The following is a 1,153,433-nucleotide window of genomic DNA, read 5'->3' on the forward strand; positions in this document are numbered from 1 at the left end:
ACTTGCAGACTCCGCACAGACAGTGACCCAGGCTAGGAATTGAACCTGGGACCCTGGAGCTGTGAAGCATCTGCTAACCAGTGTGCTAATGTGCTGCCTGTTAAGGAAGGTGACAATGCTTGTAAAATCTATTCATCCTCAAAATTTTCTGGCAAGGTTTGCAATTATTGCCCCTCCCAATTGCCCTCGTGTAGCAATTTGATACAACTGAAAGCCTTGCTAGGCCACAGCAGAGGACTTTTAAGATTTGGGTGGAATTCGAGTTACGTATAGTTAGAGTAGGTGAGGCCACTGGGTTTGTTTCATTCAAGGACATGAGTGATCCAGTTGGGTTTTTGCAGCAACCTGACATCTTTGCTACGAGCAAGGTTGATATTTGCAGATAGCACCTTGCTTCTCAGCCTTTTGGCTAAGATCAAGCTTCAGATCAACACCGAGATCCAGTGTAATGCCTGTCCTCATCAGCTTGGATCTTGTATGTCTGACTTGTGGGGACCATGAATTGGATTCAATATGAATTGGTTTTTGGGGCAAGCAAGAAGATGGATTAAAGGCTTGACATGTCCACGCTGGGCATTGGGCTTGTAACTGAGAAAGGAATAACATTTTAAAGAATATTAAGTGAATATAGATTTTTTTTCTCCAGCTAAATTGAAGTTCTCAAACTGCTGTCATGAAATTTGTACTTGTCTTCTCGGCATAGCCTATCCAGAAGCAAAACTGCTGTATCTGAAGAATTAATGTTTTATTTTGGGTTCAATTTTGCGTGGCCAATCCACCTACCCTGCACATCTTTGGGTTGTGGGGGTGAGACCCACGCAGACATGGGGAAATTGTGCAAACTCCACACGGACAGTGACCCAGGGCCGGGATCAAACCCAGGTCCTCAGCACCGTGAGGGAGCAGTGATAACCACTGCGCCCACCGTGCTGCCCTTGAAGAATTAATTTTTGAAGAGGCTTTTAAAGTTGCAAGGTAGCAAAATGGAGATGTTTAGGAGAGCTCCTGTCAATTATGGTGGAACAGATTGATAGAGAAATTTTAGCAATACAGTGTCAAAGGAGGAGAACAAAAGAAGATTGCAGACATCGGGCATGGCTGTGGAGGGATTAGAGTGGGGAAATGCTGTGGAGGGATTAGAGTGGAGCATGGCTTTGGAGGGATTAGAGTGGGACATGGCCGGGGCGGCACGTGACACAGTGGTTAACACTACAGCCTGTGGACCCGGGTTTGTATCCTAATCCTGGGTCACTGGCCGTGTGGAGTTTGCATATTCTCCTCTGGGTTTCATTCCCACACCCCAATGATGTGCAGGTTAAGTGGATTGGTCAAGCTAAATTGCCCCTTAATTGGGAAAAAAAATAATTGGATACTTTAAATTTATTTTACTGAAGAAGTAGATAATTTGAAGTAATCTTAGAGTGAAAGTTAAGAAGAAGGAATTTTAAAAATACGTCAATCAGAACTTCACCAATTTGTTCTCCAACTAAGAAGGAGACATTGTTGGATCTGTTGGGAAATTAGATGGGCCAGGTGAACCAAGTGTTTGAGGAAACACTTGGATAAGAGCATTCATCGTGTCATACGTTAAAGATAACTATGGATCAGAGGAATGAACAATCTAAAGTAGAACTTCTAAATTGAAGAGGGCTAACTTATGAGAGGAGAGCTAGCAAGGGTAAAATGGAGACAAATTGACATGATAAACAGTAACGTAACAATGGGTGATCTTTAAGGAGATGTATCCAACTCCAGGTATCAACTACATTCCAATCGGACAAAAGATTGGGAAATCAAAGCCAGGGCTCCTTGGATAATGAGAGAGATAGCAAGTATGATGAAACAAAAACGAGAGTATATGATGCACGTCACGTGAATTCTTCAAGCGAGAACCAGACCAAATACAAGATGTTCAGATGAAGCAAAAAGGAAAATATGAGAACACATTGGCAGTATACATAAAAGGGGACCATAAATCTTGTACCAGCATGCGCATAAGAGGAAGGTTTAATGGGGACAAATCAAGAGGTTCAGGGGTTATAAAATATTGATAGAGGTGAAAACTGGAGCGAATGGATGGGGTGAAAATTGATAGGCAGGATTCACGAGAAAGACAAGCTATGCTTAGAGTGGATAGGTTGCTCTGTATGGCTATTATCACAGGTTACTAAAGGAAGTAGGAATGCAGACACCAGAAGGGCTTGCCATAATCATCTAATCTTCCCAAGATTCATCCATTCATCACCCAATGTGGTGTCTCCGCTCCTTTGTTGCTAAAGCCCTTGTTCATGAATTTGCTACTTCTAGACTTCAGTATTCTAATGCACTCCAGGCCAATGCCCAGGTTATACCCTTCGTAAATTTAAGGCCATCCAGAGATGATCTGCTTGTCTCCTAAATCGCACCAAGTTCCAGCCACCTATCACTTAACAATGTCTCAATTTTAAAATTCTCATCCTTGTTTTCAAATCCTTCCTTGACCCTCTCACTCTGTATAATGTCCTTCCATCCTATGACTCGCCCAAGATATATTTGCTCTTCCAATTCTTGCCTTTTCAGTATCACTGAATGTAATAAGTCCTTTGCTGTGGCCAAGCCTTTAACTGCCAAGGCACCAGGTTCTGGAATTCCCTCCTATAATCCCTCCAACCCCTTTCCTCTTTTTACAGGTTCCGTTAAAAACCTACGTCTTTGATCAAACCTTCAGTCATCCTCCCCAATATCTTGCTTGGTTTCAAATTTGGATTTGATAAAGTTCTGAAGACATTTTATTATGTTTAAGGCATATATATACACTTGCGCACGTTTTTGTACATTCAAGTTGGGGTGCTATTTGATGCCTTTTTGCAAATTGAAAGAGAAACTCAAACAGATTGTAAGGACTTTTACAAGTATATCAGGAAGAGAGCAGCTAAAGTAAGCAGTTGGTTCTTAGAAGTGGAATCAAGATAAATTACCATGGGGAATGAAGGAATATCAGACATTGAAGAGGAATTTTGTGTTTTCACAGTAGAAGACAAAGTTACATAGCAAAATTAGAGTAAAAAGAATGAGGAAATTAAGGTAATTAATATTAGCAGACAAAAAGTACTGGAGAAACTTCAGGACTAAAATCTGACAAATCACTAGGACCTGATGGCTTACAACCTAGGGTCTAAAAGAGAGCTGCAAAGATAGTGGTTTTTAAAAATTGATTTTGACGGGATATCAGTTTCAATGGTTAGTTTCGCATTTGTTGCTCATCCCTAATTGTCCTTGAGAAGGTTGCGGAGAGCTGCCTTCTTGAACTGCTGCAATCCAAATGGTGGAGGTACATCCTACAGTTAGGTGGATTGGCCATGCTAAATTGCCCTTAGAAAGGTTAGGTGCGTTATGGGGATAGGGTGGAGGTCTGGGCTTAGTGCTCTTTTCAAGGGCCGAATGGCACTGTAAATTCTATGATTCTATCCACTGCGCTTTTAGGGAGCGAGTTTCAGGACTTTGATCCAACGATAGTGAAGGAATGGTGACATACTTCCAAGTCACAATCTTGAGTGACTTTGAGGGGAACTTCCAGTTGGTGGTGTTCTCATGTATCTGCTGCCCTTGTCCTACTAGATGGTAATGGTCATGGGTTTTGAAGATGCTGCCTAAAAAGCCTTGGTGAGTCCGGCAGTGCATCCTAAAGATTGTACACACTGCTGCCACTGAGGTCAGTTGTGGAGGGTGTGAAAGTGGAAGGGGTGCTAATCAAGTGGGCTGCTTTGTCCTGGATGGTGTTGAGCTTCTTGAGTGTTGTTCGAGCTGCACTCATCCAGGCAAGAGAGGAGTATTGCATCACACCCCTGACTTGTGCCTTGTAGGTGGTGGACAGGCATTGGGGAATCGAGGTGAGTGACTTGCTGCAGGCTTCCTAACCTCTGACCTGCCCTTGTAGCCACAGTATTTCTATGGCAAGTCCAGTTCAGTTTCTGGTCAATGGTAACCCCCAGGATGTTGATATTGGGGGATTTAGTGATGGTAATGCCATTGAATGGGCGATGGTTTGATTCTCTCTTATTGGCAATGGTCATGGCCTGCCACTTGTGTGGCGCGATTTTCACTTGTGCTGGCTATGAGCCTCAGCTATTACTATTTATAACAGTGATTTAGACAAAGAGACAGAGTAATATATCTAAATTTTTCTCACTATAAAGGTAGGTAGGAATGTTAGCCTCAGCTATTCCAATCAATAATAGTGACTCAGAAGGAATGTAAACTGAGAAGAATACAAAGAGCTATCCAAGTGATATCTGGTATAAAATATTGAGGTAAACAGTTAACGGTCTTATCAAAACTTGAGGAAAGTTGCAAGTTTTAGAACATGTGACTGCCAATTTGTCATAAAACTAGTAAAGAATTTTGGGGAAAAGCCCAAATTCTGTGTTGTGAATGTAATCCTGATATTGTAGTGCAATTTTAATCAATCACATATTTCTACCTGAGTGTACAATAGTGTTGAAATCTATACGTGATTGCTGTAATTGATTTAGCTGTCTTCGTGACGTTGAACATCCTGTATATAGTGAATTATTATCTGAGCTCTTTCTTGAGACAACATCTATTTATTAAAGATTTTTAGAGATACAACAACGCCTTTTAATTGTTTAAAGAATATGATTTCAGCAGAACTTAGGTAAAAAACAGAAAATACTGGATAAACACAACAGGTCTGTCAGCATCTGTGGAGAGACAAAAAAGACTTGCACTGGCACATAATATCTGGGTTCCCCAGCAATTAGGGGGAATCACTCTCGGAAGTTCCTATTTAAGGAATTACCCGGCAATTGGCCAGAAGTGCTAACTTCCTCTGAACAATGCGCTTGGCTGGGAATCATCCAACAGATCCAATTTAAATCACTAACTTCGGATGGTTGAGCCAGTTTTACCCTGATAGTTACTTTGACAGGAAAAATAACTTCTAACTCCAGAGTAACTATTTAAACACCCAGACTCAGCCTCACACGACATCCTGCACAAACACGACCCTCCAGGGGATTCACCACACCGGACCCCCACCTCCTACCTGGACTGAACCCCTCTCCTGGTTCAGAACCCCCCCCCCCCCCCCCCCCCATTCCTTAAACTTTAAAACTTAACTGCTCTTGTAACTTGTCCCTTTAAGCTGCGGTAAAAAAGGGGAGTGACTTACCTGTCTGTACCCCAGTAACTCCATGACAATCCTGCCTCGCTGCTCCTGCCTCACCCCAGCCCGAGTGAGGAAGGTTGGGCAAGATTGGGCTTCAGAATCCCAGAGCAATTAAGTCTGGTGCAAGTGGCAATCAAATGAAGATTGCCACTCTGAGGAAGCTTTGGGGCAATGTTTTGAGTCCGTATGACTCTTCAGAGCAAAGGTAAATACATAGGGATTATAGATTTGGATTAAATTTTCTGCAGATAAATGTGAGGTGACAGATTTTGAAAAGTAGAATCGAGAAATGGTAACGTTTTTAAAGTACTGGGGGAACAAAAGTTCTCAAAACCAGGAGAACAAGTTGATAAGGCTATAAAATGAATGATAGATTTTATAACTGGGAGTGCAGAGTGCAAGCTAGGAAGTAACGTTAAACCGACAGAAGTTATTGATTAAGTCCTGTTCTGAGTGAACTACTTCAGGAAGGGTGTCATGTCCCTGCGATTCAGAAGAGAACTACTGGGATTATATCAAGGATAAAAGACCGTGAAATTCTGGAAGATCAAGAGAAAAATTGGGTTGCTTTTTACTGAAATGAAATTAAGAAATCTGATCGTGATACTCAGAATTCTGAGAGGTTCTCACAAATTTAGCTGATGGGAATTAATTTATGATTATCACCAAAGAGCAGAGGCAGTAGTCAGATTTTTTAATACATCTACATCTGATGAGTTAATATCAACACCAGTTTCTAATGTGTACCAAGAGCACAAATCTGTGACTTTCGGGTAAATATTAACCCTGCTAGAAACAATCCTTGAGAGAGCTAATTCCATGGTGAGGTAGGTACTCCCAATGCATCATGACACTCACAAAGTGCTGGCTCAGAATTGCGCAACCCCATGTGCCTGTTTTTCAGTCCATTAACTTAAATATACAAAACATAGACATTTTCTGGTTAACACCAGCTGCAAACACCATTCGTCTTTGAGAGCACCTAACCATAAAACGAGCCCAAACATCTTGTAATGGGAAACAGATAAATATTTTGTAACATTGAATTAAATAGATTGGAGAAAGGGCAAGGAACTGGAACTAAGTTGATAACACAGAGCAAGCATGGACCTGGGAGACCAAGTGGCGTCTACAAAGCTATAAAATTCAATGATTAAACACCAAACAGGCTGACCTTATCTCACAGATTTCTGAAATAATTTACGGGACAAGTTAGTATTTTACACCCATTAATATCAGCAAGAGAAGAGATACTGCCGAAATAAATTTCTTTACTTCAAGGAAGTAACAACTTGAGTAAACTGTTGAAAGATGTGCCTTAACGTAAAGAAAGCATTTGATAAAATTCCATTAGAAAGGTTCTTCATTAATTTAGGGGAAACCTCAGGAAACAAAGGAAATTTGGCATGTCCACATTGACTCTTACTAATTTTTACAGATACACTATAGAAAGCATCCTATCTGGTATGGCAACTGCTCGGCCCAAGACCGTAAGAAACTACAGAGAGTTTAGAACCCAGCCCAGTCCATCACGCAAACCCACCTCCCATCCATTGACTCTGTCTACCCACTGCCTCTGGAAAGCAGGCAGCATAATCAAAGACTTCTCCCACCTGGGTTATTCTCTCTTCCAACCTCTTCCATCAGGCAGGAGATACAAGAGTCTGAGAGCACGCACTAACAGGTTCAAAAACAGCTTCCCCGCTGAATGACTCTAAAGAGGAAATGCTGGAAAATCTCAGCAGGGCTGACAGCATATATATGGAGAGAAAAGAGCTAACGTTTCGAGTCCAGATGACCCTTTGTCAAAGCGGGAGTCCTGAATGACTCTTATGGAATGAACTGATCTCTTCACACATCTTCTCTACTGTGTCGTACTACATTCCTTATGCCCACCCAATGCCTGTGCCTATCTATTTTCATAATGTATTCATGTATGCCTTATGTTTTTTTACGTATGGAACAATCTGCCTGGACTGTACACAGAACAGTACTTTTCACTGTACCTCGGTACTCGTGACAATAAATCAAATCAAAAAAATCAGACGGGTGAATGGCAAGAAACAATTAAATTTTTAAAAAATAATCTTTGTCACAAATCGATTTCCATTAACACTGTAATGAAGTTACTGTGAAAAGCCCCTAGTCGCCACATTTTGGCGTCTGTTCGGGTACACAGGGAGAATTCAGAATGTCCAAATTACCTAACAGCACGTATTTCAGGACTTGTGGGAAGAAACTGAAGCATCCGGAGGAAACAACCCATCCAGACAGAGTGAATGTGCGGACTCCGCACAGACAGAGGTCCAAGCGGGAATCGAACCTGGGACCCTGGAGCTGTGAAGCAACAGAGCTACCCACTGTGTTACCGTGCTGCTTATTAGACATTCATTCCATCAGAGGGAAGGGGGTATTCAGTGAGATGCCTTAGATATTAGAACATAAGAACATAAACTAGGAGCAGGAGTAGGCCATCTGGCCCCTCGAGCCTGCTCCGCCATTCAATGAGATCATGGCTGATCTTTTGTGAACTCAGCTCCACTTTCCGGCCCGAACACCATAACCCTTAATCCCTTTATTCTTCAAAAAACTATCTATCTTTATCTTAGATCTTAAATGTTGGCATCAATTGGGAATGTATCGCAAAGGAAAAAAACTGGCTGCGCACAAGCAACATTCCCTTCAAGATGTTTGGATGAGCAGCTGCCATAAGTTTTAAAGGGACCATGCAATGCAACAAGCCAACCATGTTCATCAAATAGAAATTAGTTGGGGCTGCTATTGTTTTCATAAATTACCTGCACTCAGAAACTCAATGCAAAATGATCATAATTACAAATTATGCTAAACTTTGAGGGAAAGTGGAATCAGAAGGGACAGCTCAGATATTACAGACTTGAAGTTCACTAAATACCTAAATGGATAGAACTGTAACATAAAAATTTAATGCAGACAAGTGTTCAATGCAGCTAAAGGAAATAATGTGAGCTACATTGTTCATGAATGGCATTGAAATAAATTGAGGATAATGTTGAAAGAGGCCAGGGAATACATCCAGCAGAAGGAAAGCATAGGCCCAGATTCTTTCCCCTACCCTACTGCAAGACCACTGCCAGAGCCCCTTGACAGTAACTCAATTGATCCCATCAGGATTTCAAAATCACTGCAATTTTCCTGAGGCTGGCAGCTAATTATCTGTTCTGGCATGTTAAAGAGAGTGGTGAAAGTTGCCATGACCTTGTATCAGCAGGTAGGAAGCCAAAACCAGTGACTCATAATTTACATTATTCTCATATAAAGAGTCCCAATTTTCCAACTTCCTCAAACAATAACTTTCATTTATATGAAATGAAATGAAAATTGCTTATTGTCACAAGTCGGCTTCAAATGAAGTTACTGTGAAAAGCCCCTAGTCGCCACATTCCGGCGCCTATTCGGGGAGGCTGGTACCGGAAGCGCTAGTAATGTAATAAAATGATCCAATGCACTTCACAGGAGCATTATCTGTCCAAATTAGCACAGAGCTCCATAAATGGATATTGGCCGTGATGTAGCGCAGCAATAACCGCGGGCACAAATCCCACAATGGCAGCTAAGCCTTGCGAGGAACCAGGTGGCATGGCGGCACAGTGGTTAGCACATCTGCCTCATGGCACTGAGGACCCAGGTTCAATCCTGGCCCCGGGTCATTGTCCTTGTGGAGTTTGCACATTCTCCCCATGGGTCTCACCCCCACAACAAAGATGGTTTGATTTGATTTATTATTGTCACATGTATTAGTATACAGTGAAAAGTATTGTTTCTTGCATGCTGTACAAACAATGCATACCGTACATAGGGAAGGAAGGTGACACTGCAGAATATAATGTTACTGTTATAGCAAGGTGTAGAGAAAAGATCAACTTAATACGAGGTAGGTCCATTCAAAAGTCTGATGGCAGTCGGGAAGAAGCTGTTCTTGAGTTGGTTGGTAGGTGACCTCAAATTTTGGTATCTTTTTCCTGATGGAAGAAGGTGGAAGAGAGTACGTCCGGGGTGCGTGGGGTCCTTAATTACGCTGGCTGCCTTTTCGAGGCAGCAGGAATTGTAGACAGAATCGATGGATGGGAGGCTGGTTTGCGTGATGGATTGGGCTACATTCACAACCTTTTGTAATTTCCTGCAGTCTTGGGCAGAGCAGGATCCATACCAAGCTGTGATACAACCAGAAAGAATGCTTTCTATGGTGCATCTGTCGAAGTTGGTGAGAGTCGTAGGTGACATGCCAAATTTCCTTAGTCTTCTGAGAAACTAGAGTTGTTGTTGGGCTTTCTTAACTATCGTGTCAGCATGGGGGGACCAGGACAGGCTGTTGGTGATCTGGACACCTAAAAATTTGAAGCTTTCGACCCTTTCTATTTCGTTCCCATTGATGTAGACATAGGCATGTTCTCCACTACGCTTCCTGAAGTCGATGACAATTTCCTTCGTTTTGTTGACATTGAGGGAGAGATTATTGTCGTTGCACCAGTTCACCAGATTCTCTGTCTCATGTTAGACATTTTAGTTGCTGTGAAATGAAGAGTCTAAAGTTCTTGCTCCTTTTCACCAAACACCATTTATTTCACTTCCACAGCCTCTGCACAAAACTCTTAACAACATACCACCTCACAGAGGCCACCTGAAGCACCAGTGTCAATTAATGGATACTTAACATAAATAAGACAACTAATTGCAATGTCTCTTAACCCATTACTTAACATCTCATTCCTATACTCTATCGCGTCATTGTTTCAAATCCGACCCACTACGGTGGTGTCATCAGCAAATTTGAAAATCGAGTTGGAGGGCAATTTGGCCACAGTCATAGGTGTATAAGGAGTATAGTAGGGGGCTGAGGACACAGCCTTGTGGGGCACCGGTGTTGAGGATGATCGTGGAGGAGGTGTTGTTGCCTATCTTTATTGATTGTGGCCTGTGGGTTAGAAAGTTCAGGATCCAGTCGCAGAGGGAGGAGCCGAGGCCAAGGCCACGGAGTTTGGAGATGAGTTTCATAGGAATGATGGTGTTGAAGGCTAAGCTGTAGTCGATAAATAGGAGTCTGACATAGGTGTTGTGGTGATATGCATCACTGTAAGTACACAAGGGGTTATATGCATCACTGTAAGTACACAAGGGGTTACACAAGGGGTACACTAAGACTAAGTAAACATTAGAGGGAGCACCAGAGACATCATGACACACAGACATTCAATCAATAGGTCAGTAAGATAGTACACGGCCAATGGGTAGTCAAGACACACCCAGAGGTGACACTACCACAATGGGGCTACCCATATTAAAGGACAGGGCACACATGCTCTTTCTCTTTCCATAGGAGAGACTCAGAGACACAGGGGCAGATCAGGAAGCATCACACCCACCGCATGGATTAGAGCAGACTGGTCATTTAGATTGAGTTACTATAGTAAGATTAGCAGGAGAGTCGAACTCAATTGTTAACTGTTCAATAAATGTGTTAAACCTATCTCCAAGTCAGTACCTTCCTTGGTCAGAGTATACATCAAGGAAGCAGCTTATGCTACATGAAGAAGCATAACACAACAGGTGCCTTTGTTATCTAGGTGTTCCAGGGTAGAGTGCAGGGCCATGGAGATGGCGTCTGCTGTGGACCTGTTGCAGCAGTAGGCGAACTGTAGTGGATCAAGGCAATCCGGGAGGCTGGAGTTGATTTGTGCCATGACTAACCTTTCAAAGCACTTCATGATGATGGATGTCAGAGCCACTGGACGATAGTCATTAAGGCACGCTGCTTGACTTTGTTTTGGGACAGGGATGATGGTCATCTTCTTGAAGCAGATAGGGACCTCAGATTGTTGTAAAGAGAGGTTGAAGATGTCTGCGAATACCCCCGCCAGCTGATCCGCGCAAGACCTGAGTGCCCGTCCGGGTACCCCATCCGGGCCAGTTGCTTTCCGTGCGTTGACCTTCGAAAAGGCTGCTCTGACATCTGCAGTGGTGATCTCAGATACAAGTTCATCTGCGGCTTCTGGGGTGGAGGGCTCGCTCTCGCTGACCTCTTGCTCAAAGCGGGCATAGAATGCGATGAGCTCATCAGGAAGGGGTTTGTTGGAGCCGCCAATTTTACATGCCTTCATCTTGTAGCCCGTTATTTCTTGCAGACCTTGCCATAGACAGCGGGGGCCCATGTCGCTAGCCTGGGACTCGAGCTTGGTCCGGTACTGTCTTTTGGCATTTTTGATGGATTTCTTTCGATCATATCTGACTTTCTTGTATAGGTCAGGGTCGCCTGACTTGAACGCCTCAGACCTAGACTTCAGCAAGCAGTGGATATCCCTGTTCATCCAGGGTTTCCGGTTGGGAAACACGCGGATTTGCTTCTTTGGCACACAGTCTTGTGCACACTTACTAATGAAGTCAGTTACCATAGTGGCGTACTCGTTCAGGCTGGTTGCACAGCTTTTAAATACTGACCATTCCACTGACTCTAAGCAGTCCCTCAGGAGATCATCCGATTCCTCAGACCAACAATGCACGACTTTCTTTGACGGATTCTCCCGCTTCAGTTTTTGCTTATAAGCCGGGAGCAGGAGCACAGCCTTGTGGTCAAATTTGCCAAAGTGTGGGCGGGCGATAGAGCGGTAGGCATGTTTGATATCTGTGTAGCAAATTGATGTGCAGGATAGGTGGATTGGCCACATTAAATTGCCCCTTAATTGGGGAAAGAAAAGAATTGGGCAAACAAAAAATATTTTAAAAATCTCAACGGGAGCCAAAAACAGGATTTGCACCAGCAAGATCTCAGAATGCGATATTCTCAGCCCGCCTCCAATGACATGATCAGGTTCATGCCCAAGAAGGATGTGAGCATGATTAGCATATTTTAACAAATTTAAATCTAATTAAATGAAAATTGAAATGAAAATCGCTTCTTGTCACAAGTAGGCTTCAAATGAAGTTACTGTGAAAAGCCCCTAGTCGCCACATTCTGACGCCTGTTCTGGGAGGCTGGTATGCGAAAGGGCTTAGCGATGCTACTTTCACCCTTTCTGTCCCACCCAATCGGCGTGACATCACGCCAGCACGAATCACTACACTTCAAAAACGAAAACCAGTTGTGATGACTACGCCGGGGTGCACAGGTATGCATAGCCCCTAGGTAGTAAGGGAGGTGGCAGGGGTGGGTCCTTTGGGGAGTCCCATTGTGGAGATTTCCCTTCTCCCTTATGTGTGGGGGAGGAGTGCTTGTGATGGGAATGCCCTGATACTTGCTTGGGGAAGGGGGGAGAATGCCCCATTGCCTGCATGGTGGGTTGGAGGAGTAGGAGCTACCTAATGCTTGTGTGTTGGGTAGGGAAAGCCTTGATGCCTTTGTGGAGGGGGTGGGGGGAGGTCTGACATGGCTTTGTGGAGTGGGGGGTGAGAGGGAGTATATTTTTTATCGCAGATAAGGGCATCCTTTAAAGATGGCGCCCCTATCTTTGTGGAGCCGGCCTTGCTGAATCTAACAAGCCCCGTCCAGCCAGAGTGACAGCTCAAACCACACACCAGAAGATCTGTGCACTGAGTGTCAGAAAATCATAAATTCATAGAATTTGCATTGCAGAAGGAGGCCATTTGGCCCACCGTGTCTACACCGGCCCTTGGAAAGAGCACTCCATTTAAGCCCACACTTCCAACCTATCCCCATAACCCAGTAACCCCATCTAACCTTTTTGGACACTAAGGGCAATTTAGCATGGCCAATCCACCTAACCTGCACATCTTTGGACTGTGGGAGGAAACCGGAGCACCCAGAGGAAACCCACGCAGACACGGGGAGAACGTGCAGACTCCGCACAGACAGTGAAGCAAGCCAGGAATCAAACCTGGGACCCTGGAGCTGTGAAGCTATCGTGCTGCCCACCTGGAGTGAAAAGTCAGCTGTATATCTTAAAAGATACATGTCAGTGTTCAGTCCGAACCAGACAATCTGCCAAATATTGGGAATGTTCTTCCCAGTAGGAGATGCTGACCAGTTTAAAATGGCTTAAAAATATATTTCACCTTAAAGGAGGTGACAGGGTTAAAGATGTGGAGAGGATAAGAAAGGGAATTTTGGAGTTGAAGATAGAGACACCTGAAGGCATTACCACAAACTGTGGAGCCCAAAAGAAACCAGGGGTGCACAAAAGGCTATAATTGGAGGAATGCAGAGTTCTGAGGATTCAAGGGCCAAAGGAGATTAGAGGGATGGGCAGGGGTGCGCCGTACCAGCCTCCCCGAACAGGCGCCGGAATGTGGCGACGAGGGGCTTTTCACAGTAACTTCATTGAAGCCTACTTGTGACAATGAGCGATTTTCATTTTCATTTTTTCATCCAGAATTTAAATTCAAGGCATTGCCGAATTGGGAGACACTGGGTCAATGAGCATAAGGGTTGTTAGTGAAGTAGATTTGGTGTGAGTGAGGATATCGGCAACAGAGCTGTGAATGAGCTGCAGGGTTAAAAAATGGGAGGTCATATGGGTAAGTCATGGAATAGTCAAGACCAGAGGAAACAAGCATGGAAGAGGACTACAGCTGCAGGTGGGTTGAGGTGGGGTCAGGTGATGTTATGGAGGTGAATGTCAACTCTTGGAGAACATATGGGGTTAGTTGCTCAGCTCAGGATCAAATAGGACGCAGGTTACAAATGGTTTGGTTTGACACATTGCGGTTTTGGTTTTCCAAATGTTTAGTTGGAGGAAATTTCTGCTAATCCAATACTGTATCTAGGCACTTGCTCACTGTGTGGATGGCGAACAGGGCTGCAGGAAGGATGAGTCAGCTGACCAAGGCACCATGGTTCAGCAGGCCATTCAAGGTGAGGGAGTAAATAGGCAAGTTGTAGTTGTAGGGGATTCTATTATCAGGGGGATAGATAGTATCCTTTGTGAGCAGGATAAAGAGTCCCGCATGGTATGTTGCCTGCCCGGTGCTAGGGTGCGGGACATCTCTGACCGGCTTGAAAGGATACTGGAGAGGGAGGGGGAGGATCCAGTTGTTGTGGTGCATGTCGGTACCAACAACATAGGCAAGTCTAGGAAAGAGGACCTGTTTAGAGATTATAAAGAGCTAGGATTCAAATTAAAAAACAGGTCCTCAAGGGTCATAATCTCCGGATTACTGCCCGAGCCACGTGCAAATTGGCATAGGGAGGCAAGAATAAGGGAAGTTAACAGGTGGCTGAAAGAGTGGTGTGGAATGAGGGGTTCCTTTTCATGGGACACTGGCATCAGTTTTGGGACAGGGGGGACCTATACCGTTGGGATGGTCTCCACCTGAACCGAGCTGGGACCAGTGTTCTGGCGAAAAGAGTAAATAGGGTGGTCAATAGGACTTTAAACTAAAGATTGAGGGGGAAGGGAAAGTCAGGGAACCAAGAGGTGAAGTAATCAGCGGGGAGCGTAGCTGCTTAGGAATACAAAAAAACACGAACAGACAAAACTCAAGAGTGGTTACGATTGTCCCCATCCCACAAAATATGACACAGTGTATGGAAAGGCTCAGTAAACCAAGATCCACCACACTAAGAAAACAAAAAGGGACGGTCAATAGAGAATTAAAGGTGCTATGTTTAAATGCGCGCAGTGTACGGAACAAGGTAGATGAGCTTGTGGCCCAGATTGTGACTGGCAGGTATGATGTGGTAGGCATCACAGAGACATGGTTGCAGGGGGTTCAGGACTGGCATTTAAACATCCAGGGATTCACAACCTATCGAAAAGACAGGGAGGTGGGCAGAGGGGGCGGGGTTGCCTTGTTAATTAGGAATGAAATTAAATCAATAGCACTAAACGACATAGGGTCAGATGATGTGGAGTCTGTGTGGGTAGAGTTGAGGAACCACAAAGGCAAAAAAACCATAATGGGAGTTATGTACAGGCCTCCTAACAGTGGTCAGGACCGGGGGCACAAAATGCACCACGAAATAGAAAGTGCATGTCAGAAAGGCAAGGTCACAGTGATCATGGGGGACTTCAATATGCAGGTGGACTGGGTAAATAATGCTGCCAGTGGACCCAAGGAAAGGGAATTAATTGAATGTTTACAGGAGGGCTTTTTGGAACAGCTTCTGATGGAGCCCACGAGGGAACAGGCCATTCTGGACTTAGTGTTATGTAATGAGCCAGACTTGATTAAAGATCTTAAAGTAAGGGAGCACTTAGGAGGCAGTGATCATAATATGGTAGAATTCAATCTCCAATTTGAAAGAAAGAAGGTAGAATCAGATGTAAAGGTGTTACACTTAAATAAAGGTAACTACAGGGGCATGAGGGAGGAACTGACGAAAATCGACTGGGAGCAGAGCCTAGTGGGAAAGACAGTAGAACAGCAATGGCAGGAGTTTCTGGGAGTAATTGAGGACACAGTACAGAGGTTCATCCCAAAGAAAAGAAAGGTTATCAGAGGGGGGATTAGGCAGCCATGGCTGACAAAGGACGTTAGGGAATGCATCAAAGCAAAAGAGAAAGCCTATAATGTGGCAAAGAGTAGTGGGAAGTCAGAAGATTGGGAAGACTACAAAAACAAACAGAGGATAACAAAGAGAGAAATAAGGAAAGAGAGGATCAAATTTGAAGGTAGGCTAGCCAGTAACATTAGGAATGATAGCAAAAGTTTCTTTAAATACATTAAAAACAAACGGGAGGCAAAAGATGACATTGGGCCGCTCCAAAATGACGCTGGTAATTTTGTGATGGGAGACAAGGAAATAGCTAAGGAACTGAATAAGTACTTTGCATCAGTCTTCAAAGTAGAAGACATGAGTAATATCCCAACAATTCCGGAGAGTCAGGGGGCAGAGTTGAATATGGTAGCCAGCACAAAGGAGAAAGTGCTAGAGAAACTAAGAGGTCTAAAAATTGATAAATCTCCGGGCCCAGATGGGCTACATCCTAGAGTTCTAAAGGAGATAGCTGAAGAAATAGTGGAGGCGTTAGTTATGATCTTTCAAAAGTCACTGGAGTCAGGGAAAGTCCCAGAGGATTGGAAAATCGCTGTTGTAACCCCCCTGTTCAAGTAGGGAACAAGGAAAAAGATGGAAAATTATAGGCCAATTAGCCTAACCTCGGTTGTTGGCAAGATTCTAGAATCCATTGTTAAGGATAAGATTTCTAAATTCTTGGAAGTGCAGGGTCGGATTAGGACAAGTCAGCATGGATTTAGTAAGGGGAGGTCGTGGCTGACAAACCTGTTAGAGTTCTTTGAAGAGATAACAAATAGGTTAGACCAAGGAGATCCAATGGATGTTATCTATCTTGACTTCCAAAAGGCCTTTGATAAGGTGCCTCACGGGAGACTGCTGAGTAAAATAAGGGCCCATGGTATTCGAGGCAAGGTACTAACATGGATTGACGATTGGCTGTCAGGCAGAAGGCAGAGAGTTGGGATAAAAGGTTCTTTTTCGGAATGGCAACCGGTGACGAGTGGTGTCCCGCAGGGTTCAGTGTTGGGGCCACAGCTGTTCTCTTTATATATTAACAATCTAGATGACGGGACTGGGGGCATTCTGGCTAAGTTTGCCGATGATACAAAGATAGGTGGAGGGGCAGGTAGTATGGAGGAGGTGGGGAGGCTGCAGAAAGATTTAGTCAGTTTAGGAGAGTGGTCCAAGAAATGGCTGATGAAATACAACGTGGGCAAGTGCGAGGTCTTGCATTTTGGAAAAAAGAATAGAGGCATGGACTATTTTCTAAACGGTGACAAAATTCATAATGCTGAAGTGCAAAGGGACTTGGGAGTCCTAGTCCAGGATTCTCTAAAGGTAAACTTGCAGGTTGAGTCCGTAATTAAGAAAGCAAATGCAATGTTGTCATTCATCTCAAGAGGCTTGGAATATAAAAGCAGGGATGTACTTCTGAAGCTTTATAAAGCATTAGTTAGGCCCCATTTAGAATACTGTGAGGAATTTTGGGCCCCACACCTCAGGAAGGACATACTGGCACTGGAGCGGGTCCAGCGGAGATTCACACGGATGATCCCAGGAATGGTGGGCCTAACATACGATGAACGTCTGAGGATCCTGGGATTATATTCATTGGAGTTTAGGAGGTTGAGGGGAGATCTAATAGAAACTTACAAGATAATGAATGGCTTAGATAGGGTGGATGTAGGGAAGTTGTTTCCATTAGCAGGGGAGACTAGGACCCGGGGGCACAGCCTTAGAATAAAAGGGAGTCACTTTAGAACAGAGATGAGGAGAAATTTCTTCAGCCAGAGAGTGGTGGGTCTGTGGAATTCATTGCCACAGAGGGCGGTGGTGGCCGGGACGTTGAGTGTCTTTAAGACAGAAGTTGATAAATTCTTGATTTCTCGAGGAATTAAGGGCTATGGAGAGAGAGCGGGTAAATGGAGTTGAAATCAGCCATGATTGAATGGTGGAGTGGACTCGATGGGCCGAATGGCCTTACTTCCACTTCTATGTCTTATGGTCTTATGGTTTTATGTGTCAGATAAGCCTCACGGCAAATCAGAAACAATAGCCAAGCAAGGTGGTGGTGAGGTAGAGCTGGGTGTCAAAGCATATATGTGGAGCCGGACATGAAATGAAAATCGCTTATTGTCACAAGTAGGCTTCAAATGAAGTTACTGTGAAAAGCCCCTAGTTGCCACATTCCGGTGCCTGTTCGGGGAGGCTGTTACGGGAATTGAACCGTGCTGCTGGCCTGCCTTGGTCTGCTTTCAAAGCCAGCGATTTAGCACAGGACATGTTTTATGATGATGTCATTGAGGTAATAATAATCTTTTATTGTCACAAGTATGAAGTTACTGTGAAAAGCCCCTCGTCGCCACATTCCGGCACCTGTTCGGGTAAGCAGGTACAGGAATTGAACCCGCTGCTGGCCTTGTTCTACATTACAAATTAGCTGTCCAGCCCACCTCCCTGGATGCGATTCAATGGAAACAAGTGTCATATTAGGTGCGCTTGACAGGGTGTTCCTTGACAGCCGCATTGACGAGATCACGGCCCGTATTCAACGGCATTTAATGCAAAAATGAGCCCCTGAGTGAGTCTCGCCATTACTGGCTGTCTGACTGTTTGATTCACCAGACTCGAATCTCAGTGTAAAACAAGTGGAGCTGATTTTAAACACTCCCTTACCACTCATTCCCAGTCAACGAATAAGCATAGAAGGGCACAGACATGCACCTCGCTTTGGCAATGGCGACCTGGCCATTGGTGTGGATGCGAGAAGGGACATCCTGTTCTCCCAAGCGGGTCGGAGAGCGAGCTGCAGGGTCAGCAATGGCGCCTGGGAGGCAATGACAGCGGCTGTCAGTTCCGCAGCATGACCAGGAGGACCGCTATCGGAAGAAGACAAACGGCCTCTACCGAGCTGCATTATTACCAACTTACCAAACCACGCCCCCCCCCCCCCCCCCCACCCCCCCCCCCCCCCCCCCCCCCCAGGATGCATATCAGAGGTGGAGACAGTCTGCTGCTTTCCATGCCCTGTGGCATTTGATGCCCTTGGCAGATGTCCTCTGGAGGGAGTGGAGCCGGGGACCCCCGAGTTGACCAACTCCCTGACAGTGCCTGTAGGGCCCTGGAGGTCTCCGTGGGATGGATGGGCAGCTTGAGTGAGCTCCAGAGGTCTCTGAGTCATCGAACGTTCTGAGCCCTGATGGCTACCCATTGTCTGCACTACGGTGTTGACACCCTCAGAGATGCTCCTCTGTGATTGGGCCACACTCTGGCGTGCCTCAACAATGTCCATCTGGGTCTGGGACCCATCCTTCAATGACTGGGACATGATGTCGAGGCCTCAGCCATGGTCGTCACAGACTGAGCCAAGCCTTGGACACCACCACTGAAGACGTGGACGTCATGCTCCAGGCTTTCGACTGCGGCCGACACCCTAGCAGTGTTGTCCTCGGTGCCACGAATGGTCGCCAACGTCTGCAACTGAAGCCTGAGGGGCTCCTCCAATTGGCTATGCAGTCATTGGAATGTACCTGACATCCCCTCCTGAATGTCAGAGCTGTGTTCCTATCATGTACATCAGCCCTGGGAGAACCTTATCCAGAGGCTCGACATCTGACTGGGCCCAGCTAAGTCTTCCAGCAGACCTCCGACTGCTGTCTCCCTTGGATGTTCCTGCCTCCACCTGATGTGCATCAGCAACTGTGTGATGCTCACCAGATAGGGCCCCAGAAGCCTGTCCACTAATATCACCCACCGAGGTATGTGTCTCTGCGCTGGTGGAAGGTAGGGGTGCTAGCTTTGATGCCTCGCCGGTGTTCTCCTCAGACCTTTCCTCCAAGGTGGTCTCTTGGGTAAGAGCGGGGGAATGAATCTGGGTGGCCCAGCCTCATCAGATGGAGATTGTGCGAGACAATTGACATGTGGTCAGTAATGGGGAAAGAGCATTTTGTCTACATGAACTTCTCACTTGAGACGGGTCATCTGGGTGTAAGGGCTGTGCGTCTTCACCACTGTGGCGCAAGCCAACCTCGCTGTCGGTGTCTGCTCTCTCCTTGGTCAACCCTGTGATCTCCATGGCTCATTCCCGATAGCGGGAGGGGGGATCTCTGGGACTCCGCCTCCCCATCTTGGCCCTTTCCCGTTTATTATTATGGGCTATCTTCTCCTCCAGGGACAAAGAGAGGGCATTGTGAGCCATAGGCTTGATGGGTCAGGGAGGTTTATAGCAGGCGGCATGTGCGGGCACTTCACCTGGATTTGAAGGGGATATTCTGGTGGGTGTCAGGGAGTTCTGAGGAACAAGCACATCACTGCATTCAACTTCAATCTCACTAATGAGATTAAAATGGGTGCAAATGAAGGTTAATAATATGCTTGCCATTTTTGGGCTTGATCCAGAACTCGCCATCGGGAGGAGGCTGAGTGAATTGCAAACTGGTTTACGCCTGGCGTGAATCTCAGTTTTGTACTTTTCCACTATTTACCCAGCACAACATGGTGTTGTAGCCACCTAAAATGGCTGATTCCCGATTAGAATGGTCAAACCCCGATCTAAAATGGCGAACGAAAGAGGCTGATGGGAAAATCAGCCAACAGGACTCAAACGGACAGCTGCAGGTAAAACAGTGTATTCGCCTCTGGGGACGTCGGCCCAGACCGATACCTGCAGCCATCAACATCACAACAACCCAGCTATCTGCATATTAAGCAGCCATCCCCGGGAACAATTGCTACAAATTAGCAATTGTAAGCCGATACAGACTTTTCGGCACCAGCAGGGGCTGTGACAAAGGAAGGTAGACGACCACCCCCCGATCAAGGAATCGCCCCATTATTGGAGCATATCGAACCAAGTGATTGGGACCAAGTCCAATCACTTGGAACCAGATACGAGGTCCGCCCCGAGAGGCGGGAAGCCCCTGGGGACTATAAAAATAGGGGCCAAGTTCAGATCGACCCTTCTCTTCCTGCTCGCAACCTTCGAGACACTTCGACAAAGAAAACCGTAAGTCTTACTCCAGCGATCGCTTCCAGATAGGTGCTCCTGACTATCAACTTGTACCAGCCTTTGAATCCCACAGGCTCAGACCCAATTCGAAAGACCATTCGTTTCCCTGACCTGGTGGGCCATTTCCAAAGTTAAGTATTAGCCTTTAGTGGTAGGTAGTAGTCTAGAAGTAGGATTATTGTATAAGTATTTATTGCTGTATATAATAAATGATCGTTGATTTAACTTTTACTAAGCGGTGTGCTGCATTATTAATCATTACTTGAGCTTGAACCACGTGGCGGTATCAGAAAGATACCTGGCGACTCATGAGCAAAGGTGACAAAATTAGAGCTAATAAAACTAAGGCTAATAAGAGCAACAGTGTTTAAATCACACCCCCTGTTTCCCTTCTCACCAGTTGTAACCCAGTTTACTAACCTCCACCAATTCCAATTTTCTCCAGTAATCTTCCATATGGTATCTTGTCTAGGCTTTTCTAAATTCCATGGCTGCATGTCCACAGCATTATTTTCAAAAGAAAAGTTATGAAGTCGGAGCACATCAGAAATGTAATTATTAAACAATAAATATTGATCTCTTAATTTCTCCATTGTCTCGGCAGTATTTTTTGGATTTACCGGTGGAATGCCGTAACTGCTATGAAGTGTCACGAAGGGTGCAGTTCAGCTTGAGTAGTTGGAGGTGTCCATTACTGGAAGTAGTTATCTGTCCAATATGCTTCATATGCATTTGCTTCATCTATAATTCTCTTCTCATTCAATTCGTGTTGACTCAAAGGCTACTTGCTATCACTTTTTGCAGCATTATTAGACTATTAATCCAGAGACCCTGGGTAGTGCTCTGGGGCCTGTGTCCGAATCCCGCCCCGGTAGATGGTGAGATTTGAATAACAATCTGGAATTGAAAGTCTAATGATGACCATGAAACCATTATCGATTGTCGTAAAAATCCATTTGATTCACTAATGTCCTTCAGGCAAGGAAATCAGCCATCCTTACCTGGTCTGGCCTACATGTGACTCCAGACCCATACCAACCAATGTGGTTGACTCTGAAATGCCCTCTGAAATGGCCCAGCAAGCCACTCAGTACAAGGGCAATTAAGGATGGTCAACGCTGGCCTCGCCAGTAATGCCCACATCCCATGAATGAATTAAAAAACTGTTACAAATGGTGATGATCATGCAGACTTCACCTAGACTGTGGAGCAGAACCCCACCTGAGTAAATAAAGCCTGCTGAAGTAACTTCCTGATATGTCCACTGGATTTCAGAGTGGAGGCATGGGTCACATTTTATCTGAGCTGTTTTGCTATGTGTGGGTTTTGATCTGAATCATGAACACTGGGCTACCTGTTGATTGTCTCATGCCTACCACATAAACACCTGGATTGCATCAGAATGAAAACATCATTACAGATCCCTGAAGGGCAGGCATTAATGTACAGTCATAGAGAGTCATAGAGTTTTTACAGCAGGTAAAGAGGCCATCCTGCCACACCACCCACCAAGCACCTATCTATTCTAACCCTATCTTCCAGCACTTGGTCCACAGCCTTGTATGCTATGGCATTTCAAGTGCTCATCTGAATAATTCTTTAATGTTGTGAGGGTTCCTATATCTACCACCCTTTCGGGCAGTGAGTTCCAGATTCCAGATTCCCAACACCGTCTGGGTGAAAATCATTTCCTCACATCTCCTCTCAACCTCCTGCCCATTACCTTAAATCTATGCCCCCTAGTTATCGCCCCCTCTACTCAGGGGAAAAGTTCCTTCCTATCCACCCTATCTATGTCCCTCATAATTTTATACACCTCAATCAGGTCCTCCCTTAGGCCTCTGTGCTCCAAGGAAAACAACCCCAACCTCTGCAGTCTCCCTTGATAGCTGAAACGCATCAGCCAGGCAGCATCCTGGTGAATCTCCTCTGCACCCTCTCGAGTGCAATTACTTCCTTCCTTTAGTTTGGCAATTAAAACACGGGGCAGCACGGTAGCACAGTGGTTAGCACAGTGTCTTCACAGCTCCAGGGTCCCAGGTTCGATTCCCCGCTGGGTCACTGTCTGTGCGGAGTCTGCACGTTCTCCCCCTGTCTGCGTGGGTTTCCTCCGGGTGCTCCAGTTTCCTCCCACAGTCCAAAGCAGGTTGGGTGGATTGGCCATGATAAGTTGCCCTTAGTGTCCAAAAAGGTTAGGTGGGGTTACGGGGATAGGGTGGAGGTGTGGGCTTAAGTGGGGTGCTCTTTCCAAGAGCCGATGCAGACTCGATGGGCTGAATGGCCTCCTTCTGCACTGTAAATTCTATGATTCTATGAAAACTGCACACAGTACTCCAGCTGTTGTCTAACGAGCGTTTTGTGCAGCTCCATCATAATCGCCCTGCTCATATACTCCATGCCTCGGTTAATAAAGGCAAATATCCCATATGCCTTCTTAGCCATCTTATTTACCTGTCCTACTATCTTCAGGGATCTATGGACATGCACCCCAAGGTCCCTTTGATCCTCTGTACTTCCTGGGATCCTACCGTTCATTGTGTATTCCTTCGCCTTGTTAGTCCTCCCAAAGTGCATCACCTCACACTTTTCAGGGTTAAATTCCATTTGCCACTGTTCTGCCCACCTGACCATAGATTATCATAGAATTTACAGACCAGACCATCTATATTGTCCTGTAATCAACGGCTTTCCTCCTCACTATTCACCACATCACCAATTTTTGTGTCTTCTGCAAACTTAGTGATCATATCTCCTACATTCACATTCAGATCATTAATGTGCACTGCAAACGGCAAGGGACCCAGTACTGATACCTGCGAGTCCACCACTGGACGCAGGTTTCCAGTTACAAAAACAACCTTGGACCATCACCCTCTGCCTCCTGTCACTGAAACAATTTTGGATCCAATTTGACTGATCCTTCTGCATTTTGAAATGGCCAGCACATTTGTAGAATAGAGCGCCTTTGCATCAACATTGAAGTGGGGAGTCCTGATGCATTTTGGACTCTGGTACACAAGACTTCCATGTGAAGTGGAAGAACTGCTACCCCAGATGGGACTAATCACTGAACTTGGGTCCTTTGGTAGCAACAGCTATGAACAAACCCCTGAGAGGTCCTTTGCACTTGAAGTTAATGAGCTGTCACAAAAGTGCAATCAGACCAAACCAAAGGAATTTATATTCTGCTTGCTAGCTGTCTGTATTTTATGCTGTTGTAGTATTGGCACAACTTCAGCAAAGTGTGTCAGGAATGTGAAAACTAACAAGATTAACAGTGAATTTGAGATGAAAATAAAATAACAGAAGAGTAACAACACGAGCAGCCACCTGGAGTAATAATGAGATGTGATTTGCCCAGTAACAGATTAGTAGGAGTCTAGGATGTTGGGGTGCAAATGGCTACATCAAAAACATTGTTTACGAGAGATCTGTGGAGCTACAAAAATGATAACTTCTCAAGGCAAAGAATTTGAGTGAAGTAGACAGCAGAGCCCACAGAGGGGAATATCAAAGAGATTGAACAGTATGACTGTGAGCAACTTCATTGGGAAAGAGGCTAGTTCTCCATCCAACTATCAAACTGGACAGTTCCATCTGTGAGCCAAGCCACAGAGACCTGTATCAGCTAACATTTAGAGCCATGGCAGATTGCAGATATTCTCCTCTGAAAGACACAGGACTGGGTTCTCCAATTTTGAGACTAAGAGCTGACACCTGCGTGGGAACCGTGGTGTTTTACGACAGGAAAAACGGCGCCACAGCTGCACTGATTCAGCTACTTTAAATGGGCTAGCACCATCGACACATGGAACGCAATCAATTCCACGCAAAACTGCACCGGATTTACCAGGTCCGTGATTGGCGCACGAGGCTCACACGCCGCACTTAAACGATCCATTTGCCCACACACACTGTCCCAGCCAACAAGATGGCTGCAAGGAGAGCAGCGCCACGGTTCAGGGACACTGAGCTGGACACCCTCATGGACGCCGTGGAGGAGAGGCGGATGACCCTGTACCCCGGCCCGGGAGGAAGGTCACCATGCGCCACCGTTCGCCGTGCCTGGGCACAGGTGGAAGAGGCTGTCAGCGCTGTGGGCAATGTCGCTTGGACTGGCCAACAGTGCTGGAAAAAACTGCACAATCTCCTCAGGGCAGCCAGGGTAAGTTGGCACACACCCGTAACCCTTCCCCCCCTCCTGGGGGGACAGCCAAACCTCCATCCTGCCCCACATGCCAGCACCAATGCCAGCCGCCATGGCCAAGTTTCCTGGCCACTAACGCCATCATCCACCCAACTCCTGGTCTGCATGCATCGGAACGTCTAAAGGTGTTGTTGTTTGTGTTTGCCCCCCACCCCCTCCAGAGGCTTCTGGGACACTCACTGGTGTGCACCGCACAGCCGTTCCAGTACAGCAGGTGGAGGTAGGAGCATCCGAGGGGTCAGATGGTCGGAGGGCAGCCCGGCCCCAGCAACCAGCTGCCGCCCAGATGGGTCCTGGGCTCCCGGAATATCCATTCCCACCCGTAGATGCACCATAGAAAGCATTCTATCTGGCAGCATCACAGCCTCGTATGGCAACTGCTCGGCCCAAGACTGCAAGAAACTTCAGAGAGTCATGAACACAGCCCAGTCCATCACACAAACCTGCCTCCCATCCATGGACTCCATCTACACCTCCCGCTGCCTGGGGAAAGCGGGCAGCATAATCAAAGACCCCTCCCACCCGGCTTACCCCCTCTTCCAACTTCTTCCACCGGGCAGAAGATACAAAAGTCTGAGAACACGCACGAACAGTTTCAAAAACAGCTTCTTCCCCGCTGTTACCAGACTCCTAATCAACCCTCTTATGGACTGACTTCATTAACACTACACCCCTGTATGCTTCACCCGATGCCCGTGTTATGTAGTTACATTGTGTTGCCCTATTATGTATTTTCTTTTATTTCCTTTTCTTTTCATGTACTTAATGATCTGAAGAGCTGCTCGCCGAAAAATACTTTTCACTGTACCTCGGTACACGTGACAATAAACAAAATCCAATCCAATGTACCGATCCGCAAGGGCATACAGGGTGTCGGTGACAGCAAGGATGCACCTGTGCACCGATGTCTGGGAGATGCCGGACAGGTCCCCACTCAGCGACTGGAAAGACCCCATCGCGTAAAGGTTGAGGGCCACCGTCACCTTTATGGGCACCGGGAGCGGGTGTCCTTGCCCATTCCCATGCGGTGCCAGATGTGCCATCATGTGGCAGATGTGTCACACAGTCACCCGGCTCATCCGCAGTCTCCTCCTGCACGCCCGGTCAGGGAGTTCCTCAAAGGACATGTGATCGCAGTAGACATGTGGCCTCATCCGGCGACTCCTTGGCACCACCTCCTCCTCCTCAACCCCCTCATCCTGTTGGGCGGCCGGCCCTCCAACTTGAGCAGCTGGCACGTGCCCCTCTGCAGCCCGCTCCTCTGCTGCAGCCTCCTCCTCCTCTCTGAGCCGCCCCCGCTCACGCAGCCACAGGGCTGCATGTAGAGCAGCAGCCACCACCACAGCGGCCAATATCGCTGGTTGGTGACCAAACATGATTATCTTCAGGGGGTGAGAGGAAAACATGTCATCATGGTGCATACATCCGTGCACAACCAGGTACCATGGGCTACATGGTGGCCCCGATTGTCATCGCGTGCCCCAGCCACGCATGCCCCCCACCCCCACATCCTGGCCCCGTCGGTGCCCCATCCCTGCTGCCAGGGCCACCGTCTTATGGCACTGCCCTCACTGGGGGCTGCTGTCGGTGAGGCCCTGGGTGGTCCCCCGGTGGGTGTCGCCGGTTGAGTGGGGTGGCCGGGGAGGGGGGGGGGGGGGCGTGGCGAGGGGTGCGCCCACCCATATGGCCGGTTTCTCGGCGTACACCCAGGGGCAGAGGTGGGTGGCCAACATGATGGCGCTCGGTGTGTTGGCACCTCCCTGAGATGTCGGGGGCTCACCAGCTGCTCGACCTGCCCCCCCCCCCCCCCCCCCCATCCTCTCCTCTCCCCCGGCCCTGCATACTGTATTTCCAGGCCGCGCGGCGGGCGCCGCACATTTGTTGAGTTGGGGATCCGGAGAATTCCGATTCGGTGCGAAACTGGCGTCAAGCTCGATTTCGGTGTCTGAGTCTGTTCTCTGGCCGATCGCGTTTCGCGATTTTGGTGGGATATCATGGAGAATCTAGCCCGTGTCTTTACTAGCTTTTCGGCTGGGTGGCTGGTTCTTTCCCATACTGCTCAGCAATGCGGTCGATGAGGGGTTAGTTCGTAAGCTTATGAGAACCTTTGGTGCCTGATTGTTAGGGTTAAAAGGCTTTAGTCAAAATTCTTAGACGAGAGCCACTTTGCATGCAACCACTGAGCTCATGGCCGCCACCAGAAGTCCTTTAATAATTATTCTTTATTAATTGTTTACACAACGACTGGACTGGTTCCTCACTGGGCTGTACATTGTTCCTCACATTATTCCAAACACAAATACACCACTAAGAACCAAGTTACCCTTCGGCATTTTGAGACACTAGCAGGTAACATCAGCGGGGTTCTTAACAAATGTATTTCATCAAAGTGAGAGTTGGAAATAAAGGCCTAACATGGTTGTCCAACAACAAACAAGATGTTCAAGACAGAAACAGAGAAAGGTGCCAAGTAAAATAAAACTCACTTTAATAGTCAGTTGAGCAACAGCGAACTAGCTTCAAGAAGCAGATCAAAGCAGGTCAAACCTGTTTCTCTGTCATGTGCCAACATTATACAGGTCGAGGAGTGGAATGGGTTGAACAGGGACTTATGCAAATTGAGCATGACGTTTGTTTTACACAATTTATGTCGGTTAATGAGGATTTACTTGCCTTTTTTGTCCGTATAACACCTCAAATCTGACCATTTTTTCTGAACTGTGCCCACCAAGCTTCTCAGCCTCTGGGCTTGGAAAATCAATCCATCGGGGACAATTAAACTCTTCAGCCCTGAAATTGCTGTGGGTACAATAAGGGTCAGTTGCTGTTTAGTTTTTTCAGGGATCAGAAAAAACTCCTTAATACCTAATTTTACTGATATTGTTTGGTGTGTTAAAATATGCACTGATGAAGCTGCACAGCATGTCATACAATACTCATAGAATTCATAGAATTTACAGTGCAGAAGGAGTCCATTCGGCCCATTGAGTCTGCACCAGCCCTCAGAAAGTGCACCCTCCACCCTATCCCCGTAACCCCATCTAACCTTTTTTGACACGAAGGGCAATTTAGCATGGCCAATTCACCTAACCTGCACATCTTTGGGCTGTGGGCAGAAACCGGAGCACCCGGGGGAAACCCAAGCAGACATGGGGAGAACGTGCAGATTCCGCACAGACAGTGACCCAAGCCGGGAATCGAAGTTGAGACCCTGGGGCTGTGAAGCACCAGTGCTAACCACTGTGCTACCATGCCGCCCTTTTTGAACCACAGTACACATAACACGCCCTGTCATCCACTAATTAATGAGATTTTTCTGCTTTTAAAGTAGCAGACGAGTGCCATTTTATTCAACAGTCCAGCTTTTGTTACAGAAGAAAGCTAAGTTTACATTTGAAGTGATTGAAGGAATGATGGAATGATTTAAACATATAGAAGAGGACAGGTAAAGACTAATTGATTCATCAAGCTTATCCCATTCTGGCATGGTCCAACATTTGCACACCTTCACTCCATGCCCAAAGACAATTAAGCAAGCTACAGATTTACGATGGTGTATATGCTTCGACTTGCCTCTACCCCAGTGCATCATACCACAGTTATCTATAGTAAAAGACATTTGCCAGATCTAGTCCCATTTGTAATAATCTTTAGATCCACCTGAAATCATGTTTTAAAATTAATCTAAGATCTTTGCACCCACACATATTTTTGTGATGTGCAAGTTTGTGAACCGTTCTTACGAGCCCTTCTATTGTGAAGAGCAATGGCACCAATATTTTTTGAACTCCAGGACTGACCAGTACCCTTTCCAAAACCATATCCTGGAAAGAAATGTTTGTCTTCAGTAAGTAGCTCAAGGAGCATATTTTCTGCAGGCTTTAAGGATCCAGCTTAGGAGATGGGAGCAGACAGAAGACTTGCTATCCCCAAGCTGAAATTTCAGATGCAGCTTTGCTGGTGTGGAAACTGATTCAGTTCTACTCTGGTTCCATACCAAATTCTCTTCCCCCACCCCCCACTCTATGGGCGATCTATCTAAATTATGCGCTCCCACCCCTAGAATTTCAGGCCCTTGAGCTTTATCGTCTGGCAAAACAAAAATCAGAATTATGATCATCTTAAGGTTTTCAGTCTCCTTGCATTTGGTTAATGTGCACTTATCTTCCTTTTTGTCTTTAAAATGTTTTTCCCTTTACAGTGATAGGATGCATTCTAAATTCTACAAGTAAACATTCAACTTAGGAAAGTAGTAGATGTAACTGAACACCCTTCTGACTTGAAGAAAATCAGGTTATTAAATCCTGCTCCTTCCTTGTACTTAGGGTTAGTGCAATTGACTTTGCTTGTTACTATTCCTCCTTTTTTTGGTCAGCCCAAGAAAGATAATTGCGTACCTTCCCTTTTTCAAGTTGTAAGAAGAGTCTCGCCCCAAAACGTCCTGCATTTATTTTTACAATGCTAATGGAAATGCTGTTTTCAGCATTTCCTGATTCAATTCTAATTTTAGTATTGATGTGGTCTGGTTGATTCTAAAAGTTTAATGTTAAATTGTACATATAAACATGCTATCCATTTTATTTAGTTGCTATGTACCAAGCATTGGACTGTGATGAGAGTAATGTTTAAATTTTAATGAATATTTAACTTTGGAAGGAAAGAAGGAATTCATGAATATGTTTTGCTCTACCCTGCGCCAAAAAAATAAGCCATGATGTGGAGATGCCGGCGTTGGACTGGGGTGAGCACAGTAAGAAGTCTTACAACACCAGGTTAAAGTCCAACAGGTTTGTTTCGATGTCGACAACGAATGAACGGACATCGCGCAACAATCACCAGGCAGGAATGTTCCCTTCCAGTCGGAGAACACTTCAGCAGTCAAGGGCATTCAGCCTCTGATCTCCGGGTAAGCGTTCTCCAAGGCGGCCTTCAGGACGCGCAACAACGCAGAATCGCCGAGCAGAAACTTATAGCCAAGTTCCGCACACATGAGTGCGGCCTCAACCGGGACCTGGGATTCATGTCACATTACATTCATCCCCCACCATCTGGCCTGCGAAATCCTACCAACTGTCCTGGCTTGATGTAATTCACACCTCTTTAACCTGGGGTTACCCCATCTCTGGATCTGTAAAGATTTAATCACCTGCTAATGGTCGCATTCCAAGCATTGTTTGGCATCTTTGAATTTGTCTATATATGTGTTTCTGGAACATACCTCTTCATTCACCTGAGGAAGGAGCAGCGCTCCGAAAGCTAGTGACATCGAAACAAACCTGTTGGACTTTAACCTGGTGTTGTAAGACTTCGTACTGTGCTCACCCCAGTCCAACGCCGGCATCTCCACATCATTTATTTTAGAACAGCTATTGCCTCGGTTTAAGCTGCCTGCTGAAAACTAGTCCTGTGACTTCCTTCCAAACACTGTAATATTGATAGTAAAGTTGGGTGTTGGGACAGAGGCAAAGATTTTTCAGAATATAGATATGATTTACCTTGTTTTTCATATGAAATTCGGACAGAGCAGCGAATTGTGGTGAAACATCATGAGTAAGTCAGAATCAGTTGAAACTTTTGATCGCAATGACTCATTAGGATGGAAGTGATGGTGATGGGAGGAGCCTTGAGTGCAGTGTAAGCACCAGCGTGAACTGGTTAGACCAAATGGCCTGTTTCTGTACCATGTATCCTATCTAACAGGTTATTAGTCAGAGATGAGGCCCCTATCATTGTTTGTTGATCATTCTGTCTGATAAGTGGTGCATAATAAACCCAGTAGCAAGCGACAGACAACAAAATGATACGAATCTATGTTCAGTAAGAACTTTCACTAAGTTCAAGGCAAGGTACCATGAGTAGGCACGGATAAAATTTGTTGCCCATTTGGTGAATATTCTTTGCCCAAGACCGCCCAGAGTGGAGGAAAGTATCTGAAGTTGAGCACCTCGAGTCTCATCAGCGAGAGCATGAAGCCAAGTGTCAACAGTGAAAGGAGCGGGATACAACCCAGGCACCCCACTCCCCCGCTCCTCCAACCACCGACTGCCCCACTGTGACAGAGACTGTATGCCATGCATTGGACTTCTCAGTCACCTGAGAACTCATTATCAATATGAAATCAAGTCACCCTCGACTCCGAGGGACTACTTAAGATGAAGGAGATACTTTGCATTAAAGACTGCGTGTACTGATTGGCACGGAGACATTGAAATTAATGCAGTGAAACAATAGACAATGGAAATTGTTCAACATATTTGTGTCTCTAGCTTTTTGAATCTGTTGCTAAAAAGGATAATTCATTTTTTTAAATGGGGGCCAGAGAGCTCGTGCTAGACAGATTAAGTTTTAACTTTGCTGAATCTGCAAATATAAATCAAGATGTGGAGGTGCCGGCGTTGGACTGGGGTGCGCATAGTAAGAAGTCTTACAACACCAGGTTAAAATCCAACATGTTTGTTTGGAATCATTAGCTTTCGGAGCGCAGCTCCTTCATCAGGTGAGTGAAGAGGTGGGTTCCACAAACACATAGAAAGACAAATACAATGATGCAAAATGATACTTTGAATGCGAGTCTTTGCAGGTAATTAAGTCTTCACAGGTCCAAAAGATGCGACTGGAGAGAGGGTTGATCACAGGTTAAAGCGGTGTGAATTGGCTCAAGCCAACAATCATCAGGCAGGAATGTTCCCTTCCAGTCAGGGAACACTTCAGCAGTCAAGGGCAATTAGCCTCTGATCTTTGAGTAAGTATTCTTCAAGGCAACCTTCAGGAAGCGCGACAACGCAGAATCGCCAAGCAGAATCTGATAGCCAAGTTCCGCACACATAAGTACGGCCTCAAACGGGCCTTGGATTCATGGCTCACTACATTCATCCCCCACCATCTGGCCTGGGCTTGCAAAATCTTCATTTCATACCATAGAATTTACAGTGCAGAAGGAGGCCATTCGGCCCATCGAGTCTGCACCGGCTCTTGGAAAGAGCACCCTACCCAAGGTCAACACCTCCACCCTATCCCCATAACCCAGTAACGCCACCCAACACTAAGGGCAATTTTGGACACGAAGGGCAATTTATCATGGCCAATCCACCTAACCTGCACATCTTTGGACTGTGGGAGGAAACCGGAGCACCCGGAGGAAACCCACGCACACACGGGGAGGATGTGCAGACTCCACACAGACAGTGACCCAAGCCAGAATCGAACCTGGGACCCTGGAGCTGTGAAGCAATTGTGCTATCCACAATGCTACCGTGCTACCCAAATGTGTTTGTAGAACCCACCTCTTCATTCACGTGATGAAGCTCTGTAAGAATGTTATTTAATGAAATTGCCTCTCCTTCTTCCAAATTCTAGTAAATACAGCCCAGTCTCCTCAATCTGTCCTCATCGGACAATCCCAACATCCCAGGAATCAGTCTGGTTTTTTGTTTGGCATGAAAGGTGGAAACGTGGGCAGTGCAGTGCTCCCCTCAATATGCATTGCAATGTTAGTCTGGCTCATATACTGACATGTGTGGAGTGGGGCTGAACCCACAATATTTTACCTCAGATAGGAACATGTTCCTGTTGAGCCAAAGTTGTTAACAAACTGCATGCTTCAACTTTTTTTCCTTCTTTATAACATTTGCTTGATTATGGTTCCACAGCAACTCTCCAATGCCTTGTCCAAATGCCCATTCTGGATACAGAATGCAGGTAGTGAGCAACTCTTCTTCGGGACATCACAAGTGAGCCCAGTGTTGTACTTATTCAGCATTCACACATGTAAGGGGAGAATTTGCGACATCCACTCCACTGAGAATGATGTAGTGGGGCCTTGAAAAGTTACTAAGAAGAACGTACCACCCATTTCTCAATGACATTGCCACACAATTAATTGAAGTAGTTGTATTGGGTAGCTATGACATCAATATGACTCTCATGCATTGAGACTCAAGTGGATAAAACATGCAGCAAGCACACTCTGCCTCTTGTCAGCTGGCGGCACAACTAAAGAGGTGCTGAAAGAAAATCATTTACGTTTGTGGGGCCAGCAGTTATTTTGGTGGTTAGGAGCTCGTGGGCAGCTCTGGAGCACTCAGTATGTACACAGTGCGGCAGAATGAACCCTCCTGTCAGCACAAAGAATGATGTAGTGGGGCCTTGACTGCGTCACTGCGTTCATCTGCACCCTCCACCAATTTACCTCAGTGGGTGCCTACTCTAGTTTAGGCTGACGGTTATCATATCTGCCTGCACCAACCCTCTGGAAGAGCATCCGAGCAAGGCCCATACTCCCTAGGCCCACTCCCCACCCTACCCCCATAACCCCACCTAGCCTGCATATCTTTGGGCACTAATGGGCAATTTAGTATGGCCAATCCACCTAACCTACACATCTTTGGTATGTGGGTGGAAACTGGGGCACCCGGAGGAAACCCACCAAGACACTGGGAGAACATAAAAACTCCACACAGTCACCCAAGGCTAGAATTGAATCCGGGTCCCTGGTGCTATGAGGCGGCAGTGCTAACCTCTGTAACACTGTGCCACCCGTGGTCTGCCCTCATTTTGTCTGCTGTTGTAGCTCTGGCTTGTGAGCGCTTACCTTCCTCCATGGAAAGGATGGCAGCCGCCTTGGATATCCAGGTCCAATAGAATACAAAGTGGCTGCAGTGCAGCAATGGTTAGGCGAGAGAGGGAGGGGGTATCTTTACTTCCCTCCAGGTGCCCCTTCTCTTCAAGGAGTCAGGAAGGTGTAATTGAGCGCTCATAAGGAGGAGAGACGCCAGCAAGGCACCCCCAGGGCTTCATCCCAGGACAATTCCAGGGTCAGTGGTACCATCACCTCCAGCAGGTCAGACTGAGGAATGTACACCTGCACCTTAACAGACCAGGGCGCTCTAGGCCTTGGGACCCCAGAAGAAGCCTGCCAGTGTCACCACATTCAACAAGGCATATCAGTCAGCAGGGAAGCTACACCTCAGCTGCGGGTGCCAGGGCTCTCAATGCACCTTAAAATCAGAATGGCACAGAGTAAGACTTGCTTCACAGAACAGATTTAGCTCCTGCTGGAACCCCTTCAGACTCTGGCTGAATGACTTCAAAACACTGGTTCACTTGGCATGTTTCAACGTTGTTCTAACCTGCCTGATTACTACTGGCTGGGGACTAATGGCAATCCCACAATCCTTAGGGAGTATGAGCTTCCTCAATGAGGGGGCTGAGAAATCATTAGCAGAGTCACCTGCATAAATAGAGCTGGCCAGTGTGGAACCAGCTAGAGAGGAGTGAGCAGTGATGGAGTACCGCTGCTGTTGTATATGTGTAATTGTAAATAAAGTTATTTCTTTTGATTCTACAAACTCGTGCTGGATTCTTAGTGGCCATCACAAAACTGGCAACGAGAATGAGATCTGGGTGTGAGCAAAATGAAAATGTTGGCCCGGAGTTATGTCTGGTGGCCAGGCCTCAACGCCGACATTGAGAAGGTGGCCCAAAACTGCTCCATTTGCCAGGAGCATCAGAAGCTTCCGCCGGCCGCGCACCTACATCACTGGGAATGGCTAGGGCGACCTTGGGCCCGCTTGCATGCGGATTTCGTCAGCCCTTTTCAAGTATCCATGTTCCTTTCATTAATCGATGCCCAATCTAATTGACTAGAGGTGCATAAGATGGTAGGCACCACGTCCTGCGCAACGATCGAGAAGATGCGTTTGTCTTTCAGTACGCATGGCCTCCCTGAGGTGCTCGTCATGGACAACTGCACTCCTTTCACAAGTGAGGAGTTTGCGAGGTTCATGAAGATGAACGGCATACGCCATATCTGCACCGCTCCATACCACCCGGCTTCCAATGGGTTGATGGAGCGCACAGTGCAGACGTTCAAATGAGGCCTAAAGAAACAGTCTTCCGGGTTTATGGACACTAGACTGGCTCGTTTTTGTTTTCGTATGGGACCACTCCACATGCGGTGACTGGGGTAGCTCTCGCGGAACTCCTAATGGTCCAGACACTTCGCACTCGCCTTTGCATGGTTTTCCCGGACATTGGCGCAAAAGTATGCCACACTCAAGGACAGCAGGGGCACGGCCTTTCTCGGCATCGGCCGATTCGGCGGTTTGCGCCTGGTGACCCGGTGTTTGTTCGAAATTTTGCTGGTGGTGCCCAGTGAGTCCCTGGCATTAGCTTTCACGAACGGGCCCTATCTCTTACCAGGTGCAAGCCCAGGGTCATCTCCAACGCAAGCATGTAGACCACATTTGGTTCAGAAGGCCGCTTCTTCCAAAGGTTTCCCGCAGCTGGAGCTCACTTCTACAGCCACAGAGACCAGACACAGTGGAGGATCATCCTCACGACCTTCCTTTGGTGCCGCACTCAAAGCCTGCGCAGGTCATCGCAGAACAACGTGGAGATAGGGACTCCCAGATGGAGACACAGGACGCCTCTGAGAGGGAATCCTCGGTCCCACGGCCCATGGATGTACAACCATTATGCCGTTCATCACGGAAGCGCTGTTCGTCTCATTACACGCCGCCCGATCCAGCGCCTCGTGCAAATGGTGTCCGGCCTGCGGCAAAACGAGTCCTACACCCTCCTTTGCCAGGGTCTTCGGTGGATTCCTTGGACTTTCGGGGGGAGGGATGTTATAACCTGCCTGATTACTACTGGCTGGGACTAATGGCAATCTCACAATCCTTAGTGAGTGTGATCTTCGCCAAAGAGGGGGGTGGAGAAATCATTAGCAGACTCAGCTACATAAATCGAGCTGGCCAGTTTGGAACCAGCTCGGGAGGAGTGAGCAGTGGTGGAGTGCTGCTGCTGTACATATGGAATTGTAAATGAAGTTATTTCTTTCGATTATACAAACTCGTGCTGGATTCTTCATGGCCCTCACAAAAAGGGTCTTCCTTGTACTCAGCCAAGACTGCTTTGTTTTGAAATGATTACTCATTTTTTAACTATCTTACTATAAAAGAAAACTGCCTTTACTTGTGGTCAAAACAAGGGTTGCCAGATCAGACTTCAAATCCTCTCCAAACATTCTCAAAGTCTCTGTGTGAATCCCTTAGCTCTGGATTTCCAGTGGCGGCATTAGGAGGAGGTTGCACGTTGGGTTGCTCCCGCCAATGTCCTGAGTTTAAGGCCCTTTTCACCCTTTTTTTGTGGGGAAAATTGCATGAAACGTTGTCCCTGTCGAGAGTAGCTGGTGGAGGATGGCCAAGAACCTGTGGAAAAATCAGGGGAGTAAGGATTCAAGCGCCAGTCCGCCAGGAGGTTCGAACACAATGAAGGGTATGTTGGCAGGAAAGATGGCGGAGGCAAGTGGGCCGGGAGGGGCAGCCTATGTAACGGTGGATTAATTGACGGAAGTTATGGCAGAGGAGTTTGAATGGCAATTCTATAAATACTTTGAGAAGCAATGGAGGGAGAAATTAAATGAAATGAAAATCGCTTATTGTCACAAGTAGGCTTCAAATGAAGTTACTGTGAAAAGCCCCTAGTCGCCACATTCCGACGCCTGTTCCGGGATACTGGAGTCTCTCAGGCATTCGGTGGAGGACTTGCTGGCCCCAATAAGGGAGATGCTCGGAAGAACATTGGCGAGAGAACGAGGTATTGAAAAGGCTGGAGGAGGCACTGTGGAGGCACAGTGACCAACTCGTCTCGCTTGAAGCTGAAATGGCCAAGGTGGAGGATCGGAATCGGGGCCTGAGAGAAAAGGTGTAGGACCTTGAGAACCAGTCTCAGAGGCAGAACTTGCGGATTGTGGGGCTGCTGGAGGGAGTGGAGTGCCTGAGGCCAACATAATTTATAGCGGAGATGCTAAGGAAGCTGATGGGGGATGAGGAAAATGTCCCCCTCTAAGAAGTTGGATAGGGCCCACCGATTGCTCCGGCCGAAGCCGTGGGAGAATGGGCCCCCGAGGGTGGTGATCATGTGCTTTCAGAGCTACGAGGCAAAGGAAAAGAAGTTGAGGATGGCCAAGCAGACAAAGTGTGAAGGCACTGTGAATCGAATTAACCAGGATCTCACGGTAGCATTTGGTGAAAAGGCGAGCAGCCTTCAATAAAGCTAAGGCGGCACTATACAAGAGTGGTGTGTGCTTCGGAGTGCTGTACCCGGCGAAATTGAGAGTCACGTGCAATGGGAGAGACCATTATTTTGAGACGGTGAGGGAGTCGTGGCAGTTGTTCAAGCATGGCGGACGAGAGACATTGGTGTTGGTGGTGGGTTGGGGCTGGTGGGCACCTAATGTTTTGATAAATTTGTATGCTTTTGTGTGCCGAGCTGTTCAAATGCCTTTATTTTCTTGGAGGGTAGCTGCGGAGGGTGGTAAGACTTCAGGGGCCGGTCCTTTGGTGGGGGTTTTGGTTTTTTTGGGTGGCAAGGTTGATGGGTGGGCTGGAGAGATTTTAATTCCTTTGTTTGAGTAGGGGGAAGGGGGCTCTGGTTGAAGAGCGGCCATGCTAGCAAGCTTTGGTTAACTAGCGGACGGGAGCGGAGTGGGGCGAGGAACTGTTCAGGCAGGTTTTGGTGAGTCTAGGAGGTGTAAATAGGAGTGGGATGGGTAGAGTGGTGAATGAGGTGGGTTCAAGAAGAAGTGGTTTCTGGGAAGGCGGGATGGGTTCGTTTGCTGATAGTGACTGGTGGGGAGTGGCTGAACCACCCATTGGATGGGATAAGGTGCCATCTTGTACGGGGCTACGGGGATGTTGCGGGGGGGGATGCTAACATCCGCCAGATGGATAATGGTTGAGAGCGGGGCGGGAACAGGACGGTGGTGAAACCCGGGGGGGTGAGGGCCCTCGATCTGGTTGGTGACATGGAATGTCCGGTGGTTAGGAGGCCCGGTGAAGTGGGCGAGGGTGTTCACACGCATTTGAAGAATTTGAAAGCCGATGTGGTGCTGTTGCAGGAGACCCACTTATGAGTGAAGGATCAGGTAAGGCTCCGTAGAGGGTGGATAAGTCAGGTGCTCCATTCGGGCTTTGATAGTAGGGCGTGGATAGTAGGGTTGGCAGTTCTGATAAACAAAAGAATCCGGTTCCAGACGGAGAAGGTGGTGGAGGACAAGAGGAGGCGAGGATGGGGGGATGGTATGTGATGTTGATGGGAGTGCTGGAGGGTAAATCAGTAGTTTTGGTGAGAGATTACACACTGAATTGGGATGATGTAGGCTTTATGAATTGGATGGCAGCACCGATCTTGGGCATGAACACACACCAGTTCATTTGGGGGGTGGGGAGACCTGAATACGGTCTTGAACCCGAACGTGGACTACTCCAGGGCAAAGTTGCTTACCCCTTCGGGGCATGGTAAGGTATTGGCGGAGTTTATGACAGAGATGGGAGGGTTGGTTGCGGACCAATGGCGATTCTTAAATCCGGGGTGGAAGGGAATTTTCCTTCTTCTCACCGGTGCATAAGATCTACTCGTGGATTGACTTTTCTATGATGGCGAGGGCTCTGCTGCCGGGGGTAAGGGAAGTGGAGTATTCGCAATTGTAATTTCCGATCATGCTCCGTACCTGGTGGACGTAGTAGTGAAGAAGGGGCCGGATTAATGGCCGGCTTGGAGTTTGGATGTGCAGCTGTTAGTGGCCCGCGAGTTTGGGTAAAGGTGGCCAAGGCATTGGGTGATTATGTAGTGTTGAACAGGAATGGGGACGTTTTGCCCTCGGTGTTGTGGGAAGCCCTGAAGGGGGTGGTGAGAGGGGAGACAATTGCATATAAGGCGCAGGTGGATAGGCAAGTGAGGGTGGAAAGCCAGCGGCTGATGGATGAGATATTGGAGGTCGATGGGAAGTATTTGGAGAACCTGACCCCAGAGCTTTTGACAAACAGGAAGATGTTGCAGGCACAGTTTGAGCTGATGTCCACAGATAAGGTAGTTTGACAGGTGAGACGGGCAAGGGGGCAGTCTATGAATATGGGGAGAAGGCCAGCAGGTTGCTGGCGTGCCAGTTGAGGCAGCAAGTGGCGTCCAGGGAAATCATTCAGGCACCGGAGAGGTGGGGTGAGTTGTTTTTGGCCTCTGAGAAGGTGAATAGAGTGTTTGAGGCGTTTTGTACAGCCTGGGACCTCCAGAGGACAATTCGAACATGGTTGATGTTTTGGAGGGGTTGGAGTGTCCAAGGTTGGAGGAGGAGGAGGACCGGAAACGATTGGAGCAGCCACTGGGGGCAGAGGAAGTTAGGAAGGCAGTTGGGAATATGCAGACGAGGAAGGCACCTAGGCCGGATGGCTTCCCCATGGACTTTTAGAATAAGTTCGTGGACAGGTTGATCCCGCTACTGGTGGAAGTATTTGATGGTGGCTCGGAGAGTGCTCCCAGAAATGATGAAACAGGCCAAATTTCACTCCTTTTGAAGAAGGATAGGGACCGGGTGGAATGTGCGTCATACCGACCAATATCGATGTTGAACGTGGATGCAAAGACTTTAGGGAAGGTGTTGGTGCTCAGATTGGAAGGGTGTCTCCCGCAGAGCATTGGGGAGGATCATACGGAATTTATGAAGGGTAGCCGATTGTCTTCTAATGTGCAGCGCCTATTGAACGTGGTGCTGTCTCAGGCAGGAAGTGATTGTGGTGCTGGATGCAGAGAAGACCTTTGATAGAGTGGAGTGGAGGTATTTGTTCGCGCTGTTGGAGCGATTCGGGATAGGGCCGAAGTTTGTGCCGAGGGTTAAATTGTTGTAACAGGAGCCAGAGGCTAGTGTCCGGACAAATAATGTAAGCTCAAGCTGCTTCCAACTACATAGGAAACAAGGCAGGGGTGCCCTATGCCCCCTGTTTGCCCCTCTCCTATTCGCATTGGCGCTTGTGCTTTTGGCTATCGCCTTGAGGAACTCGGATAAGTTGGAGGGGGATAATGAGGAGGGCAGGAGCATAGGCAGTCTCTGTATGCCGATGAGCTGTTGCTGTGTGTCATGGATCAGTCCCTACGATGGGGGACATGGGGATACTAAAGCAGTTTGGAGCTTCTTCCGGGTATAAATTGAATTGGGACAAAAGTGAATGTTTCCCGGTCACCCTGCCGGGGGGGGAGGGGGGAAACTAATTTGGGGGAGTTGCCGTTCAGGCTGACAAACCCGCATTTTAGGTACTAAGGGGTTCAGGTGGCAAAGGGTTGGGCGTAGCTTCGGAAACTAAATTTTACAAGCTTAGGACCGGCACTCAGGGTGTTGGGGCTGCCAAACCTGCTTCACTTACTATTGGGCAGCGAATGTGGAGAAGGTGTTGGCTTTGTGGGGGATCAGGAGTAAATTTGAATAAAGGTGGACACCAGGTCCGGTGAGGGTGCGGGTGATGACCCTGCTCCCGCTCTCCCCAAGGACATTTTCAGGGAACCCGGTGGTTGTGGCGGTGGTGGTGGCTATGCTAAAGATATGGAGGCCATTACGGCAACACCCTAAAGTGGGGAGAGGGTCGAGGATGATACCGATCAGGGACAACCATATGTTTGAACCAGTTAGGGTGGATGCCAGGTTTAGGGGATGGGAAGATAAGGGGGTGGCAGTATTGGGGGATTTGTTCCTGGAGGGGCGGTTTGTGTGTTACTGGAGAAGTACGGGTTTGCACAGTCAGAGGCATTCAGGTACTTGCAAGTCTGGAAATTTGCAAAGAAGGTTTATTCAAGTTTTCCGGTTGCGTTGCCCGCATCGTTGGTAGAGAGGGCACTGTCGCTGGCAGGTTTGGAGGAGAGTAAAACTTCAAATATCAATGGGAGGCTGCTGGCGGAGGTTGGAGCCTCACTGGAGGGGATTAAGGTGAAATGAGACGAGGAGCTAGGGGTGAAGTGGAGGAGGGGGCGTAGTGTGAGGCCTTACTTAGGGTGAACGACACGTTGTCGTGTGCAAGGTTCGGGCTCATAAAACTGATGGTGGTGCATTGGGCGCACTTAACGAGGGAAAGGATGAGTCAGGTGTTTGAGGGGGTAGAGGATAACTGCGAGCGGTATGGGAGTGTAGCCATCTAAGGTGGCCACCTGCAAAGGACCATGGGAAATATGGCCAATCCAGGACTCAGACAGATACACAGCCTATGTGTATCTAAAACACAGGTAACCAGACCTGACCGAAACTCCCGCTCGTTTACATTTCAATGGCCCATTTTCCCAGGACAATAGGACTCCAATCAAGCAACCGGTACAGCCACAGACTGATCGACGCCACTCCCCTTACTCAGAAAGTACAACTGCCAAGGTCAATGACCGCTAAGGATCCGCCTAGCTACCAAGGCACCCACCCCTTTATTGGCCGAAATCGAAGAGAGTGATCAGAGCCCTGTCAAACCCAGAGGGATAAAAGAGAGCACAGCCATGTGTTCTGTCTCTCTTGGATCGGGGCTGTGCCACCCAATTGCAGCAGGAACAGCCAGTTAAGTTCAAGACCAACGATCGCTAACTGACGGCTGAGCCCTGCAGAGACAGAGCCACTTTCTTCGAACCAGCCAAGTGAAATCCAGATAAAGGCCTTATCCATTTGCACAGTGCCGGTCACCCTGAAGTTAAGTATAGGTTATTGTAGCTGATAGGTATAGTTTAACTGGTAGTAGATATTTGTGTTTGCATGTTGAGATAACTCTTGAGAATGTAAATAAACCATCTTTCGAACGAACTAACTGGTTATGTGGTCATTTGATCGATATAAGGGAAAGGCTTGTGGTTCACCGAGATAAATAAATAGAGCAACAGGAGGGGTCCAGCGAATCATGGACATATGTTCTGGGCATGCCCTAAGCTAGCAAATCTTTGGGGCTCTTTTCTCAGCACCATGTCAGCGATCCTAGGCAGGGAGCTGGAGCCGGGTTCCCTCGAGCCATAAAGTTGCAGATGGGAGCGGAAGCAGATGTTTTAACCTTTGTCTCACTCATTGCTTGCAGGCGAGTTCTGTTGGAGTGAAGGTGAGCTTCTCCAGTGCCTCGTTATGGCTGGGGGATCTCCTGGAATTTTTCTATTTGGTGGAAGTTAAATACACGATGAGAGGGTCAATTGTGAGGTTCCATATAAGATGGTAACCGTTTGTTATGTATTTTAAAGAGCTGGTCACTATCAGCTGTTGGGGGGAGGGGAGTGGGGATTTGGAGGGTTGTTCGTGTTTGTGTTATGTTTCTGTATTTGTATATAAATTTAAATATGTTCAGTAAAAATATTATTGAAAAAATATTTACTATAAAAAAAAAATCCCTTAGCTCCACCTAGCAGTGACATCATCTCCCCAAGCTGAAAAACAAATTAACTATCCATGCTGAAAGTACATTAACTACCCAGGGACATTCCCCAGTCAAACCACAGTGCACTAGGCCAGAGAGAAAAATACATTCCTCTGATCAATTCCACCATCTGGCTCCTAATAACTCCCAGGCCCTGCAAAACAAAATCCTTTTTTAAAAACATGACCGCTGCAGCCAAACGTATTGTAACTTCAGGCTTTTAACCCTTAAATTGTCGCAATATTTAGAATCTAATATTCCTAAAATCCTCCATTCATCACACCTTCCCCCTGCTAAATAAAATGAATCAGCAATATAAACAGAAGGTTTCATCTTTGTAAAGCCTTTTAACTTTAAACATTTCTTAAAATTACATACAACATATACTCTGTAAGATAAATATTTCAATTTTTAAACAGGCAAACATAAACATGAGTATAGTCCATTTTAGTCTTGCACACATTACAGTTGTGATAAAGCATCAGCAATCACATTTTCTCTTCCTGCCACATGTAGAATTCATTAATTAAACGGTTGTAACAATAAACTCCACTTGAACAGTCTTGCGTTTTATTTTTGTCCAAGAATTTTAATGGATTATGGGCTGTATATATAATTGTCTCAGATAAATTGTTACTCTCATAAATGTTAAAATGTTGTAACGTCAATACCGAACTCAATGTCTCCTTCTCGATGATCAAATATTTATTTTGGTGAATATTGAGTTTCCTAGAAAAATGCTCAATTGATCTTTTCATTCTTTTGACATCTTCCTGCAGCAGTACCGCACCAACACCAACATCACTCACATCAATTGGAACCTTAAATGGCTTGGAATACTTACAGATGTCATCAGCACTGCTGTACTGGTTAACACAGGCTTCAAATTATCAAATTCCTCCTGACATTCAGATGTCCATGGAAACGTTTTGGGTTTTTTTTCAGAAACTTGGCACGAATTTCAGGGAGAAACCACTCGTGCTGTGAAGTCTCAGAACATCCCTCCTAGTTGATGGTATTAGAAATTCTCCAATCGTTTTCCTTTTCACATTCCATAGGGCCATTTCCCCTCCAAAACACACAAAACCTAACTTTATTAAAAAAAAACACCTCAACAACGTCAAAAACACATAACTCACAAAGGCCCAAAGGCAGAAGTACAGAACACAAGCATCCACCCTTCAAACACAGAATCTCAAACTGTCCATCCCACAATGGCCCCAACTTCTTCTCCCTGATGAAGGCCTCTGCCTGCTCCAAAGCATCAAAAATATTATCCTTCCAACCCATGGTGACCCGCAACCTCACCAGGTATACCACCCTGAATCACAGGCCCTTACTGTAAAAAACAGGCATCATCATGTTCATAGAACTCCTAAAGTGCAGCAGTAGGCCATTCAGCCCATCGAGTCTGCATCGAACTCCTGCAAGAGCACCCTACCTAGGCCCACTCCCCCAACACATCCCCGGAACACAACCTAACCTGTACACTAAGGAGCAATTTAGCATGGCCAATCCACTGAACCTGTACTTCTTTGGACTGTGGGAGGAAGCCGGAGCACCAGGAGGAATTGCACGGGGAGAAAGTGCAAACTCCACACAGATAGTGACCCAAGGCCAGAATTGAACCTGGGTCCCTGGCACATTGAGGCAGCAGTGCTAACCACTGTGTCGCCCCAAGGCCGCTTGCCTCTTCGTCAGCTCAGTCCTAATGTCTTGATATATCTGCACCGTGTGCCTGTCCGAGTCAATATCCCGGATCCTCTTTGCCCATTCCAAGACCCGCTCCTTCTGCTGGTAGTTATGAAAATGGATAAGCACCACCGGCGGCAGCTCAGTCAGCCTTGGTTTTTGCCTGAGCACCCAGTGAGCTCTATCCAATTCCGGAGGGTGAACACCTCATCCCTGTCCACCAACCAAGGAAAACATCAACAAAAAGTACTGGATCAGCAGCCCTACCAACCTGAGGTTTAACTGCCTTGATCTGTTCTCCAGATCCTCCACCTTCAACCTCAGGCCTTTATTGCTAGCTGCCACCATCAGAAACACAACCTCTAACGAGGCAAGATGATTCTTGTGCTGCGACAGGACCTCCTCCACACCCTTCAAAGTCTCACCCTGTGCCTTAACCACATTTGAAATATTCACCAATTGCTTCCAAATTGGACCCAGATCCTCCTCGACTTCCTTGTCCTAATGCTCAAACTGCTGATCCATTTATATGCCGAATTTCTCCAGCACCTGTGGCATCACTACAGCCAATGTGTCTGAAATGGGTGCGGAGGCCATCTTTCCTCCTTCACCTTTCATCGACGGATTGCCGTCCTGAGTTTTCTTCACGTTGGGCTTCTTTAACAGCTTTTTCGACATGACCCCATTGAGGAACAGTTCTTTAACCCACCAACTGGCATGAGGTCATCAAAATCCCCCCAAAATTCAGGCAAAAGGGGTCAAAAGCAAAGACCCAGCTGGGAGCCAGTTTTCGTGCATCTTGCTCTTACATGACGTCACCGGAAGTCCCTATCGAGTAGTTTTAACTCTTTGCTCTTCCAAATAGGTTCTCAGTACTGCAGGAAGTGAATCTCTAAATTCTTGAACTATTTTAAATGCTCTTATCCACGTATCAAAATTATTTTGTTTAATTCTTTCGCATTCCAAATGTCTGTCCCGGTTCTTTCTTTACATTTCTAAACAATTGACTGTAGGCTTCTGATACTAATATGGTTTTTCTCACCTCATCATAATGTCCAGATACATCCTCTGATAGTGATGCAAACACTTCACTAGCTAAACCTATCAACTTTGTTTGAACCAATAATACCCACATGGTCTTTGCCCAATTTAATTGTTTACCTACTTTCTCAAATGAGATGAAAAAGGCTTCCACATCTTTCTCATCAAATATTGGCAATGCTTGAATACACTTAAACAAATTCCTACTAAGCTTTAGACTGGGAAGTATTTCTTCTTTCTCTAGATCTTCCTCAGCTTCTGCCTTTAACTCGAACCTTTTAAGTTGATGTTCTCCTTGCAGTGTCAGTTTCCAAAGTTCAAATTCTGTCTCCCTTTCCTAATCCCCCTCTTAATTTGCTAATCTTTCAATTTCTCCCTCAACCTTCCTCCTTTCCATTTCCTTTTGAAAAGCCCTCTCTTTTTCCTTCTCTTCTGCCATTGCCAAAACCTTTGCAAGTGAAAGATCCAACTCCAGTCACTTCCTATTTAAATTACAAAATATGAAAGAACACAATCATTCCATACGCACTCACTGTCTTCAAGTTCAATATGCTTAACATTCCAGAGCTCCCAATTTTATTTCGATCCCAGACTCGACCTCAACAGTGGCTAAGATACTGGACCAAAACAGCAATATTTTAGTTTATTTTGTAAGACTGTGAGGAAAGAATGATTCTCTCCAAGACTGATTGCATGAAAAAGTAGGGATTTGGTATTTTTAAAACAAAATTTTATTGTGAATACAATAGTAAACTCTTTAACTTCACACTTGAAAAGAACATCTTACAATTACCCCTCAAACTCAATTCTCCATTACACAACAAGAAAACAAACGTACTGCTCTCAGTCCATCTTAAAATCAACATGGCACACAGTAATACTTGCTTCATGGAGCAGATTTGGCTTCTGTTAGAACCCCTTCAGACTCTGGCGTGTTTCAGCTTCTACCTTGTCTCCAGACTGCTTTAAATATGATTACTCATTTGAGAACTGTCCTACTGTGAAAGAATACTGTCTTTACTTGTGGTCAAACAAGGGTTGCCAGATCAGGGGCGTCATTCTCCGCCGGCGGGAGTCTCCGTTTTGCCGGCGCCCGGGGGTTTCCCGACGGCGTGGGGCTGCCCCACAATGGGAAACCCCATTGACCGGCCGGTGTTACGGAGACTCCCGCCGGCCGGTCGGGGCAGAAATGTGGCGGGGCGGGTAGGAGAATTTCGCCCTAGATTTCCTCTCCAAAGCTTTCTCAAAATCTCTGAATTCCTTAGCTTCACTCAGCAATGCCATCATCTCCCCAAACTGAAAAACAAATGAGCTTTCCAGTGCATTAGCCCAGACTGAAAAACACATCCCTCTGGTCAATGTAACCTTCTGGCTTCTAAAAGCTCCAGGCCCTGCAAAACAAAACCCATGTTTAAAACAATGACCACTGCAATCAAATACACCATAATCCCAAGTTTTTAACCCTTAAATTGCCCCAATATTTAGCGACCAATACTCCATTTATCACAATTTGGCTTTACTAGAGGCGGTGGCGGTTGATGCAGAAACACAATCTTCCCTGATTAATCTGCATGGAAGAGTGATTTCATGGGCTCAAATGATCTTCTCATGTTGCTCCTTCCTGTGTGGCCAAATATCTGGATGTGCCTTAAAGCGCTCTCTGCAAGGTTTACCCCCTATTAATCAGATCCATGGCAGTTAGTGAAGTCAAGACTAAGACTTTATTTGCTGGAGACAATTTATTGACTTTGTTCACAGTCAACACTATTCCAATCCTGCCCCCCCCCCCCCAATGCCCCACTTGTAGGTATAATAATCTTTATTTGTGTCACAATGCAATGAAGTTATTGTGAAAATCCCCTAGTCGCTGATGAATGTAAGAAATTGGTATATATATACTGTATTGTAATAATAATATAAGAACAATTGCTTATTGTCACGAGTAGGCTTCAATGAAGTTACTGCGAAAAGCCCCTAGACGCCACATTCCGGCGCCTGTTCGGGGAGGCCGGTACAGGTATTTTATATCTGTTGCAGTCAGGTTTTTTAAAGCCTGAGTTAAAGTATATACTTGTTGCAGTAATACTATTAAGGAATGTTAGTTAAGGTATCCAGATGGTATAGCTTCTAAAGCTGCAATTAAGAGGTCATAGAAGTTGTGTTAATTATTAATTTTAACTATTTATTTGTTTAAAGAGAGATGCCTAGTGGAACAGGTTATGATTGCTGGAGATTAGTTAATTTCTGAGAGATTGTATGTTGTCCTAGCTAAACAGGTGATGGAATATCACAATGGGATACAGATAATGTAATTAGGGGAGGAGCCAGGTATGTCTGCAGTCTTGGCAGTCTGCTGTAAGTTTTTAAGTTGAACAGCAGTTTTGCCAAATGCTGTCAGGTTAAGCAGAAGAGTCTGAGAAGATAGAAAGACTTTCAGGTTGTTCCTGAAAGGGTCTCTCTCGCCAAAGGTCTGCACAGATAAGCACGTAAACCTGTTCTGTTAACTTTATTTATAAGTGGCATCTGAACAGTATTAGAATTGCTTACTTGCAGTTAGTAGCAGTTATAGATAGTAAGTAAGCTTTTCAGAACTGTCCAACTGATAATTGTAAAGCTAGTTTCATTGATGTTAATCTGACTAATTCTGTCTTCAGCTGAAAGTTTTTTTTAACGTAAAAGGTACCTATTGGTCAGAGCCATCCCTCCTGGGGTGAGGTATCTTTTCCTCACAGTTTTACAAATTAAAGAAAAGATGTTTGGGGTTCTTGTCCCGGAGTTCCAAACAAGTGAATTAACCAATAATTTGTCTAAAATTCCCAATATTTTTGACCTTTGGCTGCCCAATAATTTACCAGGTTTGTAAGTTGAAATACAATTAATGTTTATTTGAAACAGAAATAAAGATGAAATCTGCACTGATCATAATGGAATAACTACAAGCTAACCTATTACTATCCCACTTTAACTGTCCCACCCTCTACCCACACAGACACAAGACAGAGGGGTGGAAAGGAATGAAAATAATAAGGGTTAAAGGCAGAAGATAAAAGTCCTTACTTCAGCTGATGATTTATTCCGTGCACCTTCATCCCAGTATGAGTGAGGTTTAAAGTCTCTAATTTTTCAGCCTACACTGGTATTCCAGCAGTTTTTAAAATATTGAACTCACGTCTTTCCTAGAGAGAAGAAACTTTGCTTTTCCTCAGACTTTTCTCTCAGATTGTGGGTTCTCCTCCAGGCCCTGTTTTCAGAAATCAAACACACACAGGCTTTTTGGAGAGAAAGAGTTGGCTGGATCTTTTCATGCAGAGGCTTTATAGTCATTCTTTCTGGAGAGAATTCAGCTTTGTCTTATACCTCCGTTGCCAGAATTCAAACAGAAAGAGAAATGGAACCTCATGGCTCGAAAGAACATTCCAGAGAGACAATATCCAATCACCACCCGTGACCGGGCAGAATATAGCCTCTTCAGCTCATTCATTGGCCACCAGCCAAGTCAGTCAACCTGAGTCATCATTGATGTCAATAAAATTGTCTTGGAATCTGCTTGTTTGAATTAAAGGCAGCAAAACCCTCTGTAATCTGCTGGTTGAAATTACAGACAGCTTCATTCAGGCAGTTTGCCTTAGGGTCTCAAGCCAATCTTCTGTTTAAATCAGCCCAGGCTACTCCTTGAATTAAAGGCAAAGTCCACATTAATGGTACAGACCCATTAATCGCCCATGGACAAAAATTGTAATAGCAAAAATAAAATAAATAAAAGAAAAGAGAAAACAGGGAAAAAACAGGGTTTAAACAGGAGGATCCTTACATTAATAATGCAAATGCCATTAGCCATTAACAACGTAATTAATAACATATTAACAGATTCCCCTCTTTTCATTTAAATTTAATGTTATTGTAAATTCAAGAACAATTTCTCAAACCATTCAAAAAGAAACAAAATAAGATGTATTTTTCCATCTTCCATGTCTCTATTTAGTAGAAGGATCTGGTACGTTAAGGTTAACCTGGGACTCAGTGCAGTACCACTCACCAGTGATATACCTGACCTAGCGATTAGGTCGGTAGTGTGGAGAGAGGTAGCAACATGTACGGACATGCCATAGAGTCTTCTTCATACATGCACCCTCTACTTTAAATATGTACATAGTTCACTAATATTAATAAAAACTTCTTTGTAACTTCTACAAGACTGCTTAATGGTGTCTCAGCAAGTAGTGACAATCCAACAAAACAATAACCAACTGTTAATAGATCCCACATTCCCCTTTAGAATACCTACGATACAGAAGGAGGCCACAATGCCCATCATGTCTGCACCGGCTCTCCAAGAGCACCCTAAAAAGGCCCCTCCACTGCCTCTTCCCTGGAACTCCACACATTGATAATTGTGATAAATGTAAGAAATTTGTACATACATTTTATTATATGTATTTTTGCAGGAATGTTTCAAACACCTTGGTTAGGGTGTGCATATTTCTGTTGCAGTAATACTTTTTTTAAATCCTGAACCGAGGATAAAGATGGCCGGATATGACTATCCACCATTATTTTCTGAAAGGGAATCGTACGACCAATGGAGAAGTGCAGTTGTTATGTGGACTAAGGCAACTGCCTTGGGAAATAGGAAACAAGGTATGGCATTCTCTACCTCATGAGAGTAAAATCTGAAGCAAAGTGTTTTCTGAACTGGAATTGGAAGAGTTAGACGCAGAAGAAGGTCTGGAGACTCTATTACAGTTTATGGATAAGATTTATCAAAATGATGACTTGTTAAGTGCGTATGAAGCCTGGTCAGAATTCGATAGATTCCGGAAAACAGAGGATATCTCCATTCAGGACTACATAATGGAATTTAACAGACGATACAAAAGGCTGCACAAATACCGCCTGGAATTTCTACAATCTGTGTTGGCATTTAAGTTACTAGATTGTGCTCGAGTGTCCAATATGGTTAGGCTCCTGGTTTTGATAGGAGTTAAGTTTGCGGATAGTGATACCTTATTCGATCAGACGATAGAGGCCTGAAAGAAGTTCCTGGGGAAACATTCAATTCCTATGGCTCTCATGTCACAAATGGGTCAGTCAGCGATTAAGTAAACAATGGAAGATACATTACTGACAGGATGGCGAGATCGTACGGCTACGAACAGGTTACGAGAATATGGAAGGCAATTGGGACCCGGAAATTATGAGGACAGAAACTTATTTAAAACTTATAATAGAAGGAGGGACATGGAGAATGGTATCCGGTATCCTAGCAAATGTAGGGGCCTGGTCCTGGACCATAATATCATGGCCTATCTACTGAACCTGCACATCTTTGGACACTAAGGAACAATTTATCATGGCTAATCCATCTAACCTGCACATCTTTGTACTATGGGAGGAAACCAGAGCATCCGGGGGAAACCGATGCAGAGAGGGGGGAATTTGCAAACTCTACACAGCCAGTCACCCAAGGCCGGAATCGAACACGGGTCCCTGGCACTGTAAGGCAGCAGTGCTAACCACTGTGCTGCTCTTCTTTAAATATTTTTTTCTTCTTTATCATATATCAATAATTATAAAACAATCAAAGAAAATATTGATTTTCCATATCCTCATTATAATACAAGGTGTCCCTCTTCCAGTACATCTAATAATTTCTTGGAGCAAGCAGCTCTCAACATAAAACTGTCTCAAAATTAGTGGCTTGCATCCACCCATTTTGTTTTGCAATCTCTTCTTTGCAACACTTCCTTTATGTAAACAAGGTCAACGCTCAACCTTTTCTCAGTGACACCCTTTGTTGATTGAACATTGTACCAAAGCAAACTGTTATCCACATAGTATTCTGTGAGCAAATGTTTCTCATGAATGGCCTTCTTCTGCACTGTAGGTATTCTATGATTCTATGTTGTCCTTTGATATTTCCTTCAGTATATTAAATAAGTATTCCCCTTGGCTGTTGCCTCCATTAGCGGAAATGTTTCAGTAGCTACGGTGCTTTTAACTACGCTTTGTATTTTTTTACTCCCCAAGCCAATCAATCATATTTATTATTCTCTCCCACCAAGAATATGATAAACCCTGCTGTGCTAGAACATCCAGCTGGAAGGTTGGTATGTGAAGCTTCACTAAAAATGACTAAATTCATATCTTCTGGATCACCCAAGACTGGAGACCTGAGTGTGCATTTCTCTGAATTTCATTCTTTTAATGTTTTATTTGCTCTCAGAACTTCCTGAACTCAGCACGTTTCATCAGGGTATTCAGTTCCAACACGCCATAACTAACATCACGTCTAGGCTGAGTGCACAACCAGTTCAACTGTCCAATCAAACTTCTTAACTGTTCTATTTCATCCTTGGATACATTGCCATCTTTTTGTCAGGTCTTGGCCCAATTTATTGGGATGCGATTGATGTTTTCTAAATAAGACTGTTGATTCAAGATCACTCTTCGCCTATTCTACTTTTAAAAAAAATGTATTTTATTACAAACATGTATCAAAACAGGTTACAGTAAATAAACACCCCGGGAAACATACTTCCAACAATCAACTATACAGTCTGTCCAGATTTTCCCCCTTTTTAACCCCCCCTCTCCCGACCCCCCCTGCGACAAACAGCTCCTCAAACATCCCCCACCTTTTCTCAAACCCCCCTGCTGAGCCCCTTAACTCATACTTTATCTTCACTAACCGCAGGAAGTCGTACAGGTCACCCAACCAAGCTGCTGCCCCCGGTGGCGATGCCAACCGCCACTCCAGCAAAATTCGCCGTCATGCAATCAGAGAGGCGAAGGACACTACATCGGCCTTCCTCTTCTCCATGAGTTCCGGCTTCTCTGAAACCCAAAATATCGCAACCAAAGAGTCATGGTCCCCCTCCACTATCCTGGCTAAGACCACGAACACTCCTGCCCAGGATCCTCCCAATTTTTCACAACCCCAAAACATGTGCTTGTGATTTGCTGGCCCCCGCCCACATGTCTCACATTCATCTGCTACGCCCTGAAAGAAGCCACTTATTCTTGTCCGAGTTATATGCACCCTCCGCACCACCTTAAACTGTATCAGGCCCATCCTAGCACATGAGGAGGTCCCGTTTACCCTATGCAGTGCCTCATTCCATACTCCCCAACTGATCTCCCCTCCCAACTCCTCTTCCCATTTCTCCTTGATCTTCACCACCCGCTGATCTCCCTGCTCCCCCAGCCACTTGTATATATCCCCAATTCTTCCCTCCCCTTCTACATCCGGAAGCAGCAGTCGCACCAGCAGATGAGGGTACCCCCTACAGACCTTTCGCGCAAAGTCCCTAACCTGCAGATACCTGAACTCACTCCCCCTCGGCAACTCTATCCTCCTCCCGACTGGCGAACTCTTCCTCCAAATGCAAATTCCTCAGCTTGAATGGCCTCACTTCCCTCCACCTCCTGTATACACGATCCATCCCCAGCAGCTCAAACCCATGATTCTCGCACAGCGGCGATAGCACCGACATACCTTCCACCCTAAAATGCCTCCTCAACTGGTTCCATATCTTCACCGTGGACTGCAGCACTGGGCTCCCTGAATACCTACTCGGAGCCATTGGCAACGCTGCCATCACCATAGCCCTCAAACTACACCCCGTACAAGATTCCTCCTCCATCCTAACCCACTCTACCCCTTCTCGCTTATTCTACTTCATGTCTAAACTTATGTATTTAAAGACCCCCAAAGTCTGACTTCCAAACTTATATTCCTTCTTTATTTTATTTTGTTTATCAGCTATTGTTCAAATACTGAAGAACCTTCCCGCAGAAAGCATACATTCTAAAAATTCACACTTACATAGAATAGAACTAAGAGGTAGATCATAGAATTCCTACAGTGCAGAAGGAGGCCAATCAGCCCATCAAGTCAGCACTGGCCCTTTGAACGTGCACTCTGCCAATGTCCACCCCGCCCTATCCGTAACCTAACCTGCACACCCCTGGACACTAACGGGCAATTTAGCAAGGCCAATCCACCTAACCTGCACATCTTTGGACTGTGGGAGGAAACTGGAGCACCCGGAGGAAACCCATGCAGATACAGGGAGAATGCACAAACTTCACACAGACAGTGACCCAAGGCCGGAATTGAACCCGGGGCCCTGGCGCTGTGAGGCAGCAGTGCTAACCACTGAGCCATCGTGCCCCCAATAGCAAGATAGGAAAATGTTCAGAAATTGGATCCAAAATGAGATCGAAGATGTGATGGGCAATTTGTGAGTGAACAGACTGAGGGGAAAACTGCTAGCACTGATTCAGATGTATACGGCCACACCTGGCTCAGTTACATTGTCCCATTCAGACTTAAAAATGTTACTGGATATAATCAGGATACCCATGTTCAGGGTGATTCATTCAAGATCCAATGTCCTTTGGGACACTCTAATATTAGCCAATTACAGAGTCCGATGGCCTCTTTTGTCTGTAAATTGGAAAATACTTGCATATTTATAGCATGATCCTGTTCTTCTATGTAACACCAGGACAGAGCCATTATTTGAGAAGCTGGGCAGAGCTCAGAGAGAGAAAATAATCCTGATTGAACCGGTGGAGGTCGAAGGATTTGGAAAGCGATTTGGTCATGAAAAGCTGCCATGGAGATAGGCTTTCGGAAAGGGGTCTGAAAGAGCTTCACTACCAGCAGGAATATGTTCTGTGAAGGCAAGTACCATTTTTGCCTTCCTGTGTAAGTGGATCTTAGAGTTAGTTATATATTAATTTTACATGCTGTTTAATGGGAAATCTTGTATTAGAATTAAAATGTACATGTAAGCTGTTCTTGTTAGGTTTGAAGTTTAAAAGTTTAAATATTGCTTTTCTTTTGTTTTAATAATGTTTTGCTTGTAAAAATAACCAAGCCTTATTTCTTATGCAATCATTCCTGGAGCGAATCGATCTTTCCGCACAGTCTTAAAATTGAAAAGAAAAAAGTTGTGGTTCTGGTCCAGTTTCTTAGCAACTGTTGGGATCTGAGCAGGCATCCGTAAAAACACAGCGAAAACAGCGCCAGAGGAGAGAGCCGGGAGATTTAAAAAGCGCGGGAGGAGAGAGCCGGGACAACGAAAACAGCGCCGGAGGAGAGAGCCGGGAGATTTAAAAAGCGCGGGAGGAGAGAGCCGGGACAGCGAAAACAGCGCCAGAGGAGAGAGCCGGGAGATTTAAAAAGCGCGGGAGGAAAGAGCTGGGACAGCGAAAACAGCGCGGGAGCAGAGAGAGCCGGGACAGCGAAAACAGCGCCGGAGGAGAGAGCCGGGAGATTTAAAAGCGCGGCAGGAGAGAGCCGGGACAGCGAAAACAGCGCGGGAGCAGAGAGAGCCAGGACAGCGTAAACAGCGCCGGAGGAGAGAGCCGGGAGATTTTAAAAGCGCGGGAGGAGAGAGCCGGGACAGCGAAAACAGCACCGGAGGAAAGAGCCGGGAGATTTAAAAAGCGCGGGAGGCGAGAGCCGGGACAGCGAAAACAGCGCGGGAGCAGAGAGAGCCGGGACAGCGAAACAGCGCCGGAGGAGAGAGCCGGGAGATTTAAAAAGCACGGGAGGAGAGAGCTGGGACAACGAAAACAGCGCGGGGGCAGAGAGAGCCGGGACAACGAAAACAGCACCGGAGGAAAGAGCCGGGAGATTTAAAAAGCGCGGGAGTAGAGAGCCGGGACAGTGCTGGGAGAGGTGAGTGCACAAAGGTGTGGCAGGAGTGCCTTCAGTCACGGAGTGCTGATTGAAACAGAGTGCATCTGAGTTTAGGTGAGTGACTGAGTTCGGGTGAGTGGCTGTGTTCTTGTTAGTGTTCGGGTTTATGCTTGAGGTTCTATAAAGAAATTTTTTTTAAAAATATTTAAATTAATTGTTGAATATGGCTGGACAGGTGATGTGCTGTTGCTGTATGATGGTGGAACTGGTGGATCCCATTGAGACCGTCAGTGACCACATCTGCAGCAAGTGTTGGCTGCTCGAGGAAGTTCGGCTCAGAATTGATGAGCTGGAGACCGAGCTGCACACACTGCGGCACATCAGGGAGGGGGAAAATTACCTGGACACTTTGTTTCAGGAGGCAGTCACACCCGGTAGAATAAGTTCTGTTAATTCGGACAGTGGTCAGGGACAGAGTGGTGTGACTGCAAGGGAGGCAGGTAGGGGGATCCTGAGTTTAGGAGTTGAGGAGCCTCAGCCCTTGACCTTGTCCAACAGGTATGAGGTACTTGCTCCCTGTGTGGATGAGGAAGAGGGCTGTAGGGAGGATGCGTTGACTGACCACTGCACCGTGGTACAGGAAGCCATTCAAGAGGGGGGAGCAAAAAGACAAGTGGTAGTTGTAGGGGATTCTATAATTAGGGGGATTGATGGCATCCTTTGTAAGCCAGATCGAGAGTCCCGCATGGTATGTTGCCTGTCCGGTGCCAGGGTGAGCGACATCTCTGATCGGCTTGAAAGGATTTTGGAGAGAGAGGGGGAGGATCCAGTTGTTGTGGTCCACGTTGGGTCTAACAACATAGGTAAGACTAGGAAAGAGGACCTGTTTGGGGATTATCAAACACTAGGGACTAAATTAAAGAGCAGGTCCTCCAGGGTTATAATCTCTGGATTACTACCTGAGCCACGTGCCAATTGGCATAGGGTTGAGAAAATTAGAGAAGTTAACACGTGGCTAAAGCAGTGGTGCAGGAAAGAGGGATTTCATTTCATGAGGCATTGGCATCAGTACTGGAGCAGGAGGGACCTGTACCGTTGGGACGGTCTTCACCTGAACCATTCTGGGACCAGTGTTCTAGCGAATAGGATAAATAGGTTGGTCACAAGGACTTTAAACTAGCAAGTTGGGGGGAAGGGAAGTGTAAAGCTATGGACAGTATAATGGTTAATGGAGATCAAGGCAGCAGGTTACGTGACAGGTTATTATGTAGAGATATGGGTTCAAAGACAAGGAAAATTAGGAGAAAGGGTAAGTAAGAGGAAAGATAAATTGCGAAAAGTTACTGATCAAGGTGTTAGGATTCATAACAAAGACATAAAAAACAGCATAAGTGTACTTTACCTGAATGCTCATAGTATACGAAATAAGGTAAATGAGTTGATGGCGCAAATCATCGTGAATGACTATGATTTAGTGGCCATTACTGAAACATGGTTAAAAGATGGTCACGACTGGGAGTTAAATATCCAAGGGTATCAGACTATACGAAAGGATAGAATGGACGGTAAGGGCGGTGGTGTAGCTTTGTTGTTGAAGGATGGCATCCGGGCAATAGTAAGAGATGATATTGGTGCTATGGAGGACAAGGTTGAATCAATCTGGGTGGAAATCAGGAATAGTAAGGCGAAAAGGTCACTGATAGGAGTAGTCTATAGGCCACCAAATAGTAACAGGATGGTAGGGCAGGCAATAAGCAAAGAAATAACGGATGCGTGTAGAAATGGTACAGCGGTTATCATGGGAGATTTTAATCTGCATATCGATTGGTTTAACCAGGTTGGTAAAGGCAGCCTTGAGGAGGAGTTTATAGAATGTGCCCGGGATAATTTCCTGGAACAGTATGTAATGGAACCTACAAGGGAACAAGCGGTCCTAGATCTGGTCCTATGTAATGAGGCAGGATTGATTAATGATCTCATAGTTCGGGATCCTCTTGGAAGGAGCAACCACAATATGGTGGAATTTAAAATACAGTTGGAGGATGACAAGGTAAAATCAAACACTAGTGTTTTGTGCTTAAACAAAGGTGATTACAATGGGATGAGAGAAGAACTAGCTAAGGTAGACTGGGAGCAAAGACTTCATGGTGAAGCAGTTGAGGAACAGTGGAGAACCTTTCGAGCGATCTTTGACAGTGTTCAGGAAAGGTTCATAACGACAAAAAAGAAAGACGGTAGAAAGGGGAAAAATCGACCGTGGATATCTAAGGAGGTGAGGGAGAGTATCAAATTGAAGGAAAAAACATACAAAGTGGCAAAAATTAGTGGGAGACTAGAGGACTGGGAAGTCTTTAGGGGACAACAGAAAGCTACTAAAAAAGCCATAAAGAAGAGTAAGGTAGACTATGAAAGTAAACCGGCTCAGAACATAAAAGCAGATAGTAAAAGCTTCTACAAATATATAAGACAAAAAAGAGTGGCTAAGGTAAATATTGGTCCTTTAGAAGATGAGAAGGGAGATTTAATAATAGGAGACGGGGAAATGGCTGAGGAGCTGAACAGGTTTTTTGGGTCAGTCTTCACAGTGGAGGACACAAATAACATGCCTGTGACTGATGGAAATAAGGATATGATAGGTGAGGACCTTGAGATGATTGAAATCACTAAGGAGGCAGTATTGGGCAAGCTAATGGGGCTAAAGGTAGACAAGTCTCCTGGCCCTGATGGGATGCATCCCAGAGTGTTAAAAGAGATGGCATGGGAAATTGTAAACGCACGAGTGATAATTTATCAAAATTCACTAGACTCTGGGGTGGTCCCAGAGGATTGGAAAGTAGCAAACGTGACACCACTGTTTAAAAAAGGAGGTCGGCAGAAAGCGGGTAATTATAGGCCGGTAAGCTTAACTTCGGTTGTAGGGAAAGTGCTGGAATCTATCATTAAAGAGGAAATAGCGGGGCACCTGGAGGGAAATTGCCCCATTGGGCAGACGCAGCATGGGTTCACAAAGAGTAGGTCGTGTCTGACTAATTTGGTAGAATTTTTTGAGGACGTTACCAGTGCAGTAGATAACAGGGAGCCAATGGATGTGGTATATCTGGATTTCCAGAAAGCTTTTGACAAGGTGCCACACAAAAGGTTGCTGCATAAACTTAAGATGCATAGCATTGAGGGTAAAGTGGTAGCATGGATAGAGGATTGGTTAACTAACAGAAAGCAGAGAGTGGGGATTAATGGGTGTTTCTCTGATTGGCAACCTGTAACTGGTGGGGTCCCTCAAGGATCAGTGTTGGGCCCGCAGTTGTTCACAATTTACATAGACGATTTGGAGTTGGGGACCAAGTGCAATGTGTCAAAGTTTGCAGATGACACTAAGATGAGTGGTAAAGCAAAAAGTGCAGAGGATACCGGAAGTCTGCAGAAGGATTTGGATAGGTTAGGTGAATGGGCTAGGGTCTGGCAGATGGAATTCAATGTTGTGAGGCTATCCATTTTGGGAGGAATAACAGCAGAATGGATTATTATTTAAACAGTAAGATGTTAAAACATGCTGCTGTGCAGGGGGACCTGGGTGTGCTGGTGCACGAGTCGCAAAAAGTTGGTGTGCAGGTGCAACAGGTGATTAAGAAGGCTAATTGAGTTTTGTCTTTCATTGCTAGAGGGATGGAGTTCAAGACTAGTGAGGTTGTGCTGCAATTGTATAGGGTGTTGGTGAGGCCGCATCTGGAGTATTGTGTTCAGTTTTGGTCTCCTTACCTGAGAAAGGACATATTGGCACTGGAGGGAGTGCAGAGGAGATTCACTAGGTTGATCCCAGAGTTGAGGGGATTAGATTATGATGAGAGGTTGAATAGACTGGGACTGTACTCATTGGAGTTTAGAAGGATGCGGGGGGATCTTATTGAGACATATAAAATTATGAAGAGAATAGATAGGATAGATGCGGGCAGGTTGTTTCCACTGGTCGGGGAAAGCAAAACTAGGGGGCATAGCCTCAAAATAAGGGGAGGTCGATTTAAGACGGAGTGTAGGAGGAACTTCTTCACCCAAAGGGTTGTGAATCTCTGGAATTCCTTGCCCAGTGAAGCAGTTGAGGCTCCTTCTTTAAACGTTTTTAAGAAAAAGATAGATGCCTTTCTAAAGAATAAAGGGATTCGGGGATATGGTGTACGGACCGGAGAGTGGAGCTGAGTCCACAAAGATCAGCCATGATCTCATTAAATGGCGGAGCAGGCTCGAGGGGCCAGATGGCCTACTCCTGTTCCTAGTTCTTATGTTCTTATGTTCTTATGTTACATCTTGCCAACCAGAGAAAAAAATATTTTTGCCAACTTTCCATTTCCTGTTAGCTAGACAATCATTTATCCATACCAATATGTTACCCCTACACCGTGAGCTTTTATTTTTTGCAATAATCTTTGATGCAGCAACTTATCAAATGCTTTCTGGAAATCTAAATTTAGTTCATCCACTAGTTCTCCTTCATACATAGCATAGCTTTCTTCTTCAGAGAATTCCAATAAATTGGCTAAATATGATTATTTTTTTGCTTTATTAGTTCATGGGATGTGGGCCTCGCTGGCTGGACCAACTTTGATTACCCATCCCTGAAGGAAATGAAGAGTCTTGCTGTGGGTCTGGAGTCACGTGTCGGCCAGACCTAGCACGGATGACCAATTTCCTTCCCTAAAGGACATTAGTGAACAAGATGTATTTTTTCAATGCCAATCAACACTGGCTTCCTTGACTTTTAATTTTTAATTCCAGATTTCTCATTGAGCAGTTAGCAGCAAGAGACAGAGAGGTGGATGATGCCAAGAGGGCACATCAGTCTTGTCTCACGCATTTGAACAGTTTTCAGACACAATATGGTAAGGCCTACCAGGACACACAATGTGCGGTCTTGGTAAGACAAGAAACAGAACAGCAAGTTGAGAAATTGCAGAAACAGTGCAATGATTTAAAAGCAGCCCTACGAGCACTCCATACTTCCACAACGGAACAAAGGCAGAGCTCAGTAGACCACGCAAAATGCCGGAAGCAAATTGCAGAATTGCAATCTCTGCTGTCCATGCAAAATGGATTTCAGAGTACATTCGGACTCCAATTAGATCAAGAAAATGACCCCGATTGGCAGGAATTGAACGAGACTGTCCATAGATACGTACGCAGGAAAACCCCCAGAAAAGGAAAGCGCCCCAACCCCCAACCGAACAGGCAGATCATACCCCCATGAACCCTGTAACCACACACTGCAGGGCCGCAGGAGAAGGAGAAGCAGATTTCCTTTACTCAACCCCGTTAACCGTGACCCAATTACGGGACGCGTGTGGAAAAATTACACTGTTCCTTCCCACTTCAGACCCCCACCAATTTTTCGCGAAAGTCAAGCAACAGGCTACCATGTACAGCCTGGATGAAAAGGAGCAAGTGAAGCTCACTGTTTTAAGCCTCGACCCTTCAGTCGTAGCAGCCCTTCCCGACCCACAGAATGTTGGAGGAGGCACACTCCAAGAGATGCATACAGCGATCCTTGATACGATCGGCTTTAACAGAGGAGACCCCGTAGAAGGCCTAAATAAGTGTAGGGAAAAGAAGACAGAGCACCCCACAGCGTTTGCTGGATGTTTGTGGATTCACTTTCCCGCAGTTTTTGGAGAGTTAGCCCGCGCCCATTTGATCCCTGATAATATGGCCAAATGGACCTCAGTTCTAGTCTCCTACACCACAGAAGCAGAACGAAAAGCTTGCGAAAATTATGACCCCTCAGTTGAGGCCCACAATGAAACATGGGTTTTGCAGAGATTGTCCCGCGCTTGGGAACAATCAATTGCAGGAAAAACCGCATTTATAACACCCGATGAAGAGCAGGCAGAAATGAACCCAGTTAAAGCACACCAGAACCCCGCATGGGTAAATGAGGGCAGGAACAGCCCACCCCAGCCCAAAGCTCAAGAATGTTACAATTGTGGACAATTAAGACACTATGCAAGAGAATGTCAAGCCCCCCTGAAACAGCAGCGGAATCAGCCCACAAATGCCCCCCGAACCAGCCACGACACCAACAGACCCAACTCCCTACCCAGGGAACCATACTCAAGGGAGCAATACCCCAGAGAGCCTGCTCCACCTTACGTGCCCCAGGGGTCATGTTATAACTGTCCGCAGCCAGGACACTTCGCCCGAGATTGCAGGAGACCCCCACCACCAGCTAGACTAGCCCCCAGATATGAAAGAGAACACCACCCACAGCAGCTACAAGGTCCCAGCTGCCCCATGCAAACTGTGAGCGCTTACCCACTACTTCTCATGGCAGCAATATCTCAGCAATGCCACTTCATTTTTGTTTCGCTCCTCCTTCCTCTCTTCTTCGGTCACACTACACTACCTTCATATGCTAGTTACACTCCAGTCCAAATGTGATTTACGATGTCCTTTCTGATGGGGCCTGCACTATGTTTGTTGAATGTTTGTTCATTCGTGTTAACGTTAAGTGTTGTTCGTAAACTCGAAAGTTTTTCACGGCCCCACGTCACCACTCCTTTAACGCCCCCTGGCTGTTAATGGAACAAGTTTGTCCCAGACAATAGTTCAGAGGAACTAGTATGTCACCGGAACACGACTCATAGTTGCTCTCCTAATTCGAGAGGCAGCCCCTCACGACGACCACATTCTTACCCATTCTTGCCGGTTGCTCAGGCAGTGGGGAAACGGCATTGGTCCCCGCCCTGCCTGAGGACCCCCCCTCTGGTCAGCTACACTCGGGTAGAGCACAAACGACATTGATCACCGTCCTACCCGGGGATTCCACCCATGTCTTACCCGCCGCGGCCCATATGCACCCCATTTTGGCTTGTTACATTCAAAATTCTTTTGTTTGGTTTTGGCAACCCTTAGGTTGCTTCCCTGTGCTATTTACATCCTCAAACACTGGGATGGTAAATGACACAGACTGCGAGATGGCTCGCAGTACGGCAGTATTTTTCTTAGATGTCTAGTCCAAATATTTGGTTTAAAAAAAAAATGAGGGAGTCACAGATGGTGACCAATTATAAAGGGAAATTGGCAGTAAAGGACAGGCAGACAGACATACGAGATCTTAAGCAAGATAATAACAGAAATTATGCTTGTGTTCACAGAACTCCAGAAAGCCAGGAACCCCAGAGGAAGACAAAGAAGAAGTCCGACAAAGATGAAGACAGCCTTTGTGTTCACATGGATCTTAGCGGGATCCCTTCAGTTGCGCGCGGACGCTACCCCCCTGACCCCTACCACACAAACCGTAAATGATTCTCACCCCTGTAATACACGGAACCCCGAGATAACTAGCCCAGCGACAGCTAGCAATACCCCGACCTGGTGTGATAAGTTTATCACCTGGTACTCACTCTCATATGTAGTCGAAGCACTCTTCGTGCTGGCGATACTTTGCAGTGTCGTGCAAATGTTTAGAGTCAGGAAATGGCGAAGGAGAGCATATCGTTCTCGCACCCTTGTATACAGATTTAGGTCCCCCATTTTCGGATTTCACCAGACCCCCGAAACCATTGGGACGGATTAAAGAGCATTCATTTTGTTTAATGTATTCTATGGAATAAAGAGATGTAAACCTCTGTGTCTGACTGCCAGGCCAGAGAAATTTGTGTGCTGCTATTTTGTACAGTTTAAGATGTATTGATTATTTTTGGATTGTTTGTATTTTTGGATTGTTTAAATGAGGATAGTTTATTGAGAATAGTTAGAGGTTCCAGTTTTTTTATTTTTCTGTAATGCATGTATTAATGTCATCGCGCCCCGTGGAGTTTTATGATAATGAATGTATTTAAAATGGTTTAGGTAAAATTGTGTTGCATAGGATAGGACAGTGTAGAGCATAAGTATGGGTGCCCCGGTTGGTCAGAGGATGAAGACGACATAGTAATGTGATCCTTCACGCTTCGCGTTGAGGATCACAAGGATGGAGTGTAGCCATCTGGGATGGCCACGTCCCGATTACAAAATGGACACCCGCAAAGAATGCAGGGAAAATTGGACAATGCTAAGAAACAAGCAGGTGCAAGCTCTGTCTGTTGATTAGAACCTTAAACTCTCAGACAGGACAGAAACCACCAAACAATCTACATACTAATGAGCCATCTCCGGGGACAAAAGGGAAACATTTAGATACACAATATTAAGGCAGACTCCCCGGCGCCAGAAGAAGCTAAGACAAAGCAGACTGACAGTCACCAGGACACACCCAGCGATCAGGGAACCACCCCTCTATTGGAGGAAAATCGATACAGATGATTGGGAAAGACCCAATTAGCTGAGGCCAAGTTCAAGGCCCGCCCAAAAGCGCGCAAAGCCCTTTTCCGTATAAAAGGTATCCCCCAAGAGAACAGCCCTCCTTTGGCTTTGGCTCTCACCGAAGAGAGAGACCTCCCCAGCAGCTGCACCAGACCAAGTAAGGCCCAAGTCAATGCACGCTACGAGATAGACGCTCCCAGTTGCTACCCTGTAGACAGCTCAACCCAGCAGCCTCAGAACTGAGCAACGGCCATTGTTCCTCTGACTAAGTGGGCACCCGAAGCTCAGTATAGGCTTTAGTAATAGTGATAGTTTAGTTTGTAGAGTTTATGCATGAGTAGATTTGACTGTGTGTAAATAAATGCGCCTCATTGCCACTTTGCTCATATTCAGTCACCCCTTATATCTGCCGCAATCATATGCGTTTGAGAAATGCATGGTGCCTCTTCACATTCTATGCCTTGTTCAGATTGTGTAAATATGCAATCATTGCCAATTAGTCTTGAGGAATGTACCCTAATAGTATTATTCCTATTTTGTAAAATTACTGTTTTTCCAACATTGCCTATAACCTTACGAGGTCCATTCTAATCTTTCAGTCCTTAACTTTTGTAATATACCAAATCTCCTGGATTAAACTGTGTTTCTGATGCCTTATGCGCCAAAGTTTTTCCAAAACTTCAGCCTTTATTCCTGCATGCAGGATATTCAAATGCTCAGAAAACGTTGAACTAATCATAGTTCCTTCCAAGGCTGGGGGATAATCCCATATCACTAAAGGTATTTTTAGGTTTCTCCCATAAATTAATTTATACTGTAAATTCTATGTAAATTCCACATGCTGTGGACATACACCCACTGTCCAATTCAGCACAATTAATGAGTACACCAGTCGAGCACCCATCACTGGACTAAAACTTACTTTACAGTCAACACTACTCGCACCCCACTCTCAGTGCCCCAGCTATCCCCATTTATAGGTGTACAAATACCCATCACATTTAAAAATCTCAGGGAATTAATAAGACATTGACAGTCACCATTGGGAGTGTGGGTGACATGAATTCATCCCTGCTGAGGTAAGATTTAATGTTGCTTCCAATTTGCCATGCATACAGATTCTGTGAGAGAAAAAAATCATTTCTATTTACAGATGCTTTCACCAAGTGTTTTTCTGATTCTATTTTATTACGAATACAACATTAAACTTTTTAACATCACACCTGAAAAGAATTACCCCTCAAACACTACTACTCAATTTCCCAGTAAACACCAAGAAACATACAGTTCTCAATCTTTATGAAAAAAGATTTGGCTCCTGTTTGAACCCCTTCAGAACGTGGCTGAATATCTTCAAAAAGCTGGTTCACCTGGCGTGTTTCAGCTTCTCCCTTGTCCCCAGACAAGATTGCTCTGTTTTAAATATTCTTCTTCTTTAACTATCCTACTGTGAGAGAATTGTGGACTCAGTGTCAGACAGATCAGAATTCATCTCTTCTCTCTCCAAAGCCTTCTCCTAAAACTGACTCTCTAAACCTTTTCAAAATGTCTCTCTGCATCCCTTGGCTCCACCCAGCAATGATATCATCTCCTCAAGATGAAAAACCAATTAACTCTGCAGACTGAAAGTACATTAACTCCCCAGGCACTTTTCCCAGTCAAACCAAAGTGCATTGGCCCAGACTGAAAAATATAATTCCTTTGGTCAATTTAACCTGCTGGCTCCTAGAAACTCCCAGCAAAGCAAAATCCTTTTAAAAGCATGACCGCTGCAGGCAATCACACTGTAATCTCAGGATTTTAACCCTTAAATTATCCCAATATTTTGAAACCAATATTCCTACAATCTTCTATTCGTCACACAATCAAACGACCACTCACTTTTCTCTGCAGGAATATTGTCCTCATCGCCTGTTTTTTTATTCTTCATCTGTTGGATAACCTTTTGTACCTCAAGCAAATGGCAGCATCACAATTTGACCTTGCTAGCTGCTGAGGTAGTGGTTTGATAGTTTTGTCTGATACTGTTGACTTTCGATTCAGAAGGGTTCGATAGTGCTCCTTCCACCTGGCTTGGATAGCTGAATCGCCTTTGAGAAGAGTATTGGAATCCTCAGCTTGGAGTGGGGGATGAGTGGGGAGAAGAATTGTTTGTTTTTGGTCCATAGCTTGGCTTGGTAGCCTGGAAGCAGCTGCGTATGCCATGCTGGTCTGCATAGTGTTGGATTTCATTAGCCTTCCCCACCCCACTTATTCATGATGACAGGTAACATTCTCTTAATTTCGGATTTGAGTAGAATGTATTCTTCTTGTTTTTAAAAATGATTCCAATTAAGGGATAATTTAGCGTGGCCAATCCACCTACCCTGCACATTTTTGGGTTGTGGGGACGAGACCAACGTAGACACAGGGAGAATGTGCAAACTCCACATGGACAGTGACCCGGGGCCAGGATCGGACCCACGTCCTGGGTGCCATGAGGCAGCAGTGTTAACCACTGAACCACCGTACCGCCCATATTCTTATTGCTTTTGCTGAGATGCAGGATAATTTTGATATGTAATGGAGGCTTGGCTTTTCTGATCAAGAATTTTGAATATTTAGGCCACTTTCTGTTTGAAAGTGTTTCTGTTCAGCTGATTTGTTTGTTTAAAATGGTTACATTACTGGTAAGGAGTGCGGCATTTTAATTTTGAGATTAATATTTAATTTCAAGATTTCAAGACAGTGAATTCAAATATTTTTGTCTGATTTCATAATTATGTCACTTAATGCCTCATTCTAAATTTATCAATTTTAACTGTAACACATCATCACCGATCAAAAATGTTCTTGTTTGACACATTGTGCTGCACTGTGATTATTTATGCTTGCTGAAGAGACCCAGCAGCATTATGTAACAACACATGTATCCACAAGATGGAGCCTATCATGAAACTAATTCCATTATCCATTTGATTAGATCCCAGTTCAGTTAATAGGTTATCAGCAACTAAGTATTGGATATGATGTTGAGCAAAATAAAGGTAAAAGCCTTCTGAAAGAAATTATTTTGCTTCAGCTTTACTGCTCTTCAAATTAAGTGATGTTAATGTAAAAGAATAAAAAATATACATTGCGCTTTCATGTCCTTGGGATATCAAAAAGGACTTCACAGCCGGTTAGGTACTTTGGAGATATTAGTCACTGTTGTAAAGTAGGGAAACCTGGCAGCCATCATGTTTGCAGCAATCTCCCACAAACAAAAATGTATTTAAAAAAAATTTGTTCATGGGATGTCAGTGTTGCCGGCTGGGCCAGCATTTATTGCCAATCCCTAATTATCCTTGAGGGGGCAGTTAAGAGACAACCACATTTCTGTGGGTCTGGAGGCACATGTAGGCCAGGCCAGGTAAGGACGGCAGATTTACTTCCCTAAAGGACATTAGTGAACCAGATGGGCTTTTGCAACAATTGACAAAGGTTTCATGGTCATGGTCATCATTAGACTTTTAATTCCAGATTTTTATTGAATTCAAATCTGCAGTGGTGGGATTTGAACCTGGATGCCCACAGCATTACTCTGCATTTCTGGTTTACTAGTCAAGTGACAATATCACTTATCCACCACCTCCCCCTAAAATGATGCAAATCTCTTGACCATGGCCCCATGACATTTGGTGGCATTACCATGACTGAATCCCCCACTATCAACATCCTAGAGGTTACTATTGACCATAAACAGAACTAGATTAGCCATATAAATACTGTAGTTACAAGAGCAGGCCAGAGGCTTGGAATCTGGCAATGAGTAACTCACCTCCTGACTCCCCAAAGCCTGTCCACCACCTCCAAGGCATGAGTCAGGAGTGTGATGCAATACTCTCCACTGGCCTGGATGAGTGCAGCAAATCATCCCGTTTTATTGGTATCCTTTCCACAATATTCACTCCCTCCATCACCGATGAAAAGTGGCAACAGTGCCATCTACAACAGGCTTTTCCTAACTTTTCGTTCGGGGGGGAGGGAGGAAATTTGCATATTAGTCTCACTCAAAGGGCTGATAAAACAAATTTCAATAAGGTCAGATTTGGTATGCCAATAAACTGGTGTGGCATGTGGCACAGTGGTTAGCATTGCTGCCTTTGGCCCTGAGGATCCGGGTTCGATATCGGCCCCGGGTCACTGTCTGTGTGGAGTTTGCACATTCTCCCCGTGCCTGCATGGGTTTCACCCCCACAACCCAAAAATGTGCAGGTTAGGTGGATTGGCCATACTAAATTGCCCCTTAATTGGAAAAAAATTAATTGGGTACTCTAAATTAATTTTTAAAAATGGTATGACAATAAACTGAATTTCAAAACAAACTTGAGATTTAAGGAAACAAACTATTGCTGAACAAATGTTCAGCAATGTCATAGCAATCAAGTTGTTGAGTTAAAAAATAGGAAGCAATAAGAATGACCAGAATGTTGGCGGGTCAATGGTGAGTTTTCTCCCTGATTCCCACTGACTCCAGTTTAGCTAGGGCTCCTTGATTCCATAGTCGGTCAAATGCTGCCTTGACGTCAAGGGCAGTCACTCTCACCTCACCTCTGGAGTTCAGCTATTTTGTCCATATTTGAACTCATGGTGTAATGAGGTGATGGATCTCTGTGTCTATTCGGAACCCTGGATATGTGTTATCGTTTCTTAGTTCCCAAATAACAGACGTTCACGCTGTATTTTTTGGTAAAGTTTTGTTGAACTTTATTGTCAGCTTTAGTGTCCACTGGTAAACTTTTGGTTACAATACAAACTTAGGTCAAATTGATTGTCTTCTGCGAACACAGTGGTTGAGTTCAAAATACAAATCGTGGTAATTCTTCAAATCATGATACACAGTACAAATTACGGATTGATTTAAACAAAAGAAAAATGGCGATTTAGCAAAGGCAAGCAGCAAAGACATAGGTTTCAGAAAGAAGTTAGATTGATTCCGGAATGGATTTTTCCATCCCGATAACTGATTTTTAAGGAGATCATTATCTTAAAGTTTCACCTTCTTTACAGCTGTGATTGGCTTTGATTAATTTATACTTCACTCAATTCGACCAAACTGTCAGTCTGTCAATTTAAGAGATAAATGTTTTGGTGTCAATTATGCCTCTGACATTAATTAGATTAACACAGTTTTTGAAAAGTCATTATGACCCTGACTGACTGTTACCATGGAAACGGACTTGTCCTGGCTTAGGAAGGCAGTTGCATACAATGGAGTCTTGTGCCACTGGCCTTGGATTCTATGGCAAGTCTTGAGCAACTTGCAAAATGTGAAAATTTAGAGACTTATCTGATTAGTTGCCAGCTTGTCGGCTTTCCTCACTCTCATGGTTAATATGATTTAGTCAATTACTATTAATGATTTCTCAATTAAACCTTTTATCTATCTCATCTATAGCTAACCAGAAAAGCTGATTTCTATCATGAGATCAGGAACTGAGTGGCCCTGGTTGAAAGCCTCCAGGTACCAAAATGAAAACCTGTTCTCACATGAAACAACTTCTTTAACCCGACTCAAGTGCTTCAGACACAAAGCACTGAGAACTAATATGGATCATATCTCTTTTTATTCAAACAATCGCAGGTCTTTATCAACTGAAAGAGGAAATAAGTGCACCCTTCTGAAAGTGGCACCACAAACAAACATAGAACATAGAACGATACAGCGCAGTACAGGCCCTTCGGCCCACGATGTTGCACCGAAACAAAAGCCATCTAACCTACACTATGCCATTATCATCCATATGCTTATCCAATAAACTTTTAAATGCCCTCAATGTTGGTGAGTTCACTACTATTGCCGGTAGGGCATTCCACGGCCTCACCACTCTTTGCGTAAAGAACCTACCTCTGACCTCTGTCCTATATCTATTACCCCTCAGTTTAAAGCTATGTCCCCTCGTGCCAGCCCTTTCCATCCGCGGGAGAAGGCTCTCACTGTCCACCCTATCTAACCCCCTGATCATTTTGTATGCCTCTATCAAGTCTCCTCTTAACCTTCTTCTCTCCAATGAAAACAACCTCAAGTCCACCAGCCTTTCCTCATAAGATTTTCCCTCCATACCAGGCAACATCCTGGTAAATCTCCTCTGCACCCGCTCCAAAGCCTCCACGTCCTTCCTATAATGCGGTGACCAGAACTGTACGCAATACTCCAAATGCGGCCGTACCAGAGTTTTGTACAGCTGCAACATGACCTCCTGACTCCGGAACTCAATCCCTCCACCAATAAAGGCCAACACTCCATAGGCCTTCTTCACAACCCTATCAACCTGGGTGGCAACTTTCAGGGATCGATGTACATGGACACCTAGATCCCTCTGCTCATCCACACTTCCAAGAACTTTACCATTAGCCAAATATTCCGCATTCCTGTTATTCCTTCCAAAGTGAATCACTTCACACTTCTCTACATTAAACTCCATTTGCCACCTCTCAGCCCAGCTCTGCAGCTTATCTATGTCCCTCTGCACCCTGCTACATCCTTCCTCACTGTCGTCAACACCACCGACTTTAGTGTCGTCTGCAAATTTACTCACCCACACTTCTGCGCCTTCCTCTAGGACATTGATAAAAATGACAAACAGCAACGGCCCCAGAACAGATCCTTGTGGTACGCCACTTGTAACTGAACTCCATTCTGAACATTTCCCATCAACCACCACCCTCTGTCTTCTTTCAGCTAGCCAATTTCTGATCCACATCTCTAAATCACCCTCAATCCCCAGCCTCCGTATTTTCTGCAATAGCCTACCGTGGGGAACAACGCTTTACTGAAATCCATATACACCACATCAACTGCTCTACCCTCGTCTACCTGTCCAGTCACCTTCTCAAAGAACTCGATAAGGTTTGTGAGGCATGACCTACCCTTTACAAAGCCATGCTGACTATCCCTGATCATATTATTCCTATCTAGATGATTATAAATCTTGTCTCTTATAATCCCCTCCAAGACTTTACCCACTACAGACGTGAGGCTCACCGGTCTATAGTTGCCGGGGTTGTCTCTGCTCCCCTTTTTGAACAAAGGGACCACATTTGCTATCCTCCAGTCCTCTGGCACTATTCCTGTAGCCAATGTTGACATAAAAATCAAAACTGTAACAAAATTCTAAAAGCTGAAAAGGAAACTTACCAAATTTAATTGAAATGATATTTGTGAGGATGATGATGCATTCCAGTCCCTCCAGTGTCAATCAGTTCTAGCTATACCTGCTTTTTTGTGTAATATTGGAACATTCGTTGTTCCATTTTTGTTTCCTGAGCTTTGGTCTAGTATACAATTGCATTAGAAGTGGTTCAGGGAAAGTTCACTCAACTCATTGAGGTGAAAGACTTATCTGAGGAAGTAAAGTTGAACAGGTTGGGCTGACATCCATTGAAGTTTAGAAGGATGAGAAGTGATCCTGAAACATACAAGATCCTGAGAGGGCTTGATTGTGTGGATGCCAGGGGATGTTTCCTCTTGACGGGGAGGCTTGAACTAGTGACACACTTTAAGAATCCTTTTGAGACAGGGGTAAGGAGAAATGTATTTATCTCATGGTGTCATTAGTCTGGAATTGTCTTCGCCAGAAAGCAGTGGAGGCTGAGTCATTGAATTTATTCAAGTCTGAGTTGGATAGATTTTTGATAGGTAAGGGAGTCAAGGGTTATGGGGACAGACAAGTAAGTGGAGTTCATACCACAACTAGATCAGCCATGCTCTTATGAAATATTGGAGCAGGCACAAAGGGCCAAATGCCTACTCCTGTTCCTAAGTCCTGTGTTCCTCAGTTCTTTTTCTGGTACATTGATAATTGTATTGGTGCCATTTCCACTCTTGCCCTTAACTGAAAAATATGATTAACTTTGCTTGAATTCCCACTCTTCTCTCATCTTCATATTGTTCATCTCCAACTCTTCACTTCTCTTCCTCATCTCTCCATTTTTGGAGATAGGCTATCAACCAGTATTCAACATAAGCCCAGAGACTCCTACAGCGACTGAATATCCTCACACCCGAGTACCTTCAAGGACTCTATTCCATTTTCCTAATTTTTCTGACTCTGTCACATTTGTTTTTACAATGCAACCTTCGATACTAGTGCTTGCAATATCTTAGTTTTTCTTCAATCAAGGAGTCACCGCTTTACAGTGACTGACAGGATCCTTAACCATGTGTTCCACTTTCCGCACTCTTATCCTTCGTACCCTCCCAGAACCATTATAGGGTTCCCTTGTCCTTACCTTCCACCTTACCAACCTCTGTATTCAATGGATCATCTTCCACATTTCCACTATCTCCAGCATGATGCCACATCCAAACACACCTTGCAACTACCACAACCATCTTCATTTGTGTTAGTTATGACTTTTGCCAGTGAAGACTTTTTCTCCTGATTCCCATTGACTGCAATTTTACTGAGGTTGCTTGATGTCACCACACCCTGTAAAATGCTGCCTTGATGTCAAAGGCAGTCACTCTCACTCTCACTTTGCTGGTCATGATGCAGCATCCTCGACTTTGGAAAAACCAAAAGCAGATGGAGTAACAGTTTTGTGGAACACTTTTTAGTCAGCCAGCGTGACACTGAACTTCTTGCCGTCTATTTGTGTGTTTTGTTGCTTTTGGACAGCAGCTGTTGGTGCTGATTCTGTTTTCCTATTCACACCACCTGTCAACACATTCTTTATTTCTTCACTTTTCCCATTACTATTCTTCTTTCCATGTAAGCTCAACTCTTTTGTCCTGCCTTCTACATTATCACAGGCCTACTCTTGGTACTTTCTCTCCTCCCCCAGTTCCCCTGCTTTGCTAAAAAACTGCTACACCTCAAAGCACTCCCAGTTCTGACGAAGGATCAGAGACCTGAAATATTAATTGAGTTTTCTCTACCTGTTCAGTTCTTCCAGCTCTGTTTTTATATTAGAGGGTTTCAATTCAGTTTTAAAAAGAGATGGAAATAAAAAGCTGTTACAATTAAAAGGGACAATGCAGTGGTCAGATTGCTGTAAAAACTTGACAGATTCACTCATGCCCTTTAAGGAAATAAACGCACCATCCTTATCCGGTCTGAATTATAAATTATTCGTGTCCCACACAATGTGGTTGACTCTTAGCTGCCCACTGAAGAGGTTGAGCAAACCACAAACTTACAAGGCTGTTACCCACAAGCGGGTTAACTAGCACCTGCTTAAGAAAAATTAAGGATGGACAATAAATGTTGACACCCATATGCCAAGAGTGATTTAAAATATGTTGAAAAGCTGATAGAAAGTGAGGGTGAGCAGTCAAAAGTCATGGTCCATGTTAGAACATTGATGCAGATAGACGTATGTTTGAGATCTTGCAGAAGGAGTTTAAGGAATTAGGCATGAAATTGAAAAATAATGCAGCAAGGATTAATTCCTTTGCCATATGGTGGTCAGATTAATGAAAATAAGATTAGAAGGGCCAATATGTGGCTGCAAGGAGAAGAGACAGGTTCACAATCTTGGAGCACTGGAGTGATTTCCGAAACAAAGTAAGACAATACAAAAGGAAATGGCTTCTATCTGATGTGGAACAGCACCAGTATTCTTAGGGAGAGAGTTTTATGACAGTAGCGGGGAAGAAATTAAATTCGAGGGCAGGACTTGACATAAATCCAGGTTTGAAACTCAAGAGGGAAGGCAGGGTTAATAAAGCTTTAGAAACTGAGCCTGCACTGAAAGAATTAGTGAGAAAATATGTTCAACGAAGAAAAGGATAGAAACATGCGGAGTGATATAGTGAGTAATAGCAACACCGAGACAAAAGACAAGGGCTATCAAACATTCAATGAAAAAATTAGGAAGAGGAATAAGTTTTTGTTCCAAAAAGCTCCATTGAAGAATAGAGCTTACAGGAATAAAACAGAAAAGGAAAGCTTACATCAGACACTGAGAACTCAATACTACAGACAGCTGAGAGGAGTATAGAGCATGGGGTGAAATCAAAAATGAAATTAGGAAAGAAAAGAGAGGGCATGAAAGGAGAACCCAAAGACGTTTTGGCAATACATTAAGAGTAAGAGGATAACTGAGGAACGAGTAGGACCCATTAAAGACCAAAATGGTATGCTACGTGTGGAGATGGAGGATCTGGGTATTCTTCTTAATGAATTATCTGTGTCTGTCTTCATAAAAGAGGGGGGCAATGCAGATATTGTAGTTATGGAAGAGCAGTGTGAAGTATTGGATGTGATAAACATAGGGAGAGAAGAAAGGACTGAGGGGATTAGCACTCCAGAAAGTGGATAAATCACCAGTCTGGATGAAATGTACCCCAGGCTGTTAAACAAAGCTAGGAAAGACATTGTGGAAGGTCTGATCAGCATTTTCCAATCCTCACTGGATACATGTGTGGTGCCGGCGGACTGGAGGTCTGCTGACAATTATACCTTTGTTTTAAAAGTAGAGCCCGCGACTGACCAAATAACTACAGGCCAGTCAATCTGACCTCGGCAGTGGGCAAATTACTGGAATTAATTATGAGGGACAGGATAAACTGTCACTTAGGAAAGCATGGATTAATCAAGGACAGTCAGCATGGATCTGTTAAGGGAAGGTCGTGTCTGATTAATTTGATTGAATTTTTTGAGGAAATAACAAGTAACAAGGAGGATTGATGAGGGCAGTCAGTAGACTGGAAGACTGTTTCCAGTGGGGTGCTGCAGGGCTCAGTACTAAGTTCCCTGCTTTTTGTGGTACATATTAATAATTTGGACATAAGTATAGGGAAATAATCAACAATGTGACGCAAAAGTTGGCCAAATGGTAGATTGCGAGGAGGATTGCTGTTGACTGCAACCCATATCGATGGACTGATCAGCTGGGCAGATAAGTAGCAATGGAATTCAACCCAGAGAAGTCTGAGATGATGCACTTGAGGAGGTCAAACAAGGCAGAGGATTGCATAACAAATTGGAGGATGCTGAGAGGTGGAGAGGAAGTGAGATACCTTGGAGTGAATGTCCATAGGTCTCTGAAGGTAGCAGGTCAGGTTGATAAGGTGGTTAAGAAGGCAGATGGAATTCTTTGATTTATCAGCTGAGGGATAGAATAAGAGCAGGGAGGCTGCGCAGGAATTATGTATGAAATTTGGCCACAACTTGAGTACAGTGTGCAGTTCTAGTCACTTCAGTACAGAAAGGATGTAATTGGATGAGAGAGGATGCAGAGAAGATTTACAAGTTATGAGGAAAGATTGGATAAGCTGGAGTTCTTCTCTTTGGAACAAAAGGAGGCTGAGGTGAGTGTTATAACCTGCCTGCTTACCACTGGCTGGGGATTAATGGCAATCCCACAATCCTTAGGGAGTATGAGCTTCCCCAGTGAGGGGGGGCGGAGAAATCATTAGCAGAGTCCCTGCATAAATAAAGCTGGCTAGTGTGGAACCAGCTAGAGAGGAGTGAGCAGCAAGGGAGTTACTGCAGCTGTTGTATATGTATATATGTTATTGTAAATAAAGTTTTCTTTCTGTTCTACAAACTCGTGCTGGATTCTCAAAAGTGAGATTTGATTAAGGTGTACAAAATTGTGAGAGGCCGTGATAGACTGGACCGGTAGGGCCTATTTACTTTATCAGAGAGGTCAGTGACAGGGGGCATCGGTTTAAAATGATTAGTAGAAAGATTAGAAGGGAGATGAAGAATTTTTCACCAAGAGAGTTGTGGGGGTCTGGAACCCGCTGCCTGAAAGGGTAGTAGAGGCAGAAACCCTCAACTTACTTAAAAGGTGTCTGTATATGTATCTCAAATGCTGTAAGCTGCAGGGCTGTGGACCAAAGACTGTAAAGTTGGACTTGGCTAGGTGGCTCGGTTTTCGGCCGGCTCAGACACGATGGACAAAGTGGCCTCTTTATATGCCATAAACGTATGATTCTGTAATTTTGGTATATATATGACTGCACAAACAAAATTGGAGAGTTAAAAGTACCAGTAACTGAGGGACACGATACTTTTGCTGTAAAGGGGTCATGGTTTAATTCTGGGCAGGACGGGAAACATAATGAGCCAGATTCTCCGTTTCAGAGACTAAGTGCTGCCGCCGGCTCTGAACCGATGGTGGTCCATGACTCTGAAAGCGGCGCCAGTCCCAGAGCAATTCAAGATCTGTTAACGTGCTAATACCGTCGCCACGTGGAACTAGTGCAATTCCAATGCAAAACGGCATCCGATTTGTTGGGGTCGGGATTGGCACTCAAGAGGCTGGTAAGCTGCAGCCGCATATAAGCACTCCACTCCCCTCACACACTCGTTCCAGCCAAGAAGATGGCACCGTGAAGAACAGCATCAGTTTCACCAATGCAGAACTCAAGGCACTGCCGTGGAGGAGAGGCAGGGCACCCTGTTTTTTAGGGTGGGAAGGAGGCTGTCAACCCGGCTTGGTGGCAGGTGGCAGAGGCCCTGAGCACCATGAGCCCCACTATCAGCAATACTGTAAGAAGCTGTACGACCTCCTCAGGGTGGCCAGGGTGTGTAATCAGCATTGTGCCCTTGGCACCAACCCCTGTCCCACATGACGAATGTGATATAAAATAGTTACTTTAGAGATATTAGTTACTGTAATGTAGAGATAGGCCAGTCTCGTTCTGGTGAGTTCACAGACAAAGGATTTCAGACCGCATGGCAAAGCAAGGAGGAGGTGTGTCCACCAAAGGAGGAGAAAAGGATGCTGGGTAATAGGGGCCAGAGGAAGGGATTGGAAGTGAGCCAATCAGAATATATCAACAGGTCAGGAGGGATGTAGGATGACCTATGGGAATCGTGTATGTGAAACTTGATGCCATTTGAATGTATCAGTACAGACCCCTTTGTTCTACAGCCTCACTTGATTCCAGAAGTCTACGAAGCAGGATGTGCTTCGTGCTCCTGAGAATTGAGGAAAGCTTGCAAGCTAAATAAAATAACTAATGCTGTACCTGCAAATCCATCTCGACTTTTATTGAGGCCAGACTGACGGGTAAAGAAACTTGGGATTTGTCATTTGGTGCCGAAAACCCGGGATTTCTCAAGACGGTTCTGACCAACTGCGAAATCAGAATTAGACTGATTATGAACAGGAGGATGGGGAAAAAGGGCCCACAATGTAAAGCTGGAAAATGACCACACATTGATTTTTCCCCTCTTCTTATCGTCTGATTAGTCTGGTCACTCGCGGTTGGTACGGAAAGATCGTCTCGACGAAATCAAAGGTCAGTCTGGGGATTTGAAATTTAATTGATGGGATTTCATATTTTTGATTCGGCTTGGGTTAGGTTTTGGGTTGATGGGACATCTAAAATGATGATTCAATTCCAAGTATAAGTGTTTTTATGGCTGATGAGACTTCAGTAGTGAAGGTTCAGTCCAGTATAAGTGTTTTTATGGCTGATGTGACCTCAGGATGAGGGTTCAGTTCAATGAGTGTTTTTAAATCTGAAGATGATTTAATTCCATGTGTGAGTGTTTTAAATCTATAGTTGATGAAGCTAAAAAAAAAATTGTACCCTTGGTACAATTGTAGTGGCGAAAAACGCAGTTCTGAGGACTAGTTGAGATTGTGGGGAATTGCTTGGATAAATTTCAAGACAAGAACATCCTGTCTTGAAAGCTGGATGCTGCATATTGGCTGAAGCAGAAGTCTCTCAAAGGGTTAACAGCAGCAGCCAAAGTTAAAGACGACAGACAGTGCTTCTCACTCAGGCTTTGAGATAACAGCAGCAGCCTGTAGTGTAATCGGATACCTTTCCTTTGAGTCAGTGAACTCCAGCAAAGTTACGTTTTGAATTAATTAAAGGAAACCAGTGGGTTTCTCCACCTCTTTGATAAAAGTTATTATTTTCGAAAGCAATTGATTGAAATTGCCAGAATCTTAAGTTTTACTTACTTGAAATAATGTTTATCTCATTTTATTTGCGAATTAATAGAAACTTAAAGAAGATCACTGACACCATTTTAAAAAGTGTAAATCTGGAGATGACAGTTGACTTTGTCAACATTTTTGTGAATGTAAGAAAAACTTGTTAAAAGAAAAATTGTTAAGATAAAGAATTAATTAAGTTGTAAATGTGATACAAGTTTGTGTTAAGCAAATCGTAAAGTTAGTTCTGAGTTGAGATCAGAGCTAAGCTTGCAAGTTGCAGTAATTCAATTTGAATTTTCAAACATTTTTAAGTTTTAAAAGAACACTGTTAGAACCTTTTCAATCGTTTTGCCAAGAAAAAAAAACGCACAAGTAGAGACAGGAAAGGCACGGGTCAATCAAAAGATGAGCTACGTAGTTCAATGGCTGGCCTTGAATTGACAGAAAATGATTAATTCAATAATTTAAAAATGTCAGTAAAAGTTTTGACTGCACCTGTAGCATTGTCTGCACTAATTCCAGAACCACCAGAGTATAATAATTTATATCCAGTCACTGCTCCCCAGATTCCAATCATGCCAGTAACTCCAGCCCTTTTTCGTTGATAGTGTGGGTCCTGATTTACCATCTTCACGATCAGTAGAGAAAGAGGAGCTCTGTTCCGCAAGCCCAGTTAGCTCTAGGACCAGATCTCGGACAGCGAGAGAAGGGCTTGATCCTAACCAGAAACAATTAAGCATACCAACTAAATCCCTCCAAACCAAGGGGAAACCGCAAATTTCAGAACAAAGGGAGCTGCAACAGATGATTTTGAAGAGAAAGAACTCCCTCTAGTGACAGGGAGGGACATTGAAGTCTTGGAAGAACCAGAGGAAATAGCTAGAGTGCCCCCTGGTGAGACTCGGAGACAGTTGCCGATTAGGAAGATACCAATCACCTGAATTATGCTAGCCACGCCGCACTTCAGCAAGTCCATGCGTTAGACGACGATAGGCGGACACAGATCCTGAATGCGTTGAATAGCACATTTCAAAAGCCCATAAATATTTCTGCTATCTTAGACCTAAAACCTAAGAAGACTGAAGAGCCAGAGGAATTTCTGGAGCGTTTTAATGAAATCTACTGTGGGCAGTCAGGCGACTTGCCATATCAAAATGGTCAGAATTCCCCTCAATATTGTGCTATGGTAATGCATTGCCTACCACCTTCTGTGGCTACTGTTGTGAAATGTAATAACATGAATTGGACTGAGAACGACCCTTCCCAGATGGCAAGGGCAGTCAGATTTTATTGGAAGGAGGGTGTAGGCCAGGAAGGAGGCTCAGTTACAAAGGTTAAGACTGAGTATGTAATGAAAAAGGATGATCTGCGACCCCAATAAGCGGCAGAAATGGTAGTTTACCAGCAGGAGCCCCAATATTGTGACTTTGGGTGGGTGGATCAGCGAGGGGGAGGATACCAGACCCACCCAAAGGGACCCTCAGCTCCTTTTTATGGCCCACCGTATGCATCAACAGCTTTACAACTGCCGCCCCCTCTGAGGGGCCATTAGTCTACTGGGAGAAGAGGACGGGGCAGATATAGAGGGAGCAATGCATGTTTTAATTGTGGCCGTGCAGATCACTGGCAACAGGAATGCCCCTTTAAAAGACAGGCAGCAGAAGGAGATTATCCGACCCAAAGGAGGGGGTACCCACCAAGGAGAGGACAGACGAGATACACTGACTTCTCCCAGGCAAACCCTTTCCCAACACAGGATTGACTAGCTAATTTAGTCATAAGGACTCTCCAATCGGACAGGGAACCTATTTTCTCTCTGCAGATAGGAGATTAACATCACTCATTTGTAAACGACACTGGAGCAGCCATGTCTTCTGTGCAATCAGAACTTCGACTACCATTATCTGACCACACCCAGCAATTGTCAGGGTTCCAAAGACAGGTGTGTGAGTATCCTATTTCTGAACCTGTGACAGTCACTTACGAGAATAAGTCTGCAGATCATCAGTTTGTAGTGACTACTGGATTGGACTGTAACTTGTTGGCTCGAGATTTACTGTGTATCTTCCAGCTACAGCTAGAGTACGGAGACGAGGGGTAACGGTTAAATCATGGAGGATGAGACAACAGTGCTATATTTCTATCACCCCCCAGTGGTGGACGTTAGACATTGAACATTCACTGCATCACGTTACCCTGGCCTATGACAGAACTGGACAAAACAGGGAGTTGGAGGACAAATACCGGCCATTAATTGGGACCGAATGGCCAGTCAAGGTTACAGCCACAGTCACGGGAAAAGAAGGTACAGCCGATTTTGTTACAATATCACCACATTTATGGCCACAGTCAGCTTCGGTAAGCCCTCATATTACACGTCAGGTCCACGACCAGTACCATGCCAGGGATCTGGGGCAAATGGTAAGGAGGGCAGTGGATCATTCGGATCCAACAGAGTACGCACTTCAAGTCATGCCTGACGGCACTGCCATAAAATATTTTGAGGTCCCTGAATCAATTAACACTCGACTGCAGCATCACTGGGGACATGATGTTTTGGAATATGTCAATCCACAGGTCTGGGCGAAATACCCATCACAAGTGGGAAAGACAAATGTTACACCTATAAAGGTAACGTTTAAGGATCATGTAAAGCTACCTTCCATTCGGCAATACCCCCTGAAATCCCAAGCTGCTCCGTCTATAGACAAATTAATTCAAGAGCTGTTGCAACAGGGTATTTTGGTCCCTTGCCAATCAGAATGTAACACCCCCATACTTGCTGTGCCTAAACCAGCCAAGCCAGACCAGTACCGATTAGTACAGGATTTACGTTCAATCAATGCCATCGCATAGCCGTTACATGCTCTCACCCTCCAACAGGATATTACGGTGTATAGCTCCCACTCGGTCATCGCACTGCTGAGGCAACTGCAGACTCAGCATCTTACCGCAGCTCGTCAGAATAGGTATGAGATATACCTTTTGAACAATCCACGTCTGACATTTAAACACTGTACCACTATCAATCCAGCCTGTTTTCTTAGTGGTCCCCCTGTCCATGAAGACGCACCTGGCCACGACTGTTTAGCCGTGATTCAGGAAACTACCACAATAAGGGACGATTTGAGTGACATTTCGTCAGAACAATCTGACATGATTATGTGTGGTCAAATATCACACCGGGGTTTAGTTAATGACCTACTGCAGGCCCTCCTTATGCCCGCGCAGATTTCCGTCATTAAATGCGCTGCCCACACAAATGGTAAGACCCCAGTTGACGTTGGTAATGAACAAGCAGATTGTGCAGCGCGGACAGCCGCGCAAATTCAGCAAGTGATGGTGCCTAAGATGTTAAGTCAGACTAAACGATCTACTATAAATATGTCTGCTTCTGACAAGTCAATGCCAACCATCCAAGACGTCATCAGGTTACAGGAGGACGCTCCTGAGAGTGATAAACAAATGTGGAAACGGTTAGGTTGTACATATGATTCTGTTTCCTCTTTATGGACCACGCCAGCACATCAGACTTGTATGCCTGATGTACTGGCTTTATGGGTCATCGAATGTGTACACTTTGCAACTCATTGTGGGGCTCGAGGGACTAGTGATTTGTTGCTGGACACTTGGTGGCACCCTAAAATGCAGGGGTTGGCCCAGAGTATCAGTAATCGGTGTTTGATTTGTCAGCAATATAACACCGGCAAAGGTATCCCTTGTGGGATGGGGCAAACCCCGTTGCCCAGTGGTCCCTTTGAGACGCTCCAAATGGATTACATTGAGTTGGAAAGGTGTCAATGTTATAAATATGTTTTGGTCATTGTGGATGTGTTCAGCAGATGGGTCGAGGCGTATCCGACTACCGATAATAAAGCTGCTACTGTGGTTAAAGTTCTGATGCGGGAAATCATTCCCCGGTACAGTAGACCAGCTCAGTTGAGTTCTGATAACGGGACTCATTTTCTTGGACAGATTAACCTGCCTCCCTTCTCCAGTGCTATTTTACAGGTGTGGAGCATGATGGGGTGGCTACGCACCGTCTGTGTGATATTTGGCCTCACCTCGCTTGGAGTGTTATTGGCGACGGACATGGAAAAGGGGAATATTAACTACATTTGTAACCCCAACCAATCTACAAGGATACATCACCTATGCACAGGTGATGTTCTTCGCTGCCCCCATAGACGAGGACATGGTATCGACTCATGGAAGATCGGCAAAGTTAAGGAGAATGCAGGAGTCATGAAGCAATTGCACCGGTCCCGGCGATGGGAAGGGAACATTATATGGACATTGCCTTGTTTTTGGAATACATGTAAATTTGATTTTGGATGTGTTAAGACTGGTGCAATAAAGGTAACATCAGGCCGTCAGGAGAGTGTAGGAAGAGGCTATGAGAAAGAGAGAGGGACTAGAGAGAGGACGGGGCATGTGAGAAGGGAAGTACAGCTAGAACGTAGGTTACTGGGAGATACACTTAAGTTAGTTAAAGGCCAAACTGAGGAAAACCTGGGTAGTATGAATCTCTTCTACCAGATTTACCACCGCTTGTATGGCCACGGACGGGTTGTCTGCTACCCGAACCCCGCAGCAGTGTCTAGGTTATTTTCTGTTTCACTGCTTTGGGGCACTCCCCAAACGGTAGTTCATTGTCAGCATTCCGAGCCACTGCCCGAGCAAGTCACTCTTCCTTACGATCCGGGTTCAGCACCACCGGCTATTTGCCTTCCGCTTCCTCGGGATAATTCCCATTCACAGTATGATAGGCTGCAACGGTGGAGGGCGTATATACCTAGCCACTTCACTCCCAATAGGGATTCCCGGTCGTACGAGAATTGTTTCAGTGAAGGATACGGCTGTTTGCTGGTCGAGGTGGAAACGAATATAACATGTCTGTTCCCCACCTGTACGGACAGGAGGTGCCATATCACCCAGCGTCTGGCCAATGCGTTTGTTACAACACCACTTGCGTTCCATTGAACGCCGGCCTCCAGCTCCTTTGTGGCTGGGGGAATGTCTCTCATATCACTGTTGGGACTAGGGCTTTCCGCATTGCTAGGCGGCCCGAATGGGCGTTTCGAAGCTAGATAAACTGGGCTACTGGGGGGTTCCTTGGCTGTCAGCAATAGGAATTATTTTATTTGTGGCCTGACTGTCTTGGGAAATGAAACCTTGGGAGCCCTCGGGGCAATAACCAAGGAATTGTCTCAGCTACGGTTGTTTGCAATGCAGAACCGGTATGCTCTTGACTATCTTCTGGCCCGTGAGGGTGGGGTATGCGCCATAGTGCAGGGCAAGTGTATCATGGGAGTTCAGGACTTGACCGCTAACATCACTAAATTTATGGATCACATACGGGATCACCTGGACGGAATGCAGGATCCTGGCGCTTGGGGTAACTGGGGATTTGGAGGTTGGAAGGACTGGTTGATAAATATGGTCATGTATTTAGTGGTGGCTATCGGCTGCATCTTTGTGGGCCCGGCCATCCTTAAATGTGTGATGGGTAGAATGCGGGGTACACTGGAACAGATCAACGCCCCTAAAATCTTAGCTGTCAAAATCCATGAGGGTGCAGCAGATGAAGGGGGGCTACGCCAGGAATTGGAAATGCAGTGACAGATCTTTTTAGATGAGGGACCGTAGCTATGGATTGGATAGTTCGGTTATCATGGAATGATAAAAGGAGGGAATGACGAATGTGATATAAAATAGTTACTTTAGAGATATTAGTTACTGTAATGTAGAGATAGGCCAGTCTCATTCTGGTGAGTTCACAGACAAAGGATTTCAGACCGCATGGCAAAGCAAGGAGGAGGTGTGTCCACCAAAGGAGGAGAAAAGGATGCTGGGTAATAGGGGCCAGAGGAAGGGATTGGAAGTGAGCCAATCAGAATATATCAACAGGTCAGGAGGGATATAGGATGACCTATGGGAATCGTGTATGTGAAACTTGATGCCATTTGAATGTATCAGTACAGACCCCTTTGTTCTACAGCCTCACTTGATTCCAGAAGTCTACGAAGCAGGATGTGCTTCGTGCTCCTGAGAATTGAGGAAAGCTTGCAAGCTAAATAAAATAACTAATGCTGTACCTGCAAATCCATCTCGACTTTTATTGAGGCCAGACTGACGGGTAAAGAAACTTGGGATTCGTCACACACACCTTACCACCCCCCCTTGACCCAGAGGGTGACCGAACGCCACCCACCAGCAGTCTGCGCGCATCCCACACTGCACAACATACCAACACCTATACTGCTGGCCATGGTCAGGTGCTCTGCACACAAGAGCTGCCCACTCGCTGTGCTGCCGCATCTGGGTGCCGAACGCTGTGCATTTTATATCCCCCCCCCAACCCCCAGAAAGCAGCGCACAACCTCAGAGAGACAAGAGACTGGGGGGACCCGCCGGACCTGCGGTCCCTCACCGCTGTGGAGCGGCAGGCATTGGATCTGGTTGGTGGGCCAGCAGAGTAGGCAGTCATCGAGGCAGATATCAGCATCGGGGAATCAAGTGAGCCCCCACTGAGTTGTGGTGTTCCAATGGCACGCGTGGCACCACCCCCACACCACCCCTCCACCACCCTACCCCAGCACCGCACCACCCCCACTGCATCACTCCACCCCAGCCCCGCACCACCGCTGCACCACCTCTCCACCCAGCAGCCCACCACCTTCACGCCACCCCCACCCACAATCCAACCATGTGTAATGTCTTGATCTTGCAGGGTCACCTGGTAATGAGGAGGGCACTTCTGGTGCCCCCTGACGCCCCCCCCCCCCCCCCCGCCACCACCCCCCCCCCCCCCCCCGCCCCGCCACAATCCCAGAACACATGAAGCGACGAGGCGGGACCGGACAGAGATGGAAGCCTCCAAACGGAAGCTCGTGACACTCCGGAGCACCAGTCCAGGAATGACACCAACCTTCCAACACAGCGGCTGTCTCCAACACCTTCACTATCCCAGAGACACTAGCTCGGTTGGCATTATAGTGAAGAGACTCGTGGGGTAATATCTGGTGCGCACCACACATGTGCAGCGGTACACCAGGTGGAGGTAGGAACCCCCGAGAGTGCGGACGGTCGGAGGGCAGCTGGACCCTAGGGACTAGCTGCTGTCCAGATGAGTCTCGGGCTTCTGGAAAGGGCAGTTCCATTGATGCTGGAGATGCAGAATCAGAGCCAGAGACTACATGAGGGTGTGTCCAACCACGTGCAGGGGCAGGAGGTGGTGCCCTCCATGAGTGCTACCCAGGCCAACTTTGAACAGGTTACGTCCACGGTGGAGGTCTTGGGAGCGAGGTACTGGCCATGGGTAAATATGTCCAACGTCTGGGCCACTCTGTGCAGACGGTGGCCGAGGCACATGACAGGGCAGCCCTGTTACAGGCAGCCATGTACCAGGGCATAGAAGCACTGCTCCAGAGCTTGAGCCAGTCACAGAACGATGAGGCACAGACTGAGGTGGTCCAGTCCCTGTGCTCCTTGGGCCGCGAGCATGGAGACCCTGGTCGAGATGAGAGCTGACCTGTAGGACTGGCAGAGTCAGGTGGCGGGAGAGTGCCTGGAGCCCTCTCCGGCCACACCTCTATCCAAAGGAGTAGCCCGGGGCCATCGGGCACCCTGAGGGAGAAGGAGGTGATGGGGCCAGTGCCGGTGACCCCCGCAGGGGAGGTGCCAGAACATCCCAGTGCTTCAGAGATTTAAAAAGAGCGGGAGCTGCGAGTCGGAGCGGAGATTTAAAAAGCGCGGGAGCTGCGAGTCGAAGCAGTGATTTAAAAAGCGCGGGAGCTGCGAGTCGGAGAGGAGATTTAAAAAGAGCAGGAGCTGCGAGTCGGAGCGGAGATTTAAAAAGAGCAGGAGCTGCGAGTCGGAGCGGAGATTTAAAAAGAGCGGGAGCTGCGAGTCGAAGCAGTGATTTAAAAAGCGCGGGAGCTGCGAGTCGGAGAGGAGATTTAAAAAGAGCAGGAGCTGCGAGTCGGAGCGGAGATTTAAAAAGAGCAGGAGCTGCGAGTCGGAGCGGAGATTTAAAAAGCGCGGGAGCTGCGAGGCGGAGCAGAGATTTAAAAAGAGCGGGAGCTGCGAGTCGGAGCGGAGATTTAAAAAGAGCAGGAGCTGCGAGTCGGAGCGGAGATTTAAAAAGAGCGGGAGCTGCGAGTCGGAGCAGAGATTTAAAAAGAGCAGGAGCTGAGAGTCGGAGCAGTGATTTAAAAAGAGCAGGAGCTGCGAGTCGGAGCGGAGATTTAAAAAGCGGGGGAGCTGCGAGTCGGAACGCAGATTTAAAAAGAGCAGGAGCTGCGAGTTGGAGCAGAGATTTAAAAAGAGCAGGAGCTGCGAGTCGGAGCAGAGATTTAAAAAGAGCGGGAGCTGCGAGTCGGAGCAGAGATTTAAAAAGCGTGGGAGCTGCGAGTCGGAGCGGAGATTTAAAACTAGCAGGAGCTGCGAGTCGGAGCAGAGATTTAAAAAGCACGAGAGCTGCGAGTCGGAGCAGAGATTCAAAAAGAGCGGGAGCTGCGAGTCGGAGCGGAGATTTAAAAAGTGCGGGAGCTGCGAGTCGGAGCAGAGATTCAAAAAGAGCGGGAGCTGCGAGTCGGAGCAGAGATTTAAAAAGCGCGGGAGCTGCGAGTCGGAGCGGGGATTTAAAAAGAGCGGGGGCTGCGAGTCGGAGCGGAGATTTAGAAAGATCGCGGCCTAGTTTCGGGAGCCGTTTGCAGGAGGAGGAGCAGTCTCTGTCAGGGAGAGAATCTGAGAACATCTGAGACCCTCAGAAGGTAAGAAGGTAAGTAAGTGATTTTTACTCATTTTTACTTTTATTACCTTTTCAAATTGTGTGTGTGGGGGGGGAAACTGAAGTGACATCACAGAAAAGCTGTGACCTGAGTGGCTGGTTGGGAATCTACACTAAATTAAAAAAATTAACCATTGGTAACTAATTAATCATAATTACTTAATTATAATTTAGAGGGGTATCTAAGCCAGAGATATATTTAGCTTTCATATTTATAGTAGAAATCTAGTGCTAGGAAACAGATAGTTAACGTAACTTTAAAAATTTTTAAAAAAACTTTTAACTTTAATTTACTAATTAATTGACGCAATGTCAGTTAGAGGGGTGCAGTGCTCTGACTGTGAGGTGTGGCAGGTCCGGGAGGCTTCCAGTGTCCCGGATGGCTTCATCTGCAGAAAGTGCACCCAACTGGAGCTCCTCACAGACCGCATGGTTAGGTTGGAGCAGCAATTGGATGCACTTAGGAGCATGCAAGTGGCGGAAAGCGTCATAGATAGCAGTTATATAAATGCGGTCACACCCAAGGTGCAGGCAGAGAAATGGGTGACCACCAGTAAGGGCAGGCAGTCAGTGCAGGAATCCCCTGTGGTTGTCCCCCTCTCGAACAGGTATACCCCTTTGGATACTGTTGGGGGGGATAGCCTATCAGGGGAAAACAGCAGCAGCCAGAGCAGTAGCACCACGGCTGGCTCTGATGTTCAGAAGGGAGGGTCAAAGCGCAGAAGAGCAATAGTAATAGGGGACTCTATAGTCAGGGGCACAGATAGGCGCTTCTGTGGACGCGAAAGAGACTCCAGGATGGTATGTTGCCTCCCCGGTGGCAGGGTCCAGGATGTCTCCGAACGGGTAGAGGGCATCCTGAAGGGGGAGGGCAAACAGGCAGAGGTCGTTGTACATATTGGTACTAACGACATAGGCAGGAAGGGGCATGAGGCCCTGCAGCAGGAGTTCAGGGAGCTAGGCAGAAAGTTAAAAGACAGGACCTCTAGGGTTATAATCTCGGGATTACTCCCTGTGCCACGTGCCAGTGAGGCTAGAAATAGGAAGATAGAGCAGCTAAACATGTGGCTAAACAGCTGGTGTAGGAGGGAGGGTTTCCATTATCTGGACCACTGGGAGCTCTTCCGGGGCAGGTGTGACCTATATAAGAAGGACGGGTTGCATCTAAACTGGAGAGGCATAAATATCCTGGCTGCGAGGTTTGCTATTGTCACACGGGAGGGTTTAACCTAGTATGGCAGGGGGTGGGCACGGGAGCAATAGGTCAGAAGGTGAGAGCATTGAGGGAGAACTAGGGAATAGGGACAGTGTGGCTCTGAGGCAGAGCAGACAGGGAGAAGTTGCTGAACACAGCGGGTCTGGTGGCCTGAAGTGCATATGTTTTAATGCAAGAAGTATTACGGGTAAGGCAGATGAACTTAGAGCTTGGATTAGTACTTGGAACTATGAGTTATTGCCATTACAGAGACCTGGTTGAGGGAAGGGCAGGATTGGCAGCTAAACATTCCAGGATTTAAATGTTTCAGGCGGGATAGAGGGGGATGTAAAAGGGGTGGCGGAGTTGCGCTACTGGTTAGGGAGGATATCACAGCTGTACTATGGGAGGACACCTCAGAGGGCACTGAGGCTATATGGGTAGAGATCAGGAATAAGAAGGGTGCAGTCACAATGTTGGGGGTTTACTATAGGCCTCCCAACAGCCAGCGGGAGATAGAGGAGCAGATAGGTAGACAGATTTTGGAAAAGTGTAAAAACACCAGGGTTGTGGTGATGGGAGACTTCAACTTCCCCAATATTGACTGAGACTCACTTAGTGCCAGGGGCTTAGACGGGGCAGAGTTTGTAAGGAGCATCCAGGAGGGCTTCTTAAAACAATATGTAGACAGTCCAACTAGGGAAGGGGCGGTACTGGACCTGGTATTGGGGAATGAGCCCGGCCGGGTGGTAGAAGTTTCAGGAGGGGAGCATTTCGGGAACAGTGACCACAATTCAGTAAGTTTTAAAGTGCTGGTGGACAAGGATAAGAGTGGTCCTAGGGTGAATGTGCTAAATTGGGGGAAGGCTAATTATAACAATATTAGGCGGGAACTGAAGAACCTAGATTGGGGGCAGATGTTTGAGGGCAAATCAACATCTGGCATGTGGGAGGCTTTCAAGTGTCAGTTGAAAGGAATTCAGGACCGGCATGTTCCTGCGAGGAAGAAGGATAAATACAGCAATTTTCGGGAACCTTGGATAACGAGAGATATTGTAGGCCTCGTCAAAAAGAAAAAGGAGGCATTTGTCAGGGCTAAAAGGCTGGGAACAGACGAAGCCTGTGTGGAATATAAGGAAAGTAGGAAGGAACTTAAGCAAGGAGTCAGGAGGGCTAGAAGGGGTCACGAAAAGTCATTGGCAAATAGGGTTAAGGAAAATCCCAAGGCTTTTTACACGTATATTGACATTTAAGGGGCATCTTGACAAATACATGAATAGGATGGGAATCGAGGGATACGGACCCAGGAAGTGTAGAAGATTGTAGTTTAGTCGGGCAGCATGGTCGGCACGGGCTTTGAGGGCAGAAAGGGCCTGTTCCTGTGCTGCACATTTCTTTGTTCTCTTTGTTCCCCCCTCCTGTCCCTGGCACATCCGATGGGTAGCAGGCAGAACACGGTGGCACCACGCCACCTGGGATACCCGAGAGACTGCTGGGTCTGTCCAGGCTTGGTTCCTCCATACGACGGCCGCCAAAGGTGACCCAGGTCACAGGGCGGGAATGGCAGCAGGCCACCTCCATCCCAGATGATCTGCCTGGGGAATCACGTAGACCTGGCGTTCGGGCCCGTAAGGCCAGAAAGGTCGACACCAGTTAAGTTAGCACGCGTGGCATATAGAATCGTGATAGGGGCTTCGGGCACAAACCTGTACAAACATGTTCACCTGTTCACAATAATCACCTGTTCGCAAACGTTCCAACCTGCCCCGGTGCTCTTTCAGAAGGGTGTGAGGGATAGACTAGGCTGGCAGCAGGGGGGCACTGGAGCGGGGTGGGGGAATGGGCATCCATTGGATGTAGGCTTTGGATTGGATTTGTTTATTGTCTCGTGTACCGAGGTACAGTGAAAAGTATTTTTCTGCGAGCAGCTCAACAGATCATTAAGTACATGGGAAGAAAAGGGAATAAAAGAAAATACATAATAGGGCAACACAAGGTAAACAATGTAACTACATAAGCACGGGCATCGGGTGAAACATACATAGTGTAGTTTTAATGAGGTCAGTCCATAAGAGGGTCATTTAGGAGTCTGGTAACAGCGGGGAAGAAGCTGTTTTTGAGTCTGTTTGTGCTTGTTCTCAGACTTCTGTATCTCCTGCCCGATGGAAGAAGTTGGAAGAGTGAGTGAGCCGGGTGGGAGGTGTCTTTGATTATGCTGCCCGCTTTCCCCAGGCAGCGGGAGGTGTAGATGGAGTCAATGGATGGGAGGCAGGTTTGTTTGATGGACTGGGCGGTGTTCACGACTCTCTGAAGTTTCTTGCGGTCCTGGGCCGAGCAGTTGCCATACCAGGCTGTGATGCAGCCTGATAGGATGCTTTCTATGGTGCATCTGTAAAAGTTGGTAAGGGTTAATGTGGACATGTCAAATTTCCTTAGTTTCATGAGGAAGTATAGGCGCTGTTGTGCTTTCTTGGTGCTAGCGTCGACGTGGGTGGACCAGGACAGATTTTTGGAGATGTGCACCCCTAGGAATTTGAAACTGCTAACCATCTCCACCTCGCCCCCGTTGATGCTGACAGGGGTGTGTACAGTACTTTGCTTCCTGAAGTCAATGACCAGCTCTTTAGTTTTGCTGGCATTGAGGGAGAGATTGTTGTCGCTGCACCACTCCACTAGGTTCTCTATCTCCCTCGTGTATTCTGACTGATCGTTATTCGAGATCCGGCCCACTATGGTCGTATCGTCAGCAAACTTGTAGATGGAGTTGGAACCAAATTTTGCCACGCAGTCGTGTGTGTACAGGGAGGAGAGTGGGGGGTAAGTACACAGCCTAGCGGGCCCGCTATTGAGGACTATTGTGGAGGTGTTGTTGTTTATTCTTACTGATTGTGGACTGTTGGTCAGAAAATCAAGGATCCAGTTGCAGAGTGGGGAGCCAAGTGCTAGGTTTTGGAGCTTTGATATGAGCTTGGCTGGGATTATGGTATTGAAGGCGGTGCTGTCGTCAATAAATAGGAGTCTGATGTAGGAGTCCTTGTTGTCGAGATAAGAACATAAGAACATAAGAACTAGGAGCAGGAGTAGGCCACCTGGCCCCTCGAGCCAGCTCCACCATTCAATGAGATCATGGCTGATCTTTTGTGGACTCAGCTCCACTTTCCGGCCCGAACACCATAACCCTTAATCCCTTTATTCTTCAAAAAACTATCTATCTTTATCTTAAAAACATTTAATGAAGGAGCCTCTACTGCTTCATTGGGCAAGGAATTCCATAGATTCACAACCCTTTGGGTGAAGAAGTTCCTCCTAAACTCAGTCCTAAATCTACTTCCCCTTATTTTGAGGCTATGCCCCCTAGTTCTGCTTTCACCCGCCAGTGGGAACAACCTGCACGCATCTATCCTATCTATTCCCTTCATAATCTTATATGTTTCGATAAGACCCCCCTTATCCTTCTAAATTCCAACGAGTACAGTCCCAGTCTACTCAACAATGCTCTAGGGATGAGTGTAGGGCCAGAGTAATGGCGTCTGCTGTGGACCAGCTGCGACGGTATGCGAATAGCAGTGGATCAAGGCGTTCTGGGAGTAGGGAGGTGATGCGCTTCATGATCAACCACTCAAAGCACTTCGTTACGACTGGAGTCAGGGCCACCGGACGGTAGTCATTGAGGCATGTTGCCTGTTTCTTCTTTGGCACCGGTATGATGGTGGTCTTCTTGAAGCAGGTGGGGACCTCGGGGTGGAGTAGGGTCAGGTTAAAGATGTCCGCGAACACCTCTGCCAGTTGGTCCGCGCAGGCTCTGAGTGCATGACCAGGAATCCCGTCCGGGCCCGTCGCCTTCCTAGGGTTCACTGTTAGGAAGGCCAATCTGACTTCGGAAGCTGTGATGGTGGGTATGGGTGAGTTATGGGCTGCTGGGGCACTCAACAGCAGATTGTTGGTTACCTGTTCAAACCGAGCATAGAATGCATTGAGTTCATCGGGGAGGGGTGCGCTGCTGCCGGAGATACTGCTCGGCTTCGCTTTGTAGCCCATTATGTTGTTTTGTCCTTGCCACAATCGGCAAGAGTCTGTCTGTGACTCTAGCTTGGTTTGATATTCTCTCTTGGCATCTCGGATGGCTTAGCAGAGGTCGTACCTGGATTTCTTGTATAGGTCAGGGTCGTCTGCCTTGAACGCCTCAGATCTGTCCTTCAGCAGGGAGTCAATCTCGCGATTGAGCCATGGTTTCCGGTTGGGGAACGCACGTACTGCTTTCTTTGGCACGCAGTCGTCCACACATTTGCTGATGAAGTCTGTGACGGTGGTGACATACTCATTTAAATTGGTCGCTGAGTTCTTAAATATGGACGAGTCCACTGTCTCTAAGCAGTCACGTAAGAGCTCTTCTGTTTCCTCAGACCACTGCATGACCTTCTTAGCAGGATTCTCCCACTTGAGTTTCTGCTTGTATGCCGGGAGAAGGGGCACCGTCTTATGGTCAGATTTCCCAAAGTGCAGTCAGGGGATGGAACGGTAGGCGCCCTTGATTTTTGAGTAGCAGTGGTCAAGAGTGTTGTCGCCCCTAGTGGGACAGGGGATGTGCTGGTGGAATTTTGGCAGTACACTCTTGAGGTTGGCCTTGTTGAAGTCTCCGGCCACGATGAACAAGGCCTCCGGGTGTTCTGTTTTGTAGTTGTTTATTACTGTGTATAGTTCGTCCAGCGCCTTCCTCACTTCTGCCTGGGGTGGGATGTAGACTGCTGTGATAATGGTTGAAGTGAACTCACATGGAAGATAGTATGGGCAGCACTTCATGGTCAGGTATTCCAGGTCCGGGGAGCTGTTGGTCACCAGCGTCGCCACATCCAAGCACCAGGAGGAGTTGATGAGGAGGCAAACCCCTCCACCCTTCGCTTTGCGTGATGATGCGGTGCAGCCCGCCCGTTAAATTGAGAAGCCTTCAGGTTGTATGGCGCAGCCCGGTGAGGCGGGGGTGAGCCATGTCTCTGTGAAACAGAGCACACAGCAGTCTCTTACTTCCCTCTGAGAGGTAAGTCTGGCGTTAAGTTCATCCAGCTTGTTGCAATATTTTCTGAGTTATCTTTGAAGTAAGGGGTGTTAAGAGAGCCAATGTTTATTTAAGATGTTAAGTTGAGTTCATGGAATAAACAGTGTTTTGTGTTTAAAAACCCATGTGTCCATAATTGTAATCCCACACCTGGAGAAAAAGCCGCGAGCTTCAAAAGCAACAAATCCATTAAAGGGAGAGGTTGATTGAACTCCATGATACATTTTGGGGTTCTGAAAATGCCTCGCCCATAACACCCCACAATATAAATATCTCCCACTTTCTATGTCTTTTAGCTTTGACAAAGGGCCATCTGGACTCGAAACGTTAGCTCTTTTCTCTCCCTACAGATGCTGCCAAACCTGCTGAGATTTTCCAGCATTTTCTCTTTTGGTTTCAGATTCCAGAATCTGCAGTAATTTGCTTTTATCTTATATTTTTTGCCAACCAATCCTGGTTGGACACTTAAATCCATTGTCAGCAGGGGATGAAAGGGAGACATGTTACCATGGTGTGTACCCTCATGTCCAACCAGGTCCAAAAGGCTACACGGCGGCCTCGGCCTGCACTGCAGCCCTGCCCCCGCATGTGCTCCCCGTCCCCCCCTGCCTTCCTCTCCCATACCCACAGATGGCTGCCTCGCAGGCCGTGGCAATGGCGGTCCATACCTGGACATCCCGGTCTGTTCGGCCCATCCCCTGGTCATCTTCTGCTACTCCCTGGCCCTGGCAGATGCCTCCCCAGTTAGCCCTGCCAGCGGCAGGACTAGCAGTGCCTTTGGGAACATGTCCTATCTCCTCTCTCCCTCAGCAGCCACAGCGCCCGTTTCCCGATTTTAAATACCACAAGTAAACCTCGCCGTCGGTAATTCCTCCTGGCGGAGGCGGAGCATCGCGGGCGGCCCGCAGAATACCGGGCGGGCCCGTTAATGATATGCCAACCATGTTTACGATACGTGCGTGTCAAATGCATTATCACTACTCTCGAGGCACTGGAGAATGGAATTCCATTGAGCGCTGGGGTGAGCCTCGATTTTCGGCTGACATGCGATTCGCTGCCCGCTGCTTTGCCATTCTGGCATCGCTGGATGGAGAATCTCGCCCAATATTCCTGGTTATAATAATTTCGGAGGAGAGACGGAAAAGGAAAAGAGGTTGTGTCGTAGGCAACAAGATCAAGAAATACATTTAGAAAATGGATTCTGAACCCAATTATACTTGTCTGTGCTTATATTTTCAAATGAACACTGAAGCACTCTGCCTATGTCACAAAATGAAACTTTTGTTTCCACACTTAACTGTCATTGTGCTTGCATCCACAAACTCAGTCAGTGAGAAGAACATGTCTGAACAACTCAGTCCAGTTTAATTTTCTTCCTAAATGCTGTAATCTTGCCACTCACTTTGAGTATGGTTGCATTGCCCCCTTGTATTGTGGGATTTTAGATATTTAAGGCGAAAAATGTCAGCAAGGTATGCCAGTTTGTTACCAATAATTGGACAGAGGTTTTCAGCTAATGAGTTCAGATAATGATTGCACTCTCTTTAGACAGTCCTTTGGGATCAAGGATGCCTTTCTTCCATTCCAGTTCAGTGTGTCCTGAGATGGCTGATAAGTCCAATATGCAATCTACAGACTCTGCCACATGTAGGGCAAGTAATGCTTGAATGGTTTAAGGTGGCGTTTTTGGAGGTTTGAGCGCTCCCTTCTATGCCTTAACTTTGCCTCTGTACATTCCCGACAAAGTCTCTCAATCTGTTTGGTGCTTTTCCAAATGAGTCTTCTCCAGATTGGTTGGTCACAAGCCAGAGATTCCCATGAGTCAGTGGGTATGTTTGATCTCTTCAGGGAGGCTTTGAGGACATCCCCAAGGTTTTTCTAGTCCTCCTGGAAGTCTCCTGCCACGACCGGGATCAGAGTAGAGTAAGACTAGAAACTTTTTATGAAGCCCAAAGACTCATTCTAGGACTCTGCTATGAGATAACCAACGTGTAAAACATTATTCTTTCATTTCCTGCATGCAAATCCTTGTAAGCAGATGTGAAGTCACAGGTCTGGATTTCACAAAACTCATAGCTGTGCCGGTTACATTAACACAACATGTAAATCTTTATGCAGGAAGGGCGTGGCTCTATAATGATTCCCTGTGGGTTTATGGCTTTTATTTTTTGAAACACCTCAGGTTCTGTTGCCTTCATAATGGCAGCATTGTCTATCCAAACAGCAACACAGGTTTCCCTCTTCCCTCATTCTGATCCCATAAAATTACCTCGTAACTTAAATTTCAAAGAACAAACAAAGAAAATTACAGCACAGGAACAGGCCTTTCGGCCCTCCCAGTCTGCGCCAATCCAGATCCTTTATCTAAACCTGTCTTCTATTTTCCAAGGATCTACTTCCCTCTGTTCCCCGCCAGTTCATATATCTGTCTAGATGCATCTTAAATGATGCTATCGTGCCCGCCTCTACCACCTCCGCTGGCAAAGCGTTCCAGGCACCCACCACCCTCTGCATAAAAAACTTTCCACGCACATCTCCCTTAAACTTTCCCCCTCTCACCTTGAAATCGTGACCCCTTGTAATTGACACCCCACTCTTGGAAAAAGCTTGTTGCTATCCACCTCTCATAATTTTGTGGACCTCAATCAAGTCCCCCCTCAACCTCCGTCTTTCCAACGAAAACAATCCGAATCTACTCAACCTTTCTTCATAGCCAGCACCCTCCATACCAGGCAACATCCTGGTGAACCTCCTCTGCACCCTCTCTAAAGCATCCACATCCTTCTGGTAATGTGGCGACCAGAACTGCACGCAGTATTACAAATGTGGCCTAACCAAAGTCCTATACAACTGTAACATGACCTGCCGACTCTTGTACTCAATACCGGCAAGCATGCTGTATGCCTTCTTGACCACTTCTCGACCTGCGTTGCCACCTTCAGGGTACAATGGACCTGAACTCCCAGATCTTTCTGTACATCAATTTTCCCCAGAACTCTTCCATTGACCGTATAGTCCGTTCTTGAATTAGATCTTCCAAAATGCATCACCTCGCATTTGCCTGGATTGAACTCCATCTGCCATTTCTCTGCCCAACTCTCCAATCTATCTATATTTTGCTGTATTCTCTGACAGTCCTCCTCGCTATCTGCAACTCCACCAATCTTAGTATCATCTGCAAACTTGCTAATCAGGCCACCTATACCTTCGTCCAGATCATTTATGTATATCACAAACAACAGTGGTCCCAGCACGGAAAGCTGTGGAACACCACTAGTCACCTTTCTCCATTTTGAGACACTCCCTTCCACCACTACTCTCTGTCTCCTGTTGCCCAGCCAGTTCTTTATCCATCTAGCTAGTACACCCTGAACCCTATACGACTTCACTTTTTCCATCAACCTGCCATGGGAAACTTTATCAAACGCCTTCCTGAAGTCCATGTATATGACATCTACAGCCCTTCCCTCATCAATTAACTTTGTCACTTCCTCAAAGAATTCTATTAGGTTTGTAAGACATAAACTTCCCTGCACAAAACCATGCTGCCTATCACTGATAAGTCTATTTTCTTCCAAATGTGAATAGATCCTATCCCTCAGTATCTTCTCCAACAGTTCGCCTACCACTGACATCAAGCTCACAGGTCTATAATTCCCTGGATTATCCCTGCTACCCTTCTTAAACAAAGGCACAACATTAGCAATTCTCCAGTCCTCCGGGACCTCACTCGTGCTCAAGGATGCTGCAAAGATATCTGTTAAGGCCCCAGCTATTTTGTCCCTCACTTCCCTCAGTAACCTGAGATAGATCCCATCCGGACCTGGGGACTTGTCCACCTTAATGCCTTTTAGAATACCCAGAACGTCCCCCTTCCTTATGCCGACTTGACCTAGAGTATTTAAACATCCATCCCCAGCCTCAACATCCGTCATGTCCCTCTCCTTGGTGAATACCGATGCAAAGTACTCATTAAGAATCTCACCCATTTCCTCTGACTCCACGCATAAATTCCCTCTTTTGTCTTTGAGTGGGCCAATCCTTTCTCTAGTTACCCTCTTGCTCCTTATATACAAATAAAAGGCTTTGGGATTTTCCTTAACCCTGTTAGCCAAAGATATTTCATGATCCCTTTTAGCCCTCTTTATTGCGCGTTTGAGATTTGTCCTACTTACCCAATATTCCTCCAAAGCTTCATCAGTTTTATGTCGCCTAGATCTTATGTATGCTTCCTTTTCATCTTAGCTAGTCTCACAATTCCACCCGTCATCCATGGTTCCATTTCTATCCCTCATTTTCACAGGGACATGTCTGTCCTGCACTCTAATCAATCTTTCCTTAAAAGACTCCCACATTTCAAATGTGGATTTACCCTTAAACAGCTGCTCCCAATCCACATTCCCTAGCTCCTGCCGAATTTTGTTATACTTGGCCTTTCCCCAATTTAGCACTCTTCCTTTAGGACCACTCTCATCTTTGTCCTTGAGTATTCTAAAACTTCCGGAATTGTGATCGCTATTCCCAAAGTAATCACCGACTGAAACTTCAACCACCTGGCCGGGATCATTCCCCAATACCAGGTCCAGTATGGCCCCTTCCCGAGTTGGACTATTTACATACTGCTCTAAAAAACTCTCCTGGATGCTCCTTACAAATTCTGCTCCATCTACGCCTCCAACACTACATGAGTCCCACTTAATGTTGGGGAAGTTAAAATCTCCCATCACGACCACCCTATTGCTCCTACATTTTTCTATAATCTGTCTACATATTTGTACCTCTACTTCCACTCGCTTTTGGGAGGCCTGTAGTAAAGTCTCAACAATGTTACTGCACCCTTCCTATTTCTTAGCTCTACCCATATTGCCTCAGTGCTTGAATCCTCCATTGTGCCCTCCTTAATCACAGCTGTGATATCATCTCTGACCAGTAATCCAACTCCTCCACCCCTTTTACCTCCCTCTCTATCCCTCCTGAAGCATCTATACCCTGGGATATTTAGTTGCCAGTCTTGCCCTTCCCTCAACCAAGTCTCAGTAATATCAATAACATCATATTCCCAGGTACTAATCCAAGCCCTAAGTTCATCTGCCTTACCTACTACACTTCTCGTATTGAAACAAATGCACCTCAAACCACCTGTCCCTTTGCGTTCATCATCTCTTCCCTGTCTACTCTTCCCCTGAGTCGCATTAAGTTTATTATCTAGTACCTTACTGGCTTTAGTTGCTGCCTCTTTACTGACCTCTAACTTCCTAATCTGGGGCGTCATTCTCCGACCCACCAACGGGTCGGAGAATGGCCATTGGCCGCCGTGAATCCTGCCCCCGCTGGTTGCCGAAGTCTCCGAAGGGAGAAAAGTCGGCGGGGCGTTAATGGCACCGCAGATGTCGGAGAATGGCACGGGTGTGCGCAAGGCAGCCGATTTTGGGCCTGCCGATATTCTCCCTTCCGGATGGGCCGAAGTCCCATCGACGTGATGACCGGTCACGGCGACGTAAATCAAACCTCCTTTTCATCGGCGTGAACCTGTGCTCCAGGTTCACGCCGACCAGCGTGGAGGTGAGTGACGGCCTGGGGGGTTGGCCGCTGGGCAGGCGATGGCGTGGCCGCAGTCTGAATGTGTGGGGAGGGCTGTGTCTAGGGTTGTGTGTGTGTGTGTGCGGCGGGGTGGGGGGGGGGGGTGGTTAGAGTGGGCTGGGCTCCGGGGGAGTGCCAGGAGGGGGGTCCGTGCCGGGGAGGAGGATGGGGGGTCCGTGCCGGGGAGGAGGATGGGAGGTCCGTGCCGGGGAGGAGGATGGGAGGTCCGTGCCGGGGAGGAGGATGGGGTGTCCGTGCCGGGGAGGAGGATGGGAGGTCCGTGCCGGGGAGGAGGATGGGGGGTCTGTGCCGGGGTGGAGGATGGGGGGGTCCGTGCCGGGGAGGGGGATGGGGGGGTCCGTGCCGGGGAGGGGGATGGGGGGTCCGTGCCGGGGAGGGGGATGGGGGGGTCCGTGCCAGGGAGAAGGATGGGGGGTCCGTGCCGGGGAGGAGGATGGGGGGGTCCGTGCCGGGGAGGAGGATGGGGGGTCCGTGCCGGGGAGGAGGATGGGGGGGGAGCCCGTGTCGGGGAGGGGGACGGGGGGGGGGGGCGTGCCGGGGAGGGGGATGGGGGGGTCCGTTCCGGGGAGGAGGATGGGGGGTCCGTGCCGGGGAGGGGGATGGGGGGTCCGTGCCGGAGAGGGGGATGGGGGAGTCCGTGCCGGGGAGGGGGATGGGGGGGGTCCGTGCCATGGAGGAGAATGTGGGGGGGGGCCCGTGCTGGGGAGGGGGATGGGGGGGTGTCCGTGCCGGGGAGGGGGATGGGGGGGTCCGTGCCGGGGAGGGGGATTGGGGGTCCGTGCCGGGGAGGAGGGTGGGGGGGTCCGTGCCGGGGAGGAGGATGGGGGGTCAGTGCCGGGGAGGTGGATGGGGGGGGGGTCGTGCCGGGGAGGGGGTTGGGGGTGGGGGGGGGGGTCCGTGCCGGGGAGGGGGATGCGAGGGCAAGTGAGTTGGTCCACCTGGCCAGGTGCCAGCCTCCAACAGTTGGACCCATGCGGTCCATGCCACCTGGCTGGGGGGAAGGAGGGGGTATGGGCAATGATGACATGTCGTCGTTCCCACCCCTCCCCCCCCCCCCGCCCCAACCAGGCCGTCATGTTTTCCGATCATCCAGCGATGTTGGCCGCCATGGCGGCAGCCGCTAATGTCTATGTTGCCCTGGATGAGGAGGAGGAGGAGCGTGCCAGAGAGGCAGCGCAGGCTGCCACAGGCGGGCAGGCGGCAGCCGCCCAGGCTGGAGGGACACCTGACCGACAGGACGAGGAGGGGGAGGAGGACGTCGCGGCCCCACGGCAACGGAGGCACCCGAGGGCGCCCCGTGTGTACCGGCCCCGGCAGTCATACCAGGACCTCACGGACCGGGAATGCAGGAGGAGACTCCTGATGAGGCGGGAAACCGTGGCACACATCTGCCACCTGCTGGCACACCTGTCACCGCGTGGCACTGGCGGGGGACACCCTCTCCCCGTGTTCGTCAAGGTTACGGTGGCCCTGAACTTTTATGCAACGGGGTCATTCCAGGCACCGAGTGGGGACCTGTCCGGCATATCGCAGACATCGGTGCATCCGGGCAGTGACAGATGCCCTATATGCCATGGCGCACCGCTACATCCACTTCCCTGTGGACCGGGCCAGCCAAGATCCCGGGCCGTGGGCTTCTCTGCCGTGGCCGGGTTCCCCATGGTCCAGGGAGCGATTGATGGGATGCACGTCGCTGTGCGGCCACCTGCAGATAACAGGGCCGTGTTCACCAATAGGAAGGGGACCTATTCGATGAACATACAGGTGGTCTGCGACCACCGCATGATGATCCTGCACGTCTGCGCCCGTTACCCAGGCAGTGTACACGACTCATACGTGTTGTCGCGGTCATCCATCCCCGGCATGTACGAGGGACGCCATCCCCGGCTGAGGGGCTGGTTGCTGGGCGACAGGGGCTACCCATTGCGATCGTGGCTGATGACGCCTATACGGAGGCCATGCAATGAGGCGGAGAACCGCTACAATGATGCCCATGTAGCGACAAGGGGAGTGATAGAGATGTGCTTTGGCATGCTGAAGATGCGTTTCAGGTGCCTGGACCTCTCTGGGGGCGCCCTCCAGTATCGGTCAGATAGGGTCGGCCGCATCATTGTGGTGTGCTGCGTCCTGTACAACATAGCCCAACAGAGGGGCGATGTGCCGCAGGCAGAGGAGGGCGGAGTGGAGGAGCAGCAGGAAGAGGCGCAGTCCTCCCCAGATGAGGGGGATGGGGGCAATGGTCAGGGCAGACGGGGTAGACACAGGCGGGTGGCTGTCCACCGTTACCGGCTGGCCCAGCGGGCACGGGACAGACTGATAGCCACCCGCTTCACTGACTAGATGGGCGTGGGAATCAGGTAGTACGGCCACAGACCGCACACCATGGCAACAGCCGACCACCCACACCCCCCACCCATCCACCCACCCATCCACCCACCCAGCACCCTCACCCCCCTCCCCAACCCCACCCACCCCACCTGCATGCACACCACCCCCCCCCCATTGCCGATCCACCTGCGGCACAATGGCCGGGCTCACACAGTTGCGGGTGGACGCATGTCTATTGCAGGCCATGGAGGATGATGGCAACCCACCCTGCGATGAGCTCCTGGCTCCACATCGTTGGACTATGTCTGACCCATGGCCACAGTACCACCATCCACCCCGGCCATCCCTGCATGCGGCTGTGACACTGCAGCGCACGGTCCCGTCCTCTGCCCGGGGGGATGTTGATGGCGGCCCAGGGGGAAGGGGGCAGACTCACCTGGGGCTGAGGTAAGACCACCCCTCACACACACACTTGCGCTCAACGTACATGACACCCCCGCACGCTTTGGACAGAGCACAAAGGCAGCTTCTGTAGGTGTAACATTGACTTTAATAACCAAAGGAGTTCATGCACGTGCCCTAGCCCCTAAAACTCATCCTTGCCCTGCACCCGTGCCAACTTACTCAGTGTCTAATTGTTTGGCCTTACGGGCCCTTTGACTACGTCTACGTGGTTCCCCAGACGGTACAGCAGAACTGGAGGTGGACTCTTGTGATTCCTGCCCTCTGACACAGGATCCCTTTGGCAGCCGTTTCCTGGGGCATCCTGGCCTAGATGGGCCAGGCTGCGGCCCGGGCGACTGGGATGGCGAGCTGCCAGCCTGGCCTGCCCGTTGCTCACCCGATGCACCTGGGACGGAAGAGGGGGAGTCCGAGGCGTCGCGGTGTTCCGGGACCTCCCCTACAGGGGGAGCCGGGACGGACCACACCACCTCCTCCTCCCTCGGGGTGCCCGATGGCCCCCAGGCCTCTCCATGGGTGGGGGATGCGAACGGACTGGCCATCCGACGCCCCCCCGACACCTGGCGCTGCCAGTCCTGGAGGCCCGTGCTGGTATCGACAGGGGTCTGCAGGTTTGCAGCCATGGAGCCCAGGGGGTTGGCAAACCCTGTCTGTGACTGTGCGACGCCGGCTCGCACATGGCCACTGGCACCGATGCCCTCAGCGATGGCCTGCTGAGACTGGGCCATGGCCTGCAGAGACTGGGCTATGGCCTGCAGAGACTGGGCTATGGCCTGCTGAGACTGGGCCATGGCGTTGAGCGCCTCTGCCATCTGGCGCTGGCACTGGCTCATGGCCTCCTGTGAGAGGGCAGCCATGTCCTGGGCCACAGACGCCGCCTGCACAGAAAGCCCCAGGCCTCGCAAACCGTTCCCCATGTCTGACACCGTCACACCCATTGCCTCCACCGCGGACGCCACCCGTGCGGTGTCGGCCTGGGTGGCACGCATGACCGGCACCACTCCCAGCTCCTGGACGTGGGTGGACTCCTCCAACTGCGACTGCAGCCGCCGCAAGCCGGCCGTCACCCTCTTCGCTCGTCTCCGGGTCGGTGGTTGCATCGGATCTATGTGTGGGTGTGGTAACTCCAGGAACCCGGGATCCATCTGGGCGGCAGATGTTCGCTTGGGCTGGGCTGCCCTCCGACCGCCCGGCCCCTCTGCTGCTCCTACCTCCACCTGCTGTACCGGGACGGCTGCATTGTGCGCACCAGTGAGTGTACCAGACGCCTCATCACGAAAGTGCCCAACCGAGGTGAGTGTTTCTGCGATGGTGGAGGGTGTTGGTGACAGCAGTGGCGTTGTGTCGTGCTCTTCGTCCCACTCTGAGTCCATGGCACTTTGGGGTGGGGGTTCGTCTCCACCCATCCACTCTGAGTCACTGTCCGGTATTTCGTCTTCCTGGGTAGTGCTGTCCCGGGTAGGGGTGTCCTGGGTAGTGGTGTCCTGGGTAGTGGTGTCCTGGGTAGTGGTGACCTGGGTAGTGGTGTCCTGGGTAGTGGTGTCCTGGCTCGGCTGTGACGGGGGCCTGTGGCTGCCCCTCTCGTCGCTGGGTGGCACATGCCTGCGTCGTCGCACCCGCACGTGACGGGGGCGTCATCTCCCTGTTGCTCCAGGTCTCTCCGTCTCCCGTGATCTACAAGGGACATCCTGCGGGCGTCGCATGCCGGAGGGTCCGGGTCTCTCGGTCTCCCGTGGTGTGCGAGGGGCATCCTGCGGGCGTCGCATGCCGGAGGGTCTGGGTCTCTCCGTCTCCCGTGGTGTGCGAGGGGCATCCTGCGGGCGTCGCATGCCGGAGGGTCCGGGACTCTCCGTCTCCCGTGGCCTCCGAGGGGCATCATGCGGGCGGTCTGCCTCTGCGGGGATGGGTGCCTCGACGTTTGCTCCTGCGATACACAATGAAGCATGCATGGTTAGACACGCAGGCAGTGATCAGGTGATATGGGGGAGGGGGATATAGGGGAGGGGGGATATGGGGACGGGCTGTTGGTGGCTCACTCGCTAGTACGCCCCCGACCTCTGGATCAGCAACCTCCTGGTCCTCAGGTCCGCCAGCCATTTCCAAGGCCCTTTCCTCGTGTTCGGTCAGTGGCCTCTCATCAGCGGGGCCTCCTCCAGTCCTCACATGCTCTCTGGTGTTGTGTGCGCGTTTCTCCTGTAGCGGGGGGGGGGGAGGCAGCAGGGGTAAAGGGCAACAGTGTTAGACAGGTATATGAATGCACGCCATTGGTTGCGCGTGTATTGCAGAGGTTAAGGTTAGGGCTGGATTTACTTGGGGATATGGGGGAGGGGGGATATGGGGGAGGGGGGATATGGGGGAGGGGGGATATGGGGGATATGGGGGAGGGGGGATATGGGGGATATGGGGGAGGGGATATGGGGGAGGGGGGATATGGGGGATATGGGGGAGGGGGGATATGGGGGATATGGGGGAGGGGGGATATGGGGGAGGGGGGATATGGGGGATATGGGGGAGAGGGGAATATGGGGGATATGGGGAGGGGGAATATGGGGGATAGGGGAGGGGGGGTTATGGGGGAGGGGGGATATGGCGGAGGGGGGATATGGGGGAGGGGGATATGGGGCATATGGGGAGGGGGGATGTGGGGGATATGGGGAGGGGGGATATGGGGGAGGGGGGATATGGGGGAGGGGGATATGGGGGAGGGGGGATATGGGGGATATGGGGGAAGGGGATATGGGGGAGGGGGATATGGGGAGGGGGGATATGGGGGAGGGGGGATATGGGGGATATGGGGAGGGGGATATGGGGGATATGGGGGAGGGGGGATATGGGGGAGGGGGATATGGGGAGGGGGATATGGGGGAGGGGGATATGGGGAAGGGGGATATGGGGGATATGGGGGAGGGAGGATATGGGGGAGGGGGGATATGGGGGATATGGGGGAGGGGGGATAAGGGGGATATGGGGAGGGGGGATATGGGGGATATGAGGAAGGGGGGATATGGGGAGGGTGGATATGGGGAGGGGGATATGGGGGATATGGGGGAGCGGGGATATGGGGAGGGGGATATGGGGGATATGGGGGATATGGGGAGGGGGATATGAGGGAGGTGGGATATGGGGGAGGGGGGATATGGGGGACGGGGGATATGGGGGAGGGGGGATATGGGGGATATGGGGGAGGGGGGATATGGGGATATGGGGGAGTGGGGATATGGGGGATATGGGGGAGGGGGGATATGGGGGATATGGGGAGGGAGGATATGGGGGAGGGGGGAATATGAGGGATATGGGGAGGGGGGATATGGGGGATATGAGGGAGGGGGGATATGGGGGAGGGGGGATATGGGGAGGGGGAATATGGGGGATGGGGGATAATGATATCGGGCGGGGGGGGGGGGAAGGCTCACCCTGCCTGCTCTGACGAGGTCGTTCACCTTCTTGTGGCACTGGGTGCCTGTCCGTGGTGTCAGGGCCGCAGCGGTGACGGCCTCTGCCACCTCCCTCCACAGACGCCGGCTGTGGCGTGGGGCAACTCTGCGGCCGTGCCCGGGATACAGGGCCTCCCTCCTCTGCTCCACTGCGTCCAGGAGTGCCTCCACATCCCGTGACTGGAACCTCGGGGCTGAGCGGCGGCCAGCCGTCCAGTCGGGTGTTCCGGTCGGGTGTTCCGGTCGGGTGGGGGGGGGAGCAGCACGTCCTTATGAGCCGTCACGCCGTGCAGCGTGTATGACACTGCACGGCGTGAACCACGTGAGCAAGCGCGGATCCCGTCACGTCGCTGCTAGCCCATTTCGGGCCGGAGACTTCGCGACGATTATTCCGGCGTGACGCAAGTCAGATTTGCGCCGTTTTTTGCGCCGATCGGCGGACTTTCTGCCGATAACGGAGAATTTCGCCCCTGGTTCCCATCCCCCTGCCACATTAGTTTAAAATCTCCCCAACAGTGTTAGCAAAAGCACCCCCTAGGATATTGGTTCCAGTCCTGCCCAGGTGTTGACCATCCGATTTGTAATGGTCCCACCGCCCCCAGAACCGGTTCCAATGTCCCAAAAATCTGAACCCCTCCCTCCTGCACCATTTCTCAAGCTACGTATTCATTCTGACTATTCTTGAATTTCTACTCTGACTGTCTCGTGGCGCTGGTAGCAATCCTGAGATTACTACCTTTGAGGTCCTACTTTTTAACTTATCTCCTAACTCCCTAAATTCTGATTGTAGGACCTCATCCCGTTTTCTACCTATATCGTTGGTGCCTATATGCACCACGACAACTGGCTGTTCACCCTCCCCCTTCAGTGTGTCCTCAGCCGATCTGAGACATCCCTGACCCGTGCACCCGGGAGGCAACATACCATTCGGGAGTCTCGTTTTCGACCACAGAAATGCATGTCCAATCCCCTTATGATTGAATCCCCTATGACTATAGCCCTGCCAGTCTTTTTCCCGCCCTTCTGTGCAGCAGAGCCAGCCATGGTGCCATGGGCCTGGCTACTACTGCCTTCCCCTGGTGAGTCATCTCCCCCAACAGTATCCAAAACGGAACACCTGTTTTGGAGGGAGATGACCGCAGGGGACACCCGCACTGCCTTCCTGCTCTTTCTCTGCCTTTTGGTCACCCATTTCCTGTCTTCCTCACCAATCCTAATCTGCGGTGTGACCAACTCACTGAACGTGCTATCCATGACCTCCTCAGCATCGCGGATGCTCCAAAGTGAGTCCATCCGCAGCTCCAGAGCCATCATGCGGTCTAACAGGATCTGCAGCTGGACACACTTCCCGCATATGAAGGAGTCAGGGGCATCGGCCGCGTCCCTGAACTCCCACATTGAGCACGAAGAGCATAACACGGAACTGGGATCTCCTGCCATTTTTACACTTCACCTTAACTGATTACAAATATATCAAATAATGAATAAGTGAAAGGAATAATGATTTTACTTACCAATCACAATACTTACCAACACACGAAGAGTTAAATTTCTCCCAGTTACTGCTAATTGGAGCACTTTCCCTACCAGCCAATCAGGTCACTGCTTTGCTGTGATGTCACTCTTCAAGGTAAGTTTTTAAAGAGGAAAACTTACCTTCCTGACAGACCCCTGGCCACTGCTTCCACCGAAAATCTGAAGGCCGCTTCTCCGGCAGCTGTGTCCCCCCCGCTCTCCTCACGCTTTTTTATCCTGTGTCCCCGCCGCTCTTTTATCCTGTGTCCCCGCTGCTCTCCTCGCGCTCTTTTATCCTGTATCCCCACAGCTCTCCTCGCGCTTTTATCCTCTGTCCGCGCCTCTCTCCTCGCGCTCTTTCGCTGTGTCCCCGCCGCTCTCCTCGCGCTCTTTTATCCTGTGTCCCCGCTGCTCTCCTCGCGCTCTTTTATCCTGTATCCCCGCAGCTCTCCTCGCGCTCTTTTTTCCTGTGTCCCCACCTCTCTCCTCGCGCTCTTTCACTGAGTCTCCGCCGCTCTCCTCGTGCTCTTTCACTGAGTCCCCACTGCCCTTATTTCATCTCCTCTTTGCTTGCTCTGGTAACATCTGGCAAAAAAGAAAATCTTCCACCAACCAAACATGAATTAATTGCGCTACAATACACCATCAGTCCCATCGAGCTGAATTGCAATCACACAATCACTACAGTGCAGAAGGAGGCCATTCGGAGAGAAAGAGCACCCTACCTAGACCCACGCCCCCACCGTATTTCCTAACCCACCTCATATTTTTTGACACTAAAGGGCAATTTAGCATGGCCAATCGACCAAACCTGCACATTTTTGCACTGTGGGAGGAAACCGGAGCACCCGGAGGAAACCCACGCAGACACCAGGAGAATGTACAAACTCCACTCAGACACTCGCCCAAGGCTGAAATTGAACCTAGCAGTGGTAACCACTGTGCTCCCATGCCGTTTCCTGAAGCCTCTTTGTCAATTATTGTTTTATACCTCCCAAAATTTTATATCACCTCAATTTTTCTACTAACTGTGTTGTGAGAAAATGGCATGTTCTTCAGCTTTTATGCTTCACTCACCATCATTTTGCAGTTGAAACAATTAGCTCTTCTCAGTTGGATGAGTTTCCTTGCTTATAGTGATCTGAAACGTTGTTGAGATGGATGCTTTCAGGGCCTTTTCCAAAACTGATCCATTTGTTTTTTGAGTCTCTGATAATTGCATTGCTTTCTTTTTCAAAATGCAAATAAGTCTTTTGATTTATCGTTGTATGACGGATGCCTTGCGTTGAGGTGTCGTTTTCATTTGACAGATTTCACTGCTCAATTGCAGAAGATTTGTAAGCACACAACACATTGCAGCTGGCCATCACTGAGCTCCATAAATTCAAATTCAAAACACTCTCTCGATACTTCTGTTCTTCATTTGTTTCATGTTGCTGGATTCAGGACTGCCCATGGTTTCAGCTGAAGAACTAGCATTGAAACAAAATTCTTCACGAGCAAATGGATTAGCAAATGGTAACATAGTGGTAAATCTACTGGATGAGTAACCCAGAGGACAGGACTAATATCTCAGAGATAGAGGGTGGGATTTACCGGCTGTTCACGCCGGTGGGAAAATCCAGTCCCATGCCGGTGCATGCATTTCCGGCGACGAGGGGTGCTGCCACAGCGGAACCAGTAGATCCCGCTGGCGGGCCGCCTCTCCCACCAAAGAACATGCGACAGTGTGGTCGGTAAATCCCGCCCATGAGTTCAAAGTCTCACTGCAGCAGCTGGGGGAATTTAAATTCAATTTATTAATTAATTTGGAAGGAAAAAGCTAGGCCAGGGTTTCTCAGATGGCAGTATTTCCCTTCACACCATCCGAGTAGTCAGTGGCAAATGCATCTCTTCCAATACTGCCTGTCCCGCAGCCATTTAATGCTCCCATAAATCATAGAATCCCTACAGTGCAGAAGGAGGCCATTCAGCCCATCCAGTCTGCTCTGACTCTCTGAAAGAGCAATCTCCACACAGACAGTTGCCGAGGCCGGAATTGAACCCGGGTCCCTGGCGCTGTGAGGCAGCACGACTAACCACTGTGCCACTGTGCCGCCCTGTTAACTAACTGGAGATGCGACCTCTGCTTCTCACTCAAGAGGATGTTCTGCCACACAGAGTTACCGGCCAATCTGGCTGGCCAGCAGCGCCAGGAGTTGCTGTGGCCGGGACTGGGACTGCAAGCAGCCCGAGAGTGTAAGTCCCAGTTTTCGAGGACCAGATATGTTTTGAAGGGCAGATGAGGCCCAGGAGTGGTGGCAGAGTGGGTGCGTTGTTGGTGGGAAAATCAGAGAGGGAGGAAGCAGTGGCCAGATATATTTGGGAGGGGAGAGTACCTGATGCTGAAAAGAGGTTGTTGATGGAGATGTCCCCCTCCAATCCTGCCTGAGGCCTGAGCAGGGTCACTTTCCGGGAATGCGTCCTGCCCATGTGTTTCTTCCACCAGCCTGAAAATTGAGGCCGAGTGGGAAATGGTCCTTAAGTGGTCATTAATTGGCCACTTAATGGCCTCCAGTGGGGTCAGGGCCGAGGGAGGGATGGGGCTGTCCTAGACCCACCGGTCTGTAAAATGATGGACAGGTTGGGCAGGCAAGAGCCCAGTGGAAAGCCATCTGAAGAATTTTACAGCCACTCTCCTGCAAAGTCTCTGGCTGTGGAACATAGAATTCTTCCCCAAGCATCATAATAAAGATCATGAAACTACCAAATTGTTATAATCACCCCATATGGTTCACTGATGTCTGAGGGGGAGAAGGTCTGCTGTGCTTACCCGGTCTGGTCTACATGTGACACCAGACCCACAGCAGGTTGACCCTGAACTGCTGTTGTCTGTAAATTATCAGACACTTTGATCAGTTTATTAGTGAAACGTTTTGCCCAGGTGCCCTTATTTACGAGATGAACAAAGGACGAACACATGTTCATGATTCAACTCAATACAAACATAAAAAAATAGTTAATCTCTCAAATATTATCCATGGTTGTTTTCAAATGTGCGGGTATCATAGTCACAGAGGTCTACAGCACAGAAAAGGCCCTTTGGCCCATTGCATCTGCGCTGATCAAAAACAACCACCTAACTATTGTAATCCCATTTTTCAGCACTTGGTCCATCGTCTTTCATGCCTTGGCATCACAAGTGCGCATCTGAATACTTCTCAAATGTTATGAGTGTCTCTGTCTTCCCCACACTTTCAGGCAGTGAGGTCCAGACTCCCACAAACCTCTGGGTGAAAAAACATTTTATTGCATCCCCTCTGAGCCCGCTGCCCCTTACATTAAATCTATGCCCCATGGTCATTGATCCCTGCACCAAGAGGAAAGGCTTCTTGCTGTATACTCCATCTATGCACCTGATAATTTTGTACATCATAATCATGTCCCCCTTCAGTCTAATCAGCTCCAAGTAAAACAACCCCAGTCTGTCCAATCTGTCTCCATAACTAAAACTCTCCAGCCCAGGCAACATTCTGGTAAATCTCCTCTGGACCCTTTCCAGTGCTATCTTATCCCTCCGACAATGTGGGTTCCAGAACTGCACACAATACTCTCACTGTGGCCTCACCAATGTTCTACAGTTCCAGCATAACCTCCCTGTTCTTAAACTCTATGCTGAGGCAAATAAAGACAAGTATACCATATGCCTTTGTTTTTTTATAAAGGTATTTTATTCCAAACATGTTCAACATAGTAACACAACCTTAACATCCAACAGAATACATAGTTTGTCCATATTTTCCCCAATTCTTCCGCCCTGTCCATGACAAACAGCTCCCTACACTTCAAATAAAGTCATGGAAATCCTCCAACGTACCTCAAACCTTCCTTCGATCCCCTGAGGGCAAATTTGATGTTCTCCAACCTGAGAAACTTGTACAAGTCCCCCAACCATGCTGCAACCCCCGGTGGTGTAACTGACCTCCAATTCAAAAGTATCCATTGCCGGGAAATTAGAGAGGCGAAGGCCACATCATCAGTCCCTTCCCCTCCAGCAAACTCCGGCACCACTGAAACCTCAAAGATCGCCACCATAAGGTCTGGCTTCATCCCAAACCCTACAAACACCGCCTCCCAAAAGTCCTCACATGGACACATTTCACCGGCCCACTCCCACACCTCTCGCACCCGTCCAGTGCCTCTGGGAAAAACCCACTCATCCGGGCCGGAGACCACGTGCCTTCTTAACCACTGTATCCACTTGGTCTTCTACCTTAAAGGACTGGTATACATGCACACCAAGGTCTCTCTGCTTCTCGGTGCTTCCCAAGGTTCCACTATTCATCATGTATTCCCTTGCCTTGTTTGTCATGTTCAGGTGCATCACCTCACACTTGTCCGGATTGAATTCCATTTGCCACTGATCAATCCATCTGACCAGCTCGTATATCCTTCTGTAATCTATGGTTATCCTTCTCACTATTTACCACGCCACCAATTTTCATCTCATCCACAAATGTACTGATCTACAACTGGTGGGAAGGGGTTTGCCAAAACTGGAGATCCTTACCAGCCATGAGTTGGGAAGCATGGCCCTGGAGGGCAAGGAAGGTCATCAGACCATGCAGAGCTGGCATTTCTGAGAAAGAGCCTGTTGGTCTGAAGCATGTGACATTCAAGGTGAGGGAGGTGACAGAGGCTTTGCACCATCAGAGAAATCCCATGGTCAAGGGCCATGCTGAATCTGAGATATATGATGAGCCGCTGGAGTTGTCAATATGGTGGCAAATGTTGAATGTCCAGCGGAATGCGTGGGGAGCTGTAGCAGAGATCCCTGAAGGTCTGCGTGCCATGGTCTCTGTAATGAAGGAATCCTTGATGGGCATGAGCGCTGTGTTGACCTTGAGCTCCATATGCACAGCCTCATCCATTGAGAGATTAACAACTCTCACTGAGAGGCAGCTCCATGAGAGCAATGACCATAAGAGATAGGAGCAGAATTAGGCCATTCAGCCCGTGTCTACTCTGCCATTCAACCATGGCTGATATGTTTCTCATCCCCATTGTCCTGCCTCTCCCCATAACCCCTGATCTCCTTATTAATCAAGAACATATCTATCGGTGAAGAGTGAGACAGTGAGGAGAAATCCCCCTCCGGTGTATGGAGAATTGGACCAGAAGTGGCCATGTGAGAAGACAACGTCCTATAAGGAAGAGGCGAGCAGAGCCGGTAACGCAGGAAAGCATGGCGGAGACAAGGACCGCAGGAAGACGGCACAGTGGTCGACGGAGCAGCTGGTGAAGTTTTTCAAAGATTGCTTTGCCAAGCTGAAGGAGGACACGCTGGACCCAATTAAGGCTTCGATTGATCAAGTTGAGCAGAATCAAGAGACCCACGGAACAGCGATCCAGGAGGTGGAGAAAAAGGTGTCCGAGCACAAGGAATATATAACCGTGCTGGAGACCAAGGTGGAGATGATGAACGACCGCCAGAAAAGAATGCAGGAGAAGCTGGAGGACCTGGAGAACAGGTCCAGGAGGCAGAATCTGAGAATCGTCGGCCTCCCCGAAGGCAGTGAGGGATCGGATGCGAGGGCCTATGTGACGAACATGCTGGAGATGTTGATGGGGGCCGAGGCATTTCGTCGGCCCCTGGAAGTGGATAGAGCGCACAGATCCCTCGTGAAGAAGCCCCGAGCGAAAGGGCCGCCGAGGGCGATGGTGGTACGCTTTCACCGATTCCTGGACAAGCAACATGTTCTGCGGTGGGCCAAGAAGGAACGGAGCAGCAAGTGGGAGAATTGTGAGCTGCGCATTTATCAGGACCTGGGCGCGGATTTGGCCAACAGCCGAGTTGGGTTTAATCGGGCAAAAACGGCCCTCTTTAAGGGGGTGAAGTTCGGGATGTTGTACCCAGCCCGTCTGTGGGTCACACATGAGGAACAGGACTTCTACTTCGAAACACCAGACGAAGTATGGACTTTTATTAAAGAAAAGAGGCTGGAGGTGAACTAAAAGTCACTGAAGCCTTGGAGTGTGCTGTGGTGGCTGGTATGTTGTGCTGGGCTGTATAAGTATAAGTAGTGTTATGTGTAATAAGGGGCTATTTGGATGGCTAAAGGTAACTTTGTCTTTTAGGGGGGGTGGTCTTTGGGGCTGGTTCTGTTTTTGGGTGTTTTTCTTTTTCTCAAGTGGCTGTTTCTTCACTGTTTTTTCTGATGTTTGTTTACTGGGGAATGTGATGCTTTTAATATGTTTGTCCAAGTGGGGGGAGAGGGGAGAGAACAATGGAGAGACAGACTGATGGGTGCCATGGGCGGGCGCTATCACGTCAGCATGGATCAGCTGACTCACGGAAGCACAGTGCGGGGGGGGAGCAGGTGTTAATCTGGAGCTTGACTTGTGAGGTTGGGTTTCTAGTATTGTTGCTAGGGGGGAGGGAGAGGGGGTGAGTTGCTTTGCTGACAGGGGAGGAACTGTTACCAGGGGACAAATGGGAGATTGGGAACGGCGAATGCCCGAGGGGGGCTTGAGGAGGCAGAGGGCGCGAGCTAGAGGCTGGCCTAAAAAGGGTGATAGCTAGTCGGCAGAGGGGGAGGGTGGGCGGGAAGCCCCCCGACCAGGCTGATTACATGGAACGTCAGAGGGCTGAATGGGCCGGTCAAGAGGGCTTGCATGTTTGCGCATTTGAGGGGGCTGAACGCGGACGTGGCAATGCTACAAGAAACACACCTAAAGGTTACAGACCAGATGAGATTGAGAAAGGGGTGGGTTAGCCAAGTATTCCACTCAGGGCTGGACTCAAAGACCAGAGGGGTAGCGATCTTGATCAACAAACGAGTGGCATTCGAGGCAGGGAGAATCGTGGCAGACAAGGGGGGTAGGTACATAATGGTGAGTGGGAAGCTGGAGGGGGTGCGGGTGGTACTCGTGTACATATATGCTCCGAATTGGGACGATGTGGAATTTATGAGGCTGTTAGGTACGATCCCAGACTTAAGAGTCACATAACCTGATCATGGGAGGAGATTTTAACACAGTCATTGATCTGGAATTGGACCAGTCAAAACCCAGGACAGGGAGCAGACCGGCCGAGGCAAAGGAATTGAAGGGGTTTATGGAACAGATCGGGGGGGGAGTAGATCCATGGAGGTTTGCACGGCCAAGGGCGAAGGAGTTTTCTTTTTTCTCACATGTCCACAAGGTATACTCTCGCATTGACTTTATTGTTCTGAGCAGGGCGCTAATACCGGGGGTGGTGGATACTGAGCACTTGGCAATCGCAGTGTCGGATCATGCCCCACATTGGGTGGATCTACGGGTTAGTGTGGAGAGAGGGCAACGCCCGCTGTGGAGACTGGATGCGAGGTTGGTAGCGGACAAAGCGATCTGTGGGCGGGTTAACAAGTCCATCCAGAACTACCTGGAAACAAATGATACGAGGGAGGTGTCTGCAGCGACGGTCTGGGAAGCTTTGAAGGCAGTGGTTAGAGGGGAATTAATCTCGATACGGGTCCGCAGAGAAAATGCGGAACGGGCTGAGAGGGTAGGTTAGTGGAGGAGATACTCCAGGTGGACAGGAGATACTCGGAGACCCCGGACACGGGGCTACTGAGGGAGCGGCGGAGATTACAGACGGAATTTGGGCTGTTGACCACAGGGAAAGTGGTGGAACAGTTGAGGAAGGCAAGGGGGTGATTTATGAGTACGGGGAAAAGGCAAGCAGAATGTTAGCGCACCAGCTCAGGGAAAGGGAGGCGACCAGAGAGATGGGTAAAGTAAAGAGTAGAGGCGGGAATACTGTCCTGGACCCACTGGGGGTGAATGAGGTGCTTAAGGACTTTTATACTAAATAATATGAGTCGGCACCCCCGACTGGGGTGGAGGGAGTTTTTGGATCAGTTGAGGTTTCCGAGGGTAGATGAGGATCTGGTGGAAGGGCTGGGAGCCCCAATTGAGATTGAGGAAATAATCAAGGGGGAGGAGGGCATACAGTCGGGCAAGGCCCCGGGGCCTGACGGCTACCCGGTGGAATTCTTTCAGAAGTTCTCATAGATATTGAGCACACTGCTGCTGGGGACATTTAATGAAGCAAGAGAGAAGGGAGCCCTCCCCACAACAATGTCGCAGGCCTCGATTTCATTGATCCTGAAATGGGAGAAGGATCCGGAGCAATGCGGATCATACAGGCCAATTTCTCTACTGAATGTGGACACCAAACTGCTGGCTAAGATACTGGCCACAAGGATAGAGGACTGTGTCCCGGGGGTGATAGGGGAAGACCAGACGGGATTTGTAAAGGGCAGGCAACTTAAGGCCAATGTTCGAAGGCTTTTGAATGTTAGTATGATGCCCTCAGAAGGAGAGGAGTTGGAGGTGGTGGTAGCGATGGATGCGGAGAAGGCTTTTGATCGGGTGGAGTGGAATTACCCGTGGGAGGCGCTGGGAAGGTTTGGATTTGGTGAGGGCTTTATTAACTGGGTGCAGTTACTCTATCAGGCACCAGTAATGAGTGTGCGTACGAGCCGGCTGAGGTCGGGGTATTTTAAACTACACCGAGGGACAAGGCAACGGTGGCCCTTCTCCCCGTTACTGTTTGCTCTGGCCATAGAGCCATTGGCCATGGCGTTAAGAGCCCCGAGGAACTGGAAAGGGCTGGTTCAGCGGGGGGCGGAGCACCGGTCTCGCTTTACGCAGATGACCTGCTCTTGTATATTTCAGACCCGTTGGAGGGGATGGGGGAAGTAATGCAAATCCTGGGGAAATTTGGCAATTTTTCATAAATTGAACATGGGGAAAAGCGAGATGTTCGCAATCCAGGCAAGAGGACAGGAGACGAGACTGGGAGAGTTGCCTCTTAGAATGGGAGGAAAGAGCTCTCGGTATCTGGGAATCCAGGTGGCCTGGGAATGGGAGGCACTGCACAAGTTAAACCTATCCCGGTTGGTAGAACAAATGAAAGGGGACTTTGAGAGATGGGACATGCTCCCGCTATCACTGGCGGAGAGGGTACAGACCGTGAAAATGACGGTGCTCCCCAGATTTCTGTTTGTCTTTCAGTGCCTCCCATCTTCATCCCAAAGGCCTTTATCAAGTGGGTGAATAAGGTTAATTCGGGCTTTGTGTGGGCGAGTAAAACCCCGCGAGTGAAGAAAGTGTTGTTGGAGCACAGTCGGGGTGAGGGTGGGTTGGCGCTGCCGATCTTCTGCAACTACAACTGGGTGGTTAATATAGCCATGATTAGGAACTGGGTAGTGGGGGAGGGGTCGGTGTGGGAGCAGATGGAGGCAGTGTCATGCAAAGACACAAGTTTGGGAGCACTGATAACGGCACCTCTTCCGTTCTCGCCGGACCGATACTCCACAAGTCCGGTGGTGGTGGCGGCTCTGAGAATCTGGGGCAATGGAGAAGATATAAGAGAGTGGAGGGAGCATCGGTTTGGACCCCGATTTATAATAATCATCGGTTTGTACCGGGTAAGCTGGATGGAGGGTTCTGGAGATGGCAAAGGGCAGGAATTAGAAGGATGGGGGAACTATTTATAGATGGGAGATACACCAGCTTGAAAGCCTTGGAGGATAAATTTGAATTGCCAGCAGGGAATGGTTTTGGGTATTTGCAGGTGCGAGACTTCCTGAGAAAGCAGGTTTGGCCTTTCCGCTGCTGCCGCCACGGGGGATACAGGACAGAGTAGTACCTGGGTGGAAGAGGGGAAGGTTTCAGATATTTACCAGGAGCTTTCGAAGGCGGAGGAAACTCCGGTGGAGGAGCTTAATGGCAAGTGGGAGGACGAGCTAGGAGGAGGGACAGTGGCGGGTCTTTGGGTGGATGCCCTAAGCAGGGTTAATACCTCCTCATCATGTGCCAGGCTTAGCTTGATACAATTTAAGATAATCCACCGGGCACACATGACAGTGGCTAGGATGAGCAAGTTTTTCAGGGTAGAGGATAGGTGTGCGAGGTGCGCGGGAAGCCCAGCAAATCATGTCCACTTGTTTTGGGCATGCCTGAAGCTTGGAGGGTTTTGGCAGGGTTTTGCTAAGGCAATGTCCACGGCACTAAAAACACGGGTGGTGCCGAGTCCGGAGGTAGCGATCTTTGGAGTGTCGGAAGAGCCGGGAGTTTAGAGGGTGAAAGGGCTGATGTCTTGGCCTTTGCCTCCCTGGTAGCCCGGAGACGGATCTTGTTAATGTGGAGGGACTCAAAGCCCCCGAGTGTAGAGACCTGGGTTAGTGACACGGCTGAGTTTCTCAGTCTCGAGAAGATAAAGTTCGCCTTAAGGGGGTCAATGGTTGGGTTCACCCCAGAGGTGGCAGCCGTTCGTCAACTTTCTCAGGGAAAATAAAAGGGGCCGTATCCCATATCCAAGCCGAACGAGGAGCCACACCGTGCTATTTCCGTGCGCGCCCGGTGACTTACGCCTTGCTCGAGAAGGAAGAAGGGGAGCTCACTCGTTTGGAGTCCTTGGGTATTATCAGGCCCAACCGTTTCGCTGACTGGGTTACACCAATCGTACCTGTAATGAAGCCAGATGCCACAGTTCGCTTGTACGGCGACTATAAACTTCCAGTGAATATGGCTTCCCGGCTCGACTGATATCCAATGCCCCGCATAGAAGATCTCTACGTGAAACTTGCAAGTGGACTCTCGTTCACGAAATTAGATATGAGTGACGCCTACTTACAGTTGGAGCTGGACCCTGCCTCCTGGCCATATGTAACTATTAATACACACCGGGGCCTGTATGAATATACACGGTTGCCCTTTGGGGTATCCTCTGCCTGCGCTATCTTTCAACACGTCTTGGAGGGCATCTTGAGAGGTTTACCGCGTGTCACTGTCTACTTAGACGACGTTTTGAATACAGGGATGTCGGAGCAGGAACATTTGGAAAATTTGGAGGCTGTCCGTGGACGTTTTCAGAGGCTGGAGTCCGTTTACGTCGTACAAAAGCGCGTCTTTCAGGCGAAGGAAGTAATCTACCTGGGATATCGGGTGGACCACGAAGGTTTGCACCCCGTCGCATAGAAGGTTCATGCAACTCAACAGGCCCCCGCCCCGACTTACACGTCACATCATCGTTTTTTTCTCAGCCTCGTAAACTATTACGGGAAGTTCCTCCCCAATCTGGCAACTACGCTGGCCTCGTTGCATCTTCTGCTAAAGAAGAATCACACCTGGGTCTGGGGTCAGCCGCAAGAAACCGCCTTCCGGCAGATAAAACAACAATTGTCGTCGTCTGGGTTACTAACCCACTATGATCCTGGAAAGCCTTTGCTCATCACGTGCGATGCATCCCCATATGGTATTGGGGCCATCCTGTCCCACAAGATGGAGAACAGGGCCGAGCGGCCGATAGCTTTCGCCTCCCGCACATTGACTGCAGCGGAAAAAAAGTACGCGCAGATTGAGAAGGAGGGCCTGGCGGTGGTCTTTGCGGTGAAATGCTTCCACCAGTATGTGTGTGGCCGTCACTTCACTATCGTGACTGATCATAAGCCTCTGCTGGGACTTTTCCGAGAGGATAAACCAATAACGCCCATTGCTTCCGCACAGATCCAGCGCTGGGCATTGTTGCTCGCTGCCTACGAGTATTCTCTGGAGCACAAACCAGGGACCCAGATAGTGAATGCCGACGCACTGAGCCGATTGCCTTTGTCAACCGGCCCCATGTCGACCCCCATGACCGGTGAGGTGGTTGCAACCCTAGATTTTATGGTCACCTTGCCTGTCACAGTCCTGGCAAAGGTTCGGCACATAGTCCTGCATGGTGGGCAACACAGACAGCTCCCAAGCGAGTTGCAGGCATTTTCCTCCAAGCTATCAGAATTTAGCGTGGAAGACGGTATCCTCTAGTGGGGGATGTGTGTGATTGTCCTGGAAAAAGGACAGGAGCTGATACTAAGGGACTTGCACAATGGGCATCTGGGTGTGAGCAAAATGAAAATGTTGGCCCGGAGTTATGTCTGGTGGCCAGGCCTCGACACCAACATTGAGAAGGTGGCCCAAAACTGCTCCATTTGCCAGGAGCATCAGAAGCTTCCGCCGGCTGTGCCCCTACATCACTGGGAATGGCCAGGGCGGCCTTGGGCGCGCTTGCATGCAGATTTCGCTGGCCCTTTTCAAGGATCCATGTTCCTTCTATTGATCGATGCCCAGCCTAAATGCTTAGAAGTGCATAAGATGGTCGGCACAACGTCCTGCGCAACAATCGAGAAGATGCGTTTGTCTTTCAGTACGCATGGCCTCCCTGAGGTGCTGGTCATGGACGACGGCACTCCGTTCACAAGTGAGGACTTTGCAAGGTTCATGAAGATTAACGGCATATGCCATATCCACACTGCTCCATACCACCCGGCTTCCAATGGGTTGACGGAGCGCGCAGTGCAGACATTCAAACGGGGCCCAAGGAAACAATCTTCCGGGTCTATGGACACGAGACTGGCTCGTTTTTTGTTTTCATACAGGACCACTCCACATGCGGTGACTGGGGTAGTTCCCGCGGAACTCCTAATGGGCCGGAGAATTCGCACCCGCCATAGCATGGTTTTCCCGGACATTGGCGCAAAAGTACGCCGCACTCAAGAATGGCAGGGGCATGGCATTTCTCCGCATCGGCCGATTCGGCAGTTTGTGCCTGTTGACCCAGTGTTCGTTTGAAATTTTGCTGGTGTTGCCCAGTGGGTCCTTGGCGTTATCTTTCGCTGAACTGGCCCTATCTCTTACCAGGTGCAACCCAGGGTCATCTCCAGCGCAAACATGTAGACCACGTTCGATTCAGAAGACCATTTCTTCCAAAGGTTCCCCGCCCCCGGAGCTCACTGCTACAGCCACAGAGACCAGACACAGTGGACAGTATTGCTCACAATCTTCCTCTGGTGCCGCACTCAAAGCCTGCGCAGGTCGTTGCAGAACCGCGTGGAGATAGGGATGCCGAGATGACGGAGGCAGTGGACTCCGACTCCGAGATGGAGGCACAGGACGCCTCAGAGGGGAAGTCCTCGGGCCCATGGGCCGTGGGTGTACAACTGTTACGCCGTTCATCATGGAAGCGCCGTTCTCCGTCTCGTTACACGCTGCCCGATCCAGTGCCTCGTGCAAATGTTGTCCGGCCTGCGGCAAAACGAGTCCGACACCCTCCTTCGCCAGGGTCTTCGGTGGATTCCTTGGACTTTGGGGGGTAGGAATGTTATTACCTGCCTGCTTACCACTGGCTGGGGTCTAATGGCAATCCCACAATCCTTAGGGACCATGAGGTTCCCCAATGAGGTGTGGGGGTGGGGGGGAAGAAATCATTAACAGAGTCCCTGTATAAATAGAGCTGGCCAGTACGGAACCAGCTAGAGAGGACTGAGCAGCAAGAGAGTACTGCTGCTGCTGTTGTATAAAAATGTAATTGTAAATAAATGTTATTTCTTTCTATTCCACAACTCGTGCTGGATTCTTTGTGGCCCTCATAAAAGTTACATTGGTCAAGGAACATTTTATTTCAGATCCGAGATCATCCTGCAGTGGTACAAAGTTAACTCTGTTGTTAGGGACCCAGAGGAGTCCATCTCTGCTTTTGTAGCCAGGCTCCGCCAAATGGCTGAGCATTGTGAGTTTGGTGCAGCACTTAGCGATATGCTGCGCGATTGCTTAGATTGTGGGATCAACCTCAGCCTCAGTGGCTGAAACTATAATCATATTGGAGAAAGCAATCAAGATAGCTCAGGCGACAGAATGTGTCAAAAATGGGACAACTGAGCTCCAAAGCATGCCAAAAGGAGAAGTGAATATTTGTGGTGTGGCATGGCCGTGTGGCACGTGGAGAGATCAACAGGCACAGTAGAGAAGCAGACACGGTCCTCAGGATTGGACCGAAGTCAGAGAACTAAGGAACGAATGAGTTGTCAGCCCAAGGCAGTGATGGATTGTTTTCGATGTGGGGAGATCACCTCAGGAAGCTTGCCATTGTCGCTAGTTTGTGTGTTTTCACTGTAACCAAAGAGGCCATAACCACGCCTTTTGCCGTGCAATGCAAAGCACGCCAACGCAGAAAACGAAAAGCAGCAACACCAATCCACAGCACCACTGAACTAAGTGGAGAAGAGCACTGAGGGGAAGCGCGTGATGTATGGTCTAAATGGCATCACTGTAAATAAGACAGACCCAGTTGAAATAATTCTACAAGTCAATAGAAGGCCCTTGAAAATAGAAGTCAATACCCGGGCTTCGGTTACGGTTGTGGGGAGCAGACATTTGATTACATTTGAAAATGGGTTCAGACTCTAAATTTGGGCCAACTTGTCAACTTATACAGGGAAACCCTAAAAAGTCTTGGGACTACCAGTATACCAGTAGCTGACAAAGAACAAGAAGCCCAATTGTGTTTTAGTGTTGTAGGGGGGGGGAAAAGACCAAGCCCAATGGGTAGGGACTGACTGCAGCAAATTAAACTAAATTCACATCGAAACTATTTCATATGTCTTCACCCAAGAGAATGAGGAGGTAAATATGGAACTCAGAGAGACTGCGAGATTCTTGAGCAAATTGACGTAGGGAGTGACAAGGTACTGGAGGTGTTGGCAGGCTGAAAAGTGGACAAGTCTCCAGGTCCAGATGAATTGTGTCCCAGGATGCTGTGCGAGGCGAAAGAGGAGATTGCAGGGGCTCTGACCCAAATTTTTAACTCCTCTCTGGCCACGGGGGAGGTGCCAAAAGACTAGAGAATCATAGAATTTACAGTGCAGAAGGAGGCCATTCGGCCCATCGAGTCTGCACCAGCCCTTGGAAAAAGCTCCGTACTTAAGCCCACACTTCCACCCTATCCCCGTAACCCGGTAACCCCACCTAAACTTTTTGGACGCTAAGGGCAATTTAGCATGGCCAATCCACCTAACCTGCACATCTTTGGACTGTGGGAGGAAACCGGAGCACATGGAGGAAACCCATGCAGACATGGGGAGAACGTGCAGACTCTGCACAGACAGTGACCCAAGCAGGGAATCGAACCTGGGGCCCTGGAACTGTGAGGCAATAGTGCTAACCACTGGGCTACCATGCCACCCAGAACAGTTAATGTGGTCCCACTATTTAAGGAGGACAAGAGCAGCAGATACCTGGGTACCCCCACCTGGAGGTTCCCCTCCAAGTCACTCACTACCCTGACTTGGAAATATATTGCCATTCCTTCACTGTTGCTGGGGCAACATCCTGGAACTCCCTCCCTAACAGCACAGTGGGTACCTACACCTCAAGGACTGCAGGGGTTCAAGAAGGCAACTCACCACCATCTTTTGAAGGGCAACTTGGGATGGGCAATATAATGTTGGCCTAACTAGTGACGCCCACATCCCGTAAATGAATTTAAAAAAAGAAGGGTTTGAGAGATACGCTAAGGAACTACAGATCATGTCAGTGGTAGGGAAACTATTGGTGAAAATTCTGAAGGAGAGCATCTATCTCCACTTGAGGCAAGGTTTGATCAGGAATAGTCGGCAATGCTTTGTCAGAGGGCGGTCATGCCTAACAAGTTTGTTTGAATTTTCGGAGGAGATGATCAGGTGAGGGTAGTGCAGTTGATGTAGTTTACATGGATTTCAGCAAAGCCTTTGACAAGGTTCCACATGGGAGACTTATATAGAAGGCAAATGCACATGGGATACAGGGAAATTTGATCAGGTGGATTTAAAATTGTCTTAGTTGTAAAAGACAGAGGGTGATGACAGGTGGCTGCTTTAGTGACTGGAAGCCAGGGTCCAGTGATATACCATAGTGATCCGTACTGGGCCCCCTATTAATCGTCTCTTATGTAAACAACATAGATGACAATGTGGGGGTAGGATCAGTTAGTTTGCCGATTAAACAAAGATTGGCCGGGTGGCTAACAGGGAGGTTGAGTGTCTTCGGTTACAGAAAGATATAGATGCGATGGTCAAATGGGCAGATAAGTGGCAGTTAGAATTTAACCCTGAAAAGTGTGAGGTGATACACTTTGGAAGGAGTAATTTGACAAGGAAGTAATCAATGAACGGCTTGGCACGAGGATGTTCTGAGGAACAAAGGGTCCTTGGCGCGTTTGTCCATAGATCTCTGAAGGCGGCAGGGTAGGTTAATAGGTTGGTGAAAATGACATATGGGACACTTGCCTTTTTCAATTGAAACATAGATTACAAAAGCAGGGAGGTCATGCTAGTGTTACATAGAACTTTGGTGTGGCCACAGCTGGCGTACTGTGTGCAATTCTGGTCGTCACATTATAGGAAGGGTGTGATGGCACTGGATGGGGTGCAGAAGAGATTCACCAGGATGCTGCCTGGGATGGAACACTTAAGTTATGAAGAGAGGTTGGATAGGCTTGGGTTGTTTCCGCTGGACAGAGAAGATTGAGGGGGTGACCTGATCGAGGTGTACAAGATTATGAGGCGCATGGACAAGGTGGATAGCGAGCAGCTGATTGCCTTCGATGAAAAGTCAGTCATGAGGGGACACAAGTTCAAGATGAGGGGCAGGAGGTTTTGGGGGGATGTGATGAGCCTCTTCTGCACTTTATTTTTCTGTGAACTTGCAATTGGCTGGAAATCTTGAACATCTCAGTCAGCAGTTTTCAAGATGTCCTGTCAAGATATGAGGATGAGTTCCACAATGTGTTCGGTCGGATCAAGGGCATGAAGCTTAAAATTGATAACGATTCAAACTCAACACCTCAGATTTTTTAGGGCCAGACCAGTCCCGTACGTCCTGCACCAAAAGATTGATGCTGAGCTAAGGCGATGAGAAGAACTGGGAATCATGAAACCAGTGCAATTTTTGGAGTGGGCAGCCCCCATTGTCCTTGTGCTGAAGCCAGACCGATCAAGAAGAATATATGGGGACTATAAACTCACTATCATCCAGGTCGCACAGGTGGATACGTACCCGGTCCCTTTAATTGAGGCTAATCTGGCGGGAGGCCTCACCTACTCCAAGCTGGATCTCAGCCACTCTTACCTGCAGTTGGAACTAGACAAGGAGCCCCCAAGGTATGCCACAATCAAGAGACATAAGGGCCTATTTCAGGACATGAGGCCACCTTTTGGCATTTCATCAAACTGCACTATTTTCCAGCGTACCATGGAAAACCTCCTTCAGGTTATCCCAAAAATGATGGTCTAACTCGACGATATTTTAGTCACAGCAGTCACACACAAAGATCACATGTCAAGTTTGGAGGACACAGTAAGAAGTCTCACATCACCAGGTTAAAGTCCAACAGATTTATTTGAAATCACAAGCTTTTGGAACACTGGTCATTCATCAGGTGAACGGCCGGCATTTTTGAAAGCTGGTCACTGCCATTGGGCAATTCTTCCCACGAATGAGAACGCCGTGATTGACTGCCCCACGACATTCCCGACACCTGACTGCGACCCACCCGTGGGTTGCAACCCTGAGTTTGAAAATGACTGCCTTAGAACTCGTTTAGACTCAAATGGGCAGCATGGTAGCACAGTGGTTAGTGCTATTGCTTCACAGCGTCAGGGTCCCAGGTTCGATTTCCGGCTTGGGCCACTGTCTGTGCGGAGTCTGTACGTTCTCCGTGTCTGCGTGGGTTTCATCCGGGTGCTCTGGTTTCCTCCCACAAGTCCCGAAAGATGTGCTGTTAGGTAATTTGGACATTCTGAATTCTCCCTCCGTGTACCTGAACAGGCACCGCGGTGGATGTGGCGACGAAGGGCTTTTCACAGTAACGTCATTGCATTGTAAGCCTACTTGTGACAATAAAGATTATTATTATTCCCAAATTTGGCGGGGAGGGTGGATGCACATCAGGCCTCCAAGAAAAATGATCCTACTTCACAGAAGGATGGCAGATCATTCCAGGCGGGGAAACTGCTTCTAGTTCGGAATTTTGCCTCATACTGGTTAGCCGGTTGGATTGTGTCCCAATTGAGACCCGTTTCATATGTGGTCAATGGCAGAACTGCGTGGAAGCATGCGATCATGTGAGGAGTCAGGGGACGGCATAGTGGGATTGTCACTGGACTCGTAATCCAGAGACCTAGAGTAATGTGCTGGAGATCCGTTCAAATCCCACCACGGATGGTGAAACTTGAATTCAATAAATATTTGGAGTTAAAAGTCTAATGATGACCATGAAATCAAAATAGATTACCGATAAAAAAAACATCTGCTTCACTCATGCCCTTTACTTGTCTCACCTACATGTGACTCCAAACCCACAGCAATGTGATTGACTCTTAAATGCTGTCTGAAATGGCCTAACAACGCACTCAGTTGTACGAAACCACTAAAAAGTCTAAAACCAGATGCACCACCTGGAATCGACCAAGGCACTGGAAATGACCATTGGCTTTGATCAATTAGCTTTGTGCATGAACAGTGGGAGGGAGCACATCCTGAGTGAGACAAGTCAGAGTGAGCATGCGTATTGGGAATTTGCAGCACAGTGGGAATTTGGTGCAGAGGGAAAAGTGGTGCTTTTCTTCTTTACTTTCGAACTTTTTGAATTTTCAGAGTGGTCTTGCCCTGCTGCAGCAATAAAGGCTAAAAAGGAGAGCGATGATTGGTAAATAGTGGGAAAGGCCAGGTAAGTATTTGCTACTTTTATCGCTTTTCGTGTGTATGGTATCTTTTTGGTTTATCGTTTGTAAGGGCTATATTCGGTCGTGATGAGGACCAGGAAAAAAGTGCTCGAGAGTAATTGATATTGGGCAGCACAGCGGCACAGTGGTTAGAACTGCTGCCTCATGGCGCTGAGGACCTGGGTTCGATCCCAGCCCCGGGTCATTGTCCGGGTGAAGTTTGCACTTTTCTCCCCGTGTTTGCATGGGTCTTACCTCCACAATCCAAAGATGTGCAGACAAGGTGGATTGGCCGCGCTACATTGTCCCTTTATTGGAAAAATAATAATTGGGCACACTAAAGGGGTAAGTCATGCAGTAGAGCTCAAAATCGTGGTGTGCTTCTCATGCTTCATGTGGGAAGCTGGAAACATTTGCAGTGACTGGTGCCAGTATTGTGCAGGACGTATCTCCAGCTGCAGCTCCTGGAAGCTTGGGTTTTGAAGCTACAGGGGCTGGTTTAGCACAGTGGGATAATTGGTGGCTTGTAATGCAGAACAATGCCAGCAGCACGGGTTCAATTCCCGTCCCCGAACAGGCGGCGGAATGTGGCGACTAGGGGCTTTTCACAGTAACTTCATAGAAGCCTACTTTTGACAATTAGCGATCATTATTAGAGCGGCAGCTGAGTGCACTGTAGAGCAGCTGTGAGGCAGACTCCACAGACAGGAAGGGAATGGGTGACCACCAGGCAGAGCAAGAGGACTAGGCAGGCAGTGCAGGAATCTCCTGTGGCCATTCCACTGCAAATCAGATAAACCACTTTGGATACTGTTGAGGGGAATGGCCTCCCTGTGAAAAGCAGCAAGCCAAATTCATTGCACCATAGCTGGCTCTGCTGCACGGGGCCAGGGGTGGGGTGGGGTGGGGTGGGTAGTGAAAAGTGTTGGAATGCAAGTTACAGGGGATTCAACTGCAAGGTTGACCAATAGATAAATAGACTCCAGGATGGTATGTTGCCTCACTGGGGAGAGTGACATGGATGTCGCGGAGCAGTTACAAGACATTCTGGAGGGAGAGGATGAAGGCAAGTGGTCGTGGTGCACATTGGCACAAATGACGCATGAAAAAAGGGATGAGGTCTGTTTTTGAAAACTCACCACTATTCTTAGAATTCCCCCTATACCAAAAAGGGCCAACATTCTAAATGGTGATCAGGGATTCTCACTCCCCGACTCCGATACAGGCTTCAGTGGGTGCTATTCAGGTCAAACTATATTTTCAAGTTATCCCCCGGTATAACCCATACCTTCACCGAAGATTTCATCTACTTATCACTTAGTAGCATCGATCCTGGGTCCCGCATTGCTAAGTAAGTAAAGTAGACTAATAACCACTGTTTCAGGTTAAAACTTTTAAGTTATTTTATTATTATATATTTTTTCCTCTTTTTAAAAGATGCAATCACTGTCTTTACAGAAAAGTAAAAAGATCTTGCTTCTGGATCCTTCTGGTTGGTTGAAGGGACCTTCAGGCCCAACCTGACAATCAATCTTCTTTAAAGTCTGGTCTTCTTTAGATGTATTCGCTGATGAGCTCGGTTGCTGTGTCCTATCTTTCCCATGTACCGAGCTGTGAGAGCTGGCTCTGCTGGCTGTCTCTGAGCTGAATCTGCCTACTCTTTAAATTCTAGTCTTCCTTAGATGTATTAGCTATTTTAGCTCGGCTACTTTGCCCTGTCTCTTTCCCATGACCGAGCTGACTGTAATCTGACTCTGCTTCTCCCCTCTCTCTCTCTCTCTGAGTTCTGCTTCTGGTTCTCTTTCTTCAGGTTTATATTCTCTTTCTAACAGTTACGTTTTTATGACGTTATTGTAAAGTAACATTTTTCACTTTGATTGTAAAAAGTATCTTTGATCTAAACTTTCTAATCCAACTAAGTATTCATTTTGACATGACTTCATGTCATAGATCTGATTACATTGTTTCCTTTGTGATGTTCAAAATGCTTTGACTTCAAGAAGTGTTACTTTTAATTCCTGTCATTTCTATAGTTTTATTTTCCAATTGTGTCCTCAGCTCAATTTTGACTTTGATTTTGGCTTTGAATTATGTTTCTCGTAGACTGATAGTCTCCAGTTTTCTTCAGTTTTCTTTAATTTACCTGGTTTAGCAAATTTTCACACCTAGAATTCTCACCAAATTCAACTGAACCTCATCCATTCTTTTCCAGATCCTTACTAAGATAGTTACTTTCAATGAAGGTGTGAGCCATTGTTTTTGGCTTCATTCAAAATCCTGTTTGTCTTGTTTGCTAAGCCTGCTTGACCAAGGATATCTGCATTTTACAATCCTTCCCTGGCAGCTGCTGTTAACCCTTTGTGGGATCTTTCCCTGTATTCTCTCAAGTTTCTCTCAGACCAGATATTGCCAGACTTCCATGTTTCAAATGACACATCTTTCCATATTATCAATTACAGGTCCTAAAGGCTGAATCTAGGGAGTTAGGAAGTAAGTCGAAAAGTAGGACCTCAAAGATAGTAATCTCATGATTATGACCAGTGCCACATGCTAGTCAGAGTAAAAGTAGCAGGATATATCAGACGAATGTGTAGCTGAAGAACATAAGAACTAGGAGCAGGAGTAGGCCATCTGGCCTTTCGGGCCTGCTCCACCATTCAATGAGATCATGGCTGATCTTTTGTGGACTCAGCTCCACTTTCTGGCCCGAACACCATAACCCTTAATCCCTTTATTCTTCAAAAAAACTATCTATCTTTATCTTAAAAACATTTAATGAAGGAGCCTCTACTGCTTCACTGGGCAAGGAATTCCATAGATTCTCAACCCTTTGAGTGAAGAAGTTCCTCCTAAACTCAGTCCTAAATCTACTTCCCCTTATTTTGAGGCTATGCCCCCTAGTTCTGCTTTCACCCGCCAGTGGAAACAACCTGCCTGCATCTATCCTATCTATTCCCTTCATAATCTATATGTTTCTGTAAGATCCCCCCTCATCCTTCTAAATTCCAATGAGTACAGTCCCAGTCTACTCAACCTCTCCTCGTAATCCAACCCCTTCAGCTCTGGGATTAACCTAGTGAATCTCCTCTGCACACCCTCCAGTGCCAGTACGTCCTTTCTCAAGTAAGGAGACTAAAACTGAACACAATACTCCAGGTGTGGCCTCACTAACACCTTATACAATTGCAGCATAACCTCCCTAGTCTTAAACTCAATCCCTCTAGCAATGAAGGACAAAATTCCATTAGCCTTCTTAATCACCTGTTGCACCTGTAAACCAACTTTTTGCGACTCATGCACTAGCACACCCAGGTCTCTCTGCACAGCAGCATGTTTTAATATTTTATCTTTTAAATAATAATCCCTTTTGCTGTTATTCCTACCAAAATGGATAACCTCACATTTGTCAACATTGTATTCCATCTGCCAGACCCTAGCCCATTCACTTAGCCTATTCAAATCCCTCTGCAGACTTCCAGTATCCTCTGCACTTTTTGATTTACCACTTATCTTTGTTGCCTGCAAACTTGGACACATTGCCCTTGGTCCCCAACTCCAAATCATCTATGTAAATTGTGAACAGTTGTGGGCCCAACACTGATCCCTGAGGGACACCACTAGCTACTGATAGCCAACGAGAGAAACACCATTAATCCCCACTCTTTGCTTTCTATTAATTAACCAATCCTCTATCCATGCTACTACTTTCCCCTTAATGCCATGCATCTTTATCTTATGCAGCATCCTTTTGTGTGGCACATTGTCAAAGGCTTTCTGGAAATCCAGACATACCACATCCATTGGCTCCCCGTTATCTACCGCACTGTTAATGTCCTCAAAAAATTCCACTAAATTAGTTAGGCACGACCTGCCCTTTATGAACCCATGCTGCGTCTGCCCAATGGGACAATTTCCATCCAGATGCCTCGCTATTTCTTCCTTGATGATAGATTCCAGCATCTTCCCTGCTACCGAAGTTAAACTCACTGACCTATAATTACCCGCTTTCTGCCTACCTCCTTTTTTAAACAGTGGTGTCACGTTAGATAATTTCCAATCCGCCGGGACCACCCCAGAGTCTAGTGAATTTTGTAAATTATCACTAGTGCATTTGCAATTTCCCTAGCCACCTCTTTTCGCACTCTGAGATGCATTCCATCAGGTCCAGGAGACTTGTCTACCTTTAGCCCCATTAGCTTGCCCATCACTACTTCCTTGGTGATAACAATCCTCTCAAGGTCCTCACCTGTCATAGCCTCATTTCCATCAGTCACTGGCATGTTATTTGTGTCTTCCACTGTGAAGACCGACCCAAAAAACCTGTTCAGTTCCTCAGCCATTTCCTCATCTCCCATTATTAAATCTCCCTTCTCATCCTCGAAAGGACCAATATTTAGCTTAGCCACTCTTTTTTGTTATATGTATTTGTAGAAACTTTTACTATCTGTTTTTATATTCTGAGCAAGTTTACTCTCTTAATCTATCTTACTCTTCTTTATAGCTTTTTTAGTAGCTTTCTGTTGCCCCCTAAAGATTTCCCAGTCCTCTAGTCTCCCACTGATCTTTGCTACTTTGTATGATTTTTCCTTCAATTTGATAATCTCCCTTATTTCCTTAGATATCCACAGTCGATTTTCCCTCTTTTTACCGTCCTTCCTTTTTATTGGTATAAACCTTTGCTGAGCACTGTGAAAAATCACTTGGAAGGTTCTCCACTGTTCCTCAACTATTTCACCATAAAGTCTTTGCTCCCAATCTACCTTAGCTAGTTCTTCTCTCATCCCATTGTAATCTCCTTTGTTTAAGCACAAAACACTAGTGCTTGATTTTACCTTCTCACCCTCCATCTGTATTTTAAATTCCACCATATTGTGATCGCTCCTTCGAGAGGATCCCTAATTATGAGATCCTGAATCAATCCTGTCTCATTACACAGGACCAGATCTAGGACCGCTTGTTCCCTCGTAGGTTCCATTACATGCTGTTCTAGGAAACTATCGCGGATACATTCTATAAATCCTCCTCAAGGCTGCCTTGACTGACCTGGTTAAACCAATCGACATGTAGATTAAAATCCCCCATGATAACTGCTGTACCATTTCTACATGCATCAGTTATTTCTTTGTTTATTGCCTGCCCCACCATAATGTTACTATTTGGTGGCCTATAGATTACTCCTATCAGTGACTTTTTCGCCTTACTATTCCTGATTTCCACCCAAATGGATTCAACCTTCTCCTCCATAGCACCGATGTCATCCCTTACTGTTGCCCGGATGTCATCCTTAAATAAGAGAGCTACACCACCTCCCTTACCATCCACTCTGTCCTTCCGAATAGTTTGATACCCTCGGATTTTTAACTCCCAGTCGTGACCATCCTTTAACCATGTTTCAGTAATGGCCACTAAATCATAAGAGATGGTGTGATGTGGAGGGTTGCAGATTCCTTGGACATTGGGACCGGTTCTGGAGTGGTACAAACTGGATGGGTTATGCCTGGGCAGGACCAGGACTGCTGTCCTCGGGGTAGTATTTGCGAGAATGGTTGGGGAGTGTTTAAATTAAAATGACAGGTGGTCAGAGGAGGGGGGATCAAGTACAAGAACAAAAGACAGAAAGGGGAACAAGAAAAGTGACAGGCAAAGAAATCAAGGGCCCGAATCAAACAGGGTCACAGTGAAAAATAGTGGGAACAGGACAAGTAATGTTAAAAAGTCAAGCCTTAAGGCTTTGTGTCTTAGTGCGCGGAGCATTCGCAATAAAGTGGATGAATGAATCGCACAAATAGATGTAAATGGCTATGATAAATCATCAGGATTATGGAGACATGTCTGCACAGTGACCAGGGATGGGAATTGAACATCTCGGGGTATTTAATATTCAGGAAGGACAGACAAAAAGGAAAAGACAGTGGAGTTGACATTGCTGGTCGAAGAAGAAATTAACACATATTAGCTCCGACAATGTGGAATCTGTATGAGTCGAGCTGAGAAAACTTAGGGGCAATAAACATTGTAATAATAATCGTTCTTGTCACAAGTCGGCTTACATTAACATTGCAGGTGTTTGACAGAAATCTTTGGATCCTCACTGTCTTCAGGTGATGTCCCGGAGGACTGGTAAATAACCAATGTTGTTCCTTTGTTCAAGAAGGGTAGCAAGGAACATCCAGGGAAATGCAGGCAGGTGAGCCTTACGTCAGTGGTAGGGAAACTACTGGAGAGAATTCTTCGAGACAGGATCTACTCCCATTTGGAAGCAAGTGGACGTATTAGCGAGAGGCAGTACGGTTTTGTGAAGGGGAGGTCGTGTCTCACTAACTTGACAGAGTTTTTCGAGACATTCACAAAAATGATTGATGCAGGCTGGGCAGTGGATGTTATCTATATGGACTTCAGTAAGGCCTTTGACAAGGTCCCTCATGGCAGACTGGTACAAAAGGTGAAGACACACGGGATCAGAGGTGAGCTGGCAAGATGGATACAGAACTGGCTAGGTCATAGAACGCAGAGAGTAGCAATGGAAGGGTGCTTTTCTGATTGGAGGGCTGTGACGAGTGGTGTTCCGTAGGGATCAGTCATGGGACCTTTGCTGTTCGTAGTATATATAAATGATTTGGAGGAAAATGTAACTGGTCTGATTAGTAAGTTTGCGGACGACACAAAGGTTGGTGGAATTGCAAATAGCGATGAGGACTGTCAGAGGATAGAGCAGGATTTAGATCGTTTGGAGACTTGGGCGGAGAGATGGCAGATGGAGTTTAATCCGGACAAATGTGAGGTAATGCATTTTGGAAGGTCTAATACAGGTAGGGAATATACAGTGAATGGTAGAACCCTCAAGAGTATTAACTATCAGAGAGATCTAGGTGTACAGGTCCACAGGTCACTGAAAGTGGCAACACTGGTGGAGAAGGTAGTCAAGAAGGCATACGGCATGCTTGCCTTCATTGGCTGGGGCATTGAGTATAAAAATTGGCAAGTCATGTTGCAGCTGTATAGAACCTTAGTTAGGCCACACTTGGAGAATAGTGTTCAATTCTGGTCGCCACACTACCAGAAGGCTGTGGAGGCTTTGGAGAGGGTGCAGAAGAGATTTACCAGGATGTTGCCTGGTATGGAGGGCATAAGCTATGAGGAGAGGTTGAATAAACTCGGTTTGTTCTCACTGGAACGTCAGAGGTTGAGGGGCGACTTGATAGAGGTTTACAAAATTATGAGGGGCATAGACAGAGTGGATAGTCAGAGGCTTTTTCACAGGGTAGAGGGGTCAATTACTAGGGGGCATAGCTTTAAGGTGCGAGGGGCAAGGTTTAGAGGAGATGTACGAGGTAAGTTGTTTACAGAGGGTAGTGGGTGCCTGGAACTCGCTGCCGGAGGGGGTGGTGGAAGCAGGGATGATAGTGACATTTAAGGGGCGTCTTGACAAATACATGAATAGGATGGGAATAGAGGGATACGGACACCGGAAGTGTGTCCATATCCCTCTAGATTTTAGTTTAGACGGGCAGCATGGTCGGCGCAGGCTCGGAGGGCCGAAGGGCCTGTTCCGATGCTGTATTTTTTTTTGTTCTTTGTAATGAAGTTACTGTGAAATCCCCTAGTCGTCACATTCCGGCACCTGTTCGGGTACACAGGGGAGAATTCAGAATGTACAATTCACCTAACATGCATGTCTTTCGGGACTTGTGGGAGGAAACTGGAGCACCCGGAGGAAACCCACGTAGACACGGGAGAACGTGCAGACTCCGTAGAAGTGACCCAAGCGGGAATCGAACCTGGGACCCTGGAGCTGTGAAGCGACAGTACTAACCATAGTGCTACCATGCCACCTATTAGTGAGGGTTGCATAGATATTCCCAAACCGTAGTGGGGATGTTGGGAATGGCATTAAACAGGAAATTAGAGGCTTATGCGATAAAGGAACACCTGTAATCTTGAGTGATTTAAATCTGCATATAGATTGGGCAAATAAGATTAGTCACAATACCGGAGAGGAAGAATTCCAGGAGTGCACACGGGATGGTTTTCTGGACCAGGACATTGAGGATCTGATTAGAGAACAGGCCATCATAGACTGGGTTCTATGTAATGAGAAAGGAATAACTGGCAATCCAGTTGGCGTTGAGCAACCATAATATGATAGAATTTTTCATCAAGGTGGAGAGTAACGTAGTTGATTCTATGATAGGGTCCTGAATCTTAATAAAGCAAACTACGTTGACATAAGGCATGAGTTGGATATTATGGATTGGGAAATGTTACTTAAAGGGATGACAGTGGATAGACAAAGAGCGCAGGGGTGAAATGCAACAATTGTCTATTCCTGTCAGGTGCAAAAGTAAAACTGAAAAAGTGGCCAAACCATAACTGACAAAGGAAATTAAAAATAGTATTAGATCTAAGGAAGGGGCATTCAAATTGGCCAGGCAAAACAACAGACCTGAGGACTGGGAGCAATTTGAATTCAGCAAAGGAGGACAAGGGTATTCATTTCGAAGGGGAAAATAGAGTACGAGAGTAAGCTTGGGGGGAACATAAAAACTGACTAAATGTTTTTAAAGGTGTGTGAAGAGAAAAGATTTATAAGACAAATAAAGGTCCTTTACAGTCAGAAATAATGGGGAACAAAGAAATGGCTAACCAACTAAATACATACTTTGGTCTGTCTTCACAAAGGAGGACTTAATAACATACCAGAAATGTTGGGGTACACATGGTTTAGTGAGAGGGAGGAACTGAAGGAAATCAGTATCAGTAGAGAAGTGGTGTTGGGGAAGCTGATGGGATTGAAGGGCAATGAATCCCCAGGGCCTGATAATCTACATCCCAGAGTACTTAAAGAAGTGGCCTGAGAAATAGTGGAGGCATTGGTGGTCCTCTTCCAAGATTCTATAGACTCTGGGATAGTTTCTACGAATCGGACAGTAGCTAATCTAACACCACTATTTAAAAGTAAAGGTAAAAAAATCAGGGTGCTGGATTCTCCACTGCCGGGATTCTCTGTTGCGCCGGCAGAGCACCCATGCCCGGGGATTTCCCAACGGTGTGGGGCCTGCCCACAATGGGCAGGATTGTGGTTACAAGACTTGAATCAATGTTGTAATGTTCAGAAAACAAAGGTAGTTTTAAGGGAATTAGATTTGTATTGGTAAACGTGAGAAATAAGGTATAGTTTTAAATGGGTTTTATTTAATGCTTCTGTGCCTGGAAGGGGAGATTCATGCTGGACAAAGGTGTTTGTATGTGTTGAGGTTGGTTGAATTCCAACTGTGTTTCTATTGTGCGTAGGGAGGGTTCAGTTGTGAAGAATAAATAAAAGCCATAAGCATGTTGGTGTTGCTTAGCAGCTGGGGCCTTGTAAGGTAGAGAAGCTTTAACGTTTTAGGTTTAGCTGAATTTGTAGGCAGCTGGGGATATGTAGCGAGAGAGAAGGTAGCTCTCACAGCTCTGCTGGAAGCAGTTGGTTTGGAAGGCTAGAGGGGGAACATCTCTCTCAGCTTTGCGAGAAGAAAAGCCACACCATGGAGCAATGGTTAAGAAAACAGTTGCAGAGATCTGTAGAGCCAAGGAAACTAGAGAATTAAGAGACATTTCCAAGAAGTATGAGGCTCAAGGTATTAGAACAGAGACCTGGTCAGTAAAAAGACAACAAAGCTGAGAAGGCTGAGATGTCAGAAAGATATTACAAGTCATTTTCAGGTTTGTGAGATTGAACTACAGCCTTGGTATGCGAGTTTAAATAACTATGGAAACCGGTGGTGGGATCTTGGAGTTTGTGTAAAAGCAGTCTGGACAAAGAAAATGCTGAAGGGGATTGGTGTTTGATTTGCTATTAAAAGTGGAGCAGAAGCTTTTTTTAAATGTGTAATTTGGAAAATCTGGCCTGGATTTTGGGAGGCAAACTGCTCAGGGAAAACATAATTATTACAGAAGATTTTAAACCTTGTTTTTGGGAGTGGAATTTTCAAACTCTCACAACAATCATCTGGGGGGATTCTGAGGAGACATCCATTAACATTCATTTGGAGCCTGAGTGCAGAGTGTATTAGCCCAGTCATCATGTGTGCTTAAAAGAGACTTTGTGCTAATGAGCCCATTGTAAATTAAGATGTACTTTGTAATTTGTTAATCCTAAAGCCTGTTGTGTAATTGTTAAGCTAAAGAGGGAGTAAAGGTGTGTTGTATCATAATCCAATTGTTTTCATGTTCAGTAAATGTTTTTTCTTGTTGTTAAAACTAATTAGAGATCCTCTTACTCTCCCTCCACTTTTATAAAAAAAAGTTATGGTCTTTTGAGCCAAGGTTCCATTCTGGGATCTTCCTGTACAGTTATAACATCAACTGGAAAATAACAGTAGCATCCCATACCCATGTTCTATCACTTCGGATCACATCAATGAAAGGGGATGGGTTGACTGGCTCTTCAAGAAAGCAGAAGAGTTTTATTTTGTTTTGATGAGGGATCCAACATGATCAGCCAAAAGCTTTTGGCATGAGTCCATAATACATAGGTGCAGAATTAGGCCATTTGGCCCATCGAGTCTGCTCCGCCATTCAATCATGGTTGATACGTTTCTCATCCCCATTCTCCTGCCTTCTCCCCATAACCCTGATCCCCTTATTAATCAAGAGCCTATCTAACTCTGTCTTGAAGATACTCAGTGATTTAGCCTCCACAGCCTTCTGCGGCAATGAATTCCACAGACTCACCACCCTCTGGCTGCAGAGATTCCTCGCCTCAGTTTTAAATGATCGTCCCTTCAGTCTGAGGCTATGCCCTCGGGTTCCAGTTTCTCTTACGAGTGGAAATATCCTCTCCACGTCCACTCTATCTAGGCCTCTCAGTATCCTGTAAGTTTCAAGAAGATCCCTCCTCATCTTTCTAAACTTGAATAAGTCGAGTACCAGAGTCCTCAACCACTCCTCATATGACAAGCTCTTCATTCCAGGGATCATTCTTGTGAACCTCCTCTGGACCCTTTCCAAAGCCAGCATATCCTTCCTTAGATATGGGGCTCATAACTGCTCACAATGCTCCAAATGGGATCTGAGCAGAGCTTTTACAGCACATCCCTGCTCTTGTATTTTAGCCGTCTCGACATGAATGCGTACATTGCTTTTGCCTTCTTATCTGCCGACTGAACCTGCATGTTAACCTTATGAGAATCTTGAATTGGGACTCCTAAGTCCCTTTGTGCTTCTGATTTTCTAAGCCTTTTCCCGTAACAGCCTCCCCGAATGGCGCCGGAATGTAGTGTCTAGGGGCTTTTCACAGTAACTTCATTGAAGCCTACTTGTGACAATAAGCGATTTTCATTTCATTTATTTAGAAAATAGTCTATTCCTCCAACCAAAGTGCATAACCTCACACTTCCCACATTGTATTCCATCTACCACTTCTTTGCCCACTTTCCTAGCCTGTGCAAGTCCGTCTGTAACCCCCTGCTTCCTCAATACTATCTTATCCTCTGCATATCTTTGCACCATCTGTAAACGTAGCAACAGTGCCCTCAGTTCCTTCCTCCAGATCGTTAATGTGAAAAGTTGTGGTCCCAACACAGACCTCTGAGGCACACTACTAGTTACCGGCTGACATCCTGAGTCTTCTCCCCTTCGAATCTAGGTTGATGATGTCAGCATAAATAAATTTGACTGCTGATATCATCGACTAGGAACCTGTGAGTTATCATCTGGAAGTTCACTTGTTCTCCATTTGTCCATGGAAGGAAATTCAACAGCTTAATAGGTATCAAATCCTTTGCCGTATCAAGAGTTAGGTCCTTGGGAGCTGGTGGACATCTAAGTGGAGGAAAGACATTAGACATTTTTTTGAATTAAGTGCCTCAGTGTCAATGCAGAATGATATAATGGTTGATAATCTGACACTTGGAAGGGAGCTGTGGTTCCACGATCCATATCGGTATCTCTGTCTGTCTTGGTCTCACTTGTGCTTGCTTCTGAAGGCAAATCTCTGACTGCCTCCTGAACAACTTCATCTGTCACAAAGTGCTCAACAAAGCCAAGATCACTCTCATGACTGTGAGATGATCTGATAATTTGCAGGAAGGGATGAGATTTTCCCATTCTTCGTTTGAGATTATAGGTCAACTGTGAGGAAGCTTTTTCCAAGATGCATTTCTTAAACAAACTGTTTGGATTTGTCATTCTATGAACCTCGCAATTTTTAAATAATTCTTCCCTCTGTAACCGCATCACAGAAATGCTGATATCCTGCCCAGATCAATTTGTTTTCTAAAGGGTCTCCTTGCTAGATTTTTAGAAAAAACCTAATGTAGCTCTGATAACAGCTGAGTTAATTGATATCTTGCTTCAAGAGCAACAAAATGTTGTCCATGGACATGTATCAAGATTAATCATTTGGCAATACAGAACTTGAGCATTTTTGAAAAAGGAGACATTTTATCTGAGCTTTAGGTCTTGCACTCCTCAGGACAATTTGCAAGAATACCAAAGTAAGGGAAAACAACAATTTTTCCTGTTTGAGAAGAGTGCGGATTGGTTGGCAAGTGGACTCTAATTGGTGGAGGTGTTGCCAGGGAGAATGCTCCAGTTGCTGGTGACTGACAGGTAACTGCCAAGCATTGTTTGAAATTTAAACCAGGAAGCTGGATTCTGATTGGTGAAGGCATTGTCCTGAGGAATGAACCAGCAAATGGCTGTCACTTATTTTGTTTAGCTGACTGAGGCGCAATGTGTGTACATGCTCTTTCCATCTGCAAAGAACAGAACCCTATACATGTAGTTTTCGGTACACAAAAATGTGCGACACTGCAAACCCAACTGGCCGATGTAGACTCGATGGGCCGAATGGCCTCCTTCTGCACTGTAGATTCTATGGACATATTAAATTGCCTCTCAGCGTAATTCTGAGCACACCGAGGATTATTTGTCAAATGTTGTCCAATCGTGGAATCACATCTAACGTCTAACGAGGGCAGCACGGTAGCATAGTGGCTAGCACAGTTGCGTCACAACTCCAGGGTCCCAAGTTCGATTCCCGGCTTGGGTCACTGTCTGTGCGGAGTCTGCACATCCTCCCCGTGTGTGCGTGGTTTTTCTCCGGGTGCTCCGGTTTCCTCCCACAGTCCAAAGATGTGCAGGTTAGGTGGATTCGCTGTGATAAATTGCCCTTAGTGTATAAAATTGCCCTTAGTGTTGGGTGGGGTTACTGGGTTATGGGGATAGGGTGGAGGTGTTGACCTTGGGTAGGGTGCTCTTTCCAAGAGCCGGTACAGACTCGATGGGCCGAATGGCCTCCTTCTGCTCTGTAAATTCTATGAAACGTCGGCCACTGTGTTTTGAGTTTTGCAAGCTTTTGGGTACAGTTTGCACTTTGCCCGTTTCGAACAGCTGAAGAGACATGCTGTTTGACAGGAACCGCCAGTCTTTGTGACGTACGGCCAACATGCATGGCATCACAAGGGTACTGAAATTCATACACCACATTACTCATTTGTGCAATCGGCAGAATGGCTTTTCTGCTTGACCGCAGCATCCCGATCCGGGGGAATGTCACTCGAATTGCGACTGCACAGGAGCAGCGTGAAACAGCTCGCCTCACCTGAATCTCGGTGCCAGTTTAGGGATGTTGCGGACTGTGTGAATGTTCAGCCATTGAGTGCATTCAAGTCTGAGGCCACTAGGTTGTTAGATAGTCGTTGGAATAAAGGGATATGGGGAAGAGTGTGAGAAGGCGTGGGCTGAGGTTGACAAACCAATCGCGATCGTCCTGAGGGAGCCGGCTGGAAGGACCGAACTCCCAGAACTCCCAAAGGTGGGACCTGACGGAGCACGTGACGTCACAGGTTGCCCGGCGACGCTTGGGATGTCTGGCAGTTGGGAGTGGCGTGACGTCACCATTCACGAGCGAGGAACCTGGGGCGGGGCAAAAGGCGGAGTGAGTGCGCAGGCGCGGCTGAGCGGCCGGCAGCGAATCGGAAGGGGCCCGGGCGATTGGGGGATTCGCTTCGTTTGCATTGGCTTCAGTGACAGTGAGAGAGAGAGAGAGGCACCGAGTCAGTAGTGAGTTTGTGTTCAGAGATGGTGTGAGGCAGCCAGAACAACAGTGCCAACACATAGCCCAGGTCCCCTCCGTGCACGAGAAGGAGTGGCAGTTAGGCTCCAGCCGTTGTTGTTTCTTCATGCTCTCGTTTCTATGTTGCCCCAAAAGAAACGTGTGCAGCGCCTGGATTTTCTCATCAGAGGTAACCTTGTGTGAGGTGCGTCGCACTTCGTTTCTAGAGGTACTTTAGTCTTTTTAAACATCTGCTTGAACAATAGATTATTATGCGGCGCGAATGTATTTTGGAGGGTTGGTGGGGAGATGAAGAAAACGCAGTGATGCGCGACCACTTGAACCCGGGCAATCCGCTGTGGAGGTTCTGCCATTGGGACAATTTTGCTGTTTCGGACAAGGGCTGGTCATCCTGAACTCAAATATAGGCGTTTCTCCTGGGTACTGACTGCTGGGGGTAGTATTGATTTTTATTTTTGTGAGACGAGAGGGAAAGGCTTTCAAATGCACTGATTTCACACCATCTGACAGGGCGGCGGGGGGTTGGGAGGATTCTCAAATGCTTGGGACATCACTTCGCGTGGAGGAGACTGAAAGCAGAGCTCAGATTTGATTTGAATCCTATCAGTTGCTTTGCATTCTGATTCAGTTTTTGGCATTTTTGTTATGTGGAGGTTCAACGTCACATTGGCGAATTACCAAATTAATGGATAATTGGGTCTCGGTTATTGGGCCCGGCATTTTTGTTATTTACTTCTTGACCCAGAACTCGGATTCTGACCCCATATAGTCTCAATCCCCACCCTCGTAACCAAGCCTGAATCTGCCTATCTCAGCCCACCTGTTGCGCAAGTGCTAATTCTTTCTCAGCTCTGGGCTTGGCTATTCTACCCTGCAAATGCAGGAAATACTCAACAGGACAAAAAGCAACTGTGAAAGAGAGAGTTAACATTTCAAAGTTGTGACCTTATTTTTGGAACTGGAAAAATTTTGAGATGTAACTGGTCCTGAGCAAATCCAGAGGCAGGGGAGGGGTAAACATAGGGGAGGTCAATAATCGAGTGGAGGAAAGATTAAATGGAAGAAGGATGATAGCATCAAACAAAAGGAGATGCTAATGGGACAAGTAGAAAAACAAAAGATGGGCCTAGGTAAGGTGTAAATGGTGAATAGCAGAATCCCCAGCAACTGTCTGAAAAGATGAGAGCAGAAGTTATGATCTGAAATAGTTGAACTCCAGGTTGAGTGCAAAAGGCTGTGTAATGCCGAACTGAAATATGACATGATGTTTCTCAAGCTTATTTATGTTCAGCTTCATTAGAACAGTGTAGGATGCTGTGGGAAGAGGTTGGAAAGGGAATGTGGTGGCAAATTAAATTGACCGACAACTGGAAGACTGGGGTGACACTTGCAGATTCAATGGAGGTGTTCTGCAAAGTGGCCACTCGATCTGCATTTGGTCTCCCCGTTGGAGAGGAGACTGCAGTGTGAACAGTGAACACAGTACAAGGAATACAAGTCGACTGTTGTTTCACCTGGCAGAGTTTTTGAGGCCCTGGATGGTGGGAAGGCAGTAGGTGAAAGAGCAAGTGTTGCATTTCCTACACTTAAATGGAAAGATGCTGTGGCAAGGGAAGAGTGTTTTGACGGTGACTGAAGAATAGATGTTAAGGAGTGCACAATCCCTTGGGAATGCTGAAATGAGAGAGGAAGATGTGTTTGGTGGTGAGATAGCACTGGAAGTGGCAGACATGGAGGATCATCTGTGAAACTTGAGGCTGATGAGTGGATGTTGGGATAAAAGGAACTCTTTTGTGGTTCTGGGAAATGTGGGGTACAAGAATGGATATAATTGAGGGCCCTGTGAACTTCTCTGGTGGGGAATAATGTTGTTTACTGGGAGTGTTAGATTGTTTGACCCTGTCAGTTGTAAAAACCTTTTATTGCATTGTAGGTTAGGTTGGTTAGAGAAGTGGAATACAGGTTGACATTATATAATCTGCTTAGATAATTTTCATTGAGGATATCTTTAATTTTCATGAATAAGATTAAAAATGTTTGCGATGCATCATGGTTTGAATGACAGTTTGACTGCCATTTTCTATTTGCTTTAAGGAGTTACTGAAATGTTTGTTAAAGCTGGTATGATTTGGTTCAAGTTTGCTCCATTGGTCCATTCCTGCATCTCTGTTTTAAAAAAAATTATTATTGAGGAATGGCATCACTGGCAAGCACAGCATACATTGCCAATCCTGAGAATGATGGACCTGAGTGTCGAAGTTAGTGTCATGAAGGTGTTCCACGGCGCTGTTCTTTGTATTGAAAAGCAGAATAATGTGGATGCTTGAAATCTGAAGTAGAAACAGAAAATGCTGGAAATACTTGTCAGGTTATGGCAGCAGCTATGTGCAGAGGAACAGTGAACGTTTTCGGTTCATGATTTTGAGAAACTCTGTTTCTCTCTCCACAGATACTGCCATAACCTTAGAATTTCCAGCATTTCTTGTTTTTAATTCTGTTCTTTGTAATGGCTTTGTAACTATAAAAGGTATGCTAGATCATTTCAGAAAACACCTAAGGATAATGTTGATACATGAGTGGAGTCACATTGAAGCCAGACCAGATCAGGATGACAAGTTGCCTTCCCTCAAGGACATTAATGAACTAGAGGTGCCTTATCCAAAATCTGCCTGTCCAAAAGCCAGAATGTTTTGATATCTGGATGTTTTACTCTTTGGAGATTTGGACACCACTTCCAGAACAGACCATTCTCTCGCTGAGCCAGAGAATGGAATTTGTGCGAGATATGCAAGCACACTAATAATAATCTTTATTAGTCTCACAAGTAGGCTGACATTAACATTGCAATGAAGTCACTATGAAAATCCCCCAGTCGCCATATCCCGGTGCCTGTTTGGGTACACAGAGGGAGAATTCAGAATGTCCAAATTACTTAACAGCATGTCTTTCATGACTCGTGGCAGGAAACCAGGGCACCCGAAGGAAACCCACGCAGATATGGGGAGAACATGCAACCTCCGCACAGACAGTGACCCAAGCCGGGAATCAAACATGAGACACTGCCACTGTGAACCAACAGTGCTAACCACTGTGCTACCGTGCTGTCCATTATCTGCTCCAGTTCCCTGTTCTCCAGACACAAAGTTGTCTATTGCACAGCGGATAATGCACAAGCTGGGAAAATCAGAAATCAACACAGTTGTGATCCCGAGGTTTCTGGATTTTGGACTTTGGACCTGTTTTGGATTTTTATGAAAATTCAACGGCTCAATAATCACTTTTCCTGTCAGCAGCTTTCTGTTTCCAGATATTTTCAACTCGATATGCAAATGCCATGGCATATTTGAACTTGTAATTGGGATGATTAGTTCAGATTTTTAGGTTAATTGGCCGGTAACTTAAGGATCCATCTGCAATTTGTGACCCTATTTGTACTGCATGTTATTGACATTTTCTAATGTTCTTGTCAAGCATGAAAAACACTTGGGCAGTAAGTGTTGGAATTCATAAATGTGCTTACACTCAAATCAGTGGTAATTCAGTGGATGCTGGTGTCATGGGAATGTCACTTTAAGAAATGCTTGTCTTCTCAAGTGGCTGCAGTGATGTTGTGTGGGTGGAGCTAGGCTTTGGCTCTGCTTTTTATTTTCGTTTTGAGCTGGAAGCTGTTTTTGGTTCTGAGTTTTAGTTTCGTTTTCAGTTGGAGAACTGCATTCTAACCAAGGAGGTGTATTTTTGTCTCTCTGCATGATAAAGAATGTCTCCAGATCACTTGATATTTTCAAAGTAATACCTGTTTCTGTAATGAATGCAAACCTACTGTCTTTGTCAAAAAGGGTTTTTGATTTATGGATGTTGTTAGGAAAGTTACTAAGGGTTACCTATGGAATACTGTATCTTTGAGGACAAGGTATCCGTGTTGGTAGTTGATGTTTACTGTGTGTTTATAAAATGTTAACTGGATTCATAGAATAAACATTGTTTTGTTTAAAAATACTTTAGATCTCTGTTGCATCACATCCGTAAAGTGGGCCCTTGTGCTCCCTATAATCAAAATCTATTAAAAGTTGTGGGTCAAGTGAGCACCATGATATACTTTGGTGTTCTCTAAACCGTGGCCCATAATACTGGATAGGAACAATTGACAGAACCATGAGAAAAATGAAGTTGATCAAATTTAAGCCAACATAAGCTCAAGATAACAATTGAAAATGAGCAGTTTGAAGGTTCAGAGAGGATCAGTGCAGGGCAAACAAAAGTGTGGTTAAATGGGGCAAAATAGCAGAAACAAGAAGTAAGTGTTGAAAGTGAAATTCTATGCGAGTACTGAATCCCGCCCTCTCCGAGTTGATTCAGGCTGACTTCTTGAGACAGCTCTTCATTGTTGGCAGACTTATAGTGGTAGCAGGAATAGCTCACAAAGTAGAGTTGGACAAAATAAACCACCACAATAAACATTTTGATAAACCTACATGAAAAAAATGAACTAATTATCAGCTTGAACACAATCTCAAATTGGACAAATCTTGGTAATTATTTTCTCTTTGGATTTCTATTGCCTTGAAATAAACTGAAGTAAATAACCAATAAATGACTCCTGAAGACGACAAGGGACACTTCGAATAGGCCACATATCAGATATTAATAATATCATTTTATAGTATCCCTATTTGTCTATTATTTTGTTGCCGCTATTTCATTGATATAATAGTGATCTAGGTAGTTCACAGTCTCATTTTGTGCTTCCTGAGATCCATGACATGTTGAACTAAGGCTTATCTGCCATCTGCGGTGGATGTAAAAGATTTTGTGGCCATGTTGAAGAAGAGTGAGGGAGTTATCTCTGGCGACCTGACCGGTATTGACATCTCATTACTTTTATCCAGTTATCCCGGCCTGTGATTTTGAGCGGGTGGCTCTAGAGAGAGGTCCAATTGTGGCTGCCACTGCCGCCCCCCCCATCCCCCCCCCCCCCCCCCCCCCCCCCCAAATGTGACCCATTTGCATCCTCCTGATGGTGCAGGGTGCGATTCCCGATGCTGCTGTCAGCGAGGGACTCCCCAGAGCATCAGAAATATTTTGGCTGACACTGGATTCATCGGGAGCTCCGCTACTGGTGGTGGTGGCGGAGAATCCACCCCAATATAATGTAAATTCTAGGATTTGTGTCCATTTTTCAATGTCCAACTATAAAATCTGCAGCCATTGAGACTTTCTCCGATGTTTCGGTGTTATGCTGATGTATGTTTTTCAATAAAATCATAAGCATACATTGATTGGTACGAATGGAGTAACCTTCCTCTTGACATTTATTCTGAGTTTATGGTGCTCAATACTTTACTGCAAGAACTTGGAATAAACTTGTATCATTTTGGCACTCGAGTCATTCGCAATCCCTTACCTTGGCAGTTTGTAACTATAGTAACTTAATTTGTGATATGCTAATGACTCCCTCTTAAGATTTAACAGTTTGTTTTATAACTTCTTTTCTTCAGCCTCTTGTAACTTTTGTTTCATGTATTGTATATTGAAATTTGCTGATGTCTCGTTTTTCAAAGAAGCTTCCTCCCTTTTTCTGCCACCTGAATTCCTGTTTGTCCCATATATATTTACCCGCTTTCTGTTTTCTGTGTTTCGTTTTCTTGGATGTGTTTACGTGCCTGTCAGGTTGGAGCAGCTTGGGAAGAGCATAGAGTTGGGCTGTGATCTTTGTTTTAAGACAAAAAGATCCTCTCGCATCAGGGCCTGAATTCCCCGGATGGTGAGTGCTTCGCTCCCGCTATCCCGCATTGCCGTGTAACTCAACCCCGCCTACCTTGAAAGTGCAGATGCCATTTTTGTGCGGCAGCAGCCAGAAGAGGTTCTGCAACGCTGTGCCTGAGTCTAAATCCTGGGATAGCACTTTAGTTAAGTGCCAGGGGAAGGGAGGTGGGAAGCGATCTCCGCATCGGGTGGGGTAGACGGGGGAAGGAGGGCCAGAACTCCGAGGTCCTGGAGGGGAGGACACCCCAATTTGAGGCCCCCCGTCCCCTCAATCCTTTCTGCCTGAGACTTAAGTGGCTACTGCCCATCTTGAAATTGCTGGCTTGGGGGAGGCGGCACCCTGGAGAGAATCCCCATCATGCAAGTTTACACTCCCCCAGCCACCTCTCTGCTGGTGGGATGGGGTGGGGAAGAGGTAAAACTCTGGCCCAGGTCTCTATGGCTGAAGCATGGACAACCATATAGTCACATAAAGTGAAGGCTTGAAGCTAAAGAGTGGGGAGGAAGTGTGAGATGAAAATTTATTAACTTGATGAGAAAGGACAAGGCAACAAAGGACTGAAGTGGGTAATGATAACCAGAGTATAACAGCAAGAGACGGTGTACAAATGCAGTGCACCAGCAAAAAGCGTCAGAGGAGGGAGAAATAATCCAAGATACATGAATTGATAGCAAAAATAAATAACTGAGCATGATAACCATTACCAAGACGTGGTTGCAGAAGTGATTTAAAGGCATTTCTCATTTAGGAAGAAAAGGAGGTAGAGTGCTCTATTAATAAATGGTCAGATCAGTACAGTAGTGAGAAAATATCTTGACTGGGAAATCAAGATGTAGAATCGGTTTGGGTGCACGTAAGAAAGAACAAAGGAAAGAAGTTGATGGTGGTGGGAGTTTGTAGGTTCTGAACGATAGCTACACTGTAGGACAGAGTATAAATTGAGAATTAATAGGGGTTTGCAATAATCATGGGTGATTTAAATCTTCATATAGATTGAACAGATCAAACTGGGTAAGGTGACCTTGAGGATAAGTTCATGGAGTGCAATTAGGACAGTTTCTTGGAACAATATATCCTGGGACCAACCAGGTAACAGACTATTTTAGACTTGGTCATGAAGACCTCATAGTGAAAGATCATCCAAGCAAGATTGATCATTACATTGTAGAATTGCACCTGATAGAGTTAATTTGAGAATGAGAAACGAGTGTCTTTAACACCAATTACGAAGCATAAACAGTTGGCTGCAGTGATTTGAGAAAATGGGTTAAGAGGTAAGCTGAGAGAGAAACAGTGGCAGATTAAGGAGATATTTAAAATAACGATCAGCAAAGATATATATTCCATTAATGAAGATGCTAATTGATGACCATCAGTTCAATCGAGACAGTTTGTACCAAAGAATAGTGGCTTTAATCAACTAGATGTGTGCCAACCTGTAGCTTCTCCTGCACTGAGAGCCTGTCTCAGATCGGCCAGTTATATACCTCCTCAGAGGGGCGGAGCCACAGGCGGAGCCAACAGCAGCATCAACACAACAATTCAACAGCAACAGTAACAGCAACAACAGTAAGTATATCCAATAGTGGATGTTGATGACAAAAGTAATAATAGAACAACAGTGAGTATATACAATAGCCATACGTGGCTCACCACACTAATGAGAAGGATGCATCATCTGCAGCTAACTAAGAGTTAAGGATTGTATCAAATTGAAAGGAGAGCTCTAAACTGTTGAAAAGATTAATGGTAGGCCAGAATAATGGGAACATTTAGAAACCAGAAAAGGATGACTTTGAAAAATTCAAGTGATAGAAATTGGAGAATGAGAGACAACTAGCAAGAAATGTAAAGTCAGAGGGTAAAAGCTTTTACAAACACGTAAAACCGACGAGAGTAACTAAAGTGAGCATTGGCCCCTTAGAAGATGAAACTGGGGAATTAATAATGCAAACAAAGAAATGGTAGAGACTTTGAACAAGTATTTTGTATCTTCCTCCACAACAGAAGACACCAAAAAGCATTCCAAGGAAAGTAAAAGTGGGGGCAAAAGGGAGGGCAAAATTTAAAACAACTACTATCATTAGGAAGAAAGCACAAGCGAAACTAATGGGACTGAATGCTGACAAATCCCCTGGACTTTGGAGGAGGCTAGGGGGGATCTTAAGAGGTGGGATACACTGCACATAACGCTGGCAGAGAGGGTCCAAGTGGTGAAAATGAATAAATATTCTGCCGAGGTTCTTGTTTATCTTTCAAGCTCTCCTGATCTTTATACCAAAGGCCTTTTTTCGGAAAGAGGACACGATCATTTCTGACTCTGTATGGGCGGGGAAGGTGCCGAGGGTCGGGGGAACCCTGCTACAGAGGCAGCGGGGGGTTGGCGTTGCCGAACTTGCTTCATTATTATTGGGCGGCGAATGTGGACAAGGTGCGACAGTGGTGGGAAGGGGAAGGTTTAGAGTGAGTTAGGATGGACGAGGAATCTTGAGGGGTCTAGTTTGAGGGCTATGGTGATGGCAGCATTGCCAATGGCTCCGAGTAGGTATTCAAGGAGCCCGGTGGTGCAGTCCACAGTGAAGATATGGAATCAGTTGAGGAGGCATTTTGGGGTGGAAGGGATGTCGGTGCTAATGTCGCTTTTGAGAATCATGCGTTTGAGCCGGTGGGGGGGGGGGGATGTATAGTGTATACAGGAGGTGGAGGGAAGTGGAACTGGTCAAGGTGAGGGATCTGTATTTGGAGAAAGGGTTTGCCAGTCTGGAGGAGCTAAGGGAGAGGGTAGAGCTGCTGAGGGGGAGAGAGTTCTGGTATCTGCAGGTTAGGGACTTTGCACGAAAGGTCTGGAGGGGTTTCCCTAGGTTGCCGGCACACACCCTGCGGGAGTGACTGCTGCTTCTGGATGTGGAAGGGGAGGGAAGAATTGGGGATATATACAAGTGGCTGGGGGAGCAGGGAGGCGATAGGGTGGTGAAGATCAAGGAGAAATGGGAAGCGGAGTTGGGAGGGCAGATAAATTGGAGAGCGTGGAGTGAGGCACTGCATAGGGTAAACGGCACCTCCTCATGTGCAAGGGTGAGCCTGATACAGTTTAAGGTGGTGCACAGGGTGCTTATGACTCGGGCGAGAATGAGTGGGTTCTTTCAGGGGGTAGCAGATGAGTGTGAGAGGTGTGGGCGGGGGCCAATGAATCATGCGCACATGTTTTGGGGTTGTGAAAAATTGGGAAGAGTCAGGGTGGGAGTGTTCGCATTCTTAGCCAGGACAGTGGAGGAGAAGGTGGATCCGGACCCTTTGGTGGCGATATTTGGTGTCTCAGCGAAGCCGGAGCTCATGGAGAAGAGGAAGGCCCATGTCCTTGCCTTCGCCTCTTTAATTGCATGGTGGTGAATTTTGCTGGAGTGGCGGTCGGCATCGCCAGCTTGGTTGGATGACCTGTACGACTTACTGCGATTAGAGAAGATAAAGTATGAGTTAAGGGGCTCTTCAGGGGAGTTTGAGGAAAGGTGGGGGATGTTTGCGACCATGTTTGAGGGGCTGTTCGTCGCAGGGGAGGGGGGGTGAAAAAGAGGAAAAATCTGTCCAGACTGTATAGTTGATTGCAGGGAAGCATGTTTCCTGGGGTGTTTGTTCACTGTAACCTGTCTTGATAAATGTTTGTAATAAAATACATTAAATAAAACAAAAATCCCCCCTGGACCTGATAGCCTGCATCCTTCGATCCAAAGGAAGTGACGGTAGAGGTAATGGATGCACTGGTTTGAATTGTCTTAATTCCATAGGTTCTAGAAAGGTCCCAGAAAGCAGTGTGACAGTCAACAGAAAGCTATAGACCCGATAGCCAACATTGTCATTGGGGAAAATGCTGAAATCCATTCATTAAGGAAGTAGTAGCTGGACATTTGCAAAATCATAGGGCCATTTTCAGGTTGGCAAACTGTAATGAGTAGGGTGCCACAGGGATCAGTGCTGGCCTCAACTATGTGTCTTCTATATTATTGACATGCATGAAGGTAGACCGAGTTTATTTATAAGCAAATTTGCTGACAATACAACGATTGGGACAAATGCGAGTATGTAAGGAGGATGTAGAAGGATACTGATAAGCTAAGTGAATGGGGGGAAAACGTGGTGGATTAAGTAGAATGTGGGAAAATGACATTGTTACATTGACAGGAAGAATAGAAAAATAGTACATAATTTATTTGGGGACAAACATCAGAATACAGGAACCTGGATGCCCTCGTACATGATTTGCAACGGTTAGCATGTGGGCACACAAGGTAGTCCGGAAAGCAAATGGAATGTTAGTTTTTTTCAAGGGGGATGGAGTGCACAAATAAAGAAGTATTGCTGCAAGTGAAGAGGGCAATTCACAGTTTGGTTTGGTATCACATGTGATGGCATCAACCGAGGTGGTGAACAACTGGCTTCCTGCCTCCTGCTGACTACTCATCTGTCAAGACAATACGTTTTCAGCTACACAGCTTTTTTGAAGAGGGCTGATATATTTCTGAAAAACTCAAACCGCTTTCAGACTTCTGCCAACCTTAAACTTTCACATAGTGTCAATGTTTTGCAAGTGATTGAAATCTTGGATTTCACACTGACTTTCCTTTGCTTTATTGTGCTCTGTCCCAGTCCCCTTGTTCAACCCCTTGTTTGGCTTCTCTGCTGCCATATGGAATGTTTACGCTGGTTGCGTATACTATCCTTTTTTTGACTATGCTGGTCTTGATAGCGATCTTTATTGGGTTCTTGTCTGTACCAGCAGGCACTTGCTGTGTGTGGACTATTTGCACGCCCACCTGCTGTAAATATGAGTTTGCCTCCTTGACTTTCCTTTACACGCTGAGCTTTGCTGAGTCACCTTCTATTTGCAACAGTCGTTCTGAGTTCTTTCTCCTTGCTTTCTTTCTCCACGTGCATGCTTTTAATTACTGGAGGCCACAGAGCAGGGTGGATAGGGGTTTCTTTGGATGCCTGGGAATGTTCTGGGTTTTTCTTTGCAATAATTTCCTGCATGGAAAGTTCCAGGTTTCAGGCAATGAGTTATAGCCAATTATTTTATCACTAGGAGGAGGAAATAATTTGGACAGCGAGGCACTGTGGCCTGCTCTTGCACTTGGCAGTGTCCAGATCAGTTGACAAGAGTGTAAGTTTAAAAACTTTAGGGGTGCATGTCTTACAGTGCTGTTGACAAGGGAAATGTGGATCAACAAAATAAAAATGAGCCGCCAACTTGCAAAACTGACCTTTTACATCAGAGAAGGTTATTTTAAAACAACTTGTGCAGTTCCAGCAGCTGAACAGAAACTCTGCCTGCTGTGTTTTGAAAGCTCATTATTTGTTTCAATGTTAACTCGGTCCAAATTAAACTGACTTGCTTATGAGTAAAGCGTTTGGATTGATTGGATTAACAGATGTCAGTAGTATTAGTGCAGAGTAATAAACAGCATTTTGGTTATGATTATAAATCAACAATTTTCAGATGGAATATGCAGAGAATGCAACTGCCATTAAATTGTTTTACTGTGCATAATATGGTGGGCAACTTGCTTGTTATACAAGTATTGATTTGCACTTTGGCTATTGGTCAAGTGCTGGGGGCATCATTGTCCTTGGATTGATCCTCCACATTTTAACCAAAAAGTTACTCCTTTCTAGGAATAATTCGGACCAGGCTATGTACAATTCTGTGCAATTGCAGTTTTCCTTCCTTTTGGAAATTGCTTCCATACATGAACCTGTTTTGTTCTTCATTTTCCACACCAGAGACAGAATAACAGCTAACATTTGATCTTGTGAAACTCCAGTGATATGTGACTTGCTCTTGGTTATTTTCATCAAAAATTAGTTCCTGTGAGTGTCTACCTTTGTCAGTATATTTGAATACTGTATTGAACATAGATTTGTTTAACGTAAGATGAAAATAGAAGGTAGTGAGTTGACTTGATTATAAACAAGATTACTGATTTTTCTAATGTACCTCTATGTGAGCCCATTAATTTGTTGAATTTTAACATTGATATTAACTTCAGTCCTTCGATGAACAACAGAATGGTGAGTTTGGGAATCAAAATTCCTGGACATTACTCTAATATCTTGAATGCATTTTTGATCAGACCCCATCGGGAGAACTGCATTCGGATTTGGACACTGCAAAAGAAAGGCCTTAGAGGGGGTGCTGTGCAGAATCGCTGTAACGAGATTGGGGCGTAAAGGGTTATTTTAAGAGAGTGATTGCTTAAACCCCAGGCTATAATGTGTGATCTAAATGCAGTGTTCAAAATGATGAAAGGATTCAGTAAGCGGCACAGAAGCTGTTAAGTGGTGAACAAAGCAGCATAATCTGCAAATTGAAATGAGACCGTTGTGATGAAATCAGGAAATGTGTTCTCATGAAGCGTGGTGGAGTTCTGGAGCTTCCAATGCTCAAGAAATCTGTGAATGTTGAATCTGTTTACATTTTCAAGATTAGGATCGCAAGAGTGTTTATTAGGTAAGGCTCGATCAAAGGGGGGCAACTAGGGTTAAGGTACAGGTCAGACGTGATCTAATTACATAGTGGAACTAGCTCGAGTTTTAATGGCTTTCTCATGTTCTAATATTCCTGACTCCCATGGCTCATGTGCCAAGAACATGGTGCCCTGACCAACACTTATTGCTCAACGGCATCTTAATATGCTATTTGATCATTATTGCGTTGCTGTTGATAGGGCTTGGCTGCATACAAATTGACTACTGCATTACAGCAGTGACGTACTTCAGAAGATACTTTGGGAGCTGAGATTCCAACCCCTTATCGCCCTTGTGACGAGCACCATCGACATCTGCCTGTACCATCACCAGTTTCCAACACTGCCTGAGCCCATCTGCAGCAGGAACCCTCATTGTGCCCCCCGCAGGCACAGCTATTCCAACACTTCTGGCCAGATTCCTCCGTTTATACCCTTGATCAACTTGAGGTGATTCAAAACTCTGCTGCCTGCATCGTAACTCGCAGCTAGTCCCTTTTAGCTATCAGTCCTGTGCTAGCTGGCATACCCTGGCTCCTGGTAAAGCCGCATCTCCATTTGAAGAAAAAAGTCTTGTTTTGGCCCTTTTCCAATTCTGTAACCTCCTCAGGCCTTGCAACCTTCCAAGGTCGCTGCACTTCTCCAATTGTGACCTTTTGCATTTCCCAGATTTTCAGCTGTGTAAGCCACAGAGTCTAGATTTCAGTTTGCATCTGTACCTCTCTTTTGATCCTCCTCCTTCTACCCATACCCAAAACGTGTCCCAAAGGTGCTGCTTGTAACTGACATCTTTGATAAATCTTTTGGCCACTGGTCCTAACATTTCTTTCTGTGGATCAATATCGGATTTTGTTAATGCTCCTATTAAGTGCGCTGGAACATTTTACTGTTGCTCCATAAATGCAAACAATCTTTATGAAAGGCAACCTGGCTTAATACATGTCCTCCTTTCATAAGTTGGAAAAAAATATCCACTGTTAGTAATTTGTTTTAAAAATGATCAATAAGTGCTAATTTCTAGTTACGCCTGTGATATGCCGGTTATATGCTGTCACTCAGTGTTTAATTTATGATTAAATCTTTGGCCGACATTATCTACCTCGAGGAAGTAATGCTCTGGAAGTGGCCGTGAAAGGCAGTAAGCATCAGTGTCCAGAGTATCATTGCACAGATGGTCAGCAATGTTTGTTCAAGGTGTCTGAACATCAAGGCACAGAATGCTCTGATGTGAATCACTTCTACCTCCTAAACCAGCTGTTGGCATAACGTGGGTCATTGCACTGGAGATTTGGGCTCCGGATGAACTTGCTGGAAAATTAAATGAAATGAAAATCGCTTATTGTCACAAGTAGACTTCAAATGAAGTTACTGTGAAAAGCCCCTAGTCGCCACATTCCGGCGCCTGTTCGGGGAGGCTGGTACAGGAATTGAACCGTGCTGCTGGCCTGCCTTGGTCTGCTTTCAAAGGCAGTAATTTAGCCCTGTGCTAAACAGCCTGTTATTTGAACAAAGTTTAGTGTTTGTACTGGACCAATAATGGTTCAATTTTAAACATTATTCAAGAATATTTATTGTGAACAGCATACACAAGTTAATCTTGTTGGTTTGATTGTAGAGCAGGACTGTTCTACAATGTCTGTTGTAAATTGGGGCAAATCTTTTTTAAGAAGGGACATTCTCTTGAGATATTTGTATACCCCTCTCCCTTTACAGCTGAAATGACAAAATACAATAGATTCTATTCGTGGCAGCAGTTATCTGTGACTGTATTGAAGCAATCAAGCATATTCATGTTTTGGGCTGAATGGCTTCTTCCTATCCTGTAAGCTACAGTGGCTCTTCAAATGTGAGCCATGGTCCTCACAATTAAGTTAATCCGAACCTTGGTCTAAGCTGTTTTCCGTATTTAGGTTCAAGGTCACTGGGATTACAGGGTATATTTCTGTTACCACGTAATGTGGTCCTTCATCTCTGATTAAGAGGCTGGAACAGAAAACAAAACATTTTGTTTTGAAGGAATTATTGCCCATCACTTCAGTGATTGGGAAATGCCATCATCGAATAGACAGAATAATTGTGTGTGAATTGTGGCTACACTTTAGATTGAAGTAGAACTATAGTTATTGTTATCTGGATGGCTTATTTTGTTAATCTAATAAATTCCGTCTCTTGGGCAGTTGACTCAATTATGTTACTGATAAGTAGAAAAGAGAAGAAATTCTGGTTGCTGCTCATGATTATTAGGAAGTGCAAAATTCAAGCGCAATTCATGTTGCATAATCCTCCAAAATGGGTTGAGCTTAATCAATAAAAGGGGCTCTATTCAGAATGTTATGGGCCAGGGTTTAGAGAACACCAAAGGGTATCATGGAGTTCCCCTGACCCACATCTTTTAATAGATTGTGGTATGGGGAGCACACGGTCCACTCTACAGGTGTGGTACAGAAGAAATGGAAAAGTATTTTTGAAAGCAAAACAATGTTTATTCTATGAACTCAAGTTAACCTTTTAAAAACATACAATGAACATCTTAGCAACCATTAATTCAAATACAACCCCCAAAGAATACACCACTAAGTAATCCCGAATAAATTCCCAAACAACATCCAGAAGACACAAGAAACACCCTTTAACAGAAGCACATCAGGTTTAAATTCACTACTGAGAACATTTATAATTCTCAATTCACCAAATGATCAAGAGATAGTCTTTTCATGGCAAAGAGAACAACAGTATACCTGCTTTGTCTGGCTTCAGCATCAACACGGAAACAAAACCAAAAAAAAAAAACACAGACACACCCAAGCTTTTCTCAAAGTGAAACTAAAAAGCAGAGCCAGAGCTCAGCTCCACCCACACTCTGACATCACTGCAGTAACATGAGCAGCCAAACATGTCTTAAAGTGACATTCTCATGACAAGAAGTGGAGGGGAAACTGCTAGGATTTAACAACTAATTGTACAGAATTAAAGAACAAATGAACAGGGAAGAAGGAGCTAATAAGTGAAAGCTTGAAATACAAAGCAACAATTGGGGAAGGAAAGGAAACGGCCAGATGATGGGAATTACTAGTTTGCATTTTCTGGATATACGATTGCTCTTCACCCTTTCAAGGTGAAATATTGGTGTAAAGAAAGCTGGGTACAACTGGTTGAAAGAACTTCAGGAACAAAATATTAAATGGATCTAAAACTTTCAATGACACACTAATTTCCTTTGCATAATCAGGGAAATTGCATATTTTTTCTGTTGGTTGTGAATAAAGTCATCCTATTTTCCCCCCCAATAATGTGGAACAAACTGATTCTAAATTGAGAAAACTAATTTAAGATCATGTTTATATCAATTTGGATGTCTGCTAAACGTCAGAATCGTAAATAAATCTTAATACCAGTAATCTAAATTGAGCTCTAAGGATGCTAATACTATGTATTTGACCTACGTCAAATACTTTAATTCTCTTGGTATTTATCAAAATCGCTCTTTCTAGATTGATCCTTTTTTATTACAGCCTTGACTCACCAGCTTACCAGTATTCATTTCAAAAAAGTACATGATGTGTAAAGCTGAAGCTTGCACCATCTGGTTATTTGGCCTGAATATTTTGGATTTAAATATCGTAAGCTTGTCTTTATATTCCAGAGCATGCAAACTCCTCCAGTCTTCATGACCTTGTCTCCATTCAGGTTCCGATACACATGAATTCATTAGGGAATGGCCGTAAGAATTCATTAGGGAATGGCCGTATTTGATGTTTGTATATCTAACTTGGTGTACTAATATATGCAGGATTTATTTTGAATAAAGATGTTTGTGCACTTGTTTCTGAAGATCCTGTTTTGCATTTGATCAAATTTGAATTTTCCTTAAAACACACTAATGTATTTAATCAAAGCAGTCCTTAAATGAAGCTTCTAGCATAAAAGTAAGTGCATTTTAAGTTTTAATATGGTTAATGTAATATTTGTTAAATAGGATTGCTTCATCATTAAATATGTAAATTACTGTTCATCGGCACAAAGGTGGTCAACAGTTTCAGTTTTGGTGACCTTGATTGTACTCCGCGAGAACCATGTGGAAGATAATCATTCCCACCCCATAAGTCCCGTTCGGGATATTACAGTCACTTTTCATAATACATTGCTGGCAAGCAATTTAAACTCGAGAATGGTTAAGACAGCTGAGAGCACTTAATTGTTTGCCTTGTGTCCACACATGGAGATCATTGAATCATAGAATTTACAGTGCAGAAGGAGGCCGTTTTCCCATCGAGTCTGCACCGGCCCTTGGAAAGAGCACCCTACTTAAGCCCCACGCTTCCACCCGATCCCCGTTATCCCCGTAACCCAGCAACCGCACATAACCGTTTTGGACACTAAGGTCAATCCACCTAACCTGCACATCTTTGGACTGTGGGAGGAAACCGGAGCGCCCGGAGGAAATCCACGCAAACACTGAGAGAATCGAGCCTGGGACCCTGGAGCTGTGAAGCAACTGTGCTAGCCAATGTGCTACCGGGCTGCCGAGATGTTTCGGAGTTAGCTGGGGATAGTGATTGAGAACAGAAAATAGACTCATTTAAAGAAAAAGTATCCAACCATTTAAAGCTCAAATATGTTGGATCAGTTGGAAACTGGAAATTTTAAAATTTCTATAGAATAACTGCAGAGTATGCTGCACAGCTCTTTCTGAAAACCACTGTGCTGCCCAGAGGTGATCACTGCAGCCTCAGAGCACCAGGGATATGGATTTGACCTTTTATACACAGTTGAATGGAGTCCCTGTGCCCCTTAGCGGCGGAGCTCGTACTACATAGAACATAGAACGATACAGCGCAGTACAGGCCCTTCGGCCCACGATGTTGCACCGACATGGGAAGTCAAAAAACAAAAGCCATCTAACCTACGCTATGCCATTATCATCCATATGCTTATCCAATAAACGTTTAAACGCCCTCAATGTTGACAAGTTCACTACTGTTGCAGGTAGGGCATTCCACGGCCTCACCACTCTTTGCGTAAAGAACCTACCTCTGACCTCTGTCCTATATCTATTACCCCTCAGTTTAAGGCTATGTCCCCTCGTGCTAGCCATTTCCATCCGCGGGAGAAGGCTCTCACTGTCCACCCTATCTAACCCCCTGATCATTTTGTATGCCTCTATCAAGTCTCCTCTTAACCTTCTCTCTAAGGAAAACAACCTCAAGTCCATCAGCCTTCCCTCCATACCAGGCAACATCCTAGTAAATCTCCTCTGCATCCGCTCCAAAGCTTCCACGTCCTTCCTATAATGCGGTGACCAGAACTGTATGCAATACTCCAAATGCGGCCGTACCAGAGTTTTGTACAGCTGCAACATGACCTCATGACTCCGGAACTCAATCCCTCTACCAATAAAGGCTAACACTCCATAGGCCTTCTTCACAACCCTATCAACCTGGGTGGCAACTTTCAGGGATCTATGTACATGGACACCTAGACCCCTCTGCTCATCCACACTTCCAAGAACTTTACCATTAGCCAAATATTCCGCATTCCTGTTATTACTTCCAAAGTGAATCACTTCACACTTCTCTACATTAAACTCCATTTGCCACCTCTCAGCCCAGCTCTGCAGCTTATCTATGTCCCTCTGTAACCTGCTACATCCTTCCGCACTGTCGACAACACCACCGACTTTAGTGTCGTCTGCAAATTTACTCACCCACCCTTCTGCGCCCTCCTCTAGGTCATTGATAAAAATGACAAACCGCAACGGCCCCAGAACAGATCCTTGTGGTACGCCACTTGTAACTGAACTCCATTCTGAACGTTTCCCATCAACCACCACCCTCTGTCTTCTTTCAGCTAGCCAATTTCTGATCCACATCTCTAAATCACCCTCAATCCCCAGCCTCCATATTTTCTGCAATAGCCTACCGTGGGGAACCTTATCAAACGCTTTACTGAAATCCATATACACCACATCAACTGCTCTACCCTCGTCTACCTGTTCAGTCACCTTCCCAAAGAACTCGATAAGGTTTGTGAGGCATGACCTACCCTTCACAAAGCCATGCTGACTATCCCTAATCATATTATTCCTATCTAGATGCTTATAAATCTTGTCTCTTATAATCCCCTCTAAGACTTTACCCACAACAGACGTGAGGCTCACCGGTCTGTAGTTGCCGGGGTTGTCTCTACCCCCCTTCTTGAACAAAGGGACCACATTTGCTATCCTTCAGCAGTCCTCTGGCACTATTCCTGTAGCCAATGATGACATAAAAATCAAAGCCAAAGGCCCAGCAATCTCTTCCCTGGCTTCCCAGAGAATCCTAGGATAAATCCCATCAGGCCCCGGGGACTTATCTATTTTCAGCCTGTCCAGAATTGCCAACACCTCTTCCCTACGTACCTCAATGCCATCTTTTCTAATAGCCTGGGTCGCAGCATTCTCCTCTACAACATTCTCTTTTTCCTGAGTGAATACTGACGAAAAATATTCATTTAGTATCTCGCCTATCTCTTCAGACTCCACACACAACTTCCCATCCCTGTCCTTGACTGGCCCTACTCTTACCCTAGTCATTCTTTTATTCCTGACATACCTATAGAAAGCTTTTGGGTTTTCCTTGATCCTCCCTGCCAAATACTTCTCATGTCCCCTCCTTGCTCGTCTTAGCTCTCTCTTTAGATCCTTCCTCGCTACCTTGTAACTATCAAGCACCCCAACTGAAACTTCACACCTCATCTTCACATAGGCCTCCTTCTTCCTCTTAACAAGAGATTCCACTTCTTTGGTAAACCACGGTTCCCTCGCTCGACGCCTTCCTCCCTGCCTGATCGGTACGTACTTATCAAGAACACGCAGTAGCTGTTCCTTGAACAAGCTCCACATATCCAGTGTGCCCAACACTTGCAGCCTACTTCTCAAACCTATCCACCCAAGTCATGTCTAATGGAATCATAATTGCCCTTCCCCCAGCTATAACTCTTGCCCTGCGGGGTATACTTATCCCTTTCCATCACTAACGTAAACGTCACCGAATTGTGGTCACTGTCCCCAAAGTGCTCACCTACCTCCAAATCTAACACCTGGCCTGGTTCATTACCCAAAACCAAATCCAATGTGGCCTCTCCTCTTGTTGGCCTGTCAACATATTGTGTCAGGAAACCCCCCTGCACACATTGTACAAAAAACGACCCATCTAATGTACTCGAACTATATCTTTTCCAGTCAATATTTGGAAAGTTAAAGTCTCCCATAATGACTACCCTGTTACTTTCGCTCTTATCCAGAATCATCTTCGCCATCCTTTCCTCTACATCCCTAGAATTATTTGGAGGCCTATAGAAAACTCCCAACAGGGTGATCTCTCCTTTCCTGTTTCTAACCTCAGCCCATACTACCTCGGAAGAAGAGTCCCCATCTAGCATCCTCTCCGCCACCGTAATACTGCTCTTGACTAGCAGCGCCACACCTCCCCCCTCTTTTGCCTCCTTCTCTGAGCTTACTAAAACACCTAAACCCCGGAACCTGCAACAACCATTCCTGTCCCTGCTCTATCCATGTCTCCGAAATGGCCACAACATCCAAGTCCCAGGTACCAACCCATGCTGCCAGTTCCCCTACCTATTTTCGTATACTCCTGGCATTGAATAGGACACACTTCAAACCACCTACCTGAACACTGGCCCCCTCCTGCGAAGTCAAATCTGTGCTTCTGACCTCTCTACTCTCAATCTCTCGTACCCTAAAACTACAATCCAGGTTCCCATGCCCCTGCTGCATTAGTTTAAACCCCCCCAAAGAGCACTAACAAATCTCCCCCCCAGGATATTTGTGCCCCTCCGGTTCAGATGTAGACCATCCTGTCTGTAGAGGTCCCACCTTCCCCAGAAAGAGCCCCAGTTATCCAGAAATCTGAATCCCTCCCGCCTGCACCATCCCTGTAGCCCACGTGTTTAATTGCTCTCTCTCCCTACTCCTCATCTCATTATCACGTGGCACGGGCAACAACCCAGAGATAACAACTCTGTTCTCGTTCTGAGCTTCCATCCTAGCTCCCTGAAAGCCTGCCTGACATCCTTGTCCCCTTTCCTACCCATGTCGTTAGTGCCAATGTGGACCACGACTTGGGGCTGCTCCCCCTCCCCCTTAAGGACCCGGAAAACACGATCTGGTACTCTGTGAGAACCGTGGGAAAGATGATCATTCCCACCCCATATGCCTCTCCGGGATATTACAGTCACTTGAGAATGATTAAGACAGCTGAGAGCACTTAATTGTTTGCCTTGTATCCACACATCGGGTGAATGTGTGGAGTGTCTGTCTCTGGGTGCGCTGGTTTCCTTCCACATCCAAAGATCTGCAGGTTAGGTGGATTGGTCATGCTAAATTGCCCCTTCGTGTCCAAACATGTACAGGTTCGGTTACGGGGTTAGTTTGGGAGAGTGGGTCACTGCAGACTTGTTGGGCCGAATGAACTCCTTCCGCACTTTAATATCGGTTTTGCTCAAAATAATGTGTACTAGTCTCTTTTGATTTGAAGTGTAGTTGAAGTGGTTTGCTCAAGAACATGTGTTTTCTCTGGTTTTAAGGCTCGTGCATGATTCTTGAAGTAATGAAGTAGATAGTAAATAGTATAATGAGTGTGTCTCTTGCCATCTGCGCAGTGCTTCACATTTTGTGTTGTTTAAACTTCATGAATGGCTTGTCAATATAGCAGCACTTAACGTGTTCAAACAATAAGTTCCTCTGATCAATATATTGTATGCTGAAGAATTGGTAAGCATTTGGTTGTCTGATTGAAATGATGCCAATTGCAGACAGCTGTGAATTTCACTTGTGGTTTGTTAAGAATTTGATAATTGAACCATTTGTATATTTTTGAGTATCCTTTTTGTGTCCAAGACCTTTTTACCTCCTTAACCTCTAAAGTTAACCCCTGAGGTTATTCATGATGGCCCGCCTTCTCAACCGTGCCCCCTGCCTGTGGTGACCCTCAGGTTAAACCACTGCCAGTCAGCTCTCCCCCTCGAAGGGGAAAGCAACCAATGGTCATCTGCGACTATGGTAACTTTACTTCCGTTACCCCTGAGTATGAAGTCATTAAACCTGTGTTTAATATTAGGTCTTACTTGAAAACAATCTTCATTTTACTTCTTTATAATTTTTGAAAAATTCTGGAGATCTATTATTATTGCGTTAACTGCAGTGTACTTCAGAGTGAAAAAGCACTGTGTTTATCAAGCTGGTGATTGCTTGTGCACTATGTTTTTTCCACAATTACTATTTGATCTGCTGTTAATTTGGTTGAGACAGTGAATTACAGCATTTGCATTTTTAATTAATGTGCATATATTGTTCAAATATTTAAATTGTACATGATGACAATGCTATTTTGATCGCAGATTCTACTGTCATGATTTTCTCCAGCTGTGAAATGTGCACCGTTATCTATATAGTGTACCCCTCCCACACTTTAAGCTAATGGTTTGTGATGAGGAATGGTCTGGGCATTGGCATTTCTATTCTGCTAATTTGAGCGCATTCAATGCACCGGAGCGCTTTTGACCAGGTCGCGGTAGGTGTGCTGTGGGGGGAGGGGTGACTCGTGCCACAGAGACACAGCAATTCATTGGGGACTCACTTGGATCTCTGATGCCGACCTCCGCCTCGGTGACTGCCCGTTCTCCAAGCCCACAGACCAGGTCCACCGCCCTCTGCTCAGCGAAGGTGCGGTGCCGCAGGTCCGGGGGGCCCCTCCGGTCTTCTCCCACTCCCTGCGACTGTGGGCCGTATTCTCTTGGGGGTGGGGGTGGGGGGGGGGGGGGGGGGGGGGACAGATAATATACAATGTGAGCTATTTTTCAGTGCGTCCCCATTTTTTCCATTTAAATTATGGTCATCCCAGAGGCTAATAAAAACAAACTCGCAATAAAGCAGCATAGCAGAATTCAATATCATTCGTAATTTTGGAAATTTTATATCACATATTAATATGAAAACAAAAATTGTTCCCAAGTACTTATTGTTACTTACCAGTCCGTGACTCATTTAAGCCACACCAGACGTGGGCCTTGACTCGGAAGCAGCGGATACTTGCATTTTCATCAAGCATTATAATTTGCAACAACATTATACCAATGTTCCGTGAAGACCATCTTGACACCCTTGATTTTAATGTGAGACAAGTCAAATTTTAAATTTTTTTGAGGATTTCAATGCCAAAACTTAGTGGCCGGGATTCTCCGGGCGACGCCGGAATCTCGATTGGATGGAGAACGAGGTCGGCGTCAGGCACCCAACGGAATACCTTACCCCGACGCCGCGATAGCGGTGTGAATGCGGTGCCGACATGGGAATGCAAAATGTACAGTAGCATGCATTGACATCTCATTAACGGACCCAACCCTGTAGTCTCCAGTCTTCTGCGATGCTCCACCCCTGCCAGGCGGATGTGACGATGGCGAGTTCACTTGAGATATTTAAAATCGAGAAACACATGCAGTGGCTGCTGAGGGAGAGAGGCGGTAGGTAATGTTCCGAAAATCTCAACGGTGGGCTGACAGTTGTGCCGCTAGCTGGGGGACATCTGCCAAGGCCGGTGCGAGTAGTGGGGGACAAGGGGATGGGTCGTGGAATCGGGCTGTCCCTCATCGGGACCGGGGTGTCCAGGCATGGACTGCTAGTGATATGGTCTGCAAGGTAGCCGTCTGGCTGTGCACTCCGCTGAGTGTCCACTGTGACCCGTAGATGCGCAGAACGTCATCAGCTGTATGGGTGCCCTCCCCAGGCCACCCTCATAGGAGTCTATAGACCCCAGCAAACTCATCCACGGGATGTGCGTGGTCCAGCCCATGACCACCAGGTGTTGGCACACCCCATTGCACCCATCCGAGGTGTTGTCCCGCTGCAGGGGAGTCGTGGAGCGTGTCTCGATTAGCACCGTGGCCGTCAACACCCACTCTGGCACACTGCCCCTCGCAGGACTGACGGCCCACCAGTGACACCATCAGCTAGCCACCCCGAAGGATCTCCGGCTGTCACCTAGGCCCCTTGCCCCTATTCGGCCTGCCCCCAGACAAGTAGGCGCAACCGGTGGACTGCACAAAGGGCCCACAGCACTCTGCAGCTACGCCCCCCCCTCCCCCCGTCCAAGCCCCACCCATGGCCCTACCACATGCATGCCAACAAGCATGGTGCCAATTGGTGGTGCACTGCACCCACCCCCTCACCCACAACCTGGTGCCACCCAGCTGGCAGGGTTTCATATGGCCCACCCACAGAGGACCTCCACTGTAGACCTCACTAGAGGGTGCAGGACAAGGGTCGCAGAGTGTACTGCTGGCATGGGTAGTGCCAGCCACTGGTACCCTGGGTGGCAGGGTTAAATGCCCCCTGGCAGAGGTGTGGTGCGGAGGGCAAAGTGTCAAGGGGAAAGAGTGCGGGGAAGGAGGGGTGGGGACATGCAGGGGCAATAATGCAAGCCAGTGCCACCTTGCAGCCCGTTGGATCTGGTTGGACATGGGATTACTCACCATGCTAATGTGTCTGCCTGTTACCCCCTGCAGATGATGGAGTTCGGTGTCCAACCGGAATGGTTGGCATCTGCCTGGCCGTCAACATACTGCGGCTGCTTGAACAGGAACTGTTCAGGGAGGGCCCAGCAGAACTGGAGCCTGCCCCAGAGGAGCAGGGACCAGCCAGTGGGGATAGAGTGCTTGCCACCCAACAGGTGGAGGACGAGGTGGGAAGGAGGCGCTGTATCAGGCCTCGCGTATACTGGCAGTGCCTGTCATTCGAGGACCTGCCAAACCGAGCGTGTTACCGAAGACTCCAGCTAACCAGCAAGACCGTACGGCATAGGTGCTGGATTATGGCGCACCTGGAACCACGGGGAATGGAGGAGGACATTTCCCCTTGGTAGCCATCAAGATGGTGGCAGCGCTGAAACTTCATACCATGGGGTCCTTCCAGGTGCCGATTGGGGACCTATCTGGGATCTCCCAGACCTCCATGCACAGGTGCATTTGCGCCATAATGGAGGCCCTAGGTGCATGGGTGGCACAATACACCAATCTGCATTTGGACTGAGACCACCAGGTTGCCCCGGCAGTGGGATTCGCTGCCATCGCTGGTATGCCCTGGCCTAGGGGGTCATTGATGGGACACATGTCTCCCTATGAGCGCCACTGCATAAGGGGGGGGGGGTGCCCTTAAAAAAACTGGAAGGGGGTTACGGCTGGGGGATCGTGTGTCATCAGGTTCCGCCTAGCGCCAGGTTTTCGTATTTGCGACTGGGGACAAGGGCCCCCAGATGGACCCGGCTCATCGCCAGGTGATACTGCAAGACACAAGACATGACGCATGATTAGGTTGCGGTAGGTGTGCCGTGGGGGAGGGGTGACTCGTGCCACAGAGACACAACGATTCATTGGGGACTCAATTGCATCTCTGATGCCGACCTCCGCCTTGGTAACTGCGCATTCTCCAACCCCACTGACCAGGTCCACCGCCCTCTGCTCAGCGAAGGCTCTGCGATTGTGGGCCGTATTCTCCTGGGGTGGGGGTGGGCGGGGGGTGGGAGACGGATAATGTACAATGTGAGACACTTGGACGCAGACAGCTCAGAGGGTCCATGGTCTGTGTGCGCAAGGCACCCGGCTATGGCGGGAGGTATGGATGTTGGCATGTGCAAGTTCGGATGCGAGCGGGTGGGGTTCAATCATCCTCTGCGTGGGTAAGGGGGGTGGAGGGAGGGGCGGGGGGTGGAGGAGTACACGCTGCGTGGGACGAGGGTTGGTGCTAGGGGCACAGTGGTAGTGGTGACTCCCCCAGGCTGTGTTGGGAAATTGCCCATCCACACAGAGCACTTCTGATCAGTCCGCTAGTGGGGGCTGCATGGGGGGGCCATTGGTGGGTTGTGCCGTGTGAACAAAGAAAAGTACAGCACAGGAACAAGCCCTCCAAGCCTGTGCCGACCATGCTGCCCGTCTAAACTAAAATCTTCTGCACTTCCTGGGTCTGTATCCCTCTATTCCCATCCTATTCATGTATTTGTCAAGATGCCCGTTAAATGTCACTATCGTCCCTGCTTCCACCACCTCCTCGGCAGTGAGTTCCAGGCTCCCACTACCCTCTGTGTAAAAAAAAAAAAACTTGCCTCGTATATCTCCTCTAATCCTTAAACCTATGCCCCCTAGTAATTGAGCCCTCTGCCCTGGAAAAAAGTCTCTGACTATCCACTCTGTCTATGCCCCTCATAATTTTGTAGACCTCTATCAGATCTCCCCTCAACCTCCTTCGTTCCAGTGAGAACAAACCGAGTTTATTCAATCGCTCCTCATAGCTAATGACCTCCATACCAGGCAACATCCTGGTAAATCTCTTCTGCACCCTCTCTAAAGCCTCCACATCCTTCTGGTAGTGTGGCGACCAGAATTGAACACTATTCTCCAAGTGTGGCCTAACTAAGGTTCTATACAGCTGCAACATGACTTGCCAATTCTTATACTCAATGCCCAGGCCAATGAAGGCAAGCATGCCGTATGCCTTCTTGACTACCTTCTCCACCTGTGTTGCCCCTTTCAGTGACCTGTGCACCTGTACACCTAGATCTCTCTGACTTTCAATACTCTTGAGGGTTCTACCATTCACTGTATATTCCCTACCTGCATTAGACCTTCCAAAATGCATTACCTCACATTTGTCCGGATTAAACTCCATCTGCCATCTCTCCGGCCAAGTCTCCAAACGATTTAAATCCTGCTGTATCCTCTGACAGTCCTCATCGCTATCCGCAAATCCACCAACCTTTGTGCCGTCTGCAAACTTCCTAATGAGACCAGTTACATTTTCACCAAATCATTTATATATTCTATGAACAGCAAAGGTCCCAGCACTGATCCTTGCGGAACACCACCCGTCACAGCCCTCCAATTAGAAAAGCACCCTTCCATTGCTACTCTCTGCCTGCTATGATGTAGCCAGTTCTGTATCCATCTTGCCAGCTCACCCCTGATCCCGTGTGACTTCACCTTTTGTATCAGTCTACCATGAGGGACCTTGTCAAAGGCCTTACTGAAGTCCATATAGACAACACCACCTGCCCTACCTGCATCAATCATCTTTGTGACCTCCTCGAAAAACTCTATCTCGTTAGTGAGACATGACCTCCCCTTCAAAACCATGCTGTCTCTCACTAATACGTCCACTTGCTTCCAAATGGGAGTAGATCCTGTCTCGCAGAATTCTCTCCAGTAATTTCCCTACCACTGACGTAAGACTCACCGGCCTGTAGTTCCCTGGATTATCCTTGCCACCCTTCTTAAACAAAGGAACAATATTGGCTATTCTCCAGTCCTCCGGGACATCACCTGAAGACAGTGAGGATCCAAAGATTTCTGTCAAGGCCTCAGCAATTTCCTCTCTAGCCTCCTTCAGTATTCTGGGGTAGATCCCATCAGGCCCTGGGGATTTATCTACCATTTTTCAAGATATTTTTCAAGACGCCCGAGACCTCGTCTTTTTGGATCTCAATATGACCCAGGCTATCTACACACCCTTTGCCAGACTCAACATCCACCAATTCTTTCTCTTTGGTGAATACTGATGCAAAGTATTCATTTAGTACCTCATCCATTTCCTCTGACTCCACACATAGATTCCCTTGCCTGTCCTTCATTGGGCCAACCCTTTCCCTGGCTACCCTCTTGCTTTTTATGTACATGTAGAAAGCCTTGGGATTTTCCTTAACCCTATTTGCCAATGACCTTTCGTGACCCCTTCTTGCCCTCCTGACTCCTTGCTTAAGTTCCTTCCTACTTTCCTTCTATTCCACACAGGCATCGTCTGTTCCCAGCCTTCTAGCCCTGACAAATGCCTCCTTTTTCTTTTTGACGAGGCCTACAATATCTCTCGTTATCCAAGGTTCCCGAAATTTCCCGTATTTATCCTTCTTTTGCACAGGAACATGCCGGTCCTGAATTCCTTTCAACTGACATTTGAAAGCCTCCCACATGTCAGATGTTGATTTACCCTCAAACATCCGCCCCTAATCTAGGTTCCTCAGTTCCCGCCTAATATTGTTATAATTAGCCTTCCCCTATCATATTCATCCTAGGACCACTCTTATCCTTGTCCACCAGCACTTTAAAACTTACTGAATTGTGTTCACTGTTCCCGAAATGCTCCCCTACTGAAACTTCTACCACCTGACCGGGCTCATTCCCCAATACCAGGTCCAGTGCAGCCCCTTCCCTAGTTGGACTATCTACATATTGTTTTAAGAAGCCCTCCTGGATGCTCCCTACAAACTCTGTCCCATCTAAGCCCCTCGCCCTCAGTGAGTCCCAGTCAATATTGGGGAAGTTGAAGTCTCCCATCACAACAACCCTGTGTGTGGGGCATGGGTTGTGCCAGGGACACGAAGCTGGTGACTCACCCTGGCCGTTCTGAGGAGGTCTTGCAGCTTCGTCCTGCACTGTTGCCCAGCCCTGACGGTGGGGCCCACAGCGCTCATTGCTTCTTCCACCTGTGCCAAAGCCTGGTTAATATTGGCGGGTGGCAGCCTGCTTCCCACCCCTTGGAACAGGGTGTCCCGCCTCTTGTCCATGGCATCCAGCAGTGTTTCTCAGGTCTGTGTTGGCGAACCAAGTGCAGCTCTTTGAGGTGGCATCTTCCTGGCTGAAATGAGCGTGTGCGGGGAGTGGAGTACTTCTTGCGGCTGCAACTTGTCCGCTCTTGAGTGCCAACCCTGACAATTTACACACCAGCAAGTGTTGGAATTGCACTAGTTCCACGTGGTGCCACTGCTGGCCCATTAGCATGTCCTAAATGACACCGGTGCCCCCTTCATGACCATAGACCATCCGCAATTCAGTCCCGTGTCAGCACTCCGCCTCTCAAACAGAGAATTCCATCCAGTATTTATAGTCTTAGAGGCTGCAGTTTCTCTGTGGATTCTACACCCAATGTGGCTTTAAAATAAAATGTATTTAATTCACAAGGTTAAGGCCAGATGCCATCTGGGTCTTGGTGCCAGCTGTCCCAGAAGAGGGGAGCTTGCGACTCCTGTTATTTCTATTTTGATGGGTAGTAATCAGTAGCAGGAAAACTTCTGTTCTAGATTGTAGGATGGAGTTCCACTGTGCTATTCTCAATTGATTCTCATGTGTTCTAACAGTGATCATTGAATAGTGATCAAGAATGGAAGTTGTGGATGATGAATTTTAATATCCAAGGCCAGTTGTAACATTCTGACTGCCCCATTTTAAAAATTCATTCATGTGATATAGACATCACTGGAATGGCCAGAATGTTTCACCCACCTTTAATTGCCTTTGGGAGCATCTAAGAGTCAACCACATTGCTGTCGGTCTGAAGTCACATGTATGTCAGACCAGGTAAAGATGGCAGATTTACTTCTTTAAAGACCAGCTTGGCTTGTTTTTACGATAATTGATAGTTTCATGGCCTCCATTTTTGAGTCGAGCTTTCTGTTCCATATTTTTTTTAAATTGGATTGTATTTATTAGTTAAATTAAATTTCCCCCATTTACCATGGTGGGATTTGAATCCATGTCCCTAGATCATTAACCTGGGCCTCTGGCTCACTCATCCAGTGACGCCACCACTGCACCCCTGTCTTTTTTTTACGACCTGCTCATTGATAACAGATCTTCAGTGGGACCCGCAGGCATGCTGAACTGTTGGCACAAGTGCCAGATCTGTTCTTGTGTGTGTATGTACTACATGACAGAATCAGGGCTCTTATGTTGGATAGTGAGGGGAAACAAAGTGAGTTCAGTCCATTGACATCCCTCTGGGTATTTACTAACTGACTGTAAACCCACCAAGATTATCCTGGTAACAGGCTGTTACTTGTCTGCCGTCTTCTGGTATGGCATTTTGTGTGAGGTAACGTCCAGGTTAATTCATAGATGTTTGCTTTGCAATTAAGTGTCCTGGTAGTAAAGTCTTACAACGGTGGATGCCCAAAAAGTTCTATTTCTAACTTATAAGCTTTCCATCAGTGCAGTGGAGCAACTTGAGACCTAGTGATTTCCTTACAGGAGAGAGAGATTTGTATTCATTTACCAACTTTAATATTTTGAGTTCAGGTTAATTAAACCACAAAAAAGACCAGTTTGTGATTCATAGATGGGTATGAAGTTGAAGAACTGAGAGGTAATATCTTGTGCATGGCCATCGTTCAGCTTAAGTGACAAAACTGTGGAGATGGCATTATAGAGCTAACCAAACTGGAAAGTTTGCAGTGCATGTTGACTACATGGTACCAAAGATCAGAGATCATAGTTCTGAGGAACCCAGAGATATCAAATTTCACATGGAAGACAGAAGACGAAGAGGAGTGCAAATAGACATTTAAGAATTATGAACCATTACAAAATGTTGAATGAGGAAATATATTCTGGTTGCTTGGGAAGTTGGTAAGGAGTTATTATCGATGTCTACTGTCACTAAGTGTGAGGAGAGAGTTTGGGCTAAATACTTCATCACAGAAAATAATTGAGGCAGAGACCACGTAACTTGAAGGGAGAAGTCGATAAAACGTTTGAAACAAAGCAAGATACAGGCACATGGAGGGGGGGAGCACAAGGCAGTTGGAAATGTTTTGCATGACTGGAGGATAGAGCAGATATGCTCATTGGATTAAATGATCTTTTTCTGTGCTGCCATTTTTATGAACTGTACCTTATTGAGAAATACCATAATGTTCCACATGAACTATTCATCAAGTGGGCCCACTATTGTCGGAAAACTCATGAGCTAGTTTCACACAAACAACCATGAGGTCAGAGAATCTCTCAACACAGAAAGAGAGCATTCAGCCCATTATGCTGGGCAGAAAAGTTTGGTCTCTGATGCCAGCCTTTTCCCCATAATCCTGCAAAATAGCCTCTTCCAAGAACTTGTCTAATTACCTTTTAGAAGGTTCTCTTGGATTCTGCTTCCACCATCAGTTAAGGTAATGTCTTCTAGATCTTAACAAATGACTTTAGAAAACTGATCTCATTTTGCTCTAGTTTGTTGCAAATTATTTTGACATTCTGACCTCTTGGATACTGACCCACTGGCCAAAGGGAATGGGTTCTCCTTGTTGTGTCGTAACTGCTCATTATAATGAATTGGGATTTTGGGCCTCTTAACTTTTCTCGACTCTGAGAAAACCATGCCACATTCTGTAATCTCTTTACATAACTGAAATCCTTCATCCCTCGCAGCATCTTGATAATGACTGCACCCCAGCTCCACACCCTCTTGTATGCCTTTCAAAACCTTAACATCCTTCCTAAAGTGTGGCACTTGTGATTGCATACAATACTCCTGCTGAGGTCTAACTCATGATTTGTAAACGTTTAGCATGACTTGATTATTTTAGTATTTCGTCCCCCTGTTTACAAAGCCTTGGATTCCATATGATTTCATCATTTTATCAACTTCTCCCTGCCACCTTCAAAGATGTGTGAATATGTATCCCCAGTTCCCCTCTGCTCTTGCAAAACAGTACCATTTATACATTTGTTTTCCCTGTTCCCCTCCCAAAGTGCATCGCTTAATATTTACCTGCATTAAATTGCATCTGCTAAGTGTCTCCCAATTTTACTAGTCTGACTTTTTTGTCCTAAAGTTTGCTACTACCTTCACTAATTACGACTTTGATAATTTTGTAACATTTGCGAACTGGGAATTGTACACCCTCTACCCAAGTCCAGGTCATTAATATTAGATCAATTATATATTTTGTTCACGTTGGGATGTGGGCCTGTTTATCAGTAGAATTCTCTGCTTCAACAGCATTAGTGAGCTATTTTTTTACATACATTTTGAACAGATTGTCAGCTCCTTGGTTTTGCCATCTCATCCAAAGGATATCAGCCCTAATGATGCAACGCTGTTATTAATACCACAATGGAGTGTCAGGTTACATTATTGCTGAAGTCCTGGAATGGGAGTTGAGCCCAATTGGCTGTTTGACCCAGATGACAATACAATGAACAGCCAAGCAGACACCAAAGGAAAGTGAAAACCAGCAAGGCCCAGGCCTTGGTGAAAGTTCCCTGCTTGCGTCGTGGCATAGCAGGGATGCAGGCTAATTTCTTTTTTTTGGAATAAGTTTCTTTTGTCTGAAATTCATCCTTTTCTTTAACCCAACATTATGATATTTTCTGACCTAATTTGGGTTCCTTTTTACTTTGAGTGGAACTCTGGGAGAAAAATTCAGACTGCTTTATGTGCTATTTCTCTGAATTTATATTGTGGTTCCTCTTGTCAGCTTACTTGGTTGGCTGGCTAGGGATTGGTTTGTCAGGTGGAAACTAAGTGTCATGACATAAATATGTGTTTTGTTGTGACCTGCAGGATAGTATGTATGGAATTTCTGTGGAGTTGATGTGTATCCAAATGGTTGCATCATTGTTTTGCAACATGCACAAGCAGATATATTCATTGAACTTTGTGGCTCTTAGCCGAGGACAAAAGATGTCAAATTTGGAGATTTTCAGGGCATGTGTAAAGTTGAGTTTTAGATCATGCCTGAACTGTGTAGGTGTTTGTCGTGGCATTTGTGTGTGAAAACAACTCTACATTTCCCCCACATAATTTATAGTCCTCTATTTGTCACTTTCAGTTTATATAAATGGTGACCCACATTCAACCTGCGCAAGGAGCACCTCAAAATGATTCATGTGGTACTGAACTTCAAGCTTGTTCCATGCATTGTCAAAACAGGTGGAGAGGTGAATTCATCCATTCAATCTCCTGATATTGGCTTAAATTATAACCTTTATTGATTTTAGCATCCTGTTCACAATCCTTTTGAACTTGTAACCCACAAAAACTGCCTTGTAACATCTTCAGAGGTGATATCTTGGAATCACAATAGACCGTACGTTTATCCGAGGCTCTGCATCACATACCAGAACACGTATTTTCCATTTACCCACAAAATCACATTTGACAAGGATTTGGGAGATGAGGCATTGTAATTTCAGTGAGTAAGAAAGAAAAGCCCAAGAGTCGGGGACACCATCTGTGGTCAACTCGAAAGGTTAAACATAGTATCAACAGCATATAATTGTGCAAAGATAGGTGGCAGGTCAGACGATTGGACAGAATGTAAGGAACAGCAAAGGATGACTGAAAGACTAATAATGAGCGAGAAGTTAGAGTATGAGAAAAACAAGTCAGAAATATAAAAACAGATAATCAGAGTTTCTGAAAATATTTAATACAGAAATGAGTTAACATGATGTTCTGGTCCTGTCCCAAACTTGTGACCCTTTGGGTCTCTTTCTTTAGCACCATGTCAGTGATTCTAAAGGTTGAATGGAGCCCTGACCTCTGGTTGCCATATTTGGGACTCGCCGGGGCTGTAGACAGGCGGAGGCGGATGTTCTCGCCTTCGCCTCATTGATTGCCTGGAGACGAGTTCTGCTGGAGTGGAGGTCTCAAACCTCACCCAGCGCCTCCTCTTGGTTAGGGGAGCAAATGGAGCTTCTGTACCTGGAGAAGGTCAAATACATCGTGAAGGATCCGTCAGGGGATTTTACCAGAGATGATGGTCTTTAATTACTTATTTCCGTCTGTTGCTGGAGGGGTTGTGGGGGTATCGGTTATGTGGGTTTGTATTCTTTTTAGTATTTTTTTCTGGTATGTATTTGTGGATTTCTCAATTTAAATACTTTGTAATATTGAGTAAAATTGAAACATTTAATGAAAAAAAAACTGAGTGTTACGGGGGCGGCTGCGTGGTGAGAGATCGCACATGAGATTTCTCCCGCCAGGGTACTTGGTTTTTCGCCCTTTCTGCCAGGTTTATGGGTGCTTTTTTTGTAGGAAATTGGTGCAGTTTGATGAAATAAGACCTCCTTGTTCCAGTAATGTCCAATAAAAATAGCACAAAGTATAAGTCCGAGCCTCAGCAAGGGGAACATGGCAGTGGCTTCTGCTGAACTGGTGGCCCCTCAGTGGACAACTGAGAAGTTTGTTAGCTTCTTGACCGATTAATTTAAGAAACAGAGGCACGCATTTGCTGAGGATCTAGAGAAGGAAATGGAGAAGTTGGCTCCAATTCGGGCGGCCATGCACAAGATGGACTCGCGGATTGTGGCACAGGGGGTGACAATACAGAAGGTGGTGGTGGTGGGGGAGGGGGGGGGAGTGAATATTGATGATTTGGGGGAGGGGGGTGGAGAAGACTCTCAATCCGGTTCATAATTTGGAATGTGGGGAGCGGCGGGGGTGAAGGCTCATGATCCAGTTGATATTTGCAATATGAGGGGGTTAAATGGCCCAGTAAAAAGTTCCTAGTTGTTTGTGCACTTGATAAGTTTGAAGGCGGATATAGTTTTTTTTTTTTACAGGAGACCCATTTGAAAACTAAAGATCAAACAAGGTTGCGGAAGGGATGGGTGGGAAAGATCTGTCACTTGGGTCTTGATTGTCGGGTGTGGTGGGCCGCTGCGTTGATTAATAAGATTCTGTGGTCACAAATGACAGATCCAGATGGGAGGAACGTAATCATCAGTGGGTGGTTAGTTGGCACGCCGGTGGTGTTGGTCAATATGTATACACTGAACAGGGATGTCACGGCATTCATTAATAAGGTGCTGGTGGCTATCCCAGATCTTAATTCACATCACTTAATTATGTGGGGGGAGCATGGAACAAATGCGGGGGGAAGACCCGAGGAGGTTTGCATTTCCAAGGGATACGGAATTTTCTTTTTTTTTTTTATCTCCTGTCCTTCGGGTCTACTCCTGGATTGCCTTCTTCGTGATGGGTAGGTCTCTCGTCCCTGGGGTGAGGTGGGGGTGGGGGGCTGCGGATGGTGCTCGGTAATCGTTATATTGGATCATGATTTGTGGACCTGATGTTGCAGCCGGACCGCTATACGCGTCCCTTTGGAGACTGGACCTGCCAAATCCAACATGTATAGATAAAGGTATAGCGCATAATTCCGAGGATACCATGGTGAGTCTGTACAAAACATTGATTACCTAGGAATGTGGCAGAGACAGGCCTTTCAGCCAGACCAGTCCTTAGTTGCGTGTATGCTCCATTTGGACATTCAAGCCTCCTACCATCTTTTTTCATCTAAATCTACCACTGTAACTTTGTAATATTGAGTAAAATTGAAACATTTAATGAAAAAAAAACTGAGTGTTACGGGGGCGGCTGCGTGGTGAGAGATCGCACATGAGATTTCTCCCGCCAGGGTACTTGGTTTTTCGCCCTTTCTGCCAGGTTTATGGGTGCTTTTTTTGTAGGAAATGAGCAGGGATGTTTTACTGTAATTATACAGCACCTTTCTGAGGCCCACATGGAATATTGTGTGCAGTTTTGGTCTCCTTATCTGAGGAAGGATTTTCTTGCTATAGAGAGAGTGCAGCAAAGGTTTGCCAGATGGATCCCTGGGATGGCAGGACTGACTTATGAGGAGAGATTGAGTTCGGATTGTATCCACTGGTGTTCCAAATAATAAGGGGGGGATCTCATTGAAACTTCTAAAATTCTAGCAGTATTCTAATAACTCTAGGGTTGTAATCTCAGGGTTACCCCCGTGCCACGTGCCAGTGAGGCTAGAAATAGGATTGTGAAGCTAAACATGTGGCTTAACCTGTGGTGTGGGGGGGTTCAGATTTCTTGACCATTGGGATCTCTTCTGTGGCAGGTGGGACCTGTACAAGAACGACGGGTTGCATCTAAACTCAAGGGGCACCAATATCCTGGCTGGAAGGTTTGCTAGAGTCACTGGGGAGGATTTAAACTAGTATGGCAGGGGGGTGCGAACCAGAGCGTTAGCTTCGAAGATCTATTAACTGAAGGGGAAATAGTGAACAAAAATGAGAGAGCAACACCACCCTCAGGCAGAGCAAAGAAGGTGACAAGTATGAGAAGGGGAGTGGTCAATGCAGAACTGAGGGTGTTGTACCTAAATGTGCGCAGTATACGGAACAAGGTAAATGTTGCGCACATTGAAATTGGCCGGTACGATTTTGTGGGAATCACAGAGACGTGGCTGCAAGGGGATCAGGGCTGGGATCTAAATATACAAGGATATGTGTCCTATCAAAAGGACAGGCAGATGGGCAAAGGGGGCGGGGTTGCATTGTTAGTAAGGAAGGAAGTGAAATCGATAGCAAGGAGCGATATTGGATCAAAAGGCAGAGAAACTCTGTGGGTAGAGTTGAAGAATCGCAAACGTAAAAAGACCCTGATGGGAGTTCTGTCCCGAGCAATAGTCAGGATGTGGTGCAGCAAATCAATCAGGAGATAGAAAAGGCACATAAAAAAGGCAATATTACAATAATCATGGGATAGAAAAGGTCTCTAAAAAAGGCAATATTACAATAATCATGGGGGACTTCAATATGCAGATGGACTGGGAAAATCAGGTTGGTAGTGGATTCCAAGAAAAGGAATTTGAGGAATGTCTAAGAGATGTTTTTTTGGAGCAGCCTGCGACAGAGCCTACGAGGGAACAGGCAATTCTGGATTTGGTGATGTGTAATTAGGCAGACTTGATTAGGGAACTTAAGGTGATGGAACCCTTAGGGAGCAGTGACCACAATATGTTAGAGTTTACCTTGCAGATTGAGAGGGAGCAGCTGGAATCGTATATAACGGTATTACGGGGCGGCATGTGGCACAGTGGTTAACACTGAGGCTGTGGCGCTGAGGAACCGGGTTCGAATCCAGGCCCTGTGTTTTCCATTATCCCCATGTCTGCGTGGGTTTCACCCCCACAACCCAAAAATGTGCAAGCTAGGTGGATTGGCCACGCTAAATTGCCCCCTAATTGGGAAAAAAATAAATAATTGGTGACTCTAAATTTATAAAAAAACAAATAATGGCATTACAATTTAATAAGGGTAACTGCAAAGACATGAGGGAGGTGCTGGCCAGAGTTGATTGGAAAAGGAGCCTAGCAGGGAAGACATTGGAACAGCATTGGCAGGAGTTTTTGGGGATTATTCGGGAGGCACAACAGAAATTCATCCCAAGGAGGAAGAAACATACTAAAGGGAGGACAAGGCATCCATGGCTGATGAAGGAAGTCTCGGACAGTATAAAAGAAAAAGCATATAAAGTGGCGAGGATCAGTGGGAAGCCAGAGGATTGGGAAGCCTTTAAAAATGAGCAGAGGACAACTAAACAAGCAATAAGGGGGGAGAAGATGAAATATGATGCAAGCTAGCTAGTAATATAAAGGAAAATAGGAAGAGTTAAAAAAAATGTATATAAAAGGTAAGAGAGAGTCAAACATCGACATTGGGCCACTGGAAATTGTGGCTGGAGAAGTAATAACAGGAAACAAACAAATGGCAGAGGTACTGAATAGTTACTTTGCATCAGTCTTCACGGTGGAAGATACCAGTGGGATGCCAGAGCTCCAGGAGAATCAGAGGTAAGTGCAGTGACCATCACTAAGGAGAAGGTTCTGGGGAAACTGAAAGGTCTGAAGGTGGATAAATCATCTGGACTGGATGGAATACGTCTTGGGATTCTAAATGAGATAGCTCAGGAGATTGTGGAAGCATTGGTGGTGACCTTTCAGTAATCACTGGAGGCAGGGAGGGTCCCAGAGGACTGGTAAGTGACTAATGTAACACCGTTGTTTAAGAAGGGAGGGAGGCAGAAGACTAGAAATTATAGGCTGGTTCAGTCATTGGTAAGATTTTAGAATCCATTATTAAAGATGAGGTCGTGGAGCACTTGGAAGTGCATGATAAAAGTCAGCATGACTTTGTCAAGGGGAGATTATGCCTGATAAATCTGTTAGAATTCTTTAACGAGGTAAGAAGGAAGTTAGACAAAGGAGAACCAGTGGATTTTCAGAAGGCCTTTGACGAGGTACCGCATAGGAGACTGTTAAATAAGAGCCCATCGTGTTAAGGGTAAGATCCTGGCATGGATAGAGGATTGGTTGATTGGCAAAAGGCAGAGAGTGGGGATAAATGGGTCTTTTTCAGGATGACAGCCAGTGTCTAATGGTGTGCCTCGGGTCTGTGCTGGGACCACAACTTTTCACAATATACATTAATGATCTGGAGGAAGGAACTGAAGGCACTGTTGTTAAGTTTGCATATGTTACAAAGATCTGTCGAAGGACAGGTAGTATTGAGGAAGGACTTGGCAGGCTAGGAGAGTGGGAAAAGTAGTGGCAGACGGAACACAATGCTAAAAAGTGTTAGGTTATGCACTTTGGAAGGAGGAATGGAGGCATAGACTATTTTCTAAATGGGGAAATGCTCAGGAAATCAGCAGCACAAAGGGACTTGGGAGTCTCTTAAGGTTGACATGCAGGTTCAGTCGGCAGTTTAAGAAGGCAAATGCAATGTTGGCATTCATGTCGAGAGGGCTGGAATATAAGACCGGGGATGTACTTCTGAGGCTGTACATGGCTCTAGTCAGACCCCATTTGGAGTATCGTGAGCAGTTTCGGGCTCGGTATCTAAGGAAGGATGTGCTGGCCTTTGGAAAGGGTCCAGAGCAGGTTCACAAGAATGATCCCTGGAATGAAGAGCTTGTCGTATGAGGAATGGTTGACGACTCTGGGTCTGGACAGAAGGATGGGGGGGGGGGGATCTTATTTAACATTACAGGATACTGTGAGGCCTGGATAGTGGATGTGGAGAGGATGTTTCTACTTGAAGGAAAAACTAGAACCAGAGGACACAATCTCAGTCTAAAGGGACGATCCTTTAACACCGATGAGGGGGAATTTCTTCAGCCAGAGGGTGGTGAATCTGTGGAACACTTTGCCGCAGAAGGCTGTGGAGGCCAAATCATGGAGTGTCCTTAAGTCAGAGATGGATAGGATTTTGATCAGTCAGGGGTTATGGGGAGAAGGCAGGAGAATGGGGATGAGAAAAATACAAGCCATGATTGAATGGCGGAGCAGACTCAATGGGCTGAGTGGCCTAATTCTGCTCCTATGACTTATGGTCTTCTGGAATAGACAGGGTAGATGCAAGAAGGATTTTCCCGATGGTGGGAGTGTGCAGAACCAGGGCTTACAGTCTGAGGATACATTTAGGACAAATGAGGAGAAATTTATTCAACCAGGCCTATGGAATTTGTTGCCACAGGAAGTAGTTAAGGCCAAACCATTTCAAGAACCGATTCGATATAGCACTTGGGGTGAAGGGATCAAACAATATGGGGGGAAAGCAGGATTAGGCTATTGAGTTGGATGATGAGCCATGATCACAATGAATGGTGGAGCAGGCTGATGGGGGCAAATGGCCTCCTCCTGCTCCAATTTTCGATGTTTCTGTCTTAAATGCTTGTCCAGCTTCCCCTTGAATGCATCTATACTATTTAGTTCAACCATTCCCTCTGATAACATTTTTACTAGCCTGGGTGAACAAATTTATTCTAAATTCCCTATTGGAATTCTTGATGTTTATCTTCTACTGATGGCCACTCGTTGCATCCTTCCCCTGGAAAGGAAACATTCTCTCTCTATCCTTCCACACTATGCAAATCTATTATTTTAGAGACCTTTGTTTGGTCCTCCCATAGTCTTTTTTCAAGGGAAAAGAGACTCAGCCTGTCAAACCTTTCCTGATGTGTATACTCACGCGTTTCTGGTATCATCTTTATAAATCCCCTCTGCACCCTTTCCAATGTCTCTAGCCTTTTTACAGTATGGTGAGTAGGACTGCATGCTGGTGTTACATTTTGTGCTAGAAATGTGGTCTAACTAAGGTTCAATACAGGTTTAGCATAATTTCTCTACTTTTCCATTCTAACTAACGGAAAATAAAACTGTGTTTGGTTTACTTTTTTCTGGCCGTGCCAACCTGTGGTGTATTTGTACTGAGATTCCTTTGTTCCTCTACCCCACCTAGACTTGTACTCTCAAACTGTTCGGTTTCCTTGCTCATTTTCCTATTGAAATATGCTACCTCACATTATATTTGTCATTATGTTACGGCAGGAACTTTGAGGTAATGGCACTGATAACTAGGGAACAAGATTAAGGCATCTGAGCTCAAAGTAAACACAAAATAGACAGGTGGCTATTCAGCCCTATTGTGTCTATATGAGACACAAAAGAACTATCCAGCCTAGGCCCACCTTCTAGCTCTGGGTCCCCCTGTAGTTCACGGCACTTCCTTGCATATCCATGTTTCTGTTATACGTTTTAGTTGCTGTGAAATGAACAGTCTAAAGTTCTTGTCCCTTTTCACCAAACACCATTTATTTCACTTCCACAGCCTCTGCACAAAACTCTTAACACACCACCTGACAGAGGCCACCTGAAGCCCCTTTACATATCAGTGTCAATGAATGGATACTTAACATAAATGAGACAACTAATTGCAATGTCTCTTAACCCATTACTTAACAGTCTCCCCTTGGAGAAAAAAAATAATTAGGTGAAAACAAAATTTCAAGAAACTCAAAAAAAACCACACATGATTTCCCCCCCTTTTTTGGGGGGACAAAAAGAAGAAAAAAACAGTCACAGAAACAAGCGCCCTTGATTAACAATATCCAAAAGTTTCTGTGAACTCACCCCTCTTTTCGTAAAACAGTCTGACAGTTGATAGCTCCTGTCGACCCATTTATATGGGCAGCACGGTAGCACAAGTGGATAGCACTGTGGCTTCACAGCGCCAGGGTCCCAGGTTCGATTCCCCGCTGGGTCACTGTCTGTGCGGAGTCTGCACGTTCTCCCCGTGTCTGCGTGGGTTTCCTCCGGGTGCTCCGGTTTCCTCCCACAGTCCAAAGACGTGCGGGTTAGGTGGATTGGCCATGCTAAAAATTGCCCGTAGTGTCCATAAGGGTTGGGAGGGGTTATTGGGTTGCGGGGATAGGGTGGAAGTGAGGGATTAATGTGGGTCGGTGCAGACTCGATGGGCCGAATGGCCTCCTTCTGCACTGTATGTTCTATGTAATCTATGTAATCTATATTTTGTTATTTCCCCTCTGTCCAACATCTGCTTCAAACTTGCGATGTCTATCCGGAACCTCTTCATTGACACTTTTTGTAGAGTGCACATTTTCCCACAGGGATTTATTGTCAATGTGACAGTCAATAGGCATATTACCCAAATCCCCTAATCCCAAAATTTCTGTCAATATCATACTTGTATAAAAAGCCATATCCACCGCCTCTACAAGGCTTAACGTCTCAGCAGCCAAAGTGCTTTTTACCACTCTCCTTATTTTCTTTGTTTCCCACACAAGTGGGCAACATTTACCATTGTTCCCCAAAAGGAAAATTATAAAACCTCCTGCGCTTGAAACCCCATCGCATAAATTTGCGTAGGACTATAAACTATGAGTTTCAAGTGCTTAAGGTCACCTAAAACCGGGAACTTCAAAACACACTCCTGCATTTTTAATTTGGCCAACGCTTTATTTGCTCTTATTCTGTCGTCCAGTTTGGGATCATTCATTTTTGTACTCAACTCTAAGACATCAAAACTCACGTCCGGCCTAGTCTGTCTACCTAACCAGTTCAGTTGCACAATTAAACTTCGCAGTTGCTCTTTTTCTATCTTTGAAACCATTGCGTCTTTTTGTGAAACACGGCCACGACTACTTGCTATTGGGGTGATGCTTTCCAAATAAGATTGCTGATGTAAAGTTGCCCCTAACTTAGTCTGTCCAATTTCCAGTCCAATATATTTAAATGCACCGGAAGCCTGACTTCCAACCCTGAATTCTTTCCTCAAACCAGAGATTACGATAGCTTCAAAATCACTCGTCCCACCCCACAAAAAATCATCGACATGCATCATAAAAATGCCAGAAAGATTTCCTTTATAGTGCCAGTAAAACATTGGAGGATCTGCTTTCAACTGGCAACAGCCTAACTTTAACAAAACTGACCTTACCGAAAAATACCAGAGTCTAGATGCATCATTTAATCCATATGCACATTTGTTCAACTTCCAGAGTACCCCTTCTGTGTTAGCTGCTTCTTTAGGAGGACGGAGAAAAATGTCTCTCTGGAGCTGATGCCCCTGCAAAAAGGCAGCTTTTATATCTATAGATTTGCATTCCCATGCCTTTGTGGCTAATAGAGCCAAGAAGATCTTTAAAATAATCTTTCCTGCTGTAGGTGAATCTACCCTTAAATCCTGATCTTCTAAGTTTTCTTCAAATCCCCTTGCCACGAGCCTGGCCTTTGCCTTATAAGTTCCATCCGGAAGAACCTTTTCCGTGCAAATCCATCTGTGGGATAGAGCTCTTTGTCCCCTATCCGGTACTTCCGTGCATACCCCAAATTCACTCCAACTGTGCAATTCTTGCTGTTTAGCTTCTTTAATAACTTTTTCTTCTAATTTATTTGAAGCCACCAAAATCTCACGTGCTTGTGGGCTTCTACTCCTATTAGTATTCATAGTCTTACTCATGTTCCGAGATCTTGACAAACTACGTCCCCTCTCCCGCCTGGTATCTCGTTCTGTACTGCTACTGCTTGATCTTTCCCTTCTGCTGTGGGATGTCCTTTCAATAGTTCTCGACCTTTTCCTGCGGATCTGTTCACTATCCGATGTACTATCTGAATTGGCACTGTGTTTCTGTGCCCTCCATTTTTGAACTTCGTTTTCCCAATCCATTGTCTTGACTCCGTCCCCTGAATGCTGTACATTCAACCAATGTTTATACTTTCCAGTGGCCTTCCCTGCTCTACTAATAACAGTTGCAACCTTCCATTGACGAGACCCTTCAGGCAAGTATGTCACTTTTGTACCAACTTTTTGCAGTTGCCCTTTCGGGAAAAATGGCCTGTTTTAATTCACTAGAAGTGTTGTGTTCCTCCACAGAAACCCTGTCTATATCAGTTAATTGGTACTCATAGTTCTGTAACACATGCGTATTAGATGACTCTGGTTCCTCGTCATGTCTGTTTGCTCTGTCTAAATTTGAAAATTTGTAATCTGTACCCATTATCCTTGATGAATGGACCCTAACAGTTTGATTACCATGTTGCAAAATAATTGTTTTGCCATCTATGCCTATGATCTTCCGTGGGCCTTTCCATTCATTAGAATTGTCTCTCTTATAGTATACCATGCCTCCTTCCTGAAAAACGGCATCTGATGGCCGTACGTTATGTCTTAAAGCTCTGCGAATTCTTTCAGAGACTTCTGCTTCCAAAAAAGCTTTTCTACTGCTATGTAATGCATTTAAATGTTCAGCAAAACCAGAGCTAATTGTAGTCCCCTCCCAAGCTGGAGGCTGGTCATCCAAAATGGACGGAATTTTAGGATTTTTACCAAACACTAATTGATAAGGACTATAGCCCCCAACCATCTGCAATGAATTCTTTGCATGCACTGCCCATGCGAAAGCTGGATTTAGCCTGCAATTTGGTCGATCTACCAAAATTTTCCGAAGCATGTCATCGATGACAGCATGATTTCTTTCACAGACACCATTACTAAATGGACTTTCTGCAGCCGTATTCATAACTCTGATATTCATGTTTTCACACATATCCCTAAACTCATCATTAGCAAATTCTCCCCCAGTGTCCGTAAGGAATTTTGCTGGTGGACCCATTCCTGTCCCTATCCATTTTTCCACGATTTGATCCAGAATTACTCTCTTTTCTTTACTTCGTACAATCGTTGATTGACTAATTCTGGTTGCTAAATCTACAAAATGCAAAATAAATATATTATTTGCTTTATCCCAGATCTTAAGGTCCATGGCCTCAATGCCGTTAAAATCCCTGGCCAAAGGTAGGGTTACTATCGGTCGTGCTGGTGTCCTTCTGTACTTCCTACAAACTTCACAGCGGTCACTAACCTGTTCTATCAGTTTAGTATAGTCGTCATCCCTTACCCCTGCATCCTTTAATAAATTTTTCAGCCTCCGAGGAGACGGATGTGCAAATCGCCTATGCAATTTTAATACCACAAGCTTTTTATCAGCTAAAGTCCCATTTTCAACTGCCATTAACACATCCTTAACCACTCTACTTGAAAAATTATTTGTCAGTAATGGAATACAATAGTGTCCCGACTGTGTAAATTGTAAGTCCACAGTTTTTCCAAAAACTATTGCCTTATCCTGTTCCATATCCAGTTTCATGTGTGCTTTCTTCATCGATGGTCTGCTCGGAAGCAAAGGTATCTCACTTGATACAACATCCGTGCTAATGAAATGATTCACTCCGGCAATATTGCAAGGGATCACCACTCTTTTCAGCGACGTCAGAGTATTATCATCCCCAAACCTGAAACTTGTGAAACTTTCAAATTCCTTAACCTTGTTATGACTTCCAGCATTCAAGGAGTCCAGGTAACATTTTAACTAGTCACTTCCACACACAGTAGATGTGCAGCCACTGTCCAATACAGCATAATTGAAGGATTCTGCAACCAACACCCTCATTACCGGCGTAAAACTGCTTGTCAATAGGACAATGCCTTCTTTCTGGTCACTATCTTTTTCCTCTTCTGACTCTTCCGTGTCATGTGTCGCTTCAAACACTCATAACGAGTTGGACAATTGAAAACATAATGGTATTGAGAGTCACATCGAAAAGATCGATTTATCATGCCCCGTGCATTTCTGGTGTTCATCTTCCGATTGTAGGTTCTAACTGGGTTTCTGTCTTCATAATTTCCTTGTCTCGGTCTCCGTCTATAGTCTTGAGCCCTGTTCGTAGCCATACGATTTTGCCATCCTGTTAGTAGTGTACCTTCCATATTCTGCCTTATTGCAGACTGACCTATTTGGGTCATCAGAGCCATCGGAATCGAATGTTTCCCCAGAAACCTTTGTAAAGCTTTTGTCATCTGTTCGAATAAGGTATCCTAATCAGTAAACTGAACTCCTGTCAAAACCAGGAGCCTATCCATGTTGCTCACTCTAGCACAGTCAAGTAATTTAAAGGCCAACACAGACTGGAAACTCCAGATTGTGTTTCTGCAGACTTTTATATAGTCTGCCAAATTCCATTATATAGTCTTCCATGGAGATATCCTCCATTTTCTGGAACTTATCAAAATCCGACCATGCTTCATACGCACTTAACAAGTCATCTTTCTTATAAATCTTATCCATATAATGTAATAAAGTCTCCAGACCTTCTTCTGAGTCTAACTCTTCCAATTCCAGCTCAGAAAGCACTTTGTTTCAGATTTTACTGCCATATGGTAGAGAAAGAGCCAATGCCATATCTTGTTTTCTCTTTCCCAAAGCAGTTACTTTAGTCCGCATAACTACTGCACTTCTCCATTGGTCGTACAATTCCCTTTCAGAAAATAAGGGAGGATAGTCATCTCCAGCCTGGGTTCAGCCATGTATCTTTTTTTTTTCCTTCTCACTCACTCCTTGGTTTGATCAGGAAAAGTTGTATCTTTCAAACCTTCACATTTGCACAGCAACCATCCTCTGCTACCATTGTTATACGTTTTAGTTGCTGTGAAATGAACAGTCTAAAGTTCTTGTTCCTTTTCACCAAACACCATTTATTTCACTTCCACAGCCTCTGCACAAAACTCTTAACACACCACCTGACAGAGGCCACCTGAAGCCCCTTTACATATCAGTGTCAATTAATGGATACTTAACATAAATGAGACAACTAATTGCAATGCCTCATAACCCATTACTTAACAGTTTCTTCAATGCAATAAGGCTTTTACCTTCTACCACCCTTTTCCAGGCAGTGTGATGCATACTCCCACCAACCCCTGCATGAAAACATTGCTCCCAACTCCCTGCTGATCCTTTTATCAATTACTTTAAATCTGTGCCACTGGGATATTGAATAATCTGCTGCGGAAATAGGTCTTTCCTATCTACTCTATCTTGGCCCCTCATAATTTTAAACACTTCAATGAAATATCCTCTCAGTCTGCTCTGTTCCAAAGAAAACAATCCCAGCCGATATGACTCTTTCTCAGCTAAAATTCTCCATTCTGGCAACATTCCTGCTGTTCCCACAGTACATGGACTATAATAGTTCAATAAGACAGTTCACCACCACCTTCTCCAAGGCAGGTAAGGATGGGCAACAAAATTGTTAGCACTGCTGCCTCACAGCAGCCTCACGGCACCGAGGAGCCGTGCTTGATCCCAGTCCCGGGTCACTGTCCGTGTGGAGTTTGCACATTCTTCCTGTGTCTGCGTGGGTCGCACCTCCACAAACGTAAAGATGTGCAGCTTCGGCAGCTTGGACATGCTAAATTACCCCTTAATTGGGAAAAAATGAATTGGATACACTAACTTTATATTAAAAAAGAAGGATGGGCAACAAATGCTGGCCTTGCCAGCGACACTTAAAATGAATACATTTAAAAATGGAATGCTCGTAAATCTCCTCTCTATCCTCTCTAGTATATTCATATCCTTCCTTTGATGCATTGTATTAAACTGTACATCGTATTCTAACTGCGAGCTAAGTAGTGTTTCGTACACATTTAGCATGATTTGCCTGTTCTTGTATTCCAGGCTTCGACCATAAATGGAATATATCCTGCAATACTCCCCTTTATCAACTTGCCCTGCTATGCTCATGGATCTTTGGCGTACTCCAAGGGCCTCTTATCCTCTATAACCTTCAGAATCCTTCAGTTGTTATTGATTTTCTTGCCTTGTTTCTGTTCCCCATATGCATTATTTTGCACTCTTCCAGATTTTAATTCCATTATCATTTTCTGTCCACCTGATCAGTTTACTGCTTTCTTCCTTACTATGAAGCACAATTTTCAATTATTGTTTCATTTGCAAACTTTTCAATCATGTCCCCTTGTGAGGAATTAAGACCTAGAACATAGAACAGTACGGCACAGAACAGGCCCTTCGGCCCTCGATGTTGTGCCGAGTTTTGTCCAAAACCAAGATCAAGCTATCCCACACCCTGTCACTCTGGTGTGCTCCATGTGCCTATCCAATAACCGCTTGAAAGTTCCTAAAGTGTCCGACTCCACTATCACAGCAGGCAGTCCATTCCACACTCTAACCACTCTCTGAGTAAACAACCTACCTCGGACATCTCCTATATCTCCCACCCCGAACCTTATAGTTATGCCCCCTTGTAACAGCTACATCCACCTGAGGAAATGGTCTCTGAACGTCCACTCTAGCTATCCCCCTCATCATCTTATAAACCTCTATTAAGTCGCCTCTCATCCTCCTTCGCTCCAATGAGAAAAGCCCTAGCTCCCTCAACCTTTCCTCATAAGACCTACCCTCCAATCCAGGCAGCATCCTGGTAAATCTCCTTTGCACCCTTTCCAATGCTTCCACATCCTTCCTATAATGAGGTGACCAGAACTGCAGACAATACTCCAAATGTGGTCTCACCAAGGTGCTGTACAGTTGGAGCATAACCCCACGGCTCTTAAACTCAAGCCCCCTGTGAATAAGCGCGAACACACGATAGGCCTTCTCCACCTCATCCACTACTCTGCCAATCTTGGTGTCATCAGCAAATTTACTGACCCACCTTTCAGCCCCCTCCAAGTCATTTATAAAAATCACAAATAGCAGAGGATCCAGCACTGATCCCTGTGGTACACCGCTGGTAACTGCTCTTCAGACTGAAAATTTTCCATCCACCACCACCCTCTGTCGTCTATGTGATAGCCAGTTACTTATCCAATTGGCCAAATTTCCCTCTCTCCCACACCACCTTACTTTCTTCATGAGCCGGCCATGGCGAACCTTATCAAACGCCTTACTGAAATCCAAGTATACAACATCAACTGCTCTACCTTCATCGACACACTTAGTTACCTCCTCAAAGAATTCAATCAAATTTGTGAGGCAAGATTTACCCTTCATGAATCCGTTTTGACTATCCCGGATTAAGCTGCATCTTTCCAAATGGTCATTAATTCTATCCCTCAGGACCCTTTCTATTAACTTACTGACCACCGAAGTAATATTTAACCGGCCTATAATTACTAGGGTCATTCCTATTCCCTTTCTTGAACAGAGGAACAACATTCGCCTTTCTCCAGTCCTCTGGCACTATTCCCGTGGACAGTGAGGACCCAAAGATCAAAGCCAAAGGCTCTGCAATCCCTTGTGTCCCAAAGAATCCTAGGATCTCTCCCATCTGCCCCAGGGGACTTGTCGACCCTCAGGTTTTTCTTCCTCCGACCCGCCAAGGACTTATCATGCCCCCTCCTAGCTCTCCTAAGCCCTTTGTTTAGCTCATTCCTTGCTATCTTGTAACCCTCAAGTGACCCAACTGAACCTTGTTTTCTCATCCTTACATACGCTTTCTTTTTCCTCTTGACAAGACATTCAACCTCTTTTGTGAACCATGCTATTTTTTATGGTATTTTTTTATAAATTATATATATTTATAGATATTCTAATGGCTATTTCTAAAATGTAAAAAATGCTAACGATCGTTAAGATGGCTGAAACCTTGCCTGTCTGTGACCCCAGAACAAAATAAGCCAGTGTGTAGTTTTGGAGATCTCACAACTCGTTATCTCTGCAAACGACCACCTGGGGTCTGCACAGGCCAACTTTAAAGAGAGCTGTACAAAGGTCACCTGCACTTACTGATGCAAGCTGGCCAACTGAAGTTTGTGGAAATAGTTTCTATCTCAATCAGTTCCCTTAAAATTTTGAAAACCTCAATCAAATTACTCCATTACCATCTAAATTCAAGGGGACACAACTCCACTTCATGTAATCTCTCTTAGTAGTTTAACTACAAGACATCATTGCAGGAGTTCCTCAGGATGGTGTCCTCGGCTCAACTGCTTCATTACTGTCCTTCCCACCATCATAATGTTAAAAGTTGAGGATGTTCGCTGATGATGATTGCACTATGTTCAGCACTGTTCATGACTCCGATACTTAAGCAATCCGTGCCCATATGCAGCAAGACCTGGACAACTTGGACTTAGGCTAAGAAATAGCAAGTAACATTCGTGCCACCGAGGTCCCAAGCAATGACCATTTCCAAAAAGTGAAAATCCAACCATCACCCCTCTCAGTACATTACTGAAATCCTTCTGTCCGTATCCTGGGGATGACCATTCATCACAAACTGAACTAGACCAGCTATATCAATAACTGTGGCTACAAGAGCAGGTCAGAAGTTGGGAATTCTGGCTAGCTGGCAGAAAACAGACTATCCATAAATGATTGGCAGGAAGTGATGAGTGTAGTCCCTCATCGATCTGTGCTGTAGCTTTAACTTTTTGCAGTCTGTATCATTGATTTGGATGAGGGGAACAAAAGCATGGTAGTTGAATTTGCAGATGACGCAAAGATAGGTAGGGAAGTATGCTGTGAAGAGGACATGAGATTGCATACGGATATAAATTGGTTGAGTGAGAGGGTAAAAACTCTGGCAATGGAGAATAATGTGGGAAAATATGAACTTGTTCCAATTGGCAGGAAAAAATAAAAAAGCGCAGTATTACTTAAAGACTGAATGCAGAATTTGAAGGTGCGGAGTGATCCACGTGTTCTGTTACATGTGTCATAAAAGGTTAGTATACAGGTGCAGCAAATAATTAAGAAGGCCGATTGAATGCTTTACTTGATTATGAGAGGAAGTGAACATGAAAGTAAGGATGTTATGCTTCAGTTACAGAGGGCATTGACAAGACCACATCTCAAATACAGTTATGGGCTCCTTATTAAAGTAAGGATGTAGGTTCAGACAGGATTTGTTAGATTGATAGTTGGAATGAGTGGGCTCATTATGAGGAAAGGTTGGACAGACTGGGATTGTTTTCACGAGTTCAGGAGAATGAGGGGTGATTTGATTGAAGTATAGAAGATCCTGAACATCTCAAAGGTGGAGATGGAAAGGATGATTCCTTTTAAGAAATTAAAAAAAAAAAAAATTCTTGTCACAAGTAGACTGACATTAACACTGCAATGAAGTGATTGTGAAATTCACCACACTCCGGCACCTGTTCAGATACACTGAGGGAGAATTCAGAATGTCTAAATTACCTAACAGCACGTTTTTCAGGACTTGTGTCAGGAAACCGGAGGACCGGAGGAAACCCACGCAGACACGGCGAAAACGTGCAGACTCCGCACAGATAGTGATCCAAGCCGGGAATCGAACATGGGACCCTGGCGCTGTGAAGCAGCAGTGCTAACCACTGTGCTACCGTGCTGCCCATTTGTCGGTGAGTCGAGAATTAGGGGCACTGTTATTAAATTAGCATCGCTGTTTTAGCACGGAGATTAAGGAGAAACTTTTTTGGAAGATTGTTCGACTCTAAAGCAGTGGAAGCAGGGTCATTGAATCTTTTTAAGGTGGTGATATATAGGTTCTTGTTAGGCAAGGGAATCAAAGGTTTGGGGGGATGGATGGGAATGTGGAATTCATAAACACAAACAGATCAGCCATTATTGAATGGCGGTGCAGGCTCAAAGGGCTGAATAGCCTACATCTGGTCCTATTTCATATGTTAGTTCGTGACCTCCTGACTTTCAAAGCCTTCCCACCGTCTACCAAGGCACAAGTCAGGGGTGTGATGGAATACTCTCCACCTGCCTGAATGAGTGCAGCTCCAACAGCGCTCAAGAAGCTTCACACCATCCAGGACAAAGCAGCCTGCATGATTGGCATCCCATCCACCACCTTCAACACCCACTCCCTCCACCACCAGCGAATGAGGTGTGTACGATATATGCAAGATATGCTGTAGCAACTCAGGCAAGGCTTCGACAACAGCACCTTCCAAACCTGTGATCTCTACCACCTAGAGGACACGAGCAGCAAATACCTGGGAGCACCACCATCTGGAAGTTCTCCTCCAAGTCACTCTCCATCCTGACTTGGAAACATGTCACAGTTCCTTCACTGTTGCTGGAACTTACTCCCGAACAACATTGGGGATGTACCACTTGGACTCCTGGTTCAAGAAGGAAATGTACCAACACCTTCTCAAAGACACTTCGGAATGGGCTCTAAAAATGCTGGCCTAACCATATATTGTGCAAGAATAAAAAATAAATTCTTCACTGAGAGTTAACATCATTTGATTATGTTTTAAAGCTGAAATAGACAGATTTGAGTTCTCTGAATCGAGGGCTATAGAAAGTGGACAGAAAAGTTGAGTTAGAGCAGAAGATCAGTCATGATTGCATTGAACACTGGAGCAGTCTGTTTCTGCTATTTGTTAGGTTCTTAACCAGGACTTGGTGTACTGAAGCATGAATTCTACTGACTTGTACTCAGATATAAAAGCCAGCATTCCATTAGCGTTTTGATTTTTCAATAATAATCTTTATTAGTGTTGCATTAACACAACAATGAAGTTACTGTGAAAATCCCATAGAACATACAGTGCAGAAGGTGGCCATTCGGCCCATCGAGTCTGCACTGACCCACTTAAGCCCTCACTTCCACCCTATCCCCGTAACCCAATAACCGCTCCTAACCTTTTTGGACATTAAGGGCAATTTAGCATGGCCAATCCACCTAACCTGCACGTCTTTGGACTGTGGGAGGAAACCAGAGCACCCGGAGGAAACCCACGCACACACTGGGAGAACGTGCAGACTCCGCACAGACAGTGATCCACCGGGGAATCGAACCTGGGCCCTGGCGCTGTGAAGCCACAGTGCTAGCCACTTGTGCTACCGTGCTTCCCGAGTCGCCACATGCCGGCGCCTGTTCGGGGACACTGCGGGAGAAGTCAGAATGTCCAATTCACCGAACAAGCACGTCTTTTTGGCACTTGTGGGAGGGAACCAGAGCACCCGGGGGAAACCTACGCAGACACGCGGAGAACGTGTTTTGTACCTGTTTGTGACAGTTTAATGATTTGTGTCCTTGGCCCTTTGCTATTTTTAATTTTTCACCTGTTCAGAAGAACCCCTATCATTTTACATGCAAAGCGAATTACCTCCCATTTGCTCATATTTGACATCCATTTTCAACTCTTTTCCCCACTCACTTAATCTATCAAATCACTTTTTAATGTCCATCCACAGTGCTTACAATGCTGCTGGTCTTTGCGTCATTCGAAAATTTGGGTATGTCGCAATCCATCCCATTTTGAAAGCCGTTAATAAATACAATGAAGAGCTGAGACCCCAGCACTAATCCTATGTGCCGCTGTGTGGTTTGTTACACCTGATCACTCGCTATTTGTTGTTTGGAGAACATGATCACTCGCTGTTTGTTGTTTGGAGAACATAATTTAAATTTGTTATCAGAACTGTATGTTTTTAATGACAGTTAGTTCTGAACCAATTGCTAAATTCATGAAGCTGATCTGGTACGTTATTCATAAACGTGGGTTTATATAACTTTTTAAAAAATATATATTTTATTAAAGATTTTTGATAAAAAAGAAATTTCCATTTTTACAGCTTTGTAACAAAATGTACATTGACCGTTATTTAAACAATATATTAAACTAACAACAAGTGCAGAAAAAGAACAAGAAAAAAAAAATACTGAAAAAATAAATATAAACAACTAACATGGAGAGAAAGAAAAAAAAAGAAAACCCCCAAACACCGAATACACCCCCCCCTCCCCCCCCCTTCCCCCTGGGTTGCTGCTGCTGTCTTTCCTGTTTTCCCTTATCGCTCTGCGAGATAGTCAAGGAACGGTTGCCACCGCCTAGTGAACCCTTGAGCCGAACCTCTTAGTGCGTTTTTTATTCGCTCCAATTTTATAAACCCTGACATGTCGTTTATCCAGGCCTCCACGCCCGGGGGTTTGGCTTCTTTCCACATAAGTAGAATCCTTCGCCGGGCTACTAGGGACGCAAAGGCCAAAACATCGGCCTCTCTCGCCTCCTGCACTCCCGGCTCTTCTGCAACCTCAAATATAGCTAACCCCCAGCTCGGTTCGACCCGGACCCCCACCACCTTTGAGATCATTCTTGCCACACCTACCCAGAATCCATGCAATACCGGACATGACAAAAACATATGGGTGTGGTTCGCTGGGCTTCCTGCACACCACCTGCACCTGTCCTGCACTCCAAAAAATCTGCTCAGCCTTGCTCCCGTCATATGCGCCCTGTGTAGAACCTTGAATTGGATCAAGCTAAGCCTGGCACATGAGGACGAGGAATTTACCCTACTTGGGGCATCTGCCCACAGCCCCTCCTCAATCTCTTCCCCCAGCTCCTCCTCCCATTTACCCTTCAGCTCCTCTACCATCATCTCCCCCTCGTCTCTCATTTCCCTGTATATATCGGACACTTTACCTTCACCAACCCATGCCCCCGAAATCACTCTGTCCTGGATCCCTTGCGCCGGGAGCTGCGGAAATTCCCTCACCTGTTGCCTCGCAAATGCCCTCACTTGCATATATCGGAAGGCATTCCTAGGTGGCAACCCGTATTTTTCTACCAATGCTCCCAAGCTCGCGAACGTCCCGTCCAAGAACAAGTCCTTCAACTTCCCAATTCCTGCTCGCTGCCAAGATTGGAATCCCCCATCTATCCTCCCTGGGACGAACCTGTGATTGTTCCTTATCGGGGACCACACCGAGGCACCCGTCACTCCCCTATGTCGTCTCCACTGCCCCCAAATCTTCGAAGTCGCCACCACTACTGGGTTTGTGGTGTATTTTTTCGGGGGGAACGGTAAAGGCGCCGTCGCCAGTGCTTTTAAACTTGTTCACTTACAGAACGCCATCTCCAGCCTTTTCCACGCCGTCCCTTCTTCTTCCCTCATCCACTTACATATCATAGACACGATGGCGACCCAATAATAGTCACTCAGACTCGGCAGTGCCAATCCCCCTCTGTCCCTACTGCGCTGCAGGAACCCCCTCTTTACCCTCGGGGTCTTTCCAGCCCACACAAAGCTCATAATACTCCTGTCCACTTTCTTGAAAAAGGCCTTTGTAATCAGGATGGGGAGGCACTGAAACACGAAAAGAAACCTCGGGAGGACCACCATTTTAACCGCCTGTACTCTGCCCGCCAATGGCAGGGGCACCATGTCCCACCTCTTAAAGTCCTCCTCCATCTGCTCTACCAGTCGCGTCAAGTTAAATTTATGCAAGGTTCCCCAGTTCCTGGCCACCTGGATCCCTAGATATCGAAAATCCCTTGCTACTCTCCTCAGCGGCAGATCGTCTGTCCCCCTGCCCTGTTCCCCGGGGTGCATCACAAAAAGTTCACTCTTTCCCATATTCAATTTATATCCCGCGAACACTCCAAACTCCCTGAGTGTCTGCATTATCTCTGGCATCCCCTCCACTGGGTCCGCCACATATAGCAGCAAATCATCCGCATATAATGACACCCGATGTTCCTCTCCTCCTCTGAGCACCCCCCTCCACTTCTTAGAGCCCCTCAGCGCTATGGCCAATGGCTCGATTGCCAACGGGGACAGGGGGCACCCCTGTCTTGTGCCCCTATGTAATCGGAAATAGTCGGATCGTTGCCTGTTTGTAACCACGCTTGCCACCGGGGCACCGTACAGGAGCTGAACCCATCTGATGAACCCCTCTCCAAATCCAAATCTCTTCAGTACCTCCCACAGGTAGTCCCACTCCACGCTATCAAATGCCTTCTCTGCATCCATCGCCACCACTATCTCCGCCTCCCCCTCCGGTGGGGGCATCATCATCACCCCCAGCAACCTTCGTATATTGGCATTCAATTGCCTCCCTTTAACAAACCCTGTCTGGTCGTCATGTACCACCCCTGGGACACAGTCCTCTATCCTTGTCGCCATCACTTTGGCCAGTAACTTGGCATCTACATTTAGGAGGGAGATGGGCCTGTATGACCCGCACTGCAGCGGGTCTTTGTCTCGTTTCAGGATCAACGATATCGTTGCCTCCGACATTGTTGGGGGTAGTGTCCCCCTTTCCTTAGCCTCATTGAAGGTTCTCGTCAGGAGTGGGGCCAGTAGGTCCACATATTTCCTGTAAAATTCCACCGGGAACCCATCTGGTCCCGGGGCCTTTCCTGCCTGCATGTTCCCAATTCCTGTAATCACCTCCACCTCAATCTGCGCTCCCAAACCTGCCACCTCCTGCCCCTCAACCCACGGGAACTCCAGCTGGTCCAGGAAGTGTATCATTCCCTCTTTCCCCTCCGGGGGTTGGGACTTATACAGCCTCTCATAAAATGACTTAAACATCCCGCTCTCTGCTCCATTCTTCCCTCCCCGTCCCTAACTCCTCCGATCTCTCTCGCCGCCCCCCCTCTTCCTAAGTTGTTGGGCCAGCAATCAGCTCGCCTTTTCCTCATACTCTTATTGTATTCCCTGTGCCTTCCTCCACTGCGTCTCCGCCTTACCTGTGGTCAGCAGGTCAAACTCCGTCTGTAGTCTCCGTCTTTCCCTGTATAGCCCTTCATCCGGGGCCTCCGCATATTGCCTATCCACCCTCAGAATCTCCCCAGTCAGTCTCTCCCTTTCTTTACCCTCTTGTTTCCCCCTGTGGGCTCTTATGGAAATCAGCTCCCCCCTAACCACCGCCTTCAGCGCCTCCCATACTACTCCCACCTGGACCGCTCCATCATCATTGACCTCTAGGTATCTTTCAATACATCCCCTCACCCTTCCACATACCCCCTCGTCCGCCAACAGTCCCATGTCTAATCTCCAAAGTGGGCGCTGCTCCTTCTCCTCTCCTAGATCCAGATCCACCCAATGTGGGGCGTGATCTGAAACGGCTATAGCCGAATATTCCGTTCCTACCACTTTCGGGATCAGCGCTCTTCCTAGGACAAAAAAGTCTATCCGGGAGTATACTTTATGGATGTGAGAGAAGAAGGAAAACTCTTTACTCCTCGGTCTAGCAAATCTCCAGGGATCTACTCCTCCCATCTGCTCCATAAACCCCTTAAGCACCTTGGCCGCTGCCGGTCTCCTCCCGGTCCTAGATCTGGACCGATCCAGCCCTGGGTCCAGCACCGTGCTGAAGTCCCCCCCGCCCCCCCCCCCCCATTACCAAATTTCCCATCTCTAGGTCCGGGATGCGCCCCAACATACGCTTCATAAAACCCGCGTCATCCCAGTTCGGGGCATATACGTTCACCAGCACCACCGCCTCACCTTGCAACCTGCCACTCACCATCACGTACCTGCCCCCACTGTCCACCACTATGGTCTTAGCCTCAAACGATACCCGTTTCCCCACCAGTATTGCCATCCCTCTATTTTTCGTATCTAAGCCTGAGTGGAATACCTGTCCCACCCATCCTTTCCTTAATCTGACCTGATCCGCCAATTTGAGGTGCGTCTCCTGAAGCATAACCACATCCGCCTTCAGTCTCTTGCACTCTTAATCGGTCCATTCAGCCCTCTCACGTTCCACGTGATCAACCGGGTTGGGGGGCCCTTTACCCCCCCCCCCCATTGTCGACTAGCCATCCCCTTTTTTAAACCAGCTCCTCACCCGGGCCCCACGCACCCGATTGTCCCCCAGACAGCGCCCTCACGTCCTGGCCATCCCATCCCATATCAGCTCCCCCTTACCCTCAGCAGCAGCAACCCAGTTAATCCCCCCCCCCCCCCCCCCCACCCCGCTAGATTCCCTTCTAGCTTGATTGCTCCCCCCATATTGCTTCCGGGAGTCAGCAAACTCTGGCTGACCTCGGATTCCCCCGTTTACCCTTGGCCTCCCTGCGTGCGAGGCCCCCTTCCTTCCTGCGCCCAATTTATTTGCCGCAATTTCCATAGCGCGGGAAAAAAACCCGCGCTTCCCTCTCGGCCCCGCCCCTAGTGTCGCAACTCCCTTTCCCCTTCCCTGTCCCCTTCCCCACCGGCGCCCACATTTCTTTGTGTGTCCCCCCGGGAGAAAAATTCTCCCGTCTAACATTTTTACAGATAAACCCTCCCCCTCTCCCCCCCCTTTGCATTTCTTTGCCACCACCTCGCTACTTCTTTCCAAACATCAATTCCTCAAATCTAGTCCAACTTCTCTTCTTGAATAAATGTCCACACCTCCTCTGCCGTCTCGAAGTAGTGGTGTTTGCCCTGGTGTGTAACCCACAGTCTTGCCGGCTGCAGCATTCCAAATTTTACTTTCTTCCTGTGGAGCACCGCCTTGGCCCGATTGAAACTCGCCCTCCTCGCCACCTCCGCGCTCCAATCTTGATACACGCGAATCACCGCGTTCTCCCACTTGCTACTCCGTGTCTTCTTAGCCCATCTCAGGACCATCTCCATGTCCTTGTAGCGGTGGAACCTCACCACTATTGCTCGCGGTGTTCCCCCGCCTTTGGTCTTCTCACGAGGACCCGGTATGCTCCCTCCACTTCCAGGGGGCCCGTCGGGGCCTCGGCTCCCATTAAGGTATGGAGCATCGTGCTCACATACGCCCCAACGTCCGCTCCCTCTGCCCCTTCGGGAAGACCCAAGATTCTTAAGTTCTTCCTCCTCGAGCTATTTTCCAGGGCTTCCAGTCTCTCCATACACCTCTTATGCAGTGCCTCGTACGTCTCCGTCTTCACCACCAGCCCTGTATCTCGTCCTCATTTTCGGCAGCTTTTGCCTTCACTCCACGGAGCTCCATCTCTTGGGTCTTTTGCGTCTCCTTCAATCCCTCAATCGCCAGCAACATCGGCGCCAGCACCTCCTCCTTGAGCTCCTCCACACATCGTCGGAGGAACTCCTGCTGTTCCGGGCCCCATACCATCTGGGCTCCCTCAGCCGCCATCTTGCTTCTCCCTTCTCTTCTCTGCCGCTGCTTCAGAGGATCCTCCGCAATCTGGCCACTACTATCGCTTCTTTCCATCCACACCCGGGGGGACTCCTTCCTTTGTCGCCTCACACTGGGTTTGGCCGTCAAAAATTTCCGTTGGGGCTCCCGCTAAGAGCCCGAATGTCCGTTGAAACGGGAGGTGCCGAAACGTGCGGCTTAGCTGGTCATCGGCGCAACCGGAAGTCGGGGTTTATATAACTTAAATGCTGAGGAAAATGTTGTGTTAATTGTACTCTCCAGGGGGGAAAAAAAGATGAATGTTTATTCTGGATTCATCAGAGCTTTTAATTTTATGTTTTTGTGTCCTGAGTGGTTCTCTCTGAATCCATGACATCATGTTTCATATTTCCTTTTGATGGCCACAATTTAACTATGCATTTATCCAGGAATTTGTGTTTATTATAAACCTTGAAAACATTTGCTGAGAAGATATGGTTGTCTTCAGTAATGGAATATATTTGTGATCAAATCACGCTATTTGGCTTGCTAAAGAAGTCAGTTAAGTTCTGATAAGAGATGAGAAAGATTATTATTATTATGTTGAGTTTGAAGGTGGTTCTGACGAGACTTGGTAAAGATAAACAATGTTCCACTTGTCTGAGCTTTTTGATAGATTTACAATGCCAATGATTCGGATCTTTCCTTGCATTATTTGTGATAAAACTCTCTTGGTGACAGTTTTGAATGAACATGGTTCATCTTTAAATTGCCATGAATGCTGTACATAAAATAAATAATTATGTGGCAAGCTGCTTTTTACCCTTGGTCCCCAGTGATTAATTTGTCATTGTCTTTAATAAAAGTCTTGGCCTGTTGTGCAAATTGAAAGGAAAGAAAGGCTTATATTGTATCGACCTATCACGACCCCAATGACTCAAAGCACCTCCTATCCATTGAAATAGTTCTGAAATGTAGTCGCTGTTGTAAGAAATATGGTGTTGTCTTCAACATTTGTATTTATGCCTAAAAGTTTTAACGGGTAGAGACAGGGGTGAAAATGGTGAAATTAGGGAATTCAAATGCATGTCTTTCTCTCAGAACATTCAGGTAGTGAGCCCAAAGAGAAAATGCTGGAAAATCTCAGCAGGTCTGACAGCATCTGTAGGGAGAGAAAAGAGCTAACATTTCAAGTCCAGATGATCCTTTGTCAAAGGGTCATCTCAACTCAAAACGTTACCTCTTTTATCTCTCTACAGATGCTGCCAGACCTGCTGAGATTTTCCAGCATTTTCTCTTTGGTTTCAGATTCCAGCTTCTGCAGTAATTTGCTTTTATTCAGGTAGTGAGAGTGATGTTTGATGATACTTAATAGCCACGTGAAAAATTCAAAACTTTGGAACAGGTTTGGTAGACGTGGCACATTTGAGAAGAAATTTAACCATGGTTCAATGTATGAGCAAGAGAGAAATTTCGACTCTACACCTTTCGTTGTATTATGCAGTGTTTTAACCCTTAAATCAAATAACCCACTGATCAGGCTCCTAGTTCTGGTGAATGCACATGCAACAAGAACTGTTACTTGGGAATAATTTGAACTTAAAATAAACTTTAGGTGTCTTAAATTTGAAACAATTGCTAAGTACGCTTAACCTCCACAACACGACGTGTTAAAAATCTAATAGCCTGAATGAAGAAAAACAAATAGCATAATTGTGGTAATTTAGTGTTCAATATACAGATTTTAATTTTTAAATTTCAAATTTGGAGTAAATCAGCTCAAAAGTGGTCACAATATAGATATGCAAAATATCAACAGATGTGGCTTCATATTTTCCCGGAGCAACCATTTATCATGGGATGAATTGCATTGCTATGGGAAGATCTGCTAAATAATATGCTTGTGTTAAGAAATTTATTTCTTTGTGAATATCAATTTTCAACGATAACAGCTTTCTCTAGATATATCTATATTGGATTTAATATAAAAGTTGTTCAGATCAGCAGTGGTTAGCATTGCTGCCTCACGGCACCGAGGTCCCGGGTTCAATCCTGGCCCCGGTCACTGTCCGTGTGGGGAGGAGGTGCTTTTTATCCCGGTCAGTGACTGGTAAGTAGTTTTTCTTTTCATTTGTATAATTATTTATTTTTTCTTTCATTTTTTGGAATTGTAGTTGTATAAGTTAACCTGAGGTTTAAGACATGGCAGGAGATCCCAGACCTGTGTCATTGCTCCTCGTGTGTGATGTGGGAGCTCAGGGACACGCCCACTGTCCCTGGCTCCTTCACGTGCAGGAAGTGTGTCAAGTTGCAGCTCCAGTCAAGACCGCTTGACTGCTCTGGAGCTGCGGATGGACTCCCTTTGGAGCATCCGCGATGCTTCGGACGTCGTGGATAGCACGTTTAGCGAGTTGGTCACACCGCACGTGAAAGTGACTGAGGGAGATAGAAAATGGGCGACCAAAAGACAGAGCAAGAGTAGGAAGGCAGTGCAGGTGTCCTCTGCGGTTATCTCCCTGCAAAACAGATATACCACTTTGGATACTGTTGAGGGAGATGGCTCACCAGGGGAAAGCAGCAGCAGCCAGAATTCATGGCACCGTGGCTGGCTCTGCTGCGCAGGAGGGCAGTACGAAGAATGGCAGGGCTATAGTGATAGGGGACTCAATCGTAAGGGGAATAGACAGGCTGTTCTGCGGACTCAATTGAGACTCCAGGATGGTATGTTGCCTCACTGGTGCAAGGGTCAAGGATGTCTCAGAGCGGCTGCAGGACATTCTTGGGGGGGGGGGGGGGGAGGGGGGTGAACAGCCAGCTGTCGTGGTGCACATAGGCACCAACGATATAGGTAAAAACCAGGATGAGGTCCTTCAAGCTGAATTCAGGCAGTTAGGAGTTAAACAAAAAAGTAGTACCTCAAAGGTAGTAATCTCAGAATTGCTACCAGTGCCACGAGCTAGTCAGAGTAGGAATGTCAGGATAGATAGGATGAATGCGTGGCTCAAGAGATGGTGCAAGATGGAGGGATTCAAATTCCTGGGACATTGGAACTGGTTCTGGGGGAGGTGGGACTAGTACAAACCGGACGGTCTGCATTTGGGCAGGACTGGAACCGATGTCCTATGGGAGGTGTTTGCTAGAGCTGTTGGGGAGTGTTTAAACTAATGTGGCAGGGGGATAGGATCCGATGTAGGAACTCGGAGGGAAGTAAAACGGGGCCAGAAACAAAAAGCAGTAAGGGGGAAAGAGTAAGGTAGAGAAGCCATAGTCAAAAATCAAAAAGTGCCACAGTACAGGGTACAATAACTGAGGAGAGTATGAACAGGGAGGTGGCCAATGCCGGATTGAGGGTGTTGTACCTAAATGCACGCAGTATACGGAACAAGGTAAATGTTGCGCACATTGAAATTGGCCGGTACGATGTTGTGGGCATCACAGAGACGTGGCTGCAAGGGGATCAGGGCTGGGATCTAAATATCCAAGGATATATGTCCTCTCGAAAGGACAGGCAGATGGGCAAAGGGGACAGGGTTGCATTGTTAGTAAGGAATGAAGTTAAATCGATAGCAAGGAGCGATATAGGATCGGAAGGCATAGAATCTCTGTGGGTAGAATTGAGGAATCGCAAAGGTGAAAAGACCCCGATGGGAGTTCCGTACAGGCCCCCGAGCAATAGTCCGGATGTGGTGCAGAAAATAAATCAGGCGATTTTAAAAAAGGCAATATTAAAATAATCATTGGGGACTTCAATATGCAGGTGGACTGGGAAAATCAGGTTGGTAATGCATCCCAAGATATGGAATTTGTGGAATGTCTAAGAGATGTTTTTTTGGAGCAGCCTGCGACAGAGCCTACGAGGGAACAGGCAATTCTGGATTTGGTGATGTGTAATTAGGCAGACTTGATTAGGGAACTTAAGGTGAAGGAACCCTTAGGGAGCAGTGACCACAATATGATAGAATTTACCCTGCAGTTTGAGAAGGAGAAGCTGCAATCAGATGTAACGGTATTACAATTAAATAAGGGTAACTACAAAGACATGAGGGAGGAGCTGGCCAGAGTTGATTGGAGAAGGAGCCTCGCAGGGAAGACAGTGGAACAGCAATGGCAGGTGCTTTTGGGGGTTATTAGGGAGGCACAACAGAAATTCATCCGAAGGAGGAGGAAACATGCTAAGGGGAGGACAAGGCTGACGAGGGATGTCAAGGACAGCAGGAAGACTAAAGAAAAAGCACACAAAGTGGCGAGGATTAGTGGGAAACCAGAGGATTGGGAAGCCTTTAAAAGCGAGCAGAGGACAACTAAAAAAGCAATAAGGGGGGAGAAGATGAAGTACGAGTGCAAGCTCGCTAGTAATATAAAGGAAGATGGAAGAGATTTTTTCAATATATAAAAGATAAGAGAGAGGCAAAAATAGACATTTGACCACTAGAAAATGTGGATGGAGAAGTAATAATAGGAAACAAAGAAATGGCAGATGAACTGAATGGTTACTTTGCATCAGTCTTCGCAGTGGAAGACACCAGTGGGATGCCTGAGCTCCAAGAGAACCAGGGGGCAGAGGTGAGTGCAGTGCCCATTACTAAGGAGAAGGTTCTGGAGAAAATGGAAGGTCTGAAGGTGGATAAGTTACCTGGATGGGATGGACTGCACCCCAGGGTCCTAAAAGAGACAGCTGAGGAAATTGTGGTGGCATTAGTGATGATCTTTCAGGAATCACTGGAGGCAGGAAGGGCCCCAGAGGACTGGAAAGTGGCTAATATAACACTGTTTAAGAAGGGAGGGAGGCAGAAGACGGAAAATTATAGGTCGGTTAGCCTGACTTCGGTCATTGGTAAGATTTTAGAGTCTGTTATTAAAGATGAGATCGCAAAGCACTTGGAAATGCATGGTAAAATAGGACTGAGTCAGCACAGCCTTGTCAAAGGGAGGTCGTGTCTGACAAATCTGTTCGAGTTCTTTGAGGAGGTAACAAGCAAGTTTGACAAAGGAGAACCAGTGGACGTGATTTATTTAGATTTCCGGAAGGCTTTTGACAAGGTTCCACATAGGAGACTGTTAAATAAGTTAAGAGCTCATGGTGTTCAGGGTAAGATCCTGGCATGGATAGAGGATTGGCTGACTGGCAGAAGGCAAAGAGTGGGGATAAAGGGTGGTAGCCGGTGACTAGTGGTGTGCCTCAGGAGTCTGTGCTGGGACCACAACTTTTTACAATATACATTAATGATCTGGAAGAAGGTACTGAAGGCACTGTTGCTAAGTTTGCAGATGATACAAAGATTTGTGGAGGGACTGGTAGTATTGAGGAAGCAAGGGGGCTGCAGAAGGACTTGGATAAGCAAGCAGAGTGGGCAATGAAGTGGCAAATGAAATACAAGGTCGAAAAGTGTGAGGTTATGCACTTTGGAAGGAGGAATCTAGGCATAGACTATTTTCTAAATGGGGAAATGCTTCGGAAAGCATTACCACAAAGGGACTTGGGAGTCCTTGTTCACGATTCTCTTAAGGTTAATGTGCAGGTTCAGTCGGCAGTTAAGAAGGCAAATGCAATGTTAGCATTCATGTCAAGAGGGCTAGAATACAAGACCAGGGATGTACTTCTGAGGCTGTATAAGGCTCTGGTCAGATCCCATTTGGAATATTGTGAGCAGTTTTGGGCCCCATATCTAAGGAAGGATGTGCTGGCCTTGGAAAGGGTCCAGAGGAGGTTCACAAGAATGATCCCTGGAATGAAGAACTTGTCGTATGAGGAACGTTTGAGGACTCTGGGTCTGTACTCGTTGGAGTTTAGAAGGATGAGAGGGGATCTTATTGAAACTTACAAGATACTGCGAGGCCTGGATAGAGTGGACGTGGCGAGGATGTTTCCACTTGTAGGAAAAACTAGAACCAGAGGACACAATCTCAGACTAAAGGGACAATCCTTTAAAACAGAGATGAGGAGGAATTTCTTCAGCCAGAGGGTGGCGAATCTGTGGAACTCTTTGCCGCAGAAGGCTGTGGAGGCCAATTCACTGAGTGTCTTTAAGACGGAGATAGATAGGTTCTTGATTAATCAAGGGATCAGGGGTTATGGTGAGAAGGGCAGGAGAATGGGGATGAGAAAATATCAGCCATGATTGAATGGCGGATCAGTCTCGATGGGCCAAGTGGCCTAATTCTGCTCCTATGTCTTATGGTAATTGTCAATAAAGTTATTTCTTTCTATTCTACAAACTTGTGCTGGATTCTTTGTGGCCCTCTCTAAACTGGCGACGAGAGTTAAAGTGGATAACTGTCTACGCTGCTGAAGCCTCCTCCCTGGATTTTTGTTGGATACAGGTTGGAAGTTTTTTTTCTGTTACACCATGCCTCTTTATGGACGTTTGGATGTCTTTGATGCTACGCTGGAAAGTTGGAACCAGTATGCACAACGGATGTGTTACTATTTATGGGAAAACAACATTACCGAAAACGAACGGCAGGTTGTCATTTTGCTCACCACCTGTGGCCTGCATACGTTTGGGGTGATTAGGAGCCTTGCGTATCCATGCTGTGCCGGACACCAAGACGTTTGATGAACTTGTGAGCTTAGTGGGGCAACATATTAACCCAATCCCGTCCACGATAGTCCAGCATTACCGGTTTAATACCGCTGAAAGGACCCCAGGAGAATCCCTTGCAAAGTTTAACATAAGAACTAGGAGCAGGAGTGAGCCATCTGGCCCCTCGAGCCTGCTCCGCCATTCAATGAGATCATGGCTGATCTTTTGTGGACTCAGCTCCACTTTCCGGCCCGAACACCATCACACTTAATCCCTTTATTCTTCAAAAAACTATCTATCTTTCTCTTAAAAACATTTAATGAAGGAGCCTCAACTGCTTCACTGGGCAAGGAATTCCATAGATTCACAACCCTTTGGGTGAAGAAGTTCCTCCTAAACTCAGTCCTAAATCTACTTCCCCTTATTTTGAGGCTATGCCCCCTAGTTCTGCTTTCATCCGCCAGTGGAAACAACCTGCCTACATCTATCCTATCTATTCCCTTCATAATTTTATATGCTTCTATAAGATACCCCCTCATCCTTCTAAATTCCAATGAGTATAGTCCCAGTTTACTCAACCTCTCCTCATAATCCAACCCCTTCAGCTCTGGGATTGACGTAGTGAATCTCCTCTGCACACCCTCCAGCGCCAATACGTCCTTTCTCAGGTATGGAGACCAAAACTGAACACAATACTCCAGGTGTGGCCTCACTAACACCTTATACAATTGCAACATAACCTCCCTAGTCTTAAATTCCATCCCTCTAGCAATGAAGGACAACATTCCATTCACCTTCTTAATCACCTGTTGCACCTGTAAACCAACTTTTTGCAACTCATGCACTAGCACACCCAGGTTTCTCTGCACAGCAGCATGTTTTAATATTTTATCTTTTAAATAATAATCCGTTTTGCTGTTATTCCTACCAAAATGGATAACCTCACATTTGTCAACATTGTATTCCACCTGCCAGACCCTAGCCCATTCACTTAACCTATCCAAATTCCTCTGCAGACTTCCGGTATCCTCTGCATTTCTTGCTTAACCACTCATCTTAGTGTCGTCTGCAAACTTGGACACATTGCCCTTGGTCCCCAACTCTAAATCATCTATGTAAATTGTGGGCCCAACACTGATCCCTGAGGGACACCACTAGCTACTGATTGCCAACCAGAGAAACACCCATTAATCCCCACTCTTTGCTATCTATTAATTAACCAATCCTCTATCCATGCTACTACTTTACCCGTAATGCCATGCATCTTTACCTTATGCAGCAACCTTTTGTGTGGCACCTTGTCAAAGGCTTTCTGGAAATCCAGATATACCACATCCATTGGCTCCCCGTTAGCTACCGCATTGGTACTGTCCTCAAAAAATTCCACTAAATTAGTTAGGCACGACCTGCCCTTTATGAACCCATGCTGCATCTGCCCAATGGGACAATTTCCATCCAGATGCCTCGCTATTTCTTCCTTGATGATAGATTACAGCATCTTCCCTACTAGCGAAGTCAAGCTCACTGGCCGAAAATTATCCGCTTTCTGCCTACCTCCTTTTTTAAATAGTGGTGTCACGTTTGCTAATTTCCAATCCGCCAGGACCACCCCAGAGTCTAGTGAATTTTGGTAAATTATCACGAGTGCATTTGCAATTTCCCAAGCCATCTTTTAGCACTCTGGGAGGCATTCCATTAGGGTCAGGAGACTTGTCTACTTTTAGCCCCATTAGCTTGCCCATCACTACCTCCTTAGTGATAACAATCATCTCAAGGTCCTCAACTGTCATAGCCTCATTTCTATCAGTCACTGGCATGTTATTGTGTCTTCCACTGTGAAGACTGACCCCAAAAAACCTGTTCAGTTCCTCAGCCATTTCCTCATCTCCCATTATTAAATCTCCCTTCTCATCCTCTAAAGGACTAATATTTACCTTAGCCACTCTTTTTTGTTTTATATATTTGGAGAAACTTTTACTATCTTTTTATATTCTTAGCAAGTTTACTCTCATAATCTATCTTACTCTTTATAGCTTTTTTAGTAGCTTTTTGTTGCCCCCTGAAGATTTCCCAGTCCTCTAGTCTCCCACTAATCTTTCAGGCTACGCAGGATTGCGGACTACTGCGGATTGCGGAGTACTGTGACTATGGTGAGACTTTGTCAGAAATATTGCGCGACTGTTTGGTGTGCGGTATTAACAACGCGGCACCCAGAGAAAGTTGTTAGCCGTGCCAATGTTGACTTTTCAATAGGCCATTCAGGTAGTATTGTCCCGAGAGAGCGCAGAATGGGGAGTGCAGGAGCTACAGGGAATGAAGGTGCACACCTTGGGGCGCAACCCCTTCTGTCCAAAAGTGTCTCCCCGCACCCCTGCCGTACTTTCGGTGGGGCGGCGTCCGGATCGACGGCAGTGGCCGCCGGATGTTCCTCCCTGAAGGGAGCCTTCTCGAGAACCAATGGATAAGGAGCCATGTCAGTGTTGGTCTTGTGGGTGCCGACCCCGTCGCGGGCACCAGTTGCGCCGTCGTTCCGACAGAAACTGGGGCCAGCCCAGGGGCTGTACCTTCCATTTGGATGAACCTGCGGGACCTACTCCTGAGGACGTGGAGATGGAGTACGACTGCCTGCAGCTGCATTGTGTGGCAGCTCACCGTGTGGCCCCCATTAAGGTGACAGTACGGGTAATGGTCACCCGCTTGGGATGGAGTTGGACACTGGTGCAGCAGTCTCCGTGATCACCTGGAGGACATTCGACCAAATCATGCATTGTATACAGACCCTTACATTAACCGATACACGGGCTAGGTTGGCCACCTACACGGGGGAACCATTGGACATTGCTGGTACTAAGATGACCCCTGTTTTTTATGGATGCCAGGAGGGGTATTTCCGCTTATCGTGGTGCGCGGCCACGGGCCCAGCCTGTTGGGCCGGGACTGGTTGCGCCATTTGCGGCTGCTGTGCAGTACATCCTTTAAACAGGTTCTGGAGGGTTGACGGAGGTACTAGGACGGTACCCTGATGTATTCAGCCCGGTTTGGGGAAGATAGAAGGGGCCGGAGCCCATATCCAGGTCGAACCAGGAGCCAAGCCGCGCTATTTCCAAGCGCGCCTGCTGCCTTGCGCCTTGCTCGAGAAGATAGAAGGGGAGCCCACTCGTTTGGGTATTATCAGGTCTGTCCGTTTCGCTGACTGGGCAGCGGCAATTGCACCTGTGATGAAACCATATGCCACAGTTCGCTTGTGCAGCGACCATAAAATTCCAGTGAATACGGCTTCCCGGCTCGACCGATATCCAATATCCTGCATAGAAGATCTCTACGTGAAGCTTGCAGGCGGACTCTCGTTTACGAAATTAGATATGAGTCATGCCTACCAACAGTTGGAGCTGGACCCTGCCTCCCGGCCATATGTAACTATTAATACACACGGGCCTGTATGAATCACGGGCTGGTTTAGCACAGTGGGCTAAATAGCTGGCTTGCAAAGCAGAACAATGCCAGCAGCGCGGGTTCAATTCCCGTACCAGCCTCCCCGATCAGGCGCCGGAATGTGGCGACTATGGGCTTTTCACAGCAACTTCATTGAAGCCTAATTGTGACAATAAGCTATTATTATTATTATTTTAATTATTTAATTATTTTCTTATTATTATTAAACGCGTTCTACTGTGTCGCTGTCTACTTAGACGATGTTTTGATTACAGGGACGTCGGAGCAGGAACATTTGGAGGCTGTCAGTAAGCGCTTTTCAGACGCTGGAGTCCGTTTACATCGTACAAAGTGCGTCTTACATGGCGAAGGAAGTGGTCTACCTGGATTATCGGGTGGACCGCGAAGGTTTGCACCCCATCGCAGTGAAGGTGTATGCAATTCAACAGGCCCCCGCCCCGACTGACAGTTCGCATCTTTGTTCTTTTCTCGGCCTCGTAAACTTTTGCGGGAAGTTCCTCCCCAATCTGGCAACTACGCTGGCCCCCTTGCACCTTCTGCTAAAAGAAGAACCACACCTGGGTTTGGGGTCAGTTGCAAGAAACCGCTTTCCGGCGGGTAAAACAGTAATTGCCGTCATCTGGGTTACTAACCCACTATGATCCTGGTGAGCCTTTGCTCATCATGTGTGATGCATCCCCATACGGTATTGGGGCTGTCCTGTCCCACAAGATGGAGAACAGTGCTAAGCGTCCAATAGCTTTTGCCTCCCACAAATTGGCTGCAGCGGAAAAGAAGTACGCGCAGATCGAGAAGGAGGGCCTGGCGGTGGTCTTTGCGGTGAAACGCTTCCACCAGTATGTGTATGGCCGCCACTTCACTATCGTGACTGATCATAAGTCTGTGCTGGGACTTTTCCGAGAGGATAAGCCAATACCGCCCATTGCTTCTGTACGGATCCAGCGCTGGGCTTTGTTGCTTGCTGCCTACAAGTATTCTCTGGAGCATAAACCAGGGACCCAGATAGCGAATGCCGATGCACTGAGCCAATTGCCTTTGTCGATCGGCCCCATGTCGACCCCCACAACCGGTGAGGTGGTTGCAATTCTAAATTTTATGGACTCCTTGCCTGTCACAGCGTCACAGATCCGTGAGTAGATCCAGACGGAGTCAGTCCTGTCAAAGGTTCAGCACAGAGTTCTGTATGGTGGGCAACATGGCTCCCAGGCGAGTTGCGGGCATTTTCCTCCAAGCTGTCAGAATTTAGCGTGGAAGACGGTATCCTCTTGTGGGGGGTGCGTGTGGTCATCCTGGAAGAAGGTCAGGAGCTGATATGACAGGACTTGCACAATGGGCATCCGGGTGTGACCAAAATGAAATTGTTGGCACAATGGGATCTGGGTGTGAGCAAAATGAAAATGTTGGCCCGGAGTTATGTCTGGTGGCCAGGCCTCGACACCGACATTGAGAAGGTGGCCCAAAACTGCTCCATTTGCCAGGAGCATCAGAAGCTTCCGCCAGCCGTGCCCCTACATCACTGGGAATGGCCAGGGCGGCTTGCATGCGGATTTCACCGGCCCATTTCCAGGATCCATGTTCCTTCTATTAATCGATGGCCAGTCTAAATGGCATAGGTGCATAAGATGGTAGGCACAACACCCTGCGCAATGACCGAGAAGATTTGTCTTTCAGTACGCATGGCCTGCCCGAGATGCTCGTCACGGACAAAAGCACTCCTTTCACAAGTGAGGAGTTTGCGAGGTTCATGAACATTAATAGCATACGCCATATCCACACTACTCCATACCACCCGGCTTCCAAAGGGTTGACGGAGCGTGCAGTGCGGACATTCAATCGGGGCCTAAAGAAACAGTCTTCCGGGTCCATGGACACTAGACTGGCTCGTTTGTTGTTTTCATATCGGACCACTCCACATGTGGTGACTGTGGTAATTACCGCGGAACTCCTAATGGGCACACACCTTCGCATGGTCTTCCCGGACATTGGTGCAAAAGTACGCCGCACTCAAGAACGGCAGGGACATGGCCTTTCTCGACATCGGCCGATTTGGCAGTTTTCGCCCGGTGAATCAGTGTTCGTTTGAAATTTTGCTGCTGGTGCCCAGTGGGTCCCTGAAGTTATCTTTCGCCGAACAGGCCCTATCTTGTACCAGATGCAAGCCCAGGGTCATCTCCAGCGCAAGCATGTAGACCACGTTCGGTTCAGAAGGCCGCCTTTTCCAAAGGTTCCCCGCCCCCGGAGCTCACTTCTACAGCTGCAGAGGCCAGACACAGTGGAGGGTATTCCTCATGATCTTCCTCTAGCGCCACACTCCAAGCCTGCGCCGATTGTTGCAGAACCACGTGGAGATAGGGACACCGAGATGACGGAGGCAGTGGACTCCGACTCTGAGATAGAGACACAGGACGCCTCAGAGGACAGTCCTCGGTCCCACGGGCCGTGGATGTACAACCATTACGCCATTCATCATGGAAACGCTGTTCTCCGTTTCGTTAAATGCTGCCCGATCCAGCACAGTCCTGACATACCTCAGGCAAATTTCTTAGTAAGAACACCACTGCCTGTTACAAGCCAGCTAATATGACCATTATGGCACCAGAATGGAACTCTTACTTTCTATTTCCTGTCTGTTTCGATGTCACTAGCTTTCGGAGCGCTGCTCCTTCCTCAGGTGAACGAAGAGGTCTGATCCAGAAACACATATATAGACAAATTCAAAGATGCCAAACAATGCTAGGAATGCGATTCTGGGATTCATGTCACATTACATTCTTCCCCCACCATCTGACCTGCGAAATCCTACCAACTGTCCTGGCTTGATACAATTCACACCTCTTTAACCTGGGGTTACCCCATCTCTGGATCTGTAAAGATTTAATCACCTGCAAATGCTCGCATTCCTAGCATTGTTTGGCATCTCTGAATTTGTCTATATATGTGTTTCTGGATCAGACCTCTGCATTCACCTGAGGAAGGAGCAGCGCTCCGAAAGCTAGTGACATCGAAACAAACCTGTTGGACTTTAACCTGGTGTTGTAAGACTTCGTACTGTGCTCACCCCAGTCCAACGCCGGCATCTCCACATCATTTCTATTTCCTGAGTGTTTTCCTGAGGTAACCTTAACCATAGTCCCATAGGCGCTTGATTTAAAAGCAGCTGAAACAATACTGATGAGGGACTTTGAAGCATGATGGACTGTCAAAGACCCTGGCCTATGTGTCACAGTTTGGCCAGCCAAAGTGTTGCCGCTTCAACTTTGTGCTGAGTTTTCCTTGCTGTTGCTATTTCAGTATGTAAAGACACATGACTCTTGAATTCCAGCTTCCACTGAGCTGAAAGCAGTTGCTACTGATTCCTAAGGTTGAGTAGTAGACAATACCAAAATCCCAGATTCTGGGTTGTTAATGAAACCAAGGTGGGTTAGAGTAAATCAATCTTACTGTAGGAGGGAACGGTAGGGAAGGAGGAGGGAATTGGAAAGCAATTGGAATGGAAACATTTCAGAAGGAGGATATACATTTTATAGTCTTGCACATATGCATGTTGAAAGATTAGTGAAACCGCAGCTTGGGTGCAATTTGTCCATGTTTTAAAGAATTGTCTCTGTGGTGGACGTTGAGAGCACCCAACAATTTACTGCACTGTTTCTCCAGTAATTTGAGATTTGAAAGGTTCCAGTGGATCTTGGGTGTATTCAGTGTTGATTGCACAATTATGAATACCATAAGGTTGTTCTTTTCTCAATGAAATCAAATAAGGACCTGGTCCTTTCTGAGGTGATATACTAACAAAATACGCTGAACTTTGTTTGCAGAAAGCAGATTTGCTGCTGCAAAAAGAACTGGATTAGATTTTAGATCAATAGCTAACTATTTTGTCTTTCATGTAATTCAATGTAAATTAAAGTTTGAAGTTACTGCTCGATTTTAGGTGGATTTTCGCTAACTTCTGTTGAATAATATGGCATGACAAGTTGAGTTTTTTTGTGCATTTCGTAATTTTTCCTCGTACTTCAATATATTCACCTCCTACTTCCATTTAAACTGCGTTCCTAGTTCATTTGGGTTGGGGTTTATTTCATGGAACACTAAAATTTGTATATCGCTGTATTGCTGTTGATTCAACCTTAACTTAAATGACATAAGAAACGTATGGTCTCGGAGCAGGATTAGGCCACTCAGCCCTTTGAGCCTGCTCCACCATTCAATAAGATCATGATTGATCGGATTGTAACCTCAACTCCACGTTCCTCCCTACCCACGATAACCTTTCACTCTATTGCTGATCCGGAATCGCTCTGTTTCTGCCTTTAAAATATTTAAGTTTCCACTTCCACTGTCTTTTGAGCATGAGCATACCAAAGGTACTCAACCCCAGAGAAAGAATTTCTCCTCAACCCTGACTTAAGTGGCTGACCCTTATTTTGAAATAGTGACCCCCTGACAAAATGCCATCTCATTGTCTTCCAGAATCCTTTGTACAACTTTTCACCTATGTGTGAATGAGATAAGTTCATAAGATATAGGAGCAGAATTAGGCCATTCCGCCATTCTATCATGACTGATATGTTCCTCATGTGCTCCCTTTTATGTTACAGACCAAGACCAAGAGATACTCCGTTCCACAACTCTTGGCCTAAAATTTACATTGGATTTTGAACAAAGATTCTTAGTCACATTTTGATTGGTTTTTTTTGAAGGAACTTAATTGTGCATAAAGTATCTGCTCACATTTTTGTCAGTGGTAATGATCATGCATGTTTGTCAATGGTAAGTAATACTTTTTATTCTATTATACAGAAGATCATTTTAGCTATTTTATATTGGTTTCAAAGATCTTGGTGCTGCTGGTTCTTCAGATTCTCATCTTGCAGAGCCAGCAATAACCTGACTGTAATAATACTGTCCAGGAAGAAACCGTAAATAAAAACACCTTCCTGGATACTGGCCAGGTGAATGTGGTTTGAGTTACTTTGGATTGCTGCCAGTGCGTGAGATTCATTTTTCAGGAACTGGCGAAGATTTCTGTTTAGTAAGGTGCAGATAAACACCCAGAAGATGAAGTAACAAATAAGTTCATGCCCACCCAATGTAAGTTTTATTTTGACTGTGAAATTTTCTTGTGGAACAGATTATGCTTCTACATGAAACATTTCTTGAAATGACTCTGTGAAGAAGCATTGAATAGAAAATCTTCCAATAATAATGTATTGAGACGGTTCAAACTCAAAATTATTCTACCATTGTGTGTTTTCAATGCCCCCCCCCCCCCCCTGGTGGCACGGATCTATGGTCAGAATTTTGCCTCTGGATTGAATACTGCAGTGAGGCGTTTCACAATCTGATTCAACCGTGTACCTTTGCTGGGGAGTGCTTGTGTGTAGATATTAGTTGATTTTTAAACACCACTCACAATAGTCAAGATGGCAGGTATCTTGAGGTAGTGTCTTGCGCACTATTTTTATAGCAAAGACATACAAACATTATAAGAAGCAAGAACTGGCAGAGCAGAAAGGCTGGTGTAGGCAGATAGTTCCTTTTGGTTTTTTTTCCTTTCTTGGTGCCTTGTATCTTCAGACTGCCCAAATGTGTTAGCATGAATCTACCCTGAGGAGTTTCCCTCCATTGCCTTCTGCACTGCCTCACAAGCTTCTTACTTTTTACCCTTTTAATATCTGGACGCAATTTATTGTTGACAGGCCTTATTGCCCAAAAAGACATAGTTTATTTTAAAATACACAACTTCTTTGTCTAAGCCATGAGGTGAAATTCTCCCTATTATAACCCGACCGGAGGCCATGGGGTCTGCAACTCGAGTCCCTGTGGCCTCACCCGAGTACGATCTCCCTAGATGAGGGGGCGCAGCTACCCCCTTAAACCAGGGGTCTAATAGGGCATAAATACCCCGAACTGGTTGTGGGAGACCCTTCGGGGGTAGGAGTTGTAATAGAGTTTTTATTACAGTCATGGCTTCCATGTGGTCGCTTGCCTGTAACTTTACACCCTCTTTTAATGTTATTGAGCTTTTTGCAACAAATCAACCAGGCCCTTGCATCATCCTTCGTTATTTCAACTCGAGCTGTTCACCCTGATCAGTTGCATTCTCCTCAAATAGTCCACCTCTCGTCATAAAACTAACTCACAGATTTTGTTGTTGTTTTTATCTGTCTTATCAGCATATATTTATGCCCAAAGTTGTTAATAAGGCTGTTCATAACTGCTAACCAATCTAAGTGGTGTACTTTCCTATTGGACAATTAATTTAGTGAACAACCCAATTGTTTAAGTTCCATTCTACTTCCACACCATTCTACTTCCACACACTAGTTTAGTAATTTCAGCAGGCACCTGGATTAAACCAGATTAAATGAAGAACCAAGCACCGTTTTGTAGTCTGCTTATTTGTTTTAAGCAGCTACCCATTTGTTCTTCCACTATTGGAGGGGCCTCATCTGACCATGGGCCCTTTTTGAGGCTAGCTACAACTGTCATGGAAAAAGAGTAGCTGAAGTGTGCATTGGCCCTCAAGAGGGTGAGACTGGGGAATCAATATTGGGAAATGAGAAAATAACACGATTTGAACAAGTATTTTGTGTCCCTCTTCACAATAGAGGACATGAAAAACATCCCAAGAATAGAGGGGGGGAGGGAGAGAGGAATTTAGAACAACCACAATCACGGGGGAAAAAGGTAATGAAACTTGAGGCTGACAATGATGGCCTGCATCCTCGAGGCTTGAAAGTAATTGCAGAGATGGTGGGTGCACTGTTTGTAATCATCCAAAATTCCCCAGATTTGGGGAAGGCTCCCAGTAGATTGGAAAAACGCAAATGTAATGCTCCATTCAATGATGAAGGGAGACAGAGAGCTGGAGACAGACAGCTGGAAACTATGAGCCAGTTGACCTATTGTCTATCATTGAGAAAATGCTAGAATCGTTATTAAGGAAGTGGTAGCAGGACATTTAGAAAATCATAATTCAGTTGGTCAGAATCAACGTGCTTTTGAGAAAGAAGTTGTGTTTGACAACTTTATTTGAGTCCTTTGGGGATGTAACAAATAGAGAGAATAAAGGGGAAACAGTGGATTTGGATTTCCAAAAGGCATTTCATAAGGTGCTACATAAAAGATTAGGTTAGGTTAGATGAGAAGAGCTTATCCATGTGTCAAGGACTGGCTAACTAATGACAAATAATTTGGAATAAATGGGGCATTTTCAGGTTGGCAAACAAACGAGAGGAGTGCCACAAGCATCAGTGCTTGGGCCTAAATTATTTACAATCTATATAAATGAATTTTACATTGAATAGGGTGATAATGATTGAGTTAAAGGCAAGAGATGCAGTACTTGAAGAAACAGAAATGTGATGTTTCGGCTTCCGGCGAGGGAAGAGAGCTGTCGGGTCTAAAAGAGCTCCTGAGGGGGGAAACACAGTTGCGTCCCGTTCCCCGAGGAAAACTTGCGCCTAAGTGCACAAACCTGTCCAACTGGGCCCCCCACAGCAAGAGAGTGCGGAAGAAGAGGTGTGGCGACCCGGACGCCAAAACGGAGCAAAGTCTCTGAGCGCTCGGGAGCGGAGGGAGTGACAGAGAGAGGGCCCCTCCCCCACTTTCCGGTGGCGACCACGAGGTGAGCACCGACTAAAAGGGGGACTTCCTGCCCGACTAGAAGCCTCTCTCTCGACCCTCCTGACCCGGTGAGAGATAAGGGGAAGGAGAAAGGAAAGGAAGGGAACCAACCACAAGCAAAAAGAAAACCGGACAAATGAAGAAACCCAAACCTGAAGCCTGAGGCAGAACAGACCCAGCAACAATAGAGGAGCGGGGGAAGGGAGAGCAACCTCAGGGTAAGGAACAGCAGCGTGGAGAGGGAGAGCGAGAGAGACAGATGGCTGGAGGAAAGAAAAATACCCAAATGAAGGGACGGCGAGACGCAAGGAGCAGCAGCGAGGGAAAAGCGCAGGAGTGTCGGACGTGCAGGCAGGCGGCCCAACGAGTCGGAGGTTCGGGTGAGCCTGGAACGGAAAACGATGGCTAACCAAACAGCGGAGTGGGACGCAGCGACCAGCATCCCTCCAGCACAGGGAAAAATGGAGAAACAAGCTAAAAAAGGAGCTAAGCGCCATAAAGGGGGCGCTCAGGACGGCGCTCCACACAATGATGAAGGAGGTGCTGGTGGAGACGAAGCACAAAATGCAGCAGACCATCGAAGACCTGGGAAGGAAAGTGGAGGCGCAGGAGAAAACTATTCTGGAGTTGGCGTACACATGGCTGGCGGCGCCAGGGTACCCCCTGGGCAAAGGGAAACCCCAGAGCATTGGGATCCGACCTCATGGGGAGAGTGGCGACCGTAGCCATTTTGGACAGCCCCCTAACAATGGGAAGCGTCCACCAGGGTAAATATGGGTGATCCCGCAGGACCGAGGGGGGTCAGAAACCTCCCCCAACTAGGATTGTTACCTGGAATGTAAGGGGACTCAACGGCCCAGTGAAAAGATCCAGAGTCTTCGCCCACCTAAGAAGCCTAAAAGCAGACATACTCTACCTTAAAGAGACACCTGAGGGAGAAGTAAGGACTGTGTGGGACTGACGTACCACTCATGCTATGGGACGAGGGCTAGGGGTGTAGCAGTATGAATTAGCAAGAGGACGAGGTTTACAGAAACCAAGACTGTTATGGACATAGAGGGATGGTACGTCATGGCCAGCGGTGTCCTGAAGGGGCACTGGTCATACTGGTAAAGGTATATGCCCAACTGGGCACAGAATTCATAAAGAAGGTCATGGCGGAAATCCCCGACCTTGACACACACGGACTGATTCTGGGGGGGGCGACTTTAACTGCGTGCAGGACCCACTGACCGACCGATCAAACTCCAGAAAGGGGAAAAAGACTGGCATGGCTAGGGAACTAAGAGCTTTCATGGAACAGATGGGGGCAGAGGTTCCTGCACCCGGGAGAAAAGGAATTCTCATACTTTTCACAAGTACACAGCGTATACACCCGTATTGACTTATTTGCAGTGGGGAAATCGGTGCTTCCAGGGATCACGGGAACGGAATACTCCGCAATCATTAGCTCTCCCCACGCTCCACACCATATGGATGTGACGTTGGAGACAGGCTGGGCCCAGCGCCCCACGTGGAGGCTGGACATAGACCTCCTAACCAACAAGGCCTTCTGCCAAAAAACACACGGGCCATAGGCGACTATGTTAGTAACAACCAAAACATGGAGGTCTCACCCTCCACGTTCTGGGAGGTAGAAGGCTGTGATTAGAGGAGAGATCATAGCCTACAAGGCAAACCGATACAGGGAAGAGAGGGTGGCCAGGCAACAACTGGTGGACTCCATTCTGGAAGTCGACAGAAAATACTTCGAGGCCCTGACCGTAGAGCTGCTGGCGGAGAGGAAAAAGCTGCAAATGGAGTTTAACCTGCTATCCACTAGGAAAACAGTGTACTACCTCCGCCAGACACGGGGACCTTCTACGAACACGGAGACAAGACTGGCTGCCTATTCGCTCACCAGCTGAGAAAGCAGGCAGCCACGAGGGAAGTAGCGCAGGTAAAGGATAGCAGAGGCAGACTGGTAACAGAACCAAAGGAGGTCAATCGGGCATTTGAGACCTTCTACCGGGGACTGTACACTTCTGAGTCCCCCAACGGGGATGCGGGGACGAAACTGTTCCTAGACGGACTGGAACTACCAGTTGTGGGGGAAGACAGAAGGGGGGAGCTGGAAGCACCAATAGACCTGGGATTAATCATGGAGAGCATCAACTCCTTGCAGGCAGGGAAGGTACTGGGACCTGCCGGATTCCCGACGGACTGCTACAAATATTTTGCACCAGTCCGGCCCCACACCTAAGGGACATGTTCGCGGACTCACTGGCAAGGGGCACCCTACCCCCCATGCCAGCACAGGCCACAATTCCACTGATATCAATCCCCCCCCCGGGAGAGCACAGCAGAGTTGATTGTTTCCCTGGACGCAGAGAAGGCCTTCAACAGAGTCGAAAGGAACTACCTCCTCGAGGTACTGGAACAGTTTGGGCCAGGAGCGGGGTTCACTACCTGGGTGAGGCTCCTTGCAACGCTCCCAAAGCAAGTGTCCGAACTAACACCACCAGCTCTGAATACTTCCAGCATCAGAGAGGAACAAGACCAGGCTGCCCCTGTCCCCACTCTTGTTCGTACTAGTGATTGAACTCCTGGCGATAGCCCTGCGGGCGCAAAAAGCTGGAAGGGAATCCGGAGAGGAGACAGAGAGCACATACAGATGACCTGCTCCTCTATGCCTCGAAGCCACAGGAGGTACTGAAGGCAAAACTGCAAATACTGAACGAGTTTGGAACCTTCTCGGGCTACAAACTTAACCTGGGCAAAAACGAGGCATTCCCAGTGAACTCTAATGGGGGAGGGACAGAGCTGGAGGGGCTCCCGTTTAAAAAGGCCCAGAACAGATTCCGTTACCTGGGGATCCAGATAGCCAGAGACTGGCCACTGATCCACAAGTGGAACCTGACCAGCCTGGTGGAGGAAGTAAGAAAAGACCTTCAATGGTGGGGCTCACTCCCATTCTCCCTCGCGGGAAGAGTGCAGACGATGAAGATGAACCTACTGCCAAGGTTCCTCTTCCTGTTTAGATCCTTACCGGTCTTCATCCCCAAGGCCTTTTTCCAAAAGGTAGACAGTCTGATCATGGCGTTTGTGTGTGGGGGGGGGGGCGGGGGGAAGAACCCGGCAATTCTCAAACCGACAATTCCCAAACCGACACCGCAAAGAAGGAAAGTCAAAGTGGGCTTGGCCTTACCAAACCTACAATACTACCACTGGGCAGCAACGGCAGCAAGAGTGAGGGGATGGGTACAAGTACCCGACACAGATTGGGTATAAATGGAAGAAGCATCCTGTAAAGGAACAACCCTCAGGGCCCTGGCGACAGCAGCACTCCCACCCACAACAAGCCTAGTGGTAGCGGCCACGCTGTGAACATGGACCCAGTTGAGACAACATTCGGGATAACTAAAATGTCCCCCATGGCCCCCATCTGTGGCAATCACTGATTTCCCCCCCCCAACCATGCTAGATATCACCGTCAAAAGATGGAGGTGGGACGGCGGCACACTTATGGTCGGGGATTTCTACGTAGGGCGCAGACTGGCGACACTGGACGAACTGTCGAGGAAGTGGAAACTCTCAAAAGGACCGGAATTGAGACTCCTCCAAATAAAACACTTCCTCCGCAAAGACACAATAGAGTACCCCGGGGCCATAGAAACCACACTACTAGAGAACCTGATAGGCACAAGCAGTGAGAAGGGGAGGCTATGTGGGAAAATATACGAACAACTACTAGACAGGGCATGGACACCACTGGACGAGACCAGACAAAAATGGGAGGATGAACTGGGGATAGAGGTAGGGTGGGGACACTAAAGCAAAGCACTGAGCAGGACTAACTCCACCTCCTCATGTGCAAGGCTAAGCTTAATGAAGCTCAAAGTGGCGCATAGAGCACACCTGACCAGAACCCGAATGAGCAGGTTCTTCCCGGAGGTGAAGGATAAATGTGAACGGTGCCTGAGGGGCCCGGCCAACCACACCCACATGTTTTGGGCTTGCCCCAACTTTGCTGGGTTCTGGACAGCCTTCTCCGAGGCAATGTCCAAGGTTGTCAGGGGAAGGGTGAAGCCATGCCCGATAGTGGCAATCTTCGGGGTATTGGAGCAGCCAGAGCTACACCTTGGGAAGGGGGCTAACTATAGACCGATCCATAGGGCACCAAAACGTACATCGGGTGAGTTAAACAAAGGAGAAAATAAACCTCTCTGTACAATCAAGTAAGTTAGCGCGGGCAAGAAAAATGTAAGGTGTATGTACATATAACTGTTTATAAATATGAGAAATGCCAATAAAAAGATTTAAAAAGTAAACAGAAATGTTAGCAGTATTAACAAACATTGGATCCATGAATAGTAGATAAGTGATCTAGCGGGAATCTGGTTGAGGGGGTAAAAGAGTTGTCTCTTGGACAGTATGAGCTTGGTGAGGGATGACAGCAGAAAAAGTAGACAAAGATGTGATTTTAGGGCTACAGAAGGGAGAACTTCAAGTTTGCCCAGTGGGCTTGGAAAGGGAGGGAAGTAGCAGACACAGCTAATGATTGTGATCTCCATAACAAAGAGCTTTATGAGATCTTGACAATGTTGGAGGAAATGGAGAGAGGTGTAGGAAGATTGTTTACAGTAGAAAATAAGGCAGAAAGTCTTTTCATTCCAGCATATACCGGAAATAATAAGCAGTTTTAGTAGACAAGAGTAAGACCTGATCATATTTTGTGATCCAGCCAGATTTGGTAGTGAATGGCACAGCCAATTGTCCATCATATCTGTTCAAGTTTCCTTCAGTTGGACTCAAGGGAATGGGGTGAGAGCTGTAGAAGGGGGAGCGGCCAGGGGGAGCAAGAGTGCTTTGGTTTTAGTTGGGACCAGGGCATCCATGTGGGAGGTGAGTGTGCGGTAGAGCAAATAGTAGTTGTGGAAAGTTTGTGATGAACCGAGAGCCCAAGGCAAATCAGTGGAAGTGCAGTTGTAGGTGATTTGGGCATTTTATTTTGATCCAGAGATGGACACAGGGGTTGGGAGCTTGGGAAGTGGGTTGTGGGTGGAGAGTGATTTTAGGAAATGATCAGAGATGGTCTTGCATATGATTCATGCAATGGGACTCGTGAGGATCTGTGATTGCAAGTTGAAGGAGGTGGCTGTGAATATAGGTGGAAGACTTTGCAAGAGTGGAAAAATTAAGATTCAGGATGTCTAATTTAAATTCACTAACGAAATAAATCAAATAAAAGGTTTCCGCCAGTATTAGTGACGAGAACGCTACTGAATTCCTTCGGTTCATTGATGCCTTTTTGGGAAGGGTATTAGTCATTTTTACCCAGTCCGGTTGTATATGATTCCAGACCTAAATCAATATCATCATTCTCCAAAATGGCCCAAGAAGCTACTTTGTTGTATTGAAAAAGATGACTCACACCATCAGCTTCTCCAGAGCTATTCAGGATGAACAATAGAGGCTGACCTCACGAGTGATACCTGTGAATGGAGATGATTTAAAATGTTCAGATCCCAACAGTTGTGAGTTGCGAAATTGAATTGAACAGCTCTTGCAATTTATGGTCGAGCACCAGAAAAGGTACCATGCGATAAGTCAGGTAATCTTGACCCAACATGGTGACTTCCTCCTCTGGGGTGAGAATTGCCACCCCTATCTAGTCTGGGTATGAAAGATTTGAGTCCTACACTCTATGATTAAGTATTGATATCTTCTGAACAAAAGCACTTGAAAACCGATTGCTCCCATACGTGATGAGTTCTTGGCTGTAAATATGCCCTTGGCAGCTTATAGAACATAGAACAGTACAGCACAGTATAAGCCCTTCGGCCCACGATGTTGTGCCGACCATTTATCCTAATCTGAGATCAACCTAACCTACATCCCTTCAATTTACCACTGTCCATGTGCCTGTCCAAGAGTCACTTAAATGTCCCTAATGACTCTGACTCCACCACCTCTGCTGGCAGTGCATTCCAAGCACCCACCACTCTGTGTAAAGAACCGACCTCTGACATCTCCCCTATACCTTCCTCCAATCACCTTAAAATTCTGTCGCCCTGGGGAAAAGTCTCTGGCTATCCACTCTATCCATGCCCCTCATCACCTTGTACACCTCTGTCAAGTCACCTCCTCTTCGTTTCAGTGAGAAAAGCCCTAGCTCTCACAACCTTTCTTCATAAGACATGCCCTCCAGTCCAGGCAGCATCCTGGTAAATCTCCTCTGCACCCTCTCCAAAGCATCCACATCCTTTCTATAATGAGGCGACCAGAATTGGACACAATATTCCAAGTGGGGTCTAACCAGGGTTTTATAAAGCTGCAGCAAAACCTCGCAGCTCTTAAACTCAATCCCCCTGTTAATGAAAGCCAACACACCATACAACACACCATACGCCTTCTTAACAACTCTTATCAATCTGGGTGGCACCTTTGAGGGATCTATGTACGTGGACCCCAAGATCCCTCTGTTCATCCACATTTCCAAGAATCCTGTCTTTAACCCTGTATTCAGCATTCAAATTTGACCTTCCAAAATAAATCACTCCACATTTATCCAGGCTGAACTCCATCCGCCACCTCTCGGCCCAGGTCTGCATCCTGTCAATGTCCTGTTGTAACCTGCAACAGCCCACAACACTATCTGCAACTCCACCAACCTTCGTGTCATCGGCAAACTTACTAACACACCCTTCCACCTCCTCATCCAAGTCATTTATAAAAACCACAAAGAGCAGAGGTCCCAGAACAGATCCCTGCAGGACACCACTGGTCACTGCCCTCCAGGCGGAATACTTTCCATCCAATCCACTCGCTGTCTTCTTTCGGCCAGCCAATTCTGTATCCAGACAGCCAAATTTCCCTGTATCCCATGCCCCCATACTTTCTGAATGAGCCTACCATGGGGATTCCGACTTGGGTCACTGAGTCTGCACGTTCTCCCCGTGTCTGCGGAGTTTCGTCCGGGTGCTCCGATTTCCTCCCACAGTCCAGAGATGTGCAGGTTAGGTGGATTGACTATGCTGAATTGCCCCTAGTGTCCAAAAATGGGTAGGTGGGGTTACGGGGATAGAATGAAGGTGTAGGTATAGGGTGGAGGTGTGGACTGGGTAGGGTGCTCTGTCCAAGGGCTGGTGCAGAGACGATGGGCCGAATGGTCTCCTGCACTGTAAATTCTATGAAATGCCTTACTGAAATCCATATACGCCACATCCACTGCCCGACCTTCACCAATGTGTCTCGTCACATCCTCAAAGAATTCAATGAGGCTTGTGAGGCATGACCTGCCCCTCACAAAGCCATGCTGACTCTTTAATCAAACTATGTTTTTCTAAATAATCCTAAGTCCTATCTCTCAGAATCCTTTCCAATATTTTGCTCACCACAGACGTAAGACTGACTGGTCTGTAATTCCCAGGGATTTCCCTATTCCCTTTCTTGAACAGGGGAACAACATTCGCCTCCCTCCAATCATCCGGTACTACTCCAGTGGAGAGTGAGGACGCAAAGATCATCGCCAACGGCGCAGCAATCTCCTCTCTCGTTTCCCGTAGTAACATTGGGTAAATCCCGTCAGGCCCAGGGGACTTATCTATCTTGATGCTTTGGCAGCTTTATCTGAGAAAAGCATTAAAATGACAGCTAAACTGTTGACTATGAAATGTTGTCATGAAATGTTTCGAGTGGCTAGTCATGAGACGGATCACTGCCAACCTCCCCAGGCAGTCTCGATCCACTGCAGTTTGTCTATCACCGCAACCGGTCCACAGCAGATGCTATCTCCCTGGCTCGAAAATCAACACTCGAACACCTCGACATCTATGTAAGACAACAGCTCCGCCTTCAACATCATTATCCCGACAAGTCTAATAACCAATCTCCGCAATCTTGGACTCGACCCCTCCCTGTGCAGCTGGATCCTCGACTTCCTCACAAACAGACTGCAATCTGTCAGGATAGGCAACGGCACCTACTCCACAATAGTCCTCAACACTGGGGCCCCGCAAGGATGTGTGCTCAGTCCTCTACTGTATTCCCTATACACACATGACTGTGTGGCAAGGTTTAACTCCAACTCAATCTATACGTTTGCGGATGATACGACTCTGGTGGGCCGTATCTCAAACAACGGCGAATCAGACTACAGGAGGGAGATAAATCGCTTGGTTGCGTGGTGTACCGAAAACAACCTCTCTCTAAATGTTGGAAAGACCAAGGAACTGATCATCGACTTCAGGAAGCGTAGCACGACACCTACTCCCGTCTGCATCAATGGCTTCGAAGTGGATATTCATAGAATTTACAGTGCAGAAGGAGGCCATTCGGCCCATCGAGACTGCACCAGCTCTTGAAAAGAGCACCCTCCCCAAGGTCAACACCTCCACCCTATTCCCATAACCCAGTAACCCCACCCAACACCAAGGGCAATTTTGGACACGAAGGGCAATTTATCATGGCCAATCCACCTAACCTGCACATCTTTGGACTGTGGGAGGAAACCGGAGCACCCGGAGGAAACCCACGCACACACTGGGAGGATGTGCAGACTCCGCACAGACAGTGACCCAAGCCAGAATCAAACCTGGGACCCTGGAGCTGTGAAGCAATTGTGCTATCCACAATGCTACCATGCTGCCCTTTGGCAGATGCTCGATAGCTTTAAGTTTCTGGGGGTCACCATCACCAACAGTCTGTCCTGGTCCACTCGCGTTGATGCAACAGTCAAGAAAGCCCAACAACGTCTCTACTTCCTACGGAAGATAAAGAAATTTGGCTTGTCTGCATTGACTCTCATAAACTTCTACAGATGTGTGATAGAGAGCATCCTATCCGGCTGCATCACATCCTGGTATGGCAACTGCTCGGTCCAAGATCGCAAGAAACTGGAGAGTGTGGTGAACTCGGCCCAATGCATCACACAAGCTTGCCATCCCCACATTGATTCTGTATTCACCTCCTGCTGCCTCAGGAAGGCAGATAGCATTATCAGAGATCCCTCCCACCCAGGTATTGCCTTCTTCCAGACCCTTCCATCAGGCAGAAGATACAGAAGTCTGAAGAAGACCCGCACATCCAGACATAGGAACAGCTTCTTCCCCACAGCTACAAGACTCCTCAACGACTCTCCCTCGGATTGATCTGTTCCCTCTAAGAACACTATTCACGACGCCCTATGCTGCTCTTGCTCATGCATTTGCTTTGTTTGGCCCCTTGTTCCGCACTGTAACCAATCAATGTTGTCGATGTACCTTTTGTCAATGTTCTCTGTACGTACTGTGTACGTTCCCTCGGCCGCAGAAAAATACTTTTTATTGTGCTTCGGTACATGTGACAATAAATCAAATCAGTCAAAACTTCAACATTAGAAAATATTAATTCTGCAACTTGTGTGATAGAAACTCTGTTTGCAGACCAGATAATGAAGGTATTCTGAGCTAATTGAAAATCATAACTTAACTTTAATAGATACCATTTTGCTTTCTGTATGGCCAACAAATGCTCAAAATAAGACATATTGAAAATCTGACTAAGAAAACAGAAGGTTTCCCCAGCACCAGATAATGCAGCATATGATCTCAGCTGTGTAATTTGAGGTCTTGAAATACTGTAGAACTAGTAGAATATTAAATTATTAATATAATATCTTTTCGATTTATGGTGCCAGATGTCTCACTTGTTTAACAGGTGAAATGTATACTGGAGGCTGTCTAGGTAGCTACTATTGTGTTCTGAAATGGTGAACGTAATACATCCCAAGAGGTCACTGTCGTGCAATTCTCACCCATTTTCAATTGTTTTGTGAGGGCCACGAAGAATCCAGCATGAGTTTATCATAGAGTTTACAGTGCAGAAGGAGGCCATTCGGCCCATCGAGTCTGCACCGGCTCTTGGAAAGAGCACCCTACCCAAGGTCAACACCTCCACCCTATCCCCATAACCCAGTAACCCCACCCTACACTAAGGGCAATTTTGGACACTAAGGGCAATTTATCGTGGCCAATCCACCTAACCTGCACATCTTTGGACTGTGGGAGGAAACCGGAGCACCCGGCGGAAACCCACGCACACACGGGGAGGATGTGCAGACTCCGCACAGACAGTGACCCAAGCTGGAATCCAACCTAGGACCCTGGAGCTGTGAAGCAATTGTGCTATCCACAATGCTACCGTGCTGCCCAATTGTGGAATAGAAATAAATAACTTTATTTATAATTACATATATACAACAGCAGCTGTACTCCCTTGCTGCTCACTCCTCTCTAGCTGGTTCCATACTGGCCAGCTCTATTTATGCAAGGACTCTGCCAATGATTTCTCCACCCCCCTCCTTATTGGGGAAGCTCATACTCCCTAAGGTTTGTGGGATTGCCATTAGTCCCCAGCCAGTGGTAAGCAGGCAGGTCATAACAAATTGTTTATCAAATCAGCGGCTAACCCAAAGACAAAGAAGCGGAAGAGACCTGTACAAGTTGAGTTTTGGGTTGCACGAGAAAAGTGCTGACATGGGCATCAAAATCTGGTTCTCTGTTGTAAGATTCTGTAGGAAGAAGTCAACTTTAATTCCTGGTTTGTGCTTAATTAGCTGATCTCTGCAGGGCAAATGGTAAGTCTCACCGCCGTATCCTACGATTTGGAAAAGGAAAATTAACCGGTGTTCCTGTTGGAGATGTGCTTCTTTGAATATCTGGTGAAAGCGCTTTGGTGCATTACTGCACAAGGACTAACACCTGCATCGACCTCTTTGTAGTGGGGAAATCGGTGCTTCCAGAAATAGCCAGAGCGAAATCTACGCGATCGTAATCTCCGACCACGCTCCACATTACACAGATGTGAGATTGGAGATGGGATGTGTCCAACGCCCCACATGGAGGTTGGACGCAATCCTCTTGGTCGTCAGGGAGATATTTGCAGACGTGCTGGCGAGGTGCACCCTGCCTCCAACTGTGCCACAGACCATCATATCGCTGATGCCCAAAAAGACCCAGTGGAATGCAGATCATACAGACCCAGTTCACTGCTCAATGTGGACGTGAAAATACTCGCAAAAGCCCTGGCCAAGAGACTGGAGAACTGCTTTGTCAAGGGTAGACAGCTAACTGCGAACATCAGATGGCTGCTGAATGTGATACTGACCCTATCTGGGGAGAGGACACCAGAGGTGATCGTCTCCCTGGACGCAGAAAAGTCCTTCGACAGAGTTGAGTGGAACTATCTCAACTGGAGCAGTTTGGGTTAGGGACAGGGTTCACCTCATGGGCAAAACTCCTGTACAACACCCTCAAGGCGCGCATTCGGACCAATATCACCAGCTCTGAATACTCCCAGTTGCACAAAGGTACAAGGCAGGGATGTCTGTTGTCCCTGCTCGTGTTCACCCTGGCAATTGAGACGCTGGCGATCGCCTTGTGAGACCCGAGAGGCTGGATGGGAATCCGAAGAGGAGCCAGAGTCTCACTCCATGCAGATGACCTGCTCATCTACATCTCGGACCCGCAGAATGACATGGAATAAATCACGAAGCTTCTGGGAGAGTTTGGAGCCTTCTCGGCCCCACCAGCAAAACACTTAATTAGCCCAGTGGTGGTGGCAACAAACTGGAACCAGATGAGGCAACACTTCAGTCTGACTGAAGTGTCCACCATGGCCCCCATCTGCAGCAGCCACAGCTTTCCACCAGCCATGCTAGACGCTATGAGGTGGAGACAGGTCAGGGAGGGGGAGGCACTGATGGTTAGGGACTTTTACACAGGGGACCCGAGAAGAGCTGACCGAGAGACTGGAACTAGCGAACGGACAGGAACTCTGATATCCTGAAATCAAAATTTTCTTTGCAAGGAGTTAACAAAGTACCCAAGGGCCCCGATAGACCGTGTTGGAGGAGTTACTGGACATGGACAGTCTGGGAAAGGGGATCTGTGGGGACAGGTACGGACGACTTTAAGATAGGACGCGCTCCCCACTGTCCGAAAAAGCGGGAAAAATGGGAGGAAGAGCTCGGGACAGAAATAGGGTGGGTACTCTGGAGCGAAGCACTGAATAGGGCTAACTCCACCACATGCTGTGCAAGGCTAAGCCTCATGCAGCTAAATGTGGTGCACAGAGCACACCTGACAAGACCCCAAATGAGTAGGTTCTTCCCAAAAGTGGAAGACAAATGTGAACGTTGCCAGGGTGGCCTGGCCAACCATGCCCAAATGTTCTGGGCATGCCCTAGATCTGTGGCTTCTGGACAGCCTTCGAGGCACTATCTAAGGTTGTGGGGGTGAAGGTGGAGCCGTGCCCAAGAGTTGCTGTCTTCGGGGTATCGGAGCAGCCAGAACGTCTTATGGGGAAGAGGGAAACTCTTGCCTTTGCTTCCCAAATTGCCCGCTGGAGAATCCTGCTTGGCTGACGATCAGCTGCAGACCTATCGGAGGTTTTCCACCGGAGAAGATCAAGTGCAGCATCTGAGTGTCTGAAAATGACTTCCACAAAGCTTAGGGGCCATTCGCCAATCGACTGTTCGAAGCCAACAACTGATAGAGCAGGGGGTCGGAGGAACACACAGGAGCCACCGGGACCACAGAAACCAGACAGGAGTGGGGGTGGGGGGTGGAATCACAAGAGGGAGGCCGGTGAGAGACTGACACAGGGACCAGATTGCCCAACACAAGTCCACACGAAAAAGAACCCCCAAAAGACGAGCAGACAGCAGGAGGGGAAGAACAGAAGAGAAGGGAGGAGGTGAAGAGTGGAAAAGAAGGGGAGGGGCTAGAGGCCAAGAGACAGGGGTGAGGGAAGGGAGAAAGAGGGCACTGCCCTCTGACAAACACTGAACAACCACCCATGGTGAAATAATGGGCTTAGGATATGACCCGGAAACAACCACCCTCGGTGAAATAAAGGGATTCGGATATGACCCGGAAACAGAAGAGATAATGAAATTTTTTTTTTAAGAACCCATAATTAATCGATTTAAAATTATTAACTGATGATTTGGAGGGGAGATGTGTTGCTTGGATCTGTAATTTTATACCTGGAAAGCTGGTGGATGGAAGCTGATTCCATAAATCATTTTAAAAGGGAATTGGACAACTACTTGAAGATGAAGGACTTTGAAGTATTATGGGCAAGTAGTAGACATGGTGCTCAGCAGGAATGCTCTTTCAGAGTTTCAACACGGGTGACAGCATGAATGGCCTCCTTCAGTGCTGTAACCTTTTATTATTCTCCAAAATTATGTTAAAGAAGTGAGAGCACACACTTCCAATGCTCCAAATGTTTTTTTTAAGCAGTTCTGTTTATAAAAAAAAAAAAAAATTTAGAGTACCCAATTCATTTTTTCCAATTAAGGGGCAATTTAGCGTGGCCAATCCACCTATCCTAAACATCTTTGGGTTGTGGGGGGCAAAACCCACGCAAACACGGAGTGGATGTGCACACTCCACACGGACAGTGACCCAAAGCCGGGATCGAACCTGGGACCTCGGCGCCGTGAGGCTGCAGGGCTAACCCACTGCGCCACTGTGCTGCCCTTAAGCAGTTCTATTGAGTATTCCCAAGCCAGTTTGTGACATTTTTTTAAGACATTAAACAAACTGATCCATCTTGGTGTTAAGATATTAATATCTAGTGTCTGGAACCTTATTATCTCCTGTGTGGTTTGAATGGTGGGATGAGGATAGACACTAAGGGCTGTTGCTGTTGAGTTCGGAAACTCAAGTTGGGAAGTTTTCTGACTTGGCAGACCTGTCTCCTTTAAAGGGGCACCCACCCACCATATTTTAGTTATGGGGAGGCGGGTCAACCACTTTAGGAGTAAGTTTGGAGGTGGCCATGGAAGTTGGTGAGTGCTGAAATGGGATGATTCGAAGAATCACATTATTTTTTTACCACTGAGCTCTCATTCATACACACTGTAATGAAAAAGACTCCAATTCATAAAACCTGTTCGAAAATTAAAAACCTTCAAGCAGTCAATTTGGGTAAAAGCAAACAAATGTCTATTCACTGGCCACATCAAAGCAGCACACTTGCTGGCACCTCGGGATGGCAGTATTAATTGTTCAATGAGCCATAGTTTTAGGTCATGTGACCACCACGCCCAAGGTCTTCAACAAAGGATGTTTATCCATTGTCTGGAATTTGGCTTGTTCTTCAGGACTGCTGATGCTCCTGTCATTATGGGTTAAAATCCTCCAGAGCCCTACCCTTTTTGAAACCCTAGGTCCTTCTCCCATTTTCCCCTTGTCTCATCCAGAGGTGAGTGTGCCCTTCCCAGTAGTAGCCCATGCAGGTCCCCGCAGTTTCCCCTATAGTGATAGGGGATTCAATTGTAAGGTGAAAAGATGGGTGTTGCTGCGGCCGCAAATTAGACTTCAGGATGGTGTGTGCAAGGGGCAAGGATGTCTTGGAGAGACTGCAGGGCATTCTAGAGGGGGAGGGTGAAAGGCCAGCTGTCGTGGTGCATATAGGAACCAACGATGTAGCTAAAAATGGGATGAGGTCCTACAAGCTGAATTTAGGGAGTTAGGCGTTAAACTAAAAAGCAGGACCTCAAAGGTGGTGATGTCAGGATTGCTACCAGTGCCATGTGCTCGTCAGAGTAGGAATGGCAGGATAGCTAAGATGAATACGTGGCTTGATGGATGGTGCAAAAGGGAAGGATTCAAATTCCTGGGACATTGGAACTGGTTCCGGGGGAGGTGGGACCTATACAAACTGGACGGCCTGCACATGGGCTCGACTGGAACCAATGCCCCAGGGGGAGTGTTTGCTTGTGCTGTTGGGAACGGTTTAAACTAATATGAGAGAGGGATGGGAACCGATGCCGGAAGTCGGAGAGAAGTAAGGTGTAGGCAGAAACAAAAGGCAGTAAAGGGATAAGTGGAAGGCAGAGAAACCAAAGACAAAAATCAAAAACTGCCACATTGCATCATTATTATAAAAGGGACATAAATGTTGAAAAGAAACTAGCCTGAAGGCTGTGCCACAATGCGGGGAGCATTTGTAATAAGGTTGATGAATTAACTGCGCTGACCATCATTGACGGATATTATGTAATTGGGTTACCTGGCTCCAGGGTGACCAAGGATGGGACCACAACATCCAGGAGTATTCAATATTCAGGAAAGCTAGTAGGAAATGAAAGGGAGGTTGGGGTAGCATTGCTGGTTAAAGAGGAGATTAACAAAATAGTAAGGAAGGACATTAGCCTGGACAATGTGGAATCTGTATGGCTGGAGCCGCGGAACACCAAAGGGCAAAAAGCATGAGTGGGAGTTGTGTTCAGACCATCAAACAGTAGTTGAGATTGGGGATGGCATCAAATAGGAAATTAGAGATGGGTGCAGCAGTTATTATGGGTGACTTCAATCTGCATATTGATTGGGCTAATCAAACTGGTAGCAATGCGATGGAGGAGGATCTCCTGGAATGGAAAAGGGATAGTTTTCTCGACCAATATGTCGAGGAACCAACCAGAGAGCAGGCCATCCTAGACTGGGTATTGTGCAATGAGAGAGGATTAATTAGTAATGTTATTGTGCGAGATCTTTTAGGGAAGAGTGACCATAATATGGTAGAATTCTTCTTTAAGATGGAGAGTTACTCAGTTAAGTCTGAGTCTAAGGTCCTGAACTTCAAGAAAGCTAACTTTGATGGTATGAGACTTGCATTGGCTAGGATAAGCTGGCAAAGGATACTGAAGGGGTTGATGGTGGATAGACAATAGCGGTCATTTAAAGAACACTTGGATGAACATTAACAATCATACATCCCTGTCAGGCACAAGAGTAAGACGGGAAAGGTGGCTTAACCATGACTAACAAGGGAAATCAGTGATAGTGTGAAAGCCAAAGAGGAGGCATATAAATTGGCCAGAAAAATTAGCATGCCTAGGACTGGAAGAAATTTAAAATTCAGCAGAGGAGGACAAAGGGTGTAATTCGGAAGGGGAAAATAGAATACGAGAGTAAGCTTCCAGAAAACACAAACCATGACTGCAAAGGCTTCTATAGATATGTGAAGAGAAAAAGACTGGTGAAGACTAATGTAGGTCCCTTACAGTTAGATTAAGGTGAATTCATAATGGACAACAGAGAGATGGTGGACCAGTTGAGCAAATACTTGGATCTGCCTTCACTAAGGAGGACACAAATAACCTTCCGGAAATACTAGGGGACAGAGGGTCTAGCATGAAGGAGGAACTGAAGGAAATCCTTATTAGTCAGGAAATTGTTTTGGGGAAATTGATGGGATTAAAACCCACTAAATCCACAGAGCCTGATGCTCTGCATCCCAGAGTACTTCAGGAACAGTCCCTAGAAATAATGGACACATTGGTGATCATTTTCCAGCTTTCTGTAGACTTGGGGAAAGTTCCAATAGATTAGAGGGAGCTAATGTAACCCTACTTTAAAAAAAAAAAAGGAGGGAGAGAGAAAATGGGGAATTATAGGCCAGTTAGCCTGACATCGGTGGTGGGGAAAATGCTGAAGTCAATTATTAAGGATGAAATAATTAAGCATTTGGAAAGCAGGGACTGGATTGGTCCAAGTCAGCATGGGTTCACTAAAGGGAAATCATGCTCGACAAATCTTATGGAATTTTTTGAGCATGTGACCAGTAGAGTGAACAAGGGTGAACCAGTGGATGGTTTGTATCTGGATTTTCAAAAGGCTTTTGACAAGGTCCCACACAAGAGATTAGTGAGCAAAATTAAAGCTAATGGTATTGGAGGATAATGTATTGATGTGGATGGAGAACTGGTGAGTAGACAGGAAGCAGAGAGTGAGAATATATGGGTCCTTTTCATAGTGGCAGGCAGTGACTAGTGGGGTACCGCCGGGTTCAGTGCTGGGATTCCAGCTGTTCACAATGTAGGAATTGTATGCAATATCTTCAAATTTGCAGACAACACTAAGCTGGGTGAAAGAGGCTGCAGCGTGACTTGGACAGGACGGCTGAGTGGGAAAATACTTGACAAATCCAATATAACGTGGGTAAATGTAAGGTTATCCACTTTGATGGCAAAAACAGGAAGGCAGGTTATCATTTGAATAGTGGCAGTTTTAGGAAAAGGGGAAGTGCAACGAGACCTGGGTGCCATGGTGGAACAGTTGCTGAAGGTTGACATGCAGATACAGCAGGTGGTGAGGAAAGCTAATGGCATGCTGGCTTTCATAGCAAGAGGATCTGAGTATAGGAGGAGGGATGTCTTGCTGCAGTTATACAGTGCCTTTGTCAGGCCACACCCTGAGTATTGTGTGCAGTTTTGGTCTCCTACTTTGAGGAAGGACATTCTTGCTGTTTCGGACCCAGCGAAGGGTCACCAGATTAACTTCTGGGATGGCAGGACTGACATATGAAGAAAGACTGGATCAACTGGACCGGTACTCACTGGAGTTTAGAAGACTGTAGGGGATCTCGTAGAAATATATAAAATCCTAATGGGACTGGACAGGCTAGATATGGGAAGAATGTTCCCGATGTTGGGGACGTCCAGAACGAGGGTTCACAGCCTAAGAATAAGGGGTAAGCCATTGAGGACTGAGATGTCTTCTCTGAGAGTTGTGAACTTGTGAAATTCTCTACAACAGAAAGCTGTTGGAGCCAGTTTGTTGGATGTGTTAAAGAGGGAGTTGGACGTTGCCTTTGCAGCTAAAGGGATCAAGGGGTATGGAGAGAAAGCGGGAGTGGGATACTGAATTTGCATAATCAGCCATGATATTGAATGGTGGTGCAGGCTTGAAGGGCGAATGGCCTTCTCCTGCACCTAGTTTCTATGTTTCTATATCTGCATCCAGTAGGTCCTCTAATCGCAGTTGTTGCGGTCGTTGTGGCTCTCTCTTTGTTTCCCTGCATAAGAAGTTTTTGATTTGCGGATACCTTGATTTGTTTCCCCCGATCAGTTGGAACCTCTCTTTCAGCTCCTCTAGTGTTATCAGTCTGTTGTCTGTGTAGAAGTGCCGAACTGAGAATGACCCCCCCCCCCCCCCCCCACCTCATCCTGTTTCCACCTTGTGAAAGTGCCATCCATTTTGGCTGGCGCGAACCTCTCGTTGTTGCAGATGGAGGGCCTTCATGGACCTCTCGGTTAGACCAAATGTTGCCCTAGCTGATTCCACGACCAGAGTGTGGCTATCACCACTTGGCTTGTTGAGTGCCTCTTCCCCTGCGGGGGAGGGCTTAGATGGAGCAGAGTTTGTAAAATGCATACAAGAGAGCTTTTTAGCTCAACATGTGTCGGGTCCAGCACAAGATGGTGCAGTGCTGGACCTAATACTGAGAAATGAAGCCGGGCAGGTGGGTGATGTGATGGTGGGGAACGTTTTAGTGATAGCGACCACAACATGGTGCAATTTAAGTTTGTTATGGACAAGGAAAGAGACAAATTGCAGAAAAAGGTTTTGGATTGGGGAAAGAGTAGTCTTTAGTAAATAAGCCAGGACCTGGATAATGTAGATTGGAAATGTTACTGGTGGGGAGATTTGTAGAAGAGCAGTGGGGGGTGTTCAAAGAGGAAATGGAGAGGGTAAAGGCCCAACATGTTCACTCTCGGGTAATAGAAAGGGGTAACAAGCCCAGAGAACCATGGATGACCAGATATATTCAGGATACAATGAGAAGGAAGAGGGAGGCTTTTATTAAGTACAAGGGGAGCAAATGAACCAAAACATGAGTGGAGTACAGAAAGTGCAGGATGGAGCTTAAGAAAGCAATTAAGAGAGCAAAAAGGGATATGAGAAATCTCTAGCTGGTAAAAGTAGGGAAAATCCCCAGATATTCTACCAGTATATCAATGGAAAGAGGATAACTAGGGAAAACGTAGGACCAATTAGGAACTAAGGGGGGAATCTGTGGGTGGAGCAATAGGACATTGGTAGGGTGTTAAATGAATATTTCACATCTGTCTTCACCCAAGAGAATGAGGAGACAGATATGGAACTCTGGGAGAGAGACTGTGAGGTTATTGAGCAAGTTGACATCGGGAGGGACAAGGTATTGGAGGTGTTGGCAGACTTAAAAGTGGAGAAATCTCCAGATACAAATGAATTTTGTCCCAGGTTGCTGTGGGAGGCGAGGGAGGAGATTGCAGGGGCCTTAATACAAATGTTTAATTATTCTCTGGCCATGGGAGAGGTGCCAGAGGACTAGAGAACCGTGAATGTGATGCCACTATTTAAGAAAGGCTGTAGGGATAAGTCAAGGAACTACAGGTCAGTGAGTCCACGCCAGTGGTGGGAAAACTAATGGAGAAAATTCTGAAGGAAAGAATCTATCTCCACTTGGAGAGGCAAGGTTTGATCAGGAATAGTCAGCATGGCTTTGTCAGTGGGAGGTCAAGCCTAACAAATTTGATTGAATTTTCTGAGCACGTGACTAAGTGTGTCGATCAGGGTAATGCAGTTGATGTAGTTTACGTGGATTTCAGCAAAGCATTTGACAAGGTCCCACCTGGGAGACTTCTAAAGAAGGCAAATACACATGGGATACACGGGAACTTGATAAGGTGGATTCAAAGCTGGTTGAGCTGAAGGAGATGGAGGGTGATGACATACAGCTGCTTTAGTGACTGGAAGTCAGTGTCCAGTGGCGCACCACAGGGACCTGTGCTGGGTCCCCTATTATTTGTCATTTATATAAGTGACTTGGATGACTATGTGGGGGGTAGGATCAGTAAGTTTGTGGAGGAAACAAAGATAGGCAGGTTGATTAACAGTGAGGCTGAAAGCCTTGGGTTTCAGGAACATATAGACGGGATGGGTGGCAGATGGAATGTAACCCTGAAAAGTGTGAGGTGTTACACTTTGGAAAGAACAATTTGACAAGGAAATATTAAGACCATAAGACATAGGAGCGGAAGTAAGGCCATTCGGCCCATCAAGTCCACTCCACCATTCAATCATGGCTGATTTCAACTCCATTTACCCGCTCTCTCTCCATAGCCCTTAATTCCTCGAGAAATCAAGAATTTATCAACTCCTGTCTTAAAGACACTCAGCGTCCCGGCCTCCACCACCCTCTGTGGCAATGAATTCCACAGACCCACCACTCTCTGGCAGAAGAAATTTCTCCTCATCTCTGTTTAAAAGTGACTCCCTTTTATTCTAAGGCTGTGCCCCAGGGTCCTAGTCCCCCCTGCTAATGGAAACAACTTCCCTACGTCCACCCTATCTAAGCCATTCATTATCTTGTAAGTTTCTATTAGATCTCCCCTCAACCTCCTAAACTCCAATGAATATAATCCCAGGATCCTCAGACGTTCATCGTATGTTAGGCCCACCATTCCTGGGATCATCCGTGTGAATCTCCGCTGGACCCGCTCCAGTGCCAGTATGTCCTTCCTGAAGTGTGGGGCCCAAAATTGCTCACAGTATTCTAAATGGGGCCTAACTAATGCTTTATAAAGCTTCAGAAGTACATCCCTGCTTTTATATTCCAAGCCTCTTGAGATAAATGACAACATTGCATTTGCTTTCTTAATTACGGACTCAACCTGCAAGTTTACCTTTAGAGAATCCTGGACTAGGACTCCCAAGTCCCTTTGCACTTCGGCATTATGAATTTTGTCACCGTTTAGAAAATAGTCCATGCCTCTATTCTTTTTTCCAAAGTGCAAGACCTCGCACTTGCCCACGTTGAATTTCATCAGCCATTTCTTGGATCACTCTCCTAAACTGTCTAAATCTTTCTGCAGCCTCCCCACCTCCTCCATACTACCTGCCCCTCCACCTATCTTTGTATCATCGGCAACCTTAGCCAGAATGCCCCCAGTCCCGTCATCTAGATCGTTAATATATAAAGAGAATAGCTGTGGCCCCAACACTGAACCCTGCGGGACACCACTCGTCACCGGTTGCCATTCCGAAAAAGAACCTTTTATCCCAACTCTCTGCTTTCTGCCTGACAGCCAATCGTTAATCCATGTTAGTACCTTGCCTTGAATACCATGGGCCCTTATTTTACTCAGCAGTCTCCCGTGAGGCACCTTATCAAAGGCCTTTTGGAAGTCAAGATAGATAACATCCATTGGCTCTCCTTGGTCTAACCTATTTGTTATCTCTTCAAAGAACTCTAACAGGTTTGTCAGGCACGGCCTCCCCTTACTAAATCCATGCTGACTTGTCCTAATCCGATCCTGCACTTCCAAGAATTTAGAAATCTCATCCTTAACAATGGATTCTAGAATCTTGTCAACAACTGAGGTTAGGCTAATTGGCCTATAATTTTCCATCTTTTTCCTTGTTCTCTTCTTGAACAGGGGGGTTACAACAGCGATTTTCCAATCCTCTGGGACTTTCCCTGACTCCAGTGACTTTTGAAAGATCATAACTGATGCCTCCACTATTTCTTCAGCTATCTCCTTTAGAACTCTAGGATGTAGCCCACCTGGGTCCGGAGATTTATCAATTTTTAGACCTCTTAGTTTCTCTAGCACTTTCTCCTTTGTGATGGCTACCATATTCAACTCTGCCCCCTGACTCTCCTGAATTGTTGGGATATTACTCATGTCTTCTACTGTGAAGACTGACACAAAGTACTTATTTAGTTCCTCAGCTATTTCCTTGTCTCCCATCACTAGATTACCAGCGTCATTTTGGAGTGACCCAATGTCTACTTTTGCCTCCCGTTTGTTTTTAATGTATTTAAAGAAACTTTTACTATCATTCCTAATGTTACTGGCTAGCCTACCTTCATATTTGATCCTCTCTTTTCTTATTTCTCTCTTTGTTATCCTCTGTTTGTTTTTGTAGCCTTCCCAATCTTCTGACTTCCCACTACTCTTTGCCACATTATAGGCTTTCTCTTTTGCTTTGATGCATTCCCTAACCTCCTTTGTCAGCCATGGCTGCCTAATCCCCCCTCTGATAACCTTTCTTTTCTTTGGGATGAACCTCCGTACTGTGTCCTCAATTACTCCCAGAAACTCCTGCCATTGCTGTTCTACTGTCTTTCCCACTAGGCTCTGCTCCCAGTCGATTTTCGTCAGTTCCTCCCTCGTGCCCCTGTAGTTACCTTTATTTAACTGTAACACCTTTACATCTGATTCTACCTTCTTTCTTTCAAATTGGAGATTGAATTCTACCATATTATGATCACTGCCTCCTAAATGTTCCCTTACTTTAAGATCTTTAATCAAGTCTGGCTCCTTACATAACACTAAGTCCAGAATGGCCTGTCCCCTTGTGGGCTCCATCACAAGCTGTTCCAAAAAGCCCTCCTGTAAACATTCAATGAATTCCCTTTCCTTGGGTCCACTGGCAGCATTATTTACCCAGTCCACCTGCATATTGAAGTCCCCCATGATCACTGTGACCTTGCCTTTCTATTTCGTGGTGCATTTTGTGCCCCTGGTCCTGACCACTGTTAGGACGCCTGTACATAACTCCCATTATGGTTTTTTTGCCTTTGTGGTTCCTCAACTCTACCCACACAGACTCCACATCATCTGACCCTATGTCGTTTAGTGCTATTGATTTAATTTCATTCCTAATTAACAAGGCAACCCCGCCCCCTCTGCCCACCTCCCTGTCTTTTCGATAGGTTGTAAATCCCTGGATGTTTAAATGCCAGTCCTGAACCCCCTGCAACCACGTCTCTGTGATGCCTACCACATCATACCTGCCAGTCACAATCTGGGCCACAAGCTCATCTACCTTGTTCCGTACACTGCGCGCATTTAAATATAGCACCTATAATTCTCTATTGACCGTCCCTTTTTGTTTTCTTAGTGTGGTGGACCTTGGTTTACTGAGCCTTTCCATACACTGTGTCATATTTTGTGGGATGGGGACTATCGTAACCTCTCCTGAGTTCTGTCTTTTCGTGCTTTTTTGTATTCCTAAGCAGCTACGCTTCCCACTGAATACTTCACCTCTTGGTTCCCTGGCTTCCCCTGAATACCCTGCATATTCACTGAATGGCACCACACTGGGAAGTCCTGAGGAACAAAGATACCTTGGTGTGTTTGTAAATAGATCCCTGAAGGCAGAAGGGTAGGTTAATAGGGTGGTGAAAAAGGCATATGGTATCTTTTCCTTTTACAGTGGCATAGATTACAAAAGCAAGGAAGTCACGTTGGAGTTATATTGAATATTGGTGAGGCCACAGCTGGAGTACTCTGCGGTTCTGGTCGCCACATTATAGGACCCCAACAGATGTGGTGCCAGGTTCGTCACAAATTCCTTATAAAATTCTGCCGGGTACCCATCTGACCCAGGGACCTTCCCCGACTTCATACCCCAGCACCTCCCTCAGCCCCAGGGGCTCCTCCAACGCCTGCCTCTTTGCTTCCTCCACCTGGGGAAATTCCAGCTCGTCCAGAAACCGCCCCATGTGCCCCATAGAACATAGAACATAGAACAATACAGCGCAGTACAGGCCCTTTGGCCCACGATGTTGCACCGAAACAAAAGCCATCTAACCTACACTATGCCATTATCATCCATATGTTTATCCAATAAACTTTTAAATGCCCTCAATGTTGGCGAGTTCACGACTGCAGCAGGTAGGGCATTCCACGGCCTCACTACTCTTTGCGTAAAGAACCTACCTCTGGCCTCTGTCCTATATCTATTACCCCTCAGTTTAAAGTTATGTCCCCTCGTGCCAGCCATTTCCATCCGCGGGAGAACGCTCTCACTGTCCACCCTATCCAACCCCCTGATCATTTTGTATGCCTCTATTAAGTCTCCTCTTAACCTTCTTCTCTCCAACGAAAACAACCTCAAGTCCATCAGCCTTTCCTCATAAGATTTTCCCTCCATACCAGGCAACATCCTGGTAAATCTCCTCTGCACCCGCTCCAAAGCCTCCACGTCCTTCCTATAATGCGGTGACCAGAACTGTACGCAATACTCCAAATGCGGCCGTACCAGAGTTCTGTACAGCTGCAACATGACCTCCCGACTCCGGAACTCAATCCCTCTACCAATAAAGGCCAACACTCCATAGGCCTTCTTCACAACCCTATCAACCTGGGTGGCAACTTTCAGGGATCTATGTACATGGACACCTAGATCCCTCTGCTCATCCACACTTTCAAGAACTTTACCATTAGCCAAATATTCCGCATTCCTGTTATTCCTTCCAAAGTGAATCACCTCACACTTCTCTACATTAAACTCCATTTGCCACCTCTCAGCCCAGCTCTGCAGCTTATCTATATCCCTCTGTAACCTGCTACATCCTTCCACACTATCGACAACACCACCGACTTTAGTATCGTCTGCAAATTTACTCACCCACCCTTCTGCGCCTTCCTCTAGGTCATTGATAAAAATGACAAACAGCAACGGCCCCAGAACAGATCCTTGTGGTACTCCACTTGTGACTGTACTCAATTCTGAACATTTCCCATCAACCACCACCCTCTGTCTTCTTTCAGCTAGCCAATTTCTGATCCACATCTCTAAATCACCCTCAATCCCCAGCCTCCGTATTTTCTGCAATAGCCTACCGTGGGGAACCTTATCAAACGCTTTGCTGAAATCCATATACACCACATCAACTGCTCTACCCTCATCTACCTGTTCAGTCACCTTCTCAAAGAACTCGATAAGGTTTGTGAGGCATGACCTACCCTTCACAAAGCCATGCTGACTATCCCTGATCATATTATTCCTATCTAGATGATTATAAATCTTGTCTCTTATAATCCCCTCCAAGACTTTACCCACTACAGACGTGAGGCTCACCGGTCTATAGTTGCCGGGGTTGTCGCTGCTCCCCTTTTTGAACAAAGGGACCACATTTGCTATCCTCCAGTCCTCTGGCACTATTCCTGTAGCCAATGATGACATAAAAATCAAAGCCAAAGGTCCAGCAATCTCTTCCCTGGCCTCCCAGAGAATCCTAGGATAAATCCCATCAGGTCCTGGGGACTTATCTATTTTAAGCCTGTCCAGAATTGCCAACACCTCTTCCCTATGTACCTCAATGACATCTATTCTATTAGCCTGGGGCTCAGCATTCTCCTCCACAACATTATCTTTTTCCTGAGTGAATACTGACGAAAAATATTCATTTAGTATCTCGCCGATCTCTTCAGACTCCACACACAATTTCCCATCCCTGTCCTTGACTGGTCCTACTCTTTCTCTAGTCATTCGCTTATTCCTGACATACCTATAGAAAGCTTTTGGGTTTTCCTTGATCCTTCCTGCCAAATACTTCTCATGTCCCCTCCTTGCTCGTCTTAGCTCTCTCTTTAGATCCTTCCTCGCTACCTTGTAACTATCCATCGCCCCAACTGAAACTTCACACCTCATCTTCACATAGGCCTCCTCCTTCCTCTTAACAAGAGATTCCACTTCCTTGGTAAACCACGGTTCCCTCGCTCGACGCCTTCCTCCCTGCCTGACTGGTACATACTTATCAAGAACACACAGTAACTGATCCTTGAACAAGCCCCACTTATCCAGTGTGCCCAACACTTGCAGCCTACTTCTCCACCTTATCCCCCACAAGTCACGTCTAATGGCATCATAATTGCCCTTCCCCCAGCTATAACTCTTGCCCTGCGGTGTATACTTATCCCTTTCCATCATTAACGTAAACGTCACCGAATTGTGGTCACTGTCCCCAAAGTGCTCTCCTACCTCCAAATCCAACACCTGGCCTGGTTCATTACCCAAAACCAAATCCAACGTGTCCTCGCCTCTTGTTGGCCTGTCAACATATTGTTTCAGGAAACCCTCCTGCACACACTGTACAAAAAACGACCCATCTATTGTACTCGAACTATATCTTTTCCAGTCAATATTTGGAAAGTTAAAGTCTCCCATAATAACTACCCTGTTACTTTCACTCATATCCCGAATCATCTTCGCCATCCTTTCCTCTACATCCCTAGAACTATTAGGAGGCCTATAAAAAAACTCCCAACAGGGTGACCTCTCCTTTCCTGTTTCTAACTTCAGCCCATACTACCTCGGAAGAAGAGTCCCCATCTAGCATCCTCTCCGCCACCGTAATACTGCTCTTGACTAGCAGCGCCACACCTCCCCCTCTTTTGCCTCCTTCTCTGAGCTTACTAAAACACCTAAACCCCGGAACCTGCAACATCCATTCCTGTCCCTGCTCTATCCATGTCTCCGAAATGGCCACAACATCGAAGTCCCAGGTACCAACCCATGCTGCCAGTTCCCCTACCTTGTTTCGTATACTCCTGGCATTGAAGTCGACACACTTCAAACCACCTACCTGAACACTGGCCCCCTCCTGCGACGTCAAATCTGTGCTCCTGGCCTCTAAACTCTCATTCTCCCTTACCCTAAAACTACAATCCAGGTTCCCATGCCCCTGCTGCATTAGTTTAAACCCCCCCCAAAGAGCACTAACAAATCTCCCCCCCAGGATATTTGTGCCCCTCAGGTTCAGGTGTAGACCATCCTGTCTGGAGAGGTCCCACCTTCCCCAGAAAGAGCCCCAGTTATCCAGAAATCTGAATCCCTCCCGCCTGCACCATCCCTGTAGCCACGTGTTTAAATGCTCTCTCTCCCTATTCCTCATCTCACTATCACGTGGCACGGGCAACAACCCAGAGATAACAACTCTGTTTGTTCTAGTTCTGAGCTTCCATCCTAGCCCCCTGAAAGCCTGCCTGACATCCTTGTCCCCTTTCCTACCTATGTCGTTCGTGCCAATGTGGACCACGACTTGGGGCTGCTCCCCCTCCCCCTTAAGGACCTGGAAAACACGATCCGAGACATCACGTACCCTTGCACCTGGGAGGCAACATACCAAACGTGAGTCTCTCACGCTCCCACAAAATCTCCTATCTGTGCCCCTGACTATCGAGTCCCCAATTACTAATGCTCTGCTCCTCTCCCCCCTTCCCTTCTGAGCAACAGGGACAGACTCCGTGCCAGAGGCCCGTACCCCATGGCTTACCCCTGGTAAGTCCCCCCCCCCCCCACAAGTATCCAAAGCGGTATACTTGTTTCTCAGGGGAACGACCGCAGGGGATCCCTGCACTGACTGCTTCTTCCCAGTCCCTCTTGCAGTTACCCATCTATCTCCAATCTTTGGTGTAAATAATTCCCTGAAGCTGCTATCTATGACCCCTTCTGCCTCCCGAATGATCCGAAGTTCTTCCAACTCCAGCTCCAGTTCCCTAACTCGGTCTTGGAGGAGCTGGAGATGGCAGCATTTCCTGCAGATCTCCATCTCTCCTAACGGGTCTGCCTTGTAAAGTCCCTGGTAGTACTCCATAAATGCCTCATTTATCTTCCCTGGCTCCGACACCACATCCCCAGCCCAAGTCCATATCTTCAATATTTCCCTGGACGCAGCTGTTGCGCCAGAATGCGGCTCGCCTTCTCCTCATATTCATATTGCATCCCTCTTGCCCTGTGTAGTTGCCCTACCGTCCTCCCCATTGTCAGCCTGTTAAACTGCCCCAGCAACTTTTCATCCTCGCCAATTCCTCCACGGTGGGAATCAATGATTAAGGAAGTAACCGCACATTTCGAAAATCATAATCTAATCCAACATAGTCAGCCTGGCTTCATGAAAGGGAAATAGTGTTGAGTTTTTAGAGAAAGTGGATAGACCAGATTGGATAGAGCAACCAGTAGATGTGTTGTATTTGGACTTCCAGAAGGCATTCGACAAGGTGCCTCACAAAAGCTTAAGTGATGAGATAAGAACCCATGGTGCTGGAGGTAGTATATTGGCATGGATAAAAATTTGGCTAATGGGCAGGAAAGGGAACCGAGTGGAATAGGGGGTCCTTTTTCAGGTTGGCGACCTGTAACCAGTGGAGTCCACAAGGATCAGTGCTGGCACTGCAATACATATTGATGTCTTGGAAGAAGGAAGCGAATGTACTGTAGCCAAATTTGCAGACTATACAAAAATAAGTGGAATGGCAAGTTGCGAGAGTGCTCCAAATAGTTTATGGCGAGCTATTGATCGGTTACGTAAGTGGCCAAAAAGTTGTCAAATTGAATATAATATGTGAAAATGTGAACTTCATTTTGGAAGGGAGCTCAGGGGTTAGCACTGTTGCTTCACGGTCCCAGGTTTGCTTCCCAGCTTGGGTCCCTGTCTGTGTGGAGTCTGCACGTTCTCCCTGTGTCTGCGTGGGTTTCCTTCGGGTGCTCCGGTTTCCTCTCTCAAGTCCAGAAAGACGTGCTGTTAGGTGAATTGGACATTCTGAATTCTTCCTCAGTGTACCCGAACAGGCGCCAGAGTGTGATGACTCGGGTCTTTTCACAGTAACTTAATTGCAGTGTTAATGTAAGCCTACTTGTGACAATAAAGATTATTATTATTATTATAAGAACCAAGTATTATTTAATTTGAGAAAAACTGCAGAAAGCTACAACACAAAGGGACTTTGGGGTAGTTGTGCAAGAAGCACGGAAAACTAGTGCACAGGTGCAGCAGGTAATCAGGATGACTAATGGAATGTTGGCCCTTATTTCAAGGGGCTTGAAGTCTAAGAGTAGGGAAGTCTTCCGGCAACTTTAAAAGTGCTAGTGAGACCACATCTGGAGTACTGTGAAAAGTATTGATTCCTTTGTGAAAGGAAACTAATAATTTCCTTGGAGGCAATTTAGAGAAGCTTCACGAGGATGATTCCCAATATGAAGGCAGCACAGTGGTAGCAGTTACTTCACAGCTCCAGGGTTCCAGGTTCGATTCCCGTCGTGGGTCACTGTTTGTGTGGAGTCTGCTCGTTCTCCCTGTGTCTGCGTGGGTTTCTCCCACAAGTCCCAAAAGACGTGCTGTTAGGTAATTTGGACATTCTGAATTCTCCCTCCGTGTACCCGACCAAACGCCGGGATGTGACGATTAGGGGCTTTTCACAGTAATTTCATTGTGGTGTTAATGTAAGCCTACTTGTGACAATAAAGATTATTGCTGTAAACAGGTTGGGACTCTATTCATTGACAGGGCAAATGCTGCGAGGATGTTTCCCTCATGTGAGAGCCTCTGACCAGAGGCATAGTCTCAGGATAAAGGGGTGCCAGTTTAAGACTCGAGATGAGGAAGAATTTATTCTCTCAACGGGTTGTGAGCCTTTGGAACTCCTTGCCACATGGAGCTGTGGGGCCAGAGTCCTTGTGTATATTTAACATTGAGATAGATAGATTCTTGATCAGTAAGGGAATCGAGGGTTACGGGGAAGGGCATGAAAATGGACATGAGGGATGTTGGATCAGCCAAAATCCTGTTGAATGGCAAAGCAGGCTCAAGGAGCTGAAGGGCCCACTCCTGTTCCTACTTCTTAATATAATAATAATCGCTTATTGTCACAAGTAGGCTTCAATGAAGTTAATGTGAAAAGCCCCTAGTCGCCACATTCTGGCGCTTGTTTGGGGAGGCCGGTACAGGAATTGAACTTGTGCTGCTGGCATTGTTCTGCATTACAAGCCAGCTGTTTAGCCCAGTCTTGCCTTGGAATTCAATCCAAACATTGCTCTTGCTCGGACAGCTTCAACAAGGATCCACCTTGTTGCTCTTATTAGCCTTAGTTTTATTACCTCTGATTATGTCACCTTTGCTCACGAGTCGCCAGGTATCTTTCGGGTACCGCCACGTGGTTCAAGCTCGAGTTATGATTAATAAGTCAGCACACCGCTTAGTAAGATTGAAATCAACGGTCATTTATTATGTACAGCAATAAATACTTACACAATAATCCTACTTTCTATATCACTACCTACCACTACTGGCCAATACTTAACTTTTGGGGATGGCCCACCAGGTCAGGGAAACAAATGGTTTATCGAATTGGATCTGGCCTGCGGGATTCAAAAGGCTGAAACGGGTCGATGGCTAGGAGTCTCTATCGGGTAGCGATCGCTGGAGTCAAACTTACAGTTTCTGGTCGATGTTCTTGCGAAGGTTGCGAGGAGGAGAAGAAGGGAGAGAGAGAGCGATCTGAACTTGGCCCCTCACTTTATAGGGCCCAGGGGCTTCCCGCCTCTCGGGGCGGCCCTTGACCCTGAGTCCCAAGTGATTGGACTTGTTCCCAATCACTGGGTTCGATATGCTCCAATAATGGGGCGATTCCTTGATCGGGGGGTGGTCGTTCACCTGTCTTTGTTTCGGCCACTGCAGGCGCCGAGAGGTCTGGCCTGGCATTCAATTGCTAATATGTTGCAATTGTTCCCGGGGATAGCCGATTAAATTGCAGATGCCTGTGTTGATGTGCTGCTCATAGTCTTAGGTATCGATCTGGGCCGACTTCCCCAGGGCCGAATACGCTATTCTGTCTGCAGCAGTCCGTTTGTGTCCTGTTGGCTGCTTTTCCCATCAGCCTTTTCGGTTAGCCATTTTATATCGGGTTTTGGCCAAATTAATCGGGAATCAGCCATTTTAGGTGGCTACAACCTTCAGTATATTAATCTTGATTTCTGAGATTCCTTTCCCCTGGATCTCAGAGTACACTAAAGCTTCACCTTCCAAGTACAATTGCAGATTTCCGGCTGTGCCAAGCAGAGCATCACTGTTCCAAAAGGCCCATAGTACGGAATCCTCAAGCTTGAGGTTCCTCCTCTGTTTTTGAGAGCTTCTTTCAAGCCTATAACACTTTAAATCTGTTCCTCCCAGTTCTTTTTAGCTCGAGTCTTTCGCTCTGCTTCTTTCTTGCAGCTTGACTTCTGGGGCCACTTTCTGATCCCTGTTTTTGGCCCTCCCTGTGAATTTTTTCTGGTATTTCTTGATGTCCCTCTTATTTTTTTATTTTATAATCTTTATTGTCACAAGTAGGCTTACATTAACACTGCAATGAAGTTACTGTGCAAAGCCCCTAATCGCCACATTCTGGCGCCTGTTCGGGTACACACAGGGAGAATTCAGAATGTCCAAATTACCTAACAGCACATATTTTAGGACTTGTGGGAGGAAACCGGAGCACCCGGAGGAAACCAACGCAGACACGGGGAGAACGTGCAGACTCCACACAGACAGTGACCCAAGCCGGAATCGAACCTGGGACCCTGGCGCTGTGAAGCCATAGTGCTAACCACTATGCTACCATGCTGCCCTCTCACCGATGTCCTTGCTCCAGTAATGGTGCTGTGGTTTAGATCACCTGACCAGTATTTGCACTTTTTTTTACTCTCCAGTAAAGGTGTGTAGTCTGGTCTGTAGATATGAAAACTCCAAACTGTGCATGTGTGGCCATTTCCAGGCGCAAAGAATTGCGCATTGGAACTGGAGTTCCCGACCTCTGACTTCAGAAGGTAAATTTTTCGGTTTCATCATAAATGTGCAGACCAAAACCAGGGAACCGGTTGCTCTGTCTCATACCAATAACCTCCTCAAAGATTAGCAGTGAAAAATGACTTGCCCATCACCGATTCATGCTGGCTTTGCTCAATTAACTGGTACCTGCCTGAGTACTTGGGTCTCTGTCCTCGAGTGTTAAACTGACAGATATGTAGTTGCCTGTGATTTCTGAATCCAAGAGGCACAGCACAATTCCTGAATCTGGAAAGCTTTGGTAAATTCTGACTTGCAGTTGATTCATGGATTTATTTTTAGTATCTTTATGTTGAAACCCTCGGGTCTTGAGCTTTTTGAATGTGCTATGCAAGCCTTGGTCATGAAAAGCAAGATCCACAGAATGGATAAAAACAGTTCGGCCGTAGTCCAATTTGTTTCACAAAGCGCGTATTGTTGGTCTTTCGTCCTGAATTAAGTGAAACTGTCCTGTTTCCACCACTTAGCTCCCCCACCCCACCCAACTGACCCTACACTTGCGCAGTGGTATTGGAGCTAATCTTGTTGCTTCATTATTCATTGTTATCTGATTCTTTCTTATAGATGATATTCTCATGTTCCCAACAACACAGGAGTCATTGTGTTGTATTCAATCTCGACTGGCTGATCTTTGCCTAAATCCACCTCCGTTTTTAAAAAACAAAGGATTATGCACAATCCCAGCTTTCTAGCTCTCTATTCAGAAAAATAGATTTTTTTTTAAACATAACGTGACTTCAAATATTAACTTTAAATTAATATTTGCTATTTTTATTGCTATTTTTATGCTTGCAATCAAAATTACTCCGATGATTGCTACATGTTCCGTGTTTACCCATGATTTCAATTTTGTCGTCACCTCCTGGAGCTCGCAGGCCTGGTATTAGTCTTGTTGATCTTTAAAAGATTCAGCAAGGCATCAATGTCCTAGTCTGAAAAACAGGATGCCCAAAACAATCCAAGTTGCCCAAATTAGTTGCATTGAATTGAACCATTCTTTTCAGCATGATGGATACTGTTTAGGTCCTAAAGGCAGAAAACAGGGAGCTAGGAAGGAAGTAAAGAAATCGGACCTCAAAGGTAGTGATCTCAGAATTACTACCGGTGCAATGTGCTGGTCAGAGTAGAAATGACAGGATATATAGGATGAATACGTGGCTGAAGAGATAGTGTCAGGGGCAGGGTTTCAGATTCCTGGGGTATTGGGACCGGTTCTGGGGGAGGTGGGACCTGTACAAACTGGATGGGTTACACCTGGGCAGGACTGGAACTGATGTCCTAGAGGGGCTATTTGCGAGAGCGGTTGGGGAGGGTTTAAACTAAAATGCCAGGGGGATGGGAACCTACGCAAGGGAGGGAGCAAGGACAAAAGCAAAAGGTAGAAAAGTGAATAAGAAAAGTGATAGGTGGAGAAACCAAGGACAAAATTCAAACCGGGTAGGAGAGAAAAATATTGGGAGCAAGGCAAGCATTGTGAAAAACATAAAGGCTCTGTGCTTTAATGCATGGAACATTTGCAATAAAGTCGATGAACTCATCACGCAGATAGATATAAATGGGCATGATATAATTGGGATTACGGAGACATGGCTGCAGGGTGAACAGGGATGGGAACTGAATGTCCCAGGGTTCTCAGTATTTAGGAAGGACAGGCATAAAAGAAAAGGTGGTGGCGTGGCACTGCTGGTTAAAGAGGAAATTAACACAATAGTGAGAAAGGATATTAGCTCTGACAATGTGGAATCTGTATGGGTAGAGTTGAGAAATACCAAGGGACAAAAAACATTAGTGGGTGTCATATATAGACCCCCAAACTGCGCTGGTGAGGTTTGGAATGGCATTAAACAAGAAATTAGTGATGCATGTAATAAGGGAATATCGGTGATCATGGGTGATTTTAATCTTCACATAGATTGGGCAAATCAAATTAGCCACAATGCCGTAGAGGAGGAATTCCTGGAGTGTATACAGGATGGTTTTCTTGACCAATATGTGGAGGAACCAACTAGAGAGTAGGCCATCTTAGACTGGGTACTGTGTAATGAGATGGGAATTATTGCCAATCTGGCTGTCCGAGACCCCTTGGGGATCAGCGACCATAACATGATAGAATTTTTTATCAAGATGGACAATGAAGTAGTTGATTCGGAGACTAGGGTGCTGAATCTTAATAAAGGGAAGTGTGAGGATATGAGGCGTGAGTTGGCCTTGATAGATTGGGGAGAGTTACTTAAAGGGATGACAGTGGATAGACAATGGCAAACATTCAAGGAACGCATGGGGGAACTAAAGCGACTGTTCATTCCTGTCGGGCACAAAAGCAAAGGGGCTAAGAGGGCCAATCCATGGCTTACAAAGGAAATAAGAAATAGTATCCGATACAAGGAAGAAGCACACAGATTGGCCAAGAAAAATAATAGGTCTGAGGATTGGGGGCAGTTTAGAAAACAGCAAAGAAGGACGAAGGGATTGATTAAGGAGGGGAAAGTACAGTACGAAAGGAAGGTTGCAGGGAACATAAAGATTGACACTAGGAGTTTCTACAGATATGTGAAGAGAAAGAGATTGGTAAAGAGAAATGTAGGCCCAGTGCAGACAGAAACAGGGGAATGCATAATAAGGGACAAAGAAATGGCTGAGCAATTAAATACATACTTTGGTTCTGTCTTCACAAATGAGGACACAAATCAGATCCCAGAAATGTTGGAGAATGAAAGGTTTAGTGAGAGGGAAGAACTGAGGGAGATTAACATTAGTAGAGAAATGGTGCTGGGAATACTGATGGGATTGAAGGCGGATAAATCAGCAGGGCCTGAGAATCTGCATCCCAGACTGCTTAAGGAGGTGGCTCTGGAAATAGTGGATGCATTGGTGGTCATCTTCCTGGATTCTATAGACTCTGGAACTGTCCCTGCAGATTGGAGGGTAGCTCATGTCACTCCGATATTCAAAAATGGAGGTAGAGAGAAAGCATGGAATTATAGGCCAGTAAGCCTAACATCGGTAGCGGGGAAAATGTTTGAATCCATTATCAAGGACTTTATGGTGGAACATTTAGAAAGCAGTGGCAGGATCAGTCAGAGACAGCATGGATTTATGAAGGGAAAGTCATGCTTGTCAAATCTGTTGGAATTCTTTGAAGAGGTAACCAGTACAGTCGACAAGGGAGAGCCAATCAATGTGGTATATTTGGATTTTCAAAAGACGTTTGACAAAGTCCCGCAAAAGAGATTAGAGTGCAAAATTAAAGCGCATGGGATTGGGGGAAATGTATTGAGGTGAATAGAAAACTGGTTGGCAGAGAGGAAACAAAGAGTAGGGATTAATGCGTCCTTTTCAAATTGGCAAGCAGTAACCAGTGGGGTACCACAGGGACGGTGCTGGGACCCCATATATTCACAATATATATTGGTGATTTGGATGAGAGAACAAAATGTAACATCTCAAAGTTTGCAGATGATACGAAATTAGGTGGGAGGGTGAATTGTGGCTAGGATGCAGGGATCCTACAGCAAGATCTGTACAGGTTGCAGTATAATTTGGATAAGTGTGAGGTTATTCATTTTGGAAGCAAAAACAGGAAGGCAGATTACTACCTGAATGGTTGTAAATTGGGAGAGGGGAGTGTGCAGCGGGACCTGGGTGTTCTTGTGCACCATTCGCTGAAGGTAAGCATGCAAGTGCAGCAGGCGGTAAAGAAGGCGAATGGTATGTTGGCCTTCATTGCGCGCGGTTTTGAGTATAGAAGCAGGGATGTGTTGCTGCAATTGTACAGTGCCTTGGTGAGGCCACACTTGGAGTATTGTGTGCAGTTTTGGTCTCCTTTTCTGAGGAAGGATCTTCTTGCTCTCGAGAGAGTGCAGCGAAGGTTTACCAGACTGATTCCAGAAATGGCGGAACTGTCATACGAGGGGAGATTGACTAGGTTGCGATTGTTCTCGCTGGAGTTCAGAAGAATGAGGGGGGATCTCATCGAGACGTATAAAATTCTAACAGGACAAGACAGGGGAGATGCAGGGAAGATGTTACCAATGTTGGGGGTGTCCAGAACCAGGGGTCACAGCCTGAGGATTGAAGGTAAACCATTTCGGACTGAGATAAGGAGACACTTCTTCACACACAGAGTGGTGAGCCTGTGGAATTCATTACCACAGGAAAAACGTTGAATATATTCAAGAGGCGGCTGGATATAGCACTTGGGGAGTATGGGATCAAAGACTATGGGAAGAAAGGAGGATTAGGCTATTGAGTTGGATGCTCAGCCATGATCGTGATAAATGGTGGAGCAGGCTCGATGGGCCGAAAGGCCTCCTCCTGCTCCTATCTTTTATGTACCTATGAGAGCACAGCAACTTGACTGGTTTTGATAGTTTAACATTGAGCTGTAAATTTCTCTCTGGAAAAACAGTTAACATTGGAAAATAACAAAATGAAATTGGAGAGAAGAAATTGCCCCCCTTAGTACTGTAATGTTAGGTATTTTAGGGGCAGCACGGTAGCATAGTGGTTAGCACAATTGCTTCACAGTTCGAGGGTCCCAGGTTCGATTCCCGGCTTGGGTCACTGTCTGTGCGGAGTCTGCACGTTGTCCCTGTGTGTGCATGGGTTTCCGGCTGCTCCGGTTTCCTCCCACAGTCCAAAGATGTGCTGGTTAGGTGGATTGATCATGCTAAATTTCCCTTTGTGTCCAAAATTGCCCTTAGTGTTGGGTGGAGTTACTGGGTTATGGGGATAGGGTGGAGATGTGGGCTTGGGTAGGGTGCTCTTTCCAAGAGCCGGTGCAGACTCGATGGGCCGAATGGCCTCCTTCTGCACTGTAAATTCTATGATTTTCAGGGTCCACAAATAATCTCATTTGTTCCAAACCTCAATTAATTGTTCTCTTCTAATAATCTTTATTAGTGTCACAAGTAGGCTTACATTAACACAGCAGTTAAGTTACTGTGAAAATCCTAGTCACTACACTCCGATGCCTGTTCGGTTACACAGAGGGAGAACCCAGAATGTCCAATTTACCTAACAGCACATCTTTCGTGACTTGTGGGAGGAAACCGCAGCACAGACAGTGACCCAAGCTGGGAATCGAACCCAGGTCCCTGGCGCTGTGAACACAAATATAAAGGTTTGATAAAAGTTGCTTCAAATTCGAAAATGTGTTCAATAAGACAAGGTTCTTTCCTCAATTCTTTCCTTTTATGATCAGCTGTTACTTGTGCAGTGGCGACACAGTGGCACAGTGGTTAGCACTGCTGCCTCACAGCATCAGGAACCCGGGTTCAGTTTCTGTCTTGGGTGACTGTGTGGAGTTTGCACGTTCCCCCCCATGTTTGTATGGGTTTTTTCCAGGTGCTCAGGTTTCCTCCCACAGTCTAAAGATATGCAGTTAGCCATGCTAAATTTCCTCTTAGTATCCAAAGGTGTGCAACCTAGATTACGGGATTTCAGGGACGGGGAGTGGGCCTCGATGAAGTGTTCTTTCGGAAAGTCGGTGCAGACTCCTTCTACACCGTAGGGATTCTATGATTCGTACTTACTGTGAGAAATGGCTTTTATATTTCATCTGGAAAAGTATTAACTGTAGTTTTTCCTGTGAAGATAAAATCGCAAGGCGACTAAGGCTATTGATTTTGAGTGGAATTGGAATTTGGTGAGAGTGTTGAGAATTGTCACTTGTTCTACAAAGTGAGGCTTGTTGAACTAAAATGTCACACGCCACAACAGGTTAAATGCTAGTGCAGGCTTTATAGCACTGCTAACTTGTGGGATATAATCAGATTGAGAATTGTTTTAATTCAGTGTTTCAGAGGAGGAAACCGGTTTGCTTCAATGGGCATTTAGGGAATTTAATTGACCCGTTTATTTGAAACGTCTAATTTCTTACTTCAAATATCAGTGCTGTTCCCGGTATGTGCAGATGCAAGCAACCTGTGATGCTTTTTAAAAAATTGTATTAAAAAAAAAGCAAGAGATACAGAAGCATACTCCACAAATTAACAGTCCACAGTTTGTACAATTTTTCCTCACCCCCACGACAAACAGCTCCTCAAACATTGTCATGAACAACCCCCACCGTGTCGCAAAGCCCTCTGCTGACCCCCTCAACTCAAAATTAATCTTTTACAACCGGAGAAAGTCATAGACCCCAGTCAGGCCACCACCCCCGGCAGCATACCCGATCTCCAATCAAGCAAATCCTTCGCCGGGAAATTAGAGAGGCGAAGGTCACATTAGTCCCCTTCCCCTCCAGCAGCTCCAGTACTTCCGATGCCCCAATGATCACCACCATTGGGTCCGGCCTGACCTCCACAATTTTAAATAACATTCCAAACACAGCTTCCAAGTATCTCTTCAGTTTCTTGCAACCCCAACACATGTGTGCATGATTCGCCGGTGCCCACCCACCCTTCGGCCATCCCTTGGAAGAACCCACTCATCTTCGCCCGGGTCATGGTCATATGTACCCTGTGCACCACCTTGAACTGAATCAAGCTCATAATCTTGCAAGAGGAAGTTGAATTCACCCTCCACATTTCATCACACCATCGTCCCCAGCCTATTTCCCCTCCCCCAGCTCCTCCTCCCATTTGTTCTTGATCTCTCACCCCCTGCTCCCCTAACCACCTTTTATATATCCCCAATCCTACCCTCTCCCAACTTATCAGTGGACAGCATTGCTCCAGTAAGGTGTACTCCGGCATGCTGGGTAACGTTCAGCACTGCTTCCTCGCAAAGTCCCTTACCTGCATATATCTAAATTCACTCCCCCCTCGGCAGCTCAAAACCTCTCCTGCAACTCTTCCAGACCTGTAAACTTCCCTTCCAAGTACAAGTTCCTTGCCCATACCAGCCCCGCCTCCTTCCACTTCCTATACACCCCATCCATCTCCCCCCACCACCCTCATTGCCTCACCTTCTCCACATTTGCCATCAACAGATGTTTGATTTCCGTCCAGTAGTAGCGCAACATTTTTGGGAGCGCCAACCCCCTTTTTGCCTCTGTAGTAGGGCCTTCTTTACCCTCAGCACCTTCCCTGCCCATATAAACTCCAAAATCACTATCTGCAATTCCCGGAAGAAGGCCGTAGTAGAAAGATCGGAGGGTCTGGAAAACAAACAGGAACGTTGGCACCACATTCGTCTTTACCACCTGCACCCTTCATGACCACCTGCACCCTTCATGACAGTGTCAGGTGTAACGTATTTAAAAATCCCGTAATTTCCATCAACGTTGTCAAATTCCACCTGTGCATTGTAGCCTATTCCCTCGTCACCTGTATGCCCAAATACCTGAACCTTTTCCGAGCCACCTTGAATGGCAACACCCCCAAGTTGGTCCCCTGCCCTGCCACATTCACCGGAAGCACCTCGCTCTGCCTGACATGCAACTTGGACCCGGAGCAGGATCTGGGGTAGATCCCATCAGGCTCTGGGGACTTATCTATCTTAATGTTTTTCAAGGCTCCCACCACCTTTTTGATCTCAATGTGACCCAGACTATCTACTCACCCTTCTCCCGACTCATAATCCACCAAGTCTTTCTCTTTGGTGAATACTGATGCAAAGTACTCATTTAGTACCTCAGTCATTTCATCTGGCTCCACGCATAGATTCCCTCCCCTGTCCTGGAGAGGGCCAGCCCTTTCCCTGGCTACCCTCTTGCTCTTTATATACGTATAAAAATCCTTGGAATTTTCTTAATCCTGTTTGTCAGTGACTATCCGTGACACCGTTTAGCTCTCCTGATTCCTTGCTTAAGTTCCTTCCTACTTTCCTGATGTTCCTCACGGTCTTCACCGGTTTCCAGCCTTCTTGCCCTTACAAATGCTTCATTTTCTTTTGGACTGGCTTATAATATCTATCCCTCATTATCCAAGGCTCCCGAAACTTGCCATACTTGTCTTTCTTTCTCACGGGAACATGCCAGTCCTGAATTCCTATTAACTGACATTTGAAAGCCTCCCACATGCCAGATGTTGATTTACCCTCAAACAGCTGCCCCAATTCTTCAGTTCCTGCCTAATATTGTTGTAATTAGCCTTCCCCAATTTAGCACCTTCACCCGAGGACTACTGGTATCTTCATCCAACAGTACCTTAAACCATACTGAATTCTGGTCACTGTTCCTGAAATGCTCCCTTACTGAAACTTCGACCATCTGGCCAGGCTCATTCCCCAATACCAGGTCCAGTATCGCCCCTTCCCTCGTTGGACTATTTACGTACTGTATCAAGAAGCCATTCTGGATGCTCCTTCCAAACTCTGCCCCATCCAAGCCCCTCGCACTAAGTGAGTCCCAGTTAATATAGGGGAAGTTAAAATCACCCACGCAACAACCCTGTTGTGTTTGCACCTTTCCAAAATCTGCCTACATATCTGCTCCACTATCTCCTGCTGGCTATTGGGAGGCCTGTAGTAAACCCCCAACATTGTGATTGCCCCCTTCCTATTTCTGACCTCTGCCAAAACTGCCTCGCTGCAGAAACAGTCTGAGATGTCCTCCCGCAGTACAACTGTGATTTTCTCCTTGAGCAGTAATGCAACTCCCCCACCCTTTTAGATTCCCCTCCATCCTTCCTGAGACATCTAAATCCTGGAACGTTTAGCGGCCCATCCTGTCTCTCCCTCAACCAAGTCGCTGTAATGCAACAGCATTATAGTTCCAAGTACTAATCCAAGCTCTTAAGTTCATCTGCCTTACCTGCTATACTTCTCGCATTGAAACAAATGCACTTCAGATCCCGAGTCTGCTATGTTCAGCGATATCTTCCTTTCTGCTCTCCCTCTGAGTCGTACTGGCCCTATTCTCTCGTTCCACCTCAGCTATTTCACAGATTCAAAATCAGCTTCTTCCCTGCTGTTATTAGACTCCTGAATGACCCTCTTATGGACTGATATGATCTCTTCACACACACCTTTTCTACTGAGTAGTACTGTACTCCTGTGTGCTTCACCCAATGCCTCTATTTATGTATTTACATTGTGTATTCATGTATGACCTATGGGTTTTTTCATGTATGGAATGATCTGTCTGGACTGGAAGCAGAACAATACTTTTCACTGTGCCTCGGAACATGTGACAATAAAACAAATCCATTCCAATCCAATCCAAATGCTCTTGTTCCCATCCCCCTACCACACTAGTTTTAACCCTCCCTTGCGACACTAAGCAAACCTCGTGGCCAGGATTTTTATGCCCCTCCATTTTAGATGCAACCCATCCTCCTTGTACAAGATGCCAATGGTCTAAATATCTGAAACCCTTTCTCCTATACCAGATGTTTAGCCATGTGTTTAGCTACACTATCTTCCTATTTCTAGCCTCGCTGGCACGTGGCACAGGGAGTAATCCTGAGATTACAACCCTCGAGGTTCTGTTTTTGAACATTCTACCTAACTCTCTGAACTCCTGTTTCAGGACCTCGCCACACTTCCTGCCTATGTCGTTAGTATCAATATTTATCACAACCTCTGACTGTTTACCATCCCCCTTCAAAATACTCGTTGCCCGTTGGGAGACATCCTGGACCCTGGCACCAGGGAAGCAACAGGCCATCCCGTGGTCTCTTTTGTGTTCACAGAAGCAGCTATCTGTGCCCCTGATTCTATCATGTCCCCTGTAACTATTGCTCTTCTGCGCTTTGTCCTTCTCTGCTTGACAACTGAACCAGTTGTGGTGTCACTGCTCTGGCTGCTACTGCTGTTGTCCCCTGATAAGCACCCCCCCCCCCCCCCCCCACCCCCCACCCCCCACTCAACAGTATGCAAAACGGTATACTTGTTAGAGAGGGGGACTGTCATGGGGATTCCTGCACTGACTGCCTGCACCTTCTCGCAGTCACCCATCTATCTTTCAGCACCTTTGGTGTAACCTCATCTCTAAAGCTCCTGTATATGATGCTTTCCTCCACCTGCATGCTCCTAAGTTCACCCAACTGCTGCTCCAATTGATCCATGTGGTTTGTGAGGAGCTGCAATTGTGTGCACTTGCTGCAGATGTAGCAGTCCGGAATGCTGGAAGCTTCTCAGACGTCCCACATCTCACGTGAAGCATTTTACCCCTCGAATTGCCATTTCAAGAACTAATTAATAAATTAATTTAAAAATAAATATTTATTATATTAAAGTAAGTTACAGTTAACTATATGCTTCCTAGCAGTAGATTTCTACTGTCAATGACTCACTTTATTCTCTCAGCTTGGTATCCTGTTATCTTTTTCAGCTCGGTCAGTTGTAGCTATTTGTACACAGTCCCTAATTTACTGACCAACCATCAGCTTACCGCTTTCCTGTGATGCCACTGATTTTTTTTCTTGAATCCCAGTGCCTTATCTGAACAGCTGAGCGTTGAGAAGGCTGTCCCTTGCAGGTCCGGTGTTCTCTCCTCCCAAAGGTAAGTCAGCAGGCCCGGTTCTTCTCCTCCCAAAGTCCTTTCGATCCATCTACCCGTAACCCCATGCACATAAATTTTACATCTTAATTTGCTCTGTGATACCTTGTTGAAAGCCTTCTGAAAGTCTAAATAAACCACATCCACTGGTTCTCCCTGGTCAACTCTACTAGTTACATCTTCATAGTGAGGATGATAGTGTTGAAGGAGGTCATACATAGGCTGGAGGAATGGGTGTGATTTGCTGTGCTCCCTGAGCACCTAACACACCTGTCCTCACCCCCATAAAACCAGCTCATCCTTGCCCCGGTCATGTGTGCCCTGTGCAGCACCTTAAACTGTATGAGGCTGAGCCTCACGCACGATAAGGAAAAGTTCACCCTCCCTAGGGCATCTGCCCACGTCCCTTCCTCAATCTCCTCTCCCAACTCCTCCTCCCACTTGCCTTTCACCTCCACCACCGAGGCCTCCTCCTCCTCCTGCATCACCTGGTAAGTTTCCGAGATTTTCCCCACTCTCACCCACCCCCTCGAGAGCACCCTGTCCTGTACTGTGTGTGGCAGTAGCTGCGGGAATTCCACCACCTGCTGTCTGGCAAACGCCCTTACCTATAAGTACCTGAAGGTGTTCCCCGGGGGGGAGCCCGTACTCCAGCTCACCCAGGCTCGCAAACTTCCCGTCCACAAACAGGTCGCCCAACTTTGGGATCCCTGCCCTGTGCCACCCCGAAAACCCTCCACCTGTTCTCCCTGGGGCGAACAGGTGGTTCCCCCGTATTGAGGTCCACGCCGAGGTCCCAACTCCCCCCCCCCCCCCCCCCCCCCCCCCCATGCCGCCTCCACTGCCCCCAAATTTTGAGGGCAGCCGCCACCACCGGGCTCGTGGTATACCTCCTTGGAGGGAGCGGCAGCGGCGCCGTTGCCAGCGCCCCCAGACTCGTACCCACACAAGACGCCGTCTTCAGCCTCTTCCATGCAGCCCCCTCCCCCTCCATCACCCACTTGTGCACCATCGTCGCATTGGCGGCCCAGTAGTACCCACAGAGGTTGGGCAGCGCCAGCCCCCCCCTATCTCTACTCCACTCCAGGAACACCCTTCTCACCCTCGGAGTCCCTCGCGCCCACACAAACCCCATTATACTCCTGTTAACCCGCCTAAAAAAAGCCTTCGGGATAGACACTGGGAGGCACTGGAACAGGAACAAAAACCTCGGGAGCACCGTCATTTTGATTGACTGCACCCTACCTGCCAAGGACAGCGGCAACGCGTCCCACCTCTTGAACTCCTCCTCCATTTGCTCCACCAGTCTTGTAAAAGTAAGCCTATACAGGGCCCCCCCAGCTCCTGGCCACCTGCACCCCCAAATACCTGAAGCTCCTCTCCGCCCTTTTTAATGGGAGCTTGCCAATCCCCTCTCCTGGTCCCCGAGCTGAACCACGAACAGCTCGCTCTTCCCCATGTTGAGCTTGTACCCCGAAAAGTCCCGAATTCCCTAAGAATCCTCATTACCTCCGGCATTCCCCCCACCGGGTCCGCCACATACAGCAGCAGGTCGTCCGCATAGAGCTGCACCCTATGCTCCTCCCCACCCCGCACCACCTCCAGTTCCTTGACTCCCTCAGTGCCATAGCCAGGGGTTCAATCGCCAGTGTGAAGAGCAGGGGGGACAGGGGACACCCCTGCCTCGTCCCTCGGTGCAACCAAAAGTATTCGGACCTCCTCCTGTTTGTGGCCACACTCGCCATCGGGACCTCATACAACATACTAACCCACCTGACAAACCCCTCCCAAACCAGAACCTCTTCAGCACCTCCCATAGGTACCCCCACTCTACCCTATCAAAGGCTTTCTCAGTGTCCACCGCCTCCCCCTCCCTCGCCGGCATCATGATAACATTCAAAAGCCTCCGAACATGCGTGTTCAACTGCCTCCCCTTCACAAACCCCGTCTGGTCTTCATGGATGATCTGCGGCACACAATCCTCAATCCTCGTGGCTAAGACCTTCGCCAGCACCTTGGCATCTACATTTAGCAAGGAAATCGGTCTGTAAGACCCACACTGCAGAGGATCCTTGTCCCACTTCAGGATCAAGGAGTTCAGTGCCTGGGACATCATTGGGGCAAAGCCCCCCCCCTCCCTTGCCTCATTGAAGGTCCTGACAAGCAACGGGCCCAACAGGTCCATATATTTTTTATTGAATTCGATCGGGAAACCGTCTGGCCCCGGTGCCTTCCCCGCCTGCATGCTTCCGATCCCTTTGGTCAGCTCCTCCAGCCCAATCGGGGCCCCCAATCCCGCCACCAGTCCCTCTTCCACCTTTGGAAACCTCAATTGGTCTCGGAAGCGGCCCATCCCATCCCCTCCCTTGGCGGCTCGGATTAGTACAATTCCTCGTAGAAGCCCCTGAAGACCCCATTGATGCCAACTCCACTCAGCACCACACTCTCTCCCCTGTCCTTAAATCCCCCGATCTCCCTAGCTGCATCCCGCTTCCGAAGCTGATGCGCCAGCATCCGGCTTGCCTTTTCCCCATACTCGTAATTAGCCCCCTGGGCCTTCCTCCACTGCACCTCCGCCTTCCTGGTGGTCACCAGGTCGAATTCGGCCTGGTGATTACGCCTCTTCCTCAACAATCCTTCCTCGGGCTCCTCCGCATACCTCCTGTCTACCCTGACCATCTCCCCCACCAGCCTCTCCCTCTCCCCCCGCTCCCTCCTCTCCTTGTGGGCTCTAATGGAGATCAGCTCTCCCCTAACCACCGCCTTCAGCGCCTCCCAGACAATCCCCACTCTGACCTTCCCGTTGTCGATGGTCTCCAAGTGCCTCTCTATACTTCCTCGGACCCGCTCGCTCACCACCTCGTCGGCCAACAGCCTCACCTCCAAGCGCCACAGCGGGCGCTGGTCCCTCTCCTCCCCCATCTCCAAGTCCACCCAATGCGGGGCGTGGTCCGAAATGGCTATTGCCGAATGCTCCGTATCCTCTGCTCTCGCTATCAGCGCCCGACTCAAAATGAAAAAGTCGATTTGGGAATAAGCCTTATGGAGATGTGAGAAGAATGAAAAAAATTCCCTAGCCCCCGGCCTTGCAAATCTCCAAGGGTCCATCCCTCCCATCTGGTCCATAAACCCCCTCAGCATTCTAGCCGCCGCCGGCTTCCTACCCGTCCTAGACCTGGAGCGATCCAGTGCCGGATCCAGCACCGTGTTAAAGTCTCTCCCCATTATCAGGCCCCCCACTTCCAAGTCTGGGATCCAACCCAACATACGCTGCATAAAACCCGCATCGTCCCAATTCGGGGCATACACATTGACCAGTACCACCCTCTCTCCCTGCAACTTACCACTTACCATCACGTACCTACTGCCATTATTTGCCGCAATGCTCGACGCCTCGAATGACACCTTCTTTCCCACCAAGATCGCCACCCCTCGATTTTTGGCATCCAGCCCCGAGTGAAGCACCTGACCTACCCACCCTTTTCTCAATCTTACCTGATCTGCCACCTTCAGGTGTGTCTCCTGGAGCATAACCACATCCGCCTTGAGCCCCTTCAGGTGCGCGAACACGCGGGCCGCTTAACCGGCCCATTCAGTCCCCTTACATTCCAGGTTATCATCTGGATCAGGGGACTACCCGCCCGCCGACTAGCCATGACCCCTCCTAGGCCAGCCACGCGCCCGCACCCCACACCCGACCCGTTCCCCACAGCGGCATACCCCTGTCTCGAACCCCCCCCCCCACCCGCTCCAGCTATCCCTTGACCATTGCAGCAGCAACTCGACCCCCCCCACCCCCGGTGGGACCCATCCTAGCTGATTTACTCCCCCCATTGCACTTCCGCAAGTCAGCTGACTCCTGCTGACCCCGGCCACTCCCGCCTCTCTTTCGACTCCTCCCATTGTGTGACACTCCCTCCTCTCCCGTTCCCCATCCATAGGCTCTCCCCCTCCCCCTTCCATTCTAAGCACGGGAAACAACCCTCGCTTCCCTCCCCCGCCCCCTCCAGTCTTCAGTGCGGGGAAAAAGCCCGCTCTTTCCACCTACCTGGCCCCGCCACCTCTGACGCAGCTTCTTTTACAGGCCCAGTCCCTTCACCCCCAACTCGGGCCTCCCCCTCCCCCTCGGGGCCCCATCTCACCGCCGCTACCACCCCTGTTCCGTTTACCTACCCCCTCCAAGAGCCCCCCGACCAACCCAACCAAAACAGTGCCCAACCCACACAACCACCCTCACCGACCCGAAAGAGAAAAACACAGAGAAAAAGAAACCAGGAGCAAAGCAAAGGCCCCCCCCCAAAAAAATAAAATAAAAATAACATATCAACCGCAGTCCCCAATCGCCCATCCCGACCCTCAATCTGTGTCCAACATCTCGGCCTGAACAAAGGCCCATGCCTTCTCCGGAGGCTCAAAATAATGGTGCCGGTCCTGGAACGTGACCCACAGTCGCGCCGGCTGCAACATGCCAAACTTCACCCCTTTCCTGTGCAGCACCGCCTTCGCTCGATTGTACCCGGCCCTCCTCTTCGCTACCTCCGCACTCCAGTCCTGGTATATTCGAACCTCCGCGTTCCCGCACCTGCTGCTCCTCTCCTTCTTGGCCCACCTGAGCACACACACCCGATCGATGAACCGATGGAACCTAACCAGCACCGCCCGCGGAGGCTCGTTAGCCTTGGGCCTCCTCGCCAACACTCTATGGGCCCCTTCCAGCTCCAGGGGCCCCTGGAAGGACCCCGCTCCCATCAGCGAGTTCAAAATGGTGACCACATAGGCCCCCACGTCCAGCCCCTCCGGGAGGCCCAGAATCCGCATATTCTTCTGCCTCGACCGATTCTCCATCTCCTCGAACCGCTCCTGCCATTTCTTGTGGAGCGCCTCGTGCGCCTCCACCTTTACGCCCAGGCCTAAGATCTCGTCCTCGTTGTCGGAGATCTTTTGTCGAGCTTCGCGGATTGCCACCCCCTGGGCCGTCTGTGTCTCCAGCAGCTTATCACTAGAAGCCTTCATTGGCTCCAGCAGGTCCGCTTTAATCTCTCTGAAGCAGCGCTGGATACCCTCCTGCTGCTCCTCCGCCCACTGCATCCACTCTGCCTGGTCTCCGCCCGCCGCCATTTTGTTCTTCTTCCCTCGCACCTTCTTTGGGTCCACCACCACCTTTTTAGTCGCCCCGCTCCTAGTAGAAGCCATACACTATCGGGGAGCTGTTATAATCTACCTTCGCACACTGGGAAACGTCGGAAAAGTGCCGTTGGGGGCCCTGAAAAGAGCCCGAAAGTCCGTTTTTGCGGCAGCCGCCGAATGTGCGACTTGGATCCGCATAGCCGCAACCGGAAGTTCTCAACCCTTCACATTTACGCAGCAACCATCCTCTGCTACCAATTGTTCGAGGTTTTAGTTGCTGTGATATGAAATGAAGTGAAATGAAAATTGCTTATTGTCACAAGTAGGCTTCAAATGAAGTTACTGTGAAAAGCCCCTAGTCGCCACATTCCGGCGCCTGTTACGGGAATCGAACCGTGCTGCTGGCCTGCCTTGGTCTGCTTCCAAAGCCAGCGATTTAGCCCTGTGCTAAACAGCCCCTTTGAAGAGTCTAAAGTTCTGTTCCTTTTTCACAAACACACATTTATTTCCTTCCAACAGCCTTTGCACGAATCTCTCGCTATAGATCGCCTTCCAGAGGCCACCTGAAGCCCCTTTACATATCAGTGTCAATTAATAGATGCTTAACATAAATGAGACAACTAATTGCAATGTCTCTTAACCCATTACTTAACACCAGGTACCAACCCATGCCGCAAGTTCACCCACCTTATTCCGGATGCTCCTGGCATTGAAGAAGACACAGTTTAAACCACCTTCCTGCCTGCCGGTACACTCCTGCAACTTTGAAACCTTACTCATGATCTCACTACTCTCAACCTCCTGTATACTGGAACTACAGTTCAGGTTCCCAATCCCCTGCTGAACTAGTTGAAACCCTCCCGAAGAGCATTAGCAAATTTCCCCCCCAGGATATTGGTACCCCTCTGGTCCAGGTGTAGACCATCCCGTTTGTAGAGGTCCCACCGACCCCAGAATGAGCCCCAATTATCCAGAAATCTGAAACGCTCCCTCCTGCACCATCCCTGTAGTCACGTGTTCAACTCCTCTCTCTCCCTATTCCTCGTCTCGCTAGCACGTGGCACGGGTAACAACACAGAGATAATAACTCTGTCCTAGATCCAAGTTTCCACTCTCGCTCCCTGAACTCCTGCCTTACATCCCTATCCCTTTTCCTACCTATGCTGTTGGTTCCTATGTGGACCACGACTTGGGGCTGCCCCCCTTCCCCCTTAATGATCCTGAAAACACGATCCGAGACATCACAGACCCTGGCACCTGGGAGGCAACACACCAAACGTGAGTCTCTCTCGTTCCCACAGAATCTCCTATCTATCCCCCTAACTATGGAGTTTCCAATGACTAATGCTCTACTCCTCTCCCCATTCCCTTCTGAGCAACAGGGACAGACTCTGTGCCAGAGACCTGTACCCCATGGCTTACCCCTGGTAAGTCCTCTTGGTTGGGACCCTTACAGCGGTTGTTTATTATTGATTAGAGGAGGGGGTAGGGAGGAAAACACTGAAGAAGTGTTTTGGGTTTAAGTGTCACTTGACAACAGCTCCTCCACAAACCACCTTCAAGTTACGGTGACCACAATGCATGTATGAAAATTTCTCCTGCAACAGTCAATCAGCAGCTCCACTCTACTGCCCTCTGCTGGATTTTCGCCTTCACTTGAACAACTAGGTTCTCTTGCACAGGTACACCTTCAAGTTACGGTGACCACAATGCACGTATGCTATTGAGTTGGATGATAATGAATGTCAGAGCAGGCTCCAAGAGCCCAATGTCCAGCTCCTAATTTCCAAGTTTATAAATGAAATTGCCATGCACTGGCCCTGGGGGTCGTAACAGCCAGACAGAAATAAACAATTGTTATAGTTCACCATGCGCTCTTTCCATGTTTGCCCTTGCCTATCCACCGTCATCCCTTTAAGTACCACCTCCTAATTCATCATAGCCAACTCATACTATTGTGCTTTCCTTTATTTAGATTCAGGACCTTAGTTTCAGAATCAACCACGTCCCTCTCGATCTTGATGAAAAATTCTCTCATATTATGGCCGCTCATTCCCAGGGGCCATGGACAAATGGATTGACAATTCCTTTCTCATTACACAATGCCCAGTCTTGGATGGCCTGTTCTCTCGTTTGTTTCTCAGTGTATTGGCCCAGAAAACCATCTCGCGTCCACTCCAGGAATTCCTCCTCTACGGTATTGTTACAAATACAATTTGTCCAATCTATATGTAAATTAAAGTCACCCATAATTACAAATGTTCCTTTATTGCATGCATCTCTAATTTCCTTGCCGCCTCCTTTTTAATGCCATTCCCAACATCACCACTACAGTTGGGGATGTCCAATTCTCGCGTTTTTTGACCCTTGGTGTTTTTTGGGTCTACCCATACAGATCTCTGATACCACATCTTGGGAACTAAACTCCTTCCTCAGTATTGCGTTAATTTACTCTTTCACAAGCAATGCAACTCCACCGCCTTTTCATTTTTGTCTGTCCTTACTGAATGCCCTGTTCAGTTCATACCCCTGGTCACTTGGAGTCATGTTTCCGTAATCCTGACTATATCATACCCTTTTCCATCTATTTACGCAATTAATTCATCCACTTTATTCCGAATCTTCTTGCATTAAGAAACATAGCCTCAAAGCTTGTCGTCTTAACATTCCTCGTCCCGTTCTCATTATTTTTCACTGTGACGCTGTTTGATTCTGGCCCTTGATTTCTTTGCCTGTCACTTTTCTTATTCCCTTTTCTGTCTCTTGTTTTTGTCCTTGACTCCCCCTCCTCTGACTCCTTGCATAGGTTCCTATCCTCCTGCCATTTTTGTTTAAACTCTTCCCATCCATTCTAGCAAATAGTATGCCAAGGATATTAGTCCCTGTTCTACCCTGGTGCAACTCGTTCAGTTTGTACTGGTCCCGCCTCCTCCAGACCCGGTCCCAGGAATCTGAAGCCCCCACCTACTTCAAACCGTCTCTTCAGCCATATAAATGATTTAGATGCGGGGATCAAATATAATATTTCTAAATTTGCTGTTGACACAAAATGTAAGTTGTGAGGAGGATGCAAGGAGGCTTCATGGACATTTGGCCAGATAAAGTGAATGGACAAAACCCTGGCAGATAATGTAAGTATGGAGTTATCCACTTTGATAGCAAAAACAGAAGGGCAGGCTATTTCCAAATGGTGAGAGTATGGGAAGTGATGATGCCCAAAGGGACCTGGGTGTCCTTGTTCATGAGTCACTCTAGCGTGCAGGTGCAGCAAGCAATTAGCAAGGCAAATGATATGTTGGCCTTCATCGTAAGGGGATTTGAATGCAGGAGTAAGGATATTTTGCTGTAACCGGAATGTCTTGGTGAGACCGCAACTGTAATATTGCGTGGTGTTTTGGTCTCCTTATCCAAGGAGAGATGTACTTGCCATACAGAGAGAGTGCAACGGAGATTGATCAGACTAATCCCGGGGATGATGGGATTGTCCTATAAAGAAAAATTGAGGCAACTGGACATGTATTCGTAGAGTTTCGAGGGTTGAGAGATGATCTCATTGTAACTTACAAAATTCTTGCAGGGCATGACAGGGTAGATGTAAATAGGATCTTACCCCTGGCTGGGGAGTTGACAATCAGGGGACACTGTCTCAATAAGGGGTAGGTCATTTAAAATGGAGATGAGGGGGAATTTCTTCACTTAGAAGGTGGTGAATCTTTGGAATTCTCTATCCCCGAGGGCTGAAGAAGCTCAAGATGTATCAATTTCTGGATAATTAACGACATTAAGAGATATGGGGAAAATTGGCACTAAGGTAGATGATCAGTCATGATCTGTTTGAATGGCGGAGCTGGATTGACCAGTCAAATGGCTTATGTCTGTTGCTATTTCCTGTGTTCTTCAATGAAACTACAGTCAGCAGTCATCAGCCAAAAGCCCAGCTTCTGACTTGGGAATGGAGTGAAGGGTATTGTCAAATATAGTTGGGCTTGGGTTACAGCCTTGAGGAACTCGTGTAGTATGTCTTTGCACTGAGATGATTGGCCTTCATCAACCAGAACCATGTTTGTTTTGTGCCGCTTTCTCTTTCTCCCCTTGTTTACTTTATTTCCACTCAGCTCTGAAAACCATGGTATTCGCTGTATCCAAACACACTGGGTCAATGGATAACAGTAAGGATCAGGAACAGTGGACTTCACACATCCCTTCTCTGCTTTGGCCCAGGCGATTTGAAACAAGTTCATTTGCAACTTCAGCTGGGATAAGCTAATTCAGTAAACATCAAAACTTTAATCCTGGGGTCTTGTCTGTTTGACAGTACCATGCCACAACATTGAGGTTGTGCAAAGAATGTTAAAACCTAATTATTTATTATTGTAGTAGATATTCCAGCAGTACTCATGGGATTTTGGTTGACTGCCCACATAACGCGCCAAAGAAGCAAGAGTTGAGACGATGAGAACAAATTGCTCACGTACAAAGCTAATGGCTCATGCACAGGATAAATCCAGCTACCCCACTGAACCTGCCAACAGCCATGTAGCAACTCAGCATATTTAAATCTTGGGAGACAGTGGCTAGTGGTCATATCACTCAACCAGTAATCTCAAGACTCTGAGCACCTGGGTTCGAATCCCACCATGGAAGATGGTGAAGTTTGAATTCAATAAAAAAATCTGGAATTATTAATCTAACCGTGAAACTGTTGTTGGTTGTTGTAAATGAGGAAATGATCACAAATGAGGAAGTCTGTCATCCTGGCTGCATGTGACTGCAGATCCACAACAATGTGGTTGACTCTTTAATTTCCTCTGAACAAGGGCAATTAGTGATGGGCAATAAATGCAGGTTTAGCCAGTGACGTTCACACCCCATGAATGAATAAAAAAAAGGATGTGATGAGATTTCATTATGTATTGCTATTTCTCTGGTTTCCCAAGTGTTAAATCTAATGTTAATCTTTCAAAGTCAACAGTTGAATTTTTCCTCCACATTCTGTTTATCTTGTTCTGTATGTGTTAGCCAGTTCTAAGTACAGCTCAAATTCCATGTTTTGTATTTGTGGGATGGTCACTAAAAAAAGCAGGTAGTAGGTTTTGTTTTGATCTGAGCATTGCTGGAAAGGTCAGCATTTGTTGCCCATCCCTAATTGCCTTTGAGATTGGCGAAACTATTTACATTTTGTTTTGTTGCATGAGTAGTGTGATAGTTTTAAATATATATATTTCACAGTTTGATTGGTATATAATCACGGTTAACGATTATCTAGAAAAATAGAAAGTATTTCAATTGTGGTGCAGAGTAACAAGTACAAAAGTTTAGTATCAAATCTATGGTCATGAAAATGTCACAATTTTAACTTTAGGGAGAAATTACCATGTTTCTATATCAAGAAAATAATTAGAAATAACAGGTGCAGATTTCAAAAGGATCGTTGTGCTTTCAATCATTGTGCTTTGAAGACCTCAAATATTTTTTTGAGGAGGCAACAACACGATAGTTGGGAAAATGGCATTGAATGACTGGTGTCACAAAATTGCAGATGCTACAAAATTTGGGGTAGTTAATTCTTCATAACAAGAAAAGGAAACTTCCAAGGTATTGTGATGGGATTGGCTTTAGAAGTGGCATGTGGAATTCACCATCAGTAAGTATGATGTGGTGATGCATTTGCTCTGAATGAAAGTTGGTTTTGTGTGGCGGGTGAACAGATGAACTTTGGGATATAATACAAGCTTACAGAACTTTAAAGACCTTACCTCAGCTTGATAAAGGCTTTCAATAAGACAAGCGAATGGATGTTGACACATGCTGGCTTTTAAGACTCCATTGGTATGTCAGCCCTCAGAACTGGCAAAAGTTGAGAATATAATATGCTTCATAAATCCTTAATAATATTTTGGCCCAAGTACTCTGTTCAGTGTTGGGCTCCATAATATTGAAAACTTATTTAAAACTTTAGACAGGGCAATGTACAGGTTGAATACGATTCTGTCTTGTGTGAGAAAATACTAATATGACTGACTTGAAAAGAAGGGTCTTGCTTCGGGTAATTTTTGAGAGGGCCACGAAGAATCCAGCATGAGTTTGTCGAGTCAAGCAAAAAGTAACTTTATTCACAAGGATATGTACACGGGGCCAGTAGTTCACTGCTGGTTCCCTCTCTCGCAGGTACCACATTGACCAGCTCTATTGGTACAGCTGTGCTGCTAATGATTACCCTACCCCCTTCATTGGGGGAACTCATATTCCTCAAATGGCATGGGGTAACCGATTGTTCCCAGCCAATAGGGTCCGGGCAGGTTATTACAGTAATACAGATCATGGAGTGATTGTGTACATCTTTTTAATTCACAAAAGGGTAGGCAAGGTTCATCGAAGCTCACTGATTCCACTGGTTGGGGTATCAAGAATGAATGCCCATAGGTACTTGCCTAAGTGAAAGAGATTCCAAATGGAAAGTCAGAAAAAACAATTTTTACAAGTCAGTTGTGAGGCTGTAGAAGTAATTTCTTTCAGGCAAAGTGGTTGATGGGGAAGTTATGCCAATATTGAAGATTAGATTTGATATGTAGATGAAGGATTATGTTAACATGGTGAGTAAATATGATTAGAACTGTTGACTGGAAGTAGTGAGTAAATACTATCACTGCTTGGGTACAAATGGCTCATTTTGTTGGTCACTTAAATGTATTTCTATGCATGTGTCTTGCTTTTCCCTCCCCATGGCATTTTTGCGCAAGGATATTGGCCCAGATCCTCTTCCTGTGAACTCATTAAATCGTGCACAGTTCACTCCTGACTGAACCAGTTCTAGTCCCACAAATCTGTTGACTTGTACTTCAGCTTATACATGCAGGTATCTTGCTTACAAGCTTTGGCTATCATTTCCCTCATTCCCATAGGAAACTAACCTGTTGCTGTATGAGCTTATAAAATCAACTTGCGACTAACTTCTGAATGAAAATTTTCGCATGAAATTACTGCAGAAAACTGATGTCCACACATGCTGGTTTTTGAGACTCGATTGGTGTTGCAGTTCTTAAGACTAATCCCTCAAGTTTATTTAGCATTAATTTATACTTCAATCTGTCAGAAAGAAATAGAATCATACAACAGTTGAGAGCTATGAATAGTTGAGAACTGTCACGCTTAAAAACTATGAATTAACTTGTTACCAACTGCAACCACACCATAGATGAGGCATCAAGTAAGTTTCAAGAGTTCCTTTCATCAAAGAACTGAAGTAACAGTGAATATATAATAAAATAACTGAAAAGAATCTCTCCACTCTAATAATTCCTGTTGAAAGGTAAGCATCACATTCTACTAGCTCCATTATCTTATAAAATTACTATACTTCCCGTTTGAAAGGAAACTATTAGTTTTGATGGAAACCTAAAGCACAAAAGCTTTTTGGAAAGAAAATTCATGTTATTGATTTTTCTGTTGGTTCCTTCAGGATACAAATGCTGCCCAAATTTTGCAATTGCCTTTTGAAAATTTTTAGTGGTATGATGAGCAAATCTCTGCTCTGTCATTGTTTTTTTTTTTAAATTAATTTTTTTTCCAATTAAGGGGCAATTTAGCGTGGCCAATCTACCTACCCTGCACAAGGGGCATTTCACAGTAACTTCATTGAAGCCTACTTGTGACAATAAGCAGTTATTATTATCTTTGGGTTGTGGGGGCGAAACCCACGCAAATACGGGGGGAATGTGCAAACTCCACACGGACAGTGACAGAGCCGGGATCGAACCTGGCACCTCGGTGCCGTGAGGCAGCAGTGCTACCCACTGTGCCACCGTGCTGCCCACTTTCTTTGTTCTAATCAGAAATATAAAAATACATTTTCAAGTAGTTTTATGTCATAGGCAACAATGTTTGATGTTTTTAAAGCACAAGATTAGTCAGAATTCAAGATAAATTAACATCCACAACACACATTTTGAGATAGATATGCTTCAAATCTGATAGCACAGTGGTTAGCACTATTGCTTCACAGTGCCAGGGTCCCAGGTTCGATTCCTGGCTTGGGTCACTGTGTGTGTGTGTGTGTGTGTGTGTGTGTGGATGTCTGCACGTTTTCCCTGTGTCGGCATGGGTTTCCTGACGCAACTCCCGAAAGATGTGCCAGTAAGTGATTTGGACATTCTGAATTCTCCCTCTGTGGCGACTAGGGGCTTTTCACAGTCACTTCATTGCAGTGTTAATATAAGCTTACTTGTGAGAATAAAGATTATTATTATTGCATTTGTGTCTCACTCTTTGCACTTGAGGATGTAACATGCATGGTGGATAAAGGGCAACAGGCAGATGTAGTGCATTTGGATTTTCAAAAGGCATTCCATAAGGTGCCACACTACTGCACAAGGTAAGAGCTTCTGGTGTTGGGGCTGGTTTATTCGCGAGGATTGAAGATGGCCAACCAACAGAAAACAGATTTGAGCTAAATTGATCATTTTCAGGTTGTCAAACTGACAAGTGGAGTGCCACAGAGATCACTGGGGCACTATATTAATGGTTTGGATGAAGGACCAGACTATATTGTCGCCAAATATGCTGACAATATGAAGAGGTGCATGAAAGCAAGTTGTGTAGAGGACACAAAGTGTCGCAAAGGGATACAGACAGTTTTTAAAAAAAAATCACCAATCACCTAACTGCAAGCGATTAGCAAAATCTGCAATCTTGGATCCGCAGTGACAAGCAATCTGTACCTTGATTCAGAACTATCTGCACATGTAAGGAAAGCAGCTACTCCCTTTGACTGACACAGTATTAGGCTGATTTTTTGGATCAAGGTGCTGGTTTGTGAGGGCTTTGTTCTCAGCACCTTATATTTCTATGAAACATGGACAATTTCGAGATCTCAAGAAAGAAAGCTCAACATCTTTCACCACCACTGTTTGCTGTGCATCTTATGGAATGCGAAAAACATTAAGGAGGCAGTCCTCTTGAAGCCAAATCTCCCAAGCACATTGACACTCATCAAGCAGAGGTGACCCGATTGATTTGGGTATGTTGCTAGCATTGATAATGGTTGCATACCCAAGGATTTTTTGCCAGAACACCAGTGGGACACCCAAAGTACAGCCTGAAGGATGCTGGCGAGCCTGACTTGAAAGCGTGTGATACAATAGCTGACAACCGAGAAAAATGGCACCATTACCTGTGAGATGGCATGCGCCACCATGACATTCAATGACTACAATAGCCTTGGCAACAGGTGGCAACACCAATAAACAGCCCACATTGACACCTGATACCTACTTTATACATTGCACTTATAGCAGAACCTGCCTCTCTCGGATTGGTCTCTTCAGCCACTCGCATAAGTGCATCACCTGAAGCTGCTACATCTCCAATATATCTGATTTTCTGCTTGTCCATCATTGTACATAGATGGAAGGATGCCAACGATGGTAACTAACTTTGTCAGAAGGACACGGTATGTGGGGTGAAGAGAATCAAATTCCTGAAAGACTATGATGAAAATAAAGCTAGTACTTGAGGAAATTAATTTGGACTGCAATGTGAGTTTGTTTAAATTAAAAACACTGATTACCCTGCAATTATAAAGGAAATTGTCTATTTATTTCATTTTACACTGCTTTAATTTAATTTATGACTAAACTGCCAATGTTTTCAGGCTTTTTTTTCTCAGTGTTACGTGATGTATTACACATATTGAAACATATCTACAAGAATTCCATTACAATGCCAGCAGACTATTTTCAATTCTTGCTTGGCTGATTGTAGGGAGCTGCAAAAATTGTTTTTTGCTGCCGCTCACCAGTGATGTGGTTGAGATTGGAAACCCATTCTGTGGAAATCTGATTTGCTAAGCTACATGCCACTGCAAATATCAAATGATGAACAAACTAGCAAAAAATGCAAGCACAATAACATGGTAACATTCATGTAGCCAAGCTGTCAAAATAGACCCTTCCTGTCGTAAAGAATTATACCAAATAAAAATGCATAGTTTCTCATCATAGTAGCTGGAATTTCTATGTAAACTAAACTAATACAGTACACGGTATGACTATCAATTTTTTTTCTTTAAAATATACATAATTCATTTTCTTCCACCTTTTTTCAGAAATAATAATGCTGACACATGTATCCCTGTTTTCCAGTACTGGGCAACCAGTTCCTGCAGAAAAATGAATACCCCAAATTGTGCAGTTATGACTGTGATCACCTTGATTCTTAGGTAGTCAACGGGTTAACCCTCTCTCTTATTCATCTGAAATCTCTTAATAAGAACCCCCACTTGGAGTCCAGGATCCTGTATCCATTGCAACATTGAAAGCTTTCTGCAGATGGCCTACTGATTTTATTCCGTTTACCCGCAAAGTCATGCTGTGGGTTTGTTTCGCAAAGGATCTTTTGCTAATCCACAGCCACAGTTGTAGATGAGACATGATTTGGAGTTGGCTGGACATTTCCCCTGATGTTCTTACCAAATCAATGTTACATTGATAACTTAAGTTATCTAATAACTGATAACTAAATGTAGAGTAATGGGTTAATGATGATCTCAATGAGACCATGTTATTGATGATGTAAGTATGACACGAGTCTGGGGACTGAGATGCTTCACCAAGAGAGCAGATGCAGAACAGTCTGTGTCCTGTAAACCTTGTGCTTACACTGAGGTCTTTGTAAATAGTTGTTGATAAGTACTTTCAGGAAAATCTACATACCGTTTATCTCAAGTCAGTCATTGAATAAGCAGAGCCAACGTTAAGAGGCTAAAACGTGAAAGCATTCCAAAACATGGAAACGGATCGAGCATTACCTTGTCTTCAATTCCATACAATTCTGAGGAAGTGTTCAATATTCAAACATTTTCATCTTTGAGTATTGCTGCTGAATATTTCCAGCATTTTGTTTCTATTTTAATTTCCATTAGATGAAGTATTCCATCTTTTTTTCCTCCCTATCATAAAAAGCAGGTCATTAATCCCTTTTTTGTGCAATGTGGAATTTCATGCTTGAGTAACCAGTTTAGTATCGCAAGTGCTTGTTGATGGCTTACTGCCATCTTACATGGCTTTTGACATTGATGTTAATCTGTCTAATTTCTTGCTTCATTGGAAATTGTAGAGGCCTTAATTTCACACACTCTCAAGCTTGGCATCAAAGTGATGGGAAATGTTTTTGACTCTGCTTGTAAATGACCCTTACTTAGCAAAATAATCTGCTCACCAGTGCTCCATTTGGGTTCTGGCAGAACCACTTGGCTCATGACCTCAGTACAGTCTTAATCAAAACATGGACAAAAGAGCTGAACTGCCCCTGACATCAAGGCGGCATTTGACCGAGCGAGGCATCGAGGAGTCCGAGCAAAACTGGAGAGTCAATGGGAATCCGGGAGTGGGGGGAAATCCCCTGCTGATTGGAGTCCTACCTAGCACAAAGGAAGATAGTTGTGATTGTTGGAGGTCAATCATCTCCGTCACAGGACAACACTGCAGGAGTTCCTGAGAATAGTGTCGCAGGTCGAGTCACCTTCAGCTATTTCATCAATGACTTTCACTCCCATCAATAGGCCAGAAGGCAGGATGTTTGTTGATGACTGCACAATGCTCAACACCATTCATGACGACTCTGAGGCTGAAGCAGTCATTGCCGAAATGCAGGAAGACCTGGACAACATTCAGATTTGGGCTGGAAAGTGGCAAATGACAGTGCCACACAATGACCATCTCCAACAAGCGAGAATGTAACCATCTTCCCATGACACCCAGTGGCATTATCATCACTAAATCTCGCACTTGAAATATCCTGAAGTTACTATTGACCAGAAACCTAAACTAGACAAGCCATATAATCTTTATTTTTGTCACGAGGGAAGCTTACGTAAACACTGCAATGAAGTTACTGTGAAAATCCCCTAGTCGTCACACTCCGTCGCCTGTTCGGGTACACAGAGAATTCGGAATGTCCAATTCACATAACAGCACGTCTTGTGGGAAGAAACCAAAGCATCCGGAGGAAACCCACGTAGACACGGAGAGCGTGCAGATTCCGCACAGCCAGTGACCTAAACGGGGATGAAACCCGGGACCCTAGCACTGTGAATTAAAACTATGGCTATCAGAGCGGCTCAGAGGCTGGAAGGTCTGTAGTCCGTAACTCTCACCCTGACTCCCCAAAGCCTGCCCATCATTCACAAGGCACAAGTCAGCAGTGTGATGGAATAATCTGAACTTGCATGAATGAGTGTGGCTCCCAACAACACTCAAAGCTGTACACCATCCAGGGCCCACTTGATTGGCACCTGACCCAATACCTCAAACATTGACTCCATCCAATGTCAATGCATAGTGGCAACAAGGTGTACCATACACGAAATGCACATATTAACGATTCTTTCAAAAGCACCTTCCAAACCCATAGCCTGTTATCACCTGTAAGGGCAAGGGCAATAGCTGCATGGATACACCACCCCGTGCATGTTCCTCTCCGAGCCACTCACCATCCTGACTTGGAAATATATCGCCATTCCTTCACTTGAGGTCAGCTGCTTGTGTCTTGACCTGCATCGAGTCCTGGTCATTAATTACCCCTTCACTTCTCTAAATTTGATCCTAGTTAAGCCATGCCTCAACTTTAAAATTTGTCTCCTTGTTTTCAAATCCCTCTATGGCCTTGCCCCTCCCTATCTCCGTAAGTACCTCCAGCCTGGAAATCCTCTGAGATATCTGTGCTCCTCCAGTTCTGGTTTCTTGAGCATCCCCAGTTTTAATTGTTCCGTCATTGGTAGCCCTGCCTTCAACTGCCAAGGTCCCAAGCTCTGGAATTCCCTCCTTAAACTGCTCTGCCTCTCTATCTCGCTTTTCTAGTTTTTAAGACCCTCCTTAAAATTTACAATTTTGACAAAGCTTTTGGTTGTCTTTTGTGGCTCGATGTAAAATTTTGGTTTATATTTATCCTATTCACTTGTAACAGTGACAGGCAGCTGGTGAGAGGGCCACATGAGTGGCCCTCCTTTGTTTCAATGGGATGCAAAATTGAGATTGGGCACGTTCAATAATCATGACCCCATGAGTAAGACTGAATACATTTAACACACACTGAATATTTCATAACAAGTTATACAAAATGTTTAATCATTCAAGGATTGGATTTGTTTATTGTCACGTGTACCGAGGTACAGTGAGAAGTATTTTTCTGCGAGTAGTTCAAACAGATCATTAAGTACATGAAAATAAAATAAAAAGAAAATACATAATCGGGCAACACAAGGTAAACAATGTAAATACATAAGACACCGCATCGGGTGCAGCATTCAGGGGTGTAGTATTAATCAGGTCAGTCGTTTAGGAGTCTGGTAACAGCGGGGAAGAAGCTGTTTTTGAATCTGTTTGTGCGTGTTCTCAGACATTTGTATCTCCTGCCCGATGGAGGAAGTTGGAAGAGTGAGTAAGCCGTGTGGGAGGGGTCTTTGATTATGCTGCCCGCTTTCCCCAGCCAGCGGGAGGTGTAGATGGAGTCAATGGATGGGAGGCAAGTTCGTGTGATGGGCTGTGCTGTGTTCACAACTCTCTGACGTTTCTTGCGATCTTGGGCCGAGCAGTTGCCATATCAGGCTGTGATGCAGCCGGACAGGATGCTTTCAATACGCTTTTATTGGACAGAGAGGGAGCATACGGCTCTCACAATCCATGTTGTGTGTAACGAGCACACAATCATCCCGTGCCCTTGACATGTATATCACTTCAGTCATACCGGAAAAGGAAAAGAAGTACGATGTTGGAAACCAGTGGAATGTGGCAATTCTGTGCATGGTTAGCAGTAAAGAAAATGTCTTGTGGGCCGCACCTAATGGATTGCATGTGGCCCCTGGGCCACAGGTTGCCCACCACTGCATTATAACTATGATTTAGGGTGTTTTATTATATTAAAGGAGCTGTATGAATCAAATTGTTGTTATCGTGTACACTGACACACAACTGTTACTCTGCAACACTTTCCAAGTTCTGTACATTTTCTGTTGCCTCTGTGGTTTCAGACTACTTGTCCCACATCGTCTTGCTTGAGTTCTAATTTCCTTAAACTGTATTTAAAGGCACAATATAAATGCAAGTTTTTGACAGTTGGCCTGTTCAAACAGATCATTAAGTACAGTTTACAGTTTCACATTGCTGAAAACAGTAAAACAAATATTTCTTTCAGTTTCTTGAGCATTTTCTGCACCTTAATTCGAATATCAAAGTTGAAAGGGTCAATGGACTCGAGGTTAAACTGAATTTCCTTCTACACAGATGCTGCCAGATGTGCTGAGTTTATCTAGCGTTTTCTGACTTCGTATTGTATTGAAAGGACTCTGAACTGAATTCATTGTTTCTGTCTGTTAGTTGACTTAAATGGAGACGTGGACTTAAACTTGCTGACCGAAGCAGTACAGTTGGACATTGATTAACATTAGGCCCACAATTTGCTGGACAGTGCACATGTTTTTCACCTAATGATTCAGTGGCGGATGCATCTCACCGCTTTGTTACTTGTGTTCTAGTGGACGTGGTCCATACGGGAACAGGGAGTATGTCCTGCCAAAAAGCATTATTGCAGAAGTCACATGCTGAACACATTAGAACAGACAGGTCAGCAGAATTAACATGTGGCTAAAGAGCTAATGTGGGAAACAGGGGCTCCTTTTCATGGCACACTGGCACCAGTTCTGGTCAGTTCAGGAGAGCCAACTATAATGTTCTTCAAATTATTTCAACACAAGTAACGAAGCGGTTAGTTGACTTAAATGGAGACGTGGACTTAAACTTGCTGACCGAGGAAGTACAGTTGGACATTGATTAACATTAGGCCCACAATTTGCTGGACAGTGCACATGTTTTTCACCTAATGATTCAGTGGCGGATGCATCTCACCGCTTTGTTACTTGTGTTGAAATAATTTGAAGAACATTATAGTCGGCTCTCTTGAATTGACCAGAACTGGTGCCAGTGTGCCATGAAAAGGGGCACATGTTTCCCACATCAGCTCTTTAGCCACATGTTAATTCTGCTGACCTGTCTGTTCTAATGTGTTCAGCATGTGACTTCTGCAATAATGCTTTTTGGCAGGACATCCTTCCTGTTCCCTTATGGACCACGTCCACTAGATTTGACCCCTTCATTTCCAAGTTTCTCACCAGCCTCCAGCCTCAGATATCCCTTATGCTGCCACTTTGTAGGCATCCTTATTCTTAATTGCAGAAGCCGCTATCTAGACACATAATTATAGAGTCCCTTATTACTAACACATTTCTATTCTGCATTTTTAATTATTCATTCAAGGGATGTGGGTGTCAAAATTCACTTTATTCCTCATCTCTAATTACCCTTGAAATGATTGGCTTGCTAGGCCATTTCAGGGGGGATTTTAACAGCCAACCACTTTGTTGTCAAGTCACATGCAAGCCAGACCAGGTAAGGACGGCAGATTTCCTTCCCCAAAGGACATAAGTGAACCAGATGGATTTTTATGACTATCGACAGTGGTTTCATGGTCATCATTCGACTTTTAAATTCCAGATTCTTATTGAATTCAAACCTCAACATGTGCCATGGTTAGAATTACCCTGTCTCTTTATTATTACTCATAGAATTCCTACAGTGCCGAAGGAGGTCATTCGGCCCATCGAGTCTATGTAGAACCTCCGAAGGAGCACCCTACCCGAGGCTCACCTTCCCCCATCCTCTCCCCGTAACCGCACCAAACCGTTGGACACTAAGGGGCTATTTAGATTGGCCAATCCTTGCTGCAGAGGGTGAATGCCTCAACCTTGTGTGCGAGGCTGGGGCTGATGCAGCTGAAGGTGGTGTGCAGGGCGCACGTGACCAAGTCAAAGATGAGCCGGTTGTTTGAGGGGTACAGGGCATCTGTGAGGGTGAGGGAGAGGTCCTGCTAATCATGTGCATTGGTTCTGGTCTTGCCTGAAGTTGCAAAGGTTCTGAAGGTCAGTTTTCAGTACCATCTTGGCAGTCTTGTACGTAGATGTGGAGCCCGGTCACCTGGAGGCCATATTTGGGGTGTCTGACCGGGTGGAGTTGCAGACTGGTGCGGGGGCAGATGTTTTAGCCTTCACCTCGCTGATTGCTGCAGGCTGGTCCTGTTGGAGTGGAGGTCAGCTTCTGCATTCTGTGCCTTGGCGTGCAGGAGGACCTATTGGAGTTGAAATTTGCACTGCGGTGGGGGGCGGTGAGCGAGGGGTTTGTTCATTCTGCATTTTGGAGGGTCGGTTACCGTCGACTGTTGAGAGAGGGGGTTCTTATTGGGTGGGAGATTTTGTATGTTGGGTGTGGGTTTTTTTTGTAAAATGTAAAATGTTGACAAGTTTTGGCAGATTTGGCCAATCCACCTAATCTGCACATCTTTGTGGGAGGAAGCTGTAGCACCTGGAGGAAACACATGCAGACATGGGGAGAATGTGCAAACTACACGGACAGTCACCCAAGGCCAGAATTGAAACTGGTGCTGTGAGGCAGCAGTGCTGGCCATAATGCCACTGTGCTGCCCTAATGTCTCGTGACAATAAAAGTACGCTGCCAGCAATTCTTCCCCTTCCCTTGTGTCAGAGTCTCTCCAACTTGCACTCCAGTTCAGTGATTCTGAGCCAGAGAGATTTGAGATGGCAACCTCTTCTGTGGACGTGTTTGCTTGGGATAGTCTCATTGTTGGCATTCTGAAATCCAGATACACAACTAACCCTGTCAGATCTTAGAATACGTTTATTTTTATTCTTTTTATTCAATGATTATTTGTAGTTATATCAGGTATTTCAACAAGTTACTGTATAAATTTAATACTGCACTCGTGTCATTGTTTAAACTATTTGGTTCTATTGACATAACTTGACTAGTTGTCTAAGCATTTAATTTGGAACGTGTGGTTTGGATTACTTTCTTGTAGAGAAATGTAGTTAAAATCTAATCAGTGCATTTAAACTGCACGGTGGTGTAGTGGCTAGCACTGCTCTCTCACAGTGCCAGGGATCCGGGTTTGATATCGGCCTTGGTTGACTGTCTGTGTGGACTTTGCATGTTCTCCTCATGTCTGTGTGAGTTTCCTTCGGGTGCTCCAGTTTCCTCCCACACTATGCACTGGTTACTGTTGCTGAAGGTGCTAACTGTGCCCAACAGTCAGACTGTCCGATGCCTGTTTCTTAGTGGAAAACTGTTTCTCTCTGCCTGCACTTTAACTGGAAGAGACTCCAATGAAATGATAGTAGGGAAAGGTACTTCGTGCTTTGAAGTCAACTCGTTTCTGGTAGAGAATATTTTGGTGTCTTAAGTGTGAGGAAGGCCTGTACTTAATAGTATTTTATTAATTTCTTCAGAGAGGACATCATTATTTTACCTCTTAATAGTAATTGACTGGGAGGACAAATTTAATGTCAAGTAGTTTTCAAGAGAGCCAGTGTATTTAATGTCTTGAATGCTTATTGATGGCTTTTATGCAATGGATTGAAATTTGTGAAAGCTTGAATGTGTATATATACCTGCAGCTCTCAGAACGATGATTTCTGAGGTCACTTCCAGCCCTTAGCCCTTCTGTTGAATCTGCATTATTTTTTTCTCAGGGTTACAAAGTCCATGCGCAGAGTGGATGGGGCAAGCCCATAATGCAGGGTGTTTTAAATTGAAGGTCGCGACCTGATGGTCGCGGCGGGTGTCGCGGGTATCGTGCAGCGATTGGTTGCACCATTCCTGGGGTGTTCCTGATCGCGGGAGGAAGCGCCCAATGGCTGCTACTGGCTTTTAACTTGAGAATGGCAGCTGCTGCCACCTTTTAACTGAAAAGAAATGAGGCTGTGTGCAGTTTTCTGGCCAGCAGTGGCAGCAGTGAACAGATTAGCGCTTTTGGCACCAAATCACGGAGGGGGAGCTACTTCCATTTTCTAGCTGTTGCAAGCAAGGCAAGAGGACTCGCTGATTGTAGTCAGTGGGGAGTCCAAGAAGGTGAGTCCTCCTCAGCTAGCAAATAGAGCAGTTAAGCAACAATCCAAATCCCAGCTGCCACCATCCTGAAATGCAGGCTCCTTCCTACGTTGGCTTCTATCTCTGGGCATTAACGAGCCTGCTGTTGGGCCTCCGTCCAACAGCGGGGGAGCTAGTATTCCACGTGCCCTAAGGGGTAATCAATCGGGTGGTCCCCGAGGGTCCCATGGGGATGAGAGCAACTGTGAAGATGGATCATTTGCTTACAAGTAAAGAATGACCAGAGACACCCATAGGCAGTGTGCCTACTGAACAGTATCTCTTCACAGACCTGGTGGAGTGAGCTGCTTGGGAGAGTTTAGGGCAGGACAGAGTACAGAGCTCTAGGACTTCTGGTTAACGCCTATAAAGAAGAAACTTAACATGGGAACAAAGCATTATAAGGATGATTTCTTGAGGTATGGCTTTGTCAATTGTGGCAATATAAATAAGGATGCAGTGTCCATGTGTGTTCCATGCAGGGAAGTACAAATGAGAAGTTTCAGATTCTGAAAGAGAAGTGGTGAGTAAAAAAATTTCTTTTGAGGTTGAGACCCCAGAGTCGGTTATTAACTTACAGCTGACTCCAAATTAAAAGATGACGCTGCTGGGTGCCTGATCTGTGGCAGCACATGAAAAACACTCAAATTCCATGAGACTGTCAGCATTCTGGACTAGTATCTTCCAGGAATATCCAGTGCTAAGAAAAACTAGCATTTTGTTACTATTGCCTTTCATGCTGACATGCCTGTACTAGGTTAGCTTTTCCGTTTTCACAAAGATTAAGACCGAACCAAGGAACTGGCTGAAGTCTGCACCTGATTTGAACCTGAATCAAATCAGATCGTGAGGACCAAGCAGGCTCCACTTCTGCATGAAAAGTAAGTGATCGTGGCTTGTGTCGTGACGGTCAGCAGGTGTGTGTCGCGAAGGTTGGCTGGTTGGCAAAAATGAATCCCAGGAAAAAAAGTTTGGAAAACCTTGTCCTGATCAATCTCCTTTCTCCCAAACCAAATCAAATTGAATCCAATTTGTGGTCCCCATAAAAGGGCCATACTAGATCCAAGGTGACGAGAACACCCATTTTCCCTGATCTCACGCTTGATCTCGGGCAAATGTGCACATGTACAAGAGCAGTGTGTTGCATTGTGGTGTGAATTCTGATGAGGAACCAGGCCATGCATGATAAACATCATTTTGAACGTGCACAAACTTCAGTCTGTGCTTGTGCAGTGCAGAATTGCAGGGCTTTCCAGAGAGTATCAATATTGTACTGAAACTCCTGCTTTTTAAAAAAAAAAAAAATTTAAAGTACCCAATTCATTTTTTCCAATTAATGGGCAATTTTGCATGGCCAATCCACCTAGCCTGCACATTTTTGGGTTGTGGGGGCGAACTCCACACGGACAGTGACCCAGAGCCGGGATCGAACCTGGGATCTCAGCGCCGTAAGACAGCAGGGCTAACCCACTGCGCCACCGTGCTGCCCCTGAAACTCCTGCTTTTTGATAACTAACGCTAACTTGAGAAGACAACTCTGCAAATGCTCTCTGCATGAAAAGCTGATGTGAACATAAGTAAAGTCACACTGGAAGACCATTGCTCTAAGTCAGTCGGACGTGGTGCAGTCTTAAACACCATTGATTTCTATCCACCCGAATCAGTCTTTCAAGAGCAGTGGCGAACCTGAGGCTAAGTTTGAGATACTGGGAAAAACTTTGCTTGCTCGCTTACATCAATTGAGCAAACACCCAGGAGATTGGAGCAACTCATGAGTCATGCACATTCTGGGACTGCTCTGTAACATCAAATGTCTTTTTTAAGAACATGCTCATTGCCCTTTTGAGGAATTGCAGATGATCTGTATTCACCACAGGCTTCGATAATCTGTTCCAGAGAGAGTCATGAGAAAAGAAAGAAGAGCTTTAGTTCTGAGTGTATGGTGAAGATAAATATTTTGCTTTGATTGTGAGGACTTGTGATAAAGTTAATGTAGATATAATGTGAGAGGATAAAAATAACATTTGGCAAGCATTTTGAAATAAGTGAGTTAATCAAGAAGAATTGGAAATGATTTGACTAAGGCAAGTTACTGGTTTGTTTTACAAATGTAATAGCTTTGTCGTGATTGAGTTGACAGATTACAGGGTTAATATGCGTGTTATCTGCAGGCTGCAAGATGTTAAGGCTTCTTTGGCATCGGCTCTCAAACTCTGTATCTCCATCAACTAGGACAAGGGCAGCAGCTTCATAGAATCTATGGCACGGAGACAGGCCCTTTGGCCCAAACTGGTCCATGCCAACCAAAAAGCCCACCTCAGCTAACCCCATTTGCCTGCATATGGCCCATATCCCTCTAAATCTTTCCTATCCATGTATCTGTACAAATATCTTTTAAATGTTGTCAATGTCCCGGCCTCAACCACTAACATGGTAACGTCACCATTTCCAAGTCTGATGAATTTCTTCCTTTAGTTTATTTGTTTTCCCAGGGTGTCATTAACCATTTGCTGAAGACAAATTGTTAAGTTATGGGATATTGATCGACAATGATCAACTGTGTTCTGTTGAGCATGAAACTCCTGCTTAAACATATCCACTATTGTGACTTGGACGTGTTTTGCTGTGAATTCATTGTGACCATGTCCATCCGTTAACAGAATTGTGGGAATACCTTAATCAGACTGACTTCAGCAGTTCAAGAAGGTGGCCCACCACTGCCTTCTCTAGGGATGCTAGGGATGGACGATAAATGTCAGTCTTCCCTGTAAAGCCCATATCTCAAAGAAGAATGAAGTCTGTAGCGATGTGAAATAATAGTTTTCAGTTTAGATTTCCTTTTCTCTTGAACTGTTGACATGCTGAATGAAAACAAGCCATGTAAATTTAATTCACCGCTCAGCACATTAGACCAATTATGCAGAGCTGCACCAAGCAGCTTGGAGGCATGCCTTGGAATTTTATCCCTGGGTGTCAAATAACAAAAGCAGTTTGATTTGGTTCACAACGACTGTACTTTTTTTGTAGCCTGTGTTGCTATGGGGCACTTTAGCAAACAATATTTGTGCAAAACATTCTGTTTTGACCTTGGAGAGTACTTTGTGCAATTTGAGTAAGCTTTTGCTCTTTTATATATTACGCCGATTAACGTTTGATCTTTTGCTTGACCAGGAAGTAGTATCTGCAGTTACAGGCCTCTAATGTTTCTTGTCCTTGCAATAATCTGAATGAAGTGTATTCATGAAGAAGAGGAATATTGGTGCAAAGAAAGAAACATTTTCCTCTACTTTATTTTGGCTGTTTGCAACACGAGGAAGCGCTGAGGGTTTTATTGTCGTCTTCAGATTTCAGCTGTTGTAATTATAGTTAAATGCACAGATGAGAACATTGATCCTGCAGTGATTCATGGATCGCTTGGGTGATAAATTGGGCACACAGCGAAACTCATGACATTATTGTTTCTTGTACATGTAGTGATGTGACCCATCTCAGCCTCTGAATTCCTGGCCGTTAACTCATATGCACAAGAACAGCAACTTGCATTTGTCAATTAGTGAAACCTCCCAAGGAGATTCAGCGGCATGAAATGCTTGTCCATAGATCCCCGAAGGCGGCAAGACAGCCAAATAGTGTAGTTAAGAAAGCATACGGTAGGTACACCTGCCTTTATCAGTCGTGGCATAGATTATAAGAGCAGAGAGATTATGTTTGAGTTGTACAGTTAGGCAACAGCTGGAGCACTATGCAGTTCTAGTCACCTCACTGGAGAGATGTGGGTGCAGAGGAAATTCACCAATATGTTGCCTGGATGGTGGGGCATTTGAGCTATGAAGTGAGGGTGGATAGGCTCGTGGTTTTTTTTAAGAGCAGAGAAGGCTGAAGGGCACGGGGGAAGAGACTCGAAAGAGGTGTATAAGATTGAAGGTTATGGACAGGGTGGATAGTTGAAGGGTCAATAATGAGGAGGCATAATTTTAAGGCGAGGAACAGGAGGTTTGCAGGGGTTTTGAGCAAAATTATTTTTCAGCCGTAGGATGGTGAGAGTCTTAACTGCACTGCCTGGGAGTGGGAAACCTCACAACCTTCTAAAAAGAATGTGGGCGAGCACTTGAAATGTCTTAACATTCAAGGCCCACAGTGCTGGAACGTGGGATTAGTGTAGACTTTATATACTTTTGTCAGTGCAGACTCAATGGACTGAAGGGCTTCTTCTGCACTGTATGACTTCATATAAGAGTGGGCACTAAGCCAAAGTAAGAGATATTAGGAGCAATGGTCAAGAGATGGTCTTGAGGAGACTTTTGAAGTAGGCAGGTGGAGAGGCAGATTGCGTTAGGCAAGGCATCCCATGGCTAAAGACTATTACAGTGTTAAACTGGAGGATATTGTCACTCATCCAGGGTGGAATATGAAGTAATTAATCTAACGGCACAGCGGAAGTGGGCAGCACGGTAGCATTGTGGATTGCACAATTGCTTCACAGCTCCAGGGTCCCAGGTTCGATTCCGGCTTGGGTCACTGTCTGTGCGGAGTCTGCACATCCTCCCCGTGTGTGCGTGGGTTTCTTCTGGGTGCTCCGGTTTCCTCCCACAGTCCAAAGATGTGCAGGTTAGGTGGATTGGCCACGATAAATTGCCCTTAGTGTCGTAAATTGCCCTTCGTGTAGGGTGGGGTTACTGGGTTATGGGGAATCGGGTGGAGGTGTTGACCTTGGGTAGGGTGCTCTTTCCAAGAGCCGGTGCAGACTTGATGGGCCGAATGGCCTCCTTCTGCACTGTAAATTCTATGACTATGATAAGACAAGTGAAATTGGGTGTTGGTAATGTGCACTTGGAAGTTGACACATAACATAAGTCAAATGATAACCTGGTTCACTTTTATCCAGACATCTACTACGAAGCACTGACTCCTCAAAAGACATCGATATGCTTCCTCTTATTATCTGTATTTTCCCACTCTCACTTAATTTGAATGTGGCCAATCTTTGGTGCATAACTTGGACAGAGTTTCTGCTCAGTTCAAGGAGTTGCAGAAGATTGCTTAATCCATTGACGTGTGAAGGTTGAATAATTGAACATTTTAAATTGTTTTGTTAAAAATTCTCAGGTCTGCGATCAATGGAAAGATGTAATGCAGTGGTTCCATTTGATCGCACAATAATTTTCAGTCTTCACCAATAGTAGAACCATGTGAGATTGGATTGTTTGTTTTCCTTGGAGCAGAGGAGACTAAGGGGTGGGGGTGGGGGACATGATTGAGATGTATAAGATTTTGTGGGGCATAGATAGAATAGACAGGAAGAAACATTTCCCCTTGGCGGAGTGATCAATGACCAGGTATGGGGGCAGTGGTTTAGACGGGATGTGAAGGAAAAACTTTTTCACCCAGAGGTTGGTGGGAGTCTGGAACACTGCCTGAAAGGGTGGTCGAGGCAGAGACCCTCATAACATTTAGGAAGTCTTTAGATATGCACTTGTGATGCCAAGGTACGCAAGGCTATGGGCCAAGTGCTGGAAAATGGGATTAGAATAGTTAGGTTGTTATTTTTTTTACCGATGCAGACTGTAGACCCCTATGACTATCTCTGCTTATTTAGATTGACGTTGAAATATTTTCCTAAGATGAATGCAATGTACCCGAGTTACCTCAAATAATTTGTGATTTTATTTGAAATTTGGTATTCTCTCCGTGACATATTGGACCTTATACCCCTTAGTTACAGATTCAATTGTTCATCCTGCCCAGATTTTGAACCTACTCACAACTTTGGTTCGGTTTTCAGTCGGGAGTATGAATCTGGGGTATCTGCTGATGTCCGGTGCCAATTAAGACATGGAAATTATTATTTTTATGAGTGTTAGTTAACTAGTACATTAAGGGTGAAATTAGAATGAACTGGGGAAATGTTTTTCTCAAAGAAGCTTTTCGGAAAGACTACTTTTCAGGGTAGTGAACTGAGTAGCCACACAAGAGAAAAATTTAAAATTCAGATTCAGCCTCCCTCTGCCCTGCAGCATCATCTCCTCTCGGCATGATTCACATGTTCATTCATCTCTCGTAAGACCTCAATACCCGAGTGAACATCCTGAAGCTTTCTCATTAGATTGAAACGCAGGATTCACCTTGCATCTCAGCTCACAGGTATGTTTGATTAACTGGCCCGTCCCATTTCCAGAGTATGCCGTGGAACAAGAGATTTTCCTGTACTTAATATGAGCACCAGAGGGCTGTTGGTTTTTGCAGTGAATAGCAACAGCCTGGTAAATTATAAACCATATGGGGACCATCACACAGCCTTGCTTGATATCGGTCTGGATTTTGAAGTTAACTGTTTCAGATTCCGCCATTCAAGACAAGTGTAGTCGTATCATCATGAAGTAATTGCGTTATTATGATGAAGTTTCTTTGACATCCAAACCTCCGGAGAGCACAATCCACAGAGTTTTGTGATTTACAGAGTAATGAGGTTGAAAAATGCGATGAATTTGGTGTTCTCGACATTTCTATTGGATTTGTCTGGCAACAAAACCATTTTGGAAGTTCCTCTGGAAGGTCTAAAGCCACACAGTCTCTGGGAGGATTTCCGCAGCCACAAGAGACAGGAAAATTAAGAGAATACATGTCAAGGATTTTCCCTGCTTTGCACAAGAGGGAAATACCTCGACAGCATCATTTCTCTCCCTTCTTGAAGATCGTTACAATTGTCACATTTCTGCAGGGGGTACTTTTTGCTTCAATATCTGGAGGATGAATGCAAGGTGTGTTGATGTCAGCAGAAGTCCACCAACTTTAAAGACCTCTGCTGGAATAGCTGCAGGGCTGCAGGCTTTGCTATTTTTCATTCATTGGTTTACTGTTGCAGCTCTCTTATTGATGGCAGTTCACCTACAGATTCTATCAGCTGTCACTGTGGCTTGTAGTTGAAATTATCTTTTCCAGTGATGATGGATGGCTTTGTCATCCTTCATAATTCACTATGAAATAGGAAATGCAGCATCCTGTTGTGCACAGCAAGCTCCCGCAAACATCACCAGATCATTTTTTTTGTGTGTGTTGAGAGGTAAATCGTGACCTGGACACTGGGGAAAACTGAATTGCTCTTTTCCGCATTGTCCCATGCAGACTTTTATGTGCACCTGAGACAGGGCCATGTTTTAACTTCTCATCCGAAAGATGGTACCTCCAACAGTGCAGAGTTGGAGTGTCAGCTTTGATTTTTGTTGTGCTCCAGTTCGGGAGTGGAACTTTAACCCAGGACCAGGTGACTCCAAGGCAACGGTAGTACCAAGTGAGTCATGGCAACACCTATCTTTTGCTTCCCTTGCTATCTTATCCATGTAGTTTTGTATCTGTGGCCTGTTGCTCTTGCCCCTTCAAGCAAAGCAGTCGATATATGCACTGTGAAATAAATCTCTCATCCCAGGAATTACAGTACATATCCTGCACTCTCCCTGTAGTATTATTTTGCTGTAGCTTGAAATTTTTGTTTGTGTTCCTACAGCTACTTTCAATTCAATGTTCCAATAGCTCTAAAAAATAGTGGGGTGGTGGGGGGGGGGGGGGGGGGGGGGAAGGAATCTAACTTTATACTTGGGTTTTTCATCAACAATCTTCAGTCTGGGTTCCCCTTAATTATGGACTTTTTCAGCATTACAAACAGTTTTTTTCGTAATCAGCATTTAAAAACCTTTTGCATTTATGTTCCAATTTTGATCATTTCCAAAAAATCTCAGGGGCTGGTTTCTCCTCCGGCGGGATGCTCCATTTTGCCGGCAGCCCCGGGACTTTCCCAATGGTGTGGGGCTGCCCCACAATGGGAAACCCCATTGACCGGCCGGCGTAACGGAGCATCCCGCCGGCGGGGTGAAATAGAAATGTGGCGCGGTGGGGGTGGAGAATCCAGCCCCATGTCTTTCATTCCTGATATCTTAGTGATGTTTTTTTAAAAAAAACTTCCTGTACCATGGCTCCAATCATCCTTTAACGCAATGCCCAGAACTGTGAACAAGACTCTAACCTTATCTCTCATTGTAACTCTTCCATGTCGAGACGCAAATGTAATTGTTATTAGCATTAATTAAATGATGGTGTCAGCTAGTTGAGGGCTGCTGCAAGAAAATAGCTTATTGGGATAACGTTAACAATAGTCAAGATTGTTGTGTATTCTCCAACAGGGCAATGGAGCTCTGATTCGATGTCTGCACAGTTTTTTCAAGGTTTTCCACTTATTTGTTTCCTCCTCTAGATAGCTATACGTCCTCCATTCCCAATGTGCGTGAGTCTGCTCTGCTGCGAAAGTGGGGACAGCTTTGTTACCTGCTTTGCCCTTTTTTTCAAGTGACACTGATAGAGGGGTTAGGACCATATGCTGCTGTGAAACATCTGTTGAACTTGTTTGCATGTAGGGTATCATGTGATGTTGTTCATTGATATTCACAAATTGTCACAGTCAGATTCCAGCCAAAGAAAGTACTTTACAGTAAGGGCCAACTTGGTAGATTTGGCTCGGCATGAATTGAAAACACTGTAACTGGCAGAGAATTCAATGCTGGCGGCAGACAAGAAACAGTGCAACTTCCCCAGTATTGCCAATGAGTCAGTAAGAGCGAAACAAAGCTGCTGAATGGGATCCTCTCTCTTGGGTAGATGATTGAATACTTGAGAAATGTCCTTGGTAACATATGTCATATGGTCTTCAGATTTGTGCTGTAATGGAGATGCTTTTAGATTGATTAGATTACATTGTTTAATGTGATGCCCAGGAAATAAGTAATGTGTTAAATAGCTCATGTTCTGATGATTTGAAGTTAGAAGTTCAAGAAACAGAATGCAACAGGGCATGAACATGGCTGTGTTTAAAATGGGAAACAATTACATTTTGGAAGCAAATATAACTGACTCATAAGTCTACTCCAGTTTATGAAGATTGATCTTTTGGAATATTCAGGGGGGCGGGGGGGAGGAACTCCTTGCTTAGTTAAAGATGATTCTCGCAAAGCTTTAAAACTTTTCTTTGTGATTCAAAATAATAATATTTATTATTGACACACGTAGGCTTACATTAACACTGCAACGAGTACTGTGAAAATCCCCTAGCCACCACATTACAGCGCCTGTTCGGGCACGCTGAGGGAGAATTCAGAATGTCCAATTCACCCAACAGCACGTCTTTCAGGACTTGTGGGAGGAAAGCGGAGCACCCGGAGGAACCCCACGCAGACACTGGGAGAATGTGCAGATTCTGCACAGACAGTAATCCAAGCTGGGGAATCGAACCATGGACCCTGATGCTGTGAAGCAACAGTGCTAACCATTGTGCTACCGTTCTGCCCAACTCCACAGTTTTAGAAATGCTTTACATTGTTGTACCAGAAATTTGCCACTGGAACTGTGAAGGAATGATAATATGTAGCTGAACTGTGGTGGTCTGTAATTTAGAGAGGAATTTTAAGTTGGTTGAGGCCCAGGGTATAGCCAGGTTCGAATCTCGCCATGACAAATGGTGAAATTTGAATCAAATAAAAATTTTGAATTAAAAGTCTAATGCTGACCATGAAAACATTGTCGATTTGTTGTAAAAATCCATCTGGTTCACCAATATCCTTTCTTTAAGGAAAGAACTCTCCATGTGACTCCAGACCCACAGCACTGTGGTTGACTCTGAAATGGGCAAGCCACTCAGTTCCCAGCCAGAGATGCCGACATCTCATGAATGAATATAAAGAGAAGTGCCTCTAATTGACCAGCATTTTAGAGCTCCATTGCTTGTCAAACTTTAGTAGGCCACAGATAAATCCAAATCGAGTAGTTGAAAGAAAGCTATGTTTATTGCGAAACAATTATATTTGCAACATACATCAGATCCCAGCCGGGTCTGCTCGGTCAGTTTCATAACTGGCCGACTTTATACAGAACTCAATCGTGAATGTCCTCTGGCTTCCTGCCTCCTTAACGGAGGAGCTCGTACTCAGCAAGAATCACGGGGAGACTGATTGCTCCACCCATGTACGTCTCATGCGGGTTATAACAAATCCCTTTCCTCTGTGACTAAGGCAACGTCCAGACACACTGTCACCCCTGGCAATCCTCTCAGTATCGTTTCAATTACTCTCTGGAAAATTGCACTGGCTGATGACTCTCCAAAGGGAAGTCTGGTGTATTCGTATAGGCTTCTATGGATGTTTACGGTGACATATCTCCGTGAAGCAGAGCCCAATTCTAACGGCAAGCATGGATGGCTCATATTGAGCTTCGTAAATGACTCCACCGGCCAGTTTTGCTTAAAGATCTTCTAGGCGGGGCATCGGGTAACGATCCAGCGGGTGACCCCGTTGACCGTCAACTTGTAAACCCCACACAGTGTGACTGTCAAATCTGGTGTGAGCACCGGTGGCACCCAGTTGGCAAAACACTGGTTTAATAATTTCAAGGACTTCAAGCCGGCTTAGTTGGGCCGCAACATTTGCTAGCAAGGCATAAGGGACTGGGCGAGCCCTACGGTAGTTCGGTTCTGCATCCGAGTCTACCTGGCCTTTCGCCACTACCCCCCTTTAGTTTTCTCAGTCAGGGCTGGAAAACCTCCCTAGCACTTCGTATAGGCTCCCTGATCCCATTTGGAATGTTTTCTGCCAGTCTAGGTGTCCGCGCTTTCACCCTTTTATCACGGCCTAGCAGGCTGGGGCCGTGTCCCGTTACTATGATCCAACTGACTGTTACCCATAAACTACCGGGGTAATTGTGGTTCCCACAATAACTAACAGTTCACCGGTGTACGTTGCTAACCTTGCCTTGGTGTCAAGCAGATCCATCTGTTGCACCTCTGTCTTTATCCTGTCGAGGGTTTGTTTTTCAATAGCTGAATCCCGTGAGTGGAAGAACAGTGGTTAGCACTGCTGCCTCACAGCTCCAGAGAGCCGGGTTCAATTCTGGTTCGAGTGACTGTATGGAGTTTCCATTTTCTCCCTGTGTCTCCGTGGGTTTCCTCTGGATGCTCCGGTTTCCTCCTACAGTCCAAAGATGTGCAGGTTACGTAGATTGGCCATGCTAAATTGCCCCTCAGGTAGGGTTCCTGGATTACAGGGATAGGGTGATGGAGTGGGCTTAAGTAGGGTGCTCTTTCCAAGGGCTGGGGTAGACTTGATGGGCTGAATGGCCTCCTTCTACATTGTCGGGATTCTATGTTATGTCTAATGGAACTCATTCACTTGCACGGTTATTTTGATGGGAGCCACTCTGGGTGCTGCAATGCAATTCAGCTGCATGCGCTCCTCCTCTGTCTGGTCCAGATGCAAAGTGCGAACACTTGATTGATGCTTGCCTGTACCGGGGTGCTGGAGTTGCTGGCTGATTTGTGCCTTGCGCTTCCTGCGGCTCCTGCGCCAACATGCCCCACAACACCTGGGCTCTCCCTCTACAGTCTCTGGGGAGGTGTCCCTTGGGATATTTTAGTCCTTGACAAATGAATCTGGCCTCTATGGTCCTCAGTCCAGGGCGGGGTTTCAATCGGGGAAGGGACAGGCTCACCAGGAAGAGGCATCTCATAGGGTATTTACCTCCAACTCCTGGCTTTCCTGAACTCCGCTCGCAGCGCTTTCGCAAAAAAGTATTTGTACAGTCTGCTGAACGTCTAGGGATGATTCGGCTAGCAGCTTCCTCTGGGTAGCCATGTTATTGACGCTGCGGACCAAGCGGCCTCGCAGCATTTCGGAAAGAGAATTTCACTATTCACACAATTCGGCTAGTTTTCATAGCCTCGTCAGAAACTCTGTTTTGGACTCTGCTGGGTTCCTCTCTGCATATAGAAATTTGTATCTCTGCACTGTAACGAGCGGTTTAGAATTCATAGAATAGAATTTACAGTGCAGAAGGAGGCCATTCAGCCCATCGAGCCTACACTGGCCCCTGAAAGAGCATTCTATCTAAGCCTACGCCTCTACCCTATCCCAGAAACCCACCTAACTTTTGGACACTACGGGACAATTTAGCGTGACCAGTCCACCTAACCCGCACATCTTTGGACTGTGGAGGAAACCGGAGCACCCGGAAGAAACCCAGGCAGATGCTGGGGGAACGTGCAGACTCTGCACAGATGGTGACCCAAGCCGAGAATCAAACCTGGGTCCCTGGCACTGTGAAGCGACAGCACTAACCACAGTGCATACATCACCTAAATTCTGTCCAGTATTCAACTTGTATGTTTCACCTAATTGCACTGCTGTGCCTGCTATATGGAATGTACCAGGCACGACGTATGTGAATTTAGAAGTGAGCCTAGGGGACTGAAATTTCACATAGTTGATTTTACAATCAAAAACACGTGACTCAAAAGTATTCCTTAATTTCATCTGTGAAAATAATTGATCAAATAACTGGAAGTAAAAACCCAGTACCAAGTATTGATTTAAGTTTTTTACTGGAGAGCAAGATCAGCATTGGAATCCATGTGGACTTGAACATTGTGAATATATTTTTAAAAAAAAATTATTTGAGAAGGAACTCTGTGGTAGTAGTGGATTGGCTTCACTACTTCAGTCAGGCGATTCATTGTCAAATGAAGGAAAATTGCGCACTGGCTGTTCTGTCTTAATGCAGAAGTTATGAAGGAAACATGAGTGAATGTTTCAAGTTTAAAATTTTCATTACAACTGGAAGATACTGGGTGGAAAATTATTAGTCAAAACCTCATGAAACCAGTTTGTTTTACTGTCGAAAATTTTGCCTCTTAATGCAGCTTTAACCTTTGTCCCCTTAGCTGTTCTGATCAAATGGTGCAATTTGACTGGTCGTGTTGCAAATTGTAGGGGTTCTAATTGTTATACAACCTGAGTATGAAGTGGTCCTGTTGTACATAAATGTAAACTGTAGATTTCTAATAAAGAAATTGCACGTAAGCATACGTGCAGTTTATCACCTTAATATTTAAACATTTTGAGAACTGTTTATAAGCCAAAATTCCAGCAAGTTACTTGTTAGGATCAAATCGATGTGTTAATTTAGTGCAACAGAAAAGATCTTACTGATCTGTTGTGATAGTGATCGATGACTGTGGACCCCAGTAAACTAAGCATTATACATAAACAAGATATCTGTACGTTGTAAGATTTATTCTCCTTGAAAATGCCTTATCAAACCGAGAACTGTAGTTGCCACATAGTTAAAAAATTTTTTTTTTTAGAGTACCCAATTATTTTTTCCAATTAAGGGGCAATTTAGCATGGCCAATCCACCTATCCTGCACATCTTTTTTTTTTTTGGTTTGTGGGGGTGAAACCCACGCAGACACGGGGAGAACATGCAAACTCCACACGGACAGTGACCCAGGGCTGGGATTTGAACCCGGGTCCTCAGCGCCGTAGGCAGCAATGCTAACCACTGTGCTGCCCTCATTGTCAAATAATTAAGTGTATTTTTAAGGGAAAAAGAAGAATTCCCATTGTGATTTCATGGTCTTTATGTCAGTCTCACGTTGGGACTTGTGTCACACGAGATGATCAGTCAGCCATAGAATAGACCTCTAGACATACAGATTTGGTCGTTTGAGGAGGGGTGGTACAGGTGGATTTATAGAGTTGTTCCTTTTGTTTTGGTGACATGTGGGCTGTCACTTTGATATAAACTGATTTTGTGAAACTTATTACTTGTATTTTATATTGATTTTTCAGAATAAAATCTATCCTTTCAAATGCTATGCTATTTTTATAAATATAATTGCATTAGACCGGAATCAAACAGAACCTCTTCAGAATGTCACAACTTACACACACTGCTAAGATTGCTGTGTGTACCTACGTTCCACACTGGTTCTGTTCTCTATGTAGAAAGTTCAACTTTTAACTGAACTGTTAGTCAAGTCCACTCTTAACCTTGTTAACTGTTAATTCAAATTGACGGTGTAAAAAACGCTTCCTGTGCTGTTTTATTAAAAATTCTGATTCATGTTGCAGAATGGCGAACGTTTTAAAGCAAAATAATCATTGCATTAGCAGAAGGAGACTAACATTGGTTTTAGAATTAAGTATTTCTGCGCACTTCAATTTTAATAAGTAATTGAGCATAATTTTTTCTCTTCTCTTTGCAACAGATTTTCAGAAGTCCGAGTTTCAATTACAAGAGCTCAGACACCAATAGAGATCTATTTGCTCTTCACCTCGACATTTTCTTTGGCATTTAGCATCCACATTGTCAGGTACAGTATCTCCTTTTGTAATCTACACTGGGTAGTATTGTCAGGTACAGTATCTCCTTTTGTAATCTACACTGGGCGGTACTGTCAGGTACAGTATCTCCTTTTGTAATCTACACTGGGCGGTATTGTCTGGTACAGTATCTCCTTTTGTAATCTAAACTGGGCAGTGTTGTCAGGTACAATATCTCCTTTTGTAATCTAAACTGGGCAGTGTTGTCAGGTACAGTCTCTCCTTTTGTAATCTACACTGGGTAATATTGTCAGGTACGGTATCTTGTTTTGTAATCTACACTGGGCAATATTGTCAGGTACAGTATCTCCTTTTGTAATCTACACTGGGCAGTATTGTCAGGTACAGTATCTCCTTTTGTAATCTACACTGGGCGGTATTGTCAGGTACAGTATCTCCTTTTATAATCTACACTGGGCAGTGTTGTCAGGTACAGAATCTCCTTTTGTAATCTAAACTGGGCAGTGTTGTCAGGTACAGAATCTCCTTTTAAAAAAAAAAAAAAAAAAAAAAATTTTTTTTTTATTCTCCTTTTTCACGTTTTCTCCCACATTTACACCCATCAACAATAAACAATAATCAAGATATGTCAATCCCCATAATAACAACGATCCCATCCGCCCACCAACCCCCAAACCTCAACCCGCCTGTTTACATAAACAAATGACAAAAAGGAATCAAGGATTACCCGTAGTCACCCTTAATCTACACTGCTCTTCCCCCCCCCCCCCAACCAACGCCATCCAGCCTCTGAGAGTACCGTACGTGATACCCCAAAGTTGTACACCCCGCCCCCCATCTCCAGCTCCTCCCGTCCAATGCCTCTTGTAAAACTCTTCCTCCCAACCTCGGTTCCCTCCCCCGACCTCGGTTCCCTCCCCCCAACTTTCCACCCCGGCTAGACCACTCGGACCCCGTTCTGTCAGGCTCCGATGGCCGCAGCCCCTCCCCCACCTCACTCCCGTTCACTGGCCGGCTTAAACCGGCCATCGTGGAGGCCCCCGCCCGGGTCCCTTTCCCCTTGCCCGGCCCTAGGAAAGCCCAACGATCCCCTTTTAAGCACACAAACCCCGCATATCCACTGCCACCCCAAAGAGCCCTCCTTTCGAGTGAAGGTCCCGTCCCTTCCCTTGTCCAAATATATGCAACATTGGCTCCTTTAGCCTCTACACCCGCGCGCAGTGATACAAAAAAAAAGAACAAAATACAGTCATGAGGTTACATCAGCACATGACCATTCCTCAATTTGTCAGTTCTGCCACAGTCCTTCTGCCTTCGCAAACTCCTCCGCTGCTTCCGCCGTTCCAAAATAAAAGTCCCTGAGCTTGTAAGTCACCCTCAGCTTCGCTGGATATACAATGCCGCACTGCACCTTGCCAATGTACAGTGCCCTCTTCACCCGGTTGAAGGCAGCCCGCCTCTTCGCCAGCTCCACTGTAAAGTTCTGGTATACACGTATACCAGCTCCAGCCCACCTCACCACCCGCTTCTCTTTGGCCCATCTCAGGACCTTCTCCTTCACACTGTACCTACGGAAGCACAGAGTCACTGCCCTTGGCGGCTCACTCGCCTTTGGTACAGGCCTCCACGGCCGATCCAGTTCATATCGGGAGGGGTCCTCCCCCTCCCCCAGTGGTTTTGCCAGCATCGCAGCAAAATACTCAGTCGGCTTCGGTCCTTCAACTCCTTCGGGCAGCCCCACGACCCTCAAATTCTGTCGCCTGGATCTGTTTTCCAGATCTTCCATTTTTCCTCTCAGATTCTTGTTTGTGTCCATCACCTTCCGCATCTTCCCCATCGAGGCAAGTTGATCACCGTGCTGCAATACTGTCTCCTCCACTTCCTTCAGCGCCTCCCCTTGCTCTCGCACCTCCGCCACTGCGCTCGCCACCGCCGTCTTCACCGGGGAAACCGCCTCCTCCACCAGCACATTCAAAACCTCATCTCCTTCCTCCCCATCTCCATACATTTCTCAATCTGCGCCAACTGCTTTTGGAATTCCGCAGCCATCACCTTAGTTAGTTCTTCAGCCGTAAGCACTGCGGCCTCCCCTGGTGCTCCAGCCTCCATTTTCTTTGTTGACCCTGCGGTGACCTTTTCCCTCTCCAACATACTTTCAGCCGCTTTTTTCCCGGCCGTTATTTTGGTGATTTTCGACATCCTTCTTCTCCTTGCGCTATCTCCCGACTTTTACTGCCGTCGCTGGCCCTAGGACCGGGCGTTACTCCGCGAAAATGCCGTTCCCGAACGGGAGCCTTCCAATGTGCGGCTGCCTCCTGCCCGCCGTCACCGCAAGTCCGTACAGTATCTCCTTTTGTAATCTACACTGGGCAATATTGTCAGGTACAGTATCTTGTTTTGTAATCTACACTGGGCAGCAAAAGGGTTCTTCCTGATGATTCCCTTATTCCCTTTTTCTTCATTTTTTGGTATAATCATTTTGATCCATGGAAAAATATCTTTAAGCCGAACTTGGGAAATGGAAAATTCAATCGTGACTCTGCTAGCTTTGGACAGCAAAATTCAGACTTTGTGGTACCCGAGAGATGGGTTGGGACTCCGTTCGATTGGTTCGCTGGTGGGGCCAATGAATTGGCCAAAAGGCCATATTCTGCCTGGCCACAGGTGGTGATTGGATCCTGCCTGAGTGGGATGATTTCCTGAGATCGAAGGAAAGTAGAGTTGGGTTTCTTGGGGGGGGGGGAACGGAAACCGGACCTGCTCTCTGTCATGTTTTATCCAGAAAAGCTGCTGTATTTATGAAACTTGCAGGAAGCTGAATGAATCGATGGTGAAAACCATTACAGACTGGAAAACCTGTGGGCGGGATCCTCTACTTTGTCGGCAGTGCACTCAGGGCCACAGATTTCCTGACGGCATGGGGGTGCCCACAATGGGAAACTGCATTGGCCGGCTGCCTGGGCGGAGGATCCTGCTGCTGGCGGGGGTATGCCCCACCAGAAAACCGGTCTGGTAGGACAGGGAATCCCGCCATGTATGTCTGCTTGTGTGCGCGCATGCAGGGTGCGGGCAAGTTCCAAGTGGGAAAATTAGGAATTAGGTAACAGCTGGGCAGTTTTATTTGCTGCATATTTATTTATAGTTATTAATAAAGTTAATTGTGTTTAAATTTACAAACATCGTGACTACAGCTAAGGGCCAAAGACTTTGGTATATCTGTACGTAGAGAAGAGAAGTTGAAATCTGGAAAGCAGAAATTGTATAAGTCCGTATTACTAAATGGAGATGAAAGCTGTGATTACGAAGACACCGATGAATAGATAAAAGCCGTAAAACAAAGAATGGTGCATGTAAGACCAACCAACTCTGACAATTGATCCTTCAGCTTTACTTGTCACTGAAAGTAACCATGTGAAGGAAAAGAGAGAATGAAAGCTGGTGGGGTTGAAAGGTGTGAGACTAAAAATGAACCAAATATTTCTATTAGCATTGACAATACTGCTTGTAGTTTGGCTGCAGAAGATCCTATAAATTTGGATGAACATTCATTGGACAATCAGAAAAGACTGGCTGTTTTACACGAGAGACAGAAAGAGACAGTAATGCACAAGAAACTCATTCTAACCCTCTTATTTTGGACAGTCAGAAACTTGACAAAGGGAACCATATTGTTTTTGATTTTGAAGCAGAGAGTGAAAACAAGGTACTGTTTGTGGATATCAGAGAGAGTGCTAAAACCAAAGATGCAAACTTATCAGAAGAACAACAAATGAAAGATCGAATAACGATACTAAATAAATAGATTGTTGTGTCTAAACCACAGTGCATATTACACTGTATACGGTGGACAAATGACTACAAGTTTGTTTAATACGATAATGCAATATTTATTTACTCGCACACAATGTTGAAGTTGTTCAATCTCTCGCACACATGCATGCGCACGGATGCATGCACGCACACACACACACACACACACACACACACAAGTCAAACTACAAAGCTCGTACACACAAGACCTTAACTTGCAAGTGACTGACAAGTACCGGCAGATATGGCCATTATCTATGCCTCGCAGTCTTGTAGTCCTCGATGGTCGGTTGTTGGTCTTCCTCCTGCTTGGCTCTGGTCTTCCTTCTATCGGTGGCATGGATGGCTGTCTTCTTCTTTGGCTGGCGAAAGGTCACCGTTGTTGGTTGCAGCTGTCGAGAGAGTGATTTGAGGGGTTGCGCAGCATTTTCTATCCCTGGGGATTTCGCGCCCTTTTTGGCTGTCCCAGGTCAGCTATCAATCAATCGATCAGGGCTTGATCACCCTGATGGATTAAGTCCAATCAAGGCCCACCACTTTGATGGCAGGGCGTGTCCTTACCAGTCATGTCCATTGGTGTCCGATGCACATAGGCTGCTCCAAATAAGGAAAACAGACACCACTGAGTCTGATACTTTGTCGGTGATTTGCATTTAAGCCTATTATCCTGGGATGGCCCTTTGATGGCCTTTTTCCAATGTTATTTTGCAAAGTCTGGGCTGCAGCCTTTGTTTATTTGGAGCTGCAGCCTGTTTGCTCTTGAACTTGGCCACTTTTCCCAGCGTCCTTTGCCGGATGCCATTTTAGGTGGCCACATGACAGATTCGTAGGAACTCTGCAGAGTGCACTCTGTTAACTAGTCATGATGTAGACAAAGGAAACGCTGCATGAATAAAGCCACATCCATCTTGACTAAAACCACAGAGACTGACTCAGTTAGAGACTTAAATACAGTGCCTGTTGGATATGTTATGGAAACAAATGAAAATGCTGTGGTCCGCAGAAACAAAGTTGTCTTTGAGAGATTAAAGGCCATGTTTGTGGATGAACCGGTGCTGACCGCTCTGGGCTTTTCATTTACAATGGCCACAGATGCACAGATGCAAGTGACTTGGGTAGGTGCAGGGCTGCTAGCCCTTCAGCATTTGAATGTATGTCCAGCCGAACAATAATCAAAACAGACCATAATCCGCTTGCCTTTATTGAAAAGTTTAAAAGTCAGAACGCAAGATTATTCCGATGGAGTTTATTATTACGACAGTCCAATGTTAAAATTGTACACATTCCTGGAAAGGATAATGTGATTGTGGATGCTTTGACACAAGTTTAAGGACTGACTCATTACCTAGGTAGAGACTCGGAAGGAAACTTATATACTGGGGGTGGGTGAATGGATATATGTTTGTGATTTATGTATTGCGTACCTCATAATGAAAAATCCATGCCCTGACATTTCATTCCTTTGAGGGACAGAGGTATGTAAGGGTCCTTCCTGTTGATTCCCTTATTTTCCCTTTCTTTAGTTTAGCCGTTATCATTATTGACCCATGGATGCTAAAAGGACATGTATATTTAAGTCAAGCAGGAGAGAGAATGAGGAATTCAAAATTTACAAAAGAGAACACTCTACTAGCTTTACTTTGGACAGCAAATTCAGATTTTGTGACACCTGAGAGATGGGGTGGGAGTCAGTTCGATTGGTTGGCCGGCAACCGAGAGATGGGGTAGGAGTCAGTTCGATTGGTTGGCTGGCAACCAATGAATTGGCCAAAAGGCCGGTAACATGTGGTGATTAGGTCCTACCCAAGTGGGATGATCTCCAGAGACCTAAGGAAAGGAGCTGGAGACACGGTAACTCAGGAAAAAGAACCTGCTGTCTTTCTGTCTCTCCCCCTTGTTTTTCTGCAGAAAAGTTGCCGTACTTCTGAAACTACAGAGACCTGATAAATTGCGATCTGGAAAGCAGAAATCCTGAATGCTTGGTTTGAAGGAAAGTGTGGCAGGAACAACCATCTGAAATTCAGACTCTTCTCTTTGACTTATTATTTTACCCTTCTCTTCCCATCTGTTTGTTTGGTTTGTGTGTGTGTACATTTTTTATATAATATATAATATATTATGTATATGATATCTGTATGATATCTCTCATATAGAGAGAGATGGTAGGCGGCAAGTTGAAGTGGGGAAATTGGGAACTATAGATATTAGTTATCCAGTTGTATTTGCTGCATATTTCAATACAGTTATTGTTATTAATATACGTAGTTGTGTTTTAATGTACAAACCTAGTGACTGTAATTATTGGGCAATATGGGCCAAAGACTTTGGGTATTTTTCTAAGAATTATTGGTTCATTTAATTATCTTGAAACTCCAGGAGAAATGGGGCTGGAATTGAACATACCCTAGCCCACAGTCATGTAATAGCAGCAATGGGATCTTTGAGGTGAAGTTGTCATAATTTCACTCAACAAAAAAACCCACAATTTTACGACTGAAAGGAGATGCTTAGAAAACGAACATTCAAATAAAATAATTCTTATTCCATTTTAAAAACTTAATGATTTACAGACCTAAAATACATCAATTTCCCAAAGATATTGTTCTAATCACAATGAATTAAATTGTTGTCTGTTAATGTTTCAATGTTAGTAGCTGTTATTATTCCTATGATTCATAAACATCTTATCTTGAGTTGAATTATTAACCAATTCTGTGCGTTTAATGCAGTTCCACAGAATGTTGTAACATGTTAAAAGGATCCAGGGAACAAGTAGGGAGGTGGATTTGAGACCATGAGTGGTGGAATGGCTGAGCAGGCTTGAAGGGCTGAATTGTTTACTTCTGCTCCTTGTTCCTGTGTATTTTGGAGTTTCCTCATAACCTCCCAAGGATGCATATTGCCATTGACTAGAAATTGACTAGATGTGCCTTACGAATACTGTGGCTACTAGAGCAGGTCAGAGACTGGAGCTTCTGAAGTGAATAATTCACTGGCTGACTCCCTAAAGCCTGTGCACCATCTGCAAGGCACAGGTCAGGAGTGTAATGGAATACTCAACACTCTCTTGGATAAGTGCTGGATGAGTACTGGAGAAGCTCAACACCATTCAGTACAAGGCAGCTTGGTTGACATGCCATTAATCAACATAAACTCAGAACTTATCTTTCATTCAAACTTGAAATTCTGTACCAGATTTGCAGCTCTACCAGGACAGCTAATTCTGGCCAAGACGTATGACAAAGCCTCCCTTTAGTGTGTCAAAGGCCGTTGTCAGGTAAACAAAGACACAATCCCATTTATTGTTTGCAGAATTTCTTTTCTACTTGCCAACGGGTGAAGATAATGTTGCAAAGTCCCCCTGACGTTCTAGCAGCATGGAGTGTATATAACCGTCTATGTGAGGCGCTGCAGAGACATCCTTAAAATTTGTGTACAAAGGAATATAGCGCCCTCTGCTGTTTTATTGCAGTAGACTTCACTTTGCAGTCCTGAACTTTACTGGGTTTTTCCAATGTACACATGCCTCTAATTGTGAGTGATTGTTTCAAATGTTAGATTCTGTGCTTCATTTGATATGTTATGAAAAATATGGCTTGTTTTAAAGCCATCATGCTATTTTGGTGTGTTATTTGTGCAATAAGTGGTAGATGTAGGCTTGCTTTTGGTCAAGTTCTGCTTTTCATAGACATTGTTCAAAATCAAGTTGAATTTGGTAAAACTATTTATTTGGGATTAATTTTATAAAAGTCAAGTCCATCTACTCTTGCCTTAATTTTTTTAAAGTAATGAAATAGGACTGCAACACCTGCCCTCATTTGTGTTATTTCAAGGTTGATTGAGGACAAGATATTAATGCTGCAAAGCTCTGACAATTGAGTGCTCCAGTTGTGAGGAAGAGCAGCTGATACTAATTGGGGAAAGGTTTAGGTGTATATTTAAGAACTAGCTTTCACCTTCGTGGGGGAAATTTTTGGAAGGGAAATGTAGACTGCACTTAAATTTATTCACAAACTCAACATAACCAATGTTGAAGACAGACCGACACCAACCTCTTCCTTTGACAGATGTATGTTCACCGATATAAATGGAGGATTAATAGATTTGCAGAAAGTTCAGGAGCATGGTACTTAACCGAAACTCAGAAACTCTTAACTGAAAAATAAATTTCCACACGGTTAAAAAATGCACCTCTTAATCAGCAATAAAACCTCGAGTGGGATTTATGGAGCAGTGCAATGAAGTGACATATATCCCGTCACTGTTTGGAAGTTAGAAAACCTGCACATTAGTTACCTACCATTTTATTCATTTCCTTTTGCCTGCTGTCTGCCAATTGGCTTGTTATAAAGCAATGACATGCTCCATTATGCTCTTTTTATATATGCCTGCTATGCTCTTATGCCATTTTAGGTGTTCCATTGACACGGAGTCCTTGATCCCTCCGAGTGTAAAAAAATGATACTGGGCAACAACTATTTAGGGTCTACTTGAATATTATTTGAGTTTATTAGTAACTTGCTGAACATCCTAAATAAACGGTTTCCAGACATTTCCAATATGATTTATAAAAAAAAATAAAAAAATTAGAGTACCCATTAAATTTTTTCTAATTAAGGGGCAATTTAGTGTGGCCAATCCACCTACCCTACACATCTTTTGGGTTGTGGGGGCGAAACCCATGCAAACACGGGGACAATATGCAAACTCCACACGGACAGTGACCCAGAGCCAGGATCGAACCTGAGCTCTCGGCATCGTGAGACAGCTGTGCTAACCACTGTGCCGCCATGCTGCCCATCCAATATGACTTTTTGTCGTTTAATAGGCTTTGTTAATTTGGGTTCATGAAAGAATAGGTAGTAGATATTAACATAAAAGCAAATTTACTGTGGATGCTGGAACCTGAAACAAAAGCAGAAAATGCTGGACAATCACAGCAAGTCTGACAGCATCTGTGGAGAGAGAAGGGAGTTAACGTTTCGAATCTGGATGACTCTTTGTCAAAGGTAGTAAATATTGTTGTTTGACACTCACTTTGAGAAGTTTGAATAATTTCCCACAGGAGCAATTTCTTACATGCTCTGTTCTGTTTATGTAGACTAAATCATTTTGGCATGGCACTTTTAGATGCTTATTGGCAAACCTTTCTGCAACAAAGATTTCTCCTCCAGGCTGAGTGAGTGGGCATATACATGGCAGATGTAATATAGTGTGGATAAATGTGAGGTTATCCACTTTGGTAGCAAAAATAGGAAGCCAGATTATTATTTGAATAGGTGTCAAATAGGTGTAAATTGAGAGAGCTGGACATTCAGCGAGACCTTGTTATCCTTGTGCATCAGTCGTTGACGGTAAGCATGCAGGCACAGCAGGCAGTAAAGACGGCAAATGGTATGTTGGCCTTAATAGCGTGAGGATGAGAGTATAGGAACAGGGATGTTATCCTGCAATTGTGTTGGGTGTTGGTGAGGCTAGACATGGCCTATTGTACGCAGTTTTGATGTCCTTATCTGAGGAAAGATGTTCTTGCTTTGGAGGGAGTGCCGAGAAAGTTTGCCAGCCTGATATCTGGGATGGCGAGACTTAAGTTGGTTTAGATAATATTCATTGGCATCTAGAAGAGTGATAGAGGATCTCATCGCATCTTATAAAATTCTAACAGAATTAGACAGGGTAGATTCTGGAAGAACTTTTCTGAAGCTGGGGTATTCCAGAACTAGGGGTCATAGTTTGAGGATAAGGGGTAAACCTTTTAGGACTGAGTTAAGGAGCAATTTCTTCACCCAGAGAGTGATGAATCTGTGGAATTCATTACCACAGAAAGTAGTTGAGGCCAAAATCATAGAATCCCTACAGTGCAGAAGGAGGCCATTCGGCCCATCGCGTCTGTGCCGACCCTTCGAAAGAACACCCTACCGAAGCCCAATCACCTCCCTGGCCCTGTATTCCCACCCAACCTTTGGACACAAAGGGGAAAATTAGCATGGCCAAACCACCTAATTGGGCACTTTAAATAGAAAAAAAGAAAAGGCTGATGCCAAGAGAAGATCAACTAACACTTCTGAGGATCTCTCAAGAATTCCAAAGAATGAAACACTTGCACTTCCACCATACCACTGCTCCAGAGTCCAAGCAACCCACAACCTAGGCTCCAGCTGGGGGAGGGATGACTGTACTCCCTTGGCCACCTCCAACCCTACGCAATGAGCATTGAGGATAGGATAATATCGGGTCAGGGGTCAAGAGGCCCAACCGACCGCTGTACTCTGTCGAACCTGTCGGGGAACACTTCAGCAGTCAAGGGCATTCAGCCTCTGATCTTCGGGTAAGCGTTCTCCAAGGCGACCTTCAGGACGTGCGACAACGCAGAATCGCCGAGCAGAAACTTATAGCCAAGTTCCGCACACATGAGTACGGCCACAACCGGGACCTTGGATTCATGTCGCATTACATTCACCCCCCACCATCTGGCCTGGGCTGGCGAAATCCTACCAACTGTCCTGGCTTGAGACAATTCACACCTCTTTAACGTGTTATTATCCCTCTCTCCAGTTGCTCCGTCTGGATTTGTAGACTTAATTGCCTGCAGAGACTCACATTCAAAGTGTCATATTGCATCTTTGACTTTGTCTATATATGTTTCTGGAACCCACCTCTTCATTCACCTGAGGAAGGAGCAGTGCTCCGAAAGCTAGTGATTCAAAACATACCTGTTGGACTTTAACCTGGTGTTGTAAGACTTCTTACTATGATAATATCTCTGGTTATGGGAGGGGGTGCCTTTTTTGATGCCCCTTGTCTGGTTTATAACGAAGATGAGTGGAACAAGGGCAGGGTGATGAGTGCATTGTGGTGGTGGAGTTGGATTATGGGATAAATTAAGTCCTCATTGAGACTGAAAATAGCCCCCCCAGTTAGAGCTAACCGTATCCGTTTTTATTTTGGTTTTCTGTTATTTTAAATTTAAGATTCCGAGCCTTTCTCCTTTGGCCTGGACAGATTATGGATCCTCGGGAGGACTGTTCCTTTTGACTCTTCCTTGAAATAGGTTTTTCCCTGGGTCCGTTTACTTTTTATAGCTATTAGAATGGGCGTATTTGAGCGGTGACGCATGCTTTTTAAAAATTCATTTACAGGATGTGGGCGTCGCTGGTTGGGCCAGCATTTATTGCCCAGCCCTAATTGCCCTTCAAAAGATGGTGGTGAGTTGCCTTCTTGAACCGCTGCAGTTCTTGAGGTGTAGGTACACCCACTGTGCTGTTAGGGAGTGAGTTCCAGGATTTTGTCCCAGCGACAGCGAAGGAGTGGCGATATATTTCCAAGTCAGGATGGTGAGTGACTTGGTGGGGCTCCCAGGTATCTGCTGCTTTTGTCCTTCGAGATGTGAGTGGTCGTGGGTTTGGACGGTGCTGTTGAAGGAAACTTGGTGAGTTGCTACAAAGCATCTTGCAGATGGTACACATGGCTGCCATTGTTCATCGGTGATGGAGGGTTTGAATATTTGTGGAAGGAGGAGCAATCAAGTGGGCTTCTTTGTCCTGTATGGTGTTCAGCTTCTTGAGTGTTGTTGGAGCTGCACTCATCCAGGAAAGTGGAGAGTATTCCATTACACTCCTGACTTGTGCTTTGAAAATGGTTGACAGGTTTTTGTGGGGTCAGGAGGTGAGTTACTCGCCGTAGGATTCTGAGCCTTTGACCTGCCCTGGTAGCCACAGTATTAATGTGGTTAGTCCAGTTCTGTTTCTGATCAATGGTAACCCAGGATGTTGATTGTAGGGGATGCAGTGATGTTAATGCCATTGAATGTCAAGGGGCGATGGTTAGACCCTCACTCTTGTAGGAGATGGTCTTTGTCTGGCACTTGTGTGGCGTGAATGTAACTTGTTAGCCCAAGTCTGGATATTGTCTAGGTCTTGCTGCATTTGGGCACGGACCGCTTTATTATCTGAGGAGTCGCGAATAGTGCTGAACATCATGCAGTCATCCCCACTGCTGACCTTATGATGGAAGGCAGGCCAATGATGAAGCAGCTGAAGATGGTTGGGCCTAGGAACACCTACAGTGATGTTCTGGAGCTAAGATGATTGACCTCCAACCACTACAAGCATCTTCCTTTGTGCCAGGTATGACTCCAACCAGCAGAGAGTTTCCCCCCTGATTCCATTGACTCCAGTTTAGCGAGGGCTCCTTGATGCCATACTCAGCCAAATGCTGCCTTGATGTCAGCAGCAGTCACTCTCGCCTCACCTCTGGCATTCAGCTCTTTTGTCCATGTTTGAACCAAGGCTGTATTGCGTGACCCTGGTGGAACCCAAACTGAGTGTCTGTGAGAAGGTTATTGCCAAGTAAGTGCCGCTTGGTAGCACTGTATATGACTTATTCCATCACTTTGCTGATGTTGGAGAGTGGACTGATAAGGCGGTAATTAGCTGGGTTGGATTTGTCCTGTTTCTTGTATACAGGACACACCTGGGGAACTTTCCACATTGGATTGGATTGGATTGGATTTGTTTATTGTCACGTGTACAGAGGTACAGTGAAAAGTATTTTTCTGCGAGCAGCTCAACAGATCATTAAGTACATGAGATGAAAAAGGAATAAAAGAAATTACATAATAGGGCAACACAACATATCAATGTAACTACATAAGCACTGGCATCGGATGAAGCATACATGGTGTAGTGTTAATGAAGTCAGTCCATAAGAGGGTCATTTAGGAGTCTGGTGACAGTGGGGAAGAAGCTATTTATGAGTCTGTTTGTGCGTGTTCTCAGACTTCCCGATGGAAGAAGTTGGAAGAGTGAGTAAGCCGGGTGGGAGGAATCTTTGATTATACTGCCTGCTTTCCCCAGGCAGCGGGAGGTGTAGATAGAGTCAATGGATGGGAGGCAGGTTCGTTGCCGGGTAGATGCCAGTGTTATAGCTGTACTGGAACAGTTTGGCTAAGGGTGCGGCAAGTTATGGAGCACAAGTCTTCAATACTATTGCCGGAAATTGTCAGGATCCATACGCTTTGCAGTATCCAGTTCCTGCAGCCGTTTCTTGATATCACGTGGAGTGAATCATATTGGCCGAAGACTGGCATCTGTGATGCTGGGGACTTCATGAAGAAGACAGAGATGGATCATGCACTCTGCACTTCTGGCTGATGATTGTTGCGAATACCTCAGCCTTGTCTTTTGCACTTATGTGCTGGGCTCCCCCATCATTGAGGATGGAGATATTTGTGGAGCTTCCTCCTCCAGGGAGTAGTTTAATAGTCCACCATCATTCACGGCTGGATGTGGCAGGATGGAACAGCTTTGATCTGATGCATTGGTTGTGGAATTGCTTGGCTCTGTCTATTACTTGCTGCTTATGCTGTTTAGCATACACATAGTCCTGTATTGTAGCTTCACCAGGTATGGTTAGTGTTGCTCCTGGCATGCTCTCCTTCACTCTTCATTGAACTAGGGTTGATCCCCTGGTTTGGTGGTAAAATAGAACATAGAATTTACAGTGCAGAAGGAGGCAATGCGGCCATCGAGTCTGCACTGGCTCCTGGAAAGAGCACCCGACTCGGGCCCATGTCGCCACCCTATCCCAGTGGCCCCACCTAACCTTTTTTGGACACTAAGGACAATTTATCATGTCTAATCCACCTAACCTGCACATCTTTGGACTGTGGGAGGAAACCGGAGCACCCAGAGGAAACCCATGCAGACACGAGGCGAACGTACAGACTCTGCACAGACCGTGACCCAAGCTGGGTATCGAACCTGGGACCCTGGAGCTGTGAAACAATTGTGCTAACCACTGTGCTACTGTGCTGCCCATGGTAGAGTGGAGCATATGCCAGGCCATGAGGTTGCAGATTGTGGTTGAATACAATTCTGCTGCTGCTGATGGCCCACAGCGCCTCAATGATGTCCAGTTTTGAGTTGCTAGATCTGTTCGAAGTCTATCCCATTTAGCACGGTGGTAGTGCCACACAACATGATGGAGTGAAGACGAGACTTTCCACAAGGACTGTGCGGTGGTCCCTTCTGCCGATACTGTCATGGACAGATGCATCTGCAGCAGGCAGATTGGTGAGGATAAGGTCAAGTATGTTTTTCCCACTTGTTGGTTCCCTCACCACCTGCTGCAGTCCTAGTCTAACAGCTATGTCCTTTAGGACCTGGCCAGCTCGGTCTGTGGTGGTACGACCGAGCTACTCTTGATGATCATTCACCTGAGGAAGGATTGCGCTCCGAAAGCTAGTGATTTGAAACAAACCTGTTGGACTTTGAACTGGTGTTGTAAGACTTCTTACTGTGCCCACCCCGGTCTAACGCCGGCATCTCCATATCACTCTTGGTGATGGACATTGAAGTCCCCCACCCAGAGCCTATACTGCACCCGTGGCAGCCTCCGTGCTTCTCCCAAGTGTTCAACATGGAGGAGTATGATTCATCAGCTGATGGTGGCAAGTACGTGGCAATCAGCAGGAGATTTTATTGCCCATGTTTAACCTGATGTTATCAGACTTCATGGGGTCCAGAGTCGATGTTGAGGACTTCCAAGGGCAACTCCCTCCTGACTGTCTCCCACTGTGCCACCGTCTCTGCTTGGTCGGTCCTGCCAGTGAGACAGGACATACCCAGGAATGGTGTCTGGGACATTGTCTATAAGGTATGATTCTGTGAGTATGACTATGTCAGGCTGTTGCTTAACTACTGTCTTAGATAGCTCTCCCAACTTTGGCACAAGCCCCCAGATGTTAGTAAGGAGAACTTTGCAAGGTCGACATGGCTGGGTCTTCCGTTGTTGTTGCCGGAACCTGTTTCGACGCCAGGTAATCTGTCCGGTTTCATTTCCTTTTTGTGTTTTTGTAGTGGTTGAATACAACTTGAGTGGCTTGCTAGACCATTTCAGAGGGCATTTCAGAGTCAAACACATTGCTGAGGGTCTGGTGACACATGTAGGCCAGACCAGGTAAGGATTGCAGATTTCCCCTAAAGGACATCAGTGAACCAGATGGGGTTTTATGACAGTCGACAGGTGGTGGAGTTTAAATTCCACCATCTGCCGTGGTGGGAGAGATTGTTCTTGGTATCCTTTGTGTGATAATGGGCAGTGCTGGTGATGGTTGATATATTTAGGTCAGACCTTGGTTTTTCCTTTCATCTTTCCTTCCTTTTTTCATCTGGGTGAGAAGGGTGCTGTTGGTAATCCTGGCCTGGTTTGATGCGTCTGGTCTGGTTGTACCAAGGAGGAGGAAATTGGCCCCCAACTCCCAGGGTACCCAATTGTGGAAGGTCTTGACATTTGTCTTCGGTGATGGGGTCTCTCTGGCTGGGGTTGACTAAATCATCCTTTTTCTTCTTTTCAGTATAAATGCAGTGCCCTGGATGTGGTTGGAGAGGTGCAGATCCTGTTGGGGTGTGCTGGAGGTCCTTTGGGCATTGATTCCTATGTGTAGGGGGGGACTGAGCTAGGCCTGGTCTAGTGCTGTGGCTAGAGTTTGGGATGTCCCTTCTTAAGGTTGACCATCAGGGGTGTCTTAAGAGGCTGGGTATTGCTTCATTGAACTGGGGCCTGAGTTTGGGCAGAGTCCTGTATTTTTGGTTGCCATGCTGCTTAACCCCCACCCCCCCTTGAGGGGCTGGGTCGCTTTATTGGTTAAGTTTTTTTAAATTTTATTTATTTTTTAAAAATACATTTAGAGTACCCAATTATTTTTTTCCAATTAAGGGGCAATTTAGCGTGGCCAATCCACCTACCAATGCATCTTTGGGTTGTGGTGGTGAAACTCACGCAGACATGGGGAGAATGTGCAAACTCCATACGGACAGTGACCCAGAGCCCGGATCGAACCTGGGAGTTCGGCGCCGTGAGGCAGCAGTGCTAACCACTGAGCCACCGTGCCGCTCTTTATTGGTCAAATGAGCAGTTTGTTCTCTTCCTCATTGATTGGTGGTCCGAGTGCGGGAGGGAAATATTGGACCAGGGCTGAGCCCCGATCTTTTAGTATCCTGTAGTTTGCTTAGAGTCATTGAGGTCTACAGCACAAAGAAGGCCCTTTGGCCCATCACATCCATGATGGGCAAAACAGCAAGTATTCTAATCCCATTTTCCAGCACTTTATCCATAGCTTTTTATGCCTTGGCATCACAAGTGCATATCTAAATACTTCTTAAATGACTCCACCACCCTTTCAGGCAGTGGGTTCCAGACTCCCACCACCCTCTGGGCAAAAACGTTTTTCCTCGTACCCCCTCTAAACCTCCTGCCCCTTTCGCTTAAATGCATGCTTCCTAGTCATTGATCCCTCTGCCAGGGGGACATGTTTCTTCCTGTCTATCTCAGCCCCTCATAATTTTATACATCTCAATCATGTGGCATGGTGGCCGTGGTTAGCATTGCTGTCTCAGTGTCAGGGACCCGGTTTCAGTTCCGACTTTGGGTATCTGTCTGGGTGGAGTTTGCATGTTCTCCCCATATCTCTTCCGGCAGCTCAGGTTTTCTCCCACAGTCCATAGATGTGCAGGTTAGGTGGATTGGTCATGCTGAATTGCCGCCTGGTGTTCAAAAGGCTAGTTGGGGTTATCGGCTTACAGGGATCGGTGTAGATTCTATGGGCATAATGGCCTCCTTCTGTGGTGATTCTATGTTCTCCTCTAAGCCTAAGGAAAACAACCCCAGTCTATCTAATATCCCTTCCTAGCTACTTCTGGGAACTCTAGCTCTTTTTCCTCTGTGTTTCTTTGGAGACCTTGAAGGCTTGGTCATAATCTGAACATGTTGTTACCGGTCCTCTCTGTTAAATGAGGTTGGTGCTGCACCAGGCCTTAGACTAGGGCTAAGTTGCATTGTGTGCTATATATGTAACTCCCCTCTAGAACTGGGTTTTCACATATTTTCTTTGTTTCCTTTTTTGTAAGGATGCATATGAAGAATCTGGGATTGGTTGTTGCAAGGGTGAAAATGGGGTTGGTATCTGAGAAGATGAGGCTGTGAACTCTTGTGGGAATTGTGAGCAGACGCGTCGTGGGAGGGTGTGTATCATTTTTCCAGGAAAGGGAAAAAAAAACGTACAAGACTATAGAAAGAGCAAACGAGTGTGCTTATTGGACAGCTCTGCCGAAAAGCTAATGGACCATATGGTCTCTTTAAGTGCAGTATCATCTTATGATATCCTACTGTATAGCCTTGTGTAATTCCACTCCACATATGTTTGGGAATTCAAGTCTCTGGAGTTATTTTTAGTCAAACTGTGCCCCTGCACTGAAACAAATGAAGGAGTTAAAAGAACTACCTCAAATTGTCATCTTCTCGGGCAGTCCTTCGGAGTAGAGGATGATTTACCTCAAATTGTAACATGAATGTAACTCTTGTGATAATATTGCATTTTTATCTAGTTTTGTGTTCAGTGGCAGGTGTTTAAAGGCAAGAGGTATACAGTAGAATTTGTATTTCTACCATGACTTTTAAAAAATTCATGTTCTTTGCATGTTCCATGTTAGAAATAAATAAGTTATAGTTGAAGATATAGTGGAAGGATCAGGCACATATCGGCTTAATATGGGACAGAGTGCAGTACCACGCACATGACCCACACCCAGAGTCAGTTGAGTGTTGAACAGAGATGTGTGTACCGGCAAGCATGGGGACAACTCTTAGTTTGTACCCTTAGTGTATATTTGTGAAGAGTTCAAAGAGTCAATAAAGACTTGCAGTTAACCTACCTGTGTCCAGGAAGAATGAATCAAACCTACTGAACTGGAACCTAAAATGTAATATTTGATATAAAATAAAAAAAGGGAGAGTTGCATGTATATAAATGCTTTGCATAATCACCAGACATCCCAATTAACTACTTCTTGAAATTTAGCCTCTGTGATAATGTAGGAAAGGATGGGGGGGTGGGGGGAAAGAGGAGGGTTCGAGGGGGCAGAGGGTTGGCCTGGGAGATGGGAGGTGTCGTACTTGGGTGTGCGTGGGGATGGTGTGGTGTGAGTGTTCCCCTGGGGGTCCTAGGTTCTGTGGGAGGCTCTCTTGGGGGGGCGAGGGGTTGTGGGTGTGCAGGGCTTGATCTGGGTTTTAAAAATAGTTGCTCTGAAGTTTGAAGTGTTCTTTTTGTCCTTTTATCAGAATAACTATCAGGGTAAAACTAGCAGAACCATCCAAAGTTTGTGAAGCTATCGGATGGTTCCTCGCGCAGCGCAATTGTCCAGGGGAAGTTAGCCCTTCTGGACAATTGCCAGGTAAACCCTTTTGTGGGAATCACCTGGAGCGATTTCCCCAGCGCATCATTGGGGTACCCCTCTCAAATGCAACGCTGGAAGTTACAAACAAATAACTCCTTGTGGGAGCTCTTATTTTTAAGTTCCTCGCCTAACTTCAGCATTGCTATTAGTCCAGTAGGTGGTGCTGCGATAGGTATTTTCAATGTTGAATATGTCATGCTGAAACAGAACAGCTGCAATGTTTTTGATGAGAATGAGTTAGCATGAGGTTGCATGATCTGGTCTCTTGAGTTCCAGTAAACAGCTCAAGATCCTTTGTAACAATTTTCACAACCATTTTTTTCTCTTCACGACAAGAGTAAGGATTTAAAAATACGAATTGCACAATAAGATGATTACAGCATGTCCATTAAGTTATTAATATAATGCCAATTGCTCATGAACCCTGTCCTTTGACTTGATGGACGGAATTCTCCGGCCGTTGGCTGGCGATAAGATTCTCTGATCGTGCCAGCAGCGCATCCCCACTGGTGGTATGTGGTGACTTCAGTGGGAGTTCCCATTGACAGCGGAGGGAAAAGAGAATCTTACCGTCTGTAAATGGCGTGCCACCTCCTGCTACTTAGAAACACATGGCGGGGAGGCTGGAGGATCCCATCTCCTATGTTTGAAAAAAGTTTGGATTTGTCATTGAATTTGGTTTGAGCAGTATGGCTATTTCAGTGTCGCTAACTGTCCTTGATGGTCAGGGCTGTTCAGTCAGTTGTGATAGGATATTCTTGTTTATGTTTTTGAACATGCTGCCCATAGTGGGTGTGTTGGCACGTGCGTGTGTGATCCTGGCAGATACAACATTACTTGGGTAGCAGTTGCATTTGTAGATCTCTAATATACGTTTTGGGCTTTTGTGCACAGGTGTTTCTCATGCTGTGTTGCAATATTGTATCATTCAAAATTCCTGGTCTACATTGTAAACCGTTTGGCCCTATGATGTATGACTTCGTAATTTTTCTGCAAAACTATCACTTTTTGAGTTAGAGGAGAGTAAGAACAAAACCATCTTAATTCACCAGTTTTTGGAAGAGTATCCTTTATTGAAATCATTCTGGTTCCTTCTCACAAGTTCACAAGTTACTTAGGTGAATGCTGTCTGTTGAGCAGTTTTAAAATTTATTGCAGCTTAACATAAATAATATTTCCTTCCTTATAACTGGTTCTGTGGCTTAAATTTCCTTTCTTCAAACATGATAAAAGTTTTCCCCTGGACAAGATGGCTTTCTGATTGAATTCTAACAAGATGTTCTTGGAGCAGCTTATGCATTTAATTTTGGACATGTTCAATGATTCCCTATCCTCGGGTTGATGTCCCTGACTCTCACTCAAGCCTCTATTTCTCTGCTTCTTAAGAGGAACGAAGACCTGACAGAGCGTGGTTCATATCGTCCTATTTCGCTTCTGAACGTGGACGTCCAGCTTACTCACTAAAGTGCTGGTGCTTCTGCTGGGCCTTGCCTCCCAAATATAATCTTGGAGAATCATTAATGGGCTTCATGAGGGCTGACAATTGGCAAATATACATCACCTGTTAAATGTTGCCCTTTTCCCCTACTCAGTGCCTGAACCTGAGGTGATAGTATTTCTTGAACTGAAAAGGCATTTGATAGAGTGGAATGGGAGTATTTATTTGAGATTCTTGGGAGGTTTGGATTTGGCCACAAATTTATTTCTTAGATTCGTCTGTGGTGTAAGACCCCCATTGCCAGTGTTCATATGAATGCCTTGAATTCTGATTATTTTCCTTTGAATAAGGGCACGAGGCAGGGCTGTCCACTGCCCCACTCCTGTTTGCTCTGGTAATAAAGCTGCTCGCTGTAGGGCTGAGGTCCTCTAGTAAGTGTGGGACAATTTGCTGGGGAGTAATGGAGCATTGATTTCTATTTGTTTTATTGTCACGTGTACCGAGGTACAGTGAGAAGTATTGTTCTGCGTGCAACTCAAACAGATCATTTAGTACATGAAAAGAAAATACATAATAGGGCAAAGATAAAATACACAATGTAAATACATAGTCACAGGCATGGGTGAAGATGTGCGAGGAGATAAAATCAGTCCATAAGAGGGTCATTGAGGAGTCTGATATCAGCGAGGAAGAAACTGTTTTTGAATCTGTTAGTGCGTGTTCTCAGACTTTTGTATCTCCTGCCCGATGGAAGAAGTTGGAAGAGTGAGTAAGCTGGATGGGACGGATCTTTGATTATGCTGCCCACTTTCCCAAGGCAGCGCGAGGTGTAGATATAGTCAATGGATGGGAGGAGGGTTCGTGTGATGGACTGGACGGTGTTCACAACTCTCTGTAGTTTCTTATGGTCTTGGGCCGAGCAGTTGCCATACCAGGCTGTGATGCAGCCAGACAGGTGCACCTGTAAAAATTTGTAAGAATCAATGTGGGAATGCTGAATTTCCAGAGTTTCCTGAGAAAATATAGGCGCTGTTGTGCTTTCATGGTCATAATTTTGACGTTGGTGGACCAGGACGGATTGTTGTGATGTGCACACCCAGGAATTTGAAGCTATCAACTATCTCCACCTCGGCAGCATTGATGCAGACAGAAGTGTGTATGATACTTTGCTTCCTGAAGTCAATGACCAGCTCTTTAGTTTAGCTGACATTGAGAGAGAGATTGTTATCGTTACACCACTTCACTGGGTTCTCTATATTCCTCCTGTACTCTGACTCATCGTTGTTAGAGATCAGACCCATTACGGTTGTGTCATCAAACCTGTAGGTGGAGTTGGAGCCAACTTTTGCCACATGGTCATGTTTGTCCAGGGAGTATAGTAGGGGGCTAAGTACACAGCCTTGCAGGGCCTTGGTATTGAGAACTATCGTGGAGGAGGTGGTGTTCATCCTGACTAATTGTGGTCTATAGGTCAGGAAGTTGAGGGTCCAGTTGCAGAGGGAGGAGCGAAGTCCTATGTTTTGGAGCTTTGATATGAGCTTGGTTGGGATTAGATGTTCCTTTACTTCAACTACCTCCTTATGTGTATTATGGATCCAACCCCATCACTAGATGACATAATGAATTTGCTTAACATCTTTGGCTCCTTCTCTGGGTACAAATTGAACTTCGCCAATGTTTCCCCATTAACCCCCTGGGAGATGTTACCGTTTCACCTTGCTGAGACAAGTTCCAGCTGTCTGGAGGACTGGGTGGCCCATAGCTTAAATTACACCAGTCTGGTTTAACAGTATGAAAGCAGATTTGCAGAGGTGGAAAGGCCTCCCCCTGTGCTTGGCCGGTAGAGTTCAAACTATTAAAATGAATATGCTCCTGAGGTTTTTATTTTATGTTCAGTGTCTCACCATTTTTCTCCCCAAATCCTTTTTTATCAAGGTCAACAAACTGATGTCCTCTATTTAGGCAGGTAAGACTCAGAATCCGTAGTGTCCTGGTACAAGGGTGAATATTGCTTGATTGATTGGAGGTCTCCCACTCTGCCTAGTGCCTCTGCTGGGCTGGGTGACTTTGCATTTGGAGAAAGTCAAGTTCACCATTCTGGGGTCAGTGGAGAAGTTCTATCTACGATGGCTATCGAAGAGGGGCTGTTTAGCACAGGGCTAAATCGCTGGCTTTGAAAGCAGACCAAGGCAGGTCAGCAGCACGGTTCAATTCCCGTAACAGCCTCCCCGAACAGGTGCCGGAATAGGGGCTTTTCACAGTAACTTGATTGAAGCCTACTTATGACAATAAGCAATTTTCATTTCATTTTTCAACCATTTATTTCCTATATTCAAGAGTTAGTTACCAACAGTTGTTCAGGGATTTAGGTTCGATTTTGTATTTCAATTAATTAGGTGTTTCCCTTTTTTGTTGCTTGTGATGCTTTGCCTTTTTCCCCTCTCTATTCTGGTTTGTTTTGACTATTATGAAATTAAAAAAAAAGGTTTGAATAAATGATGCGATTTGCTATGATTGTTGAATATATAAACAGACAGCTGGCGACGGTTATCTACATGCAAGGCTGGAAACCAAAGAGGGACAAAAAGACATCTTCAGAATAGCAGCTGCTGGACATGGGTCAATAAAAGATGTGGGAGTTCTGCACTCTATGAAGGATGGAGGTGGAGTAACCTTGGTGAAAGGAATAACAACTCTCATTGATCTGGAAGAAATCGGAACAACACTGAAACAAATGGAAACAGCAAAGCAGTAGGACTGGATGAGATCAGTAGAAGTATGGACCCACCTAAGGGACTACCAGGTCCTGAATAAGCTGCTCACTTGAATTATGTTGAGAGAGAAAATCCCAAAGCATTTTGGTATCCATATTCAGGAAAGGGAGACATTCAAGATTGCAAAAGAAACACCAAAGAATTAAACTCCTTCCACTTCTCCAAGATACAGATTAAGGGAGCATAGCGGAAAGCCATGATGATCAGTTCAGAGATGCCTGGAAGAAGCACCACTGATGCCATGTTTATTGTGATACAATACCATGAAGGCCAATGAAGTTAATATGGATTGGGGTGCTGAGGGGGGGGGATGTCTGGAGATGTGCTGAAATTCATGGAGTCACTGACTACTGCAAAACCTGTGCAAGGGTAAGAAGCAATGTGGAGCAAGTGAGAAGTTTGAAGCCAAAGTTGAATTACTCCAAGGATCAACACTGAGCCTCTTTCCCTTGCTGATGCAATGGGTGTTCAAAATGAGCAAGTCAGCCAGGAAGTGCCATGGTCAATGATATTTGCAGATGACTGTTGAAGTATTTGGGATAGGGTTCGTGAAGTCATGACCAAATATCTGGAGAACTGAAAAAAAGCACTGCAAGACAGGGGTATGAATATCACGAGATCAAAGACACAATTTGTGGACTTGCTGTTCGAGCCCAGAGAAGAGCTTCATGATGAGGGGAAAAAGATTATGTGTGAAAACTTGGGAAACGTTTTAAGTACATCAAGCCAGTGGTGGCAGAAGGCGAAAGTGTTGAAATGGAAATTAAGCACTGGATTAGCCCTGGTTGATGTCATTGGAAGAAGTGCATGTGTGTTGTAGTAGAAAGGTATAATTGAAACTGAAGAGAAAAATCTGTAAGACAGTTGTGAGACCGTTCTTGTTCTATAGTGCAGAAACTTTGACAATATCAAGAAGAGAGAAAGAGAGAAACAAAGACAGGATACTAATGAGACATGGATGTTGAGATGCATGTGTGGAGTCACATAAAAAGACAAATTCAGGGACCGACACATCAGAGGACCATAGAAGGTTGTGGGAGCGTCGAAGAAATGTAGCCGAGGACTTCCGGTGGTGGTCACGGAGTAGGAGGTCGCACATTTGGTAGCTCCCGCTTGTGATGAAACTTTTGGACCCTTTCTCCCTTTTTTTTTTTTTTTGGAATTTCACTGGATAAATCGGTGGAGAGTGAGACAGTGAGGAGAAATCCCCCACCAGTGTATGGAGCAGTGGACTAGAAGTGGGCGTGTAAGGAGACATAGTCAAGTCAGGAAGATGCGTGCTGAGCCGGCAGCGCAGGAAAGCATGGCGGAGTCACAGGATCCTGGTGTAGTGGCACAGTGGTTGACGGCACAGCTGGTGAAGTTCTTTGAGGAGAGCTTCGCCAAGCTAAAGAAAGATAGTCTGGACCCGATTAAAGCATCGATCGATCGGATGGAAAGGGTCTAGAAACCCACGGATGGGCGATTTCAGAAGGTGGAGGAAAAGTTATCCGAGCAAGAGGACCATTTAACCGCTTTGAAGGTCGAGGTGGGGCTGATGAAGGACCACAAGAAAAGGTTGCAGGAGAAGTTGGAGGACTTGGAGAACAGGTCCAGGAGACAGAACCTGAGGATCGTCGGCCTCCCTGAGGGTTCGGACATGAGGGCATATGTGGCAAGTATGCTGGAAACGTTGATGGGAGAAGGGGCGTTTACTCGGCCCTTGGAAGTGGGTAATGCGCTTGGAGCTCTTGCAAAGAAGCCCCGAGCGAATGAACCGCCGAGGTTAGTGCGAATGCACTGGTTCCTGGACAAGGAACAGATTTTGCGGTTGGCCAAGCAGGTACAGAGCTGCGTGTGGGAGAACAGAGTTGTGCATCTACCAGGACCTGGGCGCGGAACTGGCTAGAAGGCGAGCCGGATTTAACAGGGCAAAATCGGCTCTCTTCAAGAAGGGGTTGAAGTTCGGGATGTTGTATTCAGCGCGTCTTTGGGTCACGTTTGAGGGCCAGAAACTTTATTTTGAATCACCTTAGAAGTTATGGATTTTATCAAGGACAAAGGTGGGGGAGGGAGGGGGTGGAAGCCTCCCCACTAGGCTAATTACTTGGAATGTCAAAGGGCTAAATGGGCCGGTTAAGACGGCTTACGTGTTCTGAGGGGATTGAAGGCGGATGTGGCAATGTGACAAGAGACACACCTAAAGGTTACAGATCAAATCAGATTGAGGAAGGGGCGGGTCGACCAGGTATTCCATTCAGGGCTGGACTCCAGGGGCGGGGGGGGGGGGGGGGGGTCGCGATCCTGATTAACAAACGGGTGGCATTGAGGCAGGGAGAATCGTGTCAAATGCGGGTGCAGGTACATTATGAGTGGGAAGCTTGAGGGGATGCAGGTGATACTCGTGAATTTATGAGGCAGGTGTTTGTAAGATCCCGTACCGAGAGTCACGTAATCTGATCATGGGGGGGATATTTCAATATAATCATTGATCCAGGATTGGACCGGTCAAATCTAGGACAGGGAGGGTGCCAGCCGTAGCCAAGGAATTAAAGGGATTTATGGAGCAGATGGAGGGAGTAGACCCATGGAGGTTCGGACGGTCGAGAGTGAAGGAGTTTTCTTTTTTCTTCCGTGTCCACAAAGCATATTCTCAGATCGACTTTTTTATCCTGAGCAGGGCTCTGCTGCCGGGGGTGGTGGATACTGATTACTCGGCAATCGCGGTGTCGGATCATCCCCACATTGGGTGGATCTACGGGGCAGTATGGAGAGAGGGCAGCTCCCATCATGGAGGCTGGATCTGGGACTATTAGCAGATGAGGGTGTGTGTGGGCGGGTGAGCAAGTCCATCCATAAGACCTCTAGAACTATTTGGAAATAAATGATACGGGGGAAGTCTCGGCAGCAACGGTGTGGGAAGCTCTGAAGGTAGTGGTTAAAGGAGAGTTAATTTCAATATGGGCCCACAGAGAAAAGGTGGAATGAGCAGAGAGGGATAGGTTGGTTGAGGAGATGCTCCAGGTGGATAGGAGATATTCGGAAGCCCTGGATGCGGGGCTACTGAAGGAGTGGTGGAGGTTACAAGTGGAGTTTGGGCTGTTATCTACAGAGAAGGCGGTGGAACAACTGAGGAAGGCAAGGGGAGCGGTGTATGAGTATGGGGAAAAGGCCAGTAGAATGCGAGCACACCAGCTGAGGAAAAGGGAGGTGGCCAGGGAGATGGGAAGAGTAAAGGACAGGTGGGAATGTGGTCCTGGACCCAGTGGGGGTGAATGAGGTGTTTAAGGACTTTTATAGCAAGTTATATGAATCGGAACCCCCGGCTGGGGTGGAGGGGTTGAGGCAGTTCCTGGCTCAGCTGAGGTTCCCGAGGGTGCAGGCAGAACTGATGGAAGAGCTGTGAGCCCCAATTGTAATTGAGGAAATCATGGAGGGGCTGGAGGTCACGCAGTCGGGCAAGACCCCGGGGCTGGATGGCTATCCGGTGGAATTCTACAAGAAGTTCTCTGAGATATTGGGCCCACTGCTGGTGAGGGCATTTAATGAGGCAAGGGAGAGGGGAGTCCTTCCCCCAACAATGTCGCAGGCCTCAATCTCATTGATCCTTATTCGGGAGAAGGACCCTGAGATATTGGCCACAAGGATAGAGGACTGTGTCCTGGGGGTGATAGGGGAAGACCAGACGGGGTTTGTGAAGGGCAGGCAACTCACGGTCAATGTTAGAAGGCTCTTAAACATTATCATGACAGCAGGACGGTAACACAAGTGGCTAGCACTGTGGCTTCACAGCTCCAGGGTCCCAGGTTCGATTCCCCGATGGGTCACTCTCTGTGCAGAGTCTGCACGTTCTCCCCGTGTTTGCGTGGGTTTCCTCCGGGTGCGCCGGTTTCCTCCCACAGTCGAAAGAGGTGCAGGTTAGGTGGATTGGCCATCCTAAATTGCCCTTAGTGTCCAAAAAGGTGAGGGGGGGTTATTCGGTTACGGGGATAGGGTGGAAATGAGGGCTTAGGTGGGTCGGTGCAGACTCGATGGGCTGAATGGCCTCCCTCTGCACTGTATGTTCTATATGATGCCCTCCGAGGGGGGGGAGGGGTTGGGGGGGGGAAGAGAGAGAGCTGGAGGTGGTGGTTGCGATGGACGCGGAGAAGGCCTTTGATCGGGTGGAGTGAAATTATTTGTGGGAGGTGTTAGGAAGGTTCGTGTTTGATCAGGGCTTCATTGATTGGGTGCAGGTGCTATATCAGGCACCAGTTGCAAGTGTGAGTACGAATCGGCGGATGTCGGGCTATTTTCAACTGCACCGAGGGACAAGGCAAGGGTGTCCCTTCACCCCGCTATTGTTAGCTCTGGCCATAGAGCCATTGGCTATGGCATTAAGAGCTTCCAGGAACTGGAAAGGGCTGGCCTGGAGGGGGGGTGGAGCATCGGGTTTCGCTTTATGCGGACGACCTGCTTCTGTACATTTTGGACCTGTTTGAGGGGATGGGGGAGATTATGCGGATCTTAGGGGAATTTGGCAGATTCTCGGGGTATAAATTGAATATGGGGAAAAGCGAGATGTTCGCGATCCAGGCGAGGGGGCAGGAGAGGAGACTGGGAGAGCTGCCGTTTAGAATGGTAGGAAGGAGCTTTGGCTATCTGGGAATCCAGGTGCTACGAGAATGGGAGTCATTGCACGAGTTAAACTTGTCCCGACTTGTGGAACAAATGAAGATGGACTTTAGGAGATGGGACATGCTCCCGCTGTCACTGGCTGGGAGGGTACAGACCGTGAAAATGACGGTCCTCCCCAGATTTCTATTTGTCTTTAAGTGTCTCCCATCTTTATCCCGAGGAGCCTTATTTAAAGGGGTGAATAAGGTGACTTTGGGCTTTGTGTGGATGGGTAAAACCCCACGAGTGAAGGAAGTGTTGTTGGAGCGTAGTCTGAGGGAGGGTGGGTTGGCGCTGCTGAACCTTTGTAACTACTACAGTGCGGCTAATTTAGCCATGATTAGAAAGTGGGTAGCGTGGGGGGGGGGTTCAGTGCGGGAGCGACTAGAGGTGGCATCGTGAAAGAACACGTTTTGGGGGCACTGATAAACGGCACTTGTGCCGTTCTGGCTGGCCCGGTACTCCACAAGCCCGGTGGTAGTGGAGGCTCTGAGAGTCTGGGGGCAGTGGAGAAAATATAGGAGAGCAGAGGGAGTGTCGGTCTGGGCCCCGATTTACAACAACCATTGGTTTGTGCCGGGAAGGCTGGATGGGGGGGTTTCAGAGATGGCAGAGAGTAGGAATTGCGAGGATGGGAGATTTATTTATAGATGGGAGATTCCCCTAGCTTGAAGGATTTGGAGGAGAAACTTGAACTGCCAGCAGGGAATGGGTTTAGATATCTGCAGGTACGGGATTTTCTGAGAAGGCAGGTTCAGACCTTCCCGTTCCTGACACCACGGGGGATACAGGACAGGGTAGTTTCCAGAACATGGGTGGGAGAGGGGAAGATATCAGATATCTACCAAGAACTTATGGAGTCGGAGGAAACTCAGATAGAGGAACTAAAGGGCAAGTGGGAAGGAGAAATAGAGGCGGGTCTGTGGGCGGATGCCTTAAGCAGGGTTAACACATCCTCATCATGTGCCAGGCTTAGCCTGATACAATTTAAGGTAGTCCACCGGGCACACATGACCGTGGCCCGGATGAGCAAGTTCTTTGGTGTAGAGGACAGGTGTGTGAGGTGCGCGGGAGGCTCAGCAAATCATGTCCATATGTTTTGGGCATGACCGAAGCTTAAGAGAGTTTTGACAAGGTTTTGCTAAGGCTATGTCCACGATACTTAAAACACGGGTTGTGCCGAGTCCAGAGGTGGCGATCTTTGGAGTGTCAGAAGAGCCGGGAGTCCAGAGGGTGAGAGAGGCCGACGTTTTGGCCTTTGCCTTCCTGGTAGCCCGGAGACGGATACTGTTAATGTGGAGGGACTCGAAGCCCCCCGAAATTAGAGACCTGGGGTAGTGACGTGGCTGGGTTTCTCAGTCTTGTGAAAATAAAGTTTGTCCTGAGAGGGTCAATGTTAGGGTTCGTCCGGAGGTTCGTCGACTTTCTCGGAAAAAATTAAAATGTCAGAAGAGGCAGAAATCTAGTTTGTGGGGGGGGTGGGGGGGTGGGGGTGGGGGGGCGGGGGAGTTGGGCTATTGTTTCATTGATTGGGGGTGCGAGGAACGTGCTAGGGATAGAAATGTTTTATGTACCATGTTTATGTTGCTGTTATCATTATTATAAAAACTACAAATACCCTAATAAAATGTTTTTTAAAGAAAAGTAGCCGATAGAAGGTTGTAATGATATGATCATTTGTGGAGAAAGAAGGGGCACAGAGTAATGGAGATGAGACTGCCAAGACTGAGAAGAGGCAGCCCAAGACAACATGGAAAGACTTGATGGTGAAAGACTCAAACACAGCAGGAAACCTCTTTACCCAGAGGGTGGTGAACCTGTGGAATTCTCTACCACAGAAAGCTTAGGAGGCTAAACCTGAATATATTAAAAAGGAAATAGATTTCGTAGAGTCTAAAGGAGTCAGGTGAGAGTAAGACTCTAAAGGAGTCAGGTGAGAGTGCAGGAGTATGACTTTGAGATGGAGAATCAGTCATGATCATATTGAATGGCAAAGCAGGCTCAAGCGGCCGAATGGCCTACTCCTCTTTTATAGATTTCTGTTTTTAGAATTGGTAGAGGAATGAGTAACTGGCCAGAGGCGATATAGAACGGTGATCAAAAAACATTATGGCGACTCCAAGTAAAATGGAAGAAGCTGAAAGAAGAAAACACAGAGATGGTTCAAGGTCTTGGAATATTCAGAATTTTGCAGTATCGTATTCTTTGTGATCTGATTTGCACATTAGTATTTTCTAGTTCTTAGTGTGCTGAATATGTGGAATTTACAGTCCAAATGCAGGTCATTTGACTCTACTGATCTGTGCCTGTACGTTTATTCTTCATGTGCACTGCAGGAACTCTGCAGCACTTTCCAAACCCCTGACCTCCATCATCTAGAAGGACAAGGGCAGCAGACACATGGGAACAGCACCATCTGGCAGTTCCCCTCCAAGCCACACACCATCCTCAATTGGAAATATATCACCGTTCCTTCATTGCCATTGGGTCACAATTCTGGAACTCATTCCCTCACACCGCTGTGCGTGTGCATACACTACATAGGCTACAGCAGCTCACCACCACCGTCTCAAGGGAAATGCAACAAATGCTCCACTGCGCCAACAATGCCCACATCTCATGAATGGAATGAAAAAATACAGAAGCCTCCTATCTGCATAATCCTTTGATATCTTTTTGTTTCATCAGCTGCTACTTTTATTTTGAAATATTTTGAAACTTCATTCTCGAGACAGATGTGTGTGTAAGTTTGAAATGTAGTTTTTCTGCAAAAGTTCACTGATCAATAATAGTAATGGTTTCTGAAAAAATCTTAATGTTAATTGGAATTGAAGAAAATTTGAGTAGCACATGACTGTATCATCTTTTGGATTTGATGGTGCGGGACAATGCAAATTGCCACAACAATATAGTAGATTGGATGAATGCTTGTAATTCTGTTAGCCAAAACTGCATTAAAAAAACTCTCATTCCTAAACTGAATGCAGCTGTTGTGCTGGCATAGTTGCAATGCAAATTTGTAATTATCTTTTTTAAATATACTGAGTGAAAAGTCAGAAATATGTCTCCTTTTTGACCTTCCATCTGCTCTACAAAGTTAATAATAATGAGAAGTTACTGAAGCAACATGCAGCCATTGGAGTCAATTGATGAGTAATAAACTCAGAATAAAATCAGTTTCCTGCTGATGTTTCGGCCCCCGCAAAGTATTCATCTCCTCAACTCTATTTTTCAATCTTCCACTCAGATTTCCACGCTGGCACTAGTATCAAAATGGCAGCAAGCAAAACCACAAATGGCATCCTATGTGACTGTAACAAAGGGAAATTATCCTTCCTTGTTCTCCTCAACCTGTCTGTAGCTTCTGACACAATTGGTAACACCATTCTCCTCCACTGTTGTCCAGCTGAGTGGGATTATAATCGCCTGGTTCTAGCCTTAGCTGACTACTCGCTGGCAGAGAATCACATAAGAACATAAGAACTAGGAGCAGGTATAGGTCACCTTGCCCTTCGAGCCTGCTCCGCCATTCAATTAGATCATGGCTGATCTTTTGTGGACTCGGCTCCACTTCCCACCTGAACACCACAACCTTTTATTCCTTTGTTCTTCAAAAAACTATCTCTCTTTATCTTGAAAACATTTAATGAAGGAGCCTCAACTGCTTCACTGGGCAGGGAATTCCATAGGTTCACAACCCTTTGGGTGAAGAAGTTCCTCCTAAACTCAGTCCTAAATCTACTCCCCTTATTTTGAGGCTATGCCCCCTAGCTCTGCTTTCACCCACCAGTGGAAACAACCTCCCCACATCTATCCTATCTATTTCCTTCATAACTTTATATTTTTCTATAAGATTCCCCCCTCATCCTACTAAATTCCAACGAGTACAGTCCCAGTCTACTCGACCTCTCCTCGTAATCCAGCCCCCTCAACTCTGGGATTAAACCAACTTTTTGAGACTCATGCACTAGGACACCCAGGTCCCTCTGCACAGCAGCATGTTTTAATATTTTATCATTTAAATAATAATCCCTTTTGCTGTTATTCCTACCAAAATGCATAACCTCACATTTTTCACCATCAATGGTTTCTCTTTCTATTCTGGAAAATTTACCTCCGGTGTCCCCCAAGGACCTAACCTTGGCCCCTCCTAATTCTCATCAGCACCATCTTCTGAAAATACACTATCCGATTTCACGTGCTAACTAATGACACCCAGTTTCATCTCACCACCATCTTTCACTCGACCCCTCCACTCTGAATTGTCAGACTGCTGCTCTGGCATCCATTACTGGATGAGCAGGAATTCCTTCAAATAAATGCTGAAAATACTGAAGTCTCTGGTGGGTTTGGTGGAGGGGGCGAATGTGACGGGAGGCTCAGAAATTAGTTTGATGCCATGGTGGGTCCTGCTGGAAGCAGGTGTGAATGTCATTTGCATACCATTAACTTGATGAAGATCCGACTGCCCGCAACAGATTCTCCATGATGCCTTTGTGAAACACGCTTGGAACAATGTGGCGTGCAGATGTAAGATTCAACTGAGTAATGCTTGGAATAGCCCCCGAAGTTCAGAATGGGGGCAGCCCTGGACCTTGGAACACCACAGCAGTGGGTCGGTGGTGCATCTGCTGTTGGACCTTCCAGATTCTGTGTCCTGAAGTGGGTCCCATCTTCCAAACTCATAATGTTCCTGGCGATCTCTCTCCATTTTCAGGAGGTCCACCTTCTTTCTTCAATTGTGGGTCGGTGATGTTGGGCACCTATTCAATTTGGCACCTGGACTCCATAACGGACTACGTGGCTTTATCGCCACTGAATATGGTGTAAAACATGGATGCATAATTAAATTAATGAGGTCGGGAACAGAAGATTTGGCGTGTTTTCTCACCAGCTTCTACAGTGGGCAGCCTCGCAGTGGAGAAACACTCCACATTCTCGCCCCCATCATGGCATTTTTTCTCAAAGTGGTAGAATTCCACCCATTGTGTTTAGTTCCTGTCACAAACATTGCTCCTTTGCCACTTATTCCATTCCTCGCCCTGCCAACTGTCTGAAGCTGAACCAGACTGTTAACAGCTCGTTACCATATTTGACCACAATGAACTTTCAGCCACATAGCCACACCCTAACCAACCTATTTCCACCTTGTAATGCTGCCTGACCTAGTCCTGTCTCCACTCTTCTGCTGCTGAATTCATGTCTTTGTCACCTCCAGATTTGTTATTTACTTCTTACTGCATTCAACCCTTCCTTCTGTCAGTTTAAAATCAAAGGGATTGAAACGGTGAGAAGTGTTGAATATCAAAGGGATCGAAGTGTTCTTGTTCATGAGTCACCGAAAGCCAACATGCAGATACAGCAAGCAATTAAGAAGGCAAATTATATGTATGCCTTTATTACAAGAGTATTTGAATATAGGAGTAAAGATATCTTATTGTAATTGTATAGAGCCTTGATGAGACCCCACCTGGAGTATTGTGTGCAGTTTTGGTCTATTTACCTGAGGAAAGGTATGCTTGACAGAGAGGAAGGGCGAAGAAGGTTCACTAAAATAATTCACAGGAGTGATTGTCTTCTGTGGAATGAATAAATAGACTAGGCCTTTATTCTCTTGAGTTTAGACGTATGAGAGGTGATCTCATTGAAACAGTAAATTCTTTCAGGGCTTGAGTAGATGCAGGAAGGATGGTTCCCTTGGCTGGGATGTCTAGAACCAGGAGATACAGTCTCAGAATAAGGGACAGGCCATTTAGGACTGAGGAGGAATTTCATTACTCAGAGGGTGGTGAAAAGTTGGCATTTTCTGGTCCAGAGGGCTGTAGAGGCTGTCAATTTTATTAACGTTGTGTGCAGTTATCACCAAACCAAGAAATAGCTTCCAAAGCAGCTAAATGGAGCTCTGAGAGGCCTGTATTGAGTTTTGTCAGGGGGCAGTCTTCAGTGATGTAAGTCATTGATTGGGGTGCACCACAGCAGCAAGGCCCTACTTCTGCTGATTTTCTGTACAAAGGCCTTGACCAGTGCGGAAAGAGTTGAGGAGTGCCCAATGTTGTTGTAGCAGGTTAATGCTGGTAGGGCAGCTGTGGGATCTGTGACGAGGAAATGGTTTTTAATGGTGGAGTGTTGGTTCCATTGCTGCTGCAGAGAAATTTGCTGCTGTTCCTTGGCGTGCTGGTCTTAGCTGGTGTGATGGGAGGCGACCAGCAGGTGGATTGGTAAGGTTCTTGTGTAGCGGCAGGTTTGGGTTGATGTAACCTTTTCCAGAAGCTTTCTTGTGCAATCTCCTTTCTCGTGTAAGGGGGCGGGATGTTCAAGACTGAAATCAACATCAAGGGATATGAGCATAGTGCAGGAAAATGAAGTAAAAGATCAGCCACTGAATGGCAGAATGCATTTGAAGGACTGAGTGGCCTACTTTTCATGTTTCTTAAGTTATGTCATATTTGTCTTTATAATATTCATGTGAAAGGCCCTGGAATGTTTTATTTGTTCAAGGCAGTACATAAATGTAAATTGTTGTTGCTCCATTTAGTTTAAATGTCCTGTGTTACATCATAAAGTAGCATTAAAGTTTAATTTCAATTGCAGTTGCATTGAAAAATTGGTCATAGTTCAGGCCTCATGAAGTTGCTGTTAAGCTGAGTACATAGAACATAGTGTAAACACGTGGCTACAGGGATGGCGCAGGTGGGAGGGATTCAGATTTCTGGATAACTGGGGCTCTTTCTGGGGAAGGTGGGACCTCTACAGACAGGATGGTCTACATCTGAACCTGCGGGGCACAAATATCCTGGGGGGGAGATTTGTTAGTGCTCTTTGGGGAGGTTTAAACTAATGCAGCATGGGCATGGGAATCTGGATTGTAGTTTTAGGGTAACGGAGAATGAGAGTATAGAAGTCAGGAGCTCAGATTTGACGTTGCAGGAGGGGGCCAGTGTTCAGGTAGGTGGTTTGAAGTGTGTCTACTTCAATGCCAGGAGTATACGAAATAAGGTAGGGGAACTGGCAGCATGGGTTGGTACCTGGGACTTCGATGTTGTGGCCATTTCGGAGACATGGATAGAGCAGGGACAGGAATGGATGTTGCAGGTTCCGGGGTTTAGGTGTTTTAGTAAGCTCAGAGAAGGAGGCAAAAGAGGGGGAGGTGTGGTGTTGCTAGTCAAGAGCAGTATTATGGTGGCGGAGAGGATGCTAGATGGGGACTCTTCTTCCGAGGTAGTATGGGCTGAGGTTAGAAACATGAAAGGAGAGGTCACACTGTTGGGAGTCTTCTATAGGCCTCCAAATAGTTCTAGGGATGTAGAGGAAAGGATGGCGAGGATGATCCTGGATAAGAGCGAAAGTAACAGGGTAGTTATTATGGGAGACTTTAACTTTCCAAATATTGACTGGAAAAGATATAGTTCGAGTACATTAGATGGGTCGTTTTTTGTACAGTGTGTGCAGGAGGGTTTCCTGACACAATATGTTGACAGGCCAACAAGAGGCGAGGCCACGTTGGATTTGGTTTTGGGTAATGAACCAGGCCAGGTGTTGGATTTGGAGGTAGGTGAGCACTTTGGGGACAGTGACCACAATTCGGTGACGTTTACGTTAAGGATGGAAAGGGATAAGTATACACCGCAGGGTAAGAGTTATAGCTGGGGGAAGGGAAATTATGATGCCATTAGACGTGACTTGGGGGGGATAAGGTGGAGAAGTAGGCTGCAAGCGTTGGACACACTGGATAAGTGGAGCTTGTTCAAGGATCAGCTACTGCGTGTTCTTGATAAGTATGTACCGGTCAGGCAGGGAGGAAGGTGCCGAGCGAGGGAACCGTGGTTTACCAAAGAAGTGGAATCTCTTGTTAAGAGGAAGAAGGAGGCCTATGTGAAGATGAGGTGTGAAGTTTCAGTTGGGGCGATGGATAGTTACAAGGTAGCGAGGAAGGATCTAAAGAGAGAGCTAAGACGAGCAAGGAGGGGACATGAGAAGTATTTGGCAGGAAGGATCAAGGAAAACCCAAAAGCTTTCTATAGGTATGTCAGGAATAAGCAAATGACTAGGGAAAGAGTAGGACCAGTCAAGGACAGGGATGGGAAGTTGTGTGTAGAGTCTGAAGAGATAGGCGAGATACTAAATGAATATTTTTCGTCAGTATTCACTCAGGAAAAAGATAATGTTGTGGAGGAGAATGCTGAGCTCCAGGTAAATAGATTAGATGGCATTGAGGTACGTAGGGAAGAGGTGTTGCCAATTCTGGACAGGCTGAAAATAGATAAGTCCCCGGGACCTGATGGGATTTATCCTAGGATTCTCTGGGAGGCCAGGGAAGAGATTGCTGGACCATTGGCTTTGATTTTTATGTCATCATTGGCTACAGGAATAGTGCCAGAGGACTGGAGGATAGCAAATGTGGTCCCTTTGTTCAAAAAGGGGAGCAGAGACAACCCCGGCAACTATAGACCGGTGAGCCTCACGTCTGTAGTGGGTAAAGTCTTGGAGGGGATTATAAGAGACAAGATTTATAATCATCTAGATAGGAATAATATGATCAGGGATAGTCAGCATGGCTTTGTGAAGGGTAGGTCATGCCTCACAAACCTTATCAAGTTCTTTGAGAAGGTGACTGAACAGGTAGACGAGGGTAGAGCAGTTGATGTGGTGTATATGGATTTCAGCAAAGCGTTTGATAAGGTTCCCCACGGTCGGCTATTGCAGAAAATACGGAGGCTGGGGATTGAGGGTGATTTAGAGATGTGGATCAGAAATTGGCTCGCTGAAAGAAGACAGAGGGTGGTGGTTGATGGGAAATGTTCAGAATGGAGTTCTGTCACAAGTGTAGTACCACAAGGATCTGTTCTGGGGCCGTTGCTGTTTGTCATTTTTATCAATGACCTAGAGGAAGGCGCAGAAGGGTGGGTAAGTAAATTTGCAGACGGTACTAAAGTCGGTGGTGTTGTCGATAGTGTGGAAGGAAGTAGCAGGTTACAGAGGGATATAGATAAGCTGCAGTGCTGGGCTGAGAGGTGGCAAATGGAGTTTAATGTAGAGAAGTGTGAGGTGATTCACTTTGGAAGGAATAACAGGAATGTGGAATATTTGGCTAATGGTAAAGTTCTTGAAAGTGTGGATGAGCAGAGGGATCTAGGTGTCCATGTACATAGATCCCTGAAAGTTGCCACCCAGGTTGATAGGGTTGTGAAGAAGGCCTATGGAGTGTTGGCCTTTATTGGTAGAGGGATTGAGTTCCGGAGTCAGGAGGTCATGTTGCAGCTGTACAGAACTCTGGTACGGCTGCATTTGGAGTATTGCGTACAGTTCTGGTCACCGCATTATAGGAAGGACGTGGAGGCTTTGGAGCGGGTGCAGAGGAGATTTACCAGGATGTTGCCTGGTATGGAGGGAAAATCTTATGAGGAAAGGCTGATGGACTTGAGGTTGTTTTCGTTAGAGAGAAGAAGGTTAAGAGGAGACTTAATAGAGGCATACAAAATGATCAGAGGGTTAGATAGGGTGGACAGTGAGAGCCTTCTCCCGCGGATGGAAATGGCTAGCACGAGGGGACATAGCCTTAAACTGAGGGGTAAAAGATATAGGACAGAGGTCAGAGGTAGGTTCTTTACGCAAAGAGTAGTGAGGCCGTGGAATGCTCTACCTGCAACAGTAGTGAACTCGCCAACATTGAGGGCATTTAAAAGTTTATTGGATAAACATATGGATGATAATGGTATAGTGTAGGTTAGATGGCTTTTGTTTCGGTGCAACATCGTGGGCCGAAGGGCCTGTACTGCGCTGTATTGTTCTATGTTCTATGTTCTATTACAGCGCAGTACAGGCTCTTCGGCCCTCGATGTTACGCCGACCTGTGAAACCAATCTAAAGCCCAACTAGACTATTCCCTTATTATCTATATGTTTATCCAATGACCATTTAAATGCCCTTAATGTTGGCGTGTCCACTACTGTTGCAGGCAGGGCATTCCACGCCCTTACTACTCTCTGAGTAAAGAACCTACCTCTGACATCTGTCCTTTATCTATCTCCCCTCAATTTAAAGCTATGTTCCCTCATGCTAGCCATCACCATCCGAGGAAAAAGGCTCTCACTGTCCACCTTATCTAATCCTCTGATCCTCTTGTATACCTCAATTAAGTCACCTCTTAACCTTCTCTCTAACGAAAACAGCCTCAAGTCCCTCAGCCTTCCCTCATAAGATCTTCCCTCCATACCAGGCAACATCCTGGTAAATCTCCTCTGCACCCTTTCCAATGCTTCCACGTCCTTCCTATAATGTGGCGACCAGAACTGCACGCAATACTCCAAATGCGGCCGCACCAGAGTTTTGTACAGCTGCAACATGACCTCATGGCTCCGAAACTCAATCCCTCTACCAATAAAAGCTAACACACCGTACGCCTTCTTAACAACCCTCTCACCCTGGGTGGCAACTTTCAGGGATCTATGTACATGGACACCGAGATCTCTCTGCTCATCCACACTGCCAAGAGTCTTACCATTAGCCCAGTACTCTGTATTCCTGTTACTACTACCAAAATGAATCACCTCACACTTTTCTGCATTAAACTCAATTTACCACCTCTCAGCCCAGCTCTGCAGCTTATCTATGTCCCTCTGTAACCTGCAACATCCTTCCGCACTGTCCACAACTCCACTGACTTTAGTGTCATCTGCAAATTTACTCGCCCATCTTTCTACGCCCTCCTCCAGGTAATTTATAAAAAGGACAGACAGCAGTGGCCCCAAAACAGATCCTTGTGGTATACCACTAGTAACTGAACTCCAGGCTGAACATTTCCCATCAACCACCACCCTCTGTCTTCTTACAGCTAGCCAATTTCTGATCCAAACCGCCAAATCACCCCGAATCCCAGGACTCCGTATTTTCTGCAATAGCCTACCGTGGGGAACCTTATCAAACGCTTTACTGAAATCCATATACACCACATCAACTGCTTTACCCTCGTCCACCTGTTTGGTCACCTTCTCAAAGAACTCAATAAGGTTTGTGAGGCACAACTTACCCTTCACAAAACCGTGTTGACTATCCCTAATCAAATTATTCCTTTCTAGATGATTATACATGCTATCTCTTATAAACCTTTCCAAGATTTTGCCCACAACAGAAGTAAGGCTCACTGGTCTATAGTTACCGGGGTTGTCTCTACTCCCCTTCTTGAACAAGGGGACATTTGCTATCCTCCAGTCTTCTGGCACTATTCCTAGAGACAAAGATGACTTAAAGATCAAAGCCAAAGGCTCAGCAATCTCCTCCCTAGCTTCCCAGAGAATCCTAGGCTAAATCTCATCCGGCCCAGGGGACTTATCTATTTTCACACTTTCCAGAATTGCTAACACCTCCTCCTTATGAACCTCAAGCCCTTCTAGTCTAGTAGCCTGTAACTTCCACAACATTGTCTTTTTCCTGTGTGAATACTAATGAAGCTCTGCCCAGTGTTTCCTTTATGCGGGCCAGTGCGGCCTCTATTGCTGACATGAGGTCCTCTTCTATCGTGTCTCTGTCCTTTTGGAGCTCTGCAATACCTCTGGGGTTGGTGTCTTCCTTTGTTTGCATTTGCTGGCCTTGCGGCCTGGCTGCTGGTTTGCCAGCATCTCTGTCAGTTGAGTGAGAGCTACATTGGGGGCATGTTTTGGTACTTTTGGTGCTGTTTGACGGGTTAAAAAGGTCTAATGAGACGTTTCTAGGAGAGAGCCACTTTTCATGGGACCCCTCAGATCACGGCAGCCATCGGAAGTCAGGGCAAGAGTTATGTGTGACCGGAATTTAGAATTCCTACAGTGGAGAAGGAGGTCATTCGGCCCATAGAGTCTGCACCAACCCTCTCTCTGAAAGAGCACCATATCACGGTCCACTCCCCTGCCACTCCCACTCCACCTAACCTGCACATCTTTGGACTGTGGGAGGAAACCGGAGCACCCTGGGGAAACCCACGCAGACGGGGAGAAAGTGCAAACTCCATTCAGATAGTCACCCAAGGCTGGAATTGAACCTGGGTCCCTGACACTGGTGGGGCAGCAGTGCTACCAATGTGCCATTGTGCCGCCCAAATTGCAGTGTGTTAGGATATGGGCAACAGAATTTGGTGACATCATGTTTATGTATTTCACAAGCCAGAATCCTCTCTTTCCCTTTTCCCGCTGCTGTGCATCTAACAGCTTTTCGTTGTCGGAGTGGCCCTCTCTGAATGTCTTGGACTGCAATTTCGTCTTCATACTTGAGGGCTGAACTTGATGATTACTAATCATTGAGATCACTTCTAGAGTCCTCCATTCCAAGGTGGCAATTGGTTTTCCTACTCTGGCAGATTCTAGTGCCTTGACAATATATCTGAATATGATTGTTATGACAGGAAACTACCTTGTTCCCTGTCTGCTAGATTAGCAACAGTTTCTATCAACTTTATTTGAACCTCTCTTCAGTGGATGGTACCTTTCTCTTAGATCTGAACCTGGTACTGCCTTACTTCAATTCTGCTCCATTGTGTACATCTAATGGCTGCTGATCCAAAACCGTACATCGCTGCGCCCTCATTTATCCACTTCCATTGACACCTTTTGTTAGGTACCAGGCTCGCACAAAGAAGATAAGAGCAGGCTTCAATAGGGTCAGCAATTAAAGATAGTCGCCAAGAAATTTCATCATTTAATTCAAGTAAAGGTCAATGATGTGTTGGGTGTTCTGGACCACATACAGGTCACCAACACTTGAGGTAGTGCAACACTATTTTATTAATAGGTTAACTATTTAAACATACTTGAACTGTGGGTAAATACGATACCAGCTTTAACTAAAGACCTTTGCCTTGTCCTAACCAGTTGATACACTCAGCACATGGTGAATGTCTGTGTTGCAGGTTATGACCTCTGTTCTCCTAGCTAGCTGCTACTCGAATGAGCGGGAACATTGATGCCCCCTGTCTTTATAGTGCGTGTGCTCTCACTGGTGATTGGCTGCAGTGTTGTGTATGTTGATTGGTCCCACTGTATGTCCATCAGTGTGTGTCTGCACCATGATATACTGGAGTATATTATGACATCCCCCCTTTATATAAAAACATGTGCCTGCGTGATAAATAGTGTGTGGTGAACGTTCCTGACTACGTGTATGCGAAATATTTATAGGGCTGTGTACATAAAATTAAGCTATTTCCTTGGGAAGGTGCCTGGTGCGGAAAAAAACAGTGTGTCACACAAATAACGAGGTGAACACTATATACAAACCATTTGAACGATTAATTGGAAGAACAGAACAGACCAGAGAGTCCATTAGTGCAAAGTTCACAAATTAAGTCTCGGGTGGGTGACGAATTCTGGTTGACCGCCTCGAGGGTGGGTCAGGAGCCACCGGCTGAGGAGCGGGCTGGACTGTGTCAGAGTGAGGAGGATGCAGAGTAACCGGAATCTCCACCTAATCCAGGTCAGGGACAACAGGAGGGCGTGGCACTGGCGGAGGATCACGTAGCGAGCGCGGAACGAGACGAAGGGCACGTCGATTACGGCGCAGCATGGAACCATCCGGTAGACGAACCAGGAACAAGCGGGGAGCCACCTGCCGAAGAACCACAGCAGTTACCGACCAGCCACCATCCGGAAGACGGATGCGGACGTTGTCATCTGGAGCCAGAGCAGGGAGATCAGCTGCGCGGGAGTCATGGGCTGCCTTGTGCGGTGCACGAGACAGTTACATTCGTTGAAGGACCGGAACGTGGTTGAGGTCTGGGACGTGAATGGATGGCACCGTCGTCCTCCGGGTGCGACCCATGAGCAGCTGGGCTGGCGACAGGCCAGTGGACAGTGGGGCCGAGCGATAGGCCAGCAGGGTGAGGTTGAAGTTGGATCCCGCATCGGCAGTCTTGCAGAGGAGCCGTTTGACTGTGTGGACGCCCTTCTCCGCTTTGCCTTTGGATTGGGGGTACAGGGGACTGGATGTCACATGCACAAAGTTGTACCTCCTGGCAAAGTTGGACCATTCTTGGCTTGCGAAGCAGGGGCCATTGTCCGACATCACAGTGAGTGGGATGCCGTGATGAGCAAAGGTGTCCTTACAGGCACGGATGACTGCAGACGATGTGATGTCGTGCAAACGTACCACCTCGGGTAGTTTGAAAAATAGTCTACAATCAGAACAAAGTCCCTGTCCCAGTGGAGCAGGTCGATGCCGACCTTGGACCAAGGGGACGTGACCAACTCATGGGGCTGTAGGGTCTCGCGTGGTTAGGCCGGCTGGAACCGCTGACAGGTGGGGCAGTTGAGCACTACGTTGGCGATGTCGTCATTGATGCCGGGCCAGTACACTGCCTCTCGGGCCCGTCGGCGGCACTTCTCCACGCCAAGATGGCCCTCGTGTAGCTGTTCCAAGATGAGCTGGCGCATGTTGTGTGGGACAACAATGCGGTCCAGCTTCAGGAGTACACCATCGACTACCGCCAGATCGTCTCTGATGTTGTAGAACTGCGGGCATTGGCCCTTGATCCACCCATCTGTTAGGTGACGCATGACACGCTGTAGCAGGGGGTCAGCCGCAGTCTCACGTCGAATTTGGACGAGGCGTTCATCCGTGGCCGGTAGATTGGAGGCCACGAAGGCCACATGGGCGTCAACCTGGCAGACGAAGATCCAGTGGAGGGGATGGCGGAGGTCATGCGAATTCTTCGGGAGTTTGGGGACTTTTTGGTGTATAAACTCAACGTAGGGAAGAGTGAGCTCTTTGTAGTGCATTCAGGGGACCAGGGAAGGGGGACAGACGAGCTACTGCTGAAGAGGGCGGAAAGGAGCTTTCGGTACCTAGGTATCCAAGTAGCTAGGCGCTGGGGGGCCCTGCACAAGCTCAATTTGACACGGTTGTTGGAGCAGATGTAGGAGGATTTTAAAAGATGGGATATGCTGCCATTCTCACTAGTGGGTAGGGTGCAGTCGGTCAAAATGACGGTCCTGCTGAGGCTTCTCTTTGTGTTCCAGTGCCTTCCCATTATGATCCCCAAGGTCTTTTTCAAACGGGTAAGCAGGAGCATCATGGGATTTGTGTGGGCGAATAAGACCCCGAGGGTGAAGAGTGTCTTTCTGGAGCGTAGCAGGGACAGGGGGGGCTGGCGCTGCCGAATTTGTGTGGCTATTATTGGGCAGCCAATGATCCGTAAGTGGGTAATGGAGGGAGAGGGGGCGGCGTGGAAGAGGCTAGAGATAGCATCCTGTGTGGGCAAGAGCCTGAGGGCGCTGGTGACTGCACCGCTGCCGCTTTCGCCGATGAGGTACACCACGTGTCCGGTGGTGGCGGCGACGCCGAAGATCTGGGGGCAGTGGAGGCGACACAGGGGCGAGGTGGGAGCCTCGGTTTGGTCCCCGATTCGGGAGAATCATCGGTTCATCCCGGGAAGGATGGATGGGGGGTTTCGGAGCTGGCATCGGGCAGGGATTAGAAGAATGGGGGACCTGTTCATCGATGGGGCGTTTGCGAGCCTAGGGACGCTGGAGGAGATGTTTGGGCTACCCCCCCCCCCCCCCCCCCCCCACACCCCGGGAAACACTTTCAGGTACATGCAAGTGAGGGCATTTGTGAGGCGGCAGGTGAGGGAATTCCCGCTGCTTCCAGCACGTGGGATTCAGGACAGGGTGATTTCGGGTGTATAGGTTGGAGAAGGCAAGGTTTCAGCGATTTACCAGGAGCTGAAGGAAGAGGAGGAGGCCTCGGTGGAGGAGTTAAAGGGCAAGTGGGAGGAGGAGCTTGGGAAGGAGATAGATGAGGGTCTGTGGGCTGATGCCCTGAGTAGGGTTAATTCTTCCTCCCCTTGCGCCAGGCTCAGCCTAATACAGTTCAAAGTTACTCACAGAGCGCATGTGACAGGGGCGAGGTTGAGTAGGTTCTTTGGGGTGGAGGACAGATGTGGGAGGTGCTCGTGGAGCCTGGCGAATCACATCCATATGTTTTGGTCGTGCCTGCCGCTGGATGGGTTCTGGAGGGGTTTTGCGAGGACTATGTCCAAGGTGGTGAACGCCTGGGTCAAGCCGAGCTGGGGATTGGCATTATTTGGGGTATCGGACGAGCAGGGAGTGTAGGAGGCAAAAGAGGCCGGTATTCTGGCCTTTGCGTCCCTGGTAGCCCGGCGGAGGATTTTGCTGCTATGGAAAGATGCAAAGCCCACTAGTGTGGAAGCTTGGATCAATGACATGGCAGGGTTCATCAAGCTGGAGAGGATAAAGTTTGCCTTGCGAGGGTCTGTGCAAGGGTCCCTCGGGCGGTGGCAACCGTTCCTAGACTATCTCGCGTAGCGTTAGGAGGAGGTCAGCAGCAGCAGCCCAGGGGAGGGTGGGGTTCTTTTGGGTGGCGTTTGGGTGAAGGTTTTTTTTTCCCCTATTTGTGTTTTTAAATGTTATATGGGGGGTTATTGTATATGGGGGAAATCCAATGTATAATTTCTGATTGTTGTGTTCTTGTTTCTTTCTTTTTGTTGGTGAGGGGGGGGTTTGTTGAAAATTTGTTGAAAAATTTGAATAAATATATTTAAAAAACAAAACCTGGCAGATGAATCCCGCTGGGTCACATGGGGTGTTGACTGCCCTGGACAGAGCGTCGGCTATGATCAGGTCTTTGCCTGGGGTGTATAAGAGCTGGACGTTGTATCGCTGGAGTTTGAGCAGAATGCGCTGGAGGCGAGGCGTCATGTCGTTCAAATCTTTTTGTATTATATTGACCAGCGGGCGATGGTCGGCCTCGACGGTGAATTGGGGAAGGCCGTACACATAATCATGAAACTTGACGACACCGGTCAAAAGGCCCAGGCACTCCTTTGCTATCTGCGCGTAGCTCTGTTCTGTGGGGGTCATGGCACGTGACGCATATGCAACGGGGGCCCATGATGAGGCCTCATCGCGTTGCAGGAGCACTGCCCCAATGCCAGATTGGCTGGCATCGGTCGAAATTTTTGTCTCTTTCACTGGATCAAAAAAGGTCAATACCGGGGCCGTGGTATGTTTAGTTTTAAGTTCTGTCCATTCGCTCTCATGGGCAGGAAGCGATCGGAAGTCTGTTGTCTTCCTTACCAGGTTCCTGAGAGTTGTGATATGAGAGGTTAGGTTAGGGAAGAACTTCCCTAGGAAGTTGACCATGCCCAGAAATCGGAGGACCGCCTTCTTGTCCTCTGGCTTTTTCATGGCTGTGATGGCAGCCACCTTGTCCGCATCCGGCCGCACACCCAACTGGGACATGTGGTCCCCTAGGAACTTGAGTTCGGTCTGGCCGAAGGTGCATTTGGCTCTGTTGAGGCGTAGGCCCTGCTCCTGTATGCGTTTGAACACGCGCTGGAGGCGACTGATATGCTCCTGGCGTGGTGGACCAAATGATGATGTTGTCAACAATGCCTTCCATCATTTGTTCCATGATCCTGTGGAACACTTCTGACGCCGATACAATCCCAAACGGCATCCTGGTAACAATATCTGCCAAAAGGGGTGTTAAAGGTACACAGTTTCCTGCTGGATCTGTCTAGTTGAATTTGCCAGAATCCTTTCGAGGCGTCAAGTTTGGTGAAGTGCTTGGCGCAAGCCATCTCGCATATGATCTCTTCGCGCTTGGGGATTGGGTAATGCTCCCTTATTATGTTGCGATGCAGATCCTTTGGATCAATGCAGATTCTGAGCTCGCCACAAGGCTTTTTTACACACACTATGGAACTGACCCAGTCGGTTGGTTCCGTAACTCTGGAGATCACTCCTTGGTCTTGGAGATCCTGCAGCTGCTGCTTGAGGCGGTCCTTGAGGGGTGCTGGGACTCTGCGAGGTGCATGCACCACAGGCGTGGCGTCCTGTTTGAGTAGGATCTTGTAAGTATATGGGAGCCCATGCCTTCGAAGACGTCGCGGTGCTGGTCGATGATGGCGTTGAGTTGCGCCCTGAAGTCAGCATCCTGGAAGGCAGACATGTCATCAGGAGAGAGAGAGTGAACTCTTTGAACGCGGTTTCGCAGCTTACACGCCTGTGCGCCAAGCAGAGAGTCCTTCGAGGCGCACACGATCTCGAAAGGAAGGATGGCTTTTCGTGACTTGAGCGTCACTTCAAGTTGGCACGAGCCGGTTGCAGGAATGATGTTGCCATTGTAGTTAAATAGCTGGCAGGCCGATGGAAGAATGGTTGGTTTGACACGAAGGCTTTGGAAAGCAGACCATGCCATGAGATTGGCGGAGGCACCGGTGTCCAGGCGGAATCTTATTTGGGACCGGTTGACCGTCAGGGTGGCACACCATTCATCGTCTGGATCGATGCTGTATGCCGACAGCGGCTGGTGTCTTTGCTTCGGGGGCAGCCTGTTTTTCGTTACGACACCGACTCGAAAAGGCGCCTTCGGGTCCTCGGTGTCACTGCTGTGTGGGAGGTCGGAATCGGACTCGGTGACCGTGGGTTGAATTGCCCGAACATTCCTGCGAGGCTGGCTGAAGCGATATGAATTGCAAGGCTGAGCTGCTCGACAGCAGGCAGCATAGTGGCCAAGTCTTCCACATCGTAGGCATTGTCGAGATTTTGCGGGGCATTGCCGCTTTAAATGGGCGGAGCCACAGTTGCCGCACGTCGTGACGTCAGCACGTTTGCTGCGCCACCGCTAATGCGCGGTGCGGTCATGCGTGGTGTGCGCCTGTGCATTACGTTCCTCCACGTCGCCGTCCCCTTGTTTGGTGCGTACAAGCGCGGGAGTCCGTGAAAAGCGCGCGAAATGGCCGCCCTCATCCATGCTGAGGCCCTGGAGGTGCTCAATCACTTGGACCCGTTCCGCCTCGTGGGGACCTTGCCGTGCCATTTAAGCCGCTTGTATATGAGAGTACCGACTGGTGCAATTTTCATGTAGGACACAGGTCTCGATGGCGGTCGCTAGGTTGAGTTGCTTTACTTTGAGGAGCTGCTGACGTAGGGGGTCCAACTGAACACTGAAAACGATGTGGTCGCGTATCATGGAGTCTGAGGTGGGCCCGTAGCTGCAAGATTGCGCAAGGATGCGGAGGTGCGCTAGAAAGGATTGGAAAGGTTCGTCCTTACCCTGAAAACGCTGCTGGAACACGGAGCGTTCGAAACTTCCATTCACGTCTACGCTGCAGTGAGTGTCAAATTTGAGGAGAACCGTCTTGAACTTCGTCTTGTCTTCGTCATCTGCAAAGGTGAGAGAGTTGAAAATGTGGATGGCATGGTCCCCGGCCGTGGAGAGGAGAAGAGCAATCTTTCTGGTTTACGAGGCGCCCTCCCTGTCCGTGGCTTTGAGGAAGACCTGGAAGCAGTGTTTGAAAATCTTCCAGTTGGCTCCGAGGTTGCCGGCGATGCGGAGCGGCGGCAGCGGGCTGATGTTGTCCATGTTGCAGGATGACGGAATGCTGGCGGAAGGCAGATCACTTGCAGGTCGGTCTAAGAAGTGCTAGTATCCAACCACGCCTGGTATCATGATGTGTCGGGTGTTCTGGATCACATGCAGGTCACCAACACTTGAAGTAGTGCAACACTATTTTATTGAAAGGTTAACTATTTAAACATACTTGAACTGTGGGTAAAAACGATACAAGCTTTAACTGAAGACCTTTGCCTTGTCCTAACCAGTTGATGCATTCAGCACCAGGTGAATGTCTGTGTTGCAGGCTGTGAGCTCTGCGCTCCTAGCTAGCTGCTGCTCGAATGAGCGGGAACTCTGATGCCCCCTGTCTTTATAGTGCGTGTGCTCTCACTGGTGATTGGCTGCGGTGTTGTGTATGTTGATTGGTCCCACTGTGTGTCCATCAGTGTGTGCCTGCACCATGATATACTGGTGTATATTATGACAGTCAACTGTGTTCAGAACAAAATGCAGCAAATGGAGACAGAATAAAGGAAGCAAGTTAGAAAATGAAAAAAGTTTGAATTGTTCAGTGAAGATTTACTGAATGTTTCCATTCAGTGTGAAGTAGTTAACAGAATGAATCACAAAATAGAACTTTTAAAGGGGTGCTGTAGCACAGTGGTTATGTTTCTGGCTGTAATTTTGGAGCCCCTAGATTAATAAACTGTCGATTTGAACTCGGGTTTCCACTGGATGCTCCGGTTTCATCCCACACTCCAAAGATGTGCAGGTTAGGTGGATTAACCATGCTAAATTGCCCTTAAGTGTCCAAAAAAGGTTAGATGGGGTTACGGGGATAGAGTGGAGGAATGGGCTTAGGTAGGGTGCCCTTTCCAAGGACTGTTGCAGACTCGATGGGCTGAATGGCATCCCCCTGCATTGTAAATTCTCTGATTCATCATGGCAGTTTGAGAATGTGATTTTTTTTTAAACAAAGATATCTGTGAATCACAAAATCAAACAAACGCAGAATTTTTGCAGCACAGGAGACCTTTTGGTCTGGCCTGTCTGCGCTAGGTCTCCAAATGTGCAATTCAACGAGTGTCATTCTCCTGCCTTCTTTCTCCCTGTAATCCTGCAAATTCTTCCTTTACAGATACTAAACCAATTCTCTCTTGTATGCCTTGATTGAATCTGCTTCCATCACACTCTGGGGGGGGGGGGGGGGGGGGGGGGGGGGCAGCGCATTCCTGATCTTAACCACTTGCTGCGTAACTAAATTTCTCCTTATGTCTCCAGTGCTTCTTTTGCCAATGGCCTTAAATCTGTGCCCTATTGTTTATTCCACCAGTGGAATCAGTTTACCCTATCCATTCTGGCCAGATTCTTCAAGATTTTTAATACCTCTCTCAAATCTCTTCTCCAAAGAAACAGTCCCAACCCCTTCAATGTATCCAAGTAACTGAAGTTTCTCATGCCTGGAACTGTTCTATTGAATCTTTTCGCACTCCGTCTAATGCCTTCACAAGTTAACAAAAAGCTGATGGCAGTAAATATGTCTATGAAATTGTCAAGTTGTCACAAAAACCTGTCTGGTTCAGGCGTGCTCTTTTGTGAAGGATACCTGATATCCTTGCCCAGTCTAGTTATATGTGACTTCAGTCGTATACCAATGTGTTAATTTCTTCAAGACACTCGTTTATGTCAGGCCATTCTCTGTCCCGTAGCAATATGGAGTAACTTCACCATCAGGACTGCAGTTGTTCGACATGTCTCACTGTTACCTTGGGATTGGACATTTTTTCTCTCGAAAATAGAAGGCTTAAGGCCTTAAGATCATGGAAGGGTTTGATGAAGCTTCTAGAAGAGATGTTTTTGATGCTAGGGATGATCAGGAGAAATAGGAACCACATACATAAGGTGGTCGCTTATAAATCGAATACGGATGTCAGTGGAAAATTCTCACGCCATAGAGAGAGCATACTGTGGGAGGTGAACAGCATCAATTCAGTTCAGGTAGCTGGATCAACACATTAGGGAGAAAAGAATAGGTGATGATGCTGGTAGGTTTAGATGAATGAAGGTGATCGGATGCTCTTGTGGAACATAAACATCAGCATGGACCAGTCTGGCTGAATGGCCTGTTTCTGGTATGTGATATTTGGAGTATGATTATTTAAAATGTTATCTCTTTTTCTCTAACTCTGTGATTAGAGTAAGAAGTCTTACAACACCAGGTTAAAGTCCAACAGGTTTGTTTCGATGTCACTAGCTTTCGGAGCGCTGCTCCTTCCTCAGGTGAATGAAGAGGTATGTCCCAGAATCATATATATAGACAGACATACCTCAACCGGGACCTGGGATTCATGTCGCACTACATTCATCCCCCACCATCTGGCCTGCGAAATCCTACCAACTGTCCTGGCTTGACACAATTCACACCTCTTTAACCTGGGGTTACCCCATCTCTGGATCTGTAAAGATTTAATCACCTGCTAATGCCCGCATTCCAAGCATTGTCTGGCATCTTTGAATCTGTCCATATATATATATATATATATGTTTCTGGAACATACCTCTTCATTCACCTGAGGAAGGAGCAGCGCTCCGAAAGCTAGTGACATCGAAACAAACCTGTTGGACTTTAACCTGGTGTTGTAAGACTTCTTACTGTGCTCACCCCAGTCCAACGCCGGTATCTCCATATCTGTGATTAGAGATTGGGTTTCTTCAACTGATTTGTTTACTTGGGGGTGATTTTTGTTACTGCTTTGGCTACTGTTTTTACCAGGAATTCATATTCTTATGGGTTTTCTTTTTGTCACTGCAGAGATTTGTACATTTGATACAGACCTGTTCAGTAAATTGGCTGCTCATGCTGCTATCTTTATTTGATCTACTCCAGCCTAACTTTCTCCCTGGCGTTCTTCTATTTGTTCTTGCAACCTTTAAGCTAAGACTAATGTTTGCTGTCATAATTCTATAGTCTGACCCAATGGTATTCAGTGAGTTGTAAGCTTTAACATTCCTGACGCTGTTTTTCCACTTTTTCCATACTAAGATGTAATCCAGCTGGACTTTCTTAGCATTTGGGGATTTATATGTTCAACATTTTCCTCTTTTCTTTGTCAAGTTATTATTTGTAGACCAGAGGTTAAATTCCATGATGTAATCAAGAAGTAATTTTCCGTTTCCATTTGTATCATCATGAAATGAGTAGCAAAGTATCTTTTACTCAGCCTTGTATTCCTATCCCCTCCAATAAGCAAGAATTTGAGGTGGATCAATTCTGTTGTCCTTTATATTTCTTCATAAAATTGTAGTTGATTAACGTAGCAAGTTATTATGATGACCGGTTGCTTGCTGGAGAATTCTACAACAGATATTATGGTGTTAATTACATTTACAGATTGAAGACATTTTGGCATGTCAATGTTGAGAAGGAATCCTACTCCTTCTGAGGCTCTTGTATCATTTTTGTTGCAAAGTCTGTAACATCTATCATGGTGTGTGGCTAGAAGGGGGTCTTGGAGGTGGTGGTGTTCTCAAGCACCTGCCCCTAGCTTTCATAAATGGGAGCTCTTTGAGTTGTATTTTGTGGAGAAGGCATTGACCTGAAAAGAATATTGAATTTGGATTAAAAATTCCAGTTATTTATTTTATCTACACATTATAGTGCAGAGAGGGACCATTCTTCTCAGAGTTTGGGTGAGATAAACAGAATGAAATAGGTTCATTAAGGCTACAGCTTCAAACCCCACACCGCAGCCCCAAAAACTATACCTGGATTCTCTTGCCAAAGAAAGAAACATCTGCTCGAGAGATTCCAGACATGCTTGCCACCCAATGTCACTGGGGTCATAGGAGACACAGACAATTCCACCAATCTATTCTATTGCAATCTATTTCCACCTCAAATCATCTGAATGTGGTGGCTAAATTGCTGGCTTTGAAAGCAGACCAAGGCAGGCCAGCAGCACGGTTCAATTCCCGTATCAGCCTCCCCGAACAGGCACCGGAATGTGGCGACTAGGGGCTTTTCACAGTAACTTCATTTGAAGACTACTTGTGACAATAAGCGATTTTCATTTCATTTCATTTCGTTTTCAAAAGGTAATCAAGGCATGGATGGGCATTGGAGGAGGCCATTTTTCTGTTCATATTGAAAAATAATATTTACCTGCATTGCGTTGTGGAATTAATTTGGGGTTCTGAGGTAAGACTTTACTGCTACCTTTAGGTAACTTGTTTAAAGTCATACTTCGAATTCCGAGTAATGAATGGGATTGTAATTCCGTTTAGAGCCATGAAGAGAAAAGGCAAAGAGGCCAGTTTAGAGACTCATGGACTCCGAGATGATGGAAGATGCATTTTCACTATGTATGGACGCTCAGTGTTGTGTGGCACTGTGGCACTATCACGCACTAAATGGAATAGAGCTTGAATAAGTGCGGCAACTCGACTGGGCAACCACGAGGTGCTGTGAACCAGCAGCAGCAGTAGAACTGTACTCCTCTGCAATCTGTAACCGGCATATCTCCCACTCTACCAGTACCAACAAGCTAGGGGATCAACACTGTTTCAATGAAGAGTACAGAAGGGTATGCCAGGACCAGCGCCAGACACACGTAAATATGAGGTGACAACCTGGTGAAGCCACAACACAGGACGACCTGCATGCGATAGACAGAACTAAGTGATTTTGCAACCAAAGGATCAGATTTAAGCTCTGCAATTCTGTCACATCGACATGGTGGACAATTAAACAAATCATTGGAGGAGGGGGCTCCATACATACCTCAATGATAATCCATCTCTGTCTCCCCTGGAAGTCCCCAGTATCACAGATGCCAGTCTTCAGCCAACTGAGTCGTTCCAAGGGTTATCAAGAAGCACTGTTACTTCATAGCACCAAGGACTGGTTTAATTCCAGCTTTGGGTGACTGCGTGGAGTTTGCACATTCTTCCCATGTCTGCATGGGTTTTCTCCATGTGCTCCAGTTTACTCGCACAGTCCAAAGATGTACACGTTAGTTGGATTGGCCATGCTAAATTGGCCCTTAGTGTCCAAGGGTGTACAGATTATGGGGATCGAGTGGGGGAGTAGGCCTCAGTAGGGTGCTCTTTTGAAGGGTCTGTGCAGACTCGATGGGCCGTATCGCTCCTTCTGCACTAAGAATTTGATGATTTTTATGAAGCGGCTGAAATCTCTGGTACAGTTATGGACCTTGATAATATTCTGGCAATAGTAATGAAAAGACTTGTGGAGCTGAACTTACTGGACCTTGAGCCAAGCTGCTCCAGTACGGCGACAGCGATTACACTAAAAGCAAGACAAATCCAACCTGCCCAATTACCAACCCTTCATTGTACATTTGATCATCAGAAAATTGATGGAAGGGGTCGTCAACAGTGCTATCAAGTAGCACATGCTTAGCAATAATATGCTTGCTGATGCTCAATTTGGGTTCCATCAGGGCCACTCAGCTCATGACCTCCTTACAGACTTGGTTCAAACATGGACAAAACGCTGAACCGCAGAGGGATGATGAAAGTGACTTTGACTGCGTGTGTCATCAAGGGGCAGCATGGTTGCACAGTGGGTTGCACTGCTGCCTCACAGCTCCAAGGTCCCAGGTTCAATTCCTCAGGCGACTGTCTGTGTGGAGTTTCCACTTTCTCCCCATGTCTGCGTGGGTTTCCTCCGGGTGTTCCAGTTTCCTCCCACTACCCAAAGATGTGCACGCTAGGTGGATTAGCCATGCTAAATTGCACCTTAATGTCCAAAAGGTTAGGTGGTGTTACTGGATTACGGGGTCAGGGTGGAGGTGTGGGCTTAAGTACAGTGTTCTTTCCAAGCACTGGTGCAGACTCGATGGGCTGAATAGCCTCCTTCCGCACTGTAAATTCTATGATTCTGTGAAAGAGCCCAAGCAAAACTGTAGTCAATGTTCCATGATGATTGCACAATGTTCAGCACCATTAATTACTCCTCAGATACTGAAGCAGTCCATGTTGAAATGCAGCAAAACCTGCACAATATCCAGGCTTAGGCTGACAAGTGTCAAGTGACATTGGCACCATAGGAGTGCCAGGCAGTGACCATCTACAAGGTAGAATCTAACCATTACCCCACGACACTCGATGGCTTTACCATCACTGAAGCCCCTGCTATCAACGGGGGTGGGTCATCACCATTGACCAGAAACTGGACTAGTCATATAAATACTGTGTCTGCAGGAGCAGGTCAGAGGCTAGGAATCCTGCAGCGAGTAACTCACCTCCTGACTCACTATCTACAACGCACAAGTCAGGAGAGTGTTGAAATACTCTTGACTTGCTTGGATGAGTGCAGCTCCAACGACACTCAAGAAGCTTGACACCATCCAGAACAAAGCAGTCTGCTTGATTGGTACCCCATCCTCAAACATTCCCTCACTCCACTCAAATACAGTAGCAGCAGTGTGTACCATCTCCAGGATACACTGCAGGAACTTACCAAGGATCCTCAGACAACATCTTCCAAACCGATGACCAAACCATTTGATCAATGTTGTATTTTATCAGCCATGTGTAACTAAATCTTGGGGATAATGGCTAGGTATTTCGGGATGAGTGGTTCGACCTATTGTGAAAATTCGAAGCACTGTTGCATAATATTTGAGGAATCCCTTTGCTGTGAGCAATGGTTGCTGTTTGAATAATAAGAACAGTAACAGTATTATGTTAGGGTATGAGCTGGCTTTCGGTTGATTTAGCAACATGCTAAGATGTTGAATGCAAGATCTTTCCAAATCGGTGGGGATTCACATTTACACCAGAATATTTCTGCAAGGATTTGGAGATATTCAGCTTAATTTTTGTCATGCGCTATTGTATTGTTTCACATTACCCATATACCCAGTATAACTATTTGAGATTTCAGTATCTAATCTGATTCTTGTAGTTCATCCATGGCTGCAGTTTCACAGTTGACACAGTATAATTTCTTATTGGTAATACTCTTGGGAGTCTCTGATGCATTCTTGAATCAAATCTTGTTGCTATAAATATTTGAAAAAATTGATTGAAGCAAAAATACCCGAAAGGGTTTCCCCTAACATAAATTTGTGTGATTATGGAACGATAGCAAGATTACAGCAGAGAAGGCCATTCAGTTCGTCAAACTCATGCTGGCACTCTGAAAGAGTATTTTAGCTAATCCCACTTTCCTGACCTTTCTTTGGCTCTGCAATTTGTTTTTCCGAAGGTGTTCATGCAATTCCTTTTGGAAAGCTATAAAAAGTGCTGCGACTATTTCAAATCGGTAAAGTTATTAGAGCTGGCGTGTTTTGTGCAAATAAACTGACAGTAGATCAGCCATTTTTTTTCAGACCTGTGAATTACCAGTCCCATTTCGGCATGTTTATTTTACTACCTCAATATAAAGCTATAACTTTGATTTTATTCTATGTTTTTCCATTTTTTTGTTCTGCATTGTGGAACAATTGAGTATGTGCTTTGGCCGTGTTTAACGACCATCTGGAGGCAATTAATACAATTAATATGTGGTGAGGGTCAGTTTCTTATTTCTGTGCATGGGGCAAACAGATATGCAAGCTAAAAGGTAGTGTAAGTTGGAGCCTGTAAGTACCTGGAGTTTGAAAGAGGCTCAGAAAGAACTGGTTAGAAACTTGGTTTGGGAGAAGAAGCAAATCTTTGAAAGATTGGACCAGCTGGCTTGAAACCTATTTTCAACCTGCTGAATATTATCTGTTCATTAGGGTGGCTCAAACCAATATTAACACCTGATTTGTGACTGCTGCCACAATATCATGTTTCAGTGTACCAGCTTCCTTGAGCTGTTAACAATTTATTTATCATCTGGAGATGACTTTGTAAAACATGTCCTATCTTGATTCTACCAGGCTAAATGACAAATAGCTGAATTAGTTTATTTACCATCGATTATGGGGGAGATAAGTCATATTAAAAATATGAATGGATATATATTGTAAAATGGAACTTGAAATAAGGAACAAGAAAGGATAAGAATAAATGAATGGCACTTGTTAAGGCTTCTCTTTTTTGATAGGAATGTTTTGCAGCTATGTCTTCTTGTATTTCAGAAAAGCCAGTTTGTGAAAGATAGTCCTGGAGGCAACCTTTACTCAGTCTTGCACTTAGCTGGAGTGAAACATCACAACGATCCACATTTTCAATAAATATATTTTCTATATTCTCAAGTGAACATTTGGGGGGTGGGGTGGCGGTTGGAGAAGGAAATGATGGAATGGGTTTTGGGGTACACAGTTGGAGATTGGGGTTGGTGCGGGCCTTGATGGATAAAGGTTTCCCTGTCATCAGTTTTCCTCCTTTGCCTGCGCTTGGGTGGCCTCCTGGTTCTTGGAGCTTCACCTACTACTGTTACTGCCACAAAATCACAAGTCATGATTTTCATCTTGGAACTAACTTTGATATGGTAATTGTAATACAATTTGTAGATGTTAACTGGACCGATGTCTTCTGATTAAGCTTTGTTGAATGCCTTCAATGAGTGTTCGAAACCCCACATTATTGCTGAGCTACAAAGGCAATTGCAGCTCTCTTTAGTGACCTCAATATGTTGTCCTCACCAAACCTAAATTGTTTTTTTTCTTCAATATTTGATGGGATGCAGGCGTCGCAGGCAAGGCCAGCGTTTGTCACCAGTCCCTAATTGCCCTCTAATTGAGTGGCATTTTAAGAGTCAACCACATTGCTATGGATGCGGAGTCGCATGTAGGCCAGCTTTCCTTCCCTAAAAGACATTAGTGAACCAGATGGGTTTTCACAGCAATGGTTTCATGGTCATCATTACACTTTTAATTCCAAATTTTAATTGAATTCAAACTTCGCCATCTGCCGTGGCAGGATTCAAACCCCTGCCCCTAGAGCATTACCCTGGGTGTCTAGATTATTCACCTGAGGAAGGAGCAGCGCTCCAAAAGCTAGTGACATCGAAACAAACCTGTTGGACTTTAACCTGGTGTTGTAAGACTTCTTACTGTGCTCACCCCAGTCCAACGCCGGCATCTCCACATCATGTCTAGATTATTAGTCCAGTGACACTACCACAATGCCACTGCTTCCCCTAAGTACTTGTTTTATTTCGGTTTTCCACCATCCACAGTATATTGCTTTGATTTTAGTACCTATTTAGATTTCTTAATCTGCTGCTGATACCCAATGTGAGTGAATCGAGGTAATATTTGAAGATACTATCTAAGTGCAAGCGTTATATAGAATTACACATTAAAGGAATCTGTGACCTTCACATTTATCACAGGACCAAACTCCTCATGACTTATCTTCAGATTCCTCAAGGTGTGCATGTTATTTCAAAGATCCTGCTTCTACACTTTGGGCAGTTTATTGCATAATAGTTTGAGTCACACCAAAAGCACTTGTTAACTGTTCTTTCACCTTTTATTACTGTTTTCCTTGAGTATCTGCTGCTCCACAGGTTTCCACATTCAAGGGATCATTCTCTGCAATTTCTGCCAAAAACATCTTTTCCTCCCCTCCCCTGTTAGCATTCCAAAGCAAGATTGTTCCCTCTGCAACACCCTGGTCCACTCTTAGCACCTTACCCTCACCCCAATGATATCTTCCAATGCAAATTCAGGAGATTTTATACCGGCCCATTTACTTCCTCCATCCTCGCTGTCCAAGGCCCTAAACACTTCTTCCAGGTGAAAGAGCAATGTACGTGTACTCCTGTCAATTTAGTACATTATATTCACTTCTTACAATGCTGTCTCCTCTCATTTAGGGACTCCAAACACCGACTTGGTGACCACTTTGAGAACACCTCCAACCAGTCTGCAAAGATGACCCAGAGCTTCTGGTTGCTTGTCATTTTAATTCTCCACCTAGCTCTCACACCAACCCCTCTGTCCTTAGCTTGCTGCAGTGTTCCAGTGAAGCTGAATGCAAGCTCGAGGAACAGCACCTTTTCTTTCGATTAGGCCCATAACAGTCTTCTGGACACGCACCGTTCAATAATTTCAAATAATATACTCTGCCAACAACTCCTTTTCCCAAATCCCCACCCCATTTTGTTTTTGTTTTTCATGTTTTCGCTTTGTGTGTACTAACTTTAAACTTATTTTTCATGTTTTTGCTTTCAGACAAAGCTATTCTGCCATTCTCACCTTTGCTGGACAAATTATATGTTAATTTCCACAGCCATTGCCCCATCTATTGCCTTTTGTACACTTACATAAGAACATAAGAACTAGGAGCAGGAGTAGGCCATCTGGCCCCTCGAGCCTGCTCCACCATTCAATGAGATCATGGCTGATCTTTTGTGGACTCAGCTCCACTTTCCGGCCCGACACCATAACCCTTAATCCCTTTATTCTTCAAAAAACTATCTATCTTTATCTTCAAAACATTTAATGAATGAGCCTCTACTGCTTCACTGGGCAAGGAATTCCATAGATTCACAACCCTTTGGGTGAAGAAGTTCCTCCTAAACTCAGTCCTAAATCTACTTCCCCTTATTTTGAGGCCATGCCCCCTAGTTCTGCTTTCACCCACCAGTGGAAACAACCTGCCCGCATCTATCCTATCTATTCCCTTCATAATCTTATATGTTTCTATAAGATCCCCCCTCATCCTTCTAAATTCCAATGAGTACAGTCCCAGTCTACTCAACCTCTCCTCGTAATCCAACCCCTTCAGCTCTGGGATTAACCTAGTGAATCTCCTCTGCTCACCCTCCAGTGCCAGTACGTCCTTTCTCAAGTAAGGAGACCAAAACTGAACACAATACTCCAGGTGTGGCCTCACTAACACCTTATACAATTGCAGCAGAACCTCCCTAGTCTTAAACTCCATCCCTCTAGCAATGAAGGACAAAATTCCAGTCGCCTTCTTAATCACCTGTTGCACCTGAAAACCAACTTTTTGCGACTCATGCACTAGCACACCCAGGTCTCTCTGCACAGCAGCATGTTTTAATATTTTATCATTTAAATAATAATCCCTTTTGCTGTTATTCCTACCAAAATGGATGACCTCACATTTGTCAACATTGTATTCCATCTGCCAGACCCTAGCCCATTCACTTAGCCTATCCAAATCCCTCTGCAGACTTCCAGTATCCTCTGCACTTTTTGCTTTACCACTTATCTTAGTGTCGTCTGCAAACTTGGACACATTGCCCTTGGTCCCCAACTCCAAATCATCTATGTAAATTGTGAACAGTTGTGGGCCCAACACTGATCCCTGAGGGACACCACTAGCTACTGATTGCCAACCAGAGAAACACCCATTAATCCCCACTCTTTGCTTTCTATTAATTAACCAATCCTCTATCCATGCTACTACTTTCCCCTTAATGCCATGCATCTTTGTCTTATGCAGCAACCTTTTGTGTGGCACCTTGTCAAAGGCTTTCTGGAAATCCAGATATACCACATCCATTGGCTCCCCGTTATCTACCGCACTGTTAATGTCCTCAAAAAATTCCACTAAATTAGTTAGGCACTACCTGCCCTTTATGAACCCATGCTGCGTCTGTCCAATGGGACAATTTCCATCCAGATGCCTCGCTATTTCTTCCTTGATGATAGATTCCAGCATCTTCCCTACTACCGAAGTTAAGCTCACTGGCCTATAATTACCCACTTTCTGCCTACCTCCTTTTTTAAACAGTGGTGTCACGTTTGCTAATTTCCAATCTGCCGGGACCACCCCAGAGTCTAGTGAAATTTGGTAAATTATCACTAGTGCATTTGCAATTTCCCTAGCCATCTCTTTTAGCACTCTGGGATGCATTCCATCAGGCCCAGGAGACTTGTCTACCTTTAGCCCCATTACCTTGCCCATCACTACCTCCTTGGTGATAACAATCCTCTCAAGGTCCTCACCTGTCATAGCCTCATTTCCATCAGTCACTGGCATGTTATTTGTGTCTTCCACTGTGAAGACCTTGAATTCTGAAGACTTGAACAAAGAACAAAGAAAAGTACAGCACAGGAACAGGCCTTCGGCCTGTTGCTAACTTGCTGTTGTCTCTTAATTTGGCTCTGTTTAATTACATTTGCTCAAGAGTCGCCAGGATCTTTCGATACCGCCACAAGGTTCAAAACCGAATACTGATCAAAGACTCGCTACATCAGTTAGTAAGTTCAAAAGCAATGCTCATTTATTTACACACAGTCAAATCTATTCATGCATAAAAGTCTACAACCTAAACTATCACTATTACTAAAGGCCTACACTTAGCTTTGGGTGCCCACTCAGTCAGAGGAACAATGGCCATTGCTCGGTTCTGAGTCTGCTGGGTTGAGCTGTTTACTGGATAGCAACTGGGAGCGTCTATCTTGTAGCGTGCGTTGACTTGGAACTTACTTGGTAGCTTTGGCAGGTCTCCTCGCTGAGAGCCAAAGCCAAGAGAGCGATTCTCTCTTGGGGAGTCCTTTTTATACCCCAAAAGGCTTTGTGCGCTTTTCAGCGGGCCTTGAACTTGGCCCCAATTAATTGGGCCGTTTCCCAATCGTTCTTATCGATTTTCCTCCAATAGAGGGGTGGGTTCCCTGATTGCTGGGTGTGTCCTAGGTGACCGTTGGTTTGCTTTGTCTTCGTCCCCTCTGGCGCCGGGGTGTTTACCTAAATTTTGCCTTTTGTTCCGGGGATGGCTTATTAGTATGTAGGTGGTTCTGCAGTATTGGTCTTGTCTGAGAGTACAGCTCTAATCAACAGACAGACCTTGCACATGCTTGCTTTTTCCGTATTGTCCAATTTTCCCTGCATTCTTTGCAAAGTGTCCATTTTATAATCTGGACGTGGCCATCCCAGATGGCTGCAGGACATCCAAGCCTGTGCCGACCATGCTGCCCGTCTAAACTAAAATCTTCTACACTTCCTGGGTCCGTATCCCTCTATCCCCATCCTATTCATGTATTTGTCAAAATGCCCGTTAAATGTCACTATCGTCCCTGCTTCCACCAGTGTGTTTCAGGCACCCATTACCCTCTGTGTAAAAAAAAACTTGCTTCATACATCTCCTCTAAACCTTGTTCTCACACCTCCTCTAAACCTATGCCCCCGTGTAATTGACCCCTCTATCCTGGGAAAAAGCCTCTGACTATCCATCCTGTCTATGCCCCTCATAATTTTGTAGACCTCTATCAGGTCGCCCCTCAACCTCCGTCGTTCCAGTGAGAACAAACCGAGTTTATTCAACCGCTCCTCATAGCTAATGCCCTCCATACCAGGCAACATTCTGGTAAATCTCTTCTTCACCCTCTCTAAAGCCTCCACATCCTTCTGGTAGTGACTTAAAAGACTTAAATCTTTTGTTATTTAATCTCTCCTGACGTCTACCCTATCACAGACCTTTCCTTTTGTTCTTCCTACCCCTACCCTCGTTTGCTTGCACAAAATCTATTACATTTCCATCTTCCTGCCATTCTGAAGAAAGGTTCTTGACCTGAAATGTTAACTCTTTCTCTCTTCACAGATGCTGCTAGACTTGAGAATCTCCAGCATTTTTTGTTTTTATTTCAAAATTCCGTATTTATTTTGCTTTTGAACTTATATTTGCTGTTTCTTTTGGGAAACAGTCCTTGAGTAAGATTGATGGGATGGTTATTGCTTTGGGATCTTTCACTCGGTCCTTTTATGGGGATCTTTCAATGGGATTTTTCAATGGTATCTTTCAATGGGATCCTTCAATGGGATCCTCCAATGGGATCCTCCAATGGGATCCTCCAATGGGATCCTCCAATGGGATCCTCCAATGGGATCCATCAATGGGATCCATCAATGGGATCCTTCAATGGGATCTTTTTCATGAGATCTTTCAAAGTATAGCACCAAGAAGCAGACCTGCAGCTTGCCTTTTTAAAATCCGTACAAACTGTACGTTAAGGCACATTCATGCTGGCAAATTGTCTGAAAACTAGAACTTGGCACTAATACAAATCTTGAGGTACCAATCGAGTGACTTTGAAGCAGAGTAAAGTTCTTTCTTTCAAGTGGTTTCAGGCCTCGAGACTGATTCAGATTACCTTTGCATTATGATTGCACTATCTGTGCAAAGCTCACATTGTAATAATAATAATAATCGCTTATTGTCACAAATAGGCTTCAATGAAGTTACTGTGAAAAGCCCGTAGTTGCCACATTCTGGCGCCTGTTCGGGGAGGCCGGTACGGGAATTGAACCTGCGCTGCTGGCATTGTTTTGCATTGCAAGCCAGCTATTTAGCCCACTGTGCTAAACCAGCCCCTTATGGTGGTATACATGTATCTTTGTAGAGTGGGGATTTTCTATTAGATGGATCAATCAGTTGTGTGTCCTTTTGTTTGTAATGTAGCTGACTGTTTTAAAGAGCGATGCAGGACACATTCTACAGCATTATTGTGAATTATTTCCTCAGTAAGGTTGATGCAGTGCATCTGAGAAACTTGTAATGGGGAAGAAACAGATTTTGTATGATTTATATGTAATGGGAAGTCAAGATGGCAAATTAAATACAACCAGAATTTCAATTCTCTGAACTACATACCAGGGGTTTTATGGCTGGAATCTGAGATTTTGAAAGTTTAAAGCTGGCTACATCTTAATTCAGGGCGCTAGATCGGACAGCCTGCCACCTGACATGTTATACTCAGCATGTCCACTAGATGGTGTTAGTAGCATTGGAGACTGAGCTGACTCCAGGCCTGTTGGAAATCCAACCTCATGCACTGATTTTACCAATTTTCTACACTTGAAAATGAAATAAACATGATACTGTGTGCCACATAGGACCAAGAATAAGATGTAGCCTGTGATTTTTTTTTCAAAATGATTCTTATTTTACTGGCAGTCAGAAGGGGAATATTGGGAGTTATAAATGTCACAGGTAGATTTGATACAGTAGCTGTTTGTTACATCGTTTCTTTTTGGCATGAAAATACATCTTTCATAAAATGATTCTTGCCATACCAAGTAATACAGGAAATGTTTTGCAATTGAAGTACGCTTGTAATGAAAGATTATTGACTTGCATTACATGCCTTTTGTTTCTGTTAACATATTGAAGAGTCTCGCACAACATAAACATCAAATAATAAGTATACTTTGTTTTGCTAAAGGAGTTCCAAAAAAAGTCTCTGGCTGAATTTTTGTTGAAGCGATTTTAAAATATATCTTGGCTTGAGTTAAATATGTGTGTTTGTGCAAAGTATATTGCTCAATGCAATAAAATTGTTTCCGTCTGTTCCTCGCTGAAAAGTGTGACAAGTCTTGTTGTTGAATTTACCCATACAAAACTAGTGAACTAATCTATGCCAAGTGTATCTGAATTAATGGAACAAGAATTTTATTGACCAGTATTGGAGATTTCATGAGAATCCATTCTGTGTTTCAATCGATTTGCTTTTAATTTTTGATAGGACAGACGTAACTTTGTTTATAACTCAAGCCATACAGGATACAAAGTTTATTGATTGCTTTGTATCCTTGTATTTTTATTTATAAACAAGTAAATCTGGAATGATGCAACAAAAACACTAGATACTGCATTGACCATCTTGAATCCAATAATCCAAAACTTGGGAAAGCTTTCTTAACTTTAGGGAAACAATTAACTTAACATTGTGTACACCTTAATTTTTCTACGATTTCTGTTATTGGGTTAAATGTCATAATCTAGAGTTATCCAATGGAAATCATTAATTAGCCATAAACCTGACGATGACAAACAACAATGTGATAGACTTGTGCCCTCATTTTAATCAAATATATCTTGTACACAGAGCTTGTAAATTTATGTAACCCACATTTATTTGAGAATAATAATCAGCATTGTGTACAAAACTTTGTAGTCTTTTTCACCAAATTTAGACTTGTTTCTGCTCTGAATTGATCAGACACAGCACATTTTAGTGTTGCTTCTGCCTTCTGGGTTTTTATCCAACAAATTGCTTTAATTTCATAGTGATTGCTGAGAATGTTGACTCGCAACTAGATTTGTCAGATCCACCCCTACTCCCCATCTAGGATGGTTGGATGCTTCTTTCCCTTCGCCATGCTGTGCTCTGTTATTGGTTTAGCTTGCTTTCTTTTGCTGTCTTGGAATCTTTACTCCGATTAGTCATGCTGAACACAGTGGCAACTCCCTAATCCGTATGTTAGTGATGTTTCCTTGGTGCTCAAGTGTTGCCCCATATTGGTAGGTAACTTTTAAATAATCAAGGAAATAAAGTGCTTGTATGATCAAAAAACATTTGCATGTCTTGATTTTCGTCATACCTTTTCTCCAACTAAAACACACAGGTTTAAGCACCTGAGGTGCAAATGGCATTGAGATTGCATGCCAAAAATGGTGTCTGCTACTCATTTCTTCATTTATCATTCAAAAATACAATTAATCACATTTAGATTCCCAGTTTGCAAAATTGTTGCTTATGTATTAGCTGATATTGCTTTCAACCTAATTAGTCATTTGTAATGTTATTGGAATCCCTCTTCGATGCATCCTTGTAAATCATTCTCCGATGTCCATCATGTTCAAATGCAGAGCAGTAGGATACATTGTTCAAAGAAGAAACTAGTTTCACTTTCAATAGCATTTTCAGTATAGAAACACTGTGGTAAAATGCTTTATTTTTGAGTTCTGCAAACTCAATTGCAACTTTTCACTAGATATATAACGTAAGCCATGCCTCATCTTAACTCATACTTCCAGAACAAGCCAGCTGTTTCTCCTCTCACCCCTCAAATCCAACCGTTAAACAATTCCAGGTTTTTGCCTATCACCCAATGTAGGAGTTCATTCCACATGTTCATCATTTTGTAAAGAAGAACTTCCTGACATCGGTTCTAAATTTGCCTTTTACCAGCTTGATCCCATGCTCTGTACCTTGTTCTTCCACTTCTGTTTAATTTTAAGCGGTGTTTTTGATTTACTTTTGCCACAGGTCAATATTTTCCTTGACGTCCTCTCATGGCCACCGCCTAATATTCCAATGTCCTTGCACCATTACCTCATCTCACTTATTATCCCAATATCTCTTCATCTCCCAAAGACAGGCACTGTTCACCATTCAAAAGTTAAAGCCTCAGAAACATTATTGTACAGTATGATGTTAACATTTGTACAAAGTGACCATTTTGCTTATGATGTGGAGATGTCGGTGTTGGACTGGGGTGAGCACAGTAAGAAGTCTTACAACACCAGGATAAAGTCCAACAGTTTTGTTTCACATCACTAGCTTTTGGAGCTCTGCTCCTTCCTCAGGTGAATGAAGAAGTATGTTCCAGAAACATATATATAGACAAAGTCAAAGATGCAAGACTATGTTTTGAATGCGAGCATTTGCAGGTAATTAAGCCTTTACAGATCCAGAGATAGGGGTAACCCCCAGGTTAAAGAGGTGTGAATTGTCTTGCACACATGAGTACGGCCTCAACCGGAACCTTGGATTCATGTCGCATTACATTCATCCCCCACCACCTGACCTGGGCTTGCGAAATCCTGCCAACTGTCCTGGCTTGAGACAATTCACACCTCTTTAACCTGGGGGTTACCCCTATCTCTGGATCTGTAAAGACTTAATTACCTGCAAATGCTCGCATTCAAAACATAGTCTTGCATCTTTGACTTTGTCTATATATATATGTTTCTGGAACATACCTCTTCATTCACCTGAGGAAGGAGCAGTGCTCCAAAAGCTAGTGATTTGAAACAAACCTGTTGGACTTTAACCTGGTGTTGTAAGACTTCTTATTTTGCTGATGGTAAGCAAGGACCGCCACAACAGCCACCTAGGGGTCTCAAAGATGAAGATGTTGGTCTGCAGTTATGTCTGGTGGCCCGGGATCGACATGGATGTCGAGGCTCTTGCAAAACAATGGATGCGGTGCGAAGAGCACCAGAAGCATCCGCCAGCAGCACGTCTCCATCTCTGAGAGTGGCCGGGCTGGCGATGGTCATGGTTCCGCATCAACATTGCCGGGCCTTTTCAAGGCTCGATGTTTCTGCTCATAGTGGATGACCACTCAAACTGATTAGGTGTCCACCACATGTCAACCATGACGTTGCAGGCCATGTTCAAGGCTCCATCAGACCTTCAGCATCCACATCATCCTGGAAATTCTGGTGTTGGACAATGGGACAGCTTTCACCAGCTCTGAGTTCAGAGATGTCCCACAGACGAGCGGCATCCGCTACGTGAGGATCGCACCCTACCATCCGACATACAATGGGTTGGCCGAGCAGGCGGCACAAACTTTCAAGTTGGGCATGTGGAAGTAGACCTCTGGTTCTCCAGAGACCCGTTTGGTCCTGTTTTTTAAATTATTATCGGACCACGTCGCACCCCACCATCGGGATAGTGTCTTCCGAGCTGCTGATGGGGTGATGGTTGCGCATTCGATTGAGCCTCATGCTGCCTGATATTGGTGGAAAAGTCTGCAGTGGGCAGGAATGCCCCGGTTTGAAATGAACAAGGCCTGTCTAGGAATTCGCCACTGAAGATGCGGTTACGTGTGAAATTTCACTGAATGTAACTTACGGATCCTGGAATTGTGGTGAAACAGTCTGGACGGGTCTCCTACTTGGTGCGAGCACAAGGGAAAGAATAAAATAGGCACGTGGACTGAGAGAATCAAACAGGCATGTTGGAGGCCATGCCCGGAGAATCCAAGGCTAGTTGTGCCCCTTCCTGACACTGAAATGGTTACCATCCCCTGAGGTGTGTATACCCCACGACTTGGAGATGCGGGAAGCCAATTCCTCAAACACTGAGTCTGACATGGAGACACAGTTGACCAAAGTCACCGTGGATCCTATGGCAGTCCCCGGTCCCAGCGAGGCGGTGCCACTTAGCTTCAAAACACTGCTCTCCAGTGCATTGCACGCGTCCAGATTTCCCACAGTGGACGCCAAAAGGCAGCCCAGGGCAAAATGGACGAAGTACCAGGCCCTTCCAGCCGCCGAAATGTGTCGGACTTGCGGGCGGGCGGGGGGGGAGGGGCAGGGGGGGGGGGTGGGCGGGGGGGGGGGGTGGGCGGGCGGGGGTTATAACCCGACCAGAAGCCACAAGGTTAGGCCATTAGGTTCTTTGTGGCCTCGCCTAAATCCAATCTTTCTCAATGAAGGGGGCGGAGCGAAGCTCCTAGCCAGAGGAGTCCTGGGATATAAAAATCAGGGTTTAACTGTGGGTAGGGCACAAGAGACCCTTCGGGAAATAGTGTGTATAGTTAAGCAAGTCTTATTGAACGTTTTTGTTCCAATCCGACATTGCTTCCTTGTGGTAATTTACCTGGATCTTACAGGTCTGAAGTTGTTGAGCTCAATTATGAGTTTGGAAGGCTGTAAAATGCCTAATTGGAAGATGAGGTTCCGTTCCTCCAGCTTGTCTGTGCTTCACTGGAACTTTGCAGCAAACTGAAGACAGAAATGTGAGCCTGAGAGCAAGATGGTCAGTCAAAATTACAAGCAACCGAAGGTTGGGGTCATGCTCACAGACTGAGTGAAGGTGTTCTGCATAGCAGTCACTGAGTCTGCATTTAGTCTCCCAAGTAGACTCTCCACAGGTTCTGGCAGACCTGTTGAGTTTTTTTTAACCACGTTGACTCCCAAAGAACCATAGAAAAGTTACAGCACAGAAGGAGGCCATTGTGCCCATTTTGTCCATGCCAGCCCGAGGACACCCAGGTGTCCTTTCTGATTCCACTTTCATACAACCGGCCTCGAGCCCTCTAGCTTATAGGACTTAAGGTATAGATCCAGGTACTTTTAAAAAGAGTTTAGGGTTTCTGCCTCCACCACCAACTTGGGCAGAGAATTCTAGACTCCCACTACCACCTGTGTCAAAAATATTCTTTCTCATGTTCCCTCTGCACCTTCTGCCAATTATCTTGAATCCTTACCCCCTGATTCTAGAATACTGCACCAAGAGAAACAATTTTATTCTGTCTACTCTATCTGTTGCCCTCACAATTTTGTACACCTCAATTAAATCCACTCTTAGTCTTTTTTGTTTCAAGTAAAATAACCCTAACCTAACCACTATCCCTTCCTGTCCGAGACAATTTAAATTGCCCTGATTTTCTTATTTTCTACCTGTCGGAAGAAAAGGTGCTTTCTTTCCCCCCAATTTCTTCCTTTAAAAATGGTGCCATATTTTCCCCAGCCCTTAAATTTCATGACTTGTCCAGCAAGCTCACGGTAAGATGTAAATTAAAGGGATGGTTTACAGACATACCCATGAGAGAGAGGTATTATTACAATGCAACTTCATGGAAGGACGGTCATGTGACATACCTCCTCTATGTTGGACACAGAATGCATATTCCTTAGGCTGGAGTTTAGGTGTTTAATTGGAGCCAGGATTCCCTTTGTTTTTTGAGACACTGATGTCAGGTTAACTTAACTGTTGCTCTCTTTGTCACAACAGCTAATGCTTCGGCTATTACGATTTGCAGCGGCTTTCCTTTTTTCGGAGTTAGCTGCAACAGACTCTCTGTTCCTGTGGTGATTGTTACCTTGAAACTGCTGCAAGGCATCAGGTGGCTGGCTTGAACCATTGGTTAGCTCAACGATTCTCCATTTTTAACAACACAGAAAAAATAAAATAGTCCAGCTGATAAACATATGGTTTTATCTTTCACGTCTCAACCACGACAACTTGCAATTTTTATTCGGGTCTCCCAGCGTATGCAATACTTTGTTTTTATTATCTGATTTACTTGGATAACTACTGTGCCATGCTTTTTTTAATTGGTTAGCTGCCTAACACATCGAACTGGCACCTGTTTCTTTTTAAAAAAATATTTTTATTCAAGGCAATTTCAATACAGAAAAAGAGAAAAATAACACCAGTAAACATGCTTCACAAACCACACTCCAAATACCAAACCCCCTCCGTCCCAGAATCCTCTTCCCCATTTTCTAAATATAACGGCAAAAGACACCCCCCCCCCACCCCCCGCCCCCCCCGGCTGACCTTTCGCCACTCTTTAAAGAAATCAGTCAACAACCCCCACCTTGAGAAGAAATCTGAGCTTCTGATAGCCAACTTCATCTTTTCCGGTGCAGAAACTCAGCCAAGTTGTTCACCCACACTGTTGCTTTAGGTGGCTCCGAGCCCGCCATCTGAACAGTATCCGCCTCTGTGCTATCTGGGAGGCAAAGGCTTGTTGTCAGCCTTTCACCCACCTGCACTCGGGTTCTTCCAAAATTCCTAATATTGCCACCCACTGGCTCGGAGCCACCTTCACCCTCCGAACCTTTGACATAGTTCACACACAGACCTCTCAAAACACCTTCATCTTCAGGCATGCCCAAAACTTGTGGATATGATTCGCCGGTCCACATCTGTCATCTACGCCTGGAAAGAATTGACTCATTCTTGACACCGTTATGTGTGTCCTATGCACCACTTTGAACTGGATGAGACTCAGTCTCAGTTTCACACGTGAGGAGGATGAATTAACCCTCCGCATGGTCTCACTCCATAGCCCGGCTCCTGCAGCCGGAACTGACACCGTTTCAGGTGGCAATGCCATGTCTCTTCCCCCCCCCCCCCCCCCAATCTTTCCTGAATACGTAGTAACTTAGAATGTTAAGTTTCTAATTCTCCCCTTTTATGAGTCAGATAAAAGTAATTGTCCCTACTCCGACCATGCATCTCATAAATCTTTCCTAGCGCTCTCCATGTACTGCAAACCCACCTCAGTCTGCTATGCATTTCTCCTGTGCCTGATCGATCGCTTATATTTCTGAAATAGTCTTTATTCTCATGTTGCTTGGCATTCCCAGTTCTTTCTATACCTTGTCTCTCCTCTAATGTTTCATCCTTGTGTGGCTCCCCTTGCCAAGTCAGTTGAGGAAAAATTTGTAAAGCTAAGGGGAAAGAGCAGAGGAAGAGAGGTCAATTGGATCGCTCTTTCGAAAAGCAGGCATCGGTAGAAAGGACTAGCTGGCCTCCCGTGCTGAAGGATTCTATAGAGGTGCATCCATCACTACCCATGCCTGCAGTCAAATAAATACATTAATATGTTTAAACACAAACACACGGTCTGCGTGGAGGTACAAGCATCCTAGACATACAATCTAAGATTCTGCCATTGAATTAAAAGTGTCTGCATTAGTACAATGCAGATAACAATTAAGGTTACTTTGGAAACCAGCCCTTAGGAGATTGACACCTGCTAAATGTGTATCAATGTTGATGTTTCTCTCAGACTGGAACAAAAAAAAATTCCAAGTTAAAGGAAAACTAACATCAGTACCACAGTGGGGAGATTGTAAATAATGGTGTTCTCAAGAAAGTACTTTTCCACATATTTTACTATGCATGTACAGTTTTTGGCCACTGTAAATCGAGGTGCCCATTCACACATTTTATGATTATTTTGGACCTGATTTGTCCCTGACACATCCACCGTAAGGACTTTCCTGTTGTCCCGCCAAATGTGGCAAGTCCATCACACGAACCTGCCTCCCATCCATTGACTCTATCTATACCTCCCGCTGTCTGGGGAAAGCGGGCAGTATAATCAAAGACCACCCTCACCTGGCTTACTCACTCTTCCAACTTCTTCCTTGGAGTGGGAGAGACAAAAGCCTGAGAACACGCACAAACAGACTCAAAAACATCTTCCCCACTGTTACCACACTCCTAAACAACCCCCCTTATGGACTGACCTCATCAATACTACACCACTGTATGCTTCACACGATGCCGGTGTTATCTAATTACATTGTGTACCTTATGTTGCCCTATTATGTATTTTCTTTTATTTCCTTTTCTTTTCATGTACCTAATGTGATCTGATGAGCCGCTCACAGAAAAATACTTTTCACTGTACCTTGGTACACATAACAATAAACAAATCCAATCCAATTCAATCCAAGTGTGACACTTGTAGTGCAAAATCCGTTTGACTGCTGCACCAGAAACTTCTGCATTTTCTGTACTTGGCAATTTAGTTCTTCAAATAACTTAAAACTATTTTCAGAAACATAAAGATGGATGAGGTTTGTGTTCTCTTTGCACTTAGCCACTCACTTCTATCCCCCAACCTGTCATCAGATGACCTTTCTGAAAACATTTCAGACAACAGAGACATGGTTGAATTTCAACGGTTGTTTTGAACACATGAAAGCTTTTCACTGTCATTAACTGTTTTCACCTATGTATGATTGGTACAGCATGTTGTCTGCATCCTTCAAAAATATTGTTCCTGAAATGGTTTAGAAGTACTTAGAAACACTATGTTGAAAGATTTTTATTCCATGATTTACAAAACCTCAAAGGACAGTATTTCCAGCCAGGCTGAGAACCATGTGATTATTGTTTTTGAATGTTATGAGCAACAATTTCAACTGAAATAATTATACATTCAGTCTGGGTTAAACGATTACTCTCCAGTTATGGTTGTTGTGCATCGCCTCTTAACTGTAGGGCCAGTAATTCCCATCCCTAAACATTGATCGACCTGTCATAGCTAAATTGGTTTGCAGTTTCTAATGTAGATTTCAGCACTCCCAATCCTCCTCTTGGAACATGAAGTTCTACTCTGGTTTCTTGTCCAGCTGAGTTTGCGCCACTTCTGGCATGGATTCCCAGTCTTCTGGACGGCAGTTTACTGACTGGAATTTGGATCCGAGCTTCACGGTTGATGTATTTGGAATCTCTTACTTCTCTGCTGTAATTGTGCCCTAGTGAGCAAGTATACTAGGGTCGCTGGAATTCCAGTTGCTTCCATGTAATGGAACGTGCATATTTGCAAAGTGTTTTTTTGCAACTCAAGCCTACTGTTAAAGTTTCTTACTTTGAAACGTTGCACAAAAATTCATAACTTTTAAACTATTCAAATTATTTTGATCCACTCAGAACTTTGAAGTTATTTGTACACAGTTTTTGTGAACCCAACAGAAGTCAATAATTCAGATAATTTTCTGTCTACATCCTCTATTTATTCCTCCTCACAGGAATTTGCAGCTAAAATTAATCTGTTTGAGTGAAGTGTTGTTAAAATAATATTTATTGCAAGTTGGGCGTACATCAAAATTAGAGCCAGTATTGGACAGTAAGCTTTTTGTGTAATATGTGTGTGACATCTGTTGCGGTGGTTTAGTGATTTGTAGAAATGCTTGGAAATAAAATAGCTGCGGCAGCAATGTAGTGTTGGAACATTGTGGAGTACTGCAGAACAGTGAGGCGCAGTTGTACTTCTCCACACTGCTTTACTCTGTCTCGGTTGTGTCACTTTAAGCTGTTTCTGTTTGGAACCTAGGGATTTCCCGATGGAAAGAAAGGAAAGAAGGAGGGTTCATAGGCTTATCACACATGCCTACTTTGATGCGGCTTATCACACATGCCTACTTTGATGCAACTCTTAACTGGGTGGAAGAAATTCTGGCAAAAACCTGGGATGTATAATGTGTTGGAGTTAGCATGTGACTTTGGATGGAAATGAAAAAATTGCATTTATATCATAAATATCTCAGCGCACCTTACTATCTTCACAAACAACTTATTGCTATTAATTATATATGGGTTGGCACAGTGGTTAGCTGCCTCACAGTGCCAGAGACCTGGGTTCAATTCCAGCCTCGGGTGACTATAGGGTAGCACGGTAGCACTGTTACTTCACAGCTCCAGGGTTCCAGGTTCGATTCCCGGCTTGGGTCACTGCCTGTGGAGTCTGCACGTTCTCCTCGTGTCTGCGTGAGTTTCTCCGGGTGCTCCGGTTTCCTCCCACAAGTCTCCAAAGACGCGCTTATTAGGTGAATTGGATATTCTGAATTCTCCCTCTGTATACCCGAACAGGCGCTGGAATGTGGTGACTAGGTGCTTTTCACAGCAACATAATTTAGGTGATAATGTAAGCCTACTTGTGACAATAAAGATTATTAAAAATTAATTATTATCTGTGTGGAGTTTGCACTTTCTCCCCATGTTTTCATGGATTTCCTCTGGAGGCTCCAGTTTTCTTCCACAGTCCAAACATCTGCAGGTTAGGTGGATTGGCCATGCTAAATTGCCCAAGTGGCCACTGGTTCGGTGGGGTTACGTGGATAGGAAGGGGGAGTGGGCCGAGGTAGGGTGCACCCTTTTTGGTTTCCGTGCAGACTCGATGGGCTAAATGGCCTCCTGCACTGTTGGGATTCTGTGATTCTATATAAGTGGTGCTGTATTGCCATTTTGTACGCAGTTCGATCCTTCCAGTAGTCGTGAGATGAATGACAAGTTGGTCTTTTATTTTTGACATTGTTGGTGTAAAGTCATCCAGTGTCAAAAAGAACTCAATTTTTCAGAAAGCACTTTAGGATCTTTTAATAAGCACCTGAAACATTCAAAGAAGTGGCTACAGTGTTGATCTTGCTCAATTTGACCATCCATCAAAACAATCAAATTCCAGGGACAGCACGGTGGTGCACTGGTTAGCACAGCTGCATAATGACGCCGTGGTCCCAGCTTCGATCCCGGCTCTGGGTCACTATCCATGTGGAATTTGCACATTCTCCCCGTGTTTGAGTGGGTTTTGCCCCCAAAATCCAAAGATGTGCAGAGTAGATGGATTGGCCATGCTAAATTGCCCCTTAATTGGAAAAATGATTTGGGTACTCTAAAATTAAAAAAAAACGATCAACTTCCAACCAGTAATCTCATCTTTGGATTTCGTGACAGCAAGATTGAGATTTTCTTTGTTTGCTTTTCCCCCAACCCCTTGTTTCAAATTACTGGCTTTTAATCTCTTTCACTCACCTGGAACTACCAAATGGCTGAAGCAGTTCAAGTCAGCGGCTCACCACCATCACCTTTTCAAGGGCAATTAAGAATGAGGAACAAATACGTGTCTTGTCAGTCATGCTCACATGATCCTATGAAAGAACTTTAAAAATTGCATATCGCATTGTGCTATATGTAATCAATTATTTTAAAACTGATAATTCAATAATTTATAAAATTCAGTAAGAAAGTAGCAAGGTTTATTTTACTAACTCCCAATCTGGTGAAGTTTTGATTTTGGTTCAAAAATCAAAGTATGTAAATATAAGCCGTAAGTGGCAAACTCTACCAGATGGATTCTAAGCTTCTTACTTCCTGCTCTTTTCGATATCGTTTAACTCTGCCTCCTTTTTAAGTAGAATCAATTTAACTCTGCCTCCTTTTTATGTGCCGTTAATCATTCTTCTTGGGTTTTGGGGCTCTTTTCCTTGTTTACATAACTGCTCACTGCTAAGTAATTGCAGAAGGAAGCATTCTACATATACAGTAGAACAAGCTGGTAGCTTGTACAATTTTAAGATTTGTACAGAAGGTTTGACCAATACCATATGTGTGCAGTTCATGTGTTTTGTTAGTTTTTAGCCATATTTAATCCTTAACACTGTTGAACAATACACATTTGTTAACCTAGAATGCAGCCTGCTGATTGCTGAGTAGTATTTGGACATTGTTCTCTCGATCTACAAAGAAAAAACTATTCATCTTCTCATGGCATGAAAGAATTGAATGCAGGTGTGCTATAAATGTTTGACTGAATTACAGTATCATTCTAACATGGAAAATCCACAGTCCTGACATCTGAACTCGTGAATCTTCATGAAACTTGGTCTGCATTTCTATAATTCACCTATGATTCTATTAAATCCGATTTGGAATTGTTCTCATTTGATTAATTTTCTTAAGATTTGAATGATCCTGTTTTTGTTCAACATGTATTCTGTACCTGATAATTACATTATAATGTTAACTCTTCAGATGTTTATTTCTCTATTTGCACTTCAAATGTTAGGATGGAATTTGCTTCCACTCTTATTTCTGGTGTCACCCCATATCATAATTATTTTCAGATGAAAGAAACATTCTCTTTAATTGTTTAGGGAAGTTCATTTATCAGTCTACACCATTATTTCCTCAAATTGCTTGATTAATTGTATCAGGCACGACTTTACCTTTACAGTTACCATTTGCTGTCCTTGATGAATCACTGTCTTTCCAGTTGAGAATTTTATAGCCACTAAACTTGCCCACTGTTGCTTGGCTACTGGTTGAAATGAAAATCGCTTATTGTCACAAGTAGGCTTCAAATGAAGTTACTGTGAAAAGTAACTTCATTTGAAGCCTACTTGTGACAATAAGCGATTTTCATTTCAACCAGTAGCCAAGCAACAGTGGGCAAGTTTAGTGGCTATAAAATTCTCAACTGGAAAGACATTGATTCATCAAGGACAGCAAATGCTAACTGTAAAGGTAAAGTCGTGCCTGATAGCTAACCTGATTTATTTCTTTGTTCCCTTCAAACAGAGCATTGCCAACCCTCTTCAATTTCTTTGTTCATCAAGGACCTTCAAAAGATTATGTTCAGAAGCTCTGTAATACCCCTTGGACTTCCCTCGCCATTCTAGAAAGGTTGTCCATAAGCTCAGTGCCTTTTTCACTTGGCTCCCAACCAATGTTTTCAATATTATTTGCATATTTATAATTACTTATATAATTCTATATAATTCTACACAATCTAATTTCTACTGCCTCACTTTTCTATGAAAACAAGGCAAAATGCACAATTTGCATCGCCACTGTTCCTGCATGCTTTGTAAAAGTATTTTTTGACATCTGATCAATCCAACTATGGGCAGAATTTTTCATTCTAGAGACTGTGTGGTGTCGGGCAAGATAAATGGGGCTTTTCCCGCTGGATGGAGAGACTGTTCTGGCACCTGATTGTATGCTTGGAACCTCATTAATTATGCATTAGTGAGCCACTCCAAACCATATGGTGGGGCGGGCACGGATTCATCAGCCTCAACATCAACTTGTGGATTGAAGGTTCTGGCACCATATTTAAATACCACCTGAACACACTTTCACTCTCTGCACCTGAGCTGTGTGGTCTGCACCTTCTGAGATGGCTCCCAGGAGAAAGAAGCCATGTGCCCTAAAGTTCAACTGTAGCTCCCTGGAGGCCCTCTTCAACTCTGTGCACAAATGCTGTGATGCCCTCTCTCCAAGGGATGCAACCAGCAGATCTACCAAAATCATCTCTGCTCCGCCAGGGGAAATCAATCTTCTGTTCACTCCAAATTTTTTCTCTCATAATGCAATTAGGCACTCAGGGTTGTATTACTCTGGGATCTCTCCATGTCTCATGCACACTTTAACATCACCACCATCTCATCAATCATCCTGCACAAAATGGGTCTTCAGTCCTTACTCAAACTATCTCTTCAGTGGGTACCCCTTATCACCCAGCAGTCAACCCCGCAAATGCCATGGCCCTTCATATATTGGTCGCACCTTGGGGTGACTCAACATGATGGAATCAGGAGAACTCCCAGGGTACTTGGCACCAACATGTATGATCTGCTTCTGATGATGACAGATCTGCTGAAAGTTGATGGAATGGACCCCTTTCCTGTTAATGAAGACCAGGGGCTGCTGCCAGATAATAAAGTGACATATGAGCAATCGATTGCACCCTGCACCCTTGGGAAGCTGCAGATTGTTGCAAATCCCACAAATTTAGCAGTCTGGCTAGCTTCATCCATTGTTAAATTAACATTATTGGAGAGGGCATCCATCACATCATGTCTGTATACAAGTGTGTTGAGGACTGAGAGATGCTGCATAGGTCATCTGTGGAGCCCTGGAACGAACAGCTTCAAAATAAAAAAACTGCAGTGGTGACTTTCAGAGCACTGGCAGGGGATGTCCTTCCAGTCCATAAGGCATCAGATCCTCCCACAGAATGTGGCAAATATGAGCCACCACATAACCTTGACAAACGCAGACATGCGCGGCACTGTCTCTTGCTCATTTCCAAATAGGGGAGGCGTTTTTGGTATACTTTTGGTCATGCCAGTCACTTAGGTGGGATGAGTCTGACCTCGGCTTCTGCGTTTTACTGGGGTTCCCCTTGGCTATGCACCTCATGCCGGGCTCTTCTCTAAGTTGTAATAGGCAGTGCTGGACCCCTCTTCCCCTGAATCTGAGCACTGCCATCAAGACTGCAGCCTTCATTCTGTAATCATCCTCCTTCCTGTGGACAGATGAATCTCTTGGGCTTCTATTTCTCACCTCATTCAAGCCAGAAAGCCACAGCTATGCCCCTGGGCTGGGCTTGTGCTACCTGCCTTTCCCTGTTCCACTCTTGTAAATGAGGCACTCCCTCGGTTATCATGGGTGTCAAAGAAGCCACCCCAACAAATTGACATCTCAATCCCATTTCAGATGTGAGAATGTTGAGCACAGCCATGTAATTTTAAGCCTTACTAAAGGCACTCTTATGCTGCCTAATTTGGATTTGGGACACGCCCTGCCTTGCACATTAAGAAAGATTGGATGCCTTGTGCTCTGTGATCTATGTCAACTAGACAATGCAATTTGCTCAGTTTGATACAGCTTCTTGCATATATCCAGCAACTTTGCTCCCGTAATGGCTGACTGCCTCTTTCTTTCTCATATCCCTCTGACTGTTAAATGCTTAACGAGACTATCTCTAATGTGACCCTAGTACCTTGTGTAGTCTCAGGTAAAAGTGCACCATGAGTTCTCTCAGCTCAGTCGATATCATCATGTTGAAATTTTAATAAATATGAGGGTGCTCTTGAACGGACCCCAGCGTCCAGCCGTGGACTCCTTCTACACTGCCTCAGACCCCTCCTATGAAGATTATTTTCCTGGATTATTTGTAAAACTGTCACTAATCTAGGGTCCCAAGACAGTGGTGCTGCACTTCTGCTTCCACCCCTATTACACTTTCCCTATTTTCAGGCTTCAAATTTCTCCCTTTTCCATGCCTATTCCACCTGCACCACCCTACTGCCCTCCTCTGCTGAGAGAACAGCTTTGGCAGTGGCGGTAATTTGAAGCAGCACTCTTGCAGGTAGGCTTTCGATGTTGTGCGCACCTTAAATCAAAAGAGCATTGAAAGTAGGCAAGTGTATGTCAGTTATAAATCAGACCGGTCTCATTTCCTACTGGCATGGCACGTAATTAGGAGGGGAAATGGCGTTTCTGGCGAGTTGCCTTTTTAATGAGAATTCATCATATGTTAATGCATGCCAATTGAGTTCTCAGCATGGATCAACTGGAAAGTCAACCCACCATGAGGTCATAAGGAAACTGCTGATGGGTAAATTCTGACCTGTTTTCCTGCAGGCGGGAAAGTAACTTTTGGCCTCACTCTGAACTTTCCACTCCCTCACGCCATGGCTCCTGTTGCTGACGGGCCTGGCACGTTCCAACCTATTTTACTGTTAATGGTTGTTTGCAATAGTGTATGACTTTCTTTTTATTCTTTATTTGTTCTGGTTTCAAGTTTTTAAGCTTTCTTCTCTCTTTTGCCTGTTTTTCCTCTGTGCTATTCACCCTAAATCTGTCAAAAGTTGTGTTTTGTTCCACATTAATCTGAGTTTCTTCATTTTGTTAAATTCCATTTAGCTCAAATGGCAAGATTGTGGTGGAGGCCTGCTTCTTTGTCTTACCCATGGTTCTGGCATGGTGCCTCTCATGCTATGTGTTCCTTTGTGAACTGTGGCGAATTACCACAGAGCTCATTCAAAGAAGCAATGAAAACGTACCAATCTTTGCACTTATTATCCCTTGTTTCAGTGGTTCCATGGTTGGTGAATAGCCATTTTTCCCATTCTTCTTAACAGTTTACTTGGGGCTAACAAACTTTTTTATTAAACTTCCTGAAGCCGGCCAATACTTCAAATTAAATTAAATAACTTTATTTCCTCCTCCTGCTTGTTTTGATCTCCAGCTATGTTAACTGACAACTACAAAGTGAAGTAAAAACTCTAGATTTGAGATATTATGTGCTGTCAAGAAGACAACTAGAAGTTGATGTTTTCAGTGCTGCTGTGCCAAGTTCGTATTACTTGCTATGTTCACTATTACAGGCAGCATACTGTTGCAGGCCCTCTGCTGACCCTCAGGCAGTGAATGATGCGTGATACGGGGATGCGCTCTTGGCATTTACTGGCAGGAAATAAATTGAATTTTTAGCTTCCAAGTACCATTTAAATAATTGAATTGAAAGTTCTGTCAGTGACTTGTTTGGAATATTGAGAGGAGATGTAATCTTGGTCTTAAAAATGTTGGGAGGCATAATGTTGGTATAAGTAAGCTATTTAACTTGGACCGTGTGCAGACAACTGGAGAAATAAAATACAAAATAAACAAGCCTCAAGGAAGATTAGTGATCGCAGGAAACTTTAACCCTTCCAGAAAAGTAACTATGTGTAAAAGACTTGAAACAACAACAGTTAATGCTGTGTTGATGAGTTCATTCAGAAAATAAGGTAATGGGTCAGGGTTGGAAGTTTGAGTGCTAAACGTAGCTGCAGATGTCAAATGTTTCCCAGAACACTATGGTTCTTATGCTGCTGGAATCAGAAAAATATTATCCACTCTGTGTTGATATATTTTTAAAAATCAATTTGCCATGGCATTTAACACGCTAAATCGGAGAATATGCTCTCATGATGGCTTCACGCTCCTCTTTCTTTCCCTGATTGCTTTTCTTGTCCTGTTTCATTCTATTCTCTTTGGCTTTCCTCTCACTGATTTGTTTTTGTTTCTCTGTATCTTCTTCTGTTTCTTTCCTTTCTTCTCCCATTTTGAATAGGAGTTGGTTGTGGCATGGTGGAGAAGGGATTCACCAAATCTGTAGACTGTATTTAGGACAGATGTTACAGGTAAAGTATGGCCTGTTGCAAATCTCCTTTCCTTATCCCCTAGATACTTCCTCGCAATCTGTCATTTACCTCATTATCTTTCTAATTGCATGTTTTCTTCTCTCCCACACACTCCCATCCTGATCCTTACCTCAGTACATCCATAAAATTTAGGAGCAGGAGGAGGTCATTCACCCCTAGAGATTGCTCCGCCATTCGTTATGATCATGGCTGATAACCCAACTCAGTAGCCTAATCCTGCCTTCTCCCTATATTCTTTGATCCCCTTCGCCCTAAGTGTTCTTGAAAACATACAAAGTTTTGGCCTCAACTACTTTCTGTGGTAAAGTATTTCACAGGCTCACCACTGTCTGGGTTGAGAAATTTCTCCTTATCTCTGTCTTAAATGGTAAACTCCGCATCCTCAGACTGTCCCTGGTTCTGGATCCTTCCACCATCGGGAACATCCTTCTTGCTGCGACCCTCTCTAATCCTGTTAGACGTTTATAGGTTTCTATGAGATCCTCGCTCATTCTTCTGAACTCCAGCGATTACAATCCTAACCGACTTAATCTCTCCTCATACATCCGTCCTGCCATCCCAGGAATCAGTCTAATAAACCTTGGCTGCACTCCCACTCGAGCAAGAACATCCTTCCTCCGATAAGGAGACTGAAACTGCACACAATATTCCAGGTGTGGCCTCACCAAGGACTGTATAATTGCAGATATATTAACATCTTACACAGATGTTAATAATTACAGTACATACATTTTCCAGCTGTCAAGAAAACAGATGAGATAAATTAATTCCTTTCTGTTACGTCAAAATTAAACCCACTTTACGAAATTTAATTAACATCAGTAAGAGGATAGTTTCTCATCTCTGGTAACTATCCTCTGTACCCTTTTTCAGGCCTTTACATCTTTCTTTGTCCACTGTGGTGATCTAGCCGTGCACAGTTATGTATATAGTTAGCATTGCGACCTCCAACCAACTGTTGGTATCAGACATCCATCACGTGGTGGAGATACCCGCCAGTTGGTAGTAAGACGTACAAGAGGATATTCACACTTCGACTAGGTCCAGGAGAATTCACGGAATTAATTTAGTAACCATTGTCTGTATAGTAATCTGTCAGTTATCTTTCCACGTGTTTGTTAATGAAGCATCTTTCTAGTTAAACAACTGTCATCGGTATTTACTGTTGAGAAAGGCATGGATTTTTGGGAACTTGGGGAAATAAATAGTGATGTCTTGAGGAATGTAAGTGTCAAAGAGAGAAGGAGGTGCTGGAAGTCTTAACGTGTATCAAGGTACATAAATCCCAAGAACTGATGAAATGTATCTCAGGATGTTGTGGGAGGCTCAGAAGGAAATTGCGGGTCCCCGAACAGATGTATTTGAATCGTTCACAGCCACAGGTGAGGTGCCTGAAGATCGGAGGGTAGCAAATGTTGTGCCTTTGTTTAAGAAGGGCCGCAGGGAAAAGCCTGGGAACTACAGACCGGTGAGCCTGTGGTGGGGAGGTTATTAGAAGTATTCTGAGAGACAGATCTACAGGCATTGAATGAGGCAAGGACTGATGAGGGACAGTCAGCATGGCTTTGTGAGTGCAAAATCATGTCTCACGGATTTGATTGAGTTATTTTGAAGGGGCAACCAAGAAAGTAGATAAGGACAGTGCAGTGGACGTTGTCTATATGGACTTTAGCAAGAACTTTGACAAGGTACTTCGTGGTAGGTTGTTGCACAAGGTTAAATCTCACGGGATCCATGGTGAGGTAGCCAATTGGATACAAAAGTAGCTTGACGACAGAAGACAAAGGGTGGTTGTAGAGGGTTGTTTTTCAAACTGGAGGCCTGTGTGCCTCAGGGAGCAGTGCTGGATCCACTGTTCTTTGTTATTTTTATTAATGATTTGGATGAGAATTTAGAAGGCATGGTTAGTAAGTTTGCAGATGACACCAAGATTGGTGGCATCGTGGACACTGAAGAAGGTTATCTAGGTTTGCAACGGGATCTTGATCAATTGGGCCAGTGGGCCGATGAATGGCAGATAGAGTTTAAATTAGGTAAATGTGAGGTGATTCATTTTGGGAGATCGAATTGGGGCACGACCTACTCATCGAATTTACAGTGCGGAAGGGAGCCACTCGGCCCATCGAGTCCGCACCGGCTCCTGGAAAGAGCACCCCACCCAAGGTCCACACCTCCAGCCCATTCCCATAACCCAGCAACCCCACCCAACACCAAGGGCAATTTTGGACACGAAGGGCAATTTAGCATGGCCAATCCACCTAACCTGCACATCTTTGGACTGTGGGAGGAAACCGGAGCACCCGGAGGAAACCCACGCACACACTGGGAGGATGTGCAGACTCCGCACAGACAGTGACCCAAGCCGGAATCGAACCTGGGACCCAGGAGCTGTGAAGCATTTGTGCTAACCACTATGCTACCGTGCTGCCCCTGAACTATGCAACCGTGCTGCCTACTCAGTTAATGGCAGGGTGTTGGGGAGAGTTATAGAACGAAGCGATCTAGGAATACAGGTTCATAGCTTCTTGATGTCCGCGGAGAGCTGAATAGACTCTAACTGTTTTCATTAGAACGACGGAGGTTGAAGGATGACCTGATAGAGGTCTCCAAGATTAGTAGAGGCATTGGTAGAGTGGATGGGCAAGCACTCTTTCCCAGGGTGGAGGGATCAGTCACGAGGGCATAGGTTTAAGGTCCATGGGGCAAAGTTTAGAAGAGATGTGTGAGGCAGGTCTTTTACACAGAGGGTGGTGAGTGTCTGGAACACGCTGCCAGGGGAGGTTGTGGAAGCAGATATATTAACGGCGTTCAAAAGGCATCTCGACAAATACATGGATAGGATGGGTATCCAGGGATACGACATGAGGAAGTGCTGAGGGTTTTGGCCAAGAGCGGTATCGTGACCGGTACAGGCTTGGAGGGCCAAAGGGCCTGTTCCTGTGTTGTATTGTTCTTTGTATTAGTAAGGCCACACTTGGAATACTGTGTACGATTCTGGTGTCCTTATTATAGAAAGGATATTATTAAACTAGAAAGAGTGCAGAAAGGATTTATTAGGATGTTATTGGGATTTGATGACTTGAGTTATAAGGAGAGGCTGGATAGACTGGGACATTTTTCCCTGGAGCCTAGGAGGCTCAGGGGTGAGCTTATAGAGGTCTATAAAATAATATGGGGCATAGATACGGTAGATAGTCAACATCTTTTCCCAAAGATAGGGCAGTCTAAAACTTGAGGGGATAGGTTTAAGGTGACTGGGGAGAGATACAAAAGGGTCCAGCGGGGCAATTTCATCACAGATGGTGGTGAGTGTCTGGAACGAACTGCCAGAGGCTCGAAATGTTAGCTCTTTTCTCTCCTTACAGATGCTGCCAGACCTGCTGAGATTTTCCAGCATTTTCTCTTTGGTTTCAGATTCCAGCATCTGCAGTAATTTGCTTTTATGTAGTACTACGAATTGCCACAGAACTCCAACTGAAAGGTTCTTTTGGCAAATCATCATGACCTGAAATGTTTACTTTCTTTCTATCCACAATTGCTGCTTGACCTGCTGATTATTTCCAGCACTTTATTTTTTCTCCAGTTGAAACCTAAGCAATGAGTTCTAAAGTTCTAGCTGGCTCTTACTATTCCTCTACTTATAAACCCAAGCAATGTTTCTGCTTTTTAAGCCACTGTTGAAACTCTACATGGACACACTTTCGTTCAGACACACTTTAAAACGTTGTGCTATTGATAGTGTACTTTCCTTGCATTTCTGTACTTGCAAAGTGCCTTACTTCAGACTTCTCCACATTGGACTGCAGCTGTCATGCTTCTGCCCATTTTGCCATCCTGTCTTTATCATCCAGAAGCCTATAATTATCCTCATCATTGTGACTTTGCCAAGTTGTGTATCACCTATAAAGTTTTTTGTGCTGCTCCCTACACCCAAGTCTAGATTTCTTAAATGCTTTAAAGAGTAATTTTAGGAAGGCTGAGTATTGTGGAAAGATTGAACATTGAAGAGGTAAGCAGTTGCACACATTTGAAAGAATGGGTTAAGTGGGAGACTATCTAATGTCATGATTTTTGTGCAGTCAAGATGGAGGATGGCATTTTGGGAGCTAAGGGGGCAAACCTGTTATGAAAACTGAGGAAAGCACTGATTGTAGTCATGTCAGTAATTTATGAGACGTGTCTTTCAAAACAATGGACTGAGTACTGGTCTTGTGCCAGGGAATTGAGCTGTCATTTTATTCTGCCAGAATTGCTTGATATATAATATTTTTTAAGGAAGCAAAACAGTAAGAATTCTTTTCAGTCGTTATGCTTTCAGATGGACTATTTTCTTTGCCCCATCCATTTTTATTGCTCGTCTGGGTCATTGCACCCTTTCTATCAAGGACTCCCACAGGTCCGACTAAATTGGTGTTGATTCGTACTGTATACTCACAGAACAGCTTCATGGTATAAAATAACTATTTTAATAGAGGATAACTTATTCTGAGCAACAGCATTTAAATCCGCATACAGATTCCAAATATACTACTTCTCTAGATTCTTGAGCTTGAATTATTGGATGATGTTGTATGTGTGGGAAATCTGTTTTTGCTTGTACACTTTTAAGTAACCATTGAATAGTCCTGTAACCCCTGAACTTACAGGCAGAAACACTCAGACTGCTTGATTCCAGCAGTTGGATCCTGACTCGAATATGAAGATTTAATACAACGGAAATAATGCATACAAGCTACATTAGATAGCCACAATATGCAATGTGCAGATGACCATTTGATAAAGGAAAGAACTACAAAAAGCAAAATACATGGATGACCACATGCAAGGGGAGTTCTGAAGTACAGTTTGCATTGTAGTCATTTGACCATGCCTGGCTATACGGCTGAGCCTTGTTTTTAATGCCTATTGTGTCGAGTTAGTTCTGATAATTTGCCATCTGCAGTGTTTGGGTAAGATCACGTGTCAGATCAAGCCCAGGACCAGGTGCAATGTTGTTCCTTGTCAGTTTTGAGCTAGTATGTCTCTCATATGTCTCTTGTGGGGACCCTGAATTGGATTCAATTTGAAATTGAATTGGTTTTTGGAGAAAGCAAAGAGATGGATTAAGGGCTTGCACTATCCAACCTGCGCATTGGCTTTGTAACAGAAATAAACAAGAACAGCGGCCAGAACAGTGGCACCCCGGCTGGCTCTGTTGTTCAGCAGGGTGGGTCAAAGCACAGAAGAGCAATAGTCATGGGGGAACTGCATAGTCAGGGGCACAGATAGGTGCTTATGTGGATGTGAAAAAGACTCCAGGATGATGTGTTGCCTCCTTGGTGTCAGGGTCCGGGATTTCACTGATTAGCTGCAAGGCATCCTAAAGGGGGAGGGTGATAACACAGAGGTCATGGTACATGTTATGACGTAGGTAGAAAGAGGGATGGCGTATTGCATCAAGAATTCAGGGAGTTAGGCAATAGACTAAAGAGCAGGACTTCTCTGGTTGTAATCTCTAGATTAATCCCAGTGCCATGTGCGAGTGAGTACAGGAATAGGAGAATAGCTCAGATGAATGCAGGAGGGAGGGTTTTAGATTCCTGAACCATTGGGACCATTTTTGTGGAAGGTGGGACCTTACAAGCGGGATGGTCCACATCTAAACCAGAGCGGGTTTAACATCCTTGCTGGCGGGTTTCCTAGTGTTATTGAGAAGAGTTTTAAGTAGTTTGGCAGGGGGAGGGGGCACAGACTGATAGCAGAATAGTATAACACAGTATAACATAGAAAAGCAATCAGGTCAGAGGGAATACAGCGGTAGTGAGTTTCAAGGTAGTAAGACAAGGCTGGATGGCCTCTATTTTAATGCCAGGAGTATTAAAGGTAGAACAAATGAGTTCAGGGCAATGATTGACACGTGTAATTATGATTATAATAGCTATTACCGAGACATCACAGGATGAGTGAGGGGCAGGATTGGCAGCTCAACATGCCGGGAAATAGAATCTTCAGGCAAGACAGAGGAGGGAGAGGAAGAGGAGGAGGCACTGTATTATTTAGTTAAGGAGGCAGTTACTGCGGAAAGGAGAGATGATATCTTGGCGAGGGCATCAAATGAAGCTTTGTGGATAGAGCTTGGGAGTACAAAATGGACAGTTACATTGCTAGGTGTTTATTATAGACCCCCAGACAGTGGGAAATTGAGCAGCAAATATGTGAGCAATTCACGGAGGGGTGTAAAAATAATAAGAGGGTAATGATATAAGGTGATTGCAACTTTCCCAAAATTAATTGGGATAGCCTGATTGGAGTAGAGTTCTTAAAATGTATGGAGGAGAACATTTTAGCTCAATATGTAGAGGATCGAAAAATGATGGTGCAGTGCTGGACCTAATTCTGGGGAATGAAGCCTGATAGGTGGTTGATGTCTTGGTGGGGCAGCATTTTGCTAATAATGACAACAACATGGTTTAATTTAAATTTGTTATGGACGGAGAATTAGACAAGTTACAAAAAATGTTTTGGATTGGGGAGAGTAGATTTTACCAAAATAAGGTAGGATCTGGCCAGACTGGCAGGACTGGAAAGAGTTCCTTGTGGGGAAACCTACAGAAGAGCAGTGTGGGGTGTTCAAAAATGAAATGGGGAGGGTACAAGCCCAGTATGTTCCCTCAAGAGTAATTGGAAGGTGGAACAAACCCAGAGAAACATGGATGACCAGAGACATTCAGGATACGATGAGAAGGAAAAGCGAGGCTTTTGACAAGTTTTTGTGAGGGCCACGAAGAATCCAGCATGAGTTTTAGGGATATAAAGTAATAACATTTATTTACAATAACATATAACAGCAGCAGCAACTTCCCTTGCTGCACACTCCTTCCTGCTGGTTCCAAACTGGCCAGCTTTATTTATACTAGGAGTTTACTAATGGTTTCTCCGCCCCCCTCATTGGGGAAGCTCATACTCTCACAGGATTGTGGGATTGTCATTAGTCCCCAGCCAATGGTAAGTAGGCAGGTTATAACACAAGTATAAGGGGAGCAAGTCTGCAGAGGCAATAGTGGAGTACAGAAAGTGCAGGATGGAGCTTAAGAAATCAATTGGGAGAGCAAAGAGGGGATATGAGAAAGCTCTGGCTGGTAAAAGTAGGGAAAATTCCAAGATATTCTGTAAGCATATCAATGCGAAGAGGATAACCAGGAAAAGGGTAGGCCCATTACGGACCAAGGGGAAAATCTGCGGGTGGAGCCAGAGGACATTGGTGTAGGGTATTGAATGAATATTTCACATCTGTCTTCATCCAAGAGAATAAGGAAGGCGTTGTGGAATTCGAGGAGAGAGATTGAGAGGTTTTTGAGCAAATTGTCATAGGGAGTGACAAGGTATTGGAGGTATTGGCAGGCTTAAAATTGTGCTAATCTCCAGGTCTGGATGAATTGTGTCCCAGGTTGCTGCAGAGGTGAGGGAGGAGATTGCCGGGGTCTGACCCAAATTTTTAATTCCTCCCTGGCCACAGGTGCCAGAAAAAGATGCCAGAGGACTGGAGAATAGCTAATGTGGTACCACTATTTAAGAAAGGTTGTAGAGACAAGCCAGGGAACTACAGGCCAGTGAGTCACGTCAGTGGTTAGGAAACTACTGGATTAGATGCTGAAGGAGAGAATCTATCTCCACATGGAGAGTAAAGTTTTGATCAGGGATAGTCAGCATGACTTTGTCAGAGGGAGGTCATGCCTAACAAATCCGATTGAATTTTTTGAGCATGTAACCAAGTGTATAGATGAGGGTAGTGCAGTTGATATAGTTTACATGGATTTCAGCAAAGCCACATGAGAGACTTATTAAGAAGGCAAATGCACATGGGATACAGGGTGATTTGATAAGGTGGATTCATAATTGGTTTAGCGGTAGCAGATAGAGGGTGATGATAGACGGCTGCTTTAGCATCTGGAACATAAGAACATAAGAACTAGGAACAGGAGTGGGCCATCTGGCCCCTCGAGCCTGCTCTGCCATTTAATGAGATCATGGCTGATCTTTGTGGACTCAGCTCCACTCTCCGGCCCGTGCACCATATCCCCGAATCCCTTTATTCTTTAGAAAGGTATCTATCTTTTTCTTAAAAACGTTTAAAGAAGGAGCCTCAATTGCTTAACTGGGCAAGGAATTCCAGAGATTCACAATCCTTTGGGTGAAGAAGTTCCTCCTACACTCCGTCCTAAATCTACTTCCGCTTATTTTGAGGCTATGCCCCCTAATTCTGCTTTCCCTGACTAGTGGAAACAACCTGCCCGTATCTATCCTATCTATTCCCTTCATCATTTTATATGTTTCTATAAGATCCCCCCGCATTCTTCTAAACTCCAATGAGTACAGCCCCAGTCTACTCAACCTCTCGTCATAATCTAATCCCCTCAACTCTGGGATCAACCTAGTGAATCTCCTCTGCACTCCCTCCAGTGCCAATATGTCCTTTCTCAGTAAAGGAGACCAAAACTGAACACAATACTCCAGATGCGGCCTCACCAACACCCTATACAATTGCAGCATAGCCTCCCTTGTCTTGAACTCCATCCCTCTAGCAATGAAAGACAAAACTCGATTAGCCTTCTTAATCACCTGTTGCACCTGCACACCAACTTTTTGCGACTCGTGCACCAGCACACCCAGGTCCCTCTGCACAGCAGCATGTTTTAACATCTTACCGTTTAAATAATAATCCATTCTGCTGTTATTCCTCCCAAAATGGATAGCCTCACACTTGGCAACATTGAATTCCATCTGCCAGACCCCAGCCCATTCACCTAACCTATCCAAATCCTTCTGCAGACTTCCGGTATCCTCTGCCCTTTTTGCTTTACCACTCATCTTAGTGTCGTCTGCAAACTTTGACACATTGCACTTGGTCCCCAACTCCAAATCGTCTATGTAAATTGTGAACAACTGCGGGCCCAACACTGATCCTTGAGGGACCCCACTAGTTACAGGTTGCCAACCAGAGAAACACCCATTTATCTCTGCTTTCTGTTAGTTAACCAATCCTCTACCCATGCTACCACTTTACCCTCAATGCCATGCATCTTTAGTTTATGCAGCAACCTTTTGTGTGGCACCTTGTCAAAAGCTTTCTGGAAATCCAGATATACCACATCCATTGGCTCCCCGTTATCTACTGCACTGGTAACGTCCTCAAAAAATTCTACCAAATTAGTCAGACACGACCTACCCTTTGTGAACCCATGCTGCGCCTGCCCAATGGGACAATTTCCCTCCGGGTGCCCCGCTATTTCCTCCTTAATGATAGATTCCAGCATTCTCCCTACAACCGAAGTTAAGCTTACCGGCCTAAAATTACCCGCTTTCTGCCGACCTCCTTTTTTAAACAGTGGTGTCACGTTTGCTACTTTCCAATTCTCTGGGACCACCCCAGAGTCTAGGGAATTTTGATAAATTATCACTAGTGCGTTTACAATTTCCCTAGCCATCTCTTTTAACACACTGGGATGCATCCCATCAGGGCCAGGAGAATTGTCTACCTTTAGCCCCATTAGATTGCCCAATACTGCCTGCTTAGTGATTACAATCATCTCAAGGTCCTCACTGATCATATCTTTATCTCCATCAGTCACTGGCATGTTATTTGTGTCCTCCACTGAGAAGACTGACCCAAAGAACCTGTTCAGGTTTTTTGGAAGCCAGTGACCAGTGGCGTACCATAGGGATCCATGCTGGGTCCCCTATTGTTTGTCATTTATGTAATGGGCGGATAAGTGGCAGATGGAATTTAACCCTGTAAGGTGTGAGGTGATACACTTTGGAAGGTGTAATTTAACAAGGAAGTATACTATGAAAGGTCTGACACTATGAAGTTACGAAGAACAAAGGGACCTTGGCATGTTTATAATTAGATCTCTGAACGCAGAAGGGTAGGTTAATAGGGAGGTGAAAAAGGCATTTGGGACACTCGCTTTTATCGATCGGGCCATAGATTAGAAAAGCAGGGAGGTCATGATGGAGGAGTATAGAACTTTGGTGAGGCCACAGCTGGAGTATTGTGTGCAATTCTGGTCGCCACATTATAGGAAGGATGTAATTGCACTGGAGGGGGTGCAGAGAAAATTTAAGTTATAAAGAGAGTTTGGATAGGCTTGGGTTGTTTTCTCTGGAGCAGTGAAGTCTGAGGGGTGATCAGATTGAGATGTACAAGATTATGAAGTGTTAGAGCAGTTATCATGGGGGATTTTAATCTACATGTCGATTAGTTTAAGCAGGTCGGTCAATGCAGCCTTGAGGAGGAGTTTATAGAATGTATCCACAACAGTTTCCGAGAACAGTATGTAATGGAATCTACGAGGGAACAAGCGATCCGAGATCTGGTCCTGTGAATTGAGACAGGATTAATTAATGATTTCATAGTTAGGGATCCTCTTGGAAGGAGCGATCACAATACGGTGGAATTTAAAATACAGATGGAGGGTGAGAAGGTAAAATCAAGCACTAGTGTTTTGTGCTTAAACAAAGGAGATTACAATGGGATGAGAGAAAAACTAGCTAAGGTAGATTGGGAGCAACGACTTTATGGTGAAACAGTTGAGGAACAGTGGAGAACCTTCCAAGTGATTTTTCACAGTGCTCAGCAAAGGTTTATACCAACAAAAAGGAAGGACGGTAAAAAGAGTGAAAATCGACCGTGGATATCTATGGAAATAAGGGAGAGTATCAAATTGAAGGACAAAACATACAAAGTGGCAAAGATTAATTAGAGACTGGAGGATTGGGAAATCTTTCGGGCAACAGAAAGCTACTAAAAAAGCTATAAAGAAGAGTAAGATAGATGGAGAGTAAAGTTGCTCAGAATATAAAAACAGATAGTAAAAGTTTCTACAAATACATAAAAAGAGTGGTTAAGGTAAATATTGGTCCTTTAGAGGATGAGAAGGAAGATTTAATAATGGGAGATGAGGAAATGGCTGAGGAACTGAACAGGTTTTTTGGGTCAGTCTTGACAGTGGAAGACACAAATAACATGCTAGTGACTGATGGAAATGAGGCTATGACAGGTGTGGACCTTGAGACGAGTGTTGTCACTAAGGAGGGAGTGATGGGCAAGCTAAAGGTAGATAAGTCTCCTGGCCCTGATGGAATGCATCCCAGAGTACTAAGAGAGATGGCTAGGGAAATTGCAAATGCACTCGTGATAATTTACCAAAATTCACTCGACTCTGGGGTGGTCCCGGCGGATTGGAAATTAACAAAGGTGACACCACTGTTTTAAAAAGGAGGTAGGCAGAGAGCAGGTAATTATAGGCCAGTTCGCTTAACTTCGGTAGTCGGGAAGATGCTGGAATCTATCATCAAGGAAGAAATAGCGAGGCATCTGGATGGAAATTGTCCCATTGGACAGACGCTGTATGGGTTCATAAAGGGCAGGTAATGCCCAACTAATTTAGTGGAATTTGTTGAGGACTTTACCAGTGCAGTAGACAACGGGAAGCCAATCATAGAATTTACAGTGCAGAAGGAGGCCATTTGGCCCATCGAGTCTGCACCGGTCCTTGGAAAGGGCACCCTATCCAAGCCCACATATCCACCCTATCCTCATAACCCAATAACCCCACCCAACCTTTTTTTGGACACTAAGGGTAATTTGGCAAGTCCAGTCCACCTAACCTGCACATCTTTGGACTGTGGGAGGAAACCGGAGCACCCGGAGGAAACCCAGGCACACACAGGGAGAATGTGCAGACTCCGCAAATACAATGACCCAAGCCGGGAATCGAACATGGGTCCCTGGAGCTCTGACGCAACTGTGCTACCGTGCTGCCCTAATTTTATGCACTGTAGACTTCAGAATAGCCTTAATGTTATCTGTGGCAAGCTGTTTGTTTGTCTACCATATGCAATATAGTCCATTTCCTGAGTTTGAACTTCAAGCATTGTTTTACATTTAAGATAAGAGAAAAAGACATTACACTGAGTCATGTTATACTGAGTCATGTTTTGATTGTCATATTATTATTCCATCCAGGGAACAACTACAAATGAGATAAACCTTCACTGACAAGTTGGCATAGGTGGGCTTGAGTGAAGACGAGAACCTGGCCTACAAATAATCTTTCCTTGCTGTGTGACATTTTGCTGAAGGAATCATGCCAGCGTTATCAACGGAATCTGGAAATGATTCAGGTAAGTTAACTCAGCTTGAGATTGGGAACCTCCTGGTTTTAACTTGTGTTTTACTATGATCATCGTTGTTTGCACTGGATTGTATAATTTTACTTCACGAGGGAAGAGAGAGAATAGATCAGAAGGATACCACAAATTCTGAAGGATTGCTGACTTGCAGTAATATGGTGGGATTTATTTCTTGAGGAAGGAACCTGACATCTGTTTCACAGACTTGTTGGTGGCCTGCACCTGGATGCGCAAGCCATGGACAATAAATGCAGAGGAAGTGTAAGCTGTTGAGATGCAGAGGAAGTGATCCGGTGCTTTCAGTAGCTTCCTTCGGTTTTTTTTCACCTTTTACGGTTCAATGTTGGTCATTATTTTGGTGTGTTAAAATGCTTTTGTAATCGAGATTCTTTTCAAACAGCTGTGAAAGTGACTTGCTGACCAATACAAGAATACCAAGGCGCTTTGGTACTTGCAACTCAGTTGAAGTCGTATTTTCTCTTTTTATCCACATCCCTCTGGTTGCAGCAAAGTGTCTGAAAATATGTGTGGGAGTGTCTGTTGAACTGAGGTCACATTGTGTTAATATTTTTAAATGCAAGATTGTCTGCAATAGAGGGAGGCTGCACAGACTGACCTTGTGCATTTTTGATGAGAAGCGCTGTTAATTTTTATCTGTTGTAGATCTTTGATAACTGTTTGCAAAGGTTAATATTCGAAGAGGGAGCCTCCGCATCGGTTATGTCATGCATAATAAAATTATCAACAGCCCTTCTCATCAAAAGCTCATCAAAAGCACGCAAGGTCAGTTTGTGCAACATCGCCACATCAGACAATCTTGGTTTTAAAAATATTAATACCTGATGAAGAAAGAGTTTAGCTAAAAGTAATAATTGTCCTCAGTTTAAGAGACAGAATAATGTAGGAGCAATGGAATTTCAGGGAAATTGCATTTAGACCAACATGAAGGTACTAACCATGGTCACAGCCAGGTTCTGTGAAATCATGGATTGTCAGAAAAGATTTCAGACCAGCAAAGTAATAATTAATCTGAATTGATCATAGAGAGCCAAACTTTAAGAATGTATTGATAATACAGATTTGTTGGGCAGATTACAGGAATGCAAGTTGCTTCGGAGTTTTATGATTAAAAATAGATTAGTTTGATTTTTATCACAGGTATAATTTATTTTTTTCGGCAGCATATGGCGTTATTTCACTCGCATTTTCCTGAGACAGTATTATTTTCACTCCATCATATATCTCCAATGTTTGGGCTTTCTACCAAGTTTAACAAATATGAGGTAATGCATTTTGGAAGGTCTAATGCAGGTAGGGAATATACAGTGAATGGTCGAACCCTCAAGAGTATTGACAGTCAGAGAGATCTAGGTGTACAGGTCCACAAGTCACTGAAAGGGGCAACACAGGTGGAGAAGGTAGTCAAGAAGGCAGACGGCATGCTTGCCTTCATTGACCGGGGCGTTGGAGTATAAAAATTGGCAAGTCATGTTGCAGCTGTATAGAACCTTAGTTAGGCCACACTTGGAGTATAGTGTTCAATTCTGGTCGCCACACTACTAGAAGGATGTGGAGGCCTTAGAGAGGGTGCAGAAGAGATTTACCAGAATGTTGCCTGGTATGGAGGGCATTAGCTATGAGGAGCGGTTGAATAAACTCGGTTTGTTCTCACTGGAACGACTGAGGTTGAGGGGTGACCTGATAGAGGTCTACAAAATTATGAGGAGCATAGACAGAGTGGATAGTCAAGAGGCTTTTTCCCAGGGTAGAGGGGTCAATTACTAGGGGGCATAGGTTTAAGGTGCGAGGGGCAAGGTTTAGAGGAGATGTACGAGGCAAGTCTTTTACACCGAGGGTAGTGGGTGCCTGGAACTCGCTGCCGGAGGCGGTGGTGGAAGCAGGGACGATAGTGACATTTAAGGGGCATCTTGACAAATACATGAATAGGATGGGAATAGAGGGATACAGACCCCGGAAGTGCAGAAGATTTTAGTTTAGACAGGGAGCATGGTCGGGAATTGGTGGCCTCTGGGCAGGGTGGCACCCTGACACTGTGAGGGTGCCCGAGGACCTTTTCTGTAGGTGAACTGGGCATTGGTAGGGTACTTGTCGGGAGATCGCGGCGCTCTGATCTCTTCCTGCATGAGCGGAGCTCTTCAGTACGGAGATCCTCAGTGCAGGAAATGCAACTGAGTGCGGCCTCGGCAGAGCGCTTCCTACCAGGGCTTGAAAAAAATCAAGTGGCATTAACGCTGGGAACAGCCCCGCCTAGGGCGGACCTTTTTTTTGCCAAGTCGGTCCCTCTGTGTCTCAAGTATTAAAGGTATGGGGCCTGATAATGGGGGGAGACTTTAACACTGTGTTGGATCCGGCACTGGATCGCTCCAGGTCTAGGACGGGTAGGAAGCTGGCGGAGGCTAAAGTGCTGAGAAGGTTTATGGACCAGATGGGAGGGGTGGACCCGTGGAGATTTGCAAGGCCGGGGGCTAGGGAATTTTCATTCTTCTCACATGTCCATAAGGCTTATTTCCGGATTGACTTTTTTATTTTGAGCAGGGCGCTGATGGGGAGAGTTGAGGATACCGAGTACTCGGCGATAGCCATTTGGGATCACGCCACACATTGGGTGGACTTGGAGATGGGGGAGGAGAGGGACCAGCGCCCGCTGTGGCGCTTGGAGGTGGGGCTGTTGGCGGACGAGGAGGTGAGTGAGCGGGTCCGAGGAAGTATAGAGAGGTACCTGGAGGCCAACGATAACAGGGAGTTCCGAGTGGGGATGGTATGGGAGCCGCTGAAGGCGGTGGTTAGGGGAGAGCTGATCTCCATTAGGGCCCACAAGGAGAGGAGGGAGCGGGGGAGAGGGAGAGGCTGGTGGGGGAGATGGTGAGGGTAGACAGGGGGTATGCGGAGGAGCCCGAGTAAGGACTGTTGAGGAAGAGGCGCAGCCTCCAGGCTGAATTTGACCTGGTGACCACCAGGAAGGCGGAGGTGCAGTGGAGGAAGGCCCAGGGGGCGATTTACGAGTATCAGGAAAAGGCAAGCTGGATGCTGGCGCATCAGCTTCGGAAACGGGACGCAGCTCGGGAGATCGGGGGAGTTAAGGACAGGGGAGGGAGTGTGGTGCGGAGTGGGGTTGGCATCAATGGGGTCTTCAGGGACTTTTATGAGGAATTGTATCGGTCTGAGCCCCCACTGGAGGAGGGAGGGATGGGCCACTTTCTGGACCAATTGAGGTTTCCGAAGGTGGAGGAGGGACTGGTGGCGGGATTGGGGGCCCCGATAGGGCTGGAGGAGCTGCCCAAAGGAATAGGGAGAATGCAGGTGGGGAAGGCACCGGGGCCGGACTGTTTCCCGGTCAAATTCAATCAAAATATATCGACCTGTTGGGCCCGTTGCTAGTTAGGACCTTCAATGAGGCAAGGGAGGGGGGGGCCTTGCCCCCGACGATGTCCCGGGCACTGATCTCCTTGATCCTGAAGCGGAACAAGGATCCCTTGCAGTGTGGGTCTTACAGGCCGATTTCGTTGCTAAACGTAGATGCAAAGGTGCTGGTGAAGGTCTTAGCCACGAGGATTGAGGATTGTGTGCCGCAGATCATCCACGAAGAGCAGACGGGGTTTGTGAAGGGGAGGCAGTTGAACGCGAATGTGCGGAGGCTTCTGAACGTTATCATGATACCGGCGGGGGAGGCGGAGATAGTGGTGGTGATGCACGCTGAGAAAGCCTTCGATAGGGTGGGGTGGGGGTACCTGTGGGAGGTGCTGAAGAGGTTTGGGTTTGGGGAGGGGTTTGTCAGGTGGGTTAGGCTGTTGTATGAGGTCCTAATGGCAAGTGTGGCCACGAACAGGAGGAGGTCTGAGTACTTTTGGTTGCACAGAGGGACGAGGTAGGGGTGTCCCCTGTCCCCCCTGCTCTTCGCACTGGCGATTGAACCCCTGGCTATGGCACTGAGGGAATCGAGGAACTGGAGGGGGTTGGTGCGGGGTGGGGAGGAGCATTGGGTGGCGCTCTATGCGGACGACCTGCTGCTATATGTGGCGGACCCGGTGGGGGGAATTCCGGAGGTAATGTGGATCCTCTGGGAATTTGTGGATTTCTCGGGGTATAAGCTCAACATGGGGAAGAGCGAGCTGTTCGTGGTTCACCCAGGGGACCAGGAGAGGGGGATTGGCGAGCTCCCACTAAAAAAGGCAGAGAGGAGCTTCAGGTATTTGGGAGTCCAGGTGGCCGAGGAGCTGGGGGCCCTGCATAGGCTTAATTTCACAAGGCTGGCGGAGCAAATGGAGGAGGAGTTCAAGAGGTGGGACGCGTTGCCGCTGTCCTTGGTGGGTAGGGTGTAGTCAGTCAAAATGACGGTGCTCCCAAGGTTTGTGTTCCTGTTCCAGTGCCTCCCCGTGTTTATCCCGAAGGCCTTTTTTAGGCGGGTCAACAGGAGTATAATGGGGTTTGTGTGGGCGCAAGGGACACCGAGGGTGAGAAGGGTGTTCCTGGAGCGGAGTAGAGATAGGGGGGGCTGGCGCTGGCCAACCTCTGTGGATATTACTGGGCCGCCAATGCGACGACGGTGCGCAAGTGGTTGATGGAGGGGGAGGGGGCTGCATGGAAGAGGCTGGAGACGGCGTCTTGTATGGGTCCGAGTCTTGGGGCGCTGGCAACGGCGCCGCTGCCGTTCCCTCCAAGGAGGTATACCACGAGCCCGGTGGTGGCGGCTGCCCTCAAAATCTTGGGGCAGTGGAGGCGGCACAGGGGGGAAGTTAGGGCCTCGGTGTGGACCCCAATCCGGGGAGCCAACGGTTCGTCCCAGGGAGAACAGATGGAGGGTTTTCGGGGTGGCACAGGGCAGGGATACGAAGGTTGTGGGACCTGCTTGTGGACGGGAAGTTCTCGTGCCTGGGTGAGCTGGAGGAGAAGTACGGGCTCCCCCCGGGAAACACCTTCAGCTACTTACAGGTAAGGGCGTTTGCCAGGCGGCAGGGGTGGAATTCCCGCGGCTGCTGCCACGCACAGTACAGGACAGTGTGCTCTCGGGGGGGTGGGGGTGGGGGGTGGATGGGAGCGGGGAAGATCTCCGAAACTTACCAGGTGATGCAGGAGAAGGAGGAGGCCTCGGTGGTGGCTGTGAAAGGTAACTGGGAGGAGGAGTTGGGAGAGGAGATCGAAGACGGGACGTGGGCAGATGCCCGAGGGAGGGTGAACTCTTCCTTTTCGTGTGCGAGGCTCAGCCTCAGACAGTTTAAAGTGCTGCACAGGGCACACATAAGAACATAAGAACTAGGAGCAGAAGTAGGCCATCTGGCCCCTCGAGCCTGCTCCACCATTCAATGAGATCATGGCTGATCTTTTGTGGACTCAGCTCCACTTTCCGGCCCGAACACCATAACCCTTAATCCCTTTATTCTTCAAAAAACTATCTATCTTTATCTTAAAAACATTTAATGAAGGAGCCTCTACTGCTTCACTGGGCAAGGAATTCCATAGATTCACAACCCTTTGGGTGAAGAAGTTCCTCCTAAACTCAGTCCTAAATCTACTTCCCCTTATTTTGAGGCTATGCCCCCTAGTTCTGCTTTCACCTGCCAGTGGAAACAACCTGCCCGCATCTATCCTATCTATTCCCTTCATAATCTTATATGTTTCTATAAGATCCCCCCTCATCCTTCTAAATTCCAACGAGTACAGTCCCAGTCTACTCAACCTCTCCTCGTAATCCAACCCCTTCAGCTCTGGGATTAACCTAGTGAATCTCCTTTGCACACCCTCCAGTGCCAGTACGTCCTTTCTCAAGTAAGAGCTGGGCTGAGAAGTGGCAGATGGAGTTTAACCCTGAAAAGTGTGAGGTTGTCCATTTTGGAAGGACAAATATGAATGCGGAATACAGGGTTAACGGTAGAGTTCTTGGCAATGTGGAGGAGCAGAGAGATTTTGGGGTCTATGTTCATACATCTTTGAAAGTTGCCACTCAAGTGGATAGAGCTGTGAAGAAGGCCTATGGCCTGCTCGCGTTCATTAACAGAGAGATTGAATTTAAGAGCCGTGAGGTGATGATGCAGCTGTACAAAACTTTGGTAAGGCCACATTTGGAGTACTGTGTACAGTTCTGGTCGCCTCATTTTAGGAAGGATGTGGAAGCTTTGGAAAAGGTGCAAAGGAGATTTACCAGGATGTTGCGTGGAATGGAGAGTAGGTCTTACGAGGAAAGGTTGAGGGTGCTAGGCCTTTTCTCATTAGAACGGAGAAGGATGAGGGGCGACTTGATAGAGGTTTATAAGATGATCAGGGGAATAGATAGAGTAGACAGTCAGAGACTTTTTCCCCGGGTGGAACAAACCATTACAAGGGGACATAAATTTAAGGTGAATTGTGGAAGATATAGGGGGGATGTCAGAGGTATGTCCTTTACACAGAGAGTAGTGGGGGCATGGAATGGGATTCGGAAACATTAGGGACCTTCAAGCAGCTATTGGATAGGTACATGGATTACGGTAAAATTATATAGTGTAGATTTATTTGTTCTTAAGGGCAGCATGGTAGCATTGTGGATAGCACAATTGCTTCACAGCTCCAGGGTCCCAGGTTCGATTCCGGCTTGGGTCACTGTCTGTGCGGAGTCTGCACATCCTCCCCGTGTGTGCATGGGTTTCCTCCGGGTGCTCCGGTTTCCTCCCACAGTCCAAAGATGTGCAGGTTAGTTGGATTGGCCATGATAAATTGCCCTTAGTGTCCAAAATTGCCCTTCGTGTTGGGTGGAGGTGTTGACTTTGGGTAGGGTGCTCTTTCCAAGAGCCGGTGCAGACACATTGGGCCGAATGGCCTCCTTCTGCACTGTAAATTCAATGATAATCTATGATTAATCTAGGACAAAGGTTCGGCACAACATCGTGGGCCGAAGGGCTTGTTCTGTGCTGTACTTTTCTATGTTCTATGCACACAAATAAGATATGATTAGCCAATGAACAAGGTAAACCTGAAGTAAAAACTGTAAATGCAGGAAACTTAACATGTTAGGTTGCATCTGTGGAAAGAAAAATAGTAAACATTTCAGGCTGATTACTTTTTTTAAGAATTGACCGTCCAGGACAAAGTGGACCACTTGATTGGCACCCTTTTACAAACATTCACTCCCTCCACCACCGACACACAGTGGCAGCATTGTTTACCATCTACACAAGATACTTGCAGGAACTCGCCTAGTCTCCTTCCATAGCACTTTCCAAACTCACAAGGACTACAATTTAGAAGTCAAGGACAGCAGACACATGGGAGAATCACCACCTGGAGATTCCCATCCAAGTCACTTACCATCCTGACTAGAAAATACATTGCCGTTCCTCCCTCGCTGAGTCAAAATCCTGGAACTCCCTCCCTCACATCTTTATGGCTGCACCACATGGACTGCAGCGATTCAAGAAGGCAGTTCACCACCATCTCTTCAAGGGCAATTGGCGATGGGCAATAAATACTGGCCTAGCCAGCAATGTCCAGATCCCATAAATGAAAAAATAAACCCTCCTTCTATTAACTTCAACAAATATGACATTTGTTGTAAAATAATTTCGGGAAATTACAAAAAATGAGCTGTCACTTTGAAGAAATTACCTGAATTTATATGGTACTTTTCACATCCTCAGGCCATTCCAAATCATGGGAGCACAGTGGGGGCGGCACAGTAGCACAGTGGTTATCACTGTTGCTTCACAGCACCAGGGTCCCAGGTTCGATTCCCGCTTGGGTCGCTGTCTGCGCAGAGTCTGCACATTCTCCCCGTGTCAGCATGGGTTTCCTCCGGGTGCTCCGGTTTCCTCCCACAAGTCCCGAAAGATGTACTTGTTAGGTGAATTGGATATTCTGAATTCTCCCTCTGTGCACCCGACCAGGCTCCGGAGTGTGGCGACAGGGGATTTTCCAGTAACTTCATTGCAGTGTTAATGTAAGACTGCTTGTGACAATAAAGATTATAATATTGTCACTTCATAGCTAATGATGTATTCTTGTTGTGTTTTGATGATGACAAATGTAGCAGGCACATAGAGCAAGGAGATGAACGACCAGTTAACCTGTTTTGTTTGAGGGAGAAATGTTGACCAGGACATTAGAAGATTTCTTCTATTTTCCTTCGAAACATCCTGAGGTATATTTCATGTCCTGAGAAAACAGATGGGGCTTCAGTGTGTGTCTTGTCTGTAAGACAGTACTTTAACTTTGCAAAGCCACTCAATAAATACTACACTGAAAAACCAGCCGAGGTCACGTGCTCAATTCTGTGGAGTTGGACATGAATCCATGATTTTGGGACCTAGTGGCAAGAGTACTGTCATTGGTCAATTCTGGCAGTATACATGTGATGTTTGCCAAGCAACAGTTCCCTGACCAACAAATAGCCTGGTTATATCACCAAAATGCTTGGAAAGTACTGTTTAACTGTCCATGTAAATTTTTAAATTAAAAAAAATAATAATATTTATTAAAGGTTTTCATAAAATATCAATAACAGAATGAAAAAGGAACCCAACAGGGTTAAATACAAAACACAGTGCAGAAAAGCAACCCTTCATACCCCCTCTCCCCCTGTACATAAATAATAAATTAACATTAACACCCCGACTTAACACAACCAGTATATACACCCACTCATACCCTCCAGCGTAAATGACAAAAACAAAAAATAAAGTAACCCCCCCCTCGACTTGCTGCTGCCATTGACCAATGTCTACTGTTCTGCCACGAAGTCTAAGAACGGTTGAACCCTTGTACCGACCCCCTCAAGGCGAATTTCACCCTCTCCAACTTAATAAACCCCGCCATATCGTTGATCCAGGATTCCACGCTTGGGGGCCTCGCATCCTTCCACTGAAGAAGAATCCTTCGCCGGGCTACCAGGGACGCAAAGGCCAGAATTCCAGCCTCTTTCGCCTCCTGCACTCCCGGCTCCTCTGCCACCCCAAATATTGTGAGCCCCCCAGCCCGGTTTGACCCTGGATCCTACCACCCTCGACACCATCCTCGCTACGCCCTTCCAAAATTCCTCCAGCGCTGGGCATGCCCAGAACATATGGGTGTGATTTGCTGGGCTCCCTCAGCACCTAACATACCTGTCCTCACCCCCAAAAAACCGGCTCATTCTTGTCCCGGTCATCTGTGCCCTGTGCAGCACCTTAAACTGTATGAGGCTGAGCCTCGCGCACGGTGAGGAAGAGTTCACCCTCCCCAGGGCATCTGCCCACGTCCCTTCCTCAATTTCCTCTCCTAACTCCTCCTCCCACTTACCTTTCACAGCCACCACAGAGACCTCCTCCTCCTCCAGCATCACCTGGTAAGTTTCCGAGACCTCCCCACCCCCCCGAGAGCACCCTGTCCTGTACTGTGTGTGGCCATAGCCGCGGGAAATCCACCACCTGCCGTCTGGCAAACGCCCTTACCTGTAAGTACCTGAAGGTGTTCCCCGGGGGGAGCCTGTACCTCTCCTCCAGCTCACCCAGGCTTGCGAACTTCCCGTCCACAAACCGGACCCCCAACTTTCGTATCCATGCCCTGTGCCACCCCGCAAAGCCTCCACCTGTTCTTCCTGGGGCGAACCTGTGGTTTCCACGTAATGAGGTCCACACCGAGGCTCCAACTTCCCCCCTGTGCCGCCTCCACTGCCCCCAAATTTTGAGGGCAGCCACCACCACCGGGCTCGTAGTATACCTCCTTGGAGGGAGCGGCAGCGGCGCCATTGCCAGCGCCCCAAGACTCGTACCCACACAAGACGCCGTCTCCAGCCTCTTCCATGCAGCCCCCTCCATCACCCACTTGCGCACCATCATCGCATTGGCGGCCCAGTAGTATCCACAGAGGTTCGGCAGTGCCAGTCCCCCCCTATCTCTACTCCGCTCCAGGAACACCCTTCTCACCCTCGGAGTCCCTCGCGCCGACACAAATGCCATTATACTCCTGTTAACCCGCCTGAAAAAGCCTTCGGGATAAACACGGGGAGGCACTGGAACAGGAACAAAAACCTTGGGAGCACTGTCATTTTGATTGACTGCACCCTACCCGCCAAGGACAGTGGCAACACGTCCCACCTCTTGAACTCCTCCTCCATTTGCTCCACCAGCCTTGTGAAAGTAAGCCTATGCAGGGCCCCCCAGCTCCTGGACTCCCAAATACCTGAAGCTCCTCTCCGCCTTTTTTAGTGGTAGCTCGCCAATCCCCCTCTCCTGGTCCCCTGGATGGACTACGAACAGCTCGCTCCTCCCCATGTTGAGCTTGTACCCCGAAAAGTCCCCGAATTCCCTAAGAATCCTCATTACCTCCGGCATTCCTCCCACCGGGTCCGCCACATACAGCAGCAGGTCGTCCGCATAAAGTGACACCCTATGCTCCTCCCCACCCCGCACCAACCCCCTCCAGTTCCTTGACTCCCTCAGTGCCATAGTCAGGGGTTCAATCACCAGTGCGAAGAGCAGGGGGGATAAAAGACACCCCTGTCTCGTCCCTCGGTGCAACCGAAAGTACTCTGACCTCCTCTTGGTTGTGGCCACACTCGCCATCGGGACCTCATACAGCAGCCTAACCCACCTGACAAACTACTCCCCAAACCCGAACCTCTTCAGCTCCTCCCACAGGTACCCCCACTCTACGCTATCGAAGGCTTTCTCAGCGTCCATCACCACCACTATCTCCGCCTCCCCCTCCCTCGCCGGCATCATGATAATGTTCAAAAGCCTCCGCACATTCACGTTCAACTGCCTCCCCTTCACAAACCCCGTGGAGATCAGCTCTCCCCTCACCACCGCCTTCAGTGCCTCCCATACCGTCCCCACTCAGACCTCCCCGTTGTAGTTGGTCTCCAAGTACCTCTCTATACTTCCTCGGACCCGCTCGCTCACCTCCTCGTCTGCCAACAGCCCCACCTCCAAGCGCCACAGCGGGCGCTGGTCCCTCTCCTCCCCATCTCCAAGTCCACCCAATGCGGGGCGTGGTCCGAAATGGCTATTGCTGAATACTCAGTATCCTCTACTCTCGCTATCAGCACCCTACTCAAGATGAAAAAGTCGATTCGGGAATAAGTCTTATGGACATGTGAGAAGAATGAACATTCCCTAGCCCCCGGCCTTGCAAATCTCCAAGGGTCAACCCCTCCCATCTGGTCCATAAACCCCCTCAGCACTCTAGCCGCCGCCGGCTTCCTACCCGTCCTCGACCTGGAGCGATCCAGTGCCGGATCCAGCACCGTGTTAAAGTCTCCCCCCATTATCAGGCCCCCCCACTTCCAAGTCTGGGATCCGACCCAACATACTCCACATAAAACCCACATTGTCCCTGTTCGGGGCATACACATTGACCAGTACCACCCTCTCTCCCTGCAACTTACCATTTACCATTATGCACCTACCGCCATTATCTGCCACAATGCTCGACGCCTCGAATAACACCTTCTTTCCCACCAAGATCGCCATCCATCTAGCCCCGAGTGAAACACCTGACCTACCCACCCTTTCCTCAATCTTACCTGGTCTGCCACCTTCAGGTGTGTCTCCTGAAGCATAACCACATTCGCCTTGAGCCCCTTCAGGTGCGCGAACACGTGGGCCCGCTTAACCGGCCCATTCAGTCCCCTTACATTCCAGGGTATCAGCCGGATCAGGGGGCTACCCGCCCCCCTCCCCCGCCGATTAGCCATGACCCCTCCTCGGCCAGCCACGCGCTCCAGCTACCCCTTGACCACTGCCGCAGCAACTCGATCCGCCCTCCCCGGCTAGGACCCATCCTAGCTGATTTATTCCCCCCATTGCACTTCCGCATGTCAGCTGACTCCTGCTGACCCCGGCCACTTCAGCCTCTCCCTCGACTCCTCCCATTGTGTGGCACACCCTCCTCTCCCGTCCCCATCCATAGGCTCTCCCCCCTCCCCCTTCCGTTCTGACCGCGGGAAACAACCCTCGCTCCCTGCCCCGCCCCCGCCCCCTCCAGTCTTCAGCGCGGGAAAAAGCCCGCTCTTTCCACCTACCAGGCCCCGCCACCTCTGACGCAGCTCCTTTTATAGGCCCGGTCCCCTCACCCCTGACTCGGGCCTCTCCCCCCCCGGCGGGGCCCCATTTCACCTCCAAGAGCCCCCCCGACCAACCCAACCAAAACAGTGCCCAACCCGCTCCTGCCACCCTCACCGACCCAAAAGAGAAAAACACAGAGAAAAGGAAACCCGGAGCAATACAAAGGCCCCCCCTCGAAACAAAAATAAACATAGCATATCAACCGCAGTCCCCAATCGTCCATCCTGACTCTCAGTCTGTGTCCAACTTCTCAGCCTGAACAAAGGCCCACGCCTCCTCCGGAGACTCAAAATAATGGTGCCGGTCCTTGTAGGTAACTCACAGTCGCGTCGGCTGCAACATGCCAAACTTAACCCCTTTCCTATGCAGCACCGCCTTCGCTCGATTGTACCCGGCCCTCCTCTTCGCCACCTCCGCACTCCAGTCCTGGTATATCCGAACCTCCGCGTTCTCCCACCTGCTGCTCCTCTCCTTCTTGGCCCACCTGAGCACACACTCCCGATCAACGAAACGATGGAACGTCACCAGCACCGCCCATGGAGGCTCGTTAGCCTTGGGCCTCCTCGCCAGCACTCTATGGGCCCCTTCCAGCTCCAGGGGCGCCTGGAAGGATCCCGCTCCCATCAGCGAGTTCAACATGGTGACCACATAGGCCCCCACGTCCGGGCACCCCAGCCCCTCCGGGAGGCCCAGAATCCGCAGATTCTTCCGCCTTGACCGATTCTCCATCTCCTCGAACCGCTCCTTCCATTTCTTGTGGAGCGCCTTGTGCGCTTCCACCTTTACCGCGAGGCCTCAGATCTCGTCCTCATTGTCAGAGATCTTTTGTCGAGCCTCGCGGATCGCCACCCCCTGGGCCATCTGTGTCTCCAGCAGCTTATCAATAGACACCTTCATCGGCTCTAGCAGGTCCGTTTTAATCTCTCTGAAGCAGTGCTGGATACCCTCCTGCTGCTCTTCCGCCCACTGCATCCATGCTGCCTGGTCTCCGTCCCCTGCCATTTTGTCCTTCTTCCCTCTCACCTTCTTCGGGTCCACCACCACCTTTTTTGTCGCCCCGCTCCTAGTTAAAGCCCTATACTGACGGGAAGCTGTTGTAGACTCTTTCCCACACCGGGAAACGTCGAAAAAGTGCCGCTGGGGGCCCTGAATAGAGCCCAAAAGTCCATTTTTGCGGGAGCCGCCGAATGTGCGACGTAGCTCCACATAGCCGCAACCGGAAGCCCTGTCCATGTAAAAAATAGGCCACAAATAATTATTTGAAGTCTTGATGCTTTCAAAATTGTTGGCAAAATGTGATGCTGACAGGACTATGTAACTACTACATTTTGAATTTTCTTTTGAAATCATAACAAGTGGTAACATATATCCTTGATCCGAATACCATCCAAAAGATGGATACAATGGTGATAAATTCAATTTGTGCCTGAAAATGCACAAGCTTGAGACCAAAGTTGTGTTTGGCTCCATGTCTCTTTTAAATACTGTCGACACTAAAGCTGGCTTCCCTGCAGCTCTTCAGCTGAGACAGTTTGGACATTGACCAAGCGGGATGGTCCAGGAGATGGGATGTTCCCGGGGTGCTAATTATGCTGCCATTGTCCTAGTGCACATGCCTGTTTTAGGCCATTCAAGACCTGCTGAATAAGGCTAAGAATGTGCACCTTAAACTATGACCACATGTTTCTGAATTTCACTGTTAGCGTCCTATAACTGGCATTATATATTTTAAGGAATATGGTTCAGACAGGCAATCTGGGTGGCTACATCACCTGAGTCAGTACAGCATTGAATGCATCTCTGGTTCAAATGGGTTGAAATAATTTGCAATGCTAGATTTGGAGGTCATGGGGATGTAAAATGAGCAGCTGTAAATTGATTTTCTCTCCATGGTATCAACATAAAGGAAACAGATTAATTTGTTCCTAAATGCAACTTAAAGTAATTGCTTTCTAGAATATTGTCAAATGAACTACAATTCTTGTCTCATTTGTGAGCAGTATTTGATCATGGAAAACAGAGTCCAAAGTGCAGGTAAAAAGATCTTTTTTGGCATTTTCTCAACTGCTATTACTTTCAATTAAATATGTTCCAAATGACTGTTAGTGCTTTAGCTTCTGTAAACTTAGGCCAAGCTCCTAAACAGCTACCTCTGAGAAAACAGATGTTAAAGATCTTTAAATAGCTCTGAAGAATTGGAAAAGAAATGAGTTGTATGTAGTTTATGGTGGATACTGCACTTTGTCTAATGAGGATTAACTGTTCCTTTCTCGTTTTTAAAAAATTCACAACACTTGCAACTTTCAACATCTAAATGAACGCAAAGTTTAATCCAGTGTGTTGAGAATTGGTGTTCAAATGTCACTTGATGCCAGTCCCTGTTTTCCTTCAAAACCGGAATTTTGAAACAAAATCAATATAGTAGCTACTATTAGAATAACATAATAAACTAAAGACTACTACTGTGCATTGTTAACCCAACTGGATGGTGTTTTAGAGCATGCTGAGTGCCTGTTTTTTATAACACTATAAAATGTTATATTATTAGTCTGGCAGAAAGATATGCATTGCTCTTTGTTTTTCTACTAATTTTGCGGATATTTACCGGGTGGACTGGGTCCGGTATAGCATAGTGACTATCTTATCAAACGAGTAATCCAGAGGTATAAAATAACGATCCAGAGACATGAGTTCAAATTCAATCATTGTTATTGGGTAATTTAAATTCAGTTAATTCAATAAATCTGGGATAGAGAAAGCGAATCTCAATAAGTATGAGCAAATTGATGGAAAAACCCATCTGGTTCACCAGTGTCCCCTTTGGAAGAAAATTTGCTTTCCTAGTCTGGACTATATGTGACTCCAGACCTCCACTATTGTGATTGTCTCTCAACTACCCTGTGAAATAGCCTGTCAAGCATTCATTTTAATCATACGCAGTCCAAGAATTAAAAAAGCATAGATCGACCACTTGACAATTATCAAATCAATGGATGTAAAAACTCAGATAACCAGGCAATGAAAATTTGAACACTGAGTACCTGGGCTAGTGCGCGGTCAATTCCAGCCCCACTTGACCTGGTGTTGCAATGCATTTAAAATTTCCAAATCATTCTGAGAAAAACACCCAAAGTCTTTGGCCCTTGGTTGCCCAGTAACTACAGTCAGCAGGTTTGTAAAGATTAATTTAATTAATAACAATAACTATAATTAAATATGCAGCAAATACAACTGGCTAACTATTATCTAATTTCTAATCCCCTCTTTAACTCGCCCCACCCTCTATTATATGACAGACAAACAAACACAGAGGGGAAAAGAAGTGTGTAAAATAATTATGAAAATACAAGGATCTGGGGCGAGATTCTCCGACCCCCCGCCGGGTCGGAGAATCGCCGGGTCCTGGCGTGAATCCCGCCCCCGCCGGTTGCCGAATTCTCCACCACCGGATATATGGCGGGGGCGGGAATCGCGCCGCGCCGGTTGGCGGGCCACCCCCCGCGATTCTCCGGCCCGGATGGGCCGAAGTCCCGCCACTAAAATGCCTGTCCCGCCGGCGTAAATTAAACCACCTACCTTACCGACGGGACAAGGCGGCACGGGCTGGCTCCGGGGTCCTGGGGGGGGATGCGGGGCGATCTGGCCCTGGGGGTGTGCCCCCACGGTGGCCTGGCCCGCGATCGGGGCCCACCGATCCGCGGGCGGGCCTGTGCCATGGGGGCACTCTTTCCCTTCCGCCTTCGCCACGGTCTCCACCATGGCGGAGGTGGGAGAGACTCTCTCCACTGCGCATGCGCGGGAATGCCGTCAGCGGCCGCTAACACTCCCGCGCATGCGCCGCTCGGTGATGTCATTTCCGCGCCAGCTGGCGGGGCGAAAATTCGTCCGGCGCCGACCTAGCCCCTTAAGGTTGGGGCTCGGCCCTCAAAGATGCGGAGTTCCGCACCTTTGGGGCGGCGCGATGCCCGACTGATTTGCGCCGCTTTGGGCGCCAGTCGGCGGACATCACGCCGTTTCCGGAGAATTTCGCCCAAGATGTTTCAGAAGGTTGTCTTCTCGCACATCTTCCATCAATTTAGGCTTTCAGTCCGAGGTATTTACTTTCAATGTGTAATAGTTGTTACTTTAGATTGATCCAGGTTCTCTGTAGGTTCAGGAATACGGCAGCTAGGCAGCCTTTCTAGAGAAAAAGAGAGACTCTCAACTTCTTCTCTGAACATCCAGGACCTGACTGTCCTTTCTTTTGTTCTCTGAAAACCATCCCACTTGGATAGGACCCAATCACTGCCTGTTGCTGGGCAGAATACGGCTTTTTGGCCAATTGATTGGCCACCAGCCAACCAATTGAACTGAGTCTCCGATCTTTTAAGGGCCAAAAAGTCTCAGTTCTGCTGTCCAAAAGCTTACACAGTGTATTATGTTGTAATTTCTGATTCCTCACTTCCTCTGCTTGTAATAATAATAATCTTTATTAGTGTCACAAGTAGGCTTACATTAACACTGCAATGATAATGGCAAAATAAAAGAAATGGGAAACAAGGGAATCAAAAGGGAGGGCTCTCACACTTGCAACCTTTTATTTATAGAGATATACAGTACATATTATATACTTCAGCCAACAACCACTATCCCTCTATATATGAGTGCAGCTGAGTCTCCAGTTAATGCCCACCACCTGAACACAATTAACACCTGAGATGAAAAATGCACACCTGAAGACTTCCGCAATAGAGTGAGGACACACAAGCAGGGGGGCTCTCAGAACAACTAACAGCCTGAAACTTTTTTTAAAAAAAACCCGACAATTCAGTAGAATAGAACACTTACCTTAAGAGGATTCCCAGGAAAGATGAAAAACAAAAAAGATTTGAGCCGTAATTTTTCGGCACACTCCGAGACCTCGTAGGATTTCTCGAGCGGTAAGGTGACGGGGGCGGGATGTCACACCACTCATGGCTGACAATCTCTGCTGCATTATGGCAAATGAGTTGGAGAAACATTGCCAAATTTGGCGATGGATCCGAAACATTAAATTGAGGAGACTCTGGCCCACAGTCACTTAAAATTCGAAAAAACTAATAAGATCATCAAAGAAAATGAAATGAAATGAAAATGAAAATCGCTTATTGTCACAACTAGGCTTCAAATGAAGTTACTGTGAAAAGCCCCTAGTCGCCACATTCCGGCACCTGTTCGGGGAGGCTGGCATGGGAATTGAACCTGCGCTGATGGCCTTGTTCTGCTTTACAAGCCAGCTGTTTAGCCCACTGTGCTAAACCAGCCCCTACGATGTCACACTTAAAGCATCGAGACAGCCCTGTCAGACCCCACTGATTGGATCACTTCGCGAGAAGCCAATCCTACCTCAGTGGTCAGGAATAACAAAATATTTAAAGCCAAAATAAGTGACCTAGAGGAAAACATGTCCGCATCGTAGAAATGCTGGAGAGGAAGGAGGGCTGCACCCCTTCTGATTATTTCTCAGGCATGCTTTGTAAGATGGTAAGTGAGGGTATGTTCACATCTCCCCCAGAGTTAGATCAGGCCCATTGCTCTCTATGACCGAAGCCTCGATCTGGTGATCTACCTCTTGCGGTCATCATACGTTTTCATAGCTTTAAGGAAAAGGAGGTCCTTCACTGGGCTAGAGAGCATTGCGATGTAAAGTAGGAGGCATATTCCATCAGGCTTTAACAGGATCTGAGTGCAGATCTGGCAAAAAGAAGAGCTGCCTTCACTGGAGTAAAAGCCATCTGATATTTTTTTTTAAAGTCCAATTTGGAATGGTTTACCTGGCTTGCCTCCAAGTGACTGTTGAGGAGAAAGACCGCCTTCATGATTCACCAACAAAATTAACTTGGTCACTGTTTAATTCATGTTCATATTGATTCTATTTTATGACCCTGCGATCGGGTGTTTCATATTTCATGTTTTTTCATGTTTGGAGTTTATTGGTTGGTACTTTATAGTTCTGACACGCTTTTTCATCTTTGCTGTTGGGTTTGATAATTGAATACTGTTGTGGCATTATAAATGAGATAAAGTTTTATTATGTTTTCTAGTGGGGAGTCTCCCTGCTAATGACGGGGTTAGCTAATGGAAGCAGTGATCGAGCGTTTGCTGCAGCTCTTCACAAACAATTTGTGAAAATAGGCTTAGAATGTGTAAAGACTGAAAAGTGGCTCATGTAACACCGCTGTTTAAGAAGGGAGGGAGGCAGAAGACGGGAAATTATAGGCCGGCTAGCCTGACTTTGGTCATTGGTAAGATTTTAGAGTCCATTATCAAAGATCAGATTGCGGAGTACTTGGAAGTGCTTGATAAAATAGGACTGAGTCAGCACCGCTTTGTCAAAGGGAGGTCGTGTCTGACAAATCTGTTTGAGTTCTTTGAGGAGGTAACAAGGATGTTAGACAAAGGAGAACTAGTGAAAATGATTTATTTTTCAGAAGGCCTGTGATAAGGTGCCGCATAGGAGACTGCCAAATAGGTTAAAAGCCCATGGTGTTAAGGGTAAGATCCTGGCATGGATAGAGGATTGGCTGACTGGCAGGAGGCAGAGAGTGAGGATAAAGGGGTATTTTTCACGTTGGCAGCCGGTGACTAGTGGTGTACTTCAGGGGTCGTTGCTGGGACCACAACTTTTCACAATATACATTAATCATCTGGAGGAAGGAACTGAAGGCACTGTTGCTAAGTTTGCAGATGATACAAGGATCTGTGGAGTTGCAGTTTGTATTGAGGAATCTGTAGGGGGGCTGCAGAAGGACTTGGACAGGCTGGGAGAGTGGGCGAAGAAGTGGCAGATGGAATACAATGTGGAAAAGTGTGAGGTTATGCACTTTGAAAGGAGAAATGGAGGCATAGACTATTTTCTAAATGGGAAGATGCTTTGGAAATCAGAAGCACAAAGGGACTTGGGAATTCTTGTTCACGATTCTCTTAAGGTTAACATGCAGGTTCAGTCGGCAGTTAGGAAGGCAATTGCAATGTTAACATTGATGTCAAGAGGGCTAGAATACAAGACCAGCTATGTACTTCAGAGGCTATATAAGGCTCTCGTCAGACCCCATTTCATAGATCTTAGAATTTACAGTGCAGAAGGAGGCTATTTAGTCCATCGAGTCTACACTGGCCTTGGAAAGAGCACCCTACCGAAGCCCCACACCTCCACCCCATCCCCCTTTATCCCAGTAACCCCACCTAACCTTTTTGGACACTAAAGGCAATTTAGCATGGCCAATCCACCTAACCTGCACGTCTTTGGACTGGGGGGGGGGAAACTGGAGCATCCAGAGATAACCCATGCAGATGCGGGGAGAATGTGCAGACTCCGCACAGACAGTGACCCATCGGGGAATCGAACCTGGGACCCTGGAGCTGTGAAGCCACAGTGCTAATCACTCTGCTACCATGCTGCCCTTTGGAGTATTGTGGAGTATTGGAGCATTGTGGAGTATTGCGAAATATTTGGAGTATTGTCAGCAGTTTTGGGCCCCGTACCTAAGGAAGGATGTCCTGGCCTTGGAAAGGGTCCAGAGGAGGTTCACAAGAATGATCCCTGGAATGAAGAGTTTGTCGTATGAGGAACGGTTGAGTACTCTGGATCTCTACTCGTTGTAGTTTAGAAGGATGAGGGGGATCTTATTGAAAATTACAGGATACTGCATGGCCTGGATAGAGTGGACGTGGAGAGAATGTATCCACTTGTTGGAAAAACTCGAAGCAAAGGACGCAGAGGATACAATCTCAGACTAAAGGGACGATCCTTTAAAACAGTGATGAGGAGGAATATCTTCAGCCAGAGGGTGGTGAATCTGTGGAGCTCTTTGACGCAGAAGACTGTGGGGCCAAAACACTGAGTGTCTTTAAAACATAGGTAGATAGGTTTTTGATCAATAAGGGGATCAGGTGTTATGGGGAGAAGGCAGGAGAATGGGGATGAGAAAAATATCAGCCATGATTGAATGACGGAGCAGACTCGATGGGCCGAGTGGCCTAATTCTGCTTCTATTTCTTATGGTCTTACTGGGTTACGGGGATAGGGTGGAGGTGTGGGCTTAAGTGGGATGCTCTTTCCAAGATCATGTGCAGACCTGATGGGCCGAATGGCCTCCTTCTGCACTGTAAATTCCATAAAATCCATGAAATAACATCCATGCAAGCCAGGATAAAAAGACAACCAAAGAAAAAAGCCAACAGCCATGTCGTGCAAGGCAGTAGGTGGATCGCCAGATGAGAAGCCACATGCAGGCAGTTGCTGAGCATCTAACCTACTGAAACAATAAAAACAATTTTCTTTTTGAATGTTTTGAACAATAGTCCAAAAATATTAAATTGTCTGTGACCAGGTGCATGCAAACGGTCAACGTAATCTTCCTAATGGTGCTACAATCTTCAAAATTCTATGTAGCTCTATGATACTGCCAGAAATTAAATGCAGCTAAAGCTGCATGCTGTGCTATAATCAAATTCCAGTAATGCTTACAATGATTTAGAGACTCTCAATTAATACAAGATTCAATATATACATTGCAATTCTCAATGCTTAATCTTGTGATGGTATTGTGTCAGTATAGATAGTGAATTAATCTAGTATTAATTCTACATATGTTGGGTTCAACTCTACCTGAGACAGCTGGTTATGTGGATGTACTGTTCTGCATTCAAAATTACATTTCTATTGGTCTGTGACTGCTAACCTTTCTCAGCAGTTGGTTCAAGTCTTCCCAATCTTGCTTCTTAAAATACAGGAATTCAAACCATAGTAAAGCACTAAACCTAATTTGAATTAAAAGCTGGACAAGGCATATAATAAGCCCCTTAAAAGTAACGAAAATTCTGTGCAGTTGTAATCTACATAACGGCACAATAAGCAGGGTGCCACTGTGATCAATGTATCACAGTGTATCAACTACTCTACGATCTATATTAATAACTTGGATATTTAGAGGGCTATGGAAATAGGGCTGAGGAAGGGGATTCGCTAGATACCTCTTTTGGGAGTCGGTGCAGACACGATGGGCCTCATGGCCTCATTCTGTGCTGTCAAATTCTATGATTCTACGAAGGGGCAGACTGTATTGTAGCCATATTTGCTGAGGCAAAGATCGTAGGAAAGCAAACATCCAACACCCGATCAAAAAAAATATCAGCACTGGGGAAACAGAGCAATGAACACCCTGAATGAAACTCTGAACCAAGCTGTAAATAAAGTGCCAGCTCTTCCCTTCAAGTCTACTGCACTATCTAATACAGTGCAAGATTATTCCATCAAGCAAATTTTCCTCGTCATTCCGATTACTTTTGCCCAAGCAGGGTCAATTCCATCTTTCACCTGCACTACCTGCCTCTAGACAAACCAGCTGCATCCTGCATGAGAACATCACAACTAAAATTACGCAGCTCAGATTGTTAGTAAATATCACTGAGACATATGTATCAGGATGCAAATGAGACAATAGGAGCATGGAAGCATTTATAGTACGGACAGTTACATTTATTATTTATCCAAATTTGAAATTAATGTCAAAATAAACAGTTACGGGTTTTATAGACAAGGGGTGCAATTGAACGGAAATTAAACAGAGTCCCACGTCGAGTGTATTTAGCCGGGCCTTTAGCACTGGCAGCACAGAGAATGACCCCTCTATTAAATGGGACTCTGCTTAATTTCGGGGCCTCAGCAAGGAGTGCCCCACTGTGGCCACACTTCGACCCATCTGCTGTACCAACGAGTTCTGCTCGCCAGCGCAGAAAGAGATCAAGGTGCCACATTGCGAACTCCAGGCCCCCCCCCCCCCCCCCCCAACCCCCCACTCACCTTTAAGGGAATCATCGAGCCTCCCACCTTATAAGGCCAGGGCCCAATCCTGAGCATGTGCATGATGCCACTCTAGAACCTTGGCAATGCCAGCCTCGCAACCTGGCAATGCCACCGGAGCACCCTGGTAGTGCAAAGGTGGCACTGCCAGGGTGCCCAGGTGGCTGTGCCACATTGCCCAGATAGCATAGGAGTGCCATGGCACCACCCTGCCCAGAGCCTGACCACTCAGAGGTCCTTGATCATCTGCATAAAAATCAGCAGGGCATAGAGAAATACTTGCTTTTTTAAATGGATTTGGAACTCCTCAGACTCTGGCTAAATATCTTCAAATAGGTTCTTCAACTAGCTTGTTTCAGCCACAGACAAGACTACTCTACTCTAAAATAGCGTACTCTTTTTAAACTATCTTACTAAGAAAGAAAACTGCCTTTACTTGTGGACTCTGTGGTAGCCAGATCAGATCCCATCTCTCTCTAATCTTCTCCAAGCTCAATGCCTTTCTGCTTTTTCTGGGCTCCACCCAGCAATGACCTCATCTCCCCAGGCTGCAAAAGCATATGAACTCCCCAGGGACTTGCCCAGTCAAACCATATTCCTCTCATCAATTTAACCCGCTTTCTCCTCGAAGCAAAACAAAATCTTTTTTAAAACCGTGACCACTGCAGCCAAACATACTAAACCCCCAGGCTTTTAACACTTAACTTGTCCCAATATTTCGATGCCAGTATTCCTAAAATCCTCCAATCATCTCAAGAGAAATTCATCAACACCCTCAGATTCCTCCACGACATGATGTCGGCGACAGCCCTCACCAACAGAAATAAGACAGAAACCTTTTGAGGTCAAAACTGGAGTCAAGCAAGGATGTGTGATCGCCCTCACCCTTTTCTCCATCTTCATGACCACCATTCTTCACCTTGTCATGAGCAAGCTTTCCAGTGACGCGGACATCGTCTACAGGATGGACAGAACTTTTCAACCTCAAACAGTTGAAATCCAAGAAAACGACACTGACATCGTCCATGGAACATCAGTACGAAGGGTGACATCGCCATCTCTACCCTTGCACAAGAAAATCGCCAAGCCATGCTTGACACGTTCGTATAAGAATACCAAAGAATTGGTCTTCGCCTCAACCATAATATTCAAGTCCTTTACCAACCTGCCCTGGGGCAATTACAGTATCAAGGTAAGGAAGTGCTGTTGCAACTGTACAGAGCATTGGTGAGACCGCATCTGGATTGTTGTGCACAGTTTTGTTCCCCTTATTGAAGGAAAGATGTAGTCGCATTGGAGGCAGTTCAGAGGAGATTCACTGGTATGATTCCAGAGTTGAGGGATCTGTCTAATGAAGAGAGATTGAGCAGTTTAGGAATTTACAATCTAGAATTTAGAAGATTGAGGGGAGATCAAATTGAGGTACACAAGATTAAAAACAGTATGGATAAAGTAGATGTGGAGGAGATGCTTTCTCTTGTGGGTTGAAGGGTTACAGAGAATGGGCAGGACAGTGGAGTTGAGGCTATGATGAGATCAGCCATGATCGCATTGAATGGTGGATCAGGCTCGAGAGGCTAAATTGCCTACTCCTGCTCACAGTTTGTGTGTTCTTATATTCTCTGTAATTCCACCTTCCGGCTCTTGGTCTGTAGCCTTGTAGGTAACAGCACCTCAAGCACAAATCTTGATTAATAAAGGGATATCTTGATTAATAAGGGGATCAGGGATTATGGGGAGAAGACGGGAGAATGGGGATGAGAAAAATATCAGCCATGATCGAATGATGGAGCAGACCCGATGGGCCGAATAGCCTAACTTTGCTCCTACATCTTATGGTTTTATGGTCTATGATCAACAGAAAAACCCGACCAGACGTGGAGCATTTCCTAAACCTGGGGTACCACCTCTGCTCTGAGGCTGACATCGATGCGGAGATCCAATGTTGTATCCAATCCATGAGCGCCTCCTTCGGATGCCTAAAGATGACGGTCTTTGATGACTGTGCCATACATGTTAACACCAAGATCCTCGTGCACAAGGCGTTCGTCCTCCGAACTCTTTCTATACGATTCAGAAACTTGGATTACACACAGATGTCACCTCAAGGTCCTGGAGAGGTTCCATCAACGCTGCTTGAGACAGATTCTCTGCATCAGCTGGGAGGACAGGCTAAATAACATCAGTGCCCTCAAAGGAGCCAAGATTTGAATTTGGATTTTGTTTATTGTCACATGTACCGAGGTATCGTGAAAAGGTTGGATTACATACAGATGTCACCTCAAGGTCCTGGGGAGCTTCCATCAACGCTGCTTGAGGCAGATTCCAGCATTAAGGCCATGATCATCCAAAACCAATTCTGTTGGGGCCGGCCTTGAGCTAAAGATGTCAGATCCCCGACTGCCAAAGCAAACCCTCTTTGCCCAACTCAAGGAAGACTCCGGAACAAGAGGAGGACAAAGGAAGAGCTTCACTCTGAAGGTTTCCCTTAAGAAATGCAACTTAGACGTCAATGCCTAGGAAACCCTTGTTCAGAGGCCTACTTCGAGGAACCTCCTGTTTGAAGGGACACATCTTACAGGGCACCCACCGGCATGAGGACGCTCGGAAAAGGAGTCTGAGAAAGGAATACCAGCAATCTAGAGTCTGAGATCCAATCCCACCTCCTGGTGACATCTGCCAAGTGTGCAGTTGAAGATACGGCTCTCGAATCAGGCTCATCAGACGAGCAAGATCCTGCAGAACCCACAACCAGTAACAGAGTTTATTAGGTGGACAATCATACTTGTTAGCAAGTGTCCGCCAAAGACGATGTCGATCGGAAGATAGTTGAGACCCCAACACTGATCCCTGTGGCACTCCATGCATTACAGTTCACCAACATGAAAACAACCCATTTGTCCTGACTTTTTCCAGGTTGTTAGCCAATCCTCTCTTTACCCATGCTAATATATCACTCTCATGAGCTCTTCGGAACCGATGACATGCCAAATTTCTTCTGGAAATTCAAATTCGCTATATCTACTGATTCGCATTTATCTACCTTGCTTGTTACATTCTCAAAGATCCCAATAGATTTTCAAACAAAACTTCCCTTGCACAAAATCATGGTGACTCTGCCTGATTGATTTACTGAATGTCGTGCTATTATCTCCAGTGTCTCAATGACAGACAGTACGCCAAATGCTTAGATTCCTGCTTTTACTCCCTCCTTTCTTGAATAATAGTGTTACTTTTGCAGTTTTCCAGTCTACAAGGATTTAGCCAGAACCAAGCACATTTTGGAAGATTACAACCAATGTATCCAATAGTTCTCCTGCTATTTCTTCGAAGTGCCTAGCATGCAGGCCATCAGATCCAGGGAACTTGTTAGCCTTTACTCATATTAGTCTTCCTTGAACATTTTCTCTAGTGATCGTGATTGTATTATGTTCCTCCCTCTCTTTCGCCCCTTGCTTATTTTTACGATTCTTGGAATGCTCTGTCTTCGACTGTGAAGACAGATACAAAATACTTACATCAAGACATTACCATCTCCTTGTTCCCACTATTGCTTACCCATTATCCTTTTTTTTACGCATTCACAGGATGTGCATGTCGCTGGTTAAGCCAGCATTTATTGTCCATCCCTAGTTGTCCTTCAGAAGTGGTGCTGAGTTGCGTTCTTGAACCGCTGCAGCCCGGAGGTGTTTGGGAGTGAGTTCCAGGATTTTGATCCTGCGACAGTGAAGGGACAGCGATACATTTCCAGGTCAGAACGGTGAGCGACTTGGAGGGAAACTTCCAGGTGGTGATGTTCCCAGGTATCTGTTGCTCTTGTCCTTCCTGATAGTTACAGTCATGGGTTTGGAAGGGTCTATCTAAGGAGCCTTGGTGAGTTCCTGCAGTGCGTCCTATGGCTGGTACACACTGCTGCTGTTGTTAGCCAGTGGTGGACGGAGTGAACATTTGTGGAAAGGGTGCTAATCAAGCGGACTGCTTTTCCTAGATGATATCGGGCTGCTAGTGTTGTTGGAGCTGCACACGGCCAGGCAAGTGGGGAGTATTCCATCACACTTCTGACTAGTGCCTTGTAGGTGGTGGCAGGCTTTGGGGAGTCGGGAGGCAAATTTCTCGCCGCAGGATTCCTAGCCTCTGATCTGCTCTTGTAGCCACAGTGTGTGTGTGTATATATATATATATATATATATATATATATGGCTAATTCAGTTCCGTTTCTGGTCAATCCCCTAGGATGATGATAGTGGGGGATTCAGTGAGGGTAATGCCATTGAATATCAAGGAGCGATGATTATATTCTCTCTTGTTGGAGCTGGTCATTGCCTTGAACTTGTGTGCCACGAATGTTACTTGCCACATGTCAGCCCAAGCCTAGATGTTGTCCAGGTCTTGGTGCATTTGGGCATGGACAGCTTCATTATCTGCGGAGTTGCAAATGGTGCTGAACACTGCAGTCATCCGTGAACTTCTGACCTTATGATGGAAGGAAGGTCATTAATGAAGCCGCTGAAGATGGTTGAGCCGAGGACACTACCCTGAGGAATGCTTGCAGTAATGTCCTGGAATTGAGATGATTGATCTCCAACCACCACAACCATCATTCTTTGTTCCAGATATTACTCCAATTATTGGAGTGTTTCCCCAATCTCCATTGGTTCATGTTTTGCAAGGGCTCCTTGATGCCATACTCAGTCAAATGCTGCCTTGACGTCAAGGGCAGTCGCCTCGCCTCACACAATCTAAGGCACCAACGCTTTGATGTCTGCCCCTGCTTCTCTACCATCTTACCTTTTAACCTATTTTCCAATTGTACTTTTGCGAGCTCTGTTTTCATGTTTTCATTCTGCTGCAATTGCATTTATTCACGCTAACAACACTAGTTTCAGAAACAAATTTCTCACTTTTACACTGAAAGTGAAATTCTATCCATGTTGTGATCACACTGAAAAGATCCTTTACTCTGAGGTTATAATTTCCCAATACTCTCCATCAACCAAGTGATGGAAGGAGTCTTCAACAGTGCTAACTCAGCAATGATCTGCTCGTGGGTGTACAGTTTGGGTTCCGCCAGGGTCACTCAATTCCTGACCTCATTACAGCCTTGGTTCAAACATGGACAAAAGAGCTGAATGCCAGAGGTGAGGTGAGAGTGACTGCTCTTGACATCAAGGCAGCATTTGACCGAGTATGACATCAAGGAGCCGTAGCTAAACTGGAGTCAATGGGAATCGGGGGAAACATCTCCACTGGTTGGAGTCATACCTGGCACAAAGGAAGATGGTTGTGGTGGTTGGAGGTCAATCATCTCAGCACCAGGACATCACTTCAAGAGTCCCTCAGACTAATGTCCTCGGCCCAATCATCTTCAGCTGCTTCACCAATAACGTCCTTTCCATCATAAGGTTAGAAGTGGGGATGTTTGCGGATGACTGCACAATGTTCAGCATGATTCGCGACTCAGATAATGAAGCAGTCCATGACAAGTTACATTTGTGCCACAAGTGGCAGGCAATGACCATCTCCTACCCTTTTACAAAGACGAGGGCTAATTTAGGTGAGCCAGGATAGATTTGTAAAAGTCTGTGATGAGATCTTCGAGGAAATATGGTGCACAGCAGAATTAATTTTTGATGTGCAGTTCACACAGTGCTGCTTTGAATGCTTTTTTATATAATTAAGGTGCACAATATTGACAGCTCATACAACGTGATAAGAAACTGGATAACCAACAAAAAATGTAATCACGCATTTATGGGAAATTGCAAGCAGTTACACAGATAATCAAGCAGTTTCTTTTTATTTTAAACCATGATCCATTTCTTGGGTATATTAAGATTTAACCTGTCAGTATAATCATCATTTAACAGTCACTGGAATACCTGTAAATGTCTTGCACATCTCTTCATTCATTGTACATAGTGGTAGTTCTTGACCATAATTTGCGTGTCACAAGTTAAAACTCGGCCAATTTCTCTTTTGTTTCTAGTTTTTAGTTTCCAGAATACTAGTGCTGTGACCAGCTCATTTGCTGTCAAATATATGCCAGCAAGTTTCAGCATTCTCTGTTTTATTGCAGTTAGATTCTGAATAAGCCTCATTCCGATACTCCAATGAAGCTTTGAACTTTGCAGTTGACATGCAAGACTTTTCTCAATAGTCTTGCATACCTTGCATCCAGTTTTATTTCCATTTTTTTGAGCTAATGTCTATGTGTCAGCTTTGTACATTAAAAATTATTCCACATGCTTCTGAATATCTTGATCTTGACTTTACTGCCCACTTCTAGGCACTTCCAGACTCTCCCTATTAATTTCACGATGACCAAGTTCTTGAATTGGTATCTTTTATCTGTTGTCCTAATGACCTCCACTCATAATTCAATTTGCACCATTCTCAATTTTTTCTTTGCTAGTGTTCAGCATCATACATTTGTTTTACACTATTTATTTGATGACCATGTGTGCCTCGTTTTCCTTCCTTGTTTGGTTATCTGTCCATCTTTCATTGTGTTGCTGCAGAGAGCTTGGTCATCTGCAAGGTCAAGCCATGATGTTATTTAATGGGTACCTTTAAATACTTCTATCTATGATAAAATCATATTTGCTTTTCCCTGCATTTGTTTTCTCTCCCCTTACATGGTCCAACACAATGATAAATAAGAATGACAATGTTGCTCCTCAGAGACCCCCTTGTTCAATGTGAAATGCCTCTGCATTATTCTCCAGGGCCAAAATAGTGCAGCGGCATTGCCATATATCATTGAGATGGCTACAGTTGTTTCAGCTGGATTTCTATGCATTCAGAATTTTGAGCAATTGACTCCTGGATGCAGTCCACATTTGTACTGACACCTATGGACAATCCAAAACAGTACCCCATGATTTAAGTCTCTCATTAAAATTTGTAACTCAGGGCGGCATGGTGGCGCAGTGATTAGCACTGCTGCCTCACGGAGCTGAGGACCCTGGTTCAATCCTGGCCCCCTGGTCACCTGACTCCAAATTCTTTGAACCATCTACAAGCCACAAGTCAGCAGTGTGATATAATACACCCAATTTGCCTGGGTGACTGGAGCTCCAACAGAATTGAAGAAATGGTGCACCGTCCAGGAAAAGGAAGAATTGGCACCCCATCCACCAATGTATTCACTTTCTCCTTCACTGGTGTGCCGTGGATGCATTCTTCCCAGCTACTGGGATGACTGCAGCAACTTGTGAAGGGTCCTTTGACAACACTTGCCAAACCTGCAATTTCTATGGTCTAAAAGGGCAAAGGTATTAAATGTGCAGGAACACCATCTCCTGTAAATTCCTTTCCAAGTTGCATTCCATTCTGACTTGAAAAGGTATCACTGTTCTTTCATCGTTGCTGAGCCAAAATCCTGGAATTGACTACCCAAGGGCTCTGTGAGTCTACTTCTGCTGCAAAGGTTCATGAAATCAGCTCATCAACGTCTTGAGGGCAATTGGGGTGGGCAATAATTGCCAGTGATGGCCATATCTCATGAATGAATTATAGAAAAAAACTTTTATCAAACTTTAAAGGTGGTTATTGTGGTCTTGATTGCATTTTACATTTCAAAAAACTAATCCGAGATTAGGTGCAAACTTTTTTTTTTTTTGCTTTGCAGTTTGAATTAGTTTGTTCAGAACCATATGGAAACACAATGAGAAAACATAAATACTATGCCTTTTTTTTGAATATCATGAACCCTGCTTTATAACTTAACAGACATTTCCTAATAGCTATGAGGGAAATGACAAGAATGGTGATATTAAATTTCTCTAGACTAACAGTAAATTTTTCCATACTGATGTCAAAAATGTTGAACATCTGGGACCTGCCGCATGAGTGCATGGCTCACTGCAGGAACATTTTTATCAATTTTTAGTTATTCTCCTGTTAGCTACTAAAAATTTTCCATACGGTGCTTCAGATCAAATAAAGACTTGAGCAGTTTTATCACCTTGGTTTTTTTTTTAAAAAGGGATGCTGGACACTGGGAAGGCACCAGTAAAACTTATTTCTTAATGTTAGTAGCACATGGGGATTTGTTGCATGGGTTTTCTGTCTTTAAGTGCACCATGGAATGCGTAGTAAAAATTGTTTGCAGTACCTGAAATAAAAACCACTTGACAGTTTTATTTTCAAATCATATTTATGCCTTTATTGCATACAATAACTTAGATGCTGATTGAAGGCAGTTTCCAAATTATGAGAGCAAATTTTATAATTTCTATTCAAACTGAAGAATTGTTCCAGCGTTTAACTTTTTAAATCTGAAAATCAAAGTTGTGTATTTAATTCCATTTAATAATTCAAGCCTATAATTGGATTGAACAATTATCAATGCTGCTGTTCAACCAATCATTTGGAGGCTTGTGAGAACTGGTCACCTAATTCCTCCCCACAACAATTTCCCTCAATGGCTGCACCTGAAATATGGAACTTGGTGTCTGAAGCCTTTTGGGAGAACTCTCAAGCCTACCACACGGGCAGCATACCTGATGCTGTAATCTCCCCATTAATTAAAATTTTCATAATCTAAGTAAAATGTGAAAAAGTCAGCTGAAATAAGTGTTTAGTTTCACCAGTGATTTTGTTGGGTAACTGTTTGTAGTTAGAGTATATAAATGGGCTAAATGGGGCAGCACGGTGGCGCAGTGGGTTAGCCCTGCTGCCTCACGGCACCGAGGTCACAAGTTCGATCCCGGCCCTAGGTCACTGTCCATGTGGAGTTTGCACATTCTCCCCGTGTTTGCGTGGGTTTCGCCCCCACAACCCAAAGATGTGCAAGGTAGGTGGATTGAACATGCTAAATTGCCCCTTAATTGGAAGAAAATGAATTGGGTACACTAAATTGATAAAAAATAAATAAATAAATGGGCTACATTTCCACACTGCTGAGTTTTCTGATGTTTATTTGTATTCCAGTTGCGTTCATGACAATTTTCATCTGTGCAGTAATGAGGGCAAAATAAAAAGCTGCATGGCTTCCTACTTCCTGTTATTAACTCATACTGGCAAAGGTGAGGAAGAGTGGGCTTAGTTGCAACGTTTCTCCACTTCTCCCTGCTTAATGTACCAGCCCTTGCTGGGCACAGGCATGATGAATGGCCACTTGTGATGTACTGGAGGGCAGCTGTTTCAGTGGAATCATCTTCAGTAGGAATGAATGCCTCCAGTTAGAGATCAGGAGGAAATTGGCAAAAAAAGGTGTGATGGTTTACCGTCTCACAACTGAATCTGATCGGGATAAAAACTGAGGTTTGTGAATATTGTTGTAAGCACATTCAGTTGACAGAAGTGTGACCACGCTGTGTCAAGACGGTGAGTTCAGCATTATTCCAAACCCCATAATAGGCACAAAGTGAAATACAATTTACTTACAAATTGTGCAGTTCTCATTCATTGCCTATATTTAGCATTTTTAAATGCCTCTACATGAATTTAAAAATTAACAATTAAATTACATTTCTTTGCAGTGTTGGTGAATCTTTTGAAAATGTAATTTTATAAGTCATTTTCCCAATGAAGACTATCATTTCCAGGTTGGGGCAACGTCTGCTACTTCACAGTTCTGCGAGTTGTTGCATGGTCCTAAAAAGAAAAGCTACATATTGCAGCTTGAAGCAAATCAGTACTTTGTTTTGAATTAATGAGGAGCTGTAATGGAAATGTAACTAAACTGTTCATTGTGGAATATGGCATGCCAATAACATGAAGATATTTGGCCATTCGTTAATCAAGTTGCACATACTCAATTTAAAAGAAAAAACAGACAGACTATTTTGATAATCTGCATGAAAAATGTATTTTCCCAAATGTGTCATATCTAAGAGTTATGAAATCAGTTGTTATGCGGCCCCTGCCTTTCAAATTAAGTAGCAGACTAATTGTGAGTACCATTCACTGCAATGTGCAAGAAGTAACCTGTCTCCGAAATCAAGGGCTAGATTCTCCGTTCTGGAGATTAAGTGCTGATGCCGGGACTGAATCGGTGATGTTCAATAATCCTGATAGTGGTGCCGGTCCCGGAACGATCCAGGAAATCGTAATGCATTGGCACTGCCGCCACATGGTACGAGTGCAATTCTAATGAACGCTGGTGTGTGATTCGCCAGGGTCAGGATGCGCACTCGAGAGTCTGACAAGCTGTAGCTGCATATAAGCACTCCACTCCCCACACACACTCATTCCAGCCAAGGCGATGCCACCCCAACGAGTAGCACCAAGGTTCATTGACGCCAAGTTAGAGACCCTGTTGAATACCGTGTAGGGGAGGTGGAACACCTGTCCCGCTGGGTGGGAAGAAGGCTGCCACCCCCAGATGTCAATCTGGGTGAGCTCCCTGGGCCCCACTGCCAGGATCGACCAGCATTTCAGGAAGAGGTTGCACAACCTCAGGGTGACCAGGGTGAGGCACCACCACCATGCCCCTGGCACCAACCCTTGTCCCACACTCCCCATGCGGCCCCCATCACAGGTGGACCGGTAGGCAGCGCTGGGTGGAGATAGGCATTGGCCTGGCACTGGCTGACCTGAACCAGACACAGAGGGAGGATGCATGGTCCCTGAGGGTTCCTGTGCTCCATGGCTGTGAGCATGGAGACCAGAGTCTTCAACGGCAAGCCCAGTCCGCAGGTCCTCGAGTGTCAAACGCTGCCGATACACAAGGGCTCTGATGAGGCACCGCTACATCCTCGGACTGTTGAGCGGCTTGTTCTCCATTCTCCCTGGCTGACTCCCATTCCTCTAGGGCAGGCTCTGCTGCTGCAGAGCTCTCCCCGAGCAGCACCTGCTCCTACAGCCTCATGGCGTCTGACAGGCGGCCAGGCAGACCACTCGTGGTTGGATACCGAATTCCATTGTATGCAGGCAGTGAAAGGCAGACGTATTAGCATGGCGGTTACCTCCATGCTCAATCAGCCAGGTGGCCTGGGCCTGCATTGCAGCCCTTTCCCCGACATGCTCTCTCCTGCCCCCACCCCTACACCCTGACATGTTGCCCTCCGCACCCCTGTCGCTGTCAATACCTGGCAGGGGTACTGCTGGCTGGCACTACCCATGCCACCAGTACGCTCTATGGCCCCTGTTCTGCGCCCTCCTTAAAGGCATTCTGTGCTCTTTGGGGAGGGGGGGAGAGAAAGTCAGCCGATGATGGTCCATGGGGCCCTGGTAGATGATCGGCAGGGTGTGCTGCTGAACGGCTGCCTTGCAGGCCTTGGCAATGGTGGTCCGTGCTTGGACACCTGCCCCATTCCCATCCCCTGGTCACCCACCACTACTCTTCCCGCCCCCCTCCCAAGCCAATGGCAGGACTGCAGCCCATGACTGGGAACATGTCTTAACTACCTCTCACCCTCATTAGCCATGGGGCGCCTGTTTCCTCACGTAATATACCACAAGTATATTAGGGGTGATCTTATAGAGGTCTATAAAATAATGAGGGGCATAGATAAGGTAGCTAGTCAACATCTTTTCCCAAAGGTAGGGGAGTCTAAAACTAGAGGGCATAGGTTTAAGGTGAGAGGGGAGAGATTCAGAAGGGCCCAGAGGGGCAATTTCTTCACTCAGAGGGTAGTGAGTGTCTGGAATGGGCTGCCAGAGGTAGTAGTAGAGGCGGGTACAATTGTGTCTTTTAAAAAGCATTTAGATAGTTACATGGGTAAGATGGGTATAGAGGGTTATGGGCCAAGTGCGGGCAACTGGGACTAGCTTAATGGTTAAAAACTGGGCGGCATGGACTGGTTGGGCCGAAGGGCCTGTTTCCATGCTGTAAACTTCTATGATTCTATAAGTGAAGCATGCCATCGGGAATTCCGCCTAGCGGAGCTGGAGCACCGCGGGAGGCCCAGTGACTGCCGGGTTGGTTCCATTAATGATATGCCAATGGCCTTCACGAGAATTTGCATGCTATGCGGTGTAGAGCGTATCCACGCCGCTGCATGGCATTCCGTCGGGCGCCCGGCATCAGCCTCTATTTCTGCTCACGCGATCCGTCGTCCAATCGCAGTTTGCGATTCTGGCATTGACCGACGGAGTACCCAGTCCCAAGTTTTTCACCCAATCTAATGTTGCTTCTGTAGCAGTGGCTACATTCAGTTATTAAATGAGAATGTGGGTTCGGGAAGTCTTAATACTCAGTCTGTTTCATAAATTTTTTATAACATTGGCACGGCAGAGTACCCTTTTTCTTACGCAATCTTGTCTCGGCAACTTGTCTGCGTTCTGTATTGCAAGATGGACTCTTGATTCTGCGCATTGAAAAAGGACAGAGCTGCTGATATGTTTTATCTTGGGATTAAGCATCAACACTAGTAAAGCCCTTCATTGCTGTAATATTTGACAGTTCAGAAACATTTGCAGGAACAGTGATTTTCTGCTCAATTTAGTTAGAGCCAATTTTCCACAATGCTGCAATGATGCGAATCACTGAACTGGCTGGGAGGAGGCTGCCATTCAAGGGAACTGGACCAGCATTTGTAAAGACAGAATATTAAATTGCATATTTCTACTGACCATTAAAATACTGCAGTGGAAACAGCAAGTTATATGTTTGCCACATTACACATGAGGAAAAATCCTTTTAGCTACAGATCTGTAAAATTGAGTAAGTTGGGTTCTGCCCTACTGCTGCAGCCGAAGCACTACGTTGGCTGCAGGCATTGTGTTGAATTGATGTTCTGCAAGAATTCAGAAAAGGAGTAGGCCATATCACGCCTCGGGCCTGCTCTGATCTTGGATAAGATTATGGCTGATTTGATTACGGCCTCAACTCCACCCACTTGTCTTTTCCCCATAGCCTTTGACTCTCTTGTCGATCATAAATTTACCTCTGCCTTGGTTGTATTAAATAAGCCAACCTCTACTGCTCTCTGATGAAGAGATTCCACAGACTCACGACCCTTGGAGAAAAATGTTCTCCTCGTCTCAGTCTTAAATTGGAGACCCCTAATGTTTAAACTGTCCCCCAATTCTAGACTTCCCCGCAAAGAGAAACATCCTCTCAGCATCTGCCTCATATAGTTCCCTCAGAATCTGCTTTGTTTCAATGAGGTCATCTCTCAATCTTGGGAAGTGCTCAACCTTTCCTCACATGCTAACTCCTGCATCCCAGGAATTAGTTGAGTGAACATTTTCGCAACTGCTGGTAATTCCAAATGTTGCTGTCTGATATCTGAAAAAACATCTTCAATTAATCCCATTTTCTGAAACTTCGTTGTAACTTTCAGGGTCGAGATATTCTGCTTGTTACAGTGTGGAACTGCTGCACAGCAGCTGTTATAGACACTGTGCATGGTGCCGCATCGAGATTTGATTTTTTCCCCCACGGATTCTGAAACTAGTGTGTTAATACTTCAAAATAGGCATCCTTCTGATTTGTTGATACATTAAGTTGCAGTACTTTCAGATATCTTGCAGTTCTGCATTTGATGTGGTTGATTACAAGGTCGTTCAAGTGTTGCAGTTGTTTCTTGACATGGACAATGTGAACAGGTCAGAGGACTATTATCGAACTATGTTTCAAAAAAGTCCTCAAACTCAGGAGTGGTTCATTGGCATAAATCATAAATTTCGTAGGTTGATTCTTTGACTTGTGCATCATCTCTTCTAGGACTGATCCTGCAAGTGCATGTTACAGCCCTCAAAATGCCTTTGGCCATGAAGCATCATCTGCACTGTATTTCTTGGAGTGGTTTAGCATTCCTATATTTTGTATTGCTACTGATGCCTGTAAGTGCCAAGAGTCATCCTCCATCTAATTCTAGACTGTCAGTGTTCCCACGTAAGGAAGTGGTGTCTTGCACCTGCTACCGATTCGGTTCTTTGCAGAGATTGTACCGACACCATTACCCAGTGTATTGCCCCACAGTAACAGAGCTAGAAACACTGATTGGACTCTCTGAAGTTTGTGAAATAGTTATTTAATGGTCTTGACAGCATTCTCAACCTTGGCATTGGGACTGTGAGTCATATGATAATGAAGTCTCATCTCTTGATCCCCATCGCTTAGCAGATGCAAATTGTTGACCACTGTGTACTTAGGACGTATGTTATCTGTTACGACCCCCTGGGCTGGTGCTCGGTCAAATCCAGACTCCCTTGACCCGAAGTCGCAACACAATTGAATTAGCCAATAATTCGTTGAAAAATACCCAAGCATGCCATATGCCTTTGGCTGCCCAATAATAACAGTCATCAGGTTTGTAAATTTAAACACAATTATGTTTTATTTATAAGAAGAACTATAATGAAATATGCAGCAAATACAACTGGTTAACTATCAAATATTCCTAACCCCCCCACTTTGACTTGCCTCCACTCTCTTACGCATATACACCATGCAGATAAACACAGATGAGAGGAGAAGAGTAAAAATAATAAGCATGCAAGTCAAAAGAAATGAGTCTTTGTTTCAGATGGTTGTTTCTAGCACCTCACTCTTCTTCAAACTTTGCTTTCAGTTCGAGGTTTTCACTGTAGATTCATTCAGGCCTCTGTAGGTTCAGGAATAGATCAACTCACAGCCTTTCTGGAGAGAAGAGAGCAGGCCCTTGCTTCTTTGTGTTCAGGTTTCAACCCTGTTTTCCTTAGGCCTCTGAACATCATCCCATTCAGGCAGGATCCAATCATCACCTGTTACCAGGCAGAATATGGCCTTTTGCCCAATTCATTGGCCACCAACCAACCAATCGAACATAGTCTCACCCCACCTCTCGTGTGCCGAAAAGTCTGACTTTTGGTGTCAGAGGTTCACCCTGCAACGGCAACTAGTATCTCATCCCCAGCCTGAAAGGTTGGGGACGTAGCTTGTTTATTGGACCACAGTTCCATTCGAGCTCCAGAAACCTTTAAAATGCTATTGGGCTACCTGACAGGCTCCTGTGAGTCTTTCCAGAAATGTGGACATGTAATCCAGCATGGAGGATTGTCCTGTGGTTTTACAAACTTCTCTTTTTATCAGCTTTAATGGACTCTGTATTTCACAGTCATAAACTAATTCAAAGGGGCTAGACCCATTAGATTCGTTCGAAAATTCTCTGGTGGCAAATAGTAAAAAAAAATCCAATCCCATGTCCCAGTCTCGAGTTTTTAATGCCAATAGGCCCTAATCACGGTTTTGAGAGTTTGATGACTCTCCAAAGCTCCCTGAGTTTGTGTTTGATAAGCAGTTAATTTTAAATATTTGATTCTCAAACTGCAAACAATGTCCTGCAAAATCTTAGACATTAAGAAACTTGATCAGATTGTACTTCTAAGGTTAGGCCATAGCATGTGAAAAATTGCATCAGTTTTTCCACTGCTACCTTAGCTTCCGGGATAGCTTCCTGAAATTGAGTAGTCATATCCATGGTCGTAAGCATGTGCTGATGCCCTGTCTTTGTTTTAGGCAACGGTCCAACGCAATCTTCTAACCCAACTAAATGGTTCTCAAACACTGGTATGGGTACTAAAGGTGCGGGTTTAATCACATGCTGTGGTTTACTTATTACCTGATAGGTATGGCAGGGTCTACAGAACTGCACTGCATCCTTTTGCAGTCCTGGCCAGGAAAAAGGCCTATTGACTGATGCCTGAGTTTTCTGAATTCCCACGTACTGCTGTTTGTCGTGTGCGCTATCCGCAGTACTTCCCTACGATATTTGGGCGGTACGACAATCAGATGAACAACCGTCCATTCCTCGTCCACGGGTCTATGAGGATGGCTCCACTTTCACATCAGAATTCCTTTCTTAATGAAATAGCACTCTGGAACTCCCTCAGTCTCAACTTTTGTGAGAGCTGACTGTGCTGGTCTATGTATCTCTGCATCTACCTCCTCGCCCTCAAGTCCGACCAACCACTTCATCGGAATTGTCTTCATTCATACTTTTGACTACCCTACCATCTGTTTGTGGCTTGATTTTAATCTCTGGTGGTGAACTTTGTTTTGCTATTTCCCTGGTCACCACATCACATACGATAGAAAAATATCGGGAAATTGTTCCTGTAACTGTTTTATCTCTTTATCTCCCCTTGGACTCTCTGTAACCATGGGTGAAGCTACAATCTTCACTCAAAGAACAAAGAAAAGTACAGTAGAGGAACATCCTCCAAGCCTCTGCAGATAATGATGCCCTAACTAAAAAAAAAAACCTTCTGCCCTTACTCTGTCCATATCCCTCTATTTCCATCCAGATGCCTCTGAAATGTTGCTAATGTGCCTGCTTCCCCACATCCTCTGGCAGCGTGTTCCAGGCAGCCACCACTCTCTGCGTGAAAAACGAACCCCGCACATCTGCCTTAAACTTTCCCCCTCTCACCTTGAACCTGTGCCCCCTTGTAATTGACACTTCCAACCTTTGAAAAAGCCTCTGGCTATCTACCCTGTCTCTGCCTCTCATAATTTTGTAGACCTCTATCAAGTCTCCCTCAGCCTCCATCTTTCCAGTGAAAACAATCCTAGTTTATTCAACCTCTCCTCATAGCCAACACCCTCGAGACCAGACAACATCCTGGTGAACCTTCTTTGCACTCTCTTCAAAGCTGCCACGTTCTTTTGATAATATGGTGACTAGAACTGCACGCAATACTCTAAATGAGGCCTAACCAAGGTTTTATATAGCTGCAACATGATTTCCCAACTCCCGTAATCAATGCCCTGGCTGATGAAGGCAAGCATGCCATATGCCTTCTTAATCACCTTTGCCACCTTTGTTGCCACTTTTAGGGAATTGTGGACCTGCATGTCCAGGTCCTTCAAATCATTTCCCAAAAGTAAGTATACTGTGTCCACTCGTAACCTCTTAGCCACTCCGACAACTACTGGACCTGACACTAAATTACTCTCCAATTGTACTTCATACAATGGAACCGGTTTATAATCTCCATTTATCGTATTCACTAATACCCTAGCTTTCATTGAACTCTCTGGAGGGAAGACAAATCTTTCTACAGTAAATGACTTTGCATAGCATTTGTGTCCCTTAAAATAGTTATGGGTTTGTCTACATCAGTTGATGCAAATGGGGTGATCTTTCCCTGAGACAAAAACCCTGTACATCTCTCATCTACCTCATTCATCACACCTGCTCCCACAACACTGTTTCCTGACGTCTCCCAGTTCTATCCAGATCTACAGTCTGCCCTGTAGTATTCCCCACTTTGGTTCCCTTTTCAAAATCCTCCTAATGAATTCCAAGTCCCTTAGGCTTTCCTCCCAACTTCCACATGCTGAATGAACATGTCCCACCTTATTACAATAGTAATATCTAGGCTTTCCAGTCTTCCCGCCACTGTCAGTACCTTCTTGGTCTAAGGAGATCTCTGGGCATTCCAAGCTATCAATTCCTTACCTTGGCTACTTGCCTTCTTTTTACTCTCCCACTTCACATCCTTTTTAAAATTATGGGGGTGATGGAACAAAGGTTTAAATTTATGGATTAGTTCACAAATGTTGGCCACAATTGCTGCTTCCCTCGCAGCTGTCACCCTTTGATCTTTAACGTGGGTTCTTATCATAGAAGGTAGGTTTTTCTTAAATTCCTCTAAGAACCATAGAATTACTACAGTTCAGATGGAAGCCATTTGGCTCATCGAGTCTGCACCGACCCTCTGAAAAAGCACCCTACCTAGGCCCACTCTCCACCCTATCCCCGTAACCCCACCAACCTACACTTCTTTGGACTGTGGGAGGAAAGCGGAACATCCGGAGGAAACCCACGCAGACACTGGGAGAAAGTGCAAACTCCATACAGACAGTCACACAAGGCATGAATTGAACCCGGGTCCTGGCACTGTGAGGCAGCAGTGCTAACTACTGTACCACCATGCTGCAGCCATTGCCCTGGCCACCACACATGATGGAGAAATGTGAGGAAATTGTTCCTGTAACCTGTTATGTCGCTTTATCCTTCCCTTGGACTCTGTCATCATGGGTGAGGCTAAAGCCTTCACTCCTGCAAAATATTTCCCCAAAAGTAAGTCTACTCTGTCCACTGGTAGCTTCTTAACCACTCCGTTAACTACTAGACCTGACACTAAATCACAGATATTACCAGTTGAACTTAATAATAATCTTTGAGTGTAACAAGTAGGCTTACATTAACACTGCAATGAAGTTACTGTAAAAATCCCCTAGTCGCCATACTCCGGTTCCTGTTCGGGAACAAAATTCAGAATGTCAAATTCACCTAACAGCACGTCTTTCGGGACATGTGGGAGGAAACCGAAGCACCCGGAGGAAAGCCACGCAGACATGGGGAGAACAAGCAGACACCACACAGACAGTTAACCAAGCCGGGAATCGAACCCGGGACCCTGGCACTGTGAAGCAACAGTGCTAATCACTGTGCTACCGAGCCGACCATATACAATGAAATCAGGATATAACCTCCACTCACTCAGGTTGCTGCAACTTTCAATGCTTGTCCCCATTGATCAAAATTGTTTTGCTTAACCCTTTCAAACTCTGCATCCGTCTGTCCTGGCTGGCTCAAATTCCGAAACTTTTGTCTATTAAGCTTAATGGTGAAATACAAAACAGATACAGTTGGTTAAATATTACTAAGCACCTAACTCCTACTGTAACATGCCTCTATACTCCCACACAAGACGGACAAACAGAGGGCGCGATCTTCAGTCCTCGTTATGCTCTTGATCAAGCAAAACGAGGCCGGTGAACAGCGGGAGAGGCCAAAAATGAGAACCGTGCCAGGTGCCAAACAGTTTGCAATGCAACCGGCCTGCTCCTGTAGGCAAAATCAAGATCTCGCTCTGCCGAGGTGAGAAACCAATTATCACCATTTAAGCCCTATTTCCATACAATTAGCAGGAGCCACCCTATATCCTACGGCCCCCTGTCATTCTGCGGCCTTCCAAGCAAGTGCTCACGCTGGCTCCGGTTAGTACTCCTTTTGAAAAACAAGAACCTGGCGGAAGGGCTTCTATGGGGTGCCGAGGAGGTGAATAGCCATTTTTTCTCACAGGCGAAGAGTCCGGGGACACTGAGCTTGCCGCTTCAGTGCTCGGCGGAGGGTGAGGGACTCTCAGCTGGGGGTGGGGACCTTCTGCAGGGGTGGGCCACCATATGAGGGTTGGGGGGGGAAAGCAATGTGGGGCAACCAGGGGGCAACCGCTCATGGCACCACCATGCCAACCCCTGGATTGTTTACCCATTCCGCAGGCAAATCTTGTCACTGCCCGTCTGCCCCACCAACTACCCATAACCCCCACCGACTGCTATGGCCTCTAGTTGTGTGGCTGAAGGCTATTGCTGAGAGGGAATTGGCAATCGTGGTTAAGTGAGCATTTCACATAACCCAAGTGGAATACCGTGGGTGGTTGGGCCATGTAGCATGTGGGAGTCATTGCCTCGAATCCCAATCACACCTTGATGCCTGGACACTGTGATTGAACACTGCGGGAGGCAACACCACACACACCAACAGCCAACATCTAAATACCCAGCGGATGGGACACAGCTCCGGGGACACGTCCATGGCTGGAGGGTCGGTGGGTGCCATGGGGAGGGAGAGATGGGCGGGCCAGGTGTTCAGAGGACAGCCTGCATTGCGGAGGAAAGTGACGGAGGCGTCATAATGGTTGTACGCAAAGGCGTTTCATTTATTTTACGATCGCCCACTCTCCCAATGGTGCCGTTTCCCCTCCCTCCCCCACCCCTGGCGTCCTCAACGTGCTTGGCCCTCGTAGATCTGCCGCTATGTCTAGGTGTCTTACCAGGATGCACATTTGAGGTGGAGGTAGCCAGCTGCTTACTTCTCCCCGTGGCCTTCGATGCCCTTTGGCGGGTTGGCTTTGAAGCCGGAGGGTCCGGCGCACTTGTCGGCGGCACATGCACAGCTGTGCCCCCCTGTTCCATGTGCTGACTTCGAGATGCAGCCTCATAGGCATGGAACCCGGGGGAGCTGGTGGCCACTGTCGCCACTCCATGGGTCGGTGCCCATACGGCCCTGGGGTTCACCTTGGGATGGAGGGGCAGCTGGATCGAGCACCAGCTGCCCCTGCATCATCTGGCTCTGCCAGCCCTGGCGGTTCTCCAATGTCTGCATGATCGTGTTGACGCATTCGGCGATGCTCCTCAGTGATTGGGACATGATCTGCAGTCCCTCGGCAATGCCCACCTGCAACTGGGATAAACTCCACAGCGCCTCGTCCGTGCCCATCTGAGAGTGAAACGTGTCCCGCAGAACCTCACCAAAGTCAGTCTAGTACAAGGTCACATCCCCCAACGAGTCGCACATTCTGCCGAGACCCTCAGCCATGGCCGTCACCGAATGCGCGACCTTCACTAATAGTGCCGACGTTGTGCACCAGGCTCTCCACTGCGGTCGGCAACTTAGCAGTGTTGGCCTCGATGCCACGCATTGTTGGCGCCATCTCATGCGCCCGTAGCCTCTGGGATTTCTCCAAGTGGTTATGTACCTGCTGGAGTGATGCTGACTTTTCTGTCTGAATGTCCCGGCTGCAACCAATCAGCTCTGGGTACCTCTGTACCACAGGTTCAGCATCAGACTGGGTCCTGGGATCCAGCAGCCCTTCGACTACTGTGTCGCCTGGGGGTTCCTGCCTCCGCCTGATGTGCATTATCAGCAGTGTCGTGCTCACCACCTTGTGCCCCAGAAGATTGTCCACTAACATGTCCCACTGAGGTGTGTGCAACTGCGCTGGTGGAGGTTGAGTATGACAGGTGCCCCGTGACTATAACGCTTGCATCCTCGGAGCTCTCCCCCGAGGTGTTCTCCTGGGAGTTAGGAGAGGGTGCCGTCCCGAACAGGCCGGTGCCTTCGGCTGGAGGACCGGGGGGAGAATGGACATGTGGTCAGTGGGAGGGAGGGTTAGTCCGTAATAATCGTCAATAATCTTTATTGTCACAAGTAGGCTGACATTAACATTGCAATGAAGTTACTGTGAAAAGTCCCTAGTCGCCATATTCCGGCACCTGTTCGGGTACACAAAGGGAGAATTCAGAATGTCCAAATTACCTAACAGCATGACTTTCGGAACTTGTGGAAGGAAACTGGAGCACCCAGAGGAAACCCACGCAGACACAGGGAGAACATGCAGGCTCCACACAGAGCGACACTCCACTAAGTGACCCAAGCTGGGAATCGAGCCTGGGACCCTGGCGCTGTGAAGCAACAGTGCTACCCACGGTTCTACCGTGCTACCCACAACTCTCGTTTGGCAGGTCCTCCGGGTGGAGCCCGGTAGTTCCTCATCTCTGCAGCATCCGCCAGCCTCCGCATTGGTGACCGCCCTGGCCTCTGCCACTCCATTCACCTCCAGGGCACACTCCTCGAAAGACATGTCGATTCTTAAGTCTGGTACCCCTCCGTCAGTCTGGGTCCTCCCCAAACAATTATGGGAGAACCTTTCCTGAGGTGACACAAAGAGGGCAACATTACCCACGCGCATGGTTCACAGCGGTGGGAGGGAGGGTTGAAGGTTGAGGGTTGGGGATCGCATGGGGAGTTGGATGCTCCCTTGGGGATGGGGTGGGGGTGGGTGTGGGGGGTTGTTAGTATCCACTCATGCTACCCGGTATAGGTCGTTGACCTTCTTGCGGCACTGGAGGCCAGTCGTCCTGGTCACACTCCCCGAGCTCACAGCTGCCGCCACCTCATCCCAGGCAGCACTGGCTGCGCTGTGGCTGACTATCCGGGCACTTCAGGGGAACAGGATGTTCCTCGTGGCCTCCACGACATTTGGTAGCTTTCCCAGATCAGCATCTCTGAATCTTGGTGCTGGTTTCCTTGATGCCATTATTCCGAGCTGGCTGGGGTTGGCTGAGTGAGTGCTCCACGACTTTATTAGCAGGGGCCTGGCGAGCGCGGTCCCGGCGAATTAGCTGGCGAGCCTTCATTTGCGGTGAAGAGTCAGTGAGGCCTCGTTAAGTGGACCAATTAACATTGAATTGCGTTGTTGACCGAGCGCCGGGAAGCTCTCGGCAGTTCCCACTCGCTAACACACTTCGAGGTTTTCCAGAGAAACACGCCCAGAGGAGGAAAGGTAAAAAAAATGTAAACGAAAGAGATAAGAGTCTTTGCATCAGATGATGGATCCTTGCAGGCTTTCTCCATAGTAAGCTTGAGAATCACAGTCTTTGTTTTGCAGCCTGTACTCTCAATATTCCTGGTGAGCCCTTGTTTTATTAGACTTTGCTCTATCTTCGTGGCCTGTCTTCAGGCCCTGATTTTAGGAATCTAACACCCACAGGCTTATTGGAGCGTGATCTTATTTGGAGAGGATTAGCAGCAGTTTTCTGGAGAGGATTTTGCTGAATCTTTTACCTCCACTGCCAAAATCAAAAGTAAACTAAAATAGAACCTTGTGGCTCTAAAAGAGACCCTTGTGGGGTCTATCCATTTTGTAAATGTAGTCCCTTGACATCCTTATGAATCCATAGAACTAGCTGGCTGTGTTCTATGTCTGCAGTTGTGATGGAGTCCACAGATTACTTTATCAAAATAAACCCTTGTCAACAGTTATTATAAAGTTATGTTATTTACAGTCTGCTTTTGCCCTGGTACACTTGGGTATAGTCCCTAACAATGAACTTCCAAAATCGTTATCTTCAAGATAATTTGTGCTCTGGACAATAGTAATTTAATTTATTCTATTGTCTGTTCCTCCACTACTAAATCAAAAGTCGAAACTTTTTACTCAAGACTTAATGTTAAAGACCTTTCATAGAAACCTTGTGGAATCTAACACCCACAGGCTTATTCCAGTGGGATAATATGCAATCATCGCCTGTTACTGGGCAGAGCACAGCCTTCTGAACTCATTCATTGGCCACCAGCCAAATCAATCATACGAGCCCCGCCAATTTTTGTCATTGGTGCCGGTCCACAATTTAAATCAGCAAAGCCTTCTCGATCCTGCCATTTGAATTAAAGGCACAGGCCGCCGCTTTCTTCTGCTTGAATTAAAATGGCAGGCTGCCTTAAAAACGCATGTCCTTAAATCATCCATGGATGAAAAATGTAACTGCAAAATAAAAGAAAGGGGGAAACAAGGGAACAGACAAAAAATAAACATGTTCTTGAAGCAGGCACAACTGGTTGTCCATTATGCATTGTGTTTCAAGGCCAGATTGAGATGTAGTGCGTTGTGGAGTGACAACTTATTTGAGATTATATTCGCTAAGGATTATTGTTTTGAACTAATTGTAGAGTCCATTGTTGTAATTCCACCCCCATCCAGAACCACTCTGCTTTCTTTTGCAAAGGGGGGGGGAACAAAGGAGCGCATTGGAACGGTGACTGTGGTGGGCTTTTGGGGAGGTTAGTTGGACATTCTCTGTTAAAGGGATGAAGGGTGACGGGGATGGATTTCAAGGTGACCATGGGGATGTTCACAGTCACACCAGTTAGAAATAATAGTTGGGGAGCACGGTAGCCTTGTGGATAGCACAATTGCTTCACAGCTCCAGGGTCCCAGGTTCGATTCCGGCTTGGATCACTGTCTGTGCGGAGTCTGCACATCCTCCCCGTGTGTGCGTGGGTTTCCTCCGGGTGCTCCGGTTTCCTCCCACAGTCCAAAGATGTGCAAGTTAGGTGGATTGGCCGTGATAAATTGCCCTTAGTGTCCAAAATTGCCCTTAATGTTGAGTGGGGTTACTGGGTTATGGGGATAGGGTGGAGGTGTTGACCTTGGATAGGGTGCTCTTTCCAAGAGCTGGTGCAGACTCGATGGGCCGAATGGCCTCCTTCTGCACTGTAAATTCTATGATTAATCTATGATTCTATGATTAATAGTGATGGAGGTGGTGGGAGAGTGTAGATAACCGGCTGAGGTTAAAAGGTATTTGAGCAACCCTCAAAGGTATCATGCACCATGGCTTCTCCAGACCTACCCAGAGTTTCAAAGTCCAGATATGGAAATGCTGGATGGGAGTAGGGTCATTAGGTGGACGGAGCTGTGGTTCAGCTCAACTGGACAACTAAAGGGGAACCCCAACTAGTAGTTCTGACTAGGCAACTGTAATTGGATTGAAAGGATTTGAAGGCAAAGGAGCAGCATGCGTGGGAGGCTTCTCACATTGTTTGTAAGGGCAGTGTAAGTATCTATGCCTCGCTGCACACCCATGATTTGAGAGGAATATAGATCCAGGCAGGGTTGTCGTGCCTATTCGCCATAACCTTTGACTCCCTTGTCAATCAAAAATCGAACTCAACTGTGAATGTAATCAAAGTCCCAGCCTCCCAACACTTGCCGGGGAAGAGAATTCCAAACACTAACAATCATCTGCAAGAAGAAATTCCTCCTCACCTCAGCCTTAGATGGGAGACCCTTTATTTTTAAACTCTGCCCCTAATTCTAGATTCCCCCAGAAGGGGAAACATCTTCTCAGCATCTACCCTGTCAGAATCGCAAATGGTGATTGGTTATGAAGCACCAACGGTTCAATGGTTTATGTTAGCTTTTGGCTGAGGCAACCATTTTATCGTGCAAAAATAAATCATCAATTAATTTTTTTCTTCTCCATTTTAATTTATTTCCTTCGCTCACTGTGGGTGTACATGTCATCTTTCTTGGTCCATCTTGCTAAGACTGGAAATTTGCTATTTTGAAAATTGAGGTTGATACTGAGCAAGTCCTACCACTTCATGATTGCAAGATCACCAAGCTACAATCTGGTGATAGTTGTATAAGTTTGAAATATAGCTTGGAAAGGGGTCTATCCATTTTGTAAATGTAGCCCCTTGACATCCTTATGAATCCATAGAACTAGCTGGCTGTGTTCTATGTCTGCAGTTGTGATGGAGTCCACAGATTACTTTATCAAAATAAACCCTTGTCAACAGTTATTATAAAGTTATGTTATTTACAGTCTGCTTTTGCCCTGGTACACTTGTGTATAGTCCCTAACAATGAACTTCCAAAATCGTTATCTTCAAGATAATTTGTGCCCTGGACAATAGTAATTTAATTTATTCTATTGTCTGTTCCTCCACTACTAAATCAAAAGTCGAAACTTTTTACTCAAGACTTAATGTTAAAGACCTTTCATAGAAAAGTTGCGGCTCACCTGATGAAGGAGCAGTGCTCCGAAAGCGAGTGATTCAAAACAAACCTGTTGGACTTTAACCTGGTGTTGTAAGACTTCTTACTGTTGTTGCTCTATTTATTTATCTCGGTGAACCACAAGCCTTTCCCTTGTATCGATCAAATGAACACACAACCAGTTAGTTAGTTCAAAGGGTGGCTTATTTACATACACAAGAGTTATCTCAACATGCAAACACAATATCCACTACGTGCTAAACTACACCTATCAGCTACAATAACCAATACTTAACTTCAGGGCGACAGGCACTGTGCAAGTGAATAAAGGCCTTTATCTGGATTTTACTTGGCTGGTACGAAAATAGTGGCTCTGTCTCTGCTGGGCTCATCCGTCAGGTAGCGATCGTTGGTCTTGAACTTAGCTGGCTGTTCCTGCTGCAATTGGGTGGCACAGGCCGGATCCAAGACAGACAGAACACATGGCTGTGCTCTCTTTTATCCCTCTGTGATTTTGCACTCTTTGGGGCGGTCCTTAACCTTGGATCCAATAGTTTGACATGGCTCTGATCACTCTCTTCGATTTTGGCCAATAAAGGGGCTGGTGCCTTGGTGGCTGGGCGGGTCCTTAGCCGTCATTGACCTTGGCAGTTGCGCTTTCTGAGTAAGAGAGTGGCGCCGATCAGTCTGGCTGAACCGGTTGCTTGATTGGAGTTCTATTGTCCTGGGAAATGGGCCATTGAAATGTAAACTAGTGGGGGTTTCGATCAGGCCTGGTTACCTGTGTTTTAGATACACATAAGCTGTGTATCTGTCTGAGTCCTGGGTTGGCCATAATTCCCATGGTCCTTTGCAGGTGGCCATCTTAGATGCCCACCCCAGTCCAACGGCAGCATCTCCACATCATAGAAAAGTTATAGCAGTGCTGTGGCTTATTTTATTGAACTGCTTAGTGTGAACAAAATCTGTTTCCCTCCACATAACATTTTGTGAAGCCATGTTTGAATTTAAGGTTCAGGTTTCATGTGAAGGAATGTTACCGACAATTGACCCTCGTTAAATGTGAGGAAATTTCATGTTAGAAATTACATTTTGCTTTCATTTGGGTGGAATTTAATAAATAACCAAATATTTAGGAAATGGAACAGATCTAAGGGTGCAAAGTTTAACTGGAGGAATGAGTAACATTGACAAAAATTGGTTATGATCCAAAGTTGTAAGTGTCTCGGAATAGTCATGGGGACATTTCCCATAAGATTTGGACATTAAGGATCACAACTGCAGAATTTCTTAGTAAACTCTACATCCCCTTCTTCACCCACCTCAGGATTTTTTTTCTGTTCCAATGATACTTAAAGTAATTTCAAGGTTCTTGGGGTGAGACTGAATATTATCAGCGGTCAAAAAAGATGAGTATAGGAAAAGGTGTGCAAGTGTCATGGATGTGAGATGAGAGGCACCACAATAGAATGTTTGCAAGAAATTATTTGGAGCAGACCTGTTGTGAATTACTTACTGCAAATTGCTTAAATTTTTAACTTGTCACCCTATTATAAAATTTACTATTAAAATATTCAAAACACTGAATGTAGAGCTATTTCTCTTGGAGGAAAGTTTCAAAAGTGCGCAAGGCAATATTGTAATGGAACTTCAGGTCACTATTCTATTTTTATAATGTTCCTTTAAGCATTCCTTTAAGACGTCATCCTTTTTATGGAGTAATAAAAGCATCATAGTTCAAGCAATGGCCCTAGACTTGCATTGCATGCTTTGATGTGCAATTTTTTTCATAATTTTATTTTTTTAAATGAGTTACAGGTTTTATGAGATTAATTTAATTTTTCATGATTCTGCTATTTTTCACAGTGCTGGATCATTCCAACAGTTGCTTTTACTTAGCTTTAAGTTCCTAACCTTCTCAGGATTACCTTGTATTAAGAATTAATTTTATATATAATTATTTGTCATAGAATAGTAGAAACTTTATTGATGAGACGGACACTCTTCATCCGCTTACATGGCCGTGTTGACTCAGATTATTGGAAGTTATTTAAATATATGAAATGGTTCTTGTTACTACTGATTAAAATCTGATTAAAAGGAGCCAGGGACATACTTTAGATATTACCCATGCACGTTTTGAATTAGGATCTGGCATGGTACAATAGAAAGTGAACTCAGAGCATTCCATAAGACTAGTGTTCCGCTTTTTCTGCTACAGTATAGATACCAAAATAAAACATTGTGCAAGTAATGACTCTGTGTTTAATTGTTCCCCCCCCCTCTCCCTGGCAACAGTCAGATATTAAGTAAGTCTGTTTAGAACTTTGGTGTCACATTTGATCCTGAAATGTCACGGTGCCGAGCTCCCAGGTTCGGTCCCGGCTCTGGGTTACTGTGCGTGTGGAGTTTGCTCATTCTCCCCGTGTTTGCGTGGGTTTCACCCCCACAACCCAAAGATGTGCAAGCTAGGTGGATTGGCCATGCTAAATTGCCCCTTAATTGGAAAAACTGAATTGGGTACTCAAAATTTATATTAAAAAAATGTGATCCTGAAGTGAGCTTCTGAACGCATGTTTGTGTAATCTCTAAAGGCACCTATTTTCATCTCTGCTGCTGAAATCTTCATCCATGCCTTCATTACCTTTATGCTCGGCTATTCCAACCCACCGCTGACTGGCCAACCACATTCTCGGCTCCCTAAGTTTGAGATTATTCCAAACTCTACTGCCCATGTCTGAACTCACAGCAAGTGCCCTTCCCCCATCACGCTGGTCCACATAGGCTCCTGGCCAAGTAACATGCTGCTTTGAAATTCTCATCCTCATTTTAAAATTTCATCATGGCCTTGCCTCTCCATAATCTCCTCCAACCCCATAACGCTCTGATTTCTGCAGTCCTCTAATTCTGGCCTGCTGTGCTCTCATAATTTTAATGATTCCACTGTTGGATCTGCGCATTTCTTTTACTTTGTCTTTTTTGGGGATCTGTTCCAATTATGGCAATCAGTGAGTTTGCCCTTCTTTCTGTGTTATCTATGTCTTAATGCTTAGTCGCCAGGTATCACGTGATACTACCACAAGTTTCAACCGGCTATCGATCAAAGAGCCAAACACCAGTTAGTTAGTTCAAGGTCAAAGGTACTTTATTTACACACAATTAGTCATGCAACATAAACACTACTAGTTAACTACACCTATCGACTAAGACAACCTGTACTTAAACTTCGGGCACCCGGCTTAGGTCAGAAAACAGTGGCCGCTATTCGCTTCTGGTTCTATCAGGTTCGAAGGAGTAACTGCTGCTCAGCTAGGCTCATCCGTCTGGTAGCGAGCATTGAACTTGGACTTGCTTCTGGTGTTGCTGCACTTGGCGATGGCTGTGACTTGGGGTACCACGACCAAGAGAGAGTGAACATATGGTGAACTCTTCTTATTCTCGGGGTGGGGGGGGGTGGCGTTTCGCGCTCTTTTGGGCGGTCCTTTGATTTGGGCCTTACTAATTGGGTGATCCCTGATCACTCTGTTCGACTCCTTAGCCAATAAGTGGGCAGGGATCTGGATGGCTGGGCGTGTCCCAAGCGGTCATTGACCCTGTTGTTTGTGTTTCCCTTGAACAGGAAGTGGCGCCGAAATGTCTGGGACTGTCCCAGTTGCTTGAGTACCAGTCCTTTGTTTTGGTGAAGATGGGCCATCAAATGCTAATCGGCCCTATTACAATGCTAATTGGACGGAGTTTCGATACCGTCTGGACCTCTTGCTTACGGATATGCATTTCAGGCTCTGAGCCTGCCTGAGTCTTGGCTTGACCATTTTAGGCGCCAGGCTTTGCGAGTTTCTCTGTACCTTGTTGGAAGTGGCCATCCCAGATGGATACACTAGGCCCAAGCTCTCAACTACCCTCCCAACACCTCTCCACCTCTCTGCCTCACTTTTTTCCTTTAAGAAACTTATAAAATCCAACCTCTTTGACTAAGCTTTTGGTCATCTAATCTAATATTCCTTATGTGGCTAAGGACTATAATGCTCCTTTGAAGTGCTTTGGAACATTCCATTACATGTAAGGTGCTATATAAATATAAACTATTATTGCCAAAGCGAAGTAGAGAACTGCAACACATGGTAAAATGTGGTTTAATTCTGTGTGTTAGCATATTTACAAACCAGATTTGGGCATTGCTTACTCCTGGTGCTCAGCGCAACTGTTTGAACTGGCTTTGTTTCAAAATTTAAATTTGCGAAAGGCCCTCTGTAAAATCTAACTCTCAGATCAAGCTTTCAGCCACCTGTCCTGGGACGTTGCCCCTCTACGTTATCGGTTTCGTGAAGTGGCTTTTAATACACTTACAACGGTATCGATGCTTCTCTGGACTTGTGTTCCTTTGGGGGATAGGTTTACTTTTGTTGCTTCAATAATTGAAATATTAGAAGGGATGAAGATGGTGGCCTAGTGCTGCCACAGAGATGGTGTAATTTTTGCTATTGATCTTGTTCCATGCTGGTTATAGTTTTAAAATAAACACAGCACTTGAGTCGTTCAAGTTGATTTGATTTTATTTCTGCCCTTTTCCACAGCAATACTGCATTTAACACCGAATCAGAAGAAGAAATGTGTACATCTTGATGTTTTACTTCTCTGGAGTTTTTATTTAACCACTTTTTAGGGTTCAGTTTCCATTCTGTCATTTTTAATAACATTATTTTTTATTCTGATTTGGAAAATCTGTGCATAAGAAGTGAACTCTGTAAACTATGTGAATGCACAATTCAGTTCCTTCTAAACATATTAAATGTGTGCATTCCTATGCATTATCACTTTTAGATTGAAGCTATAGTCACTCTCTTTTCCTCCTGCTCACCAAAACAGTGCAGGTATTCAGAGCATTTTCGTGCATAGCTTCAAATAAAACAATTCTGCAACCATGACACCGAACAGTTCCAATCATAAATACAGATTAAACATTTACCTATTATTTTTAAAAGAGCAGATGTCGTTTCATTACATTTTTGCTTTCTGTGAAGCTAGGAGAAATAATCAGAATTTAGGTGCATTGTGCAACAACTGTTTCCTCAGTGTTCTCTCCTTTTCTCAGTAAGGAAATGAGCATTGTAGGTGAACATTGAAAGCACTATAGTAATGTAAAACTGTAGTTAATTATATGGTAATCAAATATTTAAGGAGTCCGGATGATGTTTGTTCAAACCTAGGGATAATGGTATATTAAATAATGGTTCTCTAGAGGCCATCAGAACCTGCCTGTTGGCTAGGTGAAAGCAGTGGATTTTACCCTGTGTAATCCTCGTAGAAAATCAAACACATGCTGGAACTTGACTTTAAAGTATGCCAAGTTCCTCCCTAAAAGGCAGCTTGAGTTTTTGCTGTTGCTGCATTATTTTGACTCGTGTTGATGACGGTTGCCTGATGGGTAGATTGTGCTTTAAGCTTCTGGGGAACAGTGTGCTACTGTCTGCCTCTTGGAGACTTATGGAGAAGCATGCCACTCATATTTGGGACAGTGCCTTTTGTAACTCTGGACATCTGAGATTTAGAGTCTGTTGATTCTGGTAAATTTCTGTTCCACAACCTGTGGGATTCCTCAATTTAAAAAATGAAACACTTCAGCCAGGCAGTTGCAAAACAAGTGTCAGTTGAATAGATGATGATTTCTGTTGCATTACTCTTACTGTGTTTCATATTTCTTCACAGGTCTATATGAATTGTTGGCTTCCTTGCCAACTCAGCTGCAGTCACATGTGAGCAGCCAGGAAGATCTGACCTTCCTACGGGATATGTTTGGTGAAAAAAGCCTTCATTCACTAGTGAAGGTAACCGCAGTGTAAAGTAACCAAGAACGCATGTGGAAAAATGTTTTGAGTGTAAACTGGTCAACTAACCACCATGTTATTGCGAGACAAAAACAAGAAGTTTTTTTATTTCACGAGTTCTATTGTGAATGTTATTCAAGTGGAAATTGTAAAAAGAGACACTTCCCCAATTGCACAGATGGATAGTTTTAAAGAGGTGATAATCTAGTACATGACATTAAATTATCCAAAGCATTGTTTTGCATCAGTTGGAATTAGTGTATTAAAGGGAATACAAACTGGATATCTTGTCACAAAATATTGAAGAAATTGCACTATGCTGGTGGATGCAGTGGATGATGTGTGATCAAGGCCTCCTCCAGTACCATTCTGAATTATCTACATGGGGACTCAACAAATGCTTTTGGATAATCTTCTACCTAATCCATTCCTTATCTCTAAAAATGTGCTTGACTTCCACCAAGCACCTCCCTGGAGCAATGTGACTAAAATAGGGAACTCTGCCAGCTAAGCTGGAATTAGAACCTAGCATCCGTAGCTGCTTGAAATGTTTGTTGATGCTCTAATACAATGTGAGCTATACTGCCTTGTATTGGAAGAAAGGGCAAGCATTTCAAATGTTGATCCTTTGATAGTAATTCCAGGCTGTATGCATAATTTGCAAGAGCATACAAAATCTAATTGTGACAGTTCTCTGCTCGCCTCACCCGCAACTGTTACTTTTAATTGAATATTAAATGTTTCAACTAATTGTAGAATAATCTGAGTGGCGTTGAAAAATAGTTGAGTGAAATGAAATGAAAATGAAATGAAAATCGCTTATTGTCACAAGTAGGCTTCAATGAAGTTACTGTGAAAAGCCCCTAGTCGCCACATTCCGGCACCTGTTCGGTGAGGCTGGTACGGGAATTGAAACGTGCTGCTGGCCTGCCTTGGTCTGCTTTAAAAGCCAGCGATTTAGCCCAGTGTGCTAAACCAGACCCTTTTAAGGATACTTCAGCATTTATGGCATTTGTTAAGGGAACCCCCCAATATCATCATGCTCAGTAACTGTTACAACTTGGTATTTCAAACAGAAACATTCAACACATTGGCAAAGTAAAAGATTGCTATTTAATCCTTGTAACAGTCTGATTCTTAATGGATCTGTGTGATGAGGCACTGAAGTTTGTAGTTCAATGCAAGTCTCATTCTGCACTAAACAGCAATAGAACATTTCAGGGCCACTCTTTCCTTGTGAACAAATCTAGCCACTTGAATTATGCATTTTCTGCTACTTAACCATACACCAATAGATGGGGTAGGAGTGCAGTGGAAGACAGTTGCTTGGTGAGGGTTTTGAGGAAAGGAATTTCACTCATTACTTAAACTGCCTTAATTTAAGAATTTGCTATGACACAAGCACGATCCCTTGCTTTTTGTTTGAAATTTGAAGAAAGATGGCTCCAGACTTGACTTTGGTCAAGTGCTGATGTCAATACTTGAACTTTTTTTATTTTTAACCAGTACTCAAATTGCAGTTTAGGATGTTGTAATGCGAAGGTGCAAAATTGATATTTTGACCCAAAGGCTGAAAGTTGAAGGGTAAATGATGAGGGGTGAGCATTAATGGCATAAGTACAAATGTGTTCAGGAGGTAATTATATTTGATCCTAAAAGCTGCAATAAAAAGGAAGTAGCGAGGAACATACTTGTTAACTTTAATGAGGGTTTCCTGCTTCAAATTCTCCTGTTCTTGTACACTGATTCTCAAAACCATTGTGATTCCGAAATGATACAGCGCAGTAGAATGGTCACATTATATTCTTTTAAGGTAGCTTGCTCCTTGACCAGTTTTCCGTTAGTTGAATCCCTCCTAAAATCTTGTTCATAGACTATTTTTGGCTTCTTTTCAAAGGTGACTCACCAAATTGTTTTCAGTAGTCCGTCACAACAGCTGTTTTAACAAAAAAGCCACATGGCTCCTGTCTGTGTTACCCACTCTCCAGTTTGCACCCCGATATATCAAACATTAATCACTCGAGGGATAGTCTGAATAGAGCATTGTACAGGTTAAATATGATGTTGTTCCACTGCCTTGGCTTCAAAATTCAGCATTCTGTTCCTTGCTCCACAGTTGAGTATCAAGTTGTAATAAATAACAAATTTGATTGTGATACTTGTGCATTTTATGTAATACTTTAAATGATCTATGGATGTTGCAAAACATTTTAAAGCCAGTTAAGTACTTGTGAATTGTCACAGTTGTGGCGAATAGGTTGCCAACTTGTGCACCATAAGCTCTCATGTGATCAGTTTTTTTCTGACATCAGTTGAGGGATGAATGTTGGCCAGGACACTCTCCGCAATAGTGTCACAGGATCTTTTGTTCCCACCTGAGAAGGCAATCAGTGCCTTGGTTTAACTTCTTATCTGAAAGACAGTATAAAGACACAGAAGTTATGCAGCAACTATACAAAACCCTTAGCGCCCACTTGTGGTACTGTGAGCAGTTCTGGGCACCACACCTTAGGTAGGATTTTCTGGCCTTGGAGGGAATGCAATGTTGGTTTACAAAAATGATACCTGGACTACAGGGATTAAGTTATGAGAAGAGATTACACAGATTAGACCTGTTTTCACTAGAATTTAGAAGGTTAAGGGGTGATCTGATTGAAGTATTCAAGATGTAAACAGAGTAGAGTAAAATAAACTACTTCCACTGGTTGGAAATTCTAAAACTAATAGTCTAAAAATTAGGACTTGACTGTTCAGGGGAGATGTTAGGAAGCACTTCATGCAAAGGGTGGTAGATGTTTGGAACGCTCTCCCACTAAAGCAGTTGACGATAGAACAATAGGACAGTTGTTAATTTTAAATCTGAGATGAATAGATTTTTGTTGAGTAAAAATATTAAGGGATATGGGCAAAAGGCAGGTATATGGAGTTGGGCTACAGATCAGCCATGATCTCATTAAAAGGTGGGACTGGCTTGAGGGTTGAATGGCCTACTCCTGTTCCTAACTGATTTTGTGCAGCTCTCTCCATGAGAGTTAAGTCTAAATTATGTGTTCAAGTCTCTCGACTGGCATTTGAGCCCACAACCTTCTCACTCAAAGGTGTGAATGCTATCCCTGTGCCACAGTTATTTTGAAGTGCTTCTTCAGAATTGATGTCACAGTGTTTTTACTTTTAACTGGATTTCACAAACACAGGCAGTTTAAAATACTGATTTGTTGAAATTATGTTGTCTTATTTATATATTCCAAACTGTTGCTAACTTTTGGTTGGCTCTTAAATGTTGCCCGTTGTATCTTTACTTAATTTGCTCTGTTTCTATAACCTTTGCTCTAGAGTCGCCAGGTATCTTTATGATACCGCCACGAGGTTCAAGTTCAAGTACTGATCAATAACTCAACACACCAATTAGTAAGATTCAAATCAAAACACATTTATTATGCACAGTAAATCACTACTCATGCATAAACCCTACTTTCTAGACTATCCTCTATCACTAAAAGGCCTATACTTAGCTTCGGAATTGGCCCACCAGGTCAGGGGAACAAATGGCCTTTCGTTCGATCTGAGTCTGCAGGATTCAAAAGCTGATATGGACTAGTAGCTAGGAGCGCCTATCTCGTAGTGTGCGTTGACTGGAGACTTACTTGGTTGATGCGGCAGCTTAGGCAGTTCACTCTCAAGGGTTGATTCGAGTTGCTGAGTGACCCTGCCAAGAACGACGATTTGAACTTGGGGACTCTATTTTATAGTCCCCAGGGGCTTCCCGCCCCTTTGGGCGGAGCCTGTACCTGATTCCAAGTGATTGGACTACGTTCCGATCACTTGGATCGATTTCTTCAATACTGGAGCCATTCCCTGATCGTTGGGCGGTCCTCTGGTGTCCGTTGGCCTTCCTTTGTCTTGGCTCCTGCTGGCGCCGGGGAGTCTGGCTTGGCCTTATTCACCTTAAATGTTTTGATTGTTCCTGGGGATCGCTCATTAGTATGCAGATGGCTGTGAGTTTCAGTGTTGTCTGGGCTTTTTCAAGTTCTAATACACAGGATTTCTGCACTTGCTAGTTTTTGCCTGTGTTGGCTGAATTTCCCTGCAGCCTTTGCGGACCTCCATTTTAAGTCGGGAAGTGGCCAACCCAGGTGGCTACCCTCCCTCCTTGTGATCCCTAACGCGAAGCGTGAAGGATCACATAACTGCGTTTTCTTCATTCCCTGACCCAGCGAGCACTCTTCCGTGGCCTCGACACTGACCGTATCTATGCAATGAAAATTTTAACTAACATTCTAAGTGGCGCTATGTCAAAACAGGGACATGCATTACAACATTAAAAAAATGGTACCTCTAACTATCTCCCATAAACTACACTCACTCAAACATCCAATCATACTAACTTCCTAACAATACAAAAATAATAGCAGCATTCACATTTTTCCTCTAGCTTGGCAGTCAAGCACAGCGGTGTACAATATTTTCGTTGTAAACGAAACACATTTCTTTATTCACAAAAAGAACGCAAACGAATGTCCTTTATTGTAGATCAAGAGGTTTGGGGTCCTGGTGATAACCCAAAATAGGGGATCTTACCCTGTATACCGGGGTGCGAGAGCGGTAGGCTCTCCTTCGCCATTTCCTCATGCGGATAGTCTGCACGATGCTGCAGAGTATCGCCAATACTAGAAGGGATTCAATTATGTATGATAGTGAATACCAGGTTATGAACGTATCACACCATGATGGTGTGCCGGTGACTATCTCGGGGTTAACTATTTCAGGGTGTAGTGTATGGTAGGGGTGGGAATCATTCACTGCGTGTGTGGTAGGGGTCAGGGGGGTAGCATCCGCGCGCAACTGAAGGGATCCTGGTGAACATGAAGGTTGTCTTCATCTTTCCTTTTCGTCTCTTCCTTTCCGTTTCTTCTCTCTTGAGTTCCTGAGGTTCCGGAGTTTTATGGACACAAGCGTAAAATCTGTTACTATCTTGGTTAATATCTCGTGCGTTAGCTGTCTGTCCTTTAGTGCCAATTTCCCTTTACAATTTGTCACCATGTGTGACTCCCTCATTTATTTATTTTTTTAAACCGAAAATTTGGACTGAACACACAAAAAAACTGAAACAGTGCGAGCCGTCTCGCAGCCTGTGTGATTTACCATCCTAGTGTTTGAGGATGTAAATAGCAGAGGGAAGCAATCCTAAAGGTTGCTAAACCAAACAAAAGAATTTTGAACATAATCGAGCCAAAATGGGGTGCGTATGGGCCGTGGCGGGTAAGAATGTGGTCGTCGTGGGAGCTGCCTCTTGTGATTACCATCGAATCAGGAGAGTAGTTATGATTGTTGTCTGCCGACAGACTAGTTCCTCTGAACTATTGTCTGGGAAAAACTTGTACCTTTAACAGCCGGGGGGCGTTAAAGGAGTGGTGACGTGGGGTCGTGAAAACTTTTGAGTTTACACACAACACTTAACGATGACATTAACGAACAAACATTGAACAAACATGCTGCAGGTTTCATCAGAAAGGACATCGTAAATCACATTTCGACTGGGGTGTAACTAGCATATGGAGGCAGTGTAGTGTGGCCGAAGAAGAGAGGCAGGAGGAATGAAACAAAAATGAAGTGACCTTGCTGAGGTGTTCCTGCCAGGAGAAATGGTGGGTAAGCGCTCACCGCCTGCATGGGGCAGCTGGGACCTGGAGTGCTCTTAATGCTGCCTTTAGATCGCTGCACTGCCTGTGCAATGTCTCGACCTGTTTCTCTGTCTCTTTTACCAGGACTGCACGTTGCGTGTCCTGATAGCCCTTTTTGTACTGGGTTTGGAAGCTGCTCAGATGCGCTGGACAAGACTGGTGTGCCCACTTGGCATCATCCACCTCTCCGTCCTTTGCTGCCAACTTCCTTTTTAATTCTATATTCTCTTTCAATCTCGCTATCATCGACCTTGCTCATTCGATCTGTCTCCTCTATCTCTTTGCGGAGCGTCCGAATGGCCTCCTCTGTGCCTCACAATTGTGCCAGACAGGACACGATTGCCATTGGCTTGCGAGCTTTCTCTAAGCTTTTCTTATGGATCTCTGACAAGTTCTCCCACCAAGTATGTCCTATACTCCCGGGTCCTGTTTCCTCATTGTCACAGAATTCACTCCAAAGGGTCTATCCCTTCCCTTTGAGATATTTTCTGATCTCATCTTCCCAAACGGGACACTGACCTACTCTGCTGCTGGTCGCTGCGACCACGGATTCTTCAGGGTTCATGAGACCTTGCATGGCCATCTTTCCTCTCTAAATACTCTCTTAAAATTTGGAACGAGGGGTACTAAGGCTGTGCTATAATTACGGGTACGGCTTTCGCTATTTTCCGGAATACAAACTCCCGACAGTTTTTCGCAATAAAAATCTATCCGTTTTACCTTATAGCCCTGTTAGTTACGCATGCATTAACACAGTTCCGAATTATGAGGACTACAGAACTGCTTGAACATTTGTGGTTTTTTCTGTTCCCAATTGGATTCTAATTCAAATTTTTGGATTCTCCCGGAGTGGTTAAGCTACTTCTAAGTCGGGTCCCGTCAGGATGTCACCAGTAATATGTTGCTAACTTTGGCTCTTAAATGTTGCCCGTTGTATTTTTACTTAATGTGCTCTGTTTCTAACCTTTGCGCTAGAGTCGCCAGGTATCTTTATGATACCGTCACGAGGTTCAAGTTCAAGTACTGATCAATAGCTCAACGCACCAATTAGTAAGATTCAAATCAAAACACATTTATTATGCACAGTAAATCACTACTCATGCATAAACTCTACTTTCTAGACTATCCTCTATCACTAAAAGGCCTATACTTAGCTTCGGAATTGGCCCACCAGGTCAGGGGAACAAATGGCCTTTCGTTCGATCTGAGTCTGCAGGATTCAAAAGCTGGTATGGACTAGTAGCTAGGAGCGCCTATCTCGTAGTGTGCGTTGACTGGAGACTTACTTGGTTGATGCGACAGCTTAGGCAGTTCACTCTCAAGGGTTGATTCGAGTTGCTGAGTGACCCTGCCAAGAAGGACGATTTGAACTTGGGGACTCTATTTTATAGTCCCCAGGGGCTTCCCGCCCCTTTGGGCGGACCCCGTACTTGGTTCCAAGTGATTGGACTACGTTCCGATCACTTGGATCGATTTCTCCAATACTAGAGTTGTTCCCTGATCGCTGGGCGGTCCCTAGGTGTCCGTTGGCCTTCCTTTGTCTTGGCTCCTGCTGGCGCTGAGGAGTCTGGCTTGGCCTTATTCACCTTAAATGTTTTGATTGTTCCTGGGGATCGCTCATTAGTATGCAGATGGCTGTGAGTTTCAGTGCTGTCTGGGCTTTTGCAAGTTCTAATACACAGGATTTCTGCACTTGCTAGTTTTTGCCTGTGTTGGCAGAATTTCCTTGCAGCCTTTGCGGACCTCCATTTTAAGTCGGGAAGTGGCCAACCCAGGTGGCTACAGAAGAACATAAGAACTAGGAACAGGAGTAGGCCATCTGGCCCCTCGAGCCTGCTCCGCCATTCAATGAGATCATGGCTGATCTTTGTGGACTCAGCTCCACTCTCCGCGAGCCCGTACACCATATCCCCGAATCTCTTTATTCTTTAGAAAGGTATCTATCTTTTTCTTAAAAACGTTTAAAGAAGGAGCCTCAACTGCTTCACTGGGCAAGGAATTCCAGAGATTCACAACCCTTTGGGTGAAGAAGTTCCTCCTATACTCCGTCCTAAATCTACCTCCCCTTATTTTGAGGCTATGCCCCCTAGTTCTGTTTTCCCTGACCAGTGGAAACAACCTGCCCGCATCTATCCTATCTATTCCCTTCATAATTTTATATGTTTCAATAAGATCCCCCCGCGTCCTTCTAAACTCCAATGAGTACAGTCCCAGTCTACTCAACCTCTCGTCATAATCTAATCCCCTCAACTCTGGGATCAACCTAGTGAATCTCCTCTGCACTCCCTCCAGTGCCAAAATGTCCTTTCTCAGGTAAGGAGACCAAAATTGAACACAATACTCCAGATGTAGCCTCACCAACACCTTATACAATTGCAGCATAACCTCCCTAGTCTTGAACTCCATCCCTCTAGCAATGAAAGACAAAACTTGATTAGCCTTCTTAATCACCTGTTGCACCTGCACACCAACTTTTTGCGACTCGTGCACCAGCACACCCAGGTCCCTCTGCACAGCAGCATGTTTTAACATCTTACTGTTTAAATAATAATCCATTCTGCTGTTATTCCTCCCAAAATGGATAGCCTCACACTTGGCAACATTGAATTCCATCTGCCAGACCCTAGCCCATTCACCTAACCTATCCAAATCCTTCTGCAGACGTCCGGTATCCTCTGCACTTTTTGCTTTACCACTCATCTTAGTGTCGTCTGCAAACTTTGCCACATTGCACTTGGTCCCCAACTCCAAATCGTCTATGTAAATTGTGAACAACTGCGGGCCCAACACTGATCCTTGAGGGACCCCACTAGTTACAGGTTGCCAACCAGAGAAACACCCATTTATCCCCACTGTTTACTTTCTGTTAGTTAACCAATCCTCTACCCATGCTACCACTTTACACTCAATGTCATCCATCTTTAGTTTATGCAGCAACCTTTTGTGTGGCACCTTGTCAAAAGCTTTCTGGAAATCCAGATATACCACATCCATTGGCTCCCCGTTATCTACTTCACTGGTAACGTCCTCAAATTCTACCAAATTAGTCAGACACGACCTACCCTTTATGAACCCATGCTGCGTCTGCCCAATGGGACAATTTCTCTCCAGATGCCCCGCTATTTCCTCCTTAATGATAGATTCCAGCATTTTCCCTACAACCGAAGTTAAGCTCACCGGCCTATAATTACCCGCTTTCTGCCGACCTCCTTTTTTAAACAGTGGTGTCACGTTTGCTACTTTCCAATCCTCTGGGACCACCCCAGAGTCTAGTGAATTTTGATAAATTATCACTAGTGCGTTTGCAATTTCCCTACTCATCTCTTTTAACACTCTGGGATGCATCCCATCAGGGCCAGGAGACTTGTCTACCTTTAGCCCCATTAGCTTGCCCAATACTGCCTCCTTCGTGATTACAATCATCTCAAGGTCCTCACCTATCATATCTTTATTTCCATCAGTCACTGGCATGTTATTTGTGTCTTCCACTGTGAAGACTGACCCAAAAAGCCTGTTCAGTTCCTCAACCATTTCCCCGTCTCCTATTATTAAATCTCCCTTCTCATCTTCTAAAGGACCAATATTTACCTTAGCCACTCTTTTTTGTCTTATATATTTGTAGAAGCTTTTACTATCTGTTTTTATGTTCTGAGCAAGTTTACTTTCATAGTCTACCTTACTCTTCTTTATAGCTTTTTTAGTAGCTTTCTGTTGTCCCCTAAAGACTTCCCAGTCCTCTAGTCTCCCACAAATATTTGCCACTTTGTATGTTTTTTCCTTCAATTTGATACTCTCCCTCACCTCCTTAGATATCCACGGTCGATTTTTCCCCTTTCTACCGTCTTTCTTTTTTGTCGGTATGAACCTTTCCTGAACACTGTCAAAGATCGCTCGGAAGGTTCTCCACTATTCCTCAACTGCTTCACCATGAAGTCTTTGCTCCCAGTCTACCTTAGCTAGTTCTTCTCTCATCCCATTGTAATCGCCTTTGTTTAAGCACAAAACACTAGTGTTTGATTTTACCTTGTCATCCTCCAACTGTATTTTAAATTCCACCATATTGTGGTCGCTCCTTCCAAGAGGATCCCGAACTATGAGATCATTAATCAATCCTGCCCCATTACACAGGACCAGATCTAGGACCGTTTGTTCCCTTGTAGGCTCCATTACATACTGTTCCAGGAAATTATCCCGGACACATTCTATAAACTCCTCCTCAAGGCTGCCTTTACCAACCTGGTTAAACCAATCGACATGCAGATTAAAATCTCCCATGATAACCGCTGTACCATTTCTACATGCATCCGTTATTTCTTTGCTTATTGCCTGCCCTACCATCCTGTTACTATTTGGTGGCCTATAGACTACTTCTATCAGTGACCTTTTCGCCTTACTATTCCTGATTTCCACCCAAATTGATTCAACCTTGTCCTCCATAGCACCAATATCATCCCTTACTATTGCCCAGATGCCATCCTTAAACAACAAAGCTACACCACCGCCCTTACCGTCCATTCTATCCTTTCGTATAGTCTGATAACCTTGGATATTTAACTCCCAGTCGTGACCATCTTTTAACCATGTTTCAGTAATGGCCACTAAATCATAGTCATTCACGATGATTTGCGCCATCAACTCATTTACCTTAGAACATAGAACAATATAGCGCAGTACAGGCCCTTCGGCCCACGATGTTGCACCGAAACAAAAGCCATCTAACCTACACTATACCATTATCATCCAGATGTTTATCCAATAAACTTTTAAATGCCCTCAATGTTGGCGAGTTCACTACTGTAGCAGGTAGGGCATTCCACGGCCTCACTACTCTTTGCGTAAAGAACCTACCCCTGACCTCTGTCCTATATCTATTACCCCTCAGTTTAAGGCTATGTCCCCTCGTGCTAGCCATTTCCATCCGCGGGAGAAGGCTCTCACTGTCCACCCTATCTATCCCTCTGATCATTTTGTATGCCTCTATTAAGTCTCCTCTTAACCTTCTTCTCTCTAACGAAAACAACCTCAAGTCCATCAGCCTTTCCTCATAAGATTTTCCCTCCATACCAGGCAACATCCTGGTAAATCCCCTCTGCACCCGTTCCAAAGCCTCCACGTCTTCCTATAATGCGGTGACCAGAACTGTACGCAATACTCCAAATGCGGCTGTACCAGAGTTCTGTACAGCTGCAACATGACCTCCTGACTCCGGAACTCAATCCCTCTACCAATAAAGGCCAACACTCCATAGGCCTTCTTCACCACCCTATCAACCTGGGTGGCAACTTTCAGGGATCTATGTACATGGACACCTAGATCCCTCTGCTCATCCACACTTTCAAGAACTTTTCCATTAGCCAAATATTCCACATTCCTGTTTTTCCTTCCAAAGTGAATCACCTCACACTTCTCTACATTAAACTCCATTTGCCACCTCTCAGCCCAGCTCTGCAGCTTATCTATATCCCTCTGTAACCTGCTACTTCCTTCCACACTATCGACAACACCACCGACTTTAGTATCGTCTGCAAATTTACTCACCCACCCTTGTGCGCCTTCCTCTAGGTCATTGATAAAAATGACAAACAGCAACGGCCCCAGAACAGATCCTTGTGGTACTCCACTTGTGACAGAACTCCATTCTGAACATTTCCCATCAACCACCACCCTCTGTCTTCTTTCAGCAAGCCAATTTCTGATCCACAACTCTAAATCACCCTCAATCCCCAGCCTCCGTATTTTCTGCAATAGCCTACCGTGGGGAACCTTATCAAACGCTTTGCTGAAATCCATATACACCACATCAACTGCTCTACCCTTGTCTACCTGTTCAGTCACCTTCTCAAAGAACTCGATAAGGTTTGTGAGGCATGACCTACCCTTCACAAAGCCATGCTGACTATCCCTGATCATATTATTCCTATCTAGATGATTATAAATCTTGTCTCTTATAATCCCCTCCAAGACTTTACCCACTACAGACGTGAGGCTCACCGGTCTGTGGTTGCCGGGGTTGTCTCTGCTCCCCTTTTTGAACAAAGGGACCACATTTGCTATCCTCCAGTCCTCTGGCACTATTCCTGTATCCAATGATGACATAAAAATCAAAGCCAATGGTCCAGCAATCTCTTCCCTGGCCTCCCAGAGAATCCTAGGATAAATCCCATCAGGTCCCGGGGACTTATCTATTTTCAGCCTGTCCAGAATTGGCAACACCTCTTCCCTACGTACCTCAATGCCATCTAATCTATTTACCTGGAGCTCAGCATTCTCCTCCACAACATTATCTTTTTCCTGAGTGAATACTGACGAAAAATATTCATTTAGTATCTCGCCTATCTCTTCAGACTCTACACACAACTTCCCATCCCATTTACCTTATTCCGTATACTACGAGCATTCAGGTAAAGTACACTTATGCTGTTTTTTATGTCTTTGTTATGAATCCTCTTACCCTTTCTCCTAATTTTCCTTGTCTTTGAACCCATATCTCTACATAATAACCTGTCACGTAACCTGCTGCCTTGCTCTCCATTAACCATTATACTGTCCATAGCTTTACCCTTCCCTTCCCCCCCAACGTGCTAGTTTAAAGTCCTTGTGACCAACCTATTTATCCTATTCGTTAGAACACTGGTCCCAGAATGGTTCAGGTGAAGACCGTCCCAACGGTACAGGTCCCTCCTGCCCCAGTACTGATGCCAATGCCCCATGAAATGGAATCCTTCTTTCCCGCACCACTCCTTTAGCCACGTGTTAACTTCCCTAATTTTCTCAACCCTATGCCAATTGGCACGTGGCTCGGGTAGTAATCCAATGATTATAACCCTGGAGGACCGGTTCTTTAATTTAGTCCCTAGTGTTTGATAATCCCCAAACGGGTCCTCAAAACGCAAATGTGCTTAACTCCCATAATGACCTGTGTTTGGCTTCTCCTAATGTAACCCATTATTTTGAGTTCACTACCTATGTAATCATCTATTTGTTGCATGGCCATCTTGTCAATGATGTATGATCTGTAATCTCACCTGTAATTGCTTGAAAGGATTAAATGAATTTAAACTGTAAGGTTCTTGCAGAATTTTAAAGAGTGATGGCTGAAAGCTTCGTTGGCCTGCCCTATAGAAGTAGAAGGGAATTTACCATATGTAACTGCATAAAAGTTGAGTGTTTGAGACCCAATTTTTAGACAATACATAAGTGGGTTGATTTTTACATGCATTATGTTTTGGAGGGGCTTTATTTCTTATAAAAGAAATTGGGAGAGAAGCCATCGCGGGGGATATATGAAAACACCGAATCAGCATTCTCACCATTTGCATAGTTACTATGAATTGTCCTCAATGGAACTTAACTTTGCTTCCTGACAAGGTGCCAGCCAGGCCTTAATCAGTCCTTGGTGCACCAGATAGCTATCCCATCACTGTCAAGATTTTGTTTTCAGCCCCATGAGCTTTGAACTGGGCACTAAACTTGCAGTCTTTCAGGTATCATGGCACTTGGTCCCAGATTCATCTGCTTTTACTGCACTTGTTGGGTGTTTGGCAAACATTATGTCTTGTCATCATTTTTCTCTCATCAAAATTCCATAGAGGTATCCTGATCGAACCCAAGCCCATTCCCTGGTATGACTTCATCAGGCTGTGCTGCAGCTTCAAGGAGTACCCCCTCTCCAAGCCCATTGCTGTGAGAAGAAGCAGCGTCATTGGCTGGTTTGTGGTTTCAATGCTGCTTGGGGTCAGGGGAAGGAAAGGAAAGGCAAAGCTGAGCCATTGGAAAATCAAGGGTTCCCAGCCCTTGATCTGAACTTTGATGGAGGGGCATTGCACTGAGTCAGCATTCACAAGTACAGTTTTAAAGAATAATGAATGAGGTATGTTTAAACAAAAATTAAGGATTTGCTGCGAGAAGTCAGGTGTCGACCTTTACAAAATATCGACTGTTCCTTGAGTATATACAGTACAGAAGCAGTGCGCAAACAGAACAATCGCAGATTTCCTTTGCCATGTGTTTGGAGGAATTTTCTGCTCGAACTGAAGTAGTGCCTGTCATAATATCCACTCATGTATATAATGAGAAGCAGACAGGCAGTGATTGACACACAGGATGACCAGTAAGCACACAACACAGTGCTGCCAATCACCAGACAGGACACGACCACTATAAAGCCAGAAGGCACTAGGTTTCCCTCTCTCGGGACCCAGCCACTGAGACAATCAGAGTCCACGAGCTAACAAGTGCAAACACCATGCGGTAGCTAGTAAGTCTGGTCAGGCTACTAAAAGGTCTCCAGTCAGTTCAGTAGTGTCGACCCACAGCTGAATATTTATATCAATTCTATCGTTGAATAAAACAGTGTTGGATCTTCTCCAGTGTTAGACGCCTGTTTCTAGCTTCCCTGCATCGAGTGCAGTCCACATCGAACCTACCTGCTTAACACATCATGGTACCGTAGTGATACTGATCTTGACGGACCTACCTCGAGTGAATCAGTATTGACCAGCAAGCAGCCATCTGGTGAAATGGAAAACATCCAGACACCTACGTAGCTCCGCATCTCCGGCAACCTCGGCGGCAATTGGAAAATCTTCAAGCAAAAGTTCCTCTTGTACATCGAGGCCTCCGACCTCGAAGCAGCATCGGATGCCAGGAAGATCGCGCTATTTCTCCACACCGCGGGGGACCACGCCATCCACATCTACAACTCCATTACGTTCGCTGACGGCGAAGACAAAACAAAATTCAAAACAGTCCTGCTGAAGTTTGACAGCCACTGCGACATTGAGGTGAACAAGAGCTTTGAACGGTACATTTTCCAGCAGAGGCTTCAGGGTAAGGATGAACCTTATCAGTCCTTCGTGACCCATCTCCGCATCCTAGCGCAGTCATGTAACTATGACTCGACGGCTGATTCCATGATTCGCGATCAGACCGTTTTCGGGGTCCACTCCTACTCCCTTTGGCAGCAGCTCCTGAAAATCAAACAGTTGACCCTCTCTGTCGCTATCGAGACGTGCGTTGTCCATGAGCATGCTAAGAATCGTTATTCCCACATCAGGGCGGCAGAAACTGCAAAGCTGGCCTCCCATGAGGTGGAACGGGTGCAGGCGATTGCACAAATGCAGGGCCTGGGCATCGAGGAGAGTGGCCGTTTCGCGCGCTTTTCCCGGGTCCCTGCGCATGCGCGCCATGACCGAGTGGACGACGAGCCCGACAACCCGACTGCATAGGTGCGTACGTCGAATGACTGCACTGCGCATGCGTGATGGCGCACGGAACGCGCGGACGTCGGCGTCATGACGTATTGAAATTGTGGCTCCGCCCATTTAAAGCGGCAATGTCCGGCAAAAGGATGCCGGTATCTACAGTGTGGCAAGCTTGGCCACTACGCAGCCCTTTGCAGATCTGCTCCACCGCTCAGCAGCCAGCGATCCCAGCTGCAGCGCAGAAGTGTCCGCTCAATACAAGGCATGCCAGATTCCGATCCCGACAGTCCAACAGACCCTTGTGCTGAGTGCCTCAAGTCCCCATACCGGGTGGGCATCATAACTACACATGCGCTGACTTCCACCACAACGGCGAAACGCCTCTCTATCCTCAGTGTGGATCCCGACGACGAGTGGTGTGCTGTCCTCACAGTTAAGAAGGCTCGCATCCAATTTAAACTGGACACCGGCGCATCAGTGAACCTCATCTCAAAATCCGACTTCGACACCATCCGCTCCAGACCAAGCATTCTTCCACCGGCTCCTGTCAACTTGGGGTATCCAACAAGGCGATCAAGGCAACACTGCGGTTTGAAATCGTCGGGCCTGACAGAATGTCCCTGCTCGGTGCTCGAGCCTGCAAGCTCCTGAACCTGGTTCAGCGAATCCACACCATGTCATCATCACCGGCGACGGCCTCGCCTGATGGAAACTTGCAAGCCGACATAGATGACATTATCACGCAGTACCACAGTGTATTCGATGGAATGGGCACGCTCCCATACCGATATAAAACCCTGCTCAAGTCGAAAGCCACCCCTGTAATTCATGCACGCACCACGCCGGGTGCCGGCACCCCTCAAGGATCGTCTGAAGAAGCAATTACAGGACCTCCAAGAACAGGGCATCATATCGAAGGTCACAGAGCCAACAGACTGGGTCAGCTCCATGGTCTGTGTAAAGAGGCCGTCAGGGGAGCTTCACAAGGCAAAGCTGAGCCATTGGAAAATGTCAACACTGATGGTTCCTAGCCCTTGATCTGAGCTTTGATGGAGGGCCATTGCACTGAGTCAGCATTCACAAGTACAGTTTTAAAGAATATTGAATGAGGTATGTTTGAACAAAAATTAAGGATTTGCAGCGAGAAGTCAGGTGTCGACCTTTACAAAATATCGACTGTTACTTGAGTATATACAGTACAGAAGCATTGCGCAAACAGAACAAGCGCAGATTTCCTTTGCCATGTGTTTGGAGGCATTTTCTGCTCGAAATGAAGTAGTGCCTTTCTTTACATCCATAATAATTGCAGTTCATTTAAGCTCTCTGTTGTATTGTAAAATGATTTTGAAAAGACTGAAGCTGTCCTTTTTATAACCAAGTTATCACAAGCAAATATTATCAGTGACCTCAATAAATCTTTTGAAATTTGCAAATAATTTTGAAAAACAACCGAGGAAAACTGGAAGATGAATTTACAGAATGCATTGGTGACTATTTCCAAGAACACTACGTTGTGAAACCAGTCAGGGAAGAGGTTACCTTCGATCTTATTGTGTGCAATTAAACAGGGCGAATTAGTAATGTCATCGTCAGGAATCCTGTAGGAAAGACTGATGATAAGGTGATGGAATTTCACTTTGAGTTTGAGAATGACATGCATAAGAAGCTGTTGAGTCTTAAACTTAAAGCAAACTATATGGCTATGAGGAGTGAGTAGGCTGAAGTATATTGGGAAATCAGATTGAATGGTATGATGGTTGATGAACAATGGCAAACATAAGAACAATGCATGATACTCAACCAATTTACATTCTGCTGAGAAATAAAAACTTCTTGCAAAAAAGAGTGACTTACAGCAAAGGTCAAGCATAATATTAAAAGAAGAGGCAAAAAATATTGGCGATAATGGTTGTAAGCCGAAGAATTGGGAGAGAGATAGATCGCATAAAGGGGAGTAAGTAGGTTGAGAATAAACTAGCCCAAATTCTAACAACGGACAAGTATGTAAAAAGGAAGAGAGTAACAAAAGTAAATATGGATTTGCCAGAACCAGAGATAGGAACAATTTTATGAGGGAATAAGGAAATGGCAGAGGTGTTCAACAAACAAATATTTTATATTTGTCTTCACAGTGGAAGATGCACAAAAAAACAGACAAACAGACATTGTGGATAACAATGACCTAATGACATGAGCATATGAACATGCATAGGAATATGCGAACAAGGAGAAGGAGGAGGCCATTCAGCCCCTTGAGCCTGCTCTGCCATTTAGTATCATGACTGATCTGATAGTAACCCAAAATCTGCATCCCATCTACCCCCGAAAACCTATCACCACCTTGCTTACCAATAATCTATTCATCTTTGCCTTAAAAATATTCAAAGACTCTGATTCCGCAATTAGGAAGGGAGCACCAAAGACTTACAACACTTGAGTGAAATTCTTTTGCCTCATTTCCGTCTTTTTTAAAAAAGCATTCTTATTCAAAATTTTTAACATTTAAAAGACACAACATTACACAGTAAAAGCAACACACAACCCCAAACCCGCTCCCCCAACACCTTAACCAACCCCCCCTTCCAGCAGCTGACAGTAACCAGCTCCTTGAAATATAGTGTACACAAACCCAATCTCTTATGGAACCCCTCACTCGCCCCCCTCCGAACAAATTTCGCCTTTTCCAAGTGTGTAAGAGCTCCATTAAATCCCCAGCGACAGTGAAGTATAGGGTGCAGAAACTTAAGTCCACCCCAACAGGACCCGCCTGCGAGCGATTGATGAGGCGAAGGCTCAAACGTCTGCCCCTGCTCCTGCCTGCAACTCCGGCAAGTCGGACACGCTAAATATGGTCCCCAGGGAACTGAGCTTTAAATCCACATGCAAGATCACCGACATGGTGCTGAAGAGCAACCTCCAAAATTTCTCCAACTTCAGGCAGGACCACAACAGATGTACCCCTCCCACACTGCTCACAAAATTTCCTCCAACACCTCATACAACTGGCTCATCCTTGACTTCGTCAGATGTGCCCTATGCACTATCTTTAGCTGTATCGGCCCCGGCCTCGCACACTATGTTGAAGCATTCACCCTCCATTGCGTCTCACACCCACAGCCCCTCCTCCAGTGCCATTCCCAGCTCCTCCTCCAACTTGGCCTCAACGCCCTCCAGAGGTATCATATCCTCCAATATCCTCCCATAGATCCCTGAGATGACCCCCCCCCCAAACAAACCCCATCACCGACCGCACCACATCACCAATAGCACTCCCTCCAACAACGAGGAGGGCGGTGCAACCGGAAAAGTCAGAAAAGCCCTTTACGCGAAATCCCGCACCTGCATGTCCCTGAAAACCTCCCCCTGGGGAATCTCAAACTTCTCCCCAGCTCCTCCGAACTTGCAAACCGCCCTTGTTTAAGTTAGACCTTCATTCCTTCATTTCCATCATGCTTCTGTCATAACTTCCATCCCAAATGTAGCCTCAGACAATCGATTCCTCCCAACCCTGAAATCTAGCATCCATCCCCACTGGCTCTAACCCATGGTTTCCTCGGATTGGCATCAACTTCGACTTGTCACCTCTCTCTCACTTTCTCTCTCTTTTTCTCTTCCACACCCCCCCCCCCCCCCCCAACCACCACCACCAACAACCTAAAGTGCTGCTGAAATTGCGTCCATATTTTCAGCATGGCCACCACACTGGACTCCCCGACTACTTCCCTGGGGCAAACTGGAGAGGCACCATTGCTAGCGCCCGCAACTCACTGCAAGAGCCTGCCTCCACCCTCACTCGCAAAGCCTCCATCTTCCTACTCCAGTCCCACACATTTGTGGCGATCACCGCCCAATAATAGTATGACTGGTTCAGAAGGGCCAGGTCCCCTGACTGTCTGAAGTAGTGTCCACCTGATCCTTGCCACCTTACCCTGCAGAAACGACAAAACCAACCTGTTCACCCTAATAAAAAACAATTTTGGCAAAAAGACCAGTAGAATCTTCGTTTTAAATGAGCAACTCCTTATTTTTAAAGTAACCCCTAGTTCTAGATTCTCCCACAAGAGAAAACATCCTCTCCACATTCACCCTGTCAAGACCCCTCAGGATCTTATGTTTCAATCAAGCATCTTAAAAGTAGTTAATATTTCAGGAAATGCACTTCAGAACTTAATGGGATTAAAAGCCAACAAATCTCCTGTGCCAAATGGCTACCATCCCAGGATAGAGTTGGCTGCAGAGATGGTGGATGGACTGGCTGTCCAGAATGTGGGGAATTTTGGAACAGTCTCAGTGGATTAGAAGATAACAACACTATAATTGACGAGAGAATGGGGAGACAAAATGAGGAATTATAGGCCAGTCATCAGAAAATGCATAATTCTATTATTAAGCAAGTGGTAACGGCACTTAAAAATGATCATCTGATCAGGCAGAGTACAAATTAATGGGGAATTGTATTTGAAAAATCTATTTTAGTTTTTTAAGGATGTTACCAATAACATACGTAAAGGGACGCCATTGGCTCTAGTATATTTGGATTTTCCAAAGACATTCGATAAGGTGCTGCATGAAAGGTTTTTGCATAGGATAAGGGTTATGGAGTTGGGGGTAATATTAATTTATACAGTGTATTGGTTAAAGGATGGAGAACAGGAATAAATGGCTCATTTGGGGGATGCAGTGGTGTAGTAGTATTGTCACTGAACTCATAATTGACAGATCCAGGGTAATTAGATTATAATCCCAGTATGGCAGATGGTGAAAATTTGAATTCGATAAAAATCTGGAATGAAAAGTCCAATGATAACCATGAAACCATTGTTGTCTAATGTCCGTTGGGGAAGGCAATCTGTCATCCTTACCTGGTCTGGCCTAGATGTGGTTCCAGACCCAACAGCAATGTGGTTGACTCTTAAATGCCACCTCGAGGGAGATTAGGGTTGGGCAATAAATGCTCACTCAGCCAGTGATGCCCATGAAAGAATTTTTTTAAAGTTTCAGGTTGTTAGGCTCTTATTGATGTTGGGTCTCCGATATTTACAAGCTACATTAGGTAGAAAGTAATGTTTCCAAATTGCTGCTGATTCAAAGTGAGGCGGGAAAGTAAGCTGCAGGAAGACACACAGTCTGAAAAGGGAAAGGTTAAGTGTGTGGGCAAGAAGGTGAAAAAAGGATGTATAATATGAAGTTATTCAGGTTGGAGGAATAGTGAAAAAGAATTTTTTTAAATGGTGAAAAAGTTTTAAATTATATTCAGAGGGATTTGGGTGTCCTTGTACATTAAGTTCAGGAGGTTAACAAGCAGTTAGAATCATAGAATTCCTGCAGTGCATAAGGAGGCCATTTGGCCCATTGAGTCTGCACTGATCCTCTGAAAAAGCACCCTCCCTAGGCCAACTCTCCTGCCCTATCCCTGTAACCTAGCCTGTATATCCCTGGACACTAAGGGGAAATAGAGCATGGCCAATTCACCTAATCAACACATCTTTGGACTGTGGGAAGAAACCGGAGCACCCAGAGGCATATGGAGAACGTGCAAACTCCATACAGTCACCCAGGCCTGGAATTGAACCCGGGTCCCTGAGGTTGTGGGACAGCAGTGCTAACCACTGTGCCGCCCGAAGGCAAATGGTATGTTGGTCTTCATTGCGAAGGAGTTGGGTACAAGGGTTATAGAAGCCTTGCAATTTCACAGAGTTTTGATAAGTCCTGAAATACTGTGATCAGTTTTGGCCTTTATCCCTCAGGAAGAAAATGCCTTATAAGGGTGCAGTGAGGTTCACTGGATTAAATCTTGAGATAAGTGGCTGTCCTACGAGGAGTGATTTTAGTACAATGGGCTTAGACTCTAATCCCCGGCCATTTTACCCCCAACTCCTTGTTTGGAACCCCCCCCCCCCCCCCCCCCCCCCAAATCAGGTTTCCTTTTCTGCCACAGGACCAAAATGGCTCTTTGTCACAGAATGTCATTTGTAACTTTGTGACAAAGGCACACTTTCCCTCCTTGAGCTTCTTGATCTGTCATAAACCTATGATTACAGTTGGCCACACCGCACTCTTCCCCCCCTCCACCATTATGCAGTTGGGTGGGGCTGTACCTGCTCCATTTCTAACTGTCTGATCATAGAGAATCATCATCCATGTCTCACCTTCCTATTCTTGCACTGTTACATCTGGTGTTCCCCTAGAGATCTATCCTTGGTGCCCTCCTATTTCTCACCTACATACTTCCCCTTGGTGACATCAATCAAAAACCCAAGGCCCAGTCTTTCCATGTACTTTGATGACACCCAGCTTGACCTCACGGCCAACCCTCACTTGACCCCTCACCAGTGTTTTTCCGACATTCAGTATTGGATGAGAAGGGGAGGTGTGGTCAACTGTGCTAAAGGCTTTATCGGGTTGAGAATGATGAGAAGGGATAGTTTATCACCATCACACAGGATATAATTTGTGTCTGATTAAGAGCCGGGGATAAAAAAAAAATGATTTGTGGAGTTCAAACATTGATTGAGGGAAAGATAGGCACAGATTTGGGAGATGGCATCACATTCAAGGACTTTGGAAAGGAATGGGATGTTGGAGATGTGATGGAGGTTTGCACAGGATCAAGGATGGGTTTTTTGAGGAGGGGTTGATGATTGATTTTAAGATTACACCTTACAAGTGAAGACTTTAGTACAAATGTGCAATACCAGTTTCAATTGAAAGGTCTATTGGTTTAGCAGCCATATGACTAATGCGGTACTTGGTAATATTTAGTTAGGTTTTACCAGACTCGCACTATAAATTATGCAACTGCTCATGAATCTTAAGTCTTGACAAGCATGCGGTATAAAAGCATTTAACAACGGTAATGAAAAATATTCTGTTAATCTGACAAAAAGAAACACTGGGATCATATTGTAGTTATCAACCTTCATCTGCCAAATATTTTGGATCACTTTAGATTAGTGCTGTCAGGTGCAAACAGTAAATTATACCTGGAAATCTTTTCAGGGTAACTCATTTATTGTTGATGTTTGCATTCCATTGATTGTACTTTTTTTTACTTTCCCATTCGGGCACTTAATGTTTTCAACTGATATTTTTCTCTCTGAACTTTTTTTTACTGGTCCCCTTCTGTGACTTTTCACTGTTGCAGCTTTGGTGAACTTTCTAGTCTCAAAATGGGGAGCCAAACCTGTTGGCTTATTTCTAGTAAATCATTTCAACAACCATAGCGAGATATGTCCACATCTGGCTAAGCCTTGTTAAACTGGGCTAACCTACTGATCATCAAACAAAATATTTTTCCTCATACTCTACATGACAGGTATTGATGAAGGTGGTGACCGAGACCCTGCTTGACCAGCTTAGATAGACACGAGAATACACATTGTCTACTGTAACTCTTATTTTATTTTGGTATTACAATCTTCAAAATCAATTAGACAGAATATGACTCAGACTCTCAGCTGAGCTCTAGGTATTACCCATACGAGTGAAGGGAGCTGGTCAGGCTATGATCACGCGGTGTGGATATCTTCTCTGAAGTTCAAGTTCAGGGTCTCTTTTCTGCAGTGGTTGCGCCTGGGGATTCCCGAGTTGTCGTTGACTGCATTCCGATGTCCCTTCTTTTATTCAGGTTCTGCCAGTGCTGAAACATGATATACACGCATGCACACACACCTGGCCTCCGTTCTATTGCCTCATCAAGACTTAAATTCATTAATAGAAATAAACAGGATACTCCTGCTTAACCTGGTTGATTTAATCAAGATCCATTGTCCCCTGAAACACTCCTGTCTGCCCAGCTAGTAAGTTATTAAGTCGAATGGCCTCTTTGTTTATCGTTCTTCCTTTTGCAAAGTTGATCTCTACTGTCTCGGGGTCATGTTCATGGCATGATCTTTTTGTTAACGTGATAAATACTGTAATTGGGTGACCATGAAGTTCTATTTAGCGATAATGAGTTTCTGCTGACTTGAGTGGTCTGGCAGACTGCCAAAATCTATTCTGGCCAGGGCCTCACTTGATAGTTCTTATGTCTTTTTCCCTTTGTCGGCCTGACCCCAGTATTGCAAAAGCTATTCCTGGAAAGTTAATTCAATGGTGCGATACTGCAGACAGATAAAAGATGTCTATTAAAACAAAGGTAATTTTCTTTACGTAATCATTGCCAAGTCAAGGCCTTTCCTTGTGGGGCTGTACTCCTTGAACGAATACATGACTTTAGTTTGAACACTAATTTTTTTTTTGTTCTGGCTTTATCCTGTGCGAGCCTTCACTTCCTCTGATTAGTGTTTTTACTTGTCCAGCTATCTTTATAGATTTGATGAAAACCAAGGTGTTGAACATAAACCCATTTTCAATTTGATTTGACTTATAATTTTATTGTGTATCCTCATGGTAACTTCCTTTCAAAATGCCGCAGACTTTAGCCCTGGGTGAATGGTTGGGCGTCGTGGTATACACAAAATAATAACTAAACAGGCTTGATGAATTAGCTGATCTTTACTGAACTTGTTTTTTTCAGGAACATAGTGACAAAAATAGGTAATTCAGCCCATTCAGTTAGCTCATTGCTGGACTGTATCTTGACTGCATGCACCCATCTTGTTTCCATAACTCCTAATACCCCTCGCCTAGCCTGTATGGGTGAAAGCAGGGGCTGCTGGATGGATGAGCGATTGGACCATGGGACCGTGGTACTGGAAGCCTTTCAAGTGGGGCGGGAGGAGTTAATAGGAATGTAGTGGTAGTAGGGTCCAGAAGGCTGAGTTGCCTGCTCATGGTTCAGGGCAACTTCTGTGGGCTGGAGAGGAATTTGCAGTGGGAGGGGGAGGATCCACTTGTCATGTACGTATCAATGTCCATGTACGTATCAATGTCCATGTACGTATCAATGTCCATGTACGTATCAATGTCCATGTACGTATCAATGTCCATGTATGTATTAATGACATAGGCAGGACTAGGAAAGACCTTCTGCTTGGAGAGTACGAGCATCTAGGGGTGAAATTAAAATGCCCAAACCTCTCAATCTCTGGATTATTACCTGAGCCATGAGTAAATTGGTGTCGGGTCAATAAGTTAAAAGTGAGGCTCAAAGATTGGTGTGGGAGAAATGGAGCACTACCACCAGTATTGCGGAAAGTGGGATTGTACTGTTGTGATGGCCTTCACCTGAGCCATGCTGGTATCAGCTCTCAAAGGGGAGAGCAGGCAATAGTCCTCTGGGACTATGGTGACATATACATTTTATTTATTTTGGTGGGATCTGTGTTTTGGTGAGTCGTATATCTAGGACAGTAGAATGGACATTAATCTAAAGAGTGAAGGAAAGGGATCAAGTGAGGGAATATGTGATAAATTGAAGAGAGATGATGAGGCAAAGGAGCAACGTAGCAGAAGGGAAATTAATATCCGTATGTGGAAGGAAATGACCTAGTGGACAGAGTTAAGACTGCATCAGCAGATAAGGCTAAATGTTACGAAAATAAGGAAATCCAGAATTCCACGTACTCTATCTGAATGCATACAGCATTGGCAACATGGTAGATGAATTGATGGCACAAATAGAAGTAGATGGGTATGACCTAATCGTCAATGTGGAGACATGGCTGAAGGGTGATGAAGACTGTGAACTTATATTGTCAAGAATATTCAAGTTTTAGGAAGGATAGGTGAAAAGGAAATGGCGTAGAGTGGTTAATAAAAGGATGAGATCAATACAGTAGTGAGAAAGGCTCTTAGATCAAGATGTAGAATCAGTTTGTGTGGAGCTAAGAAACAGCAGGGAGCAGTAAACATTGGTAAGAGCTGTTTATAGACCATCAAACAGTAGTGGCAATGTAGGATATAGACAGGCATATAGAGGTGCATGTAACAAAGCTAATGCAGTGATCATGTTTAATCTACATACAGTCTGGGTAAACCTAATTAGGATTAATTTATGGAATGTATGTGAGATGGTTTTCTCAAAGTTATGTTGAGGAACCAAATGGAGGGCCAAATGGTGCAATGATAAAGGGCTAATGAATCTCGTTGTCAAGGAACCTTTCTGGAAGAGTGACCAGAATAGTAGAATTTTCTAGAATAGTAGTCAGAGCCCATGGGATTGGGGGTAATGTACTGTCATAGGTTGAGAATTGATTAACAAACAGAGGAGGAAAAAATGGGTTATTCTCAGGTTGGCAGACTGTTGCTGGGTAAGGAGGGGGTATAGGGATCGAAAGGATCAGTGCTTTGGCACCAGGTATTCAAAATCTATATCCATGATTTGGACCTGGGCGCCAAATATAATATTTCCAAGTTTTCAAGCCTTGGTGGTAATGTGAGTTGTGAGGAGGATACAAAGAGACTTCAAGGGGATGTGGACAGGTGTCATGGATTTGCCTAGTAACAGCAGTAACACAAATTTAACAAGACATAATAGGGTGCAACCCACCAGCAACAGGTATAGATCTCCCCTGCGACAGCAGTAGCCAGTATTCAAAAGGCCAGCTAAGATGCAGCTCTCCCAGTAATGAGATTATAAGGTATTTAGATAGAATCAGATGTGAATAGTTTATCAGTAGAAACCGTTTACCTAGGCGATTGGGAGATGAATGAGGTATACACACGCCAATGTCAAGAAATGTGCCAGGGGCAGACAGCCAAATACACAAGGCTGAATCAAAGTGAAACAAAGGTAAACTTGTTGGGTCCTCAGAAGCAAGGGTGACCAGTTGACACCTAGAAGCCTGAGCAGCAGAAAAAACAATTTCCAGCTAGCAGCCTGGGGTCCAAGTTTAATATCTCATAGGCACCAAGTCTTCGAGCCAAGACAGTGAAGAAAACCTCTGTAAAGGAAATTTAAAAACCTTCGCTCCCAGACTTGATTACTCTCCCTGTATTGTGTGGTAACTATAAGCTGGTTTTAGCTTATAGATTTATTTACATTGCATGTTGTTTGGGTTGAAGGGGACATCTTCAGGAATTCAGGGATGATAGATATATTTTGGAACAAGAGACACCTTCTACATAAACTATTTGTGTGTTTTGTAATTTATCTACTTAATTGTCTTAGTTTTGTAATTTATGTACTTAATTGGCTTGGTGTAGTATAGTCCTGTTCGTGTGTACTTGTCTTTTAAAAAATTTAGTCTTTAATAATTGTGACACGATGACTAGGCTGCTTATTCTCATGAGGGTTTTACGTGACTCCTCCCACCAATCCAAAATCAAAACTATACACCCCCATGAACCGGTGTTCCAAGTTGCGATACCATCGCAGGTAATTGGCATGGTTCGTGATACAGGCTAAGTGAGAAGGCAAGAACATGACAGATGAAATATTATGTGGAAAAATGTGAAATTATCCATTTTGGTAGGAAATCCAATTCAGAAGGTGGATTTTCTAGCCCCTCCCACTGGTGGGATCTTTCGGTCCTGCCAAAGTCAACAGGAATTTGAAACGATTGCCGCATCTGTGTCGTAACCAGAAAGTCTAAACAAGAGTATTTCTTAAATGGGGAGAAGTGGTGATGTCCAAAGGGATGTGTATGTCCTTGTTCATGAGTCACTGAAAGCTAGCCTGCAAGTGCAGCAAGTCATTGGGAAGGCAAATGGTATGTTAGCCTATATTGCAAGAGGATTTGAGTACAGGAGTAAAGAAAGCTTACTGCAACTGTATAGAGACTTGGTGAGACTGAACCTGGAGTATTGTGTACAGTTTTGCTCTCTATGGTCCTGTTTTGGTTTGAATTTGAAACAACAATTCAGTAGTTAACAATCCTCTACTGCATTCTCTTGTCAATGCTTCCAACAATCAGAGTCCACTTACCAACCTTTCAACACTCTCTTCTCTCGTAGTGAAAATTATTATTTCCTTTACTGTTGGTTTAGGTTGCGTCGCTGTTCTGACGACTGGAAGAAGAAAAGCTTTGATAGCATGTCTCTTTTTTTCAGTCACCTCGGTTTAGAAATTCTGAATTGCCTGGGCTTTCAATTCTTTGAGGGTTAAGTTCTAGATTTTTGTCACGCATTGTGTCAAGAAGCACTTCCTCACAGCACCCGTGTATGGTCCAACTTTCAAGTTTTATGCCCACTTGCTCTGGATATAGTTTCCCTCTATCTGCCCAATGAATTTCTTTTAAATGTTTGAAACAAAAAATTATCTTAAAAATTAAATAATCTGTTATTGGTCTTGTTCTATTTTGTTGGGTTTAAATCATAGAATTTACAGTGCAGAGGGAGGCCATTCGGCCCATTGAGTCTACATCGGTCCTTGGCAAGAGCACCCTACTTTATAATATAATCTTTAATGTCACAAGTAGGCTTACATTAACACTGCAATGAAGTTACTGTGAAAATCACCTAGTCGCTACATTCCGTCGTCTGTTCAGGTACACAGGGAGAATTCGGAATGTCCAATTCACCTAACAGTACGTCTTTCGGGACTTGTGGGAGGAAACTGGAGCACCCGGAGGAAATCCACGCAGACACTGGGAGAACATGCAGACTCCGCACAGACAGTGGCCCAAACCGGGAATCGAACCTGCAACCCTGGAGCTGTGAAGCAGCATGCTAACCACAGTGCTGCCATGTTAAACCCACACTTCCACCCTATCCCAGTAACCCGACCAAACCTTTCTTTTTGGACCCTCAGGGGCAATTTAGCATAGCCAATCCACCTAACCTGCATATCTTTGGACTGTGGGAGGAAACTGGAGCACCGAGAGGAAACCCAAGCAAACAAGGGGGAGAAAGCGCAAACTCAACACAGTCACCCATTGCTGGAATTGGCACTCTGCCGCCAAAATGCATCAAAAAATAATTCTGCAAAAAAAAGCATTGACTGAACAAAGAACAAAGATAATTACAGCACAAGGACAGGCCCTGCACCGACCATGCTGCCCACCTGAACTAAAACCCCTACCCTTCTGGGGACCATATCCCTCTTCGCATCCTATTCATGTAATTGTCAAAATGCCCCTTAAAGGTCACTATCGTATCTGCTTCCAACATGCAGTATGCTAATTATTATATGCACATACTTTTACATGAAACCTTCCTTGGTCCCCAGCTATCTACCTCACCAGAAACTCTTAAGACACCCCTTTTTCCAAACAACATTCAATATTAGGTAACTCTGAGCTAAATCCAACAAATAATTTCCACACTCGAGATTAAGGTGGCCTCGACTGGGAAATACTCTTCAGGTTAGGTGAAGGTGGAAAATAGCTGATCCTTTCAGGAGTCTATATCCACCACTGCCAAATATTTGGCTCGGTGTTGAACTTTTTTTCTATTTTAAAACTTAAAGTACCCAATCCATTTTTGTTCCAATTAAGGGGCAATTTAGCATGGCCAACCTACCTACCCTGCACATCTTTGGGTTGTGGAGGTAAGACCCACACAGACACGGGGAGAATGTGCAAATTCCACACGGATAATGACCCGGGACCGAACCTGGGTCCTCGGCACTGTGAGGTAGCAGTGCTAACCACTGCAGCACCGTTTTATAATGCTTCTGTGAAATGTCTTGATGTGTTATTACTTTAAAAATACTATATAAATGCAAGTTGCTGTAGCTTTAAGTCTGAGTTTAATGAGTTTTTTTGGATGTTAAGGAAATTGGGATAACTCTGAAAAATATAACTGTTAGGAGATGAGTCATGATCTTACTGAATGGTGTAACAGGCTTGAACTGAATGATCTATTCCTGCTCTTAATTCTTATGTTTTTGCATAATTAATTTTGCATTTGTGTTTATGGGAGAGGCAGACTATAACATGTCTGACATCGCAAATACACGAATATTGAATCAGAGATGGGGACTCACCAAAATAGACGTCAACAAAGCAGTAATGAGAGAGTAATGGGAGAGTTTTTATCCTAAGGTTTTTAAGGAATTCATTGAATATATTACAGATGCCCTAAAATCTTCCAAGGTCTCTTGATTCAGGAACTGAATAATAATATAATAATCTTTTATTGTCACAAGTATGAAGTTACTGTGAAAAGCCCCTAGTCGGCACATTCCGGCGCCTGTTTGGGTAAGCTGGTACGGGAATTGAACCCGCGCTGCTGGCCTTGTTCTGCTCACAAACCTGTCTAGCCCACTGAGCTAAACCATCAGTCTTTTAGGTTGGAAATTTGTTATCTGCTAGTTAAGTAAAATGCAAGTGGGAGGCCAGGTAATTGTAAGCTCTTTAGATTACCATCAGTTGCTGGGAAATTCTGCTCCTATGTCTTGTGGTCTAAAATTTTCAGCTGATCAGAGAGCCAGCATGGATTTGTGAAAAGTCGGACATGCCTGCTGAACCTGTTTGAACTTTTTGAAGTAGAGACTAAAGTCATGGATATATTTATGGATATTATTTACATTGACTTCAGAAAGCATTTGATAAAATCCCTCATGAGAGACTGTTCACTAAAGTTAAAGCCAATAAAATTAGGGGCATGTTATTTGACTGCTTAGAAAATTTAATAAGTGATGGGAGATATCGTAGGGGTAATGGGCAGGAACTTGAATGAACAATGAGTTGGAGAACTTAGAAATTCGAAGGTTTAAGGGGTGATTTGATTCATGTTTTCAAGATGGTAGGAGCACATAAGGTAGAAGCAGAGAAACTATTTCCGCTTGTTGGAAAGTCTGAGACTCATGAATCATAGAATCTATGACACGGAGACAGGCCCTTTGGCCCAAACTGGTCCATGCCAACCAAAACGCCCATCTAAGCTAACCCCATTTGCCTGCATTTGGCCCAATAGAATGTGGTGTAAAAATTACTCTAATCTTTCAGGAGTATGAAAAGCTTTTGCATGCAAATGTGATAGAAGTTTGAAGCTCTCCACACTAAAGGGTAGTTGATGTTTGGTGAGTTGTAAGTTTTTCTTCTTCAGGGATATCAGCAGCCCCGGTCTTTCGAAACCCCTCAACGGCCTCAGGACACCCCACTTCACCCAACTTACCTCTTCCAGAGTCCTCAACCACTTGCCCCTCATCCCACCTCTTAACGGTCAAGCCCCCTTGGCATGGGCATCCTGGCACTTCCGCACTCCCAGATGGGCACCCAGGCAGTGCCCGAGCCAGTGCCAGGATGCTATTTCCAGGTTGCCAGGCTGGTAGTGCCAAGGTGATCAGGGACCAGGGAGAGTGCCAGAATACCCTGCCCAGTGCCTGACCACTGGGGGCCTCAACATCCCAGCAAGACCCCCCGAGGTGCCATCACGACTAGTTCATGACATTGTGAACAAGAACCAAACAGTGCCGATTTGAGGCCTCGCCGGTGAGGCTGGTGAATCCTGGGTCCCGGATTAATTTGGCGAGCGCATATTTAAATGATCTAATGACTCATTTAAATATGCGCACCTGGATCTCACCCAGCGAGAGCGCGATCCACATACATGACGTGCCATCTCGCAAGACATTTTGAGCATCGCAAATCTCAATGAAGGCCTCTTGCGAGATATAATGGCCTTGTCCCGACATTAAGTCGGGCATAACGAGGCCACTGAATCATGCTTCTTGCCCTTTGACTGTTCTTGGTCACCTTTTCATTTGGATCCTTTGTGGCTCAAGTGTTAAATTTAGCTAATGCTCCTGTGAAATGCCTTGGAACATTTTTACTTAATTTAAGGTACTCTATCAACATGAGTTTTGCACCCCAATTCATGACAATGAGCCAGCAACACTATTTTTGTGATGTCCTTCTGACCTTGTGAAACCTCTGTGCAATGTGCATTCTAGAATCATAGAATTTACAATGCAGAAGGAGGCCATTTGGCCCATCGAGTCTGCACCGGCCCTTGGAAAGAGCACCCTACTCAAGCCCACACCTCCACCCCATCCCCATAACCCCACCTAACCTTTCTTTTTGGACACTTAAGGGCAATTTAGCATGGCCAATCCACCTAACCTGCACATCTTTGGACTGTGGGAGGAAACAGGAGCCCCCGGAGGAAACCCACCCAGACACGGGGAGAACGTGCAGGCTCCGCACAGACAGTGACCCAAGCCGGGAATCGAACCTGGGACCCTGGAGCTGTGAGCAACTGTGCTAACCACTGTGCTACCGTGCTGCACCGACTCGTGCACCTGTTCTCAGGAGAGATCAAATCCCTCTGATCAAATCTTTGTATTATGTTGTACATTTCTGCAACTGTGTGAATCATTGGATTACTTCAGCTGACTGATTTGCCATAATATTATTCTGATCCAGCATTGAGATGAGGTATTACATTTTTGAAGATTATTTTCAGTTAGTTAAGAAATTCCATATTCAAAATGTTTTAAGCATTACACTATCACAGTAAAAATAAATATATTTTCATTGCACTATACTTGTGACCTCATAAATGACACAAATGGATTTGTTAACTTTACCTGCAAACTGTCTGTTGTTGATCCTGACCACCTCATTATTAATAATCATCTCATCTACGAGGGAAACTGGATACTCTTTAAGAAGCACAGAGGGAAAATATACAGAGATCAAAATAATCTGTCTAGCAGAACATTGAAAACTTTGTTTCCATACTCATGTTTCATTTTTGTGCAGAAATACAATATTGCTGTATAATCTATTATAAGCCACTTTACCATATGTATGTCGGTTTATTTACACTTGACTGACGATTTATGCTCACTTTCTTATGCAGCACGATGCCAGTGAAATGCTTAAATTCATTTTTATTCTTTCATGGGACAAGAGTTGCTGGCAGGCTAGCATTTTTTTACCATCCCTAATTGCCCTTGAGAAGGTCGTGGTGCACCACCTTCTTGAATTGGTGCATTCCATTTGGTATACAGCCGCAGTGCTGTTAAAAAGGGGAGTTCCAAGATTTTGGAAGGTATTTGGCCGTTAAAGGATGCCTGGTGTGTTGTTGCAGTGATGTAGATGGTGTACACTGCTGTTGGTGTGTGCTGGTGATGGATCGAGTCAATGTTGAAGGTTATGCATGGGCTGATAAAGCAGGCTACTTTGTCCTGGATGATGTCAAGCTTCTCAAGTGTTTTTGGAGCTGCATTCATCCAGACAAGTGTGGAGCGTTTTATCACACTTCTGACTTGTGCCTTATAGATGGTGGACAGTTCTTGGGGAGTCGGGAGGTGAGTTATTTGCTGCCTCTGACCTCTTATTTATCTGGCTGGTCAAATTCTGGTTTCTGGTTAGCAGTAACCCACAGGTTCTATGGGGAAGACAGTGAAGGTAATTTACCATTGAATGTCGAGGGGCGATGGTTGAATTCGCTTTTGTTGCCGATGGTCATTGCTTGGCACCTGTGTTATTGCCATTTATCAGCCTGAGCCTGAAAAACATGGACTGCTGTAGTATCTGAGGAATCACTAATGGTACTGAACACTGAACAATCAATTGGCAAATATCTCCACTTGTTATTTTTAAATAATATCTTTTGTTCCAAACATTATCAAATTCTTGCATACAAATGGTTAACTATATCATACAAACAGTTTGTCATTTTTATTTTAACATCCCCACTTATGATCTTATGATAGAACGAAAGTCATTGATAAAGCAGCTGAAGATGGTTGGGCCCTCTCCTGATGTTGAGATGATAAAGCACAAAAACTACAACCATCTTTAATTTGTGTTGGGTATGACCCGAACCAATGACTATCTTTCCCCTGATTCCCAATTACCTCCATTTTAGTAGGGCTGCTTGATGCTGCACCCGATCAAACTTCTGTCTTCATGTAAAGATCAGTCACTCTCGCCTCACTTCTTGAATTAATCACTTTTGTCCATGTTTCGACCAATGTTGTAATGATGTCAGGAGCCAAACTGAGCATCGGTGTGCAGGTGTTTGCTGTAGAAATGCCACTTGAATAACAAATTCCATAACTTTGCTAATGTTCAAGAATAGGCTGATAGTGATTAATCAGATTGGATTTGTGCTTTTGTAGACCGGATATAGCTGAGGAATTTTTCACAGTGTTGTATTGGAACAGCTTGTCTAGGGGCCTGTCAAGTTCTAAGCACAGATCTTCAGTGCTACTGCTGGGCAGCAAGCCGAATGCCCTCCCTCTGTGCTGTAATCATTCTGTGATGTTGTCAGGGCCCATAGCCTTTGCTGTATCCAGTGCCTTCAGTTGTTTCTTGATATCTCATTAAGAAAATCTAATTGATTGAAGACTGGCATCAGTGAAGTTCGGTACCTCAGGAAGAGGCCAAGATGAATCATTGTTACGATCCCAGATGATGTTATAGGTGGACGGAAAGATTCCAGAATGGAACGCTGGCTCAAAAGACCGTAACTTTTACCTTTTTCAATACACCATGGAGGAATGTGGCTTAGGAGTTGCGCAAGATGGAGGGAGGATTTTTAGGTTCCTGGACCATTGTGACCGTTTTTGGGGAAGTTGCGACCTGTGCAAGTGGGACAGTCTACATCTAAACCAGAGAGGGGCTAACATCCTTGCTGGTGGGTTTGCTAGTGCTGTTGGGAAAAGTTTAAACTAGTTTGGGAGGGGACGCAGACTGATGGCAGAATAGGGATACAGTATAACATAGAAAAGCAATCAGGTCAGAGGGAATACAACAGTGGTAAGTTTCAAGAAAGTAAGACGAGACTGGATAACCTCTACTTTAATGCCAGGAGTATTAAAGGTAAAACAGATGAGTTAAGGGTGATGATTGACACGTGTAATTATGATTTAATAGCTATCACAGAGACATGCTTGAGTGAGGGGCAGGATTGGCAGCTCAACATCCCGGGATATAGAATCTTCAGGCAAGACAGAGGAGGGGGTAAAAGAGGAGGGGGATTGCATTATTAGTTAAGGAGGCAGATACTGCAGTAAGGAGAGATGATATCTTGGTGGGGGCATCTATTGAAGCTTTGTGGTTGGTACTTGGGGAAAAAAAAAGGGACAGCTTCGTTGCTTGGTGTTTATTATCGACCCCCAGAGAGTCAGTGGGAAATTGAGGGGTAAATAGGTGTGCAGTTCGCAGAGGGGTGTAAAAGTAAGACGGTAATTATATTAGGTGATTTCAACTTTGCCAAATTAATTGGGATAGCCATCACTTTGGATGGAAGTAGAGTTCCTAAAATGTATGGGGGAGAACTTTTAGCTCAATATGTAGAGCAGGGTTTTTCAAATTCAGGGTCAGGACCCGCAGGCGGGTGTCCGGAGGGTCACAGAGCGATCAGTTGAGGCGTTCCCGATCGCGGGAAGAAGTCCCCAATGGCCGTAACCGGCTTTTACGAATGCTGGCCGCGGGCAGTCCCCTATTGGTTGCGATGTTTGAGGTGGTGAGGCAACGCAAGGCTGGGCTGTGTACAGCTCATCGTGAACGCGCAAGGCGGTTGGGACTGGTGCTGACGGTCATCCATGTGGCCGTGTGATGCTAACAGTGATGGCCCCAGCTTGGAATTCCGCTCTGGTGCTCGCCCTTTGCGGGCTGCTCAATTCGTACCCTGCCACTGATCGGCAGTATGTGACCTGCGGCTCTGTGGTCAGGCTGTTCAACGTCTGGCACAACGTCCGCTTGCACTCCCACAATGTGAAATACTGGTCAGGAAGTGGACTGTGTGGATGTAGTGGGAGGGAAGCCAGACCAACTTTGTCGGCGAGGAATACCGATCAAACAAGGCCAGTCAATAGGGCTGACACACGTGAACACTGCAAAAAACCTGCACAGTCATCACTCTGTGTTGCGACTCTCTGCAAACCAGAAAATAAGTGCTTTTGGTGAGAATGGAGCAGATGACTTGGATGTTTCGATAGTGCAATGCAGTGAAACCAGTAAGAAATATTGTGATATTGTATGTGTTTCACAAGTTACTTCATCTCGTCGAAAGTCATTGTTTGTAAAGTAAAAACAAGATTGTACATTTTTGTATGCTTGTTTAAATTTCTAAAAAATATTTAAAACAAACATTTGTGTGTCATTGTAAGGATGCGCATGTTCAACTGAAATTGTTTTAATTTTCAGCAGCAGTAAAATGTTATAAACTTGGAAAAATCAGATATTGGAAATAAAGTTTCAAAGTTTAAAAAAAAAAGAATGCCGGCTGTGACCGGCCTTTAAATATGTACGATGGAGTCTTTCCTCCAGAGGCAACAGCAGAGAGAAGGTCACGTGGTTCAGCACGTATCGTGGCGCCATATGTCTATGCTTTGAGCACAAAATCATGGAGGAGAGATTCCTCAATTTTGTAGCTGCCAGCAAGCAAGCAACATGACTGTGTGATGAACTGAAGATGGATTATTTTTTAATAAGGAAAGGAGGCCCAGAGGCACAAACAGGCCAGTATCTCACAATTGAATCTGTTGGAGAGAGCTCCGCAAGAGAGTCCACGGCAGGACAAAGTAGTGCTAGTGTGAGCTGCATTCAGAGCTCCAGGGCCTCTGATGAACAAACAATTAAGAAGAAACTGAAATCGGGGAAAAAGCAGTAGAAAGATTTCTTGCGGTATGGCTTTAATTGTGCCAATGCAAATCAGGAAGCAAAGATCACCTGTGTTATATGCAGGGAAGTACTGGCAAATGAAAGTTTAAAACCCTCAAATCTGCAAAGGCATTTGAAGACCAAGCACGGCGAGTTCGAAGACAAACCTCTTAATTTATTTCAAAGCATGCAGCAAAATGTTTAAAAAATTTTTAAAAATATATTTTATTCGAGTTTTTTGGCCAAACATAACAATACGTAGTGTTTCTTTTACACAACAATAAAACAATATAAATAGCCGTGGCCAGTTTTAAACAAATAAATAAATAATATATATATAAACAAAAACAAAAGAAAAACAAAACTAAATGGCAACTGCCTTGTCCAAAATAAATACTCTCCAAAATTACAGTCCAATATACAATTACATATACCAAATACCTATACATGTACAATAACATCCCTGAGAGTCCGTCCGATTCCTCCCCTCCCCCCCCCCCCCCCTCCCCCCTGGGTTGCTGCTGTTATCTACTTCTTTTCCATTCCCTCTATCTTTCTGTGCGGTAGTCGACGAACGGTTGCCACTGCCTGGTGAACCATGCAGCAAAAATTTTAATCGTCAACTGAAGTCCTTAGCAGAATTGTAACATTGAATGGTGAAGCAACAGAGATTGTGAGGACCAAGCAGGCTCACCTGCCGCATTAAAGGTAAGCAATAATGGTAGGTCACGAAGGTCGGCCAGCATTGGCCGCGAACGTTAGCCGCCGTGGGTCCCAAAGGTCCGCTGGTTGGTAACAGTGGGTCCCAGGAAAAAAAGGTTTGAAAAACACTGATTTAGAGGATCCAACAAGGGATGATGCAGTGCTGGACCTAATACTGGGGAATGAAGCCAGGCAGGTGGTTGATGAGTTGGTGGGGGAGCATTTTCGTGATAGCGACCATAGCATGGTTCAATTTAAATTTGTTATTGACAAAGAAATAAACAAGTTGCAAAAAAAGGTTTTGGATTGGGGGAAGAGTAGATTTTAACAAAGCAAGGCAGTTGAGAGCCAATGCAAACTAGAAAGAGTTCCTTGTGGGGAAACCTACAGAAGAGCAGTGTGGGGGTTTCGAAGATGAAATGGGGAGGGTACAGGCTTAATATGTTCCCTCTGGGGTAATTTGGAGGTGTAACAAACCCAGAGAACCATGGGTGACCAGAGACATTCAGGATATAATGAGAAGGAAAAGAGGCGTTTAACAAGTATAAGGGGAGCAAGTCTGCAGAGGATTTGTGGAGTGCAGAAAGTGCTGGATGGAGCTTAAGAAATCAATTAGGAGAGCAAAAAGGGGATATGAGAAAGCTTTGGCTGGCAAAAGTAGGGAATATCCTAAGATATTCCACAAGTATGTCAATGGGAAGAGGATAACCAGGGAAATAGTAGGGCCCATTATGAACCAATGGGTAAATCTTTGGGTGGAGCCAGAGGACATTGGTAGGGTGTTGAATTAATATTTCACATCTGCCTTTACTCAAGAGAATGCCATAGGGAGTGACAAGTTATTGGAGGTCTTGGCTGGCTTGGAAGTGGACAAATTTCCAGGTCTAAATGAATTGTGGCTCAGGCTGCTGTGGGAGGCAAGGGAGGAGATTTCTGGGGCTCTGACCCAAACCTTTCCAGGGAACTACAGGCCAGTGAGTGTCACGTCAGTGGTTGGGAAACTACTGGAGAAGATTCTGAAAGAGAGACTCGATCTCCACTCGGAGAGGCAAGGTTTGATTAGGGATAGTCAACATGACTTTGTCAGGACATGGAGTAGGAGGTTGCACATTTGGTAGCTCCTGCTCGTGACAAACCTTTTGGACCTGTTTCCCTGACTTTTTTCAAATTTTATTTGAAAAATCCGGAGTGGATGGGACAGTGAGGAGGAATCCCACACCAGTATATGGAGACGTGGACGAGAAGCGGTCGTATAAGAAGGAAAAATCGAGCAGAGAAGGCACGTGTAAAACAGCACAGAAAAACATGCTGGAAGTGCAGTGTACTGGCTCAGCGGCCCAGTGGTCAACAAAGCAGCTGGTGAAATTTATCCAGGAGGGTTTCGCCAAGCAAAAGGAGGAAGGTCTAGACTCGATCAAGGCATCGATCGACCGGGTGCAGCAGGAGCTGGAAGCCCAAGGTCGGGTGATCCAGAAGGTTGAGGAGAAGGTGGTCGAGCACTAGGAACACCGAGCTGAGCTGGAGTTACAGGTGGGGCTGATGAGGGATCAGCAGAAAAGGCTGCAGCAGAAGGTGGAGGACCTGGAGAACAGGTCCCGTCGACGGAACTTGAGGATCGCCGACCTCCCTGAGGGCTGCGAGGGAACGGAAGCAAGGACGGTGGTGAATATGCTCGAAACATTAATGGGTGATGGGGCCTTTTCTCGACCCTTGGACGTGGATAGAGCACAGAGAACGCTTGTGAGGAGACCGCGTGTTAATGAGTCGCCGAGGGCGATGGTGGTGCGAATGCACCGGTTCCTGGATAAGGAACAGATTTTCCGGTGGGCCAAGCAGACACGGAGCTGCAAGTGGGAGAACAGCATGCGCATCTACCAGGACCTGGGTGCAGATCTGGCCAAAAGAAGAGTGGAATTCAACTGAGTAAAATCGGCCCTTTTCAAGAAGAATGTGAAGTTTGGGCTGCTTTATCCAGCTCGTTTATGGATCACTTTTGAAGAACAGGAACTCTATTTTGAGTCGCCGGACGAGGCAATGGACTTTATTAAAAGTAAAGGGCTGGCAGGTGACTGAGGACGCTGAACTCTTGGGACGGGTAATGCTGCATCGATTTTGTTAAAGTTATTCTCGTTTTTGAACTGTTGTGAAATGTTTTTTATATTGATCCTTGGGCTGTTGCTCAGATTTGTAAGTTAAATGGGTGGATCTTTGTCTTTTTGTGTTTGGTTGGAACTGTGTTTTTTGAATACGTACGACCGAGCAGGGGAGAGGGGGAACAATAGTGGGTAGGATGATTGGCGCCATGATGGGGGAGCTACCTGGGTGGGCTAGCTCACGGAAGCGCAGTGGGGAGTGAGCAGATGATAAGTTTGCTGAAGGGGATTGGAATTGTTGTGCTGTTAATATGCGGGGGTGGGGAATTGTTGCTGGGAGACAAATGGGAGGTCGAGGACGGAAGGTTCCGAAGAGCAGGCCTGCGGGAGCACGGGGAGCGAGCTGGAGGCTGGCCCAAGAAAGGTGCTGGTTGATCGGCCGGGGGGGGGGGTTTGCGAGATGGCTCCTGGTAAGGCTGATCACGTGGAACGCTAGAGGGCTGAATGGGCCGGTTAAGAGGGCTCACGCGTTCGGGCATTTGAGGGGATTGAAGGTGGACGTGGCAATGCTTCCGGAGACACACCTGAGGGTAACAGATCAGACCAGATATTGAGGAAGGGGGTGGGTCAGTCAGGTGTGTCACTCGGGGTTGGACTCTTAAGACTAGGGGGTCGGGATCCTGATTAATAAATGGGTGTCATTTGAGGTGGGGAAAATAGTTACGGATATGGGGGGCAGGTATATCATGGTCAGCGGGAAGCTGAAGGGGACACCAGTGGTGCTCGTGAATGTCTACGCACCAAACTGGAATGATGTGCAGTTTATAAGACGGGTGTTAGGGAAGATCCCGGACCTGGATTCACACAAGCTGATCGGGGGGGCGGGGGGGGAAGGAGTCTCGGCAGTAATGGTTTGGGAAGTGCTGAAGGAAGTGGTTAGAGGTGAGCTAATATCGATACAGGCCCACAGGAGGAAGATGAAGAGAGCAGAGATAGATAGGTTGGTTGGGGAAATACTCTAAGTAGACAGGTGATACTTGGAAGCCCCGGAGGCAGGGTTATTGAAGGAGCGGTGGAACATACAGATGGAGTTTGGACTGTTGTCTACGGGGAAAGCGGTGAAGCAGCAGAGGAGGGCGAGGGGGATGATATATGAGTATGGAGAGAAGGCCAGCAGAATGCTTGCACACCAACTAAGGAAAAGGTGGCAGGGAGATAGATAGAGTGAAGGACAGAGCTGGGAACACGGTCTTGTACCCAGCGGGGGTGAAGGGGGCGTTTAAGGAGTTTTACAGCCGGCGATATGAGTCATAACCTCCAGCTGGGGTGGAAGGGGTAAGGCAGTTTCTGGGAGGGCTGGAGTTTCCGAGGGTAGAGGAAGGGTTGGTGGATGGGCTGGGCTCCTGATCGGGATTGAAGAAATAGCAGAGGGGCTAGAGGCTATGCCGTCGGGCAAGGCCCTGGGGCTGGATGGCTACCCAGTGGAATTTTACAAAACATTCTCTGAGATACTGGGCCCGCTGCTGCTGAGGACATTTAATGAGGCAAGGGAGCGGGGGCCTCTTCCTCTGACACTGTCACAGGCCTCGATCTCACTGATCCTGAAGCGGGAAAAGGGCCCTGAGCTATGCGGGTCATACAGGCCAATCTCCCTGTTGAATGTTGATGCCAAACTGTTGACTAAAATCTTGGCCTCAAGGATAGCAGATTTGTGTCCCAGAGGTGATAGGGGAGGGTCAGAAGGGGTTTGTTAAGGGCAGACAGCTAACGGCCAATGTTAGAATGCTCTTAAACGTGATCATGATGCCCCCAGAGGGGATGGAGGTGTAAGTAGTGGTCACGATGGACGCAGAAAAGGCCTTCGACTGGGTGGAATGGAACTATTTGTGGGAGGTGTTGGGGCGGTTCGGGTTTGGTCGGGGCTTTACTGATTGGGTCCGGTTGTTGTACCAGGCACCAGTGGCGAGTATCCGAACGAATCGGTTGACGTCAAACTATTTTAAATTGCACCGGGGGACTAGGCAGGGATGCCCCCTCTCCCCACTGATGTTCGCTTTGGCCATAGAGCCACTGGCGATGGTGCCAAGAGCTTCAAGGGACTGGAAGGGGTTGGTCCGAGGGGGTGTGGAATGGGCTATACAGCGACAACCTGCTTCTGTATATTTCTGACCCATTAGGTGGGATGGGAGAGATTATGAAGATTTTAGGGGAATTTGGCTGGTTTTCTTGGTACAAATTGAATATGGGGAAAAGCGAGATGTTTGCGATCCAGGCAAGGGGGCAGGAGAGGAGATTGGGAGAGCTGCCGTTCAGAGTGGTGGGAGAGAAAGCTTTTGTTATTTGGGAATCCAGGTGGCACGGGACTGGGGGCTGTTACATAAACTAACTTTGAACCGGCTAGTAGAACAGATGAAGGAGGACATTTGAAGGTGGAACATGCTCCCGCTGTCAATGGCAGGGAGAGCACAGACCGTGAAAATGACCGTCCTCCTGAGGTTACTGCTTGTTTTTCAGTGCCTACCTATCTTTATCCCAAGGGCCTTTTTTAAACGAGTAAGCAAGGTTATTTTGGGTTTTGTGTGGGCGGGTAAAACCCCGCGAGTGAGGAAAGTGTTGCTGGAGCATGGTCGGGCGGAGGGTGGGTTGTCGCTGCTGAAATTTAGCAACTGTTACTGGGCGGCAAATATAGCCATGATTAGAAAGTGGGGAGTTGGGGGGCGGGGTCGGTATGGGAGCGAGTAGAGGCGGCATCATGCAACGACACAAGTCTGGAGGCACTGATACGGCACCGCTACAGTTCTCGCCGGCTCGGTACTAGGGCTGTTTAGCACAGGGCTAAATCGCTGGCTTTGAAAGCAGACCAAGGCAGGCCAGCAGCACGGTTCAATTCCCGTAACAGCCTCCCCGAACAGGCGCCGGAATGTGGCGACTAAGGGCTTTTCACAGTAACTTGATTTGATGCCTACTTGTGACAATAAGCGATTTTCATTTCATTTTCATTTCACAAGCCCGGTGGTAGTGGCGGCCCTGAGAGTCTGGGGGCAGTGGAGGAAGCATAAGCGAGCGGAGGGAGCATCGGTCTGGGCTCCAATCGGCAATAACCATCGGTTTGTACCGGGAAAGCTGGATGGGGGGTTTCGGAGATGGCAGACAGCAGCGATTGAGAGGATGGGGGACCAATTTTTGATTGGAGCTTCCCATGTTTGATGGATTTAGAGGAGAAATGTGAACTGCCAGCAGGAAATGGATTCAGATATCTGCAGGTACGGGATTTTTTGCGAAGGCAGTTTTCGACCTATCCACGGGGGATACAGTACAGGGTAGTTTCCAGAATGGGGGTGGGAGAGGGGAAGGTTTTGGATATTTATAAAAACTCATGGAGTCAGAGGAAATGCAGACAGAGGAGCTAAAGCGCAAATGGGAAGTTGAGCTAAGGAGGGAAATGGAGGCTGGTCTTTGGGCGGATGCGTTAAGCAGAGTCAACATGTCCTCATCATGTGCCAGGCTCAGCCTGATTCAGTTTAAGGTCGTTCACCGGGCACACATGACGGTGGTCCGGATGAGCAAGTTTTTGGGGATAGAGATGTTCGGGAGGGCCAGCCACCAGTGTCCATATGTTTTGGGCATGTCCGAAGCTTAGGGGATTTTGATAGGGTTTTGCAGATGTCATGTCCACAAGGGTGGTGCCGTGTCCAGTGGTGGCGATTTTCGGAGTGTCGAAAGATCCAGGAGTCCAGGGGGTGAGAGAGGCTGATGTCTTGGTCTTTGCCTCCTTGGTAGCCCGGAGACTGATATTGTTAGCGTGGAGGGACTCGAAGCCCCCGAATTCAGAGATCTAGCTTAGTGAGATGGCTTGGTTTCTCAGACTTGAGAAAATAAAGTTCGCCCTAAGAGGGTCAATGCTGGGGTTCGTCCGGAGGTGGCAGCAGTTTGTCGACTTCTTTGGAGAAAACTAACTTGTCAGCAGAGGTTGGGGGGGGGGTGTGGGGAGGGTGGGGAGGGTATTAGATTATTGTTTAGAGGAGGTGGGACTTGTGAGGGAGGGAGGTGGTCTTTGCACTGTGTTTATATTTGTATTTGTACTTTTTACTGTTATTATAAAATTATAAATGCTTTAATAAAATGTTTTTTTTCGAAAAAAAACGACATTGTCAGAGGGAGGTGATGCCTAACAAATTTGATTGCATTTTTGGAACATGTAATCATTTTTGAGATGAGGGTAGTGCAGTTTATGTAGTTCACATGGATTTCAGCAAAGTCTTTGACAAGGTACTGAAGTGGCAAATAACTTATTCACACCAAAGAGTTCAATCAAGTCAATTTATTGGCAAAAGCTTTTGGGAGAAAGCCAGACACTTCGCAGTGTACATGGAACCTTTCTCAATGGTACAATAACTATTAGCCTCTTTTATACATGTACGTGGGTTAGTTCCTAATTAGCTTGAGGGGTTACATACACTACTAATTAGGCCCCCCGAGCAACAATTAGCTTCCAATCACATTCCGCCCCCCTAGCAACAATTAGCTTCCAATCACATTCCTCTGAAATCATTCATTATCTAATGCACGCAATTCCTTGGTCACAATTACAAGGATAACAGGTGTCTCAATAGTTAATGGTCAGTTTGTCAGCTATGAATGACTCAGCAATTAATCGGAACATTGCAGATGTGTTAGTAAGTCAGCTAGAGAATGACTCGCCACTAACCCTTCTTATCAGGTCATTGCAGAATTAGATTGTCGTGGTTGTCAGCCCACACTATTGCAGGCATAAGGTAGTGTCGAATGACTTAGCAGTCCACACTATTGCAGGCATAAGCATAAGCTAATAATAAAACATAATAAAATAAAGAGAGACCCTTAATTTTAACTTCTCCGTGTACAATTTTTACCTTAACAGTACCAAATAATAATAATCTTTATTAGTGTCACATGTAGGCTTACATTAACATTGCAATGAACTTACTGTGAACATCCCCTAGTCGCCATACTACGGCACCTGTTCGGGTACACTGAGGGAGAATTCTGAATGTCCAATTCACCTGACAAACCCGTCTTTTGGGACTTGTCGGAGGAACCCCGAGCACCCGGAGGAAACCCACCCAGACACGAGGAGAAATTGCTGACTTTGCACAGATAGTTACCCAAGCCGGGAATCGAACCTGAATCTCTGGTGCATGAAGCAACAGTGCTAACCACTGTGCTACCGTGGCACCCATATCTCCCTCTCCAGGAGTTCTTCGTCTTGACTGTTGTACAAACTGTTCACAATTGCTTTAACTATCGATTTCCAGACTATATGGAAATGGCATCACACTTATGATTTATCTCTGAAGTCTGCTTTCCCACTTTAGCTCTAGCTACTCTGGCAGTCTCTTTTACTTGCAACACTTTGTTGTCATCTCTCCATGAGTTGTCCTGAACAATATCTTGATCTCTGTTCTCTTAACTTCAGCCTTCTTAAGACATTCTTTATGTCCCAATTCCCTAATTCTTTGGGAAGCCTGCACCTTTGCAGCTCCCATGTTCTGCCTAGCTCCTTGAGTGTTGTTGGGGCTGCACTCAACCAGGCAATTTGAAAGTATTGCTGCAGAATTCCCAGCCTCTGACCCACGCTTGTAGACACAGTATTTACATGGCTGGTCCAGTTCAATTTCTGGTCGATGATAAACACTAGGATGTTCTTCTTGAGGGATTCAGCGATGGTAATACCATTGAAAGTAAGGGGAGATGGTTTGATTCTCTTTTGTCAGAGATTGCCTGGCACTCATGTGGGCTAAACGTTACTGGCCCCTTATCAGACCAAGCCTGAATATTGTCCAGGTCTTGCTGCATATGGACATGGATTGCTTCAGTGTCTGATGGGTTGCAAATGATGCAGAATGCAGTGATGTTCTATGTTTAGAAATGACTGAATTCCAATGAGTGCAAGCGTCTTCCTTTGTGCTAGCTATTATTCCAACCAGTGAAAAATTTCTCCCCGATTCGCATTGACTTCTGTTCTGCTTGGGCATCTTGTAGCCACACTTGCTCAAATTCTGTCTTGATGTCAAGGGCAGTCACTCTCGCAATACCTCTTCAGTCCAGCACGTCTGTCCAGGCTTGGACCAAGGCTGTAATGAAGTCAGGAGCTGAATGGCCCTGGGGGAACCCAAACTGACCATGGGTGAGCATCTTATTGCTGATTATATGCCACATAATAGCACTGTTGACGACCCCTTCAATCCCTGTGCTGGCGATCAAGTTAATTTTCTTTACATTTCTGGTTTTGTTCAGAATTGATGTTTAAAATAAAATTGATCAAGTAACCTTTTTGGTTGGCGCTCTTTGCCATGGCTTCAAAACTCTCTCTGATTTTATTGTTGAACTTGGATTGTTGTCCGGCATTTGCATCCATTTTACTGGAACAATTTAATCTTAACAGTGTATGTGTCTGAACCTTTGAATTTTACCGATGAATACCATGGGCCAGATTCTCCATTCTGGAGACTAAGTGTTGACGCTGTTGTGAAAACTGTGGAGTTTCACGACGGCGAAATCGAATCCACAGATGCAGCGATTCAACCGCTTCCATGGGGCTAGCATGGATGTAATGAGGAACGCAACACTCTGGGAACGGAATGTTGGTCTATTCGCCGGTTCCGTGATTGACGCACTGCATCGGCTGGACTTAAGGCATTCTCCTCCTCCCACACACGAGCGTCGCAACCAACATGGCCGCAAGGAGAGCAGCGACCCGCTTCCGCGATGCCGAACTCGAGATTCTCCTGCACTCCGTGGAGGAGAAGAGACTGGTGCTGTACCCCGGGCCGGAGGGAGGTCATCAGGCACCACCATTCGCCGTGCCTGGGCAGAGATGGGAGCCGCCGTCAGCGCTTTCGGTGAGGTTGCCGGACTGGAGACCAGTGCGGGAAGAAACTGCACGACCTCAGGGCGGCCAAGGTGAGTACCCAGCGCTGTGCCCCTGGCACCAAGCACGCTACCCCCACACACATGCGGCCCTGCCCTGTCTAGCACTGTCGTCCGTCCCGTGTCCCCCAACCTCCTCCCCGCCCCCCACCCCCACGCCAGAGGGTCGGCGGCGCGTGACGAATTGAGACCCCCTGCCTGGTGTGGGTGCTCATGACAAATGTGTGCCCACCCCAACCCCTCTCACCACACACCCCAACCCCTCTCGCCACACACCCCAACCTCCTCACCCCTCACCCAACCCTTCTCCCACACCCCACCACACCATGACTCACCCCCGTCCCGCTGTCTAATCATGCATGTTGTCTTGTGCCTTACAGGACCAGCCGGGGATGGGCCCAGCCCAGCCAGTGCCCGAGCCTGTGCCCCCCAGACAGCCGAGCACCGACGGGGAGAGCAGCCGTAACACCAGCCCTCTGTCCGAGACTCAGGATACCCCAGAGTTCGGGTCAGAGGAAGACACAAACTTTCCGTCACTGTTATCTCCAACACTGTCCACCATCTCCGAGACTATCACCTCGGTTGGGCAAATTAGTGAAGAGGCTCCTGGGACAATCTCTGGTGCTCACCACTCAGTCGATCAGCTACAGCAGGTAGAGGTAGGAGCAGCCGAGGGGCCGGACAGTTGGAGGGCATTCCGGCCCCAGGAACCAGTTGCTGCCCAGTCGGGTCCCGAGTTCCTGGAACATCCAGTCCCACCCATCGTGCAGGTGCAATCAGAGATCCAGGGACTAGAGGAGGAGATGACAGGCTGGCTTTCAGCACCTGCACGGGCAGCTGGAGGAGTCCATCTACTTGCAGGAGCAAAGGGTGGTGCCGGTCATGCATGCCACCCGAAACCGGACGGGTGATGTCCGCGGTGGAGGCAATGGGGGCGACAGTGTCGGACATGGGTCAACGATTGCAAGGCCTGGAGCATTCTGTGCAGGCAGGGGCCAAGGGCCAGGACAGGACTGCCCTCTCACAGGCAACCATGTGCCGGAGCCAGTTACTCTGCAGGGCAGGTGCCGGAACACCGCAGCACCTTGGACTCCAGGTCGCATGCAGGGATCACATAGGTGGAAGTGCTACTGTGGGCATGAGTCAAACATTGTCTAATGATGTTGAGCATGGAGCTCATCGCAGAGCGGGCTGTCATCATCTTCCATCCGATGGACCAGACCCGCTGTCACTGCCAACCCAGTGCCCCCGGCTCGTAGTGCCACAGGTATGTGTAACGGAGGGGGTGTGCATGCGGGTGTTTCGGTGGTGTGGGAGATGGTGTGCGGTGGTGAAGGGGTGTCGTATTGTGGTGCCGTGCCCCTGCCCAGCAACAACCCTCCCCCCTAGTTGGTGAAACGTGTCTCGATTTAGTGTGTCCCGTGCGCGCTGGCCCTGGTGGTACCGTTGTGCTGCCTCCCATGTCTGGCCAGCCCCCATGTCCCGCTCATTGTCCCCCTCGCCCTCATCATCCTCATCTGAAGAGGCCTGCCCTTCCTCCTCATCCTCCTCCAGCACACCGCCCCTCTGCTGGGCTGTATTGTGGAGGACGCAGCAGACCACCCCAATGCAGCTGACCCTCCTGGCCTCATACTGGGGGGCACCTCCACGGTGGACAACATCACTGGTTGATGACTGAAAGCCATAATAATCTGCACAGTGTGAGGGGGAAAACATGTTACCATGGCGCTTACACCAGTGCCCAACCAAGTACCATGGGCTGCATGGTGCCCCCGGTTGTCACCGCGCGCCCCAGCCTCGCATGTCCCTGCACCCCGGCCCCGTCGGTGCCCCCGGTCCTGTAGCCCTTCCCTGCTGCCAGAGGCACCGTTTGATGGCACTGCCCTCACTGAAAGCTTCCGTTGGCGTGACCTGGGTAGTCCCCAGGTGGGTGTCGCCGGTTGGGTGTGGGTGGAGGGCTGGCACACACCCATGTGGCTGGTTTCTCTGCATCCATCCAGTTGCCGGGGTGGGCGGCCAGCAAGATGCCCGCCTTTTAATGGCGCTCGGTGCGTAGCACCGCCCCTGTCCTGTCAGGGGCTACCCGGCCTGTCCGCCCCCCTTCCCTTCACCTCCCCCGGCCCTAGCAACCCCCCCCCCCACAGAGAGCACGGGCGGTGTCTGATCCGGGAGCCCGCAGTCCCCCACCCCCACACCACCTCCTATGTCCTCTCGCAGCCGCCTCAGCCAGCACGGCAGCTTCACGATTTTTTATAGCACATTGGAAACACGGCGTCAGGAAATCGGCCCATCCGAGGCGCAGGACTTGGTCATCAGGACAGATAATGAGATGCATACTGTACTTGCGAGCCGCGCGACGGATGCACGATTTTGGGGATCCGGAGAATGCCTATTCGGCACGAAACCGCTGTCGGGCCCGATTTCGGCGTCTGGGCCGTTTCTCCGGCCGATCGCCATTTCGCCATTATCCCACGGAGAATACAGCCCCATGTCTAGCCTTTTCCACACATTACATACTAGATTCTCAATGGAAAAGTTCATTTTGCCAGTCAGTATTGTCAGTCACACATGGCTCATGAAAGTGAATTTAATTTCTTTCTTAGCTGTATCTTATTTCTATGGGAGGCTGTAATTACTTGTAACCAAAGCAGGTTTTCAGCTTTGGTTCCCTTGTTTTAATTATAAGGAACAGTTGATTTATACCTGTCTGTTTCAAAGGTTTACATCAATCAGAAGAACTCTTGTAAATTTCCATTGAACCAGAACTTTCTGTTTTGAATTCTGTGGTGATATGCATCCGACCTAGATGGCGTGGCTGATGCTGAGAAGATAGATCTTCTACTTACCATTGTGGGTGAAAGTGCAACAGAAATCTTCAACTCCTTCAAGTACTTCAAAGGGCAGGACAAGAGAGACTTCCAGACAGTCCTGGACAAGTTTGAAAACTACTGCGAGTGAACAGAAATCTGTAAAACTGGCGCTTATACTCACCATGAGACAAAGGTAGGCTTGCAACAGAAGCAATCGGCAATTTTGATTGGCAGCCATCTTGAGCAAGGAGCCGCACATGCGCAGTTCCCGAGAAGACGTGAACCGGCGAAAGTGTTTTGCGCATGCGCGAGAAGCCGCGAATGCGCAGTTGCGAAAAGAGCGCACAGTGAAGGAAAAGCAATCTGCGCATGCGCAATCCATTCCTACGCTCTACGTCACAAGCGTCATGATGTTAGAGGCCCTCCGGACCACCCCCACTTAAAGGGGAAATGTCTGAAAATAGTGAAAAAAAATTTTAAAGCCAGAAAACACAATTCTTTCACCTGGAACGACAGCACAATGCCTGAACTTCGACCAGTAGCTGAAAGTAAACTCCGTAGAACCCTGCAACAAGCAGTTAGCACTACCCTAAGAGATGATTTAGTCCTTGAAGACTACGACTCAGATGATGATTTCCAAAGGTCATGGCACAGTCCTTGCATGAACAAGACCATGAAGGTCTAGCAACCTTATCTGAGCAACCAGCAGCAGACGATGCAAGTCTGCCACGCTCAAGTGCACAGCAAGACGACAATGACCGTCTACCACGCTCACGTGAACAGCAAAAAGACTATGACAGTCTACCCAGATTATTTGAGCCACCAGAAGAAGACCCTGACAGTCTACCCAGCTCATCCAATCGACAAGAAGACACTGAAGGTCTACCCACTATGTGCGGCAAGTGCCAAAGGCTTCACAATTCCCATACAAGATGTGCGACATCTCAGCGAGACTGACAGACCTCAGCTAGTATGTACAGAGGCACTCGACGATCAAAGTAAGGCTACTAGTGACTCCAGTGACACCACGTTAATTCAAACCTCATCTACTCGAGCCTCTCCTCAAGAACCTGAATTGACTCCAGACAGGGAGCACCAAGAAACCAAAGGTGATTCAGGTGAACCAGAAAGGGCTCCAACGGGGAGCATCGACAAGCCAAAGATGATTCAAGTGAACCGGACATGACTCCAGATGGGGAGCGCCGAGGAACCCGAGGCGGCACGCTTAATGAAACAGTAGATGCCACAAAGGACACTAACACAAGTAACATTGTGAAGGACTCACAATTCTCCACTCGGTGTGGTCATTGAGCGCAACAAACACAACAACAAAACCTACAAAAACAACAACAACAAGAAACATACCAGAGGCAACAAACACAACAACAAGCACGTCAGTAACAACAATTACAACAACAATAGAACAACAACTGGTACGACATGGTACAACTCTGCCCATGAAGGACAATGTTACTGCTCAGCTCAGAACAATGGCGCGAGTGCAAACCTACCATGGCATGTCAACGCATCTTACCAATTCACGTTTGCTACACTACGGACAAGCAAACCAGCTTTCAGGAAAGATGTCATCAAAAATTGCTACCACAAAGATTTTTAAACAAGAGTCCACCTCAGACAAATAAGTGATTTGACCATTTGAACATCTCCTCATGACTTCTTGGTTACGTAAACACCAGGACACTGATGGCGTTCAGAAGGGAATGACAACATCAACATCGACACTTCCATAACAGTGCAAGAAAGCCACTCGACCGTGTAAATTCATGAACTTTGGACTCATAACTATTCTTTGATCTTGTATAGTCATCACAGTCATAATAACTTGTACATGTCATCACTTATTGACCTGTTTTTGTTCAATTTTTCTTTAACACTGTAGAGAAAATATGTAACACAAAAAAGGGGGGATATGGTGATATGCATCACTGTAAATACACAAGGGGTTAGTGTCGATACACTACGGCTGAGTATACACTAGAGGGAGCAGCAGAGACGTCATGACATGCAGATATACAGCGAATGAACACATAGGACATGACCAATGGGCAGACAAGACACCCAGAAGTGACACTACCACAATGGGGCATTACACAACCCATATATAAGGTTCCGCAGGCGACACTTAGAGAGAAGGACAGGGGCAGATCAGAAGCATCACATCCACCACGTGGCTTCGAGCAGACCGGTTAGTCAGGTTGAGTTACTATAGCAAGGAGAGTCGAACTCGTAGAGAACTGTGCTAATGGTTCAATTAATCACATTGAACTTACTGAAAGTCTGGAGTATCTTTTGGTCAAAGCTGCATCGAGTTGCAGCCTGTGTTATCCCAGAGTACATAACACAACAAATTCAACTGCTCCTTGCACAAGTCTACGAGGCTCCTACCACACGAGCAGATTATCAAAGTACTGAAAACAGAATTTCATTATATGGTCATGCAGAAAAGCATGCCAAGTTGGGGCACAAGTCTTCTCACTGCAGCTCCTAGAAGGAAAATCCTGGAGAAAAACACTCGGAAAAGCACCAACGTTTCTGGAGCAAGCAAAATGTTCTGCAGTGTCCACGTTAAAGTTGACATTCCTACCAGGCATCCCCATGTAATCATTTCAAAATGTATGTAAAAGTGCCCTGTGCTTATGATGAGTTGCAGGGAACAGGCAGGAAGGTAGAGATAAGGCCATAAGCAGATGTTTCATTAACTTATTGAATGGTGGAGCAGGCTCAATGGTCCAAATGGCTTACTGTTCCGATTATGATTTTATGAATGCTCATTTAAATCTGTGGCTCAGGGCACTGTCTGGTCTTTGGGAGACTCTGAATGTCTTCATGGAGGCTTTCTTCTTGTTTTGATATGTTGAATGCCAAATGTTAACAAACCATGTCCCCTGTCAGTCTTAAAACTGAGAATGTACTGGTGTTGGTTTTCACAGTCTCTTTCGTACTCCAAAGGTCATGGCGTGAAGTTATCTCCCTGCTTACAGCTATTCCCAATCTACTTGTGATTCTTTTGTGTGGGGCCTTCACCAAGGTGGCCCAATTCAATAAGTGCTCCGATGAGGCTGTTTCCACTAGATATTGCAGAAGTTACAGAACTAAATTCACAGCAGGAGGTCATAGTATGCCTCGTAATAATAATAATCTCTATTAAAGTCACAAATAGGCTTGCACTAACACTGCAATGAAGTTACTGTGAAAATCCCCTAGTTGCCACACTACGGCACCTGTTCGCGTACACTGAGGGAGAATTCATAATGTCCAATTCACCGGTAGCACAGTGGTTAGCACAGCATCAGTGTCTAGATTCCCGCTTGGGTCACTGTCTGTGCGGAGTCTGCATGTTCTATCCGTCTCTGCATGAGTTTCTTCCGGGCTTTCTGGTTTCCTCCCACAAGTCCCGAAAGATGTGCTTGTTATGCCTGTGCTGTGAGTTAAATGGAGTGCTTCACCCATCCAGTAGTATGAGGTGCTGTATGATGGAAATGTAAAGTCTTAAAGGAGCATTCACCTCAGTGAGTGCTCAGATAATTTGTTTTTGTCTGGACCAAATCGTTGTTCGATTCATAGTAATATTGACTTGGACTTTTGATGGGATTTTGGTACAATTTGCTGAACGGCCTTTAGAAAGCTGAGGATACTGCTCAGCTTGGGTTCCTCTAGTCTTGTTACAGAAGGAGCAAAAACACCAAACGTTGGACGGAATTTTGGAGAATTACAAATGCAACTTTTAGGGGTCCACAAAGGCGCAGGCTAATGATTTGTGTCTTTCTCCTGCCTTTACAATCTACTTCTAATTTATTGAAGAAGCGCCTCTAAGGATGCTGCACAACTCCTGGATAAAGTATCAACTACAAAAATAGTTAGATAAAAGTTAGATTACTATTGCAAGCAGAATGTCAAATTCAGAGAGAGGGTACAGAAAAGATTGGAATTCTCCAGCCATTGGAATTCTCTTTTCCCACTGACAACGCACCCCAGCCCCGTGGTTTTCCCAGCAAGGTGGGCTGGCTTCAATGGAAAATCCCATTGACGAGGCAGGAAGAGAGAATGACATGCCTCCAAGAAACTGGAGAAGCGTGCCCAACATTCACCAAGATGATTGATGGGGATACAGAAGAGAAACTGCAACTTCTTTGTTGTGTAGTTTTTCACCCCGTCAAAAGGAAGAATTAAGGCATCCGGCCAATAGGATTGGCTAGGAGCCAGCGTTGGGCACTCCTGCTCGCTGCTTACAAGTATTCCTCCCAGCACCGTCAGAGGGCCAACATTGCCCATGTGGACGCCTTCAGCCGTCTGCTGTTGCCAGTGAGAGGGCCCCGTCACCACCAGTGGTGGATGAGGTAGTTGTGACATTCAATTTCATGGTCACCTTGCCGGTGACAGCTGCTCGGTTGCGTGCATGGACACAGCGAGACCCTGAGTTAGCGTAGCTACATGTCATGCTGTTGAGCGCAGGAAAAAGGAGGCACTTCTGATGACCCTACGTGCTTTCGCCCAGAGGTTATCCGAACTCAGTTTAGAAGATGGCATTCTATTGTGGGAGTTCGGGTGGTCAATCCCCCACAGGGTCAGGAAGCCCTGTTGCAGGGCTCTTGCTCGGTTAAAATGAAAATGTGAGCTCACAGCTACGTCTGGTGGCCCATTATTGCCATTGGGGGCATCAAGAGGGTTGTGTGAAGCTGCCCAGCATGCCAGAAACTTCTGCTGATGGCCTCCTTTCACCTGTGAGAACGGTCGGGACGTCCATGGATTCACCTCCGTGTGGATTTTGCGGGACAGTTTATATTCCTTGTGATCGTTGACGCCTAGTCTAAGTGGCTGGAGGCGTGCAGGATGACCTCCGCGACACCTAGAGCCATGATTTAATAAGCTCCGGGGTACTTTTAGCACCCAAAAGATCCCAGAGATCCTCGTGACAGATAACCCGCGAGGAATTTGACGTGTTTATGCGGCGGAACGGCATTCAACAGATGTCCAGACCTTGAAAAAGGGCTTGAAGAAGCAGTTAATGTTCCATGGACACGCGGTTGGCATGGTTCCTTTTTAATTATCGCAAAGCGCCGCATGTGACAATGGGAATTGCATTCCCGGAACTGTTGATGGGCTGACGATTAAGTGCTCAGCTGAGTCTGACTTTTCCAAGTCCCTCCAGCAAAGTTGAAAGGCAACAGGAGATGCTGAAGGGGTACCATGACCTGAGGGCGCCGGAGCAGGAGTGGGCATTTCATGCCGGGGATGTTGTCTGTGCTCGCAATTTTGGTGATGGAGCCTTGTAGCCCCTGGGTGTGATTTTGGAACTTATGGGTTTGGTTTCGTATCAAATCCGGGTTCAGAGAAGGGTCCAGAGAAAATACTTGGACCTGTCTCTTCAGTGCCTCCGATCGGCAGTGGTAGCATCTTTGCCACATCAGGAGCACGCCCTGGTCTGGGGGCCCAGCCGTTCGGGTTGTCACACCAGTCCAACAAGAGGAGGATGATTCTAGATCCAAGAGGGACGCAGAAGAGTCCATGCCGGCAGACGATGGTGTGTCTGAATCCGAGATAGTGGCAGTAGCTTTTCAGCAGTCATCCAGGAAATGCCGATCTACTAATCAATACACTCCACTTAATCCAGAGCCACCACAGGCCGAAAAGCAGCCCGAGCGAAATGGCACAGAAGACCCCCACCATTGGCGATGAAGGGGGACTTTCGGAGTTTGGGGAGGAGAGGTGTCATAACACCCCTAAGTTTCACAAGTACTTAAAGGGTAAAAGGATACCTAGGGAAAGAGTAGGGCCCATTATGGACCACAGTGGTAATTTGTGTATGGAGGTGGAGGATGTAGGTGCTGTTCCAAATGAGTACTTTGTGTCGGTGTTCACTTGTGAGAGGGGCAGTGTGGGTATAGAAATCAGGAAGAAGGACTGTAATAGAATTGAAGAGATTAACATAGGCAGAGAGGAGGTCTGGCAGGCTTAAAAGTAGACAAATCTCCAGGGCCAGATGAAATTAATCCCAGGCTGCTGAATAAGGCAAAGGAGGAAATGGGGGCACTGGCAATAATTTTCAATTCCTCTCTGGCCACAGGAGAGGTATTGGAAAACAGGAGGATAGCTGATGTGGTACGAATATTCAAGAAGGGAGGAACAGATAAACCAGGAAACTACAGGCCAGTCACTCTAACCTCAGTAGTGGGGAAACTATTGGAAGCAATTCTGAGAGACCGAATTAATCTGCATTTGGAGAGGCAGGTATTAATTGATAACAGCCAGTGTGGGCTTGTTCAGGGGAGGTTATGTCTGATCAATTTGATTGACTTTTTTCAAAGAAGTGACCAGTTGTGTGGATGAGGGAAATGCGTTTGATGTAGTCTACTTGGACTTCAGCAAGGCTTTTGATAAGATCCCACTTGGGAGACTGATAGCGAAGGTAAGAGCCCAAGGGATCCAAGGAAATGTGATTCAAAAATTGGATCCAAAATTGGCTGAATGGTAGGAAGCAGAGGGTGATGGTCGAGGGGTGTTTTTCTGTGTCCAATGGGGTCTGCAGGGATCAGTGTTGGGGCCCTTATGTTTGTGATTTATATAAATGATTCAGATATGAATGTAGAAGTGTGTTGAGTCGGTTGCTGTTGATGGATAAGGTCCTGTATGGACGAAATTAAAAGAAAATGGAAGGAGGAATTGTTCCAGGACGTTGAGGATTGGGAGTGGGGTGAGGCTGTATATAGAGTTAACTCTACCTCTTTATGTGCTTGGCTCAGCCTGATACAATTCAAGGTGGTGCATCGGGTGCATTTGACCAGGGCCCAAATGACTGGGTTTTTTGCAGATGTAGGGGATAGGTGCGAGCGGTGCTCTGGTGGCCCTTCCTATCACACACACAGGTTCTGGTCCTGCCCTGGGCTTGTGAACCTTTGGGTCTCTTTCAGCACCATGTCGGGCATTTTTGGGGTCGACATGGGGCCATATCTTTTGGCGGCTATTTTGGGGATCTCAAACTTGCTGGAATTACAGATAGGGGTGAAGGCAGATGCTCTTGCCTTCGTTTCCTTGATAGCCCTTGGGCAAATCTTGTTTGGCTGGAAGTCCTCTACCACGCCCAGGGTAGCAGCTTGACTCGGCGACCTGATGGAATTTTTATACTTAGAAAAAAATCAAGTACCTCATGAGAGGATCGGCTGAAGGATTCTATCTCAGGTGGCAGCCTTTTATTTCCTTTGTCACAGAGTTAACCACCATCAGATGTTGGGGCGGGGAGGTAGGGCATTAGGGATTGTTTATTGTTTCTTTTGGGTTTGTAGGAGGTTGATGAAAAGGTTGGAATACTGTTAACTGTTATACATGGTAGCAGAGTGGTTAGCACTGTGAAAAATGAAATGAAATGAAAAATGAAAATCGCTTATTGTCACAAGTAGGCTTCAAATGAAGTTACTGTGAAAAGCCCCTAGTCGCCACATTCTGGCGCCTGTTCGGGGAGGCTGGTACGGGAATCGAACCGTGCTGCGAGCCTGCCTTGATCTGCTTTAAAAGCCAGCGATTTAGCCCAGTGTGCTAAACCAACTATTGCTTCACAGCGCCAGGGTCCCAGGTTCAATTCCCGGCTTGGGTCACATTCTCTCTGTGTCTATGTGAGTTTCGTCCGGGTGCTCCGGTTTCCTCCCACAAGTCCCGAAAGACGTGCTGTTAGATTAGGTGAATTGGACATTCTGAATTCTCCCTCCGTGTACCCGAACAGGCGCTGGACTGTGGCGACCAGGGGCTTTTCACAGTAACTTCATTGCAGTGTTAATGTAAGCCTACTTGTGACAGTAATAAAGATTATTATTATTGTATTGCTTTTTCTCTGGAAAATTGTTAACAATGTTTTTCTAATTTGGGGGACTGGTTGGGCGGTGGGGCATATTTTTTGTATACTGTGTGAATGGTTGAATATTTTATGTTTGTAAACTGAAATTTAAACTTGAATAAAAATATTTATTTTAAAAAAAATGAATGTTGAAGGGTTGATCAGTAAGTTTGCGGAAGATACGAAAATAGGTGGGGTGGTAGATAGCCTTCTATTACAGGAGGAGAGAGGCGGGCTGGTCAGATGGGCTGATCAGTGGCAAATGGAATTCAATCCGGAAAAGTGTGAGGTGATGCACTCGGGCAGGACAAACAAGGCAAGGGAAAACATGATAAACGACAGGACCTTGGTGTGCATATCCCTTAAGGTAGAAGAGCAGGTGGATCATATGGTATACTTGCCTTCATTAGCCGAAGCATAAAGTTTCAGATCAGGGAGGTTATGATGGAACTGTATAAAATGTTAGGTCACAGCTAGAGTATTGCGTTCACTGCTGGAATCCACAGGAGGGATGTGATAGCACTAGAAAGGGGTCAATGACCAGAGGTCATAAATTTAAGATGAGGGGATGTGAGGAAAAATCTTTTCATCCAGAGGGCGATAGGAGTTTGGAACTCACTGAACTTATTTAGATGTACACATACGATCCCAGGGCATACAAGGCTATGGGCCAAGTGCTGGAAAATGGGATTAGGTGGATGTTTTTGACCTGCGCAGACCTGATGGGCCGAAGGGCCTTTTCTGTGCTGTATGATTTTATAACTCTAACTCCCAGGAGGACCACATGGGAAGCCGTCATTGATCACTCCGTGGACTCGTGGAGTACTAGCTTCCCAGGTAGGGGGTAGAGGCCAACCACTTGGGGCTGGTGTGTTTAGTCCTCCCAGCTAGGATTGTACTGGGAGTGAAATGCTGCGTTATGTAGACTAAATCCTCTGTTAGTTGACTGTCAGCCTCCTCCTGAGTCATTAAAGTATTCTAGATATTTTGAAATCTATTGTAAGTCCCCTCTTAATGCTGATTTGGTTAATGTTGTTTCACTTCAACGGAATTAATAAAGTAGTGTCAATATACCTGTGTAACATTGCCAGTTTCACTTGAAAGTCATTTGCCACAGACTTCCTCTTCTGTGGCCTGTCTGTTCACATGACCTTTCCTGCAGCGCTTCTACCCATGCTCCCACCTTCTGGCTCCTGCTGGCTTTGATTCTAAACTTGCACCAAAGTCCTGGGTTCAGGCAGAAGTTGGTAGGTGGAAATAGTCAGGACTTCAGCTGCTATCTGCACCAATCAACTTCTGCCACTAGATGGCACCTGTTCAATCTAAAATCTGCACACTTGAGGCATGTACTGCAATTTATTTTGAAAAGGAATTTTATTGTCTTCTATATTTTATTTTATTTTTCGTGATTAATTTTATTTTGCAAGTTATTTCAGCTAGGAATGCATAACGCTGCACATGTATGGTGCAATATTTCAATTTATACAATGCTTTTTCTAGGCAATAAATGTCAAAAGGAACCAAACTCTGGCTTTGACTGATTATTATGCCAACCCATGATTCACTTTAAATCTTTTCACTTCAAGTTGCTATTTTCAGTACTGCAACCATGACTTTACATGAGGACTTTATGGTATGTCATCTTCTTCTTTCTCCAAATGATGGTATTACATAAAGATGTGATTGTGGAAGCATCATTTATGGAGACGAGAAGATTTTCAAAATTCCTGTTACTCAAGAAATACTTTCCTGTATTTTCTGATTGTCATCGTACAGTTTTGATCCTGTTTTATTTTATCCTGTCGATGTTTATAGCAAACAGACATTTATGAACTTAGTTGTGGCACCTGCACAGAATGACCATGAACATTAATCAGAATACATGAAATTCAAAACCTCTCTAAATTTTGGCAAGTACATGTTGAAATAGTGAAAATTGCTGACGTTATTACTTTAGAGTACATTTTTGTAAACCTTAGGTGTTTTCCAGATTGAGATAATGTGTTGGCTTTCTCACTGAAAATATTGAAAAGATTTCCTATTCTTTTTATTTGGCATGGTCATTTTTTTAACGAACCGGCATGTTGATGTGTTTATCCAGCAGCCATTTTTTATTATGTGCTATTTTGAGTCCAGCCATCTCAGTTCTCTGAGTCTCAAAATACTTTGCAAATTGAATTTTATTCACTGGCGTGGTTTAGTTCTCTCTCTGGCACTCTACTGAACATAATTTTCTTAAGTTGTTAAGAATTACATTTTCCATTCTTTGTCTGTGCATATTTTTCATTGGAATGTAGACTATAGTCTCTGTCAAATGTGATCTACTTCATACTTTTCCCTTAATTGTTTTATTTTCTGCCCCTTACCACCAATAGGCTGTGAATCATAGACTCATAAAATGGTACACCACAGAAGGAGGGCATTCAACCCTTTGAGTTTGCACCAGTTCTTCAGAAAAATTCAGTTTATCCCACTCGGTAGCTTATGCCCCTTATCCCTGCAATTTCTTAGCTTCAATTATCAATTCCATTCACTTTTGAAAGTTAATATTGATTCTGTTCAATCACTGTACTAACAGCAAATTATATTTATGTAGTGCCTATATCCCAAGGCACTCCGCAGAGCATTATAAACAACAATACAACACTGAGCCACATAAGGAGATATTAGGCCAGATGACCAAAACCTTGGTTGAAAAACAAGGTGGAAAATTGTAGGTAGGGTTTCCCAGAGCTTGGGATCAAGGTAACTGAAGACCTATGGTGGAGCAATTACAAACATGGATGCTCAAGGGGCCAGAATTAGATGAGTGCAGATATCTGGGAGTGATGTAGGGCTGAAAGAGATTGGGAGGAGCAAAGCCATGGAGAGGTTTGGAAAAAATAATGAGAATTTTAAAATCAAGTAATGGATTCTAAATCCTAACTGCAAATGTTACGCTCTTATTCAATAAAAGAGTGTAAGGATAAACTCATGTCATTCAGTTTAACTTTGTTGGTGGAAAACTTCTAGAAACAATAAGTTGGGACAAAGTTAATTGTCACATGGACAAATGCAGTTTAATTAGGGATGCCAGCATAGTTTTCTGAAGGGATAATCGTATTTAATTAACTTGCTGGTGTTTTATGAAGAGGTAACAGAAAGGGTTCATGAGGGCAATGCTATTGATGTTGTGGACTTCCAGAAAGAGTTTTCTTGAGTGTCACACAATTGACTTGTGAACAATGTTCTAGCTCATGGAATATTCCAGAAAGCGTTTTCTTGAGTGTCTCACAATTGACGTGTGAACTATGTTCTAGCTCATGGAATAAACGGGCAGGAGCAACAAGGATGTAGACTTGTTTAAGCGACAGGAAATAGAGACTAGTGTATAGCCACCTGGGTTGGCCACTTCCCGACTTAAAATGGAGAACCGCAAAGACTAAAGGGAAATTCTGCCAACACAGGCAAAAACGAGCAAGTGCAGATTTCCTGTGTATTGGAACTTGAAAAAACCAGACAGCACTGAAACCAGCAGCCATCTGCATAGTAATGAGCGATTCCCAGGCACAATTGATACACTTCAGGATCACTTGGAACCAGGTACGGGGTCCGCCCCGAAGGGCGTGAAGCCCCTGGGGACTATAAAGTAGAGCCCCCAAGTTCAAATTGGTCTTCTTGGCAGGGTCACTCAGCAACTCGAATCAACCCTTGAGAGTGAACTGCCTAAGTTGCTGCACCAACCAAGTAAGTCTCCAGTCAACGCACGCTACGAGATAGGCGCTCCTAGCTACCAGTCCATACCAGCTTTTGAATCCTGCAGTTTCAGAACCTGAACGAAAGGCCATTTGTTCCCCTGACCTGGTGGGCCAGTCCAAAGCTAAGTATAGGCCTGTTAGTGATAGAGAATAGTCTATTAAGTAGAATTTATGCATGAGTAGCGATTGACTGTGTATAATAAATGTGTTTTGATTTGAATCTTACTAATTGGTGTGTTGAGTTATTGATCATTACTTGAACTTGAACCTCGTGGCGGTATCATAAAGATACCTGGCGACTCGAGAGCAAAGGTTATAAAACAGAGCAAATTGAACCAACCAAAAGTTAGCAACAAGTAGTTAATGGATGCTTTTTGGGCTGGAGGAAGGTTTACATTGGTGCCCCCCAGGGGTCAGTGATGGGACCCTTGCTTCTCCTGATATATATAAAAAAATGTAGCACACCTTTGTGCACAGGGCACAATTTCAAATTTTGATTCCTAAAGCACTGGACTGAAATGGAATCTATCCAAGAGTATGAAATAAGTATGAGTTTGAAGCCGCAGCTGTGGTGGCAAGGCATTTTGCAATGCTTGATCACTTGTGATAAAACACCAGATAGTTGATGACATTCCAGTCTTTGCATGAACAGTCCCGGGAATTACAACTCCGTTAGCTTGATGATTTTGGGTGTTAAATGTTATTAATTACTTTTACACTTGCATGTTTTCTCCCAAATAGCATTATTTCCCAGCAAAGGAAACAATTTAGGGGCATCTGCAAGAGGTAAACCACATCTGGAACATAGTATACAGTTTTGGTCTCCTGATTTGAAAAAGGATACAGTTGTGTTCGAAGCAGTTCAGAGAAGGTTCACTTGACTCATTCCTGGGATGAAGGTTTTGTCTTGTGAAGAAATGTTGAGCAGGTTTGACATTCCACCCATTGGAGTTTAGAAGAATGAGAGGTGATCTTATTGAAACACAAAATCATGAGGGGACTTGATAGGTTGGATTCAGATGCTTCCTCTTGTGGGAGAGATTTAACTAGGGGATGCAGTTTAAGAATAATACGTCTCCCTTTTCAGATGAAGGTGAGGAGTATTTGTTTTTCTCTGATGGCTGCAAGTGTGTGGAACTTTTTTCTCCAGAAAGCAATATCCCCTAGGTCATTTAATTTATTGAAGGTTGAATTGGCTAGATTTTTATAGAGAAGGGAATTGAGGGTTATGGGGAGCAGACAGGAAAGGGGAGTTGAAATCACAACCAGATCAGCCAGGATCATATCGAATGGCAGAACAGGCGTGAAGGGCCAAATGGCCTACTCCTCCAAAGCCGTATGTAATTCCAAGCCAAAGGGCTATAAAAAGCAGACTATATTTTTTTTGTATACCAATTCTTTGAAAATATTACAATAAATTTAGAACGGGTATCAGGAAAGCCCTCTTCCTTCAGCGGGATAAATGTCTGCAAACGCTATCAATCCTGCTAATAGATAGATTTTTCTAGCAGACTGTTAGCTTTTGACTTAAAAGTACTTCCTCATTTCCCTTCTCATGTCTCTAACTTTTGAATTTCTAACTCCAGTTCCCAAATTTTTGAAGCCCTCAATGAATAATTATCCATGATTGCCAGTTCCCTTAATTGTGTTCACCATTTCAGTGTCAACTCAAAAAGGTTTTTTTTCTGAATAATAACCCAAAATATAACTGAAATTTGCAGAGCTAACCATGTTAGTGATATCATCGATGTGTGTCAAAATCCCAGATGTTCTGTCGGGAGTGCCTGATTTATTTTTGATTTAGATCAGCAGCAGTAAGGAGTAGTACAACTCAGCCACCGAAAAGAAGAGACAGGCCAGAGGAGAAATTGAACTCCAGATGGTACGCAGCTTGGGATGAAACCAGAGCCAATGTTCAATAATGGTATAGGGGACGTGGTAGAGATACATGAGATCTGGTATAGCTTAGGATCAGCTGTTCTTAATGAATTGCCAGACATGCATTAACTTGCACAAAGTAAAACGCACACAATATAAATTGAATTCAAAATATATTGTATGAGCCTAATGTGTCTACGGGGACATTTTTGTTAGGCATTATCATCTATCGAAATGTGCAAAGTGTGGTTTTGCTTGTATGACCATTATTTACTGTATTGGCGGTAGACTGCCCTTTTTTTAGTCAGCAGTAGCAAAGACAAAAATTCTTGGGCTCCCATTAGGCAATAAATTCCAAAGTTCTGAACCAGATGTATTCAAAATATTACTACAGATGTCATCCACTGTATTGGAGTTTCAAGTATGTTGCCAAAAACGTTACCAGAATTCAAACTTGTATTTCTAATTTCATGGATTTTCGTTGTGACTCAGATGCATGCAGTTGGTGGACTTTCAAACTTTCTTTTCTGCGGTCATGTATAGCACAAAGAAATAACAGGTTGCGTTGATGACTTATAAATGAGTATAGGAAATGTAAAATAGGTTCTGATGGAAGGTCATCAACTTGCAATGTTAACTCTGTTTCTCGCCACAGATGCTGCTTGACCTGCTGAGTATTTCCAGCTTTTTTGGAGTTCTTATTTCATGAAAAATACAAGCTGGGAATTTCCAATTATTTTATGGGATAAAGTCTGTAGTCAGTATTTGATGCGATTTCAAATAGCCCCAAAGTAAATTTGGATGGAAGTGCTTTTCAATATTTTGTAACTTGTAAAATTCATTTGTGATTACACTGCATTCTCAACATTTTCTCCAGGTGATTTGTATTTGTATGCTGTACTTTTATTTCCACTGGTGAAATTTATGATGAATTGCCATGATGTGTCTGACTTCTTTAGGTTTTCATGATTTTCTTTTTGTTACAGAAACCTGTTTTTGTTTAGCAAGATTATATTGCCTTATTTCCTCTTTATTGGATAAATTATATTAAACATTCTATGATTGCTTTCCAGATCCATGAAAAGCTTCAGCAGTATGAGAGACAGAGTCCGACACCCATTCTTCATAATGCAGCCACTTTGGCAGACGATGTAAGTGTCCTTCATCTTTGTGATGAGATCATTTGGTCTGAATGCATTCAAAGTGTCTGTTTAGAATTAATAGTTTATGTGGGGTGAAGTCAGATCACTCACATTACTTTTCCAAGAGAGCTCTATAATGGATTTTCTTAGCTTTTGCTATCTTGTTGAGGGCAGGAAACATATCAGGCTTTTCTCTTGTTTAACACAAATATTGTTTAATATGAATGGCATATGTAAATTCTACAAAGGAGAGCTGTCAATGAACATGATGTTTGAGGCAGCAGAAGAAAAATATACAAAAGTATAGATCTATCATAATAAAGGAAGCGGCAGCATGCGTGAAATGACAGACATGGTGAAATAAGTTAGACGTTAAATAACTACAGTAAAACTTGTGTCTCACTCCTACCAGAATTTTTGAATATGATTTATTATGGGGCTTTTTCAAAGGAAATTGTATTGTAAGGATAAACTGCCCCATTTCTTTGAATTAGCAACTATGGGGATGATCTACCAGTCACATTGCGCTAAAGCGAGAGCGAAGCACGGGCGTTAGTTCCCGGGAAGGCCTCCCGCAGCCTTCCCGGCAGCCTTTGCGCCTCACGGGATCTACCCAAGTCCCGGGAGTCGTCAAAATCAGATTCCCGCCCAAAGCGGGAGTGATCAAACGGTGCGCACTAAAGTACATTTTAAACCTCCTTGGGTGAGCTTACGCAGGATCTACCGGCCTTCCCAGTGAGGCCGCAGCCTGGCACTGTTCAATACTGGTCCACACAAATATGGACCAGGCAGTTTGGCGGGAGGAGGGGGGGGCAGGGGAGGGAGGGGGCGCGCGAGGGAGGGGGGCATGGGGGAGTGTGTGCGTGGGAGGGGGGGGGGGTGGGAGGGGGGGGTGTGGGAGGGCGGGGTGGACCGCCCTGGACCCAAAAAAGTGGCTAAGTGTCGTTTGATAGCGGTGGGGAACTCACCGGCACGGCCGGCAGGAAACTCCCAACAAAACCCGCCACAAATGAACTTGGATTTTTTTCCGTTAAATTCCGTTCTATATATCCTTTGTTACACATCACAAATGTTGATTTAGTCTAAATATTGAAGTTTCATTCCAGTTGCGTTCTATTTTTTTAAAAAGGGCAAATTGTTTGTCATTTTCCATGCTTTCATTTGGGAAGGAGAGAAGTTTTGAACAACAAAGACAAAGCATATGATAAGTCTAGGCTGGATTTGAACCCAGACCCAGAGGCGAACGGTCATATCTATCGCAATTCAATTTTCCATTATTACATTTTCAGTTTTAACTCTTGGCCAATGAAAATGTAGGACAGTGCAGGCCTGACTTGTATGAGTTGTCACACACCGTCTGAAAAAGGCTTTATGTCACTGAGTTGGCAACTTTTTTTTAGTTCCCAACTTCCAAGATCTCCTCCTTTATACAAGACCAACCCCAAACAGTAGGTTGCAACCCTAAACCTGCTTATGTGGAGAGTTGGTTTCGCACACTGGGCTAAATCGCTGGCTTTTAAAGCAGACCAAGGCAGGCCAGCAGCACGGTTCGATTCCTGTACCAGCCTCCCTGAACAGGCGCCGGAATGTGGTGACTCGGGGCTTTTCACAGTAACTTCATTTGAAGTCTACTTGTGACAATAAGCGATTTTCATTTCATTTCATTTTCATTTCATTTCATTCATCTAGTTTATATAACTTCACAAATAATCTGTGCTGGTGCATCTTGGTGTATTGATGCAACTTCAAAAATGGGAGGTTTGCGTACCATATACTGAGCTGGAGATCTTGCCTAACTATCTGTGGGTGGTGAGGTTTCTTGCCAGGCAGAAAAATAGAACTATTATTACTTTGGTCTACATCCATGCGAAGTGTTAGCAAGTAGAATTGGCAGAGGTCTGGGAATGGGACCAATTTCTACTTGGTCCAGTGGAAGGTGGAAAGTAACCTTCGTAAGAAAAAGTGGATGGAAGGGCACTTGCACGGTAGCACGGTGGTTAGCACTGTGGCTTCGCAGTGCAAGGGTCCAAGGTTCAATTCCCAGCTGGGTCACGGTCTGTGCGGAGTCTGCACGTTCTTCCCGTTTCTGGGTGGGTTTCCTCCGGGTGCTCCGGTGTCCTCCCACTAGTCCCGAAAATGGAAGTTGTTATGCCATAGGAAACTACTAAGTTTGGGACAGATTATTGGTTCCAGAAGTCAAAATAATTTCTTTCCAAGGACTACCTTTGGATTTTTGGTGAGTACTTTTTGGAGTGACAGTATAAAATATGCTACTCTAAAGGAACCGAGGAATCTGGGTGTGTATATATGCATAAGTCATAGGTCATAAGCATAGGCATAAGGTGGGAGGACAGTTGAGAGAGCAGTTAGTCGAGCGTACTATTCATCTCCCTCTGAAGCTTCTGTACACAGGCTGGTCCTCAAATGTATTTTCGACCTGTCATAAGCACCCCTTTGCTTCTTTATCTTAATTTCTACTTCGTCAGTCATTCAGAAGCTCTGTGTGCTTGTCGTGCCTTTCCCTTTTGAGGAAATATACCTTGACTGTGCCCCAACCAGCTGTTCTTTGAAGGTAGACCAGTGTTCAACTATCCTTTTTCCTGCCAACCTGTGGCTCCAATTTATTTGGCAGGACCATGTCCCTCTTTTTATGTATGTTGTTGGTAGCAATGTGAACCATGGCTGCTGGCTGTTCACCCTCTCCCCGCAGAGGGCTTTGCAGCCGCTCAGTGACATCCTTGACACTGTCATCAGGGATTCACATCTGCAGCAGCTGAAATGCATATCTATTCCACAAACTATCAAATCACATAGCTCTATTACTCTCCTAGAATTTCTTGTACCCCACTGTGCAGCTGAGCCATGGACTTGGCTCAGGCTGCACTCCCCAGATGATCTATTACTCTCATCAGTGTTAAAAAGTGGATACTGCTTGAAGAACGGGGCGCACTGGAGGGGACTCGTGTAATTCCTGTGTATTCCTTTTTGATTGATTGGTAATCACCCACTCATTCCCTCCCTGCATACTCTTAAGCTATGGGGTGACAACGTTTATGAATCTGCTGTCCACGTGTTTCTCGGCCTCTCAGTCTGCCATCCTTACCTGGTCTGGCCTATGTGTGACCCCAGACCCACATCAATGTGGTTGACCCACACTAGGGTCAACCAGAATGTGGTTGACCCTAGTGCCAAACGAAAATATTGTTGCGACTTATTAAAAGGGACAGATGTATTTTGTATGAAATTGTAAAAATCAACAGCCAGAGCTTTATTCAGTTTTGAAAGTAAACAGTTTAGTTTAATTCACCTAATGTTGTCCAGCTCCAGACCTTGTATTGTGCTGATCTATTTGTGCTGTAAATCAGTGTTTTCCTGAATTTAATTTTAGCTCTTTATGTGCATGTACATATTATGTGCACGTGAGTGTAAATGTATGATAAAAAAAGTTATTTCACTTCTTTTAATTGTACAGTATTTTTGTCTGAAGTTGCAGCATTTATAACTTGCTGTTTGCCCTGTGATATTCCTTTCTTCCATCTTTTTGATTTTTGATGTTTTCTTCCTTGTTCAGATCCTCTGATGCTATTCCTTTCGTTCAAGGTTTACTTTCATTATACTTCAATTCAATCTTATTTCAACCTGTTCTGTTTGTGTTTTGTTTGCTCTTCATCCTTCTCATAGATCTCTGGCATGTTCAGACCTATTCCATTTGCAAGCCCCCCCTCTTTTTTTTGCCCATTTCCTCGATGAACAGCCACCATAGATCATAAAATCTAGAATGATTCAACACATTAGGAGGCTATTCACCCTATAATAAATGTGCTGGCTGTTTAAAAGAGCCATCCTAATGCCCTGCTTTTATGCTATAGTATTTATCCATTTCCCTTTTGAAAGTCTTATTAAATCTACTCCCACATTCCTTCCAGGCAGTGCATTCCAACTCTGTAATTTGTTTTCCTCGCATCCTATTGTTCTGATTGTTACCGTAAATCTGTGGCCCTGGTTATGGATTCTACTGCCACTTGAAATTGTTTTTCTTCATTTACTCTGTCAAAACAGTTATGGTTCACTAATTTCTACCTTCATACCCATGCTATCACTAAAACTAAAAACAAAATACTGTCTCTGCTGGAAACCTGAAATTCAAAAAGGTACTGGAAAAATGCATCAGGTCTGGCAGTGTCAGTGAAGAAAGAATCTGAGCTGACATGTCGAATATAACTCTTTGGATAAGACTTCTGAAACTAAACCATGGCTTTGGAGACCTGGCACTCCTGGCCAGCCCTCCATTTTCTAACCCCCATAACCTTTGTAAAAGTGAGGGCATCAGTGCTCGCTGACCCATGTTGGTTCCAATAAAACACAGCCTGGATTTTAAAATTCTCATCTTTGTTTTCAAATCTCCCCATGACCTTGCCTCTCCCTATGTCTGTAACCTCTAGCCCGATGACTCTCGTAGATATTTTCACTCCTACAATTCTGCTCTCTTGCGCATCCCCAGTTTTAATTGCTCCACCATTAGCAGCCATGCCTTCAGCTGCAGAGGTGAAGTGACTTGGATCATTTTAATATGATGCAGGTGCATAATTCGATATAGGCGCCATTAAGTACAATTTGTTGTTCCTTCTCAAAGTTTGGTGTTTAATGCATTTCCTTGAACCATATGTGATCACTATTCCCTTAAGTGCTTCATAATGTTCTGATTGTTGACCAGCATTATATTAAGTACAGCCTCACTTCTCATGGGGGGGGGGGGGGGGGGGAATGATGCTCGGCCGCCGATAGCGGAGTTCCCGATGCGGCGAGGAATCACCGATTGGGCAAAAAAACTGAATCAGCGATCTAGGAGTTCAATGCTTTCACTTTGTTTTCTCAGCAGAAAGCACTTAACTGCTTTTGATGTGGTCAGGAGCTGACAATCATAGCTAGATGTTTCTAAACATTGAGGTTAGGCCCAAAGCAGGGTATTTGAGATGCATTCAAGCATGAAGGGAAATGGAAATAAACACTCCAGACGCCTGCCTGTCTGGAAGCTATTACCCTGCCAATTGCAGCCTACTGAAAGCTTTTTCTCTTAGAAAGTGAACAGAAGTCTTTCAGATTAAAGCCCTATGATGCTGTTATGGCTCTCTATGAAGTCACAGCTGCTGCATTCTACACCTCTGGTCTGAGGCAGCAGATGTAAGGAACAGCTGAGTGCAAAAGCAATGCTTTTTCAATGTTCAGGGATGACCGATGGGGTGGGAGGGTCTCTAATAAAGGGGGTTTCTCTGATGTGGGTGTCTGATGCGGGGAATGGGGGTCACCCTCATGCATGAGCTGTTTGAGTGGGGAGTGGAGAAGGGTGCCCCTACCATTAGCAGGGGTGGGGAAGTGCAGGATTTACCTTGAGTGGGAGCGGCGACAGTTGCTGGACTTCGCTATCAGGCCGCCTGCTCAAAATGGCGGCCCGACAGTGGGATTCGGAATGGAATCCTTTGTGCTCCCTGCCAAGCATAACTTTGCATAGCAGGGGAGAATGAATCGCTTCTGGGCGCCGCTCCTAGCGCAAGCGCAAATCAGAAGCAATTCTCCTCAGGCGGGAGAACATCGTCTCCCAAACGGAGAATCCAGTACTTAATCCCCTCTGTAATATGTTGCCTTATAAACAGTCCTTTACCACTTTCAGAAGTGTCTAGCTAAGCACATTGCAAGTTTCATTTGCTACCTGGTTGCAATAAATTGTGGGGCTATGGGGAAAGAGTAATTAAGTGCATGCACTTACTGGATGGTTCTTGGAAAGATCTTTGACTGTGCAAACTTGATGAACCAAATGGGGGCCGCCTTTGCTGTACTATTCTATGATTCTGATTTTACTGGTTTCCTTACCTGTGAAATAGCTCATCACTTCAGTAGTTTCCTTTGGCAATCGATAGCAAATTCTCACAGTAAATTGGGTCTTGGTTTGTCCATGTAGCATTATTCAGAGATTCAGTCCTCAAGTTATTCTTGATCTGCTTTTTCCTGTACGTCTATCTCATCCTGTGTCCAGGAGGGCCTTTTGATACAGTATGTTGACAATTTAACCAAGGAGTGGGCCATACTACACTTGGTATTGGGGAATGAGCCAGGCCAGTGATTGATGTTTCAGTGGGGGAGCATTTTGGCTTATCGACCATAATTCCATAAGATTTTAAATAGTCATGAATAACTGTGGGTAATTGTGCTTAATTGGGTGAGGGCCAATTACATCCAAATTAGACAAGTACTGGGAATGTGGATTGGGAGCGGCTATTTGGGGGCAAATCCACGTCTGATATGTGGGAGGCTTTTTAAGGCCAGTTGATTGAAGTGCAGGACAGGCATGTCCCTGCAAAAATGAAGGAAAGAAATGGCAGGATTAGGGAACCATGGATGACGAGGGAAATTGTAAGCTGAGTCAAAAGGAAAAAGGAAGCACACGATGGGTCGAGGCATCTAAAAAATGATGAAGCCCTTGAGGAGTACAGTGAAAGTAGGAAGGGACTTAAACGTGGAGTTAGGACTTAAAGGGTCCATGAAATGTCTTGAGCAAATATGGTCAAGGAGAATCCCAAAGTTTTTTATGCATATATGCGGAGCAAGAGAAAAGAGTAGGCCCACTAAGAACAATGGAGGGAAGTTATGTGTGGAACCTCAAGAAGTGGGTGAAATCCTTAATGAGTACTTTGTATCAGTATTCACCAATAAGAAGGACATGACGGATGTTGAGGTCAAGGATAGGTGTGTGTTATAACCTGCCTGCTTACCACTGGCTGGGGACTAATCACAATCCCACAATCCTTAGGGAGTATGAGCTTCCCCAATTCGAGGGGCGGAGAAATCATTAGCATACTCCCTGCATAAATAGAGTTGGCCAGTTTGAAACCAGCTAGAGAGGAGTGAGCAGCAAGGGAGCTGTTGCTGCTCTTGTGTATATAGATGTTATTGTAAATAAATGTTATTTCTTTCTACCCTTCAACTCGTGCTGGATTCTTCATGGCCCCTCACAAAACTGGCGACGAGGGTTAAAGTGGATAGCTGTCTATGCTACTGAAGCCACAGGTTCAGGTTGGAAGTTTTTTTTCTGTTACACCATGCCTCTGTATGGCCGTTTGGATGTTTTTGATGCTGCGCTGGAAAGTTGGAACCAGTACACACAACGGATGCGTTACTATTTCCGGGCAAACAACATCATGAAAACGAGCGGCAGGTGGTCATTTTGCTCACTGCCTGCGGCCCGCATACGTTTGAGGTGTGTAGGAACCTTACGTACCCAGCTGTGCCGGACACCAAGGCGTTTGATGAACTTGTGAACTTAGTGGGGCAACATTTTAACCCAACCCCGTCCACAATAGTCCAGCGTTACCTGTTTAATACCGCTGAGAGGACCCCAGGAGAATCCCTTGCAGAGTTTCTATCTAGGCTACACAGGATTATGGAGTATTGTGACTATGGTGAGACCTTGTCAGAAATGTTACGCGACCATTTGGTTTGCGGTATTTACAATGCGGCCACCCGGAGAAAGTTGTTAGCTGAGCCAACATTGACTTTTCAACAGGCCATTCAAATAGTATTGTCCCAAGAGAGCGCAGAACGGGGAGTGCAGGAGCGACAGGGAATGGAGGTGCACGTCATGGGGTGCAACCCCTTCCGTCCAAAAGCGTCTCCCCGCGCCCCTGCGGTATCTTGGGCGGGGCAGCGTCAGGATCAATGCCAGTGGCCGCCGAACGTTCCTCCCCGAAGTGAGCCTTCTCAAGAACCAACGAATGAGGAGCCATGTCAATGTCGGACTTGGGGACGCCGACCCCGTCGTGGATGCCGGTCCTGGGGGCGCGTTCCGACAGAAACTGGGGCCAGCCCAGGGGCTGTACCTTTCATTTGGATGAACCTGCGGTGACTACTCCCGATGACGTAGAGGCAGAGAACGACTGCCTGCAACTCCCATGTGGCCCCCATTAAGGTGACAGTATGGGTCAATGGTCACCCGCTTGAGATGGAGTTGGACACTGGCGCAGCGGTCTCCGTGATCGCCCAGAGGACATTCGACTGCATCAAGCAGGGTATACAGACCCTTACATTAACCGACACACAGGCCAGGTTGGCCACCTACATGGGGGAACCATTGGACATTGCAGGAACTACGATGACCCCTGTTTATGGACACCAGGAGGGGCGTTTCCCACTTATCGTGGTGCACGGCCATGGGCCCAGGCTGTTGGATCAGGACTGGTTCCGCCATTTACGGCTGCAGTGGCAGCACGTCCTCCAAACAGGTTCTGGTGGGTTGACGGAAGTACTAGGACGGTACCCAGATGTATTCCAGCCCGGTTTGGGGAAAATAAAAGCGGCCGTAGCGCATATGCAAGTCGAACCAGGAGCCACGCCGCGCTATTTCCGGGCGGGCCCGGTGCCTTACGCCTTGCTCGAGAAGGTAGAAGGGGAGCCCACTCGTATGGAGTCCTTTGGTATTATCAGGCCTGTCCGTTTCGCAGACTGGGCAGCACCAATTGTACCTATAATGAAGCCAGATGCCACAGTTCGCTTGTGCGGCGACTATAATCTTAGTGAATATGGCTTCCCGGCTCGACCGATATCCAATGCCTCGCATAGAGGATCTCTACGCGAAGCTTGCAGGCGGACTCTCATTCATGAAATTAGATATGAGCCTACCTACGGTTGGAGCTGGACCCTGCCTCCCGGCCATATGTAACTATTATTACGCACCGGGGCCTGTATGAATATACACTGCTGGCCTTTGGGGTATCCCCTGCCTGCGCTCTTTTTCAACGCGTCATGGAGGGCATCTTGAGAGGTTTACCTCGTGTCGCTGTCTACTTAGACGACGTCTTAATTACAAAGACGTCGGAGCAGGCAAATTTGGAGGCTGTCCTTAGACGCTTTTCAGAGGCCGGAGTCCGTTTACGTTGTACAAAGTGCGCCTTTCAGGCGAAGGAAGTAGTCCACCTGGGTTATTGGGTGGACCGCAAAGGTTTGGTCCCCGTCGCAGAGAAGGTGCGCGCAATTCAACAGGTCTCCGCCCTGACTGACACTTCGCAACTTCGTTCTTACCTCGGCCTCGTAAACTATTAAAGGAAGTTCCTCCCCAATCTGGCAACTACGCTGGCCCCGTTGCACCTTCTGCTGAAGAAGAATCACACCTGGGTTTTGTGTCAGCTGCAAGAAACCGCTTTCCGGCGGGTAAAACAACAATTATCGTCGTCTGGGTTACTAACCCACTATGATCCTGGAAAGCCTTTGCTCATCACGTTGGATGCATCCCCATATGGTGTTGGGGCCGTCCTGTCCCACAAGATGGAGAACGGGGCTGAGCGGCCGATAAGCTTTCGCCTCCCCACATTGACTGCAGCGGAAAAGAAGTACGCGCAGATCGAGAAGGAGGGCCTGGCGGTGGTCTTTGCGGTGAAACACTTCCACGTATGGCCGCCACTTCACTATCGTGACTGTTCATAAGCCTGTGCTGGGACTTTTCCGAGAGGATAGGCCAATACGGCCTATTGCTTCCGCACAGATCCAACGCTGGGCTTTGTTGCTCGCTGCCTACGAGTATTCTCTGGAGCACAAACCAGGAACCCAGATAGCGAATCCCGACGCACTGATCCAATTGCCTTTATCGACCGGCCCCATGACGACCCCCACGACCGGTGAGGTGGTTGCAACCCTAAATTTTATGGACTCCTTGCCTGTCACAGCATAACAGATCTGTGAGTGGACCCAGACGGAGCAAGTCCTGTCAAAGGTTTGGCACATAGTCCTGCATGGTGGGCAGCATAGCCAGCTCCCAGGAGAATTGCGGGAATTTTCCTCCAAGTTGTCAGAATTTTGCGTGGAAGACGGTATCCTCTTGTGGGGGACACGTGTGATTGTCCCGGAAAAAGGACAGGAGCTGATACGAAGGGACTTGCACAATGGGCATCCGGATGTGACCAAAATGAAAATGTTGGCCCGGAGGTGTGACCAAAACGGAAATGTTGGCCCGGAGTTGTCTGGTGGCCAGGCCTCGACACCGACATTGAGAATGTGGCCCAAAACTGCTCCATTTGCCAGGAGCATCAGAAGCTCCCGCCAGCCGCGCCCCTACACAAGGGCGGCCTTGGGCGCGCTTGCATGTGGATTTCACCGGCCCTTTTCAAGGATCCATGTTCCTTCTATTAATTGATGCCCAGCCTAAATGCTTAGAGATGCATAAGATGGTAGCCACAATGTCCTGCGCAACAGTCGAGAAGATGCGTTTGTCTTAAGGTACACATGGCCTACCCGAGTTGCTGGTCACGGACAGCAGCACTCAGTTCATAAGTGAGGAGTTCGCGAGGTTCATGAAGATGAACGGCATACGCCATATCCGCACCGCTCCATACCACCCAGCTTCCAATGGGTTGGCGGAGCGTGCAGTGCAGACATTCAAACGGGGCCTAAAGAAGCAGTCGTCTGGGTGTATGGACATGAGACTGGCTTGTTTTTTGTTTTCAAATAGGACCACTCCACATGCAGTGACTGGGATAGCTCCCGCGGAACCCTTAATGTGACGGAGACTTCGCACCCGCCTTGGCATGGTTTTCCCGGATATTGGCGCAAAAGTGCCTCGCACTCAAGAACGGCAGGGACATGGTTTTTCTCGGCATCGGCCAATTCGGCAGTTTCCGCCCGGTGACCCAGTGTTCGTTCAAAATTTTTCTGGTGGTGCCCAGTGAGTCCCTGGCGTTATCTTTCGCCGAACGGGCCCGATCTCTTACGAGGTGCAAGCTCAGGGTTGACTCCAGCGCAAGCATGTAGACCATGTTCGGTCCAGAAGACCATTTCGTCCAAAGATTCCCTGCCGCTGGAGCTCATTTCTACAGCCATGAGATCAGACACAGTGAGAGTATTCCTCACAATCCTCCTCTGGTGCCGCACTCAAAGCCTGCGCAGATCGTTGCAGAACCGCATGGAGATAGAGACGCCGAGATGACGGAGGCAGCGGACTCCGAGATGGACACACAGGATGCCTCAGAGGGGGAGTCCTCGGGCCCACGGGCTGTGGATGTACAACTGTTACACCGTTCATCACGGAAGCGCTGTTCTCAATCTCATTACACACCGCCCGATCCAGTGCCTCGTGGAAATGGTCTCCGGCCTGCAGCAAAACAAGTCCGATGCCTTCCTTCACCAGGGTCTTCGGTGGATTCCTTGGACTTTGGTGGGGGCGGGGAGGGATGTTATCACCTGCCTGCTTCCCACTGGCTGGGGACTAAGGGCAATCCCACAATCCTTAGGGAGTATGAGCTTCCCCAATAAGAGCGGCGGAGAAATCATTGGCAGACTCACTGCATAAATAGAGCAGTTTGGAACCAGCTAGAGAGGAGTGAGCTGCAAGGGAGTTGCTGCTGCTGTTGTGTGTGTGTGTGTGTATATATATATATTATATATATGTATATGTTATTGTAAATAAATGTTAATTCTTTCTATCCTTCAACTCGTGCTGGATTCTTCATGGCCCCTCACAAAAGTGTGAACGTTCTTGAGAATGTCTATATCAAAGGAAAAAGTGCTTAGTATCCTAAATTGCAATACGTTAGACAATCCCCTGAGCCCAGGTTACTACGAGAGGCAAGGGGAGAAATAGCTGGAGCCTTAACAGGTATCTGCACATCCTCTTTGACCACAGGCGAGTTTCCAGAGGACTGGAGAATAGCCAATGTTTTGCTTGTTCAAGATAGGAAGCAGGGATAATCCAGGAAATTATATGCCGGTGAGCCTGACAACATCAATAGAACATAGAACAATACAGGCCCTTTGGCCCACGATGTTGCACCGAAACAAAAGCCACCTAACCTACACTATGCCATTATCATCCATATGTTTATCCAATAAACTTTTAAATGCCCACAATGTTGGCGAGTTCATTACTGTAGCAGGTAGGGCATTCCACGGCCCCACTACTCTTTGCGTAAAGAACCTACCTCTGACCTCTGTCCTATATCTATTACCCCTCAATTTAAGGCTATGTCCCCTCGTGCTAGCCATTTCCATCCGCGGGAGAAGGCTCTCACTGTCCACCCTAGCTAACCCTCTGATCATTTTGTATGCCTCTATTAAGTCTCCTCTTAACCTTCTTCTCTCCAACGAAAACAACCTCAAGTCCATCAGCCTTTCCTCATAAGATTTCCCCTCCATACCAGGCAACATCCTGGTAAATCTCCTCTGCACCCGCTCCAAAGCCTCCACGTCCTTCCTATAATGCGGTGACCAGAACTGTACGCAATATTCCAAATGCGGCCGTACCAGAGTTCTGTACAGCTGCAACATGACCTCCCGACTCCGGAACTCAATCCCTCTACCAATAAAGGCCAACACTCCATAGGCCTTCTTCACAACCCTATCAACCTGGGTGGCAACTTTCAGGGATCTATGTACATGGACACCTAGATCCCTCTGCACATCCACACTTTCAAGAACTTTACCATTAGCCAAATATTCCGCATTCCTGTTATTCCTTCCAAAGTGAATCACCTCACACTTCTCTACATTAAACTCCATTTGCCACCTCTCAGCCCAGCTCTGCAGCTTATCTATATCCCTCTGTAACCTGCTACATCCTTCCACACTATCGACAACACCACTGACTTTAGTATCGTCTGCAAATTTACTCACCCACCCTTCTGCGCCTTCCTCTAGGTCATTGATAAAAATGACAAACAGCAACGGCCCCAGAACAGATCCTTGTGGTACTCCACTTGTGACTGTACTCCATTCTGAACATTTCCCATCAACCACCACCCTCTGTCTTCTTTCAGCTAGCCAATTTCTGATCCACATCTCTAAATCACCCTCAATCCCCAGCCTCCGTATTTTCTGCAATAGCCTACCGTGGGGAACCTTATCAAATGCTTTGCTGAAATCCATATACACCACATCAACTGCTCTACCCTCATCTACCTGTTCAGCCACCTTCTCAAAGAACTCAATAAGGTTTGTGAGGCATGACCTACCCTTCACAAAGCCATGCTGACTATCCCTGATCATATTATTCCTATCTAGATGATTATAAATCTTGTCTCTTATAATCCCCTCCAAGACTTTACCCACAACAGACGTGAGGCTCACCGGTCTATAGTTGCCGGGGTTGTCTCTGCTCCCCTTTTTGAACAAAGGGACCACATTTGCTGTCCTCCAGTCCTCTGGCACTATTCCTGTAGCCAATGATGACACAAAAATCAAAGCCAAAGGCCCAGCAATCTCTTCCCTGGCCTCCCAGAGAATCCTAGGATAAATCCCATCAGGTCCCGGGGACTTATCTATTTTCAGCCTGTCCAGAATTGCCAACACCTCTTCCCTACGTACTTCAATGCCATCTATTCTATTAGCCTGGGGTTCAGCATTCTCCTCCAATGGTGGGGATGCTTTTGGAAATGATATTGAGGGACAGGGTATATGTACATTTGGAGAAAAATTGACTAGTTAGTGACAGGCAGTATGGTTTTGTATCGTAAAGTCATGTCTCACCAACTTAATTGAGTTTTTTGAAGAGGTGACAAGAAAATTGATGAGGGAATGGTTGTGGATGTAGTTTGCATAGAACAAAATAGATAATGCTGGAAAATCTCAGCAGGTTTGGCAGTATCTGTAGGGAGAGAAAAGAGCATCCCTACAGATGCTGCCAGTCCTGCTGAGATTTTCCAGCATTTTCTCTTTCGTTTAAGATTCCAGCATCCGCAGTAATTTGCTTTTATCCGTAGTTGATATGGACTTAAGGAAGGCATTTGACAAGGTCCCACATGGCAAACTGGTACAAAAACAAAATCACATGGGATTCGGGGTGGGCTGGCTAGATGGATACAGAACTGGCTTGGTTATAGAAGACAGAGTAGCAGTGGAAGGGTGTTTTTCAGAATGGAGATCTGTAGCTTGTGGTCTTCTGCCTCTGTTGTTTGTAGTATATATAAATGATTTGTAGGAAAAATGTAGGTGGACTGATTAGTAAGTTTGCAGATGACACAAAGATTGGCGGAGTTGCTGAAAATGCAACAGAGGATGCAACAGGATATGGATAGATTGGAGACTTAGGCACAGAAATGGCAGATGGAGTTTAATCTGGACAAATGCGAGGTGAGGCATTTTGGAGGTTCAAATCTAGGTATGAATTATACTGTAAATGGCAGAACCCTTGGGAAGATTAACATACAGAGGGATATGGGCGTGCAGGTCCACAGTTCCCTAAAAGTAGCAACAAAGGTGAGTAAGAATGCATATGGCATGCTTGCTTTCATCAGCCAAGGCATTGAGTACAGGTGTTGGGAAAGCATGTTGCAACTGTATTAAACCTTGGTAAGAAGCATTTGGAGTATTGCGTGCAGTTCTGGTCACAACATTATTGGAAGGACATAGAAGCTTTGGAGAGAGTGCAAAGCAGGATGTTGCCTGGTCTCGAGGGTGTCGGCTATGAGGAGAGGTTGAATAAACTAGGATTGTTTTCACAGGAAAGACAAAGGCTGAGGTGAGACTGGATAGAGGTCTACAAAATTGAGTCAATTACAAGGGTGGAAGTGTCAATTGCAAGGTGGCACATATTCAAGGTGAAGGGAATATTTAATCCACTGGGCGGTGTTATATTTTAAATAATGACTTATCTAAAATATATATATTACTCTTGAATCCACCAGGATGATAAAATGACGAATAGTCTTATTGTTCAAAGATGAACTATTTAATGAGTAATAAAATAATAAACTAAACTGTGAGTCCTTTTACTCAATACTAAACTAACAATAAAGAATTAAAGTACAATACAGATAACTATATAACCATACACTATTACAACAAACTAGTTCTAACTTCTCTCACTCTAGCTATTCTATGTCTTGCTTGTTCACTGTTCTGAATCACATCATCATCTGACTAAGAAAAGGCGGGAAACCAGTTCTTATAGTATCTGACTGTGAGCCATCTAGTGTTGAAATGACTGTACTACATTTACATACATTGATCATGTATATTGATATCTGAACATCACTACAGGCGGCATGGTGGCACAGTGGTTAGCACTGCCGCCTCACAGCTCCAGGGTCCTGGGTTCAATGCCAGCCTCGGGTGACTGTGGAGTTTGCACTTTCTCCCCGTGTCTGCGTGGGTTTTCTCCGGGTGCACCGGTTTCCTTCCACAATCCAAAGATGTGCAGGTTACGTGGAATGGTCATGCTAAATTGACCCTTAGTTAGGTCGGGTTACTGGGTTACGGGGATAGGGTGGAAGCCTGGGCTTAAGTAGGGTGCTATTTCCAAGGGCCAGTGCAGAATCGATGGGCCGAATGGCCTCCTGCACTGTAAATTGTATTATTCTATGAGACGTGCGAGGTGAGTTTTTCACACAGTGGTGGGTGCCTGGAACGCGCTGCCAGAGGAGGTGGTAGAGCAGGCACATTAGCAACATTTAAGAGGCATCTGGATGGATACATGAATAGCGAGGAAATAGAGGGATATGGACCGAGTAAAGGCAGAAGTTTTTTTTAAACGTTAGGGCATCATGATCGGCACAGGCTTGGAGGGCCGAAGGGCCTGTTCCAGTGCTGTACTTTTCTTTGTTCTTTGTTCTTATATGCCCCCAGTTCCCTGTTCTCCAAACCTCCCTTTAGAATTGTAGCCTTTATTTTATATTGCCTTTCCTAGTTCTTTTCACTAAATGTGTCATTACACACTTTTCTGCATTAACTGTCATCTGCCAATTGGCTCCCATTCCAGCAGCCTGTCTATGTCCTCTTGAAGTCTATCATTACCTCATAGTTCATAATTCTTGCAAGTTTTGGGCCATCTGCAAAGTTTGAAATTGTGCCCTTTATATGATGGACAAATTGACATGGTAGTGCTTTAGATTTTGTTCGTTTTGCAGACTTTATTCTGCAATATGAATGACATTGCAATTAAATGATTGCCCTTGATTAAAATCTTAGGGCTAGTCTTCTGTTTACATCGTGAGTTCACTCTCGATCACAGCCTGAAGAAACAGAGTGTCAATCCTGTGATGATAGGCAGACTATCATCTGTATATAATATGAGCAATTCATCATCTCTAAATTCTACGATCTATGATCTACATGTGTATTATAAATTATATGTTTTACTCTTTTAGTTCTAGCATCTGACAGCAGGTGGGGGAGAGTATGGAGTCCCGGGACCCGGATGCACCGTGTGGTCAGGCAGAATGTGTTGGTGTGGAGTGTGTAGCAGTCGCATATGAGAGTGGCTTTGTGTTTCTTAGTGTCAGTTAGCGTTAGACCATTAGTTCCCACTCTTTCTATCTTAGAAATTGTAATAACCCTTTAGAGTAGTAGTAGCAATAAATAGTTTTTGTTTAAATTCAAGTGTTGATGTTCTTTGTTAGGACGACCAAATCATGATCCATCATCGGCGTATTGTATCAAGAGAACATTACAAATCTTGCAGAGTTCAATTTATTTGAATTCAAGGTATAAAGCTGTCAGGAATGTATTTGACTATTACAATTAATCAGGAATTTCTTCACTCTTCCCAACCTGATTTGTTGTTAAATTGAGGTGATAGAATCTAACAGTATGAAATGGGATGAGAAACATGTCAACTATGATTGAATGGCAGGAGTGTGAGGGAGAGGGGAGGAGGGGAAGGGAGTGAGTGGGGAAGGGAGTGAGTGAGTGAGTGGGGAAGGGAGTGAGTGAGTGGGGAAGGGAGTGAGTGAGTGGGGAAGGGAGTGAGTGAGTGGGGAAGGGAGTGAGTGAGTGGGGAAGGGAGTGAGTGAGTGGGGAAGGGAGTGAGTGAGCGGGGAAGGGAGTGAGTGAGCGGGGAAGGGAGTGAGTGAGCGGGGAAGGGAGTGAGTGAGCGGGGAAGGGAGTGAGTGAGCGGGGAAGGGAGTGAGTGAGCGGGGAAGGGAGTGAGTGAGCGGGGAAGGGAGTGAGTGAGCGGGGAAGGGAGTGAGTGAGCGGGGAAGGGAGTGAGTGAGCGGGGAAGGGAGTGAGTGAGCGGGGAAGGGAGTGAGTGAGCGGGGAAGGGAGTGAGTGAGCGGGGAAGGGAGTGAGTGAGCGGGGAAGGGAGTGAGTGAGCGGGGAAGGGAGTGAGTAAGCGGGGAAGGGAGTGAGTGAGTGGGGAAGGGAGTGAGGGGGAAGGGAAGGGAGGGAGAGGGGAAGGGAGGAAGAGGGGAAGGGAGGGGGGAAGGGAGGGAGGGAGAGGGGAAGGGAGGGAGGGAGAGGGAGAGGGGAAGGGAGGGAGAGGGGAAGGGAGGGAAAGGGAGGGAGGGAGAGGGGAAGGGAGGGAGGGAGAGGGGGAGGGAGGGAGAGGGGAAGGGAGGGAGGGAGAGGGGAAGGGAGGGAGGGAGAGGGGAAGGGAGGGAGGGAGAGGGGAAGGGAGGGAGGGAGAGGGGAAGGGAGGGAGGGAGAGGGGAAGGGAGGGAGAGAGAGGGGAAGGAAGGGAGGGAGAGGGGGAAGGGAGAGGGGAAGGGAGTGAGGGAGCGGAGGGGCGAGGGAGTGAGAGGTTGGAGAGGGAGAGGAGGGGAGAGGGAGAGGAGGAAAGGGTGGGAGGAGGGGGGAGGGAGAGGAGGGGGGAGGGAGAGGTGGGAGAAGGAGAGGTGGGGGGCGGAGGAGGGTGAGGGAGAGGGGAAGGGAGGGAGAAGGGAGGGGGAAGGGAGTGAGGGAGCGGAGGGGCGAGGGAGCGGAGGGGCGAGCGAGTGAGAGGTTGGAGAGGGAGAGGGAGAGGAGGAGGGGAGAGGGAGAGGAGGAGGGGGTGGGAGGGGGAGGGAGAGGTGGGAGAGGGCGAGGGAGATGAGGGGGGCGGAGGAGGGTGAGGGAGAGGAGGGGGGATGGAGAGGAGGGGGGATGGAGAGGAGGGGGGATGGAGAGGAGGGGGGATGGAGAGGAGGGGGGATGGAGAGGAGGGGGGATGGAGAGGAGGGGGGATGGAGAGGAGGGGGGATGGAGAGGAGGGGGGATGGAGAGGAGGGGGGATGGAGAGGAGGGGGGATGGAGAGGAGGGGGGATGGAGAGGAGGGGGGATGGAGAGGAGGGGGGATGGAGAGGAGGGGGGATGGAGAGGAGGGGGGATGGAGAGGAGGGGGGATGGAGAGGAGGGGGGATGGAGAGGAGGGGGGATGGAGAGGAGGGGGGATGGAGAGGAGGGGGGATGGAGAGGAGGGGGGATGGAGAGGAGGGGGGATGGAGAGGAGGGGGGATGGAGAGGAGGGGGGATGGAGAGGAGGGGGGATGGAGAGGAGGGGGGATGGAGAGGAGGGGGGATGGAGAGTAGGGGGGAGGGAGAGTAGGGGGGGGGACGGAGGGGGGAAGGAAAAAAAAAAGGGGAAAAAACCCAAAAAAAACCTATGATTGAATGGCAGAGCAGACTCGATGGGCTGAATGGCCTAATTCTGCTCCTATGCCTTGTGGTCCTGAGTATAAAGTACAACACTGCCAGAAACAAACATCAGACGTGAGCCACAGGCCTGCATGCAGCTCTGATGTATCTGCTTTCAGCACGGGGTCTCCAAAGTCATCAGTTTTCTGCACTGCTTTTTTAATTTGTTGCCAGACTGGTACTTGTGCAGCCATATTCTAATGAAATGAGAGCCCACCTTTCCGTTGGGTTGCTAATGCTGTATTTGTGAAGCTTTCTTTTGAATTGGAATGTGAGCACCACTAGCAAGGCCAGCATTTATTATTTATTGGATTAGATTGGTTTATTGTCACGTTCCCAAGGTACAGTGAAAAGTATTGTTCTGTGTGCAGCTCAAACAGATCATTCTGTACATGAAAAGAAAATACATAATAGGGCAAACATAAAATACACAATGTAAATACATAGATACAGGCGAAGATCTGTGAAGAGATCAGATCAGTCCATAGTCCATCAGTCCACAAGAGGGTCTTTAGGAGTCTGGTAACAGCGGGTAAGAAGCTGTTTTTGAATCTGTTAGTGCATGTGTGTTCTCAGACTTTTGTATCTCCTGCCCAATGGAAGAAGCTGGAAGAGTGAGTAAGCCGGTTGGGAGGGCTTTTTCATTATGCTGTCCGCTTTCCTAAGGCAGCGGGATGTGCAGACAGAGTTAATGGAGGCGGGTTTGTGTGACGGACTGGGCGGTGTTCACGAATCCCTGTAGTTTCTTCCGGTCTTGGGCCGAGCAGTTGCCATACTAGGCTGTGATGCAGCAGGATAGAATGCTTTCAATGCTGCACCTGTAAAAGTTGGTATGAGTCAATGTGGACATGCCAAATTTCCTTAGTTTCCTGAGGAAGTATAGGCACTGTTCTGCTTTATTTGTCTTAGCGTCGACGTGGGTGGACCAGGACAGATTTTTGGTGATGGGCACACCCAGGAATTTGAAGCTGTCAACCATCTCCACCTCGGCCCATTGATGCAGACAGGGGTGTGTACAGTGCTTAGCTTCCTTAAGTCAATGACCAGCTCTTTAGTTTTGCTGACATTGAGGGAGAGATTGTTGTTGTTACACCACGCCACTAGATTCCCTATCTCCCTCCCGTATTCTGACTCATCGTTGTTCGAGATCCGACCCATTAAGGTTGTGTCGTCAGCAAACTTGTAGATGGAGTTGGAGCCAAGTTTTGCTACGCAGTCGACCATATTGGGGCTAAGTACCTGGCCTTGTGGGGCCCTGGTATTGAGGACTATCGTGGAGGATGTGTTGTTGTTTATTCTTACTGATTGTGGGCTATGGGTCAGGAAGTTGATGATCCATTTGCAGAGTGAGGAGCCAAGTTCTAGGTTTTGGAGCTTTGCTATGAGCATGGCTGGGATTGTGGTGTTGAAGGCGGAACTGTTGTAAATAAATTGGAGTCTGATGTAGGAGTCCTTGGTGTCGAGATGCTCTACGGATGAGTGTAGGGCCAGGGAGATGACATCTGCTGTGGACCGGTTGTGGCGTTATGCAAATTCAGTGGGTCTAGGCATTCTCGGAGTCTGGATTTGATGTGCCTCATGACTGTGGTGTTGGGTGCTCTGGTGCACAGATGAGCCAACACAGTTGTATGTGGTACAACTCTATTTTATTTTAACTCTTATATACAGTTCGTTCTGGATACTCTGCACGTGCTGTCTCCCTGAGTGTGTCGTGTAACAGGTCTGTCCTTGTCCTTGTCTCCAGCTAATACTGTCCACCAGGTGTTGTGTTTGTGCTTTTATATGTTTCCTGTCTTTGTCTGTGATTGGTTGTGGTGTTGTGTGTTCTGATTTGTCTGTTGGTGTGTCTATCATGATGTGTGTGTTTGAATATCATGACATCCCCCCTTTTTACAAAGATATGTGCCTATGTGGTTATAAATATAATCGTGTCGTGAGTGCATCTAAGAGTGTGTGTTGTGTACAGCGTGTGTGTATGACGTAACTATTTACATGGGGCGATGTTGGGTGCGTCACACTAACAAGGTTGTACCATAACAAAACATGGATGCGAGAGAAAAACAAACTTGAACAGTGGTCCGGTCAGACGATATCTGGAACAATAAGCAACAACAGGTTATAATACAGAAGTGTTTGACTTTTTGAACGTATGAACAGCGTAATAAGTCCAGTCTAATGGGTGGCCGCCTCCAGAATAGGCTGGTCCTCAAGCCGGTTCAGCTGTGGAGATTTGGGTTCATACTGGTTCACATTGGACTGTTGGAGGTGATGCTGTTGCCGAAGTCTCTACTTTTCCATTTGTTGTACTTCGTGCAGTGCTTGGTTTTTCATTCGTGCAAATATAACATTCAACATCTTTGTTAGTGTTGCCTTGGCTGTGGTTTGGTTGACTAAGTTTTTTGCTGGCCAGGTGTATATTGTAGCGCGTTCTAACAGCCAGTTCCTTCGTGTATTTCTATGTGCTGAGATGTTACTGTAGTTAGTAAGGCCTTAATTATCTGCAACTGAAAACCTTTGTCGGTTTGTGGTCCTTGAGAACAACCACATATTGTCTCTATAATTCTATCAATTAATTTCTGTAAACAGTCAGATGATGTGCTGACTATGCGGGGACATTTCGACTGGCATGCCAACTCAAAAGGGAGAAAATACTTGTCTGCTTCAATAAAGTTTGCCCTGGATTTGACAGGTGGCAAGGTCCCAGAAACAGCCTTAGCTTCTGCATGGGGAGGATTTTAGCTGCTGTGGCCTGGTCACGGGTGGCGATGGAAGGGGCATGATCCGTGGCATCTCCACAAAGTCATCCTTGGGAACCAGTGGAGGATCCGGCGTGTGCGTACGGTTCAGTTGCGAGCGTGGAAGGCGGCGCAAAGCTCGCTGATTGCGTCTACGCACCAATCTATCCGCCCTGCATGCCAGGAACAAGGTGGAGTCTTTTTTCTTTTTATGTTTGTAGTGGACGCCATCTTGTAGCCGATGGGTCGTTGCCATCGAAGAAGCACCATCACTAATGTCATGCAAGGCGATGACTGTGCCAGATGTGGAAGTTGGCCGAGACCGTGCACGCTGGTTCCGGCCACCTGCTGTGCCGGAAGGGCGACTCCGCAGAGAAACGTCGAAGCATGTCGCCTTGGAGAGAGAATTGTTGCCCGCATCAACGTCTGGCGATGGCGCGAATTGGTGTGTCCGTCTTGGACCGCCGGTGCTGGTCGCCACTGCCGACCCAGTGGGACTGCCACGCGATCCATTCCCTGTCGCCGTGGCATCCGCCGTCACCCTGAGCGTGCCATCACCGAGGCCGCGACACCGCCCGTCCGGAGCAAGGTCTGGCATGCGCGAATCAGAGTCGGCGCTTGGCTGCTCCCCATCTGGAGTCCGGTCTGCCTTCCGTCGATGCTCCCCGTCCGGAGTCCCAACAGGTTCACTGGAGGCAGCCGAGATTCCCTGAAGCTGCACTTCTGGAGTCGGAACATGGAGGAATGCACCGACCAGTGGAGAGGCTCGAGCCATCGAGGGTGGAAGCGGTGCGCCGCCACCGCAGTCGTCAGTGGTCCCACCGTGATTGTCGAGTGTCTCGGTACGCACTAGGCGAGGTCTGTCACCTTGCACCTTTTGCATAGGAAGTGGGATGCTGTCGTCACTCGTCTCACATCCCGTGGATAGATCCTCATTAGCAGCTTGCTGTTCACTAGGGTTGGGTAAATTGTCAGAGTATTCATCTGGTGGTGCACACCATGTCGGTGGACTGTCATTGTCTTGCCGTTGTCCTTCATTTGGGCTTTTCTTCTTTGGAATTTTAAATCTTCCCACAGACATTGCAAAACCTTGTTTATTACCCCCAAATTCTCCCATATGTATGGTCTCGAATATAGGATCCAATGTTTCTATCGACAGTGTACTATTTTCCAAAGAACATTCCGTTTCACTTTTCTTCTCAGGTACCTCATATGTATCTTTGTCTAATGTACATGCCTTCATGGTCTCTGGGTCTGATTTTGCTGGGACTGGCATGGTCACAGTCTCTCTTTTACTGTTCTCAATTGCCCACATTATACTCCCCATATATAACTGCTTAATCACTGGGGTTAGTGTGGTACAATGGATAATCGGGTCGACCTTATCTGCATCTTCACCATTAGTGGAAAGCACACTTGGTTCACTTGAAACTGCTGCGGGTTTTAAATTCGTTATCTGGCTACTCGATGTCGGTGTCCTCAGGATTCTTGCTCCAATGTTCTGCTCATTTATCAGTGGAGTGTGTTTAGATTCAATGCAGTTAATGTTCCCCTCAAGGTTTGAAGAGTCATTACTGACTAACTGCTGGTCTCCGAAGTTGGGACTCTGCGGTGTTGAGTTGAAGGGAGACATTTGTCCCTGCTGTAGGTATGATTCAGGTTGTGTTATTTCCATTAACTGAGGATCAATGTCTTGTCCATTTTTTTTTTTCGTACTAAAACACTGGCAATTCTCAGTCTGCTCCTTTTGTGACCGTGCAGCATTATTAATCTCTGTTTGGCTACAATGATTCTGAAGGTCAGCGCATGAACCTTTTTCCTTCGGGCTTGGAAGAGGAGATTCCTTTGGCTTGTCTTCAGTTGGGCTTGAACAGTCATCAGCGCTGTGCCCTTCATTGTAGCATGAGAGACCGTCATGGTCATGCTGCTGTGCAGTGGAGCGTGGTAGGCTGTCATAGCTTTCTTGCTGTTTACGTGAGCATGGCAGACTTGCATTGTCTGCCGCTAGTTGGTCAGAGGAGGTTGCTAGACCCTCATGGTCTTGTTCCTGCAAGGACTGCACATTGGAGTCTTGCGTTGCTTCTATCGTGGAGGCTGTCCACGAGCTCTCTGTAGAGGCTTGTGACACTGGAGTCACTTCTTGTTCGTGCAAGGACTGCGCTCTGGAGTCTTGCGTTTCTGCAATTGTGGAGTCTGTCCACGAGCTTGCTGTGGAGTCTTGCATGTCTTCTTTCATAGAGTCGGGAACGCTCAGCGGGACGTGGACCACGCTCTGTGTGGCAGCAGGGCGCTCACCGTGGGCTTGCACCGCTCCCTGTCTGTTAATGTCAGGCTGCAGCATCATCCGGCACTGATAAGTTGGGACGTCATATCTGCTGGGTTGAAGATCTTCAAATCCGAAAAATGAATCCGCATCTGCGTCGGATTCAATGTGGGGGCCGCCAATGTGCAACACGAAAGGTTCGTCCGAGTCATAGTCGTATAGGACCACGGAGCTATCATTAGGCCCGCGAGGTCCCGAAACACTGTAAAGATCGTCATCGAAGTATTCAAGGTCGGAATCATCGGCTTGTGCGTAGGTAACTGCTTGTCGGAGGGTTCTTTGGAGGTCAAATTCATCTCCTGGGTCAATTTGCGGCAATGTGCTGTCATTCCAGGTGAGGGAAGGTTGTTTTACAGCTTTAACAGATTTTTGTTTTTTTTGATTTGGGACGTTTCCCTTTTAAATTGGATTTGGGATGTTTCCCCTTTAAATTGGTGCGGTCTGGGGCCTTTGACATCCTGACGCTCGGTATGTAGCACGTAGGAAGCGACTGCGCATGCTCAGATCGCTGTTCCTTTACCGATGGCCGTTTTCTTGACTGCGCAGCATCTCGCGCATGCGCAAACGAAACTTCCGGTTATGCGCACTGCTCGCGCAACTGTGCTAGCGTGATACCTATAGCAAGATGGCCGCCGACCTCGACCCAGCCCTCTCTCAGGCCCGGGATTTCGGCCTCTGGGAATTCGGGCTCCGGGATCCCGGCCACGAGGTGAGTACTGCCGCTTTTCTTACCTTTACTTGCCGATTGGAGTGCGTTTTCTTCACAGTACTTGGAGAATTTGTCCAGGACTGCCTGGTAATCGTACCTTTGCTGCCTCCTGAAGAACCTGAACCTTGTGAATATTTCTCTTGCCCTTGCACCGGCGATGGTGAGGAGAAATTCAATTTTTTCACTATCATCCCAGGTCTTGGAGTTCAGCTGCCACCAGGAACAATTCGAACACTTGCCGGAATCGCCGCCAGTTTTTGCGGAGATCGCCGTGGCACTGGAGCGGCTGCGGAACCGGGAGCTGTAACATTTTGCCTGTGTACTGCTGGTTGTCTCTGTACACTGAGGTATGCCGGCAGGTATCGATCCATTCCTGTACCATGTGGTGTTGGGTGCTCTGGTGCACAGATGAGCCAACACAGTTGTATGTGGTACAACTCTATTTTATTTTAACTCTTATATACAGTTCGTTCTGGATACTCTGCACGTGCTGTCTCCCTGAGTGTGTCGTGTAACAGGTCTGTCCTTGTCCTTGTCTCCAGCTAATACTGTCCACCAGGTGTCGTGTTTGTGCTTTTATATGTTTCCTGTCTTTGTCAGTGATTGGTTGTGGTGTTGTGTGTTCTGATTTGTCTGTTGGTGTGTCTATCATGATGTGTGTGTTTGAATATCATGACAATGACCAACCTCTCGAAGCACTTCATTACGATCGATGTCAGGGCCACCGGACGGTAGTCGTTGAGGCACGTTGCCTGGTTCTTCTTTGGCACCTGTATGATGGTGGTCTTCTTGAAGCAGGTGGGGACCTCGGAATGGAGTAGTGGGAGGTTGAAGATGTCCGTGAACACACCTGCCAGCTGGTCCACGCAGGATTCGAGTGCACGACCAGGGACCCCGTCCGGGCATGTCGCCTTCACTTTCAAGAAGTCCGATCTGACTTTGGAAGCTGTGATGGTGGGTATGACTGTCGGGGCTGCTGGGGAAGTTGACAGCGGTTTGATGGTTTCCTGCCCGAACCGAGCTGAGAATGCATTGAGTTCATCGGGGAGGGGTGCGCTGCTGCCGGAGATTCTGCTCGGCATCGTTTTGTAGCCTGTTATGTTGTCTAGACCTTGCCACAGCCGATGAGAGTCTGTCGCGCTAATCTGTGATTCTAGCTTGGTCTGATATTGTCTCTTGGCAGCCTGGATGACTTTGTGAAGGTCGTACTTGGATTTCTTGTATCGGTCAGGGTCGCCTGACTTGAACGTCTTAGTCTTGGCCTTCAGCATTGTCTAATTGCCATTGACAAGATGAAGTTAGAACCACGGAGTGTGTAAGTCTTTACGGTGTGTATTTCTTTTCATTTCTCCACACATACAACATCACAGTCGGTTCAGCTGTATTTGCCTGAAATAAACAGGACACTTGGAACACTTCAGCCTGCAACTTTGAAATTAATGGTATTGTAATAATCGTTTGCATTTTGACTGATGCACGCTTTAAATTTTAAATGTTAACATTTTACGACTGTACTCAATAATTTCAGCCTGCCTTCCCTAATAGGTTTGTATCCTAAGTTGATGATGCAATCTAAAATGCCTCTCCATTTTGTTTCCCAGTTTGGCCAGTCATGAACAAATCACCAATGTATTGACGTTTTGTTTGATTTTTCACCTCTTTCAAATCAAGAGATTCAGAGGCAACCAAACCGAGCAGTTTTGTATCAAGTTAGGCTAAAGCCATGTTTCTGATAGAAATTGATATTAACTTTGTCGTTCTTAATTAAAGGAAAAATATTTCCAAGCTAAATAAAGGTAAAAATGTGTCTGTTTTTGCCCCAACCACAACCACTTGTATCTCTTTGGATTTTGTAAACGCAGACCAAAATGTAGTAACAATTTAAAAGCTGCTGATCAGAGGAAAGAGATAGAAGGGAATCCCCACTCCGTAAGTGAAGAATGGTTTCTCGTAGGAATTAATGTTGAACCCAGAACTAGGTTCCTGAGGACAATTGTTGCCCAGAAAGATCAGTGTAAAAATTGAAACAGTGTACCACACAGTCTGAAATACTGTGCTGTACAGTAAGTGACTTTAAAATTGCAGGCTTCTTCCTCTTTAAAACATCAAGTTTACAGCAGGTTCCTCAAACACAGGTACTGTACATTACAGAGCAGTACCCTTGTACAGGAAAGAATTCCAAGCAGCCCCCAGCAGTTCCTCAGGTATGTTCTGTACCAGCAGCTGAGAATTTAAAAAAAAAGTTTGCAGTGCAGCATCTACTGTAAGATACAGTACAATGGAGAAGACTCCGGGATCCTCCACTCGATGGGGTACAGTTTTTAAAAAACATTTAAAAATAAATTTAATTTAGTAGGGTTGGGAGGAGGGTGGTGGGGGTGGTGAAGGAGGTACATGAAAATGCACCAAAGAAATTATGCTCCTCAAATATACAAAGGACAAAATGGTACCGATCACAAGCCCGATTCCACTCTCAGAATTACTTGGCCTAATTGTGCGATGACGTCATCCCTTCCCGGCGTGACGATGTCATCACACTGCTCACTCCCTTTAGAACAGGGAATATTGCACTTTAAATGGAACAATAAAAACATAAAGACCTTTAAAATAAAACCACCTTAAAAATGTCGTGTTGGGTGCTCTGCTACACAGACGAACCAACACAGTTGCGGATGGTACAACTCAGTTTTATTACTAACAATAATAACATTTGTAAACTGGTTACTGTGGTTCATTCATTACTCTCTAACCTGTGGACCTAGCCCTAACACTATCTTGGAGAAGCACTCAGCACATGGTGAATGTCTGAGTCGCTTGCTGTGAGCTCTGTGCCCAGAGCTGTCTCCTGCTGGAATGAGCGGGAAGTGTCGTGTTCCCCGTTTTATAGTGTGTATGCTCTTGTCTGTGATTGGCTGTGATGTGTGTGTATTGATTGGTCCGTTGATCTGTCCATTAGCGTGTATGTATGTTTGCACCATGATGTTTATCTGAATATCATGACATCCCCCCCTTTTTTACAAGAATATGTGCCTATGTGGTAATAAATATAGATGTGTACTGAGTGCAGCGGAATGTGTGTGTGCAATATCTACAACATGTACATGAGGCTAAACTATATACATAGGAAGGTGTCAGGTGCAACATAGCAACGAGGTTGTACCATAAACAAAACACGTGTAAACATTAAGCATCAAAACGAACTCCTGTAATGACAAAAAGAGCAACATATTAACATTGTGGCATAATACGTCAGTGAGTTCAATGTTCAAACAGGTTCATAGGTCCAGCCTAGTAGGTGGGCGACAAATTCGGGTTGACCGCCTCAAGGGTGGGTCAGGATCCACCAGCTGAGGAATGGGCCTGGCCACAGGCGACAGACGAATGGGCATGGTGGCAGGAAGCTCCACGAAGTCTACATCAGGAACAACAGGAGGGCGTGGCACCGGTGTATGATCACGTAGCGAGCGCGGAAACAGGCGAAGAGCCCGGCGATTGTGCCTGCGAATGGAGCCATCAGGCATGCGAACCAGGAACGAGCGGGGAGCCACGCGTCGGAGAACTTCAGCAGTTGCCGACCAGCCACCCTCTGGTAGGTGGATGCGGACGTTGTCTCCAGGCGCCAGGGCAGGAAGATCAGTTGCCCGAGTGTCATGTGCCACCTTCTGCTGAGCACGCTGCTGTCGCATCCTTTGCAGTACTGGAGCATAGTTGGGTGTAGGGACCAGAATGGATGGCACAGTGGTCCTGACGGTGCGACCCATCAACAGCTGGGCTGGTGAGAGGTCAGTGGCTAGTGGGGCCGAGCGATAGGCCAGCAGGGCTAAGCAGAAATCCGATCCGGCATCAGCAGCCTTGCAGAGGAGCCGCTTGACCATGTGAACGCCCTTTTCCGCCTTGCCATTTGACTGGGGATGCAGAGGGCTGGACGTCACGTGTGTGAAGCCATACAAAGCAGCAAAAGAAGACCATTCTTGGCTTGCAAAACAGGGCCCATTGTCCGACATGACAGTAAGCGGAATGCCATGGCGAGCGAAGGTGTTTTTGCATGCCCTTATGACAGCGGACAATGTCAAATTGTGCAGGCGTATGACCTCTGGATAATTCGAAAAGTAATCTACGATGATGACGTAGTCCCTGCCAAGCGCATGAAAAAGGTCCACACCCACCTTCGCCCAGGGGGACGTCATCAACTCATGGGGCTGAAGCATCTCAGGGGGTTGCGCCAGCTGAAACCTTTGGCAGGTGGGGCAGTTGAGCACCATGTTGGCAATGTCATCGCTGATGCCCGGCCAGTATACAGCTTCTCGGGCCCTCCGTCTGCACTTCTCAACCTCGAGATGGCCTTCGTGTAGTTGGTCGAGGACCAGCTTGTGCATGCTGTGTGGAATCACAATCCGGTCCAGCTTTAGGAGGACACCGTCAATGACGGCCAAGTCGTCCCGGGCATTGTAGAATTGTGGGCACTGTCCTTTGAGCCACCCTTCCGTCATGTGGTGCATCACACGTTGTAGAAGGGGGTCAGCTGCAGTCTCCTGGCGAATACGGGCCAGACTTGTGTCATCAGCTGGCAGATTTGCCGATGTGAAGGCCACCTGCGCTTCGACCTGACAGACGAACCCCTCCGAGTCGGGCGGTGTGCTCACTGCTCTGGATAGGGCATCCGCAATGATGAGGTCCTTTCCCGGGGTGTAGACCAGTTGGAAGTCGTACCTCCGGAGCTTGAGTAGGATGCGCTGGAGGCGAGGGGTCATCTTGTTTAGGTCCTTGTGTATGATGCAGACCAGGGGGCGATGGTCGGTTTCCACGGTGAACTGGGGGAGACCAGACACGTAGTCATGGAACTTTCTATGCCGGTTAACAAACCCAGGCACTCCTTCTCGATCTGCGCATAGCGCTGTTCTGTGGGGGTTATGGCCCGCGAGGCATAGACCACCCAATGCCGGACTGGCTGGCATCCGTCGAGATTTTCAAAGAATTTACAGTGCAGAAGGAGGCCATTCGGCCCATAGAGTCTGCACTGGCTCTTGGAAAGGGCACCCTACCCAAGCCCACACTACCCTATCCCCATAACCCAGTAACCCCACCCAACACTAAGGATAATTTTGGACACTAAGGGCAATTTATCATGGCCTATCCACCTAACCTGCACATCTTTGGACTGTGGGAGGAAACCGGAGCACCCGGAGGAAACCCACGCACACACAGGGAGGATGTGCAGACTCCGCACAGACAGTGACCCAAGCTGGAATCGAACCTGGGACCCTGGAGCTGTGAAGCAATTGTGCTATCCACAAGGCTACCGTGCTGCCCAGTGGTTATGCCCACGGTTATGAAGGCAAATGAAATGTCGTTGATAGCAAGGGGAAAGGAATATAAAAGTAAGGGTATTTTGCGACAGTTGGGCAAGACATTGATGAGGTCATACTTGGAGTACTGTATACAGTTTTGGTCTCCTTATTTAAGAAAGATTAGAAATACTTTGAAAGCAGTTCAGAAAAGGTTGACTAGACTGATATCTGGGATTGGTGGGGGTGGGGGAGACTATCTTGTGAGGAAAGGTTGGACAGGTTGAGCCTGTATGTATTGGAGTTCACAAGAATGAGAGATCATTTAATTGAAACAAATATGATCTTGAGGGGACTTCGCAGGATGGAAGCTGAAAAGGTGTATCCCCTTGTGGGAGAAACGAGAACTAGGGGACACTTTGAAAATAAGGGGGCCTTCTATTTAAGAAGTTTGTGTCAAACTGGGTTGGGTAGGGTCAAAGGTTGCTTGGAGCCGGCAAGTGACACATGAAGTGGTGGAGCAGATAACTCGTCTGAAAAAACACCGTGTGCCAATGTGGCTCTGGGCCAAATTGGCTGTGAAAGCTTTTTTCTAAATTTTACAAAAAGATTCTAGCATGGCGTTATAGAAGTGTCCAGTTTTCGGACAGCTCTGTTTTTGGATCGCTGGATTTGAGACACTGCACCTGCATCGCTATGAAGTCAGGCCCTTACATTTCCATGCTCACCTACAGTCTCAAACACTGTGCTCTTGTGCCAAGAAAATACATAAAGAAAAGCAAGAACTTGGATGTGTTTCAATCCGTTCACGACCTTCCCAAAGTGCTTTACACCTGACGAAGTGCAGCCACTTTTATAGAGCTTCCATAAAAGAAGCAATGTGATCATTTGTTTTTAATAATTGATTGAGTGATAAATATTGGCCAGCACCCTGGGGTGAAATCCACATCTTCAAAATAATGCCATGGGATTATTTGCATCCGTCTGAAAGGGTAGATTGGGCCACAATTTGTCTTTTTCCAAATGATAACTTTAGAAACAGATTGATATTTAAGTCAAATTCTCTTGAGTGAAATTTTAAATGACCAGGTTTCATGATTTTTCTTTCTAATCTATTTGATGCAAAGGAAATTTTTGATTAGTTAACACTGTTATGGGCCAGGGTTTAGAGAACCCCAAAGTGTATCATGGAGTTCACCTGACCCACAACTTTTAATAGATTGTGGTATGGGGAGCACATGGCCCACTCTTCAGGTGTGATACAGCAGAAATGGAAACGTATTTTTTAAAGCCAAACAATGTTTATTCTATGAACTCAGTTAACCTTTTTAAAACGTACAGTGAACATCTTAGCAACCATCAATTTAAATATAACCCCCAAAGAATACAACACTAAGTAATCCTTAATAAATTCCCAAACAACATTCAGAAGACAAAAGACCCTTTTAACATAAAGATCAGGTTTAAATTCACTATTGAGAGCAGTTACCACTTTGAAAATCCCAAATGAACATTCATAAGCTTGCAGAGATTCATACACATCCTGCTGTGATTTCAGCTTCTCCAAAACTAAAATGAAACCAAACGCACCCTGCAGCAAAAAGCCTAAAGTGAAAGTAAAAAGCTGACAGACAGCCCAGCTCCACCCACTCTCTGACATCACTGCAGTAATAGACACCCATTTCTTAAAGGTACTCTCACATGACACCTCCCCCCAAGAAAAAAAATAAACCATCAACTTCAAGATGGTTTCATTTTTCATCTTTTCACTTTAAGAAATGCACACAGTAAATATACATTTTTGTTTCAAAAACAACACACGCAAACAGGTATAATAGTACAGTCCATTTTTGTTCTTCTTCCTCCAACTGGAATCCTTCTCGATTGACAGTCTCTTTGAACAAGAAGGTCTTTGCACGACCCATCCATTTCTCTACGTCTCGGCAGTTCTCTTTAAAGTCAGATACTTTAGTTCAATCTGATCACAGAGTCCCTTGTATGTCTCCAACACAGGAGCATTGGTTATCACCGCTTTCAGGCAGTCAAATGCCTGTTGAAAGTCCGCTGTCCACTGAAATTTTCCATGTTTCTTCAGCAAGTGGAGCAACCACGCTACAAAAATATTTCACAAATGTTTGATCAAATCCACTCGTGTCAAGAAATCACATTAATTCCATTCGTGCTGAGGGTATTGGAAATTCCTCAATAACTGTTTGTTTCACACCCCGTGTGCCCATTCTATCCTGTCCGATTGTATGGCCAAGGAAAGTGACTTGGGCTTTTCCAAATTCACTTTTGGCTAGGTTTATCACCAAACCCGCCTCCTGAAGACGATCGAATAACTCCATCAGATGTTTCAAATGTTCTTTCCATTTCTGGCTGAAAATGACCAGATCGTCGATGTGGTGATATGCATCACTGTAAATACACAAGGGGTCAATGTAAATACACCAAGACTAAGTAAACACAAGAGGGAGCACCAGAGGCATCATGACATGCAGGCATACAGCTAATGAACACATAGAATGGACAGTCAAGACACCCAGAGGTGACACTACCACAAGGGGGCATTTACACAACCCATATAAAAGGACAGGGCACACATGCTCTTTGTCTTTCCACAGGCGACACTCCGAGAGAAGGACAGGGGCAGATCATAAGCATCACACCCACCGCATGGCTTAGAGCAGACTGGTTAGTTTGACTGAGTTACTATGGCAAGATTAGCAGGAGAGTCGAACTCAAGTAGGACAATTGTTAACTGTTCAATAAATGTGTTAAACCTATCTCCAAGTCGGAACCTTCCTTTGTCAGAGCATACATCAAGGAAGCAGCTTATGCTACATGAAGAAGCATAACACAACAGTCGAGGTATACAGCACAATTGAGTAATCCTGAAACAACTTTGTTAGTTAACCGTTGAAATGTGGCTGGGGCATTTTCATGCCAAATGGCATAACTTTTGAATTGGTATATACCATCTGGAGTCACAAAAGGTGAAATCTCCTTCGCCCTTTCGGATAAAGGTACCTGCCAGTAATCTTTAAATAAATCCAATTTGGAAGTAAAAGCTGATTGTCCCACTTTCTCAATGCAATCCTCCAAACGTGGGATAGGATAAGAGTCCGTTTTTGTAACTGCATTAACCTTTCTATAGTCCACACACAACCATTGGGTACCGTCCGGATTAGGTACCATCACTATGGGTGAGCTCCATTGGCTGCAACTCACTTCAATTATGCCATTTTTAAGCATACTCTCAATCTCTTTGTTAACCTGTGCCAATTTTCAAGGGTTAAGTCTATATGGATGTTGTTTGATTGGAACAGCATTTCCCACATCTACATCATGTATAGCCATTTTAGTACTTCCCAATTTATTTCTACAAACTTGCCCATGTGATATCAATAACTCTTTCAAGTCAGTTTGTTTTTCCTCTGGAAGGTAACTCAACAATTTATCCCAATTTTTAAGAACATCCACATTTTCCAATTTAATTTGAGGTATATCAAATTCACAGTCATCTGGACTTGGTTCATCACTTTGAGTTAGAATCATTAAAACCTCCTTTTTCACTCCTTCCCTTTCAAAGTACCCTTTAAGCATATTCACATGACATACTCGGTGAGTCTTCCTTCTATCTGGTGTTTTTACCACATAATTCACCTCACTTAATTTCCTTTCAATCTGATAAGATCCACAAAACCTAGCTTTTAAAGGTTCACCTACCACTGGTAACAATACTAAAACTTTATCTCCACTGGCAAAACTACGAACTTTGGATTTCTTGTCCACTACCCGTTTCATCACATTTTGTGCAACTTTTAAATGTTGTCCAGCCAATTCACTTGCTCTATCTAATTGTTCCCTGAAATTTGACACGTAGTCCAATAATGTCATTTCCGATTTCTCACTCACCAATTTTTCCTTAATCAATTTAAGTGATCCTCTCACCTCATGCCCAAAAATTATTTCAAAAGGACTGAATTTGCTTGACTCATTAGGTGCATCCCTAATTGCAAACAGTACGAATGGAATTCCTTTATCCCAATCCTCTGGATAATCTTGACAATAAACCCATAACATTGTCTTTAATGTCTGATGCCACCTTTCTAATGCTCCCTGCGATTCTGGATGGTACGCAGTTGATTTAAATTGTTTTATTCCTAAGCTATCCATAACTTCTTTGAATAACCTGGAGGTAAAATTTGATCTTTGATCTGATTGTATTTCTGTGGGTAGTCCATATCTAGTAAAGAATTTAAGTAACTCCACAATCTTTTTAGCTGTAATATTATGTACTGGAATGGCCTCTGGATACCTAGTAAACACATCCATTATCGTCAAAAGATATTGATTCCCACTTTTTGTTTTAGGAACCGGTCCTACGCAATCATTGTAAAAGGTTCCTCAAATGCTGGAATGGGGATTAAGGGCACTGGTTTTGTCGTTGCTTGAGGTTTCCCTATCACTTGACATGTGTGACATGATTGACAAAATTTAACTACATCTTTTTTTTTTAATAAATATTTTATTGAAAATTTTTGGTCAACCAACACAGTACATTGTGCATCCCTTACACAATATTATAACAACACAAATAACAATGACCTATTTTATAAACAAACAAAAAAAAAATGAATAAATAATAAATAATAAAAATGAAAACTATCCCTAATTGGCAACTGCCTTATCACAAGTAACACTCTCCAAAAATATAATTTAACAGTCCAATATATAATTATCTGTCGCAACGACCTATACATATTATCCAGTATATATTAACAACCCTGAGAGTCCTTCTGGTTCCTCCTCCCTCCCCCCCCCCCCCCCACCCCGGGATCCTGGGCTGCTGCTGCTGCCTTCTTTTTTCCATTCCATCTATCTTTCTGCGAGGTATTCGATGAACGGTTGCCACCGCCTGGTGAATCCTTGAGCCGACCCCCTTAGAACGAACTTAATCCGCTCTAGCTTTATAAACCCTGCCATGTCATTTATCCAGGTCTCCACCCCCGGGGGCTTGGCTTCTTTCCACATTAACAATATCCTGCGCCGGGCTACTAGGGACGCAAAGTCCAAAACATCGGCCTCTCTCGCCTCCTGCACTCCCGGCTCTTGTGCAACCCCAAATATAGCCAACCCCCAGCTTGGTTCGACCCGGACCCCCACTACTTTTGAAAACACCTTTGTCACCCCCATCCAAAACCCCTGTAGTGCCGGGCATGACCAAAACATATGGGTATGATTCGCTGGGCTTCTCGAGCACTTCGCACACCTATCCTCCACCCCAAAAAATTTACTGAGCCGTGCTCCAGTCATATGCGCCTTGTGTAATACCTTAAACTGAATCAGGCTTAGCCTGGCACACGAGGACGACGAGTTTACCCTGCTTAGGGCATCCGCCCACAGCCCCTCCTCAATCTCCTCCCCCAGCTCTTCTTCCCATTTCCCTTTTAGTTCATCTACCATAGTCTCCCCTTCGTCCCTCATTTCCCTATATATATCTGACACCTTACCATCCCCCACCCATGTCTTTGAGATCACTCTGTCCTGCACCTCTTGTGTCGGGAGCTGCGGGAATTCCCTCACCTGTTGCCTCGCAAAAGCCCTCAGTTGCATATACCTGAATGCATTCCCTTGGGGCAACCCATATTTCTCGGTCAGCGCTCCCAGACTCGCGAACTTCCCATCCACAAACAGATCTTTCAGTTGCGTTATTCCTGCTCTTTGCCACATTCCATATCCCCCATCCATTCCCCCCGGGGCAAACCTATGATTGTTTCTTATCGGGGACCCCCCCAAGGCTCCAGTCTTTCCCCTATGCCGTCTCCACTGTCCCCAAATCTTCAGTGTAGCCACCACCACCGGGCTTGTGGTGTAGTTCCTCGGTGAGAACGGCAATGGGGCTGTCACCATAGCCTGTAGGCTAGTCCCCCTACAGGACGCCCTCTCTAATCTCTTCCACGCCGCTCCCTCCTCCTCTCCCATCCACTTACTCACCATTGAAATATTAGCGGCCCAATAATACTCACTTAGGCTCGGTAGTGCCAGCCCCCCCCTATCCCTGCTACGCTGTAAGAATCCCTTCCTCACTCTCGGGGTCTTCCCGGCCCACACAAAACCCATGATGCTCTTTTCAATCCTTTTAAAAAAAGCCTTCGTGATCACCACCGGGAGGCACTGAAACACAAAGAGGAATCTCGGGAGGACCACCATCTTAACCGCCTGCACCCTCCCTGCCAGTGACAGGGATACCATATCCCATCTCTTGAAATCCTCCTCCATTTGTTCCACCAACCGCGTTAAATTTAACCTATGCAATGTGCCCCAATTCTTGGCTATCTGGATCCCCAGGTAACAAAAGTCCCTTGTTACCTTCCTCAACGGTAGGTCCTCTATTTCTCTACTCTGCTCCCCTGGATGCACCACAAACAACTCACTTTTCCCCATGTTCAATTTATACCCTGAAAAATCCCCAAACTCCCCAAGTATTATTTCTGGCATCCCCTCCGCCGGGTCTGCCACGTATAGTAGCAAATCGTCCGCATACAAAGATACCCGGTGTTCTTCTCCTCCTCTAAGTACTCCCCTCCACTTCTTGGAACCCCTCAACGCTATCGCCAGGGGCTCAATCGCCAGTGCAAACAATAATGGGGACAGAGGGCATCCCTGCCTTGTCCCTCTATGGAGCCGAAAATATGCAGATCCCCATCCATTCGTGACCACGCTCGCCATCGGGGCCCTATACAACAGCTGCACCCATCTAACATACCCCTCTCCAAAACCAAATCTCCTCAACACCTCCCACAAATAATCCCACTCCACTCTATCAAATGCTTTCTCGGCATCCATCGCCACTACTATCTCCGTTTCCCCCTCTGGTGGGGCCATCATCATTACCCCTAACAGCCTCCGTATATTCGTATTCAGCTGTCTCCCCTTCACAAACCCAGTTTGGTCCTCGTGGACCTCCTCCGGGACACATTCCTCTATTCTCATTGCCATTACCTTGGCCAGGATCTTGGCATCTACATTTAGGAGGGAAATAGGTCTATAGGACCCGCATTGTAGCGGGTCCTTTTCCTTCTTTAAGAGAAGCGATATCGTTGCTTCAGACATAGTCGGGGGCAGTTGTCCCCTTTCCTTTGCCTCATTAAAGGTCCTCGACAATACCGGGGCGAGCAAGTCCACATATTTTCTATAGAATTCGACTGGGAATCCATCCGGTCCCGGGGCCTTTCCCGCCTGCATGCTCCTAATTCCTTTCACCACTTCTTCTACCTCGATCTGTGCTCCCAGTCCCACCCTTTCCTGCTCTTCCACCTTGGGAAATTCCAGCCGATCCAAGAAGCCCATCATTCTCTCCCTCCCATCCGGGGGTTGAGCTTCATATAATTTTTTATAAAATGTCTTGAACACTCCATTCACTCTCTCCGCTCCCCGCTTCATCTCTCCATCCTCATCCCTCACTCCCCCTATTTCCCTCGCTGCTCCCCTTTTCCTCAATTGGTGTGCCAGCAACCTGCCCGCCTTCTCCCCATATTCGTACTGTACACCCTGTGCCTTCCTCCATTGTGCCTCTGCAGTGCCCATAGTCAGCAAGTCAAATTCTACATGTAGCCTTTGCCTTTCCCTGTACAGTCCCTCCTCCGGTGCTTCCGCATATTGTCTGTCCACCCTCAAAAGTTCTTGCAGCAACCGCTCCCGTTCCTTACTCTCCTGCTTCCCTTTATGTGCCCTTATTGATATCAGCTCCCCTCTAACCACCGCCTTCAGCGCCTCCCAGACCACTCCCACCTGGACCTCCCCATTATCATTGAGTTCCAAGTACTTTTCAATGCACCCCCTCACCCTTAGACACACCCCCTCATCTGCCATTAGTCCCATGTCCATTCTCCAGGGTGGGCGCCCTCCTGTTTCCTCCGCTATCTCCAAGTCTACCCAGTGTGGAGCGTGATCCGAAATGGCTATAGCCGTATACTCCGTTCCCCTCACCTTCGGGATCAACGCCCTTCCCAGCACAAAAAAGTCTATTCGCGAGTAGACTTTATGGACATAGGAGAAAAACGAGAACTCCTTACTCCTAGGTCTGCTAAATCTCCACGGGTCTACGCCTCCCATCTGCTCCATGAAATCTTTAAGTACCTTGGCTGCTGCCGGCCTCCTTCCAGTCCTGGACTTCGACCTATCCAGCCCTGGTTCCAACACCGTATTAAAATCTCCCCCCATTATCAGCTTTCCCATCTCTAGGTCCGGAATGCGTCCTAGCATCCGCCTCATAAAATTGGCATCATCCCAGTTCGGGGCATATACGTTTACCAAAACCACCGTCTCCCGCTGTAGTTTGCCACTCACCATCACGTATCTGCCCCCGTTATCCGCCACTATAGTCTTTGCCTCGAACATTACCCGCTTCCCCACTAATATAGCCACCCCCTGTTTTTCGCATCTAGCCCCGAATGGAACACCTGCCCCACCCATCCTTTGCATAGCCTAACCTGGTCTATCAGTTTCAGGTGCGTTTCCTGTAACATAACCACATCTGCCTTAAATTTCTTAAGGTGTGCGAGTACCCGTGCCCTCTTTATCGGCCCGTTCAGCCCTCTCACGTTCCACGTGATCATCCGGGTTGGGGGGCTTCCTACCCCCCCCCCCCCCCCCTTGTCGATTATCCATCCCCTCTTTCCAGCTCCTCACCCGGTTCCCATGCAGCTGTATCTCCCCCAGGCGGTGCCCCCCCCGCCCATCCCCTCCCATACCAGCTCCCCCCTCTCCCCAGCAGCAGCAACCCAGTAATTCCCCCCCTCCCACCCCACCGCTCGCGTAATTACTCCCCCTATGTTGCTCCCAGAAGTCAGCAAACTCTGGCCGACCTCGGCTCGCACCGTGCGACGCCCCCTCCTTCCTGCTTCTCTATTCCCGCCATGATTATCATAGCGCGGGAACCAAGCCCGCGCTTCTCCCTTGGCCCCGCCCCCAATGGCCAACGCCCCATCTCCTCCACCTCCCCTCCTCCCCCCATCACCACCTGCGGAAGAGAGAAAAGTTACCACATCGCAGGATTAGTACATAAAACTCCTCTTTCCCCCCTCATTCGCCCCACCACTTTGTTCAAACGTTCTTTTTAATAACCCGCTCATTCCAGTTTTTCTTCCACAATAAAAGACCACGCTTCATCTGCCGTCTCAAAGTAGTGGTGCCTCCCTCGATATGTGACCCACAGTCTTGCCGGTTGCAGCATTCCAAATTTTATCTTCTTTTTATGAAGCACCGCCTTGGCCCGATTAAAGCTCGCCCTCCTTCTCGCCACCTCCGCACTCCAGTCTTGATAAACGGATCACCGCGTTCTCCCATTTACTGCTCCGAGTTTTCTTTGCCCATCTAAGGACCATTTCTCTATCCTTAAAACGGAGGAATCTCACCACTATGGCTCTGTTAATTTCTCCTGCTCTCGGTCCTCGCGGCATCACTCGGTATGCTCCCTCCACCTCCAACGGACCCGCAAGGGCCTCCGCTCCCATTAACGAGTGCAGCATCGTGCTCACATATGCCCCGACGTCCGCTCCCGCCGCACCTTCAGGAAGACCAAGAATCTTCAGGTTGTTCCTCCTTGCGTTGTTCTCCAGTGCCTCCAACCTTTCCACACATCGTTTCTGATGTGCCTCATGCGTCTCCGTCTTCACCACCAGGCTCTGTATGTCGTCCTCATTCTCAGCCGCCTTTGCCTTCACGACCCGAAGCTCCCGCTCCTGGGTCTTTTGTTCCTCCTTTAGCCCTTCGATCGCCTGTAGTATCGGGGCCAACAGCTCTTTCTTCATTTCCTTTTTGAGCTCTTCCACACAGCATTTCAAGAACTCTTGTTGTTCAGGGCCCCATGTTAAACTGCCACCTTCCGACGCCATCTTGGTTTTTGCTTGCCTTCCTTGCTGCTGTTCTAAAGGATGCACTGCAATCCGGCCACTTTCTCCTCCTTTTTTCATCTGTATCCAGGGGGGATTCCCTTCTGGTTTACCGCACAGTGTTTTTAGCCGTCAAAATTGCCGTTGGGGCTCCTATCGAGAGCCCAAAAGTCCGTTTCACCGGGAGCTGCCGAAACGTGCGACTCAGCTGGTCATCGCCGCACCCGGAAGTCATTTAACTACATCTTTACATAGTCCAGGCCAATAATAAATGTTTCTGGATTTCAGCTTGAGTTTTCCTTCTTCCCAAATGACCTCCCACTGGTACCTCATGTACAACTCGCAACACCTCCTTTCTATACCCTACCGACAATACTACTTGATGAACTTCTGCACACTTTTCATCCGCCTGCATATGTAAAGGTCTCCATTTTCTCATCAAGACATTACTTTTACGGTAATAACTCAGTATACACTTAGATTCCTCTTCCATATATGCTTTCTGATACATCCGTTTTATTTCTATATCTTTCTGTTGTAACTCCACCAATTTTCCTGAACTAAAAATATCCGCCTCATCTCCACCTGTTCTTGTTCTTTTTGAACCATCTGATCAAAAATCTTTTCTGATAATTGCACTTCACCTTTATCTTCACTCTCTGATTTCTCCTCTTGTCTTAACCTGTGACTTTGCGACCTCGTTACTACACAATCCGGAAAAATCCCAAGATATTTGTCCTTCAACACTTCAATTGTCTGATTATCCACTGGCTTATCAACCACAGTCGGCATCACTCCCACCTGCGATCCAGCTATATCATTACCCAAGATAAACTGTATTCCTGGACAAGAGAGTTTCTCTATTACTCCTACTACCACTTCACCACTCTTCACTGAACTTTCCAACCTTACCTTATATAATTGAACATTACTCCTCTCACCCTGAATTCCACATATTACCACCTTTTCTGGCAATATTCTTCCCAAACTGCATAACTCCTCATCTCTTACCATTAAAGATTGACTAGCTCCTGTATCTCTTAAAATTGTGACTTCTTTACCTACTCCTCCTGATACACATGAGTAAACTTTACCCACACAAGTAGATTCTTTAAAGAGATCTGGCACCTTCTTATCAATCACCTCTTGATCAGGCTGTACAATCTTCTGCATCTATTTCGCTTCACTTGGGCTTTCCTTTACCATTTTAACAAATCCCTCTGTCTTATCCTGTTTTACCACATCAGCCTTCCCAGTGCTTTTCTTCAACCACGAACACCGTGACTTTACGTGGCCTAGTTTATTACCATAAGACCATAAGACATCGGAGCGGAAGTAAGGCCATTCGGCCCATCGAGTCCACTCCGCCATTCAATCATGGCTGATTTCAACTCCATTTACCCACTCTCTCTCCATAGCCCTTAATTCCTCGAGAAATCAAGAATTTATCAACTTCTGTCTTAAAGACACTCAACGTCCCAGCCTCCACCGCCCTCTGTGGCAATGAATTCCACAGACCCACCACTCTCTGGCTGAAGAAATTTCTCCTCATCTCTGTTCTAAAGTGACTCCCTTTTATTCTAAGGCTGTGCCCCTGGGTCCTAGTCTCCCCTGCTAATGGAAACAACTTCCCTACATCCACCCTATCTAAGCCATTCATAATCTTGTAAGTTTCTATTAGATCTCCCCTCAACCTCCTAAACTCCAATGAATATAATCCCAGGATCCTCAGACGTTCATCGTATGTTAGGCCTACCATTCCTGGGATCATCCATGTGAATCTCCGCTGGACCCGCTCCAGTGCCAGTATGTCCTTCCTGAGGTGTGGGGCCCAAAATTGCTCACAGTATTCTAAATGGGGCCTACCTAATGCTTTATAAAGCTTCAGAAGGACATCCCTGCTTTTATATTCCAAGCCTCTTGAGATGAATGACAACATTGCATTTGCTTTCTTAATTACGGACTCAACCTGCAAGTTTACCTTTGTTTACAGTGCAAGTTTACAGTGAAAACATTTGAAACTTTTAATTTCTCTTCCACCCTCCTGGATTTCTTTTTTAATCTGAGGTACACTCTCCTTATTACCTCCCATAAGATCACCTTTACCTTTACCACTTGAGTATTTCTCATGTCCCCAGTTTCTATCCCTCACAGGCTGAAATTGATGACGGAAACCAAGCTTTGATTTCTGAACTAATTCATAATCACCTGCCATTTCTGCTGCTAATCTCGCAGTTTTAGCCCTCTGCTCTTCCACATGAGTTCTCACTACATCTGGAATTGAATTTTTAAACTCCTCCAAAAGTATAATTTCTCTGAGAGCTTCATACGCTTGGCCGATTTTCAAAGCCCTTAACCACCTATCAAAATTACTCTGTTTGAGCCTTTCAAACTCCATGTATGTTAGACCAAATTCTTTCCTTAAATTTCTAAACCTTTGTCTGTAGGCTTCAGGCACTAGTTCATATGCACCTAAGATGGATTTTTTCACCTCCTCATATGTCCCAGATACTTCCTCCGGTAGTGATGCAAGCACTTCACTAGCCCTACCTACCAGCTTTGTTTGAATCAGTAATACCCACATGTCCTGTGGCCATTTGATTTGTTTAGCTACCTTCTCAAATGAAATGAAGAAGGCTTCTACCTCCTTCTCGTCAAACCTTGGCAATGCTTGGATATATTTGAATAGATCCCCACCAAGCCTTCGGCTATGACGCTCTTTCTCACTGTCTTCATCACTATCATCCAACTGTACGTTTCCCTTTCCGTCTGCCAATTTTAACTGACTGTTATGTTTCATAGCCATTTTCTGAAGTTCAAACTCTCTTTTTTTCCTCTGTCTCTTTCTTTTTGTTCTGCTAGGGCTATTCTTTCTTTGTTTCTTTCTTCTCTCTCTTCTTTCCTCTCTCTCTCTTTTTCAAGCTGCTTTAATTCTTTCTCATGTTCCATTTGTTTAATTTGTAACTGAATTTTTGCCATTTCCAATGAGTCAAACTGCATACCAGGCAACTTTAAATGCTTAGCCACCGCCATAATTACCTCATCTTTTCACATTTTGTCAGGTAATGTTAGCTGCAATGTTTTTGCCAAATCTAACAGTCTGCGTTTAGTCTCTGTCCGTAAGGTGTGACCGTCTCCACCCCCAAAAACTTCTGAGCCTCTGAAAGAGCCATTGTCCACAACACACTCCCTACTTAAACTAAAATATCATACCTGAAAAGCACCCACAATATGCTCACCCCTCACTGTCTTCAAGTTCACTAAGCCAATCCAATGGATAGACTTTTATCCCCCTCGAGCCCCCAATATGTTATGGGCCAGGGTTTAGAGAACCCCAAATTGTATTATGGAGTTCACCTGACCCACAACTTTGAATAGATTGTGGTATGGGGAGCACACGGCCCACTCTACAGGTGTGGTATAGCAGAAATGGAAAAGTATTTTTTAAAGCAAAACAATGTTTATTCTATGAACTCAAGTTAAACTTTTTAAAACATACAGTGAACATCTTAGCAACCATCAATTTAAATACAACCCCCAAAGAATACAACACTACGTAATCCTTAATAAATTCCCAAACAACAGGCAGAAGACAAAAGACCCTTTTATCACAAAGATCCGTTTTAAATTCACTAATGAGAGCAGTTACCACTTTGAAAATCAGCAAATGGACATTCATAAGGTTGCAGAGATTCATACACATTCTGCTGTGATTTCATCTTCTCCAAAACTAAAATGAATCCAAACGCACCCTGCAGCAAAAAGCCAAAAGCAAAAGTAAAAAGCTGACACACAGCCCAGCTCCACCCACTCTGACATCAGTGCAGTAATAAACACCCATTTCTTAAAGGTACTCTCACATGACAACACTGTGGAAAAGGAGGGGTTACCAATGCTCTACAATTGTCTTAGTATTTATAGAAATTAATCTCCAGCACAACTCAGGAGAAAAATAACAGGCCATTAAAACAAACTATTTTTCATTTATCTCTGTTTTTTGGTTATTAGTTATGTAAGGACAGGAGATGGAAAAAAGGCTGAGCGGTTGAAGGCATGAGATGAAAATGTCACTGTTGACTTTTAAAAGGACAGTAATTTATAATTGCCACGCTCGCACCATTCAATGAGTAAATCAGACAATTGCTGTCTGACTTGCTCTGCTCGTCCAGAAGCTGAGTGATCCTGGCATTGCACTAGTTCATCACCATTCAAATATGTGGAACGGCATGCTGTTGCTGTTCATGACACACATTAAACTCACCAGCAAACATAAGGGCCCTTTAATGGTGTGATGTCTTATTTCACTTCCAAACAGTCTTTGACACTAAAAATTAATTTTGACCAAGTGTGGGGTCTGTTTTGCTTAGGAGCATACAAATTAGGAGCAGGAATAGGCCACTCAGCCCCTTGAGGCTGCTTTGCAATTCCGTAAGATCAGGGCTGATCTAATTTTAACCTCAACTTCACATTCTTGCCCACCTCCAGTAACCTTTCACCCATTTGCCTATCGAGAATCTATCCAATACTGCCTTAAAAATATTCAAAAACTCTGCCTTAACCAGCTTTTAAGGAAGAGAATTCCAAAATGTCTCAACCCTCCGAGAAAATATCTGTCTCAAATGGACGGCCCCTTATTTTTTCAAACAGTGGCCCCGAATGATTTACATTTTTTGTTGAAATTTTTTTTTAAAAATCCAAATAAAAAAGCATTTTGCTTTCTCTTTGCCTCTTGCTTTTGTAATTCATGTAATCCCCGTCTGCTTTATTTTTTTTATAAATGTTTTTTTATTGGGTTTTTGAACAAAGTATATTTACAGTTATGTACACAGAATAAAATATATATGTGTGTATATATATATATATATATATATATATATATAGAAGAGAAGAAAACTAAACTAATTTAAAAAAAAAAACTGGTCAGATATTGTGTGCTAGTTCAACAACAGCAGGCCCCGTCTTCTTAACCTTGCCCCTCGCCTGAGGTGTGTTGATCCTCAGGTTAAATCACCACCAGTCAGCTTTCCCTCCTCAAAGGGGAACGCAGCTTATGGCCACCTGGGACTATGGCGACTTTACCTTACCTGTTTTTCTCTGTCTATTAATCTATTCATTTTTCTCTCTCATTTCATTTTGCATACTTGATTGGGCATTGAATTAAATATTTTTTTTCAATAAACATTTTATTGAGATATTTTTTGATATTATAACAACAACACAATAAACAATTCTCCCCCCCCCCCCCCCCTTCTGCTGATGATTAATTTTCCGCGAAGAAGTCGACGAACGGTTGCCACCTCCAAAAAACCCTAACAGTGACCCTCTCAAGACGAACTTGATTTTCTCCAAATAGAGAAAGCTAGCCATGTCCGATAGCCAGGTCTCCGGCTTTGGGGGCTTTGAGTCCCTCCAAGCTAATGGTATCCGTCTCCGGGCTACCAGGGAAGCAAAGGCCAGAACGTCTGCCTCTTTCTCATCCTGGATTCCCGGGTCTTCAACACCGCAAAAAATCACCACCTCTGGACTCAGCGCCACCCTTGTTTTTAACACCGTGGACATGACACCTGCAAACGCCTTCCAAAATCCCCTAAGCTTCGGACATGCCCAGAACGTGTGGGCACGGTTCGCTGGTCCTCCCGTACATTTTGCACACCTGTCTTCCACCCCAAAGAATCTGCTCTACCGGGCCACTGTCATGTGAGCCCGGTGAACGACCATAAATTTATCTTTCATTCGGGCAGCACGGTAGCATTGTGGATAGCACAATTGCTTCACAGCTCCAGGGTCCCAGGTTCGATTCCGGCTTGGGTCACTGTCTGTGCGGAGTCTGCACATTCTCCCCGTGTGTGCATGGGTTTTCTCCGGGTGCTCCTGTTTCCTCCCACAGTCCAAAGATGTGCAGGTTAGGTGGATTGGCCATGATAAATTGCCCTTAGTGTCCAAAATTATCCTTAGTGTTGGGTGGGGTTACTGGGTTATGGGGATAGGGTGGAGGTGTTGACCTTGGGTAGGGTGCTCTTTCCAAGAGCCGGTGTTGACTTGATGGGCCGAATGGCCTCCTTCTGCACTATACGTTCCATGTCATGTACCTGGCTGAGCCTGGCACATGTTGCGGAGGCGTTGATTCCACTCAACGCGTCCGCCCATAGACCATCCTCTATCTCTCCTCCCAGCTCCTCCTCCCACTTGCACTTCAACTCCTCAGTCTGCGATTCCTCTGACCCCATAAATTCCTTGTAAATGTTAGAGATGCTCCCTTCTCCTCCCCACTCTCTGGAAACTACCCTGTCCTGAATTCCCCTAAGCGGTAGGAGCGGGAAGGTTGACACCTGTTTACGTAGGAAGTCCCGCAGATACTTGAATTTGTTTCCCCTCGCCAACCCAAACTTCTCCTCCAGCGCCCTCATACTCGAAATGCTCCCCTCTACAAACATATCCCTCATCCTCTCAATCCCTGCTCTCTGCAATATCCGGAACCCCCAATCCATACTTCCCGGGCAAACAAGTGATTATTACAGTTTGGGGACCAGACCGACGCTCCCTCTACTCACACATGTCTCCTCCATTGCCCCCAGACTCTCAGGGCCGCCACCACCACGGGGCTGGTGGAGTACCGTGCCGGCAAGAACGGCAGAGGCGCATTTACCAACGCCCCCAAACTGGTGCCCTTGCATGAAGCCGCCTCCATACGCTCTTATGCCGACCTCTCCCCCACCACCCACTTCCTGATCATGGCTATATTCGCCGCCCAGTAATAGTTCCTAAAATGTTGCAGCGCCAGCCCGTCCTCTCCCCGACTCTGTTCAAGCATTACCTTCCTTACCCGCGGGGTCTTGCCCGCCCAAACAAAGCCAGCGATCACTTTGTTGAGCCGTTTAAAAAAGGACCACGGAATAAAGATGGGGAGACATTGAAACACGAACAGGAATCTCGGGAGGACCGTCATCTTCACCGTCTGCACCCTCCCAGCAAATGACAACAGGAGCGTGTCCCATCTCTGAAAATCGTCCTTCATTTGGGCCACTAGCCGGGTCAGATTTAATTTATGCAGCTGGTCCCATTCCCGCGCCACTTGAATGCCTAGGTACCTAAAGCTTCCCCCTACTAATCTAAACGGCAGCTCCCCCAATTGCCTCTCCTGTCCCCTCGCCTGGACCGCATACATCTCACTTTTCCCCATATTTAGCTTATACCCCGAAAACCGGCCAAATACCCCTAGAATCCTCATAATTTCTTCCATCCTCTCTAATGGGTCCGATACATACAGAAGCAGGTCGTCTGCATAGAGCGAGACTCTGTGCTCCATCCCACCCCAGACCAGCCCCTTCCAGCCCCTTGAGGCTCTCCGAGCAATTGCCAACGGCTCCATAGCTAGCACGAACAACAGTGGAGAGAGGGGGCATCCCTGTCTCGTCCCCTGGTGCAGTCTAAAATAGTCCAATATTGTCCTATTCGTCCGTACACTTGCCACAGGAGACTGGTACAGCAACCTGACCCAGTCAATAAAGTCCCGCCCAAATCCGAACCGCCCCAGTACTCCCACAGATATTCCCATTCTCCCCGATCAAAAGCCTTTTCTGCATCCACTGCGATCACTACTTCCACCTTCCTACCTTCCGGGGGCATCATGATTACATTTAACAACCTTCTTACATTGGCCACCAACTGCCTACCATTGGTCCTCCCCAATAACGTCCGGAACACAATCCTCAATCCTGGAGGCCAACATTTTGGCCAGCAGTTTGGCATCCACATTCATCAGGATATTGGCCTGTAGGACCCTCAGAGCTCCGGGTTATTGGCCCGCTTTAGAATTAGCGCAATCGTGGCCTGTGACATCGTTGGGGGCAGCACCCCTATTTCCCTTGACTCATTGAACATCCTCATCAACACCGGCCCCAATATCCCAGAGAACTTTTTATAAAACTCCACTGGGTACCCGCCTGGCCCTGGGGCTTTACCCGCCTGCATTGCCTTCAGACCCTCCACTATCTCTTCCAACCCGATCGGGGCCCCCAGCCCTTCTACCAGCTCCTCATCCACCTTTGGGAAATTCAGCCCCCCAAGAAGTGCCTCATTCCCTCCGGCCCTATAGGGGGTTCCGACCTATACAGCCTACTGTAGAAATCCCTAAACACCTTATTAACCCCTGCTGAATCTCCAACCAGGTTCCCATCTCCGCCATTTACTTTCCCTATCTGCCTGGTTGCCTCCCTCTTTCTAAGCTGCTGTACAAGCATTCTGCTGGCCTTCTCGCCATGCTCATAGATCACCCCCCTCGCCTTTCTCAGCTGCTCCACCGCCCTCCCTGTGGTTAACAAGCCGAACTCCGCCTATAGTCTCCGCCATTCCCTTAAAAGCCCTGCCTCTGGGGTCTCCACATTCCTCCTATCGATCTGTAATATCTCCTTTACCAGTCGGTCCGTCTCTGCTCTGTCCACCTTCTCCCTATGGGCCCGTATCGAGATCAGGTCCCTTCTGACCACCGCCTTCAGTGCTTCCCAGACCATCGCTGCTGAAATTTCCCCCGTGTCGTTGACCTGCAGGTAGTTTTGAATACATTTCCTCAGCTGGTCGCACACCCCTTCGTCAGCCAAAAGTCATCTAACCTCCAGTGCGGGCGCTGGTTACTGTCTTTACTAACCTGCAGGTCAACCCAGTGCGGAGCGTGGTCTGAGATTGTGATCGCTGAGTACCCCATGTCCACTACCCCTGCCAGTAAGGCCCTGCTCAAAATGAAGAAGTCGATCCGGGAGTACACTTTATGCACGTGTGAGTAGAAGGAGAACTCCTTCAGCCTCGGATGCCCAAATCTCCATGGATCCACCCCCCCATTCCCCATCTCCATGAACTCTTTTAGTTCCTTTGCCATTGCTGGCACCCTACCCAATTTCGAGCTTGACTAGTCCAAGCCAGGTTCAATAACTCTGTTGAAGTCCCCTCCCATGACCAACCTGTGCGAGTCTTGGTCCGGTATCTTCCCCAGCATCCTCTTTATAAACTCCACATCATCCCAATTTGGCGCATACACATTTATTAATACCACCTGCACCCCCTCCAGTTTCCCACTGGCTGTAATGTACTGACCTCCCACATCTGAAACTATTCTACCCGCCTCAAACACCACCCGCTTATAGATCAGGATCGCGACCCCTCTAGTCTTTGAATCCAGTACCGAGTGAAAGACCTGACTGACCCAGCCTTTCCTCAACCTAATCTGGTCAGTTACTCTAAAGTGCGTCTCCTGCAACATTACCACGTCCGCCTTCAGTCCCCTAAGGTGCGCGAATACACGTGCCCTCGTGACCGGCCCGTTTAACCCTCGAACATTCCAGGTGATCAGCCTAGTTGGGGGGCTCAATGCCCCCCCCCCCCCCCCTTCGCCGATCAGCTATTCCCTTTTTTGGGCCCGCCTCCAGCCCATGCTCTGCGCCTCCACCGGTCCGCCCCCAACCTCCTCTCTGTCCCTTGGCCCAAGTCCCTCTCTCGTCAGCAGAACATACCCCCCCTCCCCCAGTAACAACACTCTGTAACCCAACTCCTTTGATAAACCAAACATATGCCCCCCCCCCCCCCACTGTGCTTCCATGAGCTAGCCCGTCCAGCTAGCTTGGTGGCCCCCATCCCTGACGCCGGATAGTCTCCCACCTATTGTTCCCCCCTCTTCCTTCCCCCCCCCCCCCCCCCGCTCATGCAAACCTATTCCAACATCAAACAATCCCCACACAATTGCCCGACAGAAAAACACCAAAGTCTAAACAAGCACACCTCCATCCCCCAACAGTGCAAATGAAAACCTTAACTCACTCAGATCTGCCACTGGTCCCAAATCAATACAGAAGGCATTACAAACAGCTTCCACAAAACGAAAAATGAGAAACTTTTTTTTTAAAGAACAGAGAAACAAAAAGACAAAAAAAACATGAGCGTCGCAGCAAAGTTTAACAAGTTCTCAGTCCACCATCAGTCCTTTCCTTTTCACGAAGTCCAGCGCGTCCTCAGGCGACTCAAAATAAACGTGCTGTTCCTCGACGTGACCCAGAGACGGGACGGATACATCAGTCTGAACTTCACCTTTTTCTTTAAAAGGATCGACCTAATCTGGTTGAAGCCTGCTCTTCGCCTGGCCACCTCCACACTCAGGTCTTGGTAGACCCGCGGGATACTATTGTCCCACTTACAGCTCTGTGTCTGTTTGGCCCACTGTGGAATGCGCTCCTTATCCAAGTACCTATGGAATCTCACCACCATTGTCCTCCGGGGTCTACCGTTCGCTACTTCCTCGCGAGTGCTCTGTGAGCCCTGTCCACCTCCAAGGGTCGGGAGAATGCCCCACCCCCCAGCATCTTCTCAAACATATCTGCAATGTATGCCCCAGCGTCCGCTCCTTTGGACCCCTCCGGGAGCCCAACGATTCTCAAGTTCTGCCGGTGGGACCTATTCTCTAGGTCCTCCACCTTCTCCAGGAGCTTCTTCTGCTGGTCTCTCAGCATCCCCACCTCCAACTCCACTGCAGTTTGATGTTCTTCCTGCTCAGCCAGCGCCTTCTCCACCTTCTGGATCGCCCGATCATGGGCGTCGAATCTAAGCTCTAGCCGCTCAATCGACTCTTTTATCGGGTCCAAGCAGTCCCGTTTCTGCTGAGCAAAGCCTTCCTGAATAACTTGCATCAGCTGCTCCATTGACCGCTGGGTCGACAAACCAGAGGACCGGTCCTCCGCCATGCTGTCTCCCGCTGCAGCTTCAGCCCAAGCCTTCTCTGTCTTTCTGTTTCTGCCTTTACGAGCACTTCTAGTCCTTCTGTCCATGCACCGATGTGGGAATTCAGTACACAATTGCCTCTGTCTTCAGTTTTACAGTTCAAGTCCGGTAGAAAATCGGGGGAAAAGGTCCAAAAGTCCGATCCGAGCGGGAGCCACCAAATGTGCGACTTACTCCTTCATAGCCGCCACCGGAAGTTTCTGAATTAAATATTTTAACCAATGTTTCTTGGTTCAGACTCTGCATTCCAAATCAATAATTTTTCAGTTTGATTAGTAATGGAAAATCACAGTTGCATGTAGACCCAAAGGTCTCAGATGCTCTGAGTAAGATGGAAAGAATGAGGGACTGAGAGATAGAAATAAACAGATTTATTTCACATTTTTGTGTGAAATAATACCTCCATTCCATTATTTTCATGGTATAAATTAGTTGGTAATGGTGACAACGCACGCACAACTTTCCTGCCATGAGATTGGTTTATATTGGCTTGAAAAAAAATGCTGTTTGCCAAAATTGAGTGTACGGTGGTAATATAAACATATCAGGAGATGAGGATCGATGACCTAATTTGAGTTAATCTCCCCACCAACGTAATACAGAATATCCTGTGTCTCAACAAAAAGCCCCAGTAAAACTGTGTTCTCAAACTGTGTGCATTGCTTGTCTGTGTCTCTTAAAAATGTTCAGACGTATTATAGCTATGTTGCACTCTTTTCTTCAACACTTATTCCTATGCATACGTTTCTGCAAATGATGTAGGAATCCCCCCCCCCCCCCCCCCCCCCACTGGCTAACTTATTTCCTGGGGAAGAGGAATGAATAAGAAGGTTAATTTCAGATTCAGGTACAAAGTAATGTTTGTATAGCGGTTGTGTTGGTCACTCAGTTAAAATTTAAAATGCTTGAATGACGGATGTGTGTAATCTGAACCAAATTATTTCATCCAAAAAAGTAAGAAAAAAACCTAATGCATTGACCAGGTTTTGATTTTTCCCCCCTAATTGTATAAATATTTCAGCTCTTTAATGCATTATGAAACTCAATCGCATCTTACAACTTCTGCCCTTTGGACAAATGCATAAATGTTTTATTATTCTTATCTACCTCTCTGAGACTTAACAGTTGCCAGTTTTAAATGTTAAAGTGGTTTAAAGGAACATTTTTAATGGAAAATTGTTGGCCATTTGTTTACAAGTACATGTCTTGATGTGATTTACAGTGTTTCCACATTATTGCATCATCTGCACAAGTCTTTGACAAGGAAATGACGCATGGATATTCTTGCTCTTCCCTTCTGCACAAAGAAAGCTTGGCAAAGTCTTCATCCTAGAACCTTTAACACCCACCCATCCAATATTAGTCTTAGAGTGGTTTCAGCTTGAAGCTGTTAATACATTGCAGTACAGGTCAGGAGTGAAATCTAACAGATTGAATTCTGCGAAGTAGTTTGAGACCGCTTGAAGTATAATGACAACAACAACCTTTATTTATATGGTGCCTTTAAAGTAGTAAAACATCCAAAGTGCTTCACTGAAATGTTATTCATCAAAATTTAGCAATGAGCTACAGGGAGATTTTAAGGCAGGTGACCAAAAGCTTGCACAAAGAGGCAGGTTTTAATCAGCCTCTTAAGTATGAGAATGAGGTAGAAAGGTGGAGAGATTACAGATGAAATTCCAAAGATGGGGGTTCAGGCAGCTGGAGATATGATTGTCAAAAGGTGAAATTCTTTAAATTGGGGCGCACAAGAGGCCAGAATAGAAGAGCTATGAGAACCTTAGAGGTTCACAATAGTTCAGTGTTTTTTAAATTTTTTTTCCGGTGCCCAATTTTTACAGAATGGCCGACTTTCGCGACCCATGCCACATTCTCAATAGATTCTCCATAGTTACTTTGAAAAACATCACACTCATGGTTGGCATTTCTGTATTAAATGCAAAACTTGTAAAATGTTCTGTTTTTTCACCTTAAAGGGCAGTTCTATCCAGACACCTTGCTTAAAGGGTGTAACTCAGGATATATCTTCACACCCATTGTTAGCATTTGGTGAATTGCGTGCAAGCGCTGGAAAGATTAATATGCTCAATATTACACAGTTTTAACAACGTCATGTTTGCTTGTTCAAAACCAAACATGACCTTGGATCGGAAATTAAACTTAAAACTTCCACTTCAGAAACAGGAGCCCTAACTGTTGAACTAAAAACACGGTCAGACAGAATGTTACTGGATGTCTGTCAATACTGTGTCCCAGGTAAGTATGTAACAGACTGAAAATATGCTTTAAAATAAAAAGCAATGCTGGGCATAACTGTGCTGATTAATATGCAAAACATGCAGACACATTCCATTCCATACACCTGCAGCATTTTACTGGCTCCTGTATACACGCCTGTAGTTTCGTCGCCAGCTATTGCTATCCTTGGCGAACAATTGAAGTCCTGATAAAGCAAAAGGCCTTGCACTACAGGAACCAATTCAGCAGATGGGGTCGATGTCGTCACACGGCAGTGACGGATTTTGAGGTCGAGTACATGGGAAGGGGGGTGGATAGCGGCTGGGGAGGTGATTGGAAAAAAAAGAGGCGTTCTTGAAGGACAAGGGCCCCAGTGTGGAGACAAGTCGGAAGTGGAAGAAGTGGACAATAGGGGCTTGAGGGGATGGAGGAGGCTGTACGCCCGGGTTAACTGAGAGAATGATAAGGACGTGTTATGGGCCAGGATTTAGAAACTCCAAAGTATATTAGGGAGTTCACCTGACCTATCATACTTTGTTGAATTTGGCTAGGATGAGCATAAGAGCCTTCACTTGAGGTGTGATTCAACAGTCTCCCTAGGCACTTTAATCAAAATTAGCTTCATTCTAAGAACGTAGTTCACATTTATAGAAACACACATCAAGAATTTTTATCAATTACAAATATAAAGGGCGGGATTCTCTAATCCCGTGGCAGAGTGTCCACGCCGTCGTAAACGGCGTCGCGTTTTACGATGGCGTCAACGGGCAGCTGCCAGAACTAATTCTGGCCCCTACAGGGCTCCAGCTGCCGATCCTGGCACGAACAGTGCGCCCCGGCGCCTATGCACAGTGGCGCCGGTGCCAACACGCACATGCGCAGTGGCCTCTTTCAACGCGCCGGCCCTGACGCAACAGAGCGCAGGACTACAGGAGCCGGTGCGTAGGAAAGGAGGCCCCCAGCCAGAGAGGCCGGCCCGCCGATCAGTGGGCCCCGATCGCGGGCCAGGCGATCAGAATCTCAGGAAAATACAGACTTATTCAAGTGAGAATTCAGAGTGCTGGGCCACGCCATAAAAGTGGGTTTTTGGTTTATGGCTTTTTGTTTTTGAATTGGAACAGTTAAGGGGGAATTCATTAAGTGTTATACATAGTACATAGATTACTGTAGTTGTTGTGTATCTTTGGGCGGGATTCTCCCAGCCCTGGGCCGGGCCAGAAAATCCCCACGATTCCATCGCGGGCCAGGCCACATCGGAGGCCCCCCCCCCCCCCCCCACAGGCCTCCACCCGACCCTTCAACGCCGATGTCCCGCCGGCTCAGAGCAGGTTAGAACGGCGCCGGCGGTCTCGTTTTTTTTTCTTACGGCCGCTTGGCCCATCCTGGCCGGAGAATCGGCTGGCCGGCCGCGTAGAGCGGCCTGCGAATGGCGCCGCGCCAACCAAGCTGTCGTCAGTACTGCCAATTCTCCGCTCTGCGGGGAATCGCATGCCGCTGTCGGGGCGTCGTGACCCGGTCGCGGGGAATCTCCGGCCCGGCCCAGGGCTGTGAGAATCCCACCCAAAGATACCCCACAGCTACAGTAATCTATGTATAACACTTAATGAATTCCCCCTTAACTGTTCCAATTCAAAAACAACATGCCATAAACCAAAAACCCACTTTCATGGGCGTGGCCCAGCACTCTGAATTTTCACTTGAATAAGACTGTATTTTCCTGAGATTCTGGCTCCATCTCACCAGCAGGCTTAAACCCTTCCGTAAAGCAAACTATATATTTTAAGTTACCAAAACAGCAGGTAGTTATAATCAATGTTTTTTTTTACTGAAACAGATATTTAAAATGAAAATAGAGAGAGACAGGCCAAAACACTTCTTTCCCCTGTCTGAGTCCACAGCAGCCACATCTGAAAGCAAAAACAGCTCACAGGGCCACAGCCCAGCTCCACCCACACTATGACATCACTGAAGCCATGTGATGAGACAAAAACCTTTATTAAAGGGACACTCCCATGACAGATGCACGGGGTTTGTTTGTGACACATTGAACTCAAGAAATAATACACATCCCGACACTGTACACAGTAGCAGGAATTGCCACCAAAGTGACTTTTACAGGCCACTGGCTGCAAACTGCCCCAACCACACTGTGGCCAGAGAGGCAAGGAAGTTCATGACACCTGCTTATACATCAGTTCATGTGGTCATACTGCAGTGAGAATTTACCTAGAGAGAAAACGGAAAAAATGGTCAGGCGATCTTTGGGCATCATTTTTGGTAACCTTTTAGCAACTCATTCTACACCATCCCACGACCCATCGCGGGTCGCAACTTCCACTTTGAAAATCACTGTACTAGTTAGTTTGTATAGAACAAGACCTGCATGGTATCTTTCAGGCTGCTGAGAAACCACACAACCATGCAACTTAGCAGGAACATTGATTGTAGCATGAGAAGAGGCTACAGATATAGGGAGGGTTGAGACTATGGAGGGATTTGAAAACAAGATGAGAATTTTTAAATTGAGAATCGGAGTCAACGCAGCATAGGGTGATGGGACAATAGGCTTTGGGGCAAGTGAGGACACGGACAGCAGAGTTTTGGATGAATCAAAAGTTATGGAGAATGGAAGATAGGCTGACCAGGCATAATCAGATCTAAAGGTAATAAAAGCATGGCTGAAGATTTCAGCAGCAGAAGCTGAGACAGGTCAGATTTGTGCAATGTTACAAAGGTGTACAAAGACATTCTTAGTGATGGTACAGATATGTGCTTGGAAACTCAGCATGGGTCAGATGTCACACCAAGCTCCCGAATGATCTGGATCAGCCTTAGATATTACCAGGGACAGGACTAGCATTGGCAACTAGGGAATGGAGTTTGTAGCCAGGATCAAACACAGTGGGTGGGTTTTTCCGTCCCGCTGCACCAGAGTTCTGGTGTGGCACACCATCGGGATTCTCTGTTTCTCTGGTCAATGGGGTTTCCCATTGTGGGGCAGCCCCATGCCGTCGGGAAAAACCCCAGGGCTGCCGACAAAACAGAGAAACCCGACAGCAGAGAATTCAGCCCAATGTCTTCGGTCTTCCCAATATTTAGCTGGAGAAAATTTACGCTCATCTAGTAATGGAAGTCTGAGAAGAAGAGTAACAAATCATAGAAATGGTGTGAAGGGATTGATGTGTCATAGACGGCTGACCAATGATCTTAACGTGAGTAACAGATGAAATTCCTGAGGTCTGCTCATTTATTGTTGAATTTGGGGGAAGAGAAGATTAAGATAACAGTTTTTAATATAGTTGAGAAATGAGGAATTATATTTGCATTCCAGGATGATCCTGCAACAGCGAACAGTGTTGGCAGAGAGGAGCAAAACCTGATGGTGCTTTCGGTGGTCTGGCCAGATCTGGGGGTGAATGGCTAAACCAGTTGCCTGCTATTTTTGGTCAATAGCAAATCTGTCATAATAAGTCCAAGGCAAGCTTTTAAGTTTATAAAAAAAAAAAATCAGTGATGACAAAAAACCAAGTGCATCCTTCAATGGAATGAGTTCCTTCCAGTAACAACTTGTGATGGCATCGTGTTTTGGGCATGATTTTTGAGCATGACGGAGATGCTCTGATCAGATGTATTTAAGTTGAATGTTTCAGCTGAAAGATCTGCTACCAAAGGTGGAATGAGGGACTAGAGTGAAAGGAGAAAAGTGCATGTGTTGGTACAGGCTAAGGAAGGTTGTGAAGTAGAATTATAGAGGAGCTATCGGATGGTTTCAGCACAAAAGAAGGCCATGTGGCCTTTCATGCAGGATCTCTTTTAAAAAAAATATATATTTTATTCAAGATTTTTGGCCAAACATAACAGTACGTAGTGTTTCTTTTACACAACAATAAAGCAATATAAATAACAGTGGCCAGTTTTAAACAAATAAATAAATAATATATAAACAAAAACAAAAACAAAACTGAATGGCACCTGCCTTATCCAAAATAAATACTCTCCAAAAATACAATCCAACAATCCAATATACAATTACCTATAACAAATACCTATACATATACAATAACATCCCTGAGAGTCCGTCCGATTCCTCCCCCCCCCCCCTCCCCCCTGGGTTGCTGCTGTTGTCTACTTCTTCTCCATTCCCTCTATCTTTCTGTGAGGTAATCAACGAACGGTTGCCACCGCCTGGTGAACCCCTGAGCCGAGCCCCTTAACACGAACTTAATCCGTTCTAACTTTATAAACCCTGCCATGTCGTTTATCCAGGTCTCCACACCCGGGGGTTTGGCTTCCTTCCACATTAACAATATCCTGCGCCGGGCTACTAGGGGCGCAAAGGCCAACACGTCAGCCTCTCCCGCCTCCTGCACTCCTGGCTCTTCTGCAACCCCAAATATAGCCAACCCCCAGCTTGGTTCGACCCGGACCCCCACCACCTTCGAAAGCACCTTTGCCACCCCCACCCAGAACCCCTGTAGTGCCGGGCATGACCAGAACATGTGGGTGTGATTCGCTGGGCCTCTCGAGCATCTCGCACACCTATCCTCTACCCCCAAAAATTTACTAAGCCGTGCTCCAGTCATATGCGCCCTGTGTAACACCTTAAATTGTATCAGGCTTAGCCTGGCACACGAGGACGATGAGTTTACCCTACGTAGGGCATCAGCCCACAGCCCCTCCTCAATCTCCTCCCCCAGTTCTTCTTCCCATTTCCCTTTCAGCTCATCTACCATGATCTCCCCCTCGTCCCTCATTTCCCTGTATATGTCCGACACCTTACCATCCCCCACCCATGTCTCTGAGATCACTCTATCCTGCACCTCCTGCGTCGGGAGCTGCGGGAATTCCCTCACCTGTTGCCTCACAAAAGCCCTCAATTGCATGTACCGAAATGCATTCCCTTGGGGCAACCCATATTTTTCCGTCAGCGCTTCCAGACTCGCAAACGTCCCATGCACAAACAGATCTCTCAGTTGTACTACCCCAGCTCTTTGCCATGCTCCAAATCCCCCATCCATTCTCCCCAGAACGAACCTATGAATGTTTCTTATCGGGGACCGCACCGAAGCTCCCGTCCTTCTCCTATGCCGTCTCCACTGCCCCCAAATTTTCAATGCAGCCACCACCACCGGGCTTGTGGTGTATTTCTTTGGTGAGAACGGCAACGGCGCCGTCACCATTGCTTGTAGGCTAGTCCCCCTGCAGGACGCCCTCTCCAATCTCTTCCACGCCGCTCCCTCCCCTTCTCCCATCCACTTACACACCATTGAAACATTAGCGGCCCAGTAGTACTCACTTCGGCTCGGTAGTGCCAGCCCCCCCCCTGTCCCTACTACGCTGCAAGAATCCCCTCCTCACTCTCGGGGTCTTCCCAGCCCACACAAAACTCATAATACTCTTCTCGATTCTTTTGAAAAAAGCCTTCGTGATCACCACCGGGAGGCACTGAAACACAAAAAGGAATCTCGGGAGGACCACCATTTTAACCGCCTGCACCCTACCTGCCAATGACAGGGACACCATGTCCCATCTCTTAAAGTCCTCCTCCATCTGTTCCACCAACCGCGTTAAATTAAGCCTGTGTAATGTACCCCAATTCTTGGCTATTTGGATCCCCAAGTACCGGAAGTCCCTTGTTACCTTCCTCAATGGTAAATCCTCTATCTCTCTGCTCTGCTCCCCTGGATGCACCACAAACAACTCACTTTTCCCCATGATACCCTGAAAAATCCTCAAACTCCCCAAGTATCCGCATTATCTCTGGCATCTCCTCCACCAGGTCCGCCACATATAGCAACAAATCATCCGCATACAGAGATACCCGGTGTTCTTCTCCTCCCCCCCCCCCCCCCCCCCCCTGAGTACTCCCCTCCACTTCCTGGAACCCCTCAATGCTATGGCCAGGGGTTCAATCGCCAGTGCAAACAATAACTGGGACAGAGGACATCCCTGCCTCATCCCTCTATGGAGCCGAAAATAGTCAGACCCCCGTCCATTCGTGACCACGCTCGCCATCGGGGCCCTATACAGCAACTGTACCCACCTGATATACCCATCCCCAAAGCCAAATCTCCTCACCACCTCCCACAAATAACCCCACTTCACTCTATCAAATGGTTTCTCGGCATCCATCACCACCACTATCTCCGCTTCCCCCTCTGGTGGGGGCATCATCATTACCCCTAGCAGCCTCCGTATATTTGTATTCGGCTGTCTCCCCTTCACAAACCCAGTTTGGTCCTCATGAACCACCCCCGGGACACAATCCTCTATCCTCATTGCCATTACCTTGGCCAGAATTTTAGCGTCCACATTCAGGAGGGAAATGGGCCTGTAGGACCCGCATTGCAGCGGGTCTTTTTCCTTCTTTAGGAGGAGCGATATCGTTGCCTCTGACATAGTCGGGGGCAGCTGCCCCCTTTCCCTCGCCTCATTAAAGGTTCTCATCAGTAGCGGGGCCAGCAAGTCCATATATTTCCTATAGAATTCAACTGGGAATCCGTCTGGTCCCGGAGCCTTCCCCGCCTGCATGCTCCCAATCCCTTTCACTATTTCCTCCGTCTCAATCTGTGCTCCCAGTCCCACCCTCTCCTGCTCCTCCACCTTAGGAAATTCCAGCTGATCCAGAAAGCACATAATTCTCTCCTTCCCATCCGGGCGCTGAGCTTCATATAATCTTTTGTAAAATGCCTTGAACACTCCATTCACTCTCTCCGCTCCCCGCTCCGTCTCTCTCTCCTCATCTCTCACCCCCCCCCTATCTCCCTCGCTGCTCCCCTTTTCCTCAGTTGGTGGGCCAGCAACCTGCTCGCCTTCTCCCCGTATTCGTACTGTACACCCTGTGCCTTCCTCCATTGTGCCTCTGCATTACCCGTAGTCAACAAATCAAATTCTACATGAAGCCTTTGCCTTTCCCTGTCCAGTCCCTCCTCCGGTGCCTCCGCATATTGTCTGTCCACCCTCAGAAGTTCTTTCAACAACCGCTCCCTTTCCCTACCCTCCTGCTTTCCTTTATGTGCCCTAATAGATATCAGCTTCCCTCTAACCACTGCCTTCAGCGCCTCCCAGACCACTCCCACCTGTACCTCCCCATTATCATTGAGTTCCAAGTACCTTTCAATACACCCCCTCACCCTTAAACACACCCCCTCATCTGCCAATAATCCCATGTCCATTCTCCAGGGTGGACGCTGTTGTTTTTCTTCCCCTATCTCCAGGTCCACCCAATGTGGAGCATGATCCGAAATGGCTATAGCCGTGTACTCCGTTCCCGTCACCTTTGGGATCAGTGCCCTTCCCAAAACAAAAAAATCTATTCGTGAATAAACTTTGTGTAGCATGCAGGATCTCTAAGTGCACCTCAGCTCGACCCACTGTCTGACCCTTTCCCCATAGCCCCGCAGGTGTTTTCTCTTTAGGTAATTAACCAATTATTTTTTGAAAGCCATTGCTAAATCTGCTTCCACCACAATCTCAGGCAGTGCATTCCAGATCCCAACCATTCACTGCATAAACACATTTTTCCGTTCCGTGCTTTAATTCTTTCGCCTTTAACAGTAAATTGGCGCTCTTTGGTTCACAACCTTCTGCTGTTGGAACAGTGTATCTATATATCTACTCTGTCCTGTTTATCAACAATCTCTCAAATCTCTCAAACCTTCTCCATGGAGAAAAGCCCCAACTTCTCCAGTCTACCTTTCACACTGAAGTCCCTCATTCCTGGAGCTATCCTTATAAGACTTGTCTGCATCCTCTACAATACCTTTGCACCTTCCATAAATTGTGGTGTGCAGAATTAGATGCACAGAATTGGCTGCAGTTCCCTAATTGAAGTCAAACCAGTGTTTTATAGAGACTCAACATAACTTTCTTGCTTTCTGTACACTGTCTCTTTGTAAAGTCCAGGATCCTTTCTGCCTTAAAAAACAATTTTTTCTACTGCCCTGCCACCTTTGATGATTTTTGCACATAGACCTGCAGGTCGTTCTGCTTCTGCACCCAATTGAGCATAATAACTAGTAGCAGGAGTTGATAATTTGGCCCCACATTCCTACCTGCTCTCCATATCCTTTCATCACCTGAGGGATCAAAAATCTGTCTGTTCCAGTGCTGAATCTACTCAACATTTTGAGCATCCACAACTCCCTGCAATAAGGAATTCCAAAGATTCACAACCCTCTGAGTGAAGTTTTTTTTTTTCTTTATCTCAATCCTAAATATTTGACCCTTTATACTGTGCCTGTGTTTTTGATTCCCCAGTCCATAAGACCACAATTAGGCCACTCGGCTCATCGAGTCTGCTCCGCCATTCAATCACGGCTGATATTTTTCTCATCCCCATTCTCCTGCCTTCTCCCCAAAACCCCATCCCCTTATTCATCAAACAACCTATCTACCTCTATCTTAAAGACACTCAGTGGTATGGCCTCCACAGCCTTCTGCGGCAAAGAGTTTCACAGATTCAACACCCTCTGGCTGAAGAAATTCCTCCTCATCTCTGTTTTAAAGGATCGTCCCTTTAGCATGAGATTGTGTCCTCCGGTTCTAGTTTTTCCTACAAGTGGAAAAATCCTCTCCTCGTTCAACCTATCCAGGCTTCGCAGTATCCTGTAAGTTCAATAAGATACCCCCACATCCTTCTAAAGTCCCAACGAGTACAGACCCAGAGTCCTCAACCGTTCCTCAACAAGCTCTTCATTTCAGGGATCATTCTTGCGTACCTCCTCTGGAACACATTTTCGAAGCACCATTTTGGAAAGTGGCATCATCGGAACAAATGCGACGGAGTCGAAGGAGTTGAGAGAAAGGGATGGAGTCCTTACAGGGTATAGAATGGGAAGAGTTGTAGTCCAGATAGCTGTGGGAGTCAGTGGGCATGTAGTGGATATTAGTGGATAGTCTATTGCCGGAAATGGAGACAGAAAGATCAAGGAAGGAAGGGAATTGTCTGAGATGGACCAGATGAAAGTGATGGAGGGGTGGATACTGGAAGCGAAGTTGATGAATTTTTCCAGGTCCGGGCGAGAGCATGACGCGGCACCAAAATAGTCATCAATGTATCGGTAAAGGAGTTGTGGGAGGGGGCCCGGATAGGCCTGGAACAAGGAATGTTCCACATGACTCCATCCCTTTCTCTCAACCCCTTCGCCTCCGTCGCATTTGTTCTGATGATGCCACTTTCCAAAATGGTGCTTCGAAAATGTGTCCCTTCTTCCTCAACCGTGATTTCCCACCTACAGTTGTGGACAGGGCCCTCAACAGTGTGCGGTCCATCCCCCGCGCCACTACCCTCGCCCCCTCCACTCCCTCCCAGAACAAGGATAGAGTCCCCCTCGTTCTCACATTTCATCCCACCAGCCTCCGTATGTAAAGTATAATCCTCCGCCATTTTCGCCAACTCCAGCGTGATGCCACCAGCAAACACATCTTTCCTTCACTCCCTCTGTCAGCATTCCGCAGAGACCGTTCCCTCCAAGACAATCTAGTCCACTCCTCCACCATACCCAGTACCTCTCCTATCACCCATGGCACCTTCCCATGCAATCGCAGAAGGTGTAATACCTGCCCCTTTACCTCCTCCATGCTTAACTTCCCAGGCCTAAAACATTCATTCCAGGTTAAGCAGTGTTTCACTTGCATCTCTCCAATTTGGTCCACTGCATTCGCTGCTTCCAATGTTTACTTCAGTGATGGAAAGGGTTAGGTATATACCGCAGGGCAAGAGTTATATCTGGGGGAAAGGCAATTATGATGCGATGAGGCAAGACTTAGGATGCATCGGATGGAGAGGAAAACTGCAGGGGATGGGCACAATGGAAATGTGGAGCTTGTTCAAGGAACAGCTACTGCATGTCCTTGATAAGTATGTACCTGTCAGGCAGGGAGGAAGTGGTCGAGCGAAGGAACCGTGGTTTACTAAAGCAGTCAAAACACTTGTCAAGAGGAAGAAGAAGGCTTATATAAAGATGAGACATGAAGGTTTAGTTAGGGCGATCGAGAGTTACAAGTTAGCTAGGAAGGACCTAAAGAGAGAGCTAAGAAGAGCCAGGAGGGGACATGAGCAGTCTTTGGCAGGTAGGATCAAGGATAACCCTAAAGCTTTCTATAGATATGTCAGGAATAAAAGAATGACTAGGGTAAGAGTAGGGCCAGTCAAGGACAGTAGTGAGAAGTTGTACGTGGAGTCCGAGGAGATAGGAGAGGTGTTAAATGAATATTTTTCGTCAGTATTCACACAGGAAAAAGACAATGTTGTCGAGGAGAATACTGAGATTCAGGCTACTAGACTAGAAGGGCTTGAGGTTCATAAGGAGGAGGTGTTAGCAATTCTGGAAAGTGTGAAAATAGGTAAGTCCCTTGGGCCGGATGGGATTTATCCTAGGATTCTCTGAGAAACTAGGGAGGAGATTGCTGAGCCTTTGGCTTTGATCTTTAAGTCATCTTTGTCTCCAGGAATAGTGCCAGAAGACTGGAGGATAGCAAATGTTGTCCCCTTGTTCAAGAAGGGGAGTAGAGACAACCCCGGTAACTATAGACCAGTGAGCCTTACTTCTGTTGTGGGCAAGGCCTTGGAAAGGTTTATAAGAGATAGGATTCAAAATCATCTGGAAAGGAATAATTTGATGAGAGATAGTCAACACGGTTTTGTGAAGGGTAGGTTGTGCCTCACAAACCTTATTGAGTTCTTTGAGAAGGTGACCAAACAGGTGGATGAGGGTAAAGCAGTTGATGTGGTGTATTTGGATTTCAGTAAAGCGTTTGATAAGGTCCCCCACGGTAGGCTATTGCAGAAAATACGGAGGCATGGGATTCAGAGTGATTTAGCAGTTTGGATCAGAAATTGGCTAGCTGGAAGAGCGCAGCTGCTGATTGGCTGTTGCTGGGGAAATTTGCATACGTCCGTGTGCTCACCCTAACTTGAAGGTGGTTTGTGGAGGAGCTGTTGTCAAGTGCCATTTAAACCCGAAACACTTCTTCAGTGTTTCCCTCCCTACCCCCTCCTCTAACCCAAAAAAATCAACCGCTGTAAGGATCCCAGCTGAGAGGAAGGCTTGAGGGCAGGTAGAAGTTGAAAGAAGTTGAACCGTGACGTCACAGCCTGCAGGTAAGCGACTAGCTGGTGACTGGTAAGTAGTTTTTCTTTTCTTTTCCCTCAGGTGTTATTGTGCGGGGCGCAGAGGTTGCTGCGTGAGTGCTTGCTGAGAAGGGGAGTGAATAACAGGTAAGCTTTTTCTTTTTATCTAGCGGGGATGGCAGAGAATGTAGTGCAATGTTCCTCCTGCAGAATGTTTGAGGTGAGGGACGCCGTCAGTGTCCCTGCTGATTTCATCTGTGGGAAGTGCAGCCATCTCCAGCTCCTCAGAAACCGCGTTAGGGAACTGGAGCTGGAGCTGGATGAACTTCGGATCATTCAGGAGGCAGAGGTGGTCATAGATAGAAGCTTCAGGGATGTAGTTACTCCGAAGAATCAAAATAGATGGGTAACGGTGAGAGGGTCTGGGAGGAAGCAGTCAGTACAGGGATCCGCTGTGGTCATTCCCCTTAGTAACAAGTATACCGCTTTGGATACTGTTGGGGCGGATGACTTACCAGGGGTAAGCCATGGGGTACAGGTCTCTGGCACAGAGTCTGTCCCTGTTGCTCAGAAGGGAAGGGGGGAGAGGAGTAGAGCATTAGTCATTGGAGACTCCATAGTTAGGGGGATAGATAGGAGATTCTGTGGGAACGAGAGAGACTCGCAGTTGGTGTGTTGCCTGCCAGGTGCCAGGGGGCGTGTTGTCTCGGATCGTTTTTTCGGGATCCTTAAGGGGGAGGGGGAGCAGCCCCAAGTCTTGGTCCACATAGGTACCAACGACATAGGTAGGGATAGGGATGTAAGGCAGGAATTCAGGGAGCTAGGGTGGAAACTTAGAACTAGGACAAACAGAGTTGTTATCTCTGGGTTGTCACCTGTGCCACGTGATAGCGAGTCAAGGAATAGGGAGAGAGAGGAGTTGAACACGTGGCTACAGGGATGGTGCAGGAGGGAGGGTTTCAGATTTCTGGATAATTGGGGCTCATTCTGGGGTCGGTGGGACCTCTACAAATGGGATGGTCTGCACCTGGACCAGAGGGGTACCAATATCCTGGGGGGAAATTTGCTAATGCTCTTCGGGAGGGTTTAAACTAGTTCAGCAGGGGCTTGGGAACCTGAATTGTAGCTCCAGTATACAGGAGGTTGAGAGTAGTGAGGTCATGAGTAAGGTTTCAAAGTTGCAGGAGTGTACCGGCCGGCAGGAAGGTGGTTTAAAGTGTGTCTTCTTCAATGCCAGGAGCAGCCGGAATAAGGTGGGTGAACTTGCGGCCTGGGTTGGTACCTGGGATGTTGTGGCCATTTCTGAGATATGGATAGAGCAGCGACAGGAATGGTTGTTGCAGGTGCCGGGGTTTAGATATTTCAGTAAGCTCAGGGAAGGTGGTAAAAGAGGGGGAGGGGTGGCATTGTTAGTCAAGGACAGTATTACGGTGGCAGAAAGGACGTTTGATGAGGACTCGTCTACTGAGGTAGTATGGGCTGAGGTTAGAAACAAGAAAGGAGAGGTCACCCTGTTAGGGGGTCTCTATAGGCCTCCGAATAGTTCCAGAGATGTAGAGGAAAGGATTGCAAAGATGATTCTGGATCGGAGCGAAAGCAACAGGGTAGTTGTTATGGGGGACTTTAACTTTCCAAATATTGACTGGAAACGCTATAGTTCGAGTACTTTAGATGGGTCTGTTTTTGTCCAATGTATGCAGGAGGGTTTCCTGACACAGTATGTAGATAGACCAACGAGAGGCGAGGCCATATTGGATTTGGTACTGTGTAATGAACCAGGACAGGTGTTAGATTTGGAGGTAGGTGAGCACTTTGGTGATAGTGACCACAATTCGATTAAGTGTACTTTAGTGATGGAAAGGGATAGATATATACCACAGGGCAAGAGCTATATCTGGAGGAAAGGCAATTATGATGCGATGAGGCAAGACTGAGGATGTATCGGATGGAGAGGAAAACTGCAGGGGATGGGCACAATGGAAATGTGGAGCTTGTTCAAGGAACAGCTACTGCGTGTCCTTGATAAGTATGTGCCTGTCAGGCAGGGAGGAAGTGGTCGCAAAGGAACCGTGGTTTACTAAAGCAGTCAAAACACTTGTCAAGAGGAAGAAGGAGGCTTATGTAAAGATGAGACATGAAGGTTCAGTTAGGGCGCTCGAGAGTCACAAGTTAGCTAGGAAGGACCTAAAGAGAGAGCTAAGAAGAGCCAGGAGGGGACATGAGAAGCCTTTGGCAGGTGGGATCAAGGATAACCCTAAAGTTTTCTATAGATATGTCAGGAATAAACAAATGACGAGGGTAAGAGTAGGGCCAGTCAAGGACAGTAGTGGGAAGTTGTGCTTGGAGTCCGAGGAGATTGGAGAGGTGCTAAATGAACATTTTTCGTCAGTATTCACACAGGAAAAAGACAATGTTGTTGAGGAGAATACTGAGATTCAGGCTACTAGACTAGAAGGGCTTGAGGTTCATAATGAGGAGGTGTTAGCAAGTCTGGAAAGTGTGAAAATAGATAAGTCCCCTGGGCCGGATGGGATTTATCCTAGGATTCTCTGGGAAGCTAGGGAGGAGATTGCTGAGCCTTTGGCTTTGATCTTTAAGTAATCTTTGTCTACAGGAATAGTGCCAGAAGACTGGAGGATAGCAAATGTTGTCCCCTTATTCAAGAAGGGGAGTAGAGACAACCCCGGTAACTATAGACCAGTGAGCCTTACTTCTGTTGTGGGCAAAATCTTGGAAAGGTTTATAAGAGATAGCATGTATAATCATCTGGAAAGGAATAATTTGATTCGGGATAGTCAACACGGTTTTGTTAAGGGTAGGTCGTGCCTCCCAAACCTTATTGAGTTCTTTGAAAAGGTGACCAAACAGGTGGATGAGGTTAAGCAGTTGATGTGGTGTATATGGATTTCAGTAAAGCGTTTGATAATGTCCCCCACGGTAGGCTACTGCAGAAAATACGGAGGCATGGGACTCTGGGTGATTTAGCAGTTTGGATCAGAAATTTGCTAGCTGGAAGAAGACAAAGGGTGGTGGTTGATGGGAAATGTTCAGACTGGAGTCCAGTTAGTGGTGGTGTACCACAAGGATCTGTTTTGGGGCCACTGCTGTTTGTCATTTTTATAAATGACCTGGAGGAGGGCATAGAAGGATGGGTGAGTAAATTTGCAGATGACACTAAAGTCGGTGGAGTTGTGGACAGTGCGGAAGGATGTTATAAGTTACAGAGGGACATAGATAAGCTGCAGCGCTGGGCTGAGAAGTGGCAAATGGAGTTTAATGCTGAAAAGTGTGAGGTGATTCATTTTGGAAGGAATAACAGGAAGACAGAGTACTGGGCTAATGATAAGATTCTTGCCAGTGTGCATGAGCGGAGAGATCTCGGTGTCCATGTACATAGATCCCTGAAAGTTGCCACTCATGTTGAGAGGGTTGTTAAGAAGGCGTACGGTGTGTTAGCTTTTATTGGTAGAGGGATTGAGTTTCGGAGCCATGAGGTCATGTTGCAGCTGTACAAAACTGGTGCGGCCGCATTTGGAGTATTGCGTGCAATTCTGGTCGCCGCATTATAGGAAGGATGTGGAAGCATTGGAAAGGGTGCAGAGGAGATTTACCAGAATGTTGCTTGGTATGGAGGGAAGATCTTATGAGGAAAGGCTGAGGAACTTGAGGCTGTTTTCGTTAGAGAGAAGAAGGTTAAGAGATGACTTAATTGAGGCATACAAGATGATCAGAGGATTAGATAGGGTGGACAGTGAGAACGTTTTTCCTCGGATGCATAAGGGGACATAGCTTTAAATTGAGGGGAGATAGATATAGGACAGATGTCAGAGTTAGGTTCTTTACTCAGAGAGTAGTCGGGGCGTTGAATGCCCTGCCTGCAACAGTAGTGGACTCGCCAACACTAAGAGCATTCAAATGGTCATTGGATAGACATATGGCCGATAAGGGAATAGTGTGGATGGGCTTAAGAGTGGTTTCACAGGTCGGCGCAACATCGAGGGCTGAAGGGCCTGTACTGCGCTGTTATGTTCTATAATGTGGTCTCTCTGTCGCGCCCCCTCTCTGTCGCGCCCCCTCTCTGTCGCGCCCCCTCTCTGTCGCGCCCCCTCTCTGTCGCGCCCCCTCTCTGTCGCGCCCCCTCTCTGTCGCGCCCCCTCTCTGTCGCGCCCCATCTCTGTCGCGCCCCCTCTCTGTCGCGCCCCCTCTCTGTCGCGCCCCCTCTCTGTCGCGCCCCCTCCCTGTCGCGCCCCCTCCCTGTCGCGCCCCCTCCCTGTCGCGCCCCCTCCCTGTCGCGCCCCCTCCCTGGCGCGCCCCCTCCCTGGCGCGCCCCCTCCCTGGCGCCCCCCCTCCCTGGCGCCCCCCCTCCCTGGCGCGCCCCCTCCCTGGCGCGCCCCCTCCCTGGCGCGCCCCCTCCCTGGCGCGCCCCCTCCCTGGCGCGCCCCCTCCCTGTGGCGCGCCCCCTCCCTGTGGCGCGCCCCCTCCCTGTGGCGCGCCCCCTCCCTGTGGCGCGCCCCCTCCCTGTGGCGCGCCCCCTCCCTGTGGCGCGCCCCCTCCCTGTGGCGCGCCCCCTCCCTGTGGCGCGCCCCCTCCCTGTGGCGCGCCCCCTCCCTGTGGCGCGCCCCCTCCCTGTGGCGCGCCCCCTCCCTGTGGCGCGCCCCCTCCCTGTGGCGCGCCCCCTCCCTGTGGCGCGCCCCCTCCCTGTGGCGCGCCCCCTCCCTGTGGCGCGCCCCCTCCCTGTGGCGCGCCCCCTCCCTGTGGCGCGCCCCCTCCCTGTGGCGCGCCCCCTCCCTGTGGCGCGCCCCCTCCCTGTGGCGCGCCCCCTCCCTGTGGCGCGCCCCCTCCCTGTGGCGCGCCCCCTCCCTGTGGCGCGCCCCCTCCCTGTGGCGCGCCCCCTCCCTGTGGCGCGCCCCCTCCCTGTGGCGCGCCCCCTCCCTGTGGCGCGCCCCCTCCCTGTGGCGCGCCCCCTCCCTGTGGCGCGCCCCCTCCCTGTGGCGCGCCCCCTCCCTGTGGCGCGCCCCCTCCCTGTGGCGCGCCCCCTCCCTGTGGCGCGCCCCCTCCCTGTGGCGCGCCCCCTCCCTGTGGCGCGCCCCCTCCCTGTGGCGCGCCCCCTCCCTGTGGCGCGCCCCCTCCCTGTGGCGCGCCCCCTCCCTGTGGCGCGCCCCCTCCCTGTGGCGCGCCCCCTCCCTGTGGCGCGCCCCCTCCCTGTGGCGCGCCCCCTCCCTGTGGCGCGCCCCCTCCCTGTGGCGCCCCCCTGCTTTCTCTTGCACTCTCGCGCACTCTCGCTCTCTCTTGCGCGCTCGCTCTCTCTTGCGCGCTCGCTCTCTCTTGCGCGCTCGCTCTCTCTTGCGCGCTCGCTCTCTCTCTGTTTCTCTCTCTCGTTCTCTCTCTCGTTCTCTCTCTCGTTCTCTCTCTCGTTCTCTCTCCCTCGCTCTCTCTCCCTCGCTCTCTCTCCCTCGCTCTCTCTCCCTCGCTCTCTCTCCCTCGCTCTCTCTCCCTTGCTCTCTGTTGCTCTCTCGCTCTCTCTCTTTCTCTCGTTCTCTCTTGCTTTGTCTCTCTCTCTCTGTGTCTCTGGCTCTCTCTCTCTGTCTCTCTCTCTCTCTGTCTCTCTATTGCCCTCTATCTCTCACTTTTGCTCTCTATCCCGCTCTCTATCTCTCACTCTCGCCCTCTATCTCTCTCACATGCTCTTGCGCTCTCTCTATCGCTCTCTATCTCTCTCTATCTCTCGCTATTTCTCTCTCGCTATCTCTCTCTCTATCTCGCCCTCTCTATCTCGCCCTCTCTATCTCGCCCTCTCTATCTCGCCCTCTCTATCTCGCCCTCTCTATCTCGCCCTCTCTATCTCGCCCTCTCTATCTCGCCCTCTCTATCTCGCCCTCTCTATCTCGCCCTCTCTATCTCGCCCTCTCTATCTCGCCCTCTCTATCTCGCCCTCTCTATCTCGCCCTCTCTATCTCGCCCTCTCTATCTCGCCCTCTCTATCTCGCCCTCTCTATCTCGCCCTCTCTATCTCGCGCTCTCTATCTCGCACTCGCTCTCTATCTCGCGCTCTCTATCTCGCGCTCTGTCTTGCTCATTCTCTCGCTTTCTCGTTCTGTCTCTCGTTCTCTCGCTCTCTCTCGTGCTCTCGTGCTCTCTCTCGCTTTCTCTCGTTCTCTCCCTCGCTTTCTCTCGTTCTCTCCCTTTCTCGTTCTCTCTCTCTCTCGTTCTCTCTCTCGTTCTCTCTCCCTCGTTCTCTCTCTCTCGTTCTCTCTCTAGTTCTCTCTCGCTCGTTCTCTTTCTCTCCCTCTCTCTCGCTCTCTCTCTCGCTCTCTTTCGCTCTTTCTTTCTCTCTCTCGCTCTCTCTCGTTCTCTCTCGTTCTCTCTCTCTCTCTCTCTCTCTCTCTCTCCCTCTCTCTCACTGAAAGTGAGTCCCGACTGGGGGGGGAGAAAATCAACTGAAAGTGACATCAGAGGGAGGCTGAGATTTGATTGGCTAATAGGGAAGCTGTGTTAAATTTGAAAACCCACTTTATAACAGTTTATAATTTGCTTTCAGACAGGGGTAATAAGGCGAGATTATAAAAAAACAGTTTATAAAATAAAAAAATTAGAGTTTAAAAACCAAATTAAAAATTAATTAAATAGACTACAGATGGAGGGTCTGGTGATGTGTTGTTCCTGCATGATGTGGGGGCTGGTGGACCCCACTGTGGTTTCCAGTGACCACATCTGTGGTAGGTGTTGGTTGCTTGAGGAACTCCGGCTCAGAGTTGATGAGCTGGAGTCTGAGCACCGGACACAGCGACACATCCAGGAGGGGGAGATGTACTTGGACACTGTATTCCAGGAGGCAGTCACATCCCTTGGAATAACTAACTTAAATTCAGCCAGTGGTCAGGGACAGGAGGGTGTGGCTGTGAGTGAGGCAGGTAGAGGGATCCAGGAGGGTAGGGTTGCAGGAGCCTCAGCCTTTATCCCTGTCCAACAGGTTTGAGAGTCGTTCTTCATGTGTGGACGGGAATGGAGACTGCAGTGAGGATGAGCAAAGTGACCACAGCATGGTGGTACAGAGATCCGTTCCAGTGGGGGGGAGAGAAAAGAAATGTAGCCCGAATCAGGGATAGTATAGTTAGGGGCATTGACACTGTTCTCTGTGACCAGGATCGAGAATCCCGAAGGTTGTGGTGCTTGAGTTCAGCATATCTCATCTGGGACCAATGACATAGAACATAGGTTTTGCTAAGGGAGTATGAACAGCTAAGAGCTAAATTAAAAAGCAGAACCGAAAAGGTTGTAATATCTGGATTACTACCTAAGCCACAAGCTAATTGGCACAGGGTCAATAAGATTAAGGAGGTAAATGCGTGGCTCAAAGATTGGTGTGGGAAAAATGGGTTTGAATTCATGGGAAATTGGCATCAGAACTGGGGAAGGAGGGAGATGTTCCGACGAGGCGATCTTCATTTGATTCATGCTGAGACCAGAGTCCAGTGAATCATGTAACTAGGGCTGTGTTTAGGGTTTTAAACTGAATTGCGGGAGTGGGGGTTCAGTTGTTGGGGAAACTAGAAAACCCAATTTAAAGGAGGAGGCAAGAGTGCAACGATGTGATGGATCGTTACCAGAAAATAAAAGTGAGGGACAAAACAGGTGAATGTCTTTATACACCAAGGAATTATAGAAGAGTAGGGAAATCTAACATTAAAACAAATTTTAAAACTTTGTATCTAAATGCAAGAAACATTCATAACAAATTTAATGAGCTAATGCCGGAAATAGAAACAAAAGATTATGACTTGGGATTACTGAAACGTGGTACCAGGGAGACTTGGTCTGGGATTTGAATATTCAAGGGTATTCAGTATTTCTGAAAGATAGGGTGAAAGGAAAAGGAGGTGGTGTAGTCCTGGTGAGGAAAGGGATCAGTGCTGTCATGAGAAATGACATAAGCATTGGAGATCAAGATGTGGAATGAGTCGGGTAGAAATAAGACATAACAAAGGGAAAAAGTCCTTGGTAGGAGTAATCTCTAGGTCACCAAACAGTAGTTCTACAGTGCGGCAGAGTAAAAACCAGGAAATACTGGGGGCTTGCAAGAACGGTACGGCGATAATAATGGGTAATTTTAATATGCACACAGACTGGAGGAATTAAATTGGCAAGGACAGCCTGGAGGCAGAGTTCATTGAATACATTAGAGATTGTTTCCTGGAACAGTATGTTGGGGAACCACCAAGGAGGAGGCTACTCTCGATTTGGTATTCTGTAATGAGGAGGGATTAACTAATGACCTCATAGTTGAGGATACACTCGGGAGTAGTGACCAATAGTATGGTAGAATTCAAGATTCAGTTTGGAGGCGAGAAAGTGGAGTCCCGCACTAGTGCCCTGTAATTAGACAAAGGAAATTACATAGGCTTGAGGACAGATTTGGCCCATATAGACTGGGCAGCAAGGCTAAAAGGAAGGACAGCTAGAGCAGCATGGTGACGCAGTGGTAGCACTGCAGTCTCACGGCGCCGAGGTTCCAGGTTCAATCCCAGCTTTGGGTCACTCTCCGTGTGGAGTTTGCACATTCTCCCCGTGTTTGCGTGGGTTTCGCCCCCACAACCCAAAGATGTGCAGTGTAGGTGGATTGAACACGCTAAATTGCCGCTTAATTGGAAAAAATGAATTGGGTACTCTAAATTTATTTTTAAATAAGGAAGGACAACTGATGAGCAGTGGCAGTTGTTTAAGGAGATACTCAATTCCTCACAAGTCTGATATATCCCAGTGAGGAAGAAAGATGGTAAGAGGGGTAAAAATACATACATGGCTAAACAAGGTCAAGGACATTATCATAGAATCATAGAATTTACAGTGCAGAAGGAGGCCATTCGGCCCATCGAGTCTGCACCGGCTCTTGGAAAGAGCATCCTACCCAAGGTCAACACCTCCACCCTATCCCCATAACCCGGTAACTCTATAAAGACAAAAACGAAATTATGTCATATTGCAAAGAGCTACGGTAAATTACGAAAAAAAAGCTAGCACAGAATATCAGAAAGGATAGCAAAAGTTTCTACAGGTCCATAAAAGGGAATGAAGTCGCTAAGGTGAATGTTCACCCCTTGGAAGATGAAACCGGTGAGTTAATAGTCGGTGAAAACAGAAATAGTAAAGATGCTAATTCAATACTTTGCCTCAGTTTTCACGGTGGAGGACACGAGTACCATTCCTATAGGAACGGGCAATTCAGGGGTAATAGACAGGGTGGAACTTGGAACAATCAGCATCAATAGGGAAACGGTACTCAACAAACACTTGGGATTGAGGGCAGACAAGTCCCAGAGCCTGATTGCCTACATCCCGGGGTGTTAAAGGAAGTGGAAGCTGGTACCACCCGGCGGGAGCTCGGTCCCTGGCCGCGGTGGCCGTTCTGGTGGGGAGGGGGGGTTCTGACTCCAGGGGGGGCCTCCACGGCGTCCAGGCCCGCGATCGGGGGCTACCGATCGGCGGGCGCCCGCGATCTGGAGGGGGCCTACCTCCCTCCGCGCGGTCCCGCTCTAGGTCTCCGCCATGTTGCTCGGAGACGGCCACCACGCGCATGCGCAGACCCGCGCCTGCTGTGCAGGGCTGCTGTTCGGCGTCGGAGCAGCGCGCAGCACTTTGGTGCCGTGCTGGCCCCTGAGGACCACTGAATTGCTGGGCCAGGAGGCCCGTTGATGCCGATGTACACCACTCCGGTGTTTAAGCCGGCGTTAACACTGGCCGGAATTTCGGAGAATCCCAGCCAGTGTATCTGGACTTCGGGAAGGCGTAATAAGGTGCCGCATAGAAGGTTAATTCACAAGGTGCGATCACATGGGATTAGGGGTAACTTTTATTAGCTTGGATAGACGACTGGCTGACGGACAGGAGACTGATACGGATTCTTGGGTCTTTTTCTGGATGGCAGGATGTAACTAGTGGGGTGCCACAGGGTTTGGTCATTGGGGCCCCAGCTATTTACAATCTATATTAACGACTTGGACACAGGGAGGAAGGTTCTATAGCGAAATCCACAGATGACACTAAAATAAGTGAGACAGTAAGTTGCAATGAGGAAATAAGAACCTTTCAAATGGACAGACATAGGTTAGGGAGTAGGCCAAAATGTGGCAGATGGAGTTTAACATGGATAAGTGTGAGGTTGTGCATTTTGGTCGAAAAAATGGAAAGGCAACTTATTATCTAAATGGGGAGAGACCTCCGGGTGCTCCGATGCAGAGGGATCTGGGTGTCCTTGTGCATGAGTCACAGAAAACGAGAATGCAACTGCAGCAGATAATAAGGAAAGCAAATGGAATGTTGGCATTTATAGCAAAAGGATTAGAGTATAAAGGTAAGGAAGTGTTGTTGCAACTCTACAAGGCATTGGTAAGACCGCACTGGAGTATTGTGCACCGTTTTGGTCCCCTTATTTGAGGAAAGATGGAGTGGCATTGGAGGCAGTTCAGAGGAGGTTCGCTAGATTATTTCCAGAGACGAGAGGTTTGTCATACCAAGAGAGATTGAACAGTTTAAGCATATGCTATCTTGTGTTTAGAAGCATGAGGGGCGATCAAATCAACGTGTACAAGATGCTAAAAGGTGTGGATGAAGTAGACGTGGAGCAAATGCTTCCTCTTGTGGGGTATTCTAAAACGAGAGGTCATAATCTTAGAATAAGAGGTAGCAAATTTAAAACAGATGAGGAGAAGCTACTTCTCCAAAGGGCTGTGAATCTGTGGACTTTGCTACCCCAGAGCGGTGGATGCTGGGACAGTGAATACATTTAAGGAGGAGTTAGACAGATGTTTCATTGGTAATGGGTTGAGGGGTTATAGAGAACGAGCAGGACAGTGGACTTGAGGCCATGGTGGGATCAGTCAAGATCTCATTGAAAGTAGGCTAAATTGCCTACTCCTGCTCCTAGGTCATGTGTTCTAGGGAGAAGATGCTGTGGCTGATTTTACAATCCAGATCTTGGTCTATAGCATTGTAGGTAGCAGATGAGGAACATATCAGCCATCATAGAATGGCGGAGCAGATTCGATGGGCCGAATGGCCTAATTCTGCTCTTATACCTTATGAACTTGGGCAGGTCACTATTACTACCCGCATGTTAACTTTCTGTGTCACTTGTTTAAGCACATCCAAATCTCTGAATATCAACATGAATAGGTTTCATGCCTTTGAAAAAAATTATGCTCTTCTGTTTTCAGTACCAAAGTGAATAACTTCATACATCCCCACATTATACTGCATCTGCCACCTTGCTGGCAACTCACTTAACCTACAATACTTAACCTGAGAAGGTAATTGTGTAAGGTAAAGGGTAGGGTGCTGATTGTAAGTGGATTAGGGTGCAAGTGTTGTCAGGTGAGTGGTAGATAAGGTGATAGGTCAGCAGGGTGCTGAGTGGGTGAGGTGGGCAGGGTGGCAGGTAGGGAGGTGGGTAAGATGACAAGCGGGATTGGTTGGGTGGCGGATGGGGGAGGTGGGTAGAATGGCAGATTGAGGAGGTGGGTATTGTGGGGGAGGGGCTGAGGGGGAGGGCATGGGGCGTTGGGTCAGGTACGGGCTGGCCAAGTAGGGTTGGGAAGGAGGTGAGGAGAATCAGGGGAATGGGGGGGATTCAGGTGGAGAGGGTTAGTCAGGTCAGGTCACTGACCATTCAGATCAGGTCAGGATTTCATGGAGTTTAGTTGCAGGATAAAGATAGCCAGAGAGGTCAATGTGAGTAATTCAGGGGTCAGTTGTACAGTTAACCAACAACAATCACAATTAAAACAATTTTAATTATTGTCACAAGTAGGCTTACGTTAACACTGCAATGAAGTTACTGTGAATATTGCCTAATCGTCACGTTCCGGCACCTGTTCAGGTACACAGAGGGAGAGTTAAGAATTTCCAATTCACCTAACAAGCAGGTCTTTCTGGACCTGTGAGAGGAAACCGGAAGACTTGGCGGAAACCCACGCAGACACTGGGAGAACATGCAGACTCCGCACAAACAGTGACCCAAGCCAGGAATCAAATCTGGGTCCCTGGCGCTTTGAAACAACAGTGCTAACTACTGTGCTACCGTGCCGCCACCTGTTGCCAAATAATGTTGCTAACTTTCCGTTGGTTCAATTGCTCTGTTTTATTACCTTTGCTCTCGAGTCGCCAGGTATCTTTATGATACCGCCACGAGGTTCAAGTCCGAGTAATCATCAATGACCCAATACACCGATTAGTAAGATTCAAATCAAAGCACATTTATTACACACAGTAATCGCTACTCAGGCACAAATTCTACGTCTAAGCTACTTCTACAACTAACAGACCTATACTTAACTTCGGACTGGCCCACCAGGTCAGGGGAACAAATGGCCTTTCGTTCGGGTTCTTAGTTTGCGGGATTCGAAATTGGTACGGATTGGTAGCTAGGAGCGTCTATCTCGTAGCGAGCGTTGAATTAAGACTTACTTCTGTCGGTGGTCACTGCACCGGTCACGGTCAATGTTGGTTCGTGTTGCTGGGTGACCCAGGCAGGGCGAAGAGGTGAAGAGAGAGCGATTTGAACTTGGGGCTTAACTCTTATAGTCCACAGGGGCTTCCCGCCTTTCGGGGCGGACCCTGTGCCAGGTCCCAAGTGATTGGACTTTGTCCCAATCGTTTGGTTCGATTTATCCAATACTGGAGCGGTTCCCTGATCGATGGGTGGTCTTGAGGTGCTCGTTCACCTCCTTTGTGTTGGCTCCTGCTGGCGCCGGGGAGTCTGGCTTTGCTTTGTGTGTCCAAAATGTTACTTATTGTTCCCGGGGATTGCTCATCAGTATGTAGATGGCTGCTACATTGTTATGCTGATGGTCGCTGGTATCGATATTGTCTGGCCTTTTGCAGAGTTCAATACACAGCAAACCTGCACCTGCTGGTTTCTGTCTGTGTTGGCTGACTTTCCCATCAGCCTTTGCCATTCGCCATTTTAAATCGGGAGCTGGCCAATTTAGGTGGCTACACACCCTAAGTGTTTGATTAGGGTCTGAACATTTCACATGGTGAGGTCTCCCTTGCCATCTGAAGAGTCAGTGTGGGAGCACATCTCATCCCGGCGTACATGCCCAATAGCCATTCCACACTAATGTGTGTCAGTTGGCCACAAGTGGGACTTCTGCGTATTCTTCGGGAGGAGGTTCCGCCTCAGGGAGCTGCCAGTGAATCAGATTGGCCTCTTGGGTGACCGCCGCTCTGGCCCTGCACTCGGGTCACCGTCGCTCTGGCCCTGCTCTCGGGTCACCGTCGCTCTGGCCCTGTTCTCGGCTCATCGCCGCTCTGGTCCTGCTCTCGGGTGACCGCCGCTGTGGCTCGGATCTCAGGTCACTGCCGCTCTGGCCCGGCTCTCTGGTCACTGCCACTCTGGCCTGGGTCTCAGCTCACCGCTGCTCTGGCCGCCGCTCTGGCCCGGCTCTCTGGTCACTGCCACTCTGGCCTGGGTCTCAGCTCACTGCTGCTCTGGCCGCCGCTCTGGCCCGGGTCTCGGGTCACCGCCGCTCTGGCCCTGCTCTCGGGTCACCGCCGCTCTGGCTCGGCTCTCGGATCACCGCCACTCCGGCCCTGCTTTTGGCTCACCGCTGCTCTGGACCTGCTCTCGGCTCACCACCGCTCTGGACCTGCTCTCGGGTCACCGCCGCTCTGGCTCGGCTCTCGGATCACCGCCACTCCGGCCCTGCTCTTGGCTAACCGCTGCTCTGGACCTGCTCTCTGGTCACCGCTGCTCTGGCTCGGCTCTTGGTTCTCCGCCGCTCTGGACCTGCTCTTGGCTCACCGCCGCTCTGGACCTGCTCTCGGCTCACCGCTGCTCTGGACCTGCTCTCGGCTCACCGCCGCTCTGGACCTGCTCTCGGGTCACCGCCGCTCTGGCTCGGCTCTCGGATCACCGCCACTCCGGCCCTGCTCTTGGCTCACCGCTGCTCTGGACCTGCTCTCGGGTCACCGCCGCTCTGGCTTGGCTCTTGGTTCTCCGCCGCTCTGGACCTGCTCTTGGCTCACCGCCGCTCTGGACCTGCTCTTGGCTCACCGCCGCTCTGGACCTGCTCTCAGCTCACCGCCGCTTATGCGACTCATCACCCCAGTATCTCTTGATTTATGCTTTATTTTGGGCGCCGGTTTAGCTCAGTTGGCTAAACAGTTAGTTTGTGACGCAGATTGGCATCAGCAAGCGCGTCAATTCCTATACTGGCTGAGGTTATTCATGAAGCCCTGCCTTCTCAATGTTTCGCCACATCTGAGGTGTGGTGATACTCACGTTAAACCATCAACAGTCAGCTCTCCCGTTTAAAGGGGAAAGCAGTCTATGGTCATTTGGGATATGGCAACTTTACTTTACCTATTTATACTCAACTAATGCCCTCTACCTCTTTATTCTTGGTCTTAATTTCTACATTTAACAGGGGTTACAGTTTGACCGGAGTGTGTTGACACCACATTGCTCCAGGATGATCACGTACCTGTTAAAAATCCATTACCGTTTGTTCTTGAAGGAATCACAGGCACATCAATTAAGTAACCTTAAAGCTTCAGGCTGTGCAGTAATGGGACCCGGTTCATTTGTGTTAACTGTGGGGCAATTTGTTGGGAGCTGTTTGTTAACAACAATTCACAAGACAAATCAAGTTTTTTTTTTTTTTGAAGATTTAAAATCAGTACAGATGGAATACAGGCAGTCTTTGTGTGCCTCACTTATCCTTTTCAGTGTTTAGTCAACATGAAATGGATGGAGGTGGGGACATTCTAATCTAAAACATTATAACAGCAATACAGTTTGGAAGTTGTGGCGCAGCTTTCACCTCTGTAGTGAAGATATTACAATGTCAATGTCAGGCATTAATTTGGCCTCTGCAAATACTTTTCTATACAATGGGTGATGTGTTGGGTGTTCTGGATCTGTGGAACACATACAGGCCACCAACACTTACAATAGTGCAACACTATTTTATTAAGTTAGAAACTGTTGAACATACTTTCACTGTGGGTTAACACGATGTTAGATTAAACTAAAGACCTATGCCTGTCTTCACCAGTCTATGCACTCAGCACATGGTGAAGATCTGTGCTGTAAGCTGTAAGTTCTGTCCTTCTGGGAGGCTGCATCCCGAATGAGCGGGAACATTGATGCCCCCTGTCTTTATAGTGAGTGTGCTCTAACTGGTGATTGGCTGCGGTGTTGTGTGTGTTGATTGGTCCCGCTGTGTGTCCATCAGTGTGTGTGTATCTGCACCATGATATACTGGTGTATATTATGACAGTGGGTACTTGGATTCATCCTTCTGTGTAATAAGTCAGAGCGCAACCTTGCTGTGGGCTTGCCACATATGATTAGCTGAACTGAAATAAGCTGAAAGGTCCTGCCAAAGTTGGTCCACGGAGAGTTAGAAAAAAAGAGTGGTGATTAATGGTCTATTATTCTTCATACTGACGTCCATTTGAACACCCTAGAATGTAATAGCTTTTAACAGATACATTCTCAGATGTCTCAAATTCAAAGAGTGAAAGCAATATTTCACTGAAATTTTCTCTATTATTTCGTAGCTCACTGAGGATCTGCACAACACACCAGAGAATGGTGAGATCAGAGAACTGGCGAAACTGTTATCACAGCCCCATTTGAAGGTGAGGATATGTTTCACGCGTGATCGTGTTTTCTAAGTAACCCTTTTATTTATGTTGATGCAGGTAATTAGTGATAAGCAAGACCAGAAAAATAAAAGCTGATCCAAGCCCAGTCATGTTTCTAAAATGTCAATACTTGTCACGTGTTTGTTTTGTACAAAGTCGATGCACTTAAAAAGCATTTGTGTGTGTCATAGGAAATGTTCAAACTCATGATTGTCTCTGTTAGCAGGCAGACTGGGTGGAATGGTGGATAAAGTTTGAATTCTGATTAAAGAGCACATTTAACCACAAGGAATTATTGCAACCTTGAGGAATCTAGAATCTGAATTTGAACAGATGGCGATATATTATAACGATATGTGGCAGATGCAGATTCATGTCATCCTAATGAACGATACATTTTGGATACGATTGGTTTGTCTTTGATTACATGTTGAGAAATTCTTCTCCATCCATTTCAATCATTTTACCAATTGCTAAGTTCCCAAGGAGGTAGAAGAAAATAACTGACAAAATGAGAGAATAGGAATGGAAGAAAGAACATTTGACATAGGACCTGCCCTATTACATCTTCCCTCGTCACTATCTAAGGCCCCAAACACTTCTTCCAGGTGAATTTTACATGAAAATTTACTTGTACTTTCGATATAATTAACTGTGTTCCCTGCTGATTACACAGTATCTTCTCCACTGTAGGACGAAACACTGATTTGGTGACCTCTTCACTGAACGTTCCCGTTCAGTCCCCAGGCATGGCCCTGAACCTTTGGCTGTCTCATTTGAATTCTTTACCAACCTCTCAATCTGGCCTCTCTGTCCTAAGCCTCTACAATAATCCAGTGGTGCTCAATGTAAACGCAAGAAAAGCACCTCATTTTTCAAGTCTGTACTTTCTAGCCTTTTTGCCAAAACAGTAAGTTCAACAATTTCAGATCAAAATCTCTGCCCTTTTTTTGTTTCTTTTTGCGTGCCAGCTAAAGGTGATGATTCTGCTTTCTGCATCTACATCTCTCCCAGACCTAACTTTGGTTTATTTACTTGTCTTGTTACCACCCATTTTAGTCTTGCACCATCACCCTTTTTGTCAATTTACCTATCCTGGCTTCCACCCTTTATCAGACTTTTGCTTTGCATCTTTCTTCCTGCCCCCAACTCCTGCATCTATGAAGAAGAACAAAGAAAAATTACAGCACAGGAACAGGCCCTTCGGCCCTCCAAGCCTGCGCCGATCCAGATCCTCCATCTAAAACTGTTGCCTATTTTCTTAGGATCTGTATCCCTCTGCTCCCTGCCCATTCGATACATCTTAAATGACGCTATCGTGCCCGCCTCTACCACCTCCGCCGGCAATGCGCTCCAGGCACCCACCACCCTCTGCGTAAAGAACTTTCCACGCATATCTCCCTTAAACTTTTCCCCTCTTACCCTGAACTCGTGACCCCAATTAATTGAGTCCCCCACTCTGGGGAAAAAGCTTCTTGCTATCCACCCTGTCTCTACCTCTCAGGATTTTATAGACCTCAATGAGGTCCCCACTCAACCTCCATCTTTCTAATGAAAATAATCCTAATCTACTCAACCTCTCTTCATCGCTAGCGCCCTCCATACCAGGCAACATCCTGGTGAACCTCCTCTGCACCTTCTCCAAAGCATCCACATCCTTTTGGTAATGTGGCGACCAGAACTGTACGCAGTATTCCAAATGTGGCCAAACCGAAGTCTTATACAACTGTAATATGACCTGCCAACTCTTGTACTCAATACCCCTTCCGATGAAGGAAAGCATGCCGCATGCCTTCTTGACTACTCTATCGACCTGCGCAACCACCTTCAGGGTACAATGGACCTGAACACCCAGATCTCTCTGTACATCAATTTTCCCCAAGGCTTTTTCATTTACCGTATAGTTCGCTCTTGAATTGGATCTTCCAAAATGCATCACCTCGCATTTGCCCGGATTGAACTCCATCTGCCATTTCTCCGTCCAACTCTCCAATCTATCTATATTCTGCTGTATTCTCTGACAGTCCCCTTCACTATCTGCTACTCCACCAATCTTAGTGTCATCTGCAAACTTGCTAATCAGACCACCTATACCTTCCTCCAGATCATTTATGTATATTACAAACAACAGTGGTCCCAGCACGGATCCCTGTAGAACACCACTGGTCACAGTTCTCCATTTTGAGAAACTCCCTTCCACTACTACTCTCTGTCTCCTGTTGCCCAACCAGTTCTTTATCCATCTAGCTAGTACACCCTGGACCCCATGAGACTTCACTTTCTCCATCAGCCTACCATGGGGAACCTTATCAAATGCCTTACTGAAGTCCATGTGTTTGACATCTACAGCCCTTCCCTCATCAATCAACTTTGTTATTTCTTCAAAGAATTCTCTTAAGTTGATAAGACATGACCTTCCCTGTACAAAACCATGTTGCCTGTCACTGATGAGCCCATTTTCTTATAAATGGGAATAGATCCTATCCCTCAGTATCTTCTCCAGCAGCTTCCCTACCACGGACGTCAGACTCACCAGTCTATAATTACCTGGATTATCCCTGCTACCCTTCTTAAACAAGGGGACAAAATTAGCAATTCTCCAGTCCTCCGGTACCTCACCCGTATTCAAGGATGCTGCAAAGATATCTGTTAAGGCCCCAGCTATCTCCTCTCACCTCCCTCAGTAACCTGGGATAGATCCCATCCGGACCTGGGGACTTGTCCACCTTAATGCCTTTTAGAATACCCAACACATCCTCCCTTCTTATGCCGACTTGACCTAGAGTAATCAAACATCTATCCCTAACTTCAACATCCGTCATGTCCCTCTCCTCAGTGAATACGGATGCAAAGCACTCGTTAAGAATCTCACCCATTTTCTCTGACTCCACGCATAACTTTCCTCCTTTGTCCTTGAGTGGGCCAACCCTTTCTCTAGTTACCCTCTTGCTCCCTCTATATGAATAAAAGGCTTTGGGATTTTCCTTAACCCGGTTTGCTAAAGATATTTCATGACCCCTTTTAGCCCTCTTGATTCCTCATTTCAGATTGGTCCTACATTCCCGATATTCTTCCAAAGCTTCGTCTGTCTTCAGTCGCCTAGACCTTATGTATGCTTCCTTTTTCCTCTTAGCTAGTCTCACAATTTCACCTGTCATCCATGGTTCCCTAATCTTGCCATTTCTATCCCTCATTTTCACAGAGACATGTCTGTCTTGCACTCTAATCAGATCTCTTTAAAAGCCTCCCACATATCAAATGCGGATTTACCTTCAAACAGCTGCTCCCAATCCACATTCCCCAGCTCCTGCTGAAATTTGGTATAGGTGGCCTTCCCCCAATTTAGCACTCTTCCTTGAGGACCACTCTCGTCTTTGTCCATGAGTATTCTAAAACTTACGGAATTGTGATCACTATTCCCAAAGTAATCCCCGCCTGAAACTTCAATTACCTGGCCGGGCTCATTCCCCAACACCAGGTCCAGTATGGCCCCTTACCGAGTTGGACTATTTACATACTGCTCCAGAAAACCCTCCTGGCTGCTCCATATAAATTCTGCTCCATCTAGACCTCTGACACTAAGTATATCCCAGTCAATTTTGGGAAAATTTAAACCACCTATCACCACCACCCTGTTGCTCCTACATCTTTCCATAATCTGTTTACATATTTGTACCTCTATCTCACGCTCGCTGTTGGGAGGTCTGTAGTACAGCCCCAACATTGTTACCGCACCCTTCCTATTTCTGAGCTCTGCCCATATCGCCTCCATAGTGCCCTCCTTCAGCACAGCTGTGATATCCTCTCTGACCAGTAATGCAACTCCTCCACCCCTTTTACCGCCCTCTCTATCCCTCCTGAAGCATCGATATCCTGGAATATTTAGTTGCCAATCATGCCCTTCCCTCAACCATGTCTCGTTATAGCAATAACATCATACTCCCAGGTACTAATCCAAGCCTTAAGTTCATCTGCCGTACCTACTACACTTCTTGCATTAAAACAAATGCACCTCAGACCACCAGTCCCTTTGCGTTCATCATCTGCTCCTTGCCTACTCTTCCCCTTCGTCACACTGACTTCATGACCTAGTTCCTTACAGGCTTTAGTTACTACCTCCTTACTGTCCACTAACCTCCTCATTTGGTTCCCATCCCCCTGCCACATTAGTTTAAGCCCTCCCCAACAGCATTAGCAAAAGCATCCCCAAGGACATTGGTTTCAGTCCGGCCCAGGTGTAGACCGTCCAATCTGTAGTAGTCCCACCTTCCCCAGAACCGGTCCCAATGTCCCAAAAATCTGAACCCCTCCCTCCTGCACCATCTCTCAAGCCACGCATTCATCCCGCCTATTCTTTCTTTTCTACTCTGACTACCACTTGGCACCGGTAGCAATCCTGAGATTATTACCTCTGAGGTCCGACTTTCTAACTTGGCTCCTAACTCCCTAAATTCTGCTTGTAGGACCTCTTTGTTTAAAACCTGTAATATGTCTAACTTTTTGAGTTCTGGTGAAAGAACATTGATCTTAAACATTAGCTTTGTTTCTCTCTTCACACATGCTGTCTAACCTGCTGAGTGTTTCCAGCATTTCCGGTTTTCATTTAACCTTTGGTCAGTCTCTGACTTGAGAGGCAAAAGTAGCTTTCAATCCCTACAATTTGAATTTTGAATGAAAATATTCCGGAGATGATTTTTACTTTAATCTTGGATAATGGGTAACATCTAATAATGTGTGGAGGAATGGCAATCGGACCGGGTCCTGCTGCAATGGATTTTTCTAAAACTGTCAGAATCTCTCTTACTGGTATTTATACGAACTTCATAAATCTCGGTTTTATATTTTGATGATTTGGCACTTTTCTGAAATTACACATTTTTATTCTAGGTTATCAAACTGATCTAACCTAAAATTATAAGCAGCTACTGTGTGACCTATTTGGTTCTGTTCAGAGATTTACAGTTTTTACATCCTTTACGAAACACAGTTATGTTTTCCTCAGACTTGTCTTGCTTTGAAGGTGGGACATCCTTGTGTTTTTGACATTGAACTTGACATTTGACTGCTTTGGCTTGTAAGCAGGAAGCAAGAAGTTAAAATTTTTTTTAATTAAAATCGCATTTTAATAAAATATGGTGTTATGTTTTTTTTCTGTCAATCTCATATTGATGATGTTTTGAAATGTTGGGAACTAACAATTCAAAATTATGGTGCTGATTTCCAAGCTCCCAGGAGGAATTCTACATGTAGCCACTGTTGGTTAAATTTCTAGTGTTGGAATACAGGAGTGGTTGGCTGTGTTGCATGACCGCCTTCAAAGGCTCCGCCTTCAACACCAGCCAAGCTCCAAAACTTCGGACTTGGCTCCTCACTCTGTAACTGGATCCTCGACTTTCTGACCCACAGACCACAATCAGTAAGAATAAACAACACACCGCCTCCACAATAGTCCTCGATACTAGGGCCCCGCAAGGCTGCGTTTTTAGCTACCTACTATACTCCCTGTACACACTCGACTGCGTTGCAAAATTTGGTTCCAGCTCCATCTACAAGTTTGCTGACGACACGGCAATAGTGGGTCGGATATCGAATAACGATGAATCAGAATACAGGAGTGGGATAGAGAAACTAGTGGAGTGGTGCAACAACAACAATCTATCCCTCAATGCTAGCAAAACTAAAGAGCTGGTCATTGACTTCAGGAAGCAAAGTACTGGACATGCCCCTGTCTGCATCAAAGGAACCGAGGTGGAGATGGTTAACAGCTTCAAATCCAAGGGGTGCACATCACCAAAAATATGTCCTGGTCCACCCACGGCGATGCTACCACCAAGAAAACACAACAGCCTCAGTTATTTCCTCAGGAAACTAAGGAAATTCGGCATGTCCACATTGATTCTTACCAACTTCTGCAGATACACCATAGAAAGCATCCTATCTGGCTGCATCACAGCCTGGTATGGCTAAATGATCTGTTTGAACAGCTCGCAGAAAAATACAATTACAAATCCAAATGAGAAACTTTTATGTGGATCATCTGAGTCCTTTTTGACTTCAAATTTAAAACATTAATAACATTGTTTTTCAGAGCTTTTGCAGATATGTGCAGCATAATCAATATGCTTGCTTCCAAATGGTCTCAACCAGGATAGAAATGGACAAGTGTTGCAGTTAAGCAAACCATCTGCTGCTAAAACGTCTCCTATTTCACATCAATGCAATGCCAAAAATATGATACACTGGCACAATATGTGCTACATAACACCATTTTTAAATAATGTAAAATAATAAATCTAATTTGAGGTATTCTGGTTTTTGAAATTAAGAGCAAGTGAGATTTCTGGCTGCTCATTTATATAAATTTGTTGTTTTCTCTTACTGCTTTTCTTCTAACTAAGGTTAGGTGGATTGGCCATGATAAATTGCCCTTAGTGTCCAAAATTGCCCTTAGTGTCGGGTGGGGTTATTGGGTTATGGGGATAGGGTGGAGGTGTTGACCTTGGGTAGGGTGCTCTTTCCAAGAGCCGGTGCAGACTCGATGGGCTGAATGGCCTCCTTCTGCACTGTAAAATCTATGATCTAACTTTACCTTTGAAGATGGTTGCAGTATAATAAAACCATTTCCATTGCCTGAGGTCACAATGCATAAGGTTGTTGAGGTTACTTGATAGCAGCTGAGAACAATTTGGCAAAACATAATAGTGCAGCTTCTGTGAGGTTTTGACTTTGTTGACTTCAAAATACATGGCAGCATTCATTTTCTGTGGTGATTTTTCCCCGATATTGGCATAAGCCAGAAAGGCTCAGGATGTATTTCTGACTGCAAGAGTTTGGAGCTGCTCTTAAATGATGGTAGCCAGCAATTCATTCCTGCGATGTAAAACTGCCATAATTGAATTTTTAAAATATGATTAAAATAGCCGCTCGATTAAAATATAAGCCTCAAATCTTCTGCAAAATACAATGTCCAAATATAGAAAGAAAAAATACCAAGTGTTGTAGCTCCACAAAAAATTATCCTTTTTGTCTCAAATATTGTTCAGTAATCTCATGGCATTTCAAAAAAGCATTTGATTGGAATTTCAAAAAAGCATTCGATAAGGTACTGCACAAAAGGCTGCAAAATAAGATAAGACCCCATGATGTTGGGGGCAATATATTAGCATGGATAGAGGATTGGCTAACTGATAGAAGAAAGAGAGTTGGAATAGGAGGGGCATTTTCAGGATGGCAGCCTGTAATTAGTGGAGTGCCACAGGGATCCATGATGGGGCCGCAATTATTCACTATGTATTAATGACTAGCGGTATCTCACTAGTCACTGTCTGTCGATTTGAAAAAGACCCGTTAATTCCTACAGTTTGTTTCTTGTCGCCAACACGCTTTCTATCCATGTCAGATCTCTTATTTTATCTTCTGATAAGAGTCGATTGTCCGGTTGCTTGGAGGTGTACAAAATACAACTTTACTATTAATTATTCACTATAATACACTTGCATATGAACTAAATCAAAAGTTAGAAACAAAATATTAAACAATACATGAGTTGGTCAAATACATAGCAAAGGAAATCACTAACTAATCCCTCATTTACTCTCATTGCTTTCTAATTCTCAGCTGAGACCGCCTGATTTGTTCAAATAGCTGTCTGTTACTTAGAGAACGATTTATGAATCAAACATTGGCCATTACTTAAGACTGACTGGTATCAATCAGGAATAATTCAGTGTCTATGTGCACCACCTCATGGGAATAGGTTTTCTCACACCACTGCTAGCCATTGACCTTGCTGTAACCAATTATTTGATACGTTTTCATTACTAAATGCACTGGAATACAATGGTCTATTCATTATATGAAACATTTGTTGAAACAATGTCTGCATTTTTGCAGACAAGTGTCATGGGAGTGTCCCTTTAAGAAGTGTTTTTGTCTTATCAAATGGATTCAGTTATGTCATTGTGTGGGCGGAGCTGGGTTGTCGCTGAGTTTTACTTTGGCTTTGGTTTGGTGCTGGTTGGGGGCTCTCAGTTTTTGCTTTCGTTTTCACATTTGGCTGCTGTACTCAAACAGAAAAGCATCGTGGAGTGTCTCTCTATCTGCATTTTAAAAGCTGTTTCCAGATTACTTGATAACTTAAAATAGCTAACTTTTTTCTGGAAGGAATTCAAACCAGCATGATTTGGAAAGGAAACAAGAGTATCCATACCAAGTCTTAAAGAGAGTAAGAGTGCCGTATGCTGGGCCACACCTTTAAAAAGGGGTTTCTGGTTTCTTGAATCTTGTTATTAAGTTGGAACAGTAAAGGGGGATTCATTCAGGGTGATACATAGATTACTGTAGCTTGGTGGGGTATTTATTTTTGTTGTTGATAAAAATACTTTCGGTGTGTATTTATAAAATGTTAACTAAATTCGTAGAAGAAAGTTTGTTTTTTGATTAAAAGCGCCCAAGACCTCTGTTGAATAACACTTGAAAGGCAGGCCTTTGTGCTCATCATAACCAAAATAAATAGACAGTTGTAGGTCAGGTGAACTCCATGATATACTTTGTAGTTTTCTGAACCCTGGCCCATAACACAAGACCTTAAAAGTTCAAAAGTTAATTCATTCTCTGAAACAATTACTATCTTTTTACAGTCATCGCATTTTGAATAATGCCATTGTTTAGCTATGCACTCAATCAACCCAGTACCTAAAATACATCAATAAATCAACAAATCAATAATCTATCAATTCATCTCAATACACTACCTCCAATCCCATGTGTTTTAATTTTACACGCTCATCTTTTTTGTGGGAATTTGTCAAAAGCCTTCTGAAAGTCCAAATACACCACATTCACCGGCTCCACTTCGTCAATTCTATGAGTTACATTCTCAAAGAAATTCAGATTTGTCGAGCATGATTTCCCCTTCATAAATCCATGCTGAGTCTGCCCGATCCTGCCACTGTTTTCCAAGTGCTCCGCTATGAAATCTTTGATAATGGATTCTCGAATTTCCCCCACTACCTGACATCAGGCTTACTCGTCTATAATTCCCTACTTTCTCACTATCTCCCTTTTTAAACAGTGGAGTTACAATAGCCACCATCCAATCTGCGGGAACTGTTCCAGAGACTACAGAATCCTGGAAGATGACCACCAATACATCCACTATTTCCAGAGCCATCTCTTTCAGTACCCTTGGATGTATATTATCAGGCCCTGGGGATTGATCAGCCTTCAATCCCATCAGTTTCCTCAACACCATTTCTCCATTGATATTGATCACCTTCAGTTCCTCCCTCTCTCTAAAACCTGCATTCCCCAACATTTCTGGTATCTTATTTGTGTCCTCATTTGTGAAAACAGAACCAAAGTATGTATTTAGTTGCTCAGCGATTTCTTTGTCCCCTATTGTACATTCCCCTGTTTCTGACTGGGAGGGACCGACATTTGTCTTCAGTCTTTTTCTCATCTTTTTCTCTTCACGTACCTCTACAAACTTTTATAGTCAGTTTTTATGTTCCCTGCAAGCTTACTTTCATATTCTATTTTCCCCTTCTTAATCAATCTCTTGGCCCTTCTTTGTTTGAATTCTAAACAGCTCCCAATCCTCAGACTTGATGTTTTTCTTGGCCAATTTTTTTGCTACTTCCTTGGATCGAATACTGTACCTAATTTCCCTTGTAAGCCATGCATTGGCCACCTTTCCCGTTTTACTTTTGTGCCAGACAGAATAAACTATTGTTGCTGTTCCTCCATGCTCCCTTTGAATGCTTGTCATTGAAGTCTCTCCTTCCTTCCCTATGAACGGTATGCATTGTTTGTACAGCATGCAAGAAACAATACTTTTCACTGTATACTAATACATGTGACAATAATAAATCAAATCAAATCATAATTTTTGCCTATCCACTGTCATCCCTTTAAGTAACATTCCTCAGTCGATCATAACAAACTCACACCTCATTTCATCGTAGTTTCCTTTGTTAAGATTTAGAACCTTAGTCTCAGAAACAACTACTTCACTCTCTATCTTGATGAAAAATTCTACCGTATTATGGTCGCTCGCCCTCGGAGGGGGGGGGGGGTCTCGCACAACTAGATTGCCAAGGATTCTATTCTCATTACACAGTACCCAGTCTAGGATGACCTGTTCTCTAGTTGGCTCCTCAACATATTGATCCACAAAACCATCCAGAATACACTCCAGGAATTCCTCCTCTACAGTTTCTGGCTAATTTGATGTTCCCAATCTATATGCAGATTAAGATCACCCATAATTACAGTTGTTCCTTTATCACATGCATCTCTAATTTCCTGTTTAATGCCACTCCCAACAATTTCACTGCAGTTTGGGGGTCTAAATATGATGTCCACTAACGTTTTTTTGCCCCTTGCCATTTCTCAGCTCTACCCATACAGATTCCGCATTATAGAACATAGAACGATACAGCGAAGTACAGGCCCTTCGGCCCACGATGTTGCACCGAAACAAAAGCCATCTAACCTACACTATGCCATTATCATCCATATGTTTATCCAATAAACTTTTAAATGCCCTCAATGTTGGCGAGTTCACTACTGTTGCAGCTAGGGCATTCCACGGCCTCACTACTCTTTGCGTAAAGAACCTACCTCTGACCTCTGTCCTATATCTATTACCCCTCAGTTTAAAGCTATGTCCCCTCGTGCCAGCCATTTCCATCCGCGGGAGAAGGCTCTCACTGTCCACCCTATCTAACCCCCTGATCATTTTGTATGCCTCTATTAAGTCTCCTCTTAACCTTCTTCTCTCCAACGAAAACAACCTCAAGTCCATCAGCCTTTCCTCATAAGATTTTCCCTCCATACCAGGCAACATCCTGGTAAATCTCCTCTGCACCCGCTCCAAAGCCTCCACGTCCTTCCGATAATGCGGTGACCAGAACTGTACGCAATACTCCAAATGCGGCCGCACCAGAGTTTTGTACAGCTGCAACATGACCTCCCGACTCCGGAACTCAATCCCTCTACCAATAAAGGCCAACACTCCATAGGCCTTCTTCACAACCCTATCAACCTGGGTGGCAACTTTCAGGGATCTATGTACCTAGATCCCTCTGCTCATCCACACTTCCAAGAACTTTACCATTAGCCAAATATTCCGCATTCCTGTTATTCCTTCCAAACTGAATCACCTCACACTTCTCTACATTAAACTCCATTTGCCACCTCTCAGCCCAGCTCTGCAGCTTATCTATATCCCTCTGTAACCTGCTACATCCTTCCACACTGTCGACAACACCACCGACTTTAGTGTTGTCTGCAAATTTACTCACCCACCCTCTGCGCCTTCCTCTAGGTCATTGATAAAAATGACAAACAGTAACGGCCCCAGAACAGATCCTTGTGGTACGCCACTTGTTATTCTGAACATTTCCCATCAACCACCACCCTCTGTCTTCTTTCAGCTAGCCAATTTCTGATCCACATCTCTAAATCTCCCTCAATCCCCAGCCTCCGTATTTTCTGCAATAGCCTACCGTGGGGAACCGCATTGTCAGAGTTAATATCCTCCCTCACTATTGTGATAATTTCCTCAATGACCAGCAATGCAACCCGACTGCCTTTTCGTTTTTGACTGTATTTACTAAATACTGAACACCTCTGGACATTCAGTTCCCATTCCTGGTCACCCTGCAGCCTTGCCTCTGTAATCCCGACTATTATCATACCTGTTCACGTCTATTTGGCAATTAGTTCATACACTTTATTGCGAATGCTCTACGCATTAAGGCAATAAAAATAGGTAATAGGTACGTCCATACGAGGCACTCATTGGATCACACGTGAAATACTGTGAACAATTTTGGTCCCTTTATCTATGGAAAAATGTACATTAAAGGCAGTTCAGAGAAGGTTCACTAGGTTTACCCCAGGAATGGAGGGAATTTCTTAGGAGGAAAGGTTGAGTAGCTTGGGCCTGTACTCATTGGAGTTTAGAAGAATGTGAGGCAACCTTATTGAGACATACATTATTCCCAGGAAGCTTGACAGTGTAGATGCTAAGAGCTTGTTTCCCTTTGTGGGAGAGTCAAGGACCAGTGAGCATAATCTCAAATTAAGGGGTCGCTGTTTTAAAACAGAAATTAGGAAGAATGTCTTCTCTGAGGTTATGAATCTTAATAATAATAATATTTTATTAGTGTCACAAGTAGGCTTACATTAACACTGCAAAGAAGTTACTGTGAAAATTCCCTAGTCGCCACACTCCGGCGCCTGTTCAAGTACACTGAGGAAGAATTCAGAATGTCCAATTCAGCTAACCAGCACGTCTTTCGGGACTTGGGGGAGGAAACTGGAGCACCGGGAGGAAACCCACACCGACACTGGGAGAACGTGCAGACTCCGCACAGACAGTGACCCAAGCCAGGAATCGAACCCGGGTCCCTGGCGCTGTGAAGCAACAGTGCTAACCACTGTGCTACCGCACCGGAGTTCTTTACTGTACAGGGCTACAGAGGCTGGGCTGTTACGTTCATGACTGAGATAGACAGGTGTTTAATCAGTAAGATCGCCGAGGGTTATGGGGAAAAGGCATGAAAGTGGAGTTAGGATTATCATACCAGGTTAGCCGTGATCCTTTGTCTTGTGGAATTTCAACAGGAGTAACTACAAGGCGTTGCCCTATGTGGTTCCTTGCAGTTGGTGTCATTATCTTTTTGTGTCCTGGTGATTTCGGGCAGGTTCCTGCTTGAGGCACGGGTGCTGCGGACCTAGTTGAACAGAAAACAGTTTCACTGGGATTATAATCAGGCCATGTCAGTATTGATGAAAAATAAATCGGCTGAAGGGTAGGCATGACCACACAGAGTGATGAGGCATGTCACGAAAGATCAAATAAACTTCTCAAACTAAAGTCTTTCTCCACTTTTCCTCTCTCCACTCCCTTCTCCCCTGTCCACAGCAACATCTTAGAATCCCTACAGTGCAGAAGGAAGTCAGTCGGCTCATCAGGTCCGCACCAACCCTCCGATAGAGCATCCCACCTGGACCTACTCCCCTACCCTATCCCTGTGACCCCATCTAACCTGCACATCGTGGGACACTAAGGAGCAATTTTATCACGACCAATCCACCTGACCTTAATATCTTGGTGGGAGGAAACCGTAGCACCCAGAGCAAACCCAGGCGGACACTGGGAGAATGTGCAAACTCCACACAAATAATCACCCAAGGCCGGAGTTGAACCCGGGTCCCTGGCGCTGGGAGGCAGCAGTGCTAACCACTGTGCCAACCCCTACTGTCCTCTTGTAGCAATGGTCTTTTGACCTTTGAGCAGAATTTTCTGAATGCTTTTAACCGCAATTTCTAATATCCCGGAGGGATGTGCTAAAAGTTACTGAACATTGAGATTATCATTTCGATATTAATGGGTGGTTTATTATGTTGTTAAAGATACATAGGTGATGGGCATTATTTGGTTAAGTATTGAGGTTGAAGTGGAGTAAAATGCCTGAGGTGGCTGCTGCGACTTAGGGCATGGGTCCCGCAAGGCTTCCAAGCAGTTTCTGACTAAAGTCAACAAGAAACTGCCCAGGAAGCGGAGGAAGTTTTTCAAACAGAGATGTTCCACTTGCATGTAGTGGGTGATGACCCAGGTCCACCCTTCCACCAGGATATCATCCAGGTCCATGAGTGTTATAACTCCCTCATCGTCATTATTTTCAAGCACATCACCTCCGAGGCCTAGCAACTCATTCACTACAACAAGGCGCATAGCATCTTGGCTAGGGAGTTCAAGAGCACTGCCGCCTCATGCTGCAAGGAAACTGGGCAAACACAACATCCAACATCTCCAAAGGCACAAAAGCGGTCACAACTCCTTTTAGGTTGACCATCCAAAAAATAGAAAGAGCGTCAGCCCCGCCAGGGGATGTCATCCCCCCCCCCCCCCCCCCCCCCCCCGCCTTTTATAGGGTCTGGTTTAGCGCAGTGGGCTAAACAGCTGGCTTGTAATGTAGAACAATGTCAGCAGCGTGGGTTCAATTCCCGTACCGGCCTCCCCTAACAGGCGCCGGAATATGGCGACGAGGGGCTTTTGATAGTAACTTCATTGAAGCTTACTTGTGACAATAAGCGATTATTATTGTAATATTATTTGTGCTTAATTTATCGATAATTTGTTTAATTAGGAGTCTGGACGATCTTGTGATGCAGTGGTAATGTCCTTACCTCTTAGGGCGGCATCGTGGCATAGTAGTTAGCACTGCTGCCTCAGTGTCAAGGATCCGCGTTCAATTCCAGTCTTTGGTGACTGTGTGGAATTTGCACTTTCTCCCCGTGTCTGCATACGGTTCCTCCGACTGCACCGGTTTCCTCCCACAGTCCAAAGATGTGCAGATTAGGTGGATCCATGCTGAAGAGGATCGCTGCAGACTCAGTGGGCCGAATGACTTTCTTCTGTCGGGATTCTATAGATCTATGGGCTAGCGGCTCCTGTTTCGAGTACCACACTAGGACTTGTTGACCATGGAACGGGCGTTCATGACGTGGTTCAACAGGCTGATAATCAGCCTGGGAATCCTTCCAGTATTTCCAAAGGAGGAAAAGTGTATCAAGAGAGTCACACACAAGAAGGAGCTGGAATGCAACACCAGCTCTGGGAACACTAAATTAATTTGATAAGTTTTTCCTTTGAAAGTCCCGTTTTTTGTTTACAGTGCCCCTTTAAGCAGCTTTCAAATAATTCATTTGTCAATCAGTTTATTTTATTGGTTTGCGTTTTAAGAAAGACCATACGAAGAGAGTCATACAGTGCCAGCTGTGGTTCAGTTGGGAGCACTCTTGCCCCTGAATCACAGGGTTCTGGGTTGAAGTCCCACATCAGGGCTTGGGTACATGCAAAATCAAAGGCAGTGCTGTCAGAGGTGCGTGCTGTCTTTCAATTGAGATGTCAAACTGAGGTCCCATATCAAGTGGAAGTAAAAGAACTGTCATGTGAGAGTACCATTAAGAACTGGGTGTTTATCAAATAGCTGCAGTGATGTCAGTGTGTGGGTGGAGCTGGGCTGGCTGTCTTTCACTTTTGTTTTTGAGCAGGTAGCTACAGTGTGTTTTAGATTTGTTTTCAGAGCTGGATAGCTGCAGACAAAGCAAGCAGCTGCTCTACAAGCTACAGACCATCTTCAGCTCATTTGAGGATTTCAAAATAACGCATATTTCTGTAGACAATTTAAACCTGCTGTCTTTCTGTAAAAAGGATTTTTTTTGTCTTGTGGATGTTGTTCGGAAAGTTATGAAGGGTTAGAATATTGTATCTTGGTATCTTGAGATTATTGGTATGTTGGCCTTCATAGCGAGAGGATTTGAGTATAAGAATAGAAACATTTTACTACAATTGTATGGGGCATTGTTGAGGCCACACCTGGAGTATTGCGTGCAGTTTTGGTGTCCTTATCTGAGGAAGGATGTTCTTGCTATGGAGGGAGTGCAATAAAGGTTTGCCAAGCTGATTCCTGGGATGGCGAAGACTGTCTTATGAGGCGAGACTAAATCGGTTTGGATTCTATTCATTGGAGTTTAAAGAAGTGAGAGGGGATCTCATGGAAACTTATAAAATTCTAACAGGATGAGACAACATGTGGTAGCATAGTGGCTAGCATTGTCACTTCACAGCTCCAGGGTCCCAGGTTTGATTTCCGGCTTGGGTCACTGGCTGTGTGGAGTCTGCATGTTCTCCCCGTGATTGCATGGGTTTCCTCCGGGTGCTCCGGTTGCCTCCCACAGCCCTAGGATGTGCAGATTAGGTGGATTGGCCATGACCAATTGCCCATAGTGTCCAAAAGGGTTGGGTGGGGTTTCTGGGTTGCGGGAATGGGATGGAGGTGTGGACTTAAATGGGTTGCTCTTTCCAAGGGCTGGTGCAGACTCAATGGGCCAAATGGCCTCCTTCTGCACTGTGAATTCTATGATTCTATGTCAGGGTAGATTCAGAAAGAATATTCCCGATGGTGGGGGTGTCCAGAACTAGGGATTATAGTTTGACGATGAGGGGTTAACGTTTTAGGACTGAGGTGAGGACAAATCTCTTCACCCAGAAAGGGATGAATCCGTGTAATGCAATGCCACAAAAAGTAGCTGAGGCGAAAACATTTTGTAATTTCAAGACGGAATTGGATATAGCTGTTGGGGCTAAATGGATCAAGGGATATGGGGGAAGGCAGGACCAAGGTATTGAACAAAGAAAAGTATAGCAGAGGAACAGGCCCTTTGTCCCTCCAAGCCTCCTCCCACCATGTTGCCCGTCGAACCTAAAACCTTCTACACTTCCAGGGTCGTTTTCCCCCATTTCCATCCTATTCATGTATTTGTCAAGACGCTCTTCAACGTCGCTATCGTACCTGCTTCCACCACCACCTCTGGCAGTGAGTTCCAAGCACCCACTGCTCTCTGTATATAAAAAAAACCTTCCCTAGCACATCTCCTCTAAACTTTGCCCCTCGTACCTTAAGCCTGTGTCCCCTAGTAATTGATTCTTCCACTCTGGTGGGGGCGGGGGTGGAAAAGGTTCTGACGATCCACTCATTTTGGAGGGGCCTGGAACTTTACATTAAACCACTGCTTTTCACAATCGTCTCTGGGCCAAACGGAAATTCCAACTTATCCTTTCTCTCCCACTCCACCACTGGAAAGGATGGTCCCTCCAAAAACTGGATCATGGGCAAACTCTCCCCCGGGGCTCCAACCTCAAAAGATCGATAAAAGGCTTAAACACAACATTAACCTTCGATGAGATGGAAACCAACTTGCCACTTGAGTCCTTAGCCTGCACAATCTCCTGGGGGGCAGCCTGTCACCTCAACTGGTTCATTAAAAAGTGACTAGCTTTCTCCCCGTGTTCATAGAATGTCTCCTCGACCATGGCAGCTGACTCACCACCTTACCCATTGAGATTAGCTCAAATTGCATTTGCAACTTTTTCCTACACACCAGTCACTCTCAGGGTAGGGGCAAACATGTACTGGTGGTCCTCCTCAAGGTTGGAACCCACCAGCCTCTGCCGCTTCACCCTCTCAGTCCTCTCCTTATTTGAAACTTTAAAAATCTAAATGTAGGTGACTGTGCGAGTGAAATTTGGGGATGAAGCTGAGTGTTAGAGTTTAATAAAGGAGGTCAGAATGTGTGAAAAGCGTAGTGAACAAGAAAATCCTGCAAGGGAAAGACAAAGCATGAGGACATATTTAAAAGCCTTGTACATAAATGCAAGCAGTATTCAGAATACAGTCAATGAGCTGACATCACAAATGGAAACAAATGGGTATGATTTGGTGGGGATTACTGAAACATGGTTGCAGGAGGACCGGGACTGGCAGTTGAATGTCCAAGGGTACTCCGTATTCCGAAGGGATAGAGGATGGATGAGGAGGTGGAATTGCTTTATTGGTTAAAGATGACATCAAGGCTGTATTAAGAAATTATATTGGCACGAAGGACCAAAATGTTAAATCGATATGGGTGGAAATAAAAAAGCAAGGGAAAAATATCCTTGGTGGGAGTAATTTACAGGCCCCCGAGCAATACTTCCAAAGTGGGGCATATTATAAACCAGGAAATAATGTGAGAAGGGCACAACTGTTATCATCGGTGATTTTCATATGCATGTTGACTGGATTAATCAAATTTGCAAGGGTAACCTGGAGGGAGATTTCCTAAAGTTCATGAGGGATTGTTTCTTAGAGCAATATGTTATGGAGCCAACCAGGGAGCAGGGTATTTTAGATTTAATATTGTGTACTAGGAAAGAAGAATTGATAAATAATCTTGACGTTAAGGATCCTCTTGGAAGGAGTGATCACACCATGCTAGAATTTCAAATTCAGATTGAGAGAGAGAAGACATGAGTGCCATACGAAAGTTTTAGCGTTGGGCAGAGGAAATTATACAAGCTTGAGGAAAGAGTTGGCCCAATTAGATTGGGCACAAATAATTGAGGGTAGGACAGTTGAGGAACAATGGTGGATGTTCAGGAAGATATTAAATACCTTTCCATTAAAGTACAATCCTGAAAGGAGGAGCAATTGTAAAAGGGAGAAAAACGTTCCATCGCTAAACAAGGAAGTCAATGAAGGCATTAAGGCAAAACTTATGGCATACCGTAATGCAAAAGCTAGTGGTAAGCTGGAGGATTGGGATAACTTATAAGTTCAGCAAAAGGTGACTAAAAATAAAATCAAAAGAGCCAAGATGAACTACGAAAGGAAACCAGCAGAAAACAAACACTGATACCAAAGGCTTCTCTAAGTATATATAGAGGAAGAGAAAAGCGATTGTAAATGTTGGCCCTTTAGAGGACAAACAGGTGAGGTAATAATGGGGAACACCGAGATGGTGGAGGCACTGAACCAATATTTTGCCTCTGTCTTCACGGTAGAAGGTAATTAAGTTAATGTGGAGGAACTTGGTGGAATAACTATCATATGGGAGATGATATTGAATAAACTGATGGGATTAAAGGCAGGTAAGTCTCCGGGACCTGATGGCCTGCACCCGAGGATATTAAGGGAGGTGGCAGAAGAGATAGTGGATGCATTGGTTATAATATTTCAGAATTCCGTGGATTCTGGAAGGGTCCTGGTGGATTTCAAACTAATGTGACGCCCCTATTCAGAAATGGAGAGAGGCAAAAAATAAGATTAAATAGACTGACGGGGCGGTGGATTTGAAACCAGGAAGGGACCAGCCATGATCTGATTGAATGACTGAGCAGGCTCGAGGGCTGAATTGCCTACTTCTGCTCCTAATTCCTATGTTCCTATGCCGCCACTGGAAGTCCTTGGCGACATCACATTTAGCGGAGAATGTGAGATTAGTTTGTGGTTAATCAGAGAGAAATCAGCTCATGAACAGAACCCCTAATACAACTTTTCCAAGTTGGGGAGACCGAGAGGGTTCCGTGAGTTCCATATGGTTGAGAATAAAGGGTTTAAGAAACTACAGTTCGCATGCAGGAACTTGAAAAGAACTTGGAGGCAGTGAAGACCGTGCACAGCAGGCATCTAGAGGACAAGAAGAGAAGTTCAAGAGCTTAAATCCGAGTGTTTTGGAGATATAGGCAAAGAATGCAAAGGAAACCATTAATAATCTGAGTTTAGAAAAGGACCAGCTTCTTGATCAGACAATGGTATGATGAGGAATTGTATGAAATGGCTGCGCTCACCATGAGCATGTCTGTGAAAATGGTTCCATTGAACAAATACAAATTTTCATTGTGCAAGAAAGTAATTTGCTTAAAAGATCAGTTGAAAGGAGTCAATGGCAAGAAAATGTCCTGGAAAATTCATTTGTGGAAACAGAATGAAGGTTGGCAGTGTCATAATATGCACCCATGCACATCGTGAGGTAAAAACAGGTAGTGACAGACACCCATGTTAGCCAATCAACATACAGAAAAGAGCACAACCAATCACCAGACAAAACACCAGAGGGGGGCTTCCAACTATAAAACACACGAGGCATCAGCACTCTGCCTCTTTCCACTGGTGACAACTGTAGTGACAGTCTGGGTGTGTATGTCAGTCAGCACCTTCTACACGTGGATCAGAGCTAGCCTGGTCTAGTAAGTTAGAGTTAGTACACTTAGAGTAGTAGAGTGTCAACCCACAGCCAGCTGTGCATTGTTACAGAAGTTTAATTAATCGCATTGAACCAACGCCTACGTTTGGTGTATGCTTTACCGTTCATCTGCATCCTGTTGCAGTCCGTGTTACCCTAGGGTGAATAACACAACATGATACCAGGAGTCTACTTCATCTAAGTAATTTACCTTGAATAATTCAGTGACGACCAGCAAGTGCCTTCCAGTGGCATGGAGAAGATCCAGGCCCCTCCACAGCTCCGGATCTCCGGAAATCTTGGCGCCAACTGGCGGGTCTTCAAGCAGAAATTCAGTCTATACATTGAGGCCTCGGGCCTCGGATGCGTCCGATGCCATAAAAATCACACTGCTCCTACCACTGCGGGGGACCAGGCCATCCAAATCTTCAATTCTGCCGACGGCGAGGACAAGACCAAGTTCCAGACCGTGTTAGCCAAATTCGACAGTCACTGTGAAGTCGAAAGGAACGAGAGCTTTGAGCGCTATGTCTTCCCAGCAACGCCTTCGGGTAAGGATGAGCCTTTCCAATCCTTTTGAACTCATCTCCGCATATTAGTGCAATCCTGCAACTACGGTGACACCGTTGATTCCCTCATCAGGGATCAGATCGTGTTTGGGGTCCACTTCGACGCCCTGCGGGAGCAGCTCCTAAAAATAAAAAACATTACCCTGCCGGTAACCATCGAGGCGTGTAAAGTGCATGAACAGGCGAAAAGTCGCTACTCCCGCCTTAAATCGGCAGAACAAGACCAACTTGCCTCCCACAAGGCAGAGTGTGTACAGGCCATCACCCAAATGCGGCGCCTTAGCATCGATGAAGGCGGCCATTTTGCATGCTTTTCCCAGGGTCCCACGCATGCGCACCACGGACGGGAGAATGAAGCGGCCGAAGACCACACTGCGCGGGTGCAAGCGGCGGCTGACTGCACTGTGCATGTGCGACGACGTACGGACCGTTACGTCAACGTCATGACGTGCCCGAACTGCGGCACCGCCCACTTAAAGCGGCAATGCCCTGCAAGAGAAGAGGCAGGCGATGTTTAAATTGTGGGAAGCCTGGCCATTATGTAGCCTTGTGCAGGTCAGCACCTCCAATCGTGGGCCAGCGATCCCAGTTCCCACGCAAACGAGTTTGAAGTGTGCAGCAAGAGCTGCTGGATTCGGAACCTGGTAACACCACGGGTCCAGAGGACGATTGCCTGGAGTCCCCATATCGTGTGTGCATCATTACCACAAGGCCTCCTCAAATTCAGCAACACACCGACCCATCCTCAACGTGGATTCTGCGGACGAATGGCGTGCTGTCGTACAAGTCAACCAATGCAGCATCTGGTTCAAGCTGGACACTGGTGCTTCAGCCAATCTCATATCTCAAGCAGATCTTGCTCGCATCCAAAGGCAGCCAAGCATTCTTCTGCCGGGCTGCGTCAGGCAGCATCCTCATAAAAACTGTCAGATATGGATAAATTAAAGGAATCCCTGGAGGTCCAGGAAATAATCAACCGAGACCTTACAGAAAAGCTGCTGCATACCGAGGAAAGTCTAGGAAAAGTTACCAAGAAATTCAGTGCTCTTGAAGTAGAATGTGCTGACCTAAAATATATAGTCTTCGACCTCACTGAGAAACATTCCTCAAACAAAGAAAAATGCAGAAGTAGGATTTTGCAATGGAAGTTCTTCACCAAGAACTCGAGCAGACAAATTGAGTTACAACGACTTGATTTGAGTCACATGGAAAAGCGAGCCCATCTATTGATGATTTGCAAAATGGTGAAAGATTGACACGCTTAAGGAGACAATTGTAGAAAAGTGGTATGGAATGCCTATGCTTTTCAAGAGCGTGTCAGGATATTCAGAGCAAAATTAAACATTGAAAAACAAGTTAAGACCAAGAATGATGAACTGGCAGTTGGTTTTCACCAGGAGAGGAAGAATGCTTCGACAAGGATAAATCAGAAGAAGGGGTGCGAGAGACTGCAGGAGAAGTGCATGAAGTCTCAGAACCTTAGGTGGAACTGCAGTGTACTGTGGAGAAACAGGAAAAACAGTTGTCAGGGAAAGTGACTTTGGAGGAAGAAGTCTGTGACAGATGCAGAGAAGAAATTGAAGAGACTGACTGACATAAATGAAACTAGTGGAAAGAAAGATATTCAGGAGCGGAAAACAAGTCTGCAGTTGCTGACCCACGAAAAGCAGCTTGCTACTTTGCGGGTGGAGCAATTGGAGAAAGAAAAAAAAGAACAGCAAGTAAGTTTGAAAAATCATTAAAAAAAGATTGACTTTTATGAAAGAGCCAGGCGATTGGATGACGTGCCTTTGCTCAAAAAAACATTTGAGGAACAGTGAATAAAAGATATGAAATTGTGGGAACTTCACCAGGAGGAAAGGATCGCTAACATGAAAATCGAGCATGAGAATTGATTGTCAAGGTTGATGGAGGATCAACATCTGTTCCTAACTGAACTTATGGCTTCACAATGTACAGCTTAGGAGGAAAAGCTGAAGAACTTCCAAGAGAAACTCAGTGAAAAACTGACGATACGATTAGAGGAATGTAAGAAATAATGTCAAGAGGAGAATGATCAAATGGTAGCTAAAAATTAAGAGGAAAGGAAATCGAATTCACAGCCTATATAGTCAGTCTGCAGGCAGAGGTGATCTCCCAGGAGATGCTTAGACCTGGGCAAGAGTATGTGGTCTCACCAGGGTCTGTGTATGCAAGGACAGTATTTTCTTCAAGTTTCTGGGCAAGAAATTTTGCTACCAAGGTGGTCACAGGAAGTCACATGGCAAACTGATGAGGAATCAGTGCAACGAGATTCAGCTGTACAGCCTGATCAGACTATATAAGTAGAGTGCTGACTCCTGTTGAAGAAGGAGTCCACTGAGTGAACAAGATGTGCCCACTCACTGGTTCTGCTCGAGTTTGTCCTGCAATGAGACAGATGGGGAGAGTGTAGGTGGGGGTCCTGCCACGTCAGATGGCAATGAATTCTGGTATGTATGGGACATGAGTAAGAGCGGGAATGTAAGGAGCAGAATAGCTACTGGGGGATCGTGGGGTGGGGGGGGGCGGGGGAGGCAGCAATGTGTTGGGATACTGTGAGGTGGTTAGGAGAGAGATCACCGTGGAAGTGAGTTATGAGGTGCAGCGGGAGACATGGGGAGGCAGGCTTACCCTGGCAGCACAAAGAAAGTAATTCATCTTCTTTCGGCATTGTAGCCCCATCTTCTTACTTGCTATCGCTACCACAGCTTTCCAAGCAAGTTGGTCACCATGCTTGCAGGATGTCTGATCAAAAGGTAGAGGGTCTCCTGCCCATGTTTGACCCCATCCAAGAAGCTTGTGATGGCTCCCTTGGTGAAGCGTGGTGCAGTCTTTCTGGCAGCATCTCCCTGATTGGACTTGGAACAAGTGCTGGTAAATGCTGCAGCGCAGTTTAAATGGTGAGCCCCACTGATTGCAGCCATTAAGTTGTGGCAGGGTGAGTGAATCAGAGGCAGGCCGCCAATGGCATGTTGGGAAACATGTGGAGAAAAAACATGTTGAATATATGGCAGCTTTTCTCGCCAGCAGGATTCTCTCCAGTTTTCTCACCGGGACCGACACTTTGGAAAAATATTGGAAAGTTCCGCCCTAGGTAGAAAATTAAGCTGCGAGAAGAATGCAAAGAATTATTTACAGGTTAAGTGATTGGCAAAAAGATGGCAGATGTAGCATAATGTGGGAAATTGAAAAATGATTTGTTTGTTCAGGTGAGGGGTCGGCCATTTCGCACTGAGATGAGAAATGTTTCACTCGGAGGGTTCTGCATCTTGGGAACTCTCTCCTCCAGACGGGTATATTCAAAACTGAGATTGGTAAATTCTTGGGTTTTTAGCAAATCAAAGGCTGTGCTGTGGAAGTTTGGCCATGATCTTGCTGAATGGCAGAGCAAGCTCATGGGGCTGTATGGCTGATTGCTCCTCTGTTTTGTATTCTGGTAAAAGGTTATAGATTGATTGATTGATTTATTGTCACATATACCGAAGTACAATGAAAAGTATTTTTCTGCGGCCAAGAAAACGTACACAGTACGTACACAGTAGACAAAAAGAATAATTGACAAATAAGTAATTGTTTACAGTGCGGAACAAGGACTAAACAAAGCAAATACGATATGAGCAAGAACAGCATAGGACATCGTAAATAGTGTCTTACAGGGAAAAGATCAGTCCGAGGGAGCGTCGTTGAGGAGTCTAGTAGCTGTGGGGAAGAAGCCGTTCCGATGGCTGGATGAGCGTGTGCGCTTCTTTGGAAGTTGAACGAATTTCAACAAGGAACGTTTCAGGACTGTGTAGGGGAATGGAGGGGTTTAGTCTCAGGAAAAGGTTGTTTTTGCTCAGAAACACAATCCAGGTTTTCAAACCACTGAGAGAAACAAATTAGGTTGATGAAAGGTACTCTTAAGATCAAGAGCTAGGAATTTTAAATTAACTAGTGTCAAGTAATATGAGAGATGAATAAAATAAATCTTTCTCCCACCAGCAGATTGGCAGATGTGTGGAACTGACTCCAAGCAAATGCAGTTGACACTTGGTCAGTTACCTCATTCAGAAAGGAGTTGGATAGGATTTTCAGCTAAGTAAATAATGAAGTGGTCAATTACTACATGAGACATAGGTTTTCTTCTTCTGAACTGGAGGAAATGCAGGACTTGTCTGTCAAGGCTAGCAGAACAAGACTGAGTGTTGGAGATGCAGAGTGAAATCAATATTAGAGGTATTTTTTGTAGTTCCAGCAATATTTTTGCAGCGTATGTTTTTCATGAAATGAACTCGTTGAAGTAGAATTCATAATCTAGTAGACAATATAAGGAGGAGGTTTAATGGAATGAATAGCCTTTTTATTGCCTCCCTATGATCTAAAGGACCATAAAGCTTTGTAAGAAACCATCCCAGTTCTTAAATCTGAACTTCTGTGCCAGAATGATAATTGAACGCAATATTGCCAAGTTCGACATCAGCCTTACACCTCATACCAGCCAATCGTGGAGGTAAACAGTGATGTGCTTCAAACAAGTCACTTAGAAAACCAGAAATGGTGATGCTTCAAAGTACTTTTTATGTACATTTCTGAATGCAGCTTCTTGCTTAGTCTACCGAGCATGATCCAAGTTAATATTTTTGTCTGGTAGCATTAACATCCAGTTGTGGTCTTCCCACTGAATTTGGTAGAAAATGAAGTCTTTGTAAACTTCTGAAACAACATTAACTGCCCAATGTAGCTCCTTTCTGCCGGGAGGCGGGGAGGAGAAGAAAGAAGAATGTTCACAGCAGCAACTTATGCATTGAGAAAATTGTCAAGACAATTTCAATCAATTTATTTCCCTCGCAAAGAGCCAGTCTCACTTTGGAATATAATTTCTACTTCAATCCAAAACTTGAAAATTTGCTTTTCTAATCCATATATAACTATATAATGCAAGCCAATTTGAACTTTGTGTCAGTGCAGGCTGTGTATTGCTGGCCAAATGAATGGTAGCCCAAATTGTATTTACACCACCTGAAAGAGATACCTTGGCACAGTTGCTAATTCACAATGGTGTGGAAAAACTAAACTAGAAATAGTGAAAGGAAGGCTAAAATAATTAATTAAGTAAGAGTGGTAGTAAAGCTGAAGGGAGATTACAGGCTGTAAATACTTGAAACTGACTCAGCTGAGTTTAGTTGGTAGTAATTTAATTATTGGTCAAAGTTGCGAGTTTGTGTCCCATCCCAGAGGCTTCAGCACAGAAATCAATGTTGACACAAGTTAGTGCCGCACTGTTGGAGGTGGTTTCTTTCTAATGAGATGTTAAACTGAAGCCTAGATCTGTCCTTGGGTAGATGTCAAAGATCCCATACCACAGTTTTGAGGAAGAGCGGAGTGTTCATCCCTGGTATCCTGGCCAATATTCATCCTTCAATTAACATCACGGCAACAGATTATCTGATCACTGTCACTTTGCTTGCAGTGTGCAAATCGACTGTTGTGTTTCTTACTTTACAACAGTTAAGTACTATTTAAAGTTATTTAATTGTTTGTAAAGCACTTTGCATATCCTGAGATCATGAAAGGTACGACATAATTTCAAGTCTTTATTTCTTCCTTCCTTTGATAGACCGGAAAGGACACCATGACCTTCGGTGCTCCACCCACTGGCAATTATGTCCAGGAGGAGAGAATTAATTATCGGGAGACGAGCAGTCATTGAGGCAGTCCAAGTAATAGTGACTTTTGAAGGAATTGGGACTAGATATTTGAAAGTGAAGACAGAGCTTTAATGAGACTTTGTGATGCCCAGTGGTCACTGCGATCTGGGTGGGTTGTTGAGAAATCCATGGGATCTGTCTTGGTCGCATCTGCTATTCAGCATGTAGTGCAGTATGTTTGATCACAGTTTTCCTGTTAATTCATATTTACTTCTTCTTAATTCTGAATTTTATGGTATAAGATAGATATTGTAAATTTGACTTTGTATAATAAAGTTTGTTTGGTTTGGTTAAAACCATAGTATTTTGTGGCTTTATTCTCTTAGTGGGTAACTAAGATTTCAAACTACGTCTACTTAAGAGGTTTGGTTGAGGGTTTTTCCTGGAGACCAGGCATAGGGGCCTTTCATCGACTTCTTCAAGGAGAGTTGAGGCGTCAGCAGGGGCGGGTATAAGGTGATTCACATGGGGGAGGCAGGACAGGAGGAGGGGAAGGACAGGATGGTTGGGTTGTTGGTTAGTTAGTTATTATGATGTTCCTGATTGTTCTTGCTCTTGTGTTTGTTTGTATTTACTGTTCTTTACAAATGTCTTAATAAACTCTTAATAAACAAAAACAAAGGGCGACACGGTAGCACAGTGGTTAGCACTGTTGCTTCACAGCACCAGAGACCTCTGTTCGAGTCCTAGCTTGGGTCACTGTCTGTGCAGAGTCTGTGTGTTCTCCCCGTGTCTGCATGGGTTTCCTCCGAGTGCCCCGGTTTCCCTCGACAGTCCGAAGGTGTGCAGATTAGGTGGATTGACCACGATAAATTGCCCGCCCTTTGTGTCCAAAAAAGGTTGGGTGGGGTCCCTTGGTTATGGGGATAGGGTAGATGTATAGGCTTAAGTAGGGTGCTCTTTCCAAGGGCCAGTGCATACACGATGGGCCGAATGGCCTCCTTCTGCACTGTAAATTATATGATTCTACTTTAAAGAAAATGTTAGTTATCCTTTGAGTGCTGGGAGGGTTGAAGGTGAAAAATCATGATTATATTGACGTGGCCTAGCTCTAATTTTAAGATTGTACTCTATTGATCTGTAGCTTTTCAGCTGTGATCAAATGGCCAAAATACTGACATTTTCTTTTCTGGATGCCGCTTTAAAAATTATCTTTGCTGTTGCCGTTTCAAGCACCTCTTCATTTATGGTTTATGCATAGAATTTTAAGCACACATCAAAACATCCATCCTTTCTTCCACAGATCTTTATTTATTGTTGTTAACACATCCTGCACCTTCATAAAATTACTTCTGGCTATTTTTATCCTTCTACTGACTTCTGCAAGGCATCCACAATCTTTTGTTGGAATTTGTCCAAAATGGACAAGCTTATCTACGTGATTGAATGTGTCACCATCCACTTCAATCTTCCCTCTAATATCTTCTAATATATCCCTTTTGACTACCATTTTTTTTGTTTCTTTGGTATTTATACTTGATAGATATTCTCAATTTATAAATTTTACTTGATCTATGATTATTTTGTAGAACTTCTTCTGATTCAGCAAATAGTGCTGTGTCATCAACACATCATGAGTTTGTTCTTGCCTCCAATTTTTATATCTGACTTTTTGAATATTTTTTCACAAATAATACTACATGATTCATCTAAGTGACTTCATTATTTAAGATACCAAAGAAACCACAAGCAATGGAGTGCATTAATTTTAAAACTCTCAGCTTAATGAGTCATGTCATTGAAGTGATTTGAAAATCATAATAGAATTTGGATTTCCGACAGTGCAGAAGGTGACTATTTGGCTCATTAAGTCTGCACTGACCCTCTGAAAGCACAGCCAACCTAGGCCCACTCCCCTAGCCTATCCCCAGAACTCCATCTAATCTGCACATATTTTCACACTAAGGGGCAATTTAGCATGGGCAATGCAACTAACCTGCACATCTTTGAATTGTGGGAGCAAACCGTAGCATGCAGACACGGGGAGAAAGTGCAAACACACAGTTACCCAAGGCCGGAATTGAACCCAGGTCCCTGGAGCTATGAGGCAGCAATGCAAACCACTGTGCCACCATGCTAACACATTGAAGCAGAAATTGGTGAAATGCATTCTGGATTTAGACCTGGAGTAGGAACTAGAAAGGGAATATTGAACCCAAGACTGACTTTTGATAAATATCTAAGAGTAAACAAGAACATTTACGTATGTTACCTAGACTATGATAAAGCAGTCGATTGTGTTTATCCCCAAAAACTGATAGGCGAGCTTTTGAAATGTGACATTTTTGTAAAGATGTGAAATTTATTGAGACCCTATGTTGGGCCCTGCAACAGGCTAGAGGATGGACAATTAGATCTGTTTCAAGTAAGAGAGGAGTACGAAGAGGTTGTGTCCTGCCACTAAATTATTCCATCTAATATCCAGGAAGTCAGATTTACTTTCAGGAAAAATGGAGGCAAAAACATGAACTTATGGTAGGCTGACAACATAACACTAGCTGTAGGATCGGAGGAGGCCATCAGACTCACTATGCATGTTATAATGTCTACAAAGTCTACCAAAGAAGTGTTCATGCAGCCCATTCCTGGGAACCCCTTTATCACAATGCTTTGGCATTAGCAGAGAACTGACTGGCTGAAATGTAGCCAACCTTCCAATGTACCTGTGTAGCAGGCACACATAGAATTCTGTTTCTCTGAGCAGAGGGCAATGAACAACCGACATTACAATGTGGCGTCATATTCTCGTTACTTGAGTGAAGTTAGATCTGTGTTTTGAGGCAGAACTTTCCCAAAAAGTCCCAACAGCTGCTGAAACACAGCCAGCCAGAGGAACATACCCCTTAATTTTATGACCTGCAGCCCATGAGTATGCTGCAGCCGAGATTGATGTCCTGTGCAGCATGGCCACCTGCCCTGTACAACTGCCTGCCCAATCAGGGCTGTCGGCTCAGAAGTCTCAATAGTGCCACCAGGAATGATTGCCACTGCTGAGGAAGGCAGGGACCCTGAAGCCTACACTAGGTAGGAACATAGGAATTAGGAACAGAAGTAGGCAATTCAGCACTTTGAGCCTGCTCCACCATTCAGTCAGATCATGGAGAATCTCTTCCTGGTCCCAAAGCCACCTCCCTGTTCCCCATTTTTCCTTTGACAAAGAGTCATCGGACTCGAAACGTTAGCTCTTTTCTCTCCATATAGATGCTGCCAGACTTGCTGAGATTTTCCAGCATTTTCTCTTTCGTTTCAGATTCCAGCATCCGCAGTAATTTGCTTTTATCCATGTTCCCCATTTTCTATCAGAAATTCATCTATCTCTTTCTGGGAGCTATGTAATGATTCAGACTCCACCGCACTATGGGGTAGCGAATTCCACAAATTCACCACCCCCTGCGAGAAGTAGTGCCTCCTCATCTCACTTTTAAATCTACTGCCTCTCATCCTATATCTGTGACCTCTTGTTCTGTTTTGCCCCACAAGGGGGGAACATTTGGTCTACATTTAATTTATCAATTCCTTTTAGTATTTTATATACCTCGATCAGATCCCCTCTCATCCTCCCAGCGAGTATAAGCCCAAACTGTTTAATCTCTCCTCGTACATCAACCCCTTCATCCCTGGAATCAATCTAGTGAACCTCCTCTGATCTGCTTCCAATGCCACCACTTCCTTCCTCGAATAAGGTGACCAAAACTGGACACAATATTCCAGATGTGGTCTCACCAACACCCTATACAATTGCAATACTACTTCTATACTTTTATACTCCAGTCCTTTTGCAATAAAAGGTAACATTCCATTTGCCTTTCTTATTACATTTTGCACCTGAATACAGACTTTCTGCGATTCATGAACAAAGGCACCCAGATCCCTCTGCCCAGATGCATTTTGAATCTGCCTTCCATTTACATAATAATTTGCCTGACTATTTTCGGCCAAAATGGATAACCTCACACTTATCCACATTAATCTCCATCTGCCAAATTTTAGCCCAATTACCTTGCCTTTCGATATCCGGCTGTAAAATCTGTATCTCCTCTTCACAGCCTGCTTTCCCACCTATTTTAGTATCATCCACAAATTTTGCCATGTTACACTCTGTCCCTGCTTGCAGATCATTTATATAGATTGTAAATAGTTGAAGTCTGAGGACTGAACCTTGTGGAATCCCACTAGTTACAGTTCGCCAGCCAGAGAAGGATCCATTTAACCCTACCCTCTGCTGAAGAAATTTTGAAAAAGGCATGAAAAAATGTATCATGGTGGAGTGAAAGCCCCCCTTTGAGATAATCGCGGGGGCTGTGACCCTCCCATTGAATAAGATAGATACTCCCCTACACCCGGCTGTCATTGGAAGGCAATTGTATTCAGCCAGCACTCAATCCTTTATTGACAGAATGCTAACAACCTTTATTGAATATTTTAATTTGCTGGCTGTGCCTACTTGTGGTAGGAAGCCTGTCCAAAGCAGGTCCCACCATCGGTCAAGTTCCCCAATGGTGGGACGCAGTCTGGGAGACCACAAATTTACTGTCCTCCCCCATCACCATCCCACCTTGAGCAAGTGGTAAAATTCTCCTCTTTCTGCCTTTATCTGACTGGCTCGTTGGCCTTGATAATGATCTTGAGGCATGTTCAGTGGTGGGTTGGGAGTGCAAAGTTGGATGGGAAACACTGCAAAATTTTCAGCTTGTGTTATTTTAACACCAACCTAATCCAGGATGGCACAGTGGTTAACACTGCTGCCAGGGACTGGGGTTTAATTCCAGTTGCTGTCTGTGTAGAGTTTGCACGTTCTCCCCGTGTCTGCATGGGTTTCCTCCGGGTGCTCCGGTTTCTTCCCACAGTCCAAAGATGTGCAGGTTAGGTGGATTGGCCATGATAAATTTCCCATAGTGACCAGGGATATGCAGGTTAGGTTGTTGGGTAAGGGGGCAAGGACAGGGTGGATGAGTGAATGGACATGAGTAGGGTGTTCCTTCGAAGGGTCGGTGCAGACTTGATGGGCTGAATAGCCTCCTGCACTTTAGGGATTCTGTTCTATGATTATTACTTCAGGGCTTGCATTAAAATGTGTCCTGTGTGGTGTGACCTCAGCTGCAGTATTTAAAGGGCTAATTCAGAGGAATTCAGTGATTGAACAAAGAAAGGGTGAATTTTTATCATGGATTTTGTACAATTAATGGCTGTGCCTTAATTTAATGATGCATTGCTTGGTGTATTGTTGGGTGCAGTTAAGAGTTGCACAGTGATACTCGTTCCCTAGCATTTTGGCAGGAAGGAATCTGCTGCATTGTGCCACAATCCTGGATTCAGTGCAGGGGATGCATTGATGATTTAACTGGGTCAGAAAAGGTGAGTACAGTTGCACATTACTCACTTCCTGCTGTGAATATCTACCTATTCGGCACTGATAGTCACCCTGATCCACAAGCAATTTAATGCCTCTCCCTGTCAGACATCCTCCACAAATGGACAGAATCCATTTAGAGAACAGCTGCCAGTACAAACACTCAGGTTCATTCCTCTGTCTTTGCAGGAGAAGAGACCATAGAATAATAGGAAGAGGGAGGGGAATAGAGGTGGTCCTCCATGGATTTTGAAATCGACAGCTGCAGAGGGAGAAGGACTGGCATCCCTGACCATCGGAGATGGTGAGACTGGGATCTCCCCTTGTATGACCCACATGGAAGTGGGAATTTTATTCAAAAAGCATTTCACCTGATGCACCCCCTTCTAATACCTGACACACTGCCGCAGCTGTCATTGGCTGAGTCTGTCTCTGCTCAGGCACTCTTTGATGGGCCCCACTATTCCACAACCAAGAGCATCTCAGCAGTTAGCAAGGATCAGTGTAGCCTTTTTCTTATTCGTTCATGGAATGTGGACATCCCTGGCGAGGCCAGTATCTAAAGCCTAATTCCTAATTGCCATTGAGAAGTTTGTAGTGAGCCGTCTTCTTGAACTACTGCAGCCCTTGTGGTATAGGTTCATCCACAGTGCTGTAAGGAAGGGAGTTCCAGGATTTTTGACCAAGCGACAGTGAAGGAGCAGCGGTATATTTCCAAGTCAGGATGGTGAGTGGCTTGGAAGGGAACTTGCAGATGGTGGTGTTCCCGTGCAACTGCTGCCCTTGTCTTTCTAGGTGGTGGAGGTTGTGGGTTTGTAAGGTGCTGTCAAAGGAGCTTTGCTGCAGTCCATCTTGTAGATGGTACACACTGCTGCTACTGTACACCGCTGGTGGAGGGAGTGAGTGTTTGATGTAGTGGATGGGATGCCAATCAAGTAGGCTGTTTGCTCTGGATTGTGTCATACTTAAGTGTTATTGGATATGCACTCATCCAGGCAAATGGACAGTATTCAATCACATGCCTGACTTCTGCCTTGTGGATGGTGGAGTAGACTGTTCGAGTTCTTTGAGGAGGTAACAAGCAAGTTAGACAAAGGATAATCAGTGGACGTGATTTATTTAGATTTCCAGAAGGCATTTGACAAGGTGCCGCATAGGAGACTGTGAAATAAGTTAAAAGCCCGTGGTGTTAAGGGTACAATCCTGGCATGGATAGAGCAGTGGCTGACTGGCAGAAGGCAAAGAGTGGGGATAAAGGGGTCTTTTTCAGGATGGCAGCCGATGACTAGTGGTGTGCCTCAGGGGTCTGTGCTGGGACCACAACTTTTCACAATATACATTAATGATCTGGAAGAAGGTACTGAAGGCACTGTTGCTAAGTTTGCAGATGATACAAAGATCTGTAGAGGGACAGGTAGTATTGAGGAGGCAAGGGGGTTGCAGAAGGATTTGGATAAGCTAGGAGAGTGGGCAATGAAGTGGCAAATGAAATACAGTGTGGACAAGTGTGAGGTTATGCACTTTGGAAAGAGGAATTTAGGCATAGACTATTTTCTAAATGGGGAAATGCTTCGGAAATCAGAAGCACAAAGGGACTTGGGAGTCCTTGTTCACGATTCTCTTAAGGTTAATGTGCAGGTTCAGTCGGCAGTTAAGAAGGCAAATGCAATGTTAGCATTTATGTCAAGAGGGCTAGAATACAAGACCAGGGATGTACTTCTGAGGCTGTATAAGGCTCTGGTCAGATCCCATTTGGAATATTGTGAGCAGTTTTGGGCCCCATATCTAAGGAAGGATGTGCTGGCCTTGGAAAGGTGTCCAGAGGAGGTTCACAAGAATGATCCCTGGAATGAAGAACTTGTCGTATGAGGAATGTTTGAGGACTCTGCGTCTGTACTCGTTGGAGTTTCGAAGGATGAGAGGGGATCTTATTGAAACGTACAAGATACTGCAAGGCCTGGATAGAGTGGACGTGGAGAGGATGTTTCCACTTGTAGGAAAACTAGAACCAGAGGACACCATCTCAGATTAAAGGGACGATCCTTTAAAACTGAGATGAGGAGGAACTTTTTCAGCCAGAGGGTGGTGAATCTGTAGTACTCTTTTGCCGCAGAAGGCTGTGGAGGCCAATTCACTGAGTGTCTTTAAGGTAGAGATAGATAGGTTCTTGATTAATAAGGGGTTATGGGGAGAAGGCCGGAGAATGGGGATGAGAAAAATATCAGCCATGATTGAATGGCGGAGCAGACTCGATGAGCTAAGTGGCCTAATTCTGCTCCTATGTCTTATGGTCTTTTGGAGTAAAGAGGTGAGTTGCCCTGCATAGAATACCAACCTCTGACCTGCTCTTGTAACTACAATATTTATATTACTGGTCCAGTGCAATTTGTCATCAACATTGATGGTTGAGGATTCAGCAAGGTGATGCCATTGAATGTCAAGGAGAGGTGGTTAGATTCTCTCGTTGGAGATGTTCATTGTCTGACACCCGTATGGTGTGAATGCTATTTTCCACTTATCGGTCCAAACCTGAATGTTGTCCAGGTAGTCTGCTGCTACTCTGTTGAAATCACAGGACTCCCACATAGGAGGTGTAAGTGGATGGCATGGTAGCACAGTGGTTAGCACTGTCGCTTCACAGCGCCAGGGTCCCAGGTTCGATTCCCAGGAATGGTGTACCATTTGGATGAAGATCATACTCGTGGTACTCATTTGGAGTAGAGCTCCCGGTTGAGGATCAGAAGAGCTCCTTGTAGGAGAGGAGCTGAAATTCCTTGTGAGGAAGACGAGAGTTTTAAAGAATTGTTGTGACCCACAGTGACTGATGTCTGGTTAGGTTGCTGAGAAATTGGGGGACCTGGCTTGGTTGGGTCTGCCATTTAATGTGTAGTTTATGGTGTACTCGACCACTGTTTGCCTGTTAATTCTTGTATACCTCATGTCATTCTGTATGTTCAACTATAACCAAGTCAATAATTTACCTTCAGTTCCATGAGCTTCAATTTTAGTTCACAATATCTCATGAAGGATTTCTAGAAGTCCATATAAATAACATCCCTGTCATTACTTGCATAATCTTGAAAAGAATTTATCACTTTCTGAAAAAATTCAATCAGATTCATCAGACGTGACCTACCCTTTGCAAAACCAGGCTGGCTGGCTCTGATGAGCTGAACATTTTCAAGGTGTTCAGTCATGCTATCCTTAATTAGATACTCTCGTAATTTCTTGAACTTGGATGTTAGAGTAACCAGTCTTTAATTCCCTGTTTTCCCTCTCTCACCTTGGTTAGAAAGCGGAATGGGATGTGCAATTTTGCAGTCTGCAGCGACCATCCCCAAAATGGAGAAACTTTTGGAAGTTTGCCAAATATGTATTTCTTTACCAAGTCAGCTCAATAGTATCACTACTCTATCTGGGTCAGAAGGCCTTCGTTTCCAGCCCTTCTATTAACAGTCGTGAATAATTTAGACTAGTACTTCAGCCTAGTATTGAGCGAGTGAATTTATTGAAGGGAAGCCAAGGCCCATTTGCCTACTTCAGTTGATGTAAAGTTGACGGTTAGGAAAAATAGTAGGGAGGAGGGGGGCGTGGTAGCCTTACTGATTCGAAACCAAATCAGCACATTGGTGAGAAGGGATATAATGAGGTGAAAGCATCCAGTGGAGACCTTGAGGGTGGAAGTGAGGAACAGTATAGGATCTAAAACTGTAATAGGTGTTCTGTCTAGATCCCCTGGTAGCAGCTCGGAAGTGCTAGATTGTATAAATGCAGAAATTAAGCAAGTGTGTCGTAAAGGCAAAGTAGTATGCATGAGAATTTTAAATTTTAACGTAGATTGGGGGAGGCAGTCAAGCACCTGTCAGAAAAGTGGTAAATTTCTGGAGTGTCGGGGATAATTTCCTATGGCAATATATCCTGGACACAACAAGGGGTCAAGCAATATTGGATTTAGAGTAATGAGCCGGATTTAATTAATAACCTAATTGTGCACAAATATTTATCAAGTATAACATGATTGAGTTCAATGTAATATTTGCAAGCGAAAAGCGCAAATCAGCTACTAGAGGTTTAGGTAAGGCCGACTTTAATGAGATAAAACTGAGACTGTCCACAGTAAACCGAGAAAATCTGCTAGTGGGTAAAATAACTGAAGAACAGAGGAAGATGTTGAGGAAACATTTAATGCAATACAGAACCATTTTATACCCCAAGAGGGAATAGCTCCACTTCACAGGAAAAACAGCCATGGAGAGCGAAAGCGATGAGGTACAGCATTAAAGAGAGTGCTTACAAAAATGTCACAACAGCTCAGATTCTACCGAATGGGAAAGATACGAAGACCAGCAAAAGGCCACAAAGCAGCTTTTGTGAGCACTAAAAGGGATTTTGAAAGAAAACTTGCAAGGGACATCAACATTTTTTTTTTTTTAAAGTTAATTTATTGAAGGCATATATATCCAAAGCCTTCAATCCTTCTATCCATATAAAGAATACAAAAACAGGAACAATGTATAACATTAAACCACAACAAACTATGCATAACATATTAACAATACATATAACACTATAACAATACAATATAACAGGAGCTCCCCATATATACAAATATGATGCCAACGCCCTTGACGAGAAAGAAAGTAAACATTTTTATTTCTTAGTAAATCAAAATAATGAACCCCTGCCCCTTAACAGTCAACAAACGTTCTATGTCTCCCCCCGCTGATGGTCTAGTGCTTCTTGAAAAAGTCAATGAACAGCTTCCATCTGATGGAGATCCGTTCGTCCGAACCTCTAATGGAGAACTTAATCCTCCAAATTAAGGAACTCAACAAGGTCCCATACCCATGACCCAGTGCTTGGCGGATCTGCGGCACGTCAATTGAGCAAAGTTCTCCTCCGTGCCAGTAAGGAGGCGAATGCCATGATGTCGGCTCCCTTTCCCACCATGACACCAGGATCCTCAGACACACCAAGAATAGCTACCCATGGAGAAGGCGCGACCACTACCCCCACCACCTGAGACAGTGCATCCGAAACACCTTTCCAAAACTCCACTGGTTTTGGACAGGACCAGAAGATGGGAATGGTTCGCAAGGGATCCGGCACAGTGTGTACATGGATCAGCCACTTCCAGAAAGAAATGACTCAGCCTAGCCAATGTCATATGTGCTCTGTGCACAACCTTAAGTTGTATAAGACTGAGCCTAGCACAAGACAAGAAAGCATTAACCCTACGCAACACTTCCTCCCAAATCCAGCCCCGTACCTCACCTCCCAACTCTTCTTCCAATCTCGGCTATATCGATACCATCGAGCCTTCCTCGCTACTGGCCAACTCAGCGTACACATTAGAGATCTTACGCCCTCCAATCTCAATATCTTGAGAGGAGGCTGTCCTATAAACCCAAGGGCAGTAACATTGGATATAAACTGAACTCTTGCTCAAAAAAGCCCTTATCTGAAGCCCTTACCTAAGCTCGTTACCCCTGGGCAACTGATAGGCCTCCATCAGCTCAGTTAGGTCTGCAGACTTCCCACCCAGGAACAGATCCTCAAAGCAGTGGATTCCCAAGAGGTCTCATTCCTTAAACCTGGCATCCAAGTTCGCTGGAATGAATCTGTGGTTGCCACTAATCGGAGCATTCCTATACATGCCCTCCAAACCAAAATGTAATCACTGATTCCAAATCCTCAAAGTGGAAACCACCACTAGGTCTGTTGAATACCTATCCGGCGAAAAAGGAAGGGGAGCCAAAACCAATGCCCTTAAGGAAATCGCTCCACATGAGGCCTCCTCCACCCTACACCATACCGACCCCTGGTGTTAAAGGAAGTAGTGGAGCACATTGTAGATGCCCTAACTATAATGTGCGGGGTCTACACGTTCTCCCTGTGCCTGCGTGGGTTTCCTCTGACAAGTCCCGAAAAATGTGCTGTTAGGTAATTTGGACATTCTGAATTTACCCTCTGTACCCGAACAGGTGTCGGTATGTGGTGACTCGGGGCTTTTCACAGTAACTTCATTGCAGTGTTAATGTAAGCCTACTTGTGACAATAAAGATTATTATTATTATTCAGTCTCACATAAGTGACTGTTAACTAAGGTAGAAGCCCATGGAATTGAGAGCAAACTAATGACATGGCTGGGAAATTGGTTGAGTGGCAGGTGACTGAAAGTGGGGATAATGGGTAGGTATTCAAATTGCTATGATGTGACTAGTGATGTCCCACAGGGCCTCGATTGTTCACATTATTCCTGAATGACTTGGATAATGGCATAGAAAATCATATGTCCAAATTTGCTATGATACAAAGTTGGGTGGCTGTAGACAGTGTTAAAATTACAAAGGGATGTTGGTCAACTAGGTGAATAGGCAAAACTGTGGCTGATGAATTTCAATATAAGCAAGTGTGAGGTTATCCTTCAAGCTCAAGTAGATCGACACCTGCGTCAACTTGGCCGGCAGCACTCCCTAGGACAAGGAATCATTAAAGATATCCAGCAGAAGTGGGACCAACTGACCAACAAACTGTTTGTAAAATTAAGTGAGAAACCCCATTCGGACCCGGAGCTTTACCCATCTACATTGATCGAATACAGCTCATAATCTCCTCCAGCCCTATCGACATCTCCAACTTCTGCTTTCTCTCCTCCACTACCGGGAAGGTCACCCATCCAAAGATTGCTTCATTGCACCGTGCTTCAGAGATTCTGACTCATGCAACCCACAATAGAGGGCCTCAAACACCTTATTGATCCTCTCTGGGGCAGAAACCAAGCCCCAACTGAGTCCCTAACCTGTACTATCTCCCGGGAGGCAAACTGCCGCCTCAGCTAGTGAGCCAACAAGCGATTGGCCTTCTCCCCATAATCATATGTACCCCTTGAGTATCTTAGCCGGTTCACCGCCTTACCCGTCGACGACAACTCAAAATTCATTTGCAGCTTTTTCCTGTCTGCCAATAACTCTGGTGTTGGGGCAATCAAGAACTGGCGGTCCATTTCAAGAATGGCGTGCACCAGCCTCTGCCTCGCCACCTTCCTAGATTTATCCCTATGCACCTTATAAGAGATTATCTACGCCCCCCCCCCAGTAACTGCCTTCAGTGCTTCCCAGAGCATAGAAGGTAAGACCACCTCATTCCTATTGAACTCAGCATACTCTCCCCAAGCATGGAAGAAGTCAATCTGGATTAAACCCAATGGAGGTGGGAAAAAAGCTCCTTATCCCTCAGAAATTTAAATCTCCACGGGTCTGCCTCGCTCATCTGTTCCATGAACACCAATAACTCCTTCGCCACCCCAGATAGACTCAGAGACTTGGGACTCAAACTATCCAACCTAGGCTCTAAGACACACAATTGAAATCCCCCCCCCCCGCCCCAACCACCACCACCTCAATAATTAATTGATTTGAATTAAGGTCTGGGATAGAAGCCGCGACCTATCAATGAATGCCATGTCATCCCAGTTCGGTGCATACACATAAACCAACACCATCGGCGTACCTACCAGCAATCATTATGTACTTCCCATTTGGGTCTGCTAATCGCAGAAAAAGCCACCCTCTTATTAATCTTATTAAGCACAAACCTTCCCCCACCTTACAAAAATCTCACAAAAAATACATATACAGATGAACTTAACAAAGAACAAACAAAAGAACTAAAGTCCTCAAGTACTTCAAACTTATTTGTATCCTCCAGTGCATGTCTGTGAACATCACCCGAAGACGAGCCAGGTACGTCACGCCAAACCTCATGTTGGTCTTGTACTGTGCAGCCTTGCCTTTGTTAAACACCGCACACCTTTTCACCAGCTCTGCCCAAACACCTCAGTATATTCTGATGATGTGGCCCTCCCATCTACAATCCCGTTGATCCTTTGCCCACCTCTGCACTCGCTCCTTGTCCAGGTATCAATGAAACTGACATTGATCACCCATGCTGGCTTCCCAGATCTAGACTTCTGCCTCAGGGATCTATGAGTCCTGTCCAACCCAGGAGGGGGAGAAAAGATCTCCTCCACCACCAGCTTTCCGAACATCTTCGACATATAGTGCATGAATCTGGAGCCCTCCAACAACCCAATGATCCTGAAGTTTTACCATCTGGAGCGGTTCTCCAGATTGTCAATCTTGGCCTTTAGCGCTTAAGGCTCTTCAGCCAGCAACGCCATCTCAGACGTTTGAGTCTGACGCCATCTCTGCCTCCAGAGGCACAATCTGATCACTGTGATCAGAAAACACCACTTCCATCTTCTGTATTTCCAAGCCTTATACCTCTATCCGCCGATCAATCATGTCCATGGCCACCTGAAATGGGACCAAAGCCCCCTCCATTGCCTTGTCCAGCTCCTCGGTGACTGTCTGCTTCTTAAATTAGTCGGTTAAGAAGCTCACCAACTTCTCAAAGTCATCCACTGAGGAACCACTGCAATGTACCCCCTTGCTGAGGCTCGAGAACATTTGAGTCTGACAACAATTCCTTGCCCAACTTCTGCCTTGAACTACTTTTATTAGACATTACTCAAATGAAGGGAACTTATTCCATCCAATTACACCAATTTCCTCCAAACAAAATCATCCATAAACCAGGCTGAAGGAGCCAAAACCATGTACTCTGGCCCGAGCCACTGCATGTACGACCGCTAACCATATAGTTGCGAACGGCAGTTTCACACCGGTTCATTAATGCACAGGCATGCTGGGCCCAAAGAATTAAAAAATGCAAAACAGCACCTGTGGAGAAACTCCGAGCTAAGTCGAGATTTGGAGTTCCCAACTATTATAACCCACACGGAGGTCACTGGATATGGACTATTCGGTTCCCCGAGACCGTGGCAGGAAATGAACTTGCCCATTAAAGGGTTTCCCTTTTACAAGGGAAGCGTGACTGGTATATAAACCCCGGCCCAGTTGTGGGCCAGGCCGGGAGTAGCCTTCGAGGAGTGGAGAGTGTAATTGATCAAACCTTTTGTTTGGCATCCAAACATCTGTTCCTTGTGGTCACTTTGCTCGGATCCAACACTGGCGAAGAGGGTAAAGTGGAGCTGCCAGCATCGCCAATTTCGTCCATCTCAGCCCACTTTGCAAAAGCGTCAGGAGGCTGCTTTACCGACAGCAGGGATGTCACACATCGGGAAACTCAAACCCTTCAATGCAGTTATGGTTGACTGATCCCAATATGTGGAACAAAAGCAGTATTTGTTTATAATGATTTCATTATCGGGGACGGGGGGGGAGATGGTTATCCTCCTCACACCTTGTGGAGTCGCCACCTACAGCGTAATTAAGGGCTTCTCTTAGCCTGATGTTCCAAATATGTGGTCTTTCGCCTCTTTGGTAGCATTAGTGGGCGAGCAACCCTAAGCGGCCCATGATAGTTCAACATTTCCGATTTTATAGGGCTGCCCAAAGCCAAGGGCAGTCAGTAACTGAGTTTTTGGCCCGCCTGAGGAAACTCACAGTTTTGTGAGTTTGGGGCATCCTTGTCAGAAACATTGTGAGACAAGATTGCTTTGCGGGATCTGTGACGTGGCAACCCAAAAGAAACTACTGGCCAGACTGTGCTTAGATCTGCCGATCGCGGTCGAAATTGCCATATCCCTCGAATATGGAACAAGGGGTACAGGAACTGCAAGGGATTTATGTCCTTTGCCTGGGTCACCCGGCTGCAAGCCAAGCACTGCCTTCCAAGACCGAAGACTCGGGCCCCTGACCATGGGGGCATTATCACTGAGAGCATGCAGGTACTGCAGGTGGTTAAGAAGACAAATGGTATGTTGGCCTTTGTAGCGAGAGGATTGGAGTACTGGAGCAGGGATGTCTTGCTGCAATTATACAGGGCCTTGGTGAGGCCACACCTGCAATATTGTGTGCAGTTTTGGTCTCCTTATCTTGCTCTGGAGGAAGTGCAGCGAAGGTTTACCAGGCTGATTCCGGGGATGGCGGGAATAACGTATGAGGAGAGATTGACGAGGTTCGGATTGTATTTGCTGGAGCTCAGAAGCATGAGGGGGATCTCATAGAAACGTATAAAATTCTAACAGGACTAGACAAGGTAGATGCAGGAAGGATGTTCCTGATGGTGGGTGTGTCCAGAATCAGGGGTCACAGTCTGAGGATTTGGGGAAGACCATTTAGGACAGTGATGAGGAGAAATTTCTTCACCCAGAGAGTGGGAGCCTGTGGAATTTGTTACCACAGGAAGACGTTGAGGCCAAAACATTGTATGTTTTCAAGAAAGAGTTAGATATAGCACTTGGAACGAAGGGGTTCAAAGGATATGGGGGGAAAGCAGGATTAGGCTATTGAGTTGGATGATTAACATGACCATAACGAATGGCTCAGCAGGCTCAAAGGGCTGAATGGCCTCCTTCAACTCCTATTTTCTATGTTTCTATAAGAGCTGCACTGTCGTCGGTGGGGCCAGATGTCCAGACATTTTCCCCTAACCTGGAGGAACCGGATCATGGAAACTGGTACGCCTATGACCGTCGAGAACAAGCTGAAAGCCACCCGAAAGCGTGCCCGTCGTCGTGCCCAGCATGACCGTTCTCCCAGGGAGCAGACATATTATCTGGGCAAGGATGTTGACGACTAACAACAATTAAACTGCATCACTGCGCCAAAGTGGTGCTGATCTGCATCACCCTCCACATAAATGGCCATCCAATTGAGGTGGAGTTAGATACTGGGGCTGTAGTCTTGGTCATCAGCTGGAAAAACTTTGACTGCATCAGCTCTGGGATCCAAATTCTGATTTTGTGGAGCACGGATGCCCTGGTGGCCACATATACGGGGGGGAACCTTTGGGCATTGCCGGTACCTCAGTGGTCCCCTTTGAATACGGGCAGCAGTCCACCAGTTTATCCCTGGTTGTGGTGCGCAGAAGTGGCCCCAGCTTGCTGAGGCGAGACTGGCTGACGCACCTCTGCCGTGACTGGCAATGGGTTTGCCACATGTACCCGGATGGGCCAAAGGCTGTGTTAGCAAAATTCCCAACGGTTTTCAGGAAGTCTGGGCACTATCTGGGGGGAACAATGGCCAAAGTCTGCATCGACCAGTTGGCACAGCCATGCTATTTCCATGTCCGGCCAATTCTGTACACCCTAGAGCTAAACATTGACATGGAGCTCGATTGGTTGGAGCGGTTCAGCATAATCGGCCCGGTACAGTTCGCGGATTGGGCAGCGCCAGTCATGCCCATGCTGACACCCAACGGCTGAGTAGGCCTTTGCGCCAACTATAACATGACAGTCAACCAGGTTTCCTGTTTGCATCGCTATCCCGCCCTTTGTATACGAAGCTCAGCGGATGCCGCACCTTCACAAACCTAGACATGAGCCTTGCTTAGCTCCAGCTGTTCTTGGGCCATAAATCCAGGAAGTACTTGACAGTTAACACGCACCACAGGCTCTATGAGTATAGTCTGCCTTTCGGGGTATCGTTGGCCTGCGTGATATTCCAGCGTGTCATGGAGAACGTACTGTGGGGATTACTGAGCGTCGCGGTCTACCTCGACGACATACAGATTACCGTTTCAACGGACCAGGAATACGTACGGAACCTCTGCGGGTCCTCCGACATTTTGCAGAAGCTGCTCTTCAGCTATGCAGGGAGAAGTGCGTGTTTCACTCTGAGGAGGTCACATACCTGGGTTACCACATGGACCGCGACGTCCTACACCCAGTCAAGGGCAGGTACAGAACTCTACTTTTTTTTTTAAGAGTTCATAAATTATTATGGAAACTTTATCCCGAACCTGGTGACTTTGCTGGCCCCCTAACGCTGCCTGTTGAAAAAGCGCCAACCATGGGAATGGTGTCAACCGCAACGTACAGCTTTTGTGGAGGTGAAAAAGCAGCTCTCATCTTCAAGGTTGCTGACCCATTTTGACTCCACCAAGCCGCTGCTATTTACCTGCGACACCTCACCTTACGCCGTCGGGTGGGTCTTGGCTCACAAAGTGGATGACTGCACAGAACTGCCCGTCACATTTGCTTCTCGGACGCTCGTCGCGGCCGAGTGGACCTATGCCCAGATTGAGAAGGAGGGTTTAGCCATGGTTTTCGTGGTAAAGGAATTCCAGTATGCCTATTACCACACTTTTACAGTGCTGACTGATCACAAGCCCTTGTTGGGGTTGTTTCAGGAGGACAGGACAATTCCTCCCATCGTGTCCGTGCTGATTCAGCACTGGATGTTGCTGAATATGTGATGGAACACGACCCCAGAGCGAAGATCCCTTATGCAGAGATGCATTAAGTTTCTTTCTCTTCCCAACCAGACTGCCGATGCCTGCTTCTGCTGGCAAAGTGATAGCCACGTTGCATTTTATGGACATGTTGCCTGTCACTGTGTCCCGAGCCCGGTTGGCCCATGTCCGGCACATTATCTTATACGGAGCCCAACACTACTTTGCCAGTCAACTTGAAGGCTTTCACAACAAAGATAACGGGAGTTCAGCATTGTTGATGGCGTCCCCCTCTGAGGGACAAGCGTCGTGATCCTGGTGAAAGGTCGCAGCCTGACTCGACCTCCACAATGGCCACCCCAGAGTCTTGAAGATGAAGATGTTGGCCAGCACCTACATGTGGATTAACGGCAACATAGAGAAGCTATCCCACAATGCGGCCAGTGCTGGGAGTGTCAGGAACTTCCGCTGGTGACGCCCCTCCATCCGTGGGAGCGGTCAGGATGGCCTTGGTCGCACCTTCACATTGATTTTGCAGGGCCTTTCCAAGGGTCAATGTTTTTAATCATGGTCGATGCCCACTCCAAGTAGATGGATGTACACCGCTTGCAGTCCATGATGTTAAAGGCCACGATTGAACGGCTCTGCCAGACGTTCAGCATCCATGGCATTCCGGAGGTACTCGTTTTCGACAACGGGATGGCGTTTGCCAACACCAGATTCGCTAGGTTTTTTGGACAAACTAATCCGTCACATCCAAACCACTCTGTACCACCCGGCCTCAAATGGGATGGCTGAACGAGCGGTCCAGACTTTCAAGCAGGGAATGTGGAAGCAGACCATGGGCTCCCTTGTGACGTGCCTGGCCAGTATTCTTTTTTGTTGTAGGACCACACCGTAAGTCACGATGGGAGGGCACTTTTGGAGCTACTAATGGGACGTTGCCTTCTCACACGTTTGTGCTGCCAGACATTGGCGGGAAGATCCATCGCGAACAGGATTGGTCCAGATTCAAGAAGGCTGGCGCCCCCGCATTGTCTTTCAATGGGCCTAACGGCGCACATCAGGAATTACAGCGACGGAGCCACATGGATCCTGGGTGTGGTACTAAAGCTGACTGGTCTGGTCTCCTACACACTACTGGCGCAGGGCATGGACTTCAACAGGCCACCTCCGGCATCGCGTGCCAGATATAGACAAGCCACTCTTGGTGCACCTGTGCCATCGAGCCTGTCTCTCCCGCTGTTACCACAGCAACCAGCCCCACAGGTCTGGATCCCCAGGAGGCGGAAATGAGGATTGCAGCGACCTCTGATTTTGAACCCGGGATGGAGACATAGCCGCCGGGGATTCCCGATGTCCAGGACGCAATTGCGACCATCTTGATGATCCACCGGGAAGCGAAGGTCTCCCGTGTGCTACACGCCTCTGGATCCTGCACGGACAGCACCTGAGTACCCATCCCAGGCAAAAAGGGCGATGGTCCCTTCATGACATCGCACTGCGGCGGGTGCCACTCAGAACTTGGGTGGGAGGAGTGTTATAACTCGCATGGAGGTCACTGGATATGGACTATTAAGTTCCCCGTAGCCTCAGCAGAATATGTACTTCCCTGTTAAATGGGTAGGTTTTCCCTTAACATGGGAAGCCCAACCGGTATAAAAACACCAGCCCAGATGAAGGACGGGAGTACCCTTCATGGAGTGGAGAGTGTAATTGTGTAATTGATTAATAATAATAATAGCTTATTGTCACGCGTAGGCTTCAATTAAGTTACTGTGAAAAAACCCTAGTCGCCACATTCCGGCGCCTGTTCGGGGAGGCCGATACGGGAATTGAATCTGCGCTGCTGCCTTATTCTGCATTACAAGCCAGCTGTTTAGCCCACTGTGCTAAACCAGCCTCTAAAACCTTTTGTTTTGCCTCCAAACATTCATTCTTTGTGGTCACTCTGCTCAGATCCAACACCAGCCGACATCCTGCTCAAGGCAAGTCTGGCTTTTGTAATGGCATAGACTGGGAGAAGCAGTACAGCTCAAGCTGTAAGTGCAGTAAGTTTCTAGGATGTATTCAGGGCAGTTTTTTGGCTCAATGATCCAACAACAAAACAGACCATCCTAGATTTACTTCTGAGCAACAAGCTAGAATGAATTAACAATCTAACAGGGAGGAAACCACTTGAAAATTGCGACCAATATGTTGGATTTGGGTGGATGAATGGAGAGTCTCACACATTTTAATTTAAGTAAAATAAACTTCAAAGGGATGGGAAATAACTTTTGTAAACTGGGCTGAACTGTTCATGGATAAATCTACATGTGTATTCAAATAAATATTTGGAACAGTGTAAAGCCAGTTTAGGGGGAAAATAGCAAAGACTGCTATTTAAGTAATGAACATCAAGTTGTATTTATCTAGTGCCTAGATGATGTGTACCATCTTAAAAATACACTGCAGCGACGCACTAAGGATCCTTCGACAGCACCTCCCAAACCCATGACCACTACTATAGTGTAATGGGTTTAATAGAATAGATATGCTATTAAGTGATATAAATAGTGATGTATCACTAACAAAAGGTCCTAGACTCTCTCATGATGTACTCTGCAATTTACTCTATCTATTGTTATTAAACCGATTTAAGGCAAGTACCAGAATAAGACCATAGTCTGTTTAGGGAAGATAGGTTACCATATCCGTAACCAAGATCCATGTCAAGAGTCCACAGATCAGGGTGAAAGTGCAAAGCATTGTGGCAGCAGTGGCAACAAATGTAAAAAGCATTAGTGCCATCGACATAACCATGGCAAGAAAGTGAAGAAAAATCTTGGTAGCAGCTTGTACTTACAAGTTTACGGGAGAGGGGGAATGACGACTTTATCCAGTGAGCAGTCGTTGCTCTATCCCATACGCTTGAATATCTCGAGGTCCTGCAGAGGGGTCAAAAGTTGGTGTGGAAGGAGCACTTCCTCCGATATCAAGCAGCAGATGGCTTTCACACAAAGGAGCAAAGACATAAAATCAGCAATCTCTTTATACTCTGGGTCCAATAGCAGAATGTTCTCCTGAGGCAGGGGGTGGAGGTGTTCACCAAAGACATTTACACCATTTTCAATATCTTCAACACCTATTTTAACCCAAGAAAAACTTAGTTTTAGAACAAGGATGTTTTAACTAAAGGTCTCAATAACCTGGGGAATCAGTTGAATTATTCCTCACTGACCAAACCACCTAGTTAGTTCTTGCAGATGTAGGGCACTGAAGGACAAGCTAATCAGTGATCACATGGTCGTGGGCATCTGAGATGAGAAACTCTCCAACTTTATGCAAACCAAAGACCACCTTACTTTAGATCAAGCTATCCAAAACCTTTTCTTAATATACATTTTAAATGGCCAATTTTTTTTAAAAATCCCAATTAAGTAGCAATTTAGCATGGCCAATCCACCTACCCTGCAAATCTTGGGTTGTGAGGGTGAGACCCACGCAGACATGGGGAGAATGTGCAAACTCCACACGGGCAGTGACTTTAGGCCGGAATCGAATCCGGATCCTGTGCGGCTTGAGGCAGCAGTACTAACCACTGCGCCACCCTGTTGCCCAAGCCATACAAAACATGAGGCAGGCTGAGCTCAGAAATAAACCAAGCTATTATTTGGCACAGCTCTGAGGCTCTCGATGACCCCGTAAATTGGATCAACCCCTGGACAGCGGCCCTACCCACACACAAGCCAGCCAAAATGGGCAGAACGTGGGTGGGTGGGGGGGTTGCAGGAGTCCACAGCAGCAGCAGCCTTTTTGAGATGCTCATGCTGTGGTGCAAAGAAACATCACACGTCAGGACTGCCCAGCAGAGGGTGCAAACTGCTTCTAGTATGAGAAGACTGGATATTTCAAGCATTTCTGCAAATCCAACAATTTTAATCAATGTAGAAGACAAGAAAATCTTTATGATATCAAGACAAAGAAGAAATAAGAGTTTCTAGGAAAAGTAAATGGTCTTAATCAATGCTACTGGTTAGTTACAGTACAGGTTACAGCTTCAATAACACCTTTGAAATTGCCGGCGTTGGACTGGGTTGAGCACAGTAAGAAGTCTTGTAATACCAGGTTAAAGTCCAACAGGCTTGTTTCGAATCATTAGCATTTATCTGAGGAAGGAGCTGTTCTCTGAAAGCTAGTGATTCAAAACAAACCTGTTGGACTTTAGATTGAACACAAAAACACTGGCCTCATGTTCCTAACCTTGAGTTCTCTGGAAAGAGTTGGGGGCCTGTTTTTTTGGTGTGCCTTGCTGATCATCTTAAATTACATAGTTGAAACTATATGTAGTTATTATCTGGTGAACTATTACTTTCCCGTTAAAGAAAACTGAAATCAATTTAATGCGACCTGGAAGATTTAAGCCCACCGAGGATTAATAAACCAGATTTATATGGAATATTTGTTCTTTTTTATTGAACTAAATTACTGGAAAAATTGGTGTCAATTTGAGCCACAGCACTTTTATTTTGAAACATTCTCTGAGCTGGAAACTAGTCTGCTAAACATTTATTCAATAGCAGCAGTTTTCGAGGGAAAGCTTGCATTGATAAAGCTGCTTTCATGATCTCAGGACGTCTCAAAGCACTTCACAGTCCATGAAGCACTTTATTGAAATGCAGTCCCTGTTGTAATGTAGGTATATGCAACAGCTAATCTGCATACAACAAGGTTCCACAAACAGTGATAAAATAAATGACCAGTTAATCTATTTGATAATGCTATTGCTTGTGGGATAAACCTGGCCAGGACACATGGAAAATTCCCCAAATGCTCTTCAAATAGTGGCAGAGTTTGGCTTTTCCTGAGCAATGACTACGGGCTGACCCTAATCAGCAAGTCCAGAAAGAGCAAGAAATATACCAACAATCTGTAACTTTTCTTTTAAATAGACCTCTAATATTGGACTATTTAAATATTTCCGCAAATAGAGGCATTTTGTCGAAGCATTTTGTCTTGCTGTCATCAGTTCTGTAATATCAAGTGATTAATTGGACTATTTCTTAAAGGTTTCTTTTTAAGAGGACATGTGCATAACAGCTCCTCTAAAACAACGCATCTCCAACAGTGCAGCACTCCCTCAAAACTGACCTGGTGTTACTGAGTCATGAATTTTCCACAACGTTTTAATAATAGAGTGAACAGGCAGTCACTGTTGAGCTGGCCACTTGCATTACTGTCGATGGATAGAAGGACAAAGCTGCGTGTATACTCCAAGGTACCCACAGAGTTCAGCAAGCTCTAACCAACTTTCTTACACTAATTGGTAGTTTGAAAGAAAAAGTGAAACAGGCTGCCTGATTTAAAATCTATTGTAAGCATTGTAGTTCTGTTGCTAGTCCACCTTCACTGATGATCATTTTATCTCTCTTGGCATTCTCTGAAGAGCCCATTGAGATGCTCATTGCTGCCTCCTTGTGAACAGCAACCCAGCTTCCCCATCCTATTTCTCTGCAACCTTCCCACCTTGTGAGCCTGTTGGGTCTAATCACTCCTACCTCCTCACCATCCCTGTCACCCATCACAATGCTGACCCTGTGGACTTTGCTTCTAGAATGTCTGTTCCCTTTTGAATAAAGCTTTGAGGGTTTTGTGGGTAATTGCATTGACATCATGGGCAGGATTCTCAGTTCCAGAGACTAAGTGCTCCTGCCAGCAGAGAATTGGAGCTGTGTCTTTCTGGCGCTAGGAGCGTCGCTGTGGTGGAATTTGCAGACTTTGCTATACAAAATAAACCATAGAGACGAACAGGTCGATGTCCCAGCACGTATTGTTGACAGACCGCCATTTTGAACAGGTGCCCCGATCCCAGCGTCCAGAGATGCCCCACAATGTAAATGTTGAACCCCCTCCCCTAGCATTTCCAATAGTACCCTGACCATGACACTGACACCCTGGCAGTGACACCTTACCCTGGCGTGATGGACCCCAAGGGGGTTAGCCCATTGGTCATGTGCCTCTCTGCCAGTGCCAATTGTGTAGGAGTAGCATGGACTCGGATTGTGGGTAAAGGGTTGACCCCGGGACTCTTCCCTGGCATGGGAGTCCTGTGATTGGACTGCCCGTTCCAGCCCTGGGCAACCTGAAGATCACTCTCGGCATGATTATCTCGGGTGCCCTCTGTTCATAATCATCATCCTTGTCTGAGGTGTTTAAACTCCAAAGTGACCTCCTCACTCTGAACTGCGCTGCCCGACAGCTGATGAGCAGATCAGATGGTTCATTGAAGATTCAAGCCGGGAAGACTTTCACTTTCCTCAAATCTACTCCATTAGCCCAATACATTTAAAAGTGCTGCACTTTGAAGTTGATGAGCCTCCTTCGTCCACAACATTTGAAACACTTTAAAATCCTCTGAGATCCTTTGAAATGCTGATTATTATCTGAAGGACCACTAGGGATGGGCAATGTATGCTGGCCGAACCAGCGATGCCCACATCCCTTAAGTTAATAAAACAAATTCATTAAATGTTGCAGTGGCAGTGAGACATGGCAGTGGGTTAGAGCGCAAAAAACTTTGTGGGATGGGGAGTGAGGGAGGGGTTGGGGAGGGAGGTTGGGGGATGAAATTTCACCTTCGTGCTGATTGGGGGGCCATTTTTAAAGATGGGGACCCGATCTCTATGGAGGTGGCCGTTCTCCTATTCCGTTATATTTTCTGTCAGTTGCTCACGATCTGGTCTAAAATCTCGACAATGTATCTGGAAAGATACATACCGGTTTTCAGTCAGAGCCTGTGTGGTAGTCACCACCGTTGTATATATCATATACGAGATGTAATGCAGTAAGGATCCTGTGCTACAGGTACGGGGGTAGATCCCTGCCTGCTGACTCCGCCCAGTAGGCGGAGTATAAATGTGTGTGCTCACCGAACTGCAGCCATTTCGGCAGCAGCTGCAGGAGGCTACACATCTCTGCTTAATAAAGCCTCGATTACTCTTTACTCTCTCGTCGTAATTGATAGCGCATCAATTTATTAAGCAGAGATTTTACAACGATGGACCTCGCATCAAGCCGGATCGCGTGCAGCTGCACCCTCAAGCAGACAACGCCAAGTTGGCCTTCGCACATTGGCTAGCTTGCTCTGAAGCCTACATCGGATCTGCGACAGAACCACCCTCAGAGGCACCGAAGCTCCAGATCTTGTATACGCGGCTGAGCTCCGATATCTTTCCCCTCGTCCGGGACACGTCTACCTATGCTGAGGCCATGGCGCTACTGAAAGAGAACTACACTCAGCAGACCAACAAGTCCTATGCCAGGAACCTCCTGTCCACGCGGCATCAACTCTCCGGTGAGTCTGTGGAAGATTTCTGGTGTGCCCTGCATGCCCTGGCGAGGGACTGCGATTGCCAGGCCGTTGAACATTCGGAACTCCTAATTAGGGACGCTTTCGTTACGGGCATAGGGTTGGCGAACATCCGCCAGCACCTCTTAGAAGTGGCTACCCTCGACCTCGCGGCGACCAAGAAACTCACGATCTCACTAACGGTCGCCTCCCTTACTGTACAAGCATATGCCCCAGACCGCACGGCGTCCCCTTCCTGTATATTGTGGACCCCACCAGCGAACACCCCATCGTGGACCCCACCAGCGACCGCCCCCAGCCAACCCCAAGCCTGCGCCGCGCGGCAGCCAGCCAACCCCGGGTGACCCAAGTGCTACTTCTGCAGACAGACAAAGCTCCCCGGCAGCGCTGCCCGGTGCGGAGAGCACTCTGCAAGGCCTGCGGGAAGAAAGGACATTTCACTACTGTGTGCCAGGGCCGCTCGATCGCCGCTGTAACCAGGCCCATTGTTCCTGGATGCCCCACGTGCGAGCTGTGGGCGGCGCCATCTTGCTTGCCTCAGGACACGTGTGGCCCATGGGCGCCGCCAACTTCCCCCCCATCAGGCCTCGTGCGGCCCATGGGCGCCGCCATCTTTAACGCCGCCCGCCACATGCACCCTGTGGGCGCCGCCATCTTCCCCGCCTCAGGACCCCTGCTTGCCGGGCACCTCATCGGGCCACTCATCGCCTGCCTACCAGCCAGGGGCCTTCCAACACCAGCTACAGCCCGCCTCCATCACGATCAACCAGTCCCGGCCGCACAACCTCGCAACCGCGTCGACGACTGTAAAGGTCGATGGGCACAAGACATCATGCCTTCTTGACTCCGGGAGAACAGAGAGCTTAATCCACCCTGATAAGGTAAGGCGCTGCTCCCTCGCGGTACACCCCATTAACCACATAATCTCCCTGGCCTCCGGATCCCACTCCGTGGAGATCCGGGGGTACTGCACCGCCACCCTCACCATCCAGGGCGTAGAGTTCAGCGACTTCTGGCTCTACGTCCTCCCCAACCTCTGCGCTACCTTGCTACTCAGCCTGGACTTCCAGTACAACCTCCAAAGTCTAACCCTGAAATTTGGCGGGCCCCTACCACCCCTTATTGTATGGGGTCTCACGACCCTTGGTCGACCTGCCTTCTCTGTTTGCAAACATCACCCCGGATTGCAAACCCGTTGCCACCAGGAGCAGACGGTACGATGCCCAGGACAGGACCTTCATCAGGTCCGAAGTCCAGCGGATGCTGCTGGAAGGCATTATCGAGGCCAGCAACAGCCCCTGGAGAGCACAAGTGGTAGTTGTGAAAACTGGGCAGAAAAACAGGATGGTCATTGACTACAATCAGACCATCAATCTGTACACACAGCTCAACGCGTACCCCATCCCACGCATATCTGATATGGTCAATCAGATTGCACAGTACCGGATCTTCTCGACAGTGGACCTGAAAACTGCCGACCACCAGCTCCCCATTCGCAAGGCGGACCGCCCGTACACCGCGTTTGAAGCGGACGGCCGCCTTTACCACTTCCTTAGGGTTCCCTTCGGCGTCACTAATGGGGTCTCAGTCTTCCAAAGGGAGATGGACCGAATGGTTGACTGGCACAGACTGCGGGCCACCTTCCCGCACCTGGATAACGTCACCATCTGCGGCCACGACCAGCAGGACCACGACGCTAATCTTTCCAAATTCCTCCACACCGCCAAACTCCTCAACCTAACGTACAACAAGGAGAAGTGCGTGTTCAGCACCAACCGCTTGGCCATCCTCGGCTGCGTGGTGCAAAATGCAGTTCTAGGGACCGACCCTGATCGCATGCGTCCCCTCAGGAACGCCCACTGCCTCAAGGCCCTCAAATGATGCCTGCGGTTCTTCTCATACTATGCTCAGTGGGTCCCTAACTATGCAGACAAGATCCGCCCACTCATTCACTCCACCGTTTTCCCCCTGACGGCCGAGGCTCACCAGGCCTTCAACCGTATCAAGGCAGACATCGCCAAGGCCGCGATGCACGCGGTCGATGAGACACTCCCCTTCCAAGTCGAGAGCGATGCATCAGACGTCGCTCTGGCCGCCATCCTCAACCAGGCAGGCCCGTGGCATTCTTTTCACGCACCCTCCATGCCTCTGAAATTTGGCACTCCTCCGTCGAGAAGGAGGCGCAAGCCATCGTAGAAGCTGTGCGGCATTGGGGGCATTGCCTGGCCGGCAGGAGATTCACTCTCCTCACTGACCAACGGTCGGTTGCCTTCATGTTCAATAACACACAGCGGGTCAAGATCAAAAATGATAAGATCTTGAGGTGGAGGATCAAGCTCTCCACCTACAATTACGAGATTTTGTATCGCCCTGGTAAACTCAACGAGCCCCCCGATGCCCTATCCCGAGGTACATGTGCCAGCGCACAAGTGGACCGACTCCGGACCCTACACCACGCGTTCTGTCACCCAGGGGTCACCCGGTTCCGTCACTTCATAAAGGCCCGCAATCTGCCCTACTCCATTGAGGAGGTCAGGGCTATCACCAGTGACTGCCAGGTCTGCGCAGGGTGCAAACCGCACTTTTACCGGCCAGACCGCGCGCATCTAGTGAAGGCCTCCAGCCCCTTTGAACGCCTCAGCGTGGATTTCAAAGGGCCCCTCCCCTCCACCGACCGAAACACGTACTTCCTTAATGTGGTCGATGAATACTCCAGAATCCCCTTCGCCGTCCCATGCCCCGATATGACGTCTGCCACCGTCATCAAAGCACTCAACACCATCTTCGCCCTGTTCGGTTTCCCCGCCTACATCCACAGCCACCGTGGATTCTCCTTTATGAGTGATGAGCTGCGTCAGTACCTGCTCAGCAAGGCATCGCCTCGAGCAGGATGACCAGCTACAAGCCCTGGGGAAACGGGCAGGTGGAGCGGGAGAATGGGACGGTCTGGAAGGCCGTCCAGCTGGCCCTACGGTCCAGAAATCTCCCGGCCTCCCGTTGGCAGGAGGTCCTCCCCGACGCACTTCACTCCATTCGGTCGCTCCTGTGCACGGTGACTAACGAAACCCCCCATGAACGCCTATTTGCCTTCCCCATGAATTTCACCTCCGGGGTTTCGCTCCCAACATGGCTGGCAGCTCCAGGACCCGTTCTCCTCCGCAAGCACGTGCGGCTCCACAAGGTGGACCCGTTGGTCGAGAGGGTATAGCTACTCCATGCAAACCCGCAGTACGCCTACGTGGCATACAGCGACGGCCACCAAGACACAGTCTCCCTCAGGGACCTGGTACCAGCTGGGTCCCCCCCCCTCTGCCCCTGCGCCACCCTTCCTCATCCCAGTGCACCTCACCACAGCCCTCGCTCTAGGATGATCCGTCCTCCCCTTGGTCCCACCCGGGGATGAAGATGAGGTCTACATGCTCCTGGAGTCACCGGCAACCAAGCCAACGCCTGCATCGCCACTGGGACTACGGCGCTCACAACGGAGGATCAAGGCACCCGATCGGCTGAATTTGTGAACTTTACCCAAAATGTTAACCTTAAAATGCATGTAAATGATTTTCCACCATCCCCGCTGGGCTCTTTTTTTTAACAGGGGGTGAATGTGGTAGTCACCACTGTTGTATATATCACATACGAGATGTAATGCGGTAAGGCTCCTGTACTACAGGTACAGGGGTAGATCCCTGCCTGCTGGCTCCGCCCAGTAGGCGGAGTATAAATGTGTGTGCTCACCGAACTGCAGCCATTTCGGCTGCAGCTGCAGGAGGCGACACATCTCTGCTTAATAAAGCCTCAATTACACTCTGCTCTCGTCTCATCATAATTGATAGCACATCAGCCTGACAGTTTGACAAATTATGGGAATATTCCACCCACTGATTTCTCTGGTCTTTCCAAGCTTCATCATTTTTCTCGCTAAAATACCTTCACAGCCTCTTCATCGGGCAGCATTTTTTCAACCATAAGTTCAATTTATAATACTCTCTTTCCTCTGGCTTCATAACTCTCCTCTTCTCCCTTAATCTTTCCCTTCAGATAACTCTTGAATTCCATATTGATGATTATCCTTTTGACCTTGCCATTTCACATGGCCTTGCTATTCCCATTGTGTTGATCACAGAAGAGGCTCACTCTGATCACTTGTTTGTATCAGTCTCCATCCACATCCCCCTTCCCCCTCCTCACACATTTCCCTTTCTCAACCCCAGAGAAAAAACACACATTTCATTTGCAACTGCACTTTCAAAATCTCAATTGTCTATTGTTGCAACTCCCAAGAGGCTACTAATGTTTAAAAAAATATATAGATTTCCCACTAATCGACGGAAAGAATCACAGGACAAAATTTCACATTTTATTAATTTTACTGAAGCAAACCAAAACGACCCTAGACAAAACATTACTTAACAGGCAACTGATATATCAAACTGAAGAAAAGATACTGTCATGTTAACTACTGAATGCAACTGAAATGTGCCTTCTGAAATGTCTTTACGCCACATCATTGTATCGAATCAGAGAATGAAAATTTACAGTGCAGAAAGAGGCCATTCGGCCCATCGAGTCTGCACCGGCCCATGGAAAGAGCACCCTACCCAAGCCCACATGTCCACCCTATCCCAGTAACTCCACCTAACCTTTCTTGGACACTAAGGGCAATTTAGCATGGCCAATATACCTAACCTGCACATCTTTGGTCTGTGGGAGGAAACTGGAGCACTCGCAGGAAACCCAGTAGACACTGGGAGAACATGCAGACCCACACAGACAGTGACCCAAGCCTGGGATCCTGGAGCTGTAAATAAACTGTGCTAACCACTGTGCTACCGTGGAGCCCAGATGTGTAGCAATACAAGATTAAGTCCCAAATTAATCCCAGCTCTCCAGCAGGTTCACTTCTCCCTGCCCACTCGGATTGAACCTTCCAGTATCTTTCAAAAATTGATCCATTTGGTCCAAGTATTCCAAAACCAACTTTCACCAGAAAGTCCCCCCTCAGCAACTCCTTGTTACTTAAGTCTCCAAAAGCCCTTACTCCTTCCTTTCAAATAAAAAACCAACAGATTGCATGGGCCTGTCTTGGGGCAGAGGTTTATTATGAGCTCACTATCCTTCCAGAACACTCTTTCATTTTAAATTGAAGGAGACTTTTTAAAGCAAAGTCTACCATAACGTTTCTAGAACTACCAATCAGCTCCACCACAGCTTTACCTCCATGTTTGCCGCCAAGGTGAATGACTGGATTAGCCATTCACTGCTGATGAAACATTGGTCAGAAATGTTTCTCATACTTTTGCTACAATTGTATCTGAATCTGATTTCTGTGTACCAGAAGTTAACATATCTAAAAATTAAAAGAACCATGGAGTTATTCGACACAGAAACAGGCCCTTCAGCTCACCATGTCAATGCCGACCATCAAATACCAATCTATACTAATCCTATTTACCAGCACTTGGTCCATAGCCTAGTATACTGTGGCAATTTAAATGCTCAAACCATCCTTATATGTTGCAAGAGTACCTGCCTCTGTCACCCACTTAGGTAGCGCGTTCCATATTTCCACCACCCTCTGAGTGAAAAAATGTTTCCTCAGTCTCCCTCTAAACCACTTACTCCTCACCTTAGACCTATGCCCTCTGGTCTAAGACAATTCTGCCATGGGGAGAAGATTCTTATGATCTATCCTATCTATGCCTCTCATAATTGTGTACACTTCTATCAGAACCCCGCTCAGCTTCCTCTGCTCCAAGGAAAGCAAACCCATCCCATCCAATCTCTCCTCACAGCTGAAACTTTACATCTCACGCAACATCCTGGTGGATCTGCTCTGCACCCCCTCCAGTGCAACCACATCCTTCCAAGAAGGACAGATCCCCATCTTTTGATCAAGCACTTTATTGCCTTGTAAATTCTAAATTGAGTTCAACAACTTCACACCGTATAATCTGCAGTTTTGTTTCAATTTATTTTGGTTTTGCTTATTTTTTTATTTCAGACAGCGTACGTCACCTGCTCTCGGCATATCTTTTGTTTCTTTGTTCCTTTTCGTTCCCAATCACCTTTCCCTTTGGCCCTATAGGGTTAACTCTTCTGTCATTCAATCTCTCCTGTCTTTCACCCTATCACAGACTTTCCTTTTCTCTTTGTCCCACCTACCCATTTCTCAAAACATATTACATCTCTAACTTTCCCTCACTCTGATGAAAGGTCATCAGTCGTCAGCACATCAGACTTTCACAGGCGAGGTGCATGCTGAATCTTGGGCCAGGGCATGCAGGAAATCGACACCTCTACTGTTACTTCACCTACTTGAAATCCAGATGTCATGTTGAAAAGGCAATAGACAGGCATTGTGAGCCTCTTGGAATGGATGTTGAGTTTACTGCCAGACATCTGGACAGCCGGCACTCCCTCAGAGCAGACAATATATGGCACCACGCTTCAGAAACGCCTTGTTGCAGGTTCTCCTCCAGGCTGTCCAGTAAAGTTGAGAGGGTCATTTATCTCAGGAATTGCAACGGTAGGCCCTCCCATTAGAGTAAAGTAGCCTTGATAGAGGTTGCAATGCAGATCAGTCCCACTGGGGCCTAAACTAGAACTTAGCTCCAGGATAGGAAGAGGATGAATGATCTCCTGCACTCCTGGAAGGGTGGGAGTGCTGTCAGGGCTCTTGGGTGGGGTCTGGGGGTCTGAGTGGGGGGGACCTGAAGAGGGGACCCCCCAGGGACCCTCTTGCGGGGCGGGATGTCCACACTTGGGTTGTTGTTGATTCCCAAATTTCTTTCTCTGTCAGTCTGGCCTCAATAAAAGTTGAGATGGATTCGCACGTAAAAAGAAGTTATTTATTTAGCTTGCAAGCTTGATTCATTTCATAGAAACATAAGAGATATCCAGTCTCCTATATCCCAGAAAGCGAATGAACAAAGAAACAAAGGGATCTCTGCAAATCAATTCAAATGGTATCATGTTTCACATACTCGACGCCCATAGGAGAGCCTATATCCCTCCTGACCTGTTTGATCTATTCTGATTGGCTCACTTCCAATCCCTTTCTCTGGCCCCTATCAATGCAGCATCACTCTCATAGACACACCTCTTCCTGCTTTTTCCATGCAGTCTCAAATCCCTTTGTCCCTAACTGCCAGAATCAAAGTGGCTTATTTCTACATTACATTAACTAGTATCTCTAAAGTAACTATTTTATATCACATTCGTCATTCCCTCCTTTTATCATTCCATGATAACCAAACTATCCAATCCATAGCTACGGTTCCTCATCTAAAAGATCCGTCGCTGCATTTCCAATTCCTGTCTTAGCCCCCCTTCATCTGCCTCACCCTCATGGATTTTCACAGTTAAATTTTTTTTTTCGGTGATTGGGGCGGTGATCTGATCCAGTGCACCCCGCATTCTACCCATCACACATTTAAGGATGGCCAGGCCCACAAAGATGCAGCCGATAGCTACCACTAGATACATGGCCATATTTATCAACCAGTCCTTCCATCCTCCAAATCTCCAGTTACCCCAAGAGCCAGGATCCTGCATCCCGTCCAAGTAATCCCGTATGCGATCCATAAATTTAGTGATGTTAGCGATCAAGTCCTGAACTCCCATGATACACTTGCCCTGTACTATGGCGCATACCCCACCCTCACGGGCCAGAAGATAGTCAAGAGCATACCGGTTCTGCATTGCAAACAACCGTAGCTGAGACAACTCCTTGGTTATTGCCCCGAGGGCTCCCAAGGTTTCATTTCCCAAGATGGTAAGGCCGCAAATAAAATAATTCCGATCACTGACAGCCAAGGAACCCCCCACACCTCCCAGTTTATCCAACTTTGAAATGCCATTCGGGCCACCCAGCAATGCGGAAAGCCCTAGACCCAACAGTGATATGAGAGACATTCGCCCAGCCACAGAGGAGCTGGAGGCCGGCGTTCAATGGAACGCAAGTGGTGTTGTAACAAACGCATTGGCCAGACGCCTGGGTGATATGGCACCTCCTGTCCGTACAGGTGGGAAACAGACATGTTATATTTGTGTCCACCTCTACCAGCAAACAGCCATATCCTTCACTGCTGAAGCAATTCTCGTACGACCGGGAATCCCTATTGGGAGTGAAGTGGCTAGGTATGTGCGCCCTCCACCATCGCAGCCTATCGTAGTGTGAATGGGAATTATCCCGAGGAAGGGGAAGGCAAATAGCCGGTGGTGCTGAACCCGGATCGTAAGGAAGAGTGACCTGATCGGGCAGTGGTTCGGAATGCTGACGATGAACCACCGTTTGGGAGTGCCCCAAAGCGGTGAAACAGAAAATAACCTAGACACTGCTGCGGGGTTTGGGTAGCAGACAACCCGTCCCTGGCCATACAAGCGGTGGTAAATCTGGTAGAAGAGATTCATACTACCCGGGTTTTCCTCAGTTTGGCCTTTAATTAACTTAAGTGTATCTCCCGGTAACCTACGTTCTAGCTGTACTTCCCTTCTCATACGCCCCGTCCTCTCTCTAGTCCCTTTCTCTTTCTCATAGTCTCTTCCTACACTCTTCTGACAGCCTGATTTTACCTTTATTGTACCACTCTTAACACATCCAAAATCAAATTTACATGTATTCCAAAAACAAGGCAATGTCCATATAATGTTCCCTTCCCATCACCGGGACCGGTGCAACTGCTTCATGACTCCTGCATTCTCCTTAACTTTGATGACCTTCCATGAGTCGATACCATGTCCTCGTATATGGGGGCAGCGAAGAACATCACCTTTGCATAGGTGATGTATCCTTGTAGATTGGTTGGGGCTACACAGATACATAATATTCCCCTTTTCCATGTCCATCGCCAATAACACGCCAAGCGAAGTGAGGCCAAATATCAGACAGACGATGCGTAGCCACTCCATCATGCTCCACACCTGTAAAATAGCACTGGAGAAGGGAGGCAGGTTAGTATCCGACCTTTTACAGTAGTGGAGATAGACTCAATTTACAGTGATGTAGGTGAACCCAAGCACTTCGCCCCTCCACTTTAACTGCTGTGGGGGTGGTAAGGAGAACTTGGAAGGGCCCGTCCCATCGCGGCTCCAACCCCTTCCTAGTCCAATTTCTGACCATGACATAACAACCGGGCTGGACTGAAAGTGAGCTAGGTACTGGGGGCAATGGCTAGTGAGCCGCGCGGACCTGGCCATGGAGTTCCATGAGCACTTGCGTGAGGGCTAGAACATAGGCGGTCATTTCTTCAGTCATCTGATGAAACTGAACCAGTCTGGGAACCTGCAGGCTCCAGGGAGTTCTAAGAGGCCTGCCATAAAGAATCTCGGCGGGAGAGAGCCGGGCCGGTCCCGCAGGTGTAACCCGCAGCTGGAAGAGGGCAACGGGGAGCAACTTAAGCCATGTCAGTCCCGTGTCTGCTCTTAATTTAGCCAATTTAGTTTTGAGGGTCTGATTGTGTCTCTCAACCAACCCGGCCGCCTGCGGTCTGTAAGCACAGTGTAACTGTATGCCCAACTGGGAGCAAAACTCCTTGTTAATTTGTCCAATAAAAATGAGACCCATTATCAGAACTTGACTGAGCTGGTATACCGTACCGGGGAATGATTTCCCTCATCAAGACTTTAACCACAGTAGCAGCTTTATTATCGATAGTCGGATACGCCTCGACCCATCTGCTGAACACATCCACAATGACCAAAACATATTTGTAACATTGACACCTTTCCAACTCAATGTAATCCATTTGGAGCGTCTTAAAAGGACCACTGGGCAATGGGGTTTGCCCCTTCCCACAAGGGATACCTTTTCCGGTGTTATATTGCTGACAAATCAAACACCGATTACTGATACTTTGGGCCAACCCCTGCATTTTAGGGTGCCACCAAGTGTCCAGCAACAAATCACTAGTCCCTCGAGCCCCACAATGAGTTGCAAAGTGTACACATTCAATGACCCATAAAGCCAGCACATCAGACATACAAGTCTGATGTGCAGGCGTGGTCCATAAAGAGGAAACAGAATCATATGTACAACCTAACCGTTTCCACATTTGTTTATCACTCTCAGGAGCGTCCTCCTGTAACCTTATGACGTCTTGGATGGTTGGCATTGACTTGTCAGAAGCAGACATATTTATAGTAGATCGTTTAGTCTGACTTAACATCTTAGGCACCATCACTTGCTGAATTTGGGCGGCTGTTCGCGCTGCACGATCTGCTCGTTCATTACCAACGTCAACTGGGGTTGTACCATTCGTGTGGGCAGCGCATTTAATAACGGAAATCTGCGCTGGCATAAGGAGGGCCTGCAGTAGGTCATTAACTAAACCCCGGTGGGATATTTGACCACACATAATCATGTCAGGTTGTTCTGACGAAATGTCACTCAAATCGCCCCTTATTGTGGTAGTTTCCTGAATCAAGGCTAAACATTCTTGACCAGGCGCGTCCTCATGGACAGGGGGACCGCTAAGAAAACAGGCTGGATTGATAGTGGTACAGTATTTAAATGTCAGACGTGGATTGTTCAAAAGGTATATCTCATACCTATTCTGACGAGCTGCGGTAAGATGCTGACCATTCGCCCCATATCCCTGGCATGGTACTGGTCATGGACCTGACGTGTAATATGAGGGCTTACCGAAGCTGACTGTGGCCATAAATGTGGTGATATTGTAACAAAATCGGCTGTACCTTCTTTTCCCGCGACTGTGGCTGTAACCTTGACTGGCCATTCGGTCTCAAGTAATGGCCGGTATTTGTCCTCCAACTCCCTCTTTCGTCCAGTTCTGTCATAGGCCAGGGTAACGTGATGCAGTGACTGTTCAACGTCTAACGTCCACCACTGGGGGGTGATAGAAATATAGCACTGTTGTCTCATCCTCCTCTTCGCTGATCCACCCACCCAAAGTCACTATATTGGGGCTCCTGCTGGTAAACTACCATTTCTGCCGCTTGTTGGGGTCGCAGATCATCCTTTTTCATTACATACTCAGTCTTAACCTTTGTAACTGAGCCTCCTTCTTGGCCTACACCCTCCTTCCAGTAAAATCTGACTGCCCTTGCCATCTGGGAAGGGTCGTTCTCTGTCCAATTCATGTTATTACATTTCACAGCAGTAACCACAGAAGGTGGTAGGCAATGCATTAACATAGCACAGTATTGAGGGGAATTCTGACCATTTTGATACAGCAAATCGCCTGACTGCCCCCGGTAAATTTAATTAAAACGCTCCAGAAATTCCTCTGGCTCTTCAGTCTTCCTAGGTTTTAGGTCTAAGATAACAGAAAGATTTATGGGCCTTTGAAATGTGCTATTCAACGCATTCAAGATCTGTGTCCTTTTCTCTATTTGCTCTTTTTTTTTTAAACTTAAAAATGTTTGAAAATTCAAATTGAATTACTGCAACTTGCAAGCTTAGCTCTGATCTCAACTCAGAACTAAATTTACAATTTGCTTAACACAAACTTGTATAACATTTACAACTTAATTATTTCTTTATCTTAACAATTTTTCTTTTAACAAGTTTTTTTTCTTTTACGTACACATAAGTATTAGCAAAATCAACTATCATCTCCAGATTGACACTTTTTAAAATGGTGTCCATGATCTTCTTTAAGTTTCTATTAATCTCCAGATAAAATGAGATAAACCTTATTTCAAGTAAGTAAAACTTAAGATTCTGGCAATTTCAATCAATTGCTTTCGAAAATAATAACTTTTATCAAAGAGGTGGAGAAACCCACTGGTTTCCTTTAATTAATTCAAACGTAACTTTGCTGGTGTTCACTGACTCAAAGGAAAGGTATCCAATTACACTACAGGCTGCTTCTGTTATCTCAAAGCCTGAGTGAGAAGCACTGTCTGTTTTCAACTTCGCCTGCTGCTGTTAACCCTTTGAGAGACTTCTGCTTCAACCAATATGCAGCATTCCCCACAATCTCAACTAGACCTCGGAACTGCGTTTTTCGCCAATACAGTCCAAGGAGACAATTTTAGCTTAATCAACTATATATTTAAAACACTCACACATAGAGTTGAACCATCTTCAGATTTAAAAACAGTTATACTGGACTGAACCTTCATCTACTGAAGTCACATCAGCCCCTGAACCCATATAATAGACTGAACCTTCATTACTGAAGTCACATCAGCCTCTGAACCCTTATACTTGGAATTGAATCATCATTTGAGATGTCCCATCAACCCAAAACCCTAACCCAAGCGGAAACAACAATATGAAATCCCATCAATTAAATTGCTAATCCCCAGACTGACCTGTGATTTCGTCGAGGCGGTCTTTCTGTGCCAACCGCGAGTGACCAGACTAATCAGACGATAAGAAGAGGGGAACTATCAATGCGCGGTCGTTTTCCAGTTCTACATCGAGGGCCCTTTGTTCCCCATCCTCCTGTTCATAATCAGTCTAATTCTGATTTCGCAGTTGGATCAGGACCGCCCTGAGAAATCCCGGGTTCCGGCACCAAATGTTGATTCCCAAATTTCTTTCTCTGTCAGTCTGGCCTCAATAAAAGTTGAGATGGATTCGCACGTAAAAAGAAGTTATTTATTTAGCTTGCAAGCTTGATTCATTTCATAGAAACATAAGAGACATCCAGTCTCCTATATCCCAGAAAGCGAATGAACAAAGAAACAAAGGGATCTCTGCAAATCAATTCAAATGGTATCAAGTTTCACATACTCGACGCCCATAGGAGAGCCTATATCCCTCCTGACCTGTTTGATCTATTCTGATTGGCTCACTTACAATCCCTTTCTCTGGCCCCTATCAATGCAGCATCACTCTCATAGACACACCTCTTCCTGCTTTTTCCATGCGGTCTCAAATCCCTTTGTCCCTAACTGCCAGAATCAAAGTGGCTTATTTCTACATTACATTAACTAGTATCTCTAAAGTAACTATTTTATATCACATTCGTCATTGTGTGGGGTAGTATCCGTGTGTGTTGGGGGAAGACATTTCCCATGGGTGAGGGGGACCCACAAGCTCATATAGAGATCAGGGCAACCTTCCAAAATGGTGGCACAATCTCGGAGTTCAGCTCCCCAGTGCTGAAAAAAATACTAAGTGTGGGGTAAACTGTTGAGAAATTCCCTAGGGCCCAAAAAAGTGACCAAGTGCCATTGGATAGCGATGGGGAAATCGCCAACAGAGCCGGCGGGAAACTCCCTGAAAAACACACCACAAATGAACTTGGAAATTTCTCCGGAGAATCACACCCATTGTTCAGAGAAGGGAATGCACGTAACCATCAGCCAATTCTTTTTGTTCTCACTGCAAACCATCAAAACAATGTAAAGAACTAAAAGAGGAGGCAGCCTGCCACCACCACCATCTCTATCTGCACCTCTGAGGATGATGATTCACAATCTTAAGAGGATGCACCATTACAGCATTCAGCTGCACCCTCCACCAGTGCAGATACATTCAGTGGTTACACGTTCTAGAGTAAGCTTGGGTGTTCACAGTCTGGTGACGTAGCAAATAGGAGCATGAGGGATCTTTCGAGCCTGTTCTGCCTTTCTTTATAGTCATGGCCGATCATCCAACTCAATAGACTAATCCCGCTTTTCCCCCATACTGTTTGATCCCGTCCGCCCCAAGTGCTATATCTAACTCTTTATTGAAAATATACAATGTTTTGGCCTCAACGACTTCCTGTGATAACGAATTCCACAGACTCGCCACTCTCGGGGTGAAGATATTTCTCCTCATCTCTGTCCAAAATGGCCTACCCCATATCCTCAAACTGTGACTCCTAGTTCCCGACACCCCCACCATCGGGAACATCTTTCCTGCGTCTATCCTGTCTTGTCTTGTTAGAATTTTAGAGGTTTCTATGAGAGCAACCCTCATTCTTCTGAACTCCAGAGAATATAATCCTCACCGATTCAGTGTCTCCTCATACGTCAGTTGCACCACCCCAGGAATCAGTCTGGTAAACGTTTGCTGCACTCACTCTATAGCAAGATCATCCTTCCTCAGATAAGGAGACCAAAATTGCGCACACTATTCCAGGTGTGGCCTCACCAATGCCCTATATAATTGAAGCAAGACATCCCTGCTCCTGTACTCTAATCCAATCGCAGTGAAGGCCAGCATACCATTTGCCTTCTTTACCGCCTGCTGTATACTTACAGCCAGTGACTGGTGCATGAAAACACCCACGTCTTGTTGCACATTCCCCTCTCTGAATTTATGGCCATTGAGATAATAATCTGCCTTCTCATTTTTGCTACCGAAGTGGATAACATCGCATTTCTCCAAATTATACTGCATCTGCCACTCTTTTGCCCACTCACTCTTAAGGATAGGTACTAGGAGCAGAAGTAGGCTATTCAGCTCTTTGCAACTGCTCCGCCATTCAATCAGATCATGGCTGATCTCAAAGCCACTTCCTTACCTGTTCCCCACATTGCATTTAACCCGTTTTTTAAAATCAGGAATATATCTATCTCCCTCTTGAAGCCATTTAATAATTCGGACTCTACCACACTATGGGGCAGCGTGTTCCACAAATTCACCACCCTTTGCGAGAAGTAGTGCCTCCTCATATCAGTTTTAAATATACCACCTCTCAAACTGTATCTGTTATCTCTTCTCCTAGATTGTCCCAAAAGAAGGGACATTTGGTCCACTTTTTCTTTATCAATCCCTTTTAGTATTTTATATACCTCCATATTATATACCTCAATCAGATCCCCTCTCATCTTTCTAAACTCCAGCGGGTATTAGCCCAAACTGTTTAACCTCTCCTCATTCGTGAATCCCTTCATCCCCGGAATCAATCTAGTGAACCTCCTCTGAACTGCTTCCAATGCCACCACATCCTTCCTCGAATAAGGAGACCAAAACTGGACACAGTATTCCAGATGTGGTCTCACCAACACCCTATCCAATTGCAACATTACTTCTCTACTTTTATACTCCAGTCCTTTTGCGATAAACGCTAACATTCCATTTGCCTTCCCTATTACATTTGCATTTTGAATCTGCTTTCCATTTAGATAATTTACCTGACTATTTTTTCAGGGAAAATGGATAAGCTCACACTTATCCACATTGAACTCCACCTGCCAAACTTTGGCCCAATCTCCTTTCCGATCTTTATCCACCTGTAAAATCTGTATCTCCTCTTCATTACCTGCTTTCCCATCTGTTTTAGTATCATCCACAAATTTTGCCATGTTACACTTTGTCCCTGCTTGCAGATCATTTAAATAGATTGTAAACAGTAGACGTCCAAGGACTGAACCCTGTGGCACCCCACTAGTTACAGTTCGCCAACCAGAGAAGGACCCATTTAACCTGACTCTCTGCTTTCTGTCAGTCAGCCAATCCTCAATCCAATCTAGTATTCTACCCCCTGCAATCTCACTTTCTGGATCAATCTTTTATGCGGCACTCTGCAGATCTCTGCATCCTCTCACAGTTCACCCGCCCACCCAACTTGGTGTCATCTGCAAATTTGGAGATATTACATTTTGTTCCCTCATCTAAATCATTAATATATATTACACCCATAAATATATATTACACCCATGTGGACATGGGTCCACAGCTAATGGAGGAAGTGACAGCCAGGATCTGAGGATTGCCCGAGACCAGGCCTATGCTCAGCAGTCTGCAGATGATGAGCCTCTGGTTTCAACCAAGAGAAAACTGTTTGAGATTCAGAGACCGACAGGGGGACATCAGGCAGAAATGCCAGAGGACATGCAGAAACAGCGAAGGCTGGAGGAGTCAGTCCAAATTGTGTCTGCTGCAGAGGTGTCCTCCCAGCAGGAACAGAAATTCTCAACAACCAGAGAATTACAGCCAAAGAATTTCTGAAACTCAACCACTGTAGAGATTTTCCAAACTTCTAAATATATGTTTCATTGCACTGTTTTGAAGTTTGCTGCATTCTCATTTTGTTGCTAGTTGCTTCAATGGGGATATTTAAGGGCATGGAACTTTGACGCCAATCAGATCCTGTTACGTTTTGCCTCACATGACTGATCATTCCAACATGAAGTTTTAAGTCACAAACAAAAACAGAAAATGCTGGACAATTGCAGCAGGTCTGACAGCATTTGTGGAGAGAGAAGGGAGCCAACGTTTCGAGTCTGGTGACTCTTCGTCAAAGCTTTGACAAAGAGTCATCCAGACTTGAAACGTTGGCTCCCTTCTCTCTCCACAGATGCTGTCAGACCTACTGTGAATGTCCAGCATTTTCTGTTATTGTTTCGGATTCCAGCATTCGCAGTAATTTGCTTTTATCTATCATATTTTAAGTATTGGCCATCATTTGCGAATTTGCAGCCTCGGCACACATCATGCAATCTGCGACCATTCCCCCCACCAACATCCCATCCCTTCCTCATTACACCATCTGCTACCCCTGCATGATCCTGGACCTGCCACCCTACCGTATCCACTCTCTTTTCACCCCCCTGCCCCCAAACTGTGACTGTCCCTTCCGCTGCCAGGTACCCTCGGTTCAAACCCCAGGCCTAACCGTAGAGAGTACCAGCCCTCCCCTTTGGAACCATCTCTCCCCACCATCCTGCCTGTCAACCTCCGCAACTGGATACGCACGATCCCAACACATAGCATACAAAATCCTCCACTCCTTCCCATGTTTCTGCACCATCACCCTCTGTCCCTGCCGCCGCTCAGCCTGCCTCACTCCCTGCCCCCGCTGGGCCTGCCTCCCTCCCTGCCCCCGCTCGGCCTTCCTCCCTCCCCACCCACGCTCGACCTGCCTCTGTCCCCACCTCCGCTCAGCCTGCCTCTGTCCCCGCCCCCGCTTGGCCTGCCTCCGTCCCCGCCCCTGCTCGGTCCGTCCCCGCCCCCGTTCAGCCTGCCCCCGCCCCTGCTGGGCCTGCCTCCGTCCCAGCTCGGCCTGCCTCCGTCCCCGCCCCCGCTCGACCTGCCTCCGTCCCCGCCCCGTCTCGGCCTGCCTCCGTCCCGCCCCCGCTCGGCCTGCCTTCGTCCCCGCCCCCGCTCTGCCTGCTTTCGTCCCCGCCCCCGCTCAGCCAGCCTTCGTCCCCGTCCCCGCTCGGCCTGTATCCGTCCCCGCCCCGCTCTGCCTACCTCCATCCCTGCCCCGGTTCAGCCTGCCTCCGGGATGGAGCTTAACCTCCGCTCAGCCTGCTCTTCTGAATCCCAGCACAAGCTTCTGCCTGTCAACTCTTCCTTTATTCTCAGATGCTGTCTGACCTACTGAGCATTTCCTGCATTTTCAGTTTTTGTTATGATTGAAATATTTGTTTGGATAAAGACATGAACGGTGATAAAAGGTTTAAAGCTCATATTTTCAAAATCTAGAGATGTATTTCATCAGCAATAATGTTACTTTACACAAAAAAGCTATTTTATAGATTAAAATCCTCTTTTGTATGAGGATAAATGTGAAAAGTTTGTCAATTTTTGAAATGAAGCAATAAACATCTTCCTTCTTGCCTGTTATTTTTAAGAAGTGTGTTATGTAATGCATGATGGTTTATCAACTGGATATTTGCAGGCTTTACTGTCGGTTCATGACACAGTGGCTATGAAGAATTATGACCCTGTATTGCCCCCTATGCCAGATGATCTTGACGATGATGAAGATTCAGTGAAAATCATTCGACTTGTCAAAAACAAAGAGCCTCTGGTAAAGTGACATCTTTAGATTATAGCCTCTCTTGATGTTTTGTAGCTGCATAAAAGCCTGAGACAATATGTTCACTTGTGAATTCTCCTTCAGCATTGCATGTTGCCCTCCTTTAGCAGCTTAACTCGATATCTTTCTATCTTCAGTCTCTCATATGTTGTATATATATCTACTTACATGCACCTAGAGATGGAGACTTGAATATACCACATATTATCTGTTACCAGATGAAATGGGAAATAGTTCATGAACTTAAGCATAAATCAAAGTTGTTGACTGAGACCGCACAAATGTAAACATTTGTTCGAACAAGCTTCTGAACATTGGAGTTCCAGATTCAATATTTTGGTATTTAAGGAATAATGTGAGGAATGCAGTTGTTCTTACAATGCCTATTCACATTCAGAATCATGGCAGGGGGGCGGTTGAGTGGCAGAACTTAACTTGTGTACTCAGATGGATGCACGGTGAACTGATTATTATCCTCTCCCTGCAGTCCACACTCTATTGATTAACATTTTTGTTGCCTTTCCAAGTCTCATTCTTGGAGATTGTGTTTTTAAATCAGCCACCCAGGCTGGAGGCTCTGAAACCCCTTCCCTAAATCTCTCTACCTCTCCTCCTTTAAGTCCTTTTAAAAGCTACTCTTTTGACAGTTTTTTAGTTGCCCTTCTAATATCTCTTCCTTTGGCCAAATGGCAATTTTTGCCTGATTATGGATGTTTTATATTAACGATGCAACATGAATGCAAGTTTTTATTGACCCAATTCCAAGATATAATGAACCAAAAGACTATGGATGTTGGATTTTGGAAATAAATACAAATGGCTGGAAATACATAGGAGGTCAGGCAGCTTCGGTAAAGAAAGAAAGTTGTTTCTCCCTCCATAGATATTGTCTGTCTTGTGTATTTCTCGTATTTTATGTCTTTATGCCAATCTGATCTGGCAGCTTTTACCAGGATTTTGTTACGTATTCAAGAGACATTATTACACACAGATCAGTCATTTCTATTTGTTTCTGAATAAATGCTCGAAATTTCTAAAATTATTTACACTGAATTTAAGAAACTGACAAAATGTATCGAGCTGTATTGATAAGCACCATTAGTTTCCAAGGTTTAAAGTAATCAAAAGTACGTTTTCATTCAAACAGGCTTTAAAGTTTGATGTTCTACAATGCGTTTTATGCTGAAAGTTGTAGTTGTCGTATAAAGCAAATGCCCTGATTCTGATTCTTTCCTCAATGTTCTATAATCTTAGGACTCCCTTTCTATGACATAAAGTTCAAAGTCAATCATTAAGATCTCTCTAAAAACTTTGTTCTTAACTTCCAATTCATTTGAGTCAGCTGCACTCATTAGAAAACTGTTTGGAAAATTACCTGTGCATTTGCCATTACTGAAATGTACATCATTCAAGTACATTAATATTCACTCACCCAGGGGCGGCACGGTGGCGCAGAGGTTAGCACTGCTGCCTCACGGCACGGAGGACCCGGGTTCAATCCCGGCCCCAGGTCAATGTACGTGTGGAGTTTGTACATTCTCCACGTGTCTGCGTGGGTCTCACCTCCACAACCCAAAAGATGCGCAGGGTAGGTGGATTGGCCACGCTAAATGGCCCTTTAATTGGAAAAAATAATTAGGGACGCTAAATTTTTTAAATAAAATATTCATTCACCCAATCAGTGAAGGGCTGTCTCATTTCATCAGTTAATTCTTTAGTAAATTGTGCATTTATTAAAAACTCGAATTGTGATGTAGAAGCCACAGCATTTATTCAGTGAAATACAATCATAATTATTGAAAATATATTTAAAGGTAAAGTCGACATAATCCCAGGTGACCATAGGCTGCTTTCTCCTTTGAGGGGTTGAGCTGCCTGGTGGTGATTTAACCTGAGTATCACCACACCTCAGGCGAGGGGAAAGGTTGAGAAGGTGGGGCCTTCAAGGATAACCTCAGTTTGGTACGGGAATTGAACCCGCGCTTCTGGCCTTGCTTTGCATCATGAACCAGCTGTCTAGCCATTTTGACTTCAGTAACTATTTTGAAAACTAGTATTATAGATTGACTTGGTACTCTAATTTTACTTATTAAGTAGACTGTGAAGAATTCTTATTCATTTTCTTTTCCTGGATTGACAGGGAGCGACAATAAGAAGAGATGAAAGCACTGGTGCTATTGTTGTGGCAAGAATAATGCATGGAGGGGCTGCAGATAGAAGTGGTACAATTTCCTTTTTGTGTAATTCTGTGAAAACATTTTCAAAATATAGCCATTGAGAATGGGCAGCGTAATTTATATACATAGCTGAAATATTCTTTGTTCAAATAGGTCTTATCCATATTGGAGACGAACTGAAGGAAGTTAATGGAATTGTAGTCGATGATAAAAGACCTGAGGAAATTATTCAGATATTGGTATGTATGTTCTTTGGCGCATTTGATTTATTTTAATTCCTTATTTGCTGACCTCACACCTCTGACTCTTGTCGCCCCCCCCCACCCCCCATTTGAATAAATTGTTTGGAATTGCTTATTGATTATGTATTTTCAAATTTGCCTTGAAGTGAAAATTCATGTCCCATTACTTCATCCAGGCACTCTGTTCCGATGTCTCTGAATGTTCTACTTTGGTACACCTGATCTCCTAGCTTTGTACAATTGGCAAATTATATAAGTATGATAAAAATGCACTAATTTATCCAATTGTTGACCAGTATAAACACAAGGGAATTAGCTGTTTAGCACAGGGCTAAATCGCTGGCTTTGAAAGCAGACCAAGGCAGGCCAGCAGCACGGTTCAATTCCCGTACCAGCCTCCCCGAACAGGCGCCGGAATGTGGCGACTAGGGGCTTTTCACAGTAACTTCATTTGAAGTACTTGTGACAATAAGCGATTTTCATATGTAATTTTTTTGAGTCATTCTCTTGACCAGGCTAATTTCATTTATTAGCACAAAGTCGTCAAATATGTCAGGTAGTGCACCTTCATTTACAGAACATTTAAAAACTATTCTCCAGAGTCTGTATGGAGAGTCAGCATGGACTCAATGGACCAAATGGCTACCTCCTGTGATGTAGTGACTCTCGGACTCTTACTTAATTACTGAATTGCTGGAAAATTCTGATAGCCAGCAGGCGGCCTGGAGAGGCAGTTAGAGCTTAGTGATAAGTCCACGGAGGCAGAAGTCCCTTCATCAGAATCCCTTTATTAACATAACCAACAGCAGTACAACCATGTGCATTCAGCTTACCATCTACCCTGGGAGTGCAAAGAATCTGACACTCCCTGTTATATACAAAGAGGTTCCCTGATTCGCCCACTAATCAGGGAATTCGTATTCCAATTGGCCAATCTCCGAGGTCTGGTCTAAGTCAATACACCCCTCTACCCCCCCTCCCCCCCCCAAAAAAAAAGTCCAAGGAGCCCCTGTGGTCATCGTGACTCAGGGGTCTCTTTCTTTGTTTCTGTGCTGGGTCCGGATCCTTCTTCGGCCTCCTACATGGGGGGGGGGGCGGTCGGTATAACGGCTAGGTTCCCATCTTTTCCGTTGAGAGCTCCTGAGGGGCGGTTCGCCCTCTTCCTCCGGCGGCAGAAGGACAGCCACGGCTTCATCCACGGTGTCCATATCAGAAACCGATGTCCTCACCAGTGGTGCCGGAGGGACGTGAGTAGTCAGTCGGGGAGGACTCTCCTCGGTCCTCGGTATGCTGATCTGAGTCAGCTCTGGGGGAGGAAATGAATCCGAGGCCCGCACCTGGTCCAGGTGCTTTTTTAAGACGTGTTCTCCTACATGTATCTGATACGACTGCTCCCGTGTCGAACTCCATTAATGTTGGACGTCCATTCAACCTTATGGTTAATTTAATGAGTTTTGGTTTAACCATCATTACACTATTTAGAAGTTCCTAATCGGAGGTAGATGGGGCTTCCTGTACCCGGCCTATGTGCCCTTCCCCGAAATGTTGGTTTTGGACTTTTATGTTTCCTCTCTGGCTCCGAACTCTGGCAACAACTAAAAAATCTTGCCGGGCAGAAGTCTTCAGGGGCTACCGTCTGTCTGGTCCTAATTTTCCCTTGCTTGGGAGCGGTTCTGCGAGTGGGCCTGGGTTCCTTAGTATCCGAGTCGTTCCTGAGGGTGGCTATGCAGTTGCCTATTCCCCAGTGGTAGTCCCTTAACTGCACTAGTGTGGGCGTCTACCTCCATCGGAGTACCAAATAACTCATGTGCTCCACTTTCTAAGGGTGAAGCCAGCTGCAATGCTTATTTGCAATCCAGCTCAGCCTCTGCTAACAGACATTTTTGTATTGCTAAATTATTTATTCTGCTCACCAACCGGTCTCGGAGCATCCCATCCTCGTCGCCACTGTAATACGTCCATGGATGCAGGAGCCCCTTCACAAGAATTCCTTTATTAACAAAACCAACAGCAGTACAACCATGTGTATTCAGCTTGCTGTCTACACTGGGAGTGCCGAGGATCTGACACTCCCTGTTATATACAAAGAAGAGGTTCCCTGATTGGCCCACTAATCGGGGAACTTGTATTCCAATTGGCCAATCTCAAGCGCCTGGTCTAAATCATTACAAGCTTTGTGTTCTGTCATAGTAAGTGCTTGATTATAGACATCTATGCCAGTTTGACCACAATTTGTCGATAATCTTCACTCCAAAAATTAATTTAACATACCTGTCAGTTAATTTCCCTGCCAATTGTTCCAACTCCAACCCCATCCCACCAAAATAATATTTATACCAAGTACGTCTTAACTGATCTGTTGGTCCTTGGAACAGTTTATCCACGATGAACATTGTTTTTTTTTTTTTGGTTCCACCTTGATTTTATCAACAATTCTATTCTTTGCCATTCCCTTCACAGACCTTTATGGTTTGCTTCAAATAATGCAATCATTTTGGCCTTTAACATTTGTTAATAATTTGGTTGTGCTATATTTCTCAATTTTTCTAATTAACATATGACTTATGTCCGCATCCTTTCACGTTATTTTAAAATTACATTCTTCCCGTTTCATTTTCTAGTTCTAGTTTATTTTTTGTTGAATCATTCGGGCAATCTGAAGTCTTGCACACACAGGGCTGGAGTCTTCCGCCCCGCCCGCCGCAAGGACGCCACGGGCGAGCCCCGTACAATGCGGCAGCAATGCAAAGAGCTGAAAGTTCTGCAGCAGTTGCGCAGGCTTTGGTTAGCCTTCATCTGGAGCACTTCATACCGTTATTGACACTGTACTTCAGGAAGAACATAACCTCAGAGAAATCGCAATATAGTTTCACCAGAATAACACTGGGCCTGAATGGATTAAATTATGAGGAATTTGCGTATTCTAAGATTGTATCCTCTTTAGTAGAAGATTAAGGGCAATATTAATTGGGGTGTTTAAGGTAATGAAAGGAATTGACAACACAAATAGGAAAAAAAAATCCCCTCTTTTTGCAGAGCCCAAACCAGGCATAACCTTAAAATTAGAGGTCGGCAACATCGGTTGCTGTCCAGAACCACTTCTTCACACAAAAAATAGTGGAAAGCTGTAATCCTTTCCCAAAATGTTGCTGAGAATATACCAGTTGAAAATTTCAAATTTGGGAATTGATAGATTTTTGTTAGTTAAGGCTAAAGCAATTTGGAGCCAAGGTAGTAAATTGAGTTGTGATGTATGTCATATCTACTGAATGTCAGAACATTCAAGGGGCGAATGACTTTCTCCTGCCCCCATGTTTACTCTGTGAAAATGGTATATTTTTTCATGTTGCATTAGTGTTATAGCCTAATTTGACTCCAAATTCCTCTGTGTCGCTGCATGAATAATGTCATGCCTGAAATGGCATGCTAAAGCAGGAGACTGAAAATATGGATGTATCCAGCCCACTCTTTCATGGCTTTCTGGCAGCTTTAGCAGACTACTGTGCAGTCGATATATTATTTCCTGTCCACAATTATTTCCACTTATCATTCCTGTCACACTTTTATCAGCTTTTTCCTCATTCCATTGGTGTGACATAAAGAAGTCACCAGCTCAATGATGGAGACATTGTTGAGTAGATAACAAAGGCTGTTTGGCATTAACATACAAATTAAGCAGCAAACCTTCTCTCGAACTAGGAGGAGGCCTCAACTGATATTTCATAGAAACCTTTCAACACCATTGGAATTAAAAGCAGGTTTGTGGAAGAGCCCAGTAGTTATTTTAAAAGCTGTTTTTGGGAGATTTGCAGTTTGTTTCTTTGATACAGATAATTGTGCTGAAAGCTAAATTCACAGTAAAATACGAAGAATGTAATTTTTCAAATGACAGGCATCTAAACTAAATGAACTGCTAGGCTTGAGAGCAATTAACCCATTCTGCACTGTTCCTTTGGGTTTTTTTCTGGGAAAATATTTTTATTAGTATTTTTAGCAATTTATATACAAAGCATACAATAACACAGAATAACAATTAAATAGTAAGACCCCCCCCACAAACGACTGACCGTGACCAGCTCTTTCAAGTATATTATAAACGATCGCCATCTACGATAAATCCCTTCCACTGATCCTTTCATGGTAAACATAGCCTTTTCGAGTTGCAAAAATTCCAAGTCACCCAGCCACGGCGAGGCGCTGAACGGTGCAGTCGATCTCCAACCCAAGAGGATTTGCCTCCTTTCCACCAGTGAGGCATGTCCAGACCTTCTGCCCCGTCCCCATCCCGAGCTCCGGCACAAGCAAAAAAACCCCAAATATTGCCACTAATGGGCCAGGTTCCAACCCAATGTTTGATTGCCAACATAGTCTCGTCACAGGACGAGGTCGAGTTCACCCTCCTCAGTGCCTCACTCCAAACCTCCTCCTCCAAGATCAGCAGAGTTCCTCTGCCCACTTTGCCTTCATATCCTCAACCGAGCACATCTCCTTCCCAATATCCGCTGGGATATATCCGACATGTTGGCTACCTCTGAGCCCGAGCAGGATAAGATCCTCTAGAGGAAGGCAGAAGGCTGCTTTACCGGAAAGGCAAAGAAGTACTTTATGAACCAGCTACACGCCTAGAGATACCTGAACCCATCAGCGTCTGTAAGCTCATATTTCCCAGACTAGCAAACAGATCCTCTTAAAATAAATCTCCCACTTTCTCCAAATCCTTTTCCTTCCACTCTCTAAACTTCACATCCGACCTAGCAGATGGGGGTTAGCCTTGAGGCAGCCCTCAAATTAAAATGTTGACGGAGTTGCCTCCAAATTTCTGAAGTGGCCACTATCACCAGGTTAGTCGAGTATTTCTTCGGCACCACTGGTAACGGAGCCATTACCAACGCCCCTAGGATTGCACTCCTCACAGACTCTGCTTTTACCCGGCCCAAAGCTCTTCCGAATCCCCACACCACTCTGGCACCTTTTCAACACGAGCCACCTTGTAGTAGTATTGAAAGTTTGGCACGGCAAAGCCCCCTACTTGTCTCTTGTCTCTCTGGAGCACTGTCCTCCTGATCCTCAGGCCCTTACCCGCCCAAATAAACCCAGTCAGCAACCAGTTAATCTCTTGGGCAAGAATATCAGAAGGCACTGGAATAAAAAGAAGAATCTCGGCAAGATATTCACCTTAATCAATTGCTCTCGGCCGCCAGGGCTAATTGGAGACCTTTCCATCTCTGCAGCTTCGCCTTTACCTTCTCCAACCGCCGGAATATCCCCCCAGTCCTTTGCTACCTGGCCCCTCAAATACCGAAATGACTTCCTGCTATCCGGAAAGGTGCTCTCCTTAGCCCCCCTCCCCGCCTCGGTACCCCAACCACAAAGCATTTACCATTTCCTATATTTAGCTTATAGCCAGAAAAGGCCCCAAAATGCTGCAAGACGCTCATAGTGTTACCCATTGACGCCTCCAGGTCCCTCACGTATAATAAATAGTCGGCATATAGCGAGACCTTGTGCTCGACTCCTCCTCGAATTATTCCTTCCCATGCTTTCAAAGACCTGAGGGCCAAGGCTAGTGGCTCTGTTGCTAATGCAAACAACAGAGGGGACACTGGACATTCCTGCCTGGTATACCGGAATCGACAAAAGGGGTCAAAAGTCACTTTGTTAGTGTAACCTTAACTAACAGCTTTGCATCCACATTTAGCAGGGAGACCGGACGGTATGACCAACAGTCTACAGGGCCATTGCCCTTTTTCAGGCGCAGGAAATTGAAGCCTCCCTCAGCGACTGTGGCAAAGCACCTCGCTCCAAGGAATCCCTGAACATCCCCAACAATAGAGAGGCCAATCGTTCTACGGATTTTGTATAAAATTCCACCAGGAACCCATCGGTCCGCTGTGCCTTCCCCGACTGCATCAATTTCAGCACTGCCTTGATCTCTTCCGACTCCAGCGAAGCTTCTAAGTCCTCCCATAATTGTCCTCCACCATGGGAAACTCCAACTCCCTAGGACTACCACCATATCTATCCTATGCCGTGGCGGTTCGGACCTGTATAAAGTTTCATATAAGGTCTTAAATATCCAAATACCTCATTCAACTTCTTCTGGTCCGAGACCAGCCCCCCCATCCTGCACCGTAATCTGGACAATCTCCCTCTCTGCCCCCTGTTTCCTCAATTGATAAACCAAGAACCGACTTGCTTTCTCTCCATATTTGTAAATAGCCTCTTTTGCTCGCCTCAGCTCTTGTGCCGCCTTATCTGTAGAGATCAGATTAAATTGCTTTTGCCGTTTTTTCTCTCTACTAATAATTCTGGGGATGGGCTGTCCGCATACTTGCTATCAACCTCTGTAATATAATCTACCAGTTTTTCCCGCTCCCTCCTTGTCTCCAGTCAATATACGCCTTGAAAGATATAATTTCTCCTCGAATTACTACCTTAAGCGCTTCCCATTGTATCGAGGGTGAGACCTGCTCGTTATCATTCTTCAAAATAGAATCCTGGATAGCCCCTGAGATCCTTGCACAGAACCCCAGATCTGCCCCTCGATGCCCAGGCCATCTCCAACTCCAGGTCTGCCCAATGTGGGGCATGGTCAGAAATGATCACCGCAGAGTACTCAGATTTCTTCACCCCTGCCAATAGCTGTTGGCTCATGACAAAATAGTCAATCTTGAAAATCCTGAGAAGAAGAACGAGATGTCCTAACTGGCAAAGGTCGGGCCCCCATTTCCTCCATAAAAGCAATTAACGCCTTTGCCACCCCCCCGGGACCAGCGATCTCGGCCTAGAACAATCCACCCTTGGGTCTAGCACGCAGTTCATGTCCCCTCCCATAATAAGTGGATGGGTGTCCTGATCCGTTATGGCTGCCAGTAGCCGTTTCATGAACATTGTATCGTCCCAATTCGGGTCGTAAACATTCGTCAACACCACCTGTTTCCCTTCTAACACCCCCGTTACTATAACATGCTGCCTGCCTGCATCTATTATTACCTTCTCCAAATGAAACTGGACCCTTTTATTAACGAGGATCACCACCCCCTGGTCCTGCTAGCGAACCCCGAATGGAAAACTGGGCTCCCCCAAGCCTTCCGAAGACGCACCTGGTCCTGCTTGCGGATGTCGGTCTCCTGGAGGAACATCGCATCGGCCCCTAGGATTTTTAATGTGCAAAAACCTGTGCTCTTTTGACTGGGCCCTCCAGGTCTCGCACACTTCAGGTGATCACCCTTATCGGGGGTCACTTCCTCCCCTCAGCCTCGAGTCAACCATTACCACTGCGATAGGTCATAACTCCGCTATTGATTCTCCCCCCGCCCCACCCCCTTGAGTCAGCAGATAACCTTCCATCTCCTCTAACCCTGTCGCTCCATCCCTCCCCCATCCCCGCCAGACTCATCAAACCTAACTTAACTGGCCTGACCAGTCGAAGCCGTCCTGACCAGTCGAAGCCCCTTCCCCTACTTGACTTCCTTTAACTAGCCTACTTTCTAGCACTAGTAAGGTGAAACCCCCCCAGTAAGGTAACCCCCCCCCAATTAGTCCTCAACCATTGGTTTGTTTCTGCCCCAAGCTTGTCCCTTCCAACTAATCGTCTGCTCCACCCATATTAAGCAAAAGCCTTAAACCGAGAGAAGACACCCTCCAGCCCCTCACCGTCCCAACAACTATTAAGCCCGTAGAATAGGATAATCGTGAAAACATAACAAAGGAAACGCCCCCAATCCAAACATCTCTATCATTACCCCCAACTCAACTCGTAACAACATGAATAGAAACAGTAAAATACTAAAACCCCAGCCTCCCAACAGCCCAACCACATCCCTCAAACCGTGCCCAGTGCATGATCTCTGATAAAGTCCTCACCTTGCTTAGGAGTTTCGAAATTAAAGTCCTTTGAGTCAAACATGACTCTTGGGGTACACCACCCCAAACTGCACTCCGCAATTGAACAGGAGCGTCTTCACCTTATTGAAGGCCGCCCATCGCTTCACCAGTTCTGTGCCGATATCTTGTTAAATTATTACCAAGTTACCATCCCAGTTGAGCTTAGTTTTGAGCTTTCTTGGCCCATTCCCGGACCCGCTCCTTCCTTTGGAAGCTGTGAAACCGAATGATATTGCTCAAGTTGGCTCATTTTGTCACGGCTTCTGCCTTAAGGCCCGATGGGCCCTGTCCAGTTCTGGCGCAGCAAATACCTCATCTCCGTTCAACAGCTGAAAGAGCTTCGCAGTGAAGTATTTGGTCGGTCTTGACCCCTCAACTCCCTCTGATGGATCCATATCATAGAGTTTAATCTTGAGGCCTTTATTCCTGTCCCCAACAATTACCATTTTGGCCTCCAATGATGCAAGTCGGTCTTCGTGTTGAGATAAGGCCTACTCTTTGCCCTTCAGCTTCTCCGCCTGTTCGCCCTGCCACCTTAGTCGTCTTGCTCTATGATGTTTAATTATCAATGATAATTCTATTGCTCAGCTGCTCCCTGACCGGGCCCAAAGCCTACTCCACCATAGTTTTAAATGATGCTTTCAATTCCTGGCTATGCCTGTGGAAACATTGATCCATCTCCCTACCAAATTTCTTTAACTCTTTTGCCATCACCCACTCGTTCATAGTGAGGGGAAATGGGCATAGCCGCTTCCCGCGCCATCTTTGATGAGTACTTATTCAGGCTCGGCGCCTGAAGTTTCACATCTCCGTCCCTCTTCGATGTCGATTTCGACCCTCCCCTGATTCCTAACCGTTTGTTCTGTTGGGCATCTGAACTGATTGCGGAAATTCCTTTTGAAGTAGACAGAAAAGCCCGAAATATCAGAGTCTGCGGGGCAGCCACCTAAAATGCGGCCTCTGCTCCATGCCGCCACATCGGAAATCCACAGCTTTTTGTTATACTTAAATTCTAATTTTATTTGCTGAGCATCATACAGCTATTTGTTTTATGTGGTGCATGAAACTGTAAATATCTGGCCGTTGTGATAATCACCATTTCTAAGAGAATGTGGAGATTTAATGAAAATCTATTATAAATCCAGGATGCAGATGTGAGGTAATTCCGCCGCATATATGCACCTCTGCCAGAGTAAAGTATGCAGCTTCTGGACGATAGGTCCACTTATAAGAACTATTAATTAAAAAATACAAAAAAAAACCTTAAATGGCGACAGGCGCATTATTTTTACAATTCATTATATCATTGGTTGATTTTGTCATTCTTGCAAGCTATTAGTTGTTGCACTTGTAGCTTATAAACTAATATGTTCATTTTACAATTTTGTCTAGGCTCAGTCACAAGGAGCTATAACTTTTAAAATAATTCCTGGCATTAAAGAGGAGACTCCAACTAAAGAAAGCAAGGTTTGTATGTTAACCAGTTGAAAATGATTTTTCTGAACATGACATGGCTTACACGGATCCTGGAGAATCCATTACAACATGTTCGTAAGGCAGTGTTAGAAATGATCAACTTCTTTCTGCTCTTTTTTTATTTGTAAACATTCAATGTGAATCACATATTATTAGATTAGTGTAGTAGTACAAGGTTGCTGATGAAATTGGTTAAGATAATCTATGCACATTATATAAAAATGAATTTTATGTACAGCTGGAAAGATATATTTGCCACCCATTCAGATGACACATGCTGTTCCTGCAGTGCACATAGTGGAACACAGCACACACTTATTGGTCCTGCTAATAAATCTAATTATAACATTAATATACATTTTTAAAAGTTATAAGCCAAATTTTCAATTCAGCCAATTAGATATTTTGTTCAAAAGACTCCACCCTCCCCCACAGACCCTGCTCAGCACTGTGAAGCATTGTTCACTACATTGATTTTGTTTCTAGTGTGACCTAATTTTATTGTGTTTATTTATCTTTTATTCCTTAAAATATTCACATTTTGTTGTCAGTTAATGAGAATCAGTTGAAAAAATTGATATACCTCCCTGCATTTATTAAAACTGAGACACATTCTACATTTTGAAGCTCTATTCAGCACATTATGTTGAACGCAAAATATTTATCGAATCCTGCTTTAGTGACTGCAATTCAACCATTACGAAGAATCTTGAAGGAGGGTCATTTTCTTCTTCCCGATGCCTGACATGAGTTATTATTTCCTATTAGCAAAGGCATAATGCATTTCAATAGGTCACCATCAGAGGCAACACTGTAAACATAGAAAATAGGAGCAGGAGAAGGCCATTCGGTCCCTCGAGCCTGCTCCGCCATTCAATACGAGCATGGCTGGTCGTCCAACTCAATAGCCTAATCCCACTTTCCGCCCATATTCTTTGATCCCCTTCGCCCAAAGTAAATTTTGGAGTAGGTTCAATGTGAGATGCAAGTTGTATTACAGAAGAAGGATTCTATAAATGTCTATTTAGTCATAGATGTTTACAGCATGGAAACAGACCCTTCGGCCCAGCTTGTCCATGCCGCCCAGTTTCTATCACTAAGCTAGTCCCACTTGCCCGCATTTGGCCCATATCCCTCTATACCCACCCTGCCCATGTAACTGTCTCTGGCTGCCCGTTCCTATGCTCACCACCCTCTGTGTGAAGAAACAGGATCGTGTATAAATCTTTACTCAAAGTTCCAAGAACATTTATTATCACTGAGTTTAAATTCAGGAAAGACCATATGAATTATAGCCATAGTGTCCTAAGGTGTGAAATAATTTACATTAAGTGTAATCAGTTATGTAAGAGGTCTTGTGCCACAATGCGTAACATTCCTGCTTCTGAGCAAGAAGCTTTAGGTTCAAGTCCCATCCAAGGATGTAGTGTGCTCATAACACCAAGGAAGGTATGCTCATAACGCGGCCAATGGCAGGCGGTAAGAGTGGGAGAGACTTCTGGCCAGCCATGCTTGGTGCGGAGTGGCATCCATTCGACCATAGCAACAGGCTAGCGACCCGTTCTAAGTAAAACTTGCTCTGGAATCAGATGGAAGTGCCTTGTGCACCACTAGGTGCAGAAAGAGATACAACAACAATAAATCAATTGCAAAAGCAAGGAGGTTATGCAGCATCTTTATAAAATCACTCATCTGGGGAGTATTGCATCTAGTTTTGGGCTTTAGTAAGGATGTCAAGGACTTTGAGAGTTGCAGAGATGATTAACTAAAATTATAGCAGGGATGATGGACTTCAGTTGAGAGATTTGAAAAATTGGGATTGTTTTTGCAATGCTGAAGGTTTAGGGGAAAATTACTGGAGAGGTTCAAAGTTTTCAGGAAATTGACAAAGTTAATAAGAAAACACTGTTTCCACTGAGAGAAGGTGTAATAGCCCACAAGGGGCATACGGGCGGGAATGATTAACTTCCCCATGGTCCTTGCGGACTGCGAGCTCCCCTGCTAGGGGCAGGGATCTCTATTAATCTCTGCATAAAAAGTCGGCGAGTAAGACACTGACCTGAACAAGAACCCGGTAGGGATCGACTGGGCAGCGTATGTATCTTGTTTAAATAAGACTATAAGACATAGGAGCAGAATTCGGATGTTCGGCCCATCAAGTTTGCTCTGCCTTTTGATCATGGTTGATATATTTCTCATTCCCATTCTCCTGCCTTCTCCCCATAACCCTTGAGCCCCTTATTAATCAAGAACCTATCTATCTCTGTCTTAAAGACACTGTGACTTGGGCTCCACACCGTCCTTTATTTTACTCAATGTGGATTCCCCGTGTCCTTAATAAACTGGCGACAGGAGTAAACTGGCTTGCTGTCGATGTTGGAACCTACTCGGCTGAGCCACCACCCCAAGTTTCTGGACCCAGGTTTGGATTTACTTGATTCGCCATGCCTCTGTTTGGGCAGGTAAATGCATTCAACGCCGGTATTGAAGACTGGAACCAGTACACAGAAAGAATGCGTTACTTTTGGCCAACAACATCACTCAGAATAAGGGATAGGCAGTCATACTAATTTAGGGTTAGGGTTAATGCCTGCGGAGCGCACAGGTTTGGGGTGATCCGGAGTCTCGTGTACCCGGCAACGCCAGATACGCAATCGTTCAACCAAGTTCATGACACTTGTGGGACAATACTTTAACCCAACCCCATCAGTAATCAGTCAAAGATATCGGTTTAATATGGCAGAGAGATCCCCTGGTGAGTCCGCCAGTGAATTTGTATAACGGCTACGGAAGATAGCTGAGTTTTGTGAGTATAGGACTGTTTTATCTTATATGCTCCGCAATTGTTTGGTCTGTGGTATAAACAATATGAAGCACAAAAAAACTTGTTTTTTTCAAAATCTCCCTGACCTGTCAGCAGGCACTGACAGGTCTCCTTGTCCTAGGAAAGCGAGGAACGCGGCATTGAGGAAATGCAAGGGATGGAGGTGAACATTCTGGGGCGTCGTCCCTCACATGGTATCACCATGGCCCGGACTGAACGCCACAGCAACTCCGGCCACTGGGTCAAGAGCAGGCCGCCAAGATGTGTGATGCCACCAGATTCGGCTGAAGGCGATTCAGCGTGCGACCTGTGGGTGCCGGTCTAGGTGTACTCACAGGCAGCAGGAGGGCCAGCGCTCCAGGTGCTCTAGTCGAGGTAGGCATCAGCCCCGGGGCCAGGTCTTGCATCTAGATGATCCAGAAGAGGCCGAGGATGAGGCTGAGAGGCAGCTGAACTGTTTGGCATCCGCCCCATGTGGCCCCTATTTGTGTTCTAATACAGCTGAATGGCCGTAAGCTCCAAATGGAGTTGGATACAGGAGCTGCTGTTTCTGTGGTGGCGCAGAGCACCTTTGATCTTATAAAGCGAGGTGTGCATACTTTGACTTTGACTGACACGGCGATTTGTTTGGCCACTTATACGAGGGAACAACTGTGGTCCTCCCTTGCTCCGGTAGTTTATGGGTTCCAATCTGTTCGCCTTCCCCTCATTGTCTGCAAGGAGCAGCCCTAGCCTATTGGGCCGTGACTGGCTACACCAACTGCAGTTGGATTGGCAACATATCCTCCAAGTAAGATCTGGCAGTCTGTGTGTGGTACTGAGCAAGTTCAGGGGCCGAGACCAAGATTCAGGTGGACCGGGAGGCCCAACCCAATATTTCCGTGCCCGCCTGGTTCCCTACGCTTTAGTGGAGAAAGCCGTTTGGAGAGTTTGGGCATCATAAGGCCTGTGCCCTTTGCCGAGTGGACAGCGCTGGTGGTCCCCATCATGAAGCCGAATAAGAGAGTCCACCTGTGCTGTGACTATAAATTGACAGTGAACACGGCTTCAAGGTTGGACCGTTATCTTTTACCATGCATCGCGGATTTGTATAAAACATTGGCCGGTGGCTGTGCATTTACAAAATTGGACATGGACAGCGCTTATCTACAGCTGGAGCTCAATGAATCATGACTGCAGTACGTCGCGATTAATACGCACAAGGGGCTCTTATGAGTATACTGGCTCCCGTTCGGAGGATCCTCAGCATGCGCAGTTTTCCAGCGCATCATGGAGAACATCCTGCGCGGGTTGCTGTGTGTTGCGGTTTACTTAGGCGACGTGCTGGTCACAGGGAAAGCAGACCAAGAACACTTGCAGAACCTCGAGGCGGTGTTGAAATGTTTTTTGGAGTATGGGGTCCGCCTGCTTCACGCGAAGTGCATGTTTCAGATGAAGCAAGTAGTATATTTGGGGTGTCTGGTGGACCGGGAAGGCCTGCACCCGGTCTCCGAGAAAGTGAGAGCCATCAAAATGGCCCGCGCCCCACGTGACGCCACTGAGCTTCGTTCTTTTCTTGGGCTAGTAAATTACTATGGCAGATTTATTCCAAATGTGACAACCCTCCTGGCTCCATTTCACTTGCTCCTCAAGAAGGAACAGCCAAGATAATGGAGCAAGGCCCAGGATGAGGCGTTTAAGAAGATGAAACAGTGGGTGGGTTGTGCACTTTACAGAACCACACAAAAATACAGTGCAAAAAAAGGCCCTTTGGCCCATCGAGTCTGCACCGTCTTCTTCGATGTTGATGGACCTCAACCCTTCGAAACCATTGTACGTCAAGTGCAATGCTTCACGATAGTTCCTGTCTCATCGGATGAGCGTGGATGCTGGCTGCGGCTGAGAGAAAATATGCCCAAATAGAAAAGGAATGGCTGGCGATCATATTTGGTGTAAAACGGTTTTATCAGTATGTCTATGGCCGTCATTTCTTTATCGTCATGGATCACAAGCCGTTGCTGGGCCTCTTCCGTGAAGACAAGGCAATCCCACCAATTGCGTCTGCGAGGATTTGGCGCTGGATCTTGTTATTGGCCACTTATGAATACTCTTAAGCACCACCCAGGGACCCAGATTGCGCATGCTGATGCTTTGAGATCTTTTCCCTGTAGAACGAATCCGCAAACCCCTTGCCGCTGACAAAGTGCTCGCTGTCCTGAATGTTAGACTCCTTGCCCATCATTGCATTGCGTATTCGTGACTGAACGCAAATGGCACCTGGTACTATACGGTGAGCAGCATTGACAGCCAGCAGGGGAGTTGAAAATTTATCCTCCCGAATTCTCAAAGCTGACTGTGGAAGATGGTATCCTCCTGTGGAACATGAGGGTTGTTGTTCCGATGAGGCATTCAAAGAATTTACAGTGCGGATGGAGGCCATTTGGCCCATCGGGTCTGCACCGGCCCTTGGAAAGAGCACCCTAATTAAGCCCATAAGGGGCAATTTATCATGGCCAATCCACCTAACCTGCACATCTTTGGACTGGGAGGAAACCGGAGCACCTGGAGGAAACCCACGCACACACGGGGAGAACGTGCAGACTCTGCACAGACAGTGACCCAAGCCGGGAATCGAACCTGGGACCCTGGAGCTGTGAAGCAGTTGTACTAACCACCATGCTACCGTGCTGCCCCTGGCTCATACCTGGCACAAAGAAAGATCATAGTGGTTGTTAGAGATCAATTGTCTCAACTCTGGGACATCAATTCAGTCAGCAGAGTGTCGCAGGTCCAACCGTCTTCAGTTGCTTCATCAATGACCTTCCGTCCATAATGAGGTCAGAAACGGGGATGTTTGCTTATGTTCAGCACCATTCGCATCTCCTCAAATAACCAAATGGGGAAATGCTGAGGAAATCATGAGCACAAAGGGACTTGGGAGTCTCTTAAGGTTAACATGCAGGTTCAGTCGGCAGTTAGGAAGGAAAATGCAATTTTCGCATTCATGTTGAGAGGGATGGAATATAAGACCGGGATGAATCTCTGAGGCAGCAAAAGGCTCTGGTCAGACTCCATTTTGAGTATTGTGAGCAGTTTGGGACCCCGTATCTAAGGAAGGATGTGCTGGCCTTGGAAAAGGTCCAGAAAAGGTTCACAAGAATGATCCCTGGAATGAAGAGCTTGTCGTATGAGGAACGGTTGAGGACTCTGGGTCTGTACTCATTGGAGTTAAGAAGGATGAGGTGGGATCTTATTGAAAATTATAGCTCACTGAGAGGCCTCGATAGAGTGGATGTGGAGAGGATGTTCCCATTGGTAGGAAAACCTAGAACCAGAGGACACATTCTCAGACCAGGGACGATCCTTTAAAACAGAGATGAGGAGGAATTTCTTCAGCCAGGGTGATGAATCTGTGGAACTCTTTGCCGCAGAAGGCTATGGAGGCCAAATCTCTGAGTGTCTTTAAGACAGAGATTGATAGGTTCTTGATTAATAAGGGGATCAGGGGTTATGAAAGAATCTCTCCACCACCACCGACGCACAGTGGCACTGGTGTGTATCATCTACAAAATGCACTGCAGCAGCTCATCGAAGTTCCTTCAACAGCACCTTCTGAACCCTCAACCTCTACCACCGAGAAGGTCATGGGCACCTGATGCATTGAATAACTGCCACATTCAAGTTTCCCTCCAATCCAGGCACCAGCCTGACTTTGAACTATATCAAGGTTCCTTTACTGGATCAAAATCCTGGAACTACCTAACAGCACAGGGAGTGTTCCTACACCATGGACTGCAGTGGTTCAAGAATGCAGCTCACCAACACCTTCTCATGGGCAATTATGGATGGACAATAAATGCTGGACTTGCCACATCCCATGAAGAAATTAATAAAAACACAAAGTTAGCATATTGGAACAGCAAGCAATTAGGAAGGTTAATGGCCTGTTGACTTTTATTGGAGTACATGCATAAAGGAGTCTTGCTATCATGGTGCAGGACTTTGGCGAGACCACACTTGAAATACAGGGTGAAATTCTCTGCTTCTCCCGGTGGAGCTGAATTGCACCTGATTGCATCTCCTGTTAGGAGCGCAAATGAGGAAGCGGTTCCCAATCCTTTGCCATGCAAATTTATGCATGGCAAAGATTGTGAGGGATTCCTGAGGGAATCCTACTATTGGGCCACCATTTAGAGCGGGTGGCCCAAGAGCGAGGTCCCGTACATAAAGGGATCCTCCACAGAAACCCCCTAAATAATGGGACCCCCACAGAAATCCACTAAATAAAGGGACCCCCCCGAATAGACCCCCTAAACAAAGGGACCCCCTCAGAGACCCCTAAACAAAGTGACACCCCAAAGAAACCCCCTCAATAAAGTGGTCCCCCACCGAAACCCCCTTAATGAAGGGATCCCCCACAGAAACCCCCTAAATGAAGGGACCCCCCACAGAAACCTCCTAAATGAAGGGACTCCCAAAGAAACCCCCTAAATAAAGGGACCCCCACAGAGATACCCTAAATAAAGGGACCCCCACAAAAAACCCCTAAATAAAGGGACCCCCACAGAAACCCCCTAAATAAAGGGACCCCCACAGAGACTCCTAAATAAAGGGACCCCCACAGAGATACCCTAAATAAAGGGACCCCCACAGAAATCCCCTAAATAAAGGCACCCCCACAGAAACCCCCTAAATAAAGGGATTCCCCCACAGAGATGCCCTAAATAAGGTGTAAGGGTCCTTCCTGATGATTTCCTTATTTCCCCTTTCTTTATTAATGGATTTGTATTTTTAGGTCAAGCAGCAGAGAGAATGAGGAATTCAAAAATTTGCAAGATTGGCCATGCTAAATTGCCCTTAGTGTCTAAAAAGGTTGGGTGGGGTTGCTGGGTTACGGGGATAGAGTGATGGTGTGGGCTTGGGTAGGGCCCTCTTTCCAACGGCTGGTGAAGACTCGATAGTCCAAATGGCCTCCTTCTGCACTGTAAATTCTATGAAATCTATGAAACATAGTACATGGTGCTGGTTTTTCGAACAAGAGAACTCTGACTTTTCGGCACCCGAGAGATGGGTGGGACTAGGTTCAATTGATTGGCTGGTGGCCAATGAATTGGCCAAAAGGCTGTATTCTTCCCGGTCACAGGTGGTGATTATGTTGCCTGAGTGGAATGATTTTCAGAGAACCAATGAGCTCGTTTTGAATCCTGGACACACACTGAAAAAGGGATGCTTCATCTTGTGGGGCAATCTAGAATGTCAGATCATAGTTTTGGGATAAGGGGTAGCAGATTTCAAACTGAGAAGGAGAAATTACCTCTCTCAAAGGGCTGTGAATCAGTGGAATGCCGGGACGTTGAATAAACTTTAGGAAGAGATTGACAGATTTTGAGTTAGAAATGGGTTGAAGGGTTACGAAGAATGGGCGGGAAAGTGCAATTGAGGCCGAGAGGAGATCAGCCTAGATCGTATTGAAAGGCGGAGCGAGCTTGAGGAGCTGAATTGCCTAATCCTGCCCCAAGTTCCTGGGCGCAATTCTCCCATCGGGAGTCGAAGTGCCGATGCCGGAGTGAAAACCGGAGGGTTTCACTCCAGCGTCGGAGTCCGCTCCCAACCCCCTGTTCTCCTGCCCCGGGGTGCTAGGAGCGGTGTTGCATCATTTACGCGCACGTAAATGACGCAGCCGGCGCCGCGTAAATGATGTCATCCACGCATGCGCTGGTTGGCCGGTGCCAATCCGCGCATGCGCGGTTGCTGTCCTCCCCGAGGCCGCCCCGCAAGAAGATGTCGGATGGATCTTGTGGGACGGCGGAGGAAAGGAGGTCCTCCTTCAGAGAGGCCGGCCCGCCGATCGGTGGGCACCGATCGCGGGCCAGACCCCATTTGAGCCCCCCACCCGGTGCAGGAACCCCCCCCCCCCCCCCCCCAGGCCGCCCCCCAGCGTTCCCGTCGGCAGCGACCAGATGTGGACGGCGGCAGCGGGAACCCGTCGTGTTGGGCAGGCCGCACGGCCCATCCGTTGCAGACGGCGAGCGGCGATTCTCCGAGTGGCCAGCCATGATTCTCGCCGCGCCAGTTTGGGGGATGGGAGAATCGCATGCGGGTGTCGGGGCCGTGTGGCGGGACATACGCGGCGCCCCAGCGATTCTCCCACCCGGCCGACGGGGGGGGGGGGGAGAATTCCGCCCCTTATGTTCCGGGGTCCTCTGTTCTTGTTGCTTATCTGTTGTCCTGATTCCAAGAACTTCTGTGTATACATATTTAGAAAAAGTGACCGCTTAGTGTAGGACCAGAATGGCATAAATTTACTTTTGACTAAGTGCATGTGCATGACATTTTTGTTTATGACAACGAATCCTGCCCATCACAGGCTCCTGGAACCAATAATGCAGTAAAAGGAGCTGATTTGATAGGAATGAAACCAAGTTGTACAGAATATTGAAATCCGTTTGGCGCTATAAATGGGGTTATTGTTACTTTGCTATGTTTGTATCATACTCTCTAAAAGTCTCCCTGTCTGGCCTCTAAACATGTAGGAAGTTTTGTCAAATATCACAAGTACTCAAGTGTTTGCACTATTCAATAAATGCTTTTACTTCACTGTTGTTTGTAGTTATCAGCCTGTAAAACCAGTCAAGCATTTATTGCTTTGGTGATAGTCATAAGATAGAAATAGTTCTGCTCCAACCCACAAGGCAATTTTGTAACCTTCAATAGCTCAGATGACAGATTAGATTCGTAAAAGGGAAAATAAATGAAGTAACTGTTTCTGGAGTCTCTACCTTGTGGATCCGCCACCAATCTGCTTGGGATGGTGGCAAGGATTAAAGAATTATCAAATCACTTTGCTCAGGTATTGTTTCCTCAGTTAGGAATGCAGAAATTGACAGAGTTTTTAATTTATAATGCTTTATAATGTGCATTAAATACTTTAAACCCCATATCGATCAAGATTACTTTTACAGGGGAGGAGGAATTATGACTGTAAAATCATTTTTACTGCTGTTCAGTTAATGGGTTCAGAATGGCATTTGAATCCTAGTTAAGATATTAAACTTCCTTTTTCTGAGAACTATTGAAATCATAGAAATTAATGAGCTGGGTAGTTGCATCTCCAGAGAAACTTGGAACTTCACTTTGATTTAGGCTCAGGGGAAGAGAGAAAAACATTTGTTGCCCATCCCTAGTTGCTGTGCATAAGGTGATGTTGAGCTGCCTTCTTGAACCACTGTCGTCCCTGAGGTGCAGGTATGCCCAGTTGTTAGATTCTTCAGGTTAAGCTGTCATACTTGTGCCGAATTTTATCTTGATGGATAACGTAAAGAGGTTTTTACCCAATGTTATTAGGAGGTTAAAAATCAAGTAGTGGAGGCAGGGTCACTTCACAACATAATATCATGCATTTTAAAAGTAAAATAGTTCAAAATAAAATTGATGGGTAATTCTTATTTTTCAAGAATTATGAATATTGTTAAAAATATTTTCTGTCCTGTTTGTATTTTAAAAAATGTCACTATATTTTACAGTCCATGTCCAAATGCAGCATAGAAAAATAGCAAATAGGAGCAGGTGTAGGCCATGCAGTCCTTCACGTCTGCCCTGCCATTCATTATGATCATGGCTGATCATCCAACACATTAGCTTAATGCCGCCTTCCCCCATGTCCTTTGATCCCCCTTCGCCTAAAGTGCTATATCTAACTCTTAGCTCCCTTCTCTCTCCACAGATGTTGTAAGACCTGCTGAGATTGTCCAGTATTTTCGATTTTTGTTTGCGATATCTAACTGCTTCTTGAAAATGTACAATTTTTTGGCCTCAGCTACATCCTGTGGTAATGAATTCCACAAGCTCATCACTCTCCAGGTGAAATTTCTCCTCATCTCTGTCCTAAATGGTCTACCCTGAATCCTCAGACTGTGACTCCTGGTTCTGGACACCCCCACCATCGGAAACGTTCTTCTTGCATCTACTCTTGTCTAGTCCTGTTAGAATTTTATAGGTTTCTATGAGATCCTCCCTCATTCTTCGAAACTCCAGTGAATACAATCCTAACTGACTCAATCTCCTCATATGTCAGTCCCACCATTGCATTCGCTTTATAGCAAAGAACATCCTTCCTCGGATAAGACCAAATTTGCACACAAAATACCAGGTGTGACCTCGCCAAGGCCCTATATAATTGCAGCAAGACATTCCTTCTCCTGTACTCGAATCCTCTCGCAATGAAGGTCAGCATACCATTTGCCTTCTTTACCGCCTGCTGTACCTTCATGCTTACCTTCAGTGACTGGTGTATGAGAACACCCAGGTCTCGTTGCATTTTCCTCTCTCCTAGTTTACAGCCATTCAGATAATAGTCTGCATTCTCGTTTTTGCTACCAAAGTGGATAACCTCACATTTATCCAAATTACACTGTATATGCCATTCATATGCCCACTCGCTCAATTTGTCCAAATCACACTGAAGGATCTCTGTATGCTCCTCACCCTCCCACCCAACTTGATGTCATCTACAAATTTGGAGATAATATATTTTGTTCCCTCATCTAAATCTTTAATATGTGTTGTGAGTAGCTAGGGTCCTAGCACCGATCCCTGCGGTACCCCAATAGTCACTGCCTGCTAATTTGAAAAAGATCCGTTAATACCTTGAGCGCGATTCTCCGGCCTCGTTACACTCTCGCTCAAGCGAAACGAGGCCGGTGAATAGCGGGAGAGGCAGAAAACAAGAATCGTGCCAGGCGCTAGTTTGTGATACAACCAGCCGTTCCTGTAGGCGAAATCGGGATCTCGCCATAGCATGGTGAGAAACCAATTATCACCACTTGAGCCCTATTTCCAAACAATGAACGAGAGCCGCCCCATATCCAACGATCTCCTGTTTATCGGCCACACCAGCAAGTTGTCACACTGGCGCAGATTAGTACTCCTTTTGAAAAATGTGAACCTGGCAGAAGGGTTCTGTGGGGAGCCGAGGAGGGGAGAAACCATCTTTGGTTACAGGCAAAGAGCCTAGGGATACTGGGCTTACCACCCCAGTGCTCGGTGGGAGGTGGGGGTCCTCGGCTGGGGGTGGGGGACCCTCCGCAGGGGTGGGCCACCATGGGAGGGTAGGGGGTGCATTTGCACTGGGGGGGTGGGGGGGGCAACCGCATGTGGCACCACCATGCCAACCCCTGGATCTTGTGTACCCGTTTCGGGACAACTCTTGTCCCTGCACATCTGCCCCACCGACCACCCATAACCACCATTGACTGCCAAGGCCTCTGGCCGTGCGGCTGAAGGCTATTGCTAATCGGGAATTGGCAATGGCGGTTAAGTTATCACCTCACACAACCCAATTGGATTCCCATGGGTGAGCGGGCTACATAGCATGTGGGAGTCATTGCCTATCATCCCAATCACACCTTGATGCATGGACACTGTGCTTGAACACTGTGGGAGGCAGCACCATGCACGCAGCAGCCAACATCCGAACACCCAGGGGATGGGACATGTTCACGGCTGCAGGGTGGGTGGGTGCCACAGTGAGGGAGGGGTGCCTGGACGGATGGGCCAACGGTTCAGAGGTTGGCGCGCATTGCGGAAGAAAGTTGTGCACAATGGTGTTTATTATGTTATACAATTCCCCACCCTCCCGATGGTGCTACCCTCGATGCCCTCCTCAGTGACTGGGACATGCCCTGCAGAGTCTTGACAATGCCCACCTGTGACTGGGACAAGCTCCACAGCACCTTGGTCATGCCCATCTAATAATAATAATCGTTTCTTATCACATGTAGGCTTCAATGAAGTTACTGTGAAAAGCCCCTAGTCGCCACATTCTGGCACCTGCTCGGGGAGGCTGGTATGGGAATTGAACCCGCGTTGCTGGCCTTGTTCTGCATTACAAGACAGCTGTTTAGCCCACTGTGCTAAACCAACCCCTGAGAGCAGGACATGTCCCGCAGAATCTCACCAAGATCAGCCTGGCACTTGGTCACATCCTCCAGCGAGGCAGACATTCTGTGTAAATCCTCAGCCATGGCCATCACCGGCTGCGCAACGCTTTGGACACCTTCATTAATGGTGCCAACGTCGTGCATCAGGCTCCCAACTGCGTTCGCCACCCGAGCAATGTTGGCCTCGGTGCCACGCATTGCCGGCGACCGCTTGAGCACCCATAGCCTCTGGGACTCCTCCAAGCGGATGGATCTGTTGGAGTGACGCTGACATCACCCTCTGAATGTCCCGGCCGCACCCTAACATCTCTATCAGCTTCAGGATGATCTCTTCCACAGGTACAGCATCAGGCTGGGGCCCAGCTGGGTCCTGGGAGCAGCAGACCTCCAACTGCTGTCTCGCCTGGGGGTTCCCACCTCCACCTGATGCACATATGCAGCAGTGTAGTGCTCACCAGATTGTGCCCCAGAAGCCTGACCACTAATATTTCCCACCGAGGTGTGTATATCTGCGCTGGGGGAGGGTTGGGATGACAGCTGTGACGTGACTATTACGGTGGCGTCCTCGGAGCTCTCCTCCGAGATGGTCTCATGGGAGACTGGAGAGGGGGCCACCCGGGATGGGCCAGTACCGTCAGCAAGAGGACCTGAGGGTGAATGGACATGTGGTCAGTGAGAGTGATGGGTCAGTCAGTAAGGCGATCAGTACTCACATTTGACAGGTTCCCCGGGTGGAACCAGGTAGTTCCTCACCTCTGCAGCATCCGCCAGCCTCCACGTGATCGCTCTGTCCAGGGCCACACCTGTCACCTCCACGCACCTTCCTTGAAGATGGTGAGCATTCTGATGTCTGGCACGCCACCACCACTCTGGGCCCTCTCCCTGCGATTGCCTGACAGCTTTTCCTGAGGAGGCATAGTTAGCCACAAATGTGGTTCACATTGGGCGGGGGGGGGGGGGGCGGGCACGGTTGTGGTGGTGGTGGTGAAGAAAAGGTATGGAGGAATTGAAGAGAGAGGGGGCGGAGGGAGGTTTGGGTCGCATGGAGAAGTGGGTGAGAGTGAATGCTCCTGTGGGGGCATTGATGTCTATCACTTGTGCTGCCCGGTGTAGGTCGTTGTCCTTTTTCCTGCACTGGAGGCCAGTCCTCCTGGCCACACTCCTGGTGCTCACGGTTGCCGCCACCTCGTCCCAGGCAGCACTGGCTGCTCTATAGTTGACCCTCCTGGACCCATGGGGGAACAGGACAACCCGCCAGGCCTCCACAGCGTCAAGCAGCCTCCCCAGATCTGTAACCCTGAATCTTGGGGCCGGTCTCCTCTGCGCCATTGTTGCGAGCTGGCTGGGGTTGGCTGAGCAAGTGCAGCTTAAGTGCTGCTTGATCTTGTTAGTGGGGGGCTGGCAAATGCAGTGCCAGTGAATCAGCTGGCGAGGCTTCATTTGCGGCGAGAAACCAGTGAGGCCTTGTTAAGTGCACCAATTAACGTTGAATAGCTTCGCTGGGCCGAGCGCCAGGAAGCTCGCGGCAGTTCCCGCTCGCTAGCACACTTGGAAATTTTGATGGAGAATCATGCCCCTGGTCTTTGTTTCCTGTCTGAGAACAAGTTTTCTATCCACCTCAATACAGTCCCCTTAATCCCATGTGCTTTAATTTTATATGCTAATCTCTCATACGGAACTTTTGTCATAAGCCTTCAGAAAGTCCAAATAAACCACATCCACTGGCTCCCGCTCATCAACTCTACTAGTTATATCATCGAAGAATTCCAACAGATTTGTCAAGCATGATTTTCCCTCCATAAATCCATGCTGACTCTGTCCGACCCTGCCACTGTCTTCTAAGTGCTCTGCTATAAAATATACTGATGTCAAGCTTACTATAATTCCCTGTTTTCTCTCTACCTCCCTTTTTAAATAATGGAGTTACATTAGCCACTGTCCAATCTGTAGGAACTGTTCCAGACTCGAGAGAATCTTGGAAGATTACTACCAATGCAACCATTATTCCTAGAACCACTTCCTTAATTACTCTGGGATGTAGATTATAAGGCCCTGGGGATTGATCAGCCTTCAGTCCCATCAATTTCCCCAACACCATTTCTCCACAGATATTAATCTCCTTCAGTTCCTCCCTCTCACTAAACCCTGCGTCCCTCAACATTTCTGGTATCTTATTTGTGAAGACAGAACCAATTTTGTTGCGGCTCAGCCATTTATTTGTCCCCTATTACATGTTCATAGAATTTACAGTGCAGAAGGAGGCCATTCGGCCCATCGAGTCTGCACTGGCTGTTAGAAAGAGCACCCTACCCAAGCCCACACCTCCACCCTATCCCCATTACCCAGCAACCTCACCTATCCCCATTACCGAGTAACCCCACCCAACACTAAGGGCAATTTATCATGGCCAATTCACCTAACCCGCACATCTTCAGACTGTGGGAGGAAACCGGAGCACCCGGAGGAAACCCATGCACACACGGGGGTAACGTGCAGACTCCACGCAGACGGTGACCCAAGTCGGGAATCGAACCTGGGACCCTGGAGCTGGGAAGTAATTGTGCTAACCACAATGCTACCGTGCTGCCATGTTCTCTTGTTTCTGACTGTAAAGGACCTATATTTGTCTCCAACAATCTTTTTCTCATCACAAACCTATAGGAAACTTTACAGTTAATTTTTATGTCCCCTGCAAGCTTACTCTCATACTCTATTTTCCCCTTCTTAATCAATCCCTTGATCCTGCTTTGCTGAATTCTAAACTGCTCCCAATCCTCAGACCAGTTGGGTTTTTTTTGGCCAATTTCTATGCTTCTTCCTTGGATCGAAATACTATCTCCAATTTCCCTTGCAAACCATGGATTGGCCACCTTTCCCGTTTTACTTTTGCGCTAGACAGGAATAATGAATTGTTGCAATTACCCATATGCTATTTGAATGTTTGCCATTGCCTATCCACTGTCATCCCATTAAGTAACTTTCCCCATTCGCTCATAGCCAACTCACTACTCATATTATTGTAGTTTCCTTTATTAAGATTCAGAACCCTCATCTCAGGATCAATTACTTCACCTCCATCCTGGGGTTACCATAGACCAGAAACTAAACTGGACTATCTGTATAAATACTGTGGTTACAAGAACCGGTCAGAGGCTAGGAATCCTGCGCCGAGTAACTCACCACCTGACTCCCCATAGCATGTCCACCATCTATAAGACACAAGTCAGGAATGTGATGGAATACTCCCTGCCTGGATTAGTGCACTCACCATCCTGACATCGAGATATATCGCTATTCCTTCACTGTCACTGAGTCAAAATCCAGGAACTCCCTCCCTAATAGCACAGTGGGGGTACCTACACCACACGACTGCAGCAGTTCAAGAAGGCAGCTTCTCAAGGGCAGTTAAGGATGGGCAACAAATGCTGGCTTAGCCAGCGAAGTACACATCCTGTAAAAATTAATTTTAAAAAAGCTTTTTATGGCAAGCCCATTCTGGTCTTTATGTAGTTGCATTTCAGAAAAACTTGCATTTCTCGAATAAAATGAAATTACATAGTGAGCTCTCAAGTTTGTTAACTTGGGTAACGGTCAGGCCTGTTAACAATTAACAAGTAGCTGTTTTTGATTTGAACACTATCATTTGATGTTGCATCAAGAGTAAGGTTGCACAGTGTTGAAAGGTTTGAACCATTCCTGTGTGAGCATCAAAAACAAGGTTTAACACTGGGCAATTTCCTTTGCTGATATTTGGGTCTCTGATGCTCATGAAATAATTTAAGTTGCTGACAAACATAGCCAGTGACTATTAATGCTCTTATTAGCTAATTTCATATTGAGTTAACCTATTGTGGGAGCTGATGTCTTACTTCAGAAAACCTTAATGCGAGTCAATCCGTTAGCTTGCTTTCTTAAACCAATGAACTTTTATTTTTAGGTTTGCATTAGAAATGATAGTTTTTGGTCCACTAGATATGAAAATGTTTTAAAATACATCCTGAAAATATAATCACTGGTATTCTAAACCATAATATTCACCTTAATAATTGTATACAGAGAGTGACAGTATCTACAGTACACCATCAAATAAGACTTGGTTTGTGCTTCTCTGTTTCTGCACAGCAGCTGAAAAGATGATTCACTTTCCATTAAATATGACTGAAACATTTATTGTATATTGTTCTATTGAAATGCCTGGAATGCATTAATATGGACAGTATTGTATTTAGTCTTTGAATCTTGCCAGCATTCGCATCAAATTTTGCTTCTAACTTTGTAAAATTGGCAAAGTTACATTCTATTTTGCAGACTGCCTAGAAGCAGTAAACACTTAAAAACCATGTCAGCTTTATTTTGTCTAAGGAAATGCATCTGAAAAATTGACTTCTGCTCCAAACAGTACTGCTGTTTATGGTTATGTTCTCACACATTTATCAGTCATCACTCTGGTCGTGATTAGTTGAAATGACTGCTGTGGCATATTGTCCAAGTACTATTAAACCTACTGTAATGGAATATCATAACTAGATATGGCCTGTAACATCCAACCGTAGAGGGAAATTATAATTTGGATAAGGCGGAATAACATTTTTTATTTTTGAGGATGCTAACTTGATTTTCCACTGTCCCATATCGTTCACTTTTTTCAAGCCAAGGAAAAATAGCATTAAGTAGCACTTTTCACACCTTCAGTAAACCAAGGCACCTAACTGCTGTTGAAATACTTCTTAAAATTTTGTAATATGGGCAAACATGAGAGCCAGTTTCCATTTAGCAAGGTCCACAAACAATAGTAAATTAAATGATCAGATCATCTGTTCAATGATATTGCTCGAGATCTGAATACTGACCCCAACTCTTGGATAACTCCCTTGCTCTTCTTTCAGTAGTGGTATGGATTTTTTATGCCTTTAGGATTTTGGGCCTTAGCTTAACACCTCATCCAGAATTGGGCACCTTGGGCAACAGTACTGCACTGAAATGTCAGCAAATGTGTGGACATGTTCTGACTTGTATAATTTTACCTGTTTATGTTAGAAATCGTATTAATGCAAGGCTGCCAGGCTAAGATTAGACCATACAATGCCTGAAAAGATTTTCAAAAAAACATTTTGAGCAATTTAATTTGTTGTTTAAACTGTCAGTTAAACTGTTTCCTGTCATGATTCCATTCTTATTTACCTAATCGTAGTCAGAGAATAACTTACAGTGGCTTCTCTTCCTGTTCCTGCACCATTGCCTTTGTTCCCCAAGGATCAATCCTGCACCACCCCTCTCCAAACACCATCTGTCTCTCCTATACATAATGTCCCTTGGCAACATGATTGAAGAGACATTGTTAATTTTCACATGTACAGCAAAGACTCCCAGCTTTATCTCACCACTTCCTTTCTCAACTCCTCTATTCTAGCTAAATTATTAGGCTGCTTATCTGACATCCAGTATTCGAGAATCAGAAATGTTGTCCAATTAAATAATGTAAAGATTGAAGCCATTGGGTATGATCCACCGGCCGTGTTGCGCTCTCGCTCGAGTGCGGTGTGGCCGGTGGATGCCGGGAGAGGCCTCCCGCGGGTTTCCCAGCAGCCTCAACGCATCGCATGATCTACCCAATTCCGGCAAGGTGTCGGAGTTGGAAGCATGCCCAAAAGGGTCATAATCAAACTGACTTTGGCTACTTACCCAGGATCTACCGGCCTCCCCAGCTGGGCGTTCGGCACTAGTCCACACAAACGTGGTCCAGGCAGAATGACACCGGGTTGGTCTCCCGTGCTAATAGAGACCCCTAGGTGGTCAGGGATAGTGCAGGGAGGCTCCCTGGTCCTCCCCGTGGAATGCAGGCACCTTGCCACTGCCCAGCAGGCACTTTGGCACTGCCACCCTGGCACTGCCAAGGCGCTTGGGTGATACTGCCAAGCTGGCAGAAGCACTGCCCGGGTGCCACAGTGGCAGTGCAAGGGTTCCCAAGTACCAGGGTGATTCAGGGTCCGAGGAGGGCGATGCCCATGAAAGGAGGGTGGAGGGAGAAGTTTGAAGGGTGGGGGTGTGCATGCCAGGTAAGTAGGGGCCTCTGTGTGGTTGGAGGGGTTTGACGGGTGGAGGTCGTAGATGTGCGGGGATGTGGGGGCTTGAAGAGGGGGGGACCCCCAGGGACCCATAGTGGGTGTCCGCACTTGGGGGCGTGTGGCATAGTGCCCATTTGTGTGGGGGATGACATTGCCCATGGGTGGGGAGTTTGGGGGACCCACAAAATCACTCCGAGATCAGGCATCCTTTCGATGGCGGCCCGATCTCGGAGTTCAGCTCCCAGTGCTGAAATAAATTCTAAGTGTGGGTTAAAGTGATGAGAAACTCCCCAGGGCCCAAAAAGGTAACTCAGTGCCATTGATTAGTGGTGGGGAACCCATAGAGCCGGCAGGGAACTGCCTGAAAAACCCTCCACAAATGAACTTCAAAATTTGAATTGCGGCCATTATGTTTGGTCTCTGCCCCAAACTCCGTTCGTTAACTACTTGACTCCATCCTCCCCCTGGCAATAGTCTGAGATTGAGCGAATCTGTTCGCAACCTTGGTATCATGTTTGATCCTGAGCTGAGCATCCAACCTCACATTTGTGGCTGCACTAAGACCACCTATTTTCACCTCCACAGGAATCCCTCTACGGCCTTGCCCTTCTCTGTAGTCTCAACCAGCCACAAAATCCTCAGAGATATCTTCACTCCTCTAATTTTGGCCACTTGTGCACTCTCCGTTTTAATTGTTCCACCTTTGGTGGCTGTGCCCTAGGCTGCCTAGGCCCCAAGTTCTGGAATGCCCTCCCTACACCTCCCCGCCTCTGTACTTCGCTTTCCTTCTTTAAGACATTTCTTAAAGCGGCCACTTATTTGATCATTTGACTTGATGTCTTCTTTGTGGCTCAGTGACATTCTTTGTTGTGTAATATTCTGTCAAGTGGGAACAGGTAGATGAGGGTAGAGCAGTTGATGTGGTGTATATGGATTTCAGCAAAGCGTTTGATAAGGTTCCCCACGGTAGGCTATTGCAGAAAATACGGAGGCTGGGGATTGAGGGTGATTTAGAGATGTGGATCAGAAATTGGCTAGCTGAAAGAAGACAGAGGGTGGTGGTTGATGGGAAATGTTCAGAATGGAGTACAGTCACAAGTGGAGTACCACAAGGATCTGTTCTGGGGCCGTTGCTGTTTGTCATTTTTATCAATGACCTAGAGGAAGGCACAGAAGGGTGGGTGAGTAAATTTGCAGACGATACTAAAGTCGGTGGTGTTGTCGATAGTGTGGAAGGATGTAGCAGGTTACAGAGGGATATAGATACGCTGCAGAGCTGGGCTGAGAGGTGGCAAATGGAGTTTAATGTAGAGAAGTGTGAGGTGATTCACTTTGGAAGGAATAACAGGAATGCGGAATATTTGGCTAATGGTAAAGTTCTTGAAAGTGTGGATGAGCAGAGGGATCTAGGTGTCCATGTACATAGATCCCTGAAAGTTGCCACCCAGGTTGATAGGGTTGTGAAGAAGGCCTATGGAGTGTTGGCCTTTATTGGTAGAGGGATTGAGTTCCGGAGTCGGGAGGTCATGTTGCAGCTGTACAGAACTCTGGTACGGCCGCATTTGGAGTATTGCGTACAGTTCTGGTCACCGCATTATAGGAAGGACGTGGAGGCTTTGGAGCGGGTGCAGAGGAGATTTACCAGGATGTTGCCTGGTATGGAGGGAAAATCTTATGAGGAAAGGCTGATGGACTTGAGGTTGTTTTCGTTGGAGAGAAGAAGGTTAAGAGGAGACTTAATACAGTCATACAAAATGATCAGGGGGTTGGATAGGGTGGACAGTGAGAGCCTTCTCCCGCGGATGGAAATGGCTGGCACGAGGGGACATAACTTAAAACTGAGGGGTAATAGATATAGGACAGAGGTCAGAGGTAGGTTCTTTACGCAAAGAGTAGTGAGGCCGTGGAATGCCCTACCTGCTACAGTAGTGAACTCGCCAACATTGAGGGCATTTAAAAGTTTATTGGATAAACATATGGATGATAATGGCATAGTGTAGGTTAGATGGCTTTTGTTTCGGTGCAACATCGTGGGCCGAAGGGCCTGTACTGCGCTGTATTGTTCTATGTTCTATGTCCTATGCCTTGGGTCATTTCATTGGATTAAAGGCACTTTACAAATATAAGTAGTCATTGCCGATTCTTGATAGATTTAGAACCCTGCTTCCCAATGGGTTGATTTGCTGTGCTAAGTTGTGATTTTGTGTTGTTTTAAACCAATTAGATATATTGGATACAGGCAGAAAAAGAAACTGGTGGTGAATCTCCAAACAAATGACGTGTTATTTTGGGCTGGAGAACCGGTGAGAATTCCGCCAGCTGTTCTAGCATGATTCCTATCGCAATTCACCCACAGTTAGTCATGGGCGGGAGTCTATTGTGAGTCCGCCCGCTACCGCCGCTAGTGAGGGTGGAAAATTTGGCGCATCATTCTGGCGGCGGGATTCTATACTCCCGCCATTTGTTAGTGGGATTTCCCATTGAAACCACCCCACGCCTCTAGGAGACCCACAGGAAGGGGTGCACTTCTGGCGGGACCAGAGAATCCTCCAGCCAGCAAACAGATGGAGAATTTCAGCTCATTTGTTTTTGAGCTTGGAGAGATTCTCACTGAATTCTCCCACTCTTAGAATTTTTTACAAAGTGGGGAACTAAAGACCCTTTCAAGACCGGCTCCTCTGAGATCAGGGTGCCCTGATCTCTCTGTCAAGTTGAAAGTTCCCCACACCCCTCACCCATGGACACCAAGACCTCCTGTGTACATGGGTAACACCCCAAACCCTCGGCCCCGCAGCAAGAATCTCCCCGCAACTACCTCCCCCATTACTAAATGTCTACTTCAGCCCCCACACCACACAGGCATGAGGAAGAGCTGACCCCACGCTCAAATATCCTCATCGGCATTGGGGCATCAACCCTCCCCCCCCCACCCCACCCAAGTGAACCTACTCCGCTGTGGGTTTGCTGAGGATCCCCTCCTTTTCAACCCACCTATTTTTCAGGCCCCTCCTTTATGCCCCCCTCTTGCACCCTCCCCCCACCCTTCACCCCCCTTTTTTATTGGCATGGACCTCCTTGGGCTCAGCCCCTTGGTGCCCAGAAGGTGCCAACCGGGCACTGCCAGGTATTACGATCCCAGACCAGACCCCAATTGTTTACTCGAATACTGGACAAGAACCCCACTACTTTATTTTAAAATTTTAAACTGACGAAAGGATACTTCACTCCAGAAGTAATTTCACGCAATAATAGGGATACGGAATATTAAAGCAAACTTTATTTTTACCACAGTATTTAGCTACCTTAAAATCACAGAAATATGGCATACAATTACCCGTTAAACAATGCTTATCAATAAAAAGAACACTTTAACACTTATATGGACCAGTGCTAACAGATACCTTCTTTATCTCCAATCAAGCAAAACTCTTCACCGGTCAAAAATCACTTTTAAATAGAGTAAACAAACACATAATTACTTGCTAATCTTTGGATAGAAGAGAAACTGCTTAAAAGAAGAGAGAGAGAGAGATCCTGTCAGATTAATGCTGAATTTCTGACAGCTATCTGCAGACTCCCCTGGTGCCCTCAGTGATCCTCAACGTTCTTGGCCATCCTAGATCTACCATGTTGTCTCAGTGTTTCCCCAGGATGCACATCTGAGGTGGAGGCTGCCTGCTGCCTACATCGTCCCGTGGCCTTTGATGCCCCGGTGGATGTCCTCTGGGGGCTCTGGGGCCGGAGGCTCACTTGTTGGTGTGTCACCCTGTCCCGTGTGCTGACCTTGAGATGTGGCCTCAGCAGAGGCGTGGACCTCGGGGGAGCTGATGCCCACTGTCTCCACTCTATGGGACGGGTCCGGGTTGGCACTAAGCGCTCCCTCCTCCCGATTGGTGCCCGTAGGGCACTGGGGTTCACCTTGGGATGGAGGGGAAGCTGGGTTAAGCCCTGGCTGCCCCTGCATCACCTGGCTCTGCTAGCCCTAGCAGCTCCCCATTGTCTGCGCCATCGTGTCGATGCCCTCAGCGATGCTCCTCCGTGACTGGGCCATGATCTGCTGTGCCTCAGCCATGTCCACCTGCAACTGGGACAAGCGCCACATCTTCTCGGCCGTGCCCATTTGAGAGCGGGACATGTCCCGCAGAACCACATTAAAGTCAGCCTGATACTGGGGACATTCCTCGGCAAGTTGGACATTCTGCCGAGACCCCCGGCCATGGCCGTCACCGACTGCGTGACACCTTGGACACCTTCACTCATGATGTCGACATCATGCACCAGGCTCTCCACTGCGATCGCCACCCTAACAGTGTTGGCCTCGGTGCCACTCATTGTCAGCACCATCTCCTGCACCCGTAGCCTCTGGGACTCCTCCAAGCAACTGTGGGTCAGCTGGAGTGATGCTGACATTGACCTCTGATCCTCCCGGCCGCTCCGGCTAACCCACTTCCAGAGGCTCCGCAACAGGCTGGGACCCAGCAACCCTCTGACTACTGTCTCATTTGGGGGTTCCTGCCTCCACCGCTGTGCATCAACAGCGGTGTGGTGCTCACCAGATTGTGCCCCAGAAGCCTGACCACTAACATTCCCCACTGAGGTGTGTGTATCTGCGCTGGTTAGGGATACAGCTGTGCTGTGACTACAGTGGCATTCTCGCAGCTCTCTCTGTGGTGTTCTCCTTTGAGTCAGGAGAGGGGCTGCCCGGAATGGGCTGGTGCCGTCGGCTGGAGGACCTGCGGAAGAATGGGCATGTGTTCAGTGGGAGGGATGGGTCAGTTTGTCAGTAAGGCAATCAATACTCACGTGACAGGTCCCCCAGGTTACGCCCGATGGTTCCTTGCCTCCTGACGTTTGAGAGCGGGACATGACCCGCAGAACCACATTAAAGCCAGCCTCCGTGTGAGTGACCGATCTATCCTCGGCCATCCCAGTCACCTCCAGGGCCTTCTCCTCAAAGGAGGTGAGGATTCTTATGTCTGGCACCCCACTGCCAGTCTGGGCCCTCTCATGCCAATTGTGGGAGAGCTTTTCCTGCGGGAGGACACAAGGGGCATCATTAGCCACACGCGAGGTTCACAGTGGTGGGAGGGGGGGGTCTGAAGGTGGGGTTTGGAGGGTGGGAGGGCTGGGGATCGCATGGGGAGTTGGGGGGTGGGTGTTCCCTTGGGGAGGGGGAGATGCAGGTGTCTACTCGCTCATGCTGCCCTGTGTAGACCATTGACCTTCCTGCACTGCTGGCCAGTCCTCTTGGTCATACTTACCCGAGCTTGCAGCCACCGCCACCTCATCCCAGGCAGCGGCTCACCCTCTGGGACACTCGGGGGAGGGGGGGGCGGGGGGGGACATCCCTCCTGGCATCCACCGCATCCAGAAGACTCCCCAGGTCACTGTCCCTGAATCTTGGGGCCGATCTCTTGTTGCGAGCTGGCTGGGGTTGGCGAGCAAGTGCAATTTAAGTGCTGCACGATCTTGTTAGTGGAGGGCTGGCAAACACGGTGCCGGCGAATCAGCTGCGGCAAGAAGCCAGTGAGGCCTTGTTAAGTCGACCAATTAACGTTGAATTGTGTTGCCGGCCTTGCTGGCAGATTGGAATGTGAAGAATGGTTGGAATGTGAGTCTTTACAGGAATAAACCGTGTGAGTAGAGTGAGTGATAATCACAGGTAATTGAGGTGTGAATTGTCTCAAGCCAGGATATTCCAATCTGTAATTATCTTGCAATTGTGTCTCTCCTATTTCTGCCGTGATTGTGAACCTGCCTCCACTTCACTTGGCGATGGAGCAGCGCTCCGAAAGCTTGTGATTTCAAATAAACCTGGTGTTGTGAGGCTCTTACTGTGTCCAACTTTAAATTAACATGGAAATTATCATTTAAATGCTGTCTTCTGTTGCTTTCTTAATATTCTCTATTCACTGCTCGGATACATACAACCTAATTGCCGCTATGTTTACGGACCAATGTAGATGAAGTTTTTACTGTGTCCATTCATTCTGGTTGATTGGTTCAAGGCTGGCATGGAAAGATTTTTGATCTCTTAGGGAAACAACGGATATGGGAGAAGGCGGAGAAGTGGAATTGAGGCAAAAGATTAGCCATGATTAATAATAATCTTTATTAATATCACAAGTAGGCTTACATTAACACCGTAATGAAGTTACTGTGAAAATCCCCTAGTTGCCGCACCTTGGCGCCTGTTCGGGTACACTGAGGGAGAATTTACAATGTCCAATTCATCTAACAAGCACGTCTTTCGGGACTTGTTGGAGGAAACCGGGGCATCCAGAGGAAACCCATGCAGACACGGGGAATGTGCAAACTCCGTATAGAAAGTAATCCAAACCGAGAATCGAACCCGGGTCCCTGGCGCTGTGAAGCAACTGTTCTAACTACTCTGCTACCATGCTGCCCACATTGAATTGCAGAGGAAGCGTAGGTCTGTTATTTTTGTCCCTATTTCTTACATTCTTAAGGCGTCTCCTAAAACTCTGTTTCCCTGTTTCCTCCATGAACACCATCAACATCCAAGTGGAAGAAGCTCTTTGTTTTCATTGTCAAAATTGAGACCATGAGATTCTCCTCACCCATAAGACATAGGAGCAGAATTAGGCCATTTGGTCCATCGAGTCTGCTCGAACATTCAATCATGGCTGATGTGTTTCTCATCCCCATTCTCCTGCCTTCTCCCCTTAACCCCTGATCCCCTTATTAATCAAGAACCTATCTATCTCTGTCTTAAAGACACCCAGTGATTTGGCCTCCACAGCTTCTGCGGCAAAGAGTTCCACAGATTCACCACCCTCTGGCTGAAGAAATTTCCCCTCATCTCAGTTTTAAAGGATCATCCCTTCAGTCTGAGGCTGTGTCCTCTGGTTCTAGTTTTTCCGACAAGTGAAAACATCCTCTCCACATCCACTCTATCCAGGCCTCTCAGTGTCCTGCAGGCCCACCCCATCTTGAGGCTCCCCCACCCTCCTCCAAGCACCGGGGCAGCAACCCCAGTGCCCCTGAGCTCTTTGCCTGTGAGCAATGATGTCTATTCACTTCCTTGGGTCTCTGTGCGACAATGGCCTCTCTCCTCCTCTAGTTCCTGCAGCAGAGCCAGCTTCAAGTTTTTAAGAATGATTACAAATCGGTGACTGCGTGACCACTTGCTGGGGAGGCGATTAGATAGAGGACCACTCCCGTTAATTGCATGGAGATTGGGCTTAACTGGTTATTATTTGTTTCTTGCCACGCTCAGATGAGATCCTGATTTCACCAATGGGAGCGGGCCAATTCTTTCGTAAACGGATCGACGCCCGACGCGGTTCTCAATTCTGGCCCCTGCTGTGATTTAACTGCCTCGTCGCACTCTCCCTCAAGCGCAACGCGGCCATTAAATCATATCCACTGTGTCTGGTCTCTTACCATAATTTATGTTTTGCATGCTACAAATTGCATTCTTCCACCAGGCAACTGTCTGTGGCTGAAGCAGACTGTTGGCAAATTTGGTGTCAAATTTGTCCCTGAGATGAGCTTCCCATTACATATCTCCATCACTACTGTAACCCCCTGTTTCCACCTCTGTAACACCACTCAGCTCGTTCCCAACTTCAGCTCATCAGCTGCTGAAATCATGATTGGTACCTTTGTTATCTTTGGACTTGACCATTTGAATACATTCTTGGCCAGCCTCCCACATTCTATCCTCCATAAACGTAAGGTCATCCATAATTATGCTGCCCATGTCCTTAGTGCACCAAGTTCTCTTCACCCAACAACTGTAAATTCACTGACCTATATTAACATAGAACATAGAACAGTACAGCACAGAACAGGCCCTTCGGCCCTCGATGTTGTGCCGAGCTTTGTCCGAAACCAAGATCAGGCTATCCCACTCCCTGTCATTCTGGTGTGCTCCATGTGCCTATCCAATAACCGCTTGAAAGTTCCGAAAGTGTCCGACTCCACTATCACAGCAGGCAGTCCACTCCACACCCGAACCAGTCTCTGAGAAAAGTATTAGCTCGAGTGGAGGAAAGACAAAAAAAATGTTTTGAATGAAACAAGGTCCCCACTTCTGATCACTGTCCAATAATCCCTGACTGAAATGTGCCCACAGGTCACGTTAGAATCCTTCCTTTTAATTTCCATTTGTTCCTATTTCTTTGGTTTTATTTTATTATTTTTGGTCCGTGGACACAATCAGCAGTGGACTTGAGCTGAGGCAGCCTGCTCGTCAGGACAGTGTGTTCCAGGATTTGTTTTTGGAAAGGAGAAAACAGAATCATCGGTGCCGAGGGAATCTTAAGAACCAGTTTGGAGAAGGTCTGTTCGATTGGCTGACTGGCAACTTGTGGGTTGGCCAGGGACAGTGTTCTGGCTGACAACAGTCAGCATGGCTCCCTATTAAGCAAAACTTCATCGTTGAAAGAAAGTCAAACATCAGAGGGAGCGCACAAACCTACAAACAACCCTTCAAGCACACAGAGTTTGCAGATCTCACATTGGACTTATCATTCATCTCAGAACCCATTGAATTGGAGTGGAAGCAAGTCTTCTTCGATTTCGAGGGACTGCCTAAGAGAAGAACAATTTTTGAAGTTCAATAATTGTTGTTAACAAACATACCAGCGACTTCCGGGTGCGGCTATGCAGAGCTAGGTCGCATATTCGGTAGCTCCCGCTTGGAACGGACTTTTGGGCTCTTTTACAGGGCCCCCACGGCATTTGTTTGACATTTCCCGGTGTGGCAGGAAGACTGCAACATTCCCCTGACAGTGTCGCCCAGGAATTTTATGTCTTTTGGCTACCAAATCCGGCAGAAACAGTAAAAGATTTGGCTGTAACTGCAGGATTAACAGTCTCTTCCAGCATGCAGGCGGGGGAAGGGCAAGCTTAAAGCTGCAAACTGACCTGAGGGCCTTTATCAAAGTTGAATTCTAACAGCAGAGGGAACAACTGTGAAAAGATCTCACCAAGGCCACTGAAGAAGCCGGGACGAGGCTTCCGGTGGCGGCCATGGAGGAGCAGGTCGCGCATTCGGCAGCTCCCGTCTGGAATGGACACTTAGACCTTTTTCAGGAGTTTCCACAGAAATTTTGGGGTAGATTGGTGAAACGAATACTGCCAAAAGGATTCCCTCTCGAGACTTCCGGTTGCGGCTATGCGGAGCTAAGTCGCACATTCGGCGGCTCCCGCAAAAACGGACTTTTGGGCTCTTTTCTGGCCCCCAAGGGCACTTTTTCGACGTTTCCCAGTGTGGGAAGGAGTTAATAATAGCTCCCCGTCAGTATATGGCTTTAACTAGGAGCGGGGTGACAAAAAAGGTGGTGGTGGACCAGAAGAAGGGAGGGAAGAAGGACAAAATGGCGGCGGGCGGAGACCAGGCAGCGTAGAGGCAGTGGGCGGAGGAGCAACAGGAGGGTATCCAGCGCTGCCTCAGAGAGATTAAAACGGACCTGCTGGAGCCGATGAAGGCTTCTATTGATAAGCTGCTGGAGGCACAGACGGCCCAGGGGGCGGCGATCCGAGAGGCACAACAAAAGATCTCTGACAATGAGGACGAGATCTTAGTCCTGGCGGTAAAGGTGGAGGCGCACGAGGCGCTCCACAAGAAATGGCAGGAGCGGTTCGAGGAGATGGAGAATCAGTCGAGGCGGAAGAATCTGCGGATTCTGGCCGCCCGGAGGGGCTGGAGGGGCCGGACGTGGGGGCCTATGTGGTCACCATGTTAAACTCGCTGATGGGAGCGGGGTCCTTCCAGGGGCCCCTGGAGCTGGAAGGGTTACCTACAAGGACCGGCACCATTATTTTGAGTCTCCGGAGGAGGCGTGGGCCTTTGTTCAGGCCGAGAAGCTGGACACAGACTGAGGGTCGGGATGGGCGATTGGGGACTGTGGTGGATATGTTATGCCTATTTTTGGTTCGGTGGGGGGGAGTGGGCCTCTGCATTGTTTTGGGTTTCTTTTTCTCTGTGTTTTTCTCGTTCGGGTTGGGGAGGGTGGATGGGGCGGGTTGGGCACTGTTTTGGTTGGTGGCGGGGCCTGGTAGGTGGAGAGCGTGGGATATTTTTCCCGCGCCGAAGACTGGGGGGGGGGGTGGGACCGGGGCGGGGAAGCGAGGATTGTTTCCCGCGCTTAGAACGGAGGGGGAGAGCCTGTGAATGGGGAGCGGGAGAGGAGGGTGTGCCACACAATGGGAGGAGTCGAAGGGGAGGCGGGAGTGGCCGGGGTCAGCAGGAGTCAGCTGACTTGCGGAAGTGCAATGGGGGGAGTAAACCAGCTAGGATTGGTCCTAGCCAGGGAGGGTGGGGGGAAATGGAGTTGCTGCTGCTAAGATCAAGGAGGAGCTGGATCGAGTGGGGTGGGTCGAGACGGGGGTATGCCACTGTGGGGAACGGGCCGGGTGCGGGCGCGTGGCTGGCCGAGGAGGGGTCATGGCTAGTCGGCGGGGGAGGGGGGCTGGTAGCCCCCTGATCCGGCTGAGAACCTGGAATGTAAGGGGACTGAATGGGCCGGTTAAGCGGGCCCGCGTGTTCAAGGCAGATGTGGTTATGCTCCAGGAGACACACCTGAAGGTGGCAGACCAGGTAAGACTGAGGAAAGGGTGGGTAGGTCAGGTGTTTCACTCGGGGCTAGATGCCAAAAATCGAGGGGTGGCGATCTTGGTGGGAAAGAAGGTGTTATTCGAGGCGTCGAGCATTGTGGCAGATAATGGCGGTAGGTACATAATGGTAAGTGGTAAGTTGCAGGGAGAGAGGGTGGTACTGGTCAATGTGTATGCTCCGAACTGGGACGATGCGGGTTTTATGCGGCGTATGTTGGGTCGGATCCCACACTTGTGGGAAGTGGGGGGCCTGATAATGGGGGGAGACTTTAACACGGTGTTGGATCCTGCACTGGATCGCTCCAGGTCTAGGACGGGTAGGAAGCCGGCAGCGGCTAGAGTGTTGAGGGGATTCATGGACCAAATGGGAGGGGTGGACCCTTGGAGATTTGCAAGGCCGGGGGCTAGGGAATTTTCATTCTTCTCACATGTCCATAAGGCTTATTCTCGAATCGACTTTTTCATTTTGAGTAGGGCGCTGATAGCGAGAGTAGAGGATACCGAGTATTCGGCAATAGCCATTTTGGACCACGCCCCGCATTGGGTGGACTTGGAGATGGGGGAGGAGAGGGACCAGCGCCCGCTGTGGTGCTTGGAGGTGGGGCTGTTGGCGGACGAGGAGGTGAGCGAGCGGGTCCGAGGAAGTATAGAGAGGTACTTGGAGACCAACGACAACGGGGAGGTCCGAGTGGGGATGGTATGGGAGGCACTGAAGGCGGTGGTGAGGGGAGAGCTGATCTCCATCAGGGCCCACAAAGAGCGGGGGGAGAGGGAGAGGCTGGTGGTTGAGATGGTGAGGGTAGACAGGAGGTATGCGGAAGAACCGGAGGAAGGATTGTTGAGGAAGAGGCGCAGCCTCCAGGCCGAATTCGACCTGGTGACCACCAGGAAGGCGGAGGTGCAGTGGAGGAAGGCCCAGGGGGCGGTCTTCGAGTATGGGGAAAAGGCAAGCCGGATGCTGGCACATCAGCTTCGGAAGCGGGACGCAGCTAGGGAGATCGGGGGAGTTAAGGACAGGGGAGGGAGCATGGTGCGGAGTGGGGTTGGCATCAATGGGGTCTTCAGGGACTTCTACGAGGAATTGTACCGATCCGAGTCCCCACGGGAGGAGGGAGGGACGGGCCGTTTCCTGGACCAATTAAGGTTTCCAAAGGTGGAAGAGGGACTGGTGGCAGGACTGGGGGCCCCGATTGGGCTGGAGGAGCTGATCAAAGGGATAGGAAGCATGCAGGCGGGGAAGGCACCGGGGCCAGACGGTTTCCCGGTCGAGTTCTATAAAAAATATATGGACCTGTTGGGCCCGCTGTTAGTTAGGACCTTCAATGAGGCAAGGGAGGAGGGGGCTTTACCCCCGACGATTTCCCAGGCACTGATCTCCTTGATCCTGAAGCGGGACAAGGATCCCCTGCAATGTGGGTCTTACAGACCGATTTCCTTGCTAAATGTAGATGCCAAGGTGCTGGCGAAGGTCTTAGCCACGAGGATTGAGGATTGTGTGCCGCAGATCACCCATGAAGACCAGACGGGGTTTGTGAAGGGGAGACAGTTGAACGCGAATGTGCGGAGGCTTTTGAACGTTATCATGATGCCGGCGAGGGAGGGGGAGGCGGAGATAGTGGTGGCGATGGACGCTGAGAAAGCCTTCGATAGGGTAGAGTGGGGGTACCTGTGGGAGGTGCTGAAGAGGTTCGGGTTTGGGGAGGGGTTTGTCAGGTGGGTTAGGCTGTTGTATGAGGTCCCGATGGCGAGTGTGGCCACAAATAGGAGGAGGTCCGAGTACTTTCAGTTGCACCGAGGGACGAGACAGGGGTGTCCCCTGTCCCCCCTGCTCTTCGCACTGGCAATTGAACCCCTGGCTATGGCACTGAGAGAGTCGAGGAACTGGAGGGGGTTGGTGCGGGGTGGGGAGGAGCATAGGGTGTCGCTTTATGCGGACGACCTGCTGCTGTATGTGGCGGACCCGGTGGGAGGAATGCCAAAGGTAATGAGGATCCTTAGGGAATTCGGGGACTTTTCGGGGTACAAGCTCAATATGGGGAAGAGCGAGCTGTTCGTAGTTCAGCTAGGGGACCAGGAGAGGGGGATTGGCGAGCTCCCACTTAAAAGGGCGGAGAGGAGCTTCAGGTATTTGGGGGTCCAGGTGGCCAGGAGCTGGGGGGCCCTGCATAGGCTTAACTTTACAAGGCTGGTGGAGCAAATGGAGGAGGAGTTCAAGAGGTGGGACGCGTTGCCGCTGTCCCTGGCGGATAGGGTGCAGTCAATCAAAATGACGGTGCTCCCAAGGTTTTTGTTCCTGTTCCAGTGCCTCCCCGTGTTTATCCCGAAGGCTTTTTTCAGGCGGGTTAACAGGAGTATAATGAGGTTTGTGTGGGCGCGAGGGACGCCGAGGGTGAGAAGGGTGTTCCTGGAGCGGAGTAGAGATGGGGGGGGGCTGGCGCTGCCCAACCTCTGTGGGTACTACTGGGCCGCCAATGCGACAATGGTGCGCAAGTGGGTGATGGAGGGGGAGGAGGCTGCATGGAAGAGGCTGGAGACGGCGTCCTTTGTGGGTACGAGTCTGGGGGCGCTGGCAACGGCGCCGCCTCCGCTCCCTCCAAGGAGGTATACCACGAGCCCGGTGGTGGTGGCGGCCCTCAAAATTTGGGGGCAGTGGAGGCGGCATAGGGGGGAAGTTTGGGCCTCGGCGTGGATCCCATTACGGGGGAACCACCGGTTCGCCCCAGAAAGAACAGGTGGAGGGTTTTCGGGGTGGCACAGGGCAAGGATACGAAAGATGGGGGACCTGTTTGTGGACGGGAAGTTCGCGAGCTTGGGTGAGCTGGAGGAGAAGTATGGGCTCCCCCCGGGGAACACCTCCAGGTACTTACAGGTAAGGGCGTTTGCCAGACGGCAGGTGGTGGAATTCCCACGGCTACTGCCACACACAGTACAGGACAGGGTGCTCTCGGTGGGGTGGGTGGGAGTGGGGAAGATCTCGGAAACTTACCAGGTGATGCAGGAGGAGGAGGAGGCCTCGGTGGTGGAGTTGAAAGGTAAGTGGGAGGAGGAGTTGGAAGAGGAGATCGAAGAGGGGACGTGGGCAGATGCCCGAGGGAGGGTGAACTCTTCCTCTTTGTGCGCGAGGCTCAGCCTCATACAGTTTAAGGTGCTGCACAGGGCACACATGACCGGGACAAGGATGAGCAGGTTGTTTGGGGGTGAGGACAGGTGTGTTAGGTGCTCAGGGAGCCCAGCAAATCACACCCATATGTTCTGGGCATGCCCAGCACTGGAGGAATTTTGGAAGGATGTAGCGAGGACGGTGTCGAGGGTGGTAGGATCCAGGGTCAAACCGGGCTGGGGGCTCGCAATATTTGGGGTGGCAGAGGAGCCGGGAGTGCACGAGGCGAAAGAGGCTGGAATTCTGGCCTTTGCGTCCCTGGTAACCCGGCGAAGGATTCTCCTTCAGTGGAAAGATACGAGGCCCCCAAGCGTGGAATCCTGGATCAGCGATATGGCAGGGTTCATTAAATTGGAGAGGGTGAAATCCGCCTTGAGAGGGTCGGTACAAGGGTTCTTTTGGTGGTGGCAACCGTTCTTAGACTTCCTGGCAGAACGATGGACATTGGTCAATGGCAGCAGCAGCTCGGGGGGTGGGGGTGGGTGGGGTTTACTTTATTTTTGTTTATGTTATTTACACTGGAAGGGTCTGAGGGGGTGTATACACCTGTTGTCTTAAGTCGGGGTGTTAATGTTAATTTATTATTTAGGCACGGGGGGAGGGGTTTGGGGGGTTGCTTTTTTAGATTGTGTTTTGTACTTAACCCTGTTGGGTTCTTTTTTTCTTTCTCATTTTGTTATTGATATTTTATGAAAACCTTGAATAAAAATTATTTAAAAAAAAAAAACATACCAGCCAATGTGTAAACAATAAGGTTTCACAAAAAGTCGCAAAATAGCCAGGTCGTCTTTTTGCCTGTTTTTATATAGAAACAAATATTGATCAGGTCATTCCATGCTGTTTCGACCGCCTAAATCTCCAAATCGAGGGGCTCACCGCCTTACTGGTATCAGACGTGGCTGCTCCGGAGGAAGGGGCACCACCGGTCATGGGGATTTTAATCTGTCCTCGAGACCTGTAAGGCTCGGCTGCGGAGGTGGTCCATGTCATAATATACATCTATGTATATAATGGAGTGCAGACAGGCAGTGATTGACACACAGGATGACCAGTAAGCACACAGAACAGAGCAGCCAATCATCAGACAGGACACGACCACTATAGAGCCAGAGGGCACCAGTTTTCCCGCTCTCTCGGGACCCAGCCTCTGAGACAATCAGAGTTAGTGAGCTGGCCAGTGCAAACACCATGTGGTAGCTAGTAAGTCTGGTTACGCTAGTGTCAGGTCTCCAGTCAAGTCAGCATAGTGTCAACCCACAGTTGAACATGTATAATAGTTTAGATGTTAAATAAAATCGTGTTGCATCTTATCAAGTGTTGGAGGTCTGTCTCTCGCTACACTGCATCAAGTGCAGTCCACACCGGCCCAGCCTACCCAACACATCAGTGTCCTGCGGCTCTTTTAGGTTCAAATGTACATCGACCATTCTTCAAAAGTTCTATTACTAACCTGCTCTGTGATTTAGTGATTTTAAGGTGCACCACGCCTGGCGTTGATCCGTTTGCTAGCGAACTGGCCCGCTCCATTGGTGAAATCAGGATCTCGCCTGAGCATGACGAGAAACCAATAATAACTACTTAAGCCCAATCTCCATGCAATTAACGGGAGTGATCCAACTGTGAGATGTGGCAGATCTGTGATGCTTCCAGCTTACCGGTCAACTACATCTGCAGCAAGTGTAACCAATGGCAGCTCCTCACAGACCACGTGGTTCACTTGGAGCAATAGTTGGATGCACTTAGGAGCATGCAGGTGGCGGAAAGCGTCATAGATAGGAGTTATAGAGATGTGGTCACACCCAAGGTGCAGGCAGACAGATGGGTGAGCGCGAGAAAGGGCTGGCAGTCAGTGCAGGAATCCTCTGTGGCTGTCCCCTTCTGTAACAGATATACCTTTTTGCATACTGTTGGGGGATCGCCTATCAGTGGAAAACAACAGCAGCCAGAACAGTGGCACCATAACTGCCTCTGTTGCTCAGCAGGGGAGGGCAAAGTGCAGGAGAGCGATAGTTATAGGGGACTCTATAGTAAGGGGCGCAGATAGGTGCTTCTGTGGAAGTGAACGAGACTCCAGGATGGTGTGTTGCCTCCCTGGTGCCGGGGTCAAGGATGTCTCTGAACGAACTCAGGACATCCTGAAGGGGGAGGGTGAACAGCCAGAGGTCGTAGTACACATGGGTACTAATGACATAGGCAGGAAGAGTGATGAGGTCCTGCAGAAGGAGTTAGGCAGCAAGCTAAGAAGCAGGACCTCGAGGGTTGTAATCTGAAGATTACTCCCTGAGCCACGTGCCAGTGAGGCTAGAAACAGGAGGACAGTGCAGCTAAACACGTGGCTAAACCGGTGGTGTAAGAGGGAGGGTTTCAGATTTCTGGACCATTGGGATCACTTCCGGGGCAGGTGCAACCTGTACAAGAAGGGCCGGTTGCGTCTAAACTCGAGGGGCACCAATATCCTGGCTGGGAGGTTTGCTGGGGTCACTCGGGAGGATTTAAATTAATATGGCAGGGGGGTGGGAACCAGAACGTTAACTTAAAAGGTGTCATAAGTGAAGGGGAAATAGAGAACAAAAATAATAGAACATCACCCTCAGGCAGAACAAAAAAGGTGAGAAGGGAGGTGGTCAATGCAAGACTGAGGGTATTGTACCTTAATGCGCGGAGTATACGGAACAAGGTAAATGAACTTGTTGCGCGCATTGAAATTGGCCAGTACGATGTTGTGGGCATCACAGAGAAGTGGCTGCATGGGGATCAGGGTTGGGATCTAAATATACAAGGATATGTGTACAGGCAAGGACAGGCAGATGGGCAAAGGGGGAGTGGTTGCATTGTTGGCAAGAAATGAAGTTAAATCGATAGCAAGGAACGATATAGAATCAGAAGCCATATAATCTCGGTGGGTAGAGTTGAGCAATCGCAAAGGTAAACAGACCCTGATGGGAATTATGTACCGGCCCCCTAGCAGCAGTCAGGATGTGGGGCAGACAATAAATCAGGAGATAGAGAAAGCATGTAATAAAGGCAATATCACAATAATCATGGGCGACTTCAGTATACATGTGGACTGGGAAAATCAGGTTGGTGGTGGATCCCAAGAAAAGGAATTTGTGGAATGTTTCAGAGATGGTTTTTTGGAGCAGCTTATGGTAGAGCCCACTAGGGATCAGGCAATTCTGGATTTGCTGATGTGTAATGAGGCAGACTTGATTAGGGATCTTAAGGTGAAGGAACCGGTTAGGGCAGCACGGTAGCATTGTGGATAGCACAATTGCTTCACAGCTCCAGGGTCCCAGGTTCAATTCCGGCTTGGGGCACTGTCTGTGCGGAGTCTGCACATCCTCCCCGTGTGTGCGTGGGTTTCCTCCGGATGTTCCGGTTTCCTCCCACAGTCCAAAGATGTGCAGGTTAGGTGGATTGGCCATGATAAATTGCCCTTAGTGTCCAAAATTGCCCTTAGTGTTGGGTGGGGTTACTGGGTTATGGGGATAGGGTGGAGCTGTTGACCTTGGGTCGGGTGCTCTTTCCAAGAGCTGGTGCAGACTCGATGGGCCGAATGGCCTCCTTCTGCACTGTAAATTCTATGAAATCTATGAAACCCTTAGGGAGCAGTGACCACAATATGATACAATTTACCCTGCAATTTGAGAGGGAGAAGCTGGAGTCAGATGTAACGGTATTACAATTATATAAGGGTAACTACAAAAACATGAGGGAGGAACTGGCCAGAGTTGATTGGAAAAGGAGACGAGCAGGTAAGAAAGTGGAACAGCAATGGCAGGATATTTTGGGGGCTATTCGGGAGGCACAGCAGAAATTCATCCCAAGAAGGAGGAAACATGCTAAGGACAGGACAAGGCATTCATGGTTGACGAGGGAAGTCAAGGACAGCATAAAAGCAAAAGAAAAAGCATACAAAATGGCGAGGATTAGTGGGAAGCCAGAGGATTGGGAATCATTTAAAAACGAGCAGAGGACAACTAAAAAAAATCAATGAGGGAAGGGAGAGAAGATGAAATATGAGTGCAAGTTAGCTAGTAATATAAAAGAAGATAGGAAGAGTTTCTTTCAATATATAGAAGGTAAGAGAGGCAAAAATAGACATTGGACCACTGGAAAACGTGGCTGGAGATGTAATAATAGGAAACAAAGAAATGGTAGACAAACTGAATGTTTACTTTGCATCAGTCTTCACGGTGGAAGACACCAGTGGGATGCCAGAGTTCCAGGAGAACCAGGGGGCAGAGGTGAGTGCAGTGGCCATCACTAAGGAGAAGGTTCTAGGGAAACTGAAAGGTCTGAAGGTGGATAAGTCACCTGGACAGGATGGACTACACCCCAGGGTCCTAAAGGAGATAGCTGAGGAAATTGTGGAGGCATTGTTGGTGATCTTTCTGGAATCGCTGGAGGCAGGAACGGTCCCAGAGGACTGGATAGTGGCTAATGTAACACCACTGTTTAAGAAGGGAGGGAGGCAGAAGACGGGAAATTAAAGGCCAGTTAGCCGGACTTCGGTCATTGGTAAGATTTTAGAGTCTGTTATTAAAGATGAGATCGCGGCTTCCGGGTGCGGCGATGACCAGCTGAGTCGCACGTTTCGGCAGCACCCGGTGAAACGGACTTTTGGGCTCTTGATAGGAGCCCCAATGGCAATTTTGACGGCTAAAAACACTGTGCGGTAAACCAGAAGGGAATCCCCCCTGGATACGGATGGAAAAAGGAGGAGAAAGTGGCCGGATTGCAGTGGATCCTTTAGAACAGCGGCAAGGAAGGCAAGCAAAAACCAAGATGGCGTCGGAAGGTGGCAGTTTAACATGGGGCCCTGAACAACAAGAGTTCTTGAAATGCTGTGTGGAAGAGATCAAAAAGGAAATGAAGAAAGAGCTGTTGGCCCCGATACTACAGGCGATCGAAGGGCTAAAGGAGGAACAAAAGACCCAGGAGCGGGAGCTTCGGGTCGTGAAGGCAAAGGCAGCCGAGAATGAGGACGACATACAGGGCCTGGTGGTGAAGACGGAGACGCAGGAGGCACATCAGAAACGATGTGTGGAAAGGTTGGAGGCACTGGAAAACAACGCAAGGAGGAACAACCTGAGGATTCTTGGTCTTCCTGAAGGTGTGGAGGGAGCGGATGTCGGGGCATATGTGAGCACGATGCTGCACTCGTTAATGGGAGCGGAGGCCCCGGCGGGTCCGTTGAAGGTGGAGGGAGCATACCGAGTGATGGCGCGAGGACCGAGAGCAGGAGAAATTCCCAGAGCTATAGTGGTGAGATTCCTCCGTTTTAAGGATAGAGAAATGGTCCTTAGATGGGCGAAGAAAACTCGGAGCAGTAAATGGGAGAACGCGGTGATCCGCGTTTATCAAGACTGGAGTGCGGAGGTGGCGAGAAGGAGGGCGAGCTTTAATCGGGCCAAGGCAGTGCTTCATAAAAAGAAGATAAAATTTGGAATGCTGCAACCGGCAAGTCTGTGGGTCACATATCGAGGGAGGCACCACTACTTTGAGACGGCGGATGAAGCGTGGACTTTTATTGTGGAAGAAAAACTGGAATGAGCGGGTTATTAAAAAGAACGTTTGAACAAAGTGGTGGGGCGACTGTGGGGGGCAAAGAGGGGGGTTAAAAAGGGGGGAAAGAGGAGTTTTATGTACTAATCCTGCGATGTGGTAACTTTTCTCTCTCCCACAGGTGGTGATGGGGGGAGGAGGGGAGGTGGAGGAGATGGGGCGTTGGCCATTGGGGGCAGATGTGGTTATGTTACAGGAAACGCACCTGAAACTGATAGACCAGGTTAGGCTACGCAAAGGATGGGTGGGGCAGTTGTTCCATTCGGGGCTAGATGCGAAAAACAGGGGGGTGGCTATATTAGTGGGGAAGCGGGTAATGTTCGAGGCAAAGACTATAGTGGCGGATAACGGGGGCAGATACGTGATGGTGAGTTGCAAACTACAGGGGGAGACTGTGGTTTTGGTAAACGTATATGCCCCGAACTGGGATGATGCCAATTTTATGAGGCGGATGCTAGGACGCATTCCGGACCTAGAGATGGGAAAGCTGATAATGGGGGGAGATTTTAATACGGTGTTGGAACCAGGGCTGGATAGGTCGAAGTCCAGGACTGGAAGGAGGCCGGCAGCAGCCAAGGTACTTAAAGATTTTATGGAGCAGATGGGAGGTGTAGACCCGTGGAGATTTAGCAGACCTAGGAGTAAGGAGTTCTCGTTTTTCTCCTATGTCCATAAAGTCTACTCGCGAATAGACTTTTTTGTGCTGGGTAGGGCATTGATCCCGAAGGTGAGGGGAACGGAGTATACGGCTATAGCCATTTCGGATCACGCTCCACACTGGGTGGACTTGGAGATAGGGGAGGAAACAGGAGGGCGCCCACCCTGGAGAATGGACATGGGACTAATGGCAGATGAGGGGGTGTGTCTAAGGGTGAGGGGGTGCATTGAAAAGTACTTGGAACTCAATGATAATGGGGAGGTCCAGGTGGGAGTGGTCTGGGAGGCGTTGAAGGCGGTGGTTAGAGGGGAGCTGATATCAATAAGGGCACATAAAGGGAAGCAGGAGAGTAAGGAACGGGAGCGGTTGCTGCAAGAACTTTTGAGGGTGGACAGACAATATGCGGAAGCACCGGAGGAGGGACTGTACAGGGAAAGGCAAAGGCTACAAGTAGAATTTGACTTGCTGACTACGGGCACTGCAGAGGCACAATGGAGGAAGGCACAGGGTGTACAGTACGAATATGGGGAGAAGGCGAGCAGGTTGCTGGCACACCAATTGAGGAAAAGGGGAGCAGCGAGGGAAATAGGGGGAGTGAGGGATGAGGAAGGAGAGATGGAGCGGGGAGCGGAGAGAGTGTATGGAGTGTTCAAGACATTTTATAAAAAATTATATGAAGCTCAACCCCCGGATGGGAGGGAGAAAATGATGGGCTTCTTGGATCGGCTGGAATTTCCCAAGGTGGAAGAGCAGGAAAGGGTGGGACTGGGAGCACAGATCGAGGTAGAAGAAGTGGTGAAAGGAATTAGGAGCATGCAGGCGGGAAAGGCCCCGGGACCGGATGGATTCCCAGTCGAATTCTATAGAAAATATGTGGACTTGCTCGCCCCGGTACTGACGAGGACCTTTAATGAGGCAAAGGAAAGGGGACAACTGCCCCCGACTATGTCTGAAGCAACGATATCGTTTCTCTTAAAGAAGGAAAAGGACCCGCTACAATGCGGGTCCTATAGACCTATTTCCCTCCTAAATGTAGATGCCAAGATCCTGGCCAAGGTAATGGCAATGAGAATAGAGGAATGTGTCCCGGGGGTGGTCCACGAGGACCAAACTGGGTTTGTGAAGGGGAGACAGCTGAACACGAATATACGGAGGTTGTTGGGGGTAATGATGATGGCCCCACCAGAGGGAGAAACGGAGATAGTAGTGGCGATGGATGCCGAGAAAGCATTTGATAGAGTGGAGTGGGATTATTTGTGGGAGGTGTTGAGGAGATTTGGTTTTGGAGAGGGGTATGTTAGATGGGTGCAGCTGTTGTATAGGGCCCCAGTGGCGAGCGTGGTCACGAATGGACGGGGATCTGCATATTTTCGGCTCCATAGAGGGACAAGGCAGGGATGCCCTCTGTCCCCATTATTGTTTGCACTGGCGATTGAGCCCCTGGCGATAGCGTTGAGGGGTTCCCAGAAGTGGAGGGGAGTACTTAGGGGAGGAGAAGAACACCGGGTATCTTTGTATGCGGACGATTTGCTACTATACGTGGCTGACCCGGCGGAGGGGATGCCAGAAATAATGCGGATACTTGGGGAGTTTGGGGATTTTTCAGGGTATAAATTGAACATGGGGAAAAGTGAGTTGTTTGTGGTGCATCCAGGGGAGCAGAGTAGAGAAATAGAGGACCTACCGTTGAGGAAGGTAACAAGGGACTTTCGTTACCTGGGGATCCAGATAGCTAAGAATTGGGGCACATTGCATAGGTTAAATTTAACGCGGTTGGTGGAACAGATGGAGGAGGATTTCAAGAGATGGGATATGGTATCCCTGTCACTGGCAGGGAGGGTGCAGGCGGTTAAGATGGTGGTCCTCCCGAGATTCCTCTTTGTGTTTCAGTGCCTACCGGTGGTGATCACGAAGGCTTTTTTAAAAAGGATTGAAAAGAGCATCATGGGTTTTGTGTGGGCCGGGAAGACCCCGAGAGTGAGGAAGGGATTCTTACAGCGTAGCAGGGATAGGGGGGGGCTGGCACTACCGAGCCTAAGTGAGTATTATTGGGCCGCTAATATTTCAATGGTGAGTAAGTGGATGGGAGAGGAGGAGGGAGCGGCGTGGAAGAGATTAGAGAGGGCGTCCTGTAGGGGGACTAGCCTACAGGCTATGGTGACAGCCCCATTGCCGTTCTCACCGAGGAACTACACCACAAGCCCGGTGGTGGTGGCTACACTGAAGATTTGGGGACAGTGGAGACGGCATAGGGGAAAGACTGGAGCCTTGGGGGGGTCCCCGATAAGAAACAATCATAGGTTTGCCCCGGGGGGAATGGATGGGGGATATGGAATGTGGCAAAGAGCAGGAATAACGCAACTGAAAGATCTGTTTGTGGATGGGAAGTTCGCGAGTCTGGGAGCGCTGACCGAGAAATATGGGTTGCCCCAAGGGAATGCATTCAGGTATATGCAACTGAGGGCTTTTGCGAGGCAACAGGTGAGGGAATTCCCGCAGCTCCCGACACAAGAGGTGCAGGACAGAGTGATCTCAAAGACATGGGTGGGGGATGGTAAGGTGTCAGATATATATAGGGAAATGAGGGACGAAGGGGAGACTATGGTAGATGAACTAAAAGGGAAATGGGAAGAAGAGCTGGGGGAGGAGATCGAGGAGGGGCTGTGGGCAGATGCCCTAAGCAGGGTAAACTCGTCGTCCTCGTGTGCCAGGCTAAGCCTGATTCAGTTTAAGGTATTACACAGGGCACATATGACTGGAGCACGGCTCAGTAAATTTTTTGGGGTGGAGGATAGGTGTGCGAGGTGCTCGAGAAGCCCAGCGAATCATACCCATATGTTTTGGTCATGCCCGGCACTACAGGGGTTTTGGATGGGGGTGACAAAGGTGCTTTCAAAAGTAGTAGGAGTCCGGGTCGAACCAAGCTGGGGGTTGGCTATATTTGGGGTTGCACAAGAGCCGGGAGTGCAGGAGGCGAGAGAGGCCGATGTTTTGGCCTTTGCGTCCCTAGTAGCCCGGCGCAGGATATTGCTAATGTGGAAAGAAGCCAAGCCCCCGGGGGTGGAGACCTGGATAAATGACATGGCGGGGTTTATAAAGCTAGAGCGGATTAAGTTCGTCCTAAGGGGGTCGGCTCAAGGGTTCACCAGGCGGTGGCAACCGTTCGTCGAATACCTCGCAGAAAGATAGACGGAATGGAAAAAAGAAGGCAGCAGCAGCAGCCCAGGATGGGGGGGAGGGGGGGGGGGCGGAGGAGGAACCAGAAGGACTCTCAGGGTTGTTAATATATACTGTATAGTATGTATAGGTCGTTGCTACAGATAATTATATATTGGACTGTTAAATTATATTTTTGGAGAGTGTTACTTGTGACAAGGCAGTTGCCAATTAGGGCTAGTTTTCATTTTTGTTATTTATTATTTATTCATTTTTTGTTTATAAAATAGGTTATTGTTATTTGTGTTGTTATAATATTGTGTAAAGGATGCACAATGTACTGTGTTGGTTGACCAAAAAATTTTCAATAAAATATTTAATAAAAAAAAAAGATGAGATCGCGAAGTATTTGGAAGTGCATGGTAAAATGGGACTGAGTCATCACGGCTTTGTCAAAGGGAGGTCATGTCTGACAAACCTGTTAGAGTTCTTTGAGGAGATAACAAGGAGGTTAGAGAAAGGAGAACCAGTGGACGTGATTTATTTAGATTTCCAGAAGGCCTTTGACAAGGTGCCGCATAGGAGACTGTTAAATAAGTTAAGAGCCCATGGTGTTAAGGGTAAGATCCTGGCATGGATAGAGGATTGGCTGACTGGCAGAAGGCAGCGAGTGGGGCTAAACGGGTCTTTTTCAGGATAGCAGCCGTTGACTAGTGGTGTGCCTCAGGGGTCTGTGCTGGGACCACAACTTTTCACAATATACATTAATGATCTGGAAGAAGGCACTGAAGGCACTGTTGCTAAGTTTGCAGATGCTACAAAGATCTGTAGAGGGACAGGTACTATCGAGGAAGCAAGGGGGCTGCAGAAGGATTTGGACAGGCTAGGAGAGTGGGCAAAGAAGTGGCAGATGGAATACAATGTGGAAACGTGTGAGGTTATGCATTTTGGAAAGAGGAATTTAGGCATAGACTATTTTCTAAATGGGGAAATGCTTAGGAAATCAGAAGCACAAAGGGACTTGGGAGTCCTTGTTCACGATTCTCTTAAGGTTAATGTGCAGGTTCAGTCGGCAGTTAAGAAGGCAAATGCAATGTTAGCATTCATGTCAAGAGGGCTAGAATACAAGACCAGGGATGTACTTCTGAGGCTGCATAAGGCTCTGGTCAGATCCCGTTTGGTGTATTGTGAGCAGTTTTGGCCCCGTATCTAAGGAAGGCCTTGGAACGGTTCCAGAGGAGGACCCGTATCTAAGGAAGGCCTTGGAACGGGTCCAGAGGAGGTTCACAAGAATGATCCCTGGAATGAAGAGCTTGTTGTATGAGGAACGGTTCAGGACCCTGGATCTGTACTCATTGGAGTTTAGAAGGATGAGGGGGGATCTTATTGAAACTTACAGGATACTGGGAGACCTGGATAGAGTGGACGTGGAAAGGATGTTTCCACTTGGAGGAAAAACTAGAACCAGAGGACACAATCTCAGACTAAAGGGACGATCCTTTAAAACAGAGATGAGGAATTTCTTCAGCCAGAGGGTGGTGAATCTGTAGAACTCTTTGTCGCAGAAGGTTGTGGAGGCTAAATCACTGAGTGTCTTTAAAACAGAGATAGATAGGTTCTTGATTAATAAGGGGATCAGGAGTTATGAGGAGAAGGCAGGAGAATGGGGATGAGAAAATATCAGCTATGATTGAATGGCGGAGCAGACTCGATGGACCGAGTGGCCTAATTCTGCTCCTATGTCTTATGGTCTTCTGGATCTTCTAAGCACCTCCCCAGCAAGTGGTCATGCAGGCACCGTTCTTCCATTTTTTACCAACTTCTCTCATCCTTTGAAGTAGTTAGCAGCTTGCTCAAATTCAATGTTAGACTTTTTTTCACTGGCAAGGCCAGCATTTATTGCCCACTCCTGCTACCCTTGAGAAGGTGGTGGTGAACTGCTTTCTTGAAACCACTGCAGTCAATGTGTTGGAGGTATGCCCACAATCCTAGGAAAGGACTTCCAGGAATTTGACCCAGTAATAGTGAAAGAATAGTGATATAATTTCAAGTCGGGATGGTGTGAAGCTTGGAAGGGAACACGCAGATGCCTGTTTACCCATGCTGCCATTATTGTTTTCGGTGGTGGAGGTTGTTGGTTTGGAAGGTGCTGTCGAAGGAGTCTTGGTGAGTTGCTGTGGTGCATCTCATAGCCGATACACATTGCTGTCATTGTGTACCAGTGTTGAATGGAGTGAATGTTCAAAGTAGTGAGTGTGATCCCGAAACTTTGTCCAGGATAGTATTAAACCTCTTGACTGTTGGAGCCACACTTCACCAGGCTAGTGGAGAGCATTCCATCACATACCTGACTTGTCCCTTGTAGATGATGGATAAGCTTTGGGGAGCCAGGAGGTGCGTTACCTGCCACAAAGCCCCAGCCTCTGACCTGCTCTTATAGTGACAGAACTTGTACGGCTGGCCCAGTTAAGTGTTTGGTCAATAGTGACCGCCAGGATGTTGATCATGGGAGTTCAATGATGGTAATGTTGAATATCATGGGAAGATGGTTAGATTTTCTCTTGTCGGGGATGGTCATTGCCTCACACTTGAATGGCACAAATTTTAATTGCCACTTACCAGCCCAAGCCTGAATTCTGTTAGGTCCTGTTGTATGTAGACACCGATTGCTTCAGTATCTGAGGAATTGTGAATGGTGCTGAACATTTCAATAATCAGCAAACATCCTCAGTTCTGACCTTATTGGAGGGAAGATCATTAGTTACTCTAGTGAATATGGGAAAGCTATTTGGCTGGAGGAGTATTACAATGGAGTCTCTTACATTCCTTTCCTTGCTCATCTTTCATACGTGTGTTTCCAGTTATAAAGTGGTCATGAGAGAGGTTGCTAATGTACCCGTCCTTAACTGAGGAGTATTGATGCAGTTGTTCTGGGCCTGTTGAAATGTTGCAGCTGAGATCAGCAAACACCGCACAGACTGGGGACTGAACCTGGGACCTGTGCCATTTGCATTCCTCACGATTTCATTGGCTAAGCTCATTGTAAAATTATGGGAGCTGTTTCAAGTGCATTTAAGGAATTATGTTATTCTTATTTTTAATAAAACAAATACAAATTCAGTAACAGCATAAATCCTTTTGATTTTTGAGGAAAAACAAACTGGCGACGCTGTGGTTAGGGAAAACTGCGTGTTAGAAAAACTTGCTCCTGTTTCTAATGATCTCCATTGAGCATGTGCAGGAAATAAGCTCTTGACAGTATCACCATCATAAGATTGATGGCGGGTCCCTGTTTATAAATTGGTTGGCACATGTGAATATAATCTTCTATTGGAATGTAGCCATAGTTGGATAGTTTTTACAAGTTTTGGGAACCTCGAAGCATACAGCATTTGATAAATGAACCAGTAAAAGTAGATAGAACATAGAACATTACAGCGCAGTACAGGCCCTTCGGTCCTCGATGTTGCGCCGACCTGTGAAACCACTCTAAAGCCCATCTACACTGTTCCCTTATCGTCCATATGTCTATCCAATGACCATTTGAATGCCCTTAGTGTTGGCGAGTCCACTACTGTTGCAGGCAGGGCATTCCACGCCCTTACTACTCTCTGAGTAAAGAACCTACCTCTGACATCTGTCCTATATCTATCTCCCCTCAATTTAAAGCTATGTCCCCTCGTGCTAGACATCACCATCCGAGGAAAAAGGCTCTCACTGTCCACCCTATCCAATCCTCTGATCATCTTGTATGCCTCAATTAAGTCACCTCTTAACCTTCTTCTCTCTAACGAAAACAGCCTCAAGTCCCTCAACCTTTCCTCATAAGATCTTCCCTCCATACCAGGCAACATTCTGGTAAATCTCCTCTGCACGCTTTCCAATGCTTCCACATCCTTCCAATAATGCGGCGACCAGAATTGCACGCAATACTCCAAATGCGGCCGCACCAGAGTTTTGTACAGCCGCAACATGACCTCATGGCTCCGAAACTCAATCCCTCTACCAATAAAAGCTAACACACCGTACGCCTTCTTAACAACCCTCTCAACCTGGGTGGCAACTTTCAGGGATCTATGTACATGGACACCGAGATCTCTCTGCTCATCCACACTGCCAAGAATCTTACCATTAGCCCAGTACTCTGTCTTCCTCTTATTCCTTCCAAAATGAATCACCTCACACTTTTCTGCATTAAACTCCATTTGCCACCTCTCAGCCCAGCGTTACAGCTTATCTATGTCCCTCTGTAACTTGTAACATCCTTCCGCACTGTCTACATCTCCACCGACTTTAGTGTCATCTGCAAATTTACTCACCCATCCTTCTACGCCCTCCTCCAGGTCATTTATAAAAATGACAAATAGCAGTGGCCCCAAAACAGATTCTTGTGGTACACCACTAGTAACTGGACTCCAGTCTGAACATTTCCCATCAACCACCACCCTTTCTGATCTAAACTGCTAAATCACCCTGAATCCCATGCCTCCGTATTTTCTGCAGTAGCCTACCGTGGGGAATCTTATCAAACACTTTACTGAAATCCATATACACCACATCAACTGCTTTACCCTCATCCACCTGTTTGGTCACCTTCTCAAAGAACGCGATAAGGTTTGTGAGGCACGACCTACCCGTCACAAAACCGTGTTGACTATCTCTAATCAAATTATTCCTTTCCAGATGATTATATATCCTATCTTTTATAAACCTTTCCAAGATTTTGCCCACAACAGAAGTAAGGTTCACTGGTCTATAGTTACCGGGGTTGTCTCTACTCCCCTTCTTGAACAAGGGGTCAACATTTGCTATCCTCCAGTCTTCTGGCACTATTCCTGTAGACAAAGATGACTTAAAGATCAAAGCCAAAGGCTCAGCAATCTCCTCCCTAGCTTCCCAGAGAATCCTAGGATAAATCCCATCCAGCCCAAGGGACTTACCTATTTTCACACTTTCCAGAATTGCGAACACCTCCTCCTTATGAACCTCAAGCCCTTCTCGTCTACTAGCCTGAGTCTCAGTATTCTCCTCGACAACATTGTCTTTTTCCTGTGTGAATACTGACGAAAAATATTCATTTAGCACCTCTCCTATCTCCTCAGACTCCACGCACAACTTCCCACTACTGTCCTTGACTGGCCCTACTCTTACCCTAGTCATTTGTTTATTCCTGACATATCTATAGAAAGCTTTAGGGTTATCCTTGATCCTACCTGCCAACGACTTCTCATGTCCCTTCCTAGCTCTTCTTAACTCTCTCTTTAGGTCCTTCCTAGCTAACTTGTAACTCTCGAGCGCCCTAACTGAACCTTCATGTCTCATCTTTACATAAGCCTCCTTCTTCCTCTTGACAAGTGTTTCGACTGCTTTAGTAAACCATGGTTCCCTTGCTCGACCACTTCCTCCCTGCCTGACAGGTACATACTTATCAAGGAGACGCAGTAGCTGTTCCTTGAACAAGCTTCACATTTCCATTGTGCCCATCCCCTGCAGTTTTCCTCTCCATCTGATGCATCCTAAGTCTTGCCTCATCGCATCATAATTGGCTTTCCCCCAGATATAACTCTTGCCCTGCGGTATATACTTATCCCTTTCCATCAATAAAGTAAACGTAATGGAATTGTGGTTACTATCACCAAAGTGCTCACCTACCTCCAAATCTACCACCTGTCCTGGTTCATTACCCAGTACCAAATCCAATATGGCCTCGCCTCTTGTTGGCCTATCTACATACTGTGTCAGGAAACCCTCCTGCACACATTGGACAAAAACAGACCCATCTAAAGTACTCTAACTATCGCGTTTCCAGTCAATATTTGGAAAGTTAAAGTCCCCCATAACAACTACCCTGTTGCTTTCGCTCCTCCCCAGAATCATCTTTGCAATCCTTTCCTCTACATCGCTGGAACTTTTTGGAGGCCTATAGAAAACTCCTAACAGGGTGACCTCTCCTTTCCTGTTTCTAACCTCAGCCCATACTACCTCAGTAGACGAGTTCTCATCAAACGTCCTTTCTGCCACCGTAATACTGTTCTTGACTAACAATGCCACCCCTCCCTCTCTTTTACCACCTTCCCTGAGCTTACTGAAATATCTAAACCCCGGCACCTGCAACAACCATTCCTGTCCCTGCTCTATCCATGTCTCCGAAATGGGCACAACATCGAAGTCCCAGGTACCAACCCATGCCGCAAGTTCACCCACCTTATTCCGGATGCTCCTGGCATTGAAGAAGACACACTTTAAACCACCTTCCTGCCTGCCGGTACACTCCTGCAACTTTGAAATCTTACTCATGACCTCACTACTCTCAACCTCCTGTATACTGGAGCTACAATTCAGGTTCCCAAGCACCTGCTGAACTAGTTTCAACCCTCCCGAAGAGCATTAGCAAATTTCCCATCCAGGATATTGGTACCCCTCTGGTCCAGGTGTAGACCATCCCGTTTGTAGAGGTCCCACCGACCCCAGAATTAGCCCCAATTATCCAGAAATCTGAAACCCTCCCTCTTGCACCATCCCTGTAGCCACATGTTCAACTCCTCTCTCTCCCTATTCCTCATCTCGCTATCATGTGGCACAGGTAACAACCCAGAGATTATAACTCTGTTTGTCCTAGATCTAAGTTTCCACCCTAGCTCCCTGAATTCCTGCCTTACATCCCTATCCCTTTTCCTACCTATGTCGTTGGTACCTATGTGGACCACGACTTGGGGCTGCTCCCCCTCCCCCTTAAGGATCCCGAAAACACGATCCGAGACATCACGCACCCTGGCACCTGGGAGGCAACACACCAACCGCGAGTCTCTCTCGTTCCCACAGAATCTCCTATCTATCCTCCTAACTATGGAGTCTCCAATGACTAATTCTCTACTCCTCTCCCCCCTTCCCTTCTGAGCAACAGGGACAGACTCTGTGCCAGAGACCTGTACCCCATGGCTTACCCCTGGTAAGTCCCCCCCCCCCCCTCCAACATTATCCAAAGCGGTATACTTGTTACTAAAGGGAACAACCACAGGGGATCCCTGTACTGACTGCTTCCTCCCAGACCCTCTCACCGTCACCCATCTATCTTTATTCTTCGGAGTAACTACATCCCTGAAGCTTTTATCTATGACCACCTCGTCTCCCGAATGATCCGAAGTTCATCCAGCTGCAGCTCCAGTTCCCTAAGTCCCCAGCTCCAGTTTCTGAGGAGCTGGAGATGGGTGCACTTCCCACAGATGAAATCAGCAGGGACACTGATGGCGTCCCTCACCTCAAACATTCTGCAGGAGGAACATTGTACTACCTTCCCTGCCATCCCCATAGATAAAAAAGAAAAAGAAAGAGCTTACCTGTTATTCACTCCCCTTCTCAGCAAGCACTCACTCAGCAACCTCTGTGCCCCGCAGGATAACAGCTGAGGGAAAATAAAAGAAAAACTACTTACCAGTCACCAGCCAGTCCCTTACCTGCAGGTTGTGACGTCACGGTTCAACTTCTTTCGACTTCTACCTGCCCTCCAGCCTTCCTCTTGATCTTTACAGCGTTTTTTTTTTTTGGTTAGAGGAGGTGGTAGGGAGGGCAACACTGAAGAAGTGTTTCGGGTTTAGGTGTCACTTGACAACAGCTCCTCCACAAACCACCTTCAAGTTAGGGTGAGCACACGGACGTATGCAAATTTCCCCCACAACAGCCAAACAGCAGCTTCGCTCTACTGCCCTCTGCTGGATGCTTGTCTACACTTGAACAGCTAAGGACTCTTGCTCAGGTACACCTTCAAGTTAGGGTGAGCACACGGACGTATGCAAATTTCCCCCGCAACAGCCAATCAGCAGCTCTGCTCTACTGCCCTCTGCTGGGCACTACATGTTGAAGGACAAGTGTTAATTCTTATGTCTCCTGACCATATTAGCCATTGGCAAAGTCCAGTGATCACAAATGTCCAGTGGCGGTGAACATTGTTCTCCGTTCGTTAAAGTCATAATTGGCTTTCTGAATTAAGAGCATCAGCTACAAGTATTAGATTTGGCAGTAGTTTCTTGTGCACGTGAAAGGGATATTGACTTAGCAAATAATTAGCTAAGTTTATATGTACTTGGGGAATATTTCCTTTGCAGATTTTTTAAAAATACGTTTATGGGGTGGAAATCCCAACAATTATTGTGAATCCCTAATTGCCCCTGAGAAGGTAGTGGTGAGCCACTTTCTTGAACCCCTGCAGTTCCTGTGGTTGCAGGTATTGATTTTGTTAAATTCTGTACATTTTTTGTTTGCCTAATAGTTTCACAATTTTGTTGACACTTGTTTTTATTTGTAAGTGATGTGGTTTTAGGGATTCTGTGAAATAATCTTTCTTCCCGCCTCCCCAAATTCTCTGAATGAGCTGCTTCATTCAATTTTGTATTGTACCACAGTATTAGTGAATGCAAGTTATTTCTTGTGTTTAAGGCATGATCGCCATGTCATATATAAACATGAATAAACATAACTTTTTTTTGCCAGATGTTGGTCAGGACTTTATTTGATTATGACCCTAAAGAGGATCAAGCAATTCCATGTAAAGAAGCTGGGCTTTCTTTCAAGAAGGGTGATATCCTTCAGATCGTCAGCCAGGATGATGCAACTTGGTGGCAAGCCAAACGCGAGTGTGATGCCAATCTGAGAGCAGGACTAATCCCTTCAAAGCAGTTCCAAGAGAGGTAACCACCAAATACATAGCCTTCTGACAGTTGCAATAATATAATAAACTTCATGAACATACTTTGGTGCTAAAAATCCACATTGGAACGGAGGTATCTTAGAAGCCTTTGTTTTCTGATTATATTAATGTGAAAGCAGAATGTTTGTGCAGAGTTTATAAGTAGTAAGCTCAAAGCCAAAATTGCTTGGATTTCCTCGTATCTGGTTGAAGTAGTTGACAGTAAATGATACCATCAGTGGCATTCCAGTTTTGGAATAGGACAATGGAAAACATTTGATGTGCAATACAGAGCTGATTTTTTTTTTAGCAGTTTTTTGGCTCCACTTACTAAAATTTGAAAGTTAAAGGATTTGTTTTGTCTACGGTAAAATCAAATGCATTATTTGCTTTGCAGTATTTTACTAGAATGCTATAATATTTGTTCTTAAAGGTTTTTGTACTCTCAAACGCAAGTCCAATACCAACAGTTTTTGTAATTGGTTTCTTACAGGAGATTTGCACTTCGAAAACCTGTCGCATTTGTCCCTCCACAAAGAAATTCCAATAGACGATCATGTAAGTCAGTAGACTCTGTAACTATTAAAACGTTTTTTTTCCGCATACATCAGTGGAGAAATCTGAATTGTTTCAATCCAGTAAATCAGCCCAGTTTCTTTCTCCCCTTCAAAAGCAGCATACTGTAGATGTTGGAAATTTGAAATAGAAACAGAAAATTGTGAAATTACTCAGCAGGTCAGACAGTGAGAAAGAAACCGAGTTAAGAGGCTGTTTTTTCATGGGAGTCGTGGAGACATCACAGATCATTTCAAAATGGCGACAAGATCCAAATCCACATGTCCCAGCCCTATTTAGGACAGATTCCATTTTCGCTGTTAGCAGAAAGGTGGTGAGGCGATGGCTCTCTCAAACCCAAACTCAGCAGGGCCAACTGAAAACAGACCCCATTTTTGCTGTAGCATGGGCCTTATCCTGCAGTCTGAGAGTAATTTATTTATGGAGGAGACATAAATGCGCATAAAGGGTGGATAAGGTATGCAGAACTGTTATGCCATCGGGTTTTTTAATTCTTAACCCTGAAAATGAATTTTGAAACTAGTCAGCCTGGGTCTGTGGGAGTTGAATGAAATCGGTTCTCGCAATTACAGTAGCTGTTTGATGACATTACTTTTAAGTCTATCATTATGTCATTATTAACGGTTGGCTGTTTACACAGTCTACTAATATCACAGCAGGAGGTTTTAAATTCAGGCTGATGGACAGCTCAGGTTATTGAAGGATTATCTACTTTTGATGTGGGGTTATGAATATACATCTGTGTGTATTAATAAAAACATGGAAAATAGCAGGAGGAGGCCATTCGGCCCTTCGATCTGTCGTTCATTATGATCATGGCTGATCATCCAACTAAATAGCCTAATCCTGCTCCTCCCCCCCCCCCCCCCCCCCCCCCCCCCCTGCCCTCCATATCCTTTGGCTCACCACAGGCTCACCACTCTGGATGAAGAAATGTATCCTCCCCTCTATCCTAAGTGGTCTACCATGTATCCTCAGACTGTGACCTCTGGTTCTGGACACACACACCAACCTGCATCTACCCTATCTAGTCCTGTTAATTTTTCTAGGTTTCAAAGCAATCCCTACCCCGCCCCCCCCATTCCTCGGAACTCCAGCGATTACAATCCTAACTGATTCAGTCTCTCCTCATACGTCAGTCCCATCATCCCAGGAATCAGTCTGATAAACCTTCGCTGCACCCACTCTAGAGCAAGAAAGTCTTCCTCAGATAAGGAGACCAAAACTGCACACAGCGGGAGTCGGTGGCAGAGTGGTATTGTCACTGGACAAGTAGACCAGAGACCCAGAGTAATGCTCTGGGGACCCAGGTTCAAATCCCGCCACTGCAGATGCTGAAATTTGAATTCAATAAAAATCTGGAATTAAAAGTTTAAGGATAACCATGAAACCATTGTCGAGGGCCTCTCTTTCGATAGCTCAGCTGGTAGAGCAAAGGACTGGAGATGATTAAAACTGACAGACATCCTTAGATCGTTGGTTCAATTCCAGCTTGAAGAAATCCTTGGCGTTAAAACCCATCTGGTTCACTAATGTCCTTGAGGGAAGGAAGTCTGTCATCCTTGCCTGGCCTATATGTGACTCCAGACCCACATAGCAATGTGGTTGACTCTTAAAATTGCCTCAAGGGCAATTAGGGATGGACAATAAATGCTGGCTCAGTCTGCGATGCCCACATCCCATGAACGAATTTAAAAAAACATTATTCCAGGTGTGACGTCACCAAGGCCCTGTATAATTGCAGCAAGACATCCCTGCTCCTGTACGCGAATCCTCTCGCAATGAAGGCCAGTATGATTACCTATGAGGACAAACAGGTTTATGGCTATTCAAATAATACTCTGCTTTCTCGTTTTTGCTGCCAAAGTGGATAAGCTCGCATTTATCCAAATTATACTGCATCTGCAATTCATTTTCCCCCTCATTCAACTTGTCCAAATAACTCTGAAAGATCTCTGTATCCTCCTCACAGCTCCCCCTCCCACCCAACTTGGTGGCATCTGCAAATTTGGAGATACTACATTTTGTTGGTTCATGTAAATCATGAATATGTATTGTGAATAGCTGGAGTCCTAGCATCAATCCCTGCGGTACCCCACTAGACACTGCCTGCCAATTTTAAAAAGACCTATTAATTCCTACTCTTTGTTTCCTGTCTGCCAACTAATTTTCTATCCATCTCAATACACCACCCCTAATCCCATGCACTTTAATTTTACCCTGTAATATCTTATGCAGGACTTTGTCAAAAGCCTACTGAAAGTCCAAAATCCACTGGCTCCCCGTTATCAACTCTACTAGTTGTATCCATGATAAGGGATAAAATATTTAAAGGACTTTTGTTTGGTTATTATCATGAAAGCTGCAACAGATATTTTGTCCCTTATTTATTTCATCTCAGCATGTCTCATGATATTTGCCCATGGTTGTAACTGGATGAGTTGGCATGGGTACTGTGCGGGGGTATGATCAGTGCGATGGCTAGGAGGCGTAATATTTAACAAAACAACTGGGACGAAGTCCCAGACAACCAAGGGAGGCATTTTAAACAACCCACCTCAGCATTCAGCAGCTCCTGTGGCCTCCTCCAATCTGCATCCTGGGCTATCGACTTGATTCCTTTGGCTCATCCAGTTGGGATTTACACACTCAACCAAGTGGGCAGTTACTTAATTTGCCATTCTGAGAACAGACTTTATTCATGTTATTCTTATTGTACTTTCGCATGGTGATTTCTGATGTATTCCAAATGTCCTGGTATTTATTATTCTGCCAAGTCAATTTTCACTGAGTTCAACTAATAACATTTTACCAGTTTCCAAGCACTTGGGAATTTCAGTCTTAACACCTACAGAAACGAACAGGATTTCTCAACCATTGTTTGGAATATTCTTGCGTGACTTGGGAAAATTGGGCACTCCATACTAAATTATCTGCTCCCTTAAGTTTTTCGTTTAAGCAGCTAAATTCTGAAGTATGCATTTTCTATGAATGAATTAAAAACAGCTCTCTGTACCTATGGCTGCACTAGACATCTTTGGCTATTATTAGAGCACTAGGCATGAATTGTAGACTGACATTGGAAGGTTCTCTACATCTTGGATAACTTTAAGTATATTTTTTTCATTTTGATTCAACTTTTGATTTGTGGAATTGAGACCACATGAAAAGGAGGAAGTTTTTAACTGTATCCAAATGTTGCTCATTTGAACAAGATGTAACCTAGTTTAACCGGCAGGTTTTGTCTCTCAACTGGGGTACCACATTCAGTTGCATTTGAACTTGAACAATGACAAAAGAAAGAATGCTTTGTTAATGGTACCAAATTTGAAAAGGCCAGAAGTTTAAAAATAATCTAAACCAAGCATCTTTCAGTAATGCACTTTGTCTGCAGTGGCACTTTCTTGCAAGCATTCATCTTCATCAGTTTACCTAATTAACTTGAGTACTTGAGTATGGGGTAGCAGTGGCATAGTGGTATTGTCACTGGACTAGTATTCCACAGACCCACGATAATGCGCTGGAGACCCGGGTCCAAATCCCACCACAGATGGTGAAACTTGAACATCTTGTTCACTAATGCCCTTTAAGCATTACCTGGTCTCACCTACATGTGACTCCAGACCCACAGCAATGTGATCGACTCTTAAATGCCCTCTGAAGTGGCCTAACAAGGCACTCAGTTTTATGAAACTATGTGGGGCGGCATGCTAGCATAGTGATTAGCACTGTCGCTTCACAGCTCCAGGGTCCAGGTTCAATTCCCGGCTTGGGACACTGTCTGTGTAGAGTCTGCACGTTCTCCCCATGTCTAAATCAACATCAGACATGTGGGAGTCTTTCAAGCGACAGTTGATTAAGATTCAGGAAAGTCACATTCCTAAGAGAATGAAGGATAAGTATATAAAGTTTAGGGAGCCTTGGATAACGAGGGATATTGTGAACCTCGTCAAAAAGAAAAATGAGGCTTTTGTACGATCGCAAGGGTGGGGACAGTTGAAACCCTTGAGTATAAAGGAAGGTACTTAAGCGGGAAATTAGGAGGGCTAGGACAGGTCATGAAACGTCCTTGGCAAGTAGGATTAAAGTGAATCCCAAGGCTTTTTATTCATATTTAAAAAGCAAGGGAATGGCCAGGGAAAGGATTGGACCACATCAGGACAGGCGGCACGGTGGCAGAGTGGTTAGCACTGCTGCTTCACAGCGCCAGGGTCCCAGGTTCGATTCCCGCTTCGGTCACTGTTTGTATGGAGTCTGCACGTTCTCCTAATGTCTGCGTGGGTTTCCTCCGGGTGCTCCGGTTTCCTCCCACAAGTCCCGAAACATGTGCTTGTTAGGTGAATTGGACATTCTGAATTCTCCCTCTGTGTACCCGAACAGGCAGTGGATTGTGGCGACTAGGGGATTTTCACAGTAACTTCATTGCAGTGTTAATGCAAACCTACTTGGGACAATAATAAACTTTATTTATTTATTTAAGGACAGTGGGGGGAATCTGTGTTGAGCTGGAGGAAATGGGTGGGGTACTAAATGAGTACTTTGCATCAGTATTCACCAAAGCTTGTGGAAGATGATTCTTGGGTAGGGTGTATGGACAGTTTGGATCATGTTAACATCGAAAAGGAGGAAGTATTGGGTCTTTTAAAAGATATTGAGGTAGATAGGTCTCGTGGACCCGATGAGATTTACCCCAGAATACTAAGGGAAGCAAGGGAGGAAATTGCTGGGGCCTTGACTGATACCTTTGTATCCTCATAGGCTTCAGGTGAGATCCCAGAGGAATGGAGAATGGCTAATGTGTGGTACCACTGTTTAAGAAAGGTAGCAGGGATAATCCTGGAAACTATAGGCCGCTGAGCCTCACATCGGTAGTACATAAATTATTGGAAAAAATTCTCAGGGACAGGATTTATACCCATTTGGAAACAAACGGACTCATTAGTAAGTGGCAAAACTCTTAGGAATATAGAAAGTCAGAGAGATCCGGCGTGCAGGTCCACAGATCTTTGAAGATGGCAACAGAAAAGTGGACGAGTTAGTCAAGAAAGCATACGGAATGATTGCTTTCATTGGACGGGGCATTGAGTGTACAAACTGGCAAGTCATACTACAGTTGTATAGGACCTTGGTAAGGCCGCACTTGCAATATTGCGCACAATTCAGGTCGCGACACTACTAGAGGGATGTGGAGGCTTTGGAGAGGGTGCAGAGGAGGTTTACCAGCATGTTGTCTGGTCTGGAGGGTGTTAGCTATGTGGAGAGGCTGAATAGACTCGGACTGTTTTCATTAGAAAGACTTAGGTTGAGGGGTGACCTGCTAGAGGTCTACAAGATTATGCGGGGCATGGATAGAGTGGATGGGCAGGCACTCTTTCCCACGGTGGGTGGGGGGGGGTCAGTCACCAGGGGGCATAGGTTTAAGGTCCGTGGGGCAAAGTTTAGAGAAGATGTGTGAGGCAGGTATTTTACGCAAAGGGTGGTGAATGCCTGGAACGCGTTGCTAGATGAGGTTGTGGAAGCAGGTACATTAACCGTGTTCGAAAGGCATCTTGATAAACACATGGATAGGATGGGTATAGAGTGATATGGCACAAGGAAGTGCTGAGGGTTTTGGAAAAGTTTGGCTGAAGGGCCTGTTCCTGTGCTGTTTTGTTTTTTGTTCTTTGTTTGCGTGGGTTTCCTCCGGATGCTGCGGTTTCCTCCCACAGTCCAGAGATGTGCAGGTTAGGTGGATTGGCCATGCTAAATTGCCCTTAGTGTCCAAAAGGGTTGGGTGGGATTGCGGGATGGGGTGGAAGTGTGGGCTTAAATGGGGTGCTCTTTCCAAGGGCCGGTGCAGACTCGATGGGCCGAATGGCAGCCTCCTGCACTGTAAATTCTATGATATGATTCGAAAAAGTCTAAAACCAATGTATCACCTGGAATCAACCCAGGCACCTGAACCGATCATTGGCTATTTTGTCGGAGCTGTCTCCAGATTGCATAATCATATTCATGGGATTATACATTGCAAATAATATGTTGTTCCACTGGAGGACAGACCCAGCAGTGGGGGCAGCACAGTGGTATATAGTTAGACGGGAGCATGAAATTTCATGGCATCAGGTCCCAAGCATCACGAATGTCAGTCTTCAGCCAACTCGATTCATTCCACGTGATATGAAGAAACAGCTGAAGGCATTGGATACTTCAAAGGCCTGACAATATTCTGACTCCAGAATAGGGCTCCAGGACTTGCCGCAGCCCTAGTCAAGTTAGTCCTGTACAGCTGCAACAGTGGCACCCATCTGGCAATGTGGAAAATTGCTCAGAATGTCCTGTACACAAAAAGCAAGACAAGTAGGCCAATTATGGCCCCATCAGTCTACTCTCGATCATCAGTAAAGTGATGGAAGGAGTCATCATCAGTGCTATCAAGTGCATTTTCTTCGCAATAAGCTGATCGCTGATGCTCATTTTGGGTTCCGCCAAGGCCCCACAGTTCCTGACCTCATTACAGTCTTGGTTCAAACATGGACTAAAGAGCTGAATTCCAGAGGTGAGAGTGACTGCCCTTGACATTAGGGTAGCATTTGACCAAGTGTGACATCAAGGAGCCCAAGCAAAACTGGAGGCAATGGGAATCCAGAGGGAAATGTTTCACTGTTTGGAGTCATACCTAGCACAAAGGTTGTAGTTGTTGGTGGTCAATCGTCTTAGTTCCAGGCATCGCTGCCGGCGTTCCTCAGGGTTGTGTCCTAGACCTAACCATCTTCAGCTGCTTCATCAATGACCGTATCTCCCATCAGAGGATCAGAAGTGGGGATTTTTGTTGACGATTACATATTACCTTTGTGAATCCAATGGTATTGCAGCAGTCCATGTCCAAATGCAGAAAGATCTGGACAATATCCAACTTGGGCTGACATGTGGCAAATAACATGACACACAAGTGGAGGGCAATGTCCATTTCCAACAAGAGTGAACCTAACCATTGCCTTTTCAGATTCAATGCCATCGCTGAATTCCTCATATCAACATCCTGAGTGTTACCATTGACCAGAAACTGAACTGGACCAGCCATATAAATATTGTGGCTACAAGAGCACATCAGAGGTCAGGAATCCTTTAGAAAGTAACTCGCCTCCTGAGTCCCCAAACCTGTCCACCATTTACAACGCACAGGTCAGCGGTTGATGGACTACTTTCCACTTGCCTGGATGGGTTCAGCTTCATCAACACTCAAGAAGCCTGACACCATCCAAGACAAAGCAGTCTGTTTGACTGGCATCCCATCACAAAATTCAGTCCCTCCACCACCGATGAACAGTGGCAGCAGTGTGTACTATCTACAAGATGCATTGCAGGAACTCACAAAGACATCTTAAACAGCACCTTCCAAACCTATGACCACTGCCATCTAGAAGGACAATGTCAGCAGACATTTGGGAACACCACCATTTGGAACTTCCCCTCCAAGTCATTCACCATCTTGGCATGGAAACATATCACCGTTCCTTCACCGTCACTGGGTCAAAAACCTGGAACTCCCTCCCTAACAGCATTGAGGGTGTGCTTACAACACATGGACTGCAGCAGTTCAAGAAGACAGCTCACCACCACCTTCAGAATAGCAATTAGGGGTGAGCAATAAATACTGCCCTAGCCAGCAACACCCACATCCCATGAATGAATAAAGAAAATATGCAACTAATTTAAAAATTAGTAGTTTTGTTGCATCTTGTATACAGCAAGTCTATAAAGCTCACATCCTTTAGTGTAAGGTAGGGGAGTCTCATGTCAGTGGTTGGGAAACTACTGGAGAAGATTCTGAAGGAGAGAATCTATCTCCACTTGGAGTGGCGAGGTTTGATCAAGGATAGTCAACATGGCTTTGTCAGAGTGAGGTCCTGCCAAACAAATTTTTGAGCATGTACTGAAATGTAAAGATGAGGGGAGTGCAGTTGATGTAGTTTACGTGGATTTCAGCAAAATCTTTGACAAGGTACCACATGGGAGACGTATAAAGAAGGCAAATGCACATGGGATATAGGGTCATTTGATAAGGTGGATTCATAATTGACTTAGCGGTAGGAGACAGATGGGTGATGAGAGACAGCCGCTTTACTGTCTGGAAGCCAGTGTCCTGTGGCGTACCACAGAGATCCGTGCTGGGCCCTGTAATAATAATAATCTTCTTTATTGTCAGAAGTAGGCTTATATTAACACTGCAAAAAGTTTCTGTGAAAAGCCCCGAGTCGCCACATTCCGGCTCCTGTTTGGGTACACAGAGGGAGAATTCAGAATGTCCAAATTACCTACTAGCACGTCTTTCAGGACTTGTGGGAGGAAACCGGAGCACCAGGAGGAAATCCATGCAGACATGGGGAGAACGTGCAGACTCCGCCCAGACAGTGACCCTAGCCGGGAATTGAACCTGGGACAATGGCGCTGTGAAGCCATAGTGCTAACCACTATGCTACCGTGCTGCCCTATTGCTTGGCATTTATATAAATGACATAGATGACTATGTGGGGGGTACTATCAGTACATTTGCAGATGACACAAAGTTTGGCTGGGTGGTTAACAGTGAGGCTGAGTGTCTTGGGTTACAGGAAGATATAGACGGAATGGTCAAATGAGCAGATAAGTGGCAGATGGAATTTAACCGTGAAAAATGTGAGGTGATACAGTTTGGCAGGAGTAACTTAAGAATGAAGTATACAAGGAAAGGTCTGACACTGGGAAGTTCTGATGAACAAAGGGACCTTGGCGTGTTTGTAATTAGATCTCTGAAGGCAGAAGGGGAGGTTAATAGGGTGGTGAAAAAGACAAATGGGACACTTGCCATTATCAATCGGGACATAGATCACAAAAGCAGGGAGGTCATGATGAGGCTGTACAGAACTTTGGTGAGGCCATAGTTGGAGTACTGTGTGCAATTCTGGTCACCACATTATCGGAAGGATGTGATTGCACTGGTGGGGAGGGGGGGGGGCGTGCAGAGAAGATTCACCAGGATGTTGCCTGGGATGGAACATATAAGTTATAAAGAGAGGTTGGATCAGGTTGGGTTGTTTTCTCTGGAGCAGAGAAGACTGAGGGGTGACCTGATTGAGGTATACAAGATTTATGAGAGGCATGGCTAGGGAGCAGCTGTTCCCCTTAGTTGAAGTGTCAGTTATGAGGGGACACCAGTTCAAAGTGAGGGGTGGGAGGTTTAGGGGGGGATTTGAGGAGAAAAAAAGTTATTCAGAGAGTGGTGACCGTATGGAATGCACTACCTGGGAGGATCATAGAGGCAGGATGCCTCACATCCTTTAAAAAGTACCTGGATGAGTACTTGGCACATCATAATATTCAAGGCTCTGGGCCAAGTTCTGGCAAGTGGGATTAGGTGGCAGGTCAGAGTCGTTGGTGCAGACTCAATGGGCCGAAGGGCATCTTCTGCACTGTAGTATTCTGTGATTCTGTGATGAGAGTTTGTCTAATTACAGCTATTTAGAACAATGGTGATGCTTTCAGGAAAAATTATAGTGAACCACAAAATATAGATGATGTAATATTTTTGTTAGTACAAAAGCACATTACTGCAGATGGTGGAATCTGAAACAAAAACAGAAAATACTGGACAATTTCAGGACTGACAGAATCTGTGGAGAGATAAGGGAGCTAACATTTCAAGTCTGGATGACTCTTTGTCAAAGCTAATAATTTTGCCAGATCTGTTCACAGATTCTGGAAGGTGAGAAAAAAACTGATATCAAGATAATGGGGTAGAATTTCTGTTTTGGGTGCACTCAAGAAATTGATCCAAAAATACGCTTGAAATCTCACCTGAGTAGGTTCAAGTTAACGATGGATTGCATTTGCAAACAGAAAGCCTTTCCTGAACCATAATAATTGATAGGAAATAATTGTTTCCCCCCCCCCCCCTCCTTTCAGTTGATTTGGACAGTCACAAGAATACCAATATCAGGGGAACAACAACGTAATAATATGTGACAAGAAAGTGCTGATTGGTTGACATGTAGACCTTGATTGGTGGCACCGTTGCCATGGAGAATGCGCCAGTTAATGATGACTGATTGTTAACCTTGAAGCATCATTTGAAAATTTAAGCCAAGCATTAGTCAAGGCATTGCACTGAGAAATGAACCAGCGAATGGCTATCATTTATTTTGTTCAGCTGAAACAGGCACAAGGTGTGTTCATGTTCCTTCTGTCTGCAAAGAACAGGGCCCTGTGTATTAATATATGTAACTTCCAGTACACACACATGTGCCACACTGCAAGCCCAACTGACTCTCTTAAATTGGTTGTTGGTTTAATTTTTAATACATTCAAGACTATATAGAAAATGTGCAGTTGCAGAATTATATCTAATGTTGGACACTCTGTTTTGGGTTTTGCATGCACGGGCTGTTTGGGTACAGTCTGTACCTTGCCCGTTGAAAACCGAGGAAGGGACGATACCATCTACCAATGTTTGTGGCGTATAGCCGACATACCTAGCCTCACACAAGCACTGAAATTCACATTCCACATTACTCATTGTGTGATGAGCAGAAGCTCGTTTTGGCTTGACTGCAGCATCAGTTAATAGCGAATACCACTCGTGGTGCTACAGCATAGTAGCAGTGTGAAACAGTTAGCTTTACCTGCTGCTCAAACGTTTGAGATACCTTACCCTTCCAGGTTAATCTAAGGTGGACTCTCTTCTCATCTACTCTCTCAGCACTCTTCTCATACAGTATAAATTTGTTGTTACCCTTGACAATCCTATTCTTGTGTTTGGCCTGATGAGTGCAAGATAAAAATCTTCAACAAAATGTCTTTTTTGAGCAATATTTGAGTTTTGTACTCCCAAACATCTCAATGACGAATCTTGCCTCGCCACATTCAATAGATTTCCCATCATTGTGGGCAGGTCCTAATCTAGGTGAATTGGATCTTAAACTAGATCATGGAAAACACAGCCTTTACATGATTTTGAGCTTAACATATTTGTGTTTAGAGTTCCTCAATCTTTGTGCTGATTTAACAATTTAGCAATTTGGGAGAAATGGTGGCATAATTGAATGTCACTGGACTAGTAACGCAGAAACCCAGGCTAATGCTGTTGGGACATGGGTTGAAACAACCATCAGAGCAGCTGGTGGAATTTAAATTCAATTAATAAATCTAGAATATAAAGCTATTCTCTGTAATGGCCACAGTGAAACCATCATCGATTGTCGTACAAAAACATCCGGTTCACTAAGGCCCTTTAGTGAAGGACATCTGCCATCCTTACCCAGTCTGGCCTACATGTGACTCCAGATCTACAGCAATGTGATTGACTTTTAACTGCCCTCTGAAATGGTATCGCAAACTACTTAATTGAAGGACAATTAGGGATGGACAACAAATACAAGCCTTGTCTGTGAGGCCCAGATTCCATGAAAAAATAAAGAGAAAAAAATCCCAGATTGCACTGATATTACCAGCGTGAATGAGCAGAAACTCTATCCCAATATTCCGATGAGAAACTTGAGATAGTTATCGTAACACTAAGCTTTTATTTTGTAGGAGAAACATTTATTCTTTTGTGTAATAAAGCTAATGCCTGGAGGTTTTAAAACGATAGCATCTAGTTGAAAATCGCTTGGCTGGCTCAATAATATATATGAAGATAATAGTGGATTGCATTCCAAAGCATATTTGAAGCTGTAAGTTTATGATTTGATTTATTGTAAAAGTTGAATCTAAATGATCAAAAGTTGTTCTTAAAAATTGTTATGGAAACTTCAAATCTGCTTTGAAAAGAAATAATTCAGCAATGTTGAATTCTGTTTAGATGGTATGTCGCCCTCAATCATTTTGCATGTGTAGATGGAGATGTGTACCAAAATGAAATCCGAATTAGTGTGCTTTCATCTTGCTGATAGTTATAAAAAGGCAAAACCTCTTTTTCTTTCTCCCCTCCCCTTTTTGTTGGCTGTTCTAAGATGAGGAAACCCTTGAGAGTGGTAGGTTAATTTTTGCTGCCTATTGAATACAAAATTACAGTAATTTTAATCGTTTTGCTTCCAGCCATTTTAATTTTGTACTTTTGAATTCTTTTCTGCTTCTCAGAGGAATTTGAAGGTATTTGTATTCGGTTTCAATTCTGTAGTCAAATACATTTGTCATGTAATAGTTGAAAAAATACTTTTATAATGCTTAACTGCTTTCGCAATTGCTATTTTTTCCCCTTGTGTTGAAGATATAGAACCCATTGATTAGAAAGAGTGCATATGAGATGTATGGTTTGATATTTTTGTATCCACTGATTACAATTTTATACATTTATAGTTCAGTGCATTTGACTTCTCTGCCTCTGTTCATTACAGTTTTCAGCGAATTCTGTTTATGTTCACTGGTTTTCCACTGACAAACATACTGAAATGAAAATTTAAAGGAAAGAAAATATGCAAATGGACATTTTATATATTTTGCAACATATGGCACACAGTTTCACTTATTGCATTGCCTTTAAGGGAAATAATATCAGGATTTAAAGATGTGGATCTTATTTAATATTCCTGCAAGATACACATCAAATCAAGTTTACAAGAATATTGTTGGAAAGAGTGCAAGAATGAAACACACCTGGATGCTGAAACGTTGAATCGTGGGTATAAAATGGACAACTGCTATTATCCCAAGTTTCTACCGATGGGAAAACTTTAAAATACATCAATGCCTCCAACAAAAAATAAATGTAGTTGCACATGCAAAGAGATTTGTTATATACCCACAGAGTTGTAATAACCTGTGTTTATGCAAGAGTCAGAAGCTGGTGTATCAGTGTGGGTTACTAAAAGAGAAGATAAACAATTAAGTACATTGCACTGGATTTCGTGTGCTCCATCCTTTTCATGAATGAGGTCCAAACATGCACTTATATTGTCAATACATACAGTTGTTTGATGGCTGGCTGCTCATCATGGAATTTTACCCGGATATACTCTTGAGAGGAGAATTTGATCTTACCTGTCTGACTGATATAATAGCATTAAAGGAAGAAGACCCTTAAAAGGGTCCTTAAAAAGGAAAGAAAATAATAATGATACTTGAAGTACTTGAACCTTTAGTGCATTATTATACAGTTGAATACTTCTTAATTCACTGTTTCTATGCCTGTAAAGTTTACTGATACATACTGTGCATATTCAGTTATCTATGTTACTGCCAGTCTAAAGGATTAATGTGTCCATGCAGTCACTGCATGTGTCACTGCAGTCCATGTATAGTTGCACCTTTCTGGCATTGTTCTGGTGCAGGATAGTAGAATTGTAAAAGTTTATAACACAACCAATGGTCACCAGCTCTCCATCGGCAGAATATAAAACTATTCGTACTGTCACACTTTCTCTCTATTACACTGTATTTTGTTCTGTCTTAAACATGCTTTGTGATGAAGCATTTCATGCCCCAGTACACTACAGCACAAAGGAGTATTAGAACCTGTATCCTTGCTCTCTTTTCACAATTTGAAATTGATCATTCATTACTAATTGTCCAAACGAATTAAATTGCTTTTGAGAATAACTGGAGAAAAACACTTTCATTATTTTTTAAAAACCTTTTGGATTCACATATATCCTGTCCTGGAAATGGTACCATATCCCAACTTCCTTCTCATAACTATGCTTTATCATCCTGTGAATCATCCCAGTGAATCTATGCTTTCTATGATATGACAACTCAAAACTACACAAAGCATCACACTAGTAACCTATGCTTCTGTTCAGAAAATGCTGTTTTGTATGACTTTTATCGAACTGCATTTGGACTTTCAGGAATCGGTGTATTTCAATCTCTAGGTTTCTCTATTCATGCAACGGTCTTCAGCATCATTTCATGTATTATATGTTTCCATGTATTGATCTGCCACTTAAATATCATGGTCTCTCATTTCTCAAAATGAAATTTGTTCTTTCCACTACTTGTCAATATACCTTTTTCTGTTTACTTAAGCCCCTTTTGTTGTACTGTAAGCAAAATTTAATATTGAGATTTCAAAGTATCCACATCTAATAATTGAATGTTATTTTGACGACAACCCTTTTCCAGTCCCAACAACAGCCCGTTATCCTAAGTTTGTCCTGTCTGACAACCAGCAGTTCCTCTTTAGTACAGTGGTTAGTATCCCGCCTGACACGCGGGAGACCGGGATTCAATTCCCCGACGGGGAGCTTTGTAGCTGTCCAGAAGCTCCAGTGGAATACTTTTGTGGCCTGCACGGTAGCACAGTGGGTAGCACTGTGCTTCACAGCTCCAGGGTCCCAGGTTCGATTCCCGGCTTGGGTCACTGTCTGTGTGGAGTTTGAACGTTCTTCCTGTGTCTGCGTGCGTTTCCTCCGGGTGGTCCGGCTTCCTCCCACAAGTCCCGAAAGACATGCTGTTAGGTAATTTGGACATTCTGAATTCTCCCTCCGTTTACCCGAACAGGCGCCGGAATGTGGTGACTAGGGGCTTTTCACAGTGTTAATGTTAACCTACTTGTGACAATAAAGATTATTATTAAAAAAACTTTCTATCCATGAAGCTACATTCCTCCTTGACGATAAATCTCACAGGATGATTATTAATCATCTGAAAATCCAGGTACTTGACGATTGTGGAATTTACTTTCTCATTTTTACTAGTTACTTTAAAAATACTGATATATTTGTCAGAAACACCTGCTTTTAACAAATTCATGCCAGCTGTGTTGATTAACATGAAGTTTTGAGTAAACATTTCTGAATGCTTATTAATGTTTCTACTCATTGTGCATTCCAAGAGTTTCCCTATCATTAATTTTAGAATCTCAATTGCAGTTACTTTGCTAAGCAGTGGAAGATAGTCAGCCATTTAAATCGAATCAAGTTGTAACAACAGTTTCAGTCCTACTTATTGCAAATGTGTAGACGTTTGGAACTAGTTGCTTGGTAATACAGAACTTGATTATTGCTAAAAACAAAAGACATGCTGTTGAAGCTTTTAATCTTGCTCACATCAGGTCAGTTGCAAAGTACCTTTGCTTTTGTTAACAGTTAGTATACTAACGCAATTAAAGGATGTTTAACCTGGGGAAAAAGTAACTCTTTATAGGCTGCACGGCTTATTTCATCACACTTAAAATGAAGAATATTATTGAACTGATTTTTAACTCTGATTGTGGGAATTCACATTTAGCAGACTGTGACTGATGTTGCTCTGCATGTTAGATGTCGGTTCCTTCCAAAAGATCTCTACTAGTTTCTAAGTGAGATGAAACATTCGTGACCAATTTACGTTGATAAATTATCAGCACCCAAGATGAATTTAAAGCAACTTTTCAAATAGTTTGGAACAAAAAATATATATTTGTCCTCTCATTCTTTGCTCCCTCTCCTTTATGGAAGATGTACATACAGGTTATGTATACTTATCACCAACCCTTGAGTGCTCACTGACCTCTAGTAGTTTTTGCAATACATTTCCTCTTATGTAATTTTAAAAAACAAAATATAAATTTAATAAATTTTTGATTTTCTATGACATGAAGTTGAGGCTAAATTTGTCTTGATGGCGTTCGAGGCGTTCATACTTGGGTTTGCAAGTGTTAATCCCTGTTTTATATTGCCAATGACAAGTATTCTTCATCTGCATTTAGAATGAAAACTGCCTGTGAAAAGTCACCTTATAATAACAACCCTGCCCCCACTCCCATTGATGGCATTGCAGCACCTCTACTGGCGAGGTGATGCAGTTGCTGCAAGACAACATTACATAGGAAGCTACTGATATGAATGTGCGCTGTTATAAAATTGGAGCTTATACCAGAAAAGGTTGACAAACGTTTTCACAGCACTAGAGGTTTTTAAGCAATGGAAATTTAACAAAAACAGAATCACAGGTACAACAAAGCTAGACATGGCCCGCGAACTGTAATAATAGTTCATTGATAATTGTCTGGAAAACCCAGAATCAAAACCAAGCCTATTGCTCATTGGAACAAGTTTCAACTATGATATTTTGTTTCAATGTTGAAATCATTCAGAAATTAAAGTGGTGTATTTTGAAATTAACGTATGTTTTATAAAACTAATTTTGAAATTAAGTGTAATTGAAATGCCATGACATGCACCTGTTTCTTTTCTTTTTCTTCCTCTTTAAAATATTGTAAGCAATTATTTTTGCAAAAAGGTACTAAACAGTCGGAAGGGGCATTCCGCCCCTACTTGAAAACTCGGAACTGCAAGGCAGTGTAGTGCTTGGTTACTTGGAGGCAGCTTATCTTAACGGTTGCATTGTAGCTGCATTTGTGACTGAGCCTCTAACTGTTCTGCTTCTTTTCCTGGCCTTTGTTGATTGTGGTTATATCCTTTCTCCAGAAGACGCTGAATATGGTGACCTTGTCAGTGGACTCTATATAGGTGAGCAAATAGACACAGCGCATGCTAATCCTTTGTTTCTTCACTTCCTTTCTTTATTTTCAATTTCTTTCTCTATAGCGGTGCATTAAAAATTACAGATTTGTTTTGACTCATCCAGTTAGTCTGAATGTTAAATAATTTGTTTTTTAAGTAGTAGCTAAATTTTTTGATTCACATTTCAATTTAATTTTTCCCAAACAATAGAGCCCGGAAGTCAAATGCCTCTGAAAGTTCAAATTCCAGCATGTTCCGGCCTTGACAACAATGTGTTATAAGCACATGCCGTTGTACTAAACTTCTCACTTCTTGTTGCTGTGATTGCGCAATTGACATTGAATTTTTAAATGAGAAGTTGTCAAGGAAATAAAATTAGGTCAGTGGAGTTAAATGAGTTATGAATGTCCAATTATGATACAAAGTTGCTTCTCTTTGATCCTAGGGAAAGGCAGAGAGGGACAGGCATGAGATATTTGGGTAGAAATGTGTCCTGAACATGAGCAAAAAATTGACAACAATGCATAAACAGCCCATTTCACACTCTGCATTACTTTTTTTCCCATTCTATTTTATTGTGTAAATGGAGCTGCCTATTTCTGTCATTCACTTTATGCTGCAGCCCCAGTCAAAATGTCTACTCCATTGTCTCCATAGGTGGATTAATCTATTTCTTAAGTGACATATAATGCAATGAACAAAAGCAAATACTTTATGTACGTTGGAAATCTGAAATAAGAACAGAAAATGCTAGCAAACATTCGGCAGGTCAGGAGCATCTGTGGTTGGAGACACTGTCTGATCTAAGTGTTTTCCAGCATTTTCTGTTTTTTATGTGTAATACCATAGAAGTGGAAGATTTAAATTTAATTTTGATATGCAAAATAAGTCTATATTGGGATTTAAACATTATTGCTTTCTGAAAAGGGAGGAGAAAAATAAACTCTTTGTGATTACTTTACTGTTCATAATATACATAAATCATTTGGTTTTGTGGGCCAAATGTAATATTTCCAAATTTGCTGTTGATACAAAACTAGGTGCGTATGTAATTGTGAGGAGGATGTAAGAAAGCCTTCAGGGCACTTGGACTGGTTAAGTGAATGGGCAAGAACATGCCAGATGGAATATAATGTGAATAAATGTGAAGTTATCCACTTTGGGAGAAAAAACAGGAAGGCAGAATACTTTCTAAATGATGAGAGTTTGGAATGTGTTGATACCCAAAGGGATCTGGGTGCCCTGGTTCATGAGTCACTAAAGGTTAGCAGGTTGGGACATCGTCTAAAATTAGGGCTAGATCATTCGGGAGAGATTTTCAGAAGAAACTTTTCACCCCAAGGGTAGTAGAGGTTTGGAACTCTCTCCCACAAACAGCAATTGAAGCTAAATCAGTTGTTAATTTTAAATCTGAGATAGATAGATTTTTGTTCAGCAAAAATATTAAGGGATATGGGCCAAAGGCCATGATCTCATTGAATGGCGGTACAGGCTTGAATGGCCTATTCCTGTTCCGATGTAGGTCAGCAAACAGTTCGGAAAGCAAATGGTATTTTGACCTTCATTGCAACAGGATTTGAGTACAGGAGTAAAGATGTCCTGGAGCAAATGTAGAGAATCTTGGTGATACAGCACCTGGAGTGTTATGAACTGTTTTGGCCTCTTTATCCAAATAGGATATATTTGCCATAGAGAGAGTGCAAGAGAGGGATGGTGGGATGTTTTATGAGAAAAGATTGCAGAAACTAGGCCTGTGTTCTCCAGCGTTTCAAAGAATAAGAGGTGACTGAGATGAGGAAGCATTTCTTCATTCAGGGAGTGGTGAATCTTTGTAATTCCCAAGAGGACTGTAAAAGCTCAACCATTGAGCATGTTTATGAGACATAAATTGATAGATTTCTGATTCGTAATGGCATCAAGGCATATGGGGATAGTGCAGGAAAGTAGATGATCAGCCATGATCTAATTGAATGGCAGAGCAGGCTCAGCCGATCGAATGGCCTACTCCTGTTTCTATGTATCCACACCACTCTTATGAATGTTTAAACGGTATTACTGAAAGCAATCACTGTCCAAGTAATCTGTCAAAAGGGAGAAGTGCAAAATCTAAGCACCTTATTAATTCTTAATTAGATTTCTCACATTCTAATGTTTCACATGATACAGCTGCTTTGTCTGAATAATGCTGACTTATTAAAGTGTTTGAAGGAACCACAGCATATTAGAGATGGGAAGATTTGACAAAGAAATACCAGGATAAATTTGTTTGCAAGTACATGTGAGAAATAGTACATCACCAATCTGTGTTCATTAATTTGACACATGACATGGATATGAACATTTGGTTGGTTGGGGAGTTATGGTTCACATTATTGTGTTAACATTTCAGTTTTAAATTTGGTATACCAATTTTCTACTGGCTATTACTGAATAAAACATTACATTCTTAGCATTAAGGCCATGTTTCTATTGATACTCTTCCCACACTGGGTGCCCGATTTTCTTCATGGAGGCAGGAGTCAGGAACTTTTCTGACATAACGATTCCACCTCCGTCCCAGTGCCAGCTGGCCAGATTTTGATCCGGGGAGGCTGGGACAGCCAGAGGTGGCAGCAGGCTCAAGGTGGAGACAGAGGCGGGCTGATGTCACAGCCAGATTGAATGGTCTGTTTCTGTCCACAGAGACACCAGCCCAGTTCTGAAGATAAGTGTAAATCCCTTCACACCTTTTTCAACCTCCTCACCCCTCCCACCCACCAGGCACACCCTCCACCCTCATTCGCACCCCCCACTCATCCCATCTTACAGCTATTTCATGTTCCCTACCTCCTTCACCCCCATAAAACTCCCTTTCACCACTCAACTCCTTACTCTCACCTACATAAACTGTCCCATCTCACCTCACCTGGCATCCACTTTGCAAACGGAACACATGAGTCCTATAATTTGAAAGCCTGTGAAAAGCTCATAAATCTGTCAAAGTAAACAGACTTCACTTAAATAGGTACTTAATTTTTTATTATCCTCATTCCCCAAGGCACCTGTGTAAACAAATACTGCAGTGCAGAATCTGTTAGTGCCTTTGAAGGCAGCCAAAAGCTCAGATTTATGTCAAAGCTTTCAAATAACTGAGCTGTTCTGTAAAGAATGAATGACAGTCATGGGGAAAATACAATCAGCTACTGACCTCACATTGTGGGTAATCTATTCTAATACATCTGAAGATTTTTCCATTTTTGCAATGCTGTTCTTTCATTTGACAGTTTGCCAGTTGTCAGAAGTAACAACCTGGTAACCATATATTTAATGGTGACTTAACTTATCATAGTACTATCTAACTTTCGTAAACCTACATAACTCAGGCTGCCTGATTTATTGCTGAACTGTGAAGAAGGCAGCACCAGTTTTACTCACTATTTAAAGTCCTCCCACTTCCCCTTCCACTTTGCACATGTGACTTTAAAAGGTTTTCAAAACACGGCAGCATCCATGAAAATTGCAGAAGTTCTAACATTTTTACTTCCAGAATAGTGTTAACAACTTCTAAACAGGAGTGGGTGAGGTTCCCAACTGCCTGTTTTCCTGCACTGCCAAAAATATCTGGAGGTGGAAATTGGGGTGGGACTCTCGGACCTGCACTCCGACTGCCATTTTCCTCTCCCGCCTGTGTCCGTGTGGCCCCAAGTTGGGGCTAGGAAATCCAGCCCTGAGTATTTAAATACATGTTTCATGCATTTTCGTGCTGCTAGTGTACTAAAAACACCTGTTGAATTAGTTAGGTGGTTGACTCCATTCAGTTTATCCCATGAATAGAATAAATGCTTGGATCTCAAGTAGTTTAAAAATTCATTTATCTTTGTAGAAGTAGCCATTCTTTATAAGGAGCAGGAGAACCATGTGTGGAGAATATTTCTACCTTTTCTAGACAGAAATTAATTTGGGTAACGTGAGGAAATAAAAGGTGATCTGGAATGTAAAGTTGACAGTATGTCAAATAATTGCTCCAAATTTAAAAAAGAAATCTCTGATTTGTATTTAAATGCAGAAGCATTGCAATGCTATGAAATATCGGTTTTACAGGATCTTGTAGTCAATTACATTGGTACTGACAATACACATTGTCTAGCTCTATTCATTATGTAACACAAACTAGTTTTGTAGAGCTCCTTCTAAAAGAGCAGAGTAACCTTTAGCCCCACAACAAAGTTCCCACTATCACCTTGTTTTAGGCACAGCCGGTAATCATTATCTATTCTGTTAACAGCAATGAAATAGAATGAGAAAGTAATTATGTTCTGAAACTGTAGAACGATTTCATGTTGTCGCCCACTTTACACATTCCAGTAAATCATTGTACAAACCAGTTTATGATGAATATATTAACTTAATGCAGCAGTAGACCATGGAGAGTAAGGTGACGAGGAGCATGGTTTTCAAAACATAGCAGTACTTGTGAATCATAGAATTTACAGTGCAGTAGGAGGCCATTCGGCCCATCGAGTTTGCACCGGCTCTTGGAAAGAGCACCCTACCCAAGGTCAACACCTCCACCCTACCCCCATAACCCAGTAGCCCCACCCAACACTAAGGGCAATTTTGGACACTAAGGGCAATTTATCATGGCCAATCCACCTAACCTGCACATCTTTGGACTGTGGGAGGAAACCGGAGCACCCGGAGGAAACCCATGCACACACAGGGAGAACGTGCAGACTCCGCACAGACAGTGACCCAAGCCGGAATTGAACCTGGGACCCTGGAGCTGTGAAGCAATTGTGCTAACCACCATGCTACCGTGCTGCCCCAAGGGCGTATACTATTTAGTCATACTAAGAATATCACCTTGAGGAAGAAGTTGTCAGCTTTATTCTTTCATAAACTAATTGTACCAAACATAATTAATATTGAAGAAGAATGATTCTGTCACAGGTATAATCCTAAGGGTGTCAAAGCTTGCTGAAATTTATCCTTGAAATCTCAAGGACAGTATAGTAATCTGCATTGCACAGATGGTGGCTTTTGAATATGTTTCTTGGTGGAAAAGATAAGTATAGCTTAACAGGGGAAGCCCTTAGTTAATATGCTAGTGAGACTTTCAGCACAGAATCATGGAGTGTTGGTAAATAAAGTGCTCAAAACGTGTGGAAACAGAATTTACTACTTTTTGAAACTAATTGATTCATGGAGTTTTTCCATATTCAGACATTTAATAGTTCATGGTTAGAACTACCATAACCCCAGATCCACTTTCAAGCAATAGTAAATGAGTGTAGTAGTAGGGTGGTTTTATGCTGGGCTAAGAGTCCAGAAGACATGAGTTCCAATCCTATCCTTGCCTGCTGTAAAACAGAATCCAGTGGGCTATAACATCTGCCTCCACACTGTCGTACCTAGAGGGGTAACCCAAGGATGTGCTGGGGCATCCCCACGCACTGCCCACCCCCCTTCCAAATGAGGTATGATAACCCCACCCCACTCTTTTGATGCTCGGCCTTGGGGACACGCTGCGTTGACTTGATCTCACCCAGCCTGAGTCGAAAGGTCAGGCGAGACAGCATCGGAAAAAGCATCACAAACGTAATTGGAAATGGAAAGACAATCCCAATCTCCGAGTAAGTTATGGTCCACTCGTATATCTGATAACTTAGCCTTAGAAAAGAACCTTGATGTTAACCTAACTGGTTAACTTTTGACCCAGACTTTGTGGTCAGCAGCAAAGGAAGATGCATTACGTTCACAACTGCTCAAGGATTTTTGCGGATTTTTGAGTGGCAACTTCCTGATATTGGGTGCAAGATCCAGCGTATCGTGCTTGACAGAGGTTCTGTGGCCTGTCTGAGCAGGGCCAGCAACAGCATCTTGTCAACCAATTGCATTGGATAATTTTGTCCAAGATATTGTAAATTTGTGGAATTCTTCCTGTTGAAAGATGATGGGCGGAACTCCTCCATGGCCTGCAGCGGGTTCAATGGAGGGTGGGAGGGGGCCAGAATTTGGCCTGAGTCCAAAAAGTAATTTTACACCGGCGTGAATTTCCCACAGGATTTTCTGGCTGGTACTCTCTATGATGGATCGGGAAACCCACTGGAGATCGACATGAAACTAATTTGCACCCTGGCCAACCAGAATCGTCCATCCACATCTGATTCTCTGCCACACCAGTGGGAAAACGTGCTGGTCCAGAATACATCTGGACTTAGCTAAACAATGCCTTGGGCTGCCTGTGGAGTTTGCGATGGAGGCCACCAACAACCCTGGAACCCATAAACACCACGGGGTGGGGGGGGGAAACACAAGATCTACAGGTGGATCTTGGTATACCCATCTTCCAGTTTCAGTGCTCCTGGGAAGCCATCTCCTTTTTCAGGAGGACCATCTTCTTTCTTCAACGGTGGGTCGGTGATATTCATCGCCTTTTCATTATAGCACCCAGATATGGTGCTGAGACTCACACAATCATGCCCACCCCACCATGGAATACAGCGCTACACCCTGGGTGCATGAATATTGGGGTCAGAGTTGAAAGGTACAGTGTGATTTCCCGTCAACCTCCGCAGTGGGAAAAAATCCTTGCTCCTGCCCTCGCCGCTGGACTTATTCCCAGATGGAAGAATTCCACCCGATGTGTGGATTGGTGAACTCTGGGGAATAGAAATTGGAATATTGATAACGTGATTTCCAAATTAAACCCTTAAAAAATATATACATGCCAGTCATTTTCAGCTGCATCTGCATTGCTCAAAGAAAACTTGAAAAGAAAACATTGTAATGAAAAGTCTCACATTATTGATAGTTAGGCTTTTCTTTTGTTACTTTTGCATTATTAATAGATTTCCATTATCAACAGTCGATAGCTACGGTGCTAATATGTCCATGTGTAAATTCTCATCATAGAACATACAGTGCAGAAGGAGGCCATTCGGCCCATCGAGTCTGCACCGACCCACTTAAACCCTCATTTCCACCCTGTCCCCGTAACCCAATAACCCCTCCTAACCTTTTTTGGTCACTAAGGGCAATTTATCATGGCCAATCCACCTAACCTGCACGTCTTTGGACTGTGGGAGGAAACTGGAGCACCCGGAGGAAACCCACGCAGACACGGGGAGAACGTGCAGAATCCGCACAGACAGTGACCCAGCAGGGGATCGAACCTGGGACCCTGGCGCTGTGAAGCCACAGTGCTGATCACTTGTGCTACGATGCTGCCCCATCATCGTTTAATTAATTTAATTTTGATGCATCACCAATGTGCCTGCAATGAGTTCATCAGGAATTGCCTTGAATGGTTTGAAATTGTGAAATTTCTACTTGAATTATTTTCAGATAAATGTTCAGTAAAAGGAAACTGTACTGTTGCAACAACATATTGTTTGCTGGAGGGGCCAGGAATCTGCAATATGAAAATGAATATTGTAGGAATGCTCAGGGTGATCGAAAGGAAATGGAGATCACTGCTGTGGCCTCGACAAAAACAATTCTAGTCCTCATGTTCTTGCATTTCTGTCTTTTAAAATCTGTCTTTCACAAAACAACCGTTTTCATCAACATCAAATAAATATAGACAATAGGAACATTATTTCATTTCTAATAGCTTTTGAATTTCTTGTTGTACTATGATCATTTAAGGACAAACTGATAGGCGGAGGGGTGGAACATAAAGATTAACTGAGAGCCTATAACTTACTCGATCTGGCAACAGGACATTTTGCAGCAGGAACATTTACACATCTGATTTTCATTAAATTTGCATATCCAATCAAATAGTTACAACTAACCATCCAATTGATTGTATGTTTTGAATGTAATCCAGATGTTGCTAAGCTGTTATAGTAAATGAACACAAATAAATAACTTTTTTCATATAAGAATGACTATCAGTCAAGTCTTCCTTCCCTTCAACATTACAAGTTAATTTCTTCTTTATTTCCCAACTGGAGTGTAATCATTGTGCACGTCTGATTGCTGCATTATTTTTGCCAGCTGGTCACACTCAAAATTTCTTTCGGTTGTAAAGTGTAAAGTCTAATATATGAAAAGCATGCAGATAATAACAGCAGAGCTATTGTATCTTGGAACCAAGATAAATACAGCTGAATGGCTGACAGGACAACAACGTTTAAGCAATTGTATTTTTTTTAGATGAGTATATGTGCACTTTGAGAGACTTTCTGTTGGAAAGCAATTTCATTATATTGAACAACTTAAAAGTTGCAAAAGTGAATGCGAGGATGTCAAATACCATATGTGTACTATTAGTTACATTTGTTTAGTTTTGCATGTGTTAGAGAGATTGAAGTAGCCGCAGCATTTGAAATTAACAGACAGGAAAGACCAGCCAGTTCATCAAACCTGCCCCTCACAAATGATGGCAGGAACATAATAACAAGATGTCCCACTCTGCCCACAACCCACCCTCTTCCCCCATCCCAAGCAGCCATTTAATTTCTTGGAAGAGCTGAAACAAATCCAAGGCAGTATGTAATGTTGAAGAATGCTTCCTTCCCTTTGACCTGATATTTTGCTTTGACCTGATAGGTTGAATGTGCCCAATATCTGTGAATTTGCCATGGGTTAAAATCATCTGGTCCATTTCGCCTATCACCCCTATGCTCACTGAGCTACACTGATTTTAAAATTCTTGTCCTTGCTTTTAAATCCTTTCATGGTCCTGCCCTTCCCTATTTTCATAATCTCCTCCAGCCCCACAATGCTCTGAAATGCCTCTTGAGCATCCTCAATGCGGACAACATGGTAGCACAGTGGTTAGCACAGTTGCTTCACAGCTCCAGAGTCCCAGATTTGATTACCGGCTTGGATCACTCTCTGTGTGGAGTCTGCACGTTCCCCCAGTGTCTGCGTGGGTTTCCTCCGGGTGCTCCGGTTTCCTCCCACGGTCCAAAGATGTGCAGGTTAGGTGGATTGGCCATGCTAAATTGCCCTTAGTGTCCAAAAAGGTTGTGTGGGATTATGGGGATAGGTTGGAAGTGTGGACTTAAATGGGTGTTCTTTCAAAAGGGCCGGTACAGACTTGATGGCCGAGAGGCCTCCTTCTGCACTGTAAATTCTATGATTCTATGAATTGCACCACTACAGCTGTCAAGGCCTTAAACTCTTAAATTACTTCCCGAATCCCTCTATTCTCTTTCTTCCCTTAAGGTGTTCCTTGAGACCTCATTCTTTGGCAAAGCTTTTGGCATCTACCTTATCTAAGTTGGTGTCAAATTTTGTTTTATAAAACTCGTGAAAAGTATTCTGAGATGTATTATTTTAAAAGGTATTATGTTAAATCAGTTAAAGTTATTGTTGTAATGCATTTTTCCCATGTATTTCGTAAAGGCCTTGTGTGATTTTCTTTGGACTTTTATAAGGTATCACACAAAATAAGTCTCACTGAAAATAAATCACATACTGATAAGACCTACTGATGATGATAATGACTAACATTTGTGTCAGACGTTTATGATGATAATTACTGAGGGAGCTGACGTTTAAATGGTAAATCCTAAACACGCAGTTCCCAAAGTTTACCAACCAGAAGTATGTTTGGTTTCTGTCTCAATTGCACCTGATCTGATGATGTAACCTTCCGTATGAACACTTGGGGCTCAATTTAATTGGGGGTGGCCCAGTATTGGTGGCCATTGGCGGGGTGTTTACAGGCACTTGCAGTGCCGAGAAGAACCCCACTATTAAACGGGACTCTGCGAGGAACACCCTGCCGAGGCCACATTTAGACTAATTTCCTATACTGAAAGCTCAGCTCACCAATGCAGGAAAAGAAAATTGGTGCCCCAATCACTCGCCCCCACCACGGCCTCTGGACCCCCCCCCCAATGCTTAAACCTACAAATCCGGGAGCCCTCGAGCCTCCACCGTAGACATATTTAAGTGAGACTGCACACTTGAATTAGCAAATCTGTATCCCGCCCATTGAGGACCCGATCGAGATTGCGACATCTAATGAGATCTCGCGAGGTGTAACGAGCATTGCAAATCTCGCCAATGGCCTTGTCATGTCACTGAGTCAGGCGCGATGAGGCTGGTAGATCGTGTCCTTGATGTGTGTTTCCATTTCCTCAGCTCAGTGTGTGGTTGACAGGATCCTCTATTATGCCCATTCCATTTCCCACACTCTTCTCACCCCTTCCACAAGTACAATTGGGTTCCCTTTGTCCTAATCTACCACATTACAAGCCTCTGTGTTCAACAGGTCATCCTGAGGTGGTGGTGGTGAGCTGCTTTCTTGAATGGTTCTCAGTTGCTGTTAGGGAGAGAGTTCCTACAGTGCTGTTAGGGAGAGAGTTCCAGGATTTTGACCCAGTGACAGTGAAGTAACGACGATACAGTTCCAATTCATGATGGTAAGTGGCTTGGAGGGAAATTTACCTTCTTACATCTCAGCACTCAAGATCCAAAACCCTCCTTCCAAGTGAATCGGTAATTTAAGTCTACTACTTTCAATTTGGTTTGCTGCATACGCAGCTCATGATGTTCTACATTGCGAAGACCAAAACCAAGTTACGTGATAGTTTTCTGGAACACTTCCATTCAGTCCACAAGAATGACTCAAGTCACTTGTTGTTTTGATTTTCCACCTTGCTGCCCCACTGACATGTGTGTCTTTGCCTTCCTGCACTGTCACAATGAATGTAAGCATGAGGAGCCTCATCTTAAAGTTAGGTACTTGACAGCCTTCTGGGCTCAACATTGAGTTCAACAATAAAGACCTTGGGCGAAATTCTCCGGAAACAGCGTGATGTCCGCCGACTGGCGCCCAAAACGGCGCAAATCAGTCGGGCATCGCGCCGCCACAAAGGTGCGGAATGTTCCGCATCTTTGGGGGCCGAGCCCTAACCTTAAGGGGTTAGGTCGGCGCCGGACGAATTTCCGCCCCGCCAGCTCACGGAAAAGGCCTTTGGTGCCCCGCCAGCTGGCTCGGAAATGACATCTCCGGGCGGCGCATGCGCGGGAGCGTCAGCGGCCGCTGACGGCATTCCCGCGCATACGCAGTGGAAAGAGTCTCTTCCGCCTCCGCCATGGTGGAGACCGTGGCGAAGGCGGAAGGGAAAGAGTGCCCCCACGGCACAAGTCCGCCCGCGGATCGGTGGGCCCCGATCGCGGGCTCGGCCACCGTGGGGACACCCCCCGGGGCCAGATCCCCCCCCCCCAGGACCTCTGAGCCCGCCCGCGCCGCCTTGTCCCGCCGGTAAGGTAGGTGGTTTAATCTACGCCGGCGGGACTTCAGCCCATTCGGGCCGGAGAATCGCGGGGGGTGGCCCGCCAACCGGCGCGCCGCGATTCCCGCCCCCCGCCGAATATCCAGTGGTGGAGAATTCAGCAACCGGCGGGGACGGGATTCACGCCAGCCCCCGGCGATTCTCCGACCCGGCGGGTGGTCGGAGAATCTCACCCCTTATGTCCCCATTTTGTTTCCTTTTTCTTTGCAGGTTTCTGTTTTACAGTCGTTTTTGTCTAGTTTCCCTCTTGCTCTCTCAAGGCATCTGTTCTTCATTCTGCCATTCACACCTTCTAAAATCAAACCTACTGTATTGGGAAAAATGTATTGGAGGAAAGGATAAAAAAATGAAATGAAAATCGTTTATTGTCACAAGTAGGCTTCAATGAAGTTACTGTGAAAAGCCCCTAGTCGCCACATTCCGGCGCCTGTTTGGGGAGGCTGTTACGGGAAATGAATCGTGCTGCTGGCCTGCCTTGGTCTGCTTTCAAAGCCAGCGATCTAGCCCTGTGCTAAACAGCCCCTTGTCACACGGACAGTGACCCCGAGCTGGGATCGAACCTGGGACCTCGGCGCCTTGAGACTGCAATACTAACCACTGCACCACCGTGCTGCCTTAAGAGAATCATACCACCTTCAGCAGTACCTTGTCTCTCCATAAGAGGAAAAATGTTTTAGAGTGACAGCATTGGGCAGAAATAAAAGCAATTTTTAAGTTTACTCGTTCATGAGATGTGGGCCTTACGGGCTAGGCCAGTATTCATTGCCCATCCCTAATTGCCCTTGAAAAGTTGGTAAGCTTCCCTGTAGAACCTCTGATCCATTGGGTGTAGGTACATCTACAATGCTGTCAGGTCAGGAATTATTTGCAAATCAATTAATCTGAATGTGTAACTATTCGCTGAGGCCTTATCCCCATTCTAAGAATACGAAACTCGATGGGGATCAATCAAGGGTGGATTGCTAATTCTTACCAACCTTTTTTAATTGGTACAAAAGGCATCAGATTCAGCAGGCTGCAACTTAGCAGCAGTTCCAATTTTTCAGGCATTTCCATGCTTTAACAACTATAATTTGTGACATTTTTGTATTTCTAGCCAAGCAGTTTGATACTTAAAACCATCATGGAAAATTCCCTTCCCTTCGCTGTAGATTATAATCCTCTTTAAAGGCAAATATTTCAGATGCCACTCTGCTTCATCATGAAAATTAATAATTGAGTTAATAGTTACACTGAAATGATGAGCAAAATCATTGGGAATAAGCTAGTGTTTACAGCTTTGAATTTATCTGCTCCTGATGCTGCTTGTTGGTCCGAGAGTATATAAAAAAAAGTTGAAGATCTGCTTACCTATGAAGTGTGCACCTATTTTTAAGTTGTGCACAGTAAGATCTACATATTAATTATTGGTGTGGGACAGTAAAAAGAGTCTATACATTTGTTAAATTAAAACACAGTATTTAATTTTAAATAATTTCATCATGCAAAGAGAGAGAATATTTGACTGCATTTTTACTGTAAAGAATTGTTTAGGGATGGAAGACAGCTAGAAGAGTGGATCTGTTTAAGTCCTGATTCAGCAGAATGCAAGTGTGCTGTATTCCAAAATGATTGCATCATATTATTTGCAAACAAAAATACTTATTCCTGCCAGCGGTGCCACTTCAGCACGAAGCATGTAGCCTGTCTCCATATGCAGCAAGACACGGACAGCATTCAGAATTGGGCTGCTAAGTCGCAAATAATACTTGCACCACACAAATCCCAGACAATGACTATCTTCCGGCTATCTCTCCTTGTAAAGCCACGACTTCTACCACTGAGAAGGACATGAGCAGCAAATGCAAGTCTCCCTCCAAGTCACACACCATCCTGACTTAAAACTATATTGCTGGGTCAAAATCCTGGAACTCCCGAACAGCACAGTTGGTGTACCCACACTACATAGATTGCAGGAGTTTAAGAAGGCGACTCAGCATCACCTTCTCAAGTGAAGGGATATCAATGCTTGACCTACCGACAGCAATTCCCACATCCCATGAAAGGATTTTTAAAAATCTTGGTTTAAAAAAAAACCAAAAAATAAGCATTCCAAATTATTGCTGAAAAGAAAGACATCACAAAGCTTTTTGACATGCATTCATAATGACAGATGCAAAAAACCCCCAAATTTTAAATCATTCAAATAATTTATACTAACAGAGATTGGTTGGCAAATCAACTGTCTGAGACACTTGCATCAGGAAAGCAATTGGGAATAAAAGGCTCTCCAAGCTCCCATGTAATTCAAAATAAGTGCAAGGCTTGAATATATTCTTTTTGTTTGCAGAGAACAGGATCCTTGCATATGAATGTTTGCCTTTAATAGCAAACATAAATGAACCACGTTACAAGCTTCACTACTTATTTTAAATTGATTTTTGAGTGTAGCTGTGGGGGTGGTCTGAATTGATTAAGTGCTGCCCAATCACATCTTGCAGTGATGTTTTGAATTTTGCAAATGCAGGCTGGTTGAAGCCGTCTGCTCTGCTGATTACAAATAATCGAAGGAACACTCCAAATTATGGTGTTCTAACTTAATCTGCCTGGAATAACATGGGGAACATTGACTACCTTGTTTTTCTGCCTCTCTCTAGTGCATTTTAATTTACCAAATTATTTTAGTTGGCAAAACAAAGGCCAGAATGAAACGTGGGCAGCTGAGTAATTTGAATCTTAAGCCATTTAGTATAGAGTCAGTCCAACAGCACAGCCTTCGGCCCATTGCGTCTGCGCTGGTCAAAGATAACCACGTAAGTATTCTAATCCTATTTTCCAGCACTTGGCCTATAGCTTTAAATGCCTTGGGATTGCAAGTACACACCTAAATATTTCTTAAATGTTATGAGGGCCTCTGCCTCCACCACCCTTTCAGGCAACAGATTCCAAATTCCCACCATCCTCTGGATAAAAAGGTTTTTCCCCTCATTCCCTCTAATCCTCTTGCTCCTAACCTTAAATCTGTGCCCCCTGGTCATTTATCCCTCCACCAAGGGAAAATCTTTTTGTCTACTCATCTATGCCCCTCATAATTTTATACTTCTCAATCATGTACCACACTCAGCCTCATCTGCTCCAAGGTAAACAATCCAAGTCTATCCAATCTCTTTTCATAACTAACTCTCCAGCCAGGCAACATCCTGGTAAATCTCCTCTGCACCCATTCCTGTGCTATCACATCCCTCCTATAATGTGGATTCCAGAACTGCACACAATACTCTTGCTGTAGCCTAATCAACGTTTTATACAGTCCCAGCTCTGCCTCGACTAATAAAGGCCTTCTTAACCATTGTATCCATATGCTTTCCTACCTTAAGAGACCGGTGTACATGCACTCCAAGGTCCCACTGATCCTCAGTGCTTCCCGGGATCCTGTCATTTATCATGTATTCCCTTGCCTTGTTTGTCCTTCCCCAGTGCATCATCTTACACTTATCCAGATTGAATTCCATTTGCCACTGATCAGCCCATCTGACCAGCCCATCTATATTCTTCTGTAATCTAAGGCTATTCTCCTCACTATTAGCACCCCATCTATTTTCATGTCATCTGTGAATTTACTGATCAACCCTCCTACATTCAGATTTAAATCATTTATATAAACCACAAACAGCAGGGGCCCCAACACTGATTCTTGCGGGACCCCACTAGACGGGGGGCGGGATTCTGTGATCCTCAGGCTAAGTGTTGACGCCGTCGGAAACGCCGTCACGTTTCTCGACGGCGTCAACATGGCCTCAGGATCAGCAATTCTGGCCCCTACAGGGGGCCAGCATGGCACTGGAGCAATCCACGCCTCTCCAGCTGCTGATCCTGGCATGAACTGGGCGCCGCAGGTCTGTGCATGCGCAGTGGCACCAGCACCAACGCACGCATAGGCAGTGGCACCGGCGCCAATGCGCGCATGCGCAGTGGCTCCTTTCTCCGCACCGGCCCCAACACAACACGACGCAGGGCTACAGGAGTCGGCGTGGACGAAAGGAGGCCCCCAGCCAGAAAGGCTGGCCCGTGATCGGGGCCCACATCAGAGGCCCCCCACCCCCGGTGTCGGACGCACCCTCTTCCCCCACGGGCCGCCCCCAGACCCTTCCATGCCGAGGTCCCGCCGGCTGAGAGCAGGTGTGAACAGCGCCGGCGCGGCTAGAGTCTTTTACGACGGCTGGTCGGCCCATCCCGGGCCGAGAATCGGCGGGGGGTGCCGTGCCCCGACTAGCGCCACACCAACCATGCCAGCGCCAATGCCGCAGATTCTCTGCTCTACGGAGAATCGCGTGCTGCCGTCGGGGCGGCGTGTCGCGATCCGCGCCGGTCACGGGGATTCTCCGCCCCGGCCCCTGGCTGAGAGAATCCCGCCCAGGCTTCCAGTCAGAAAAGCACCCCTCGACCATCACCCTCTGCTTCCTGTCACTCAGTCAATTTTGAATCCAATGTGACAAATTTCCTTGGATCCCATGGGCTCTTACCTTCGATATCAACCTCCCATGTGGGACCTTAACAAAAACATTGCTGAAGACCAAGTAGACTGCGTCAAATACATTTCCCTCATCTACACACCTGGTCACCTCTTTGAAAAACTCAAATCAAGTTGGTCAGACTTGAACTTCCCTTAACAAAACCATGCTGACCATTCTTGATAAATCCTTGCCTCTCCAAATGCAGATTATTGCTGTCTCTCAGAATTGCTTCCAATAGTTTCCCCACCACTGAGGTTAGACTGACTGGCCTGTGGTTTCCTGTTTTAATCCTTCCTCCCTTCTTGGATAACGATACCACATTGGCTATCCTCCAATCATCCGGCACCTCTCCTGCAGCCAGAGAAGAATTGAAAATTATTGCCAGTGCCCCTGCTATTTCCTCCCTTGCCTCTTTCAGCTGGGATACATATCATTTGGCCCTGGAAATTTGTCTACTTTTAAACCTGCCAGACCATTCAGACCCTCCTCACCGTCTATGTTAATTTCTTTAATTTTATTACAGTCCTTCTACCTGATTTCTATACCCACACTGTCCCTCTCACGAGTCGACAGCAACACAAAGTATTCATTTCAAAGCCTATCTACATTCCCCGGCTCCACACAAATTACCAGTGTGACTCTTAGAACATAGAACAATACAGCGCAGTACAGGCCCTTCGGCCCACGATGTTGCACCGAAACAAAAGCCATCTAACCTACACTATGCCATTATCATCCATATGCTTATCCAATAAACTTTTAAATGCCCTCAATGTTGGCGAGTTCACTACTGTAGCAGGTAGGGCATTCCACGGCCTCACTACTCTTTGCGTAAAGAACCTACCTCTGACCTCTGTCCTATATCTATTACCCCTCAGTTTAAAGTTATGTCCCCTCGTGCCAGCCATATCCATCCGCGGGAGAAGGCTCTCACTGTCCACCCTATCCAACCCCCTGATCATTTTGTATGCCTCTATTAAGTCTCCTCTTAACCTTCTTCTCACCAACGAAAACAACCTCAAGTCCATCAGCCTTTCCTCATAAGATTTTCCCTCCATACCAGGCAACATCCTGGTAAATCTCCTCTGCACCCGCTCCAAAGCCTCCACGTCCTTCCTATAATGCGGCGACCAGAACTGTACGCAATACTCCAAATGCGGCCGTACCAGAGTTCTGTACAGCTGCAACATGACCCCCCGACTCCGGAACTCAATCCCTCTACCAATAAAGGCCAACACTCCATAGGCCTTCTTCACAACCCTATCAACCTGAGTGGCAACTTTCAGGGATCTATGTACATGGACACCTAGATCCGTCTGCTCATCCACACTTTCAAGAACTTTACCATTAGCCAAATATTCCGCATTCCTGTTATTCCTTCCAAAGTGAATCACCTCACACTTCTCTACATTAAACTCCATTTGCCACCTCTCAGCCCAGCTCTGCAGCTTATCTATATCCCTCTGTAACCTGCTACATCCTTCCACACTATCGACAACACCACCGACTTTAGTATCGTCTGCAAATTTACTCACCCACCCTTCTGCGCCTTCCTCTAGGTCATTGATAAAAATGACAAACAGCAACGGCCCCAGAACAGATCCTTGTGGTACTCCACTTGTGACTGTACTCCATTCTGAACATTTCCCATCAACCACCACCCTCTGTCTTCTTTCAGCTAGCCAATTTCTGATCCACATCTCTAAATCACCCTCAATCCCCAGCCTCCGTATTTTTTGCAATAGCCTACCGTGGGGAACCTTATCAAATGCTTTGCTGAAATCCATATACACCACATCAACTGCTCTACCCTCGTCTACCTGTTCAGTCACCTTCTCAAAGAACTCAATAAGGTTTGTGAGGCATGACCTACCCTTCACAAAGCCATGCTGACTATCCCTGATCATATTATTCCTATCTAGATGATTATAAATCTTGTCTCTTATAATCCCCTCCAAGATTTTACCCACTACAGACGTGAGGCTCACCGGTCTATAGTTGCCGGGGTTGTCTCTGCTCCCCTTTTTGAACAAAGGGACCACATTTGCTGTCCTCCAGTCCTCTGGCACTATTCCTGTAGCCAATGATGACATAAAAATCAAAGCCAAAGGTCCAGCAATCTCTTCCCTGGCCTCCCAGAGAATCCTAGGATAAATCCCATCAGGTCCCGGGGACTTATCTATTTTCAGCCTGTCCAGAATTGCCAACACCTCTTCCCTACGTACCTCAATGCCATCTATTCTATTAGCCTGGGGCTCAGCATTCTCCTCCACAACATTATCTTTTTCCTGAGTGAATACTGACGAAAAATATTCATTTAGTATCTCGCCTATCTCTTCAGACTCCACACACAATTTCCCATCCCTGTCCTTGACTGGTCCTACTCTTTCCCTAGTCATTCGCTTATTCCTGACATACCTATAGAAAGCTTTTGGGTTTTCCTTGATCCTTCCTGCCAAATACTTCTCATGTCCCCTCCTTGCTCGTCTTAGATCTCTCTTTAGATCCTTCCTCGCTACCTTGTAACTATCCATCGCCCCAACCGAAACTTCACACTTCATCTTCACATAGGCCTCCTTCTTCCTCTTAACAAGAGATTCCACTTCCTTGGTAAACCACGGTTCCCTTGCTCGACTCCTTCCTCCCTGTCTGACCGGTACATACTTATCAAGAACACGCAGTAGCTGATCCTTGAACAAGCCCCACTTATCCAGTGTGCACAACACTTGCAGCCTACTTCTCCACCTTATCCCCCCCAAGTCACGTCTAATGGCATCATAATTGCCCTTCCCCCAGCTATAACTCTTGCCCTGCGGTGTATACTTATCCCTTTCCATCATTAACGTAAACGTCACCGAATTGTGGTCACTGTCCCCAAAGTACTCTCCTACCTCCAAATCCAACACCTGGCCTGGTTCATTACCCAAAACCAAATCCAACGTGGCCTCGCCTCTTGTTGGCCTGTCAACATATTGTTTCAGGAAACCCTCATGCACAGACTGTACAAAAAACGACCCATCTATTGTACTTGAACTATATCTTTTCCAGTCAATATTTGGAAAGTTAAAGTCTCCCATAATAACTACCCTGTTACTTTCGCTCATATCCAGAATCATCTTCGCCATCCTTTCCTCTACATCCCTAGAACTATTAGGAGGCCTATAAAAAACTCCCAACAGGGTGACCTCTCCTTTCCTGTTTCTAACTTCAGCCCATACTACCTCGGAAGAAGAGTCCCCATCTAGCATCCTCTCCGCCACCGTAATACTGCTCTTGACTAGCAGCGCCACACCTCCCCCTCTTTTGCCTCCTTCTCTGAGCTTACTAAAACACCTAAACCCCGGAACCTGCAACATCCATTCCTGTCCCTGCTCTATCCATGTCTCCGAAATGGCCACAACATCGAAGTCCCAGGTACCAACCCATGCTGCCAGTTCCCCTACCTTGTTTCGTATACTCCTGGCATTGAAGTAGACACACTTCAAACCACCTACCTGAACACTGGCCCCCTCCTGCGACGTCAAATCTGTGCTCCTGACCTCTATACTCTCATTCTCCCTTACCCTAAAACTACAATCCAGGTTCCCATGCCCCTGCTGCATTAGTTTAAACCCCCCCACAGAGCACTAACAAATCTCACCCCCCAGGATATTTGTGCCCCTCAGGTTCAGATGTAGACCAGGTTATCCTAAAAGGTTATCCTTTTACTCTGAATGCACTTGTGAAACAACTTAGGATTTTCTTATTTTACCTGCCAGTATCCTTTCATGTCCCCTTTTTGCTCTCCGAATTTACTTTTTAAGTTCCTTTGTGCACATTCTATATGCCTCTCGTGCTTCTGCTGCTTTGAGTCCTCAATATCGGCCATAAGCCTCCCTTTTTCTCCTTATCCAATGCTGTTTATCCCTCAATATTCAGGGTTCACTAGATTTGTTTGTCCCACCCTTTTTCTTGATTGGAACATGTTGGCCCTGTACCCTCTCTATTTCCTCTTGAATACATCCCACTGTTCTGCCACAGATTTACCTAAAAGGGTCCGCTCCCAGTTCACTCCGGCTAAATCATTTCAATTCTTATTAAAATCAGCTTCCCCAGTTTAGAACTTTCATCTCAGGCTCATCCTTCTCCTTTTCCACAACAATTTTGAATCTAACGAAGTTCTGATCCCTATCTGCAAAATGCTCCCCACTGGTACTTCAATCACTTGCCTGGCTTTGTTACTGAAAATTAAGTTCAGGACTGCCCCTTCTCTTTTAGGACATTCTACGTACTGGCTTAAAAAGTTTTCCTGGATGCATTTGTAGAATTCTTCTCTCTCTCTAAACCTTTCACACTATGACTACCCCAGTTAATATCGGGAAAGTTGAAATCCCCCACTATCACTACCCTATTACTTTTACACTTCTCTGAAATTTGCCATTTGTCACCTTCAGTCATCTTGTCAAATATGGGGAGAGAAAGTTTGCTCTTAACTCAAATGCACTGAAATACAAAGTTTATATTTGTTCAATCATTTCCAAACTTTGAGTTATTTTGCAACTTTGACGTCAGTGCATGTTTCTCATATTGTCATGTGAGCTAAATGCAGTTGTGAGCTGATCATCGTGACGGACAACAACAATAAAGAACAATTCACAGTTTACACCCATCAACCAAATTTTGAGCATCCAGGTCGTGCCGAGCATATATTGAATGTGATGTAGTTATGATCTATCAGAAATCAAGTGTACAATACCCTTAGAAGATAAATTCTTCCACATTTTTGTGCCATTTCCACTTCCTGCACTTTGAGTGGGATTTCCAAATTAGCATTAATTTGTGCTATGAATTTATACCCTTGAAGACTTGGGGTGAAACTTTCCAGACTTACTTCACTGGTATCTTTAGTGGTTGTCAAATGCAATAGATTCAGTCCCAACTGTCTGAGCCAGATTTAGATCATGATGCTCGAGGTGAAAGCACATCATTTGAAAAATTCCTGAGCCAAACTATTCCGGAGGATTAGTCTCTTTCTAGTTAATTGCATTGGTTCATAAAGTTGGTGTGATATACCTTTTAAATGTTAATATCTTCCTTCAGATAGTGCTAATTTAAGTATCTTGCTGACTAAAATACTGCATTAAAACTTAAGTCCAAAATATGTCTGTATCAACATTTGTAAATTTTACGTTCTTACTAACTCCCATTAATTGGCAATGGGAGGCATCAGCTAATTATGTATGAGTGGTGTGTGCATACCATTCCTGATTCTTCTGTTGGGTGATGGATCTGACTTGAAGTTGTAATTCTAAAATAAAGGTATAAATCCTCTTCGAGCTAACATTCTTTCCATGATCAGATGCAGATGTGTCTTACTTGTGCCATGTATTTCCATCTCTATTTTCCCATAAATTAGATTGAATTTTTGCATCACCCACATAGCTATTCCTGATTCTTAGCAGTTTATTTCGGTCACTGCATGTAACTCCTCACTTTCTATTCACGACTGAAACCAAATTCCTTATTTTGTCTATAATGCCTAATTTTGGAACATTCCAACAGCCGTTTAAACTTCAGCACAGATTTTCTTGTCTTGTTGATTTCTATTTATATTATTGCTGCCTATGTATTTGTGTTGTGAAATTAAATGGGAGGTACCCCACAATAGTTCTGCTTTAGCGCCCATCAATAATTGTTCAATTGCCAAAATTGAATTAAAAGTCTTTGACTTGTTCCTTTTTGTTAGAGAACTCTAAACAGGATTTATAACTCATGCTGATAGCGATCTAGATTATGTACTTTTTACTAAAGATCATTTGTAGCATTTAGTCTCTATCAGAATCATGGCCCAGATCTTCAGGCCTCTAGATGGTTGGAAACCAGACGTACAACCCAAGCTGCTTGTCAAGACCTCGCGGAAGTCCCGACATGCTGACTTCAGCATGCTCAGGAAGTTTGAACTTTCAATGGGCAATTCCTCTGCTCCCCGGGACCTTCTGAAAACGTCTCATAGTTAAGAGTCAGAGATTTCAGACAGTTCCAATTTATTTACTTGCATAGTTACCCAGGAAATGCCATACAGAAAATTCCTAGTCTAACTCCTGGATAACTATAGAACTGTTCCCCAATCACTCGCATTATGCTTCATTACTTTACCCACCCTACTCATTCATCCATTTGCTAACATTCACACTGGACATTTAAATTTACGCTCTGGTAGCTCCTGCTGTACAAAGAGGGCAAGGCTTCCTGTGCTGATTCTCCTTTTTGTTCTCCCTGTGAATTTCAGTGTTGAGGGAGTTCTTCGGCATCTTGGATTGGAAGCCTGGCTTTTTAAAACATTTCCAGGCATTTAGACCGATCAGCCGTGGACAAAGCGATTCTGACACTGATTGGAAGATTTGGACCCAAGTTTCTGGATAATTTGTTGGAGCAATTACAAATATGTAGTGTATATCAAGATATTGCTTTTCACAGATTAAACCATTTACATTATATTTGGAATAGAAATGAAGGGAATGCTGCAAAATTTGAAGTCACGGTGATCCTGCTATTTTATAAGAACGCTTATGTATCTGGTCACACATTTAATTTCTTTTTGTTTGGAGAGAAGATTTTGTGCTCATATATGAATATCCACTGTGAAGAATGCAAAGTGTTCACATTGAGTATGCTTGGTCACTGTCATAACAACCATGTTCAACTGCTTTTACTCTGCCTTGACCGTGTACCTTACCCTCAACCTCTGACACCACTCTCCTCCGCTCCCCCCCCCCCCCCCCCCCCCCCACCTCACCACACCCATCAGCGTACACCTGTGCATTTTCTACATCTTCCCTCCCACAACTCCTTTACCAGTACATTGATGACTATTTTGGTGCCGCTTCGTGTTCTCGCCTGGACCTGGAAAATTCATCAACTTCGCTTCCAGTATCCACCCCTCCATCACTTTCATCTGGTCCATCTCAGACAATTCCCTTCCCTTCCTTGATCTTTCTGTCTCCATTTCCGGCAATAGACTATCTACTAATATCCACTACAAGCCCACTGACTCCCACAGCTATCTAGACTACAGCTCTTCGCACCCTACACCCTGTAAGGACTCCATTCCTTTCTCTCAGCTCCTTCGCGTCCGTCGCATTTGTTCCGATGATACCACTTTCCAAAATGGTGCATCGAAAATGTGTCCCTTCTTCCTCAACCGTGATTTCCACCTACAGTTGTTGACAGGGCCTTCAACAGTGTGTGGTCCATCTCCCACGCCAGTACCCTCGCCCCCTCCCCTCCCTCCCAGAACAAGGATAGAATCCCCCTCGTTCTCACATTTCACCCCACCAGCCTCCGTTTCCTCCGCCATTTCGCCAACTCCAGCGTGATGCCACCACCAAACACATCTTACCTTCACTCCCTCTGTCAGCATTCCGTGAATACCGTTCCCTCCAAGATAATCTAGTCCACTCCTCCACCATACCCAACACCTCTCCCATCACCCATGGCACCTTCCCATGCAATCGCAGAAGGTGTAACACCTGCCCCTTTCCACCTCATCTTCCGGTTAGGCATGCTACAGCCTTCCGGTCTCAATATCAAATTCAACAACTTCAGATGATTAGCTCTACTCCACCGCGACCCATTTGTTTTCATCCCCTTTCATTTTAACTGTCTTTTACCATTTCTTTCTTTATCTTTCTTTATATATATTTGACCGAACCCCCCCCCCCCCCCCCCCATCCTATTCAACTTTCCTTACCCTTTCTCCCCTTTGCTTCCCCCTTCCCCTCCCCCACATCTATATCTGTCATATTACCCTCTGATGTTAGTTTCTCTGCTGTTTGGTCTTTCACACCTTTTGTTCTCTCTGTGGCCTGCCGTTAGCACTCTTTCTCCTTGGTTTCTATGGCAATTAGCACCCCGTTTCCCTGGGTTTCTGTGGCTTTAACTCCTCTTTCATTCTCACTCCACAGTATAAATATTTCCCACTTTCTCTGACTTATAGCTTTTACAAAGGGTCATCTGGACTCGAAACGTTAGCTCTTTTCTCTCCCTACAGATGCTGCCAGACCTGCTGAGATTTTCCAGCATTTTCTCTTTGGTTTCAGATTCCAGCATCCGCAGTAATTTGCTTTTATCCCTATGTCGGTGTTGCTTTTCTGGGTGAGTTTTCTTGCTTAGTGTGCTTTTGTGTCAAATTTTTAATAAGGGCAACTTCCAGTGGTGTAATGTAGGGGGAAGACACGATCGAAGTGGCTCCCGCTAGGGAACTGTGCTTTTAGCCCTTTTCTTGGCGCCATGGATTGTTTAAGCTTTGGAAACCCATATAGTTATCGGAATAGATGTATTTTATGACTAAAATGCCCAAAACAATCAGGGAAAATAAAGCTGGGAACAGAAACTCGTGTCTGAGACCTCATGGAGCTCAGTGGCAAGTAATATGGTGGAATCCGTTTCTGGTTCTCCATCCACTCCACTAACAATCGAGATTCTTTTGACTACTTTGGCGAAAGAATTTGAAAAGCCCCAACGAATTGTGTCGGAAGACCTCAAAAAAATCAATTAAAGAGGCCTTGGCCTTCATTCAAGCGGCTCGGGAAAACCATTCAGACCACTGAAGTCCACAGAACCACAAATACAAATCAAAAATACAGAGGAGGCCTTATCAGACCACAGCGATTAGATTGGCGGGGTGGAAGTTGAATTGTCTTCAGTGACTGAAACAAATAGATTGTTGAGTGCCAAGATGAATGACCGAGAAAACAGGCCCAGGAGGCAAAATATCCGGATTGTGAGGTTGCTAGAAGGAATTGAGGGCTCCGCCTACGGAACACTTCTTGGGCATGTTCTGCAAAATTGTAGGTGAGGAATGGTTTACATCTCTACCTGAATTGGACAAAGCCCATTGCACACTTCAGCCTTGTCCTCATCCAGAAGAGCCACCCCGTGCGGTGATAGTGAGGTTCCACAACTTTAAAGAGGGTTTTGCGATGGTCAAAGGAACACCACGATTTTAAGTAGGAAGACCGCTCCATCAGGTTTTATCAGGACATGGGTGCGGCGTTTGCAAAAAAAAAAAAAGGGCCTGTTCAATAGCGTCATAGCCACCCAGTATAAGAGTGGAGTCCAGTTCGGCTCGTCTGAGTGACTTTTGAGGAAAAAGGTTATTTCTTCAATGTGCCAGGAGAAGGGCAGACACAAGTTGGGCGCGTTGTAATTGGGTTTTTGGTTCTGTCGACAGACATGCTGTATTATTATATTCTTGGGGTTTCATGTTTATTCTCGTTTGTTTCTTGTTCTTCTCGGGGTTAAGTTCTTGATTAGATTTGAGGGCTTTGTTATATTATTTTCTGTAATTTATATATTACTCTTTGAACCAGCCGAGTTGATGAAATAAACAATAGTCTTTTAAAGATGAACTAATTGAATGAGTAATATAAATAATATTCTGTGAGTCCTTTGTACTTAATACTCAACTAGTAAAAGAAATAAAATACACTAAAGATAACTAATTAACTGTACAATGTGATAATGAAATAACTTATAACTTCTTTCTCTGTAGCTAATCTATGTCTTGCCTGTTCACTCTCCTAAAGCACACTCCCTCAGGAAGAGCGTGAAAGTCGTTCTTATACCATCTGATAGCGAGACATCTAGTGTTGAAATGATTGTACTACATTTACATACATTGATTATGTATATTCATATACAGAGATCACTACAGGTTTTGCATGATGTGGGGTTCTGTTTGTTGCATTAACATATAGCTTATTTTCAGAGCATACAAGTTAAATGGGGTTTCGGTATTTTGTACTTTGTATCTATTTTTCTCTTTCTTCAGCTGGGAGTCTAGCTGCTAACTAAGGAGTTTGTTAACAGGAACGGTTTTGAAGGATCCACGGCAGTGGTTAGCACTGCTGCCTCACAGCTCCAGGGTCCCGGGTTCAATTCCGGCCTCGGGTGACTGTCTGTGTGGAGTTTGCACATTCTCCCCGTGTCTGGCAAGTTTCCTCCGGGTGCTCCGGTTTCTTCCCACAAGTCCCGAAAGACGTGCCATTAGGTAATTTGGACATTCTGAATTCTCTCTCGGGTATACCGAACAGGTGCCGGAATGTGGCGATTCGGGGCTTTTCACAGTAACTTCATTGCAGTGTTAATGTAAGCCTACTTGTGAAAATAAAGATTATTATAAAGATATGCAGATTTGGTGGATTGGCCACGCTAATTACCCCTTAGTGTCCAAAAGGTTAGGTTGTTTACTGGAGTAGGGTGGAAGCTTGGGTAGGATGCTCTTTCCAACGGCAGGTGCAGACTCGATGGGCCGATTGGCCTCCTTCTGCACTGTAAATTCTATGATCTATGAAACTCATTATAGTAGGTCTTTTTTTTTAGAAAATGAGCTGAGAGTTCTTGTTTTGTGTGGGTTTGCTAAACGTAGGCTTTAGTATGAGGGTACGTTTTTGTTTACCTCTTTTTTTGGAATAGGGTTGCATTCAATAGCATTGGGGGGGGGTAGTAGAATGGGGGTAGTTTGCTGACGGCATCTGTTGATTTTTCTTTGTCCAGTCTTTTGACGCTTTGGTGGCCATCTTGGTGGATCTTTTTGCTTTATCTTTGAATTATCCCTTGGTTAATCTCTCTTGGTGGAAATTGCTGACTAGGGATGGGGGTTGGGGGAGGGGGGGGGGGGGTAAACCTCAAATTTGTTTGGTTGCCTGGAACATTAGAGATTTGAATGGCCCAGTGAAAAGATCAAGGGCATTTGTTCATCTCATGAGTTTAAACTGCAATGTTGTGTGTTTGCTGGAGACCCATTTGCGGGTCAGAGATCAAACTAGGCTGTGCAAGGGGTTGGTAGGGCAGGTTTTTCATTCACGTCTCGAAGGCAGGGCCAGGTGTATGGCGATTCTAATTAATAAAAGGGTCCAGTTTTCCCCCTCTACGATTGTAGCCAAACCCACCGGTCAAAATATTATTGTTTGTGGCTCCCTGGTGAGCATCCCGGTTGTTATGGTTAACATTTTATGCCCCCAACTGAGATGATACAAATGTTATTAATTCCCTGCTGGCCTTCCTCCCCAATTTAGACTCGCATCAGTTTATTTCAGATAGGGACCTGATTTTTGTCTGGGTCCCGAGATTGGATCGTTTCAGGCCTAAATCTTTTGCTCCTTCAGGGATGGCCAGGGTTTTGTCGTCTTTCATGACGTGGCTGGAGGGTTCATCCTTGGCACTTCTTGCACCCAAGCGATAAAGACTTTTTTTTTTCACACGCCACCAAGTATATTCATGTATTAATTCTTTTTGTTTTAGATAGATTTCTCTCCCTTCAGTGATGGTGGCTGAGCGCTCCAATTGTTATTTCAGATCATACCCTTATTGATTTGTCGCTAGAGTCTGGCCCCATCAATGTTCACCCTGGAGATTAGACACAACATTATTATTAGCAGATAAGAAAATGTGTGAGTGTATGTCCACTACCATAGAGGACTATATGAAATTTAACAAATCCAAGTCAATCACTCCTTCCACCTTTTGGGAGGCTCTTAAGGAGATCCTCAGGGGAAATGATCTCCTATAGAGCGCATTTCATGAGGACAACGCGAGTGGAGCAGCAGAAGCTGGTGGACTCTATTTTTGAGGTTGATTGCCAGTACTCACTTGATCCTACTCTGGAGTTGATGGCAAGAAAAAAAACTGCAAGCGCAATTCAAACTATTGTCGACGAGCACAACACTAAGTCAGTTACGACACTCAAGCGGTACGTTTTATGAATGCGGGGAAAAAGCCAATCGCCTTTTGGCTCACCAGCCTAAACCAACCTCGTTTCCGCCCCTCCTCAAGTTGAATCTTGCAGTTTTTGAATCTTTTTCCATGATCCTTATAGATTAGAGCCTCCTGTGTTCAGTCATGTCTGACTTTCTGGATGGTCTATCCATCCCAACGGTTGAGGTGGATAGGAGCAGGGAGTTGGAATCTCCGTTACAACCTGATGACATTTTAAAATGTATTGGGCTGTTGCAATCTGGCAAAGCTTCTGGTCCGGATGACTTTCAGATTGAATTGTACAAGAAGTTCTTGGAGTTTGTGCCTTTAATTTTGGACATGTTCAATGATTCTCTATCCCAGGGGTCGTTACTCCCCCGGCCCTCACTCAAGTCTCTATTTCCCTGCTTCTTAAGAGGGACAAAGATCCAACATAGTGGGTTGGATTCTCCGCCCCGCCGCGCCACATCTCTGCCCCGTCCGGCCAGCGGGATTCTCCGTTACGCCAGGCGGTCAATGGGGTTTCCCATAGTGGGGCAGCCCCACGCCGTCAGGAAAACCCCAGGCGCCGGCATGACGGAGAATCATGACAGCGGAGAATCCCGCCTTCATACCGTCCTACTTCGCTTCTGAACATGGATGTCAAGCTACTCCCCAAAGTGCTGATGCTTCGGCTGGAGCCATGCCTCCCAAATATAATCTTGCAGAATCAAACTGGCTCTTGAAGGGCCGACAGTTGTTGGCCAATATGCATAATAATAATAATAATCTTTATTAGTGTCACAAGTAGGCTTACAAACTGCAGTGAAGTTACTGTGAAAAGCTCCTAGTCGCCACATTCCGGCACCTGTTCGGGCACACTGAGGGAGAATTCCGAATGTCCAAATCACCTAACAAGCAAATCTTTCAGGACTTGTGGGAGAAAACCAGAGCACCCAAAGGAAACCAATGCAGACACGGGGAGAACGTGCAGACTCCGCAGAGACAGTGACCCAAGCAGGAATTGAACACTGGCACTGTGGAGCAACAGTGCTAACCACTCTGCTACCATGATCGACTGTTAGATGTAGTGTTTACCGCTCCTCCGTTCCCAAACCTAAGGTGATCGTGGCCGGGATTTACCGACCGCCCCACCACGTGTTTTTCGGCGCCAGAAGCAACGTGCCAACGGGATATACAAACCCCGCCGTTGTCAACGGGATTTCCCTGTGACAGCACCCCTCGGTGCCAGGAAACCCGTGCAGCGGCATGAGACCAGAATTTCCTGCTGGCGTGAACAGCTGGTAAATCCCGCCCAGTATTTCGCGATGCTGAAAAAGGTAATTGATAGAGTGGAATAGGAGTATTCATTTGAGATTCTTGGTAGGTTTGGTTTTGGCTACAAATTTCTTTGTTGGATTTGTCTGTTGTATAAAGCCCCCAGTGTTCGTGCGAATGCCTTGAACTTTGATTATTTTCTTTGAATAGAGGCACGTGGCTAGGCTGTTCACTGTCCCCACTCCTGTTTGGTCTGGTAATAGAGCTTCTCGCTATAGAACTGAGGTCCTCTGGTAAGTGGAGGGGGATTAGTTGGGGAGGGGGTGAAGCATCAGGTGTCCCTTTACGTGGATGACCTACCTCTGTATATTACAGATCCAGCCCCCTCCATACACTACATAATGAAGTTGTTTGACACCTTTGACTCCTTCACTGGGTACAAATTGAACTTCGGCAAGAGTGAATGTTTCCCAGTTAACCCCTTTGGGAGGCGAGTCCAACTGGGGATGTTACCATTTTGCCTCGCTTAAGGCATGCCTCTGCTATCTGGGGGTCTGGGTGGCCCATAACTGGGCTTCATTTCATAAGTTAAATTACACCAGCTTGGTTAACAGTATGAAAGCAGATTTGAAGAGATGGAACAACTTCTCTCTATCCTTGGTGAGTAGGGTTCAAACTATTAAAATTAACGTGCTCTCAATGTTTCTATTTTTCTTTCAGTGCCGCGCCATTATCTATCCCCAAATACTTTTTTATCAAGGTCAAACTGATATCCTGTTTTATTTTGGCGGTGTTCTGCTCCAAAGTCTCAGTCGGTGGGTAGGGACTTGTCACTCCCAAACTTATTGTTTTATTATTGGGAAGCTAAAATTCAAAAAATGTTGGGCACATTTCTCCGCCTTGCGACGCCGCACACGCGAACTGCAATCAGGCGGGAATCGGGTGTCTGGCCGAAATCGAGGTCCGTGCCTTGTGCTGATTTGGGTGTCATGCTCGGGTCCCTGGCTGGTGGCAATAAGTAGGTTTGCATCCCGCACCACCGAGGGGGTAAAGAACCGGCATTTGCATGTATTTAAATGTGATTCGCGGGTTGGACATTTCATGCTCCGCTCCTCTCAAGCAAAAGTCTTGCAGGCATGAATTACCACAAGCATTGACAAACATAGACTGGGCACCATGGCTGCGGAGGGGGAGAAGGGGGCAGAAAAAGCACTGAACAACAGTTGAAAACTGTCGGGCTTGCTGGAGGATGACTGTCCGGGCCAGGGACAAAAGTGGGTAATGACTTGGTGCCAGGTCCGTGGACTTGGGGTGTCCCTCTTGAGATTGGGGTAGCCTGGCTCATACCGCCATTGTTGCAGTCTGTCTTTTAAATGCACCCCTTTGGTGCTACTTGCAGGCTCCTGGCTGCTCACACCGCTGAGTGCTGCCTGTGACCTTTAAATACTCAAAAGGCCTCTGATCATTTGGGAACCCACCCAAGCCACCGCTCTGGACACCCCCATACCCAAGCTGTATCATCAAGTGAAGCTCAATCAGAAGCCCAGTAGGTGTTGGCGCAACTCAGAAGCGCAGCCCCATTGCAGAGAAAGCAGGAGATCAGCAGAGCTCACCCCAACCAGGGGACACCTGCACTGTAGCTTTTGGAACCTTCTTTGGTTCTCTGCTCCTTTCAGTGCAGAGGACTCACCAGTGACCCCCATCAGCTGTCTCCTCCTGATGAACCTGGCAACTCGATTTCCTCTGCCACCACCTCCCAGGCAATGTCTGCGGCCTGCCCTGGGGAAGAGGGTGTCCCTCCTCTACTCACTGTTCTAGAGCTCTGAGTCAACCTCAGACTCCGGACCTCGGAGCGGGGGGGCTTCTCTGAAGCATCTTGGTGGCTGAAGTCTCATAAGTGAAGCGCTTGAAAACAGCTCCAGCTGCCAAGCTCTTTGGCACTAATTCCAGCCCCAGCGGTTAGAACGCCCACTGGGCCGGGAATTGCTCTGTGTTCGTGCCAGCAAAGTGCTGGCCCATTAACATGTCCTGAATTGCTCCCCGAATAAACGGCAACGCGAACCACATATAATTTTGTCCCGGTGTCAACACTTAGAGTGCGATTTAATGGTTGCATTGTTCCTGGCAGGGATCTGTGTGATTAGATCATGAGAGAGGCTCAAATTAGGAACCATGCCAGGTACCGAACGGTTTGCGATCTTACTAGCCCGGTCCTGTTGGAGGGATCTGGATCGCGCCTAGGTACGGCGAGAAGTTAATTGAGGCCAACTGAGGGCAATCTACATCTCATGAGTGAGATGGAAGCCCGATCTAATGGCATCCCATGATCTAACTGGCTCCACAGTGAGATGTCACATTATAGTACTGGTCCACATCGACGTGGGCCAGGCTTCACGGCACCTAGGGGATCTCCCAGACCATTGGAGACCTTTGAATCGTTAGGGCAGGGTGTCATTCTGGCTCTCCCTTTGGCACCTGGACACCTTGGCACTGCCATCTGGTAAGGAGCCTGGGTGTCACTGCCAGGCTGGTAGAGGCTGGGGCCTGAAGGGCCATGCCCATGAAAGGAGGGGTGGAAGGGGTTGAAGGGCAGGTATAAAGGGACTTCTGGAAGGTTGGGAAGGGTGGGGAATGGGAAGGTCTGAAAAGGGGGCCTCTCAGCGACCCAACAACAGGGTGTCCTCCATTGGAGGGGTGTGGGGTAACGCCTATGTGTGTGGGGAATGACATCAAAATGATGGTCCGATCTCTGAGGAGACCGTCTGGCCAGTGTGGGCTAGCTCAGAGAGGAACTCCCCAGGGCCTATAAAATTGACTAAATTTAGTTAAAGGTAGATAGCGATGGGGAACTTGCCGACAGAGCTGGGGAGAAACTCCCAGCCAAACCCTTCTGAAATGACACTTGGAAACCTTTCCGTTAGATTACGCCCTTAGTCTCCCAAACAAGATTTTTGCCCATTATTGTAGGTTAACGATCCCAGGTCCATTTGGGGACAAATCGCCCTGTACTACATCTACTCTTGCAATAATTACTGCAGTTGCCTTTTTCCCCTGTTACATTTTCCTCAAATACAGTGGTGGTCTCCTACCTTAGAATCTGGAAACAGTTTAGGCAGCATTTCAAGCTCCTTTCCCTGTCTTCACGAAAATAATAATGATCTTTGTTGTCACAAGTAGGCTTACATTAACACTGCAATGAAGTTCCTGTGAAAAACCCCTAGTCGCCACAATCCAGCCCCTGTTCAGGTCCACAGCGGGAGAATTCAGAATGTCCAAATTACCTAACAGCACACCTTTTGGGACTTGTGGGAGGAAACCGGAGCATCTGGAGGAAACCCATGCACACACGAGGAGAATGTGCAGACTCCACACAGAGAGTGATCCAAGCCGGGAATCGAACCTGGGACCCTGGTGCTGTGAAGCAACAGTGCTAACACTGTGCTACCGTGCCTCCCCTACTTTCAATAATCACACCTTCCTACCTGCTAGTTTGGATTCAACATTTAAATCTTGGGAGGAGAGGGGTCTGGAGCAGTTTGGGGATCTGTTCGCGGAGGGGAGGCTTGTCAGTTGTAGCAAGTTAACTGAGAAATTTCAGCTGTTCAGTTCGTCTTTTTAGGTATTTACAAGTTTGTGACTTCATCTAAAGCCTTTGATGCCACACTCTTCACTGATTAAGAGGATTCTGTCTCTGGCTAGGCCTCACGGGGGTATATTTCGGGCTTATATGGTCATGTCCCGTCCCCCCCCTTGGAATACTGCATCTGCTGACATTTTAATTTTCCCCGAGGAAGTCGACGAACGGCTGCCGACTCCAGGTGAACCTGACCATTGACCCTCTTAAGGCAAACTTTATTTTCTCGAGACTGAGAAACCCAGCCTTGTCACTAACCCAGGTCTCTAGACTCAGGGGAGCTTCGACTCCCTCCACATTAACAAGATCCGTCTCCGGGCTACCAGGGAAGCAAAGGCCAAGATGTCAGCCTCTTTCGCCCCCTGAACTCCCGGCTCTTCCGGCACTCCAAAGATCACTACCTCCGGACTCAGCACCACCCGTGTTTTTAGCACAGTGGTCATTGCCTCAGCAAAACCCTGCCGAAACCCTCTAAGCTTCGGGCATGCCCAAAACATGTGGACATGATTTGCTGGGCTTCCCACGCACCTCGCACATCTATCTTCTACCCTGAAAAACCTGCTCATCCTAGCCGCTGTCATGTGTGCCCGGTGGACTATCTTAAATTGTATCAGGCTGAGCCTGGCACATGATGAGGAGGTATTAACCCTGCTTAGGGCATCTGCCCATAGAGCCGCCTCTATCTCTCCTCCTAGCTCATCCTCCCACTTGCCCTTAAGCTCCTCCACCGGGGTTTCCTCCGCCTACGAAAGCTCCTGGTAAATATCTGAAACCTTCCCCTCTCCCACCCAGGTACTGGAGACTACTCTATCCTGTATCCCCCGTGGCGGCAGCAGCGGAAAGGCCGGCACCTGTTTTCTCAGGAGGTCTCGCACCTGCAAATACCTAAACGTGTTCCCTGCTGGCAATTCAAATTTATCCTCCAAGGCTTTCAAGCTGGGGAAGCTCCCATCTATAAATAGATCCCCCATTCTTCTAATTCCTGCCCTTTGCCAACTCTGGAACCCACCATCTAGCCTACTCGGTACAAACCGATGATTATTATAAATCGGGGTCCAAACTGATGCTCCCTCCACTCTTCTGCTCCATTGCCCCCAGATTCTCAGAGCTGCCACCACCACCGGACATGTGGAGTATCGGGCCGGTGAGAACGGAAGAGGTGCCGTTATCAGTGCTCCCAAACTGGTGTCTTTGCATGACGGCGCCTCCATCTGCTCCCATGCCGACCCCTCCCCCACTATCCACTTCCTAATCATGGCTACATTAGCCACCCAGTAGTAATTGCAGAAGTTCGGCAGCGCCAACCCACCCTCCCGACTGCGCTCCAGCAACACTTTGTTCATTCGCGGGGTTTTACCCGCCCACACAAAGCCCGAAATAAACTTATTCACCCGCTTGAAAAAAGTCTTTGGGATGAAGATGGGGAGGCACTGAAAGACAAACAGAAATCTGGGGAGCACCGTCATTTTCACAGTCTGTACCCTCCCCGCCAGTGATAGCGGGAGAATGTCCCATCTCTTCAAGTTCCCCTCCATTTGTTCTACTTGTGCAGTGCCTCCCATTCCCGAGCCACCTGGATTCCCAGATATCGAATGCTCTTCCCTACTATTCTAAGCGGCAGCTCTCCCACTCTCTTCTCCTGTCCTCTTGCCTGGATCGCGAAAATCTCGCTTTTCCCCATGTTCAATTTATACCCAAAAAAATTGCCAAATTCCCCCAGGATTCGCATTACTTCCCCCATCCCCTCCAATGGGTCTGAAATATACAAGAGCAGGTAATCTGCGCAAAGCGAGAATCGGTGCTCCACCTCCCCCCCCCCCCCCCCCTCCCCCCAACCAGCCCTTTCCAGTTCCTAGAGGCTCTTAACGCCATGGTGAAAGGCTCTATGGCCAGAGCAAACAGTAGCGGGGAGAGGGGGCACCCTTGCCTCGTCCCTCGGTGTAGCTTAAAGTACCCCGACCTCAGCCGGTTCGTACAAACACTCGCTACTGGTGCCTGATAGAGCAACCGCACCCGGTCAATAAGGCCCTCACCAAACCCAAACCTTCCCAGCGCCTCCCACAGGTCATTCCACTCTACCTGATCAAAAGCCTTCTCCGCATCCATCGCTACCACCACCTCCATCTCGTCTCGTTCTGAGGGCATCATAATAACATTTAAAAGCCTTCGAACATTGGCCTTGTGTTGCCTGCCCTTTACAAATCCCATCTGGTCTTCCCCTATCACCCCCAGGACACAGTCCTCTATCCGTGTGTCCAGTATCTTAGCCAACATTGGCATCCACATTCAGTAGAGAAATTGGCATGTTTTAGGATCAATGAAATCGAGGCCTGTGACATTGTTGGGGGGAGGACTCCCTTCTCTCTTGCTTCATTAAATGTCCTCACCGGCAGTGGGCTCAATATCTCTGAAAACTTCTTATAGAATTCCACCGGGTAGCCGTCAGGCCCCGGGGCCTTGCCCGACTGTATGCCCTCCAGCCCCTTGATTATTTCCTCGATCTCAATAGGGGTTCCCAGCCCTTCCACCAGATCCTCACCTAACCTCGGGAACCTCAACTGATCCAAAAACTGCCTCATCTCCTCCACCCCAGCCTGGGGTTCCGACTCAAATAATTTACCATAGAAGTTCCTAAACACCTCGTTCACCCCCGCTGGGTCCAGGAGAATATTCCCACCTCCCTTTTCCTGAGATGGTGCGCCAACATTCTGCCTGCCTTTTCCCCGTACTCCTAAATCGCCGCCCTTGCCTTCTGTTCCACCGCTTTCCCTGTGGTCAACAGCCCAAACTCCGCCTGCAACCTCCGTCGCTCACTCAGTAGCCCCGCGTCCGGGGCCTCCGAGTATAACCTGTCCACCTGGAGTATCTCCTCCACTAATCTATCCCTCTCAGCCCGTTCCGCCTTTTCTCTGTGCGCCCATATCGAGATTAATTCCCCTCTGACCACTGCCTTCAGAGCTTCCCAAACCGTCGCTGCGGGACCTCCCCCGTATCATTTGTTTCCAGGTAGTTCTGGATGGACTTGTTAACCCGCTCACAGATCGCTTTGTGTCTCCACAGCGGGCATTGCCCTCTCTCCACACTAACGCGTAGATCCACCCAATGCGGGGCATGATCCGACACTGCGATTGCCGAGTGCTCAGTATCCACCACCTCCGGTATTAACGCCCTGCTCAGAACAAAAAAGTAAATGCCAGAGTATACTTTGTGGACATGTGAAAAAAAAGGAAAACTCCTTCGCCCTTGGCTGTGCAAACCTCCATGGGTCTACTCCCCCCATCTGTTAAATTCCTTTGCCGCAGCTGGTCTCCTCCCTGTCCTGGATTTTGACCGATCCAATTCCGGATCAATGACTGTGTTAAAGTCTCCTCCCATGATCAGGTTATGTGACTCTAAGTCTGGGACCTTACCTAAAACCCGCCTCATAAATTCCACATCATCCCAATTCGGAGCATATATGTTCACGAGTATCACCCGCACCCCCTCCAGCTTCCCACTCACCATTATGTACCTCCCCCCCCCCCCTTGTCTGACACAATTCCCCCTGCCTCGAATGCCACTCATTTGTTGATCAAGATCACTACCCCCCTGGTCTTTGAGTCCAGCCCTGAGTGGAATACTTGGCTGACCCACCTCTTTCTCAATCTCGTCTGGTCTGTAACCTTTAGGTGTGTCTCTTGTAGCATTGACACGTCCGCCTTTAGCCCCCTCAAATGCGCAAACACGCGAGCCCTCTTGACCGGCCCATTCAGCCCTCTGACCTTCCATGTAATCAGCCTGGTCGGAGGGCTTCCAGCCCCCCCACCCCCGCCCTGCCGACTAGCCAGCACCCTTCTTAGGTCAGCCTCTAGCTCGCGCCCTCCCCCTCCTCGAGCCCTCTCTCGGGCAGTCGCCGTTCCTGACCTCCCATTTGTCCCCTAGTAACAGTTCCCCTGTCAGCAAAGCAGCTTCCCCCCCCCCTCCCCCCTAGCAACAACACTAGAAACCCAAGTCAAGCTCCAGCTTAACACCTGCACACCTCTCACTGCGCTTCCGAGAGTCAGCTGACCCATGCTGACTTGATAGTGCCCGCCCCGGCACCAAGCAGTCTGTCTCCCCATTGTTCTCTCCCCTCTCCCCCACATGGACATACATTTTAAAAGTATCACATTCCCCAATAAACAAACATCAGAAAAAACAGTGAAAAAACAGCCACTTCCGAAAAATAATCACCCAAAAAATAGAACCAACCCCAAAGCCCATCCCCCCTCTATCCAGCTCCCTGCAAGACAAAGTTACCTTATTACACATAGCACTACTTGTATTTATACAACCCAGCACAACAAATTGCCACCACAGTACTTCTCCAAGGCTTCAGTGTCTTTTAATTTGCCTCCAGCCTCTTTTCTTCAATAAAAGTCCATACTTCGTCTGGTGTTTCGAAGTAGAAGCCCCATTCCTCATGTGTGACCCACAGACTGGCTGGGTACAGCATCCCAAACTTCACCCCCTTCTTAAAGAGGGCCGTTTTTGCCCGATTAAACCCAGCTCGCCTATTGGCCAGATCCGCGCCCAGGTCCTGATAAATGCGCAGCTCGCAGTTCTCCCATTTTCTGCTCCGTTCCTATTGTTCTATGTTCTATGTTCTTGGCCCACCGCAGAACGTGTTCCTTGTCCAGGAAACTGTGAAAGCGTGCCACCATGGCCCACGGCGGCTCATTCGCTCGGGGCTTCTTCGCGAGGGCTCTGTGCGCTCTATCCACTTCCAGAGGCCGAGAGAACGCCTCTGCCCGCATCAACTTCTCCAACTTGTCCGTCACATAAGCATCCAATCCCTCACTGCCTTCAAGGAGGTCGACAATTCTAAGATTCTGCCTCCTGGACCTGTTCTCCATGTCCTCCAGCTTCTCCTGCATACTTTTCTGACAGTCGTTCATCATCTCCACCTTGGTCTCCAGCACGGTTATGTACTCCTCGTGCTTGGACAACTTTTTCTCCACCTCCTGGATCGCTCTCCCATGGGTCTCTTGACTCTGCACAACTTGATCAATCGAAGCCTTACTCAGGTCCAACATGTCCTTCTTCAGCTTGGCGAAGCAATCTTCGAAAAACTTCACCAGCTGCTCCGTCGACCACTGTGTCGTCTCCCCGCGGCCCTGCTTCCCCGCCATGCTTTCCCGCGTTACCAGCTCTGCTCGCGTCTTCCTTATAGGACTTTGTCTTCTCACACGGCCACTTCTGGTCCAATTCTCCATACACCGGAGGGGGATTCCTCCTTACTGTCTTACTCTTCACTGATTTATCCTGTAAAATCCAGAAGAAACCGGGGGGAAAAGGTCCAAAAGTGCATCACAGGCGGGAGCTATTAAATGTGCAACACCGGAAGTCCTTGAGTCCCATTCTTAATGATGAGGTATGGAGAGTGGCCCTTTATAGGGTCAACTCCACTTCTTCATGTGTTCGGCCAAGCATAGGGAACACTTGATCAGGACACGCATGAGCGGGTTCTTCCCTGGGGTTGAGGATAGGTGTGAGCACTGTTCTCTTCGGCAGGCTAACCATACGCATATGTTCTGGTCCTGCCCCAAACGTTTATACTTAATTATTTAATGCCATATCGGAGATACTGCATGTAGATTTGGGTCAGTGTCCGTTGGTAGACATATTTGTGGTGTCGGACTCGCCAGTGATACATTTTGGGGTAAAGGCAGATGTCCTTGCCTAGTGCCTCTGCATGGCTGGGTGACTTAATATCATTTCTGCATTTGGAGAAGGTCAAGTTCACCTTCAGCGAGTCGGTGGAAAGGTTCTCTCTAAGATTGCAACCATTTATTTCCTTTTTTAAGGAGCTAGTCGCCATCACTTGTTGGGGGGTGGTTCAGGTTAGTTTTTGTATTTAAGTTAATTCGGCATTGTGTTGTTTTCCTTTTTTTTTTGATTGTGATGTTTTGCCTTGTTTTTTGTTTGAATGTTTCAGGTTGTATTGACTATTATGAAAAAATTCTGAATAAACATTTTTTTTTTAAATTGTAATCAGGGCATATGTTCTAAATTCATTGCATTTAACACCTGTACAGAACATAGATTGAAGAAACTTTCATCTGTCACCCTGGGTTGCTTTCCAATCAACGTCCATGAGGTGAAAGGCATATACATGAATTCACTATGCCACATCATTTTCTGTCATCGCCTTCTATTATCCAATTTGCCAAACAGTTATGGTACAAAGTGCATTATTTATTTTGTCAGAGAAAAGTCATCCAGACTTTAATTGAGTCCCTTTATCTCAGTAATATGAAAGCAAAATACTGTGAATACTGGAACTCTGAAATGAAAACAGAAAATGCAGTAAAGTCTCAGCAGGTCTGGCAGTATCTGTGATGAGAGCAACAGGGTTCACGTTTAGAGTCCAATATGGCTTTTCTTCAAAACTGGACAGCGGTAGAAATGTAATGGGTTTTATGCTCTGGAAAAGGCAGAAGGGGCAGGTGGAGCAAAATTAAAATCTAAAGCTTTGGTCCAGAATTGGTGTTAATAGGAGAGAATAAAGATAGCACTATCTAAAAGCGAAGTCGTAGAATGTGTTGGTAGCAGAAAAAGGGTCAGCACTGTTTGAAAACAAAAAAAAACATGATAATGTACAGATTGGCATATGGGGTTGAGGGGGGGGGGGGGGGGGGAAATTAAAAATGGAAGCATAGAGTCCATGGTTTGAAGTTGTTGAACTCATATTTGAGTCCAGAAGGCTGAAAAGTGCCAAATTGGAAGATGAGATGCCATTCCTCCAGTTTGCGTTGAGCTTCTCTGGAACATTGTAGCAGACGGAAGACAGAAATTTGAGCAAGGTGGTGAATTGAAATGGCAAGTAATCGGAAGGTCAAAGTCATGTTTGCCTACTGAGCGAAGGTGTTCCACAAAGTGGTCATCCAGTCTGCATTTTGTCTCCCCAATGTAAAGGAGACCACACTGAGCAGCGCATACAATAGACCGAATTGAAAGAAGTGCAAGTAAATCGCTATTCCATTGGGGCCTTGGACAGCGAGGAGGAAGGAGGCAAATGGGCAGGTGTTACGCCTCCTGTGATTGCGCGGGATGGGGATAAGGTGTTCGGCATGTGAGAGGATTGAACCATGGTGGCACAGTGGAATGCTAACTGGAGAGGTATGGGGAGGATGTATTTGGTGGTGGCACCATACTGGAGTTGGCGGAATTCTGTTACATCTTCACAGCTTTTGCTCACTTATTCATTGAGAAGCTGCACTGCCAGACTGTTCAATCAAGCTATCCGTATAAGACAGTAGTACATTCTGTGAAAGAAATAAGAAATTAAGGGTGGTATTATTCGTCTTCTAATTAAAAACACAGTCCAAATATCTGTACTGTGTGTCCTGTTGTTCAATTGCTTATCAATTCACAATTTATTTCAGTGAAGGAAGATAATATTGTATGCAGGTATTTGACCCCAATTCTAAGAAGAGTTTTGCTTTTATGTATATACTTTCCTATTCCTGAGCTTATCGGCTGATGTGTAAATCACAGGAATTGCTGTAATACAACTGACATTTAACTGATCATGCAGGTTTTACAATTTTTCTGTTAGATTATGAATTGCAGGATACAAGTAATATCCAGGTCATTAAATGACACCATTTCAGTTATCTTTTCTTGATTTGTTTAAAAGTTTTGTTCAAGTTAGACCTAAACTGTGTGAAGTGAATCTCAATTTGCTTGCTGTACTTATTTCTCTTGCTCCATAAGGTCGGTTCACATACATATGTATATGTACGTATTTCTAAGGTTATGTATCTTTCTGAAATTTGTTTGCAAAAAGAACATGTTCAGCAAAATGTTTTTTTCAGCATTCTTTCCAAAGAAAGCATCTTCACACTAGGTGGTTTGATGCATTGCCGTGGGTAATACAGATTTTCTTTCTTTGTTTTGTATAATAAATTTTAATGGGGCTTTACACTGATTCAAAGTTCTAACAAATCTCAAATCTTTACAGCTGGTCTCAGAAGAAGTTTCCGACTGAGCAGAAAAGATAGAAAGACTAATAAATCCATGTATGAAAGTAAAAGAAGTGAACTGTATGATACAGCAGATGTACCAACTTATGAAGAGGTTGTCTCTTACCAGCATCAACCTAATGAAAAGTACAGACTGGTAGTTCTTGTTGGTAGGTGCCATTTTTACGTCCCACTGTATTTTTGTTGCGAGTTTTATTAGCTTGTATTGATCTGTGAACATAGTAAAGTGCATTGTTTTATTAACAATTTGCTTTGAGAATGACTATATAAATAATCGTGTTGTTACACTCAACCTCCTTAAGACTGTCAATCAATCTAGTAATGTTCTGCCTCATTTGAAAGGCTGATACTTACAACTCTTGAACATTTTATTTTTAATTATGCATTTCAATTGTGCTTGTTCTGTTACTCCCTTTTCCTCTTTCAGTGCTGCATTATTCCTTCTGTTTGAATTATTTCTATCGAGATTCTTGTCTGATTTTTCAATCATTTATAAATTAACTTCAATTTTCTTAATTACTATATGCCCTCGAATTCAAATACTAAGAATACAGGAAAATTGGCATTTATTTGGTTGGTTCTTGGGACATGAGTGACATTGGTGAAGGTAGCATTTGTTGTTCATCCCCAGCTGCTTCAAAAAGGCATTTGTGGGCCGCCTTAAACTTCATGTCGATGATGTTCCCATGATGGTATGAAGTAGAAAAGAATCAGGATTCTGACTCTGCTTCTGAACATTATTTGATTTGATTTTGATTTGATTTATTGTCACATGTACTGAAGTACAGTGAAAAGTATTTTTCTGCGGCCGAGGGAACGTACACAGTACGTACATAGTCGACAAAAAGAATAATCAACAGAGAACATTGACAAATGGTACATCGACAAACCGTGATTGGTTACAAGGGACCAAACAAAGCAAATACATGAGCAAGAGCAGCATAGGATGTCATGAATAGTGTTCTTACTGGGAACAGATCAGTCCGAGGGGGAGTCGTTGAGGAGTCTTGTAGCTGTGGGGAAGAAGCTGTTCCTATGTCTGGATGTGTGGGTCTTCAGACTTCTGTACCTTTTGCCTGATGGAAGGGTCTGGAAGAAGGCAATGTCTGGGTGGGAGGGGGTCACTGAAAATGCTGTCTGCCTTCCTGAGGCAGCAGGAGGTGTATATAGAATCAATGTGGGGGTGGCAAGCTTGTGTGATGAGTTGGGCTGAGTTCACCACACTCTGCAGTTTCTTGCGATCTTGGATCGAGCAGTTGCCATACCAGGCTGTGATGCAGCCGGATAGGATGCTCTCTATCGCACATCTGTCGAAGTTTGTGAGAGTCGATGCAGACACGCCAAATTTCTTTAGCTTCCTAGGAAGAAGAGACATTGTTGGGCTTTCTTGACTGTTGCATCAAAGTGACTGGACCAGGACAGACTGTTGGTGATGGTGACCCCCAGAAACTTAAAGCTATCGGCCATTTCCACTTTGGAGCCATTGATGCACACGGGAGTGTGTGTCATGCTACGCTTCCTGAAGTCATTGGTCAGTTCCCTGGTCTTTCCGACATTTAGAGGGAGGTTGTTTTCGGTACACCATGCAACCAAGTGATTTATCTTCCTCCTGTATTCCTGTATTTTGCGGTAGTGCTGATGTTGTTTCCCATCATCACTCCTGTGTAACTGACAACAACTTCTGGAAACTGCATGTGCAATTAAAGACATAAATCAAGAAGTTGTTGTCAGTGATTTGACGCTTCTCCATAAGGTGTGCATTGATGTCTCTACAAGTGAATCAGTTATTCACTGAGATGATTATTCCCCCGTTCCACTGCAATATCACCACTTAAAACCTGAAACAAAAGTTATGCCTTGTTAGTAAGATGTTAACTTTTTTTTTAATGGTGTACTAAATCATTACTGAAGAATCTACAGCAGTATGTGTCCCTTCTAACATGAAAGGATGCACCTTTGGACCTGGTTCTTGGAAATTAGGCGTGCCAAGTTGACCAAGTGTCAGTGGGGGAAGCGGCGGCACGTGGCACATATTGGTTATCACTGCTGCCTACGGCGCTGAGGACCCGGGTTCGAATCCCAGCCCTGGGTCACTGTCCACGTGGAGTTTGCACATTCTCCCCGTGTCAGTGTGGGTTTCACCCCCACAATCCAAAGATGTGCAGGTTAGGTGGATTAGCCACGCTAAATTGCCCCTTAATTGGGAAAAAAAAGTAATTGGGTACTCTAAATTGTTTTTAAAAGTGTCAGTGGGGGAACACTTAGGAGACAGTGATCATTGTATTGTAACCATGATGTGGAGATGCCGGCGTTGGACTGGGGTGGGCACAGTACGAAGTCTTACAACACCAGGTTAAAGTCCAACAGGTTTGTTTCAATGTCACTAGCTTTCGGAGCGCTGCTCCTTCCTCAGGTGAATGAAGAGGTATGTTCCTCTTCATACCTCTTCATTCACCTGAGGAAGGAGCAGCGCTCCGAAAGCTAGTGACATTGAAACAAACCTGTTGGACTTTAACCTGGTGTTGTAAGACTTCGTATTGTATTGTAAGGTTTATGATGATGATAGAAAAGCAAAATAAGCAATCCAAAGTTAAAAATAATTAACTAGTGGAGAGCTGACTTCAGTGGGGTAAGAATGGAGCTGGGCCGGTATGTTTGGCAGGAAAAACTGAAGCTGAACAATGGACTACCTTCAAAACAGAAATGGTCCGGACACAGGCAAGATATATTCCGTTATAGGGGAAAGGTAGGAAAACCTAAATCAAGAAATTGTTGTCAGTGTGTTGATACTTCTCCATATTGATGTCGTTGACGTCTGCACAAGTGAAACGAATTATAAATGAAAAAGGAAATATAAATTAAGATAAGGAAGAAAAAGTGTGCTTTTGACAAGTTTCGGGTAGAAAAAGCAGTTGAAATGGCAAAGCTAGATTTTTGAACAGTAAAGGAATTGAAGGTTATGGTGAGCGGGCGGGTAAGTGAAGCTGAGTCCACAAAAAGATCAACCAGGATCTTATTGAATGGCGGAGCAGGCTCGAGGGGCCAGATGGCCAACTCCTACTCCTGGTTCTTATGTTATGAGAGCAATACAAAAGACTCGGAGGGGAAGTGAAAAAGCACATTAGAGAAGGGAAGAGGTATTATGAGAAAAGGTTGGCAGCCAACATGAAGAGGAATCGGAGGATCCTCAAACCTGTAAGAAAACATATATAATTACATTATTAGTAATTATATATGAAGTGGAAAAGAGTTTTAGTAAGTCAGAATGGTGATAAAAGAAGAGTCTGGGTGAGAGAGCTCGCAGGGAGTCGCCATGCTCCGGCACCATCTTGGATTCTAATTTTCTAACCTTACGTGGCCTCATGCTCTTTCTCCATGGTTCCCAGGGGGTACATCAAATCTGGAAGCGCCATGCTGCCTATCATGCCCTGTGACCTGGGTCCCCTTTGGTGGCTTACCTCTGGAGCGATCGGGCCTGGTCGACTTCCGAGTGTCACAGGTGACATGGTGCCACCTTGTTCTGCTTGCTGCCCATCGGATGCGCCAGTGACAGGTGGGGAGGATTCAGAGGCACCGCAGTGTTCCAGCGCCTCCCCTACGTAAGTCACTACCACAGGCCCCATCACCACCTCCTCCCTTGGGGGTGCCCGATGGCCCAGGCTACTCCTTGGGATGGGGGTGCAGCTGCATGGAGCTCCGGGGGCCCCGCTGTCAGCTGGCGCTGCCAGTCCTGGAGGCTGCTCTCGTCTCGACCAGTGTCTCTATGGTTGTGGCCATGGAGCACAGAGACTCGGCCACGTCGTTCAGGGACTGTGCACGTTCCTCTGTGACTGGCTCTGGTCAGCCAGTGCCCGGCCAATGTTGTCACCGCCCACAGACATGGCCTGTTGTGACTGGGCCATGCTCTGGAGTGCTGCAGCAATGTCCATGTGGCCCTGGTACATGTCTGCATGTGACATGGCTGCCCTGTCCTGCATCTCGGCCACCGCCCACACAATGTGCCCCAGATCTTGGACATCCTGACCCATTACTGTGACCCTCACACGCAAGGCTTCCATCATGGATGCCACCCATTTGGGTAGCACACATTGTTGGTACCGTCTTCTGCTCCTGTAGGCAGTTAAACTCCTCCAAATGCACCTGCAGGTACTGGAAGGTTTCTGACACACCCTCCTGTAGTCCCCAGCTCTGTTACTGCATCTCCAACGTCGATGGGACCGCCCTTTCCAGAAGCCCAAGACCTCTCTGAACGGCAGCTGTCCTTGGGGTCAGGCTGCCCATCGACTATCTGCCCCCTCAGGGGTTCCTACCTGCGCCTACACATGATGTACCACAGCATGTGTGTCATGCCTCTTCACTATAATGGCGCACCAAGGTGAGAGCCTCTGGGATGATGGAGGGTGCCAGTGAAGGCAGTGACGAAAAGTCGGTATCATCCCCGACTGGGATTGCGGCTGGGGGTGAGGCACCCCGGATGGTCTGGCCTTGTTGCAGGTGAGTGTGGGGTTGCGGCTGGGGCAAGGGACCCCGGGCGGTTCAGCCTCGTCAGAAGGTGATCCTGCAAGAAAATTACAAGACACATGTGAGATCGCGGTTAGGCATGGTGTGGGGGAGAGGGGTGGCTCTCATGTCATAGAGCATTGCATTTGATTCGGGAGCTCACTTGATTGTCCCATGCCGACCTCCACCTGGGCGACTAGCCATTCTCTCACCCTACCAGCCAGGCCCTTCACTCTCTGCACAGCGATGTTGAGGGCCCACAGGTCGTGTCCTTTCCCGCTCCTGACGGTTGTTGTCTATCTTCTCCTGGGGGGACAGGTAATGTACCATATGAGACACTCAGATGAGGGTCGCACAGGGGGTCCACAGCTAGCATCCTGTGTGTGCAGGGCACCTGACCATGGCGGGCGGAACAAAAGCGGCGCCACCCCCGATTTCGGCGCCAAAGTGGATTTTCCGGCCGATTGCCAAACGCGATTTCGGTGTCAGATTCCAGAGAATCCCACCCCTAATCTCTCAAATGGATAATCCACCCCAAAATGTTCCAACCCAGGTAACTTCCTGGTGAATCTCCTCTGCACCCTTTCTAGTACAATCACATTCTTTCTATGGTGTGGCGACCAGCACTGCACACAATACTCTAGCTGTGGCCTAACAAATATTTTATACAGTTCCATCATCAGCTCTCTGCTTTTATGCCTCAGCTAATAAAAGCAAGTATCCCACATGTCTTCTTAACCACCTGATCTACCTTTCCTGCCGCTTTCAGGTACCTTTGGGCATGCACCCAAAATTCCCTCTGGTCCTCTCTACTTCCTAGTGCCCTACCATTCATCATGTCTTCCCTTGCCTTGTTAGTCCTTCCAAAATGCAACACCTTACACTTCAGTGATAAATTCCACTTGTCACTGTTTTGCCCATCTGACCAGCTTGTCTATATCCTCCTGTAATCGAAAACTTTCCTTGTCACTATTTACCACGCCACTGGTTTTCGTGTCATCTGCGGACTTACTGATCAAACCCTCCACATGCTTGACTAAATCATGAATGTACACTGCAAAAATTACAAACTCCAAACACTACACTAAAAATGGGGGCCAGTTTAGCTCGGTTGTCTCAACAGCTGGTTCATGATGCAGAGCGAGGCCTGCAACGCAGATTCAATTTCCATACTGGCTGAGGTTATTCATGAAGGCCCCTCCTTCTCAACCTTGCCCCTCGCCTGTGGTGTGGTGATCCTCAGGTTAACCGCCACCAGTCAGCTCTTACCCCCTCACAAGGGGAAAGAGGCCTATGGTCATCTGGGACTACAGCGACTTTACCTTACCATAAACAACAAGGGACCCAACTCTGATCTTGAGGTACACCACTGGACACAGACTTCCAGTCACATAAACAACCTTCGACCATCACATAGACTCATAGATTCTTGATCATTTTCCCATATAGAACCTTGTCAAAAGCCTTACTGAAGTCCATGTAGCCTGCATCAATTGCAATGCCTCATTTATATGCCTAGTCACCTCCTCGAAAAATTCAGTCCAATTTGTTAGACACTATCTCCCCCTGATTAAGCCATAATGACTATCCCTGAATAATCCTTGCCTCTCCAAGTGGAGATTAATTCTGTCCCTGAGAATTTTTTCCAATAATCTCAGACCCACTGGCCTACTTGGTTTTTCTCTACTTCCCTTCTTGAAACATTAGCTGTCCTCCAAGCCTCAGGCACCTCTCCGGCCAGAGAGGATTTGAAAATTAACGTCAAATTAGCTTTGAGAAACAATTATTCCAGAAAGCATTAGTAGTCACATGGAAAAATCTGGGTTGATTAGGAAGAGTCAGCATGAATTTCTAAAGGGGAAATCCTAATTAACTAATCTACTAGACCTTTTTGAGGAGGTACCAGAAAGGGTCGATGAGGGTAATGCTGTTGATATGATGAACATAGAGTTTCAGAACGCATTCAATACAACAGCCATGAGTAACGTTATAGCTTATGAAATAAAAGGGACAGTTGCAATGTGGATATAAAATTGGCTGAATAATAGGAAGCAGAGAGCAATGGTCAATGGATATTTTTCGGGCTGGAGGAAGGTTTGTAATGGTGTTTCACAGGGGTCGGTATTGGGACCATCTCTTTTCCTGATGTATATTAATGATCTAGATGTTGGTGTACAATTTAAAGGTTTGCTGATGACAGCAATATCTGCTCATCTCAGCTCTATTTAAGAAAGGGACTTCAAAGCCACTCAGTGAGCTTTGCGCACGAGCAGGAGGAGAGACCACATCCGGAATGAGACACAGCTAGAGTGAGTGTAGTTATTGGGAATTTGAAACAGAGTTGAAATTTGGTGCAGAGCAGGAAGAGGTGCTTTTTGTTTTTTCTTTTTGCTTTGTTACTTTTTAAATCTTCAGTGAGAGGTATTTCCCTGCTGCTGCAGTTGAGACTACAAGGGAGAGAGCTGATTGGTAAATAGTGGATAAGGTCAGTAAGTCTTTACTACTTTTATCATTTATCACATGGAGATTTAAAAAGAGTGGGAGTTGAGAGGTCACCTCTGGGCAGCGGGCTGAGTTTGAAAAACAATCCAGGAAAGGTATCAGAGGAAAACAGTAAGTTCATTGGCTGGTAAGTAACTGCTGATTTGCATGACCTATTCTAAGTTGTTTCAGAGTAAAGGTAAAAAGATAAATATTTTACAGATTAGAAAGTCTATAAAACATTTGAATTAAAAAAAAAAGACAAATTAAATAAAATAGATGCAAGGCCAGGCGATGTGGGAGCCGGTGGACCCCATTCGTAAAAGTTCCCGCTCATAAAAGGATCAAGAACTGATTGAAAGTGATTTGCAGCAGAAGTAAATGTGATGTGAAAAAAAAATTTAAACAGCGAGTGGTTCGGGTCTGGAATGCACTGCCTGGAAGCTTCAATCGGGGCATTCTAGAGGACATTTGATGATTACTTCAATAAAAACAAAGTACAGGGGTACGGGGAGAAGGCAGGGGGATGGCATGATTCATGTTTGGACAGCTAGTGCAAGCACAATGGGCCAAATAGCCTCCTTCTACACCTTGAGAATTCTGTGAAGGCTACAGACCAGGTTCCTGGGAACTGAAATTAAAACCAGCGGCTAGTTTCTTTTATCTCTTTGGCTGGTGCAGATATGATGGGCTGAATGGCCTATTTCTGCATTGTAACTTTTCTGTGGTCTATGGTTCTCTGGCCCTCGAAACACAATTTTATATTTGTGTTATGTCATATTTTCCATTTTACTGAAGTTCCAAAATTTTTAATTTTACAAAGTATTTAGGCTTTTCATGTGTATGTCCCAATCTTTATTTTTCTCTCTGTAAGACAGATCAAAAGTGAAGGACAATCAATTAAATTTGTACTTGGTTTGCTGTCAGTGAGAATTCTCTAATGTGACTGGCTGCTTAGCCTACTTGATGACATCACAGTTTTAGACATCTGGAAATCCAATTGATTTGCACCAGTTTCAAAGGAGAATCGTTGCCGCAGAGGTTGCTTGATCTTTGTGGGCAGCTTGTTAGCACTTGTTACTTAACTGCTAAATCTTGGTTGGTATTCACCCTTCCTGTCCTGTGGCTGCAATTTGTGGCAGATGGAATACATCTGTTATGCACTTTGGAAGGAAGAATGGAGGCATAGAGGCTTATTTCAACAGCACTTACAAGTCCCACAACATCAATCACAATAGAAGAATAGCTGCATCCTCAGATGTATACATATGATCTGATACAAAGCTATGCAGAGGGACAGGTAGTATTAAGGAAGCAGGGAGACTACAGAAGCACTTGGACAGGCTAGTAGAGTGGGCAAAAAGGTGGCAGATGGAATACATCTGTTATGCACTTTGGAAGGAAGAATGGAGGCATAGATTATTTTCTAAATGGGAAAAGGCTTAGGAAATCAGAAGCACAAAGGGACTAAGGAGTCCTAGTTCAAGCTTCTCTTAAGGTTAACGTGCAGGTTCAGTTGGCAGTTAGGAAGGCAAATGTAATGTTAGCATTCATGTCGTAAGGGCTAGAATACAAGGGCAGGGATGTACTTCTGAGTCTTTATAGGGGCTCTGATCAGACCCCATTTGGAATATTGTGAGCAGCTTTGGGCCCCATAACTAAGGAAGGATGTCCTGGCCTTTGAGAGGGTCCAGAGGAAGTTCACAAGAATGATCCCTAGATGAAGAGCGTATCGTATGAGGAGCAGTTGAGGACAATGGGTCTGTACTCATTGGAGTTTAGAAGGATGAGGAGAGGATCTTATTGAAACTTACAGGATACTGGGAGGCCTAGATAGAGTGGACATGGATAGGATGTTTCCACTAGTAGGAAAAACTAGAAGCCACAGCCTCATACTGAAGGGACAATCCTTTAAAACTGAGATGAGGAGGAATTTTGTCAGCCAGAGGGTAGTGAATCTGTGGAACTGTTTGCCACAGAAGTCTGTAGAGGCCAAATCACTGAGTGTCTTTAAGACAGATAGATAGGTTTTTGATTAATAAGGGAATCAGGGGTTATGGGAGTAGACAGGAGAATGGGAATGAGAAACATATCAACCATGATTGAATGGTGGAGCAGACTCAATGGGCCGAATGGCTTAATTCTGCTCCTATGTCTTATGGCTAACCTGTATCTCTGCTTGAATTATCCATCTTTACAGCATGTCCCATGATATCCTTAAACAATAAAAATCAGATCTTCATCTGGAAAATATCAATCAAACCAACAGCCGCAGCCTTTTGGGTGGGAGAATCCATATTTTCAATTTTCACTACCTTTCATGTGAGCAAATATTTCTTTATTCTATTCTTCACTGACCCTGCTCTGATTTTAAGATTGTCAATTTGTTCTGGATTACCCAATCAAAAGGAACGATTTTGCTGTTTCTATTTTATTGAGTCCTTTTTTCATTTTAAGCACCTCCATTATATCACCCCTCAACCTTCTGAACACAAGGGAATATAAACCAGATTCATGCAGAATCCTTCCGAAGGAGCAGTGCTCCGAAAGCTAGTGTTTGAAACAAACCTGTTGGACTTTAACCTGGTGTTGTAAGACTTCTTACTGTTCTCTTTTCCAGCAAAAGGATTCCCAGCCTACTCGGTCTTCCTTGCTAGTCATGACCCCTCAATTGTGGTTTTATCCTTGTGCTTTTTTTGCACTTTCTCCAATGTCTCTGTATTATTTTTATACTACGGTGACCAGACTATCCACAATCCTCTAAAGTATGATCTAATCAAGGATCCATACAAATGTAACATGATTTTCCTGCTTTTCGATTCATTTTTGTTTTCTAAATGGCCACTTTTATGCTTAACCCCATTTAGACTCATTATCCAAAATTTTTTTTTTTTTTAAAGTTAGTCTTGGGTTCACTAACGTCCTTTAGGGAAGGAAATCTGCTGTCTTTCCTCGTCTGGCCTACACGTGACTCCAGACCCACAGCAATTGACTCTTAAGTGCCCTTTGAGATGGCCTCGAAAGCCACTCAGTTGTATCAAAATCATTACAAAGCCTTCAAAAGGGAACTAAACTGGATGGCCCATCTGGTTTTGACCTAGGGACCGGAACCAACAATGGCAAACGCAGCCCCCAATCCCGCAAAGTCCTCCTTCGTATCATCTGGGGGTTGTACTAAAGTTGGGAGAGCTGCATCGCAGACTAGTAAATCAACAGCCTGAGATATTTATACTCACAGAATCATACCTCACACAGAATGTCTCAGACATCATAGTTACCATCCTGGGTCTGTCCTGTTCCACTGACCGGTCAGCACAACCAGAGGTGGCAGCAGCACAGTGGTATACAGTCAGGAAAGAATTTCCCTGGGCTTTCTCAACACCAACTCTGGATCCTATGAAGTCTCATGGCATTAGTTCAATCACAGGCAATGAAATCTCTTGCTGATTGCCATCTACCACCCTCTCCTCCTCCCCCCCCCCCCCCCTCCCCCCTCACCTGATGAATCAGTAGTCCTCCATGTTGAACACCAATTGGAAGAAACACGGATGGTGGCAAGGGCACGTAATGACGTAATGTACCCTGGGTAGGGGATTTTGATTGTCCATCTGAAAGATTGTCTTGAATGACCGAGCTGGCCAATTCCTAAAGAACATAACTGCTAAACTGGGTCTATAGCAGGTGATGAGGGAACCAATAAGAGGGAAAAACCTATTTTACTTTGTCCTCGCTAATCTATCTTTCACAGATACATCTGTCCATCACAGTAATGATAAGGGTGTGGAGTCCTTGCCTTCGGTCTTCACATTAACCCTGCATTATTAGCTTTATTCACCATACCAGATTGTCTGGCTCATTAATGGTCCAATTCAAGATTGTCAGGGTGTTTGCACTGTGGGAGCGACTCCTTGCTGAACTACAGCAAATCTCAGCTCTATTAGGCTCTCAAGAATGATCACCATTGGAATTTCCTTTCACCCCAGTACTGGGAAGTTGTTTTGGTATTATCAGCCATGAGTGCAACAGGCATGCAGAACCATGCGCACTTTGGAATTTAAGACCAGTCTGAATAATATGTTGATCAAGAAGTACTGGAGCCAGAAAGGGCATGCTGGTAAATGTACAGCAGGTGTACTGCCTATTTCTGGCTCTGTGTACCTCTCAGTCAAAGCTGGCCTTGGCTGCTATTCTGCTGGATTCTCTATGAAGCTGTTCTGAACTTTCCATATGGACTTTCAATAGTAATCAATTGTGTAGGGTAGGCATGGGGGCAATGCACATGCTAGAAATAAAGTTATCTCCTTCTATGTAATGTGTTTTAATATTGTTTGTATTGCACACATGATAGAGGGTGGGGAAGAAGAATAGGAAAGTGTTTATTATCCAATGACTTCTGTCTCCCTCATTATTATCTTTTAAGTTAACATTTATGTCACAGAAGGTATGCTGCACTTTTTGATATGCTTTGAGAAAGATATTACAGGTATATATTGAAACATTTTTTTTTACGAGGTTTAATGTTACAATCAGCAGTAATATTGTAAAGGTATGGATGAATCATATACTGGCTGGTAACGTACAGGACAAAAAACGGAGACTAACTTTAGCTTTTTCTTAAAGACCTAAGAATGTATTGTGAAACAATGCAAAACTTACTGGCAACCATCTTTCCATTGGTAATTTCTTAAGTATTTCCTCCCAACATCTGTTGTGCATCAAGGAAGCCCATTCTGAAGAAGGTTTGAATTCAATTATATAAAAATCCATCAAAGCATTCTCCCATTTTTCTGAAGTCTGGAAGGATGCAGCTCTCTGATAACGTTGTCCAAGTGTGTGTGTGTGTGTAATGAACATCAGCAAACCTTTTAACAGCCAAGCATGGGAAACCTGTGCAATTGTGCAGGATAATTGAAAATTCAGGGGTAGAACAAATTCAGTTGTGCCAGTCTTTTCAATGCAATTGGCCCAAAATCGTTGTCACATGTGAAAAAGATTGGAGCATCTCATTGCAGTTGCTTTCAGCATAACAGAGTTTCTGCTATATGCTGTACTAGTTCAGTCAACAAACAAGTTAGCCACAGTTCCATATATCCTTTCCTTTGTCTTATTCAAAAATTAAGAAGTTGGTTACTCAGAACTGGCAAATTGACCCTGATTTAAAAATGCTTTTTTTTTTAGATAAATCTATTTTCGTCTGTATTCATCAAACCACTACAAATTACTACTCTTTAAAAAATATCAAGGATAATTTTTAAGCTAAAATTTTTCAAATTACTTTTTAAATCACTGCACTGGTTCATGATAGACTTTACTATGCAAATTGGGTCAAGCAGAAACTCAGGGAAAACACACTTGCCAAAACCATTACCATTCTGGACACAGTTAACGACTGTGCCCAAAGCAAAAACTTTACCCCTCAGTATTTTATACTGAGTTTGTCTTCAGCATTAGTTCTTAAACAAGAAGGAATCACATAAGTGAAAAACACATTGAAGAATTCTGTCTCAGCATGATGCAGTGATAATTGGCAGGTTATTGGGAAGGCAAACGGAATATTGGCCATTATTGCAAGAGGAATGGAGTATAAAAGTAGGAAAGTGCTGCAACTGTGCTGGGCCTCAGTAAGACCGCATCTGGAATACTCTGCAGTTTTAGTCTCCTCATTTATGGAGAGACGTAATTGCAGTGGAAGCAGTTCAGAGAAGGTTCACTTGACTGATTACTGGAATGAAGGGATTGTCTTAAGAGGAAAGGTTGAGCCTATGCCCATTAGCGTTCAGAAAGATGCAAAGTGATCTTATTGAAACATAAAAGATTCTGAGGCCATTTTGCAGGGTAGCTGCTGAGAGGATCCTTCCTCTTGTGGGGGAGTCTTGAACTAGGGAGCACAGTTCACAAAGGGGTTCCCATTTAAGACTGAGATGAGGATATATATTTTCTCTGAGTCATTAAACTTCACCTCTTCCCCAGAGGGTATCCGAGGTTGGGTCATTGAATATAATCAAGGCTAGAGATAGATTTTGATCGACAAAGGAGTCTAGGGTTTTGGGGAGATGAGACTGGAAACTGGAGTCAAGGTAATGATCCAATCAGCCATGATGGTACTGAATAGCGGAGCAGGCTCAAGGGGCCAAATCTACTCTTCTGATCTTATGAGGAGTCTGCCAATTTACAGTTCAGTGCTTTGCTAAAGAAGCAATTGAATCCCTGTTTCAGCTCAAATCTAGCTTCAAATGTTTTAGTATTAGACAGCTCAGTTACTTCCACTTAGCATTGGACAGGATTTCCTGACATGCATAAAATAGGAAGGTTAATTATTCCATTGAAGTACAACTGATGTATTGCTTTCAATGGAAATTCATGTCCCTCAATACACAAGTCCTCAAGGTACGTATGATTTCATTCTGAGGCAATCAAATGTGACTTTGTTCTGAAGGCGAAAGAAACAATGGTGGATGGATTCTTGCATGGCATTGACCTAGAAGTGCAGCCATGGTCAATAACATCTCTATATTAGTCCTGGACCCAGCAGCGAATAAATACAACAAAGCACATGGGTGAACCAGTGCTCTCATTGAGCAGACATTGGGATGCCAAATCAAGGGTTCAGATTCTCACACCAGTGCATGGCACCTTACAATGTGTCCAAGAAAAGGCTCTGAAAGTTATCGCCGAATGCTATCCATTGTTGTGGCAGCACGGTGACGCAGTGGTTAGCACTGCTGCGTCACAGCTCCAGGGAGCCAGATTCAATTCTGGCCTCGGTCCATGTGGAGTTTGCATTTTCTCCGTGTCTGTGTGGGTTTCTTCTGGGTGCTCCGATTTCCTCCCACAGTCCAAAGATGTGTAGTTTTGGTGGATTGGCCATGCTAAATTGACCCTTTGTGTCCAAAAGGTTAGGTCGGGTTACGGGATAGGAGGGTGTAGGATGCAGACTCGATGGGCCGAATGGCCCCCTTCTGCACTGTAAATTCTATGATTCTATGAATGTTGCCATGAGCAAAGATCTCATACCATGTATACCTATGGCTATGTAGATGGTAAAACTGACTAAATAGACTCAAAACCAATATATCCCCATGGGATGGATGAAAATCAAATAGATCTGAGACACAGGTAACCATTATGAGGGAACTAATGGAGATTGGGAAGATACAAGTACATTGGAACCTAGCTAATGGGTCCATAGTCAAAAAGAGTGACAAGACAAGACACCAGCAACTCCAAACCCTTTTGTCTTCCTTCCAGTCCATGTAAAATTATGGAATAAATGATAAGGAATAAACTGCCAGTATAAATTCAGAAGGAAAGATCCTACCTAAAGTTTTTGAAGAAGTGACAACACACATTGACATAAGCCCTATGATGGACTGTAGTTTGATTTCCTAAATAAGATTCACATAAAAAATTATTACTTAAATTTAAACTGGAATTCAGGGTAAATCTTTGAATGGATAACAAACCGATTAAAGGATGGAAAACGGTAAATGCTTGTTAGCGGCGTTATTGTAGAGTGAGGGAAGGGGGACTGAATTAGATGCCTATGAGTTTAGTTCTGGCATACTGCTGTTTCTAATTTACATAAATAACCTGGATTCAGAAACTCGGTGCAAAGTGGTCATTTTCGCAGATCACAGCAAAAAGGAACTGCAATTGAATTGGACAATACATTTCGGCAAATACATAAGGCATAAGTGTGGAAGGCATAGCAGATGGAATTTAATGTTGATAAATGTGCGTGGTACAGAAAGCAAAAAAAACTACATGTTCATGCATATTCTCTGTAAGGTGCTGAAATAACAAAGGATGAAGCTGAAAGCGATCAAGGTGTCTAGATTTGCCACCGAACATACCCAATCAATGCAGAAAGCAGTCAACAAAACCATACAATACAGCCACAGAAGAATATAAATCAGAGGAGATATTTATCAAACTTCATATGCTGAAATAATGTCAATTCATCCAGTTGGCTCCTGGGTGCAAGAGACAACATGGTGGTTTCAAAGATGAACAAGGGAGTTTTCCTCATTACTTTGTCAACATTTATCTTGACCAACACCAAAAAGACTGACCCCAATATGCCAGAAGAGACACCTGGGTCAGGTTGGCCATGTATACAGGGAAACCTCTATGGATTGTAGGTTACCATTGGGCAACAGACTGTCCGACTCTTTCTGATAGTCGTACGAGGACCAGGGCCTAGTCATCTGTTCAGAGACTGGCATCAACAGATACATTTGGGAACTGGCGGTCTGTACGAGGTCATTGGAAAATACCCTGAGGTATTTCAGGAAGGCTTTAGTAAAATCAAGGGAGCAAGGGCAAAATTCTACGTAGACCCCGATGCCCTACCCAAGTATTTCAGGGCACGACCGGTCCACTATGCTTTATTCACCAAGGTGGAGTCCGAATTTGAACGATTGGAGAGTCTTGGCATCATATGCCCAGTACAATTTGCGGAATGGGCTGAGCCAGTCGTCCCATAAGACATTGGAGCATAATTAGGCCACTCAGCTCATCGAGACTGATCCGCCATTCAATCATGGTTGATATTTTTCTCATCCCCATTCTCCTGCCTTCTCCCCATAACCCCTGATCCCCTTATTAATCAAGTCCCAGTCCTCAAGTCCGACATGTCGGTCCACCTTTGTGGAAGTTATAAAAACAGGGCCTCCCATCTAGCCCAGTACCCCATGCAGTGCATCGAGGATCTCTATGCAGAAATGGCAGGAGGTCACACTTACTAAGTTTGATATGAGCCACACACACCTCTAGCTATAGCTCGATACGTCATCCTGAAAATACGTAACTATCTATACCCATTAGGACTTGTATGAATACACCCGCCTGCCTTTTAGATTTCCGTCGGCGTATGCCGTTTTCCAGCACATAATGGAAAATATCCTTCAAGGGCTGCCTACGATGGCAGTGTACCTAGGTGATGTGCTAATCAAAGGATCCACCAAAAAAGCACAAGAAGTGATCGTAGCAGATAACAGAAGGAAGTATTCACTACAGTGAAACAACAGCTGCTATCGTTCAACATCTTGGTGCACTACGAGGTGCACTACGATCACACAGGACGGTTGGTACTAATGTGCGATGTGCTTCTGTATAGAGTGGGGCAGTGCTCTCCCATTAACAGGACGATGGCACCAAGTGACCAATTGCATATGCATCACAAACCTTGACAGATGCGGAACAACACTAAGCTCAAATCAAAAAAGAGGGACCGGCTAAGATATTTGGAGTGAAGAAATTCAAAATATTCGTCTATAGCCAACACTTTACTATAATCATGGCCATAAACCCCTGTTGGGCCTTTTTAAGGATGACAAATTGATTTCGCTCCCATTGCCTCAACTCGGATCCAAAGTTGGACAGTATTGTTGGAGGCCCATGAGTCCTCCTTCGAGCACCGTCCTGGCACACATCACCAAATCTGAGTCACCTACCGCTGCCACGAGCTTGGACTTCTGCCAGTGATGGAAGAAGTCACAAAGGAACTAAATTTCCTGCATATCCTGCCTGTCTGCGAAACAAGTCCAGGTGTAGACCCAGAAGGACTCCACGCTGATCATACTATGCCACATGATCCCACACCACATGATCCCAAGTGGTGGAATTCAAGGATACCTCACGGAGGATATGAAGCCCTTCCAATTCAAACACCAGGAATTGAGCGTGGAAGATGGCATCATCCTATGCGGAGCCCAAGTTGTCGTCCCCTGCCAGGTCAGCGCCCAATCGTGACGGAGCTGCATAACGGTCACCCAGGGTTCTCCGAAGGTGAAGGTACTTTCCAGGAGCTACATCTGGTGGACCAGCCTTGACACTGACATTGAGAACTTGGTGAAACAGTGCCCTTTGTGATAGGGGAATCAGAAGCTCCCATCTTCGGTGTCGGTGCACCCATGGCAGTGGCCAGGGAGACCTCAGATACGGGTAAATGCGGACTTCGCATGGCCGTTCGTGGGATCGATGTTCTTAACTTGGTCGACTCCCATTCTAAATGGATGGCCACACACTGGGTGTCTTCCACAACTTCCAACATGACCAGAGAGGAATACCAGCAATCATTTTGCATTCGTGGGATACCAGAGGTCCTCGTGTCAGAAAACCCCCCTTCGCCAGTGGAGAATTATAATAATAATTATTATTCTAATAATAATCTTTATAGTGTCACAAGCAGGCTTACATTATAACTGCAATGAAGTTACTGTGAAACTCCCCTAGTCGCCACACTATAGCACCTGTTCAGGTAAACGGAGGGAGAATTCAGAATGTCCAATTCACCCAACAAGCATGTCTTTTGGGACTCATGGGAGGAAACCGGAGCACCCAGAGGGAAGACACAGGGAGAACGTGCAGACTCTGCACAGACAGTGACCCAAGCCGTTAATTGAACCCAGGTCCCTGGCAGAGTTACAGGCATTTGTGAAGTCTAATGGGATTAAACCATACCATCCATCCTCGAATGGGCAGTCCAAATGTTTTAAAGCGGCACGAAGAAACAGACCGCTGGTTCTCTCAACACCAAATTGGCCCAGTTCCTCTTCGATTACAGGACCATGCCACACACTGCAACGGGGGTGTCACCAGTGGAGTTGCTCATGGGACATCAATTCTAGACCAGACTCAGCTTATTGCTTCCCAATCTGGGGGTGGGGGGGGGGGGAGGTTGCGGAGAGGGCCGGAGACTGTAAGGAAACACGTGGACCATCTTAAGAGCAGGGAACTCTCCTCTGTTGAAATTACTCTGGAAGGGTCGACAGCCTCAACGTCCTTTGCCCTCTCCTCTGGGCAAGGGACTCGGTCCATAGGAAACCCGAGAGTCATACCTGCGAGGTCGGATACTCGAGATCAGAAATGGCGACTGAGACGACTGACCCTCAGCCGGAGGTCAGCATCGAAGAGGAGCCCCCAATAATACCCTTGGCCCCTCTGCCAGGAAGCGACGATCTGCTATCCTCTTCACGCCTGATCCGGCTCTACTGGTGGGTGACCCGAGGTTGTGCACCAAGAAGAGAAGGAGGCTTCATTGTCATGGGAATGGGGGGGGCGGGGGGGGGGGAGGGGTCTGGAATTAGTGGGGGATGGGTTGGAGAATGTGATAACCCTCAAGAGGATCATGGCAAATCATTAATTGGTCTCCCTTTGGGACATGTCGTGTATGTGTTCCCCTGGGAGTGGGCGGAGGCATGCCCAGCGGGACTGGTTAGTGAGCCCTTTAAATGCTGCTCCCAGACCCGGGAATGGGAGTTCCCATAGTCCCGGGCTGGGACATTTGTGTTGCACGACGTGGTAGTGACCTTACCTTTGAGTTAAAGTAAACCTGTTTAGCCTTCTTGTGTCTCCTGGATTATTATAGGTGTATGCCTCAATTGCTGAGATACAGAGGAAGAAAGAATTTGTGAGCAGTAAAGGGATGCTGGAAATGTCACTCAAAACACTATTATTCTTATTTGACGACCCAAAAAACCCTTTTAGGGTTTTATTTTGTTTGTTATTTGACATGCCGCTGTGATTTCCTTCTAGATTTGTAGAAAAGACCAGTACAGCACTTGACAATTGCACAAGCACTTCAGGACTATAACAAAAGACCATTGGACCCAAAGAGAACATGCTGGAAAATCTCAGGAGGTCTGGCAGCATCTGTAGGGAGAGAAAAGAGCTAACGTTTCGAGTCCGATGACTCTTTGTCAAAGATGTGGAGATGCCGGAATTGGACTGGGGTGAGCACAGTAAGAAGTCTTACAACACCAGGTTAAAGTCCAACAGGTTTGTTTCAAACACTAGCTTTCGGAGCACTGCTCCTTCCTCAGGTGAGTCATTCACCTGAGAAAGGAGCAGTGCTCCGAAGCTAGTGTTTGAAACAAACCTGTGGACTTTAACCTGGTGTTGTAAGACTTCTTTGTCAAAGCTAACAGACAGAGAAAGTGGGAAATATTTATACTGTGGAGTGAGAATGAAAGATGAGTCATAGCCACAGAAACCCAGGGAAACCGGGTGCTAATGGCCACAGAAGCCAAGGGGAAAGAGTGCTAATGGCAGTCCCCAGAGAGAACAAAAGATGTGAAAGGTCAAACAGCAGGGAGACTAACATCAGAGGATGAACTGTAGATGTGGGGGATGGGGAAGGGGGAAGCAAAGAGGAGAGAGGTGAAGGAAAGGTGGATAAGATTGAGGGGGAGGGGGGAATTAAATATATATTAAGAAAGGAAGAAATGGTAAAAGACAGTTAAAACGAAATGGGATGAAAACAAATGGGTCGAGGTGGGGTAGAGCTGATCATCTGAAGTTGTTGAATTCGATGTTCAGGCCGGAAGGCTGTAGCGTGCCTAACCGGAAGATGAGATGTTGTTCCTCCAGTTTGCGTTGAGTTTCACTGGAACATTGCAGCAGGCCAAGAAAAGATATGTGGGCATGGGAGCAGGGTCTTTTGTTAAAATGGCAGATGCTGCCAGACCTGCTGAGATTTTCCAGCATTTTGTCTTTCGTTTCAGATTCCAGCATCCACAGTAATTTGCTTTTAACCATCTTCCTGCTCCAGAAAATATGTCTTACTGATGCAGGGAGCTGAGTTTTTCAACTCCATTGCTTTAAATTTGTTTTTTGGGAATGAATGAGCCCTGAGCTAAGATTGCAACAGTGGCAGGAGAGTGTAGCAGTATCAATTCGCAAGAGCTATTAGGATAACCTGACTAATTCCTGAGAGAGTAGAAGTGAGCAATGATATGCAGATAGGCATCAGGAATGTTGTATCGATTGCGGCAGTAGAGTTTCGATAAAAAACTGGAAGTGATGTTGCACCCAAGTCTCTGCTTGTGGGAATTCTACCTTGAAACTTTCCAGTACTGAACAACATTACAATAAGGCACGTTGCACTTGCACGTTGACTGATTATTTACACAGTAAGAAGTCTTACAGCACCAGGTTAAAGTCCAACAGGTTTGTTTCAAATTACTAGCTTTCGGAGCACTGCTCCTTCCTCAGGTGAATGGAGAGGTAGGTTCCAGAAACATTTATATGGACAAAGTCAAAGATGCAAGACAATATTTTGAATGCGAGAGCACTTGCAGGTAATTAAGTCTTTACAGAGCCAGAGAGAGGGGTAGCCCCAGGTTAAAGAGGTGTGAATTGTCTCAAGCCAGGACAGACGGTAGGATTTTGCAAGCCCAGGCCAGATGGTGGTGGGTGAATGTAATGCGACATGAATCCCAGGTCCCGGTTGAGGCCGCACCCGTGTGCAGAACTTGACTATAAGTTTCTGCTCTGCGATTCTACGTTGTCGCGCGTCCTGAAGGCTGCCTTGGAGAATGCTTACCCGAAGATCAGAGGCTGAATGCCCTCGACTGCTGAAGTGTTCCCCGACTGGAAGGGAACATTCCTGTCTGGTGATTGTCGCGCGATGTCCATTCATCCGTTGTCGCAGCGTCTGCATGGTCTTGCCAATGTACCACGCTTCGGGACATCCTTTCCTGCAGCGTATGAGGTAGACCACGTTGGCCGAGTCACACGAGTATGTACCACGTACCTGGTGGGTGGTGTTCACGTGTAATGGTTGTACCCATGTCGATGATCTGGCACGTCTTGCAGAGATTGCCGTGGCAGGATTGTGTGGCGTCGTGGTCGCTGTGCTGAAGGCTCTCTCTGGCTAAGTAAAGACTTAATCACCTGCAAATGCTCGCATTCAAAGTATTGCCTTGCATCTTTGACTTTGTCTATATAAATGTTTCTGGAACCTACCTCTCCACTCACCTGAGGAAGGAGCAGAGCTCCGAAAGCTAGTGATGTGAAACAAACCTGTTGGACTTTAACCTGGTGTTGTACAACTTCTTACTGTGCTCACCCCAGTCCAACGCTGGCATCTCCACATCACGATTATTTACAAGTAGTGTTTTAATGAATCTCTAGAATTGCAATAATGCTCTCCAGAAGTATCATTGTGCAGTCAATTAATCATCCTTTTTGAGCGTTTTGAGAACTTGTAAACTTGTATAATACTAGGCCCAAAAGAACCGGTTAATTTAAGTTAAAATAAACAGCTTTTCCCTCTTGTTTAGCTTGCAATAAGTTAACCACCCAGTAGAGACTAGCAGCTGAATTTTACGCTTGTAATATCATCCAACAACTTGTCTGAATAAGCTTTACACCCAGAGCAATAATTATGGAAATACAGACCAATGTAACTCATCACTTTAGAACACTGCCTTCACCAGATGTTTCGAGAGCTCCCTTAATGTTAAATTATTGTGGATTTTTAAATCAAGTCATGTCGATAGTTGGGAAATAACTAGGTGAAGATCAATCCAATTCTTGAACTGGACTTTTTTAAAATCTGTTTATGGGACGTGGGAGCCAGCATTTTTTAAAAATATAAACATTTATTGAGGTATTTATGGTTTTATAACAGTAACAGAAGAAATAATGTACATATAAATATAAACATAGTGCAAAGGCCGTCTTCCTCCCTCGCAGGTCCCACCTTTTTTACACCCTAATCTAAACTAAACTAAACTCCAGCTAAACCCCTTTTCTGCTGACGGTTAATTTTCCCCAAAGAAGCTGACGAACGGCTGCCACCTCCGAACGAACCCTAACATTGACCCTCTCAAGGCAAAGTAGATTTTTTCCAGACAGAGAAAGCTAACCATGTTAGTTAGCCAGGTCTCCGACTTCGGCGGCTTTGAGTCCCTCCAAGCTAATAGTATCCGTTTCCGGGCTACCAGGGAGACAAAGGGCAGAACGTCTACCTCTTTCTCCTCCTGGGATCCCGGATCTTTCCTGGAAAATCGTCACCTCCGGACTCGGTGCCACCCTTGTTTTTAACACCTTGGACATGACACCCGCAAACCCCTGCCAGAATCCCCTAAGCTTCGGGCATTCCCAGAACATATGAACATGGTTCGCTGGTCCTCCCGCACACCTTGCGCACCTATCTTCTACCCCAAAGAACCTGCTCATCCAGGCCACTGTCATGTGAGCCCGGTGAACAACCTTAAACTGTATGAGGCTGAGCCTGGCACATGTTGTGGACGCGTTGACTCTAGTCAACGCATCCACCCAGAGACCATCCTCTATCTCTCCTCCTAACTCCTCTTCCCATTTGTGTTTCAGCTCCTCAGTCTGCGTTTCCTTTGACCCCATGAGTTCCTTGTAAATGTCCGTAACCCTCCCTTCTCCCACCCACATTCTGGAAACTACCCCGTCCTGTATCCCCCTTGGTGGTTGTTATAACCAGCCTGCTTACGATTGGCTGGGAACTAATGAAAATCCCACGATCCTGTGGGATAATGAGCTTCCCCCAATGAGGGGGGGCGGAGAAATCATTAGCAGACTCCCTGTATAAATAAAGCTGGCCAGTTTGGAACCAGCAGGAAGGAATAAGCAGCAAGCGAGGTTGCTGCTGTTGTGTATACATATGTTATTGTAAACAAATGTTATTTCTTTGTATCCTTGAAACTCGTGCTGGATTCTTCGTGGCCCTCACAAAACTGGTGACGAGGGTTAAAGTGAATAGCTGTCTACACTGCTGAAGCCACCTCCCTGGATTTTTGTTGGATACAGGCTGGAAGTTGTTTTCTATTACACCATGCCTCTGTACGGACGTTTGGATGTTTTTGATGCTGCGCTGGAAAGCTGGAACCAGTATGCACAACGGATGCGTTACTATTTCTGGGCAAACAATATCATCGAAAACGAGCGCCAGGTGGTCATATTGCTCACCGCCTGCGGCCTGCATACGTTTGGGGTAATTAGGAGCCTTACATACCCTGCTGCGCCGGACACCAAAACGTTTGACGAACTTGTGAATTTAGTGGGGCAGCATTTTAACCCAACCCCGTCCACGATAGTCCAACGTTACCGGTTTAATACCGCTGAGAGGATCCCCGGAGACTCCCTTGCCGAGTTTCTATCCATGCTACGCAAGATTACGGAGTACTGTGACTATGGTGAGACCTTGTCAGAAATGTTACGCGACCGTTTGGTTTGCGGTATTAACAATGCGGCCACCCAGAGAAAGTTGTTAGCGGAGCCAACATTGACTTTTCAACAGGCCATTCAAATAGTATTGTCCCGAGAGAGCGCAGAACGAGGAGTGCAGGGGATACAGGGAATGGAAGTGCATGCCTTGGGGCGCAGCCCCTTCCATCCAAAAACGTCCCCCCGCAGTCCTGCGGTACCTTGGCGAGACAACGTCCGGATCGACGCCAGTGGCCGTCGGACATTCCTCCCCGAAGGGAGCCTTCTCCAGAACCAATGGATGAGGAGCCATGTCCGTGTCAGATGTGTAGGCGCCGACCCCGTCGCAGACGCCGGTCCTGGGGGCGTCAGAGGCGCCGTCGTTCCGACCGAAACTGGGATCAGCCCAGGGGCCGTACCTTCCATGTGGATGAACCTGCGGCGACTACTCCTGAGGACGTGGAGACGGAGGACGACTGCCTGCAGCTGCATTGTGTGGCAGCTCCCAATGTGGCCCCCATTAAGGTGACAGTACGGGTCAATGGTCACCCGCTTGAGATGGAGTTGGACACTGGCGCAACGGTCTCCGTGATCGCCCAGAGGACGTTCGACCGCATCAAGCAGGGTATACAGACCCTTACATTAACCGGCACACAGGCCAGGTTAGCCACCTACACGGGGAACCATTGGACATTGCAGGAACTACAATGACCCCTGTTGTTTATGGACGCCAGGAGGGGCATTTCCCACTTATCGTCGTGCACGGCCATGGGCCCAGCCTGTTGGGTTGGGACTGGTTGCGCCATTTGCGGTTGCAGTGGCAGCACATCCTCCAAACAGTTTCTGAAGGGTTGATTGAGGTGCTAGGACGATACTCAGGTGTATTCCAGCCCGGTTTGGGGAAAATCAAAGGGGTCGTAGCCCGTATCCAAATCAAACCAGGAGCCACGCCGCGCTATTTCCGGGCGCGCCTGGTGCCTTACGCCTTGCTCGAGAAGGTAGAAGGGGAGCTCACTCGTTTGGAAACTTTGGGTATTATCAGGCCCGTCCGTTTCGCTGACTGGGCAGCACCAATTGTACCTGTAATGAAGCCAGATGCCACAGTTCACTTGTGTGGCGACTATAAACTTACAGTGAATACGGCTTCCCGACTCGACCGATATCCAATGCCTCGCATAGAGGATCGCTACGCAAAGCTTGCAGGTGGACTCTCATTCACAAAATTAGATATGAGTCACGCCTATCTACAGTTGGAGCTGGACCCTGCCTCCCGACCATATGTAACGATTAATACACACCGGGGCCTGTATGAATATACACGCTTGTCCTTTGGAGTATCCTCTGCCTACGCTATTTTTCAACGTGTTATGGAGGACATTTTGAGAAGTTTACCGCATGTCGCTGTCTACTTAGATGACGTTTTGATCACAGGGACGTCGGAGCAGGAACATTTGGAAAATCTGGAGGTTGTCCTTAGATGCTTTTCGGAGGCTGGAGTCCGTTTACGTCGCACAAAGTGCGTCTTTCAAGCGAAGGAAGTAGTCTACCTGGGTTATCGGGTGGACCGCGAAGGTTTGCACCCCGTCGCAGAGAAGGGGCTCGCGATTCAACAGGCCCCGCCCCGACTGACACTTCGCATCTTCGACCTTCGCATAGACAGCTCCCAGGCGAGTTGCGGGCATTTTCCTCCAAGCTGTCAGAATTCAGCATGGAAGACGGCATCCTCTCGTGGGGGACACGTGTGATTGTCCCGGAAAAAGGACAGGAGCTGATACTAAGAGACTTGTACAATGGGCATCCAGGTGTGACCAAAATGAAAATGTTGGCCCGGAGTTATGTTTGGTGGCCAGGCCTCGACGCCGACATTGAGAAGGTGGCCCAAAACTGCTCCATTTGTCAGGAGCATCACTGGGAATGGCCAGGGCAGCCTTGGGCGTGCTTGCATGCGGATTTCGCCGGCCCGTTTCAAGGATCCATGTTCCTTTTATTAATCGACGCCCAGTCGAAATGGCTAGAGGGGAATAAGATGCTTGGCACAACGTCCTGCGCAACAATTGAGAAGATGGGTTTGTCTTTTAGTACACATGGCCTCCCCGAGGTGCTGGTCACGGATAATGGCACTCCATTCACCAGTGAGGAGTTTGCGAGGATCATGAAGATGAACGGCATACGCCATATCCGCACTGCCCCTTACCACCCGGCTTCAAATGGGTTGGCGGAGCGCGCAGTGCAGACATTCAAACGAGGCCTAAAGAAGCAGTCTTCCGGGTCAGTGGACACGAGACTGGCTCGATTTTTGTTTTCGTATAGGACCACCCCCCATGCGGTGACTGGGGTAGCTCCCGCAGAACTCCTAATGGGCCAGAGACTTCGCACCTGCCTTAGTATGGTTTTCCCGGACATTGGCGCAAAAGTACGGCACACACAAGAACGGCAGGGGCAGGGTTTTTCTCGGCATGGGCCGATTCGGCAGTTTGCGCCCGGTGACCCAGTGTTCATTCGCAATTTTGCTGGTGGTGCTCAGTGGGTCCCTGGCGTAATCTTCTGCCAAACGGGCCCTATATCTTACCAGGTGCAAGCCCAGGGTCATCTCCAGCGCAAACATGTAGACCACGTTCGGTCCAGAAGATTATCCCTTAGAAAGATTCCTCGCCCCCGGAGCTCATTTCTACAGCCGCAGAGACCAGAGACAATGGAAAGTAGTCCTCACAATCTTCCTCTGGTGCCTCACTCAAAGCCTGCGCAGGTCGTTACAGAACCGCGCGGAGATAGAGACGCCGAGATGATCGAGGCAGCAGTCTCTGACTCTGAGATGGAGACACAGGACGCATCAGAGGGGGAATCCTCGGGTCCACGGGCCGTGGATGTACAACCGTTACGCCGGTCATCACTAAGGCGCCGGTCTCTGTCTCGTTACACGCCGCCTGATCCAGCATCTCGTGCAAATGGTGTCCGGCCTGCGGCAAAACTAGTCTGACGCCCTCCTTCGCCAGGGTCTTCGGTGGATTCCTTGGACTTTGGGGGGAGGGATGTTATAACCTGCCTGCTTACCATTGGCTGGGGACTAATGACAATCCCACAATCCTGTGGGAGTATGAACTTCCCCAATGAGGGGGGCGGAGAAATCATTAGCAGACTCCCTGTATAAATAAAGCTGGCCAGTTTGGAACCAGCAGGAAGAAGTAAACGGCAAGCAAGGTTGCTGCTGTTGTGTATATATATGTTATTGTAAATAAATGTTATTTCTTTGTATCCTTGAAACTGGTGCTGGATTCTTCGTGGCCCTCACAAAAGTGGTAAGAGCGGAAAGGTTGAGACCGGCCTGTGCAGGAAATCTCGCACCTGCAGGTACCTAAACTCATTTCCACCCGTCAGTTCGGATTTCTCTTCCAACTCCCTCAGGCTGGGGAAGCTCCCCGCTGTAAACAGATCACTCATCCTCTCGATCCCTGCTCCCTGCCATCTACGGAATCCTTCATCTAGCCTCCCTGGGGCAAAATGGTGATTATTGCAGATTGGAGACCAGACTGATGCTCCCTCTGCTCCCACATGTTTCCTCCATTGCCTCAGATTCTCCGGGCCGCCACCACCACGGGGCTGGTGGAGTATGTGCCAGCGGGAACGGCAGAGGCGTCATTACCAATGCCCCCAAACTAGTGCCCTTGCATGATGCCGCCTCTACTCGCTCCCACATCGACCCCCCCCCTCCCACCACCCTCCTCCTAATCATGGCTATATTCACCGCCCAATAATAATTACTACAGTTCAGAGCCCGCCCTCCCATCGACTGCGCCCCAACATCCCCTTTTTTACTTGCGGGGTCTTACCCGCCCATACAAAGCCAGAGATCACCTTATTGATCCGTTTAAAGAAGGTCCATGGACTAAAGATAGGGAGACACTGAACCACAAACAGGAATCTCAGGAGGATCGTCATTTTCACTGTCTATCCCTTCCAAGCCAGTGACAATGGGAGCATGTCCCACCTTCGGAAATCTTCCTTTATTTGGTCTACTAGTCGGGTCAAATTTAACTTGTGTAGCCGTTCCCATTCCTGTGCTACCTGGATGCCTAGGTACCGAAAGCTTCCCCCTACCACTCTAAACGGCAGCTCCTCCAATGGGCTCTCCTGCCCCTTTGCCTGGATCGCGAATATCTCACTTTTCCCCATGTTCAATTTATACCCTGAAAACCGGCCAAATTCCCCCAGAATCCTCATAATCTCTTCCATCCCTTCTAGTGGGTCCTAAACATATGGGAGCAGGTCATCTGCGTATAGCGAGACTGTGTTCCAGCCCTCCCCGGACCAGCCCGTTCCAGCCCCTTGAGGCTCTCAACGCAATTGCCAGTGGTTCTATGGCCAACGCAAACAGCAGTGGGGAGAGGGGGCATCCCTGCCTCATCCCCCGGTGCAGCCTAAAATAGCCCGATGTCAACCTGTTCGTCCGTACACTCGCCACGGGCGCCTGATACAGCAGCCTGACCCAGTCAATGAAGCCCCATCCAAACCCAAACCGCCCCAGCACCTCCCACAGATAGGTCCATTCCACCCGATCAAATGTCTTCTCTGCATCCATTGTGACCACTACCTCTACGTCCCTACCCTCTGGGGGCATCATAATCACATTCAGCAGCCTTCTAACGTTGGCCGCCAACTGCCTACCCTGAACGAATCCCGTCTGGTCCTCCCCAATCACGTCCGGAACGCAGTCTTCGATCCTAGAGGACATGATTTTGGCCAACGGTTTGGCGTCTACATTTAGTAGGGAAATCGGTCTGTAGGATCCGCATAGCTCCGGCTTCTTATCCCTCTTCAGAATCAATGAGATCGTGGCCTGTGACATCTTCAGGGTAAGCACCCCTCTCTCCCTTGCCTCATTAAATGTCCTCATCAGCAGCGACCCCAGTATCCCCGAGAATGTTTTATAAAACTCCACTGGGTACCCGTCCGGTCCCGGGGCTTTACCCGACTGCATGGCCTTCAGCCCTTCTGCTATTTCTTCCAACCCGATCGGGGCCCCCAGCCCTTCTAACAACCCTTCGTCCGCCTTCGGGGACCTCGGCTCTCCTAAGAATTGCCTCATCCCCTCCGGCCCAGCTGGGGGTTTTGACTCATACAGCCTGCTATAAAACTCCTTAAACGCCTTATTAACCCCTGCTGAATCTCCAACCAGGTTCCGATCCCTGTCCCTTACTTTCCTGATCTCCCTGGCTGCCTCCCTCTTTCTGAGCTGCTGCGCAAGCATTCTGCTGGCCTTCTCTCCATATTCATAAATCACCCCCCTCGCCTTCCTCAGCTGCTCCACCACCTTCCCTGTAGTTAACAAGCCAAACTCCACCTGTAGCCTCCGTCGTTCCCTTAAATGCCCTGCCTCTGGGGTCTCCGCATATCTCCTGTTGACCTGAAGTATTTCCCTTATCAGTCGGTCCGTCTCTGCTCTGTCTGCCTTCTTCCTGTGGGCCCGTATCGAGATCAGCTCCCCTGTAACCACCGCCTTCAGCGCCTCCCAGACCATTGCAGCCGAGACTTCCCCCATATCATTAACTTCCAGATAGTTCTGGATACATTTCCTGACCCGCCCGCACACCACCTCATTCGCTAAAAGTCTGACATCCAAACTCAAGTGCGGGCGTTGGCCACCCTCCTTGCTCACCTGTAGGTCCACCTAGTCGGGGGCATGATCCAAGACCGTGATCGCTGAATACTCAGTGTTCGCTACCTCCATCAGTAAAGCCCTATTCAAGATTAAAAAATCAATCCGGGAGTACACTTTATGCACATGTGAGTAAAAGGAGAACTCCTTCACTCTCGGCCACCCAAATCGCCATGGGTCCGCCGCCCCCCCCCCCCAATCTGCTCCATGAACCCCTTTAGCTCCTTTGCCATTGCTGGAACCCTGCCTGTCCTTGAGCTCGGCCGATCTAGCCTTGGGTCAATGACTGTGTTGAAGTCCCTCCCCAATGACCAACTTATGCAAATCCAGGTCCGGGATCTTCCCCAACATCCTTCTTATGAACTCCACATCATCCCAATTCGGCGCGTACACGTTCACGAGCACCACCGGCAGCTCCTCCAGCTTCCCACTAACCATGATGTAACAGCCTCCACATCCGCAACTATTCTTCCCGCCTTGAATGACGCTCGCTTATTAATCAGGATCCCGACCCCTCTAGTCTTAGAGTCCAGTCCCGAGTGAAGAACCTGTCCGACCCATTCCTTCCTTAATCTAATCTGGTCGGTTACTCTAAGGTGCGTCTCCTGCAACATTGCCACGTCTGCCTTCAATACCCTCCAATGCGCGAACAACCGTGCCCTCTTAACCGGCCCATTTTGCCCTCTTATGTTCCATGTGATCAGCCTGGTGGGGGGCTTCTCTCTCCCCCCCTGCCAATCAGCCATCACCTTTCTTGGGCTAGTCTCCAGACAAAAGTCCCTCCCCCGTCCGCAGAACAGTCCCCCCCCCCCCCCCCCCTTAGTAACAGCACTATGCAAACCGCCCCCTTCAACAAGCATAATATCTGCTCACCCCCCACTTCGCTTCCATGAGCCAGCCTGCCCAGCAAGCTTGGTAGCCCCGGCCTACGGCGCCAGACATTTTCCCACCTATTGTTCCCCCCCTCCGCCCGCTTGGACACACATATGCAAAAGAAAACAATCCCAACCCAATTGCCCAAAAGAAACACAAAGAAAATCAAAAAGAAAACCTCACATCCAAAATTCACGCCTCCATCCCCCATCAGTGCAAATGCAAACTTTAACTCACAAAATATGCGGCAGCCCCCAAATCAATACAGAAGGCATTACAGATAACGTACAAAAGCTTTGTCAACATGAACGCTGCAGCAAAGTTCAAACACCTCAGTCCACCGCCAGCCCTTTCCTTCTCGCGAAGTCCATCGCTTCCTTGGGCGACTCAAAGTAAAAATGTTGCCCCTCATATGTGACCCAAAGACGGGCCGGATACAGCAGTCTACACTACACCTCCCTCTTGAAAAGGGTTGACTTTACCTGATTGAACCCTGCTCTTCTCCTGGCCACGTCCGCGCTCAGATCTTGATATACGCACAGGATGCTTTTCTCCCACTTACAGCTCCGGGTCTGCCTGGCCCACTGTAAAAAACACTCCTTGTCCAAGTATCTGTGGAATCTCACCACCATCGCCCTCGGGCGGGGGGCGGAGGGCGGGGGGCCCACACGCTTCCTCGCGATCGCTCTGTGACCCCTGTCCACCTCCAGGGGTCAGGAGAACGTCCGATCCTCCAGTAACTTCTCGAACGTGCCCACTATATATGCGTCTGCGTCCGCTCCTTCGGACCCCTCCGGGAGACCAATGATTCTCAAGTTCTGCCGGCGGGACCTATTCTCTAGATCCTCCACCTTCTCCTGGAGCCTTTTCTGTTGGTCTCTCAACATCCCCACCTCCAATTCCACTGCTGTTTGGTGTTCCTCCTGCTCAGTCAGTACCTTTTCCACTTACTGGATCGGCCGATCTTGAGCATCCAGTCTATGTTCCAGCCGCGCAATCGATTCCTTAATCCGGTCCAAGCATTCCTGTTTCTGCTTGGCGAAGCCTCCTGTATGAACTGCATCAGCTGCTCCGTCGACCGCTGGGTCGTCGAACCAGGACTCCGGTCGTCCGCCATGCTTTCTCCCGCTTCAGCCCAAGCCTTCTCTGTTCGCCTATTTCTTCCTTTGCAGGCACTCCTGGTCCATCTCTCCATGCACCAATGTAGGATTCCTCTTCACAATTGCGTCCACCATCAATTTTCCGAATCAAATCTGACAAAAAATCGGGGGGAAAAGTCCAAAGGTCCGACCCGAGCGAGAGCCACCAAATGTGCTACCTACTCCTTCATAGCCACCAGCGGAAGTCCGTGCCAGCATTTATTGCCCATCCCTAATTGCCCTTGACAGGGCAGTTAGGAGTCACCCACATTGCTGTGAGTCTGGAGTCACATATAGGCCAGACCAGGTTAGGATGGCAGATTTCCTTCCCTAAAGAAAAGTAGTGAACCATATGGGTTTTTACAACAATCGATAATGGTTTCATGGTCATCATTAGACTTTTTAATTTTTTATTAAATTCAAATTTCACCATCTGCAGTGGCGGGATTTAAACTTGGATTCCCAGAGCATTACTCTGAGTCTCTGGTTTACCAGTCCAGTGACAATAACACTCTGCCACCGCCTCCCCTTATTCTAAATATGAAAATATGATTTAATCCAGTTCAATTAAAATATATTACCACTCATTTATCTTGAACCCCTTTATGTTGGATTAATTTGACAATATGGTGAAGCCCGAGTTCCAGGCCTGTACAATAGTACCAAATATTTACCGTCTGTACTGATATCAGCATAAAATCTGGCAAACTTCCATTTCGAATATTTAATAAGTCCTGAACATTATTATGGGGAGCCGTTGATGAAATTGACCATTGCTTCTTGAGACACAATACATGGCCCTGATCAGGCAGCTCTTCCAACAGAAGGAGATTCACCAACTCTGAGAGAAGGAAACTTTCCTGAAATCCGCAGTGCTGAGATCATGGGAAAGTGTAATAATATTAATTTAATAATAATCTTTATTGTCACAAGTAGGCTTACATTAACACTGCAATGAAGTTACTGTGAAAAGCCCCAGTCGTCACATTCCGGCACCTGTTCGGGTATGCAGGGAGAATTCAGAATGTCCAAATGACCTAACAGCATGTCTTTCGAGACTTGTGGGAAGAAACTGGAGCACCTGGAGGAAACTCACGCAGAAACAGGGAGAATGGGCAGCACGGTGGCGCAGTGGTTAGCACTGCTGCCTCAGGGTGCCAAAGTCCCAGTCTCGATCCCGGCTCTGGCTCTGTGGAGTTTGCACGTTCTCCCCGTGTTTGCGTGGGTTTCGCCCCCACAACCCAAAGATTAGGCGGATTGGCCATGTCAAACTCTCCCCTTAATTGGAAAAAATGAATTGGGCACTCTAAATTTATTTTTTAAAAAGACACGGAGAGAACGTGCAGACTCCACACAGACAGTGACCCAAGCCGGGAATCGAACCTGGGACTCTGGTGCCGTGAAGCAACAGTGCTAACCATTGTGCTACCGTGCCACCCATACGTCTGCTTACATTGACAAACTACTTATATGAACAAAATTAAGATGGTTCTCAACATATTTCACAGAAGACGATAAGACTGAGGGGTTATTTTTCCATTTATGAAACTTGAACACTGTGGCGGGTGGGTTCTGCAGCACATATCCCGCTGGCTGCATTGGGAAATCGTGCCCAATTTTACATTCGGAACCTCATTACTTATTTGTAGATGAGTAGCTCTTCAAATCACATGGGTGCATCTGCCCCGCCATTACGTAATGGGATCGAAGGTCAGGGCGCCATATTTAAATAACACCTGAAGAGACACATTTCCCTCTCTCCATTCCAACTGTCTCTCCAGAGATTTGTAGAGATGTCTGCACAGCAGAAAATGTAGAAACCCCCGAGGTTTAGCCACGACTCCCTCAAAGCATGGATGAGAGTAGTACTCCAACACCAGGATATTCATTACCTGAAGGATGCCTCCACCTTTCCTGACTGGGAGACCGAGCAAGTCAGGTCTGTGCGACTGGGAATCGCTCCTGCTATGTCATCGAATGCAGGAAGAGGATGAATGATCTCATCCTCTCTGCCAGGGTAAGTTAATCTTCAGCTCACTCCAATCTTACACTCTCATCATGCCATTATGCACTCAAACGGTTACCCTCTTCAGGGTTTGCGCACGACATTGGTGTGTATCGGTGCAGACTCGATGGGCTGAAGTGCCTCTTCCGCACCATGTGATTCTGTAATTAGCGGGGGACACGTAGCAGCACTGATTGTCTCACGGATGCATTCACATCACTATCTCATCATCATGCGGCATGATCTCCAGCCTCAGCCGTTTCTCAGGACATACAGGGGGCTTGGTGTCCCAACATCTGCTCCATCCCTTCTCACATTTGTTCCTTTTGTCTTCATGCTGTCCAAGACTGCCCATGATAGAAGGCAGAGATCCCCATACAGCCAATATCACAAACCTGTCCAAATTTGACTATCACAAGGATTGGTCCTATGGTGAGGGTGAGATGGCCTCCTAAATGGCTTCTTGCAGCAACCTAGTACGGATGATATTCACAGTGAGTGATGATGCAATCTTGTATTCTGCCTTCTATCATATAATTTACAGTGCAGAAGGAGGTCATTCGGCCCATCGGGTCTTTTGGAAAGAGCACTCCACTTAAGCCCACACCTCCACCCTATCTCCTGAACCCAGTAACCCCACCCAACCTTTTTGGACACTAAGGGGCAATTTAGCATGGTCAATCCACCTAAACTGCGCATCTTTGGACTGTGGGAGAACCCAGAGGAAACACTGACGCTGAGAGAACGTGCAGACTCCGCATAGGCAGTGACCCAAGCAGGAATATTACCTGGGACCCTGGAGCTGTGAAGCAACTGTGCTATTGTGCCGCTCATGAAAAAAATCTCTCTTCCCTTCTAGCAGGTTCGGCAAAGGAATCGGGCAAACGTAAGCCCCAGCCCACCTCAGAAGAGGATGCCGAAGTACAATCTGAAGAAAATCCATCACTGTGTTCACACGCACCCTCCACCATTGCAGAGACACACACACACCTTGGTGGGTCATAGTTCTAGGTCAGGCTCAGGCTCACCTTCTAGAGAACACCTCACTGACACGTCTCCACAGCAGTCAGAGACAGTATCAGCCCAGGTCCCTTGAACTCTCAGGTCTGCTGGGGATCAGGCACCAGCTGAGATGATGTCAGATGATGAGCCTCTGCAAGCAGACACTGAGAAAATGCTGGAAATGCAAAGACTGTGACGGAACATCAGGCAGAATTGCAAGTCATTCAGCAGACTAGGATGGAAGAGTCCATCCGCATTCTGTCCATTGTCATGGCACATGGCACCAGTATGCCAGCACCTCAAGGTCACCATGGGAAGGGTGGCGACTACCTTGGAGACCTTGATCCTTGTCCAGCAACTGAGACGCAGCTGTGGCCCCATCAACTCTAGCTGGTCAGGCTGAGGAGCGTGCATCTGCCCCTGAGCAGAAGACATTTGTCAGACCGAGACCTTCCTTGCCTTGGGCCACCAGAGGATGTCTGCAAAGGACATCACAGACAACCAGGTGTAGCAGTCTGCAAGCTGCCTCCACCTCTGCTTTGGCTGAACCTAGGCGTAGCGTTAGGAAAATGAAGAAATATTAACAGCACGTGTGGTTTGCAAGTATTCAATCAATGTGTAAATCTTCTACTTTTGTAAATACATTTGATGTCAATGATAATGGTTTGACATTGTGCATATTCATTAGTGGGAGCCATGTCCCCCTTTGTGAGCTTCATATTCATGGAAGTGAAGCTCAATCAAGATATTTACCAAACCCTTATGAGATGTCAGGGAGATGTGTCAAAATGTTTCTTGGAATTGTGAGCTAATTGAATATTACTTGTGAGACAACGTTGTATGGGGGGTGCTCAGCAACGTAAAGCAATAACTTCCATTTTGTCTCCGAAGCAGTAATGGCAAAGCACAAGACCTGACGCGATTATGATCTCTCTAACCATGCACTCATTTCACTATCACCTGTAGTTTCTCATTAAGGTGGGCATGACTGCATCCAGTTCTTTGACACAACATTAGCTGCCAAAATAACACAACCATATCCTTCACCACACTGCGTACTTTCACTTTCCAGGTCTCTTCCACCCTTATAGGCTGCAGATCCTCTCCTCACATTGACCATCCCATCTGCAGGTAAGCCAAGACCATGGCCACGCCCTGCACACCAAGCTCTGCCTTCCCTCCCTTGGAGCAAGACTGTGACATACATGTTTTTTGCTTTCCCATTCTTTCCTGTTTGCTGACAATGTGCTTACTCCCCCATCTCCCATCCATGAGTCTCTGTGAAACCCCACCCTAATGTGCACGCATTTCCCCTCCCTCACCTCCATCAGGCTTTTTGCAAGCCTCCTTCTCATCTGCCAAACTAATACAAGCACATCCCTCACCACGCTGAGTACTTCCCCTCCAATTTGTGTAGTTCCATTTCCATTCCAGCCCCTACTGTGTCTGTGTTCCTGTCTTTCATGTTGGGCTCCAGCTGTCCCATCCTTGGTCTACCCAGTGCCTGCTATCATATCGTTTCTCCACCCTCCCCAACCTCACCTTTTGTCCCCTGTGTCTCTTTTCCTCATTCTCCACACGCCTCCGTCCAACAGTTGCAATGCTGGTCTCTGATTGGGTTCCTGCCTGACTGAACTCCCAAAGAACACCCTACAAAATAATGGAGGAAGCCAGTGAGGGGAGCAAGCCTACACCCTCGCCTGTGTTGCCTCACTGGTTCTGTTGAGAATCTGGAGTGATGCTGCAGCTGGTCGGCTCCGAATGATGCACATACCTCTACGTCATAAGCAAAGTCAGCTGCATACCACTTATCTCCAAACATGCTTCAAACTGATCTAATTCGTGCTGACCTTGAATGTAGTTGGGAGGGGCTTCATGATTCTAGCTTGTAGCATTTTTAATAAGAATTCATGAGATGGTAATGCATGTAAATAAGGTTGCCGCTATGGATCAGAGGGAAACCCAGCCTGCCACGAAAGTGATCAGTGGAAAATTACAAACTATTTTCCCGTCAGCAGGTTTCCGATTTTAGGCCTCAATCCAAAGTTCCAGCCCTGCCCACCATGAAACCCGCCACTGACTGGATGAGAAAATTCCGTCCTGGAAATGGTTTCCATGATGTCATAAGGAAGAATTTTCTCAGAAAGTCAGATTCTGACAAAATTGGTGGGTATCTGAGTTTTCAGATCAGATTTTTAATCACTCTGAGCAAACAAAATCTGAGGGCGTAGTGTACGCCGTCACTCTGGCAGGGCGGGGCCTGAACGATTCCGCAAGCCCAGTTCCACAGAGATCAAGGTGCCATCTTTGAAGGACTGCCCGATAAGTGCTGAAATTAATTCCTCCCCCCCGCCCCCCCCCCCCCCCCCCCCCCCCCCCCTCAAAACCCACATGGACACAGAGGGCCTCTTCCCCATAAGCGTTGGGGCGACCACCACCACCATGGCAGTATTTGGGGAACTCTTCCCCTCACAACCAAGTCTCTCCCTCCCCTTCACAGGCATCAGCCCTTACCTTGCCCCGACCCGCACGCAAAAGAGGAATCCACCAATGGAACTCCCAACTCCCCAGGAAGCCGGTCCCTGCATTGCCAACCTGTGCATATGACCCCACCCTCCCCCAGGGGTTTTACTTACCTTTGTGACCCGGGCTGGAACTCCTCAATGAAGAGAGCACGGTAGCACAGTTGCTTCATAACTCCAGGGTCCCATATTCGATTCCCGGTTTGGATCACTGTCTGTGTGGAGTTTGCACTTTCTCCCCGTGTGTGCGTGGGTTTCCTCTGGGTGCTCAAGTTTCCTCCCACAGTCCAAAGATATGCAGGTTAGGTGGATTGTCTATGCTAAATTGCCCTTAGTGTCCAAAAAGGTTAGGTGGGGTTGCTGGGTTACAGGGATAGGGTGGAGGTGTGGGGATAGGGTGGAGGTGTGAGCTTAGGTGGGGTGCAGACTCGATGGGCCGAATGGCCTCTTCCGCACTGTAAATTCTATGATTCTATGAACTGAACCCAGTTTTTGAATGCCTGTTGTAAATCAGCATGTCGTCGAGTACTGAATGTTTAGTGAGGAGGATCATGTGGTGGGGAGGCCCACTAAGAATAAAATGTAGTAAAATGTGTTTAATTGAAACCTCGTTACATCACCGGGGCAGGAAAAATCGGGAAACGAGATCCCATTGTCGAGAATCTTATTTCCTGACTTACAGGATTTTGCCCTCACATGCTGTTTGCACTCTCAGCAGACGCATGCACAAAATTGCCCCCTGAGTTTTGCAGCACAAAATCGGCCCTTTGGCCCATCGTGCCTGCGCCAACCATCATGCACCTTTCCTAATCCTATTTTCCAGCACTTGGTTCGTAGCCTTGAATGCTATGGCATTTCGAGTGCTTATCTAAATGCTTCTTAAATGCTGTGAGGGCTCCTGCATCTACCACCCTTTCAGGCACCCTCTGAGTGACCTCTCATTCCCTCTAAATCTCCTTCCCAGTACCTTAAATCTATGCTCCCTGGTTATTGGCGCCTCAACTAAGGGGAAAGGTTCCTTCCTATCTACACTATCTACGTCCCTCATAATTTTGTACACCTCGATCAGGTCCTCACTCAAGCTTCTCTGTTCCATTCAACTCAACCTGTCTAAACAGCCTCTCTTCATAGCTGAAATGCTCCAGCCCAGGCAGATCCTGGCAAATCTCCTCTGCACCCTCTCTAATCACATCCTTCCTCTGGTGTGGTGACCAGAAGTGCACACAGTACTCTCGCTGTAACATAAGGAGCTCCATCATAACTTCCCTGCTCTTAGACGTGTCCCATAGACCTTTTTTAACCGCCTTGTGTGCCTGTCCCGCTGTCTTAGAACACAGAACATAGAACTGTACAGGCCCTTCGGCCCACGATGTTGTGCCGAACTAGTCTGAAACTAAGATCAAATCAACCTACTCCCAATCATTCTAGTGCACTCCATATGCCTATCCAATAACCGCTTGAAAGTTCCTAAAGTGTCCGACTCCACTACCATAGCTGGGAGTGCAACCTTTGGACATGGGCTCCAAGGTCCTTCTGGTCCTCTGTACTTCCTAGTGTATTACCGTTCATTGCCTATTCCTTTGCCTTTTTAGTCCCCCCAAAATGCAACATATCTCACTTTTCAGGGTTAAAATCCATTTGCCACTGTTCTGCCCATCTAACCAGCCCATCTATATTGTCCTGTAATCTCAGGCTTTCCTCTTCGCTATTTGTGACACCACCAATTTTCATGTCATCTGCCAACTTACTGATTATACCTCCTACTTTCATGTCTAGATCTTCAATTTACACTACAAACAGCAAGGACAGAGCACCAATCTCTGCGGTACACCACTGGAAACAGGCTTCCAGTCACAAAAACAACTGTCAACCAAAACCCTCTGCCTCCTGTACTAAGCCAATTTTGGATCCAATTTGCAAGGATCCCATGGGCTTTTACAACCTTGATCAGACTCTCAAGCAGGGCCTTGTGAAAAGTCAGACTCCCATGTGTTAATCAACACCCTCAATTCATCTGCCTTACCCGTAAGACTCCTTGTATTGAAGTAATTGCCATCCAGCCTTGCTATATTCCTTTATGCCTTAACATGGCTATCTTAGCCCTGCCTTCCAGATTCACTTGGCTTTTCTTCTATATTTGACTGTGCATCACCCTCTACTCTATCTCCACTCCATGTCACATCCCCCTGCTAAATTAGTTTAATACCCCCTAACAGCCTAGCAAACCTCGCCACATTGATGCTGGTCCTGTTTCGGTTCAAATGCAACCCATCAGACTTGTACAGGTCCCAGTTTCCCCAGAAATGGACCCAGTGATCCAGGAAACTAATGCCTTCCCTTCTGCATCATATCTTCAGCCATGCATTCATCTGCTCTATCCTCCTTTTCCTATACTCACTAGCATGTGTCATCGGGAGTAATCCAGAGATTACAACCTTTGAGATCCAGTTTTTCATTCTGCTACCTAGCTTCCTAAATTCTTGTTTCAGTACCTCATCTCTGTTTCTACCTATGTCATTGATACCAATATGAACCACGACCTCTAACTGTTCACCTCCCACCCTTCAGAATGTCCTGTAACCATTCAGTGACATCCTTTTGTAAAGAAGAGAAAGCACGTTGTTGGCGGAAATAGTTCCTCTTGCAGTGCCATACATTCTCCTTCCTGCAGTCTTCTCAAATAAAACATAGCTACCAATCCATTGGCAGTGCAAGGCAGTGTGATTGTTAAAAGAGGAAGTGAGGAAATAAATTGGTACAGACCCCAGAAGAACAGGAAGTAAACAAAGATTCCGAGCAGACCCCTTAGCCAAACAACCAGGATGCAACACCACTCCACAGTAGCCAACTGGCCCATAAGACATAGGAGCGGAAGTAAGGCCATTCGGCCCATCGAGTCCACTCCACCATTCAATCATGGCTGATTTCAACTCCATTTACCCGCTCTCTCTCCATAGCCCTTAATTCCTCGAGAAATCAAGAATTTATCAACTTCTGTCTTAAAGACACTCAACGTCCCGGCCTCCACCGCCCTCTGTGGCAATGAATTCCACAGACCCACCACTCTCTGGCTGAAGAAATTTCTCCTCATCTCTGTTCTAAAGTGACTCCCTTTTATTCTAAGGCTGTGCCCCTGGGTCCTAGTCTCCCCTGCTAATGGAAACAACTTCCCTACATCCACCCTATCTAAGCCATTCATTATCTTGTAAGTTTCTATTAGATCTCCCCTCAACCTCCTAAACGCCAATGAATATAATCCCAGGATCCTCAGACGTTCATCGTATGTTAGGCCTACCATTCCTGGGATCATCCGTGTGAATCTCCGCTGGACCCGCTCCAGTGCCAGTATGTCCTTCCTGAGGTGTGGGGCCCAAAATTGCTCACAGTATTCTAAATGGGGCCTAACTAATGCTTTATAAAGCTTCAGAAGTACATCCCTGCTTTTATATTCCAAGCCTCTTGAGACAAATGACAACATTGCATTTGCTTTCTTAATTACGGACTCAACCTGCAAGTTTACCTTTAGAGAATCCTGGACTAGGACTCCCAAGTCCCTTTGCACTTCAGCATTATGAATTTTGTCACCGTTTAGAAAATAGTCCGTGCCTCTATTCTTTTTTCCAAAGTGCAAGACCTCGCACTTGCCCACGTTGAATTTCATCAGCCATTTCTTGGACCACTCTCCTAAACTGTCTAATTCTTTCTGCAGCCTCCCCACCTTCTCCATACTACCTGCCCCTCCACCTATCTTTGTATCATCGGCAAACTTAGCCAGAATGCCCCCAGTCCCGTCATCTAGATCGTTAATATATAAAGAGAACAGCTGTGGCCCCAACACTGAACCCTGCGGGACACCACTCGTCACCGGTTGCCATTCCGAAAAAGAACCTTTTATCCCAACTCTCTGCCTTCTGCCTGACAGCCAATCGTCAATCCATGTTAGTACCTTGCCTCGAATACCATGGGCCCAGAATGAAAAATGTATCTATTGACACTGAACTCCATCATAAACTCCAGTCAATCCCCTCCAGGCAGATCAAGACTAAAGCCCACAGACTGACATCCTGAGGGACATCCATACCACCAGACTGACATACCACTCGGGCTCAGCACTGAAATCATCAGAGATCATCCTGCTTAATTATGTCACAGTTCAGTAAAGACAGTTTTGCAATTCTCAGAATGTGGTATTTGCTTGCAAGACCAGCATTTATTTTCCACCTATAGTTGCTGGAGAAGGTGTTGATGCATTTGAGTGGCTTGCTGTGCTACTTCAGAAGACGATTTAGAATCAGCTACTTTGATCTGGTACTGGGGTCACTTTATAGACTTTATAGGATTCTCTAAAGGAATCAGTAGAGCCTTCCACAACCGTCCAGCATGATTACTTTTACCAACACCAGCTTTTTATTTCAGGAATGAAAAAAAATCTATTCATAAACTGCTATGGTGGCACATTCTCTTGATTATTAGTCCAGTAACATAAGCACTCAATTACAGTGCCTGCACTCATTTACCAATGAAAACATTCTCAAAAAAATTATGAATATATTTACGAATGTTTTCATTGGGAAATGTGTAAAAAAAATTGTTTTTCTTAAGTCTATCTAGTACTTGTGGGGCAACAGTGACTGCACATTTTTGATCCCCCTTCCTTCTACCCTTGACCCTGTTTCCCCAGTGACATGTGGTTAGTGTTAAATACAATCGGATCACTCAATGTTCCTGACATAGAACATTCTTAGATCAGCATGAGACCAGTAAAAATTAGGTTACTCTGCCCAGAATAACTTACTCATAATTTTTTTAAAAATATTTCTAAAATTATACCACATTGCGACTTGCAAGCTTGTCAGGTATGATAAAATATTGGCTATCTTTTTTAAGGGCTTAAATTCAGGTAGTCCACACTGACAGTTAAATTTGAGTCTTCAGTACACAAGTTTCCCTTATTCTCACTCAAGCATTAAATAGAACATTTACAGCAGTTGAGTTCTAGTCCGTTCCCATAGAAGTGTTCCTTGTATGAAAGAGTCAACACTAGCTGTGATGAAGCCTAATGGTCCTTAACTTGTTGCTTTTCTAGTTCACTAAAGAATGTATAATAGCAGATAACAGCACTGGGAATCAAGTGGTTTTAAACTGCACTGAGAAGTATTGCTGTTACATATTTCAAGTTGTATTTCTTATCATGTGACAGCGAAATTTGTGTTCTGCACATTCAGCTCATTAGGTTTCCTTGGCTCTATAATTACCCTGATGTACTGGCTGAGAAGTGTTTAATGCATTTGTCTGAAATGTCTCTCCATGCTATTTTAGGAGAGCCTTTAACCCCTTTTAAATTTTTTTAAAAGGTGGGTGACTCCATTGGAATAACAGAATAATTTCAGGCAAATGCATTTTGAGCATTCATATACTAACGTTACATTGTGTAATTTCAGGGAAGGTGAGGTGTCGGCAGACAGTATTTCATATATAGCCTGACTAACATCTTGTACAAATACAGTATAACATTTATGCTTTATGCTGAATTCTCCAAGGTAAAACTCTCCATGTCTTTTTCGGAGGTTTTCTACTTGCCCTCCCACCTCTGAAGGTTTGTGTCATGTCATGTTCCACTATATTATGAACTCTCAGTAAAAACCCATCACCACCCCGACCGTCCTCGCCATCCCAAGGATCTGATGGGACCGTGTGATGGAATGGCCAGCTCACCTGCAGGGATCACCCAGGTGGACAGTGGAAAGTGCTACCGTGGGCAGGAGTCAGACGTTGGCATGTGATGTGGAGCACCAGTGCTCATGGCAGAGCGAGTTGCCATCATCCTCCATCCCATGGACCAGACCCGGTGCTACTGCCAACCCAGGGCCCTAACCCTGCAATGCGGCAGGTATATATCATGGAGGGAGTTGCAGGCGGAGGGTGGCCTGGAAGGGGGGTGCTGAGAGGGTGTGGGGTTGGAATGCAGGGTCTTCCCTGGCCAATTCTCTTCCCCCCCCCCCCCCTCCGCCGCCCCCGCCTAGTCGGTGAACCGGGAGGTGATCAGAGCGTCCCGTTGGCCCTGGCGCACGCATAGTGTGGCCTCCCATGCCTTCCTGGGCCCCATGTCCTGCGCATTCTTCCCCCCTCCCCCCCGCCGCCTCCTCATCGCAGGAGGCCTAGTGTTCATCATGCAGGCGACCCTCCCAGCGTCATATTGGAGGGCCACGTCAGAGCAGTTCAGGCACCTGAACCGCATCTTGAGGAGGCCGAAGCACCGCTCGATCACTCCTGGTTGCTGTATGGGCGACGTTGTAGCGGGTCTCCGCGTCGGGCTGTGGCCTCCGGATAACCACGACCATAGTGGATAACCCCTGTCACCCAAGAGCCAGCCCCCCTTCCGTCGGGCGTCTTGAACATGTCAGGAATCATCGAGTGTGCCAGGAAGAAGGCGTTGTGTACACTGCCCGGGTATCGGACGCAGAGGTGAATGATGCATAGCTGATGGTCACATATCAGCTGCACGTTCTTCGAGTGGAACCCCTTTCAGTTGGTGTAGAGCGGCCTGTCATCTGCAGGTGCAAGTAGGGGGACATGCATCCCGTCGATCACCTCCTAGACTCGGGGCATTCCGGCGATAGTGACGAACCCCGGCGCCCAGGCAGCATTGAAATGGATGCATTGAGCTGCCTGGGCATATAGGGACTCCGATGCACCTGTGCACCGAGGTCTGTGAGATCACAGAGAGGTCTGCACTCAGTGCCTGGAAGAAGCCCGTCGCATAAACGTTGAAGGCAAGTGTCACCTTGACAGCCATCAGGACCGGGAGTCCTCCCCCATACCCCGCGGTGCCAGGTATACCATCATTTGGCAGTTATGTCGCACTGTCTCTCTGCTCAGCCGGTGTCTGGCAGCATGCTCGGTGTGCAAGTCCTCGAATGACGGCAGTGCCGTTGCACACGAGGTCTTGTGCGGCGCTTCCTTGGCACCTCCTCCTCCTCGGCCTGTTGGGCGGCTCACTCTCTATCCTGGGCAGCTGCCACATATTCCTCTGCGGCACGCTCCGCTGCTGCATGCTCCACTATTGCAACTTCCTCCTCGAGCAGCTCCAGCTTGTGCAGCTGCAGGGCATCTCCTAGGGCTGCGACAACTAGTAGGAAGGTCATCATTGCTGGTTGAATTCCAATATCCATTGTCTGCAGGGGGTGAAGCAACAGTGCTACCCACTAAAGCAGTGATACAACATTATAAAGCAGTAATCAAACTTGTTTTACTTACTAAATACTGCATCTTTCATTTTTCAGCTCCCATGTTCCGTACTGAAACAGTCCACGAGTTGCTTGGGTTTGCTCAAAAAAAATCCAAACAACAGGTGTTTACGAAAAATAGATTTACGGACTGAAGAGGTTACAGTGGATTAAGTTTTAAGAGTTAAATAGGTTCTTTTCCATGTAGCTGAGACCTGGTTACACAATGATTCCAGTTAGGTAAATCTACTTTCCAGTCATAGCAAAAAGAAACTTCACTGGCATGTTTTTTATGTGGAATTTGTCTAATCCAGGTATGGATAAAATGGAAATCATTTGGGTAGGATTGAGATACGCAAGGGAAACAAGACTCGTCCTGGACATCTGCTATAGATCTTCAGGTCAAGTGGAAGGGTTTGACAAAGAGCTTTGTAGTTAATGTCCAGATAAAGACATGAAGGAAAGAAATAGAAGATATGCTGATAGAGTTACAAGAGAGTTGGGAGAAGGTTAGTATTGAGCATAAACATCATACAATAATTGGGCTGAATAATCTGTTTCTAAGCTGTACAATCCATATAATTCTATAACTCTGCTAAGCCTCCTTCCCAAGTGGTATGTAACCTTTCAATACGCTACGTTTAGTACTTCTAAACATGATCCACTTTGCTTCTATGCTTTTCCTCTCCAGCAGCCCTGTCCAATCCAATTTCCTTAGTTCACCCCTCAGAATCTGTCTTTCTAAAGATGAATGCATCTATTGTACTCACTCTTGTTTCCATCATGAGATGAATCTTAAATACTACCATATTGTAGTTACCATTGCCAAGATGTTCTTTGCTATCCTATCCCATGTTAGTAACTTAATATTATGTTCAATAGCATAACTCTGTGGGTCCCTTGACCATGTAACAATCCAAGGTTGTGCCATGCAGCATGTTTTGACTCTTGGTTTTACACTTTACAAGTTTACCAATTTATCTTTGGGAAACAAAATCACCAAGAACAATTGCATGTATTCCGGTACACATTATACATATTTAACTACAAAGCTCTCGACCTGAAGATCTATAGCAGATGTCCTGAGCTAATCTTGTTTCCTTTACATTACCCAAATGGTTTCCGTCCTATCCATACCTGGATTAGACAAGTCCATCTCAGTGTAATGAAGTTCTCATCCACATAAAACACATGCCCATGAAGTTTCCTTTTGCTATTTCCGGAAAGTAGGTTTACCTAACTAGTCACTGCAGAACCTGGATTTGGATTTGGATTTTGTTTATTGTCACGTGTACCGAGATACAGTTAAAAGTATGTTTCTGCGAGCAGCTCAACAGATCATTAAGTACATGAAAAGAAAAGAAAAGTGTAATGACCTCCAATTGGCATTATTGGTTGGCCAATTGGAGTATGAGCTCCCTCAATGATATCTCATTGAGGGGGCCCATATACGCACCTGTGTAGGCTTTGTGAACCAGTCTTAAGTTGACTGGAATGCTAGCAGCACTGTTTGAAGCTACTCTTGGATATAGTTATTGCAAATAAAGCCTGGTGTAGTGATGGTACCCCTGCCTCCTGTGGATTATTACAAAAAGAAAATGCATAATAGGGGAACACGAGGTACACAATATAACTACATAACACCAGCATCGGGTGAAGCATACAGGGGTGTAATGTTAATGAGGTCAGTCCATAAGAGGGTCGTTTAGGAGTCTGGTAACAGCGGGGAAGAAGCTGTTTTTGAATCTGTTCGTGCGTGTCCTCAGACTTTTGTATCTCCTGCCCGATGGAAGAAGTTGGAAGAGTGAGTAAGCCGGGTGGGAGAGATCTTTGATTATGCCCACTTTCCCCAAGCAGCGGAAGGTGTAGATGGAGTCAATGGATGGGAGGCAGGTTTGTGTGATGGACTGGGCTGTGTTCACGACGCTGAAGTTTCTTGCGAATCAAACTACATGGAAAAAAAGTAATCCACTGTAACCACTCCAGTCTGGAAACCTGTTGTTTGGATTGTCTTTGAGCAGACCCAAGCAACTCACAAACTGTTTCAGTACAGAACTTTGGGAGCTGAAACATGGAAGTTGCAGTATTTAGGTAAGTAAAACAAGTTTGATTGCGGCTTTATAATGTTGTCTCACTGTTTTGTGTTTCAGGAAAGTTCTTACATCAAAGGTGTTTTCTGGTTCTCTCACTTGTGGTCAGGCATTGTAACATCATTCTATAAATCCATAAAATTCCAAAATCCAGGAAGCATTCAGTGGGGAGGTTACAGTACATATACATGATTGCCACCTGTTGCACTGAAAGAAGGTGCATCTTAAATGGTAATAGAGTTAGAATAGAATGGTAATAGAGTCTGGAGATGTAACAACTGGCGTGGACAGATTAAAAACATCCAAGTAAGCAACGATGGAAGTAATCACAGAATTTCTACGTGCAAAAAGAGGCCAATCGGCCCATTGAATCTGCACCAAACCACTGAAAAAGCACCCTCCCCAAGCCCACTTTTTAAAAAATAAATTTAGTGTACCCAATTAATTTTTTCCAATTAAGGGGCAATTTAGCATGGCCAATCTACCTACGCTGCACATCTTTGGGTTGTGGGGGCGAAACCCACACAAACAAGGGGAGAATGTGCAAACTCCACACGGACAGTGACCCAGAGCCGGGATCGAACCTGTGACCTCGGCGCCGTGAGGCTGCAGGGCTAACCCACTGTACCACCATGCTGCCCCAAGACCACTCCCTATCCCTGTAAACCCACCCAACTCTCTAGGACATTAAGGGGCAATTTAGCATGGTCAATCCACCTTACCTGTATATCTTTGGACTGTGGGAAGAAACCGGAGCACCCGGAGGAAACCCACGTAGCACAGGGAGAAAGTGCAAACACCACACAGACAGTCGCCCAAGGTCTGAATTGAACCTCGGTCCCTGGCGCTGTGAGGCAGCAGCTAACCACTGTGCCACCGTGCCACCCATTATGCAGGGCAGAAAGTGAAGAAATGACAGTTCATAAATTATGATGATACTGCTGGTATGGTGACCCAACAAATGTTAAATTTAAGATCATGGAGGTTAAGAATTTGGTCAGCTTAAATGAAAAATTATATTTGAACATCAAAGATATTTTTAAAATTATAATTGTTTCCAAATACAGGGGTGGGGGCTATTGATCCAATATATGACCCAAAAATATATCAATTGAATTTTTGTGCATTCACAGAGTCAACATCAAATTCACTCCAGGACAGAAATTAAATTGTATCGTAATAAATAGAAATGTCAGATAAGGCAGTCAAAGGAAAATGAAGGAATGATGAACCAGACCCAGGTGTATTTAATACAATAAAAACAGAATATGCTGGAAATAATCTGGCAGCATCTGTGGAGAGAGAGAAACAGAGGTCATGTTTCAGATCTATGGGTCGAGATTATCCGACCCTGCGCTGGGTCGGAGAATCCCCAGGGGGACGCGAGAATCGCGACCCGCCACCCCAACGCCAGCTTACCGATTCTCCCCCGACGATTCTCGGTCGCCTGCAGCACTCCCGTCGCGCCAGTCCAGGGCCGTTGAAAGCGGCCCTCTGGGCCGCGTTCGGCCGCGTCCCGCCGGCGTGGGTTACTCGAGTCCCACATGGTGGGACCTGGAAGGTGTGTCTGCGGGGGCCGTCCTAGAGTGGGGGGGCGGGGGGATCCGACCCCGGGGGGGGCCCCCACGGTGTCCTGGCCCGCGATCGGGGCCTATCGATCGGCGGGCGGGCTGGTTCCGTGGGGGCTTATGTTCCTCCGCGTACGGCCCCTGTAGGGCACCGCCAGATTGCCGGGGGGGGGACTGGCACGGAGAAGGGAACCCCCGTGCATGCGTTGGAATCACACCGGACGTAGCGCGCATGTGCAGAATCACGCCGGCTGTTCCGCACATTTGTGGAATCACGCCAGCCGTTCCGCGCCGGCTGGAGCTGCAGGGACCACTCCGGTGCTGACATAGCCCCTTAGTAAGGGCAGCATTCCTCAATGTTAGTTCTATTAACAGCTCCTCCAGACACATTTATTTTTCCTTCACTTGTTCCATTACTGCCTCATTTTGCCTCGTTTTGTAATTTAATCTTTCTTGCCTTCCACCATACCACAGAGCTTCCTTTTGTTCTCTTCACTGACCCCCTCACTTTTCTCCCTCACTTTTCTACCTCTGCTTACTTAAAACCAACTCTGTTGAAGTATAGCCGACCTGAAACATTGTGCTAGTTGTTACAAACCCCTCCTTGCCCCTCACCATGCTGGGCATGTTTTCAGTGATGGAGGGAGAGTGGGCACGTAAAATATGATGGGTGGCTAGCCCACCATGTCCACGCTCAACCTAGTCCCCATATTCATCGAAGCGGGCAGGTGCAGAAATCAGGCCATTTTTGAAAGAAATTATTCATGGCCGATTGCACTTGTTACCAAGCCAATTGACTGGAATGTTGCACTGCCCATGCCACAAAACAGTTATTACCATGGGAATAGAAACATAAAAAATAGAAGCAGGAGGAGGCCATTCGGCCCTTCGAGCCTGCTCCAACATTCATTATGATCATGGCCGATCATCAAGTTCAATTTCTGATCCCGCCTCTCCCATATCCCTTGATCCATTTAGCCCCAAGAGTTATATCTAATTCCTTCTTGGAAATTACACAAAGTTTAAGCCTCAACTACTTTCTGTGGTAGCAAATTCCATTTTCTGGGTGAAAACATTTCTTCTCACCTCAATCCTAAACGGTTTACCCCTTATCCTTAAACTATGACTCCTTGTTCTAGACTCCCCCACCATCGGGAACATTCTTTTTGAATCTACCTTGTTAGTTTGTAAATTTCTATCAGATCCCCTCTCACTCTTCTAAATTCCAATGAATATAATCCTAATCGACTTGATCTCTCTTTATATGACAGCCATCCCAGGAATTAGCCTGGCAAACCTTCGCTGCACTCCCTCCATAGCAAGAACATCCTACCTCAGATAAGGACACCAAAACTGCACACAATACTCCAGGTGTGCCCTCACCAATGCCCCATACAATTGCAGTAAAGGATCTCTATTCCTATACTCAAATTCTCTCGCTATGAAGGCCAACATACCATTTGCCTTCTTTACTGCCGATGTATCTGCGCGTTTACTTTCAGTGATTGATGCACGGGGACACCAAGGTCTCGCTAAGTATCCACCTCTCTCCATTAACACCCATTCAAATAATAATCTGCATTCCTATTTTTGCTGCAGAAGCGGATGACCTCATATTTATCCACATTATACTGCATCTGACATGCATGTACCCACTCAATCAGCTTGTCTAAAACCCGCTGAAGCATCTCGACATCCTCCTCACAGCTCACCCTCTCATTCAACTTTGTATCATCTGCAAATCTGGAGGTAATACATTTAGTTCCCTCGTCCAAATCATTAATATATAATGTGAACAGTTGGGGTCCTAGCTCAGATCCCTGCCTGACAATCAGAAAAAGATCCATTTATTCCAACTTTTTGCTGCCTGATCACCAGCTTTCTATTCATCTCAAGACACTTCCCGTAATCCCATGCGCTTTAACTTTACATATTAATCTGCTATGTGAGACCTTGTCAAAAGCCTTCTGAAAGTTAAATAAACCACATCCGCCGGTTCTCCCTGGTCGATTCTACTGGTTACATCTTCAAAGAATTCAAGTAGATTTGTCAAGCATGATTTTCCTTTCGTAAATCCATGCTGACTTTGTCTGATTACACCACTACTTCCAAATGCTGTGCAGTGAAATCCTTGATAATGGATCCCAGCACACTGTTGGCGGGGTTTGGAGGACACTGAGTACTCAGCAATTGTGGTGTCAGACCATGCGCCACATTGGATAGACCTGCGGGTAAGCACAGGAAAGTCCCAGCGCCCGCAGTGGAGATTAGATGCAGGGCTGTTAGCGGACGACGAGATCTGTGAGGGAGGCCATTCGAGGGTATATAAAAAACAATGACATGGGAGAGACCGCGGCTGGAGTGGTGTGGGAGGCATTGAAGGCGGTTATTAGAGGGGAATGTATTTCGATTCGGGCCGATAGGGAGAAGACTGAACAGGCGGAGCTGGACAGGTTGGTAGGAGAAATCTTTCAGGTGGACAGGAGATATGCAGAGTCTCCGAATGAGGAGCTCCTAAAGGGCATCAGAGACTCCAAATGGAATTTGGGCTCCTTTCCCCAGGTAAGGCGGCGGGACAGCTGAGGAGGGTAAAAGGGGCAATATATGAATATAGGGAGAAGGCTAGCAGGATGCTGGCACATCAGCTGAAGAAGCAGGAGGCAGCAAGAGAAATAGGGAAAATAAAGGATATGAGGGGGAAGGTGTAGTGATGGACCCAGGGGCGGTTAACGACGTGTTCCGTGAATTCTATAAACTATATGAGTCAGAACTCCCGGTCGGGGAGGAGGGTATGAATCAACCCCTGGAGAGGCTAGAGTTCCCGAAGATATATGAGAGCTGGTGGAAGTCCTGGGGGGCCCAATTGGGCTCGGGGAGGTGATAGATGGATTGGGGGCGATGCAATCGGGTAAGGCCCCGGGATCTGATGGATTCCCAGTGGAATTCCTTATTTTTTATAAAATTTAGTGTACCCATTTATTTTTTTCCAATTAAGGGGTAATTTAGTGTGACCAATCCACCTACCCTGCACATCTTTTGGTTGTGGGGGTGAAATTCCCAGTGGAATTCTGTAAAAGGTTTTCTGGGCTACTAGGGCCGCTTCTGGTCAAAGCTTTTAACGAGTCCAAGGAGCTAGGAGTGCTTCCCCCAATGCTATCACAGGCTTCAACCTCTCTCATCCTGAAAGCGAGACAAGGACCCGGAGAGCTGTGGATCGTACAGGCCAATTTCCCTTTTGAATGTGTGTGCTAAATTGCTGGCAAAGATCTTGGCCACCCGAATAGAGGATTGTGTCTCGGAGGTAATCAGGGGATGATCAGACGGGATTTTGTGAAGGGCAGGCACCTGATGTCCAATATTGGACAGCTTCTTAATGTTATAATGAAGTCAGCGGAGGGGCACGATGGTGGCAGTAGCCATGGACGCGAGAAGGTGGAGTGGAAGTACCTATGGGATATCCTAGGCAGGTTTGGGTTCAGGCAGGGATTTGTGGTTTGTGTCCGGCTGTTATATCAGGCTCTGGTGGCAAATGTAAAAACCAACCAAGCCCGGTCAGAATACTTTAGTCTCTGTGGGGGGACAAGGCAGGGATGCCCGCTCTCCCCATTACTGTTTGCCCTGGCCATAGAGCCTTTAGCAATGGCCCCTAGATCATTGAATGCCTGGCGGGGGATAGTGGGGGTGGGGGGGGGGGGGGCGGTGGTGGAGCACAGGGTCTCACTCTATGCGGACGGCTTGCTGCTCTGTGTCACAGACCCGGTTGGGGGTGGCCGAAATCATGGAGATACTAGGAGAATTTGGGCGATTTTCAGGTTAGAAGTTAAATATGGGAAAGAGCAAGATGTTTGTGATCCAGGCATGGGGACAGGAAAGGAGACTGAGGGAGTTACCTTTTAAAGTGGCTGAGAGGAGTTTTAGATATCTGGGGATTCAAGTGGCTAAGGATTGGGGGTAGCTCAGAAGTTAAATCTGGGCAAAGCGGTCGATCAAATGAAAAGGGACTTCCGCAGATGGGCCATGCTCCCGCTGGCGGGGAGCGTCCAGACGGTGAAGATGACAGTCCTTCCGAGACTGCTCTTTTTTCAATGTCTTCTGATTTTTGTCCCAATGGCTTTTTTCAGGAAAATGAATGCGGTGATCTTGGGTTTTGTGTGGGCGGGTAAAACCCCGAGAGTAAAGAAGGCACTCCTGGAACGGGGTCGCGGAGAGGGGGCTTGGCCCTCCCGAGCTTTATTAACTATTACTGGGCAGCCAACATATCGATGGTCAGGAAGTAGGTAGTGTGGGACGTGGCGGTTTGGGAGCAAGTGGAGGCAGCATCCTGCAAGATAAGAGTTTGGAGGCTTTGCTAATGGCGCCTCTGCCGTTCTCGCTGGCTCGGTACTCTACAAGCCCTGTGGTGGTGGCAGCCCTAAGGGTGTGGAGGCAATGGAGGCAACACATGAGATTGGAGGGGGCATCAGTGTGGTCACCGATTTGTGACAACCACCGGTTTGCCCCAGGGGGGCTGGATGTGGGCTTTAAGAGATGGCAGGGGATTGAGAGATTTGGGGACCGATTCATCCAGGAGGGCTTTCAGACCTTGGAGGTACTAGAGGAGGAGTTTGAGTTGCCGGGTGGGAACGGGTTTCGGTACCTTCAGATGCGGGACCTTGTACGGAGGCAGGTTCCAAGCTTTCCTTGCCTCCCCCGAGGGGACTACAGGACAAGGTGATGTCAGAAAAAGGCGTTGGAAAAGGGAGGGTTTCGGAGATATACATGGAGTTGATGGAGTGGAAGGGGCCCTGATCAGATAGGTGAAGAGGAGAGCTGGAAATTGAACTGTGGAAAAAACCTTGAAGAGAGTCAATTCATCCTCGTCTTGTGCCAGACTTAGCTTGATCCAGTTCAAGGTGGTCCACAGGCCCCACATGACGGCAGCCCGGATGAGCAGGTTCTTTGAGGAGGTGGAGGACAGATGTGGGCGTTGTGGGAGTAGCCCGGCGAACCATGTACATATGTTTTGGGCATGTCCAAAATTGAGGGGATTCTGGCAGGGATTCGCGGACGTTATGTCAGAAGTCCTGGAAGGAAGGGTAACTCTAAGTCCAGAACTGGCAATATTTGGGGTATCGGAAGATCCGGGGGCCAAGGGGGGGGGAGGGAGGCCAGTATCCTGGCCTTCTCCTCCCTAGTGCATTATGGAGTTCACCTGACCCTCAACTTTTAATAGATTGGAGTTATGGGGAGCACACGGGCCTACTTTACAGGTGTGGTGCAACAGAGAGTTAAAGTACTTTTAAATTAAAACAATGTTTATTTATGAAACCAGTTAACATTTTATAAACCTACAGTAAACATCTTAACAACTATCAACACCAATTATCCCCACAGATACAATATTCTATAAGTAACCCTTAATCTTTCCTTGCTACATCCATAAGACAAAATACCCTTTTTAACACGGAGATCAGGTTTAAGTTCTCTAGTGAGAACAGTTATCACTTTGAAATCACCCAAATGATCTGGAGACAGTCTTTAGATTGCAGAGAGATCCTTATACAGCTGCTTGCTTTTCCTGCAGCTATTCAGCTCTCAAAACGAAACTAAAAACCCACAGACACACACCAGCTTTTGTTCAAAGCGAAAGTGAAAGACAGCCAGCCCAGCTCCACCCACACACTGACATCACTGCAGCTATTCGATAAATACCCATTTCTTAACGGTACATCCGCTGCAGCTATTTAATAAACACCCATTTCTTAAAGGTACTCTCACACGACACCACTGCAGTTTTGTGGTCTGTATACCGCCCCATGAATGCCTTTTGCCCCTTGATGGTTTTTATCTCGACCCAGACAGATTCATCATCTGTACTAATATCTTTCCTCAGCAATTGTATCAATATCTTCTTTAATCAACAATGCAACTCCACCATCTTTTCCTTTTGTCTGTCCTTCCTAAAAACGGAATAGCCCTTAATGTTCAGTTACCATCCTTGGTCACCTTGGAGCCATGGCTCCGTAATCCCAACTGTATCATATCCTTTACATCTATCTGCGCAACTAATTCATCCATTTTATTTCAAATGCTCCTTGCGTTCAGGTACAAAACCTTTTAACGTCCCTTGTCCTGTCCCTACTATTTTTTTGTTTACAGTTTGGCAGGGTGCGGGTAGCCAATGTTTTAAGCATACTTCCCCAAAAGATGTTATCCCCCACTTTACCCAGATTTTATGCCTCCCGGCCTGGCCTCCAAAACTCTCTCCCCCTGGGCTCCTCAATCCTTCACCATCCAAAATCAAGGACCTGCCTGGATCCAGAAGCCATGTCCTGTTCAACTTGGGCCAGCTTGCAGTCCAAGCAGTACCCACAACTGAGTTCTGGTGCTGCTGGGGCCGATAGAGTTTGGTCTGCAGCTTTCAAGGGCAGGACCTACTCACACTGAGGGGGTGGACGTCCTGCTCTCACCTCGTTCATGCGGCCCAGAGCATGTTATTGCGGCAGGATGACCTTGTTTAATGTGGGTTGGCTGACATCCAACATTACTTCTGCGGGGGCGACTAATATAGATCCCTATAAAATTCAGCCCATCAGCACTGTTTCGCTCCCCACAGATGCTGCTAGAGCTACTGAGTATTTCTGGCATTTTCTGTTTTATTTCTGATTTCAAGCATGCACAGTATTTTGCTTTCGAGTTTAGTGCAGCCCTATTTAAAGACGAGGTGAGTGAATTGGTGATATCCTTGACCCTCCAAGATAGCAATAGAAGTAGTGTCCCAGAGTTAGAAAATTAACATGGCACCTATGTTTACAAAGGGAAGTAGTTACGATCCAAAAAAATTACATCCCAATAAACATTTGTTTTGATAACTTTTGAAGTTACCTAGAGAGGGATAAAAATACAGCTAGGCAGATATGCTATGATGGAAGAGAATCAACATAAATTTAAAGGATGGAGGTCTAAAGATTACACACTTGGACTATGGAAATGCTGTGACTTTCAAGATCTTTGCAAGGATTTGGGTGATGTGCTGTGCAAGATCAGTTCACGAGGGAGGAAGGCAGGTGTTATGAATTTGATTCTACCATAAGATATTTACCTGGATTTGACGGTCTAAGTTGTTCTCTTCAGCAGTCTAGTTGCTTGTCTTTTAAATAGAAGTTGCATCTGACTGCTCAGTATCTGCTAGTGCCCTAGTGGGAATCATACAAAACTGCCTTGTGATCCAGACCAAATCTCCGTGTCTTAAGCACATGTACTTCCATTAATCGTTTTAGGTGGACCAAGATGAGGTAACGTTTGGTTCAGTTCGGAAACTTGTCTTGCTATTTTTTAGACAATGTGCAGTGTATTTAATATGATGAAAATTGCATAACACAAACTATCTTATGTCTGCATACCATTACTAAAGAAAGTAAATGTGTACTCCAGCCCATTTGGGATTCTTAAAGTAGAAGGATTGATTTGCTGTGTAGTCTGCCTTACCAGTGGTAACAAAGTTACCTCTTCCTTGCAGCTTTTCTATTACCTTAGCCAACATTACAACCTCGCTGATGCCTTAACTGAGTACTTAAATATTTGTATTGATTCATAAAAATTCTCTCTTCTAAAACTAACAAAGATCTAAAACAATTGTCAACACCAAGAATCCAGATTGCACATGTGCAATGAAATCACCTTTGATTTGATTATGGGTAACCAACATGGTACTGTCTGGGAAAATCACTCTCTTCCAGAACAGCTTTTTCTGAAAATGTACATTATGATGGTTCATTTGGGGTAGAAACAACATTGTTTCTCAATTGTAACAGCATGGAAATGGAACAAGATCTTTAGGCTCAAGCTTAGAAGAGGGAAGTTCATAGTCAATTTAGATTTAACTACATTACCCAAAGGGTAGTGGAATGGAATGGACGACCCAGGGAGGTAGTGGAAAAAGATCCTATGGAAATAAGTAAGGATCAGACAGATATTTGAGGGATTTGGGGATTTGAAAGGTACTAGTTTGGGACCAGCCAGATGCAGAGCCGAATCTTTTCCAATTCTGTGCTTTCCTCTGTTTCTGAGTATTAGAAGCTGAAATTAAAACAGATGATGATTAAAATGCGCAAATTAGTTATTGTCTGAAAAACATCAACATTTTCAAGGAAGCCCTTCATTTTGAATCATTGTCGTTACTCCTTTGTAAATATTTCAAAACATTTAAATTGCTGACTACATGTTTTTGCATTTTGTATTACATTTTACCCAGAATGCAAGAACACCAGGAACCATCTAATACTTATATTTTTTGATGGCCCTTTGGGATTGAAGTTGTAATACATTTTTAAGGGCCAGGTGAATATTATAAGAATGATGGAAGGAACAGTCAAACTGTCTGGCAAGCTTTTACTGAAGATTATTTTGCACATAGCCCAGGAGCCTCAAACAGCTTAAATCTTTGGAAAGTGCTGTCAGGGCTTTCAGCAAGGTGTTGGCCTTGGGATGTGTTTTTTTTAAAATAAAGTGTTTGATACATTTATTGACTGTGTAGAATAATCCACTTCTGGAATTGATAGTATATGAGCTGTTATAGCCAAGCAGATGGCTGGAGTGTGGGGGTGGTTGTGAGGGTTGTAAACCAAGGTGTGGAAGGATAATCATTTAAATTTTTACATTGAAATGTAAGATGTTATTTTTGCCTGTGAAGGAAAATCCTGTAAGTCAGGGATCTTGGTCATACTGCATCAGAATCCATACAATGCAGAAGGAGCCCATTCGGCCCATTGATTCTGCACCCTACTTAAGCCCACGCCTCCACCCTATCCCACTAACCCCACCTAACCTTTTGGACACTAAGGGCAATGTAGCATGGCCAATCCACCTAACCTGCACACCTTTGGACTGTGGGAGGAAACCGGTGCACCCGGAGGAAACCCACACAGATACGTGGAGAAAGTGCAAATTCCACACACACAGTCACCCAAGGTTGGAATTGAACCCGGGTCCCTGGAGCTGTGAGGCAGTAAAATGGGGCCACCGTACCGCCCAGGGTTTAAGCCTGTATATATCCAACAAATGCATTTGGCACTCAATGTTTGGTTGATTGTCACACTATCGTAAACCAGATATTACTGGCATTGGGCTGTTTACAACTGTTTTAGTATGAATTTGAATGAAAAATTTGGGTTTAATGGAGGGAATATTTATATGGTTATCGTTTGAGGTTTTTTTTCTAATTCTCTTCTTGCATTTGTAGGTCCTTCAGGGGTTGGGCTAAATGAGCTGAAAAGGAAACTGTTGATCAGTGACTCCCAGCACTATGGTGTAACAGTTCCACGTGAGTATGAGACACTTCTCTTTCTCCATTTAAACAATAGCTTAAAGTTATTTATACCCTCAAACAATGACACAATGAAAGTAGAAAGAGTTGAATTTGCTCAGTTTGTTCATAATCAGAAAGGTCTTCCAATTATTTGTCAACAACATTTATTTTTAGAAGTTACTTTGGAGCTCAATGTTTTTTTAGTCATTCTTGCAATTCTTTACACTTTATAATTCTCATCCAGCTGCAATGAAGAAATGGTGATGTGACAATAATCTTTATTATTGTCACAAGTCGGCTTACATTAACACTGCAATGAAGTTACTGTGAAAATCCCCATGTCTTATGTTTATGGGAGGGGAACTTGCATGTGGAGACCTTTCCATGTGCCTGCTGTTGGTTACATAGTCTGACGGCAGGATTCTGTTTATATACTGCATGCATTGAATTGTGATGTACAGAATGGTTTCACAAGCAGCAAAATCACAATTTATTTTCCTGATACAGGGATATAACTTTTCCCCCTATGTTTTCTTCTCTTGTTCTCTCATACAATTTATAACATTCATGGGATTCCCCCCCCCCCCCCCTTTAGAAATAATGGCCCATAACTTCTGAGTTCCCCAGCATATCATTTATGATGTGCTGGGAATCCCTCTCGGAATGGGTGGCACGGTTGCACAGTGGTTAGCACTGCTGCTTTGCAGTTCCAGGGTCCCAGGTTCAATTCATGGCTTGGGTCACTGTCTATGCGGAGTCTACACGTTCTCCCTGTGTCTGCATGGATTTCCTCCAGGTGCTCCGGTTTCTTCTCACAAGCCCCGAAGGACATGCTGTTAGATAATTTGGACATTCTGAATTCTCCTTCAGTATACACGAACAGGCGCCAGAATGTGGTGACTAGGGGCTTTTCATAGCAACTTCATTGCAGTGTTAATGTAAGCCTACTTGCGACAATAAAGGTTATTAACTTAAATTATGAGCCTGGACCAGACTCCCAAGGTTTTGATGCAGCCCAGTTAAGGGACTGGCAATCTTTTGTTCATCCACAAAAAATTGCAACTTCTGACCTCGTGTTCGACAGAAGAAGCAGCTGAAAATGGCTTGGCCTTGGTCCTTACTCTAAGGTCTGCCTACTGGGATGTACTGAATCTAGGATAATTGGCCCCAACAATCATTTTTAAAAATATATATATTTAACACAATTTTTCTCCCTTACAAACAATAACAACCCCCCCTCCCCCCGTAACAAAACAAAATGAGAAATCGCGCAGAGCAAGATATATACATGGCAAAATGATATATTTACACAGCTTTGTACACTGGCCCTCACCCTTGCGTGCCAGTTTCCCCAACCCTTCATGCTCATCCACCCTCCCAGGCAGTCCCCCCTCTTCCCCCCCCCCCCCCCCCCACCCCCCCCCCCCCCCCTCCCAGGACGTCCCGTCCCGTCCCCACGTCCCCCCAAGGTTGCTGCTGCTGCTGACCGACCTTCCTCTAACGCTCCGCGAGATAGTCTAGGAACGGTTGCCACCGCCTGTAAAACCCCTGCGCAGACCCTCTCAAGGCGAACTTAATCCTCTCCAGCTTTATGAACCCAGCCATATCATTTATCCAGGCCTCCAGGCTGGGGGGCTTCGCCTCCTTCCACATTAGCAAGATCCTTCGCCGGGCTACTAGGGACGCAAAGGCCAGAATGCCGGCCTCTTTCGCCTCCTGCACACCCGGTTCGTCCACTACTCCAAATATTGCTAGCCCCCAGCTTGGCTTGACCCGGACTTTCACCACCTGAGATATTGCTCCCGCTACTCCTCTCCAGAACCCCTCCAGTGCCGGGCATGACCAAAACATATGGACATGGTTCGCTGGGCTCCCTGAGCATCTTCCACATCTGTCCTCTACCCCAAAGACCTACTCAACCTCGCCCCCGTCAAGTGCGCTCTGTGGACCACCTTAAATTGTATCAGGCTGAGCCTGGCACACGAGGAGGAGGAATTAACCCTACCTAGGGCATCAGCCCACAGACCTTCCTCGATCTCCTCCCCCAGCTCCTCCTCCCATTTACCCTTCAACTCTTCTACCAGCGCTTCCCCCTCTTCTTTCAACTCCTGGTATATTTCCGACACCTTCCCCTCCCCGACCCATACACCCGAGATCACCCTATCTTGAACTTCTTGTGCCGGGAGCAACGGGAATTCCCTCACCTGTCGCCTCACAAAAGTCCTCACCTGCATATATCTAAAGGCATTTCCCGGGGGTAACTCGAACTTCTCCTCCAGTGCCCCTAGGCTTGCAAACGTCCCGTCGATGAACAGGTCCCCCATTCTTCCAATCCCCACCCGATGCCAGCTCTGGAATCCCCCCATCCATCTTCCCCGGGACAAACCGGTAGTTACCCCTGATCGGCGACCACACCGATGCTCCCATTGCACCCCGGTGCCGTCTCCACTGGCCCCAGATCCTTAGCGTTGCGGCCATCACCGGGCTCGTGGTATACTTTGTCGGCGAGAGCGGCAGCGGTGCCGTCACCAACGCCCCCAGGCTCGTTCCTTTACAGGACGCCATCTCCAACCTCTTCCATGGCGCCCCCTCTCCCTCCAAAACCCACTTGCGGATCATCGCCACATTTGCTGCCCAGTAGTAGCTCCCCAGGTTTGGCAGCGCCAACCCTCCTCGGTCCCTACTGTGTTCCAGGAACCCTCTCCTTACTCTCGGGGTCTTATTCGCCCACACAAACCCCATAATACTCCTGCCTACTCTCTTAAAAAAGGCATTAGTGATCACGATGGGAAGGCACTGAAACACAAACAGAAACCTCGGAAGGACCACCATTTTGACCGACTGCACTCTACCCGCCAGCGAGAGCGGTAACATGTCCCATCTTTTGAAATCCTCCTCCATTTGCTCCACCAACCTCGTCAGATTCAGTTCATGTAGGGTCCCCCAACTCCTGGCTATCTGGGTCCCCAGATACCGAAAGCTCCCCTCCGCCCTCCTCAGCGGTAGGTCCCCTATCCCTCTTTCTTGGTCCCCCGCCTGTAATACAAAGAGCTCACTCGTCCCTACATTGAGCTTATAGCCCGAAAACTCCCCAAACTCCCTTAGAGTCTGCATTACCTCCACCATCCCCTCCATTGGATCCGCCACGTACAACAACAGGTCATCCGCATATAGCGACACCGATGCTCTTCTCCCCCTCGGACCACCCCCTTCCATTTATTAGACTCCCTCAATGACATGGCCAATGGTTTGATCGCCAATGCGAACAACAGGGGGGACAGGGGGCACCCCTGCCTCGTCCCTCGGTACAGTCGAAAGTACTCCGACCTCCGCCGGTTCGTCACTACACTTGCCATCGGGGCTCTGTAAAGGAGCTTAACCCAATTGATAAACCCTACCCCGAACCCAAACCTGTGCAGCACCTCCCAGAGGTACTCCCACTCTACTCGGTCAAAGGCCTTCTCCGCGTCCATAGCTGCCACTATCTCCGCCTCTCCCTCCGATGCCATCATTATCAAATTTAAGAGCCGCCGCACATTGGTGTTTAGTTGCCTGCCCTTTACAAATCCCATCTGGTCCTCGTGGATTACCCCCGGACACAGTCCTCGATCCTCGTGGCCAGCACTTTTGCCAGCAACTTTGCATCCACATTGAGGAGCGAGATCGGCCTGTACGATCCACATTGCAGTGGGTTCTTGTCCCGCTTTAGGATCAAAGAAATTGTCGCTTCCGACATTGTCGGGGGCAGGGTCCCCTCCTCTCTTGCCTCATTAAATGTCCTCACCGGTAGCGGGGCCAACAGGTCTGCGTACTTCCTGTAGAACTCCACCGGGAATCCGTCCAGTCCCGGGACCTTCCCCGCCTGCATTCTCCCCAAACCCTTACTCAGCTCCTCCAACCCAATTGGTGCCCCCAAACCAGCCACCTCTTGCTCCTCCACCCTCGGGAATCTCAGCTGATCTAGGAATCGTCTCATCCCCTCTTCCCCCGCTGGGGGCTGGGATCTGTACAGCTCTTCATAAAAGGCCTTGAATACCTCGTTTATTTTCGTCGCACTCGTGGCTCCCCTTCCATCTTTGACTCCCCCTATTTCCCTCGCTGCCATCCTCTTACGGAGCTGGTGTGCCAGCATCCGACTAGCCTTTTCCCCATACTTGTAGGTCGCCCCCTGCACTTTCCTCCACTGTGCTTCCGCCATCCCTGTGGTCAACAGGTCAAACTCCGTCTGGAGCCGTCGTCTTTCCCCAAGTAATCTTATGAGGAAAGGCTGATGGACTTGAGGTTGTTTTCGTTGGAGAGAAGAAGGTTAAGGGGAGACTTAATAGAGGCATACAAAATGATCAGGGGGTTAGATAGGGTGGACAGTGAGAGCCTTCTCCCGCGGATGGAAATGGCTGGCATGAGGGGACATAGCTTTAAACTGAGGGGTAATAGATATAGGTCAGAGGTAGGTTCTTTACGCAAAGAGTAGTGAGGCCGTGGAATGCCCTACCTGCAACAGTAGTGAACTCGCCAACATTGAGGGCATTTAAGAGTTTATTGGATAAACATATGGATGATAATGACATAGTGTAGGTTAGATGGCTTTTGTTTCGGTGCAACATCGTGGGCCGAAGGGCCTGTACTGCGCTGTATCGTTCTATGTTCTATGTTCTAATCTTTCCTCCGGGGCCTCTGCGTATCTCCTATCCACTCTCAAAATCTCCCCCACTAACCTCTCCCTTTCCATACCCTCTGTCTTCTCCCTATGAGCCCTAATGGAAATGAGCTCTCCCCTGATCACCGCCTTCAACGCCTCCCATACCACCCCCACCCGCACCTCCCCGTTGTCGTTGGCCTCCCAAGTACCTTTCGATACACCCCCTCACCTTCCCACACACCACCTCGTCCGCCAGCAGTCCCACATCCAGCCGCCACAACGGGCGTTGGTCCCTCTCCTCTCCCAGCTCCAGTTCCACCCAGTGTGGGGCATGGTCCGAAACGGCTATAGCCGAATACTCCGTCCCCTCCACCCTCGGGATGAGCGCCCTACCCAGAACAAAGAAATCTATCCGGGAGTAGGCTTTGTGTACATGGGAGAAGAAAGAAAATTCCCTGGCCTGCGGCCTTGCAAACCGCCATGGGTCCACTCCCCCCATCTGATCCATAAACCCCCTAAGTACCTTGGCCACTGCCGGCCTCTTTCCAGTCCTTGATTTGGAGCGGTCTAGTGCTGGATCCAACACTGTATTGAAGTCCCCTCCCATTATCAGGCCTCCTATCTCCAGGTCCGGAATGCACCCCAACATGCGCTTCATGAATGCTGCATCATCCCAGTTCGGGGCGTATACGTTTACCAACACCACCCACATCCCTTGCAGCCTACCGCTCACCATTACATATCGCCCTCCATTGTCCGCTACAATAGTCTTGGCCTCAAATGACACCCGCATTCCCACCAATATTGCCACCCCTCTATTCTTCGCGTCCAGTCCCGAGTGGAATACCTGTCCTACCCATCCCTTTCTTAGCCTGACCTGGTCCGCCACCTTCAGGTGTGTCTCTTGGAGCATGGCCAAGTCCGCCTTCAGTCCCTTTAAGTGCGTGAACACTCAAGCCCTCTTCACCGGCCCATTCAGGCCCCTCACATTCCACGTTATCAGCCGGATTGGAGGGGCTCTCACCCCCCCCCCCCCCCCCCACGCCCCGCCGACTAGCCATCTCCTTTTCTGGGCCAGTCCCGTGTCCACGCCTCCCTCACCCTCCAGTCCCCCAGAGGGGGGATCCCTGTCCCGACCCTCTCTTCTGTGTCCCATTCCCCTTCGGCCAGTGCAGCAGCAACCCTTTTCCCCCCCCTCCCCTCTCCCCCGCTAGACCCCTGTCTAGCTTTTTTGCTCCCCCATGTCACTCCCGTAAGTCAGCTGACGCCTGCTGACCCCGGCTTCACCCGCTGTCCCATTGACCTCCCCACGTGGGAGTCTCCCAATCCATATGCATTCCTTCGTTCCCCTTCCCGCCTTTCTTCCCGCGCGCGGGAAAACACCCCGCGCTTTCCAAAGCCCGCTCCGCCCCCTCTGGCGCAGCTCCTGTCTCTCTCCCCCCAGCCCATGTAACATTTCCTGCGCGTGATTGACCCCCTATATACAACAACCATCACACATCAAACCTCAAACATCCCCCCCACCCTCACAAACCCTCAGTTAGAGTCCAACTTTTCGGCTTGTACAAAGGTCCACGCCTCTTCAGGCGTTTCGAAGTAATAGTGTTGGTCCTTGTATGTGACCCACAGTCGCGCTGGCTGCAGCATTCCGAATTTCACTTCTTTCCGGTACAACGCCGCTTTGGCCCGGTTGAAACCCGCTCTCCGCTTTGCAACCTCCGTGCTCCAGTCCGGGTATATTCGGATCTCTGCATTGTCCCACTTACTGCTCCGCTCCTTCTTGGCCCATCTCAGGACCCACTCTCTGTCCGTGAACCGGTGGAACCTCACCACCATCGCCCTTGGCGGCTCATTTGCCTGGGGCTTCTTCGCCAGCACCCGATGTGCCCCGTCCAACTCCAGTGGCCTCGAAGGGGCCTTCGTGCCCATCATCGCCTCGAGCATCGTGCTCGCGTATGCCCCGGCATCAGCCCCCTCCACTCCCTCAGGGAGACCCAGGATTCACAGATTCTTTCTCCTCGACCTGTTCTCCAGGTCTTCGAGTCTTCCCGCCCACCTCTTGTGTAGCGCCTCGTTCTGCTCCACTCTCACCGCCAGGCCCACGAGCTCGTCCTCGTTCTGACTGACTCTTTTCTGTACCTCCTGGATCTTAGCTTCGTGGACCTTCTGGGTGAACCCAAGTCCTTCAATTGCCGAAAGCATAGGCGCCAACATCTCCTTGCGCATCTCCTCGCGCTGCTCCTCGAAGCAGCGCTTGATGAGCTCCTGCAGCTCCCCTTTGTCTCTGGCCGCCGCCATTTTGTTTTCTTTCCCTCGCTTCTCCCATTGCTCCAGTGCCGCTCTTTTGGCCATTACACTTCTGGTCCGTTTAAAAAGTCTATGGAAACTCCTGAAAAAGGTCTGAGAGTCAGTTCCAGACGGGAGTTGCCGAATGCGTGACCTACTCCTCCATGGCCGCCACTGGAAGCCTCGTCCCTGCTTCTTCAATGGCCCTGGTAGATCTTTTCACAGTTGTTCCCTCTGCTGCTAGAATTCACCTTTGATAGAGTCAAGTCAGATTGCAGCTTTAAGCTTGCTCTTCCCCCGCCTGCATGCTGGAAGAGGCTTTTGTCTAAACCTGCAGCCAAAGCCAAATCTTTTACTGTTTTTGCCGGGTCTGGTAGCCAAAAGACACAACACTCCTGGGGGACACTGTCAGAGGAATGCTGCAGTCTTCTTCCCACACCGGGAAATGTCAAACAAATGCCGTGGGGGCCCTGTAAAAGAGCCCAAAAGTCCGTTCCAAGCGGGAGCTTCCGAATATGCGACCTAGCTCTGCATAGCCGCACCCGGAAGTCGGCCCCAACAATCATAACCATCTTCTTCATGCTAGGTATGGCTCTGGCCAGTGGAGAGTTTTCCATCTGATTCCCATTGACTTCAATTTTATTAGAGCCTCCTCATGCCACTGTTAGGAGAGGAGATAAGAAATGGTTCCAAAGGTGCAACAATGGGCTGACAGTTGTGCCGCTGGCTCGGGGGGCGTCTGCCAGGACCGGGGGGTCTAGTGGGTGGCGACTAGGAGATGGGCCGTGGGTCTGGAACCTATGTGGCCGGGCACTGATCGCCATTGCCGCGACCTTAAAAGCAGCCATATGGCTGCGCACTCCGCCGACTATCCACTGTGTCCCGTAAATGGGCAGAGTGCCACCAGCCATATGAGTGCCGACACCCCCCTGTGGACCCCAGACCCCCACCAGCAAGGTGGGCATGGTCCAGCAGGTGTTGACACACTGCAGAAGGAGAAGGAGGAGAACCGCACGCACCCAGAACAGACGCTCCCCTGCCCCATCAATTCTGCCACTCGGGCATGCAAGCACAACCATGCGTCACACACAGGACCACTGGCACACCGCAGCTACAGTTCCAACAGGGGCCCAGCTCCTCACCCGACCCCATCTGTGGGCCACGCCCACACAGATGCCACCTAACTTGGCGGCAGTCGATGGCACAAGGTGCCCTACCCCACAACCAGGTGCCATCCTGTTGGCGGGTTATCACATGGCCCACCCAAGGGGAACACTCTCAGAAGGCCGCAGGACAGGGGCCGCAGAGCTTAAAACCGGCGTAGATAGCACCAGCCAGCGGTCACCCTGCAGGCAGGATGCACGAACAGGAGCTGCTCGGCAAAACCGGAGCCTGTCCCAGAGGAGCAGGGGCCCACCGGTGAGAATGGAGAGCCAGCCGTCCAACACGCTGAGGAGGAAATATACCGTAAATGGCAAAACTGTTAGGAATATAGAAAGTCAGAGAGATCTGGGTGTGTAGGTCCACAGATCTTTGAAGGTGGCAACACATATGGACAAGGTAGTCAAGAAAGCATACGGAATGCTTGCCTTTATTGGACGGGGCATCGAGTATAAAAACAGGCAAGTCATGCTACAGTTGTATAGAACCTTGGTACGGCCGCACTTGCAATATTGCACACAATTCTGGTCGCCACACTACCAAAGGTTGTGGAGGCTTTGGAGAGGGTGCAGAGGAGGTCTACCAGGATGTTACATGGTCTGGAGGGTGCTAGCTATGTGGAGAGGCTAAATAGACTCGCACTGTTCTTAGAAAGACAGACGTTGAGTGGTTAACTGATATCTATCAGTCTAATCTTTGTCCTAATGCTCCGTTTAGGCGGGTTCCCAGGTACATCAGACGTGGAGGCAGCCTGCTACGTTTTCCGCCCCGTGACATCGGTCCCCTTTGGCGGCCGTCTTCTGGAGCGACCAGGCCTGGATGGGCCTGGCAATCTTCCAGGTATTACAGGTGGCGTGATGCCACCCTGTTCTGCCCGCTGCCCATCTGATACGCCAGGGACAAGTGGGGGGAAGGAATTCAGCACCTCTCCTGCAGGTCTCCGGCACGGACTCCATCACCCCCTCCTCACTCGGGATGCCCGATGGCTCCCGGGCTACTCCTTGGGACAGGTTCTTTGGCCAAAGCAAGCTCCTGGGGATCCATCGTCACCTGGTGCTTCAGACCTGGAAGCCCGCTCTCGTCTCGACCAGGGCCTCAATGCTCACAGCCTTGGATCACAGGGACTGTGCCATGTCCCTCTGGGACCGTGCCACGTCCCTCTGGGACCGTGCCACATCCCTCTGGGACCATGCCACATCACTCAGTGACTGGTTCAGGTCAGCCAGCGCCAAGAAAATACTCATAACACCTGCAGCCATGACCTGTTATGACAGGGCCACATTCTGGAGCTCCACAGCAATGTCCATGTGGTGCTGGTACATAGTCACCTGTGACATGGCTGCCCTGTCCTCTGCCTCAGCCTCTGCCTGCACGTTGTGCCGTAGGCTTTGGCCATTCTGACCCATGGCTGTGATTCTCGCACCCAAAGCTTCTACTGCGGACGCCACCCACGCAGTGTTGACCTGGGTAGCTCACATTGTCGGGAGCACCTCAGTTGGTCACCTCCAACTGCACCTGCAGGTGCTAGATGGTTGCTGATTGCCCCTCATCTAGTCCCCTGCACTGTGCCTGCATCTCCAACATTAATGGGACATCCCTTTCCAGAAGCCCGAGGCCTGTCTGGATGGCAGCTGTTCCCTGGAGGGGGGGGCCCCCCTCCGACCGTCCGCCCGGGAATTCCTACCTCTACCTGATGTACCGCAACATGTGTGTAGTGCACACCAGTGAGTGTCCCAGAAGCCTCTTCAGTATAATGACACAACAAGATGAGAGTCTCTGGGATGGTGGAGGGTGTTGGTTACTGACGTGACGAGAGGTCGGTGTCATTCCCGGATTGGTGCTCCGGGTGTTGCGGTGTTTTGGCTGGGGGTGAGGTACGCCAGCCGATCCCATCTCGTCGGAGGTGACCCTGCAAGACACAAGACAGGACACATGGTAAGATCACGGGTAGGCGTGGTATGGGGGGAGGGGTGTCTCACATGCCGCAGGGATATCGCTACGCATTGGGGCTGACTTGGCTGTCCCATACCGACTTCTGCGACTGCCTGCTTTCACACCCACCAACCTGGTCCATTGCCCTCTGCTCTGCTACGGTGAGGGTCCGCAGGCCCGGTGGACCCCTCCGGTCATCTTCTGCTCCTGGCAATTCTAGCAGTACAGGGGATTCGTAGCTAGTAGCATATATGTGCAGGGCGCCCGGTCATGGCGGGTGGTATGGGTTTTGGCATGTGCAGGGTGGAGTTCCTCTGGGAGGGTGGGGGTGGCTTACGAGAGTGTGGGACCGAGGTGGTGCCAGGAGAGTGGTGATGGTGCCTCATCCTGGCTGGCCTGGGGGGGTTGTCCGTCCTCACCCAGCATTGCTTACCGGTCCGCCTGGTGGGGGCCGGTGTGGTGTTTGGGGAGTGAGGAGGGTGGTGTGGTACAGTGATGTGTGTGGGACGGGGGTGGTGCCAGTGGCATGAGGCTGGTGACTCACCTGGGCTGCTCTGAGGAGGTCGTGCAGCTTCCTACGGCACTGCAGTCCGGTCATCGCGCTCGGGCCCAGGGCACTCAAGGCCTCTGCCACCTTCGCCCAGGTCCAGTTGACATCGGCGGGTGGGAGCCTCCTTCCAACCTTGGGGAACAGGGGGCGGGATTTTGTAATCGGCGATCGGGCAGAGAATCCCTTTTCACAATAAAATCGGGGGAGGCACTGTTTTCGGGTGCTCCGACCTCTCCAATACAGCATCAACAAGGAGCATGCCACACACTGTTGGGACAGCCTCAGGACGTTACCTGAATGCCTTCCCCCGACTCTCCACCCACGATGGGCCGAGTTCCCGACCGCGCGGTTGGCTCATGCTCTCAGCGGTCGGGAACTGCTGCAGACTGTGTCCAGCGCCGCCAACAATCGAGCTGCTGGCCGGAGAGGGGCCTCGGCGAGGGCTGGGGATGGTGGTAGCTGGACTGGGGGTGACGAGGGGTATCCAGGGGGGCACTGGGGCCACTGGCAGGCCTGGTCAGCAAGTGGCCATGAACCCGGCATTTCACCAGGCGTTTATATCAGGAAGGCATTTTCTGTGGGGCGGCTGCTAGCCCCTCACCGGTCGGAGGATCGGTGCTGGAGCCTTGCCGATTTTTCACACTTAAAAAGCCATGGATCCTCCTGACATAGTCCCAAAATCAGAGAATACAGCACATGGTCTCCCACCTCTCCCCCATTGCAGCCAGCAATATCTCCAGCTCTGCGTCCGCGAACCTTGGGGCTGCTCTCCGGGATGCCATCTTCCTGGCTGGCATTAGTGTGTGGGAAGTGGAGTACACATATGCAGCTGCAGCTTGTCAGTGGCATTCCCGACCTCAGTGAATCACACACTGGAATGGCACTGGTTCCACTTGGTGCGAGTGCTGGCCAATTTGACTGAACTGAATGGCTCCGGCAGTCGCACCCCTATCGGGAACGTGGAACACTTCCGATTCAGTCCTGGCGTCAACATCAGCCTCTCAAACGGATAATCCACCCCTTTGTCTCTCAATTCCGGCCTATACATCTGTAACTGTCAAATTATTGACTGGTTAGGTAAAACATCCTTTCCATTGTTTGGAGCGAAGTTATTGATTTGAAATTCTCTAGTTCTGTGCTTAGTGTAGAACATACAGTGCAGAACACGTTCTATCTAAGCTGACACAAAACAGACTTAAAGGTGCACCAACCAGAAAGTAAAGATCTAAATAAAATGTTGGCCTGGATTCTCCGCCCCACGACGCCAGAAACGTGAATCATGATCGGGCTGAGAATTGGGTGTCAGCCGAAAATCAAGATTCGCGCCAGGCGCCAAATCGAAAGTCATGCTCCAAGACCCCGCTATTGGTGGCAACATGGTTTGTGCCCCACACTGGCGGCAGAATGCTGCGAAACCGGTGTGGTGTTGGGTGATCTGGTGCACAGATGAGCCAACACAGTTGTATGTGGTACAACTCTATTTTATTTTAACTCTTATAATACAGTTCGTTCTGGATACTCTGCACGTGCTGTCTCCCTGAGTGTGTTTGGTAGCAGATCTGTCCTGGTCCTCCTCTGCAGCTAATACTGACCACCGGGGGTCGTGTCTGTGCTTTTATATCTTTCTGTCATTGGTTGTGGTGTTGTGTGTTCTGATTTGTCTGTTGGTGTGTCTATCATGATGTGTGTGTTTGAATATCATGACATCCCCCCTTTTTACAAAGATATGTGCCTACGTGGTTATAAATATAATTGTGTCGTGAGTGCATCTAAGAGTGTGTGTGTGTGTTGTGTACAGCGTGTGTATATGACGTAACTATTTACATGGGGCGATGTCGGGTGCGTCACACTAACAAGGTTGTACCATAACAAAACTTGGATGCGAGAGAAAAAAAAACTTGAACATTGGTCCGGTCAGACGATATCTGGAACAATAAACAACAACAGGTTATAATACAGAAGTGTTTGACTTTTTGAACGTATGAACAGCGTTATAAGTCCAGTCTAATGGGTGACCGCCTCAAGAATGGGCTGGTCCTCAAACCGGTTCAGCTGTGGAGATTTGGGGTCACACTGGTTCACCTTGGACTGTTGGAGGTGATGCTGTTGCCGAAGTCTCTACTTTACCATTTGTTGTACTTCGTGCAGTGCTTGGTTTTTTCATTCGTGCAAATATAACATTCAACATCTTTGTTAGTGGTGCCTTGGCTGTGGTTTGGTTCTGGTGGCGATGGAAGGGGCATGATCCGTGGCATCTCCACGAAGTCATCCTTGGGAACCAGTGGAGGATCCGGCGTGTGCGTACAGTTCAGTTGCGAGTGTGGAAGGCGGCGCAAAGCTCGCTGATTGCGCCTACGCACCAATCCATCCGCCCTGCATGCCAGGAACAAGGTGGAGTCTTTTTTCTTTTTATGTTTGTGGTGGACGGCATCTTGTAGCCGATGGGTCGTTGCCATCGAAGTAGCCAGATGTGGAAGTTGGCCGAGACCGTGCACGCTGGTTCCGGCCACCTGCTGTGCCGGAAGGGCGACTCCGCAGAGAAACGTCGAAGCATGTCGCCTTGGAGAGAGAATTGTTGCTCGCATCAACGTCTGGCGATGGCGCGAATTGGTGTGTCCATCTTGGACCGCCGGTGCTGGTTGCCACTGCCGACCCAGTGGGACTGCCACGCGATCCATTCCCTGTCGCCGTGGCATCCGCCGTCACCCTGAGCGTGCCATCACCGAGGCCGCGACACCGCCCGTCCGGAGCAAGGTCTGGCGTGCGCAAATCAGAGTCGGCGCTTGGCTGCTCCCCATCTGGAGTCCGGTCTGCCTTCCGTCGATGCCCCCCGTCCGGAGTCCCAACAGGTTCACTGGAGGCAGCCGAGATTCCCTGAAGCTGCACTTCTGGAGTCGGAACATGCAGGAATGCACCAACCAGTGGAGAGGGTCGAGCCATCGAGGATGGAAGCGGTGCGCCGCCACCGCAGTCGTCAGTGGTCCCACCGTGATCGTCGAGTGCCTCGGTACGCACTAGGCGAGGTCTGTCACCTTGCACCTTTTGCATGGGAAGTGGGATGCTGTCGACACTCGTCTCACATCCCGTGGATAGATCCTCATTAGCAGTTTGCTGTTCACTAGGGTTGGGTAAATTGTCAGAGTTTTCATCTGGTGGTGCACACCATGTCGGTGGACTGTCATTGTCTTGCCGCTGTCCTTCATTTGGGCTTTTCTTATTTGGAATTTTAAATCTTCCCACAGACATTGCAAAACCTTGTTTATTACCCCCAAATTCTCCCATATGTATGGTCTCGAATATAGGATCCAATGTTTCTATCGACATTGTACTATTTTCCAAAGAACATTCCGTTTCACTTTTCTTCTCAGGTACCTCATATGTATCTTTGTCTAATGTACATGCCTTCATGGTCTCTGGGTCTGATTTTGCTGGGACTGGCATGGTCACAGTCTCTCTTTTACTGTTCTCAATTGCCCACATTATACTCCCCATACATAACTGCTTAATCACTGGGGTTAGTGTGGTACAATGGATAATCGGGTCGACCTTATCTGCATCTTCACCATTAGTGGAAAGCACACTTGGTCCACTTGAAACTGCTGTGGGTTTTAAATTCGTTATCTGGCTACTTGATGTCGGTGTCCTCAGGATTCTTGCTCCAATGTTCTGCTCATTTATCAGTGGAGTGTGTATAGGTTCAATGCAATTAATGTTCCCCTCAAGGTTTGAAGAGTCATTACTGACTAACTGCTGGTCTCCGAAGTTGGGATTTTGCGGCGTTGTGTTGAAGGGAGACATTTGTCCCTGCTGTAGATATGATTCAGGTTGTGTTATTTCCATTACCTGAGGATCAATGTCTTGTCCATTTTTTCGATCCGTACTAAAACACTGGCAATTCTCAGTCTGCTCCTTGCAAGTTAAACATTCAATTAATTTCGTTAGAAAATCCTCAGCATCCTTCTGTGGCCGTGCAGCATTATTAATCTCTGTTCGGCTATAATGATCCTGAAGGTCAGCGCATAAACCTTTTTTCTTCGGGCTTGGACGAGGCGATTCCTTTGGCTTGTCTTCAGTTGGGCTTGAACAGTCTTCAGCGCTGTGCCCTTCATTGTAGCATGAGAGACCGTCATGGTCATGCTGCTGTGTAGTGGAGCATGGTAGGCTGTTATAGCCTTCTTGCTGTTCACGTGAGCATGGCAGACTTGCATCGTCTGCCGCTGGTTGGTCAGGAGAGGTTGCTAGACCCTCATGGTCTTGTTCCTGCAAGGACTGCACATTGGAGTCTTGCGTTGCTTCTATCGTGGAGGCTGTCCACGAGCTCTCTGAGGAGGCTTGTGACACTGGAGTCACTTCTTGTCCGTGCAAGGACTGCGCTCTGGAGTCTTGCATTTCTGCAATTGTGGAGTCTGTCCACGAGCTTGCTGTGGAAGCTTGTGACACTGGAGTCACTTCTGGTTCATGCGAGGACTGCGCTCTGGAGTCTTGCATGTCTTCTTTCATAGAGTCGGGAACATTGAGCGGGACGTGGACCACGCTCTGTGTGGCAGCAGGGCGCTCTCCGTGTGCTTGCACCGCTCCCTGTCTGTTAATGTCAGGCTGCAGCATCATCCGGTACTGATAAGTTGGAACGTCATATCTGCTGGATTGAAGATCCTCAAATCCGAAAAATGAATCCGCATCTGCGTCGGATTCAATGTGGGGGCCGCCAATGAGCAACACGAAAGGTTCGTCCGAGTCATAGTCGTATAGGACCACGGAGCTATCATTGGGCTCGCGAGGTCCGGAAACACTGTAAAGATCGTCATCGAAGTATTCGAGGTCGGAATCATCGGCTTGTGCGTAGGTAACTGCTTGTCGGAGGGTTCTTCGGAGGTCAAATTCATCTCCTGGGTCAATTTGCGGCAATGTGCTGTCATTCCAGGTGAGGGAAGGTTGTTTTACAGCTTTAACAGATTTTTGTTTTTTTGATTTGGGACGTTTCCCTTTTAAATTGGATTTGGGACATTTCCCCTTTAAATTGGTGCAGTCTGGGGCCTCTGACATCCTGACGCTCGGTATGTAGCACGTAGGAAGCGACTGCGCATGCTCAGATCGCTGTTCCTTTACCGATGGCCGTTTTCTTGACTACGCATGCGCAGCATCTCGCGCATGCGCAGCATCTCGCGCATGCGCAAACGAAACTTCCAGTTATGCGCACTGCTCGCGCAACTGTGCTAGCGTGATACCTTTAGCAAGATGGCCGCCGACCTCGACCCAGCCCTCTCTCAGGCCCGGGATTTCGGCCTCTGGGAATTCGGGCTCCGGGATCCCAGCCACGAGGTGAGTACTGCCGCTTTTCTTACCTTTACTTGCCGATTGGATTGCGTTTTCTTCACAGTACTTGGAGAATTTGTCCAGGACTGCCTGGTAATCGTACCTTTGCTGCCTCCTGAAGAACCTGAACCTTGTGAATATTTCTCTTGCCCTTGCACCGGCGATGGTGAGGAGAAATTCAATTTTTTCGCTATCATCCAGGTCTTGGAGTTCAGCTGCCACCAGGAACAATTCGAACCATTGCCGGAATCGCCGCCAGTTTTCGCGGAGATCGCCGTAGCACTGGAGCGGCTGCGGAACCGGGAGCTCTATCATTTTGCCTGGGCACTGCTGGTTGTCTCTGTACACTGAGGTATGCCGGCAGGTATCGATCCACTCCTGTACCATGTGGTGTTGGGTGATCTGGTGCACAGATGAGCCAACACAGTTGTATGTGGTACAACTCTATTTTATTTTAACTCTTATAATACAGTTCGTTCTGGATACTCTGCACGTGATGTCTCCCTGAGTGTGTTTGGTAGCAGATCTGTCCTGGTCCTCCTCTGCAGCTAATACTGACCACCGGGGGTCGTGTCTGTGCTTTTATATCTTTCTGTCATTGGTTGTGGTGTTGTGTTCTGATTTGTCTGTTGGTGTGTCTATCATGATGTGTGTGTTTGAATATCATGACAACCGGCACTTGCATGTGTTAACATATCATTACCAGTTTGAAACAGTCTGATCTGTGATGCTCCGCCCCTCTCTGGCAAAACTCCCATCGGTGTGTCCATGTCTTTGTCTATCTGTGGTTTGCTACAAATATTTACAAACGGGGACTGGGTGCCGTGGCTGCTGCGGGAGAGAGAGGAGGAAAGAAAAGTTTGTAATAATAATAATCGCTTATTGTCACAAATTCAATGAAGTTACTGTGAAAAGCCCCTAGTCGCCACATTCCGGCGCTTGTTCGGGGAGGTCGGTATGGGAATTGAACCCGTGCTGCTGGCTTTGTTCTGCATTACAAGCCAGCTGTCTTAGCCAACTGTGCTAAATCAGCCCTAAAATTGTTAAAAACCGTTGCACATGCTGGGAGGTGGCTGCCAGGGCCGGGGGGTTAGCGGGGAGCGACTTGCTGAATATCATTGGATTCGGGATGTCCCCTCGGAATCGGGGTGGTTGGGCCCTCACTGCCATTGCCGCAGTGTGTTTTAAAATCACACACTGGCCCTTGACTGTTCACTGTGCCCTGTAAATGTTCACAGAACCACTGGTCATTTCGTGGCCCACCCAGACAGTCCCTCTGGAAACCCTCAGACCCCAGCTGATCCATCACTGGGATGAGCGTTGCCACGCTCAGTCAGTGGCCCACCAGGTGCTGGCTCTCCTCAGTCACTAAACAGAAGCACTGCCCCACTGCAGGGGAATTAAAACAATAGCAGAGCTAACCCAAAGTATACATGCACGTGGCGTTTGGCACCCTCCCTGGCAGACTACCCATCTCAAGGCAGAGGCCCACCAGTGACACTCTGTGTCCCCCTCCAGGAGGGTGGTACCTGGTTGTGTGGTGGGGTGGGTAACAGTGTGCCACTAACTGCCTCCATGCTTAGAGGCTACTGGGAGACACAACAGGAGCCGCAGAATCTACCACTGACACTGGTTTGTGCAAACCGGGGGTGAGGGTAGAGGCTCCCCAGTGACACTTACTGAATGGGCCAGGGCTGCAGCGTGGAAGGCAATGTATCAGGGGGACGGCTGAGGGGTGGATTTGAGGGGGGTGGGGAATGGGGGGTGGAGCAGAAGTGCAACTTAGTGTCACTGTTTAGCTTGATGGAATTGGATGGGCAAGGCGTACTTCTATTGCGAACATTTCTTCTTTTTTACCCCCCACTGCAGAGAATGAATTTCGAGTAAAGCCAGGAATGCTCGCTATGTCCCTAACCGCAGCTGGCGTTGTGGATGCACAGAGACTGCAGGCACAGGTGCTGCTCAGGGAGGACCCTGCACAACATGAGCTTGCCCCAGAGGAACAGGAGCCAGCTGGTGAGGATGGAGAGCGGGTCGGCCATCAGACCAAGGGGAGCTGCAAAGGAGAGCCACACCAGGCCACGTTTATACCTCCGGCACCTGTCCTTCGAGGATCTACCGGACCATGCCTGTCGCCGAAGACGTTGGCTAACCAGGGAGGGAGTGCAACATCTGTGCCAGATGCTGGCACACCTGGAAGCACTGGGATATGGAGGAGGACATCCGCTCCCAATCAAGGTGATTGTCACCCTGAACCTTTTTGCCTTGGGATATTTCCAAGCGCTGATGATGGCACACCTGGAACTCTCTGGGATATCCTCTCTGGGATACCATCTGCACACAGGTACACCCGTGCCGTTACAAATGCCCCATATGCCTGGGCAGCAGACTACATAAATTTCAGTCAGGACCAAGCCCACCAGGATGCCCGGCAGTGGGATTGGCCATCACCGGCATGCCCCAGGTTCAGGAGATAGATGGGACACATGTCCCACTACAGGCACCGGCTCATGAGGCGCAGGTGCCCTTCACCATTGGGAAAGGCTTCCACTCCCTGAACGTACAGTTTGTGTGCGATCACCAGCTGTACATCATGCACGTCTGCGCTCGATACCCAGGCAGTGCGCACAATACCTACATCCTGCTGCACGAGTTGGTTCCCGGCACCTTCGAGGCGCTGCCTCAGGTGAGCGTTTGGCTGCTGGGCGACGAGGATTATTCGCTCAGGTCTTGGCTAATGGCGCGTGTCCAGAGGCCCCAGACCGAGGCGGAGTAAAACTATAACGTTACCCATACAGCAACCAAGAGCATCATTGAGTGGTGTATCAGACTCCTGACGATGCGGGTCAGATGCCTGGACCAGTCTGGTGGTGCTCTCCAATATACCCCGAGGAGGGTCTCGCAGATCGTGGTAGCCTGCTGCGTCCTGCATAACATCATGCAGCAGAGGGGCAGCATGCTGGAGGAGGAAGAATGCCAGGCCTCATCCAACATTGAGGATGTGGATGATGGCCAGGACGATGGGCATGGGGCCCAAGCAGGCACAGGAGGCCACCAGACATGTGCGCCAGGGCAGCCGCACACAGAACAACCTTATCCCCTCCAGGTTCACCAACTAGTGGACCTGTCCCGTGTCCCACCCCTAAATGCTCCCTCATAGCCACTCACATCTCCACTGTCCCTCCTCCCCTCACCCCAGCTCCCCCACCCTCCAATGGTCCTATCGGCATCACTACAGGTTGTGGGCCCTGGGTTGGCAGTCTCAGTGGTTCTTATGCATGGGACAGAGGATGATGACGACTCGCTGTGAGATGAGCTCTGGTGCTCTTCGTTGTTTGACAAAGTCTGACTCCTGCCTTCGGGATCGCATTCCGGGTCATCCCTGCATGGCTGCTGGCCTTTCCATTTCACGTGTACATTATGACTGTGATTCTCCGAAAACCCGGCCAAGTGTTGACGCTGGCGAAATCACTGGAGTGGTGTACGCTGGCGTCAATGGGCCTGGTCCAGCAATTCACCGGTATTAAGGGGGGCTAGCACTGCGGCGGAGTGCTGCGCGCTGCTCCGGCGCCGATAGGGCGGCCCTGCATAGCCGGCGCGGGTCCGCGCATGCGCATGACGGCCGTCTCCACGCCGGCACATGTGCATGGTTGCCGTCTCTACGCTGGCGCAGAGCAACATGTCGGGGAGCTTACAGCAGGCCTCACGGAAGGAGGTAGGCCCCCTCCAGATCGCGGCCGCCCATCGATCGGAAGCCCCGATCGCGAGCCTGGACCCTGTGGAGGCCCCCCCCGGAGTCAGATCACCATGGACTCCCACCATGCATGGACCCCCACCAGGACATCCACCGCGGCCGTGGGTCCGACCTCCCGCCGGGTGGTACCAGGTTGGAACCACGCCGGCGGCACTCGGCGGGAGTTCGGCCGGTTGCCCACGGAGATTCGCCGCGGGGGCCAATTTCAGCAACCCCTGATTGCCACCGATTCTTCGGTCGCTGGAGAATCGCGGCATGGTGGAAATTTCCCACGCCCTCGATTCTCTGAAATGGCGTGGGCTCAGAGAATCCTGCCCCTTCTGGATGGGTGGAGGGATGTGCTTGTGGGGGATGGTTGCGATAATGGGGGATGGCGAGCACCCTTACATACTGGCCCTGTTTCCTGGCAGTGACCCCAGGTGGAACGTCAGACCCCAGGTGGAATGTGCAATCCTCCAACACCCACGCCACAAACCTCTCTCTCTCTCTCTCTTTCTCTCACTCTCACTCTCACTCTCAACCTCTTCATTAGACATGGAGGCAGCCTGCTGCGCTTCTCGCCCTGTGACCTGAGGTGCCTTTGGCGGCTATCCTCTGGAGGGCCGGTGCCTGGAGGGGCCCATCCCTCTTTTGGGTGTCACAGGTGACGAGGTGCCACTGTGTTCTGCCCCATGTCCATCAAATGTGCCAGTTTAAGTGGGAGGGATTCAGAAGTGCTAGGGTGTTCCAGTACCTCCCCTGTGCGGGGCACCGGCAGGGGCCCAATCACTCCCTCTGGGTGCTCCTTGGGCTACTCCTTGGGACAGAGAATGAAGCCGGAATGAGATTCAGAGGCTGCATCCATCACCTGGTGTTGCCAGTCCCGCTCTTGTCTTAAGCAGGGTCTCCATGCCCTCCACCATGAAGCACAGTGACCTGGACACATCCCTCAGTGAGTGCAGCATATCCAACTGCGACTGGCACAGATCACCAGCGCTCAGGCAATGCTCTTGACACCCTCAGCCATGACACTTTGTGATGGGCCAAGCTCTGGAGTGCCGCAGCAAAGTCCATGTGTCCCCAGTGCATGGCTGCATGTGACTGGGCTCCTTTTGTAAGGGCCACGAAGAATCCAGCACGAGTTTTAAGGATACAAAGTAATAACGTTTATTTACTATAATAATATATACATAACAGTAACAGTAACTTCCCTTGCTACCTTCACCTTCCTGCTGGTTCCTGAACTGGCCAGCTTATTTATACTAGGAGTTTCTCCGCCCCCCTCATTGGGGAAGTTCATACTCCCATAGGATTGTGGGATAGTCATTAGTCCCCAGCCAATCGTATGTAGGCAGGTTATAACATCCCTCCCCCCCCCCCAAAGTCCAAGGAATCCACCGAAGACCCTAGCGAAGGAAGGCGCCAAACTCGTTTGGCCGCAGGCCGGACGCCATTTGCACGCGGCGCTGGATCAGGCGGCGTGTAACGAGACGGAGACCGGCGCTTCCGTGATGAACGGCGCGGTTGTACATCCACGGCCTGTGGACCCGAGGACTCCCCCTCTGATGCATCCTGTGTCTCCATCTCGGAGTCAGAGTCTGCTGCCTCCGTCATGTCAGCGTCTCTATCTCCATTCGGTCCCGTAACGACCTGCGCAGGCTTCGAGTGAGGCACCAGTGGAAGATTTTGATGACTACCTTCCCTTGTCTCTGGTCTTTGCGGCTGTTGAAATGAGCTCCGGGGGCGGGGAATCTTTTGAGGGGATGATCTTCTGGACCGGGCGTGGTCTACGTGTTTTCGCTGGAGACGACCCTGGACTTGCACTTGGTAAGATATAGGGCCCATTTGGCGAAAGATTACACCAGGAACCCACCAGCAAAATTCCGCACGAATACTGGGTCACCGGGCGCAAACTGTCGAATTGGACGATGCCGAGACAATCCCTGTCCCTGCCGTTCTTGTGTGCGGCGTACTTTTGCGCCAATTTCCGGGAAGACCATACTAAGGCGGGTGCGAAGTCTTCGGCCCATTAGGAGTTCTGCGGGAGCTACCCCAGTCACTGCATGGGGGGTGGTCCTGTACGTAAACAAAAAGCGAGCCAGTCTCGTGTCCATTGATCCGGAAGACTGCTTCTTTAGGCCTCTTTTCAATGTTTGCACTGCACGCTCTGCCAACCCATTTGAAGCCGGGTGGTAAGGGGCAATGCGGATATGGCGGATGCCGTTCATCTTTGTAAGCCTAGCAAACTCCTCACTCGTGAATGGAGTGCCATTATCCGTGACCAGCACCTCGGGGAGGCCATGCATACTAAATGATAAACGCATCTTTTCAATTGTTGCGCAGGACGTTGTCCCCTGCACCTTATGCACCTCCAGCCATTTGGACTGGGCGTCAATTGGTAGAAGGAACATGGATCCCTGAAAAAGGCCTGCGAAATCTGCATGTAAGCGTGCCCAAGGACGCCCTGGCCATTCCCAGTGATGTAGGGGCGCGGCCGGCGGAAGCTTCTGATGCTCCTGGCAAATGGAGCAGTTTTGGGCCACCTTCTCAATGTCGGTGTCGAGGCCTGGCCACCAGACATAACTCCGGGCCAACATTTTCAACTTGGTCACGCCCGGATGCCCATTGTGCAAGTCTGTTAATATCAGCTCCTGGCCTTTTTCCGGGACAATCACACGCGTCCCCATAAGAGGATGCCGTCTTCCACGCTGAACTCTGACAGCTTGGAGGAAAATGCCCGCAACTCGCCTGGGTACTGTCTATGCTGCCCACCATACAGGACTATGTGCCGAACCTTTGACAAGACTGGCTCCGCCTGGGTCCACTCACGGATCTGTGATGCCGTGACAGGCAAGGTGTCCATAAAATTTAGGGTTGCAACCACCTCACCGGTCGTGGGGGTCGACATGGGGCCGGTCGATAAAGGCAATCGGCTCAGTGCGTCGGCATTTGCTATCTGCGTACCTGGTTTGTGCTCCAGAGAATACTCATATGCAGCAAGCAACAAAGTCCAGCGCTGGATCCGTGCAGAAGCAATGGGTGGTATTGGCTTATCCTCTCTGAAGAGTCCCAGCAGGGGCTTATGATCAGTCACGATAGTGAAATGGCGGCCGTACACATACTGGTGGAAGCGTTTCACCGCGAAAACCACTGCCAGGCCCTCCTTCTCGATCTGCGCGTACTTTTTCTCCGCTGCAGTCAATGTGCGGGAGGCGAAAGCTATCGGTCGCTCGGCCCCGTTCTCCATCTTGTGGGACAGGACGGCCCCAATACCATACGGGGATGCATCACATGTGACGAGCAAAGTCTTTCCCGGATCATAGTGGGTTAGTAACCCAGACGACGACAATTGCGGCTGACCCCAAACCCAGGTGTGATTTTTCTTTAGCAGCAGGTGTAAGGGGGCCAGCGTAGTTGCCAGATTGGGGAGGAACTTCCCGTAATAGTTTACGAGACCGAGAAAAGAACGAAGATGCGAAGTGTCAGTGGGGGTGGGGGCATGTTGAATTGCACGCACCTTCTCTGCGACGGGGTGCAGACCCTCGCGGTCCACCCGATAACCTAGGTAGACTACTTATTTTGCCTGAGATGCGCACTTTGTGTGACGTAAACGGACTCCAGCCTCCGAAAGGCGTCTAAGGACAGCCTCCAGATTTTCCAAATGCTCATGCTCCGACGTCCCTGTAATCAACACGTCATCTAGGTAGACAGCCACACGTGGTAACCTCTCAAAATGCCCTCCATAACACGTTGAAAAATTGTGCAGGCAGAGGATATTCCAAAGGGCAACCATGTATATTCATACAGGCCCTGGTGTGTGTTAATTGTTACATATGGTCGGGAGGCAGGGTCCAGCTCCAACTGCAGGTAGGCGTGACTCATATCTAATTTTGTGAATGAGAGTCCACCTGCAAGTTTCGCGTAGAGATCCTCTATGCGAGGCATTGGGTATCGGTCGAGTCGGGAAACTGTATTCACTGTAAGTTTATAGTCGCCACACAAGCGAACTGTGGCATCTGGCTTCATTACTGGTACAATTGGTGCTGCCCAGTCAGCAAAACGGACGGGCCTGATAATACCCAAACTCTCCAAACGAGTGAGCTCCCCTTCTACCTTCTCGAGCAAAGCGTAAGGCACTGGGCGCGCCCGGAAATAGCGCGGCGTGGCTCCTGGTTCAACTTGGATACGGGCTACGGCCCCTTTTATTTTCCCCAAACCAGGCTGGAATACCTCTGGGTATCGTCCTAGCACCTCAGTCAACCCTCCAGAAACTGTTTGGAGGATGTGCTGCCATTGCAACCGCAAATGGCACAACCAGTCCCGACCCAACAAGCTTGGCCCATGGCCACGCACTACGATAAGTGGGAAACGCCCCTCCTGGCGTCCATAGACAACATGTGTCATTGTAGTTCCTGCAATGTCCAGTGGTTCCCCCGTGTAGGTGGCCAACCTGGCCTGTAAGTCAGTTAATGTAAGGGTCTGTATACCCTGCTTGATGCGGTCGAATGTCCTCTGGGCGATCACGGAGACCGCTGTGCCAGTATCCAACTCCATCTCCAGCGGGTGGCCATTGACCCGTACTGTCACCTTAATGGGGGCCACACGGGGAGCTGCCACACAATGCTGCTGCAGGCAGTCGTCCTCCGTCTCCACGTCCTCAGGAGTGGTCGCCGCAGGTTCATCCACATGGAAGGTACGGCCTCTGGGCTGGTCCCAGTTACGGCCCCTGGGCTGGTCCCAGTTTCGGTCGGAACGACGGCGCCTCTGGCGTCCCCAGGACCGCCGTCCGCGACGGGGTCGGCGCCTACAAGTCTGACACGGACATGGCTCCTCACCCATTGGCTCTGGAGAAGGCTCCCTTCGGGGTGGAATGGCCACTGGCGTCGGTCCGGTCGTTGCCTCGCCCAAGGTACCGCAGGAGTGCGGGGGGACGTTTTTGGGCAGAAAGGGTTGCACCCCAAGGCATGCACTTCCATTCCCTGTAGCTCCTGTACTCCTCGCCCTGCGCTCTCTCGGGACAAGACTATTTGTATTGCCTGTTGAAAAGTCGATGTTGGCTCCGCTAACAACTTTCTCTGGGTTGCTGCATTGTTAATACCGCAAACCAAACGGTTGCGTAACATTTCTGACAAGGTCTCACCATAGTCACAGTATTCCGCAATCCCGCGTAGCCTGGATAAAAAATCGGCAAGGGATTCTCCAGGGGTCCTCTCAGCGGTATTAAACCGGTAACGCTGGACTATCGTGGACGGGGTTGGGTTAAAGTGTTGCCCCACTATATTCACAAGTTCGTCAAACGTTTTGGTGTCCGGCGCAGCTGGGTACGTAAGGCTCCTAATCACCCCAAACGTATGCGGCCCGCAGGCGGTGAGCAATATGACCACCTGGCGCTCGTTTTCAGTGATATTGTTTGCCCTGAAATAGTAACGCATCCGTTGTGTGTACTGGTTCCAGCTTTCCAGCGCAGCATCAAAAACATCCAAACGTCCGTACAGAGGCATGGTATAATAGAAAACAACTTCCAACCTGTATCCAACAAAAATCCAGGGAGGTGGCTTCAGCTGTGTAGACAGCTATTCACTTTTACCTTCGTCGCCAGTTTTGTAAGGGCCACGAAGAATCCAGCACGAGTTTTAAGGATACAAAGTAATAACGTTTATTTACTATAATAATATATACATAACAGTAGCAGTAACTTCCCTTGCTACCTTCACCTTCCTGCTGGTTCCTGAACTGGCCAGCTTATTTATACTAGGAGTTTCTCCGCCCCCCTCATTGGGGAAGTTCATACTCCCATAGGATTGTGGGATAGTCATTAGTCCCCAGCCAATCGTAAGTAGGCAGGTTATAACAGCTCCCCTGTCCTGAGTCTCAGCCATCGATTGTACAGGGTGCCCCAAACCTTGGACATCTTGACCCATGACTGTGACCTTCTCACCAAAGGCTTCTACTGCGGACGCCATCTTTTTGGTGTTGGCCTGGGTACCATGCATTGTCGACATGATCTCTTGCACCTGAAAGCAGTTGGACTCCTCCAACTGCACCTGTAGGTGCCAAAAAGTTACTGTCAGCTCCTCCTGTAGACCCTGGCTCTGCATCTGCATCTCCACCAGTGACAGGATTAATCGTTCCAGAAGCATGATACTTGTCTGGACTACAATTAATTCCTATGTTCGGGCAGCCCTCCGACTGCCCGCTCCCTCCAGAGTTCCTGCCTCCACCTGATGTGGCGCAGCATGTGTGACATTCATACAAGAAAGTATCCCAGGAGCCTCATCACTGATATGATCCACTGAGGGTGGTAGTCTCTGGAACGGTGAAGGGTGCCAGGTGAATGCAGTGCCGAGAAGTCAGTGTTGTCTCCGGACTGGTCCTCTGAGATCTTCTGCTGTGGCTGGGGGAGGGTTACCCTGCACAGGCCGGCCTCGACAGAATGCGATTGTGCAAGACAACGGACAAGAAACATGGTAAGATCTCAGGAAGGAGTGGTGTGGGGAGAGGGGTTATTCGCTTGCTATATTTGATTTGATTTGATTTATTGTCACGTGCTGAAGTACAGTGAAGAGTATTTTTCTGCTGCCAAGGGAACGTACACAGTACGCACATAGTACACAAAAAAAGAATAATAGACAGAGTACATTGACAAATGGTACATTGACAAACAGTGATTGGTTACAGTGTGGAACAAGGGGACAAACAAAGCAAATAGATGAGCAAGAGCAGCATAGGGCGTCGTGAATAGTGTTCTTACAGGATACAGATCAGTCCGAGGCAGAGTCATTGAGGTGTCCAGTAGCTGTGGGGAAGAATCTGTTCCTATGTGTTATAACCTGCCTAATTACCATTGGCTGGGGACTAATGACTATCCCACAATCCTGTGGGAGTATGAGCTTCCCCAATGAGGGGGGCTGAGAAACCACTAGTAAACTCCTAGTATAAATAAAGCTGGCCAGTTCAGGAACCAGCAGGAAGAAGTATGTAGCAAGGGAAGTTACTGCTACAGTTATGTATATATGTTATAGTAAATAAATGTTATTACTTTGTATCCTTAAAACTCGTGCTGGATTCTTCGTGGCCCTTACAAAACTGGCGACGAAGGTAAAAGTGAATAGCTGTCTACACTGCTGAAGCCACCTCCCTGGATTTTTGTTGGATACAGGTTGGAAGTTGTTTTCTATTATACCATGCCTCTGTATGGATGTTTGGATGTTTTTGATGCTGCGCTGGAAAGCTGGAACCAGTACACACAACGGATGCGTTACTATTTCCGGGCAAACAATATCACCGAAATCGAACGCCAGGTGGTCATATTGCTCACCGCCTGCGGCCCGCATACGTTTGGGATGATTAGGAGCCTTACGTACCCAGCTGCGCCGGACACCAAAACGTTTGATGAACTTGTGAATATAGTGGGGCAACATTTTAACCCAACCCCGTCCACGATAGTCCAGCGTTACCAGTTTAATACCGCTGAGAGGACCCCTGGAGAATCCCTTGCCGATTTTCTATCCAGGCTACGCAGGATTGCGGAGTACTGTGACTATGGTGAGACCTTGTCAGAAATGTTACGCGACCGTTTGGTTTGCGGTATTAACAATGCGGCCACCCAGAGAAAGTTGTTAGCGGAGCCAACATTGACATTTCAACAGGCCATTCAAATAGTATTGTCCCGAGAGAGCGCAGAGCGAGGAGTACAGGAGCTACAGGGAATGGAAGTGCATGCCTTAGGGCGTAACCCCTTCTGTCCGAAAACATCCCACCCGCACTCCTGCGGTACCTTGGGCGAGGCAACGTCCGGACCGACGCCAGTGGCCGTCGGACATTCCTCCCCGAAGGGAGCCTTCTCCAGAGCCAATGGATGAGGAGCCATGTCCGTGTCAGACTTGTAGGCGCCGACCCCGTCGCGGACGGCGGTCCTGGGGACGCCAGAGGCACCGTCGTTCCGACCGAAACTGGGACCAGCCCATGGGCCGTAACTTCCATGTGGATGAACCTGCGGCGACTACTCCTGAGGACGTGGAGACGGAGGACGACTGCCTACAGCTGCATTGTGTGGCAGCTCCCTGTGTGGCCCCCATTAAGGTGACAGTACGGGTCAATGGCCACCCGCTTGAGATGGAGTTGGATACTGGCGCAGCGGTCTCCGTGATCGCCCAGAGGACATTCGACCGCATCAAGCAGGGTATACAGACCCTTGCATTAACCGACTCACAGGCCAGGTTGGCCACCTACACGGGGGAACCACTGGACATTGCAGTAACAACAATGACCCCTGTTGTCTATGAACGCCAGGAGGGGCGTTTCCCACTTATCGTGGTGCGCGACCATGGGCCCAGCCTGTTGGGTCAGGACTGATTGCGCCATTTGCGGTTGCAATGGCAGCACATCCTCCAAACAGTTTCTGAAGGGTTGACTGAGGTGCTAGGACGATACCCAGAGGTATTCCAGCCTGGTTTGGGGAAAATAAAAGGGGCCGTAGCCCGTACCCAAGTTGAACCAGGAGCCACGCCGCGCAATTTCCGGGCGCGCCCAGTGCCTTACGCCTTGCTCGAGAAGGTAGAAGGGGAGCTCACTCGTTTGGAGAGTTTGGGTATTATCAGGCCCGTCCGTTTTGCTGACTGGGCAGCACCAATTGTACCTGTAATGAAGCCAGATGCCACAGTTCGCTTGTGTGGCGACTATAAACTTACAGTGAATACGGTTTCCCGACTCGACCGATATCCAATGCCTCGCACAGAGGATCTCTACGCGAAACTTGCTGGTGGATTCGCGTTCACAAAATTAGATATGAGTCACGCCTACCTGCAGTTGGAGCTGGACCCTGCCTCCCGACCATATGTAACGATTAATACACACCGGGGCCTGTATGAATATACACGGTTGCCCTTTGGAGTATCCTCTGCCTGCGCAATTTTTCAACATGTTATGGAGGGCATTTTGAGAGGTTTACCACGTGTGGCTGTCTACCTAGATGACGTTTTGATTACCGGGACGTCGGAGCAGGAACATTTGGAAAATCTGGAGGCTGTCCTTAGACGCCTTTCGGAGGCTGGAGTCCGTTTACGTCGCACAAAGTGCGTATTTCAGGCAAAGGAAGTAGTCTACCTAGGTTATCGGGTGGACCGCGAAGGTCTGCACCCCGACGCAGAGAAGGTGCGTGCAATTCAACATGCCCCCGCCCCGACTGACACTTCGCATCTTCGTTCTTTTCTCGGTCTCGTAAACTATTACGGTAAGTTCCTTCCCAACCTGGCAACTACGCTGGCCCCTTTGCACCTTCTGCGAAAGAAAAATCACACCTGGGTTTGGGGTCAGCCGCAAGAAACCGCTTTCCGGCGGCTAAAGCAACAATTGTCGTCGTCTGGGTTACTAACCCACTATGATCCTGGAAAGCCTTTGCTCGTCACATGTGATGCATCCCCGTATGGTATTGGGGCCGTCCTGTCCCACAAGATGGAGAACGGGGCCGAGCGACCGATAGCTTTCGCCTCCCGCACATTGACTGCAGTGGAGAAAAAGTACACGCAGATCGAGAAGGAGGGCCTGGCAGTGGTCTTTGCGGTGAAACGCTTCCACCAGTACGTGTATGGCCGCCATTTCACTATCGTGACTGATCATAAACCTCTGCTGGGACTTTTCAGAGAGGATAAGCCAATACCGCCCATTGATTCTGCACGGATCCAGCGCTGGGCTTTGTTGCTTGCTGCATACGAGTATTCTCTGGAGCACAAACCAGGTACGCAGATAGCAAATGCCGACGCACTGAGCCGATTGCCTTTATCGACCGGCCCCATGTCGACCCCCACAACCGTTGAGGTGGTTGCAAACCTAAATTTTATGGACACCTTGCCTGTCACAGCATCACAGATCCGTGAGTGGACCCAGACGGAGCCAGTCCTGTCAAAGGTTCGGCACATAGTCCTGTATGGTGGGCAGCATAGACAGCTCCCAGGCGAGTTGCGGGCATTTTCCTCCAAGCTGTCAGAATTCAGCGTTGTGGGGACGCGTGTGATTGTCCCAGAAAAAGGCCAGGAGCTGATACTAACAGACTTGCACAATGGGCATCCAGGCGTGACCAAAATGAAAATGTTGGCCCGGAGTTATGTCTGGTGGCCAGGCCTCGACACTGACATTGAGAAGGTGGCCCAAAATTGCTCCATTTGCTAGGAGCATCAGAAGCTTCCGCCGGCCGCGCCCCTACATCACTGGGAATGGCCAGGGCGGCCTTGGGCACGCTTGCATGCAGATTTCGCAGGCCCTTTTCAAGGATCCATGTTCCTTCTACTAATTGACGCCCAGTCCAAATGGCTAGAGGTGCATAAGATGCAGGGGTCAACGTCCTGCGCAACAATTGAAAAGATGCGTTTATCGTTTAGTACGCATGGCCTCCCCGAGGTGCTGGTCACGGATAACTGCACTCCATTCACGAGTGAGGAGTTTGCAAGGTTCACGAAGATGAACGGCATCCGCCATATCCGCACTGCCCCTTACCACCCGGCTTCAAATGGGTTGGCAGAGCGCGCAGTGCAGACATTCAAAAGATGCCTAAAGAAGCAGTCTTCCAGATCAATGGACACGAGACTGGCTCGCTTTTTGTTTACGTATAGGACCACCCCCCATGCAGTGACTGGGGTAGCTCCCGCAGAACTCCTGATGGGCCGCAGACTTGCACCCGCCTTAGTATGGTTTTCCCGGACATTGGCGCAAAAGTACGCCGCACACAAGAACGGCAGGGACAGGGATTTTCTCGGCATCGGCCGATTCGGCAGTTTGCGCCCGGTGACCCAGTGTTCGTTCGGAATTTTGCTGGTGGTGCCCAATGGGTTCCTGGTGTAATCTTTCGCCAAACGGGCCCAATATCTTACCAAGTGCAAGCCCAGGGTCGTCTCCAGCAAAAACATGTGGACCACGTTCGGTCCAGAAGACTATCCCCTCAAAAGATTCCCCGCCCCCGGAGCTCATTTCTACAGCCGCAGAGACCAGAGACAAGGGAAGGTAGTCCTCATAATCTTCCACTGGTGCCTCACTCGAAGCCTGCGCAGGTCGTTACGGGACCGAATGGAGATAGAGACGCTGACATGACGGAGGCAGCAGACTCTGACTCCGAGATGGAGACACAGGATGCATCAGAGGGGGAATCCTCGGGTCCACGGGCCGTGGATGTACAACCGTTGCGCCGTTCATCACGGAAGCGCCAGTCTCCGTCTCGTTACACGCCGCCTGATCCAGCGCCGCGTGCAAATGGTGTCCGGCCTACGGCCAAACGAGTCCGACGCCCTCCTTCGCCTGGGTCTTCGGTGGATTTCTTGGACTTTGGGGGGGGGGAGGGATGTTATAACCTGCCTAATTACCATTGGCTGGGGACTAATGACTATCCCACAATCCTGTGGGAGTATGAGCTTCCCCAACGAGGGGGGCGGAGAAACCACTAGTAAACTCCTAGTATAAATAAAGCTGGCCAGTTCAGGAACCAGCAGGAAGGAGTATGTAGCAAGGGAAGTTACTGCTACTGTTATGTATCTATGTTATAGTAAATAAATGTTATTACTTTGTATCCTTAAAACTCGTGCTGGTTTCTTCGTGGCCCTTACAAAACTATGTCTGGATGTGCTGGTCCTCTGCCTGATGGAAGGGTCTGGAAGAAGGCAAAGCCTGGGTGGGAGGGTTCTCTGATAATGCTGTCTGCCTTCCTGAGGTAACGGGAGGTGTAGACAGAATTAATGTGAGGGTGGCAAGCTAGGGTCATCACTATGCATTATGTCTCACGGTTGACCAATGCGACCTCTGCCTGGGGGATAGCCCTCTCTCCCAACTCCCCGGATAACTTCATCATCCAGCGTCCCCTTCCACTCTTGGCAGTTATGGACCATCTTCTCCTGGGGGACAGGAAATGGACATTGTGAGACACTTGGACACGGGTTACACGTGGATCTCTAACTGGTGGCCTGTGTGTGGAAGCCACATTGCCAAAGAGGACAATACAGCTGTTGAGGTTCGGTGCAGGGTGAGTTGTAAGGAGGTTGCCGACAGATGGGTTTTGATTAGCCTTTAGGATGTGGCGATTGTGCGAGTGATCCCACAGGCGCAGAGGTGGTGACTCATTCGAGCTAATCTAATGAGGTTGTTCATCTTTTTGCGGCACCGTATACCCGTGGTGCTGGTGAGGCCCACTGTGCTTGCTGCCTTTGCCACTTCCACCCAGGCCCAGTTAACATCGACGGGCGGTAGCCTCCTGCCCACTCTGAGGAAGAGGGAGTCCTGCCTCTCCACCATCACAACATCCTCAAAGACCCCTCCCACCCGGCTTACTCACTCTTCCAACTTCTTCCATCGGGCAGGCGATCCAAAAGTCTGAGAACATGCACGAACAAGCTGAAAAACAGCTTCTTCCCCGCTGTTACCAGACTCCTAAACGACCCTCTTATGAACTGACCCGATTGACACTACACCTCTGTGTGTTTCACCCAATGCCGGTGTTTATGTTGTTACATTGTGTACATTGTGTTGCCCTATTATGTATTTCTTTTATTTTATTTTATTTTCATGTACTTAACGATCTGTTGAGCTGCTCACAGCTAAATGAAAGTTAAAAATTGGGAGATTATGCAGAAATGAGCAAAGTGGTGGGCAAACTATGGAAATTGGAACAGAGCACTGAAGTCTTAATGATCTGTTGAGCTGCTCGCAGAAAATACTTTTTACTGTACCGCGGTACACGTGACAATAAACAAAATCCAAAGTCATTTTGAGATATTTTCAGACACTTAATTTTGTTTCTGAAATTGTTCAATCTGTAATTTTCCTCTCTCACAACATAGTTTGAGTTCATCTTCCTGTCCAATCCTCACTGATACCATCACGCAGAAATTGTTTTGTCTGCTCTATTACTTTTTAATTATACCCTCATTGAATTTAATTGTATTTTGGGTACCTTTTTGTCTGAGCTGCATTAATAAAATATTTGCTTGCATTTGTTGAATTTCCTACTGTAGGTAGTCTAGTGAACAGGGGAAAAAAAGATATGCTGCTTTTGCTTTTATATATTGGTTGCTGTACAAATTGAAATATTTGGAGCTACTTGGTTGGCAACAACTAACAGCAGTCAAATAGAGAACATGTAAACCATTCTGCTATGTTACTAATTAACCTTGGGGGTTTTGCATCTTTAATAGTTCATAAATATTATGCTAACAAGACTTATAAAAGATTTTTTCATTATCTGCTAAAATAAAGAAAACCCTTATTACAGAAACAGTAATTTTATTTTGAATGGAGGGGATTAATGACAATGATTACGTTTTATGGGGTACTTTAGGAATTTGCCAAAATACATATGAGAAATTCAGTCACCCCATCCTAAAATTTTCCATCCATTAATATTCTGGGAAACGCTCCATGCCAGAGAGTGAATTTGTAAAGTCACACCTTTAATTCCTAAAGGAAAAGTTAGAACGAGTGATATTTATTCTCTGGTAAACTTTCGATACTGATTGAGAAAGCAATAAAAAGAAACCAGTCAGGGTTGATCAACGTTGCAACTTTTCCATGGGGTAATAAAGATTTCTTATACACAATAATTCATCAAAAATTGACGGCTTCGAGCCAACTTTTATATTGGGCCACATTCCAAAAATCACTCTGGTTTATGGCATTAACTTTACACTCCCTATATTCTGTCTAAGTCATTCAATTTGTTTCCATTATCATTGTTACTATCTCGTTCTACTGTCAATCATAAGAGAGTAAGTTAGTCTGCAGTATTTTATACAGGAGCCAGTTCTACTCAAAACATAGTGCACTTGCCAGGAACATTTATGAAATATTTAATGAAATGTGATGCTTTCCCTTTGACTTAAAAAAACAAATGTAATTTTAAAAGGCTCAGGATGTGTAGTGGGAGCATGAAAATATCACTTTCACGATTTTTGTGTCACTTGTATGCCGTGTACAAAACTGTTTATTGTTTAAATAAACATGCTTTAGTTGTATTATTCAGGTGGAGGAAACAATATGAATTTAATTACTTTTCTTAAATCAGCAAGGATTTCCCTTCTAAGTATGGTATTATTCTTTTTATTCCACATAATTGTCAGCTTTTCGTAGCTATCCTGACATTTATGAGGTATAGAGGAAAACTTTTCAATCTACTACATAAAATACCATTCCAGTGTCTCATTTCTTGGCTTTAAAAAAGATTGTGCTGAGGAAAGAAGACAGTTTGCCATATTTCTGAATAGCAACAGTGGTGCTGACATTAGAATTAGATCGCATAACATAGCTAGATTTTCTGTTCGCAGTAGGAATAGTGCTGGATTATATACGGTAATATGTCAGTTGTAATTTATTTTAATTTAGGAACTCTCTAGACTCAGCACCATGAAGAAATATTCAAGTGCTTTAATTATGTTTCTGTAGACGGGCAGGATTGCCAAATGCTCCAGTAAGATAGAAAAATAACGTTACAACCTTGTTTCTTTGGTTACACTAAAATCGTGCGGCTGTTTAGAATCAACAAAAGTTTAAAAACTTAAAGCTTTTAAGGAGGCTAATGGCATCAATAGTATCTGATTCTGAAAATTTGACTTGATTTTGAATAACCAGCCTACTAATATTGGCAGTGCTGAAGAGACTCATTTTTGTGTTTTGTCATCAACAGATACAACGAGACCAAAAAGAAGCCAGGAAACTGATGGAGTGGAATATCATTTTATTTCCAAGCACTTGTTTGAGACAGATGTACAAAATAACAAGTAAGTTGAAAAATGGCACACTCTGTTTCAAGCCAACGCATCTGGAAACTTTCAGATGCAGTGATGAAAAGTATCGGAATATTTGAACAATAGGTTACTTGGGAAATCAGATTGGCAAGTTGCTGAGGGAATTAAATGTTACTATTTTATTCTGTTATTGAATTCCTAAACTTGGCATCACTGTGTTCTCTTCATATAAACTGGTGCCATACATTCAAAATCTAATTAGTAAGTATTAGAAATAATTTGATGTATTCGATGAACGTTTGATATGCATTTGTTTATTTGTGAGCGGAAAAAGTGAGTTGCTTAGTTGTATAGAATGTTTTCTGTTTATGCTACAGGCTTCATTTTAATTTACTTCACTGACTAAAATAACTAACGGTGCGATTCTCCCACCGCGTTGCACTCAAACGAGAGCACGATGTGACCAGAGAATCCCGGGAGAGCCCTCCAGCGAGCCTCCCGACGGTCCCCGCACCTCGCGGGATTTGGCAAAGTACCGCGAGACGTCGGATTCGGAACTCCGCTCCAAATGTGCGTGACCAAACTCCACTCCCGGAAGTGGGTCATAAACCTACTTACGACCTACCTGCCGGGATCCACCGGCCTCCCCAGGTAGGAGGCAGCCAAGCACCGACCAGTGCTGGTCCACACTAATGTGGACCAGATGGAACGGCATCCAGGGGGATGTCCCGGGACATCTGAGATCCCTGGGTGGTCAGGGTAGGTGCAGGATGGCTCCCGGGCCCTCTCCCTGGAACGCGGGCACCTTTGCATTGCCCAACTGACACCATGGCTCTGCCAAGCCAGCAGGAGCATTGGGTGCCTGGGTGACAGTGCAAAAGTGCCTGAGTGCCAGGGTGGCACTGCCAAGGGTCAGGAGCGAGGGTGGCCATGCCCATGAGGGGGGTGTAAAGGGTTTTAACGGGTGGGGGAGTGCATGGCAGGTAGGTAGGGGCCTCTCAAAGGTTGGAAGGGTGATGGGTGGGGGTCCTAGGAGGGAGCAAGTGCTGTCAGGGGGTTTGGGAGGCCTGAAGAGGGGGGTACCCATGGTCTACATAACAGGGTGTCCTCACTTGGAGGGTGTGGGGTATTGTCCATGTGTGTGGGGGTGACATTGCCCATGGGTGGGAAGTGTGGGGGACCCACCAGCTCACTTAGAGATCGGGGCACCCTTTCAAAATGGCGGGGCGATCTCGGAGTTCAGCTCCCCAGTGCTAAAAAAACAATTCGAAGTGTGAGATAAACCGGTGAGAAACTCCCCAGGGCCCAAAATAGTGACTAGGTTTAGCGGTGAAGAACTCGCCAGCAGAGCCAGTGGGAAACTCCCTGAAAAACCCTCCACCTATTAATTTAGAAATCTTTTGGGAGAATCGCACCCTAAATGTATTTCCGAACTAAATTGCGTGTCTGTATGCATTACGTACACCTTCAACTTTTTAATAGTCTTTAAAGAAGTATAGGTCAACAGTTGATCAATTTTTGATTCTAATTTTCGCAGGTTTATTGAACATGGAGAATACAGAGGAAACTTGTATGGTACAAGCATCGATTCTATTCGACATGTATTGGACAAGAATAAAGTGTGCCTATTGGATGTACAATGTCATGTAAGTAAACCCATTTCTCAAAACACAAAGGCGTTTTGGTTTGTTAGTCTTCATGAATTTGCTAAACTTGGGGTGATATATGGTGACTAATTATAAAAGTAATTACTAAAATTATTTTAACTCTTTGAATCCAAGCATTCTTTCATACTGCAATTTAATTATTCTACTGTAACTTCAAGCAATAGATTAAAGCCCTGATGTAGCAAAGAGCATTTTAGTCCTCTTGTAGGCTCTTCTAACCCAGCCAAGGAGTGAAGGAGAGCAGGACTGGCAATTTATGCCCTGAGGAAAATCTTCTCTGCTTGTATTGAGTTCATCTCTCAGATGTTTGTTTGCACAGTACTTAATTCACTGACCTTGTTCAATAAAATAGTCTTTCAACTCTTGAGCATATGAAAGTATGCCAATCTTCCCAGAGGCTAGAATAAATACTGTTTTTTCTTTATTCTGAATATTTTTTATCTCCTGTTGTTGTGCACTAATTACCAGGCAATATGGCAGTCATGTGACTTGCGTCCAGGCCTTTTTCGTATTGTTCCAACTGTTAGTTACTGATGAACAAGTTCAACATTTTGTAAGACTGTGGGGAAAGGATACCTCGCTTCAGGAGTGATTTCAAGAAGAAATAGGGATTTGCAATTTTAAAACAAACTTTATTTCACAGTATTAAAATCTTTAACATCACACCAAAATATAGCTTACAATTACCCCTTAAACAACACTACTTAATACAGTGAATACAATACCCTTAACTGCAATCTTTATTCCCACTTAAGCAACAAGAAAAACCCACCTCTGCTCTCAATCCAGTTTTACTAGATAGGAATACTTGTTTTCCAGAGGTGTTCTTTGAGAAAGAGAGATCTCTTGACACTGCTTTGAAGAAAAGTTCAGACACCTGTCGGGTCTATGCAGAAACTCTAGCTGTATTTCTTCAGAAGGTGTTTTTCTACTTGTTTCTCAACGGCCTCAACACGGCCTCAGGATAAGCAATTCTGGCCCCTACAGGGGGCCAGCACATCACTGGAGCCTCCCACGCCGCTCCAGCTGCTGATCCTGGCGTGAACTGAGCGCCGTGGGGTCCGTGCATGCGCAGTAGCACCGGCGCCAATGCGCGCATGCACAGTGGCTCCCTTCTCCGCGCCGGCCCTGACGCAACATGACGCAGGGCTACAGGGGCCGGCGCGGAGGAAAGGAGGCCCCCAGCCAGAGAGGCCGGCCCGCCGATCGGTGGGCCCCGATCGCGGGCCAGGCCACATCGGAGAGCCCCCCCGGGATCGATTTTCTCCCCCCCCCCCCCACAGGCCGCCCCCGGACCCTTCCACGCCGAGGTCCCGCCGGCTGAGAGCAGGTGTGAAAGGCGTCGGCGGGACTCGGGTTTTTTGCAACGGCTGCTCAGCCCATCCCGGGCCGAGAATCGGCGGGGGGGGGCCGACTGGCGCCGCGCCGACCATGCAGGCGCTAATGGCGCCGATCCTCCGCTCTGCAGAGAATTGCGAGGCGGCGTGGCGCGATTCGCGTCGGTCGCGGGCTGAGAGAATCCCGCCCCTCATGTCTTAGCTCTACACAGCAACGACGTTACCTTACCAAGCTGAAATCTAATTAATTCCACAGGGAATCCCCTTAATCAAAACAAAATTCCATAAGCCCAAGCTTTTTTACAATGGTTTAGTCGCACCCCTGACCCCCAGCCTTTCAAACTATGATTGATTTTAAAACATGAGTGCAGCAGTCTCACACACACACACACACACACACACACACTAATACAATACATCTTAAATTCCTACATTCATCACACTATGCATAAGGAACAATATGTATGGACAATACAGAGGAATTGAATCATTCATTTCCGCTATTGAGGGTGTGAAAGGTACTTTATGAATGTAACTTCGGCCGTGGATTGTGTGATTGGATTTCCCCAAAGAGGAAAATGTATATTTTCCAATTCGATCATGTAAATAGTTGATTAGTTCCCTTGTGGAAAATCCATCAAGTCACGCTTGCCTTCATTACATCAGCACACTCCAGGTAGAATTGGCTAAATCAGCACAGGTAATCTGTGAATTTTATGCATAAGTGAATTACACCAAAACCCACTTGCACTCATATTTTCTGTGATTATTCCCACTGATTCAAGATTTGATTCGCCAAAATCAAGCCCCACCCATAAAACTGGCCCCCAGGTCCAAATTGTCAAATTCCATCAGTTGTATTGGTTTTTAAAGGTTCTTCAAATTGCATTCATATTGCTAGACATACAGTAGGCACATTTCATAAAATTTTCATATCAGTACTTATTCTTTTTTTAAAAGGTGCCTGGTATACACCCATGGAACTGTTAAATATTTCAATGGTTCTTTGAAGTAATTTTCAGTGATTTTGGGTTGGACTTTGGGAGTCAGGAGACCTTTAAAAATAGTAGCCGGGGCCCAATTCTGACATTTCCCAACCCCATTCCTGGGGTTTCTGATTTTCGGGAGTGACTTTTTAAAGATATGGACTGGTTCAGGTCAAATGCCCGCATCCTGTATGCCTGACTTTCATGGAGGCAGGCTAGATTTTCAATGAGTCGTGGTTCGTGGCAACTCAAGTGGTGTTGTGAACCATAGTCTATATGAGGGGTGTTATATTACTTGGAGTAACATATGTTACTCATTTGTTTATGCCCAGTTGAACTTAACTTTGATGATGATGAATACTCGAAGGTGTCCAGTGATAACAAATAATTTATTGAGTAACTAAGCAATTAACTTGTGAGTTTGATTCTTCAATACATTTACTCGTAGTCAAATTAAACAAGATTGAATTAGATTAACTATGAATAATATACTTTATACTTCTGTTCCCTAGCTACAACACACCCGAAGAGAGCGGGAAAACAGATTGAGCTTGTATTTATACTCCGTTAATGTTGCCCTCTAGTGATCATCTGACTGTACTGACTACATATTAACCCTTCATGTATATACATATACAGCGATCAATCACTACAAGATGACCTTTAAAAACGTTCTCTCATGCTCCCTAAGCCAAGGTATGCCTCCCTACCCACCTACTCCTAAACAACACCTATGGACCCTTGTGCCCCTCTGTCCCTCCCCCACTCCTATGGCTCCTCATGCCCCCTATGCCAAGATATAGCATATGGCACCTAATGATGCCAAGGCAAGGAATGCGCCAAGCAACGCCTTAACCTTCATGGCTTCTATGCCAAAGCCGTGGACCCTCATGTCTCCATATTAAGTTATGCCCTCCAAACAACCTCCATGCCCCCCATGCCAAGGTATACCCTCAGATAGATGTCTGTGCTCTCAACTAAAAATACATATTTAGACTTGGCTTAGAGCCCAGACATTGCTTAGTGCATTGAAACACCTGAACACGGGGAAAGCATTACCTGATTGACAGCTCTATATCTCTGGTGTCAATTGCCCAATATTTATTTACACAGTGTTAAAACATTTCAAGTGCTTGCAGCTTCAGCTATTTTTATGGATATGGATGACCACTTTTTTTAATTGCCCTGTACTAAAAGGACCTTTTCTCAGAGTGAAAAGTTATGAACATCCTATTTTCGCTATAGGGTTCATTGGTTCTATACAGTGCATAGTGGGTCAATGAGCATGGAAGTGCCACAGCTTGGCATCGGGGGCATGAACCATAAAAAGGTTACAGCACAGAAATTAGCCACTCAGGTCATTGTGTCAGCTATGTTCAAAAATTAAAAGATAAAAATCTAGCTGCCCACCTTTCAGCGCCTGGCCCATAGCCTTGCACATTAAAGCACTTTAGGTGCAGATCCAGGTACCTTTTAAATGAGTTGAGGGTTTCTGCTTCCACCACCAAACCAGGCAGTGAATTCCAAACATGTACCCTCTGGGTGACCGTTTTTCCTCATGTACTTTCTAATCCTTCTACAAATCACCTTAAATCTGTGCCCTCCGTCTCTCCAATCTCTATCCAATCTCTCCTCTTGGTTGCAATTTCCAAGCCCTGGCAAAATTCTTGTAAATCTCCGGTTGTTTCTCCACAGCAATTGTGTCCTTCCTGTAATGTGGCGACCAGATTGTACACAAACGACTAGCTGTGGCCTAACCAGCGTTTGATACCATTCTGTCATTACATTCCTGCTTTTGTATTTTGTACCTCATCCAATGAATGGCCATGTAGGTTGGGTGGAGGTGCATACCTTGACATGGAGGGGGGTCATGAGGAGCCTACAGGTTGTTTGGGGGAGCATAGTTTGGATGAAAATCCAGGCCTGTAAGCATTTAGTGTTTAAATGTATTGCTTTCTTGTGTTATTTCAGTTTCTGCAACATTAGCCTCTTTGCCAATGAGTGTAAATTATTGTAAATGAGTCGGTTCTCAATTGACTTACCTGGAAAAATAAATGTTAGTATAATAAATAATAAACCTATATAATAAAGTATAATCCAACTACCCACAGGTGGAAGACTGCGCACCATTATTAAAAATAAATAACTGTTTATTTTTGCTGTTCAACCATTTTCAGCTATATTAATAAATCTACACCAGGTAGCCACTCTTAAATACTTATTCAATGGAAAGATGTATTCCATTTTATTACGCTGCTGGATTGCTCTGCTTCATAGCAGATTTTATATTTCTGCCAATAAATGTTAATGGAAAGTTGAAGCCTCACAAAATGTGCAATTCCAGGCACATTTCTGTACATCATCCAATGAGTGGCCACGTAGGTTGGGTGGAGGAACAGACCTTCGCGTGCAGAAAGTGTGCAACTTCAGGCACATTTTGGGTGAAATTTCCTGATTGTGCCCAAGGTGGAAATTGTTACCCCCATATCATTAGTCATTTCAAAATGAACCAACACTTAATCTCTCTTAAACTCCCAACTTGTAAACATTGGATGTGGAAGATATGAACAAAGTTCAGAAACAGAGTAAAATGTTTGGAGTACCAGAGAATTTGTTTTATTACAAAATAACTGCAGTCCACAAATTCCCAAATACAACAGTATAATGGTTTGGGTACTGCAACTAAGACCAGATTTACCAGTTGTCATGATGGCAAAACTGTCACTGTTTGCCATCATTTCAACTGTGCAACTGACGATGATTTCTGGCACCCGTACAAGCATAAACAGGTAAATCTAGAAGTTGTTGCCAGTAATTTCCCCGTTCCTCCACAGGCTGTGCTGTTGAAGTCATCACCAGTTGACAATTGGGGGCGGGATTCTCTGTTGGTCGACGGCAAAATTGGGAAAGGTGATTGGGCAGAGAATCGGTTCTGACTCTAAAAATGCGGCGTATGCCGATTTGACGGCAAATCGTAATTCTCCATCACCTCGACAGCGGTGTCGATGCATACCGGAATGCAAGTACAATAGACAGGTTTGCATGTCATTAGCGGGCCCGACCTGGTATTCTCCAGGGCCTCCAGGATTCTCCGCCTCCGATGGGCGCGGTTCACTTGTGCTTTTAAAATTAGTCAAACCGGCTTGGTGGCTGTTGAGGGGTGAGAAAGCGAGGACGTAGACCCGGAGATGAGCAACTGTGGATGCTGGGCCGGACACTGGCCATTCTGGCTAGGGTGAGGGTGGGGGGGGGGAGACAGGCTGAGTCACCGGGATACCCCCCCCCCCAACACGGGATTGGGGTGGTGTCCAGGCCACAGACCTCCATTACAGTGGCCATCGTGCTGCGCACAAACTGACCACCCACCTTGGCCCTTGGTTCTGCAGAGTGACATCGGTCGTATGGGTGCACGTACCTGCACCCCCCCTCAACCCAGCCACCACCCACTGGCAGCCCACACAGGGCAACACCCACAGTGCAGCCAACAGAATCCCTGGCATCAGGGACGGGTGCCAGGGCCAGAGGCCCCCAGGGTGCGAGAATGGGTGGGGGGGGGGGAGGAGCATGCAGGGGCAGAGCCCGCAGTGCTAACCGTGGCCACCATGTAGCCCTTTTGGGGGGGGGGGGGAGACTGGCCAAGGGTCGGACACTGCACCCCAGCCCCATACTCCCTCACTTCCTCCCCCCTTGACCACTCCCGCCTGCAATCCCCTCCATGATACATATCTGTGGCACTACGGGGTGGGGGCCCTGGGTTGGCAGTAACACCGGGTCTGGTCCATGGGATGGAGGATTATGACTACCCACTGTGCGATGAGCTCAGGTGCTCCCCATCGTACAATAACATCTGACTCCTGCCCACAGTTGCACTTTGCGCCATCCAGCTGGATAATCCCTGTTTGCGAGCTGGCCATTCCATCACATGGTCCAATTGGATCCCTACGGTGGTGGGGTCGGTCAGAAAGGGGTGGGGGGTGGGGCGAGGTGGGGGGGGGAGCATGGGCCTCTTCCCCCCCCCCGCCCCCCAATGCCCACTCAACCCCCCCCCCGGCAGGTTGTAACAGTGGTAACAGGTGTTTATTGTAAGCTATTATATACAGGCTTGTGCCCTAGCCCCTAAAACTAAATGTGCCCTACCGTGCCAACTTAACTGGTGTTTACCTTTCTGCCTTACCGGCCCTACCGCTACGTCCAAGTGGACCCCTAGACAGTACAGCAGGAGTATGTCGCCCTGCGACATATGTCCCTGTTGGCGTCTTCTGGGGCGACCGTGCCTGGATGGGCCCGTCTTCTGCACAGGTATCCCAGGTGGCGTGGTGCCGCCCTGTTCTTCCTGTTGCCCACCAGATGTGCCTGGGACAGGAGAGGGGAGGGGAGGGGGCAGGAGTAGCCCCAGGTGCTGCGGTGTTCCGGAGTCACTGGAATGGGCGCCATCAATTCTTCCTCCCACGGGGTTCCCGGTGGCCCCCAGGCTATTCCATGGGACAGGGGTGCGAGTGGAGCTATCACCTGAGGCTCCCCCAACACCTGGCTCTGCCAGTCCTGGAGGCCCGCTCTGGTCTCGACTGGGGTCTGCATGCTTGAGACCATGGAGCACAGGGAATGGACCATCACCATCCATCTGGGATTGCTCCACATCACACTGCGACTGTGCCTCCACCTTCTGGGTTTGTGTCACATCAGCCAGTGACTGCGCCACCTCCCTCCATGACTAGGCCACCTCCCTCTGCACCACGTTAGCCAGCGCCTGGGCAATGCCGTCGACGTTCCCAGCCATGGCCTGCTATGCCTGGGCCATGCTCAGGAGCGCCGCTGCGATTTTCAGGTGGCTTTGGGGCATGGTTGCCTGTGAGGCAGCAACCCTGTCCTGGGCCTCGGCCAACACCTGCACAGTATGCCCGAGGCCTTGGACATGCTGATCCATAGCCGAAACCATCTGGAGGATGCCAGATGGACCTGCCCAATCTCCAGCAGGTACTGCAAGACATAGGCAATATTCATGGTTAGACCGCCGGCCAGGGGTGGGAGGGTAGTGGTGTGGGGTTGGCGTTGTGGTTGGGTGGGATTGGGGGGTTGACACACGTGTCACAGGGGACCGCAACTCAGCAAGGCATCCTCCTTCCCGTGCCGGGTACAGGGTCTTCTGCCGCTCCTCCACCGCGTCCAACAGGGTATCCAGCTTGGTGTCTGTGAATTCTCGGCTGCACTCCTCGCTGCCATCTTGCTGGCTGGGATGGTGTGAGTGGGGGGGAGAATTTTTTATATGTGCCTGCAGCTTGTCAGCCTTTGCGTATCAATCGCGAAACTGGCGAATCTGGCACCGTTTTTCATTGAAATCGATTGTGTTCCACATGGCGCCAGTGCTAGCCCCTTAACAGTTGCGGAATCGGTCCAGCTACGGCGCTGGTTTTTCTGTTGTGAAAGTCCACGGATTCTGCGTTGGTGTCAACACTTAGTCTCAGAAATGGAGAATCCCGCCCTTGATTTTTAAAAATCCTTGAAAATGTTATATCTTGTTAAATAAGGTTTAAGTGTGTCTTCAACTTTACACATTCTTCCCGTGTTTGTGTAGGGTTCGCCCCCACAACCTAAAGATGTGCAGGCTAGGTGGATTGGCCAAGCTAAATTGCCCCTTAATTGGAAAAATTTAATTGGGTACGCTAAATTTTTTTTAAAAGTGTCTTCAACTGCATTGCATGTTCATAATTGCTGCTGAAGAACCTCTTTTATAATTTTATGTATGTGGAATGTCAAATTTCTCCATTATGAATAAAAAGAATCCATGGATTTAAAAAATTGATATTCCAGCTTCTACCTCCCCAGTTTTTATTTCACTATCTGAAAAATGACCAAAATGTGAAGATTAATCACTGAGAATTTTTCAATGTGATCAGTTGCTTAACCTGCTTCATATGATATCACCATCGCTGCAAAGTGGATACGGAGAGCACTAGTTATTTGTGGACAGTTACATTCAGTGTTAATGCTGAGCGCCATGGCTGCCCCATTGACCAAAAAAATGCAGGACTGCATATTTAATTAACAAGTATATTGATTAGGCCATATGTTGACTGCCATTCTTGTTCCCTCTAAAGATTTTGACTGTTCTATCTCAGTGGGTAGTAAAGAATGAATACTGCTGAAAATGTCCCAAGTTCTCTTCCAAACAATGTTTTGGACATGTTTTTTCAGATACAATCCAGGGATTACATCACATAAGGGACTTATTAGAAAGGCTCCGTGCTGACTTTTTAATGACCGCATTATTACTAACATGACCATGAGTAATTTAACAAGTTATTTTGTGCAGCATTGGCTTTAGAATACACACAATGCATGAGACAGGATAACTGGAGCTTCAATTCTTCATGTTCAGATGTTCGATACACAATCAGTATTTAGTCATCAGGTACCATCCCATATTTGATACACTATGTGACTGACTTTGAAAAGTTTACGTTGGAATCCATCCAGGTCTATGAGACTTTGTACTTGGCTCACTCTCATACAGTACGTACAGCCTGCCTAGTTGGTTTAGTTTGCTCCACCATCCAGAACATTTCACTTCTCTAAGTTAGCTATGAAAAATGCAGAACAAATTTCTGGTCAACTTTTTTGTTGTATGTGATATTATGGGCGGCAAGGTAGCACGGTGGTTAGCATTGTTGCTTCACAGCGCCAGGGTCCCAAGTTCGAATCCCGGCTAGGGTCACTGTCTTTTCAGAGTCTGCACGTTCTCCCCGTGTCTGCGTGGGCTTACTCCGGTTTCCTCCCACAAGTCCCAAAGGACGTACTGTGAGGTGAATTGGACATTGTGAATTCTCCATCAGTGTAGCTGAACAGGCGGCGGAGTGTTGCGACTCGGGGCTTTTCACAGTAACTTCATTGCAGTGTTAATGTAAGCCTACTTGTGACAATAAAGATTATTATTTTAAAAATGTCTCTGGCATGGGTCAACCAAATAATTTAAACAAGCTTACTGACTTCACTGGTGACAGGTAGAAATAGTAAAAGCAAGATTACTCCAGTTACAAGGCTTTTCCCAAGTTATAACGAGGTGATTTCTGTTTCCTTTTTTCAAGGCATGACACATAGTGGAACATTAGATTCAGTGTGCTTTTTAATACTGGAAAAGCTGTGTAAAATAACATGGATAGTCAAATCTGCCAAGGGAGAAAGAAAAGCTTTGAAAACTGGAAATGAACAGTGCATCTGAGCATACAAGTTAAGAGCAGGAGTAGACAGTTTGGCCCCTCAAGCCTCCTCCGATCAACACTGTTTAAAAAATTTTGAATGGCTCTTCTTTGCCGGCTCTGATAACTATCTGAAACATTAACTTATCTCTTCCTTTTATTATTTATTATTGCATTTTATTTTGTTTTTTAGTCAGGTTGTACCATATGCATGTTCCAAATGGAAGTGAGACCAATCCTGGAAACTTCAAATTATTACAAGCAATGCAATATTTTAGTCTGGACAAGGTGTACTCGGCAAAGAATGGGAGTGTTTCTCTGAAGCCATTTCAGCCAAAAACAACCCCTTGAAGAAATGGGGTGGGATTCGGCCGGGCGGCCCACTCCGGCGCGAAGGAGTGGCGTGAACCACTCCGGCGTCGGGCCGTCCCGTAGGTGCAGAATCCTCCGCACCTTCAGGTGCGAGGCTGGCGCCAGAGTGGTTTGCGCTGCGCCAGCCAGCGCGGAAGGGGCTTGGCGCCACGCCGACCAGCGCCGAAGGGCCTCCGCTGGCCGGCGCGAGTTGGTGCATGCACGGGAGTGCCAGCGTGTGCTGCCGTCATCCCAGTGCATGCGCAGGGGGGTTCATCTCCGCGTCGGCCATCGCGGACTTTTACACTGGCCGACGCGGAGGAATAGAGTGCCCCCACGGCACAGGCCCGCCTGCGGATCGGTGGGCCCCGATCGCGGGCCAGGCTGCCGGGGGGGCACCTCCGGGGCCAGATCCCCCCCCCCCCCCCGAGGACTCTGGAGGCCACCCACGCAGCCAGGTCTCGCCGGTAAGTACCTGTTGTAATTTACGCCAGCGGGACCGGCCTAAAACAGACTGCCACTCAGCCCATCGCGGGCCGGAGAATCGCCGGGGGGGGGGCTGCTGCCAGTGGCCGCCGACCAGTGCGGCGCAATTCCCACCCCCACCAAATCCCCGGCGCCGGAGAATTTGGCAGCCAGCGGGGGCGGGATTCACGCCGCCCCTCGGCGGGGGGTCAGAGAATCCCGCCCATGGTCTCTGGAGCATTATGTAGAGAAACCTGTGGAGTGGTGGTGAAAATAGCATGATCAAGCCTCCCCTCTTCTTGCAATCTATTTGTCAAAGGATAATTTTGCTAATTGACTCTGATCATTAAATGTTAGATGTGATGCTTGCTACAATATTAAATGGCATTGCTTTCATACCCTTGGTGGATAACAAACTTTGGAGATCTAAGTGTTGCTCCCATTTCCGCAGTCAATAATGGCATTGTGTTATTTCTGTTCATCTTGTTTTGATTTGATTTCAATGGACTGCTGAAGTCACTTTATTCAGACCTTATCACAGAGACCAGCGCTGCCTCAGGGACTTGCATTAAAAGAAAAGTGGTCAAAGAGTTCAATTAATGGGCTAAAATGTGCTAGTGCATAAACTGACCATTCCAGCATAATGATACTTACATTTCTATAGAGTAACAAATATCATTTGTGTACCTAAAGCAATCAATTCTACCCAAAAATGGAGAAGTAGGTATCCAAGTCTCCTATTTTAGCTGGCCCCTTACAGAAGATGCTCCTGAAACTATGTGCAAGATTTCTTCTGGGCTTCAGGACCCTGCCATTAGGCTGAAATGGGGATCAGAAATAGATGCACTGGGGGCCCCGCTCCCTGAGGTGAGTTTGGAAGCAGGGTAAGCGGTGAGATTGGGTGTTAGGGGTTAAGTCAAGGGCAGGAAGGCTTACAGGCAGCTATCCTGCCTGACAGCCAATTGAGGCCCTTAGCAGTGGGTAGGAGAATCGCCACCATGAAAGGCTGCCCATCAAACCCTGACAAATGTGTCTTCATCTTTCTGGAGTTGGGGGGTGGGGGGAGCATCATCAGGCATATCGGAGGACCCGGAATCAAGATGTGGGGTGCCCACAGTAGCCAACGCCCCCCTCCCCACCTTGCATTTGCTGTTGGCCACCTCCTCTCTGGTTGATGCCCCCTCCCTGAGACTTCCATTCCATCCTAACTGTGTCTGGAGGATTCATTGCTGATCTCTGGGTAGGCCCTACGACAATATAGGCAGTGGCCATCTCTCCCTCTGGCGCTGCTGGTGCTACAGAGCTGATCGATTGAGCAGCAACTCTCAAGAACGGGATATCCATCCCAGACACAGCACTGCAGTAATTAAATGTCCCAATGGAGCTGGGAACCCCAGCAGGAGTGCCCGCTGCAAATCAGAAAATTTATTTTTTCAGGACTCCTGGAGATCAGGTCGGCATTTCCTAGCTGATGATAGGCTCTCCCGCAGCCCACACTAAATTCCACCAACAGTATGGGGACCAGTCGTTCAGCTGTGATTTTCCACAGATCAGCCAGAGGCATGGCCCATTAACCTATGAAGGACATTGTGGGCTTTTGTAGCTGGTGGGCAATAGGAGGCCCTCCAGCACCAAAGTAGCAGCAGCTGCTTTTCACAGTATCTGAGTGATGCACGATCAATGACGACTAAAGCGAGGTTGTAGTCCAACTGTAGGCTTTAATAAGCTAGATGTTTCCCCCAGCAGCTCAGGTACAGAATGAAGTCTGCTGGGGCGGCACAAGCGCTTATACCCCGCCTTGCAGGGCGGAGCTACCATACAGCTTGACCAATAGGAAACATACAATATCTACCAATGGTGTTCCAGCATTACCAGGTGCTGTAATACCTCTACACAGACTACCACATTCACCCCCTGTTAAAAAAGAGTCCGGCGGGGGTGATGGCCTGATATTACAACATGGTAACGTGGCAGAAATTATAGTTATGGAGGTACCGTAATACCTCCGTACAGTGTTTTATAACTATTTACAATTCTATTTACTATTTACAATTTATGATTCATAATTAACTATACACTTTAAAATGAAGCAATCAGTCAATCGAGGGCCCTGGTCCTCTGTGATCGTCGAAGCTTCAGTGGTGACTCCGGTGGAGGCTCGGGCATCTGTGACTCCGGGGGCGTGGCTTTGATCTTTGTGGCAGCTTCGACACCCCTAGACGGCGCTGGTGGGGAAAACGGTTGACCTGGGAAGGGAGCGTCTGCGGGGTGCGTCGGTGGGTGGGGGGGCCTAGACGGGGCCGGCGGAAGGACCGGTCCTCCTGTAAGGTGCACTGGTGGGAGGGAGGGTGGGACTGGTGGCTGGGGTGTGCGTGGGGCTCCTGCGGGCGGCAGGTCTCGTAGGGAGACCGTATCCTGTCAGCCGTCGGGGTATGCCACGTAGGCGTACTGGGGGTTAGCGTGGAGAAGATGGACCCTCTAGACCAACGGGCCGACTACTGCGCCCGCACGTGTTTTCGGAGCAGGATGGGTCCGGGAGCTGCCAGCCAGGTCGGGAGCGAGGTCCCAGAGGAGGACTTCCTGGGGAAGACAAGGAGACGTTCGTGAGGTGTTTGGTTGGTTGTGGTACAAAGCAGTGACTGGATGGAGTGGAGGGCATCCGGGAGGACTTCCTGCCAGCGGGAGACTGGGAGATTCCTGGACCGTAGGGCCAGTAGGACGGTCTTCCAGACTGTTCCGTTCTCCCTCTTAACCTGTCCATTACCCCGGGGGTTGTAACTGGTCGTCCTGCTCGAGGCAATGCCCTTGCTGAGCAGGAATTGACGCAGTTCGTCGCCCATAAAGGAGGATCCCCTATCACTGTGTATGTAAGCAGGGAACCCGAACAGTGCAAAGATGCTATGGAGGGCCTTGATGACGGTGGTTGCGGTCATGTAGGGGCAGGGGATGGCGAATGGGAATCAGGAGTACTCGTCAATCACATTCAGGAAGTACGTGTTGCGGTCGGTGGAGGGGAGGGGGCCTTTGAAGTCCATGCTGAGGCGTTCAAAGGGACGGGAAGCCTTTATCACGTGCGCTTTCTCTGGCCCGTAGAAGTGCGGTTTGCACTCCGCGCAGATTTGGCAGTCCCTGGTGGCTGTCCTGACCTCCTCGATGGAGTAGGGCAGGTTGCGGGTCTTGATAAAGTGTAAAAAGCGAGTGACCCCCGGGTGGCAGAGGTCCTCGTGGAGGGCTCGGAGGCGGTCCACTTGTGCGTTGGCACATGTGCCGCGGGACAGGACATCAGGAGGCTCGCCGCGGTACAGGACATCATGAGGCTCGTTTAGCTTCTCCCAGAATGATGCAAGATCTCGTAGTTGTAGGTGGAGAGTTCGATGCTCCACCGCAAGATCTTATCATTTTTTATCTTGCCCCTCTGTGCATTATCGAACATGAAAGCAACCGACCGTTGGTCAGTGAGGAGAGTGAATCTCCTGCCGGCCAGGTAATGCCTCCAATGTCACACAGCTTCTACTATGGCCTGGGCCTCCTTTCCGACTGAGGAGTGGCGGATTTCGGAAGCATGGAGGGTGCGTGAGAAGAAGGCCACGGGTCTGCCCGCTTGGTTGAGGGTGGCCACCAGAGCTACGTCAGACGTGTCGCTCTCTACCTGGAAGGGGAGGGACTCGTCGATGGCGTGCATCGTGGCCTTTGCAATGTCTGCTTTGATGCGGCTGAAGGCCTGGCGGGCCTCTATCGATGGGGAAAGCTGTGGATTGGATCAGGGGACGGGCCTTGTCCGCATAGTTGAGGACCCATTGGACATAGTAAGAGAAAAACCCGAGGCAGCGTTTCAGGGTCTTGGAGCAGTGAGGGAGGGGGAACTCCATAAGGGGGCGCATGCATTCAGGGTCGAGGCCTATAACTCATTTTGCACTACGTAGCCGAGGATGGCTAGGCGGTCGGTGCTAAACATGCATTTATCCTTTGTTGTATGTAAGGTTAAGGATCTTTGTGATCTGGAGGAATTTTCGGAGGTTGGTGTCGTGATCCTGCTGGTCGTGGCCGCAGATGGTGACATTATCGAGATATGGGAATGTTGCCCGTAAACCGTACCGGTCAACCATTTGGTCCATCTCGCGCTGGAAGACCGGGACCCCATTGGTGACACCGAAGGGAACCCTTAAGAAGTGGTAGAGCCGCCCATCTGCTTCGAAGGCAGTGTATTTGCAGTCACTAGTGCGGATGGGGAGGTGGTGGTAGGCGGACTTAAGATCTACCGTGGAGAAGACCTTGTAATGCGCGATCCTGTTTACCAGGTCGGATATGCAGGGGAGAGGGTACGCGTCCAGCTGCGTAAACCTGTTGATGGTCTGACTGTAGTCGATGACCATCCTATGCTTCTCCCCGGTCTTTACCACCACTACTTGAGCTCCCCAGGGACTGTTGCTAGCTTCAATGACTCCTTCCCTCAGTAGCCTTTGGACCTCTGACCTAATAAAGATCCGATCCTGGGCACTGTACCGTCTGCTCCTGGTGGCGACGGGTTTTCAATCCAGGGTGAGGTTTGCAAACAGGGAAGGTGGATCGATCTTTAAGGTCGCGAGGCCGCAGACGGTGGGGGGGGGGTATAGGGCCGCCGAATTGGAAAGTTAGACTTTGGAGATTACACTGGAAGTCTAAACCCAGGAGTGTGGCCACGCAGAGGTGGGGAAGGATGTAGAGCCTGTAATTTTTAAACTCCCTTCCCTGGACTGTGAGGTTTGCGACACAAAACCCCTTTATCTCTACTGAGTGGGAACTGGAGGCCAGGGAGATATTTTGAATAACTGGGTGGATGAGGAGAGAACAGCGCCTTACCGTGTCGGGGTGTATGAAGCTCTCCGTGCTCCCAGAGTCGATTAAGCAGGACGTCTCGTGCCCGTTGATTAGTACTGTTGTAGCAGTTGAGTGTTTGAGGCCGGGACTGATCCAGGGTCACCGAAGCTAATCTCAGCAGTTGAGTGTTCTCTTCGGGCGGTGTGCGGTCAGCCGAGCTGGGGTCCTGGGAGTCCATCCAAGATGGCGGCTCTCATTGGTCGCACATGGCTGGGATGCACAAAATGGCGACGCCCATCCATCGAACGTGGTGTCCGCGGGACAAGATGGCGGCTCCCGGGGGCCGCACGTGGCCCTGGAGTAGGAAGATGGCGGCGCCCGCTGGCCGCACGGGGACCATGGAGAGGTTTGTGATGGCGGTCTGCATTCACCGCCGGTGACCGCACGGACCTGGCATACCACCATGAAGTGGCCCTTTTTACCGCATCCCTTGCAGGTGGATGCGCGGGCTGGGCAGCGCTGCCGGGGGTGCAAGGCCTGCCCGCAAAAGTAGCAGCGGGACCCCCCCCGGGGTTGCCAGGCCGCCTTGCAGCACAAGCTTGTGGGGGGACGGGGGATGTCTCTGGGTCGGCTGCGGAGGGGTTCCACGCTGCCCAGGGGGCTGCCACACGGTCGGGAACATAAGCGCGGGCGTTTCTGGAGGCCACATCCAGGGAGCCTGCAAGGGCCCGTGCCCCCTTGAGGCCTAGGGTGTCTTTTTCCAGCAATCGCTGGCGGATTTGGGAGGACAGCATACCTGCCACAAAAGCGTCCCGGATTAAGAGTTCTGTGTGGCCGCTCGCCGAAACCTGCGGGCAGCTGCAGTTTCTCCCCAACACCAGGAGCGCACGGTAGAATTCTTCCAGTGATTCCCCAGGGATTTGTCGCCTCGTTGCTCGCAGATGTCTGGCGTAGACCTGGTTTACCGGACAAATATAATGTCCTTTTAGCAGCTCTATTGCTGCATCAAAGTCTTCCGCGTCCTCGATGAGGGTGTAAATTTCCGGGCTCACCCTCGAGTGCAGGACTTGCATTTTCTGTTCTCCCGTGGGTGTGTTTTCGGCCATTCCGAGATATCCTTTAAAACACGCCAGCCAGTGCTTGAAGATTGCCGCTGAGTTCGCCGCGTGGGGTCTGAGTTGCAGACACTCCGGCTTGATTCGGAGCTCCATCCTTTTAAATCTAGCTTATTAAATTGATGCACGATCAATGACCACTAAAGCGAGGTTGTAGTCCAACTGAAGGCTTTAATGAGCTAGATGTTTCCCCCAGCAGCTCAGGTACAGAATGAAGGCTGCTGAGGCTGCATGGGCTCTTATACCCCACCTTGCAGGGCGCAGCTATCATACAGCTTGACCAATAGGAAACATACAATATCTACCAATGGTGTTCCAGCATTACCAGGTACCGTAATACCTCTACACAGACTACCACACTGAGGTAGAAGGCGTCTCCAGATGGAGGTGTCCCCCTCTTCAACTTGGTGAAATTTATATTAGAAAACAACCTCAGCAGCCGTGCTGGGATGGGGGTTTGGAGGGTGGGGTTGCTTTAGCCGGTAGCTGAAGACAGACAGGCATGGAGGGCATCTGTGCCTACCTGGCCCACTGTGGCCGCCCTCCCCCTCTTACCCCCTCCCACCCCCTGCTACCAGTCAGCTGTCAGGAGATGCCTCTGGGTAACTACCCCGTTCCCCAGGAAACCGACTGGATTGTAACAATAGGCCTTAATTAGTCACATTGGTTCCAACAACCCTCAACAACACCTACCAGGGTGAAGCAGCCGCTTGATCAACATCTTATCCACCAACCTAAGCATTCATCCCCCCTATCACCGATGCACAGTGGCAGCACATGCCACAGCACAACAACGAATCAAGACCTCTTTGACAGCACCTTCCAAACTCACGACCTTTACCACCTAGAAGGACTAGGGCAGTAGAAAACCACCTCAAATCTACACACCATCTTGACTTGGAACGATATCACCATTCATATACTGTCACTGGACCACATTTCTGGAACCCGCTTCTGTATGACCTCAACCTTCTTGAGAGCGATTGCCATTTATGAGCAATAAATGATGGCTTAGCCTGTGACACACATATTCCGTCGAATACTTTTTAAAAACATACCATATATGGGCAGGTTGTCCTGCCGGACTCCAATCCCACTTTGAGGAAAATAACCTGGGGCAGCAAGGAGACAGAGAACAGGCACACCAGCCGAAGCTGTGAATTTTGAGGCCTTCACACCTCTTCTGCCTGCTCCCACAATGCATTAGGGTTCACACCTAGAAAGTGTTCTGCTACCACTGATACAATAAACTAAAATATAAGCATAGAGGGTACTTTACCTGTAGTACTCCAAGTCCTGTGTTATTTGAGTGCTTCGTTCATGCTTGTGAGTGAAAAACACTTCAGAGAAATGTGAAATCTGTAGGTATCCCTCACCCAGCAGAACCCAGACATCCTTTGTCAAATATAGTCTGGCTGAAGGAGTTGGCATACATAAGGGTGGAAACTTTCAGAGAATCATTCCATACAAACAGTTGAGTTCTGTAGTCCCTCAAAATGAATGTAATGGAAATAACAGGTTTGAAAAAACAGAAATAAGAATAGCTGGGCAAAGGATGAGAGTAAGTGAGGATTATTAGAGACCACAGCTCCCTCAGCCACCATCCATAATATCGGTCTGGATTTTGCAGTCAGAGGCGAAGTGACAGAACTTGCCTCCTAACTTGAAGAAAGTTGCCTACGGTGATCCAATCATCTCTGTGGTGTGAATAGCCCCTTTTCTTCTCTGAATTTGAATGTGGCACCAAGTCGAGGGGATCTCAGGGCGTCCAGAAACAGTGATGTCAGCAAGCAGGGTAATCAGTAAATCACATTGAAGAATTCTCTCAGGCAAACCCGGAAGTAAAAGCCGTTTATTATTTTTTATTTCCTTCATTTTTTAATAAAATTTATAGAAGACAAAATAAATGATTAGACAATATACATTACAAGCTAAAATATTTTTAAATATTAAAAAATTTCATATTCTTAGCAGCATGCAAAAATTTGGAGTTACAAAAATATAAAGCTATCTTTCCAGAGTGGTTCTCCAGTAGTAGCTATGACTTGAAAGTTCTCATCAATGTGATGATTTCTAATTGTTTGTAGACTGCAGGGGTTGCAGGACATCCTGCCTTTAACTGTGCAAGTTGTGGTCAGTTTCAGAGGGGAAATGATGGCAAACATTGACCGTTCCAGTTTTCTCTCATCATTACTATTGAAAAAAACTTGGGTCATTATAAACAGAGGTTTGTTCAAATCATTCTACATTGCATTGAATGCAGCAGTTTAACACAAGGTGGAAGGAATGTGAAGAGACACAAATACCATGACATACCATCTGGCAGTGGCTCAGAATTGAAACTTTCTGGAATATTGTTTTGACTGAGCAGGGTGACCAGATCAGCACTGCCATTGTCGCAGACTAAGTCAGACTAAGTAACATTCCAGAATAGCCACTTATAAAGGAAGCTGATAAATTTATGTGTGAAGCCTGACACTGTATTCTCTTTCCTTAACGCCAGATGTTTTTGGTATGAATTAGGGCATGCCTCCAAAATGTGGGAGGCAGTTACTTCAGAATAGGTTCTGAGTACAGTTGACAGGTGCTAAACCCTCAACAACTTGGGATCATTTTCTTGAGCAATACTTAATTTGACAATTCTCTGATGCATCATTGTCAACAGTCAGTACCTGTCTCCTTGAATAGCTTCCTTAAACATTTTGTTTGTGATAGCAAATATCCGCACCATCTGTTGTATACTGTCTGCTGCATACCAACTTTTATTTTACAGCTTGATGCTACTGATGGTAAAGCACAATCTTTTGGCTGTGCTATATTCTAGGAATTAAAATATTTAATAAACAACAGGTTCAGGTGAATTGTAATAATGAACAGGTTCATTATTACAAGAACCACAATGGTTTGGGGTGGGGAGCAGGCTGGAGTGTGGGGCTGGGAAGAGAGAGTATAATTTCTGAGCTCGTACCAGAAAATATTACCATGAATATTGCTGGATTGTCATAAAAACCCAACTAGCTCACAAATATATTTCAGGAAAAGGAAATTCGCACCCTTACCTGGTCTGACGCCAGCCACATAATATGTAGTTCACTCCAATAAGTATCCTCCGAAGTGACGCCCATCACCTTCTCTGCAAAAGAAGGGATGTGCAATTAATGCAGCCCTATCAGCATCACACACATTATCAGAATAAATAAGGAATAATGTGTCTGTGAAGCATTATGAATCACTGAGAGGAGACAAAGTCATACCAGTTGTATAATGTGTTTATTGGTAGAACGTTAGAGTTAAATTTAACTTTTCAATATGATTTTGCAACCTGATACGCAGAGAACTAAAACAACGTTACACCACTTAAATGTTTCAGACAATAAAACATCTGAGGACATTGGAATTTAAACCATATGTGATATTCATCAAACCACCATCTCTTGAACGCCTCAGAGAAACCAGAAAGAATGCAAAAATCATTTCAAGCAAGGATGACAAAGGCTCTGCCAAACCATTCACGGTATGTTTTGCAGTTTATATAGACAGTAAAACTTTTTCTACTCAAACACGTTTCAGATGAGTATAAGGTTTTCATTCATATTTGTGTTTGTTTTGGGTAAATATGGGGTATTGGACGTGATTCTTGTTCATTTTTGTGTGACCCAGAATATATGTGTAGGTCTCCCATTAAACAATGTATCCGTGCTCTCAATGTAAAAAGTGTACATCAATGAATGATTTTACGTTTTTGAAGTTATCTTTATGATGTGTGCGGTTGGACTAGTAGCAGACGTTTGGCCAGTCTACAGAAGGATGGTTCCCATTAGACTCTTAACAGCCATCCTTCAATGAGATGTCTGCTTGAGTTGTGCTAGGACATAATTTCCAGAAGGAGAAGTGCATCTTCTAGCCACTCGCATGTCAACTTTATAATGCTTCAGGGCTTCTTGGATGATAGAAGAATGTAAAATTTTCACAAGTGGAATATGAAACTACTTAAAGAAACAGACAGAGTTGCATTCTTCCTTATTTTAGATTAGCAAAGCAATAGATTGGGTCAAATCTTTCTGGGGAGAAAGTAAATCACAATGCACAGCATTGTTAATGTGGAAATCAGCCAGCAATATCAGGAGAAGATATATGACATCACCTTATTGAGAGCAATTCGAAATGGACAATAAATGTTGGCCTTGTCACTGATGCCTACATCCCATGAATGAATAAAAAAGATCTCTGTAAATTGCTGATCAATTTACAATGCTCCATTGTTTGCTTTGCATCACAGCAACTCACCCTCAATTTCTACATTATTTTTAAGAACCTGTTGGATTTACACATTTATTGCCAATTAAACCTGCCATAGAAAGTTAGAACTTTAAGAGCTTAAGTATCCTTTTAACTTTGTGATAATTCATTTAATGTCAATCAACCTCTCCAGCTCAAAAATAAACCAGTTTAATCTGTTGACTCTCATTCCAGCATGTAGTAGACTCTTCTTGGAGTTGTTTAGAATTAAATTATTTTTTGAACTTTTCCTCTTTTTCTTTCCCCTCCCCTTTGGTTTGACTTGAATTGATCATTCCTTCTCCATCATTCCTCTGCATTTTTCTTAATCCTAAATCTCAATGGTTAAGGAAATGAACTGTTGTTTCTGTTCACTTAGGTCCCAGATTTCCCCCATTGCCTACATTTGACTGTTACCAGCTCACAATTCCTGGAATTTAGAGTGTAAGTTATGTTTGGGCAGGATAGTGCAGGAAAAAGTCTAACCAAATGCTCATGCTATTGTTCCAGTAGGATATGATACATAAATTAAATATAAGTGGACCCTGCTGTTAATTATCTGAATTCAAAAGCTGATAGGCCTACATCCATATACCTATTTGGATTGAGTTTTGTATTGCAGAAGATACATTATTTTGTCATCTTTCACGGGTATGAGCATTGCTGGCAAGGTAATTTATTGCCCATCCTGAATTGCCCTTTAGAAGCTGGTGGTGAATTGCCACCTTGAATCGCTGCAGCCCATGTGGTGCAAGTACACCCACAGTGCTGTTAGGAAGGGGAAAATAACTTAATAGTGGGAGGTTACTTTTTCTACTGTAATTTTCCCAGCAGTACAACAAAACCTTTCCAAAACGTTTAGAGAGTTTGAACAATATCCATTGTCTCTGAAGTACAGAATCCAAACCAGCTAGATTAATGGGATGAAGGTTGCCTCTTGGAGGCGGAGGTCCATTGTGTAATAGATGCAATGATTTGGCACTCGCTGGCACTATATTAGCAGTCTCGATCAGGAAGATCGCAAAGATGGTCAGTATGTGAAATGGATACACCATAACAAATACATTAAAGAGTGTTCCTCAGAATGTGGCTTTGAAGAGTTCTGCCTGAAATTACAGATAGGATTTCCATTCTATCTCTCTACATATTAAATTATCAGTAATGAATCTGGCCTAAACAGTATTCATAAGCCTCTTTGTAAACCTACATTTCTACTTGCAAGCGATATTACAATTTCTAATGTCTATTTTTGATATCCTCACCTGTATTACTATTTTCCACATACTGTCTTGATTTCCAGAGTTTATGTGGTACTCTTTAAATTTTGCCATATTTGATCACAATACTTAGATGCTGCTTTCCTACCCTTTCAACGATTTGGTGATCTTGCCTTTCTGTGCTTTAAACATTATAGTGTACCGATAATGCCAGTTTCTTTTTTTCCCAAACCAGCAAACCTCTCATGACTTTCTCATGGTGAGACTCATTATGTAACCTTTTATAGTTATAAGGGTGGTTATACCATGTAGGGAAAAATATCAAGGCCACTTAACAGCAACTGAATAAGTCCAATGCAGTGTTGTCTTCGGATTTTTGCAAGTGTTTTCGGGATTGAACGTAGTCTTTCGTTATTCAGTGACAATTGAAAATTTGTCGTCACCTTCCCAGTTGGTTTTCTTTCCATGCCATAGGGCTATCTCCATATCCATGTACTTCCTGATCTTGTGCTTTATTATTTGTTGAAAATTGCACATATATGGACATGGTGATAGGAATGTGTTCAGCAGTGGTGCCATTCTTTATTGTCCCCTTGCATTTAAATAGTTGACTGACACGATTACATTTATGGAAAGAGAAAGAATTGATTATCTGTTTTAAGACTTCAGCATCAATTACACCATACATTAGCTCAGCAACATGGTGGGACAAAAAACTTTCATTTCTTAGATGAAGATGTCATTCTCAGGCTTGCTTACAGATAAGATAAAGTGTCTTCAAGAAACAACCAGATATCTCCATTTTATGTACCACAGTCTAGTATTTTGTCCATTATTGAAGGTCTATCTTTGGCAAATTGTGTGATTGGAATGAAGAAAATGCTGCTATCCTGTTGAAGAAAATGGACAGTTCCATCCAGAAGTAACAGGTCGAACGTACCATTCGTTGGTATCTCTTGGCATAGGTATTGCTGTATTAATTTACTAAAAAGCATTGCTGACTGCTTAGAAAAATAAATTGTCAGCAACCGATGTTTAAAATATATGTACAACACCCACACACAGGCAAGGTTTATAGTCACAACTTTCTAGAGACACAGGAAATCAGCCGAAATAATCATTCAAGAATTTTTGGATATTATCCATTTTTTATAAACCTTTCACTGTTGCAACACATTTCTGGCTACCAATAGGCTTGACCAGTTATGCAAGCAGAGGGGGAAAAAAATGTGAAAATACACTTTTGATGTTAACACCTGGAGTTGTGGGTAATGATGATGTAGATCTGTGCAGGGATTTGGAAACCCAAGTTATTAAGTAAAAGATTTTACTACATTTGTGCAAACAAAAAATGGAATAAGTGCCATGGTTCTTGCTTTGAATGCAGGTTTGCAGCATGCAAGCAATACATGGTATTCTTCATTAGCATATTTGTGTTGTGATGAGATGGAAAAGAGAGGGCTAGTATTGGGATGTTTCCAACATAATTTCATGTATTTGGACCCTATCCCTCTCTATTCTATTCACCACACATTCTACCACCAGGCAGCAGTGTAACATTGAAAGTGATCATGAATTCCTAATGTATTTGGTACCTTTCTTGTTACTGAATTACCCATGACCTTGCATATGCAGTGTGGCCACCAATCATAGTCTTCAGCTGAAGCAAGATTAGAGGGCAAGCGTTGACTGAATCAGATCATGCAAACGGACAATTTTTAATTAGATTTTTCAATATAAACTTTTTCCCATTCCATAAAATGTGGACATCACTGACTAGGCAATTTATCTTCAGAAGATGGCGGTAAGCTACTTTCTTGAACTAGTGCAATTGGTGTTATATGGGTACATCCACCACCCTATTAGATAAGAAGTTCCAGGACTTTTACATAAATATATGGCAGAAAAATGGGCCATTCTGCACCAATCGTCCATGCCAGCATTTATGCTACACTCGTTTCTCCTCCCATCTACTCATCTAAATCTGTCATGGGAACCCTCTATTCCCTTTTCACTCATAAGTTGATTATCCTATATTTCCCTGGGTGAGTTCTGTCCCCTTTCTTAAATGGAGGAATTGCAATCTTTGGCATGACACATTTTTCTAATTAATTACTGATGGAGCGATTTAACGGGTCTGCAAAGCCGAGAACGACCCTGCTATTAAACGAGACTCTCTTTTTTTCTGGCCTCGATGAGAAACGCTCGGCTGAGGCCACAATGTCCTTCATTTCCTGCGTTTTTAAATGCCGCCCCAATCTCTGAATCCCCCACCATAGCCTCCAGACCCCCCAATGCTCCCAACTTACTTGTTCGGAGGTCCTCAAGCCCCCTCACCCCACCTCATAAGTGCAAGGCATCCCATGGGCCCGATCTCCGGCACGGGCAACCTTCAACCCGGGCATCTTGGCACTGCCAGCCTTGCACCATTGCCAGGGTGCCCTGTGGCACTACCAGGGTACATTGGTGGCAGTGCCAAAGTGCCCACACAAGTGCCAGTGTACCACCCTGCCCAGAGCCTGATCACCCAGGAACCTCCGATGGCTCGGGAGACCCCCAGATGCTGTTTCGCCTGCTCCACGTTTGGGTGGACCAGTGCTAAATGAGGTCTCCCAGGTGCGGCCATTCGATCCGGGCCTTGGGAGACTCCGGCGCTGACATCTTTAAGTTAGGCTAACTTGCCAATGAGGGTGAAATCCAGATTGTGGCATCTCACTAAATCTTGCAAGGCGTCCTGGGCGTCGCAAATCTCGCGAGAGGATTTAACGCCCTTGTCACGGCCCGAGTTGGGTGTGACGAGGCCGTGCGATCGTACCCTAAGTATGTGTAGTAATGCTTCTGCTATCTCTTCCCTGGATCGTTTTTAAATGTGTAGATGCAATCCATCCAGACCAGGAACTTTATCCACTTTGAATTTAATTAGTTTATCCAATACACCCTCTTATTTTAAATGTACTTATCTCATTAGTCATCTCATCATTCATAAAATATTTTACTTTCTTGTTTTATGTTCCTTGATAATTTAATTTCATAGTTCCACTTCGCTTTCCTCATTGTTTATGTTAATTTCTCTCCTAATCTCTTTCATCCATGAAGTCTAACTAATGTTTAGTTTGTTCTTTCCTCTTGGAACAATATATTTTTCTTGATCTTTGTTGAACACCATTTTAAATGTGTTGTTCTACATCAAAGTTTTGCAATACTGTTCCCCATATTAATTTCTTAAATTCAATTCTGCACCCTCAAAATCAGTTTTTCTCCAATCTATAACCTGTTTTTGTCCTTCTTATGTCCTTTTCTATCACCATATTAAAGTATTATGTTATGGTTATTATTGCCTTGTTGTACCCCCATTTCTACTTATCTGCTCTGGTTTATTCCACATTTCTAGATCCAATAGCCACCTTCTGATACCCCCTAAGTCTTCAACATTTTCTGGCCCTAACCATTTCTTCTTCACTATGTAAGTCCAATTCCTCTGCACCTCCATCCAACACCAGAACAGTCACAGAGCTCACTGCTTCTTTCTCAAACAGAAGTCAAACTGGCCCATTCAACATGCTAGTGCGTGGTCATTCCAGCCACATGACCCCAGAGTCCCAACACCAGTAAATTAACCAATAATAGAATCATGCCCAGCTAATCTACCACTCCTCCCTTTTACCATCCCACCCTTTATCCAAACACCACACACTAGACAGAAACACACAGAGGGTGGGGGGGGGTAAAAATAATAAGAGGATTAATATGAAATGGAAGGTGAGTTCTTTGCATCAGATGTTAAAGTCATTGCAGCAGCAGGCTGTCCTCCCAAAATGCGGAGTGATTGAAACCACCGGTTGGATTGCTAACGAAGATCTTTGGGCAGTACCATTCAGTCAGAACTCCCAGGCTGTAGGATTCCCTCACTTTAACTTGTATTAACCTGTGCCTTCACTCAGAAGATCCGCCTCTGGCCGGTTTAATTCTTACTAGTTTCCAACTCCACCAGAATGACCAACTGCCTTTCTGGGATAAGAGTTCCCCACATTTTTCGAGAGTTTTCAAACAACTGACCTTATCTGAGCTGCTGCTGCACTGGATTATCTTGCTGTTCAATCTGGCTATGCAAAGAGAAAGGTCTTTACTTTGGATCTTTAGACAATATCCATCAGGTGAGTGAGAGAATCAAAGCTGTGAGCCTCCAGCTTCTGGTCAAAACAACACTCAAAACGAGATTAAAGCCTCCGAGCCCTGCAGAACATTCCTGAACTGTCAGCACCAATCACTACCTGTCCTCAAGAAGAACCCAGCTTACAAGACAGCTCATTGACCACCAACCAAGTCCATGAAGAGGTGTTATCACTGATGTCAGACCAAACAGCACATCTGCTGCAACATCCTGTTTTAAAATTAAAGGTGCAGTTCATCTTAAAGGCATAGGTCCCAGCAATTGTCCTTTTCACAGTAACTTCAGCGCAGTGTTAGTGTAAGCCTACATGTGACACTAATAAGGATTATTATTATTACAAAAATTTAAAATAAATGTAACTGGGATTAACAGGAGGATCTTTACAAGCACTATGCTCCTCTGCCTGGCTGAGCTTATTCTCATTCTGAGTTTCTCCTTCAACTCCACTCACTTCCTCCAAATAAAAAGTGTCGCCAAGGGTGCTCACATGGGTCCCGGCTATGCCTGCATCTGTGGTGGAATATACAGAACGTTCCTTATTCCAGTCCTATTCAGGCCCCCTCCCTCATCCCATCCCATCTCATGGTACATTGATGACTGTATCAGTGACAAGTACTGGAAAATTTCTTTGACTTTGGCCGGGACAATCCATTGCAAGTCCACTCCTCTACCGCTGTTAGTGAAGACGGCGAATGTGGCACTCAGCCAAATATCTTGTTCACTGCAGCGGGACTGGAGATTCCAGTTGCTGTGAACGGACGGAGAATCCCACCCTTTCTATCCAATTTCCTCACTTGCACCTGGTCCATCTCTGACTCTTTCCTCCCTTCCTCGACTTCTCTGTCTACATTTCTGAAGAGGATCTTATCGACTGATATTTAGTACAAACCCATGGACTTCCATAGCTACCTCAACTACAGAACCTCACGCCCTGATTCCTGGAGGAATTTCATGACATTCTCCTTGTTTCTCCATTTCCATCATCTATGTTCCGATGATGCATCCTTCCACAACAGCACTTCCAACAGTCTTCATTGATCCTCGAGGGATCCTCACCCATTGTGGTTAATGAGGCCAACCAACATATTCCATTCATTTCATGCACCTTTGTTCTCTCCCTTACCCTCCCTCCCAGACCCGTGATAGGATTCCCCTGTCCTCACCTTCCAACCCACCAGCCTCCGTATTCAACGGATCATCCCCTGCCATTTCCAGCACATGTTACTCTTTCAAAGAACTCTAATAAATTGATTAAACACGATTTCTCTTTTATTAAAGCATGCCGACTGCCATTTCCACCAACTCCAGCGTGATGGAAACACATCTTATCCTGCCCTCTTCTTTCAGCATTTATAGGTATAATTCCCTCTGCGACACTCTAGTATGCACACGTCACAGGATTATTATGGCACAGAAGGAAACCATTTGCCCAGCATGTCTTCACCGAATCTCCAAACAAGTATCATGCCCCAGGCACCACTACCCTCTCCCTTCCCTACACCATCTTTCCATGCAAGCGTAGGAGATGCAAAACCTGTCCTTTCACCACGTCCCTTCTTACCATACACCTTCCAAATGAAACAGCAATGTAATTGTACTTCTTTCAATTTAGTACACTGTATTCGCGGCTCTACATTGGGGAGGCTAAACATAGGCTGGGTGACTGCTTTGCAGAACAGCTCTGACTAGCCCACAAGCGTGACCCTGAGCTCCACCTTGCTCCCACTCTGATCTTTCTGTCCATGGCTTGCTGTAGTGTTCCGGAGAAGCAAATTCAAGCTTGAGGGACAACAACTTATCTTTCAACTCAGTACATTACAGCCTTCTGGACTCCACATTGCGTTCAACAACTTTAGATTGTAACTTCTTTCTCCATCTTCTCTTTGTTTTGTTGGGTTGGTCACCATTTTGTTTGCGTTTTTTTTTAGTTCCTAACGTTTCATAACCACTCCATTCAAGAAGAGAGAGCGGCAGGAAAATGCATCTTGATATATGCCATGGGGAAGGTGTTAGAATCAATTATTGAAGAGGTTATAGCTGGGCACTTACAAAATCTCAAGGTGTTTGGTAGAGCCAGCATGCTTTTATGGAAGAGAAATCATGTTTAATCAATTTATTAGAGTAAGAAGTCTTACAACACCAGGTTAAAGTCCTACAGGTTTGTTTCAAATCACTAGCTTTCGGAGCACTGCTCCTTCCTCAGGTGCACTTCAGGTTGGACTTATCCTGGTGTTGTAAGACTTCTTACTGTGCTCACCCCAGTCCAACACCGACACCTCCACATCAATTTATTAGAGTTCTTTGAAAGAGTAACATGTGCTGTGGATAAAGGGTATGCTATAGGCTAATGGAATGTACTTGGATTTCCAGAAGGTATTTGATAAGGTGCCACATCAAAAGTAATGGCAGAAAATAGAAACTCATGGTGCAGGGAGTAATATATTTGCATTGATAGAAGATTGGCTGGCAGAAAACATAGTATGCATGAATGGGCCTTTGACTGATTGGCAAGATGTAATGAATGGTGCGCTGGGGCCACAACATTTTAGAATTTACATCAGTAACTTCGATGAGAAGGGCATAGGTATGGTTGGTAAATTTGCAGATGACGCAGAAGAAAGTATGTTGTGAAGAAGAAATAAGGATTTCAGGTGATGTAGATAGGTTGAGTGAATAGACAATAATCTTGTAGATGGAGTATAATGTGGGAAAATGTGTAGGAGGAGGGGAGAACTCGCAAAGCATATAATTACACCGAAAGACAGCACAGGACATTATTAAATGACAATGATAATATTTGCAGCATTGACAATGTTCAGCCATGCATCACTTGTGATCAAAATTTCTTGATTTTGTGTGGCCTACTACTATGGGCAGGTGGTGCCCTGACATCCGCAGCAGGGGTGGAGGCGTCCTTTGCAGTTGTATGCCCTGTTGCCTTCCTGTCCTCTGGTGAGCCAAGGCCCAGGAGTGCTGCGGCTTAACTTGTCGTTCCACCAGTAGACCAGCTGCTCCCACTGCGGTGTCATGCAATGGAGTGCAGGTCTGGCAGAAACTGGGCATTCTGCTGGATGAAGGTCTCCATGGCATCCACCAACCCTTATGGAGAATCAGGGTGCATATATGTGGGCACCACCACTTTATCAGAGAACATGTGGATGGACTCCTCTACTAACGTGCTATTCTGTTGAGGGCTTCCTATCGCTGTACCTGATATTGCCCCGCCTCTTGTTGACTTTCCACCATGCATTGTATGGCTGATTCCTAAGGCTCGCCATCAGACTAGAGCTTACAGATGCCTCTTAAGCAGAATGGTGAGCTGAGCTGAAATTGTCCATGCGGTGACCACCAGATCGAGAGAACTTTCTTGACCTAGCACTAAAATCCATCAAGGTATGTGTTTCTAAACTGGTGGAAGGTGTAACTGACCACTGTGTTGCCTCTAAAGGTGTGGAGCTCTCTTCTTCCATTCCTTTCTGGGCTGCCCTGTGCTGGGCTTGAAAGGAAATCCTCCCCCGTCGCAGGCCTTGGTCCCTTCTTGGAGGCACTTGAAAGTGAGAAAGGAGAGTGCAAGTGATAATATCAGCTACTTCCAGAATGTATTGGCATCCGCATTAGTTTCACTGCTTGGCTTCCTCCTCCCGTAATACACATAGCACATTCCTGCACGTCTCGATGTGGTCCAGAAGGACAACTAGGGAGGCATCACTGAACTTCAGAGTAGGACTGGTGGATGACCTTGCAGATATCTCTCCGATTTTGGTTTTAAATTGAGGATCTTTGCGTTCTTTTAAATATGGCATCCGGACAAGAGGACGGAATGCACACCAAAAAGCTTCTCCCCGCCACGGAGCCAGCACAAAATCTCCAGATGCATAATTTTTTTTTAAAAATGTTCTTATTAAGGCATCAAACACAACCAAAAGCAAAAAGAGAACAAACAGGAAATCTCATGACAAATAAATAACCAACACCCACGCACCGCCCTCTCTGCCTCCCCAAAGTATCATCCCCCTACCACCACCTGATGGCCCGACGCTGGCTCCAAGAGCGGCGCGAACCACTCTGGCGCCGGGCCATCAGGAAGTTGCGGAATCCTCTGCACTTCCGGGGGCTAGGCTGGCGCTGAGGGGTTGGCGCTGTGCCAACCGGCGCCGAAGCGCCGCCGTGGGCCAGTGCGAATTGGCACATGCGCAGAACCGCTGGCGTGTTCTGGAGCACGCACAGAACCGCCGGCGTGTTTCCTGCGCATGCGCAGGGTGTTTCTTCTCCGCGCTGGCCATGGCGGAGCCTTCCAGAGGCCGGCGCGGAGGGAAAGAGTGCCCCCACAGCACAGGCTGGGCCCCAATCACAGGCCAGGCCACCCCCCCCTGGTGGCCGGATCCCCCAGCGCCCCCGCGAGGACTCCTCTAGCCGCCCTCCAAGCCATGTCCCGCCAGGATGGACCATGTCCATTTCACGCCGGCGGGACTGGCCGTAAACGGGCGGCCGCTCGGCCCATCGGGTCCGGGAGAATTGCAGGGGGGGCTGCTGCCAACGGCCCCCGACCAGCACGGCGTGATCCCCGCCCCTGCCCGAAAACCGGCGCAGGAGAATTCGGCAGCCGGTGTCGGAGCGGCTGGGCAGGATTCACGCCGCCCCCCCGCGGATTCTCCGACCCGCCGGAGGGGTCTGAGAATCCCGCCCAAAGCCTCTCCGGGTAGATGGGAATATGGAACTCGAAACACACACAAATCAACCATGAGCAGATTCAAAGAGCTGAATTGTTCATTTTGCTCCTATTTAGTATGTTCATATCTTGGATTCTTGTAGCAATCCATACCTCATATGGACACAACCTTTCTTTCTTTAAAACCATTACTACTCTCTTTGACTGTTGAATTAGGAAATCATTTGTTATTTAAGCTCTCCTGCCCTCTGTCCTGTCACAGACCTCCCTCCTCCACTTCCCTCGCCTGCTTCCATTGGCTTATAAGCTCTTGCATTTCTATCTCTCCTCAGTTCTGATGCTGTCTGACCTGCTGAGTTCCTCCAGATTTTTCTATTTTTATTTATATTCCCAGCTTCCCCAGTGTGAGATGGAATGAGGGAGGGTGTGAGATGGAACGGGGGAGGGTGTGAGATGGAGCGAAGGAAGGTGCAAGATGGAGCGAGGGAGGGCGTGAGATGGAGCGAGGGAGGGCGTGAGATGGAGCGAGGGAGGGCGTGAGATAGAGCGAGGGAGGGAGGTGAGATGGAGCGAGGGAGGACGTGGGACGGAGCGAGGGAGGGCATGAGATGGAGCGAGGGAGGGCGTGAGATGGAGCGAGGGAGGGCGTGAGATGGAGCGAGGGAGGGCGTGAGATGGAGCGAGGGAGGGCGTGGGATGGAGCGATGGAGGGCGTGAGGTAGAGCGAGGGAGGGCAGGAAGGTGAGGGATGGAGCGAGGGAGAGTGTGAGATGGAGCGGGGGAGGGTGTGAGGATGGAGAGAAGGAGCGTGTGAGGATAGAGAGGGGGAGCGTATGAGGATGGCGAGGGGCAGCGTGTGAGGATGGCGAGGGGCAGCGTGTGAGGATGGAGAGGGGGAGTGTGAGAGAGAGGCCAGCATTCTCAGTTCCAGAGTCTTAAGTACTCCCGCCAGTGGATACTTGGGATTGGTCTCCACTGCCGCTAGGAGTGCCCCCAACGTGCCATTTCATGACATGCCAGGACCCACGCCAATCTCTCAGACAGGTCCCGCACTTCTGAGATAGGGGACTCCAGACTTTATTTTATGTGTTCTCAGGTGCTTCATAGAAAGTATTCACCAAGGAGAGGGACATGACGGATGTTGAGGCTAGGGATGGATGTTTAAATACTCTAGGTCAAGTCGGCACAAGGAAGTGGGAAGTTTTGGTATTCTAAAAGGCATTAAGGTGGACAAGTCCCCAGGTCCGGGTGGGATCTATCCCAGGTTACTGAGGGAAGCGAGGGACGAAATAGCTGGGGCTTTAACAGATATCTTTGCAGCATCATGAGCCCGGGTGAGGTCCCGGAGGACTGGAGAATTGCTAATGTTGTCCCTTTGTTTAAGAGGGATAGCAGGGATAATCCAGGAAATTTTGACCTGTGAGCTTGACGTCAGTGGTAGGCAAACTGTTGGAGAAGATACTGAGGGATAGGATCTATTCACATTTGGAAGAAAATAGACTTATCAGTGATAGGCAGCATGATTTTATGCAGGGAAGGTCATGCCTTCCAAACCTAATAGAATTCTTTGAGGAAGTGACAAGGTTAATTGATGAGGGAAGGGCTGTAGATGTCATATACATGGACTCCAGTAAGGCGTTTGATAAAGTTTCCCATGGTAGGTTGATGGAAAAAGTGAAGTCGTATGGGGTTCATGGTGTACTAGCTAGATGGATAAAGAACTGGCTGGGCAACAGGAGGCAGAGAGTAGTGGTGGAAGGGAGTGTCTCAAAATGGAGAAAGGTGACTAGTGGTGTTCCCCGGGGATCCCTGCTCGGACCACTGTTGTTTGTGATATACATAAATGATCTGGATGAAGGTATAGGTGGTCTGATTAGCAAGTTTGCAGATGATGCTAAGATTGGTGGAGTTGCAGATAGCAAGGAGGGCTGTCAGAGAATACAGCAAAATATAGATAGATTGGAGAGTTGGGCAGAGAAATGGCAGATGGAGTTCAATCCAGGCAAATGCGAGGTGATGCATTTTGGAAGATCTAATTCAAGAGCGGACTATACGGTCAATGGAAGAGTCCTGGGGAAAATTGATGTACAGAGAGATCTGGGAGTTCAGATCCATTGTACCCTGAAGGTGGCAACGCAGGTCGATAGAGTGGTCAAGAAGGCATACAGCATGCTTGCCTTCATCGGACGGGGTATTGAGTACAAGAGTTGGCAGGTCATGTTACAGTTCTTTAGGACTTTGGTTAGGCCACATTTGGAATACTGCATGCAGTTCTGGTCGCCACATTACCAGAAGGATGTGGATGCTTTAGAGAGGGTGCAGAGGAGGTTCACCAAGATGTTGCCTGGTATGGAGGGTGCTAGCTATGAAGAAAGGTTGAGTAGATTAGGATTGTTTTCATTGGAAAGACGGAGGTTGAGGGGGGACCTGATTGAGGTCTACAGAATTATGAAAGGTATGGACAGGGTGGATAGCAACAAGCTTTTTCCAAGAGTGGGGGTGTCAATTACAAGGGATCACGATTTCAAGGTGAGAGGGGGAAAGTTTAAGGGTAATGCATTTTGGAAGGTCTAATGCAGGTAGGGAATATACAGCGAATGGTAGAACCCTCAAGAGTATTGAAAGTCAAAGAGATCTAGGAGTACAGGTCCACAGGTCACTGAAAGGGGCAACACAGGTGGAGAAGGTAGTCAAGAAGACATACGGCATGCTTGCCTTCATTGGCCGGGGCATTGAGTATAAGAATTGGCAAGTCATGTTGCAGCTGTATAGAACCTTAGTTAGGCCACACTTGGAGTATAGTGTTCAATTCTGGTCGCCACACTACCAGAAGGATGTGGAGGCTTTAGAGAGGGTGCAGAAGAGATTTACCAGAATGTTGCCTGGTATGGAGGGAATTAGCTATGAGGAGCGGTTGAATAAACTCTGTTTGTTCTCACTGGAACGAAGGAGGTTGAGGGGCGACCTGATAGAGGTCTACAAAATTATGAGGGGCATAGACAAAGTTGATAGTCAGAGGCTTTTCCCCAGGGTAGAGGGGTCAATTACTAGGGGGCATAGGTTTAAGGTGAGAGGGGCAAGGTTTAGAGTAGATGTACGAGGCAAGTTTTTTACACAAAGGGTAGTGGGTGCCTGGAACTCGCTACCGGAGGAGGTGGTGGAAGCAGGGACGATAGTGACATTTAAGGGGCATCTTGACAAATACATGAATAGAGGGATACAGACCCAGGAAGTGTAGAAGATTGTAGTTTAGTCGGGCAGCATGGTCGGCACGGGCTTGGAGGGCCGAAGGGCCTGTTCCTGTGCTGTACGTTTCTTTGTTCTTTGTATGTGCGTGGAAAGTTTTTTCCGCAGAGGGTGGTAGGTGCCTGGAACGCTTTGCCAGTGGCGGTGGTAGAGGCGGGCACGATAGCATCATTCAAGATGCATCTAGACATATATATGAACGGGTGGGGAACAGAGGGAAGTAGATCCTTGGAAAATAGGCAGCAGGTTTAGATAAAGGATTTGGATCAGCGCAGGCTGGGCGGGCCGAAGGGCCTGTTCCTGTGCTGTAATTTTCTTTGTTGTTGTTCTGAAGGAACAGCCCCCATAGCTGTTTATTCCACTTTTTCACAGCAGAAAGCACTTTGCTGCTTTGATGAGGTGAGGAGTTGTCAATCATAGCAAGAGTGTTTATAAACATTGTGGTTAGCATCAAAGCAGGTTAATCGAGATGCATTCAAACTTGAAGTGAAAGATAGATCAACAATCCACCAAGTACCTGTGTCTGGAGTAATAAAACTGTCAATCACTGGCTAATGCAATATACTGCTGTGTGATATTGAAAGGAAGATTTACATTTCAAATGCTGTCAAGGGATTTTAAGCCCTTTGAAGTGTACTTGGCTTGGAGGAAGCCTCTGACACTTGCAACAGATTCTGCTTTGGACACTTTGTCTCGGGCATCAAATGTTAGGAAAGGGTAAGTGAGAATGCAGTTTTCACCTACTGCCTTGACTGCTCAAGATGGAGGGGTTTCTCTGATAGGGAGGGGGTCTCCTGTGGGGGCCTAATGGGCGGCATCTCTGATGGTCAAGTCTGATTGTGGGGGTTATTGGATCACCTTCGTGCTTGCGTGCTGTGGGGGAGGGGGGTAATCCATAATTCCCGTGGTGGTGGGAAGGATCCTCTACTTGTCAGCGGAGGGGGATGCAGGATTTGCCCAACCCCCTCTCCCCGACAGAATCCCATGAGCTCGCATGGATCCCATAGATTTGCATGAAAAATGGAGGGAATCATTTATGGGTGCTGCTTCTAGTGCTAGCAGGGACCAGTCACATGTTTCCACTGGTGGGATCACTCAGTCTCCAGAACTGAGAATCCAGCCCTAAGTTTTGAAGGACTTTGTAACTGAGATTGTTGGCAGATATGCTGAGTGGACTGCTGAGCCAATTCATACGATCTATATAAGTTACCTTTCATTTAATCTGTAGTTTATAATTGAAGCAATTTTCTTGTGTGTTTAATTTGTTTATTCTGGTTGTAGAGTATAGGTGGTTAGCCAAGATTATGTTTGCTTTGTTTGACTCTTGTACATTACAGCTTAGTTTGTTTTATTTCAACTGTGTAATCTTTATGGCTTCATTCTTTCAGTAAATAACTGGGATTTTGAATTTCTTTCTTTGGAAAAAAAGTTACTGGTCTCGACCGAGATCATGACAAAATTGGGAGAACTCTGCAGGATTTTGGATCCAGAGATGGATACAGGTTCTGGGATTTTATTAATTTGTTTCAACTAACAGGATTTCCTGCTGAGTTTTATGAACTGTTTGAATCCGGTGTATGGTTTATCTCTGATCCTTGTTCAGTTGTTGCCCATTAATTAAGTATCCACGACTGTGAAAATAATTTAGTTATACCTAATATATATATATTCTTAGTGGTTTAATCCCAGCACTTTACATAACATTACACAACAAAATATTTCTATCTCAATTAGTAATAGATGTATTTAAATGTGAAATCTAGTACTATCTAGATATTCCTTTGAAGGGGAAAACAGAACATCCAAAGCAAATCCAACCTTGATGACAAAGAAATTAGACGTTAAAATAATACAGGAAAATCAGATTTATCAGACATCAGAAACAAAATTTGATTAATAAGCAGAAAGATTATAGATATTGCTGAGGGGAATTGGAAAAGTTAATATTGGAGGCAAAGAGAAGTTACAAGAAAAGTTTAGCAGGCAGCATTAAATTGAACTCTTAAGACATTTTATAAACATAGAATGTGGAAGCCCATTTGCCAGGGAAAAGATTGGGCCTATTAAGAACCCAAACAACAATCTTGATGTGATAGAGGACATGGCAAAAGTAATATATGAGTACTTTGCATCTTTCTTCACATAGGAAGTGGATGATGTGGAGGTTACACACAAACAGATAATAGCGAAAATGTACAAAAGCTATTATCATTACTGAAAGTTGGTAAGTCAGCTGGTCCATATGGATCAACATGCTAGGTTCAAAGAAGCAAAGTTGGAAAAAGTAAAGGCATTTATCGCAATCTTTCAATCTGCATTGGATATAGGAGTAGTGCCAGAGCACTGGAGTGTTGCTAATGTGATGCCACCAAGGGATAAAGAAAGAAACTTCAGATCAGTCAGTTTAACATGGTGGTGGGACATTATTGAAAATCATTTTCAAGAGAAAATAAACTTTCATTTGGAAAGGCATGGGCTAATCAAGGAGAGGCAGGCTGGATTTGTTGACGGTGAATTGTGTTAGATTAACGAGATTAAATTCTTTGAGGTAACAAGTGATCAAGGCAATTCAGTAGATTTAGCATTTTGGACTTTGGGAAAGTATTTGTCAAAACACCACACGGGAAGCTTATTAAGAAGATGGAAGCCAGTGAAAGTGGTGGCATGGATATGAAATTGGCTAAGTGATAGAAAGCAAAGGGCGGTGGTGGATCAATGTTTTTCCGACTGGGAGGTGGTTTTCTGTGATGTTCCCCAAAGATCAATTTTGGGTCCATTATTCTTTTCATTTTTTTTACAATGACCAAGACTCAGGCAGAGGGAGCAGCAAGTTTGCAGATGATATGAAAATTGGAAAAGTAGTAGATAGTTATGGGGGGATAGTTGTAGACTTCAGAATGACAGCTGCAGGATGATGAAATGGGAAGAAGAATGCCGTATGCAATTCAATGGTGGGGTGGGGGATAAGTGAGAAGTGATACAATTTGGAAGGACTATTATGGAACCATATGTACATCTATAGTATGCTATAAATAACAGTTTTGAAGAATGTAGTTGGGCAGAGCAACCTAATGCACAAAACTTTACAGGTCGCATGGTTACTTGATAAAGTGGTGAAACAACTTGTATAAAAGCATGTGGATTACTTGGGTTATATGATTATTATGTTTATATCTTTGATTTGTAAGAGGGTTATTGTTTGGGACTGTATCTTTAAATATAGGATAAATAAGAGGGATTTTGAGATTGTGGTTGAAGTCTACCTGACTGTAAAAGTTGGGTGGTAACTAGTAAGGATTAAAGGGAAGACTCAAATGGTGTACTGAAAGACTGATATTTACGTATGAAGATAATCGCACTGTTGTTATGTCCACAATCAAACAATTTTAAACTTTAAGTCTCTGAAACCCATAACGGTGTTACCGGTTTCAAGATTATAAATAGTTGTGCTGAAGCTCCTCTTTTGTTTCTAAGATGTAAAGCTGTTGTGGTCAAAGATAGCTAATTCCCATTTCTATTTGGAGACTGAGCTAAAGTGTTTCCCATGGATATGGAGAAGGGAATAGGCGAAGCCATTTTTATAATTAAGTTCTAAGCTTTCCTGCAAGCTCAGGATTATCAAAGATAGAGACAGTTTTGGTCTTGTGTAGTTTGCAGCTCACTAAGAATCGAGAGAGCAAAAGAGATGCATGTTAGCTAGGCCTGTACCTTAAGCAGAGCAATTGCTAATTTCATTGTTCACCCCACGGAATGTGGGCAAGAACTCACACTCAGTTTGGAGACAGGGAAAAAGAGGCTGGAAGATTTACCTAGCTTGGAGCTAGAGGAAGACGTCTACAGGGGCCTCATAGTGGAAGACAATTAGTCTGGAAGCAGACAGGGGCTGGTTTAGCACAGGGCTAAATCTCTGGCTTTGAAATCAGACCAAGGCAGGCCAGCAGCACGGTTCAATTCCCATACCAGCCTCCCTGAGCAGGTGCCGAAATGTGGCAACTGGGGGCTTGTGACAGTAACTTCATTCGAAGCCTACTTGTGACAATAAGCGATTTTCATTTCATTTCATTTCACAGGGAGAAAGTTGTAGCGGAATTTGGCCAGACAGTTTTGAGGTTGTGTGTAAGCCCTGAGATCCGAAGACAGAGGAAAATAATTTTCCAAGAGCTATGGAACAGGAGAATGAGGAGAATAGAGCTATTAGAAACCATGGCTTTTTTTGATTTTCTGTTTAAGTTACTGAGCAGGAATTATGTGTGAAACTCTGGCTTGAGCTGAAAAGTCAGAGACCTCAAGGGTGCTGCAAAAAAGTTTGGAGTTTGTCTCAAGTTTGTCTCAATAACCCGATAAGTAGCCAAAGACTTTCTGGGGAAGTCATAGGGGAAAAGGCAATGTTCAGTTAAGAGTTTTAGTCAAAAGTATTTGTGGTTGTATTTTATTATGCTTTTCGATGTAAAGTATAAGGAATTACCTAAGAAGGTGTTTATTTAGTAGTGTTTGCTTTACATGATTTATACGTAGTAAAAATCATTAATTGTAATTTGTGAAATCTTGTGCCTTTATACTTTCTGTAAATCAATGGGAGTTCACATTTCTTTTTGTCGAAAGAGTTGCAGGTTTCTGCAGAGACTTTAACAATATGGAGTCAAAGAATTCACACTAGAACTTTATTCACTGGTTAGATCTCAGTTGGTGTATTGTGGGCATTTCTGAAAACCACAGACAGGAAAGCTGTAAAGACCTTTAAAAAAAAATACAGAGGAAATTTACCAGGATCTTACAAGGGATGAGGCACTTCAATTAAGAGAAGAGGTTGGAAAGTTAGAACTGTTCCCCTCAGAACTGAGAAGGTTAAGAGGTGATCTAATAGAGATTTGCACGATAATAGATTATGATTTTTTTTTTTTTATCCTCTGGCCAATGGGTCAATAATTAGGGGCCATGGATTGAAAATAATTGAAGATTATGCAACTCCTTCAACGAAAAGAAATGCAAACTCCAATTGAAGAAAAGATCTAGAGGGGAGACGAGGAGAATTTTTTTCTCATTGTGTTAGTGGGACCTGAAATTCTCTACCTGAAGAATTGTGGTAACTGAATCCACGGAATCATGACATGCTCCATGGCGGACTCCGACCGCGGAGCTGGACCTCCCAAATAGTGCCCCCGATCGTCCATGTGCCCGACCTGGACAGCCCACCCAGGAATACCCCGGGCCCCTATAGTGCCCTCCAATCAGCCCGCCCCCGACCATGGCGGCCGCGGACTGAGTCCGCAGCCGCCATGCAAGTATCCTGAACAGCAGGACCATGAGTGGTCCACGCCATCAGGACTTCGGCCGGTCGGCGAAATCACGCCCGGTGCTGGGGTGAGAATCTACTTTCTCGCACGGAATCGGGACCGGCACCGGTTCCCCGATTCTCCAGGCCCCAAAAAGCAGCGCACTCTCCGAGCATGCCGCGCCATGCATCCCCTACCTGTGACCATTGCTGGAGGCCCGCACTGCCATTCTCCGACCCCAACCGGCCAAAGTCCCGACTACGCATTTCAGTAAATAATCTTTAGTTGAGTATTCAATTTCTGCCATTTCTTTGCAGGAAGAAGATCTTCAAGAAATGATCAAATCCGGAGAGCTTATTGAAGCCCAGTGGTCACATCTCTTTGACAAAATTCTGGTGAATGGTGATCTTTCAGTTGCCTACAAAGAGCTGAAATCTACTTTGGATAATCTGGAGAAAGATCCTTTCTGGATTCCAGTCAATTGGCTACATTCATAAAAACCACAAAAGGGAATAGTAATAACAATGTAACTGGACGTTGTTTGGAAGCCTGGTAATATTGATGGTCATTCCTAGAATGGATGGTGCTTTGAAGTAAAACATTGCCACTTTTTTTTGCACTTTTAATGTCCAATAGCAAACCATGTTACTTTTGCTAATTGCAAGCTTTCGTCTACCTGAAGTGAGCAGTGCTAAAATAGTTTCACGACTTGGGGAATAAATGTAGACACATTCTGGTTTTACTACTGATTGTGAACTTATGAGGTGACAGGGATTTTATTTTTTAAATACTGAACTATGAGTGTATTTTAGTAAATTATAGTTGGTATTTGTTTTAAGTGAAAAAATATATGGTGCAGGTTGCTGATGAAGAAAATGTGATGTATCCAAACAGGATGCGTTGGTGGTTCAGTCTTAGCATGCCATCAGAACCAGAGGAATGGAATTCATGTGCGTCTTGTATGATAAAAGGAAATCTGGTGAAATATTATATAAGGAAAATTATTTGGAAAAATGGTATTTTGCCATGTTGATGATGTGGTTATAAGCGTATTTTAAAAGGTGTTGGTTATTAATGCCTGTACAAAACCTGGTATTAAATCATGCTCAACATTCCATGTAAATTTACCTCGCTAATCTGTGCTGATAATGCCACCAGTATGTGCATTGTAATTATATTTTGCTAGGTGAGATGCACATGGTTTATAAATTCGAGTTTATTATATGTCAAGAATCTCATGGATGAAATAGTTATACTTCATTGCATCTTTTAATTTTAAAGAAAATTTTCCCAGATATCCAGATTAATAAATTAAATAAAACTTAATTTCTCTGTGATGTTTTTAGTGACGTGAATGGTTATCTTTATGATATGCCAAGCAGCTCAATGAAAATGTTACTCAGTTGTAATGTGCAATTTTAAGTGAATTTGATGTATTGCAATATCTACAAAATTAAAATCTTGACTTGTGTTACCTTTATCAGAAATGTTAGGTCCATCTGTCTTCTGTGCTTTCAGTCACTTCTGTGCAAGCATCTACCTTAAAAAAATGTATATTTATCTATGCCCTTGGAATGTTGTAAAGCACTTCAGCTAATTACATTGGAGCACAGTTACTATGTTCAAAAAATGGCAAACACTGCGCACAGCAAGATTCAAAACCAGAAATGAGGCAAATTATCAGCTAAAATGTTGGTGTGGGGATTAATTTTGTACTGGAAATCTGGGAGATTCCCAGCTCTTTGAAATTTACATGGGATCTTTTACCCTTACTTGAGTAGGTAGATAGGGTCAGGATTTCCATTTGGGATCTCAATGCTGCAATTATTTTGGGGTCCTGATCCAACTCCGGGGGGGGGAAGCAGTCACAGGTTCCAATTTCCCAGAGGCCAACCCAAATTGGCTTCAAGATGGGTTTGGCAGCCAATTAGCAGGCGCCGATGTGGGAAGGAAGCGGGGGGCTGAAAGGGCAGATCTGATTTATCATCTTTATTGTTACAAGTAGGCTTACATTAACACTGCAATGAAGCTACTGTGAAAGCCCATAGTCGCCACATTCCGGTGCCTATTCAGATACACACAGGGAGAATTCAGAATGTCCAAATTACCTAACAACACTTCTTTCAGGACTTGTGGGAGGAAACCGGAGCACCGGAGGAAACTCATGCAGACACAGAGAGAACGTGCAGAGTCCGCACAGACAGTGACCCAAGCCGGGAATCGAACCTGGGACCCTGGTGCTGTGAAGCAACAATGCTAACCACTTTGCTACCGTGCTGATTTAAATGCATGATGGCAGCCATTATGGTGACAATGGCGAGCAGAAACGAGAAAATGAGACCGAGGACAGCCATCAGTGGCAGGGCTTAACGATGCCTTCATTAACACTATGCTGGCGGCTGTGCACGAAAACAGAGGTCTTACTCCCAGAGGTTGGCAGGAGAAGACCATCCAATAACAACTTATATTTATGTAGCATCTTAATAAAACATCGCAAGGCACTTTGCAAGAATGTTATAAAATAAAGTATAACACCAAGCCACAAAAGGTATAGGTCAGACGTTGGGAAACTTGATCAGCGAAGTAGGTTTTAAGTAGTGCCTTAGGAAAACAAGGTGGAGAGCTAAAGGACCAGACTACTGAAGGTACAAATCGGGATGCACAAGCGACCAGAATTAGATGTCTAGGGAGGCTTATGGGACTGCAGGAGATTACAAAGATAGGGAGGGGAAGACAGTGGAGAGATTTGGGGACTTTTTAGGTGAGCCAACATCTATACCATCAGTACTAAAGAAAGATATATAAATAATGCCTTTCGTCACATCATGACGTCTCAAAATAGTTTACAATCAATGAAATTTTTTGAAACATAGCCACTGTTATATTCATTTTTTTTCCGTCTTTGCAAAATTAGGCCATTCAGCCCACCGAGTCAGCTCCACCATTCAATCATGGCTGATATGTTTCTCATCCCCATTCTCCCCATAACCCCTGATCGCCTTATTCATCAAGAACCTATCCATCTCGGTCTTAAAAGACACTCAGTGACTTAGCCTCCACAGCCTTCGGCGGCAAAGAGTTCCACAGATTCACAACCCTCTAGCTGAAGAAATTCTTCAACTCAGTTTTAAAGGATTGTTCGTTCAGTCTGAGGCTGTGCCCTCAGGTTCCAGTATCTCCTACTAGTGGAAACATCCTCTCCACGTTCTATTCTTCTATAAGATTTCCCCCTCATTCTTCTAAACTCCATCAAATACAGACCCAGAGTCCTCAACTGCTCCTCATATGACACGTCCTTCATTCCAGGGATCATTCTTGTGAACCTCCTCTGAGCTCTCTCCATGGCCAGCACATTCTTCCTTCGATATGGGGCCCAAAACTACTCACAATATTCCAAATGGGGTCTGAGCAGAGCCTTGTAGAGCCTCAACAATACATCCCTGCTCCTGTATTCTAGCCCTTTTGGCATGATGCATTTGCCTTCCTAACTGCCAACTGAACCTGCATGTCAGACATCAGGGTAACAGCTTTTTCTCTAATCGCATTTTATTATGAATCTGCCTCTTTCTTCTCAAGTGCTTCATAGAAAATGATGGGGCAGCCCTACAGCTTTTCTCTCCTTGACAACAAAGAGGCACACTCATAACAAAAAATGCAGTGAGAGAAACAGCTCCCTGACTTAGTCGATTCTACGCTTCGAAACTTCAGCTAGCTGTTAATCACGATGCTTATAGCAAGCAATGGGGTGTGAAATACAATGCAAACAATCCGGTTCAAAGCATTTCGCCTTCCAGATATACACACTGACTTCAATACTTCAAAAGACAATAAAATTGACTGTATGAAAATCACTTAACGGTTTCCATCAATTTAAAGGGATTACTTTTACCTTCATCTCACAGATGAGAACTTTATTTCTTACATACTGACTTACTGTTTAAAGGGATTAGCGGTGTAGATAACACTTTCACTCCATTATGAGGGGTAATAGTCGCTTATTGTCACAAGTAGGCTTCAATGAAGTTACTGTGAAAAGCCCCTAGTCACCACATTCCGGCGCCTGTTCGGGGAGGCCGATACAGGAATTGAACATGCGCTGCTGACATTGTTCTGCATTGCGAGAGAGATAATTAGCCCACTGTACTAAACCACCCCCATGTATATTTGAGATAATGAGTGACTGTTTAAATGGTTTTAAAGACTGCAGATAGGGGGAGGAGCCAAAGGAGCCCCACCCCAGGGACGACCCCCAACCTGAGCCCCTCCATCCTAGCAAAAGCCCCACAACCTCCTCTGCATAGGCGGCTATTTTCTGGAGGGTACTTACACCTTACCTCAGACTGCAAGGTGCCAGACTGGCACTGCCAAGGGTTGGGGTTGAAGGAGGGAATGGAGAATGGGGGGAAGAGAGCTGAGGAGGTGGCTGAAGGTAGGGTCTGAGGGGAGAGTCTTGCCAGTGATTAGGGTGAGGTGGTGCCCTGCCCGCGATCTGGAGAGATGGGCGTGGCTGCAGCAGCTAATTGAGATTGTAGCACCCTATAAAAAGGGGGCTCCGATCTCAGAGGTGTCGGACTTGTCCGGGAAATTCAGTTCCGCCCCTCTCAGTTGCAGCGCAGATCCTGGCGTGCCATAGAATTGCATGGAGAAACTGATTGCTTAAAAAAAACTTTTTCCAAGTGCCATGGATTGGCACCAGTAGGGGCTAGTCTCAATTCTCTGCTGGTGGGAACATTTAGACTCCAGAACGGAGAATCCTTGAGCTGTAGTTTCACTTTAAAAGATGCATGCATTGCAATGAGGTTTTATGACTCTAAAGCAAATACAGTGGGGCTTCCACTTCCGTTTATGGCAGGTGGGAATCGTGGAGGGAACAGAGATCCAGCGGGTGTCCCAAAACACTTTTACACTGGTTGGTTTCCTGTTGAGATTGACCCTGACCCCTCACCACTAACATAATGGGGTTTCCACCATGAAAGGTTGGAAACCCTATTGGCATATATGACTATACGCTTAGTGGGCCTTGCTGCTGTATCATCTCCCCCACTCTTCCCCCACCCCCCCGCCCCCAAGTAACATAGGAACGTCCCCTCTTCCGACATAACGTCAAGTCAGTGGGGTTTACAACAGGCTTTGGAAAATGAGGAACAACGAACAGAGCCTCCTGGGGATGCACAATTAAGGACAGCCCCAGGTGGGAGGAGGACCATGCCCAGGCAGTACTCTGGCTTTGCCTGCACACTGCTCCCACTTCTGGGAGCACTGTGGGGAGATGCGGCTTCCTTCTGGGAGGTTCGTGTGGTGGTTTGGGTGTTTCACTGGGGGGGTGAGGTGGGGGTTTCCCGGGGAGGGGTTGGTTCAAGTGTGTAACCCTCGTTTAGACTTTGTGGGCAACTCTCTTAAGGAGTTACCCCTTTGGCCCACTGCGAGGTCCACCGTGTCAGGGCCACACTTGTCCTTGCCTGTAGTAATTCTCACCCACGTGATTCCCGGCCCAGAGGATCAGAGAATCCCGCGGGCCTGGAGAATATGGTGCATGGCGCACGGGCACAATAGGGACGTTTAGTAACTGGTAAAGGCTGGTTCCTGAAACAGGAGAGGCTGAGAGTAAAAAAACAAGCCTCAAACTTATTATCTGTACAGAGTGCTAGCTGTAGTGAGGGAAACTCTGGAGCTGAGGTAAATGCGGGAGCTCAGGTAAGTGGGAGAGGGGGATATTGCTTCCAATACTATGTCCACAGGTCAGTGGGGGCAGAAACAGACCAAATGTGAGGAGCTGGGAGATAAATTGCAGCAATCCTACAATATCGAGTTCACGTGCCCATGTTATATCACAGGTAAGTAATTGGTAGGTGAGTATTTCTTCTGACTTGTTCTGAGAAAGACTAAGTAGAAAAAGTTTGGTGTGAAAACTAAAGATCAGTAATGAAATTAAAAACAAATTGAAAATCTAATGAAATAAAATCGGGATGGAGGGCCAGGCAATCTGTTGTAGCTACAGCATGTGGGGGCTGGTGGATCCCATTGTGGTTCATAGTGACCACATCTCGTAAATGTTGGTTGCTTTAGGAACTTAGGCTCAAAGCTAATGAGCTGGAGTCTGAGCTTCAGACATTACGACACATCAGGGAGGGGAAAAGTTACCTGGACACTTGCAGGAGGCAATCAAAACCCTTGGATTAATTACCCTGGATTCGGTCAGTGTTCAGGGACAGGAGGATGTGACTATGAGTGAGGTAGATAGAGGGACCAAAGTGGTAGCAGTGCAGGAGCCTCAGCCCGTGCCTTTGATAAACAGGTTTGAGATTCTTGCTCCTTGTGTGGATGAGAGTGAGGGCTGTTGGGAGGATGAGCAAACTAACCATAGCACCATGGTACAAGGAGCCATTCAAGTGTGGGAGAAAAGGAAAATGTAGTCGTAGTCAGGAATAGTATAGTTAGGGGAATAGACGCGATTCTCTGTAGCCAGGGTCATAGATACATAGAAGATTGAAGCAGGAGGAGGCCTTTTGGCCCTTCGAGCCTGCTCCGCCATTTATCACGATCATGGCTGATCATCCAATTCAATAGCCTAATCCCACTTTCCGCCCATATTCTTTGATCCCATTTGCCCCAAGTGCTATATCTAGCTGCCTCTTTGTCTATTCAATGTTTTCGCATCCTAGGTGTGGCCTCACCAAGGACCTGTATAATTGCAGCAACACATCCCTGCTTCTGTCCTCGAAACCTCTCGCAATGAAGGCCAACACACCATTAGTCTTCTTTACCGCCTGCTGCACCTGCATACTTACCTTCAGCGAATGGTGCACAAGAGCACCCAGGTCCCGCTGCACACTCCCCTCTCCCAATTTACTACCATTCAGGTAGTAATCTGCCTTCCTGTTTTGCTTCCAAAGTGAATAACCTCACACTTATCCAAATTATACTGCACCTGCCATTGATTTGCCCACTCGCTCAACCTGCCCAGATCATGCTGTAGGATCTCTACATCCTCGTCACAGTTCACCCTCAGAGTCGAGAGGTTTTGTTGCCTACCTGGTGCCAGGGTTCAGGACAGGACATCTGCTCTGGGCTGGAGAGGAATTGCAGTGGGAGGAGAAGTTTGCCATAGTCCATGTAGGTACCAACAACACCGTAGAACGAGGAAATAGGTTGTGCAGAGAGAGTTTGAGGAGTTAGGCACTAAATTAAACAACAGAACCACCAAGGTTATTTCCTGAGCCACATGCAAATTCGCATAGGGTACATAAAATTAGAGCGTTGAATACGTGGCTCAAAGCCCGGTGTGGGAGAATTGGATTTTGGGTCGTGGGTACTGGCATCAGTACAGGTAAAGTGAGGGCTGCACCATTCGGATGGTCTACACCTGAACTATATTGGGACCATTGTTCTTGCAAACCGCAAAACTGAAGAAGTAGACAGGGCTTTAAACTAAGTAGAGGGAGGCTGGTTCTGTAGAGGGGAGATGTGGACTTACAAAGCAAAAGGAGATAGCAGCATTACAAGGTAGCTATTTGGGTAATGATACCTGTGTGACACAAAGTGTCCAAACATAAAAATACAACAATAAATAGGGTCAAAAAGGAAAAATGGTAAGAGGGCAAAAGTAATGCCTCTTTGCATAAATGCATGTAGCATTCAGCACAAAATAAATGAATTAATGACAAATTCAGATTAATGGATATGATCTTTTAGCCATTATAGAGATGTGGTTACATGGAGATCGCATCTGGGGACTAAATATTCAGGGATATGAAACTTTTTGTAAGGATGGAAAGGAAGGAAAGGTGGTGGGGCAGCTTTGTTAGTACGAGATGGAATAAGTACAATAGCAAGAAATGATCTGGGATCGGAAGATGTAGAACCCATATGGGTGGAAGTTAGAAATAACAAGGGGAAGAAGACACTGGCGGGAGTCATCTATAGGCCCCCGAACAGTAGCTATACTGTAGGCAGAGAATAAATCAGATAATAAAGGCATGTAAAAAAGGCTGTACATTAATCATGGATGACTTTAATCTTCACATGGATTGGGAAAATCACATTGGCAGAGGTAGCCATGAGTAAGAATTCATCAAGTATATTCAGAATGGTTTCTTAGAACAATATGCTGTGGATCCAACCAGGGATCAGGCTATTTTGGATTTGTAATGTGTAATGAGACAGGTTTAATAAACAATCTCAGAGTAAATGATCCCTTAGGGAGCATTGACTAAAACATGGTAGAATTTGCATTCAATTTGAGAGTAGGAAGCTTGGGTCAGAAACAACTGTGCTACACTTAATTCAGGAGAATTATAAAGGATTGAGGGCAGGATTGGTTGGAGTGGGCTGGGAAAGGGGTTTAGCAGGAAAAACAGTTGATCAGCAATGGCAGTTGTTTCTGAAATTGTTCATGACTCACAACAAAGATATATCCCAGTGAGGAAGAAGAATTCTAGAAAGGAGATAATCAACCATGGTTAATCAAGGAAGTGAAGGAGAGTATTAAACTTACAACATTTTAACAGGATTAGAGAGGGAAGATTCAGAAAGAATGTTCCTGATCGTGGGTGAGTCTGGAACTAGGAGTCATAGTTTGATAATAAGGGGTAATAAGGGGTAAACCTTTTAGGACTGAGGTGAGGAGAAATGTCTTCACCCAGGGAGTGGTGAATCTGTGGAATTCGCTACCACAGAAGGTAGTTGAGGCCAAAATGTTGTGTAATTTCAAGAAGGAGTTAGATATAGCTCTTGGGGCAAATAGGATCAAGGGATATGGGGGGACGGTGAGATCGGGGTATGGAACTTGACGATAAGTCATGATCATAATGAATGGCCCTTCACAAATACTGAGCAGTCCTCTATTGGTTCAATTCTCAATTTCTCCCCAATGCAATCCACCACTTGATGACATCTAGGGGCTGGTTTAGCACACTGGGCTGAATCGCTGGCTTTGAAAGCAGACCGAGCAGGCCAGCAGCACGGTTCAATTCCCGTACCAGCCTCCCCGAATAGGCGCCGGAATGTGGCGACTAGGGGCTTTTCACAGTAACTTCATTTGAAGCCTACTTGTGACAATAAGCGGTTTTCATTTCATTTCAAAAAGTGTTTAGAAGTTGCTACATAAAAGGATGGTTAATAAAATTGAGACTCGTGAAATAGGAGGCTAGGTGTCAGTTTGGATAAAAAGAATTGGTTTAAGGACAGAAAACAACAAGTTGTGGTAAATGGTTGTTTTCAGACTGGAGCACAATAGATACTGGTGTTCTCCAAGGGTTACTGCTGGGACCACCTTTCAGATGCATATGACTGGCTTGGATATTGGAAAATAGAGTAAAATGTCAAAATTTGCTGTTCACACCAAACCTGGAGATGCGGCAACAGGGAGTGTAATCCCAATCCACTGCAACAGGTCATAGATAGGTCAGCACAATGTGTGTAGACAAGGTGTAGATGGAATTTAATACAGGGAAGTGTGAGGTGATGCATTTTGGCAGAAGGGAGAAGGTGCTTAAGGGCACAGTGTTATGATCTAGATGGAGCCCATTAACTTTATTTAAAAAGTTATTTAACTAAAAGAATTATACCACAAGAGTTCACATTTTAAATGAAAATGGTTTCTGTACAAAAATGAAACAAAGTAAGTACTAACTTAACAGTTTATTTTGTCAATACTTATATTTTAAGACTGAAAATCTCAATAGGATACGCCCGTATCTATATAAAAGCAAAATACTACGGATGCAAGAGATCTTGAATAAAGTTTTGATGAAAGACCAAGTAAACTTATTGGGTGCGATTTAACGCACAAAAGGTAGAGTTCTGTTTTGGGCACGTCTAGCAGGGCAATTCTTGGTGCCTGCAGCGCTGACCTTGCTACCAAATGGGACTTTTTTTTTTAACCCCAGTCAGGAATGCCCCACCGAGGCAGCACTTACCTCTCACTTCATGCATTGATGACCTCAGTTAGTCAGTGCAGGAAGAGATCATGGCCCCATTTATAAATGCTGCCCCCATCTCTCAACACCCCTCAGACTCGCCAGCGCAGCCTCCGGATCCCCCCAACGCCCCAACCTATCTCTTCGGGGGTCCTCGAGCCTTGCTTCACCCCACCTCTTAAGGGCAGGGCACCCCCAGACCTGGCCCCTAGCATGGACAACCTGCCACCTAGGCACTGCCAAACTGGCACCCTGGCAGTGCCCCTGCCAGGGTGCCCAGGTTTCACTGCCAAGGTACCTGGGTGGCAGTAGTAGTGCCAGGTGCTACTCTTCCCAGAGTCCGACCACCGGGGGGCCTCTGAAGACCTGAGAGACCCCCCCCCCCGGGTACTATTACACCTGATCCACGTTTGTGCCATGGCGAGATCTCCCACACACACGCGTTCATTCCTGTGCCTCGGGAGAATCGGTCGCCGACATTTAAATGAGTCTACTGGCTTACTTAAATGTCTAAATATGGATGCCCAGTGAGGGCGAAATCCAGATTGCGACATCTCATGAGATCTCTTTAGATCTTGTTAGATCTCACGAGGCATTCTGAGCGTCGCAGGTCTCATGGGAGGACTCTCCTGGGATTTAATGGCCTCGTTGCGTCACCAATTTGGGCATGATGAGGCTTTTCAATCGTGTCCATTAACTCTTTTTCTCTCCACAGATGCTGCCTGATGTGTTGAGTATTTACAGCATTTTTGTTTTTACTCCCTGTCCTATTTATTTTCCACCCCTGAGTTCCTCTATACCTTACAGGATCTTGAGAGTTCCTTCCCTTCACTTGCGACTTAACCAAGGTGTGTCACAACTTTTAGGAATTCACTTTAATTCTTCTCAGTGTTCCCACTATCCTCTGAGGTATGAGATTTCTTGGGGTCCTTCTATCTGGCTAGGTGACCCTCCAACTCTCCTTAAGCACCTCACTATTGTGATAGCACGGTAGCACAAGTGACTAGCACTGTGGCTTCACAGCGCCAGGGTCCCAGGTTCGATGCCCGCTTGGGCCACTGTCTGTGCGGAGTCTGCACGTTCTCCCCAGTGTCTGTGTGGGTTTCCTCCGGGTGCGCCGGTTTCCTCCCACGAGTCCCGAAAGACATGCTGTTAGGTGAATTAGACATTCTGAATTCTCCCTCTGTGTACTCAAACAGGCGTCGGAATGTGGTGACTAGGGGTTTTTCACGGTCACTTCATTGCCACCTTCAGTGTTAATGCAAGCTTAATTGTGACAATAAAGATTATTGTTGTTATTAACTCCCCAAGCCCCCCAAAAATGACAATGTGGGTGAATACAGATCTGCATCTCAACTAAACAGCTGGCGGGAAACACCCCGTCAAACTCGCCCAAAATGACACATTGTCATTGTTTTGGGCGAATTGCGACCTATGACTACCTGACATATTAGCCTAACCAGTGGAAGAACAATTAAGGTATAGAAATGTGTCCTGATAATCGATATCCTTCCAACTTGCTTTGCGATGGAAAAATATGTGACCTTCAGGTCCCTACAACACATCGCCCATAATCAGCAACAATCAGAATGATGGGCAGGGGGCTGGATCAAACCTGCATTCAGCCTATTTTTCAATACCACAAATGATACTCCAGTGCACTATTTTCCATTCTCCAGTACAGTCGGCTTCCTCTGCTTCCTCGCCGCTTAAGGAGCATTTTTTGTTCTTCGCCTTCTCCTGAACTCTACTAAGTTTGAGTTTATGCTGTTTAAAGGAAGACATCGTACTCTACCTGCGATCACAAAATTGTAATGCTTAATAACTCTGAACTTGAGCAAGTTTGCAAGTTTCCACTTACAAATATCTTTGAATCTGGTTGGACAATGCTTTCACTTTTAATATCCACACCAACGTTTTACAAGATAAGGTTCAGTCTAGACTTGGTTTTCTGTCCCAGGCATGTCTCTCTCTCCCCAGGGACTATACTTACCTTTGCACCCCCAGAGGGATACCCTCGACTGATTCACATTTTTCCAAACATGTTGTAAACCTTGCTGATGTGACATCACGTCATGCTGAACTTTGTCCCCCTAGAAGAGCGAAGAGGGGCCATAAAAAACACTGGCGGGCAAAATAAAGGTAAATCCCAAGGTATTTCAGAAGTCCATCGGGCAGAAGATATAAAAGTCTGAGAACACCCGCTAATAGATTCAAAAACAGCTTCTTCCCCGCTGTTACCAGATTCCTGAATGACTCTCTTATGGACTGAACTGATCTCTCTACACATCTTCTCGACTGTTGTTAGCTCTATATTCCGTATGTTTCACCTGATGTCCATGTTTATGTATTTACATTCGGTGTTTATCGTATGTCCTGTGTTTTATGCATGGAACGATCAGGCTGGACTGTACGCAGAACAATACTTTGCACTGTACCACAGTACATGTAACAAATCCAAATTTAAAAATCTAAGAGGGTAACCAGGGAAAGAGGAGGGCCTATTAGGTATCAAAGTAGCAACCTGTGTGTGGAACTCAAAGATGTGGGTGAGGTATTAAATGAGTATTTTGTATCTGTGTTCACTGTGGAGAAAGATGATGTAGCTAAACCCCAGACCCAGATGAGATGTACCCTAGGCGGCTGTGGAAGCAAAGGATGAGATTGCAGGGGCTCTGACATTAATTTTCAAATCATCTCTGGCCACAGGACAGGTACCAGAGGACTGGAGGACATTTAATGTGGTACCATTATTCAAGAAGGGAAATAGGGAAAAAAGCAGGTAATTACAATCCAGTGAGCATAAGTGGTAGGGAAATTATTGGAAAAAGTTCTGAGGGACAGAATTAATCTCCACTTGGAGAGGCACTTGGAGAATACCAAAGCATGGCTTTGTCAAGGGGAGATTATGTCTGACAAATTGGATAGGATTTTTCGAGGAGGCAATGAGATGTGTAGAGCAGTTGATATAGTCTACATTGACTTCAGTAAGGCTTTTGACACGGTCCCGCATGGGAGACTAATCAAGAAGCTATGAGCCCATGGGATCCATCGCAAATTGGCAAATTGGGAACAGAATTGGCTTAATGGCAGGAGGCAGAGTGTCTGGTTGAAGTTTTTTGGGTGACTGGAAGCCTGTGTCCATTGGTATACAGCAGGGGTTGCTGCTGGGTCCCTTGTTGTTTGTAGTGTACATTAATGATCTGGATATGAATGCTGAGAGAGACGATCAATAAGTTGGCAGACAACATGAAAATTGGTGGTGTGGTAAATAGTGAGGAGGAAAGTCTTGGATTACAGGATGATATAGACAGGTTGGTCAGATGGGCAGATCAGTGGCAAATGAAATTTAACCCGGAAAAGTGTGAGGTTTTGCATTTTGGGTGAACAAACAAGGCAAGGGAATATACAATGAATGGTAGGACCCTAGGAAGTGCAGAGGACCAGAGGCACCTTGCAGTGTATGTCCAAAGATCTTTGAAGGTAGCAGGACAGGTAGATAAGGTAGTTAAAAGGCACATGCGATACTTACCATAATTAGCCGAGGCATAGTGTCATGTGAATGTCACTTTAAGAAATGTTTGTCTTCTCAAAGGGCTGCAGTGATGTCATTGTGTGGGTGGAGCTGAGCTCTGCTCTGCTTTTTACTTTCGTTTTGAGCTAGAAGCTCTTTTTGGCTCTGTCTTTTAGTTTCGCTTTTAGTTGGAGAGCTACAATCAAACCAAGCAGATGTGTATTGGTTTTTCTCTCTGCAATCTAAAGAATGTCTCCAGATCACTTGATTATTTCAAAGTAATACCTGTTTCTGTAAGGAATGCAAACCTATTGTCTTTGTTTAAAAGGGTTTTTTGACTTATGGAAGTCGTTTGGAAAGTTATTAAGGGTTACCTATAGAGTACTGTATCTTTTTTGGGGGGGTTATCAGTGTTAGTAGTTGGTAAGATGTTTACTGTGGGTTTATAAAATGTTAACTGGATTCATAGAATAAACATTGTTTTGTTTTAAAAGTACTTTTAGATCTCTGTTGCATCACACCTGTAAAGTGGGCCCTTGTGCTCCCCACAACCAAAGTCTATTAAAAATTGTAGGTCAGGTGAACTCCATGATACTTTGGTGTTCTCTAAACCCTGGCCCATAATAATAGAATATAAGAGTAGGGAGGTTATAATGGAGCTGTATGAAATGCTCATCAGGCCACAGCTAAAGGACCATCTACAGTGTGCAGGAAGGATGTGATCGCACTAGAAAGATGCAGAGGAGATTCACAAGGATGTTGCCTGGGCTGGTGCCTTGAGCTATGAAGAGAGGCTGGTTAGGCTGGAGTTGTTTTCCTTGGAGCAGAAAAGGCTGAGGGGGGAACCTTATTGAGGTATATAAAATTCTGAAGTACATAGTTAGGAAGACACTTTTCCCCTTATCACAGGGGCCAGTAAGCAGGGGGCATGGTTTAAAATAAGGGGCAGGAGATTTAGAGGGGATTCGAGGGAAAATCTTTTCACCCAGAGGGTGGTGGAAATCTGGAACTCACTGCTGAAAGGGTGGGAGAAGTGGGAACCCTCACAATATTTAAGAAGCATTTAGATGAGCACTCGAAACACCATAGCATACAAAGCTATGGACCAAGTGCTGGAAAATGGGATTTGAATAGATAGGGGCTTGATGGCCGACACCGACACGATTGGCTGAAAGGCCTCTTTCTGTGCTGTAGAACTCTATGACCCTGTGTAGCTCGCGTGGATGGTGCGTTAATATCCAAATGTCTCCAGAATATGCTGGAAATTTCAAAGTGAGGGCAGGAGAGTGGGTGGGAATATATTTGTGAAGCTGCTCACCTCCAGTTAAAAGCCTGTCAAGTTCTTAAGTTTGTTGATGGAATGGGGAGGATGAGAATCCGATTTTCAATTTGTAACTCACTGGTGCACCTTATTACACGGCTGTCGAGTTCAATGGAGGCAGAGATTGTTTTTGTTTTGAACTAAAACATTTTGGAATACGGTGGATCTTGCTCCGGATCAAGACAATAACTTCTAACTTTCAATTGGCCATTTGTCCTTTTTTTTGTGCAGTAAGTACGGCTCTTCTTGTCAACAAGGCAGTGGCATAAACAGGGCGTTCAGGGACTTTTACAGCAGACTCTATCGCTCGGAACCCCCCACGGGGCCCGAGGGGATGAGGCGCTTTTTGGACGGACTGACCTTCCCAAGGGTGGGCAGGGAGCTGGTGGATGGGCTGGGGGCCCCGATCAGGGCCGAAGAAATAGCTGAGGGCTTGAAGGCAATGCAGTCGGATAAGGCCCCGGGGCCGGACGGGTATCCAGTGGAATTCTACAAGAAATTCACGGGGATATTAGGGCCGTTGTTGATCAAGGTTTTCAATGAGGTGAGGGACAGAGGGGTGCTGCCCCCGACAATGTCACAGGCCACTATTTCATTAATATTGAAGCGAGCCAAGAACCCGGAGCTATGCGGGACATATAGGCCGATCTCACTGCTTAATGTGGGTGACAAGTTGCTGGCCAAGGTTTTGTCCTCCAGGATTGAAGATTGTGTGCTGGATGTAATTATGGAGGATCAAACCGGGTTTGTCAAGGGCAGGCTGTGGTGGCCAATATAAGGAGGCTGCTCAACGTGATTATGATGCCCTCGGTGAGTAGGGAGGTTTCGGTGGTTGTGGCAATGAATGCGGAAAAGGCGTTCGACCGAGTGAAGTGGGACTATTTATGGGAGGTGCTGGGATGGTTTGGGTTCGGTCGGAGCTTTATCGACTCGACTGGGTTAGGCTGTTGTACTAGGCCCCGGAGGCTAGTGTAAGGACGAATAGGATGACCTCAGACTATTTTAGACTGCACCGGGGGACAAGACAGGGATGCCCCCTCTCCCCAGTGCTGTTTATGTTAGCTATAGAGCCGCTGGCAATTGCTCTGAAAGCTTCAAGGGACTGGAAGTGGGGGTGGGGGGTGGAACATCGGGTCTCGCTGTATGCGGATGACCTGCTCTTATATGTAGCAGATCCAGGGGCAGGGATGGGTGCGATCATGGCGACTTTGGGGGAATTTGGTTGGTTGTCGGGATATAAACTGAACACGACAAAGAGCGAGATGTTTGTAGTCCAGGCAAGAGGTCAGGAGGGTCGGCTGGGGGAGCTACCGTTTAGGTTAGTGGGGAACAGTTTTGGGTACCTAGGGATACAAGTGGGGCCGGTTACACAAGCTGAACTTGTCCCGATTGGTCGTGCAGATGAGGGGCGAGTTTCGGAGATGGGATGCGCTACCGCTGTCGCTGGCTGGGAGGGTGCAGACGGTTAAGACGACGGTCCTACCAAGATTTTTATTTGGATTCCAATGCCTCCCAATTTTCATCCCGCGGTCCTTTTTTAAGAGGATTAATAAAATCATTTTGGGCTTTGTCTGGGCGGGTAAGTCCCCGCGGGTGAAGAAGGTGATGCTCGAGAGGAACCGTGGGGGAGGGGGTTTGCCCTGCCAAACTTCAGTAATTACGACTGGGCGGCCAATATTGCTATGGTAAGGAAGTGGGTGGTGGGGGAGGTTTGGGAGCGGATGGAGGCAGCTTCCTGTAGGGGCACCAGCTTGGGGGCATTGATAACAGCACCTCTGCCGTTCCTACCAACGGGATATTCCACCAATCCCGTGGTGGTGGCTGCCTTGTGGATCTCGGGTCAGTGGAGGAGGTACGTTGGAGCAGTGGGAGCATCGGTTTGGTCTCCAATGTGTGACAACCATCGGTATGCCCCAGGGAGCCTGGATGGGGGGTTTCGAGTATGGCGAAGGGCGGGAATTGGGAGGATGGGGGACCTGTTCCTGGAAGGGAGATTCCCTAGCTTGAGGGCGCTGGAGGAGAAGTTTGGGTTGGCAAGAGGGAACAAATTCAGATATTTACAGGTGCAGGACTTCCTGCGCAGGCAGGTATCCTCCTTCCCACTCCTGCCACAAAGGGGGATCCAGGATAGGGTAGTGTCTAGGGGATGGGTGGGGGAGAGGAGTGTCTCGGACATCTACAAAGAACTAATGGGGGCGGAGGAGACGCAGACCAAGGAGCTGAAACGCAAGTAGGAGGAAGAGCTTGGGAGAGAGATGGAGGACAGCTTATGGGCCGTCTTCCCCCACCTCTACCCACCTACCTCAAGAACTGCCACCCGCAGGCCTACCGGCGACCATCACCGACTCAACAACTGGGTGAAGAAGAGGACATCCCAAACTGGATCAGAGGCGGAGACCAGCCACCTTTATACATGAGCCCTAGGGGAGGAGCTGCAGGTGGAGCCAGCAGGGACAAGCCCAGGCATGTAACAATACATGCGCAAGGCTCAGCTTGATCCAATTCAAGGTGGTCCACCGGGCCCATATGACAGTGGCCCGGATGAGTAGATTCTTTGGGGTGGAGGACAGGTGTATAAAATGTGCGGGAGGACCAGCGAACCATGTCCACAAGTTCTGGGAGTGTCCAAAATTTTGGGGATGTTGACAGGGGTTTGCGGACGTCATGTCCAGGGTATTGACAACAAGGGTGGTACAGCACCTCTGCCAGCTCTGAGGCAGATGTTCTGGCTTTTGCCTCCCTGATAGCCCGGAAGCGAATAATATTAGCTTGGAGGGACTCAAAGCCCCCGAAGTCGGAGGCCTGGTTAACCGACATGGCGAGCTTTCCCGGCCTGGAGAAGATTAAGTTCGCCTTGAGAGGGTCAGTGTTAGGGTTCGCCCGGAGGTGGCAACCATTCATCGACTTCTTCGCGGAAAAGAGGTGGGGGGGGGGGGGGGGGGCTAGGGTAGCGTAGAATAGGGGGTTAAATAAGCGGGTCTTGGAGGGATGGGTGTCGGTGTTTGCACTATGTCTATTGCTCTTTGTACACTGTTTTTATACTGTTGTTTGTTATGTCAAAAAATACCTCATTAAAATTGTTTGCTTAAAAAAAACAAGGCAGTGGCAGGCCCCATCATATCTGCCTTTGCCGCTCGCACTTGGCAAGTAGATCCCGCCTCCTTGTAATCGGGCATTAAGATCCCCACCGGCCCAATTAGGGCATTTACATTTGATGGGTTTTGTCCAGAGAGTGAGGCAGAACCTATGTGGAATTGATCCAGGCATCAGGTTCCCAACCTGAAATGGAAATCAATCCCTAGATTTCTACTTAGGAGCCACTTCCCTCCGTTCCCAACAGCTGGGGGTCAATTCTTCAGCCACTAATCTTTCTTCGGAAGAATTCCTTTCCAAAAACCACATTGGCCTTATTAGCACTCTTTGTTTCCAAAAGGCTCAGGGCACAATTGGTGTCTTGAAATGCACCTAACACCAACATTCTTCACTTCCTCTCAGTTTACATTGCTCATAAACTGCAATGCTGTTCGACATGAAAAGTGGTTATAAATGACCAGATGTTGGATATAATGTTTGCACTAATGTACACAGTGAATGTGCCAGTTTAAAACCAGCATTCAGCCACTTGTGTTCTCTCAGCTTTACACATTTGAAACAATAATAACCTTGGAGCATTCATTTTCCGAAGTTATCATATTGAAATATTTTGGAATTGATCCTTTTGCCTCCAATTTCAATACCTGCAACAATTGGATCATGGGATAAGCATTTTCTCTAAAGATCAGAAATTAATGCCATGTGAGCGTTTTCCATTAACTATTCCTTTAGCTCGCTGATGTCCAGATCCATGCAGATTTTTTCAAATTAAATTTAAACTTTAGAATGTGTTTAACATGAAATGGTTTAAATTTGAGTTACAATATTACAATCCTATGAAGTTACAAATTACTTAAGTTCTCTTAATATTGTCAATTGTTTCTCAGCTCTCACCAGAATTCTTTCTCTTCCTTAAAATTACATTTCTATGTCGTTTCCTATTCCAGGCCACTCTTCCTGAGAATCTTGGCTGCTGAGCTCCTTACCTTGTTTATATACTGCACGTTTTAAAATGCAAGATTAGTGATGCTGAATCATGACCTGCCATCCAGCAGAGGGCAGTAGAGTGGAGCTGCTGATTGGCTGTTGCAGGGGAAATTTGCATACGTCCGTGTGCTCACTCTAACTTGGAGGCGTACCTGAACAAGAGACCCAAGCTGTTCAAGTGAAGACGAGCATCGAGCAGAGAGCAGTAGAGCGGAGCTGCTGATTGGTCGTTGCAGGGGAAATTTGCATACGTCCGTGTGCTCACCCTAACTTGGAGGTGATTTGTGGAGGAGCTCTTGTCAAGTGACACTTAAACCCGAAACACTTCTTCAGTGTTTCCCTCCCTACCCCCTCCTCTAACCAAAAAACAAACAACCGCTGTAAGGATCAAGAAGAAGGCTCGAGGGCAGGTAGAAGTGGAAAGTTGAACCGTGACGTCACCACCTGCAGGTAAGGGATTGGCTGGTGACTGGTAAGTAGTTTTTATTTATTTTCCCTCGGGTGTTATCGTGCGGGGCGCAGAGGTTGCTGAGTGAGTGCTTGCTGAGAAGGGGAGTGAATAACAGGTAAGCTCTTTCTTTTTTTTATCTAGAGGGGATGACAGGGAAGGTAGTGCAATGTTCCTCCTGCAGAATGTTTGAGGTGAGGGACGCTGTCAGTATCCCTGCTGATTTCATCTGTGGGAAGTGCACCCATCTCCAGCTCTTCAGAAACTGCGTTAGGGAACTGGAGCTGGAGTTGGATGAACTTCGGATCATTCGGGAGGCAGAGTTGGTCATAGATAGAAGCTTCAGGGATGTAGTTACTCCGAAGAATAAAGATAGATGGGTGACGGTGAGAGGGGCTGGGAGGAAGCAGTCAGTACAGGGATCCGCTGTGGCCGTTCCCCTTAGTAACAAGTATACCGCTTTGGATACTGTTGGGGGGGGGGGACTTACCAGGGTTAAGCCATGGGGTACAGGTCTCTGGAACAGAGTCTGTCCTTGTTGCTCAGAAGGGAAGGGGGGAGAGGAGTAGAGCATTAGTCATTGGAGACTCCACAGTTAGGGGGATAGATAGGAGATTCTGTGGGAACGAGAGAGTCTCACGGTTGGTGTGTTGCCTCCCAGGTGCCAGGGTGCATGATGTCTCGGATCGTGTTTTCGAGATCCTTAAGGGGGAGGGGGAGCAACCCCAAATCGTGGTCCACATAGGTTCCAACGACATAGGTAGGAAAAGGGTTGGCGATGTAAGGCAGGAATTCAGGGAGCTAGGGTTAGATCTAGGACAAACAGAGTTATTATCTCTGGGTGGTTACCAGTGCCACGTGATAGCGAGATGAGGAATAGGGAGAGAGAGGAGTTGAACACGTGGCTGCAGGGATGGTGCAGGAGGGAGGGTTTCAGATTTCTGCATAATTGGGGCTCATTCTGGGGTCGCTGGGACCTCTGCAAATGGGATGGTCTGCACCTGGACCAGAGGGGTACCAATATACTGGGGGGGGAAATTTGTAAATGCTCTTTGGGAGGGTTTAAACTAGTTCAGCAGGGGCTTTGGAACCTGAATTGTAGCTCCAATATACAGGAGGTTGAGAGTAGTGAGGTCATGAGTAGGGTTTCAAAGTTGCAGGAGTGTACCGGCAGGCAGGAAGGTGGTTTAAAGTGTGTTTTCTTCAATGCCAGGAGCATCCGGAATAAGGTGGGTGAACTTGCGGCATGGGTTGGTACATGGGACTTCGATGTTGTGGCCATTTCGGAGACATGGATAGAGCAGGGACAGGAATGGTTGTTGCAGGTGTGCCGGGATTTAGATATTTCAGTAAGCTCAGGAAAGGTGGTAAAAGAGGGGGAGGGGTGGCATTGTTAGTCAAGGACACTATTACGGTGGCAGAAAGGACGTTTGATGAGGACTCATCTACTGAGGTAGTATGGTCTGAGGTTAGAAACAGGAAAGGAGTGGTCACCCTGTTAGGGGTTTTCTATAGGCCTCCGAAAAGTTCCAGAGATGTAGAGGAGAGGATTGCAAAGATGATTCTGGATAGGAACGGTTGTTATGGGGGACTTTAACTTTCCAAATATTGACTGGAAACGCAATAGTTCGAGTACATTAGATGGGTCCGTTTTTGTCCAATGTGTGCAGGAGGGTTTCCTGACACAGTATGTAGATAGGCCAACGAGAGGTGAGGCCATATTGGATTTGGTACTGGGTAATGAACCAGGACAGGTGTTAGATTTGGAGGTAGGTGAGCGCTTTGGTGATAGTGACCACAATTCGATTATGTTTACTTTAGTGATGGAAAGGGATAGGTATATACCGCAGGGCAAGAGTTCTATCTGGGGGAAAGGCAATTATGATGCGATGAGGCAAGACCTAGGATACATCGGATGGAGAGGAAAACTGCAGGGGATGGGCACGATGGAAATGTGGAGCTTGTTCAAGGAACAGCTACTGCGTGTCCTTGATAAGTATCTACCTGTCAGGCAGGGAGGAAGTGGTCGAGTGAGGGAACCGTGGTTTACTAAAGCAGTCGAAACACTTGTCAAGAGGAAGAAGGAGACTTATGTAAAGATGAGACATGAAGGTTCAGTTATGGCGCTCGAGAGTTTTCTGATTTCTGAGCCTTTGGCCTTGATCTTTAAGTCATCTTTGTCTACAGGAATAGTGCCAGAAGACTGGAGGATAGCAAATGTTGTCCCCTTGTTCAAGAAGGGGAGTAGAGATAACCCCGGTAACTATAGACCAGTGAGCCTTACTTCTGTTGTGGGAAACATCTTGGAAAGGTTTATAAGAGATAGGATGTATAATCATCTGGAAAGGAATAATTTGATTAGAGATAGTCAACACGGTTTTGTGAAGGGTAGGTCATGCCTCACAAACCTTATAGAGTTCTTTGAGAAGGTGACCAAACAGGTGGATGAGGGTAAAGCTGTTGATGTGGTGTATATGGATTTCAGTAAAGCGTTTGATAAGGTTCCCCATGGTAGGCTACTGCAGAAAATACGGAGGCATTGGATTCAGGGTGATTTAGCGGTTTGGATCAGAAATTAGCTAGCTGGAAGAAGACAGAGGGTGGTGGTTGATGGGAAATGTTCAGACTGGAGTCCAATTACTAGTGGTGTACCACAAGGATCTGTTTTGGGGCCACTGCTGTTTGTCATTTTTATAAATGACCTGCAGGAGGGCGTAGAAGGATGGGTGAGTAAATTTGCAGATGACACTAAAGTCGGTGGAGTTGTGGACAGTGCGGAAGGATGTTACAAGTTGCAGAGGGACATAGATAAGCTGCAGCTCTGGGCTAAGAGGTGGCAAATGGAGTTTAATGCAGAAAAGTGTGAGGTGATTCATTTTGGAAGGTATAACAGGAAGACTGAGTACTGGACTAATGGTAAGATTCTTGGCAGCGTGGATGAGCAGAGAGATCTCGGTGTCCATGTACATAGATCCCTGAAAGTTGCCACCCAGGTTGAGAGGGTTGTTAAGAAGGCGTACGGTGTTAGCGTTTATTGGTAGAGGGATTGAGTTTCGGAGCCATGAGGTCATGTTGCAGCTGTACAAAACTCTTGTGCGGCCGCACTTGGAGTATTGCGTGCAATTCTGGTCGCCGCATTATAGGAAGGATGTGGAAGCATTGGAAAGGGTGCAGAGGAGATTTACCAGAATGTTGCCTGGTATGGAGGGAAGATCTTATGAGGAAAGCCTGAGGGACTTGAGGCTGTTTTCGTTAGAGAGAAGAAGGTTAAGAGGTGACTTAATTGAGGCATACAAAATGATCAGAGGATTGGATAGGGTGGACAGTGAGAGCCTTTTTCCTCGGATAGTGATGTCTAGCACGAGGGGACATAGCTTTAAATTGAGGGGAGATAGATATAAGACAGGTCAGAGGTAGGTTCTTTACTCAGAGAGTAGTAAGGGCGTGGAATGCCCTGCTTGCAACAGTAGTGGACTCGCCAATACTAAGGGCATTCAAATGGTCATTGGATAGACATATGGACAATAAGGGAATAGTGTAGATGGGCTTTAGAGTGGTTTCACAGGTCGGCGCAACATCGAGGGCCGAAGGGCCTGTACTGCGCTGTAATGTTCTATGTTCTATCTCATCTGAGTGTGGTGAGGTACTGGAACACGACATTTGGTCTTTCACCCAGGTTTTGTCCATGAATGCAACCGAGACTACCACTGAATAAAACTGCTTTTAAAAAGTCAATCTAACTAAGTGGGCAGCACAGTGGCGCAGTGGTTGGCACTGCTGCCTCACGGCGTCGAGATCCCAGGTTCGATCCCGGCTCTGGGTCACTGTCCGTGTGGAGTTCGCACATTCTCCCTGTGTTTGAGTGGGTTTCGCCACCACAACCCACAGATGTACAGAGTAGGTAGATTGGCAAAGCTAAATTGCCCCATAATTGGAAAAAAATAATTGGGTGTTCTAAATTTATTTTTTAAAAAGCAAAAAAGTCAATCTAAATCACAGTTAGTCAGTCTCTCAGATCCATCAACTATGTCTGTAGTGATTTTCTTCTGTCAGTTCTGTCTGTTTCGCACATAAGCCATCAATGAACACACGACGAGTGGTGAATGTAACTGAGGCTTTAATACACTAAACAGAAAGCCTCCGGGCCTCTGATCCCAAACTGGATCAGAGGCGCAGACCAGCCACCTTTATACATGAGCCCGAGGGGAGGAGCTACATGCGGAGCCAGCAGGGACAAGCCCGGGCATGTAACAATACAATATAATACAGTGGTTTACCACATTCACCCCCTGTTTAAAAAAAAAAAGCTCAGCGGGTGTGATGTGGGCTTAAAGATCAAGTCTGTCGGGGCCTTGACCTTCCGCCGTGAGCGCCTCAGTCCTGGTTGTGGTGTCGGCACCGGTGTCGAGGCCAGCGCATCCGGGAGCGTGTTGTCCTCTTCTTCACCCAGTCGTTGAGTCGGTGGAGGGGGGGCGTATATGGGCGGGGGTGGTGGTGATGGTCGCCGGTGGGCCTGCGGGTGGCAGTTCTTGAGGTAGGTGGGTAGAGGTGGGGGTAGACGGTGTAGGGTCGGGGGTGGTGGTGATGATCGCTGGGGAACCTGCAGGTGCCAAATCCCGGAGGGAGACTGTGTCCTGTCGCCCGTCCTGATGTGCCACGCAGGCATATTATGGATTGGCATGGAGGAGCAGGACCTTCTCGATGAGGGGATCTGATTTATGGCTCCTCGCATGCTTCCGCTGGAGGACGGACCCTGGGACTGTCAGCCAGGACGAGAGCGCGACCCCGGAGGTGGACTTCTTGGGGAAGGCAAACATACACTCGTGAGGAGTCTCGTTGGTGGCAGTACACAGGAGCGACCGGATGGAGTGGAGCGCATCGGAGAGGACCTCCTGCCAGCGGGAGACTGGGCAACTTGTAGACCGTAGGGCCAGGAGGACGGTCTTCCATACCTTCGCGTTCTCCCTCTCCACCTGTCCGTTTCCCTGGGGGTTGTAGCTGGTCGTCCTGCTGGAGGCGGTGCCCTTGCTGAGCTGGAACTGACGCAACTCGTCGCTCATGAAGGAGGAACCCCGATCGCTATGAATGTAGGTGGAGAACCCGAACAAGATGAAAAGACTGTGCAGGGCCTTGATGACGGTGGCAGAGGTCATGTCAGGGCATGGGATGGCAAAGGGGAATCTTGAGTACTCGTCAGCAATGTTGAGGAATTACACGTTACAATCAGTGGAGGGGAGGGGCCCTTTGAAATCGACACTGAGGCGCTCAAAGTGGCGCGAGGTCTTTAGTGCGGTTTGCACTCCGCGCAGACCTGGCAGTTCCTGGTCCTCCTCGATGGAGTAAGGCAGGTTGCGAGCCTTGATAAAGTGAAAAAAAACAGGTGACCCCCCGGTGACAAAGGTCATTGTGGAGGGCCCGGAGTCGGTCAACTTGTGCGTTGGCACATGTACCGCGGGATAGGGCATCTGGGGGCTCATTGAACTTCCCAGGTCGATACAAGATATCGTAGTTGTAGGTGGAGAGCTCGATCCTCCACCTCAGAATCTTTTCATTCTTGATCTTGCCCTGCTGTGTGTTATTGAACATGAAAGCAACTGACCGTTGTCAGTGAGGAGAGTGAATCGCCTGCCGGCCAGGTAATGCCTCCAATGTCGCACAGCTTCCACAATGGCTTGGGCTTCCTTTTCGACGGAGGAGTGTCGAATTTCAGAGGCATGGAGGGTACGGGAGAAGAAATCCATGGGCCTGCCCGCCTGGTTGAGGGTAGCAGCCAGAGCAAAGTCCGATGCATCGATCTCCACCTGGAACGGAATGGACTCGTCCACAGCGTGCATCGCGGCTTTGGCAATATCTGCCTTGATGCGGTTGAAGGCCAGTCGGGCCTCAGCCGTCAGGGGAAAAACGGTGGATTTAATAAGCGGACGGGCCTTGTCTGCATAATTGGGGACCCACTGGGCATAGTATGAGAAGAAATCCAGGCATCTCTTCAGGGCCTTGGGGCAGTGGGGTAGGGGGAGTTCCAGGAGGGGGCGCATGTGGTCGGGGTCGGGCCCTGGACTCTGTTTTCCACAACGTAGCCAAGGATGGCTAGGCGGGTTGTGCGGAAAACGCATTTTTCCTTATTGTAAGTGAGGTTCAGGAGTTTAGCGGTGTGGAGGAAGTGCCGGAGGTTTTCGGCATGGTCCTGCTGGTCATGGCCACAGATGGTGGCATTATCTAAGTACGGGAACATGGCCCACAGCCTGTACTGGTCAACCATTCGGTCCATTTCCTGTTGGAAGACCGAGGCTCCATTGGTGACGCCGAAGGGGACCCTGAAGAAGTGGTAGACGGGGCCATCTGCCTCGAAGGCAGTGTATTGGCGGTCCTCCGGGCGGATAGGGTGCTGGTGGTACGCGGACTTCAAGTCAACTGTGGAGAAGACTCGATACTGCGCAATCTGATTGACCATGTAAGATATGCGGGGGAGGGGGTACGCATCGAGCTGCGCGTATCGGTTGATGGTCTCACTGTAGTCGATGACCATCCCGTGCTTCTCCCCAGTCTTGACTACCACCACTTGGGCTCTCCAGGGGCTGTTACTAGCCTCAACAATCCCCCCTCATAGGGGTTACTGGACCTCTGACCTGATAAAGGTCCTATCCCGGGCACTGCATCGCCTGCTCCTAGCAGTGACGGGCTTACAGTCCAGGGTGAGGTTAGCGAAGAGCGAGGGTGGGGCGACCTTAATGGTCGCGAGGCTACAGACAGTTAGGGGGGGCAGGGGTCCGCCGAACTTTAAAGTAAGGCTTTGGATGGGGCACTGGAAGTCGACCACAGTAATAGGGCAGCGCAGAGATGGGGAAGGACGTAGAGTTTGAAGTTAGTGTACTCTGCCTTGTACAGTAAGGGTCTGCATGTGATCCGGAAGCCAGGGAGATTTTCTGGGTCGCGGGTAAGGTTGGGAAGGAGCAGCGCCTTACCGTATCTGGGTGTATGAAGCTGTCTGTGCTCCAGGAGTCGAAAAGGCAGGCCGTCTCGTACCTGTTGATCCGGACGGTCATCGTAGATTTTGTGAGGTGATGAGGCCGGGACTGGTCGAGCGTGATGGAGGCGAGCTTCAGAAGGTGATGGGTAGGCCAGTCGGAGGTAGTGGCGGCCAGTGTACGATTGGGTGAGCAGGGCTCCCGGGAAGCTGTGGAATGGTTCCAAGATGGCGGCCCCCATGGGTCGCATGTGGCAGCTGAAATCGAAGATGGCGGAGAAGATGGCGCCGCCCACGGGTCGCACATGGCGGGTGGCACGGCCGCTGGGGGCGGCCCCTACAGGCAGCAGGCAGCGTTGCTGGGCCTAGAAGCTTTAGAGCGAGATCGGGCCTGGCAGGCTTTCGCAAAGTGACCCTTCCTCCCAGGGCAGCGTTGTCGGTGATGATTACCCTGGCCGCAAAAGTAGCACTTGGGGCTTCTGGTGTTGACGGGCTGCTGCGCGGCACAGGCTTGCGCAGCACCCGGGTCGGATGATGGCGGCGCCCATGAGGTCCCGAGGGTGCCGCGCAGTTGGAGGTGTAGGCCTCCATGTTCTGGTAGGCCACCTCCAGCGAGTTTGAGAGCTGCACTGTCTCTGGGAGTCCGAGTGTACCCCCTTCTAGCAATCGCTGGCGGATGTAGCTTGATTTCATGCTCGCGACATAAGAGTAACTGATCAACAGCTCCGCGTGTTGGGTAGCTGATACCGCCTGGCAGTCACAGTTCCGGCAGAGTACCCGCAAGGCACGCAGGAATTCTGCTAGTGATTCCCCAAGGCGTTGTCGTCTCGTGACAAGAAGGTGCCTCGCATACACCTCGTTCACAGACTTAACATAGTGTCCCTTCAGCAGCATTATCGCCTCCGTATATGAGGGGGCATCCCTGATGAGAAGAAAGACTTGTGGGCTCACCCGTGCGTGGAGGATCTGCTTCTTTTGGAGGTCGGTGAAGTGTTCGGTGAAGGATCTGAGGTACGCTTCAAAGCAGCTTAGCCAGTGCTCGAAAGTTGCAGTGGCGTCGGCTGCCTGTGGGTCCAGATCCAGGCGATCAGGCTTGAGTGATGAATTCATATTAAATTGATATGCCATCAATGAACACACGACAAGTGGTGAACGTAACTGAGGCTTTAATAACTAAACAGAAAGATACAGTGGTTTACCACAATCATTAAGAAAAAAATCGGAGCAGGAGATAGCCATTTGGCCCTTTAAACCTGCTCCGCCATTCAATAAGATCCCTGTTCTGGAACCGACTTTCTGAATTGTGCACAGTGCACCCAGAGTTTATCCTTTACCAGAGAAAATCCATTGAACATCCTGCCTCCAGGCTCTGCAACCATTGAGGAGGGAGTTTGGGATAACCTGTTCATTCAGTCAAAGGAATGATTTCTCAGTGAAGGCATGTTTCAGAAAAGCTCTGAATTTTTAAACCATAGGTGACGCAGTGGTTGGCGCTGCTGCCTCACGGCGCTAAGGACCCGGGTTTGATCCTGGGCCCGGGTCATTCTCATGTATGGAGTTTGCACATTCTCCCCGTGCCTGTGTGGGTCTCACCCCCACAACCCATGGATGTGCAGGGTAGGTGGATTGGACTAAATTGCCCCTTGATTGGAAAAATTAAATAAAGAGGAATGGACATGAGGCCTTGGGAAGATTGTTCTCTCCAACTGCCCCATCCTTTATCTGGAGGTCCTGCAGCAGGATCTGAGGTCATCGCTACCAGGTATGGGAGGAAGAGGACTGCTTCTCTAACCAAGCAAGTGTCTATGGAAGTGATAGAGGAAGTCAGCAGCAGGAATGTGATACCTCCAATTTGTAGACAATGTGCCGAGGGCCCAGGGCCTCACAAGGACAGGAAATGTTGAGTGGTATAACACTTTCAGGTGCCAAACCCTACGCTCTTCCTTGCTCAGAATCTTCCTTCACAGACTCTTCAGAACAACTCACCTCACTGTCCACTCATTCCTCTAATTGCAGGCATTCCCTTTTCCTCACAGCCCTACCTCAGCAGCTAACATTCTCACAGACTCTAATCTTATTGCCTTCTCACAGCTATCCTTCACCAATGGTGTCCTTTCCCCTCTACACAAAAGCAGTTACAAATGCTCACCACTCTTTGCTGTCTCTCCTTGCAGGAGAACACAGCACACAACTTGGCGAGAGGCAGAGAAACCAGTGGGGGGCAGGGTGGTTAGTCTTAAAGAACTGGCACTTGTCCCTTGTTGGCAATCTGTGCCCTCCTGGTCCACGAGGAAATGGATCTTGTTCCAGGAGGCTGTGAATGTCAGCAGTGATCTCCTCTGAGTGCCTGAGCCTCCTGAGGCATTTGTGCTCAGGCATGTCAGGAGACCTGGTCCTCTGCCAGTGGACAACGTATTGGGGTCTCACCTCCTTCCAGCTGGATAACTGTGTTCATTTTCTCTGCCCTTTGGAGGGGCTTGCAGCTGAGGAGTAAGGAGCTGCTGCTGGTCTTCACCCTGATGCTGCTGGAGCTGTCGGTGGTTGTGCAGCCTTTACTCTTGATATTTATCAGAGGTGGAAGGTAAAGATGCCCGATGTAAACTATACATCACATCAGAGAAGAATGTAACAATCCGTAGACTCAGTGGAGGCCTATCCGCACTGAACACAGCAGGACCGAAAGAAACTGCTTTGCTTCGGGACTTTGCATTCACTAAATAAATAAAATAAGCTGCCCTCATGCTGCAGTGAAGGCTGTCAGCAGGAAAGTGCAGCCTCAGGTGACTGAAGTGCTAGACAGGTGAAATGCCTTCCAAGAAGTTGAAAATCGCCTGTCAAGCAGTGAAAGCATTCCCCAATAGAAGAAACGCATTGAACCAACAGTTTTCTAATGGTCATGGCTGGAGCTCCAGTCTAACTGTTCAACGCCTTCCCAGTGGCACTGTAGCACAGTGGTTAGCACTATTGCTTCAAAGCGCCAGGGTCCCAGGTTTGATTCTCGGCTTGGGCCACTGTCTGCACATTCTCCTCGTGTCTGCGTAGGTTTCCTCCGGGTGCTCCAGATTCCTCCCAGAAGTTCTGAATTCTCCCTCTGTGTACCCAAACAGGCGCCGGGATGTGGCGACTAGGGGCTTTTCACGGTGACTTCATTGCAGTGTTAATGTAAACCTACTTGTGACAATAATAACGATTATTATTATTAGCTCAGTTTCACCAGAAAGTTCTTCCTGCTGTGTATTCACCGCGGTGACCTTTGGCAAATTGCTAAATTGTTGGGAAACAGGTTCCAGGGGTAACACTGATTTGGATTCTGCTACTTGTTTCGTTTTGGGGTGTTTCATCATGTTTACACTATCATACGATTTCAGCTCTCATATGATCAGAAATAAAAATAATGATTTTAAACCTCCCCACCTGATAAGACACTGGGCAGGTGTGAAGTGGGCTAAACAGCTGGCTTGTTATGCAGAACAGCGCGGGTTCAATTCCTGTACCGGCCTTCCCGAACAGACGCCGGAATATGGCGACTAGGGGCTTTTCACAGTAACTTCATTGAAGCCTACTTGTGACAATAAGCGATTATTATTATTAAGTGAAAATGACCCCTGAAGTGATCCTCTTCAGTGAACAACGCTCCCCATGTCCTCATTCAGATTGAACATGCACCGTTTGTTCTGTGTTGACATGAGTGACAGTAGAAAATGGTAATTCATCAGTATTTTCCTCCAGTTCTCCTCACTTTCCCCAAATTGTATAACTCCTTACTTCCCTCACCAATAATCCTCAGATTATGGAGAACCAAGTGTCTTGATACTATCTAATCACAACTCCCTGATTTACTTCATAGGCTTTACTCATGTTTATTTTATTAGATTCATGAACTATGGGTCTTGTTATGTTCTGTGTTGTGGCCCAGGTGAAGATACACACAGAACATCTAGTTCTTTGACTAGTAAGATCGTTTATTAACAAAGTGAACACTAACAAAGTGGAAAACTAACTAACGAACTATAATACAAATGGTAACGAATAAGTGAATTCTCCTGGAGCTATGTCAAATGTGACTGTCCTCTAGTACAACTTACTACCAACTACCGAACTGTGGAGTCACATGGCGGATCACCATCCCCACTTGCTGGTCGGAGGTCATATATCCAGCTATATACATTGCTATGCATATGCATAGCAACACATACCCCTTCCATTGGAAATGTGAATGTTTAACAAATATAATTGTGTTTTACAAAACATGATTATGCAAAATAAATTCTAACATTTCATATATATAAATCTAACTGTGCTTTACAAAACATGATGTGTATAACAGTTTCAAATATGTACCTTGTACACCACTCATTGCATGTTCAGTCTTTCAGGTTAACGACATCTTCTTGTTGGCCTTCTTCTTTGATGAACCAAAAATCATGGGATGCACAGGGTGCCAGATCGACTAGGAGAAAGGAAAAAACGTCACACTGAAAACCATTAAAATGAGGCAGAAGCAAAAGGGCCAGGGCACTGGTAGAACAGTTATGAAAACTGTCCCAAATGACTCTTTCTTCAATTTTTTTAGTCCTCCTGAAGTTCCAGGGGAGGGAGAACCTTGACCGAATAAGTGACCTTGTTTCATCTTTCAAAAGACCGGTTTTCTGGCTGGTCTTTGAGTCACCAACTCTTTCAGCGTTTTGAAGCAATGCTTCCTACTCTGTTTGTGTTCTTGTATATTGACCTTATTGCTGATGCTTGTGTCTTCACTGCCATGGCTGCTACCCGGTTGACCAACTGTGTCCTCCACTCTTCTCTTACCCTTCCTTCTCTTTTTCATAATCAGCTCTTTCCTTCTCCTTTCCTTCTTAACTTTATCCCGTGAAGTTGCTGCGGTTCACGCGCACATCTGTCTGTGTACCTGGAGCATCATTCTTGCAACTGGTCTCGGTGAAGGGATTAGCTGCTTCTGGATCCATTGCTGCTTCTGGATCCCTTGCTGCAATGGCTGCTTCTGGATCCCTTGCTGCAATGGCTGCTTCTGGATCCCTTGCTGCAATGGCTGCTTCTGGATCCCTTGCTGCAATGGCTGCTTCTGGATCCCTTGCTGCCATGGCTGCTTCTGGACCTCTTGCTGCAATTGCTGCTTCTGGATTCTTGCTGCAATGGCTGCTTCTGGACCTCTTGCTGCAATTGCTGCTTCTGGATCCCTTGCTGCAATGGCTGCTTCTGGATCCCTTGCTGCAATGGCTGCTTCTGGATCCCTTGCTGCCATGGCTGCTTCTGGACCTCTTGCTGCAATTGCTGCTTCTGGATTCTTGCTGCAATGGCTGCTTCTGGATCTCTTGCTGCAATGGCTGCTTCTGGATCTCTTGCTGCAATGGCTGCTTCTGGATCCCTTGCTGCAATGGCTGCTTCTGGATCCCTTGCTGCAATGGCTGCTTCTGGATCCCTTGCTGCAATGGCTGCTTCTGGATCCCTTGCTGCAATGGCTGCTTCTGGATCCCTTGCTGCAATGGCTGCTTCTGGATCCCTTGCTGCAATGGCTGCTTCTGGATCCCTTGCTGCAATTGCTGCTTCTGGATCCCTTGCTGCAATGGCTGCTTCTGGATCCCTTGCTGCCATGACTGCTTCTGGATCCCTTGCTGCCATGACTGCTTCTGGATCCCTTGCTCCAATTGCTGCTTCTGGATCCCTTGCTGCAATTGCTGCTTCTGGATCCCTTGCTGCAATTGCTGCTTCTGGATCCCTTGTTGCAATGGCTGCTTCTGGATCCCTTGCTGCAATGGCTGCTTCTGGATCCCTTGCTGCCATGGCTGCTTCTGGATCCCTTGCTGCAATGGCTGCTTCTGGATCCCTTGCTGCAATTGCTGCTTCTGGATCCCTTGCTGCCATGACTGCTTCTGGATCCCTTGCTGCAATTGCTGCTTCTGGATACCTTGCTGCAATGGCTGCTTCTGGATCCCTTGCTGCCATGACTGCTTCTGGATCCCTTGCTGCAATGGCTGCTTCTGGATCCCTTGCTGCAATGGCTGCTTCTGGATCCCTTGCTGCAATGGCTGCTTCTGGATCCCTTGCTGCAATGGCTGCTTCTGGATACCTTGCTGCAATGGCTGCTTCTGGATCCCTTGCTGCAATTGCTGCTTCTGGATTCCTTGCTGCAATGGCTGTTTCTGGATCCCTTACTGCAATAGCTGCTTCTGGATCCCTTGCTGCCATGACTGCTTCTGGATACCTTGCTGCCATGACTGCTTCTGGATCCCTTGCTGCCATGACTGCTTCTGGATCCCTTGCTGCAATGGCTGCTTCTGGATCCCTTGCTGCAATGGCTTCTTCTGGATCCCTTGCTGCAATGGCTGCTTCTGGATCCCTTGCTGCAATGGCTGCTTCTGGATCCCTTGCTGCAATGACTGCTTCTGGATCCCTTGCTGCAATGGCTGCTTCTGGATCCCTTGCTGCAATGGCTGCTTCTGGATCCCTTGCTGCAATGGCTGCTTCTGGATCCCTTGCTGCCATGGCTGCTTCTGGACCTCTTACTGCAATTGCTGCTTCTGGATCCCTTGCTGCAATGGCTGCTTCTGGATCCCTTGCTGCAATGGCTGCTTCTGGATCCCTTGCTGCCATGGCTGCTTCTGGACCTCTTGCTGCAATTGCTGCTCCTGGATCCCTTGCTGCAATGGCTGCTTCTGGATCTCTTGCTGCAATGGCTGCTTCTGGATCCCTTGCTGCAATGGCTGCTTCTGGATCCCTTGCTGCAATTGCTGCTTCTGGATCCCTTGCTGCCATGACTGCTTCTGGATCCCTTGCTGCAATTGCTGCTTCTAGATACCTTGCTGCAATGGCTGCTTCTGGATCCCTTGCTGCCATGACTGCTTCTGGATCCCTTGCTGCAATGGCTGCTTCTGGATCCCTTGCTGCAATGGCTGCTTCTGGATCCCTTGCTGCAATGGCTGCTTCTGGATCCCTTGCTGCAATGGCTGCTTCTGGATACCTTGCTGCAATGGCTGCTTCTGGATCCCTTGCTGCAATTGCTGCTTCTGGATTCCTTGCTGCAATGGCTGTTTCTGGATCCCTTACTGCAATAGCTGCTTCTGGATCCCTTGCTGCCATGACTGCTTCTGGATACCTTGCTGCCATGACTGCTTCTGGATCCCTTGCTGCCATGACTGCTTCTGGATCCCTTGCTGCCATGACTGCTTCTGGACCTCTTGCTGCAATTGCTGCTTCTGGATTCTTGCTGCAATGGCTGCTTCTGGACCTCTTGCTGCAATTGCTGCTTCTGGATCCCTTGCTGCAATGGCTGCTTCTGGATCCCTTGCTGCAATGGCTGCTACTGGATCCCTTGCTGCCATGGCTGCTTCTGGACCTCTTGCTGCAATTGCTGCTTCTGGATTCTTGCTGCAATGGCTGCTTCTGGATCTCTTGCTGCAATGGCTGCTTCTGGATCTCTTGCTGCAATGGCTGCTTCTGGATCCCTTGCTGCAATGGCTGCTTCTGGATCCCTTGCTGCAATGGCTGCTTCTGGATCCCTTGCTGCAATGGCTGCTTCTGGATCCCTTGCTGCAATGGCTGCTTCTGGATCCCTTGCTGCAATGGCTGCTTCTGGATCCCTTGCTGCAATGGCTGCTTCTGGATCCCTTGCTGCAATTGCTGCTTCTGGATCCCTTGCTGCAATGGCTGCTTCTGGATCCCTTGCTGCCATGACTGCTTCTGGATCCCTTGCTGCCATGACTGCTTCTGGATCCCTTGCTCCAATTGCTGCTTCTGGATCCCTTGCTGCAATTGCTGCTTCTGGATCCCTTGCTGCAATTGCTGCTTCTGGATCCCTTGTTGCAATGGCTGCTTCTGGATCCCTTGCTGCAATGGCTGCTTCTGGATCCCTTGCTGCCATGGCTGCTTCTGGATCCCTTGCTGCAATGGCTGCTTCTGGATCCCTTGCTGCAATTGCTGCTTCTGGATCCCTTGCTGCCATGACTGCTTCTGGATCCCTTGCTGCAATTGCTGCTTCTGGATACCTTGCTGCAATGGCTGCTTCTGGATCCCTTGCTGCCATGACTGCTTCTGGATCTCTTGCTGCAATGGCTGCTTCTGGATCCCTTGCTGCAATGGCTGCTTCTGGATCCCTTGCTGCAATGGCTGCTTCTGGGTCCCTTGCTGCAATGGCTGCTTCTGGATCCCTTGCTGCAATTGCTGCTTCTGGATCCCTTGCTGCCATGACTGCTTCTGGATCCCTTGCTGCAATTGCTGCTTCTGGATACCTTGCTGCAATGGCTGCTTCTGGATCCCTTGCTGCCATGACTGCTTCTGGATCCCTTGCTGCAATGGCTGCTTCTGGATCCCTTGCTGCAATGGCTGCTTCTGGATCCCTTGCTGCAATGGCTGCTTCTGGATCCCTTGCTGCAATGGCTGCTTCTGGATACCTTGCTGCAATGGCTGCTTCTGGATCCCTTGCTGCAATTGCTGCTTCTGGATTCCTTGCTGCAATGGCTGTTTCTGGATCCCTTACTGCAATAGCTGCTTCTGGATCCCTTGCTGCCATGACTGCTTCTGGATACCTTGCTGCCATGACTGCTTCTGGATCCCTTGCTGCCATGACTGCTTCTGGATCCTTTGCTGCAATGGCTGCTTCTGGATCCCTTGCTGCAATGGCTTCTTCTGGATCCCTTGCTGCAATGGCTGCTTCTGGATCCCTTGCTGCAATGGCTGCTTCTGGATCCCTTGCTGCAATGACTGCTTCTGGATCCCTTGCTGCAATGGCTGCTTCTGGATCCCTTGCTGCAATGGCTGCTTCTGGATCCCTTGCTGCAATGGCTGCTTCTGGATCCCTTGCTGCCATGGCTGCTTCTGGACCTCTTGCTGCAATTGCTGCTTCTGGATCCCTTGCTGCAATGGCTGCTTCTGGATCCCTTGCTGCAATGGCTGCTTCTGGATCCCTTGCTGCCATGGCTGCTTCTGGACCTCTTGCTGCAATTGCTGCTCCTGGATCCCTTGCTGCAATGGCTGCTTCTGGATCTCTTGCTGCAATGGCTGCTTCTGGATCCCTTGCTGCAATGGCTGCTTCTGGGTCCCTTGCTGCAATGGCTGCTTCTGGATCCCTTGCTGCAATTGCTGCTTCTGGATCCCTTGCTGCAATGGCTGCTTCTGGATCCCTTGCTGCCATGACTGCTTCTGGATCCCTTGCTGCCATGACTGCTTCTGGATCCCTTGCTCCAATTGCTGCTTCTGGATCCCTTGCTGCAATTGCTGCTTCTGGATCCCTTGCTGCAATTGCTGCTTCTGGATCCCTTGCTGCCATGGCTGCTTCTGGATCCCTTGCTGCAATGGCTGCTTCTGGATCCCTTGCTGCAATGGCTGCTTCTGGATCCCTTGCTGCAATGGCTGCTTCTGGATCCCTTGCTGCAATGGCTGCTTCTGGATCCCTTGCTGCAATGGCTGCTTCTGGATCCCTTGCTGCCATGGCTGCTTCTGGACCTCTTGCTGCAATTGCTGCTTCTGGATCACTTGCTGCAATGGCTGCTTCTGGATCCCTTGCTGCAATGGCTGCTTCTGGATCCCTTGCTGCCATGGCTGCTTCTGGACCTCTTGCTGCAATTGCTGCTTCTGGATCCCTTGCTGCAATGGCTGCTTCTGGATCTCTTGCTGCAATGGCTGCTTCTGGATCCCTTGCTGCAATGGCTGCTTCTGGATCCCTTGCTGCAATGGCTGCTTCTGGGTCCCTTGCTGCAATGGCTGCTTCTGGATCCCTTGCTGCAATTGCTGCTTCTGGATCCCTTGCTGCAATGGCTGCTTCTGGATCCCTTGCTGCCATGACTGCTTCTGGATCCCTTGCTGCCATGACTGCTTCTGGATCCCTTGCTCCAATTGCTGCTTCTGGATCCCTTGCTGCAATTGCTGCTTCTGGATCCCTTGCTGCAATTGCTGCTTCTGGATCCCTTGCTGCCATGGCTGCTTCTGGATCCCTTGTTGCAATGGCTGCTTCTGGATACCTTGCTGCAATTGCTGCTTCTGGATCCCTTGCTGCAATGGCTGCTTCTGGATCCCTTGCTGCAATGGCTGCTTCTGGATCCCTTGCTGCAATGGCTGCTTCTGGATCCCTTGTTGCAATGGCTGCTTCTGGATCCCTTGCTGCAATGGCTGCTTCTGGATCCCTTGCTGCCATGGCTGCTTCTGGATCCCTTGCTGCCATGGCTGCTTCTGGATCCCTTGCTGCCATGGCTGCTTCTGGATCCCTTGCTGCAATGGCTGCTTCTGGATCCCTTGCTGCAATGGCTGCTTCTGGATCCCTTGCTGCAATGGCTGCTTCTGGATCCCTTGCTGCAATGGCTGCTTCTGGATCCCTTGCTGCAATGGCTGCTTCTGGATCCCTTGCTGCAATGGCTGCTTCTGGATCCCTTGCTGCAATGGCTGCTTCTGGATCCCTTGCTGCAATGGCTGCTTCTGGATCCCTTGCTGCCATGACTGTTTCTGGATCCCTTGCTGCCATGACTGCTTCTGGATCCCTTGCTCCAATTGCTGCTTCTGGATCCCTTGCTGCAATTGCTGCTTCTGGATCCCTTGCTGCAATGGCTGCTTCTGGATCCCTTGCTGCCATGGCTGCTTCTGGATCCCTTGTTGCAATGGCTGCTTCTGGATCCCTTGCTGCAATGGCTGCTTCTGGATCCCTTGCTGCAATGGCTGCTTCTGGGTCCCTTGCTGCAATGGCTGCTTCTGGATCCCTTGCTGCAATTGCTGCTTCTGGATCCCTTGCTGCCATGACTGCTTCTGGATCCCTTGCTGCAATTGCTGCTTCTAGATACCTTGCTGCAATGGCTGCTTCTGGATCCCTTGCTGCCATGACTGCTTCTGGATCCCTTGCTGCAATGGCTGCTTCTGGATCCCTTGCTGCAATGGCTGCTTCTGGATCCCTTGCTGCAATGGCTGCTTCTGGATCCCTTGCTGCAATGGCTGCTTCTGGATACCTTGCTGCAATGGCTGCTTCTGGATCCCTTGCTGCAATTGCTGCTTCTGGATTCCTTGCTGCAATGGCTGTTTCTGGATCCCTTACTGCAATAGCTGCTTCTGGATCCCTTGCTGCCATGACTGCTTCTGGATACCTTGCTGCCATGACTGCTTCTGGATCCCTTGCTGCCATGACTGCTTCTGGATCCCTTGCTGCCATGACTGCTTCTGGACCTCTTGCTGCAATTGCTGCTTCTGGATTCTTGCTGCAATGGCTGCTTCTGGACCTCTTGCTGCAATTGCTGCTTCTGGATCCCTTGCTGCAATGGCTGCTTCTGGATCCCTTGCTGCAATGGCTGCTTCTGGATCCCTTGCTGCCATGGCTGCTTCTGGACCTCTTGCTGCAATTGCTGCTTCTGGATTCTTGCTGCAATGGCTGCTTCTGGATCTCTTGCTGCAATGGCTGCTTCTGGATCTCTTGCTGCAATGGCTGCTTCTGGATCCCTTGCTGCAATGGCTGCTTCTGGATCCCTTGCTGCAATGGCTGCTTCTGGATCCCTTGCTGCAATGGCTGCTTCTGGATCCCTTGCTGCAATGGCTGCTTCTGGATCCCTTGCTGCAATGGCTGCTTCTGGATCCCTTGCTGCAATGGCTGCTTCTGGATCCCTTGCTGCAATTGCTGCTTCTGGATCCCTTGCTGCAATGGCTGCTTCTGGATCCCTTGCTGCCATGACTGCTTCTGGATCCCTTGCTGCCATGACTGCTTCTGGATCCCTTGCTCCAATTGCTGCTTCTGGATCCCTTGCTGCAATTGCTGCTTCTGGATCCCTTGCTGCAATTGCTGCTTCTGGATCCCTTGTTGCAATGGCTGCTTCTGGATCCCTTGCTGCAATGGCTGCTTCTGGATCCCTTGCTGCCATGGCTGCTTCTGGATCCCTTGCTGCAATGGCTGCTTCTGGATCCCTTGCTGCAATTGCTGCTTCTGGATCCCTTGCTGCCATGACTGCTTCTGGATCCCTTGCTGCAATTGCTGCTTCTGGATACCTTGCTGCAATGGCTGCTTCTGGATCCCTTGCTGCCATGACTGCTTCTGGATCCCTTGCTGCAATGGCTGCTTCTGGATCCCTTGCTGCAATGGCTGCTTCTGGATCCCTTGCTGCAATGGCTGCTTCTGGATCCCTTGCTGCAATGGCTGCTTCTGGATACCTTGCTGCAATGGCTGCTTCTGGATCCCTTGCTGCAATTGCTGCTTCTGGATTCCTTGCTGCAATGGCTGTTTCTGGATCCCTTACTGCAATAGCTGCTTCTGGATCCCTTGCTGCCATGACTGCTTCTGGATACCTTGCTGCCATGACTGCTTCTGGATCCCTTGCTGCCATGACTGCTTCTGGATCCCTTGCTGCAATGGCTGCTTCTGGATCCCTTGCTGCAATGGCTTCTTCTGGATCCCTTGCTGCAATGGCTGCTTCTGGATCCCTTGCTGCAATGGCTGCTTCTGGATCCCTTGCTGCAATGACTGCTTCTGGATCCCTTGCTGCAATGGCTGCTTCTGGATCCCTTGCTGCAATGGCTGCTTCTGGATCCCTTGCTGCAATGGCTGCTTCTGGATCCCTTGCTGCCATGGCTGCTTCTGGACCTCTTACTGCAATTGCTGCTTCTGGATCCCTTGCTGCAATGGCTGCTTCTGGATCCCTTGCTGCAATGGCTGCTTCTGGATCCCTTGCTGCCATGGCTGCTTCTGGACCTCTTGCTGCAATTGCTGCTCCTGGATCCCTTGCTGCAATGGCTGCTTCTGGATCTCTTGCTGCAATGGCTGCTTCTGGATCCCTTGCTGCAATGGCTGCTTCTGGATCCCTTGCTGCAATGGCTGCTTCTGGGTCCCTTGCTGCAATGGCTGCTTCTGGATCCCTTGCTGCAATTGCTGCTTCTGGATCCCTTGCTGCCATGACTGCTTCTGGATCCCTTGCTGCAATTGCTGCTTCTGGATACCTTGCTGCAATGGCTGCTTCTGGATCCCTTGCTGCCATGACTGCTTCTGGATCCCTTGCTGCAATGGCTGCTTCTGGATCCCTTGCTGCAATGGCTGCTTCTGGATCCCTTGCTGCAATGGCTGCTTCTGGATCCCTTGCTGCAATGGCTGCTTCTGGATACCTTGCTGCAATGGCTGCTTCTGGATCCCTTGCTGCAATTGCTGCTTCTGGATTCCTTGCTGCAATGGCTGTTTCTGGATCCCTTACTGCAATAGCTGCTTCTGGATCCCTTGCTGCCATGACTGCTTCTGGATACCTTGCTGCCATGACTGCTTCTGGATCCCTTGCTGCCATGACTGCTTCTGGATCCCTTGCTGCAATGGCTGCTTCTGGATCCCTTGCTGCAATGGCTACTTCTGGATCCCTTGCTGCAATGGCTGCTTCTGGATCCCTTGCTGCAATGGCTGCTTCTGGATCCCTTGCTGCAATGACTGCTTCTGGATCCCTTGCTGCAATGGCTGCTTCTGGATCCCTTGCTGCAATGGCTGCTTCTGGATCCCTTGCTGCAATGGCTGCTTCTGGATCCCTTGCTGCCATGGCTGCTTCTGGACCTCTTGCTGCAATTGCTGCTTCTGGATCCCTTGCTGCAATGGCTGCTTCTGGATCCCTTGCTGCAATGGCTGCTTCTGGATCCCTTGCTGCCATGGCTGCTTCTGGACCTCTTGCTGCAATTGCTGCTCCTGGATCCCTTGCTGCAATGGCTGCTTCTGGATCTCTTGCTGCAATGGCTGCTTCTGGATCCCTTGCTGCAATGGCTGCTTCTGGATCCCTTGCTGCAATGGCTGCTTCTGGGTCCCTTGCTGCAATGGCTGCTTCTGGATCCCTTGCTGCAATTGCTGCTTCTGGATCCCTTGCTGCAATGGCTGCTTCTGGATCCCTTGCTGCCATGACTGCTTCTGGATCCCTTGCTGCCATGACTGCTTCTGGATCCCTTGCTCCAATTGCTGCTTCTGGATCCCTTGCTGCAATTGCTGCTTCTGGATCCCTTGCTGCAATTGCTGCTTCTGGATCCCTTGCTGCCATGGCTGCTTCTGGATCCCTTGCTGCAATGGCTGCTTCTGGATCCCTTGCTGCAATGGCTGCTTCTGGATCCCTTGCTGCAATGGCTGCTTCTGGATCCCTTGCTGCAATGGCTGCTTCTGGATCCCTTGCTGCAATGGCTGCTTCTGGATCCCTTGCTGCCATGGCTGCTTCTGGACCTCTTGCTGCAATTGCTGCTTCTGGATCCCTTGCTGCAATGGCTGCTTCTGGATCCCTTGCTGCAATGGCTGCTTCTGGATCCCTTGCTGCCATGGCTGCTTCTGGACCTCTTGCTGCAATTGCTGCTTCTGGATCCCTTGCTGCAATGGCTGCTTCTGGATCTCTTGCTGCAATGGCTGCTTCTGGATCCCTTGCTGCAATGGCTGCTTCTGGATCCCTTGCTGCAATGGCTGCTTCTGGGTCCCTTGCTGCAATGGCTGCTTCTGGATCCCTTGCTGCAATTGCTGCTTCTGGATCCCTTGCTGCAATGGCTGCTTCTGGATCCCTTGCTGCCATGACTGCTTCTGGATCCCTTGCTGCCATGACTGCTTCTGGATCCCTTGCTCCAATTGCTGCTTCTGGATCCCTTGCTGCAATTGCTGCTTCTGGATCCCTTGCTGCAATTGCTGCTTCTGGATCCCTTGCTGCCATGGCTGCTTCTGGATCCCTTGTTGCAATGGCTGCTTCTGGATACCTTGCTGCAATTGCTGCTTCTGGATCCCTTGCTGCAATGGCTGCTTCTGGATCCCTTGCTGCAATGGCTGCTTCTGGATCCCTTGCTGCAATGGCTGCTTCTGGATCCCTTGTTGCAATGGCTGCTTCTGGATCCCTTGCTCCAATTGCTGCTTCTGGATCCCTTGCTGCAATTGCTGCTTCTGGATCCCTTGCTGCAATTGCTGCTTCTGGATCCCTTGTTGCAATGGCTGCTTCTGGATCCCTTGCTGCAATGGCTGCTTCTGGATCCCTTGCTGCCATGGCTGCTTCTGGATCCCTTGCTGCAATGGCTGCTTCTGGATCCCTTGCTGCAATTGCTGCTTCTGGATCCCTTGCTGCCATGAATGCTTCTGGATCCCTTGCTGCAATTGCTGCTTCTGGATACCTTGCTGCAATGGCTGCTTCTGGATCCCTTGCTGCCATGACTGCTTCTGGATCCCTTGCTGCAATGGCTGCTTCTGGATCCCTTGCTGCAATGGCTGCTTCTGGATCCCTTGCTGCAATGGCTGCTTCTGGATCCCTTGCTGCAATGGCTGCTTCTGGATACCTTGCTGCAATGGCTGCTTCTGGATCCCTTGCTGCAATTGCTGCTTCTGGATTCCTTGCTGCAATGGCTGTTTCTGGATCCCTTACTGCAATAGCTGCTTCTGGATCCCTTGCTGCCATGACTGCTTCTGGATACCTTGCTGCCATGACTGCTTCTGGATCCCTTGCTGCCATGACTGCTTCTGGATCCCTTGCTGCAATGGCTGCTTCTGGATCCCTTGCTGCAATGGCTTCTTCTGGATCCCTTGCTGCAATGGCTGCTTCTGGATCCCTTGCTGCAATGGCTGCTTCTGGATCCCTTGCTGCAATGACTGCTTCTGGATCCCTTGCTGCAATGGCTGCTTCTGGATCCCTTGCTGCAATGGCTGCTTCTGGATCCCTTGCTGCAATGGCTGCTTCTGGATCCCTTGCTGCCATGGCTGCTTCTGGACCTCTTACTGCAATTGCTGCTTCTGGATCCCTTGCTGCAATGGCTGCTTCTGGATCCCTTGCTGCAATGGCTGCTTCTGGATCCCTTGCTGCCATGGCTGCTTCTGGACCTCTTGCTGCAATTGCTGCTCCTGGATCCCTTGCTGCAATGGCTGCTTCTGGATCTCTTGCTGCAATGGCTGCTTCTGGATCCCTTGCTGCAATGGCTGCTTCTGGATCCCTTGCTGCAATGGCTGCTTCTGGGTCCCTTGCTGCAATGGCTGCTTCTGGATCCCTTGCTGCAATTGCTGCTTCTGGATCCCTTGCTGCCATGACTGCTTCTGGATCCCTTGCTGCAATTGCTGCTTCTGGATACCTTGCTGCAATGGCTGCTTCTGGATCCCTTGCTGCCATGACTGCTTCTGGATCCCTTGCTGCAATGGCTGCTTCTGGATCCCTTGCTGCAATGGCTGCTTCTGGATCCCTTGCTGCAATGGCTGCTTCTGGATCCCTTGCTGCAATGGCTGCTTCTGGATACCTTGCTGCAATGGCTGCTTCTGGATCCCTTGCTGCAATTGCTGCTTCTGGATTCCTTGCTGCAATGGCTGTTTCTGGATCCCTTACTGCAATAGCTGCTTCTGGATCCCTTGCTGCCATGACTGCTTCTGGATACCTTGCTGCCATGACTGCTTCTGGATCCCTTGCTGCCATGACTGCTTCTGGATCCCTTGCTGCAATGGCTGCTTCTGGATCCCTTGCTGCAATGGCTTCTTCTGGATCCCTTGCTGCAATGGCTGCTTCTGGATCCCTTGCTGCAATGGCTGCTTCTGGATCCCTTGCTGCAATGACTGCTTCTGGATCCCTTGCTGCAATGGCTGCTTCTGGATCCCTTGCTGCAATGGCTGCTTCTGGATCCCTTGCTGCAATGGCTGCTTCTGGATCCCTTGCTGCCATGGCTGCTTCTGGACCTCTTGCTGCAATTGCTGCTTCTGGATCCCTTGCTGCAATGGCTGCTTCTGGATCCCTTGCTGCAATGGCTGCTTCTGGATCCCTTGCTGCCATGGCTGCTTCTGGACCTCTTGCTGCAATTGCTGCTCCTGGATCCCTTGCTGCAATGGCTGCTTCTGGATCTCTTGCTGCAATGGCTGCTTCTGGATCCCTTGCTGCAATGGCTGCTTCTGGATCCCTTGCTGCAATGGCTGCTTCTGGGTCCCTTGCTGCAATGGCTGCTTCTGGATCCCTTGCTGCAATTGCTGCTTCTGGATCCCTTGCTGCAATGGCTGCTTCTGGATCCCTTGCTGCCATGACTGCTTCTGGATCCCTTGCTGCCATGACTGCTTCTGGATCCCTTGCTCCAATTGCTGCTTCTGGATCCCTTGCTGCAATTGCTGCTTCTGGATCCCTTGCTGCAATTGCTGCTTCTGGATCCCTTGCTGCCATGGCTGCTTCTGGATCCCTTGCTGCAATGGCTGCTTCTGGATCCCTTGCTGCAATGGCTGCTTCTGGATCCATTGCTGCAATGGCTGCTTCTGGATCCCTTGCTGCAATGGCTGCTTCTGGATCCCTTGCTGCAATGGCTGCTTCTGGATCCCTTGCTGCCATGGCTGCTTCTGGACCTCTTGCTGCAATTGCTGCTTCTGGATCCCTTGCTGCAATGGCTGCTTCTGGATCCCTTGCTGCAATGGCTGCTTCTGGATCCCTTGCTGCCATGGCTGCTTCTGGACCTCTTGCTGCAATTGCTGCTTCTGGATCCCTTGCTGCAATGGCTGCTTCTGGATCTCTTGCTGCAATGGCTGCTTCTGGATCCCTTGCTGCAATGGCTGCTTCTGGATCCCTTGCTGCAATGGCTGCTTCTGGGTCCCTTGCTGCAATGGCTGCTTCTGGATCCCTTGCTGCAATTGCTGCTTCTGGATCCCTTGCTGCAATGGCTGCTTCTGGATCCCTTGCTGCCATGACTGCTTCTGGATCCCTTGCTGCCATGACTGCTTCTGGATCCCTTGCTCCAATTGCTGCTTCTGGATCCCTTGCTGCAATTGCTGCTTCTGGATCCCTTGCTGCAATTGCTGCTTCTGGATCCCTTGCTGCCATGGCTGCTTCTGGATCCCTTGTTGCAATGGCTGCTTCTGGATACCTTGCTGCAATTGCTGCTTCTGGATCCCTTGCTGCAATGGCTGCTTCTGGATCCCTTGCTGCAATGGCTGCTTCTGGATCCCTTGCTGCAATGGCTGCTTCTGGATCCCTTGTTGCAATGGCTGCTTCTGGATCCCTTGCTGCAATGGCTGCTTCTGGATCCCTTGCTGCCATGGCTGCTTCTGGATCCCTTGCTGCCATGGCTGCTTCTGGATCCCTTGCTGCCATGGCTGCTTCTGGATCCCTTGCTGCAATGGCTGCTTCTGGATCCCTTGCTGCAATGGCTGCTTCTGGATCCCTTGCTGCAATGGCTGCTTCTGGATCCCTTGCTGCAATGGCTGCTTCTGGATCCCTTGCTGCAATGGCTGCTTCTGGATCCCTTGCTGCAATGGCTGCTTCTGGATCCCTTGCTGCAATGGCTGCTTCTGGATCCCTTGCTGCCATGACTGTTTCTGGATCCCTTGCTGCCATGACTGCTTCTGGATCCCTTGCTCCAATTGCTGCTTCTGGATCCCTTGCTGCAATTGCTGCTTCTGGATCCCTTGCTGCAATGGCTGCTTCTGGATCCCTTGCTGCCATGGCTGCTTCTGGATCCCTTGTTGCAATGGCTGCTTCTGGATACCTTGCTGCAATTGCTGCTTCTGGATCCCTTGCTGCAATGGCTGCTTCTGGATCCCTTGCTGCAATGGCTGCTTCTGGATCCCTTGCTGCAATGGCTGCTTCTGGATCCCTTGCTGCCATGGCTGCTTCTGGATCCCTTGCTGCAATTGCTGCTTCTGGATACCTTGCTGCAATGGCTGCTTCTGGATCCCTTGCTGCCATGACTGCTTCTGGATCCCTTGCTGCAATGGCTGCTTCTGGATCCCTTGCTGCAATGGCTGCTTCTGGATCCCTTGCTGCAATGGCTGCTTCTGGATCCCTTGCTGCAATGGCTGCTTCTGTATCTCTTGCTGCAATGGCTGCTTCTGGATCCCTTGCTGCCATGACTGCTTCTGGATCCCTTGCTGCAATTGCTGCTTCTGGATCCCTTGCTGCAATGGCTGCTTCTGGATCCCTTGCTGCAATGGCTGCTTCTGGATTCCTTGCTGCAATTGCTGCTTCTGGATCCCTTGCTGCAATGGCTGCTTCTGGATCCCTTGCTGCAATTGTTGCTTCTGGATTCCTTGCTGCAATGGCTGTTTCTGGATCCCTTACTGCAATAGCTGCTTCTGGATCCCTTGCTGCCATGACTGCTTCTGGATACCTTGCTGCCATGACTGGTTCTGGATCCCTTGCTGCCATGACTGCTTCTGGATCCCTTGCTGCAATGGCTGCTTCTGGATCCCTTGCTGCCATGGCTGCTTCTGGATCCCTTGCTGCAATGGCTTCTTCTGGATCCCTTGCTGCAATGGCTGCTTCTGGATCCCTTGCTGCAATGGCTTCTTCTGGATCCCTTGCTGCAATGACTGCTTCTGGATCCCTTGCTGCAATGGCTGCTTCTGGATCCCTTGCTGCAATGGCTGCTTCTGGATCCCTTGCTGCCATGGCTGCTTCTGGACCTCTTGCTGCAATTGCTGCTTCTGGATCCCTTGCTGCAATGGCTGCTTCTGGATCCCTTGCTGCAATGGCTGCTTCTGGATCCCTTGCTGCCATGGCTGCTTCTGGACCTCTTGCTGCAATTGCTGCTTCTGGATCCCTTGCTGCAATGGCTGCTTCTGGATCCCTTGCTGCCATGACTGCTTCTGGATCCCTTGCTGCCATGACTGCTTCTGGATCCCTTGCTCCAATTGCTGCTTCTGGATCCCTTGCTGCAATTGCTGCTTCTGGATCCCTTGCTGCAATTGCTGCTTCTGGATCCCTTGCTGCCATGACTGCTTCTGGATCCCTTGCTGCAATGACTGCTTCTGGATCCCTTGCTGCAATGGCTGCTTCTGGATCCCTTGCTGCAATGGCTGCTTCTGGATCCCTTGCTGCAATGGCTGCTTCTGGATCCCTTGCTGCAATGGCTGCTTCTGGATCCCTTGCTGCCATGACTGCTTCTGGATCCCTTGCTGCAATTTCTGCTTCTGGATCCCTTGCTGCAATGGCTGCTTCTGGATCCCTTGCTGCAATGGCTGCTTCTGGATCCCTTGCTGCAATTGCTGCTTCTGGATCCCTTGCTGCAATGGCTGCTTCTGGGTCCCTTGCTGCAATTGCTGCTTCTGGATTCCTTGCTGCAATGGCTGTTTCTGGATCCCTTACTGCAATAGCTGCTTCTGGATCCCTTGCTGCCATGACTGCTTCTGGATACCTTGCTGCCATGACTGGTTCTGGATCCCTTGCTGCCATGACTGCTTCTGGATCCCTTGCTGCAATGGCTGCTTCTGGATCCCTTGCTGCAATGACTGCTTCTGGATCCCTTGCTGCAATGGCTGCTTCTGGATCCCTTACTGCAATAGCTGCTTCTGGATCCCTTGCTGCCATGACTGCTTCTGGATCCCTTGCTGCAATGGCTGCTTCTGGATCCCTTGCTGCAATGGCTGCTTCTGGATCCCTTGCTGCAATGGCTGCTTCTGGATCCCTTGCTGCAATGGCTGCTTCTGGATCCCTTGCTGCAATTGCTGCTTCTGAATCTTCTGCTGTACTAACTGATTTTGGCTCGTCTGCTGTAGTTGCTGTTTCTGGATCTGCTGTTGTAATAGCTGTTTCTGGATCTGCTGTTGTAATAGCTGTTTCTGGATCTGCTGTTGTAATAGCTGTTTCTGGATCTACTGCTATAATAGCTGTCTCTGGATCATCTGCTGTGAAAGCTGTTTCTGGCTCTTCTCCCACAATAACTGATTCCAGAGCCTTTGCTGGATTGAGGAGTTTTTGTTGACCCATGGTGCGCTCGAACGCTGTACTGCATGCCCATCAACTGGTGAGGCATCCAACATCGACATACTTTTGGACCCTTTCGCAGTTGCAGGCAAATTTGCAATTTCAGGAATGATCTGCAAACCCTTGCATTCTGGTATCTTAGCTGGATCAATGTCTTCAACATTAGGCATTACTTCTTCACTTTGTGTTTTAGTCTCAATTAGTGGCTCATCCTCATCGGATATTGAGATACATGCTTCATCTGTTGTTGGAGACCTGCACGAAGAAGTATCCATCTGTTTTTCCTGCAAGTCTTTGATGGACTGGCCTTGGGTACTGAGGAATCCACTACAGGAACCATTCCATGGGCATAGGATGATTCTTTGTCTGCTATTGCATTCTCACTTTCAGCCTCTGCACACTCCATCTTAGAGCTTTCACACTCATCGTTGCCCTGCACGGATTGGATGCTACTTGTTATCACCTCGTCACTAATGCCAAGTAAACTAAATAAACTTTCATAGTCTTCCTCTTATGGCTCATCATCTGATTCTTCATTTTCCTCATCGTAATCATCATCACCGTTTGCAATGGATTCTCCTGTGAAGTATGACATTGCTCGTAGAATTATATCTTCATGCAAGAAGTCAGCAGCGAGTCTTGCTGAAGAACCTTCATCCAGCTCTCCCTGCCCTGGAACTTCAGGAGGACTAAAAAAAATTGAAGAAATAGTCATTTGGGACAGTTTTCATAACTGTTCTACCAGTGCCCTGGTCCTTTTGCTTCTGCCTCGTTTTAATGGTTTTCAATGTGACATTTTTTCCTTTCTCCTAATCGATCTGGAAAAACCTGTGCATCCTGTGATTTTCGGGTTCATCAAAGAAGAAAAAGTCCAACTCATAAGGCTGAGACTCCATCTGGTATGTTTTTGTCACTGCCTCATGAGTGAAATACTCATTTGGCTCAAACTTAAACTCCAGAGTAAAGCTCATTGGCTGTCCAGGATCTGAAAATGTTATGTTTACATCTTGTAGATGCTTTAGGATAGGCTCATCATGCTCCTCTATCATGTCACTGAGCAAATCCACATTTTTGAAGACTGTCAACCCGAATTCTGTAATTCCTTTTGGCTCCTCTATCTCTTCATCTGGTTTATCTTCCTCCGCCTTGACTTTTGCTTTTATCTCATCGGTTAACTGCTCCACTTCACTTCGTTGCCAATCTCAATGATCCCCTGTCGCGCAGCACTGCCTGGAAAGTACAGCTGCTCAACTAGGTTCAGTACCTCACATGCTTCCGCTCCTATGATAGACTCCCGTTCCATGTCCACAATGGACCAGTTATGGTGTGACTTCTGTTGTGTACCCATGCTTCGAACTCACATGCACCCAACGTCACAATCTCATTCCCATTGTAGTCTTTCAGTAGTCTTGTTTGATTGACAACTGTCGGTTTGACTCTCAGCCTGTTCAAATCTGACAAACTGATAAGACTGGCCCTCACTCCCGTGTCAAGCTTGCATTTAATTAAAGTGCCATTCAGCATCAATGGAATTGTCCATCTGTCTTCAATGGTAGCAGCATCACCATCACTATTGCCCCAACTGGTAAGTAAAACTTCTTCACTTTACATATTCCGACTCATCATGTCCTCAGTCAAAATCAGATCACTGAAAAATAGGTCTTCAATGCACATCTCATCAACCACTTTGACTGAACCTGTTTGGTCCACTTGGATGTGAAAAACATTGCCTCGCAAAGTGATTTGTTCGGCCACACTTGGAACACGCCTTCCCAACTGCTGGGCATTGTCGTGGCCCATGTCGATTGCCGCATCGCTGGCTCAAAATGGTGGATCCGGTCGGCCGTTTAAAATGGCCGTCCGCACTGGGACCACATTTCTTATCGGATGCGTCAGTAAGCTTATGGCGCTGGCGTCTTCTTATAAATTGGTGCCAAAATGTTTCAGATTGAGCATACTAATCTGCTGTGCAGCGAGCTCGCAGACATGACAAATCTTGATTGTATTTTCTAGTTGAAGCTCATCTTCCCTAAATAGCTTCTCGCGTACCTTGTCATTTGATGTCCCGAACACTATCTGATCGCGGATCATCAACGACATTAAAGTACTATTGCACCACTGCGCCCTCAACAGCAAGTCGGTTAGAAAATTATCGAACAATTCACCAGCCTTCTGAGTATGCGTGGAAAAGATATAATGCTCAAACATTTCAATTTTCTTCAGGGAGCAATGCCGATCAGAGTACTTTATTACTTCATTGACGCTCTTGCTTTCTGCTTCTCTGACAAACGCGAAGGTATTATAAATTTCAGTGGCTTGAGGACCTGCCACCGTGAGCAGCGACGCAATACGCCTCTCATCAGGCTGTGCCTGCAGTCCAAAGACTGCAACATAGAGTTTGAATTGCTACTTAAAAACACGCTAATTCTCATCTACATTACCGCTGACCTGAAGCTGGTGAAGTGCCTTCAGATCATCCATCTCTAACTTCACACTCTTTACGTGCGTTGAGTTTCAGTTGCCTGTAGTTTACTAGAGAGGTGGAAGAATTTTATTTTTGTCTTCCTTCAGTCTGTTTTGTCCCATCTTCTCCGTAGTTACCTTCAATTGTTCTACACTCTTGGCACCATGTTATGTTTTGTGTTGTGGCCGTGGTAAAATACATACAGAATATCTTTGACTAGTAAGATAGTTTGTTAACAAAATGAACATGTAGAAAGGTAACTCATGAACTATAATACAAATGGCAACATTTGGTTTAATACAAATGGTAACTACCAATCTGTGAAGTCACATGGTGGATCACCGTCCCCACCTGCTGGTCGGAGGTCGTACATCCAACTATATACATTGCTGTGCATGTGCATATCACCACAGGTCTTTGCCTTTTATTATGGTTTCTCAGTTTGGACAAACTTCCACTCTGATAACGCTGGAGTTGAAGTTATCTGTTCATCCATCAAGGTGGGAGGCTGCCTGAAGAAGCCATAAAATGCTGCCAATAATTGAGTGAACATGGAGTAGTTTTATAATTAACATTAAATGTTATGGTTGATCAGAGCCCTGCAACTATCATTATGTAATTGGTTTCAGTCAAGGAAGATTTGTGTAGCTTTTCCTTTGTTTTTTGGATTGCAAAGTGAGGCTAGAGGTAAGATTACATCATCTGATGGTGTTACAAGCTCCTGTCAACCCCTGCTCATTTCAACTGATCCCCCTCCAAAAGTGCAGGTAAGACCTTTGATTCATGTTTCATCTGAATACCGATTAGAATCTCATCGAAATCCGGCCCGGGGGTTATCTGAGCACTTCAATCAAGGGGGCATTGCGTTGAGATGGCTCCACAGCACTTGGTTTCATTCAAGAAGATGGCAATGAGGAAACCTGTACTTCGATTCTTGGAGAGGGCCCTCACTCATATGTTGGATGCTGTGTAGGGCGACAATATACCCTCGTTCTGGCAGGAGATGCAGCAAGGTGACAAATCCTGTCTGGCAGACGGTGGCATCACTGGTCAGTGCCAGCAGCCAGACCAAGAGGACAGGTGTTCAATGCAAAAAAGAAATGAATGACCTACCCCTATCAGCCAGGGTAAGTTCTCCCTTTCTCCTCTCTACACTTTACCCTTTTGCCACCCAGTAGAATGTCACCTCAATCCCGCATGCTGCCACCTTGCAGGACCCCAGTACCCAACCTCCCACTAGCACCCTCAAACCCCCCTGGCACTCCTCATCAGAACCCCATCCTGCTTAAGGGCAGTGCCCACACATGCCCGGTGTTATTTACATCTGACCCGCCAGGCGTCCAGCTCACATGATAACCATTTGTGTTTCTGCAGGAGAAGCTTGCCCACAACTGCCATGGGCAAGGGAAGATGGGTGATGGGATGTCCAAACTGAGCACCCTGACTCTGTACAACAAGAAGTCTTACAACAGCAGGTTAAAGTCCAACAGGTTTGTTTCAAATCACTAGCTTTCGGAGCACTGCTCCTTCTGTGACGTCGCGTTTCACGCAGGTGCGAAACGGGTGCGGGCAGTAGCGATTCTGGTCCCCACAAGGGGCCAGCACAGTGCTGGAGCAGTTCACACCGCTCCAGCCTCACTTCCTTGCGAACACTGGGGGCGGCGCCAACCCACGCATGCGCAGTGGCGACGCGCCAACCCACACATGCGCAGTGGCTTTACGGAACACGCCGGCCCCGACGCAACATGACGTGGGGGTTCTGGGGTCGGACAGGCCCCCCCCCCCGACCCTTCGCGCAGAGTTCCCGCCGGCAGTGACCAGGTGTGGACGGTGCCGGCGGGACTCTGGTTTTTCCACTCGGCCCATCCGGGCTGGAGAATCGGCGGCCCGGCCTCGTACAGAGGCCCGCGACCGGCGCCGCGCCAAATGCGCCAGCGCAAACGGCGCCGATTCTCCGCACCTCGGAAAATCGCGCACCGGCGTCTGGGCGGCGTGGCGCTGTTACGGCAATTCCCCGGCCCGGTGCGGGGCTGGGAGAATCGCGTCTCATGTTCCTTGCCTCGCAGGAGCATCAACTGAAGAGCTTTTACCATGTGTGAGTTGTGTCCTACCCCAACCATCAACACCGCCTCAGAGGAGATCACGGAGGAGAACATGGCTGAAGCGTCACAGCTATCATCCATACCATCCACCAGCGCAGAGACACACACCTTGGTTGGCAGACTTAGCAGACAGGCTTCTGGGTCACTATCTGGTGAGCACCACACTGCTTCTGAAACACATCAGGTGGAGGCAGGAATGTCCCAGAGATCGGGACAGTCAAAGGTCTTCTGGATCCCAGGACTCAGCTGTACCCTAGCCAGGTGTTGTGCCTCTGGAAACATTTACCCCTTAGCTGCTGGAGATTCAAAAGCAGATCTGGGAATACCTGGTGCGGTTGTCAGTGACGTTCTTTCGACTGCAAGGTTGAATGGAGGAGTCCCATTGCCTTCTGTCGCAAGATTTGTAGCCGGCAATGCGTAGCACCCAGGCCAACTCTACAAAGGTGGCGTCCACAGTAGAAAGCCTGGGGCAAGAGGTTAGATCCATGACGGGATGCCTTCAGTCCTGAGGATCATGGTGGGCCTCCACATTGAGGATTATGGAGCTCACCCCAGCTCAGGGGCCCATCAACACCGGGAGGCATGAGGGTCTGCTGGAGCACCTCCTAGGGCCTTCCACGCAGGAGACCCTGGAGAGCCCAGCCAATATGAACCCCACCCTTGACTTCCGGGTGCGGCTATGCAGAGCTAGGTCGCATGTTCAGTAGCTCCCACTTGGAACTGACTTTTGGGCTCTTTACAATAAGCTATTTTCTTTTTTTTTCATTTACAGGGCCCCCACGGCATTTGTTTGGTATTTCCCAGTGTGGGAAGAAGACTGCAACATTCTCCCGACAGTGTCCCCCAGGAATAGTATGTCTCTTGGTTACCAGACCCGGCAGAAACAGTAAAAGATTTGGCTTTAACTGCAGGATAACCAAAGCCTCTTCCAGCATGCAGGCGGGGGAAGGGCAAGCTTAGAGGCTGCAAGCTGACTTGAGGGCCTTTATTAAAGGTGAATTCTAGCAGCAGAGGGAAAAACTGTGAAAAGATCTACCAAGGCCATTGAAGAAGCGGGGACGAGGCTTCCGGTGGTGGCCATGGAGGAGTAGATCGCGCATTCGGCAGCTCCTGTCTGGAACGGACTCTCAGACCTTTTTCAGGAGTTTCCACAGACTTTTTGGGGCAGATTGGTGAAGCGAACACTGCCAAAAGGATTCCCCCTCGAGACTTCCGGTTGTGGCTATGCGGAGCTAAGTTGCACATTCGGCGGCTCCCGCAAAAACTGACTTTTGGGCTCTTTTCAGGGCCCCCAAGGGCACTTTTTTGACGTTTCCCGGTGTGGGGAGGCGTTAATAATAGCTCCCCGTCAGTATATGGCTTTAACTAGGAGCGGGGCGACAAAAAAGGTGGTGGTGGACCAGAGGAAGGGAGGGAAGAAGGACAAAATGGCGGCGTGCAGAGACCAGGCAGCGTGGAGGCAGTGGGCGGAGGAGCAACAGGAGGGTATCCAGCGCTGCCTCGGAGAGATTAAAACGGACCTGCTAGAGCCGATGAAGGCTTCTATTGATAAGCTGCTGGAGACACAGACGGCCCAGGGGGTGGCGATCCGAGAGGCTCGACAAAAGATCTCTGACAATGAGGACGAGATCTTAGGCCTAGCGGTAAAGGTGGAGGCGCACGAGGTGCTCCACAAGAAATGGCAGGAGCAGTTCGAGGAGATGGAGAATTGGTCGAGGCGGAAGAATCTGCGGATTCTGGGCCTCCCGGAGGGGCTGGAGGGGCCGGACGTGGGGGCCTATGTGGTCACCAGGTTGAACTTGCTGATGGGTGTGGGGTCCTTCCAGGGGTCCCTGGAGCTGGAAGGGGCCCATAGGGGGTTGGCGAGGAGGCCTAAGGCTAACGAGCCTCCGCGGGCGGTGCTGGTGCGGTTCCATCGGTTCGTCGATCGGGAGTGTGTGCTCAGGTGGGCCAAGAAGGAGAGGAGCAGCAGGTGGGAGAACATGGAGGTTTGGATGTACCAGGACCGGAGTGCGGAGGTGCGAAGAGGAGGGCTGGGTACAATCGAGCGAAGGCGGTGCTGCACAGGAAGGGGGTGAAGTTTGGCATGTTGCAGCCGGCGCGACTGTGGGTTACCTACAAGGACTGTAACCATTATTTTGAGTCTCCGGAGGAGGCTTGGGCCTTTGTTCAGGCCGAGAAGCTGGACACAGACTGAGGGTCGGATGGGTGATTGGGGACTGCGGTGGATATGTTATGCCTATTTTTGGTTTGGGGGGCCTTTGCATTGTTTTGGGTTTCTTTTTCTCTGTGTTTTTCTCTTTCGGGCTGGGGAGGGTGCATGGGGTGGGTTGGGCACTGTTTTGGTTGGTGGCGGGGCCTGGTAGGTGGAGAGCGCGGGCTTTTTTCCCGCGCCGAAGATTGGGGGGGCGGGGCCGGGAAGCGAGGATTGTTTCCCGCGCTTAGAACGGAGGTGGGAGGGGGAGAGCCTGTGGATGGAGAGCGGGAGAGGAGGGTGTGCCACACAATGGGAGGAGTCGAAGGAGAGGCGGGAGTGGCCGGGGTCAGCAGGAGTCAGCTGACTTGCGGAAGTGCAATGGGGGGGGGGGGAGTAAACCAGCTAGGATGGGTCCTAGCCGGGCGGGGTGGGGGGGGGGGGGGGTCGAGTTGCTGCTGCTAAGGTCAAGGACGAGCTGGAGCGAGTGGGGGGGGATCGAGACGGGGGTATGCCGCTGTGGGGAACGGGCCGGGTGTGGGGTGCGGGCGCATGGCTGGCTGAGGAGGGGTCATGGCTAGTCGGCGGGGGAGGGGGGGTAGCCCCCTGATCTGGCTGATAACCTGGAATGTAAGGGGACTGAATGGGCCGGTTAAGCGGTCCCGCGTGTTCGCGCACCTGAAGGGGCTCAAGGCGGATGTGGTTATGCTCCAGGAGACACACCTGAAGGTGGCAGACCAGGTAAGACTGAGGAAAGGGTGGGTAGGTCAGGTGTTTCACTCGGGGCTGTCCTTGGCGGGTAGGGTGCAGTCAATCAAAATGACGGTGCTCCCAAGGATTTTGTTCCTGTTCCAGTGCCTCCCCGTGTTTATCCCGAAGGCTTTTTTCAGGCGGGTTAACAGGAGTATAATGGGGTTTGTGTGGGCGCGAGGGACTCCGAGGGTGAGAAGGGTGTTCCTGGAGCAGAGTAGAGATAGGGGGGGCTGGCGCTGCCCAACCTCTGTGGGTACTACTGGGCCGGCAATGCGACAATGGTGCACAAGTGGGTGATGGAGGGGGAGGGGGCTGCATGGAAGAGGCTGGAGACGGCGTCCTGTGTGGGTACGAGTCTGGGGGTCCTGGCAACGGCGCCGCTGCCGCTCCCTCCAAGGAGGTATACCACGAGCCCGGTGATGGTGGCGGCCCTCAAAATTTGAGGCAGTGGAGGCGGCATGGAGGGAAGTTGGGGCCTCGGCGTGGACCCCATTACGGGGGAACCACCAGTTCGCCCCAGGAAGAACAGGTGAAGGTTTTTCGGGGTGGCACAGGGCAGGGATACGAAAGTTGGGGGACCTGTTTGTGGACGGGAAAGTTCACGAGCTTGGGTGAGTTGGAGGAGAAGTACGGGCTCCCCCCGGGGAACACCTTCAGGTACTTACAGGTAAGGGCGTTTGCCAGACGGTAGGTGGTGGAATTCCCGCGGCTACTGCAACACACAGTACAGGACAGGGTGCTCTCGGGGGTGGGGGGGGGGGGGGTGGGGGGGGGGCGGCGGAGTGGGGAAGATCTCGGAAACTTACCAGGTGATGCAGGAGGAGGTGGAGGTCTCGGTGGTGGAGTTGACAGGTAAGTGGGAGGAGGAGTTGGGACAGGAGATCGAAGAGGGGACGTGGGCAGATGCCCTAGGGAGGGTGAATTCTTCCTCTTCATGCGCGAGGCTCAGCCTCATACAATTTAAGGTGCTGCACAGGGCACACATGACCGGGACAAGGATGAGCCGGTTCTTTGGGGGTGAGGACAGGTGTGTTAGGTGCTCAGTGAGCCCAGCAAATCACACCCATATCTTCTAGGCATGCCCAGCGCTGGAGGAATTTTGGGAGGGCGTAGCGAGGACGGTGTCGAGGGTGGTAGGATCCAGGGTCAGACCGGGCTGGGGGCTCGCAATATTTGGGGTGGCAGAGGAGCCGGGAGCGAAAGAGTCCGGAATACTGGCCTTTGCATCCCTGGTAGCCCGGTGAAGGATTCTCCCTCAGTGGAAAGATGCGAGGCCCCCAAGCGTGGAATCCTGGATCAGCGATATGGCGGGGTTCATTAAATTGGAGAGGGTGAAATTCGCCTTGAGAGGGTCGGTACAAGGGTTCTTTAGGCGGTGGCAACCGTTCTTCGACTTTCTGGCAGAACGATCGACATTGGTCAATGGCAGCAGCAGCTCGGGGGGGGGGGGGGGGGGGTGGGGGGGGGGGGGGGGGGTGTTTACTTTATTTTTGTTTACACTGGAGGGTCTGAGGGGGTGTATACACCTGTTGTGTTAAGTCGGGGTGTTAATGTTAATTTATTATTTACGTACGGGGGGGAGGGGTTTGGGGGGTTGCTTTTTTAGATTGTGTTTTGTACTTAACCCTGTTGGGTTCTTTTTTCTTTCTCATTTTGTTATTGATATTTTATGAAAACCTTGAATAAAAATTATTTTTTTTTAAAATGAATCCCACCCTTCCTGATATTGGCATAACTTGGGTACAGTGGGCAGAACAGGGTGCTGTGACAATACCAGTACCACCCTAAATTAGGCTGGGGCCCTTCAAGTTCGGTCCTTCATAGGAATGATGCCAAGGGTATCTCCAGAAACAGGGTGTGAAAGGAAGAAGGCCAGCACCACCTCTATGCATCCTGAGAACACACTTAGATGTGGTGGGTGGGTTCGCAAGGCTTTTTAAACAATATATTTTAGTAAGGCATTTATATAAACAACAAACACACCAAATAAGAGCAGAAGAAAACTAGTACAACATAATAAATAACCACCCACAACACCCCCTCCGCCCTTCCCCTCTGCTGATACCTCAATCCTCCTTAAAGAAGTCAATGATCGACTCCACCTCCGGGCGAACCCATCAACCGGCCCCCTCAAGATGAACATGTCTCCTCAGCTGGTTCCACATGCTAATCATGGACTGTACAACTGGGCTCTCCGTATATCTCCTCGGTGCCAGCTCCCAGCTCCTTCGCAGCCTTCCTATTGACATGGGGCTCGACCTGTCCACCCTCGGCTCCAGCACACAATCAAAGTCCCCTCCCTTTATCAACTGATGTCTGGCCAAGTATGGAATCACTCCCAGCAGCCCACTCACGAACCCCACGTCGTACCAATTCGGTGCATATACATTCACTAGCACTACCCCCCCCCCCACGACTTTGAGTCAAACCCCGAGTGAAATACCTGACCCATCCATCCTTTTCTCAACCTGACCTGATCCCTCACCCGAAGGTGTGTCTCTTGCAGGAAGACCAGCCCCGCCTTCAGACTTCTCAAGTGCGCAAAGACCCAACAACTCTTCACCGGCCTGTTCAGCCACTGAACGTTCTATGTTATGAGTCTTACCAGAGGCCTGCGCCTCCACTTCCCTCTCCTGCCAGCATCCACCCCGACATTTGCTGTCCCCTTTAATTTCACCCTAAACCGGGCCCATGTAAGGTGGCTCCTTTTTCCGCCCATAACCACGCTTCTCCTCCAACCCTGCCATGTCGTCTCTCCCTTCCCCCTTCCCCCTCCCTGCCCTTCACCCCCTCTCCTCCCCCCCTCAGCCATTCCTCACGGCCATCTTCCCCACCTCACTTCTGTTCACCAGCATTACCTGCCAGCATGGCAGCTCCTACCCGAATGCTCCTCCTAGCCACCCTCCCCCACCTTCCCTCCTTAGTCTGAGCAAATGGCTCGCTGTGGACCTCCCCCTCCCCCACCCAAACAAAGAAACATCCAAAGCCACAGGTCGTCTCCTCCATAAAATAAACACCACACAGGCAGAAGGAGGGGTGGGGGCAGTTGCCCCCTTACAAACTTATTACCTCCTTAATAAATAGTCACCACAATGAAATCCCCCCCACCCGAGAAGAAGGAAAATCCCCCCCCCCTCCACCCTCCAACCCCTACACTACCCGTGTCCTCCGAACTCCGCTGTTCCAACTCCTCCGTCTCCTATCAAAGTTCAGTCCTCTCCCAGTTCATGCACTTTAATAAAGTCGTTGACAACCTCTGGAGTTTCAAAATAATAATCCCAGCCTTCGAAAGTCACCCACAGTTTCGCCAGTTACAACATCCCAAACCTAATCTGCCGTCGATAGAGGGCTGTCATGGCCCTATTTAACCCGCATGCCTTTTTGTCAGCTCCACTCCAATGTCCTGGTATATTTGGACGTTGTTCCTCTCCCATTCACAGTTCCGTTTCTCCCTGGCCCACCACGGGATCTTTTCGTTCTCCATAATCATGTGGAGCCTTATAATCATGTGGGCGGCATGATAGCACAGTAGTTAGCACTGTTGCTTCACAGCTCCAGGGTCCCAGGTTTGATTCCCGGCTTGGGTCAGATTATTATTCGCACCGCCCGTAGCAATGCCACCACCCGATCACTGTGGTCGGACACCACCCTCTCCATCTCCTGGATCTGCGACCCCTGTGCCTCCAAGCACTTCTCAATTCTCTCCATCAAGCCTTTCAGGGATACAACCACTCCTTCGATGGCATTCGATCGATCTTCCTGGATCTCCTTTCTTTGTTAGCGGAACTCCTCCTTAATTTTGGGTTTTCCAACCTGTGCCAGCCTTTCCCGTCCACCATCTTTCCAATGGTTGCTGCGCCACAAGTCTCTTCCAGTTCCTTGGCCAGGTCTTTAACCTTCTTCATAGAATCATAGAATTTACAGTACAGAAGGAGGCCATTCAGCCCATCGAGTCTGCACCGGCCTTTAGAAAGAGCACCCTACTTAAACCCAGACCTCCACCCTATCCCCGTAACCCAGTAACCCCACCTAACCTTTCGGCCACGAAAGGGCAATTTAGCATGGCCAATCCACCTAATCTACTCATCTTTGGACTGTGGGAGGAGACTGGAGTACCCGGAGGAAACCCACAGAGACACGGCGAGAAGTGCAAACTCCACACAGACAGTCACCCGAGGCCGGAATTGAATCCGGGTCCCTGGAGCTGTGAAGCAGCCGTGTTAACTACCGTGTCGGCCCCTTCTTCTGCTGGGTCTGATAAGCAGCAGACATGCCACTCCCTTGTCTTCTCGTCCACACCTTCAACTACAGGTTCCTGTCAAAATTATCCCGTTTTCGGGTAAAAATAATTCAAATCCACACCTTTGCGTCAGAGTTGCCCTGTGTGCGACCACTCACTCCATGTCCACCACCAGAAGTCTCAACTGCTCTGATTTGTGATTTTCTCTTCGATTCTTCAATAGATCTCCAAATCCTCATGTGGTCTGGAAACAATTAAAAAAAAAAAAAAAAATTTAGAGTACCCAATTCATTTTTTTCCAATTAAGGGGCAATTTAGTGTGGCCAATCCACCTACCCTGCACACCTTTGGGTTATGGGGGTGAAACCCATGCAAATACGGGGAGCGTGTACAAACTCCATACGGACAGCCGGGATAGAACTTGGGACCTCGGCGCTGTGAGGCAGTGGTCTGGAAACATCCTTATTTTCCTCCCTCAATCTTTTTCTTACATTCATCTGCCTTTATTGCCTAACTTTCTTGCCACATTGGCCTGCCAACGTACAATATTTTCAGATGAGCAGACTTCATGTGATGCCTGCATTCAATCTTTATCAGTTGTTTCTGGGGTTGCGGTTTGTGTGGAGAGATGTAATACAAGTGTCAGCATCTCCCGGTTTGAGGCAATTGCCCACCCGACCTTTCCAAAAACATTGTGCGTATCTTTAGAATTCATATTTTAATATTTGTAACCCTGAGTATTTAAGCTTTGGTTTCAATGGACACATTATTGAAGTCTGTGTTTTATTAAACATCATTGGCTTGATCATTTGAGATGCGAAGTTTGAAAATGTTCAAAATGATACTGAGAGCTCTAGGTTAGACCAATTGCCTTGTGTAATTTTTTTAAAAATTCATTTCCGGGATGTGGGCGTCATTGGTTAGGCCAGCATTTATTGCCAATCCCTAGTTGCCCTTCAGAAGGTGGTGGTGAGTTGCCTTCTTGAACCGCTGCAGTCCTTGAGGTGTAGGTACACCCACTGTGCTGTTAGGGAGATCAGCGACAGTGAAGGAACGGCGCTATTTTTCCAATTTGAGACATGGGGTGCATTTACCCTGCAACTACCCTGCAGTTATAGTGAAATTCAGACAAAATCCCGTGTCAGAACCAAACCTGACATTGAAATGCAGCAAGGGTAGGATTTCCTGCAAGACGTAAACTTACTGCTCTTCACTGTGGAGCCAGTTTGGATTTAACCATTTTCCATCAGCAGTAAACCTGTAATCTGGATGCAATCCTAGCCAGTTAGATGACTGCTATTCGCTAAAACAGCTTTTAAAGTTGCTTCAAGGAAAAATAAAGGGAAATTGAGCAACCCTACCTGACCCTTCTCAACATATTTATTTTGAAAAACCATCCCGTTCTACTTACTGGTGGAAAAAAAATCCTACAATTATTTGAGTATGTACACAATGTTTTTGTAACACTTTTTAAAAAAAAATAAAAAATCCCTGAAGCCACCTTTGGATGCAAGTTTGAATAAGAGTTGTGTTCCAATGAATTAAAGACTTTGTTGGAATGGAACCCTCCTAATTAGCCAAGTAATTATAACCCAAAGCACCATCAAACATTCAGAGACTTTTTCTGATATGCCTGTTTTTCATAAATCATAATTGTTGCTTTCTCTGATTTAAAACTGGTTTGAATTTAACTGGACCTGAGGTGTTTCTCTTATTAAGGAAATTAATTGAATGCCAATTTTAAATATAATTCTGCCTCTATCTTGCTTTGTACAGAGCATAACATTTTATTCTGATGGTCCTTTCATAAATGTACTAACTCCACATTACTTGATTCTTTCCAGAAATACTGTTAATTGAAAATGGTTTAAGAGATCCCAATAGATCTTGTAAATGAATTACCAGCCAAACCATTGGGACCTGGGGCTTTATTAAATGCTTTCATTCAACAATATTATTTACTTCCTGGAGTAATATTGGTGGGTTAAAAGTACCTTTAAAGCTCAACTAGATTTTGTAAACAGTCTGTTTCCAGTGGACTATAAGTGGACGATATCCTGATCCTTAGATAAGAATTAAAGTTTGCTTACTGTCTCTTTTCTGAGGTTTAATAAAGTTGAAATTTTTTTGAAACTATTATTTTGGTGCAGAAGCAACTTTTATAGTATATTTTAAGTAAACACTTCTTCAATAGGATCAGACTGGAGTGGAAGGAAAATGAGAAAATGGAAGGGAACCTGTTGAGATTATTTGCAAGTCGGATTTTGAAGCGGGAGAGGGATGCAGCATCTGGGCAATAATGTCTTACTGTAGGGGCAAGGTGGCTGAAGGTACTGTCACTGATGAAAGAGGGGGAGTTCGATCCCATACAAGATTTGCGATTCAAAGTTGAGCCAATGTGGACTAGGCTGTATCGATAGTGGAAAATCTCACATTCCTGAACCATGTTATCGTATTATTTGTAAACAGTACCTGAATGTGCTTCAATAGTTGACGTTATGCCTGCATTAATCATATATATTTCTCACATAGATTTGGAACTGTTTAAATATAGGTTGCTGAAAAATGTCACCTCGCTATGATGCGCATTTATCTACATTTTCCATCATTTTTTTTATTTGTCCCTGGGATGTGGGCATCGCTGGCTGGGCCAGCACTTATTGCCCATCCAGTCCAGTGATAATACCACTATGCCACTGCCTCCCCACATTGTCACACTCACCCTGTGTCTCCCTGGGCTCAGTTCAGATCTACTCAATAGCATCTCTCTCTCTAGAAACCTGCGTGATTGTCTTTTAAACTCCAGTTCTAACGTCTACTTCAAAGACAATTTCCCCAAAGTATCTACGCACTGCATTGGAAACAGTTATTGATTTGAGTTCGATCTTCATCTGTACATGGTTTAGGGGCTCCACAAGAGTTCTAAAATATGCAGTTATACTAACAAAATACATTAATAAATTGTGCATATTTAGTTTATGTGACCTCTGGCTTCTCCAGACCTGTGGTTTCCAGTTTTGGCTGAGTACATGTTAACTAATGTTCACACATGAGCCTGCGACCATTTTCTCAGCAATGTACCATTTGAGCAATCATTCAAGAAAAATTGATTGTTTGTTATAATTACCATAGCTAACAGAATGAGAGAAAAGTTTATTGTGATAATGCACATTTACTTAATCACTGATTAGGCTTCTGGTTCGTCAGACCTGATTTAATAGTTGAGTGAGTTGTTATAAACTTAACATCTTTCTTGTATATATTATCATCTTGACTGATGTATTTTCAAGTGATTGAATATTGCCCCAATCCTCAGCACACTGCTGATGGAGCTGCTGCAGTCAAATGCAGCGAACTTTTAAATTGAAAAGAAGATATTGTCCCAGTACATTGATATGTGCTCGACGTGATTCCTAGCACATTTTATAAACATTTTTAGACTGACGTTTGGCATCAATCACTTGAGGATTGGGAGTCAATTTGCTCACAGTTTTTCAGCACTGTGGAAACAGCTCCCAATTAGATTGTTTCTAACTGGAAAATAGCCATGTAATTTTGTAGGCAATGAAAATCCGTACAGAAGTGATGCAGTGAAATGATTCACCATAACCAAGACGTGTATAAATAACAGCGGGAATATATTTTATATGGTAATTTCCTGAGCTTTGATAATGCAGTGAAAGACCTACGCCCTGTAAATAAACATGTATAATTTTGAGATTATGGGGGCGATTCTCAGGCCTCGTTGCGCTCTCGCTCAAGTGAAACAAGGCCGGTGAATAGCGGGAGAGACCAAGAACGAGAACTGCGCCAAGCACCAAACAGCTTGCAATGCAACCGGCCCGCTCCTGTACCAGTTTTCATCACTTCAGTCCCATTTCCATACAATTATGGAGAGCCACTGCATATCCAACGGCTTCCTGTCATTCAGCGGACTCCCCAGCCAGTGGTCGAGCTGGTGTCGACATGTCCACAGCCGGAGGGTGGGTGAGTGCCACGGGGAGGGGGAGATGCCTGGAGAGATGGGCCAAGGGATTGGAGGTTAGCCCGCATTGTGGAAAAAAGTGACAGAAGCGCCATAATGGTGTGCACAAAGGTGTGTAATGCGTAATACAAGACCCCATGCTCCCGATGATGCTGTCCCTCATTGCCAACCCCCACCCCCTCCTCCCCTCCCCCGATCCCACAATGATCCTCGGCATGCCTGGCCCTACTACCGCCACCACTACATCTAGATGTCTCCCCCCGATACACATCCGAGGTGGAGGCAGCCAGCTGCTTTCCACGTCCCGTGGCCTTCGATGCCACTGGCGGGCGTCCTCTGGGGACTCTGTGGCCAGCACTTGTCAGCGGCACATGCAGAGCTGTGCCACCCCGTCCCGTGTGCTGACTTCGGAATGCAACCTGATCAGATGGGTGGAACTCGAGAGAACTGATGGCCACTGTCGCCACACCATGGGACGGGGCCGGTTTGGCACCCAGTGCCCCCTGCTCCTGGTCAGTGCCCATAGAGCTCTGGGGTTCACCTTGGGATGGAGGGGCAGCTGGTTCAAGCCCCGGCTGCCCCTGCATCATCTGGCTCTGCCAGCCCTGGTGGTTCCCCATAGTCTGCACCTTCGTGTCGCCGCCCTCGGCGATGCTCCTCAGTGACTGGGCCATGCTCTGCAATGCCTTGGAAATACCCGCCAGCGACTGGAACAACTCCACAGTGCCTCGGCCATCTGTGAATGGTACATGTCCTGCAGAACTTCATCAATGTCAGCCTGGTACTGGGTGACATCCCCCAGCGAGGCGGACATTCTGCCGAGACCCTCAGCCATGGCCGTCACCGACTGTGCGACGGCTTAGGCACCTTCACTAATGGTGCCGACGTCGTCCACCAGACTCTCCACCGCGGTCGCCACTCTAGTCGCGTTGGCCTCAGTATCATGCATTTACGGTGACATTTCCTGCATCCGTAGCCTCTGTGACTCCTCCAAGTTGCTATGGATCTACTGGTGTGATGCTGATATCTCCCTCTGAATGTCCAGGTTGCTCCCTATCATCTCCATCAGCTTTGGGTACCTCTGTATCACAGGCTCAGCATCAGGCTGGGACCCAGCTGGGACCTGGGATCCAGCAGCCCTCCGACTGCTGTCTCACCTGGGGGTTCCTACCTCCACCTGATGTGCATCATCAGCGGTGTGATGCTCACCAGATTGTGCCCCCGAAGCCTGTTCACTATCATTTCCCACCGAGGTGCGTGTATCTGCGCTGGTGGAGAGTGGGGTTGACAGCTGTGCAGCGACTAAACCAGTTCCATCCTTGGAGCTCTCTTCCGAGGTGGTCTCGTGGGAGGCAGGAGAGGGTGCCACCCAGGATGGGCCGGCGACCTCTGCTGGAGGAACTGCAGGCGAATGGACATGTGGTCAGTGGGAGAGATGGGTCAGTGAGTCAGGCAATAATAACTCATGGTTGACAGGTCCCCCGGGTGGAACCCAGTGGTTCCTCACCTCTGCGGCGTCCGCCAACCTCCGCGTGGGTGACCGCACTGTCCTTGGCCACACCAGTCACCTCCATGGTGCGCTCCTCAAAGGAGGTGAGGATTCTTAAGTCCGGCATCCCACCGCCAGTCTGAGCCCTATCCTGACGATTATGGGAGAGCTTTTCCTGAGGAGACACAGAGGGGGCATTGTTAGCCACACGCATGGTTCACAGTGGTGGGGGAGGGTTTGGGGTCGGTTGAAGGGGGAGGGGGTGGAGGGAGGGTTGTGGTTCGCATGGGATTGGGTGGCAGATGCTGCAAGCCAGTCCTCCTGGTCACACTCCCTGAGCTTACAGCTGCCACCACCTCGTCTCAGGGAGCTCTGGCTGCCCTATGGCTCACCCTCCGGGACCTTCGGGGGAACAGGACTTTCCTCCTGGCCTCCACCGCATCTAGGAACCTCCCCAGGTCAAAATCTCCAAATCTTGGGGCCAGTCTCCACAGCGCCATTGTTGCGAGCTGGCTGGGTTGGTGAGCAAATGCAGCTTAAGTGCTGCTCGACCTTGTTAGCGGGGGGCTGGCGAGCGTGGTCCCAACGAATCAGCTGGCGACCTTTATTTACAGCTAGAAGCCCGTCAGGCCTCATTAAATGGACCAATTAACATTGAATTGCATTGCCAGCTTCGCCCTGGGCCGAGCGCCGGGAAGCTAGCTACACTACGAACAATGTCTGGAGAATCGCGCCCTATATATGAGTTTGTTTTATTTTCAAGCCCTCAGTACATGGACAATTTAATGCATGATATATTTTTGTATTCTAAAATGATCCAATTACAATTTTACAACAAGCAATGATTGCATTTTATTCAATTGTAGGATTCTACTTAGAATTAATTCATGAAGTAATTTTACAGTCTGTCCTAATCAGGGGCGAAATTCTCCTACCCGCCCCGCCACATTTCTGCGCTGACCGGCCGGCGGGAGTCTCCGTAACGCCGGCCGGTCAATGGGGTTTCCCATTGTGGGGCAGCCCCACGCCGTCGGGAAACCCCCGGGCGCCGGCAGAACGGAGACTCCCGCCGGCGGAGAATGACGCCCCAGATCTGTATTGCTACTGAACATTTAGTACCGAATCATACATATATTTTGGTTGACCTGAATATTTGTATCAACGTTACTTGGATGTAAGGTAATTTGAGTTATTTTGTTTGATATGTATTTGAGATTTTGATTGCTGACTAGCTGGTGACTATGTATTAATTATGGGCTTCCTAGGATGAGCCTATTTGTATCTATATTCATCTATATTATTACGTTCTACGCTGCATTTCTTGAAATTGTGGTGGAAATAGTTTTAATATTAACGTTTAAAGGGAATTGGATGAGGATTTCTGGTGGCGGTCATGGAGTGAGCATTTGGTAGCTCCCGCTCAAGGTGGAATTTCCCTGTCCTTTCCCCATTTGAGGAGTGATATTTGTGGATGGAAAGAGGTTTAGGAATGCCAGAAGGTGTAACTCCTCTGGTGTGGCTGGTGGATGGATCCACAAACGAAGAGTGGGTCGGGAAGAAGGGAGCTATTGGAACAGGAGAGTCTTCGAGGTGCACCACAGGTTAAGATGGCAGAGGGCAAAGGGCCTGTTCTGCCCGCCCAGTGGTCAACGGAGCAGCTGGTGGACTTTTTAAACGATGCATTCAGTCAGCAGAGGGAGGCCCTGGAGAACCTGGTCAAAATAGTGGAGCCGGTTAAAGCAGGTATCGAGAGAGTGAAGCCGAGGCTGGAGTCCCAGGGCCGGGCAATCCAGAAAGTGGAGGAGGCAGTGGGGGAGCACAAGGAGGAACTGGCTTCGTTGGTGGCCGAGATGGGGTGATGCGGGAGACCCAAAAGAGGCTGAGGTGAAGGTGAAGGATCTGGAGAACTGCTCTAGAAGGCACAATTTGAGGATTGTGGGGATGCCCAAAGGCACCGAAGGAGTGGAGGCCGGCATGTATGTGGCCAAAATGTTGGAGATATTTGACAGCCTTTGACTGGTGCCTGGAGGTCGACCGAACGCACAGGGCGCTGATGCGGAAGCTGCAAGCGGGCGATGGTGGTGCGGATGCACCGCTTCTTGGACAAAGAGAAGATTCTTCATTGGATGAGGCAGACGAGGAGGTGCACCTGGGAAGGGAATGAGCTGCGGGTGTATCAAAACTTGGGTGCAGAACTGGCAAAGGGGTGGGCTGGGTTCAACTGGGTCAAGGCTGCCCCTTTGAAGAAGGGGGTGAAGTTTGGAGTGCTGTACCTAGTCCGCCTCTGGGTGTCGTTCCAGAAGCGAGGATATTATTTTGGTATGCTAGAGGAGGAGATGGAGTTTGAGGGACAATCTACTGGCAGGAGAAGGAGGACATTGAACTTGTGAGGAGTTGGTATAAGATTTATTTCTGTTATACTAAAACTTTTTCCCCTTCGAAATGTTTTGGTGGGTTTGGTGGCGGGGTGTTTGGGGAGCATCAAGGGTGAGTGCACAGGGCGGCCTGGTGGCACAGTGGTTAGCACTGCTACCTCACGGCGCTGAGGTCCCAGGTACGATCCTGGCCCGGGTCACTGTCTGTATGGAGTTTGCACATTCTCCCTGTGTCTGTGTGGATTTCACTCCCACAACCCAAAGATGTGCAGCTTAGGTGGATTGACCATGCTAAATTGCCCCTTAATTGGAAAAACAAATAATTGGGTGCTCTAAATTTAAAAAAAGGGTGAGGGCACTTTTTCTGTTTCTTTGCTTCTTGGGGGAGTGTGGATCTGGGGGGATGGGATTCGGGAAGGTAGTAAGTTTGGAGGCCTTGGTCAGGGCTGCCATGCTAACTGGGCGGGCAGATATGTTGCACTGTCTCATTGATCAGCTGGAGTCTTCGACGATATTCCCGGTCCAACAGGTTCTTGAATGACAGGCACTGCCAGTACTCATGAGGCCTCATGCGGCGCCTCCTTTGCATCTCCTCCTCCTCCTCCGCCTCCTCCTTGGTCTGTTGGGCGGTCAGCTCTCCATCCTTAGCGGTTGCCCCCTGTTCCTCTGGGGCAGGCTCTGCTGCTGGAGCTTCCTTCTCCCCGAGCAGCTCTAGCTCGTACAACCTCAGTGCATCCCCCAGGGCTGGGGGGACTAGGAAGAAGGCAACCATTCCTGGTTGAATTCCAATATCCATTGTCTGCAAGGGCAGACATGTTGGCATGGTGCATGCCCAAGCAGGTCCAACGGGCTACACGGTGGCACCGGTTGGCATTGCGGGCTCTTTTTATTTTACTCGTTCATGGGACGTGGGCGTCACAGGCTGCACCAGCATTTATTGCTCATCCCTAATCGTCTTTGAGGTTAAATATATTGCTGAGGGTTTGGAATCACATGTAGGTCAGACCAGGTGAGGATGGTAGATTTCCTTCCCCAAAGGACATTAATGAACCAGATGGGTTTTCCTGACAATCGACAATGGTTTCACGGTCATCATTAGACTTTCTAATTCCAGATATTTTATTGAGTTTTATTTTATTAAGTTTAAATTCCATCACCTGCTGTGAACCCGGGTCCCCAGATCATTATTCTGGGTCTTTGGATTACTAGTCCAACGCAGTATCACTATGCCACCTCATGTCCTCCCCCTCCCCCATCACCATATCCCAGGCCCCATCGGTGCCTGGCACCGTGGGGGCCGCTGGCGCTGCCCATGCCAGCAGTATGCTCTGCGGCCTCCATCCGGCGAGTCCCTGAAGGGGCTATTGTGGGCATTGCTCTAGGGCGGGCTGCATGATGCCCTGCCGGCGGGTGGTGGCCGGTTTGTGGGGGGTGGTATGGTGGGGTGTGGGGTTTGTGGGTTGGAGAGTGGGAGCTGGGAAGGTGGGGTGAGGGCACCCATATGGCCAGTGGCACTCTGCAGAACCAGGGCCAAGGTGGGTGGTCAGTGGGGTGCGCAGCAAGATGGCTGCCTTGCAGGCCCTGGGAATTGTGGTCTGTGCCTGGACACCTTCCCAGTCCTGTGTGGGGGGTCACCCCAGATCCGCAGCCCATCCCCCATCCTCTCCCCCCCCCCCCCCCCCACCCCCCCACCCCCGCCCTGGCCGGCACCTCCCTCCCCAAGCCAGCCCGGCCAGTGTCAGGACTGGCATTCCATGTTCGTGCCTCTCTGTGTCATACCTCCTCTCTCTCCCTCATCAGCCACGGCGTCTGTTTCTCAATTTTTAAAAGCACAAGTGAACCTCGCCGTCGGGAATTCCCCCCAGGCGGAGAATCGCGGAGGCCCGGAGAATACCGAGTCAGGCCCGTTAATGACATGCCAACAGCGTTTACTGTACACACAGAGTGGAACGCATTGATGTCGCTGTCGAGAGTCCGGAGAATTGCGATTTGGTGTGAACCTGGCTCCTGCCACGATTTTGGCGTCAAAATCGATTCTCCGCCCAATCGTGTTTTCCGATTCTGCCGTTAGCCAACGGAGAATCCCGCCCTGGATTTCTGTCAGGCTGAAGACTAAAATCCCCTTAGTTTCTAAGTTATGTTAGTCAATGATGCTGCTGAATCTATCCACCAAAATGAGTGACTCCAATAATAACTCAGAGCTGCATTTGGAGATGGGATGCAATATTGAACGGGAAATCTGGTTCAAAACACTGAACTGTGGTATTTTTAAAAAGCCACAGTAATAACCAGCACTGGGCATACGGAGTGGGGATGATTGTTTTCCCCGTGCTCTTTGAGGAGTACAAGTTCCCCCACTAGGTGCAGGTAGCCACCTGTACTTGTATACAAGGCCAGCCAGTCTAGAACCAACTGTCAGGAGAGAGTATCCGGTGAGCTTCTACCGGTGCTCGTGCATATAACTGTTGTAAAATAAATGTTGTTTACTTTTACTCACTTTGGACTCCACAAGCCTCACTAAATTGGCGATAAGGGTAAACCTGGAGCTATTAAAGTGCAACCCATCTAGCTGAGCCACCTCCTCATGTTGAACTTTTTTTTTCCTTATGGACCACTGTGTGAGGTTGGGTGATTAACGATGCCTCTGTTTGGGCATTGGGATGTTTCTGACCCCAGTATAAAAACCTGGAATCGGTACGCTGAGCGAATGTGGTCTTCAGAGCCAATAATATCACAGGAAATTAGCGCCAGACTGTAATTCTGCTGACGGCCTATGGAATGCATACATTTGGAGTGATACGGGGCCTCATATTTCTGACACGGATGTCGGTTGACCTGCTCACCGTGTTGGTGGAACAGCATTACTACCCAACCCTGTCTATCATTGTTCAGCGATACAGGGTCAATACAGCGGAGAGGTCCACTGTATGTTGCGGAGTTAATTATTATACTACTTCCAGATATGACATTGATTGTCTGGCAGCAGACATGATGTATACCTGCACGACACAATCTCAACTGCAGTATTTAAAGATTTAATCCAAAAATGGAAATTTAAGGAGTTCAGAGTTTGAACAAAGAGAAGGTGAAGCCTCGACATTGATTCAGGACAATCAAGGCTGTGCCTCGATCTAATGATGCATCACTTGCTGTACTCCTGGGCACAGTGAGGAACCAGAGAGATTCTTACCATTCAATGTGAGGAAGGAAGCTGTTGTTGCAACAAGAAAGGAACGGCAGAAGAGGGCAGTAACAGGAACCATTGTGCCAAACTCCTGGATTCAGTGCAGGAAGAGTTCTAACGTCCTAATCAGGTCAGGAAAGATTAAAGCAGTTTCTTTATTCTTATTCTTTCATGGGATGTGGGCATCGCTGGCCAGGGCAGCATTTTTGCCCATCCCTAATTGCCCCTAGAACTAACTGAGCTATTTTGGAGGGCAGTTAAGAGACAACCGCATTTTTGTGGGTCTGGAGACACTTGTAGGCCAGACTAGGTAAGGATGGCAGATTTCCTTCCCTAAAGGATATTAGTGAAACAGATGGGTTTTTAAACAATCACCGATCGTTGTCATGGTCACCATCACTGAGACTAGCAGTTGTACATTGGCCTACATGTTGTTGTGGACATCGGCCAATCACACACACTATTACAGTCACTCACAGAAATGGTACATTGCAGAAGGAGAATGCAGAACTCGAGGGTGAGAGAGGGAGAGAGAGAGAGAACAAGAGGTGATTCTTCCTAGAATTCTTGGTTAACAACTGTAGTGGAGGAAGCACTGGAGATCAGTAACATTTCGGTATGCCTAACCATTGGAGATGGTGAGATTGGGGCCTTCTATGTGACAGCATTAAACATTGGTGATCCACATGTCACACAACACTTTTTCATGAATAGTAAATGAATGATTGTAGTTGCACAAGGATATATGAGAAACAGCTAAGTGTCCATTTATAGTGGACTGATATATTCTTTGTCTTATAGCAGTCACTCCTTAGTGTTACTTGCAGGTCCAAAGAGGTCAGGGAGCTTGGACTGCCTCAAGATGAAAGCATCATGGCAGCTCTCCAGGAATCTGGTGCACAACTGCCATTAATCTTTTCTTGTGTTTGCAGACCAGCTGCACATTGATGGAATGGAATCCCGTGTGGTTTACAAACATTCCTGGTCGGTCTGGTGGTGTGCAGATTGCCACGTGTGTGCTGTCAATAACATCCTACACCTGTGGGAGACCAGCCAGAGTCACAGACCCAAGCACCCGATTATTCTGTCCAGCATTTTCACAGGCAAAGTTAAATAATTGTCAGACCTGGCAGACAATCCACTGGAAGAATCATGAGCCAAAAAAACGGTGATGATGGTTGTCATTTTCCCGACCATTGGTAATGTGTGGCTGACAGCTTTAGCAGATCTAATAATAAAAGGCTGCAGATTGTCTGCCACTCTCGATGCAACAACTTGCACCCTTGTAGGCATAGCAGGTTCAGGGAAGCTGACCCCCTGTCTGTACTCTTGTTACAATGGTACTACTGCCTGTGACCTTGACCCCCTCTGCCATTCCCCTCTCTGCTGCAAACCTGCAAGTCTCCCCACTGGAGGTCATTGCTGCTGTTAGTTATCTTGTTATGAGCTCCAATCTCAGGCAGCCCTGGCATCCTAATTTTCTCCATACCTTGAAAGTGTGGAAATTAATCTCTCACCACAGTAATCGGAACCATCTTCCCAGGGGTGATGCATGATCAATTACACAAAGACGAGAGTTGAATGCAACTGAGGCTTTATTACATGAAGATGTGTGACCTCCTACAGCAGCTGGCGAAATGGCTGCTGTATGGGGAGCACACATATTTATACTCCGCCGTTAGGGGAAAAAGAGTGGATTGGATGAGTGGGCGGGCCTTGTCCGCATAATTTGGGACCCACTGGGCGTAGTAAGAAAAGAACCCCAGGCAACATTTGAGGGCCTTGGGGCAGTGGGGGAGGGGGAGTTCCATGAGGGGGTGCATGCGGTCGGGATCGGGCCCCAGAACTCCGTTCTGGACCATATAGCCGAGGATGGCTAAGCGGTTTGTGCTAAACACACACTTCTCCTTGTTGTAAGTGAGGTTGAGGAGAGTGGCGGTGCGGAGACATTTGGCAAGGTTGGCATCATGATCCTGCTGATCATCTGCTCCTGGCGGCGATGGGTTTGCAATCTGGGGTTAAGTTTGCAAATAGGGAAGGTGGGTCGACCTTTAGGGTCGCGAGGCCGCACACAGTAAGGGGTGGTAGGGGCCCGCCGGATTTCAATGTTAGGCTCTGGAGGTTGCACTGGAAGGCCAGGCCGAGTAGCAAGGCAGCGCAGAGGTTGGGGAGGACATTTAGGCAGAAGCCGGTAAACTCCACGCCCTGGACAGTGAGAGTGGCTATGCAGTACCCCTGGATCACCACGGACTGGGACCCGGAGGCCAGGGAGATTCTCTGATTGGCGGGGTGTACCGTGAGGGAGCAGCGCCTTATGGTATCGGGATGAATGAAGCTCTCGGTGCTCCCAGAGTCCAGCAGGCAGGGGATCTCGTGCCTATCGATTTTCACGTTTGTAGAGGTGGTTGCTAGGTTGTGTAGGCGAGACTGGTCAATCGTGACCGAGGCAAGACGTGGCTGATCATCAATGGTGGCAGACGATGGGGTGCCCGGGGGGCATGGGTCCTGGTAAGATGGCGGCGCCCATGGGCCGCACGTGCCGAGGGGGTTGAACAAGATGGCGGCACCCACGGGCCGCACGTGGTCCGAGGAGGGGAAGATGGCGGCGCCCACTGTGCGTGCGTGGTGCGAGGAGGGGAAGATGGCGGCGCCCCCTGGCCGTACGGGGAGGGGGTCGGAACAATAACGGCGATTGAACGGGCCTGGCACACCGCCGCAAAGTGCCCCTTCTTGCCACAGGCCTTGCAAAGGGCGCTCCAGGCCGGGCAGCGTTGTTGGGGGTGTTTTGGCTGCCCACAGAAGTAACATTTGGGGCCACCGGGGTTGGTTGGCTGCCTCGCGGCACAGGCGTGGGGTTGGCTAAGTGGAGTCCACGATGCGTAGGAGGGGTGGGCCGCGCGGCCGGGGGTGTAGGCCTGGATGTTGTGCGAGGCAACCGTCAGCGAGAGCGCAAGCTTTTTGGTTGCCGCCAGGTCGAGCGTGGCCCCTTCTAAAAGGCGTTAGCAGATGTAATCTGACCCTATCCCCGTAACAAAAGCATCCCTTATAAGCAAGTTCGAGTGTTCCGTGGCCGTGGCGGCCTGACAGTCACAGTCTCTGACTAGGGGAATTAGAGCACGCCAGAAGTCTTCTACTGACTTACCAGGGAGTTGACTGCGCATGGAGAGGATGTGTCTGGCGTAAAGCGTGTTAGTCCGCTGAGCGTAGTTTTCATTCAGTAGCACCATGTCTTTGTCGTAGTTCGGCGGGTCCTGAATAAGCGGAAAGATGTTGGAGCTCAGCCGCGTGTAGAGGATCTGAAACTTCTGAGCTTCCGGAATTGGGTCTGGTGCAGACCTGATGTAAGCTTTGCAACAGGCTAGCCAATGTTCAAAGTCCTTTTTGGCGTTGCCTGATTGCGGATCCAGCTGCAGGCGATCCGGCTTGATGCGGAGGTCCATCTTCTGAAAACGTTAGTGTAATAAATTGATGCACGATCAATTACACAAAGACGAGAATGGAATGCAACTGAGGCTTTATTACACTAAGATGTGTGGCATCCTACAGCAGCTGGCAAAATGGCTGCTGTATGGGGAGCACACATATTTATACTCTGCCTACTGGGCGGAGCCAGCAGGCAGGGAATTACCCCCGTACCTGTAGTACAGGGCCTTACCACAAAGCACCTAATATATACATCAGTGGTGACTACCACAAGGGGGTGGGTGAAGCAGCTGTGAGCATTGTTGATTTATAGATGTATTTTCCTGACTTTTACTGAGCCCCATGAATTGTTGTTCTCTTGCCTTAGTTTCATTGGTAAGAGTCCGCCATTAAATTTAAATGATGGTGAAAATATCACTGCAATTCAGTGGTCTAAACGTTTAAATTGCCAAGGTGCCTCTCCAGAGGGGGTGACGCACACACAGCTGAACATGGTTTGGCTAAATGCAAACAATTGATAAGCTGCCTGCTTCTGGATGTGCTGACAATTTTGCCTGCTCTAACCCTGCCCCTAAAACTATGCACTCCTCAATGTTAAAATTCCTCATAAAGTTTATATAGAATTATGTTAGAATTACAGTACAGAAGCAAGACATACAGCCTAATAGGTTGATGTTGGTGTTTATAGTCCTATGGAACTTACAAACACCTTACCTCAAATTACCCTAACAACATGTCCTTTTAAACAATATTATGCACTCATATTGGGGTGTTTTTTCTTATGATAAAGAGAAATTGTATCTTCTTATCCCTCTACTAAGTCTTGCTGAGTAGTGACCAAGATTATGGGAAGTTAGCCAACACCATTGTCGACAATAACACAAAATACTATGGTGCTGGAAATCTGAAACAAAAACAGTAAATGCTGGAAAATCGCAGCAGGCCTGGCAACATCTGTGGAGAGGGAAATAAAGTTAGTGTTTCACAACCGTCTGACTCTTCTTCAGACCAGTACTCATAGAATTTACAGTGCAGAAGGAGGCCATTCGGCCCATCGAGTCTGCACTGGCTCTTTGAAAGAGCACCCTACCCAGGGTCAACACCTCCACCCTATCTCCATAACCCAGCAACCCCACCCAACACTAAGGGCAATTTTGGACACTAAGGGCAATTTAGCATGGCCAATCCACCTAACCCGCACATCATTGGACTGTGGGAGGAAACCGGAGCACCCGGAGGAAACCCACGCACACACGGGGAGAACGTGCAGACTCCACACCTAAGCCAGGAATCGAACCTGGGACCCTGGAGCTGTGATGCAACAGTGCTAACCACTGTGTTGCCCAACAGGTTGGGGCTCTACTCATTGAAATTTAGAAGAAAGAGAGAGATCGCATTGAAACATCTAGGATTCTTAAGAAGCTTGACAGGGTAAATGCTGAGAGGATGTTTCCCCTCATGAGAGAGTCTGGGGCCAGAGGGCACAGTCTCAGAACAAAGGGATGTTTCCCCTCATGAGATACTCTGGGGCCAGAGGGCACAGTCTCAGAACAAAGGAGTGTCCACTTAACACCGAGATGAAGAGGAGTTTCTTCTCTCAGAGGGATGGGAGTCTTTGGAACTCTTTCTACAGAGAGCTGTAGGGGCAGAGTCTTTGTGCATAATTAAGGCTGAGAGAGATAGATTCTTGATCAATAAGGGATTCAAGGAATAAGGGAAAGGGCAGGAAAGTGGATGTGAGGAATGTCGGATCAGCCATGATCCTACTGAATGGCAAAACAGGCTCGAGGGGCCGAACGGCCTACACCTGTTCCTATTCCTTATGGTCCTGCCCCACTTCTCTGTTTAGCTTGTGAGATGGATGAGTGTTTGGTCTCCACTTCACGTCTTTTTCTAAAGGCATTGATGAGGTCAGATATCCATATTGTAAGTGATATTTTACAGCCAGAATCCTGCATCTTACCATCTCCAATGAACAGCACGGCAGTCGGCAATTTGTTATATTATTGCACCAACTGAATTTAAAAATCGGAGGTTGTTTTTGTTAACCATTATGGAAATACACTTTTGATTGCAGCTTCTGCTGGTACTTCGTTGCCAGGCAGTTGAGAAGACAGAGCAGTCCAGGATAAATTATAAGCTGCAAAAAAGGGCTGAAGGTGTTAGACTGATGTTGAAAATAACATCCAGGGCTAGTAATAACAATCTTTTACTGCCCTTCCTGCCACACAAAATCACCGGTGATCCACAACTCTGGAATTCTTCCTCAGAATCACAAGTTTTGATATTTATGAAGGCTGTATGAGTATTTTTAACGTGGCCTTTTTTGCCAGTAGTCACATCTTGTGAAGCATAATAAATTGTCTGTCTGAGACAAATGATACAACAGTGAAAATTTAAGTAAATCAGGAAATTGCCACACTGACATTTCAAATATTTCATCTTCAAGGAACATTCTTCAGTGCTGACAAAGAAATGTCTCACATCCTGTTTCAATTTTAAACCCTAGTGGTGTGACTTTGGCAGTTCTTCATTTTCAAATAAAAGGCTGCATTTGCTATTAAACCCAGCATATTCTTCAGAATTATTAAGCCAGAACTCAAAGTATATTATAAAAATTAAATGTTTCTGGCTGAATATTTGGCATAGATGTAGTAGAATTGTAATGCCATTGTTCATGGGATAGATTTTGACATGTTAAATAAATCCCGGTGTGCTGTTCTTTGGGGTATTTCCCATTCGATGAATGTAACTGAATACAATTAGAAAATTAGTGATGTTGAAATGGAAAAAACATCATCACTTTTTAAATTCGTTATTAAAATTACTTCTATTGTGTTCTATTTTTGAATGATTGATATGCCTTGTGTGAAGAGAAAGCATTTGTACTCACATTCATCAAACTGACACATAGTAGCCTATATAATTGCAAGTCTCATTCACACATGGGAGAAAGAAATGGCAGAGTATCAACTAAGTGCTTAGGAATTCTCCAGATTGGCACATTGGCACAGGGGTTTGAACTGCTGCCTCTCAGCGCAAGGGACCCTAGGTTTGATTCCGGCCTCGGGTGACTCTGTGTGGAGTTCGCACATTCTCCTTGTGTCTGCGTTAGTTTCCTCCAGGTGCTCCAGTTTACTCCCGCAGTCCAAAGAAGTGCAGGTTAGGTGGATTGGCCATGATCAATGCGTGGGGTTATGGGGGTAGGGCGAGGGAATGGAGCTCGGTAGAGTGCTCTTTTGGAGGGTCGGTGCAGACTCGATGAGCCAAATGGCGTCCTTCTGCATTGTCGGGATTCTATGTTAACTAGATGACTGCAAAGTATGATTGAAACTACAAGCATTGATTGTTTATTAGTCACTGCATCCAACTGGTTAACTTTGCAAATAAGACATTAAAGCTGAAACCATGAACACCTGAATCTACACACAGATTCTTGATTGTCAAAGGGTGAAAGATTATTGGAGGTAGGCAGGAATGTGGGGTTGAAGTTACATTCTGATCAGCCATGACCTTATTTAATGGTGGAGCAACCTCGAGGGGTCCTGTCCCTAATTCAGATGTTCATATGTACATGACTGGGACAGCAAATTTATAAATGTCTCAGAAAATGGAGAGTGTTATAACCCGACCAGAGGACAAGGGAGCTGCGACCCCAGAGTCCCTGTGGCCTCACCTGAGAACGATCTCAGTGCAGACACTTAAGCTCAGCATGTGGAAACAGACCTCTGGTTCCCCAGAGATCCGCCTCACCCTTTTCCTCGTCTACTACAGGACCACACCACACACCACCAGCAGAGTGGCACCCTTGGAACTGTTAATGGGACGTCGGCTGCACACGCGGTTGAGCTTCGTCTTGCCAGACATCGGGGAAAAGACCCGTGACCAGCAGGAACACATCAAGGCACGCCGAACCAGGCCCTTCAGGGAATTTGTAGCAGGCGACGGCGTCTAATTCTGCAATTCCACCGACGGGGCGCAGTGGGTCCCAGTGACGGTCGTAAAACGATCAAGGCCAGTCTCATACTCCGTGCGAGTACACGGTAAAGAACCGAACAGACTAGTGGACTGATGTGTTGGGTAGGCTGGGTCGATGTGGACTGCACTTGATGCAGTGTAGTGAGAGACAGACCTCCAACACTTGATAAGATGCAACACGATTTTATTTAACATCTAAACTATGATACATGTTCAACTGTGGTGTTTGCACTGGCCAGCTCACTAACTCTGACTGTCTCAGAGGCTGGGTCCCGAGAGAATGGGAAAACTGGTGCTCTCTGGCTTTATAGTGGCCGTGTCCTGTCTGGTGATTGGCTGCTCTGTTCCGTGTGCTTACTGGTCATCCTGTGTGTCAATCACTGCCTGTCTGCACTCCATTATATACATAGATGTATATTATGACATGGACCACCTCCGCAGCCGAGCCTTACAGGTCTCAAGGACAGATTAAAATCCCCATGACCGGTGGTGCCCCTTCCTCCGGAGCAGCCACTTCTGATGCCAGTAAGGCGGTGAGCCCCTCGATTTGGAGATTTAGGCGGTCGACTCATCCGGCCCAGAGTCTGACATGGAGACTTTGTCAACAGCAGTCGAAACATGTCCAGTAGCGACTTCCGGGCTGAGCCCAGTGGAACCACCCAGGCGCTCGTCCCGCAAACGGCACTCCCCGGTTCGTTATCCCCTTCCAGACACAGACCAGCGGACGTTCGAGAGACAGCCTCGAGCAAAGCGGGCAAATGATCCCCCCCCCCCCCCCCCCCCCCGCCATCGAGATGGAAGATGTATCAGTCTTGAGGGGAGGGGGGGATGGACAGTGGTGGTAGGGAGGCTTGGTGTTATAACCCAACTGGAGACAAAAGGTGACTGTCTGTGTGGAGTTTGCACATTCTCCCTGTGTCTCTAAAACCTGCGGCCTCACCTGAGTACGATCTCCCTTGATGAGGGGGACGGGCCACCCCTTCAGCCTGACGCCTCTGGGACATAAATACCCCGGCCCAAGAGTGGACCCGGCACGGGAGACGATTTAAGTGGGATAGTCAGAGTGTGAACGGCTTAGATGGGGCAGAATTCTTAAAGTAAATCCAGGAGAGCTTTTTGAAATGAAATGAAATTAAAATTGCTTATTGTTACAAGTAGGCTTCAATGAAGTTACTGTGAAAAGTCCCTAGTCGCCACATTCCGGCGCCTGATCGGGGAGGCTGGTACGGGAATTGAACTGTGATGCTGGCCTGCCTTGGTCTGCTTTAAAAGCCAGCGATTTAGCCCTGTATGCTAAACCAGCATATTTGGGACTAGGAGGTGTAAATATGATATATAATCGGTAAAATAAATTGGAACTTTCTTCGAATCATCGCTTCTGAGTGGTTGCTTGCCTGTGACTTTACAGAGAGCTTTGATTGCTTCAAGCATTTTTGGGATATCTCTTGTACTCCAATCAGTAATATTTGTGGACAATCAAACTGGTTTTGATTAACCTATTTTGTAAAATGTGAAGAAATAAAAGAGGTTTCTTAGCTTAAAATGTTGATTCTGAAATAAGGCTGGTAACATACACTGCGCTATGTAGCAGCTGAAGGTTGGAAACCATGTTTTTTTAAGGAAAAGCATGTATTTTTAAAGATTTATTGTTTATCCAGTCTCCCAAGAACTTTTCTTAATTCCGTTTTGATTCATGGTTTCAATTAATGAGACTACAAAAGAAATGAAAATATTATAATAATAATCCTCATTAGTGTCACAAGTATTCTTATGTTAACACTGCAATGACGTTACTGTGAAAATCCCCCAGTCGCCGCACTCCGGCGCTTGTTCGGGTACACGGGGGAAATTCAGAATGCCCAATTCATCAAACAGCACGGGCTGGATTCTCCAATTTGCAGACTAAGTGCTGACGTCGGCATGGGAACAGTGGCGTTTTACGCCAGAAAGAACGGCGCAAAAGCTGCCCTGATCCTCCGTCGGGTGGCTGATCGCCGAACGCGATTTCGGCATCGGCGACCGGAGAATCCCACCCCACGTCTTTCGGGACTTGTGGGAGGAAACTGGAGCAAACCCATGCAGACATGGGGAGTATGTGCAGACTCCACAGAGACAGTGACCCAAGCTGGTAATTGTGAAGCAATAGTGGTAACCACTGTGCTACCGTGCAGCCTCTATTTTAAAATGCTCATCCTTGTTTTCAAATCCCTCCATGGACTCATCCCTCCATATCTGTGTAATCTCCTTCAGCCCTACAACCATTTGAGATATTCACGCACCTCCAATCCTGGCATTGTTAGACTTGTCGGCCGTTGCCAAGATTCTGAGATCTGAAATTGCTTCCCTAAATGTTTTCATCTTTCCATCTGATTGTCCTCCCTTAAATCATTCTTTAAAACCTACCTCTGACCTTTCTATGTCTTGGTGTGAAACTTTGATGAAGTTTATGCATAAACGTAAGTTGTTCTTGTAGAAAGAATTGAGATGGATATTTTAACATTGAGTATTGCTGAAAAAAGAACATGCTGTTGAAGCTTTTCATCTTGCATTGATCAGGTCAGATTTGCAAGAATACCAAATCTCAAAGGGAACAGCAATTCATATTGCATGAGAAAAGGGTGCTGGTTGGTTCGCATGTGGTAATTTGCATATGCCACTAAAGTCGGTGGAGTTGTAGACAGTGCGGAAGGATGTTACAAGTTACAGACAGACATAGATAAACTGCAGCGCTGGGCTGAGAGGTGGCAAATGGAGTTCAATGCAGAAAAGTGTGAGGTGATTCATTTTGGAAGGAGTAGCAGGAAGACAGAGTACTGGGCTAATGGTAAGATTCTTGGCAGTGTGGATGAGCAGAGAGATCTCGGTGTCCATGTACATAGATCCCTGAAAGTTGCCACCCAGGTTGAGAGGGTTGTTAAGAAGGCATACGGTGTGTTAGCTTTTATTGGTAGAGGGATTGAGTTTAGGAGCCATGAGGTCATGTTGCAGCTATACAACACTCTGGTGCGGCCGCATTTGGAGTATTGCGTGCAATTCTGGTCACCGCATTATAGGAAGGATGTGGAAGCATTGGAAAGGGTGCAGAGGAGATTTACCAGAATGTTGCCTGGTATGGAGGGAAGATCTTATGAGGAAAGGCTGAGGGACTTGAGGCTGTTTTCGTTAGAGCGAAGAAGGTTAAGAGGTGACTTAATTGAGGTATACAAGATGATCAGAGGATTGGATAGGGTGGACAGTGAGAGCCTTTTTCCTCGGATGGTGATGTCTAGCACGAGGGGACATACCTTTAAATTGAGGGGAGATAGATATAAGACAGATGTCAGAGGTAGGTTCTTTACTCAGAGAGTAGTAAGGGTGTGGAATGCCCTGCCTGCAACAGTAGTGGACTCGCCAACACTAAGGACATTCAAATGGTCATTGGATAGACATATGGACAATAAGGAAATAGCGTAGATGGGCTTTAGAGTGGTTTCACAGGTCGGCGCAACATCGAGGGCCGAAGGGCCTGTACTGCGCTGTAATGTTCTATGTTCTATGTTTAGCGTGCCTTTTAGGATCACATTGCTTTTTAGGATTCAGTCCATTTTAACTTGCTTCCATATTGCTTCATCAGGAGACCTAGGAGTTCTATTTTTTCTTATGGCAAAACAGAAAACTGACCATTTCATAGAGAACTCTGCCTGCTACACCAAGGGTTATGTGACTGTTCTGCACACCACATGCTGAAGTTGAAGTTTTTCCCAATTAGATTCCACTTGCCTTTATTGGTTACCCAATTCTAATCTCCATGGCAATCTCAGTCAGAGTCTAATTTCTCAGAAACGAACTCACAGCCAAGAATCATTCCCAGAAGCTTAGTTTCACATTGCGTAAAGGGGACATCCAATAAATACAAGCTTTTTACAAAGCTTTGTGTTCATAACAGGCTGAAGTACAAGTAAGTTGCTTTTTCAACTGCAAACAGTTGTTTGGGGCCTTGAACTGAGAGAAGGGAGGAAGTAAAAAGGCATGTGTTGCATCTTGTATGCTTGCATGGAAAAATGCCAGAGGAAAGGAAGGAGGTGAAACAATGGGTGGAATTTTCTCCTCTGGAGACTAAGTCCAGTGGAAGGTGTGAAAAGCAACACATTTTCCACCCACCAGTATGGTGTGTTTCTGCGGCAGATCACCTACTTTTCAGCTTATTAGATATGCATGAACAAGAAGCACATCATACCTCATGGCAAGTGAGGCTGGGATTCGTCAGCTCCATTGTGACATCATCAGACCATCTTTCCAGGTGCCATATGATGCACTATCAATTACGACGAGACAAGAGTAGAGAGTAATCGAGGTTTTATTAAGCAGAGATGTGTTGCCTCCTGCAGCTCCTACCGAAATGGCAGCAGCTCAGTGAGCACACACATTTATACTCCGCCTACTGGGCGGAGCCAGCAGGCAGGGATCTACCCCCGTACCTGTAGTACAGGAGCCTTATCGTATTACCTCTAATACACGTATTATACAAACAGTGGTGACTACCACACCATATTTAAACCGCAGCCCTGCACATCATTCACCATCTGCAGCCCAACACGGCTTGTGGCGAGTGACGGCCCTAAAGGGTAAGAAGTCAATTGCCCCCAAGTTCAGCAACAATGCGCTGGGTCACCTCTCAATGCAGTTGAGGAATGCTGCGATGTATTTCACATTCCTAAATGGCAAAAGGAAGATCACCAACCTCATGCCAGCTTGGAAGCATATTACCAGGGCAATCAGCACCAACACTGCTCTGGGGAGGAACACCATCCAGTGCAGGAAGAGGTTGAGTAATCTCATCCACTCCACCAGGATAAGTCAACTTCCTCTGCAGTCTCTACTCACACTCTCACAAGCTCATCAGAGATTTGCAGGGTTACAGTTAACAAGGTCCTCACAGACTAGCAGCACAAAGGACATCACCACTGCCCTCACACACACTTTGACTTATTCATCTCTTCTCACATCCTGTACGAGTTGCAACCTCAGCCCTGCACAGGCCCACTCAGCAAACACAGAAGTCAATTATCTTTATCATGTGTCTTGGCATTCGTCCTGCTCACTGTTTGTCCATTTGTCTTTCTGTAGGAGAAGGGCGGCCACAGCAAAAGGGAGAGATCCCAGCTCGGGGGTGAGGGGAGTGCATGCAGCAGAGCGTTCCTGACCGGGAGCGTTCCTGCGCCGATGGTGAGACCAGCATCTCCCAAGCCTGTCGGGACTCATCAACAGCTCATAGGTCACCTGATAAAACTGTGAGTGCTTTGTAATGTTCTTGACTTATCTCTAATTATCTCTTCTCTCTTTGAAAAGGAAAGAGGCTCAGCAAAAGCCAGTCCATCACCTCCAGCTCCCACACCACCTTGGATGAGGATCCTGAGGACACACTGGATGAAGACCCATCACAGCGTCCACCCACACCCTCCACCAACCCAATCACACGCGCATCAGGGGACATGGCTCTAGGGAAGGCTCGTGATCACAATCTGATGACCACAGATTCAAATCCACAGTAGGCAGAGTTAGACATCCAAGATCACTGGCACTTGGAGGACTGCTGGAGGCCACAATCCTGCAGAGTCTGAGTCAGATGGCAAGACTGTGGACTCGACCCAGACAGGTGTTGCAAAGACAGACACGGGAACATCAGATAGGGTTGTCAAATACCATTGTCAGGTTGCAATGGGTGAGGGAGGAGTCCATCTGTGTTCAGTCTGTTCACCAAAGAAAAGGACTTTGCGGAAGATGATTCTTGGGTAGGGTGTGTGGACAGTCTAGGTCATGTTGATATCGAAAAGGAGGAAGTATTGGGTGTTTTGCAAGACATTAAGGTAGATAAGTTCTGGGCCTGATGGGATTGACCCCAGAATACTGAGGGCAGCAAGGGAGAAAATTGCTGGGGCCTTGACTGACATCTTTGTATCCTCATTGGCTTCAGGTGGGATCCCAGAGGACTGGAGAATAGGTAATGTGGTACCGCTGTTTAAGAACGGTAGCAGGGGTAATCCTGGAAATTATAGGCTCGTGAGCCTCACGTCGGTAGTAGGTAAATTATTGGAGAGAATTCTCAGGGACAGGATATATACCCATTTGAAAACAAATGGACTCATTAGCGATAGACAGCATGGTTTTGTGAAGGAGAGGTTGTGTCTCACTAACTTGATCAAGTTTTTTGAGGAGGTGACAAAGGTGATTGATGAGGGGAGGGCGGTGGATGTTGTTTACATGGACTTCAGTAAAGCCTTTGACAAGGTGCCTCATGGCAGACGAGTACAAAAGGTGAAGTCACACAGGATCAGAGGTGAGGTGGTAAGATGGATACAGAACTGGCTCGGTCACAGAAGGTAGATGGTAGCAGTAGAAGGGTGTTTTTCTGAATGGAAGGTTGTGACCAGTGGTGTTCCACGCGGATCTGTGCTGGGAGGGTCCCTGTTGTTTGTAGTATACATGAATGATTTGGAGGAAAATGTAGCTGGTCTGATTAAGTTCGAGGATGATACCAAGGTTGGTGGAGTGGCGGATAGCATTGAGGATTATCAGACGATACAGCAGGACATAGGTAGGTTGGAAACTTGGGCAGAGAAATGGCAAATGGAGTTTAATGCAGACATATGTGAGGTAATGCATTTTGCACTCCTGCCTGCCTCTAGCATTATCTCATGTCCCCGTGTATATCTGCAGGTTGTCTCAAAATGAGTCCCCACTTTCCCACCTCCTTGATTTAGAGTTATGAACCTCGCTGATATGTGATGAGCCTTGTGATTCCTGCTAGATGGTTAAAAATGTGTGACCTAGGAGTTGTCTGCAGAGGTCGTAGATGCCTGACTTGGACATGGGTGGATGCAGCACTGGGCCAGACGATCTGATTAGCTAGCATCTTGTCACATTAACCCTCAGCCTGAGATCGTCAGCCAACATGGTAATATGCAACTTAATATCACATTGATGTACCTGGATTCCATGTGCATTTGTCAAACTGTTGGAATGAAAATATGGTGGTGTGAAATGAGATCAGAGAGAGACGTCTGTGTGCTCTTTATTATCAATGAATGAGGCCCTTAAGACCCAAATGGAGTGTCATTTTCTTTTGGGTCCACAATGCTACAGCTAGGCAGCACAGGACATTGGGAGACTCCAAACCAAATAATAGTAGAGAGGAAGACGATGAACTATGAGGGTAATATAAAAACAGGCAGCAAGATCTTCTTTAAATATATAGAAAGGAAGAGAGAGGCCAAAGTGAACACATGCCACATAGAGAAGTGGAAATAATAATGGAGAACCAGGAAATTGCAGAAGAGTTAAACTAATACTTTGTATCAGTCTTCAGGGTGGAGGACACTAATAAAATATTCAACAATTAAGGGTTGGGGGAGGAAATAAATACAATAACAATTGCGAGGGATAAAGTACCAAGGAAACTAATGGGGCCAAAGGTCGATATGTTCGCTGGATCAGAATGGTTGCATCCCAAGATATTAGAGGAAGTAACTACAGAGATAGTGGATGGGCTGGCAGTAATTTTCCAAGTATTTTTTAATTCTGGATATGTCCCAGATGATTGGAAAACTGCCAAGTAACACCTTTCTTCAAAAAATGAGGGAGACCAAAAATAAGTAACCATAGGCCAATTAGCCTAACTTCTGTCATTGAAAAATATTAGAGTCCATTGTAAAGGACGTAATAGCAGAGCATTTAGAAATGCATGACATAATCAAGCAGGGTCAACATGGCTTCATGACAGGGAAATCATGCCTGACAAATTTATTAGAATTCTTTGAGGTTGTAACAAGCCGGATAGATGAAGGGGAACCACAATTATTTACAATATTTATGAATGACTTGGACAAGGGAAGTGAATGTACTATTGCCAGGTTTGTGGATAACACAAAAATAAGTGGGAAGGCAAATGGTGAGAGTGACAACTACAGAGGGATTTAGACAGGTTAAGTGAGTGGCAAAAACTTGGCAGATGGAATATAATGTAGGAAAATGTGAAGTTATGCACTTTGGTAGGAAGAATAAAGGAACTGAATACTATTTAAATAGAGAAAGACTGCAGAAAACTTCAGCACAGGGATTTGGTAGCCTCATGCATAAATCACAAAAAGCTAACATGCAAGTTCAGCAGGTAATTGGGAAAGTAAATGCAATGTTGGTTTTTATTTCAAAGGGAATGGAGTTTAAAAATAGGGAGATCCTGCTAAAACTATACAAGGCCACAGCTGGAATACTGTGAACAGTTTTGGTCCCCCTTATCTAAGGATGGATAAACTGGAATGGGAGGCAGATCAGAGAAGGTCCATGAGATTTATCGCAGGCTTGGAGGAATTTTCTTATGAGGAGAGGTTAAGTAGGTTTGATCCACGTTCGAAGTCTAGAAGAATGAGAGGTGACCTTATTGAGACATATGGGATTCTCAGGGGCCTGGAAGGATAGACGCTGAGAGGATGTTTCCTCTTGTGAGAGAGTCCAGGACCAGGGGACATAATCTCAGAATAAGGGGTTCCCCATTCAAGACAGAGATGAGGAGGAATTTCTTCTCTCAGTGGGTAGTGAATCTGTGGAATTCTTGAACACAGAAGATTGTAGAGGCGGGATTGTTAAGTCTGTTCAACGCTAAGACAGATTTATTTTTAATCAGTAATGGAATCAAGGCTTATGGGGATCAGGCGGGATAGTGGAGTTGAGGATTTTATCAGATCAGCCGCGATCTCATTGAATGTCAGAGCAGACTCGATGGGCTGAATGACCCACTTCTGCTCCTATGTCTTATGATCTATGGCCGAAACGGAGCCATGGTCATGAGTGCTTGTCAGACATCAGACTTTGCTGCTCCTGAAGTTTACATGCTCCACTGAAAGGTGAGCTGAAGTGTAGCCTCACACCCATCACTGAGAGTTAGAAATGAGTGCAGCCTGAAGAAATATCTAATGCTGGGGACTGATTCTCATGATGAGGCCTGAACACTTGTCTTGCCTGAACAATTGCCCATGCGGACAAAACACCGTGTGGATTTAGAATCAAACCACATGTGAAGACGAGAACCACTGACTGTTGATTGTTTATCCCCCTAGAGGCACCTTACCAGACTGCAGGTATGCTGCTACCAGAGCACTGAGGATTGCAGTCCTGCTCCCGCCTTTTGAAGGCTGCCATAGGAAGTGGAATGTTGGCAGCAGTTGAACTTGGTCCTGAAGTATGGGTATAGCAGTACCACTTTGAGGGCCCAGAAACAAAAGTAAGATTGGTTTGATCTGGGAGGAGTATAAAGCAGTGTGGGAGGACCACTAAGCTGGGCTATGTGGCTCCTTCTTTTGACATACACTTACTTGTTGGTCTCATTGCCCAGGAAGCAACAGATAGCCAATCATTTCATTCGTTACTGTGAAAGGGATAGGCAAAACCTAATAGCCTCGCATCAAAGTCTCAACATCGCCAAAATATAAGGTAGGAATGCAGCTTTGAGAGTGAAGGCAATAGTGAAGGGGGCACAGCTGCATCATGAGCTGGATTCTCTGCCGGCAGGATGCTCCGTTTTGACAGCAGCCCGAGGTATCCCCGATGGCGTGGGGCTGCCCCACAATGGGAAACCCCATTGACCAGCCAGCGTAACGGAGCATCCCGCTGGCGGGGTGAAACAGAAATGTGGCACGGCAGGGTGGAGAATCCAGCCCCATATCTGCCATCCCATCAGTGAAGGGCAGCCACAGGTTAACAATGAAGACCATCCACCATGGGCCAAACGGATTGACGATGAGCAACTGAAAAGTCATTGATATGCCCCTTTCTTTTTGTTCTAATTTCTCCAAATAAGGGCAATTTAGCATGGCCAATCCATCTACCCTACACATCTTTGGGTATACCAAAGCTGTGAAACCCCACATCTCCCATTGGTCTCTCAATCACAGCTTCCCTTTCTGCACCCTTTTACCAATGTTGCCTTTGATGTTTAATGTCAGAGAGAAGGCACAATGGCTAATGAATCCAGGGCTCAATTCTGCGAATAAAGCAGAGAACAACACAATACAGAAAGATATGAAAAGAGTGTGTGGGTGATTAACAAATGCAATTCAATATAGTGAAGTATGAGTTGGTTGTTTATTGTGGTATTCCTTGGAAGACCAAACTAAATTGGACAATGGAAGAAAAAGATCTGGGAATACAATACATAAATTGTAAAAAGTTGCAGCATAGGTTGACAAATCCATAAAATGACAAACAAAATACTGGCTTCATTTCTGGAGGAAGAAAATAGAAAAGAAAATAATTACGTAAAGGAAAGTCCACATCGTCTCAGATGACCATCGGCTGCTTTCTCCTTTGAGGGGGAGAGCTGACTGGTGGTGGTTTAACCTGAGGATCACCATACGTCAGGGGAGGGGCAAGATTGAGAAAGCCCAGCCTCCATGAATAACCTCAGTTGGTATGGGAATTGAACCCACGTTGCTGGCCTCACTAGCTGTGCGGCCAACTGAGCTAAACCAGCTACAGCAGTCAGGAAACTTGGAGCAGGCTGCAGCTTTTGTCTCTGTAAAAGAGAAAACTCAGAAGAGACCCAACTGAAATACTTAATATCATGAATGAGTTTGTAGGGCAGTCCTGTTGACATTGGGTGAGAGACGACAGACCCCTTAGCCACAGGCACAAATCCCTTCATGGCCACAGAATATCAGGAGAGGCCATAAACATGATTTGTGCCAGTAGGATTTCCATTCGCTCCCAGGCACTCCCCGATGACGTGATCAGGCTCACGTCCAAGGAGGGCGTGACCCTGATTTGCATCAATTTGAATGCATTATAATTTACTGAGCGAGATTAAAATTGAATCTTCAGACATCATTGAATCTTCCCACCCAACAGGTATGATGTCACGGAGGTGTGAATTGCTACTAATTTTTACAAATGGGAACCAGGCGCCACTGTCTCTGAGAAGGAGGAAGGAGGTGACCACCCTTCTCCACCTAGTACCAGAATGTCCAAGGGGACAAAGTCTTCTGCCCAGCTCCAGATGGAGGGCGGAGATTCATGGGGGTGTTGTCCTGAAGCCTACTGCCTGTGTCGTTTAAACATTTCTTAGAGCACTGTGTCAGTCTGCAGCCTGTGTAGTTCACAAGGTTTTGATAGCACTGTGTCAGTCTGCTGTCTGTGTTGTGAGTAAAGTTTAATGAGCGCTGAGTTAGTGAGCTGTTAGTGGCATTGGGGTATGGGGTGCCTCTGGGTGCGGGGCTCATAAGGTCGGGGGGAGGATAATATGAGACTGAAGTTGTTGTACCTAAGAGGCTGGGTGGCTGAGACTCTGAAAGATAAGGCAACATATTGCTCAGCCTGGATGGTTTGGAGGGGGGCGGGGGGGGGGGGGGGGGGGGGGGGTTGGTGGGTGGGAGGTTCAATCATTAATAATGAATGGAGTGGCTGTCCAGGAGTCTTAAGGCCTGAAAGCAATGAAATATCGAGATGATGTAGTCTGAGTAAGAAGGGTGCCTATTAGACTTGCCTATCCCGAATGCAGAAGTAATTGTGTCTTCTAGCATCCCTGAGACTCTCCTGTCTTCTGGGCTGTGTCAGGTGGATGTACCTTTAAGAAATGGGTGTTTATCAAATAGCTGCAGTGATGTCAGTGTGTGGGTGGAGCTGGGTTGCCTGTCTGTCTTTTACCTTTGTTTTTGAGCTGGCAGCTGCAGTGTGTTTTTGGTTTCGTTTTCAGAGGTGAAGAGCTGCATTCACAACAAGAAGATGTTATGATCTCTCTCTGCAATCTAAAGATCACTTGATGATTTCAAAGTAATACCTGTTTCTGTAGAGAATGTAAACCTGCTGTCTTTATTTTAAAAGGGTTTAACTTGTGGATGTTTGGAAAGTTATCAAGGGTTATCTATAGAGTACTGTATCTTTTGGGGGGTGGTCAGGATTGGTAGTTGACCAGCTGTTTACTGTGTTTATAAAATGTTAACTGGATTCATAGAATAAACATTGTTTTGTTTTAAACATACTTTAGCTCTCTGTTGCATCACACTTGTAAAGTGGGCCCTTGTGCTCCCCATAACCAAAATCTATTTAACGTTGTGGGTCAGGTGAACTCCATGATATGCTTTGGTGTTCTCTAAATCCTGGCCCATAATCACTGCCATCTTGTTGGCTTGACTGTGAGCAACTGCTCTGGAGCTGTGTAAATTCAAGGTCCTCTTGGTTGAAGTGTTCAGATGACCCCCAGGACGGGCGGGTCTGATGCTTTGTGCCTCAGGCATGGCATTTTACACATGGGGAACAAATATTTTTCAAAGTGCCTAAAGATTGCAATCTGGACCGTGCCAGCAGGTACAATGGGGATCACACCAATTCTCTCGCCGGAAATGTCACTTTGCCAGTTTTCTGGGAAAATTCCGCCCATTGTTTTCAGCTGTGAGTGAGAAGCAAAGGGACAGAAATAAAAGGCAGCCACCAACAGGTCAAATATAGGAGTAATGTTTTTACATATGGTGTAGAGAGGATGTAGATTCTTTGTGATTTGATATTTCCGTATGTTAGAAATAATATAGGAAGAAAATTATTATAAAGGACTGACATCATAAGTAAAATATTAATTATCTGTCCATGCATTAGACATACCACCTTGAAAAAATGAAGCATGCTTAAAACGTTGCACTGAATCAATGTAATAAATAGAAAAACTGGGCTTCCGGTGGCAGCCATGGTGTGAGTGGTCGCACATTTGGCATCTCCCACTGGAGGCTGTTTTTTCGGACCTTTTCCCCGTTTGCTAGATGGATGTTTTGTGGAAAAAAGGACTGGAGTAAAGTTTAACTCCATTGGTGGACGGATCCACGGACCAGAAGTGGGTCGAGAAGAAGGGAGCAGTTGGAGCAAGAGAATCTTCGTGCAATACAGGTCAAGTAGGAGGAGGGCAAAGGGTTAGCCCTGCCTGCCCAGTTAGTCGACGGAGCATCTAGTGGACTTCTTGAATGAGAAGTTTAGTCAACAGAGGAGGGAGGCCCAGGAGGACCTAGGCAGTAGAACCGTTAAAAACTGCGTGGAGCAGAAGCTGGAATCCCAGAGCCAGACTATTCAGGAAGTGGAGGAGACGGTGGGCGAAGCACGAGGACCAGTTTGCCTCGATGGTGGCTGAAGTGGGTCTGATGCGAGAGACCCAGAAACAGTTAGAAGAGAAGATGGAGGACCTGAAGAATCACTCCCGGAGACAGAATTTAAGAATCATGGGGATGCCTGAAGGCATTGAGGGGCGGATGCTGGCACGTATGTAGCCAAGATGCTGGAGAAGTTGTTGGGGGAAGGGGTCTTTGATCGACCCCTGGAGGTCGTTCGAGTGCACAGGGCGCTGATGAGCAAGACCCAAGCGAATGAGCCTCCTAGGGTGATAATGGTACGTCTTCACCGTTCCTGGACAAATTGAAGATATTAAGATGGGTGAGGTAGACGAGGAGATGCACGTGGGAGGGGAGCGAGCTTCGGGTGGACCTGGACCTGGGCGCGGACCTGGCGAAGAGCAGAGCCGGGTTTAATCGGGTGAAGGCTGCCCTCTTTAAAAAGAGGGTGAGCTTTGAGATGTTGTACCCGGCCCACCGCTGGGTGACCTTTAATTGCCGAGAATATTATTTTGGAGCACCAGAGGAGGCAATGGAGCTTTTAAGAGAGACAATGGACCTGGGAGGAGAAGGCGGACATTGAACTGTGGAGGAGGTGTGAGGAGATGAGTGCTCTTTCTGTCCATTTTTTTTTTCTCATTTGTTGGTTGTTGGAGAACTTTTCTCCTTCTCCTTTGAGATGTTTTGTTGCGTTGAGGGTGAGCACATATTTTTCTTGTTTCATTGTTTGTGCGGTGTGTGAGCGGGGGGGGGGGTGGGGGGGGATCAGCGGGGGGGGGGGGCGTCCGAGGCTCAGGCGCCTTCGGCAGTGGGGGCTGATCAGGTGGTTAGTGTAGGAGGAAGTGGTGCCGCTGGACATCCAAGGGTGGGCCTGGAGGGTTGCATGGAATGGACTGGGGGCTGGCCTAATAAGGGATATGGGATTGGCAGGGTAGGTGGGGGGGGGGGGGGGGGGAGGGCGTGGTGCCCTCCGACCAGGTTGGTCACATGGAATGTGGGGGGGCTGCATGGGCCAGTTAAACGGTCGCGTGTTTTCACGCACCTGAGGAGCCTTTTTATAAGAAACATACTTAAAGGTTAGGGATCAGCCAAGGCTAAGGAAAAGGTGGGGAGGGCAAGTCTTCCATTCCTGATCAGACATGAAGACGCGGGGGGTGGCGGTGCTCGTAAATAAACGGGTGGCATTTGAGCTGGGGAACATAGGATCAGATACAGGGATGGTGAGCGGGAAGCTGGAGGGGATGCCAGTGGTCTTGATTAATGTTTATGTCCCAAATTGGGACAGTGTGAGGTTTATGAGGCGGGTGCTGAGGAAAATCCCGAACCTGGACTTGCACCGGTTGATTATGGGGGGGTGGGGGGGAGAACTTTAATGCGGTCATTGATCCAGGGTTGGACCCGTCGAGCCCGAGACCGGGGAGGGTGTCGACGTTGGCAAAGGAGCTGAAGGGGTTAATGGAGTGCATGGGGGGAGACCCGTGGAGGTTTGGGAAGCCAAGGGCGAAGGAGTTTTCGTACTTCTCCCATGTGCACAGGGTGTACACTCGGATTGCTTTTTTTGTGGTGGGCAAGACGTTATTGGCTGGGGTGGTCGACTTGGGGTACTTAGCGATCGTGGTTTCAAACACGCGCCACATTGGGGGCACTTGCAAGGGGATGGGGGGGGTGGTGCCAGCGCTGCAGTGGAGGCTGGACGCAGGGTTGTTAGCGGATGTGGAGGTCTGTGAGCGGGTGAGGGCCGCAATCCGGGGGTATGTGGAACTAAATGATACAGGTAAGGTCTTGGCCACCATGCTGTGGGAGGCGCTCAAGGCAGTGGTTAGGGGGGAGTTCATATTGATCCAGGCGCATAGGGAGAAGGAGGAGCAAGCAGGGATGGCAAGGCTGGCAAACGAGATTCTGCAGGAGGTATTTGGAGGCCCTGGAGGCAGGATTGTTGAAGGAGAGGCAGATGTTCCAGACCAAGTTCGGGCTGGTGCCCACGGAGAAGGCAGTAGGGCAGTTGCGGAGGGCCAGAGGGGCAGTGTATGAGTACGGGGAGGAGGCTAGCAGTATGCTGGCCCACCAGCTCAGGAAGCAGGAGGCGGCGAGGGAGGTTGGTAGTGAAGGATGGGAGGGGTAGAGTGGTACTGGACCCGGTGGGGGTGAACGGGGTATTTGAGGAGTTTTACAGGAGGCTTTATGAATAGGAGCCTCTGACCGGTGGGAGGGAATGCAGCGATTCCTGGACAGGTTGGAGTCCCCCACGGTGGAGGAGGACATGCTAGAGGAGTTGGGAGCACCCATTGGACTGATCGAAATAATGGAGGGTATGGGGGTAATGCAGGCAGGGAAGGCCTTGGGCCCAGATGGTTTCCTGGTAGAATTTTATAGAACGTTTTTGGAAGACCTGGGCCCCCTGCTGTTAAGGACATTTAATGAGGCGAGGGAGAAGGGGGAGCTCCTTCCCACGCTATTGCAGGCCTCAATATCTTTAATTTTGAAGAAGGATAAGGACCCGGAGCAGTGTGGATCCTACCGCCCGATATCACTGCTGAATGTCGATGCCAGATTGTAGGCAAAGATCTTGGCCTCGTGGATTGAGGACTGTGTGCCGGGGTGATACGGGAAGACCAGATGGGGTTTGTAAAAGAGAAGCATCTTGGTGCGCAATCAATTACTCTCAAGACGAAGTGATTCATAACTGAAGGCTTTAATCTGCTTGAAATCTTCCCCAGCAGCTTTGATACAGAAAGTGAAGGCTGCTGGGATGGCACCGGTTCTTATAGTCCGCCTCTCAGGGTGGAGCTATGTACAACAGCCAATGGTAGACTCCTGGGTCTAACCAATGGTCATCCACCTCTTGGGTACCGCAATATCTGGTACTACCACACATCTATCGGCTAACTTAAGGCTTTTGTTGAACGTTATAATGATGCCCTCGGTCGGACGGAATGTGGAGGTGGCGTACGCTATGGATGTGGAGAACTTTGATCGGGTAGAATGGGAATATTTGTGGGAGTTATTGGTGCGGTTCGGGTTCGGGTAGGGGTTTGTGGACTGGGTCCGGTTGTCGTATCAGGCGCCGGCAGCGAGTGTAAGGTTGAACCGGGTGACTTTGGGGCATTTTAGGCTGCATCGTGGGACGAGGCAGGGATGCCGATTCTGCCCATTGCTCTTTGCCTTGGCAATAGAGCCACTGCCAATGGCGCTTCAAGTGTCAAGGGATTAGAAAGGGATAGTGCGGGGGGTGGTGGAGCACAGTTTCTCGCTATTTGCGGACGATCTGTTGCTTGAAATATCGGACTCATTGTAAAGTATTGGAGGGATCATGGACATTTTGGTGGAATTCGGCTGGTTCTTTGGATATATGTTAAACATGGGAAAGAGAGGAAACGTCTGGTGGCGGTGATGTGCTGAGTGGATGCACATCAGGTGGCTCTCCTCCCGATCGGACCCAAAACTCGGATTTACTCGGATTCCTGGCTCAAAAAGCCACCCAAAACTCCTTAAAACCCAAAAGCCATTAGCAGCGAAGAAGCAGAAGAGAAGATGCCGGCAAACGGTGGTTCAAAGGGCCGGCGAGAAGGCAGAAGCGCCGGTAAGGGGCAGGAGCAACGAGCAGGCAGACCAGTGGACCTGCGAGGCAGAGGTGAACCAAGAGAGGGGGCGACTGGCGACCCGAAGAGAGGAACATGAACAGGCAGCAATGACCCCCCAACACACCGGGGGATGGGTGAAGACATTGCGGGAAAAAAACCTGACTGCCATGAGGGAGGCGATTAAACTGTAACTCCAAGTGGTGGTGAAAGAGGTGGTGAGGGAAGCGATGGTCGCCCTCCAGCGCACTATAGACGGCATGGGAAAGAAGGTGGAAGCCCAGGAAAATATGATCCTGGACGTGGAAAGGGCAACACCCGACCAGAGTGGCAGGATTGTGGCTCTGGAGACTGAGGTGAAGAGATTGGTGGCGGCCCAAGGGAACCTGTGGGGAAAGGTAGAGGACCAGGAAAACAGGTTCAGGCGACAGAACATCCGTATTGTGGGCCTGCCAGAGGGGGTGGAGGGAAGGGATCCAATGGACCTCATCGCTCAAATGCTGGGCAACTTGGTCGGGAGGGACAGCTCCCCAAACCCCCCCGAACTCGACAGGGCGCACAGGGCGCTCTGACCAAAACTCAAGACTGGGGAGTAGCCAAGAGTGATCATTGTGAAGCTGCACCACTGCCAGGACCGGGAAAAGATCCTGAGGTGGGCCTGACAGACAAAGTCCTGCTCGTGGGAAGGACACACAATAAGGGTATATCCAGACATTGGGGCGGACCTGGCCAAAAAAGGGCCTAATTTATTAAGACCAAATCAGCACTCTACAAGAGAAGGGTGAGGTTCGGCTTGTTGTTCCCGGCCAGACTCTGGGTAAGAACACTAATTCGGCATCCCGTTTGTGAAAACCAACAGTCTAGAGAAGGAACAAACGCGGCAATGGTGAGGCAGCGGGGAATAAGATGGAAAGCAGAGGACGAAATGGAACCAAGACTATTGTACAGACTCTACGTTTGCGTGGGACTGTGTTGCCTTGTTCTCAGATTAAAGAAAGAAGACAGCGAGAGGGAAGCGAGGATAGGGGAAACAGGTGAGGGGGCGAGGAAGGGAATGCAGGCAGGCAGATAGAACAGAGACTGGGCAAGACCAGCCCAGGGAGGGGAGCCACCGTCCTAACAGGGAGGGCTATCATGGGAAGACAAGCAGTAAAGGAGACCGTGGCGCACCTCTCAGGAGAGAGGGAGAGTCTGGCCAAGGTGGGGGGCAGGACAGAAAGGGGGTGAATACAGGGGGGAGGGAAGGGAGGGGGGACAGGGAGGGGAAGGCAAGGGAAAGGGGGGAACGGGGTGGAGGATTCACAGAACAGAATAGGGACAGAAAGATAGGAAAGGGTTGGCAGCGAGAAAGTCACAGGCCTCGGCAGGCACGGAGCAGGCCGAGGAATCAAGATGGCACCGCAAGCAGCCACTTTGGAGAGTCACTAAACAAAGGGAAACACCAGAGTGCAGGGGCCCGATCTCATGGTGAGAACAGCGACCACGGCCATTTTGGACGGCCCCCTAACAAGGGGAAACCCTGGAGTGCAGGGGCGCATCCAACAGGTAAGTATGGTTGATCCCGCAGGACCGGGTATCAGAAAGCCCCCAGCAGGACAGTCACCTGGAATGTAAGGGAACTTAACAGCCCAGTGAAAAGATCCAGGGTCTTCGCCCACCTGAGAAGGCTGAAGGTGGACATAGTCTACCCGCAGGAGACATACCTGAGGGAGAAGGACAGATTACTGGTAAGGAAGGCTGGGTGGGTCAGACGTACCATTCATGCTACAGGACGAGAGCTAGGGGAGTAGCCACATTGATTAGCAAGAGGACGAGATTTACGGAGACAAGGGCGGTCACGAACCCAAGGAGATGGAACATTATGGAAGGGGTACCGGTGAACGTGTATGCTCCCAATTGTGATGACACAGACTTTATAAAAAAGACCATGGCGGAAATCCCCGACATTGACAGGCACCAACTGATTATGGCAGCAACTTCAACTGTGTACAGGACCCGCCTATTGACCGATCAAGCCCCAGAATGGGGAAACAGACTGACATTGCTAAGGAACTGGTGGCATTTATGGAACAGATGGGGGCTGTGGACCAATGGAGGCTCCTGCACCCGGGAGAAAAATAATTCTCGTTCTTTTCACAAGTGCACAAGGAATACACCCGTATCCACTTCTTTGCAGTGGGGAAATCAGTGCTTCCAGCAATTATAGGAGTGGAGTACTCCACGATAGTCATCTCCAGCCACACGCCGCAGTACGTGGATGTGAGATTAGAGGCAGGCCGTTCCCAGCCTCACATGGAGGCTCGACACGAACCTCTGGCTGACAAGGTCTTCTGCCAGAAAACATCACAGGCCATAGGCGACTATGTGAGTAACAACCGGAACGGGAAGGTCTCACCACGTTCTGGGAGGCACTGAAGACTGTGATCAGCGGGGAAATTATAGCCTACAAGGCATGTACAGTTAGGGAAGAGAGGGAGCCAGGCAACAGCTGATCGACTCCATCTTGGAGGTAGACAGAAAGAACTCCGAGGCTCCGACCGTAGAGCTGCTGGTGGAGAGGAAAAAGCTGAAAATGAACTTTAACCTGCTATCCACCAGGAATTATGTGGAGATGCCGGCGTTGGACTGGGGTGAGCACAGTAAGAAGTCTTACAACACCAGGTGAAAGTCCAACAGGTTTGTTATGAATCACTAGCTTTCGGAGCACTGCTCCTTCCTCAGGTGAATGAAGAGGTGGGTTCCAGAAACATATATATATAGACTAAGTCAAAAATGCAAGACGATACTTTGAATATAAATCTTTGCAGGTAATTAAGTCTTTACAGGTCCATATGGAGCAGGTTAAAGAGGTGTGAATTGTCACAAGGTCCCGGGCAGAATCGCCGAACAGAAACTTATATCCAAGTTCTGCACACATGAGTACGGCCTCAACCGGGACCTTGGATTCATGTCGCATTACATTCACCCCCCACCATCTGGCCTGGGCTTACAAAATCCTACCAACTGTCCTGGCTTGAGACAATTCACACCTCTTTAACCTGCTCCATCTGGACTTGTAAAGACTTAATTACCTGCAAAGACTCGCATTCAAAGTATCGCCTTGCATTTTTGACTTTGTCTATATATAAGTTTCTGGAACCTACCTCTTCATTCACCTGAGGAAGGAGCAGTGCTCCGAAAGCTAGTGATTCAAAACAAACCTGTTGGACATTAACCTGGTGTTGTAAGTTTTCTTACTGTATCCACCAGGAAAGCAGTGTACCAATCCGCCAGACACGGGGGACCTTCAATGAGCACGGGACGCCTACTGGCTCACCAGCTGAGAAAGCAGGCAGGCACGAGGGAAATAGTGCAGGTGAGGGACAACAGATGCAGACTGGTAGCAGAACCAAAGCAGGCCAATCAAGCATTTGAACCTTCTACCAAGGCTGTACACCTCCGAACCCCCTGATGGGATGCAGGGATGAAACAGTTCCTCGACGGACTGGAAATACTGGTTGTGGGGGAGGACTGACGGGAGAGCTGGAAGCACCAATAGATCTGGGAGAAATTATGGAGGCATCAGCTCCATGCAGGCGAGGAAGGCATTGGGATAGGTCGGGTTCCCAGCGGACTTCTGCACAAAATTCACACTTGGCCCCACATCTAAGGGACATGTTTGCAGACTCGCTGGCAAGGGGCACTTTGCCTCCTACGCTTGCGCGGGCCACAATTTCATTGATACCCAAAAAAGCCAAAAAACTTGACAATGTGGATCATGTAGACCCATTTCGCTGCTGAATGTAGATGCAAAAATACTTTCAAAGGTCTTGGCTAAAAGGCTGGAGAACTCTGTATCAGAGATGGTCACGGAAGACCAAACGGGTTTTGTTAAGGGTAGGCAACTTACTGTGAACATCAGGTGCCTATTGAGCGTAATAATGACACCCAACCCCCCCAGAGGTGATCATCTCCTTGGACGCAGAAAAAGCCTTCGACAGAGTCAAATGGAAATACCTCCTCCAGGTACTAGAACGGTTTGGGCTAGGAGCAGGATTCACCGCCTGGGGTGAGACTCCTGTACAACGCTCCGAAGGCGAGCGTTCAAACCTAAACCAGCAGCTCTGAATACTTCCAACTACAAAAAGGCACAAGGCAGGGATGCCCATTGTCCCTACTCCTGTTTACATTAGCAATCAAACCCCTGGCGATAGCTTTACAGGGCGTGAAAAACTGGAACGGCATCCAAAGAGGAGACAGAGAACACAGAGAGACAGAGTATGTGGATAATCTGCTCTTGTACGTCTCACAGGAAGGTCTGGAAGCAATCATGCAGATCCTAAGAGAGTTCGGAACCTTTTCAGGTTATAAACTCAACTCAACAATTTAAGGACATCTTGACAGATGCATGAATAGAATGGGAATAGAGGGATACGGACCCAGGAAGTTTAGAAGATTTTAGTTTAGGCGGCCAGCATGGTCGGCACAGGTTGGAGGGCCGAAGGGCCTGTTCCTGTGCTGTAGTTTTCTTTGTTCTTTGGGCAAAAGTGAAGCATTCCCAGTGAACCCAAATAGGGGAGGGACTGAACTGGAGGGACTCCTGTTCAAAATAGCCAAAAATAGATTCCGATACCTGGGGATCCAAATAGCCAAAGATTGGACACAGATCCACAAGTGGAACCTGACTAGACTGGTGGAGGAAGTCAAAAAGGACCTACTGAGGTGGGACGCACTCCCACTCTCCCTGGCGGGAGAGTGCAGATGATCAAAATGAACGTGCTGCTGAGGTTCCTCTTCCTGTTTAGGTCCATACCGATCTTCATCCCCAAGGCCTCTTGCAGGATCTAGATAGCTTAATTATGGCGTTTGTGTGTGTGTGTGTTGGGAGGGGGGGGGGGGGCAATAATCCAAGAGTCCCCAAATTAACATTGCAAAGGAGGAAAATTAAGGGAGGCCTGGCACTGCTAAACCTACAATATTATCACTGGGCAGCAACAGCGAAAAGAGTGAGGGGATGGGTGCAAGAACCCAACTCGGAGAGGATACAGAAGGAGGAGGCCTCCTGCAAGGGAACGACCCTCCGGGCCCTGGCCACGGCAGCACTCCCATCCCCCTTGGTGAAATACACATCAGGGGCAAAATTCTCCGGAAACGGCGCGATGTCCGCCGACTGGCGCCCAAAACGGCGCCAATCAGACGGGCATCGCGACGCCCCAAAGGTGCGGAATGCTCCGCATCTTTGGGGGCCGAGCCCCAACATTGAGGGGCTAGGCCGACGCCGGAGGAATTTCCGCCCCGCCAGCTGGCAAAAAAAAGCCTTTGGAGCCCCGCCAACTGGCGTGGAAATGACATCTCCGGACGGCGCATGCGCGGGAGTGTCAGTGGCCGCTGACAGTTTCCCACGCATGCGCAGTGGAGGGAGTCTCTTCCACCTCCGCCATGGTGGAGACCGTGGTGGAGGCGGAAGGGAAAGAGTGCCCCCACGGCACAGGCCCGCCCGCGGATTGGTGGGCCCCGATCGCGGGCCAGGCCACCGTGGGGGCACGCCCCGGGGCCAGATCGCCCCGCGCCCCCCCCCCCCCCAGGACCCCGGAGCCCGCCCACGCCGCCTTGTCCCGCCGGTAATGTAGGTGGTTTAATTTACGCCGGTGGGACAGGCAATTTATCGGTGGGACTTCGGCCCATCCGGGCCGGAGAATCGAGCAGGGGGGCCCGCCAACTGGCGCGGCGCGATTCCCGCCACCGCCGAATCTCTGGTGCCGGAGACTTCGGCAACCGGCGGGGGCGGGTTTCACGCCAGCCCCCGGCGATTCTCCGACTCGGCTGGGGGTCGGAGAATATCGCTCCAGGTTCGCCTTCAGAGGGACTGTGGAGGCGTTTGCCCTGAGATGGAAACTGTTTATCGACTTCTTCAAGAATAGTTAAATCAGCAGGGGGAGAAGGTGGGAGGAGGGGATTTTGACGTTAAAAAAGGAGGCAGAGTGGGTAGACGGTAACGGCAGGCAGGTTGGGGCGCTGGGGTGTTAGTTATTCATTTGTTATGTGATTTCTCTTTTTGGTTTTGGTTGTGTTTGAGATATATATACATATATATATATATAAATGCTTTAATAAAAACATTTTTCTAAAATAGCAAAACTAACAGATGTGAATGAGAAATATTTTAAAGTAAAATTTTAATTTTAAGTTGTAATGGGAAGCTCAAGATTTGTACAATTTGCATTAACATTCTTTCAGTCTTTTCTTCCTAAATTCAAATTATGTTTGAATATCGTGCACCTTGTTTAGTGAATTTGCTGGAATCCTTCATCTTTATAAACAAATGAATATTGCAGACATTATTCTGAAAGTGCCAGACACTTGATCGTTGTGTTGCTTCGTCAAGGAAATTCTTATGATTTGTTAGGGGGTCATAAGGAGACAGAGAAGTAGGTTTTTGAAAGGTGGATAATTTATTTGTCGGCGTTTCACCATATGGTGAATGTCAGTCCAGACACTTAAAACTTCTTTGGGAAGTCTGCTTCTCCCATTTTGTTGTTGGTTTAACAAGATAGTATATATTTAACGTGGTGAACTAGAAATCCCAATTGACCCTGTAGAAGTAGCAACTTCACCATCAGGATTTTAAAAAGGCGGGAAGGATTAACACTACTGAAAGGGACACTTTGACTGAAGGATCAACAGTTAAAGAGGTAGGAGGACAGCACTCAACGCTTCTTTTCAATAAAATTGCATTAAATAGCTAATACTGGATTTATAACAGTTCTAAATAGAAATAAATTTGGATAGGTTTGGTTGATGAAGACCCCAGGAACAATGAGCAACATGTTTATGAGAGACAGCATGGCAGCATGTTTGAACCAAAATACATGACAAAATATGATGAAAGAGGAACAATTCTCTGTTGAACCTTAGTGAGAGTGATGTAATTCATTTAGTTCAGCTGTAGAATGAAAGGTGGCATGCTGCTATATCATCTCTACTGAACATTTGCAGGAACTTCCTTGTGCATGGTACTTGCATGCTGTGAATTGAACACTATTCCCTTGATGGGAATAATAACATTGTAGCAATCAGTAATCTCTCTTAATAGTTTGTTGTTCTTTGACAGAATATTATAGAAATAAAAGCACACAAATTTGAGTGTTCGTTGCAACATAATGATGACAAAGGCCGACCTTATCAATGAATGCTTTTTATCATGTCAACATCAGGTGGAAAAATCAAAGCAATAAAGAAGAGCGATCATCATTGAGCATATAGAACAATTAGGCCCGAATCGTCCGAGGAGCGGCCACTCTGCTCCTGCTTTGTGTTTTTGGAGTCTCCACAGGGGTTTGGAGGATTGTCTATTCTCTCAAAATATGCTGCTTGAATCTGAAGTTTCTTGTAACCATTACTCTCTATAGGGGTCTGGTTTAACCCAGTTGGCTGGACAGCTGGTTTGTGATGCAGAGCAAGACCAGCAGCACCGGTTCAATTTACGTACCGGCCCTGCCTTCTCAACCATGACCCTCACCTGCGTGTGGTGACCTTCAGGTTAAATCACCACCAGTCAGCACTCTCCCGAAAAAGAGGAAAGCAGCCTATGGTCATCTCTGACAATGGCCAGATTTATTCTTGATTTACAGAATACACATTTAAACCTCTATCCAAGTTTGGAGCTTCTTCTTTCAGATTTCTCTTACTTCTCAGTCATGTGCTCTGGCATCATCATTCCATTGGCATCGTGTATGGTTCTGATATTAATCCTCTACTCTCTATAAAAGCAAATTACTGTGGATGCTGGAATCTGAAACCAAAGAGAAAATGCTGGAAAATCTCAGCAGGTCTGGCAGCATTTGTAGGGAGATAAAAGAGCTGACGTTTCAAGTCCGGATGACCCTTTGTCAAAGCTAAAAGACAGAGAAAGTGGGAAGTATTTATACTGTGGAGTGAGAGAATGAAAGATGAGTCATTGCCACAGAAATGGGTGCTAATAGGCACAGAACCACAGGGAAACGGGGTCCTAATAGCCACAGAACTACAGGGAAAGAGTGCTAATGGCAGTCTCCAGAGAGAACAAAAGGTGTGAAAGACCAAACAGCAGAGAAACTAACATCAGAGGATAAACTGTGACAGATGTAGATCTGGGGCGAGGAGAAGGGGAAGCAAAGGGAAGAAAAGGTAAGGAAAGGGGATAAGATGGGGGGTGGGTGTAAATATATATAAAGAAAGACAAGAAAGAAATGGTAAAAGATAGTTAAAATGAAATGGGATGAAAACAAATGGATCTTGGTGGGGGTAGAGCTAATCTTCTGAAGTTGTTGAATTCAATGTTGAGACCGGAAGGCTGTAGCGTGCCTAACCGGAAGATGAGATGTTGTTCCTCCAGTTTGCTTTGAGCTTCACTGGCACATTTCAGCATATAGAACATATGCAACATAGAATTTACAGTGCAGAAGGAGGCCATTTGGCCCATCGAGTCTGCACCAACCCTTGGAAAGAACACCCCACTTAAGCCCATATTTCCACCTTACCCCCTTAACCCCTGCTGACCTTTTTGGACACTAAGGGCAATTTAGCATGGCCAATCCACCTAACCTGCACATCTTGGGACTGTGGGAGGAAGACGGTTGAGCTTCACTGGAACATTGCAGCAGGCCAAGGACAGACAGGTGGGCATGGGAGCAGGATTTTGTGTTAAAATGGCAAGCAACAGGAAGGCCAGGCCCTGAATGCACACAGGCCGAAGGTGCTCAGCAAAGTGATCATCCAGTCTGCGTTTGGTCTCTCCGATATAGAGGAGACCACATTGGGAGAAGCCTCTACTCTCTATCTCCCTCCCCACCCCCCCAGTTTTTATCTCTATCATATTTACATCCTCCTACATCTACCCAAAAGTTTCAAAATTTAGTCTCTGAGATGCCTTGACCAACCTTCCTGATCTCGTTCTGATTTCCTTTTGAATGTTGTTTGAGCTGCACTTGTCCAGGCAAGGGTAGAATATTCCATCACTCTAATGATTTGTGCCTTGTGGATGATGGGCAGGCTTTGGGGAGTCAGGAGGTGAGTTACTTGCCACAGTATTTATCTGGCTAGTCCTGTTGGGTTTCTTGTCAATAGTTACCCTCACGATGTTGATGGGGGGATTCAGTGATGGTAAAGACATTGAAGGGGAGATGATTAGATTCTCTCTTGTTGGAGGTGGTCATTGTCTTGCATTTGTGTGGTGGGAAGGTTACTTGCCACTTCTTGCCCCATGCCTGGATATCGATCAGGTCTTGCTGTATTTGGACATGGGCTACTTCAGTATCTGAGCAGTCGTGAATGGTGCTGAACATTGTGCAATAAACAGCAAGCATCTCCACTTCTAACCTCATAATGGAAGGGAGGTCATTGATGAAGTAGCTGAAGATGGTTAGATCTAAGACGCTTCCGTAAGGAATCCCTGCAGTGATGTCTTGGAATTAAGATTACTGACCTCCAAAACCACAACCATTTTCCTTTGTACTCGATATGACTCCAATCAGCAGAAAATTTACCCATTCCCATTGACTCCAGTTTTGCTTGTGCTCCTTCATGCCACACTTGGTCAAATGCGACCTTGCTATCAAGGATAGTCACTCTCACATCACTTCTGGTGTTCAGTTCTTTTGTTTTATGTTTGAACCAAGGCTGCAATGAGGTCAAGAGCTGAGTGGCTCTGACAGAACCTAAATTGAGCCCTGTGCATTGGGTAATTGTTAAGCAAATGCCACTTGATCGTACTGTTGATGACCGCTTGAAACATTTTACTAATGGTCGAGAGGAGACTGATGGAGTGGTAATTGGCTGGGTTGAATTTGTCCTACTTTTTGTGTACAGGACATCCCTGGCTAATTTTCCATATTGCTGGGGCAGATTCCAATATTGTAGCTGTGATGGTACATCTTGGCTAGTGGTGCAGCAAGTTCTGGAGTACAAGACCTCATTACGATTGCTAGAATATTGTCAGGCCCTGTGGTTTCTGCACTACCCAGTGCCTTCAGCCGTTTGTTAACATCACATGGAGTGACTCAACTCTAACTGGTTTAAGATTGGCATCTGTGATCCGGGAGACCCTCAGAGGAGGCCGAGATGGGTCATCCACTTGGCACTTCTGGCTGTAGATTGTAGCTTCAGCCTTGTCTTGTGCATTGATGTGCTGGGCTCCTCCATCAATGAGAATGGGGGTATTTGTAGAGTCTTCTCCTGCAGTGAATTGTTAATTGTCCACCACCATTCATTGCTGGATGATCCCTGTGGAACCCCACTGGTTACAGGTCACCTATCTGAAAAAGAACCTTTAACCCCACTCGCTGTTTCCTGCTCATTAGCCAGGTCTCTATCCATGCCAACATACTACTTCCAACACCATGGGCTCTTATCTCATGACTTAACCTTTTGTGAGGTACCTTGTTGAACGCCTTCTGGAATTCCAAGTACAACACATCCTCTGGTTCCCCTCTATCCACTCTCATTAAAACTTCCGTGAAAAACTAATAAATTAGTCAGACACTATTTCCCTTTCATGAAGCCACGCTGATTCTGCTTGATTAGATTATGATTTTTCAAATGTGCTGCTTAATAAACTTCCTTAATAATTGATTCCAACATTTTTCCAACAATAGATGTTAGTCTAATTGGTCTATAATTCCCTGCTTTTTGCCTTCCTTTATGAATAGGGGTGTCACATCCAGAATCTTCTGCAGAATCCAAGGATTTTTGGAAAATTAAAACCAATGCACCCACTATCTCTGTAGCTGCTGCTTTTTGGATCCTAGGATGCAGGTCATCAGGGCAAAGGGGACTTATCTGCCTTTGGTCCCATTAGTTTGTCTAATACTACTTCTCTGGTGATGGGGATGGTATTTAATTCCTCCCTGTATTTTTTGCGGTAGTGGGATGTTCAAAATATCTTCCACCTTAAAGACTGATGCAAAATATCTGTTTATCTTCTCTGCCATTCTGGCAGTTCTGGGCCTGTTGTGAGCATTCTGCACTCTGAATTTAAAAAACAAATATTTTATGGATGTAGGCATCGCTGGCGAAGCTAGCATTGATTGCCTATCCCTTACTTGCCCTTGAAAAGGTGGTGGTGTGCTGCCTTCTTGAACTGCTACAGTCCCTGTGGTATAGGTACACCCACAGTGCTGTTAGGGAGGGGGTGGTAGTGTGGATTCCAGGCAACCTCTGAGCCTGGGAATAGGTTCTGCTGTTACCATTGCTTTCCAGTCTCGGGCTTGTGTTTCAGCTTGTACCTGCAGCTCCCACGATGATCTGTCCTCTTGGTGAGTCTAAAATGTTTTTTCTTTTGTACCTCCGTCAAGGATCTCTGTTTTCGCTCACCCTGTATCTTCATTTTAAGGTGTAGCCATCTGGGATGGCCACTTCCACAATACAAAATGGATGTTTGCAAAGACTGTAGGGAACAATGGACAATGCTAAGAAAGCAGGCAGACACAGAGCCTGTATGCATATTGGAACCGCAGCTCCCAGACAAGACTGAAACTATAGGTCAATTAGCATATTGATGGCCCATCTGCGGGAACAAAGGAAAGGCACTCAAGCAACCGATCTGGCTCCAGACCTCGCGGTGCCAGTTCCCCAAACCGAAAGCATAAACAAAGCAAGGCCAACGGCCACATAGGACCTGCCCAGCCATCAGGTCACCCACCCCTTTATTGATCAAGATCAATACGAGTGAACAAGATACGGCCCAATTGATTGGGGCCAAGTTCAAGGCCCGCCCAAAAGCACGCGAAGCCCCTTCGTGTATAAGAAGAAGGCCCCGAGAGAGAATCGCTCTCTTGGAATCGGCTCTCAAAGCGCAGAGACCCTTCCACCAGCCACACCAGAAGCAAGTAAGTCCAAGGTCAATGCTCGCTACCAGATGGACGATCTTAGCTGTTCCCTTGTACCACTTCGACCCCAGCAGCCTCAGATCCGAACAACGGCCATTGTTCCTCTGACTGAGTGGGCACCCGAAGCTAAGTATAGGTGTTAGAGATAGTTTAGTTTGTAGTATTTTGTGCATGAGTAGATACTACTGTGTGTGTAAATAAATAGTATTGACTTTGAACTAACTAACTGGTGTATCGGCTCTTTGATCAGTATTCGGATTTGAACCTTGTGGCGGTATCGAAAAATACCTGGCGACTCTAAAGTAAACATAATTAGGATTAAGGAAGGCGACCATATTGATCGCCATATTTAGAACCAAACAAAGAGAGCAACAAAGGTCCACCTGGTCCTTTACTCACAGCCATCATGTTTTGTTGAGTGGTCGGGTCTAGATGGGGGTTGGGGATTTATCTATTCACTCAAAGTACGATGCTCGAGTCTGTAGTTTCTTAAAACTATCATTTTTTGTTTACAGCAAGTATTTACACATTTGGACCACTGCACATGGCTGGTGATTCTCCTCCTTCCAGATCTCTCTTACTTCCCAGTCATGTGATCTGACATCAATATTACATCAGCATCATGTTATACTGCTGGTGTGAGCCCTGTACTCTACATCTCCCCCCAAATCTTTATCCCTGTCATATTTACATCCTCAAGGCCTGCACTGTGATCATCTCTCTTCTTCCAGAACCCAAGCTGCCAGCCAGCTCAGTAGAGTAGCCAGCTCCTTCCCATAATCGGTGAGCTGTAGCAAGGTACTGGCTTGGAGCACGGGTAGCTCAGTAGCTGCATTTAAATAATACCTCAGCCAAATATAGTTTGGATCCTGATGCCAGATTTAAGCAGGCAATGCAACCTATCTGCCAATTTCTCACTTGTTGCAGATGCAAATCAAATTTCTTCCCGGCTATCTTCAGGATAGAGGCCTCCTGACTACGGTATTTGGACAACAGTCAGAAAGCACAACAGCTGGCAGACATTATTGTTGTTGTTGGCCTTTTTGGCCAGTAGCAAGGGTTGGATTTTTGGTCCCAATTTCAGGAGCTAGGGAGATGTCTGACACAGGCCACTACCTGAACCCAGAATTGCAGATGAAATCAAGCCATTCAGGCAAAAAATACCTGCATGGTGAAGCTGACTAGTGTCATTACTCAAAGCGACATTGCTCATTCCCATGATGCAGTTTGTGGCTGTACATAAAAATTATGGCTTCTATCCCAATCCAAAGTCGGTAATAAAACAAATTTAAACTTATCAGCCACATCTCACAGATGACAGAATTGCTCTTCTCCTCTTCTTGTGGATTCTGGCAGCTCCAGTCTGCACTCATTGGTTTCACATGCTCCCCAGCTCAGCATCGTTTTTGGTTTCCTTGGATTTTCTGATGTCAATCACAATTTTGTTATAATAAGAAACATTCCTCTTCAGCATCTTTTTCTGCACTGATTTGATGATTTCTCTTGTACCTCACTGTTTATATTAACTGGTTAGAAAGACTGAACAAAAAAACTGCTCCTTCTTACACACTGCACTAAGTAACCTTCCTTGATATTACATTTTTAAACACCTCATCCCTCATGAGCAAATTATTTCAATGTGTCCTCTGTCTTCTGGATTAACATTTTGTTTTGATATTTCCAGCATGTGATTCTTACTTTTTGACTGAATGTAGCTACAGCAGAAGATTTACCAGAGCTCCTACGGACAGACACTAAGTTCTCATATATTTCAGCTATCGCTGCTGTCATTTTTCTTCGATTGGGAAATGCAAACCTTAAATCTTTCTGCTGCTAGTCAGTGCTACAAACCCAGGAAATTCTGAAAAGAGTTGGAATTCTGAGCTATTAAAGTCTATTGCTACTGGCAGTCTTCGCATCTGGAATTCCCAAAACATTCTCCTGTGGCTCAAGAACCACTCCCTCTCATCACTTGCCGGTGCTGATGGGGAAGGGGAGGGGTTAGGGGTATTTTGTTCTCTGTTATATTTTACGGTGCTTTATATATATTTTACCTTGCACCGTTTTTACCTGTACAGTCCAAACCACCTCCCAACCTTCAACTGAGCCGTTATCGACCCATTACCCCATCGTTATCCTAAGAATTGGAGCAGTTCATGAAGGTCAACCATAAATACTGCAGTGGAGGACTTCTGGTGGCGGCCATGGAGTGAGTGATCGCACATTTGGTGGCTCCTGCTCGTGGCGGATTTTTCGGGTCTTTTCCCCGGTTAACAGGTGGGTGTAAGGTGGACAAAAGGTGCAGGAGAGTGAATGGAAGAGATTGACCCTCCGGTGTACGGAGCTTGTTGTGTTAGGTACACTGGTACAACACTGGCTGCAACTGGATGCAGCTTAGATCAAAAAGATACTCCAGACCTTGAAGTTAGTTCAATCAGGTTTATTGAACTAATAGCACAGTTCGCACTGTTCTCTGTGAGTTCAACTCTCTGCTAACTTAAGTCTGGCTACTCTGTCTGACTGAACCAGATGAGCTCTTAGCCATGTGGTGGAGGTGTGCGATTGTAACAAAACCCTTGACTGACTTTGTAGATGTTCATCAGTGGAAAGAGGCGGATGTCAGTGCCTCATGTCTTTTATAGTCAGATCCCACCCCTGAGTGTCCTGCCTGCTTATTGGTCATGTCCTGTTCTCTGTGTCCATTAGCTGCTTATCTGTGCCCGCCTGTATATCATTGTGTGTGTCTGCATATCATGACATCTCCCCTTTTTTTATGTTTCGATGACATGTGAACGTATTTACAAGAATAGGCCAATATTAACATATGTACATGCAGTGGATGTGAACATATGTACATGTGAAAATAGCTGTCTAATGCGAGAACACAGAACATAGCAAACAGAACAAATATTCAGAAATCCAGTCTCTGTGGCTTGCGTCTGATCCTGGCCGACCACCGGAGAGGTGGTGGTGGGGACGACAGTGCCTTTTGATGGGCGGGATTGAAGCCTGACTGTTGGCCTCGTGAGTTGAGGTATCAGGAGATGGCAAAACAACGGACGGAAACGGAGAAGAAAGCGGTTGCGGGCAGGCAACTTTGTGCAGTGCCCGTCTGTTTCGTCGCACAACAGAACTATCAGCCAGGCGCACAACATACGAGCGGGGGCATCCAGTCGAACAACGGCAGCTGGAGCTGACCAGCCTCCATCAGGGATCTTGACCCGAACAGTGTCTGACGGGGATAACACGGGAACATTGGTGGCATGAGCATCATAGCCCTGTTTTTGCCGGTCTCGGAGTAACTGCACCTTATGGAGCACCGGGAGGTGATCAGGGTTGGGCAGGTGTATGGCTGGAAGTGTCATTTGCAGGTCCCTGTTCATCAGGAGTTGAGCCGGCGACATGCCAGTGGACAGTGGGGTCGCCCTGTACACAAGCACGCAATGTGAATGTCAGACGCCTTGCAGATGAGCTGCTTCACTATGTGCGCCCCTTTCTCAACTTTTCTGTTTGACTGCGGGTAGTGTGGGCTGGAAGTGACGTGTTTGAACTGATAAAACTGGGCAAACAGAGACCATTCATGGCTGCTGAAGCACGGGCCATTGTCACTCGTGACAGTGAGTGGGATACCATGCCTGGAGAACGTCTCCTTACAGGCCTTGATGATGGTCCTAGATGTGAGGTCTGAGAGCTTCACGACTTCAGGGTAATTGGAAAAATAATCAATGATTAACACGCAATCACGACCATTTGCATGAAAGAGGTCGATGCCAACCTTGGACCATGGAGAGGTTTCAATTTCATGTTGCTGAAGTGCCTCCTTACTCTGCGCTGGCTGGAAGCGTTGATAGGTTAAGGACCATGTTCGCGATGTCCTGGCTAATCCCGGGCCAGTAGACAGCCTGCCTGGCTCTGCGCCTGCACTTTTCCACACCCAGGTGGCCCTCATGGATTTGACAGAGCACCAAGCTCTGGAGACTGCGTGGAATTACAATCCGACCCAATTTGAGGAGGATACCATCAACCGCCATCAGGTCGTCCTTTACATTGAAAAATTGAGGGCACTGCCATTTTTGCCAGCCATTGGCTAGGTGTTGCATAACACCTCTTCATGGATACGAATCACCTTCTCATCAGATGCCGGGAGGGTGATCGTACACAGCTGCACCTGTGACTCAACCTGTGACTCAATTTGCCGGATGACGTTCAGTGGTTCACTAGGCACGGTGATGGAGCGGGACAGTGTATCGGCAATGATGAGCTCCTTGCCAGGCGTGTAGACCAGGTCAAAGTCGTACCTTCTGAGTTTGAGGAGGATGCGATGCAACCGAGGCGTCATGTCATTAAGGTCCTTGTGGATAGTGTGGGCCAGGGGCCTGTGATCGGTCTCGACTGTGAATGTCGGCAGGCCGTAGACATAGCCGTGGAACTTGAGAATGCCAGTGAGAAGGTCGAGGCATCCCTTCTCGATTTGTGCATACCTTTGTTCGGTGGGCGTCATTGCTTTTGATGCGTAGGCAACCGGTGCCCAGGATGAGGTGTCATTGCGTTGCAGCAGGACCGCACCGATGCCATCCTGGCTTGCATCTGTCGTGATTTTTGTTTCCCTGTCTGGGTCGGAAAATGCCAATACGGGTGCAGTGGTGACCTTGGCTTTCAGCTCCAACCACTTTGCCTGATGGGCCGCCTTCCACTCAAAGGCAGTGGACTTCTTCACTAGGTTTCGTAGGGCCGTGGTGTGTGAGGCCATGTTTGGGATGAACTTGCCCAGAAAATGTACCATGCCCAGGAAGTGCAATACCGCCTACTTGTCTTCCTGGACCTTCATGGCTGCGATGGCCTTGACCTTGTCTGTGTCGGGGCACACGCCCTGCTGAGAGATCTGGTCTCCTAGGAACTTTGGTGTCGACACGCCAAAGCAACATTTGGCCCTGTTCAGCTTCAGGCCATTGGCGTGGACACGGCGGAATACCTGCTGGAGACAGGAAATATGCTCCTCATGGGTCGTGGGCCATATGATGATGTCGTCCACATACACACGAACCCCTTCGATGCCCTCCATCATCTGCTCCATGATGCGATGAAATATCTCCGATGCCGAGACGATGCCGAACGGCATACGGTTATAGCAGTACCTGCCAAATGGTGTGTTGAAGATGCAGAGCCTTCAGCTGGACACATCCAGAGCACCACGTGGAGACGAAGCGGGACAAGGAGCAAATAATGAGGTTAGCCAGGCAGACGGGGCGCTGCACCTGGGAGGGCAGTGAATTCTAAATGTACCAGGACCTGGGTGCAGAGTTAGCCAAGAGGAGAGCGAGCTTGAACAAGGTCAAGGCAACCCTCTACAAGAAGGGGATAACATTTGGGACACTGCACCCGTCACATCTGTGGGAGACCTATGAAGGCAGGGAATTGTACTTTGGTTTGGCGGAATAGGCGGTAGATTTTGTTAAATACAATGGACTGGCAGGAGAAGGTGGACTTTGAACTTTGGTAGAGATGCTGTGATGCTGCTGTTAACTTTTGTTTGGGGCCATTTCTTTCTTTTTCAACTTCAGGTTTGTTCTTTGTTAGGGGATGGGGGAGTGGGGAGGGGTTGTTTTTACTTGTTTGCACTAATGTTCGAATGGAGGAAGGGGAATCAGTGGGGGGTAGGATGCTAGACGACATGGGCGGGGGCTGCCAGGCGTACTGGGAGGGCTAGTTCACGGAAGCGCAATGGGGGGGTGAGTGGAAGGTCAGTGGGGGGATGGGTGCAGGGGTTGTTGTTGGGGGATTTGGGGGTGAGGGAAAGTACTGCTGACAGGGGAAGGACTTTTAAAGTGTAAGGGGAGGAGGATCGATCATGGTGGGCACCTGTGGGCGGACCTGGGGAGGTGTGGGACACAGGCCGGAGGCTGGCCCAAGAGGGTCTAGGGTTGATTGGCGGGGGTGGGGTTGGTGTTGGTAGGCAGGGTGCCCCGACCAGGCTGGTCACATGGAACTTGCGAGGTTTAAATGGGCCAGTCAAGAGGACCCGTGTGTTCGCACACTTCAAGTGATTGAAGGCGGATGTGGCCATGCTACAAGAAGTGCACATGAAGGTAGGGGACCAGATTAGGCTGAGGAAGGGATGGGTTAGGCAAGTATTTCATTTGCGATTGGGCTTAGAAATAAAGGGGATGGCAATTGTGGTTAATAAGTGGGTGGTGTTCGAGGTGGGAAATATAGTGGCGGACTCTGGGGGAATGTATGTTATGGCAAGCGGGAAGATGGAGGGGATGCCGGTGGTGTTGGTAAACATCTATGCCCCGAACACAGGCGATGTGGAATTTATAAGGCGGGTGCTCTGGATTTTCTGGACCTGGACTCTCATCGGCTGATTATGGGGAGCAGGGGAAACTTTAATACGGTCCTAGATCAGAGACTGGACCAGTCGAGCTTGAGGTCGGGGAGGGTGTCGGCTACAGCTAAGGAGCTTCAGGGGTTTGTGGAGCACATGGGAGGGATAGATCAGTGGAGATTTGGGAGGCTAATTTTTGTTTTACTCCCATGTGCACAAGGTGTGCTTCCAAATAGATTTATTCGTATTGGATAAGACGTTGTTGGCAGGGGTGGTAGATATCAAATATTAAACAATAGTGGTGTCGGACCATGCCCTACATTGGGTGGATTTACGAGTGAGCAAGGTGGGGGAGGGGTCGGTATGGGAGTGGGTGGAGGCAGCATCATGTAAGGACACACGGTAACATGGTAGCACAGTGGTTAGCACAGCTGCTTCACAGCTCCAGGGTCCCAGGTTCGATTCCTGGCTTGGGTCACTGTGCAGAGTCTGCATGTTCTCCCCGTGTCTGCGTGGGTTTCCTCCGGGTGGGTTTGCAGGTAATTAATCTTTCCAGATCCAGAGAGAGGGGTAATCCCATGTTAAAGAGGTGTGAGTTGTCTCAAAACAGGACAGTTGATAGGATTTCGCAAGCCCAGGCCAGATGGTGGGGGGTGAATGTAATGCGACATGAATCCAAGGTCCCGGTTGAGGCCGTACTCATGTGTGCAGAACTTGGCTATAAGTTTCTGCTCGGCGATTCTGCGTTGTCACGCATCCTGAAGGCTGCCTTGGAGAACACTTACCCGAAGATCAGAGGCTGAATGCCCTTGACTGCTGAAGTGTTCCCCGACAGGAAGGGAACATTCCTGCCTGGTGATTGTCACGTGATGTCCGTTCATTCGTTGTCGCAGCGTCTGCATGGTCTCGCCAATGTACCACGCTTCGGGACATCCTTTCCTGCAGCTTATGAGGTAGACAAGTTGTCAAAGGATGTCCCGAAGCGTGATACATTGGCGATTGGTCTGCTGCAGTGTTTGAAATTATGTTATTTAATGCAAATGAATCCACCAGAAGGAACCAAGCCCTGGTAGATCAAAAAGCAGGAGCATGGCTGAATATCCGAATATTGGAAGGAGTAGCCAACATTTCATAGGATCTCTACAGTGCAGAAGGAGGCCATTCGGCCCATCAGGTCTGCACTGAGCCTTTGAAGACCACCCTACCTAGGCCCAACCCCCTGCCCTATCCTTGTAACTCTATCTAATCTTTTGGACATTGGTGAGATCATGCAGACGCTGCGACAACTGATGAACGGATATCGCGCGACAATCGCCAGGCAGGAATGTTCCCTTCCAGTTGGATCTGACTTTGCAATACAAAGAACAAAGAAAAGCAGAATGTGGCAACTCTGCACGTGACCAGTAGTCAAAAAGATGTCTTGTGGGCCGCACTCTAACCCCTAATGGGCCACATATGGCCCCCAGGTCGCAGGTTGTCCACCACTGAACAATTCTGGTCTAAACAGTTCTGAGTGTTCTGCCATTGGTAAGACTGAGCAGTAACAACAAAGAACAAAGGACAAAGAAATGTACAACACAGGAACAGGCCCTTCGGCCCTCCAAGCCCGCGCCGACCATGCTGCCCGTCTAAACTAAAATCTTCTACACTTCCGGGGTCCGTATCCCTCTATTCCCATCATATTCATGTATTTGTCAAGATGCCCCTTAAACGTCACTATCGTCCCTGCTTCCACCACCTCCTCCGGTAGCGAGTTCCAGGCACCCACAACCCTCTGTGTAAAAACTTGCCTTCGTACATCTACTCTAAACCTTGCCTCTCGCACCTTAAACCTATGTCCCCTAGTAATTGACCCCTCTACCCTGGGGAAAAGCCTCTGACTATCCACTCTGTCTATGCCCCTCGTAATTCTGTAGACCTCTATTAGGTCGCCCCTCAACCTCCGTCGTTCAGTGAGAACAAACTGAGTTTATTCAAGTTCCATACCAGGCAACATCCTGGTAAATCTCTTCTGCACCCTTTCTAAAGCCTCCACATCCTTCTGGTAGTGTGGCGACCAGAATTGAACACTATACTCTAAGTGTGGCCTAACTAAGGTTCTATACTGCTGCAACATGGCTTGTCAATTCTTATACTCAATGCCCCGGCCAATGAAGGCAAGCATGCCATATGCCTTCTTGACTACCTTCTCCACCTGTGTTGCCCCTTTCTGTGCCTGTAGACCTGTACACCTGACTTTCAATACTCTTGAGGGTTCGACCATTCACTGTATATTCCCTACCTGCATTAGACCTTCCAAAATGCATTACCTCACATTTGTCCGGATTAAACTCCATCTGCCATCTCTCCGCCCAAGTTTCCAAACAATCTAAATCCTGCTGTATCCTCTGACAGTCCTCCTCGCTATCCGCAATTCCACCAACCTTTGTGTCGTCTGCAAACTTACTAATCAGACCAGTTACATTTTCCTCCAAATCATTTATATATTCTACGAACAGCAAAGGTCCCAGCACTGATCCCTGCGGAACACCACTAGTCACAGCCCTCCGATTAGAAAAGCACCCTTCCATTGCTACTCTCTGCCTTCAATGACCTAGCCAGTTCTGTATCCACCTTGCCAGCTCACCCCTGATCCTGTGTGACTTCACCTTTTGTACCAGTCTGCCATGAGGGACTTTGTCAAAGGCCTTACTGAAGTCCATATAGACAACATCCACTGCCCTACTATGCATTAATCATCTTTGTGACTTCTTCGAAAAACTCTATCAAGTTCGTGAGACATGACCTCCCCTTAACAAAACCATGCTTCCTCTCAATGATACGTCCATTTGCTTCCAAATGGGAGTAGATCCTTTCTAGAAGAATTCCCTCCAGTAATTTCCCTACCACTGACGTAAGGCTACCGGCCTGTAGTTCCCTTGATTATCCTTGCTACCCTTCTTAAACAAAGGAACAACATTGGCTATTCTCTAGACCTCCGGGACATCACCTGAAGACAGTGAGGATCCAAAGATTTCTGTCAAGGCCTCAGCAATTTCCTCTCTAGCCTCCAGTATTCTGGGGTATATCCCATCAGACCCTGGGGACTTATCTACCTTAATATTTTTCAAGACGCCCAACAGCTCGACTTTTTGGACCTCAATGTGACCCAGGCTACCTACACACCAATCTCCAGACTCAACATCCACCAATTCCTTCTCTTTGGTGAATACTGATGCAAAGTATTCATTTAGTACCTCGCACATTTCCCCTGTGTCCACACATAGATTCCCTTGCCTATTCCTCAGTGGGCTAACCCTTTCCCTGGCTACCCTCTTGCTTTTTATGTACGTGTACAAAGCCTTGGGATTTTCCTCAACCCTATTTGCCAATGACTTTTCATGACCCCTTCTAGCCCTCCTGACTCCTTGGTTAAGTTCCTTCCTACTTTCCTTATAATCAACACAGGCTTCGTCTGTTCCCAGCCTTTTCGCCCTGACAAATGCCTCCTTTTTCTTTTTGACAAGGCCTACAATATCTCTTGTTATCCAAGGTTCCCGAAATTTGCTGTATTTATCCTCCTTCCTCACAGGAACATGCCGGTCCTGAATTCCTTTCAACTGACACTTGAAAGCCTCCCACATGTCAGATGTTGATTTACCCTCAAACATCCGCCCCCAATCTAGATTCTTCAGTTCCCACCTAATATTGTTATAATTAGCCTTCCCCCAATTTAGCACATTCACCCTAGGGCCACTCTTATCCTTGTCCACCAGCACTTTAAAACTTACTGAATTGTGGTCACTGTTCCCGAAATGCTCCCCTACTGAAACTTCTACCATCTGTCCGGGCTCATTCCCCAACATTAGGTCCAGTACCGCCCCTTCCCTAGTTGGACTGTCTACATATTGTTTTAAGAAGCCCTCCTGGTTGCTCCTTACAAATTCTGCCCCGTCTAAGCCCCTCGCACTAAGTGAGTCCCAGTCAATATTGGGGAAGTTGAAGTCTCCCATCACCAAAACCCTGTTGTTTTTACTCTTTTCCAAAATCTGTCTACCTATCTGCTCCTCTATCTCCCGCTGGCTGTTGGGAGGCCTGTAGTAAACCCCCAACATTGTGACTGCACCCTTCTTATTCCTGATCTCTACCCACAGAGCCTCACTGCCCTCTGAGGTGTCCTCCCGTAGTACAGCTGTGATATTCTCCATAACCAGTAGTGCAACTCCGCCACAACTTTTACATCCCCCTCTATCCCGCCTGAAACATCTAAATCCTGAAACGTTTAGCTGCCAATCCTGTCCTTCCCTCAACAAGGTCTCTGTAATAGCAACAACATCATAGTTCCAAGTACTAATCCAAGCTCTAAGTTCATCTGCCTTACCCTTAATACATCTTGCATTAAAACATATGCACTTCAGGCCACCAGACCCACTGTGTTCAGCAACGTCTCCCTGTCTGCTCTGCCTCAGAGCCATACTGGCCCTATTCCCTAGTTCTCCCTCGATGCTTTCACCTTCTGACCTATTGCTCCAATGCCCACCCCTCTGCCATACTAGTTTAAACCCTCCCGTGTGACACTAGCAAACCTCGCGGCCAGGATATTTATACCTCTCCAGTTTAGATGCAACCCGTCCTTCTTATACAGGTCACACCTGAGCCGGAAGCGCTCCCAGTGGTCCAGATAACGGAAACCCTCCCTCCTACACCAGCTGTTTAGCCACGTGTTTAACTGCTCTATCTTCCTATTTCTAGCCTCACTGGCACGTGGCACAGGGAGTAATGCCGATATTACAACCCTAGAGGTCCTGTCTTTTAACTTTCTGCCCAGCTCCCTGAACTCCTGCTGCAGGACCTCATGCCCCTTTTTGCCTATGTCGTTTGTACCAATTTGTACAACAAACTCTGCCTGTTTGCCCTCCCCCTTCAGGATGCCCTCTACCCGTTCGGAGACATCCTGGACCCTGGCACCAGGGAGGCAACATACCATCCTGGAGTCTCTTTCACGTCTACAGAAGCGCCTATCTGTGCCCCTGACTATAGAGTCCCCTATGACTATTGCTCTTCTGCGCTTTGACCCTCCCTTTTGAACATCGGAGCCAGCCGTGGTGTCACTGCTCTGGCTGCTGCCGTTTTCCCCTGAAAGGCTATCCCCCCCCGACAGTATCCAAAGGGCTATACCTGTTCGAGAGGGGGACAACCACAGGGGATTCCTGCACTGACTGCCAGCCCTTTCTGGTGGTCACCCATTTCTCTGCCTGCACCTTGGGTGTGACCACATTTATATAACTGCGATCTATGACGCTTTCCGCCACCTGCATGCTCCGAAGTGCATCCAACTGTCAATATGTTAATGATGTTATCTTGTACAGTACTCTGAGATATGTCTCTAATAATATGCATAAGCTATTTGTTTAATACCTAACAGAAATTGTAATAAGTCTGCAAATATCATACTGAATTTTGCAGAAAGTTGTTTAGTGGTGTTGATTTTTCTACTATATTATTGAATACAACATTATTTACATCTCATTATGTTAGTGTTTTCTGCTGAATGGATGCATGGGAATTTGATCAAAATGCAACAAAATTAATTGTTTGCCAACAACTGTACACTTTTCATAAATTTATCAGCATGGCCGATGAGATGCAACAATTCCACACACTTGATCATTCCAGAAACTAAAATGTGGAAGTCGCCAAATTTGTCAAGCAAATAGAATTGCTAACCACGGTTCCACCGTGCCAGCGGTGCGGAGAAAAGACAATCGGTGTTGCTCTCACTACAAATCGAACTGATATCTTTGCATAATTATACAGCACTTATGTTGTGTTAAGCACACTGAGATAACACGGGCTGCAACTGGATGCAGCTTTAACTGAAAGATACTCCACACCTTGAAGTAAGTTCAATCTGATTTATTGAATCTGTCACACAGTTAGCACAGCTCTCTGTGAGTTTGACTCTCTGCTAACCTAAGTGTGATTACTCTGTCTGACTGAACCAGACTAGCTCTTAGCCACGTGCTGGAGGTGTTGTGTGATATATACACCCTGACTCACTCTGTAGATGTTCCCAGTGGAAAGAGGCGGAGTGTGAGTGCCTCGTGCCTTTTATAGTGGGAAACCACCCCCAAGTGTTCTGCCTGCTGATTGGTTATGTCCTGTTCTCTGTGTTGATTAGCTGCCTGTCTGTATCTCATTATGTGCATGTCTGCATATCATGACAACTTGGATAAAAATGCTTTCAGAGTCAATGAAATCTAATTCATTGCTGATAAAACGATGTGCAACTAGTGGCCATGTGATAAAACAAAACCTAATACCACATACATGAAATTTTAAATTGACCTATATTCCAAATGCTTTTAAGTTTTTACGTATATTTTACAAAGTACTCATTGTTGGACATTAGAAAAACAAATCATTCGAAAGAAGTGTCTAGAATGTTTTACGACACCCTGGGCGAGCGCACGGTCAATTCTCAACCTGGGGTCGCAGCATAAGTCAATTAACAAAGAACCTGTCTCGAATTTGGCCCTAGACTGCTTCAATGAGTTACAGGCACCAGATTTATAAGTAACACAAAAAACAGTTCATTTATAACAAGAAAAAGATGAAAATATAATGATAAAAATGGAACAATGGTTTGCTAATCTAACTATTCCCAAAAACCAGTTCCACCCTCCATTCAGACACACACAGGACAGAAACACAGTGGTTGGAGGTGTGGGGGGTGGTTGGGGGTGTGGGGGTGGTTGGGGTGGGGTGGAGGTTAAAACAAAAACAGGAATTAAGAAATATGAGATGGTTCTTTGCTGTCGATGTAGCGGTCTTTGTAGCCAGCGATCTCCTAATGTCTCAAACCAGAAACTGCAGGCTGTAGAATGCTCTCTAAATTGCCAAGCAGAGAGAGAGATAAACTGCCTCTTTAAACTTATTAATTAAAAGAGTGTTCATCAGGAGAGAGAGATTAACTGTGTCTCTTCAGGCCAATATCAAAAAAAGAAGTGTGCTTCCGTCTACAAAATGGAATCTGTCTCAGTTCGGTAGAACATTCCGGAACATCCTCCACTGGGCCGAACCAAATAGCACATCTGCCTGGGGGAGGGTGGAGGTGGTTTCAGAAATCTTTTAAAAATTAAAAGAGTAGCCCATCTGAAAGGCATAAATCTCAGCAACTGTCCAGGCACCAAAAGGTATAATAGCAAAGGATGAATCAAAAAAAGATAAAGGGAATACATGAGGCAAACCAGGTTTAAATAGGTGGATTTTTACAAATGTTAAAAGTGAGTGTTGTAGCAGAGAGAAGGAAAATGGGATTCTGAAATTTGGGGCCAAAGGGGAAATTGCTTTAACTTGACTCACAATGTCAATGTAAGATTCACTATAACGTGGAACCTATTGTGATTGGTCTTTTCTCATTCTGCGTTTTCCAATGTTTTTATTAAAATATGGTACTGAGGAATGGAGCAATCAGAAGAGCTGGGTTCTTGCTCTTGTTCTTGCAAAGAACAGCTTTCAGAAGTTGCAAGTGCTGCGCACACACAATATGAAAGTTGTGTGTTTTGCACAAGGTTACTTTTGGTTGACTTCAATGGAGGATAATATCAGACAGAGTCAAATGTGACCCCAGGCTGATTAGGGCAGGCTCACCCCTCAATAATTTCTTCACCCATTTGGAATTGTACATGATACACTGGATTCCATCTTTTCCTGACTGTGAGAATGAACTGAAAAGACGTGAAGGAGTTCCCACATAACACTTTAAAACAAAAAGCGCTAAGGCACAAGATCCAACTCATATATTTACAGATTACTTTTATCAAAGATAATCAACACTGTAGATTTTTTAAAAAGAGAAATTATGAGATGAATCAGGTTAATTGAATGTCCAATGCTTTATTGGCAATTACTTAACTTTTCGGAGTATATTATATTTCACAGGCAAAAATTCATGCTAGGATGATAAATTGTACTGAAGACTATTGTGGAGCAAAAGAAATATGTCCACTGACAGTATCATTATGGAATGCAAAAGTTTTAATACATTTCATATTCAGACAGGTATGTGGTGACTTTGGTATTATTTTTGGAAATGACCTAATACTAGCTGTGACTTATGCAAATAAAAAGTGTATGATTTCATCCATAGGCAAGGATGTGAGGTGACAGAATAATTTTAGGCTGTGGCTCAGTTGGTAGCACTCTTGCTTCTGACTGAGAGTTGTGGATTCAGGTTCCACCTCAGAGACCTGAGCACACTTCGCTGCAGTACTGAGAGAGAGATGCATTGTCTTTCATTTGAGAATTAGATTTAGACCTTGTCTGCCTTCTCTGGTGAACATGCACCATTATTTTGAAGAAGAACAAAGGAGTTCTCCTTGGTGCTCAGGCTAATATTTAAATTCCACAAAGTCACTATTAAAAAATAAGCCATCATTTAGATTAGGACTATTTGTGTGCAAATTAGCTGCCACTTTTCCCACATTACAATAATTATACGTTAAAAATGTTTAATTGGCTGTAAAACACTTCAGGACATCCTGAAGTCATGAAAGGGGCTGTATAATTATTTTATTCATCAAGGTTGTATTTGGGTCACATCTTTATCTAGTCATCTAGGTTTATGGGACATGTGATCACACTGACACATTTGACAAGGCTGTGTCCTTGCATTGAAGCAGGAAGAAAAAAGGGAAAATCTGTGTTAGACAGGAGAGATTAAATTACAAAAGATTTCATGGTGCATAAACCAAAGAGTATGGTCATGGACATAGTAAAGAAACAAAAGATGTGTCCAGATGAAATGTGGATGGCTGCATAGCAGCCATCTGAATGCCACATGATGGGATAAAGAAAGAAATGAGGTAAATCTGATCCAGCAAAATCAAACCGAACAAGGTTAGAGGATGTGACCTAAAGCTGTTGAACTCAGTGCTATTGGGTGCAGAGGAAGTTCTGTTCCTTGAGCTTCATTGGAACACTGGAACAGGCCATGGGCTGAAAGGTTAGAGTGGGAGCAAGGTGCAGAATTAAAATGACAGAGGCAGGAAACGTGGGCTCATTCCTGTGAACAGGATAGAGGTGTTCCATTTAGAAGATGAACAGAGGAGTTATCTGGTGTCCTGCGATATCTATCCCTCAGTAACATCACAAAGGCTTTTTATCTGATAGTTATATTGTTATTTGTGAGAGTAGGCTGTATGCAAATTGCCTACATGACAACAGTGACTGTGCTTCAAAAGAGCATTTCCTTGTCTACAAAGCGCTTTGAGTTATCCTTTGGTTTAAAAGGCACGATGTAAATGCAAGTCTTTCTTCTACATGATTAGTTAATCAAAATTCATAGAAATGTTGACTCTTGAAATGGAATTGACATCTATAATCCCAAATGGAGTTGGAATGCCAAATGGCGTTAACACCTCAGCCTGAATTTTTGCACAAATGGAGAAGCCCTCTGTCCTTGTGAAAATGGCACCAGAGGCCTGAATATCAAAGTCCTGGCTCAGAACCTTCCCACCCCGCCGTTTCTTTGGGGACGGGAATGGGGATGGGTTGAACATCGGACATCCATGGTTCACGGAGGTAGCTTGTCATGTGAGAGTACCCGTAAGAAATTGGTGTTTGTCGAATAGCTTCAGTGATGTGAGAGTGTGGGTGGAGCTGGGCTGTCTGTCTGCTTTTACTTCTGCTTTGAACAAAAGCTGGTGTGTGTCTGTGTGAGTTTTAGTTTCGTTTTCAGAGCTGGATAGCTGCAAGCAAAGCAAGCAGCTGTATAAGGACCTCTCTCTGCAATCTAAAGACTGTCTCCAGATCATTTGAGGATTTCAAAGTGATAACTGCTCTCAGTAGAGAATTTAAACCTGATCTCTGTGTTAAAGAGGGTATTTGTCTTATGGATGTTGTAAGGAAAGATTAAGGGTTATTTGTAGAGTACTGTATTCTTTGGGGATGTATTTTAGTTGATGGTTGCTAATATATTTACTGTGTGTGTTTAAAAATGTTAATGGGATTCATAGAATAAACATTGTTTTTTGTTTAAAAAATACTTTTAGCTCTCTGTTGCACCACACCAGTAAAGTGGGCCCTTGTGCTCCCCATAACCAAAATCTATTCAAAGTTATGGGTCAGGTGAACTCCATGATACACTTTGGGGTTCTCTAAACCATGGCCTGTAATAAATTGGGGGCTCGAGGGGAATAAAAGTTTATCTATTGAATTGGCTTTGTGAACTTAAAGACAGTGAGGGGCGAGCATATTGTGGTTGCTTTTCAGGTGTGGTATTCCAGTTTAAGTAGGGAGTGTGTTGTGGACAATGGCTCTTTCACAGGCTCTGAAGTTTTTTGGGGTGGAGACGGTCACATGCAGTACCTTACGAACAGAGACTAAAAACATGCTTTTAGATTTGGCAAAAATATTGCAGTTAACATTACCTGACAGAATACGAAAAGAAGAGGTATTTACGGTGCTAGCTGAGCATTTAAAATTGCCTGAGATACAGTCTGAGTCATTAGAAATGGCAAAAATTCAGTTACAAATCAAGCAACTTGAACATGAAAAAAGAATTAAAGCAGCTTGAATATGCAATGAGAGAAAAAGAAAAGGAGAGACAAGAAAGAAACAAAGGAAGAATAGCCTTAGCAGAACAAAAAGAAAAAGAGAGAGAGGAAAGAGACAAAGAAAGAGTGTTTGAACTTCAGAAAATGGCCCTGAAACATGACAGTCAGTTAAAATTGGCAGATGTAAAGGGAAACATACAGTTGGAGGATAGTGATGAGGATAAAGAGAAAGAGAGACATAGTTAAAGGCCTGGTGGAGATCTATTTAAATATGTCCAAGCATTGCCAAGATTTGATAAGAAGGAGGTGGAAGCCTTTTTCATTTAATTTGAGAAGGTTGCTAAATAAATGAAATGGACACCGGGCATGTGGGTATTGCTGATTCAAACAAAGCTGGTAGGTAGGGCTAGTGAAGTGTTTGCATCACTACCAGAGGAGGTATCTGGGACATATGAGGAGGTGAAAAAATCCATCTTCGGTGCATATGAACTAGTGCCCGAAGCCCACAGACAAAGGTTTAGAAATTTAAGGGAAACACCTGGTCAAACATACATGGAGTTTGAAAGGATCAAATAGAGTAATTTTGATAGGTGGATAAGGGCTTTGAAAATAGACCAAACGTATGAAGCTCTCAGAGAAATTATACTTTAGGAGGAGTTAAAAAATTCAATTTCTGATGTAATGAGAACTCGTGGAAGAGCAGAGGGTTAAAACTGCGAGATTAGCAGCAGAAATGGCAGATGATTATGAATGAGTTCATAAATCAAAGCTTGGTTTCCGACATCAGTTTCAGCCTGTGAGGGATAGAAACTGGGGACATGAGAAATACTCATGTGGTAAAGGCAAAAGTGATCTGATGGGAGATAATAAGGAGAGTGTACCTCAGATTAAAAAGGAAATCCAGGAGAGTGGATAAGAATTGAAAAGTTTCAAATGTTTTCACTGTAATAAACTAGGCCATGTAAAGTCACAGTGTTGGTGGTGGAAGAAAAGCACTGGGAAGGCTGATGTGGTAAAACAGAGTAAGACAGTGGGGTTTGTTAAAGTGGTAAAGGAAAGCCCAAGTGAATAAAGGAGGTGCAAAAGATTGTACAGCCTGATCAAGAGATGATTGATAAGAAGGTGCCAGATCTCTTTAAAGAATTTACTTGTGTGGGTAAAGTTTACTCATGTGTATCAGGAGGAGCAGGTAAAGAAGTCACAATTTTCAGAGATACGGGAGCTAGTCAATCTTTAATGGTAAGAGATAAGGAGTTATGTAGTTTGGGAAGATTATTGCCAGAAAAGGTGGTAATATGTGGAATTCAGGGTGAGAAGAGTAGTGTTCCGTTATATAAGGTAAGGTTGGAAACTCCAGTGAAGAGTGGTGAAGTGGTAGTAGGAGTAATAGAGAAACTCTCTTGTCCAGGAATACAGTTTATCTTGGGTAATGATATAGCTGGAACGCAGGTGGGAGTGATGCCTACGTGGTTGATAAGCCAGTGGAAAATCAGACAACTGAAGTGTTGAAGGACCGAATATCCTGGGATTTTTCCGGATTGTGTAGTAACAGGTTAAGACAAGAGGAGAAATCAAAGAGTGAAGATGAAGTTGAAGTGCAATTATCAGAAACGATTTTGATCAGATGGTTGAAAAAGAACAAGAACAGGTGGAGGATGAGGCAGATATTTTTAGTTCAGGAAAATTGGCGGAGTTACAACAGAAAGATATAGAAATAAAACGGATGTATTAGAAAGCATACACGGAAGAGAAATCTGAGTGTATACCGGAGTGTTATTACCATAAAAGTGATGTCTTGATGAGAAAATGGAGACCACTACGTATGCAGGCGGATGACAAGTGGGCAGAAGTTCATTCAGTGGTATTGCCAGTCGGGTATATAAAGGAGGTGTTGCGAGTAGCACATGAGGTACCATTGGGAGGTCATTTGGGAGTAAGGAAAACTCAAGCTAAAATCCCAAAACATTTTTATTGGCCTGGACTACATAAAGATGTAGTTAGATTTTGTCGATCATGTCACACATGTCAAGTGATAAGGAAACCTCAAGCAGTGATAAAACCAGCGCCCTTAATACCCATTCCAGCATTTTACAAGAACCTTTTACAAGGGTATTAATTGATTGCTTCCTAAAACGAAAAGTGGGAATCAATATCTTTTAACGATAATAGGTGTGTCTACTAGGTTTCCAGAGGCCATTCCAGTACGTAATATTACAGCTAAAAAGATTGTGGAGGAGTTACTTAAATTCTTTACGAGATATGGACTACCCACAGAAATACAATCGGATCAAGGATCAAATTTTAGCTCAAGGTTATTCAAAGAAGTTATGGATAGCTTAGGAATAAAACAATTTAAATCAACTGCGTACCATCCAGAATCGCAGGGACCATTAGAAAGGTGGCATCAGACACTAAAGACAATGTTGAGGGCTCATTGTCAAGATTATCCAGAGGATTGGGATAAAGGAATTCCATTCGTACTGTTTGCAATTAGGGATGCACCTAATGAGCCAACCAAATTTAGTCTTTTTGAACTAATTTTTGGTCATGAGGTAAGAGGACCACTTAAATTGATTAAGGTAAAATTGGTGAGTGAGAAATCGGAACTTACATTATTGGATTACGTGTCAAATTTTAGCGAGCGATTAAGTAGTGCAGGTGAATTGGCTAGACAGCATTTAAAAATTGCACAACATGTGATGAAACGGGTTGTGGACAAGAAATCCAAAGTTTGTAGTTTTGCCAGTGGAGATAAAGTTTTAGTATTGTTACCAGTGGTAGGTGAACCTTTAAAAGCAAGGTTTTGTGGACCTTATCAGATTGAAATGAAATTAAGTGAGGTGAATTATGTGGTAAGAACGCCAGATAGAAGGAAAACTCACCGAGTGTGTCATGTGAATATGCTTAAAAGGTACTTTGAAAGGAAAGGGGAAAAAAAGGAGGAGGTTTTAATGATTCTAACTCAAAGTGATGAACCAAACCCAGATGACTTTGAATTTGACATACCTCAAATTAAATTGGAAAACGAGAATGTTCTTAAAAATTGGGATAAATTGTTGAGTAACCTTCCAGAGGAAAAACGGACTGACCTGAAAGAGTTATTGATATCACATGGACAAGTTTGTGGAGATAAATTGGGAAGTACTAAAATGGCTAGACATGATGTAGATGTGGGAAATGCTGTTCCAATTAAACAACATCCATATAGACTTAACCCTTTCAAATTGGCACAGGTTAACAAAGAAATTGAGAGTATGCTTAAAAATGGCAGAATTGAAGTGGCTTGCAGCCAATGGAGCTCACCCATAGTGATGGTACCAAAACTGGACGGTACTCAACGGTTGTGTGTGGCCTATAGAAAAGTTAATGCAGTTACAAGAATGGACTCTTATCCTATCCTACGTTTGGAGGTTTGCATTGAGAAGGTGGGACAATCAGCTTTTATTTCCAAACTGGATTTACTTAAAGGTTACTGCCAGGTACCTTTATCCGAAAGGGCGAAGGAGATTTCAGCTTTTGTGACTCCAGATGGTATATACCAATTCAAAGTTATGCCATTTGGCATGAAAAACACCCCAGCCACATTTCAACAGTTAACTAACAAAGTTGTTTCAGGATTACCCAACTGTGCGGTATACATTGACGATCTGGTAATTTTCAGCCAGACATGGAAGAACATTTAAAACAGTTAATGGAGTTATTTGATCGACTTCAGGAGGTGGGTTTGGTGGTAAACCTAGCCAAAAGTGAATTTGGAAAAGCCCAAGTCATTTTCCTTGGCCATACAATCGGACAGGGTCAAATGGTACCACGGGATGGGAAAACAAAGTTATTGGGGAGTTTCCAATACCCTCGACACGAAGGGAAAGATTGCAATTTCTTGGCATGAGTAGAGTCTACCGGGAATTTGTGCCCAATTTTAGCAGTGTGGTTGCTCCACCGACGGAATTGCTCAAGGAATGTTGAAAATTTCAGTGGACAGCGGAGTTTCAACAGGCATTTGTCTGCCTGAAAGCTATGATAACCAATGTTCCTAAGTTGGAGAATTATAAGGGACTCTGTGATCAGATTGAACTAAAGTATCTGGCTTTAAAGAGAAATGTCGAGGCGTAGAGAAATGGATGGATCGTGCAGAGACCTTCTTGTCCAAAGAGACTGTCACTCAAGAAGGAGTCCAGTTGGAGGAAGAACTAAAATGGATTATGTTATTATAAATGTTTGCGTGTTTTGTTTTGTTAAAGAAAACGTACATTCACTGTCAATATTTCTTAAAAGAAAGTTAAAAGGTGAAAAATGAAACCATCTTGAAGTTGATGGGGTTTATTTTCTTGGGGGGGAGGTGCCATGTGAGAGTACCTTTAATAAATGGGTGTTTATCAATTAGCTGTAGTGGGTGTACCTTTAAGAAATTGGTCTTTGTCAAATAGCTTCACAAACACGTGGCTAAACAGCTGGTGTAGGAGGGAGGGTTTCGGTTATCTGGACCACTGGGAGCTCTTCCGGGGCAGGTGTGACCTGTATAAGATGGACGGGTTGCATCTAAACCGGAGAGGCATAAATATCCTGGCCGCGAGATTTGCTAGTGTCACACGGGAGGGTTTAAACTAGTATGGCAGGGGGGTGGGCACGGGAGCAATAGGTCAGAAGGTGAGAGCGTTGAGGGAGAACTAGGGAATATGGACAGTGTGGCTCTGAGGCAGAGCAGACGGGGAGAAGTTGCTGAACACAGCGGGTCTGGTGGCCTGAAGTGCATATGTTTTAATGCAAGGAGCATTACGGGTAAGGCAGATGAACTTAGAGCTTGGATTAGTACTTGGAACTATGATGTTGTTGCCATTACAGAGACCTGGTTGAGGGAAGGGCAGGATTGGCAGCTAAACGTTCCAGGATTTAGATGTTTCAGGCGGGATAGAGGGGGATGTAAAAGGGGAGGCGGAGTTGCGCTACTTGTTCAGGAGAGTATCACAGCTATACAGCGAGAGGACACCTCAGAGGGCAGTGAGGCTATATGGGTAGAGATCAGGAATAAGAAGGGTGCAGTCACAATGTTGGGGGTATACTACAGGCCTCCCAACAGCCAGCGGGAGATAGAGGAGCAGATAGGTAGACAGATTTTGGAAAAGAGTAAAAACAACAGGGTTGTGGTGATGGGAGACTTCAACTTCCCCAATATTGACTGGGACTCACTTAGTGCCAGGGGCTTAGACGGGGCAGAGTTTGTAAGGAGCATCCAGGAGGGCTTCTTAAAACAATATGTAAACAGTCCAACTAGGGAAGAGGCGGTACTGGACCTGGTATTGGGGAATGAGCCCGGCCAGGTGGTAGATGTTTCAGTAGGGGAGCATTTCGGTAACAGTGACCACAATTCAGTAAGTTTTAAAGTACTGGTGGACAAGGATAAGAGTGGTCCGAGGATGAATGTGCTAAATTGGGGGAAGGCTAATTATAACAATATTAGGCGGGAACTGAAGAGCATAGATTGGGGGCGGATGTTTGAGGGCAAATCAACATCTGACATGTGGGAGGCTTTCAAGTGTCAGTTGATAGGAATACAGGACAGGCATGTTCCTGTGAGGAAGAAAGACAAATACGGCAATTTTCGGGAACCTTGGATGACGAATGATATTGTAGGCCTCGTCAAAAAGAAAAAGGAGGCATTTGTCAGGGCTAAAAGGCTGGGAACAGACGAAGCCTGTGTGGCATATAAGGAAAGTAGGAAGGAACTTAAGCAGGGAGTCAGGAGGGCTAGAAGGGGTCATGAAAAGTCATTGGCAAATAGGGTTAAGGAAAATCCCAAGGCTTTTTACACTTACATAAAAAGCAAGAGGGTAGCCAGGGAAAGGGTTGGCCCACTGAAGGATAGGCAAGGGAATCTATGTGTGGAGCCAGAGGAAATGGGCGAGGTACTAAATGAATACTTTGCATCAGTATTCACCAAAGAGAAGGAATTGGTAGATGTTGAGTCTGGAGAAGGGGGTGTAGATAGCCTGGGTCACATTGTGATCCAAAAAGACGAGGTGTTGGGTGTCTTAAAAAATATTAAGGTAGATAAGTCCCCAGGGCCGGATGGGATCTACCCCAGAATACTGAAGGAGGCTGGAGAGGAAATTGCTGAGGCCTTGACAGAAATCTTTGGATCCTCGCTGTCTTCAGGGGATGTCCCGGAGGACTGGAGAATAGCCAATGTTGTTCCTCTGTTTAAGAAGGGTGGCAGGGATAATCCCGGGAACTACAGGCCGGTGAGCCTTACTTCAGTGGTAGGGAAATTACTGGAGAGAATTCTTCGAGACAGGATCTACTCCCATTTGGAAGCAAATGGACGTATTAGTGAGAGGCAGCACGGTTTTGTGAAGGGGAGGTCGTGTCTCACTAACTTGATCGAGTTTTTCGAGGAGGTCACTAAGATGATTGATGCAGGTAGGGCAGTAGATGTTGTCTATATGGACTTCAGTAAGGCCTTTGACAAGGTCCCTCATGGTAGACTAGTACAAAAGGTGAAGTCACACGGGATCAGGGGTGAACTGGCAAGGTGGATACAGAACTGGCTAGGCCATAGAAGGCAGAGGGTAGCAATGGAGGGATGCTTTTCTAATTGGAGGGCTGTGACCAGTGGTGTTCCACAGGGATCAGTGCTGGGACCTTTGCTCTTTGTAGTATATATAAATGATTTGGAGGAAAATGTAACTGGTCTGATTAGTAAGTTTGCAGACGACACAAAGGTTGGTGGAATTGCGGATAGCGATGAGGACTGTCTGAGGATACAGCAGGATTTAGATTGTCTGGAGACTTGGGCGGAGAGATGGCAGATGGAGTTTAACCTGGACAAATGTGAGGTAATGCATTTTGGAAGGGCTAATGCAGGTAGGGAATATACAGTGAATGGTAGAACCCTCAAGAGTATTGAAAGTCAAAGAGATCTAGGAGTACAGGTCCACAGATCACTGAAAGGGGCTACACAGGTGGAGAAGGTAGTCAAGAAGGCATACGGCATGCTTGCCTTCATTGGCCGGGGCATTGAGTATAAGAATTGGCAAGTCATGTTGCAGCTGTATAGAACCTTAGTTAGGCCACACTTGGAGTATAGTGTTCAATTCTGGTCGCCACACTACCAGAAGGATGTGGAGGCTTTAGAGAGGGTGCAGAAGAGATTTACCAGAATGTTGCCTGGTATGGAGGGCATAAGCTATGAGGAGCGATTGAATAAACTCGGTTTGTTCTCACTGGAACGAAGGAGGTTGAGGGGCGACCTGATAGAGGTATACAAAATTATGAGGGGCATAGACAGAGTGGATAGTCAGAGGCTTTTCCCCAGGGTAGAGGGGTCAATTACTAGGGGGCATAGGTTTAAGGTGAGAGGGGCAAAGTTTAGAGTAGATGTACGAGGCAAGTTTTTTACGCAGAGGGTAGTGGGTGCCTGGAACTCACTACCGGAGGAGGTAGTGGAGGCAGGGACGATAGGGACATTTAAGGGGCATCTTGACAAATATATGAATAGGATGGGAATAGAAGGATACGGACCCAGGAAGTGTAGAAGATTGTAGTTTAGTCGGGCAGTATGGTCGGCACGGGCTTGGAGGGCCGAAGGGCCTGTTCCTGTGCTGTACATTTCTTTGTTCTTTGTTTGTTTGATGTTAGAGTGTGGGTGGAGCTGGGCTGTCTGTCTGCATTTACTTTCACTTTGAACAAAAGCTGGTGTGTGTCTGTGAGTTTTAGTTTCGTTTTTAGAGCTGGACAGCTGCAAGCGAAGCAAGCAGCTGTATAAGGATCTCTCTCTGCAATCTAAAGACTGTCTCCTGATCATTTGAGGATTTCAAAGTGATAATTGCTCTCAGTGGAGAATTTAAACCTGATCTCTGTGTTAAAGAGGGTATTTGTCTTATGGATGTTGTAAGGAAAGGTTAAGGGTTACTTATAGAGTACTGTATTCTTTGGGGGGAGTATTTTCATTGATGGTTGCTAAGATGTTTACTGTGTGTGTTTAAAAATGTTAATGGGATTCATAGAATAAACATTGTTTTTTTGTTTAAAATATACTTTTAGCTCTCTGTTGCACCACACCTGTAAAGGGGCCCTTGTGCTCCTCATAACCATAATCTATTCAAAGTTATGGGTCAGGTGAACTCCATGATACACTTTGGGGTTCTCTAAACCCTGGCCCGTAATAAGCTGCACATGATAAAGTGCAACTGCCTTCAGTGTGATCTGATTTTCATAATGAGGGTGTGGGAAATACGATTTGTCCACATGAGACCTGGGAGGAGAAGGTAGAAATCACCAGGAGAAGTGATATTTCTTGGAACAGTAATATAGTCTTTCAGATATGGGGCAAAATTCTCTGGTATCGGCGTGATGTCCGCCGACCGGTGCCAAAAACGGCGCAAATCAGTCCGGCATCGCGCCGCCCCAAAGGTGCGGAATCCTCCGCACCTTGAGGGGCCAAGCCCTAACCTTGAGGGGTAGGTCCGCGGCGGACTGATTTCCGCCCCGCCAGCTGGCGGAAAAGGCCTTTGGTGCCCCGCCAGCTGGCGCGGAAATGACATTGCCGGGTGGCGCATGCGCGGGGGCGTTAGCGGCCGATCACGGCATCCCCGCGCATGCGCTGTGGAGGGAGTCTCTTCCGCCTCCGCCATGGTGGAGACCGTGGCGAAGGCGGAAGGAAAAGAGTGCCCCCACGGCACAGGCCTGCCGCGGATCGGTGAACCCCGATCGCGGGCCAGGCCACCGTGGGGGCACCCCCCGGGGCCAGATCACCCCGCCCCCCCCCCCAGGACCCCGGAGCCCACCCGCGCGCCTTGTCCCGCCGGTAAGGTAGGTGGTTCAATCCACGCCGGCGGGACAGGAATTCCAACAGCGGGACTTCGGCCCATTCGGGCCGGAGAATCACGGGGGGTGCCCGCCAACCGGCGCGGCGCGATTCCCGTCCCTGGCGGGGGGTCGGAGAATCTCGCCCTAGGTCCTGGGTCACTCTTAGGAGAGGTCAAGTGTCCTTTGGGAAACTTAAAGTGACCTTTGGAAGAGATAAGCTGCCCTTTGGGAGAAGTCAACTGCTCTCTGGAATTGTTCTAAGCATGAATACATGAAATTTGCATAAACTCATTGGATCTGTCAAGCTCAAAGGAAACTATCAAGGAAGGTCACAGGAAGCTGTCAACCTGTCAAGGTTTAAATCTCCTGCCCTTTAAATATTTGGGGGGCAAACTGTCTGCAGGGTTGAATACATTGGTGCATGCTTTTCACTCTGTCTGATGACATAAGCCTGAATGTTATCATTACACGATTAATGCTGCATGACTGATTTCACAACCCATCATTATCACAATGGCGTTCTCATCAGTTCACAGTTTGATTGACTGTTCCAAGTGGTTATGAAGTATTTGAAGTGGGTCTATGAATATAAATGTTTGCTGTTATAAGGGATGAAAGAAATGGTTGTAAATATTTAAATATTGTGAATTCTTTTATCAATGATATATATTTTAAAAAAATAATGAATTCATCAGTGGGCTCTGTGAACATTATTTTATTTCCTCTCAGCATTGGACCTGAGGTTTGTTTTTACACAGCTGGGACAAAGCGCTGGAGCACTGAAGTCGGCCTTCGCCCACCCCATCTCTGCACTTGGCAGCCCCTGTGCTGCCGATGAACTGTTTCCAGGGATGGTGTTCATGATTCTCGGTTTGTAATGCTAACAGTGATATTTATCATCAGATCCAATGCATAATGGTGTTAAATGGATAAATACTTTAATCTTGTTTGAATTTCTCTCATTACCCCTTTAAATAAATGCCCGTCAGTCAGCAATATGCATAATTTCAAAAAAAGTCTAGTAAAACTACATTTGCAGGATTAAAATTGAAAACACCAGGAATGATCCTGTTTGTGGCAACTAAAATTTTTGGAGAGGCAAGTGACCTAATTTTTAACTTTAGTTAGTTGGTTATCATTTTTCATTTTATCAGATTCATGGTTAAAAAGTGTCAGAGATTGGTGTTAGTTGGTATGGATAGTAATAACATATTGCAAAACACATTTTTTTCAATGATCTCTGTGGGACTTGTTAAAGCAGACTTGTGTCCCAACAGGTCCATTCCTTTATTCTGGAAAAGTATGATTATAAAATAAACTTACTTTCTGTGAGATGGTCTTATATCTTGCACTTTTATTTCTTAATCTTCAGGCTCGCATGACATGCTTTTATCCTCACTTCTCATTTCTTTGCTGTATGCATTTTGAAAGTATTGATTTTTGCCAGATGGTTAAAGTGTTGGATATAATACTATGACTGTGCATTTTAGATACCATAGAATATCTACAGTGCAGAAGGAGGCTATTCGGCCCACTGAGTCTGCACCGACCCTCCAAAAGACCACTCTACCCAGGACCATTCCCCTACCCTATCCCCACAATCTAACCTACACATCTTTGGACCACAGACATGGGGAGAACATGAAAACTCCACAAAGACAGTCACCCAAGGCTGTAACTGAACGCGCGGGTCCCTGGCGCTGTGAAGCAGTTGTGCTAACCACTGTGCCATCGTGCCACCCTTCAAATGGTATGTTTAAATTAGCATTATGGTGGGGCAAGGTAAATATTATAGTTAGTTTAATTACAAAATAGATTGCCTCTAATGTTATGTAGATCCTATGAACAAACATTGAATCTAACTCTTAAACAATTCATTACTGTTTGCTTTTCCCCACAGATTCATTGCTAAAGAGTAAAAGGTACAAAACTCTATTTCAGACAGTGATCATAACGTCATTAGATTCAAGATTGTTATGGAAAAGGACATGGATGGGCCTGAGATAAAAATTCTAAATTGGGGGAAGGCTGATTTTAGTAAGATCAGATATGATTTAGTCAGAGTGGACTGGGAGCAGACACTTTTAGGTAAATCTGTGACAGAACAGTGGGATGCATTCAAGATGGAGTACAGGGCCAACATGTTCCAATCACAAAAAAGGGTGGGACCAACACATCCAGTGAACCCTGGATATCGAGGGATCTACAGTGTTGGATAAGGAGAAAAAGGGAGGCAGATATTGAGGGTTCTAAACAGCAGAAGCCCAAGAGGCATATAGAATGTGCAAAAGGGAACTTAAAAAGGAAATTAGGAGAGCAAAAAGGGGACATGAAAGGATGCTGGCAGGTAAAATAAAGGAACATCCCAAGTTGTTTTACAAGTATATTAAGGGTAAAAGGATAACTAGGGAAAGAGTATCACAGTGGTAATTTGTGTGTGGAGCCGGGGGATGCAGGTAGGGTTCTAAATTAATACTCTGTGTCAGTGTTCACTCGTGAGAGGGACTGTGTGGGTGTAGAAATCAGGAAGAAGGACTGTAATAAAATTGAAGAGATTAACATAGGCAGAGAGGAGGTTCTGAGTGGCCTGGCAGGTTTAATAGTAGACAATCTCCAGGGCCAGATAAATATATCCCAGGCAGTTGAGAAAGGCAAGGGAAGAAATAGCATGGGTGCCAGCAATAATTTTCAATTCCCCTCTGGCCACAGGAGAGGTGTCAGAGGACTGGAGGACAGCCATGTGGTACCTTTATTCAAGAAGGGAGGGACGGATTAGGGTTAGCGACAGGCCAGTCAGTCTAACCTTAGTGGTGGGGAAACTATTGGAAGCAATTCTGAGAGACAGAATTAATCTGCATGTGGAGAGGCAGAGATTAATCAAAAAGAGTCAGCATGGTCTTTTTAATGGCAGATCATGTCTGACCAACTTGATTGAATTTTTCGAAGAGATGACCAGGTGTGTAAATGAGGGAAATGTATTTGACATACTCTCCTTGGACTTCAACAAGATTTTGATAAGATCCCACATGGGAGACTGATTGTAAAGGTAAGAGCCAATGGGATCCAAGGAAATTTGGAAAATTGGATCTAAAATTGGCTGAGTGGCAGGAAGCAGAAGGCTGGTGGTCGAGGGGTGTTTTTCTGACTAGAAGCCTGTGTCCAGTGGGATTCCAAAGGGATCAGTGTTGGGGCTCTTGCTGTTTGTGCTTTACATAAATGATTTAGATTTAAATGTAAGAGGATTGAAATGAAAATGAAAATTGCTTGTTGTCACAAGTAGGCTTCAAATGAAGTTACTGTGAAAAGCCCCTCGTCGCCACATTCCGGGAGGCTGGTATGGGAATTGAACCGTGCTGCTGGCCTGCCTTGGTCTGCTTTCAAAGCCAGCGATTTAGCCCTGTGCTAAACCAGCCCCTGTTCGCAGATGATACAAAATTTGTTGGGATGGCAAATAGTGAGGAGGATAGCCTTAGATTCCGGGAGGATATAGAATGGCTGGCAGATGGGCTGATCAGTGGCAAATGGAATTAAATCTGGATAAGTGTGAGGTGATGCACTTGGACAGGACAAACAAGGCAAGGGAATATGTGATAAACGGCAGGTCCTGGGAAGCACCGAGTATCAGAGGGACCTTAGTGTTCATGTACACCCATCCCTTAAGGTAATGAACAGGAGGATGCAGTGGTTAAGAAGTCACATGGTGTACTTGCCTTTATATTGATCCTTTCGAGGATGAGAAGGGAGATTTAATAATGGGAGATGAGGAAATGGCTCAGGAACTGAACAGGTTTTTTGGGTTGGTCTCCACAGTGGAAGACACAAATAACATGCCAATGACTGATAGAAATGAGGCTATGATAGGTGAGGACCTTGAGATGATTGTTATCACTAAGGAGGTAGTGATGGGCAAGCTAATGGGGCTAAAGGTAGACAAGTCTCCTGGCCCTGATGGAATGCATCCCAGAGTGCCTAAAAGAGATGGCTAGGGAAATTGCAAATGCACCAGTGATAATTTACCAAAATTCACTAGACTCTGGGGTGGTCCCGGCGGATTGGAAATTAACAAACGTGACACCACTGTTTAAAAAAGGAGGTAGGCAGAAAGCGGGTAATTATATGCCAGTGAGCTTAACTTTGGTAGTAGGGAAGATGCTGGAATCTATCATCAAGGGAGAAATAGCGAGGCATCTGAATGGAAATTGTCCCATTGGGCAAACGCAGCATGGGTTCATAAAGGGCAGGTTGTGCCTAACTAATTTAGTGGAAGTCTTTGAGGACATTACCAGTGCGGGAGATAACAGGGAGCCAATGGATGTGGTATATCTGGATTTCCAGAAAGCCTTTGATAAGGTGCCACACAAAATGTTGCTGCATAAGATAAAGATGCATGGCATTAAGGGTAAAGTAGTAGCATGGATAGAGGATTGGTTAATTAATAGAAAGCAAAGAGTGGGGATGAATGGGTGTTTCTCTGGTTGGCAATCAGTAGCTAGTGGTGTCCCTCAGGGATCAGTGTTGGGCCCACAATTGTTCACAATTTACATAGATGATTTAGAGTTGGGGACCAAGGGCAATGTGTCCAAGTTTGCAGACGACACTAAAATGAGAGGTGAAGCAAAAAGTGCAGAGGATACTGGAAGTCTGCAGAGGGATTTGGATAGGCTACGTGAATGGGCTAGGGTCTGGCAGATGGAATACAATGTTGACAAATGTGAGGTTATTCATTTTGGTAGGAATAACAGCAAAAGGGATTATTATTTAAATGATAAAATATTAAAACATACTGCTGTGCAGAGAGACCTGGGTGTGCTAGTGCATGAGTCGCAAAAAGTTGGTTTACTGGTGATTAAGAAGGCAAATGGAAGTTTGTCCTTCATTGCTAGAGGGATGGAGTTTAAGACTAGGGAAGTTATGCTGCAATTGTATAAGGTGTTAGTGAGGCCACACCTGGAGTATTGTGTTCAGTTTTGGTCTCCTTACCTGAGAAAGGACATACTGGTGCTGGAGGGTGTGAAGAGGAGATTCACTAGGTTAATCCCAGAGCTGAATGGGGTTGGATTACGAGGAGAGGTTGAGTAGACTAGGACTGTACTCGTTGGAATTTAGAAGGATGAGAGGGGATCTTACAGAAACATATAAAATTATGAAGGGAATAGATAGGATAGATGCGGGCAGGTTGTTTCCACTGGCGGGTGAAAGCAGAACTAGGGGGCATAGCCTCAAAATAAGGGGAAGTAGATTTAGGACTGAGTTTAGGAGGAACGTCTTCACCCAAAGGGTTGTGAATCTATGGAATTCCTTGCCCAGTGAAGCAGTTGAGGCTCCTTCATCAAATGTTTTTAAGGTAAAGATAGATAGTTTTTTGAAGAATAAAGGGATTAAGGGTTCTGGTGTTCAGGCCAGAAAGTGGAGCTGAGTCCACAAAAGATCAGCCATGATCTCATTGAATGGTGGAGCAGGCTCGAGGGGCCAGATGACCTACTCCTGCTCCTAGTTCTTATGTTCTTTATGCTCTTATTAGCTGAGGCATAGAGTTTAAAAGCAGGGGGATTATGCTGGAACTGTATAAAACGTTGGTTAGGCCACAGCGAGAGTATTGTGTGCAGTTTTGGAATCCACATTATAGGAGGGATGTGATAGCACTTGAAATGACGCAGAGGAGATTTACCAGGATGTTGCCTGGCAAATTGGAGAGTTTTAATTATGAAGAGCGATTGGATTAACTGGGGTTCTTTTCCTTGGAGAAGAGGAGACTGAGGGGGGACATGATTGAGATGTATAAAATAATGAGGGGCACAGATAGGGTAGACAGGAAGAAGCTTTTCCCCTTGTTAGAGGGTTCAATGACCAGGGGTGCAAAGATTTAAGATAAGGAGCCGGAGGTTTGGAGGGGTGTGGGTGGGGGGGGGGGGGGGGGGGGTGCGGGGGGGGGGGGGGGGGGTGCACAACTCTTGGGTATCATGTACGGTACTCTTTCAGAGGCTGGATGGCGTTGAGTGTAGGGGGGGAGGGGAAGTGGACTCTATTGGTCAATGGTGACCATGGGCGATCCCGGACTCCTTGGGGTGGGTACGGGAGCAATAGGTCAGAAGGTGAGAGCATTGAGGGAGAACTAGGGAATAGGGACAGTGTGGCTCTGAGGCAGAGCAGACGGGGAAAAGTTGCTGAACACAGCGGGTCTGGTGGCCTGAAGTGCCTATGTTTTAATGCAAGGAGCATTACGGGTAAGGCAGATGAACTTAGAGCTTGGATTACTACTTGGAACTATGATGTTATTGCCATTACAGAGACCTGGTTGAGGGAAGGGCAGGATTGGCAGCTAAACGTTCCAGGATTTAGATGTTTCAGGCGGGATAGAGGGGGATGTAAAAGGGGAGGCGGAGTTGCGCTACTTGTTCGGGAGAATATCACAGCTATACTGCGAGAGGACACCTCAGAGGGCAGTGAGGCTATATGGGTAGAGATCAGGAATAAGAAGGGTGCAGTCACAATGTTGGGGGTATACTACAGGCCTCCCAACAGCCAGCGGGAGATAGAGGAGCAGATAGGTAGACAGATTTTGGAAAAGAGTAAAAACAACAGGGTTGTGGTGATGGGAGACTTCAACTTCCCCAATATTGACTGGGACTCACTTAGTGCCAGGGGCTTAGACGGGGCGGAGTTTGTAAGGAGCATCCAGGAGGGCTTCTTAAAACAATATGTAGACAGTCCAACTAGGGAAGGGGCGGTACTGGACCTGGTATTGGGGAATGAGCCCGGCCAGGTGGTAGATGTTTCAGTAGGGGAGCATTTCGGTAACAGTGACCACAATTCAGTAAGTTTTAAAGTACTGGTGGACAAGGATAAGAGTGGTCCGAGGATGAATGTGCTAAATTGGGGGAAGGCTAATTATGACAATATTAGGTGGGAACTGAAGAACATAGATTGGGGGCGGATGTTTGAGGGCAAATCAACATCTGACATGTGGGAGGCTTTCAAGTGTCAGTTGAAGGGAATACAGGACAGGCATGTTCCTGTGAGGAAGAAAGATAAATACGGCAATTTTCGGGAACCTTGGATGACGAGTGATATTGTAGGCCTCGTCAAAAAGAAAAAGGAGGCATTTGTCAGGGCTAAAAGGCTGGGAACAGACGAAGCCTGTGTGGCATATAAGGAAAGTAGGAAGGAACTTAAGCAAGGAGTCAGGAGGGCTAGAAGGGGTCATGAAAAGTCATTGGCAAATAGGGTTAAGGAAAATCCCAAGGCTTTTTACACATACATAAAAAGCAAGAGGGTAGCCAGGGAAAGGGTTGGCCCACTGAAGGATAGGCAAGGGAATCTATGTGTGGAGCCAGAGGAAATGGGCGAGGTACTAAATGAATACTTTGCATCAGTATTCACCAAAGAGAAGGAATTGGTAGATGTTGAGTCTGGAGAAGGGGGTGTAGATAGCCTGGGTCACATTGTGATCCAAAAAGACGAGGTGTTGGGTGTCTTAAAAAATATTAAGGTAGATAAGTCCCCAGGGCCTGATGGGATCTACCCCAGAATACTGAAGGAGGCTGGAGAGGAAATTGCTGAGGCCTTGACAGAAATCTTTGGATCCTCGCTGTCTTCAGGGGATGTCCCGGAGGACTGGAGAATAGCCAATGTTGTTCCTCTGTTTAAGAAGGGTAGCAAGGATAATCCCGGGAACTACAGGCCGGTGAGCCTTACTTCAGTGGTAGGGAAATTACTGGAGAGAATTCTTCGAGACAGGATCTACTCCCATTTGGAAGCAAATGGACGTATTAGTGAGAGGCAGCACGGTTTTGTGAAGGGGAGGTCGTGTCTCACTAACTTGATAGAGTTTTTCGAGGAGGTCACTAAGATGATTGATGCAGGTAGGGCAGTGGATGTTGTCTACATGGACTTCAGTAAGGCCTTTGACAAGGTCCCTCATGGTAGACTAGTACAAAAGGTGAAGTCACACGGGATCAGGGGTGAGCTGGCAAGGTGGATTCAGAACTGGCTAGGCCATAGAAGGCAGAGGGTAGCAATGGAGGGATGCTTTTCTAATTGGAGGGCTGTGACCAGTGGTGTTCCACAGGGATCAGTGCTGGGACCTTTGCTGTTTGTAGTATATATAAATGATTTGGAGGAAAATGTAACTGGTCTGATTAGTAAGTTTGCAGACGACACAAAGGTTGGTGGAATTGCGGATAGCGATGAGGACTGTCTGAGGATACAGCAGGATTTAGATTGTCTGGAGACTTGGGCGGAGAGATGGCAGATGGAGTTTAATCCGGACAAATGTGAGGTAATGCATTTTGGAAGGGCTAATGCAGGTAGGGAATATACAGTAAATGGTAGAACCCTCAAGAGTATTGAAAGTCAAAGAGATCTAGGAGTACAGGTCCACAGGTCATTGAAAGGGGCAACACAGGTGGAGAAGGTAGTCAAGAAGGCATACGGCATGCTTGCCTTCATTGGACGGGGCATTGAGTATAAGAATTGGCAAGTCATGTTGCAGCTGTATAGGACCTTAGTTAGGCCACACTTGGAGTATAGTGTTCAATTCTGGTCGCCACACTACCAGAAGGATGTGGAGGCTTTAGAGAGGGTGCAGAAGAGATTTACCAGAATGTTGCCTGGTATGGAGGGCATAAGCTATGAGGAGCGATTGAATAAACTCGGTTTGTTCTCTCTGGAACGAAGGAGGTTGAGGGGCGACCTGATAGAGGTCTACAAAACTATGAGGGGCATAGACAGAGTGGATAGTCAGAGGCTTTTCCCCAGGGTAGAGGGGTCAATTACTAGGGGGCATAGGTTTAAGGTGAGAGGGGCAAGGTTTAGAGTAGATGTACGAGGCAAGTTTTTTACGCAGAGGGTAGTGGGTGCCTGGAACTCGCTACCGGAGGAGGTAGTGGAAGCAGGGACGATAGGGACATTTAAGGGGCATCTTGACAAATATATGAATAGGATGGGAATAGAAGGATACGGACCCAGGAAGTGTAGAAGATTGTAGTTTAGTCGGGCAGTATGGTCGGCGCGGGCTTGGAGGGCCGAAGGGCCTGTTCCTGTGCTGTACATTTCTTTGTTCTTTGTTCTTTGTTCTTTTTCTCCTTTGTTTTTTGTTGCCACCACAGGAGGGTTTGTTTTATTGGATGCATATATTGACAGGTGGGCCGTGTTTGGGGTGGTGGGAGGATGGGATCGTTGGTATTGTTAAGGGGATTGATTTTGTATTTGTTACCGTTTACTGTTTGTGGGTGGGGTGTAAAGTTTGAAGAAAAATGTGAAAATGGAAAATAAAAACATTTATTAAAAAAAAAGCCTTCTCCGCATCCATCGCGACCACCACCTCCTCTCCTTCTGAGGGCATCATAATAACATTTAGAAGCCTTCGAACATTGGCCTTGAGTCGCCTGCCCTGAACAAATCCCGTCTGGTCTTCCCCTATCACCCCCGGGACACAGTCCTCTATCCTTGTGGCCAGTGTCTTAGCCAGCAGTTTGGCGTCCACATTCAGTAGAGAAATCGGCCTGTATGACCCCCATTGCTCCGGATCATTCTCCCGTTTCAAGAGCCATGAAATCGAGGCCTGCGACATTGTTGGGGTGAGGAATCCATTCTCTCTTGCTTCGTTAAATGTCCTCACCAACAGTGGGCTCAACATCTCTGAAAACATCTTGTAGAATTCCACCGGGTAGCGGTCAGGCCCCGGGGCCTTGCCCGACTGCATGCCCTCCAGCCCCTTGATTATTTCCTCAATCTCAATTGGGGCTCCCAGCCCCTCCACCAGGTCCTCCTCCACCCTCGGGAACCTCAACTGATCCAGAAATTGCTGCATCCCCTCCACCCCAGCCGGGGGTTCCGACTCATATAATTTACTATATAAGTCCTTAAACACCTTGTTCACCCCCGCTGGGTCAAGGACAGTATTACCGTCTCGACTCTTTACTTTACCTATAATCCTGGCCGCCTTTCTTTTCCTGCGCTGGTGCGCTAACATTCTGCTTGCCTTTTCCCCATACTCCTAGATCGCCCCCCCCTTGCCTTCCTCAACTGTTCCACTGCTTTCCCTGTAGTCAACAGCCCAAACTCCACCTGTAACCTCCGCCGCTCCCTCAGTCGCCCACGTCCGGGGCCTCCGGGTATCTCCTGTCCACCTGGAGTATTTCCTCCACTAATCTATCCCTCTCAGCCCATTCCACCTTTTCTCTGTGGGCCCGTATCGAGATTAATTCCCCTCTGACTACTGCCTTCAAAGCTTCCCAGACTGTCGCTGCAGAGATTTTCAAATGCATTACATTATTTTGGATTTTGACAACACAGTTCTTCAAGATCAATGAAACATCTAAAATCATCTTAAAGAAAATTATATTGTGTAAACCTTGAACCAAGGTTTATTTTGCCAAATTATTTTCTTCTGGCCTATTACTTGTATCTTTTACATATGAAACATGTGTGTGTGCCAGAATACCTTTTGATGAACAGTCAAGGGAAATGCAACTAATTTCAAACATGCATGAATTTACATAATTTAATCAATTTTCTGAATGTAATTGTACACGATTAGTTCTATCAGTGACCCTTGTAAAACAATGGTTTAAGCAGTCTAAAGGAACCATCAACTGTCCCAAGTGGGAAATGAATGTGCTTGATACTGGTCCAAATAAAATGAAAGAGAAGGAGGTCATGTATTATTCAGACTCAAAACTATTTATTTCCTTTGTGAGAGATCGCTTTGATCATAGAATAATTTGGGTTTATACAGATGCAAGAATAACTATCTGCAGATTAGATGGAAAATGCTGTACAATTCTATTAGAAAACATAACTTGATGATCCTGGTCAGCATTTGAGAACAATTTGTTTTCGCTGTTGGCCGTTGAGGAACTAACTTTTATTATATGTTATTTTGAATATTAAATGAAGCAGGGCACTGAATATAACGGCTGTATACCAGGGTAAAGTTGTGTTCAAATGGTCTAGTCATTTTTATTTAGTTTCATAGATGAAAATTAATCTATCTAGGAAGTGAATCATGGACAGAAAATTAAACAATTTCCAACAGCTTTCCAGCCCTATCCAGTCTGTGGCTCTTGAGAGAAATCCAAGTGTATCATCACAGGATGACAGAAAAGTGATTGTTTGGTGAACATTTTGCTCATTTATTAGTAATTATAAAGTTTTATTTGTTGTAGTAAAGTTTACTAACAGGAGTAAAAGTTATTGGGAGTAGCAGTGTTGGGTCAATCAGATGTAACGGTATTACAGTTAAATGAGGGTAACTACAAAGACATGAGGGAGGAGCTGTCTAGAGTTGATTGGAAAAGGAGCCTAGCAAGGAAGACAGTAGAGCAGCAATGGCAGGGGTTTTGGGGGGGTTTTGGGGAGGCTCAACAGAAATTCATCTCAAGGAAGAGGAACCATGTTAAGGGGAGGACAAGACATCCATGGCTGATGGAAGTCAAGGACAGCACAAAAGCAAAAGAAAAAGCATGCCAAGTGGTGAGCATTAGTGGGAAGCCAAAGGACTGGGAAGCCTTAAAAGTGAGTAGAGGACAACTAAAAAAGCAATAAGGGGTAGAAGATGAAATATGAGTGCAAGCTAGCTGGTAATATAAAGGAAGATAGGAAGAGTTTGTTTCAATATATAAAAGGTAATAGATATTGGACCACTGGAAAATGTGGCTGGAGAAGTAATACTAGGAAACAAATAAATGACAGAGGAACTGAATCGTTACTCTGCATCAGTCTTCACGGTGGAAGACACCAGTGGGATGCCAAAGCTCCAGGAAAATCAGGGGGCAGAGGTGAGTGCAGTGACCATCACTAAGGAGAAGGTTCTGGGGAAACTGAAAGGTCTGAAGGTGGATAAATCACCTGTACTAGATGGAATACACCCCAGGGCTCTAAAAGAGATAGCTGAGGAGATTGTGGAGGTATTGGTGGTGATCTTTCAGGAATCACTGGAGGCAGGAAGGGTCCCAGAGGACTGTAAAGTGTCTAATGTAACACCACTGATTAAGTAGGGAGGGAGGCAGAAGACGGGAAATTATAGGCCGGTTAGCCTGACTTCGGTCATTGGTAAGATTTTAGAGTCCATTTTTAAAGATGAGATTACGGAGTACTTGGAAGTGCATGATAGAAGTCAACACAGCTTTGTCAAGGGGAGGTCATGTCTGACAAATCTGTTAAAGTTCTTTGAGGAAGTAAAAATGAAGTTAGACAAAGGAGAACCAGTGTACCTGATTTATTTAGATTTCCAGAACGTCTTTGATAAGGTGCCACATAGGAGACTGTTAAGAGGTTAAGACTGTTTAGGTTAAGAGCCCATGGTGTTAAAGTAAGATCCTGGCATGGATAGACGATTTGCTTACTGGCAGAAGGCAGAGAACGGGGATAAAGGGTTTTTGTTCAGGATGGCAGCCGGTGACTAGTGGTATTCCTCAGGGGTCGGTGCTAGGACCACAACTTTTCACAATATACATTAATGTTCTGGAGGACGGAACTGAAAGTACTGTTGCTAAGTTTGCAGATGATACAAAGATCTGCAGAGGGACAGGTAGTATTGAAGAAGCAGGCGGGCTGCAGAATGAATTGGACAGGCTAGGAGAGTGGGCAATGAAGTGGCAGATGGAATACAATGTGGAAAGGTGTGAGGTTATGCACTTTGGAAGGAGAAATGGAGGCATAGACTGTTTTCTAAATGGGGAGATGCTTGAGAAATCAGGAGCACAAAGGAACTTGGGAGTCCTTGTTCACGATTCTCTTATGGTTAACGTGGGTTCAGTTGGCAGTTCGGAAGGCAAATGCAATGTTAACATTCATGTCAAGAGAGCTAGAATACAAGACCAGGGATGTACTTCTGAGGCTGTTTGAAGGCTCTGGTCAGACCCCATTTGGAGCATTGTGAGCAGTTTTGGGCCCCGTATCTAAGGAAGGATGTGCTGGCCTTGGAAAGGGTGCAGAGGAGGTTCACAAGAATGATCCCTGGGATAAAGAGCTTGTCATGTGAGGAACGTTTGAGGACTCTGGGTCTGTACTCGTTGGAGTTTAGAAGGATGAGGGGGGATCTTATTGAAACTTCCAGGATACTGTGAGGCCTGGATAGAGTGGATGTGGAGATGATGTTTCCACTTGGAGGAAAAACTAGAAGCAGAGGACATCATCTCAGACTAAAGGGATGATCCTTTAAAACAGAGATGAGGAGAAATTTCTTCAGCCAGAGGGTGGTGAATCTGTGGAACTCTGCCGCAGAAGGCTGTGGAGGCCAAATCACTGAGTGTCTTTAAGACAGAGACAGATAGGTTTTTGATTAATCAGGGATCTTGGGGAGAAGGCAGGAGAATGGGGATGAGAGAAATATCAGCCATGATTGAATGCCGGAGCAGACTCGATGGGCCAAGTGGCCTAATTCTGTCTTATGGTCTTATGATAAGAGAATTAAACGCATTTCTCAAAGATTGGTGTGGGAGATTCATGGAGCATTGGCACCCATACTGGGGCAGTGGGAGCTGTACCGTTTGGACAATCTTCGCCTGAACCATGCTGGGATGCGTGTTCTTGGTGCCAAACAAATTTGTGGGGCACAAGGGATCAGGTTTGGGAAGGTGTGATCAATTAAATAAGGAAGCCAAGGGAAAAGAGCAAGATAGGAATGAGGAAAATTATAATCAGAGTATGGCAGGAAGGGTGTACAAGACTAAGAGTAGCCATCTTTGGTCACAGGCAAATAACCCGGGGGCGCTTGAATTGCCACCCCAGCGCTCGGCTGGGGGGGAGTAAGCTCAGCTGGGGGTGGGAGACTCTCCGTAGGGATGGGCCGCCATGGGGGAGGGGGGCGTAGGCGCTGGGGGGGCCATCTGGGGGGGCAATCACTCGCGGCAATACCAGGCCAACCCCTGGATCGTGAAAAGTACAGAGGGTGAGTGCAAGTTATATTAGGTATTAGTCAATAGTTAACCAGTTGTATTTGCTGCACATTTAATTTTGTTTCTTGTTATAAATAAACCGTAATAGAGTTTACATTTACAAACCTGGGAGGGGCAGCAGCTGCAGGGACCCAAATGTGGCAGGTAGGGTACATAAAAACATAGGAACAGGGGTGGCTATTTGGCCTGTCGAGCCTGTTCTACAATTCAATTGGATAGCTGTTCATCTATCTCAATGCCTCTTTACCATGCTATGCCCATATTCTTGATGTCATTAATATCAAATGGGGCTATGAGGCATCACCTTATCACGCTGCCTCTGAGGTCCATATTTTCTCTATCATTCAGTGAGGTGAGTGTGAGAAGTTGAGGGTTCACTTACCCTGGTGGAGTGGATAAGATCAATCATCTGCTTTCTGCACTGCAGGGCAGTCCTCTGGTGCAAATCCTGGGTACTGACATCCCTGGAGACTTCCTCTCACACCGCATTCATCTCCTTGCTTAGCCTCCTGTTTCTATCTTCTGGATAGAAAAGCTCTCTTCTGGCTTCCACTTTGTCAATCACGGTGCCTTTGGAGGTATCATTGAATTTGGGTGCTGGATCTCCCTGTCCTCATTGGGCCATTTGAAGCCTCACCAAGCCTGGGACCACCGACTCTGCAGGCGGTGAGACCACTGTGGGTCCCTGACCCTTTGGCACAGAGACTTCACATACTGTTTGGAAGGGTGGGAGGTGGGGCAGGGAAGGGAGTAGCCCTTGAGGTCCCCAGCAAGCACTGCGAATGATATGTCTCTGTGAGCTTATCCTTCTATCTGTATAGTCTGCTCCAGAATTCTTGTAGACATCAGCAGTGCTTCAACCACATGACACACAATCCAGTGGATTATTTGTGAAAGTGGAAGCATGCGAAAAGTACATGGAACCTGTAGTGATCTGCATGTCTGTATATACACAAGAGGTTAATGTATAGATGTAACAATCAAGGAACCACTAGAGGGCAGCATGAGAGACAGGTATAAATAGACAGACTGAAGCCAGGAGCAGCCTCTTCACAGGAACAGGGGCCGGGATTCTTCAAAACGGCGGCTAAATATTGATGCCGGCGTAAATACCGGAGTGTTTCACGTAGCGTCAATGGTCCTCTTGGCCCAGCGATTCCGTGGCCCACAGGGGATCAGAATGGCACCGGAGTGCACCACGCAATTGCGGCTGCCGATAAGCGGCTCTTCACTGCCAGCCGCGGGTCCATGCATGCGTGCAGCGGCTGGCTGCGGTGCCGGCCCCGCGCAACATGGCGGACCCACACAGCGGTCCGGCGCTGAAGCAACAGGCCCTCCCCAGACCGTGCATGCCCAGCGATCGGTGGTCCCCGATCGCCATCCTGTAGGCCCCCCCCACCCGTTGTCGGATCCCCCTGCACGGGGGGTGCCTTAGTGGGGGGGGGGGCCCCCACTAAGGCGGCCACCGCAGCAGCGCCTCCGAGTGCCCGCCCGGGTGGAACTCGGCCAGTTGACGGCGCAGAATTGCTGCGGGGGCCTCTTTCATCGGCCCCTGACCAGCACAATGTCAACTGCGCGTGTGCGACTGGTGCCGATTCTCTGGTCGCCATAGATTCGTGTCCCGGCGTCGTGGGCCATCTCGGTGTACAAGGACAGCTCAGCACAGGTGTAGGTAATCATAAATATATCTTAATCAATCATGTTCCTGTAACATCTAATTTAAGCATTGGAGAGAGGACAAACTCATAGCTAATTAATCAAAGTTACTCAATAAAGCATTTGCTCCAATTGGAAGACTACGAGTGTTAATCACTATCGAGTTAAAGATCATCCTGAAAGAAGCAAGTGAGTAACACATGTTGCACAAAGCAATACAACATTACTATCAGAAAGAGTAATATAATATGGTACCAGGTCGTGACTTCAAGAAAGCTAGATAGATTAGATAAGGATTAGAAAAAAAAAAGGGAGAAGAAAATTCATATCAGATTTTCGACTTTGGAAGGCTTCGCATCCCTTGAGGATCAATCAGCTCGATGGACCAAGTTCAAGATCCGCATCTACTCCGAACTAACGCTAATCTTTAATCTAATTGGAAACTTTTTAAACAGCAATTCCATATCTTTCTGGAAGCATACGATTTAACCACCATTCTGAAGCTAGAAAAATAGCTCTGCTTTTAACCTTTACAGGACAACAGGCTGTAGAAATATACAACTCTTTCACTGCCATGGGCAGCATGGTAGCAGAGTATTTGGCACTGTTGCTTTACAGCTCCAGGGTCCCAGGTTCGATTCCCAGCTTGGGTCGCTGTCTGTGCGGAGTTTGCACATTCTCCCCGTGTCTGCATGGGTTTCCTACGGGTGCTCCGATTTCCTCCCACAGTCCAACGATGTACAGGTTAGGTGGATTGGCCATGCTAAATTGCCCTTAGTGTCCAAAAGGGTTGGGTTGTGTTACTGGACTACGGGGATCAGGTGGAGGTGTGGGCTTGGGCAGGGTGATCTTTCTAAGGGCTGGTGCAGAATGGCCTCCTTCTGCACTGTAAATTCTCTGATTCTATGACTTACTCTGAAAAGGAGGACAAAAGCAAACTTGATGTAGTAATTAGAAAATTTGAAACCCATTGCAAAATGCAGAAAAATGAAATCTTTGAGAGACTCAGGTTCACCAGACGTTTGCAAAAACATGAAGAATCATTCATCAGCTTTGTCACAGATTTAAAATCACGAGCACAAGCCTGCAACTTTGCTCCTTTAAGAGACTCAATTCTCAGAGATCAAATTGTAAAGGGAATATGTGCTGAGGGACTCAGACAATCATTATTAAAAGAGAACGATTTAATTCTGGAAATCACGATTGAAAAGTGTTTATCATAAGAAAAAAAAAATCAGTATCTTGAGCTTTCACAAAGAAAGAACAGCGAAAAAAAACCTCCATGAGGCTGAGGAAGTTAAAATGGTGTTTCAGCATTCAAACCAGCTTCTTCATCGCGACACCTCCGATTCAAACAACTATGCACATCAACAAAAGATGCAAACCGGCAAAATTCCGATTTAAAGCCGCGCATGCGCAGTTGAAAAAACCCGCACTGGCTGAAGATCGATTTGCGCGCATGCGCAGTTGAAAAAGCGCACTCTGATTGAAGATCGATTTACGCATGCGCAGCTTCATTTGAGAAAAGATCGCACACCGTCCAAAGATCGATTTGCGCATGCTCAATCGATTATGTATGACGTCACGATATCAGAAAATTCACACCACGCCCACTTAAAGGGAAAATGCCCGCAAATCACAAACAAGACTCTTAAAGGTACAACACCCAAATATTTTACCTCAAAAGGCACAACATTGCCTGAACTTCAACCAGCAGTTGAAAATAACATTTTCACCCTGGAACAAGCAGATTGTAGCATCCAAAGTGAAGAGCACATTAACAAATCCAAAACCAAAGAAGATGATTTGTTAATTAAAAGTGAAGAGCACAAAAACAAATCCAAAACCAAAGAAGATGATTTTTTAATTAAAGAATACTACTCAGACATGGCTGAGTTATTCGGATATGATTGTTGTAGCATGAGCAACGCGGTTTCAAAGCTCAATACGACAACTCATGGTAGATGAATCCAATACCATGATGCAATGGCAGACAGTTGATACATTGGATGACAGCAACCTGTCAAATAGCCAAGAAGAAAATGACGCCACAGAGAGTACTGACTGACTCTGTTGAAAGAGCGTTGATCGTCTCCACCAAGAGAACCCTGCCGACTCCACACATAGAGCGATGAAAGACTCCACAGAGAGAGCGACACAACCCTCCACAGAGAGCTCGTTGACAGACTCCAGAATGGAAACAATTAAAGGCTCCAGAGTGACAACCATGCATGAAGAAGACTATGAAGGTCTATCCACCTTATTTCAGCAACCAGAATAAAATCTTCCCAGCTTATTTAATCAACGACAAGACTATGAAGGTCTATCCACCTTATTTGAGCAACAAGAAGCAAACTATGAAAGTCTATCCAGCTCATTTGAACAACAAAAAGACGACTGTGAAGGTCTATCTACCTTATTTGATGAACAACAAGAAGACAATGAATGTCTAACCACTGTATGTACGAATGGTGATACAGTGATCACAATCAGCATACACGATGTGCAGGACCACAGCGAGACTGACATATCTCAGCTCGACTGTACAGAAGCACTCAACAATCAAAGTAAACTACTCTTGAATCCAGTGAGACTGCATCAAATAAAACCTCATCTACTCTTGACAACCTACAAGAAACTGAAATCTTGACGATGTTGACTGCAGAAAAGGAGCACCAAGAGATCAAAGATGAAGCAAATCAACCAGAAATGACTCCAGAAGAGGAGCACCAAGGAATCAAAGAGGAATCAAATCGACCAGAAATGGCTGAAGTCACCAAGATCGATACAACATCAGATCATTCACACATAACTCAAGTCGAAAAGCTCAATGAAACATCCGATACCACAAAGGACACTGATACCAATAACTTTGAGAATGACTCAAATTATCCACAAGGAACAGTCATTGAGCACAACAAAAACAACAAGAAGCACAACAAAAACAACAACAAGAAGCGCAACAAAAACAACAAGAACAACAAAAACAACAAGAAGCACAACAAAAACAAGAACAACAATGAAAACAACAAAGACAACAACAGAAGCAACAAACACAACAACAATGAAATAACAACCTGTATAACATGGTACAACTCTGCACATGAAGGGCAATGTAACAGCACAGTGCAAAACAATGGCAAGAGTACAAACATAACATGGCATGACAATGAATCTCATGAATTCATATTTGCTCTAAAACAAACAAACAAACGGGTTTTCAAGGCAGATGGCATACAGAGTCGATACCGCAAGCACAGAAAAAAGTCCAAGTCAGACTACAAAAAAGATTCAACTTCAAACACCAGTTTTTCCTACATTGGATCTGAATGAGTCAATTAGTCGACAGGACTTGCGTCACAACAAGACGACAGATGACAAACACATCAAAACATCAACATCACCACTCAACAGTTAAGAAGATCCAACAGAAGAAGAAAGAAACTCAGCCGACTAAATTTATAAATATTGGACTCATAAATATTAATTGGCTTTGTATAATTATCAATATCATCACAATTTGCACAGATTATACATATCATCATTTATCTACCTGTTTTGTACAATTTTCTTTAGAACAGTACAGAAAATATGTAAAAAGAGAAAAGGGGGATGTAGCGAACTGCATATCTGTATATATATAAGGGGTATATATATAGACATAACAATCAAGTAATCACTAGAGGGCAGCACTGGAGACAGGTATAAATAGACAGATTAAAGCCAGGATCAGTCTCCTCACAGGAACAGGGTCTGGTCACCACAATCATACAAGGACAGCTCAGCACAGGTGTAGATAATCGTAAGTATTTCTTAATCAATCAAGTTCATGTAACATCTAGTTTAAGCATTGGAGAGAGAAAAAACTCACAGTTAATTAATCAAAGTTACTCAATGAAGTATTTTCTCTAATTGGAAGACTACAAGTGTTAATCGCTATCGAGTTAAAGATCATCCTGAAAGAAGCAAGTGAGGAATACATGTTGCTCAAAGCAATACAACATTACTATCAGAAAGAGTAATATAATAGAACCCAATTGCTCTCAACCACTTATTTTCTCTTTGTGAAAGATAAGTTAAGCCATAATATGGTTGTGAGAGAGAAGACAGTCAGGGGCTGGCCAAACATCACCGGCCTCGAGGAGAAGGCAGCCTAGTTGGCAGGAGTGGACCAGGACAGAGCCTTCAGAAATGGACAGATGAGCTTGCAGCCTCCATCCAGTGAAGATCTTGCATGTCATAGAAAGCTAAGGGTCACACGTTGGTTCATGCTGGAGGCAACTGATGTAGTCACTTGCTCTCTTCTCTCTCACGTAGGATTTGGGTTTATTGTGACGTGTACCGGGGTACAGTGAAAAGTATTGTTTTGTGTGCAGTCCAGACAGATCGTTCCATACATGAAAGAAACATAGGACATACGATAGATACACAATATAAATACATAGATACAGACATCGGGTGAAGCATACGGAGTGTAGTGCTACTCTGTAGAGAAGATGTGTGGAGAGATCAGGGGAGGCAGTGGTGTCGTGGTATTGTCGCAGGACTAGTAATCCAGAGACCCAAAGTCATACTCCGGTTCGATCCCACCATGGCAAATAGTGAAATTTGAATTCAATAAAAGATATCTGCAATTAAAAGTCTAAAGATGACCATGAAACCATTGTCGATTGTCGTAAAAACCCATCTGCTTCACTAATGCCCTTGAGGGAAGGAAATCTGTCGTCTTTGCCTGATCTGCGCTACATGTGACTCCATATCCACAGCAATGTGGTTGAATCTTAAATGTCCTCAATGATGGGCAATAAATGCTGGCCCAGCAGCGACGCCCACATTCCATGAATGAATAAATAAAAAGTTCAGTTCATAAGAGGGTCATTCAGGAGTCTGGTAACAGCGAGGAAGAAGCTGTATTTGAACCTATTAGTCCGTGGTCTCAGACTTTTGTATCTCCTGCCTGATGGAAGAGAGAATAATCTGGGTGGGAGGGGCCTTTGATTAGCTGCCTGCTTTCCCAAGGCAGCAGGAGGTATAGACCGAGTCAATGGATGGGAGGCGGGTTCACGTGATGGACTGGGCTGTGTTCACGACTCTGAAGTTTCTTACAATCTTGGGCCGAGCAGATGCCATACCAGGCTGGTGATGCAGCCACATAGGATGCTTTCTATGGTGCATCTGTAACAATTGGTAAGAGTCAATGTGGACATGCCGAATTTCCTTAGTTTCCTGAGGAAGTATAGGCACTGTTGTGCTTTCTTGGTCGTAGCGTCTACGTGGGTGGACCAGGACAGATTGTTGGTAGTGGGCACACATAGGACTTTGAAGCTGTCAACCATCTCCACCTCGGTACAATTGATGCAGACAGGGGTGTGTAGATACTTTGCTTCCTGTAGTCAACGACCAGCTCTTTAGTTTTGCTTACATTGAGGGAAAGATTGTTGCCGTTACACCACTCCACTAGGTTCTCTATCTCCCTCCTGTATTCTGACTCATCGTTGTTTGAGATCTGACCCACTACGGTTGTGTCATCAGCAAACTTGCAGATGGAGCTGGAGCCAAATTTTGCCATACAGTTGTTTGTGTGTAGAGAGTATACTAGGGGGCTAAGAATGCAACCTTGAAGGGCTCAGCATTGAAGACTATCATGGAGGAGGTGTTATTGTTTATCCGTACTGATTTGTGGTCTATGGGCCAGGAAGTCGACGATCCAGTTGCAGAGGGAGGAGCCAAGTCCTAGGCTTTGGAGTTTTGATATGAGCTTGGTTGGGATCATGGTGTTGAAGGCGGAGCTGTAGTCAATGAATAGGAGTCTGACGTAGGGCTCCTACAGGTGCCAGCAGAAAGAAACAGATGAAGTGCTGTCCATCACACAGACAAGCCCAGAGGACTGAAGACATTGCAGAGGAAGAAAGTGCACCTGCAGAGTGCGCCCTCTTCCAGCCCAGAGACACACACTTCAATGGGTTTTGGATCTAGCTTCGGCAGAGTCTCACATTTTGGTGGTCACTAAATGGACACATGTCTGCAGCAGTAGGACTGCTGCGGAAGAAACATCTATGAGGGTCGAGTCTGATGACAAGCCTGTAGAATTGGCTATTCACGAGACAATGGAGAGGCAGCAAAAGGCAGAGGAACATCAGGCAGAGGCATCAAGAACCTTCAATAAAATGGCACACAAAATGGAGGAGCCCATCCGCCTGTTCTCTGATAAAGTGGTGTCGACCTGTGCATGCATGGAGGTCTCCATGGGGAGTGCGACAGTTCCATTGAGAATCTAGTCCAGCAGATTTTGCTGGAGATGTGTGCAGGCTTGCACCTGTGTCCGCATGGGTTTCCTCCGGGTGCTCTGGTTTCCTTCCACAAAAGTCCTGAAAACACGTGCTTGTTATGTGAATTGGACATTCTGAATTCTCCCTCAGTGTACCCGAACAGGTGCTGTAGTGTGACGACTAGGGGATTTTCACAGTAACTTCATTGCAGTGTTATCGTAAGCCTATTTATGACACAAATAAATATTATTTTCTGGGGGTGGGGGGGAAGGGGGATCTGTGGGGGTGAACCTCCAGATTGGGGGGGCCCTGTGGGGGTTTCCTGATTTAGGATGTCTCCAAAGGGTCCTTCTAGATAGAGGGTCTCTGTGGGGGTCCCTTTAGTTAGGGGATTGGGGTTCCTGTGGGGGTCTCCCTATTTAGGGGGTTATTAGGGGGGGGGAGGGGGGGGGGGGGGACGCGTCATGAAGGCTGGTATCTGAGCTGTTGGCTGCAACTACAAAACCGAGTGACAGTATTTATTTCATGTCATCTTGCTCTGCCTCCACCGCCTGGGCAGTTACAGCTCTTGGATATCTAAAACGATAAGTGACAATGGTAGGGTTATGTGATGGAAGAGGAGAAACTAAGAAGTTCATGGTTATAATACCAGCAGCTTCTCAGTCACAAGAGACTGCGGGATTAGAGGAGGAAGTTTAGGTCTACGGATACTCTCATTTTCAAAGGCCTCAGCCCTGCTGGTGGCGATGGCCCTTCTCATAATGGCCGACAACAACTTTCACGTGGAGATTAGGATATGCCTCTGCCCCTTTGTTTTGTTCTTGCTGCCTCTGTCTGTGTGCCAGTTTCTCCTGCACGAGGGAGGATGGTCTGGCTGTGAGTGTCATCCAATTTGTTCAGGGAATGTGGCTGTATCTTGGTTGAATAACTGGCAGTGAGTGCAAAATGAGATGGGGTTTGCAACACTGCTATGTGTGTGAGGATGAATGTTGGGGATAGGTTCTGATTGATAGAAATTGTTCATAGGTATGTGATGTGGGTGGCAGGGTATGCTGATTTGAGCAGCGGCTGAGGCTGGTGGTGCAGTTGGTAGATATTTGAAGATGCATTCACTAACTTCCCGACTCATGTGAGATCATTAAACTGCCAGATCCTTGTGGTTAGTCACCTGGCATTGATCTCCAAAGCTATCTGTTCCCATCACATGTCCGGAGAGCCTCCTTCCCCACGAACTCTCCATCTCCATCAGACCTCCTGTGCAACATCGGAAAACCTAGGTGCCTCCGATATTTCATGGTCAGCCATTCTTCACACTTTCTCAGGTCAGATTTGTCATGATATTCAAACACACACATCATGATGGACACACTAACAGGCAAATCAGAGTACACAACACCACAACCAATCACAGACAAGAACACCAACCACATAAAAAGCACGAGCACGACACCTGGAGGTCAGGAGGTCTGGGGAGAAGGGAACAGAAAGAGCTGATGAAACACCACAAGCAGGGAGCCCCCCACGTGCAGAGTGCAAAGACCAAGTTGTAAATAGTGAGTTTAAATAAAGAAGTGTTGTACCATATGCAACTGTGTTGGCTCTTCTGTGTGTCAGAACACCCAACACCACATGGTACAGGAGTGGATCGATACCTGCCTACTAACCTGCCATTCTGGACATGGACCACACCGGCAAACCGCAGCCGATGCAAGTCACGGGGAACCTAGGCACCAACTGGAAGCTCTACAGGCAGCGATTTGACCTGTACATCCGTGCCACCGAAAAACAGAATGCCTCGGATGATTCGAAGATTGCAATGCTCCTCTTCTACGCAGGCCCCCACCCGAACGATGTCTTTAATTCACTGGTGTTCGAAGAAGGCGAAAACCAGGCCAAATATGACACGGTCATCCTCAAACTGGACCAGCACTTTCAAACTGAAGTAAACGAAACTTTTGAAAGATACATCTTTCAGCAACGCCTGCAAGGTAAGGAGGAGCTTTTTCAACCCTTTTTGACGCACCTCCGGATTCTAGCGCAGTCCTGCGGTTACGGCACCACTACAGAGTCCATGATCAGGGACCAGATTGTTTTTGGCGTTGCCTCTAGTGGCCTACGCCAGCAGCTTCTTAAAATAAAGAGCCTCACCTTAGCGTCTGCTGTGGAAGCCTGTGTCCTCCATGAAAATGCTACCTGCCGTTTTGCCCGATTTCAGGCGTCCGAGTTGGCACGGAGGGGGTCCCCAGCCGTCGAATCGGCAAGCCAGGCCGCCCACGACGTTGAACGCATCCAGGCCGTCGATTTCTTCCCGCCCCACGGCCCGGACGACAGCGGCCGCTTCCCGCGCTTTTCGCGGTCTCCCGCGCAGGTGCGCGCCAAAAATAACGGCCACAACGAGGGACGCACTGCGCAGGCGCGCCCACCGCAAGATCGCACTGCGCATGCGCAGTGGCGCAACGAACGCCGTGACGTCATGACGTGCAGAAATTGTGGAGGTCTACACTTAAAAGGGCAATGTCCTGCAAAATACCGACAGTGCAACAGATGTGCCATGATAGGCCACTACGCAGCCCGCTGTCGTGCGGCTCAACCCATGGATCCGGCGCATCCTCGACAACCTCGCACACGAGTCAGGACCGTCCAGCCCACGCATCAAGACTTCCAATTAAGTGATGCAGATGACCAGGATGACTTCCGAGTTGCCGTCATTGATGTCAACAAGGTCAATGCCATCAATCCAGACGATGAGTGGTGTGCCACCCTGACGGTCAACCGATCGCGCGTCGCCTTCCGTCTGGACACCGGCGCATCCGCCAACCTGATTGCTTACTCTGCAGTCCAGGCCATGAAGGTCAAACCACCCATCACACCATCCCGGCTTAAGATGGTTGACTATAACGGGAACGTTATCCCGTCCATAGGATCTTGCCAGCTACAGGTGACTCACAAGAGGTACACGGCCACACTCCCCTTCGAAGTTGTGGGCTCATCAAAGGACTCGTTACTGGGCGCACAAGCGTGTAAGGTCCTTCACCTGGTACAGCGCATCATGTCTCTCTCTCCAGATGAGATATCCGACTTCCCGGATGCTGAGTTCCACGCGAATCTCCATTCCCTCCTCGCTCACAACCAGGAGGTTTTTGAAGGCATGGGGACATTGCCACACACGTACAAGATTCGACTCAGACCGGACGCCATCCCTGTCGTTCACGCACCTCGCAGGGTTCCTGCGCCTCTCAAAGACCGCCTCAAGGCACAACTGCAGATTCTTCAGGACCAAGGGGTCCTATCCAAGGTCACGGAGCCCACGCCATGGGTCAGCTCCATGGTCTGTGTAAAGAAGCCCTCTGGCGAGCTCCGTATATGTATAGATCCAAAAGATCTGAACAACAACATCATGCGGGAACACTATCCCATCCCGAAACGAGAAGACCTCACCAGCGAGATGGCGCGAGCCAACATATTCACTAAATTGGATGCGTCCAAAGGATTCTGGCAGATCAAACTGGACCCGGCCAGCCGAAGACTATGCACATTCAACACCCCTTTTGGCAGATTCTGCTACAACCGGATGCCATTCGGCATCATTTCGGCATCTGAAGTATTCCACCGCATTATGGAACAGATGATGGAAGGCATCGAAGGGGTACGTGTATATGTGGACGATATCATCATTTGGTCCACCACTCCGCAGGAACACATGCATCGTCTTCGACGTGTCTTCACCCGCATACGGCAAAATGGCCTGCGTCTCAACCGTGCGAAGTGTGCTTTCGGCCAGACGGAGCTGAAATTCCTCGGGGACCACATCTCAAGGTCCGGGGTCCGTCCCGATGCAGACAAGGTTAGCGCCATCACAGCCATGCCACGACCGGCTGACAAGAAGGCTGTCTTAAGATTCCTCGGCATGGTCAACTTCCTTGGGAAGTTCATTCCCAACCTGGCTTCTCATACAACAAACATGCGCCATCTCGTAAAAAAATCGACGGAATTCAACTGGCACCAGTCGCATCAGCGGGAATGGGAGGAGCTCAAGCACAAACTGGTCACGGCACCAGTGCTGGCCTTCTTTGACACGACTCGCCCCACAAAGATCTCAACAGACGCCAGCCAATCTGGTATTGGAGCGGTACTCCTCCAAAAAGACAGCACGTCATCATGGGCCCCGGTTGCGTATGCCTCACGAGCCATGACCCCTACCGAACAGCGCTACGCGCAAATCGAAAAAGAATGCCTGGGCTTGTTAACTGGACTGGACAAGTTCCACGACTATGTGTATGGCCTGCCACGATTCACGGTCGAAACTGACCACCGCCCCCTGGTCAACATCATTAACAAAGACCTGAACGACATGACTCCTCGCCTCCAGCGCATCTTACTCAAACTCAGGAGGTACGATTTTGAACTGATCTACACTCCGGGGAAGGAACTCATCGTGGCGGACACTCTTTCCCGAGCAGTGAGCACACCACCAGATGCAGAGGGGTTCGTGCGTCAAATTGAGGCACACGTGACTCTGACAGCAGCAAATATGCCAGCTGATGATCCTAGTCTGGCCCACATACGCGCAGAGACGGCGACTGACCCTCTGCTGCAGCGAGTGATGCGCCACATGACGGAAGGGTGGCTAAAAGGGCAGTGCCCCCAGTTTTATAATGTGCGAGATGATCTCACCAATATAGACGGGGTCCTTATGAAATCGCATAGGATCGTCATTCCACACAGTGTGCGCCAGATGATTCTTCGTCAACTACACGAAGGCCACTTGGGCGTCGAAAAATGCAGACGAAGGGCCCGGGAGGCGGTATATTGGCCGGGTATTAATGAAGACATAGCCAACATGGTGCTCAACTGCACAACCTGTCAGAGGTTTCAGCCAGCGCAACCTCCGGAAACACTTCTACCACACGAGATGGTGACGTCCCCCTGGGCGAAGGTGGGTGTTGACCTATTTCACGCGCTCGGCAGAGATTACATTGTTATTATAGACTACTTCTCAAACTACCCGGAAGTCATGCCTCTCCATGATCTGACGTCGTCCGCAGTCATTGGGGCCTGCAAGGAAACGTTTGCTCGCCATGGCATTCCAAGGACTGTCATGTCAGACAATGGACCTTGTTTTGCCAGCCGTGAATGGTCGTCCTTTGCCGCAGCATATGGTTTCACTCATGTGACATCCAGCCCTCTGCATCCACAATCGAACGGGAAGGCTGAAAAGGGTGTCCACATCGCAAAGCGGCTCCTGTGCAAGGCGGCTGATGCCGGATCGGACTTTAACCTTGCCTTGCTGGCCTATCGATCGGCCCCGTTATCCACGGGCCTCTCGCCAGCGCAGCTACTAATGGGTCGCTCCCTCAGGACGACGGTACCTTCCGTCCTGGCACCGACAACAGACCATGAGGCGGTTCTTCGGAACATGCAACTGCAGCGTGATCGCCAGAAAGGTCGGTACGACACACGAGCGACGGACCTGCCCCCCCTGTCCTCCGGAGACAAAGTACGCGTCCATCAACCGTATGGTGGCTGGTCAGCACCGGCCGAAGTCCTCCGACAAGTGGCTCCCCGCTCGTTCCTGGTTCGCATGCCGGATGGTTCCGTGCGTCGCCGCAATCGGCGCGCCCTTCGCCGACTTCCACGCTCACAGCCACACAACACGCCAGATCCTCAACAGGCTTCCGAGGATGACTTTGTGGAGCTGCCGCACATCACGCCCTTTCCATCGCCACCCATGGCCATGCCTGCACAGCAGCCGGTGGTTCTTGATCCACCCTTAAGGCGGTCAACCCGAATTCGTCGCAAACCCATTAGAATGGACTTATAATACAGTTCATATGTTTAATAAGTTGGACAATTTTACATGATAACCTGTTGTTGTTTATCGTTCCAGATGTCGTCTGACTGGACAACTGATCAAATTTTTTTTCTTCTTCTCTCGTTCGCATTTCTGTTATGTTATGGTACAACTGGATTCATGTGACGCACTCGACATCGCCCCATGTACATAGTTCCGTCATAGACACATGCTGCACACGACACACACACACTCTTAGATGCACTCACGTCACGATCATATTTATTACCACGTAGGCACATATCTTTGTAAAAAGGGGGGATGTCATGATATTCAAACACACACATCATGATGGACACACTAACAGGCAAATCAGAGTACACAACACCACAACCAATCACAGACAAGAACACCAACCACATAAAAAGCACGAGCACGACACCTGGAGGTCAGGAGGTCTGGGGAGAAGGGAACAGAAAGAGCTGATGAAACACCACAAGCAGGGAGCCCCCCACGTGCAGAGTGCAAAGACCAAGTTGTAAATAGTGAGTTTAAATAAAGAAGTGTTGTACCATATGCAACTGTGTTGGCTCTTCTGTGTGTCAGAACACCCAACACCACAAGATTCACTTGTGGAACAACTCCCAGCACCTGCTCCAGCCACAAGCACTTCCCCTTTAAGTGATGCAGGCTAACTTTAGGTAGTGCAAGTTAATAATGCCATTGGGCTCCCTGCTGATGCAGGGAATGCTGGCTACACACAGAAATCATTATGAGCAAGCAGCATGAAGTTGGAGCACTGCCTGCATTCCACTGAAAAGACATGGGTTAATTATGCATCGTGATCCCTGCAACTATTTTCCGTGAGTGACCAATTTATCCCAATTCAGTCTGAGGAAAGTACACTCTTTAATTTATTATAATCTAAGTGTAATCTAAATTCATAAAAAGCTAAAGGTATAAAAATAAATGTAAATAGCTTGGCCTTCTATATTTAACTTCTTCTTTCTGTTGAAAGCACATGGAAAGGCTGAATCATTTGGATACTGCAATAGGTGGATGCTGGTTCTCGTCTTAGGGAACTGCATGACTAACACTGATGTAATGAGTGATAGCCAGCCAGAATATGTTGGTGTGAGGGACAATTACGATGGATAGATTGGCTGGCTGAAGACAGTACTGGCTGAAAGAGATGGAAATAATTTCAGCTGGGGGAGGTACATGAAGGAAAATTAAAGGCGTGAAGGGGAAGGTGTTTGAGGTGACCTTGCAAAATGTTTGCATTGGACGAACTATGCAACTTTTTCAGCTGGTTACATTACTACAATTTAACTCTACTCACTGAGTCCATATTTTGGGAGAGGCATCTTGCTTCAGTTTTGGGAAACACTCCTATATCTCAAACAGTAGAAAAGCAATTTTTTGATAATATAATGACGCCAGAAAAGTACTCATGTTTTTTTGTTCATGTTTTAGCTTTGCATATTAAACTTTGAAATGTTTTAAATCTGATAATAGTATGCATATTTCTTTGGTGAGAAAGAATCTAATAAAGAGCAGGTAGAATGTTTTGAATTATGTTGTTCATTAAGCCGTGCACATTTTTGTAATGTATTTTGCATCTGGCCTTATCGTATATTTTTGATTTTATTGGCACAAATTGAAAAACCCTATGGAACATGTTTACTGGACCATCTGTGAAAGAATGGTCCTATTCAGGGACATTATAGTAAGAAAGGCATCAAAAATATAACCTATCAATTAGTGGTACACCTGCCACCTCTGGGTCAGACAGTTGTGAGTTCAAACCCCACTGCAGCACAGTGATGGAGTTGGAAATGTTGCGCTGCAGGAGCGCAAAGAAAATATGTTTATAACCTAGTTCTGGGTGTATAGGGCACAGTTTCAAAATGTAAAGATGATACAAGACATATAAGCATTATGAACTGTGAGGAGGATAGTGATAGACTTCAAGAGGATAGACAGGATGGTGGAAAATTTAATGCAGAGAAGTATGGAGGGATGCAATTTTGTTTGAAGAACAAGGAGAGGTGACATAAAATAAAGGGTACAATTCTAAGGAGATGCAGGAGTAGAAGGACCTGGGTGCATATGTGTATAAATCATTGAAGGTGACAGGCCAGTTGAGAAAGCAGTCAATAAATTATACAGGCCCATTGGCGGCCATGGAGTGAGTGGTCACACACAAGGCAGCTCTGGCTTGCAGGTGTTGATTTAAGCTCCTTTGACCTAAAAGCAGGGGAATTTTGTTAGGAAAGTGTAGCTGAGGAGAAGTTCCCTCCCGGAGTGGCATGTCTGCTGGTTATCAGACCTGGCAGAAGGAGGTTAAAGACCTGGCCAAGGAACGGGAAGAGACTTGTGGCGCAGCAACAATTGGAAAGATGGTGGAGGGAGAAGTGTTGTCATAGGCTGAAAAACTCCAGATGGAGCAGTTGATGGCGTTCATCACAGAGGAGTTCCACCAGCAATGAAAGCAGATGCAGGAAGATCGACCGACAGCCATCAAAGGAGCAGTACCACCCTTGAAAGGATCGATGGAGAGAGTCGAGAGATGCTTGGAGTCGCAGATCAGGGCGATGGGGAGGGTGATGTCCGACCACAATGATCGGGTGGTGACATTGGAGAGAGGTGGAGGGTGGGGCTCCAGGGGGACCTTTGCGAGCCATTAAGGGCAAAGGTAGAGGAGCAGGAGAATAGATCTAAAAGGCAGAACCTGCATATCTTTGATCTGCCTGAAGGTGTGGAAAGCACGAGTGCCATGAGATACATTTCAAGGATGCTGGCGGGGCTGGTGGCAGAGGGGGTGCTGGACAAGTCCCCGGAGGTGGAAAGGGCGCACAGGTCCCTAAGGCAGAAGCCGAGAGCAGGGGAGCCACCATGGGCGGTGATTGTGAGGCTCCACAGGTTTATGGAGAAGAAGAAGATCCTGCAGTGGGTCAAGGAGAAGCGGAACTGCGAATGGGAGGGGAGCAGGGTACGAATATATCAGGATATTGGAGTGGAGCTGGTGAAAAGGTGCGCCAGGTTCAACAAGGCCGAAGCGGTTCTTTATTGAAGGCAGATCAAGTTTGGGGTGCTGTACCCGATGAAACTGTGGGTGACTTTTGAAGGTCGGAAGTACTATTTCGAAACCCCAGAGAAGGCCAAGCACTTTATTAGAGACCATAAACTGGAGGAGAACTGAATATTGATGGGAGGTGAAGGAGTTAAAACAACGGAGTTCGTAAGATGAGCATATTGTGGGGGCTAGAGGGTGGGAGGGGGATTTCTTCTTGAGGGGGTGACTTTGTTGTTGTGATTGTTTGTTAAGGGGCAACTGCCCCCCTCCACCCGCTGCCTGTGGTGGTTTTTCTTTTTTGGAGGAGGTGGCCTGTGGCTTTGGATGTGTCTTGTTTGGTTGGCGGAGGGTGAGGTCCACAGGGAGCTGAATGCACAGACCAAGGAGAGAAGGGTGGGGGGAGAGGTGGAGGGGCGTATAGGAGGAGTCTTTGGGCAGGAGCTGCCACGTTGGCAGGTAATGTTGGTGAGCGGAAGTGAGGTGGGGGAGGTGGCTGCAGAGGTTGGCCAAGTGGGGGGAGGGGGGATGCGACGTGACAGTGTTGGAGTAGGAGCGGGGTCATGGATGGATAAGGAGGCCATCTAGCATAGGCCTGATTTAGGGCAAAATTAAAGGGGGCAGAAACGGAGGCGGTGGATGGTGAGGAGTTGAGGCACAAACCTCCGGTAAGATTTGTAACATAGACCATATGGGGGCTGAACGGGCCGGTGACGAGGTCTCGGGTCTTCATGCACTTGAGGAGCTTGAAGGCGGGGCTGGTCTTTCTGCAGGAACGCACCTCCGGGTGAGGGATCACGTTAGGTTGAGAAAGGGGTGGGTGATTTAGGTATTTCACTCGAGGTTCGATTCAAAGTTACGGGGGTGACCATCCTGCTGAACAAAGAGACAGGGTTTGTAGGTGCCCTACATGTGATAGTGAGTGGCGTGTTGGAGAGGACGCCGATGGTGCTCGTGAATGTTTATGTACCGAAGTGGGATGACGTGGAGTTTGTGAAGGGGTTGCTGGCAGCAATTCCACACCCGGGCACGCATCAGTTGACCATGGGAGGGGATTTCAATTGTGTACTGGAGCCGAGGGCGGATAGGTCGAGCCCCAAGTCAATGGCAAGGTTGAAGATGAAATGAAAATGAAATGAAAATCGCTTATTGTCACAAGTAGGCTTCAAATGAAGTTACTGTGAAAAGTCCCTAGTCGCCACATTCCCGCGCCTGTTCGGGGAGGCTGTTACAGGAATCGAACCGTGCTGCTGGCCTGCCTAGGTCTGCTTTCAAAGCCAGCGATTTAGTCCTATTCTAAACAGCCCCTCTGGTGAAGGAGCTGGGAGGGTTTATGGAAAGAATGGGAAGAAGACCATAAGACGATAAGGGCAACACGGTAGCATTGTGGATAGCACAATTGCTTCACAGCTCCAGGGTCCCAGGTTTGATTCCGGCTTGGATCACTGTCTGTGCGGAGTCTGCACATCCTCCCCGTGTGTGCGTGGGTTTCCTCCGGGTGCTCCGGTTTCCTCCCACAGTCCAAAGATGTGCCGGTTAGGTGGATTGGCCATGATAAATTGCCCTTTGTGTCCAAAATTGCCCTTAGTTTTGGGCGGGGTTACTGGGTTATGGGGATAGGGTGGAGGTGTTGACCTTGGGTAGGGTGTTCTTTCCAAGAGCCGGTGCAGACTCAATGGGCCGAATGGCCTCCCTCTGCACTGTAAATTCTATGATAATCTATGATAAGACATAGGAGCAGAATGGTGGATCCCTAGAGGTTTAGAACCTAGGGGAGAGGGAGTACTCCTTCTTCTCGCACGTAAAGACGCTTTCGCAGTGAACCGAATGGTGTTGGTGGGGGCGGACTACGCAGGAATCGTGATCTCTGACCATGCACCAAATTGGCTGGAGTTTAGACTTAGTTTCAGGCAGGAACAGAGGCCGTGATGATGGTTAGACTCGGGGCTTTTAACCGATTAAGTGGTTCTGTAATAAGAACAAAGGACAAAGAAAAGTACAGCACAAGAACAGGCCCTTCGGCCCTCCAAACCCATGCCGACTATGCAGTCCGTCTAAACTAAAATCTTCTACACTTCCTGGGTCTGTAACTCTCTATTCCCATCCTATTCATGTATTTGTCAAGATGCCCCTTAAATGTCACTATCGTCCCTGCTTCCACCACCTCCTCCGGCAGCGAGTTCCAGGCACCCACAACCCTTTGTGTAAAAAAAGTGCCTCGTACATCTCCTCTAAACCTTGCCCCTCGCACCTTAAACCTATGCCCCCTAGTAATTGACCCCTCTACCCTGGGGAAAAGCCTCTGACTATAAGGTGTGGTCTGTAAGGACTATGTGGAGCTGAACCAGAATGGGGAGGTATTGCCGGCCATATTTTGGGAGGCATTGAAGGCGGTAGTTTGGGGGGAGATTATCTCGTTCAAGGTGCACAGAGAAAGAGGAGAAAGTGGGCGGAGTATGGACGGTTATTGGATGAGATAGTCAAGGTGAACTTGAAATATTCAAGGACCGCCACCAAGGAGGGATTGGCGAAGAGAAAAAAGTTACAGGGCCTGTTTGACAGGCTGATGATGGGGAAGGCAGTTGGGCAGCTATGGAGGTTGAGGGGGGTGCCGTATGAATATGGGGAGAAGACGAGCTTTATGCTAGCCCATCAGCTATGGAGGCAGGCCGCATCTAGAGAAATCCTGAGAGTGAGGACAGGGAAGGGGAGGTAGTGTTGAATCCAGGAAAGATAAATGAGGCATTCAGTGAGTACGATGAAAAGTTGTAAAGGGCCGATCCAGATGGTGAGGAAAGGGACATGGGGTTGGAATTCCCAAGGCTAGATGAGGAGACGAGCCAGGCGCTGGAGGAACCCTTAGGGGTGAGAGAGGTGATCGATAGCATAAAAGGGATGAAGTCGGGGAAGGCCCTGGGGCCGAACAGTTATCCGGCAGAGTTCTATAAGGAATTTGCGACGGAGTTGGCACCACATTTACTGGGGATGTTTAACAAGGTGCTGGTGAATGCGGAGCTGCCGGAGATGCTGACACAGGCGTCGATTACGCTAATTCCGATCCGCTCGAGTGTGGGTCATGTAGGCCCATATCACTGTTGAATACAGATGCAAATGTGCTGGCTAAGTTAGTGGTGAGATGGTTCTGGGGGTAGTGCAGAGGACCAAACAGGTTTTGTGAGAGCCGGCAACTTTTCAGTAATATTAGGCAGTTACTAAATGTAATCATGATCCCATCAAAGCGCTGGGTACCGGCGGAAGTAGTGGTCTCGATGGACGCAGGGAAGACTGGGTGGAGTGGCGAGGTTCTGGGAAGATTTGGGTTTGGGCCACAGTTCGTGGCATGGGTGTGTCTGCTGTACTTGGCCCTGGTGGTGAGTGTTACAGATAAATGAGATGACTTCACAGATCTTCAGGTTGCACAAGGGAATGAGGCAGGAGAGTCCACTGTTGCATTGTTTGCGCTTGCGATAGAGCCCTTGGCGATGGCCCTTAGAGGGTTAGCAGAGTGGCAGGAGATTATGGGGGGCCGGGAGTAAGGAACATCGGGTGTCGTTATATGCAGACGATCTGCTGCTGTTCGTATCAGAAACGTTGGTGAGTATGCGGAGAATTATGGTCTTATTAGAGAAGTTCAGGACATTCGTGGGCTATAAGCTGAATGTCAGAAAAAGTGAGGTGCTTCCGGTGAATGAGGCGGGTCGGGGAGCCAATTTGGGGGTGTTGACATGTAGGGTAGCCAAGTTTAGGTATTTGGGGGTTCAGGTGACAGGGGAGTGGGCAACAATACACAAATGGAACCTAACAATGTTGGTGGAGGCGGTAAAGGAAAACTTTAGGAGATGGGACAAGTTACACCTGACACTGGCAGGGAGGGTCCAGGTGGTAAAAATGAATGTTTTGTCAAAATTTCTATTTGTATTCCAGATCCTCCCGATCTTCATTCCGGAGGTCCTTTTCCGGAAACTGGACACAGCGATTTCGGAATTCATATGGGCGGGGAAGGTACCTATTGTGAAGAGGGCCCTGCTACAGAGGCAGAAAGGGGGATTGGCATTACCGAATCTGCTCCACTGCACGCCAAATGTGGAGAAGGTGAGACGGCGATGGGAAGGAGAGGGGTTAGAATGGGTCAGGATGGAGGAGGTCCAGTAGGGGGTCCAACCTGAGTGCCATGGTGATGCAGCGCTACCGCTGGCACTGAGATGTACAGAGAGCCCGGTCGTACAGTCCGCGATTACTGTGTGGAACCAGTTAGAAGACACTTTAGGATGGAGGGGATGTCGGTGCTGACACCGTTGTGTGGGAACCATGGGTTTAAGAGGGGGGAGACGGAATGCATGTACAGGAAGTGGAGAGAGGTGGGGCTGGTGAGGGCGAAGGATTCATACCTGCAGGAGAGTTTGTAAGTCTAGACCAGTTGCGGGAGAGCGTAGAGCATCCGAGGGGAAGTTAATTCAGGTATAAGCAAGTGAGGGACTTTACGCGTAAGGTGTGGAGAGGGTTTTCCAAGATGCCGGTGTATACCTTATTGGAGCAGTTACTGCTCCTGGACGTGGAAGGGGACGGTAGACTCGGGGACATACAAGGGTGGCTGGGGGAGCGCAAGTGGTGAGGATTAAGGGGAAATGGGAGGAGGACTTGGCGGGGAAATAGGATAGGGAGTGTGTAGGGTGAACTGTACCTCCTCGTGGTACACAGTTTAAGTGGCACACAGGGTGCATATGACTTGGGCGAGGATGAGTGGGCTCTTCCAGGCAGACAAGAACAAAGAACAAAGAAATGTACAGCACAGGAACAGGCCCTTCGGCCCTCCAAGCCCGTGCCGACCATGCTGCCCGGCTAAACTACAATCTTCTACACTTCCTGGGTCCGTATCCCTCTATTCCCATCCTATTCATGTATTTGTCAAGATGCCCCTTAAATGTCACTATTGTCCCTGCTTCCACCACCTCCTCCGGTAGCGAGTTCCAGGCACCCACTACCCTCTGTGTAAAATAACTTGCCTCGTACATCTACTCTTAACCTTGCCCCTCTCACTTTAAACCTATGCCCCCTAGTAATTGACCCCTCTACCCTGGGGAAAAGCCTCTGACTATCCACTCTGTCCATGCCCCTCATAATTTTGTAGACTTCTATCAGGTCGCCCCTCAACCTCCGTCGTTCCAGTGAGAACAAAACGAGTTTATTCAAGCGCTCCTCATAGCTAATGACCTCCATACCAGACAAAATTCTGGTAAATCTCTTCTGTACCCTCTCGAAAGCCTCCACGTCCTTCTGGTAGTGTGGCGACCAGAATTGAACACTATACTCCAAGTGTGGCCTAACTAAGGTTCTATACTGCTGCAACATGACTTGCCAATTCTTATACTCAATGCCCCGGCCAATGAAGGCAAGCATGCCTTCTTGACTACCTTCTCCACCTGTGTTGCCCCTTTCAGTGACCTGTGGATCTGTACTCCTAGATCTCTCTGACTTTCAATACTCTTGAGGGTTCTACCATTCACTGTATATTCCCTACCTGCATTAGACCTTCCAAAATGCATTACCTCACATTTGTCCGGAATGTGTGAGACGAGTGTGAGAAATGTGGGCAAGGACCAGCAAACCACACGCATATGTTCTGGGGCTGTGAGAAGTTGGAGAGATACTGGGAGACGGTGTTCGGGACGTTATCAAAGATTGTGAGGGTTGAGGCCGGGCTGGACCCTATGGTGGCGATTTTTGGGGTATCGGAAATGCCAGTGCTGATGGAGGGAGGAAGGCCGATATTGCGGCCTTCACCTCTCTAGATGGGTCCAGTGTGGATAGTCATGCACAGCTAAATAAAGAAGAAAAATCAAATCAATTTGGCAGGCAGAGCAAAGATAACGATGTTAAGGCACAAGGGAATATGGCAATACTGGATAGCATTTATTTTAATTCCAGTCTTACGGGTAACACCGATGAACTGCAAACATTGATTAACACATTGGAGTATCGTCTTATTGCTATCACAGAGACATGCTCAATATTCTGGGGTGTAGACTCTTCAGGCAAGACTGTGGGACGAGGGAAGGGGGGCTGTAGTGAGGAGGGATGATATCTTAGCAAGCTCCTCAATTGAGGCTATATGGGTGGAACTTTAAAACAAAAAAGGGGCAATTACATTGCTGGGAGTGTACTATGTCTCCCAAACATCAGGGAGAGATGGAAGGGCAGATGTGTAGGCAAATCTCAGAGAAGTGTAAAGACAATAGAGAAATAATAATAGGGAATTTCAACTTCTACAATATTGAGTGGGATAGTCAGAGTGTGAACGGCTTAGATGGGGCAGAATTCTTAAATTAAATCCAGGAGAGCTTTTTGAAATGAAATGAAATGAAAATCACTTATTGTCACAAGTAGGCTTCAATGAAGTTACTGTGAAAAGCCCCGAGTTGCCACATTCCGGGAGGCTGGTACGGGAATTGAACCGTGCTGCTAGCCTGCCTTGATCTGCTTTAAAAGCCAGCGATTTAGTCCTGTATGCTAAACCAGCACGTAGAAAGACCTACAGTAAAGAGGGCAGTACTTGATCTAGTTTTCAGAAATAAAGCCGGGCAGGTGGTAAGTGTCAGTGGGGGATCATTTTGGTGATGTAGTGACCATAATTCAGTAAGGTTTAAGGTAGTTATAGAAAGGGCCAAAGATGGCCTGGAAATAAAGGTTCTGAATTGGGTGAAAGCTGAGTTTAATTGGACAAGACAACTGGACAAATTGGACTGGGAGCAGCAACTTGAAGGAAAATCCATGTCAGAGCAGTGGAAGTCATTCAAAAAGGAAATAGAGAGAGTACAAAGCTAACATATTCCTGTAAAGGGCGGGACCAAAATATCCAGAGAACTCTGGAATGTCGAGGGAAATACAGGATTGAATAAGGAAAATAAGGGAGGTTTATGGCAGTTACAAAGTGCTGGAAACAATGGATGCCTAGAGGTGTATAGAACGTTCAGGGGGGTACTTAAAAGAGAAATCAGGAGAGCGAAGAGGGGGCATAAAAAACACTGGCGGCCAAAGTAAAGAATCCCAAGGTGTTTTGTTAGTTAATTAAGGGCAAGAGGGTGACCAGGAAAAGTTAGGGCCTATTCAGGACCAAAGTGGCAACCTGTGTATGGAGCTGAAATACATAGGTGAGGTATTAAATAAATATTTTGCATCTGTGTTCACAATGGACAAGGACTTTGTAGGTATAGAAAGCAGGGAAGGAGACTGTGATAAAACTGAACAGATTAGCATTGAGAGGGAGGAGGTGTTTGCGGCTTTAGCTGCCTAAAAGGTTAATAAATCTCTTGACCCAAATGAGATTATCCTAAATTGCTGTGAGAGGCAAGGGAAGAGATTGCAGGGACTCTGACATTAATTTTCAAATCCTCGCTGGCCACAGGTAGGTGCCAATGGACTGGAGGACAGCTAATGTGGTACCATTATTCAAGAAAAGAAGTCGGGAAGAACCAGGTAATTTCAGGCCAAGTGAGTCTAACATTAATGGTAGGGAAACAATTGGAAAACATTCTGAGGGACAGAATTAATCTCCATTTGGAAAGGCAAGGGTTAAACAAGGATAGTTAGCATAGCTTTGTCAAGGGAAGAACATATCTAACAAATTTTGATTGAATTTTTAGAGGAGGTGACCAGGTGTGTGGATGAGGGCAGTGCAGTTGTTGTAGTCTACTTGGACTTCAGTAAGCTTTTAACAAGGTCTCACATGAGACACTGACCAAGAAGGTAAGAGTCAATAGGCTTTTGGGCAATTTAGCAAATTGGATCCAAAATTGGCTGAGTGGATGGAGGAAAAGGGTGTTGGTCGAAGGTTGTATTTGTGACTCGAAGCCTGTGTCCAGTGGTGTACTGCAGACATTGGTGCTGGGTCCCTGTTAAGGAATGGGTAAGAGACATTTATGTTAAGTATCCAATAATTGACACTGATTATGGAAAGAAGCTTCAGGTGGCCTTTGGGGCATGTGATGTGATGATAGAGTTGTTGTAGAGTTGTGTTAAAGGAAAATAAAGGTGTTTGGAGAAGGAGCACAAGACTCAATAAAGATCCTGATTTGGACACGTCAAGGTGTTTGATGGATTCCTTTGCAGGGTACAGAAGACCAAACACAACAGACGAGCGCTTGAAATGTCATAACCTTCAAGGCTATGGGTCAAGTGCTGGAGAGTGGAATTAGTGTAGATTTAATGTGATTTTGTCTTGCAGACTCGATGGGCCGAAGGCATCTTCAGTACAGTATGACTCTTTGACTCTGACAAATAGCATCCTCAGGTCATCAACCAAGGAATTCATGTGAATCATTCTCTCTCCTCTCCCTGTAAAATATGCCCCTCATACTATCCCACCTCCACACTATCTCTCCCTCACACTTTCTTTCCCACACTCCCACTGCCCCAAACCATCTCACACTCCCTCCCCATCCCATTACACTCTCTGCACGCTTGGGGCGGCACGGTAGCACAGTGGTTAGCAATATTGCTTCACAGCGCCAGGGTCCCAGATCCGATTCCTGGCTTGGGTCACTGTCTGTGCGGAGTCTGCACATTCTCCCAATTTCTGCGTGGGTTTCCTCCGAGTGCTCCGGTTTCCTCCCACAAGTCCCAAAAGACGTGCTGTTAGGTGAATTGGACATTCTGAATTCTCCCTCTGTGTACAGTGTCCCTCTCCCTTTGGGACAGTAAATTTGCAGGCGATACGAAGATTGGTGGAGTTGTGGATAGTAAGGAGGGCTGTTGTCGGCTGCAAAGAGACATAGATAGGATGCAGAGCTGGGCTGAGAAGTGGCAGATGGAGTTTAACCCTGAAAAGTGTGAGGTTGTCCATTTTGGAAGGACAAATATGAATGCGGAATACAGGGTTGTCGGTAGAGTTCTTGGCAATGTGGAGGAGCAGAGCGATCTTGGGGTCTATGTTCATACATCTTTGAAAGTTGCCACTCAAGTGGATAGAGCTGTGAAGAAGGCCTATGGTGTGCTCGCGTTCATTAACAGTGGGATTGAATTTAAGAGGCGTGAGGTGATGATGCAGCTGTACAAAACTTTGGTAAGGCCACATTTGGAGTACTGTGTACAGTTCTGGTCGCCTCATTTTAGGAAGGCTGTGGAAGCTTTGGAAAAGGTGCAAAGGAGATTTACCAGAATGTTGCCTGGAATGGAGAGTAGGTCTTACGAGGAAAGGTTGAGGGTGCTAGGCCTTTTCTCATTAGAACGGAGAAGGATGAGGGGCGACTTGATAGAGGTTTATAAGATGATCAGGGGAATAAATAGAGTAGACAGTCAGAGACTTTTTCCCAGGGTGGAATAAACCATTACAAGGGGACATAAATTTAAGGTGAATGGTGGAAGATATAGGGGGGATGTCAGAGGTAGGTTCTTTACCCAGAGAGTATTGGGGGCATGGAATGCACTGCCTGTGGAAGTAGTTGAGTCGGAAACATCAGGGACCTTCAAGCAGCTATTGGATAGGTACCTAGATTACGGTAGGATGATATAGTGTAGATTAATTTGTTCTTAAGGGCAGCACAGTAGCATTGTGGATAACACAATTGCTTCACAGCTCCAGGGTCCCAGGTTTGATTCCGGCTTTGATCACTGTCTGTGCGGAGCCTGTACATCCTCCCCGTGTCTGCGTGGGTTTCCTCCGATGCTCCGGTTTCCTCCCACAGTCCAAAGATGTGCCGGTTAGGTGGATTGGCCATGATAAATTGCCCATAGTGTTCAAAATTGCCCTTGGTGTTGGGTGGAGGTGTTGAGTTTGGATAGGGTGCTCTTTCCAAGAGCCGGTGCAGACTCAAAGGGCTGAATGGCCTCCTTCTGCACTGTAAATGCAATGATAATCTATGATTAATCTAGGACAAAGGTTCGGCACAACATCGTGGGCCGAAGGGCCTCTCTGTGCTGTATTTTCTATGTTCTATGTACCCGAACAGGCGCCGGAATGTGGCGACTAAGAGATTTTCACAGTAACTTCATTTCAGTGTTAATGTAAGCCTACTTGTGACAACAAAGATTATTATTAGATATACCAGCCATGTACCACTGAATTGAGATGCAATATGGCCAGTGGATCCCAGGCAAAGCCCCCTTCAGGATTCCCAACAGTTCTTATGCCTCGCGAGACTTAACCAGATCTTGCGAGATGTTGCGATCTGGGTCCAACCACAATGGGCAGGACCCAGTCTCTCACAGCTAAGTGAGTTTAAGGAACCACTTAGTCATGCTCGCAGCAGATCCAATGGCTACCCGGCATCTGTTCAAATGGAGACCAGGTGGAATGGCACCTGGGGGGCTCTACCAAGCAATCGCAGGCCCCCGGGTGGCAGCCTCTAGCACTGCTGGTGCCACCTGGGCACTGCCAGCCTGGCACCCTGGTGGTGCCACGCTGACACTCTGGCAGTGTCATCTGGGTGTCAGTCTGACACTGCTAAGGTAGCCATGTGGCACTGCCAGGCTGGCAGGGGCATTGCCAGGCTGGCAGTGTCAAGATACCAGGATGGCATTTTCCCTATGTCGGGGTCAGGCCTGGGGGATGCCCTGCCACCGGGTCACTAAAAAAAACCAAAGTGGGCGGCACAGTGGCTAGCACGGTTTGATCCTGGCCACAGGTCAATGTCTGAGTGGAGTTTACGCATTCTCTCATGTCTGCGTGGGTTTCACCCCCACAACCCAGAGGTGTTTAGGTAGGTGGATTGGCCACGCTAAATTGCCCCTTAATTGGAAAAAAGAAATTGGGCACTTTAAATTTATTTTTAAAATGCTGATAGATAGCGGGGTCAGAAAGGACACCGCTAATCCCGCCCAGAACGGACTCTATTTAAAAAAAATTAGATTACGCCCTTTATCTCCCCACCCTTCGCACTCACTTTCCCCCATCCACGCATATTCTCTCTTCCCCCCCCCCCCCCCTATCCGCTCACACTCCTTCTCCCCCGTCCCCTCAAATTCTCTGTCACACAGTCTCCAGTCACTCACTTATTCAGACGCCAGTGAAATGAAAAAATGAAATGAAAATCGCTTATTGTCACAAGTAGGCTTCAAATGAAGTTACTGTGAAAAGTCCCTAGTCGCCACATTCCGGCGCCTGTTCGGGGAGGCTGGTACGGGAATTGAACCGTGCTGCTGGCCTGCCTTGGTCTGTTTTCAAAGCCAGCGATTTAGCCCTGTGCTAAACCAGTCCCTGGACACCACTGCTCCAGTTGCCTTGCCTGGGGTCTGCCGCTCCCACAGCCTCACCTGGAGCCCTCATCACCCCTCCAGCTGCCTTGTCTGGGTCCCACACCACAGCTCCAGCTTTCTCACCTGGACCCAGCACCACTGCTCCAGATGTCTCATGCTGCAGACACTGAAACGTAATTTCAATACTTACCTTCCCATTCTTTGCTGCAGATCCAATCACAGGATGGTTTCTCTCTGACTTCCTCTTGGTAGGGTCACTAGTGAGCCTATCAGCAGCAAATGCAGGGAGGAACTAGCCTGTGATTGGATCTGAGCAGCTTTACAGCATTTAAAAAAAATAAGCACTTGAACATCCATGTTTGGCAGGCCACATTGTATTTACAGGTCTCCTTGAAATCAAAGGTGCCAGGGCGACACTGCAGTGTGCCACTACGTCACTGCTACAGCATAAAAAAGCTGACACTTCAATGCAGTACTACGCGATTGTTGCATTATCCGAGCTGCCTTTCAGTTGAAACATTAAACCAAGGTCACATCTCTCTTCTCAGGTGAACATTAAAATCTCATGACATTTTCGAATAGGGGAATTTAAAAAAAAAATTTTGCTTTAATTCTTTCTTTCTTTCATCCCTGAACCCTCTCTTCTCTTTTCAACATTTACAGCTCAGCAAGTCTTGAGGCATGTATGTCTCGGAATACATCCATCATGAGGCACAGTATTTGATAGCTACATGTGGTCAGCTGTCAATACCTGAGATAATATGCATAATGTAAGTTTGTACATAATCTTATGCACGACAAAGAACAATACAGCACAGGAACAGGCCCTTCGGTCATCCAAGCCTGTACCGGTCATGATAGCACCCTTTGCCAAAACTCTCAGCATTTCCTTGAGCCATATCCCTCCATACCATCCTAGTCATGTGTTTGTCAAGATGCCTTTTGAATGTCGTTAATGTATCTGCTTCCACAACCCCCCTGGCAATACGTTCCAGGCACTCACCACCCACTGCATACAAAACCTGCCTCGCACATTTCCTCTAAACTTTGCCCCACGGACCTTAAACCTATGTCCCCTGGTGACTGACCCCTCCACCCTGGGAAAGAGTGCCTGCCCATCCACTCTATCCATGCCCCTTGAACCTCCGTCTTTCTAATGAAAACAGTCTGAGTCTATTCAGCCTCTCCACATAGCAACCTCCAGACCAGGCAATATCCTAGTAAACCTCCTCTGCACCCTTTCCAAAGCCTCTACATCCTTCTGGTAGTGTGGCGACCAGAATTGTGTGCAATAGTCCAAGTGCGGCCTTACCAAGGTTCTATACAACTGTAGCATGACTTGCCAGTTTTTATATTCAATGCCCCGTCCAATGAAGGCAAGCATTCCGTATGTTTTCTTGACACCTTGTCCACTTGTGATGCCACATTCAAAGATCTATGGACCTGCACGCCCAGACCTCTCTGACTTTCTGTATTCATAAGAGTTTTGCCATTTACTGTATATTTCTCCTCTATGTTAGACCTACCAAAATGCATTAACACACATTTGTCTGGATTAAACTCCATTTGCCATTTCTCTGCCCAAGTCTCCAACCTATCTATGTCCTGCTGTATCCTCTGACAACCCTCAACACTATCTGCCACTCCACCAACCTTGGTGTCATCCATGAACTTACTAATCAGACCAGTGATATTTTCCTCCAAATCGTTTATGTATATTACAAACAACAGAGGCCCCAGCACAGATTCCTGTGGAACACCACTAGGCACAACCTTCCATTCAGAAAAACACCCTTCTACTGTGACCCTTTGCCTTCTGTGACCGAGCCAGTTTTGTATCCATCTTGCCACCTCACCCCTGATCCTGTGTGACTTCACCTTTTGTACCTGTCTGCCATGAGGGACCTTGTCAAAGGCTTTGCTGAAGTCTATGTAAACAACCAAGCAGTTTGTTCGATAATAAATTATTTTAAACTGCATGTTCTGTAGTTCATCGTTCACCTCGGCCAGTCTACAGAACATGACAATACCAGTCCATGTGTTTCAATACGATTCTGAGGGGACTAAGACCTCATCCTGTATATTTTGTATAAAGTAGATATAGATATCTTCATGGCCATGTCTAAAATTTTAAAAATGGTACAAGGACCTTTAAAAATGGCTGATTCTATGTCTGTCTGTGACTCCTGAACAAAAGGAGCTATGTGGCAGTTTTGAAGAAACTTACACCTGTCATTCGAGGACCTGCCGTCGTAGACTGCGGCTGAGCAGAGAGACAGTGTGACATAAATGCCATTGTGTGTTCATCATAAATGTGACATCGTGCACACCTGACACTCTGGGGCTTTGGGGGAGGACACCCGTTCCCGGTGGCAATCAAGGTGAGGGTCACCCTGAACGTTTATGCCACGGGGTCCTTCCAGGCGCTGATTGAGGATCTGTCCAGAATCTCTCAGAGCTCGGTGCACAAGTGCATCTGCGCTGTCACAGAGGCCCTAGATGCCCAGGCGACTCAATACATCCATTTCAATGTGGACCGAACCCCCCAGAATGCCCGGGCAGTGGGATTCACTGCCATCGATGGGATGCCCCAGGTCCAGGGGGTGATCGATGGGATGCGTGTCCCCCTATGAGCACCCGCAGATGACAGGCCGCTCTATTCAAACCAAAAGGGGTACCACTCAATGATCGTGCAGCTGATATGTGACCATCGGCTGCGCACCATTCACCTCTGCGCCCGATACCTGGGCAGTGTGCATGGCACCTTGGGATGGGGTGGAGGTGTGGGCTCAGGTAGGGTGCTCTTTCAGGGGCCGGTGTAGACTTGATGAGCCAAATGGCCTTCTTCTGCACTGTACATTCTATGATCCCGGCACAATCGATGCTTCCTGACATGTTTGAGATGCCTCCCTGGCTGGGGGGGTTGGCTCCTGGGTGACGGGTTATTTACTGCAGTTGTGGCTGATGACATCTATCCAGAGGCCACAGACTGATGCGGAAACTCACCACAGCGTCGCCCATACTACCAGCTCCTTGATCGAGCCTCCTGAAGGTGCAGTTCAGGTGCCTGGACCACTCTGGGAGGGCCTAACAGTATGGTAGGCTTGGGTCTACAAAATCATGGTAGATATGGTATGGATCGCTTGCATCGCTTGCGGCCTGCTACGTTCTTTACAACATCGCATAGCAGAGGGGTGATGTGCTGGAGGATGAGGGACGCCAGTCCTCGTCCAACGAGGAGGATGCGGGGGGAGGGCGAGGATGGGTAGGACATGGGGCCCAGGCAGGACTTGGAGGCCGAACGACATGTGCGCCAGGGTCAGCAAGCACGGTATATTCTGATCGTCTCCAGGTTCACCAACTAGGTTGGGGGAGGGGAGGAGAGAAGGACTGGCCAGGGGCACAGACACCACACCCCACCCCCACACCCCGTCACTCCACCCCCGGCAACCCTCCGCCTGCAACCCCCTCCGTGACACATACCTGCCGCACTATGGGGTGGAGGCCCTGGGTTGGCAGTAACAGTGCGTCTGGTCCATGTGATGGAGGATGATGACAACCTTCTGGAGGACTGGTGAATTGCTAATGTTGTCCCCTTGTTTAAGAAGGGTAGCAGGGATAATCCAGGGAATTATAGACCGGTGAGCCTGATGTCAGTGGTAGGGAAGCTGCTGGAGAAGATACTGAGGGATAAGATCTATTCCCATTTGGAAGAAAGTGGGCTTATCAGTGATAGACAACATGGTTTTGTGCAGGGAAGGTTATGTCTTATCAACTTAATAGAATTCTTTGAGGAAGTGACAAAGTTGATTGATGAGGGAAGGGCTGTAGATGTCATATACATGGACTTCAGTAAGGCATTTGATAAGGTTCCCCATGGTAGGCTGATGGAGAAAGTTAAGTTTCATGGGGTCCAGGGTGTACTAGCTAGATAGATAAAGAACTGGCTGGGCAACAGGAGACATAGAGTAGTAGTGGAAGGGAGTTTCTCAAAATGGAGACCTGTGACCAGTGGTGTTCCACAGGGATCCGTGCTGGGACCACTGTTGTTTGTGATATACATAAATGATCTGGAGGAAGGTATAGGTGGTCTGATTAGCAAGTTTGCAGATGACACTAAGATTGGTGGAGTAGCAGATAGTGAAGGGGACTGTCAGAGAATACAGCAGAATATAGATAGATTGGAGAGTTGGGCGGAGAAATGGCAGATGTTCAATCCGGGCAAATGCGAAGTGACGCATTTTGGAAGATCCAATTCAAGAGCGAACTATACGGTAAATGAAAAAGCCCTGGGGAAAATTGATGTACAGAGAGATCTGGGTGTTCAGGTCCATTGTACCCTGAAGGTGGATGCGCAGGTCGATAGGAGTGGTCAAGAAGGCATACGGCATGCTTTCCTTCATCGGAAGGGATATTGGGTACAAAAGTTGGCAGGTCATGTTACAGTTGTATAAGACTTTGGTTCGGCCACATTTGGAATACTGCGTACAGTTCTGGTCGCCACATTACCAAAAGGATGTGGATGTTTTGGAGAGGGTGCAGAGGAGGTTCGCCAGGATGTTGCCTGGTATAGAGGGCGCTAGCTATGAAGAGAGGTTGAGTAGATTAGGATTGTTTCAATTAGAAAGACGGAGGTTGAGGGGGGACCTCATTGAAGTCTACAAAATCATGAGAGGCATAGACAGGGTGGATAGCAAGAGGCTTTTTCCCCAAGTGGGGTACTCAATTACTAGGGGTCACGAGTTCAAGGTGAGAGGGGAAAAGTTTCAGGGAGATGTACGTGGAAAATTCTTGACGCAGAGGGTGGTGGGTGCCTGGAACGCATTGCCGGCGAAAGTGGTGGAGGCGGGCACAATATCATCATTTAAGATGTATCTAGACAGATACATGAATGGGCAGGGAGCAGAGGGATACAGATCCTTAGAAAATAGGCGACAGTTTTAGGTAGAGGATCTGGATCGGCGCAGGCTTGGAGGGCCGAAGTACCTGTTCCTGTGCTGTAATTTTTCTTTGTTCTCTGCGATGAGCTCTGGTGCTCCGCATCGTTTAGCAATGTCTGACTCCTGTCCGCGGTAGAACTTTCCACCTGGGTGATCACTACATGTGAGCTGTCTATTCTAACACACGGTCCCATTAAATCCCTGAGGTGGTGGGGACGGTCGGGGCGGGGGGTTGGGGTGGGTGGGGGGGGGGGGAAGGCCGGGCCACCCACAACATCCGGGGTGGGGTGGGGAGCCCGGGCCACCCACAACTTCCGCCCATCTCCCCCCCCCCCCCCCCCCAGGTGTTTAATGTGAACAAATATTTACAGATACGTGCCCTGGCCCCTATAACTAAACTGCCCTGCACCCATACCAAGTTATCTTTCTGGCCTTACAGGCCCTAACGCTACATCTAGGTGGTTCCCCAGACAGTACAGACTGAGTTGAGGCAGCCTGCTGTGATTTCCCCCCTGTGACCTGGGTCGCTGTTTGCGGGCATCTTCTGGGGCGACTGGGTCTGGATGGGCCCGGCTGGGTGGCACGTGGCGCAATGGTTAGCATTGGGACTACGGCGCTGAGGACCCGGGTTCGAATCCCGGCCCTGGGTCACTGTCCATGTGGAGTTTGCATATTCTCCCCGTATCTGCGTGGGTTTCACCCCCACAACTCAAAGATGTACTGGTTAGGTGGATTGGGCACGCTAAATTGCCCCTTAATTGGGAAAAAAAAATAATTGGGTACTCTAAATTTCTAAAAAAAAATGGATGGGCCCGGCTGCTGCTCGAGTGTCCCAGGTGGCGTGGTGCCGCCCTGTTCTGCCCGCTGTCCACCTGATACCTGATGCACCAGGAACAGGGGGGAGTCCGAGATGCAGTGGTGCTCCGGCACCTCCCCTGCAGGAGTCACCGGCATGGGCCCATCCCCTCCTCCTCCCTCAGGATGCCCAGGGCCCCCGGGCTACTCCATGGGTCAGGAGTGCTAGCGGTGTTAATCCCTGAGGCTCTCCCACCACCTGGCGCTGCCAGTCCTGGAGGCCCACTCTAGTCTAGCCATGGAGCACAGGGAGTGGACCATCTCCATCTGGGACTGCGCCACATCACGCTGCGACTGTACCATCACCTTCTGGGTTTGTTTCACATCAGCCAGTGACTGCGCCATCTCCCTCTGGGACTGTGCCACATCCCTCTGTGTCTGCCAAAGCCTGGGCAATGCTGCCGACGTTCCCAGCCATGGCCTGCTGTGACTGGCCGCATTGAGAAGTGCCGCTGCGAGATGTACTGTGTCTCCACCAGCACCTGTACAGAATGCCCCAGGCCTTGGACATGCTGATCCATAGCCAAAACCGTCGCCCCCAATGTCTCCAACGCGGACGCCACCCGTGCAGCATTAGCATGGGTGGCAGGCATTGTCGGCACCACCTCCCGCTGCTGAACACAGTTGGACTCCTCCAACTGCACCTGCAGGTACTGGATACTCGCCGACAACCTCTCATGTAATAATATGATAATAATAATCGCTTATTGTCACAAGCTTCAATGAAGTTACTGTGAAAAGCCCCCAGTCACCACATTCCGGTGCCTGTTCGGGGAGGCCGGTACAGGAATTGAACCCGTGCTGCTGGCCTTGTTCTGCATTACAAGCCAGCTGTTTAGCTCACTGAACTAAACCAGCCCCTGTAGACTCTGCCTCTGCGACTGCACCTCCACGATTGATGGGACTGTCCGTTACAGAAGCCCGAAATCTGTCTGTACGGCAGCTAATCACTGGGGTTGGCCACCCTCCGACCGTCGGCCTCCTCGGGTGTTCATACCTCCACCTGCTGTACTGGATCAGCTGTGTGGTGAGTAACAGATAGTGTCACAGGAGCCTCTTCACAAAAGTGCCCAACCGAGGTGTGTGTCTCTGCGATGGTGGAGGGTGTTGGAGACAGATGTGATGGAAACTCACCCGGGGTCTCCTGAGTCTCGGGCAGAGGGCTGCCATCCGTGCTGCTCTCATTGCTGTTCGGTTCATGGGGGGGCTCCGAATGTGGCACTGGCTGGGGGCAGGGGACGCCAGATGGACCTGCCCCATCAAGTCAATACGCAAGATTAGAACACAGGCCAGGGAGTGAGTGTGTGGTTGGGGGTGGTGTATGGTGAGGATGGAGTTGGGGTGGTGTGGGGGTGAGGATGGTGTGCAGGTGTGGTTGGGGTGAGGGTGGTGTGGGGGTGCAAGTGGTGTTGGTGCGGGTTAACACACATGTCATGGGGATCCGCAACTAAGCGGGATTTCACTTCCTCACCCACGGCTGAACTCTACCTCGGCGACCTCCCTTTCCTCTGGGCTACTGACCACGTCCAGGGCCTTCTGCTCTGCCATCGTGAGGGGCTGCAGGTCCGGCGAGCCTCCTCCTGCCGTCTCCTGCTTCCGACGGTGGTGGAGGGAAAGAAAACAACAGAATTAGACAGTCCGATGCCTGCAGCCCATGCAGCATGGCATGGGTAACTGGTGGCCTCACTGGCCAGGGCACCCGGCCATGACGGCCAGTATGGATACCGGCATGTCATGCAGGGTGGGGATTTGCCCGCCCGCCGAGTGGGAGAGGGTTACGTGTATGTGGGACGGGGGTTGGTGTCAGGGGCACAGTGCTGCCAGTTCACCATGGCCGCCCTGTGGAGGTCGTGCAGTTTTTTTCAAGCACTGCTTGCCGGTTGCCCATAGCGCTGACCGCTTCTGCTACCTGCGCCCAGGCACGGCGAACGGCAGCGGCTGGTAGCCTCCTTCCCGGGCCAGGGTACATGGTTGTCCTCCTCTCCTCCACGGCATCAAGGAGGGTCTCCAGCTTGGCATCCGTGAACCTTGGTGCCGCTCTCCTCGCTGCCATCTTGTTGGCCGGGATGGTGTGTGTGGGGAGTGAAGTGTGTATATGCGGCTGCAGCCTGTCAGCCTCCTGAGTGTCAATCGCGAAACCGGCAAATCTGGCACCGTTTCTCATTAGAATCGATTGTGTTCCTCGTGGTGCTCGTGCTAGCCCCTCAACTGTAGCAGAAGCAATCCAGGTGCGGTGTCAGTTTCGCTGTTCTGAAAGTCCACGAATTCTGCGTTGGCGTCTCAAAATCCGAGAATCCCACCCCATATGTCAACCTGGTGAAGCTACCACTCAGGACTAGTTGCGTGCCAAACAGGATAAGCAACAAGCAATCAACAGGGCAAAGCGATTCCCCAATAAATCAGATCAAAGCTCTGCAGTCCTGCGACAACCAGTCGTAAAAGTCGGTGTACAATTAAACAGCTCACTGGAGGAGGTGGCTCCATACGTATCTGTGCTTGATGACGGAAAAGCCCAGCACAACAATGTAAAACATAATGTAATTCCAACAATGTTCAGCCAGGAGAGCAGAATTTTCCATTAATCTTTCAAAGCCGCTGGCTGCACTGCTGGCCATATTTTTCAGCACCTTGAGAAAAGAAATGGAGGATGGTGCTCCTACTCTGTCATGCTGGCGTGATGGGCTCTAAAAGAGCATCCCCTGCAGGTAATGTCGGCCATCTAGTGATTGGGCCACCCTATTTAAAGGTTGTCCTGATCTGACTGCACTAAAAATAGAACCGAAGGTCCCCCGCAGACACAAAGAAACCCGCCCCCCCCCCTCAGCACATGGGGTCTCCAACCCTCCATTAGCCCCTTAGCACTGCCACTGGCAATGCTCTGGCAATGCTCTGGCACTGCCCCTTAGTGCCAGGGGCAGGGCTGGGGCCCTGTCCAGGCATGTTCCTCTCTGCCATGGCGCTGTACCTATCTGTTCACCCTTCATAGAACATAGAACGTACAGTGCAGAAGGAGGCCATTCAGCCCATCGAGTCTACACCGACACACTTCAGCCCTCACTTCCACCCTATCCCTGGAACCCAATAACCCCTCCTAACCTTTTTTTGGACACTAGGGGCAATTTAGCATGGCCAATCCACCTAACCTGCACGTCTGTGGATTCCCTTCACCTGGTTCCTATTGCTCCACACCTTGTGTAAACCATGCCGGCCTGACGTCACGTCGGCAAGGTGGGAAATCCGAATGTGGGGGGACGATACAGCGGGGAAGCACACAAATGACACTGAAGTGCATTTAAATGAAGTTACTGACCTTTCTGGGTGTGAACTACGTTATGTTAATGGCAGGGGTGGGGACAACCGCGTCAGGAGATCTTGTCGATTCTTGTTTTTGGCCTGTTGTGAGACTTTGTGCCTCCATTGTCATTTATGCCCATGACAAACGGAGGCTCAAAATCTCGGCCAAAAAGCAGGACAAATCCAGCCCAACTAATTACTGCCCCATCAATCTCTTCTTGATCATCAGTAAAGTGATGGAAGGGGCCATTAACAGTGCTACCAAGCTGCATTAACTTTGCTCACAGCCCTCAGTTTATGTTCCACAAGGGTCACTCAGCTCCTGGCCTCATTACAGCCTTGGTCAACCATGGACAAAACAACTTAACTCCAAAGGTGACATGAGAATGACTGTCCTTGACATCAAGGCAGCATTTGAGTGTGGCATTAAGGATCCCTAGCTAATAATGGAGTCAATGGGAATCAGAAGAAAAACGCTTCACTGTTTAGAGTCATACACAGCACAAAGGAAGGTGGTTGTGGTTGTTGAAAGTCAATCATCACAGTTTCAGGACATCACTGCAATAGTTCCTCTGAGTAGTTTCCTAGGCCCAACCATCTTCAGCTACCTCATCAGTGACCTTCCCTTCCTCATAAGGTCAGTAGTGGCGATATTCGCTGACGATTGCGCATCACCATTCATGACTCCTCAGACACTGAAGCAATACATGTCCAAATGCAGCAAGACCTGGACAATGTCCAGGCTTGGGCTGACAAATGGCAAGTAAAGTTTGTGCCACAAAAATGCCAGGCAATGACCATCCCTCCAACAGTGAATCTAAGCATTGACCTTCATTACCATCACAGAGTCCCCCATTATCAACGCCCTGGGAGTTACCATTGGAAGTGGAGCAGGGGAGTGGGCCTGGAAGTGGTGCCCTTTCGAAGGGTCGGTGCAGAACCAATGGGCCAAATGGCCTCCTTCTGCACTGTAGGCATTCTATTATTATGCCCTGATCAAAAAAAAACACATCACTTGGAAGTTACCCTCCAAGTCACTCACCATCCTGACTTGGAAAGATATTGCCATTCCTTCACCGTCACTGGGTCAAAATCCTGAAACTCTCTCTCTAACAGAACTTTGGGTGTACCTACACAACATGGACTGCAGTGCTTCAAGGAGGCAGCTCACCATCAGCACCTCAAGGACAATTAGGGATGGGCAATAAATGATGGCCTAGCCAGTGCCGATAAAAACCCCTGAATTAGTTTTTAAAAACCATTGGTTATCAGCCTGCTGATCCCTTTGAAGGAATACCTCACTAGGCTTTGATTCTGGACTCTGGAATCCACATGAAACACCGTTTCCTTTCTCTGCCGTCTCTGCACTGTAAATCTTTCTTTTCTCTATCCCACATTTACTGTAAGAATGCAAAGAGATCCCCTTCCCACATTCTGAGTGTGTGCAAAGTGACTAATCATTTGAATTCATCCTATCGCAAGTATGCTGTTGATTGTTATAGAAATTGAATGACACCGAAACTGAGGGGTTGGAAATTTAATAGGGCAAGTAAATCAAACATCTTGTTGTTTATGGATGGTGATGCGAAGAGAAATCAATGGTGTTTAAATTAACCCCCATTCCCTCTGTAACAATGATCTGGGCACTACTATCAGGGTACATTGTAATTGGATGACCACTGAGGGATTGGCTGGAGAGCTGATTCATGGTGCAGAGCGAGGCCAACAGCATGGATTCAATTCCTTTACTGGCTAAGGTTATTCATGAAGGCTACGCTTTCTCAACCTTGTCCCTCGCCTGATCCTCAGGTCAAATCACCAGCAGTCAGCTCTGCCCCTCAAAGGGGAAAGCAACCTATGGTCATCTGGGACTAGGCAACTTTACTTTACACAAAAAGGACATGACAAGAATTTCCAACTTGGTGGGGGGTGGAGGAGATGGGAGGGAGTTGTATATCATGCAGTCAGGCGCCACCACATTTACAAAGCAGGCATGGTCCAGACGAGGAACATTGACAAGCCAAAGATGATTCTAGTGAACCAGACATGACTCCAGACGGGGAGCGCAGAGGAATCAGAGAAGGCACGCTCAATGAAACAGCAGATGCCACAAAGGACACTGACACAAGTAACTTTGTGAAGGACTCGAATTCTCTACTCGGTGTGGTCATTGAGCGCAACAAACTCAACAACAAAACCTACGAAAACAACGACAAAAAGAAGCATACCAAAGGCACCAACGTCAACAACAAGCACGACAAAAACAACAACACTGGAACAACGACTGGTACGACAGAGCACAACTCTGTCTTACATTTGCAATGTAACAGCACAGCTCCTAACACTGGCAAGAGTACAGCCATACCATGGCATGGCAGAAAATCTCACCAATTCAAGTTTGCTCCACTACAAACAAGCAAACCAGCTTTCAAGGCAGATGAGTTTGCTCCACTACAAACAAGCAAACCAGCTTTCAAGGCAGGTGACATGCTGCATCAATATCGCAATCACAAGAAACAGTCTAGGTCGGACGACACAGATGACAGACTGCATCGCTACCACAAGCACAGAAAAAAAGAGTCCAAATCAGACAACGGAGTGATTTGACCATTTGCACACTTCCTGATGACTTCTTGGTTGCTTAAGCACAGGGACACTGACGACATTCATAAAGAAGTGACAACATCAACATCGACACGTCAATAACAAAACAAGAAAGCCACTTGACCGTATTAATTCATGAACTTTGGACTCATACATATTATTTGGTATTGTGTAATCATCACTGTCATCATGATTTGTACATGTCATCACTTATCTACCTATTTTGTTCAATTTTCTTTCACACTGTACAAAAATATGTAACACGAAAAAAGGGGGATATCAGTGAAAATACACAAGGGGTTAATGTAAATACTCTACAACTAAGTAAACACTAGAGGAAGCACTAGAGACATCATGACATGCAGACATACAGCTAATGAACACATAGAATAGGACACGACCAATGAGCAGTCAAGACACCCAGAAGTGACACTACCACAAGGGGACAAACCATATAAAAGGCCAGGGCACACATGCTCTTTCTCTTTCCACAGCTGACACTCAGAGAGAAGGACAGGGGCAGATCAGAAGCATCACACCCACCGCATGGCTTAGATCAGACTGGTTAGTTAGACTGAAGAGCAGACTGGTTAGTTAGACTGAGTTACTATAGCAAGATTAGCAGGAGAGTCAAACTCAAGTAGGAGAATTGTTAACTGTTCAATAAATGTGTTAAAACTATTTCCAAGTCTGAACCTTCCTTTGTCAGAGCATACATCAAGGAAGCAGCTTATGCTACATGATGAAGCATAACACAACACTTTTTAATAGTGATACCACTAAACTAATCTTTTTAGCTGTACAAATGCAAGTTTCAGAACCCAGTGAAAAGTTATGTGGCAATCAATTAGCTTAATTTAACAAAATATATCATAACTATGTCAGCACATAACAAGTTTCTTAGACGTCTGGTGAATGTCCTGTTTATCTGCTACTGACAGTTTGATATTGAAATACGTTTTTGCATGTCAGTATAATTCTGGAATTGCTGCGCTTATTTTATTACCTCTCCATTGGTCGTCAAAATTGAGTAATGGATATTGCAAGGTTAGATAGATATTCCAGGTTTCACTTTGTTAGCTTTGAGAGAAATGGAGAACCTTTGCAGAGGTTTCCCTCACGCGATTAAATAAATTGGGTTCAATCTATGTCAGGGCAAAGGGACAGACTTGTGCTGAAGGATTTTTTATTGTTTAGCTAGTTTCTTATGGTTTCATTTGTTGATTACTGGCAGCACACATCAAGGTTGCTGCTATAGCTTTTTATTTGTTGTTAGTAACCAACAAAGTCAGATTTATGTTGTTATTCAGCTCCCTTAACATTCAACATGCCACTTAACATTCACAAAGCAAAACTGGAGAAATATAGAATGGTGCCTCCACTTCAGCTATGCTTTAAAATTTTAACTGGATTCCTATTAACTTGTTTCGCTTTTATTTCAGAGAAAACGATCATTTTCTCCAGAAATATGCCACAATCTTGAATTGGTTGTTGAACCGTTAGTGAACTTATTGGTTATTAGTTTCCCTGAAGTGGGTCATAACTCTCGCCCCAAATGTAAACTACATTACGTTGGGAGCAGTCTCTCAACAATCACCCTCACCGGTGTTCAAGGCAGCAACTTCACACAGATGCACATTTTGGGCGTGAGAATGCGAACCAATTCTCCCCCAAGGAAAAAAACTGTGAAGAAATATTGGCCAGAGTTTTCCGGCCTTTGCCATTCACTGTTCCCACCAGCAGCGCATCCCTGGCCACAGGTTTCCCGTGGCATGGGTGGATTCAATGTGAAATCCCTTTGACAAACAGCAGGAGTATAGAAACCTGCCACCGGGGAATGGCGCACCACAGAGAAACACGGGGCCGGAGAATCCATCCTATTACCTTTTCCCAGATTACCTGTTAAATAATTTATTGGCCAAGACGTGTCCCAGGGGTCTCTCTTCAAAAATTCACCACTTCAGAAAATACAAGTGAAATGGGTTCTGCATGCAGAAGACTACAATAGACGTTATACTTTGCCAACTTATTTACAAGTTTATTACAGAGCTATTTAACACACAATACACCATAAAGTGGATAAGTGCGATGCTGATAAATGATATTGATAATGATAATGGCTATAAAACATAATAAACATAGCACGCAATTCACTCAAAGTGCCATTTTGGATGAGTTTGCCGGGGTGATTCGCACCGTTTGTTTGGGTGAGATCCAGACTGGTATTCACTCACACTAAGGTGCAATTTAACGGACATGAAACAGATCCCCTTGCCGAGCGCATTTAGGAGGGTATTTCCCGGATCTGTAAGCACCAAGAAAAATTATGCTATCTAATTGGACTCTGTTTTATTTTCGAGCCGGAGTGCAAATGCCGAGGCCACAATTAGTTCCCTTTCCTGCACTAAGGAGCTCAGCTCACCAGTGCATGAAAAGATTGGAGCGCCTTCCAATCTCGAGACCCCGCCAATGTGACACCCGCATCCCACCAATGCCCCGACTCGCCTATAAGGGGGTCAGTGAGCCTCCCACACTCCACCTAACAAGGGCAGGGTACCCCTAGGCCCAATCCTCGGTTAGGCAAAATGCTACATGGGCACCTTGGCATTGACTGGCTTGGCATTCTGGCAGTGCCACCTGGGCATTCTCTCTCCCAGGGAATCGGAGACCCCCAGGTGCTTGCCTCTGGGCAGAGTGGGTACCCTGGCACTGATGGTGCCACCTGGTCACCCTGGCAGTGCCACCTGGGTGCCAGCCTGGCACTGTCAAAGTGATCAGGCCGGGGAGTGCTGAGGGCGGGTGTGGGGTGAGGGTGGGGGGGGGGGGGGGGGGGTTTGCAAGGGACCCCCTTATAGTGAGTTGGAACTTGGGGAGGTTGTAAACAGGGCTCGAGAGCATTATTAAATGGTGTCCCGCTGTAGTCTGGACAGGTATCACGCTTCTGGAAAGTAAGATCCCATCACTGGTAGAGATTCAGACACAGAGCCGGGATTTACAGGAGGGGATGTCAGTAGCTTTTCAGTGCCTACAGGCAGTGGCAAGTGGTATTGTCACTGGAGGCCCAGCATAATAATCTGGAAAACCAAATTGAATTCTGCCATGACAGATGGTGAAATTTGAATTCAATTAATAAACAGATCTGAAATTAAAAGTCTAATGATGACCATGAAACCTTTGTCGTAAAAACCCATCTGCTTCACTCATGTCCTTTAGGGAAATAAATCTGCTATCCTTACCTGGTCTGGCCTACATATGACTCCAGACTCACAGCAATATCATTGACTCTTGACTGCCCTCTGAAATGGCCTAGCAATTAACTTGATTCAAGGGTAATTAGGGACTGGCAATAATTTCTGGTCCAATCAATGATGCCCACATCCTATGTAAGATTAAAAAGATGGTGCAGCTGGAAGAGTCCAACCATCTTCAGGCGCTGGAGATGGTGCCAATAAAGCGTGGTAGGGACCCAGACTAACACTAAAGTTGGAACGGGTGTAGCATAGAGGTGATAGTTAGGGGTCAGGGCACAATAATGTATAGACTTACCATTAAACTTCTTTGCACCAACAGTCCCTCCAACCTGCCTCTAGTAAAAAAGATGGTCTGGGGCTGGATGTAGACCGTGTGCCAGGTTGGGGGTGTGGGGGGGAGGGAGAGGGACAGGAGGGGGGCCAGAGAGCAGGGCAGGTCCCCAATGGCATAGAACATAGAACGATACAGCGCAGTACAGGCCCTTCGGCCCACGATGTTGCACCGAAACAAAAGCCATCTAACCTACACTATGCGATTATCATCCATATGCTTATCCAATAAACCTTTAAATGCCCTCAATGTTGGCGAGTTCACTACTGTTGCAGGTAGGGCATTCCACGGCCTCACCACTCTTTGCGTAAAGAACCCACCTCTGACCTCTGTCCTATATCTATTACCCCTCAGTTTAAAGCTATGCCCCCTCGTGCCAGCCATTTCCATCCGCGGGAGAAGGCTCTCACTGTCCACCCTATCTAACCCCCTGATCATTTTGTATGCCTCTATTAAGTCTCCTCTTAACCTTCTTCTCTCCAACGAAAACAACCTCAAGTCCATCAGCCTTTCCTCATAAGATTTTCCCTCCATATCAGGCAACATCCTGGTAAATCTCCTCTGCACCCGCTCCAAAGCCTCCACGTCCTTCCTATAATGCGGTGACCAGAACTGTACGCAATACTCCAAATGAGGCCGTACCAGAGTTTTGTACAGCTGCAACATGACCTCCTGACTCCGGAACTCAATCCCTCTACCAAAAAAGGCCAACACTCCATAGGCCTTCTTCGCAACCCTATCAACCTGGGTGGCAACTTTCAGGGATCTATGTACATGGACACCTAGATCCCTCTGCTCATCCACAATTCCAAGAACTTTACCATTAGCCAAATATTCCGCATTCCTGTTATTCCTTCCAAAGTGAATCACCTCACACTTCTCTACATTAAACTCCATTTCCCACCTCTCAGCCCAGCTCTCAACTTATCTATGTCCCTCTGTAACCTGCTACATTCTTCCACACTGTCGACAACACCACCGACTTTAGTGTCGTCTGCAAATTTACTCACCCACCCTTCTGCGCCTTCCTCTAGGTCATTGATAAAAATTACAAACAGCAACGGCCCCAGAACAGATCCTTGTGGTACGCCACTTGTAACTGAACTCCATTCTGAACATTTCCCATCAACCATCACCCTCTGTCTTCTTTCAGCTAGCCAATTTCTGATCCACATCTCTAAATCACCCTCAATCCCCAGCCTCCGTATTTTCTGCAATAGCCTACCGTGGGAACCTTATCAAACGCTTTGCTGAAATCCATATACACCACATCAACTGCCCTACCAAACAAACAAAGAACAAAGAAATGTACAGCACAGGAACAGGCCCTTCGGCCCTCCAAGCCCGTGCCGACCATACTGCCCGACTAAACTACAATCTTCTACACTTCCTGGGTCCGTATCCTTCTATTCCCATCCTATTCATATATTTGTCAAGATGCCCCTTAAATGTCCCTATCGTCCCTGCTTCCACTACCTCCTCCGATAGCGAGTTCCAGGCACCCACTACCCTCTGCGTAAAAAACTTGCCTCGTACATCTACTCTAAACCTTGCCCCTCTCACCTTAAACCTATGCCCCCTAGTAATTGACCCCTCTACCCTGGGGAAAAGCCTCTGACTATCCACTCTGTCTATGCCCCTCATAATTTTGTATACCTCTATCAGGTCGCCCCTCAACCTCCTTCGTTCCAGTGAGAACAAACCGAGTTTATTCAATCGCTCCTCATAGCTTATGCCCTCCATACCAGGCAACATTCTGGTAAATCTCTTCTGCACCCTCTCTAAAGCCTCCACATCCTTCTGGTAGTGTGGCGACCAGAATTGAACACTATACTCCAAGTGTGGCCTAACTAAGGTTCTATACAGCTGCAACATGACTTGCCAATTCTTATACTCAATGCCCCGGCCAATGAAGGCAAGCATGCCGTATGCCTTCTTGACTACCTTCTCCACCTGTGTTGCCCCTTTCAATGACCTGTGGACCTGTACTCCTAGATCTCTTTGACTTTCAATACTCTTGAGGGTTCTACCATTCACTGTATATTCCCTAACTGCATTAGACCTTCCAAAATGCATTACCTCACATTTGTCCGGATTAAACTCCATCTGCCATCTCTCCGCCCAAGTCTCCAGACAATCTAAATCCTGCTGTATCCTCAGACAGTCCTCATCGCTATCCGCAATTCCACCAACCTTTGTGTCGTCTGCAAACTTACTAATCAGACCAGTTACATTTTCCTCCAAATCATTTATATATACTACAAACAGCAAAGGTCCCAACACTGATCCCTGTGGAACACCACTGGTCACAGCCCTCCAATTAGAAAAGCATCCCTCCATTGCTACCCTCTGCCTTCTATGGCCTAGCCAGTTCTGTATCCACCTTGCCAGTTCACCCCTGATCCCGTGTGACTTCACCTTTTGTACTAGTCTACCATGAGGGACCTTGTCAAAGGCCTTACTGAAGTCCATATAGACAACATCTACTGCCCTACCTGCATCAATCATCTTAGTGACCTCCTCGAAAAACTCTATCAAGTTAGTGAGACACGACCTCCCCTTCACAAAACCGTGCTGCCTCTCACTAATACGTCCATTTGCTTCCAAATGGGAGTAGATCCTGTCTCGAAGAATTCTCTCCAGTAATTTCCCTACCACTGAAGTAAGGCTCACCGGCCTGTAGTTCCCGGGATTATCCTTGCTACCCTTCTTAAACAGAGGAACAACATTGGCTATTCTCCAGTCCTCCGGGACATCCCCTGAAGACAGCGAGGATCCAAAGATTTCTGTCAAGGCCACAGCAATTTCCTCTCCAGCCTCCTTCAGTATTCTGGGGTAGATCCCATCAGGCCCTGGGGACTTATCTACCTTAATATTTTTTAAGACACCCAACACCTCGTCTTTTTGGATCACAATGTGACCCAGGCTATCTACACACCCTTCTCCAGACTCAACATCTACCAATTCCTTCTCTTTGGTGAATACTGATGCAAAGTATTCATTTAGTACCTCGCCCATTTCCTCTGGCTCCGCACATAGATTCCCTTGCCTATCCTTCAGTGGGCCAACCCTTTTCCTGGCTACCCTCTTGCTTTTTATGTAAGTGTAAAAAGCCTTGGGATTTTCCTTAACCCTATTTGCCAATGACTTTTCATGACCCCTTCTAGCCCTCCTGACTCCTTGCTTAAGTTCCTTCCTACTTTCCTTATATGCCACACAGGCTTCGTCTGTTCCCAGCCTTTTAGCCCTGACAAATGCCTCCTTTTTCTTTTTGACGAGGCCTACAATATCACTCGTCATCCAAGGTTCCCGAAAATTGCCGTATTTATCTTTCTTCCTCACAGGAACATGCCTGTCCTGTATTCCTTTCAACTGACACTTGAAAGCCTCCCACATGTCAGATGTTGATTTGCCCTCAAACATCCGCCCCCTATCTATGTTCTTCAGTTCTCGCCTAATATTGTTATAATTAGCCTTCCCCCAATTTAGCACATTCATCCTCGGACCACTCTTATCCTTGTCCACCAGTACTTTAAAACTTACTGAATTGTGGTCACTGTTACCAAAATGCTCCCCTACTGAAACATCTACCACCTGGCCGGGCTCATTCCCCAATACCAGGTCCAGTACCGCCCCTTCCCTAGTTGGACTGTTTACATATTGTTTTAAGAAGCCCTCCTGGATGCTCCTTACAAACTCCGCCCCGTCTAAGCCCCTGGCACTAAGTGAGTCCCAGTCAATATTGGGGAAGTTGAAGTCTCCCATCACCACAACCCAGTTGTTTTTACTCTTTTCCAAAATCTGTCTACCTATCTGCTCCTCTATCTCCCGCTGGCTGTTGGGAGGCCTGTAGTATACCCCCAACATTGTGACTGCGCCCTTCTTATTCCTGATCTCTACCCATATAGCCTCACTGCCCTCTGAGGTGTCCTCTCGCAGTATAGCTGTGATATTCTCCCGAACAAGTAGCGCAACTCCGCCTCCCCTTTTACATCCCCCTCTATCCCGCCTGAAACATCTAAATCCTGGAACGTTTAGCTGCCAATCCTGCCCTTCCCTCAACCAGGTCTCTGTAATGGCAACAACATCATAGTTCCAAGTAGTAATCCAAGCTCTAAGTTCATCTGCCTTACCCGTAATGCTCCTTGCATTAAAACATATGCATTCTCCTCCACAACATTATCTTTTTCCTGAGTGAATACTGATGAAAAATATTCATTTAGTATCTCGCCTATCTCTTCAGACTCCACACACAACTTCCCATCCCTGTCCTTGACTGGTCCTACTCTTACCCTAGTCATTCGCTTATTCCTGACATACCTATAGAAAGCTTTTGGGTTTTCCTTGATCCTCCCTGCCAAATACTTCTCATGTCCCCTTCGTTGCTCGTCTTAGCTCTCTCTTTAGATCCTTCCTCGCTACCTTGTAACGATCCATCGCCCCAACTGAAACTTCACACCTCATCTTCACATAGGCCTCCTTCTTCCTCTTAACAAGAGATTCCACTTCTTTGGTAAACCACGGTTCCCTCGCTCTACACCTTCCTCCCTGCCTGACCGGTACGTACTTATCAAGAACACGCAGTAGCTGTTCCTTGAACAAGCTCCACTTATCCAGTGTGCCCAACACTTGCAGCCTACTTCTCCAACCTATCCCCCCCAAGTCACGTCTAATGGCATCATAATTGCCCTTCCCCCAGCTATAACTCTTGCCCTGCGGTGTATACTTATCCCTTTCCATCACTAACGTAAACGTCACCGATTTGTGGTCACTGTCCCCAAAGTGCTCTCCTACCTCCAAATTCATTACCAGGTTACATGGCCAGGTTCATTACCCAAAACCAAATCCAACGTGGCCTCGCCTCTTGTTGACCTGTCAACATATTGTGTCAGGAAACCCTCCTGCACACACTGTACAAAAAACGACCCATCTAATGTACTCGAACTATATCTTTTCCAGTCAATATTTCGAAAGTTAAAGTCTCCCATAATAACTACCCTGTTACTTTCACTCTTTTCCAGGATCATCCTCGCCATCCTTTCCTCTACATCCCTAGAACTATTTGGAGGCCTATAGAAAACTCCCAACAGGGTGACCTCTCCTTTCCTGTTTCTAACCTCAGCCCATACTACCTCGGAAGATGAGTCCTCATCTAGCATCCTCTCCGCCACCGTAATACTGCTCTTGACTAGCAGCGCCACACCTCCCCTCTTTTGCCTCCTTCTCTGAGCTTACTAAAACACCTAAACCCCAGAACCTGAAACATCCATTCCTGTCCCTGCTCTATCCATGTCTCCGAAATGGCCACAACATCGAAGTCCCAGGTACCAACCCATGCTGCCAGTTCCCCTACCTTATTTCGTATACTCCGGGCATTGAAGTAGACACACATCAAACCACCTACCTGAACACTGGTCCCCTCCTGCAAAGTCAAATCTGTGCTCCTGACCTCTATACTCTCAATCTCCCGTACCCTAAAACTACAATCCAGGTTCCCATGCCCCTGCTGCATTAGTTTAAACCCCCCCAAAGAGCACTAACAAATCTCCCCCCCAGGATATTTGTGCCCCTCAGGTTCAGATGTAGACCATCCTGTCTGTAGAGATCCCACCTTCCCCAGAAAGAGCCCCAGTTATCCAGAAATCTGAATCCCTCCCGCCTGCACCATCCCTGTAGCCACGTGTTTAATTGCTCTCTCTCCCTATTCCTCATCTCATTATCACGTGGCACGGGCAACAACCCAGAGATAACAACTCTGTTTGTTCTAGTTCTGAGCTTCCATCATAGCTCCCTGAAAGCCTGCCTGACATCCTTGTCCCCTTTCCTACCTATGTCGTTCGTGCCAATGTGGACCACGACTTGGGGCTGCTCCCCCTCCCCCTTAAGGACCTGGAAAACACGATCCGAGACATCACTTACCCTTGCACCTGGGAGGCAACATACCAAACGTGAGTCTCTCACGCTCCCACAAAATCTCCTATCTGTGCCCCTGACTATCGAGTCCCCAATTACTAATGCTCTGCTCGTCTCCCCCCTTCCCTTCTGAGCAACAGGGACAGACTCCGTGCCAGAGGCCCGTACCCCATAGCTTACCCCTGGTAAGTCGGCCCCCCCACAAGTATCCAAAGCAGTATACTTGTTTCTCAGGGGAACGACCGCAGGGGATTTCTGCACTGACTGCTTCTTCCCAGTCCCTCTTACAGTTACCCATCTATCTCCAATCTTTGGTGTAACTAATTCCCTGAAGCTGCTATCTATGACCCCCTCTGCCTCCCGAATGATCCGAAGTTCTTCCAACTCCAGCTCCAGTTCCCTAACTCGGTCTTGGAGGAGCTGGAGATGGCAACACTTCCTGCAGGTAAAATCAGCAGGGACACTAACGGCATCTCTCACCCCAAACATCCTGCAGGAGGAACATTGCACTCCCTTCCCTGCCATCCCTCTAACATGAACATGAACATGCACATGAACATTCCACCTGGTGTCACCCTCAGAGAGGCCCCCCTCTGAATAGCAGGGCATGGAGCCAAAAGCGTGAGCCCACCTTGTATGACAGTTTATCCAGTGAGCCCGAACTGTTCACCCTCTCCCGAACCCCACCCCCCCAAGGATATATGGACCCATGAGATAGAATGGCCATGCCTAGCAGACAGTGGAATGCAATCCTAAAGTCAGGATTCAAACTTTGTCAGATAATGAGGAGTACCAGAACTCATCACACGGTGAGTCGTCGTCATTCTCCGGCCCGTGGACGAGACTGGCATATACTGCCAACCCAGGGTCAACACCCTATGATGTAGGATTCTCCGAGGGGGAAGGGGGAGCTGTGGTAGTGGGAAGGAGTGAAGGGCTGAGGGGCAGGGAAGGTGAAGTGAAGGGCTGAGGGACAGTGTAGGGGTGAGCTGTTATGAGGAAGGGGTTCCATTTTGAAGTGGAGGGCCAGGGCGGCAGAGCTGCCGATGGCTTGGCCTCTTAGCTGGCAAATCGAGAGGTGATGAGGTTGTCCCTTGTGTGTGGCTGCCCTGGATGACATGTTGGACAACCTGCCCTGCCAGCCCTGGATCCATGCCTGGATTGTCCTGAACACCCTCCTCATCCTCCTTGTTACATGAGGCCTAGCATTCTTCCAGCATGTCGCCTCTCTACTGCATGACGTTATGAAGAACGCAGCAGGTCAGCACAATGCTCAGGACACTCCTGGGGCTATACTGAAGGGGATCTTGAGGATGCCGATGACCTGCTAAATGGATGCTCCTTATAACGGGTCTCCACTTCGGTCTAGGGCCTCTGGTTACAGAGTGCAATAGGATGTATGCATCATGCATGCTGCCTGGGTATCGAGCTCAAACGTGCATGATGTGCAGCTGGTCGTCGCACACCAACTGCATATTCAGGCAGTGGAACCCCTACCCAAGGGCACCCCCTGATGAACCGGTACTCATAGGGGCAAATACGTGCCATCGATCATCCCCTGGACCTGGGCCATGCCAGCTATGGTGACAAAACCTGCTGCACCACTTCCTGGTGAGCCTGGCTGATGCCCGGGTGCATAGAGTATCCGTCACATCGTGGATTCACCTGGGTATGGATGTTTGCGAAATCCCACACAGGTCCTGCTGAGCTGGGAAAATTCCAGAGATATAAAAGTCCTGGGCGGCCATCACCTTGTCGGTCCATGGGAGCGGGTGTCCTCCTCCAAACCCCCACATTGCCAGGTACACCATCATCTGGCACAGGTGGCACCTAGTCTCATTGGTTAGACAAAGTCATCAGCAGCACAGGCAGTCTGACAGCTCCGCAAAGGATAGGCACTGACAGTATATATGTGCTCTGATGCAGGGCCTCCTTCACACCTCCTCCTTGGCCTATTGGATGGCCAGCACCTAACCACATCGGCTGGCCCCTGCTCTTCTGGGGGGGGCTCCTCTTCTGCAGGGCCCACCCTAGCTGGCCCTTCTCCTCCAGCCTCCATGCGTCTGCAATGGGAGCTGCGGCTAGGTCGATGGCATGTATAGCTGGCTGAATGTTGATGCGGTCAAAGAGTTGTCAATCATAGCTAGATGTTTATAAACATTACGGCTAGTTTCACAGCAGGTTACTTGTGATCCACTCAAGCATGAAAGGAAATTAAATTAAACAATCCAGAGAGCTGGGTGTGTGAAAGCTGTCAATCACAGCCTCATAAAATAATTTTCACATTGATGTAAATGATAGGCTTGCAGATTAAAGATCTGAGGGGGTTTAAACCCAGCTAATGTGTTTTTTACTTTCTAGGAATTTACAGGTGCTGCTTCCTCTGCCTAAGCCAGCAAATATATTACACAGGTGAGTTTTAAAGCAGAGATTTTTTTTCACTGTTTCTGCCTGGACTGGTCTCTAGCTTCCAGACTGGGGTCTTAGTAATAGAACATAGAACATAGAACGATACAGCGCAGTACAGGCCCTTTGGCCCACGATGTTGCACTGAAACATAAGCCATCTAACCTACACTATGCCATTATCATCCATATGCTTATCCAATAAACTTTTAAATGCCCTCAATGTTGGCGAGTTCACTACTGTTGCAGGTAGGGCATTCCACGGCCTTAACACTCTTTGCGTAAAGAACCTACCTCTGACCTCTGTCCTATATCTATTACCCCTCAGTTTAAAGCTATGTCCTCTCGTGCTAGCCATTTCCATCCGCGGGAAAAGGCTCTCACTGTCCACCCTATCTAACCCCCTGATCATTTTGTATTAATGGGGGGCTTCCAAGCAGAGATCTCAGGGGCGGCATGATGGCACAGTGGTTAGCACTGCTGCCTCACAGCTCCAGGGACCTGGGTTCAATTACCACCTTGGTGACTGTGTGGAGTTTTCACTTTCCCTCCGTGTCTGCGTAGGTTTGCTCTGGGTGCTCCGGTTTCCTCCCACAGTCCAAAGATGTGCAGGTTAGGTGGATTGGCCACGCTAAATTGCCCCTTCAGTAGGTGAATAGTCAGTTTCGAGCTGCCAGCAGAGTTGACTTCAGGCAAATTGTCAGTCTTGTGATTCCAGTGTTCTGTAGTTTGATGGAGAAGCTTTCCAGTTCTCTTTTCAGCTGAAGTATTTTGCTGAATTGGGTGACTTCCAGAGTCAGGGAGAGAAGAGATATTCCTGCAAAATGGCTATTTGCAGGGAGATTGTGTGTGTGCTTGCTGGCCTTTATTTCTGTGTCACACTTCCAGGACTTGTTCTCACAGAGCACACACATCAACAGGCAACCTGGGGCAGCTTTTGGTTTTTAGCCCATTCCTTGAATATAACAAATGGGAAGGTGAGTCCACAAAATCCACCTGGGCATTAATGGTGGAATTTTCCAAATGTTTTTGCTGACAGGATCTTTCCGGCGGTGGGGGGAGGGTCATAGAACGGAGAGCCCCGTTGACAGTGGCGGAATCAGAAGATCAATGACGGGCTGCCTCTGCCACCGCAAAACATGCCATGGGGGGAAAATCCTACCCAAGGAAAATCTTGATGGGATAACCATTATATCCCCTGTCTCCACTGAAGATGGCAAATAGCTTCAGGATGCTCATTTGAAGTACCTTATCTGGAATCACCCTGTTGCAATCCATCCAGTGGCTTGCGCATCCATTTTTAAAGATGAAACTCACATCTTATTTAAAGTCCAATACTTCTGGATATATTTTTACCTTCATTATTATGACATCAGGCAGAGTCAACATTGTTTTATGAGAGATGGAAATCATGTTTAACTCATTTATTGAAGTACTCTGAAGAAGGAACATGTGTTGTGAACAAAGGGGCACCAGTGGATGTACTATGTGTAGATTTCTAGTAGACATCAAAGGTTATTGAGGAAAATAAAAGCTCATGGTGTAGGGATAAACATATTGGCATGGATAGAAGATTGGTTAGCAAACAGGAAACAGAAAGTAGGCATAAATGGACCACTTTCTGGTTGGCAAGATGTAATGAGTGATGTGCCCCAGAGATCAGTGATGGGGTCTCAATGACTTGGATGAAGGGACCGCATGGTTGCTAAATTTGCACACAATAAATGAAATGAAAAAATACAAATACAATACAAAGATGTGGGAAACCACTGTTGCACCTGTATTAGGTGATGTAAGGTAGGACCTGTACTACAGGTTCGCCGGTAGCCCCTGCTTGCTGGCTTTGCCCAGTAGGCAGAGTATAAATATGCGTGTCCTCCCTTCAGCAGCCATTTCGCCAGCTGCTGTGGGAGGCCACACATCTTAGAGCAATAAAGCCTCAGTTATATCCAACTCTAGTCTTTGTTCAATTGATCGTGCCTCAATTTATTGCTCTAAGATTTTCTAAAAGATGGACCTCCGAATCAAACCAGATCGCCTGCAGCTGGATCTGCAATCAAGCGATGTCAAAAAGGACTTTAATCACTGGCGAGCTTGCTTCGAGGCGTACATCAACTCAGCGACCACCCCTGTTCCGGAGGCTCAGAAGATACAGATCCTGTACTCAAGGTTGAGCTCCAACATGTTTCCGCTGATCCAGGACGCCCCGAACTACGCCGATGTCATGGCGCTTCTCAAAGAAAACTACGCACAGAAAACGAACACGCTCTTCGCCAGGCACGTACTCGCCACTCGCTCTCAATTCCCTGGTGAGCCATAGAAGACTTCTGGCACATTCCGGGACTGTGACTGTCAGGCCGTTGCGGCCACCGAACTTTCCAACCTTCTTATGCGGGACGCGTTCGTAACGGGGATTGGGTCGGACCTCATACGCCAAAGACTGTTAGAAGGGGCCGCGCTCAACCTAGCTGAAACAAAGAAGCTAGTGCTCCCCATGACGGTTGCCTCACGTAACATTCAGGCCTACTCCACCAGCCGTGCGGCCCACCCTCCTACCCCTCGTGGACCCCACAGACGGCCGCCCCTGCGGGGGCCTTACCCAGCCAGTACGCCTGCACCACACGCCAGCCTGTGCACCCCGGGGGTCCCTGATGTTACTTCTGCGGCCAGCTGAAGCACCCTCGCCAACACTGCCCGGCCCGCGCTGCCCTTTACAAGGCTTGCGGCAAAAAGGGGCACTTCGCCGCGGTGTGCCAGGCCCGCGCAGTCGCTGCTATCGCCCCCACCCCTAGCCTACCAACAATGGGTGCCACCATCTTCATCTCCCCGGACCACGCACGGCCAGTGGGCGCCACCATCTTCACCTCCCCGGACCACGCGCGGCCAGTGTGTGGCGCCATCTTCACCTCCCGGGGCCACACGCGGCCAGTGGGTGCCGCCGTCTTCACCTTCCGGGGCCACGCGTGGCCAGTGGGCACTGCCATCTTCTCCCCCTCAGTCCACGTGCGGCCCATGGGCACCTCCATCTTGTCCAACCCCGCAACGTGTGGCCCATGGGCGCCGCCATTTTGTCCCCCGCAAGATCTTCAGGCGTCGCCATCTTGTCTCCCCCATGGGACATGGACACCGACAGCATTCCAGGACCTGGGCCCCCCAGACTCCCCAGCATCCGCCGTCAGCGATGACCGACCACGACTCGCCTCAGTGACGATCGATCAATCTCGTCCGCACAACCTGGCCACCACATCGACCAGTTTGAAAATCAACGGCCACGTGACCTCTTGCCTGCTGGACTCCTGGAGCACCGAAAGCTTCATATACCCGGATACGGTAAGGCGTTGCTCCCTCGTGGTACACCCCGCCAACCAAAGAATTTTCCTGGCTTACGGATCCCATTCCGTCGTGATCCGGGGGTTCTGCACAGTCACATTCACGGTCCAGGGCGTAGAATTCAGCGGCTTCCGCCTCTACGTCCTCCCTAACCTCTGCGCTGCCCTACTACACGGCCTGGACTTCCAGTGTAACCTCCAGAGCCTAACCCTCAAATCCGGCGGGCCCCTACCACCCTTCACTGTGTGAGGCCTCGCGACCCTAAAGGTCGATCCGCCTTCCCTCTTCGCCAATCTAACCCCGGATTGCAAACCCGTCGCCATCAGGAGCAGACGGTACAGCACCCAGGACAGGACCTTCATCAGGTCCGAGGTCCAGCAGCTGCTTCGGGAGGGCATTATCGAGGCCAGCAACAGCCCCTGGAGAGCCCAAGTAGTAGTCGTTAAAACTGGGGCGAAACACAGAATGGTCGTGGACTACAGCCAGACCATCAATCGGTACACGCAGCTCGACGCGTACCCCCTCCCATGCATATCTGATATAGTCAATCAGATTGCACAATACTGGGTCTTCTCAACGATAGACCTGAAATCCGCCTACCACCAGCTCCGCATTCGTAAATCAGACCGTCCATACACCGCCTTCGAGGCGGATGGTTGTCTCTATCACTTCCTCAGGGTTCCCTTCGGCGTCACTAACAGGGTCTCGGTCTTCCAAAGGGAGATGGACCGAATGGTCGACCGGTACGGCTTGCGGGTCACCTTCCCATTCCTAGACAACGTCACCATCTGCGGCCATGACCAGCAGGACCATGATGCCAACCTTGCCAAATTTCTCCACACCGCCACTCTCCTCAACCTCATCTACAACAAGGAGAAGTACGTGTTTAGCACGACCCGCTTAGCCATACTCATATATGTGGCCCAGAACGGAATTCTGGGGCCCGATCCCGACCGCATGCGCACCCTCATGGAGTTTCCCCTCCCCTACTGACCCAAGGCCCTCAAACGCTGCTGGGGTTCTTCTCGTACTCCGCCCAGTGGGTCCCAAACTATGCGGACAAGGCCTGCCCACTCATACAGTCCACCCATTTTCCCCTGACGGCCGAGGCACAGCAGGCCTTCGCCCGTATCAGAGCCGATATAGCCAAGGCCGAGATGCACGCAGTAGACGAGACACTGCCCTTTCAAGTAGAGAGCGATGCATCGGACGTCGCCCTAGCCGCCACCCTCAATTAGGCAGGTAGGCCCATGGCACTCTTTTCCCGCACCCTTCATGCCTCAGAAATCCGGCACTCATCTGTCGAAAAAGAGGCCCAAGCTATCATTGAAGCTGTGCGGCATTGGAGGCAATTAACTGGCCGGCAAGAGATTCACTCTCCTCACTGACCAATGGTCGGTAGCCTTCATGTTCAATAACACACAGCGGGGCAAGATTAAAAACGATAAAATCTTGCAGTGGAGGATCGAGCTCTCCACCTATAATTACGAGATTTTGTATCGCCCCGGCAAACTCAACGAGCCCCCAGACGCCCTATCCCGAGGTACATGTGCCAGCGCACAAGTAGACCGACTCCGGACCCAGGAATCACATGGTTGTACCATTTCATAAAGGCCCGCAACCTGCCCTACTCCGTTGAGGAAGTACGGACAATCACCAGGGACTGCCAGGTCTGTGCGGAGTGCAAACCGCACTTCTACCGGCCGGACTGTGCACACCTGGTGAAGGCCTCCTGCCCCTTTGAACGCCTCAGCGTGGGTTTCAAAGGACCCCTCCACCGACCGAGACACGTATATTCTCAGTGTGGCCGATGAGTACTCCAGGTTCCCCTTTGCCATCCCATGCCCCGACATGACGTCTGCCACCGTCATCAAAGCCCTAAACACTGTCTTCGCTCTGTTCGGTTTCCCCGCCTACATCCACAGTGACAGGGGATCCTCATTCATGAGCAATGAGCTGCATCAGTTCCAGCTCAGCTGGGGTATTGCCTCCAGCAGGACGACCAGCTATAACCCCCGGGGAAAGGGGCACGTAGAGAGGGAGAACGGGACGGTATGGAGGGCCGTCTAACTGGCCTTACGGTCCAGGAACCTCCCTGCCTCTCGCTGGCAGGAGGTCCTCCCTGATGCACTACACTCCATTCGGTCACTGCTGTGCACCGCTACTAACAACACACCCCATGAACGTCTTTTTGCCTTCCCCAGGAAATCCACGTCCGGGGTGTCGCTCCCGACTTGGCTCGCAGCTCCAGGACCAGTCCTGCTCCGTAGGCAAGTCAGCCTCCACAAGGCGGACCCGTTGGTGGAAAGGGTGCAATTGCTCCATGCAAACCCCCAGTATGCCTACGTGGTGTACCCCAACGGCCGCCAAGATACTGTCTCCCTCAGGAACCTGGCACCAGCAGGTTCCACACACACACACACCTCTCCGGCCCGGCGCCACCCTCCCCTCCCCCGGCACTCCCAACATTAACCCCACCAGGACCATCCGTCCTTCCCCTGCCCACGCCCGAGGATGAAGAGGATTTTGGCATGCTCCCAGAGTCACCGAACATCAGGCCAGCATCGACATCACTGCCACCACTATGTCGCTCCCAGCGGAACATCAAGGCACCACACCGGTTAAATCTCTAACTGGCACCGGACTTCAAAAAACATTTTTTTTTTCTGATCAAATACTGTAAATATAAATTCATTGCTGTATATAGTTCTCCACCAACCCCGCCGGACTCAATTTTAACAGGGGTGAATGGGGTAAACCACTGTTGCATTTGTATTAGGTGATGTAAGATCGGACCTGTACTACAGGTTCGCCGGTAGTCCCTGCCTGCTGGCTCCGCCAGTAGACGGAGTATAAATATGCGTGTCCTCCATTCAGCAGCCATTTCGCCAGCTGCTGTGACGTCAGATCTTACACACATCTTAGAACAATTAAGCCTCAGTTTTATCCAACCCTTGTGTTTGTACAATAGATCGTGCCTCAAAAGATAAGTAAGAAAGTAAGATGTGAAGAGGACATAAGGAAGCTACAAAAGAATATAGATAGATCAAGTGAGTGGGCAAAGTCCTGGTGAATGGAATATATTGTGGGAAAATGTGAAATTATCCATTTTGGCAGGAAGATTAAAAAAGAAGCTTATTATAAATTTAATTTATTTAAATGGTGAGATTGCATAGCTCTGAGTTGCAGAGAGATCTGGGTCTCTCATGAATCGCAAATGGTTAGTATGGAGGTACAGCAAGTAATTAAGAAAATAATTTGGATCTTCCTCCCAAATGGGATATTGCAAGGAGAATTGAATACAAAAGTACAGTGGCTACGCTTCAGTTATAGAGGCACTGGTGAGACCATATCTGGAGTACTGTGTACAATATTGGTCTCTTTATACAAGGAAGGATGTAAATGTATTTGGAGGTAGTTCAGAGAAGGTTTACTAGACTAAGACCTAGAATGGGAGGGTTGTCTTATGAGGGAAGGTTGGACAGACTAGGCTTGTATTGCTGGAGTTGATTGAAAAATATAAGGACCTGAGGGGTCTTGACAGGGTAGATGTGGAAAGGATGTTTCTTCTTGTGGGAGAATCCAGAACGTTGTGACACTGTTCAAAAGTATGAGGTTCATTTAAGACATGAAGAGTTCCTTCTCTGAGGATAGCGAGCCTTCGGAACTCTCTCTCAAAAGGGGGTGGAGGCAGAGTCTTTTATTTTTTAAGGCAGAGATAGATAGATTCTTGATAAGCAAGGCGATGAAAGGTTTTCGGGGATAGGTGGAAATGTGGACTTGTGGTTACAACCAGATCATCCATGATCTTATTGAATGACTGAGCATGCTCAAGGGCCCAAGTCGCCTACCCCTGCTCCTAATTCGTATGTTGTTTGTATGCTCTGATTGAATTGCAGTCTTGATAGCTGATCTCCCTACACTTTCTCCTTTTTTGTACTTTTTAAGTTCTTATTTGGAACTCTGAAGAGTGATGGTAATGAAATGACCATGAAAGATTGTATGATATTAACACATTAACCGCCGGCTTGATGCTCACCATTTCTTAATTTTGTGGACTAAAGTTTGCTCACTCAAGTAAATATATCCTTATTTTTGAATTGTAAGAAATGTGACAAGGTGCCAAGCTTTGAAATTTAGTTAAAAGTTAAGTCTCTAGGAAAAGGAATGTTATGGAGGAATGTTTAAATGTAACACTTTTATAATAGTTAACTGAATGTGTTTAATATTATGTTTGGCAGTTAATAGAGAGTTCAATGTATGAAATTGATATTGGCACAGATTTGTTAGCCACTTCTGTAAATGACTCCCTTCCTATAACCATGATGAGGAATTTTAGCAATGAGGGAAATGCAAATCTTTGGTATGGGTCCTCTGGTAAAACTTAATTGACTATTCCAATATTCTCCTGGCCAGTTTCCCACCTTCTGAAAACTTGAGCTCATCCAACGCTCGCTGACCTACATTGACTCACGACTCTAAAATTTGTGCTCAAATCTCTTCATGGCTTCATTCCTCCCTCAGTGACCTTCTCCAGCCTGACAAACCCCCCCCCCCCCCACAAGGCCTCTGTGCTCCTTTGTTTCTGGCCTCTTGTGCATTCCTGAACTTCACTGTTCCAACATTAGTGGCTATGTCTTCAGCTTTGTGGGCCTAGGTCCTAAACCTCTTTGCCTCCCTCCAATTTTAAATGAGCCCGTAAAACTTACATACTTGACAAAACTTTTTTCCATGTGCCCTAATATCTTTTCCTGTGGCCTGCTGTCAAATTTTGTCTGATCAAGCATTTGTGAAGCATCTTAGAATATTTATACTACGTTAAACGTGCTATAAAAATACAAGTTTTATTGTCTGTGTGGCAGTCTCTGCATTCTCTACGTCCCAATTTTCAATTCTGCCTTTAATTCTTCTGTGGTTTGATTCAAGTGCCATGTTCTTGGACATGTGTGCAATCACTTACATGAATTTAAAGCCATACATTGGGTGACATTTAGCTTGGAGTTTTCCTTTTCATGTAATCCTCTCCCAGACTTCTATTTGGTTTTGCTTAATATACCTTTTTATATTCACACTGTTGATTTTTTAAATTATTCTCAGTTCTGGATTTCCCTTTGTGACAGGCAGTCTCCTTTTTCAAGTTGCATCTCTCTTTTATCTCTCTCCACCTGTCACGCACATTGTACAGTATTCTTTTTTTATTGAATTCAAAGTTCACCACCTGCCCTGGTGGGATTTGAACCTGCGTCCCAAGAGCATTACCCTGGTTTCTGGATTATTAGTCCAGTACCAATACCACGAGGCCACTGCCTCCCCTATATTCATGTCAATATTGCAGATGATGTTATAATTGTATATGGCTTGAATATTTTGCCCACTTCATACAGGTAAAATTATTACATTTATGCTTTGATATAATATCAGCTTGTAATAGTTGCAAAGCAAAACATACATGCACACCAAAATGACAGAACAAAAATATTAAATTTAGGGCAATTGGGTTTTCAATGTCAGAAATACTACAGGTGGAATTTTACCCAAACTCGCTGACTTCACAGATGTATTTTCTGCCTGATTAAACAGCACTCTGTACAATTTCAGAGTGCTGGTGAAGATCACACAGCTGGGGGGTGGGATCTAAATATGCAGACAAAACTGGGATTCAGAGATCATAGCACCATTTTTAACGGGTGTTTCAATTTCAAGGTAACATTAAAGACCCCTTCCTCTCCCCAAGGATATAGGGACTCCCCAGTGGACAACGGGAACACCCCTAACCCCACCACCACCCAAAGATAGGGGCACTCCCCCCCCCCCCCCCCCCCCCACACCACACAAGCAGCAGGGTGGCCTGACTCCTCCCCTACTCCTCTTGTATCAGGACATTCCCCTCCCATCACTGGCACCCCCCGCCCCCCGTCCCACAGTCTCCGCCACCTCCCCCGCCCTAAAGTATATACAATCCCCCAACAACCATCACCTCCCCCTCACCATGCATAAGGGGGGGCACCCCCAATGGGGCTCCTGAGAGGGCCCACCATGGCTGTGCCAGCCTGGAACTACATCTGGCACCTTGGCCCTGCCAACCTGGCATTGCCCAGCCATATCCCTCACCACTGAGGGATCTTCAGTCTGGTCATCACAACTGTTTTTTGTTTCTGAAAACAAGTAGTGATTCACGCCGACATGACATCACACAGTCTGGGGGAAAGATCCAGTGTGGGTGGATGTTATGGTGTAAAGTTGTTTAAGAATATTTAAATGTATTTAAATTCATGGCACTCAGGGCATGAACCTGATCATGTCACCAGTGGCAAAGATCTCAAGCCAAGATCCCACTGGTGTAAATTCCATTATGGACCTCTCGGAACGGGATTTGCGCCCTCGGAGAACTGGCCTCTAATTTCTGCCCATCATCACTGTAAATAGCAATTCAGCCATACTGTGTTAACGTCTGGAGCCTTACCAGAAAGTGACATCCCATGTGTAAAATATCACAATTCAGTTAGTGTGTTTTGGTCAAACAAACTAATCACACTTCATTGCTGGTAACTCATCTTTACATTTGGGATTACAGTTTTTATTTCATTCCATACACTTAGTAACTTGTTATATTAATGTAATAATGTGATTCATTTGTAAAAGTACTTAGAGGTGCAGAGAAAATCTTTATTGATATGGAAAACAAAACTCCATTAAAACCCATTCAGTGGATGTAATTTGATAGACAAATATCCCATTTGGGAGGAAGATCCAAATAACTCATCAATGATTGCACCAGTTTCCTCACTTGTGGGGCAGATGTCTGATTACATGGCACAGTAAGATTATCCTCTGCAAATTTTAAGTAAACCCCAGAGTTTCAGTTGATAAATAAATCCATTCAGTGTGTTTGAAGAGGCATGAAAAAGCAAGGACGTATTTTCCTGAATAATTAGTCAATGGGGAAATGTATGCAAAAGGAATGCATGATACCTGGTAAATTTTTAGTTTTATGGTTTTGGAGAATGGTGTCATTCACCACAAGTCATAATGTTTGAGTATGGGTTGCCAAACCAAAAAATGAATAGTATTAATTTGCCTAAAATACAGTGTAGAGAAAGCAAAGTGGCTACTTAGATAAATTAATGGAGAGTCCATATGTCTTACATGCCAGGCAGCATTTCATAGGAAACAGGAACTTAAGGACTATGAATAAATGTTATTGTTATATAATAGCCTTCTATATAAACCATCAAACTGTGCTGCATGGAGAAATGTTTGCACTTCACATAGTATTCAATTAAGACTGTAAATGTTCTGGTGTAACATAACCTGAGTGAAACTTGTGTAGTTCAAGAATATGAACTCAATGAGCTTCTGTATGGATCTGGACTTGCAATCGTCCGCACAGACTACCATTGAATTGGCTAAATACTTGCATATTATACCAGCCTGCCAAACCATCCAAAGGTTGTTGAGGATGTGGGTGAGCAGCCACAAGCACATCTGTGGTTTTCCAAAAAAGTATAGCTGCATTTAAATAAATTATAAATAAACTTGTAAATAAACTGAAATACCAGTCGGATAAATGTCCCCACAAGATCTTGTTTTTAGTGTTGCATTCAAATCAGTTCCAAGAAGGTAAATGGTATTTACTGAAAGTGTACTTGCGGTGATTAAGGGAATCCAAGAATAATCTAACAGGTCATTATTGAAAACAAAAAGACCCCACCGTGATAATGGAATAAAAAGCCTTTCCAGTTCGTTACTTTTATGACCAAAGAAAAATAAAGAGGGAGAAGATAAACTATGGGAGGAAACTAGCAAGTAATATAAAAATAGAGTTTCTTTCAATATTTCAAAAAGACGAGAGAGGCCAAAGTGAACGTCGACCCCTTAGACAATGAGACCGGGGAAATAACAATGGGGAACCAGAAAATGACAGGGTAGTTAAACAAATAATTTGCAGCAGTCTTCACAGTGGAAGACACTTAATAATATTCCAAAAATAAATAATCTGAGGGTAGAAGGGGGAGGGAGGAAATAAATAGAACAATCACCAGAGAAAAAGTACGAGGGAAACTAATGGGACCAAAAGCCGGTATGTCCCCTGGACCTGATGGGTTGCATCCCAGAATATTAAAGGAAGTAGCTACAGAGATAGTGGATGCACTGGTAGTAATCTTCCAGGAATCCTTAAAGTCTGGAAATGTCCAGGAGATTGGAAAACTGCCAATGTAACACATTTATTTAAAAAAGGAGGGAGACAAAATACAAGTTACTATATGCCAATTAGTTTAACTTCTGACATTCGGAAACTGTTAGAATCTATAAGGATGTGGTAGCAGAGCATTTAGAAATGTATGATATAAAATTTATTAGAATTCTTTTAGGCGGTAACAAGCAGGATAGATGAAGGGGAACCTTCATGGGGTGCTGGGGGTAGTATACTAGCATGCATAGAGATTGGCTAACTGATAGAAGACAGAGAGTTGGGATAAAAGGGGCATTTTCAGGATTACAACCAGTAACTAGTGAAGTGCCTCAAAGATCCAAGCTGGGGCCACAATTATTCACAATATATATTAATGACTTGGATGAGGAAAGAGAATACACTTGCCAAGTTTGTGGATGACACAAAAATTGGTTGGAAGGCAAGTGGTGTGGATGACACAGAGTCTACAGAATGATATAGACAGGTGAGGTGAGTGGGCAAAGACTTGGTAGATGGAATATAAGGCAGAAGAATTTCCCTCTCATCTTTGTCTTATATGGGTGACACCTTACTATTTTATTATGCCCACTGGTCCTAAACTCTCCCACAAGAGGAAATATCCTCTCAGTATCTACCCTGTCAAGCTTTCTGAGAATCCAAAATGTCTCAATAAGGTCACCTCTCATTCTTCTAAACAAAGTTATGCACTTTGGTAGGAAGAATAAAGGAGCTGAATATTATTCCAATGGAGAAAAACTGCAGAAAACTGCAGCACAGGGATTTGGGGTACCTCGTGCATAAATCACAAAAAGATAGTGTGCATGTTTGGCAGTTAATTGAAAAGGCAAATGGAATGTTGGCCTACATTTCAAAGGGAATGGAGTATAAAAATAGGGAAGTCCTGTTAAAACTATATAAGGCACTCATTAGACTACATCTGGAATACTTTTGGTCCCCTTATCTAATGAAAGATATAATGGCATTAGAGGCAGTCCAGAGAAGATTCTAGATTGAATCTAGGTATGGAGGTATTTTCTTATGTGCAGAGGTTGATGAGATTGGGCCTGTACTCAGTGGAGTTTAGAAGAATGAGAGGTGACCTTATTGAGACATTTTGGATTCTCAGAAAGCTTGACAGGGTAGATACTGAGAGGATATTTCCTCTTGTGGGAGAGTTTAGGACCAGTGGGCATAATAAAATAGTAAGGTGTCACCCATATAAGACAAAGATGAGAGGGAAATTCTTCTCTGAGGGTAGTGGATCTGTGAAATTCTTTACCAAAGGGAATTTAAGAGGTTGGGTCATTAAATATGTTCAAGGCTGAGATAGACAAATTGTAATCAGTCTGGGAACCAAGGGTTATGGGGATAAGGTGGGAAAGTAGAGTTGAAGATTATATCAGATCAGCCATGATCTCATTGAATGGCGGAGCAGACTCAATGATCCAAGTGGCCTACTTCTGCTCCCACATCTTATGGTCTTATGTTACATGCTTCCAAATACAAGTCGCTGAATGGTTCTTTTCTTGGTAGTGAAACAACTTTCTATTGTGAAAGATACTAGCCAGCTGATGTGAAGTGGCTCGCCTATAGCATCTTGGATCCTGGGGAAATCTGCAATGTGGACTTCTCATTCTCTTTTATCCTGCTTTTCACTATACATTGGGAATATGATGTAAGCGTCCCCGGCACAGTAGCACAGTGATTAGCAATGTTGCTTCACAGCGCCAGGGTCCCAGGTTCGATTCCCAGCTTGGGTCACTGTCTGTGCGGAGTCTGCATGTTTTCACAGTGTCTGCGTGGGTTTCCTCCGGGTGCTCCATTTTCCTCCCACAAGTCCCGAATAACATGCTGTTAGGTGAATTGGACATTTTGAATTTTCCCTCTGTGTACCCGTACAGGTGCTGGGATGTGGCGACTAGGGGCTTTTCACAGTAACTTCATTGTAAGCCTACTTGTGACAATAAAGATTATTTTGTCTGGCTTAAAAGTTGCAGGTTGGGTGGATTGGCTATGTTAACTTGCCACAGAGTGTCCAAAGATGTGTAGGTTAATTGGGGTTATGGGGATAGGGCGGGGGAGTGGGCCTAGGTAGAGTGCTCTTTTGGAGCCTCGGTAGAGACTCGATGGGCCAAATGGTCTCCTTCTACACTACAGGGATTCTATGAATTCTTAGAGTCTTTGTGACCTCCCTGACACAAAAGTGCATGACAAACTTTAATATGTCGCTGATGCCACCATGGTAACCTTGACAGCTACAAAAAGTATTGTTTTTGCTGTAGTTTGAGGCTCCAGTTATGACTGCAGCGGGTAACATTGCTCAGTAATGGCCTCCTCCAAGAAGTGCAAATGGCTCACACACTGCTCCTCGATGTGGTTTGGGGTATGGGAAATGTTTCCTGAGCACCTACTAACGGTATGGCCTTCTGTGCTCCTCCTTCCTCCTCCAGCTACTTTTGTTGTCTTTTTCACTGCTCACTTTGTTCTTCAACCCAAATGACAGACCTACCAAACCACTCATAAAATTACTTTGAAGACAGTCAACAGCAGTCCAGCATCATCAAAGGTTGTGTCCTGGAAGTCAGAATGATCTTGTGAAATGTAAAAGAATGCCAAAAGAAACCATGGCATGATCTAGCAGCAGAAGAGAACACTGAATGCTGAATTTGGTGCATTTGAGTGCTATAGTGAGAGTTTGGTGACTGAGGGAGTATAAGGCTTCATTTTTATCTAAAGTCTAGTCTTTCTTTTATTTAGTTAATTAACTTAAAAGTTGCTGTTTGGTTTAGAAGAAGGTGAATTTTCAATCAGCTTTAAACAAAGCTTCTACTTGAAGACACTTGCAGCTGGAGCTTGTTAATTAGTTAATTGGATTAGGCCAGTTTTCAGAGGCAAGATTCACAGTCTAAAAGTGATCCCCTACAGTGCAGACTTTGTTTGCACTGAGTGCTGAATTTGGTGCATTTGAGTGCTATAGTGAGAGTTTGGTGACTGAGGGAGTGCTGAATTTGGTGCATTTGAGTGCTATAGTGAGAGTTTGGTGACTGAGGGAGTTAGGTGAGGATGGAGTAAGGTGCTCCTTTCATTTTGTTTCCTACATTTCCGCAAAGAGTGAGAAGAGAGCCAGGAGTTTACAGAGAGTGCAGCTGATTGGGAGCAGAGTCGGAGGGCGGAGATCCAGTTGGTCCACAGGGCAGCTATATTCTGTAAGGTAAGAGGGGATGGAGGCTAGGCCAGTTGCATGCTCCTCCTGTAGGATGTGGGTGGTGAGGGATACCACCGGTGTCCCCGCTGACTATACCTGCGGGAAGTGCACCCAACTCTAGCTCCTCAAAGACCGTGTTAGGGAACTGGAGCTGAAGCTGGATGAACTTTGGATCATCCGGGAGGCAGAGGGGGTGATAGAGAAGAGTTACAGGGAGGTAACCACACCCAAGGTACAGGACAAAAATAGCTGGGTTACAGTCAGGGGAAAAAAACAAACAGGCAGACAGTGCAGGGATCCCTTGTGGCCGTTCCCTTCAAAACAAGTATACCGTTTTGGATGCTGTTGGGGGGGATGACCTACCGGGGTAAGGCCCTAGTGGCCAGGTCTCTGGCACTGAGTCTGGCTCTGGGGCTCAGAAGGGAGAATAGAAAAGCAATAGTAGTAGGAGATTCAATGGTTAGGGGAATAGATAGGAGATTCTGTGGTCACGAGCGAGACTCCTGGAAGGTATGTTGCCTCCCGGGTGCCAGGGCCAGGGATGTCTCAGATTGTGTCTTCAGGATCCTTAAGGGGGCGGGGGAGCAGCCAGAGGTCGTGGTGCACATTGGTACCAACGACGTAGGTAGGAAAAGGGGTGTGGAGGTAATAAATGAGTTTAGGGAGTTAGGCTGGAAGTTAAAAGCCAGGACAGACAGAGTTGTCATCTTTGGTTTGTTGCCGGTGCCACATGATGGCGAGGCTCGGAATAGGGAGAGAGTGCAGATGAACAGTGCAGGAATGGTGTAGGAGGGAGGGCTTCAGGCATTTGGATAATTGGAGCACATTCTGGGGAAGGTGGGACCTGTACAAGCAGGACGGGTTGCATCTGAACCAGAGGGGTACCATTATCCTGGGAGGGAGGTTTTCTAGTACTCTTCGGGAGGGTTTAAACTAATTTGGCAGGGGAATGGGAACCGGATTTGTAGTCCAGCAACTAAGGTAGCTGATATTCAGGACGCCAAAGCGTGTAATGAGGCAGTAGGGAAGGGAACACTGACAAAGGAGAGTACTTGCAGGCACGGAGATGGGTTGAAGTGTGTATACTTCAACGCAAGAAGCATCAGGAATAAGGTGGGTGAACTTAAGGCATGGATCGGTACTTGGGACTACGATGTGGTGGCCATCACAGAAACTTGGATAGCAGAGGGGCAAAAATGGTTGCAGGAGGTCTCTGGTTATAGTTGTTTCAATAAGATTAGGGCGGGTGGTAAAAGAGGTGTGGGGGTGGCATTGTTAATTAGAGATAGTATAACAGCTGCAGAAAGGCAGTTCGAGGAGTATCAGCCTACTGAGGCAGTATGGGTTGAAGTCAGAAATAGGAAAGGAGCAGTCACCTTGTTAGAAGTTTTCTATAGGCCCCCCAATAGTAGCAGAGATGTGGAGGAACAGATTGGGAAACAGATTTTGGAAAGGTGCAGAAGTCACAGGGTAGTAGTCATGGGTGACTTTAACTTCCCAAACATTGAGTGGAAACTCTTGAGATCAAACAGTTTGGATGGTGTGGTGTTTGTGCAGTGTGTCCAGGAAGCCTTTCCAACACAGTATGTAGATTGTCCGACCAGAGGGGAGGCAGTATTGGATTTGGTACTTGGTAATGAACCAGGGCAAGTGATAGATTTGTTAGTGGGGGAGCATTTTGGAGATAGTGACCACAATTCTGTGACTTTCACTTTAGTAATGGAGAAGGATAGGTGCGTGCAACAGGGCAAGGTTTACGATTGGGGGAAGGGTAAATACGATGTTGTCAGACAAGAATTGAAGTGCATAAGTTGGGAACATAGGCTGTCAGGGAAGGACACAGGTGAAATGTGGAACTTGGTCAAGGAACAGGTACTACGTGTCCTTGATATGTATGTCCCTGTCAGGCAGGGAAGAGATGGTCGAGTGAGGGAACCATGGTTGACAAGAGAGGTTGAATGTCTTGTTAAGAGGAAAAAGGAGACTTATGTAAGGCTGAGGAAACAAGGTTCAGACATGGCGTTGGAGGGATACAAGATATCCAGGAGGGAACTGAAGAAAGGGATTAGGAGAGCTAAGAGAGGGCATGAACAATCTTTGGAGGGTAGGATCAAGGAAAACCCCAAGGCCTTTTACACATATGTGAGAAATATGAGAATGACTAGAGCAAGGGTAGGTCCGATCAAGGACAGTAGCGGGAGATTGTGTATGGAGTCTGAAGAGATAGGAGAGGTCTTGAACGAGTACTTTTCTTGTGTATTTACAAATGAGAGGGGCCATATTGTTGGAGGGGACAGTGTGAAACAGACTGGTAAGCTCGAGGAAATACTTGTTAGGAAGGAAGATGTGTTGGGCATTTTGAAAAACTTGAGGAGAGACAAGTCCCCTGGGCCTGACGGGATATACCCAAGGATTCTATGGGAAGCAAGAGATGAAATTGCAGAGCCGTTGGCAATGATCTTTTCGTCCTCACTGTCAACAGGGGTGGTACCAGGGGATTGGAGAGTGGCGAATGTCGTGCCCCTGTTCAAAAAAGGGACTGGGGATAACCCTGGGAATAACAGGCCAGTTGGTCTTACTTCGGTGGTAAGCAAAGTCATGGAAAGGGTACTGAAGGATAGGATTTCTGAGCATCTAGAAAGACATTGCTTGATTGGGGATAGTCAGCACGGATTTGTGAGGGGTAAGTCTTGCCTTACAAGTCTTATTGAATTCTTTGAGGAGGTGACCAAGCATGTGGATGAAGGTAAAGCAGTGGATGTAGTCTACATGGATTTTAGTAAGGCATTTGATAAGGTTCCCCATGGTAGACTTCTGCAGAAAGTAAGGAGGCATGGGATAGTGGGAAATTTGGCCAGTTGGATAACGAACTGGCTAACCGATAGAAGTCAGAGAGTGGTGGTAGATGGTAAATATTCAGCCTGGTTCCCAGTTACCAGTGGCGTACCGCAGGGATCAGTTCTGGGTCCTCTGCTGTTTGTGATTTTAATTAATGACTTGGATGAGGGAGTTGAAGGGTGGGCCAGTAGATTTGCAAATGATTCGAAGATTGGCGGAGTTGTGGATAGTGAGGGGGCTGTTGTCGGCTGCAAAGAGACATAGATAGGATGCAGAGCTGGGCTGAGAAGTGGCAGATGGAGTTTAACCCTGAAAAGTGTGAGGTTGTCCATTTTGGAAGGACAAATATGAATGCGGAATACAGGATTAACGGTAGAGCTCTTGGCAATGTGGAGGAGCAGAGAGATCTTGGGGTCTATGTTCATACATCTTTGAAAGTTGCCACTCAAGTGGATAGAGCTGTTAAGAAGGCCTATGGTGTGCTCGCATTCATTAACAGTGGGATTGAATTTAAGAGCCGTGAGGTGATGATGCAGCTGTACAAAACTTTGGTAAGGCCACATTTGGAGTACTGTGTACAGTTCTGGTCGCCTCATTTTAGGAAGGATGTGGAAGCTTTGGAAAAGGTGCAAAGGAGATTTACCTGGATGTTGCCTGGAATGGAGAGGAGGTCTTACGAGGAAAGGTTGAGGTGCTATGCCTTTTCTCATTAGAACGGAGAAGGATAAGGGGCGACTTGATAGAGGTTTATATGATGATCAGGGGAATAGATAGAGTAGACAGTCAGAGACTTTTTCCCCGGGTGGAACAAACCATTACAAGGGGACATAAATTTAAGGTGAATGGTGGAAGATATAGGGGGGATGTCAGAGGTAGATTCTTTACCCAGAGAGTAGTGGGGGCATGGAATGCACTGTCTGTGGAAGTAGTTGAGTCGGAAACATTAGGGCCCTTCAAGCAGCTATTGGATAGGTACATGGATTACGGTAAAATGATATAGTGTAGATTTATTTGTTCTTAAAGGCAGCACGGTAGCATTGTGGATAGCACAATTGCTTCACAGCTCCAGGGTCGCAGGTTCAATTCTGGCTTGGGTCACTGTCTGTGTGGAGTCTGCACATCCTCCCCGTGTCTGCGTGGGTTTCCTCCGGGTGCTCCGGTTTCCTCCCACAGTCCAAAGACGTGCAGGTTAAGTGGATTGGTCATGATAAATTGCCCTTAGTGTCCAAAATTGCCCTTAGTGTTGGGTGGAGGTGTTGACTATGGGTAGGGTGCTCTTTCCAAGAGCCGGTGCAGACTCAAAGGGCCGAATGGCCTCCTTCTGCACTGTAAATTCAATGATAATCTATGATTAATCTAGGACAAAGGTTCGGCACAACATTGTGGGCCGAAGGGCCTGTTCTGTGCTGTATTTTTCTATGTTCTATGTTCTATGTTCTAGACCCAGTTTTACCCGGTAAAGCAAATGATTAGAGGTTTTGGGGCTGAAACGATCTCAACCTATTCTCAAACTTTAAATGGATAAGAAGCCCGACTTGCAGGCTTGAAGCAAGTGGGGATTGCGAGTGCCCAAGGGGCCACATTTGGTAAGCAGAACTTGCACTGTGAGATCAACTGAATATTGGGTTAAGGCACCCTGATGCTCGTCAAACCCCACAAAATGTGTTGGTTGGTATAGACAGCAGGACAATGGCCATGGAAGTCAGATTTTGTGAAGGAGAGTGTAGCAACTCACCTGTTGAATCAATCAGCCCATACTAGGCTGTAGTCAGCAATGGAGAGCCCACGGGACTCCAATGCGATGATTAGGGCACCATAAGACATAGGCCCATTGAGTCTGCTCCACCATTGAATCATGGCTGATAAGTTTCTCATCCCCATTCTCCTGCCTTCTCCTCACAATCCCTGATCCCCTGCGCACAGTGAGCATGGAAGCCCAGAGAGTGGGCACTGGTGAAATCACAACAAGTGCAGATCTTGGTGCTCATAGTTAATAGTCAGATAAAGTGGGGAAGTTCCATGGACCATCAGTTGAACATGGTTTGGTTCCTCCGAGGAGACAGAGGAATGCCATTTTGAAGGGATGAGCGATGAACTTTGTCGCCCTCAGCTGATTGAAAAAGATATTCAGATCCACAAATCTGGAGTGGCAGAGGCAGGCACCATATGCGTTCAATGGGGTAATGCAAACAATACTGCAGAAGCCGCTGGGACCCAGGGTGAGTTCCCTTTACTTTGTCAAGTGCAGAGTGTCCTGGAATGGGTTTGCCCCAAGAGAGTGGCCCATATCTTGGAATGTGTCATGGCTCCAGAGGCATCTAGTGAGCTCACATGGGCCATTAAAAGTCTGAAGGAGATGGTATAAATTTTGCTCCAGCCCTACCCATATTCGCAGCAGGGCTCCAAGGTGAACAGCCTCTGACATGTTAAAACAATAAGAGTCAGCATAGCTTTGTCAAGGGGAGATCATGGGCGCGGTTCTCCGAGCCCAGCGCCGGGCTGGAGAATCGCCGCAACCGCGCCATGACGCCCCGACGCCGGCGTGCGATTATCCGAGGTGCGGAGAATCACGCCATTTGCGCCAACGCGTTTGACGCAGCGGGGCCACCGATTCTCCGGGCCGGATGGGCTGCGCAGCCATGCGGATAAGGCAGAGTCACACCGACGCCGTTCACCCCTGGTCGCTGTCGGCAGGAACTCTGCGCCAGGGGTTGGGGGGCCGCCTATGGGGCAGGGAAAAGCACCTTCACCGAGGGGGGCCTCCAATGGGGTCTGGCCTGTGATCGGGGCCCACCGATCGGCGGGCCGGCCTCTCCCCCACCCCCCCCCCCCCCCACCCCCGGGCCTACTTTGTTGCGCAGTCGGCCCCTGAACCCCCTCGCCATGTTGCGTCGGGGCCGGCGCGCTGAAGAAGTCCCCCGCACATGCGCAGGTTGGCGCGGCCCAACTGCGCATGCCAGGTTGGCAGTTTGTGGGGGACAGAATCGGTTGTCTCCGTGCCCATTTTGTGCCGTCGTGAAACGCGACGGCGTTCACGACGACGCAAACACTTTGTCTCCATTTTGGAGAATCGCCCCCCATGTCTACCAAATTTGATTGAATTTTCTAAGGAGGTGACTAGGTATAGATGAGGGCAGTGCAGTTGACGGAGTCTACTTGGATTTCAGTAAGGCTTTTGACATGGTTGTGCATGGAATACAGATCAAGAAGGTAAGAGCCCATGCTATCCAGGGTAATTTGGCAAATTATATCCAAAATTGGCCTAGTGGCACGTGGCAGGGCATTGGTCTAAAGTTGTTTTTGTCACTGGAAGCCTGTGTCCAGTGGTGTTCTGCACGGATCGGTGTTGGGTCCCTTGCTGTCTGTAGTGTACATTAATGATCTGGATGAAATGAAACTCGCTTATTGTCACAAGTAGGCTTCAAATGAAGTTACTGTGAAAAGCCCCTAGTCGCCACATTCCTTCCAACTGTCCTGGTTTGAGACAATTCACACCTCTTTAACCTGGGATTACCCCTCTCTCTGGATCTGTAAAGACTTCATTACTTGCAAATGCTCACATTCAAAGCATTGTCTTACATCTTTGACTTTGTCGATATATATGTTTCTGGAATCTACCTCTTCATTCACCTGAGGAAGGAGCAGTGCCCCGAAAGCTAGTGATTTGAAACAAACCTGTTGGACTTTCACCTGGTATTGTAAGACTTCTTACTTTATTAGCTGTGGCATAGAATATAAGAACAGGGAGGTTATGATGGAGCTATATAAAATGCCGGTTAGGCCACAACTAGAGAATTGTGTGAAGTTCTGACCACCACATTATAGAAAGGTTATGATTGCGCTAGAAAGGATATAGATGAGATTCACCAGGATGTTGCCTGGGCTGGAGTGTTTCAGCTATGAAAAGAGGCCCGTTTGGCTGGGATTGTTCTCCTTAGAGCAGAGAAGGCTGTGAGGACACCTGATTGAGGTGTATAAAATTATGAAGGACATAGATATGGTAGATAGGAAGAAACATTTGCCATTAGTTGAAGGGCCAATAACCAGGGAGCATAGGTTTAAGGTATGAGATTTAGAGGGGATTTGAGGTGTTGAGAATTTGAAACTCATTGGGTGCGTTTAGCCATGTGTTTCCCAGCGCTCGCAGTGCCGAGAAACATATGGCTCTTCAACCTGACCTGCGTTGTATAAGGGGCCTGAACGGGAAATGTGTGGCCGAGGCCGCACATATCCCCGTTTTTTATAGTTTCTGTGAGCGGAGCTCCCCAGTGTAGCGAGAGATCGGGATGCCATTTAAAAATGTCATCCCAATCTCCGAGGTCCCCAAAACGATCCATGATCAGATTACGTTGTGGAACTGGATTCTCCGCCCCGGCGCCGGACGCAATTTTGGTGTTGGGCTGCAGAGAATCCAGCCCCATGTCTCTCTGAATATCAATAATGCAAGTCAATGAGTCAGATGTCTAAGGGACAAGGATTGGCTCTGAGGGCCGGCTCAAACAGGCTGAGGGGTGAAGCAGGGCTAGACACCAGTGCAGCTGGATGATGTACCACCCTTCAGGGCGGTGATGACTCTGGATGTACACCTGGCCCTTCTTGTGGATTGCCCCAGTTGTGATAGCCATCAGTCTTCAGGCAAGTGAGTAGCCTCCTGCCAGGCAACAACATTGTTGAATGTTGGCGAAAGCGGCAAGTCAGAGAAAATTCAGGCTGGATTTACCCATCAGCTTCAGCTGCCCAATGTTCAGGTGACATTTATTCCTGCAAAGAGAAACCTTGATCAGTGGCCCACCAGTTTGGTCCTCCATGGCTGGCAGCATTTCTTTATGTAACTTATCTGAATGGATTTGATAGTAACTAGAAAGACTCTAGGATCTGGCACGAGAATCTAAGTTACTGTAATTGTGGCCAGCTTGCATGCTCTAAGTCACACTGAGTCGCTCCCTCCGATGGTCTCAATTTACTGAGATAAAACATTGTCGGATGTTACGCTAAGTGACTGCTCAAATTTATAGAAGGACAATCTGCAGAGATCAACACCAACCCTGAAGGTAATAATAAAGACAAAACGATTTTGAGTAGTTTTACACCTGGATGACTCAAAGCAGATCCCAGGAAGACTTTAATGATGCAGAACCCCAGTTGGTGTGTAAAAATAGATTCTTAGACAGAGGTGGCACCGTGGTACAATGGTTAGCACTGCTGTCTCACAGCACCAGGGACCCGGGTTCGAATCCGGACTTGGATGACGGTGTGGAGTTTGTACATTCCCCCATGTCCGTGTGGGTTTCCTTCAGGTGCTACAGTTTCTTCCCACAGTCCAAAGATGTGTAGGTTAGGTGGATTGGCCATGCTAAATTGCCTCGTAGTGTCTGAATATGTGCGGGGGTTGGGTGTGGCAACGTGGATAGGGCGGAGTAGTGGGCTGGGGTACTCTTTCATAGGGTCAGTGCCTCCTTCTGCACTTTAGGGATTCTATGGATAATATCTCTCCCCTTTACTTCTAAGGTCCAAAATAAATAATAACTGTAGAATTTTTACATAGTTATTTACATATATATACACAAGGCCAGGTATTCACTTATTACACAGTAGTAATACGGTCAATGGGAAAAACAAACTGGTGGCCGCATATTCTGCACTGGTTGCCGGTGCCTTCAGGTATTTAATTTTTCTTGACCTTAGATATATTCTTTGATTCGTCTGTGGATGACTCTACCCTGAAAGGCATTACAGTCTCTTTTTAGAAGGAAGATTAGTAACAGCAGGGGCTTCTTCAGCAATCTCTGCTTCACTGGATTGTCCAGAAGTCACAGTCACATGATCTGATTGTATGGATGGTTTTTCCACTTGATGTAATTCTGTCATATATGGTACATAGATATGTGTAGATAACAACTGATCTGTGTGCCATCTCTTCACTAACTATTCTCTCATTTCCATTAAATAAGAGAAGGGATCAGTTTGAGCCAATACTGTTGCAGGAATCACTTCTCACTATGGTGTAGCTGCGTGCCAACACTTGCATTCCTTGTTTAAACAGCATCTTCACAAAAATTACCTTCTCTTCTTATGATCTGCAACTGCTGATTGTGCTCTACTATCTCAGACGTCTCCTGAGTAAGAGTAAATCAAAGGTAATTCTCAGCTTCCTCTTCATTAGTAGTAAAGCTGGGGAACTCTGTGTGGTCATATCTGTGGTGTTGTGATATATCGCCAAGAAACTGTTTAAGCGGCGAGGGAAGGAACCTTGCTCCTGAGAAGCTTTCAGCGCATGCTTTAACGACTGAACAAACATTTTGGCTAAACCTTTCATGGGTGAATGGTAAGGTGCTGATTTTATATGTTGAATATGATTCATCTTTAAGTAGCCCTTGAACTCCTGAGCCGAAAACTATGGACCATTGCCACTCATGATTTGTTCTAGTTTGCCAAATCTTCCGAAAATCCCGAGTTTTTCAATGGTTTGTTCTGCGGTTGTTGATTTCATCAGGACCACCACAGACCACTTAGAAAGTGCATCTACTTAGACCATGAACATGTACCCCTCGTATGGATCAGCAAAGTCAATGTGTAGACATTGCCAAGGAATTTTAGCCACTCCCATGGATGCAATGGGGACAATGGCGGTGTGTTCCTTACCCGCACACATGATTAGCACAGTCCAACTTTTTGTTTGATCTGGGCATCAATTCCTGGCCACCAAAAGTAGCTCCGTGCAAGTTCTTTCATTCAAACTATTCCTGGTGTCCTTCATGTAATTGTTATTTGTCTCAGATTTGGATGAATTAATCCTCTCATCCTTGTACTGTCAACACGAGTTTCCTGAATGGCCTCCTTTCTCAACCCACAAACCAAGTGATCTCTAATGATATCATGAAAAGAGTCACCAGATCTTTCTCTTTTAAAACAACCAAATGCAGCAAATTGTGCGGCAGGTTGAACAATACATAATTTAGCCAAACACTTGGCAGAAAACCATGATTCAGTTTAACGCCATTCAATTGGTATGGTTGACAGAGAAATTAATGTTAGTCATTTTCAAATGTAATTAAAATTGGATTTTAAAATTTTTGGCAAATTATAAAAATTCTAAGTTACATTTGAAGATTTTGAAATGCAATTCTGTTTACTTTGGTGTGCCGAGTTAAGTTTCTTTTGTGATTTAGGTAATTATCATTAATATGGTTCAGTCATGCGATTCAATTCTTCTAGTGAATCAGTTCATGTGGCTTAACAGTCTATCAGACCTTTCTATCAGTGATGTTATACCAACCATATGACCCGATTCCTGTTTTGCAACTGTCTTGTGTTCTTCTTGGCTTAATCTAATAGTATATAGAATAGCATCATAGCATTATTCCAAATAAATCTTTTCTGATAATGGGTTTTCATCATGGGACTCTGATTATTCGTAATGAAATGAACAGTAAAAAAATGGAAACCAGGAAGGTGGGTGGTACACAATGGTAAAACTACTTCCGAAAGCTGTACTAACTGTAGCTGGATTCATGGGAGTAATATCTACGTTCTGTGAAGTATATTAAAGATCCCCAGTGAAATGCAATCTGAGAGCCTTGATTGAGTTCCCAGCAGACACAGGTCCACAGGAAGAAATTGGGCTGTGTTCTGTGCTGTTTTAGTTAAAGCTGGAGACAGCAAGCACCCACACTTCCTGTTTTTACTTTGCTCGGGTGCATAAAATGGGCAGCTGATTTGGTCAGATTAGTTTCCCACTGAGAAGGTTAGGTTAAAATTCCCCCTGGAGTGGAATGGAAATGCCAGATTAGTATTATGCACAAATCTTTATACTGATTGTTATTTATAACTCGAAGCCAATTCAAAATGCTTTAGAATTGGTGCAACTCTGACCTGAAACAATAAATACAAACAGCTTGCGGTTATCCAATGTAAGAAAAAAACACTGGTTTAATGAAGACAGGGAATATGGAAACTTGGATATAAATGAAATTTAAAGGACTGGCGTCAATTGCTGAGATGTGTCAAGAGATTAACAAAAATTCAGAAAGCTTGGTCAGCCTTTAGAGGCATCTACGCCTATCAGTGACCTAAGCCTGAAAGAGAGAGCACTCTGTTCCATTCCACAGCGCCATTCCCACAGATCTAAGCAAGAAGATGCGACAGCTTTCAGGCCAGGGGTGACTGCTGGTGCTCCTGCATGAATCAACTCCTTGTTAGATGGTAACTGCAAGTGTCCTTACAGCAGCTTTGAATCTGCAGACATAGAAACATAGACAATTTACGACAGAGAAGGAAGGCATTCAGCCCTTCATGCTGATCAGCATAGGTCTGTGCTGACCAAAAATGAGTATTCTGGTTCTAGTTTGTTGGGATGGAATCTCACCAGAATTTGACCAAGTGTCATGCTCACACATAAAACTGACATGGAACTCTCCAGTTCCACAGACCAGTTTTCTCACTAAATCTTGAGTCTCTATGCCAAAGAAAACTCAGTGGGTGTAGTCTACACTCTGAAAGCTCATGTCCACTCTGGCAGAGCGAGGCCTCATGGAGCCGGGAACTGGCTCCAAAGAGATTGGGGCACCAAAGATGGTTCCCCGACCGACGCTGCAGCCAAATGGCCCCAAGCACATGTAATGGAAATGTCAGGATTTTCTCCCCGCCCCCAATATTAATCGCTAGCACACCCCTTCCCACCCACCCCCCTGACATTCAATGCTGGCATGCCTCTTCCCCCTCACCCTCAGCCCACCACACATCAAAGCGGCCCCTCCGTGGGTCTCCCACTAGGACCCACCGCTGGCACTGGCCCTGGCACAGGTTGGCACTGCCCATTGGCAATGCCAACCTGTGCCAGGCATGAGCCTTTACCCCCCCCCCCCCCAAGACCGCAAGAAACTTCAGAGAGTCGTGAACACCGCCCAGTCCATCACACAAACCTGCTTCCCATCCATTGACTCCATCTACACCTCCCTCTGCCTGGGGAAAGCGGGCAGCATAATCAAAGATCCCTCCCACCCGGCTTACTCACTCTTCCAACTTCTTTCATCGGGCAGGAGATACAAAAGTCTGAGAACACGCACGAACAGACTCAAAAACAGCTTCTTCCCCACTGTCACCAGACTCCTAAATGACCCTCTTATGGACTGACCTCATTAACACTACACCCTGTATGCTTCATCCGATGCCAGTGCTTATGTAGTTACATTGTATATGTTGTGTTGCCCTATTATGTATTTTCTTTTATTCCCTTTTCTTATCATGTACTTAATGATCTGTTGAGCTGCTCGCAGAAAAATACTTTTCACTGTACCTTGGTACACGTGACAATAAACAAATCCAATCTAATCCAATCAAGTTTCCCGAATCTCGCGGGAATTTCCACCTTTCCACGTGTGGCGAGTGTAGGCTCAAATTCAGTCCTTGGTCTGCAGCATTGCCGAATGTGATACCTCAAATGCATATCCAAGAATGTTGTAAAATTCTGCTTCCACCACCCACACAGTCTCTGAGATTCAGATTCGCACCACCCTCTAGGTGAAAAAACATTCTTCTATCCCCTCTATTCCTGTTACAAATTACTTTCAATTGCTGCTAAGGGGAATAGGTCATTCCTGTCCACTCTATTTAGGCCCATCATAATGTTATAGGCCTCAATTAAAATTTTCCTCTGTTCCAAAGAAAACTACCTCAGATTATCCAATCTTTCCACAGTTAAAATTCTCTATTTCTAACAGCATCCTCATAAATCTGCTCTCGGGTCAGCACTGTTCCTTCACAGCGCCAGGGTTCCAAGTTCAATTCTCGGCTTGGGTCACTGGCTGTGCGGAGTCTGCACGTTCTCCCAGTGTCTGCGTGGGTTTCCTCTGGGTGCTCCGGTTTCCTACCGCAAGTCCCGAAAGACGTGCTGTTAGGTAATTTGGACATTCTGAATTCTCCCTCTGTGTACTGGAACAGGCGCTGGAATGTGGCGACTAGGGGCTTTTCACAGTAACTTCATTGCAGTGTTAATGTAAGCCTACTTGTGACAATAAAGATTATTATTATTATTATGCACACTCGAGAGTGATCATCTTCTTCCTGTTATGCCCTGGTCAGATCTGTGGCCTAATTGATGTTTTATACAGCTTCAAAACTTTCTGCTCTCATACTTGACGCTTCCTCTTTCTTTCAGCTCGTTGCCATGTTACATGGGTTGAACAGAATGTTCTTCCTTTCTCTGTGTACCTGAACAGGCGCCGGAACGTGGTGACTAGGGGATTTTCACAGTAACTTCATTGCAGTGTTAATGTAAGCCTACTTGTGACAATAAAGATTATTATATCAACCATCATTTTTGGATATGGCAGGTGTTATTCCACTAACCCTCACCATTTATCTGGGTTGGGGACTGCCACTGGCACTGACCATTAGATTGCCTGCACCAGTGGCTGGACACTACCTGATTTTATATTTTATTCCTTGGTTAATAAAGGAAAGTATTGGCATGTCGTCTTAATCACTGATTCAACCTGTCCTGCTACCTTTATGGTTCTGTGCACATACACACCAAGATTCCTCTGTTTCTCTACGCTTCTCAGCATTCCACCATTTATTGTGTGATCCCTTGTTTTGTTTGCCTTCCCCAAATACATAGGGCATGATTTAACAAAAACATTTCTAAGTTCATTTATGGCGGATTTTGGAGGGCCAGTTCCCCACCTTTATCAAACAACACTTAGCGCTGGGTTCTTCAGCTCTGCCCATCGCAAGATCGCTACGGACTGGACAGGGTCCAGTAAATGTCCGTTGACCTAGGATGGGAATTTCCGGTCACTGGGCGAGCACGGCCAAAGAATCACGCCCTTAGTCACTTTTTTGAGCCCTGGGGAGTTTTAGCTGACACTTAGAATTTTTTTCAGCACACGGAGCTGAACTCAGAGGTAGGGCTGCAACTTTGAAAGCATGAAACCGTAAGTGAGCTTGTGGGTCCCCCAAACACCCCAGCATAGGCAATGTCATCCCTCACACGCATGGGCATTAACATACACTCCCCAACTGAGGACACTCGGGCACCCTTGCACTACCTCCATGGCAACCTGGCAGTGTCCCTGCCAGCTTGACAGTGCCACCCGGGCACCTTGGCAGTGCCAGGGTGGCAGTGCCAAGGTGCCAGCTGGGCAGTGCCAAGGTGGCCGTGTTCCAGGATGGGGGCGTGCACTATCCCTGGTCACCGAGGTGCCTCTGATGGCATGTGTTCCATCTGGTCCACTTTTGTGTGGGCCGGTACTGAACAGCACCCGGCTGCAGCCTCGTTGGGGATGCTGGTAAATCCCGGGAGGCCGGTAGATCCTGGAGAAGCTTGCCTAAGTAGGTTTAAGCTCTACTTAGGCATGCACCATTTGGTCCACCCTTTTTGGGATTCTGATTCTGACAACTCGTGGGATTTGGGTATATCCCATGAGGCATAAAGGCTGCCGGGAGGCCTGCAGTAGGCCTCTCCCAGGATCTTCCGGCTGCGTTGCACTCGAGCGTGAGTGCAATGTGGTTGGTAGATCATGCCCATAATGTCACACTTCTCTTGATTGAATTCCATTTGCTACTTTTTTGCCCACCTAGCAATTCTTCATAATTTCTTAAATGGGTTAAGGGTATTTTTTTGCAATAATATGTGGCAGAACCAAAAAGAAGGAATGCCGTATAAGATTTAGTAAGAGCCATATTTAGTTAACAGTCCATTGGTGAGTGAACATGTCTCAGATAGTGATCATGGTCTCATTGCGTTCAATGTCGCATTTGAAAGGGACAAATAAGAAACAGCTATTATGATTCAAGATACAGGTATCAATGGGTTGAGACAGAGAGTATCCACAGTAAACTGAGCTGTACGTTAATGGGTGAAATGTCAGAAGATGGGATTAAGGGGATCAGGGGTTATGGGGAGAAGGCAGGAGAATGGGGATGAGAAAAATATCAGCCATGATTAAATGGATCGATGGTCTGAATGACTAATTCTGCTCCTACGTCTTACGAGTGGCAGGTGTTCAAAAAGAATTCAAGATAATACAGAAGCAGTTTATATCTCTAAGAGTCAAGGACTCTACTTGCAAAAAAAAAAATCAGATATAGTCAACTAAAGAGGTTAGAGATAACCTGAAAACTAAAAGGAACATACAAAAACGTAAAATCGTCGTTCAGATCCTGGTGAATGAGAAAGCTACAAAGAACAGTAAAGGGTGACAAAGTGGATTGTAGGGGCTCCAAAAGGGAGTATGAAAAGCAATTTGCAAAGGATAGCAAAATAAACACTAAAAAGCTTTCACAATTACATTTGGAAAAAGAACACAGTCAGATTCAATGTGGGCCCCTTGAAAATGGATACCTGTAATGTTAATAAAAATAGCAAAATGATGGACATGGATTTTGTATCAATATTTTTAGTAGAGGAAAACGTCACAATTCAGACAGCTTAAGAAAACAATTATTGAATCAGGGACAGGGACCCAATAAAATTGATATAAGCAAGATAACAGTAATGGAAAAACTAATTGCACTAAAAAGTGACCAGATGGTTTCCATCCCTGGGTATTAAAAGTAGGTGAGAACATTGAAAATCACCAAACTAATTTTCCAAAGCTCTCTCCATTTGGGAACCATTCCTTCAGATTAGAAGTTTATGCATGTCACTTACTATTTGAGAAAGAGAGAGGAAAAGCAGTGGCAGAGAATAAGAGACGTGTTGACCAAACATCAAATTGTTAGTCGATAATTAAGGATAGAGCTAACTGAACATCTTTAATCTTTTCATCTAAGCAGAGAACCAGCAATAATTTGTAAGGCAACTGTCATGTATGACAAACCAGATTGAACTTTTAAGTGGTTACTAAAGTAATGGACAGAACAAAGAACAGTAGAGTACAGGAACAGGTCCTTCAGCCCTCTAAGCCTGTGCCGATCATGATGCCTGTCTAAAACTAAAACCTTCTGCACTTCCAGGATCCATATCCCTCTCTTCCCATTGTACTCATGTATTTGTCAAGATGCTTCTTAAACATCACAATCGTACCTGCTTCCACCACCTCCCTTGGCAGCAAGTTCCAGGCACTCACCACCCTCTGTGTAAAAAACTTGCCTCACACGTCTCTAAACTTTGCCCCTCGCATCTTAAGGTCCCCTAATAATTGACTTTTCCACCCTGGGAAAAAGCTCTGACTAGCCACTCTGTTCATGCCACTCATAATTTTGTAAACTTCTATCAGATTGTTCTATCCGTCGCTCTAGTAAAAACAATACGAGTTTGTCCAACCTCTCCTCATAGGTAATACCCTCCAGACCATCCAACATTCTGGTAAACCTCTTCTGTACCCTCACCAAAGCCTCCACATCCTTCTGGTTGTGTGGCGATCAGAATTGTGCGCAATATTCCAAGTATGGCCTAACTAAGGGTCTATACAGCTGGAGCATAACTTGCCAATTTTTATACTCAATACCCCAACCGATGAGGGCAAGCATGCCATATGCCTTCTTGTCACTTTCAGTGATCGGTGGACTTGTATGCCGAGATCTCTCTGTCTGTCAATACTCCGAAGGGTTCTGCCATTTACTGTATACTTCCACCTGTATTAGATCTTCCAAAATACATTACCTCACATTTGTCCAAATTAAATTCCATCTGCTATTTCTCCACCCAAGTTTCCAACTGATCTATATCTTGCTGAATCTACTGACAATCCTCATCACTATCTGCAACTCCACCAACCTTTATGTCGTCCGCAAACTTACTAATCAGACAATTTACATTTTCCTCCAGATCATTTATATATACTACAAACAGCAAAGGTCCCAGCACTGATCCCTGTGGAAAACCACTAGGCACAGCCCTCCATTCAGAAAAAGCACCCCTCCACTACTACCTTCTGTCTTCTATGACCAAGCCAGTTCTGTATCCATCTAGCCAGCACACCTCTGATCCTTTGTGACTTCACCTTTTGTACTAGTTGATCCCGCGTAATCCTTCATAACAGACTGTCAGTTAAAGCAAAAAGCTCATGGAATTAAAGGCAAATTGTTGACCTGGTTAGGAAATTGGCTGAGCTGAGCATGAGGAGACAGAAAGTAAAGATATTGGGCAGGTACTCTGATTGGTAGGATATGACTAGTGGTATTCCAACAAGGCTCTGTAATGGGATCTTAGCCATTGACTGTATTAGGGGCTGGTTTAGTACAGGGCTTTTAAAGCAGACCAAGGCAACCAGCAGCGCGAGTTCAATTCCCGTACCAGCCTCCTCGGACAGGCGCCGGAATGTGGCGACTAGGGGCTTTTCACAGTAACTTCATGTGAAGCCTACTTGTGACAATAGGCGATTTTCATTTCATTTATTAAAAACCTACTGACGCAAAGTGATGGGTGGCACCTTAAGAAATATTCCCCCTCGTGTGGCCCTCTTCTGTGCTCCCATAAGTCCAAGAAATGCAGATTTGAAAGGATATAGCAGATATGGTTTAACATTCCAATACCAGATCTAGCTGGACCACTTAAAACGGCGTCAGGTCCAGCTCTCATGAAGAGTCGGCAGGTTTGCACAGTGGTCAGCGCTGCTGCCTGCAGCGCTGAGGACCGAGGTTCGATCCCGGCCCTGGGTCACTGTCTGTGTGGAGTTTGCACATTCTCCCCATGTCTGCATGGGTTTCATCCCCACAACCCAAAAATGTGCAGGTTAGGTGGATTGGCCATGCTAAATTGCCCTTTAATTGGAAAAAAATAATTGGGTACCTAAATTTATTTTTTAAAAAGGTCCAGCTGTCATCTGCTAAAGATGCTCACTATTCTCGATCATCTGGGAATGCAATGATACGTTCTGGTTTCTTTTCACCACTGCAAACTTCTTCTTAGCCCATCTCTCATCTCTCCAACCCTCACCTCTTACAATAAATGTGAGTATTTCATGGTTTCTTTATCATTAAGATTGGGACAATCCAACAATCTGCCTGTGTTGTATCCTTCCTTCTGCTAAACCACATGGTCAAACTTTCTTCAATGGTCCTCCTTGCCCTGGTCCTGAATTTGCATCTTTCTCTGTTTCTGCCCTATCTCCCCACATGCCATCTCTGGACTCATCTTGTCCACGAGACTCTACTCCCATTTTCTCAACACTATTCCAACTAGATTATTGATGAGCTAATTTTCCTTCAAGCATTATTCCTCTAATATATGAAAATGAAATTGTGTAACAACACCCTGGGCTAGAGCACAGTCAATTCCAGCCCACTTTGACACGGAGTTGCAACACAATTGAATGAACCAATAAATCTTAGAAAAATACCCAACATCTTTGACCCTTGGCTGCCCAGGTTTGTAAGTTTAAACAAATTACTTTTTATTTATAACAAGAACAGTAATGGAATATGCAGCAATACAACTGGGTAACTATTATCTAATTCCTAATACCTCAACTTAACTTTCCCCCAACCTCCATACACATACATACACATACATACAAGACAGACAAACACAGAGTGGAGGAGAGGGATGAAAACAATAAGAAACAGGAAAAAGAGTCTTAGAATTACAGCAACGCACAGCCTTTCTGGAGAGAGAGAGAGTGAGAGAGAGAGACAGACAGACAGAGAGCGATCCTTCCCCTGAGTGTCCAGGATTCCAAACTGAGCTCCTTGGATCTCTGATAATCATTCCAATTGAGTAGGACCCAATCACCACATGTTGCTAGGCAGAATACGGCCTTTTGGCCAATTCATCGGCCAATAGCCAATCAATCGAACCGAGTCCCACCCCACCTCCCGGGAGCTGAAAGTCCTGCGTTTTTCTGTCTAAAGCTAGTAGAGTGTTCTCTGTTGTAACTTTTGAATTCCTCATTCTCTCTGCTGGTTGATGTAAAGATACTTGTCCAATAAGCATTCATGGACCAAAAATGATAACCGTAAAAATAAAGAAAGAGGGGTGGGAACCAGAGAGTTAGCTTAGAAGGTATAATAACTTCTAAGGGGAAATAGAGAACCAAAATGAGAGAACAACATCACCCTCAGGCAGAGCAAAAAAGGGGACAAGTATGAGAAGGGAGGTGGTCAATGCAGGACTGAAGGTGTTGTACCTAAATGCATGCAGTAGGAACAAGGTAAATGAGCTTGTTGCGCACATTGAAATTGGCCGGTACGATATTGTGGGCATCACAGAGACGTGGCTACAAGGGGAGCAGGGCTGGGATCTGAATATCCAAGGATATGTGTCCTATCGAAAGGACAGGGAGATGGGCAGAGGGGGAGTGATTGCATAGTAAGGAATGAAGTTAAATCGATAGCAAGGAGCACTATAGGATCAGAAAGCATAGAATCGCTGTGGGTAGAGTTGAGGAATTGCAAAGGTCAAAAGACTCTGATGGGAGTTATGTACAGGCCCCTTAGCAGTAGTCAGGATGTGGGGCAGAAAATTAATCAGGAGATAGAACAGGCATGTAAAAAAGGCAATATGCAGGTGGACTGGAAAAATCAGGTTGGTAGTGGATCCCAAGAAAAGGAATTTGTGGAATGTCTATGGGATGTTTTTATGGAGCAGCTTTTGACAGAGCCTACTAGGGAACAGGCAATTCTGGATTTGGTGATGTGTAATGAGGCAGATTTGATTAGGGAACTTAAGGTGATGGAACCCTTAGGGAGCAGTGACCACAATATGATAGAATTTGCCTTGCAGTTTGAGAGGGAGAAGCTGCAATCAGATGTAACGGTATTACAATTAAATAAGGGTAACTGCAAAGACATGAGGGAGGAGCTGGCCAGAGTTGATTGGAAAAGGAGCCCAGCAGGGAACACAGTGGAACAGCAATGGTAGGAGTTTTGGAGGATTATTCAGGAGGGCAGCACGGTAGCCTTGTGGATAGCACAATTGCTTCACAGCTCCAGGGTCCCAGGTTCGATTCCGGCTTGTGTCACTGTCTGTGCGGAGTCTGCACATTCTCCCTGTGTGTGTGTGGGTTTCCTCTGGGTGCCCCAGTTTCCTCCCACAGTCCAAAGATGTGCAGGTTAGGTAGATTGGCCATGATAAATTGCCCTTAGTGTCCAAAATGGTTAGGTGGGGTTACTGGGTTACAGGGATGGGGTGGAGGTGTGGGCTTGGGTAGGGTGCTCGTTCCACACGTTAGTGCAGACTCGATGGGCCGAACGGCCTCCTTCTGCACTGTAAATTCTATGATGCTATGATTCACCCCTCAGCCTTCTTTGTTCCATGGAAAATAACCCCAACCTATTGAATCTCTCCTTGTAGCTGCACTTTTCTAGCCCTGGCAACATTCTTGTAAATCTCCTCTGCAATCTCCAGGGAAATTATGCCCTTCCTGTAATGTGGTGACCTGAACTGCACACAATACTCCAGTTGTGACCTCACCAGTGTTTTATACAATTCCAACATTATATCCTCACTTTTATATTCTCAGGGCGCGATTCTCCGGTGAATAACGGGAGAGGCCAAAGACGAGATCCGCACCAGGCGTCAAACAGTTTGCGATGTAATCGGCCCACTTCCATAGGTGAAATTGGGATCTCGCTGTGGCATGGTGAGAAACCAATTATATCCACTTAAACCAAATTTCCATACAGTCAACGAAGGCAACCTCATATCCAACGGCCTCCCATCATTCAGCGGCCTCCCCAGCAAGTGCTCATGCCAGTGCTGATTAGTAGTCCTTTTGAAAAACATGAAAGGATTTCTGTGGGGAGCCGAGGAGATGAGTAGCCATCTTTGTTAACTGGCAAAAAGCCCAGGGGTGCTGGGATTGCCATCCCAGTGCTCGGCGGGGGTGGGGGGACACCGGCGTGCGGCACCACCATGGCAACCCCAGGGGTTGGTTTACCACAGTGGCCTAAACAGCTGGCTTGTAATGCAAACCAAGGCCAGCAGCGTGGGTTCAATTTTTGTACCGGCCTCCCCGAACAAGCGACGGAATGTGGCGACTAGGGACATTTCACAATAACTTAATTAAAGCCTACTCGTGACAATAAGCGATTATTATTACTATCGTGTTTACTTGTTCCGGGGGCAACCCCCTGTCCCTGCCCATCTGCTCCACCGATCACCCATGCCCCCCCCACGACTGCTGAGGCCTCTGGCTGCATGGCTGAAGGCTATTGCTGAAAGGGAATAGGCAATCGTGGTTAAGTTAGGTCTTCACACATGCCAAGTGGTTTCCTATGGGTGGGCGGGCCATGTAGCATGTGCAGCCCATTGCCTAACATCCCAATCACACCTTGATGCCTGAACACTGTGCTTGGACAATGCGGGAGGCAACACCACACATGCAACATCCAAGGGATGGGACACAGCTCCGGGGACATACCCACGGCTGGAGGGTGGGTGAGCGTCAAGGGGAGGGGGGATGCCTGGAGAGATGGGCAAAGGGTCTGGAGGTCGGGTTGCATTGCGGACACCCAGGAGTTGGGACACAGCTCCTGGGACATGACCATGGTGGGTGGGTGCCAAGGGGAGGGGGGGTTGCCTGGAGAAATAGGCAAAGTGTCTGGGGGTCAGCCCACATTGCGGAGGAAGGTGACAGAGGCATCATAATGGATGTGCAAAAAGGTGTTTAATGTGCTATACAATGCCCCATTGGTACCAGCACCCCCCAACCCCTAGCTACCCCCCTACCCCCTTTCCCGGTGCCCTCAGTGCCCTCACCATGGTTCGAGCCCCGGCTACCCCTGCATCATCTGGCTCTATCAGCCCTGGCGGTTCCCCATGGTCTGCACCATCGTGTTGATGCCCTCAGCAATGCTCCTCAGTGACTGGGACATGCTCTGCAGTGCCTCGGCAATGCCCATCTACAACTGGGACAAGCTCCGCAGCGCCTCAGCAATGCTCATCTGAGAGTAGTAGCTCCACAATAGTTAATTAATGTTAGTTGTTTATTATTTAATTTATCCTAGTTTTCTTTATCACGCAGTTGTTTCAGAATAAATTATTTAAACTCGATGTTCTGTAGTTCATCATTCACTTCGGCCAGTCTCGAGAACATGACAGGATTAATGATTTACTAAGAAATCAAAGATTCTGCATGAAAAAAATCCGAACCATTAAAGATAACTTTGAAGGAAAACAAAGAAAACACATTTTTGCTACTAACCTTGCAAGTTTCAGGCATCTGGTGCTCAATGCGCGGTAAAACTTCGAAGCCTGAGATGGAAGGCATCAAGGCACCTCAACAGCTTTATATTACCGGTAACGTAGACGAGAATTGGAGGGTGTTTAAGCAATAGTTTAAACTCTATGTTGCAGCCCTTGGTTTGTAGGCACAGCCTGATGAGAGGCGTATTGAGTTATTGCGTTGCTGCTCACTGTAGCTGGTCTCCAAGAAAACGAAGCTGACAGAAAAAGCTTCAACCAAGTACTTAAACAATTCGATCGGCATTGCTCCCGTAAAAAAAATAAACCTTTGAGCGCTATATCTTCCACACATGCACCCAGAACGTGGGAGAGGCATAGCATGGCTTCCTCACTGACTTGCAATTGAAGATGCAGTCATGCAACTTCAGCACACTCCAGTCGTCAATGATACGTGATCAAATAGTTTTCGGGGTCTCCAATAATAAAGTGCTTGAGCGGCTTCTACGGGAAACAGACCTGCAACTCGAAAGTGTAATTCAAATATAATAATAATCTTTATTGCCACAGGCAGGCTTACATTAACACTGCAATGAAGTTACTGTGAAAAGCCCTCGTCGCCACATTCCGGTGCCTGTTTGGGTACACAGAGGGAGAATTCAGAATGTCCAAATTACCGAACAGCACTTCTTTTGGAACTTGTAGGAGGAAACCGGAGCACCCAGAGGAAACCCACACAGACACAGGGAGAACATGCAGACACCTCACAGACAGTGACCCAAGCCGTGAATCGAACCTGAGACCTTGGCGCTCTGAAGCAGCAGTGCCACCCACTGTGCTTCCGTGCTGCCCTAATGTCACGCAAGTGAGCCTGCAGCAAAACAGATCAGCACATTAAATCTATGGCATTTTGCCATGAAGGCAGAAGAGGCGGCAGATGCTATTAGTGTGGTGGCGCAGCCAAATAAGAAACGTGCTCCCAGTGCGGGCAGCCATTTTGAGCGGCCGACCCAATCTTCCATTTTATGTCTGCGATGTGGCAAACGGCATTTGCCACGGCAATGCCCAGCTTATGGAAACACATGTGCCAATTGTAATGACAGGAATCATTTTGCAACCCAATGTTATTCCAGGAGAAGGCCTAAACAAACAAAGAGTATCAGTGCTATTGATGAAATGTGCCTAGAGGACACATTCTTTGTAGACATGGGCGAGATTTTCCACTTGCCGATGCTGAAATCGTATTCAGCGATCGGGCGGAGAATCCTTCTTGACCCCAAAATTGGGGGTGGCGCCTTTTCCCGGATGCTCCACCCCCTCCAAAGCACTGTCATCGGTGAGTACGCCGCACGCCGTTGGGAAGGCCTTGTAATGATATATATAATCTAAGGAGAGTAAAGGGTTAACAAGATGATGTTCTTATATATCAACACTAGATGGCATCACCGAGTAGTCTTATGAAAGGCTGTGTATCTAAGCATTCTGGGAGATGCTGATAGAGAAGGACAGTGTGAGGTTGAGTTAAAGTGTTGGTTGTATTAGAGAGAGATAATAAATTATTGTAACATAGATTATAGATTCAGTGCTATTATTTTGTTAGCTGTTACTCAGTAGATTGTGCGAACCACTTAAAGTAGTGTAAAATAAACTAGCTTTGTTTAAATATATAGCTTAATGTTCCTTGTAAACACTACGACTTTAGCTATCTTGGAGAACAATACAGGCCTCAGGATGTCACCTGAAGGCCCTTCCCCAATGCTCCGCCCCAGATGGGCCGAGTTCCAGACGGCATGGGACATGTGTGCTCCGGGTTTTCGTCAACCTCGCATGGCAGCTGCGGACTGTGTCCAGCGCCGCTACTGTCTCTGGTGGGGGGGTGGAGCCGTTCAGCGGCTGACTGTGGGGGCTTCGGCGGGGGCTAGGCGAACTGGTGGGGGGTGGTCCAGGGTGGTGAGGGGGGTTATAGGGGGACACTATCTGGCAGGCTGGGTCCGCACGCGGCCGGTGCCCCGTTTTACGGCACGGCCGCTGTAGGTCGTCATCGTCCGCATGTGCGGCCTCGGACCCAGCAATTATCCGGCTGTTGCTGTCGGGAACGCCGGGGGTTTTACATGGCACGGCTGCAAGCCCCCACCGCGGTGCCGACACTAGATACTTCCTCCGGACATAGCCTCAAAATCGGAGAATCCAGCCCATGATCTCCGCAGACAAGGAGACACAATGTATTTGTACTAATCTGCAGCAATAGTGAATTGAAGGCAGATAATCATAAGGATAAATGGACAGTGCCATTAAAGATAAATGGCTCAGTGATAGCAGTCAAGCTCGACACTGGTGCAAGGGCAAACCTCATCAACCTGTCCGATGTAAAAAAGCTGCGAATTGAACCAAAAATTGGTAAAAGATTGGTATTGTTAAGAGATTATAATAGCAACAAAATCTTGTCGTTAGGAGCATGTGAGCTTGATGTTGATGTAAAAAACCCAAATTCACAAATTGAAATTTTCCGTGGTGCTGGTGGACCACGAGTCTTTAATTGGAGTTGAAGCGTGTGAGTAGTTGCAACTAGTCCGACGGATCTATAGTGCAGACAGTGCTACAACAGGCCTTCCTCCCTCAGGAGACTCCAGATTGAATGATTTGATGAAAATTTTCCAAGGTTTTGTTACGTTACCATACAGGTACATGATTCAATTAAAGGAAGATGTGAAGCTTGTGATTCATGCGTCGAAACGTGTACCAGTGCTATTAAGGGATAAACTAAAGACAGAGCTGGACAGAATGACTACCTTGGTCTCATTAAGTGTATTAAAGTGCCTACAGACTGGGTTAATTCCATGTGTAAAGAAGCGCAATGGAGACTTAAGAATCTGCATGGACCTGAAGGATTTGAATCTAAATATTTTTTCATAAATGTAGAGTGCCCAATCATTTATTTCCAATTAAAGGGCAATTTAGCATGGCCAATCCACCTAACCTGCACATCTTTTGAGTTGTGGGGGTGCAACCCACACAGACATGAGAAGAATGTGCAAACTCCACACGGACAGTGGCCCAGGTACTCAGCGCCAGAGGCAGCAAAAGGACAGCGTGTTACCGTGCCGCCCCCAGAATCTCAATATTAAAAGGGAACACTACCCCGTACAAAAAATGGAGGAGATAATGTGTGAAATGGCAGGAGAAACCTGTTTCAGCAAATTGGACACATCACAAGGCTTCTAGCAATTTAAACTAGATAAAGAAAGCATTAAATTGTGCATGTTCAACACCCCCTTTGGGAGATATTACTTTTTAAGAATGCCATTTGGCATCATTTCGGCTTCAGAGATCTTTCATCGTGCCATGGATCATATAGTTGAGGGAAGTCCGGGGGTCCATGTGTATGTGGATGACATAATAATTTTGGGGTCGACCTGGGAAGAGCATGATAGACTGCGTCTCAAGGTCCTAAAAAGTATCAAGAAAAACGGTCCCAAGTTGAACAGGGTGAAACAGGTATTCTTGGGAGACAAGCTGTCCGCACAAGGTGTTCAGCGCGATCAAGACAAGATAAGGGCAATTCTGCAGATGCCACGCTCTACCAATAAGAAAGGCATGTTAAGAATGCTACGCATGATACATTTTGTGGGCAAATTAATTCCCAACCTGGCAGCCAGAACGGCACATCTGAGGGAGACCATAAAGAAAGATGTACCATTCCAGTGGTCCAGCAACCATGAACAAGAGTGGCAGACATTGCAGGTTTTGCTCACCACAGTGCCAGTTCTGATGTTTTTTGACCCAGCAAGAAATTCAAAAATCTCAACTGATGCTTCACAGGATGGTTGGGGGCGATCCTACTCCAGCAGGTTGTGGTCGGAAAGTGGCTTCCAGTGGAGTCTGCGTCCAAGGCGATGTCTGACACCGCCCGAAGATATGCACAAATCGAAAAGTAATGCCTTGGACTCATTATTACTGGGCTAACGAAGTTCCATGTTTATATGTATGGGCTTCCAATCTTCATTGTGGAGACTGACCACAGGCCACTGGTCGCCATCATTAAAAAAATCTTAGCGAGATGTCGCCAAGAATTCAGCAATGGTCATGAATTTGCAACGCATGACTTCAAGTTGGTGTGTACGCCGGGTAAACATCTTATTGTGGCACACTGAAGGAGAATTCAGAATGTCTAATTCACCTAACGAGCGCGTCTTTCGGGACTTTTGGGAGGAAACCGGAGTGTCTGGAGGAACCGCATGCAGACAAATGAACCCGGGTCCCTGGCGCTGTGAAGCAACAATGCACATGTGGCGTCCGCCAGCCTCCGCGTGGCTGACCAATCTGTGCTCGGCCACCTCAGTCACCTCCAGGAATCGCTCCTTGAAGGAGGTGCGGATTCTTATGTCCGTTACCCCACCGTCAGTCTGGGCCCTCTCTCGATGATTATGAGAGTCTTTCCTGAGGAGACATAGAGGGGGCATCATTAGCCACCTGCGTGGTTCACAGTGGTGTGACGGGGGGGGGCGGGGAGGGGGGTGGGGGGGGGGGGGTGAGGGGTGGAGGGAGGACTCTGGTCATATGTTGAGTTGGAGAGGGGGTGGATGCTCCCATGGGCGGAAGAGTCTCGGGGGAGGGGGGGGTGTCTACTCACCCGTGCTGCCTGTGTAGGTCGTTGACTTTCTTCCTGCATTGCTGGCCAGTCGTCTTGGTCACACTACTCGAGCTCACAGCTGCCGTTACCTCATCCCAGGCAGCACTGGCTGCCTTGTGGCTCACCTTCCGGGACCCTCTGAGGAACAGGACATCCCTCCTGGCCTCCACTGCGTCTGGCAGCCTCCCCAGGTCAGCGTTGTTGAATCTTGGGGCTGGTCTCCTCAGCACCATTGTTGTGAGCTGGCTGAACAATTGCAGTTTAAGTGCCGCTCGATCTAATTAGCGGGGGCTGGCAAGCGCGGTCCCGGCAAATCAGTGGCGAGCCACTATTTGTGGCGAGAAGCCCATGAGGCCTTGTTAAATGGACCAATTAACATTGAATTGCATTGTTGACCTTGCTGAGCTGAGCACTGGGAAGCTCATGGCAATACCACACTTAGAATTTTCCAGGGAATTGCACCCTAAACCTCTGCCAATGAAGGAGAGCATTCCATATGCCTTCTTTAAAACCTTGTCTACTTGAACTGCTGCCTGTGGGAGCCTGCATACTTGTTCACCAAGATCTCTCACTTCATCTACCCCTCATAGTACATTCCCATTTATTGTGTGCTGCCTATGACTGTTGACCTCCCTAAATGCATGACCTCACACTTCTGTTAATTATGCCATTTTATCACCCACTCCACCAATCCATCTGTATCATTTTGAAGATTATAGCTATCCACTACACTATCCACTACTCAGCTAATCTTTGTGTCATCTGCAAATTTCCCTATTTTCATGGGAGTGTCCCTTTAAGAAATGTCTTTGTCTTATCACATGGCTTCAGTGATGTCATTGTGTGGGTGGAGCTGGACTGTGGATCTGGGAGTTGGTTTTACTTTCACTTTGAGTTTAAACTGGTTTGTTCTGCACAGGTTCAAAAGAAGTGTCTCTGTATCTTCATGTTAAAAGCTGTATCCAGACTGCTTGATGAGGTGAAAATAAATAATTGCTTTCTGGAAGGAATTCAAATCTGCTGTTTTGGAAAGGAAACAAGAGCATCCAACCCAGGTCTTGAGTGCTGTGTGCTGGGCCACACCTTTGAAAAGAGGTACAGGTTTTTGGGATCCTGTTCTTAAATTGGAACAGTTAAAGGAGTCATTTATTAAGGGTGATACATAGATTATTGCTATGTGGGATATTTAGGTTTGTAGTTGATAAAAATGCTTACTGTGTGTGTTTATGGAAATGTTAACTAAATTTGTAGAATAAAGCTTGTTTTGGATTAAAAGTGCTTCAGGCCCAGGCAGCACAGTGGCGCACTGGGTTAGCCCTGCCGGATGTTTGAGGTGAGGGATGCCGTTAGTGTCCCTGCTGATTTTACCTGCAGGAAGTGCAGCCATCTCCAGCTCCTCCAAGACCGAGTTAGGGAACTGGAGCTGGAGTTGGATGAACTTCGGATCATTCGGGAGGCAGAGGGGGTCATAGATAGCAGCTTCAGGGAATTAGTTACACCAAAGATTGGAGATAGATGGGTAACTGGAAGAGGGACTGGGAAGAAGCAGTCAGTGTAGGGATCCCCTGCGGTCGTCCCCCTGAGTAACAAGTATACCGCTTTGGATACTTGTGGGAGGGGGGACTTACCAGGGGTAAGCCATGTGGTACGGGCCTCTGGCACGGAGTCTGTCCCTGTTGCTCAGAAGGAAAGGGGGGAGAGGAGCAGAGCATTAGTAATTGGGGACTCGATAGTCAGGGGCACAGATAGGAGATTTTGTGGGAGCGAGAGAGACTCACATTTGGTATGTTGCCTCCCGGGTGCAAGGGTACGTGATGTCTCGGATCGTGTTTTCCAGGTCCTTAAGGGGGAGGGGGAGCAGCCCCAAGTCGTGGTCCACATTGGCACTAACGACATAGGTAGGAAAGGGGACAAGGATGTCAGGCAGGCTTTCAGGGAGCTTGGATGGAAGCTCAGAACGAGAACAAACAGAGTTATTATCTCTGGGTTGTTGCCCGTGCCACGTGATAATGAGATGAGGGATAGGGAGAGAGAGCAATTAAACACGTGGCTACAGGGATGGTGCAGGCGGGAGGGATTCAGATTTCTGGATAACTGGGGCTCTTTCTGGAGAAGGTGGGACCTCTACAGACATAATGGTCTACATCTGAACCTGAGGGGCACAAATATCCTTGGGGGGAGATTTGTTCGTGCTCTTTGGGGGGGTTTAAACTAATGCAGCAGGGGCATGGGAACCTGGATTGTAGTTTTAGGGTACGGGAGAATGAGAGTATAGAGGTCAGGAGCACAGATTTGACATCGCAGGAGGGGGCCAGTGTTCAGGTAGGTGGTTTGAAGTGTGTCTACTTCAATGCCAGGAGTATAAGAAATAAGGTAGGGGAACTGGCAACATGGGTTGGTACCTGGGACTTCGATGTTGTGGCCATTTCGGAGACATGGATAGAGCAGGGACAGGAATGGATGTTGCAGGTTCCGGGGTTTAGGTGTTTTAGTAAGCTCAGAGAAGGAGGCAAAAGAGGGGGAGGTGTGGCGCTGCTAGTCAAGAGCAGTATTACGGTGGCGGAGAGGATGCTAGATGGGGACTCTTCTTCCGAGGTAGTATGGGCTGAGGTTAGAAACAGGAAAGGAGAGGTCACCCTGTTGGGAGTTTTCTATAGGCCTCCAAATAGTTCTAGGGATGTAGAGGAAAGGATGGCGAAGATGATTCTGGATAAGAGCGAAAGTAACAGGGTAGTTATTATGGGAGACTTTAACTTTCCAAATATTGACTGGAAAAGATATAGTTCAAGTACATTAGATGGGTCGTTTTTTGTACAATGTGTGCAGGAGGGTTTCCTGACACAATATGTTGACAGGCCAACAAGAGGCGAGGCCACTTTGGATTTGGTTTTGGGTAATGAACCAGGCCAGGTGTTGGATTTGGAGGTAGGAGAGCACTTTGGGGACAGTGACCACAATTTGGTGACGTTTACGTTAATGATGGAAAGGGATAAGTATACACCGCAGGGCAAGAGTTATAGCTGTGGGAAGGGCAATTATGATGCCATTAGACATGACTTGGGGGGGGGGGGGGGGGGATAGGTTGGAGAAGTAGGCTGCAAGTGTTGGGCACACTGGATAAGTAGAGCTTGTTCAAGGAACAGCTACTGCGTGTTCTTGATAAGTACGTACCGGTCAGGCAGGGAGGAAGGCGTCGAGCGAGGGAACCGTGGTTTACCAAAGAAGTGGAATCTCATGTTAAGAGGAAGAAGGAGGCCTATGTGAAGATGAGGTGTGAAGTTTCAGTTGGGGCGATGGATAGTTACAAGGTAGCGAGGAAGGATCTAAAGAGAGAGCTTAGACGAGCAAGGAGGGGGACATGAGAAGTATTTGGCTGGTGGATCAAGGAAAACCCAAAAGCTTTCTATAGGTATGTCAGGAATAAAAGAATGACTAGGGTAAGAGTAGGGCCAGTCAAGGACAGGGATGGGAAGTTGTGTGTGGAGTCTGAAGAGATAGGCGAGATACTAAATGAATATTTTTCGTCAGTTTTCACTCAGGAAAAAGATAACGTTGTGGAGGAGAATGCTGAGACCCAGGCTATTAGAATAGATGGCATTGAGGTGTTGGCAATTCTGGACAGGCTGAAAATAGATAAGTCCCCGGGGCCTGATGGGATTTATCCTAGGATTCTCTGGGAAGCCAGGGAAGAGATTGCTGGGCCTTTGGCTTTGATTTTTATGTCATCATTGGCTACAGGAATAGTGCCAGAGGACTGGAGGATAGCAAATGTGGTCCCTTTGTTCAAAAAGGGGAGTAGAGACAACCCCGGCAACTATAGACCGGTGAGCCTCACGTCTGTTGTGGGTTAAGTCTTGGAGGGGATTGTAAGAGACAAGATTTATAATCATCTAGATAGGAATAATATGATCAGGGATAGTCAGCAAGGCTTTGTGAAGGGTAAGTCATGCCTCACAAACCTTATCGAGTTCTTTGAGAAGGTGACTGAACAGGTTGACAAGGGTAGAGCAGTTGATGTGGTGTATATGGATTTCAGTAAAGCGTTTGATAAGGTTCCCCACGGTAGGCTATTGCAGAAAATACGGAGGCTGGGAATTGAGGGTGATTGAGAGATGTGGATCAGAAAATGGCTAGCTGAAAGAAGACAGAGGCTGGTGGTTGATGGGAAATGTTCAGAATGGAGTTCAGTTACAAGTGGCATACCACAAGGATCTGTTCTGGGGCCGTTTCTGTTTGTCATTTTTATCAATGACCTAGAGGAGGGCGCAGAAGGGTGGGTGAGTAAATTTGCAGACGACACTAAAGTCGGTGGTGTTGTCGACAGTGCGGAAGGATGTAGCAGGTTACAGAGGGACATAGATAAGCTGCAGAGCTGGGCTGAGAGGTTAATGGAGTTTAAAGTAGAGAAGTGTGAGGTGATTCACTTTGGAAGGAATAACAGGAATGCGGAATATTTGGCCAATGGTAAAGTTCTTGGAAGTGTGGATGAGCAGAGGGATCTAGGTGTCCATGTACATAGATCCCTGAAAGTTGCCATCCAGGTTGATAGGATTGTGAAGAAGGCCTATGGAGTGTTGGCCTTTATTGGTAGAGGGATTGAGTTCCGGAGTCATGAGGTCATGTTGCAGCTGTACAAAACTCTGGTACGGCCGCATTTGGAGTATTGCGTACAGTTCTGGTCACCGCATTATAGGAAGGACGTGGAAGCTTTGGAGCGGGTGCAGAGGAGATTTACCAGGATGTTGCCTGGTATGGAGGGAAAATCTTATGAGGAAAGGCTGATGGACTTGAGGTTGTTTTCGTTAGAGAGAAGAAGGTTAAGAGGAGACTTAATGGAGGCATACAAAATGATCAAGAGGTTAGATAGGGTGGACAGTGAGAGCCTTCTCCCGCGGATGGAAATGGCTAGCACGAGGGGACATAGCTTTAAACTGAGGGGTAATAGATATAGGACAGAGGTCAGAGGTAGGTTCTTTACGCAAACAGTGGTGAGGCCGTGGAATGCCCTACCTGCAACAGTAGTGAACTCGCCAACATTGAGGGCATTTAAAAGTTTATTGGATAAGCATATGGATGATAATGGCATAGTGTAGGTTAGATGGCTTTTGTTTCGGTGCAACATCGTGGGCCGAAGGACCTGTACTGCGCTGTATCGTTCTATGTTCTATGCTGTCTCACGGTGCCGAGGTCCCAGGTTCGATCCCGACTCTGGGTCACAGTCCTTGAGGAGTTTGTACATTCTCTCCGTGTTTGCGTGGGTTCTGCCCCACAACCCAAAGCTGTGCAGGGTAGGTGGATCGACCACGCTAAATTGCCCCTTAATTGGGAAAAATGAATTGGGTACTCTAAAAAAAATTTTTTTTTAATGCTTAAGGCCTCTGTTGAATAACATCTGAAAGGCAGGCCCTTGTGCTCATCGTAACCAAAATCGATAAACAGTTGTAGGTCAGGTGAACTCCATGTTGTACTTTTGAGTTTTCTAAACCCTGGCCCATAACACTATCATGCCCCCCGTATTCACATCCCAGTCATGAACATATAACACAAACAGTAAGGGTCCTAACACTGTGCCCTGTTGAATACCACTTGAAACAACTTTCCATTTGCAAAGGTATCTATCAACCATTAGGAGAATCAATCCTGAGAGATAGGATTAACTGTCACATACAAAAGGCATGGAACTAGACCGGGTTTCCTGTTACTAATCCAACTTTTTATCCAGTTTGCCACATTGCCCTGTAGCCCATGGCCTTTACTTTTTTGACCAATCTGCCATGTGGGACTTGTCAAACACCTTACTAAAATCCCTGAACACCACATATAATGCATTACCTTCATCAAGCCTTCTTGTCACTTCTTCAAACAATTCATACAAATTTGTGAGACAAGACCATCCTTTAACAAATCCATGCTGACCATCCCGGTCTAGTCCATGCCTTTTGCATGTGACAGTTAATCCTATCTCTCAGGATTGATTCTCCTAATTTGGTCCCCACTGACATAAGACTAAGTGGCCTATAATTGTTTGGCATTCCCTTCGCCCTTTTTTAATGAATGGAACTACAATTGCAATTATCCAGTCCTCCAGTACCTCCCCTGTATCTGGTGAAGATTGGAAAATCATCCCCAGAGCACCTGCTATCTCTTCTCTGACCTCCTTGAACGGACATTGCATGACAATCACCAGACAGGAATGTTCCCTTCCAGTTGGGGAACATTTCAGCAGTCAAGGGCATTCAGCCTCTGATCTTCGGGTAAGCGTTCTCCAAGGCAGCCTTCAGGAAGCGTGACAATGCAGAATCGCCGAGCTGAAACTGATAGCCAAGTTTCGCATGCATGAGTACGGCCTCAACCGAGACCTTGGATTCATGTCGCATTACATTCACCCCCCACCATGTGGCCTGGGCTTGCGAAATCCTACCAACTGTCCTGCCGTAGGAAATTCTTTAATCTGTGATTATCCCTCTCTCCAGTTGCAGCGTCTGGACCCGTAAAGACCTAATTACCTGCAAAGACTCGCATTCGAAGCATCATCGTGCATCATCGACTTTGTCTCTATATGTATTTATGGAACCCACCTCTTCACTCACTTGATAAAGGAGCTGCGCTCCGAAAGCTAGTGATTCCAAACAAACCTGTTGGATTCTAACCTGGTGTTGTAAGATTTCTTACTATGCGCACCCCAGTCCAACGCCGGCATTACCATATCATGGCTGACCTCCTTCAGTAGCCTCAAAAACAGTCCATCTGGCCCTGGCGACCTATCAACTTTCAAGGATTCCAACCTTTCAAGTACTTCCCCTCTCTTTATGATTATCCTGTCCAATATCTCAGCATTCCTTCTTGACTACTATATATGCATCATCCTTATCCTTTGTAAACACTGAAACAAAATATTAATTTAAAACCCTTCCCACAGCCGCTTCATCTCTGATAGGTCCAACTTTTTCCTTAACTAAACTTTTACCGTTAATATATTGGTAAAACATATTAAAAGTAAAGTGTTTTCTTTAACTTTACTTGCTAATCTTTTTCGTGCCCTCTCTTTGACTTTCTTATTTCCTTTTTTACTCCGTCCTTCACTTCTTATACTCGCTACCTTGGTGGTACCTAATTCTAGAGTCGGCTCAAGGTCACAATCTGGTGAGCACAAAACACAATCTGGTCCATAGCAGGTGGAGACAGGGGCATCCGAGTTCACCGACACATGGAGGACTTCTGCAGGCCATGGTTCTGCTGAATCTGAGTCAGATGACAAGCTTCTGGATTCCATCCTAAGTGAGTTGGAACTTCAGCAGCAATCACGGGAACATCCAGAAGGGACATCAGCGGCATTCCTCAGATTGCAATGAATGATGGAGGAGTCCATGCACGTTCAGCCGGAGATAATAGCGCAGCATGCCAAAACACTGAGGTGAAAACATCTTGGTCCAGGAGTTGGTCCTGCACTGCTGCATGATCAGCACTCTATCGCTGCAGGCCTTGATGGTATCTATCAGTGGCGACACGAGAGGGGACATGAGGCACTTGTATCTCACTCCATCTGCTCCTTCACCTCAAGCTAGGGGTATTTGGTGCCGCACTGTCTCACTCGAGGACAGAATCTTCTGTGGCACATGCTGTCCGTCATCTCATTGAAAGACCAACAATGCCTGTACACCTTGTGCCATTGTAGGCGTCCCGCTCTTGGCTCCTCCTCAGGTTGATGGGCAACCAGGTCTTCAGGGTGTGCGGCGGCCCCCTGCACATGGGGATGCCACCTCCAGCCTGTCGTCGCCACCATCCATTTTGATATCTGTAAGGAATTGGAGAAGGAGCTGGACTGACCCTCAAATCCCACAAGCAAACCCCCCCCCCCCACTCTTACCATGACTGTCCCACCTTAACTCAGTGCCATTCAGCAAGCCAATTGTGCTTGCAAACCTTGCTCTGTACACTAACCACTGGTCACCCCTCGGCCCCTGACATTTGCCGGGATATTAGGGAGTTGGTGCTCAGCTGCCCTCCTATGAACCACACACTTGCCCTTTGACTGCGAGAAGATCCCCAGTGCTAAAGTCCAGCTTTTTAGTGTTTGATTGTTGGCAGCTGCCTCCATGGTGCTTTGGATTCTTAAAAAATTCTTTGAAGATGTAACCAGGACAGTTGACAAGGGGGAGCCAGTCGATGTGGTATATTTGGACTTTCAGAAGGCGTTTGACAAAGTCCCGCAGAAGAGATTATTGTGCAAAATTAAAGCACATGGGTTTGGTGGAAGTGTATTGAGGTGGATAGAAAACTGGTTGGCAGAGAGGAAACAAAGAGTAGAAATTTAATGGGTCCTTTTCAAATTGGCAGCCAGTAACAATGGGGTGCCACAGGGATCGGTGCTGGGACCCCAGCTATTCACAATATATATTAATGATTTGGATGAGGGAACAAAATGTAACATCTCAAACTTTGCAGATGATATAAAGTTGGGTGGGAGGGTGAACTGTGATGAGGATGCAGGGATCCTACAGCATGATCTGGACAGGTTGGGCGAGTGGGCAAATCATTGGCAGATGCAGCATAATTTGGATAAGCGTATGTTTCTTCACTTTGGAAGCAAAAGGAGGAAGGCAGATTACCACCTGAATGGTTGTAAATTGGAAGAGGGGAGTGTGTAGCAGGACCTGGGTGTCCTTGTGCACCAGTCGCTGAAGGTAAGCATGCAGGTGCAGCAGGCGGTAAAGAAGGCTAATGGTGTGTTGGCCTTCATTGCAAGAGGTTTCAAGTATAGAAGCAGGGATGTGTTGCTGCAATTATACAGGGATTTGATGAGGCCACACCTAGAATATTGTGTTCAGTTTTGGTCTCCTTTTCTGAGGAAGGATGTTCTTGCTCTCGAGGGAGTGCAGCGAAGGTTTACCAGACTGATTCCAGGGATGGTGGGACTGTCATATGAGGAGAGATTGAGTAGGTGAGGATTGTTCTCACAGGAGTTCAGAAGAATGAGGGGAGATCTCATAGAGACTTATAAAATTCTAACAGGAATAGATGGGGGAGATGCAGGGAAGATGTTCCCAATGGTGGGTGTGTCCAGAACCAGGGGCGGGATTCTCCGACCCCCCGCCGGGTCGGAGAATCGCCGGGGGCTGGCGTGAATCCCGCCCCCGCCGGTTGCCGAATTCTCCGGCACCGGATATTCGGCGGGGGCGGGAATCGCGCTGCGCCGGTTGGCGCCCCCCCCCCCGGCGATTCTCCGGCCCGGATGGGCCGAAGTCCCGCTGCTGGAATGCCTGTCCCGCCGGCGTGGATTAAACCACCTCGCTTACCGGCGGGACAAGGCGGTGCAGGCGGGCTCCGGGGTCCTGGGGGCACGGGTCGAGCTGGCCCCGGGGGGTGTCCCCATGGTGGCCTGGGCCGTGATCGGGGCCCACCGATCCGCGGGCGGGCCTGTGCCGTGGGGGCACTCTTTTCCTTCCGCCTTTGCCACGGTCTCCACCATGGCGGAGGCGGAAGAGACCCCCTCCACTGCGCGGGGATGCCGTGAGTGGCCGCTGATGCTCCCGCGCATGCGCCGCCCGGCAAAGTCATTTCCGCGCCAGCTGGCGGGGCACCAAAGGCCTTTCCCACCAGCTGGCGGGGCGGAAATCAGTCCGGCGCGGGCCTAGCCCCTCAAGGTTAGGGCTCGGCCGCTCAAGATGCGGAGGATTCCGCACCTTTGGGGCGGTGCGATGCCAGACTGATTCGCGCCGTTTTTGGCGCCGGTCGGCGGACATCGCGCCGATTGCGGAGAATTCCACCCCAGGGGTCACAGTCTGAGGATTAAGGGTAAACCATTTCCGACAGAGATAAGGAGACATTGCTTCACCCAAAGAGTGGTGAGCCTGTGGAATTCATTACCACAGGAAATAGTTGATGCTTAAACACTGAATATATTCAAGAGGTAGCTAGATATAACACTTGGGGAGAATGGGATCAAAGGCTATGGGGAGAAAGCAGGATTAGGCTATTGAGTTGGATGATCAGCCATGATCGTGATAAATGGTGGAGCAGGCTCGAAGGGCCAAAAGGCCTCCTTCTGCTCCTAACTTCTATGTATCTATGCATCTATGTGCTGATGCTCCTAGGGTTCAGGCACACTGTTCAGGCTTCAAAGCTTCCTTGAAATGCTATGCACTGATCATGGCACATGTACCCTGGAGGAGGCATTTGAGAGTTGAGAATATTTTGTTTATTAAACGGTCAGCAGTACCTTTATACAAAAAGATGAAAACAAGCTATTAAGCAGTCAATATATCACATTAACCAGTAACCGACAAGGAAAAGGGACCGTGCCATATACACACAAGTACGTTTCGTTACAGAATATTGGTACAAACACAAAGCTACAACAGTACCTTTATACAAAGGAAACCAAATATACATTAAACATTAAACAGCCAACAGTAAATAAAATCACCAGCAATCTGAAAAAGCATTCCTTCAACACCTTCATTGAGTTGCTCATTCGGATCAATCCGCCTCTCTCTCCACTTCCATCAGCTCCCAGCAGTGGAAAGTCACATTGGAAAGTCACATCGATGGAGGGTACACAAGAATAGATAAAGAGCACCCCTTCTCCAGCATTGGCAGCAGGTCATCTTATATCCTCACTTTCCTTACTCCAGGCCACAGAAGCAGAAGAGGCAGCAGCTAACAAATATACCCGCTTAAGGCATTTTCAGCCTTAGGAGCGATCAGTAAACAAAATCTGCAGCCACTTGAGAATATTTTGTTTGTTAAACGGTCAACAATACCTTTGTACAAAAAGATAAAAACAAACTACTTAACAGTCCATATAATCACAATAACCATTAACTGACAAGAAAAAGGCACCATGCCATGCAATCACAGGCACCTTTTCGCTATCAATACCAACACAAAGCTACAGCAAAGCATTCAACCATTCAATGCATTCAACAAAGACAACCATTAAATAGTCAACAGTACAATGAAGTCACCAGCATCCAAATCAACCTGCTGCTCTCTCCCCATCCCGGATCACAGCAGTAGATTTGCATCAGTGGAAAGTCATTTGGTCGTAGTGCAGAAATTGTTACGATACCCTGGACGAGTGCACGGTCAGTTCCAGCCTTGCAGACCTCGGAGTCCCAACATAATTGAATTAAGTAATAGTTTGTGTATTTTCCTGAGATCATTAACCCTTGACTGCTCCAATGAGATACAGGCACCAGATGTAAGTAAAACATTAAAAAAACCTGTTTAATATGTAACAAGAGTAAAAGATGAACATATAATAAAAATAATGGACCAATGGTTTGATTAATAAGGGGATCAAGGGTTATGGGAGAAGGCAGGAGAATGTGGATGAGAAAAATATCAGCCATGATTAAATGGCAGAGCAGGCTCGATGGGCCGAGTGGTCTAATTCTGCTCCTGTCATGATATGCAAACATGCAACCAATGAACACTCAGAATAGGACACAACCAATGGGCAGTCAGGACACTCAGAGGTGGCATCACATGACATAAACACTATAAAAGGGATGAGGCACTCACACCCAGCCTCTTTCCACAGACAGACATGTAGAGAGTTAGACAGGGTTGATCAGCAGCATCACACCCCAGCACGTTGCTTAGAGCAAACTGGCACAGTTAGACTGAGTTACTACAGTTAGATTAGCAGAGAGTCGAACTCATTTTAGAACTGTGTTAATAGTTCAATAAACACGTTGAACTCACTTCAGAGTCTGGAGCATCCTTTAGTTAAGACTGCATCAAGTAGCAGCCTGTGTTATCCGAAGCAGCATAACACAACATGATGCCAGGAGTGACTGTTCAATCTATTTAGTTCAACTCAGCAAGATCCGTGACAACCAGCTACTGAATACAGGCACAATGGACAAAATTCAGGCTCCTCATCAGCTCTGGACCACTGGCAATCTTAGTGCCAACTGGCGATCATTCAAGCAGAAATTTCAACTATACGTGGAAGCATCCGACCTCAATGGTGCGATCGATGCTCGGAAGATAGCTCTTCTACTCACCACTGCGGGTGACCATGCGATAGAGATCTTCAACTCCTTTCACTTTTCCGAAGGATAGGATAAAACAAAGTACCAAACCATCCTGGACAAATTCAACAGCCACTGCGAGATGGACACCAACAAAATCTTCGAGCGCTACATCGTCAAGCAGAGGATGCAAGGTAAAGACGGATCCTTCAACTCCTATCTAACTAACCTTAGACTGTTAGCGCAATCCTGCAACTTCGGTGATATCACTGACTCCATGATCAGAGACCAAATCGTTTTTGGAGGCAACTCTGATTCTCTGCGAGACCATTGTTGAAAATCAAGCACACTACCCTGCCAGTCGCGAGTGAAACGTGTACTGTGCATGAGCACTCTAAAAATCGCTATTCACAGTACAAAACGGTAGAAAGTGAAAAACAAGCCTCCCACGAGGTGGAGAGTGTTCAGGCCATCTCCCAGATGCCGCGCCTCCACATTGACGAAAGGGGCCATTTTCTGCGCTCTTCTCGGGACCCAACGCGTGCGCAATACGATCGGGAACACGAAGCGGCCGAAAACCGCACTGTGCAGGTGCAGATGTCCGGGAACGGCACCGTGCATGTGCAATGATGCACTGAGCGTCACGTGCGCAAACTGCGGCACCGCCCATTTTTTTAAAAACTGCCCTGCAAGAGGCAAAGTCTGTTTAAACTGTGGGAATCCAAACCACGATGCAGCCCTGTGCAGATCTGCACCACCAGTCAGGAGCTAGCGCTCCCAATTCCGACAACGGCGCATCAAAAGTGTGCAACACCGAATGCATGACTCTGATCCAGGCAGTGCGACGGATCCAGATGATGAATAACTGGACAACACTTACCGAGTGGGCATTATTACGAAGTGTGAATACGCCACATTGCGAGTCCAATCAATCCTGGCCGTGGATTCGGAGGACGAATGGCATGCAGTGATGAAGGTCAACCACTGCCCCATCTAGTTCAAACAGGCGCCTCTGCCAACCTGATTTCGCAGGTGGACTTCAAGAGAATCAAGACGCCCCCCCATAATCCTTCCAGCTGCCTGCAAACTCCTCAACTACAAGGGAAATGCAATCAAGGCACTGGGGTCCTGCCATCTGCAGGTGTCCAGCCAACACACACAAGCAAGCTTATGCTTCGAGATTATTAAACCGGTTAGGGCGTCCCTGCTCGGTGTGCATGCCTGCAAGCAACTGAACCTCATTCAAAGGGTCTACACCATGACGCCGTCCCATTCGGATCTTCAGGCCAGCATCAACGACATCCTAACCCAGTACCCAGAGGTATTTAGCGGGATGGGCACGCTGTCGTACAAGATTCTACTGCGGCCTGATGCCGAGCCAGTGGTCCACGCACCACAACATGTCCCTGCTCCACTGAGAGAGTGCCTGAAAGCAGAGCTCACGAGTCTACAACAAAAAGGCATCATCTCCAAGATCACTGAACCAACCGACTGGGTCAGCTCAATGGTGTGCGTAAAGAAACCTTCGGGGGACCTACGCACCCGCATTGACCCCAAGGATCTAAACAAAAACATTATGTGGGAACATTACCCCATTCCGAAGAGGGAAGAAATCACGAGTGAGATGGCACACGCGCGCTTCTTCACAAAATTGGACGCATCACAAGGATTTTGGCAAATCCAACTTGAAGAATCCAGCAGAAAGCTCTGCACCTTCAAAACGCCTTTTGGCAGATTCTGCTACAACTAAATGCGATTTGGCATCATCTCGGCATCAGAGATTTTCCATCGCATCATGGAACAGATGATGGAGGGAATAGAAGAGGTTCGTGTCTACGTTGACGATATCATAATCTGGTCCACAACCCCAGAGGAACATGTGTCGCAACTCAAGAAAGTATTCCGACGCATACATGAACATGGCCTCAAGCTAAACAGGTCCAAATGCTGTTTTGGGATGAAGTGGGAAATGGTTCAAAAGGGCACTTGGCACAGAAGATGGCTGCCTGACACACAAGATGGAGACACAGAGAATAAAGCAGACCTAACTGATGTCTGGAGTCCAGCAGGGTGCCAGTGGGACAGATAGGAACAGATCCAGGACAAAGGAAGATTAAGAAATACATAAATGCGGGACACCACTTGAATAAAGCTGACTTCAGCCAAGGTGTACACAATGATATGCTAATACGAATGTCTTGGGCCATTTCCTAAAACAAAGGGACAATAAACCTCTTTGACTGTGGCCATGTGTAAATGGCAAAATGCTTACAAATAGCGATGTACAATCTATAAAATGTTTAAAGATAACAAGGTGATAATTGTTTTGTAGCTGGGCTCATTGTGAACCCAAAGTATAAAATGAATGACTGCCATTCAAACGCGGGGTACATACGCTTTTTCACGAAGCTTCGTGTAACAATAAAACTGCATTTATCTGATCACAGCAAGTCTGACTCTTGAAGTGGTTGATTTTTCCCACAACAGGGACATCCATGCTGAAGTTCCTGGACGATCAGATTTCGCAACATGGTGTGCGCACGGACACAGACAAAATTAAAGCCATCGAGGCAATGAAAGTCCCCGAGGACAAGAAGGCAGTACTGCGCTTCCTGGGAATGGTCAATTTCCTTGGCAAGTTCATCCCGAATTTGGCCACACACACCACAGCCCTACGCAACCTGGTAAAAAAATCAACCACCTTTGAGAGGAAGGCGGAGCACAGAACAGAGTGGCTGGAGCTGAAAGCCAAGCTCACCACTGCACCCGTCCTTGCATTCTTTGACCCAGACCAAGAGACAAAGATATCCATAGATGCGAGTCAGGGTGGCATTGGGGCGGTGTTGTTCAAAGAGACGACACGTCATCCTGGGTACCAGTAGCATACACGTCACATGCAATGGCACCCACTGAGACCAGGGGCGAGATTCTCCGAACCCCCACCGGGTCGGAGAATCGCCGGGGGCTGGCGTGAATCCCGCCCCCGCCGGTTGCCGAATTCTCCGGTACCGGAGATTCGGCGGGGGCATGAATCGTGCCGCGCTGGTTGGCGGGCCCCGCCCCGTGATTCTCCGGCCCGGATGGGCCGAAGTCCCACTGCTAGAATGCCTGTCCCGCCGGAGTGGATTAAACCACCTTCCTAACCGGCGGGACAAGGCGGCGCGGGCGGGCTCCGGGGTCCTGGGGGGGGGGCGCGCGAGGCAATCTGGCCCCGGGGGATGCGGCCACAGTGGCCTGGCCCGCGATCGGGGCCCACTGATCCGCGGGCGGGCCTGTGCCATGAGGGCACTCTTTTCCTTGCGCCTTCGCACGGTCTCCACCATGGTGGTGGCGGAAGAGACTCCCTCCACAGCGCATGCGCGGGAATGCCGTGAGCGGCCGCTAACGCTCCTGCGCATGTGCCGCCCGGCAATGTAATTTCCGTGCCAGCTGGCGGGGTACTTCCGCCAGCTGGCGGGGCGGAAATCAGTCCGGCGCAGGCCTAGCCCCTCAAGGTTAGGGCTCGGCCCCCCAAGATGCGGAGGATTCCGCACCTTTGGAGCAGCGCGATGCCCAACTGATTTGCGCCATTTTTGGCGCCTGTCGGCGGACATCGCGCCAATACCGGAGAATTTCGCCCCAGATATGTGCAGATTGAGAAGGTTTTGGTCTTCTCACCGACATCCTCAAATTTCATGATTTTGTCTACAGCTTGGCAAATTTACTGTTGAGACGGATCATAGCCCTCTGGTCCACATCATCCAAAAGGGCCTGAACGACATGATGCCTCGTTTGCAGAGAATTCTGCTCAAACGCCGGAGGTATGATTTCAATTTGGTGTACACACCTGGCAAGGAGCTCATCATCACCGATGCATTGTCCCGCTCCGTCAACTCACCCAGTGAACCACTGGAGATCATCCAGCACATTGAATTGCAGGTACAACTGTGTGCAAGCACTCTCCCGGCAACACATGAGAAGATCGTTCTCATCTGAGAAGAGACGGCCAAAGACCCCCTGTTGCAGCGAGTCAGCCACAACCTCAGCAATGGCTGGTAGAAAGGGCAATGCCCTCAATTCTACAACGTCAAGGACGACCTGATGCTGATCGACGGCATCCTGCTCAAGTTGGACTGGATAGTCATCCGGCCACGTCTCCAGAGCATGGTGCTGCGGCAGATTCATGAGGGACACCTGGGCGTAGAAAAGTGCAGACTCAGGGCCCGGCAAGCTGTCTACTGGCCCGGCATCAACCAGGACAACACGGAGATGGTCCTGAACTGCGAAACCTGTCAGAGGTTCCAACCAGCGCAGACAAAGGAGATGCTACAAGCACATGACCTAGAGACCTCTCCGTGGTCCTAGGTTGGCATTGACCTATTCCACGCGATGGTCGCAACTATATCTTAATCATCGATTACTTTTTGAACTATCCTGAGGTGCTGAAGCTGTCAGAGTTCACCTCACGGACCATCATCAAAGCGTGTAAAGAGACATTCTCACGGCATGGTATCCCGAACACCGTCATGAGTGACAATGGCCCGTGCTTCCACAGTCGAGAATGGTCCATGTTTGCCAAGAGCTGCAATTTAGGCATGTCACCTCCAGTCCGCACTATCCGCAGTCCAATGGCAAAGTCAAAAAAGGGGTACACATCGTTAAGCAGCTCATCCTCAAGGCCTCTGACTCCGCTGTCGACATACACCTTGCACTACTTGTATACCGGACAACTCCCTTGTCCACTGGCATGTCGCCAGCTCAACTGCTGATGAACAGGGACATGCGTACGATGCTTCCAGCCATACACCTGCCCAGCCTTGATCACCTCGCGGTGCTGCATAAGATGCAGCAGCTTCGCGACAGCCAGAAGCAGGGCTATGATGCCCATGCCACCGATCTGGACGTGCTATCCCCGGCAGACACGGTCAGGATCAAAATACCGGATGGTGGGTGGTCTGCTCCGACTGTCGTTGTTCCACAGGCCGCGCCCAGATCCTATGTATGGCTGATGGCTCCATTGTGCGGAGGAATCGAAGGGCACTGCGAAAGGTTGCTTGCCCACAGCCACTTTCCCCTCCATTTCCACATGTCAAATTGCCACCTCCAGGCACCTCGAACCACGAGGCCACCAGTCGAGACTCCCACTCGCCTGTCAAGGCACCGTCATCCCCTCCACCACCTCTCCGGCGGTCGACGAGGATCAGACACAAGCCTCAGACACTGGACATATGAGCATTTGTTTTGTTTGTTCTGTTCTGTATTCCTCAGTCAGTCACATTAGACAGACACATTCACATGTGTATACATCTAAAGAAAAAGAAAAAAAAAAGGGGAGATGATATGCAAACATGCAACCAATGAACACTCAGAAAAAGACACAACCAATGGGCAGTCAGGACACTCAGAGGTGGCATCACCACAAGGGGGCATGACAAACACTATAAAAGGGATGAGGCACTCACACCCTGCCTCTTTCCACAGACAGACATGTAGAGAGTTAGACAGGGTTGATCAGCAGCATCACACCCCAGCACGTGGCTTAGAGCAAGCTGGCACAGTTAGACTGAGTTACTACAGTTAGATTAGCAGAGAGTCAAACTCATTTGAGAACTGTGTTAATAGTTCAATAAACACGCTGAACTCACTTCAGAGTCTGGAGCAACCTTTAGTTAAGACTGCATCAAGTAGCAGCCTGTGTTATCCGAAGCAGCATAACATAAGAGCTCCTATGTCTTACGGTCTACTAACACCAGGTTAAAGTCCAACAGGTTTGTTTCGATGGCACTAGCTTTCGGAGCGCTGCTCCTTCCTCAGGTGAATGAAGAGGTCTGTTCCAGAAACACATATATAGACAAATTCAAAGATGCCAAACAATGCTAGGAATGCGAGCATTAGCAGGTGATTAAATCTTTACAGATCCAGAGATGGGGTAACTATTACACGTGAGAACACCACCCACCAGGTACGCGGTACATACTCGTGCGACTCGGCCAACGTTGTCTACCTCATACGCTGCAGGAAAGGATGTCCCGAAGCGTGGTACATTGGCGAGACCATGCAGACGCTGCGACAACGAATGAACGGACATCGCGCAACAATCACCAGGCAGGAATGTTCCCTTCCAGTCAGGGAACACTTCAGCAGTCAAGGGCATTCAGCCTCTGATCTCCGTGTAAGCGTTCTCCAAGGCGGCCTTCAGGACCCGCGACAACGCAGAATCGCCGAGCAGAAACTTATAGCCAAGTTCCGCACACATGAGTGCGGCCTCAACCGGGACCTGGGATTCATGTCACATTACATTCATCCCCCACCATCTGGCCTGCGAAATCCTACCAACTGTCCTGGCTTGATACAATTCACACCTCTTTAACCTGGGGTTACCCCATCTCTGGATCTGTAAAGATTTAATCACCTGCTAATGCTCGCATTCCTAGCATTGTTTGGCATCTCTGAATTTGTCTATATATGTGTTTCTGGTACAGACCTCTTCATTCACCTGAGGAAGGAGCAGCGCTCCGAAAGCTAGTGACATCGAAACAAACCTGTTGGACTTTAACCTGGTGTTGTAAGACTTCGTACTGTGCTCACCCCAGTCCAACGCCGGCATCTCCACATTACGGTCTACTAGTCTAACTATTCCCAAAACCCCATCCCACCCTCCAGCCAGGCACACACAAGACAGACACATGGTTAAGGGGGTAGGAATGGTTCATAAATAACAGGGATTAAGGGTCTGAGAGATTTGAGGACGCCCACTGCTGAGGTTGTGGTCCGCGATCTTCCAATTGTCAAACTCCTCGGTTGGTTTGTCTCTCCTAATGGTTGTCTTCAATTAGAGCTTGGAGGCAGTAGAATTCCTTCCTGAGAGTCATTTGCATTTGTCGGACTTCTGCCAGACTAACCCTCAGACCCTCTGAGGTAATATTAGAATTCTTCACCCGAGGATTTCACAAGGTTTTTAAGCAATCCCTTCTTCCTGCAGGTGACATTGGAATGGTCTTTCCGCAGGTTGAACTGAATGCAGAGAGAAAGGTCTTTTACCACAGGTCATCTGTTGAGAAAAGTCAGTTTTAGCTCCCCTGCCTTTTAAAGTGGAACATTCACATTCCGACTCGGGGGTACTTTAATTGCCAGCCTTAGCTGATAGAAAGGGGGCGCGATTCTCCACTCCCAGGCTGGTTGGGAGAATCGCCTGGGGTGCCAAAATTTCCGGGGACGCCGGTCCGACGCCCTCCCGCGATTTTCCCAAGAGGCGGGAACGGCCCGGTCAAGTTTCGCGGGCCGCAGGCCGGAGAATCGCCGGAGACACCCAAAATGGCGATTCTCCGGTACCCCCACTATTCTGAGGCCCGGATGGGCCGAGCGGCCAGGCCAAAACGGCGGGTTCCCCCCTGCGCCGTCCACACCTGGTCGCTGCAGTCGTGGGCGGTGCGTGAACGCTGGGGGGGCGGCCTGCGGGGGGCGAGGGGGGATCCTGCACCGGGGCGTACCTCAGATGTGGGGTGGCCTGCGATCGATGCCCACCGATCGTCGGGCCGTCCTCTCTGAAGGAGGACCTCCTTCCTTCCGCGGCCCCACAAGATCCGTCCGCCATCTTCTTGTTGGGCGGACTTAGAGAGGACGGCAACCACGCATGCGCGGGTTGGCGCCGGATGACGTCCGTTATGCGGCGCCGGCCGCGTCATCTATGCGGTGCCGCTTTTACACGGGCGACAAGGCCTGGCGCGGGTAGATGACGCGGCCCCGATACTGGCCCATTGTCAGGGCCTGAATTGTTCGGGACCGGGGCCGTTCCGCGCCGTCGTGAACCTCGATGGCGTTCACGACGGCGCGGCCACTTCGGTGTGGGGGTGGAGAATCCCGCCCAGGGTGTTTCACATCACCAGCCCTCCCAAACAGAGATTTAAAATTCTCACAGACCTGCCAACTGCCTGCTGGCTTTTAAATAGGAGTGACTTCCACAGACCTGGCTCGAACCAGTTTAAATCACTAAGCTGAAAGCTGAGAACTGAGAGGGACATCTGCTTTGCTGCCTCTTAGGACTAGGCCCAAAAGTGAAACTACTTTACAAAATGGCTTGCCTGGTTTTCCAGAGCCATTCTGAAGTGCTTGACCAATCACCAATGAAAATATGAAAAGGTCTTGTGGTAGTCACCACTGATTGTATAATAGTTGTTATTAGAGGTAATGCGGTAAGGCTCCTGTACTACAGGTACGGGGGTAGATCCCTGCCAGCTGGCTCCGCCCAGTAGGCGGAGTATAAATGTGTGTGCACACCGAGCTGCTCCCATTCTGGTAGCAGCTGCAGGAGGCCACACATCTCTGCTTAATAAAGACTCGATTACTCGCTACTCTCGTCTCGTCGTAATTGATAGTGCATCAGGTCTGGAATTCCAGAAAAGGTCACTGGCTGTCCATCAAAATGACATCGTGGGCAATGCCACAGAGCATACTGAATGCAAGGGAATAGGCCGGATCAGTCCACATTACAGCGGGTTCAGTTCAAAACCAAAAGTCTGTGATTTTAAAACCAGCCACCAGGCCAGGCAATGAAAGAACACAAGACAAGAAGTTAACAAGTTCCTTACACAATACACCGTAAGGTCACACCAACGTAGAGCACAGCAAAAGATGGGTAGAGCACCCCTTCCCCCCCATCCAGCACTGGTAGTAGGTTCCGTATTCCAGGCTACAGAAGCAAAAGGGGCTGCATCAGACAAACACGGTCTCTAAGCAATAAACATTATACAGTCTAAAGTTTAATAACTCTCTCCCTGTCCTGCAGGTCCAGCAGCAGACTCACTTCAGTGGAAAGTCACTCAAGGCCAGCATAATAAAA

General features: G+C 46.8%; 1 protein-coding gene and 1 non-coding gene across 7 annotated transcripts; both read left to right on the forward strand.

Moving 5' to 3' along the window:
• The first annotated feature begins 137,424 nt into the window (after positions 1-137,424).
• mpp7a (MAGUK p55 scaffold protein 7a) lies at positions 137,425-896,135 on the forward strand. 6 transcript variants are annotated; one of them, XM_072508390.1, is made up of 19 exons: positions 137,425-137,770; positions 290,790-290,894; positions 380,780-380,937; positions 433,522-433,640; positions 495,960-496,037; positions 574,978-575,058; positions 643,356-643,487; positions 645,637-645,718; positions 645,827-645,912; positions 655,195-655,269; positions 705,701-705,897; positions 706,390-706,454; positions 763,220-763,390; positions 819,487-819,567; positions 837,303-837,671; positions 853,823-853,916; positions 855,421-855,529; positions 875,165-875,308; positions 894,966-896,135. In XM_072508390.1, the coding sequence occupies exons 3-19, from the start codon at positions 380,901-380,903 to the stop codon at positions 895,143-895,145; spliced, it is 2,100 nt and encodes a 699-aa protein (XP_072364491.1). In that variant the 5' UTR covers positions 137,425-137,770; positions 290,790-290,894; positions 380,780-380,900; the 3' UTR covers positions 895,146-896,135. The 6 variants fall into 6 exon arrangements, with proteins under 6 accessions (XP_072364491.1, XP_072364492.1, XP_072364493.1 ...); XM_072508391.1 differs by having other exon boundaries at positions 137,425-137,746; XM_072508392.1 differs by having other exon boundaries at positions 137,425-137,731.
• Positions 707,880-707,972, forward strand: trnas-gga (transfer RNA serine (anticodon GGA)). The gene is given in 2 exon segments: positions 707,880-707,917; positions 707,937-707,972. It is a non-coding gene; the product is annotated as a tRNA-Ser (tRNA).
• Positions 896,136-1,153,433: the final 257,298 nt, after the last annotated feature.

Source organism: Scyliorhinus torazame, chromosome 6 (assembly GCF_047496885.1).
Source record: "Scyliorhinus torazame isolate Kashiwa2021f chromosome 6, sScyTor2.1, whole genome shotgun sequence".
Taxonomy (NCBI): domain Eukaryota; kingdom Metazoa; phylum Chordata; class Chondrichthyes; order Carcharhiniformes; family Scyliorhinidae; genus Scyliorhinus; species Scyliorhinus torazame.

Coding starts and splice junctions, on each gene's coding strand:
- mpp7a (XM_072508390.1), top strand. CDS start 380,901: ATGCCAGCGTTATCAACGGAATCTGGAAATGATTCAG. Junction 645,719..645,826: donor AGGGGCTGCAGATAGAAGTG/GTACAATTTCCT, acceptor TTGTTCAAATAG/GTCTTATCCATATTGGAGAC. Junction 705,898..706,389: donor TCAAAGCAGTTCCAAGAGAG/GTAACCACCAAA, acceptor GGTTTCTTACAG/GAGATTTGCACTTCGAAAAC.